Source organism: Tubulanus polymorphus, chromosome 1 (assembly GCF_964204645.1).
Source record: "Tubulanus polymorphus chromosome 1, tnTubPoly1.2, whole genome shotgun sequence".
Lineage (NCBI taxonomy): Eukaryota > Metazoa > Nemertea > Palaeonemertea > Tubulaniformes > Tubulanidae > Tubulanus > Tubulanus polymorphus.
Window position 1 is genome coordinate 15,774,834 of NC_134025.1, and position 1,083,341 is coordinate 16,858,174.

General features: G+C 35.6%; 23 protein-coding genes, 5 long non-coding RNA genes and 4 pseudogenes across 44 annotated transcripts; 12 read left to right on the plus strand and 20 right to left on the minus strand.

Moving 5' to 3' along the window:
- Positions 1 to 68,294: 68,294 nt before the first annotated feature.
- LOC141915498 (uncharacterized) lies at positions 68,295 to 541,605 on the minus strand. 13 transcript variants are annotated; one of them, XM_074807054.1, is made up of 29 exons: positions 541,518 to 541,605; positions 520,619 to 520,731; positions 516,473 to 516,523; positions 515,903 to 516,016; positions 492,833 to 492,958; positions 483,102 to 483,174; positions 482,086 to 482,196; positions 466,209 to 466,321; positions 439,411 to 439,477; positions 426,121 to 426,242; positions 425,766 to 425,916; positions 402,914 to 403,054; positions 389,729 to 389,826; positions 388,078 to 388,168; positions 384,016 to 384,314; positions 364,442 to 364,555; positions 355,776 to 355,916; positions 326,936 to 327,038; positions 295,942 to 295,995; positions 264,140 to 264,238; positions 234,427 to 234,528; positions 234,187 to 234,319; positions 226,232 to 226,398; positions 213,492 to 213,551; positions 187,131 to 187,181; positions 139,603 to 139,652; positions 73,388 to 73,514; positions 70,405 to 70,489; positions 68,295 to 69,073 (listed from the first exon to the last, which is right to left on the minus strand). In XM_074807054.1, exons 2-29 carry the CDS (start codon positions 520,681 to 520,683, stop codon positions 68,922 to 68,924), a joined length of 3,060 nt encoding a protein of 1,019 aa, XP_074663155.1. In that variant the 5' UTR covers positions 520,684 to 520,731; positions 541,518 to 541,605; the 3' UTR covers positions 68,295 to 68,921. The 13 variants fall into 13 exon arrangements, 11 of the variants coding, with proteins under 11 accessions (XP_074663155.1, XP_074663153.1, XP_074663158.1 ...); XM_074807052.1 differs by lacking the exon at positions 541,518 to 541,605 and adding an exon at positions 541,316 to 541,418; XM_074807057.1 differs by lacking the exon at positions 541,518 to 541,605 and adding an exon at positions 541,265 to 541,405 and having other exon boundaries at positions 264,161 to 264,238.
- Positions 132,503 to 136,212, plus strand: LOC141915212 (uncharacterized). Of its 3 annotated transcripts, none has more exons than XM_074806662.1 (5): positions 132,503 to 132,689; positions 133,539 to 133,860; positions 134,001 to 134,229; positions 134,393 to 134,658; positions 134,745 to 136,212. In XM_074806662.1, exons 1-5 carry the CDS (start codon positions 132,589 to 132,591, stop codon positions 135,384 to 135,386), a joined length of 1,560 nt encoding a protein of 519 aa, XP_074662763.1. In that variant the 5' UTR covers positions 132,503 to 132,588; the 3' UTR covers positions 135,387 to 136,212. The 3 variants fall into 3 exon arrangements, with proteins under 3 accessions (XP_074662763.1, XP_074662766.1, XP_074662764.1); XM_074806665.1 differs by lacking the exon at positions 132,503 to 132,689 and adding an exon at positions 132,696 to 133,330; XM_074806663.1 differs by lacking the exon at positions 132,503 to 132,689 and adding an exon at positions 133,372 to 133,442.
- Positions 136,060 to 137,954, minus strand: LOC141915213 (uncharacterized). The gene is made up of 2 exons (XM_074806666.1): positions 137,675 to 137,954; positions 136,060 to 137,342 (listed from the first exon to the last, which is right to left on the minus strand). The coding sequence occupies exons 1-2, from the start codon at positions 137,880 to 137,882 to the stop codon at positions 136,180 to 136,182; spliced, it is 1,371 nt and encodes a 456-aa protein (XP_074662767.1). The 5' UTR covers positions 137,883 to 137,954; the 3' UTR covers positions 136,060 to 136,179.
- On the plus strand, positions 194,647 to 201,738 carry LOC141915129 (uncharacterized). The gene is made up of 2 exons (XM_074806545.1): positions 194,647 to 194,653; positions 200,862 to 201,738. Exon 2 carries the CDS (start codon positions 200,863 to 200,865, stop codon positions 201,736 to 201,738), a length of 876 nt encoding a protein of 291 aa, XP_074662646.1. The 5' UTR covers positions 194,647 to 194,653; position 200,862.
- LOC141898865 (uncharacterized) lies at positions 258,689 to 259,478 on the minus strand. The gene is made up of 3 exons (XR_012618608.1): positions 259,423 to 259,478; positions 259,123 to 259,230; positions 258,689 to 258,762 (listed from the first exon to the last, which is right to left on the minus strand). It is a non-coding gene; the product is annotated as an uncharacterized LOC141898865 (long non-coding RNA).
- Positions 271,171 to 272,421, plus strand: LOC141915136 (uncharacterized). The gene is made up of 3 exons (XM_074806552.1): positions 271,171 to 271,270; positions 271,324 to 272,013; positions 272,411 to 272,421. The coding sequence occupies exons 1-3, from the start codon at positions 271,171 to 271,173 to the stop codon at positions 272,419 to 272,421; spliced, it is 801 nt and encodes a 266-aa protein (XP_074662653.1).
- On the plus strand, positions 272,535 to 275,480 carry LOC141915138 (uncharacterized). Its single transcript, XM_074806554.1, has 3 exons — positions 272,535 to 272,970; positions 273,751 to 274,382; positions 275,469 to 275,480. The coding sequence occupies exons 1-3, from the start codon at positions 272,535 to 272,537 to the stop codon at positions 275,478 to 275,480; spliced, it is 1,080 nt and encodes a 359-aa protein (XP_074662655.1).
- On the plus strand, positions 277,296 to 278,138 carry LOC141915143 (uncharacterized; annotated as a pseudogene).
- On the minus strand, positions 286,044 to 295,623 carry LOC141915147 (uncharacterized). Its single transcript, XM_074806562.1, has 5 exons — positions 295,600 to 295,623; positions 295,228 to 295,253; positions 286,521 to 286,597; positions 286,369 to 286,429; positions 286,044 to 286,221 (listed from the first exon to the last, which is right to left on the minus strand). Exons 1-5 carry the CDS (start codon positions 295,621 to 295,623, stop codon positions 286,044 to 286,046), a joined length of 366 nt encoding a protein of 121 aa, XP_074662663.1.
- On the minus strand, positions 299,593 to 302,805 carry LOC141915153 (uncharacterized). The gene has a single exon (XM_074806569.1). The coding sequence runs from the start codon at positions 302,803 to 302,805 to the stop codon at positions 299,593 to 299,595; it is 3,213 nt and encodes a 1,070-aa protein (XP_074662670.1).
- Positions 312,956 to 313,633, minus strand: LOC141915330 (uncharacterized). Its single transcript, XR_012620943.1, has 3 exons — positions 313,234 to 313,633; positions 313,074 to 313,158; positions 312,956 to 312,994 (listed from the first exon to the last, which is right to left on the minus strand). It is a non-coding gene; the product is annotated as an uncharacterized LOC141915330 (long non-coding RNA).
- LOC141915157 (uncharacterized) lies at positions 316,410 to 318,411 on the minus strand. The gene is made up of 5 exons (XM_074806577.1): positions 318,384 to 318,411; positions 317,842 to 318,012; positions 317,233 to 317,391; positions 316,786 to 316,874; positions 316,410 to 316,513 (listed from the first exon to the last, which is right to left on the minus strand). Exons 1-5 carry the CDS (start codon positions 318,409 to 318,411, stop codon positions 316,487 to 316,489), a joined length of 474 nt encoding a protein of 157 aa, XP_074662678.1. The 3' UTR covers positions 316,410 to 316,486.
- Positions 393,064 to 393,738, plus strand: LOC141915162 (uncharacterized). The gene has a single exon (XM_074806584.1). It carries the CDS (start codon positions 393,064 to 393,066, stop codon positions 393,736 to 393,738), a length of 675 nt encoding a protein of 224 aa, XP_074662685.1.
- LOC141915163 (uncharacterized) lies at positions 422,602 to 424,877 on the minus strand. The gene is made up of 5 exons (XM_074806585.1): positions 424,763 to 424,877; positions 423,983 to 424,371; positions 423,592 to 423,783; positions 423,156 to 423,323; positions 422,602 to 423,113 (listed from the first exon to the last, which is right to left on the minus strand). The coding sequence occupies exons 1-5, from the start codon at positions 424,875 to 424,877 to the stop codon at positions 422,769 to 422,771; spliced, it is 1,209 nt and encodes a 402-aa protein (XP_074662686.1). The 3' UTR covers positions 422,602 to 422,768.
- A 27,890-nt stretch (positions 541,606 to 569,495) lies between the features above and the next one.
- LOC141905419 (uncharacterized) lies at positions 569,496 to 571,724 on the plus strand. Its single transcript, XM_074794313.1, has one exon. It carries the CDS (start codon positions 569,496 to 569,498, stop codon positions 571,722 to 571,724), a length of 2,229 nt encoding a protein of 742 aa, XP_074650414.1.
- A 436-nt stretch (positions 571,725 to 572,160) lies between these two features.
- Positions 572,161 to 573,211, minus strand: LOC141905512 (uncharacterized). The gene is made up of 2 exons (XM_074794430.1): positions 572,881 to 573,211; positions 572,161 to 572,792 (listed from the first exon to the last, which is right to left on the minus strand). The coding sequence occupies exons 1-2, from the start codon at positions 572,996 to 572,998 to the stop codon at positions 572,161 to 572,163; spliced, it is 750 nt and encodes a 249-aa protein (XP_074650531.1). The 5' UTR covers positions 572,999 to 573,211.
- Positions 573,212 to 601,151: 27,940 nt separating this feature from the next.
- On the plus strand, positions 601,152 to 603,628 carry LOC141905583 (uncharacterized; annotated as a pseudogene).
- Positions 603,629 to 646,037: 42,409 nt separating this feature from the next.
- Positions 646,038 to 810,266, plus strand: LOC141915499 (potassium voltage-gated channel subfamily KQT member 1-like). Of its 3 annotated transcripts, none has more exons than XM_074807063.1 (15): positions 646,039 to 646,154; positions 679,081 to 679,498; positions 683,623 to 683,713; positions 707,640 to 707,766; positions 720,044 to 720,122; positions 721,984 to 722,080; positions 722,544 to 722,687; positions 735,046 to 735,156; positions 735,240 to 735,335; positions 761,955 to 762,198; positions 762,302 to 762,410; positions 769,065 to 769,140; positions 775,079 to 775,173; positions 788,708 to 788,810; positions 809,580 to 810,266. In XM_074807063.1, exons 2-15 carry the CDS (start codon positions 679,143 to 679,145, stop codon positions 809,682 to 809,684), a joined length of 1,833 nt encoding a protein of 610 aa, XP_074663164.1. In that variant the 5' UTR covers positions 646,039 to 646,154; positions 679,081 to 679,142; the 3' UTR covers positions 809,685 to 810,266. The 3 variants fall into 3 exon arrangements, with proteins under 3 accessions (XP_074663166.1, XP_074663164.1, XP_074663165.1); XM_074807064.1 differs by having other exon boundaries at positions 646,039 to 646,137; XM_074807065.1 differs by lacking the exon at positions 679,081 to 679,498 and having other exon boundaries at positions 646,038 to 646,154.
- Positions 810,267 to 817,488: 7,222 nt separating this feature from the next.
- On the minus strand, positions 817,489 to 823,329 carry LOC141905664 (uncharacterized). The gene is made up of 2 exons (XM_074794669.1): positions 822,578 to 823,329; positions 817,489 to 822,118 (listed from the first exon to the last, which is right to left on the minus strand). The coding sequence occupies exons 1-2, from the start codon at positions 823,327 to 823,329 to the stop codon at positions 817,489 to 817,491; spliced, it is 5,382 nt and encodes a 1,793-aa protein (XP_074650770.1).
- Positions 823,330 to 894,794: 71,465 nt separating this feature from the next.
- LOC141905751 (uncharacterized) lies at positions 894,795 to 895,483 on the minus strand (annotated as a pseudogene).
- A 3,002-nt stretch (positions 895,484 to 898,485) lies between these two features.
- Positions 898,486 to 899,663, minus strand: LOC141915095 (uncharacterized). Its single transcript, XR_012620909.1, has 3 exons — positions 899,418 to 899,663; positions 899,026 to 899,126; positions 898,486 to 898,874 (listed from the first exon to the last, which is right to left on the minus strand). It is a non-coding gene; the product is annotated as an uncharacterized LOC141915095 (long non-coding RNA).
- A 3,326-nt stretch (positions 899,664 to 902,989) lies between these two features.
- Positions 902,990 to 905,246, plus strand: LOC141905827 (uncharacterized). The gene is made up of 3 exons (XM_074794913.1): positions 902,990 to 903,239; positions 903,469 to 903,706; positions 904,937 to 905,246. The coding sequence occupies exons 1-3, from the start codon at positions 902,990 to 902,992 to the stop codon at positions 905,244 to 905,246; spliced, it is 798 nt and encodes a 265-aa protein (XP_074651014.1).
- A 271-nt stretch (positions 905,247 to 905,517) lies between these two features.
- LOC141905905 (bifunctional 3'-5' exonuclease/ATP-dependent helicase WRN-like) lies at positions 905,518 to 907,561 on the minus strand. Its single transcript, XM_074795036.1, has 3 exons — positions 906,880 to 907,561; positions 906,693 to 906,771; positions 905,518 to 906,474 (listed from the first exon to the last, which is right to left on the minus strand). Exons 1-3 carry the CDS (start codon positions 907,131 to 907,133, stop codon positions 905,836 to 905,838), a joined length of 972 nt encoding a protein of 323 aa, XP_074651137.1. The 5' UTR covers positions 907,134 to 907,561; the 3' UTR covers positions 905,518 to 905,835.
- Positions 907,562 to 908,380: 819 nt separating this feature from the next.
- Positions 908,381 to 908,749, plus strand: LOC141905982 (bcl-2-related protein A1-like). The gene has a single exon (XM_074795154.1). The coding sequence runs from the start codon at positions 908,381 to 908,383 to the stop codon at positions 908,747 to 908,749; it is 369 nt and encodes a 122-aa protein (XP_074651255.1).
- Positions 908,750 to 932,192: 23,443 nt separating this feature from the next.
- Positions 932,193 to 943,819, minus strand: LOC141906065 (uncharacterized; annotated as a pseudogene).
- A 4,780-nt stretch (positions 943,820 to 948,599) lies between these two features.
- LOC141906139 (uncharacterized) lies at positions 948,600 to 949,691 on the minus strand. The gene has a single exon (XM_074795386.1). It carries the CDS (start codon positions 949,689 to 949,691, stop codon positions 948,600 to 948,602), a length of 1,092 nt encoding a protein of 363 aa, XP_074651487.1.
- A 70-nt stretch (positions 949,692 to 949,761) lies between these two features.
- LOC141906222 (uncharacterized) lies at positions 949,762 to 950,274 on the minus strand. Its single transcript, XM_074795491.1, has one exon. It carries the CDS (start codon positions 950,272 to 950,274, stop codon positions 949,762 to 949,764), a length of 513 nt encoding a protein of 170 aa, XP_074651592.1.
- A 743-nt stretch (positions 950,275 to 951,017) lies between these two features.
- LOC141906304 (uncharacterized) lies at positions 951,018 to 953,994 on the minus strand. The gene is made up of 4 exons (XM_074795587.1): positions 953,709 to 953,994; positions 952,580 to 952,734; positions 952,314 to 952,530; positions 951,018 to 952,198 (listed from the first exon to the last, which is right to left on the minus strand). Exons 1-4 carry the CDS (start codon positions 953,992 to 953,994, stop codon positions 951,018 to 951,020), a joined length of 1,839 nt encoding a protein of 612 aa, XP_074651688.1.
- A 23,166-nt stretch (positions 953,995 to 977,160) lies between these two features.
- On the minus strand, positions 977,161 to 1,016,360 carry LOC141906397 (uncharacterized). Its single transcript, XM_074795705.1, has 6 exons — positions 1,016,144 to 1,016,360; positions 1,011,522 to 1,011,809; positions 998,565 to 998,730; positions 996,972 to 997,017; positions 977,641 to 977,699; positions 977,161 to 977,400 (listed from the first exon to the last, which is right to left on the minus strand). Exons 1-6 carry the CDS (start codon positions 1,016,358 to 1,016,360, stop codon positions 977,217 to 977,219), a joined length of 960 nt encoding a protein of 319 aa, XP_074651806.1. The 3' UTR covers positions 977,161 to 977,216.
- Positions 984,632 to 996,759, minus strand: LOC141898169 (uncharacterized). The gene is made up of 3 exons (XR_012618526.1): positions 996,497 to 996,759; positions 991,425 to 991,463; positions 984,632 to 984,768 (listed from the first exon to the last, which is right to left on the minus strand). It is a non-coding gene; the product is annotated as an uncharacterized LOC141898169 (long non-coding RNA).
- Positions 1,016,361 to 1,035,896: 19,536 nt separating the features above from the next.
- On the plus strand, positions 1,035,897 to 1,040,920 carry LOC141911675 (uncharacterized). The gene is made up of 12 exons (XM_074802677.1): positions 1,035,897 to 1,036,784; positions 1,036,892 to 1,037,088; positions 1,037,217 to 1,037,404; positions 1,037,601 to 1,037,748; positions 1,037,828 to 1,037,884; positions 1,037,953 to 1,038,039; positions 1,038,123 to 1,038,217; positions 1,039,830 to 1,039,943; positions 1,040,020 to 1,040,085; positions 1,040,164 to 1,040,249; positions 1,040,449 to 1,040,515; positions 1,040,591 to 1,040,920. Exons 9-12 carry the CDS (start codon positions 1,040,068 to 1,040,070, stop codon positions 1,040,786 to 1,040,788), a joined length of 369 nt encoding a protein of 122 aa, XP_074658778.1. The 5' UTR covers positions 1,035,897 to 1,036,784; positions 1,036,892 to 1,037,088; positions 1,037,217 to 1,037,404; positions 1,037,601 to 1,037,748; positions 1,037,828 to 1,037,884; positions 1,037,953 to 1,038,039; positions 1,038,123 to 1,038,217; positions 1,039,830 to 1,039,943; positions 1,040,020 to 1,040,067; the 3' UTR covers positions 1,040,789 to 1,040,920.
- Positions 1,037,077 to 1,040,163, minus strand: LOC141911684 (uncharacterized). The gene is made up of 4 exons (XR_012620070.1): positions 1,040,153 to 1,040,163; positions 1,039,994 to 1,040,029; positions 1,037,813 to 1,037,864; positions 1,037,077 to 1,037,127 (listed from the first exon to the last, which is right to left on the minus strand). It is a non-coding gene; the product is annotated as an uncharacterized LOC141911684 (long non-coding RNA).
- Positions 1,040,921 to 1,083,341: the final 42,421 nt, after the last annotated feature.

Genomic DNA, 1,083,341 nt, shown 5'->3' on the forward strand with positions numbered 1-1,083,341 from the left:
TTATTTTTTCGATGGAACCAATAATCGACCAGCAAACGTCTTTTCTCGCGCTGAACGACGCTTTCGGGCCGAAAGGTGCTTTTCCTGTCGATTTGAGTGATTTTGAATGTCGACTTTTTCATTTTTTCGATGGAACCAATAATCGACGAGCAAACGTCTTTTCTCGCGCTGAACGACGCTTTCGGGCCGAAATGTGCTTTTCTTGTCGATTTGAGTGATTTTGAATATCGACTTTTTCATCTTTTCGATGGAACCAATAATCGACGAGCAAACGTCTTCTCTCGCGCTAAACGACGTTTTCGGGCCGAAATGTGCTTTTCCCGTCGATTTGAGCGTTTTTGCGCATCGACATTTACATTTTTCCGATAAAACGAAAAGTCGACGAGCAAACGTCTTTTCTCGCGCTTAACGACGTTTTCGGGCCGAAATGTGCTTTTCCCGTCGATTTGAGCGCTTTTGCGCTTCGACATTTACATTTTTCCGATAAAACGAAAAGTCGACGAGCAAACGTCTTTTCTCGCGCTTAACGACGCTTTCGGGCCGAAATGTGCTTTTCCCGTTGATTTGAGTGATTTTGAATATCGACTTTTTCATTTTTTCGATGGAACCAATAATCGACCAGCAAACGTCTTTTCTCGCGCTGAACGACGCTTACGGGCCGAAATGTGCTTTTCCTGTCGATTTGAGCGATTTTGAATATCGACTTTTTTATTTTTTCGATGGAACCAATAATCGACCAGCAAACGTCTTTTCTCGCGCTGAACGACGCTTACGGGCCGAAATGTGCTTTTCCCGTCGATTTGAGTAATTTTGAATATCGACTTTTTCATTTTTTCGTTGGAATCAATAATCGACGAGCAAACGTCTTATCTCGCGCTAAAGGAAGTTTTCGGGCCGAAATGTGCTTTTCCCGTCGATTTGAGCGTTTTGCGCATCGACATTTACATTTTTCCGATAAAACGAAAAGTCGACGACCAAACGTCTTTTTTCGCGCTAAACGACGTTTTCGGGCCGAAATGTGCTTTTCCCGTCGATTTGAGCGCTTTTGCGCATCGACTTCTTCATTTTTCCGATAAAACGAAAAGTCGACGAGCAAACGTCTTTTCTCGCGCTGAACGACGCTTTCGGGCCGAAAGGTGCTTTTCCTGTCGATTTGAGTGATTTTGAATGTCGACTTTTTCATTTTTTCGATGGAACCAATAATCGACGAGCAAACGTCTTTTCTCGCGCTGAACGACGCTTTCGGGCCGAAATGTGCTTTTCTTGTCGATTTGAGTGATTTTGAATATCGACTTTTTCATCTTTTCGATGGAACCAATAATCGACGAGCAAACGTCTTCTCTCGCGCTAAACGACGTTTTCGGGCCGAAATGTGCTTTTCCGTCGATTTGAGCGCTTTTGCGCATCGACATTTACATTTTTCCGATAAAACGAAAAGTCGACGAGCAAACGTCTTTTCTCGCGCTGAACGACGTTTTCGGGCCGAAATGTGCTTTTCCCGTCGATTTGAGCGCTTTTGCGCATCGACATTTACATTTTTCCGATAAAACGAAAAGTCGACGAGCAAACGTCTTTTCTCGCGCTTAACGACGTTTTCGGGCTGAAATGTGCTTTTCCTGTCGATTTGAGTGATTTTGAATATCGACAATTACACTTTTCCGATAAAACGAATTATCGACGACCAAATGTCTTTTCTCGCGCTGAACGACGCTTTCGGGCCGAAATGTGCTTTTCCTGTCGATTTGAATGATTTTGAATATCGACTTTTTCATTTTTTCGATGGAACCAATAATCGACGAGTAAACGTCTTTTCTCGCGCTAAACGACGTTTTCGGGCCGAAATGTGCTTTTCCCCGTCGATTTGAGCGCTTTTGCGTATCGACATTTACATTTTTCCGATAAAACGAAAAGTCGACGAGCAAACGTCTTTTCTCGCGCTTAACGACGTTTTCGGGCCGAAATGTGCTTCTCCCGTCGATTTGAGCGCTTTTGCGGCTTCGACATTTACATTTTTCCGAAAAAAAGGAAAAGTCGACGAGCAAACGTCTTTTCTCGCGCTAAACGACGTTTTCGGGCCGAAATGTGCTTTTCCCGTCGATTTGAGCGCTTTTGCGCTTCGACATTTTCGTTTTTCCGATAGGGGGAATATTTGATACGAAAAAAGTCTTTTCTCGCGCTGAACGACGATTCCGGGTCGAAAAGTGCTTTTCCTGACGATTTGAGCCCTTTTACGCATCGACATTTTTAGTTTTTCCGATAGAGGGAATATTTGAAAGGAAAACGTCTTTTCTCGAGCTTAACGACGTTTTCGGGTGAAATGTGCTTTTCCCGTCGATTTGAGTAATTTTGAATATCGACTTTTTCATTTTTTCGTTGGAATCAATAATCGACGAGCAAACGTCTTTTCTCGCGCTAAACGACGCTTACGGGCCGAAATGTGCTTTTCCTGTCGATTTGAGTGATTTTGAATATCGACTTTTTCATTTTTTCGATGGAACCAATAATCGACGAGCAAACGTCTTATCTCGCGCTAAACGAAGTTTTCGGGACGAAATGTGCTTTTCCCGTCGATTTGAGCGCTTTTGCGCATCTACATTTACATTTTTCCGATAAAACGAAAAGTCGACGAGCAAACGTCTTTTCTCGCGCTTAACGACGTTTTCGGGCCGAAATGTGCTTTTCGCGTCGATTTGAGTGATTTTGAATATCGATTTTTTCATTTTTTCGATGGAACCAATAATCGACCAGCAAACGTCTTTTCTCGCGCTGAACGACGCTTACGGGCCGAAATGTGCTTTTCCTGTCGATTTGAGTGATTTTGAATATCGACTTTTTCATTTTTTCGATGGAACCAATAATCGACGAGCAAACGTCTTATCTCGCGCTAAACGAAGTTTTCGGGACGAAATGTGCTTTTCCCGTCGATTTGAGCGCTTTTGCGCTTCGACATTTACATTTTTCCGATAAAACGAAAAGTCGACGAGCAAACGTCTTTTCTCGCGCTAAACGACGTTTTCGGGCCGAAATGTGCTTTTCCCGTCGATTTGAGCGCTTTTGGGCTTCGACATTTTCGTTTTTCCGATAGGGGGAATATTTGATACGAAAATGTCTTTTCTCGCGCTGAACGACGTTTCCGGGTCGAAAAGTGCTTTTCCTGACGATTTGAGCCCTTTCGTTTTTCCGATAGAGGGAATATTTGATAGGAAAACGTCTTTTCTCGAGCTTAACGACGTTTTCGGGTGGAAATGTGCTTTTCGCGTCGATTTGAGTGATTTTGAATATCGATTTTTTTCATTTTTTCGATGGAACCAATAATCGACCAGCAAACGTCTTTTCTCGCGCTGAACGACGCTTACGGGCCGAAATGTGCTTTTCCTGTCGATTTGAGTGATTTTGAATATCGACTTTTTCATTTTTTCGATGGAACCAATAATCGACGAACAAACGTCTTATCTCGCGCTAAACGAAGTTTTCGGGACGAAATGTGCTTTTCCCGTCGATTTGAGCGCTTTTGCGCATCTACATTTACATTTTTCCGATAAAACGAAAAGTCGACGATCAAACGTCTTTTCTCGCGCTTAACGACGTTTTCGGGCCGAAATGTGCTTTTCGCGTCGATTTGAGTGATTTTGAATATCGATTTTTTCATTTTTTCGATGGAACCAATAATCGACCAGCAAACGTCTTTTCTCGCGTCATGAGCTACGGCTTAATGTGCTTTTCCTGTCGATTTGAGTGATTTTGAATATCGACTTTTTTATTTTTTCGATGAACCAATAATCGACGAGAAAACGTCTTATCTCGCGCTAAACGAAGTTTTCGGGACGAAATGTGCTTTTCCCGTCGATTTGAGCGCTTTTCCGCGCATCGACTTTTTCATTTTTCCGATAAAACGAAAAAGTCGACGACTAGAATGTTTTTCTCGCTAAACGTTGTTTTCGGGGTCAACGACTTTTCGTATGTCGATTCGAGCTAACTTTTTGATCACATTTACATTTTCCGATAAACCGAAAAGCTCAATTAGCCAAATCTTCTTAACCACGTTTGGCTCAATGAGCTTTTTGGTTCATTCGAGGAACTTTTGCGCTTCGACATTTACATTTTTCCGATAAAACGAAAAGTCGACGAGCAAACGTCTTTTCTCGCGCTTAACGACGCTTTCGGGCCGAAATGTGCTTTTCCCGTTGATTTGAGTGATTTTGAATATCGACTTTTTCATTTTTTCGATGGAACCAATAATCGACCAGCAAACGTCTTTTCTCGCGCTGAACGACGCTTACGGGCCGAAATGTGCTTTTCCTGTCGATTTGAGCGATTTTGAATATCGACTTTTTTATTTTTTCGATGGAACCAATAATCGACCAGCAAACGTCTTTTCTCGCGCTGAACGACGCTTACGGGCCGAAATGTGCTTTTCCCGTCGATTTGAGTAATTTTGAATATCGACTTTTTCATTTTTTCGTTGGAATCAATAATCGACGAGCAAACGTCTTATCTCGCGCTAAAGGAAGTTTTCGGGCCGAAATGTGCTTTTCCCGTCGATTTGAGCGTTTTGCGCATCGACATTTACATTTTTCCGATAAAACGAAAAGTCGACGACCAAACGTCTTTTTTCGCGCTAAACGACGTTTTCGGGCCGAAATGTGCTTTTCCCGTCGATTTGAGCGCTTTTGCGCATCGACTTCTTCATTTTTCCGATAAAACGAAAAGTCGACGAGCAAACGTCTTTTCTCGCGCTGAACGACGCTTTCGGGCCGAAAGGTGCTTTTCCTGTCGATTTGAGTGATTTTGAATGTCGACTTTTTCATTTTTTCGATGGAACCAATAATCGACGAGCAAACGTCTTTTCTCGCGCTGAACGACGCTTTCGGGCCGAAATGTGCTTTTCTTGTCGATTTGAGTGATTTTGAATATCGACTTTTTCATCTTTTCGATGGAACCAATAATCGACGAGCAAACGTCTTCTCTCGCGCTAAACGACGTTTTCGGGCCGAAATGTGCTTTTCCGTCGATTTGAGCGCTTTTGCGCATCGACATTTACATTTTTCCGATAAAACGAAAAGTCGACGAGCAAACGTCTTTTCTCGCGCTGAACGACGTTTTCGGGCCGAAATGTGCTTTTCCCGTCGATTTGAGCGCTTTTGCGCATCGACATTTACATTTTTCCGATAAAACGAAAAGTCGACGAGCAAACGTCTTTTCTCGCGCTTAACGACGTTTTCGGGCTGAAATGTGCTTTTCCTGTCGATTTGAGTGATTTTGAATATCGACAATTACACTTTTCCGATAAAACGAATTATCGACGACCAAATGTCTTTTCTCGCGCTGAACGACGCTTTCGGGCCGAAATGTGCTTTTCCTGTCGATTTGAGTGATTTTGAATATCGACTTTTTCATTTTTTCGATGGAACCAATAATCGACGAGTAAACGTCTTTTCTCGCGCTAAACGACGTTTTCGGGCCGAAATGTGCTTTTCCCGTCGATTTGAGCGCTTTTGCGTATCGACATTTACATTTTTCCGATAAAACGAAAAGTCGACGAGCAAACGTCTTTTCTCGCGCTTAACGACGTTTTCGGGCCGAAATGTGCTTCTCCCGTCGATTTGAGCGCTTTTGCGCTTCGACATTTACATTTTTCCGAAAAAAAGGAAAAGTCGACGAGCAAACGTCTTTTCTCGCGCTAAACGACGTTTTCGGGCCGAAATGTGCTTTTCCCGTCGATTTGAGCGCTTTTGCGCTTCGACATTTTCGTTTTTCCGATAGGGGGAATATTTGATACGAAAACGTCTTTTCTCGCGCTGAACGACGATTCCGGGTCGAAAAGTGCTTTTCCTGACGATTTGAGCCCTTTTACGCATCGACATTTTTAGTTTTTCCGATAGAGGGAATATTTGAAAGGAAAACGTCTTTTCTCGAGCTTAACGACGTTTTCGGGTGGAAATGTGCTTTTCCCGTCGATTTGAGTAATTTTGAATATCGACTTTTTCATTTTTTCGTTGGAATCAATAATCGACGAGCAAACGTCTTTTCTCGCGCTAAACGACGCTTACGGGCCGAAATGTGCTTTTCCTGTCGATTTGAGTGATTTTGAATATCGACTTTTTCATTTTTTCGATGGAACCAATAATCGACGAGCAAACGTCTTATCTCGCGCTAAACGAAGTTTTCGGGACGAAATGTGCTTTTCCCGTCGATTTGAGCGCTTTTGCGCATCTACATTTACATTTTTCCGATAAAACGAAAAGTCGACGAGCAAACGTCTTTTCTCGCGCTTAACGACGTTTTCGGGCCGAAATGTGCTTTTCGCGTCGATTTGAGTGATTTTGAATATCGATTTTTTCATTTTTTCGATGGAACCAATAATCGACCAGCAAACGTCTTTTCTCGCGCTGAACGACGCTTACGGGCCGAAATGTGCTTTTCCTGTCGATTTGAGTGATTTTGAATATCGACTTTTTCATTTTTTCGATGGAACCAATAATCGACGAGCAAACGTCTTATCTCGCGCTAAACGAAGTTTTCGGGACGAAATGTGCTTTTCCCGTCGATTTGAGCGCTTTTGCGCTTCGACATTTACATTTTTCCGATAAAACGAAAAGTCGACGAGCAAACGTCTTTTCTCGCGCTAAACGACGTTTTCGGGCCGAAATGTGCTTTTCCCGTCGATTTGAGCGCTTTTGGGCTTCGACATTTTCGTTTTTCCGATAGGGGGAATATTTGATACGAAAATGTCTTTTCTCGCGCTGAACGACGTTTCCGGGTCGAAAAGTGCTTTTCCTGACGATTTGAGCCCTTTCGTTTTTCCGATAGAGGGAATATTTGATAGGAAAACGTCTTTTCTCGAGCTTAACGACGTTTTCGGGTGGAAATGTGCTTTTCGCGTCGATTTGAGTGATTTTGAATATCGATTTTTTCATTTTTTCGATGGAACCAATAATCGACCAGCAAACGTCTTTTCTCGCGCTGAACGACGCTTACGGGCCGAAATGTGCTTTTCCTGTCGATTTGAGTGATTTTGAATATCGACTTTTTCATTTTTTCGATGGAACCAATAATCGACGAACAAACGTCTTATCTCGCGCTAAACGAAGTTTTCGGGACGAAATGTGCTTTTCCCGTCGATTTGAGCGCTTTTGCGCATCTACATTTACATTTTTCCGATAAAACGAAAAGTCGACGATCAAACGTCTTTTCTCGCGCTTAACGACGTTTTCGGGCCGAAATGTGCTTTTCGCGTCGATTTGAGTGATTTTGAATATCGATTTTTTCATTTTTTCGATGGAACCAATAATCGACCAGCAAACGTCTTTTCTCGCGCTGAACGACGCTTACGGGCCGAAATGTGCTTTTCCTGTCGATTTGAGTGATTTTGAATATCGACTTTTTTATTTTTTCGATGGAACCAATAATCGACGAGCAAACGTCTTATCTCGCGCTAAACGAAGTTTTCGGGACGAAATGTACTTTTCCCGTCGATTTGAGCGCTTTTGCGCATCGACTTTTTCATTTTTCCGATAAAACGAAAAGTCGACGACTAAACGTCTTTTCTCGCGCTAAACGTTGTTTTCGGGCCGAAATGTGCTTTTCCAGTCGATTTGAGCGCTTTTGCGCATCGACATTTACATTTTTCCGATAAAACGAAAAGTCGACGAGCAAACGTCTTTTCTCGCGCTTAACGACGTTTTCGGGCCGAAATGTGCTTTTCCCGTCGATTTGAGCGCTTTTGCGCTTCGACATTTACATTTTTCCGATAAAACGAAAAGTCGACGAGCAAACGTCTTTTCTCGCGCTTAACGACGCTTTCGGGCCGAAATGTGCTTTTCCCGTTGATTTGAGTGATTTTGAATATCGACTTTTTCATTTTTTCGATGGAACCAATAATCGACCAGCAAACGTCTTTTCTCGCGCTGAACGACGCTTACGGGCCGAAATGTGCTTTTCCTGTCGATTTGAGTGATTTTGAATATCGACTTTTTTATTTTTTCGATGGAACCAATAATCGACCAGCAAACGTCTTTTCTCGCGCTGAACGACGCTTACGGGCCGAAATGTGCTTTTCCCGTCGATTTGAGTAATTTTGAATATCGACTTTTTCATTTTTTCGTTGGAATCAATAATCGACGTGCAAACGTCTTATCTCGCGCTAAAGGAAGTTTTCGGGACGAAATGTGCTTTTCCCGTCGATTTGAGCGTTTTGCGCATCGACATTTACATTTTTCCGATAAAACGAAAAGTCGACGACCAAACGTCTTTTCTCGCGCTAAACGACGTTTTCGGGCCGAAATGTGCTTTTCCCGTCGATTTGAGCGCTTTTGCGCATCGACTTCTTCATTTTTCCGATAAAACGAAAAGTCGACGAGCAAATGTCTTTTCTCGCGCTAAACGACGTTTTCGGGCCGAAATGTGCTTTTTCCGTCAATTTGAGCGCTTCTGCGTATCGACAATTTTATTTTTCCGATAAAACGAAATATCGACGACCAAACGTCTTTTCTCGCGCTGAACGACGCTTTCGGGCCGAAAGGTGCTTTTCCTGTCGATTTGAGTGATTTTGAATGTCGACTTTTTCATTTTTTCGATGGAACCAATAATCGACGAGCAAACGTCTTTTCTCGCGCTGAACGACGCTTTCGGGCCGAAATGTGCTTTTCTTGTCGATTTGAGTGATTTTGAATATCGACTTTTTCATCTTTTCGATGGAACCAATAATCGACGAGCAAACGTCTTCTCTCGCGCTAAACGACGTTTTCGGGCCGAAATGTGCTTTTCCGTCGATTTGAGCGCTTTTGCGCATCGACATTTACATTTTTCCGATAAAACGAAAAGTCGACGAGCAAACGTCTTTTCTCGCGCTGAACGACGTTTTCGGGCCGAAATGTGCTTTTCCCGTCGATTTGAGCGCTTTTGCGCATCGACATTTACATTTTTCCGATAAAACGAAAAGTCGACGAGCAAACGTCTTTTCTCGCGCTTAACGACGTTTTCGGGCTGAAATGTGCTTTTCCTGTCGATTTGAGTGATTTTGAATATCGACAATTACATTTTTCCGATAAAACGAATTATCGACGACCAAATGTCTTTTCTCGCGCTGAACGACGCTTTCGGGCCGAAATGTGCTTTTCCTGTCGATTTGAGTGATTTTGAATATCGACTTTTTCATTTTTTCGATGGAACCAATAATCGACGAGTAAACGTCTTTTCTCGCGCTAAACGACGTTTTCGGGCCGAAATGTGCTTTTCCCGTCGATTTGAGCGCTTTTGCGCTTCGACATTTACATTTTTCCGATAAAACGAAAAGTCGACGAGCAAACGTCTTTTCTCGCGCTAAACGACGTTTTCGGGCCGAAATGTGCTTTTCCCGTCGATTTGAGCGCTTTTGCGCTTCGACATTTTCGTTTTTCCGATAGGGGGAATATTTGATACGAAAACGTCTTTTATCGCGCTGAACGACGTTTCCGGGTCGAAAAGTGCTTTTCCTGACGATTTGAGCCCTTTTACGCATCGACATTTTCGTTTTTCCGATAGAGGGAATATTTGATAGGAAAACGTCTTTTCTCGAGCTTAACGACGTTTTCGGGTGGAAATGTGCTTTTCCCGTCGATTTGAGTAATTTTGAATATCGACTTTTTCATTTTCTCGTTGGAATCAATAATCGACGAGCAAACGTCTTATCTCGCGCTAAACGACGCTTACGGGCCGAAATGTGCTTTTCCTGTCGATTTGAGTGATTTTGAATATCGACTTTTTCATTTTTTCGATGGAACCAATAATCGACGACCAAACGTCTTATCTCGCGCTAAACGAAGTTTTCGGGACGAAATGTGCTTTTCCCGTCGATTTGAGCGCTTTTGCGCATCTACATTTACATTTTTCCGATAAAACGAAAAGTCGACGAGCAAACGTCTTTTCTCGCGCTTAACGACGTTTTCGGGCCGAAATGTGCTTTTCGCGTCGATTTGAGTGATTTTGAATATCGATTTTTTCATTTTTTCGATGGAACCAATAATCGACCAGCAAACGTCTTTTCTCGCGCTGAACGACGCTTACGGGCCGAAATGTGCTTTTCCTGTCGATTTGAGTGATTTTGAATATCGACTTTTTTATTTTTTCGATGGAACCAATAATCGACGAGCAAACGTCTTATCTCGCGCTAAACGAAGTTTTCGGGACGAAATGTGCTTTTCCCGTCGATTTGAGCGCTTTTGCGCATCGACTTTTTCATTTTTCCGATAAAACGAAAAGTCGACGACTAAACGTCTTTTCTCGCGCTAAACGTTGTTTTCGGGCCGAAATGTGCTTTTCCAGTCGATTTGAGCGCTTTTGCGCATCGACTTTTTCATTGTTCCGATAAAACGAAAAGTCGACGAGCAAATGTCTTTTCTCGCGCTAAACGACGTTTTCGGGCCGAAATGTGCTCTTTCCGTCAATTTGAGCGCTTCTGCGTATCGACAATTTTATTTTTCCGATAAAACGAAATATCGACGACCAAACGTCTTTTCTCGCGCTGAACGACGCTTTCGGGCCGAAAGGTGCTTTTCCTGTCGATTTGAGTGATTTTGAATGTCGACTTTTTCATTTTTTCGATGGAACCAATAATCGACGAGCAAACGTCTTTTCTCGCGCTGAACGACGCTTTCGGGCCGAAATGTGCTTTTCTTGTCGATTTGAGTGATTTTGAATATCGACTTTTTCATCTTTTCGATGGAACCAATAATCGACGAGCAAACGTCTTCTCTCGCGCTAAACGACGTTTTTCGGGCCGAAATGTGCTTTTCCCGTCGATTTGAGCGCTTTTGCGCATCGACATTTACATTTTTCCGATAAAACGAAAAGTCGACGAGCAAACGTCTTTTCTCGCGCTTAACGACGTTTTCGGGCCGAAATGTGCTTTTCCCGTCGATTTGAGCGCTTTTGCGCTTCGACATTTACATTTTTCCGATAAAACGAAAAGTCGACGAGCAAACGTCTTTTCTCGCGCTTAACGACGTTTTCGGGCCGAAATGTGCTTTTCCCGTCGATTTGAGCGCTTTTGCGCTTCGACATTTACATTTTTCCGATAAAACGAAAAGTCGACGAGCAAACGTCTTTTCTCGCGCATAACGACGCTTTCGGGCCGAAATGTGCTTTTCCCGTTGATTTGAGTGATTTTGAATATCGACTTTTTCATTTTTTCGATGGAACCAATAATCGACGAGCAAATGTCTTATCTCGCGCTAAACGAAGTTTTCGGGACGAAATGTGCTTTTCCCGTCGATTTGAGCGCTTTTGCGCATCGACATTTACATTTTTCCGATAAAACGAAAAGTCGACGAGCAAACGTCTTTTCTCGCGCCTAACGACGTTTTCGGGTCGAAATGTGCTTTTCCCGTCGATTTGAGTGATTTTGCGCTTCGACATTTACATTTTTCCGATAAAACGAAAAGTCGACGAGCAAACGTCTTTTCTCGCGCTAAACGACGTTTTCGGGCCGAAATGTGCTTTTCCCGTCGATTTGAGCGCTTTTGCGCATCGACATTTACATTTTTCCGATAAAACGAAAAGTCGACGAGCAAACGTCTTTTCTCTCTCTGAACGACGCTTTCGGGCCGAAATGTGCTTTTCTCGTCGATTTGAGCGCTTTTGCGCATCGACATTAACATTTTTCCAATAAAACGAATTATCGACGACCAAACGTCTTTTCTCGCGCTGAACGACGCTTTCGGGCCGAAATCTGCTTTTCCTGTCGATTTGAGTGATTTTGAATATCGACTTTTTCATTTTTTCGATGGAACCAATAATCGACGAGCAAAACGTCTTTTCTCGCGCTAAACGACGTTTTCGGGCCGAAATGTGCTTTTCCCGTCGATTTGAGCGCTTTTGCGCATCGACATTTGCATTTTTGCGATAAAACGAAAAGTCGACGAGCAAACGTCTTTTCTCGCGCTTAACGACGTTTTCGGGCTGAAATGTGCTTTTCCCGTCGATTTGAGCGCTTTTACGCTTCGACATTTAGATTTTTCCGATCAAACGAAAAGTCGACGAGCAAACGTCTTTTCTCGCGCTTAACGACGTTTTCGGGCTGAAATGTGCTTTTCCTGTCGATTTGAGTGATTTTGAATATCGACAATTACATTTTTCCGATAAAACGAATTATCGACGACCAAATGTCTTTTCTCGCGCTAAACGACGTTTTCTGGCCGAAATGTGCTTTTTCCGTCAATTTGAGCGCTTCTGCGTATCGACAATTTTATTTTTCCGATAAAACGAAATATCGACGACCAAACGTCTTTTCTCGCGCTGAACGACGCTTTCGGGCCGAAAGGTGCTTTTCCTGTCGATTTGAGTGATTTTGAATGTCGACTTTTTCATTTTTTCGATGGAACCAATAATCGACGAGCAAACGTCTTTTCTCGCGCTGAACGACGCTTTCGGGCCGAAATGTCCTTTTCTTGTCGATTTGAGTGATTTTGAATATCGACTTTTTCATCTTTTCGATGGAACCAATAATCGACGAGCAAACGTCTTCTCTCGCGCTAAACGACGTTTTCGGGCCGAAATGTGCTTTTCCCGTCGATTTGAGCGCTTTTGCGCATCGACATTTACATTTTTCCGATAAAACGAAAAGTCGACGAGCAAACGTCTTTTCTCGCGCTTAACGACGTTTTCGGGCCGAAATGTGCTTTTCCCGTCGATTTGAGCGCTTTTGCGCTTCGACATTTACATTTTTCCGATAAAACGAAAAGTCGACGAGCAAACGTCTTTTCTCGCGCTTAACGACGCTTTCGGGCCGAAATGTGCTTTTCCCGTTGATTTGAGTGATTTTGAATATCGACTTTTTCATTTTTTCGATGGAACCAATAATCGACGAGCAAATGTCTTATCTCGCGCTAAACGAAGTTTTCGGGACGAAATGTGCTTTTCCCGTCGATTTGAGCGCTTTTGCGCATCGACATTTACATTTTTCCGATAAAACGAAAAGTCGACGAGCAAACGTCTTTTCTCGCGCTTAACGACGTTTTCGGGTCGAAATGTGCTTTTCCCGTCGATTTGAGTGATTTTGCGCTTCGACATTTACATTTCTCCGATAAAACGAAAAGTCGACGAGCAAACGTGTTTTCTCGCGCTAAACGACGTTTTCGGGCCGAAATGTGCTTTTCCCGTCGATTTGAGCGCTTTTGCGCATCGACATTTACATTTTTCCGATAAAACGAAAAGTCGACGAGCAAACGTCTTTTCTCTCTCTGAACGACGCTTTCGGGCCGAAATGTGCTTTTCTCGTCGATTTGAGCGCTTTTGCGCATCTACATTTACATTTTTCCAATAAAACGAATTATCGACGACCAAACGTCTTTTCTCGCGCTGAACGACGCTTTCGGGCCGAAATCTGCTTTTCCTGTCGATTTGAGTGATTTTGAATATCGACTTTTTCATTTTTTCGATGGAACCAATAATCGACGAGCAAAACGTCTTTTCTCGCGCTAAACGACGTTTTCGGGCCGAAATGTGCTTTTCCCGTCGATTTGAGCGCTTTTGCGCATCGACATTTGCATTTTTGCGAAAAAACGAAAAGTCGACGAGCAAACGTCTTTTCTCGCGCTTAACGACGTTTTCGGGCTGAAATGTGCTTTTCACGTCGATTTGAGCGCTTTTACGCTTCGACATTTAGATTTTTCCGATCAAACGAAAAGTCGACAAGCAAACGTCTTTTCTCGCGCTTAACGACGTTTTCGGGCTGAAATGTGCTTTTCCTGTCGATTTGAGTGATTTTGAATATCGACAATTACATTTTTCCGATAAAACGAATTATCGACGACCAAATGTCTTTTCTCGCGCTGAACGACGCTTTCGGGCCGAAATGTGCTTTTCCTGTCGATTTGAGTGATTTTGAATATCGACTTTTTCATTTTTTCGATGAAACCAATAATCGACGAGCAAACGTCTTATCTCGCGCTAAACGAAGTTTTCGGGACGAAATGTGCTTTTCCTGTCGATTTGAATGATTTTGAATATCGACTTTTTCATTTTTTCGATGGAATCAATAATCGACGAGCAAACGTCTTATCTCGCGCTAAACGAAGTTTTCGGGACGAAATGTGCTTTTCCCCGTCGATTTGAGCGCTTTTGCGCATCGACATTTACATTTTTCCGATAAAACGAAAAGTCGACGAGCAAACGTCTTTTCTCTCTCTGAACGACGCTTTCGGGCCGAAATGTGCTTTTCTCGTCGATTTGAGCGCTTTTGCGCATCGACATTTACATTTTTCCGATAAAACGAAAAGTCGACGAGCAAACGTCTTTTCTCGCGCTTAACGACGTTTTCGGGCCGAAATGTGCTTTTCCCGTCGATTTGAGTGATTTTGAATATCGACTTTTTCATTTTTTCGATGGAATCAATAATCGACGAGCAAACGTCTTATCTCGCGCTAAACGAAGTTTTCGGGACGAAATGTGCTTTTCCCGTCGATTTGAGCGCTCTTGCGCATCGACATTTACATTTTTCCGATAAAACGAAAAGTCGACGAGCAAACGTCTTTTCTCTCTCTGAACGACGCTTTCGGGCCGAAATGTGCTTTTCTCGTCGATTTGAGCGCTTTTGCGCATCGACATTAACATTTTTCCAATAAAACGAATTATCGACGACCAAACGTCTTTTCTCGCGCTGAACGACGCTTTCGGGCCGAAATCTGCTTTTCCTGTCGATTTGAGTGATTTTGAATATCGACTTTTTCATTTTTTCGATGGAACCAATAATCGACGAGCAAAACGTCTTTTCTCGCGCTAAACGACGTTTTCGGGCCGAAATGTGCTTTTCCCGTCGATTTGAGCGCTTTTGCGCATCGACATTTGCATTTTTCCGATAAAACGAAAAGTCGACGAGCAAACGTCTTTTCTCGCGGTTAACGACGTTTTCGGGCTGAAATGTGCTTTTCCTGTCGATTTGAGTGATTTTGAATATCGACGATTACATTTTTCCGATAAAACGAATTATCGACGACCAAATGTCTTTTCTCGCGCTGAACGACGCTTTCGGTCCGAAATGTGCTTTTCCTGTCGATTTAAGTGATTTTGAATATCGACTTTTTCATTTTTTCGATGGAACCAATAATCGACCAGCAAACGTCTTTTCTCGCGCTGAACGACGCTTACGGGCCGAAATGTGCTTTTCCCGTCGATTTGAGCGCTTTTGCGCTTCGACATTTTCGTTTTTCCGATAGGGGGAATATTTGATACGAAAACGTCTTTTCTCGCGCTGAACGACTTTTCCGGGTCGAAAAGTGCTTTTCCTGACGATTTGAGCCCTTTTACGCATCGACATTTTCGTTTTTCCGATAGAGGGAATATTTGATAGGAAAACGTCTTTTCTCGAGCTTAACGACGTTTTCGGGTGGAAATGTGCTTTTCCCGTCGATTTGAGTAATTTTGAATATCGACTTTTTCATTTTTTCGTTGGAATCAATAATCGACGAGCAAACGTCTTATCTCGCGCTAAAGGAAGTTTTCGGGACGAAATGTGCTTTTCCCGTCGATTTGAGCGTTTTGCGCATCGACATTTTTCCGATAAAACGAAAAGTCGACGACCAAACGTCTTTTCTCGCGCTAAACGATGTTTTCGGGCCGAAATGTGCTTTTCCCGTCGATTTGAGCGCTTTTGCGCATCGACTTTTTCATTTTTCCGATAAAACGAAAAGTCGACGAGCAAACGTCTTTTCTCGCGCTAAACGACGTTTTCGGGCAGAAATGTGCTTTTCCCGTCGATTTGAGCGCTTCTGCGTATCGACAATTTTATTTTTCCGATGAAACGAAATATCGACGACCAAACGTCTTTTCTCGCGCTGAACGACGCTTTCGGGCCGAAATGTGCTTTTCCAGTCGATTTGAGTGATTTTGAATGTCGACTTTTTCATTTTTTCGATGGAACCAATAATCGACGAGCAAACGTCTTTTCTCGCGCTAAACGATGTTTTCGGGCCGAAATGTGCTTTTCCCGTCGATTTGAGTGCTTTTGCGCTTCGACATTTACATTTTTCCGATAAAACGAAAAGTCGACGAGCAAACGTCTTTTCTCGCGCTTAACGACGTTTTCGGGCCGAAATGTGCTTTTCCCGTCGATTTGAGCGCTTTTGCGCTTCGACATTTACATTTTTCCGATAAAACGAAAAGTCGACGAGCAAACGTCTTTTCTCGCGCTTAACGACGCTTTCGGGCCGAAATGTGCTTTTCCCGTTGATTTGAGTGATTTTGAATATCGACATTTTCATTTTTTCGATGGAACCAATAATCGACGAGCAAATGTCTTATCTCGCGCTAAACGAAGTTTTCGGGACGAAATGTGCTTTTCCCGTCGATTTGAGCGCTTTTGCGCATCGACATTTACATTTTTCCGATAAAACGAAAAGTCGACGAGCAAACGTCTTTTCTCGCGCTTAACGACGTTTTCGGGTCGAAATGTGCTTTTCCCGTCGATTTGAGTGATTTTGAATATCGACTTTTTCATTTTTTCGATGGAACCAATAATCGACGAGTAAACGTCTTTTCTCGCGCTAAACGACGTTTTCGGGCCGAAATGTGCTTTTCCCGTCGATTTGAGCGCTTTTGCGTATCGATAATTTACACTTTTCCGATAAAACGAAAAGTCGACGAGCAAACGTCTTTTCTCGCGCTTAACGACGTTTTCGGGCTGAAATGTGCTTTTCCCGTCGATTTGAGCGCTTTTACGCTTCGACATTTAGATTTTTCCGATCAAACGAAAAGTCGACGAGCAAACGTCTTTTCTCGCGCTTAACGACGTTTTCGGGCTGAAATGTGCTTTTCCTGTCGATTTGAGTGATTTTGAATATCGACTTTTTCATTTTTTCGGTGGAACCAATAATCGACCAGCAAACGTCTTTTCTCGCGCTGAACGACGCTTACGGGCCGAAATGTGCTTTTCCCGTCGATTTGAGTGATTTTGAATATCGACTTTTTCATTTTTTCGATGGAACCAATAATCGACGAGCAAACGTCTTATCTCGCGCTAAACGAAGTTTTCGGGACGAAATGTGCTTTTCCCGTCGATTTGAGCGCTTTTGCGCATCGACATTTACATTTCTCCGATAAAACGAAAAGTCGACGAGCAAACGTCTTTTCTCTCTCTGAACGACGCTTTCGGGCCGAAATGTGCTTTTCTCGTCGATTTGAGCGCTTTTGCGCATCGACATTAACATTTTTCCAATAAAACGAATTATCGACGACCAAACGTCTTTTCTCGCGCTGAACGACGCTTTCGGGCCGAAATCTGCTTTTCCTGTCGATTTGAGTGATTTTGAATATCGACTTTTTCATTTTTTCGATGGAACCAATAATCGACGAGCAAACGTCTTATCTCGCGCTAAACGAAGTTTTCGGGACGAAATGTGCTTTTCCCGTCGATTTGAGCGCTTTTGCGCATCTACATTTACATTTTTCCGATAAAACGAAAAGTCGACGAGCAAACGTCTTTTCTCGCGATTAACGACGTTTTCGGGCCGAAATGTGCTTTTCCCGTCGATTTGAGTGATTTTGAATATCGACATTAACATTTTTCCAATAAAACGAATTATCGACGACCAAACGTCTTTTCTCGCGCTGAACGACGCTTTCGGGCCGAAATCTGCTTCTCCTGTCGATTTGAGTGATTTTGAATATCGACTTTTTCATTTTTTCGATGGAACCAATAATCGACGAGCAAACGTCTTATCTCGCGCTAAACGAAGTTTTCGGGACGAAATGTGCTTTTCCCGTCGATTTGAGCGCTTTTGCGCATCTACATTTACATTTTTCCGATAAAACGAAAAGTCGACGAGCAAACGTCTTTTCTCGCGATTAACGACGTTTTCGGGCCGAAATGTGCTTTTCCCGTCGATTTGAGTGATTTTGAATATCGACTTTTTCATTTTTTCGATGGAATCAATAATCGACGAGCAAACGTCTTATCTCGCGCTAAACGAAGTTTTCGGGACGAAATGTGCTTTTCCCCGTCGATTTGAGCGCTTTTGCGCATCGACATTTACATTTTTCCGATAAAACGAAAAGTCGACGAGCAAACGTCTTTTCTCTTTCTGAACGACGCTTTCGGGCCGAAATGTGCTTTTCTCGTCGATTTGAGCGCTTTTGCGCATCGACATTTACATTTTTCCGATAAAACGAAAAGTCGACGAGCAAACGTCTTTTCTCGCGCTTAACGACGTTTTCGGGCCGAAATGTGCTTTTCCCGTCGATTTGAGCGCTTTTGCGCTTAGACATTTACATTTTTCCGATAAAACGAAAAGTCGACGAGCAAACGTCTTTTCTCGCGCTTAACGACGTTTTCGGGCCGAAATGTGCTTTTCCCGTCGATTTGAGTGATTTTGAATATCGACTTTTTCATTTTTTCGATGGAATCAATAATCGACGAGCAAACGTCTTATCTCGCGCTAAACGAAGTTTTCGGGACGAAATGTGCTTTTCCCGTCAATTTGAGCGCTCTTGCGCATCGACATTTACATTTTTCCGATAAAACGAAAAGTCGACGAGCAAACGTCTTTTCTCTCTCTGAACGACGCTTTCGGGCCGAAATGTGCTTTTCTCGTCGATTTGAGCGCTTTTGCGCATCGACATTAACATTTTTCCAATAAAACGAATTATCGACGACCAAACGTCTTTTCTCGCGCTGAACGACGCTTTCGGGCCGAAATCTGCTTTTCCTGTCGATTTGAGTGATTTTGAATATCGACTTTTTCATTTTTTCGATGGAACCAATAATCGACGAGCAAAACGTCTTTTCTCGCGCTAAACGACGTTTTCGGGCCGAAATGTGCTTTTCCCGTCGATTTGAGCGCTTTTGCGCATCGACATTTGCATTTTTCCGATAAAACGAAAAGTCGACGAGCAAACGTCTTTTCTCGCGCTTAACGACGTTTTCGGGCTGAAATGTGCTTTTCCCGTCGATTTGAGCGCTTTTACGCTTCGACATTTAGATTTTTCCGATCAAACGAAAAGTCGACGAGCAAACGTCTTTTCTCGCGCTTAACGACGTTTTCGGGCTGAAATGTGCTTTTCCTGTCGATTTGAGTGATTTTGAATATCGACAATTACATTTTTCCGATAAAACGAATTATCGACGACCAAATGTCTTTTCTCGCGCTGAACGACGCTTTCGGGCCGAAATGTGCTTTTCCTGTCGATTTGAGTGATTTTGAATATCGACTTTTTCATTTTTTCGGTGGAACCAATAATCGACCAGCAAACGTCTTTTCTCGCGCTGAACGACGCTTACGGGCCGAAATGTGCTTTTCCTGTCGATTTGAGTGATTTTGAATATCGACTTTTTCATTTTTTCGATGGAACCAATAATCGACGACCAAACGTCTTATCTCGCGCTAAACGAAGTTTTCGGGACGAAATGTGCTTTTCCCGTCGATTTGAGTGCTTTTGCGCATCTACATTTACATTTTTCCGATAAAACGAAAAGTCGACGAGCAAACGTCTTTTCTCGCGCTTAACGACGTTTTCGGGCCGAAATGTGCTTTTCCCGTCGATTTGAGTGATTTTGAATATCGACTTTTTCATTTTTTCGATGGAATCAATAATCGACGAGCAAACGTCTTATCTCGCGCTAAACGAAGTTTTCGGGACGAAATGTGCTTTTCCCGTCGATTTGAGCGCTTTTGCGCATCGACATTTACATTTTTCCGATAAAACGAAAAGTCGACGAGCAAACGTCTTTTCTCTCTCTGAACGACGCTTTCGGGCCGAAATGTGCTTTCCTCGTCGATTTGAGCGCTTTTGCGCATCGACATTAACATTTTTCCAATAAAACGAATTATCGACGACCAAACGTCTTTTCTCGCGCTGAACGACGCTTTCGGGCCGAAATCTGCTTTTCCTGTCGATTTGAGTGATTTTGAATATCGACTTTTTCATTTTTTCGATGGAACCAATAATCGACGAGCAAACGTCTTATCTCGCGCTAAACGAAGTTTTCGGGACGAAATGTGCTTTTCCCGTCGATTTGAGCGCTTTTGCGCATCTACATTTACATTTTTCCGATAAAACGAAAAGTCGACGAGCAAACGTCTTTTCTCGCGATTAACGACGTTTTCGGGCCGAAATGTGCTTTTCCCGTCGATTTGAATGATTTTGAATATCGACTTTTTCATTTTTTCGATGGAATCAATAATCGACGAGCAAACGTCTTATCTCGCGCTAAACGAAGTTTTCGGGACGAAATGTGCTTTTCCCCGTCGATTTGAGCGCTTTTGCGCATCGACATTTACATTTTTCCGATAAAACGAAAAGTCGACGAGCAAACGTCTTTTCTCTCTCTGAACGACGCTTTCGGGCCGAAATGTGCTTTTCTCGTCGATTTGAGCGCTTTTGCGCATCGACATTTACATTTTTCCGATAAAACGAAAAGTCGACGAGCAAACGTCTTTTCTCGCGCTTAACGACGTTTTCGGGCCGAAATGTGCTTTTCCCGTCGATTTGAGCGCTTTTGCGCTTCGACATTTACATTTTTCCGATAAAACGAAAAGTCGACGAGCAAACGTCTTTTCTCGCGCTTAACGACGTTTTCGGGCCGAAATGTGCTTTTCCCGTCGATTTGAGTGATTTTGAATATCGACTTTTTCATTTTTTCGATGGAATCAATAATCGACGAGCAAACGTCTTATCTCGCGCTAAACGAAGTTTTCGGGACGAAATGTGCTTTTCCCGTCGATTTGAGCGCTCTTGCGCATCGACATTTACATTTTTCCGATAAAACGAAAAGTCGACGAGCAAACGTCTTTTCTCTCTCTGAACGACGCTTTCGGGCCGAAATGTGCTTTTCTCGTCGATTTGAGCGCTTTTGCGCATCGACATTAACATTTTTCCAATAAAACGAATTATCGACGACCAAACGTCTTTTCTCGCGCTGGACGGCGCTTTCGGGCCGAAATCTGCTTTTCCTGTCGATTTGAGTGATTTTGAATATCGACTTTTTCATTTTTTCGATGGAACCAATAATCGACGAGCAAAACGTCTTTTCTCGCGCTAAACGACGTTTTCGGGCCGAAATGTGCTTTTCCCGTCGATTTGAGCGCTTTTGCGCATCGACATTTGCATTTTTCCGATAAAACGAAAAGTCGACGAGCAAACGTCTTTTCTCGCGCTTAACGACGTTTTCGGGCTGAAATGTGCTTTTCCTGTCGATTTGAGTGATTTTGAATATCGACAATTACATTTTTCCGATAAAACGAATTATCGACGAGCAAATGTCTTTTCTCGCGCTGAACGACGCTTTCGGTCCGAAATGTGCTTTTCCTGTCGATTTGAGTGATTTTGAATATCGACTTTTTCATTTTTTCGATGGAACCAATAATCGACCAGCAAACGTCTTTTCTCGCGCTGAACGACGCTTACGGGCCGAAATGTGCTTTTCCCGTCGATTTGAGCGCTTTTGCGCTTCGACATTTTCGTTTTTCCGATAGGGGGAATATTTGATACGAAAACGTCTTTTCTCGCGCTGAACGACTTTTCCGGGTCGAAAAGTGCTTTTCCTGACGATTTGAGCCCTTTTACGCATCGACATTTTCGTTTTTCCGATAGAGGGAATATTTGATAGGAAAACGTCTTTTCTCGAGCTTAACGACGTTTTCGGGTGGAAATGTGCTTTTCCCGTCGATTTGAGTAATTTTGAATATCGACTTTTTCATTTTTTCGTTGGAATCAATAATCGACGAGCAAACGTCTTATCTCGCGCTAAAGGAAGTTTTCGGGACGAAATGTGCTTTTCCCGTCGATTTGAGCGTTTTGCGCATCGACATTTTTCCGATAAAACGAAAAGTCGACGACCAAACGTCTTTTCTCGCGCTAAACGATGTTTTCGGGCCGAAATGTGCTTTTCCCGTCGATTTGAGCGCTTTTGCGCATCGACTTTTTCATTTTTCCGATAAAACGAAAAGTCGACGAGCAAACGTCTTTTCTCGCGCTAAACGACGTTTTCGGGCAGAAATGTGCTTTTCCCGTCGATTTGAGCGCTTCTGCGTATCGACAATTTTATTTTTCCGATGAAACGAAATATCGACGACCAAACGTCTTTTCTCGCGCTGAACGACGCTTTCGGGCCGAAATGTGCTTTTCCAGTCGATTTGAGTGATTTTGAATGTCGACTTTTTCATTTTTTCGATGGAACCAATAATCGACGAGCAAACGTCTTTTCTCGCGCTAAACGATGTTTTCGGGCCGAAATGTGCTTTTCCCGTCGATTTGAGTGCTTTTGCGCTTCGACATTTACATTTTTCCGATAAAACGAAAAGTCGACGAGCAAACGTCTTTTCTCGCGCTTAACGACGTTTTCGGGCCGAAATGTGCTTTTCCCGTCGATTTGAGCGCTTTTGCGCTTCGACATTTACATTTTTCCGATAAAACGAAAAGTCGACGAGCAAACGTCTTTTCTCGCGCTTAACGACGCTTTCGGGCCGAAATGTGCTTTTCCCGTTGATTTGAGTGATTTTGAATATCGACATTTTCATTTTTTCGATGGAACCAATAATCGACGAGCAAATGTCTTATCTCGCGCTAAACGAAGTTTTCGGGACGAAATGTGCTTTTCCCGTCGATTTGAGCGCTTTTGCGCATCGACATTTACATTTTTCCGATAAAACGAAAAGTCGACGAGCAAACGTCTTTTCTCGCGCTTAACGACGTTTTCGGGTCGAAATGTGCTTTTCCCGTCGATTTGAGTGATTTTGAATATCGACTTTTTCATTTTTTCGATGGAACCAATAATCGACGAGTAAACGTCTTTTCTCGCGCTAAACGACGTTTTCGGGCCGAAATGTGCTTTTCCCGTCGATTTGAGCGCTTTTGCGTATCGATAATTTACACTTTTCCGATAAAACGAAAAGTCGACGAGCAAACGTCTTTTCTCGCGCTTAACGACGTTTTCGGGCTGAAATGTGCTTTTCCCGTCGATTTGAGCGCTTTTACGCTTCGACATTTAGATTTTTCCGATCAAACGAAAAGTCGACGAGCAAACGTCTTTTCTCGCGCTTAACGACGTTTTCGGGCTGAAATGTGCTTTTCCTGTCGATTTGAGTGATTTTGAATATCGACTTTTTCATTTTTTCGGTGGAACCAATAATCGACCAGCAAACGTCTTTTCTCGCGCTGAACGACGCTTACGGGCCGAAATGTGCTTTTCCCGTCGATTTGAGTGATTTTGAATATCGACTTTTTCATTTTTTCGATGGAACCAATAATCGACGAGCAAACGTCTTATCTCGCGCTAAACGAAGTTTTCGGGACGAAATGTGCTTTTCCCGTCGATTTGAGCGCTTTTGCGCATCGACATTTACATTTCTCCGATAAAACGAAAAGTCGACGAGCAAACGTCTTTTCTCTCTCTGAACGACGCTTTCGGGCCGAAATGTGCTTTTCTCGTCGATTTGAGCGCTTTTGCGCATCGACATTAACATTTTTCCAATAAAACGAATTATCGACGACCAAACGTCTTTTCTCGCGCTGAACGACGCTTTCGGGCCGAAATCTGCTTTTCCTGTCGATTTGAGTGATTTTGAATATCGACTTTTTCATTTTTTCGATGGAACCAATAATCGACGAGCAAACGTCTTATCTCGCGCTAAACGAAGTTTTCGGGACGAAATGTGCTTTTCCCGTCGATTTGAGCGCTTTTGCGCATCTACATTTACATTTTTCCGATAAAACGAAAAGTCGACGAGCAAACGTCTTTTCTCGCGATTAACGACGTTTTCGGGCCGAAATGTGCTTTTCCCGTCGATTTGAGTGATTTTGAATATCGACATTAACATTTTTCCAATAAAACGAATTATCGACGACCAAACGTCTTTTCTCGCGCTGAACGACGCTTTCGGGCCGAAATCTGCTTTTCCTGTCGATTTGAGTGATTTTGAATATCGACTTTTTCATTTTTTCGATGGAACCAATAATCGACGAGCAAACGTCTTATCTCGCGCTAAACGAAGTTTTCGGGACGAAATGTGCTTTTCCCGTCGATTTGAGCGCTTTTGCGCATCTACATTTACATTTTTCCGATAAAACGAAAAGTCGACGAGCAAACGTCTTTTCTCGCGATTAACGACGTTTTCGGGCCGAAATGTGCTTTTCCCGTCGATTTGAGTGATTTTGAATATCGACTTTTTCATTTTTTCGATGGAATCAATAATCGACGAGCAAACGTCTTATCTCGCGCTAAACGAAGTTTTCGGGACGAAATGTGCTTTTCCCCGTCGATTTGAGCGCTTTTGCGCATCGACATTTACATTTTTCCGATAAAACGAAAAGTCGACGAGCAAACGTCTTTTCTCTTTCTGAACGACGCTTTCGGGCCGAAATGTGCTTTTCTCGTCGATTTGAGCGCTTTTGCGCATCGACATTTACATTTTTCCGATAAAACGAAAAGTCGACGAGCAAACGTCTTTTCTCGCGCTTAACGACGTTTTCGGGCCGAAATGTGCTTTTCCCGTCGATTTGAGCGCTTTTGCGCTTAGACATTTACATTTTTCCGATAAAACGAAAAGTCGACGAGCAAACGTCTTTTCTCGCGCTTAACGACGTTTTCGGGCCGAAATGTGCTTTTCCCGTCGATTTGAGTGATTTTGAATATCGACTTTTTCATTTTTTCGATGGAATCAATAATCGACGAGCAAACGTCTTATCTCGCGCTAAACGAAGTTTTCGGGACGAAATGTGCTTTTCCCGTCAATTTGAGCGCTCTTGCGCATCGACATTTACATTTTTCCGATAAAACGAAAAGTCGACGAGCAAACGTCTTTTCTCTCTCTGAACGACGCTTTCGGGCCGAAATGTGCTTTTCTCGTCGATTTGAGCGCTTTTGCGCATCGACATTAACATTTTTCCAATAAAACGAATTATCGACGACCAAACGTCTTTTCTCGCGCTGAACGACGCTTTCGGGCCGAAATCTGCTTTTCCTGTCGATTTGAGTGATTTTGAATATCGACTTTTTCATTTTTTCGATGGAACCAATAATCGACCAGCAAACGTCTTTTCTCGCGCTGAACGACGCTTACGGGCCGAAATGTGCTTTTCCCGTCGATTTGAGCGCTTTTGCGCATCGACATTTGCATTTTTCCGATAAAACGAAAAGTCGACGAGCAAACGTCTTTTCTCGCGCTTAACGACGTTTTCGGGCTGAAATGTGCTTTTCCCGTCGATTTGAGCGCTTTTACGCTTCGACATTTAGATTTTTCCGATCAAACGAAAAGTCGACGAGCAAACGTCTTTTCTCGCGCTTAACGACGTTTTCGGGCTGAAATGTGCTTTTCCTGTCGATTTGAGTGATTTTGAATATCGACAATTACATTTTTCCGATAAAACGAATTATCGACGACCAAATGTCTTTTCTCGCGCTGAACGACGCTTTCGGGCCGAAATGTGCTTTTCCTGTCGATTTGAGTGATTTTGAATATCGACTTTTTCATTTTTTCGGTGGAACCAATAATCGACCAGCAAACGTCTTTTCTCGCGCTGAACGACGCTTACGGGCCGAAATGTGCTTTTCCTGTCGATTTGAGTGATTTTGAATATCGACTTTTTCATTTTTTCGATGGAACCAATAATCGACGACCAAACGTCTTATCTCGCGCTAAACGAAGTTTTCGGGACGAAATGTGCTTTTCCCGTCGATTTGAGTGCTTTTGCGCATCTACATTTACATTTTTCCGATAAAACGAAAAGTCGACGAGCAAACGTCTTTTCTCGCGCTTAACGACGTTTTCGGGCCGAAATGTGCTTTTCCCGTCGATTTGAGTGATTTTGAATATCGACTTTTTCATTTTTTCGATGGAATCAATAATCGACGAGCAAACGTCTTATCTCGCGCTAAACGAAGTTTTCGGGACGAAATGTGCTTTTCCCGTCGATTTGAGCGCTTTTGCGCATCGACATTTACATTTTTCCGATAAAACGAAAAGTCGACGAGCAAACGTCTTTTCTCTCTCTGAACGACGCTTTCGGGCCGAAATGTGCTTTCCTCGTCGATTTGAGCGCTTTTGCGCATCGACATTAACATTTTTCCAATAAAACGAATTATCGACGACCAAACGTCTTTTCTCGCGCTGAACGACGCTTTCGGGCCGAAATCTGCTTTTCCTGTCGATTTGAGTGATTTTGAATATCGACTTTTTCATTTTTTCGATGGAACCAATAATCGACGAGCAAACGTCTTATCTCGCGCTAAACGAAGTTTTCGGGACGAAATGTGCTTTTCCCGTCGATTTGAGCGCTTTTGCGCATCTACATTTACATTTTTCCGATAAAACGAAAAGTCGACGAGCAAACGTCTTTTCTCGCGATTAACGACGTTTTCGGGCCGAAATGTGCTTTTCCCGTCGATTTGAATGATTTTGAATATCGACTTTTTCATTTTTTCGATGGAACCAATAATCGACGAGCAAATGTCTTATCTCGCGCTAAACGAAGTTTTCGGGACGAAATGTGCTTTTCCCGTCGATTTGAGCGCTTTTGCGCATCGACATTTACATTTTTCCGATAAAACGAAAAGTCGACGAGCAAACGTCTTTTCTCGCGCTTAACGACGTTTTCGGGTCGAAATGTGCTTTTCCCGTCGATTTGAGTGATTTTGAATATCGACTTTTTCATTTTTTCGATGGAACCAATAATCGACGAGTAAACGTCTTTTCTCGCGCTAAACGACGTTTTCGGGCCGAAATGTGCTTTTCCCGTCGATTTGAGCGCTTTTGCGTATCGATAATTTACACTTTTCCGATAAAACGAAAAGTCGACGAGCAAACGTCTTTTCTCGCGCTTAACGACGTTTTCGGGCTGAAATGTGCTTTTCCCGTCGATTTGAGCGCTTTTACGCTTCGACATTTAGATTTTTCCGATCAAACGAAAAGTCGACGAGCAAACGTCTTTTCTCGCGCTTAACGACGTTTTCGGGCTGAAATGTGCTTTTCCTGTCGATTTGAGTGATTTTGAATATCGACTTTTTCATTTTTTCGGTGGAACCAATAATCGACCAGCAAACGTCTTTTCTCGCGCTGAACGACGCTTACGGGCCGAAATGTGCTTTTCCCGTCGATTTGAGTGATTTTGAATATCGACTTTTTCATTTTTTCGATGGAACCAATAATCGACGAGCAAACGTCTTATCTCGCGCTAAACGAAGTTTTCGGGACGAAATGTGCTTTTCCCGTCGATTTGAGCGCTTTTGCGCATCGACATTTACATTTCTCCGATAAAACGAAAAGTCGACGAGCAAACGTCTTTTCTCTCTCTGAACGACGCTTTCGGGCCGAAATGTGCTTTTCTCGTCGATTTGAGCGCTTTTGCGCATCGACATTAACATTTTTCCAATAAAACGAATTATCGACGACCAAACGTCTTTTCTCGCGCTGAACGACGCTTTCGGGCCGAAATCTGCTTTTCCTGTCGATTTGAGTGATTTTGAATATCGACTTTTTCATTTTTTCGATGGAACCAATAATCGACGAGCAAACGTCTTATCTCGCGCTAAACGAAGTTTTCGGGACGAAATGTGCTTTTCCCGTCGATTTGAGCGCTTTTGCGCATCTACATTTACATTTTTCCGATAAAACGAAAAGTCGACGAGCAAACGTCTTTTCTCGCGATTAACGACGTTTTCGGGCCGAAATGTGCTTTTCCCGTCGATTTGAGTGATTTTGAATATCGACATTAACATTTTTCCAATAAAACGAATTATCGACGACCAAACGTCTTTTCTCGCGCTGAACGACGCTTTCGGGCCGAAATCTGCTTTTCCTGTCGATTTGAGTGATTTTGAATATCGACTTTTTCATTTTTTCGATGGAACCAATAATCGACGAGCAAACGTCTTATCTCGCGCTAAACGAAGTTTTCGGGACGAAATGTGCTTTTCCCGTCGATTTGAGCGCTTTTGCGCATCTACATTTACATTTTTCCGATAAAACGAAAAGTCGACGAGCAAACGTCTTTTCTCGCGATTAACGACGTTTTCGGGCCGAAATGTGCTTTTCCCGTCGATTTGAGTGATTTTGAATATCGACTTTTTCATTTTTTCGATGGAATCAATAATCGACGAGCAAACGTCTTATCTCGCGCTAAACGAAGTTTTCGGGACGAAATGTGCTTTTCCCCGTCGATTTGAGCGCTTTTGCGCATCGACATTTACATTTTTCCGATAAAACGAAAAGTCGACGAGCAAACGTCTTTTCTCTTTCTGAACGACGCTTTCGGGCCGAAATGTGCTTTTCTCGTCGATTTGAGCGCTTTTGCGCATCGACATTTACATTTTTCCGATAAAACGAAAAGTCGACGAGCAAACGTCTTTTCTCGCGCTTAACGACGTTTTCGGGCCGAAATGTGCTTTTCCCGTCGATTTGAGCGCTTTTGCGCTTAGACATTTACATTTTTCCGATAAAACGAAAAGTCGACGAGCAAACGTCTTTTCTCGCGCTTAACGACGTTTTCGGGCCGAAATGTGCTTTTCCCGTCGATTTGAGTGATTTTGAATATCGACTTTTTCATTTTTTCGATGGAATCAATAATCGACGAGCAAACGTCTTATCTCGCGCTAAACGAAGTTTTCGGGACGAAATGTGCTTTTCCCGTCAATTTGAGCGCTCTTGCGCATCGACATTTACATTTTTCCGATAAAACGAAAAGTCGACGAGCAAACGTCTTTTCTCTCTCTGAACGACGCTTTCGGGCCGAAATGTGCTTTTCTCGTCGATTTGAGCGCTTTTGCGCATCGACATTAACATTTTTCCAATAAAACGAATTATCGACGACCAAACGTCTTTTCTCGCGCTGAACGACGCTTTCGGGCCGAAATCTGCTTTTCCTGTCGATTTGAGTGATTTTGAATATCGACTTTTTCATTTTTTCGATGGAACCAATAATCGACGAGCAAAACGTCTTTTCTCGCGCTAAACGACGTTTTCGGGCCGAAATGTGCTTTTCCCGTCGATTTGAGCGCTTTTGCGCATCGACATTTGCATTTTTCCGATAAAACGAAAAGTCGACGAGCAAACGTCTTTTCTCGCGCTTAACGACGTTTTCGGGCTGAAATGTGCTTTTCCCGTCGATTTGAGCGCTTTTACGCTTCGACATTTAGATTTTTCCGATAAAACGAAAAGTCGACGAGCAAACGTCTTTTCTCGCGCTTAACGACGTTTTCGGGCTGAAATGTGCTTTTCCTGTCGATTTGAGTGATTTTGAATATCGACAATTACATTTTTCCGATAAAACGAATTATCGACGACCAAATGTCTTTTCTCGCGCTGAACGACGCTTTCGGGCCGAAATGTGCTTTTCCTGTCGATTTGAGTGATTTTGAATATCGACTTTTTCATTTTTTCGGTGGAACCAATAATCGACCAGCAAACGTCTTTTCTCGCGCTGAACGACGCTTACGGGCCGAAATGTGCTTTTCCTGTCGATTTGAGTGATTTTGAATATCGACTTTTTCATTTTTTCGATGGAACCAATAATCGACGACCAAACGTCTTATCTCGCGCTAAACGAAGTTTTCGGGACGAAATGTGCTTTTCCCGTCGATTTGAGTGGCTTTTGCGCATCTACATTTACATTTTTCCGATAAAACGAAAAGTCGACGAGCAAACGTCTTTTCTCGCGCTTAACGACGTTTTCGGGCCGAAATGTGCTTTTCCCGTCGATTTGAGTGATTTTGAATATCGACTTTTTCATTTTTTCGATGGAATCAATAATCGACGAGCAAACGTCTTATCTCGCGCTAAACGAAGTTTTCGGGACGAAATGTGCTTTTCCCGTCGATTTGAGCGCTTTTGCGCATCGACATTTACATTTTTCCGATAAAACAAAAGTCGACGAGCAAACGTCTTTTCTCTCTCTGAACGACGCTTTCGGGCCGAAATGTGCTTTCCTCGTCGATTTGAGCGCTTTTGCGCATCGACATTAACATTTTTCCAATAAAACGAATTATCGACGACCAAACGTCTTTTCTCGCGCTGAACGACGCTTTCGGGCCGAAATCTGCTTTTCCTGTCGATTTGAGTGATTTTGAATATCGACTTTTTCATTTTTTCGATGGAACCAATAATCGACGAGCAAACGTCTTATCTCGCGCTAAACGAAGTTTTCGGGACGAAATGTGCTTTTCCCGTCGATTTGAGCGCTTTTGCGCATCTACATTTACATTTTTCCGATAAAACGAAAAGTCGACGAGCAAACGTCTTTTCTCGCGATTAACGACGTTTTCGGGCCGAAATGTGCTTTTCCCGTCGATTTGAATGATTTTGAATATCGACTTTTTCATTTTTTCGATGGAATCAATAATCGACGAGCAAACGTCTTATCTCGCGCTAAACGAAGTTTTCGGGACGAAATGTGCTTTTCCCCGTCGATTTGAGCGCTTTTGCGCATCGACATTTACATTTTTCCGATAAAACGAAAAGTCGACGAGCAAACGTCTTTTCTCTCTCTGAACGACGCTTTCGGGCCGAAATGTGCTTTTCTCGTCGATTTGAGCGCTTTTGCGCATCGACATTTACATTTTTCCGATAAAACGAAAAGTCGACGAGCAAACGTCTTTTCTCGCGCTTAACGACGTTTTCGGGCCGAAATGTGCTTTTCCCGTCGATTTGAGCGCTTTTGCGCTTCGACATTTACATTTTTCCGATAAAACGAAAAGTCGACGAGCAAACGTCTTTTCTCGCGCTTAACGACGTTTTCGGGCCGAAATGTGCTTTTCCCGTCGATTTGAGTGATTTTGAATATCGACTTTTTCATTTTTTCGATGGAATCAATAATCGACGAGCAAACGTCTTATCTCGCGCTAAACGAAGTTTTCGGGACGAAATGTGCTTTTCCCGTCGATTTGAGCGCTCTTGCGCATCGACATTTACATTTTTCCGATAAAACGAAAAGTCGACGAGCAAACGTCTTTTCTCTCTCTGAACGACGCTTTCGGGCCGAAATGTGCTTTTCTCGTCGATTTGAGCGCTTTTGCGCATCGACATTAACATTTTTCCAATAAAACGAATTATCGACGACCAAACGTCTTTTCTCGCGCTGAACGGCGCTTTCGGGCCGAAATCTGCTTTTCCTGTCGATTTGAGTGATTTTGAATATCGACTTTTTCATTTTTTCGATGGAACCAATAATCGACGAGCAAAACGTCTTTTCTCGCGCTAAACGACGTTTTCGGGCCGAAATGTGCTTTTCCCGTCGATTTGAGCGCTTTTGCGCATCGACATTTGCATTTTTCCGATAAAACGAAAAGTCGACGAGCAAACGTCTTTTCTCGCGCTTAACGACGTTTTCGGGCTGAAATGTGCTTTTCCTGTCGATTTGAGTGATTTTGAATATCGACAATTACATTTTTCCGATAAAACGAATTATCGACGAGCAAATGTCTTTTCTCGCGCTGAACGACGCTTTCGGTCCGAAATGTGCTTTTCCTGTCGATTTGAGTGATTTTGAATATCGACTTTTTCATTTTTTCGATGGAACCAATAATCGACCAGCAAACGTCTTTTCTCGCGCTGAACGACGCTTACGGGCCGAAATGTGCTTTTCCCGTCGATTTGAGCGCTTTTGCGCTTCGACATTTTCGTTTTTCCGATAGGGGGAATATTTGATACGAAAACGTCTTTTCTCGCGCTGAACGACTTTTCCGGGTCGAAAAGTGCTTTTCCTGACGATTTGAGCCCTTTTACGCATCGACCTTTTTCGTTTTTCCGATAGAGGGAATATTTGATAGGAAAACGTCTTTTCTCGAGCTTAACGACGTTTTCGGGTGGAAATGTGCTTTTCCCGTCGATTTGAGTAATTTTGAATATCGACTTTTTCATTTTTTCGTTGGAATCAATAATCGACGAGCAAACGTCTTATCTCGCGCTAAAGGAAGTTTTCGGGACGAAATGTGCTTTTCCCGTCGATTTGAGCGTTTTGCGCATCGACATTTTTCCGATAAAACGAAAAGTCGACGACCAAACGTCTTTTCTCGCGCTAAACGATGTTTTCGGGCCGAAATGTGCTTTTCCCGTCGATTTGAGCGCTTTTGCGCATCGACTTTTTCATTTTTCCGATAAAACGAAAAGTCGACGAGCAAACGTCTTTTCTCGCGCTAAACGACGTTTTCGGGCAGAAATGTGCTTTTCCCGTCGATTTGAGCGCTTCTGCGTATCGACAATTTTATTTTTCCGATGAAACGAAATATCGACGACCAAACGTCTTTTCTCGCGCTGAACGACGCTTTCGGGCCGAAATGTGCTTTTCCAGTCGATTTGAGTGATTTTGAATGTCGACTTTTTCATTTTTTCGATGGAACCAATAATCGACGAGCAAACGTCTTTTCTCGCGCTAAACGATGTTTTCGGGCCGAAATGTGCTTTTCCCGTCGATTTGAGTGCTTTTGCGCTTCGACATTTACATTTTTCCGATAAAACGAAAAGTCGACGAGCAAACGTCTTTTCTCGCGCTTAACGACGTTTTCGGGCCGAAATGTGCTTTTCCCGTCGATTTGAGCGCTTTTGCGCTTCGACATTTACATTTTTCCGATAAAACGAAAAGTCGACGAGCAAACGTCTTTTCTCGCGCTTAACGACGCTTTCGGGCCGAAATGTGCTTTTCCCGTTGATTTGAGTGATTTTGAATATCGACATTTTCATTTTTTCGATGGAACCAATAATCGACGAGCAAATGTCTTATCTCGCGCTAAACGAAGTTTTCGGGACGAAATGTGCTTTTCCCGTCGATTTGAGCGCTTTTGCGCATCGACATTTACATTTTTTCCGATAAAACGAAAAGTCGACGAGCAAACGTCTTTTCTCGCGCTTAACGACGTTTTCGGGTCGAAATGTGCTTTCCCGTCGATTTGAGTGATTTTGAATATCGACTTTTTCATTTTTTCGATGGAACCAATAATCGACGAGTAAACGTCTTTTCTCGCGCTAAACGACGTTTTCGGGCCGAAATGTGCTTTTCCAGTCGATTTGAGCGCTTTTGCGCATCGACATTTACATTTTTCCGATAAAACGAAAAGTCGACGAGCAAATGTCTTTTCTCGCGCTAAACGACGTTTTCGGGCCGAAATGTGCTTTTTCCGTCAATTTGAGCGCTTCTGAGTATCGACAATTTTATTTTTCCGATGAAACGAAATATCGACGACCAAACGTCTTTTCTCGCGCTGAACGACGCTTTCGGGCCGAAATGTGCTTTTCCAGTCGATTTGAGTGATTTTGAATGTCGACTTTTTCATTTTTTCGATGGAAGCAATAATCGACGAGCAAACGTCTTTTCTCGCGCTAAACGATGTTTTCGGGCCGAAATGTGCTTTTCCCGTCGATTTGAGTGCTTTTGCGCTTCGACATTTACATTTTCCCGATAAAAAGAAAAGTCGACGAGCAAACGTCTTTTCTCTCTCCGAACGACGCTTTCGGGCCGAAATGTGCTTTTCTCGTCGATTTGAGCGCTTTTGCGCATCGACATTAACATTTTTCCAATAAAAGGAATTATCGACGACCAAACGTCTTTTCTCGCGCTGAACGACGCTTTCGGGCCGAAATCTGCTTTTCCTGTCGATTTGAGTGATTTTGAATATCGACTTTTTCATTTTTTCGATGGAACCAATAATCGACCAGCAAACGTCTTTTCTCGCGCTGAACGACGCTTACGGGCCGAAATGTGCTTTTCCCGTCGATTTGAGCGCTTTTGCGCTTCGACATTTTCGTTTTTCCGATAGGGGGAATATTTGATACGAAAACGTCTTTTCTCGCGCTAAACGACTTTTCCGGGTCGAAAAGTGCTTTTCCTGACGATTTGAGCCCTTTTACGCATCGACCTTTTTCGTTTTTCCGATAGAGGGAATATTTGATAGGAAAACGTCTTTTCTCGAGCTTAACGACGTTTTCGGGTGGAAATGTGCTTTTCCCGTCGATTTGAGTAATTTTGAATATCGACTTTTTCATTTTTTCGTTGGAATCAATAATCGACGAGCAAACGTCTTATCTCGCGCTAAAGGAAGTTTTCGGGACGAAATGTGCTTTTCCCGTCGATTTGAGCGTTTTGCGCATCGACATTTTTCCGATAAAACGAAAAGTCGACGACCAAACGTCTTTTCTCGCGCTAAACGATGTTTTCGGGCCGAAATGTGCTTTTCCCGTCGATTTGAGCGCTTTTGCGCATCGACTTTTTCATTTTTCCGATAAAACGAAAAGTCGACGAGCAAACGTCTTTTCTCGCGCTAAACGACGTTTTCGGGCAGAAATGTGCTTTTCCCGTCGATTTGAGCGCTTCTGCGTATCGACAATTTTATTTTTCCGATGAAACGAAATATCGACGACCAAACGTCTTTTCTCGCGCTGAACGACGCTTTCGGGCCGAAATGTGCTTTTCCAGTCGATTTGAGTGATTTTGAATGTCGACTTTTTCATTTTTTCGATGGAACCAATAATCGACGAGCAAACGTCTTTTCTCGCGCTAAACGATGTTTTCGGGCCGAAATGTGCTTTTCCCGTCGATTTGAGTGCTTTTGCGCTTCGACATTTACATTTTTCCGATAAAACGAAAAGTCGACGAGCAAACGTCTTTTCTCGCGCTTAACGACGTTTTCGGGCCGAAATGTGCTTTTCCCGTCGATTTGAGCGCTTTTGCGCTTCGACATTTACATTTTTCCGATAAAACGAAAAGTCGACGAGCAAACGTCTTTTCTCGCGCTTAACGACGCTTTCGGGCCGAAATGTGCTTTTCCCGTTGATTTGAGTGATTTTGAATATCGACATTTTCATTTTTTCGATGGAACCAATAATCGACGAGCAAATGTCTTATCTCGCGCTAAACGAAGTTTTCGGGACGAAATGTGCTTTTCCCGTCGTTTTGAGCGCTTTTGCGCATCGACATTTACATTTTTCCGATAAAACGAAAAGTCGACGAGCAAACGTCTTTTCTCGCGCTTAACGACGTTTTCGGGTCGAAATGTGCTTTTCCCGTCGATTTGAGTGATTTTGAATATCGACTTTTTCATTTTTTCGATGGAACCAATAATCGACGAGTAAACGTCTTTTCTCGCGCTAAACGACGTTTTCGGGCCGAAATGTGCTTTTCCAGTCGATTTGAGCGCTTTTGCGCATCGACATTTACATTTTTCCGATAAAACGAAAAGTCGACGAGCAAATGTCTTTTCTCGCGCTAAACGACGTTTTCGGGCCGAAATGTGCTTTTTCCGTCAATTTGAGCGCTTCTGAGTATCGACAATTTTATTTTTCCGATGAAACGAAATATCGACGACCAAACGTCTTTTCTCGCGCTGAACGACGCTTTCGGGCCGAAATGTGCTTTTCCAGTCGATTTGAGTGATTTTGAATGTCGACTTTTTCATTTTTTCGATGGAACCAATAATCGACGAGCAAACGTCTTTTCTCGCGCTAAACGATGTTTTCGGGCCGAAATGTGCTTTTCCCGTCGATTTGAGTGCTTTTGCGCTTCGACATTTACATTTTCCCGATAAAAAGAAAAGTCGACGAGCAAACGTCTTTTCTCTCTCCGAACGACGCTTTCGGGCCGAAATGTGCTTTTCTCGTCGATTTGAGCGCTTTTGCGCATCGACATTAACATTTTTCCAATAAAAGGAATTATCGACGACCAAACGTCTTTTCTCGCGCTGAACGACGCTTTCGGGCCGAAATCTGCTTTTCCTGTCGATTTGAGTGATTTTGAATATCGACTTTTTCATTTTTTCGATGGAACCAATAATCGACGAGCAAAACGTTTTTTCTCGCGCTAAACGACGTTTTCGGGCCGAAATGTGCTTTTCCCGTCGATTTGAGCGCTTTTGCGCATCGACATTTACATTTTTCCGATAAAACGAAAAGTCGACGAGCAAACGTCTTTTCTCGCGCTTAACGACGTTTTCGGGCCGAAATGTGCTTTTCCCGTCGATTTGAGCGCTTTTGCGCTTCGACATTTACATTTTTCCGATAAAACGAAAAGTCGACGAGCAAACGTCTTTTCACGCGCTTAACGACGCTTTCGGGCCGAAATGTGCTTTTCCCGTTGATTTGAGTGATTTTGAATATCGACTTTTTCATTTTTTCGATGGAACCAATAATCGACAGGCAAATGTCTTATCTCGCGCTAAACGAAGTTTTCGGGACGAAATGTGCTTTTCCCGTCGATTTGAGCGCTTTTGCGCATCGACATTTACATTTTTCCGATAAAACGAAAAGTCGACGAGCAAACGTCTTTTCTCGCGCTTAACGACGTTTTCGGGTCGAAATGTGCTTTTCCCGTCGATTTGAGTGATTTTGAATATCGACTTTTTCATTTTTTCGATGGAACCAATAATCGACGAGTAAACGTCTTTTCTCGCGCTAAACGACGTTTTCGGGCCGAAATGTGCTTTTCCCGTCGATTTGAGCGCTTTTGCGTATCAACATTTACATTTTTCCGATAAAACGAAAAGTCGACGAGCAAACGTCTTTTCTCGCGCTTAACGACGTTTTCGGGCCGAAATGTGCTTTTCCCGTCGATTTGAGCGCTTTTGCGCTTCGACATTTACATTTTTCCGATAAAACGAAAAGTCGACGAGCAAACGTCTTTTCTCGCGCTTAACGACGCTTTCGGGCCGAAATGTGCTTTTCCCGTTGATTTGAGTGATTTTGAATATCGACTTTTTCATTTTTTCGATGGAACCAATAATCGACAGGCAAATGTCTTATCTCGCGCTAAAAGAAGTTTTCGGGACGAAATGTGCTTTTCCCGTCGATTTGAGCGCTTTTGCGCATCGACATTTACATTTTTCCGATAAAACGAAAAGTCGACGAGCAAACGTCTTTTCTCGCGCTTAACGACGTTTTCGGGTCGAAATGTGCTTTTCCCGTCGATTTGAGTGATTTTGAATATCGACTTTTTCATTTTTTCGATGGAACCAATAATCGACGAGTAAACGTCTTTTCTCGCGCTAAACGACGTTTTCGGGCCGAAATGTGCTTTTCCCGTCGATTTGAGCGCTTTTGCGTATCAACATTTACATTTTTCCGATAAAACGAAAAGTCGACGAGCAAACGTCTTTTCTCGCGCTTAACGACGTTTTCGGGCCGAAATGTGCTTTTCCCGTCGATTTGAGCGCTTTTGCGCTTCGACATTTACATTTTTCCGATAAAACGAAAAGTCGACGAGCAAACGTCTTTTCTCGCGCTAAACGACGTTTTCGGGCCGAAATGTGCTTTTCCCGTCGATTTGAGCGCTCTTGCGCTTCGACATTTACATTTTTCCGATAAAACGAAAAGTCGACGAGCAAACGTCTTTTCTCGCGCTTAACGACGTTTTCGGGTAGAAATGTGCTTTTCCCGTCGATTTGAGTGATTTTGAATATCGACTTTTTCATTTTTTCGATGGAACCAATAATCGACGAGCAAATGTCTTATCTCGCGCTAAACGAAGTTTTCGGGACGAAATGTGCTTTTCCCGTCGATTTGAGCGCTTTTGCGCATCGACATTTACATTTTTCCGATAAAACGAAAAGTCGACGAGCAAACGTCTTTTCTCGCGCTTAACGACGTTTTCGGGTCGAAATGTGCTTTTCCCGTCGATTTGAGTGATTTTGAATATCGACATTTTCATTTTTTCGATGGAACCAATAATCGACGAGTAAACGTCTTTTCTCGCGCTAAACGACGTTTTCGGGCCGAAATGTGCCTTTTGTGTGAAATGACTTTTCCCGTCGATTTGAGCGCTTTTGCGCTTCGACATTTACATTTTTCCGATAAAACGAAAAGTCGACGAGCAAACGTCTTTTCTCGAGCTTAACGACGTTTTCGGGCGGAAATGTGCTTTTCCCGTCGATTTGAGCGCTTCTGCGTATCGACAATTTTATTTTTCCGATGAAACGAAATATCGACGACCAAACGTCTTTTCTCGCGCTGAACGACGCTTTCGGGCCGAAATGTGCTTTTCCAGTCGATTTGAGTGATTTTGAATGTCGACTTTTTCATTTTTTCGATGGAACCAATAATCGACGAGCAAACGTCTTTTCTCGCGCTAAACGATGTTTTCGGGCCGAAATGTGCTTTTCCCGTCGATTTGAGTGCTTTTGCGCTTCGACATTTACATTTTTCCGATAAAACGAAAAGTCGACGAGCAAACGTCTTTTCTCTCTCTGAACGACGCTTTCGGGCCGAAATGTGCTTTTCTCGTCGATTTGAGCGCTTTTGCGCATCGACATTAACATTTTTCCGATAAAACGAATTATCGACGACCAAACGTCTTTTCTCGCGCTGAACGACGCTTTCGGGCCGAAATCTGCTTTTCCTGTCGATTTGAGTGATTTTGAATATCGACTTTTTCATTTTTTCGATGGAACCAATAATCGACGAGCAAAACGTCTTTTCTCGCGATAAACGACGTTTTCGGGCCGAAATGTGCTTTTCCCGTCGATTTGAGCGCTTTTGCGCATCGACATTTACATTTTTCCGATAAAACGAAAAGTCGACGAGCAAACGTCTTTTCTCGCGCTTTACGACGTTTTCGGGCTGAAATGTGCTTTTCCCGTCGATTTGAGCGCTTTTACGCTTCGACATTTAGATTTTTCCGATAAAACGAAAAGTCGACGAGCAAACGTCTTTTCTCGCGCTTAACGACGTTTTCGGGCTGAAATGTGCTTTTCCTATCGATTTGAGTGATTTTGAATATCGACAATTACATTTTTCCGATTAAACGAATTATCGACGACCAAACGTCTTTTCTCGCGCTGAACGACGCTTTCGGGCCGAAATGTGCTTTTCCTGTCGATTTGAGTGATTTTGAATATCGACTTTATCATTTTTTCGATGGAACCAATAATCGACCAGCAAACGTCTTTTCTCGCGCTGAACGACGCTTACGGGCCGAAATGTGCTTTTCCTGTCGATTTGAGTGATTTTGAATATCGACTTTTTCATTTTTTCGATGGAACCAATAATCGACGAGCAAACGTCTTATCTCGCGCTAAACGAAGTTTTCGGGACGAAATGTGCTTTTCCCGTCGATTTGAGCGCTTTTGCGCATCTACATTTACATTTTTCCGATAAAACGAAAAGTCGACGAGCAAACGTCTTTTCTCGCGCTTAACGACGTTTTCGGGCCGAAATGTGCTTTTCCCGTCGATTTGAGTGATTTTGAATATCGACTTTTTCATTGTTTCGATGGAATCAATAATCGACGAGCAAACGTCTTATCTCGCGCTAAACGAAGTTTTCGGGACGAAATGTGCTTTTCCCGTCGATTTGAGCGCTTTTGCGCGTCGTTTTTTTCATTTTTCCGATAAAACGAAAAGTCGACGACTAAACGTCTTTTCTCGCGCTAAACGTTGTTTTCGGGCCGAAATGTGCTTTTCCAGTCGATTTGAGCGCTTTTGCGCATCGACTTTTTCATTTTTCCGATAAAACGAAAAGTCGATGAGCAAATGTCTTTTCTCGCGCTAAACGACGTTTTCGGGCCGAAATGTGCTTTTTCCATCAATTTGAGCGCTTCTGCGTATCGACAATTTTGTTTTTCCGATAAAACGAAATATCGACGACCAAACGTCTTTTCTCGCGTTTAACGACGTTTTCGGGCCGAAATGTGCTTTTCCCGTCGATTTGAGCGCTTTTGCGCTTCGACATTTACATTTTTCCGATAAAACGAATTATCGACGACCAAACGTCTTTTCTCGCGCTGAACGACGCTTTCGGGCCGAAATCTGCTTTTCCTGTCGATTTGAGTGATTTTGAATATCGACTTTTTCATTTTTTCGATGGAACCAATAATCGACGAGTAAACGTCTTTTCTCGCGCTAAACGACGTTTTCGGGCCGAAATGTGCTTTTCCCGTCGATTTGAGCGCTTTTGCGCATCTACATTTACATTTTTCCGATAAAACGAAAAGTCGACGAGCAAACGTCTTTTCTCGCGCTTAACGACGTTTTCGGGTCGAAATGTGCTTTTCCCGTCGATTTGAGTGATTTTGAATATCGACTTTTTCATTTTTTCGATGGAACCAATAATCGACGACTAAACGTCTTTTCTCGCGCTAAACGTTTTTTTCGGGCCGAAATGTGCTTTTCCAGTCGATTTGAGCGCTTTTGCGCATCGACTTTTTCATTTTTCCGATAAAACGAAAAGTCGACGAGCAAATGTCTTTTCTCGCGCTAAACGACGTTTTCGGGCCGAAATGTGCTTTTTCCATCAATTTGAGCGCTTCTGCGTATCGACAATTTTGTTTTTCCGATAAAACGAAATATCGACGACCAAACGTCTTTTCTCGCGCTTAACGACGTTTTCGGGCCGAAATGTGCTTTTCCCGTCGATTTGAGCGCTTTTGCGCTTCGACATTTTCGTTTTTCCGATAGGGGGAATATTTGATACGAAAACGTCTTTTCTCGCGCTGAACGACGTTTCCGGGTCGAAAAGTGCTTTTCCTGACGATTTGAGCCCTTTTACGCATCGACATTTTCGTTCTTCCGATAGAGGGAATATTTGATAGGAAAACGTCTTTTCTCGAGCTTAACGACGTTTTCGGGCGGAAATGTGCTTTTCCCGTCGATTTGAGTAATTTTGAATATCGACTTTTTCATTTTTTCGATGGAATCAATAATCGACGAGCAAACGTCTTATCTCGCGCTAAAGGAAGTTTTCGGGACGAAATGTGCTTTTCCCGTCGATTTGAGCGTTTTGCGCATCGACATTTACATTTTTCCGATAAAACGAAAAGTCGACGACCAAACGTCTTTTCTCGCGCTAAACGATGTTTTCGGGCCGAAATATGCTTTTCCCGTCGATTTGAGCGCTTTTGCGCATCGACTTTTTCATTTTTCCGATAAAACGAAAAGTCGACGAGCAAACGTCTTTTCTCGCGCTGAACGACGCTTTCGGGCCGAAATGTGCTTTTCCAGTCGATTTGAGTGATTTTGAATGTCGACTTTTTCATTTTTTCGATGGAACCAATAATCGACGAGCAAACGTCTTTTCTCGCGCTAAACGATGTTTTCGGGCCGAAATGTGCTTTTCCCGTCGATTTGAGTGCTTTTGCGCTTCGACATTTACATTTTTCTGATAAAACGAAAAGTCGACGAGCAAACGTCTTTTCTCTCTCTGAACGACGCTTTCGGGCCGAAATGTGCTTTTCTCGTCGATTTGAGCGCTTTTGCGCATCGACATTAACATTTTTCCGATAAAACGAATTATCGACGACCAAACGTCTTTTCTCGCGCTGAATGACGCTTTCGGGCCGAAATCTGCTTTTCCTGTCGATTTGAAAGATTTTGAATATTGACTTTTTCACTTTTTCGATGGAACCAATAATCGACGAGCAAAACGTCTTTTCTCGCGCTAAACGATGTTTTCGGGCCGAAATGTGCTTTTCCCGTCGATTTGAGCGCTTTCGCGCTTCGACATTTACATTTTTCCGATAAAACGAAAAGTCGACGAGCAAACGTCTTTTCTCTCTCTGAACGACGCTTTCGGGCCGAAATGTGCTTTTCTCGTCGATTTGAGCGCTTTTGCGCATCGACATTAACATTTTTCCGATAAAACGAATTATCGACGACCAAACGTCTTTTCTCGCGGTGAATGACGCTTTCGGGCCGAAATCTGCTTTTCCTGTCGATTTGAGTGATTTTGAATATTGACTTTTTCATTTTTTCGATGGAACCAATAATCGACGAGCAAAACGTCTTTTCTCGCGCTAAACGACGTTTTCGGGCCGAAATGTGCTTTTCCCGTCGATTTGAGCGCTTTTGCGCATCGACATATACATTTTTCCGATAAAACGAAAAGTCGACGAGCAAACGTCTTTTCTCGCGCTTAACGACGTTTTCGGGCCGAAATGTGCTTTTCCTGTCGATTTGAGTGATTTTGAATATCGACTTTTTCATTTTTTCGATGGAACCAATAATCGACCAGCAAACGTCTTTTCTCGCGCTGAACGACGCTTACGGGCCGAAATGTGCTTTTCCTGTCGATTTGAGTGATTTTGAATATCGAATTTTTCATTTTTTCGATGGAACCAATAATCGACGAGCAAACATCTTTTCCCGTTGATTTGAGTGATTTTGAATATCGACTTTTTCATTTTTTCGATGGAACCAATAATCGACGAGCAAACGTCTTATCTCGCGCTAAACGAAGTTTTCGGGACGAAATGTGCTCTTCCCATCGATTTGAGCGCTTTTGCGCATCTACATTTACATTTTTCCGATAAAACGAAAAGTCGACGAGCAAACGTCTTTTCTCGCGCTTAACGACGTTTTCGGGCCGAAATGTGCTTTTCCCGTCGATTTGAGTGATTTTGAATATCGACTTTTTCATTTTTTCGATGGAACCAATAATCGACGAGCAAACGTCTTTTCTCGCGCTAAACGATGTTTTCGGGCCGAAATGTGCTTTTCCCGTCGATTTGAGTGCTTTTGCGCTTCGACATTTACATTTTTCCGATAAAACGAAAAGTCGACGAGCAAACGTCTTTTCTCTCTCTGAACGACGCTTTCGGGCCGAAATGTGCTTTTCTCGTCGATTTGAGCGCTTTTGCGCATCGACATTAACATTTTTCCGATAAAACGAATTATCGACGACCAAACGTCTTTTCTCGCGCTGAATGACGCTTTCGGGCCGAAATCTGCTTTTCCTGTCGATTTGAGTGATTTTGAATATTGACTTTTTCATTTTTTCGATGGAACCAATAATCGACGAGCAAAACGTCTTTTCTCGCGCTAAACGACGTTTTCGGGCCGAAATGTGCTTTTCCCGTCGATTTGAGCGCTTTTGCGCATCGACATTTACATTTTTTCGATAAAACGAAAAGTCGACGAGCAAACGTCTTTTCTCGCGCTTAACGACGTTTTCAGGCTGAAATGTGCTTTTCCTGTCGATTTGAGTGATTTTGAATATCGACAATTACATTTTTCCGATAAAACGAATTATCGACGACCAAACGTCTTTTCTCGCGCTGAACGACGCTTTCGGGCCGAAATGTGCTTTTCCTGTCGATTTGAGTGATTTTGAATATCGACTTTTTCATTTTTTCGATGGAACCAATAATCGACCAGCAAACGTCTTTTCTCGCGCTGAACGATTATTTTATTTGCTATTCCTTCAATAGTTATTTCTACCTTTGTTATTTCAGGATTATAATAATTATCAAACTTTATTGCACCATTAGAATATGTTGCAATGGTAAAAAATATTAATATACCTTTAATAGATCTTCTTGGGAAGTTAATATTTTCATTAATTATTTCATCATTTGCATTAATAGTTACAGTTTTAAATTTATCAATATAATCATATAATAATGAAAATCCTTGATTGTATTGAGTTTGAATTGTGCTAGCAATATTTTCATTAGTTACCGTGTCATATTCTAAACATATATTCGATAATTTATATCCCATATCTTTAACAACGCTAGATAATACAATTTCATTTACAGGAGCAAATGTTATCTCAAATATTATATCTTCTTGAATTACATATTTATATAAAGGTGCATTATTATTTATCAATTCAAAGTCTAATGGAATTTTATATTTGCTTCCATAAATCATTTTAATCAAATTATCTGTGGCACGAGTTACTATTGCGTCATTAGCTCCTGATCTTAATTTATTATGGTTTTCCGATTGAATACCTTGAAATATCATATTATTTCTATTTTCTTTAGTTAACCATAAATCTTTATAATGCATAAACAAATTATAATCATCTAATGAGAAAACTGTTTCTGGACCAATCTTTATAGTTAATTTTTTAATCAAATATCTTCCAACATTATCAACAACATAATTATTATCATGACCAATTACTTTTATATCGGCTCATAAATAATTACTATTTGGAACATAAAAAGTATTTTGAGTTAATCTAGGAATTCTAACTTATAAAGTTTCATCGGGATTAATATTTGAAGGATTATGTGTAATTATATGATGTGATCTTTCTGCTTTAATAGCATTAGATATTCTAGAAATCTTAGAAGGACTTATATAACTCCCACTCATTTATTTAACAAAAAAATTAATTATTTATTTCTAATCATATTCACTAACCCAAAAATAATAGCACTTACAACTGTAATTAAAAATAAAATAATATGTTCAGCAGCAAAGTTAATAATATTCCCTGCAGATTTCAATATAAAACCAACAATTGATGCAATAACTCCTGGTAAAGCTGCAGCAGATTTTTTAGATAGTTCCCATAAATATTTTGCTAATTTCTTTAAACCATCCTTAACTTTATCTTGTATAGAATTATTATCATTCGGGGGTTTATCTGGTTTATTTGGAGTAGGAGTAGATTTCAAAGCATTTGATATTGCTAAACCTATTGTTGTAAATACCATAGTTAGAGTTGTTAGAATTGAAAGAATTGTTATACCTTCTAGTTTAAATAATAATTTTATTCTATCTTTTAATGATATTTTAGAATTTGGTTTTATCAACAAATCTTTAAAAACATCTTTTAATCTTTTAAAATTATTACCAAATTCTTTTAATAATATATCTCTTTCACCTTTCAGTACTTCTAAATTATCTTTTAAATTATTAATTTCTTTTTTTAAACATGATTCTTTTTGTCTATATTCCATTTCATCAATTACTTGACGATCAAGATCAGACTTTAATTGTTCTATTTCTTTATTTTATCAGTTAATTCTTTTTCTAAATTGTTAATTTTAATATCTCTTTTACTTTTTTCATGCGCAATTTTATCAGCTGATTCTTTCATACCTATAATTTCTCTACGTGTTTGTTCAGGATATGCTTCTAATTCATCATCAGTTAAATCAAGTAATCCCTTCGTTAAAAGTTTTTCAGTTTGAACTTCAGTGTTTGATTTAAGTTTACTAGTTTTGGAATTATCAGCTTCTTTAGGAATTTTTTTTTGTCTTAAATTTTCATTAATTATCTTAAAAAATTTAGCATTTCTTTGTTTAAATTCTTTTATATTATCATCTCTTTCTTTTTGTGTAACATCAGTTATAACATCATTAATGATTTTCTTAATTCTATCTGGTTTAAATAAATTAAAAGTTGATTGTGTTATTATTTTATCGTTACTTTTAAGATTTGAAATCTTAAAATAATAGTTGCCTTTCAATTTCCAATAATAATCGCCATTTAAATATTTCAAATCTTCTACTAAATAATCCATACCTTTATTTGTTATATTGAAACCAGATCTTTTTAACATTGGTTTAAAATCACTAGCAATTTCATTATATTTTAATTTTTTTTTCTCATTCTGGTACTTCATTTTGAATATCTATTCTCGATTTAGCTCCTCTAATATATTCATCTGTTGATGGGGTTTTAGAACCAGCAACAACTTCTGGTAAATTAGTATTATATTCTGGCTCATTATCATCATTAAAACTTGTTTCACTAAAATCAGGTTGTTGTTCATCACTTATACCGGGTTCATCTAAAGGATCCAATGGAATTTCTTCATCCATTTATATAATAAAAAAATTTAAAATATAATATTCCTCCGATTACAATTCCTATACAAGTTAAAGCTAATTTAGCATTTTCATGGGATTTATTATCATCATTTAGTTTAATCATATCATGTTGAATATTATCAGTTTTTATATTTTCTGTAGTATTGTAATCTTTTATTTTAGAATCATTATTTAATTTAATATTTTTAGTTTTAGTTTCAGTTGATTGAATATGTTTTTTATTTTTTTCACCTTCCATTAATTTTGGAGCAGTGATAATCTTTTTATTTATATCATTCAATCCAAATGAATTATCTATTGTTGCAGTTTTAATTAGATTATTGTAACCAATTATATTTCCCATTTTTAAAACTAAATCATTAGAAATAATTAATAGATTAGGGCCTATACAATAATTTAATCTAATATGTGATTTATCTAAATAATTTTGATATCTTACAATGTTTTCTGGAATAGATCTATTTTTATCATTATGAATGGAATCTTCAAATAAAACTTTGAATTGTTTCTGCGCATCGAATGAAGTGTTATCATTTCCAATCATTGGGGATCTTGTTTCAATTTGCGCACCTAAAATACATATCAAATAAGTTCTAATAGATTGATTTATTCTTTGTATACCAGCTTTAGTAAAACCTTCACTATTTTCTAAAATGAAATTAACCCAACCATTATTGTTTTGTTGTTGTATATTATTATAATATTTTGGTAATTCATTCCAATTTAGTGTTCTTATATCTGAATTTGTTATTATTTTTCCAAATTCTTTAGTATATAATATTCCTAATCCGCCCATTGTTCCAATTTTTGCTCTAAAATCTTTATTTGAATTAATATTAAATTCATTACATATTTTATAAAACTTAGAAAAATTAATATTATTATTCAATTCTTTAAAATATTTTGAACCTGGTAAAGGACATTCTAATTCATCTAATATTAATTTTATTTGAAAATAAGTATATATTCGTTCATATTAGATTTTAATAACCATTGTTTTGACTCATTCAAATTTTTGAAATTAATTGTATACACATGAAATATATTCCATCTTTACATGAAAATTATTACTTTCAGTAACATAAATATATAAATCAATTAATGAATTTAAAACTTCATTTCTATATGTAATATCTTTATTAAAATCTATTGCTGGAATATCATATTTAATTGATTTATTATATTGGAAAGCTTTTGGAAAACTATCTGCCATTTATATAATTAAAAAATTAATAATTTATTAATTCTTTTAATAATTTATCTTGTTCTTCAACTGTTATATGGCCATTTAAACTTATTATATAATCTAGTGTATTCTTTAATTTATTAATCTCTTTTATATTAGTTTTAATTTTTTCTTTATTACTTTTTATATTTAATTTTGAACTTATACCAGTTAAAACACTTGAACTTAATCCTCACACGCCAATTGATATAGCTAAAGGTGTTAATGGACTGAATATTGCTAGAAATGTTATTACAGAACTAATTGTAACCGAACAACTTATAATAAAATAATATATAATTTAATAATAATATAATAATATATAATTACTTTTTAAATATTTTTTCTTTTTTATCTTTAAGTCACTTTCAAATTCTAATATTTGTTTTTCTAAATATATTTTTAATTTAGTTTTATTTATATCATGAGGAATAATATCAATACTATCAACTTTATCTTCCATTTATTTAGAAAAAAATTACTAATTAGTAAATTTATATGCTACAAATATAACAATAACTGTTCCACCTAAAATCCAAATTATTTCATATTTCTGTTGTTCTTTACTTGGGGTATAATAATCTGATAATTTAGGTTTGTATAGATGTAATTTGTCTTTATTGGTTACCGCGTTATATAAACTCATTGCATCATCGACTGATTTAAAATCTCTATGTGAAATCTTCTGATCATATAATTCCTTGTTAATATAATCCATATAGTTTTGTCGTTTTTCTCTGTATTCTTCTGCTGCTTTATTGTATTTCTCTAATGCTAAGTTATGTCTTTTTTGTTCTGTTAATGATCCATTTTTATCAATATGCTTAAATAAATAACCACCACCAGTAAATGCTAAAGCGTTAACAATTGCCGATCCTATAATAGTTATAACTGCAGAAGCCATTTATTTAGTAAAATAATTATGCATTTATATGGGAGGAATATATTTTTGTTTTTCTAAATAATCAATAGTTAAATTAGATAAAGTAACTGCTAACGTTAATTTTAAAATATCATTGATATCAAATCTATCAACATTAACACTTCCCATTTTGAATACTTTTTTTCATACCATTGAATAACCAACAGTTACAACTGATAGTAATGCGCCATTATATAATCCAGTTATTATCCACTTATTATCACTCATTTATTTATCAAAAAAATTACTATCATCAAAATATTTAGTTATCTTAGTGATGATTAAATCAACATTTATTTCATTACTACTTTTATGATTATCATATATTTTGGTTAATATGTTTTTAATATCATCAATAATTCCATCTTCATTTAATTCATAATATTCTAAAGGTGATTTAATTAAATCAATTACTTTTTCTATATTATAATTTTCTTTATTAATCATTGATGCATCGTTAAATGATTTACTTTTTATATCAGTAATTACATCATTTAGTTTAATTCTCATTTCTTTACCATGTTTAAAATCAAACCCAAAACATATACTCGGTCCAACAGTTATATTCATTTATATAGTGAAAAAAATTACTCTCTACATCTTATAACTAATTCATAAATTTCAGGGAAATTATTTAAATCAATTAAGTATCCATTGTGATTTCTAATTTCTAATCTAAAATTATTAAAACGAGGAATGCATGGTTTGAAATCACATTCTGTTAAATTATAATTTATTTGCGTTCCAAATTCTTTAACATTCTTCAATGGTAAAATGTTTAGTAAACCAGAATTACAAGTTATATCTTTAGTTGCTTCGAATGTTTTTGTAGGATCGATTAAATTGCAATAAATATAAAAATGTGTGTAAGGTATTAAGTTTGGTGTAGCATCAACATTTGAATAAAGTTTATCTGGTGTAATTCCTAACAGTTTAGCTATAGGTTTTTTAACTATAAATTGATATTTTTCACTACGAGTTAACCTAATCCTTATTTTATCAGAACTATCACTTTTTAAAAATCTAATACTAAACCCGGAATTACTACCTAATTTTTTGCCAGGCTTTTCTATCAATTTCTTGTGACAATGTATCTAAATTATATAACCCTGGTTTTAGATATAAATGATACCTTTTATTTTTTTCCTGAACTATAAACAATTGATGATCAATAGTTTTATCCGTTATATTATAAAAAGAATTACATAAACTTATATTAACTAATTTTAAATCTACACAATTCTTAAATTCTCTATCTAATTGAACTAATAAATTATGTGATTTATAATTTGTTAGTCTTCTTGAATCAACAAATATTCTGTATTCTTTTAATTCTACCATTATTTATAACATAAAAAAATTACCACTCATCACTAAAAATTAATTTAAATAAAATTTTTCCTAAATAAATGGATGAGAAGATAGCATGCGAAATTTGTGGTGAACTTCTAAGAAAAAGTAATATGGCTCGACATATGAAAAAACATGATGAAAATTATAAACCCCCTAAACTAAACTGTCCAAAATGTAATAAATTATTCTCAAGAAATTATGTTAAAAAACATTCAGAGAAGTGTAAAATTAATGGTGCAACGGCTAATGTTGATAGTAATGAAAGTAATAGTAATTCTGTTGAAGTTGAACCTGAAATTATTTGGAAAAGACCTTTCTTATTCTATGACAAGGATAATATAAAAGATCATATCTGCGAGCCTTGTCGAATGAAATTAACCCTTTCGCTGCGTACACGCTTGCACCGCCCCCTACGTAAGGTATTTTCCGAAAAATTCGATTTTTTTCAAATTGTTTTTAACCCCGATTTTTCGCGTTTTTATCGAAGATTATGATGTTATTTAGTGAAAATCAGTAAAAAATCATACCAACAGCCTTTTCTGTAGGGGGGGCGTGTTGGGGGGGGGGGGGTCAGGATGGGTTAGAAATTTTTTTTTTTCAGTTTTTCACCCAAGTGCCTATCTCAGTCTTTGGTGATTGATGATACGGTGTGGATGAAAGAAATTCAATTGATATGGGATATCCTTTTCCGCTGGTAGAGGTACGTAAGTGGGGAGCCATCTCAATCCCGCGCAAATTACCATGTGCTCAACAGGCTGACAGCACCAACTACTGACGCATTTTCGCCATCTGTTGTTTAGAAAGCTAACTATCTTGTCTTACATGCGTTTCCATACTGTTTGCTGTGTACGCGTTCGAGTTATAAATCAATAGGTGCATGACGTTTCTACAACGTCATACGCACAGCACGTGTCACTCATATGACGTTTCCAAAACGTCACACGTAGCGAAAGGGTTAAGTCCTGAAAATATAGAAGATTGGGAGAATCATCAATTTCGTAAAGCACATATAGATAAAATTTCTAATAAATTTGAAACTGAATTCAATGAAAGAAAAAATAGTTTATTAGAAAAAATAAAATATGAGAAAACGTTACCAGATAATAAAGAAACAGTTGAAAAGTTAGATAAACAATATAATGAATTAACAAGAAAAACATATTATTGTAAATATTGTAAATTGATTATTACAACAAGTAATTCAAATCTACATAATAGAACAATAAAACATAAAGAAAACGTAAGAAAATACCAGGAGCTTAATGAAGATCTATTACCTATAAATTATAAACAAAAATGCCCACAATGTAATTATGCGACCTTAAGGCAAGAAGGTACTGTGTTATTTTGTAATGAATGTGGATGGCAAAAGAATTTATGGGGTGAAGAAAAAACTAGAGATTTTCTCATAGAACCAAAATTAAATTATCTAGATGAAATTTTTAAAATATTTTCTATAGAAGATCATACACAAGAATATAAGCAATGGCTTGAAAAAATAGAAATAGAAAATAAAAATGGTGAAATAACTAAAAAAGATATTATAAAATCAATTATTCCATCAACATTTAACACAAAACAAAAGAAAATGTATTTATATTTATTATTTAATGATTATTATGAAAAACCTAAATAAACAGAAGAAGATATGAAAATTATAAAAAAAATATTCAAACAAATATTAATGTATCATTTGGAAAATAGAATAACAGATTCAATAAATTATGAATTCTTTTTAAATAAGATTGTAAATTATTTAAACATAGATATTATAATTCCATTTGATGAATTAACAAACAAAAAGAAACAAAGAGAGCGAGATGAAATGTGGAACAAGATAGAACTTTATTTAAATGAGAAAAATGAAATGGAAGAAGAACCTAAACAATTAAATGAAAATGAAGAAGCCAATAGTGATTTCGAGTATGATGATATTGATTTTATGTTTTAATGACCATAAGGTAATGTTTTTATACCATCATCTAAAATATGCCTTTTATCATCAAATGGATTCAAACTAGTTTTTTCAACTTCATTAATGTACATCTCGTGATCTTCTGATCTTAAACAATTCATTTTGTGTTTCATTACAATTGATTTATATAAACACTTTATATAATCTTGAAATTCTATATGTTTATCAACCACATGTTTTGTTATTCCTTTTAACTTTTTAGCTTCATGATCTTTTGTTCTATAACTATACATTTTACTTCTTATCCCAACAAATTCAATCATTTCATCACCCCCTAGTTCATCTTTAAATTTACCAGGAATCTTTTTATTATCATTGCTAAATAGTTCATGATCTTTGGGATAATTGCTAAAATCAAAATGATGTTTTAATGTTTTTAAGTCTTTTGTTATGTCATTTGTCTTGATTCTTAGTATGTACGCGTCAGTATTGAAGCAAATTAATGAAAATCCACTGTTAAATGTACCATCTTCAGTTGATAAATCATAAAGATAATCTGATGGGTTATATATTTCAAATAAATCTTTAACTTCTTCAGCTAAATCTTTTTCTGTGTGGCTTAAATTAAAGCAATTTGGTTTAGATTTAATCAATCCAATATTCATATTAAAGCCTAATGAATTACATAATATATTTAACCCTGATATAGCAACTTTTCCTTTTTGAGCTGAAGATATTGTTTTGAAACTTTTTGAACCATCTGCTGCATAGAATCCAATGAAGAACCATTTTCTTAAATTATTTTTTGCATTTAATACATAATCTGGTACTATCTTTTCTTTAGTTGAAGTATTACTTTTCACTATTGCATGAATATAGAATTCGTCATTATATTCTATAGCAAAATCTTTAGGATTATTCACATGTATTCTTTAACATTGCGATGATTTCATAACATCTATGATTTTAAAACTTTGTGCGAATAAACTTCTTCACAGAATTTCTTAATTCTTTCTAATAATTTTAAGTCTTGATTGCATAAATACCAACAATATTTATTGCCCCAAACATAATTATACACACCTGCTGAACCATCTCCCATGAAAAATCCTTTGATAAAATATTCTTTTTCTTCTAATGTTTCAGGTTCTATATTATAAATATTATCAATAATTTCATCAAATGACATATAATTCATCCTTTGGAAAAATCTTTTATGTAATAATTCATCACCAATTTTTATATCAGTTGGTTTTATTTCATCGCCATTTCGTTTAATTAAACTATGATCTTCTGTAACATCAACGAACCCTAATTTAGTTCTAACTCTATAGATTTTCTTATTTGTTTTATGTCTAATAATATTCTTTAATTTTTTCCATCCATTTCTTGTCCAAACATCCATTAATCCATTTATTTGTATTAATTCTTTTTCACCATATGAAATATAACATTCATTTTGTTTTGGAATTATTTCTGAAATTCTTCTTATCAATATTTTTTCATTACATTTTAATAATATTGGGGTGTCAGCTGTTACAGAATCAAAATATAATATTTCCATATGCTTTTCCCCAAAAAGTGGTTGTAAAACATTATAATAAAAATCATACATTAATAATTTTGATACTTCTAAAACAGTTGAACCAATGAATATAGGTTTATTAAATTTCATTGACGTTCTTTTTAATTTAACTGCTGTTAAATAATCTTCAAATCTTTTATTTCCTAAATGTCTAGGACTTGATTGTAAATGTCTTAATCGTTCAGAATTATTTACTAATTCAATATCATTTCTATTTCTAATATTTTCACATGTTTTACCATAAAAACTATTATTCATTAATTTGAAGAAATCTTTTTCAAAATCTGTTTTTGATATTGTTCTCTGTTGAGTATTGAAATCTATATATTTTTCTAACCACTTCGATTGATTAAATTCAATATATCTATGTACTTTCTTTAATTTCATTCCTTGTTTTAGATAAAATTTTAACATTCTATAATGAACAATATAATCGTATTTATTATTTTGAGTAAGTATTAATTTTTCTGTAAAAACATGATCTTTCGGTTTTATTTTCTTCTGGTATTCACTTAAATAACTATCATCTACAGTTAAATGTTCTGGGCAATAAGGTTAGTTTCTTGTTTCAGGATATTCTAAATCAACTACAAAGAAATAACCAATTGGTGCTTCATCTTTTAAACTCGCAATTGCGCTTTCCCAATCAGTTTTATCATCATTTTCAACTTCTGTTAATATAAAATTTTTGTATGGTTGAGGTTGCATCATTGCCCAGCCATATAAATTATTGGCGTCAATATATAATAATTTATATTCATCATTTGCTTTAAAATACCTATCTCCCATAACACCACTAATTCCACCTCTAATTGATTTTTCAAATAATAAAACCATATCTGGTTCTTTTAATAAATCTAATTCTACATTTGTATATTTTAAACCACATTGCCAGGTTAAACCAGGACTTGAGTAGCAATAACAAGGATCAACATTAAAATGATTCAAATTAACTTCTCTAAATTTTTCAAATATGTCAGCCAATATCATCACATCTGATTTTAAATATAAATCAACTAATTCACCATGATTTTTCATCTTAAAATGGTTCCAAATATTTAATGTTCTATTAAACACTTCGTCTTTCACATACTCGTCTTTTAATTGATCATAAAATTGATCTTTTAATAATTCTGTTACATTAAAATCATTGTGTATTTTATAAAATGAATAAGGAATTGCGCCTCTATATCTCAATAATTTAAAATCTTGGTCATTTGGATAATAATACCAAGTTATAACAAAATCATTACCAACTAAACTTTTTGATAAATTATCTAATGAACGTGCTAGAAATCTATAAGAATCTAAAAATCTAATGCAACCAAATTGAAATGAAATATAATTTTCAGATGTTTTAGCTAATAGTTTAAAATCATATTTTCTTACATTTACACCATTCATAGCATTATATTCTTCTATTTCTTGATTAATTGAACCCAATTTCCTTGATAATTGTTTTATAAATAGATGGGTATCATAACCTGATAAATTATGAAATAATATTGGTACGAAATTAACTTTCTAAGCTTGTAAATTGCAATCTTCATGAGCAGCTCCACGATATTTTGAATTTAAATGATCATGATCTCTAACTTTTTTATCAAATGAATAAAAACGTTTTTCACAATAACAACAATGAGTTGCATAATTAAAATCAATTTCATCTTCTTTTGTCATAACAATTCTTTTATTTTTGTTTAATAATTTTGCAAAATCACTTTCTAATTCAATCATTTTATCACAAAAATCATTAACTACATTTTCACCTCTAAAAGAAATATATTGACTTTCATATAATTCAGGATAATTTGATTTTATATAAATTCCATAAGCAGCAGCTCTTTGATGAACTTTTTTAATTGTATTTATAATTGGTGGGTCTTGTATTGTGTCTTCATTTAATTCATTTCCTTTATCCATTGATTTTAATAATTGCTTTTTGTTATATATTTCTTTTCTATCTTGATCAGTCAATTCTTTATTCAACGATTCAAAATCCCCATAAATTACAAATGGAACAATATTCTTAAATTTATGATTAGTAAATTTCAATTTATAATCTTTTTCTGTTGGCATTATTAATTTACAAAAATCTTTATTATCACATAATTCTTTATGTTTTAATAATGTATTCTCAGTCATAAATTTAGATAAACATTTTCTACATAGATAAATTTCATTATGGTGATCACTTTCTGTTCTAAAGAATAAATCAATTTGTTTGAACCACATATAATGTTCATTTTCATCTTTTTTGTAATATAACAAATCTATAGCATTTTCATCATCATAATATTCTGTTAAATATAAAGCTTCCAATGTATAATCTTTAATATTTTCAACTTTTGTCTTTGGTAATTGCATTAATTCAAATACATTTATTTTTAAATTATTAACTTTTTCTATTTTAGGAATCATTTTTATAGTTACTGGATATTGATCAATTTTATATAATGTTTCATATTTCCGGTAATTTGTTATTCTACAAACATTTTCCTGTGTTGGATGTAAGCAACTAATAATTGACCATAGAAAACATTTATTATCTTCATTTTGAATATTTATTACTGCTTTTGTTGTAAATGGTAATTTAATATAAGATGATGCTTTAATATCCTTTTCTGTTGTAAAGTTTGAATCATTTTAAAACATTTTATTACTTTTTGAGGTTTTATTTCTTTTTGTATTGTAAACATTTAAATCTGAATATATAATTTCATTCAATGTTAAGCCAGAACCCTCAAAATATCTTCCTTCAATATGACGTTTAAATTCATTAAATATTTTTTCTAACTTCTCTTTTATTTGTGTTTTTGAAATTATTTCTTCAGAGTGTGTTTGAATATTATAATTCATTTTTTCTTCTGACTTTATAAAACTTACTTTCCCAGAGATACTAATTTTTGGATATTCAACATCTGTTATCAAATCTAGTATTTTTTCTATTATTTCATTAAATGTACTATAATCTTCTATTGTTGTACCTTTAAAAAATCTAAATATAATAGCTGCAGGACCAATTTTACTATGTAATGTTTCTAAAATTTCAATTGTATCTTTTATTTCTAGTGAATCAATAAAATTTCTAACATTTTCCATGTAAGGTTTATTTGAAATGGATTTAGTTTTTGAAGTTGATTTTTTACTTTTTGAGGTTTATCATTAAAATAATCTTTTCCTAAAACATTATTACTCAAATTTTGATGGTGTTTTTCTGTTTCGAGATGTATGTTATAATTGCTTTTTGTTATAAATTCATCACAAACTTCACATTTTATTTCATCCACATTCATATTTTCTAATCTTTCTTTTCTTTCATTGGAATTTTCTGGAGTTTTAAAATCTATTACATATGATTTGCAGTTTTTTCATGTCGTGATTTTTGGGATTTATCGATGTACTTTTTACAATATTGGCAATAATATTGATTTTTATTAACATTATTGTTTACTGGCTGTTGTTCATTTTCCCCCATTTATTAGGGAAAAAAATTACTTGTGGTGATGAGTGGTGTCTCGACCTTCGACCTCTGATCTGAAAACCTACTTTTCCCATTACTCAATTTGTATGTTGATAATCTGATTTTGAGCACAAAAAGAGTTTCAGCGCCCAAGATATTTCATGAATCTCGAGAAATCCTGTATAATGGATGATCTAACATGCGTTCGTGGTCATCAAATGATTGCACCGTCAACGAGTTATCTGACATTGAAGGCGTATCTAGTGGTAAGATGATGATATATTAGGCATAAAATGGTCCATTCATTACGATCATTTATCGCATACAGATATCAACTTACGTACAAACTCGGCTAATTCAATTACTAAACGGCAAATCGTCAGCGATACATCTAAAATGTATGATCCGCTCGGTATTTTTGCACCAGTTACAGTTACAGCAAAAATATTCATCCAAGAATTGTGGCAATCAAATATCGGTTGGGATGATCCAATTTTGGATGAGAGGCGAGATATTTGGTGTAAGTTGGCTAACGAAATTAGGGCTGTGGCGAAATTGTTCATAAATCGCCAGTATTTCATGATAAAAGAGTTCACTACTACCGATGTCACATTAAACGTATTTGCGGATGCCAGTGAGCGAGCATACGGTGCGGTAGCCTTTCTGTGCTCCAGTAATCAAACATCTCTGTGTATGGCAAAGTCACCAGTAGCACCGATGAAAAAATTATCGGTGCCTAGATTAGAATTATTGTCAGCTACAATAGCAGCTAGACTTGTCAAACATATTCGTAGTTCCTTGGAAAATCGTTTAGGTAATATTCGAACGTATATTTGGTCCGATAATCAAGCAGTTTGGAATTGGTTTTCTTCTCCAAAGATACAACAAAGCGTGTTCGTTGCGCGACGTCTAAATAAGATTAATGAGAGTACACGTGATTGCGTGTGGCGTTATTGTTGTTCGAAAGATAATCCGGCGGATTTACTTTCACGCGGGTGTTCGGTATCTCAACTATTGGAGTCCGAATTATGGCGGAAAGGTCCCCCTTGGTTAGTTTCTGGTGACGTTCTACCAGAAAGTTTGCGAAAAACTTGCTCGTTCGCAAATATCTGCATCGTTAATCCAGTAGTTGAGAGGCCGAAAATCGATGAGTTCGGAATACATAGAATTATTGACTTCAAGAGGTATTCAAGTTTGAACAAATTGTTGGATGTAACTGTTGCTGTACGTCGATTCATAGAAATTATTCTGAAGTTGCCTCCATCAAATTATTTTGAATTGCTGAAGTGGAGCAGAATTCAATGAATACTTTTATCTCAGATCACTATGTATCCGATTGAAATCAGTTAATTGGAAGCTGGTAATCGCAATAGCTTGTGATACACCGGTCACAATCCTCTCCTTAGTCGTATATTAATAAAAGCGAATTATTTGAGAAACTGATTTGCTAAACTAACTTTTACCTTCCAACCCTCCTGTCATGACGCGGAATGATTTACTCACTCCTTGCTTATCATCGTTGAGTGAGCAGCCACTCTTTGCGAATTACCAACTGACGTATACAACCACAGAAACTTTAGAGAGCTAGTATTAATATTTAACACAAATTAATTTTCCTAAAACTTTAGCGATTATAGAGACTTTGTTCTCAATTAATATCCAGGATATTCAAATTAAATATATTTTCGAAACTTTAGTATTTGTCTCAAATTACGGTACCACTGATTGTTTCTTTTTGAATTATTATAAATACTTTTGATTCGGAACTACCTTGTGATCAATTATCTTTCTTAAAATCATTCTGTAACTGTTATACTAAATAAATTTTATTACAATACGGGATAAAACAAAACAACAATGTCTCCCCATACTTCCGTTTTTCTTTTTATAGAAAGTAGTCGGGAGTATCACGAAGTAACAGCGTGATCCTTTCACCAGCCACATTATTAATGCACCCATTGTTCCGTCCCAATTAAATACGGTTCCGTCTATTCTTAAGTTTATAAAAAAGATTTCTGAATGTTTGCCAGATATCGCAGCAGAAGAACCGAGAAAGAATTATTTTTACACCAGGCTGATTTATGGTCAGCGCTGATAGATCAAAGCATCAAACAACAACCTGCTTACTACATCTTACTACGTTTGTTGCCTGACAACCATTGATAACCACCAACGCATACAGGAAATCAACATTACAAACATTTTTAGCACCTACGAAATCTTGCTGCGGATCAATAGTTTCGATTTATACCTTGATCAGGGTATCGTCAAATCCAAGAGTAGATTGATACATGCACCACTTCAAAATACTGCAAAAAACCTATCTTGCTACATACAAAACATCATTTCACGTTCCTACTTGCACAAGATGCACACCAATACAGGGCACTACATATATCATTGACAACTCCAATTGCAATGATAGGTGAAAATCATTGGATCCCTCGTGTGCGGCAGTTAGTAAAACTAGGGGTCCAGTGCTCAACAATCTAACAATTTCAATATTCAACGCCCCCTGGCAACCATATACAAAACCAATGACCTTGCAACTCACCACAATTATAGAACATGTCAGCAGCTACGATTTTGTAATTGATTGAGATAACAAAATATGCCTCGTTACCAATTTGATATGGAAATACTAAGTTATTCTACTATTCAACGCCCCCTGGAGACCATATTCAAAACCCAATGACCTCAAAACTTACCACAACCATAGAACATGTCATGAACTACAACTTTGCAATTGATCATGGTAACAAAATATGCCTAGGTACCAATATAATAAGGAAATACTAAGTTATTCTACTATTCAACGCCCCCTGGTGACCATATAGAAAAACAAAAACTAATGTCCTTAAAACTTACAACAATCATAGATGATGTCATGAGCTACAACTTTCCAATCGATTGTGGTTACAAAATATGCATAGGTACGAATATAATAAAGAAATGCTAAGATATTGTATTATCCAACGCCCCCTGGTGGACATATACGAAATCTAATTACCTTGAAACACACCACAATCATAGAACATGTTATGAGCTACAACTTTTTTATTGATTGTGGTAGCAAAATACGCTTAGGTATCAATATAATGTGGAAAAACTTTTTCCCATTTACGAATGAGTACTGGTGACACCAAGATGGCCGCCAATTGCGTCATAATTGGCTGATGAAAAATACCTGTCTCAGGTATAAAACATCCCTTTCCAAAGAATACCCATCACAAATTGCAATGAGAAATGGTAAACAAGTAGGAAGCTACAGGACTCAGAATTCGGGCAAAAATTAACATTTTTGGGCACTAAAAAGGTCATAGGACGGCCATCTTGAGTCCGACCGACCGTTTTCTTGATATGTTGATGGGCCCTGGGGGGGGGGGGGGGGATTCACATATATCCGAAAGATCAAGGTAATTGATCGAAGCGACTTCAAAATTGCCCTCAAAAAGTTCAAAAATGTGTAAAAAGTGCTGATTTTGGCGAACAACAATGGCTGCCAGTCGGCAATCTTGATTCTGACAGAGCCAATTTTTGGCCTTAAGATGTGTCTAGGGTAGATACATGTGTAACCCAAATATCAAGACGTTACATTGAAGCGTCTTCAAAATTTCCCAAAATAACTGGATTCCGTCTACGGACGGACGAACGGACGGACGACGGACGAAAAGTGAACGCAATAGCCCGCTGGGACTAAAGTCCCAAGTGGGCTAAAAAACTAATTCACCAATGTGTGTCTTGTAAACGAAGCAGTGGGCACTCTTATCAATGATACTGTCAAGTTAGATCAATGCTACGTTCATTCATTTAGAATTGGTGACGGATATGTCCGTACCGACCTTTCTTTTGGCACATCGAAGGTTTATAACGGTTCCTGAACTTCGCTGAAAAAGCTGAAACACTGAAAAGCTGAAATAAAAACGCTGAAATTTCAGGGAATTTCCGAAAAACGCCGAAATTTCAGGGAATTCCCGAAAAACGCTGAAATCGTGCTAGGTACCGACAATACACGTTTTGAAATGTTTTCCGGGCCGGTGTCCGCTGACGAGTCCTGAACCGTGTTTTATGCTCTACCTTCGGTTACAGAGACATGCCTTAAGGTCGTCGTCATGATCGACTTGATCGATTGCGGATTGCGTGGATTGTTAGATGTGTTTTTTGCCATAGTTTTATGTGCATATACCGGTACGATCTAACGATGAAGTTATCACTTCATTTGAATAAATTCTTAATCACAGTAATATTAATTCACAATATTTTTTCTTATGTTTGGTGATTTCTTGCAACTTATCATTGCCAAGTCTCATACAAGTAGTAGCTGAATGAAAGTACAGTTAGGCTGAACCTGATAACCCAAATTAAGTGCTAGCATGGAACTAATGATTATTTTGATTCTATTTTCGGTGTCATTGAAATTCGTTAATAAAGGTTCAACCGTCATAGTATACTGTACTTAGCATTGCTACAATTGGGTGCCATATTTCTACAATTTCTACAAGGAGGAAGGAATCTTTAAGTGTCTTTGTTCCCGGGTAGGGTACGGGGTAAAACCTGGTTTACTTTCTCTTTCGACTTGCCGGAGACTACTATCTGCAATGTATTGCATGCTTTGATGTGTCTGGCCTATAGGAGTCGAACGATATTTTTTTCCCATACACAGGCATGGCTTTAGTGTAGATGAAGGCTAGGCACTGCACATTGTGGATTGACTGGAACTCTTAACTCACAAAATAAAACGAGTCAACAAGAAAGATCCAATAATTGGACATTTGTCTAACTATATTATTTAACAGCTTGAAATAACACATTCTGCAAGAGTATACAAAGGAAATCAGTTCTTACATTATATCAGAATCAATAGTTCGCTTAACTCTGGCTAGAATTCTGGTTCTATTGCTTCATATTCTAATGAAATCCACTAGTATACCTTAGAATATCGCTTAGCTTAAGACTAAAAATTTGGTACCAGGAAACAGGGAAGAAAAGTGGGTGTACTGTACATACGCAATTGACTTATTTCTCTCTGGTTGAATCAAGTTATTATTGAAATAGCATTCGAATAGCCATTTTATTTTTAAAAATTGTGTCGTTCAGCTATCCTGCTGCAAATTTCGCAGTTGAAGTTTACTGGTGCCATCTGATTTCTCAGTATCTCAAAAAATTTGCACATTCTAAGCCTGAATCTAAAAATAGAAAAAGGTGCATTTTAGTCGGATATAAAAGAATAGTGGCTAATACACCCTGGACTATATAGCCTATGGGGTGGGCCTAGTTTGAAAGCACTGAAGTCCGAGAGAACAGCACTTAGTAAATAAATACTGAAATTAAACTTACAAAACACCCAGTACTTGAGATGATGTACTTGACAAGAAGTGTCACCAGCTAAGCAAATCAACTTTGTCTATGACTCCTCCTTTTATAGATTCAGTAGTAGTCTAAAAATAAGAATCGGTACATTTTTCTAACAGTTGGTATGTCATTTCTTCAAAAAAAACTAATTATTATCACGCCACAGCAAATAAATTATTCACAGTTGTTGAATGGTTAGCCCGATTTAGATTAATTGGTTGACGCTAATCAGTATGACCCATACGTAGGGGCCTACTGCATGCCATTGGCGTCAATCCATTCCATTCCATTCCACAGTGAATTAAACAGAAATTTAGTTAGATCCCTTTTGTCCAAAAGCTGCATCATTAATATAACTAGCTGTCAAATTTAATTTACCTCCTTCAGAGAATACCATAGTGACATAGTCCGTCGCCCATCAACGTGTTGACAAAAGAAAAGTTGCTCCATGTTTTATACATGAACGTTCAAATAAGATATTTTGCGTCTTGCAGGGAATATTGAGCATAGTGTTTAAGTTGGCTTGCACGGTTTGTGAATGGGTTTTCCTCATTATGCTGCCTGTATGCATTAAAAATCCGGATTTCAAGCGAATTAATTTGTCCAACAAGTGGCCCTCTAGAAGTATACTCCACACATACTGTCCATGCGTGTCTCTGTAACCGAAGGTAGAGACTAAAACACGGTTCAGGACTCGGCAGCGGACACAGGCCCGGAAAATATTTCAAAACGTGTATTGTTGGTACCTAGCACGATTTCAGCGTTTTTCGGGAATTCCCTGAAATTTCGGCGTTTTTCGGAAATTCCCTGAAATTTCAGCGTTTTTATTTCTGCGTTTCAGTGATTCAGCTTTTTCAGCGAAGTTCAGGAACCGGGTTTATAAGTCGATGTTCAACTCCAGAATTGCTTATTTCAGACAATGCTATGATAAACAGTTGCGATTGTTAGAACGATATGTTGGTCAGATGGGATGTCGATGGGAGTTCATCCCAAAAAGAGCTCCATGGTTTGGAGGATTCTATGAGCCACTGATTGGCCTAACGAAAACATGCCTGCGGAAAGTTCTCTAGCGATCTAAACTTTCTTTTATCGAATTAGAAACTCTCGTGAATGACAGACCTATCACGGCAGTCGCTCATGGATTCTCCGATCCAAAACCGTTAACACCGGCGTTGGTATTTCAGGGTCGGTCAATAACATCTCTACCATATCCAAAAGTTGAACTTTCGGATTCAGACTTTATTAGACAAAATACGAGTATGCAACTTGCATATTTATATGAACATTTTACGACAGATGGAAATCTGAGTATCTTGTTTCTTTGAGAGTATTTCACAAACACACAGGGGTTCGCAGCCAATCTGTGAAAATTGGTGATATTGTTCTAATCGAGTCAGAATTTTTACCTCGACCTCGTTGGAGCTGTCGCTGTTCGCTGTTATTACTGACTTAAAACAAAGCAGTGATGGTTTCGTTAGATCAGTTAGCCTAAGAACATCGAATGGGTTCACAAACCGTCCAGTTTCGAAGCTGTTTCCTCTCGAAGTTTCAGCTTCAACCAAGTTCGTCTCCCCCGAGGTCTTCAGGTTAGAAGAAAATGTTTTGACTAATAAACCACAAAGAGAATCGGCTAAAAAGCATCAGAGAAAATAAAAAATCTATTCGATGCTGGTATTGTTTAATGATAACGCATTAACACTGTTCAATACTATGTTTGGTATATTCACTGTTTGTATAAAAGTGTTTTTTTCAAATTGAGATCTATTGTGTTAGAAAATAAGTTTGAAAGTGATGTATTGGTTTTTCTTTAATTAATCTGATAAACTGTATTAAACTGCTCTAACATTTATGTTTTCGTTGCGCCTGGAGTGTCGGCATTTTACGCCGACTTCACGGTGTGTTTATTACTATGAACACATGATCACGTGAGTGTCACGGTAGACTGAATAGGGCTGAAACTGTCTTAAAATACCGTTAGTATGAAAGAGACACGCAAGCTGTTAAATAAGTATCTTCTATCGTTTGAAACCTGAGTCAGTTCCTTGTTCAATTGGATACCAAGGAATTCGCGAACAACGATGGGCCTGATTTTAGATGACCCTTTGCCCATTTGGTGGGCAACATCGCTGACCATGCTGGTCTCCATTTTATCTCGCGGCACTTTTATGTTGTCTACGAAGAAGTCGGTTGCTACTTTTCGGCAATTTTCGCCAGTTTCTTCCTCCATGTTGAAAATGACAACGTTCCTTTGCATCGATCTGCGTTTTAGATCGATGTTTTCTTGGTAGAGCTGCTCGATTTTAAGCTCAGCACGTTCGAGACGCCAATTCAACCCGTTTGTCATGTCCAGAAGTTGAAATATTTGGTCATTGTTGGGTACTGTTGGCTGCAGGTCATTTTGCAGAGCTTTTCCCATCGATTTGAACGCTTTTGCGCATCCACATCTTCATTTTTTCGGATAAAATGAAAAATCGACGAGCAAACGTCTTTTCTCGCGCTAAACGACGTTTTCGGGCCGAAATGTGCTTTCCCAGTCGTTTTGATTGCTTTTGCGCATTGACATCTTCATGCTTCCGATAAAACGAAAATTCGACGAGCAAACGTCTTTTCTCGCACTGAACAACGTTTTCGGGCCGAAATGTGCTTTTCCCGTCGATTTGGGCGCTTTTGGATATCGACCGCAGTAGTCCAGGCTCCAAGTCTCAAAAACACTCTAGAAATATGATTTCGCTTACCTGGAATACCTCAAAGCCCAAATTTCCATTGAAGAAAGATAAGATTCTCAAGCTTATTTGGGCAGATTTGTAACCCTGGGAACATAAGCCGGGCCGAGATATTGCGTTGCTAAGGTAACGTGCTGGAAAAATATATGCTGTAAGGAGGGTTTTTTAAACGGTGGATTACTCAAAAAGTATTGTAGATAAATTGAAAATTCTTAGACCTACCTATATATTATTGGGTATGGCCTTTCCGATAAAAGCAACAATGAACAGTTTCAACAATGCTATCATGCCGAAATTTTACTTTTTATTCAAAATAACTTCATTTTCGCAGTAAGAAGCCCAAATAAGTTGTCAGTGCAGCCCAGTATGATAAAATATTTAACAAATGTATACATGTCATGTTAGCACGGGTCAATGGCTATCTGGTAGTAACAACATTTTGGGATACTTCCAACTGTCGCCATGGTGACGGGATGCTTAGGGAAAACCATGAATTTTCATATAGTCATAGCTGGTTAAAAGTTTTATTGAATTAATTAGAATTACCTCGTCTATAAAATGGAATTGGGATATTTTTACAACATACCTGCTGACATGTTATCTGGACAACAATATTAAAGCAATTTTACAAGGATGTTACTATGGCAACGGTGCACTTTTTTGTATTTTACTGCAATTTGGGGGTTGAATTCTTTTCTATGGACTTTTTTTACATAAAATTTACAATATCAGTCAGTAATTGAAAAAAGTGATTTAAGACCCTCTAAATTAATTTTTCGAATAATTAGTTATCATTAGTTATGGAGCCAGTTACTATAGAAACAACAGCCAATAAGTAATTGTTGATGATACCAAACATTCTTTTGATATATCTCCATAACCGAAAATCCAAAAATCTTAATTTTGGTGTCAACTGATAGATTTTTATGGATAGTATCAATATAAATGCAATCAGTTTCTCATTTAAGATGATCAGTATATGAGTTTCATACGATAGTCAGCCAGCCAATCATGGAAAATTCGACGATCACGGCATTTTTTGTTACAGCTTGGCATCTGGGCTCATTTGATAGCAGAGTATGTGGGCTATCATGTGTGGTGGATGCCTTTTACAATTTTTTCGTTTTTTGGCCTACAGGGGGCGCTAAAGTCAGACATTTTGAAATTTAAACATCTTCATTCTCATTCGTCAAGGAAATACACTTTAAACTACTTTTGCTAAGGCCAAAAAAAATTGATACCTTGTTTCTCCGCTCTGTCTGCTGACCTTTTTTTAAAATCGTGATCAATTTCACCAAAATAGACCCGGCCGCTATAGAAATGAACTGTTTATAAATTTTATCATATTTTACAAAAATGACCCGGCCGCTGCGGAGAAACAAGGTATCATTTTTGTTTAGCCTAAATAATTCGAATATCTCATCTTGGGTTTGGAGTAATTTTGAATGTTTTTGGGATTTCACCCCATTCGATGCCCTCCTTTATAATGTTGTGAATCAGTCCTCGTCAGCATCACCATCGTTATCATCATCGGCATCATGCAAAACCTTATTCCTATTAGAACAATCTTCCACAGGACATCCGCAAGCATCGGTGCATTGTATTCCATGCCTCATACAATTGCATCGAGCTGAATCACAAATCTTACAGTTACATATCGTCAATTCCAGTATATCAGATGGTATCACTTCCTTATTGGTGTAAACACATACTAATTCATTGTCTTGCATTTTCCATCCATGGCCAATAGGACTTGGGATTGTCGTTCCTCCGATGGACGACTTCCATACAAACATCTGGTAGTTTGCCCGTTTGACGTGTAAGTGGTATGCATCGCTTGTTGGTGGTAGTGTTTCCATTGCTCCTTTACGGCAAAACATACGGTAACGCACTTCATCGAGGCGTTTTGCATTTTTTGAATAGCAGCTTGACAGTTATTTTTCACATGCTTCCACAGTTTCTGTATCAATAACTAAGCTATCTCCCAGGTTTTTTATTTGTACAAATTCATTGACGTTTTCTTGAACAAACTTCCACTGCTTGACTTTACCTATTCCTCGAACTGCAGAAACGTTGTCACAACCTGATAACGCGTGGATTGGCATCAAGAATGGTACACTTTCGCCAAGGCTACTAACAATTTTGTGTATGGCATACGTCGCTTTCTTCATTTTAATGTACAATTCTGTGATGTTGACAGTTTGGTAAAAGTGAACAAGCAAGAAAAACACGTCAGTGTCTACGGAGTTAACCAATACTGAAGATGAATGCATAACAGATAAATGTCTAATGATTCTTCCATCAGCTTCTTCAATAGCGCAGCAAAGTTGGGGTTCTTCTTCGATGGTTCCATCTGCGATTTTATAACATTTACCATTACTTGTAAATCCACCAAGAACTAATTTCCTACCCCTCGTATCTTTCACAGCTAATGTTTCAAAAACACCCAATAAGAATTTCATGAGGGTCCCTTTGTTGTTGTTATTTGCGATGTATCTCTCCCTTTGTTGTTGTTATTCGCGACCAACACCTAGTTGACGTATAGCATATGCTAACCCTACATGCTACAACCCTTCGCTGCTCAGACTGGAATGAGCTACTAGCTGGGGTTTTGTCCGATCATATTGAAATAGTATTTGACATCAAATTTTATGAATATTACGGATCATAAGGCGCGTTCACACGATGTTGTTTAGACCGGTCAAAATTTAGTCCGGTCCAGTTTTAGACCAGACCAAGTGTTCTAATTGGCAAAAATTCTGTTCCAAATTGGTCCGGTCCATTTTAGGCCAGTCTAATTTGGACCGACTTAAAAGAGCGAACCAGGTCCTGTCTAAAGTGTGGACAGATACTGGTACAATGCTGTATGAATTCAATTGTATTAAACTCGTCACCAATTCGTCATCAAGCATTATAGTTTTTAGATTTCATATAGTTTCTATATTGCCTAAAAATTAATGTATAGACTAATGAATTATTATTTATCTTAAAATCTCCGCGTGCATTGCTCGCGGAGTATATATCCGTTTTAATTATTCTGAAAATTACCTAAAATCTATCATATAGGCCTATTGATGTGTCCAGATAATATGATAAACTGCAATCATCATTTAGATATAAATGTCGGGTAAAATACTTATGGCGACATCTTGCGGGCCCAATCATAACAACCTGTAGCCAATTTTACAGGGACTCGTATTTGAAGTTTGGGGGGTGAACTATTGCATAGATCATCCAATATCTAGAAAAGGGTGGAAACTCGTATACAGATACTTCCATTTAAATTCGCTATTCCTCCTAAAATATCCAAAGGATTTCCGTGAAATCTGTTTTTAATTGTTCAAAAATCATTTTTTTTCTCGATATGTCTACTTATATCTACTATATCAGCCGACCAATAAGTCATGGTTGTAATACGATAAGTCTGACGAGGACCAAGGTAAGCAGAAAAACCTTAGGTTCCGGAATCTTACGACATTACGCCACATTGCGAACATACCGACAAAACGAAATACCGACAAATCCGTGCGTGGATTACCCTTATATAAAGTGGCTGGGATCGAGGGGCCTTGTGGTGCGTGGATTACACTTATATAAAGTGGATGGAATCGAGGGGCTGCGTGTTTGCGTGGATTACTCTTATATAAAGTGGCTGGGATCGAGGGCCGTGTGGTGCGTGGATTTCCCTTATATAAAGTGGCTGGAATCGAGGGGCTGTGTGTTTGCGTGGATTACTCTTATATAAAGTGGCTAGGATCGAGGGGCTGGGTATGTATCTGGATTACCCTTGTATTATTTACTTGCAATACAATATTGACTATGCGAATAACAATAATATCATACATTACAAGTACGTTACACCATAATATCTTGATAAGGGTAATAAAATCGATTTATATAATGCGACGGTGTATTATTTTGTTGAAAAACTACAGAGGTTAAAAATTAAGTCGCCATATTGGAGTTAACCTGCAGGGGCACTGCAAATATTTTATTTCGTATGAGCAATCGAAATACATCTATGTTAATAGTTGGATAATCAAATAACGACCAAAAATAATTTCTCAAAGTCAAAGATAGTCAAATTCAAATTTTCATAAATTTATTGTCGGCCATTTTGAACTATGGGCTCATAGAAGGCGCTGTGAAAAGTTTTCCTTAAGTAAGCCCATCTTTACCGTTTTAATGGCAAAACCAGACTCAAAATTAAATACTCTTGTTCTAAATACTTTGTTGTAACATCACATTTTTCTACTCATCATTCTATTTTTGCAATGTATATTTCTCCATTTGAGTAGTTGAATAAACAATAATCCATGATGACGGTATGGTTTTATTACAATAAACTCTTTCATATAAAATTCGCATTGTGTGACTTCTTCATTTACATTTCTCCATGTCTAATAAACTGCGGCTATAAGTATCTACTCAATATACATGTTCTCTTTTGTCGATTTTATTCAAACCTTGATGGTCATTAGAGATAGAGGGAGAGAGAGTCCAAATGTCTTTTGATTTTAATTTTTCAATAATAAAATTCGCTTTAAATCTTTTAAGCTGCTCATACGCTGGTCCTATCAAGGCCTACACCTGGTATGTACTTTCAAAACTGACTGTGCCACCCGATGTCCTCCAAAAGGTTGAAATAGAAATTAGTAAATACTATATTCGAGTCAATTCATTTTCTAAATTTCTTGCAGTATGCTTCAAGAAAGGACAATTGATTGGTTGCATGGAAATAAGTCGTTTTCGTTCAATTGAAGCCATTCTTTCGTACAATATCGTGCATATAGGACTCTATAGCACCTCAATTAGTTGCAGGATATTTCTTTTTAGAAATTGACCTCTTCTCGACTTAATATGTTGGTTTCTCAGCAGCACTTAACATTGTTTCAGGATTCAAGTCGATATCAGAATTAGGTGTACGTATTTAACACAGTTGTTAAACATCATCTGCTGTCTGTGATCCAATTTTCAGTTCTCCTTGGGTATTTGATATGAAGTGGCTGACCCAGTTTGGTACGTTCGAACTGCCAGGCTTATTATATCGCCGTTTAATATGTCTTCTTGGTTTCTGCACACTCAGTCTAGATTCTGTAATGGTACATTTATCGTCAAAAGTAGAAGTAAATACTGAAGTCACCAACTGTTGTGGTTATAAGATACTAACAACGTCAGGAATAAAATATAAACAAAGTGAACTCAAGAAAACGCCAGACACTTCCAGTCATCGAAGAAATGACTAATCCACCATATTTAACCATCTTGATCTTATAAATAGTCACTGATTGAAAAATCATACATTAAATACAAAATTATTACGACTTTATTCCCAGCCTTAAGAACTGATATCGAACAACTTCTTGCCAAACAATAATCTGATCCTATGCGATCTTTTAATGGTGACCCTTTAATGTGCAGGCAATCATTTTGAATACAAACTCGGTACGAGAGTTTAACCATATCAGCCACTAAATAACAACAATAATAATAATGACGACGGCGATAATAATAATAATAATAATAATAATAATAATAATAATAATAATAATAATAATAACAATGATAATCAACAGAATAAAACGACGGTTTCTGCGAGAGGAACAGAAACCCTAATAATGTGATTTATATAGCGCTAAATCCAGCAAAGCTCCTCAGAGCACTTAGCATGTGATAAAATGCCTCCTTAAAAAGAAAGCACGTCATTGATCTGTTTGGAAAGCAGTTGAATGCTTCCTAAACTGATCGAAGGAAGTGATTGCCCACAGACTAACCGGAGACTTGTTCCATAATCTTGGGGCACTGGTGGAAAGGGCCCAACCACCGTTAAGACTAACTATGTAACAAGGAACAACTAACGAAACCTGATTGGCTGACCGAGGTACACGTGATGGAAAAGAAAGCGCAACGAGTTCAGATAAGTATAAAGTGACAAATTCTGTACAGCCTGAAAGAATAGCATAATTACTCCGTAACGGATGTAATATTCAACTGGTAGCCAGTGTAGATCATGCAGAACATTATTAGCTAGCAGTACCTTGTCTATGAAAAAACTGTAAGATACTATGGATTGGAGGAATTTTAAAAGCAAAGTTTACAATCATGTCAATGATTCATTGATAAGTTGTGAAGATTCTGGATAAAAAGGGCAAGGTTTTGGGTTTCACGTATGCATTGTTTCAATCAGCGACTATTCATGATTCACGTGAAATTTGGTGAAATGACCTATCTCCCATTTTTGGGTGACCTGAATGAAGAACATTGATCCCAAATTGATAAAAAATGGCCACCATAATTGACCATTTCATGGAAGTGTAGGCATTTTCCCACCGACCCGTACGGGCAAAATGATTGGCTCCGTTTGACCCCCCAGTACGAGTTTTCAAATTCATTATTCACAATTCCCAGACATAATTGTAACTTACTACAGGTTCCCAAGGATAGTGTTTCTCTATTCACCTCTTCGTCACTAGGGTCTTCATCACAATCTGATGAAGGTAAAACCTCGATCTGAAATGCCAATACATAAGATATCTAAGTTATTACTTGCATTTTGGATACATCCACGCTGGGGCATTTTTCATGACAACGGTGATCAAATTTAAGTGTATTTAAGATATTATTGATTATACAACTCAACGATTTGGAAAAAATAGAAACTTAAGAGTCGAACCATAGGTTTTCTGATCTGCCCTGTCTGAATATCACCTTTTCGAATCGATTCAAGTTCATAGTGAATTTGGAGGTGTTATAAACCACAAATGTTGAAATGAGCATTGGGTTTTCATAACATATGTCCCGGCAGGTTTTAGTTAGGTTAGGTTAGTTATGAATTAGGATCCATTACACAGTTGTGAGTTAAAATTTGAGAGTTTACTTATTGAAAATGAACTTATTTTAACCCAGAATTAACTCTAACTTAGAACTGTGGAACCGGAGCCTGGTTACGGTAAAATAGAAAATATAGATCTAAGAAACATTAAATTTCAATAAATTACCGACATTTTATGATAATTTAAAATAAGAAAATAGTAATGGTTGGATTTATTTTATTTTAGAAAATAGTGAAGGTTTTACAAAATCAGGTATGCAAACAATAAATAAATTTCTTAGAATTTATTCAATTTGCATTTTAGGATCACAAGTTGAAACAAGATCATCGATAATTGGAAATTTAAATACTTCACTTGATACATAAAAACAATTTAAACTTCTATTTGAAGATTCGATTCATAATGATAAAAATGGATCAATTCCAATACATATTATAAGATATCAAAATTATTTAGATAAATCTCATCTAAGATTAAATTATTATATTGGACCAAATTTATTAATTATTTCTAATGATTTAATTTCAAAAATGGGAAATATAATTGGTTATGATGATTCAATTAAAACTGCAACAATAAATAATTCATTTGGGTTCAATGATATTAATAAAAAGATTATTACTGCTCCAAAATTAATGGAAGGTGAGAAAAATAAAAACATATTCAATCAACTGAAATTAAAACTAAAAACATTAAATTAGATAATGATTCTAAATGAAAAAAAAATAACAATTCATCAGAAAATATAAAAACTGATAATACTCAACATGAAATAATTAAAAGTAATAATAACAAATCACATGGAAATACTAAATTAGCTATAACTTGTATAGGAATTGTAATAGGAGGAATATTATATTTTAAATTTTAAATTTCTCATCATATAAATGGATGTAGAAGGTGAAGAAGATATTGGAATGGATACTTTCAATGGAGCTGATATAACCTGAACAACCACCTGATTTTACTGACAGAAGTTTTAATGATTATAATTTAGCAGATACTGGTTCTCATAATCCAGGGGGATTTGATAAAACAAATAAATCGAGAATCTATCCTAAAAATGATAATCTAGATTTAATAAACAAGATTTAGACAATAATAAATTAATTCATCATTTTAAACCTATATTTGAAAAATCTGGGTATGATATAGATGATATAGGTGCGCAATATTTAGCACCAAAATTGAAATTTTTAGTTGGTGAATATTATTATCGTTTGAAATATGATTATTATATCAATATCACTTATAAAAATCAAATAGAATATTAGCACAATCAACTTTGAGTAATTTAGAGCCGTCTAGAATTAAAAGAATGATTAATAATGATGTAATAACTGATGTTACAAAACAAGAAGTAGATCAAAGTAAAAGAGTACTTAAACAAAAAATTGATGAATTATTCCATTATTAATGAAAATTTAGAAACAGAAACAACTTCTAAGCAGAATATAACTTCTAAAACTAATAAACCTGAATCAAATAAAGTTCCAATTGAAAAACTTTCTCAAAATGGATTATTTGATGCAACAAATCAAGAATTAGAAGATTTAGATATAATTTCTGGTAAAGCAATTAGAGAAATAAAAAGAATAGGAAATTGAAGCTGATAAAATTGCACTTAATGAAATAATTAGAGATCATAAAACTAAAACTTTAGAAGATGAATTATCTAAATTTAATCATGAATTATAACAATTAAAATTAGATAGAGATATCAAAGTAATTAATGAATCTCAATAAGAATTTCTGTGAAGAAACAGAAAACCCTAATGAATCATTGAACACAGCGCACACTATAAATCGTTGTGTCATATGCCTTGAGTATCAGTCTTCGCGCTAGAAATGATGATATAAACCTATTCAATTGTGCACCAATTTTGTTTGTGAAGTAACGCGCACCAGCTGATCCGGGTTCAACACAAAGCGTCGATCTTGGCGATATCAAGTTCTTCCGACGCAAAATAGCATTGAATTTTCACATGTGTAATATTGGACAGTTAAAGATGCTGCATAAAAACGTGCTCAGACAAATCGAATTTTTGAAACGTTTGGTAAATTTCTAAAAAAATATGAACCCCACGGCTTTTAACTCTGCGCTCCATAAAGAAAAACCAATTACGAAATAAATTTTTGCTTTATCCGTTCAATTCGCCTATTAGTAGTGAAATTACAGGCTACTGAAATTACGTTTGAGTGTCCTAAAAATAACTTTTAGCGTAGTGTATTAAGCATACGAATGAGCCAATTATCACCGACCTTTCATGGGGAATATGTGAGCAAGCAGCGAATGAGTGTATGATAGGTTGTGAATTTTTGGAGAGACATCCAACTTAAATTAAGTGTTGATACTCGGAGAAACCACCAAGGTAATTTTTGTCTTTATTGCATTTAGAACAGATTAGAACCTTAAAGAGTGACAACTTGACCCGTAAACTCTGACATACAACATATTTTCTGATCCACAATTAGAGTAATCAAGTTTCTTTCCAGGGATACCATAGCAATGGAGATATTCTTTCAAATCATTAGGTTATAGGTAATCTTGATATTGTTGTTAGTATCTAAGTACCTTTATAGGAGATTTTGGCTCATCTGCACTGTGATGTACACTAAGGTTATGGGTCTTGACAGCGAAAGAAGTTTCTCCGCCATTCTCATGCTCTGCATTTAATGAGTCAGAAGTCTTCATTCTTGGCCTAAAGAAAAGATAACAATTATGAAATATAGCTGCAAAGCAGCGATAACGGGTTTCTGCATTGTTGGATTAAATGTAGTACAAGGAGGCTTGCAGATGATTTCACTGAAATCAGTTCATAACGTACCGCAATTTTGAAGGAGCGTGAGCTAGGGGTCAGCACGGCATGGATACGTTGACCAACGTGGCTAAGTGCAAAGTACTAATTTACCAGGTTTAGGGAAAATAACTTCGAAAATAACTGAGATACGGCGTTTTTACCATTCCCCAGTGGCAGTTGCATAAACTTATTTAGCTGGTTAGCATACTATTCATATGTATATGTACTCACACCAGGTTTTGTGATATTGATAATAAAATGGCTGAATTACACGCGAAAAACTGAAGCTAGTACGAGTTTCGAAAATCAACGCCCCCTAGTAGTTAGAATAGGAACTAATTATGTGAGGGGTTCGTTGTATCTTATATCCAGGTACACGAGTGTGAATTTTCATAAGAATCCCTTCATTCGCCTAGTAGATATCAATGAAAATGAATTTCCAGCAACTTGTAGGTGGCGCTACTGGAGAACCATATGAGTTACCTACTAAAACCATACATCAATACAAGTGTCTTGTAAAGAAAGGGCTACTAACCACCATTGCAACCACGACTATATCGCCAATGGTTAAGAACCTAGGAGCAAAAATCTGTGTTTTTGCAGTCCCCGGATGGCAGTTGTATGAACTAATCATGCAGGTTGGCATATTACACAAATGTCTATGCACTTATACCAAGTTTTGTGATTTGCATAATAATCAAACCACATTACATGCAAAAAAATGGATGCTGAAATGAGTTTTCAACATTTACGCCCCCTAATGGTTAAAATAGGAACTCATTATGTAAGGGGTTCGTTGTATTGAGTAAACAGGTACATGTGTATCAATGTTTATAGAAATCAATATACAAGCTTAGCCGATGTAAATGACCAATGGTCCAGTGCCTCGCCAAACTGGTGTGAAGTAAAGAATATGTCACGTAGGCTACCGGTAAGCAACAAATCATTTCATTGAAAATTAAACAAGAATCAAATATATAAAAAAGAACTCAATTTTTGTCAGTGGGAACTTTTAATTGTAACTGACTTTTAACGAGAATGAAATCGTCGAAAAATTGATTATAGGCCATTTGTCTGAACAAATGTTCATAATTGTAATACATCCCTTGAATGATATAAAACAACTGAAACTACGAGTGCCCGATAAGATACGGTTGGTACAAACTTGGTGAGAGCCTGGGTTTCATCGGAGGTTTCTTCATTTTTATCATACGGATCCATCAGGACAGAAGTTCTTCAAATTTGAGGCCAGTCAGTACCGGTTACTGACGAAACAAAGTTTATCGACTGACATGATCTTTAATAATTTCACGATAGGATTGCTTTAAGTAGCTTGCATCTTCACTCAGACAAATCGGATCGCTAATGCGAACGTTAATAAAATGACTTTAATCAATTAATGATGATAAAACAAGTATTCCAGTCGTGTAAATATCAGACTCATCTCTAAAAATTCGATGCTATCAGTAAATCAGCCGTGTGGCGAACACGGAAGTAAATTTCCGCATTTTGAAACCACATTTTCGTCAGATATCTTGATGCAACGTTACCTTATGCACGGGATATCAAAACTAGATGAATCATTGAACACATCACAGACAATAAATCGTCATATCATACGCTTGAATATCAGTATTCGCGCTAGAAATGATGAATATCAACCTATTCAATCGTGCCGACAATAACGCGCACCAGCTGATCCACCTCGTTCAATGTTATGACGTCATGATGGAAGTCAAAACCGGGTCAACACAAATATTATAGAACCAAGATTTTGAGGGGTTACGTCTTTAGAAGCCCATAACTCGGATCTTGGCAATATCAAGATCTTCCGACGCAAATAGCATTGAATTTTCACATGTGTTATTTTGGACAGTTAAAGATGCTGCATAAAAAACGTGCTCAAATAAATCGAATTTTTGAAACTTTTTGGTAAATTTCTCAACAAATGTGAAACCGACGGCTTTCAACTATGCGCTCCATAAAGAACAAGAAAATTAATTTTAATAAATTATTTGACGCCTGCGAAAAAATGTAGAATTTCTCGGATAAGCTAATGTGGAAATGCAAATTTGAAATCGAAGTTTTAAGAAATTTGGGGAATTATGAGTTTTGGCGATTGGGTAGATGATACAGGTCTTCGATTCTAGAAGTGGTTTAATTTTTTTATTGAAAATTGTCAATAATTGATAACTTGCGACCGACTTCATTTACTTTGCCTCTAAGCTAGTCTGCAACTTCATTGTCTCCATGGTTGAAGAAGGAGCTCTTCTGATGTCTGCTTCATCATGACTTCGAGCATATCGTGTGGCCTAGCCAGCCGGTCCGGTCCCCGGGCCATGGGTTTGGCTGTCACTCGATATCCTAGTCTTGAGTCTGGGTTGAAGTAGACATTGTCATTTAAAATAACTTGTTTATGTTATTCTGTATGAATTACCCGTGTGTCTTGTATGTTGTATTTTCTTATTTTAAAATTAGTATTTATTGAATTTGGGAATTTTATCCCGGAATTTTAATGTAATAAGGATCAATAAAGAATTGAATTGAATTTTCACCTATACACATGCCATCAGAGGACGCGGAGCCGTATATAACAGCTATGCTATTATAAATTGCTAATCTCATGAAACCTGCATATCCCTAATATCAAACATATTTTCTAAAACATTTTAATATTGAAATTATATGTTTACAAATTTTCATATTGACCGCTTGTAGCCGCTGATGAAATTCACACCAGCCCTACACACATCGTAGATAGCTTCGTCATTCCACCAGCATCCACACGTCAGGGTCTGACTTAAATATCAGACTTCCAAATCGTGTATACATCCGCCATTTAACCGAATAGTCCGATTTACTTATCATTTCTATTTATGCCTGCCACTTCTGATATAATCATACATCCGTTACTATTACAATACGTCTTCTAACTATATTCAATGCAATATAACATTTCGACGTTCAAATATAGGTCATTATATAATCATAGGAAGCCATTCTACATCTTTGTCAATAATATTTTGCCAAATACTTTGTATGTGTACACATAGAACTGTGACGTTTTGAACATCGATTTTCGTTTGTAAAATGACGCTGAATGGTTAACATTGCTTAGGTTTCATAATGGTAACGTTTTATAAGGCGTCAAAAACCAATTACGAATTATATTTTTGCTTCATCCGTTCAACTCGCCCATTAGTAGTGAAATTACAGGCTATTGAAATTGCGTTGGAGTGTGCTAAAATAGCTTCAAGTGTAGTGTATTTAGCATACGAATGATTATCGATCGGCCAGATCGTTGACATAGGCTTGCTAACGCGAGCCAAAAAAGCATCCAGCATTTTATAGGTGGCGCTACTGGAAAACCATAGAAGTTACCTGGTTAAACCATACATCAATACAAGCGTCTTGTCAAGGGCTACTGACCACACGTTGCAACCACGATTCTTCTCCAACGGTTAAGGAGCAAGGAGCAAAAATCTCATCAAAAAAATTTGGGGGCCCATTTAAGAGCCCCTAGAGCCCAAACGGCTAATCGCAGATAGGGCGTACCATTGACTTGTTTAACCTCCGGGTTGTCATGAACAACTTTTGCGCTCGCCCGAAGCTAAAAAGTCAAACACAAAAATTTTCCTCACACAGTACATTTTTGATGTCAGAATTTTTAAAAGTAAAACACCCCCTGGTGGGTGAACGGGGTCCCCAATCAAAAATCCAAGACACTCTCCTCAAGGTACATGCATTTGGTACATCTCACCTAAGTTTAAAGATAATCCGTCAAGGAATATTGTAATCCTAGCAGAATATAGCAATCCAGGCTCTCGCGAATGGATAGCTGCATTCATTATTAGCTCTATTCACGGAAGATACTGCAAGGATGCTATTATTTTAAAAAAATTCCTCAGTAGTATTCACTCGCTGACTGACCTCATTCATTCGTCGACACATATACGGTACAAGAGATAAAAAACCACTACTGCTTACATGTATCACAGATCTAGAACACACTATCAATGCATATAGGGACACGGACGCAAGCACACTATCTGTCGACGCGGTGTGGGAATGACACGTAGACAATACACATACGTATATGGATACTGTTTGAATCGGGCTTAAATTTCGATTTTTAGAGGCTCCGAGTGAGTAAGCAGTGGAATTCTGATTAATATTGCGTAAATTATTTGTAAATGCAGCGTAGTACTTGTGATAGAGAATGGTAAGTTGCAGTAGTTTATAGCCTTTCAGTAAGATCCAGTGTGAAAAAGAAAATAATAATAATAATAATAATAATAATAATAATGATAATAATAATAATACTAACAATAATACTAGGGATACATTCTAGGGTCCACATCCAAAATTTCGTTGGGTACAGGTAGGCGCGGCATGGAAGCTTTATATATTCAAAGAATTATTTTTCATAATATGAAAAAATATTAGTAATAGGGATAATAGGCTTTCAAGCCAAAGGTCGAGAGGTCGAGAAATTTTCCAAATATAAAAAAATAGCAATAATTTCTAGTTGAATTAGTCGCGCACACTCCTAATTCAACTAGAAATTATTATTATTTTCACATTTGTAAAATTTCTCAACATCTCAACCTTTAACTTGAAAGCCCTATTACTCATAAAATATTTATATACATGAATAAAATATATATGAAATATAGCTGCCAAGCAGTGATGACGGGTTTTCTGCAAAGCCATTCAGAATGATGGGAATTGTAATCAATTGAAATACCGATACATAAAATAAAATGCATTGACAGATTCGAACCTAATATGCAAACACTGTGTTAACGTCAAATATGATTCAGCTTTGAAACCGAACATACGCGGACATACAATCAACAAATATGAATTTATTTGACCAGGCATTTATTTTGGCATTCAAACATCATGATACTGTATTATCACCATGCTTAGAAATGGATCTGTCCTATTAAGAACTCATCTTAAGCACCTGCTGAGTCGATAGATTGAATGAATTTACAGATAAGAACGTATTATGATTTAGAATAGATTTAAGAAGTTAATGTTTTTATTGAAATATTTTTATACATATATAGTAGTGTAGATTCAATCAATAAATTATGAATTGATTTGGTCTGGGTTTCCGGCTGATGTTGATTTTGGCTTTTATGGATTACAAATTCTATAGTGATAAAGAATTGAAACCTGCAACATGTGTGTAAATCAAACCTATTCCACTAGTTGCGTGTGTTTCCTAATAAACGGGAAAGTCACTCTTGATCTGAGTTATAAGAAAAATAATGTTCATTTAGTTATAGAAATTCATTGCCTTTTTGGAAATTCTGTAATAATATTTGTTCTGTCCTAATTTTTATTACTGTATGAACGAATGATATGCTTTGTAAATATGATTTAATAAAATAAATTTGAATTTGAATTAAATTTGAACATGAGAATCAAGCATAACTTGTGTTTTTTCGACTTGTCTTTTGTTCCAGAGTTTCAATTACAATCAAATCCAAATTGGCTAAAAAGTACATAGGACTAAATGAAATGAACCGTTAGTTACTGCAAACCTATTCCAGTGTTATGTCGTTCGTGTTGAATCACTCTCCTTGAGTTGAAAGAATCAGATCTTCTATGGTGCAACATCGGTCGAAGAGAGATATCTTGGTGTTGACTGTCCTTGACCATCTAACTGCATGCATTCGACATTGGAATCAGCATCATACTCATTTGAACTGCAAAATATTCATGCAAAATGAAAACCTACCGTACATGTATACAGTAATCAAACTTTCACCGATGTTGGATATTTGAATGAACGTTGGGCTTATTTCAGTATTCTAAAGCAGGGAATAATAAGCCGAATCAATAGGCCCTATTCCCATTGGAACAATTGTATAATGCGTACGCTATACTGTACACTTATCAGTCAAGAATGGAGAAATCGGTATACCAAACCTACGAACAGCAAAATGTACAGGCCTACAATGATTTCTGGTATACAAGCCGTGACCACATTGACTATTAATGTCAGCAGGTCAGAGAAGGCCTAGCCAAATTTAATCACATGGCTCAAATCAATTAGCCTTTCTGCGTGTGAATACTTCACTGTATTGTGGGATCATTCATTTATTACGTACGCATTAGGGGAGGGGGAGGGGTCAGGGCAATTACGTACTGTAATGCTTAATGTACATGAAAAAATTGCAGATTTTGCGTACAGGGGGAGAGGGGGTTGAAATAATCAAATTTTATGCGTACGTAATAAATGAATGATCCCTGTTTTAAAAATAGGCCTATCGAGTGAATTAGTACATAGACTGAATTAGACTTTAGGCTAGTCCTGGCCAAATCCTATCCATGTTATAATTGCACCAGTTATAGTAACATCACTGTAGGGCCGACGAGAGGGAAAAGTTGTGTTTGTAGTACATAGGCATGGTAGGCTTGTCATACTCACTTAATACTTAAAACGCTGTTGTTACCTGTACGTGACTGTAAGGTGATTTCTACAGGTTAGCCGTATGTGAGTATGTTGACGCTCAGACTTGTAATATTGGGATTCGAAACAAAACGAAAAAAAATCCAGTTGTAGTCGAGTGATTTATCCACTGTGCCACAGAACGTAACTGCAGGGTGGATGAAATTTGATTTACAAATAGCCTAGCCTCACCTAACCCAAACTCTATTCTTTCACGCATGCACGTTTGCAGATTATAGGAACTCACTTACGGCCTTTTTAGGGAACTCACGTACGGTTAACATGTGGATATCACCGTACAGTCACTGGCACGTACGGGTAACAACTTCGTACTTAAAAAATGGTATTGGCTACTAGGAACTCACGTACGGTGTTAGTAGGGAACTCACGTACGGTTAACCTGTGGAGATCATCATACAGTCACGTACGAGTAACAACTACGTACTTACTGGTATTGGCTACTTTATAATAGGCCTATATAGACAAATAAATACCGGTACTGCGGTAGGCTTTCTTAGCTTCCACACTTCACAACCGAACCAACTGACCAACCAGTATATTTATTCCCATAGTACATAGGCATGGTAGGCTTGTCATACTCACTTAATACTTAAAACGCTGTTGTTACCTGTACGTTACTGTACGGTGATTTCTACAGATTAGCCGTATGTGAGTACGTTGACGCTCAGACTTGCAATATTGGGATTCGAAACCAAACGAGAAAAAAAATCCAGTAGTAGTCCAGTGATTTACCCACTGTGCCACAGAACGTAACTGCAGGGTGGTTTGATTTACAAATAGCCTAGCCTCACCTAACCCAAACTCTATTCTTTTACGCATGCGCGTTTGCAGATTATAGGAACTCACGTACATCGTTTTTAGGGAACTCATGTACGGCGTTAGTAGGAAACTCACGTACGGTTAACCTGTGGAGATCACCGTACAGTCACCTACGGGTAACAACTTCGTACTTAAAATGGTATTGGCTACTAGGAACTCACGTGTACGGCGTTAGTAGGGAACTCACATACGCGGTTAACCTGTGGAGATCACCGTACAGTCACGTACGGTTAAGAACTACGTACTTAAAATGGTATTGGCTACTATATAATAGGCCTATAGACAAATAAATACCGGTAGGCTTTCTAATTTCTTAGCTTCCACACTTCACAACCGAACCAACTGACCAACCAGTATATTTAGTCCCAGTAGTGAGTACACACCAACCGGCACAGGCCTAACACTGTTTGTCAACTGTGTGTACCGTAGTAGGCTATCGATAATCACCTGATACTTTTCTGTCGTTTGTTTTCTCTCTGAGACGAACGTAATTCTAGCAGCCCTCCGCGACTCAACGACCTTGATTTAAACTTGATCAATTCAAAATCTGTTTATTGACGCTTTTGGTTACATGAACTGATCAGCAATATACTTAAATGAAATAACCGGAATAACAAGAAATCAAAAATATTAAAGTGGTAACAAACAAATGCCCGTAAACCTGTCAGACACGCGAACGCCGGACTCGTAAACTCTTGGACTCGGACCCGCTGAGCAATAAATTCATAAAATTGACTTTGAAATTGATTGTGGAGAAGAGAGGGAATAATTCGATAGCTCTTCCTCATGAAGAAGAGAGAAATTTCGGAAAGAAAACACAACATGGCTACTAATTGAACGGAGCCAAATTTCCGATGTTCACGGCTCGACATAGTTAGTTACCTAATCGTTGGTGGTAAGCTTAAGCTTTTTTATAATCGGATGGGCTTATACCAACGTTAGGGATGACAAGGACCAAAACGCGGTTGAAAAAAGTAACACTTCAAAAATATACTTTCTATTCACTTCAGTCCACAATTAATGGCTCAATTCACAAACTAACACAGGTACCTTTCGAAATAATCCAATTTTATGTATGTTTCGAGTGATTAATCAACATTATTTTGAGAAATTAATTAATTTCTCCACAAATTTCGCCATTGGCCGCCATTTCTCTGTATTGCACATGTGGCATGATAAGACAAGGGGACCTACAAGGATTTATATAAAACTTCCAAGACGAAACGACAATTTTTATTTTTGATGGTTTTCCAACTTTTATTTCAAATCTTCGTGTTTTCTATAACAAATAATGAAATAGTAAATTTCTGGTAAAGGAAAAATGGGAATAAGTGTTGATTTCTTAATTTTTTTTAATTTCGTCGTTTCGCTTCGTTAGTTTGTGCTGTTGTCCTGGCCTCAGTCCACAGGTGCCAGCACCTCCAGTAATTTTCAAAATGGCAGCTGTTGACTGGACGGAAATTTACTCTCACTTTACGGCCGATTTGCACATGGATTAAGATCGTTAGGTGAGGTGTTATAGGTATCAAACAAACTACGAATCTGTTGTGCGTCGATTACAACAAAAATTAGACAGATATCTTAAGAGACAATGAAATGCCAGGCAAATTACTCGTCAGTCAAATTGGCTGACGAAGATTTCATACAAAAATGACCTTCCCATTCCTGACTGTGGTTTGTGAAAATATCCGATCGTGAAACTAAACCACAGACAGGTTACTGACTAGGCTCGACAGTGCCTTTATAACGTGGATTTATCAAAATTCCCATGCAGTATCTGGAGATTGAAGTGAGCTGAAGGATATGATACGGATTGTATCAGCGACATCGGTAAGGTAAGGAAGCCTTTACGCTTTTAACAAAAACTATGTGGAAAAGGGAAAAAAAAAATAATAATCACGCGAATTTCTATAGGGTTTTCTGTGAAGCAACAGAAAACCCTAATAACATATAAATTGATAGATTATTCAATATAAAAGTGTTAGTAAAGTGTGAGCTCTTATAAATAGATAGATAGATATATTTTAAACATATTTCAATATTTATATTTGTATGAGTTAGATTTTTAAACATTATAAGTGTTAGTAAAGTGTGATTGAAATAATTCATATATATACACATGAATCACATATAAATGAATAACTTATAAAATCAATTTAGTAAAAAAATATGTATAATAAATGGAACCAGAACAACCACAAACTATCAATATTACAAATAACACTGCTGTCATAAATATATACTACAAGAAGTGTTCTAAATGTGAATTAGATAAATTAGCTACAACAGAATTTAATAAGCGTAAGATTAGCAAAGATGGTTTTCAATATTGCTGCAAAACTTGTAGTAAACTATATACCAAACAATATCGAGAAGATAATAGAGAAGCTTATAATGATTATATGACAGAATATATGAGAGGAAGATATCAAACAGATCTTAATTTTAGATTGAAACAATGTTTAAGATCTAGATTAACACAATTATTCAACAAAGAAACACATTCAGAAACACTATCTAATTTATTGGATTGTTCAGATGAATTCTAAAAATTATGGATTATATTTCAATTCGATGGTCGAATGAATATAGATAATTATGGTGAATACTTCCATATTGATCACGTGTTGCCGATTTCTAAATTTGAGTGATGATTATAATAAGAAGCTAATATGGAGCTGGAGAAATTCAAGACCTTTAGAAAAGAAGGAAAACATAATTAAATCTAATAAACTAGATTTACAGTTATATTTAGATCAACTGGATAAAGCAAAGACATTTGTTGAATTATGGAATTCAACACATAATGAAAAATATGTTGAAGCATATTAAGCGCTTAGAAAACCGGTTACTCTCGATCTATGTCAAACTACCTTCATGCAATTGTATTAGGTTATCTGTAGGTTGTTTACAAAAAACATCAGCCACATTTTATATTCAGTTGAATGGGGTGTACCTCATTTGAATATTGATCGAATGTGCTATTTCAGTTGAAAAGGATTAATCAATTACATCACAAAGGAACATCTGTTGCTCAGACAGTGTTTAGCTAGTGAATAACTGCACAAATCAGTTAATGCTACATGAAAAATTTTCAGTGAAACCGAGCATGAGTCACATAATTTCGTGGATACAAAACCCTGCGCTTGGAAAATGTCGGTCATTTCCAGGATGCTACGGTGAATTGTGAATTGTAAAAATCTAGACGTACACGTGTGACCTGTTTACAGAACTGATAAGAAATTCCAACGAGTCATAAAACTCAGAAGTATACATGCGCATATACAAAACTACACTTGGAGTAACCGCGAGTTTCAAAAACAGATTTAGAATACTATATATTTCACGAATCATTCGATGAACATCGTATGAATAAATTTTCAACAATACATCATTATAAATGAGACATCAATATAAATATTTTCGGATTATAAATGTGCATTCAAATTTAGTAATAGCAACCCCAGTGTTTTAGTAATATTTCACAATATGTTTTATGTTTATATAGTTGACATTTCTTATAATCTTGCACTGATGGGAATGATCCGCCGTTTTCTATGATAAACTGTTTTTCCCATTCTGAGAGTTTGTTTTTGAAATCTCTGCGTTTCGCAAGAATCCTCGTTTGAACAACCGCCAAAGTATTAAGAAATTCTTTCCGTTTATGTTGTTGCCTTCTTAGCCGTAGAAATTCATTAACGAGGGGAGTTTCACCCAATAACTCTCTCACGAGATCGCCAGTGTCCTTTTTCTTCTCCGCATTGACTGAAAAAAATAATTAGATTATTTATTACTTAAAAATCGAAATTAGACACATTGAAATGAATTCTGAAAAGATTAAAAAGCTTACTTTTCGGTGTGCTACATGTGATTGAAGGTATGTTCCTATTTGTACTGAGATCGTTCTCCGAAGAATCTGTGAATAAAATTATGTATATCATACATGGTCATCTTTAGACTAAAAAAGCAGCTGACCGTAATCTAAATCATACGATATACACACCTGTAAGGTTTTGCTTCTCTAATGAGTGTTTTTCGAGGGATAATTCAAGTTTACTTCCACCTGTAAATCCACGTTTTAATTGAATTCACGCTCAAAACTTTCATAATCAATTTCAATGTATGGTCTAGGCTATTCAATTATAATAGCGTAATAACATTTGGTAACTTACTTTGTATAATCTGTATTGTTGTTTCATCTGCGGGAAATACGGACGATTCATCGACTTTGTCTATACTGGACATATCTGAAGAAATATTTTTTGAGAACAGTCAAGTTAAAAGAAAATGTAAAAATATATCTTTGAATTCGAAATATCATATCAATTAAGCAATCTACCTAGGTCAGAATTAACTATATTTGGTGGCGATGTCATCAAACTAATTTCTCTCGGCTCCATCAGTAAGGTTTCGTCTCCTAAAATAGCAACACAGCAATTAGCAATCCAATCGAATATAAATATATTGAATAGGACTTTTTCATTTTCACTAATAAGCTCACCGGTTATTGCCTTAATTTGTACACATATTTCTTCATTTCTCTCAACTGTTTCGGATTCCTGGTGACGTAGAAACGAGATATCAGGTGACGAGATGTCAGATACCTCCGTAATGCAGTTAAATTCTACGTCTTCATTCGGATTTTGTGCTGAAAAGTAAATAAGCGTATTGATATTGGATACATTGAAATATAAAATTATGGGGAAACGGCAATACTCACAGCAAGGCATATCGTTAATCAAGTCAGTTTCTACGATTTCGTCATCAGACATCTTAACTTTGATCATTGGGAGACGTATTTTCTGTTTACACAACAAGTCCAGACAATCATCCCAGCATTTTCTGACATGTAACTCACACTCCTTTCTTGAGGATGACCGAAAATGAAATAGCCTTGGAGAAATTCGCTGGTTGTTTTCATCGTTTCCATCCATCCACTCTATTCCTTTGTCGCATACTTTCCACCATGTGTTTTCACCGAGTACCAAATAATCAGAAATCCGTCGAAAATGTGCTTGAACTAGAGATCGTCTCTTACACAGCATATCCCACGTAATAATTGTATTTTTTCCGAATGAAGAGAGAACTTTGGTCTCCTTGCTGATTCGTGACACCTGAATAGCTAGCGTATCTCGTTTATAGCAATTCTGTCGCTCAGCTTGATGGCGAAGAAAAATATTACCGATAACGTAACCGGGTCTTTTTAGGCCCGTTGTAGCAGAAATACGCTTGCAGTCTCCAAATGTCCTTTCTTCATTTTCAGCTAATAGGGAACTTAGCGGAATCAAACGGAAGACATCAGCCATATGAGCGGTAATCGAATGGAAATATGATCCATAGAAGCGACGTTTTGTTGTCTTTTTTGTTGACGGGATACCGATTACTTTTTCACAAAGAAATCCGAACTCGAATGTCAGATTATATAATCGAAGGATGAGCTTTTGCGAACGTTCACTTTCCGGGCTGTAGGCTATATCACTGATTTCTGCAAGTGAAGATACAACTCTTAAAATATCTATTGATATCAACCCTTCTTTTTCCCATCTTTCACAGTGATTGCACAATCGTACAAGTTGTAATCGGGCATCACTCCCTTTAATCTGTGTCTTTCCTGCTAATAACTGGTCGTGGAGACATTTCATTTTTCGTTTGATTTCCTGGTTTTCTATATGTTCCGGTAGTTCTTCCATGATTAACTTGGACATATTTGCGATATCATGTAGAGTTTCGATTTCGACGATTTCGTAATTATTGGAATTTAAATCATCCAGGGAAGCAGTTGGTGAATTGAACAGGACACTTGGGACTCGCTTTACGCCGGAAAGTTCTTCGGATAGTGCTTGCTGTAAGTCGGCTTTCAATTTAAGCTCCGAAATATCAAAATTACGGGCTAAAAGTTCTCCTCTGATGTCATCGACCTTTAAGTTGCTAAAGGGTTCTATTTTGTTAGCATATTTCTTCCACATAATTCCTTTTGTAACAATGTTTTGTTTTTCCGCAATTGATCGATGACATTTACTGAAACAGTGCGCGAGATTTTCATGTAAATTGGCATTCGCGCCACAGTGGCACTAATAGTGACCGCCAGAATTATTTCCAGCTTCGAATGCGCGTGCCGGTCCATCACCACTAAAATATCGCATCACGTCATAATACGGTGTACCTTGACTCGATATAACAGGTAACCCAAGAGATTTCAAGTCTTCTAATCTTGTATCCATATATATCAATTGGTCTGCCTCGCTAGCTCCAGATCGGCCGATTATATTTATCTCGGGTATTTCGACGACTTTTTGGATATTGATAGATCTTCTTTTTGGATATTTAATACGATATTCTTCATCCGTCAAATAAACAGCGCGATCATATATAAACTGAATCATAACCATGAAATGTGAATGTCCAGCAATACTACTGTGGTCATGCCAGTTTCATGTGTCGGGTCTGATGGAAATCGCGAACACAGTGACGAAGAGAATCGACAAAGCAATTTGCGCTTCGAGATTCACCGATTGTACTTAGATATGATTTCAATTCTTGGTTAGACATATTTTCGTCAAAGTCCCGCAGAATTCCTAATTTCTCGTGACGGTCTAGTGCATCCTGTCGAATATTTTCTAGCGCCCTTTTTCGACCATACACAATTACTTTCTGTACTTCGAGTTTTCCATTCGAATTGATTATTTCTTTTTCGAATTCCTTCGGTGCTACAAGTTCACCCAGATTGATTTCCCCACTTTCAATTTTTCCTTTTATTTCGTTTGATAGTTCCTTTGCGCTGCGCTCACATGGTAAGGTGATGTGACCATAAAGACGCTTTTTGCAGCGTCTCACACGCTTTGGGATATCTCTTCCTGATATCACGACATTAGTATTGAATTTGTCGACATTTATTCCTTGCAATTTCGCATATTCCTTTAAGATCTGACCCCCCTTTTTACTTATTTTACCATCGTTTCCAGTAACATTATATTTTCTTGCCATCTCCGACCAGTTTATATGTGTATTTTCCTCCAATGTACGTATTTCAGACAGAAAATCTGTTCTTTCAAAATTGTAGGCGTCGAGACAACCAACCGGATTCTTTTTTGCTTGAGTACCGCTTTCCTCGGAGATTATACTTTGAGCAACACGATTTGCTGCAGTGGACATTTTCTCAAAATATGTTGCCTTAACACGACGGTCATGGTGAGCGAAAGAAACTCCGATTGCTAATAATCGATTGTCGTCATCTTTAATTAACTGGTCACGTATTCTCCTTCTAGCGTTTTTCATTGTTTCATTAGTGGAGTTTGATTTCTGATAAACCGCCTGTAAATAAATGGAATTCGAATATTGATTAACATACAGTTTGAAATTGAAGATTATAAATCCGATACATATCTTTCAATTCATATCGTCTCATCGTGATAAGCTGTAATAGAACCGAACAGTTTCAAAACTTTAACTCTTCTGTTAAATCGAGGAGTGTTGCAATTAAGATTATACATGTATGCAGAACTCCAAACTTTGCAATGCATTGCCCGATTATTTAGAAGTGAGCGCTGTAGAGTGTATAAATTTCATTTTATCAGCCCATAGTGAACAAAATGGACTTTCCCGCCGGAAATAAGTTAAAAAGAAAGATGTAGCTTTTAAGTGAAAACTATTAGCACTCGGGAGTCTACTTGAACTAAAGCGACTGCAGTTGATAATAGGATTAACGTGCTGTATAATAAACATTATTGCAGCAATTCTGAAATTCGGGTGCGTATTTTTTTTACTAACGAAATAGGCGTTGCACCAGCCCAGGCATATATACCTATCAGGATGCAATGCAATAGACAACAATTTGTTAGATGGTTTTGTTTACGGTATATATAACTCTGTAAAATGGATATAAACAATTAAATATTGAAATATTGAAGAAATGAAATTACCTTGATAGCATCTTCAATTGGCTCTTCATACGATTTCTCAAAAATGGGCTTTACTGATTCGATGATTCTTTTTGCAGCCTTTCTTGCGGCCGTTTTCTGTTTGTTACGGGGCGGTTTCGCATTGGTAATTTCTTTGAGAACCTCTCTACACACAGTGGAAGCAGATGATAGTCCTTTGTCTTTTTTGCTGACATGGAGACAACTAATATGACCGTCACGAGACTTGCAAGTAATACATCCCTTAAGAGTATGGGATTCCTTTATATTTTGCGGAAGCTTGAGCCAGCATTCATGAGAGAAATACTGTAAAAATTCTTCTTTTTCACCGTTTTGATTTTTATGAAGCCAGTACTGTCTGTCCTTGAGCACAAGTTCGATCCGTTTTATTTCTCTCGCAAAAGTATTAGAATCCTTGAATTTCAAATTTCGTAAATCTTTCGTGATATTGTTATATAGATTGTATCTTTCACCGGCTGTCAAATGCGAGTTATGACGAGGTTTTGACTCACGTGAATGGAGAAAATGTTTGTCTTTTGTCACTCTAGCTGCTAAAACTTTGACAAAATTACAGTAATCCATGATCGAGCATGTACCATGTTTTTAACGCAAAGCCTAAGTCAGAGAACATTAAATCTAAAAACACATTTGTTTGTGGTTTATGTTAGTTGTATTTCCCGCCAAATAGTTGTTGCCGACCAACGCGCAACAGTTTTAATTTTCCCTGGTTTTTAATTTCGGAGTTTTATATTTTGAATGGAGTTTTGTTTACAGGATATAACAAATATTTTGGACAAATACAAATAGTTACATCAATATTATTAAGTGAAAATATTCTAAAGGTCTGTAGAAGGATAAAAATGGCTAATTCGTAAACAAAATCCATTCCTGTATCTCATTGCCGTTCAATCACAGCGCTTATAATTTCTAAGAAATCTCATATATTATTAATTTACTTATGCAAGATACTGTAAATAATTCCTTTAATGCGTAGTAGTTGTATCAAATTTAAAGTTGTAGGTAATACAACAAATATAATTGTCTTGTGAACTTTTATTCTGTCTGAACTATACGCATCACATGTGTACAGCAAGCGCTATGTGTATAGTGATTGACGTCATCCTTCCTAGCAGTGTTACACTGCTGTACTATTTTTAGCATACGTCACAAATCTTTTACTGAAACCTAAAATCTACGCCCACCATTAATGATATGAATAAACATATAACGGAAAACGATGGCTAACATATCAACCTAATAGCAGAGTATATGGTCATCTTCAAGTAGTTACTCCATTTTACAAAAATGTGTATACATGATATAGGTCAGTCGGTTTTTGGTACCCAAAAATCGTAAAAGTTGACCTAGCAGACCAAATAGACAGACCCAAGCTATAACCATATACTTTTCAGTTAGATACTAACCTATAGTAAGCCATGTTAATATTCATGTATGTAAGTTTTTAGTGGTGGGCGTGGATTTAGTCGATTCTATTCGGATTTATAGGTAAAGTAATTAGCAAATTAGCAAAAAAACGGGAAAAGTAGTGGGCCAATCCGAAATTTTATTTCACAGTTCTCTTCAGCACATGTTGACCTTTCATATTGGCACTGGTCTTTTAAACAAATCATAATTCATAGTAGAAAAAATTTAACATTAATCTCCCTGGAATAAAAACACATCGAATGGGCTGTACTGCAGCGTGCAGCATTAACTGATTTGTGTGGCAGTTATAAGCGCGCGGCACATACGCATAGGAACGCATAGGATATTCTCTCTATAAACACAATTTTAGGAGTTTACAGTTATAAATGTAAGTACTGTTTTTGTTGTTATTGAGGCGTCGGGAAACGTTAAACATGTAAAACTTACCCTGGTAAGATGCGCCACAAATGGCCATGTTTAAGTGCTGTAATTAATATTTTACAACTACAACTTCAGGTTACTGTTACTTCAAGTTAAATGACTTATCTGGACAGTTATAGTTACCGCTCCTAATAGATAAACAATAGTAGTGAGATAATCTAAATCCTAATTTAAATAAAAAGTATTTAAAAAACAATAACTTCAACTAGCTAGTGAATTCTATTATATTTTTAATATTTTCTTTTCAAAAGAGAATACTTTATATTTTGAATAGATTCAAATAAAAAATTCTTTAACTTAACTAGCTAGTATTAAAATATTATAATATTTTTCTTATTAAATTTCTCTAATATAAATGTCAAAGAAATCGAGTAAGAATAGTATTGATATTGAAAAAAACATTAGATGATTTGGGTATAAGTGATAATAAGGATCCAGTTGTTTCTAATTCTATTCAAGTTAATAACAATATTGATTATGAATACTACTTATATTGTAAACACCATCTTGAGTTACTAATTGCTGGCGATAATTACTTTTCAAGAATTAGATGCTATGAAACCAGATAAAGTAATTAAATATTTTAAGATTTATGAAGAAGCTAGATTAGCTATAATAAATGATTCTATTTCAGATGGTATTGTCAAATGTAATTCTAAGTTATGTAACCGGTTAATATCAATTGATGATGAAAATAAATTATATAGTGATTTGAAAAATGACTATTTAGTTATGACTGAATTACAAAAATGGGTTGGTTATGCTTCATTTCAATTAGGATCGGTTATGACATTAATTTCTACTGGTGTCATAACATTTTCGAATATCAAACCTATGGAATATAAATCAGGTAAGAACGAAAGAGATGGCGCCGTACTACAACCAAACGGTGAAACAGAAAATGAATCTGAACAAAAATTAACTAAAATAAATGAGTGATGGTATAGCCGTACGGCACCCACACAGTGACGTTAAGAATAAGCCTAGATCCGAGAAACAAATTAAATAGGCAAGAGAATTAGGTAAAAGATCTGCAGAATTAAAAAAAGGTAAGAAAAAGAAATTAACTGATATAAATGAGTCACAGACTTTATCTGATATTGATTCAAATAATAATCCATCTGATTCTTCTAATAGTGGAAGAAATAATTACTTATATATTACACTTGGGTTAATCACAATTATTATATTATCCGGTGTAATATATAAATCAAAATTTAAGCAGATTTAATTGACATGAAGAACTTAGAAGAATACAACAAAGGATATTTCTGGATACTGAATGTTATAGACATATTCAGTAGATACGCATGGTCAATTCCAATCAAAAATAAAACTGGTATAGAAGTGACAAATGCTTTTAAATCAATATTTAAAGAAGCTATTCCAGGTAAGATACAATTTGAGCAAGGTAAGGAATTTTATAACAAACATTTAAAAAAACTATTATCTGATAACGATGTAGATTATTTTTCAACACACTCAGATAAAAAAGCATCTATTATAGAAAGATTTAATAAAACATTGAAAACTAGAATGTGGAAATATTTTACTGCTAATGAAACATATAAATATATTGATATATTAGATGATTTAGTGAAAGGTTATAATAATTCTAAACATAGTTCTATAAATGTGAAACCTATACAAGCTAGAAAAGAAGATAATTCAGAAATAGTTTGGAATAATTTATATGGAGCATTTGTTACACATGATTTTGGTGAGCCAAAATTTAAAATAGGACAACACGTTAGAATATCTAAATATAGAAAAACATTTTATAAAGGTTATACCCCTAATTTTACTGAAGAAATATTTAAGATTAAAAAGATAATATTAACTAAACCATTTGTTTATATATTAGAAGATCTAAAAGATGAAGAAATATTAGGTTATTTCTATGAACAAGAATTATCACTTGTACCAAATCCAGATGAAATAGAATACAAAATAGAAAAAGTATTAAAAACAAAAACTCTTAAAGGAAAAAAGTATCTTTTTCAGTGATAAAAGATATTATAATGAACATTTAAAATCTAAAAGTCATATAAGAAATATGAATAATGATATTTTAGGTGAAGATTATTTTGATAATGACAATGATAAGAAACATAAGACGATTAAAAGAATAAAAAGAATAAAAAATAAATTAAACAATAAAAGACCATACATGATGTAAGAAATTATATTAATTCATTAGATAATAAAAGAGATATAGAGATAACCGAAGCATTTAAAAGGGATATTGGTCCAGCAGCTATTGAGTTTAAATTTCATAAAGGAAAAACATTGGAAGAAAATAAAAAACATTTAGAAAATATGAAAAATATTATAAAAATAATAACTGATGTTGAATATCCTAAAATAAGTATTTCATCAAAAGTTAAATTTATAAAATCTGAAGATAAACCAATATATAATATAAATTCTCATTCACAAGATATAATATCTAAACAACATATAGATGAAAAATTAGATAAATGTTATAATGAAGTAAAAACTAAAATAGAAGAGAAATATTTTGAAGGATCTGGTTTAATATTTGATGAAATATATTTATGACTTTACATGTTTATAACACAAAATATAATAAGTTAACTAAATCATAGCCAATTGATGAAAATAATTTATTATTATAAATTTAAACATTATAAAGATGATAGTATAAATGGAACAAGAAATGGAAGAGGATTCTAAAATATTAACCAATTTAGTAAAAAAATACGTATAATAAATTTAGTAAAAAAATTTGATATTAAAATGGAACCAGAACAACCACAAACTATCAATATTACAAATAACACTGGTGTTATAAATATATATTACAAGAAGTGTTCTAAATGTGAATTAGATAAATCATTAACAGAATTTAGTAAGCGTAAGATTAGCAAAGATGGTTTTCAATATTGCTGTAAAACTTGTTTTAAACTATATACCAAACAATACAGAGAAGATAATAGAGAAGCTTATAATGATTATATGACAGAAAATAGAGAATAATAAAAATTGCTTTTTAAAAAAAAAAGTATCTATTATAGAAAGATTTAATAAAACATTGAAAACTAGAATGTGGAAATATTTTACTGCTAATGAAACATATATTTATATCGATGAGTCTATAAATATATTAGATGATTTAGTGAAAGGTTATAATAATTCTAAACATAGTTCTATAAATATGAAACCTATACAAGCTAGAAAAGAAGATAATTCAGAAATAGTTTGGAATAATTTATATGGCGCATTTGTTACACATGATTTCGGTGAACCTAGATTCAAAATTGGGCAACACGTAAGAATATCTAAATATACAAAAACCTTTTATAAAGGTTATACCCCTAATTTTACTGAAGAAATATTCAAGATTAAAAAGATAATATTAACTAAACCATTTGTTTATAAACTAGAAGATCTAAAAGATGAAAAAATATTAGGTTATTTCTATGAACAAGAATTATCACTTGTACCAAATCCAGAGGAAATAGAATACAAAATAGAAAAAGTATTGAAAACAAAAACTCTTAAAGGAAAAAAGTATTCTTTGGTGAAATATAAAGGATACGATGATAAATTTAATGAATGGATTTTATCTAGTAAAATTAAAAGAATAAATGAATAAAGATTTATTTATATTTGAACCTCATAATATGTTAGTTACTGGAGTAACCAATTGTGGTAAAACACATTTCATATTAGATTTGTTAGAAACTATTTATAAGAATCATTTTGATAATATAATATTATTCTGTCCTACTTATGAAATGAATAAAACATATAATAGAGATATAGTTAAGATGACAAAGTTTATTATATTAGATCCTAAAACAGTAAAAGAAAATTTAGATAATTGTATTAAAATAGCAATTGATACTTATAAAGGATCAAATACATTATTCATTGTAGATGATTGCGCAAATTTACATGATTCAAAAGTGAGAGAAAGTGAGTTATGTTATTTAGCTTTCTCTGGGAGACATTTCGGGATAACAACATGGGTTTTAAATCAAAAATATAATTCAATTGTTAAAGACTTTAGGGAGAATATAAGATTTCTAGTTTTATTTTATAACAAAGATAAAAAATCTATGCAACAATCATTGGAAGAAAATCAAATTATACCTACTGAACTACATGATGAATATATGAATAAATTAAAGAATAATAAAGGTTCAAAATTATTACTGAGACTACAATTTCCCTATGAATATAAATTTTATTTTAGAATCATCAATTATTTCATTATCTGTTATATCTTTATCATTAGTTTCAATTGGGTTAACATTATTTATTACATTATCTGTTATATTATCTATGGTATCATTAGTTTCAATTGGGTTAACATTATCTTTTATATTACTAACTGATATATTATAATCATTATTATTCTTTTCTTTTTCTATATGTTTCTTTGATTTCTTATGTGATGCCCAATTTTTATATGATATATATTTCTTACATACATGACAATATTTTGGATTATAATAATCTTTTTTTGATTCAATATCATATGTAGAGGGTATATTATAAGATATAGATGCTGTTACATCTCCTATTTTAGTTTCAATATTATTACTATCTTCTATTTTAGTTTCAATATCATCTTCTATTTTATATTCAATATCATTCTTATCTTCTATTTTAGTTTCAATATTATTACTATCTTCTATTTTAGTTTCAATATCATCTTCTATTTTATATTCAATATCATTCTTATCTTCTATTTTAGTTTCAATATTATCTTTTATTTTACTTATTCTATATTTGAATTGATTAAAGTAATCTCCAAAATACTTAATGTATTCATCATAAGGTAATATATAATATATATCTGTTATCATTTCACTTGGAGTTTGGATTTCATATATTCCACCTTCCATTTATATAATATATTTTTATTCAAATTAGTTAAAATTTTGATTTTAAAATTTTAATACATAACACTATCTAATTGAGAATTTACAATATTCAATTGCGCGTCAGATATAATATAAATGTGCATTTTAAAATTTAGGCTTCCTTTTTTCTTTGTCATGAATAATTGTATTCCATCTTTAGTGTTTTGTAATTTTTTTCCAGAACCATGTAATGAATTATCCTCTGTTGTTCTAAAATCTAACCATAATGCATATTTATGACCGGTATAATAATCAATTTGATTAATGTTACAATTTTCAGATGATTTTACTTTTTCATTCATAAAATGTTTTCTAATTTCTGGCCATTGATCTATCATTCTCATTCCTTGACAAAATATTTTATTTGCTATTCCTTCGATAGTTATTTCTACTTTTGTTATTTCAGGATTATAATACTTATCAACCTGTATTGCACCATTAGAATATGTTGCAATGGTAAAAAATATTAATATGCCTTTAATAGATCTTCTTGGGAAGTAAATATTCTCATTAATAATTTCATCATTTGCATTGATAGTTACGGTTTTAAATTTATCAATATAATCATATAATAATGAAAATCCTTGATTGTATTGAGTTTTAATTATACTTGAAATATGTTCATCAGTTACTGTATCATATTCTAAACATATATTCGATAATTTATAACTCATATCTTTAACAACGCTAGATAATACAATTTCATTTACAGGAGCAAATGTTATTTCGAATATAATATCTTCTTGTATAGCATATTTATATAAAGGTGCATTACTATTTATCAATTCAAAGTCGAATGGAATTTTATATTTGCTTCCATAAGTCTTTTTTATCAAATTATCTGCGGTACGAGTTACTATTGCGTCATTAGCTCCTGATCTTAATTTATTTTGGTTTTCTGATTGGATTCCTTGAAATATCATATTATTTCTATTTTCTTTAGTTAACCATAAATCTTTATAATGCATAAATAAATTATAATCATCTAATGAGAAAACGGTTTCTGGACCAATCTTTATTGTTAACTTTTTAATCAAATATCTTCCAACATTATCAACAACATAATTATTATTATTACCGATTACTTTTATATCGGCTGATAAATAAATACTATTTGGAACATAAAAAGTATTTTGTGTTAATTTAGGAATTCTAACATATAAAGTTTCATCGGGATTAATATTAGAAGGATTATGTGTAATTATATGATGTGATCTTTCTGCTTTAATAGCATTAGATATTCTATGATTATCTTAGAAGGATTGATATAACTCCCACTCATTTATTTAACAAAAAAATTGATTATTTATTTTTTATCATGTTTACTTGATATTTTTTGATATCATATTTACTAACCCAAAAATAATAGCACTTACAACTGTAATTAAAAATAAAATAATATGTTCAGCAGCAAAGTTACGAATATTCCCAGCAGATTTCAATATAAAACCAACAATTGACGCAATAACTCCGGGTAATGCTGCAGCAGATTTTTTAGATAGTTCCCATAAATATTTTGCTAATTTCTTTAAACCATCTTTAACTTTATCTTGTATTGAATTATTATCTGGGGGTTTATCCGGTTTATTGGGAGTAGGCGTAGATTTCAAAGCATTTGATATTGCTAAACCAATTGTTGTAAATAACATAGTTACAGCTGTTAGAATTGAAAGAATTGTTATTCCTTCTAACTTAAATAATAACTTTATTCTGTCTTTTAATGATATTTCAGAATCTGGTTTTATCAACAAATCTTTAAAAATAACTTTTAATTTTTTAATATGATTGAGATCATATGATTTTAATAATATATCTCTTTCTTCTTTTTGTAATTTTATGTTATATTCTAAATCATCTATTTCTTTTACTAAAGCTAACTTTCTGCTTTCATAATCAGCTTCATAAACTACTTGATGATCTCTATTTAATTCTAATTGTTTTAATTCTTCATCTACATTAACTAATTCTTTTTCTAACATGGTTATTTTAGAAAATCTCATCTTAATATTAGCAATTTCATCAGCTGATACTTGTATACCTTTAATTTCTCTACGTATTTGTTCAGGAAATGTTTCTAATTCTTTCAATGATATTCTAGAATCTGGTTTTATTAGATATCTTTTAAAAACATCTTTTAATCTATCAATATTATAATCATATGATTTTAATAATAATTTAATTTCTTCTTTTTGTAATTCTGTTATATTCTAAATCATGTTTTTCTTTTTTTTAAACGTAATTCATTTTGCCTATATTCTATTTCATCAATTACTTTATGATCTAAATCAGACTTTAGTTGTTCTATTTCTTCATTTTTATTAGTTAATTCTTTTTCTAAAGTTCCAATTTTAAAATCTCTTATACTTTTATAACGCACAATTTTATCAGCTGATTCTTGAATACCTTTAATTTCTCTACGTGATTGTTCAGGAAATGCTTCCAATTCATCATCAGTTAATTTAAGAAGTCCTTTTTCTAGTAAAGATTGTATTCGATTTATTCCAGTTTCAGCACCGGGTGTATCTAAAACACTATTCATCTCTTCTTCAAATGAATGAATTGTATCTAACATGCTATCAAAATGTTTTACTAATTGTAATTGACTTGAATCATTATCAATTTGTTGAATATCTCTTCTCGATGTTCCTGGTGTTGAAGTTCTTAATTTATCTAATCGATCTCCATACTCTTCCATTTCTGGATCAACATCAGGAGGATTTAAATTTGGATTTTTAAATGGCGAATATTTGTTTATATCAATATTAGGAATTGGTCCTTCTTCATTTATTCTATCGATTGCATTCCATATAATTCTGAGAAATTCTCTACCACCTTTTGAACGTTCAATTGCAGATCCTGCACGCATTTCAGGATGGTACAAATCTTCTTGTCCCATTTTAGATAATTGAATTGATACAGTTTCGTTATTTAAATCAACTTTATAAAACCATGAATCATTTTTAAATTCTAAATTATTCATGAAAAATGGATCATCTTCTCTAATTTGTTCTGAAATCTCTTCTGGTTCAATGTTATATGTTACATTTTTTGGTAATAATTCTTCAATAACTGTATTTGTTACACTATGTTTTATGTATAATAATTGTTTTTTTCAATTCAGGGTTTTCTGTCCTTTCTAATCTATTAATTAACTCTTTTCTTTTTGGTCTAGTTGTAATTATTATCTCATCGTGGGTTCTTAAATAATCTATTAATTTTTCACTTGTTTCAGTATCATCTTTAAATTCGTCATAATCATATAATATAGGCCCACTAGAATCATCTTCACCTAAATTAGTATTATATGCTGATTCATCATCATTATCAATATTAGTTTCATTAAAATCAGGTTGTGGTTCATCACTTATACCGGGGGCGTCACCAAAAGTATCCATTGGAATATCTTCTCCACCTTCTGCCATTTACATAATACAAAAATTAAAATTTAAAATATAATATTCCTCCTATAACAATTCCTATACAAGTTATAGCTAATTTAGTATTTTCATGGGATTTATTATCATCATTTAGTTTAATCATATCATGTTGAATATTATCAGTTTTTATATTTTCTGATGTATTATAATCCGGTTTAGAATCATTATTTAATTTAATATTATTAGTTTTAGTTTCTGTTGATTGAATATGTTTTTTATTTTTTTCACCTTCCATTAATTTTGGAGCAGTAATAATCTTTTTATTTATATCATTCAATCCAAATGAATTATTTATTGTTGCAGTTTTAATTAGATTATTATAACCAATTATATTTCCAATCTTCAGTACTAAATCATTAGAAATAATTAATAGATTAGGGCCTATACAATAATTTAGTCTTACATGTGATTTATCTAAATAATTTTGATATCTTACAATGTTTTCTGGAATCGATCTATTTTTATCATTATGAATTGAATCTTCAAATAAAACTTTAAATTGTTTCTGTGTATCGAATGATGTATTTAAATTTCCAATTATCGGGGATCTTGTTTCAACTTGCGCACCTAGAATACATATCAAATAAGTTCTAATAGATTGATTTATTCTTTCTATACCTGATTTAGTAAAACCTTCATTATTTTCTAAAATGAAATAAACCCAACCATTATTGTTTTCTTGTTTTAAATTATCATAAAATGTCGGTAATTTATTGAAATTTAATGTTTCTAAATCCTTAGTTTCTATTTTACCATAACCTAATTTATTACTATACATATTATACAAACTATTAGATGGTATGGGAAGTGCACAATATTCTGCAATCTTTTTAGGGCAAGGAAGTGATCTTATTGTTCCAATTTTTGTTCTAAAATCAGAATTATTTATATCTATATCAAATTCATTGCAAATTTTATAAAACTTTGACAAATTAATATTATTATCTAATTCTTTAAAATACCTAGATCCTGGTAAAGCGCACTCTAATTCATTTAATATTATTCTTATTTGAAAGTATGTATGAAATCTAAATAAACTTTGAATTAATTTATATTTAGAATTATTCAAATGATCATTCCAACTAATTCCACAACCTGTTGTTGCACAATAAACAGCAAAATTTAATTGGTTCTGCCAATACTTCATATTAGATTTTAATAACCATTGTTTTTCATCTTTCAATTTTTTAAAATTAATTAAATATACATGAAATATATTTTCCATCTTTGCATTAAAATTATTAGTTTCAGTAACATAAATTTCTAAATTAGTTAATGAATCTAAAACTTCATTTCTATATGCAATATCTTTATTAAAATCTATTGCTGGAATATTATATTTAATTGATTTATTATATTGGAAAGCTTTTGGAAAACTATCTACCATTTATTTAATTAAAAAATTAATAATTTATTAATTCTTTTAATAATTTATCTTGTTCTTCAACTGTTATATGACCATTTAAACTCATTATATAATCTAGTGTATTTTTCAATTTATTAATTTCTTTAATATTAGTTTTAATTTTTTCTTTATTACTTTTTATATTTAATTTTGAACTTATATCAGTTAAAACACTTGAACTTAATCCTAATACACCAATTGATATAGCTAAAGGTGTTAATGGACTGAATATTGCTAGAAATGATATTACAGAACTAATTGTAACCGAACCACTTATAATCAAATAATATATAATTTTACTTTTTAAATATTTTTTCTTTTTTATCTTTAAGTCACTTTCAAATTCTAATATTTGTTTTTCTAAATATGTTTTTAATTTAGTTTTATTTATATCATGAGGAATAATATCAATATTATCAACTTTATCATCCATTTATTTAGCAAAAAAATTACTAATTAGTAAATTTATATGCTACAAATATAACAATAACAGTTCCGCCTAAAATCCATATTATTTCATATTTCTGTTGTTCTTTACTTGGGGTATAATAATCTGATAATTTAGGTTTGTATAGATGTAATTTTTCTTTATTGGTTACCGCGTTATATAAACTCATTGCATCATCAACTGATTGAAAATCTCTATGTGAAATCTTCTGATCATATAATTCTTTGTTAATATAATCCATATAGTTTTGTCTTTTTTCTCTGTATTCTTCTGCTGCTTTATTATATTTCTCTAATGCTAAATTATGTTTTCTTTGTTCTCCTAATGAACTATTTTTATCAATATGTTTAAATAAATATCCACCACCAGTAAATGCTAAAGCGTTTACAATTGCCGATCCTATAATAGTTATAATTGCAGAAGCCATTTATTTAGCAAAAAAATTATGCATTTATATGGGAGGAATATATTTTTGTTTTTCTAAATAATCATTAGTTAAATTAGATAAAGTAACTGCTAATGTTAATTTTAAGATATCATTTACATCAAATCTATCAACATTAACACTTCCCATTTTAAAAACTTTTTTTAATACCATTGAATAACCAACAGTTCCAACTGATAGTAATGCTCCATTATATAATCCAGTTATTATCCACTTATTATCACTCATTTATTAATCAAAAAAATTACTATCATCAAAATATTTAGTTAACTTATTTATGATTAATTCAACATTTATTTCATTACTACTTTTATGATTATCATATATTTTGGTTAATATGTTTTTAATATCATCAATAATTCCATCTTCATTTAATTCATAATATTCTAAAGGTGATTTAATTAAATCACTTACTTTTTCTATATTATAATTTTCTTTATTAATCATTGATGCATTGTTAAATGATTTACTTTTTATATCAGTAATTACATCATTTAGTTTAATTCTCATTTCTTTCTCACGTTTAAAATCAAACCCAAAACATATACTCGGTCCAACAGTTATATTCATTTATATAGTGAAAAAAAATACTCTTTACATCTTATAACTAATTCATATATCACAGGAAAGTTATTCAAATCAATTAAATATCCATTGTGATTTCTTATTTCTAATTTAAAATTATTGAATTTAGGAATGCATGGTTTGAAATCACATTCTGTTAAATTATAATTTATTTGCGTTCCAAATTCTTTAACATTCTTCAATGGTAAAATGTTTAGTAAACCAGAATTACAAGTTATATCTTTAGTTGCTTCAAATGTTTTTGTAGGATCGATTAAATTGCAATAAATATAAAAATGTGTGTAAGGTATTAAGTTTGGTGTAGTAGCGTCAATATTTGTAAAAGATCTATCTGGAAGAATTCCTAACAGTTTAGCTATAGATTTTTTTACCATAAATTTATGTTTTTCACTATTAGACAACTTATCTTTATTCTATCAGAACTATCACTTTTTAAAAGTCTAATACTTAACCCAGAACTACTACCTAATTTGTGCCAGGCTTTTCTATTAATTTCTTGTGCTAATGTATCTAAATTATATAACCCCGGTTTTAAATATATATAGGACCATTCATTTTTACCTTTATCAAAAATTAAAAAGGCTCTATGTTCAATAGTTTTATTCGATATATTATAAAAAGAATTACATAAACTTATATTAACTAATTTTAAATCAACACAATTCTTGAATTCTCTATCTGATTGTACTAGTAAATTATGTGATTTATAATCTGTAAGCCTTCTAGAATCAACAAATATTCTGTATTCTTTTAATTCTACCATTTATTTTACACATTTTATTCGAAATCTATTTCATGATGCCCTTTTTCATTCTTACCTTTGTATACGAAATAGAAATCTCCAGAACATAATTCTTCTAGATCTTCACTTGATAATCTATGAAATCTATCCGGTAAATATGTTCTGAATTTATATGTATTTCCTTTTAATCCTTCATATTTTAAGTGTATAACTAATTTATCTCCATAATTATTAGTAACTGTAACAATATCTTTAATTAGATATTTCTTATGGATTATTAATTCTGTTAACTTTTTGAATTTATAATCTACAGATTTTACATTTGTTATATCTTTAATTCTATCTAGAAATAATTTGTTGTTCTCACTGTGCGCTTGTTTACTCTCCATTTATAATACATATTTTTATTAAAATTTGATTAACACGTTAGAATTATTTTCATTATCTCGTTCTCTTTTGTTTCTTCTCTTTTAAATTTTAAGTATTCATCTAAATTACAACCATAAGCAACTGTATGAATTCCATCATCTAAAATATATCTTTTATCATCAAATGGGTTTAGACTAATCTTTTCAATTTCTTCAATAAACATTTCATGATCTTCAGATCTTAAACATCTCATCTTATGTTTTCTAACTTCTTCATTGAATATACAATTGATGTAATCTTTGAAATGAATATTCTTTTCTACTACACTTTTTGTTATTCCTTTTAACTTTTTAGCTTCATGTTCTTTAGTTTTATATGAATACATTTTAGATCTAATACCAATGAATTCAATCATTTCTTCACCACCTAATTCATCCTTAAACTTCCCTGCAACTTTTTTATTATCATTGCTAAACAATTCATGATCTTTAGGATAGTTACTAAAATCAAAATGACGTTTTAATGTTTTTAAATCATCAGTTATGTTATCAGTTTTTATCTTTAATATGTAACTGTCAGTATCAAAATATAATATTTCTATATGTTTTTCTCCAAAAAGTGGTTGTAATATATTATAATAGAATTCATACATTAGTAATTTTGATAATTCTAAAACTAAAGCACCAACATAGATTGGTTTATTAAATTTCATTGATGTTCTTCTCATTTTAACTGCAGCTAAATTTTCATCAAATATTCTGTTACCAATGAACTTAGGATATGATTGTAAATGCCTTATCCTTTTGCCATTACTTACTAACTCAATATCATTTCTATTTCTAACATTTTCACAAGTCTTACCATAGAATGCATTATTCATTAACTTGAAGAAATCTTTTTCGAAATCAGTTTTAGCTTCAGTTCTCTGTTTGGTGTTAAAATCTATATATTTTTCTAACCACTTAGATTGACTAAATGAAATATATCTATGTACTTTTTTTAGGATCATTCCTTGATTCAAATAAAACTTTAACATTCTATAATGTACTACATAATTATATTTATCTTCTTGAGTTACCATTAACTTTTCTGTATGAATATGATTTTCGGGTTTAATTCTTTTTTGATAATTTGATAATTCTTCATGTGTTACAGTTTTATGTTCGGGACAGTAAGCTAGATTTCTAGATTTAAATTTTTTATCTTCAGGATATTCTAAATCTACAGCAAAGAAGTAACCAGTATCTGAATCATCTGCAATATCTAGGATTCTTTTCTTCCAGTCAAATTTATCATTATTTTCATTCTGTAAAACTGCAGTTAATTCAAATACTCCATAAGGTTGTGGTTCCATCATTGCCCAACCATACAAATTATTTGCATCTATATATAATAACTTATATCCGGGGTTATCATTTACATTGAAATATCTATCCCCCAATACACCTGAAACTCCTCCTCTTATAGATTTTTCAAATAATAGTAATTGATCTATATTTGTTAACAAATCCATTTTTATATCTGTAAATTTTAATCCACAATCCCATGTTAATCCTGGTGATGAATAACAGTGACAAGGATCAATGTTAAAATATTTTAGGTTTACATCTCTAAACCTTTCGAATATATCGGTTAATAATAATACATCTGATTTTAGATATAAATCTACTAATTGTCCATGATTTTCTATTTTGAAATGATTCCAAATATTCAATGTTCTATTATATACTTCATCTTTAACATATTCATGTTTTAATTCATCATAGAATTGTTCTTTTAATAATTCAGTTATGTTAAAATCATTATGTGATTTATAAAATGAATATGGAATTGCGCCTTTATATCTCATTAATTGAAAATCATCATTATTTGGGTAGTGTTGTTTTAATATTTTTAATTCATCATCAACTAATGATTTTGATAAGTTATCTAATGAACTATTTAAAAATCTATATGAATCTATAAATCTTAGGCAACCAAATTGGAATGATATATAATTCTCAGATGTTTCAGCTAACATTCTAAATTTATATGTTGGTATTTTATCTTTTGATCTATTTGAATTTAATCTTTCTATTTCATTATTAATTTCTTCTATTTTATGGCATAACTGTTTGATGAATAAATGTGCGTCATATCCTGATAGATTATGAAATATAACTGGTACAAAATTAATTTTCTTAGCTTGTAAGTTACAATTCTCATGTGCAGCGCCTCTAAACTTTCCATTCAAATGATCATGGTCTCTTACTTTTTTATCTTTATAATTAAATATCTTTTCACAATAATAACATTTATCTGCAAACGCAAATTCTTCTTTATCTTCTTCTGTCATTATAATTTCTATATTTTTATTTAATTTTTCATTAAATTTTATTTCATATTCAATTAATAAGTCACAAAAATGATTGATAACAGTTTCATTTCTATAATGATAATATTCACTTTTAATTAGTTCTGGATAATCAGATTTAATATATAACCCGAAAGCTGCAGCTGATTGATGAATCTTTTTAATAGTATTTGTTTTTGGTGGTTCTTCATAATAATCATTTTCATTAGAATTTAATTTCTTTCTTTTATAATATATTTCTTTTCTATCTTGATCAGTTAATTCTTTATTTAATGATTCAAAATCTCCATATATAACAAATGGAACTTTATTTTTGTAATCATATTTTTTGAATTCTAATATTTTATCCTTTTCATTTGGTAAAACTAATTTACAATAATCATGATTTTCACATAATTGTTTATGATTTAATAATGTACTTTCATTACTGAATCTATGTAAACATTTTCTACATAGATATATTTTATTATGGTGATCACTTTCTGTTCTAAAGAATAAATCTATTTGTTTAATCCACATATAATGATTCTCATAATATAATATATCTATAACATCGTTTGGATCATAATCTTTTGATAGATATAAAGGTTCTGATGTATAATGTTTTATATTGTTACCTTTTGTATTTGGTAATTTGATTAAATCAAATACATTTATCTTTATATTATTATCTCTTTCTATTTTTGGGATGTCTTTAATTATAACAGGATACTTATCTATCTTATAATTATTTTCAAATTGTTTATAATTTGTTAATCTATAAGTATGTTTATTATAATCTTCAACTGGGTGTAAACAACTTATTATAGCCCATAGAAAATGGTTTAAAATGTTAGTTTAATATAACTCGATGCTTCAATATCTGGTTCTTTATAATATGATACATTATTTTCATCAATTGGTTTTGATTTAGTTAACTTATTATATTTTGTGTTATAAACATGTAAAGTCATAAATATTATTTATCTAAAATATATTTTAGATAAATATTATTAAAATCTATTTTAGTTTTTACTTCATTATAACATTTATCTAATTTATCATCTATATGTTGTTTAGTTATAATATGTTGTGAATGAGAATTTATATTATATATTGGTTTATCTTCAGATTTTATAAACTTTACTTTAACTGATATACTTATTTTAGGATATTCAACATCAGTTATTATTTTTATTATTTCTTTCATATTTTCTAAATGTTTTTTATTTTCTTCTAATGTTTTTCCTTTATGAAATTTAAACTCGATAGCTGCTGGGCCAATATCACTTTTAAATGCTTCGGTTATCTCTATATCTTTTTTATTATCTAATGAATTAATATATTTTCTTACATCTTCCATGTATGGTCTTTTATTGTTTAATTTATTTATTTTATTTGTGTTTTTAATTGCCTTCTGTTTCTTATCATTATATTTATCAAAATAATCTTCACCTAAAATATCATTATTCTTATTTCTAATATGACTTTTAGATTTTAAATGTTCATTATAATATCTTTTATCACTGAATGATTGATTACATGTATCACATTTATATATTTCTTTTTCATTCTTTAATTCATCTAATTTAGTTTCTAATATATCATCTTCATATTCTAATTTCAATTTATTCTCTAAATGTGTTTTAGTTTTACTGTGTCTTGATTTTTGGGATTTATCTATATTGATATTACATGTTGGACAGTAGTACTTATTTGCTTCCATTTCAATACTAAATTTTTTTTTAAATTGATTTTAGAAGTTCAATGATTTATACATGAATTATTTCAATCACACTTTACTAACACTTTTAATGTTTAAAAATCTAACTCATACAAATATAAATATTGAAATAATGTTTAATATATATCTATATATCTATTCTATAAGAGCTCACACTTTTATATTGAATAATCTATCAATTTAAATGTTATTCATGTATATGATTATTTTAAGAGTAATAGGGGTTTAGTTGTTCTAGGTTAAAGGTTGAAATAATAATAATTTCTACTTGAATTAGGAGTGTGCGCGACTAATTCAAGTAGAGATTATTGTTATTTTCACATTTGGAAAATTTCTCGACCGTTCGACCTTTGATCTAGAACAACTAAACCCCTATTACTCGTGTCTCCACTAGTTAGGCCGACTTATTCCAAGATGAGGCGTTCCATTGATTTTGGCTACAATTTTTTGTTCAGAGATAACTGCTGAGCCATTTGAGCGACCTATCATTGATACTGTTTCCTTATAGCCTGTTTAGTAATGGCTGATGTTGTGCCTTATCAAATTCTTTGTCGAAATCCACCGTTGAACAGGATACGTTGACACCGTTGACAAGACTGTGAAGAAAACCCGTTATCGCCGCTTTGCAGCTATATTTTGAATCTGAACTCATTTGGCAATCGTGATATTCTAAAAAATCCTACAATCTACCTTGTAAAATTCATTAAAAAGGCTTAGATGTATATAGATCCCCCAATAATTAGTATGTTGTAAATAGTGTATGTATATATTGTTAATAACTTTGTTATATTTTATCAAAACAAGTTTATACTTTCTGTTAATTGTAAATATTGTATACTTTGTATAAGTCTCCCTCCATGTACCATAGAAATGGTTGGAGTGTAAATAAAATCCTAATCCTTATGTTTCTCATAGTTAAACCATATATCAATACAAGCGTCTTGTCAAGGGCTACTGACAAGGGCTGCAACCACGAGTGTATCTCCAACGGTTAGAGCTAGGAGCAAAAATATGATTAAAAAATTTGGGGCCCATTTTAGAGCTCATAGAGCCCAAACGGTTATTCGCAGATAAGGCGTGCCATTGACTTTTTTAACCTCCGGGCCGTCATGAACAACTTTCGTGCTCGCCCGAAGCTCAAAGTAAATCCGTTGAGCAATATTCTTGTTACTAACCGAATTCGTAATATTAAAAGCCTATATTATGATGCTCTCTTACTTGTGTCGCTGAATCCGAAGCTATATATGATGCTCTATAACTTGTATTTTACTTGCTCTATAACTCCTCAGTTGCGTTCAGTCGAGAAATGTCCTAATTCAATGGTAAAACAATCGACTCGTAGAAAAGACAAAAATATCACTACTGCTTACGTGTTTACTACAGATCTAGAACAGCTCTATCAGTGCATACACAAACACATGGACAGGAGGCGCTGTGGGAATAAGACACGTACACACTACATATACGTATATGGATACTGTTAGAATCGGGCTTAAATTTCGATGTTTCCCTGACAGTGAAAGTAAGTTGCAGTTGTTCATAGACGGACGCCGGGCGCCAAAGGCGCCCGGAGGACGTCCCTTTGGTAAACGCGTATATGTGGATACTACGAAGTGTCTTCTTAACCGATTCTGACTAGCTGACAAAGTCAGAAAAAAATGACGTCACTTGACGTCCGGTTTGAAGTTCACGGGGAAATCGGAAGTAGAATTACGTCACGCTAAAATCCGGCAGCGAAATAACTAAAATAAGGCAATTTATGGATCGGGTTATTTCAGAATTTATTTACTTCATGAAATTTCGAACAAGATTGGGTCGATGAATAGTTTAACAATGAACCGCGTTGATCGAACGAGTTCGAAAATAGCTGAAATTCCCTTAGCAACGGGGCGCGAATTCATAATAAACAAACCACGCGCCGGCGCGCCTGGTTCAGCCATCGCAGGTTCGAATCCCGGAGAATAACGCTCTCGCGCGCGCGTGCGACAGTCAACCCCAGCCGCAGCGCTGAAATATGTAATCATTTATCAAGTTTAATGACCTTAAAACTGCGATGAGTCGCGTTGTCGTACGATTTGCTTAAAATTTCAAGGCAGCGCGGCGGATCGGCGGCACGGTCTCGCTCCGCGGAGCAGCGACATCGCGGTCGGCAAAAACATTAGTCTCCGCCCCTTGTTTCACCAAATAAGGAATTCGGTACCGCTGGCCACGTGCACTATCTATTTTGAGCCGTAGATTCCCGGTTCTCGACATTCCCCCGAGAATTAGAAACAAATAAATATTTTTCGCGAGAGAAATCAATTTTTGTATTGACATTTAAATTTTACTGCGGATAATTTATTCGATTTTTTTTCCTGGCAGAAAAAAATTATGCGATCGAAGCGTTTCAACGTGTCTTTCATTTTTTCTTGTCTTTCTTTACTTTTCAAATCGAGCTAATTTCTAAATTAACACCAGGTCAAATTCTTCAATCTTGCAAACCGTCTCAGTTTCACCATAATGTCGGTTTTTACATTTCGGGTTTTACAAAGTGGTTTATAAACCATTGAAAAATTCCTGATACAAATCGAAATAGTAATCTTTTTAGCAGTGGTAAACCGACCTACCCCGGGTAGCCAAAGACCAGTTTATATTTAGTTAAGAAATGGGTCAAGTTATTTTCATAGAAAATTGAATTTCATTTGATCTACAGATGAAATGAACAGGTTCGTCATAATTTTCCTTATCAAAATATTAGCCAAAATTTCTAATAACCAGAAATTAATCGAACCTTAAAGTTGAAGTTTCATCTTCTTTCCCCCACCACCTAACTATATGGCATTAGTTTTCATTTTTACCAATCTTAACAATAAGAATTGATTTAATTTCTTCAATAATTTAATGCTCGGGGCCCAAATCTACAGAACAATTTCAACATCGAAATAAAATTGATAGACTTAGTAAGAGTTTCTTTCCAGTTTCATTGACAACAATTAATTTTCTCGGTGTTCCTTTAGTCACTGACACTATTTTGTGCGTTTTTGTTACACTCCATACGTCAACGAGGTTGTTTTCGAATCGTTATGATTTCTTAATCTTAGTCGTAAAAATTAAATCAAGCTGCAGTGACGAAGCGTCCGTCACTTAGATTTCATCTATTACATGTTAGACGAACGCCGGGCGCCGCAGGCGCCCGGAGGACGTCCCTTTGATAAACGCGTATATCTGGATTCTAGAAAGTGTCTTCTTAACCGATTCTGACTTACTGACAAAATCAGAAAAAAATGACGTCAGAGTACGTCCGGTTTGGCATCAGACCACAATTAGGTTAGTAGCTCGAAGATGCGTAGGGCCGGACCCCAAAAATAGTACCTAGAGTGAAGAAGAGGTCCCCTATAAATGTTGCCATAATTTCTGCAAATGGGATAGGTAACGAATTTCGGTTATATGTATGAAATCCATTGATCCTGAGAGACAGCTTGATGATGAAATAAGGGATTCCCTGGACTTTTTTTGCTTGGATTAAGGGTACCAAACACGGCGGGGGATTCCCATAGATATTTGGCTCGGATGTACTGGCATACCTGTACTGGGATACCCCTCCTTTCTAAAGGTTTGATTATTTCAAAAGCTAGGTTGGGTATGTGGGGCGAAAACCACTTCAATGCGTAGCTAAGATGCTGGCCTATGAGCCATAAGCAGGATTTCCCCTGAATTTACGCGCTTATATATGAACTAAACTCTCGAATTTCTTGTTTTTACTATAGGATATAGAAGATTTTGGAATAGTGGTCTGAGCTCTGACAGCCAATACAGCCAAAATAACAAATTTTGAAGTTTTGATGAAATTTCACAAATAATTTTTATCTTATACATCTTTTGCACATATAAGTCGTCTTGAGGCATTCATTGAGACCTAATTCGCTGATTTTAATCAGTTTCATGGTAGGATTTGGTAATATTTTTGCTTGTAGAAGGCTAGAATCGCAGATTTCGGTCAATTTTTAGGCATGAACCGTAAGATATTTTCTCGTAGGAGGCTTGGTCTAGGCTCATAAATTTATTTCATAAAGGCCATCCTTGCCCATGCAGAATAATCACATTAATTCAGCTTTCTTTGATTAAGTTATCTAGTTTGGCTGACTTTTTGGTGCCAGATACTGTCAGGAATTTAAGGGGTAGGGGAAATGCATATTTTCGTTGAAACCATGGCAACCGAAAGGACATTGTCAGAGGCCAGTTGTGACATTTTTCCTAACTAGTACTGGTGACAACTACGCTTGGTATATAAAATTCGTCCCGGCCGAAGGCCTGTGGACGCAGTAGGGTGCATTCGAATTAGGCCTTCAGCGCAAGAAAACGCCAAATCTAAAGGTTTCAGCCAATTCGATGATGAAAATGGCATTTTTTTCAAAAAATGCTTAAAGATTGTGTTTCTGATTTTTATCCATAGCCATATATTTATATCCATCAGTGAAAAAAATCTATCAAGTATTCAGAAAATGTTGTATAATTGTTTTATTCATATTTTGAAATGAATGTTTGACTTAGATGTTATTGATAGAAAACTTGGATTTTGTCGCATACGCGCGATTTGTGCATTAGCATGTATTTCCATGTGTAATTGGCCGAGGGCTATTGAATTGCGTTGTATAACTAGGGTGTCTCCACTCTTTCTAAAACTGTACAAAAACTAATGCTATTCTTAAGTTTGGGTACTAGTCAGGCATCAGACCACAATTAGGTTAGTAGCTCGAAGATGCGTAGGGCCGGACCCCAAAAATAGTACCTAGAGTGAAGAAGAGGTCCCCTATAAATGTTGCCATAATTTCTGCAAATGGGATAGGTAACGAATTTCGGTTATATGTATGAAATCCATTGATCCTGAGAGACAGCTTGATGATGAAATAAGGGATTCCCTGGACTTTTTTTGCTTGGATTAAGGGTACCAAACACGGTGGGGGATTCCCATAGATATTTGGCTCGGATGTACTGGCATACCTGTACTGGGATACCCCTCCTTTCTAAAGGTTTGATTATTTCAAAAGTTAGGTTGGGTATGTGGGGCGAAAACCACTTCAATGCGTAGCTAAGATGCTGGCCTATGAGCCATAAGCAGGATTTCCCCTGAATTTACGCGCTTATATATGAACTAAACTCTCGAATTTCTTGTTTTTACTATAGGATATAGAAGATTTTGGAATAGTGGTCTGAGCTCGTTTGAAGTTCATGGGAAATCGGAAGTAGAATTATGTCACGCTAAAATCCGGCAGCGAAGTAACTAAAATCCGGCAACCTTTGGATCGGGAGATTTCAGAATGTATTTATTTCGTGAAATTTCTACCAAGATTGGGTCGTTGAATAGTTTAACAATGAACCGCGTCGATGATCGAACGAGTTCAAAATAGCTGAAATTCCCATAGCAACGGGAGCGAATTCATGATAAACAAACCACGCGCCGGGGCCCGGTTCAGCCATCGCAGGCTCGAATCCCGGAGAATTACGCTCTCGCGCGTGCGTGCGACAGTCAACCCCAGCCGCAGCGCTGAAATATGTAATCATTTATCAAATTTAATGACCCTAAAACTGCGATGAGTCGCGTTGCCGTACGATTTGCTTAAAATTTCACGGCAGGTCGGCGGCCCGCGGATGGATGGGCACGGTCTCGCTCCGAGGAGCAGCGACATCGCGGTCGGCAAAAACATTAGTCTCCGCCCCTTCTTTCACCAAATAAGGAATTCGGTACGGCTGGCCACGTGCACTATTAATTTTGAGCCGTAGATTCCCGGTACTCGACATTCCCCGAGAATTAGAAACAAATAAATATTTTTCGCGAGAGAAATCAATTTTTGTATTTGATATTTCAATTTCACTGCTGATAATTTATTCGATTTTTTTTCTGGCAGAAAAAAATTATGCGATTGATGCGTTTCAACGTGTCATTCATTTTTTCTCGTCTTCCTTTACTTTTCAAATGGAACTCATTTCTAAATTCACACCAGGTCAAATTCTTCAATCTTGCAAACCGTCTCAGTTTCACCATAATGTCGGTTTTTACATTTCGGGTTTTACAAAGTGGTTTAAACCATTAAAAAATTCCTGATACAATCTAAATCGAAATAGTAATCTTGTTAACAGTGGTAAACCGACCTGCCCCGGGTAGCAAAAGACCAGTTTATATTTAGTTAAGAAATGGGTCAAGTTTTTTTCATAGAAAATTGAATTTCATTTGATCTACAGATCAAATGAACAGGTTCGTCATAATTTTCCTAATCAAAATATAAGCCAAAATTTTCAATAACCAGAAATTAATCGAACCTTAGAGTTGAAGTTTCATCTTCTTTCTCCCACCACTTATGGCATTAGTTTTCATTTTTCCAAGCTTAACAATAAGAATTGATTTAATTTCTTCAATAATTTAATGCTCGGGGCCCAAATCTACAGAACAATTTCAATATCGAAATAAAATTGATAGTCTTCAAGAGTTTCTTTCCAGTTTCATTGACAAAAATTAATTATCTCGGTGTTCCTTTAGTCAGTGACACTATTTTGAGTGGTTTTGAGTGTTTTTGTTACACTCCATACCTGAACGAGGTTGTTTTCGAATCGTTATTTCTTAATCTTAGTATGAAAAATTAAATCAAGCTGCAGTGACGAAGCGTCCGTCACTTAGATTTCATCTATTACATATTAGATTCCTTTTGGTAAACGCGTATATGTGGATACTACGAAGTGTCTTCTCAACCGATTCTGATTTTCTGACAAAGTCAGAAAAAAATGACGTCACTTGACGTCCGGTTTGAATCTCATGGGGAAATCGGAAGTAGAATTACGTCACGCTAAAATCCGGCAGTGAAATAACTAAAATCCGGCAACGTTTGGGTCGGGTGATTTCAGAATTTATTCATTTTGTGATATTTAGAACAAGATTGGGTTGTTGAATAGTTTAACAATGAACCGCGTTGATGGAACGGCTCAAGTCCATTATAGCAGAGACTTATCACATTGGACAGGTATTTGGAATTAATCCGCCAATATTGGACTGATTGAATCTTACGACATTACGCCATAGGGACGTGCGGCTCAACTCTAGGACAGGTAAAAGTAGAGATCTATCAATCCTAAATGTCGGTTGATTCTACTCGTCGACAATGTCTACAACCCCGATTGTCGTCCGATTCTACTCGTCGACAATGTCTACAACCCCGATATTCGACCGATTCTACTCGTCAACAATGTCTACAATCATGTTTATACAATCTTATATAGAGTGGCTGGGATCGAGGGGCTGCATGTGTGCGTGGATTACGCTTATATAGAGTGGCCGAGATCGAGGGGCTGCGTGTGTGCGTGGATTGCCCTTATATAGAGTGGCCGGGATCGAGGGGCTGCGTTTGTGCGTGGATTACCCTTATATAGAGTGGCTGGGATCGAGGGGCCGCGTTTGTGAGTGGATCACCCTTATATAGAGTGGCTGGGATCGAGGGGCCGCGTGTGTGCGTGGATCACCCTTATTTAAAGTGGCTGGGATCGAGGGGTGGTGTGTGCGTGGATTACACTTATATAGAGTGGCTGCTATCGAGGGGCCGCGTGTGTGCGTGGATCACCCTTATATAAAGTGGCCGGGATCGAGGGGCTGCGTGTGTGCGTGGATTACCCTTATATAGAGTGGCTGGGATCGAGGGGCCACGTGTGTGCGTGGATTATGTGCGTGGATTACCCTTATATAAAGTGGCTGGGATCGAGGGGTGGTGTGTGCGTGGATTACCCTTATATAGAGTGGCCGGGATCGAGGGGCTGCGTGTGTGCGTGGATTACCCTTATATAAAGTGGCTGGGATCGAGGAGCTGCGTGCTTCCATCAGTTGATTTTCACAATCAGGATTGTAGACATTGTCGACGAGTAGAATCGGTCGACAATCGGGGTTGTAGACACTGTCGATGAGTAGAATCGGTCGACAATCAGGAGTGTAGACATTGTCGACGAGTAGAATCAGTCGACAATCGGGGTTGTAGACATCGTCGGCTCAAGTTCATTATAGCATTAAATAGTTCCAGCAGAGACTTATCACATTGGACTCGTATTTGGAATTAATCCGCCAATATTGGACTGATTGAATCTTACGACATTACGCCATAAGACGTGCGGCGATCTATCAATCCTAAATGTCGGCCGATTCTACTCGTCGACAATGTCTACAACCCCGATTGTCGACCGATTCTACTCGTCGACAATGTCTACAACCCCGATTGTCGTCCGATTCTACTCGTCGACAATGTCTACAACCCCGATTGTCGACCGATTCTACTCGTCGACAATGTCTACAACCCCGATTGTCGTCCGATTCTACTCGTCGACAATGTCTACAACCCCGATCCGATTGTCGTCCGATTCCACTCGTCGACAATGTCTACAACCCCGATTGTCGTCCGATTCTACTCGTCGACAATGTCTACAACCCCGATTGTCGACCGATTCTACTCGTCGACAATGTCTACAACCCCGATTGTCGTCCGATTCTACTCGTCGACGATGTCTACAACCCCGATTGTCGACCGATTCTACTCGTCGACAATGTCTACAACCCCGATTGTCGACCGATTTAACTCGACAATGTATACAATCATGTTTATACAATCTTATATAGAGTGGCTGGGATCGAGGGGCTGCATGTGTGCGTGGATCACGAAATTGAACATAAAATATTAAAATTAGAAAAGATAAAAACTAAATATGGAGATAAAATATCAGCTAATTTAAATCACTGTAATGTTAGTACAACGCGAGAATTTAAAGTATTTTTACCTGATAAATGGGTTTCGTCGAGTACAGAGGAATTAAAAGATTTAGAAGAATTTAAAATAATCTATCACGGAAATAAATTGCCCATGGGCAAAGTGTGGTTTACCTTGAAAGCTAGAGGTTGTTTGGAGTAAGGGCATTGCTTGAAAAATCTTTTTAATTCGTGACTTCAAAGATCCACAGTTTATATTGTATTTTATCTTTCCTAAAGAATTATTTTGTAGTCAAATAAGACCAAAGATATACATTTGTTTGCGGTCCACGTCTAAAAGTTTGTAGGGTACAGGTAGGCACGGCAGGGAAACTATTTTATATTTTCAAAAAAATATGTTTAATATGATATGAAAAAATATTCAAATAAGGCCATCCCAAAATAATTGTCTGTTTGCTGCAACACCGACTCAACTTTTCAGGATGAGTCGGTAGGTAGGAAGAATTTTTTTTTTGCAAAATTTTTGGGCAAAAAAAAACAAATTTTTCACCTTTGGCCTTTTTTACATGGAAACAATATCGCAAAAAAATCGCACGTTGCGCACAGGAAATTTGTCTAATAGCGTAGATTTCAAGAATTATTCTAAAATTATAACTTCGTCCAGAGCGTCATCTCTGTCTTAAAAATGAAACGGTACATTGAATGTGTGCGCGCTTTCACGTTACCAGCTATTCAGTCACTTTAGTCACTATTAGAATGAATGGCAGCTTATTGGAACACTGCCAGTTTCCTGGAAACTTAAACTAGGCCACATGTCAAGGCATGTTTTCACACCATGCACACTAGAATTCAAACATACGTAGCTCATAGTCGGTCGGCTGTTTTTATCAAAAATAAAATTTATTTCAATGAATCCTAGAAAAAAGTTTTCACTCGGTACCTCTGAAGTCAGGTTGGTCGGGTTACGGCAAACAGACCATTATTTTGGGATGGCCTAAAATTCATCACATATCAGAGGGTGGCTGAATATTGGGTCTTGGAAACCTCTTCCAATGTTGGCCACGGAAGCTAAAATATCGGTGGTACAGAAGAAATCGGCTATTAGATCGTTTTAAGTCCTGGAATTTACCACTACAATATTCAGACCTCGACAGACCTTTTAGTTTGCTGCTTAGTATTTTCAGGTCACAAGAAATTACAATTTATTACAAATTCTATCGAACAGAAAACACAGCGCTCATCTTCTGCTATGATTATTCAGCCTATTTTCATATCAAACGTTCACGCGTTACAGCATCACCGTAGTGTACTGTACGAGCTTGTGTGTGTGTGTGTGTGTGTGTGTGTGTGGTGTAGCACTCCGCGTGCATGTGGAGGCCTCGTGTAAGTGAATATTCGCTTACACCTCAATGTCAATCAAAACAATCACCGGGTATTAAAATGAAACAATACCTATGGCAGATGAAATAATTACATCCTCACCAGCAATGAGCATTTGAAATCGGCACGTATACGGCACCTAGTCCAATGAAACGTACACCATTCTATGGCTTTCCCATAATTTTAGTAGCGCCGGAATTCCCCGTATATCCAAAAAACAATCCCATTTGTTCGTAGAGACAACGCCCCCCCAATCGAGGTCATTGCAATTTTATACGCGAGAGCTAAGAATTTTCCCGCCAAAAACAGTTTTTCGTAGAATTTTAACTCAGTTGACCATGTCATCGACGGAGGTTCGCCATGTCTTCAATCGCATCGATTATACGTCTTTTAAGCCAAGAACCAATGAAACAAATGCTCACATAAAAAAACGTACCGCGATTTTACATGAATTGGCTCAATGCCAACATCATATCGCTGACAAAGGTAAACCAAAAATGAAGACGGTCATCATGATTTAGAAGTTGTTGATTAAATAAAAAAATGAATTGATAATAAAATTAATTAAATATTAAGATTCCGAAATGACTTATCTGGACAATTTAATTGCTCCGCATAGATAGACAAAAGTAGTGAGATATCTAATTAATTAAAAATGAATTTTTTTGTTGCTTTTTTTAATTACTCATCACCACAAGTAATTTTTCCCCATAATAAATGGGAGAGAGTGAACAACATACAGGAAAAAAATGATGTTAATGAATATCAAATCTTGCATTTTTTCTAAAATATTAATCCATTTTTTTATAGTGAACTTTGGAATTTCAACAGTAGTAGTACAAATCCAGTTGTATAATATATATATATTTATCAAATATTCTATTATCAGAAGGAGTAGAAATAACAATATTTTCACCATTTTTATTAACATCTTTATTATTCATTTTTCTTTTATAGCATTTTTAAATTCTATTGATTTAATTCCTAATTGCCGAGACCATTAAATTTGTTTCTGAGTTCTCGGTTTTTTCTTCACAGTTGATCCTTTCACCTCTTCCACTTCGCTCATTTATTGTAGAAAAATTTTTACTTTCAATATTTGAAAATGTTATAACTCCAGTTGATAATAATGTCATAAATCCACCTAATTGAAATGATAAATATGCAATCCATTTATTTAATTCAGTCATAACTGGATAATCATTTTTTAAATCGAAATATAATTTATTTTCGTCTTGAATTGGAAGCATATATTCACATAATTTACTATAACTTTTTACTACATTTTCTGATATCGCATCATTAATTCTAGCTATTCTCGCAGTTTCATAAATCTTAAATAATTTAATAATTCCATCTGATTTCATTGTATCTAATTCACTATAAGTTAAATTTTTACTAATAAAACTTTTACATTTCCCAGATGCTATTAATATTTCTAATTGATGTTTGCAATAAAGATAATATTCATAATCATTGTTTGTAGTAGTATCATTTAAAGCACCATTATTATCTGGTGTTAATTTTGTTTCTGTTATACCTAAATCATCCAAAGTTTTTTCAATTGGAATATCATTATTTTTAGATTTTATTTTCTTTTCACCTCCCATTTATATAACAAAAAAATTAATTGTGTTGTTGCAACAAGAATTTAACTAGAATGTAACTAAAAATATACTAGATTAACAAGCTAGTTGCAATATAATTGTTTTTATTTATTTCTTGTTGAATTTTATTTGATTTTTGTTTCAACTACCAATAACTAGAATTCAACTAGAATGTAACTAAAAATATACTAGATTAACAAGCTAGTTGAATTTAAATAAATTCATATTTAAATGGGTGTTATAATCGAAATAGTAATTATGATCTTTTATTATTTTTCAATTTATCCATATATTCATTATGTAAATCATGTGGAATAATATCATTTTCCTCAAGTGCATTTTTCATCGATTTTCTATCTTTATTGTAGAATAAAACTAAAAATCTAATGTTTTCTCTAAAATCATTAACAATCAAATTATATTTTTGATTTAAAACCCACGTTGTTATCCCAAAATGTCTACCAGAAAAAGCTAAATAACATAATTCACTTTCTCGTACTTTTGATTCATGTAAATTTGCACAATCATCTATGATAAATAATGTATTTGATCCTTTATAAATATCAATTGCTATTTTAATACAATTATCTAAATTTTCTTTAACTGTTTTAGGATCTAATACAATAAATTTATTATTTCTAGTAATATTTCTATTATATTTTTGATTAAATTCATACGTTGGACAAAATAATACTATATTATCAAAATAGTTTTTATAAATAGTTTCTAATCAATTTAATATAAAATAAGTTTTTCCACAGTTTGTTACACCAGAAATTAACATATTATGAGGCTCAAATATAAATAATTCCTTATTCATTTATAAATCTTTAATTTTACTCGATAATATCCATTAATTGAATTTATCCGGCCATCCAACCCGTTTTACTAAAGATTATTTTTTTCTATTAACAGTTTTTGTTTTTAATACTTTTTCACTTTATATTCTTGTTCTAGATTTTCAGTAGTTAAACTTAATTGTTCGTCATAAAAGTACCCATCAACTTCTTCACCATCTAAATCTTCTAATTTATAGACATATGGTTTTGTTGTTATTAGCTTTTTTATTTTATATATTTCCCTAGTAAAATTTCGATCGTATCCTTTGTCAAATATCTTTTTATACTTAGAAATTCTAACATTTTGACCAACTTTAAATTTAGGTTCACCAAAATCATCTACAAGAAATACCCCATACAAGTTATTCCAAACAATTTCAGCATTTTCAGGTTTTCTAGCATCAATAGGTTTCATTCCAATAGAAGAATGATAAGAATTATTATAACCTTCTATCAATTTTGGTAAAACATTAATTCATTTAAAAGTATTATTTGCTGTAAAATATTTCCACATTCTTGTTCTTAATGTTCTATTAAATCGTTCAACAACTGCTGCTTTTTTATCCGATTTTGTAGAAAAATATTTAATATTATGATAATCTAAGAGTTTATGAACAGATGAATTATCAAATTCTTTCTATCATCAATTTGTATTTTTTTCTGGCTTTATTTTACCACCTGAAAGAAATTTTCTTAAAACATTTGATGTTTGTACAGCATCTTTTCTGTAAAGTGGGAAGCTCCATACATAACGACTAAAAATATCAATTATATTCAATATCCACCAATAATCATTATTATCTTTTTTAAGATTTTTCATATCAATTAAATCTCCTTGCCACTGTTGATCTACATAACTTACCATAGTTTTACGAGTTTTATATTCTCTAACAATTCTTTTATTTTTTTATATGTTGGTTGTTCTAACATAAAATCAATTATATGTTTACATTCAACTAAATTTTGTGGGATTATCTAATTTATCTCGTTTTACTTGACGCCATATATTTTTGGTAGAAGAATATGCAACCGAACTCTCAGGGTTATTATATAAATTTCTTAAAAATTGTTCTTTAGTATTTCGAGTTTTTTTATCCCCCATTTATAAATCGTTAATTTTAACTTTATATTTTTAATATTGAATACTATGTAATTGAGAATTTATAATATTTAATTGCGCGTCAGATATAAGATAAATGTGCATTTTGTAATTTAAACCTCATTTTTTCTTTTTCATGAATAATTGTATCCCATCTTTTGTATATTGTAATTTTTTACCAGAACCATGTAATAAGTTATCTTCAGTTGTTCTAAAATCTAACATGCATATTTATTACCAGTATAAGAATCTATTTGATTAATATTACAATTTTCAGATGATTTTACTTTTTCATTCATAAAATGCTTTTTAATTTCTGGCCACTGATCAATCATTCACACTCCTTTGCAAAATATTTTATTTGCTAAATCTTCGATGGTTATCTCTACTTTTGATATTTCCGGATTATAATAATTATCCACATTTATTGCACCATTAGAATATGATGCAATGGTAAAAAATATTAATACACCTTTAATAGATCTTCTTGGGAAGTTAATATTCTCATTAATTATTTCATCATTTGCACTAATAGTTACAATTTTAAATTTTTTAATATAATCATATAATAATGAAAATCCTTGTTCATATTGAGTTTGAATTGTGTTAGCAATATTTTCATCAGTTACTGTATCACATTCTAAACATATATTTGATAATTTATAACCCATATCTTTAACAACGCTAGATAATACAATTTCATTAACAGGAGCAAATGTTATTTCGAACATAATATCTTCTTGTATAGCATATTTATATAAAGGCGCATTATTATTTATCAATTCAAAATCTAATGGAATTTTTATTTACTTCCATAAATCTTTTTTTATCAAATTATCTGTAGCATTATCTACGATTGCGTTATCAGCGTCTGATCTTAATTTATTTTGATTTAAGGATTGAATTCCTTGAAATATCATATTATTTCTATTTTCTTTTGTTAACCATAAATCTTTATAATGCGTAAATAAATCATAATTTTCTAATGAAAAAACTGTTAACAACTAATTTTTTAATCAAATATCTTCCAATATTATCAAAAACATAATTATTATCATGACCAGTTACTTTTATATCAGCTGATAAATAAATACTATTTGGAACATAAAAAAGTATTTTGTGTTAATCGAGGGATTCTAACATATAAAGTTTCATCAAGATTAATATTAGAAGGATTATGAGTAATTATATGATGAGATCTCTCTGCTTTAATAGCATTAGATATTCTAGAATTCTTAGAAGGATTTATATAACTCCCACTCATTTATTTAAAAAAAATTACTTATTTATTTTTTATCATATTCACTAATCCAAAAATAATTGCACTTACAACTGTAATTAAAAATAAAATTATATGTTCAGCAGCAAAGTTAAGAATATTCCCAGCAGATTTCAATATAAAACCAGCAATTGACGCTATAACTCCGGGTAATGCCGCAGCAGATTTTTAAGATAATTCCCATAGATATTTTCCTAATTTTTTCAAACCATCCTTAACTTTATCTTGTATAGAATTATTATCATTCTGTGGTTTATCAGGTGGTTTAGGAGAAGTGTAGATTTTAATGAATTTGAAATAGCTAAACCTATCGTTGTAAATATCATAGTTACAGCTGTTAGAATTGAAAGAATTGTTATACCTTCTAATTTAAATAATAATTTTATTCTATCTGTTAATGATATTTCAGAATTTGGTTTTATCAACAAATCTTTAAAAATAACTTTTAATGTACTAATACAATAATCATATGATTTTTTTAAGAATTTAATTTCTCCTATCTGTAATTCTATATTATATCTTAAATCATCAATTTCTTTTTCTAAATATGCATTTCTTTTTTTAAATTCAATTTCTTCAATAACTTTATTATCTCTATCTAATTTTAATTGTTCTATTTCTTTGATTTTATCAGTTCTATCTTTTTCTAAAGTTCTAATTTTAAAATCTCATACTTTTATCATGCGCAAATTTATCAGCTTTATTTCTTATACTAATAATTTCTCTCATTGCTTTATATTCTGTTCAGAAGTTGTTTCTGTTTCAAATTATTATTGATTGTCCCAAATAATTCATTAATTCTTTGTTTAAATACTCTTTTATTTGGATTCATTTCTGTGTCAGTAACATTTTCTATTTTATTATATTGCTTATTCATTTAATTCTAGATGGTTCTAAATTACTCAAAGTTGATTCTGCTAATATTTTATTTTGATTTTTATAAGTGATATTAATATAATAATCATCTTTCAAATGATAATAATATTCACCATCTAAAAATTTAAATTCTCTTACTAAATATCTGGCATCTCTATCATTTATATTATACCCAGATCTTTCAAATATAGGTTTGAAATGATAAATATATTCATTATATTCTGAATTTTGTTGAACTAAATCTGAATTTTGATTTTCAGGATTTATTCTCTGTTCAGCTTGTTTAACAAAATTGCCTGTTGTTATTATATTATCATTAAAACCACTATCTGCTAAATTATTATCATATGATGATTCATTATCAATATTAGTTTCATTAAAACCTGGATCATCATCAATATATCCATCATTATTATTTCCCATGTCTTCCATTGGAATATCTTCTCCGCCTTCTACTTCCATTTACATAATAAAAAAATTTAAATTTAAAATATAATATTCCTCCTATTACAATTCCTATACAAGTTATAGCTAATTTAACATTTTCATGTGATTTATTATCATTATTAATTCTAATAATATCATGTTGAATAATATCAGTTTTTATATTTTCTGTAGTATTTTAATCTTTTATTTTAGAATCATTATCCAATTTAACATTCTTAGTTTTAGTTTGAGTTGATTGAATATGTTTTTTAATTTTTTCACCTTCCATTAGTTTCGGAGCAGTAATAATCTTTCTATTTATATCATTTAATCCAAACTTATCATTTATTGTTGCAGTTTCAATTAGATTATTATAACCAATTATATTTCCCATTTTTAATACTAAATCATTAGAAATAATTAATAAATTAGGGCCTATACAATAAATTAATCTTACGTGTGATTTATCTAAATAATTTTGATATCTTACAATGTTTTCTGGAATTGATCTATTTTTATCATTATGAATTAAATCTTCAAATAATACTTTGAATTGTTTTTGTGTATCAAATGATGTATTTAAATTTCCAATTATTGGGGATCTTGTTTCAACCTGTGATCCTAATATACAAATCAAATATATTCTAATAGATTCACTATTTTCTAAACTAAAATAAATCCAACCATTATTATTTTCTTGTTTTAAATTATCATAGAATTTCGGCAATTTATTAAAATTTAATGTTTCTAAAATCCATATTTTCTATTTAACCATAACCTAATTTATTATCATAGATATTATAAAAACTATTAATTGGAAAGGGAAGCGTCCAATATTCTGCAATTTTTTAGGGTTAGGAAGTGATCTTATTGTTCCAATTTTTTTTCTAAAATCAGAATTATTTATATTTATATTAAATTCATTACAAACTTTATAATACTTTGATAAATTAATATTATTATTTAATTCTTTAAAATATCTAGATCCTGGTAAAGGACACTCTAATTCAATTAATATTAATCTTTTTTGAAATTAAGTATGAAATCTAAATATACTTTGAATTAATCTATATTTAGAATTATTCAAATGATCATTCCAACTTATTCCACACGCTGATATAGCACAATAAACTGCAAAATTTAATTTGTTCTGCCAATACTTCATATTAGATTTTAATAACCATTGCTTTTCATCTTTCAATTTTTTAAAATTAATTAAATATACATGAAATATATTTTCCATCTTTACATTAAGATTATTGGTTTCAGTAACATAAATATCTAAATTAATTAATGAATTTAAAACTTCATTTCTATATGTGATATTTTTATTAAAATCTATTGCAGGAATATTATATTTAATTGATTTATTATATTGAAAAGCTTTTGGAAAACTATCTACCATTTATATAATAAAAAAATAATAATTCATTAATTCTTTTAATAATTTATCTTGTTGTTCAATTGTTATATTACCATCTAAACTTATTATATGATCTAATGTATTTTTCAATTTACTTATTTCTTTTATATTAGATTTAATTTTTTCTTTATTACTTTTTATATCTAATTTTGAACTTATTCCGGTTAAAACACTTGAACTTAAACCTAGCGCACCAGTTGTGATAGCTAATGGTGTTAATGGACTGAATATTGCTAAAAATGTTATTACAGAACTAATTGTAACTGAACTACTAATAATAGAATAATATACAATTTTAATTTTTGAATTTTTTTTCTTTTTAATTTTTAAATCATTTTTAAATTCTAATATTTGTTTTTCCAAATATAATTTTAATTTAGTTTTATTCATATCGTGAGGAATAATATCAACATGATCAAATTTATCATCCATTTATTTAGTTAATAAATTATTAATTAGTAAATTTATAAGCAACAAATAATACAATAATTGTTCCACCTAAAATCCAAATTATTTCGTATTATTGTTGTTCTTTACTTGGTGTATAATAATCTGATAATTTAGGTTTGTATAGATGTAATTTTTCTTTATTTGTTACTGCATTATATAAACTCATAGCTTCATCAACTGATTGAAAATCTCTATGTGTAATTTTCTGATTATATAATTCTTTATTAATATAATCCATATAATTTTGTCTTTCTCTCTATATTCTTCTGCTGCTTTATTAGATTTCTCTAATGCTAAGTTATGTCTTCTTTGTTCTGCTAATGAACTATTTTTATCAATATGCTTAAATAAATAACCACCACCAGTAAACGCTAAAGCGATAACGACTGCTGATCCTATTATAGTTATAATTGCAAATGCCATTTATTTAGTTAAAAAATTATGTATTTATATAGGAGGAATATATTTTTGTTTTTCTGAATAATCAATTGTTAAATTAGATAAAGTTACTGCTAATGTTAATTTCAAAATATCACTGATATCAAATCTATCAACATTAATACTTCCCATTTTGAATATTTTTTTCAATACCATTGTATACTGATAATAATATTATTATGTGTATTATATAAACCAGTTATCATCCACTTCTGATCCGCCATATATTTAGAAAAAAAAATAACTATCTTCAAAATATTTAGTAATCTTAGTTATAATTATTTCAACATTCATAATATTATTAGTTTCATTTTCATACATTTCAGTTATTATTTTTCTTATATCATCAATAATAAAATCTTCATCTTATTCATAAAATATTAAAGACTCTCTAATTAAATCAAATATCTTTTCTACATTAAAAGTTTCTTTATTTATTGTTGTTTCATATTCAAATGTTGTTTCATTGGAAAATGTAATATTTTTATTATGAGTTATTACATCATTAATATCAAATTTCATTTCTTTCTCACGTTTAAAATCAAATCCAAAACATATACTCGGTCCTAATGTTATATTCATTTATATAGTGAAAAAATTATTCTCCACATCTTATAACTAATTCACAAATTACAGGAAAGTAATTCAAATCAATTAAGTATCCATTATGATTTCTTACTTCTAATTTATAATTATTAAATCGAGAAATACAAGGTTTAAAATCGCACTCAGGTAAATTCTAAAATCTGTTTGAGTTCCGAATTGTTTAACATTTTTTAATGGTAAAATAGTTAATAAACCAGAATTACAAATTGTATGTTTAGTTGCTTAAAATGTTTTTGTAGGATCAATTAAATTGCAATAAATATAAAAGTGTGTAAAAGGCATTATATTTGATAGCATCTACGTTTCCTGTAACAGTTTGTGGTTTAATTCCTAACAGTTTAGCTAAAGGTTTTCCTACCATAAATGCATGTTTGGTTTCATCATCTAACTTTATTTCAATTTTATCGGAACTAACACTTTTTAAAAATCTAATGTTAAATCCAGAATCACTACCTAATTTGACCCGAGCTCTTCGATTAATTTCTTGAGATAATGTTTCTAGATTATATAATCCTGGTTTTAAAAATAGATGAAACCATTTATTCATATTTCTAATTTCAACTAAATGTTCAAGAGTTTTATTCGATACATTATGAAAAGAATTACATAAACTTACATTTACTAATTTTAAATCAACACAATTTTCAAATTCTCTATCTAATTGTACTAGTAAATTATGAGATGTATAATTTGTAAGTCTTCTTGAATCAACAAATATTCTATATTCTTTTAATTCAACCATTATTTATAACACAAAAAATTACCTCGAACCATTAGAAATTAATTTTAATAAAATTTTTCTAAATAAATGAATGTGGAATTTGTGGTGAACTTCTAAGAAAAACTAATATGGCTCGGCATATGAAAAAACATGATAAAAATTATAAACCCCCTAAAATAAACTGCCCAAATTGTGATAAATTATTCTCTAGAAATTATTTTAAAAACATTCAGAGAAGTGTAAAATTAATGACTCAACGGTTAATGTTGATAGTAACGAAAGTAATAATAATTCTGTTGAAGTTGAACCTGAAATTATTTGGAAAAGACCTTTTCTAATTTATGACAAGAATAATATAGAAGATCAATTCTGTGAACCTTGTCGAATAAAATATAGCAAAATAAAATACGAGAAAACGTTACCAAATAATAAAGAAACACTTGAAAAGTTAGAAAAACAATATGATAAATTAGTAAGAAAAACATATTATTGTAAATATTGTAAATTGATTATTACAACAAGTAATTCAAATCTACATAATAGAACAATGAAACATAAAGAAAACGTAAGAAAATACCAAGAACTTAATGAAGATCTATTACCAAGATATGATAGAAAAAAATGCCCACAATGTATTTATGAGTACTTAAGACAAGAAGATTCTGTGATATTTTGTAATGAATGTGGTTGGCAAAAAAATTTATGGGGTGATGAAAAAACTAGAGATATTCTTATAGAGCCAAAATTAAAATATTTAGATGAAATGTTTAAAATATTTTCTATAGAAGATCATACACCAGAATATAAGCAATGGCTTGAAAAAATGAAAATGATAGAAAATAAAAATGGTGAAATAACAAAGAAAGATATAATAAAACAATTATTCCATCAACATGTAACACAAAAGAAAAGAAAATGTGTTTATATTTATTATTTAACGATTATTAAAAAAAACTAAATTAACAAAAGAAGATAAGGAAAATATAAAAGAAACATTCACAAACATATTAAAATATTTTGTGGATAATAAAATAACAGATTCAATCAATTATGAATTCTTTTTAAATAAGATTGTAAATTTTCTAAACATCGATATTATAATTCCATTTGATGAAATAACAAACAAAAAGAAACAAAGAGAGTGAGATGAAATGTGGAATAATATAGAATTTTATTTAAATGAGACAAATGAAATGGAAGAACCTAAAGAAATTATAGGAAAACAATTTGATGAATGTGAAAAAACTATAGTTATTTCGAATATGATGATATTGATTTTCTGTTTTAATGGCCATAAGCAAAAATGCGATTTTTGGACCCATCACAACATCTATAATGATGTTCTAATGTTTTTAAGTCATTTGTTATGTCATTTGTCTTGATTTTTAGTATGTATGCATCCGTATTGACTAGGATTAATGGGAACCCATAATTGAATCTTATGATTATAAACAACAATAGTGAGTATAAATATAAATGAAACTTAAAGTCAGTAGTAAAAAGAAAGACAAACTAAGGGGCACTTAAATTAAAACAAAGGTGAATACAAGTTAAGTCAGAGACGAAATTGATAAGAGAACAAATAACAAATAATCAAAGGGGAAATCAAGTGTTGAGTTTAACCAGTTTACAGAGGAATTTTGATATAAGTTTATTATGGGGTGAAAAACCATTGTTAAGGTTTACAACGTTGTTCGAATTTTCAATAATTAATGCAGATTCCAAAAAATGTCTTCTAGTTTTATCGCTGCAAGGGTCTCACCCCTTAGTTTGCTTCCCTTTAATCTATTTTAGCGTGTTACTGTTTCTACGTTAATTTTCCTTTAGTTTGTATCATCTCTGATTACTTGAATTAGTCTCTTTGTCTCTGGATTGTATATATATCTATATATATCTCATAATTTCTGTAGTATCTCATTATTCCTGAAGATGACTATTAGGATATAGTCGAAACGTTGAAATAAACTACTATCTCGAAGTTTCATTTTCGGACTTTTTATTATCATTGTGGGATTCTCTCCTCATAAAATTTTCATACGGTTGAGGTGCCATCATTGCCCAACCATATAAATTATTGGCGTCAATATATAATAATTTATATTCATCCTTTGCTTTAAAATACCTATTTCCCATTACCCCACTAATTCCACCTCTAATTGATTTTTCAAATAATAAAACCATGTCTGGTTCTTTAAAACCACATTGCCAGGTTAAACCAGGACTAGAGTAGCAATAACAAGGATCAACATCAAAATGATTAAAATTGACTTCTCTAAATGAGAGAATCCCACAATGATAGTAAAAATGATAGTAAATGATAGTAAAAATTCCGAAAATGAAACTTCGAGATAGTTTATTCGAGTAGTTTATTTCAACGTTTCGACTATATCCTAATAGTCATCTTCAGGAATAACTTCTCTAACTTCAGTAACTTCTCTAAATTTTTCAAATATATCAGCCAATATCATAACATCTGATTTTAAGTATAAATCTACTAATTCACCATTATTTTTTATCTTAAAATGATTCCAAATATTTAATGTTTTATTAAAAACTCCATCTTTCACGTACTCCTATTTTAATTGATCATAAAATTGTTCTTTTAATAATTCTTTTACATTTAAATCATTGTGTGTTTTATAAAATGAATAAGGAATTGCACCTTTATATCCCAATAATTTAAAATCTTGTTCATTTGGATAATAATGTCGAGTTATTATAAAATCATTATCAACTAAACTATGAGAATCTAAAAATCTAATGCAACCAAATTGAAATGAAATATAATTTTCAGATGTTTTAGCTAATAGTTTAAAATCATATTTTCTCACATTTTAATCATTTATAGCATTATATTCTTCCATTTCTTGATTAATTGCGCCTAATTTTCCTGATAATTGTGTTATAAATAGATGAGTATCATAACCTGATAAATTATCAAATAATATTGGTACGAAATTAACTTTCTTAACTTGTAAATTGCAATCTTCATGAGCAGCTCCACGATATTTTGAATTTAAATGATCATGATCTCTAACTTTTTTATCAAATGAATAAAAACGTTTTTCACAATAACAACAATGAGTTGCATAGTTGCATAATTAAAATCAATTTCATCTTCTTTTGTCACAACTATTCTTTTATTTTTGTTTAATAATTGTGCAAAATCAATTTCTAATTCAATTATTTTATTACAAAATTCATTTACTACATCTTCACCTCTAAAAGAAATATATTGACTTTCATACAATTCAGGATAATTTGATTTTATATGAATTCCATAAGCAGCAGCTTTTTGATGAACTTTTCAATTGTACTTATGATTGGTTGGTCTTGAATTATCTCTTCATTTAATTCATTTCCTTTGTCCATTGATTTTAAAAATTGCTTTTTGTTATATATCTTTTGTTATATATATTTTCTATCTTTTCTATCTTGATCAGTTTATTCATTATTCAACGATTCAAAATCCCCATAAATTACAAATAGTACCATATTTTTAAATTTATGATTAATAAATTTCAAACTTACAATCTTTTTTTGTTGGCATTATTAATTTACAAAAACCTTCATTATCACATACTTCTTTAAGTTTTAATAATGCATTCTCAGTCATAGATTTCGACCAACATTTTCTACATAGATAAATCTTATGATGGTGATCACTTTCTGTTCTAAAGAATAAATCTATTTGTTTTAACCACATAAAATGTTCATGTTCATCTTCTTTGTAATATAACAAATCTATAACGTTTTCATCATCATAATATTCTGTTAAATATAAAGCTTCTAATGTATAATCCTTAATATTTTCACCTTTTGGGTCTGGTAATTGCATTAATTCGAATACATTTATTTTTAAATTATAAACTTTATAGTTACTGAAATTGATCAATTTTATATAATGTTTCATATTTCCGGTAATCTGTTATTCTAAAACTATGCTTAGTATCTTCTGTTGGGTGTAAACAACTAATAATTGACCATAGAAAATATTTATTATCTTCATTTTTAACATTTATTACTGCTTTTGTTGTAAATGGTAATTTGATATAACTTGATGCTTTAAAATCCTTTTCTGTTGTAAAGTTCAAATCATCTTTAAACATTCTATAACTTTTTGATATTTTATTTCTTTTTGTATTATAAAAATTTAAATCTAAAAATATAATTTCATTCAATGTTAAACCAGAACTCTCAAAATATCTTTCCTCAATATGACGTTTAAATTCATTAAATATTTTTTCTAACTTCGCTTTTTTTGTGTTTTTGAAATTATTTCTTCATAATGTGTTTGAATATTCTACTCCATTTTGTCTTCTGATTTTATAAAACTTACTTTTCCAGAAATATTAATTTTTGGATATTCAACATCTGTAACAAAGTCCATTATTTTTCCATTATATCAATAAATTCATTATAATCTTCTATTGTTCTACCTTTAAAAATCTAAATATAATGGCTGCCGGTTCAATTTTACTACGTAATGTTTCTAATATTTCAATTGTATCTTTTATTTCTAATGAATCGATATAATTTCTAATATTTTCCATATTAGGTTTATTTGAAATAGATTTAGTTTTTGAAGCTGGTTTTTTTACTTTTTGAGGTTTATCATCAAAATATTCTGTCCCTAAAATAATTTATTCAAATTTTGTTGGTGTTTCGAGATGTCTTTTATAATTACTTTTTGCTATAAATTCATTACAAACATTACATTTAATTTCATCTTTTTCATATTTTCTAATTGTTCTTTTCTTTCATTGGAATTTTCTGGTGTCTCAAAATCTATAACATTTATTGCATGATTTGCAGTTTTTTCATGTCGTGTTTTATGAGATTTATCAATGTATTTTTTACAATATGTACAATAATATTGATTTTCATTAACATCATTTTTCCTGTATGTTGTTCACTCTCTCCCATTTATTATGGGAAAAAATTTCTTGTGGCGATGAGTAATTAAAGAAAGCAAAAAAAATTCATTTTAATTAATTAAATATCTCACTACTTTTGTCTTTCTATGCGGAGCAATTAAACTGTCCAGATAAGTCATTTCGGATTCTTAATATTTAATTAATTTTATTTTCAATTTATTTTTCTATTTGATCAACAACTTCTAAATCATGATGACCGTCTTCATTTTTTCCATGATAGATTATTTTAAATCCTTCTAAATCTTTTAATTCCTCTGTACTCAATGAAATCCATTTATCAGGTAAAAATACTTTAAATTCTAGCGTTGTACTAACATTACAGCAACTTAAATTTGCTGATATTTTATCTTATTTATTTTATATTTAGTTTTTATCTTTTCTAATTTTAATATTTTTTGTTCAATTTCTTTTGTAACATCGACTAACTTTTTTATTAAAAATTGTTTTTTTGCTGGTGTTATTCTGTTATTTATTGCCGCTAAGAATGCTTTTCTATCTCCCATTTATTTAAAAAAAAATTTACTTGTGGTGATGAGTGTGTGTCGCCCTCTCGCCCTCTGGTATGAACCCCTGATATTCCAATGGGGCTCGCCGTCGCTATGGACACCAGGTGGCGTGTGTGCGTTAGTAGCCATCGCGTATCGACTTCCGCTCACTTCCGCGCTCGATTTCCTACTTTTAAATTGTAATAATGTCAGAGAATTACGGGTCATGGACTGTACCGAAGCTGAAACAAGAGTTAAGCCGACGAGGTGCGGTAACCTATGGGAGGAAAATCAACCTAATTGAAAGGTAATTTAAATGTCGATCATATTTCCATGCGGTTGATGGTGTTCAGTCGTTTAGTCTGCGCAAAAATGTTGCAATGATCATGGAATCAACAGTGATTTTTTGCCAAAATCATCGATGATTCTAGACCTATGCTCAAGTGAAATGAACGTGTTTTAATAGATCCAGAGATGAAAGCTAAACCTCAGTGGGTTGTGGGTCAGGGTATAGTACAAGTTTACCGTCACCAGCCCGGGCTGCGAGGATGGCTATGGCCGGTCCCACGCGTCCCGTCCCGCGATATCTTTCATTATTTTTCGGTTTTCATGTCCGGAAAATAAACATAATGCACATAAAAGTCATCGATAAAACGTTTTTTAAATCACTATTTGATATTATGATTGCCTTGAGAAGTTTAGATGGCAATGTTTATATCTTGAAATGTAGGGATTATTATCGGGATGTAGGACGCCTTGTCAGCTAACCATCGCAACAGCTGAGTTACCACTGGCGCCATCTATCGAACATGAATTGAAGCTGATGCCAAATTTTACTGCCAATGTATCCATAAATCATTGGACATGTCTGCTGCTGTGTCTAGTCTCTATTGAATTTTTATATGTTATTGGAATTATAGTCAGAACCCTGATCAACTTGAGGTGACGGTAAACTGAATACCTTACTTATATACCTTCTTACCACAACACAGTTGAGTTAAATACAAATCTGTATGACCATGGACGTATAGACGTCCATGCTTGGAGTAATCATTTCGATGTAACATTTCAACTCTGGGTCAACTTTCTGTTAGTTGATTGAATGATTTTTGACATTAGATGTTTATATTTCATGATTATTTCGTGTTCATTGCAGATTAGAAGCATACGGCCGTAACAACGATTTTAGGGGACCGGCCATAACATTACCACAAGAAACAGTTCCGGAATGGCCCACATGCGGTTTCAAACAGCTTACAAATGATCATAAGATTGTATTGCCAAAATTCAATATTGACACAGTAACTGCATATTTCACGTATAGAATGGCAATGGACAACCACTGTACCAAAGACATTAAAGCTATTGAGAAGGGTCAGCAGCTCATAGAATCGCAACGTGTTCAAGCCTGCAGTATTCTCATCAAAAGCGGAATTGTTTATCTGACTGGATTAGTTGGTGCTGCTATGAAAAAAAAGGTAGGCCAGTTTTATATTTCATCAAAATAACACAATATTCCCTCCTTTAAATCCACATAAATCTGCAATACAACTGTATTCTTAAAAGGTTGTAATGTAGCAAACATTGTTGATTAGTTTATTTTTATATTTCATTGCAGATCTCATACTCGTACCAGATATCATTGTCTCAAACAACTGGTGAATTCAGAAACAGCCATTGTGAGTGCCCTGCCGGTAAGGGTCCTAATGGGACCTGTAAGCATGTCGCGGCTGTACTTTTGATGTTTGCTAATTTTGTGTCATCAGATGGGCCTAACGCTCCCGAAATACTTAAATCGTGTACGGAAAATCTACAAACATTCCATAAGCCCAAGTCTGTTTATACTGGTAAGTTGTTTGGTTACATCGCCACCATTCAGCAAATTCGTACCCTATATATCTTATTTTTTATAAATTCTGATGTAATGGCAATGTTTTACATAATGTACTTGGTTTTCAATTTTTAGCTCGGCTGTGACCTTGTTTAAATTTACCCGTCACTTCTTAACAGGTTCCCCTGTCAAGGCTGGTGACTTACCTCTATCAAAATCAAAGAAACGCGAGGTATCAATGGAGGATCCAAGGCCTGTGAAATACCGGAAATCAGCTGGATACGAGGATTATGTCCGGGGAATTGTCCTTAATTACTGCTCTGTATCGTCTTTAGACCTACCCATCAAGTATAAGTACAAGAAAGCCGATATCAAAACAGCAGCAATTGACCATGATTATCTGAAAAAAACTTTGCTTGAATATTGGGTGGAAAACTCTATTAAGGTAAGTTTTTAATCAACGTGTCTGAGAGTGACCTATGTTATCCTTCCCTCTGTGCTTATAATTAATATTCCATTTTGCCTTTTCAGTTAAATGAAACACAGGCAATATTACTAGAAAGGAGTACTAGGAAGCAGGCAGAATCTAGTCAATGGTTTCAGGAAAGGCAGCTACGATTAACTGCATCTCGTTTCGGTGAAATTGTTTCGCTCACGAAAAGGCGCAATATCGACAAATTGTGTAAATCTCTTCACGATAATATTCCGTTGAGAAATGCTGCTGTTTGCCATGGAAAGACATTCGAAAGTAAGGCGATAGCGGCTTTTGAAGGTAAATTCTCCGTTAAAGTACAGCCTTGCGGACTTCATGTGAGGCCAGATATAGATTATCTAGGCGCGAGCCCAGATGGCCTTGTGTCTGAGGATGCCATTGTTGAAGTGAAATGTCCGTATCGCGGTAGAAATGAACTTATTGCTCCGGGGCCATACTTCAAGTTTCTTAGTGCAAAAGATAAGAAGCTGAAACGTTCGCATAATTACTATGATCAGATTCAAGGACAGTTGCATATTTGCAAACGGAAAATGTGCTATTTCGTTGTTTATACTCATAAGGACCTTTATGTAGAGAGGGTTTATCATGATCAAAAACACTGTGAACTATCTCTGCTTCCAAAATTAGAAATCTTTTATAGGAAGTACTATTCAAAGTATTTAACAATGCATGCGTTCTAAAACATCTAGATTATTCCTGGAGATATAGATCGGATATTTTCCGAAGATTCCATAGTTTTTGGCATTAATATCTTCATACAACTAAATTTGTAAATACATGTACATCCCAATTGTATGATATAGATTTCATGTCAATATCGGCTTACTATTTGTTGATACTTTTAAGTTTTAATATTTTTTATCATCTATTATCAATATTTTTTATCATATATAGTTATTTCAAACAGATATACTTGTCAGGTTGTGTAGTTATATGCATAATTACTGACGATGGTGGGTCAAAAGTTTGAAAATTAATGATTTACTCCTTTTCTGACCATATTTCATTACCATGATTATTTATTATTTCATTATGTGCTGCGCCTGACTATGGCATGAATGCTTTAGTCCCAAAACTCAAACTCTTCCATTTTACATAAAATATCTGTGTTATCATGCATTTTAAAAAGATTTTATGTAGCGTTGTTGTATTTTTGGTTTTTACCAGTTTTAAATCAATAAAAGGGTTTGTTACTGGAATGAAAATTAGTTTGTCCTTTGAATTGAAAACACTGCAAAAGAGTGGATTAAGTCAAAGTGAAATAGGTTATATTGCGCACAGATTTTGAATATCAACGACAGACAATTAATTACAGTCCAGGCCCATAATTGATATCTAAGAATTTGGGATTTACCTAAATAATCTATTAAGAGAAACAATGATGTTTCTTTAAAGCAGGGGTTTCGATGAATCTCAAAACAAAACTCAAAAATATATACTTTAGATATCAATTAACAGACATTAACAATAAGGTTAAGCAAATTCGTTCACAATAGCTGGTCTGAAATTGCTTATACTGAAACAAACATAAACTATCCTAGAACCCATATTGACTTTACTAAGCGGCAGGTCTTTTTTCAAAATAAGAAAAGTTTTTGACAATCCGATTACTCTTTCTACTTGGATGCGTTTACTGGCTACTCTACGATCATGAACTACTTGTTCAGGTTCAAGTTGACTCTTGCCCTTCAATAAAGTTGGGGTGTTCACCTTAATGTTCTTGGTAGCAAAAAGATCTTGTACCATTATACCTCTATCGGCCATGATGCTGTCATTCGAGCTGAAGTATTTTGAGGTGTTTGAACACAGCTGGGATCGTTCAATGATTTGTCGGTCACTTGTTGAACCCGCATAACTTTCACTTACATAACTAACGACCCCTCTCGGTGATATTCCAACCATAGTTTTAAGCGTGTTCTTATGTTTGTATGTGCTGAAAGTTGCAGTTTGAGATTTTACATTCGACGGCTTTTCAATTGGAATCTCTGTAGCATCTAAAATAACTCTGGTTGACGGAAAATGATGCTTAAAGCCACTGGGCATGAAACAGTCTATCTCTTCTCTCTCTGGCCATGTATTGATTTCACTTAATTGGAAATACATGAAGTTTACCCAGGTTAACACAATCCTAGAAACTACACTCTCTGATATGCCGAACAGAATACTCAGTTCTATATCTTCCTTGGCACGCCTTAATTTGATTAATGTCAAGAAAAATTGATTGACCGGTGTTAGTTTCTGACATTTGTAATTCAAATCGTACGCAGCAGGTCCTAGTACACTGAAAAACATCATCAAATGTTCATAGTCTTTAAAACTGGTGTAATATTTGATCGACCTAGGATCCACCATAAATCTCTCGATACAGAAAAATTGATCTGAAAGGAGGGAACACTGAATATTCTTATCCAAGTTAGTGTTTTTATTGGTTGGTTCCTCTATTATGTCCATTCTGTAATTGCTGGTATGTTGTAGGCCTATTTCAACTTCAGTGGCTATGTCATGGTGTACAGGTTCTTCCTCCAGTTTTAATCTTCGCCGACTGGCTCTACTTTCTCTCTCTGAATCTGAGGAAACTGGTGGTGTGAAGGCAAATATACGCGGAATGGCATTCTCTTTTAATTTTCTTCTAGAACCTGAAACACATAAAGAAAAAAACATATTTCTACTCAAAGATCAACAGCTGCCAGTCAAGTCAACAACCTTTAAATTAAAAAGATAAATCTACCACATAAATTATTAGGCCTATTGTTGTTATTATCATAATTGAGTTATATCATTATCCTGTTATCAACAAACTACTATGATGATATGAAAATAAGCGCCTGGCTTTTTAAAAAAAGTTCAAAACATCGACATTGCATAATATCGATAGGCCCAAGCTGAGGCCTAAACGAATCAGCCTGCCTTGGATCTTGACCGCTTATTTCACCTTAGTTGGAAAACTCAATAGGAAAGCCATATTTACCGGTAAGTGTCTGTTTATAGTCCGTTGGTAAAAAATGTCGATGGCATACGATAGCTGTATCCGATGGCTGCCATAATTTTGCAGATTTCTCGCTACTCTGTAGTCGTTTTATCGCAACAAGCCATTTCATTTTCAAATCTGTGTTCGTAGGGAACTTAAATCCGCCTACTCTTGACTTACAAAGGGGTACACAACAATAGCGAGGCATTATAATAGATTCAAGCGCTTTTCAAATCGTCAATTCGCTCGAACGCGGAGATGAATAAAATGTTGTTTACAATTCAAATTCAAATCACTAGGGCCACTAACACGCGCGCGCCATCTCGCGGCAGCGCTCAGCGCGGCGAGCCCCATTACTCATAAGTAGTTCCATTGCAAGATCGTTTCTCTCGGCTAACGTAGTCCGTTGATCACTTGGTCCGCTTCTACGAGTTAGGCCTTCAAGTTTTGGAATCTTTACACGTTGGACAGGCTTTGATCAGATGAAGCAGCTGAGTTCAAAGTATCGTAGAATTATTACCAGTCCAAAAGGTTCCCATCCAACGTCATAAGAGTTATTTCGGAAGATTCATTGTTTGATTGGGTAGGAGCGACATTGTTTGCGACTGCTGTAGCCTGGAATTTCTTCCGATTTTTAATTTGAATATTTGTCCTGGTTCGGCCAATTCTGCGCTGTAATTGTCGGATGTGAAGGGAGATTCTTCCATTTCAGCATCTGGTGTTAAACGGAGTATGCTGTCATCTAATGTCATGAGTTTGAAGACTTTTGAACGAACGTATCCATATGAATTCGAACGGAGTTTTGGATACCGGTATATCTTCTTTCTGTAGAATTATTTGTCTCTTGTCTTTCGTTTTTGTAATTTGGCTCCGATAGGGACCTGTTAAGCGTAGAAGTCGTTTCCTATCGACTTCGGACATTTTCTCTGCTATCCAAGTCACGGCAACATATGTGGAGATCTTGGTGTTTTACAGTAGAAATGAGGTCGATGCTGTGAAATAATGAGAGAAGACCTTTTCGTTTGATATGCAGAATACAACTGTTAATTTCCGACTCCGCAGACAACACATGCTCACGCTAATATGATGGGCGGGGATACTACATAGATCACCTATTTCTAATAATACAAACTGGCGTTCTCCTCAGACGCTCAACAATATCGGAGAAAGTATCGATTCATAGAATCGCATTGTTGATAATATTCACATAGAATCGCAGACGCACAAAAATAAAACGATCGTTTTCCACCGTATTATTGCAGATAATGTGTACATACGTATATATATGCCCTTTTCATTTCTTGTGCTCCTGTCAAAGTATGTCCCTAGATCCGCCTCTTATCTGTTGACGAATAAGTTGACGTTTTGAGACTAGCGCTTGAGCATACGGGTTGATGAAGTCAAGTAAGCGACGCGCGACTAGACACCAGTCAAACGCTCGATGCCAATATCAGAAACCAATCCATTCTATTACTCGCTTAGTTGGAGTTAAAACGTCCATTAACGTGTACATGAATCAAAGACTACTGGTTCTTATGTATCAATATCATGCATGCTACATGATAAAACAGTATAAAACACGTTAAAACAGTATAAAAGGGAGGGTTTTTAAATGAGATGGAGATTAGAGAGTGATGCGGAGAGCAGAAAAGAAAGGGAGGAGTGTGAATAATGAAGAGGCCGGATCTCTAGAAGGAAAGAGTTGTAGTTATTATCTTATGCTTAAGAACGATACCGGAGAAATCGTACAGTGACGATAAGGAAGGAATAGAAAAATAGAAAACAACTAGATCAACATTGGTGGATATGTCAGCTGACATAACATTTGGTGGAACATTTTAGCGACAAAACACTCATCCCCATGCAGAACGACTCCCAATTGAAGGTATACTTGAGCTACAATTATATAAAGATACGTGGAAGCTTACTTATTTGATGGAAGTCCATGAATTAGCCTTGGAATTCTACGCATAGTTTCCTAGAAAATTTAGACAATAAATTTTTAAAAAGTGCAGTTTGACGATCGGTTAAGATAAAGTGACACATTGCTGGCAAACAAGCATGGGCAGAATTCAAATTCGAACGCGACAATTCAAAGAAAATATAACAATCTGTTTTGAACGCAGGCTTTTACTGCGAGTATTGCCTCCTAAAAAAGGCTTAAATTTTGACATTGATCAACAACGACACGGATCATTCAAACCGACACGTGGTGAACCCCTTCACAGCGAGTTCTCACTGTTACTACTAGGTGGCGTACATCGTGAAAAATAATTTCAGCATCGCTCTCTTGACGTGAAATATAGTCCTTTTATTATAGAAATAAAAAAAACCGGTTCATATGTACATATACATAAGTGTGCAATATTACCACCATGGAATAGTGAAAAGACAGTCCTTGTTATCATCAAAGTTGTTTCGACTAAACTTGGTGCATCAGTTTACTTTGTATAAAGTAGCTGTTATGGATCCTTATATCAAGTATAAGTATCGACCTCTAGGTGGCGCATCACCAAAATTTCCTTGCGATCTTTGTACGCTACATAAGTAGTATTATGTATGGGATTCCTAAGAAGGGATTTCTGCGTAAAAAAGCACCCGATTCCTTGGCTGCTATTTCTGCGAAATACCAACCCAGTAATCGCGCGCTTTTTTTCCGCATGAACCCCTTCTTACGAATCCCATGTATAATACTACTTTCCGGCATAGATTTTTAAAAACGTCGGTTTCCCGCGCGCTATCATGTATGTAATATTATTTACGTTTTTACGCGCAAACCTATCCGATTGATCTCCGACTGTCCGGCGCGGATATTCTGAAAACGTGGTTTGCGCGCTTTTTTCCGCTTGAACCCTTTCTTACGAATCCCACATAATACTACTGCTTCCCGGCACATATTTTGAAAGCGTCGGCTTTCCGCGCGCTTTCCATATAATATCATTTGTCCTGCATATTTAATACTTACAATTTCCCCATTTTTTCGGTTGGTGGTTCTTTAAAATCTTCTTCATATCGAAAAGAATGCTTACCTTTCCGATAACGAAATCGACATTTTTGAATTAGTCTAGTTCTAGCATCCGCGATACAAAACGGATCCCAGTACTTAATCTATTCAATTACTGATCGTTCGTCAATCCCTCCCTCCGAAATCGGCGTGGTAATACGTACGTTCGTACGTATAGGTCTATGCGATAATCGCTTATCGTCTATCTTTATCTCCGAAATTGATGTTTGTGGAATTAGTACCCAGTTTCGCAAGGGCGGTGGGTTCTTTTTCTCGAAATTGGTCTATTCTCCTGTTCACCGTAAATCCTTCTCTCGTTTCTTCCCGCATTATGAAGTCTTACTTTCATGTGCACTGACTGTATCTACGCCGCGTTGATTTATCCAACAACCAATAGCGAAATAAAACCATCCTCACCGTTTCTTTATCGCGCACGCCGGTTGGTTCTATAACGCTTTGGGTGTCTGGTTTCTATTTTTTCCTTTTTCCTCCTTTTTTCGATATTATGACATAAAACCTATTACAACGAGTACGAGTGATTTGTTTTCGACACACATTTTTATTCAGATAGTTTTTCTCGCCAACAACCTACGTGTGAGTAAGATAGGATATATAGTTATTATATTCTTACACCGTTAAAACGTACAATATCATCGCATATTTAAAGGATATAATTTTCATTCCTGTGAAAACTAATAATTTCCCGTTATAACCTTGCGGTGTTTCGCAAGCCAAACCGGTGTTGATTAACCGTTGTTCCATCGGCGCTATTGTTGTCGTTTCGACGGAGTGAACGTCGAAAACAGCCGCATCGGTTGTTGCTTTTACCCGAACCGGCGCGTCCGGCTGCAGTATTTTCAATTTGATCGGTGGTCTCTCCATACCTCTTTTCGATGTTCCCGTGGACACAACGTCGAACCGCTTGTGTTTCCTCGCACGATGTTACATCATATATTGCCTGTTTAACACATTTAACGCAGTCTCAAATGTTTTGTGACTTTCTCAAAATGTATCAAAAATTTAACTAATTTTTAGTTCATAAGTCCTCAAATATTCATAAATGAACAGTTAAAAATTGTTGAAACATGTCGACTCTGCCGTAAAATCAACCTATTAACAGTCCGGAATTTGGGATTATATTGGGCTTTAGAGAACATAATGCCCCCGAGGTCTTCACATTTACAGAAAAGATTATGTAAGTGATTCACTCGCAGCGCGCGATAGGCGCACAATAGAAATCTGAGCAGCGCGTTCTTTGAGTGTCACCAATTAAGAGGACCGCTATTGTGAAAATTGACTGCGGGAGGAATATTCCTCCCAATGTCAATCGATGGAAACTTGACCATGGGGTCCGATATTCAAAGAATTGACTTTGGGAGGAATATTCCTCCCAAGGTCAAACGAAGAGAATTTGACCTTCAGGTCTGATATTCAAAGTATCGACGTCGGGAGGATTGTTCCTCCCTATGTCAAACCATGGACGTATAATCTAGTTTATACGTCCATGGTCAAACGAAGGAAAATGGACCTGGTCTGATATTCGAAATATTGTCATTTGTCAACTGAAGGAAAATGAACCCGAGTCTTAGATTCAAAGTATATTGATTTAGGGAGGAATTTTTCCTCCCACCACTAAACGCTATAACCTGAAATTTTAGAAAGATAGGTGTTTTGGGTGTAATTAGTTTTTTTAAAGCCATAAAGCCGGTAGATTTATGAATTTCGAGTGATACGATACACATTGTTCGAGGTAATGAGACGGTATGAGACATAGGCCTACATACAATTTAAGAAAACTAAATAGATTTTGTATTTTCCTTGTCTAACAGTAAGTTGCTATAACTTTGTTGACAATCAATTGTAATCAGATTGTAATCATGCCCTTCCCGATAAACATGTAGAGGGGATTCGTAATTAAAACACGTGCATAACATAGAAATTAAGTTTTGATTATACAGGGAATATATTAGGACTGCTTACAAATTTTCACAAGACTCCGATAAATCTAAATAACGGCACGAGTTTAGCTAATTTACGGGTTTAAAGGTTCATTTTCAGAGTCAATGGACGTAATTTGATAAATGCATTCTTTAAATGGAAATTCTATAGTAATCGATACAAATCATTTATATTAAGTGTTTTGTGTTAATTAAGAATGGTAATTCAAGGATTAAAGATCGTTATGAAGCTGATACATTTCATTCGTGTGGATTCTTCTCTCATTACTAGCGTTAATAGGAGATTCGCGTGTCACGCATGATATTCGAGTCGTATTTCTTTCATTTACGATCGCAAATTAGCCATTGTCCTAGTGAGCATTATTCTCATTTATATGTATAAGTGTATTCGGTATGAGGGTTTGTTTCTTTCTTCACTCCTGTATACACAATTCAGAAATAGGAGTTAATAAGGAGGTTTTACTCCTAACCGAACTCAGTTCCCATTCAGTTCAGTTCAAGTTTATATGCATGGAGATCTATGAAATAAGGGAAAATACAATCCAGCCTACTAGCCACTGAACGTTAGCACCCAGAAAACGTCAAGAATTTGCAGAGAGAAAACATTATGTTACAAAAATATCGGATAAAATTCATTCTAAACATGCGTTACTAGGCCCAGAACTCCAGATATCGGGATGTTATGTCTAAGGCAGATTTCTCCCTTTATGACACAACCATTTAATTACTCATGTGACCATTATGTTTAAACACCTCTCACAATCAAGCTTAAGCTAAAGTGGCCTGCGGTATGAATGCTTTAGTATTGATTCATATACGAAGCATTATAGTCTTTACATTGAAATTAGTTGATAGAATGCATCTTACTTTTTCTCGACTTAAAAATTATTATTTGATTGACATACTACGGATTCGGAAACTAGTTGATTAAAAGCACAAACGCATACAGTCGCTATCCTGGTAATTAAATCGACTTAAAAATCGATTGATTGTTATTGAAATGATGAAAGTTGAAAAAGACAATCAACGTTTTTATGAGATATATGTTTCGTTGTTCGTGATATTCATCATACACCAATGTCTAGTAAAATTTAACAATTCAAAGTTACTACAAAACTTGCAAATTCTAATGTTTATTTAGCGGCAATTTTCCCTTTGCCATTTTCCAACGTTTATCCAAAGATTGAAATACTTCATTAATACTAAACTAATACTAAAAGTTATCGCACTGTTAAAATAATATTTCAAATTTCAAATAGTATTTCAAAGATATTTCAAATAAAAAGTTTCAATAATTTATCGCATCGCACAGCAATTTCGTGAAATACATTTTTGATTTACGGGTGCCTCATAGGCCTGTCATCGCTTGTACATTGTCATAATGAATTCTCTTTAATTGAGCAATATTTACTTAGGACTTAATCACTGATTTTCTATAGATAATGAGCTATACAAAGCCTAAACCGATAAAATTCAGTGGCTTGTTATTGTCAGCTTGCTTGTATACCAAGCTTCGCTAACATAAACGATGATGTTGCCCTTTTAACTGAAATCTTGACGTATCAAATCATAGATAAATAAAACAGCAAAAATTGCTTCAATCGTTTTTACGCATGAGGAATCGATCTTGATTTGAAAGGCACTTGTTGACGTGTGGGGAAAAATTGAAAATTTTCACAGAAATCCTATAAAACGATTCCAGTTATTTTGAACTTAATTTTGCAATACAAACGAAAACATACCAGCGGCAGCAAATCATAAACTCTTTAATTGGTATTCTTAGGGGATTTTTACCGGGGAATTTCTACCATTACCGTGTAGACGAGCCGGTAACAAAAACCTTTGGAAACAACAAATTATTCGCTTGTATGAATTTACGCCACTTTTGATAGGACTGCCTAATCAAATATTTCAATCATGAAGATGGCGAGTTGACTGAGCCCGAGGCGCACAGTCGATAGTAGTTATATAGAAACAACAAACGTAATGCATTTTCCTTAATAGTGTTTCATCTATAGAGATTTAATACAACTTGTCAACAGTTCAATTTCTATAATGCGATGACCTATGTATGAAAATATGTTTTCTGTTTGTTTTACGTGTGATCCATGGGGGATAATACCTTCGCCCAAACGTTCTACACACACATGATACCATTTAATGAATCCGAAATATATCCAGGCCTAGAGTTCATGCTGAAGGATGAAGACTAAGAATATCTTAGCAATATAATTTTTAGAAAGAGCTTTTGGTCCACTGAAGTTAAGAATAGCACGCCGGACTCTTTGTTAGGATCGACCACAGTTCTATAGTGAATTGATCACAAGTAGTTAATTTAGCAAAACAAAGTAAATTGTTCATTACAGTGCATTGCTAAGGGTTAGTTGTAAAAAACCCCAGAATGTTGGAAAATGGCCGAGGAAAAATGGCCAGGAAAGAATGGCCAAGGAAAAAATGGCCACGGAAAAAAAGGCCAAGGAAAATTTATGAGAACTACTGCCAATGTTAATAAAACATAAAGCTTTCAATATAATGACATCACATATTTTTCATGGGGCTTAAAACAATTAAAATCGGTATTAATGAGTTCAGAAATGTGATGAACTTACAATTCATTTCATTGCATATAATGAATATATCAAGAACTATCATGCAAGTGGTCAATGAATAAACTTACTAGTGATTAACTTAAACTTAATAAAATAACTAAGTCAATAATTCAAAACATCTAAGTAAGCGAGTAAAAATCCCCTCGGTAAAAATCCCCAATTCTTCAAATTAGGTAATCCCCTCCCTTTGAAGGGATTATAAGTAGATACAATCTTAAGGTCAATTAATTCGTATTATTGATACGTATATCAAATTTATTCATATTTTACTGTCGAACACCATAAGGATATCAATATGCCCATACAAACTATGCTATTTGAATTAAAACATACTATAAATTAACGTTTCATTGATACTAAATTAGTACATATACATGTAGTTATTGCACAGCTTAGTAAAGGGGCTCATCGCACATATCAAATATATTACACTAGCTTGAATCTAAAATATTTAATATCAAAAGTACATTATTTCTAATAATTCATGGCATCGCACAGCTGAAATTCAAAAATATTCCAGTTCGAATCTTAAGATATTACAAATAAAAGTTTATTACTCTTATTAATTCTTACAATTTATCTTATCCGTAAGAATTTATCGCAACGAAAGATTTCATTTAAAAGTTCAAACATATTTCAGTCTCATTGCAAATTCGAGAAACATCGTGTTTTGACATGTTCTTGACAATCACCAAGTATGAATATTTGGGGGATTTTTACCCAGGGTATGTTTACCCAGGGTTTAGATTTTTTAGATTTCTACATAGGAAATCTTTACCAGGTGATCTTTTTTGAACGGATGAAGGTATTTTGAAGGAGATATTCTGGGGGATTTTTAATTGTCATATCTAGCTACAGTAGATACTTTGATTATTCGCTACGATACTTATTACATATCACACAAATCTGCGTATACGCTAGAATCCATACTGTTAGCAAAAATCACTAAGAATCGCAATTTGCTCATTTTGTAATATTTTTTAAATCGTCCAATTTTATTGCAGAGATTCCCCGATATATCACGAGTAATGAAACAGATATCATGTTTAAACGTAGATTTTTCTTTTATTTTGAAATCCATAGAGCAAGCATTGGAACCAAATGTTATTGAACATAAAGCTCCCAACCCTCCCTGCATTTATACATCGAGAAATCCAACTCGACTATAATAGGCTTTTTATCATGGTGTAATATCATGGTGTATAGCTTGTGCAACAGGACGTCACTGAGTAATTACGTTAATTGTGAGGTGTTTATACATAATAGTTTCGTGTACAATTCATATGGTGGGATCATAATCGGGAAAGATCTGCCTCAAATACTTTATCGCCTTAGGGAGCTTCTCGATAAAATTCCCCAAAAATAATTCAAGATCGCCCTATCCAATATCTAAAGGCCATTCAAAGCAATATATTTTGTCAATTCTTTTTGAATTTATTCGTAATCAATAACATATTCTTAATAGTAATGATTTTATTATTAGGAATCTGATCTAATATATTTCTAGTTGTAAAACGTAGCTGTCGGATTTACGAGCAATTATCACATTAATGAGATGATCGCTCGTAAGTCGGATGGATGGACATATTAGTGTGTACCGGTCTACAGTGTCTTTAATTAAAGATTCCATTTGATATCTGTCGTATTTCTATAAATGAGTACAAACAGAAATATAAACCCTTTACAGGGTACAAATCAGAAGTTAAAACTAGGACAATGGCTAATTTGCAAACATAAAGGGAAAGATTTCTCTCAACAATCATGACCCACATAAGCCGCGATCACACGGAGACGATTTGGCCCGGGCCAAATTAGCACCGATCAGGCTCGGGCCAAATTTGGTAATTAGAGAGCGCGTTCACACGCAAACCATTCACTCGATACTAAACAATGCTCAAACAAAGCGAAGTGGATCATTTACGGTGCTAGTTGCAATTCAAACGCAGTCATTTGTCTGGTGCGCGAGCCTGGTCCGTCGTTTTTGGTCGGGCCAAATTTGGCCCGGGCCAAACAGGCTCGGGCCCATTGGCACCCGTGTGAACAGTTGGTCCGGCCCAAATTTGGCCCTGGCCTAAAAACATACACGTGTGATCGCGGCTATAGAGACGATTTGTCGGGGCTAAATTGGCTCGAATCAGGTCCGACTTAAATTTTACGCATGGCTTACCAAAGAGCGCGCAGATTTTCATGTTCAAATTCATTTCACATTCAAATTCAAACCCATTCATTCGTTACTAAACAATGCTTAAACCATGGAATCTAAAACGAGTCCATACTTAAACCAAGCGAAGTGACTGACTCCCAGAACCAGTTTAAATCAACACGCTTAATTTGACTCAGGTCTGGTCCGTCGTTTTTGGTCGGGCGATTAGGCACGGGTTTTCTTTCGCCAGATCTCTCCGTCCCTACACCTTTTAACTTGATTTTTATCATCCACGTATTTAAATTTCGATTCTTTCTGCTTGTGTTAATTTTATACTCATGCAAAGCACACTGATTACAATTTGCAGCAGTGCGCTATATAATGAAATAAGTAATATTGATTGTTAATATCAATATCAAGTGTGAATTTGCAGTTGAAAAATAATTGATTTGATTAACAGTATAATTTGATCTAGACCTCCCAGCGTCAATCAATGAAGAAAAAATTTAACTAGTCAAAGACTCAAGATCAAGTAAAGAAAAAGGAAGATGCATTCTAACAACTGATTGCGTTGTGAAGACTATATTAGGCTTATTATTAGAACCTGCACTACAGCTATTCAACTTTCTATAAATCATTCGTCGCAGACCCTCAAATACCGTGTACATTATCACTCAAATTGCCTAAATATGTCTGGTGTCGTCGCTATAGTATACTACTTATTAAAAACAATTATTACACCAATATAATTAATATATACACCTATCATTCTAAAAGCTCAGGTTTTAGCGTTTAGTGGTTTGGAAGAACATTCATCCCAAAGTCTATATTTCGAATAACAGACCAGGTCCAGTTTCCTTCGTTTGACATTCGGAGGAACATTCCTCCCGAAGTCGATACTTTGAATATCAGACCTGAAGGTCAAATTCTCTTCGTTTGACCTTGGGAGGAATATTCCTCCCAAAGTCAATTCTTTGAATATCGGACCCCATGGTCAAGTTTCCATCGATTGACATTGGGAGGAATATTCCTCCCGCAGTCAATTTTCACAATAGCGGTCCTCTTAATTGGTGACACTCAAAGAACGCGCTGCTCAGATTTCTATTGTGCGCCTATCGCGCGCTGCGCGTGAATCACTTACGTAATCTTTTCTGTAAATGTGAAGACCTCGGGGCATTATGTTCTCTAAAGCCCAATATTATCCCAAATTCCGGACTGTTAATAGGTTGATTTTACGGCAGAGTCGACATGTTTCAACAATTTTTAACTGTTCATTTATGAATATTTGAGGACTTATGAACTAAAAATTAGTTAAATTTTTGATACATTTTGAGAAAGTCACAAAACATTTGAGACTGTGTTATTTCTAATGTATTCCCGGTCGAAGGTTTTGAATGTTTTTCCGAACGTTCTTTCGACAAATTTGTTGACGTACGTATCTTTATCGGAGACTTTTCCTAACGTTTTGGCTATTTCCTACATGCTTAAGTCTTTACACCTCCAATATACGAAGAAAATCACGTGTTGCCCCGCAAGCGCTGGATAGTACGTTTTGCAATCGCCTCGTTTTCCACTTGTAGGCCTTTTTCCCGATGAATTTTATCAATTGTTTCTTACGCGGTTTTAACCCGTAAGAATCGAAATATTCGACCGTTTTGTTGTTTTTCGGGAAATAAATTCCCACCCAATGCGATCCGGGTTGGTTTGACATGTCTAAATTCACGACGTAAGCGCACGGCTTCTTCTTCCGCTATTCGACGGGTAACATATCCAACGGACGAACGTTTACGAACACCCCCTTTCGTAACGGGATGACTTTTTAGCGCTTCGTCGATTTCTTGATTATTCATTGAAGATGTTTCGATCTTTATCTATTTCGACGATAGCGTCGTATTCCATGTAGGCGATAATCGTGAGACTGGACACGTTCGGCGTTTTCAACCTCATGTGGAGACTTATATGCCCTTCGCGGGTTAAGTTCATGTTTCCTCCATTCGTTTCATCCAGTGCTAAGTTGAAACCGAAAAATGTGAATCCTTTCGTGTATTGTTTGTAGGATATACCGCACGAGCCATACGCGAGGTTCCATTTATTTAAACTTTGCAACAGCGCGTAATACCCTTCGATGTCCCCTTCTGTAGCGGTGAAATCTAACACGAACAGTTCGTGCGGAACCGATTGGCCGTTTTGCCTCAAGGCGACGTTATTGATTTTGAAATTATCGAACGGGTTCATGTGTTTATTCCCGTCGAATGCGCCCGTTTTAACCACGCCGATGATGATTCGATTCGGCAAAGTTCCGCTCACCAGATTCGGCTCGGATATATCAGCACGGTTTCCTCCTCTCGTAAAATATTTGATGTCAATTTTTCGAACCGGATATTTCGCGTTAACCGTTTTCAACCGAAGTTCGTGCGCTTCTCTAACGTGGTCGGCTACCTTTTTCACGCCAACAAAAACACTTTTTTCGTATTGGATTTTAAATTTCATGTCACTCTTCGGTTTTCGCCATCAGTACGACACCCTCTTCCGAACGGTGTAATTTTACGCCGATGCGCACTTCGATGACTGTTTCGACTGTTGAAATATTTCGTTGTGAATTCGACCGACACACTGGAACGTACGACTTCCTTTGGTTCTCTCGTACCGAAAAAACGCCCCTTTATTAATCGGTGTTTTCGCGTTCACCGTATCGCCAACGACGTTCATATCGCCCTGGTCCTGGTAAAAATAAAATCGCACCCAATTGATTTTTTTTCGCTTCCTGGCTGTGGGAAAATAGATTTTCCATGTACGATCGATACGCGTACATGTCATCGCTGTTTCCTATCGGTTTATTATTCATCGTTACTTCCACTTGTCGAAAAGCGCTACCCGCGAAATTGCTGATCGGATACACGATAGTTCCATTGTCCGTCTCATCCCCCGACGGTAAATTGGCGCCGTTCTCGTCTACAATGTTCGCCGTGAGAACTACGAGCACGTTTTCCGTGTCGATATAGTCGTCATTTTCGAGTGAAATTTTGAATTCGATCAGGCCGGAACGATCTGTTGACGTTAGCGGGAAGAATTCATATCTCGTTTCTTCAACGCTCGTTTGCGTGGGCGGTATTTCGAACAATTCTAATTCCGTTTTCGTGCAGTCGCACGAGTCGTCGTCGAGTAGAGTAGAGACATCTTTACGCTCTTTCCGCGAAATATACGTATTCTTCCCCGTTTACAGCGCCGTTTTTAAGAAAATATGCCCGCCCCGTGTTTTTTTCTTTTTAGACGTTCGCGACCCATTCTTTTTCCTCCGCTTCTTGTCTACTTCCCGCCACTAATCGGACGTATCGAGTTTTCGTTTGCCCGTTCGCTTCTCTTTAGCGATAATATTCTTTTACGCCTTTTCCTAATTCGACTAGAGCGGCATTTCCTTTTTCTTCGACGGATTCTTTCAAACCTTTCTCCCCGCTTAAAACATCGCTCACGACTTCGGCGCCGGTGCTTAGTAATTTTTTCCCGCCGATTGCAACGCGCTTTTCGCGACAACGCGAACGACATCTTTAATCAAATTACCGAACAAACTACCTTAACCGTGCCCGTCGTGATACACGTCTCCTTTGAATACGGACAATCCGGCTCCGTAGTGTTGTTTATAAGTTTCCGTATCGGGAACAGGATTGCGTGATCTCATCGTTTCCACGAACCTCTCTCGGTTGTTTCCGTTTTTAGGGTTTCTGCTGCCTCGGCAGAAACCCTATTGGATTCCTGCTGATTATTATTTTAACATATTTTCCACTGTGTTTCGTCACATAAAAATCATCTTCTATTAGATTTGACTACTAACAACTTTGAAACGAAATGTTAAACTCTGATGATAATATAACAGTCTCTTTCTGCGCGTAGTTTCTATGGATGTACCGTGCTTCCTATTTTAAACTTGAGGTTACTTAAAGATAGCACTGGTGGAAATAGCAATCATCAATCATGGCGCGCATACTGGCGCGAATCTGAAAGTTTGTGTCATAAATAAATAAAGAAGGAAGGCTCCGAGAATATCCAAATCACAGGTTACTGTGAATAACTGGGGTTCGACCATTCACAAGTTAAAAGTGTACTTCCTTGTTTGTGAATTAAGTTAATTCATGCTGTTATTAAAAGCAGTTCCTTTTAAACATTCTATAACAGTATAGTTTTGTTCGTGGATATCAGCGGTTTATTTATTTATTGTACCGGTACGCGTTTTCTTAATTGAATTGAATTGGTCCGCTCCAAAAGACGGGTCGCACTAGTTAGCGTCAGAAAATGTCAGCGTCGGTGAAACCTTGTTATCGTCGATATTAAACGGTCTAAAGTCAGTTTATACATCACATACATAACAAATTGGAGGTCCCTTGTACATGTACATCACATCGTGACGCAGCGGCGATGGTAATGTCATAGAAGAGCAGTCAGTTCAAAATACCTACCTACTGCACCGATAATGAATGATTGCTAGCCAGAGACCAGTGACAGTCTGTAATGGGGAGTGATGGTACCGTTTGTGATTATGTTTTTATAATGGTTATTGGACGTCAATTTCATATGTGAATTGTAGTCCCCATCTTATTGCTTGACTAGTCACAACTCTACTAATAGTAACACTATAAGGCCTTCCCTCTTGCATAGTTTACCCTATAGGCCACATTTGTGCTTCGGCCAAATTCAGTTTTCTTGTCTAGTCGACTTTTTCGGAACTAATAATAACCGAATATGCGCTTAAACTGTCACTAGGGAATGGTAAAAACACCGTGGTTTCGTTCTTCTCGATGTTATTTCCCCCAAAACCTGGCACATTATTACTTTGCGCGTAGTAGCACATGTGGGTCAACATATCCATGTTGTGAGTTGACCCCTAGGTGGCACTCTTTCAAAAAATCGGAATGTAACTAACTGATTTCGGGTGAAATCTTTGCTCGCATTCCTGAACGACATTGTATCCAGAAAGGCAGAAACCCGTTATCGCTGCTTGCAGCTATATCTTTTTTGTTTTTACTTTTCGATGAAGTGTAGCGTTACAATTACTTTATCGGATTCGAACTTGATCGGATCGCCGATGTCGTCCATCAGTAAAATTTCGATTTCTTGAAAAAAACGAGGAAGACACGGGGATACATCTGACCGGATAGAACGATTTAACTACGCAACCGCCTCCTCGTTTGTACTCGACCGGTACCGCTCGCAAAAGCGGTACCAACGTATATCCGACGACCGTTAGATCAGCTAGATTGCAGTAAACGTACATGTTGTACATGGAGATTTTCATATCCGGTTTACTGTCAGCCGCTACTTCGTATACTGTATCGTTCCCTCCGACGACTTTCTCTTCTCCGTACGCGAAAACCAGTTTATTTCTCCGAAACCCGACTAGATCGGCTAAGTACTCGTTCAATTCGATCATCTCTCCCTCTCGTAATTCGATGACGGTTTTCCCGTTCGCTAGTTTGAATTTCCCGCGAAAGATTTTCGGTTTTCTCTTAATCATTTCCTCGATGAGAAAGTCGATGAGAAACACGAGATCAGCGGCCCATTGGTCGTCGATACCGCGAACGATCGCTTTCCTTCTCGGGAATTTCTTCCGGGCTAGTTTATGGAGCGTGTACGCGTCTTGTGTTTTCAACCATTGGCTCGTCGATTTTCTGGTCAACGCTTCGTCGGATTTTTTTCGCTCTTTGGAACAAACGTTTCGAAGAAGCGAACGATCCCGGTTCAGCGGGGTTGTAATAAATTTTCGAAAAAATGTCCCCCTTATCCATTTAAATTTCCTCTTCGTCGAGGGTGTACGCGGGCAACATTACTATTATTCTTTTCGGTTTTCTATTCCGCTCGATTTCGCCGCTCGACTTTCGTTTCGCGGTAGGGCCACAACGCGATGATTTCTACTTTTTCAGTTTTCTATTGGCGATAATATCTTCGACAGGAACTGCTGTCGGAATGATCGAAGATATCTTTTTCAATCCCGCTTCGGCGTCGCGTATCTACCTTTTTGTCGTCGTCGTTGACGTCCTCCTCCTCCTCGTCATCCGTCACTGTAACCGCTGTCGTTGTCGGCGCCGAACGGGACACCTGCAGTATTTTCTCTCCGACTTTCATAGGTTATCAACGCTGCTTGCTTTAACTTACGTTTTTCTTTTTCTTTGTTGTACTTATTCTGACAGGAATTACATCTTGATTCGTCCAATTCGAACCAATGTTTATCCGAGTACGCTTTGTGACACCTGCTGCATTTCTCCTCGCACGTTTAACAATATTGTTTCCCTTCGACGAGCTTCACGAATCTATTGCACCACAAACACGCTTTACTAATTTTTGTGAAATATGTATCGTCCGGAAATGTTGCGGTGGCGTTTGATACCATGATGGTTTCTTATAGCGGTGGTCCGGCGCTATCATTAAACTGGGTTAGCGCGAACTAACTACTATTACATCGCGCGATATTTCCTCGGAAGGCCCCGTTTTCGCACGCCGTTCCTCGACGACGCACTTGTTCAAATACATTTCGTACTCCGTCTCGCAATTCGTTTCGGACCTTTCAACTATCGTGTCAAGGAAATTCCTTTTCCACCAGTTCTCTTGCGCGGTAAAACCGCGCTGAAGATCGCGTAGGTACGATATGGTAACGGTGGACGACTCGTATTCCCTTTTACGTTTCTCCATTCTGTCGGCACACGTCTGCACCGGTGGTAAAAGAATATACCCGCCGACGTAGGAGAGGTCATTCCTCGCTAGTAACGCCTTCCCTCCGTCGAGCGTTTGTTACTGAATAAAGTCCTTTTCGAACTCGCTTATTACATTCCTCTGAAAAGCTACTCCCGTGAAAACTATAGGCGCGAACACGGACCTATCCGAGATGATCGGCATCGGTTTCCCATTTTGGATATTGTTGGCGGCGTCAATAGCGTTTTGCAGGCATCGCTGCCCGCAATCGATGATATGCAGTTGCGCGCACACGGAAAAACATTTATTCTCCGCATGCATTAAACGGAAAAGGTTATGATTCTCAAATTTCAAAAATAGTTCTACTGGTTCGTAATTGGGCAGAATGTTGAAATTTTCGAAAAGCGGAGACGATTTTCTGTCTATAAACCGTTCTATCATCGTTGTTTTCCCGGCGGCGATGTTTCCGGAAACGAACGTCACCAATATACGACCGTTGACGCGTTGCATGATCAATCCGTTGCGCGACGACAGCTGCGAGGGATAATGCACCGAACAAACCACCTCCAACACTCCTCCTCCGAGGGGTTTTATACGTCAATTTCGTCTTTGTCCACCGTTTTCGTTTTTATACAACTGCAACAAACGTATTATAATGATGATAATAATGTTTTATTAACGAATTAAATAACAATATAAAGTAGTAGGAATTAGTACGAAATATAGTAAAGTAGGACATTGGACGACTGGTGAAGTTTACATAAACTTATTACCTGAAGGGCCCAGTCGCCCAGCCGCCAATCCTCATTTACATTCGATATCTTTCAAAAGCATTTTGCGGGCTTTTGATATTGCGGCGGCGGTTAGAGGAAGTAATTTTCTCTCTCGTCGTCGTCGTCGTCGTCACCGGTATCTCCCCTTGCATCGTTTGCGGCACTTTTAGTCATCCGTCTCTTCTCGCCCACGTCGTCGTGTTTTGCTGCGTTTCTTACTATGAACGGGATGCGCAGTTACACCTTCATATTTTCGTTTTACTTCCCTTTTCGGTGCTGGATTGCAGCTGTCGGAATCTCCTTTGCTGTCATTGTCGCTAATTTCCTTCCCTCTCTCGTTCTTCTTCGCGTTAGCGTTGCTCTCCATGTCTAGCCAACACCCCTAGTTCTTTCCTTCGGAGAAATAGCACCGCGAGTTCGCTTCTCTCTAGCGATATACTCTTTCTTTTGCTGCGCATGTTCACGTGAATATAGGTTTTGCCCGTGAAAACCGACACCGAAACGAACACGTTGCCGGTAACGTTCAAGGAAAGTTCTGACCGCCGCTTAATCATTACGATAATAATGGAGACTGTAGCGGTTGGTGTTCGCTGCGGAACGACTTACGGGGTGGGGCATTACAACTACATGGATATATTTCGCCAGTGGAAATGCGTGCGCGTACTTACGTTGTCGTCTTCTATCCAACGTTTATCGTCAAAACTATTAAGACCAATCTTTTCTTCTTCGACGGTGTACAAATTCAAATTATTCGTTTGAATCGAGACCGTTTGGGAGACCGCTAGAAATATTTAGATCGTTGAGATCAGTTCGTGAACTCTCCCGGCTCTCCGCATGAAAAACCGGCAGCGTTTGCGAAATCGTCGGTTTCTCATTTATCAGGCTCAACTTGAAAGAAAATCGGACTATCAACATTGACGACGAGTATCAAAGGTAAGCGCTGTTCAATAAGTTTTCAGTCGGGGAGTGTGACTTATTAAGTATTTAATATACGTTTACGTACATATTAAGCGCGAGTATATTTAATAGAACCATTATCGAATAATCATCGGTATGTATGATTTTTCAAATTGTTAGTTAATTTCTTATTCGCATTGAGGTTACTGACAGACCAGTCGAATGAGCTCCCACTATTTTGTCCTATAGAGGAAATATTCGATCCGAGGTTTCTTCGGCTGGTATATTCGCTATATGCAAAAGCTGTTGGTAGCCGCACGTCATAAGTCAGCTTAGGATGTGTATAGTCTTTTAGTCGTATCATACGACTAAAAGACTATACACATCCTAAGCTGACTTATGACGTGCGGCTACCTGCCAACTTCACAATTTTTTTTGTAGTAACACAATACAATTTTGATAGTAGTTTTCTTATTTCAGTCAGTAGCAGGGCAAAATCAAACATTCTAGTGATAGTAGCAAATCATTGATTCTCAGTAGCAGCCGAAACGACAGCAGCCGAAACGTTTCCTGACATCTGTCAACCCACCGTGTGTAACAAGAAAATCAAGGTTACAGATTGTACACAGTGCTTAACTATTTGATATTTGAGATGGAACAATGCACGGATACTTGGACGTATATTCTGCTCTGAATTTTTGATTGGCGACACGGGTTTTTTTATTCTGTTGTTCGTTACTAGTCCCTTGTTTGGATTTTCTCTTCCTCGCAGTTACTTCAGCTTCTTCCGCTTCAGCTTCTTGATAATTGCGCATGCGCACAAACCAAAGACTACTGTTCTGTGGATAGGATTTAACAATGACAAAATTGATTTGAGCGTATTCGATTGGCATTCTAACGGAACACCGGAGTGAAATTGATTATGGGCGTATTCGATTGACTCTTCGGCGGAGTACCGGAATGAGACCGACGCTCGAGCTTAGTATTTTCACCACTCCCGTAGCACCGGAGTTCTACTGGTTTTACCGTAGCAAACTCCGCCGAAATCGGAGACATTGGCAGCGTACGAACCTACTTTAAAGAGTGATAAATATTTTTCTAACAATATTGCTAGCTCGTTAAGATATCAATGGGGTTGTAAAATTTAAAAAAAAATCATTTGTTCAAATGAGGGCTTGTGAAATGCTCGATAGCATAAATTAAAGCTCGATATGCTAAATATATTGTAATTTTTTTTCGAATGCAATGGTACCTTTGCCGCATATATTTCGTCGTAAAACTATGAGTAAAATTGAGTTAAATTCGTTTCTGCAAAAACGCGGAAGCGAACATAAATCGAAAGAAATGTTTACAAGGGGTTGTAAAGACGACCAACTGTGTAGATAAATGTTGGTATAGGGGTTCTGGTAGGAATCTATTAATGAGAGTTTCAATAATACGTGTTTTTCCTTCTTTTTTCCTCTTTCAGACACATTCATAGAAAAACTAATCGGTGTAAAGTACAAAGTTTCATTATTCTACAACGGGGGTTTTCAGGTTTAAATACGAACAGTTGCTTTTAGGTACATGTCAACGATATGAACGTTATCGTAGTTCAATAATAAAGAAGTTTCCAGTTTCTAGGCGCCATTTTGTGGCGGTCCCGCGAGGTCCCCATTGTTGCGATAATTTGCGCTCATTTTTAAAACATACGTTTAGATTGAATATCATATAGTTCTGCAGTCCCTTGCTCGACGAAATCAATTTACACACCATTTTAAAGGAAATGAAATGCAGATATTTGCTGGCGATTCTTGGAATTTTTGAACGCAACAATTGAGAACAGTGACGATGTGAAACCAAGGACCGCATATCTTAACCGTGCGTAAAAGAAATCGCAATATTTATTAATTCTAAAATATCTTAGTATCTCTTAAAGCTATATTTCCAATTTTCACAGAGGTTAAAGAGGGTTATTTGCAGTTAAAGCCTGCGTTGAATTTTTTAAAATGTCTTCCCTGACGACTGATCTGTACCCGCTTGAGTTAGAGATTACGCGATATGTCCTGTGAGTGATTCGTTAGACAGTCTTCTTGCGTAAACAATCTCAAAATTTTGAATACGTTAATAGATCTGGAAGAAACGTTGTGAAAATGGATGCGGATACACTCGTCCGGCTCGTCGCAAAATTGTCCAAAAACATTTATCGACGAGAAAGTAACTAGCATTATGAAAAACTATATCGATAAAAACAGTAACGAATTAAATAGAAAGAAAAGAGACACTTTGAACTTTTTTCGAAACGCTCAAAAATTTAGGGAGCGTATACTTGTCATTTACCACTCGGGTGAGAAATTTCGTACGAGAGCGAAACAGCACGATATCAGAAAAAATATGAAACATTTGGAAATAATATTGGACGACGATAATGATTTAGTGATAAGTCAGCTCAAGGGCAAACCAACGAGTAGCAACAATGAACGAGCATGCAGTCGATCGGTTGCAGTAGAAAGAATACGCGCACGCACGAAATCTATATCACCATCGCCGGTGCGCAGCGAGTCGAGCGAGCATTCTAGCGAAGGGGTAGAAGAGCAAGAAGAGGAAAACGAAGATGAACGGAAAAGTCACAGCAAGACCACCATTCTATCGAGGGGAGTAACTTCCTCGCCACAACCGGTATCCGCGGAAGCCAATTTCGAACACGTGCACACGGATGATTTATTTTTGATCCAAATACCAAATGAAAATGATTTTGAAAAATTAGAAGAAATAGCAGACTATGAAAGCTTTCTAATCGATACAAGGCAGTTAAGCAAATTGCGAAAACAAAATAAAAAGCATCTGTGCAGAAAAGAAAGACGCTGATAGGTGGATAAACGTTTTATCAACCTATAAATAAATGAGAAGAGCGGACGAAATTCCCTCACCAAAATATCGGCGTGGGGGCGGGGCTTGGGGGCGAATTGTCCGCACACGCAGATGCGGTTAGGAAACACGAATTAGATCTTTAAAATGAGTTCTTAAATTTGAAAAATGCGTTGGAAATCTGCCACCAGAAATCCACCGCTCTAGCAACGCAGGTGGAATGTTCGAAGTAGACGCATAAATTTATAATGAATTATTTCGAAAATGATTGCCTCTCCGCCAAATGCAAGCAATGCCGTGTGCAACAAATTTCAGATGAATTAACTAAACCGATACGAAGACCACGCGCGAGATTAAAAAAGAAAACACAAAAATGAGAGAAAACATAAACGCTATACGGGGAGGGAAATTCGAACGTCTTGAAGAGTTCTTTAGATATCATTTTTGGAAATGTAGGGAAAGAAACGCGAGCTTACGTTTAAATAGATGTGAATAAATAAAAGAATCATACGTGTGTACAGTGTAGATAAACTTTTATTCCGCGGGTGGCGAGAAATGAACGTGAATACGAATGTTCCGGAGATGACTCTTTCTGAAAAACGGTAAAACAGTCGATCGTCCGCGGGCAAATCATTCTATATCAATTTTGCACATATTCATGAAATTATGCTTTTTTTATTGCAGAAACATGAACACAACGATCAAACAAACGAGAGTACGTAACATAAATCGTATCAGACGTAGCCCAGATGTGGGGGGCTAGAACGGTAAACAAGCGTAAGAATGTATGAATTCGAATTTGATGATTGATGATAGTATTTATCAACGGCCTTCTTTTCACTTCAGACGGAAGGCGGAGGAGTACGCCGAGAAGCATTGGCCCCGGCTGGTGGCGTACGAGAAGGGAACGTACAAGAGTCTTGCACTCTGGGTAACGGTGGACGCCCTTCGCGGAAAAAGTGGAGATTGGGTTTATTTTGTGGGGGGGGGGGAGGGATCGTAGGATCGCGGATACCCCCCAGTGTATTCGATGATATTGAAGAGGCGGAAGAGACGAGGAGGTAACTAGAAAGAAAGCGGGATCGGGTGGGATGAAAGAGCGTTTTTGAATTTGTAAAAAAAAAATAAAGTAGGGTTCGGTTTTCCATTTGTATCTAGCCGCGTTGTATTTATTTCTCTGCTGCCTTCGGGTATCCTACAGTCCTACGTCGTTTATCGTACAGTCGTATTCGCATTGCTGTAGAGTTCTTTCCGGAAGGGAGAGAAACAAGGAAGCGGAGATATTGGAAAATCGAGGATTTCCCCGAACATACGGAAACGAAATTATATTTGATAACGGAGGGGAAGCAATATTTTTTTTTACAAAAGCCTACCGGGATATTAGCGGCCGTTTAAAAACAACGCCAGGAAAATAAGATCATAGGGAGAGAGATCACACAATAACAAAGGTAATATATATTTTATAAGGAAAACGTGCAGGAAAACCAACGTTTCCAGATATCCACGCCGGAGAGTCGGAGAACAATCGGATAGATTTGCGCGTAAAAATGTAGTAACACACGAAGAAAGCGCGCGGGAAACCGACGTTTTTGAAATCGGCGCTGGGAGGCGGTATTATATGTGGGATTGGTAATAAGGGGTTCATGCGGAAAATGTGCGCAAACAATGTTTTCAGAATATCCGCGCGTAAAAACGTAATATTATATGCACGATAGCGCGCGGGAAACCGACGTTTTAAAAATCTGCGCCGGAAAGTGGTATTACATGTGGGATTCATAAGAAGGGGTTCATGCGGAAATAAATTTCCCCTAGACAAAGTGGTTTACCTCGAATAGTATTTAGTCAGTGTGTTGACGATACAGAATACGTGTAAATGGGATGAATTGTTGTCGTTCCTAATTAGGTGGATTCTTCAGTAAATTACATAGTTGAATACATGGCAGTACGTACAAGTTGTATGCAGTGGTGATAGGATTTAAATATGGAATACAGCAGACGAGAATTCAATTAATTAAGAATTAACTACACATCACAAAAAGACACATCATTTGAATAGGAATAAATCAAGTTAAAATTCAATAATGTTGTCAAATATTGTGTCTTGGTTTGTTTATTTAGGAAATAAATATATGAAGTCTCATGGTTGTGCTGATGGTTGTCAAGGATACCATTTAGTAAAATGAGAAAAATATCTAAATTTTGTATAGAAACTAAATTTATTCATTACATATTCAAAAATAATACTTATCAAATAACAATATGTGATAAAAACTCTGTTAACATTTTAAAAATGAATAAATGCTTATCGGTAAATACAGTGAATTAGCATTAAAGAGATTTGTCATATAAAACTATGATTCGTTTAACATGGATGACATCATCAGACATTGAATGGTTGTTGATTAAATTGATTTCAATGTTTGGATCGTTAACCAAATAAGGCTGCCTCCCAAAATCCTACTACAGTGTATAAAATTGTAGTTGCCAAGTGTATAGAAGGATAGACTATAAAAATATAAAAGTGCCTTGTTAAATATCTTAATGGCATGATTAATTTGCGTTTTAGAATCAAAAATAGAATGCATGAAATACCAAGTCCATGTCCACTTGGGGAGTGGTTTTGATACTCAACCATCTACGATAGTGTCTGGGTGTCATATTGGCAGTGAATTAATATTATAAACTGATTGGTACATAACAATGCTTTAATATGGTTGATTAATACATGTACACCAAAGTAATTTGTCAGAAGTTAATGTTTTTCTACTACTGCTTTGAACTTAGATGAATTATAAAGTAATTAATCAAACATAAGAAGTTGAATTATCAAACTTCAATGAAATTAAGATATATTATTAGAAATGATTAGATAACGCCAGTTGGACATAGATATTTCAATCTGGCAGGCTTGTGTCGGAATCATTGTCCTCGTATTTGCATAAAATTAAGATATAATAACAGAAATGACATAGAAATTAATAACGCAGGCTAGCGTCGGAATCATTGTCCTCGAATTTGCATAAAATTAAGATATAATAACAGAAATGATTTGATAACACCTGTTGGACATAGATATTTAAATCCTGCAGGTAAACATTGGAATTATTGTCGTAGTACTGTTTAAAATTACGTTATAGTAACAGAAATGATTCGATTACACTAGTTGGACATAGATATTCTAATCCAGCAGGCAAGCGTCATAATCATCATCCTCATCCAGTAGACGGGCGTCAGGATCTTCAGAAAAATTGTTTTGAGTTGTGACAGCTGGTTTGTTACTCCCTGCCGAATTAAAATATTTATTAGACCATTATTCATGTTGCCATGATAAATATATTTTTGGGCATTAAGTGGTGGGACATTATATGAGGGGATTTTCCTAGTAATTTGATTTCAATCAATTTTGTTTTCATGGAAGAAAATTGCGGTGATTGGATCATGAAAATTAGCAATTGCGTGATAATATTGCACGATATTTTGACGAGGGATAGTGAAATTTTATAACAATGAGTATCAAAACATACTGAAAGTTTGTTACTAACTAATAATGAAGTGAATAAGTGAATACATACAGGTTATTTTTGATGAACGGATTACATGCATTTGGTTTTAGACCTTGCACGTATAGTTTAATTTGTTTAGAAGTTTGAGTTTAGACTAAATTTTGTATTTAGCCAGCTATTAACTAATGATGTGTATTTTTAGGAGGATATATAATTTACCCGAGGTGGAGGCTTTATGCTGTTTTTTAATGTCATTTTCTGCCGTAGAGTCACCTGTAAATATACATACAGTAATTTCATATAATATCCAACAAATTTTGAAAACAATATTTAGCACAATACATCAGAAGGTTCTGTCTATAGAGGTAATGCTGGATTTTGAAAATTTTAACTGGTACAGTCAATTATTTGGTTATATTTTGGTAAGCTTGCACACCTTGAACCGTACAAACAAGAAATTTATTTATTTTTGAACCAGTTTGAACGAAATGTTGAATATCTGGTAGCATATAAGGCAAAGTTTAATATATGTCGGGAATCGTCCTTTTGAAAATCATTTAGAATACCTAAAATCTTTAGTTGAAGTTGCCCAATTTCAGTCATGCATTCAATGACGTCTTGTTCCATGTCTTGATTTCCATTGTCTCGATTATTTGAAGAAGTAGGTTCTTTTCTACGGAATAAGTGGTAACTTCATCATTTGTTGAAATTGATGACCCATAATAGAGAAGAGGAGTTTCTGATTCAATGCCTAGGAAGGTAACATTTGCGATTGTCCCTTCAGGAGTTTTTAACTGAAAATAACATATGCATATAACATGAAAATAAGATTTAGATAGTGTCCAATTATATGGATAAGGTGTTTAAGGTCTTTTTAAAGGTTTATTTGTGTATTTGTGCGCAAGTAGGGGCGTTATGAGAAATTTATTTTTGAAAATTATCTTTAGCTATCTTACTGTGATTTCTGTTTTATAAGATCTGAGTTGTTTGATATTATCTTTGGTTGTTGCAGTTCCCAGGTGTATGATGGTAGTTCTGTCCACTAGTATTATTGGAGATTATGATTAATCTGCCCACAAAACAACGTCAATATTGGCAGTTTTGTCATCTACAACCTTGTTTCTGACTTTAATGTTAGCACCAGTGGCTGTAATTTTAACTTCCCTAGGTTCTTCGTACTGGAAATAAGGTAAAACAGAAATATTTGTAATCATTACGAGAAATATCTTTAATAATAAAGTGAATAGGCCTGAAATGAGTATTTTTACAGTTGATTGTGATTAGTTTATATCCTGTCATGTGACTCAATATTCATAACAGTTTAATTGGAAAAATTATTGGACAGCTCGGGATTAATTTAACAGCATGACAGCGTACCTGATTATCAAATCAGAACTTTTTGGCTGGACAGCTATTACGTGGCCAATAATTCCCTAACCCGGACATGAATGCTTTGTGGCATAATTACCAGAAAGCGAGCTAAGGTATTAATAGTTTATTTTTACATATGAATGCAGTATGGTAGCTTATTATAAATGATAGAGGCTCTAGGCATCATAAGTCAATTTCTTATGTACATAATGGTTTAATGTTTGTATACGAGTATGAAAAGTAATTCTGGAGGTTATTAATTTACCTTTACGATTCTTCAAGTTATACTGGACAAAATGGAGTCAGTATCATTGAACTTGATTTCGGCAATATAACGTGCCACTGGAGCTATTTCTATAATTAAAGCTCTGGGTTCTTCAACCACATTTTGAGGAACATAGATCTTTTTTGTTTTGGTAATAACACACTTGATAATAGCATATGTTTCTTTCCTATTTCAAAATTCCTTAGTAGAACCGAGTTGCCTTCTTTTAATTTTCCATCTATGCAGTCTTCATAACTTATAGCCTTGCACGTTCTATCTTCATCGCAGATTGCATATTCATATTTGTTTGTATGTTGGTTAAAGGGCAAATGCCATCAAAATAGTACTTTCCACGATTTCTTTACCAGAAGAAACTTTAGTATACATATAACGACCTGAGATGTGACTTACTGAAAAAAGGAGCATGAATTAGCCGTAATAGTTAGCGGAATATTCATCTATTTATCCTTCACTACGTGCGTATAGTTCATATTCAACCCGTGGGTGGCGCTATCTGTGATGTTAACCATGACAATCAACACAAGCACATGTGTGCGCTAGTACGCGTAGGCTATGTATAATCGTTAAAATGAACATCATTTGTTAACCGTATTCACCGACCTACAGTGCTACTCACTAATATACTATTCCCACTACGTGGCGCTGCGATGACGAGAGACGTGGTTTTTAGTTGTTCTCGGTGAGTTATTTTTTTCTTTTAGTTGCTTTGGTAGCGACTTGGAAGACTGTATTTGGTGTGCAGCCGGTATATATCCTTAAGAGAGATATCGTTTTATTTTCGCTTTGGTAGCGATATGGAAGACTGTATTTGGTATGCAGCCGGTATCTTTCCTTAAGAGAGATATCGTTTTATTTTCGCTTTGGTAGCGATTTGGAAGACTGTATTTGGTATGCAGCCAATATCTCTCCTTAAGAGAGGTATCGTTGTTTTATCGCTTTGGTAGCGATTGGAAGACCGTTTTTGGTATGCTGCCCGTATCTTTCCTTTTAGAGAGATATCGTTGTTTTATAGCTTTGGTAGCGATTTTTAGATATGTTTTTTGGTTTGTAGCCAGTATCTTTGGGAGATATCGGTTTTATTTTGTCGTTTTGGTGACGACGGAAGACTGTTTTAGTAGATTTTCTCGTTATTATAGGTCCATGGTCAAACGTTTAGTTGCGTGCTTTGTAGTCGTTCAATTTTGCCCGTTTATAGCCTGGTCTGCGTGTGTATTCTCTGAATGTGTTTGGCCTTGGTCTCGGCCAATTGATCTTGTGCCGTTGTTCCGTGGGCGGGCAGTGATCTGTTGAAGATAATAACTTTGCGTTTGGCTGGTTTTTGGTTTTCAATTTTGTGAGCGATATGTTGGTTTTAATACATTGTTTGATACGGCGTTTTCTGTTATTTCCACAATTTTGTTTTTCAGTTATGGAGTCTGATTTGTTGAAACAGCGTGACGCGCTGGTGGATAAAGACCTGTTTGGGCTTTTTACAAAGCTGAAGGATAACCCTGGGGAGCCGTCTATTTTGGCACGTTTGGAAAAGTGCAAACCCCTGGATAACGCACCGCCGCAGTATATTAAAGACTGTGTTTTTAATTTGACAGGTACTTATTTTTCGGCACTGTGGATTTAATGTTCGCTTTATATTAGTTTTAGTGTCGGTCTGCTATCTGCATTGGTCTGCATTGTTATTTCTTCTGAGTGTAATTTTTTGTATTTTGCGTTTTCAGGGAAGAAAGCCGAAGATTCGTTAGATTTTCTTGCTTGGAAAGAGGATAGGATGGCTTTTCTCGCTCATCACTTGATCATACATGCTAACTCAGTGTCTTCTTCGCTACCACAGTGCCCTAAACGGAAGAGCGAATCTCAGAAACCCGTAGAACCTGTGGATGTTCCTTCATCTTCCATTGAAGGAAGAATTGATGAGCTCGAAAAGAAGTTGAAGGAAGGCGAAGACGAGGACGTCGACTCAGCGGTAGAAAAGGTGAGAGCAGCCTGTCGCCGGCCTAAGAATTATTTTGATAGGTGTTTTCTACTGGGGTGCCTCGAGAATTTAGACGAGGTCGCTACTTGGTGCCAGCACGAAAAAGCGAAATTTTATAAGTCTGTTAAGTCTTAGGACATTGAAAGACAATTTCGATTGTGGCTCTCTGCAGCACCTTGCCCTTAGGCTTATTGGCTCCACTGACGACGACAAGGTTGCCAAGGTCACATCAAAGTGGAGGAAAGAGTTCAAAGAAAAAGATCCCGAAAAGAAGACGCCCACAGACACTGTGGAATCCACGTCGACTGCAAACCACTAGATGCCTTTTGGTTATAATACCCCGTTTGGGCCTTGGGGATCATGGGGTTTTCCGGGACAGGGTGGATTTAATTTCCAGCGGAATTTTTCCCCTAGGGGTAGATTTTACCGTCCCAATTGGGGCCGTAATTCTACTTGCTTCATGTGCCAGAAGCCTGGGCATTTCGTGAAAGACTGCCCTGATATTAAGGGCAAAAATTAATAATATGTTGGTGCTTTAGCATTTTTCTATTTATAGGGCTTAAGATAGTTTTGGACGAATCGGGATGTCTATGGGTTGATCGGGGTCGTTTCCTCCAACCCTACAGTGTATATTGTTTGGCATCGAAGCCGCAGTAGATTTTGATGTTTGTCAGTATTAAAATTTAAGTCTTTGTATTTTGATTTTCCATTAGGTGTTTTTGTTAGTTTTTTGGGTTTCTGCTTTCTGGTCACAGCCACACGAGCTTGCCGTCATGGTTCTCCATGCTGATCGGAAGGCTGGGCTGGTCTCCTCCTTTTGGATAATTTTTGGATTATGATTCTTATTCTTTCTAGGTCACGATAGGAAATCGGGCGGCCTTGGTATCCGATTGTGAGGGATTCGTTCAGCCTCCCGACCAGCATGCTATTCTCGGTGATACAGGTTATCCCATGGTTACAGGACCACATACGGATTCTGTTGGGAACTCTAGTTCTGCGTGTACCCCTATTTCGGCGGAAGATGTGGCCAAGGAACCGTTAATCTATCGCCATCTTTCTGTAGATGACCTCTTGTTTCCGGACACGGACGCCTTTTATGCTGGTAACCTGCTGAACCACGATGAGGAGTGGGCATTTATTTTCAGTAAACTTTACACTCTACCCGATATTCAAGGTTGGGTTAAAAAAGGGGTTCAAGTTCCAGATTTTTTCCGGTGTTTCAGGGGTCAATATAAAGGCGAAAATTATAGTTTCGCTTCGCCACCCCCTCGCATATTTAGATATGCCGGGATTTGTGATACCTTTCGGTCTTTTATTTTGCAGACGCTGGCATCTCGCCTGCGAAATGGATCAATCCGGGTTTGGGGAAAAGTTGGTTCATGCACGCCCCCGTTACTTGTAATGCCCCTGACTGTGGAGCCGAGTAAACCTCGATTATGTCACGACGAGAGATTTTTAAATCTCTGGATTAAAGATTCACCTTTCAATCTAGAAACCCTGAATATGATACCACGACTGTGTGATGAAGGTTTTTTCATGTCTACTCTTGATGATAAAAGTGGGTACGACCATGTACGAGTGACTGATGGAAGCGAGACCTTTTTGGGTTTTGAATGGGAAAGCTTTTACTACGTTTATAGAGTGCTTCCTTTCGGCTTTTGTTTACCAAAAGATCGGCATGGTAGCTTCTGAATACATTAGATCGCTAGGGGTCGCCATCCTCCAGTATATAGATGACCGTTTTGTCGGTGAATTTTATTGCTCAGATATAACGGGCTTAGAAAGGGGCAACTTGGCAGCGTATATCGCTTGCGAGATTCTAATTCGGCTAGGTTATTTTTTGAATTTACAGAAGTCAGTTTGTAAGCCTGATAATACGGCGCGGTGGTTAGGCATGATTGTTGATTCTTTAAGAATGTGTCTTCGGCTACCCCAGGATAAAAAGATCAAGTTCGCAAAGTTGCGGGAGTTCATTTTGAATTCGTCGGAAGTAGACATCAAGACAATGCAGCGCTTCGTGGGAAAGTTGATTTCTTTCTCCCTGGCCGTTCACGCTACAAAGATATTCACGAAAGAGGCAAACAAGGAGAATTCCTCCGCCTCAAAAAATTATCGTCGTATTCCAGTTAAAGGAGAGTTGAGAGAGGAAGTATGCTACTGGCGTTTTCTGGATGATTGGGATGGCGTTATGAAATGGAGAGGGGAATGCCATAAAGCTGTTACTTTACAGTCTGACTCCTCTGGTTTTCGATGGGGGGGGGGGGGGGGTTATGGAGTTGGATGGATGTAACGTAGAGGTAGGAGACTACTGGGAGCCTTCTATTTTGTCCTCGGCTATTGCCGTGAAAGAAACGTTAGCGCTGGTGGAGGTGCTACGGGCGTTCTCTGAGCATGTCAAGGATAGCAGGATTGATGCCCTCGTTGATGACAAAACTTTAACAGCGGTATGGGAGGGGTCCAAGTCGAGGGACCTCAATAATGCCGTTAAAACTCTTTTCAAGAAACTCTTTTCTGACCTGAATATATATTTGAAGTTGCATTTTGTACCTTCCCAGGAAAATTTGGCCGATGCACCATCAAACAAATTTCGAAGAGTGATGCTACTTTGACCCACGATTGCTGGGAAAACGTGCAGAATTGGTTTGGCGGATTTAGTGGCTTTGGATTCTAATTTGGATTCTAATACCATGAAACTAGGGATGGGACTCCACTACGGCACTTTACTCCTTGGCCCACGCCATTCCCAGCGGGGGTCGATGTTTTCGCCCAAGATTGTTATGTATTCCCCCCGTTCTCCCGGGTCGCTGCGGTTATCCGTTTTGTGAGTTTGTTTAGGGTACCAACATCTTTGGTTGTGCCGTTTTGGCACCATCGACCGTTCTGGTGGCCGCTGCTGCTCAGCTTGGCTTCTGAGATAAAGCTTTTAGGTCGCAGAGGTGATATGAATGTTTTGTTGTACCCTAGCAAGGATGGTTTTTGCGCTGATGAGAAAGGTCTGCCTTTTGATCTGTATGTTGCAAGGCTAGAAGGGCAATCCTAACGTGTCGATGGTAATAAATATTTGTTTTCAAAACATATCTTGTATTTCATTCAGTCTTTGGTTCTTCGAGAGGAATTGAAATATCTTATTGACAATCGAATGGCGCAGATTGACGAATTGACTTTGGGAACGAAATATGGAAAACAGAAGGGGAGTTTGGTGAATGAACTCGAGTGTTAACTCCAAGTTATGGATCAGAATAAAACTGTTTTAAATGTCGTTCCCGGGGACATATGTGGTTTCCTGATTTCCAAGGATTCCAAGGGAAAGACAATTGTACATTTCGATCATTGCCCGTTTAGGGGAAGTAAGGCTAAAAATCCTGGTTGTCTCTGTCCAAGGCGCCTGGCGGCAGGTACTGTTGATTCGTACATAGGCAAATTAAGAGCCTATTTTAACGAGTTGGGTCGCGTAGGGAGGTGGCAACCCTTCACCGGCCTCGGAAATCCAGTGTTTTCGCCTACAGTGGATAGGTATTTACTGGCAATCAAAAGGGAACAGTCGTGGGCGGCCGTGATTCCTACCCAAGCCTGTCCTATTTTACCCAGCAAATTTAGGAAGCTACTTTCTTATATTAACAGCAAGTTTTTCTTCGAAGAAAGTGTCTCTGCGCAGTTTATCTTGCTTAGAGATTTTGCGTTTTTCGCGTGCCTTATCTGGGCTGGAGATGGGGGCTCGGATTTTGGTAGAATTAGGTTTAACAATGTACTTATAAAGACTGACTCAACAGAGGCGATTTTTAACCTTACTTTTGGGAAAACGCTTCGGGGTACAACTAAGCCGGTGGTAATCCAGAAACTGGAAGATTCGTAGTTATGCCCAGTTAGAGGGCTGCAAAGGTACTGCGATTTTTGTAAGGATGCTAATATATCTTTGAACAATGGTTTCTTGTTTAGGGTTACTGATGGCCGCGATGATACTTAATAAACCCTTCGTTGGCTCTGCGATTAACAGCCGCCTTAAGGGTTATTTGTTAGCCTTGGGTATGGACGAGGGCGAGAGTGTGCATAGTTTCAGAGTAGGTACCTTTGTGATTTTAGCTACGTCGGGAACAGCGTGGACGACGTCACTAGTTACATGGGCTGGGGAAGAGGATCAAGCATGCCCAAGTATTACAGTGCCATTGACAGGGTTATGACAACCCGTGCAAAGGCTAAATACGTAGGCGCGGCGTTATCGGCTGAAAGATCCATTGATCCAAAGCGTGAGTACGATGTATCGAACAGAGTGAATGATTTTGTTAAGCTTTAGGCCCGGGTTGACTGTTTTTGATACATGAATAAATATTATGTATAATTTAGAGGGTAGCCTTTATTTGTTTTTTATGTTTTGGGTTTTGGGTGTTGTTTTTTGTTCATTCCTTACGTTTCGGCGATGATGGGTTGTTGGCATGGGCGATTCTTTTCCCAACACCTAAATATCTGGAGCGTCATCGCACAACAGGAGTGATAATATATTACTATTATTATTACATATACAATGGTAGCAACACTATACAATGGTAAGAGTTTATATATTCAAATCACTCCCAAAACGATAAAATACAGCATGAACTGTCTAGTGAAATGACTGGAAGCCGCGAGCTTTTGTCAGAGATGACGTCAGAAACACGCACCTGCCAAGATAAACAATAACGGTGAGCACGTGCTGAAATTGCCGATTTAAAAGTCATATTTCTCAGGATTGGCTGAACTAAAGTTCAAACCAGTTCCATATATGATATTTGTGAATACATCACATTTGAAAATGAATTTTACACAATATTCTACTTTGATGGCATATGCTCTTTAAGTTATGCTCTTTAGCAGCTATCAGGACTTTCACAGGTTTGGTATAAAATTTTCTGTTGTTGAGCACTATGTGTCTTAGAGAAAGCATCTGTAAAAGAATAAGAAGTAATTGGTTATAAGCATTTGAGATGATGTTTAGTGTTTTTTTTCCATTTGCAGACAGGAAATCAATAATGCAGTGGTACAGATGTATGTTTTAGTCGAGTATAGTTTCACTGTATTCAAAATAAAGAACAGTAAATCATACTGTGGTCTGACCAGTAGGTGTCAATAATTCCTACTTCAATGTTGGACCCCGACACGTTGGTGAAGATGGGGTCAAGTGTGCTCCCATGTTTAGTTGTTGGATGTTTTACAAGTTGGTGGCAATTAAACTTGTTTACCATGAACCCAGCTCATTGTAGTCAGTTGAATGAACGATGGATTTCATGTTGAAATATCCTATAATTACTAATGGGCTATGCAAGTCTAGGTGATTTGACAATGCATTCATAGAGTAGAATAGGGTTCCTAATGAACATTGTGGTGACTCGTAAACGAAGACAATTTGGTGAGGTCTGTGCATATATCGCACCTGGTTGCTAATATAAGATTCTAGAAGGTGTATATTGCTTTTGTAGTATGCAATTAGGCCATGTGGTGGTCTAAATGCAGTAGTAAGATGTTGGGGCATGTCATTGCGAATAATTTCGTTGTCTGGCATGTCAATTTCAGATTCTTGGTCAGAACAAATAAGTGTTGACTCAGAAAATCCACTTATGTCAGCAGCTTTGACGTTTGGGTTGTCTTTGATATCAAGATAATGTTTTGAGTATGACCTTGCATTTTGATATATGATTTTTAATGCAAAAGGCAAAGTTGAATACAGAGGTGTGTAACACACCTGTAATTGTCTGTTTTGGCACATATATTCCATATGTTGGATGACATGTGAAGATACAGGTATTTTTGCATTTAGATTAAGTATGTGCAAACCTGACAATTGTTTTACACGACTGAGGGCAACATAGTGTGAATGAGTTAGTATGGATGCAGGTGTTTTGGCTCCAGTACTCATGTCAACAACTATTGTTTCAAATGTTCCACCTTTGGCACGATGAATTGTTCTGCCTGAACTGGGCATAAGCGGAAATTGAGTTCTCTGAACAGTGACATTTCTGACAGTGAACGAACGCTTCAGTGGAAATATTGGAGTCCAGCTAGCAGTTATCTGGTCAGTAAAAAAACATCTATATTTGTTTCTTTGTTGTTTGCCTACATCAGTATTACGGAACTCTACCCTTATTATGGATGGTCGATCACTGGTATTATTATCAAATTGTATTTTTTCACAGTGTACTCAGATCCATTAATCATACCATCATCGACTGAAATGTTAACTGTTGTAATATAAATCAATGACTCGGCAACGTTTAAAATTCTTGGAAGGCCACTTGCATCTACATAAGTTTTACAGTTTTCACAGGCATATAATACTTTAGTTTTTACTGAACTACATATATCTGTTAAGACAACGTCTGTACATTTTATTGATACTTTAACTGATGAGACAGCATTAAATATCTGGTCATTGTGTTTCAGAGCTTGGATTTTTAGAGGGGAAAACTGCGGAGCAGATTTAGGATATATTGTATCAGATGAAGAGACTATACGAGACTTCAAAATGTCTTTGTCTAAGTGGGACAAATTGTTGGTTCTCAAATGATTCAAAAGCTCAGCGGGACAAATTGTTGGTTCTCAAATGATTCAAAAGCTCAGCAAAAGGTAAATCTTATTTTTGTCTCATAATCTAATGAAGTTCGTAAATTTTGAAATTGTCCAGCCATAGATTATTAGCAAATGCAGCATATTCTTTAGCTACTGGTTGAAATATAAACCAATCCATCACTGGTTTTAATTGGTAGAGGTCTTTACAATCGTCAGGATTTTCTCCTGGTAAAGAGTATAGAGAGCGCAACAAGTACTGATGAATAACCTTAATTCCAATAGATTTTCCACATCCAGCCGAGCCTGTACATAAAATGTGGCATTTTGTCATTAGTTCGATTTATATGCTGTGCTATATGTGTAAATATTTCATTCTGTCTCTTATTTAGTGATTGCAATAATGCATGATATTCAGGTTCAGTAATTCTTTTAGGAAGCAGAGAAACTTCAAAATTGTAGTTCACTGATGTCAAACCTATGTCTGGTGCCAAGTCATAGATGCGTCGGTGAGTTGGCCGATCAGGATCAAAGAACATAATTTCCATTCTCAAAGTCTGGTCATTGTAAGGTAGCTGTTCATCAGTATCTACATTTAAATTATCCATAGTTTCTATAACTGATTTCAGGTCATCATTGTGTGCTTCAAACTTTTACATAATCATACTGATTTGTGCTGTGTAGGATTTGAAAGCAGTCTCATAAGAATCAAAGTCACGTAGATCTTTCTTTGCGCCATGGTACATACGGCAATAAACGTTCCCGAAAGAAATTTTCTGAGTCAGAGCGTTTGTTGTAATTAACAAAGCGTACAATTCGAGCATTTGGTTTTAGCTTTACTTGGCTGTCTGACATATTGCTAGAATGGCCAACACAAGAAGGGTCATCATCAATGTTATCGTCATACTGGCTGGTCTCATAATAGGATGATTTGTTGTTTTGAACCTCAGACAAATTGAGCAAGGCAATAAATTTTCCAATTCAAGGCATCGTCTTGATGAACTAATATGTTGTCAACTGCTAGATTACTTGAATTTTTTCGGTGTTGTCATATCGCGGAAAGACGGAATCGCGGAATTTTCCAAAAACGCGGAATTTTTTCATTCTTACTTTAAATAGTAAACGGGTTTTCCCACGGGATACCCACTGTCGGACAGGGCACGGGACCGATCGATGCAACGACTTAGGTTCAAATCCCATTATTTGCAGGCAATTTTATATGGAATTATTATATTATTACGATACCGTTGACTGGCTGCCACCTGTAGAAGAAGTTAGAATCAAGTGAGGTGAAAGAGACCAGGCACCTAATGTCTATTTCTACTAGGCAAACTTCGGTTATCGTAGTTCATCGACTTTTTGAGAACTTCAGAAACGAATATTATCAGATAAATATTGAGCACGTTCGCGGTGTCGGACCGTAGTTGTAGATGGTTGCAAACATGAAATCCTACGACCAAACAAGTACCGGTTCAAATTCCTTTGAAATTATTATAATTTAACGGCCGTCCAGTACCGGTACCAATAAGATTCTTTTGATCCAAATAATCAGCATAGGAACATATATGTTATAGCAGTCACAAAGTAAACATTAACAAGAAAATTAACTTTAATAAATTATTTGACGCCTGCGAAAAAATGTAGAATTTCTGGTATAAGCTAATGTGGAATTGCAAATTTGAAATCGAAGTTTTACGAAATTTCGGGAATTATGAGATTTGGCGATTGGGTAGATGATACAGTCTTCGACTGGTCCAATCAAAAAAAAAAATTGTCAACTTGTGACTTCGATTCACTTTTGCCTCTAAGCTGGTCTGCAACTTCATTGCCTCCATGGTTGAAGAAAGAGCTCTTCTGATGTCTGCTTCATCATGACTTTGAGCATATCGTGTAGCCAGCCAGCCCGGTCCTGGGGCCCGGTCTGGCTGTCACTTGATATCCTAGACTTGAGTCTGGGTTGAAGAAGACATTGTCATTTAAATAACTTATTCATGTTATTCTGTATGAATTACCCGTGTGTCTTGTATTTTCTTATTTTAAAATTTGTAAATGTATTGATTTTTGGAATTTTATCACGGAATTTCAATGTAATAAGGATCAATAAAGTATTGAATTGAATTGTCACCTTATACACATGCCATCAGTGGACGCGGAGCCGTATATGACAGCTATGCTATTGTAAATTGCTAATCTCAGGAAACCTGCATACCCCTAATATCGAACATACTTTCTAAAACATTTCAATATTGAAATTATATGTTTACACGTTTTTATATAGACCGCTTGTAGCCGCCGATGAAATTCACGCCGGCCCTACTCAGATCGTAGATAGCTTCGTCATTCCACTAGCATCCCCATGTCAGGGTCTGACTTTTATATCGGACTTCCAAATCGTGTATACATCCGCCATTTAACCGAATAATCCGATTTACTTATCATTTCTATTTATCCCTGCCGCTCCTGATATAATCATACATCCTTTACTATTACAATACGTCTTCTCATGATATTCGATGCGATATAACATTTCGACGTTCAAATAAAGGTCATTATATAATCCCAGGGAGCCATTCTACATCTTTATCAATAATATTTTGCCAAATAGCTTGTATGTGTACACATAGACCTGTGACGTTTTGCACATCGATTTACGGTTGTCGTTTGTAAAACTGACGCTGAATGGTTATCATTGTTTAGGTTTCATAATGGTAACGTTTTATAAGGCGTCAAAAAAACGAAACCATTTTATAATCTTTCATATCATTTAATTCTAAAAGATAAACCACATTCTTCGCTTATAACAACAATGTAGACACACAACACGCATGAACAATCCTAACCCAGAATGAAATATACATAACGTCTATTTATTTTCGTCTGACATAGATCCAGTTCCACAGTTGTGAGTTAACTCTGAGTTACTTAGAATCAATTCATTTCCAATGTTTTAAATCCAGAGACCAGAGTCAAATCTTAACTCGGAAGTGAGTCCTGGAGGATGACCCATGGTGTCATCAAAAATCCTACGTTTACGTACCATCGATTTGTATTCCTTCAGTCAATGCAGCGATACTCTGTATCACTGAATTCGCCTAGGTTCTCCATTATTTGGAACAGTATCGTTAAGTTGTTGACTGGCGATATAATAAATTATCAAATACTTATTCCCGGTGTTGAAAACCTGGGTCCGGTGCCCTGTCCGACAGTGGGTATCCCCGTGGGAAAACCCGTTTACTATTTATAGTAAAAATGAAGAAATTCCGCGTTTTTGGAAAATTCCGCGATTCCGTCTTTCCGCGATATGACAACACCAGAATTTTTTGACAACTTCTTTAGGCTGTTCAAATATTTTAAAAGATATGTACGTTCATACGTGTTATATGGTTCCTATATCAAATATGATACGATCGCTGATTCTGTTATACATGTTTTATGATATGTGTGAATGGTTCACGTCACTCGCAGGACTCGGTCACCTGACCAATTGGGTATATAAAGGAGACCTGCGCATTACGTGGCCAGTTTTTATAGTCGTTTCGAATAAATGTGAATGTAAAGAACGTCGTCGTCTAATAGTTTTCGTATGGTCAAAATTTGGTAATTTCTACCGTAACAGAAATTGGGGGCCTGTTCGGGATCACAGCTTTTGGACGACGAAGAGAGTTCATTCGGACATTCATATCGAAATTGTGAATTATTTATTGGACGCTATAAACTCCGGAGAAGAGATTGTTAGTAGTAGGTACTGTTAGTTTGTTATTCTTGTTCTCCGTATTTAAGATGGCTACTAACAACGTGGACACGTTTGCATTGACTCCTTCGTGGAGCTTGTTGAAAAAACTCCTGAAAGCCGAATTAGTAGCTGTGGCAGCCCAGTCTGGCATATCGGTTTCCAGTAATTGTTTAAAACAGGAGTTGCTTGATATGATAAGTACTTATCTTGTGGAACAGGGAACATTAATTATTTCTGATGATAAAGACATAAGTGAATGAATAAATGAATCTTTTCAATCGTTAAATGGTGATGTTGGGGAGCATAAACGCCTACAATTAGAGATAGAAGACCGTGACCGTCAATGTAAACACGACCTCCAGATGAAAGAATTAGAACTAAGACAGCAAGAATTGCAGCTTCGTCAGTTGGAGCTACACCATAGACAGCCTACAGCGCCATTGAATCCAGGCGAGATACCGTTAGATCCAGATAAGTACTTTTCTCATTATGGTCGAAGACCATATAGGGATCGTCGCTGGTAAAAATTCTGCCGTTCACCGAACAACACCCGTAGTATCTCTACTGCCATGGATATAGTCCCATTTATGCTGTATCGATATAAAACTGACAATCCAATAAAAAGTTGTCTGTAACGCGTCATTTGCCTATATGCATGATCCTAGCTATGAACATCATAGCCTGTTGTACCTAAGGTCCCAAAATCGTGATGAATTATGGAAAGTTTTGAGGCACACGAAGGGTTCAACATATCAGTGAATTGTCTAAATCGGTTTTACTCAGCAATGAATTGTTATCCCGATCACTATCCTCACAGGTGCTCGCGTACTAATACATTCGTAAGTAGTTCATAGATGCTGCGCAGTTCGTGGTTTACGCTGACAGGGAGAGTATCGGTAAGGTGGTCTCTGCTGTGTAAGTCATTCACTAGCCCGGATTTTATTTCATGAAAGCACTGCGAGTGAAGGATTTTCTTCATGCAATGAAAATATCACGCCATATCACGGTATCACATATCACGCCATTCAATGCTGTATTCTCGGGGAATTCCCCGTGTGAGTATATACACATACTACATGAAATAGTAGACTAGAGACAGCAGTGCTGTATACACACAGCGAGACAAGCTGCTGTGTCCCGCCTCATATAAACACAGACCGACTCAGATTGACTCAGATAAACTGTTCGGCGCACGGTACTAGAAAAAAAGATATAGTGAGATACGCAGGGCTTCCGTGATCGTTAAAAAATGTCCGTTCTCTTTATTAGGAAAGAAATTGTACAAGCCTATCTATGCCAAGTCGAGCACATCAGGCGTCAAGCCCAAGGCAAAGGGGAAAGTTTTAGGATTTTTAGAGCCATTTTAAGTGCATTCCTATGTTACCATGTGGTCTTTGGTTGAAAAATTACCACTAGTAGTAGTGTCTGTCACATGAACTTCATTCATCGAAGCATCATACGCACAGAGAACACAGTTTCATTGGTTAACGCGTGGACTATACCATTATGGGAAATAGGGTTGGTAGGATGTCTGGGACGATTACACTATGCTTTTTAGGGAATGTAGTTCCACGCATATTATAATTGAAAAAGATCGTTATATTGAAAGAAACTAAAATAAGAACACTTTAATGTCTTTAGAAAAAAAAATAATCAGTTTATTTTCACAATTCCTCAAAGAATTTTTCAGGACTTTGAGAAAATAGGACCACTTTTGTCTGGGGGAAAATGTCCATAATGGTTAAAAGAAACTCTGGAAACACGTGAATTGCTTTCACTAAAACTGATATCTCCTCATGCACTGTCTTCGACCATATGGACCTTCTTGTTTTGAAAAGGTAGCAGCTAGTCTTAAGTGGCCGAGGCGATTTTGGGCACTAATGTTGCAAAGTGTGATAGTGGGAAAAGCTCAAGAAGCTTATTCTGCATTGGGGCCGGAGGACAGCCAGAATTATGACATAATTAAAAGTGCATTGTTAAAAGCTTATGAGCTAGTCCCAGAAGCTTACCGACAAAAGTTTCGTGAACGTAGAAAGACTCATTAAGAGACTTATGTCGAGTTTGGTCACGAAAAGGAAGGGTTATTCAAGAGATGGTGAGATTCAAAAGATGTTGGCGGCAATTTTGATAAGTTACAAGAACTTATGTTAATAGAAGAATTCAAAAATTGTATACCTGATGAAATTAGGACTTATCTAGACGAACATGAAGTTGATAAACTTAATTCTGCCGCAAAATTGGCCGACGATTATTCTTTAACTCATAAGAAGTTAAGCCATGTTATTGTTCCTTCGGATAAGACCCCTAGTTCTACTGATAGCAAAAATTCTAGTGGTAAAAGCGGTTAGTGTTACTACTGTAACAAACCCAGTCACATAATGGCAAAATGTTTTCAATTGCAGCAAAAGAGGCAACAAAGTAGTACTCAAACGAAACCAGTTGTTATCACTGTATGTGAGGAGTTAAGGTCATGCCCAGATCAGCTGATTGAGTCACCAGACAAGTCCTATGATCCGTTCATTACTGAAGGCACAGTTTCACTTCAAAGTTCTAATTCAAAACCGGTAAGTATTAACATTTTGAGAGACACTGGTGCCCCCCAGACGTTAGTGCTTACTGGCATTTTACCGCTATCTGATTTAACTTATACGGGTAAAAACGTATTGCTCATTGTAGTACCGGTTCATAGAATTAATTTACTGTGTACTTTCTTTAATGGTTTAATTGAAGTAGGTGTTCATTCACAGTTACCAGTAAATGGCATTGGTATGTTGTTAGGCAATGATGTTGCTGGTGGGCTTGTTTATGTTATTCCGCAAGTGTTGAAGTTACCCCACGTAGATGAAATTGTGGAAAACATTGCCGATGATTTCCCTGGTAAGATTTTCCCTGCTTGTGTTGTGACATGGTCTATGGCTGCTAGAGACGCGTCGGTTATTGTCGGTGAGAATGATTCTTCTAGTGTTGTTGACCCTTATAATCTGGATGGTACCATTTTGCAGATTATTTTGGAAGGGTCTGGGATTAGTGATTTCCCATGTAATTATTCTCAGTCGGAATTAGTAGAGTTTCAAAAGAGGGATGTTGCGTTAGGTAAGTTGCGTTTTAGTGCTGCTTTTTCAATAGAAGAGTTGGGCGATAGTCCAGTTGGCTATAACATTCATGATTCAGGGGTATTGATGCGGAAATTTAGACCCCCTGATATTCCGGCTAATGATGAGTGGAGGGTCTTTCGTCAGATTGTTCTCCCAGTAGAGTATCGCAGTGAAGTGCTTCATTTTGCGCATGAAACACCTATGGGTGGTCATTTAGGCGTGAAAAAGACATATGATCGGATTTTAAATCATTTTACTAGCCAGGTGTCCACACGGACGTTGTCAAATTCTGTGCTAGTTGTCATCCATGTCAGTTAAATGGTAAGCCTAACCAAACTATATCTCCCGCGCCGCTAATTCCTATACCGGCGTTTAGCGAACCCTTTGCTGAGGTTTTGTGCGATGTGGTTGGGCCGTTGCCTGAGACAGGTAACGGTAATGAGTATTTTCTAACCATAATGTGTATAGCTACGAGGTTTCCAGAGGCTATACCTTTGAGACGCGTATCTGCGCCTGTAGTGTGTAGTGCACTTACAAAGTTTTTCACTGTCTTAGGATTGCCTAAAAGTATACAGTCGGATCAAGGTTCTAATTTTTTGTCTGGTTTATTCCAGCAAGTATTAGATCAGTTGGGTATTGACCAAGACACCTCGAGTGCGTACCACCCTCAGAGCCAAGGGGCTCTGGAAAGGTTTTACCAGACCTTCAAATCCATGCTTAGAAATTACGGTTTGGAGAATTCTAAAGATTCGGATGAAGGGGTGCCATACCTCTAATTTGCTGTAAGAGATTGTGTACAAGAGTCATTAGGATTCACCCCGTTAGTATTCGGTCATAAAATACGGGGACCACTCCAGTTGATTAAAGAAAATTTGTTAACTGAAAAAGCGACTGGTGTATCCTTACTAGAATATGTATCAGATTTTAAGGAACGCCTGTATAATGCTTGGAGTTGTGCCCGTGATCATTTGAAATTAACACAAAAGAAAATGAAAACCTCGTACGATCAAAAGGCTAAAACCTAGGAGCTTTGTCCCAGGTGATAAAGTACTAGTTCTTTTTCCAATTGATGGGAAATGTCTTGATGCAGAGTTCACTCGACCATATGTAGTCAGGGAAAAGCTGAGTAGTGTGGATTATCGAATTGAAACCCCTGATCGTAGAAAAGAAACTCAGGTTTGCCATATCAATATGTTAAAACCCTATATGGACAGAAATTGTTCGGATAATGAAAAGGCAAATGTTGTGTGTGTTTTGTGTAAATATTGCTAATGAAACACAATTGGATGATACTGGTGTAAATAATGACTTAACTGAATCCTAATCACCAGTCTTACAAAACTCTAGTTATTTAAATTCATTAGATGAAAAATTAAATCATCTTGAAGCTGGTGAACGGGAGCAATTAAAAGAACTTATATACGAGTTTAAACATTTATTTACAGACAAGATTGGTGAAACTTCTTGGGCTATCCATGACATTGATATTGGTGATGCCGCACCAATTAAACACATGCCTTACAGAAATAATCCGTTGAAGGCGGAAATTATGCATAAAGAGGTGATATCTATGCTCGTTATGGACGTGGCTGAAATCAGTGATAGTAATTGGAGTAGTCCTTGCTTGTTGGTTCCAAAACCTGGTAACAAGTGGCGTATCGTCACTGACTAACGTGGCGTTAATGCGCTGAAAAAGTCAGAATCCTATCCAATTTCTCGGGTGGATGATTTGATTGACAAGGTAGGAGGCGCTGTGTATGTATCTAAATTTGATCTGAATGAGGGATATTGGCAGGTCCCCTTATCAGAACGTGCAAAACAGATTTCAGCCTTCGTCACACCGGACGGGTTATTCCAATATAAGAGAATGGCATTCGGCCCGAAAAATTCGGGTGCTACTTTCCAAAGACTCACGGATAGAGCAGTCCAAGGATTGAGTTTTTCATTTGTATATATAGATGATTTAACTGTAGTTACATTAACGACCTGGAAAGATCATCTTAGTCACTTACGAGTTTTATTTGAAAGATTAACTCTCCCTAATTTAACTGTTAATTTACCAATGAGTGAGTGTAAACAAGCAACTGTTGTTTATCTTGGGCACGTAGTAGGTCAGGGTGAAGTGAAACCTGTTTATGCCAAAGTTCAGGCTATAATTGATTTCCCCGCCCCTCATGACCGTCGATCTTTGTTAAGATTTCTAGGGATGTCTGGGTTCTATCGAAAATTCTGTCGAAACTTTGCTTCACTTACTTGTCCCCTTACTGACATGTTAAAGAAAGATGTACCATTTGTTTGGACTGGAGCATGTCGAACGGCATTTGAAACGGTTAAAAGGTTATTATGTAATGGCCCTGTTCTAACAACACCATAGTTCCTGAGATCGTTCAAAATAACCGTTGATGCAAGTGACGTAGGGGCTGGAGCTGTATTGTCACAAGATGATTCTCTCAAAGTTGATCACCCCGTTGCGTTCTTCTCTAAGAAATTTGTTGGTGCTCAACTTAATTATTCAACTATAGAGAAAGAATGCTTATCTCTTGTATTATCTCTCGTTCATTTCGAAGTGTATGTAACTAACGGTCTACCTGTCTATATTTTTAAAGATCATAACCCTCTAGTTTTCTTGCAGAAGATTAAAAACCAAAACAGGAGACTAATGCGATGGGCGTTGTTGGTGCAAAGTCACAACTTAGTAATTCAACACATCAAAGGTCGAGATAATATTGTGGCTGATGCTCTATCGCGAGCGTAATTAGTATAAAATGTATTATATCTGAAATGTGCTGATTGTGTAAGATTTATCGATTATTATAAACTACTGATTTGTGAAGAATTGAAGTAAGATTTGATTTTTTTTTAGTTGTCTTGAGAACAACTGACTTTTGTAGAGGGTATGTTATATGGTTCCTATATTAGATATGATACGATCGCTGATTCTGTTATACATGTATTATGATATGTATGAATGGTTCACGTCACTCGCAGGACTCGGTCACCTGACCAATTGGGTATATAAAGCGCATGACGTGGCCAGTTTTTCTAATCGTTTCGAATAAATGTGAATGTAAAGAACGTCGTCGTCTAATACTTTTCGTATGGTCAAAATTTGGTTATTTCTACCGTAACAATCTGGTGGTGATGTGTTAATGAAAACCATCTCTCGGATACATCGAGTAATGGGCATTTGTAAAGTAAGATAAGCTGCCTCTTGAGCTCCGATTTCAACTGAGTTAATGAACTTATTGCCAACATGCCTGACTGCTTTTTTAAGTCTTAATTTTCGTTTCTTGCTTCTTTGCAGTCAGTTTTTAATATACTGCTCATAACTTTTTGTCCTTTGCAGGTATAACTTGCAAACACTGCCATACTGAAGGCATCCAAAATATATTGGATATCATGGTTTGCTTGCCAGATACCCAAACGATTTTTCATATACGGGTTAATTCTAAGTCCACTAGGTGATCTTTTTAGGTCAATTTTTGGTTTTGATAAGGAAGATCTGATGGTATCAACATATTCATTTTCTGACATCTTAAGATAATTTTGAAGGAAATTTTTAAAAAGAGACATCAGAACCGAACCGTCACCATAGCTATTCAAAACATCAATAATCTGAGTGTAGTATTTTGAAGTGTATGCAGAGGCAAGCTGTATTGATTATCAGCAGAATCAATATAAAGTGGGTAAAGTATCCTGGTAGTGGTAATTGGTGGTTGCGGGTATCCAAATCTATAAGATTTTGTCCTACCTTTTCGACAAGTTTGTGAATGTTCATGTCGTTGATATTCAAGGTACTCTTGTTCATTAAGTGGAACATTAGATGAAACTGAAATTATATTGTCAATGAAGTCAACTATTTATAAATCAGAATCCTCTCCAAAGACTGGAGCATCATGTAGCCATATTGTCATATGGACATGTGGTGAACCCCAGGTCTGAAATTCTATTCTGGCAGAGAAGTCAGAAACTTTTCCAATCGGATTATTTTTACTTTTGAGAACTAGCTTTATAAATTGCTGTAATTTATGATCAAAATATCTTGCGCAAGTCACTGGGTCGTTACTGATGAGGCGGCTTGTGGTTCTCCAATCAAAGTTTTTTATTTCATCATCTGTGTAGTGCTTCCCATCTATAAGAATACCCAGAGTTCTTAAAAGTGGAGTCCATTTAGTATCAGCGGCAGACTTGCTGGGAAACCAAGTTGTCGAATACAAGCGAACAGATCTCTTTTACGTTTAGATAAGTATGCAGGGGTATTTCTGATTGACTTGAAAATATAATAACCTTCATCCAATCTGACAATGTTGTCTCGAAAAGTTTCATCTGCAAGATCACCGGATGTATACGTTTTACCCCTTGTTTATACTCTACGCACTGAGATAGACGCCTTGTCTGAAACCTGTTTTAGTTGCAATTTTTGAAGTTTATAAAAGATGTAAGGAATATTTGAGGCGAATCGCCTATCAATGCAGCGGAGTTCGTACTTGCAGATATCACTGTAATGCACTGGAGCATATGTTAAGACATTTGGATCACCTTCATCTAATCGTGTATCCATATTATCTAATTGCAGTTCCTTGTTATCAATTTCTATAAATCCATCATCATCACTGTCTGAATCTGATTCAGAAGGTTGATTTTGAGGTTGTCGCTTTTTCGAATCAGAAATTCTACCTTCAAGAAAAGGTTGTATCTCGGGATACTCAACAGTTCGGTAGGCTAGCTGTAGTTTACTTTGAACAGCTACAGTTTGACTTTCACTTATTTTCCTAGGCAATGTATTGTCAGTGTGTTCAATGGCAACTGGGACATTACAAACTCCACCTCGAATAAATTTCTGCTGATTAACTGGGAATTGTCGTATTTGCATGAATGGGATCCTAAGTGCTATGAGCCTTTCTTCTAATGACGTAATATTCAACTCTGGTGGTTTGATAGGGAATCCCATTTTATTTTTTACAGATAAGCCCGGAATAAGTCCTTTATTTATATTTGCTAAACAGGTAACACATATCCATGCTTTATTTTTCATGAGAGATAATGTGTGTGTAAGGCAATCGTTCAATAAATGGCTGTTTTTAGCATTAATTGAAACAGTAACTTTTGAAACAGAAACCTTGAACCATGTTTGCTGGCATACTGAACAAACATAAGCAGGCCTACATTCAACTGCTGCTAGGAAAGCCGAATAGTCAGCTCAGAAAGAATCATGAAAACATGTAGATTCTGAGTTAGAGATTGACACATGGTCATTATAGGATATAATTCCATGAGACATGGATCCATTTCTAGATTGTTTGAGTTTGACATAACTTTGTGGTACACTATGACTATGTGATCTTTTCCTAGGAAATATAACTTTGTCTTTTTATAAGTTTTCTTTTTCGATGATTGATCGTAGAGGTACCTCTCATGACATTTCTGTTTTTGCGTCTTATTAATACGCAATTTATCATAATTTTCTCTGTAACATCTCATGTATGACCTCATGTATGATCGTTTCTAATGTTTTTCCTGTAATTTTTTTTTGATCGTCCGAGTACAATTGAAAAGATGATAAACTACTAAACCTGGAAAAAGATGGTCTAGTAGATGCTGCATGGACAGTATCACTGGTATCCAGCGCTTTAACAATTGTATGCCTTCTAGTATATAAGCTTTCTTTGAAATCAATTTAACATCATAGAAAGATACATCATAAGCTGCAGCATTAAAAGAGCTTATATATGTGTTGATGAAATCCAAAATATTGATCAGACAGTCAAATTCTAGTAAAACTGATGATCCATCAGCACAAGGGAAACCTGGGGTATTGCGGCTATGAGAATCAAAAAGGTAATATTTACCATTCCTTACAAATAAAGCATTTGTGCCTAATATAGCTATACAATTCGAATTGCTGATTAAGTAGTTAATGAGTACTTCTGCAAAGGGATTCCTAGGCTTTCATTGACACTAACACATACCCCCACTGAATTCTTCTTGGAATTCAAAATAAAATGTGTTTCAAAGCAAGAAACAATGAATCATGTTTCATTGTTATAAAATTGATCAATAAAGTTCTTTTGAATTCGAGTAGAACCCACGTGCAAAATGGATGGTATGACAAATGGGCATGCTTCAAATGATTATACAATATAATAATTTTCATTTCATTTTTTTTAACACTGCATGAACGAATATATTTATATTCAATGCGGATAGGATGAGAGCAGTGCAGAGCCCAGCGTGTGTGCGTGTGTGCGCAGAACTGTTGTCACGACGCATGTAAGTTTATGTATACTACGTCTACATACTATTGATTGTATATACTATATACGTGTACAGCACCACGTGCGATAAACGGTTTCTGAGAAGAAGAATATAAACCTATGTTATTTCTGCGACGTGCTCACCGCGGCCACGTATTTAGTGAAAATGTTCAGTACGCCTAATCTGATTTTCAACCAAAAATCAGTTACTTAAGACAAAAATTGACTAATTAGGCCTATACTCGTAAATACAATGGGTATAGACAGACACTTTCTCTCTCTTAAAGGGGAACTGCAGTCAAAAATTATAATTGGCCATTCATTTCTACTCTTGTTGTTGTTTAGCATAATGCTAGTTGAAATTTCCAATTCTTCCTAATTAACTTGTATACAACAATTTTGATACTGTTATCAGCAGAATTTACGGCAGATGAGAGCCGCCATATCTAAATCCCGAAGTGAGGCATGTAAACATTGATGACGTTTCCCGACCCATCACACACTCCAGTGTGTACACAAATAGATACACTCACTGAAGATCTCAGTTGAAAATTGCGATTAAAATACTCCTGCTGGGAATGCCAGTGGGGTCTTTCCTTTTATTTATCCACTCACTGTGTGAAACATATCCAAATAATTGCTAACGTGGCATCATGCAGCAGTTTAGAACTGTTATTGGACTTAAAGTGATGAAAACACTGTGAATAGCAGTAGTAACACGTATCGAAGTGGGCCGAAATACGTCACAGCCGAGAGAAAACGTCTGCTACGTGGAGAAAATGGTGGCGGCCAGTCACTCTACAAAACCCTCTTTTTTGGATAAAGTATTAGATGAAATGTTTTTCTGCTGTTTTGAAAATGTATTTATAAAGGTTTCTAACACATATAAATACAAAAAAAATTTTTCCACTGCAGTTCCCCTTTAACCATGGCAGACAATACGTTTCATGATGGCACCGCCATGATTGATCGCACGTGTTAATGATTTTCGCACAGGATTTTCGAAAGCTGTCACTGCCACAAGTAAGATAATTTCAACAGTTTATAGAAAAAAACTTGACTTACCGAGCACTTGCCGCGAGCGATGTAAATGACGTAGTTGATTGTGACATACTGTGCATGAATCTGGCTTTATTGAAAGTTTGGCCCGATAAAACGCGTTCGGAAAAATGATGACGTTTTCTTGATAATTCGATACGCCACCACAACAATGAAACAAGCTTTCATGTAACATATCAACAATTAGGCCTACATAAATTCATTTTATAACGAACTATTTAATTGCGTCATCTGCCTACGTAGAAGTTAATCCCCGTTCATGGAACCGGGCGCTTATGGATATATTTAGCTGATGACATCCATTTCCGATCGGGGTGAACAGCTTACCTGCCCCAATCCTCACACTGAATTTCATGTAAGTCATTTCTGAATTGAAATAATTGTAGACATCATCGTGAAAAAAAGAAATTCAATTTATCTGGCCTGTTGGCCACATCTGATAGCTCATACCCCTATATAGGGGTGGATATCTCACCTGCACCAACCCTCACACTGAAATTGATGAAAATACAAAGTGGAATGCAGGCTATATCGAGCTAACAAAAATTCCAAGATGGCCGCCCTGATAGAAGTGGATAACTTACCTGCCACGATCCTCCCACCAAATTTTATGAAAATCCATCCGTCAAGAAGCATAGGCTGTAGGCTGTATCGCGCTTACCATGAATTCAAGATGGCTACCCTGGCGGGAATTATTCCAATCAGTAGTCTTTCAGTATGTATGGTAAATCTACCTAAGTACCTACCCTAGTTCTATCTCGGATCGTTCCTTTCACAATTGCATTCAATTCCAAGATCTACAAAAGATAATGTGATATGTACGTTAGTACGTCAAACTACCTCGATTGTGTCCTACCAAGGCAGGGATTCGAACTCTATGGAATCGCGAATTACTAGCTAGCATACGCACGGCACAGCGCACAGCATTAACCAATCAGAAGATTCAACTAGAAAGAATCTTTCTTTGTGGTCGGGTTAGCAACAAGTTGGACCAGAGACATTTAAACACATTATTATTCGAAAATGGAATTATTAAATTCATGGAATCAATTGTAAAGCTGAAAAAAGAAAATGATAGATAATTTGTTACCTAGCAGTGCGGGTTAGCATAGAACGTGTGATTCAGCTGTTAGCACTGACCGAGGCTACAATATTGTAACCTAGGTCGGTTCACTGCACAACTTTTTTTGTAAACACTGACCGAGGCTACAATATTGTAGCCTAGGTCGGTTCACTGCATGACCTTTGCTTTCGATTACTGGCCCAACCCCAGTCGGTTGTTTTTACAGTATTTGAAGTACTGGCCAATTGAATGTTACCATAAATAAACAGTATTTTGAAGATGTGGGGACAGAGAGAATCTGTTTTTATTTCGTCTTGAGAAGGTCCTACTGTTCGCTATTCTGTGTCAAAATATGAATTGAAATATAAAGGATGGAGTTAGTTTCCTTTCCCGAAACTGTATTTATGCTTTTAATCATGAAGGATAATTGTGTTATAGCAATTATAGTGATAACCTACGACAGTTTCAAATTCACGTATTAGAAAACGACAATTATCTTTAAATTCCAAATTTTATTTGGAAAGCGGCGTTTATGCGCACAATTCCTAAAATGTAAGAATTCCGAAAACTAGGGATTCACACGGTTAGAATGTTAACTAAATAAGTTTCGTCCGAGCAAATGATTACTATAAGAAACTAACGGCGAAACTTCACGGGTTGGTGCGGTCTGTGCGCTGCATGAACGGGTTTTTGGTATCAAATGTAAAATACCGGCCGTGTACATGTTCGGATTTGTACCGATACATTGAGTTTAGTTCAATTTTTGGATCATTATAGTTTAGGAGCTCTGTGTGACGTCACTGAGCGCGCTGATCAAAAATAGTCTGCACACTGTGAGAATCACATGTTACTTGGTTTCAAAGGACAGTGTGCTAATTGACTATACATGAAAATGGGCTTGACCAAAATTTTCTTCCTGATAGAGGAATGTATAATCGCACTGATATAGCTGTCTTGCTAGGTTGAAGGGTGTTTGAACTTCGCCGAATTCAGTTAAAATTCAATGAAATACCATAATTAATAAAATCTTATTGACGGAAATTTACCGCTATATTAAAGTTATTTTTCAGTGCGTTTTAAAATTATATTGAATTCATCGTTCGAGGTCAATGATGGCGCAAACAATTTAAATTGAGTCCAGTTGGGAGAATATTCCCTTACTTTAGGGTGATTTAGTATTTTATGAATCAAGAAATTACTTACAATGGACTAATTTTCCGCTAGCAGCAAAACAACACACTGTTATCTGAACTGTCAATCATTACGCCGTGTCTAGTTTAACAAGTAGATATAGACTAAAAAAGGATGCGTGGTTCCCACGCGAGAACCAAACAAGACGGTTGTTAGTGGACGTACTCAAGTTGGATGGTCAGGAGTCAACAACGGTTTAAATAATTTATAAAAACAGATGTAAGCAGCTGTAAACTTGTGAACAGAGGAAATATCAACATATATACACAATTGTGTCTAACTTTCTCCTGTCTGGTTTTATGTTAAATATATCCCGAACAAAGATTTTGTTTGAATAAATATTCAAATATCATTCCGGAAGAGCAATGCGGCCAACAACATTTTATTTTGAGTTTGACTAGGGGTCCAGGGACACCATGCCCACTTGGGAAGTGGTTTCAAATGCTCAACAATCTAACAATTTAAACATTCAACACCCCCTGGTGACCATTTACAAAACCAATGACCTTGAAACTCACAACAATCATAGAACATGTCAGCAGCTACGATTTTGTAATTGATTGTGATAACAAAATATGCCTCGTTACCAATTTAATATGGAAATACTAAGTCATTCTAGTATTCAACGCCCCCTGGTGACCATATTCAAAAGGTACGAATATAATAAAGAAATGCTAAGATATTGTATTATTCAACGCCCCCTGGTGGCCATATACAAAATCCAATTACCTTGAAACTCACCACAATCATAGAACACGTTATGAGCTACAACTTTCTAATTGATTGTGGTAGCAAAATACGCTATAGGTATAAATATAGGTATCAATATAATGTGGAAAAATTTTTTCCCACTTACGAATGAGTACTGGTGACACCAAGATGGCCGCCAATTGCGTCATAATTGGCTGATGAAAAATACCTGTCTCAGGTATAAAACATCCCTTTCCAAAGAATACCCATCACAAATTGTAATGAGAAATGGCAAACCAGTAGGAAGCTGCAGGACTCAGAATTCGGGCCAAAATTAACATTTTTCGGCACTAAAAAGGTCATAGGACGGCCATCTTAAATCCGACCGACCCAATTTTTGTTATGTTGATGAGCCCTGGGGGGATTCACATATATCCAAAAGATCAAGGTAATTGATCGAAGCGTCTTCAAAATTTCCCTCAAAACGTTCAAAAATGTGTAAAAAGTGAAAAAAGTGCTGATTTTGGCGAACAACAATGGCTGCCAGTCGGCCATCTTGATTCTGACAGGGCCAGTTTTTGGGCTGAAGATGTGTCTAGGGTAGATACATGTGTAACCAAAATATCAAGACATTACCTTGAAGCGTCTTCAAAACTTCCCAAAATAACTGGATTTCGTCTACGGACGGGGGAACGGACGGACGGACGACGGACGAAAAGTGAACGCAATAGCCCGCTGGGACTAAAGTCCCAAGTGGGCAAAAAAAAACATGTTGACTCGGTAAGACGGTTGTTCGATTTACCGGGTGCGCACTACTATGTTTTAAATGGGTATGAAAACGGAGTCGAACCAAGAACAGCAATTAAAGCTTGATGTCTCGTTTCCCTCACAGATGACATATATCAGAATCAGTTTTCTCAAAATCTGTTTCTTACCGAAGTCGTTGATTCGTGCTTGAATACGTACATAAGATTTTACAAATGAACACAAAGATATAACAAGAATTGAGGTCTTTCTGGTCTTTGAGGTTATTCTTTGACAAGTCGAATCGTTTGGAACTAAGAAAAATCCTCAGACTTAGAAAAGTCTGACTTAAGTTGAATTTCCGAAAAGTACGACTACTAATTGTTTCTGTTATCGGAAATTAAATCAACATCTACATCTAATGTATCTATTGATACGAAACGGTTTTAGGACCCTAGATTGATTGAAAGTTACGGAGAGGGAGGCGGGGTAGCTCTATCGCATTAAAACATTATTGCTCATTTATACAGATGGCATTCATCCATTTAGCTCAAACAACAAACACACTTCCGCGCAGAAAAATACCAAGGCTATATATGCTTAATCACGTACTTTCTCTAATTCTAAACCTCCAGAAAATAAAAAAACACATTTCAGAATTCATTGTAGTTCCGTATGTACCTGTTTTGGAAAAGTTTCGTCACTCTCTCCCTTTATTGGATAGACAAATCATTTTCACGTATGAAAACAAAATTAGCAAGACTTTGGTAAAAACAATCAATCTAAACCTTTGGACTGCGGAGTTTACAAAATTCCTCGTTTTGGCGGCTGTGATAAAATGTACTTTGGAGAAACTGGTCGTGATTTAAAAACTCGAATTTCGGAACACATAAAGGATATAATAAATCAAAAACCGGCTAGTGGTGTAGCCAAACACTGGTCATCGTTTTAATTTTGATAAAGCCGAAATTATTTATACTTCCAGCAATTACACTAAACGCCACACAGTTGAGTCTGCCCTAATTACTCGTCACTCAGATATTAGTACCAATTTAAATAATGGCTTTTCTCCTCACAATTCCCTTCTTTCTAAGTATATTACTTCATGCCTTGCCAAACACTAATTAGTTACTCACTCACCAATTTACTCAATTAACCTGTTCTCCTCTGTATATGAATATCATGTATGAGCCATATCTGGACATGTCAAAATTTATTAGAACTACTATAGCAAGATTTAGGTGTTCAAGTCATGATTTATAAGTGGAGACTGGCAGATGGACGAGACCTCCATTACCGTATGCTCACCGCACATGCTCCCGGTGTAATATTAATGCAGTTGAAGACGAATATCATATCGTTTTGATATGTCCCTTTTATGATAACCTTAGGTTAGAATATATCAACTCGAGAGACTGGAACAACCCAAATACAGCGAAATTTTCTATTCTAATGCGTAATAACAATGATTTTTCAAACCTTTCGAAATTCCTTAAGAAAGTTTATATACTCAGGCAACCTTAACTTATTATGTAATCCACATACCACATACATGTATCAATGTTTGTTCTATGTTATATTGTTTCCCGCCATTTATGCTTGTATATCGATTTTTGTCTTAAAGTTTATAACTTCGGCAATAAGTACACGCACGCACGCACGCACGCACGCACGCACGCACACGCACGCACACTCACGCACACTCACGCACACTCACGCACACTCACGCACACTCACGCTCACTCACGCACACTCACGCACACTCACGCACACTCACGCACACTCACGCACACTCACGCTCACTCACGCTCACTCACGCTCACTCACGCTCACTCACGCTCACTCACGCTCACTCACGCTCACTCACGCTCACTCACGCTCACTCACGCTCACTCACGCTCACACTCGCTCACACTCGCTCACACTCGCTCACACTCGCTCACACTCACACTCACACTCACACTCACACTCACACTCACACTCACACTCACACTCACACTCACACTCACACTCACACTCACACACACTCACACACACTCACACACACACACACACACACACACATATATATATATACATATATATATACCCCTGTTTTTAGTCAATATCTCACACCTGACGATGATCTCTAGTGTGAGATCGAAACGTCTTACATTTTAGATTGCTTACATTTTAGATTGTTTCTCGATTTTAGATTTCTTTTAATTTTCAAATAGTGGGTTTTATCTTACATCTGATAATATCATCATTTTTTATGCATGTTGCTTGCTAAAAGTCACGAATTATGTCATCTTATATGTAGGTACGCAGCTTAGTAAAAGTCAGATTATTCAAGATGAATATTGGGAAAAACAACACGGAAAATTTGAAATTTTTGAAACGATTTAAGCTTTTCAAAATCAGAATATTGAAGTATTTCATTAAATTTTGCTGTTAGCAAGGGGGACATTTACCTAGAGGAGATTTTTACCGGGGGGGGGGGGGGGATATTTACTGGGGGATTTTTCCGAAAATAAACCATTTTAATGACAAAAATAATCAAAAATCATGTTGGACCTATACTTGAAAAGCTGCATTTAATCTTCCAATTGAATTTTCATTAAATTATTGCCATGAAATAAAGGCAATTTCGATTAATCTTAAAACTTCAAAACTTATCACATTATACATACAGATTTTAATTAGCTCGATGGTTATCGGTTAGAGTTTTATCGCTCATATATTTCACATCCTCAAAGAGCATATTCAGAATATTTTAACTGCCCTGAAAACTATATTGCGTTTGCATACAGTTTTGCACTACTGTTTATACGCTGTTTATATTATCACGTATCACTGCAAATCTGAAGCATATGTCGCTATTTATAACAGGGAATCTGGCAAGCGAATCCAAACTGAAAAGAAGAGAGTGGCATTTGGAGAGTGGCATGATCGCAGGGGGGGGGGCAGACTTGAAATAAATGCCATTGAGTAATTCAGTGAAATGTTCCAGAATCTAGTTTTTGGAAAAAGGGCCACAGGTGCATAAGGCACAAAAGGGGTGTGGTCTTTGAAGAATGAGATGCGTTTAGGTGCTTTCTGAGCTCTTTCTTAGTTGAAATTAGGAATGTTATATGCTCACAATTTCAGGCATGTTTTATGTAAAAAAGATAATAACGATTACAATAGATTCAAGGAGGCTAAGATTATCTAATGTATAAAATGAAGGTTAAAATCTATCTAAGCCCACGAAATGTTGAAGAATTTCAGAATGTAACGCTATGAAGAAATACGACAATAACGGTTTTACACTGCAGGTATCCTTTAACAGCAGGCGATGAAAAAAATTATGTTCAAGCGTCAGAAAAATGGATGAGGGTCTGGCCCCATGTCTCTGTATTGTTCTCTGAATCCAAGAACATGTCTATCGCACATTTGAGCCTAAACGTCTACTTTTACTTAGTGGCCACTTAAGATTTGCGGTGATACGTGACAACATGAACACACTGAGAGACTAGTGGAAAATTCTGTACTCACGCTATAGTTTGGGATATAGTTGTATTTTGAGTGACTCAGTTAAGCTCTGAAGATAGTCTTACAAATTGTCATTGGTTATGGAGTTTTACGATGAATCGAAATTTCCTTCTTTTTATGGCGATATTAGTTTAATGAAGAATTCGATTTTAACAAATGCAGCTATTTTCAAGCATGTCTGCATTCATATTTTGATTTAATTTCTTAAATTAGAAGCGTAATCATAAATTCAGGCTAACCTCTCATTATTGAAATGGTGGTTTATTTTCAACGGGGTCTGGATGTCTTTGCATCATAAATTTAGATGTGCATTTTGGAGTGTTCGAACCTCCCATGATTTTATATTAATTTCGCTTAAATGTTGATTTAAAAAAATAAAATATGCTGTATCTATAATAGATTTATGTGGATCTATCAATGCATTCTAAAGAAATCTTCCGAACTGAGGCCGAATTTAATAGAAATAAGAAATTTCGTATAGTATTCAAGATTTCATTTGGATTACGGTAACGGCCTTTGGTGATCTTCGTGGGGAACTCTTTATATGATAACATGTGTTGAGATGAAACCGCAACGTTTTGACTGTTGACTAAAAGCCATCATCAGGTGGAATGTAGACATTCCAGTGATTTGAGCTTTAAGTCATATGGCAGTCACTGAAAATCCGAACGTTGTCGTGGTTTAATTTTGATAATTAAATGTCATCGTATAAAATTTTATTGCAGGGAATTTCTTCATTTATCGGATTAGTGTTCTATTCGACTACTTCGGGTCATGTAGTCGTTTAGATAGAAAATTATTTACTTGTCGCCACGGAAGGTATATGCAACCGTGTCAGTCGCTATGGGAGAGATTCTCTGTATATCGGCATCTTAAATCGGCACCTTTGTTGGTACTAGCCTACATTCACTTCCAATTTAACGAATTGGTAACGTTATTCTTACCATGAATGCACTTCTGTCGTAGAATATGGTTGTGATGGAATATGTCCATCAGTCGTTTTCTATGTTGTAACTGGAGGGTGCTGCCCCCTCTCTCTCTCTCTCTCTCGAAAAAACAGAACAATAGGTGATTGTGTTAATATCTTTTGTCCGCCTTTTTACTGGTTTTTGGGCTCTCAGAGTCGATATTTGGAGGAAACTTCTACTGTGGAACAGGCAGAATAGGACCTCGTTACATCTGGTGGCAGCGTAGTGGGATTTGATTGTGAAAAAACCAGTTGAAATTGAGTTGAAGCGGTGAACACGTTTTTCTCCGTTTAGTCTGTGTAAATTACGGTTACTTTTTGTGTGTACTTAACGTATTTTTTTACCTACTTCGTAATTCCTAGTACATATTTAGTATTTTTAAGTGCCTGTTTCCCCTACATTTATTTGCGGTCCTGTATTTTCTGTGTCATTTATATAAAAGAATAGTAATTATGTCGGATGTCGAGAATGATGTGTGTGAGCCCTTGGCCTTATCTAGGCCTATGTCACCAACGGCCGGAGCTGCACATCATGACCTCCTGGTTAGTGGGGAGGGTAGCCTCTCGTTAAAACCAAAACGTGGCCGTCCAACGAAGACAAAAGCCGAAAATTTGAAAACATCTGAGGATTCCATCCTCCAGCGACTGACTGAAGTGATGGAGAGGGTCGTGACGAGAGATGCACCCACCCCGAAAATGCACAATATTCCGGCACCCAAGCCCTATACCATGGGTCACAATTTCCGCGTTTGGCTCGAAAGGTTTGACGCGTTCGCTGACCTGGCCCAGATTAGTTCTCGCATCAACGGGGGCGAACAGCGTAAATCACACCTGATGATGCGACTTGACCATGAGGCATACCAGGCTGTCTCGAACCTACGTCTCGACTCGAGCCTGTCGTATGATGATTTCTGTCGGCGGCTATCATCCCGTTTCCAACAAACAAAGACTGTGGATGACTTTAAGATGTTGTTGAAAGGGAGGGACCAAAAGACAACTGAATCTGTGGAACGCTATGCCGACGAGTTAGCAGAACTGGCAAGGAACGCATACCCTGGCATTGCCTTCGAGCTGCAGGATGAATTGGCCAAAGACCAATTCCTTAAAGGTAATAGCCTACCCGTCTCAGCGAAGCAGTCAATGTATGCGGCCCAGCCAAGTTCGTTGGCTGCAGCAGTCGCTCAAGCACGGACTCTGGAAACAGCGAGACGGTTGACTGAGGGCACGACTCATAAACAAAAAGTATCCGTTAACCAGACCCAGCTCGACTCGACTAGCTCAGCCATAACCAAACAACTCGACGAATTGAAATCGATGATGGGAACGCTGATGACTCGAGTAGGCCATTTGGAAGCAGTTGTCTCTGGTAATGGCAATCGTCGACCGCCCGCCGATGACAAATGTTGGCGTTGCAGGGATGCAGACCACCCCAAAAACTTGTGCCCACAAGTTAAATGCTATAATTCCGGGGGGAGTGGTCACTATTCAAGTAACTGCCACCTACCTAAGGGAAACCAGGGAAACGAGAAGCGGGGTTTTCAGGGGGGCAGTGGAAACCCCATCAGGAAATAGTCCCCCCTGTACCGCTGTATATACCCCCCGCAAGACGTAGGAAAAATCGGATGAATATGGCAAATGGTCTAACGTGCTATGCAAGTAGAGATGCACCTATTGATGGTTACCATCATACTAGCCCCACCACCGTGAGACCATCAAACCATATTCAAATGATATCGAGACCATCAAACCATATTCAAACGACACCTCAAGATGGATATGTGGTTGCTGGCCCGACATGTGATTCTAGCGGAGATACACCTACTGATGGTCCGCATCCTACTAGAACCATCACTGTTAGACCACCACAAAATACCCAAAGTATAGAAGAAAATCGACGTGACCCTTCGGAGAACAGTGAGGCTCCCAGTCCGGCTACGGAAAACACAAACATCGGAACAGTGAGGCTCCACGCCTCGGGCCTTTTCTGTGATGCCGTAGTAAATGACCATTCGAAAGCGGTGGTACTCCTGGACACTGGTGCCTCCTGCACAATCATTAGAGGTTCGGTATGGGACTCTAGTAGCCCGACTGGTGAAGCCGCTGCACTGAGGCCAATCGAAGGAATCGTGACAACGGCTACCGGTCAGCCAATGGAGTTACGTGGATTAGCTGATGTATGTCTGAGAGTTGGAACTGAAGAATTTCATGTCCCCATGATCGTCAGTGAGGATTTGGCACAAGACTGCTTGCTTGGAAGTGATTTCTTCGAGAAATATGGCTGCAACATAGATTACCGTAACAAAGTGCTCCGCTTCGGAAGCCTCAGCGAGGTGCCTGTCCGCCAGAGCCCCAAACGCGCGAGCGCTTGCAGGGTGTTCATCAGTAAGAGCCAAATCATTCCAGCTGGATCCGAGGTGGTGGTAAATGGATACATGAAACGGAGTTATGCTCATAATAATTCGACCCCAGGGATGATCAGCAGCTGTGAACAGAATAATTTTTGCACTGGGAAAACACTGGTGGTACCGGAGGCAAACCAGATACCGGTTCGGCTGGCTAACTTCTCGGATGAGGCTTGTAGAGTCGACAGGGGCAAGACTATTGGTCTATTCTGCCCCCTACGGTCAGTTGACATCATGACTGTCGACGACCATGCTCAAAACCCGTCAACTCCAAAAATCCAGCTGCAGGGTGGTGACAATACTGAATTCATGGACCTCATGAGAGAATTGAAAATCGACCAGCTTGAAATCCCCACTGACATAAAAACACAGCTTGTTGACATCATACGGGAGCACAAGTCAGTATTCTCGATGGGAGACTTTGACATGGGAGAATTCGAGATTGACACCGGTGACCACCCACCGATAAAACAACATCCCCGTCGGCTACCCCCCGGTAGGAGAGCTTGTGAGGGGACGACCAAGGAGCTTTTAGAACACGACTTGATCCGGCCATCCACCAGCCCGTGGTCAAGCCCAATAGTTCTAGCGAAAAAGGCCGATGGTTCCCTGCGTCTATGCTGCGATTACCGCCGACTCAATGACGCAACAGTCAAAGACGCTCACCCATTAGGTCGAATAGACAGTACCCTAGATGCTTTATCGGGCGCAACCTGGTTCTCGTCCCTCGATTTAACCAGCGGATACTGGCAGGTCCCAATAAAGGAATCAGACAAACATAAGACCGCATTCACGACTGAAAACCATCTATTTGAGTGGAATGTCATGCCGTTTGGAGTCTGTAATGCCCCGGCGTCATTCAGACTGATGCCAATGGTACTGGATGATGTTGCATGGAAAACATGCCTTATCTACCTGGATGATGTAGTGGTGTTTAGTCATGATCTACCAACCCATCTGACGCGATTACAAGAGGTATTTCTTTGCTTTCAGAAAGCCGGTCTCAAGCTAAAACCGAGGAAGTGCTCGCTTTTCCAGCGGCGCCTCAAGTTTTTGGGGCATGTAGTAAGCGAGGCCGGTGTCGAAACCGACGGTGCCAAATGCGATAGAGTCAGGGATTGGCCGACCCCAACGTCAGTTACCGAACTGCGTAGTTTCCTTGGTCTTGTGACATATAACTCGCAATTCATCAAGGATTTCGCCGACTTGACAGCCCCGCTACACCGCCTTACGAGGAAAAATGAACCATTCGTCTGGACATTCAAGCAACAACTAGCGTTTGACGGACTGAAAGAAAAGCTGACCAGCTCCCCTATCCTGGCATTCCCAGATTTCTCGGAGGGTGCTGGAGAGTTCATTTTGGACTGTGACGCCTCTAACTGGGCTATCGGAGGGGTGCTGTCACAACTACAACACGATGGTTCTGAGAGAGTGATCGAGTACAGTAGCCGCACGCTGAAAGGTGGAGAGGAGAACTATTGTGCCACCAGGCGCGAAATGTTGGCCTTGGTTGACATGATTGATCACTTCCGCCACCATTTACTAGGCAGGAAATTCAAAGTTCGCACAGACCACGCAGCACTCAAGTGGCTACAAACCTTCAAAAACCCTGAGGGCCAAGTGGCTCGGTGGCTTGAACGCCTGTCGGAATATGATTTCGTGATCGAACATCGAGCTGGAAGCAAACATTTGAACGCAGACGCCCTGTCTCGCATCCCTAAGAGACAGAGGTAACATGGGGACTGCCCAGCTTGTGGTGACACTGGTCCATCTATATACCAGGTGACTGCAAAACATCAGGGCGATTTGACAGCGCACTCCACTGGCTTGTCCAGGAACAAAATAATCGAGGCGCAAGTAAATGACCCCGAAATATCAGAAATTAGGGAGTTCTTGGCCGGAGATGGGGTCAAGGACAAGAAACGGCTACAACGGTGTGGTAGAACAGCGAGGAGCCTCTATAGTCTGGTTGAGCGTCGAGCTTTTAGATGGCATTCTTGCACTTAAACCACTTCCGGGGGCTACCTCAACGAGACACCGAGTGGTACTACCCATTTCACTGACTGATGGAACCATAGGAGTCATACATCAGGGATTTGCGGGGAAACATCTTGGTACCAAAAAGACAGAGTGCAAAATTAGGGAAAGATTCTGGGTATTAGGCCTCTCAGCTAGGGTCAGGGATTTTGTTCGGGGCTGCAAAACTTGCCAAGAGTGCAAGTCCCCGTCCAAACTACCAAAAGCCCCAATGATGTCTACACCGGTAGGGCGACGCTTCCAGCGTGTACATATAGACATCGTGGGCCCATTATCGAGAACCCGCCGCGGCAACGTCTACATTCTTGTGGCTCAAGATGCATTCACTAAGTGGCCCGAAGCATGGCCAATCCGCACGGAAAAGGCCTCCGTGGTGGCACGTGCCCTTGTGAACGAGTGGGTCACCCGTTATGGCTGCCCTGAATCCATCCACTCGGACAAAGGCGCGAACTTCGAGTCGAAGGTTTTCATGGAGATGTGTAGGATCTTGGCTATTGAAAAGACCAGAACCACTGCCTACCATCCTATGGGCAATGGGCAGGTGGAAAATTTCAATAAGTCCCTGAAGGCCATGCTGACTACAGCCGTCAATGAGTGTGGAACAAACTGGGACGAGGAACTACCTGCGTGTTTGATGGCATTTCGTTCAAGCGTCCAGCACTCCACTCTTAAAACGCCGTTCTACTTGATGTACGCCGAGGAAATGTCACTACCGATCGACATCAGCGTAGGCTTGCCCGAGGACCACCAACCAAGGACTAAGTATGGCATGGACCTCTCTGACCCCCTCACTAAGTCACACAACATTGTTCGTGATCGACTAGTGATGGCACAAAGGCGTCAGAAAATGGACTATGACCGTTTCGCAAAACGCGGGGTTTACAACGTTGGGGATCGCGTGTGGCTGATGAGCCATTTCTTGAAAAAGGGCGAGGCATCTAAGTTCCACCGGAAATGGAAAGGGCCTTACGTCGTGACCGAGAGACTATCGGAGGTGAATAACAGGGTTGTCCTGGAACCAGGCGCCGATCCGAGGGCGGTGAAGAGAAAGCGGGTTGTGCACTTCAATGATATGAAACCGTGCTTCCTGTCTAGTGAGACCGTGACCATAGGTCATAAAAAACCTAGACAGGAACCGGTTAAAACGACCGATCCCGAGGAGCAACCAACCCTCAATGACGACGAGGGGGAGGAAGATGAAGACTGTGTCTGGACACGGTCACACCCAGAGACAACGGCGGTTATTCAAGAACCTCTTGTAACAAAACCATCGCGAGCCTCCTACTCAAAACCGCTCCAAGCCTGGGCCTTTGAACATTACAGACACTGAGGGGCACAGAAGACTCAGGCCCAGAGTAGGGATCAGGCGCCCTAGTCGATTCGTAAACTCATGTACAGTCAATAACGATGATTCGCTAGCCAACCAAAATAGGGCCTCAGACCCTTTGGTGGATCAAAACACACTTATAGGACCTCCAGTCGCCTCGGACAAGATTGAGCAGAACAACATTTTTGATATAGAACTGATCCAAAATTGCCAGAAATGTCGCGAAGTTCGGTCCCGGATTAACATGAGGAAAGGCTACTGGTTAGAAATGGGCCGGTACCTTAAATCAAAGGGTTAAATCCTATATATATATTTAGTACCCTTGTATATAACCCTGTATATATATTTACTTAGTTTTAGTAGACAGTTTATTATCATTTGTAACTGGTGGTGACTAGGATTTCAGACTACTTGCACCTCCTGATGGTATGCTTGGGACCACCCACCTTGCATGATTCGGGTGGTATCTGAATGAACGGAATCTCCGCCATTTAGTCTTGTCGGTGCAGCCAATTCATGTTTTGAACTATTTATCGTTTCTAGCATGGACTGTATCGAGTTAGACCAGTTATCTAGCCTCCACGAGGCGACACAGACCCTTAAACGGCAGGTCTCGAAAGAAGTCTGTTCCACCCTTCACAGACAGGACAAGACCCTCAGCGAATTGAGAGCCAAGATGGGCAGACTTTATAACTCTGCCGTAGAACAGTCGTTTGTGGAGGATCCTGGTCGCATAGTAACCGGTGCGGTAGTAACCGGTCTCAAGACGACAAAGACCCGACGTTTTCGGCCGAAGATGAGCACAGCTGCATTTGAGTACATCAGCCAGGAACTAGTGAACGCCCTGGCCGAATGTGGTGGTGACTCCTCGCACATCTGGTCGAAACTTGGAGACTTGAAACAGAGGGCAGTTGAGGACTTACCAATCGTGTTGCTGGGAGACTCGATGTTTACGGGGCTAAAGGCCAGCGGCGGTTTGATTCCAATTTTCCACCCTGGTGAACGACTCGGTGATTTGTTGGAGTACCTCCCACATGTATCCTTTAGGGCAAGAGCGATTGTGGTCACGCATGGTATGAACCATGCCGGCGATTATGGCAGGACGACAGAGGAGTTGGCGGAAGTTTTGGCGCTACTCAAGGGCAAGCACCCTTCTGTTCCCCTTTTCCACCTACAGACCCCTGTCCCTCCTTGCTGGCGTGGTGACCACAATCGGGTAAACAACATCAACCGGGTTAACGTCTTCGCCCTCCGTGCCGGGTTCCAACAGGCCGACCATCCAGATATCCCGGATTCTGATTTTGTGGGGATCCACTACAAAAAGTCGGCCATGCACTATAATCCGTGTGGTAGATCGCGTCTGAATGTGTTTCCTTCGGTACCTAACGATGGTTCACCTGGAGTAGCTTATTCTTTGTAATGTTAGTGACAAAAAGCCATTCAGTCCAAATACTACCACACGTGACCCCCCAGATGTAGCACACCCCATTGCGAACAGTTTCTTTCCGTTTTCTTTTTATTGTATTTTTCAGCTTCCCAGGACGAGGAACAGTGGCAGAGGGGCAAGCCAAGTGCAGTGTCCATTGGCCGTATCTACCTTTTGATGGTATAGATATTTTTGGTTAGACACTACGCTTAGGTGCGCCCCGAAAACAAACCACAAACCATTAGTGGAGATCGAAAGCTGCATGTATTATCATCACTGAGATGCAACCCTAATGCGAAACAACAACTACGCCGTGTTAGATGTCTACTGTATCCAGAGCCGAGAAGTTTGCAGCTTAATATACTATTATAAGGACTATAATTAAATTTGTGTAGATATTTTGACTATATATTCCTGTTCAAATAGGAGTTTGAACAAGTTGAAGGGGGGTGGTGTGATGGAATATGTCCATCAGTCGTTTTCTATGTTGTAACTGGAGGGTGCTGCCCTCTCTCTCTCTCGAAAATACAGAACAATAGGTGATTGTGTTAATATCTTTTGTCCGCCTTTTTACTGGTTTTTGGGCTCTCAGAGTCGATATTTGGAGGAAACTTCTACTGTGGAACAGGCAGAATAGGACCTCGTTACATGGTGCCACTGATATAAAAGTAGTTTTTATTCTACGATAATTTGAGAAAATGAGTTATATTGGAAAAAAACTGATAACGTACCTTAAAATTCAGCGATTCATTGGCATTTTATTTCATTGGCATCTTCAAATAGAGTTTTGAGGTGCTAAGTTTATTACTATTAAGAGGTCACTATTTTTGGTGGTCAGTGCAGTTTGTTTATTCGTTCATCAATCACTGTCTAGTTAGCCAGTGTAATTCACCTGTTGACTGATAGCTGCTGCTGGGCTTTTGATAACCTATACAAACAATTTACTCAACAAAGTAGCAAAGCATGTGAAACTGAAATTTCAGCCTTGCATTCTTTTACTTAGACCAGAAGAGGTTTTTTTTTATCAAATTGGAATAACTGATTTCAAAACTACGTGAACATCTCAACTGAATTTATTTCAGTATTTATTCAATCAATAATGATAATTGTAAGGCTTATTCTCACTAGCATACCCTCAGTGAGTAATGGATATTAGATTATAATATAATGCACTATTATTTTGATCTTATATTAGAAGTTGTAATACCATTTCAACCAAACTGTATAACTATGAAATGAAATTTCGGTAAAGGTATCAATTCTGACAACTATTAAAGGGTTCAATATTCATAAACGAACAAGCAGAGAACAGCGTGACAAAGTGAACATCACATGGATTACTTAAAAGTTGATTGTATCGAAATAAACAATAATTGTAGGTTAATTCTAAGTATTTTAGATACATTTTTTGGGAAAATTTTTTGTAGTCTTTCATCCAAGTAAAGAGATCCAAAGACATAATCCATGAACATATGATTTTATTTGTATTTTCGTCTCTCATATATCCTTGAAGACAAATGAAGCCAAATTCAAAAAAATACAAATTCATTTCTACAGAATCAAAGATTTATGACAGTATGAATGCACCAGCATGTTTTATAATCGCAAATATAAAACAAAAATCATAAAATTCTAAATTAGATCTGGCACAATACTTGTTTTAACGGATTGAATCCATAATGATGTTATATAAATCAATAGTTTTCCTATTGGTTATTCCCATTTTGTTGAGCGTGATATAATTTAGGGGGTTCTTAGCAACTCAGAAACTAGGATTTCTATTGACAGAACTGTATTCAAAGCATACTGAGTTCTGTATACAAAGCATATGGGGTTTAACAGTACCTTTGACCGTCACGTATAACTGCAAATCTTTAACACATGTGGCTATTTTGAACAGGAAATTACTGTGCCATCTCAAAAAGGTCATTTTTCACTACTTGACTTTTAGAAACGGTGTGTTTTGAGAGTAGCTATTGTGGTAGGAGTTACTATTAGACGGGCACCAAAGACCAACTTTTTGGTACTTCCGTTCAACAGAGATACCGTATGGACAAATTTGGTATCATTCGAAAGCTTTGCATCTAGGCTTCGGGGAATCGATATCCGTTTCCATGGAAACTGGTGCAATTTCCATGGAAACGGATACCAAGGCAACCAATACCTAATTTGATTTCATAGATAGAAATCCTTTAAAAAGTATGTAGCTCCTAAACCAAGGTCCTAAGTAGCCCGCTATTACACTAATTTTAGGTTTTCGTGTATGAGCTTACATTTGGTAACATTTATTTTTTTATTTTGTCGGTCCCTATACAAGAAACTGGGGTAGTGGAGCTATTTTCCACTTAAATCCCAAAGAAGTCAATGAATGAATCAATCTTGTCACTTTCTATGTGCTGATACTTTGAACGATTCGTGTCTGCAATGAAGCAGGGGTCGGGTCTTCGATGTTTATTGTGACATTTCGGTGATTGTTGTGTCAGTAACCATGACAAATGCATAATTTGTATCATATAGGTATCTCGTATTATGGATATCAATGGATTTTCAAGTAACATTATCTCAAAATTCATGATATATAGAAGAATTCTAATTGGTTTCGGGTTGTATTTTGATATACAGGTTATTATATTGTGCCATTTTCAAACTGATAACCTGGGACTATTTCACAGGCTCACTTAACATTTCATTAAAATTCTATTAGTATTGTATCATCATGACATGAAATTATCAGTCATTTTCGTGAGATCTGCCGGACATTCCTAAAATGATTCAGATATATCAAAAGAGAGGATTAATCAGAATTTATCTAATGCAACATGTATCTTCATTTATTTATTTGTTTATTTGCGTCAGACCATGAAGGTACATATATACATATAAATAATTCATACAAAATGCATCTCATGCAATTAGTAACGTATACTATTACTACAAAATAGATAGGATTTACAATGAATTTGATTAAAAAGAACTACGTACATCTTTTTAGTGAACTAATGATAGCCAATTAAGTGAAAAGTCAGTTGACGTAAGAGAAATAAGTAGACTGATTGAGCTCATAGATAGTCTTGCCCTGAGGGAATTAACACGGATTGATTCTCCAAAAGAAAGAGTTTTAGAAAATGCAAACATCTGTGAAGCACTACAGAATCTAGGCAACTTAAGCAGTAATCGAAAAGAATTGTTATACAAACTTATTATAAGTTGCTTGTGTAAATTTAAACCATAAAGTAGAACAGTAAGAGAGGTACAGTATTACTGAACCAGAGCATTGTGAGAATTTGTTAACTAGTTGATTCCCCCTAGCGCACTCATGCCGGTATAACTTTTTATATGTAAATCATCCTGCAGATCATTACTGATGATGTACCCTAAATATTTATATTGGTTAACTGCCATCAATTTAACACCATTTAGCAATATATGAGGAAAATCCTTGATTTTCAACTTTTCGTAGAATAACCACACTCAAACGATTTTTAACTTTTAATTTGTACAGAGTGGGTTTTTATCTTCATTCAACCATTAACATCTAATATTCTTCAGAGTCATTGTCATTGGTCTGTTGAAGAGTAATTTTTTTGTTGTATCAGTCACTGCACCGGCACGCATCCGTACACTGCAAACCATTTCTCATACAGTGACATTTTGTTGATCGGCAATCCGCCTTACATCCACATATGATAGTTTCTATCATTTCCGCAGGTGCAGAGTCCTGTTCCATAAGTTTTGGAATGATTTTACCAGAGCTTTCGTCCCAACCATGACCAAATGGCTCTGGAACAGTTGCCCTACTTATCACAGCACTTCTCCACACGAGACACTGATAGTTAGCCCGCATTACGTGTAATCTAAAACTATCCGTCGTCGGCGGCAAGTTTCCATGTGTAGATCCCTTGAGGCAAAACAATCTGTAGCGAATATCATTCAATGATAAATACTGTCCAATTTCATTTTTCAAGTAACAGTTTCCAATTAAATCTGTACATGCAGTCAAAGTTTTTTCCGATACTTTCACAGAGCAGCCAAGATCTTGTAAATCGTCAAATCTTGTGACATAATCCTTTAAAACCAACCACGGTTTTACCTTCCCTATTGACCTGAAAGACGAGACGCTATCGCATCCCGTTAAAGCATAAAGTGGTAAAATGTATTTTACCAACTCTCCAAGTTCCATTACAACTGTTCGTACTGATAGTCTTATACTACGTAATTGTAACAAGATATTCTCTACATTCAGAATCGGATAGAAATTCACCAAAAGCACAAACACATCAGTATCAGGCGTATTTACAAGGATTGATGAATATCCTTTTTCACCAAGACATTTTATATGGTAGATCATACGGCAATATGCCTCTTCGTGACAGCAAATGTATTCTTCTGCAGGACTTTGACTCTTATTAGTAACGACACGTACAGAGTTATCGATGAACCTCCCCAAAACTATTTTCTGATGGCGATATAGTTTCTTTCCTCCAATCACTGGTAATTCACTCTATAGATATTTCAGCAAATTTGTTTTGTTCGCATTTGATCCAATGAACTTTGACCACTGTTTTGGAAGAGGCGTATTTGATGTGATGACTTTTATTTCAATGGTTTCTTTGCAACGTTTGTCCCTTTCACCATCCTTGATACTGTTGTTACTATATCTATCCATAACCAGATGCAGCTCATTACTTGGCCAAAAATAGTTTTTCACCGAATCAAACAGGCAAATCGTCAAGTCACCAAATGTTTTCAGACTTTTTGTTTTCATAGAATGAAGTAATACCATGGCATCAATGACACAGGCATCAAATTGTCCAGTTGGAGGTTGAGGCTGAGGCATGTCCTTCGTAATTGCTGGCACAAATTTACTTTTAGCTGTTGAAACTAAAGTCCCATCGGCATTAGCGATTGATAGCGGTACATTGCTAAGCTCATAGGTTAAGATGTGTTTCAGGTCGGTATCCCGTCCGGACGCAACTACAAGCAATCTACTAAATATCTCGTGATTTAATACCTGGATATGTTTACATTTTCCCTGACTTTTCAGCAGTTTCCCCATATCAACGAAAGTTTTCAATCCGTACTTTTTTAATGTGTCTTTAATAAGCTTCTTTGGTGGCGATTCGACCAGGCGCTCAGAAACGAATTGCATCAACTGATGTTGTCCGTTTTGTCGAGCATTTATCAAACTTTCGGAGATATATTCTGGTGCGACAGCTTCTATAAAATCAGATAAAATTCTTAGGTACACTAAAACCTTAAGGAATTTTGCATTTAAAAAGTCAGCTGAAAAGAACATTTCAGGTGCAAGTATTCAACTGACCTGTAACTATATTGAGTAGGTCGTCTTCTGTATAGCTGAACGGATTTACAGCTAAACCACTTATAGTTACAACTAGGGCTTAGACATCATTTTGGTCCTTTGTGATCATGTACTTCGAACAGTCTTTGTGAGGTACAGTGAATTGCACTGAACTGCACGTATCCCTTAAGTGAGATTTCATTTCCCCCCGCACATGTGCAGTCTTCATCCATCTGTTGAATATAATTTCGAAAATTTCATTTCTTTAGAGTATTTTTCTGATTGAATTGTTCCGGAGAGGTCGTCGACAATATTGGTTTCATTGAATTATATAGACGTCAATCAACTTACTTGTCAACAGCTTTTTGGTCACCAGAGAATGACGTTATGCCACCCTTAACTTTGGAATCGCGATTCAAGGATTGCTCCAATAGTAGGTCAGTCGATACGCTACTGAACTTTTTCCCTGAACTACTAAATGAATGCTGCCCAGAAGCGAATGCTGCGAACACATCAGGAGCTGTAATTGGTAACGTCTTCATATCATTCAGATAGACAGTCAACCACCGGTAAGACAAGTTGTCACTGAAAGAATCTTTTTACGGATCCCATTTATTCAATTGATAATCTTAACAATTATCAAGTTAAACCAACATATATCATCCTTACCGAGCATAATGGTGATGATCAGACACAAACAGATAAGGCAGCATCCGGGTTGCAGCTTCCAGGTGCAACATCCAATTTCCATCCCTTTCCGCTCGAATGAAGTCCAGTAATATCGAAACCATCTCTAAATACTGGTTCCAAAAGGAAAAGGTCGGAAAAGATTTGGACCTGGCATCACGGAATTTGTGGAGATTTTCTTTTAATTTCATGATATTAGGATCGTGAACTGCTTTTTCAACTGCAAATTTCAATTCATCCAATTCTACGGAATCAAACAACTCTTGGTATTTAGAGATGGCTGTCAAATCCCCGTCATCTGCTGTTTCTTGATATTCGCGCAATAGCATACAGTTGAGAGCCTCGTACAGTAATTTGTGTCCACGGACCGCTCTGTTGTAGTGAGCACACTGTCCAATTCCTCATGCTGTTACTGGGCCATAAATTCCTGACTCAATCAGAATATCCTCCAATCCACTTTCGTTATAGAGCCTACCAATTGCAGTTATGAATGACAGTGTCACGTGGAAGGGTCCCAATCGCAAGCAATATAAACGATATCCTGTCCAACAGACGAAATGTAACGATCCTTTTTTTCACTGTCACAAGCATCATCACCCGATAGTCGAGTGGTAAACAAAAAATCCAGGAACAAACGTAGGTATTCTGGAATTCGTTCTTCGTCAAAATTATCTTTCTTTGTTAATTCTATTGTTTTCTTTCTTGTAAGGCTGTTTATGGCATTTTTCAGAATTAAAGCAGCTTCATACAGAACTGCCTTTTCATTTTCTCCATTTTCTCCAGCAGCTTCAGCACTTCTGAATTTCTGATTTACTTGTTCGTTAACTTTGGTGAAATGTTTGCAGATGTCCTCTTTTGTGAGCTCTGAGCTCAGCAATATCTGGGGTTGGTTTTTAAGGTACCGATTAAGAAATTGCACTTTGTCACAATAAACAGATATCAATCTTTTTTTCAAGTTCTGGGCAGTGTAGTTATTAGCATCGCCTGTAACTACATGACAGTCACCAAGCAAACATTTATATCTTTCCAGCAATTTGTTCATTTCAAGAAATAACCGTTTTGTAACGATGCATCGATTTCACCTTTTAACCTGTCGAATGCGATATCTCTTGGATTTTCTGGAATTTCTGTAACACAACAAAATGTTTGACTCACTTATTGACATCGACAGTCTGCGTGATACCGGGCTTTTTTGGCAATTAAATCATGACATTCAATAAGTGAAATCAGTGCGAAGTCATTCCTTCGTTTTGCGGCCTCAGATATCGAATTCAGTCCTGATTCTGTTTCGATTATGCACATTTTCTTTATCCTCTTGCGGCTCTGACGTCCACAAAAAATGCAGGTTTCCCAATCAAATTTCTTTCTTTTTGCAGTACCAAGGTCATTTTCGCTTCAAAAAAGTAGCCTCTTTCCTAATGCTGGTTCATCCGCAGCGGCCATTTTACCTAAGAAACAATAAACAGTTTTCATTTTTCCTATTGGCCTTATGATCAATGTAGCTGCAAAAAAAACCTATTATGAATAACTGAAATATAGCAAAATTTTGAAAGGAATGCAATTTATAATTCAAATAGGATAAATAGGCTTAATATGGATGAGCTATTCACAAGGTCACAAGGCCGATATCTGTATTGAAACATTTTCAATTTTATGTGTTTAAAAAACCAGATCCTCTGAAAATGGCCCATAACTTCAGTTGCAGTAAATATAGGCTATGAAGCCAAATTCTATTAAGATTGTAGTGGGGGTGTTTTGAAGTGATCACAAAAGAAAATTTAATTGATGCATGATGTCATGTTTCTACTTGCACAAATCTGACCACAAATATTGACCAATACAGTAGGATACATAATTGATAAGTTCATAACGCAAAATGAGCCATGAATTAATCAGGCCTGTGTCCTGTTCACTCTACTTTCAATCACTTAATTGTGGTCAGCTTTGTGCAAGTAGAAATTTTATAGTGTTCAGTCCCACTCTGTTTCTCCCTACATATTTGTCACACACCAATCATTTTCTGTGGGGAGCTATACCCAACACCTCCTCTGCAATCTCATGAAAAATTAGGTTTCTACACCGACTTCAATCGGATTGATGGAACATGTTCTCCAGTTATATGAAAGACTCTGTGTATAAAATCTTACCTATGTTAAAATCAATTTCATACTTACATCATCTAGCCTGTCCTACTTTTTAAGTCAAGACTTTTCCTTTAATTTCATTACAGCAATAGAGATTTCCAGTTTTCTTCAATCTGATGACTCTAAGCAACAAGCCACTACTATCAAAACAACTATTTAACCAATTAGAATTCTTCTATATATCATGAATTTTGAGATAATGTTACTTGAAAATCCATTGATATCCATAATACGAGATACCCATATGATACAAATTATGCGGTTGTCATGGTTACTGACACAACAATCACCGAAATGTCACAATAAACCTCGAAGACCCGACCCCTGCTTCATTGCAGACATGAATCGTTCAAAGTATCAGCACATAGAAAGTGACAAGATTGATTCATTCATTGACTTCTTTGAGATTTAAGTGGAATATAGCTCCACTACCCCAGTTTCTTGTATAGGGACCGACAAAATAAAAAAATAAATGTTACCAAATGAAGCCCATACACGAAAACCTAAAATTAGTGTAATAGCGGGCTACTTAGGACCTTGGTTTAGGAGCTACATACTTTTTAAAGGATTTCTATCTATGAAATCAAATTAGGTGTTGGTTGCCTTGATATCCGTTTCCATGGAAATTGCACCAGTTCCCATGGAAACGGATATCGATTCCCCGAAGCCTAGATGCAAAGCTTTCGAATGATACCAAATTTGTCCATATGGTATCTCTGTTGAACGGAACTTAATTTCTAGAGTACTTTTTTGTACTTTGGTGCCCGTCTATATCACTAAGTCGCTGTTTACAATCGGTTGGTTACAGTCACATCTACTGCCAGTGTGCACTATCAAAATGCTAGCACGCTAGCACATCAGATGTTTTACAACAGTCACTTTTCAGCAGTAGACTCTTTCAAACAGCTACTATGGAAAACCAACTGAATTGAAAGGTAGACTATTTCGGCGACATTTATTTGTTATTTGTGATTACATCCAGCAGTCAAATGATTTCATTTCAATCGTTGTCTCAACTTACAATCATCACGATTTTTTGTATATTTTTCTGTCATATCTGAAACTCGGGTCCCCAGGGCGAATCACTAAAATCATTATCGCCGTAAGACTACATCGAAGTACCGATGACGTAAGCCGAAAGCCGTTACCGCTCTCCGCAAAATACATTCGTTACCGTAATCCAAATGAATTTTTATAGAATATATGTAATGAAATTTATCAATGAATCGGTCAAATGAAACATTTTCTTTAGAATATGTAAAATGTGCATTGATTCAGCGTAAATTCAAATCAGCGAAATAATCAACGATTCAGTGATTCAGCGAAGTTCGGAACACCCCCAAAACAATGCACATCTGACTCCAATTCTATATAAATTGTCATCCGATTCTAGAAACGTTTTCGTATCAATCATGGCAATTGCGCAATATAAGTATAAGGCACGCACTTAAACTTCTTTTAAACCCTTAATTTGGAATGTGTACATTCCTAACTGTTCGTCATTCCTCAATGATAGGAGACGTTTGACTGAAACACTTTTGGATTCCTCGTTAGTCAAAACTACAAATCAACCGACTGATATCGGACCAGCAATAACTTCAAAAACTTGATCAAGTTTATTGACTGATCTTAATCTTGGATTAGTGACTACTGCAAATATAATGCAGTAAACCGACCGAGGTTACAATATTGTAGCCTCGGTCAGTGTATGCAGGTAAATCCGCGCAAGTCCTCAACGAGTATGAATAACGAATAGAATCAATTGAATAGAATGGAATTAAATGATGGAGCTCATTCACATAACGAATCGCAGAGTTGTACGGCCGTAACAGATAACACAATTATTGCATTGTCGGGATTCGAACATGATGTGGCATCACTGCGTCAATGTCATTGAAGTGATTTAGGTAATGTTGACTTAATCTGCCAAACGGAAGTTATACAAATGGCGGCTTTTTGAATCGCAGATTGATGAAGCAGTTCGCTGGAAATGACGGATCCGGACTGATGTAAGTCCGAATCCGTGATTTACGGATGGTTTGATGCACGAGATCTTTCGGTAATTTGTAGGCTTTTCGGGATGTACTTTTATCAATGGATGACAATTCTTCGTGACATTCTTGTTCGCTGTTTAGACCCGGTTATAACGCAGGATTTATTCATAATAAATTACTACACGCAAATTCGAAACGGATATGCGAAAAGCTATATTCCTCTCATAATTGAAAATTACGTATATAAGCTGGTACTAGTCGAATCTGAAAGGAGTTACATTTAATGAAAAATGTGTGACTGGAAAGTGTAAAATTTATTATGATAATAATCAACAGAATAACAAGAGGGTTTCCGTGAAAGCAGCACAAGCCCTTTAAATGTAATAATTATAATCAACAGAATTACAATAGGGTTTCTGCGAAAGCAGCAGAATCCCTTAATAAAGTGACCCGGCCGTTTAGAAGTAACAAGGTATCACCTTTGTCAAGCCTCATAGATGTTTTGCTGAATTTAGGTCAATAATGGTATTTTCCGGATGGAATAAATTTTTGCGAAACATATACCGAACTATGAATTTTAATCACTTCGTCATCAGAATGTTTCACAGAAATCTCTTCTTACCGTTTCCTCTTTGATTGGTAAAGTTTTAAATGGCAATTATCACACATCGAAAGTGCATGGCAAAAAAGACGAGTTTTACAGTTTCTTCTTGGGAACAAGTTATTTCTGAACAGGTCTCCAGAGCCATTATAAAGACTTCTATGAAATACAATGAAGTCAAATATTAGATTGCCAATGTCCTTTGATCATCAATATCATGAATGAAACAGCAATGATTTCTTGAGTCACCTTCAAATACTATAAGAATTTGGTACAAAATGGGAATACCAGGAATGTGCATGCAACTTTCAAATGGTAGTTTTCGAATTTTATGAAAGTCTATATCCAGACAAAAGAAAGCCAACCCGACTAAACCAAAGTGTATATACAGGGATTAAAGATTGATGGTGATCTAGGCTAGACAAAAAAATACCATTGTTTCTCATCAGCCCTTTTCAGAAAAGTGACTAGGGCAGCATGTTTTTATTTTTACCTCCCTTTAAAAAAGATAGAAATAAAAAGCCATATTCAAAATTCCAACAAGGCAATTTGATACAACGCATCTACGTCCCCCCGCTGAAGAAACTGATCTTTAATATCGAAAAATGATGAGTGTATCCAAGGATAAACATACTATGAAATATCAATGTCCTGCAATCAATAGTTATTTAAGAATTGAGTATACAGGGTTTTAGGCAACCTGGACCTCTGACCCTAGAACTCCAAAATCACTAAGGCACATCCTCTCTCCAGGGGTAATCATACTAAGAAAAAGCATTGTCCTGTTATCAACATTTCTTCTTGAACCGTGTTTACAAAATTTCACACGAATGACCTGCAGTGACCGTGACCTTTGATCCTCTGAACCCAAAATCAATAGGCACATCCTCTCCCTAGGGGTAATCATACTACGTAATATCAGTCCTGCGATCAACGGTTCTTCTAGAACATAAAACTGATGAGAAACAAGCTTTCTTGTGTAGCCTTGAAATGAATTAGAAAAATTGCTTAAAAGTAAATACCTCATCCTGATTCATGACTGTTATTTTTCCAAGAATATCTTTTCTCCATGGACCACTCTTCTATAACAAGAATGAAACAAGAATCGAAATTGTTAATATTATGATTGGCTCATCCCAATCATATTCTGAACTCAAACTCTCTTAAAAATTGGCTTATCCCGATCACATTTCGAAAAATCGCCACACGTATCCTTTTATTGGCAAAACAAATAATTTTCACTTATGAGAATAAATGTAGTAAGACATTGGATAAAAACAACCAATCTGATCCTTTGGAATGCGGAGTATAAAAAATTCATTGTTTTGCACTCGTCGGATCTAATGGCCGCACCATATTTAGGTTTCCGTACGCGGCACGTACGTTATATCTAGACATGTTTATTTACATAACGTGTATTTAATGTTTATGTATGACGCACGTATCTACGCAGGTTGTCTGATAAAAGCAACACTGGCCATGAACACTAGCTTCTGTACATTATCATTTTCCTAGTATCCCCCTGGACCTGATGCTTTCACCCCGAAAATCTAGATGAGACGAACAGAACTCAAAGGACAACTCACGACCATTGTTCATTGTAATACGAATATAATGAATAGAAAATATTACAGCAAATAATACATTAAAAATATCGGAAATTCTAAAGTTTATATAACTTTCTTCAATTCCGAAAATTGAAAGTCAAATCATAAATGCGCAGCGACACCAACTCATCACGGAACAGCAACACCAAGTAACACAGTCAGATACTGGAGAAACCGACCTTTCTTCCTAAGATCATCACTAAATAGGGAATCTGACGTAACTCAGACTGAAAGCTGAGGAACTGAAGAAATATGTCCGGCGTTATTTCATAACTGAACAGCGTTATTAGTAATTGTATATATAGGGGTTCAGACCAAAGGTCGAGAGGTCGAGCTCATAAAAAAATGAAAAATAAATTCTCGCACTCTCGAATTTATTTTTCATTTTTCACTCACTCGCCCCTCAACCTCTGATCTGAACCTATATTTACAATTACTCTAATGATTCCATATATATATGAATATCATATAAATGAATAACATATATAAATGAATATTTTATATATGAATAACTTCTAAAATCAATTTTAATAAAAAATTTGTTATTAAAATGGAGAGTAAACAAGTACACAGTGAGAACAACAAATCATTCTTAAAAAGAATTCAAGATACTACAAATGTCAAATCCGTAGATAATAAATTTAAAAAGTTAAATGAATTAACATTACATAAGAAATAATATAATATGGTAATAAATTAGTTATTCACTAAGAATATGAAGGATTAAAAGGAAATAAATATAAATTCAGAAAATATTTACCAGATAGATTATCAAGTGAAGATATTGAAGAATTATATTCAGGTGATCTCTATTTCATATATAAAGTTAAGAATGAAAAAGTACACCATGATATAGATTTCCAATAATATAAAATCAACTTTAATAAAAAATTTGATATTAAAATGGAAGCAAATAAGAAGTAGTACTGCCCAATATGTAAAATCAATATAGATAAATCTCAAAAAGCAAGACGTAATAAAACTAAATCTCACTTAGAGAATGAATTGAAATTAGAATATGATAATGTTATTTTAGAAACTAAATTAGATGAATTAATGAATGAAAAAGAAATATATAAATGTGATACTTGTAATCAATCATTCAGTAACAAAAGATATTATGAACATTTAAAATCTAAAAATCTTATTTGAAATATTAATAATGATATTTTAGGTGAAGATTATTTTGATAAAGATAATGATAAGAAACAGAAGACAATTAAATGAATAAAAAATAAATTAGATAATAAAAGACCATACATGGAAGATGTTAGAAATTATAATGATTCATTAGATGATAAAAGAGATATTGAAATTACTGAAGCATTTAAAAGTGATATTGGTCCAGCTGCCATCGAGTTTAAATTTCATAAAGGTAAAACGTTAGAAGAAAATAAACTCGGGGTCCAGCGACACCATGTTAACTTGGGAAGTGGTTTCAAATGCTCAACAATCTAACAATTTCAATACATAACGCCCCCTAGTTACAATATACAAAAACCAATGACCTTGAAACCCACCACAATCATGGCACATGTCAGCAGCTATGATCTTGTGATTGATTGTGATAACAAAATATGCCTCGTTACCAATTTAATATGGAAATACAAAGTTTTTCTACTATTCAACACCCCCTGGTGACCATGCAAAGCCCAATGACCTTAAAACTCACCACAATCGTAGAACATGTCATGAAATACAACTTTGAAATCGATCATGGTAACAAAATATGCCTAGATACCAATCTAATAAGGAAATACTAATCTATTCTACTATTAAATGCCCCCGGTGACCATAGAGAATAACTAATGTCCTTAAAACTCACCAAAATCATGGAAGATGTCATGAGCTACAAATTTTGCAATTGATTGTGGTAACAAAATATGCATAGGTACACATATAAAATAGAAATACTAAGTTATTGCATTATTCAACGCCCCCTGGTGGCCACATTAAAAAACCAATGACCTTGAAACTCACTAAAATCATAGAACACGTTATGGGCTACAACTTTCCAATTGAATATAGTAATACAATATGCTTAGGTATGAATATAATGTGGAAAAACCTTTTCCCACCTGCGAATGAGTACTGATGACACAAAGATGGCCGCCAATTGTGTCATAATTGGCTGATCAAAAATACCTGTCTCAGGTATAAAACAGCTCTTTCCAAAGAATACCAATCACAAATTGCAAACCAAATGGCAAACCAGTAGGAATTAGGACAGTAGGAAGCTATAGGACCTAGAATTCTGGCCCTAAAAAGGTCATAGGACGGCCAACTTGAGTCAGGTCGACCCAATTTTTCTTTTGATGATGGGCCCTTGGTAGATATAAATATAAACCAAAGATCAAGGTAATTGATCAAAGCGTCTTCAAAATTTCCCTCGAAAACTTTGAAAATGTGTAAAAAGTGCTGATTTCGGCGAACAACAATGGCTGCCAGTCGGCCATCTTGAATCTGACAGGGCCAGTTTTTGGGCTAAAGATGTATCTAGGGTAGATACATGTATAAACCAAATATCAAGACATAAGCTTGAAGCGTCTTCAAAACTTCCCACTGGATTCCATCGACAGACGGATGGACCGACGATGGACGAAAAGTGAACGCAATAGCATGCTGGGACTAAAGTCCCAAGTGGGCTAAAAACATTAAGAAAATATGAAAGATATTATAAAAATAATTACAGACATAGAATATCCTAAAATAAGTATATCAGTTAAAGTTAAATTTATAAAATCTGAAGATAAACCAATATATAATATAAATTCTTATTCACAACATATTATTTCAAAAGAACATATAGATGATAAATTAAATAAATGTTATAATGAAGTAAAAAATAAAATAGAAGAGAAATATTTTAAAGGATCTGGATTAATATTTGATGATATAATATTTATGATGTTACACGTGTACAATACAAAATATAATAAATTAACTAAATCAAAACCAATTGATGAAAATAATTTATCATATTATAAAGATGATAATACAAATGGATCAAGTTATATTAAAATATCATTTAAAACTAATGCCATTATAAATGTACAAAATTTTGATGATGTTTTTTTATGGTCAATAATTAGTTGCTTACATCCTGCAACTGATCATATTTGCAAAGTATCATATTATAAACAATTTGAAAATAATTATAAGATGTTATCCTGTTAAAATTAAACAAATACCAAAAATAGAAAGAGATAATAATGTTAAGATAAATGTATTTGATTTAATCAGATTACCAAAAACAAAAGGACATAAAATTGAACATTATACATTAGAACCTTTGTATTTATCAAATGACTAGCTAAATACCCGTCCAATGGATGGCTTTGTCGTTGAGCGCATGGGTGTATTGGTCGTGAGCACACCACCTCTTCGCATGAATCCTGCATCCTGCATTTTGCTTATGAAATAAATTCATTTTAATCGGCCGGGAAATGAATCTAAATGCTTCAAATGTTCAGAGTTCTTGGAACCAACCCCACACCTGCTCCCCTACCCCGTCTGACCTGTCTGTGGAACAAAACCATTTGTTCAAATAACTAACCGTAAATTGTCGGCCCCAGCGGTTTTTAGGCCCCCTCTTTCTTGTTCGAGCACTTACTATATTGACCATACCACCCGTATGTTCATTTAAGAAGTCCCTCCATTCAACCAACTAATTGCATTATATCATCCTTAACTTTGATCGTGGGACTGCAATTCATTGAAAAATGAAAATCGCTCGACGATGATATTAGGATTCTGTATTTTGTATCACTGTTTGACATTATTTTTTTATATCTCTCTTGTATATACATACATTTTGCAAGAGAGCGTTAGAAAAGTACGTACATTTTTCATTGACCCCCCTCCCTGTACAAAGTTACTACCGGTACATTATTTGTTACCCCTCCCCAAAAACCTGTACTATTTGACATTCTTTTATAAATCTAACACCATCGCACGCATCGGCAGCCCCCGGAGCCATTGTGAGAGGCAGCGTTTGGGCCTCCCTACTGCCAGTAACCTATCTGTGGTATGGAACCATTCTGAAAAACTACGCAATGGGCCTGTCCCCTTCTAAGAACCATTCTGAGACGCTGCGTATGGGCCGGCAACACAGTCAGAACATATCGCTAAGTCCAATCATATCAATTTTGATCCAAAGATTACGTGTGATGAATGTCTTAACCAATGGTTTAAACAACTGAGGCACAAATCGGTGTTGAGAGAACTGTGTCATGTACTGTTCTGATGCTGCGTTAGGGTCGGTTAGGTCAGTAAATTACTATAGTACTATTACAGAGGCATAGTATGGTACTTTACTGTTAGATGGCGAACACATCTTTTTAACCGAATTTTAGCCCGGGCTTGGAATGAATATTGTCACTCCCTCGGACCACCAATCTGTTTGAAACATGTAACTTGATGAGCGGAAAAACTGGTATTAAGCATCAGTAAAAGGACGTTTCAATACATGCATTAATTTCCCAACAATGCGTCGCGGTAAATACCGTCTGTTCTGCTTTATAGTATAGATTATGATTTAAATGGTGTTATAGATATATTACATTAGGAAAATCATTATATGTGGATTAAACGAATTGATTTATTTTTTAGAACAGAAAATAATCACAATAAAATATATCTATGTAGAAAATGTATAACTAAATTCAGTAATGAAAGTGCATTATCAAATCATAAACAATTATGTGATAATTATTGTAAAATAGTTTTACCAAATGAAAAGGATAAAATATTAGAATTTAAAAAATATGATTACAAGAATGAAGTACCATTTGTAATATATGGAGATTTTGAATCATTAAATAAAGAATTAACTGATCAAGTTAGAAAAGAAATATATTATAAAAGAAAGAAATTGAATTCTAATAAAAATGATTTTTCAGAAGAACCACCAATAACAAATACTATTAAAAAAATTCATCAATCAGCTGCAGCTTTCGGGTTATATATAAAATCAGATTATCCAGAACTAATCAAAAGTGAATATTATAATTATAGAAATGAAAATGTTATCAATCATTTTTGTGACTTATTAATTGAATATGAAATAAGATATAATGAATTGTTAAATGAAAATAAAAACATTATAATGACAGAACAAGATAAAGAAGAATTTGAGTTTTCAGATGAATGTTTTTATTGTGAAAAACTATTTAATTTTAAAGATAAAAAAGTTAGAGATCATGATCATTCGAATGGTAAATTTAGAGGTACAGCATATGAGAATTGTAACTTCCAAGCTAAGAAAATCAATTTTGTTCCAGTTATATTTCGTAATTTATCAGGATATGATGCTCATTTATTTATTAAACAGCTATGTCATAAAATAGAAGAAATCAATAATGAAATAGAATGATTAAATTCAAATAGATCAAAAAATGTTGCTAAAATACCAACTTATAAATTCAAAATGTTAGCTAAAACATCTGAGAATTATATATCTTTCCAATTTGGGTGTCTAAGATTTATAGATTCATATAGATTTTTAAGAAGTTCATTAGATAATTTATCAAAATGATTAGTTGATGATGAATTAAAAATATTAAAGCAACACTATCCAAATAATGTTGATTTTCAATTAATGAGATATAAAGGAGCAATTCCATATTCATTTTATAAATCGCATAATGATTTTAACCTAACTGAAATATTAAAAGAAAGATTTTATAATGAATTAAGATCCGAATATGTTAAAGATGGAGTTTATAATAGAACATTGAATATTAGGAATCATTTCAAAATAAAAAATCATGGACAGATTAGTAGATTTATACTTAGCATCAGATGTATTATTATAAACTGATATATTCGAAAGGTTTAGAGATGTAAATCTAAAATATTTTAATATTGATCCATGTCATTTTTATTCTAGCCCGGGTTTAACTTGGGATTGTGGTTTAAAATTTACAGATATAACTAGGGGTCCAGAGACACCATGCCCACTTGGGAAGTGGTTCCAAATGCTCAACAATCTAACAATTTCAATATTCAACGCCCCCTGGTGACCATATACAGAATCCAATGACCTTGAAACTCACCACAATCATAGAACATGTCAGCAGCTACGATTTTGTAATTGATTGTGATAACAAAATATGCCTCGTTACCACTTTAATATGGAAATACTAAGTTATTCTACTATTCAACGCCCCCTGGTGACCATTTTCAAATCCCAATGACCTTGAAACTCACCACAATCATAGAACATGTCACGAACTATAACTTTGTAATTGATCATGGTAACAAAATATGCCTGGGTACCAATATAATAAGGAAATACTAAGTTATTCTACTATTCAACGCCCCCTGGCCACCATATAGAATAACTAATGGCCTTAAAACTTGCCACAATCATAGATGATGTCATGAGCTACAACTTTGCAATTGATTGTGGTTACAAAATATGCATTGATACAAATATAATATAGAAATACTAAGATATTGCATTATTCAACGCCCCCTGGTGGCCATATACAAAAACCAATGACCTTGAAACTCACCACAATCATAGAACACGTTATGAGCTACAACTTTCTAAATGATTGTGGTAACAAAACGCTTAGGTATCAATATAATGTGGAAAAACTTTTTCCCACTTACGAATGAGTACTGCTGACACCAAGATGGCCGCCAATTGCGTCATAATTGGCTGATGAAAAATATCTGTCTCAGGTATAAAACATCCCTTTCCAAAGAATACCCATCACAAATTGCAATGAGAAATGAAATACCAGTAGGAAGCTACAGGACTCGGAATTTGGGCCAAAATTAACATTTTTGGGCACTAAAAAGGTCATAGGACGGCCATCTTGAGTCCGATCGACCCAATTTTTGTTATGCTGATGGGCCCTGGGGGGGATTCACATACATCCAGAATATCAAGGTCATTGATCAAATCGTCTTCAAAATTTCCCTCAAAAAGTTCAAAAATGTGTAAAAAGTGCTGATTTTGGCGAACAACAATGGCTGCCAGTCGGCCATCTTGAATCTGACAGGGCCAGTTTTTGGGCTGAAGATGTGTCTAGAGTAGATACATGTGTAACCCAAATATCAAGACATTACCTTTAAGCGTCTTAAAAACTTCCCAAAATAACTTGATTCCGTCTACGTACGGACGGACGGACGGCGGACGAAAAGTGAACGCAATAGCCGGCTGGGACTAAAGTTCCAAGTGGGCTAAAATGGATTTGTTAACAAATATAGATCAATTATTATTATTTGAAAAATCTATAAGAGGAGGAGTTTCGGGTGTATTAGGCGATAGATATTTCAATGTAAATGATAATCCTGGATATAAGTTATTATATATAGATGCAAATAATCTATATGGTTGGGCAATGATGGAACCTCAGCCTTATGGAGTATTTGAAATAACAGAAGTTTTACAGTATGAAAATTATGATAAATTTGATTGGAAGAGAAGAATAAAAGATATATTCTGGATGACAGAATTCATACAGTCGCGTATGGTTGCAATTTAGATGAGTACTTAAAGTTAAAAAGAGAAGAAACAAATGAGAATGAGATTATGAAAAGGATTCTAATATGTTAATCAATTTTAATAAAAATATGTATGATAAATGGAAAGTAAACAGACACAAACTATAAATATTACGCATAAGAAATGTTCAAAATGTGAATTAAATAAGCCATTTACAGACTATTATAAACGTAAGATGGCAATGATGGTTTACAAGATATTTGTAAAAGTTGCAAAAACGTAATCAATAAACAATATTATATAAATAATACTGAAAAATGCAAAAATCATAAAAAACAATATCAAGCAAATAATCCAGAATATATGAGAGATTGGAAAAAGATAATCGTGAACATTATAATGATTATAATAAAAATTATCAAAATGAAAGGTATAAAACAGATTTAAATTTTAAATTGAAACAATGTTTAAGTTCTAAATTAACACAATTATTCAGCAAAGATAATCACTCAGAAACACTATCTAATTTCTGGGTTGTTCAGATAAATTTCTAAAATCGTTCGTTTGTGAAACGCATGTAGACCCAGACACCTCCCACATTGATTGGAAAATTTGAATACCGGCTATTCAAGTGTCATCCTACTGCGTAATTCAAAAATTATTCTTTGGGATTCAAATATCGAGGAATCAACCATAAATTCTGCCATAAGTTTTACATCTATTCAAAAAATTGAGTAGGAGGCCGGTGAAGGTTTTAACGTTTTAAGTTAGTTCTCATGAGACTGAATGCAAGTGGATTTAGGGGTTGGACTAGTCCTACCCTTCAGAATTTGAATGTGCCCACCAAAAAGTATTTGACTAGATTTTCTAAGCAAAAATAAATCCAAATGGCATAAAATACCCCTTTTGGTCCTATATATTCGGAGGGCCAAAGGAACCCCACCAATGTTTGCCTTGCACTTAGATAACCATAAAATAAAAGTAGTCAGGAAGTATTAATGGCAAGAAAACTTGAGTAAAATATTTATTAAACACATTTTATAACAGGATATGATCTGTAGTCAAATGTGTGTCTGCCAGATGATGTTTCTTCTAGGCTGTTTATATCCTAAAAATAAAAAAAAAAAAAACAACGACAATAGATATTTCAATACATGTCCCATTTCAATACATGGACAAGAATTATTTCAGAGAGAGTCTATAAAACGTGAATACTTGATTGTACAATCAAATGGCATAGCAGTTGGCTCCAGTTGAAAAATCATTGGACAAAAGAAAAAATCAAAAAAGTTTTGGCACCAAAAAATCTAATTTGTTGCCAGGTTTGTTTACACATGTGCGCGATGCACGTGGTTATATTATTGTTTACATCTGACGTCATCGGCAGATCGCAAGCCCCGCCCCACGTGTCAATCAAATGGCTTATAGGCAAAATGTTAAAAGAACCCTACTAAAAAAACTATGCAGTGTAACAATCCGGGATTTTCGGTACGGAATCCGACGCCAAATACCTTTCTATTAAAGGTTTTTTGGTGTATATCAGATAAATAATAATTATGATATTCACTTCATAAAATTTGAAGTGGATTGCATCCGATTCATGGCGGCTGTATTTAGTCACGTAGGTCAAACTGACAGCATGTGTGTGCGTGTCGAGCGGACCATTGCGTAATTTTCAATGCTGCGAACGTCTCTAGATTCTCACAGGGCCTCTATGCGCTCACAAAGAATTAAGTTAAGTCACCATATATGTTGACACTCACCTTTGAAGAGACTTCGTACGGTCCTCTAAAGTTAACATCCACGATACAACGATTTTAAAAATGGCTCTTCTGTCGATCACTATACCCTCTACGTCATAAGCAACACGTAATGTGTGATGTCACACAAACGGCGTGAAGAGCATTTTTTCAAGAGGGCACAGCAAAAACTAACCAACTATTTTTAACCAAATTCAATCCCAACTTGAAGACACCATTTCTGATGCGGAATTTGAGGAAATCTCTAACTAACTGGCTTTAAAACGACCTTAAACGTCTGTCAACCAAATCGGAAGTGCGTCATCAACCGGCTAACCGATCACATAAGGACGTTCGTCTAACGAACGTCCTAAAAAAACAATAACTTCAACTAGCAATTATTCTTATTTTTATTTTATTAGAACTCTAATATTTCTAGATAACAATTGAAATACTTTATATCACAAATAGAAAATATTAAAAAAACAATGACTTCAAATAGCTAATATTAGTTTGTTAACAGTAGTATTAACCCAAATAGCTATTAGTATTATTATAATATTTTTTTTCCACTTTTTTTTCTTTAAAATAAATGTCTAAAAAATCGAGTAAGAATAATATTGATATTGAAAAAACTATAGAAGAATTGGGTATTACTGATAATAAGGATATTCCAACCAAAATTGAAAATAATATTGATAATAATATTGATATTGAGTACTACTTATATTGTAAGCACCATCTTGAGTTATTAATTGCCAGTGGTAAATGTAAGAAATTTATTGGTAAAATAATATCTTTTCAAGAATTAGATAATATGAACAAAGAAAAAGTAATCAAATATTTCAAAATATATGAAGAAGCTAGAATGGCCCGAATAAATGATTCTATATCGGATGGAATAGTAGAATGTTATTCTAAATTATGTAACCGAATAATACCAATTAATGATGAAAATAAATTATATGCTGATTTAAAAAATGAATACTTAATTATGACAGAATTACAAAAATGGGTCGGTTATTTTCCCTTTCAATTAGGATCAGTAATGACATTAATTTCTACTGGTGTAATAACATTTTCTAATATTAAACCTATAGAATATAAAGATAAAAATATTGAATCAGAACAAAAATTAACTAAAATAAATGAGTGATGATAATTAGAAGAAGCCTAGATCTGAAAAACAAATAAAATGGTAAAGGGAACTACGTAGAAGATCTGCAGAATTAAAAAAAGCTAAGAAAAAGAAATTATCTGTTATAAATGAATCACCTGATATTAGTTCAAATCATAATTTATCTAATTCTTCTAATACTGGAAGTAATAATGACTTATATATTACATTTGGATAAATCACAGTAATTATACTCTCAGGTGTAATATATAAATTCAAATTTAATAATAATGATGATGATGATATTATACCAGAAAATAAATCAAATGATAAAATCATTGAAAATAAATCAAGATTATTATTAATGGATTAAAATAAGATGAAAAAAAAACAATATTTAAGAGATTTATATTAGAACCCAGAGAGCGAAGTATCATATTCAAATGTTTCGGAATTATGGGATAAGATTAAATCTGATATTGAAAATATAAAATATAGTGAATTAAAATTATGGTTACTGTTAACAATTGACTGAACAATTGTGTTCAGGGATTTGTACTGGTATACGGTTTCTGTAATGTCTAGTTATTATGTCACGCTCGTAGAGCATAAAATTTAGTCTGCAATCCTAGCAGTATAAAGGTTCAACATATAGCATTTTCTGGGCAGTTCACATATATCCTTCGAGTGACTGGTTTGAAGGGAAACAAAATTGTAAGTTTGAATTGTGAATCTATGTAACTTTATAGCTGAGAAATTAATTGTCGAGATATATAATTAGACTATTGGCTAAAATGTGTGTTTATATATTTTTGTTACAGCAAACGATTATGTTAAGAATAGAATAAATCCGTTTGAAAGTTTCCTGAAGAATTTGTTCGTTCGTGGTTTGGTGGTTTTTCTGGTGGACTGCAACATAGTTCGAATTTTGTGCCAGAATTATACGTCACTTAAAACCATCAGTACCATGAGTATGGAATCGAAAAGTTCTGAGAAGCTGAAGAGCAGTCGTGGTAGCCTCGCTGGGTGGCTGACAAGAGCCGTGGACCAGGTAGAGAGTGTTTTAGGGATGCACTCACTTGCTCAAAGAAACGCACATTATAGATACGCAGCTTCACTAGAGGACAGCGACGTAATTACCGAAGCCCACGAATGGATGGATTCGTATTACAATACCGCTACAAACGCGATTGACCGCCTCGAAACAGCGGTATTAGCACCAAAACCGTCACAAGAAATGCCGCAAGAAACGCAGCATCAACCGTCAACCGTGATACCACCATCATCAGCGACACCGGAGTTCGCATTGAATCCTTCAAAAAAGCTCAGATACATTTTAATGAGGCCCCGTTTCCAAAATTCAGCTTTTTAGTGTTTCGAGAATGGATAATGCTTTAATGAATGATTTGTATGAATATATGCTCAGTTGCACAGTCAAAGTCCCTTTGCACTGGAAACCGTTAAATTCGCTCCATTTGTATAGTAATATGCTCAGCCTACGGCTGGCATAAAATCATAATTGAGTTTTGAAATGAACCGATCATAACAGGTTGACTGTATTGTGTACATGTATAGCTTAACACGAAAATGTATCATTGATTCATTGATACATACATGACTAGGTCACTGCGCCATGCCGTAAATAAATGTCTTTTATATATTAAAACGCGGGAAATCATTAAATGCGTATCGTATGAACACAGAAAAGTATTGACATTGGAAACCTAACATTTTGTTATAATCAGTTACATGACTCTTGAGGAAATTGTATTATTCGTGGTGTCATCGCTATCATGACGTCACTAACTGACAAAATGAAATTATTCTCTGGCGTACTTACCTTTCTTATGCTGGAAGGTCTGTGTTTTAATGAAGGTCTGCTTTGCTTAATTTGACGGTTCATAGTAGTTGAATGCTTTGTTACAGCTTCCTGCACAAGTGTACGTTCAGATACGTTTTTCAATGCGCCCCCGCCTCCTCCTACAGCAATCACGTCAAGACATTTAGCTAGAAATACAGAAAGAGCGATGTTATAACCATTGTTTGATATTCTGATTGTATTCAGTATATTTATTGTGACATTGTTCAATACCGGTATATAATATTTAGCTATTGTGACATTGTTCGATATATAATATTTAGCTGGTGTGTACTAGGTTTTGTCACAATTGTGTACTCTTTGTTGTGGCATATAAGCTCCGCATGTACCGTTTTTGGGTTACTGCTGTGCTTTGCAGACTGCTCGTATTATGGGTAATTCCCCCTTGTCCTGATATTCCTACTACGCAGTTTAAAGGCACCTTACATAAGAGGCGTGAAACAATCATCCCGATTGACCGAATCAATGTGCACTTCGAGATAGCCGGGTTCAACATCATCGACTACAGAGAGACATGACCCTCAAACCATTGTCTCCGAAAAGGTCATTTGAATACTTGGCCTTTTAACACATTTTGCCCAATCCTAGTTTTGTGTGCTAGAATGTGTCTGCATTTTCCTTACTTTTTTAGCGCAACTTCACTGATTTAGTACTTATCGATCCAGTTAAAACCATATTGAAAACCCAACCGGCAAATGGAAAGTGATATTGTCCTCTATATCTGAGCCTTGAATAAACCCAGTGGGCAAACAACCAATTATTGACGTCGATCCTGCGTTGAAGACTCGACGTCAAAATACTAACGCCGACTTACGTCGATGGTTTTGCTAGTTGTAAGTTGACGTCGCTCTACTAGCTGATTTCAACGTTATATCAATGTGGGCTTAAAACAGTGTTCTTTAAAAACTCCCTGATCATTATTGACGATATTTTTTTCTTCATTTTGAAAACCCATGTGCTCAAATGGTCCTTAATTAATACCAATCACTGTGATACTCCTCGGCATACTTTTTGATTGGAAGACTTTCGGGACAGACATCAATGTGACATATCCTCCTCTTTATCGATGTAATAACCATCTAATATATATTGGAAAATACAATGGTAATGCTAACGTTGCATTAAAAATGTGTCATTAACAACCTAAATCGAACTTCGAATTGCGGGATTCGAATACCATCCACCAAAGTTAATCGTTCGACATAACGTCGCGACCATTTTTATTCATTCGAGTCGAGGAAGAAGGCAGTTGCGGTGAACTTTTGGAGAATTTTCAGGTATATAAGTTGTTGATGTGTTAGTATTATCGGTTTATATCAGTAAATAGTGCAAATAATATAGAGGGCGCTGTGTGTGTGGCGAGTAATAAAATGGCTGATCCTGAAATTCTGTGTGTGTTTAGTCTATCTTGATTTTCTATCAACTCGGAACGTTATCAACATGGTGGCAGCGGTGGGATTGACGACATTTTCGTTCTAAATTCTGTGAGAGACTGTTATATCGTCATTCGTCGCGTGAGTACTTGATAGAAACGATTTCTTTGCAAAAGAAGAAAAGATGGCCGACGGCGGTGATTCGTCATTATTACCTTGTCCGGTAACCCCTGGTGTGTTTCGTCCTCCGCCGCAGTTGAACGTTACTGAAGGCAATATTGCTGAGAATTTCCGAAAGTGGAAGCGGCAAATAGAGATTTACCTAAGCATTGCAGTGGCACCTCACACTTCTGATAAAACGAAAGTCGCTATCATTCTACACAGCGCTGGGCCAAAGGTCATTGAAATCTATGACCAAATCCAGTGGGCCCAGAGTGGTGATAGCAAGAACCCTGACAGGTTACTTGAAAAGTTGGAAGCGTACTGCAACCCTCGACAGAGCGAGGTGATTGAAACGTATAGATTCTGGAAGACACAGTTAATCGAACCGTTTGACGCATTTCTGACTGAAATCCGTAAAAGAGCAGAAGCTTGTAATTTTGAAGCATCCAAAGATGGAATGCTACGAGACAAAATTGTTTTCTCAGTCGCTGGAAAGCTCCAAGCACTTCTCTTACGTGAAGATGACTTAACTCTTGCAAAGACTATACGATTGTGCCGTGCATTTGAACAATCGAACCAACAGGCGGATGAACTCCGTGAAAAGTCGAAAGAAGTTCAGCAGGTTACGAGAACGAAACCGCGAAAGAGTTTTAAAAAGAGCAATTTCAATCAATGGCAGACAAAACCGGCACCAGACGTAAGATCTACGAAAAAGGAATGCAAGTTCTGCGGATTTCATCACGAATTTGGCCGTGGAAAGTGTCCGGCATGGCAGAAAACATGTAATAACTGTCACGAGAAAAATCACTTCAAATCGAAATGTACGAAACCTAAGGTCGTGAAAGCTGTTGAAACCGAGAAACACTCTGATTCTGAGAGTGATGCAGACACTGATTGGTTATGCGCCGTCAACCGGAAACAGCCACCGTCAAATCTGCTCAGTGCGAAAATGATCGTCAATGAATGTGAAGTTCAATTTCAACTTGATAGCGGTGCAAATGTTAACACAATATGTAAGCGTTACGTGAAAAGAGAACAGCTGATACACTCGTCTTCTCGTACTGATCTAGTAATGTGGAATGGTTCCACGATGACTCCGCTTGGCGAAACGAAATTGAAGGTACTAAATCCGCGCACTAATGAGACCAACTGTATTCAGTTCATTGTTGTTGAGAATAAGTTCTCGTGTCTACTGGGTCTTAACGCACTGCGTGATATGAAACTTATAACTGTTCACAACGATCGATTTATAGCCAAGGTAATCGCAAAATCTGCATTAGGCGATCTCGGTGAAGTGACATTGACCGTTAATCCGACTGTGCAACCACAGGTCCTTCCATGTCGTAATTTACCGATTGCGGTTAAAGATGATGTCAAACGCGAATTAGACACTCTTGTCAAACGTGGTATATTGATTCCAGTCATTGAACCAACTCCGTGGGTATCTCAAATGGCAGTCGTGAAAAAAAAATCCGGAAGAATCAGAATCTGCATCGACCCGCAACCACTGAATGAAGCACTCATGCGCGAGCATCGAAAACTTGTAACTATCGAAGATGTATTGCCGATGCTGAGTAATGCGAAAGTCTTCAGCAAACTCGACGTAAAAGAGGCGTACTGGCATGTCAGATTGGATGAGAATAGTTCGAAGCTGACGACTATGATCACTCCTTTCGGAAGATTTCGGTGGACCCGTTTACCGTTTGGTCTCAAAGTCAGTAGTGAGATATTCAGCAGAATGTTAAATATGGCATTAGAGGGTCTTGATGGAACATTCGCAATAGCCGATGATATCATTGTGGCCGGATGCGGGGACACAAAAGACGCAGCTGATCGTGATCATGATCAGAAGCTCTCGAAGTTGTATAAACGTTGTGATGAGCGCAATATCGTACTGAATGACCAGGAATCTGGGAAGAAAGACATTAGGAAGCCGGGGATTCAGTTTCATGGTCATGTTTTCTCGGCAGCAGGAGTCAAGGCTGATCATTCTAAGATTGACGCAATCGTAAATATGCCTCGTCCGACAGATATTCATGCCGTGAAACGACTGTGCGGTATGATCCAGTATTTGGCTAAGTTCTTGCCAAATTTATCGACTGATCTCGAGCCGATACGCACACTTACGCGCAAAGATGAACCATTTAGATGGTCCGATGACTGCGAGAAAGCGCTCCGCTTAGTAAAACAGAAGTTATCGTCGACTCCTGTATTGGTTTACTACGATTCAAAAAAAGAACTCGTATTGCAGGCCGACAGTTCGCGTACTGGTATCGGAGCTGTACTGCTTCAAGATGGCCGACCCATCGAATATGCGTCACGTACACTGACCAGTTCAGAACGGAACTGGGCACAAATTGAGTTGGAGCTGAACGCCGTAGTTTTTGGTCTTGAACGTTTCGACCAATACACTTATGGTCGCGAGGTAATCGTACAAAACGACCATAAACCGCTTGCGTCGATATTAAAGAAACCTCTGAGCCAGGTTCCGAAGAGGCTCCAGACATTACTGATGCGTATACATAGATACGACATCACGTTTGTTTTCTGTGAAGGAAAATCGCTTGTGCTCGCAGATACGCTTAGTCGGGCACATCTCGATAAAATCGATGATCGACCGCGAGTGATGAACGTTTCTTACTTTCCGTCAATACCTGACGCTCGAATAACTGAAGTGGCAGCCGCCACTGAACGTGATGAAACGTTACAGAAACTAAAATCGTTTATAGCTAATGGCTGGCCCGCTATGAAAACCGATGTATCGTGTGATATTCGACCGTACTACGACATGCGTGATGTGCTAAGCTATGATAGCACTACAGGAATTCTGGTAAAAGGGGAAGCGATGGTCATTCCCAAGTCGTTGCGTCAAAATATGAAAACCAGATTACATGCCGCCCATCTTGGATATGATAGTATGATTCGTCGAGCGCGACATATCATATTCTGGCCCGGCATGTCGAGCGAAATCAAACAGATGGCCGACTCTTGCGAGCCATGCCAGGATTTGAAACCGAGAAATCAGAGAGAAACGTTACGCTCTCATCCAGATGGTAACGAACCATTTGAAAAGATTGCGTGCGATTTGTTTGAAATCAGCGGAACCAACTACTTAGTTACGGTGGATTATTTCTCGAGTTGGATTGAAGTCGAGCGTATGACTTCAACTGTCTCCACCAAATGCATTGCAGTGCTCAAAAAGCAGTTTGCGTGTTATGGGATTCCGAAACAAATTGTGACCGATCCGGGTCCTCAGTTCGTCAGCGAAGAGTTCAAGGTATTCTTGGATAAGTGGGGAATAAACCACATCGAGGCATCTCCGTTCCACCACAGTGCCAATGGAAAAGCGGAATCTGCAGTAAAAATCGTGAAACACCTGATCATTAAATCAATGTGAAGTGGTACTGACCTAATGCAGGCGTTACTCGAGCTTCGCAATACGCCGCGCCAAGATACAGGTGTAAGTCCGACTGAATTAATGTTTGGGCGGAAAACACACTCATTTATCCCGATGCAGAAACACGTAAATCGCCCGTCAGACGTTACCGAAAAACGTCTGAGACGTAAGGAAACCGTTGAGCGTTGCATAAACCAAAAATCACGAGATTTGCGAAAAATCGCAGCCGGTGAACGTGTATATTTCGAACACCGCGAGAAGCGTCCTTGGATAAAAGGCGAGATTGTGGATATTTTGGGTGACCGCACCTATCGTATTCGTGGAGATAACGGGGGCACATACCGTCGAAACCGCATTCATCTGAGACCGACGCAGATCGAAACCCAGATGGGTGATCAACCCGAAAGTGTGCCTCATGTACCTAATTCGCAGGTGGTTACTGAAGCGTCCGTTTCCGTTCAACCTCAATCGTTTGCAGAAAATCCAATTGCAAATGCGGATGAATCGCCGATTCGTGTAGAACGTCCTCGGAGAACAACGAGACCACCAACCTATTTAAAGGACTATGTACGAAATTAGTGACTTTAATATGCATGCTATAATTACAATAACTTGCTACTACTAGTTGAGTAAGGAAAAGTTTAGTTCAAACCTGTAATTTCATAATAGCATCTTACGTTAATTTTTGATGGTAAAATCAATGCACTTATAGTGACTCAATAGCTTGATTTAGAATTAGAGTTTTAGTGTAGGATTCATACAATTTTTTTTACAAAAAGGAAGGATGTTGATGTGTTAGTATTATCGGTTTATATCAGTAAATAGTGCAAATAATATAGAGGGCGCTGTGTGTGTGGCGAGTAATAAAATGGCTGATCCTGAAATTCTGTGTGTGTTTAGTCTATCTTGATTTTCTATCAACTCGGAACGTTATCAACATAAGTAGTTTTGAATAAAGCTAAACCATCATATTTCATTAGCTATGAATAGAAATAGGCCTTATAAAGCCCAGACCTGCTAACCCTTAGGGTTTCACCGTATATTTGTTACACAGCCGGGTGGGCATGTTTACGTCAACGGCCGACGTCATAAGTGTACGGTTTACCATGTGGTCAATCCACAAATCAAATGTAGAGACAGATGAAACTTTATGAACTAAATGGGTTACCACATTCATTTGAGGGTAATGAGTACGTAAATGCAGAAACAATTAAGACGAGATTAATTTGTTTCTGCATTGTCTTTGTTTTAGAATTGTTCCAGTACAGGCCTGTTGTTTTTTCAGGGCGATGTCAAATTCACTGATGTTGATGTTATACATGAAATGGAAAGAAGACATTTTCTTTTGAGGAGACCTGTCCCTGTGAATTTAACATTGGTAATTTTTAACAATATTGCCTACTTGGGAGAATATTACCAAGTACCTTTATAGTGTCTGATACTGGTCATGCTAGGAGTTTATTGTGAATACCACTTCCAGGACTGGTTGAAGGGAGCAAAAGCTTTGATTCATTGTTATAAAACCTACAATGAAAAATTGATTACTGACTAGTTAAATTTCAAACTTGCTAAGTTATGAAAATATTTCTGGCTCATTCATTGCATCAATATTTTTATGGTTAAAGATGCCGTTCGCAAATCATACAACTTACTTAAGTTATTCTGAACCAGCTGAAATATGATGCCGAGAGAAGGATTCACTAAACTCTCAAGAGAAAACTAACACCATGATGGATCTCAGAAGAAACTGACTATGTATAATTCTCGATTTCTTAAATCGATAAGTAGATTACTACAATTTGTAGTTAGGTTTTGCATCTTAATCATGTTTTGTTAGTTTAAATTTTATTTTTGGAGCTTATTATGTTACATGCAAACCATTTGGTAATAAATGCAATTATTTCTATATACATTTCAAGTATATGTGATTGTTTGTGGATTTATTGGTATCAGATTAACATTTCGGTTGGTATTGAGTCATATTCAGATTGAATATTATCTGCAAACAGGTTGGATGGAGGTCTATACGCATACGTTGTTATTCCACGTTGATACAACGTCGGACTATCAGGTTATAATTTGGTTGAAATCTAGTTGGATATCGGTTATTTAATGAAATTGATTTCTCGTCGGACTATGAACGTTGATTCACTTTTCAAAAATCAACCTACAGCCGACGTTAAATCACAACGTCGTTTCAACGTTGATTTAACATTGATGCGCCCACTGGGAAGAATGGAAACATAGAAACCGAAACGGTAAAACGTTTCTTTGACATGGTTTGGGTGAATTAGATATATATATATATATATATAATTTATTTTTCATCATTATGTCATGCAAGATACAATATAGGAATTGAACATAGTTTTTACAGACATAAGATGAGGGACACAGTGCGAGCCTAGGGCTGTACTTATAATTACTAAGGCACTGTGCCCATGTGCATTATGTGCAAGGTGCAATACAAATAGATATATATGTTACTTTATAATATATGAAGTAACATATATATCTATAGGATGTTGACTCAATTGTAGTATTAATGTCATTTGAGTGTAGAAATTGATGGCAGCAATGTAAATGAGCGACCGCTCTATGGGCTGTTGGTTTTAGTTTTCCCTAACTTATAAAGTGAAAATTTGCGAAGATCTGATAAGGATACGGCATTCACAGGGATTTCAATTCATGGGGGCAGTGCATTATGCACGTAGGGGAGGGGGTTTTAGAAATCCGAACAAAAGCAAACATGGGAGGGAAGGGATGAAGGGGGTGAATGTTTGCAGTACATACTTCGTGCAAGAAATACAATGTGATCTTTATAAATATCCCCTATATTAGTTTATAGTTCCTGGGAATTCCCCACTTTCGGACTTTCACTTCGTCAATGCGTACATCGTCTTCGGAGCTCTGTACAGGGGCAGGTGGGGTTAGAAATACCCGGAAATCAAGCAACTTAATGCATGTCGATTGATATGATTTACCTGGAAACCAGCCACATCTTCCATTTCCACATATTCCTCTCCAAAAATTGCCATTTTTCTCCAAAACCTCAACCTTGTCTCCATAATGAAGGTCGATTTCACCATAAGATTTCATTCTATATGGTATCGTCACCTTATCGACAGACAGACAGACAATCATGTAGGTAAGAGAATGACTTACTCAAATAAAGAGATTTTCTTCGTATTTTGTACATATCTTTAAATTTCAGAATCATTTACCTTATACAGCGTAGTCCCACGTAATTCCCTGTGCTTTTGCATTCGATGCTTCAGTTTCTCATTAAAAGAAAGTTTAGAAGCCAATCCTAGAATTTCTTCTTCCTTGAAATAAATTTGAAAATTCCCAAATAAAAATGATTAGTTTTATGTTTTAGATAAACTGAAAAAAATATAAATGTTCGTACAAAGATTTTTTTCAAATTGCTGCTAAAGCAAGTGTAACGAATCTCTTCGGTCGCCTCAATTCACGAATGTGGATGGGATGTCTCCTTTTGTGGGCCAATTTCCATCAATAAACATGAACAATGGAATACAACAATGGCTTCTTTATTCTACCACACGTTTCTAAGAGACCGCTTCCGGTCTTACACGGTTCAAATAAAGATACGGATATTGACTAAACGAGACCACGAGAGGTATTGCAATCCGCGTTGGCCATCCCTGCAAACCACTACACACTATTTACACGTTACTCCAGCTATATACAGGTATTTACAATCGCAACGCCTGAACAACTTCGGTTTTGATGGTCCCTTCCGACAACTTCCTAACTTGAGCGTGTGGAGCCCTACGGGGCTATCCGGTTAGGTAACCTGAAAGGATAAAAAACAAAAACACTCGGCAGACAAAATTTTCACAGATGAGCAGTGTAATGCTGGTTGCGAAGGAAAAACGCAACAGGGTACCATTAGGTGTCCGATCAGGTAGGGCAACTGGGTAGCAAGCAGAACGCATCGGAGTACCACTGGCAGGTGTCCGGTGCATACCAATGCAATTCCAAATTGACCCCAATTAGGTGTGGTGGGGTTACCACGTCCCATCTAAATGGGCCTTCACCGTCCTGACCACATGGTCACCTACGATATCCATCGCCTTCTTGCGGTAGTGTATACCCACAAAGTCGTTGTCATCCAGGTCAGGGAGGTCGATCTGGATGAAACCTGCTTTTACCGAGTGGACATTTATGCGGTCCGTCCGACGAATGTGTTCCCCGATTTTCCGTATACCGGGAGACAACCTCAGGATTTCCAAGTAAAAAGAGGAATACCAGATATATAATATCGTTTGGCCAGCATGGCATATAACTAGTATAGGATCTCGGTGGTCTCCCCATAATCCCGGATGTCGTTAACAACGTGGTTGAACACAACCGCCGAAGAGGTAACATGACTCTGCTGTACGTAACCATTGACTTTAGTTCTCTCGACAAAGACCGGAACCTGGGTCTCGACAGGGTAGAGCCATGTCTTGACGCAATGTATGCTTTGACACCGCAGATGATGGCCCCTACCACTACACGACTGGGGTCGTATAAATGCTTAATTACCAGTCCACCAGCTTTTGGGTGTCTGGGCATGGTTGTGGATCTTTTTTTGGGCTGAACGACTGAATTAAACTCCGAGTGTCCTTGATCAGGCGTTGTTTCAGCTCGCGAGTCTCTACTTTCATTTGGTCAAGCTGTATGACGTCCATTCTATCCCTATGGTACGGTGTTAGAGGTCTTAAAGATGAAGAAAAGGGAAACGAAAACCATGAATAGGTATCTGTGGGGTTCAGAGTGTTAACCATACTGTGGTGTTGCTCTTGCCTCCCTCAATTTCCTCCCCCTTTCCAACCACACACTCTTCATCCGTCATATTCGTAGGAACCTCTCATGACAGCCACAAGTGGGTTCTACACGGCACACTTGGGTGAAGTCACCATACCTTTGTGGAGGCCGGATGTTCACTCTAGGTCGCAACCTACGGCGGGGTTCATCTGCATTTGGTGCCTCAAGCCGAGGTTCTCCAGGTGTAGGAATTGTTACTCGCTCCTCCAGGTCTTGGACAACTTCCTGGTTGTCCCTAAGATGTGCCCTCCTGTCCACTTGAGGATTCGGTGCCTACACCCAGGTGACATCGTCATCAAGGCTGCTCGAAGAGTCCGAGTCATTTTCCTCAACCTCTGTGGGTTGTACTGGCTCCATCTTTTTCCTACGTGTCTGGGCTGGTCGTTTGACCTCGTCCCTCTCTGGAGTGTACCCGAAGCAGGGCTTCATATTGTTGAAGTGGACCACCTTGGGCTTCCTACGTCCGACCACGGGCACCACCCAGTATGTGACCTCCGATATCCTTTCGGTCACCAGGAACGGACCCTTCACGTCCGGTGGAACTTCGGTGCTTCGGCAGGTTTCAGGAAATGGCTGTAAAGCCACACTCGGTCCCCTACTTGGAACCCACCGCGTTTCGCGAAAACCGGTCATAGCCTTGTTTCTGTCGCCTCTGCGCTAACTTAATTTGGTCCCGGACTCGCCCATGAGCACTCTCCAAACTATGAACCATTTCTTCCGTGAAAACCGTGACCGTCTTTGGTTCCTCCAGCATCCCGACCATGATGTCGAGGGGCAGCATAATTTCTTCTCCAAAAGTGAGGAAAAAAGGGGTTTCCTTGGTACTTTCCTGGACGCTTGAGCGGAATGCCATCAGACAAGCTGGAAGCTCAGAGTCCCAATTGGTACCGTTCTCATTGACTGACATGGTGAGCATCGATTTCAAAGATTTGTTGGCGTTTTTCCCCTGACCATTCCCCATGGGGTGGTACGCGGTGGTACGCGTCTTATCGACACCAAGGAAGTGACACATTTCGAAAAATACCCTAGATTCAAAATTGGCTCCTTTGTCAGAGTGGATACTTTCCGGGCACCCGTACCTCGTAACCCACTTGTCCACTATACGTCTCGCAACAGTCACTGCCCTTTCGTTCCTTAATGGCCATGCCTCCACCCATTTAGTAAATGCGTCTTGTGCCACCAAGATGTACATGTTCCCCTTTTTGGATTTCTTAAGGGGGCCGATGATGTCAACATGTACTCTCTAGCCTCTTCGACCAGTCGGGGTCGACACAGGAGGTGCTATTGGCTTCTTTGGCGGTGACTTACATTGCTGACAATGCATGCACTTCCGGATATAGTCTTTGACTGCGGTTACCATGCCAGGGCACCAGAAGCGTTCACGCATTTTCTGTCCTGTCTTAGTTGTCCCTCGGTGGCCGCTAGACCATTATGGAGGTGTGACAAGGCCTTCGGAAGTAAACATTTAGGCAAGATAATGCGTTTGTTGGTACCCTTGGATCCAGGCGGTGGCTTGATGACCAGTAGCCCCTTGACAATTTCCAGCCATTCATACTTACCAAGGAGATTTCGCGATAGGCGACAATGCCGATGTCCGGGTCAGTGTCCTGGGCCTGCTGGATATCCATCTTACCGAGACCGTCTTGGACTTTAGCAACTAAAGCCGCAAGTTTACCCGCTGGAAAACCGGTTTCTCCACAGCTCGGGCAACTGCCGTGTTTCTTAACCCTACGAGGCATGCGGGAGAGGGTGTCTGCGTTCTAATGTTTCACACCAGGTCTGTGCTGGATCTCAAATTCGTACTCAGCCAGTTTCTCGTTCCACCGTGCGACCTGGCCTTCCTGTATTCGTGAACTACGTAGCCATTTCAGGGCAGCATGATCCATGCGTACCAGAAATGGTTTGTCCAGAAGGTAGTGCTGGAAATAAATGATCATGTCGACCAAAGCCAGCATCTCGCGACGAGTCGCACAGTAGTTTTCCTCTCCCCCCTTCAGTGTCCAACTGGCATAGGCCACGACCCGTTCAGGCCCATCGTCCTGTGTCTGCGAAAGGACCGCACCAATAGCCCAACCGCTCGCATCGGTGTCCAAAATATATCTTCCCGCATCGGGTCCGAAGTCAGGGAAAACAAGAACAGGTGGCTGGGTGAGTGCAAACTTGATTTTGTCAAAAGCCAGGCGCTGTTCCTCCCCCCCACGTAAAGGGTTGATCCTTCCGGGTTAGCATGTGTAGGGGTTGACACATACTCGCGTAGTTATCTATGAACTTAGCATAGTACGTGACCAGCCCCAGAAAACTCCGGACCTCGGTGACACCCTTCGGTGCAGGTCAGTTTAGGACCTTGTCCATTTTGGTGGAGTCTGTCTCTAACCCAGCTGCGCTTACCACATGTCCCAGGAAGGCCAACCACCGCTGTTACACTTCTTCGGTTTCAGTTTCAAACCCGCAGCCCGGAAACATGAGAAAACCTCAGCCAATTTGTCAAGGTGAGATGCAAGGTCTGCCGAATGGACGATAATATCGTCCAGGTATATAGGGGCAGTCTTCCAGGAAACTTTGTCGAGGGCCATCGACATCAGGCGAGTAAAACACGCCGGCGCGTTGGTAACAATATCCACTAGTCAGGTCCAAGGTCCAAAACCAAGAGGAACCAGACAAGTTCTCAAGCAGGCCATCTATTCGACCAAGCGGGTGGCTATCTTTGATAGTACAGTCGTTCAACTTCCTGTAGTCACAAAAAAGTCTAAGGGTTACCGTCAGCTTTTCTTGCAAGTACAATTGGGCTTGCCCAAGGAGAACTGGAGGGGTGAATTAGGTCGTGCTCTAGTAGCTCTCCAGTGTAACCCTCAACAAATACCCGACGTCCAGGTGGGAGTCTCTGTGGTTGCTGTTTCACCGGCTTTGAATCTCCTGTGTCTATTTCGAATTCTGTCAGCCGTGAACGTCCTATATCATAGTCACCACGCGAAAATATATCTTGGTGTTCCTGCAGTACCAGGATAAGTTTGGCCCTCTCCGCGTCTGGGATGTCGAGGCTGTGCATGTTTAACTCCTCCAGTAGGGACTTGAAGTGTCGCCCCCCACCAGCTTGGGGATTGAGAATTCTGCTGAAGGGGTATCTCATTCAGACCCCACTGCAGCAAGCGGCGAGAGAAATCCAGAACACAGTTATGACGCAGGAAGAAGTCATTACCCAGCAAACAGTCTTCTGAAAGCTCCTCAGAAATAACCATGGGTACCTGAAATTTCGGACCACTTAGTTCTAATATAACATCAGCCACCCCCCAGAGTGACAGGGCCTGCCCATTTGCTGTGGTAAGGTTCCCAACTACCGGTCTCAGATCCCGAGGGGACCCAGCCCCTAGGCTGGCTTCCCACACTGAGGATCTAAGGACGGTTACCGAGGCCCCCGTATCTAAGAGGATCGATGCAGTTGCCCTCGTATTAATCAAACCCGAAACATATAGCCCCGTGTCCTGGACGCAAACATTCCCAATAGATAGTGTCTTGTCCTTAGGAGCCGTGTGGCAGTCAGGGTGTAAACCATTGTCTGGTGTCCCACCTGTCACGATTCCCACATCTAGGGCTGGCTCTGTCTCACAAGGCTGGAGGTCGACCGGTTTCGGCGGGGGTCGTAAGACAGTCCGGGTGTGAACCATTGTTTGGTGTCCGATCTATCACGTTCCCCACATCTTGGATTGAATCTGTCTAATGGGGCTGGGGGTCAACTGGTTGTCGGAGGGTCGTGAGGTAATCTGGGTGTAAACCAGACACCCCATACTCACCACTTTGAACCAGTTTGATCTCCCTGCCTTGGCCTCCTATAGATGGACTTGTCTCCAACCTAGGCCTTCGGTGTGGGGGAACATACTTAACAGGCTCGGGGCACTCTAATTTGTCAGGTTTGCTCTGCCCCTTGAGCGAACCAAGGCTCCGTTTCCCGCCCTCTGCACGCAATCTCTTGCGTAGTGGCCAGGGGCATTCCTGGATGGGATGTTTTGTCGTCTGGGACCACTTCCCCTCGTGGAGAGGTCGGCAACGGTAGTCTCCAGTGTCTCCATGCGGGTGGATAGGCTCCGTACCAACCCCACCAACTTGCTCATTAGGCCTTCATTTTCAGGGTTCGGATGCAAATGGTTGATAGTCCGCTTTGGCTTCGGGTCCTGCTTTTCGATAAGACGGCGGGCTGATTCAAGGCCACGGGCTGTCCTTACTGCCTCTGCCAGGGTCTGTGGCTGTGAGATGTACAGCGACTCCCTAGCATGGGGAGCTAGATTCACTCCACACATAAACTGGTCCTTGGTCAGTTCGTCTTGGAGGTCTGGACATATCCCGGGGTAGGCGCTCTGAACCAGGTCCGTCAATGCATCAGAAAAATGACCTAAGCTCTCCTGACTTTTCTGTTCGCAGGATTTGAGCATCATTTTGAAGTCCCCTGGAGTCCGGGTCTGTTCCAGACGGTCCAGTATCTGACAACTAAAGTCGGCATAGGGTATATCACTGTTTAGCTGAAGATTCTTGACAGCCCTGTACGACTCATGATCGAGGTTCATCAAGATTAGTTGTTTTCTTACCTCGCCATTGTCCAGGACGCGGCTGATTTTCATCATGTCCGCGTAGGTGTCGAAACGATCCAGCCATATGCGAAAATTGTTCCCCATGCTGTACGTCTTCGGAGCTGGTACCCTCACCTTAATATCCCCCTGGTCATGGCCCTCCCTATCCATGTTCTTAGACATAAACTTGATCAGCGAGTGTAAACATTCGCCAACACGGGGGCTGTCAGTGTCAACATCGCTCGTATCTAGGTCAGGATTTGGCTCTTGAAAACTGTCGGCAGTGGCCATAATGCATAAAATAAACAGGGGTAGTAGTAAATAGAATAATAGATAACAGCTATATAAGAAAAATATGTAACCTAAGGTCTTGCCCAGATAGGTATCTATACTCAGTTAACAGGTTAACACTTCTCGTAGGCCTAATTGTATAAACCGACCGCAAAAACAATTGTTATAATCAGTAAGAGAGTAGGATTGCAAACCACTAACGGTGTCAATGTAATTCCTAATTAAATATTGCTAACCATGGAAAGTGTCAATGTTATTCTAAGAGAGCAATCTCGGGAACCGTTGACAAAATATTCACCTCTCGTTGTTGGTAGCGAGCCGGCTCGTATCAGCTTCAATTTTCGCGTCGAATCTTCACGGGATCGATCCCTGACCGCTGCCACCAGTGTAACGAATCTCTTCGGTCGCCTCAATTCACGAATGTGGATGGAATGTCTGCTTTTGTGGGGCGATTTCCATCAATAAACATGAACAATAGAATACAACAACGGCTTCTTTATTCTACCACACGATTGTAAGAGACCGCTTCTGGTCTTACAGGTTCACATAAAAATACGGATACGGACTAAACTAAACAAGGGATACAGACTCGGTTAAGCCTAGTCCACCACACAAGCACCCAGTGAAAGCAAAAGAAAACAAGAAAGAAATTCTAAAAATGGGCTTGCTGACATGGTTGTACTGAAAGCTGGCTTGGTGGTTTTATATTTCTGTAGTAGAATTAATCGGATTTGAACCGATTACTTTTTAAAGAGCTAAGAGATCGGTGTTGTCTTACATCACTACATGAAATGTTACACACGGGGACTGGGAATCGGAATGGTTTTATTGTAGACGTGGACCAAGTTAGTGCAAGCTTTTGGATAGTTGTTATTTAAATATTGTAGTGTCTTAATGGAATCATCATCATGTTGATAATTGCTAGATTACTTATCGGATTGTGTTGAAATGATTTTGCATAGAAACATTTACAACTGAAAGAAAATAGGTGACTAACTCGAGTGACTTCAGATGAAGAGAAGCGAACACGAAAATAGATAGGAGCCACGATTTATCTTTTTAAAATAATAAAGACATTAAGCAAGAATAAGTTGCATTTCCTTCAAATGACAATCCACTACGATCATCCGATTAAGTGTATTGCCACCATAGACTACCGCCCCCTGGCTCTTTGGAGACAGGGAACCAGTCTTCAATTCAATTCAGAATTTATTTTACAAAAAAGCAGTTTTTAAGTTTTAGATATTTAAACTGAAAAATATAAATGTTCATAGAGATTTTTCAAATAGCCGCTAACGCAAGCACCCAATGAAAGTAAAAGAAATTAAAAGAATTTTTTTTAAACGTGAAAGTAAATATTTTATCGTGAATTTTTAATTGTGTCATTAAAGAATGAATTGAATTGTCGGCAGCACTATGCCGCGCATGAATACCAATTTCAAGACTGATCACGCACGCTCAACCAAGGTTGGTATGCGCTGCTAACAAAAACGATTAAACAAAATCATAAAACAATGAAAACGACAAGGGATATAGCCAATATACGAAAGGAACCTAGATTTTATGACTGCATTAAATGTGTGTAAATATCAGAGCCCAAGAAAGTTTCTAACGAAAGTTATCGACTCCCCAAGCAAGTTATCAATCCGTGTGATAGCAATATGGGCTTGCAAGCATGCAAGCCCATGATAAAATGGATTTTAAAAAAAAGGAAATGTTTTATTGTGAAATTTTAATTGTGTCAATAAAGATTGAATTGAATTCTCGTCAGCACTATGCTGCGCATGAATACGAATTGCAAGACTGATCATGCATGCTCAACAAAGGTTGGTGTGCGCTGCTGAAATAACAAAACCGATTAAACAAAATCATATAACTAAGAAAAAAACAACGGATAAAGCTAATAAACGAAAGGCACCTAGATTTTATTACTGCATTAAATGTGTGTAAACATCTGAGCCCAAGAAAGTTTCTAACGAAAGTTATCTAACAATCTAACTCTATTTTCAAAATTCAAAAGAAAGCTGTTAGACTAATTAATAATTCAGCCTTCAATGCATTGCAACATGACCAATATTTGAGAAATATATAGTAATTTTAAATGAAATAAATTTTTCTGAAATAACAAAACCGATTAAACAAAATCATATAACTAAGAAAAAAACAACGGATAAAGCTAATAAACGAAAGGCACCTAGATTTTATTACTGCATTAAATGTGTGTAAACATCTGAGCCCAAGAAAGTTTCTAACGAAAGTTATCTAACAATCTAACTCTATTTTCAAAATTCAAAAGAAAGCTGTTAGACTAATTAATAATTCAGCCTTCAATGCATTGCAACATGACCAATATTTGAGAAATATATAGTAATTTTAAATTCCAAGACCTCATGAAATTAGATCTACTGAAATTTGGTTAGACGAGAAGATACACAATATCCGTGTATGATGATGACGAGAGAAATCCCACAATAACGAAGCCAAGATTGAATAATTCTATATCAGAATGATTATATTTGAGAACCGACGTTTCGGCTAACAACTGTTAGCCATCATCAGGCGTACGCCTGATGATGATGATAGCTAACAGTTGCTAGCCGAAACGTCATACCTCAAGTATAATATATAATACTTTATTGATAGGTTGCCGCCCGGAGTCAAAAAAGACTGTAACCCTAAGAGATGGGATGACACCTGGAGAAAAAAAGTGATAATAAAAGAAATGGAATGATGGTATAATTCTTTATACACGAGAATTACAAAATAAACATTTACAGTGTCGTCAGTTCATAGGTTCCGAGGATTCGAGTTAAGATTTTAATAATTTTTTAGGCATGATGTTTTATGTTAGGCATGATGTATTACGTTAGTAATTTCCATTTCTGGTATTATACTGGTGATTAAAGGCGTTTGTTTGGAAGATATCTTTTAGTGGTTTAGGAATTGATTGTTTTGAGAATTTATACGCAAATTTAACCATTTCAAGTTTTATCAAATCGTCTAGTTTTAGGATATTGTATTTTATAAAAATTGGCGCTGTACGTGCTTTATATTCATTATTATCAATTAGTCTTACTGCTTATATGTAATCTTGATAATACTGCTAATTGCTTTTAAGTGCACTAGGCCCCCATATCCCTCGACTGTATGTTAAGTGATTATGTATGTAATTGAAGTACAGCAATTTCTTAGCCCAGGATGGTATTAGTTTTTTTTACACATCTTAACATATAAATGTTTTTGTTTATCTTATTAATCAATTGTTTGATGTGATCATTCCAGTTTAGGTGCTCTTCAATGGTTAAGCCTAAAAATCTAAAACTACTCACGACTTCAATATTTTGGCCAATAAAACTCAAGTCTAGATCATTATTATTCATTTTGGATCCTTTTGGTTCAAAAATCATCGCAGCTGTTTTAGAAATATTTAATGTGAGTTTGTTAGCCCTAAACCAGTCTATTAAAATGTTCAAATCGCTCTGTCCTACATAGTTGTTCATATCTTTTAAGTTGGGATCAGAGATATAAATAGTAGTGTCATCCGCAAACATGATCGCTTTCATGTGTTCAAATTTGTTGCGCAAATCATTAGTATACAATAAAAATAACAATCCTCCTAGAACAGAGCCTTGAGGTACCCCATATTCAATTTTTTCACGTCTGGATTTGCTATTGTTAAAATTAACATTAATATTTCTATTAGTAACGTAGCTTTTGAACCAATGAAGTGCTTTTCCACGTATTCCGAAGTGTGATAATTTGCTGAGAAGGATAGTTATACCTAGCGAATCGAATGCTTTTGATAGGTCCAAGTAAATTCCCATAATAGGATGTTTTTTATCCATTGCATTGAGAATGTTTCTAGTGAAATCCATATGAACTGTATATGTTGAATACCTTGTCTAAATCCGTATTGATTGTCATAAATAAAATCACATTCAGTAATTTATACTAACGCTTACACTTTTTTTTCTAGAATCTTTAGTACTGGCAACAGTGAAATTGGTCTATAGTTAGATAATAGGTTCCTCTCTTTACTCTTATATATTGGTGAAACCTCAGCTAATTTTCAACTGGAGGCATTCCCCTTAATCTACAATCGATTTGTTGGATACTAAGTGGCTTGGATATTTCATGCTTGATATTTTTTATTTATTTGATATATCGTCGTGTCCAGAGCTGTTTTTTGGTTGTATATCATTTATCAAGTTGAACACTTCGTTTTCGTCAATTGGGTGTATAAAAAAGAATTGTGGTTTATTTTTCCTAAATATTTATCAAAACTTCTGCTTGATTTGGGTATCTTATTGGCAAATTGCTTCCCAACTGTACTGAAGTTGACTGATTACAAAAGGAATTACTTATTCGATCTGGACCAGTTACTAGCTTACCATTTAGATTAAAATTATCAATAATTCCTGATTTATCATTTAATACATTCATAGTTGTTTTAAGTAGTTCCCACACTTTCTTAGAATTATGTTTAAAGCTAATCATTTTGTTTGTTAGGTAATCCCGTTTTGCTCTTCTTTTTATGTAATTAAATCTATTTCTATAATACATATAGTTTACGTTTTTGGATCATCCCGCTTTAGTTTTGCTGTTTTTCTATATAGTCGAACGCATTTTTTGTCAGCGTTTAACAACCCTTTCGTCATCCATACGTGATAGCTTTTTTAGTTTAAAGGGAGCTACGTCATTTATCACATTAACAATTTTTTCTGTTAAAAGATTATAACTCTCATCGGAATTCATACTATGGAGCTCATCCCAGGGCACAACTGAGAGTTGTTCTTTATCTTAAGTATGTTTATGGTACGTAGATCTCTTACTGGAAAAGCAGAATTCTTTACTTTTTGATAACTGCTCTGTTCTATTGATAAAAAGCAAGGAAAATGATCTGACATATGTGTCACGAGAATAGCACTTGCGTAATTTGTATAGTTTTTACTAATATATATGTTGTCTATTAGCATGGCATTTATTGGGGTTAACCGCGTGGGTTTGAAAATTGTTGAGTACATGTTATTGTTTAGATTTAGATTTAGATTTAGATTTAGATTTAGATGTCTAGAAATTTAGAAGTGTAGTTATGTTGGTTCACTTAATCTAGTAATTAAGTCTAGATTTTGATCCATCCCAACAATAGTTGATTTCTTTTGTAGTAAGAAATCATTTTCGTTAGTGTTGGGAATGCGATAAATTTCACCGATAATAGTATTTTTACTTAGTATTTCTATGAAGCATGATTCAAATTTTCCTTCGTTGAAAGTTGATAAGTCGTGTCTTTCTTTTATAGCAAATTTTTTATTGATATAAATTGCAACTCCCCCTTTTAGCGTTGTACTTAAATTTTTTTTCGATTAAGGTATAACCACTTAGTTCGAATAAGTCTACGTTTCTCCCTGTTACGAAGGTTCACTAAGTAAAATTATGTCAGGTGTGGAATGTTGACTTTTACATCGCTCTATTAATAGTTTGAGATTGTCAAATTTACTTTGTAGACCTTGAATATTCAAATGTTTAACATTTAATTTACTATTGAAAGTTTTAATTTTGCTCAGCTCATCAATTTCAGTATCTGGGCTATCGTAATCATTCAGTCTTAGATATAAGATATATTACAATTATTCTATACAAGAACAGGTTGGTTGACATGTTTAGCCAACCAGGACTGGTACTCATGCCAGTCATTAATGCTGCTGTCAGAAATTTTTTGCCGGCAAAGTCTTTCAATTATACTAAGCCCCAGAAGACATAGATGGTTAGGATCACAAATAATAGCTATGCTCAATGGACAAATAGTCAGATATTTTATGAGATTAATTAAAAGGATGATTAACGAAATTACTCACCGATTCACAAGTGCATTGACTTAAAGTAACTCATAATGAGTTTGCTGTATAACCGAATAATGACTTTAAAGTAATTGACACACTAATTCATTGTGAACTACTCGACTGATAGGCTAGTTTATGTTAAAAATTAATTAGGGTTTTCTGTGAACCCTATTGAGATTCCTGTGTTTCTTATTATCATTATAATAATTTTTTTTTTTCCACACTTTTTTTGTCAAAAGTACATAGGCTTTTTTACATTACCGCTGTTGCCGATACAATCCGTCTGATATCATTCAGCTCACTTCGATCTACAAATACTCCGTGCGTATATTGAAAAATCAACGTTACAAAAGCACTGTCGGGCCGTAAACATCGAAAATTGAACCCATTCAAAGAGCCGACATGTTTTTCTAAGTCGTCTTTCCGAAATCTACCGCACGTTTCTTGTCACATCGATTATCAATTCAAGCATAAATTAACAAATTTAGTACCCAAATATTGCACATTCAGCCGCGGTTTTTAAAAACTAATTGAAATAATATCCCATTTTCCTCATCAAATCATATTACTGATACACAGGAAATTTACTACTTTAGATTCTAAAAGCACTGTCGAGCCGTAAACATCGACTAATCGACGTGTGTCGCTACATCGTCATTCCGGGTATCAGCTGCGAGTTTCTCCTCCTCATGAGAATCAAATCGAGTACAAATTTATTTATTACTACCAGTGATCTGGCAATACCTTTAACCATACCTTTTTTCAATTAACCGTGTATTTACTAAGATAAATCATTAGAGTACCGGGGAGTCATAGGCCTAAACTAAACACACCGAAGAGATATAGTGGGGAAACGCTGTTATGTCGACAAGGTATCAAAAGAAACAATATATTACTTCATTCAGCCGCGGGCTTCAACCATTCATCAATACTCTATATTTCCTACAGTACATACCGATCTTTGTCAAATGCACAAGGTATTTACAAAATACAAGTATATAACACACTCCTATCCGTAAGCTGGACTCGCATTCGGGGTAAGCGTTCGCCATGGGGGAAAGGAGATCGTTCGCTGTGTCGCTTGAAGTGTTTATTGAGTTTTACGCGACCTCAAGGCTTTACGCCTACCGGTACTGAGCTTGACTGTCTCAAACAAACACAGTATAATTGTTGCGTTTGTTAACGGACTCATTGGATTTAACTTCATAACAAAATTTACGATATTTAGGAGGGTTGTTATTCAATAGGCCTACGACCAATCTGTCCGGATGTTAGGCCTACGCATATACATAGGCCTACATAGGCTAGTAGCCTCAAATAGGTTAAAGCTAAGTTCACTGTAAAGGAGGAATCAGATTTATTAAAATGCATGTTAATTAGTGATTAACTGGTTCTGACTTGCAACGATCAATCACAATTATCAATTTTATTGCCAAAAATGAAGATTTTTTGGAAAATTTTGCCTGAGCAGACAGCTTTATAAGCCAGACTTTTCATTTGAGTTTTTTCATCATAAATGAAACTGGTTTTTCATTAATTCCTAATAACTTAAGCCGGGCATAGGTCGGCCTTGCGACGGCTTGTGACTCACTGCGACATCATTCACTGCGACCGCCAGCGACGATTGTGTCGCAACGACTCCTCGCCCTACGCTCCCTTGCGACTACTTTGTGATGCGACGCGACAATACTGTCATAACCAACCTACGCGCTCTTGCAACTGGCAGAAACTAGTCGCACACAGCCGCTAACAATCGTATCGCAACCGAAACTTGCGATGCAACGCGAGGATCACATCGCGTCGCAAGGCCGACCTACGTCCGACTTTAAGTTACTGCGGAGCCCCAGAAATATCTTTTTTTCGTTCAAAAGACCTTTCGCTTGAAAATTCTTTCGTCGGAACAAAATTTATTTCGATCGAACCAATAATATTCTGTTCGATTGAACCAATTTGAAAAGAATCGTCAGAACAAAGTTGAAGAAACTTTTTTTGTCCAAACGAAAGGTTTTTCGTTCGAACGATCGTTCGATCGATCAGAATCGTTTTAATTTGAACTGAATTTTCTTGTCAGAACATTAAGTTTTTCGTTCGAACAAGTATATTGTAAAAAGTTATTTCTCCGAACCAAAAGTATTAGGTATTTCATTCAATCGAACAGAATTGATTTCATTCAAACATTCGTTCGAAAAAAATTGTTTTCGCTCAACAAAATTTTTTTGCAGGGACAAAAAGTTTTTCATTTCAACAATAACATAGCTTTTTATTCGAACACATCTTTAGGCCACTTGGGACTTTAGTCCTAGCGGGCTATTGCGTTCACTTTTCGTCCGTCATCCATCCGTCCATAGTCGGAATCCAGTTATTTTGGGAAGTTTTGAAGACGCTTCAATGTAATGTCTTGATATTTGGGTTACACATGTATCTACCCTAGACACATCTTCAGCCCACAAACTGGCCCTGTCAGAATCAAGATGGCTGACTGACAGCCATTGATGTTTGCCAAAATCAGAACTTTTTGAGGGAAATTTTGAAGACGCTTTGATCAATTACCTTGATCTTTCGTATATATTTGAATCCCCCAGGGCCCATGAGCATAACAAAAATTGGGTCGATTGAACTCAAGATGGCCATCCTATGACCTTTTAGTGCCCAAAAATGTCAATTTTGGCCCGTAGCTTCCTACTGGTCTGCCATTTCTCATTGCAATTGCTGAAGGGTATTCTTTGGAAAGGGATGTTTTATTGCTGAGATTTTTGATCAACCAATTATGACGCAATTGGCGGCCATCTTGGTGTAATCGGTACTCATTCGTAGGTGGGAATAAGTTTTTCGACATTATATTGATACCTAAGCATATTTTGTTACCGCAATGAATGAGAAAGTTGTAGCTTATAAGGTGTTCTATGATTGTAGTGAGTTTCAAGGTCATTAGTTTTTGTATATGGCCACCAGGGGGCGTTGAATAATATAATATCTTAGTATTTCTTTATTATATTTGTACCAATGCATATTTTGTTACTACAATCAATTGCAAAGTTGTAGCTCATGACATCGCCTATGATTGTGGTCTGTTTTAAGGACATTAGTTATTCTATATGGTCACCAGGGGCATTGAATAGTAGAATAACTTAGTATTTCCTTATTATATTGTTGCCTAGGCATATTTTGTTAACATATCAATTGCAAAGTTGTAGTTCATGACATGTTCTATGATTGTGGCGAGTTTCAAGGTCATTGGGTCTGAATATGGTCACTAGGGGCGTTGAATTGTAGAATAACTTAGTATTTCCATATTAAATTGGTAACGAGGCATATTTTGCTATCACAATCAATTACAAAATCGTAGCAAATGACGTGTTCTATGATTGTGGTGAGTTTCAAGGTCATTGTATTTTGTATATGGTCACCAGGGGACGTTATATATTGAAATTGTTAGATTGTTGAGCATTCGAAACCACTTCCCAAGTGGGCATGGTGTCTCTGGACCCCTAGTTTTGTCAGAATGAAGAAAAGTTTTGGTTCAAACAAAAAGCTTATTGTTCGATCAAACAGAATAGTTTTCATTCCAACAAGATTTTCTTGTGGGAACATTAAAGTTTTTGGTCGAAAGGCGTGTTAAGGTCGTTCGGAAATTTACTCGGTGTGGTATATTTTGGATTACCGTGTATGTCATTTGTCAGGACATTAAACAGAAGACGACTTAGGATACTACCTTGCGTGACTCCACTAGTTAGAACAGATGAGGCGTTCCGTTGATTTTGGCTACAAGTTTTCGTCAGAGATAACTGCTGAGCCATTTGAGCGACCTATCATTGATAATGTTTCCTAATAGTTTGTTTAGTAATGGCTGATGTTGTGCCTTATCAAATGCTTTGTCGAAATCCACCGTTGAACAGGATTCTAAGACTGTGCAGAAAACCCGTTATCGCTGCTTTGCAGCTATATTTGATTAAATAATTCACCGCAATTTGCCATGTTATTGATCCAATTCCGCAGTCCGATGTTAAGATTCGGCTCAGAGTTGACTCAATATGAAGTGGGTTTCACCCTCAACTCTTGACTTGAGGACAGCTGTGTAAATGACCTAGCGGAACTACGAGTGCAACTGAACTCATCTGGCCCAGAACCAGGGACCAGGATTGAGCTGATCTGGGTGCCTCCCTCAGCTTCTGAACTCTGGCCTGCGCTGGTCTGACTAAAGCCTGAAGCTGAAGTGTCAGATTGAAGCGCATACCCAGGTACATGGACTTTTGAGAGGGGGTAAACTTGGACTTTTCTAAATTCACACTATGAAACCTAATTGATGGATTAAGGCAAGTGTCCTTTCTAAGGTTTCCTTGCACTCTGCTTTTGAATTTGCCACAACCAACCAATCATCCAGGTAACAATATATGCGAACTTCCTTCGACTGAAGCTGTTTCTGGACCCTTTTGACAAGTTTTGTGTAGACCCAAGGAGCTGAACTCAGGCCGGAGGGTAAGATCAAATGTTGTCGGTACGCTTACCACCCCACAGTGTCGTGTCCAGGGTATCACACCATTCTTATTTATGCAGAATGGGGTGCCAGAACTAACTCTTCAGTGTCGTCTGGTCGACTGAGGATTTTGACTGCCAAACCTCTAGGCTGGGTTTGTTTTGGTTTGGTCTTCGTACCTCTGTATCTGGAGAAAACTTCTTTAACTGACTCCTTGAATGGGATGTCCCCTGTCTCTCTCATTGTTGATGGAGACAAGGAGTACGATCTGTGCATGTCCCCATCCCTAGTTAGATCAAGGTCTTCTGGATCGTGAGATTTTTCCTCGTCAGAAAATTCGTTGACATCATCCAACACTACCCTATCTAGTGGGTTGCCGGACGGCCCTGGCGGCACTAATGAAGGTTTAGGAGCCGGGTGTTACTTGCCTGTTCGCTGTTCCTTAAGGGAAGCGATCTCCTGCGAGAATATCGCTAACATATTTTTGATGTCACTATAGCCAGACAATTTTATCACCTGGTGATTTAGAACGTGAACTTTGTTTTTTATGAGAACGCTTGTGTCTACACCTGGTAGGTGACGGAGAATAGGTTCGACTAAATCTAGATCGTGACCTAGAACGCGACCGTGACCCAGAGCTGGGGTCAGATGATGAACAATGTCGTTTATCATTAGAGCGCTGGCGCCTATGTCTGGTAGGTGACAAAGAATCGGACCGACTCAATCTTGATCGGGATCTGGACATACATAGACGAAGATTGTCCCGATTTATTGCCCTGTTTTCGAGAATCTGGGTCTTAGCAGGTGTATCAACCTTGCCTCTATGTTTAATTCTAGGTCCCCTTGGGGAACTTGAGACATCGTGGTTCGACATATTCAACCCTTAACATACCAGCTGAAAAGAAGGGTTATCTATTGATACGATTTTTTTAAAATTATTGACACGATTAATTTTGGTTGAATAATAATGATTATAAGACAGATAATAACGATTATTAAATATATCGCATGTACTGGAAACGGAAAGGACCACTAAGAAAGCAGGACGACGCGAAAAAGCGAAACCGGAAGTAAACAAGAGGCCCATGGGCCTAGTACCTTCATGACGCAGTAGAAGTAGAATGATTCAGTATTCAAAGTTTAACAGAAAGATTTATATTGTAACGATGCAACAAGTTTTGAAATAGTTAAGATGGTATAGGCTATGGGGCGATAATGTTCATTTTCTGTTAATATATCCTTACATGTAAAGACAAGCCCATTTTAGCTGCCCCAAAGATCACACTACATGCAAAAATGCATCAAGAATAGGTGTAGGCATCGTGCTGAAAAGAAATCCAAGATGGATAGGAACCCTGGTGGCCATACTTGAACTCAATTTTCAATAAGAGGTAGACATTTCACCTACCAAAATTCTTACACCTAGCATCATGAAAATGCATCAAGAATTGCAGGCCGTTTCGTGTTTGAAATTCAAGATGGCTAACCTGGCGGCCATATTTGAAAGCCGTTGACCTCCATATACAAAAGGCATGGACAGCTTACCTACCCTAATCCTCACACCAAATTTTGTGGAAATACATCAAGAATTGCGGGCTGCATCGGCAAACAAGAAATTCAAGATGGCCAACCCAATGGCATCCATATTTGATCACTAATGATATTTTTTTACAATAGGGAACGACATCTTGCCAGACCCAATTTTCAAGCTAATTTTGCAAAAAGATTCATCGCAAATTACAGGCGAATTTCTGTTTCGAATTCAATTCAATTCCAGGTCCTGGCTTAGGCCAATGCAATAGGAGTCAATTAAGATTCGGCTTTTTGAAAAACCAGCACAGATGCCTATTCAAATCACATGTAATTAAAAAATTCAGCGCTTCTTAGTTTGATGTCCCTGTCTTCATCGCGCACGTGGTTAAAATTATTGTTTACATCGAAAGTCTTCAAAAGCTGATACAACCGCACCGGCTGTCAATCATCCTCATTGATTCATATACTAAAATGCTCACTATGAAAAAACTATGCCGTGAATCAATCCGGAATTTTTCAGTACAATGTCAGACACTAGGTACCTTTTTTTAAAGGCTTATTTGTTGTATGTCACTAACAATCAGTTATATAATACTTTATTCATAACTTTGAAGCCACAGGGACTTGTCACAATTGATAGTGAATGAATATAACCAGTATCAATGACCAACCCCAGTATACCTGTATAATAAAAGAACAAGGGTAGCAACTAATCATCAATCTGAAAATGACCTCTCCACTTCAATCGACTGTAATTCCAAAAAACCTCAACCGATTCACATGAAACTAGCTGTAATACATACTAGAAGACTTTCTGCTTCCAACGAGCCTACAACGATCACTCTACGACAAATATCTCACAACCAAATCAGCGTTTATTTACGGAAGATAGCTCAAAATGGAGGTGTACAGATTCTATGGTGGACAGCAAAAATGGCAGTTTCTTTCACTTGAACCAATATTTTCGTGGTGAAATTTTTAGAGATAACCCTAACAAACCTATTTCTTATCTGTTTTTTATTTTTTTATGTTCTTCATTGATTTTTCAATTCGATAATGTGTTTTTTAACATTAATTACCAATAAAGTTGTTTTGAAATTGACTTTGATTTGAATTTGCTGTTTCCATTTTCGTATTTTGAGCTACTAAGCTCTGTAACTGCATGGATTATACAAATAAATGATACAGCTGGAAAGGTATGACTCTTTTCAGAATATGTATGGTTTGTTTGGGTTATCTCAAAAATCTCACATAGAAAAATCATTGTTGGAAGTGAAAAAACTGCCATAAAAACCGGTAGCAAAATTGTTGAAATCGCGCATAAGATGAAACCTAGATATCACCCAAGATTTGACGTCTAATCCGAGATCACTCTTTGTGTCTGTTTCTTATACCAATTCGATCGGATGACCGATAAATCACGAAAAATTTTAAATGATTTACGAGCACTGCTAATCCCTAGAGAACACGCACCAAGCAAGATGGTGGCGTCTCCATACCAAAAAACGATTGGGCGTTATCTGCCTAGCCAAAAGCAATAAGGCTAGTGTATTAGAACGATAACCACATTCAAACATGGTGAACGGATAATAAGATAAAAAGCCACTATCTACAAATTAATAAAATTTATAAACAATAATTTATTTATTTAATTTAAAATATATATAAGACACGACGTTCAAATCTCACCCTAGAGATCATCGTCAGGTATCTTATTAAGGCTAATGTATTTTCCCAGGGAATGTATTCGAAGCAAATACCCACACATCTTGTTTTGCAGTACCTATGTGGTATTTTCTCTTCTTTCCAAAAATAGACTCATTAATGTCAACTTGCATTGTGTCAATGCTATAATCGGGACATTTACAACAGGGTTTTTCTGACTGATACAAACGTCCCTCGTTTTATCAACCCATTTAATTATAGTGCGCTGCAAAATGTTGACATTTGTTCCAGTTGATAAATTTTAATATCAAGTGAAAATCCCCATCTGATGCAAACAATTGATGTCAGTGACAGTTTAGACCCCTGGAAGAAGGTGATACATTATAGAATCATTAGACAGGCCAGGTCACACAACTCCACGATCCCCGAGCCACTTAACATTACGTAGGTGAATCTACAAATGGCCCCACGATCCCAGCCTCTTGATTAGGTGAATCTACCTTTGGCCCCACAATCCCAGCCTCTCTATTTTAAGTGAATCTACCTTTCACTCGACAATCCAAGCATCTCTGTACTAGGTAAATCTACATTCAGCCCCACGCTCCCCACCACGTTATATTAGGTGAATCTATACATGATATTGCGTTTTGCTCATGAAAAACATTGATCCTGTCCGAATTGATTCCTTTGTGGTGCAGTCTGTTCCCTTGCTACTTACTAAACTCGTTGGCTTTTTTTTAACAACAAACTGCTGGTAATGTAGCACTTTCCTTATTCAGGGGAATTCAATGCATTGCTTTTCGGAAGACACAACATTCTTAAAAAAGTGATCACGGTCACGTCGTCGCCCTTCTGTAGATCAGTGCTTGAATTGCGAGGGATGATCAAAACTATCCTCCATTTTGTGCGGCAGATTTCTTGGAGCCGATTTCTTGACTGTTGTATATAGAAATACATCAGCTTTTCAAAACTTAAACATCAGGTTCGATCACTTAGTAACGGTTTGTAACAATAAATTCAATTTATTAGCCGTCAATTTTGAAAAATCAGAATATGAGGCGTAGTTTTTGGTTTGTTTTATTCAGAGATTTGAAAATTATCCAGTTCATTCAAATTCCATTAATTGAATAAGAAAACCTAGTAACTATTAGCGACACCTTGCTTGCGAAATATAGGTGGAGTTGTTGAGGTTTCCCCATTGCACAGATTATTTCATTATGAAGTCCGTAGGACCGGTTCATGGAGAAATTATTGCTACGATAATCTCAAATAGGCCTACTTGTGAATCCTTTTCCGTGTCATAAGAATCTTGTACTTGCAATGTACTTCACGGTTTTACATTTTGGAGATGGAACGGATGAGGCCACTGTGCCTGTTGTGCCACTGGTATCATCCAAGAATACGGTTCACATCTTACGTCTGAGTGCAGTCATCCATGTATTTCAGTTTTTTATCCGATTTCACGTGAACAAAGCCGATGTCCAATTTGAGAGGGTAATTGCTGTAAATAGTATGAACGCTGCCAGACAACCAAATCACAATGGCTGGTGCAAAACAGATTTTTCTGCAGGTCAGTTATACTTTTTACGTGTCAACGGTCCCAGAGACATTCAATGAATATAAAGAAGTGCATGCATAGGGAATATAGATACATCCTTCAATTTCTTGGAAAATCTGATGCCTATTTTGCCATCCTTTCCACGTTTAAGTAATTGAATCAAAAGAATGGTCCAATTTCAATTTCAGTGCTTATCAATGCATATTTTTCGACTTGGATTAGAGTCATGGTTAAGAATCTAACTTATATCAATTACTTCCAACTCAAACAAGAAACAAAATTCTTAATATGGACTTTCCTAAATTTAGACGCGTGTATGTTTAATCAGCATCAAAATTAAACATTGGTAGTCTAGATTAGAGATTAAGTAAGCAGAACAAATAAAAAATAGTGAAAACTATTTAATTGAAATCAAATGATGGGAGAAGACTGACTGTTTAGAGACAATAAGATCGAAAATAAGGACAGAAAATATCAAGAAACTAGGGGTCCAGGGACACCACGCCCACTTGGGAAGTGGTTTCAAATGCTCAACAATTTAACACTTTCAATATTCAATGCCCCCTGGTGACCATTTACAAAAACCAATGAACTTGAAACTCACAACAAATAAAGAATATGTCAGCAGCTATGATTTTTTAATTCATTGTGATATCAAAATATGCCTTGTTACCAATTTAATATGGCAATACTAAGTTATTCTACTATTCAACGCCCCCTGGTGACCATATTCAAAACCCAATAACCTTGTAACTCCCCACAATCATCAAACATGTCATGAACTAAAACTTTGCAATCGATCATGGTAACAAAATATGCCTAGGTACCAATATAACAAGGAAATACTAGGTTATTCTACTATTCAACGCCCCCTGGTGACCATATAGAATAACTAATTTCCTTAAACCTCTTATTATTTTGAGAGTCCTCCATGATATTTGAGCTGCAAAACCAACACAAAGAAGTGGTTCACATGTACATTTACAGGGGCGGATCCAGACCGTATTAGCCGTATTGCCCAATACGGTCTAGAATTTTTAAGTGCCCTTCGAAATTTCACCGGCAGTATTTTTGACGGCATTATTTCAGCAACCGCTAATTCCGTGTTCGTAATCCGGGCATAATTATAAAATTAATCGGTATATACTGCTGCCGAGAAAGTGAGGAGAGATAATCATATTTGTAAAGCCTTTAATCATGATAAATTAAAAAGGGCACTTTCATTTTGCAAGGGGCACTCATGCTTTAGAAGAGGGCACTATACGCGGAAAATGTTGAAGAAAAGGGCACTTTTTTGCCTAATTTTTAAAATTTTAGGGGCACTTTTGGTTTGGAAGATGGCACACGACATAAGGATAAATGTGAAGACGAGGCAATTTTTGCCGATTGTTAACAATGAAGGGGCACTTAGCCGTATTCTGTATTATTGTTAAGGGGCACTTTTAAAGATTATAGGGGCACTAGGCGAAGTTGGCGACAACCATTCTTTCATGGGTTCGCCAGCTTCATTTTTTATCCGCATGTGTTGAAATCTTGTCTTGAATTCGTTTATTCTGGATTGCTCTGCTAGCCTCTAGAAGCCCTCTAAAAGCCTTAAAATGGTACCATATTTTCAAAATTTTCTGGGGGTGGGCCCCCATGCCCCCCTCTAAGGACTTCGCGCCTTCGGCGCTCGCATTGACCTGGATACTGGGTGTGCCCTAAGATCAGAAAGGTGCCTTTAAATTTCCTTCCAATACTGTCTACCCATCCCCCTGGATCTGCCCCTGATTTAATGAACAACCAATATGACTTCTCTTTGTTTTGAAAAAAAACATGCACTTCCTTTCCTGCTGAATTGATCGTTAGCAATCCATACTTTTCCTTCTAACTGAAACTAAGGTACCTCGTGATTTTTCTTTAATCCTAACAAATCGTGCAGATTGTGTAGGGAATATTACCGTCAAAATGCAATTAACAAGCAGCTGCCACAAAGAATACAACTTGCTCAGCCATAACAATAAGGAGAAAACACATGAGACCTCTTTATTGTGATCAATTTTCGATTTGAAGCTTCGGTAAAACATTTTATGAGACAGCCTGTAGAATTTGAAAATACATCCTAACCAATCGGTGTAACTTAACAAAGTTGATAAGTAGCATGTTGAAGACTTAACACAACCAAAGCAATCTTTCAGATTCAAAGTCATGTAATCAACAAGTAAAAACATGGAGAATAGATGATATGATAAAAACACACTTTGTACGAATTCTTAGATCTAAAATCAAGAATCTATTTAATGAAGAATATATCACCTGCCCCAATCCTGACACCAAGTTTCATATAAATCCATACATTATTATAGGCGGTATCATGCTAACAACATTGGCTGTCCTAATGTCCATATTTGATGGCTGATGGCCCTATTTTTATTAGGGCCAAACCAACTCACTAAATTTCATAAAAATCCATCACTTCCATAACATTTTCAGTTTTCAATTGAATCAATTCCAAGATTTTAAACTTTACAAATCTGTACATAGTAGGTTTCCATTAAATCATATTATCCTAATTCTTCTGCATTTTGCAATTTTCAATGTTGTTCACTTTCTTTTTGATATTGTCTCTATGTCGAGAATGAATGATGTGCTTGTTTTTCTTGCTCAATACTTTGGCGTTCTCACAATCACTCTGTCCACAGGGCTGTCACCGGTTTTGAAAAATTCTCGAAAAAAATGTTTTAATCCTTTTTCCTCTTCTCGTGTCCAATTTCTTTTCTTTACATGGCACCTCTTCAGCAAGCTTCTCTTTTTGGGCTGTATAACATCTGAAAGAAAGTATATGCTATGGGAATATCTGGTATATATGCTAGTATTGGCAAGAGAAACATGGCATGAAGAGAAAATCCGCGTGTAATAATTAATTACGGAGTCTGTAGATTTCACAGAATTTATTTTGGTCATACAAGATAAGGTGTCTTTTAAGATACGAGCTTGATTAAGGAAAACTGTGAAATGGACCATAAGGGTTATTTCCTGTGAAAAAAACCTAGCTTGACCAATCAAAATAATCACTGATGTTGACAAAAGTCAATTTGTAGGCCAAAAATGAAGATATTATTCAAAGGCATGTAGATTTAATGCAATTCACTAAGCTTGGCGCTATACCCAAAGAAAAAACCACTTACTGAATGTTGTCACACCGGCAATACATGATGCAATTATCACCAGTTACATCCTCAATGCGGGTCAGTAGAGGCCCATGCCTTAAAAGTCCACCCATACAAAATATCCAACTGAAATGATTTTAGATCAATTTATCCGTTACATGAATTAAACTTTTAATAACTGCAATATGTTAAGAAAGGAAAACCAACAATTGAGTAAAATGAATCATAGATTAATCAATAAAAATAGAATTATTATAAATTGTACGTGATTTCTAAACTGAAAAATGTACCGAGTGTTTAAACTCTATACAGCCTTACCTTTAAGGCCTTTTTCATTAGTTTTTGACTTCTCGGTTGTATTTTCTGAAAATGAAACAGTATGCCTTAGTTTAAGTTGCATGTCTAGGTTGCAACTCTTGAGCTTCATCAAATTTCAAATCTTAGGTGCTTTGATTTTAGGATCCATTCATTAAATATGTAAAACGATAGTGGGTTTGGGTTGCAAAAGTTAATATTGTCCATACGTCTTGGGTTGTGCGTCCATTGATTTCTGAGGTGCTTAGAATAGATTTAAATATCTATCAACATGTAAAATAATAGTGGGCTGCAAAAGTAAACAATGTCTATCAGTTTTGTGTTGCGCGTCCATTGATTTCTGAGGTGCTAAGAATAGATTTAAAGATCTATCAACATGTAAAATCATAGTGGGCTGCAAAATTAAACAATGTCCATAATTTTGGGTTGCGCGTCCATTGATTTCTGAGTTGCTTTGATTTAAAGATCTATTCATCAACATGTAAAACAGTATTGGGCTCTAAAAGTAAATAATGTCCATCAGTTTTGGGATGCGCGTCCAATGATTTCTGAGGTGCTTGGATTGAAAGATCTATTTATCAACATGTAAAACAATATTTGGCTGTAAAAGTAAATAACGTCCATTGGTTTTGGGTTGCCCGTCCATTGATTTCTGAGGTGCTTACATTTAAAGATCTATGAACTGGTTGAATAATAGTGGGCTGCAAAAGTAAATAATGTCCATCAGTTTTGGGTTGCGCATCCAGTAAATTCTGAGGTGCTTTTTTCAATAACTATTCATAAGACAATCAAAGAAGTCCCACAATTATGGCGGAATGATATGATTCCACCAGATGATGGATGTTAGTCAACAGCCCAAACGTTGTGGTTTCAACATAATAAATTTTATCATATAAAATTCGAATTGTGGGACTTCTGCAATTATCTACAGCGTACACGGATTAGAGTGTTTCATTCGACTACTATTTATAGGACATTTATCAAAACTTTTAACTCTACATTCAACGCCGTCAATTACACCCAGGTTTGGATAAGGCAATAATACTCAGTAAACCAATTCGAAGATAGAATATTGATACTCAATATTTAATGCGAGTCCTGATTTAGGAATTTATTGCTAAAAATTCTTCAAAGTAGCGATCGAGTTCCTATTAGTTTCTAAAAAGCAGCTTAAACTCACATTTTAAGATAAACTTATGAAAGTAAAATAGAGCGCCGCAAAAGTATCTAATGTCGATCAGTTTTGGGTTGCGTTTCCGGTGATTTCTAAAGACCTTTGAAAGATCTATTTACAAACATGTAAAAAATAATGGGCTGTGAAATTAAGGAATGTCTATCAGTTTTGGGTTGCAAGTCCATTAAATTATGAGATGCTTATTTCAAGATCTTTGAACATGTAAAATAATAGTGGGCTGCAAAAGTAACTAATGTCCATGGGTTTTGGGTTGCACGTCTAGTTAATTCTGAGGTGCTTATTTTAAGATCTGTAAACATATGAAATAATTGTGAACTGCTAAAATAACTTATGTCCATTGCTTTTAGGTTGCTTGTCCGGTGATTTCTAAGGTGCATTAAAAGGATCTATTTAACATGTAAAACAATAGTGGGTTGCTGAAGTAAGTAACGTCCATCCAGTTTGCGCGTTCATTGATTTCTGAGGTACTCATTTCAAGATCTTTAAGTACTGTTCATCAGGGACACAAAGACCAACCAGCCATAAAATTTAGGCTGGGGACATTTCGCCGGATAACATTTCATTTTCGTATCGTTATCAAGCCAGATATGGCTTGCGATTGGCTCATTCTGGTATCGGAACAATTGCCCCCGGAAAATTGCGCCCTAGGACAATTGCCCCCAAATAAAATCTTTTTAATCTTAAAGAAACACAGATATTTACTTCAAATTATTTAGACAGTGAACTTATTCTAGCTAATTACTATAGGACTGCTTTAAAGTTTTTGATTGGCTAAAGTAACACTAAAACTATTTCCAATAAATCAGCCAACGTTAACTAATGCACTAATAAGTGGACTTATTAAGTTTTCTTTAATTTGGTAAGTGAATTATAATTACACAAGCACTGATTTAAAGTTTTTGATCTGCACACAACATCAGTAATTCTATATCTTATAGATATATTCAATAATACACAAATGAATTTCTAAGTAAAGTATTTAGGTGGTGTTAATCAAAATCAAAAAGGATTTTATTCGGGGGGGGGGGGGCGGGGCAATTGTCCGGGGGCCAATTGTCCTAGAATCGCTAATTCAATGTGCACGACTTCAAAGAAAAGGTGAAGGAACGGTTTAAAGAAAACATAGCCAAGAGCTTGGTAAGGGGCCGTGCATCAAGTATGCGTGCTAGAAATTTTAACCCTCTCCCCCAGTGTACTTTTTTTTATGAACCTCCCCTTGCGTACATACTTCTATGATTGACTTCGCTCCATGTCAAAAAGAATTTTTCAAATCCATGGCTTAAAAAAGGCAAAATTTGGTTTCCTTGGTGTTTCATGCACAATGTAGGTACTATTTAACATAAACCCCCTTAGAAAAACACATTTATCCCCCTTAGAAAAGTATGTACGCTTTGAGCTCACCTCTCCCCTCTCCATATATATATGGCACTACACCTAACCTACATAACCCTAATCCTAACCTTCCAGACCCTCTACTCACCCTCTCGACATGATCACATTGACTTAAAGGATGCCACCCACACCAGGAATGCACTGGGATGAAAGTTATCTCAGTGTTGACAACTAGGCCTATTTTAGTTGCATCCAACTGGAGAGATTGTTCCTTAATTAAATTTGGAAAAACAAAGACTACAGCAAAAGAAATATTAAGAAAAATACACTGACCTTTTCAATAATAACTTTCACCTTGAAATGTATTGAAATTCTTCGGGGTTCACAAGGAAATTGCATTTCATGGCAAGTAGCCAATGAATACACAGCATTTTATGAACAGGGCGTTTTGATTGGTTATTGTTGAAATTAATGCATCAGTGAGCACTAGATGTCACTACCTCCACATACAGCAATGCACCATGGATGAAATGTGTCCATGGACATCTGACGTCCTTCATTAACCATTGCATGTCAATCAATATCCATATGAATTATGAGGTGTGATAACTGTTACACATTGTAACACCAGGAAAGTCGACATTGTCGACCAGTAAAACAGGTCGGCAATCACATTCACAAAATAGTCGACATCGTCGACCAGTTAAACAGGACGGCATTCACGTTCACAGAATAGTCGACATTGCCAACCAGTAAAAAGAGGTCGGCAATCACATTAACAGAATAGTCGACATTGTCGACCAGTAAAATTTACGTAACCTCACTCGCCTATTGCTGATTAATTCATTCTCGCGCAGGAATATGTGCTATGTACAAAATGTGCTCAGCCTTCTGAACTACTTGTCCCGTCTACTTCAGTTGAGCCCGTGTCCTTTAGGCATACCAGTCTAATAAAAAGAGCCTCCGAAAACTGGCGAATGCATTATACCCAATGATTGAATTGATAAACAAGATAAAGAGTTTTAATAAGTTATTTCACCTCTGCGAAAAAATGAAGAATTTCTGGGATAAGCTAATGTGGATTTGCAAATTTTAAATTGAAGTTTTAAGAAATTTGGGGAATTATGAGATTTTGCGATTGGGTAGATGATACTTCGACTGTAGTAGTGGTTTAATTTTTTTATTGAAAATTGTCAATAATTGATAACTTGTGACCAAATTCATTCACTTTTGCCTCTAAGCTGGTCTGCAACTTCATTGCCTCCATGGTTGAAAAAAGAGCTCTTCTGATGTCTGCTTCATCATGACTTCGAGCATATCGTGTGGCCAAGCCAGCCGGCCCGGTCCCGGGTTTGGCTGTGCCTCGATATCCTAAAAATTTAGCCTTGAGTCTGGGTTGAGGTAGACATTGTCATTTAGAATAACTTGTTTATGTTATTCTGTATGAATTACCCGCGTGTCTTGTATGTTGTATTTTCTTATTTTAAAAGTTGTAACTTTATTCAATTTGCGAATTTTATTCCGGAATTTCAATGTAATAAAGAATTGAATTCAATCGTCACCTAATACACTTGCCATCAGAGGACGCTGAGCCGTATATAACAGCTATGCTATTATAAATTGCTAATCTCATGAAACCTGCATACCCCTAATATCGAACATATTTTCTACATTTGAGTATTGAAATTATATGATTACACATTTTCATATTGACTGCTTGTAGCCGCCGATGAATTTCACGCCGGCTACACAGATTGTAGATAGCTTTGTCATTCCACCAGCATCCCCATGTCAGGTTCTGACTTTTATATCAGACTTCTGCATCGTGTATACATCCGCCATTTATCCGAATAATCCGATTTACTTATCATTTCTATTCATGCCTGCCGCTTCTGATATAATCATACATCTTTTACTATTACAATACGTCTTCTAATGATATTTAGTGCAATATAATATTCCAATGTTCAAATAGAGGTCATTATATAATCACAGGAAGCCATTATACATCTTTGTCCATAATATTATGCCAAATAGCTTGTATGTGTACACATAGACCTGTGAAGTTTTGCACATCGATTTACGGTTGTTGTTTGTAAAATGACGCTGAATTGTTAACATTGTTTAGGTTTCATAATGGTAACGTTTTATAAAGCGTCAAAAAAAATGAAGGTGGAAAAGGAATGTAATTACCTTAACTGGACAAAAACATACCTCCAGTGTAGACGAAAGTTTCCTCGACATTTGTGCCAATGGATGTTCAATTTCTGGCAGTGTAACAATAGATGGGCTCTGAAATACAAATAACGCGGATAAATAGTAACACACTTTTAATTGTCACTTTGGTAATTCTAACCAATTTTTCAGCAACTGACCCCTGCAGTGTCCCATTGAACAAGGCAATTTTAACACGTAATTCGGTTCAAGTCCAGTATAATGTGGAATAGTTCCCCGCCCAAAGATACATAATAAATAATTTACAGGCAAAGTGGTGGACCTTTCTACTATCTAGAAGAATGTACAATTATACATGTATTCATTTTGATTTTAACTTGCGTGGCTGTTAGTTTTGGTTTAAATATGTCCAGAAAACTATAATGGCTCTGGGAAGCATAACACAAATTTTGATATTGGCTGTGTGTTTTAGCAATTCTTTGTATTTAGCATAAAAATTCAGGAAGCCAATTAAACAGTTCCAAAATTATCATTTTAAGCCTACCAACTCATTTTATTCCTGATGAATGTGGCAATATTTTCCTATAGGTTTAGATTTTGTTCAATGCTCTATCCAATTAATCCAGCAGTTTCAAACGGCATCTTGAATGCAGATAGGAATAGATGATGAGACAGCACAAATACTCATCAGAAAGTGACAAACCATAATTTATCGACATTTTGAAATTTTTTAAAATTGCCATATAATATGTTTTTAGGACAAATAAACGTTGAATTTTATCATACGGGAGTCCCCTACAATTTTTAGGTCTGTGAACAATTTCAAGCTCAAACATTCTGAACTTAATATTTTCTGAAAATAGATCAAAATTTAGGTTAAAAAACAGAAAATATCAAAACTTTATTGGTAATTAACTATTTTTAAAACGATAAATTTCCCATTCTTGAAGATCTAAAAACCTTTTGAGTATGTAGAACTAAGTGGACACCTCCCACTCCTTTGCTTATCCCTATACCGTAACATATAGTGCATAAATATACATTTTTGTTATGGTTTTACATCAAGAAACAGCGATTTTACCAGACCTTGACTAAGTTATATAAGAAGGTAAGTATCCATCGACGGAGGGTAGACTTGGGATAAATTACTTAATCATAATGAATAATAATAAAGTTGTTTTTCATATTGAATTTTTATTGAGTCTGATATATCCATTAACTTCCTTTTGTTAAAGAAAATAGCCCCGTAAAATGTGACTTTACGATAGATTATACGACAGAAGGAAGTAAGTGGACGTACTTTGATAAATATGCCAGATATTTAAATGATATTTTCTGACATAATGAAGATCTAAATCTCCAAGAATCCTGCATTTAATTACAGAAATGACTTCAAATATAGGTAGGGGGATACTTAAACACTATGAGGTATAGTGATCTGTGATTTTTGTGTTTGGAGGGGCAATGGTTTTTAACGAAAAATCTTTAACGCCAAATTTCTCAAAACAGTACACAATGAACATACACCCTTTTGTCAGAAATGGGCAGAATTTTGATTTACATTGGGGCAGCTGCACCTAATTTTTTTCCTTTTTCGAATAAATTCCTATTCCAAAAGTCGGAAACTTGTTTATCTCATAATCCTTTGGTCCCAAATGAGAAATCAAGCACCGAATGTCGGAGGGCCGTATTCACATTGCAGTTTGATTTCTTACCTGGGTTGAAATTAACGATATACATCAACAATCGTTATTTCAGTAGTGGCTTGTGTATTAGAAATGAAAAATAAAACCGAAATAGTGTTCTTGTTGATTCAGTTTTTCTAATAAATTTCGAGTCATAATGTCGGAATCCAACTTATTCGAAGGCGGGGGTTTTTCTTGGTCCCAAAAGATCCGAATTACGCAAGGTTTACTGTAGGAATGCAGATATTGAGGAGGCTTTTAGGCAGGGTTTAAACGCATCTGAAACAACATACAGACTATTACTTCAGGGAAGTTGACGACGTTAGTATTCAGTATTGTAAGCACATATCCCGCGGTCAAAGTCACTGTTGAAGGGGTATATATAGATAATATACGAGTCATATTGATTACGGCGTAGTCCAGATTTCTTTTTTTCTGGTTGGGCATTCTCAAATATTTGATAATGTTTGCTATCCATTTTCACAGGACATGTTTACGCAAGACCTGCCCTGTTTTTCACAATTTTTCGATGATATCTTTCTTTATATGACTGTCTTGATTGTCAATCTTGTAACTTGTAAAAGTTATGTTCTTCTCAATTTTCAATCTATTGATTTGCAAGTGTGTTTTTCCATTTCTCCCACCATTTGAATGAATTTTAACACAATTTTCATTTTGTTTTATTTTTTTTCTGAAGTCCGAGTATAAGGAAAATGCTCCAGTAACAAAATAATTTCATTTTCATTTTTTTTCCTGTTCCTTTCCATTTTAAAATGCCACAAAGAAGGAAATTCTTATTATGGTCTATAAAATTGTATATTGAATAGGTAGACTGAAACTAAATGAAACTATTTAGAAGTTTTTACCAGTATAAATCTATCAATCATTTTAGAATAACACGCAACATGAAAAAAAAAATTAACAATTGCAATACAATGTACTGTGTATCTTTAAAAAAATTAGTAACTATATAATCATTGTAATCACCTGTGTTAATACTGGCCCATTGAGACCCTAAACCGTCAAGCAATATATGCATACATATCAATATCTGCATAGATATAAACACTTATACCTGAACTAGAATTTCTGCCTCTGATCTGCCACCCATTCACCCAGGCAATCACGCATGCGCCTCGTTGGGCAGCACCTGTCTTATAGCTCCTGGAAATTGTGATTTTACCAGTGGAATACATGTTAACAGTTTTCGTTTCTTTTACTGGAGCAATTAATAATATACCAAGGACGCAGTCAAGTAGTTTTAATGGATTTAAATGCCATCTGGCACTGGCAATTTAGTTCTTAAATTAAAAGATTCTGGATTTAATTCTATGTCAATGTCAACAGATGGCAGTCCTAACGGCAGAATATATTGAGACAAGATTGGGACTTAGAGCAATAAATATTGACTTTGTAAGCGCACTTCCTAACAATATCTATACAACTATCAGCGACATTGGAATCAATAGAAAACCAACTAACCGTGGTCGTAATTGTGAACTTGGAATCAATAGAAATCCAACTAAGTGCGGTCGTAGATCTGGAGCAAGGTTAAATAAACACAGACCAGCTGGTGTTAACGGAAGCAATTTTACCTATATTTCAATCGAGAAAAACTCAGTCTTTAAAAACTTATTGAAGGCTGTTTAATTGAATACTAGGTCCCTGGTCAATAAAACAACATTGATCAGCGATCATATTTTAGAACAGTCAGCAGACCTAGCATTTTTTACCAAAAAATGGATCAAAGACAATGAGACCCATTCTCACAGAATATCTCATGTAACTCCTGTTGGTTACAAGTTTTTAAGTAGCCCTCGTGCTTCTGGTCACCGTGGTGGCGGAATCAGTGTTCTTTGCAATGCTTCTGCTAAAGTTCAATCGTCTTCAGCTCGCCCAGAACAATGCTGCTCGCCTTATCACCAAGAAAAAGAAGAGTAAACACATAACACCTGTACTATGGTCTTTACATTGGTTGCCAGTATTGGTGCGGACTAGCACCTGAGTACCTGCAATCCCTTCTGTCTCAATATTATCCGACCCGGTCTCTGCGTTCCAGCCACGATAAAACAATTCTAGTCAAACCAATTCCACGTAATTTTGTACGGCAGCCGATCTTTTAAATGTATTAGTCCAATGTATCATTATTATTATCGTTGCTTGGCAGAGGGATACAACTTCCAGACTCTCGCAAAGGATAGGGACATCTTCATACAAGTTAATTAACTGCGGAGTAAATGTACAGTATATTAAATGTGGTGTAACCAGGACAATATTGGGTATGTCTAATCCTAATTTAAAGGTGTTCAGTTCATGCAGCTCCTGGTTGGTAAGTAGTACAAAATCTCCCCATGGGCTAACTTTTTGGCACGATTTTTCGCATCATTTTGAAAGAAAATACTGCACATGGGGCACTTCATAATACACAGGGACATATTTATTTTAATCATAAGGCCACACAAAGAAATATCCTAGTTTCTCAAGAAAGTTAAATGCCGCCCGCGTCATTGAAAAAGTACCTAATAAAAATAAAAAAGTAAAATGCGCTCGCCCGCATCGGTAAAGCATCAATCGTGTTTTTTTAAATAAAAATTAAAACCCGCTCGCCCGCATAGCTGTGAGATGCAGTACAGTCATTTTTTTCATTTATTTTCTGCGGGCGTTATGCCCGCCTTCGCGTAATCCGCATTTTAGTGTTCACGGTGACAACAACAACGACAAGGTCGTCGAGTTACACACAGCGTGAAAAGGGAAAAGGTAGCAAAAATGATTGTATGCTCCGTTTCGATTAAACACGGTGAGGCAGTTGTGTTAGATTGGTCTGTTCTTGCTTTAGACAATGGACTTAACGTGAAGGAAGCCTTCAACTATATACTTTTCGAAAGCAATGACATTGTAAAATCGGAATCGCCAGGGGAACTGAGTTCCTGCATTTTAAACAAATCTTTGTCGACTTTGAATGACCAGAACAGCGAAGGAATTCATAGCGTTAAAGCTATGTTGGAAGCCAAATCGATGGCAAATTTCAGACCTCGTCTCTGCACCTGTGCATGCAAGACACTACCCAGTTTGGGAAATATGTGAGGTATCATGTAGTTGACAGTAAGAAAACTGAAGCTAGTAACACCAGCAGTCGGCAGCCGACTGCATTCGAACTAATGATGATGTCTGCACAGAAAACCGTATGGCCAGAACAGTATGATCCTGTTCGAAATAAAAAACAAGAAATGTACAACCATATCTTATTGCTCTTAAAATCAAGTGGTTTACCGGGTTGGAAACCAGCCGATCTTAACTGTGGCACGAATTTCATCAACACATTATTAGACATCATGTGGATGATAGACGGTCACCAGGTAGGTATTAATGTCTCAAAAGATTTCAAGTTATGACAAAAGTTTCAAAAACAGAAAGATATATGAAACAATACTCTGTCACTGAGTTACACGTCAAAAATGCTTTCATATTGACACATAGATAGGTCTATTAACGGATCTGATTTTCTGAACGTAGGCTACATTTATCTTGCGGCTTTCATGCATGTTAACTTATGATAAAAACAAACTGTTTCACCAAGTAATTTGGTGGACAACCTACTGGTTTGGCAAACCAACAACATGGCTCTAACAAAAACAGGGAATAACATTTTTGTGTACAATATGAATTTAGTACTGACAGCATATATAATTTACAAAAATATTTATTGCGATTTCAGGATAAACTATATTCTAGAGGTTGTAAGATTCCAGACAAGTTGGTTGGCCTAAATGGGTACAACTGTCCAGAGCGACATGAACACACACAACCGAAACTTAATGGAATTGAGCTTTCGGCATCTTCACAGTTGCATTTCAAGACGCTGCAACAGGTATTAGCTACTAAAATTGGCAAAAATATTGAAGTTTGAAATATTTAATGATATATTTTCACTATATAACCATGTTTCAGTGAATTCGGAGTCACAGCTAGTCGTCTTTAATTTTACCGTTGAAAACCTGTACTTTTTTTCTTACAGCCATGGATTCTGTCATGCATTCGGATTCGGCCTTGCATTCATAACTTCATATATTCATGCATTCTGCATGCATTCATAACTTCATATATTCATGCATTCTGCATGCATGCATAGCTTATAGCTAGCTGTGTGTTTGTTGGGATCGGCGCACCTTTCTCAATGTGACCATTCAACCCTAGCGGTCAATTCTATATAAGATTTGGTTTAAGCGTCGTTTCACTAGACACGACAAACCCGTCCAGCTGTTAGGACACCGTATTGGGTGTAGTATAGTAACACATGTATGCTGTTCACGGGGTAAGTTAAACTATTCTAATATTCATTCTTAATAATCATTCCAAGCAAATTGCTTAATAGATAAACCATTGTATTGTTCTATCTTCGGATAAATCTTTGTATTATAATCAAATAACATTACAATTGAGACGCACGTTTGGTTTGCAGGGTTTATGACCCTTATAAATGTCGTAACAATAATTGTTGTTGTCTTTTAGTTTGTGAATTATATCCACTCAGATACGTCAAGTGAGTGCGTGTCTCGAAACCTCCCGTACTCAAGCTACGTCGGTTAGTGCGGTTAACGTCTGAGCGCCTGATATTTCAGTTACTAACGGACGGTCGTCAACATTCGCAATATCCTGGGAGACTCGTCATACGTTGATCAGTGTGCACCCATCAAGGTCACGTCTCACTCGGATACCACCACGACTCACTACTGGAGAAGTGTGATCAAACTCTAACTCTAACTACATTCTAATTAACTGTAGAAGTTACGTTGGAATAAATTAGTAATTCGTTTTGTTTTAATTTAAGAATTCTTGTCGTCCGTTGTTGATTCTCTGCTATCGGATATCCTATTGGGGTTTTCCACGGACCCTCGTGACAATGGTGGCAGCGGTGGGATATCCTTAGCGGAAGAATTAACGTTAGACTTCAAATTTCATACAGATTTGTCACGTATTTTATATATATTATGTAAAGTATCTGTATCATTTATTCTCTTTAAAGAGCAGTTCATTGTTACTTGTAACGGAAGACTTGCTTCACAAACCTTCTCATGTACGTTCATATATGGAAAATGGTGTTGAAACGTGAATGAAGAACAGTCAAAGTAAAGTTTATCCCGTAACGGTTGCACATGCGTAACATATCAGGTAGTGTTCACCGGTGAGTGTTAATATTGTGAAAGTTGCGCTTAAGGGGGATTAATCGTTCGAAATTCCTTTTTGCACACCAATTGTTCATACTGTTCACGTTGTTGTCGATCTGGTCACTTGGTCAGCTTTGATACTGCTTGCTTTCGTATATTGAATGTATGTATTGATATGTTGTTTAATCTTTGATGCAAAATGGATTTAGAGAAATTAATTAATCTTGGCAAGAAATTGGGGTATGAAGGTAAAGAGTTGCAAAGTTACTGTTCTGAGCAACAGAATTTAGAAAGAGAACGTGAGCAACAGAATCTCGAACGTGAGGAGCGTAGGTTGCGTCGGGAACATGAGTTAAAAGTCCTGGAAGCACAAGCACGTTTACCAGCACCGGCACCTGGTGGTGGGATAGAACGGCTCCTAAACTACCCTGGTTTGACGAGAAGCGAGATGACATTGATGCCTATCTGCTGCGGTTTGAGAGACACGCAGTATGTCAAAAATGGGATAGAGCATTGTGGTCTGTTCATCTAAGCGCTTTTTTGTCAGGTAAGGCATTAGAAGTTTATTCTAGACTCCCTTCTACGGAGATAAATGACTTTGATAAACTTAAATTGGCTTTACTTAAGAGATTTGCTCTCACAGAAGATGGCTTTAAAAAGAAATTAAAATCTTCTCGCCCTGAGACGGGCGAGACTTTTACACAATTCTCTGTACGACTAGAAAATTATGCCATACGTTGGATTGAATTGTCTGGTACAGAGAAGTCATATGATCAATTATTAGATTTAATCCTGCGTGATGCTTTTATTCAAGCTTGTAATCGGGATTTAGCTATGTTTCTCAAGGAACGGACGCCTAAATCTTTGTCTGAGATGGTTAAATTAGCTGATCAGTATTGTGAGGCTCATGGTGGCGATGCAATTGGTTTGTCTCGTAGTAAGCCATCAAAACCAGCGTTTTCTAAACAGGTTTCAGTCCTGGAGAATAGTAAGACGTCCGAGAAACCGAGGGATGGGAACGATGGTATAACTTCGACTGAAGGTAAATCATCAAGGTTTAAGATTGCTAGACCGACTTGTGAATATTGCAATAAGAAGGGGCATACTGTTGAAAGATTTAATAGTAAACACCCTGATTTAAGACCAGTTCAAAACAGTTCTGCTGCTAGTTTAAGAGACAGTCATTGTTTATTTGAAACTAGTAATCTACCATTGTCTAAAGGTAAAGTAGGTAATTTTACTGTTGTTATGTTAAGAGACTCTGGTTGTAGTGGAGTTGTGGTGAGTAGACGTCTTGTTGACGCTTCTCAGTTTACAAATGAGACACAGGAATTTATTTGTGTCGATAGTAGGGTTATTCGCGCCCCAGTTGCGAGAATACATGTAGATACACCCTATTATACTGGTGAATGTGATGCTTGGGTTATTGATTCCCCTAGTTACGAGTTAATTATAGGGAATATTCCGGGTGCTAGGCATCCGAATAATCCAAATGGTTTATGGCAGGTAGGCGAGACGCACGCAGTCCAGACTAGGGCTAAAAAATTGAGTGAGACTCGCAAGATGCCGCCGTTAGATGTTCCTGTTATTGAAGGTAATCAGTCACCTTCTGAGTTTATAAAGTCACAAGAACGTGATGAAACTTTATACAACGTACTTCGATTAGGCAAACAAGGTGTAGTGAAGTCTAAACCTAATGGAGCAACGTCTCAGTTTGTTTTTAAAAATGGTATTCTTTTTAGGAGGTTTTCATCACCTAAGGTGAGAAACGGTCACGTATTCATGCAGGTAGTAGTTCCAAAATCCCATAGGTCGAAAGTCATGGCAGTTGCGCATGAATCTCCCATGAGTGGTCATATGGCTGCTGGCCGGACTAAGGACAGGGTACGCGAGCATTTTTACTGGCCTGGTGTTGATTCGGACATTATTCGTTTCTGTCGCTCATGTGATATATGTCAAAAAACTTTTCCTAAAGGCAAAGTACCTAGAGCTCCATTATGTAATCTTCCATTGATTGGCACCCCATTCGAGCGTGTTGCGGTTGATTTAATAGGTCCAATCACGCCTAAGACCGAAAAGGGTAACCGATATATTTTGACTCTAGTAGATTTTGCTACTCGGTATCCTGAGGCTATAGCATTACGCGCAATTGATGTAGAGCCGGTAGCAGAAGCTTTATTAGATATTTTTTCTAGAATGGGTATACCTAGAGAAATCCTCTCTGACAATGGAGGCCAATTTACAGGTGAAATGATGAAAGAGGTACATAGATTGATTTCAGTCCGAGGCATAACGACCACACCATACCATGCCATGGGGAATGGATTGTGCGAAAGATATAATGGCACTTTAAAGTCGATGCTGAAGAAGGTATGTAGTAATAAGCCCGAAACTTGGGATCGTTATCTGAGCGCAGTATTGTTTGCTTATAGAGAGGTGCCTCAGGAAAGTACAGGATTCTCCCCGTTTGAATTAATATATGGATTCAGAGTAAGAGGTCCAACCGCAGTTCTTAAAGAACTCTGGACAAAAGAGTTTCCAGATCCAGATGTGCAAACTGTGTACCAGTATGTATTAGATCTTAAAGATCGGTTTGAATTTTCTGTTAAATTAGCACAAGAAAATTTAACAAGTGCTGCTAAAAAACAAAAGAAGCAGTACGATCGTAAATCTAAACTGCGTAATCTGAAGGTTGGTGAAAGAGTTTTACTTTTACTACCAAGTAAGACAAATAAATTGCTTCTACAATGGAGGGGTCCATACTCTATTGTTGAGAAAGTTAATGATCTCGATTACAGAATTAGGATAGGAAAAAAAGTTAAAGTGTATCATATAAATATGCTAAAACTTTATGTCGAAAGGGAACCAAACTGTGGATCAGTTGGAGTTGCAAATGTATCTGTTATTACATGCTCTACGTCAGAGGACGAAGTAAGTGACTTAATTGAATCCCTTTGTCCAACAGTTAAATCTAGTGAAACCCTAGATGATGTTAAGTTTGGTTCAGATCTGAGCCCTGATCAAGTGGTGTTAGCCAAACAAACTTTGACCGAGTTTACTGATATATTAACTGATTTGCCTGGTAAGACTGATGTTGTTCAGCATAACATTGTTTTAACTACGGAAAAACCTATCCGTACCAAACAGTATCCTCTTCCATTTAAGTTGCAGGATATATTGGAGAATGAGATCGTGAAAATGGAAAAGTTAGGTATTATAGAGGATTCATATTCTCCATATTGCTCTGCATTATTATTGGTAAAGAAACCTGATGGAACGAATAGGGTATGCATTGATTTCCGCCCTATTAATCGTGTCACAGTATTCGATGCCGAGCCCATGGGAGACCCGGAGTTGCTCTTCACGAACCTAGCTGGTGCGAAGTATTTAACTCAAATCGACTTGACTAAAGTATATTGGCAAGTACCATTACATCCTGATGCAAAAATATATACCGCTTTTGCAAGCAGCAAGGGTTTAAAACACTTCAAAATGATGCCTTTTGGGCTGGTCAACGCTGGGGCTACATTCAATCGATTAGTTCGGCAGGTCATCAGCGGTTTATCATGTGTAAGTAATTTTGTAGATAACATTATCGTCGCAACGAAAGAAACCTGGGAACATCATTTGTCCGTCATTGTAAGCCTATTTATTCGCCTGCGAAAAGCTGGTCTTACAGCTAGACCTAGCAAGTGTGAGGTAGGGTTTTCTAAGTTACCATGTTTAGGATTTGTTGTAGGTCAAGGTTCGTTAGAACTTAATGCAGAGAAAGTGGAACCTGTTATTCGGGCACAACGCCCAGTAACGAAAAAACAGGTAAGATCGTTTATTGGAATGGTTTCATTTTACGCACGATTTATACCAGATTATGCTATGATTGCCACACCTTTAACGAATCTTACACGTAAAGGTGAGCCAAATAAGGTGATTTGGGGCCCAGAAGAATATAGAGCATTTGAGACTCTTAAAAAAGCTCTTTGTTCAAGCCCCATACTTAAATTACCAGACTTTGAGAAAGTTTTCATTTTGTGCACCGATGCTTCTGATATAGCGCTTGGCGCAGTACTCTTACAGGAAAGTAATGAGGTCAAATTCCCTATCTGTTACGCCAGTAGGAAGTTAAAGCCCAGTGAAAAGAATTATGCTGTCATAGAAAAAGAGTGTCTGGCCATCATATGGGCAGTTAAGAAGTTTGAGCGATATCTATATCTATCTCAGTTTATTTTAGAAACTGATCACCAGCCACTTATTTACCTCAATCGTTCGAAAGTGAGCAATACACGACTTATGCGATGGGCACTAACTTTGCAACAATTTCAATTCACTGTTAGGGCTATTAAAGGTTCTGAAAATGTTGGAGCCGATTATCTCAGTAGAATATATAGTGCTGAGTAAAACTAGAAATATTAAACTATAATGAATATAGATTATTCAAATTCTGGGTGATATTATTGTTTAAAGTGTATATTGTGTTTTTCCTTTCTTGTTCTAATACAGACCATGGATTGAACATTGTGACAGGTTGAACATTGGTGGTGTATACAGTTTTATATTTTGATACACATGTATATTATGTTTATTGCTTATATTGCTTTAGGTCGTGGTATTAAAATTGTGGGACAATTTTCTTATTGCGGGGGCATGTGTCACGACCTTGCATTCATAACTTCATATATTCATGCATTCTGCATGCATTCATAACTTCATATATTCATGCATTCTGCATGCATGCATAGCTTATAGCTAGCTGTGTGTTTGTTGGGATCGGCGCACCTTTCTCAATGTGACCATTCAACCCTAGCGGTCAATTCTATATAAGATTTGGTTTAAGCGTCGTTTCACTAGACACGACAAACCCGTCCAGCTGTTAGGACACCGTATTGGGTGTAGTATAGTAACACATGTATGCTGTTCACGGGGTAAGTTAAACTATTCTAATATTCATTCTTAATAATCATTCCAAGAAAATTGCTTAATAGATAAACCATTTTATTGTTCTATCTTCGGATAAATCTTTGTATTATAATCAAATAACATTACAATTGAGACGCACGTTTGGTTTGCAGGGTTTATGACCCTTATAAATGTCGTAACAATAATTGTTGTTGTCTTTTAGTTTGTGAATTATATCCACTCAGATACGTCAAGTGAGTGCGTGTCTCGAAACCTCCCGTACTCAAGCTACGTCGGTTAGTGCGGTTAACGTCTGAGCGCCTGATATTTCAGTTACTAACGGACGGACGTCAACATTCGCAATATCCTGGGAGACTCGTCATACGTTGATCAGTGTGCACCCATCAAGGTCACGTCTCACTCGGATACCACCACGGCTCACTACTGGAGAAGTGTGATCAAACTCTAACTCTAACTCCATTCTAATTAACTGTAGAAGTTACGTTGGAATAAATTTGTAATTCGTTTTGTTTTAATTTAAGAATTCTTGTCGTCCGTTGTTGATTCTCTGCTATCGGATATCCTATTGGGGTTTTCCACGGACCCTCGTCACAGATTCAGTTAAGCAAATGGCAGGATCTCAAGACACTCACGGAAGAGCTAGCACTGTGTTTAGATAAATATGCAACATATCTAAAGGAGAAAAATAGAGAAGTAACTGAAAATCATAGATCCTCGGAGCCAGTAAGAAACATAAGTGATGCTGGCCATTTGATGACATTACCTTACGGTCTTTCGTTTACTGCAATGCATAACAAACTAGTGGGAACTTTATATGAACTTCTTTCTGAGAAACATGTCTTCGAACATGTATTTATCAATCAGTTCATGCCAGATGATCAAAAATTGAGGTATGAGATCATTGTTAGTTTGAAAAAGAATGGATTAAGATTTTCATGTAGTATGTATTCTTACAATTCTGGCAACAATCTTGGTTCTCTCCATTTCATCTGGAAAACAAATAATGATGATAATGATATTGAAGTTGTGAACAAAAACTCACAAATTGTTGTTGAATTGTCAAAGTCAATGCCTGAATTTCATACCAGAGAAATGAAAAGATCCGTACATAAAATTATTGGTACAGTTATCAAGGGGAAACCCATGGTATTTCGATCAATGTATAAAGTACTTACCGGTGACAGCTCTGGCTCTTGTAACTCTGATGAGGCTGAAATTGATGCTCGGATGTGACTAGTTTTACTTGATGGCTGCGTTGACATTGTCTCTGACCTTAGAGCTCTCAATTCTGGCCGGAAGGCAGTATATGAACCTTTTATTCAGGAGGTTGAAAAATATATTAACGAGTCCTGTAATGTGGCTGTAGATGATCGTCGCCATGGAACTGTCTGTCATACAGCTACAGCACTGTCTGTGCCACAGTTGCATAAAGAGGTTTCGGGAAGATGCCCCCTGGTACACCAATTCCTTCTCAGGAATGGTTAAGGTTACAATTCTGGCCCAAAGATCCATATGCTAAGACAGCATTGCAATATACCGGTAGACTTGAATTAAAGTTTATGATTAAAAAAAGGCAATTCAGGGCTTCTCATATCGACATGCATTATTGTGCAGCATTATTTAAGTATGAGAGAGAGACGGCCATAAAACTTAGAGAGAATAGTTACTTTGTGTCAATTGAACAAGCACAAATGCACAAAAGTTGGAGAGCGGGGATACCCTGTTGCTGCATGTGAGAGGAGCCGCCAGGTAATTGTTTCAACAAATTCTTCTTTTGAAGTAGGAGGCCATGATTTCACAAAGTTCGGGCTTATACCAAGTGTTTGTCTGCTTGTTGATGTTTCACCTCATATAACTGGATCCTTTTACAGAGGAAAATTTTCACTGAAAGATTCAATCTTCGAGTCATCACGCCCTATACGGCATGCAACAGAACTTCAAAGTATCCTTTTATCTGAGTCGCCACGTCCCATTTTATTCATCTATTCTGATGGTGGACCCGATCACAGGCTAAACTACATAACTGTACAATTGTCCTATCTATGTTTATTCCTACAAATGGATCTAGAAATGCTTGTAGCTGTAAGGACAGCACCACATAATTCGTGGGCGAATCCAGTAGAACGAATAATGTCTATCATTAATATCGGGCTGCAGTGTATCGGTTTGATGAGAGACAAAGCATCAGAAAATGTTGAAATTCTTATCAAAGGTAGTAACTCCATGAAAGATATTAGGGAGGCTGCGGAGTAAAATGTTGGTACTCGGGAAGCTCTGTTGGCTTCAACAAAGCCAGTTAAAGAACTCATGGGTTCTGTTATCAGTAAGTTGAGTCTAAAAGATGAGAGTTTCCAGACAATTACTTCTGCCAAACAAGCAGAAATTGATGATTTTTTCTGCGTCGTGAAAGATATTGATGAAGCACTTGATCCCGCAGACAAATCTTCATCAGTCAGAAAAAGTGAAGAGATAACCGCAATTATGAAACACTGCAGTCAAATGGGGAAGTATAGTTTTTGCTTGAAAAAGTGCGGGCAATTTGATTGTAACATCTGTCGTTTGCCAAGCCTTCCCCAAGATGAGTTTGCTAGTCTAAGTTATCTGCCTTTTCCTATTGTTACCATTATAAATCATTCAATGAGGTGTATGGCACCAAAACAAAAGATGAACCGCCATCATCTAAAGAAGTAAAACCTGGGGCACACCTGATCCCGTTCAGCCCAACTGCCCAAACAGCAAAAAATGTTGGGTTAGTGGCAGTGTGTGTTGAATGTGAAAAGCCTAGAGTTGTTTATGCCTCACGTAAACTTCTCCTTCCAGAAAGGGATAGAGTTGAACAGATTTTGGAGTCAGTTTTCTTGTCTGTGGGACGTTAATGTCAGATATTATAAAGAACTCAGACTTAGATGATGCAGATAATGGTGTGCTGGGTTCAAAGGTTTATGTCCGAGGAAACCTCACCTGCTTAGCACCTATCGAAATCCCATACTACAGCTGTCAAATATTCAAAGACCTATGCACAAATTGTGCTGCTGATGAACGATTCTGTACTGGTCCAGGTACAGTTGACCTCTACCCAATATGTGAGGACTGTTACAATGCCAAATTTGGAAAAGTGTTCAAAAGAAAAAGAAAACTGATGGATTCTGCTGAGTAGCTTTCTTTCTGTTCAAACAATTCGCAGAAAATTTGCATCGAATACTGTGCATTGCAACTGTTACAGAGTGAAATTTTGTATAGTGTATAACATTCACAAATATATATATGGATATGTGTTTTACAATGTTAATTCTACTGAAGATATCTCTTAATATTCACAATTTATACTGTTTTGTTACATTCAGAATTATGAACAGGTATAACAACCGTTTTTCATTTCGTTTAGTTTGATCTTTTAGTTTAATTCAATAATTCAAGTTTAGAGAGTTTCTAAATTCTAAATAAAATTGTTTTGTATATATTCTACTTGTCAGTATTAGTCTGTGTTTGTGGTATTGGTAAAAAAAACCTCCCTCCCACGTTTATTCTATAAGACTCTGGTAAAACTTTTTATTTAAACTTTTTTTTTAAAAAAAAGCAATAAAAAAAAAATTCGTCCGCCCTCGTCACTTTCCAGAAAAATTTCTGAGAAACTAGGGTATTTCTTTGTGTGGCCTAATCTTCAAATGTTTTTATGTCATTTTCACCATATGCAGATTCTGTTTCAGTGCCTTTTTCTGCAAATAATAAGTTACATCATCCATATATGCATTGATGTAGGTGCATTTCATTTCTTGTTCAGATCTTTCTTTTATTTCTGTATTACTTTGTTCACCAACGTTTGTATCATGATTAGACTTTTTCGATATACTCTCCGAGACTAAATGTATCATCCAGTATCCTGGGGTAGCTAGATTGCACTGAAGCATTGATGAATTAATATTGTTCAGCTGAATACATGTTGCTTAAATCTGAAGTAGATGCTTTTCCGAACATCCAGCTTCGTGCTCCATCAACACCTCTTTTCTGTTTATATGTTTTTTTTTATGGACACACTTTCTTCCCACGATGACTGCATCCATAACACACCTGATTCCGCTGACGAGCTTGCTGAGGCTGAGCGTAGAACAAAATTTTCATCCTCACGTAAGGCTTTCAATTTGGTTGGATTCGGTAAATCCTTCAAAGCCTCATCATCATTAATAATGGATGCGTCTTAATCTGATAAACGTACTTGCCACACGCGGAATTTTAACTTAGCTGATGCTGTGGAAAGATCAAAGAAATATCAATTTTAACGAATAGGTGGCGATCTGCCCCAAAATGAGAAAATACAAGAAATTATTACCTTTATCGATGAGTGCATTCATAGTACCAGCCGTAAATGTATAGCTGTCCCCATCTAAGGCTGAGCCTGACACTTTAAAAACTGGCATTATTGCGTTGTTCGGACCCGACAGTTGAAACTGAATTGCACGCAGCACGACTGATCGAGTGTATCGTATTATCCCGCCAAAATCGATAACTCGGCGTATTGCACATGTGCAACTGTTTGTATTGAAATCGTAGGTGGTAAGTCGTAAGTCAGTTATTGTAAGTAGTAAGTTGTAAGTCATAAATCGTAAGTCGTATGGCGGTCCTGGAATTCCGTATTAAGGTCCATAGCACATATTAATAGATTCCAACCTGTGGACGATGTTTTAAAACAAGAGCCCTGAGGGGCATGGCCAGCCAGTCAGCTTTGGCAAATGAAGCATTCTGTGGGTTATGTTTGTCAAAATACACTCTCTGCTCAGAGTCAATATAATTTACACAGCACATAATTTACATAGTCTAATCGATTTAAATCCGTAATAGAATTGAATTGTATTTCCTGAAATTTGTTCAATACAGTAAAATTGAATTGGATTTGATATTTTGCCAAAAATATTGCCAGTGACTTAGTAATGAACACATTAAAGGTCAAGTGCCCTCTAATTCCAAATGATATATATATATATATATATATATATATATATATATATATATATATATATATATATATATATATATATATATATATATATATATATATATATATAAAGGATGAATGGTCCAGTGGCTCACCAAACTGGTGTAAAGTAGAAAACTCTGTCACGTAGGCTACCGGTATGTAAACTGGGGGTCCAGGGACACCATGCCCACTTGGGAAGTGGTTTCAGATGCTCAACAATCTAACAATTTCAATATTACACGCCCCAATTACCTTGAAAATCACCATAATCATAGCACATGTCAGAGAACATGTCAGCAGTTACAATTTTGTAATTGATTGTGGTAACAAAATATGCCTACTATTCAATGCCCCCTGGTGATCATATGCAAAGCCCAATGACCTTGAAACTCACCATAATTATAGAACATGTCATAAGCTACAACTATCCAATTGATTGTGGTAACAAAATATGCACAGGTATGAATATAATAAAGAAATACTAAGTTATTGCATTGTTCAACACCCCTTGTGGCCATATGCAAAAATCAATGACCTTGAAACTCACTACGATTATAGACCATGTCATGAGCTACAACATTCCAATTGATTATAGTAGCAAAATATGCAAAGGTACGAATATAATATAGAAATACTAAGTTATTGCATTGTTCAACGCCCCTTGTGGCCATATACAAAAACCAATGACTTTGAAACTCACCACGATCATAGACGATGTCATGAGCTACAACTTTCCAATTGATTGTGGTAACAAAATTTTCTTATGTATCAATATAATGTAGAAAAACTTTTTTTTACCTACGAATGAGTACTGTGGCCGCCAATTGCGTCATAATTGCCTGATCAAATATACCTGTCTCGGGTATAAGAGATCCCTTTCCAAAGAATACCCATCACAAATTGCAATGAAAAATGGCAAACCATTAGGAAGCTACAGGACTCATAATTCAGGCCAAAATTGACTTTTTTGGGCACATAAAAGCTCACAGGACAGCCATCTCGAGTCCAATCAACCCAATTTTTCCTCGTGCTGATGGGCCCTTGGCGAATAAAAGTCTACGCAGCGTAGAAGTCGAGGTCGATATTTAGACCTACATTTCATGATTTTAACATATATCCGGCTTATAAGTCGAGTCCCTTCTCTTAGAAGAATAATTACTTATATCATTATATTGAATAGTTTGTTTTGATAACGATGTGCGCCTTGTGATTGCTGCTGTGTGTTAATCAATAAACTGTTACACACACACTCAGGTATAATACACTACCATACAGTGATATATTAGTGTAAGTCACACGCTATATATAGCCTAATGTATTAAGCGCTGCTATGAGCGCGCATATATGAATACATCGTTTTAAATGAAGCTGTGTCAAAATGAAAGAAGATTTTTTCATTAAATAACTTTATTTATCATGAATAATTACTCAAACTGTTATAGCAGTGGATGAACACTGTCTATTTTGTCCGGTAGAATCAATATTTCTTGTGACCGGAAAATACTTGAGAAAACTGTACTCGGCGTATAAGTCGAGGTCAATAATTTAGTGGTAAAATCAAGGATAAAAACTCGACTTATACGCCGTTTTTTACGGTATATACAACGGATCATGGTAATTGATTAAAGCGTCTTCAAAATTTCCCTCGAAAACTCTGAAGATGTGTATAAAGTGCTGATTTTGGCGAACAACAATGGCTTTCAGTCGGCCATCTTGAATCTGACAGGGCCAGTTTTTGGACTGAAGATGTGTCTAGAGTAGATGTATAAACCAAATATCAAGACATTACCTTGAAGCGTCTTCAAAACTTCCCAAAATAACTGGATTCCGTCTACGGACGGACGAATGGACGGACGACGGACGAAAAGTGAACGCAATAGCCCGCTGGGACTTTAGTTCCAAGCGGGCTATAAATGATTTCATTGAAAATTAAACAAGAAAAAAAAATATAAAAAAGGACTCAGTTTTGGTGAGTGTGAACTTTTGATAACTGACTTTTAACGAGAATGAAATCTTCGAAAAATTGTTTATGGGCCTTTTGTCTGAACAAATTCATAATTGTAATACATCCCTTGAATGATGTAAAACAACAAAAACTATGAGTTACCCGATAAGATACGGTACAAACTTGGTGAGCCTGGGTCTCATCGAAGGTTTTTTCATTTTTATCATACTGACCAATCAGGACAGAAGAACCAGAACTTCTCACGCGTGTAAGCATCTAAAATTTTTGTTCTGAAAACAGGTTCATCATATATCATGTGTAATACAGTTTCCGATCCTCACTTCAAAAGTTAAGGACTAAATGAAATGAGTTGTCGTCATCCGATTTACTCTTACTAAGATTCAGAGAAAGATGAGAAAGATTAATCTAATAGCATCTTGTACTGTGCTGAAAATGCGCGGCGTAGTTTGTAATATTTACTGCGGAGCCATTGTTTTAGTAACACGTGTAGCTCATCAAAATCAACGAAGCCGTTAATATTTAGATAAAGGATAATCTATTGATAGAAAAAGATTCCTTTAAAAATATTTGAACTTAAATCAAATATGCATACGCCTAGGGTCATCGTGACGAAAAAAACGTTTGTATCAATATGCAGATGAACTTTAAAGAATACTAATTTGCATTAAAAAACACCGTACTGGTTGACCAACATTGTGTAGTATATACTTGAAAACCAGATAGAAAGATTCTTTCTAGTTAAATTCTAGATTACTATTGAAAAATGGATCATCTTCTCGATTTGTACTGTAACATCTTCTGGTTCAATGTTATATGTTCCATCTTTTGGTAATATTTCTTCAATAACTGTATTTGTTACACTATTTTTTATGATTAATAAATGTTTTTTCAATATAAGATTTTCAGTTTTTTCTAATCTATTAATTAAATCTTTTCTTTCTGTTCTAGTTTTAATTACATTCCTATCGGGAGCTTTTAAATAATCTATTAATTTTTCATTTGTTTCAATATCATCTTTATATTCTTTATAATCACTATATCCACTAAAAGGATATTCATTATCATTATTTAAATTAGAATAACATGCCGTTTCATCATCATTATCAATATTTGTTTCATTAAAATCAGGTTGTGGTTCATCACTTATACCACTCATCAAAAGTATCCATTGGAATATCTTCTCCACCTTCTACATCCATTTATATCTTATAAAATTTAAAATTTAAAATATAATATTCCTCCTATTATAATACCTATACAAGTTATAGCTAATTTAGTATTTTCATGTGATTTACTATTATCATTACTTTTAATTATATCATGTTGAATATAATCAGTTTTAATATTTCTGATGTATTGTAATCTTTTATTTTAGAATCATTATTTGATTTAATATTCTTAGTTTTAGTTTCTGTTGATTGAATATTTTTTTTATTTTTTCACCTTTCCATTAGTTTTGAAGAAGTGATAATATTTTTATTTATATCATTTAAACCAAATGAAATATTCATTGTTGCAGTTTTAATCAAATTACTATAACCAATTATATTTCCCATTTTTAATATTAAATCATCAGAAATAATTAATAAATTAGGACCTATACGATAATTTAATCTTACATGTGATTGATCTATATAATTTTGATATGTTATAATATTTTCTGGAATAGATCTATTTCTATCATTATGAATAGAATCTTCAAATAATACTTTGAATTGTTTTTGTGTATCAAATGATGTATTATCATTTCCAATTATTGGGGATCTTGTTTCAACCTGTGATCCTAATATACAAATCAAATATATTCTAATAGATTGATTTATTCGTTGTATACCAGGCTTGGTAAAACCCTCACTATTTTCTAAAATAAAATAAACCCAACCATTATTGTTTTCTTGTTTTGAATAATCGTAATATTTCGGTAATTCATTGAAATTTAATGTTTTTAAATCCATGTTTTCTATTCTACCATAATCTAATTTATTATTATATATATATTATAAGAACTATTAGCTGGTATGGGAAGTGTGCAATATCATTAAATATTTTCAGGACAAGGAAGTGATTATTGTTTTAATTTTTGTTCGAAAATCAGAATTATTTATATTTATATCAAATTCATTACAAACTTTATAAAACTTTATTATTATCTTAATCTTTAAAATATCTAGATCCTGGTAAAGGACACTCTTATTCATTTAATATTAATCTTATTTGAAAATAAGTATGATATCTAAATAAACTTAATTTATTTAGAGTTAATTTATATTTAGAGTTATTTAAATGATCATTCCAACCAGGGAAGTGTGATGAGATGGAATACGGACGCTTTTAATTGCCGGATGTAGGCTATTCAATTCAGCCCGTACATCAAAGGTTACCGCAACAGCAGTAAGCTACGCTTATCGAGTGTGTGTTACCAGCTGAACACCAGTCAACATCAACTTTGATTCGGTCGCAGAACAACCCGCAATAGTTTTAGCCCGATAAATGTTCTGCGATCGATACTACGCATGCGCACTGCAGCTCATTGAACAACGTGGAAGTGGCTCTGTATACACATATTTTTCTTTAGAAAATCGGTTGAAATTCAACAATTTCTCGTAAAATTTGTCCAAAAAGGTATGTATTTTTATTCTTCTATATCTCCGAAACCCGGTATCGGAACATTAAGTATTTATATTGTGATTAAAGTCTGTTTTTATGTGTTAAACATATGTTTTTGCTAGTTCGTTCCGATTCCGGGTTTAGCGTTATTTGGGCCTTGAAGATGTCAAATATTTCGGCCCAGACTCGCGCAGCTTTCGTTTCTGACGTCATGTTGCTATGTTACGACACAAACATATACACGAAGTATGATCTTTAAAATGTGTATTTACTACATAATAATGTTACTTAATAACGCTTACATTAGGCCTACAAATTATTGTCCCCCATATAAACCAAGTTGCCTAAATAGCATCAGCAATCTCATTTAATTAACCTTTTCTTGTTTTTAGTCATGGATGTTTGTCGATTGTGTGGAAAAAATGCGAAACCTCCGGATCGTCGTCCTATCGATAAAAATAATTTCAAAAGCCATGTGAAGGAGTTGTTCAACATTGATTTTGATGATGATACTGAACAGTACCCGATATATATCTGTAATATGTGTCATGTCAAATTACAAAAATGGCGTAAGAACAAAAACGTTAAAAAAACTGTCCCTGTGACTATCAAATTAAAACAATGGACATGTAAACCACTGGTCAATTCCAAGTCTGGACGGCGACGTATTTGTAGTCAAAATTTTATCGATCGATTTTCCATAATGTACTGCTGCCATTCCATTTGAACTGAATTTAAATACTCGATGGTTAATCACTTCAGTCATAGCCTTTTCCAAATATATAGTGTTCCTGCGAAGATAATAATAATGATTATTATTTTAAAATGTACTTATCTGGATTTTTTATATTATGTTTATATATTATTTTCTGTATTCGTTTATTATTTTATAACCTAAAAGGATTGTATTGATTATAAAAATAAATTTTAAAAAATACCTGTATGTGTGTTTTCTCGTGTTCAGATCGCAGTCTCTGGTCAGCTGAGCCTGAGAAGTACCTATATGAAAAAGAAAAGGAAAGAATAAAGTGCCTGCAATTAGGTGGAAACTATTCCGATATTTCATTGATTCAAAAGGAATAACACTCACTAGAATCGGCCGAATTAGTTGATCCTGATCCAGAGGATTCCCGTAATATTTCCGTATCGATCTGAACCAATTCGTCACTATCAAAGAATAGATCGTCAAAATCGTCATCATTTATAATTTCGTTGACAACCGTTGCCATTTTAATACAGTGGAAAGAACCGATATCACGATTGATAAAACACTATATCCGTCTGAAGCGATGTAGAGAGAATCCCACAATGATAACGAAAAAGTCCAAAAATGTTAGTAGTTTATTCAACGTTTCGTCTATGTCCTAATAGTCATCTTCAGAAATAATGAATAATACAGAAATTATGAGAGATATATACAATCCAGAGACAAAGAGACTAATTCAAGTAATCAGAGATGATACTAACTAAAGGAAAATTAACGTAGAAACAGTTACACGCTAAAACAGATTAAAGAGAAGCAGTTAAGAGACAAACTAGGGGACACTTAAATTTAAGACAATTGTGAATACAAGTTGATCGACTAAAATTGATGAGGGGAAATCAGGTGTTGAGTTTAACCAGTTTACAGAGGAATTTTTATATAAGTTTATTGTGGGATGAAAAACCGATATTCGGAAACAACTGAATTATTACGGAGATTCCCGATCTCGCTGGTTATCGCTTATCGGCGCGTTACGTAACAAAGCGCTCGCCGACGAACCGTTATCGGCTTTAGGGCAATTACAACGCACATTCGACAAGAGCTGCACAATAGCGTCCGTATTCCATCTCATCACACTTCCCTGTTCCAACTAATTCCACAAACTGTTGTTGCGCAATAAACTGCAAAATTTAATTGGTTCTGCCAATACTTCATATTAGATTTTAATAAACATTGTTTTGCTTCTTTGAATTTTTTAAAATTAATTAAGTATACATGAAATATATTCTCCATCTTTACATCAAAATTATTAGTTTCAGTAATATAAATATCAAAATTAATTAATGAATTTAAAACTAAATCTTTATATGTAATATTATTATTAAAATCTATTGCTGGAATATTATATTTAATTGATTTATTAAAATGGAAAGCTTTTGGAAAACTATCTACCAATTATATAATAAAAAAATTGATAATTAATTCATTCTTTTAAGAATTTATCTTGTTCTTCAATTGTTATATTACCATTTAAACTAATCATATAATCTAAAGTATTTTTAATTTATTAATTTCTTTGATATTAGATTTAATTTTTTCTTTAATAATTTTTACATTCAATTTTGAGCTAATATCAGTTAATACACTTGAACTTAAACCTAGCACACCAATTGATACAGCTAAAGGTGTTAATGGTGAGAATATTGCTAAAAATGTAATCACTGTACTAATTGTAACTGAACCACTTATAATAAAATAATATATAATTTTAGATTTTAAATATTTTTTCTTTTTTATCTTTAAGTCACTTTCAAATTCTAATATTTGTTTCCTCAAATAAAATTATAATTCTAATTTTTTTTATATCATGAATAATATCTATATTATCAACTTTATCATCCATTTATTTAACAAAAAAATATATATTTAATTTGTAAATTTATCCGCCACAAATATAACAATAACAGTTCCACCTAAAATCCAAATTATTTCATATCTCTTCCGTTCATTACTTGGTGTATACTTATCCGATATTGTAGGTTTATATAGATGTAATTTTTCTTTATTTGTTACTGCGTTATATAAACTCATAGCATCATCGACTGATTGAAAATCACTATGTGAAATTTCCTGGTTATATAATTCTTTATTACCATATAATTTTGTCTTTTTTTCTCTATATTCTTCCTCAGCTTTATTATATTTTTCTAATGCTAAGTTATGTCTTTTTTGTTCTGATAATGATCCATTTTTATCAATATGCTTAAATAAACATCCACCACCTGTAAATGCTAAAGTGTTAACAATTGCTGATCCTATTATAGTTATAATTGCAGGAATTGTCAATAGGAGTAATATATTTTGTTTTTCGAAATAATCAATAGTTAAATTAGGTAAAGTAACTGCTAATGTTAATTACAAAATACCATTTATATCAAATCTATCAACATTAATATTTCCCATTTTGAATACTTTCTTCAATAATATTGAATCACCAACTGTTCCCACTGATAGTAATGCTCCATTATATAAACCAGTTATTATCCACTTATTATCACTATTTATTTATAAATAAATTGCCCATGGGCAAAGAGTGGTTTACCTTGAAAGCTAGAGGTTGTTTGGAGTAAGGGCATTGCTTGAAAAATCTTTTTAATTCGTGACTTCAAAGTTCCACAAGTTTATATTGTATTTTATCTTTCTTAAAGAATTATTTTGTGGTCAAATAAGACCAAAGATATACATTTGTTTGCGGTCCACTTCCAAAATTTTGTAGGGTACAGGTAGGCGCGGCAGGGAAACTATTTTATATTTAAAAAAAAATATGTTTCACAATATGAAAAAATATTCAAATAAGGCCATCCCAAAATAATTGTCTGTTAGCCGCAACACCGACTCAACTTTTCAGGATGAGTCGGTAGGTAGGTAGAAATTTATTTTTGCAAAATTTTTGGGCAAAAAAAAACAAATTTTTCCCCTTTGGGCTTTTTTACATGGAAACAATATCGCAAAAAAATCATCTATGTTGCGCACGGGAAATTTGTCTAATAGCGTAGATTTGAAGAATTATTCTGAAATTATAACTTCGTCCAGAGCGTCATCTCAGTGTTAAAAATGAAACAGTACATTGAATATGTGCGAGCTTTTACGTTACCAGCTTTAATATAGTCACTATTAGAATGAATGGCAGCTTATTGGAACACTGCCAGTTTTCTGGAAACTTAAACTAGACCACATGTCAAGGCATGTTTTCACACGATGCACACTAGAATTTAAACATACGTAGCTCATAGTCGGTCGGCCGTTTTTATCAAAAATATAATTTATTTCAATGAATCCCAGAGTCGGGTTGGTCGGGTTGGTCGGGTTACGGCAAACAGACCATTATTTTGGGATGGCCTTAAATTCATATGATTTCACATATCACAGGGATGAAAACAGGAGGTATTGAAATCCGCGGAAATTTTGAAACATTATGAATTTACCTTTACACTATATAACCTACTGGAAAACATTTAATAATTCACTGACGATATATTATTCCTAATTGAAAAGCGATCGCCGTACGGAACGCAGTGGCGCTAGCAATCCGTACTGAGGCACGATATGTTAAGGCAAGCGAACACAGTGGCGCTAGCAGTCGGTACTCGGGAATTCTTATTTCAACGCCGGCGCAGTCCATTGCTAATAGGATAAAGATTCTCATAGTTTTCACGTTATATTATTGATTTTTTTACATACACAATCTGATCGTACATCGTAGCGATATAAAAATAGAATGCTTTTACGGTTCGGTTCGGTAGGCCTATGTAATCGCTACCGATGTCCACCACCCCCCCCCCCCCCCCCCATTTCTCAACGGATTTGCACTGATCTCAAGAATGATAAAAATGGGCCCTTGTCCGCGGAAATCCGCGGATACGCGGAAGATTTTCATCCCTGATATCAGAGGGTGGCTGAATATTGGGTTTTGGAAACCTCTTCCAATGTTGGCCACGGAAGCTAAAATACCGGTACAGAAGAAATCAGCAAATAGATCGTTTTAATTCCTGGAATTTACAACTACAATATTCAGACCTCGACAGACCTTACAGTTTGCCGCTTAGTATTTTCAGGTCACAAGAAATTACAATTTATTACAAATTCGATCGAACAGAAAACACAGCGCTCATCTTCTGCTACGATTATTCAGCCTATTTTCATGTCAAACGTGCACGCGTTACAGCATCACCCTTAGTAGTTTACTGTACGAGCTTGTGTGTGTGTCGTGTAGCACTCCGCGCGCATGTGGAGGCCTCGTGTAAGTGAATACTCGCTTACACCTCAATGTCAATCAAAACAATCACCAGGTATTAAAATGAAAAAATTCCTATGGCAGATGAGTGAAATGATTACATCCTCACCAGCAATGAGCATTTGAAATCGGCATGTATTCGGCACCTAGTACAATGAAACGTACGCCATTCTATGGCTTTCCCATAATTATTTTAGTAGCGCCGGAATTCCCCGTATATCCCCAAAACAGCCAATCCCATTCGCTCGTAGAGACTACGCCCCCCAATCGAGGTCATTGCAATTTAATACGCGAGAGCTAAGAATTTTCCCGCCAAAAACAGTTTTTGTAGAATTTTTACTCAGTTGATCATGTCATCGACGGAGGTTCACCATGTAATCAATCGCATCGATTATACGTCGTTGAAGCTGAGAACCAATGAAACAAATGCTCACATAAAAAAACGTACCGCGATTTTATATGAATTGGCTCGATGCCAACATCATATCGCTGACAAAGGTAAACCAAAAAATCACCTTCTTCAAAATATTTAGTTATCTTAGTTATAATTATTTCAACATTTATAATATTATTAGTTTCATTTTTATATATTTCAGTTATTATTCTTTTAATCGATGATAAAATCTTGATCTAATTCATAAAATCTTAAAGAATTTCTAATAGTATAGTATTGTATAGTATAGTATAGTAGTACTTATTTATCATTTGGTTGTTACATTATTACATGATTGATATTATATAATATACAGTGAAAAAATGTAACAAGAAAATGTGGACTACACAGAGAGATCACAAGGATCTATCAGAGCTGTGCCACCCCAAAAGAAAAACATTAACATTCATACAAATTCACTCTTACACATGCACACTACAAGCACCACACGTATACACACATGCACACTGCATCAGTAAATGCATTCAAACATAGAAATACAACATGGTAGTTCAAAATACATAATCACGATACTAAATATTTACGTTGAAATACAGATAAACTAGTAGAATTACGAATCCGTTTAGGGTTAGTATTCCAGAGAAGAGGTCCAGAAATCTTTACTGTGAATTGTCTAGAATTAGTTCTATAATTTGGCGGTCGTAAATTATCCATCGTCTGGGTGTTGCGATTGTGAATGTGATGACCGAGTTGCCAGTAATTGGAGAAAACTGTAGGAAGTTTTGCATATACGAAGTTATAAACAAAGATAGCTTGTTGTAATTTGTTGGAACTAGCAGTAACCGGTGTGAATGGAGGTTCTTCGGCTGCGGATAAGTTACTGGCCTTATTAGCATTGGTAAACTGTTGCACTAATGCCGATTTTCCTTGATCATTCAAATGTATACCGCTTTTATCACTCATCAAATAATAGCGATCGCGGACACCGCCGGAAGGTTGTAGAATAACATCATTATCAATGAATACATATTTTTGTTTATCACATAGTTTATTGCAGTATGTGTTAACCGTACTTGGCCCGTACCTGGTTACAGCCCCCGGAGTGCCTTTTTAGGGATGATGCTTGATACGTAGACGCAGGCATTTTCAAACTGATCCTTAACTTTCGATAAAGCTGAAGGTAGAGTCTGTTCACAACGAGTTGACGTGCGGCTTTTTCTCCACATCAAAGAGCAGCTACTGCTGTGAGCTGTCAGATAGCTGCTACACAAATGATCCATCACAGATGTGCTGACCCACTGCAGCCCAGCGTCCACCAAGAGTGCATAACTACACACACACATAACTTGCATCTCCAACCACTCGGTTCTTTAATATTACACAAGTCAGTTTAAAATGCAAATGATTTGGTTGACGAATTCATTATAAATACCAGCGATGATTCTTCGTCTGAATCAGATTCAAACTATATAATATGGATGCATCCGCAAAAGAGAGTGACTGGATAGATTGGAGTTCAATCTGTGCCATCTTATTATCTAGATATAATATAGTGCCATTTCTCTATGAGTGAAAACCACGAAAATATCAGTTGTCTAAATGCCTAGAGCTCTGTGAAAATATGTTACAAAAATATGTGACTTGACATGTGTTAAACCCAGATATATCTTCTTTCGTTGAATATTCTGTGAAATGAGCAAAATCCTCGAAAAATCCTCTCCTTTCTAACAACTGCAACTATTTTATCTGGATCACTGCCAGGCCTTGCCATCCATCAACTCTACGTCAACATTCAATAAGAGTGTATAAAACAACAAGATAAACTTAAATTCTTCTATATTCCTAAGACTGCATGTCTTGTGAAATCTTGCTAGTTATTCACTCTTGCTGAATTTGTGTACAAAACCATAGCAACAAGCCACTTAACTGGCTCAGCATGCACCCCTGCAACACAGTTCACTACTGTAAACTGATACCCCTGTGGTCAAAAAGCCGCACGTCAACTCGTTATGAATAGACTTTATATCTATTTTGACTGTATCACAGTCAGTTCGGTGCCGGTTTACGTCATTTGTGCCTAAGTGCACAATGACGTCAGATATCAGTGATTTCTCGTTTCTTTTCAAGCAGTTTATCAATATTTTCCGCCGTAGCACCTGGCTGTTGGACTACGCGGGCGTCTGGAAATACTAGGTTGCGAGCATTCGAAACACCGAGAACTATAATTTTGTTGTCGGGAAAGCTATTCCCGATTGAGGTAGTTTCTGATTCCGAATCCACGCTATGGCTGATCATTGCTCGGCTGGTTTAGTTTAGGACAATTCCGTTGGACGTGACCGGGAGAGTGACACTCAGGCGTTCCGGTCTATTGACTCTCAGTGAACTGTCAGCTGATTTATGATCATTCTGTAAACACAACTGACATATCCCATCGCAGTATATTCTAACATTGAAATTCCCAATTTTCGTAAAATATGGGATTGGTTGTTTTATGCTGGAAAGCTGTAGAAATCGTGTGCCAGTATATAAATTGGTGCCTTTGATAATAGTTTTCTTGATCAAGTTGCTTACATAATCCCCAAATTTAGAAATAAACAAGGCAATTATGTGATCGCCCATTTCAATTGGCGTGTCTACTACTTTAATGTTATACAGCTGTTTATCAACATCAGACAGTTTCACGAAATTTCCATCGATATCTAGGTAATCTTTTACCAATTTATCTCAAGTTTCCGAGTCCACAGTTGTGATAATACAGTCAGAATTTTTGATCTGAATTGACATAATTTTACTTACATCTATTTTTTTTATAATGGCGTTAATAACATCCAAATGCGAAAGTTTGCCACTTGAAAACTGGCTCAAGTGGAATTTAACAGATTTTTCGCGATTTAACATTTTGATCTGGCTGATAATAAACACACGAATACGTAAGATGCTTTTCAGAAACCGGAGCTCGAAATCAATATGTCGATACACAATCTGCCATGTTGAATAATTAAATCAGTAACCTTTTCTACATTATAAGTTTCTTTATTCATTGTTGTTTCATAATCAAATGTTGTTTCATTAAAAAATGCAATATTTCTAATATGTGTTATTACATCATTAATATCAAATTTCATTTCTTTCTCATGTTTAAAGGCCAAGGAGTATGGATGCTAGTTAACCGAGTGGCAAACACTTGAGATCGGCCGTCCCACTAACTACAGTGTCTTGTTTATTATGTTTAGAGTGAGCAAGGATGGCTCACAACATTAACTGCAGGTCACACACAGTTAAATTTGACATATTCGTACAAGTTTTCATAACAAGTTCCAAACTAATTTTAACTAATCTAGTTATAGTGGGAATGAAAATCTGATGCTAGTGATAATTTTTTGTAGAGATAGGGCCAAGATTAAAGATTTAAGAGACATTAAAACATTCTTTTGAAAATCATTTATTTTTATCCGATTTCGATGAAATTTGGACACAACATTGATGGTAGATAGCTAAAAAAGTGTACGAAATTTCAGACTGATCCATTGACCATAGACAAAGTTTTGATGTTGCCAAATTTTGGTACTATGAATGAGGCTATGTTTTGTTTATGTATACTGATGACTATAGGCATCATATTACTGTTACTGTGCTCTGTGAGCTACACTAATTCACTGGATAACTCCTCCCTCTATGTCATTCAAAGATTCAAATTTAGAAGGAAATGCCAGTTAAAAAGCTTTATTTCTCGAAGAGGAGGGCCTAAAACACATACATTTTTGACTGCAGAAATGAATATATTACACATTAATACATATGTCTGACAAAAAGGAGGATCCAAAACGGATAACTGACAGAGAAAATAGGAGAATTCCAGTTTCAACCGTTGGAGCTCTCCACTGCACTATGGCTTCATGGGTACTGCCATCTTTGACATTGATTGGGCTTTTATACTGCTCCTCGGCCTTTAAATTCAAATCCAAAACATATACTCGGTCCTACTGTTATATTCATATTCATAGATTAAAAAAAATTACTCTTTACATCTTATAACTAGTTCATATATTACAGGAAAATTATTTAAATCAATTAAATAACCATTATGATTTCTTACTTCTAATTTAAAATTATTTAATTGTACAAGGTTTAAATACAAGGTTTAAAATCACATTCAGCTAAATTATAATTTATTTGTGTTCCAAATTGTTTAACATTTTCTAATGGTAAAATATTTAATATACTAGAATTATAAATTGTTTCTTTAGTTGCTTCGAATGTTTTTGTTGGGTGAATTAAATTGCAAACAGTTTAGCTAAAGGTTTTTTTACTAGAAATCTTTGTTGTTCATTACCTACTTTTATTCTTATTTTATTCGAACTATCACTTTTAATAAATTTAATTTAAAATTTACTAAATGCACTTACTAGATTAGACCCTCACCTACCAGTGTCTGAAAATGCACTCTAACATTTTTAATTCAACCTAAATTGATAACTATTACAAACTAGAATGGTACTTGAAACTAATAGGAATATATATTAGTTTCAAGTACCAAAGTAAGAAAGCCAACAAACCTCATAAACTGTACAAATATTTTTCAGACAAATGGGTTCGGCTTTTTACCAATGTAATAATACATTTAATACATTTGCAACAAGAAACTTCAATCACGGAATACTTGACTTTGGCATTCTTTTGAGATACCTAGTTGTTGTACAAGTAATAGGCATACATAGGTCTGTATTATGACGTATTTATGCATAAAGGGACTTCAAAAATTTCCATTTTGAATTTACTGCTGAAATGATATTGTTGTCCATGTGAATCGAGCAAAAATAATCACTGTGAGGTGCTGCTACCTGTTGGCACATGAATGAACTAAGTTAAATGTACTAAATTTGCTACAATGGTAAATAGAGGATGTTATCATCTTCTTCCTCATTTTTGAGCCCCCCAGATTGGTATAGCAAATTAGCTACGTGGGTCAATAGAGGGTTTTAACGGATGAGTTGGTCCAAGTGTTTGGCAGTACATAGTGCTGGTAAAATACCTCCCTTTTTCAGTAATATATCCATCAGACTTTTAGCTAAGACTAATCACAAATGTTAGATTTAAAGGGAATAAACATTTGTACTTACCCTAGAACTTTGTAATACTGTCCCTAGGAATCTTCTGGCGCCATTCTTGAATCGCTGAAAGCAAAGTTTAAAAATTTGATAAAATCCTGCAATATTTCATAAAACAACTGACAAACTTCATATCACGTTTATGACATTAATGTCCCATCCAAATGAGCATATGTCCTGTCAACTCGGTCTAACCATTAATGGATCAACTAAATTAACTCTTTTTTCTGCCTATAGACTTTATTTGTATTCATTCATTTCAATTGACAGACTTCAGGTCTACTTTACAATGATTTCAAAGCTGTGACGAATAATGTGACGGTACAGCAAAACATTCGACAGCCATAAAATATATTACACCCTAGCTGGTCTAGATTGATGACTGAGCACAAGGGAATTTATATTCTTTTTTACCTAATAAATATCTTCGATAAACATAATCATTCGATAAACATAATTAATATGTCTATTCTAGATATTGTGTATATTCTTGCCTCATCGTATATTCAGTCACAGAACTACACGATTCTCCATATGCAGTAGAACTCGCTTAATTTGGATGAGGTAATTCGTGTTTTATTTTAAAGTTTACGAATTTAATAATCCCGATGAATTTTCCCTTTATACGGTTTCAAATTTCCTAAATTAGGGTTTTCTGTATCTTCACAGATTTATCTCCTATTGAGATACACGTGATTATTAGGGCTTTTTGTTTCTTCACAGAAAACCCTATTGATATTTGCATGATTATTAGGGTTTTCTGTTACATCACAAAAAACCCTATTGATATTCTCGTGTTTATTATTATCATTTGACAATTGACGTCAAAACTGCAAAGGCTTTCTTTCTTTAGCGCAGTTTCCGATACAATCCGTTCTATTTCATTTAGCTCACTTCGATCTACAGAAACTGCATGGGAATTTTGATGAATCAACGTTACAAAAGCACTGTCAGGCCGTAAACATCAAAAATTGAGCCCCATTCAATGAGGCGACATGTTTTTTAGAGTTGTCATCCCGAAATCATCCACAGGCTGGCCCTCACTTCGATTATCAATTCAAGCGTAAATAAACAAATTTATTGCCGCAAGCTTTCACATTCAGTCGCGGTCTTCAAACAGTAATTTTAACAATTACCCATTTTCTTCATCGGTACACTTTACCGATCCACATGATATTTACTACTCTGAATATTATAAATATTGTAAGCACTATTGAGCTGTAAAGATAGATAATCAACGTGTGTCTTTATGTCGTCGTTCCGGGGATCTGCTGCGAGTTTTCCTCGCCAGGAGAATCAAATCAAGTATAAATAAATTTATTACTCCCAGTGATTTGCCCGCGGGCTTCAAACAGTTAGTTTAACAATATTCTATTTTCCTAAACCAAATTTACCGGATATTTACAACGATAAATCATTTAAGTCCTGGTGAGTCGTGGGCCTAAACTAAACAGGCCGAACAGATTCAGCAGAGAAAAGCTGTAGTGCTTCAACCATGCATCACTTTTCTATTTTTCCTACAGTACATAGCAAGCTATTCCAAATCCACGGGATATTTACTAAATACCTGTATATGACATATTATTATCCGTCGGAGAAAAGCTGTTGTGTCGACGAGGTATCAAAATAAAAGAATTTATTACTTGATTTAGCTGCGAGCTTCATTCAATTTTTCCTACAGTACATACCGATCTTTACCAAAATCCACAAGAAATTTACTAAATACAAGTATATGACACACTCTCATCCGTAAGCTGGACTCAGGCTTATATTCGGAGTAAGTGTTCGCCGCGGGGGATAGGAGGTCGTTTCTCGGGTAGCTTGAAAGGTCTACCCGTACTGGAGCTATGAAATGTCGTCGTTTTTGAAAGCTGCGCGTACTTTTGCGCATGCGCAAAAACTGTAAACAATCTCTGCGTACATGAGCAGAAAAAAAATGCTCATGGGCGCAAAAATTGTAAACAATATCTGCGCACTGCTCACGCGACGTCGACGGGAGGTAATCCCGGGATGCGCAGTGTTTTTGCGAGCACTGACAACGCAACTGTAAATAACGTCTGTGATATGAAGTTTTTTCGATTAAACAGATAATTAAATACATGACATAAAAAACAGAAGGCGGTATTGAAAAAAAAAACTAAAAAAATTACGTTCAAATTGCGGTGTTGGATAATTTTACAAGTAGTCATTGAGGTGGGATTCGAACCTAATCAAAACGGGCACCGACCGGAACCGCGGAGAATTGTGGGTCTATCATTGCTCTATCAGCTAATTCACGAAAACAAACGATGTCTAGACGGTGAACTAGCTGGTACTCTGTTAATAGCTAATAAAATCATGCCGGGGCGTCGAAAATGCGAAGATATCATAGCGGGGAGTCCGAAACCAAAACAAAGGAAAACCGTTGCATCACTACTTCAGATGTGTAAAAGAGACAACACCACGGTTTCAAATTCGAAATCAATAACAGTTATCGGTAGGACTACTACAAGCACGTCAACAAATACAATATGTGTTCTGCCGCTTACCTCTGTACCGCCACAACACTTAACAAAAACAACGTAAGTACCTTCCATCTTCGCCTTCTAACATAAAGAAGGTCAAATGACTGATTTACCTCTACGCCTATATATAAGGTAGGCTAGGCCTAAATTAACAGTGACAACTGGTTTGAACTGGTATTTTGGAAATCTGCTCAGATTTTTTTGCACAGTATTTCGAAACTCTGCTCAGATTTTTTGCTCAGTAATAAATAAGCAAGGAACAAATCGAAATACTGCTCAGATATTTTGAAAGCTGCTCATATTTCAAGATCAATTTGCTCTCAACAATGGAATTCTATTTAGGCCCTAGACGTTTAAAAAAAAACGAAATTTTGAATTAGGCCCTACACCTAATTCTACTTAACTAGGCATAATAGGTAAACACAAGCTAAGCTTGAAAATTCGAGCCGAATGTCATGATCATATGCAGAAAAAAATGTTGTATTTTGTGAATCTAAACAGCATCTGACTTTATTACTACAGTATAGGGTTACAGTATAGTACACATGGCGCGAAACAGCAACCAATCATATAAGAGAGACATCAACGAATCATATAAGAGAACCAACACATGTCGTTCTCGACACTCCGGGGGCGGCGGTAAGCGCCGAATTTGAAAGTTTACTCTAAGATAACATGTATCGCATTAAATTGAAAGATATTAATAATCACTATACTAAGTAATAGTTTCACGTATGAAATTGAATCGCCATAAGGGCTAGAAATAGGGACATTGCGTTGTGTTGAATAAATGAGTACATAAAAAATATTTCATAATAAATGACTATCTATAGAAAGCAAGTTAACATCGTATCGAATAACATTTAAATTCATCAATCCGCTTTATAGTAATAATAAGTAATTCCCAACACCAAGAGTGATTAAACGATATTTCAAGTCCTTTCCGGTAAAGAAAAGTTTCGAAGCGAACGCGTTATTTGTTTAAGATCGGAAACGATTAAAGTTCAGAAAACGCGTAAAAACGATAACGTGTTAGACCTCGCGGCCGACGAAGAATTTAACGTAAACACGCATGCAGAATCACGTGATGTAAACATAGTCGAGTAAAATGGCAATAATAGCCTACGCATCGGTTTCATACATATAATCCAGACACAGTTCAGTCTTTCAATAATTTCGTCCAATTTCTAATCTTTCGCTGAGCGTTGGCTGCGGCCAGCCTGGTCGCACGCGTTTTCGGTTGATTTGTATCGGTATTCGTACCGGTATCCGATGAATCATCGACAGATTTCGCGTTAATTTCCAGCGGATATAATTTCGATACGGGTCGGTTCGTACGGCCGGTACTTGTTCGAATATCCGCTGATCGCACAAGTCCATCGGCGCTAACGTTTAATTTCTCGACGAGTGCCATACGCCAGTGTATTCGCTTCTTGTTGTCCTCGTGCACTAAAACAATGTCGCCAGTTTTTATTTTGTTTTCGAGTTTCCCGTTGAGTTTCGCACGTTCTCTGAGCGCTATCAAGTATTCACGGCTCCAACGTCGTTTGAATGAACTCAAAAGTTCTTGCAACGTTTGATTACGGCGTTGAATATCGGTATACGAAACGTTAAAGTCCTGATCATTTAGATCAATGTCCTCATACGGCAACAGAGTTAATTGGCGACCGCATAACAGTTGTGACGGAGATAACGGAAGAGGCTCGTCTTCCGTACTATACACATACGTGAGAGGTCGATCGTTGATCGTAGCCTCAATTTCACACAAGAGAGTTCGTAATTCATCGTCCGTGACGATGCTTCTACCGAGAATCTTTCTGAGGCATTCTTTCGTTACGCCTATCATCCTTTCCCAGAATCCCCCGAACCAAGGGGCTCGTTTGGGAATGAATGTCCATCTGATTCGATTGTTCGCCATATATCTCGCGACGATCGGCGAATTGACGATTTCTTCTATCTCTACGCAAGATTTTAGAAAGTATGACCCGTTGTCACTGATCAGTTCATGCGGTAATGATCTACGCGAAACGAATCTCCGGAATGCTCGAATAAACGCGGCAGGTGTCATATTAATGACTGATTCGAGATGGACTGCTCGCGTGGTGGCGCATGTAAACAGACAGATGTAACGTTTATGGCGCTTGTCAGACGTGCCTCTGACCCAAATTTCGCCGGAATAATCTACTCCGGTAACAGTAAAGGGCGGAGCATCCGTAACGCGCGAAACTGGAAGTGGTGGTGGTATAGGTCTACAGTAGGCGGAGCCTCGTACTATAGCGCACGTAACACATTTCCTGAGAACTGATTTTACGACTTGTCTAATTTTCGGTATCCAGTATCTTTGCCTGATAGCAGTAACAGTCCCGCCGATTCTTAAATGTTTACACCTCCTGTGGTGAAACAACACGATCAAACGCGTAATATGGTGATCTGGTAAAAGAATGGGAAATTTGGCATCGTAGGGTAAAGACGAATTTTGCACACGACTGCCGCATCGAATAAGTCCCCTGTCATCGATAAAGATTTTCAGTTGTTTGATTAGGTTACCGCGTTTGAGTTTCTGGTCTGTCAATTGATTCAATTCAGATTTAAAGTATGTTTTCTGTAAGTCCATGACCCATTTGTTTTCTGCTGTTTTTATCTCATCGGCGGTGAGTTCCCCGCTAACCCGATCGGCTGGATTCCTCAGATTATGTAAATATCTGAGGAAATAAGCGGTAACACGCACGGGTTCGGTCAACGATCCATATTTTTCCGGATCAATGATCTTTAAGATACCCGCTTTTTCTAACTTTTCGTGTTGTATCGACATGGTAGTCTCGTCGACAGATTCATCAGTTTTAATTTTGTTATCGGCTTGAAATCGCGAGACTGGCCAATCGCCGACTTTCAACCAGTCGGGCCCGTGCCACCATAGTGTTGAATTGGCCAGTTGATGAGTGGTTATACCGCGTGTTAGTAGATCCGCTGGATTATCTTGAGTCGGTACGTAATTCAATTCCACATCGAGATTGTTTAGCTTCAAGGAGTTTATCTCGTGCACCCGATTTTGAACGAAACACGGAAGTCGATTTTCACTCCTAGTCCAACTTAGGACTATCTCGCTATCGGACCAGATAATCGCTTTGCTGAAATTGTAGCATGGATTAAGCGCATCGAATGAATATTTGATCAAACGGGCGCCGACGACGGCGGCCATTAGCTCGAGGCGCGGTAACGAGAGCTGTTTAACGGGTGCAACTCTGTTTTTCGCTATGACAAGCGCGGTGTTTTTCCCTTGACGTAGATAAACGGTGGCTCCGTAGCCACGTGAACTCGCGTCCACAAAGCAATGTAACGCAGTATCGGTATCCTCCGACGGCGCAGAAAAATACTTTCGGTTAATCGTTATTTTTCTCGCATTTTGTAGATCGCGGTACAAAGTTTTCCAGTTATTGCTCACCTCGTCTGGTAATAATTCATCCCACGAGACATTCGCTTTCCATAATTCTTGGATGAATATTTTTGATTTGATGTGAACCGGCGATAACAGTCCTAACGGATCATAGAGACTCGCCACGCTCCTGACGATTTCGCGCTTCGTAATAATTTCTGGTTCGCTATGCTCGATCGCTTGCTTGTATTTAAGCCTGTCCTGATTGACATCCCACAGGAGTCCTAGGTTGTTGACAACGTCATGTCCGTTCAATAAGTTGTCTTTACTCGCAATATGTCTGAGGTTTTCGTTGTTACTAGTCCACTCACATAGTTTAAATCCTGCGTCGGACATCATCCGATTCGCGTTATGGTAATAATCGATTGCTGTCGATTCGTCTTTCACCGACGTAACGACGTTGTCTACGTATATGCTCGATTTCATATCGTTAGCTACCGTGCTCTTATCTTTGTCCAAATGTGATTTTATGACGGCATTGAGAATAAACGGCGAGCACGCTGCTCCGAATAATACAGATTTAAATTGATACGTAATGAATTTGCTTTCGGGGTCGTTTGGATCGCTTAGCCAGAAAAATTTCGTGAATTTCCGGTCTGGCTCGGCTAGGCCCACTTGAAGGAAGGCCTTTTCGATGTCGCTACTAAGTCCAACGTCGCATGTACGAAAGTTCATCAAGATCGAACCAAGATCGTTAAGCAGTAGCGGTCCTTTTTCCAGGCAGTCATTTAAACTCGGAGACTGACGCGTACGGAAGCTACAATCGTAGACGACGCGAATTGGTGTTGTAGCTGAGTCTTTCTTCACCGAGTGGTGCGGTATATAATGCCCTTCGGATTCGTTTTCCTCGTGGATCGACTCGATGAATCCACGCGCTATTTGATCTTCGATAATTCGATCATAGATTTTTCGGGTATCGTTATTTAGTTTCCTGACCATCGCTCGCGTTCGGTTGGCTGTGTTCAGTCTATTGGTCGGTAATGGAGGGTGTTCCGGCCTCCATGGTAGCTGCGCAACGTATTGGTTTCCCGCCTTTTCGATACAATCCGTCGCGTAATTTTCAAACGTAAGTTCTTCGTTTATCGGGTGTTTTATCCCGAGTGTTTCGACTCTCCAAAAGTTTTCGAGTTGGTCTCGTTCATGAGTATCATCGGTGAGGATAAAGTTCGCGTAGTCACAACGGTCGTGACTCGAGTTTTTTAGCGGACCCGAAAGAAGATAGCCGAGTTTTGACGCAACCGCTGTGGGGCCGTTGCCCCTGACGACTTTGTCCTCAACTAAGGACCAGTAGTAGTCGGATCCAATTAATAGAGCGATTTCGAACGATTCACGACCGCTTACAGGGTGCGCCAGTTTCAGACCCGATAGATAATGTAAATTACGTGTATCTTTGATGTGATTACTCATAGGTGTCGTAATGTTCGATTTTACGAGTGCGCTTATCGACACGTCTCCAGTTTCGGTTTTAATGGCTAACTTGACCCGGTCGTATTTCCTTTGTTTAGATTTAGTATCTCCAAAGATCGAAAGATTCAGTATTTCGCTCGACTCCGGTTTCAAGTTTAATTTCACGGCTGTTTCCTCCGTGATCCATGTTCGGGTCGAGCCTTCATCAAACAATATGCTGACGGTCTCGGAGTTTTGATGTTTTTCATCAGTAATTTCAGCAACAGCTGTCTTTAAGACGACTGGCGTCGATACGGTGATTGAGTCTTGTGAATTTAGCACGCCGATGTACATTTGCCTGTCATCGCATCGCGGGTTCTGATCGTTATGACCAGCTGATTGTGTTTTTTTGCCGCATAGAGATGTATGGTGTTTATCTGAACATACGGAACAGCTATAGCGTGACCTGCAATCTCTGGCTTTGTGATTTTTTCTCAAACAATTTCGGCAGAGATTTTCTCTTTTCACTATATCCATCCGTTTTTCCAGAGAGTTATAGATCAGACAATCCCTTGATTTGTGGTCTTTCTTGCAGTAGTTACATTGAATTTTATAATTACGGTCTAGACGGCTTGTTTGATTTCGTTTTCTGTGATGAATTAATAACGACGTGTCTGTGGTTTCGTCTTCTGAATCGCTGATGAGCACACTTTGAATGGCTTGTCCTGCCAGACCCGCTTGAATCTCTTTCTGTAACGCTTTCTTCAATTCAGTTAAATTCCATGCTGAATCACCATGGTCGCGTGTGATCTGAGTTTTAATTCCCGATGGGAGTTTCTCGAATATGACTGGAATCAGGAGATCCCCATAGCTTTCCTCGGTCTTACCGAGAGATTTTAGACCCCTGATATAGCCTTCCAGTTCATCGTAGAACTTTTTCATCTGTTGTACATTTTCGCGTGGTTTTGGCAATTCCCACAATGCCTTCATATAAACGTTGATCAATTTATGAGTTTGTCCGTACCTGTTTTTCAAAAGTTCAATGGCTTCGACGTAGTTGTTATTGGTCAGTGATAAGCCCTCGACGCATCGGGCCGCTTCTCCGCTGAGTTGCGCACGAAGATACTGGAATTTTTGGATGTCGTCTAATCCGGTATCGTTGTGGATAGCTGATTCGAATGCATCTATAAAGCCGATCCATTGTAGTAAATCCCCGCTGAATGTCGGTAAATGTAACTTAGGTAGATTGACTTGCCTTGATTTGTTGTTAATCGGTTGATGAGTTGTCGTTGTCGTCGGTTTCGTGTCGTTATTGAACGTTTCAATAAAGAATCTATACTTTTGTATTTCGATAATCCGTTCGAATGCGAAATCATCTGCTTCTGCGATAGATGATTGTAGATTTTCATCAGGCGTCAACGAGAGAATTGTTTGATCTAGTTCTTGTATGAGGTTTAGCTTTGTGACCGCTGATGATATGATTGCTACCAGATCTTGAACTTCGGCTAGGCCTACTTCTGTTGATCCGGATTGTAGGCTCTGGTAGACCTCTTCTGCACGATTGAGGTATTTAGATAACTGCCCTCGGTGGGCCAACCGAGATGCTGTAGGACGCTTCGTTTGGTCCATTTCGTTTTGACGCTCAGTTTCGTCATACGCATTTTCCGGTGTCGTCGACATAATCCTGGTCACGGCACCAAATGTGGTGGAGTGACTATCACCACAGAGAGGTGACCAGATCCGAAGGAGTAAAGTCGAAGAGCGTGTTGTATTTTGTGAATCTAAACAGCATCTGACTTTATTACTACAGTATAGGGTTACAGTATAGTACACATGGCGCGAAACAGCAACCAATCATATAAGAGAGACATCAACGAATCATATAAGAGAACCAACACATGTCGTTCTCGACAATTGCTGTCGCTGACATAATTTAACAATCTTATTATCCTTTAGCCACTTGAAATATATGGAGCTTTAACCATATGCCTCAATATCTTTTCAGCGAATTAGTCACTGTTGACTTGAAGAATGAGCCGTCTACGGAATATGTTTGTGTGCTATTATTATTGCTGATGTTGCAAATAAGCAAGGAACTGCACTATCGAGATCACATGTTATTGTTAATTGTTTATCATTTGTCACGGAAAATAGTACTTATCATGTTTTATCATGCTCGTGTGCTTCTGGTGATTTTAACCGGCAATGATTAAATGTTATGACGAAAAATCTAACAGACGAACCAAATGTGTTTCTTCAGCGAGAGGAGTTGGCGTATTGTTTGCATTGCAAAGCCGTTAAATGTATATTCAATACTCAGAATGAAATGGAGGAGCTTGATGAAGGTGTTGATAGTGGTCCCGAGTGCGTCCAGTTAAATTCGGATCCATTGACCATGGCAGTATGTGACTCTTTTGAAACTGTTGTCCTTTGATGGGAACCCAGACATAAACATATGATATGTGAAAGCTGTATTCATAATCAAAACTGTAGGCATTTGTTTTTCGCGAATGGTGTTCTGACGAGGGAGTGCCAGTGCCAGAGTCGGTGAGTGAAAATATAAGTCACCAAAAGCCAATGTCGGACGTGCGGATAAGTTATCCATGTAAAGATAGAACTAGAGATACTCTTGCGATGCGGGCACAAGGTATGTTCTATCCAAGAGATTTTGTCCCAATAATCGGAAAGAGATTAGATACATGTAGTCATGGTTATAAGTGGGAGACTCGTGATCCAGTGCAGATGAATTGGTTTGTTGGTGTTGGTGTAATGCATACTGAACGGGGATCCCTAACTGGAAAATGTGACAATGGTGTATATAGAGAATTTTCAGGTCAGTTTATATCCATCCATATCTTCTTCATCCTACATTTTATGGAATATCTGTACTCCAGGGTAATGGGGAATTCCTCTATTTGTTGTAAATTTATTTGGATTATTTAGCTTTTGCAGTTTACTATCGTCCAACAGTAGGTGACTGTGGGTGTAAACTAAACTATGATGGCAGTAACGATGGTATCCTGAACATAAATAACAAGGACTTGGTGGATTACTGCTTGCTATTTAAATACATGCATCTGATGGTTGAGGGTAGGAATCCACTGGCTACATATCATCGGTAAGTTCTTGTCAAGGTTTCACAAGAGATTAACTCAAATTTCAGAATTAGTTGCCAACGGTTACCTTCCATTTTCAATTTGATAAAAAATTGAAACTAATTTGAATTAAGCTTTATATTTTTGTGGAACTAGGTCTAGAAAGAATTGGGTATTGACACTGAACTAAGGAGTGAACGATTGTGTGTTTCAAGTCAAATAAAGATTAAGAAAGAATCATTTTTTCATCCAAAATATATTTTACATGTTAAAACTGATCAATTTCTATTTGTTATTACAGTGCACTGGACAGATCAGCAAGAAGTATCCTTGGTTTAAATGCCATACCACTCCATACTCTCCAGAGAGCATGGAACAGTCTAGTCAACCTTCTTGATTTTGATTGGAAAGATGAGTTCTGCTGTTCTATCTGTGGCACAAATCCTAAGGTACAGAAGTACACAGATTTCGTTTTAGTACAACTCCCTTACTAATTTTTATATTTCTGACATACCTGTCATTAGATAATTATCATCTACATGCATACATATTATAAAATAGAATAAAAAGGGCTAATAAAATATATGTTGATCATAAAATTTAGCTACCCCTGTTCACAAACTTAGCCTTCCCTTAAGAATTTATCAATTGCTGACAGTCTGTTGTTGAATAGGTGATCATCCCCCATTTCACTTAGTAACATTATTTGCTTCTTACTCCTCACATTCTTGATTATTCTATCATCAGGTTATCGTATGTGATGGTGTCGATATCGGCTACAGGAGAGATCTTGTGAAGCAATTGTCAACCAATTCCAAAACAACTGCCGATATTAAGATGAAAGGAAGTAAACACAGAGACCGAGTATTTGTGCCGGACAATAAAGCCAGGAAACTTTTACTTCAATATGCATGGGGACCCAAATATGGCAGCAAGACTTTGGTTTACCCGAAAGATCCAATTCCTTTAACCAGAGGAGAAAAGGTGACTTACTCAAACGCATCAGTAAATTTAACCACCTCAAGCCATTACAACAAATCATATCGACTCATCTTCAAATGAACTGTAAAATGTCTGAAATCAACTTGTTTCGTGCCATTAGTTGTAACGGACTGGCATGTGGACTACTGCAATGCAATTCGATGGACTTTATGGTAAAACAAATCCGGTTTATATTGACATCTGTTCAGTCAGTATTTAACAGTCAGAACACAGAGATGGTTAATCAGTTGTTGGTTAAAGCCCCGATTATCACAAGAGTTTCTTCAGACACACCTGTCATCAGAAGTAGATTCAGCTATGTACATTGACTTGATTTCATCAATTTTGAACAAAGTGGAAGCTTGTTTTGAGGTATGCTTTGAAATTTACCACAATTTTTGGCAAAATGATTTGTGAGTTTTGTTTAAGTTTATCCCTTAAGGTGCTAGCCCTGCATTTTTTCATTATTGATATGTTAAATACTTTTATTTTTTTAGTGTGATGATCAATGTACATACGAGCCTGCACCAATTGAGCCAATATTCCAGAGTTTGTCATTCTTTCCAAGTCTTCCCAAGCTTCACAGGTTTGTACTCAGTATTTAATTTAGTGCAGTCCATTTTTAAAACTAAATTTCTTTTTCCTGTTTATTCTTTATAGAAATGAAGATTGTTAAAATTAAAAATTAAAGCCTCACCCAATAATCAATACAACATTTCCTAGTGATTTCAAAACTTAAGAATCGTGTCTTTGGCTGCAAATAGATTTCTACTTTTAGCCTGCTTAGGATTTTAGCCTACAAAGTCACATCCTTTCTGTTCTATTACAGTGATGCTGACTATCTTATGGATAGATCAAAGGATGATGATGACTGCAGAGATGGTGGCTGCAACAAATTTGCTAAGAGTCACAGGGTTCTCACTCCTGGAATATTTACTATCTTTTGTCCGCATGGGATAAATTATGGATTCCAAGTACGTATATATTAGTGATGAGGATTCATGTCTTGCTTATTAACATTTCAGGCAACTACTGGGATTCAAACCAGTGATATGTTATCCAAGATATATCAAGAAATGGTCAATACAGTAGACCTAAACTCGGAGTTGTACATATCAGAATATTGCTTAGCTCAGAACAAATCTAAAAAATTTTTCTTAATGCAATTATTTCTCAAAAACAAAAATTTAGTCCCAATGAAATGCAATGTACCTCAAAAATTCTGAACATCCTCATGGCAATTTTTTTTAAAAGAAAGCAAAAACGAATCCCTCTGCATAACAACTTAAAATATACCTCTGAAATCCCATACCTCGGAAGAAAATCTCTGATCCCAAGAATTCCGAATTATGCAGGGTGTACTGTATTTTTAAACCCACCTTAGTCTTGTTTTCATTGAAATGTAGTCGACATCAGTGTACTGTACTTTGCAGGTAATGGAAAGTTCAGAACCACAAAGATATCCATTCAACATATTCAAAACCAGGTTCCGTACACCACCTGAATTAGTTATTTATGATAATGCCTGCAAGTTGCACCAATACAGTCTGAATAGGTATGTATACCATTCAAAAGTTGCCTGAAGAAACCAGTGTGATTTATATATATATATATATATTTGTTATGTATCTTATAATAACACTAAGGTACTTTTTGCCCTGTTTCTGAAACTTTTCAAAAACTTTTCTATAAATTTAGGGTGTGTCAACTTGTTTGAACAATTGTTTTAGAATGATATATTCTTTTATCATTATTACAGGGAACCACAGTTCTTTAAGAATACCATGTTTGTAGTAGATAGGATGCACTGGAAAAATCATACTGGGTGAGTTCATATGGCATCTCTTCATGGAGAAAAAATAAAGAATTTGAAAACAACTCTGTAAAAATGTGAACTTAACATTTTCCTAAAAAATGATCATCAATAGTCTAGCTCAGAATAAAAACTCATCAATAGAATGCCCCGTATAATCATCAGGGAATGGAAAACCAGTGCTTTAGTGTACTATAGTCATATTTACATAGTGTTATTTTTATTTTCCAGATGCTGCTGTGGTTACAAACTTGATACTTATGCAGCCAACGTGGATCTTAAAATGATAAATACACAAGTTAATGAACAGGCAAATAGTGGTATAGTTCGCCTTAAAGGTCAGTTGGCCTACATGAAGCCGGATAACTTTCTGAGACATTTGGCACTGTTTCTATGTATCAAAAACGGGGACAAAAAGGATAAAATAATGCGCTAGTTATATATGACTTGATGCACGGTAAAAATGGTGAACGGAAGAAATGGCCAATGAAGAAATGGCCAAGGTATTTGCCTAGGAAAAAATGGCCAATTAACTACCAGAACATTTAAATGCATAGATATTTAGACATGTCACTTTTTGAAATTATTAGATCAATTTCTGAATTATTTTATTTTAGGTAAATTAGTTTACTATATAAATTACCACAAAATTTGAATCATGAAATAAAAAATATACTTTTTTCCCGGGATATTTTTACTGTATACCCGTATATACAGGTGCTGTTTTTAATGTTGTCATAGGCCTATGTAGTACATACATACACTGTTAGTGAATCACAATGGTACTATGATTTCTATAGGTCTATCATTTGTGTAGGAACTTGTATTAGTGAAGATGAATTGGCAATTATAATTCAGCTAACACCATAATATTGGTGCATAATGGCAATTAAGACTTATATACTTGTAGCCAGTGTGAATAGCCTATTTGGTGATTTAGTTTCAGTATTCACCTTTATAATTAATCACAGCTGGATAATAATTAATCACTGCTGGATAATTGATATAATTTAGGACTACTGTTATTATTTAGTATTTTGTTCTAGTTTGCACATTTGTAGTTTCATTGTATTCAGAATAAGTATCATTTCTTCACTATAAATACATTTTATTAGGGTTTTCTGACTTTCGTTGAAAACCCTTTTGTAATTCTGTTGATTGTTATTATTATTATTTACATATTTTCCACTTTTTTTCGCACATAAAATTCATCTTCTATCAGATTCGACAACTAACTGCTTCTAATTGCCATTTAGAATTCTGATAGTAATATAACACGCATTCGCTCCGCGTAGATTATATCTATGCACTCTCAGTCCTATTTTAAATTTAAAATTACTTACTGAAAGATAACACCGGATGATAGGAGCAATCGCGACTCGCCCTGTCCGCTACTCCCACTAACGATGAAAAGAGCGTCCTGTCCTGTGGCATGTTGGATAAGGTGTTTGACTCCCAACTGAGAGGCCGAGGGTTCGAATCCTAGTGAAACCATGCATTATCACAGTACAGCGCCGGCGCGCATCAATTGTTTTATTAATGAAACAACATGGTGGATGGTTGAAATCCTTTTCGGCTTAAATTTATCGCGAATTTTAGGATTTTAATGAATTTCACGAAACCATGATTCTATTCGTAAATCAATTTACGTTGGCTACATTTCCTGAAGATTTCGGGGTCAAATCAACGTAATATGGACAGAAATTGTAGGACTCGGATCGATGAAAACGACAGCGGAGTTTATGTATTTTAAGGTGAGAATCCGTTAACCAGGGAATGTATTAAATGATTTCTTTAATAATATGAGTATGGTAGCAAATGAGTAGGCCTACTCGGTGAAGCAATGATCATTGTTGGCTACTTACTTAATGCCTAGCTTTTTTGGGGGATGCGCCTAGAATAGATTTAGGCCCTATAATGGGTAGAGCCAGTCAGTGGAATGCCTTAATAGCGGCTTGTTATGGCCTGGTTTACACTGAATGTGCATGACAATTTATTTAGCTATTATTCGTGGAATGAACTGGTCACTACGGTCTTCAATTCCTTTGCGGATTCTTGCAGGAATATTAAACCACAGTGCCCAAATGTATGTTTCAAATTAGGCTTTTTCGACATTGACCGCCAAAGACTTAACTTAACACGCTAACTGAAGCGCAACTGTCTCAAATGCCGTAAGTACTTGACGTTTTGCGTAATTTTTTTTTTTAATGCTATATTTGGATTAGTAATCAGTCGTGCTAACATACATGTAGAATTGGATTCATTGTAATTATTGGATGATAATTCATGGGCGTCACGAGTCCTGCGACATACCCTTGATATGAAGCTTTTTTAATGTTAATCATTGACTTGTTTTGGAGTAAACTGAATAGCCCTTAAAATACCAATGCCACGTGGCTTGGTGTCTATGCTCTAACAGACTGTAGTAATAGATTTTCACAAGAAACTCATGATTTCAAAGATGTCTCCTAAGATATCTATATATTATTTCGCTCCTTACCTAAGTAATTCTTACATTTGATTGCTTAATTACAGATGGAAAGAGGTCAGATGGCATGAAAATCGACTGTGGCTGACTAATTGGCGCGAGTAACCAAAATGCTTCAATCATCAAGGGTAGACAAATTAGCCGAAGATGAATGAAAACTTCACCTTGATGATCATCAGTTGATTTTGCTGTAATTATTTGCCTGGATATATCCTTCATTTCAAAATCTGTCTTCAGTAGAATTTCTTTCAATAAAATATTTTGAAGATTGAATTTGAATTGATCTTAAACCCAGAGAAAGCATTCAGAAATTTAGAAAATCCTTGACTCATAATCAAATTCTGTAAAGTCAGTTAAGGTCTTTTTGGTCGAATCAAGCCAAGGGCTCAGGTGACTAAAACTCAATTCCTCACTGTCTTATAATGGCGAGTACGACAGAGTTTACACACTGAAACACGTTGGGCTGTGTAAAAGTAATTTGGATAAGTCCACAATATAATGACAGGCCTGCCCCGCTGCATCTGAGACGTCAACAAGTTAGACTGTATAGCTTCGATGACAAACTGACTCCTACGCAAGATGACCATCCAATTCAAATGTAAATTAAGAAAGAAAACAACAAAACTAGTTGCGTTGATCAACAAAAATAAATCAATAGTTTATTACAATACTTCAATTTCAAAATAAGGATAGAAAAAGTGAACAATAAGTGTGTTTGTCATGCGTCTTTAAATATTTCCCAAGAATATATCTTTTTCTGGCCACCACCTGCCTCGACGTCAGACTTTTTCGAGATGATTTTCGCTGAAAATACGAAACAAGACAAAATTGATGGATGGGAATCATGCATGCTACAATTCACTTTTACTGCGAACATTGGAATGAGCTAAAGCAATTTGCTAGGAGGAAAAATTGAGTCAAATGGTGTTTCAAAATCTGGACGGGAAAAGTTTTACTGAATTGTATGGCTAATGGCAAATACATGTTTATATTGATAAGGTAAATATCTGTATAAAAGGTTGTATAGCAACTTGAATTGAAGGATTAATGCAATAGGTCTCTTATTCTAAAAGACGAGTGAGCCATGCTTACTAGATTGGTCATGTGAATCAACATCAAATTTAGAACTATCATCCATTTTTAGTTTTCAATCAAAGACCAACCTATGAAATAAAGTACATATTTTTCTGATAACAACCTGGAATAAATTAAAATAAATCTGAGGAATTCACCAAATTTCTGTATCGAACCCCTAATATATAACCTATAGATTGATACTTACATACGACAAATTGACGAAGAAATTTCATTTGACAGTATACAAAGTCACGGACAAACTCCCAAAATGAATCATGTCCTATTCACCTAGAATCAAACAAAATACAACTAAAAAATTCACAATACAGATTTCGGTTTCGAATCCTTCAAATAGCTGTTTACTTACATGAAACGAATTATCAAACTATTTCTGCCGACAGCATACCAACTCGCTGACAAACCCCCAAAATGAAACGTGTCATGATAAACATCTGGAATTAAATGTAATAAAGCTAAGAGATTTACAAAATGTCGGTTTCGAATCCCTCAAATAGCCTTACACTTACAAATGATGGATTATCAAACAACTATGAACTCCCACAACGCCACATGTCTTTGATAATCTACAGTGAAAACCTGGAATTAAATGAAATAAATCTTAAAATTCCGATTTGAACCCAACGTAAGCGCTCTCTCTACTTGTAGGCCTAAGATCTTGAAATAGGATAAATAATGTTATGATGAAAGAGGCATAATGGTTCGGAAAAAATTGAATTCAATATGGCTCTTGGCCCGGCAAATTTTGCTTTTGAAATATCCTTTTGATTAGGCCTAGTTACACATTTTAAAAGCAAATTTCATTTTGCATCAAACTAAAAGCGGCTTTGTTGAGGAAAAGATTCGTTTGAGTCGTAAAATTTATAGCCTAGAACCAATTTCTTCGTCAAAGCGTGATGCACAATTTTGACTAGGTCTTTTTTCCACGTGGTTGTGGACAGAAAATTTGAATAGGCCTAAATAATAGAATAATCTTTCTTAGGTTTCATGATCAAGATGCAGCATTAACATAGATTAATGCTTATCTTTTACAATTAGGCTTATGTTTCAAAGGAAAATGCCCACAGTTGGTCGAACAGGGGTTAGGCATTGATGGTAGAGGGGCTGTGTGTGTGCTGAAACAGAGATAAAAATGCACGGGAACGAGTTTGTCGAGCTTATTATTCCATCAGGGATAGTGTACTATAGTCATGTTATATATCAAAATGTTCCTTATTAGTTCCGCTGCATCGCTAAAAACAAATTGAGATAGGTTTCCCTGCATTTGTTTACATATTACATCACTTACAACGATAAACGTCCGTCGCCGACTGAAAAATTCACAAAAACATCCGCAACCAATTCAAATTCAATTATATGGATCGGAAACCCTCCAGCGATGCACTCTATGATCTTTAGAACCTGTCTTTGCTGACTGGGAATAAGATATTTCTCAGCGCGAAGGGGTGGGCACAGCGTCACCAGGTCCCGCTCCGCGAGGAAGCTAGATTTTCAAAGAAATGAGTGCACGCGACGGCCGTGACCACTTCTTAGTGACGTCATCAAGAATGATGGCTCCGAGGATCGCCACATCACAGGTTACTGTGAATAAATGGGATTCGACCATTCAAAAGTTCAAAATGTACTTGTTTTGTAAAACAAGTTTATTCACGTCGTTATATAAAGCATTTTGTTTGAAACATTCTTTAATAATGTTTGTTGAGTTTAAAGCCAATTGTCGTTGTGTAATTCGATACTGGTCACTGACATCAAAGTTTTAGTTTCTGTTCACATGTTTCGACTTATGAATATCCAACTTGTATGTTCTATCTTTTAATACAGGCCATGTGATTACTTGCGTATCACTCCATTAGTTTAAAAAGAGAGCACATATTTCGATATTGTTAAATAATTAACTACATTTTTTTCTGTCACACGTTGATTTTTACCCATCACTTATAAAATTCAAATGTACGTGATGTATTCTGTAAGCTATGTAAGCTTGTTCTTAAAAATACACTGAATTTTCAATTTGTACTGACCATAATAGTTTATTTTTCGTAAATAAAATTTATATTTTAATTAAATAATTTCAAAATCTTTTCTATGCCCTCTGCCACAGAAAGTTACTAAGGACTATTACATATTCAGATGTACGTTGATAATTGAATTCAATCCTACCTTCAAATAATTATATGAACATTATTTCGAAAAATGCAGGTGGCGCACAATCATAATACATACAACTCATCAAGCTGACGAGTCGTTTCCGTAACCAATGTACAGACGGGTAACCAATTTACTCGACTCCGCAGACAACTAAACTACCCGAGTAACCCCCAATTTGACTATAACTATAAATTATGTTATGTTAAACCGCATTGGTGTGACTTGACACGTCAAATGCGTATCCCGTATTGATATATTTCTATTATCCACTTTTCAAACTATGAATAGCACGCCTGCTCAGAAAACCCGTTATCGCTGCTTTGCGGCTATATTTTAATATTTTAATAGCAATTAAGACTTATTTACTTGTAGCCAGTGTGAATCGCCTAAATGGTGATTTTGTTTCAGTATTCACCTTTTATTGTAATAATTTAATCACAGCTGGATAAGTCATATAAGTTAAGACTACTGTTGTTCTAGTTTGAGATATTTGTAGATAAAATTGTATACAGAAATTGTGTGTCATTTCGTTACTATTAAATACATTATATTCAATATTTTAATTATCTTTTATCAATCTTATATTTTTTATTAATTGGATTTTAAAGTTCAAGGATCTAAAAATATGTTTCAGGAGTTTGGCTTCGCCACTATTGTTAGGATATCTAGTCTGAAAATCCTTGAAATTTAGCGTAATTAATCGACAAGAGTTATTCATGCTTCAACTGATTTCCAAAGATATGATAAAGAGACCTATTCTGCATACTCCATTGTCTAAGCTTCATCCTAAGGCAAAGAGAATTAAGCCCTGATCATGAGAAACAAGGCTTAATTTTATTGGCCTTATATTCCATCCTTAGAGAATGATTAACGGTAAATATGGTGGAACAAACCACATGTAATTGGGTGTTTTTGAAGTGGTCATAAAGTTCCACATATATCAGCCTACTGGTATAATGAAAATAGAATAAAGCAGAATGTTATAGATATCATTTTTAATAAGAGTTCATTTAACATCTCATACACATTACAAGCAATTTTTCTCATAGTTCTCACTATTTTTTACTTAAGCTTTCTTTTCTTCTTTTCTTTTTCGAGTTCAGCCATTTTTTCTGTCATTTTACGTCTTCGAGTTCCGCGGCTACTAACTGCTGAAAAACAGAAAGATAAGACAATATGAGATATCGGAAATATTATCTGGACATAGGACAACTTTATAACAACATTTCGGCATGTCTCGAAAACTTTGAAAGCAATGTTGTGGGTTCAAATGTGACATTCATCCGCATTACAATTTGCCTCTCCTTATTAGACCCAAGGATTTGCAGATTAAGAACGCTAATAATATTATTATTACAAGAAAATTATTCAAAAAGACATAGCAATTGACTGTAAACCATCTTTAAAAAAGAACAGCATTTCTGTAAGTCAGGATAAATTAAATTACAATGAATTAAATCAATGTAGCATATTCCTCACCTTCAATAGAGGCAGTTGGTGTGTTTATTTGGGAATTTTCTTCTATAGGTTGTTCTTGTGCATTGGTGACTTCAGAGATGTCTTAAAGGACCGAGAAGTTTATCTCTGCTAAATCGTTAGCATTATTGACCATTTCTATGATGTTTGAGATTTTGTCATCAGCTGCAAAGACATAAAATTTTAATAATAATATAATTTGTAAAGTGCTGTAATTCAATGCTGAGACAAAGTTCAAAAGCGCTCCTCTGGAGTGTTATAGTATGCACAGAAAAGTACTGTTTTGAGGTGAGACTTGAATTGAACAGACGACATATCCAGAAATATTCACATGAGTACACATATAAAGGGTGTCTATAAAATGCATCTGCATATGTTTCCCATAGATTTGAAAATTGAATAACAGTCTATTTAATCATTTCATTTAAAAAACTTACATTCACTTTCCAGAGAAACATCAAAGGCTGCTCAAAGGTAGTATTCCTTACTACTGTTGCAATCTGTTGTTGGTGTTCATCAGTGGTTGCTGAAAATATAAATTTTAGAAATCAAACAAATTAAATTTGGACAATAAGATATCAGCTCTTAGAAAATATACTATTATAATCTCAAATATTTACTTTAATTTTGCTTACGTCGAATTTTAGGGCATTCAGAATCAGGCGACTCGAAGAATTGGAAAAATCGTTTTTGAGCCAATTTCCTTAATTTCTGGGTTGTTTTGATTCTGCGATAATTTTGTCAATGTCAAAAATAAATCAGTGGGTGGCCTCGCCAACTAAAGTTTGCTTCCTACGGGCCTGTTTGTAGTTGTCGCACAAGACCTAATGAATTTATTTAGCCTAACAGTATTTGCTATAAATTTCATATGTATATGTACTAACATTCTGATTGAGGAGCAGATGCTTCAGGTGTTGCATTTGTTGAGTTACATTGAGTGATTTTAATTGTAGCAGCATTTGTTCTGTCTGATTGAGATGGTGCATTTGAATTTGATGAATCGCTCTCACTCTCAGGAGAGACATTACTTCCATCTGATTCACCTGAAAAAATTCAGAAAGAATACATGTTACATGCACATTAAAATAATTGCAAGCTTGGGAGCTCATACCATACAACGGCGCACGAGAAGCTGGTGTACCAAGCAAACAGTAGGCCTACTTAGTAGTCTTAGTAGTTATAATTATAATATATTCCATTCCATCAACTATCATGTACAATTATTTTACATTAGGCCCTACTTGGGGCTTATAGTTACCTCAACAAAAGATCGTTACTAAGCTGAACAAGGACTTAATTACCTCAACAATAAAGAACTTTCTAATTAGCGAGCTGACCAGAAGTAGGCTACATTACAGTTAGCCTATGTAGCCTATAGTGAATAGTTGATTAGTGAATTGTTTCACTCTTTTCATTTTGACTTGAAATTTAGGCTAAAATATTCTCTGTGGGAACCCTGCAAAGATGATATATTTTTAGTTAGTTGGACTTACCAGTCAAATGAAGTACATTGTGGTATTCATATGCGGCTTGAATTATTCTTCGACACAGCTGGGTGTGCGACTCTTGATTTTTCAAATCTTTGTTTCTTGAATCGCTCTTTGGATTACTCCATGGAATGTCTGATGGCCCCCATGGCGTTCTTTTTGCCTCATTTTTTCCATCTTGGAATTTTTTCGCAATTTGGGTTTTCAATAAGTTTCGATAATAATGCCACTGTTGGAACTATAACGCGGAGTTCAATCAGCGGTATCTTATTTAATGATCGTCCATGCACAATTCTTAAAACCGGGAGCTCATATACGGGTTCGTCGATAACAATATCCTGCGCTGCTGGTGGTGCTATTTCCATCGTCGGTGTTGTTAACGCAATGTTTATTGATGTCGTGATGCCATCCAAGTTTTCCAGTATCGCACTTTTTGCCAGTGATGAGCCGATGACGGCTATTTTTTTTCCTTGGTTACTTTGTCCAAAATGTTCCAACCTCCATGTTCGTACTTTTCGCATAATTGTCGACACTTTTCACTAACTTACACTGCGCTTTCTGGGTTCGAGTATCCATAATGATAAAATGTAGGTATGAGGTAACGATATGATAAAATAAACTATATATGCGGTAACGATATGATGAAAAAATAAACTATGAATAAATACTGTAACAAAACTATAACAAATGATAATGTCCCGTTCGCAAGATTCTGTAGATAAGATGTGACCAGTTGCACTAACATGATCAGGTATGAGTACCACTGTAGTGGTTTAGGCTATATAATGTATCAGGCACAATAATAAATGTTTTGATTAGACCAGGGCTACTAGGCAGAAATTTTAAGGGCCAATTAGTCTATGTACAAGTGGTCTGGTGTGTTACCCATGAAAAAAGCAATCAAAATAAAGACAATGAGCAGAGTGCATGGTAATTGATGGTTGGCTGATTGCTTACATGTACCAGTGGTATAGGACAGACACCAGTGGTTTGGTGCGTTACCCATGAAAAAGCACTAAAATATTTGATTATATGCTTTGATTAAAATAAATTCAATGAACTAAGCTCAAGGTAATTTGGGCTCTATTCATATACCAGTAGCAGTTGTTTATTATTTCTGGCAATTAATTTTTCAGAAATGTTTCAAACCTTTTCTCTCAAGGAAAATGAGCAGAAATCATGAGCAGAAATCTAGAAACCTGAGCAAAAATTCTGAGCAGCTTTTAGAATAATACCTTAGCATAAATTCTGACCAACTTGAAACATGAGCAAAAATTCTGAGCAGCTTTCCAAAAACCTGAGCAACTTTCAGAAAGGAAAAAGTGTGCATGAGCAGAAATCATGAGCAGCTTTCAAAAATGAATACATTTTATACCTGCGTACTGAGCTTTGCTGTCTCAAACAAACACATGTAATTGTTGTGATAATTAACGGACTCATGGATTGAACTCCAAAACAAAATTTGCAAAAAAAATCCGGCAACATTGCTGCGATGTACAAAAGATTTCTTTCTTCATAATCCGAAAATGAAATCGATTTTACGAATTGAATATCCCAGAGACCTGTCCCTGTTAAATAAGGTGTAGGAATAAGATGTTTAGGAGGGTTGAAATTCAATAGGCCTAAGACCAATCCATCCGGATGTTAGGCCTACGCATATGCATAGGCCTACGTAGGCTAGTAGCCTCTACTAGGTTAAAGCTAAGTTCAATATAAAATGCATGATTTATTAAAATGCATGTATTAGTGATTAACTGGTTCTGACTTCCAATGATCAATCACAATCATTAACGATATTCTATTGGCAAAAATGAAGAACTAATTCCTAATGACTTAAGTTACTGCGGATCCCAAGAAAGATCTTTTTTTGTTCAAAAAACCTTTCGCTTGAAATTTTTTTTGTTCAAACCAATAATATTTAATTCGATTGAACCAATTTGAAAAAATCGTTGGGACAAAGTTGTTCTCGTTGGAACAAACTTTTTTGGTCCATACGAAATGTTTTTAGTTCGAACAATTGTTCGATCGAACAGAATCGTTTCCGTTCTTTTGTCAGAATGTTAAGTTTTCCGTTCGAACAAGTATATTGTTAAAAGTTTTTCAATCAAACAGAATTATTTTCATTCAAACATTTGTTCGACACAAAATTGTTTTCACTCGACAAAATTTTTTGTCAGGACAAAAAGTTTTTCACTCCAACCATAACATAGCTTTTTATTCGAAAATTTTTTTTGTCAGAACGATGAATAGTTTTCATTTGAACAAAAAGCATATTGTTCCATCAAGCGGAATTGTTTTCATTCGAAAAAGATTTTCTTGTCGGAACATTAAGTTTTTTGAACAGATATATTTTTCGTTCGAAGCGTTTTTCGTTCCAAAGAGCAAAATTCAGGTGGAACTAAATAGTCTTTTCGTTACAATAAGTATACTTTATTCGAACAAAATAATCTTCTCATTCGAACACAAAGGTATAATCTGAACCTGGGTTTTCTTTATCCAATATCCATATCATGCCTTTCAGGTTGACGCCCATCTTCCATGTTTCTGACCATGAACGGAACACAGCTTGTTTAGGTCAGTTTGGAAATGTACTCGGTTGGGTACATTTTGAATTAGGTCGTTTTGGAAATATACTCTGTCCGGTTCATTTTGGATTACTCTGTATATCATCTACCAGGACAATCATCCACTAGTTAGACCGATTTATTCCAAGTTTCGTTGATTTCGGCCACCTGTTTTCATTCAGAAAAATCTCATGGACTGTTTGTCAACCGTCCTTTTATAAAACCGTTTTGACAGTTGAACAGGATTCTAACTTCCCTTCAATTTTTATGGCATGGTGCGGTTGCATCAGCATACACACGATCGTTGACTCAGTATTCAGATGAGATCAAGAATACGAACGAGGATGTGCAGAAAACACGTTATCGCTGCTTTGCAGCTATATTTATTATAAGGGTTTTCTGTTACTTCCCAGAAAACCCTATTGAGATTCGCGTGTTTCTTATTACGGTTTTCTGTTTCTTCACAGAAAACCCTATTCATATTCACATGATTATTATTAGGGTTTTTGCTTCTTTTGCAGAGACCCTATTGTAATTGTACTGATTATTATTATTATTATAATTATTATCATTATCATTATTAGGGTTTTCTGTTTTCACAGAAAACCCTATTGAGATTCGCGTGTTTCTTATTATTAGGGTTTCTGCTGCCTTCGCAGAAACCCTACTGTAATTGTACTGATTATTATTATTATTAGGGTTTCTGCTGCCTCTGCAGAAACCCTATTGGATTCCTGCTGATTATCATTTTAACATATTTTCCACTGAGTTTCGTCACATAAAAATTATCTACTTCCGCGAATCTGAAAGTTTGTGACGTCATTTCATGAATAAACAAAGAAGGAATGCTCCGAGAATATCCAAATCACAGGTTACTGTGAATAACTGGGGTTCGACCATTCACAAGTTAAAAATGTACTTTCTTGTTAGTGAAGTAAGTTTATTCATACTGTTATTAAAAGCAGTTCCTTTTAAACATTCTATAATAGTATAATTTTGTTCGTGGATATCAATACTTCGAAAAATCAACAGCGGTTTATTTATTTATTGTACCGGTACGCGTTTTCTTAATTGAATTGAATTGGTCCGGGTGATACTAGTTAGCGTCAGAAAATGTCAGCGTCGGTGATACCTTGTTATCGTCGATATTAAACGGTCTAAAGTCAGTTTATACATCACATACATTACAAATTGGTGGTCCCTTGTACATGTACATCACATCGTGACGCAGCGGCGGTGGTAATGGCGGTGTCATAGAAGAACAAAGTGAGTTGAAAATACCTACCCACTGCAGTGCACCGATTAAGAGTGATTGCTAGCCAGAGACCAGTGACAGTCAGTAATGGGGAGTGATGGTAACGTTCGTGATTATGTTTTTATAATGGTTTTTGGACGTCAATTTCATATGTGAATTGTAGTCCCCATCTGATCGCTTGACTTGTCAGACTGACTTGTCACTCGTCCACCAATAGTAACACTATAAGGCCTTCCCTCCTGCATAGTTTACCCTATAGGCCAAATTTGTGCTTTGGGCCAAATTTGGTTTTCTTATCTAGTCGACTTTTTTTCGAAACTAATTATAACTGAATATGCGCTTAAACTGTCACTGTTATTTCCCCCAAAACCTGGCACATTAGTACTTAGCGCGTAGTAGCACATGCGCGTAGTAGCACATGTGGGTCAACATATCCATGTTGTGAGTTGACCCCTAGGTGGCACTCTTTCAAAAAAACGGAATGTAAAGAACTGATTTCGGGTGAAATCTTTGCTCGCATCCCTGAACGACATTCTATCCAGAAAGGCAGAAACCCGTTATCGCTGCTTGCAGCTATATTTATTATTATTATTATTATTGATAATTTCACACTGGATCTTACAGAAAATGTATTCTCAATGAAACCATATTTCATCACAAGTACTTCGTTGCATGGACAAATACTGCACGGGTTTTTTTACCTGATCCTCACAATTTAACCACTTCAACTCTCTTAACAGCGCAAATTAGCCCCGTATTGAATAGTTCGCCATTTAAGTGGAGCGTCGTGTTATTCTTGAAAGTGGAGTATGTTGCCTACTGTTAAAATCCCGGACAATCATATTCAAATTGTGTACTTTATTGTTTCTTTTCACAATATTGTGCGAGTAATATTCCAAGTGACGATAATATAAGAGGATGAATAATGATACATTTAAACATAAAATAATTTATATGCTATATTCAATTTGGGGGTGTTAGGCGGAACGATTAGTTGTCATTGGAGTCGCGTAGATCCGAGTTAGACTGGTTACTGCTATCTACCTTCAGTTACAGGAATCGGACACCACTCAGGGACGCCACTCGGCAGGTTGCTCGTCACTTCGATTATCAATTCAAGTATAAATAAACAAATTTATTACCGCAAGACTTCACATTCAGCCGCCGTCTTCAAACAGTAATTTTAACAATTACCCCTCATCACGGGGGATAGGAGATCGTTTCCAGGTCGCTTAAAGTATTCATTGAGTCGTACGCGACCTTTAGGCCAACTGAGCTTTACTGTCTCAAACAAACACATCATAATTGTTGTGATTATTTAAGGACTCATGGATTGAACTTCATCCCTAACCCTAACCTTATATGTACAATCTTTATTGCATCCCGGAATGAGAAAGATTATCATAACTTTACATAGTCTTTATATACAGAATCATGAGTATGATGTGAGAACTAGACGTATCGGCCCCACTCCGCGCGGTTGCGCCACCGTGCGGTATTAACGCGAAGCAGCAGAACACAAACATGGCCACTCTCTCAATTTTCAATGTTAGAAATCGTGTGTGCATTTCAATTATTTCGGCTGTTAGGGTTTTAAGGCACAATATAAGTTGATGATGTGATATGGCGATGTTAATTAATGATAATTCCGCAGTGAAGCTAGTCACGAACGGTGCCGATTGAGTGTACAGCTGCCAAAAACACTGAAATGTGCGTAGTTGCGTAACTATCTGCAGTGAATTGCAGACGAAACATGAAGCCTTAACGGCCGTTTAAGAAAAAATTATACCAATCGCAATTGTAAAATAAAAATGAGATAGAACCTAAGTTAAAATTCTGGCCATTTCTGAAATGTTATTACTAATTTTTAGTCAGTGCGGAACGTTTAGTTTTCCAACAATAATGAGGGGTGGTAGGTAGTCATGCAATTCAAGTCATCATTTATTACACGTTACTTCCGTGTAGTTGAAAATCTCGCGAGTCCTGGACCAAACTCCAATGAACAATGTGATCTGTGTGCTGGCCACAAATGCACACAGATCACACTACACTACCCATTACACACTCCAGTACCCACAGCTTTCATATATCCATCCAAATATTTAGTTCTTTCTTCCTGGGTGTCAGACAAGTATACATCAGGACTCACAAACTAACACCTAGTGACTTGTTTGAAAGACATTAATTAATTATTGATGAGCACTGACTACAGCTAATTACAATGAAAACATATTGAATAATGTCACATGTTGATTACGACTTTGAAGCACATTGATAATATCGTCATAAGTTATATTACATTAGTGATATCATTTTCATCATTAAGCATTTCATGTAGTAAGAGATATGAAACATTATGAACCGTTCGATATGAAATTGTAGAAATGTATGATTATAAAATATGTGACTTATATCAGGGTGACAGATAGAATAGTGAATAATAATACCTAATTGTTAAATGTCGTTCTGATATATTACATTTTGAGCATACAACTCCATTAGGAGGTCACCCCTTGGCGTCAATAAGACGTATAGTAACATTTTGAGAGATTTTTTTTGAAAAGCCTAGTGGTGAAATTCTGTCAGATGTGTCATGACTGTCGAGTTGTCAAAGGAAAGCCAAGGATTCTATCAGCTCCTTCACTACATATCCCGGCCATTGGGGAACAATTTTCGGAGATATTTTGTGATTGTGTAGGGCCTCTACCGAAAACAAAATCTGGTAATCAATACCTACTTACTATCACGTGTAAAGCGACTAGATTTCCTGAAGCTATTCCATTGAAAAAAATGATTGACCTTTAATTTGTAAAGCTCTGGTCATGTTTTTCCCCTTAGTTTTGACTTCCTCGATAGTTTCAATCAGATAATGGATCAAATTTTATGACTGGCATTTTCCAACAGGTTATATTTCAGCTAGGTATATCGCAAAGGAAGTCTAGTTCTTATCGCGTGAATCACAAGGAGCACTTGATAGATTTCACCAGACTTTTAAATCTATGTTAAGAGTATATTTTAATGAGGACGGAAAGGATTGGATGAAGGGGTAGATTTATTACTATTGGCGACGTGAAAGTCGGTAAAAGAGCCTCTGGGATTTTCGCCCTTCGAGTTAGTTTTTGGACATCAAGTGAGAGAAGTGATAAAACATCTTAAATACCATTGGTTGTCGGATGTAAAGGATGTTCCTTTATTCAAAGTATCCGTCTCATTTCAAATCTACACTTCATAGCGTATGGAAATGTGCTCGCTCAAACTCAGGTGAAACACTGATAGGACAGTGTATAATAATCTATAAATTGGAAATTCAACTGTGGTTATACAGCTTTAGTACTCTTCCCTGTTCGGTCCGATTCATTGACGGCTAAATTCCACGGTTCGTAGATAGTTCAAAAGCGATTAAATTATGTTGACTATTGAATACGAACTCCAGATCACCGAAAGGAATTACAATTGTGTCATATAAATATGCTTAAACCGTATAAAGAGAAAGTGGTATCTTGCATGTCTTTAAACCGACCGTTAGGCTCAGAATCGTATTCTAGTATTCAAACTGTAAATAGTTTAGTGGAAAATGCTGATGATTGTTATGAATTCGATAGCTATTTCAACCGTAGTAGTTTGGGTTGTAACAATGTTGAACTGTAACTAATGACAATTTTCTTGAAAAGATTAATTGTCATTTAGAGCATTTAGAATCCAACGGAAAGGCTCAATTAACTGATTAACTAATTGAATATAATTAATCATTAAATATTTCCCTAAATTATTAGAAAATGCTGATAGTAAGACCGTGGGAAAGTTTTTATCATTGAATGGGCGAATCACGGCGGCAGAGTGCACCTGTGATGAGGCGGAAATAGTTCTATGTAAAGGCAAAGCTTTTCAATGATTAGAAAGTCGGAGTTGGTTTGTCAACTTTTTTTTTCAACTATAGTGCTGCTATTTTCGTAATCAAATTGCTAGATTTCGATCGTTTCTCTCAAGTCATTGCTAGTAATTCAAGTGCGATTTTGATGTGTGTAAAGATACATCCTGACTAGCGTATTGAATGGCGGCGCCATGTTTAAGCTGCGCGTCGATCGTTGAATAGTGAAATTATAGGGTGGAATTATCTTGATTGTATCCATACGAATTTTATTAAAGGTTAGTGTCAACATATGGTCCATTACAGTCCCTCTAATTCATGTGGAGAGACGCTCTTAAGCGGGTGGAATTATCTTGATTGTAGAGACTAAGAGGCCCCATTTTTGTTCCTGCCAAAGTCACATATCACTACGCGATAAACCCTATCTCTATCACATAACTAACCAGAACTAGAGGACCAAAGGTCCTGTGCTCTCGAGGTACAAATTTTTTGACGCCTTATAAAACATTACCATTATGAAACCTAAACAATGTTAACCATTCAGCGTAATTTTACAATTCACAACCGTAAATCGATGGGCAAAACGTCACAGGTCTTTGTGTACACATACAAGCTATTTGGCAAAACATAATTGGCAAAGATGTAGAATGTCTGCCTGTGATTATATAATGAGCCCTATATTTGAACGTCGAAATAGTATATTGCATTGAATATCATTAGAAGACGTATTGTAATAGCAATGGATGTATGATTATATCAGAAGCGGCAGGCATAAATAGAAATCATAAGTAAATCGGATTATTCGGGCAAAATGGCGGATGTATACACGATTTGGAAGTCCCAAAGTAAGACCCTGACATGGAGGAATGACGAAGCTATCTACGATCCGTGTAGGGCCGGCGTGAATTTTATCGGCGGCTACAAGTGTTCAATATAAAAATGTGTAAACATATAATCTCAATATTGAAATGTTTTACAAACTATGTTCGATATTGGGGTATGCAGGTTTTCTATGTTTTGACCATTACTCGTAGTGCCGTTTTCACCTTCGGCCACTTCTGGGATATCTTCAAATTTCGTTCGGCATCGTTTCAGACTCAGATGAAGAAGAACTGGCGCGATCTTTCCGTTTGCCATCAAGGAAACCCATTATCAACCGAGATCATGTACGGAGTATCGGGATCGTAGTGTTTCGTGGTTTATACAACTTCACTTACCCAAGCGTGACTATTCAACTACAGGACGCCGATAACTATGGTTGATCGGTATCAGTTATTATAGTGTACTGTATAAACTTTCTGTCGAGTGAATTTATAAGTACCAATTCACGAATACAGTAGTTTAAAAAAAGCAGAAACTTAAACATATATTTCTTTTTGATTCTTGAATTGAACTAACATGAAAGAAAATTACCTGCGTTTGGCTGACCCAATTTGGCTCAATTTTGTCATCGATACTATCATCCAGTTTTGTTGTTAGCTTTTTGTACGCTTCTATGGCAATGGCAACCACTAAACTAAAATCACAAAGAATTCAATTTAACTATCGTATGTGATAAGAAATTGCATTATATGATATATAATTCGTTCCAGGACAACATGGCGGACTAGTTGAGAGCACACATTACATCAATGGATTATCGTTATGTTTAAGCTGAATTTTCAGTGATCGAGTATTGGATTTCATGATCGTGACGGTAAATTCTTCGAGTCATATACTTGAAATACTGGACCGAGTGTTGAACATGTGCATGTACATGTGCATGAGCGGGTACGTCAAAACCATATAATCACCCAATGCTTCACGATCAGTGTTCATAATGATCCGGTGTAGTGATCAATGATTGTCGGAAATGTCAGATCTGTCATTTCACAACTCGTGTATCATGAACGGACTAGCAACTCCATGGGACCTGTGGAGGTGCGGGAAGGCAACGATAGCACTGGTACAGGTCCTCCAATCACGGACAGTGACGTTTTTATATCACCTCCCAGTAAAAAGGAGAGGAAAACTCTAAAAACTTAATAGACTAGTGAAAAAAAACGCAAAATGCAGTCATCCACTACCAGTTGCAATGATACTGAAATCATCACTGATCAATCCCCACCTGATTCGCGTGCTTCACTCGACGAGCTAGATGTTAAATTAGATCAATCAAAATCAGATCTTAAAGCCAGTTTCCAGCTGATCAAATGCTTGAATTCTAGGCTCAAACAGGAACTTATGGCCATTAAAACCAAAAGTGAGGATGACGCTCTCAAATTAGAAACCTTTGGAAGTGAATTCAACCAAATTAAGCACGAGATTACTTCGAATAAACAATATTCCTGACGAATTAATCTGCGTGTTTATGGAATAGATTGTGATAGTGCTAATCTGTATTCTAACTATGTCACTGATAGTCCTGCCAGTCACTTATCTGCCACTAATGGGGACCCTTCTACCAATTGGAGCGATAAAACTGAATTTTACCGAAAAGTAAATTAGTCTATTAAGTTTTTAGAGTTTTCCTCTCCTTTTTACACCCATATTTTATAAGTGATGGGTAAAAATCAACGTGTGACAGAAAAAAATGTAGTTAATCATTTAACAATATCGAAATATGTGCTCTCTTTTTAAACTAATGGAGTGATACGCAATTAATCACATGGCCTGTATTAAAAGATAGAACATACAAGTTGGATATTTATAAGTCGAAACATGTGAACAGAAACTAAAACTTTGATGTCAGTGACCAGTAAGGAATTACACAACGACAATTGGCTTTAAACTCAACAAACATTATTAAAGAATGTTTCAAACAAAATGCTTTATATAACGACATGAATAAACTTGTTTTACAAAACAAGAAAGTACATTTTGAACTTTTGAATGGTCGAATCCCATTTATTCACAGTAACCTGTGATGTGGCGATTTTGGAGCCATCCTTCTTGATGACGTCACTAACAAGTGGTCACGGCCGTACGCGTGCACTCATTTCTTTGAAAATCTAGCTTCCTCGCGGAGCGGGACCTGGTGACGCTGCGCCCGGCCCCCTTCGCGCTGAGAAATATCTTATTCCCAGTCAGCAGAGACAGGTTCTAAAGATCATAGAGTGCATCGCTGGAGGGTTTCCGATCCATATAATTGAATATGAATTGGTGCGGTGGCGCTCTCAATGCGGAAGTTTTTGTCATTCCGAATTTTTCAGTCGGTGACGGACGTTTATCGTTGTAAGTGATGTAATATGTAAAAAAATACAGGGAAACCTATCTCAATTTGTTTTTAGCGATGCAATGCAGCGGAACTAATAAGGAACAATTTGATATATAACATGACCATAGTACACTATCCCTGATGGAATAATAAGCTCCACTCGACAAACTCGTTCCCGTGCATTTTTATTTATCTCTGTTTCAGCACACACACAGCCCCTCTACCTACCATCAATGCCTAACCCCTGTTCGACCAACTGTGGGCGTTTTCCTTTGAAACATAAGCCTAATTGTAAAAGATAAGCATTAATCTAGGTTAATGCTGCATCTTTATCATGAAACCTAAGAAAGATTATTCTATTGAGGCCTATTCAAATTTTCTGTCCACTACCACGTGGAAAAAGACCCAGTCAAAATTGTGCATCACAAATTTTCTGTCCACTACCACGTGGAAAAAGACCCAGTCAAAATTGTGCATCACGCTTTGACGAAGAAATTGGTTCTAGGCTATAAATTTTACGACTCAAACGAATCTTTTCCTCAACAAAGCCGCTTTTAGTTTGATGCAAAATGTCATTTGCTTTTAAAATGTGTAACTAGGCCTAATCAAAAGGATATTTCAAAGCAAACTTTGCCGGGCCAAGAGCCATATTGAATTCAATTTTTTCCGAACCATTATGCCTCTTTCATCATAACATTATTTATCCTATTTCAAGATCTTAGGCCTACAAGTAGAGAGGGCCTACGTTGGGTTCAAATCAGAATTTTAAGATTTATTCATTTAATTCCAGGTTTTCACTGTAGATTATTAAAGACATGTGTCGTTGTGGGAGTTCATTGTTGTTTCATAATCCATCATTTGTAAGTGTAAGGCTATTTGAGGGATTCGAAACCGACATTTTGTAAATTTTGTAGCTTTATTACGTTTAATTCCAGATGTTTATCATGACGCCTTCGTTTTGGGGGTTTGTCAGCGAGTTGGTATGCTGTTGGCAGAAGTAGTTTGATAATTCGTTTCATGTAAGTAAATAGCTATTTGAAGGAATCGAAACCAAAATCTGTATAGTGAATTTTTTAGTTGTATTTTGTTTGATTCTAGGTGTTTATCATGAATAGGACATGATTCATTTTGGGAGTTTGTGTGCAAGTTTGTATACTACGGAACCCCGGAGGGGACATACGAGAAAAAAAAATTCATTTACATTAATCCGTGCGCACGGACGTTATTGCGATTAGTCAGTGCGCATATGGTAAGGGCGAGTGTATGCGTTATAGAGCTCAGAGAAGTGTTACAGTCCTGAAGAGAAGAGCTCTATAACGCATACACTCACCCTTACCATATGCGCATTGATATTATAGTCGAAATAATGTCCGTGCGCACGGATTAATGGGAATAACGTCCGTACGCGCGGATTAATCGAAATAACGTCCATGCGCGCGGATTAATCGAAATAACGTCCGTGCGCACAAATTAATCGAAATAACGTCCGTGCGCACGGATTAATCGAAATAACGTCCGTGCACACGGATTAATCGCAATAATGTCCGTGCGCACGGATTAATGTAAATGAATTTATTTTTTCATACGACCCCAATTCCTCAGATTTATTTTAATTTATTCCAGGTTGTTACCAGAAAAATATGTACTTTATTTCATAGGTTGGTCTTTGATTGAAAACTAAAAATGGATGATAGTTCTAAATTTGATGTTGATTCACATGACCAATCTAGTAAGTATGGCTCACTCGTCTTTTAGAATAAGAGACCTATTGCATTAATCCTTCAATTCAAGTTGCTATACAACCTTTTATACAGATATTAACCTTATCAATATAAACATGTATTTGCCATTAGCCATAACATTCAGTAAAACTTTTCCCGTCCAGATTTTGAAACATCATTTCACTCAATTTTTCCTCCTAGAAAATTGCTTTAGCTCATTCCAATGTTCGCAGTAAAAGTGAATTGTAGTATGTATGATTCCCATCCATCAATTTTGTCTTGTTTTGTATTTTTAGCGAAATCATCTCGAAAAAGTCTGACACAGAGGCAGGTGGTGGCCAGAAAAAGAAATATTCTTGGGAAATATTTAAAGACGCATGACAAACACACTTATTGTTCACTTTTTCTATCCTTATTTTGAAATTGAAGTATTGTAATAAACTATTGATTTATTTTTGTCAATCAACGGAACTTGTTTTGTTTTTTTCTTTCTTAATTTACATTTGATTTGGATGGTCATCTTGCGTAGGAGTCAGTTTGTCATCGAAGCATGCAGTCTAACTTGTTGACGTCTCGGATGCAGCAGAGCAGGGCGGTCATTATATTGTGGACTTATCCAAATTACACTTACGCAGCCCAACGTGTTTCAGTGTGTAAAGGAATTGAGTTTTAGCCACCTGAGCCCTCTGCTTGATTCAACAAAAAGACCTTAACTGACTTCACAGAATTTGATTATGAGTCAAGGATTTTCTAAATTTTTGAATATTTTCTCTGGTTTTAAGATCAATTCAAATTCAATCTCCAATACATAAAAATTAGTCAAATAAGGCTAAACAAAATTGATACCTTGTTTCTCCGCTCTACTGAGCTTAAATGTTGACCCGGCCGGCCGCCTATCTACCCTATACATTACTTTTTTTTAAAATCGTGATCAATTTTACCATAAGAGACCCGGCCGCTATAGAAATGAACTGTTTATAAATTTTATCATATTTTACAAAAATGACCCGGCCGCTGCGGAGAAACAAGGTATCATTTTTGTTTAGCCTAAATTTTTATTTTATCGAAAGAAATTCTACTGAACACAGATTTTGAAATGAAGGATATATAAATAATTACAGCAAAATCTACTGATGATCATCAAGGTGAAGTTTTCATTCATCTTCGGCTAATTTGTCTACCCCTGATGATTGAAGCATTTTGGTTACACGCGCCAATTAGTCAGCCACAGTCAATTTTCATTCCATCTGACCTGTTTCCATCTGTAATTAAGCCATCAAATGTAAGAATTACTTAGATAAGGAGCGAAACAAAATATAATATCTTAGGAGACTTATTTAAATCATGAATTTGTTGTGAAAATCTATACTACAGTCTCGTAGAACATAGACACCAAGCCAAGTGGCATTGGTATTTTGAGGGTATTCAGTTTACTCCAAAACAAGTCTATGATTAACATTAAAAAAAGGTTCATATCAAGGGTACGTCGCAGGACACTTGACACGCATGAATTATCATCCCATGATAACAACTGATTACTAATCCAAATATTGCATTACAAAAAAACAATTACGCAAAACGTCAAGTACTTACAGCATCTGAGACAGTTGTGCTTCAGTTAGAGTGTTAAGTTATGTCTTTGGCTGTCAATGTCGAAAAAGCCTAATTTGAAACATGTATTTGTGCACTGTGGTTTAAATATATTCCTGCAAGAATCCGCAAAGGAATTGAAGACTGTAGTAACCAGTTCATTCCAAGTGAAAAATAGCTGGAAAGAAAGTAATCAAAATATATTGTCGTGCACATTCAGTGTAAACCAGGCCATAACTAGCTGCTATTAAGGCATTCCACTGACTGGCTCTACCCACTATATTTAGGGCCTAAATCTATTCTAGGCGCATCCCCCAAAAAAGCTAGGCATTAAGTAAGTAGCCAACAATGATCATTGCTTCACCATGTACTCATTTGCTACCATAGTCACATTATCAAAGAAATCATTTAATACGTTCCCTGGTTAATGGATTCTCACCTTAAAATACATAAACTCCGCTGTCGTTGTCATCGATCCGAGTCGTCAACTGAACGCGGAAGTAAAATTCCGTGTGAAAATTCCTACAATTTCTGTCCATATCACGTTGATTTGAGTCCGAAATCTTCAGGAAATGTAGCCAACGTAAATTGATTTACGAATAGAATTCATCAATTGACTCATTTTAGGAATCATGGTGTCGTGAAATTCATTTAAGTCCTAAAACTCGCGATAAATTTAAGCCGAAAATGATTTCAACCATCCACCATGTTGTTTCATTAATAAAACAATTGTTGCCCGCTGGCGCAGCTACGTGTCCTACCTAAATGCATGGTTTCACTAGGATTCGAACCCTCAACCTCTCAGTTGGGAGTCAAACACCTTATCCACCATGCCACAGGACAGGACGCTGTTTTTATCGTTAGTGGGGGTACCGGACAGGGCGAGTCGCGATTGCTACTATCATCCAGTGTTATCTTTCAGTAAGTAATTTTAAGTTTGAAATAGGACGGAGAGTGCATAGATATAATCTGCGCGGAGCGAATGCGTGTTATATTACTATCAGAATTCTACATTTCAATTAGAAGCTGTTAGTTGTCGAATCTGATAGAAGATGAATTTTATGTGTGAAAAAAAAGTGGAAAATATGTAAATAATAATAATAACAATCAACAGAATTACAAGAGGGTTTTCGACGAAAGTCAGAAAACCCTAATAATAAAGACTTTGACTTTATGAGTAATTTGATAAGTAAACATCGGAAACTTACCAAATGTGGTAGGGTAGGTATATTTATTAAAGACACAATTACATATAGAACGAGGGTTGAATTGGCAATTCTCAAACAGAAAGAATTTGAATCTTGTTTTATTGAAATCACTAGAATTGGTACCACTAAAATTACCATCATTGGCGAAATCTACAGAATATCTGGTACTAACGAATCAGATTTCCTATGCGATTATGACAACGTGGTTAAAAAACTAAAAATAGTAACATAATACTTGGCATGGATCAAAACCTAGATCTAATATAAGAGTGGATTCCCACACCAATACCCAAACTTTTCTCGATATTAACCTCAACAATAACCTATGTCCAACAATTTTGAAACCAACGCGTACTACGCATCAAAGCGCTACTCTCAATGACAATTTATTTATAAGTTCAAACCTTTGTGAGACTTGTGACAGTTGTATTCTTATTAGTCATATTTCCGACCACTTGCCGTGCTTTAATTCCTTACATGTGCTTCCTCAATCTTTACCTAATAGTAAATGCAGAACCCGCCATTTAAACGGTGAGAAAATAACTCGAATCAATTCAAAATTATGTTCAACTGATTGCACTCATTTGGCAAACCTTAACGCGAATGACAGTTATACTTACAAAATTACTATGAAAAATTACAATTTTGTTCAAAAATTGGTATTTACGAGGAATACTTACCTGGGAAAATACACTATAGCCATATTGCTTTTGGCTAGGCAGATAACGCCCGAATCGACTTTTGGTAGGGGCGCCGTAACATAGCGCCATCTGGCGAGACGCCATCATCTTTTTGCGCCAATAATCCCTCAATCGCCTGGGGGACGGCTGGGTGGGAATACCCGTGTATTTTCCCAGGTAAGTATTCCTCGTAAATACCAATTTTTGAACAAAATTGTAATATTTACTTCGAATACATTCCCTGGGAAAATACACTATAGCCAGAATCCCAAAGAATGGAGGAGAGAGGCGACCAAAAGTCGATTTAAATTCTCTACACTTACACTCATCCTAAAACTCTCTGCAGAAAACCGCAACAAACCCCAGGTGAGCCAGTGGAAAACCAAAAATCAGGGAGCTACCGTGCTGCTTCCTTTTCAGTTCCTAACTGTACTGGTAGATAATAACATGCCTATTATGACCCTGTTACGTTTGAGTCGAAAAAAGGAAATCAAACAACCCGGTGTCAACTGACTCCCGGATACCTTAGTAAGGCACTGACTGCCATTACCTCGATATTAACCTAAACCAGTAGGTAAATAACTTAAACTCTAGACGCAGCCTTGCCCAGGCTATATAAATGAAATCATGATTCATGTCTAAACTTAATACCTATAACAAAAGGGACCCTTACCACTAACTGTCTTAAGGTAACCTAGGCCCTGTAAAAGATGCCCACAACTTATATACATCAACTTTCTTATAGCTGAATACAGAAGAAACCCTTTAATCCCCAGGACCTGGTTTAAAAAGGTCTAACTGGGCCCGATGTTTTTTGGGTTTTTGTACGCTTATTCGTTGTGCAGTAGCAATTGGACCCAACGTGGACAGTGAGCCTAACTGTCCAGAAACGTCCTTCAAATAAAATGACGAGAAGGTAGATGGAGACGTCCAGAAGGCTGAACGACAAACCTGTTCCAAGGAAGCCCCCGTGAATAATGACCAGGATGTGGCTTATGCCCTCACCTGATGAGAATGTATCCCGAGCGGAGCCTGGGCCCCCTGAGAATGCACAGTATCTTTAATTAAAGATACAATCCATCTAGCGATTGTGTCCCTTGAGATATCTCTCTTATCCCCTTGTCGGAGAGGAATAAAGAGCCTCTCCCTATCTTGTCTGTGGGGAAGTGTCCTCTCTAGGTACTCCTTTAAAGCTCTTACTGGACAGAGCGACGTATCAGGAAGATCGTGAGATACCCTATGCGTCAAAGCATCGATCTTCCAAGATCTGGCTGCTACGGAAACCTTTTGATTCTTGGCAATGAAACTAAGACCAGGCCTTAAAATGACAAACCTATCTTGTGGACCAAAGGAAATAAGACCCGGACGCATCGATAAAGCATGAACCTCCGAACGCCTGGCGGCCATCGCTAAGAACAGTAAGAACACCGTTTTCTTAGATAAGTCTGACAGGGTAGTATTGCGGATAGGCTCGAAGGGAGTGATCATAAGTGCTCTAAGAACCACTGTTAAGTCCCATGGCGGGATATCTGAAACCTGTTTGGGTCTCTTAACCCCAAAACTTGATATCAATTGAGCTATTTTCACATCCTCCGTCACTACAGGGACGCCCGCTGAACGAAAAGTATGCCCTATTGCTGATCTGTAGCCTTTAATGGTTAAAACCTGTCTATTCTTCTCTTCGAACAGGAAATAGAAAAAATCTATTAACTCTGACACAGAGGGGTGGAGAGAATCCACTGCTCTCCTATTACACCAATCGGAGTAACATTCCCATTTGGAATCGTACAATGCTCCGGTAGAGGGACGTTTGGATTCCACGATAAATCTGGCTGCCCCTGAAGAAATTCCTTGGTTTGAAAGCTGTCGCTTGACAATGGCCAGGCGTGTAGATTCAATTGGAATTGATTTGGGTGTAACTTGAACCGTCCCTGGGACAGTAACCCGGGGTAATTGGGCAGAGTGCGAGGGAAGTCCACCAGTAGATGCAGGAGTCTGACGAACCATGTCTGAGTCGGCCAACAGGGAGCCACTAAGACCACTTGACAGTTGACTGCCCCCTCTATCTTCTCCAACACTCGATTGAGTAGGGGAGTGGGGGGAAAGGCATAAGCCAGCAGGTTGTCCCAACTCAGAGATAGAGCGTCCACCCCCCACGCCAAGTCGTCTTGAAATGGGGACACAAACACCGGACACCTCGTGTTGAAGCGAGTGGTAAACAGGTCCACGTTCGGACTTCCCATCAGGGCCCGGACTTGATTGGCTACCCTGACTGCCAATGTCCACTCGGTGGCTACTGGCTTGTCTTGGCGAGACAGAGCGTCGGCCACCACATTCAGGCTGCCCGCCAGGTGGAAACCGAAAGAATCATCCCTTGAGCCTGGACCCAGGTCAGAATCTGAGCTGCTAAGTTGGATAATGTTGGGGACCTGGTCCCCCCCTGGTTGAGCAAATAAGCCTTTACTGTGGAGTTGTCCGTTGACAGCCACACATGATGACCCCCTAACCTCCTTTTGAAGTGTTTGAAGGCCTTTTGAACCGCTAACAGTTCCAGGTGATTTATGTGGAGATGAGCCTCTGCTCGAGACCAGTTCCCGGCTTTCTGAAAACCTTCTACATGTGCTCCCCAGCCCTGATGGCTGGCATCCGTGAATAGATGAATCGGGGCCTTCAAATGTGCTAGGGAGGTGCCTCTTGTCAAGTTCTGCGCGAGAGTCCACCACTCAAGGTCAGGGATTAGGTTCACCGGTGGTACCGGCAATAAGGTATCCCACTCTTCCCCTACCGATCTCCAAGCTTGCTTCCAGAATCTTTGAAGAGAACGGCTGTGTAAACGACCGAGCGGAACTACGAGTTCAACGGAACTCATCTGGCCCAAAACCTGGGACCAGGACCGAGCCGATCTGGGCGCCCCCGTCAGGAGAACTGCCTCCCTCAGCTTCTGAACTCTGGCCTGTGCTGGTCTGACTAAGGCCTGCGTCAGGTCGAAGTGCATACCTAGGTACGTGAACCTTTGAGAGGGGGTCAACTGGGACTTCTCTAAATTTACTATGAAACCTAATTGACAGATCAAGGCCAGTGTCTTGTCTAAGGCTTCCTTGCACTCTGCTTTCGAATTGGCCACAACCAGCCAATCGTCCAGGTAACAGAAAATGCGAACTCCCTTCGACTGAAGGTGTTTCTGAACCCTTTTGACAAGTTTGGTGTAGACCCAAGGGGCTGAACTCAGGCTGAAGGGCAGAGACCGAAATTGGTATGTTCTTCCCCTCCAATGAACTCTTAAATACTTTCTTGAGTTCCTGTGTATTGGTACTTGTAGGTATGCATCCCACAGATCTATGGATGCTGCCCATTGGCCTGGCTCCAGCCCCTGAATCACCTCCTTGGGTGTTGTTAGCTTGAATTTTGGAGCTATGATATAACGATTTAGAGCTGACAGATCTATTACCGTCCTTAAGCCCCCAGATGATTTTGGGACGGTGAAAATTCTTGAATACCATCCCAAGGATCCTAGAGGGATTTCTTCCAGCGATCTTTTTAAAATCATCTCGTTGATCGCTGGCATAACGTGGGACTCCTGCCCCCACTTCGGCCTCATTTCCACCGGCTGATTAGAGATAGATGCGGTTTTCGAAAGAATTTCAGTCGGTATCCTTTGGAAACGATCTTTGTAGCCCAAGTGTCGCCAAATTTTTCTAGCCAGTGGGAAGAGGCATCTTGAAGGCAAGATCCCACTGGCCTGACATCTTCAACGGGTACCTGTGTTGGCGCGGCCACGAAAGGGTCGATTGAAGCCCCTACGTAATCTAGCCCTACCCCTTTGGGGATTGTCACTGTAAGAACTTTGAGAATAACTGACATAGTTCAAATTGTTATTGTTGTCGCTTTGAGCTCCCTTGGAGCTTGTCCAACCCACTTATTTGTAGCTTAATTTGCTGTTGACTTGAGACTGATTGTATCCGGGCTGATTTGCCGGTGAGTTTCTGTAGGTAGAGTTGCCGGCGTAATAACTAGGCTTTTTTGATGTCTTCCATGACTGCCTACCAGCCTTAGCCTGAGATTCTCTGATCTTGGTGGCCTCCGCATCAGCGGATGCGCAGCATCCAGAGAAAACCCGTGAGGAATTGCCCAGCGGTGCTCTGTATAGAGCTACTTTCACCGGGTCTGGAAGTTTGGAGTCGGCCAACAAGCTATATCTATTGATCAAGGCTAGGTTAGCCTGGATCCTTATACCCAAAGGTACTTGGTGACACAACGCCTTGGCCATAGACTGTAGAATTCTCTCTATGGTCGCCACGTGTTCGGACATTGTCTCTGGATCCGGATTATCCTGGACTAGTTGAGACTTTTTCTAACTCGGTCACAACCAGCCAATCGTCCAGGTAACAGAAAATGCGAACTCCCTTCGACTGAAGGTGTTTCTGAACCCTTTTGACAAGTTTGGTGTAGACCCAAGGGGCTGAACTCAGGCCGAAGGGCAGAGACCGAAATTGGTATGTTCTTCCCCTCCAATGAACTCTTAAATACTTTCTTGAGTTCCTGTGTATTGGTACTTGTAGGTATGCATCCCTCAGATCTATGGATGCTGCCCATTGGCCTGGCTCCAGCCCCTGAATCACCTCCTTGGGTGTTGTTAGCTTGAATTTTGGAGCTATGATATAACGATTTAGAGCTGACAGATCTATTACCGTCCTTAAGCCCCCAGATGATTTTGGGACGGTGAAAATTCTTGAATACCATCCCGGGGATCCTAGAGGGATTTCTTCCAGCGATCTTTTTAAAATCATCTCGTTGATCGCTGGCATAACGTGGGACTCCTGCCCCCACTTCGGCCTCATTTCCACCGGCTGATGAGATAGATGCGGTTTGTGAGAGAATTTCAGTCGGTATCCTTTGGAAACGATCTTTGTAGCCCAAGTGTCGCCAAATTTTTCTAGCCAGTGGGAAGAGGCGTCTTGAAGGCAAGAGCCCACTGGCCTGACATCTTCAACGGGAACCTGTGTTGGCGCGGCCACGAAAGGGTCGATTGAAGCCCCTACGTAATCTAGCCCTACCCCTTTGGGGATTGTCACTGTAAGAACTTTGAGAATAACTGACATAGTTCAAATTGTTATTGTTGTCGCTTTGAGCTCCCTTGGAGCTTGTCCAACCCACTTATTTGTAGCTTAATTTGCTGTTGACTTGAGACTGATTGTATCCGGGCTGATTTGCCGGTGAGTTTCTGTAGGTAGAGTTGCCGGCGTAATAACTAGGCTTTTTTGATGTCTTCCATGACTGCCTACCAGCCTTAGCCTGAGATTCTCTGATCTTGGTGGCCTCCGCATCAGCGGATGCGCAGCATCCAGAGAAAACCCGTGAGGAATTGCCCAGCGGTGCTCTGTATAGAGCTACTTTCACCGGGTCTGGAAGTTTGGAGTCGGCCAACAAGCTATATCTATTGATCAAGGCTAGGTTAGCCTGGATCCTTATACCCAAAGGTACTTGGTGACACAACGCCTTGGCCATAGACTGTAGAATTCTCTCTATGGTCGCCACGTGTTCGGACATTGTCTCTGGATCCGGATTATCCTGGACTAGTTGAGACTTTTTCTAACTCGGTCACAACCAGCCAATCGTCCAGGTAACAGAAAATGCGAACTCCCTTCGACTGAAGGTGTTTCTGAACCCTTTTGACAAGTTTGGTGTAGACCCAAGGGGCTGAACTCAGGCCGAAGGGCAGAGACCGAAATTGGTATGTTCTTCCCCTCCAATGAACTCTTAAATACTTTCTTGAGTTCCTGTGTATTGGTACTTGTAGGTATGCATCCCTCAGATCTATGGATGCTGCCCATTGGCCTGGCTCCAGCCCCTGAATCACCTCCTTGGGTGTTGTTAGCTTGAATTTTGGAGCTATGATATAACGATTTAGAGCTGACAGATCTATTACCGTCCTTAAGCCCCCAGATGATTTTGGGACGGTGAAAATTCTTGAATACCATCCCGGGGATCCTAGAGGGATTTCTTCCAGCGATCTTTTTAAAATCATCTCGTTGATCGCTGGCATAACGTGGGACTCCTGCCCCCACTTCGGCCTCATTTCCACCGGCTGATGAGATAGATGCGGTTTGTGAGAGAATTTCAGTCGGTATCCTTTGGAAACGATCTTTGTAGCCCAAGTGTCGCCAAATTTTTCTAGCCAGTGGGAAGAGGCGTCTTGAAGGCAAGAGCCCACTGGCCTGACATCTTCAACGGGAACCTGTGTTGGCGCGGCCACGAAAGGGTCGATTGAAGCCCCTACGTAATCTAGCCCTACCCCTTTGGGGATTGTCACTGTAAGAACTTTGAGAATAACTGACATAGTTCAAATTGTTATTGTTGTCGCTTTGAGCTCCCTTGGAGCTTGTCCAACCCGCTTTTTTGTAGCTTAATTTGCTGTTGACTTGAGATTGATTGTATCCCGGCTGATTTGCCGGTGAGTTTCTGTAGGTAGAGTTGCCGGCGTAATAACTAGGCTTTTTTGATGTCTTCCATGACTGCCTACCGGCCTTAGCCTGAGATTCTCTGATCTTGGTGGCCTCCGCATTGTATTTGTAATATTGATAGTTTGTGGTTGTTCTGATTCCATTTATTATACATATTTTTTTTACTAAATTGATTTTAGAAGTTATTCATTTATATGTTATTCATGTATATATATATATATGAATTATTTCAATCACACTTGACTAACACTTTTAATGTTTAAAAATCTAACTCATACAAATATAAATATTGAAATATGTTTAAAATATATCTATCTATCTATTCTATAAGAGCTCGTACTCTCGTACTCTGGCTTGAAAGCCTACTTTTCTAATTACTTATATATGTTATTCATTTATATTTTATTCATGTATATGAATATTTTAAGAGTAATAGGGGTAATGGGCTTTCATATCAAAGGTTGAAAGGGCTAGTGAGTAAAAAATGAAAAATATGAAAATAATAATAATTTCTATTTGAATTAGGAGTGAAACTCATATAAAATGAAAATAAATTCGAGTGTGCGAGAATTATTTTTCATTTTTTATGAGTTTCGCTACTAATTCAAATAGAAATTGTTATTATTTTCATATTTTTCATTTTTTATGAGCTCGACCTTTCGACCTTTGGTATGAAAGCCCATTACCCCTATTACTCCTATCTCCTCAATGCTTAAATCTACCCGCAAATATCGGGACAGTTGAACACTGCAGACAATTGCCGAAGTTCATTCGGAGGTGTAAATTTTAATCCCGAAATATAAGGACCATAATTTCAATTGTAGATGATTTTTGGAAACATTGACGCTGTTTTAGGACCGTTAAAGGTTTTAACTAGCAACAAAATTGATTTTTGAAAATTTGCCGGAAGTACGATCACCAGATGGCGGGGCATGAGTGCTCTGTCGGAAATGACCGAATGCCTCTTCGGGATTGCCATGACGTCAGCTGTCCCGATATTTGCTGGTAGATTTAAGCATTACGGAGACAGGATCGGTTCCTGCCTTTTTAAGCATAATCTGCAAAACGTGTGGACTATGCCATTATGCTGACTACATAGAAAATAGGGTGGGTAGGAATGTTACTGACTTACTGTCTGGGCGATTACACTATGCTTTGTAGGGGTGGTAGGTAAGCATATGGCTATACCATAATGCTAAATACAAGGGGTGTGATCTACTGTCTGAGCAATGCGGAGCATCCAGAGAAAACCCGTGAGGAATTGCCAAGCGGTGCTCTGTATAGAGCTACTTTCACTGGGTCTGGAAGTTTGGAGTCGGCCAACAAGCTATATCTATTGATCAAGGCTAGGTTAGCCTGGATCCTTATACCCAAAGGTACTTGGTGACACAACGCCTTGGCCATAGACTGTAGAATTCTCTCTATGGTCGCCACGTGTTCGGACATTGTCTCTGGATCCGGATTATCCTGGACTAGTTGAGACTTTACTTTTTCTAACTCGCCGTGCATGGCAACCAGTGAAATGTCTTGGAAAGACGCGATTTGACAAATGCTACGAGCTAATTGGTTCAACGCTCCCATTGCTTGTTTTGTTAAAGTGTAGGAGGGCGGTGGTTTTTTGGGTAGTCCTATCGTGGTTGACCCATCGGAGTCTAACTCAAAGTGTGGTTTGAATTCCGTATCATAAGCACCTGGTGTGGCGTAATAATAAGTCTTGTACCCCAATATGGGAGGATACAACGGAGAGAAAAATTTTGAATCCTTCATGCCTGCCTCTAATGGAGGATAAGACCAAGTATTGTCTGTACGCTTACCACCCCACAGTGTCGTGTCCAAAGTCTCACGCCATTCTTCTCTATATGCAGAATGTGGTGCTAAAACTAACTCTTCAGTGTCATCGGATGGACTGAAGATTTTGGCGGCCGACCCTCTAGGCTGGGTTGTTTTAGGTTTGGCCTTGGTACCTCCGTACCGGGAGAAAACTTCTTTTACTAAGTCCTTGAATGGAATGTCTCCCGTCTCTTCCATTGTGGATGGTGACGGAGAGCACGATCTGTGCATGTCTCCGTCCCTGGATAGACCAGGATCTTCTGGATCATGAGATTTTTCCTCGTCAGAAAAATCGTTGACATCATCCAACACCAACCCATCTGTTGGGTTGCAGGACAGCCCTGTTGGCACTGATGGAGGCTTGGGGCCCAGGGTTTCCTTACCTTTTAGTTGTTCCTTAAGGGAAGCGATCTCCTGCGAGAATATCGCTAGCATATTCTTGATGTCACTAGAGTCAGACGGCTTATCAGCCGGTGATCTAGAACGTGAGCGACGACGTTGTTGCTTATGAGCACGCTTGTGCCTACGCCTGGTAGGTGACGGAGAATAGGTTCGACTTACTCTAGAACGGGATCTAGAACGAGACCTTGACCCAGAGCTGGGGTCAGACGGTGAACGACGTCGTTTTTTATTAGAGCGCTGGTGCCTACGTCTAGTAGGAGACGAAGAGTCGGACCGACTAAATCTCGATCGGGACCTGGACCTAGACACGGATCGTCCCGGATCATTGCCCTGTTTCTGAGTATCCGGGCATTCAGGTGTATCAACCTTGCCCGATGAGGACGCTGGGGTCTTAGAAGGTGTATCAACCTTGCCCAAACGTTTAAATCTCGGTCCCCTAGGGGAACTGGAGACGTCGTGATCCGACATGTTAAACCCTAGAATAAGCTGAAATAAAGGGTTAATTATTGATACGATTTTTAGTACAGATTATTAATTTTCGTGAATGATGAGACGGAAATCAATTACGTTGAATGATAATTATTAAATATATAAGGCGGGAGGAGCCGCTAAGAAAACAGCACGGCGCTCCCGCGGAACCGGAAGTAGAAAACCGGTGGCAAAATGTTGAAATGCGCATAAATTAAAAACGATCTCACCCGAAGTTCGACTTCTATTCCGAGATCAATCACTCTTATGTCTGTTTCTTATATCAATTAGAACGGATGTCCGATCCAACACGAAGAATTTTAACCGATTTACGAGCACTGCCGAAACACGTTCTCTAGAGAACAAGCGCCAAGCAAAAAGATGATGGCGTCTCGCCAGATGGCGCTATGTTACGGCGCCCCTACCAAAAGTCGATTCGGGCGTTATCTGCCTAGCCAAAAGCAATATGGCTATAGTGTATTTTCCCAGGGAATGTATTCGAAGTAAATACAGAATAACTGTGCCAACAAAATATTATCTTTCAAAAAAAAAAAATACGAAGAAGTTATTTGGACAAACGTCCAAGGTCACCGGATCTAAAAAACAATGCCATGAATATCTACCAAATATGAATGAAAACACACTATTTCTATTTCCAACTGATAAAACTGAAATGGCGAAACTCATCGAGCAACTGCACAACAAGTCGAGCACTGGTTGCGATGACGAAATCAATAATAGTCTACTTAAAAAACTTTCAAACTGTACAATTGATCCACTTTGTATAATTTCTAACAAATCACTAGAGGAAGGTGTTTTCCCAGATTCCATGAAACTTGCTAAGATTATACCAATTCACAAGCAAATTAATAAATTAGATTTCACTAACTACCGACCTATAACACATTATTATTCGAAAATGGAATTATTAAATTCGTGGAATCAGTTGTAAAGCTGAAAAATGAAATACAATTATGATTGGGCCAGGATAAAGATAAAGCAATAAGTAACCTGGCAGACTAGGTTGAGGCAAATGTATGATTCATCCGTGGAACACTGACCGAGGCTACAATATTGTAACCTAGGTCGGTTGACTTGCGCGTATTTATCTGCATACACTGACCGAGGCTACAATATTGTAACCTAGGTCGGTTGACTTGCACAGATTTTCCTGTTAACACTTACCGAGGCTACAATATTGTAACCTCGGTCGGTTCACTGCATTAGTCCACTAATCCAAGATAAAGATCAGTCAGTTAACTTGATCAGTTTTTGAAGTTATTGCTGGTCTGATATCAGTCGGTTGATTTGTAGTTTTGACTAACGTGGAATCCAAAAGTGTTTCAGTCAAATGTCTCCTATCATTGATGAATGACATGAACAGTTAGGAATGTACATCGTACACATTCCAAATTAAAAGCCTTATACTTATATTGCGCAATTGCCATGATTGATAAGAAAACGTTTCTAGAATCGGATGACAATTTATATAGAATGAGAGTCAGATGTGCATTGTTTTAGGGGTGTTCGAACTTCGCTGAATCACTGAATCGTTGATTATTATATTAATTTCGCTGATTTGAATTTATTTCCAAATACGATGAATCCATGTATATTTTAAATATTCTCAAGAAAATGTTTCATTGATGAATTTCGTTACATATATTCTATAAAAATTCAGTCGGATTACGGTAACAAATGTATTTTGCGGAGAGCGGTAACGGCTTTTGGCTTATGTCATTGGTACTTCGATGTAGTCTTTCAGCTTTAATAGGGATTCGCCCTTGGGACCAGAGTTTCAGATATGACAGAAAAATATACAAAAAATCGTGACGATTGTTAGTTGAGACAACGATTGAAATGAAATTGTTTGACTGCTGGATGTGATCACAAATAACAAACAAATCGTGACGATTGTTAGTTGAGACAACGATTGAAATGAAATCGTTTGACTGCTGGATGTGATCACAAATAACAAATAAGCTGACGCCTGCTTTTCCTAACCGGGCCGCTTAAAATACCACAATGTTAGAGCGCTGTTAACCACGTTAATCTTGCTCTTAAGGCGCTACTGTCGTCATATATGCGGTCACTTATATGATTTATCATTTATCATAAATTGTTTATTTTACAATTATTTGAAAAAATTAGTGAAATGAAAACAATTATGGTTATTAACACAGCATTCAGCGTGTCAGCAGTTCAGCGATTCAGTGCCTCAGCAAAGTTCAAAATTCTTGTTTTGGATGGAGATTGATAAAGAAATCGAAAGGCTGAATCCAAGAAATGTCTATCCCAGTTTTGAGCTCAAACGAAAGGCTGAATCCAAGAACATGTCTATCGCACTTTTGAGCCCAAACGTCCACTTTCACTTAGTAGCCACTTAGCAATTAACAATATCGGCTACTTTCCCAGTAGTATACATTTAACATCAGTCACTCCAAAATAGTCTACCTTTCAATTCAGTTTGTTTTCCATAGTAGCTGTTTGAAAGAGTCTACTGCTGAAATGTGACCGTTTTAAAACATCTGATGTGCTAGTGTGCTAGCATTTTGATAGTGCACACTGGCAGGTGACTGCAACCAACCGATTGTAAAGCGACCTAGCCGATAGTAACTCCTACCACAATAGTTTTACTCTCAAAACACATCGTTTCTAAAAATCAACTAGTGAAAAGTGACCATTTTGAGATGGCATGGTAATCTCCTGTTCAAAATAGCCACATCTGTCTAAGATTTGCAGTGATACGTGACAGGTTCAAAGGTACTGTTAAAGGGCCATATGCTTTGTATACAGAAATCTGTGTGCTTTGAATATAGTTCTGTGAATAGAAACTCCTAGTTGCTAAGAACCCCCTATATATCACGCTTAACAAAATGGAAATATCCATTGTGGAAATAAATTATTATCATTATTATTATTATTAATAGGAAAATTATTGATTTATATAACATCATTATGGATTAAATCCGTATTAAACTATAATTGTGCCAGTTCTAATTTAGAATTTCATGATTTTTGTTTATATTTGCAATTATAAAACATGCTGGTGCATTCATACTGTCATAAATGTTTGATTCTGTAGAAAAAGATTTTTCTATTAGGCTTAACTTGCCTTCAAGGATATATGAGAGATGAATATACAAATAAAATCATATGTTCATAAAATGGATTATGTCTTTACATCTCATTACCTGGATGTAAGACTACAAAACAATTTCCCAATAAATGTATCTAAAATACTTAGAATTAACCTACAATCATTGTTTATTTCGATACAATCAATTTTTAATCCATGTGATGTTCACTTTGTCACGCTGTTCTCTGCTTGTTCGTTTATGAATATTGAACTCTTTTATCGCTTGTTAGAATTGATACCTTAACTCTTTCGATGTCGTCGGCGAACCGGTTCGCCGAGAATTGATGAGAAATTGGTTATCTTAGAACGCTGTTGGCGAAAATATTCGCCGATGTCAATCAGGTGACTTCATCGCTGATTGGCTAGTCGTTAAAGCTATTCGAAGCATCTAAGCCAATCACCCACATGTAGGCGGTTACTACTAGCTGAGCTTCCATGAATTTCAATGTCACTACACGTGTTTTGAATGGTTAGATGCTCTGACATACATACTAACTGTGTTAGTAACTAGGCGCTTAGTGCATACATATATGAATGTATACAATACCCGGCTACAGCGTTATATTGACTCGCATACATTTACGAGCGTCTGCAGTTATTTGAAGCAATCATGGCAAACAAACGTTTTACAGCTGAGCAATCAGAGATCTCGTTTTTGATAGCGGCAATGATGATGATAATGTAGATGAAAGTGATAATGAAAGTGATAATGAAAGTGAAAACACATTTGAAAGCGATGAAGCAAGTCAAAGTGACGAGGAACCACCACCAGCGCTTCCTTCAGACAGCTCTGGAAGTGACACCGATCCAGCCGTACCTGCTCCAGCTGTCACTGCTCCAGCTAGGGGTCGAGGGCATGGTCGAGGTCGTGGTCGAGGCCGTGGAGGTCATCAACAAGCCCCGCAGCCCGCTCGTCAATGGGTAGATGTGCATGATCAGGACCCTGGACCCCAAAAACTCGGATTTAAGCCGCCAAATCCACCAGGACCAATGAATCTTCAGGGTTTAGTTGATGATGATAGTCGACCGATTGATTTCTTCCACCTGCTATTCACTCAAGAAATCATTCGAGATATCGTTTAAGAAATCAATAATAAAGATGAGAAAATACGATCTACTCAACTGAAACAACATTCCCGCCTGAAGCATTGGAAACCAACTGATGAAGAATTTGAAAGATTTTTGGGTGTGGTACTCAACATGGGGATTATTCGTTTCCCGTCTGTTCAACAGTAATGGGGAACAAGATGGACAGAGAATATCCCATTCTTCAGAGACACTATTAGCTGTAACCGTTTTTTGATATTATATCATACCATGTTATATGTATGTCACTCTGACCCTCGAGACAAGTCCGCTCATGGACAAGCTCACAAGATAACGCCGCTACTGGAGCAACTGACCGAAAACTTCCAACTCTTCTTCTCTCCATTCGAACAGATATCAATGGATGAATCCATGATAGGGTTCAAAGGAAGGATATCGTTCAAAATGTACTGTCCGGCAAAACCAACCAAGTGGGGACTAATTGCAAAAACCGCTGCTTGTCGCCACTCTGGATACTTACTCAGTGCTATCCTCTACTGCGGACGCGATGAGAATTTAGTCGTTGAAGATGGATTATTGCGAACGTCGCAATATGTAAGTTATGAAGTTTTGAAACCATTTGCAGGGCGGGGACATCATGTTTACTGTGATCGATTATATAGCTCCATTCCTCTCGCTGAAAACCTTTATAACAAGGGGTTTCATTACACCGGAACAATAATGCTAAATCGAGTTGGCATCCCAGCTGAAATAAAATATCCGAGGATGCGTGTCGGTGATGTTGTCGCTTATCGTAGTGAGAATACGTTGCTACTAAATTGGAGATAAGCGCGTTGTCTCCATGATTTCGTCATATGGAAAGGGAACTGAAATCGAAGAGATTTCTGTTCGACGCGATCCAACAAAAAAAGTAAAAGAGCCTAGTGTCGTTGTGGATTATAATAATCATATGTCGGGCGTTGACAAACACGATCAGCTCAATAAATATTATGAATCCACACGTAAGACCGTGAAGTGGTGGAAAAAGGTCTTTTTTTGGCTCTTAGAACGTTGCGTCACGAATTCGTATATTCTTTACAAACTGCACAGAGGATTACGTAAATACACTCTGATGCAATTTCGCAGGGAATTAGTTGAGAATCTAGTGCGAAAGGGCGACCGTGAACCCTTGATGAAGCGTGGACGTCCGAGTTATGGTCTGCCCGAACAACGATTAGATGGGTCTTTCCACCAGCAAGAGCAAACTGCAGACAGAAAAACGCGTGACTGCAAAGTGTGCTCTGATCGCGCAGCACGGCGATGTGAAACGTCAAATTATTGCAGTACGTGTCGCGATAATCCACCGTTACATCCCGGAAAATGCTTCAATTTGTATCACATGAAAAATAAATACCGCTCATTGTCAACATAGACTCAGACAACTCCTAATTGTGAACATAGACTCGAACAAATACATTTCAATTAAAGAATTTTTATTTGTAGCAGTTTGATAAATAGAATTTATCAGAATTTCAATTTTTTTGTTTTCATCAATTTTAATTTTTGCAGCGCCCCCTGGTGTCTAAAAACCATATGTACCCAAGAAGGATGTCACTGTTCTCTGAGATAATCAATCACACCTGAAATGAGCTGAAAAGGAATTCAATAGGAGGCAGAACAAACTGAGGAAATGGATGGAGGCAGTTATTGATCAGAGGATATTGTGACCCTTAGATGACCTTTGAATTTTGGGGGATTTGACCCCCGTAACATATCAAAAAACAACCCCAAACCATGGATTTTTCTTCTAAATGTCTTTTTGAATATTTTTGAATATATATCTCTAATTTCTTTTAGAAGTATTACATAGTAAATATATACTGAAAAATTTTACTGTTTTGAGGGGTCTACTTGACCCCCCATAGACCCCAAGACCCCAAATTGAATTTTTGAAAATAATATTCTGGTAGCTGGGGTCATAAGCTCCAAGGAAATTATAACTATTATTATGCTATTTCCATTAGAACGACTGCAATAAGGCTTTGAAAAAAATTCTACAAAATTGTTCTAAAACAATGAAACTAATTCATCACAGCTGAATACCATTAATCAATAATATATTCAACACAGAAAGAGTTAACCAAAATTTCATTTCATAGTTATACAGTTTGGTTGAAATGATATTACAACTATAAACTAGGATTTTCTATTCACTAATATAAGATCAAAATAATAGTGCATTATATTATAATCTAATACCCATTACTCACTGAGCATATATGCTATTGAGAATAAGCCTAACAATAATCATTATTGATTGAATTAATACTGAAATAAATTCAGTTGAGATGTTCACGTAATTTTGAAATCAGTTATTCCAATTTCAATTGATAAAGAATGCAATTTAATTATCAAAGTTAAACCACAACAACGTTCGGATTTTCAGTGACTGCCATCTGACTTAAAGCTCAAATCACTGGAATGTCTACATTTCACCTGATGATGGCTGTTAGTCAAGAGTCAAAATGTTGCCGTTTCATCTTGTTATCATATTAAGAGGTCTATTACGGTATTTCTTCGTTCATGAACCCACGGTGAAGATCACCAAAGGCTGTTACCGTAATCCAAATGAAATCTTGAATACTATACAAAATTTCATATTTCTCTTAAATTCGGCCTCAGTTCGGAAGATTTCTTTAGAATGCATAGATAGACCCACATAAATCCATACTAGATACAGCATATTTTATTTTTCTAAATCTACGATTCAGCGAAATTAATATAAAATCATGGGATGTTCGAACACTCCAAAATGCACATCTTAATTTATGATGCAAAGACATCCAGACCCCCGTTGAAAGTAAACCACCATTTCAATAATGAGAGGGTTAGCCTGAATTTATGATTACGCTTCTAATTTATAAATCAAAAATGAATGCAGACATGCTTGAAAATAGCTGCATTTGTTCAAATCGAATTCTACATCAAATCAATATCGCCATAAAAAGAAGGAAATTTCGATTCATCGTAAAGCTCCGTAACCAATGACAATTGGTTAACTAATTTACTCCAATCTCGATTTTTATTGGTTAGAGTATCTTCAGAGCTTAACTGAGTCACTCTAAATACAACTATACCCCACACTATAGCGTGAGTATAGAATATTACACTAGTTTCTCAGTATGCTTATGTTGTCACGTATCACCGCAAATCTTAAGTGGCTACTAAGTAAAAGTAGACGTTTGTTCTTGGATTCAGAGAACGATGCAGAGACAGGGGCCAGGCCCTCATCCACTTTTCTGACGCTTGAACATAATTTTTTTCATCGCCTGCTGTTAAAGGATACCAGTGTAAAACCGTTATTGTCGTATTTCTGCATAGCGTTACATTCTGAAATTCTCAACAGTTCATGGGCTTAGATAGATTTTAACCTTCATTTTATAAATTAGATATTCTTAACCTCCTTGAATCTATTGTAATCTTTATTATCCTTTTTACATAAAACATGCCTGAAATTGTGAGCATATACCATTCCTAATTTCAACTAAGAAAGTGCTCAGAATGCACCTAAACGCATCTCATTCTTCAAAGACCAGACCCCTTTTGTGCCTTATGCACCTGGGGCCCTTTCTCCAAAAGCTAGATTCTCGAACATTTATCTAAATTACTTAATGGCATTTATTTCAAGTCTGCCCTCCTCTCGTTTCGGCGTTTAACGGTTACCCCTCTACAAATCGTCTTCTTTTCAGTTTGGATTCGCTTGCCAGATTCCCTGTTATAAATAGCGACATATGCTTCAAATTTGCAGTGGTATACGGGGTGTTCGAACTTCGCTGAATCACTGAATCACTGAATTGCTGAACTGCTGAATTACTGAAACGCTGAATTTTTTGTTAATTATCATTTTTTTAAATTTCACTGATTTTTTTCAAGCAATTAAAATACAGAACAATAGGTGATTGTGTTTATCTTTTGTCCGCCTTTCTACTGGTTTTTGGGCACTCGGAGTCGATATTTGGGGGAAACTTCTACTGTAGAACAGGCAGAATAGGACCTCGTTACATCTGGTGGCAGCGTAGTGGGATTTGATTGTGAAAAAACAGTTGAAATTGAGTTGAAGCAGTGAACACGTTTTTCTCCGCTTAGTCTGTGTAAATTACGGTTACTTTTTGTGTGTACTTTACGTACGTTTTTTACCTACTTCGTAATTCCTAGTTCATATTTAGTATTATTTTAGTGCCTGTTTCCCCTAATTTTATTTGCGGTCCTGTATTTTCTGTGTCATTTATATAATAGAATAGTAATTATGTCGGATGTTGAGAATGATGCCTGTGAGCCCTTGGCCTTATCTAGGCCTATGTCACTATCGGCCGGAGCTGCACATCATGACCTCCTGGTTAGTGGGGAGGGCAACCTCTCGTCAAAATCAAAACGTGGCCGTCCAACGAAGACGAAAGCTGAAAATTTAAAAACATCTGAGGATTCCATCCTTCAGCGCCTGACTGAAGTGATGAAGAGAGTCGTGATTCGAGATGCACCCACCCCAAAAATGCACAATATTCCGGCGCCCAAGCCCTATACCATGGGACACAATTTCCGCGTTTGGCTCGAAAGGTTTGACGCATTCGCTGACCTGGCTCAGATTAGTTCTCGCATCAACAAGGGCAAACAGCGTAAATCACACCTGATGATGCGACTTGACAATGAGGCATACCAGGCTGTCTTGAACCTACGTCTCGACTCGAGCCTGTCGGCCAACAAACAAAGACTGTGGATGACTTAAAGATGTGGTTGAAAGGGAGGGACCAAAAGACAACAGAATCTGTGGAACGCTATGCTGTTGAGTTAGCAAAACTGGCAAGGAATGCGTACCCTGGCATTGCCTTAGAGCTACAGGACGAATTGGCCAGAGACCAATTTCTTAAAGGTAATAGCCTACCCGTCTCAGCGAAGCAGTCAATGTATGCGGCCCAGCCAAGTTCGCAGGCTGCACCAGTCGCTCAAGCACGGACTCTGGAAACAGCAAGACAGTTGACTGAGGGCACGACTCATAAACAAAAAGTATCCGTTAACCAGACCCAGCTCGACTCGACTAGCTCAGCCATAGCCAAACAACTCGACAAATTGAAATCGATGATGGGAATGCTGATGACTCGAGTAGGCCATTTGGAAGCAGTTGTGTCTGGAAATGGCAATCCTCGACCGCCTGCTGATGACAAATGTTGGCGTTGCAGGGATGCAGACCACCCCAAACTTGTGCCCACAAGTTAAAAGCTATAATTGTGGGGGGAGTGGTCACTATTCAAGTAACTGCCACTTACCTCAGGGAAACGAGAAGCGGGGTTTTCAGGGGGGCAAGGGTAAACCCCATCCGGAAATAGTCCCCCCCTGTACCGCTGTATATACCCCCTGCAAGACGTAGAAAAACATCTTATGAATATGGCAAATGGCCTAACGTGTGATGCAAGTAGAGATGCACCTATTGATGGTTCCCATCATAATAGCCCCACCACCGTGAGACCATCAAACCATATTCAAATGATATCGAGACCATCAAACCATATGCAAACAACACCTCAAGATGGATATGTGGTTGCTGGCCCGGCATGCGATTCTAGTGGAGATACACCTACTGATGGTCCGCATCCTACTAGAACCATCGCTGTTAGGCCACCACAACATACCCAAAGAATAGACGAAAATCGACATGACCCTTCGGAGAACAGTGAGGCTCCCAGTCTAGCTACGGAAAAAACTTGTCACAAGTTGCGCAACAAGGTTCAACCAACAGGAACGGAACCAGCCCAGACAAGCTTAGTTACAAACATCAGAACAGTGATGCTCCACACCTCACCTGGTACTCCTGGACACTGGTGCCTCCTGCAACATCATTAGAGGTTCAGTATGGGACTCTAGTAGCCCGATGGGTGAAGCCGCTGCACTGAGGCCAATCGAAGGAATCGTGACAACGGCTACCGGTCAGCCAATAGAGTTACGTGGGTTAGCTGAGGTATGTCTGAGAGTTGGAACTGAAGAATTTCATGTCCCCATTATCGTCAGCGAGGATTTGGCCCAAGACTGCTTACTCAGAAGTGATTTCTTCGAGAAATATGGCTGCAACATCAGACCCCTTGCAACTCCAGATGGTATGCTTGGGTCCACCCACCTTGCATGATTCGGGTGGTATCTGAATGAATAAAATTCCCGCCATTTAGATTTTGTGGGGATCCACTACAAAAAGTAGGGAAATAATCCGTGTGGTATATCGCGTCTGAATGTGAATCCTTAGGTACCTAATGATGGTTCACCTGGAGTCGCTTACTCTAAGTAATGTTAGTGACAAAAGAGCCACTCAGTCCAAATACTACCACACGTGACCCCCCAGATGTAGCATTTCTTTTGATTGTATTTTTCAGCTTCCCAGGATGAGGAACAGTGGCAGAGAGGCAAGCCAGTGCAGTGTCCATTGGCCATATCTACCTTTTGATGGTATAGATATTTTTGGTTAGACACTACACTACAGGTGCGCCCCGAAAACAAACCACAAACCATTAGTGGAGATCGAAAGCTGCATGTATCATGATCACTGAGATGCAACCCGGATGCGAAACAACGACTACGCCGTGTTAGATGTCTGCTGTTATCCAGAGCCGAGAAGTTTGGAGCTTAATATTGTAAAATAAGGACTATAATTGTTTAAATTTGTGTAGATATTTTGACTATATATTCCTGTTCAAATAGGAGTTTGAACAAGTTGAAGGGGGTGGTGTGATGGAATATGTCCATCAGTCGTTTTCTATGTTGTAACTGGAGGGTGCTGCCCTCTTTCTCTCTTGAAAATACAGAACAATAGGTGATTGTGTTAATATCTTTTGTCCGCCTTTTTACTGGTTTTTGGGCTCTCAGAGTCGATATTTGGAGGAAACTTCTACTGTGGAACAGGCAGAATAGGACCTCGTTACATAGGCTCAGCCTACGGCTGACCTAAAAACTTGTTTAAAAAAAATATAATCCAATTGCTCCATTGCTCTATGTAACTCCGAATTTCCATCATGTTTCGCTCGATTTTGTTGTGTTCTAATGGGAACATTTCAACAAAATGGAAAAAAAATTTGAATTAACACTATATGATTTTTCATGTGTTCTTCTTTATTTCTGATAATGGATTTCCTGATAAGGAAAGGAAAACATTTTCATTCGTTTGATATTTGTGATACGTAACTTTCAAGCCCCGAGGCAGGATTACGAATAGGGGAAGATAAAAATCTTAAAAGTTTGCTGCGCTGATATACGGGATTCGAACCGTCTTAGTAGTACATTAAGTTAACCAAAACATAAATCATATATGTGCGCAGTGAATGGGATTAGAACCGTCCTAAAGTGGTACGTTGAGGCTAATAAACATAATACATATCACACAAGGGCAGTGAGCATATTTTCCTACTTAAAAGATTTTCGATGGAGCAGTAATTGCACATGTGTGATATACCATGAGAATTCAGGGTGGACTTTGTGAACATTCATGTTTTTGCAAGTTCTGGCGTGATTCTCATTTCAAAGCGATTTCTCTTTTATTTTTCGTATAAATGTGGAGCTTAAAATTACCAAAATCTATTCGAAAACTACCACCCGCATCCGAAGAGAATATGTCAGAGGGATATTTTCATTGTTGTAATGAAAAATTGAGGACCAAAGGTCCTGTGCTCTCGAGGAATAGTTTTTTTATGATATCAATAAAAACATATACACATTGTTCATTCATTCTACTAATCAGTGTTTTGATTATGCAGATCTGTTGGCTTTAACAACTGCCTTAGATCCAGTTCCACAGTTGTGAGTTGGAGTTAACTCTTGAGTTGAAATTAGTTCATTTTCAATGTTTTAACTCCGAGTCAAATCTTAATTCGGAATGGAACTGTGTCTTCGGGCACTACGGTGAGACAGGGCACCTCAGACAGTGGTAGACCAAGAACAAATACGTCAGATCGATTTATGGCCTGGTATAGTACAAAAAGATCGACTGACCAATGTATATCACTTTCAAATGAAAATCTATTATAAAGTTAATTTCATTAAAAAAAATTATTTCGCTGTATGAGGACATTGTCTGCAAACCTTTCAAATTTAAAGACTCCCACTGAATTTCCCAGCACAAAACACGGAATTCTTTAAGACAGCGACGTATACCGACCGACCCTTAGTGCAAGGTGCCCGTTCACACCCCGCGTATTATTTCACCCTGTAAAATAAATTCATCCGAACGATTTATTGATAAAATGTTATTCGAAAATCTTTTTAATATTATTGTGATCAACTTCTATAACCATTCAACCCAATATCATGTGAAATAATCTTGAATACAACATTGCCAGATCTATTTTTGCAGCGGATTTAACCCTCATTATCAGACCTTTCGTTAATTCGATGACTATTAAAATGATATGCTTTGGTTCGCGGTTAACATACACGACATGATGCCAAAAAGACAAAAAGTGGATCAAAAGGGTGATAAAACAAAAAAAGGTCACTTACTTCATGATTACCATATCAATTATAACAAAACAAGTGACAAAGTAAATTGCAGTCCACGGTGAAATAGATAGCATCACAACATTCATGATTTCATGCCAATTACTTGTCGTTACAATTTGAAAGACTGTTAAAAGGGAACACCTGCAAACAAATTGACATCAGAAACAATGAATCAAGTATAAATGCCAGGCAAATCTATACATGAGAGCATTCCAAAAAATTTCAAACATTCAATTATTTGAATGAAACATTTTATTTCTTAAAGGCCTAGCTCAAAACCAATCGAATTTACCAGGGTATTCCACTTAAAATTTTGTTCCCAACCAACTGTTACACTTATATGTGAAGTCAATTACTCCTTGACTGGCCACGCAGAGATACTAAGTCATTGCATACTTGACCATAATAAGACAAAAAAACCAGTGAAAATCTGTATCTCACACTAAAGAAGATGACTCAATGGAAATGAATGAAACATTTGTGATTCTAGACATCATTGTTGTTCAAAAAAGAAACTACGTTTTCGATAAATTCTATGTTTTTGGTCCGATTTTCGTGAATTTTTTTAGGACTTATCCACCTAAATATATAATAAATCAATTCAAATCTAATTCATACAACAGAAATGGTGAAAAAAATATATACACATTCGAAACAAAGAAACTAATTTTAATTAGCAAGAATGATACAAAAAGAAATAATATAAAAGAAAAGTAACAAGCTGAAGCAGACCAAAGGGGACAGAATTCGGGAGTAACTATATATATATATATATAGGAACAATGGTCCAGTGGCTCGCCAAACTGTGTGAAGTAATAATCTATCGTATAGGCTACCGGAACGTAGAAATTCATTGTATCGCAAATTATACAAGAAAAAAATATATCAGGACTCGGTTTTGGTCAGTGTGAACTTTGAATGAAACTTTTAATGAGAATGACATCTTCAAAAATTGCTTATGGAAATTTTTGGAACTCAACGGATGTTCATAATCTTAATACATCCCCGGAATGACGTATAACAACTATAACTATGAGTGAACCGTTAAAATTTCATTATAAACGGCACCTTTTAACATTTTATTGATAAGTTATAAAAACATTCTTACACTCAGACCAATGATATATTTTTTTGCATCAGTATCCCACTATACTTCTTAGTGAGTATCTACATCGATTTTGATGTTTTGTGAGGGGGATTCAACCAGACAAATTCTACGCTCCACGAAACGCGTGGAATTTATATACTGTCAATTGAAATATGATATTCATTAAGGTGATCAATCGTCTTGAACAAGGGGTCCAGGGACACCATGCCCACATGGGAAGTGGTTCCAAATGCTCAACAATCTAACAATTTCAATATTCAACGCCCCCTGGTGACCATATACAGAATCCAATGACCCTGAAACTCACCACAATCATAGAACATGTCAGCAGCTACGATTTTGTAATTGATTGCGATAACAAAATATGCCTCGTTACCACTTTAATATGGAAATACTAAGTTATTCTACTATTCAACGCCCCCTGGTGACCATATTCAAAACCCAATGACCTTGAAACTCACCACAATCATAGAACATGTCACGAACTATAACTTTGTAATTGATCATGGTAACAAAATATGCCTAGGTACCAATATAATAAGGAAATACTAAGTTATTCTACTATTCAACGCCCCCTGGTGACCATATAGAATAACTAATGGCCTTAAAACTTGCCACAATCATAGATGATGTCATGAGCTACAACTTTGCAATTGATTGTGGTTACAAAATATGCATTGATACGAATATAATATAGAAATACTAAGATATTGCATTATTCAACGCCCCCTGGTGGCCATATACAAAAACCAATGACCTTGAAACTCACCATAATCATAGAACACGTTATGAGCTACAACTTCCTAAATGATTGTGGTAACAAAATACACTTAGGTATCAATATAATGTGGAAAAACTTTTTCCCACTTACGAATGAGTACTGCTGACACCAAGATGGCCGCCAATTGCGTCATAATTGGCTGATGAAAAATACCTGTCTCAGGTATAAAACATCCCTTTCCAAAGAATACCCATCACAAATTGCAATGAGAAATGATAAACCAGTAGGAAGCTACAGGACTCAGAATTTGGGCCAAAATTAACATTTTTGGGCACTAAAAAGGTCATAGGACGGCCATCTTGAGTCCGATCGACCCAATTTTTGTTATGCTGATGGGCCCTGGGGGAATTCACATATATCCGAATGATCAAGGTAATTGATCAAAGCGTCTTTAAAATTTCCCTCAAAAAGTTCAAAAATGTGTAAAAAGTGCTGATTTTGGCGAACAACAATGGCTGCCAGTCGGCCATCTTGAATCTGACAGGGCCAGTTTTTGGGCTGAAGATGTGTCTAGGGTAGATACATGTGTAACCCAAATATCAAGACATTACCTTGAAGCGTCTTCAAAACTTCCCAAAATAACTGGATTCCGTCTACTGACGGACGAACGGACGGACGACGGACGAAAAGTGAACGCAATAGCCCGCTGGGACTAAAGTCCCAAGTGGGCTAAAAATTAGAAAAGTGCTTTGGAGGGGAATTTCTTGATAGATTGGAACTAGCTGTAGTAAGCCTCCAAGAACGTGTTAGGACAGAAGAATTTCAGTCGGATTCTATGTTTTATTGTGTTGTAAAATCTAAAATGCCCGTCGCTTACGTAGCCCAGTATAAGAGGTGGTTACACCAGGACGTTCAGCCAGAAAATTTAGAATCGTTATTATGCTGGCTTGAAATCGAACGGGCAATTCGTCAAGAAGCGCGGGAAGAAGGTCAAAAGTTCCGTCAACAGCCATCATCGGACAGAAGCACTTATTTTGGCGCCAATCACTCTAACCAAAGCAGCTGCATATTATGTCAAGAAAAGCACGAACTCAGTAAATGTAAAATTCATCGAATTGAAAACCAAAGATAGGTGGAAAATCTACAAGGAAAACAATATTTGTTTTAGATCTTCGGGCACCGGGCATAGAGGCGGGAGCTGTCGAAGGTCGAAGAAATGTGGTGTAAGTGACTGCAAAAGGACCCATCATAAACTCATGCACATACAACCACGAGAAAATTCACGATAAGACTTGAACCCGACAGCACCAGGATTCACGCCAGATCTAGCTCACACCCACAACACCATCAGATCTGAAGAATCAGGGCAAAGAAGAGCACATCCATGCTTTACTCGACGAGTGGTCCTCAGATTGCTATCTCAGCGAGGAAACCGAAAATTGACTCAGCCTTACTGGGACTGAAACAAATATGAGCCTATCGGTTCTTGCCGGGAAATTGAGCACAGTTCACGGCAAGCGTTTAGACGTCTGCATTCTTGACGCCGAAAGAAGAAAATGTCAAGGGAAAATAAGCGCGTTCACAGTTCAGAAAGTTACCGGTAGAATGGAAGTAATCCTCTGGAATGAAGAATGAGATCATCTACATCTGGCCTCATCTACAAGGCATAAATTTCCCTTCAGCTGCACGACGTAATAAAATTGACATGTTAATAGGATTGAATGACTGCGCGCTAAGTTTTCATCAATGCATTGCTGAAATTCCTGGTAAAGCGGGTGAACCTGTTGCTCGACTAACTCCACTGGGGTGGACCTGTATAGGACCTGTACCCACCAATGTCTGTCAACTGGCTCACAGTCCAACGTATTTCATAAAGTCTGATGAGCTGACCGATCGCATAAAGCGTTCATGGGAACTTGATCAAGATGGTTTAAAAGATTCAAGTTTTTAGCCAGTAGAAAGAAATATAGATCTAGAAACAGCAAAAGCAATGAAACGACGTGATTGTGGCAGATACCAGGTTAACATTCCCTGGAAGGAAAATGAGCTGGTCCTAAAAAACAACTACCAACTTGCGTTTTTCAGGTTAAAAAATACCGAAAAAACATGGCTTAAAACAACCACAGGTACCAGCTGAATACAACAAAGTCATTAGAAGCTACCAGAAAAAAGGGTACATCACGAAGGTACCAGTTTCTGATGAGGCGTGGTATCTGCCTCATTTTCCTGTCATCCGCACCGATAAGACAACGACTTAAGTCAGGATTGTGATGGATGCAGCCGCCAAGTCAGACGGAAAATGGCTGAACGATTGTATAAATTCTGGCCCTAAGTTGCAGAATGATTTCTTAAATGTTTTGCTAAGATTACGCAAAAATCCCATCGCCTTAGCAGCAGACATCGCAGAAATGTTCTTGCAAATTGAAATAAACGAGGCTGACAGGAAGTTTCATCATTTTTTATGGCACGATCTCGATTTAACACGCCTACCTGATATATATGAGTTCAGCCGTCTGGTATTTGGCAATGCCGCATCGCCGTATTTAGCGCAGAAAGTAATACGCACACAAGCGGAGAAATGCGCGGCAAACTATCCCAGGGGTTGTGATGCACTACTCAACTCAATGTACGTCAATGACCTACTTGATAGTTTGAATAGCACAGAGCAAGCGATCAAAGTCCGAAAACAAATTACAACTGTTTAAAGTTCAGCGGGGTTCACCGTTCGAAAATGGATATCCAATGACTTCGAAGTCCTCAGTGACGTACCACCAGAAGACAGAGCAACATACGTCGACATCGGCGATGGAGAACTGCCTGCACTCAAAACACTCAGTGAGACTTGGGATGCAAATAACGACCACTACACTATAGTGCGGTACGGTGTTGGTCTCATTCACGAACTAGCTGAACCTACCCAGTGGCGACACGTTCCTACTTAAATGAACAGTGCCAATCTTCCGACACGCGGAATCACAGTTACAGCTACCTTGTGGAAAACGACTTATGGTGGAATGGACCTGAATCCTTACCAAACCAGAGGCTGACTGGCCTAAAAGACAGGAGGATATTTCACCAGACACCGCAACCCAGTCTGAAATACGCTCAGTCACCATGGCTACGATTGTTGATAATTTGGTACAAGAAAGGCTTGATCCGTCACGATACTCTAGTTGGATTAGACTTGTGAGAGTCACCGCTTGGTGTCTAAGATTCATCCACAACAGAGAAGCGTCTGCTGACCAAAGAATTAAAGACGAATTTTTACATAAATCCGAGATAGTCGAAGCAGAACATTTCAGGTACAACCTGCTCAGAATGACATATACTGCAAAGAAATAAATTCATTGTCTAACAAACAGGCAATTTTGAAAAGTAGCAAAAAGTTAAATCATAGATTGGATGCCGAAGGAATTTTACGGGTTGATGGCCGATTACAATTTGAAATTCCACATGAAACTCGCTGTCCCATAATTCTACCTCGAAGCCACCACGTCACCCGACTAGTAATCGAAAGGTACGACAATGAAGGACACCACAACATCGGGGAAAATCACCTGCTGAATAATATCAGAGCCCGATTCTGGATACCTAGAGGCAAAGAAGCAGTCAAGGGTTACAAGCACAAGTGCTTTGGCTGTAAAAGGTGACGATTAAAAGCTTCCGAAAAGATCATGGCACCACTGCCAAATTATCGCTTAGACAAACCACTTAGAGCATTTTCAAGAGTTGGTGTGGACTAGGCAGGGCCGTTCATAACTAAACAAGGAAGAGGGCGCATTTCTACTAGCGTTCTCTCGATTTTGTCATCGTCGTGGCAAGCTTGAATTAGTGATATCCGTCAACGGTACAAATTTTGTCAGTGCTGATTAATTAAAAGAATTATTTGATCGTCTACAAAAAACGAAAATTATCGACGACGCTGCGACAAAAGGCATCGAATGGAAATTCAACCCTCCCCAGGCTCCACACTTCGGTGGAGTTTTTGAGTCGATGGTGAAAGCAGCAAAGCGAGCTATAAAATCTGTGTTGACAAATGCCGAGATAACAGACGAAGATTTACTAACCGCCACGACCTGTGCAGGAGGACTTCTGAATTCTCGCCCATTAGCAGTACTTAGTGCTGATTCAGACGACATAAATGTTCTAACTCATCATTTCATAATTGGTCAGTGCGGGGGTCAAATTTCCCCTGTATTTCCAATCTGTAGTAAATTGACTGAGAGATGGAGAAGCGTTCAAGAACTAGTTTTACATCTTTGGCCTCTAGGTCTCGTTACAGAAGTATATCCCGGAAAAGATGGTAATATACGCGTCGCTCAGGTGAAGGTCAAGGGTATTGTTAAAACGATCAATCAGTAGACTGTATCGACTGGTAGAAGCTTAGTACGTGTTCGGTTGGCTTGAGTCCGGTTTACCGCGCTCAGGAAAGGAATAGTGAGACTCTCCTTTTCCAATAGTCTTGGGGTCACGGTTTAGGCAACCGGGAGTAACCCCTGTAGCCTCCCGTATGTATGGGTTACTACATAGTGCTGGCCCGGCGACCAGGGTGAAGAAAGTTAATGGTTGCGCTGGCCCGGCGACCAGGGTGAAGTTGTATGTTGTATAATGGTTGCGCTGGCCCGTTGACCAGGGCGAAGTGGACCTTTACTCGAAATATATAATTAATAACTAATGAGATTCATTATATTACGATAGGTGTAGCTTAGTTATATTTAGTTTAGGCGTTAAAAAGTCATTTTAGTTCCAAGATATAGTAGTTTCTATTACGCTAAGCTTAAATTTCACTGTAATGTACTTGTTTACACTTTGTCTTTAACTTGCATCTTGTTTACTATACATCTCGTTGCAGATTTATTTCATAGTAAACGATTACTTACTATTTTTGGCAGCTAGTTCCGATATTCAGATAATGTGTGAGTTCATGAATGACTCACTGCTGAATTTACTTTCATATATTAGCAGCACATTTGCCTTATAATTAATTATCTTATAAATCGGATACTTTACTCAATACCCTTTTTTAGATTTGTCCAATGCCAGTTAGTACGGCAATTTTATTGATTAGATTGATTGAATTTCTGATATTCCCTCTGGACATATCAGGGAGGGAGGTGTTCCCGAGATTATTTACGTATTTCGCGCATTACTGCTCTGCGGTTTTCTGACCCATATAGTTTTTTTCTTGCTAGTCACGTGTTAGAAGCAAATAAAGAGATCATCATCGCAGCATCATACAGGACACATCGTTTCCTTTTCGTTATTCGTCTTTCTCAATACTAAGGATATAGTCGTGGTGGACAATCAACCCTACAGGCACTATCTTCATTCTATCTTTATTTTATTGAATGTAAATTAACGACATGAAACACGATAAAAAATTGCCCAGGCAAGTCGAAAAGCATTTTTACAGTGTGACGTAATTACTGCATGAATTACAGTGATCGATCGATATCGTCATCTCCAATTTCTATCATTCAGTTCTCGCTCTTGCAAAAAATTTAAAGCAACCTTGTCTGTATCAAATTTATAGTATTTTAGCTAATAAATGTTTTAATTGATGGACTATTATCAAAAGCATAAGCAATGGACCCTCCAGTCAACCTTTTTATCATTTTGAAAATATTGAACCCTTTTTTATTATTTCCCCTGGGGGAACATAGAACCCGGGAATATAGGACCCGGGGAACATAGAACCCGGGGAAAATAGGGATGACCCCAAGCCCCTTACGCACTCAGCAGATAGATTTGCTTTGTAATGCGCATCGGGAATTACCATCTTTTCCATGCATTGAACACCACAACAGTGATTAAATTTACACGTTGCAATATCCCGATGGTATTTGCCGCTGCTGTAGTTTTTTTGGAATTGAATTGAGCGGCAGTGTGATGCATCCACTATCAGTGCTGAGTGACAAGTGAGTTCGAGTCTGGCTGCTTATACATTGTGCAGGCAACTCTTCAAAAGCCTTCCCATCGTGAGGATAAAGGAATAATCCAATAAAAGCCAAGCACATGAAAGGACAAACAATCATCAGCCGGCATCGCATTTTGATGCGTACGTTTGTCCGGTTGGTCTACCTATTATGCATCAGAGAAACGAAAACAAGGCAATTGTCGAAAACATATACTTTTCCATTATTTTGTTCAACGATATCTATGACAGTAAAAGACCCTACGAATTAAATACTTTTGTGGACCACAGTAAACTACATAGGGAGATTATATAGATGATTATGGATGATGTATGAGGCAGCTATGCAGAAGACATGTTGGCTTTTCATGACCACAAAGTAAATCATCACCTTGAAGAATTTTTTATGACTTCTTGTAGTCTGATAGTCATATGTTTAAATTAACTGCTAACTAAGAATTTCATGTTAAAGCATATTCAAGGTAAAATCATTGGTCAAGTGTATTTAAAAATACACAACGTTACCTCTTACATTCGTACCAATTTACGAAATTTGTGTGCATTTTTGTAAATATAAATGCAGGTCCAAAGTACACACATTTTCAAAATACATATGCATTAACTGTTTACTTCAAAATACATGCCAAAGGTATATTCTTATTTTCCGAATACATGTGTATTACACGTGTGTTTAGTTGTGTACGCGTCAACCATTTTTGTAATAGAGGGTGTCCGACTGCCAAACACTAATGCAAAACAACGAGACACCATAACACAACGCCCTTAGTTGGAATGACAAATTCAAAAGTTTGAAATTCATTCAGGGAATGAGTTAAGGCAAAATGTATCAAGCAAAATGTATTCGTCCCAAACCAGTCACTGAGCCCCAAACTCATTGCAAAAAGGACGCCATAGAAACTTACGGAAATGTATCAAATCCAACACCACATCCAGTTTCAATATGTTCTGAGCTGTAATTTCCAATTTTGAGAGTTGAATCACTGAAGGCTTCCATTCCAATTACAGCATAGAAGTATCTAAAATATAGTCAGACATGTTCACAAAAGATTTGAAAATTGGAACTTAAATTTCACATACCGGTATATGACAGGGTTGGTTTGCTACAATCAATATATTTTTAGTTAAAGCGGCTAAGCACGAGCAGTAACGCTCTCTGCTTCGCAGCAAGACAATCGTTTAATCATAAAAAGCGGCGATAATCGTGATAATCCCCTAACCTAAAGTTGACCTTGGAATTTTCTTTAAAATTGCCACAAATTCGTTGATTTCTATCATATGAACGCGCGATTCAAAATTCCATTTCCAACAGATTTTAGCCGCATGATCAAGCTACATGTTGCACGCGCACCACATAAACATAGTAGATTGCATGACATAATTTTGGTTTATATACATGTAATTTTTCACGATTTGTTACTGAACAATATAAATTCATTGATTCATCAACTGATTGAAAATCTATGTAAAATATTTTGATTATATAACGATTCGCTCGTACGAATTCGCTCGTTACAGTTATGTAAAGCTTAATTTAGGGAGCTCATTTATTCGGTTGAGCCACGTTTGTGCATACGAATCCGTTTGCATACGATATGGTTTCACACGATTGCAGGAGTTTTTTGTGTTTTCGTAATTATCTTCGATCCATGGCGATTGACATTCACGTAGAATAGAGATCGCTGATGCTGACCAGTTCTGTATATTATTAACGAGAAATTTTTTAAAATCCCATTCAAACAGTTTTTGCGAGGTTATTTGCCGGGAGGTTATTTAAAAGGATCCACAGGCAAACAGTTTCCAGTTTATGACGAATATGGCATGGAGACAAACCCATTTCTCCCTCAATGCTGGCTTTTGGAGATGATCTACCAACTCCCGAGAAAAGTATGCATTGCACGGAACTGAATTTTTTCGTACACATTATAGTTTTTAGACCCCCAAATTCCGGCACCATAGTCCAATATCGGCGTAACTAGAGTGTTGTAAAATTTCGTGAAAGTTTCATATTGTAGCCCGTAGGTAGCTAGAGGCTTTGCGACTACTTTACCTAATGCGTGACTCGAAGAGTTTGTTAGTGCGGATATGGAGAACGCAAAGTTTAAACAATAGTTCAGTTCTAGACCCACGTAACGGTAGGAGTTGGTGTATTCCACTAATTTATTCCCGAGTTTGAATTCGAATTTAGATTGACTTCATCCTCCTTCATTGTTTGGTCCAATTATTGACTATATCGAGCATTTTTTGTAGTCCCGCTTCATTACCCCACTTTACATCCGCATGTAAATTTTGTTAAAAGTCATTAATGTAGACAGAAAAGAGGGTAGGGCTTATCTCATCTCCCTGCCTCGAACCACAGTTAATTTTGAAGTCATCCGCATAAAAGTCATTGATTCTTACACAGCTTTGCACATCCCGATAGAGATTTCTTAAGATAGATAAAAAATTTCCATTGAGTCCCGAGTTTTGGAGTTTGGAAAACAAAAAGGGATGGTTAATATAATCGAAAGCCTTTGCGAGGTCTATGAAACAGGCATGGTTGGTTGCTTTTGTACCTTCCTAGTACGGATTATTTACGTGAGGGCAAAGAGGTGGTCTATATCGTTTCGGTTTTTGAGGAATGATCGGGTATTTTCCAGGAATGCATTTAATCGATTATTCAAAATAGTCGTGAGCAGTTTATATTCCGTTGATAATAGACTTATTCCTCTATAACTTAACGGCTTTAACGGATCTTTGCCTTTCTTTAATATAGGGTGTATTATACCACTTCTCCATGCGTTCGAATTACACAGTTATTAAAACAACTCGACAGGAACGAATGTAGTCATACAGAGATTTGATTGCATTTTTACATTTCGGTTGGAATGTTGTCTATCCCAAGGCTATTATTAGAGAACTTTTAAGCTTTTAATGTTTCTTCCAATTTAATTGGCTCGTTCAGAAAATTGCGGTATATTGAGACTAATCATGCAGCTTTACGTATTACACATATTACGTATGTACCTATACCAAAGTATTATTTTCATAATGAACAGACCGCATTACATGCGAAAAACGGATGCTTAGATGAGTTTGAAAAATTTACGCTGCTTATTGGTTAAAATAGGAACTTATTATGTGAGGAGTTCGAAACACTTTGATCGAACAATGTACCTGTTCGAACAAAAAACTTTATGGACCAACAAGAAAAATTTCTCCGAATGAAAATGATTCAGTTCGATCGAGCAATATACGTTCGGACTAAAAAAATGATTTTTTCAAATTGCAAAGTACTTTTGGTTTGAACGAAATCAATTTTTTGTTGCCACCAAAAAAAAAAATTTTGAGCGAAGGTGTTTGAACGAAAGGCATTTTTTCAAGCATCCGATTTATGCGATCGATTTCGTGAATGATTTGTTCAGATCGTGCGGTCGAATTGAACATTCGTAAAAATGACGATGGTTTAGGCAAATCACATGACCTAAACATGGCGATGATGAGAAAAAGATTGTATCCTTATCAACTACCCGGGGGAGCCATCTTGGAAATCAAGACACCGAATCGCTCGCCGAGCGAGTTGGACGATTTCAATAATCGTTCGTAAAAACGCTGATCGTGAAATCGATCGCAAAAATCAGTGCTCGTAAAATGCGTTTCTACAATCAATCGCAAAAATCAGATGCTCGTAAAAATGCCTCAAAGATCCTTTCATTCGGGGCTCCCTAGTAACTAAGTCATCGGGAATTAACAAAATACCAGTTTCATAAATGATGAAAAACTCAAGTGAGACGTCTGAGAGCGGTCTGCTCAGACAAAAATTTTCAAAAAAAAAATCTTCATTTTGCCAATAAAATATCGTTGATAATTGTGATTGATCACTGCAAGTCAGGACCAGTGAATCACTAATACCATTCTAATAAATCTGATTCTTCCTTTACGGGGAACTTAGCTTAACCTAGTAAGCCTATGTATATGCATAGGCTTAGCATCTGGACAGAATGGGCTTAGGCCTATTTAATTTCAACCTCCTAAATATCAAATGAAAGCAATGGTGTTCAAATGATTTTTTCAAATTGGTTCCATCAAATAAAGTACTTTTGGTTCGAACAAAAAAATTTTTGTTGCAACAAAAAAAGAGAATTTTTCGAGCAAAGGTGTTTGAATGAACAAAGGCGTTTTTACAAGCATCCGATTTTTGCGATTGATTTCGTCGAAATCGTGCGATCGAATCAAATGTCCCTAAAAATGCCTCAAAGATCCTTTCATTCCGGGCTCCCTTGTAACTAAGTCATCAGGAATTAACTAAATACCAGTTTCATAAAAGAAAAACTCAAATGAAAAGTCTGGTTTATAAAGCCGTTTGCTCAGACAAAATTTTCAAAAAATCTTCATTTAATAATATTGTTAATTGTGATTGAGTCAGAACGAGTGAATCACTAATACCCTTAAGAAAATAAATGTATTTTCATGTGCAAGAATATATTTTTCTGTGAATAAATACATTATTAGGGTTTTCTGTTTCTTCACAGAAAACCCTATTGAAATTCGCGTGATTATTATTAGGGTTTTCTGTTATTTCACAGAAAACCCTATTGATATCCCCGTGATTATTAGGGTTTTCTGTTATTTCACAGAAAACCCTATTGATATCCGCGTGATTATTATTATTATTATTTTCTTCCACACTATTTTTACTAAAAGAACAAAGGCTTTGTTACCTTGACGCTGTTGTCGATACAATCCATCTGATATCATTCAGCTCACTTCGATCTACAAATACCCCGTGCGTATTTCGAAGAATCATCGTTACAAAAGCACTGTCGGGCCGTAAACATCGAAAATTGAGCCCTATTCAAAGAGCCGACATGTTTTTCTAAGTCCTCTTTCCGAAATCTGCCGCACGTTTCTTGTCACATCAATTATCAATTCAAGCATAAATTAACAAATTTATTACCCAAAGATTGCCCATTCTGTCGCGGTTTTTAAAAACTAATTTTAACAATAGCCCATTTTCCTCATCAAATCGTATTACCGATATACAGGAAATTTACTACTTTAGATTTTAAAAGCACTGTCGAGCCGTAAACATCGACGAATCGACGTGTGTCACTATATCGTCGTTCCGGGGATCAGCTGCGAGTTTCACCTCATGATGGGAATCAAATCGAGTACAAATTAATTTATTACTACCAGTGATTTGGCTGCGGGCGTCATGCAGTTAGTTTAGCAATACCTATTTTTCTTTATCAAATTAACCGTGTATTTACTAAGATAAATCATAAGTGTACCGGGGAGTCGTAGGCCTAAACGAAACACGCCGAAGAGATATAGCGGAGAAAAGCTGTTATGTCGACGAGGTATCAAAATAAAAGAATATATTACTTTATTTGGCCGCGGGCTTCAACCTCTATATCAATACCATCAATACTCACACTTGACATTCGGAGTAAGCGTTCGCTGTGGGGGAAAGGGATCGTTCGCTGTGTCGCTTGATTGAAGTGTTTATCGAATTTGACGCGGCTTTAGGCCTACCGGTACTGAGCTTTACTGTCTCAAACAAACACAGTATAATTGTTGCGTTTATTAACGGACTCATTGGATTGAACTTCAAAACAAAATTTACGATATTTAGGTGGGTTGTTATTCAATAGGCCTACGACCAATCTGTCCGGATGTTAGGCCTACGCATATACATAGGCCTACATAGGCTAGTAGCCTCTACTAGGTTAAGCGTTGGCTGTGGGGGAAAGGATATCGTTCGCTGTGTCGCTTGAAGTGTTTATCGAGTTTTACGCGACCTTAAGGCTTTATAGTATGGTGGCTGATAAGGGCCATGCGTAAAAAACACACGTATATGCAAATGAGGGCGACATTATGACAAAACGACAAAACTAAAATAACGCGACAAAACAATAATTTTGGTTTTGTCGCCTGCGACAATTCATTATTTTGGTTTTATCGCCCGCGACTATTCATTATTTTGGTTTTATCGCCCGCGACAATTCATTATTTTGGTGTTGTCGCACGCGACAATTCATTATTTTGGTTTTATCGCCCGCGACAATTTTTTTTTTTGTCGCAATTTCATCGCCTGTGACAATTCAATATTTTGGTTTTATCGCCAGTGACAATTCATTATTTTGGTTTTATCGCCCGCAACAATTCATTAGTTTGGTTTTGTCGCCCGCGACACTTCAATATTTTGGTTTTATCGCCTGCGACAATTCAATATTTTGGTTTTATCACCAGCGACAATTCATTATTTTGGTTTTATCGCCCGCGACAATTCATTTTTTTGGTTTTGTCGCCCGCGACAATTCAATATTTTGGTTTTATCGCCAGCGACAATTGATTATTTTGGTTTTATCGCCCGCGACAAATGATTATTTTGGTTTTATCGCCCGCAACAATTAATTTTTTTGGTTTTGTCGCCCACTTTATTAGCTTTTGAATGATTAGGCCAATTAATAACGTAATAAAGACTTATGCTTTCGCCTATTTTGAAGTCGATTAATCTGATATAGTACGGAAGCGATAAAGGGCCTCGAGTTGTCGCATTCAACTCGACAAGTCGCCATCTTTATGTTGATATATCGCGTCAAGTCCACATGAATATGTCTACATATCGTGATGTTTTCACAACAAATTTCGCTTTTTTGCTCATTTTCCACGGGACAAGCCGTCATTTGAAGACATGTCTAAATGTAAGATGAGGACGCTAGTAATATGACGACTGAGTTTCAAGTCGTCATGAATATGTCGACTTGTCACAAGGAAAATGGTCGAGAAAACGAAATATGTCGTCAAAACGTCACGATATATCGACATATTCATGTCGACTTGACGCAATATATCGCGGTATGTCGACATAAATATGGCAACTTGTCGAGTTGGAACGCGACATCTCAAGGCCCCTTATCGCTTCTGTAGATATAGTGTCGAATAATAAGGTCATTTTGGCAGATTCTTTTTTTTTAAAGTGATATTAAGCGATCATTCAAGTGATCCTACTTAATGAAAGATCTACGGAAGCGATAAAGGGCCTCGAGTTGTCGCGTTCCAACTCGACAAGTCGCCATATTTATGTCGATATATCACGATATATCGCATCAAGTCAACATAAATATGTTGACATATCGTGACGTTTTGACGAATTGAAAATCAGTCGTCATATCACTGGCGTCCTCATCTTTCAGCAACGCCAGTCACATGGAGTCGTACGTGTTCTACTTTCTGCGACGCGACACGACTGTCACAACCAACCGACGCGCTCTTGCGACTGGCAGAAACTAGTCGCACACAATCGTATTGCAACCGACTTGCACCGAAACTTGCGATGCAACGCGAGGATCGCATCGTGTCACAAGACCAACCTACGTGCGGCTTTAAGTTACTGCGGAGCACCAGAAATATCTTTTTTTTTCGTTCAAAAGACCTTTCGCTTGAAAATTCTTTCGTCGGAACAAAATTTATTTCGTTCGAACCAATAATATTCTATACGATTGAACCAATTTGAAAAAATCGTAAGAACAAAGTTGAACAAACTTTTTTTGTCCAACAAAAGGTTTTTCGTTCGAACAATCGTTCAATTGAACAGAATCTTTTTTAATTTGAACAGAATTTTCTTGTCAGAACATTAAGTTTTTCGTTCGAACAAGTATATTGAAAAAGTTTTTTCTCCGAACCGAAAGTATGAAGTATTTCGTTCAATCGAACAGAATTGTTTTCATTCGAACATTCGTTCGAAAAAATTGTTTTCGCTCGACCAAATTTTTTTTGCCGGGACTTAAAATTTTTCATTTCAACAATAACATAGCTTTTTATTCGAACACATTTTTTGTCAGAATGAAGAAAATTTTTGGTTCAAGCAAAAAGCGTATTGTTCGATCAAACAGAATTATTTTCATTCCAACAAGATTTTCTTGTTGGAACATTAAGTTTTTTGGTCGAACAGCGTGTTAAGGTCGATTTGGAAATTTACTCGGTCTGGTATATGTTGGATTACTGTGTATGTCATTTGTCAGGACATTAAACAGAAGACAACTTAGGATACTACCTTGCGTGACTCCACTAGTTTGACCGACTTATTCCAAGATGAGGCGTTCCGTTGATTTCGGCTACAAGTTTTCGTTCAGAGATAACTGCTGAGCCATTTGGGCGACCTATCATTGATACTGTTTCCTAATAGCCTGTTAAGTAATGGCTGATGTTGTACCTTATCAAATGCTTCGTCGAAATCCACCGTTGAACAGGATTCTAAGACTGTGCAGAAAACCCGTTATCGCTGCTTTGCAGCTATATTTATTAGGGTTTTCTGTTATTTCACAGAAAACCCTATTGATATCCGCGTGATTATTATTATTATTATTTTCTTCCACACTATTTTTACCAAAAGAACATAGGCTTTGTTACCTTACCGCTGTTTCATATACAATCCATATAATATCGTTCAGCTCACTGAGATCTACAAATAGCCCGCGTGTTTTTTCACGAATCATCGTTACAAAAGCGCTGTCGGGCCGTAAACATCGAAAATTTAGCCCCATTCAATGGGGCGACATGTTTTTCGAGTCGTCATCCCGAAATCAACCCGCAGGCCGACTGTCACTTCGATTATCAATTCAAGTATAAATGAACTAATTTATTGCCGCAGACTTCACATTCAGTCGCGGTCTTCAAACAGTGATTTTAACAATAGCCCATTTTCCTCATCAAATCATATTACCGATACACTGGAAATTTACTACTTTAGATTTTAAAAGCACTGTCGAGCCGTAAACATCGACGAATCGACGTGTGTTACTACATCGTCGTTCCGGGGATCAGCTGCGAGTTTCTCCTCATCATGAGAATCAAATCGAGTACAAATTAATTTATAACTACCAGTGATTTGGCTGCGGGCGTCAAGCAGTTAGTTTAGCAATACCTATTTTTCTTTACCAAATTAACCGTGTATTTACTAAGATAAATCATAAGTGTACCGGGGAGTCGTAGGCCTAAACTAAACAAGATATAACGGAGAAAAGCTGTTATGTCGACGAGGTATCAAAATAAAGAAATATATAACTTTATTCGGCCGCGGGCTTCAACCTCTTGATCAATACCATCAATACTCTATATTTCCTACAGTACATACCGATCATTGTCAAATCCACAAGGTATTTACTAAATAAAAGTATACAACACACTCCTATCCGTATGCTGGACTCACACTTGACATTCGGAGTAAGCGTTCGCTGTGGAGGAAAGGAGATCGTTCGCTGTGTCGCTTGAAGTGTTTATCGACTTTTACGCGACCTTATGGCTTAAGTATGGTGGCTGATACGATAAAAAAACACGAATATGCAAATGAGGGCGACATTACGACAAAACGACAAAACTAAAATAACGCGAGAAAACAATGATTTTGATTTTGTCGCCTGCGACAATCCTTCTTTTTAGTTTTGTCGCCTGCGACAATTCATTATTTTGGTTTTATATTTTGTTTTTGTCGCCCGCGACAATTTTTTTTTTGGTTTTGTCGCCCGCGACAATTCAATATTTTGGTTTTATCACCTGCAACAATTCAATATTTTGGTTTTGTCGCCCGCGACAATCCTTCTTTTTAGTTTTGTCGCCTGCGACAATTCATTATTTTGGTTTTAAATTTTGTTTTTGTCGCCCGCGACAATTTTTTTTTTGGTTTTGTCGCCCGCGACAATTCAATATTTTGGTTTTGTCGCCCGCGACAATTCAATATTTTGGTTTTATCGCCTGCAACAATTCAATATTTTGGTTTTATCGCCCGCGATAATTCATTATTTTGATTTTGTCGCCCGAGACAATTCATTATTTTGGTTTTATCGCCCGCGACAATTCATTATTTTGGTTTTGTCGCCCGCGACAATTCACCATTTTAGTTTTGTCGCCCGCGACAATTCATTATTTTGGTTTTATCGCCCGCGACGATTCATTATTTTTGTTTTGTCACCCGTGACAATTCAATATTTTGGTTTTGTCACCCGCGACAATTCATAATTTTGGTTTTGTCGCCCGTGGTTTTGTCGGAACATTAAGTTTTTTGGTCGAACAGTGTGTTAAGGTCGTTTTGGAAATTTACTCGGTCTGGTATATTTTGGATTACTGTGTATGTCATTTGTCAGGACATTAAACAGAAGACGACTTAGGATACTACCTTGCGTGACTCCACTAGTTAGACCGTCTCATTCCAAGATGAGGCGTTCCGTTGATTTTGGTTACAAGTTTCCGTTCAGAGATAACTGCTGAGCCATTTGGGCGACCTATCATTGATACTGTTTCCTAATAGCCTGTTTAGTAATGGCTGATGTTGAGCCTTATCAAATGCTTTGTTGAAATCCACCGTTGAACAGGATTCTAAGACTGTGCAGGAAACCCGTTATCGCTGCTTTGCAGCTATATTTATTTTTTATTTTCCCTTTTCCACACAGTTTTTGTTAAAAGTGTAAAGGCTTCCTTACCTTACCGCTGTCGCCGATACAATCCGCATGATATCCTTCAGCTCACTTCAATCTCCAGATACTGCATGGGAATGTTGATAAATCCACGTTATAAAGGCACTGTCGAGCCGTAAACATCGGAAATTTGGCTCCGTTCAATTAGTAGCCATGTTGTGTTTTCTTTCAGAAATTTCTCTCTTCTTTTCGAGGAAGAGCTATCGAATAATTCCCTCTCTTCTCCACAATCAATTTCAAAGTCAATTTTATGAATTTATTGCTCAGCAGGTCCGAGTCCGAGAGTTTACGAGTCCGGCGTTCGCGTGTCTGACAGGTTTACGCGAATTTGTTTGTTACCTCATTTTTGATTTCTTGTTATTCCGGTTATTTCAATTAAGTATATTGATGATCAGTTCATGTAACCAAAAGCGTCAATAAACAGATTTTGAATTGATCAAGTTTAAATCAAGGTCGTTGAGTCGCGGAGGGTTACTAGAATTACGTTCGACTCAGAGAGAAAACAAACGACAGAAAAGTATCAGGTGATTATCGGTAGCCTACTACGGTACACACAGTTGACAAACAGTGTTAGGCCTGTGCCGGTTGGTGCGTACTGGGAATAAATATACTGGTTGGTCAGTTGGTTCGGTTGTGAAGTGTGGAAGCTAAGAAAGCCTACCGCGCACCGGTATTTATTTGTCTATATAGGCCCATTTTATAGTACCCAATAGCATTTTAAGTACGTAGTTGTTACCTGTACGTGACTGTACGGTGATCTCCAAAGGTTAACCGTACGGGAGTTCCCGACTAACGCCGTACGTGAGTTCCTGTAATCTGCAAACATGCGTGCGTAAAAAGAACAGAGTTTGTGTTAGGTGAGGCTAGGCTATTTGTTAATCAAATTTCATCTAACCTGCAGTTACGTTCTGTGGCACAGTGGGTAAATCACTGGACTACTACTGGATTTTTTTTTTCGTTTGGTTTCGAATCCCAATATTGCATGTCTGAGCGTCAACGTACTCACATATGGCTAACCTGTAGTAATCGCCGTACAGTCACATACAGGTAACAACAATGTTTTAAGTATTAAGTGAGTGCGACAAGCCTACCATGCCTATGTGCTACAAACACAACTTTTTCCCCTCTCGTCGGCCCTACAGTGATGTTTGGTCAGGACTAGCCTAAACTCTAATTCAGTCTATGTACTAATTCACTCGATAGGCCTATTTTTAGCCCACTTGGGACTTTAGTCCCAACGGGCTATTGCGTTCACTTTTCGTCCGTCGTCCGTCCGTCTGTAGACGGAATCCAGTTATTTTGGGAAGTTTTGAAGACGCTTCAATGTAATGTCTTGATATTTGGGTTACACATGTATCTACCCTAGACACATCTTCAGCCCAAAAACTGGCCCTGTCAGAATCTAGACGGCCGACTGGCAGCCATTGTTTTTCGCCAAAATCAACACTTTTAACACATTTTTGAACCTTTTGAGGAAAATTTTGAAGACGCTTTGATCAATTACCTTGATCTTTTGGATGTATGTGAATCCCCCCAGGGCCCATCAGCATAACAAAAATTGGGTCGATCGGACTCAAGATGACCGTCCTATGACCTTTTTAGTGCCCAAAATTGTCAATTTTGGCCCGAATTCGGAGTGCTGTAGCTCCCTACTGGTTCGCCATTTCTCATTGCAATTTGTGATGGGTATTCTTTGAAAAGGGATGTGTTATACCTGAGACAGGTATTTTTGATCAGCCAATTATGACGCAATTGGCGGCCATCATAAGCACTCATTCGTAGGTGGGAAAAGTCTTTCCGCATTATATTGTTGATATTTAAGCATATTTTCTTACCACAATCAATTGGAAAGTTGAAGCTCATGACATGGTTTATGATTGCGGTGAGTTTGAAGGTCATTGGTTTTTGTATATGGCCACCAGGGGGCGTTGAATATTACAATATCTTAGTATTTCTATATCATATTCGTATCAATGCATATTTTCTAACCACAATCAATTGCAAAGTTGTAGCTCATGACATGATCTATGATTGTGGCAATTTTTAAGGCCAATAGTTATTCTATATGGTCACCAGGGGGCGTTGAATAGTAGAATAACTTAGTATTTCCTTATTATATTAGTACCTAGGCATATTTTGTTACCATGATCAATTACAAAGTTATAGTTCATGACATGTTCTATGATTGTGGTGAGTTTCAAGGTCAGTGGGTTTTGAATATGGTCACCAGGGGGCGTTGAATTTTGAAATTGTTAGATTGTTGAGCATTCAGAACCACTTCCCAAGTGGGCATGGTGTCCCTGGACCCCAGTTAAAACAATACAGTGAAGCATTCACACGCAGAAAGGCCAATTGATTTGAGCCATGTGATTAAATTTGGCCAGGCCTTCTCTGACCTGCTGACATTAATAGTCAAACCTAGATCCAAAACGTCCATATGGTCACCGCTTGTACACCAGAAATCATTGTAGGCCTGTACATTTTGCTGTTCGGTATACCGATTTCTCCATTCTTGACTGATACCGTAAAAACCGGCGTATAAGTCGAGTTTTTATCCCTTGATATTACCACTAAATTATTGACCTCGACTTATACGCCGAGTACAGTTTTCTACTAAGTATTTTCAGGTCACAAGAAATATTGATTCCACCAGATAAAAAAGACAGTGTTCATCTTCTCACTGCTATACAGTTTCAATAATTATTCATGATAAATAAAGCTATTTAATGAAAAAAACTTCTTTCATTTTGACACAGCTTCATTTAAAACGATGTATTCATATATGCACGCTCATAGCAGCGCTTAATACATTAGGCTATATATAGGCTATATATAGAGTGTGACTCACACTACTGTATCACTGTATGGTAGTGTATTATACCCGAGTGTGTGTGTAACAGTCTATTGATTAACACACAGCAGCAATCAGGCTGACCCGCGGCGGCATGCGTGAAGGCACACATCGTTATCAAAACAAACTATTCAATATAATGATACAAGTAATTATTCTTCTAAGAGAAGGGACTCGACTAATAAGCCGGATATATGTTAAAATCATGAAATGTAGGTCTAAAAATCGACCTCGACTTATACGCCGCGTAGACTTATACGCCGGTTTTTACGGTAAGTGTACGGTACAGCTGTATGCATTATACAATTGTTCCAATGGGAATAGGGCCAATTGATTGGGCTTATTATTTCCTGCTTTAGAATACTGAAATAAGCCTAACGTTCATTCAAATATCCAACATCGGTGAAATTTTGATTACTGTATACATGTAGGTTTTTCATGTTGTATGAATATTTTGCAGTTCAAATGAGTATGATGCTGATTCCAATGTCAAACGCATGAAGTTAGATGGACAGTCAACACCAAGATATCTCTCTTCGACCGATGTTGCACCATAGAAGATCTGATTCTTTCAACTCAAGCAAAGTGATTCAACACGATCGACATAACACTGGAATAGGTTTGCAGTAACTAAACGGTTCATTTCATTTAGTCCTATGTACTTTTTTAGCCAATTTGAATATTATTGTAATTGAAACTCTGGAACTGTTAACAAAAGACAAGGTAAAAAAACACAAGTTATGCCTTATTCTCATGTTCCAATTTAATTCAAATTCAAATTTATTTTATTACATCATATTAACAAAGCATATCATTGGTTCATACAGTAATAAAAATTAGGAAAGAACAAATATTATTACAGAATTTTAAAGAAGGCAATGAATTTCTATAACTAAATGAACATTATTTTTCTAATAACTCAGAACAAGAGTGACTCTCCCGTTTATTAGGAAACACACGCAACTAGTGGAATAGGTTTGATTTACACACATGTTGCAGGTATCAATTGTTTATCACTATAGAATTTGTAATCCATAAAAGCCAAAATCAACATCAGCCGGAAAATGTACATGTATTTATTCAAATATTTCAATAAAAACATAAACTTCTTCAATCTATTCTAAATCATAATACATTCTTATCTGTAAATTCACTCAATCTATCGACTCAGCAGGTGCGAGATGAGTTCTTAATAGGACAGATCCATTTTTAGCATGGTGATAATACAGTATCATGATGTTTGAATGCCAAAATAAATGCCTGGTCAAATAGATTAATATTTGTTGATTGTAAGTCTGCGTATGTTCGGTTTCAAAGCTGAATCATATTTGACGTTTACACAGTGGTAGCATATTAGGTTCGAATCTGTCAATGCATTTTATTCTATGTATCGATATTTCAATTTACTACAATTCCGATCTTTCTGAATGGCTTTGCAGAAAACCCGTCATCGCTGCTTGGCAGCTATATTTTATAAATACATTATTTTCCATATTAAAATATATTTTTCAGCAAGAAATGTATTTCATGATCAAAATGTATTTTTCAAAATATATTTCATGATCAGAAAATATATTCTTCATCAAATGAAAATATATTTTAGATTGAAAAATGTATTTATGTACAAATGTTTTTTTTTAAATATATTTTCAAAATACGCATTTATCAAAATATATTTTTCACATCGGCATTTTTAAAAAATACATTTTGTCAAAAAAGGTAATTTAGAAATTAAAACATTTCCAAAACTTGATTGAAAGACACTTTCAGAGCAGATAGTTGCGTATTTTAAGTGGTTCTATGAGATTTTATTTAATACTACCGAGCAAAAACCAGTGCGACCATTCATTCAACGATCGAAAGTTTAATATAGAGTTTGTATTTTTATTCGTCTAAATTAATTTTTAAAAAGTTATTATAACTTTTAGCTGTTAATGTTGACTTTAAAACTGCTGAATATTCCTGAACAAGTTTGAAAAAAAATATCAGTTTTTTAGGGGGATTCGAACCCTATACGACGGCTGCAAAGGACTTTGATGGAGCATGCAGGCAGTACGGCGCCATTTGCAATTATTTTCAGCGAATTCATTGCCGTTTTTAAACATTTTTCATGGTTAATCTCTTAGCTGGGACAGTCTGTTGTTTAAGATTCAATTCATAGTCGACGTTATGTTAATTAAGTACTGTATTCGGTACAACGTATGTGCGGCGTACACCAAATCAATTAAATCTAATCAAATGCAAAACTTTATTTCATGATTGATGCAATTGCAAAGTACAGCATGCCTAGCTTATAAGCTCAAGAAATAAGTAGGTGTAGATTGTACGATAAGCATGAGAGAAGGCCTAGGCCTAGATAGATTATACACCTGAACGCCATAATGATAGTGACTGGCAATAACTTGATTCTCAGTCTGGCTCATAGCATTTTGGCTCAGTAGCATTTTTTGAACCGGTTCAGATTTGGCCCGAGCCAATTGTTCAAACTGAATCCAAATCGGTCTGCGCCTGCTTGCCCCGGGCCAAATTTGGACCATGCACTGGGTTTATAAGATTATTCTATTTAAATGCTAACTGATTGTGTGTGACTCACACAATTCAATCCTGTTAATGAGTGAGTAATTTTAGCGCTATCCTAATTAGCATCAGTCAAATTTTACTTGGGTTTGGTCCAGGCCAGAATTATCCCCGCCCAAATCGTCTCATCACGACTGCAGCTATAGATTTGCTCATCATTTTCAGATCAATATCCGAACTGACTGCATTTTCAATTGACTTGGCAAATGGAAGACATAAATAAGTTTTTTTGGCATAAAATCACTGGAACCCATGTTCTAAGTGAAGGGTGACAGCGCTGAATCAACACCACGTGAAAGCCATTGGAGATAATCATTCTCAGTACAAATAATCTCATTTTGATAAGGTACAACATCAGCCATTACTTAACAGGCTATTAGGAAACAGTATCAATGAAACGTCGCTCAAATAGGTCAGAATCTCTGAACGAAAAGATGTGACTCAACAGACTCCATGAAACCAACGGAACGCCTCATCTTGGAATAAGTGGGTCTAACTAGTGGAGTCACGCAAGGTAGTATCCTAAGTAGTCTTCTCTTTAATGTCCTGATGAATGACATACATAGTAATCCAAAATGTACCAGACCGAGTAAATTTCCATAATGACCTTAACACGCTGTGTTCCGTACATGGCCAGAAACATGGAAGGTGGGCTTCAACCTAAAAGGCATGATATGGATATTGGATGCAAAGAAAACCCTGGTTCCGATTATACCATAGTGTTCGAATTAGAAAGATTATTTTTTTCGAATAAAGATTGCTCAATATAATGAAAAGACTATTTATTTTCCTCTTTGGAACGAAAATTGCTTCGATGAAACAATATATCTGTTCGAACAAAAAGAAACTTAATGTTCTAAAATCTTGTTCGAATGAAACAATTCTGTTTGATCTAACAATACGCTTTTTGTTCAAACGAAAACTTTTCTTCGTTCCGACAAAAAAATTGTCATTGTTGAAATAAAAAACTTTTTATCCCAGCAAAAAGTATTTTTCGACAAAAAACTTTTTACAATATACTTGTTCCAACGAAAAACCTTTCGTTTGGACAAAAAAATTTGTTTGAAGGAACACAACTTTGTTCAAATGATTTTTTCAAATTGGTTCAATCGAACAGAATGTTATTGGTTCTAACGAAAGAATTTTTCTTCCGACGAAAAATTTTCGAGCGAAAGGTCTTTTGAACAAAAAAAGGATCTTTCTGGGGCTCCGCAGTAACTTAAAGCCGGACGTAGGTCAGCCTTGCAACACGATCCTCACAACATTGCGTCGCAAGTGTGGGCGCAAGTCGGTTGCAACACGATTGTCAGCAACTGTGTACAACTAGTTTCTGCCAGTCGCAAGAGCGCCTAGGTCAGTTGCGACAGTCGTGTCGTGTCGCCGAAAGTAGAACATTACGACTCCTTGTGACTGGTGTCGCAGCTTGTCGCTGGCAGTCGCAAGGGAGCAAGGGTCGATGAGTGGTTGCGATGCAATCTTCATTGACGGTTGCAGTGAATGGCGTTGCAGTGAGTTGCAAGCCATCGCAAGGCCAACCTACGCCCAGCTTGAGTCATTAGGAATTAAAGAAATACCAGTTTCATTTATGATGGAAAAACTCAAATTAAAAGTCTGGCTTACCACGGTATACAAAATTTTCAAAAAAATCTTCATTTCTGCCAATAAAATTGATAATTGTGATTGATCGTTGCAAGTCAGAACCAGTTAATCACTAATCAACATGCATTTTAATAAATCTGATTCCTCCTTTACAGTGAACTTAGCTTTAACCTAGTAGAGGCTACTAGCCTATGTAGGCCTATGTATATGCGTTGGCCTAACATCCGGACAGATTGTTTGTAGGCCTATTGAATTAGAACCCTCCTAAACATCGTGAACACCTTATTTAATACGGATAGGTCTCTGGGGTATTGAATTCGTAAAATCAATTTCATTTTCGGATTATGAAGAAAGAAATCTTTTTGTACATCGTAGCAATGTTGCCGGAATTTTATTCCAAATTTTTTGGAGTTCAATCCATTGAGTCCGTTAATAAACGCAACAATTATAGTGTGCTTGTTTGAGACAGTAAATCTCAGTACCAGTAGGCCTAAAGCCTCAAGGTCGGGTACAACTCGATAAACAATTCAAGTGACACAGCGAACGATCTCCTTTCCCCCATGGCGAACGCTTACTCCGAATGTCAAGTGTGAGTCCAGCATACGGATAGGAGTGTGTTCCATACTTGTATTTAGTGAATACCTTGTGCATTTGCCAAAGATCGGTATGTACTATAGGAAATATAGAGCATTGATAAATGGTTGAAGCCTGTGACCAAATAAAGTAATATACTCTTCTATTTTGATACCTCGTCGACACAACAGCTTTTCTCCGCTACATCTTTTCGGCGTGTTTAGTTTAGGTCTAGAACTCCCCGGTACTCTAATGATTTATCTTAGTTAATAGACGGTAAATTTGGTAAGAAAAATAGGTATTGTTAAACTAACTGCTTGAAGCCCGCGGCCAAATCACTGGTAGTAATAAATTTAATGTATTTGATTTGATTCTTATGATGAGGAGAAACTCGCAGCTGATCCCCAGAACGACGATGTAGAGATCACATGTCGATTTGTCGATGTTTACGGCTTGACAGTGCTTTTAAAATCCTAAGTAGTAAATTTCCTGTGTATCGGTAGTATGATTTGATGAGGAAAATGGGCAATTGTTAAAATTAGTTTTTAAAGACCGCGGCTGAATGTGCAATCTTTGGGTAATAAATTTGATAATCGACGCGACAAGAAAGTGCGGTAGATTTCGGAAAGACGACTTAGAAAAACATGTCGACTCTTTGAATGGGGCTCAATTTTTTCGATGTTTATTGCCCGACAGTGCTTTTGTAACGTTGATTCTTCAAAACACGCATGGAGTATTTGTAGATTGAAGTGAGCTAAATGATATCAGACATATTGTATCAGCAACAGCTGTAATATAAAAAAGCCTATGTAAAAAGCCAATGATAATAATAATAATAAATATAGCTGCAAAACATCGATAACAGGTTTCTGCCGTTCTGGATTGAATTTCGTACAATGATTTTGTCAAATCCAGTTATACAGAACGGACAGCTTTTCTTAAGGAGTGCCACCTAGGAGCTAACTGATATACATGATATGCAGGGCTAATTTATTTAAATGTACTGATGAACCAACTTTTGGGGAAAAAGCCTCGATTACAACGAAGATATCGATGAAATTGCGTTTCCAGTGATTTATGATGGTGCTACTGGAAAACCAAACCATGGAGTCTGACAGGGCTGGTTTTTGGGCTGAAGATGTGTCTAGGGTACACACATGTGTAACCCAAAATGGGAATCGGAATGGTTTTATTGTAGACACGGACCAAGTTACTGTAAGCTTTTGGATAGTTGTTATTTGAAAATTGCAGTGTCTTAACGGAATCAATCATCATGTTGATAATTGCTAGATTACTTATCGGATTGTGTGGAAATGATTTTGCATAGAAAAATTTACAGCTGAAACGTGACTAACTCGAGTGACTTCAGATGAAGAGAAGCGAACACGAAAATAAATAAGAGCCACGATTTTTCTTTTTAAAATAATAAAGTCATTAAGCAAGATTAAAGGGTAACTGACACTTTTTTAATTTCAAAATATGATGTAATCTATTGATCCATACACTCATCTTCAACCGTTCTGTTCCAAAATGTTTAGTTTACGTGCAATTTGTGATTTTGTAACTAGATTTTTGAACTCATTTCATTGTTCGCTTACTGTTCAGCGTCGACTAAATCAGCAGGTGCGCGCTGCAACGTCATTAAAGGCAGAACTGAGAAATAGCGTCTATAGAAACGCGTTGAATTTTGAGGAAACTGCGTGTATTTTCTGTTATATCTCAATGCCAGATTGTTTTACAGCTTTGTAACTGGCCAGGGAGGTAAAAGGATCTATTGTCTATTGCATAAACCTATTTCAAAGAATCAATGAGTAACATGAATAGGCTAAATCGATCAAATTGAAGATGCAGATTTCAATCCGCTGCTATGAAGCTATTAAAGTACACTATGCTAAGCTCTCAGCACTGTTACTGCTGCTCCATAGTTGACCTTTAGTTCAGCACCACAAGCATACTATACAGTGTCTTATAAGGGTGTATCACCAAGAATCTAAAAGTAACTGTGTTCGTGCCTTGTAGATTCCGGTTCCAAATACATGTTCTGTGTGTCTTCCAGAGATCCACAAGATTTCTCCAAATCAATTTGAGATCTTTCAATACCAATTAACAAATTCACTCCGCAATGTAATACATTGGAATATATGCGCTGTATATGCGCAACAGCAGTGGGAAGGCGTACCACTCGGTATCCGGGTTATACATGTTTGCGAGCGAGTCTATAAAAAGCACTTAGGCACCCATTGTATATTTTACCTCCCGCCAATAAAATTGCTCGCAGGTCATGTGTTGATTTTTTCTTTGAGAAAGACATCGACCTACATAATCAACTAAAAGCTTTTTTGGATATATCTAACAAATAATCAAATATGTTAATTTTCTTTTAAGCAGCACAATCATTTTCATTTTAATAAATGTCAACACTTACATGATACTCCATACAATGTAATTTATATCAAACATGATTGGAGATATCTTCCTGAAGATATTCATGCCCCGCTTTGTTGCTTGTGAATTAGCACTTAATCTGAAAAGTACTGCAAGTGCTGAAACGGTAGCAGTCACTCCTTTAAACAGGTAAACATTCGTCCACGTAATGCCGAAGTGAATATACCACATAGCATTAAAAGCAAATGCTATGCACGAAAACACAAAGTCCATGAGTTCAATCCAATTTTCTCTCAAAATACAACTGGTGGATCCAACCTGTCGCAAGATGCCTTCAACCTAGAAAAAAAATTCAACATGGACTGGATTTTGGTCAGGGTGAACTTTTTTAATAGAACGGCATTCTTGAAAATCTCCGAACGATTAATCATGGAGAATTTAGATGACACTAATGTTCACAATGATCATAGATCCCAAGAGAGAATGACATTAATTTAAACAACTCAAACTAACAGACAAATCTTAACATTCATGACCTGGCACATTAGTGTAAAATCCTAATCGTACCAGTACGCATTTTTTTGATTGAATTGAATTGGTCTGTTCCATAAGGCGGGTCATTACTAGAAAGCGTCAGGAAAATGTCAGCATCGGTGATAACTTGTTGTCGTCGACATTAAAGAGTCTAAAGTCAGTTTATACATCAAATACATTACAAATTGGAAATTACGTCAATTTGTGACTTGTAGTCCCCATTTGATCGCTTGACTCGTCGGACTGACTTGTCACTCCTCTACTAATGTCTATTTCAACCTGACTTGAGAGCATTCCGGGTGGCCTAGCTAAGTAAGTTTTGGTAGTAAATACCTGATGAAAGTCTTATTAGGGCCAGAATGCAAAGCATTGGCAGCTTATCTAAAATATCGTTTTTTAATCCACTTCAAACTGTATTGAAGGATATCCAAAAAGTCTGCATTGAGAGGGGTTTTTGAGAGAAAAGAGACTCCATGATTTGAAAGTTAAACAATATGTCTCCATGCCTACCAACTCAAGTTTGGTAGGTAGGCATGGAAGTGTACTGTTAAACTTTAAGTCATGGAGTCACTTCTCTTCATTTAACCCCTTTCAGTGAAGACATTCTGGATATCCTTCAATACAGTTTCTAATGGATTAAAAAATGATGATTTAGGTCGACTGCCTGTCCTTTCTGATCCCATTAAGACCTTCATCAGGTATGCACTACAAAAATTAGCGAGCTATGCCATCGGAATGCTCTCGAGTCAGGTTGAAATGGACATCAGGCCTTCCCACCTGCACCCTATAATTTACACAATACAATGGTGTTTTCATAAGTAGCACTGACAGCGACTGGAGCAGACAGGAACAAATACCTCAGATAAATCTTTTCCCTTGGTCTTATTGATTTGAATGCGGAATAGCATTAACATATCTAAAATTTATTCAATAAAACAAAATTGAATTGGATTTGATGTTTTATTTGTTCAAAAAGCAAAAATGAATTTGATTTGATACTTTTTGCAGGATAAAATTTGATTGAATTTGCAGTTTGAGCACATGGCTAATTAGCATATCAAGGTCATACATTCGTTTTGAGAAAAGGCTATATTTTCCCGGACGTTGCATAATTGTCAATGATATATTCTGTAGTGCAAATAAAAATATTCCTCCAAAAAACCAAATCAACTAAAGATTTCACAGAAAGCGATCTTGAAATACAATTTCATATCTTAAAATAAAACCCGGAAGAAAACGGTAGACGATACCGCGGGTTGACATGAACACCTGCTGATCTCTGCAACTAAGCCAATCATGGAGGAGTCTTTGCTTTCTGATTGGCTTTTTGAAACAGATACTTTTGTGTTAAGGTTTTTTCGCAAAAAAACCTCATATAAATTCTAGAGGCCCTTTTTCAAAATGCAGCTGCATCATGGGTTTGGAGAATGGATAATTCTTTAATGAATGATTTGTATGGATATATGCTCAGTTGCACAGTCAAGAGTCTTTGCTCTGGAAACCATGTCATTTAAATTCGCTCCATTTTTATAGTAATAGGCTCAGCCTACGGGGGGCCAATTATAACAAAAGCACCATTATCATCAAATTATAAATTGAAATGATCCTGGTCCTGGCCTGCTGTTGATACTTAAGGACTACCCAATCAATATTAAAACAAGAGCCTAAAGGGGCACTATGGCCAGCCTGTCCGATTTTGCAAATGATCCATTCTGTGGGTTATATTTGTCAATATAAGCTCAGAGCTTATTTTCATAAGTAGCACAGACAGGAAGCTGGCAGGAAAACCAATACCACAGATTTGAATGCGGAATAGATTTTAATTGGATTTTTCTGATATTTGTTCGAAAGCTGAAACAGATTTGATGTTTTATTTGTTCAATTAAGTAAAATTGCTTTGATTTAATATTTTTACCAAATAAAATTTGATTGAATTTGCAATTTGAGCAGAAGGGTAAATAAAAATATTCCTCCCAAAAACCAAATCAACTAAACGTTTCACACAAATCGATCATGAAATACAATTTTAAATCTTAAATAAAAATCCCGAAGTGAAACAGTAGACAACACGGCGGGTTCACGTGAACACCTGCTCATTTCTGCGGCTAAGCCAACCATAGATAGAGGAGTCATTGCTTTCTCATTGACTTTTTAAAACTATATTTTTGCCCTTCGATCTTCGCGAAAAAGCTCATATATATTTCAACAAGGCCATTTTCAAATTCTGCCCCATAAGATGTGAGAATGGATAATGCTATGATAAATCATTTTTCAATATATGCTCAGTAGCAGAGTCAAATTGTTATTCCTCTGGAAACCATGCCATTTATATTAGTTCCATTTGTAAAGCAATAGGCTCAGCTTACGGCTGGCCTAAAAACAACGATGGACAACAAACCTATGAGTGTTTCTTAAAGTGAGTATGATCAAGCTCAAGCAAAAAACCATACGGCTGCAATTAAACCACTTCAAATGCAATACGAATAGGCACCATGAAGGAGCTAGACATATGATATAAATGGATTAATTCAGTGTTGTTAGGAGTTTCTGTAATTTCACATTGACAACATCATCCTCATAACATTACAGTTGTTTACATTTTACCAAAATTACTACATAACATAAACAGACGGACGAATCGAGCAACAGGCGAATAGGCAACAGAGAATACATACAGCCCATTAGGCTTAGTCCTGATTGGAATAAGATAAGAAAAGACGTAGAAGTTTCCGTAAATAGGCAGATTACAGAAAAATTACCTGAATTCAGTCTTACACTTATAAAATGTATTGTGGAAGGTATACCGGTATGTACAATTTTGCGTTGAAAGATTTTACTTTTATACACGAAGGGCAACAATAGCTGCGCTCACACTAGATTCAGGGCTAACGAAGTACCGTGCTTCGCTGGTGCCGACTTCACAAAAATACGGCGCTTATACAGCTATTTACGTTCACACCACGAGTCAACTATTCAGCACTTAGTAAGCCCAGTATAGTAGTCACCCAGTGTGCCAATAGAGGGGAGTGTAATTAGTGCTAAGTGTTTTGTACTACGAGGATATGAATACGTGGCTAGCTAAGTGCCGAATCTGCATTCATACTACAGAAAACACGCGGCCAGCTCAATGCCGTACTGAGATCGGGTTTTCGGCGCGGAATAGCATTCCGCGTGTTGAATTAGAGTCTGTCATGACGGGAAAACTGACGAGTCACCGTCTATGTCTGCTGACATAGGATCAAGAAAGGAACTAAGAAAAACACGTCTTCTTTCTTTAACAACTACTCGTGAACTAAACCTTATTTACATCAGGTCAACATCTGGTTTCATGCACGTTACAGAGAAAGCGCGGGAAAATATCGCGCCAGTACTGTTCTATTAATAGTAGAGATCATCTCTCAACACCGCGCTTGATAAGCCACATATTTCAGTACGGAACTGAATAAGCCGCGAATAGGCCTCGAATAATTTCCTAGTGTGAACGCTTAGTACCGTACTGAAATCCTAGTGTGAACGCGGCTAATTTATGGGACGGAGATTATAATAAGAAATAGGCTGATATACATACCATAAATATACAAACAACCAGAGTTTTCAAGCTATGTATCACCAATTCAGTACTGGAATCGATACTATACCAATGAACCATAAAAAGAGTCCTAAAAAGTCACATAAATCAAGTGAGTTACAAGTTAGTTTATTCACCATAATCAAATGACATGATTGTGAATAAACACCGAAACTGTAGATAAAGAAAACAATATATACAGGGTGTCCCATCAATTACTATACATAAAAAACTGCCTGTATCCTCCCTTCTTAATGAAATGTTTCGATTTTCCACCAAATGATAACGGTACTTTTGATTGTTATCGTGGTTGCTATGGTAATTTGCTTAGTGATTTCCTAGCAACTGATTACATTCTTGTAGTGATTTTTTGTTATTCTGAATTAGAATAGATCACTGTTAAATCATGTGTATGTCTCTGAAACAAAAAGCCAAGATGGTATACTGGTTTTAGGAAACCAAATCTGTCAGTCAGAACCATAGATTTTGGGGTTAAGAATCCCTATTTGATTGCAGAGAAGCTACTAAATGTCATCAAGTGAGCTGTCAGTTGTCTACGAGGTGTGATCTTTCGGATTGCCATGCAGTCGGTCATCCAGTGGGCCTATAATCTGACCATACTACAAAAAAGGAAATGCTGACTATGAATGGAGCCGGCTATCATTAGATGCCGATTCAGTACTCCATTACAAAACTTCGTAGATGTCTAGACGAAGTCTCAATCCAGTGTGGTTGCAACAGAATGGTGCGCAATGTCTTTCAGCACGCAAAAGTATTGATGTTCTGCATAAACATTGTTTTATCTTGTAGTCATGATTCATTTATTTGGAATTTTGAAAGTTATTTTGAAAGCACTTGGTCAGATCTCATGTCAATATACTAAACCACAGGTGAGTCTACCTAACTCGGTTTTATTTGTAACTATTTGACTTCGTAACTTCTGTACTTAGTAAACCGAATACCGACTTAGAGAAAGGGGAATTTATAATTTTTAGATCATCAATAAAGTTCATTACATGTTAAATATACAACAATTTGCAGGTTTATTTTTTAGGTCAATTCAGTAGTTTAAAGGGATACGTTTTGTGGTTATTGGGACAGTAAGCTACAGGAGTAGCACATTTTCAGTACATACGCAGTGCAGAGAAAATCAACAGCAACTGGTTGATAATATTGATACATGGGTTTTTCATGATATTCGATTATTTTTAAGTGATCTTGCCACAAGTATTCTCTTTTTACTTTCAGAAGCCATTTCAGAGTCCTATTTTACAGCAATTATCGTTTAGAGTATATATTCGAAAAGATCACCAATTTTTTCTTTGTACTGGATGAACAACAACTACATTAGATTGGGTCAGAGGGAAAGTAGAGATATATTCCTGATATATATAGCATATAACTAACTCCCAGATAGAGGCGCGCCTTCAAAAGGAGTGTACTACACTATTTCATTCGACACAAGGTTGGCTTAAAAATTAACTGAGTCATGGATGAATTTGAGCAAAAAATCCACTGAGTAAAGTGGTTTACCCAGTAGAGCGGCGCCGAGTACGGCAGAGTCTACTACAATTTCAACAGAAGAGGGAATATAATATTCCAAGGGCATTTGTCCGGTAAATCAGCCCAAATGAATAACTAGGTAACTTACGTGTGCAACATGATGAGCAGCAAAATAATTCTCAAGAATACATCACCAAATACAATGCTCGCGATATTTTCTTTGATCGGAGAACCGAAAATTTGCCTCTGAAAATAGATAATGAATCTTGTATTCGGGATTATTTCTCCACTTAATGAACAAGAAAATAAATTCATCAACACAAATTATACTATATTTCGAAATATAATTTATCCAGATATATTCTGATGTGGATAGGTAATTGTAATATGGCGTTTTCAGAGGAGGAGTAAGATACATACGTATTATAATTCAAGATATAATATCACCTAAATATAATTTCATAATAGATTGAATATTATCCAGATATATATCAATAATAAATATCATATTTCTATAAATAATTTATACAGATGGATTGAATATTTCTAAATATAATTTATCAAATATAATATTCAGAAGAGATAATTATTTAACGAAAAGATTATCTATACACGACTCTCGTAAAGATAGCGACACCGATCGATAATTTAGCCGTGACGTCATACGGTGAAAAATACTTCCGTGTTATAATGGCGCTCGTTTCAAATATTGGTGAGTAATCAGGAGAAACATTTCGTTGTTTATCATCATTAAAGCACTCAAATCATGCATGTAAACGAATGAGAGAATCGTGAGTTTGTGCTGTTGTCCTGGCCTCAGTCCACAGGTGCCAGCACCTCCAGTAATTTTCAAAATGGCAGCTGTTGACTGGACGGAAATTTACTCTCACTTTACGGCCGATTTGCACATGGATTAAGATCGTCAGGTGAGGTGTTATAGGTATCAGACAAACTACGAATCTGTTGTGCGTCGATTACAGCAAAAATTAGACGGATATCTTAAGAAATTGGCTGACGAAGATTTCATACAAAAATGACCTTCCCATTCCTGACTGTGGTTTGTGAAAATATCCGATCGTGAAACTAAACCACAGACAGGTTACTGACTAGGCCGGGCCCGGGTCGTCAGTTAGGCCGAGTCAGAGAGACAGAGTCAGTCTGAGACTGATCTATTTAGAAATCCGCGCTTGGTTGTGACGGCCTCATTTTATGACCTAGACTGGATTAATATTTAGAATCCTGAATTACATATAACATTATAGGCCTGCAGGCGTATTGTAGGTCTAATTAATACCTCTATACTTTTGAATCCTGAATTTCATCGACAGTCAGAGAGTCATCGTAACATGAATCATCACATAAATCAATATACCCACTTCACTTTTTAGGGGATGCTGCTTCTAGCACAGCTGATCATGGATATGCTGCAGCCAGCACACTTGTTGGTAATGGTAGGCCTACAGCTGACGTCTACGTTCTAGGTTACGACAATTTCTGCACGTGCAATGAGGTAGGCCTTTAAGACCAAAAATTAAAAGATAGCTTATTCTTCATTTTTCTGGCTAATTCAACTACCAACATTCATTCGACTGTATTTTGGATGTATCTGTATTTTTACATAAAATAATAATTGGTAAATTGTGATAAATTTTCACCGCAGCCTAAATTTCTTTGTGATTGTCCAGAGATAGTAATGATGTATACTACTAGTGTACCGGTCCTACTATGCATGTAGTTTTAATGGCCAAAAATGTACCCCTCGCCTTGTAGTTAATTCAATTGACTGAACAGAATTTTTTCGATTTTAGTTAACGGCCAGTGATATACCAGGAGCGCTCCTACAGAAACCAGCTAAGGACTACAAGAAGGGTGAACTTCAATTCTGGTTGAAATGTCGTAATCTGAAGTACAGAGCTGCTGACACAAAAGCTGTCTTGGTGAATAGGTACTGAATTCAATTTTATGTTGTTTATGTTATGTTTAATTTTTAATAAACTATATTGATTTATTTAAAGTCGTATTTTACTGTCGAACTCTACGGAGTTACCAGGATTTCCAGTCCTCCTTTTCTTTCGCAGAACTTCGTGAACTACAGGATGACTGCAAATGTTTCATTTTTTAGGTTTGAATTTAGATTTTCATGCAGGATCATAGGCCCTACACTTTCACGGGTCATTTTAGATAACATTGCACATTTTAGACAGAACACATTGCACACCTTAGAAACTGCACATTTTAGAAATGCACATTGCACATTTTCATTTCTAGGGTCGAAGAAAATACGAAGATCTCGCATAAGATTGTAGACCCTGACCCTCATAAGTGCTACTCCAATTTGAAGAAATCGAAGTGCACCTCCTGCAGTAGTAGCACTAATCCAAGAAACTTTACTAATACTAGCAGTAATATCAATACATTTAGTTCCATCAGAGAATGGGGAAACTCTGTTGTAAATATTCCAAACATATCATATGTTACGATCAGACAACACGTAGAGACATCAGGAAGGAGGATTACAGGAAGTACATATATTGAAAAGACCTTACACAAAGGATATAAGTTTTTCTATGAGAACTATATTCATAATGTATTTTCTGCTCGGGATAATGAAAAGAATTTGTGCTTGATTAAATGTCAGAGTTTTAGATCTCAAAAGAAAAATGAAGAGCCCCACAGATTACAGTGTACATTAAACGATACCGGGTTTGTAGCAAATGCAACATGTTCTTGTGTAGCTGGGCTTAATGGTCATTGTAACCATATTGTTGGTTTACTTTTCTATCTAAACCATTGCAAGTTTATGGAACTGAAGGAGTTCCAAAAACCTGGAACTTGTACTGACGAACCCCAGCAGTGGCATAGACCAAGAACAGCTGGTGTCAATGCTGAGCCTATCATGGGGTATTGTGTGCTAAAACCTGAGTACGAAAAACAAAAAAAAGGAGTGAGCAGTACACTTTATGATGCTAGAGGCCTAGCAATTAGGAGCAATGATGGTGCTCAACTACTTTTAGAGGAAATGAAAAAACTAAATCCTCATTCAGGTATTTGTAAAAACCTCAATCTCAAATCGGTTGGAAAGGTTCGAACAAGAATGGGCTTTGAAACTCCAGTTTGGTCTACATTAGCACACCAATTAGCAATTACTGAAGGTGACATGACACTATATACTGCAGTCTGGAATTGGAAGCAGACAAATATTACCCATATACCAAACTAACATTTCCAGATTTACCGTTATCAAACCCAGATGGAAAACTTAGATGTAATTTTGTGTTGCCAGATATTTTGATACACGAATTAGAACCGAAAATTACCAATTTCCAACTGACTTTGGATCAGTGCATTAGCTTAGAAAAATCTACAGTTGGACAAAATTCAAACCCCCTTTGGTCAGATGCAAGAAAAGGATTGATTACTAGCAGTAATTTCGGTAGAATTCTTAGAAGAAAATCATATTCCATAGATTTTGCCAAGTCCCTTATGGTGAAAAAAGATCTATCTCATGTTCCAGCCATAAAGTACGGCAGGGAATACGAATCGAAGGCTGTAGATAGATATGTTCAATATATGCAAAACATAGGTAATCCTGTCACTTGTATCGAATCAGGACTGGTGGTACATCCATATGTCCCCTGGCTGGGTGCCTCCCCTGATCGCAAATGTATCGATAGTAAAGTAGGCTTAGGACTTCTCGAAGTCAAATGTCCCTATTCTTTTCGGGACATAAAACCACAGGGAGCTTGTTCCAATCCAACGTTTTGCTGCGAAGAAAAAGGGAACAAATATTTTCTTCGAAAAGACCATGATTACTATGCCCAGATTCAAGGCCAGTTGGCCTTGACTGGGTTAACTTGGTGTGACTTTCTGGTTTATACAAGTAAAGGCATGTTGATAATCCGTGTTCCATTCGATCTTGAATTTTGGAATGAGGCGGTTGCAAAATTAGCAAATTTCTTCATTAGATATTTCCTTCCTGCCATGAATGAAAATTTCTGTACAATCAATTATTACTCTTGTATTGGGGTACTTATTTTTGAAGCTGACTGGCATCGATGCAACGATTTCTTTTTTAGAAGACCAAATTGGCAGAGCGCCAAGTCTAAGATAAACAAAATTAGCCCAGGTTATAATCAAACGGCTAACTATAGCAACTGAGATATCAAATCGGTCAGCTAGGTCTTGCTCTAATAGACCAAGTCGTATCCTAGTCAAAAACAGAAAAAACTGGTCCCTAGGAGACAAAGCAAATGGACGACCCTTTTTTATAACTGATGCAGAGGGTTCTGATTTAGCCACTATTAAATTTTCACCAAGTTCTCCCGGGTTTACAAATTTTAGCACTGAATTAAAAGTCTCTATATTTGGAAAACCTGTATAGAATGTTATATTATCAACACTAAGTCTATCAATAGTAAATCTGTTTTCTGATTGCAAACTTTCCACCTGAGTCTGGAGCTTTTCATTTTCTAGTTCAAGGTTAGATATCCTGTTTAAAAGTTCTGTGTAATCATTATGAGTTATTGTAGTACTACATGACATCAAGTCCATGCCATTATCAGTAACAGTTGTTTCAAGCAAATCCGGTCCATCGTCCTCGAACAAAGAAATTGGCTCACACGTGGGGGCAAATTCTGAAGTATCCTCCGTTGGAACTACTGATGTACATGTAGTTTGAAAGCGCGAATCACATAAGTTAACAAGTTTATTTGGTTTCCTCAGTTTTTTTGGGTTCCAGTTCGTGACTTTTCCTTCCCAACAAGAAAACACAGACGGAATGGCGGTTGACTTAAGATATCTACGTCCTGAATAACTGGATACATCACGATAATCGTCCTTTTTGAAATGCTGCGAGCACACAAATGTGTTTTTCGTTATTTTAAACAGGTCTCCTTCATCACGTTTAATGCGGGCCAACCACTGTTTTCTCAGCCCAAGTTCTGATGGGAAACTGAAATATGAAACTACACCGTGGCCTTCAACATGATAATATCCGGATTTGGTGCAATAAGGGACGCAGCAGCTTCTCCGACTCTAAAAAAAATTTAATCGATATTAATTATTGTTGCAAATTGTTCAATAAGGCATTGTAAATTAATCATAACAGATAGGGGATAATTATCAGTCTTATGATAAATCTATGTACGTACGATTATTAGAATTTTATCAAGAAATCAAAAATATTTGCTCTTGAATATTAGGCATGTACAAATTAATTTTACTAACCGTAGAACCTTTCTTTCTCCTTGAATCTTCGTCACGGCTCTCGGTTTCATAATCCTTCAATAAACTAAATGAATAGTTGTGATCATCCTAAAAAAATCAAAAGAATAAAATTGTATTAGTTGTTAGTATTATCTAGCCTGCTGTGTCTTAAGACAGTTAAGTAACAAGGGGTCATTCATTTATTACATACGCACTAGGGGAGGGGTAAGTGCAATTGCATACTGTAATGCTTAATGTATATGAAAAAACGGCCGATTTTGCGTACAGGGGGGGAGGGGGGGTTGAAAATTCAAATTTTATGCATACGTAATAAATGAATGATACCCAAGAAGGTTTTTATATACTGATTCACTAGAGGCTAGCCTAACAACAATATTTTGACTTCCGAAGCTGTTATTATTGAGTACAGGTACATAAGTGATTTATTAGCTGAGAGATCGTTTAATTTAACAGTTCAAAAAAAAAGATTCAAGGAAATGACTCAAATGTCTTATCTGTGGCAGTGCGGAGGAGGTGACCTACAAACCTCGCCGGAATTTTGTTAAGTAGTTCAAGTTGAATCTCGGTCGATTTCTCGCCGATAAAGAGGTCATACACTGGCATTAATCGCACATTACATTACTGGTGATAACAATAATTGATATGGGTGATACTGCTTACCCATACTTACCATAATTCTAGCACTAGCAGCGATTAATATCACGAGATCACAGCGTAGAGTACCGCGCTCGCGGAAGTAAAATCGTTCACCGAATGACGTCACTATTAGTTAGTTCTCGTTGCCGCCGCAACAAAGCGCCACGTTACGAGAAGGGTGTATAGTTCCACGAAAATATGTTTTTGAGAATGTTTTTGTCAATGAGAAACGCTTCAATCGATCAATATACTTGTTCGAATGAAAAACTTAATGTTCCGACACGAAAATTTTGTTTGAATGGAAATGATTCTGCTCGATCCAACAATATAATTTTTTTCGAACGAAAAAGCTTTTGTTCTGGCAAAAAAATTTGTTCAAACGAAAATAATTTTGTTGCGACGAAAAAAAAAAATTTGTTCAAATGAAATGTTGTTTAAATGAAAAAAGATTTTTTCATCCGGGGTTCAGTAGTTACTTAAGTCATCTAGTGTTTACACAAGTTATATCTTTCAAAAAGTTATTTCAAATTTGAAACTACACCATTTTTCAGAAATTTTCTCCCTAATTATATATTCATAGAGGTACCTAGCCTACCATAAGTAGATGTAAACTTTTCCAATGCACATCCACTAGCTTTATGTATAGATTAAAACTACCGTATTTCAAATTCCTTTTTTAGATTCATGTTTTTGGTTATTTGCGTGATGATTATGAGAAAACACAAATTTTGTGAAATTGCTCCGGAATTTGACTTTATCTATTTAAAAGGCAACACTAGTAGGTTTACATCTATCATATTGTTCATTTGAATGCTGGTTACCCTGCAGGTAACTCCTGTGCCACCATATTGTGCAGAAGTTGCCAAAATTTTCATCCTTATGCTGAATTTATTAAATCAACCCGTGTTGGCTGGGCTGCTTTGAGCAGGGGGTGGGCTGATTGGATTAGCCGTGAACTTTTTTTCTTTATGTTTGAATGTTTCTAACTTTCCTCTAGAGTTTAAAGTTACTCATTTTACCACTTAAATGCCCAATGAAGCATGTATTCACGACACTAAAGCTAAATCTGCTATAAAATTCTGTTAAGTCAAAATTCTGGAAAATTTCATGAATTTCATTTCTTTCAAAAAATTACACCCAACGACCTTCAGATCAATGTTTTGGGTTATAGTATCTATTGTGAATCTATACTAGATGGCAGTACTGCACAGGTATAAATACTATTGGTTTAACACCTCTAAAAGTAACTTAGAACACGTTGCTAAAGCCCGTTGCTATGGGCTTTGAGATTGGAGGGGTCTTGTTTGACCTCCAAAAACATGCCTTTGCCATTATCTGACCACTCCGAAAATTTTCGGAAAAATATAGTGTTCAATTACAGTACTTTTCAAAAAACTTGAAGTTTAAAGGACTACTGAACAGTATTCCAATATGCATCATATTTTTCCACTATAATGTTGATTAAGTAACATGTATTCCATATTGATTCCTAAAAACATTTACATGAAGTTTTTTAACGAAAAAAATAAACTTCTGTAAGATCTCTGCTGTTTTGTTTACTCTGACCACGTGTAATGAGCAGGTCACGTGAGTAAACGTCGGCGCGAGAAGTTACTTTGTAAACAAACATGGCGGATACATTTAACAACGTAAGCAACAGCGATGAAAGTTCAGAAGATCATTTGTCAGATAATAATTATATTGAAAAGGAAGACAGTGAGTCAGGCAGTGAATTATCTGTGGAGACTGTAAACGTGGCAGAACCAATTCTAGATCCATATTTATATGAGTCAGATGCATCCGACTCGGAAGAGGGCTACCGACCTGATGACAGGCCGGATAGACTGAATAGACGGAATCAAATATAAACCAAGCTGCACCATCTACATCAAGTAGAGAATACCTGTGTGAAATTACAGAATTGTCGGTCCACACAAAAAGCTTAAATCGTGCCATAAAGAAACATCCACAGACGGACAGACAGACAGACAGACATGACGACGATGCCATAGATGGGTTCGTCTGATGACGAAACCAATCAAAAAACTATTCATAATAAGGCCAAATATTTTATTCACGGCACTCCTAAGAAAAAGTATTGTCTAACTAACCATACACTTTTATTGCAACGTGGTAGGCCTATTACTCACTGCTCACAATATGTTATTGTCATCGAACTCAACAATAGTTGTTGTAGTACGTTACTCGAGCGAGGCGTAGAATACATCTTTGTGTTAGCTAGTTTCTAGGGATGTTTAACTTTCAATTTGCAGACTGAACGTGGTAATTCAAAATCATTTTCTCTTTCCTAGGTGTCATTGCTCTCATTGCCAGATATTGGACACTGAGCCAGAGTGTATCTGCTGACATGAGGTTCCCGAGGTCAAAAATAAATAAGACCAGCTCAATGCAAGACCAGGAGACGACCATTTCACTTGCATGACTGATACACCATCATTTCAGTCAGTGTGCTTGGATGTTTCGGTGCTGGAAACAGCCTGGTATGGGTTTCATTCGCAGTATGGCCGTAAAGCGTTTGAGGGACCCTTACCAGACAAATATAGGCACATTGCATAAAGACAGTGTGTTCGATGGTGCTGAGGATTCTGCAGCAAAAACAATAGAGTAATATTGCCTGCATGTATCGTGTCATGCATCAGGCACATTTCCCAAAAGAAGATGTTCTCGAAGAGGATCAGCAATTCAGAGGATTCCGTCTACCTCAATTAGAAAACTAAAACGCAAATTTTAGTTGCAATGTATATTTTATTAATTTACAAGAATAAATGATTTGTATATATTTTGCATTAAAAAAGTTGTCAATCATGTCATCTTGAGCCGAGTAACAATAAATTCAAATAACTACAATGATATTAACAGCAGCAAATAGTCAAGTGGTTATTTATTGTCAACCAAGTCACTTTCCAGAACCTAGCGAATCACTTCATCAATAGATTCGGTGTTGACAGTCAGTTTTCGAAATCGCTTTTTAGGTTGAGTAGCGAGGACAGTTGAATTTGATTTTCCTTTTACCTTTTCGGTAACTTTCTTGAATCTTGATGTATGGTAGATTACCGCTTCATCCTTAACTACCCTTTTGCAACCCGCGATCAATGTGGCTGGTACATTTATTTCAGAGGAATCATGCGGGCGTCTCTTTATGTTGTTAAAAACTTCTGCAAGGCATAACTTGACGTAATTTGAAAAGATTTTTTTTTTATGAACCCAAGTAATTTTCAGTAAATAATATAACACTTTGTTAGGTTCATTCAGCCTACCATAAGTGGTTTTTGTCAGAATTTTTCTTAAAACGTGACCATCTTTATACTTTGGATAGTCCACCTGCCATCGCTGATTACCAGTCTTCGTTTCAGCTTGAATTCGTTCAGAATTTTCGTTTCAGTGAAGTATTGCTATACAGATCCTAATGGAATTTGAAATAAAGATAGAATGATAATGTACCAGGTAGAATAATGATGTGATTTTCTAAATTCATATTTTTACATGTATTTACATACCTACTGAGCATTCCGATGTAAGAGAAATGTACCATCTTAGGGGCAAAATGATTTAAGATATTATGAAAGCATTCAATACTGCTGGTTTGTCCATAGCTAGACATATTGGATATCTGATTAACTGTCCGTGTGTTTGTTGCAAGATTCTCAAATTCAGATGCAACATTGGATCTTAAAAAATTTAAAGATCAATAAATCAAAATGAAAACAATTATTTACACTTAATTATTTACCCGGGTAGCTATTAAATAGAGAATAGAAAAATATACCTGGATTTAACCATTTCTATTTTTTAGAATATGATGCGTGGAGACAGTTCTCATGATTATTTTGAACATGTTGTATGCATGTCAGCCATTTCTGTTTTATTGTCTCGTGGTCTCCTGATTCAGAGGATTGGGCACACCAGTACAAATGGACTTTGATATTGGGTATCCACTCTTTGATAACCTCCATGTCTTTTTGCTTTCCTAGGCGTTCGAGTTTTCTTGTGACCGCTTGACAGATTAAATGATAAACAAAATGCAGATCTTTGTGAACAAGCCTTAAAAAACCATTTACAAAATTGTGTAACTTACGCACCTTTGACACAATGCAAGTATCATAGTAATGTGGAATTTTCCAAGTGTCGCGCGCCCATTTTCTTACGGACTAATGCATATCAGTTACGAGAGCTGTGATTTTGAATTTCTTCAGTTTTTCTGCGCATCTTTTTAAGCCTTCTAGTTCCATCGCATTTGATGATGTCACTTCATTTGACTGAATTATACATTAAAAAAACAAAATACCTAAAAAGCGAATCCACATTCATAAACCCTGAATAACTGTAAGGCATACTTACTTGGACTAACTCAGAAGTTATTATTTTATTGGTCTCCAGATTCATTATCGAGTATGAACAGTACTTTGCCGAGTGGCCAGGCGAGTCACAGCGTCCATCTCCTCCTATCAACAGTGGAGATGATTTGAGACTATCAAGCATACACTCGCGTTTCCTTTCCCAAACTTGTCGTATAGCGGCATGGATGTATTTCGAATGATGGTTATACACTGTTCGCGTTGAAAGGCACTGAATTTTTATGAAGCTGGATTGACAATGAATGTTTGAAATTATATATTGAAATGTAAAAAAATTTTTAAAAAGTCGATGAAAATTAAGGCACAATTTGATGACAAGCATTGGTTTCAACTTACTTAAACAACCTGATCACCTTTTCTGTTAGGCTTCCTGACAGTAGTATTCCAACACTCAATAATATACTGGTAACGGGAATACCCTTGATGGATGGCTCACTCTTCCATGTGGTCCTGTGGTTACACAGCTTACACTGGGTTCTAACTGTCAAACACACTCTTCGAGACAAGATTTTCACCCTTACAAATACTGCAGAATTGAAATAGTATCAGCAGAGCAGACTGATAAATAATAAACTTGTTCTGACCCTGAAAATCAACGTCATCTTCATTCCTGCAAGTAAAAATACTTCTATAATTTCACAGATCTTAGTATTGATCTCTCGACAAAATCAAATGCAAATTTCTATGTCAAGATATCTAACTTGAGGGTAGGCTACATGTAATGATCATCTTACTTCATTTCTTCATATTTCACACTTTCTTCTTGAAATTCATCATCCGATTCAGTCTCCGCGTCACACTCTGGACGATATTCTTCATCAGAATCTGTCTTGTTTGATGAGACACTGCTCTGACTAGCCTTTCTGTATCGCTTCTTGGGTCTTGTTTTGGGGGATAAAAGGGAACATTGAACCCCACGTGAGGCGCGTCTGATTTTGTAGCTGACTTTCAGTTTTGAATATTTTGGGAAATGTCGACGTTGACAAAAATACTTAGGTCTCCATTTGAGAGTTTCGATCGCTGAAAAAATATTTTTACATAATAATGATTAAATTTGATTCAATTTCTATAATCAACAAATGAAATATAAAATTAAAAGTAGGTAGGCAAATATTTTATTCATGATTTCGAATGGATGTAATTACCTTTACTAGATGTATTAGGTTCAGTTTGAACAGCTACAGTTTCCCACATTTTATCGAGATCGCCATCACCATCAATTTCAAAGTCAATACTTTGAGGCTCTGGTTCAGCTACACTTGGCTGAGTCGTATCATTGACCATCGCTAGCCTCCGTCTTTTTTCAAAAGCTGAACGTCCTTTTTGCATCTTCGGACTCAAGAAATCTGCTTTCTGAGGCGAATCAACAGAATTCGACACAACAGAATCACTGAGATGCAAAATTGGTACAGAATCTTTCTTTAATCGAAGACTGAAGTGATAAATGCATCATAATAGTCAGTTGTTTCCAAACTAATTACAAGTCGCCTGATTATACACGACATTCTTAGGCCCAGGTCACTCGAAAGTGAATTGAATATGATTTGTTTCAAAAGCTGGAGAATCAAGGTATCAGTTTATTTTATGGGATTGATGTTTTTAATATACAAACCTATTAGCAAAACCAGCATTCAAGTAATTGTCGAAGGACTCCGTTGTGAAATGTTTTCTACAGAGCACACTTGATGACGAAGGCTTCCATTGTGCTCGCTTTGTACTCACAAAAGCAGTCCATACTCTAGCAATATTTGGATCACGCGGCCATTTGAAAAACAAGGAATCTTGTGTACTACAATTGTAGTACACACAACGCCGTGGCATAGTTTAAAATTGTTTTAAAATCTTTTTATAATCACTTTTTCTCCTGTTGTTATCGCTATCTGAACGAGGCTGATAATACTTCCGGGTTCTCAACATCTCGCGCTGACGTCACCACAGGGGATTACCCGAGATTGCTGAGCATCGCAACTACGTATATTTTGGTTTGCCGTAGCGAGAAAAAACCTCTTAAAAGTATTCGAAATGAAAACAAATATACCTAAGGTCATTAGATTATCATTTATTACATCTTAATGGATTGATTCAAGGGAAAAAACAAAATTGTTCAGTAGTCCTTTAAGATTTTCATCAGAAAATCAGAGAACAGGGATTGGCTAGATGCCTGTTGATTTTCAACAACATCGGGCATCTGCTGCTTCAGATATTATTTAATCGTCAACCCTTCCAATGTCAAACACAAACCAAACTTTTACCCCCATGTCGCTATAAATAGAGTAAGGATGCTTCTACTTGTATCTGTGATTTTGTTCCTAGGGTATAAATCATTATGGATGGCTAGAGAGACCCTCTGCATCTTTTGTTATCTGTGTGCATTTGTGAACATTGTTTCGTTGTGAACATCAAACATCGCTGCAAATCTAATTACTCTGGAAAGTCACCAAGTACCCTCAATTCAACATGGAAATAATCAAACGATGATTTTAATCCAAAAAAATCTTGAAAATTTCCAAGAAAATAGAGTAATCTGCGCATGTAGAAAATCGACGGTCAACCACTCGCGCACGCTTTGTGCTTGACTCAACCAGTGGCCACGCGTGTTTCTATGAAGATATTTTTATGAATGCAGAATCAACAAAATCCTCAGATGAAACTTTATTTTCAATGATAAATTCTAAATTGTATCTCAAAAAATGAAAAAATTACAGCCAATGCCACAAAATTACCAATTTTTTTGAGGCGCCTTCCTAAAAGTGACGTATCCTTTTTAAAACACTATCAGAAAATAGAAATTGTCAAATCTCTAAGATTCATCAGTTTAAATTTTGTGCCAAAAGATGAACTACAATTAATCGCACTAGAGGTTTTAGTTTAAAAATTGTTAAAATCTGTCCAACAATGCAGGACCCGCGGGACCGCCTCAAAATGGTGCCTGGAAACTGGAAACTTTCCTATTGTGACCAATGATAAATCTTGGTAATATAGGTGATAATTTGTCTTTACTAACTAGTGACCTGTTTGATTTAGTTCAAAATTTGATGCTAAGACAAGCACAGCCATTTAATCATGCTATTCTTATTTTTCCTGATGTGTATTACCTGGGATGTTTCAGTTGACACATCTTCAAAGTTAAACAAAAGCGCGTCAGTTAAACGTGTGCACCATTCATATGTTTCAATTTTACCATCACTATCTCCATCCAAATACATCATAATCACTTCAATATTTTCATCCTTAAGCTGTAAAGGGAAAAAATTGTTGTTAATTTCAGATGGATCACAAAGACTCAGTTCCATTATCTCAACTCAAAATTAAAGTCAACTCAAAGCTACATTTAAACCATGGAATTAAATCAAGTTAACAAAGGGATAACTTTGTTGTAACCTTTATTCCCACTCTAGAGTCAACAATTCCAGACCAAGTTCTAAATCACTTGATCCTGCGTTTTCATAATGAAAGGAGGGTGAACCTATTTTTTGATGTATGTGTCACACAAAATTTCCACCACAGCCCTTTAGGTGCATGAAATAGTCTATACTGTTTTATACTGATTTTCTCGGCGTTGTCATATCGTGGAATGAAAGAATTGCAGAATTTTTTAAAAACACGGAATTTCATTATCAATGATATAGAGTTTCACTATCCACGGGGATACCCGGTGTCGAATCGCAATTTTATCTGATTCTTTTATGATACCGTTCACTGGCTGCCAGTGGCAGTCAGAACGTAGTCGGACAAAGAGATTGGAACCAGAGCAAACACCGGTTATCGAAATTAATCGACCTTTTTGCGATCTTAGTAGATTTGAGCACGGTCGCTCTAGGTTGGGCCTTATGTAGTTTTAGATGGCTTTTATTACAGATTCTTCAATATTATAGTTTTAGCTCTTTCAGCACAAATACGCACAGCAGGTAACGGAATCCGCAAAGCATCAAATTTGGTAATCTTTTCTCCATCGTCCTCGTGTTTAGTTTGATTAAGTGTTTACAAACCAATGAAAGTTGAGAAAACTACAATGATATACTAATATAATGAATGCTCCGATTTGTTTATTTAGATGTTAAATGATATATTTGCACCATTCTATTCAGGTTTTAGATTTGTTAAAAAAACGTTAACACACAAATGAATGAAACTTAATTGCGTTTCTAAAGTTCACATACATTAATTTAGTCTTAATACCACCTTTAAAACTAGGCAATCTGAATAAATAAATAAAACATCGTTTTTATATCTATTTTATGCTTCATTGAAGGATTTTGCTAAAACATCTTTTTTACCCAGTGTATCCATCTTCATATGTGTATTGTGTACGATCATATGTGCGTTACATCACTCGCTCTACTGTACTGTACTATTATATGAAGACCGTGTCTGTGGTAAACAGAACAACAGATAAGGCAACTTACATACAGCTGTTGGGGTATTTCACTAGGGGTGTAGATTTCGAAAACTCATTCTAGCATCCGTTTTTCATGAGTAATTCTACCATTTTGTTATAGAAATCACAAAACCTGGTGCGAGTACATATAAATATGTATACATATAGTATATCAACTGGCAAAATTAGTTCATACAACTGCGTCTAGGGAAAGATGAAAACACTGTTTCTTCGTCATCCATGAAGTAATTGTACCTAAATTTGGTACTTAAGTACTTGGCACGTTGAAGCCCATGTGGCACAACAAATCCATGATATGAGGTAACCCCTAAGTGGTGCTCCTTCAATAAAGCGGTACGTTATGAACTGATTTCGGTGAAATCTTAATCCAGCAAGGCAGAAAACTGTTACCACTGTTGCACCTTAATATAGCTGCAATCACTTCACAGAAAACCGTATTGATATTCACATCACTGTTATTAGGGATTCTGCTGCTTTCGAAGTAAAACGATTGTAATCCTGCTGATTATCATTAGGGTTTTCTGTTTCTTGACAGAAAACCCTATTGCATGATTATTATAATCAGTAGCAATAGGGTTTCTGCAAAAGCAGCAGAAACCCTATTGTTACTGATTATAAATATTATTATTGATATTAATTCATTAAGAGATGTTTCCTTTGGCTTGGAAAATAGGGATATTAACAGTGATACATAAAAAGGGAGATAAATCTAATCCAAAAATTACAGACCTATTACGCTTCTATTACAGACCTATTACAGACCCAGACGCTTCTAAATACTATGTCTGAAATGTTTGAAAGAGTTCAGTACGATCCAACTCTGAAACACCTATTAGCAAACAGTTTACTTTATGACAAGCAGTCAGGCTTTCTCCCCGGTCACAGCACCTCTGACCAATTGTTATCTATAATGTCATTCAATTTTGAGAAAAATATGGATGTTAGATCTAGTTACCTCGATATTTCCGCTGCTTTTGATAAAGTACTACATCATCTTTCATTGTATAAACTGAGGAAATATGGTATAGATGGTAAACTTTTTGAATTATTTCATCCAATCTTAAGAACAGAAGATTCCTAGTCAAAAGTGAAGGTATCATCTAAAACCCATCAAAAGAAAATTTTATAAATAGTTCAGTACCGCAAGGCTCAATTTTAGGACCACTTTTGTTCTTGATTTATATAAATAACCTCATTTTTTATCTATCACAAACCTTTTGGATGAACAAGCTACCCTCGACATTATTCATAATCTCAATTCCCTAAACCTAACTGAATAATGTAATTTTCTTCTTTTTGGCAACCCAGCCTTGCTCGACTTTAACACTAATACTAAGATCATCACTCTCTCATCCAAATTCATTTGCAAAAATAGCGACCGCTTACCACTACCCTGATAGCATGTTCTCATTTTAATTTCCCCCAGCGTTTTTCTTTATTCGTTAGTTCTGTGTCACTCTGTTCATGTGTTTATGTATGTAATTATATGTTCAACCTGTCCAAATTCCCGCGTGACAGGTATCTTTCTTTTGTATCGTATGTCAGTTTGATGTAAATAAATTGGATTATAAATTTAAACAAGAAAATCAATTTTAGAAAATTATTTGACGCCTGCGAAAAAAGATTTGGCGATTGGGTAGATGATACAGCGGGTCTTCGACTCTAGTAGTGGTTTAAATTTTTTTATTGAAAATTCTCAATAATTGATCGCGAGTCTTGAGTCTGGGTGGGTTGAAGTAGACGTTGTCATTTAAAATAACATGCTTATGTTGTTCTGTATGAATTACCCGTGTGTCATGTATGTTGTATTAATTTATTTTAAAATTTCTATTTATTGAATTTGGGAATTTTATCCCGAAATTTCAATGTAATAAGGATCAATAAAGAATTGAATTGAATTGTCACCTAATACACATGCCATCAGAGGACGCGGAGCCGTATATGATTGCTATGCTATTATAAATTGCTAATCTCACGAAACCTGCATACTCCTAATATCAAACATATTTTCTAAAACGTTTGAATATTGAAATTATATGTTTACACATTTTCATATTGACCGCTTGTAGCCGCTGATGAAATTCACGCCGGCCCTACACACATCGTAGATAGCTTCGTCATTCCACCGGCATGCCCACATCAGGGTCTGACTTTTATATCGGACCTCCAAATCGTGTATACATCCGCCATTTAACCGAATAATCCGATTTACATTTCTATTTATCATTTCTATTAATCATTTCTATTTATGCCTGCCGCTTCTGATATAATCATACATCCTTTACTATTACAATACGTCTTTTAATGATTTTCAATGCAATATAACATTTCGACGTTCAAATATAGGTCATTATATAATCACAGGAAGCCATTCTACATCTATGTCAATAATATTTTGCCAGATAGCTTATTTGTGTACACATAGACCTGTGACGTTTTGCACATCCATTTACGGCTGTCGTTTGTAAAATGACGCTGAATGGTTAACATTGTTTAGGTTTCATAATGGTAACGTTTTATAAGGCGTCAAAAAAAAAATGTCCGGATCAACTTAACATCAATGCATTCATATATGCTGATGATACATCTCTCTATATTCCCATCAACCGAGGAAATAAAGTACTTCAAGATGACCTTGATCAACTAGAAAATTGGACCTCATTATGGTGTCTAGAATTCAATGCTAGTTAAAGCTGTGATGTTATTTTTACTAAAAGAGGTAATAAACTTTATAATCCTCTGTATATAAGTAACAATCCCATACCAACAGTAACTAAGCATAAGCATTTGGGCTTAGTTTTGGATAACAACCTGAGTTTTGATCAACATGTTCACTACCTGTATGAAAAAGTCTTAAAATGTTTACACTCTTTAAAGTCATTGTCATTTCGGCTCAAATCACTACATCTACTGTAAAAACTGGTGTATAAGTCTACGCGGCGTATAAGTCGAGGTCGATCTTTAGACCTACATTTCATGATTTTAGCATATATCCGGCTTATAAGTCGAGTCCCTTCTCTTAGAAGAATAATTACTATATTGAATAGTTAGTTTTGATAACGATGTGCGCCTTCACGCAAGCCGCCACGCGTCAGCCTGATTGCTGCTGTGCGTTAATCAATAGACTGTTACACACACACTCAGGTATAATACACTATTATACAGTGATAGAGTAGTGTGAGTCACAGGCTATATATAGCCTAATGTATTAAGCGCTGCTATAAGCGCGCATATATGAATACATCGTTTTAAATGAAGCTATGTCAAAATGAAAGAAGTTTTTTTCATTAAATAACTTTATTTATCATGAATAATTATTCAAACTATCATAGCAGTAAGAAGATGAACACTGTCTTTTTGTCTGGTAGAATCAATATTCCTTGTGACCTGAAAATACTTAGTAGAAAACTGTACTCGGCGTATAAGTCGAGGTCAATAATTTAGTGGTAAAATCAAGGGTTAAAAACTCGACTTATACGCCGGTTTTTACGGTAAGTTCTATATATACCTCTTTTGTGTATCCACATTATGAAAACTGTGACATCCTTTATAATAATGCCTCAAGTCTCGTTAGAAAGGCTTCACTATAAAGCTGCACTGTTGGTATCGGGTTGTTTACACAGTTCAAACACTGCTAAAGTATTAGATATATTAAATTGGCAAACTTTAGCTGCCAGACGACACGACCGTCTTCAAATGTATATGTTTAAAGTGTCATGTGGTAAATCACCCCAATATGTTTTATCACTGTTTCATAAATTTACTTATAACCCAGAAAAGGTCCTAAGATCCCAACACCCATTTCGCATCCCAATTCCCTTATTGGGTAAATTCTATAATTCTCCCTTGATGAAATTAATTCATTCCTGGAATATTACTAGTCCAAATATAAGAAATCTACCCACATTTTCTCAATTCAAATCAAAAGTTTTGCATAGTAAGACAAGTTTGTCCCATATATCTACTTTTATGTTACCAAACTTAAGTATTAAGTATTGAAGAGATCTACCTTAACTAAATCCGTGTCGATGTATTTCTTAGAGGTCAATTATATCGTCATAACTTCACTGATGTAGTCTCTCCGTAATGCATTGAATGTAATGTTATTCTCAGTACTAAACACTCTCTCTTACAGTACCAGCAACCTGCCCATTTATACAAAATTATCGAGCGCTATACAGACTTAAATCGAAATATAGCTGCCAAGCAGCGATGACGGGTTTTCTGCAAAGCCATTCAGAAAGATGGGAACTGTAGTAAATTGAAATATCGATACATAGAATAAAATGCATTGACAGATTCGAACCTAATATGCTACCACTGTGTAAATATTAGGCTGTGTCAAATATGATTCAGCTTTGAAACCGAACATACGCGGACGTACAATCAACAAATATTAATTTATTTGACCAGGCATTTATTTTGGCATTCAAACATCATGATACTGTATTATCACCATGCTTAAAAATGGATCTGTCCTATTAAGAACTCATCTTAAGCACCTGCTGAGTCGATAGATTGAGTGAATTTACAGATAAGAACGTATTATGATTTAGAAAAGATTTAAGAAGTTAATGTTTTTATTGAAATATTTGAATAAATACATATATTGTAGTGTAGATTCAATCAATAAAGTATGAATTGATCTGGTCTGGGTTTCCGGCTGATGTTGATTTTGGCTTTTATGGATTACAAATTCTATAGTGATAAACAATTGATACCTGCAACATGTGTGTAAATCAAACCTATTCCACTAGTTGCGTGTGTTTCCTAATAAACGGGAGAGTCACTCTTGATCTGAGTTATTAGAAAAATAATGTTCATTTAGTTATAGAAATTCATTGCCTTTTTGGAAATTCTGTAATAATATTTCTTCTGTCTTAATTTTTATTACTTTATGAACCAATGATATGCTTTGTAAATATGATGTAATAAAATAAATTTGAATTTGAATTAAATTTGAACATGAGAATCAAGCATAACTTGTGTTTTTTCAACTTGTCTTTTGTTAACAGTTCCAGAGTTTCAATGACAATCAAATCCAAATTGGCTAAAAAGTACATAGGACTTAATGAAATGAACCGTTAGTTACTGCAAACCTATTCCAGTGTTATGTTGATCGTGTTGAATCACTTTCCTTGAGTTGAAAGAATCAGATCTTCTATGGTGCAACATCAATCGAAGAGAGATATCTAGGTGTTGACTGTCCTTGACTATCTAACTGCATGCGTTTGACATTGGAATCAGCATCATACCCATTTGAACTGCAAAATATTCATACATGAAAACCTACAGAACATGTATACAGTAATCAAACTTTCACCGATGTAGGATATTTGAATGAACGTTGGGCTTATTTCAGTATTCTAAAGTAGGAAATAATAAGCCCAATCAATAGGCCCTATTCCCATTGGAACAATTGTATGTATAATGCGTACAGCTGTACTGTACACTTATCAGTCAAGAATGGAGAAATCGGTATACCAAACCTACGAACAGCAAAATGTACAGGCCTACAATGATTTCTGGTATACAAGCCGTGACCACATTGACTATTAAGGTCAGCAGGTCAGAGAAGGCCTGGCCAAATTTAATCACATGGCTCAAATCAATTAGCCTTTCAGCGTGTGAATACTTCAGTGTATTGTGGGATCATTCATTTATTACGTACGCATTAGGGGAGGGGAGGGGTCAGGGCAATTACGTACTGTAATGCTTAATGTACATGAAAAAATGGCAGATTTTGCGTACAGAGGGGGAGGGGGGGGTTGAAATAATCAAATTTTATACGTACGTAATAAATGAATATTCCTGTTTTAAAAATAGGGCTATCGAGTGAATTAGTACATAGACTGAATTAGACTTTAGGCTAGTCCTGGCCAAATCCTATCCATGTTACAATTGCACCAGTTATAGTAACATCATTGTAGGAGGATGACCGCCGACTAGAGGGAAAAAGTTGTGTTTGTAGTACATAGGCATGGTAGGCTTGTCGTACTCACTTAATACCCGGTACTTAAAACGCTGTTGTTACCTGTACGTGACTGTACGGTGATTTCAACAGGTTAGCCGTATGTGAGTATGTTGACGCTCAGACTTGCAATATTGGGATTCGAAACCAAACGAAAAAAAAATCCAGTTGTAGTCCAGTGATTTACCCACTGTGCCACAGAACGTAACTGCAGGGTGGATGAAATTTGATTTACAAATAGCCTAGCCTCACCTAACCCAAACTCTATTCTTTCACGCATGCACGTTTGCAGATTACAGGAACTCACTTACGGTCTTTTTAGGGAACTCACGTGCGGTTAACCTGTGGATATCACCGTACAGTCACTGGCACGTACGGGTAACAACTTCGTACTTAAAAAATGGTATTGGCTACTAGAAAAACTCATGTACGGCGTTTGTAGGGAACTCACGTACGGTTAACCTGTGGAGATCACCATACAGTCACGTACGAGTAACAACTACGTACTTACTGGTATCGGCTACTACATAATAGGCCTATAGACAAATAAATACCCGTACTGCGGTAGGCTTTCTTAGCTTCCACACTTCACAACCGAACCAACGGACCAACCAGTATATTTATTCCCAGTACGCACCAACCGGCACAGGCCTAACTGTTGGTAAACTGTGTGTACCGTAGTAGGCTATCAATAATCACCGGATACTTTTCTGTTGTTTGTTTTCTCTCTGAGACGAACGTAATTCTAGCAGCTCTCCGCCACTCAACGACCTTGATTTAAACTTGATCAATTCAAGATCTGTTTATTGACGCTTTTGGTTACATGAACTGATCAGCAATATACTTAAATGAAATAACCGGAATAACAAGAAATCAAAAATATTAAAGTGGTAACAAACAAATGCCCGTAAACCTGTCAGACACGCGAACGCCGGACTCGTAAACTCTTGGACTCGGACCCGCTGAGCAATAAATTCATAAAATTGACTTTGAAATTGATTGTGGAGAAGAGAAGGAATAATTCGATAGCTCTTCCTTATAAAGAAGAGAGAAATTTCGGAAAGAAAACACAACATGGCTACTAATTGAACAGAGCCAAATTTCCGATGTTTACGGCTCGACAGTGCCTTTATAATGTGGATTTATCAAAATTCCCATGCAGTATCTGGAGATTGAAGTGAGCTGAAGGATATCATACGGATTGTATCGGCGACAGCGGTAAGGTAAGGAAGCCTTTACACTTTTAACAAAAACTATGTGGAAAAGAGAAAAAAAAAAATAATAAATATTGCTGCAAAGCAGCGATAACGGGTTTTCTGAGCAGGCGTGCTATTCATAATTTGAAAAGTGGATAAAAGAAATATATCAATACGGGATACGCATTTGATGTGTCAAGTCACACCAATGCGGTTTAACATAACATAATTTATAGTTATAGTCAAATTGGGGGTTACTCGGGTCGTTTAGTTGTCTGTGGAGTCGAGTAGATTGGTTACCCATCTGTAACATTGGTTAGGGAAACGACTCGTCAGCTTGATGAGTTGTATGTATTATGATTGTGCGCCACCTGCATTTTCCGAAATAATGTTCATATAATTATTTGAAGGGACGATTGAAGTCAATTATCAACGTACATCTGAATATGTAATAGTCCTTAGTAACTTTCTGTTGCAGAGGGCATAGAAAAGATTTTGAAATTATTTAATTAAAATATAAATTTTATATACGAAAAATAAACTATTATGGTCAGTACAAATTGAAAATTCATAGTGTATTTTTAAGAACAAGCTTACATAGCTTACAGAATACATCACGTACATTTGAATTTTATAAGTGATGGATAAAAAATCAACGTGTGACAGAAAAAAATGTAGTTAATTATTTAACAATATCGAAATATGTGCTCTCTTTTTAAACTAATGGAGTGATACGCAATTAATCACATGGCCTGTATTAAAAGATAGAACATACAAATTGGATATTTATAAGTCGAAACATGTGAACAGAAACTAAAACTTTGATGTCAGTGACCAGTAGTATGGAATTACACAACGACAATTGGCTTTAAACTCAACAAACATTATTAAAGAATGTTTCAAACAAAATGCATTATACAACGACATGAATAAACTTGTTTTACAAAACAAGAAAGTACATTTTGAACTTTTGAATGGTCGAATCCCATTTATTCACAGTAACCTGTGATGTGGCGATCCTCGGAGCCATCATTCTTGATGACGTCACTAACAAGTGGTCACGGCCGTCGCGTGCACTCATTTCTTTGAAAATCTAGCTTCCTCGCGGAGCGGGACCTGGTGACGCTGCGCCCCGCCCCCTTCGCGCTGAGAAATATCTTATTCCCAGTCAGCAAAGACAGGTTCTAAAGATCATAGAGTGCATCGCTGAAGGGTTTCCGATCCAATTTGAATTGGTGCGGTGGCGCTCTCAATGCAGAAGTTTTTGTGAATTTTTCAGTCGGCGACGGACGTTTATCGTTGTAAGTGATGTAATATGTAAAAAATGCAGGGAAACCTATCTCAATTTGTTTTTAGCGATGCAGCGGAACTAATAAGGAACATTTTGATATATAACATGACTATAGTACACTATCCCTGATGGAATAATAAGCTCCACTCGACAAACTCGTTACCGTGCATTTTTATCTGTTAGTGTTTCAGCCACAGGGGCTCGTATCAGAGTTGTAGGTAATGTAACTAGGGGTCCAGGGACACCATGCCCACTTGGGAAGTGGTTTCAAATGCTCAACAATCTAACAATTTCAATATTCAACGCCCCCTGGTGACCATTTACAAAAACCAACGACCTCGAAACTCACCACAATCATAGAACATGTCATGAACTACAACTTTGTAATTGATCATGGTAACAAAATATGCCTAGGTACCAATATAATAAGGAAATACTAAGTCATTCTACTATTCAATGCCCCCTGGTGACCATATTCAAAACCCAATGACCTCGAAACTCACCACAATCATAGAACATGTCATGAACTACAACTTTGCAATTGATCATGGTAACAAAATATGCCTATGTACCAATATAATAAGGAAATACTAAGTTATTCTACTATTCAACGCCCCCTGGTGACCATATAGAAAAACTAATGTCCTTAAAACTCGCAACAATCATAGATGATGTCATGAGCTACAACTTTCCAATTGATTGTGGTTACAAAATATGCGTAGGTACGAATATTATAAAGAAATGCTAAGATATTGTATTATTCAACGCCCCCTGGTGGCCATATACCAAATCCAATTACCTTGAAACTCACCACAATCATAGAACACGTTATGAGCTACAACTTTCTAATGAGCTACAACTTTCGATTGTGGTAGCAAAATACGCTTAGGTATCAATATAATGTGGAAAAACTTTTTCCCACTTACAAATGAGTATTGGTGACACCAAGATGGCCGCCAATTGCGTCATAATTGGCTGATGAAAAATACATGTCTCAGGTATAAAACATCCCTTTCCAAAGAATACCCATCACAAATTGCAATGAAAAAAAATGGCAAACCAGTAGGAAGCTACAGGACTCAGAATTCGGGCAAAAATTAACATTTTTGGGCACTAAAAAGGTCATATGACGGCCATCTTGAGTCCGACCGACCCAATTTTTGTTATGTTGATTGGCCCTGGGGGGATTCACATATATCCGAAAGACCAAGGTAATTGATCAAAGCGTCTTCAAAATTTCCCTCAAAAAGTTCAAAAATGTGTAAAAAGTGCTGATTTTGGCGAACAACAATGGCTGCTAGTCGGCCATCTTGATTCTGACAGGGCCAGTTTTTGGGCTGAAGATGTGTCTAGGGTAGATACATGTGTAACCCAAATATCAAGACATTACCTTGAAGCATCTTCAAAACTTCCCAAAATAACTGGATTCCGTCTACGGACGGATGGACGGACGAACGGACGACGGACGAAAAGTGAACACATTAGCCCGCTGGGACTAAAGTCCCAAGTGGGCTAAAAACGAAAATCTGTTAATCCAATGTATATAGTATATATAAAATAACAAGGGGCTAACGACGCTCACAAACTACTTAACTTCAGTCGCTTACTTTTTCGTTATTTTTCATCCGATTTTGATAATCCAGGCATGATATGAAAGCTAATACCTTCCTGCTTCTAACGAAACTAATCCCGTTAATTTCCGATGAATAGTTCGTGAATTATATGTCTTTGGACGCGAAATTAGGGCCGAAATCGCCTGGACCGAAAATGCTATGACGCCGGTTTTTGTCGATTTCGAAATTTAAAACGTTGAGTTCGACACGAAATCCTTCACCGATTTTGATGATTGTAAAAGATAAGCATTAATCTATGTTAATGCTGTATCTTTATCATGAAACCTAAGAAAGATTATTCTATTATTTAGGCCTATTCAAATTTTCTGTCCACTACCACGTGGAAATAATAAGACCCACTCAAAATTGTGCATCACGCTTTGACCAAGAAATTGGTTCTAGGCTATAAATTTTACGACTCAAACGAATCTTTTCCTCAACAAAGCCGCTTTTAGTTTGATGCAAAATGAAATTTGCTTTTAAAATGTGTAACTAGGCCTAATCAAAAGGATATTTCAAAAGCAAACTTTGCCGGGCCAAGAGCCATATTGAATTCAATTTTTTCCGAACCATTATGCCTCTTTCATCATAACATTATTTATCCTATTTCAAGATCTTAGGCCTACAAGTAGAGAGAGCGCCTACGTTGGGTTCAAATCGGAATTTTAAGATTTATTTCATTTAATTCCAGGTTTTCACTGTAGATTATCAAAGACATGTGGCGTTGTGGGAGTTCATGGTTGTTTGATAATCCATTATTTGTAAGTGTAAGGCTATTTGAGGGATTCGAAACCGACATTTTTAAATTTTGTAGCTTTATTACGTCTAATTCCAGATGTTTATCATGGCATGTTTCATTTTGGAGGTTTGTCAGCGAGTTGGTATGCTGTCGGCAGAAGTAGTATGATAATTCGTTTCATGTAAGTAAACAGCTATTTGAAGGATTCGAAACCGAAATCTGTATTGTGAATTTTTTAGTGGTATTTTGTTTGATTCTAGGTGAATAGGACATGATTCATTTTGGGAGTTTGTCCGCGAGTTTGTATACTGTCAAATGAAGTTTCTTCATCAATTTGTCGTATGTAAGTATCAATCTATAGGTTTTATAGGCCCTATTAGGGGTTCGATACAGAAATTTGGTGAATTCCTCAGATTTATTTTAATTTATTCCAGGTTGTTATCAGAAAAATATGTACTTTATTTCATAGGTTAGTCTTTGATTGAAAACTAAAAATGGATGATAGTTCTAAATTTGATGTTGATTCACATGACCAATCTAGTAAGTATGGCTCACTCGTCTTTTAGAATAAGAGACCTATTGCATTTATCCTTCAATTCAAGTTGCTATACAACCTTTTATACAGATATTTACCTTATCAATATAAACATGTATTTGCCATTAGCCATACAATTCAGTAAAACTGTTCCCGTCCAGATTTTGAAACATCATTTGACTCAATTTTTCCTCCTAGAAAATTGCTTTAGCTCATTCCAATGTTCGCAGTAAAAGTGAATTGTAGCATGTATGATTCCCATCCATCAATTTTGTCTTGTTTCGTATTTTTAGCGAAAATCTCGAAAAAGTCTGACGTCGAGGCAGGTGGTGGCCAGACAAAGACATATTCTTAATATAAGACGCATGGCATGACTTATTGTTCACTTTTTCACTTTTTCCTATCCTTATTTCGAAATTGAAGTATTGTAATAAACTATTGATTTATTTTTGTTGATCAACGCAACTAGTTTTGTTGTTTTCTTTCTTAATTTACATTTGAATTGGATGGTCATCTTGCGTAGGAGTCAGTTTGTCATCGAAGCAATACAGTCTAACTTGTTGACATCTCAGATGCAGCGGGGCAGGGCGGTCATTATATTGTGGACTTATCCAAATAACACTTACACAGCCCAACGTGTTACAGTGTGTAAACTCCGTCGTACTCGGCATTATAAGACAGTGCGGAATTGAGTTTTAGTCACCTGAGCCCTCGGCTTGATTCGACCAAAAAGATCTTAAATGACTTCACAGAATTTGATTATGAGTCAAGGATTTTCTAAATTTCTGAATGCTTTCTCTGGTTTTAAGATCAATTCAAATTCAATCTTCAAAATATTTTATTGAAAGAAATTCTACTGAAGACAGATTTTGAAATGAAGAATATATCCAGGCAAATAATTATAGCAAAATCAACTGATGATCATCAAGGTGAAGTTTTCATTCATCTTCGGCTAATTTGTCTACCCCTGATGATTGAAGCATTTTGGTTACTCGCGCCAATTAGTCAGCAACAGTCGATTTTCATGCCATCTGACCTCTTTCCATCTGTAATTAAGCAATCAAATGTAAGAATTACTTAGGTAAGGAGCGAAATAATATATAGATATCTTAGGAGACTATTTGAAATCATGAGTTTGTTGTGAAAATCTATTACTACAGTCTCGTAGAGCATAGACACCAAGCCACGTGGCATTGGTATTTTTAAGGCTATTCAGTTTACTCCAAAACAAGTCAATGATTAACATTAAAAAAGCTTCATATCAAGGGTATGTCGCAGGACTCATGACGCCCATGAATTATCATCCCATAATTACAATGAATCCAATTCTGCATGTACGTTAGCACGACTGATTACTAATCCAAATATTGCATTACAAAAAAAAATTACGCAAAACGTCAAGTACTTACAGCATCTGAGACAGTTGCGCTTAAGTTAGCGTGTTAAGTTACATCTTTGGCTGTCAATGTCGAAAAAGCCTAATTTGAAACATACATTTGCGCACTGTGGTTTAATATTCCTGCAAGAATCCGCAAAGGAATTGAAGACCGTAGTGCCCAGTTCATTCCACGAATAATAGCTGGAAAGAAAGTAATCAAAATAAATTGTCATGCACATTCAGTGTAAACCAGGCCATAACTAGCTGCTATTAAGGCATTCCACTGACTGGCTCTACCCATTATATTTAGGGCCTAAATCTATTCTAGGCGCATCCCCCAAAAAAGCTAGGCATTAAGTAAGTAGCCAACAATGATCATTGCTTCACCGAGTAGGCCTACTCATTTGGTAGCATACTTATATTATTAAAGAAATCATTTAATACATTCCCTGGTTAACGGATTCTCACCTTAAAATACATAAACTCTGCTGTCGTTGTCATCGATCCAAGTCGTCAACTGAACGCGGAAGTAAAGTTCCGTGTGAAAATTCCTACAATTTCTGTCCATATCACGTTGATTTGACCCCGAAATCTTCAGGAAATGTAGCCAACGTAAATTGATTTACGAATAGAATTAATCAATTGACTCATTTTAGAAATCATGGTTTCGTGAAATTCATTTAAGTCCTAAAACTCGCGATAAATTTAAGCCGAAAATGATTTCAACCATCCACCATGTTGTTTCATTAATAAAACAATTGTTGCGCGCCGGCGCTGCACTGTGATAATGCATGGTTTCACTAGGATTCGAACCCTCGACCTCTCAGTTGGGAGTCAAACACCTTATCCACCATGCCACAGGACAGGACGCTGTTTTTATCGTTAGTGGGAGTACCCGACAGGGCGAGTCGCGATTGCTACTATCATCCGGTGTTATCTTTCAGTACGTAATTTTAAGTTTAAAATAGGACGGAGAGTGCATAGGTATAATCTACACGGAGCGAATGCGTATTATATTACTATCAGAATTCTACATTTCAATAGGGTTTTCTGTGAAGCAACAGAAAACCCTAATTAGACCATATCTCCAGGATTGCATTGAAACACCAGCTATCTGTTGATGATAACCTACAATTCCTTAAAAACACAGCTCTTTTCCTCATTAAGAACCATTAAAACTTCAGATGAAAGTAAGATTTATAGTAAAATTAAGTTATCATTTATCATTATCATAACCATAATCATTATTATTACCATTATCATCTTTACCATAATAATGTCTACTATTATTTAATTTATTTGTTATAAACATTTTTATCTACTATCATTTATTATTCATTAAGTAATATAATCATAAGTGTAATTCTTATTATTAGTACCATTGTTATTTTCTGTTTCTTCACAGAAAACCCTATTGATATTCGCATGATTATTAGGGTTTCCACTCCTTTCGCAGAAACCCTATTGTAATTGTACTGATTATTATTATCAAGATTCACTGCCCTTTTAGATTTCAACTCATTTTGTTTATTTAGCCAATCAGCGTGCATTAAAAAGTATTCAGCCCGGGCGATACTTGGTGGAGGCTTTCTCTAACGGCTTCTCTAACACATTTCATGGAGGTTCATACGCGGAGAATATAGGCCGTAAAAATATTTCCTCAAACCACAAATTTTATTCAATTTCACGCATGGAACGTGTGCCATTTTACCATAAATAACCATCATGTTTTTACCATCATGTCTGGGCCTACCCAACCAATGTTTTCTTCCGATGGGCCCGTTAGAAACCTGTTCATTGATCACAAGTGCGTCAACATGTATCACTGTACATATACATGTAATGACATGCACATGTTACAGGATAAAAACCATCATGTTACAGGATAAACACCACTCGCGGCGAAAAGATTGCTGTTTTTGCTAATTTTGAGAATTGCATGGAAGCAGCTAATTGATTGATGTTATTGACTTCGGGCAAAACCTTTGTTGGAAGATTTAAAAGACTGCTAGTTTAAGATGATAATGCATATTTGAAATTAAACTCCTTTCGGCTGTCTTAACAGCAGCTAAGCGAAATTTCGCTGAGAGCATTTCATTTTGGTGCAAAGCTATTGCAATAGACAGCCCCTGAGGGGCTGTTGGCAGCAGAGCTACCGCTTAAAATTGCTGATTTCGACAGTCAGCCATCTTTATTCTGATCAGGTCAGTCTTTGGGTACAGGATAACCGACGGCGCATTATTCCTGTTATATATGGGCATCATTTTGCTCATAGTAATTTGCTCTGATTAGAATCCCAGGACTCATTATGAAATTATGAAATGAGATGACATTTTGAATGAAGTGAATTTGACGCGTCGTTATCAGATGCATTATGAAATGAGATGAAATTTTGAATAAAGTGAATTTGACACTTCGATTGACGCATCATTGCTATTTTAATTTTGACAGTATTTCCATCCCATACAATAGTGCTCCAACAATGTCTTTTGAAAAATTAGACCGTCTACATGATAAAGCAGCACTATTGGTATCGGGTTGTTTACAAGGTTCTAACACCTCAAAGGTTTTAAATATACTTAATAGGCAAACGCTTGCCTCAAGACGTGAAGAACGGCTTCAGCTATTTATGTATAAAGTAAAATTAGGACATTGTCCATCCTATGTTCAAGAAATTTTTAGGAATTTCAGAGATAGCCTTAGAGAATGAACAACACGGATGCAATGTCTATTTGAATTCCGGCCGCTATATCTTCAAAAATTGCTAATTCTCCTTATTTTTGGTTAATGAAATCGTGGAATAATACACACATTGATATCAGGAGCTGCCCTACTTTTTCGCAATTCCACTGGCTTGCTAAACTGGTGTGAAGTAGAAAATTAGTCACGAAGTACGCAGAAATTCATTTCAGAAAATTAAAACAGAAAAAATATATCAAAAAGGACTTAATTTTGGTCAATGATAACTGACATTTTAACAAAATGTAATCTCGAAAAATTGATTATGGGAATTTTTTTCATAATTTCAATTCATCCCTGGAATAACATATAAAACAACTAAAACTAAACAAGTCAACAATTGAGGCCTCTAGGCTGTTAACGTAGTTTTTCGGAGGCCATAACTTGAATCAAATCGACCCAATTTTAAAAAGGGTTCTGGCCCAAGTGATATCCTACCTGTGTACTAAGTTTGAAATGAATCGGTCAACAATTCAGCCTCTAAGCTGTTAACATCATTTTTCATGTCAGCCTCCTGGTGGCCATGATTTGAATCAAATCAACCCAGTTTTAACCCTTTCAATACCACATAGTGTCTCCGCTGCTGTACCGAGGGAATTTAGGGGTTTATAGGGGTATATTTGAGGCTTCATAGAATAGTTACCAAGTTATCTGACACAGAAAAATTATATAGCATGTTGTTGATAACTTTTGGGCCAACAAAGTAGACATAAATAATGTGGGTATAAGTGAACTTGAGGTCAAGGTCACATACTCCAAGATGGCCGCCATGAAAAAATTCACAAAAACGTTTCAGATAAACTGCTCTGTCTCCCAGTGAAATGTACTGATCCATTCAATTCCAACTGGAATTGTATGCCATATATCCTTACTTTATGTAGTAAAAATTTCAAAGCAATAGAACAAATAAAAAAATTTATTTTTCCACTCATTTACCCACTTTTCCACCGATATGTCAGAAGGCCGGATGTAAGGGGTTTCATTGGGGTATAATTTTAGGCCTCAGAAAATTGTTACCTATGTATTTGACACTGATACATTGTATACCATGGTGTTGATAACCTTTGGGCTTACAAATAAGACAAATAATTTGGATATATGCGACCTTGAGGATGGACAGTTTCTGGTTCTTCATAATTGTTATTGATGTCTGTTGCCATGACAACCATATCAACGGGGTCTAAAAAATTGTCACTGATTTCATTTTCATCATCAAAATCATAACCGGCACTATAAACCTAATTTCTGACTAAGCCTCATCATCTGAACTGCTGCTGTCATATTCGTTGTCACTCTGTTCACTACCAAATTCCAAGTCACCTGATACTGATAGATATGCCCTTCTGGAAGAAGGGTTAAGCGATACCGTATCACATACAGTACGGGTATGCTAGCTTGCCAATTTGTACCGTATACCATACGATAGTGGTATTGTAAGGGTTAAATAGGGTTCTTGCCAAGGTGATAACCTACTTGTGTACTAAGTTTGAAATGAATCGGTCTCCAATTGCGGCCTCTAGTCTGTTAACGTCGTTTTTCATGTCATCCCCTGGTGGCCATAATTTGAATTGAATCTACCCAATTTTTAATAGGGTTCTGGCCCAAGTGATAGCCTACTTGTGTACTAAGTTTGAAATGAATCGGTCTCCAATTGCGGCCTCTAGTCTGTTAACACCGTTTTTCATGTCATCCCCTGGTGGCCATAATTTGAATCGATTCGACCCAATTTTTAATAGGGTACTGGCCCAAGTGATATCCTACTTGTGTACTAAGTTTGAAATGAATCGGTCGCCAATTGCGGCATCTAGGCTGTTAACGTCGTTTTTCATTTCGGCCCCCTGGTGGCCATAATTTGAATCGAATCGACCCAATTTTGTATAGGGTTCTGGCCCAAGTGATATTCTACTTGTGTTCCAAGTTTGAAAACAATCGGTCAACAATTGCGGCCTCTTGGCGGTTAACGTCACTTGCGGCGGCGTACTCAGAGAGGGGCAAATCTATATGCCCCCTCTCAACTCAAGTTGAGCTAGCTGAAAGAACACATGTTGATCCCTGGGGAATTAATGTATTCACTTTCCGGCATTTTTCACGAAAAAATACCGAACTTTGACTGCTAATTACTGCATAACTGGCACTAATCGCATAATGAAAGTATACGGTACAAAAGACGATTTTATGTGCACAGCATTTTGTGAGAAATTGATTTCCAGAAAGGTCTCCAAAGCCATTATGAAGACACCGTCGACATATGACGAATAAATAGATTGCCCATGGGCAAAGTGTGGTTTACCTTGAAAGCTTGAGGTTGTTTGGAGCAAGGGCATTGCTTGAAAAATCTTTTTAATTCGTGACTTCAAAGTTCTACAAGTTTATATCGTATTTTATCTTTCTTAAAGAATTATTTTGTAGTCAAATAAGACCAAAGACATAGGTTTGTTTATGGTCCACGTAAAACATTTCGTAGGGTACATGTAGGCGCGGCAGGGAAAGTATTTTATATTTTCAAAAAAATATTTTTCACAATATGAAAAAATATTCAAATAAAATTCATATGATGTCACATATCAGAGGGCAGCTGAATATTGAGTCTTGGAAACCACTTCCACTGTATGGCTGGGGAAGCTAAAATATGGGTACAGTAATAAATGGGCGTATTACATCGTTTCAAATCCTGGAATTTACCACTACAATATTCAGACCTCGACCTATACCTATACAAACTGCCAACCCCTGAAATCTATTTTGAGGGACAGAGATTCCTATTTTCAGGGACAGCAAACAATTTTCAGGGACATCCTAAAATTTCAGCATTTTAGTCCTTTAAGCTTATATCAAGCACTTATCTTGTGCCCAGGTGTCGAAACGAGCTAGACCATGAAAGAAAATTGAAAAGTTTAGAAAAATTCACAGAAAATTTATTCATAAAATCTAACCCAAAGAAGACAAAAAAATAACAAAGAATTACTTAATACGTATAATACTTGCAATCATGTCAACATCATATACATTGAATCTACCTAAAACCTAAGAACAGTGTCACTAATGTATTTCTAGAAATTGTCATTTAATGGGGATTTTCAAGACCACGTTTAGTAGCAGACTTGCATCGCTTTAACAAATCTTTGGAAAATTTCCTCTTGTGGCATATTGTACCCTCTTGCTTTAATACAAGGAGTCAGCACACTCATGCATGACCTAAAGTCGGTCTTATTTTTTCTCACTAGGCTGAAAACCCTTTCAGAAGTGGCATTGCTGTGTGGTATGCACATTATGGCTAACATTAGTCTAGACAGATTTTTATATTTCAGGGATCCTGTAATATCATCAATCAAGTTACCAATCATTTGCCACCCAATATCACCTCTATTCTCACTGAGAATTTTTTCAGGTAAATCTTCAACTAAATACAGAGTGAACTCTTTTTTAATTGTGTCAACATCACAACCAGCAGGTAGAACCTTTGTTTATCTCTGAATAAAATACCTAATTCCAGAGAATTTGGCAACACATTGTTTACGCACATCAGCCACTTCAGCATTTTTTAGCAATGGATCATTCAATAGAAATTTTTTGATTATGTAAGAACATGCTGCTTGCAAATACTTTACAACATTTTGGAAAAATTCGTAGAAATTTCTTCTTCTCTATATATTTCCTGACTTCATCTCCAACAACTATGTCACTATGGTTCTTGATACTGTAACTCAGCATGAATTTAAACTAGATCTTGGTGCTTGATGGCACATGGTTCGACAAACATAACCAACAAACTTTTCAATAATTGAAACAGAATGGCTCTCTGTTTGTGAATGAGAGGTTTTTCACTTTGAAAGATATGGTTGACATCATTGAATTTCTTCAACACATACACAAGAAACATTAGATATAACCTCATTGACTTAGAGTTTAGACTGTCATAAGCTTTCTTCTTTCTATCGGAACAGGATTTCTCAGAATCTGTTTACTGCTTATTGAATTTTTGTCACTTTCAATTTCTTTTTTGAAGAACTCTCCAAGTGCATGCCAATGCTCTAGGACGAATATAGCAGTTTGCTCTAGGGATAGCCACCTAGTGGCCACATGCTTTGGCACCTTATGTAAAATCTGTCATGTGAAATCTGCTCTTCTTCAAAATCTCGCAATCTATCAGCACTCTTCCCCATATAATATATATCATGGAAAAATCCGCATACATCCACTGGTAGTTAGTTGTTTGCCACCCCACTCAGCTGACAGGTGAAGTAAATGACAAGTTGGGTTGTACTTTTAGCAGTCTGCCATACACCCCCTTCCTGCAACCAACCATCACATTCACATTATCAGTACATAGGGCCATGCAGTTATTCATTGATGTACCCTTTGTGTCAAGAGCTCCTAAGATCATTTTGGTGATATTCTCACCATTTGAATGCCCTTCGCAGTCTAACATAGCTAACAGTTCAGTTTTCACACAATTTTCATTAGAAACAAGTGTAATAACAATCGGATCCAGTTTTCCTTTTTTTCCTCTTTCGTGACCGACATCAGTTGACAGTGAAAAAGGTCCCATCTGTTCTACCAAAGATGCCTGCGTATGTTGCGCCAGTTCTCTAAGAATATACGTTGCCATGGTCTTTCCACAAGAAAATTTCTTGATCACTTGTGGCAGCAATGTTGGATTGTCTAGTGGCAACATCATGCGCAGTAGTTCTCCTGAAAGATGTAAATATGGAAGAATACATAAAAAGGTAGAAAAAGCCGAAATCCATTTAAGCTTTTATTGTATTATTGCGTTGGATTGGAGGCCTGCCACGCTTAAGAAACAAAAAATTATTTTTGGCTTACCATAAGCCTACGTAGCAAAAATCCAATTTTTTACATCAATGAAAATAAATTTAAAACGCCAGGTATGGCTGTCAGCATACATGCGATCGTGGGCGACACAGTATCCGAACAAGAACAAGAACAAGACAGAACAAGAACAAGAAAGAACAAGAACAAGAACTAGAGTGTCCCTCTTTTTCGTATGTGACTATATTTATTCAAAGCTGTCTCTGTTCCAAAATCCTTGAAAAATGTGTAAAGTGTGTAAATCAAAACCTACCGAAATGGTCACTTGCAGCGATTGGAATGTTATGTACGGCTAAGTAGCCACAGAAGACAGCTTCAGCTTTAACAACAAGATCATCTACTGCATCAAAAGCAAGAAATGATGTCATTTTAGCGGAACTTCCAATAATTAATGCCATTGCCTTGTGTTTATCCATCTGATGATGACGTCTGATGTCATTTATTCCTCCATGGGAAATCGATAAGTGAAAATCGCATGCCGTACAATATGCATAGTGTGCTGATTTGTTGGATATTTTTATGAATAATAATCTTTCGAGTATTTAATGTTAAACACGGTGAGCAGACGTTTTTTATTTGGAGGTTCATCCCGTACTAAGTACCGACTGCTAGCGCCACAGTGTTCACTTGCCACATTTCATTATTCCTTGAGTACTGACTGCTAGCACCACAGTGTTCACTTGCCATATTACAATTAATTCCTTCCGACATCTTGGGACAAAAACAACTGCTAGCGAACAATCGCCAAATTTCCATTTAAAATATTTTAAGTTATAAAAACCGTGATATTTTCCGTGAATAAATTTCTTTGAAAATCCGTGACATATTAATGCTTCCCGGGACAGCGGGACAAACTATGAAATTCTGAGACTGTCCCACAAAATGCGGGACGGTTGGCAGCTCTGCCTATAGTTTGCTGCTTAGCATTTTTAGGTCACAAGAAATAACAATTTATTACAAATTCTATCAAACAGAAAACACAGCGCTCATCTTCTGCTAAAATTATTCAGCCCATTTTCATGTCAAACGTGCACGCGCCAAGCGTACCGCGATTTTACATGAATTAGCTCAATTACAACTTTATATCGCTGACAAAAGTAAACCAAAAACCGTTAAGCAGAGTAACTTATTCCAATGGAAAATTTTCAGCCCCATTCCCCAATTTTTCAGGTAGTTAGGAATATCACTGATTGACATAAGCTACGACTTGTTAGCATCCAAGACATGATCATCAATACAAGAACACTAAAGTTTACCTCGGGTTTCACAAGCCGTAAAACTTTCTCAATAGTTTCATCTTGTAGACTAATAAAACCGACCCCATTTGGATCAAGTATATTCCAGGCCTTTGCCAACTCAATACGATCACGTTTCCGTTCTTCTTTAACATGTCTTTTTGACAATTTCCTGTGAAGTAATAATTGACGAATTTCAACAAACTTTGGATCAAAGTAAAAGATTAATTGGTTCCCGTGGACATGTGGCTGTCTATAAGACCAGTTATGAAAATGCATCATACAATTGAGCCGAAGCGTTACTACTGGCATAGTTTTCTTTGTATTCGTGGAGTCTTACGAGAAAAATTATGTTTGATCGATAATTGATACTTACCAATAGTTATCAACTATAATTGCCAAGAGTATGGCCAGCAAGAAGAATACTCCAGCATATAAGAAGATACCAAAAAAGAAGAAATTCAAGGTATTTGCCCCATATGCTGGCATCATGAAAGCCTACAAAAGCAAATGCATAATATAAGATTTATTTATGTCAAAAATGTGTTCTGAAAACACATTTTTTTCTGGAGAAACATGTTTCTAAGAACATATTTCCTTGTAGAAAATGTGTTTTAAAAAACACATCTTTATCCGAAAAAGACATGTTTTAAAAATACATTTTTTAAAACATGTTTAAAAAATATAGAAAACATGTTTTATTTTCATTAGGGCTCCCTGCTCAATATCATTTACATAGTACAATCATGTTACACAGACGTGGAGATGGCAGGAATATATATCTCAAATCATTCTTTTCCATTGGTCATGTTGATTTGAAATCAGCATTGGACTCGAAAGTATCCAACTTGTAACCATCATAACATCCAACATGATTCTAGCAAATGCTTACAGTCAAGGCAGAACATAGTAGCTTGTAACGAGGGGTCCAAGGACACGGCACCCACCTGCAAAGTGGTTTCAAATGCTGAACAAACATATTCAATATTCAACACCCCCTGGTGAACATATTAAAACCTATGACCGTAAAACTCGCCTCAATAATAGAACATGTCACCAGCAACAGTTTTTCTAAATGTTGCGAAATATGCATTCAAACCAATACCATATGTAAAAAAAGCTTAGTTATTCAGCTATTCAACGCCCCTTGGTGACAATATACAAAAACCAATGACCTTGAACCTCACCAGACATAAAACAGAACAAATACTCAACAAATGTTTGACCACCAATTTGGGAATACTTCTACTTCAAATTATATCAAATTGAAGGAAAATTTATTTCGTACCTGTAAATAAGTTATGAACGGATCAAATATAAGCCAGAACACGGATAAGATTCATACGGTTATGTAGAATTTCTTCGTATACATTTTTAAGACACCGAAGTAAGAGAGATCTTTTTCTTTGAATAGGAGCAACACCTAATATCAAAATCTGGTCACTCAATATGAAGAGAATTGTTTGAATCAAAATCTGGTCACTCAATATGAGAATTGTTTGAACCGTTCGAGTTTGTACGTTATTCAGGAAAAATGTGTTCCTGGCCGAATGTTGCACAGGTCCTTGGATAGAAAATAAGTTTTGATTAAGGGTAACTCATACCCATACAAATTGTATTGTTAAGGGATACCTTAGTAGAGGATATAGATACAAAAGAATTGCATTAAAATGAAATTAATTCCAATATTCAATTCTCAGAAATTAAGCAATTTCATGAAGTTGCACAAGGACTATAGACAAATTGATTCTGTACGAGAAAATTCTCTGAATTTTGTGATGTTAGTTTTATAGACAAACTAGAAAGAAACTTTAAAACGGGACGTTCGTTTGTGTTTAGCTTATGTAATAAATTTGACACAACTGGCTAGACTTCGAAAGTTACACAAATGGAGGAAAATTATTGCTGGCAGACTGTTACCACATTTACGAAATTCAAATTCATTTTGTTTCTCACATTATAAAAGAAGTGCAACATTGAGCGCCATCTATGAAGTTTTTAGGTTACTACGTGTGCATAGGAAGATTTGGGTTATTTTATGAAACCTCCAATTAACAAATTTCTCTCCTTCAGCTGCTATATGCACACATATTTAATGAATGGCCCCTGATAGGGAACAAAGTCCTCTTAAAAACAGAATGACAGGATAAGAAGTGGCATTTCTTAGAATGCTTGACTAGAAGGAATTTAAGAAAAGAAAGGTGATCATTTGTAGATATATAAGAATTTATTAGTTTGTTATCTTACAAACATCTGTATATAAAAATAAAACTTAACAATTGAGTAAAGGCAAGGACACAGTGGGCGATTTTATGACCGGTTTGATCCCCGACAGACCCGGACACAGTGGGCGATTTTATGACCGATTTGATCGCCGACAGACCCGGACACACTGGGCAATTTTACCCAGCGTGTCCGGGCCTTAAGTGCTGCAAATTACAAGTATCTAACTTATGATGTATAAATCATGCGTCAAGGTGAATGCAATAATAGTAAATGTTTTCTTCCCCCAAAAATCATAGTATGTACCATGAACTACATGACAACTGTTGGAGTTATTTACTTGAGTACATGGAGAAATGGAATAAATGGCGTTTTAGTCCATTTGAATAATATAGAGATGATACAGCAGACTGAAGGATGAAAGCAGCATATGAAAACTGGATAAAGTTCAAAAAGGTTCAGAATTGTCAAGATGAAAATATTCGAAACTAGGGGTCCAGGGACACCATGCCCACTTGGGAAGTGGTTCCAAATGCTCAACAATCTAACAATTTCAATATTCAACGCCCCCTGGTGACCATATACAGAATCCAATGACCTTGAAACTCACCACAATCATAGAACATGGCAGCAGCTACGATTTTGTAATTGATTGTGATAACAAAATATGCCTCGTTACCACTTAAATATGGAAATACTAAGTTATTCTACTATTCAACGCCCCCTGGTGACCATATTCAAAACCCAATGACCTTGAAACTCACCACAATCATAGAACATGTCACAAACTATAACTTTGTAATTGATCATGGTAACAAAATATGCCTAGGTACCAATATAATAAGGAAATACTAAGTTATTCTACTATTCAACGCCCCCTGGTGACCATAAAGAATAACTAATGGCCTTAAAACTTGCCACAATCATAGATGATGTCATGAGCTACAACTTTGCAATTGATTGTGGTTACAAAATATGCATTGATACGAATATAATATAGAAATACTAAGATATTGCATTATTCAACGCCCCCTGGTGGCCATATACAAAAACCAATGACCTCGAAACTCACCACAATCATAGAACACGTTATGAGCTGCAACTTTCTAAATGATTGTGGTAACAAAATACGCTTAGGTATCAATATAATGTGGAAAAACTTTTTCCCACTTACGAATGAGTACTGCTGACACCAAGATGGCCGCCAATTGCGTCATAATTGGCATATGAAAAATACCTGTCTCAGATATAAAACATCCCTTTCCAAAGAATACCCATCACAAATTGCAATGAGAAATGATAAACCAGTAGGAAGCTACAGGACTCAGAATTTGGGCCAAAATTAACGTTTTTGGGCACTAAAAAGGTCATAGGACGGCCATCTTGAATCCGATCGACCCAATTTTTGTTATGCTGATGGGCCCTGGGGGAATTCACATATATCCGAAAGATCAAGGTAATTGATCAAAGTGTCTTCAAAATTTCCCTCAAAAAGTTCAAAAATGTGTAAAAAGTGCTGATTTTGGCGAACAACAATGGCTGCCAGTCGGCCATCTTGAATCTGACAGGGCCAGTTTTTGGGCTGAAGATGTGTCTAGGGTAGATACATGTGTAACCCAAATATCAAGACATTACCTTGAAGCGTCTTCAAAACTTCCCAAAATAACTGGATTCCGTCTACGGACGGACGGACGGACGACGGACGAAAAGTGAATGCAATAGCCCGCTGGGACTAAAGTCCCAAGTGGGCTAAAAATGATTAGGAAATATAATACAAAATAAGACATCAGTGCCACTTATACACATACCCGAAATATTTGTGTCTGCTAGGACACAATTTGTAACCACAAAATAAGATACATCAGTGCCACTTATACATATAACCGAAATATTTGTGTCTGCTAGGACACATTTTGTAACCACAAAATTTAGAATTATAAGATAATAATAAGCATGACAAAAATTACTGTACGTCGAGTGAAAAATACTGATTTTAGTAGATTCACAGAAAACTTTTAATCACATTGGCGTAGTTTAAAATTGGTCGCTTATATGACCTGTTTTGCTTGTGACGACAAAATGTTTAAAAAAGGCAATTAATGACAGAAGCATATGTCAAACATAACAATTTTACCCACGATTGGGGTGCTGAATGTTTTAATAATGTGAACTAAGAGCTTCATCCAATGCTGCCTCATGCTATGAAATTATGACTTCTCTTACTTAATCAACCCAATCAAGAGCTTTTTTGACAGTTTTTTTGGAATAAGTTTTCCTTGGTGGGTCATCAGGAAATGCAGTTGAAGCAAGAGATTCAAATCGAGTTGAAGATTTAGTTGTTTTTTTTATATCTGATGCTGATTTGGCATCATTAGAGGTACAAGATTTGGCGGTATCCTGCTTGCATGAGGCAATTGGCTCTGCAGTACAATCTTTTATTGCCACTTTTAAGGTTAGTGGTAGAATTGGCACGATATCAGATGACTGAATTGTTGGTTGTTGTAGGTACTTGGCAAGGTCCTTTTTATACATTTTGACTGACGTGAAATCGTCGCAATCTTGATTATCTGAAGCACTGGTGAGGAATGCAATATAGTCGTCTGCCTCAACTTCTACAGCATTTAGAACAATATTCTTACGAATAGTACGAGGTTCAGTCTTCTACAAAGATGATCAAAAAGCATTTAAATCCAAGAAGTTAAGTTATAGCAATATTCAACAATTTTAGTATCAACCATCTTTCAATTTGCGATGCATAATTGCTATCTAGGGAACAGGGTAATTTCATAATGGCATTATCGGAGCTGGTAATGATTATGCAGATTGATAAAAGTTTGCACCGAATAGACTAATGCATTGGTTTTAGAAACCTAAGTTGCAGAGAAGAACGATACTTGTTCAATGTGTATACACCACACACTTGGATCTGTTGATCCAGGCCTAAGTTCAAATTGCCTATTTTGGCATTTGGAATTAACTGGTAATGGACTAAACTGGAAAGGGTTGACCTAGTGAAGCGGTCAGTGTGACAGAATATAAAGGGTATTGACGTCAGCGTTATGCATTGTCATTCACTAAGAACACAGAAATTCAAGTGGTGTTTAAAATTGAGACAATGATATACAGAATAGTTTTAGGATAACAAAATAAATTAAGTTAGAAAATATTTATTTTATGTATAAGTTACCCAAAACTTGGCTATGTATGTGGCGAGGTTTAGTGTTCAATATGTATTTTACCCTGTAAGAGAAATATATGCTGTTAGGGATGAGATGCAAGATTCTGAAATTATTACATTGCCTATTTCTAAAACCCAGGATTTTTCAATTTTTTTTCATCCTCCCTTGGCAGGGATATGAACCTGATGGTATTGCTACTCTCAGCCATGACACAAAACCCTGTCACACTAGCCTAAATGTGCAGGTAAATGCAACTATGGGCTAGTGTGGCAGGGTTTCATACGATGGTGAGTCATGATGCCTCAGGTCCGAATTTCTGCCAGGAGGATGAATTTTTCATATTAATAACAAAATTTTTCACAAAGGACATATAAAATACTTACTGAGAAATGTTCACCTTTTTCACTGCATCTCATCCCTGAGCTCGAATCAATCTAACCTTCACCCGAATACGCGTTTATATACATACGTATATAAACGCGTATTCGCCAATGTCCACTCCCTTTAGTTAGTGACCTTTAGTCACAAGAGTAGAAAAATACTTACCTCAAATGATGAAGCTCCGGTAGTAGCTAGAACAGGTTTTTGGTCAAAAGAAGATACAGTAAGGTTTTTAAACAGAACATGATTTCCTGTCGCGATATCAGTCTTGGAAAATTGTCGCCATAATGCTACATCAACGTCTCCAGATTCATCTTGGATAGTTATGGTACAAATTGGTATTTCAGAGGGGCCACACAAAACTGTACGTGGCAACTCATCCTATAAAACATATGAAAAAATAAGCATGGTTTGAATATGTATGTAACAAATGAACATAAGGTAACATGCAAACACTGTAAAATGTGTAGGCGCTATCTGTGGTTATTGTTGTTACGGTAAGCCACTCTATTAACCCTTTAACCGGCAAGTATTTTTTGGCCTATGAGAGATTTTGGACCTTGCAAGGGGAAAACTGAATAACTCAGTAGATACGAGGGATAACCCCATACTGTATGTATTTTATGAAAGCTCTTTTCACAAGTTTTCAAATGATACCATGTTTGCGAACTTTGGGGTTACCTTCAGGGTCTGACTCCAAGGTCACAGATCCCAAGGTCATCCAGATTTTTGGGCCACCCATTATAAAAAACTGTCATGAGATTCATCCAAATACGAATTATCATCAAAATCTTTCATTACTATGTCCAAAATATCAGCCAAACTCACTAGAGAGCGTATTTAGTGCATTGGCCATTACTACTAACGATATTCTCAATTTTGGAAATCTGACCCACGTGGTTTCCATACCCCTTCTACATGTCAAATGTATGAAATATCACTTTCCTGCCTTGTTAGACATTGTAGGCCGTCTGGTGTCGCCATCTGCTGATAGGAAAATGAGTTAGAATGCCTCACTGAAATCAATACTTGACGATTCTATTCACTATAGCTGGTATATTCAAATCGGTCACTAGCGACCGATTTGAATATACCAGCTATAGTGAATAGAATATATAGATTTTTATTTTTTCACGAGTAGTACTATATAGGTTCACTATTTATTTGAAGCACGAGCTTTCGCTACTAATGTATAAAAGCTTCAACAGGTAAATGAGTATAGTCAATGGAAAAACAACAGTATTTATAGTCTGGTAATTAGGCCAATACCGATCAGTGAGTCAGGTAGTTATAAATCATCATCACTCTGGTTTCCCTCTCATCAGTATCTAAATGTTGAAGCTGAAGAAATGTGTAAAACTATGATGTATTGTAACTAGGTCTCCAAATGTTTATAGAAAAACTATCTTAGTTATCAATAGGACCATTTTTTTGCCTGTTGAATAAGAGACTCGGACTCGGGTAAAAAATATAAGCCTTATTACAATTCAACAGTGACTAGACATAACAGACATGTCCAATGATTAATGGTAACATTGGGAGTAACATTTGGCAACAGGTTCAATTTATGTTCATTAGCACTAGTAGTAGCTCAGCTGTCAAAATATGTTAGCTCACAAGGCAGTCACATTCCGATAATAATCCCTAAATTTCAAGACATAAAGATTGCAATCCAAACTTCCAAAGGCAATCTTCGTGTTAAATATCGATTTAAAAAACGTTTTATCGATGACTCATATTTTTTGTGCATTTTCTGCATTTTCCGGATGTTAGAACATAAACAATGAAAAAATGAAAATTTTCATGTGAGACACGTCATCCACGCGACCGGTATGACGGTTAACTGATAACTTGAGGCTTGGGCTGAAACCTTAATTTCATTGGCCTTTTCAGACTTTTTGAGGTCAGGGTCTAGGGAAAAATATTTATCGACGAAGTATTCGACAAAATTTAAAGGGAAGCACTCTTAAACGATTACACCACAAAAAATTATTATCTTCAAATACGACAGACATTAAGCTTGATTAAACGGTACACATTTGCCTCGATCACAAAAATTCGTGGAAAATATTGGGAGTAGCCTACATTTGCGACACATGTAAAATAATCTTAAAGTTGGCAGTAGGCCTAATCCAAATGCTTATAACTCGCAAACTACGACGCGCGTCTACATGGAATTTTCAACACTGTATAAGATGCCTATTATCTTTCTTCAAAAGTACAGTTAGAATAAATCGGATGACATCTTTTGACAACCTACTTTCCCACTTTTGAAGTGGGAAACTGCATTGATACATCATGGCGGCCGCCGATACGTGCCACATGAATCAAAGCATGCAACGGCCGGCCCACCTCATTCAACAGAGTTTCTCTGTTCATTAACACACGGAAAAGAGAAGCAAATGTAGAAACTAGGCCTAGACATAAATAGCGTGTCACATAAGGCCTAATGAATATCATTCGAAGCCAAATTTAGCGGATATTTCTGTTCTTGCTCATTAATCCCCAACATCACTCACCTTTGACAATATGGCGCGTCCTGCTCACTGCGACTGCTTACTGCCGCGGATGAAGAATTTGTCATCAATATTTCTTGCGACTGTGATCGAAGCTCCCGTACTCGAGTAAATTCGAGTGATATAATCGGGCGGAAATCTCAGCTGGCCACTTAATTTACCCTGTTTTTACGGTAAACAAAAGCGACCGTCTGAAACTGCAAAGAATGATCCGGCCTTATCCGAATTCCAAAAGTTCTATAGTTCACTGAGTAGTTGTGGCAGGAATTTGTTTCACAAGAATTTGTTTCCGCCATCTTGTTTGCAATGCATATGCTCCCTATTCTGTTTGTAAACACAATCCACACGTGTGCACTACACTCGCTACAGTATCAACGCTCGCGGCTATAAACCTACAAACAAATATGCATCAAATATACCCGCCAACCCAGGCATCTTTTCTACGATTTTACAATATGAAAAATTATGAAATTGACTTTCTGCCGCCGCCCTTAATTCATCCATAGTTCAACTATTAACTTGTAGCGGATTTAATTAAAGAAATATCGTTAAGCTTTCAACTGATCGCACATGTGTGCTTTGGAAATGGAAATGAGTATGATTGAAAATAAAGATCGAAATCTGAATCATTCTATTTTCTTTCAAAAAGGCTGCATTGGATGATGTGATTAGGGAATAAAAAGAATTTTCTATGCCTTAGTATTCCTCAAAATCTCCACCCTGATGGCCCATCTGGTCATGCAACGAATGCAACACATCTTCCAATTTCGAGTCAGGCAAGAAAACACGATCCCTTACGACACCACGATCCATGATACGTCGATATATCACACCATCCTTTAACAACAACTTTGGTATCTGTCTTCGGAATTTCATCTCACCAGGTCCATCCATCTGAAACTTCCTACCTCCCGGCAAATCTAACTTCAACCATTTTAACACAGGATCCGATTCCTGAAGTTCAATCAACCGACTCAGATCTATCAAACCAAAAACCAAATCATCGAACGTATCATCCTCAACGTCCAGTTTAGCATCAGAAAAAGCAGATTCAATGTCACACGACAAAGAATTACATGCGGTTCTAGATACATCGGCGTCTATCATTTCCTTCCCACTTTGATACATTATCTATATGTTGTACATCGAGATTGCCTGCAACCATCTGTGAGACAAAGCATCCAGTTTCGCAGACTTGAGAATGTAACTCAAAGGATTATAATCCATTTTGACTAACACTTTACTCAAAAAAATAAAATCGTGAATCTTCTCTAACGCCCACTTAAGCGCAAGAAACTACAATTTATGTACTTCATAATTCATCAGCTTGATTTAATGACCGATTGGCATAAGCGATAACATGCATCTTCCCATAGTCACCCGTTTGATACAGTACTGCCCGAAGCCCAATTTGAGATGCGTCGGTATGAAGCTTGAACAGTTTAGAATAATCGGCAAACTGAAGAACAGGTGGCGACGTTAAAAACTCGTGAATACCATCAAAGGATTTCTGTAGTTCCTTGTTCCATTCAACAGGTTCTTTCTTTCGACCTTTCTCAGTATATCCTACAAGTAAATCCGTCAATGGTTTAGCTAACCCAGCGAAGCCTTTGATAAATTTCCGATAGTATCCGCTAAATCCAAGAAAACTCCTGACATCGGCTATAGTTTTCTGGAACCGGCCATTTCCTAATTGCTTCGACCTTAGCTGGATCGGGTTCCAACCTGGCGGCAGACACTTTGTGACATTTTACTTTTCAATATTACTTATTAAGATTTCATTCTATAGTTATATAAATTTCTGGAATGAAAAAAATCAAAGTTTGGAACTTAAAGATGGTGAGTCATCAGCACTTCTCCTTTGCAATGAAGGATTCAATCCGATGTTGATTCTACTTGCTCAAAGGGCACAGTCCAATTAATAAAATATCATGTCATACTTTTTCTATGAAGTATTATGTTCACAAATTATAAATATGCTACTGATTATCATTTCATTCATTTCCTGAAATACTAATATATTGGCAATTTCAGGACATGCTCACTGTTATCTAGATGTGTGCAGGTGCATGTTCCTGACATCATCTCCGTTGAAAGCTTACTGTTTACAGTTTCTACTCATTTCAAAGGGCTTTTTTGATGATTTTTTAAATTAATGAATTCTAATGTATCGTAAATATGTTGGTGCCATCGTATATGATATGATAAACATATATGTTAGTGGGTGCACCATATAGCCGTGATATTAGAGGGAACAAATTATGGCATATCAATTGTACATATGGGCTAGAGAGCGCACATCTGCTTAGGTTTATCGCCGAGATACCGTGAAAAAAGCAACAGTGGGTTTGGTGAACTACGTAAACAAAGTGAAGAATAAATGAACGATTTATTTGTAAGGCTAATTAGTAATTTTTTTTGATCAATAACATCTCAAGTAATTATTCCTGTAGGAAGTAAGCATTGTGTTGATCAATCACGAAAAAATACAATTCATTGGTCATGTGCCCAAAAGCAAAAGCAAGAGCTTCGATGGGCAGCAATCAAACCCAGGCAAATATGGCGCCAGAGAGGTGATCCGATGTTTATTGGACAGTGTCTATCATCGAGAGGATTTCCGAGGTTGCGAATTCTCAATCGAATATCAAATCAAAGGTATAATATGAACTGGGGTTTTCTTTTCAATATTCTTATCATGCTTTCCTCACATTGATTTCATTCGAACAAAACTTTTTGAAAAAATCGCTCAATAACATCGATCAATAATATAGCTTTTTGATCAAAGAATTTTTTTGTCAGAACGAAAACTTTTCCGATCAAACAAAAGTATATTGTTCGATCAAACAGAATTGTTATCATTGGAACAAAATTTTCTTGTCGGAACATAAAGGTTTTCGTTCGAACAAGTATATTGTTCGATCGAAGAAAAATTATCGTGGAACTAAAAAGTCATTTACTTATAATGAGTATTTTTCATTCAAAAAAAAATAATCTCACTTGAACGATTGAGTTATCTTATGAACCTGGGTTTTCATTGTATCCAATATCCATATTATGCCTTTTCACGTTGAAGCTCATCTTCCATGTTTCTGACCATGTACGGGACACAGCTAGTTGAGGTCGCTTTGGAAATTTACTCGGTCCTGTACATTTCGGGTTACTTAGTAAATCATTTATCAGGACAGTGAAGAGAAGAAAACTTAGGATACTAGCTCGCATGACTCCACTTGTTAGATCTACTTATTTCCAAGATGAGACAGTACCGTTGATTTCTGCCACCCGTTTTTGATCGGAGAAAACTGCTGAGCCCATTTAAGTGACCCATCATTGATACCGTTTCCTAATAGATCGTTAGTAATCGCTGATCACCTGAGTACCTAATCAAATGCTTTTTCGAAATTCATAAAGACTATAAGGCCTCACAGTCGATTTTCTGGAGTCAAATAACCATCTGGTCGAGTTAACCATGGTTTCAAGTAGGCCCAATTGACTGTTGGTAGACCTTCCTTTTGTAAAACCGTCTTGACCGTTGAACAGGATACCCTTCATTTTCAATAGCATGGTTCGGCTGTGTCAGCATACACGCGATCGTGGTCGACACAGTATCCAGACATTGAACAAGAATACGAACAAGGCTGTGCAGAAAACCTGTTATCGCTGCTTTGCAGCTATATTTTCATATAATTATTTCCTGGGTTGTTAAAAGAAAATGAAGAAAGAAAAGTGACACAAATGTTATTCATGAACGTAGAAAAATAACAGTTTATATGGTTACGATGTAAATGGATGTAGTAATATGTCTGGTTAAGGGTTTGTTTGATTGAAGGTCAAAGTTTGAAAGGGAATGTAGAGAAAATAGTTAAATGTGTATGAAAGTAGGTGTATGCAGTGTGCACCAGGCGAAAGGATTAGATTGCAAGGTGGGAGTTTGACTTATAACGTTGTTTTCATTTCCCGGAATACATAAAACCCGGAATTAAATCATAAAACCTGGAATCTTAAGTAAAGACAAGTAATCATAAATAAAACCTGGACCTGCGCGTGTTGCCAGTGCTGTTTGAGGTGTGGGACAGCATTCAAAGGGCGGGGTTTTGAACGTCGCCGAATCACCGAATTCAGCTGAAATTCAGTTGGATACAATGATTAATTTGATTTATTAAATTTACTGGCGAGACATTTTTACCACTATAATGATGTTACTTCACAGTGCGTATTAAAGCACATTGGTAAATTGATCCTCCACGGTATAGATTTCGTTTATCTGTTACTTGTAAGGACTAATATATCATATCCATGTATAAATATTAGTTTGCCCACAGAGTCCGATCTAAGGAATAAGAGCCAAATGCACGGAGGCAAGCATATCTGAAATTTTGCTTGCCCCCTCCAAAAGCTACTTGCCCTTCTTCACAGGCAGTCAGATTGGTGGCACTATCATCCATTGTATCTAGTGGGAAAAAAGCTTTGTGACATGAAATTGCACTAGCCCCGGAGAAAATAATTGTCCCGCGCAATCGGGGACAAGTGCTTCGATCGGACCCTGTGGCCATGCGACGGCCCAATTGGGCCATGTCCAGCCAGGAGAATCTTCCTTTACTTTAGGAATTTAGTCTTTTATAAATCAAGAAATCACTTAGACTGGACAAATGATCATTAAAGCAGCAAAACAACATTATCTAACCTCGTATCTAGTTTAAAAAGTCAATCGTCCTTTCATCTCAATTCAAGGAAATTCATATTTTGTATTTATTTTGCCTTCATTTGGAACGGCATGGGTTCCATGTTTTATTTTACGATTACAGGTCTTAACTCCAGGTTTTATGATTCCATTCCATGTTTTATGTATTCCGAGGAATGAAAACAAGACTTATAAGGGATGGTTAGCTTACTCCAGGAGGATTAGAATGGAAGTAGCAGGGATTGAACATACTAATTAGGGTAAGGTTAGAAGCGGGTGAGGTCATGGTTTAGGAATGTAAAAAATGTACAAATTGGTCGTTTTTGGGTAAGAGAGGGAGGGAGAGAAAGAATGTAACCATAGGCAGAAAAAAAAGAAACAGTGTGGTCATATAAGAAGACTTGTTATTACTTGTATTTACTTGAAAAGGAAGACCCAAATAAACAGGTCAGGTCACAGAGGAACCAACTAGAAAGAACATCCAGCGGTACAGCCAGTCACCAACAATGGCGGCGATTGTAGTCCCACGGTGGAAAACTTCATGACACAACAACTGGTGGAGAATTTAGTGGCATAAAAAGTTGTACAGATTCTTGAGTACAATTACAGCAAGAGCACTTGTAAATTAGCGATTATCAATAGACACTGTACCGCAAATGTTTAAAAAAAAACTTGAATCAAAAACTTACTGGATAGTTCTCTGTAGTGAGGAGAGCAAAGAGTCTTAAGATTCCGTAACCGACGTGATCAAAATTCCTGAAAAAAATTCTGTGTATTTGAATAAATGTTGCATTTCATAACGAATAAAGGACGTAACAAAAGAATTATTTTCTTTGATCCAAAACCGCATATCTTTTCATCTACAAATTCAAGATGGCTACCCTAGCAGTTATATCTGATGGCTGATAATCTCTATTTTCGATAGGGCTGATAGCGAATGTCCCCTTTGGCATAGAATTATCATAGTGGGATAGGAAGATAATTATCTAAAGACACAAACGAGATCACCCCTTGTATTTGAAATATGGTTATTTTTTATAAATGGCCATCGGGCCTTTAATGAAAATCAGATGACATCATGCTCATTCCATTTTGATCAATAATTTGGCCGTTTCCAATGTGGCTACCGCCGCCATTATCAGAAATCACATAATGAATCATTACTTGGAATCCATATTGAATTTTCAAAAAACACAGAATTTCTTCATTCTTACTATAAAAAGTAACCGTGTTTTTCCACGGGATACCCCTTGTTGGACAAGGCAGCGGACGCATGTTACCATTATCGGTACCTGGTAGGCCTATGAGATAATCTTTGCTTAACAAATTAACGATACTTCCAAATTAGAAAATGAAGAACCTACATAGGCAATCGATACACATTATGCATATTCTTGCTTTGGATTTTAAATGCAACTCGTGCATCTAAATTGTGATTTATGTGTTGAGAAGAGTTAACTAGAGGACCAAAGGTCCTGTGCTCTCGAGGTAGGTTTTTATAATATCGATGAAAACATGTTACATCGCTCATTCTGCTACTCTTTAAATTATGCAGATCTGTTTGCTTTACCGACTGCCCTGGGCACTATGGTGAGACTTGACGCCTCGGACAGTGGCAGGCAGGAACAAATACGTCAGATCAATTTGTTTTGCTTTAAGCGTTAGAGTGAAATATGGCCGGTTATATGACGATGACGATGCCCACACGAAGACGGGATCGCTACGGACAAGCCATGTCCTGATGATGAATGGCGATTCTTATATCCTAAACAATACTAGTTCACCTGTTCGGTGTTTTCTATATGCAAATAAGTATTGCGTAAAATTCATCCGAATATTCATACACGTTTTATTCACCAAAATAAGCACAAAAAATTATTCCAAAACATTTCCAAATTAATATTTCTATTTCATACAATATAGATTTAGAATACAACTTTGGCAAGGAACATGTGTTACTAAACAGTCTATCGACGGGATGGGACTCTGTAACAAATGCGTATAATGAGGAATCTCCAGACGACGACTGTTGCTACGCTAAACGTCTGCAGTAAATGAATAAAAGCACCCCACATTGCCATACAACTTGGCAATAATTTCAGTCTAACTGTAAAAATTTAAAGCTTTCAAGACCATTGTCTGCCAACTTTTCAAATTCAAAGACTCCCACTGACTTTCCCAGCACAAAACAAGGAATTTAAGACCGCTACGGTACCCACCCTTGGTGCAAGGCGCCCGCTCACGCCAAGTGATGTAGTCATTTGCATATTAATTCACCTTGTAAAATAAATTCATCCGAATGAATTATTGTTAAAATAAGTAATATGAAAAGTGGGGTTTCATACCAGAGGTCGGAGGTCGAGACACCACTCATCACCACAAGTAATATTTTTTTCCTTATAAATGGGGGAGAATAAAGCAGAACAAATTGATGTTAATGAAAATCAATATTATTGTACATATTGTAAAAAATACATAGATAAATCTCAAAAATCACGCCATGAAAAATTTAAAAATCATATGAAAAATGTTATAGATTTTGAAACTCCAGAAAATTCCAATGAAAGAAAAGAACGATTAGAAAATATGAATGTGGATGAAAGAAAATGTAATGTTTGTAATGAATTTATAATAAAAAGGAATTATAAAAGACATCTCGAATCACATAAACACAAACAAAATTTAAGTAATAATGTTTTAGGAATAGATTATTTTGATGATAAACCAACTTCAGAAACTAAATCCATTTCAAATAAACCTTATATGGAAAATGTTAGAAATTATATCGATTCACTAGAAATAAAAGATACAATTGAAATTTTAAAAATATTAAGTAGTAAAATTGGTCCTGCATCTATTATATTTAGATTTTTTAAAGGTACAACAATAGAAGATTATAGTAAATTTATTGAAATCATGGAAAAAATTACTAGATTTGGTACCAGATGTTGAATTTCCAAAAATTAGTATCTCTGGGAAAGTAAGTTTTATCAAATCAGAAAATAAAATGGATTATGATATTCAAACACTCTCTGAAAAAATAATTTCAAAAACGCAAATAAAAGAGAAGTTAGAAAAAATATTTAGTGAATTTAAACGACATATTGAAGAAAGATATTTTGAGGGTTCTGGTTTAACATTGAATGAAATTATATTTTTAGATTTAAATGTTTATAATACAAAAATGATTAAAACATCAAAAAGTAAAACAATGCCTAAAAATGATTCAAACTTAACAACAGAAGAGGATATTAAAGGATAGAGTTATATCAAATTACCATTTACAACAAAAGCAGTAATAAATGGTCAAAATGAAGATAATAAATGTTTTCTATGGTCAATTATTAGTTGCTTACACCCAACAGAAGATATTACACATAGTTTTAGAATAACAGAGTACCAAAAATATGAAACATTATATAAAATTGATCAATATCCAGTAACTATAAAAATGATTCCTAAAATAGAAAAAGTTAATAATTTAAAAATAAATGTATTCGAATTAATACAATTACCAAAGACAAAAGGTGAAAATATCAAAGATTATACATTAGAAGCTTTATATTTAACAGAATATTATGATGATGAAAATCCTATAGATTTGTTATATTACAAAAAAGATGAAAATGAACATTATATGTGGAAAATTGATTTATTCTTAAGAACAGAAAGTGATCATCATCATAAAATTTATCTATGTAGAAAATGTTTATCTAAATTTATGACTGAGAATACATTACTAAAACATAAAGAATTATGTGATAATAAAGATTTTTGCAAATTAATAACGCCAACAGAAAAAGATTATAAATTGAAATTTACTAATTATAAATTTAAAAATAGAGTGCCGTTTGTAATTTATGGGGATTTTGAATCGTTGAATAAAGAATTAACTGATCAAGATAGAAAAGAAATATATAATAAAAAGCAAATTTTAAAAGCAAAGGATATAGGAAATGAATTAAATGAAGATATAATTCAAGATCAACCAATTATAAACACAATTAAAAAAGTTCATCAAAGAGCTGCTGCTTATGGAATTTATATAAAATCAAATTATCCTGAATTATATGTAAATCAACATATTTCTTTTAGAGGTGAAGATGTAGATAATAATTTTTGTAACAAAATAATTAAATTAGAAAGTGATTTTGCAAAATGATTAAACGAAAATTAAAAAAAATAGTTATAACAAAAGAAGATGAAATTGATTTTAAATGTGCAACTCATTGTTATTACTGTGAAAAACGTTTTCATTCATTTGATAAAAAAGCTAGAGATCATGATCATTTAAATTCAAAATATCGTGGAGCTGCTCATGAAGATTGTAATTTACAAGCGAAGAAAGTTAATTTCGTACCAATATTATTTCATAATTTATCGGGCTATGATACCCATCTATTTATAAAACAATTATCAGGAAAATTGGGCACAATTAATCAAGAAATAGAAGAATATAATGCTATAAATGGTGCAAATTTAAGAAAATATGATTTTAAACTATTGGCTAAATCATCTGAAAATTATATTTCATTTCAATTTGGTTGCATGAGATTTTTAGATTCTTATAGATTTCTAGCAAGTTCATTAGATAATTTAGCAAAAAGTTTAGTTGATAATGATTTTATAATAACTCGATATTATTACCCAAATGAACAAGATTTTAAATTATTGAGATTTAAAGGTGCAATTCCTTAATCATTTTATAAAACACATGATGATTTTAATGTAACAGAATTATCAAAAGATCAATTTTATGATCAATTAAAAGAGGAGTATGTGAAAGATGAAGTATTTATTAGAACATTAAATATTTGGAATCACTTTAAGATAAAAAATCATGGTGAATTAGTAGATTTATACTTAAAATCAGATGTTATGATAACGGCTGATATATTTGAAAAATTTAGAGAAGTTAATTTGAATCATTTTAATGTTGATCCTTGTTATTGCTTGCTACTCTAGTCCCGGTTTAACCTGGCAATTTGGTTTAAAATATACAAATGTAGAATTGGATTTATTAAAAGAACCAGACATGGTTTTATTATTTGAAAAATCAATTAGAGGTGGAATTAGTGGTGTTATGGGAGATAGACATTTTAAAGCAAATGATGAATATAAATTATTATACATTGACGCCAATAATTTATATGGTTGGGCAATGATGCAACCTCAACCATATAAAAATTTTATATCAACAGTAGTTGAAAATGATGATAAAACTGATTGGGAAAGCGCAATTATTAGTTTAAAAGATGAAGCACCAATTGGTTATTTCTTTGTAGTTGATTTGGAATATCCTGATAACATAAAGTTTAAAACAACAAAACTTACCATATTGCCCAGAACATTTAACCGTAGATGATAGTTATTTAAGTGAATACCAGAAGAAAATAAATCCGAAAGATCATGTTTTTACAGAAAAATTAATACTTACTAAAATAATAAATACAATTATATTGTTCATCATAGAATGTTAAAATTTTATCTAAAACAAGGAATGAAATTAAAGAAAGTACATAGATATATTGAATTTAATCAATCGAAGTGGTTAGAAAAATATATAGATTTCAATACTCAACAGAGAACAATATCAAAAACAGATTTTGAAAAAGATTTCTTCAAATTAATGAATAATAGTTTTTATGGTAAAACATGTGAAAATATTAGAAATAGAAATGATATTGAATTAGTAAATAATTCTGAACGATTGAGACATTTACAATCAAGTCCTAGACATTTAGGAAATAAAAGATTTGAAGATTATTTAACAGCAGTTAAATTAAAAAGAACGTCAATGAAATTTAATAAACCTATATTCATTGGTTCAACTGATTTAGAAGTATCAAAATTATTAATGTATAATTTTAGTTATAATGTTTTACAACCACTTTTTGGGGAAAAGCATATTGAAATATTATATTTTGATTCTGTAACAGCTGACACCCCAATATTATTAAAATGTAATAATAATATATTAATTAGAAGAATTTCAGAAATAATTCCAAAACAAAATGAATGTTATATTTCGTATGGTGAAAAAGAATTAATACAAATAAATGAATTAATAGATGTTTGGACAAGAAATGGATGGAAAAAATTAAAGAATATTATTAGGCATAAAACAAATAAGAAAATCTATAGAGTTAGAACTAAATTAGGGTTTGTAGATGTTACAGAAGATCATAGTTTAATTAAACGAAATGGTGATGAAATAAAACCAACTGATATAAAAATTGGAGATGAATTATTACATAAAAGATTTTTCCAAAGAATGAATCATATGTCATTTGATGAAATAATTAATAATATTTATAATATAGAACCCGAAACATTAGAAGAAAAAGAATATTTTATCAAAGGATTTTTTATGGGAGATGGTTCAGCAGGTGTGTATAATTATGTTAGTGGAACTCAATATTGTTGGTATTTATGTAATCAAGATTTGAAAGTATTAGAAAGAATTAAGAAATTCTGTGAAGAAGTTTATTCACATAAAACATTTAAAATCATAGATGTTATGAAATCATCGCAATGTTATAGAATACACATGAATAATACTAAAGACTAAAGATTTTGCTATGAAATATAACGATGAATTCTATATTCATGCAATAGTTAAAAGTAATACTTCAACTAAAGAAAAGATAGTTCCAGATTATGTATTAAATGCAAAATATAATTTAAGAAAATGGTTCTTCATTGGATTCTATGCTGCAGATGGCACTAAAAAATTTACAAAACAGAAAACTATATCTTTAAACCAAAAAGGAAAAGTTGCTATATCAGGATTGAATCTATTATGCAGTTCATTAGGTTTTGATATGAATATTGGATTGATTAAATCTAAACCAAATTGCTTTAATTTAAGCCATGTAGAAAAAGAATTAACTGAAGATTAAAGGTTAAGATTTATTCGAAATATATAACCCAACAGACTATGTTTATGATTTATCAACAGATGATGGAACATTCAATTCTGGATTCCCATTAATCCTCAAAAATACTGACGCGTACATACTAAAAATCAAGACAAATGACATAACAAAAGACTTAAAAACATTAAAACTTCATTTTGATTTTAGCATTTATCCCAAAGATCATGAACTATTTAGCAATGATAATACAAAGATTCCTGGTAAGTTTAAAGATGAATTAGGGGGCGATGAAATGATTGAATTTGTTGGGATAAGAAGTAAAATGTATAGTTATAGAACAAAAGATCATGAAGCTAAAAAATTATAAGGAATAACAAAACATGTGGTTGATAAACAGATAGAATTTCAAGATTATATTAAGTGTTTATAACTCAATTGTAATGAAACACAAAATGAATTGTTTAAGATCAGAAGATCATGAGAGGTACATTAATGAAGTTGAAAAAACTAGTTTGAATCCATTTGATGATAAAAGGTGTATTTCAGATGATGGTATAAAAACATTACCTTATGGTTATTAAAATGGATCAATATCATCAAACTCGAAATCACTATTGGTTTCTTCTTTTTCATTTAATTGTTCTTGTATAATTTGTTTAGGTTCTTCCATTTCATTTTTCTCATTTAAATAAAGTTCTATCTTGTACCACATTTCATCTCGCTCTCTTTGTTTCTTTTTGTTCGTTAATTCATCAAATGGAATTATAATATCGATGTTTAAAAAATTTACAATCTTATTTAAAAAGAATTCATAATTAATTGAATCTGTTTTTCTATTGTCCACATGATATCTTAATATTTGTTTGAATGTGTCTTTTATATTTTCCATATCTTCTTCTGTTAATTAAGGTTTTTTATAGTAATCGTTAAATAATAGATATAAATACATTTTCTTTTCTTCTGTGTTAAATGTTGATGGAATAATTGTTTTTATAATATCTTTTTTAGTTATTTCACCATCTTTATTTTCTATCATTTTCATTTATCAAGCCATTGCTATTCTGGTGTATGATCTTCCATAGAAAATATCTTAAATATTTCATCTAGATATTTTAATTTTGGTTCTATAAGAATATCTCTAGTTTTTTCATTACCCCATAAATTTTTTTGCCATCCACATTCATTACAAAATATCACAGGACCTTCTTGTCTTATGTACTCATAAAAACATCGTGGGCATTTTTATCTATCATAGCTTGGTAATAGATCTTCATTAAGCTCTTGGTATTTACTTAAGTTTTCTTTATGTTTTATTGTTCTATTATGTAGATTTGAATTACTTGTTGTAATAATCAATTTACAATATTTACAATGATATGTTTTTCTTGCTAATTCATTATATTGTTTTTCTAACTTTTTAAGTGTTTCTTTATTATCTGGTAACGTTTTCTCATATTTTATTTTTTCTAAGAAACTATTTTTTCTTTCATTGAATTCAGTTTCAAATTCATTAGAAATTTTATCTATATGTACTTTACGAAATTGATGATTCTCCCAATCTTCTATATTTTCAGGGCTATATTTTATTCGACAATGCTCACAGAAATGATCTTTTATATTATCCTTATCAAAGAATAAGAAAGGTCTTTTCCAAATAATTTCAGGTTCAACTTCAACAGAATTACTTTTACTTTCGTTACTATCAACATTAACCGTTGTGTCGTTAATTTTACACTTCTCTGAATGTTTTTTAACATAATTTCTTGAGAATAATTTATTACAATTTGGACAGTTTATTTTAGGGGGTTTATAATTTTCATCATGTTTTTTCATATGTCGAGCCATATTACTTTTTCTGAGAAGTTCACCACAAATTTCACATCCTATCTTCTCATCCATTTATTAAGGAAAAATTTTATTAAAATTAATTTGTAGTGATGATCGGTAATTTTTTTATGTTATAAATAAATGGTAGAATTAAACGAATACAGAATATTTGTTGATTCTAGAAGACTTACAAATTATAAATCACATAGTTTACTAGTACAATTGGATAGAGAATTTAAGAATTGTGTAGATTTAAAATTAGTAAATATAAGTTTATGTAACTCATTTTACAATATATCGAATAAAAGTCTAGAACATTTAATTTTTTCAATGTGTAATTCTAGTATATGAAATATTTTACCATTGAAGAATGTTAAACAATTTTGAACGCAAATAAATTATGATTTAGCTGAATGTGATTTTAAACCTTGTATTCCACATTTCAATAATTTCAAATAAGAAGTAAGAAATCATAATGGTTATTTAATTGATTTGAATAACTTTCCTGTAATTTATGAATTAGTTTATAAGATGTAGAGTAATTTTTTTGATATATAAATGAATATAACTGTTGGACCGAGCATATGTTTTGGATTTGATTTTAAACGTGAGAAAGAAATGAAATTTAACATTACTGATGTAATTACACATATCAAAAATATTGCATTTTCTAATGAAGCAACACTTGAGTATGAAAAAACAATATACAAAGAAACTTTAAATGTAGAAAAGATTACTAATTTAATTAGAGAATCTTTAAGATTTTATGAATTAGATGAAGATTTTATCATCGATGATATTAAAAAAATAATAATTGAAATATATACAAATGAAACTAGTAATGAAATAAATGTTGAAATAATCATCACTAAGATAACTAAATATTTTTAAGATAGTAATTTTTTTGATTAATAAATGAGTGATAATAAGTGGATAATAACTGGATTATATAATGGTGCCTTACTATCAGTTGGAACTGTTGGTTATTCAATGGTATCAAAAAAAAGTATTCAAAATGTGTTAATGTTGATAGATTTGATATAAATGATATTTTAAAATTAACATTAGCAGTTACTTTATCTAATTTAGCTATTGATCATTTGGAAAAACAAAAATATATGCCTCCTATATAAATGCATAATATTTTTGTTAAATAAATGGCTTCTGCAATTATAACTATTATAGGATCGGCAATTGTTAACGCTTTAGCATTTACTGGTGGTGGTTATTTATTTAAGCATATTGATAAAAATGGTTCATTATTAGAACTAAAAAGACATAACATAGCGTTAGAAAAATATAATAAAGCAGCAGAAGAATATAGAGATAAGAGGCAAAATTATATGGATTATATTAACATGGAATTATATGATCAGAAGATTTCACATAGAGATTTTCAATCAGTTGATGATGCAATGAGTTTATATAACATTACATCTATACAAACCTAAATTATCAGATTATTATACCCCAAGTAAAGAACAACAGAAATATGAAATAATTTGGATTTTAGATGGAACAGTTATTGTTATATTTGTAGCATATAAATTAACTAATTAGTAATTTTTTTGCTAAATAAATGGATGATAAAGGTGATAATATTGATATTATTCCTCATGATATAAATAAAACTAAATTAAAAATATATTTAGAAAAACAAATATTAGAATATGAAAGTGACTTAACCCTTTCAGTGCGTCTACACCGCAGTGCAGTGTACGAATCAGTGATGGATTTTGCTAGTACACCGCACTGCGGTGTATTGATTTAATTAGTAATTACTAATTATCTCTCTTGAAAGATGGCAGCACCTGTCAAACATAGTGAAATATTAGTAACTAACGATATACCGCGCCAGGGTGTAGACACACTATAGTGCTATTCCCGTTATTCAACACACTAGGGTGGAATTTTTCAGAATTTTCAAATTATCTTCAGCACTAAAGGGTATTAATTAGCCAGCACTGAAAGGGTTAAAGATAAAAAAGAAAATGTATATATATATATAAATAATATATAAAAATATATATTATTAAAATATATATAAATATATGTTATTTTATTATTAGTGGTTCGGTTACAATTAGTTCTGTTATAACATTTCTAGCAATATTCAGTCCATTAACACCTTTAGCTATATCAATTGGCGTGCTAGGATTATCATCAAGTGTTTTAACTGGTATAAGTTCAAAATTAGATATAAAAAGTAATAAAGAAAAAATTAAAACTAATATAAAAGAAATTAATAAATTAAAAAATACACTAGATTATATAATAAGTTTAAATGGTAATATAACAGTTGAAGAACAAGATAAATTATTAAAAGAATTAGTTAATTATTAATTTTTTTATTATATAAATGGTAGATAGTTTTCCAAAAGCTTTTCAATATAATAAATCAATTAAATATAATATTCCTGCAATAGATTTTAATAAAGATATTTCATATAGAAATGAAGTTTTAAATTCATTAATTAATTTAGAAATTTATGTTACTGAAACTAATAATTTCAATGTTAATGTGGAAAATATATTTCATGTGTATAATATTAATTTTAAAAATTTAAATGAGGCAAAACAATGGTTATTAAAATCTAATATGAAGTATTGGCAGAACCAATTAAATTTTGCTGTTTATTGCGCAACAACAGGGTGTGGTATAAGTTGGAATGATCATTTAAACAAACCAAGTTTACCACTGATGTTATCACTTTTTAGATTTTATACATATTTTCAAATAAAATTAATATTGAATGAATTAGAATGTCATTTACCAGGTTCAAAATATTTTAATGAACTAAATAATAATATTAATCTTTCTAAGTTTTATAAAATATATTATGAATTTAATATTAATTCAAATAATGATTTTAGAGCAAAAATTGGTACAATGGGTGGATTAGGAATATTATATACTTAAGAATTTGGAAAAATAATAACAAATTCAGATATAGAGAACACTAAATTGGAATGAATTACCAAAATATTATAATAATATACAACAACAAAACAATAATGGTTGGATTAATTTTATTTTAGAAAATAGTGAAGGTTTTACAAAATCAGGCATACAAAGAATAAATCAATCTATTAGAACTTATTTGATATGTATTCTAGGTGCGCAAGTTGAAACAAGATCCCCAATAGTTGGAAATGATAACACTTCATTTGATGCGCAGAAACAATTCAAAGTATTATTTGAAGATTCAATTCATAATGATAAAAATAGATCGATTCCAGAAAACATTGTAAGATATCAAAATTATTTAGATAAATCACATATTAGATTAAATTATTGTTTAGGCCCTAATCTATTAATTATTTCTAATGATTTAGTATTAAAGATGGGAAATATAATTGGTTATAATAATCTAATTAAAACTGCAACAAAAAATAATTCATTTGGATTAAATGATATAAATAAAAAGATTATTACTGCTCCAAAATTAATGGAAGGTGAAAAAAATAAAAAACATATTCAATCAACAGAAACTAAAACTAAGAATATTAAATTAAATAATGATTCTAAAACAAAAGATTATAATACTTCACACGGTGAAATAATTAAACTTAATGATGATAATAAATCCCATGAAAATGCTAAATTAGCTATAACTTGTATAGGAATTGTTATAGGAGGAATATTATATATTAAATCTTAACTTTTTTATTATATAAATGGATGTAAAAGGTGGAGAAGATATTGGAATGGATACTTTTGATGAACCCGGTATAACTGAAGAACCGCCTAATTTTAATGAAACAAGTTTGAGTAACGATAATGAAACAGCACATAATTCTAATTTAGCAAGACCTGATACTTTTGAATATGTTAATAAAGCACGTTCAAGATTGGATATTGAAAATGAAAATCCAGGTTTATTAAAAAAAGAATTAGAATATGAAGAATTAACTGATAAATTTAAACCAATATTAAAAAAATCTGGTTTCAATATAACTAATAAAGGTATGAATTATTTAGTAAAAGATTTGAAATATTTAAATGGTGATTATTATTGGCATTTGAAAGATGATTATTATTTTAAGATATCTTCCAATAAAAGTCTCGATAAAATAATAACAAAACCAACTTTAATTAAATTAGAACAATCTAGAATTAAGAAAATCATTAATGATGTTATAACTGATGTTACAGAAGAAGAGATAACTCTAAATAGAATAGAATTTAAACGAAGAAATGATGATTTTTTAAAGATAATTAATGAAAATTTAGAACCAGAAACAATTCCTAAAGAAGTTATTAATTCCAAAACTAGTAAACTTAAATCAACCGAAGTTCAAACTGAAAAACATTTACAAAATGGGTTACTTGATGCAACAGATCAAGAATTAGAAGATTTAAATATATTTTCTGATGAAGCAATTAGAGAAATTATTAGTATAAGAAATGAAGCTGATAAAATTGCACATAATAAAAGTATATGAGATATTAAAATTAGATTTTTAGAAAAAGAATTAACTAATGTAAATGAAGAAATAGAACAACTAAAGTCTGATTTAGATCATCAAGTAATTGATGAAATAGAATATAGGAAAAAAGAATTACGTTTAGAAAAAGAAATTGATAATTTAAAAGATAATTTAGAAGTACAGAAAGAAGAAATTAAATTATTATTAAAATCATATGATTATAATATTAATAGATTAAAAGTTATTTTTAAAGATTTGTTGATAAAACCAAATTCTGAAATATTAAAAAATATAATAAAATTATTATTTAAATTAAAAGGTATAACAATTCTTTCAATTCTAACAGCTATAACTATGATATTTACAACAATAGGTTTAGCTATATCAAATTCATTAAAATCTACTCCTACTCCAAATAAACCCCCGAATGATAATAATTCTATACAAGATAAAGTTAAGGATGGTTTAAAAAAATTAGCAGAATATTTATGGGAACTATCTAAAAAATCTGCTGCAGCATTACCCGGAGTAATTGCATCAATTGTTGGTTTTATATTGTAATCTGCAGGAAACATTATTAACTTTGCTGCTGAACATATAATCTTATTTTTAATTACAGTTGTAAGTGCTATAATTTTTGGGTTAGTGAATATGATAAAAAATAAATAATTAATTTTTTTGTTAAATAAATGAGTTATATAAGTCCTTCTAAGAATCATAGAATATCTAATGCTATTAAAGCAGAAAGATCACATCATATAATTACTCATAATCCTTCAAATATTAATCCTGATGAAACTTTATATGTTAGAATCCCTAGATTAACACAAAGTACTTTTTATGTTCCAAATAGTATTTATTTATCAGCCGATATAAAAGTAACTGGTGATAATAATAATTATGTTGTTGATAATGTTGGAAGATATTTGATTAAAAAATTAACTATAAAGATTGGTCCAGAAACAGTTTTCTCATTAGATGATTATAATTTATTTATGCATTATAAAGATTTATGGTTAACTAAAGAAAATAGAAATAATATGATACTTCAAGGCATCCAATCAGAGAACCAAAATAAATTAAGATCTGAAGCCAATAATGCAGTAGTAGCTAATGACGTAGATAGTTTGATAAAAAGAATTTATGGATGCAAATATAAAATTCCATTAGATTTTGAATTGATAAATAATAATGCACCTTTATATAAATATGCAATTCAAGAAGATGTTATATTCGAAATAACATTTGCTCCTGTAAATGAAATTGTATTATCTAGCGTTGTTAAAGATATGGGTTATAAATTATCAAAAATATGTTTAGTATATGATACAGTAACTGATGAAAATATTGCTAACACAATTCAAACTCGATACAATCAAGGATTTACATCATTATATGATTATATTGATAAATAATTGATAAGAATATTAACTTCCCAAGAAGATCTATTAAAGGTATATTAATATTTTTCACAATTGCAACATATTCTAATGGTGCAATACAGGTTGATAAGTATTATAATCCTGAAATAACAAAAGTAGAAATAACTATCGAAGGAATAGCAAATAAAATATTTTGTCAAGGAATGAGAATGATAGATCAATGGCCAGAAATTAAAAAACATTTTATGAATGAAAAAGTAAAATCATCTGAAAATTGTAATATTAATCAAATTGATTATTATACCGGCAATAAATATGCACTATGGTTAGATTTTAGAACAACAGAGAGTAATTCATTACATGGTTCTGGAAAAAAATTACAAAATACAAAAGATGGATTACAATTATTCATGAAAAAGAAAAAAGGAATCAAAAATTTCAAAATGCATATTTATATTATATCTGACGCGCAATTAAATATCATGAATTCTCAATTAAAAAGTATTCAATATTAGAAATATTATGAATTCTCAATTAGAAAGTATTCAATATTAGAAATATTATCAATTCTCAATTTGAAAGTATTCAATATTAGAAATATTATGAATTCTCAATTAGAAAGTATTCAATATTAGAAATATAAAGTTAAAATTAACGATATATAAATGGGTGGTAAAAAAACTCCTAATACTAAAGAACAATATTTAAGAAATCTATATTACAACCCTGAGAGTTCGGTTGCTTATTCTTCTGTAAAAAATATATGGCGCCAAGTAAAACAAGATAAATTAGATAAGATAATCCCACAAAATTTAGTTAAATATAAAGATGTAAATGAATTTATGTTAGAACAGCCAACATATACAACGCATAAAACAATTGTTAGAAAATATAAAACTCGTAAAACTATCGTAAGTTATGTAGATCAACAGTGGCAAGGAGATTTAATTGATATGAAAAATGTTAAGAGAGATAATGATGATTATTGGTGGATATTGAATATGATTGATATTTTTAGTCGTTATGTATGGAGCTTCTCACTTTATAGAAAAGATGCTGTACAAACATCAAATGTTTTAAGAAAATTTCTTTCGGATGATAAACTAAAACCAGAAAAAATACTATTTGATGATGGAAAAGAATTTGATAATTCACTTGTTCATGAACTCTTAGATAATCATAATATTAAATATTTTTAAACAAAATCGGATAAAAAAGCAGCAGTTGTTGAACGATTTAATAGAACATTAAGAACAAGAATGTGGAAATATTTTACAGCAAATAATACTTTTAAATGGATTGATGTTTTACCAAAATTGATAGAAGGTTATAATAATTCTTATCATTCTTCTATTGGAATGAAACCTATTGATGCTAGAAAACCAGAAAATGCTGAAATTGTTTGGAATAACTTGTATGGGGTATTTCTTGTAGATGATTTTGGTGAACCTAAATTTAAAGATGGTCAAAATGTTAGTTTCTAAGTATAAAAAGATATTTGACAAAGGATACGATCGAAATTTTACTAGGGAAATATATAAAATAAAAAAGGTAATAACAACAAAACCATATGTCTATAAATTAGAAGATTTAGATGGTGAAGAAGTTGATGGGTATTTTTATGAAGAAGAATTGAGTTTAACTACTGAAAATCTAGAACAAGAATATAAAATTGAAAAAGTATTAAAAACAAAAACTGTTAAAAGAAAAAAATATTCTTTAGTAAAATGGGTTGGACGGCTAGATAAATTTAATGAATGGATATTATCAAGTAAAATTAAAAATATTTAAATGAATAAGGAATTATTTATATTTGAACCTCATAATATGTTAATTTCTGGCGTAACAAATTGCGGAAAAACTTATTTTATATTAAATTTATTAGAAACTATTTATAAAAACTATTTTGATAATATAGTATTATTTTGTCCAACATATGAATTTAATCAAACTTATGATGGAAATATTACTAGAAATAATAAATTTATTATATTAGATTCTAAAACAATTTAAGAAAATTTAGATAATTGTATTAAAATAGCAATTGATATTTATAAAGCATCAAATACATTATTCATTATAGACGATTGTGCAAATTTACATGATTCAAAAGTGAGAGAAAGTGATGTTATTTAGCTTTCTCTGAGAGACATTTTGGGATAACAACTTGGGTTTTAAATCAAAAATATAATTCAATTGTTAAAGACTTTAGGGAGAATATAAGATTTTTAGTTTTATTCTACAACAAAGATAGAAAATCGATGAAAAATGCACTTGAGGAAAATAATATTATTCCACATGATTTACATAATGAATATATGGATAAATTGAAAAATAATAAAAGATCAAAATTACTATTTAGATTACAACACCCATTTAAATATGAATTTATTTAAATTCAACTGGTTTGTTAATCTAGTTAAATTCTAGTTACATTCTAGTTGAAATCTAGTTATTGGTAGTTGGAACAAAAATCAACTAGATTTAACAAGAAATAAATACAAACAACAATATTTCAACTAGCTTGTTAATTTAGTTGAATTCTAGTTACATTCTAGTTGAATTCTAGTTGCAACAACACAACTAATTTGTTTGTTATATAAATGGGAGGTGAAAAGAAAATAAAATCTAAAAATGGTGATGTTCCAATTGAAAAAACTTTAGATGATTTAGGAATAACAGAAACAAAATTAACTCCAGATGATGGTGCTTTAAATTATGTTACAACAAATAATAATTATGAATATTATTTTTATTGCAAACATCAATTAGAAATATTAATAGCGTCTGGAAAATGTAAAAATTTTATCGGTAAAAATTTAACTTCTAATGAATTAGATACAATGAAATCAGATGAAATTATTAGATTATTTAAGATTTATGAAACCGCGAGAACAGCTAGAATTAATGACGCGATATCAGAAAATGTAGTAAAAGGTTATAGTAAATTATGTAAATATATACTACCAATTGAAGATGAAAATAGATTATATGCTGATTTAAAAAATGATTATTTAGTTATGACTGAATTAAATAAATGGATTGGATATTTGTCATTTCAATTAGGTGGATTTATGACATTATTATCAACTGGAGTTATAACATCTTCAAATATTGAAAGTAAAAATATTTCTATAATAAATGAGCAAGGTGGAAGAAGTGAAGAAAAAACCGAGAACTCGGAAACAAATTGAATGGTCTCGGCAATTAGGAATTAAATCACAAGAATATAAAGAAGCTGTAAAAGAAAAAAAAAGTAATAAAAATGGTGAAAATATTGTTATTTCTACTCCTTCTAATAATAGAATATTTCATAAATATCTATATTTTACAGCTGGATTTGTAATTGTATTCATTTTGATTGGGTGTAGTTGGTATAAGAAATCAAATAAAATTCATATTAATAATTCTGAAACAACTGCTATTAAAAATGAAAATACTTCTGAAATTCCAAAATTAACAATAAAAAAATGGATTAATATTTTAGAAAAAAAGCAAAAAATATAATTTTTTTTTAATTAATTGAATATCACCATGTGGGAAATGAAAGTTATGACGGGTGTCTCGTACTCTCGTACTCTGGTATGAAATGAGTTATTTCACTCACACTTTACTCACACTTTTATGTTTAAAAATCTAATTTTAATCAACTCGTTAATTACTTGTTACTTTTCTAAAATATGAATTAACATATAAATTATTTTAAAATAAATGAAATTCATGTAAATAATGTTCATTTATATGAAATTATTAAGAGAAATAGGGAATTGAGGCTTTCATTCTAGAGGGAGAGAGGTTGAGTGAGCTCGACCTCCGACCTCTGGTATGAAACCCCACTTTTCCTATTACTAAAATATTATCCAAAAATCTTCTTGATATTATTGTGATCAAATTCTATTACCATTCAACCCAAATATAATGTGAAATTATCTTGAATACAAAGTTGCCAGATCTATTTTTTTAACCACATTTATTGGATCTTTCGTTAATTCAATGGCTGTGAAAATGGTGTGCTTTTGGTTCGCGGTAAACATACACGACACGATGCCGACACGCTCGTAATAGCTCTCTTGTTCCTCGAGAGCTAATAACAAGAGATCCACGTATCTTTACATCTCAGGTGCGATAAGTTAAATGAAAAAATTGTGGGACCATTTCGACGTTGAACTAATCAGATGTGGGACCAATAGGATGTGTAACAAATTGAGGGGCTAATGTGCAGATGATATAGGAACAGTGTAAATAAGTAGTTGCGTACACATCACTGTTGGCAATATGACAGTAAAGTTATTTGCCACATGCACCAGAGTTTGCTATGCTCGGTTCACGCTCACAACTTCCCAATTTCTGTATTATTGATCCAAGAAGAAAATAAACATGGTTGTGTCATAATGCTCTCTCATACATACAGCTTTAATCACAAAACCCCAGGGGAGTGAAGAAACAGATGAAGCATCTGCAATAAGTACAGAAGACAGCGTAACAATAAAAAGTTAAAAACATGCCATTTTGACCAGAAAGTAGGTCATAAGTCGGCCATCTTGAATTGGAGAAGTTCCGAGAACAAGACAGTTCCTTTTCATATTATCATACACATGCCATAAAAATTTCATTAATCTATCCCTAACGGTTTTCTAGTCTTCTAGTTCCGCAAGTAGATTGTGTCGGCCATCTTGATTCGGAGAAGTCCCCAAAACAATAAGGTTTCACATCATACTATCATACAATTCTAATATAAATTTCATGAAATTTTCTCAAACGATTTTTGAGTTATCAGGTACACGTGTCAAAAATACGTCATAATTCGGACATCCTAAATCGTAGATTCAATTCATTGATCTCCAGTTTTTTCACAATACAATAGGGAGAAGGAATAAATGCGACGACTATCAAATTTAAAATAAACATATAATAAGACTGTCCCATGACTAGGAAATGAGAAAGTAAATCCTAGTCGAAATGGCACATTAATATTCGAGCAGATGAACAGACCGGTTTTTCTGCGTCGTGTCATCGAATATGCCCTAACATTGGGAGCATTTATTTTATATACAGATTTTAGCCGCATGATCAAGCTACATGTTGCACATAAACATATTAGATTGCATGGCTTTGGTCAAAGTTACAACCTAATTTGTTAGCAAAATTTTTTTTAGCAAAATCGATTTTTGGACCCATAACAAAAATTGAATTATATTAAAGATTATATATAAAATGGTATCTTTTTTAACACCGTTATTTGTGAAGAGAAAGTTGTTACTTCGTTGCTTCTCCCTGTTGACTCCTTGGGACTAAAAAACGTATTATTTATACTAGACAGCTGTTTCTGTCAAAATAATTTTAAAGCATGTTTGGTCGTAGCACATTTCCTGTTTGCTGCCATCTAATACAACATACCTACATACAGCCCAACCTAGAGTGAACGTGCTCAAATCTACTAAGATCACAAAAAGTCGATTAAATTCAATAACCGATGTTTGCCCTGGTGCCGACCACGTTCTGACCCTGACCGCTGCTGCAGCTGGTATCTGGCTGCTAGTGAACGGTATCATAAAATAATGTCAGATAAAATTGCAATTCGACACCCGGTATCCCAGCGGGAAAACCCGGTTATTATTTATAGTTATAGTGAAGAAATTCTGTGTTTTTTTTTTAAACTGACCAGCTTGTCGGCTTTGCATAAATGGCAAATAATGAATTCTGTGAGATATATTTGTCAAAATCCACTTCCCGCTCGATATAATTTCATAAGTAGCTAGCAGGAACAAATACCTCAGATCAATCTTTCCCTCTGATCTTCTTGTTGAAAGGGGAATAGAATTATTTTTCAATTAAGTAAAATTGAATTGGATTTGATTTGTACGAATATATACTCAGGTGCCCATGCAATTGAAATTCGCTCCCTTTGTATGGTAATAGGAATGGGATGATAATGGTAACAGGTAATAGTAATAGGTAAAGGAATTGGAAATTATTAAATTGAAACTCGAGGAAGAAAGTGTACTTGTTTCAGAAAAATCTCACACTCGTCTCAGGGGAATATTAGATGGTTGCGAAATGGAAAAAGATTCTTTCATTCATAAATTCTGGGAGGAGCAGCTAAAAGCTTTTTCGAGAAAAACAAGTGGAATGAGATTGCACCCAATGATGGTACGTTTTGCAATATCAATACACAGTCAAAGTCCGTCTGCATACAGATCCCTTGTTGGAGGCCTCGTGTAAGTGAATGTTCGATTACACTTCAATGTCAATCAAAACAATCACCAGGTTAAAATGAAACAATGCCTATGGCGGATATGTGAAATAATTACATCCTCACCAGCAATGAGCATTTGAAATTCACACGTATACGGCACCTAGTCCAATGAAACGTACGCCATTCTATGGCTTCCCCATAACTATTTTAGAAGCGCCGGAATTCCCCGTATATCCCAAAAACAGCCAATCCCATTCGCTCGTAGAGACGACGCCCCCCCAATCGAGGTCATTGCAATTTTATACGCGAGAGCTAAGAGTTTTCCCGCCAAAAACAGTTTTTCGTAGAATTTTAACTCAGTTGACCATGTCATCTACGGAGGTTCACCATGTCTTCAATCGCATCGATTATACGTCGTTTAACCCTTCGTGAGCGCACCATTTTTGACAAGTTTTGCCACCAGAGCGAAGCCATTTTTGGGGTAATTTCAGGCCTTTTGACCTTAAGTTTTTAACTGCCTGCCACAGTAAAACTACTAAATGGATTCACATATAACTTTCAGATAAAATGTATATTGACCACAGGATTATTTTACACTGGTCATTATGGCGATTGTTGTCGTTGCCATGGCAACGGTGAAATTCAAAATGGCCGCCGCGTGTATAGTTTCTCATTATTTTCTCAGAAAAAATCCAATTCTGCCAAACTGGGAAAGGTTATGGTTTCAAAACAGCACTAAAACAACTGCCAAACATGTTTTCTATCAGGCAATAGTCATAAATTGTAATTCTTTCATGTACTTTGGGAAATTTTGAACTTATGTGGTAGCTAGATCAAGTACCGAAAAATTTGAAAATTTGACTGAAGTGCAATGAATGAAAGTTTATTAGTTTTCATAACTACAGGAATCCATATAGGGTATATGCATATGGAAATAGAATACCTGTATGTGTTTATATATATATAAATATTTATAAATATATATATATTCAAATATATATGTATACGTATATACACGTTCCGAAAATGATACTTATCAGTATGTACAATATGTATTTTTCATGTTCTTTCAAATAAAAACACCATGAATGTTTCAAGTTTACTGTTTGTTACATTTTTACAGTTTTCCACCACTGAAATTTTTGGTTTTTGTTGCTGCTTTCTCTTTTGGGGCCTTATAGTTCACAACTGAATGATATCGCAACATACACTCTGGGTGGAGGGGTGGGCGGTCCCCACATTTGCCGCACATGTATACTGTCTCATTACGAAATGTTTTGCCCAGTTTTCGATCAGAGCACACTTTGCATTCTTTGGGGTTGTCTCCTTTCAATTGGAAATGTTGGGCTCCATCAAGTCTTTCAGGTCTTTGTCCACCATCAACAGGTGGTGGTACTCGGGCATTAGCCCGGTGTGGTGACATTTCATCGACCAACGCCAAGCGAAATTTCTTCGTTGACAGAATATCCTTCTTGTCAATGCCACGGAGTTCACAATCCTGCCGGTAGAGGATGTGAGCATTCACAATCGTAACTTCGAGGAGATGAAAGAATACTTTCCTCCACCATTTTACAGATATTCGCTCGAAGTTATAGTAGCAAGCAAGCTGGTCGTTGACATCGACGCCACCCATGAGTGGATTGTAATCGGTGACACATGTAGGCTTGTGGCGTGGGGGGTCACCGACTTTCTTTGCAGGAACATCAGTCCACTCATCAGGACCATGGATACTTGATATCATGGTAATGACACGCTTGTCTCTCCATTGGAGTACCATAATATCGTCTTGCCTTGCCGCCCTCGAATCGCCACGCTTCATGCCCTTGGTGTTTTTCATGGGCGGAGGCAGGCCTTTACGGTTAGGCATCATTGTACCCAGAATGGAAAAGCCATTGTCAATGAGCTTTTCTGCAAGAGCCATGGTCCAGAAAAATCTGTCCATGACTAATATATGACCAGGAGTGTCGATGACATCAACAAGATTCATCACAGTCTGGGCAACTTCGGTCAGTTCCGCATCATTTGGAGCATCACCGGCACCAGGGTCCTTCCCCAGATACATGTTCATTTTGTACTTGTATCCAGTACTGGAATCAGCTAGGGCATACATTTTCATTCCCCACTTGATGGGTTTTTTTGGGTTGTACTGTAAAAACCCAATGCGGCCCTTGAATAGAATCATGGTCTCATCAATTGAGATCCCCTCGCCGAGAGTAAAGAATTCTTGACTTTTGCTGTTGACATGCTCAACAAGCCATGCTACTTTGTATCCTTTGGATGGCAAAGGCTGTCCTGCACCTATGGGCTCTGCCACATGAAGATTCCAAAACAAGAGTAGAAACTTATCACGTGGCATGCTGTTATGGAAGAATGGGATATTTATGGTACGCCGTACTGAGAAGTAGTCCCAAATCGATGGCAATCTGATGACACCCATGTTGATCACCATCCCAAAAACACAAAGTAAATCTTCACGAGTAGGTGTTTTCCACTTTCTCAGCCTTGAAGATGGTTTTAGGTCTCCAGCCACGTCAGTTGCAGCAATTTTCGCTCTGGTTATGGTGTCGGTGTTTTGACAAATTCGATGGAGCACGTGATTTGGCCAAAATAGCCGAAAGTAGTCAATCGGCTCATGTCCTACCATTCTTGGAAGCTGAAATATATAAACATATATGTGTACTAAATAACTGTTCTATAACCAAACTAATTATTCAGAAACAGAAATGAAAATTCTGAAAATTCATCAGTCCACTCATCAGGACCATGGATACTTGATATCATGGTAATGACACGCTTGTCTCTCCATTGTTCAAAAGCGGCTCCTGACTATGGTCGGGATAAAAAATTTTTTACAATAGGTCATCCCTGACAACAATTTTCATCATAAAAAGATCATAAAAAACTCACCGTTGGACCTGGGTTTCCTGTAAATTCTTCACTAACAGGATAATCCGGTCTATCACCTTCAGTGATATCCTCCCAGTCCTCGTGGTCAAGGATTCGATGCTGCAAATTTTGGGGTGGGGCAACGTTATCCCCTACCCCCCCATCACCATCGTCCTTGCTATCTTCCGATTCATCGCTGCTCACTTCGACTGACCCTCTACTTTCATCGTTACTAACAACTAAACCGTTTGAAGCAACGCTACTGGTTGAAATATCCGATAATTCATCACTATCTGAGTCTCCTTCAAAATAGCTGAGTGCAGCATCAAGTGTTATTCGTTTCGGCCTGGAGGCAGCCATTACTACATGTATTAGTACGTCACAGACACTTGTTCAGTTAGTGTACACCGTGCGCTATCGATTTACAACGCAGATTAGTTTTCCGGTAAGCCACGGGTGGCAGCACCTCCTAGAGCAATCCGAAACAAAATTTCCGACTAAAGTCGGGAGACGCTTAGTTTCCGTGGTTCGAGATTTCCCGACTATAGTCGGGAGCCGCTCACGAAGGGTTAAGCCGAGAACCAATGAAACAAATGCTCACATAAAAAAACCTACCGCGATTTTACATGAATTGGCTCAATGCCAACTTCATATCGCTGACAAAGGTAAACCAAAAAGGTGCTAAAAGTAAACCGGATAATTATAGGCCTATTACCCTACTAGATACTTTATCTAAAGTCTTTGAAAAAGTCATTTATCGTTCTTTAAACAAGTACTTGCTGGATAACAATCTTATTTATGAAAATCAATCCGGTTTTTTAAAAGGCCACAGTACGACAGATCAACTGCTAGCCATTACAAATTTTATTCATGAAAGTTTTGAGGAAAAGTATGATGTTAGAGCTGTCTTTTTGGACATAGCGGCGGCATTCGACAGTGTTCCGCACTCTTTACTCTTACACAAAATTAAAGGCTATGGAGTTCGAGGGAAACTCTTAGATTTAATAGAAAGTTATTTACATAATAGAAAAATTGTGGCAAGAGTAGATGGTAAACTTTCTAAACCATCTAGTGAAAACTTTATAAATACCGGAGTCCCGCAAGGTTCAATTCTCGGGCCTCTACTCTTTATAATGTATATAAATGACTTACCTGAAGAAATTACCAGTAAATGTTTTATTTATGCAGACGATACGTCTATCTATGTATGTGTAAATCCCAAAAATCCAAATACATCTTCAAATCAAAGATGATCTTGATAAAATATCTAACTGGGCTGAGAAGTGGGGATTGTTTTTTAAACCAACGAAAAGTGTTGAAGTTACCTTTTCTAAATCCGGTACTAAGCATTATCCTCCAGTATCACTTTCAAACTGCTCAATTGTCCAACAACTGTCTCATAAGCACCTTGGATACATCCTAGACCACAATCTTACATCTACTAGTCATATTGAGAGTTAAGCCGCAAAAACCCAAAAGCTATTAAATCCACTGAAGTCATTGAGAAAGAAAGTGAAGTCCAAATATCTAAATCAGATCTACTGTTCTTTTATTGCCCCGCATTTTGATTATTGTGATATTCTATACAATTCCTCGACTGCTCAAAATCTTAAAAAACTTGACAAAATTCAATATAGCGCAGCACTGCTTGTATCAGGATGTATCCGAGGTTCAAATCGGTTGAAAGTGTTATCTGTTTTAAATTGGCCAACGCTTGAAAACAGACGAGCTGAACGTGCCAAACTTTATATGTTGATAAACAACTATCGCCATCTTATGTGCTGTCAATTTTTGACAAATATCGTATACGTAGATTACATAATGTACGAAATCCTCGTCCACTGGTTATACCTTGGTCGTCGGCAAAATTTATGTCATCCCCTATTGCTAAACTAGCCGGTACCTGGAACCATATTGATGATAGTATAAGAAATCTGCCAAATTTTGGTCATTTTAAAAGTAAAATCTCATTTAAATGTTACGGCAAACATATAATCAGTTCAACCAAACTCCGAGCTCTAAGTCGTAAAGAAGAAATCTGTCTTAATCGACTACGTGTGGACTTCATTTTTAAAAGTCAACTCTTCTCTCATAACTTTCTAGTCAATAATCCTTATTGTAATCACTGCCGCAAACGCCTCGATACTGCCCATTTCTTTATCACTTGTAACCAGCCTGACCAGGATATTGCTATCAACGACCTCCTTAATGAACTGGACATAATCAATATATTACTGTACTACAACGGTTTATCAAATGCTAACAAATGTAAATTTCTACTATATGGTGATAGTGAAAAGTTCACATCATTTACTAACAATCAAATTATAGCTATGACCGCAAAATTTATTCTAGAAAATTACGAGAGAATGTTATAACATGTTTTTCTTCAACATGTTTTTCTTAATTACGTATGACTACGTTTACTTTATTTTGTTTGTTGTTTATGCCATCTATAAACATAATGTATTTACATGTTTAATCTTGCCCAAAATGCCGTTCATGGCGCGTGGCAGGATAATGTTTTGTAAAATCTTTTTCTTACGATGTCAATAAACTAATATTATATTTTAAAAAAAATTTACATGTTTCATCTTGCCCAAAATGCCGTTCATGGCGCGTGGCGAGATAATGTTTTGTAAAATCTTTTTCTTAGGATGTCAATAAACTAATATTATATTTTAAAAAAAAATTGATTCAAGTATTCATCATAATAAGTAACTCAACTAGCCTGGCTTTCGTAAAAATTGGTTTTATTAAACATTTAATCATCTTGGGATAAGTGAAAGCATTGTTCGACTTAAACAACACATTTGAGAAAGAAAATAGCAATTAAAAGCGCACCTCCATCAGAAAGTCCATGATTTGTGTACGCTAGCAACCAGCGACCGGAAATCAAGTAGCCCAACTCTTGTTGAAATCTCGCAGCCGCCAGCTGACAGCATTGACTACATTGAAGTCTCGTGTGAGTTGGCGTTCCATTTGATTTGAGTTCTATGAATTAATCAATCAAACGCCGCGTGGACTAGGAATCCCATACATCGCAACTCTCCCCTCGCATATAGGCCTCCACCCTTGTCTATCACTCGCCACTTGTTCTAACTCCTCCCACTTCAGCTACGTTATTTTCTAAAAGCGGAATCGAGGGCGGAGCGCGGAATAGCGTGTCTCGAGTATTTGTGGAATGGTTGAATACATTCATTGCAAGGTAAAACGTTAATATCAACCTCGATTAATCTACTGTCTGTCACACCTGCTCTTCGTGCGACCTTTTGGTCCGTAATTTCGTTAATAATTTATCTGTAAATAGGTGCCTAATATGCATCAATTTGTTCAGTAAGGAATTTGCATTCAGAAATAAATCGTGAACTGGCCTAGATTTGTTTGTGTTTTCATCTATCAGGGATAGTTTACCTAGCATATGCTCGCGTAATGCTGAAAAACGGCGTTTATGGTCCGTCAGGTGGTGCCACCTACTGTATTTTGATATGCTTATGAGCAGGTGATGACGTCACTGTAACGTTTCCGAGCGTCCATGGAGCGGATTTTTCAGCATTACGTGACGTATGCTGAGTAAACTATCGCTCATAAATGAAAACAAAAACAACTTTAGTAAAAATTGTTGTTTATTTCTGAATGCAAATTCCTCACTGAACAAACTGATGCTCAATTAAGGTAGATAAACCGATTATTAACGAAATTATTAACCAAAACGTCGCACGGAGAGCAGATGTGACAGACAGTAAGTTACAACAACGATTTAGGGGTTCTTTGAACAAACTTTGCTGTTTGCTACTCAGACTTCCAAAAAGGTAGATTCTATAAAGCTTATCTAATTGAAAATGAACTTGGGTAAGATCTCTGAAACCAGGTGCCTTATTATTTACCCATGATAGATGTTGTGCTCAGTCCTATTCGCTGGAAAATGATAATGAATGGAATACACATGAACTCCAACTGCGGCAAAAACCAAAATGAAGATCCAGATAACAATTATGACCTACAATATAGAAGAATATGATCTTCAATGTCTTTTCCCATTCACTAACACGAGAAGAATTAAGAACCCATGTTAACCTGGTGAAAATGAGTAAACGTGAAGACGGTTCGTTGAAACCCAGAAATAAAATTCGAATTTACCAATAGCTTTCGCTATTAGTGCATGGTAGCTTCGTCAAAAATGAGTAAAGACAATGTAGCGGGGTCCTTCCCCCTGGGTAAAGGCATTTTTCAAGGGCTTATGTTGAAGGGCATTTCCATGAATGTCTCATTTTAAGGAACTCTGTCAAGACACACCTTGGATTTTCTCAAACGTAAACTACCCTTGTTAGATTTCAATTTTGATATTCCTACTGATTGTATCATCGAATTAATTGCAATTTGCACTCAAAACTCCTTTTTCAGTTTTTATAATTCATATTTTGAACAGGTCTTTGGCATGTCTATGGGGAACCCCCTTGATCCCATTTTAGCCAATTTATTCCTCGAACACGTTGAAACTGAATTATTACCCCTCTATACTAGCACTCCCCCTAAGCCTAGGTTACGATATGTTGATGATGTTCTTGCGCTTATTCATCACAATTTTGATATTGATTTATTTCTCTCATTCATTAACTCTTTTTACCGCTCGTTTAACTTCACATATGAATTGGAAGTTGATGAAAAATCCCATTTTTAGATGTGTGCATTCATAATTGTCCGTCGTGTTTGGAATTCTCAGTTTATAGGAAGCCCACTCATTCTGGATCCTACCTGCATTATTTTTCCTTTACAACTTATAGCATAAAACTCGGTGTTGCTCAAGGATTATTTCTTCGTGCTTTTAGGATTTACAACCCCCTTTTTCTAGATGATGAACTCACCCAGATTAGGAATTCTCTTAAATATTTAGCTTATCCTGACGACCTTTTGAAAAGAGCTCTTTTTCGAGCCCGTCAAACCCATTTTAACAAACAGCTTGTTTTCACTTACAATAATAAACTTATTCATAACCTAACTCACACTTCCTGCAAAACGGAACCTTTGAGTATCAGTGTATATAAAATCCCTTGTAATGTCTGCAATAGAATATATGAAAGGCTGAATCCAAGAACACGTCTATTGCAATTTTGAGCCCAAACGTCTACTTTTATTTAGTAGCCACTTGAGAACAATAAGCAATTAACGATATCGGCTACTTTTCCAGTAGTATACAATTCAAAACAGTCACTTTGAAATAACTCGGTTGGTTTTCTATAGTGGCTGTTTCGAAGAGTCTACTATTGAAAGGTGACCATTTTAAAACATCTGGTATCGATAGTGCACACTAGCAGTAGAGGCAACAGTAAAACCACCTGCCTGTAAACAGTGACTTTGTGATAGTAACTCCTACCATAACAGCTTCTCTCAACACGTATCATTTCTAAAAGTCAACTATTGAAAAGTGACCATTGGGAGATGGCTTGGTAATTTCCTGTTCAAAATAGTTGCATCTGTTAAAGATTTGCAGTGATACGTGACAAGGTTCAAAGGTACCGTTAAACCCTATATGCTTTGTATAGTGAACTCTGTATGCTTTGAATACAGTTCTGTGAATAGAAAATCAAAGTTTTTGAGTTGCTAAGAATCCCCTAATTTATATTACGCCCAACAAAATGGCAATATGCAATAGGAAAACTATTGATTTATATAACATCATCATGGATTCAAATCCATTAATACTAATATAGTGCAAGTCCTAAATTAGAATTTTAAGATTTTTGTTTTACATTTGCGATTATAAAACATTCTGGTGCGTTCATAAATCTTTGATTTTGTAGAAAAGAAAGATAAAAGAATAAATTTGTATTTTAGGCTTAATTAGTTTTTAAGGATATATGAGAGAGGAATATACTAATAAAATCACATATTCATAAAATGAATTACGTCCTATTTATCTCATTATCTGGATGAAGACTACACAAAATATTCCGAAAAAATGTATCTTAAATACTAAGAATTAACCTTGAATTTATTGTTTATTTCGATACAAACGATTTTTTAGTAATCCATGTGATGTTCACTTTGTCACGCTGTTCATTGCTTGGTTGTGAATCGTTTTATTGCTTGCTAGAAGTGATTCCCTGATCAAATCTTATTTCATAGTTATAGAGTTTGGTTGAAATCAAATTACCAACTTATTACAAAAGATCACACGATTAGTGTATCAAAGTGCACAGTTGAGATGTTAACGTGACTTTGAAATCAGCAATTTCACTTCGTTTGGCTTAAAAAGTGAAAGAAATACGGTAGGCTGTAATTCCAGTTTCGTATACTTTCCTACTTTGTTGAGTAAATTGTTTATATAGGTTATCAAAACCCAGCAGCAGCTATCGGTCAGCAGGTCAATTACACTGGCTAACTAGACAGTGATTGATGAACGAATGAACAAACAGCATTGGCCACCAAAAGACCTTGAACCAAAAGTAATTACCTCTTAATAGTAATAAACTTAGCACTGCAATATCTCTATGAGACTTTATTTCAAGGTGCCAATAAAATAATACGCCAAAACGTACGGTGTTTAAACTTCGCTGAATCGATGAACCAATGAATCGCTGAATTTTAATTATCAGTTATCAGTTTTTCCAACTAATCTCTTTTTCACAAATTATCGTAAAATAATAACTACTAATATGTGGCACCATATTCGACGACAGAAGTGCATTCAGAGTAAGAATAACGTTACCAATCCTTGAATTTGGAAGCGAATGCGGGCTAGAACTAACAAAGGTACCGATTTAAGGTGCAGATATACAGGGAATCCCTATCATAGCGACCATCACGGTTGTATATCGCTTTGGTGTCGAAAAATGAACAATTTTCGACCTAAATGAGGACCGGAAGAAATCGAATAAAATACTATAATCCATAACTTACATATATAATACATATATAACTGTAGATAAATGAAGAAATTCCACAATAGAATTTTGTATCATGAAATTTATCAAAGTTCAACCACAACGTTTTGGCTGCTGACTGATAGCCATCTGACTAAAAGCCCTTCTCACTAGGAATGTCTACATTCCACCTAATGATGGCTGTTAGTCAGCAGTCGAAACGTCGCGGTTTCACCAAATTAAATCTTGAATACCATACAAAGTTTCTTATTGATATTAAATTCGATCGAATATGGGCTCGATTAAGATGATTTCTTTAGAATGTTTAAAATCAACATGGATATATATAGCATATTCTGTTTAAAAAAATATCAATGATTCAGCAAATTAGAATTCAGGGAAATTCGAACACATATTAAAATTAAGATGCAAAGACATCGAGGCCCCCGTTGAAAATAAAACCACCATTTCAATAATGAGAGGTTAGCCTGAATTTATGATTGTGCTTTCAATTTAAGAACTTAACTCAATAAATAAATGCAGACCTATGCTTGAAAATAGCTGCATTTGCTCAAATTGAAATCTTCATTAAATTATATCGCCATGAAAAGAAGGAAATTTCGATTCAGATTAAAACTTTAAAAATATTGACAATTTGTAAACAAATTTAACTCCAATCTCGACTTTTATTGGTTAGAGTTGGGAATCGCTCATTACATTTCACATACTCAAAGAGGATCTACAATATCTTCAGATCTTAACTGAGTCATTCTAAATGGGATACACCCAAAATACCTCCGTCCAAAATCCCACACCCAGAATCCCTCCACCCAGAATTCCCTCATATGTATCCAAAATACCTCCACCCAGAATTTAAACAAGAGGCCCATGGGCCTTGAAGCATTGGTAGATTATACTGTGGTATTAAGTGGTTATAATGTTTTACATCTGCCGGCAAATCTTCTATGACGATGTTGATTGGGAGGACTACAGACTTAAAGGTCTATTTGTCTAGTACGATTTTATTCCTGAAAATGAATTTATTTTCTGCCGAACAATTTAGCCTAGGCTATTTGTACTGTTAAACCTCATTAACTCTTTCCTGCCCGCTCCCGGTATGTATCGGGTTCAGGGAACCCGTCCATATTGTCCGCTCCCGGTATATACCGGATTGACGTCAGCACTCATTCACCAGCGGCTGAGCCATACCGGGCACCGTACTAGCTAATAATTGTCAGAAAACCATCACACTAGGACGTGCTGCCATCTGCCGAATTGTTACAACACTAATTCAAGAGTTTTAGGTGACGTTTTATGAATATAATTGTCGATTGAGTAGCCGTTTTGTGGAGCTGTTATTTCATGTGTTTCCTGGTTTCTACATCGACACGGACAGCTGTACAGCAATTTTTTTGGTATCAGGGGCGTAGCCACCGGTGCGACAACTGCTACATATGTCGCACCAATAACTGAAAAACCCATTATGCTAAAACGTCATAATAAACGTTATTCTGTATTTACATGGGGGAGTATCAAGTTCTTTTGAAGATGTCAGTGGTGCTAATACGGAGGCGTTGGTATTGCACTTGAGATTTTCGGTGTAGGCCACATCCAATCCAGTAACTCCAGCGAGTTTTGTTTATATTGTTTACGGTATCACATCTGGACCATGCACCTGACCTCACAGTATCAAAGTTGCCGAATTCAGAAGACTTTTTTCATATTACTTTAGAGCGACTCAAACCGGTATTCTCCTGGTTATATTTCACTGATACTGTAGGTGTTTTTTGTTCATGAAAAATGGACCATAATAAGGAATTTGACCAAAAAAATTCTGCTCAAGTGCCGAGACATGGAAACCGAAAAAATCGAGAGAGTACCGGTATTGATGTACAATAAGCCAACATTAGGTTACCATTCATCAATAAATGGTCAAGGGCAGATCAAGCCTACCACTTGTATCGAGGGGTACTCAGGTTTGCCCTTCTATTTTTCTAGATCGTGATTTTGACAGGCTCTTGTACTAACATGAATGTTTTATTCCGGGCAAGTATTCTGGAAGTAGTATAGAAAAAGGTCTAAATAAATCTAAACGAAAATAATCAACTTCAAGGGGGATAGACTTTATGCCCCAAATATGCTTAAAGATTGCATCTCAGAGCCTTGAAAAATCAAATTTTTCAGGGGGAGTGCCCCCAGGTCCCCCGTTTTGTGCTATGATATAGTTGCCATTCCAGTTCAGCAGGACTCAGAAACTGCACTGGGATGGTGAAACACCTGGATCCGTCCCTAGACCAAAGATAACCTTAGAGGCATTATATTATCTACAGAATAATTATTCAAATATGAGCTCTCATAGCCATCAGAACGCATCACAGACGTTTTATATTCAAAATTTTCTTGGGGGAAGGCCCCCACACCCCCCTTCAAGACATCGCGCCTTCGGCGCTCGTTTTGATGTGCGCTCCGGATTGTCGCACCATTGAATTTTAGGTGGCTACGCCCCTAGGTATGTATCGCTCATATACCTTACTGAGAATGCTTGCTTGATGCTTGACAGTATTTCTTTGTGATAATAGCATGATTATTCGGGTGTTCTACGTCCATTTGTGGGCAAAAAATAGGGGTACTTAGTCATATATTTTATTTACAGAGGCCTGTGGGAACTGGTGGAATTTTGTAGCTTTGGATGTTGCCATTATACCCTGAAAATATCATATACATATTCCAAGTAATAATGTTTTTATAACAGTTTAGCTGAAAAAGGTCATTTATTTAAATATTGTGAAAAAGTATGTGGGCACAGGATACTGGATATAAATAAAGTATCCGGGCACGAAAGGGTTAATGCGATTCTGTTAAAAAGACGAAACTAGTTTATTCTGATGTTTTCCATCATGTCCCAGCCAAGATATTTATATCAATCAAGATTTGGATACAAAAACCCATTTTTACGCATGAACTGTTAGGCCCCACTAAATAATGAAAACAAAAACCGAACGATTTTACTGAATGCAATTGCAAGACCCTCTGATCTTAGAGCTCCAAGCTCTGATGCATGTACGCATGCAAAACGTCGCAGAGAGCGATGCCGGCATTGGTGTCACTGAGGCCAGCTGATGATTGTTTGTTTGTCTTTTTGTTTGTTTGGCTTTACCTCCGTCGTTTGGATTTTGGTTTCCCAAGACTATTCCTAGTGGATTGTTCATTTAACCTCACGATGGTACGGCCTTTAAGTGTTGCCCGCACACTGTTCGCAGCCAGCAGGACTCGAACCCACTTGCAACACATCATTGATAGTGGATTCAACAGCATCACGCCTTATCTCACTGAGCTACCGAGGCCACTCGATTCAATTCCAAAAAACTACAGCAGAGGCAAATAACCATCGCAATATTGGAATTTACGACAAACAACGCGTAAATTCAATAACTGTTGTTTAACGCATGGAAAAGATAATAAAAGGTATTTTTTCCCGGCGCGCATTACAAAGGGAATCTCTGCCGAGTGCGTAAGAGGATGCTACCGCCTTATGAGTGCGCAGCAGGCGGGTAGGGCGTCCTAAAAAGAAAACTTATATTAGAATATAGCCGAATCGAATTTTACAATGTCAGTCAACTGATTGATAATACAACATGGTTGTTCTCGGCATACTTAACAATGATATTTTCCTCCAATAAACAACTCTGGTAAAATTGAATAAAATGATCTATCGAATTTTCCGGTGTACAAGTCGACCCGGTGTATAAGTCGAGGTCAAATTTTCAGATTAAAAAGTTGTGCTAGGGCTATAGTCGGTGTATAAGTCGAGTCGCTTCTTCATGTGTTTACATATGTCACATTGAAAACAGTGCCGATGTCATTCTCATAGTAGTTGAGAGTCTTTACCACTGTTTGCATTATTAAATCATTGGGATCTGTTGTTTCTAATATTAAAGTACCGGATTAGTGCTCATTGTTTGTATCCACGTGTTGAATGTATAGTGTATACGTTGAATCAAGCCTGTAAATAATTTTTTTGCCAGTGCCTGCCACATGTCAGGCACCAACTATAATGCTGCCTGACATTAATGAGTTGGTGCCTGACATAAATGATTTTGGTGCCTGCCATTTAGCAAAGTACTACTGTTTTATAGAGAATTTCCTAATTCCTTATTGGGCGGATACGATCTGACATAAAAAATCACTTCCTGATCTATGCCACTCTAATGCTCTCAATGATCGTCAAAATCAAGAAAAGTGGTCGATATTTATTTGAGGTCATTATTTACTACCAATTATAATCTATTTTGAACTATTTTATTTTTACTTTGATTGTTCCATCGCCGCACAGCGGCAATGGTATACATTTATATAACGCGCGCGAGTTCATCGTACTACCACGTTTCAGTTCATACATTAGTATGCAAATCAGCAGTGAGCCGCGTACTGTGTGTATGGCTGTGTGTATAGTAGTCAGCTGAGTGAGTCTATATATAGCACAGTCACTCGGCGATGATAGTATACACAGCACTCTCACACATCGGCGGGCGCTATTGTCACCCTCTTTAATCGTCAATTAAGACGAACTAATTGACAAATCAGTGAATTAAAATCTCTGATGAAGGGCCTCGGCTTATTGGGCGAAGCTTTATGAAATCCATGTATTTTAGGCTAAAAAACTGCCCTCGACTTATTGGCCGGAAAATACGGTAGCGCGATTTCACCGCAATAAGCAACGGAATTGATCAGAAGACAACTGGCGCGATTTATCGCAATAAACATCGGAATTAATTGATCGGTGATAGGAAACGGCGCTATTTATTTTCATATCGGTTCAAAAAAGCTAAAACTATTAGAACCATGAAAATTTTCGTGCCGGTCAGTGTGACAGGCAGGAGTGATTTTGCAACGGACATCGTAGCGTTTTGAGCCGGCCAATGTCCGTGACCGGCTGCTTATTTACAGCCTTGTGAATGCCGCGTGCGTGTAGTCTAGTATTAGACTCACTGTGTATTAATTATTGGCACGCTGCCACAGCATCGCGGCTTATATAAACACTGTACAATGAATATACGCGGGTTTTCTTTCTCTTTTGATTTTTAACATTAGTTAATTTTGAAACATTTCCAAACTATAAGAAACTATTTTTATCAACATCCTAAATTCTAATTGGTATATGAGTGTAGCCTTACATAAATTAACATTCCATTTCATCATGGCGACCTTGAACTCTAAACATTGTCAGTTTAAACGATATCGAAAGTGTAGCCGGTGTATAAGTCGACCTACGTTTTTTGGACATGATTTTTGGTCTCAAAAACTCGACTTATACACCGGAAAATACGGTATCTTTATTGGTGATATCGTATCATGGTGGTAGCCTACCGTTTACCGTTCGATGTTTCGTGTCATCATGAAATGGTTTTAACTTTAGTAAAGGCATTCCCGCACGATCACATACGGGTTTCAGTCACGAGTAGGCTGCCGTTCCACTGCCCTAGAAATACGTATTCTGACGCTGAGAATTAATCCCAAATAATCCCATGTTTTTCTATTCAGAAGAGGCTGTTCCCCATTCTTTACTGCCAATGTCAATGCGGACATATTGCTACGCGATTGTTTAACCCGCTCTCATCTACCAGGTAATGAACGAGAAAAATGCGATCGAACAACTTTTTGGACCAGTAAATCAGAAATCTTGCGACGCTATGTTGTGGGGAATAATTGAAACAATTTTTTTAGTCATTTTCAGCTGTTTCTAATGTTTTACGTGAACGGAGTGACAATTTGAAGTTACTATGAAAATGAGAAGAGTCGGCGCTATTTTTTCGTACTACTATTTTTGATCCATTTTACTAGCATTGGCATGACGTCATAGACGTCAACCAATGCTAAAAAAATTGCCCATGGGCAAAGTGTGGTTTACCTTGAAAGCTAGAGGTTGTTGGGAGTAAGGGCATTGCTTGAAAAATCTTTTTAATTCGTGACTTCAAAGTTCCACAAGTATATTGTATTTAATCTTTCTTAAAGAATTATTTTGTAGTCAAATTAGACCAAAGATATACATTTGGTTACGGTCCACGTCCAAAAGTTTGTAGGGTACAGGTAGGCGTGGCAGGGAAATTATTTTATATTTTCAAAAAAAATATGTTTCACAATATGAAAAAAATATTCAAATAAGGCCATCCCAAAATAATTGTCTGTTTGCGGTAACACCGACTCAACTTTTCAGGATGAGTCGGTAGGTTTTTTTTGCTTAATTGTTGGGCAAAAAAACAAATTTATCACCTTTTTACATGGAAACAATATCGCAAAAATCATCTACGTTGTGCACGGGAAATTTGTCTAATAGCGTAGATTTCAAGAATTATTTTAAAATTATAACTTCGTCCAGAGTGTCATCTCTGTGTTGAAAATAAACAGTACATTGAATATGTGCGCGGTTTTACGTTACCAGCTTTGACATAGTCACTATGAGAATAAATGGCAGCTTATTGGAACACTGCCAGTTTCCTGGAAAACTTAAATTAGGCCACATTGACAAGGCATGTTTTCACACGATGCACACTTGAATTCGAACATATATAATACGTAGCTCATACGTAGTAGGCAGTGGGTCGGTCGGCCGTTTTTATGAAAAATAAAATTTATTTCAATGAATCCCAGAAAAAAAGTTTTCACTCGGTACCTTTGAAGTCGGGTCGGTCGGGTTACGGCAAACAGACCATTAATATGGGATTGCCTAAAAATTCATATGATGTCACATATCAGAGGGTGGCTGAATATTGGGTCATGGAAACCTCTTCCAATGTTGGCTGCGGAAGTTAAAATAGAAGAAGAAATCGGTTATTAGATCGTTTTAAATCCTGGAATGTACGACTACAATATTCAGACCCCGACCTATACTTTTAGTTTGCTGCTTTATATTTTCAGGTCACAAGAAATTACAATTTATTACAAATTCTATCAAACAGAAAACACAGCGCTCATCTTCTGCTACGATTATGCAGCCTATTTTCATGTCAAACGCGCAGGCGTTACAGCATCACCTTTAGTGTACTGTACGAGCTTGTGAGTGTAGCGCGCACAGGTGGAGGTGGAGGTGTAAGTGAATGTTCGCCTACACTTCAATGTCAATCAAAACAATCACCGGGTATTAAAATGAAACAATACCTATGGCGGATGTGTGAAATAATTACATTCTCACCAGCAATGAGCATTTAAAATTTGCACGTATACGGCACCTAGTCCAATGAAACTTAAGCCATATGGCTTTCCCATGATTATTTTAGTAGCGCCGGAATTCCCCGTATATCCCAAAAACAGCCAATCCCATTCGAGACGACGCACCCCAATCGAGGTCATTTATACGCCAGAGCTAAGAATTTTCCCGCCAAAACAGTTTTTCGTAGAATTTTAACTCAGTTGACCATGTACATCGACGGAGGTTCGCCATGTCTTCAATCGCATCAATTATACGTCGTTTAAGCCGAGAACCAATGAAACAAATGCTCACATAAAAAAACGTACCGCGATTTCACATGAATTGGCTCAATGCCAACCTCATATCGCTGACCAAGGTAAACCAAAAATACTATAATTCTATTATTTAGATGTATAAGTACCACCAATATTGACTATTAAACATGTATAGGATTATATATAATGTATTACAGTATATATAAACCTATACTGAATAATAATTGAATAACAATTAATGATAATGTTCACTTGCAATTGGTTATGGCTGGGAAATTTACAAATCGACCCCCAATTTGAACAAACAATGAGATGATTGTAGAATATTAATTAGATTATACATGATGTAAAATGAGCATAATTATTGTTGCTGTAATGTTTGTTTGTTTATTCTTTGTAGCAAACCATGAATACATAATAAATAATGTGTTTGAAACATTCGCTGTAGTTAGTCTAGATCGTTGCCAGTCGCCTGTCAGCCAAGGCACGACATATAGGTTCCTAATTTTGTCCTTCAGGCATAAACCCATTAGATCTAGGACCTGGAGGTATTTTGGAAACTTATGAGGGTATTTTGGGCGGAGGTATTATGACCCGGATTTGACTGTAAAACCACCTGCCTGTAAACAGTGACTTTGTGATAGTAACTCCTACCATAACAGCTACTCACAAAACACATCGTTTCTATAAGTCAATTATTGAAAACTGACCATTTTGAGATCGCTTGCCAGATTCCCTGATATCACTACACTGTAGCAACATATGCTTCATATTTGCAGTGATACGTGACTTAAAATATATATAAAAAACTTAAAACCCGCAATAACGGATGAACGGACGATGGACACAGTGAACGCAATAGCCGCTGGGACTTAAGTCCCAAGTGGGCTAAAAACTTATTTCACTGTATGAAAAACGCGCGTGCTGTCACAGTAGCGTGTGCAGCTTAAAACAATAGTGATCTGCCAGCGTGCGCTAGTTTCCCATAGTATACACTGACATGGCTAGATGCGCAATATGTCTGCAGTACATGAATAAGGGTACGCCAAACTGCCATACAACTCAGCGATAATTTCAGTCTTTCTGTAAAAATTAAAGGCTTTCAAGAACATTATCCGCCGACCTTTCAAATCTAATGTAGTCTAGATGTCGTCATCTGCATATTAATTCACTTTGTAAAATAAATTTATCCAAACAAATTCGTAATAAAATATTATTCAAAAATCTTTTTAATATTATTGCGATCAACTTCTATCAACATTCAACCCAATACAACCTAATAACGAAATAATATTGAACACAAAGTGACCGGATCTATTTTTTGCAATGTATTTAACCCCATTTATCAGATCATTCGTTAATTCAATGACTGTAAGAATGGTGTGCTTTTGTTCATGGTAAACATACACAAACACGATCCCGACACGCTCGTAATAGCTCTCTCGTTCCTTGAGAGCTAGCTAAAAATGGGTAAATAATTTATTGAAACTTTGATGGTATTTGCTCAACACTTACACACCTTATAAGTACACCACCGCAGCATATCCTTGCTCGGATACATCAGAAAATCCACGAAGTGCACATGAATTGAGATCACTACTAAACATTACACAGCGATTATATTTGAATCCATTTACTATACGCATATCATTCTGCCATTTAATCCATTGTTCGAAAATAAAGTCAGGAATACAATTGTCCCAACCCCAATTAGTAAGCAATCAAACAGCATAACTTGTTTAGTTACAACACAATCCTGTTTAAATGGACAGATATTTACAGTTAATTCCATAAGTCTTCAGATGAAATGAATCAAACTTAATATTGAGACTACCCTGAATTTCATACTTGTGCACAGGTACCAATTTCAACACTTCAGGAGAATTGGAAACAATCTTTCTCAAATCGAAACCCGCTGATTTCAACAAAGAAACTAAATCCGCTAATAGATTTATAGCATATCACGCAGATCTTTCTCGGGTAGTGCAGTCATCTACATAGAAATTACTCTCAATGACTTGAGAAGTCATTGAAAGTCATTGAGAGTGATTCTTTAGGAAAGTCATTGATAGTGATTTCTATCGGTAGCTTTAGAAAATGCCCGGGCCTCATCATGGGCCAGCTGTTACAAAACACAGGTGGCGTGATACACGGCGATGCTATCCCAAATGTAACACGATGTGTCATACAATAATGTACCACAGATTCCGACTTATTCCCCTGCCAAACGAACCTGTGGAAGTCTCGATCACTTTTGTTGAGACATACTTAATGGCACAATTTTGCTAAGTCAGGGGTAAACGCCACAGAATGAATCCGGGAACACAAAATAATTTTCAATAAATCCTGTTCCACACGAGGTCCAACCATCAACCGGTCGTTAAGCGAGACACCAGTCGATGTTTTAGCCAAAGCATCGAACACAACACAAAGCATTGTGGTCGTACTACTTTCTTTCAAAACGCAATGATGAGGTATATAATATACATCGCATGGGTGTTTCGTCACGTTATTCACTAATTCCGCATGACCCGACTTAGATATTCCCTAAGGCGCCTCTTTCTAATTACTTGCATTTCGGATCCGCCGCCGAGAATTCCAGGTATTCCCGAGAATATTTTTTATTTTCATGTCTGCTACCCACCCTAACAAAAAATGGAAATAAGAAAAATAAGAAATAAAAATCTTTTATCTCATTTTCTTATGCGTTCCCTGCGAGTATTTTCTATCCCAGTGCGAAAAAATTTAACAAATTACAAGCATCTTACACACGTATTGCAAAAAGGTTTTCTATCGGTTATGCTGACTGTGCAAGGACTCGAGCCCACAATTAAATCGTGCCGTCATAGGCTGCCACATGGCACTGAAACTTGGCCTGTTTGTGAATAATGTATTGTTATTTAAGAACTTGACGCAACTAAAATAAATGTGAAGCTTGAAATCTCATCAGTGTGTCAATTTAATCCTATTCTTTGTGGATTTATAAACTGTCTAGTGAAATGGCGTAAGTTCCAGTCCGTAATAGTCTGAGTGACACAGAGCAGTTGCGATACATCTCCATTTAATTACACGGTTTTACTTGACGCTGTAGATTAATAGAGAGCCATTAGCTATCCTATATACTTGAGATGAAACTGGAATTCTTACATGACTGGATTCTCGGCTATCGATCTGAAATCCAAGCAATTCATAAAACAGCTCAATTACTATGGAATTCTTAACTGGAAAATGTCATTTTTTAATTTTTTGTGGATTCCTTTGAATTCTGCCTAAAGAAATAGTTTAAAAAAGAGATAAGTTTTTTTTCTCTTCCACCCACATAAAAGTGTACACCACCTCAGAATAGATAAAAAGTTTTTTTTTTCCCATACCCCACCGAAGATTTCCTCCCAAAATCCAAGTAATTAAAAAAGCGCCTCACAGTTTTACAATACCCCTGCTTTAACCCTTTCAGTGCTGGCTAATTAATACCCTATTGTGCTGAAGATAATTTGAAAATTCTGAAAAATTCCACCCTAGTGTATTGAATCATTTTCTGCGAAAAAACAACGTGGGAGTTTGAGAATGTTGATTACATATTGAGCGCCTATTGTTTTATCGATTACACGAAAATATATTTTTCTGTAGTTAAAAAACGTCAGATTTCTACATTAGATCTCATGGCTTCAATAGTTTTATAAGTACTTAAGATACAGAAACTTACACTTAAAGATTTGTTCTTAAGTATACCGGGTTGCATGGGTACGGAATTAATGGAACAACGGTATTTTAAATACTGATTATAGCGTATACGAATTTTACTCGAAACGGAAAAGGGGAATAACGTTTGAAAAACAGGAGTAAAAAACACATTAAGATACAATATGTTAAAAAACGCATGACATTATTCCCCATAAGGATTGGCAAAATTTTGAGTTAATTATTCAGTACTTGTGTGGAGCAGGACGGTCATTTTGTAACACGCGGACCGCACGCGCGCATTATTCTCCTGGACTCTACCCTTAGTGATGCTGTGAAACCAGCGCGCTTGTTATTCTAAAAAATTCGACCCATTGCTAAGGAACTGTGCTTTTTGTGGGATTCGAATCCAGTATTCCAATCGGTTTCTACGGAGGAATACGAACTAAAAATAACATTTTTCGACAATATTTTGTGAATATTCTTTGTAAATATTCTGAAAATTACACAAAATCATTTTGTTATCCTTCATTCACGTATTTAAACTACCCGCGCAACGCGGCCCGCAAGTTTCGACGAAAGTCTGTCAGTGACCGTCATTTTCGTTGCCGCGATTTAGGCAATGCCCATGTGTCCCGGATGTAAACTACACTTTTTGAGAAGGACGGTATGGAGAAATATAGAAAATTTGAATTTGCCTCATACGTGCGATTAACTTAAGGAGCTTCGAGCTCATAATATCTGAAGGCGTTTACCACACATGCGCGGCAACAGTAAGTAGGCCTATTTACATTACTACTGCTGCCGTGCGTGCGTGTTTGCAACCGATCGATAAAATACATACACATTCAACGTAGTAGATACAGTGTTTATACAGAATCAGTGTTGCAATGAATATGCATTGAAATGCGATTCGCAACGATAAATAAAAAAGGCACTGAACGCTTTTACGATTCACTTGATAACCAACCGCGCCGAACCAGTTGAGTGAGATCAACCCCCCCCCCCCTCCCCTCTATACTTTTACATCATTTTTGGACTATTTGGAAAATTGATGTTTTTCAATAATGAAATCCGCACTACTATTTTACTTCAATGTAACGTTGTTCATCGGCCTTCTAGCCATTTTATGAAACAAAATGCTCCTTGAAATTTCTTTAAAAATCACCACAAATTTGTCGATTTCTCTTAAATGAACGCGATATTCAAAATTCCATTTCCAACAGATCTTAGCCGCATGATGAAGCTACATTTTGCACATAAACATAGTAGATTGCACGACTTCGTGTCAAAGTTATAACCTCATTTGTTAGCAAAAATTTGATTTTTGGACCCATTACAACATCTCGGGCTATAAAAATTATCCTTTACAATAAATTGTGATAAGAAAATTCGCATTATTAATTATGTCAATTATGCATGTATTTTACCACCAAAGTAAAGTATTGACAATAAACTACACATTTTTCAAAGAGAGGTTAGCTGTAGCACTCATAGATATTAAAGTGTAATGCTTTGAACATAGTATATTTGTTAAATGAAATTTCTGCAAAATACCTACCACTTAGGGTAAAATCTGGCAGAGCCAAAGGGATTAATGACCTGGCTGGCTTTAAGAAGCAAGGATGTTTTTGTCTAACCTACAAAGTAATATCCGTCTTCACGTTTACTCATTACATGAGCATCTTCGCAGATATCCACCAAACCTTCATAATTAGTTCTCATGGTTCAAGGAATAAGCAATTTAAAAAAATAAACTTACCTTCCCGACTTTCAAAATAACATCAAGAGCTACATCACATATATGGCTAATACTGCGTGATCTGCAAATCATCAGAAAAGCACGGAGGCTTCGGAATGGCATATATAGATTCTGAAGTATACAAATTATTCATCAGATTTGAATGAATTGGAAAACTTATAATTTTTTCGGCCAAAAACACGGGATATTCCCATCCCTGATTGACCACTAATATCTCCTAGAACTCTGTTCATAAAGAGGTCATATTTCCTTCCAATCAACAAAGCATCACTGGCATTATCTTTTTTCTCATTCTTTATAAAGTTTCAAGGTGTCCCTTTCACCATATGCATCTTTGCAAGATTTTTATTTTTGGTTAAGGAAGTTTTATGCATACCGGGCCCGGTATATAAATCAACTTACATTTTTTGGATATGATTTTTTGTCTCAAAAACTCAACTGATAAACCGGAAAATATGGAATATCTCTCAACCATACAAAGGGTGGTTGTAGCTGGATCCATCCCGAAAATTGCAACTGTGAGATACTACACTACACAGAGATACATAATAAGTACTCCTTAAAACCTGTGACACAACTTGCTATTTGTACAAAGGATCAAGGTTGCTTCACAAAGAGAGATTATTTACATTCATTTTGTACGATATTTGTTGCATCAGTTGAAATAGCCATGACATTCCACTACGTTTTGAGATATATCAAATCATGAGATGGTGATTCAAACTTATTGGTGAACTATTTTGTGAACTAAGTGAATTCCCACATCTGAAGATTCAGGTGTTCCCTAACAGCTTTTATCAGGTCAAGGATTTCAGGTTTCACTACTTCTGATGATGGCTGTTTTTAATTCCGCTATTCAATTCAGAAATTTTGCTTTTAAATCAAATTATCTCATTTCTCATTTGAGAAATTATGTGTGTATAGCTGTATTGTTACTTAATAATAATAATAATAATAATATATTTTCTTATATAGCGCAGATCTAAGAAATAATCGCTGCGCTTCACAATACTTACCAAAATTAAAGTCTCACCAATTACAAGCAACAAGAAATCCATGAGGAAAAGAGTCACCAGACAAAATTCCACCCTGAAATTCCAAACACGAATCCAGATTCCAGTTTACAAGCATCTAACATGTTTTTTCTCAATTTTCAAAACAAAGAAAAGTCCTATGGGCTTGAAGTGTGCGTTATATAATAACCCATTAGCACTCAAGCCACCCGAATCCGCCTGGCACGTTTTTCGTATGCTACAAGAAAATGGTTATATTGGGATTCGAACCCAATAGCTGATGATAAACTACACACTTAAGTCCCCGAAATACCAAACAGAGATCAACATCCTCCTATTTTAATTTCTGGAGTATTTCGAGTTTGAACATGACACATCCGAGCACTCACTTCAAATCCAAGTAAGTTGGGATGAATTTCGGGGGGCCAAAAGGATACGATTTAGTTGGCCCACCTCATCACATCTTACATCATATGAAAGCCTTGACTATTTACTACAAAATAACACTGATTTGAGAGAGCTAATGGGATAAGGCAAGAGGACCATTAGGTCCTGAAAGCACACTCAGTTCAAATATCATAATTTCAAAGAAAATACCCCCCAAGTACGTTAAAGGTTTACCACATATATCTTCCAACTCTACAAGATACCGTAGACTCTGCCTATACCAGTACATTTGGGACCTTCATCTTTCTACTGAAGTAGGCGGTTACCAGTTTGAAGAACCGCAACAACTGAACAAGTTCTTTTAGAGATTTGATGATTTACGTTTCTCTCAAATTCCGCAGCACTAACCTCCATTTTGGTTCAGTCATGATGCACTTTTAAAATAAAAACTATGGCCATGACTGTGCGGTAATAGTACGAGGGCCTAATCATCCTCCCCCGGCAAAGATTTGAACCTGATGGCATCGAGATTGCCACGGTACGAAACCCTGCCACACTAGACCGAGTGTGCAGCTGCATGCCCAGGTTGTCATTGGTGCCGCAAGTTTTCGTGTGGCAAAGCTGTGCATGTACCTGTGCACCCGGTCTGGTGTGGCAGGGGTTCGTGCCGTGGCTGAGTGTAGCGAAGCCATCAGCTTCGAATCCCTGCCGAGGGAGGATGGGGCCTAATATGAACCACTATCTATACTATAAGCGGCTAGGCGTCTTAACTTTGTAATGCGTAATCTCCGTTCGTGTGGCTTCGATTACCCGTTGAATGGTATGGATTGAAAGAGGATGGTCTGATCTGTGTTTTAGAATCGATTTCGTGCCGATACGATAAAGTTTAAGTTTACTTTTCGACCATTTAAGTTTGGACAATCCGCGTGACGTCACTACGCGCGATGATCAAAACTAACATTTGAGCATCAGCTGTTGCTCGGTTTTTGTATAGCCTGCTTGACTACAGAGACGCCGATGACCTCATTCAACTCTCTGCCTACAGGGACGCGGGTGACCTCGCGGGGAATCTAGTAGTAGAGATTACTGCGATGTGAGCATCGGCTGTTGCTTGGTTTTCTACAGAGAGGCAGGTGACCTCAATTCGCCTCTGCCTGGGGAATCTAATATGTATTCGAGCTCACCACAGCGCCACTTCCTTAAAGATAAGCGTGCCGATCCATTCTTCTAAGAATAACCGAGATTTAAGAGCCTGATTTGTCATTGTTGTCGGATTGAAAGGTAAGAGCGTCATTCATTGACGGTCACACGATGTAGTTGGGTATTTAGAAGTCATGTTAAAAATCGTTTTCAATTGTTCGGAATGGAAAATGAAACCAATTCAATACCCATGATCGTGTTACAGTACTCACCCCGGAAAAACAAACCAAAAACATAGTTTACAGCGAAATATTGTAATACTTTTTCTCTTCTTTGATATTTGTTTCTAATGCCTGACTTATAGTGTAGAATTCATATCCATAAATAAATGTTATATTATTTTTATCCGCACCTTAGTGATTTACTATATTCTGGCAATGGGGGTATTGATGTAGATGAGTTAGATGGGGAAGAGGGAGGGGAGAAGATTGATAGTATCATAAAACACAGTATTGTAGGATAAAACACACTATTGAAGATCCAACATGGTTGACAAGTCTAGGTGCAGACAAAAAGGAAAAATGAAGTCAAAATTTTTCGGAATAATGATGACGAATTGAAAGATATTATTGATGAATCTAGCATTTATACCAGCGGTACAGGATTCCATCCATCAGGAACAATAAGGCAGTTAAATCTTATATTGTACGATTATCGTAACTTTACAAGGTCTTTATATACAGAATCGTGAGTATGATGTGAGAACTAGGTGTCAGACTAGTTATAGACATGAGAACTCACGAACTAACACCTAGTGACATGTTTGAGAGACACAAATTAATTATTGATGAGCACTGACTAGAGCTAATTAATATGTACCGTATTTTCAGGCCAATAAGCCGATTTTCTAGCCTCAGATTTTTACCCAAAATATCGTGATCGGCTTATTGGGCGGATACGATCTGACATAAAAAATCACTTCCTGATCTATGCCAGTCTAATGCTCTCAATGATCGTCAAAATCAAGAAAAGTGGTCGATATTTATTTGAGGTCATTATTTACTACCAATTATAATCTATTTTGAACTATTTTATTTTTACTTTGATTGTTCCATCACCGCACAGCGGCAATGGTATACATTTATATAACGCGCGAGTTCATCGTACTACCACGTGTCAGTTCATACATTAGTATATATGCAAATCAGCAGTGAGCCGCATACTGCATGTATGGCTGTGTGTATAGTAATCAGCTGAGTGAGTCTATATATAGCACAGTCAGGCGATGATAGTATACACAGCACTCTCAGTCAGTCAATTAAGACGAACTAATTGACAAATCAGTGAATTAAAATCTCTGATGAAGGGCCTCGGCTTATTGGGCGAAGCTTTATGAAATCCATGTATTTAAGGCTAAAAAACTGCCCTCGGCTTATTGGCCGAGTCGGCTTATTGGACGGAAAATACGGTATACATATTGAGTAGTCTGACATGTTGATTACGATTAAAGCACATATTGATACTATATTCATAAGTTATATCACATTATTAATATTATCATTATTATCAAGCACTTCATGTAGTAACAGATATGAAATATTATGAACCCTCGGAATAAAATTGTAGATATATTATTATAAAATATGTAACTTATATCAGGGTGACAGAAAAAAAGCAGCACCAGCTCCCTAAAGCAGCACCAGCCAAGAAGAAAAGGCTCGACCCTCTCCTGATCGGAAATGATAATGATTCTAATCAATCAGATATCGGTGATTATGATGACAAAGATGTTGAAGAAGATTGTGATGATGAAACGGATGAATATGATGAGGCTGATGAGGATAACTTGGTTCTTGAAACAACAGATCAAAGAAGGGAAAATGACCGCAACATTTTCGATCAGAAGCCTAATACAGAAACAGGATGAAACTGTCGTTACTTTTGTAACGAGACTGAGGCGACAGGCCCAGAATTGTGAGTTTGGTTATATCTGCGATTAGCACATCCGCGGTGAAGTCATTGACTGCTGTGTCTCAACGGTGCCTCGGAGGAGGGCTCTCCAAAGAGGTCAAGGGCAAACCCCCTTAACGTTAAATAAGTTGCTCGAATTAGCCAAGAGTCTAGAAGCAGTGGACCATCATTCCCGCCAGATGGAAGAGAAAGCAGCTGTTGGCAAAGTCAATCAGATTCATATGCATGGCAACACATCGGAGGTAGGTGAGAAACCTAGACGTGATACCGAGCAAAGGGTCTAAAACGTAAATGTTTTCGCTGCGGTCGAGAAGGGCCTGAGTCAAAAGATTTAATCTGTCAAGCTAGAGATAAATATGTACCGTAAAAACCGGCGTATAAGTCTACGCGGCGTATAAGTCGAGGTCGATTTTTAGACCTACATTTCATGATTTTAACATATATCTGTCGAGGTCGATTTTTAGACCTACATTTCATGATTTTAACATATATCTGGCTTATAAGTCGAGTCCCTTCTCTTAGGAGAATAATTACTTGTATCATTATATTGAATAGTTTGTTTTGATAACGATGTGCGCCTTCACGCACGCCGCCGCGCGTCAGCCTGATTGCTGCCGTGTGTTAATCAATAGACTGTTACACACACACTCGGGTATAATACACTACCATACAGTGAGACAGTAGTGTGAGTCACACGCTATACATAGCCTAATGTACTAAGCGCTGCTATGAGCGCGCATATATAATACATCGTTTTAAATGAAACTGTGTCAAAATGAAAGAAGTTTTTTTCTTTAAATAACTTTATTTATCATGAATAATTATTCAAACTGTTATAGCAGTGAGAAGATGAACACTGTCTTTTTTGTCTGGTAGAATCAATATTTCTTGTGACCTGAAAATACTTAGTAGAAAACTGTACTCGGCGTATAGGTCGAGGTCAATAATTTAGTGGTAAAATCAAGGATTAAAAACTCGACTTATACGCCGGTTTTTACGGTAATCAAATTGGTAGAAGGAAAATAAATGCCAGTTTTGCTGTAGTTGATTTAACTGGTTGTTTTATTGGACCAATCGAGGGTCCTACCCCCTAGGAAGCCCCATCGTCATTATTCCGAAAAAGAACGGCTTCTTGGATCTCGTGAACTTTTGCCACCGTTTCATTCCGAACCTTGCGACATGTATTGAACCATTACGTAGGTTTAATGCGTCAGGATGAAAAGTTCGTGTGGCGTGACCAACAAGAAGTCTTTCAATGATCTCAAAGACATGTAAGTAAAACCGATATTTTAGCCTATTTTCAAAGATGCGCTGACACCAAAATAATTGTGGACGCTAGCCTGGTCAGTTTGGGAGCCATATTGGTTCAAATCCAAGATAACACAAAATGCGTAGTAGCTTATGCTAGTCGCAGCCTGACTTGTTGTGAATGCAGATGTTCCCACACTGAAAAAGAGGCTCTCGGAATTGTGTGGGCGTGTGAACGTTTCCATGCCTACCTTTACGGGACTCAATTTACTATCGCTACAGATCACAAGCCTCTGGTGTTTATGAACCCGGTGAGGTAAAAACTGTCTGCCCGTATAGAGCGTTGGGTGTTGCGTTTACAACAATTTGATTTTGCCGTTCGACATATGCTTGGAAAACAGACGACTGCGGACGCGCTGTCCAGGTTACTGGCTAGATCGAAGCTAGCGAAATGGAAGATAGCAAGACAGAGGACTTTGTGCGTTTTATCGCCCAAGAGACGACACCGTGTGCGTTAAAAATTCGAGAGAAATTGAGCAAGAATCTGCTGTAGATGAAAACGTTCGAAATTGTGTTTGATCTGGGGATTGGAGAAGCTGCCCCTCGGATTTCAAACCAGTGAGAAATGAACTGTGCATCGTAGGAAAGTTGCTTTAGCGTGGATGGCGATTTGTCATACCAGAGACTCTGCGTAAACAAGTAGTCCATTTGGCCCACGAGAGACACCAAGCCTTGGTCAAAACGAAAGGTTGAGGTCTAAGGTGTGGTGGACATGGCTTGACAGAGACGCTGAATTGCGGTGCCGTTTCTGTCTGAGGTGTCAACTTGTGAGCCAGCCATCACACCCGAGCCGTTAAAACGAATTGAATTGCCTACAGCTGCATGACAAGATACTGCTGCTGATTTACTGGGTCTGATGCCTGGAGGTGAATACGTGCTAGCGGTTGTAGATTGCTTCAGTAGATATTTCGAAGTTGCGATAATGACTGAAATTACATCCGAGAGGGTTATCGAAGAGCTGGAAAAAATATTTGCCATATTTGGGCTTCCGCTCTGAAAACCGATAACAGTAGACAGTTTGCCTCCAAGGAATTTGAATAGTTCTTGCAAATAAACGGTATTGAACATCGACTAAGCACTCTGTTGTGGCCACAAGCCATCGGGTAAATTGAAAGGCAAAATCGTTTGATGTTAAAAGCTATGCATATTGCACATGCCGAAAGGAAAGATTGGAAGCGTGAATTGTATAAGTTCCATTAGCCTACAGGGGCCAGTTGCTCAAAGGTTGGTTAAACTCTTAACCATTGGTTAAATCCCTAACCGACGGTTAAACTCTTGACCGTTGGTTAGATTGGGTTGCTAAAAAATTTAACCACTGGTTAAAGTTAAACGAACCATGGGGCTATGTTAAGTTCTTAACCAGTGGTTAAGAATGGCCAGAGTAGTTTTTTATTGCCTACATATTGCTACAACAGAGTTAATCTACAGCGATTCGAGCATGTAACTCAATTTTCGGATGAATGTCTAAGAGAAAGATTGCGAGAGAAAGATTGCGTTTTGAAAGAGATTTCATAAACTTTATAGCCGAACTTTTACGCAAGGAGCCAAAGATAGAAGTCACGCTAGAACCTTTCAACCAAGCATTGCAATCTTTTTCTGAAAAATTGGCTTTTAAAATTTTCTTGTCATTATTAATCAAAACAGACTCCATTTTAATGATATGAGTGACCAATTTCAGAGTGAGTCTGGGCAAATGAAAAAGAGGCTAACCCGTGAAGAAATGATTTAACTGAAATAGCATTGCCTCTAGTGTGTGTGACAAAAGCACAAATGAATCCTTTAAAGGAACAGATCACAATGGATTCAACACAACATCAACTATCTCAATACTAAATACTAACAATGTACTCAATAATAATAAAACCAAACCTAACTACCTAATAAATCTAAACATAAGAATGCGCTATCAAACGCAACTACACTAAACAAACCCGAATTCCATAGCTAGAAATTGAGTCTGAATAAGCGCAGCAAAAATGCTGATAAATGCAAAGAAATATTATGAAATTATTACAGGGATGTGATTTCATTTTTATCAAAAATCCAGAACTCACCTCTTATTGCAACGAAGCTGCAATCAAGTGAGCGCCGTAGGCGCGAAGCCTCGGGAGGGGGGGTCTGGGGCCCTCCCCCCGAATAATTTTGAATTTTCATTGAGAGCGATTTTAGAGCATTTCGGATAAAAACGATGTTCCTAATTCTAACCAGGAAATAGACAAGTGTCGCACGGAGAGTAGGTGTGACAGAAAGTAGTTCTACTGTCTGTCACACCTACTCTCCGTGCGACTTCTTCAGTGCGTAATTTCGTTAATAATCGGTTTATCTACCTTTATTACGCATCAATTTGTTCAGTGAGGAATTCGCATTCAGAAATAAACATTAATTTTCACTAAAGTTGTTTTTGTTTTCATTTATGAGCGATAGTTTACTCAGCATACGCTCGCGTAATGCTGAAAAATCCGCTCCGCGGACGCTCGGAAACGTTACAGTGACGTCATCACCTGCTCATTATCATATCAAAATACAGTAGGTGGCGCCACGTGACGGGCCATAAAAGCCGTTTTTCAGCATTACGCGAGCGAACACTGTCTATTAATCGCTGGAGGGTCGTCGATCGTCGTCAAATTCTGACAGCAGCGCAACCATCCAGCACAAAAAAAGACTTCTGATTGTCCGGTCTTGAACGCTTTTATGCCTTACCGGTACCAATCGTCAGTCAGCAGAGTACCTCACCCCCCCCCCCCCCCCCCCACTCAATGGATCTGTGCAAATCCCAGGGGGTCAATATTTATTTTGGTCCCAAAGGCCGGAAATCCGGTTTAAGCCGGAAAAATCACATCCCTGTTATTACTTACAACATATTACATTCATTCCAAATTGAGTTTCAGTACAGTCCTACCACGACCGGCAACGCCTATAAAGTGACACCCTGCATTCGCTGGCTGAGGCCTTTATACGACGAAAGCACGGTGCATAGCGGTCACTGGACAAGCTAACAAATAAATACATAGAATTTCAACTTATAAATGAGAACCGCTCAGGCCAACATAATAATAATAGTAGAATAGATCTATAATAATAGAGATAAGCTTAACTATACAAACCCTAGGAAATAGCATTCACATGTAACATATTTTTCTCTCCTTATAATCACACCTCACTTAGCTGATCAATGTACAGCAACCTGCTTCCTGTTTAAATTTTCTTCACACATCATCGGGTGAACCAATCAGCGCATTTGCTGTCTTTACACAGTCGCCCTTCACCTGGTAGCCAATAGGCATGCTTGAAATCTTCAGCCAGAACCTAAGCACGTCACGTGATTAATGGCCGCCAGGGTAATGTGCAAGGTGACTTTTTCGTATATTAGTTTGATTTTGAGCTTGAAAGCTCTCCCATCACGTGGATTTTACAAATAAATGAGATTAGCATAACGGTATGACCTGTAGTTTTCAAAAATTGTATGGTTTGTTGGGGTTATCTCGAAGATCTCACATAAAATTCATTGTTTGAAGTGAAAAATCTGCCATTTTTGCTGTCCACCATAGAATCTGTACACCTCCATTTTGAGCTATCTCCAGTAAATATACGCTGATTTTGTGAGATATTTGGTTATAGGCTCGTTGGAAGCAGAAAGTCTTCTAGTTTGTATAAAAATTTCTAATTCCACGTGACTTTTTTAATTTTCAGATCTCAGATTTTTCTGATTTCTTCTTAACTACTTTCAGTATATGATAATAAAGCAATTCTGAGGGCTTTATACTAACAGAGATATAGTAAAACTATATATTTTCTGTTTCAGAACAACTCATTCTATCTAAAAAGCTATACTTTTCAAAAATTTTGTTGTCTGGGGTAAGATGGGGGACCCCAGAAGGCCCCGCCCAGGGTGCGGTTGTACTAAACAAGCCTGTTCTTTTTACAGTAATTAGCCAAGGAAAAAAAAGAGATCAGAGAGGAACTGATTATAATTCTCCATTTTATCCAAGCTAGGGCTGTTTTTGATCACTGGGAAAAGTTTTGGGGTCCTTGGGTCATCATGATGGTCAATACCTCAAGGTCAACGAAAGGTCAAAAAATCATTTTCCAATCAGTCCTCTCTAGTATCCTCTATTGCTGAGTATCCTCTCATGAGCTGAAATAAAGTATTCCTCGAGGTGTCTCCGAATATTAAGGGTCTTTGTGACCCCCAAAAATTCCAGGGGGTCCAACTGACAGAAAATCTACAAAAAGTCAGTGAAATTTGAATGACATACTTCACTGATGCTACTACGCTACTACGGTATGCGCAGTGTCTAAATGCACTGACATAGGCCTATGTGCTGCATACACAGCTGGTGCTTGTAAGGATATACAAACTGCTTCAGTGTGTTGCCAAGGCCTCCTCGTGATAACAGATGTAACATGAAGTACAAAGCTCGATGTATATTCCCTCTATAGGGCCATAGCAACACTACCCGTTATCTGATGTAACGTGACGCCCATTTCAAAGGTTTGACGACCGTTACTTCCGGTCACGCTTAGCATGGGTAGAGTTACTTCTAGTTAACTTCTAGTGTGTATTAAAGCTGATTTCAATTGTGACAAGTCCCTGTGGAAGTGAGCGCTCAGATCTGTCATGTTCATACTCGCAATGCTTAAGAAATTGATATAAGAGGATGTTGATTTCTGTTCAGTAGTTTGAGTAATTAGGTGTCTAGTTTCTTATAAGCAATTGGGAACAATAGGGAACCTCGACAATAAAGGAATGGGTATTGATAAGGAAAGCATTTGCACCTGACTAAATATGCATGAAACATTTGAATATTGGTAACACATTAATTTATATAATTCAAGAATATTGCTAGTTGCAACTATCTGCACAAAGGTGCTTAGACTACAGAAGCAGTTACTCATAATAGTTACCCATAATGGAAAATAAAAGTTACCTGAGCCATTTTGTTTCTGACAGCTTCCAAAATACATTCCAAGTAAAGTATATGATGTGTAGCGAAAGATCGAGTATGAATAGTAATAGACAGAAAATTTCTCCTGCAAAAATTGCAGCATGACCACTGAAAGAGTAAGATAAGAGTTAAATTCATTAGTAGGTGTTATCAAATAAACCTGGTTGGTTTCCAATGATTAGTACCTGTCAACATTCTAATTTCTAAATGATGATAAGAATGATATCATAACTATTTATTAAGTATAGTATGTATACTCTATGCAATAATGGTCATGCCTCATGCTTCTGTCAGACACTCTGAAGATTTGCAAACTTGGAAATTTTTCCAGTTATTTCTTTACAAAGTGACAAAATACCCTCCATTTGACCCCTATGACTTCTTTTTGACGCAAGTTTCCAGTAAAAACTTATCGCCTCCTCTAAGACGATATGATGAGACAAGCTTTTCATGACACAACAAGGCTAATCAAGCATGCACCAAAACAGGTTTCCATGACTCGACCCTTACAGTGCATCTACACAGCAGTGCGGTGTATAAATAGGTGATGGATTTTGCTAGAACACCTACAGGGGTTTGGCGATGGGCTTGGATTTTATTTCCGGGTTGTTGATAATCTCGCGAGAATGGCGCTAAATATGAAATGCGAATAAATTCAAAATATCACGGAAATACCTTGTGTTTATATTGTTTATTTATCCGCTATAAAGTTTCGATAAACAATTGGTCGTTAAGAATCATTATTAGACGGTCGTCACGCTTTACTATATAAAATCACAAGGGATGAAACGCCAGGCCTCCGCTGTACTTAAATTTTCAGCCAGAAAGTTGGGACAGTCACGTGACATTCTGATGACGTCATCGCATTTAAAACTTCAACACGAAAAGTTAACATATTCACAGACCAATATCAATTGTCAGATTATGATTCATATGAAATAAATAACTTATAAAGAATAAATTATGATGAAATATATAATTCATAGTCAAAAAATGCATTTGAATGTAAGTTATTCTCAAATATTTTTCGTATCATAGTTTCCATCTTATATGCTTCAGGTTCGCGTTCAGTCAAATAAGAAGCGTTAAGTCACGTGACTGTCCCAACTTTCTGGCTGGCACAACTCTGAAGGCGTTTCATCCCTTGTTATTTTATATAGTAGCGTGACGACCGTCTGATAATGATCCTTAACGACCAATTGTTTATCGGAACTTTATAGCGGATAAATAAACAATATAAACACAAGGTATTTCCGTGATATTTTGAATTTATTCGCAGTTCATATTTAGCGCCATTCTCGCGAGATTATCAACAACCCAGAAATAAAATCCAAGCCCATCGCCAAACCCCTGTGAGTACACCGCACTGCAGTGTTTTGATGTAATTAGTAATTATCTCTCTTGAAAAAAGGCAGCACCTGTTAAACATAGTGAAATACTGGTAACTAACCATACACCGCACCACCTTGTAGACGCACTATAGTGGTATTACCGTTATTCAACACACTAGGGTGGAATTTTTAGAAATTTTCAAATTATCTCCAGCACTATAGGGTATAAATTAGTCAGCACTGAAAGGGATTATTAACAGCCTGCCTGATCATACATTCATACAAGAAAAATTGTACATTTTAAATTTGCCGAGCTTCAGAAATTTAAATTGAGTGCAGCCAATGACTATTATTACCTGGCACGGGGTATATACACTACAATTTTTGTATTCTTAACCCTTTCAGTAAGCACCCCGCCAGCAAAACATATACTCAATATACGCACCCCATTCCCCGAAGGGGGTCACTTAACATTATATTATTAGGTAAATCGAATCCTATTATATTTGAAGGCTTCTTGGTGGTAGTAAACATCTACCAGGTGGTGAGAGAATTCTTAAAGTATTATGAATTTTGGACAAGTTTTGAGGTAAAACAAAAGGCAAAATGGCACTGAAATGGAGACTAACAGTCAGTGAAGCGTAAAGATGATATTTAATTCAATGAGGACTTCGTGCCACCAGCTATCCCGCTAGATGGCGAGCGTAACAGTGCAACAACCCTGTCAAAATCTAGTTCATTTTCAATGTACTTTCATCTAGATTTTTAGCCTCCCTCATCAGAAATTAGGGCAAATCACTCCTCTTGCTAAACTCAGATGATCTTAAGGTTCATATTTAAGGTGGTTTTTACTGATCACCATTCAAAGAATTTGAGAAATTATGGATAGACTTTATGCAGCCGTTAGTCAATTGGATGAACTCCCCAGCTCATCCACTCGTTTTACAAGAAATATTTGGGGTGGTCAACTTGATCACGAATCTATCTGTCAGTCCTTTAATACCCGTGTCCATTCACTTCCATTCGATATGTTTGCTTCCAGATATAGTGGTGCACTCGACCTTGACTCACCGATGCATATATTTTGTAAAATAAAAATGTGCATACTTTTTATTTTATATTCTCTTTGTTGTGTAATTTTAGTTTACTAGTTTAGTGCTGTGTAATCCCACCACATTTAACACAACTGAATTCATACATGTGAGAGGCTCATAAGGAAAAAAGCTGAAAAAACCCGAACTTTGGCCGTTAGAAGCTTTAAGAGTTTTTAGTTCTGCTTAGACTCAATTTCCAGGCATCTGAGACAATCAAAATGAATTTAAAGTCATATTCCATTTCTCATTCATGCTTACTATTTATTAAGTTGTATTATAAGTACATGTATTACAAGTAGTTATTTCTTAGAGGATTTTCTTTTTCTTGATTTCTCAAGAAAAACAAGGCGTGCCTTTTTGACGGATTTTAAGGAAAGTTCTATCTGTCTTTTTTTGGTCAATCTCTCGGATTCTTTCAGTTTCAGTTTTTCTTTCTGTCTTTCTTTTTCCTCTTAACGTTTATCAACGACACTACGATATTCTTTAAATGCAGATCTCATGTTATTGCAGAGTTTTGAATCAATTGGGTCATTCAGACCATCTGTTCTTCTGAAATACTGAACAGAAGTTTTAACACTGGCTTGCAATTTGTACTTCACGGATTGTACAGCACTGTTAGTCTCTATATGCATCTGTCCGGATCTCTTGTCAATCATGTCTGACATAACATTAAATGAACCTTCAACTTTTGGTCCATGGAAACACGATAGCACCGCTGCAACAATAAGGCCCTTTTTTTAATTGCTTGCAGCACGGATTTTATCACCCAAGAAATGGAAGGGTAAAAAATTAAAATAATTTAAAAAATTTTTCCAAACGACCTTGTAAAAAGTGGAAGGGTGAAAGGAAAAAAAATTTAAAAAAATAATTTTATTTCTTCCTTTCAAACAGGAGTTTCATCGCATAATCTGGAAGGGTGAAGGAAAGAAAAACAAACAAAAAATAAAAATTTTCCCATTTATTGCCTGCTATTATGGGATATGCTGGAGGTATAAAAGAAATAATATAAAATTGTTAAATCACATATTTCTTCATTTCAGAACAGAACACAATCTTATTGATTTCCTTATTTTTTGCCCTTCCAACCACGCACAGTCCAGCATCAAGGCACGTAATACAAATTGGTCGCACAGTCTTGTATAATGCCTCTGCCTCTTTCCATCTTTCATCGTCTTCCTCACAGTCGTCACCACCACAGTGCACACATTTCAAGCCAAAGTATGTTGCAGCTGAAAAGAGGCAAAGAAATGAAAGTATTGAGAATCTTTTCAAAGGTTCAAACATCAAACTTCATTTCATTCAGCCATTTGGGATTAATCTTATTTTGCGGGACCATATGAATGAATGGTACAAATCAAGCAACACATTGATACACACATGGTAGTGTGATACTAAACAGTCCAGAATTCATAGAGTTGTTGCCAATATCAGACATATTTCTAAAAAAGATTAATTGAAGCGCAAAACCAGATGATTGCAGATGATTCACAGGTATATCTCTTCAGAAAATGGACAGGGATATTAAGTCCAGGGCAAAAAGCACTTACTTAGCTAGGTACAAGAAATGGAGATATTGGTGCAAGAACTTACTCGAACTCTGCTGTGGCGCCTCCCTCCACTCTCACCACCTTTCCGCCATCTGTATCCACCATCGATGCCACATCAAACACCCTGAGACCAAGTGACAGCCTTGACAGTCACCTGTCAAGCTCTTTGGTTCCTTTCCAACAAATGAGTTGGAAAGCTGCCGCCGCCATTTTCGCTTGCCGAAATCCTACTATTTACCGAAAGAAACCTCGATGACAAACATCGGGAACGTTGAAAAAAGACTCGACGGGAGGATGGAAAAACATAAAATTTTATCTTTCTCTCTAATTTAGCGGTCATCGCAGAACGGCGGGCGGGAAAAATAAAAAAATTTTTCAATTTTTTTAAAAGTTCACGGATTTTCAGCACGGATGAAGGGAAAAAAAATTTTTTTTTAATGTTTCTTTTTTTCCAAATTGACGGAAACGACAGTGCAGGATCCATGCTGCAAGCAATTACAGGGTTCCTGCACATAAAAATCAACCAAATTCCATGACTTTCCATGACCTTTTTAGTCAATTTTCCATGACTTTTCCTGACAAACAACCATAAAATTCCATGACTTTCCAGAAAATCGAGGAATTTCAACCCCAAAATTCCATGAATTTCCTGAAACTGGGAATTTAGATCGTTTTACGACTTGAAATGTAAATTTACACTTACCAGACAAAATATTTACAACTATGTACAACACTACTAACAGTTCTTAAGCTAGTTCATCTGATTTTAGTTGCTGTTCCAGCTGCTCAATCTTTTTTTGAGCTTCTGTTATTTCAGCATCCTTTCCTTTTGCTGATTTTCTGAGTGCATTTGACTCTAGTCACAGTTTTTTTATTTCTCTACTGGTTTTAGCCTTTTCGCAGAGTTCATCAGCAGATTTTATCAGAGTAGCTTTACTTGATTCAAGATGACGTTTCTTCTGCTTTACAACTGATATCTCATCTGTAACCAATTTCCGCTTCTCAGCAGAACTAGAAGTTTGGCTAGACTTCTTTAGGTCATCCAGGTACTTGCGGTATTTTGTCCGTGCATTAGAAACATGTGAGAGGCATGCGACAGATATTTCAAACTTTTCTAATCCACCTATTTCACGTAGATGGTCCACAATTGACCGCTGAGCTACAAGTGTATTTTCTTTCATATTTGTAGTGAGGATTTCTTTGTTGAAAGAAAATCCCCTTTCAACTTGGCTTTGGCCATGAGATAGTATCAGTATCATTTTCACTATAGTGACCAGGAAGCTGTAGTTGTTCTGCTCAAAACGAGAAATTAAGAACTTGTCCAGACTTTCACTCTTAAGTGGATCGTACTTGGAGAATAGATCTCTTTCAGCGGAATCATGTAATGCACTAACATTATCAATGAACTCGTTATATTCGACCTTTGCCCTGTCACATGCATCTTCGCTTGCACGCTTACATTCAATGATAACTTCTAAGACTAATTTGAAATTCATTTTGCAAGTTTCTGGCTTCTTAAGCATTGTTACTGGATTGAGCGAGCTCAAATGTCTTGCAAAGGAAAATGTTATTGGTGTTCTATTTTTGAGATGCTTCACCAGACTAACCAGAGTGGCGCGGCACTTCATTCTATAGTCCATAACATCACGTTCACTAACTTTCTTTTCACTTAGGGCTTTCCTCTCAATCCCAGATGCTCTGAATCCAATGTCCACTGATTTATAATCACACAAATTGTCTGTTTTTTCTACATCCAAGGCTACCAATTTTCTGGCTGTATTTGCTGATTTCAACAATAATGGTTTGACGAACCTTTTCATCAGTTCTCTGATTAGCGCTTCAAGATAATCACCCAGAAAAGGAACCATCGGGCGGTCCGATTGGAACATTTTCAAAAATGGTTCGATCAGCGAAACTACCGCCAAGATAAAATGCTAGCTTAGCACGAATCAATGGATCTGCCACAGCCGCTTTCACAGACAGATATGAATTGGACTTAGGTTCTGCAGCTGGTGCTAGTGATGTAATGTATATTTGTCATATTTCCAGAGCTCTTGTGACGACTATCTTATTTTCAACCCATCGGTGAGCGCAGAATTTCAAGGGAAACACTTTCGACCCAGAAGCTACTGTGTAATCTGATCTACGTGCAGGGCTATCTTTGAAAATCCAATAGAGTCCTTTCAACACATCACTGATCTCAAATTTTGAACTATTTTTGACACCGTTGTGGATAGTGTGCAGCCCACAACTGCCTATATCAAACAATAACATTCCACATTCATTTTTAACATCGGTTTGTATTAATCTGAAGAGTTTTTGATTGACGGTCGGTCCATCCATTGACAGTTGGATGACTTTATTACATCCCAGTTCATGAAACACTTCAAGAATTGGAGGCTTGAGATCCTCCTCTGCTCTACCGTGACCAAGAAAATACGATGACAAATAGCGGGTGACTATTTGATTTTCTTGCATGGCCCAAAATCGGACATGAATGTCTAACTGTTTTTTTTCCAATGCGCTGTTATGGGATTCATCAAACTTGACAACAACATGTGTTGTCTCCTTCAGTTTCGCAGAGAGAATATTTTGTATGTATGGGCCAAGACCAAAGGTCGAGAGATATGCGATCTTGTTGTCACCACACGAAAACTTTTTAGCAATCTCACTGTCATGAAACATTCGCTGGAATGTCTGGGTAATATTAGAGCAACTGTTAAAACTGTAATGAGATTCACTTGCTTTCAGAATCCATAATATTTCTGCTTCCAAATCATCCGTCTTTCCAACCAATTGATCAATAGTAGTAAAATTAGTGGATTCCTGAGATGCATTGTCACTAGTAGACATGGACGGATTTGGATTGGACAGGTCGAAAAAAGATGTAATGTTCATATTTTTCAGAGTTACGCCGATACGTTTTTTGTGTGCCTCCCCTTCCGCATGGGATGTGACTGCACCAGCTCTCATGTTACCAAGCTAAAATGCCTATATCAAACAATAACATTCCACATTCATTTTTAACATCGGTTTGTATTAATCTGAAGAGTTTTTGATTGACGGTCGGTCCATCCATTGACAGTTGGATGACTTTATTACATCCCAGTTCATGAAACACTTCAAGAATTGAAGGCTTGAGATCCTCCTCTGCTCTACCGTGACCAAGAAAATACGATGACAAATAGCGGGTGACTATTTGATTTTCTTGCATGGCCCAAAATCGGACATGAATGTCTAACTGTTTTTTTTTCCAATGCGCTGTTATGGGATTCATCAAACATGACAACAACATGTGTTGTCTCCTTCAGTTTCGCAGAGAGAATATTTTGTATGTATGGGCCAAGACCAAAGGTCGAGAGATATGCGATCTTGTTGTCACCACACGAAAACTTTTTAGCAATCTCACTGTCATGAAACATTTGCTGGAATGTCTGGGTTATATTAGAGCAACTGTTAAAACTGTAATGAGATTCACTTGCTTTCAGAATCCATAATATTTCTGCTTCCAAAACATCCGTCTTTCCAACCAATTGATCAATAGTAGTAAAATTAGTGGATTCCTGAGATGCATTGTCACTAGTAGACATGGACGGTTTTGGATTGGACAGGTCGAAAAAAGATGTAATGTTCATATTTTTCAGAGTTACGCCGATACGTTTTTTGTGTGCCTCCCCTTCCGCATGGGATGTGACTGCACCAGCTCCCATGTTACCAAGCTAAAATGGAATAGTAACGTGTGGTTGCATGATAATTAGCCAACAGTGACTGGCTCACAGCCCATGTAAGCAGCATAATCAATATAGACCTAAACCGATAAGGCCTAAGCCATGATCGATGGCATTTTTTTTTTTTAATGAAAATGTTGTTCGTTACCGAAATAAAAAATATCAACTGACGATGCTGAACTAAACTCTTCAATAAATAGCGGTTTTTATTCTAAATCTAATTGCTTTATTAATTCATAGCCCCTTATTACAGTTAATGATTCATAACGGTCTTATTATACTCGTAATTTAAAGCTTTTATTATCCTTGAATTAAATTATAAGACGCACGCCAGAGCTCTCTGCGTGCGTCTCAGTAGTGTTACAATACAGCGCATGTATTAATAGCCATATATGTTCTCTATCGATCACTGCTACTACAGCAGGGAAGTGTGTCTGTGTGTGAGACTATAGTATTACAAAAGCATTGAACGCGCGCCAACACAGGTGTTGAAAGACGAAACAATACTGACTGGAATAAGATTCCGTCAGTATTGTTTCCTCTTTCAAAGATAAAATGAATATCTGATAGTGTTCCACTACTAATTGTGGGCCCACTATTGACTATTGAGTCAATTATTTTATCAACTTTCAGAATTCTATTCAAGACCCTACTAAATATAGAGCGACCGTAACACCGTACACAATAGGCCACGTATGAAAATACGGTGAAACCGTATGGGTTGGCAGCTCTGGATTGAGATAAGGGCAATTGATTCTGCAAAATACACGGGCTGAAATTAGGTGGGAAATTGGCAAATTATTATGCAACAACTCGTTAGTCTACGGAGCCGATGAATCGCTACCTTAATCTCCTTCTTGCACACACTGCATCTGGCATGCTTATTGTCTGCCCCCCTTACAATCCATGAATACTCGTCAAGCCATAATTCGTTGAAATATGTTTGTCCAGACATTGTTCATCACTCACACAATGCACAATTCGAAGAAAATTATCGCGACGCATTCCGGCACACGTCCGCCATAATGATGTAAACAAACAGTATGTAAGCTGATTCACGATTGGCTCTAGATGATATCATCATCGATCATATAACCAATCATGTCACTCGTTGTAAACTGCTGAACCAATATGGGTTTTTGAAGAATATGGAGAGAAGAACGAAATACGACATGTGAACGATTCAGAAATAAAAATTTTATTGATACAAAAAATTACAATAATTGCATGGAAGCCTGAATTCCATGATTTTCCATGATGTTAAGAAATAAAAATTGAAATTCCCTGACCCAAACTGAAATTCCCTGATTTTCCATGATTTTCCAGTCATGTTTTCAATTCCCTGATTTTCCCTGACTTTCACTGATCGCGGGAACCCTGAATTAAAAAAAAGGCCTTAGATTCGGATATGCCCCTGTCTCATACACATTGCACCACCATGTGTCCACGCTATCGCATTTTGGATCATACGGTATCTTAGAAACAGCCGGATAAGAGTGGAATTTTCTCACCTCTTTTTCATAACATTCAATTTCTTCTGGCCGAAGAATAGTTGTCAATACTTTCTTCGGGATTTGAAGTATGTATTTAAGCGCATTTGTACAGCCACGACAAGCAGAGTCTACACTAGAAAAATACAAGAGGGCCATATTCTCAAGAGGCATTCAACATACGCTGTAGAAATCATGTTCAAAAAACTTAACACGGAGGGAGTCGTCTTTCGAAAGTCCGTCTAACAGTCCCTCAGCTTTACTGCCAATAAACATCTCTGTCACGCATTTTGGCTTCATGACCTAGGGAGTCATGCAGACGAACCAGTTTCTGACCTGATGCTGCTTTACAGAGAATCTCTGGTTTAACAAAACAGGAGAGAAAGTCCCTAAGCCAGTTATCATGTCATATAAAACATGTATCATTGGCTTATTCATTTAATAACTTGATTCAACCAGAGAGAAATAAGTCAATTGCGGATGTACAGTACACCCACTTTACTTCCCCATTTTCCTGGTACCAAATTTTTAGTCTTAAGCGAAGCGATATTCTAAGGTATGCTAGGGGATTTCATTAGAATATGAAGCAATGGAACCAGAATTCAAGCCCGAGTTAAGCGAACTATTGATTCTGATATAATGTAAGAACTGATTTCCTTTGTGTACTCTTGCAGAATGTGTTATGTATTATTCTAAGCGGTTAAATAATATAGTTAGACAAACGTCCAATTATTGGATCTTTCTTGTTGACTCATCTAATTTTGTGAGTTTAGAGTTCCAGTCAATCCACAATGTGCATGTGCCTAGCCTTCATCTACACTAAAGCCAAGCCTGTGTATGGGAAAATGTGGTTGGACTCTTATAAGCCAGACAAATCATAGCATGCAATACATTGCAGAAGTAGTCTCCAGCAAGTTGAAAGAGAAAGTAAACCAGGTTTTGCCCTGTACCCTAACCGGGAACGAAAGACACTTCAAGACTCCTTCCTCCTTGTAGAAATACGGCACCCAATCGTAGCAATGCTAAGTACAGTATACTATGACAGTTGAACCTTTATTAACGAATTTCAATGACACCGAAAATAGAATCAAAATAATCATACGTTCCATGCTAGCACTTAATTTTGGTTATCAGGTTAAGCCTAACTGTACTTTCATTCAGCTACTACTTGTATGAGACTTGGCAATGACAAGTTGCAAGAAATCACCAAACATGAGAAAAAATATTGAGAATTAATATTACTGTAATTAAGAATTTATTCAAATGAAGTGATAACTTCATTGTTAGATCGTACCGGTATATGCACATAAAACAATAACAACAATTTATAACATGATGCACAGACTAATGAAATGTTAAGAAATGAAGAAAAATATTATTTATTCAATTTTCCATTGATAAACCGTAAATAAAATAAAGAGTCTTTCCATGCTAACTGTGACCGGATGGCACAGTCTCCAGAACGCTAGTCTTTGCGCGGTGTGGTGCCACGTCACAGTTGGATGACCTATATATCCCCTTACTGTCTAAATGGCAATGTATAAAGCTTATACGGCTTGTATGTATGCCTGGTAGTCCTGGCAACCACAGGGACTTGTTTTTGTTCGAGTTCGCTGGCGGGTGTATGAATAAAATCTATCTAGGTCACGAAAGTCATTATCGGTGAATTGAGGTCGTTGTGTAAACAAAGTAGAGCAAAATTGAAAGCTTTATAAATAGACACAGCGGCTGGTATACGGGGTCTATACATGACGCAGTGGATATAATGGAGATATATAGAGAGAATATGCAGCTGCAGTTAGGGGTAGGGGTACCTGAATGACCCGAAAGTAGGTCAAATTTTTTTTTTGACATTTTGGGGGCCCCTAACGACCCCAGAATAGCTAGATCATCAGAAACAAGCTGAATCATCATATTTTAGTGTAGGGAAGCGTATTAGACCGTCTAGAAGTTTGAGAACCCAATATTTTTTGAAAAAATTGTTTTTTCGAAATAAAGTTCGCAAAATCTCAGGATCTGGTTTTCAGGAAAGTCGCATGGAAAGATTTTAGTGAACCCAAGTCTATTAAAGCTGAGCCGCCAACTCATAGTTTTCTCTCATCCTACTCATATCCATGTTTCATCCTATTTTCTCAGATCACATCCTATTTTTGGTTTCCAAAAATCAAGAAAACATAAACCGGAAAATCAATATTGAAATCTTTATTTCTGTAATTCACGACAACATTTTAAAAAATAAAAGAAGCAAAATTAGAACAGGCACATGCATACTTCTCGGCGCAAGGATGCCCCTTAAACATTCGGCGGAATAGGTCACCAGCATGATCGGAAGCCATGAGAGCAATATTATGTTCAACTAAGAAGTATGTGAACAATACGTCTGTACGAATCACTGACAAATCATCATCTTCTTTCTGGCTAGGACGCAAGAAGTGGGAAATTTTCCTAAACTTAGCTTTATCTTTGTGGCCAGTAGTACCAAAGTGCTTTACAAGGTCACTACTCCCACCATGGGATACTGATACATCAATCCCGCAAATGTTACAATAAGCAAAATACCGAGACGATTTTGACCTTGTGATGCAAGGGAATTTCTGCGTATAGACATTTAAGAACATTTGTTTACGTATCTCCGGTCCGGTTCCACTACGTTTCGTTTTTTTTGCCGAAGATCCTTCGTTACCAGCATCAGCTGCCGCCGCATGATCGGCACGCTCCTCTCCGTCATTTGATCGGACATATTGTTCACTTTTATTGTTAAAATTACAAAGAACGAGCCGGCACACGCCGCGAACAGGAAGCCGCCATCTTTGATACCGTCAATCGACAGACGTCCTAAGTAGCGAACACAACCGTCGCAATACTGCGGCGTGAAATCAAAAGTCTAAGAAACGATAGAAAATACGTAATATTTATTTACTTTAACAACATATCTTGAAATATTATCGTACTAAAACACAATTCATCGTATTATCGTATGCATTAAACGACCGGGTCGTATTAGTTTGCCGTACAGCGTATCATTGTACAGTTACTAGCTCCCGGTCGTATTGATTTGTTGTTCAGCGTATCGTTGTACGTTCAACGCACCAATCATACGAAAATACGACGATATCGTACTGGTTGGCAGCCCTGTTAAAGCTATGTGGGGAGCATTTGAAAGTATAAATAATAAACGCACGTTGATATCTGTGTCCATTCTTTCAGGTGATTGTTTTAATCAGAAAAATCTGGATCGCTTTTCAAACAAAAATACTTTGTATTCAATTTAAACTGCCAAACATCATCTTTGCTGCATAAAATATACTCTGATGAATCAGGAGACGTTGAAATATACTGCGTGTAATTACCTCTGTTAACATAAACTCTGTTGCCATCGCAGGGAAGATCAGCGAAATCAATGTTAGCTTAAGAAACAACAAAGGCACCATTTTCTTGACATCTGTACGGTATTTTGGTACACAAAGGAATGTCGATGGTTTCCTCAATGAGTCTTCTGCAGATTGTAGTAAATAAACAATCATCCTCATTAAATGGAATCTGAGGGTCGCCATGAAGTATCTGAAATATTTGAATAAGAAAGTAATTAGTGATGAGTTGCAGTGGTTTGTGATTCCTTTAAGCTTTCATATTCTCTCCAAGAAGAAACATCCAGATTTTGATGGAAACGAACTACAAACATGTTAATCTAGAATAATCTTATACCGGATTTAACATTAATCTTTTTAATTTTTAATCTCTTTAATCTTTTGCCGGTTGAAGCTTTCATGCATTATGTCAATGCGAACGGCCTGCAAAACGCGAAATATTCAGCGGAATAAATGTGTATGAGTGTTTAAACCTGTAGGCCTTGTCTGGAACTAAGACAATTAAACTAACATGAGCAAAAAACGTAAATAATTGATCAAAAACACATCTAACAATCCATCATCCGCAATCGATCAAAAGTCGAACATGACGACGACCTTAAGGCATATCTCTGTAACCGAAGGTAGAGACTAAACCACGGTTCAGGACTCGGCAGCGGACACCGGCCCGGAAAATATTTCAAAACGTGTATTGTCGGTACCTAGCACGATTTCAGCGTTTTTCGGGAATTCCCTGAAATTTCGGCGTTTTTCGGAAATTCCCTGAAATTTCAGCTTTTTTATTTCAGTGTTTCAGCGTTTCAGCATTTTCAGCAAAGTTATGGAACCGTGCATTATGAGCATGAAGACAACTGTCGCCATCAATATCAATTAAATGTGGAGCCATGTTGCTGCAAAAAAGAAAAAAATCCACTCACCTTCACATGGTGCAGCAAAAAATAATTATTAGGCCCAGACCTTTAGGCCTCCTATAAGCTTATATTACAGAAAAAATAATAGCAAAAAGATTTACAAACCTGGGAGAACGTAATTAGACGAAATATCTTTGACGTTTTTCCAATGTTTATTCGACGCGACGTAGTCGGTCAGTGCAGGTTTTCCCCTGGTATCATACTTTAATACAGCATCACAAGCCGTGCAATACGCTTTCCCAGAGCTTGAATTTTTCTTATGTTTTTAACAAGAAACTCTCCACCAAATACAGCCTGCAGCCAGGCCTACTTCCAGCCATTCGCGAGTGATTTTTCGGATTCAAGTCTGTCACCTGTGCCGGCACGGCGAATGAGAATGTCACCTCGCATTTAACTACTAGCGTATTGTTATCTTAATTTACCAATCGAAGCCAGAAGGCATGCTTGGCACGCTTATTCTTCAAGCGCTCTCATTCATGAGACGATCGATATCATTGGCTGACAACCATGAGCTGTTTCGAATAGACACAGCTTGGACCGCGGAATTTAAGGGTGAAGCACGTTGTTCGCCTTCATTATCTGTGAGGGGATATAGGTTCATAGATATTCCATCAACCACCCCCCCCCCCCCCCACATGTTTTCTCATCGGATTTGGACGAATTGCAAAACTGACATTTTTCCTATGATTAAGAGGAGAAACGCAGAAACGCGGAAATCTCACATGTATGTGTATTTCATACCTATTTTTCTTGCTTATTGCACGCTTTGGACAATCATGTATAGTGTACGTGTACTTCATTTCATATTCTTGTGTAGCAGGTTTTTTGTAGGATCACCTGTCAAGTCTAGAGAATCCAAGATTTTTGGGTGATATTATGTGTTATTACGCATTAGAAAAATATTAATGTAAAAATAAATGGTTTCCAAGTCGCCAGACAGCTCATCTAGTCAAAAAAATACCATTAATGGTATTGGTTTTGCACTGAAATTATTTAACCATGTTGTCTTCATTATGACTGTTCCCAGTCAGTACAAAAGGAGAGGGCACAGTATTTTCAGCACATCATTTTATCATGTCATTCTCAAGTCATTTCTCTAGTAGAAAATAAAACCTCATCTCTCATTTTGACTACATCCGTTTTGCACCAAATTTTGCTTGTATTTTGCCAATATTTCTTTTTACCACTAGGACGCAGTGAAACTAGGTTTTACTGGAAACTAGTGGAAGTGCTAATCAAAGGGAAGAACTAAGGCTCAGATCTGAACAGAATATGCTTTTTATTACAAAGTAATTCAGTTCAGCAATTCAACAAAATATAACAAGAAACAAAATTGTTAAAATGAACTTTCCTAAATTTACATGAGTGTATATTTAATCAGCATCAACATTAAAGATTGGTATTCTAGATTTATAGGCAAAACAAATGAAAAATAGAGACAAGAGCCCCAAGGGGCACAATGGCCAGCCTGTCAGATTTGCTTTTTATAAATGATGTAATCTGTGGGTTATATTTATCAATATACATTCCCTGCTCAATATCATTTACATAGTAAAATCATGTGTTAACACAGACAGCAGGAACGAATGTAATATAGAAATACTAAGTTATTGTATTGTTCAACGCCCCCTGGTGGCCATAAAAAAAACCAATGAGTTTGAAACTCACCTCGATCATAGAACATGTCATGAGCTACAACTTTCCAATTGATTATAGTAGCAAAATATGCTTAAGTATCAATTATGATGTGGAAAAACTTTTTTTCCACCTACGAATGAGTACTGATGACCCCAAGATGGCTGCCAAGTGCGTCATAATTGCCTGGTCAAAAATACCCTCTCGGATATAAAAGATCCCTTTCCAAAGAATACCCATTACAAATTGCAATGAAACATGGCGCACCATTAGAAAGCTACAGTACTCAGAATTCAGGCCAAAATTGACATTTTTGGGAACAAAAAAGGTCACAGTACGGCCATCTTGAGTCCGATCGACTCAATTTTTCTCATGCCGATGGGCCCTCGGGGGATACAAATATATTCGAATGATCAAGGTTATTGATAAAAGTGTCTTCAAAATTTCCCTCGAAAACTTCAAAAATGTGTAAAAAGTGCTGATTTTGGCGAACAACAATGGCTGCCAGTCGGCCATCTTGAATCTGACAGGGCCAGATTTTGGCCTGAAGATGTGTCTAGGGTAGATACACGTATAAAACAAATATCAAGACATTACCTTGAAGTGTCTTCAAAACTTTGGAACTCTCCCGAACTATCTAGATGGTTATCTCTCGACCTCAATAGCTTCAAGACCCATCTCAAAACAACTTTGTTCCATGCAGCATACCATTTACTCTCGGAAAGCGAATTGTATTTAACATTTTTTGGCAGAATAAAATTTGATTGAATTTGCAATTCGGGCACATGGCTAATTAGCATATCAAGGTCATACACCCGATTTGGTAAAACCTTTTTTTCGCGAACCTTGTGCAATTGTCAAGGATGAATTTTCTGTAGAGCAAATAAAAATTCCTCCCAAACACCAAATCAACTTAAGATTTCATAGAAATCGATCTTGAAATACAATTTTAAATCTTAAAATAAAACCCGGAAGTAAAACAGTAGACGATACCGCGGATTCACGTGAACACCTGATTTCTGTAAACGAAATGTTGGTTGTGACAAAATTGTTCAGACGGTTTTAGGTGGTAATAAGTACGGAAACGTAACGACCATGGTCGACTTATTCGATGAAATCAGGCCTATGTGATATCCAAATTTTGACTTTTTTATTCTCCAGACCTCCCTGATATAGAAATAAAAAATGTTGGTGGTACGAAAGTGCAATCACAGCGCCGACGGGGACAGAGCCGTGTCAGAGATCGGCGGAGTGAAAATTGAGGTGGACGAACACGAAGAAGTAGGCTATTGCGCTACTTGAATCACGAAAACTCCTGGCGCGGCCCCGACGCTTTTCGTTGATTAAGTAATACAAATATCATGCAATGGGTTTTCACAATCTACCGCTGGTATTTACCGGATTTCAATATCACTCCAAAATTCAAAGAAACCTCGAAATATCGAACCGGAACACTTCCGGTAGATATCCGCGGCTGCCCAACCGGGAAACTTATTTGTTTCAATAGATATTGATAGGATCCATCATCTTCACCCGTCAAGGGATTCGAACCCACTAAGCTAAAGCCATGCCAGAATCGGGTCGGGCCTATCACAGCGCTTGTAACAAACCACATTAGGCTTCTGTGGAATTTCCCAGTAAATGGGCCAATCAGCGAACACGTAGCGAACGCGGAAGTTTTGTCGCGTGTTTTCATTGACGCCTTGGTTACATGAACAGATCAGCAATATACTTAAAGGGGTCATGAAGAGGTTTTTGAGATATGACTAAAAGTATTTTTTATCATCAATTATGACTTATTTATTGATTTAGTGGTCAAGAAATTAATTTTTAATTCTTCAATTAGTGTTAAAACGAGACTTCCGATGTTCCGAAGAAAATCTTGTTCGAATAAAAACAATTCTGTAGACATAGAATTATACTGTGTTTGTTAGAGACAGTAAAGCTCATTAGGCCTAGAGGTCGCGTTCAATTCAATAAACACTCCAAGCGACCTAGTAACGATCTCCTATCCACCGCGGCATCTGAGACGCTCACTCCGAATATCAAGCTTGAGTCCAGCTTACGGATAAGAATGTGTTATATACAGGCATATAGTAAATATCCCGTGGATTTGGCAAAGATCGGTATGTACTGTAGGAAAATTAGAACATTGATAAATGGTTGAAACCCGCGGCCGAATAACTGGTATAGTAATAAATCCATTTATTGATACCTCGTCACCACAACAGCATTTCTCCGCTGCATCAGTTCGGCATGTTTAGTTTAGGCCTATACAGCTCGGTACTCTAATGATTTATCGTAGTATATATCCGATAAAGAAACTAACTGTTTGAAGCCCACGGCCAAATCACTGGCAGTAATAAATTTATTTGTACTTGCTTTGATTCTCATGGTGAGGAAAACTCGCAGCGGATCCACGGATCAACAACGTAAAGACACAAGTTGATTCATCGATCTTTACAGCTCGACAGTGCTGTTACTATTTAGAGTAGCAAATTATATCCTGTCGATCGGTAAAGTGTACTGATAAAGAAAATGGGTAATTGTTAAAATTTACTGTTTGAAGACCGCGGCTGAATGTGACGTCTTGCGGCAATAAATTTGTTTATTTACACCTGAATTGATAATCGAAGTGACGAGCAGCCTCCGGTGGATTTTCGGGATGACGACTCAGAAAAACATGTTGCTTCATTGAATGGGACCTAATTTTCGATGTTAACGGCCCGACAGTGCTTTGATTCATGATAATACGAATGGAGTATTTGTAGATCGAAGTGAGCTGAAGGATATCATACGGATTGTATCGGCAACAGTGGCAAGGTAATAAAGCCTATGTTCTTTTAGTGAAAATAGTGTGACATAAAATAATAATAATGAGAAACAATAGGAATCTCAATAGGGTTTTCTGTGAAGTAACAGAAAACCCTAAATACTGTATTATATAATGCTATAATGATAAAAGTGATAATTGTTAATATTATTAGCCTATTATAGTTACAATGATGAAATTAAGTTTTAATATCTCTGAAATGTTTGATTTTTGAATTGGGCAATCAGAGAGTTAATACTAGAAGCTTAACGTAGATAATTTCTTATGTTTTGCCAAATGATGGGTACCTGAGCTAATGATGGCCAAATGATGGGTACCTGCGGATAATAGTGGTCCCGAAACAAGAAGGGCATACCTTAGCTGACTATGAATATAGCTATTATAAAGTGGTTTTTTGGTCCAGCGAGGTAATAAATTCTTATGACTTCTTATGAGATACAGATTCTTATTAAGTGTATTGATCAGCTGTTTAATGTGGGCTCCCAACTTAGTTCATCATCTATTAATACATCCAAGGAATTTAAATACCGTTGTTTTATTAATATTCTCAAGACCAAGGTTTATATTTAATGTTTTCCTTGATTTTAGATTTTTTGGTAAGAATAAAAGACGTTTTGTTGTGTCAATATTAAGTGTGAGCTTGTTCGAATGAAACCAATCAATGATGATCTTTATATCTGATTTTGTGTTTTGAAATAGTGTATCTTAATTTGACTAATAAGTTTGTATCATCTGCAAATGAAACGGTTTTTGTAAATTTTAAATTTTAAACAAGGTCATTTACATAAATTAGAAAAAGAAGCGGTCCAAGGACTGATCCTTGCAGTATACCAAAGGTAACTCTGTTGGCAATGATATATTTGACAAACATTTTGCGATCCTTAAGGTAGCTACTAAACCAATTATATGCATGTCCACGAACCCCATAATGTGCTAATTTGAATAAAAGGTTGTCTATATCGTGGAGTGGCGTGGCCTAAAGGTTAAGGCATTGGCTCCTCAATCGAGATGTCCAGTGTTCAAACCCCGGCTATGCTGTAGTGTCCTTAGGCAAGGCATTAATTCACACTTGCTACCGGCTGACGACGCCTGATCGTGATTTGCTGATCGATGTTGTATCTCCCCAGGGAGAGTAAGACTGCTATGGAATGGTAACAGAAGCTGGGTAATAATAATCAGGTTTGACAGCGCAGCTGAACTTTGTACACAGGTACATGGAAAGAGGCGCTATACAAATTCGTGTTTATTATTATTATTATTATTATTATATCGAGTGAGTAGAATGCTTTCGATAAATCTAAAAATAAGCCTAATGAGTAGTTATTGTTTTCTAAATTATAGATAATATTCCCAATGAAATCAGTTATGGCATGTTGTGGAATGATTAGGTGGAAAACCGTATTGACTGGGGTTTCTAATTTTGTGTTCAGTGAAAAATTTGTATAATCGCGTATCAACTAGTTTCTCAAGGACTTTTGATAGGGTTGGTAGAAGAGATATAGGGCGGTAGTTATTGATCAGTTGCTTGTTACCATTTTTGTATAATGGAATCAACATTGAATAAGGTTGAATAATGGTAGTAGAGATTTGTTTCAATAGTTTACTACTTAGGTTATCCTCTCCTCCAGAGGAACTCATCATTAGTTGGATAGAGAAAAATAGAACTTTCATTTTGTTCGATAAATAGTCTCTAAAATCATTTTGAGCTTTAGGAATTTTATTGGCAAATGAGTTACCCACGGTAGAAAAAAAGTTATTAAATTGTTGACTGATTATATTAGGATTATCTGTTTTCTCGTTTTCCATTAAAAAGCTAGTTTTTAAGTGTGATTTATCTTTGACTTTTCCAATAGATTGTTTAAGGAACTGCCTTAATTTCCTACTGTTTTTGTAGAATGATGAAATTTTGTTCGCATAACAAGTTTGCTTTTGGCGCCTTTTTGAATAGAATATATAGTCTTTATAGCGTTGATCCTTCTTATCTAAATTCAAACTGTTTTATGTAATTTATCAAACTTTACTGATGCTTTTAAGATGGAATGGGTCATCCATGGTTCTTTTTATATGGTTATCTTTTTTACTTTAATGGCAGGGGATACTGTATTAATAACATTGTTGATATTGGATGTTATAAATCTATAGGAGTCATTGCAGTTCAGATTCACTTAAGTGGAGTACAGTCAATATATGAAAGCCAGTCGTTGATTAGTTTCACATTATTACTACAAAAATTATGAGAATAACGTTCTGATTCTATAGATAATGTGTTAGTATTACAGTTGATTGTCACTAGGCAGGGCAAATGGTCAGACAAGTGTTAAATTATTACTTTTGTGTTTGGAACCTAAGTATGGAGACACATATATGTTGTCAATAAGGGTTGCACTTGAATGAGTTATCCTGGTTGGGCGAAAATAGTAGGGAATAGGTTATTGTCCAGATTTATATCTAAAAATTTTGCTGTATTCTTATGATTATTAATTTTGATAAAATCCAGGTTTAGGGCCATGCCAAGGATAATTTCACATTTTTCCTTGGAAATTTTAGCAACCAAGTTTTGATAATCTGTTAGAAATTCAGTTTCACTAATGCCCATGGGCAAAGTGTGGTTTACCTTGAAAACTGGAGCCTGTTTTGCAAGGGCATCGCTTATGAAAAATCTTTTTAATTTGTGAATTCAAAGCTCTGTTATTTCATTTTATCTTTATGAAATAATTATTTTGTAGTCAAATCAAGGCCAAAAATACATTTGTTTACGGTTCACGTCCAAAATTCCGTAGGGTACAGGAAGCAGGACAACTATTTTATATTTGGAAAAAGAATATTTTTCACAAAATTAAAAATATTTGAATAAAATTCATATGATATCACAAATCAGAGGGTGGCTAAATAGTCTTAATAATCTTTTCCAATGTATGGCTGCAGAAGCTACGAAACATACCGGTACCTTAATTAAAAATCGGCGTATGTGAGTAATACATTTTTATACTTCTAAAATATTCAGACCTTGACCTATACCTATAGTTTGCTGCTAAGTATTTTGAGGTCACAAGAAATTACAATTTTTTACAAGAAATTACAATTTTTTACAAATTCTATTACAGTATCACTATATAGTAGTGTACGAGCGTGTGTGTGCGTGTGCAGCAGTCTATGATTAGCACTCCGCGCCCACGTGGAGGCCTTGTGTAAGTGAATGTTCGCTTACACTTCAATGTCAATCAAAACAATCACCGGGTATTAAAATGAAACAATACCAATATTGCGGATATGTGAAATAATTGCATTCTCACCAGCAATGAGCACTTAAATTTGCACGTATACGGCACCTAGTCCTATTAAACGTTCACCATTTTGGCTTTCCCATATTTATTTTAGTAGCACTGGAATTCCCCGTGTATCCCAAAAAGAGCCAATCACATTCGCTCATAGAGACGACGCCCCCCAATCGAGGTCATTGCAATTTCAAATGCAAGAGCTAAGAATTTTCCCGCCAAAAACAGTTTTTCGTAGAATTTTAACAATGTTGACCAAGTCATCGACGGATGTTCGCCATGTCTTCAATCGCATCAATTAGACGTCGTTTATGCCGAGAACAAATGAAACAAATACTAACATAAAAAAACGTACTGTGATTTAGCTGAATGCCAACTTCATATCGCTGAGAAAGGTAAACCAACAAGGAATTTAAGACCGCTTCAGTACCGACACTTGGTACAAGGTGCCCATTCACACCAAGTGATGTAATCATCGGCATACTAATTCACCTTGTAAATAAATCTATCTGAACGATTTATTGATAAAATATCATTCAAAAATCTTCTTAATATTATTGTGATCAACTTCTATCACCATTCATCCCAATAATAATGTGAAATAATCTTGAATACAAAGTTGCCAGATCTATTTTCGCAACGTATTTAACCCCATTAATCGGATCTTTCGTTAATTCAATGACTGTAAAAATGGTGTACTTTGGTCCACAGTAAACATACACGACATGATGCCCACACGCTCGTAATAGCTCTCTCGTTGCTCGAGAGCTAAAAAATCTCTTTAACCCTTTTGATACGGACCACCCGCAGTGCGGGTAGATACCACTTCGGCCTTCGCTACCTGCAGCGCGGGTGTTTTTAGAAGGACAATTATCATCGTGCTGTACATGGCTGACACCTGCCGTGACTTGCTGAAACTATGTCAGAAGATGCTAGAGGGCGATTCAAGCGATTTTGCCGCAAAAAAATCTATTTATCAATTACTGACCATTTTACTGCAGTTCGCAGCCAAGACAGCAGAAAAACGACGTCGTTATACGACAGAGCAGGTTATAACTTCATTCATAAATGATGCTGACAGCGATGATAATAACTATGATCTAGGAGGTGATGGGGCGGGTGCTGTAGATAGCGATGTCGATGATGGGGCCGAATCCGATGGGGAGTATGACGATTCCGAGTCAAATTATGGGTCGGCAAGTGACTTGGATGAGGACAATAATTCTGGGACTCATTCTGCCACAAGTGATCATTCTGAAACCCCAGAGCCCTAGCCCTGATAGATCATTTAGTACAAGTGATGATGAACCACTTATAAACTATTGCAGCGGCCCATGCAGCTCCCCTGGCAGCTCCACCCCCAGTAAGAGGGCGGGCTGCAGTTCAAGGCTGTACTTTAGGCATAGACCTAAAAAACTAAAATACCTGTAAATTTTTAATTTTTTCATATTATTTTTTTCATATTTTTTATTTTTTCACAACAGACACCAGTATACTGTTTGATTGAAGATACATGGATCTTGATTTGTTTTGAAATGATGTTTGTTGAATATTCTCCAAAAAAATTATATTTTTTGTATCGTTGCACGATATAATTAGGTCACGTGACCTAATTAGCATAATTTTGGAAGATTTTTTGGTCCTCTAAATAAACTTTGGGATGTGTTCTACAACTGCTGTCCTGTTTCCTCTGTTGGTTTTTTGCTATAGCCATCCATATATAACATGCAAAAATGCCTAATTTAGGCTCAGTACAGTAGTGACCAAACATACCAGTATCGAAAGGGTTAATAGTTAAGCTACCACGGCCCACTTGAATAACACTACAGAAAGAACTTACCATCCAGGTTTGATGTTAGCTTGAAGTGGTTCCCACATGACAAGAAGTTTATATCCAAGAATCACAAGTACTAAGAATGCTCGGTACCAGTGACTTTCTGTAATATGGAAACACCTTAAAAAAACCAATCAAAAGACCTCAGTGAATAGTTACGCTGATCGATGTATCTAAGGAATGTGAATTCATCTATTTCTTCCAATGTGATAATCAAACGTCTTAATAAAAGTCTAGAGATCAGATTCCTATGAAACAAAGAAAGAACATTAGCAGTCATAGGTTTCAATGAAATATGCATCGAATGTCAAAAGTTATTTTGCATCCATGTAGTAAAAGGATAACATTTTACTACCTGGGCCGATGTCATTTATAGGGTTAAACAAGTTATTATGTCATAAAATCTATAATTTTTTGACAAATTGGTATGAAGCCATAGACATTCAAACAATGCAAATGAGACTCCATGAACCTCTTCATGACCCCTTGAAATTATGCAGTTAGAAAGTAACATCGACCCACAGACGGGACAATCACTTAGATGGATAGAAAAAAATACTAGCTTAATAATCTTACGTTTGAGCAATCCTAGATTTAAAAAGTGCCTTTGCCAGTCCATAACTACCCCTATATAAAACAAAAATTAAATAACATTTTAATTGATAATTAAATTAGTTTAGTTGTGTTCATAATAAATCTGCAGCAAAAACTAATGACAATCATGAATCACGTAAGCCTTAAACCACTGCAAGCAAGATGCTTTAAGTTAGGGTACTCAACTTAGTAAAGAAATGTAACAATTATAGCATTATATATTTGAATCTACATATACATATACTTTATATGTATGTAGGTTCATCTACTGTGTCTGCTCTCAGTGCAACGTTTTGGTCCGTAAATTCATTAATAATCAGTTGATCTACCTTTTTTATGCATCAATTTGTTCAGTGAGGAATTTGCATTCAGAAATGAAGAACAAATTTTCTAAAGTTGTTTTTGTTTTCATTTATAAGCGATAGCTTACTCAGCGATGGTTCACAGCTTAATGCTGAGAAAACTGCTCTGCGGACGCTTGGAAACATTGCTATGATCAATTCACTTATTCATTAGCGTCACAAAATTCCATAAGTGGCGCCACGCCAAGCAGTTTTTCAGCATTACGCTAGCAAGTAGCTAAACTAGGGGTCCTGAGACACCATGCCCACTTGGGAAGTGGTTTCCAATGCTCAACAATCTAACAATTTCAATATTCAACGTCCCCTGGTGACCATATACAACAACCAATGACCTTGAAACTCACTACAGTCATAGAACCTGTCAGCAGCTACAATTTTGTAATTGATTGTGATAACAAAATATGCCTCATTACCAATTTAATATAGAAATACTAAGTAATTCTACTATTCAACGCCTCCTGGTGACCATAAGCAAAACCCAATGACCTTGAAACTCACCACAATCATAGAACACGTCATAAACTACAACTTAGCAATTGATCATGGTAACAAAATATGCCTAGGTACCAATCTAATAAGGAAATACTAAGTTATTCTACTATTCAACGCCCCCTGGTGACCATATAGAATAACTAATGTCCTTAAAACTCACCACACTCATAGACGATGTCATGAGCTAAAACTTTGCAATTGATTGTGGTAGCAAAATATGCTTAGGTATCAATATAATGTGGAAAAACTTTATCCCACCTATGAATAGTATCGATGATACCAAGATGGCCACCTATTGCGTCATAATTGGCCGATCAAAAATACCTGGCTCAGGTATAAAACATACCTTTCCAAAGAATACTCACAAATTGCAATGAGAAATGATAAACCAGTAGGAAGCTACAGGATTCAGAATTTGGGCCAAAATTGACATTTTTCTGGACTAAAAGGTCATAGGACAGCCATCTTGAGTCCGATCGACCCAATTTTTCTTACGGTGATGGGCCCTTGGAGGGTTCAAATATATACGAAAGATCAAGGTTATTGATTTAAGCCTCTTCAAATTTCCCTCAAAAAGTTCAAATAAATTTCCCATGGGCAAAAAGTGTGGTTTACCTTGAAAGCTAGAGGTTGTTTGGAGTAAGGGCATTGCTTGAAAAATCTTTTCAATTCGTAACTTCGAAGTTCCACAAGTTTATATTGTATTATATCTTTCTTAAAGAATTATTTTGTAGTCAAAAAAGACCAGAGATATACGTTTGGTTACGGTCCACGTCCAAAGGTTTGTAGGGTACAGGTAGGCGTGGCAGGGAAATTATTTTATATTTTCCAAAAAAATATGTTTCACAATATGAAAAAAATATTCAAATAAGGCAATCCCAAAATAATTGTCTGTTTGCCGTAACACCGACCTAACTTTTCAGGATGAGTCAGTAGGTAAGAAAAATTTTTTTTTGCTAAATTTTTGGGAAAAAAAAACAAATTTATCACCTTTTTACATAGAAACAATATCGGAAAAATCATCTACGTTGTGCACGGGAAATTTGTCTAATAGCGTTCGAGAATTATTCTAAAGTTATAATAACTTCGTCCAGAGTGTCATCTCTGTGTTAAAAATGAAACAGTACATTGAATATGTGCGCAGTTTTACGTTACCAGCTTTAATATAGTCACTATGAGGCCTCGTGTAAGTGAATGTTCGCTTTCACTTCAATGTCAATCAAAACAATCACCGGGTATTAAAATGAAACAATACCTATGGCTGATGTGTGAAATAATTACATCCTCACCAGCAATCAGCATTTAAAATTCGCACGTAAAAATACGGCACCTAGTCCGATGAAATGTACGCCATTCTATGGCTTTCCCATAATTATTTTAGTAGCGCCGGAATTCCCCATATATCCCAAAAACAGCCAATCCCATTCGCTCGTAGAGACGACGCCCCCCCCCCCCTCAATCGACGTCACTGCAATTTCATACGCGAGAGCTAAGAATTTTCTAAGAAAACAGTTTTTCGTAGAATTTTAACTCAAGTTTTAACCCATGTACATCGACGGAGGTTCGCCATGTCTTCAATCGCATCGATTATACGTCGTTTAAGCCGAGAACCAATGAAACAAATGCTCACATAAACAGGGATGAGAACGTCGACCTGTAAAATCCGCGGGTTATTCTTCTTGAGTGACATACGCGAACCAGCTGACGGCGTAGCCGTCAGCACTAGCGAGCGCCGAAGGCGCGAAGCTATTTCGGGGGGGTTTGGGGGCCCTCCCCCAAGAAAATTTTAGAAATTAAATACGTTTTCCGAGCACTTAGAGCGATCTCGAACCCATGAACGACTATTATATTTTGGAAGGTAATGGCTAGTTCCAATGTGGTACATCCTCATTTGATGACATTCAGCATCTCATGCATTACGGGTCGAGCCCTGAATTATTGCAGTAAAAATGCGCCGATGAATGCTCACTAAAAATCATCACCAAGTAGTGTATAATATCCGAAAGCGTTCGCCACACACTAGCAGCAACAGTAAGTAGACCTATATACGTTACTACTGTTGCTGTGCGTGCGTGTCTGCAACCGATCGATAAAATACATACAAACTCATCGTAGTACAAATGTACATACAAAATCACTGTGTTGCAATGAATATGCATTGAAATGCGATACTTTTACGTGACGATAAGTAAAACAGGCACTGAACGCTTTTACGGTTCACCTGATTACCAATCGCGCCGGACCAATTGAGTGAGATCATCACCCCCCCCCCCCCATACTTTTACATCATTTTTGGACAATTTGGAAAATTGATATTTTTCAATACTGAAATCCGCGGGAAACCGCGGATCCGCGGGGAATTCTCATCTCTGCATAAAAAAAACGTAGCGCAATTTTACATGAATTGGCTCAATGCCAACCTCATATCGCTGACAAAGGTAAACCAAAAATGTAAAAAGTGCTGATTTCGACAAACAACAATGGCTGCCTGAATGGCTATTGATTCTGACAGGGCCAGTTTTTGGGCCGAAGATGTGTCTAGGGTAGATACATGTATAAACCAAATATCAAGACATTACCTTGAAGCTTCTTCAAAACTTCCCAAAATAACTTGATTCCGTCTATGGACGGACGGATGCATGGACGAACGAATGGACGAAAAGTGAACGCAATAGCCCGCTGAGACTAAAGTCCCAAGTGGGCTAAAAACGCGCACAATAAATAAACCCTATTGAATATTCGTAGTATTGCTATCCGTGAACAAATCAGCAAACAAAACAAATGTTATTATAGAATCTTTGATTCTCTGAGCCTTCCTTCCTTATTTATGAAATGATGTCATGAACTTCCAGATTTCAGTCTGAATACATTAAATACTGATGCCCAGTCTACATACGTCTCTGACTCTGGCCAGTTATGCGCCATGATTGGAGATTGCTATTTCCGCCGGTATTATCTTTAAGTAATTTCAAGTATAAAATAGGATGCACAGTACATCCATAGAATCTACGCGGAGAGAAGGACTGTTATATTACTATCAGAGTTTAACATTTCGTTTAAATGCTGTTAGTAGTCGAATCTGATAGATGAATTTTATGTGACGAAACTAAGAGGAAAATATGTTAAAATAATAATCAACAGAAATACAATAGAGTTTCTGCGAAAGCAGCAGAAACCCTAATAATTAAAATTATCAGTATATTCCTATTTTCATGGCACAATTTTTTCACTTATCCACCTAACTATTTCAAGAATTCAAATTCAAAAGATTTACCTTCCTTTAATAGCATCTTCAACATGGGCAGCGGCAACTAAAATTTCAGAAATTTCGCTTTTCATTTTTCCAAAGATTCTTCATTCAAGCATCTTTATTAGGTTCCATCAAAACTGAAAAACAAACAAGAAGCCAAAGGGCGTTGATTTCGCACCTCATGTCACTACAAGGGTTCCATAGGTTCAAAACCCATGATTTCATTTTCTACAGGAAACTTGAACAGAAGAGTATATATATTTGCGCAACGTTTCGGCTAAAGACTATTAGCCATCATCAGGCGCACTGAGAACAGGAGAATATTACAAGATATTTATGCAAGACCAAAACAATAGAAACAGAGTAAGTGATTAAAATATTGAAAGGGGAATAGATTAAAGTAACGACATAACAGCAAAGTAAGCAAGGCAAACTAGGGGTAATATAGATTAAAGTAATTTATAAACAAAAGAAACAAACTAAAGTGATTAAAACGTGAGGACAAGCTAAGGGGTAATCAGATGAAAACAAAGAGAAGGAACATGCATGAAAGGCAATAATCAGTGAGTGAGAGGGAAACAAGCAAGCGATGTTCAAGGCAAACTATCTTCAGTCATAACCATTTTCTACTTTTGTAAAATATTTTCATTTATTTTTGGCATGTCTTAAGTGAACGTAGGAAGTGATATACATATCAGCTTGTCTATCAACCCTGTATAAGTCGTAGTCCTCAGGACTGACAATTTTTCTAGTGGTGGTTTTAAACGAATTCCGCAAATAACCTGTGGAAAGACGATGTATACAATGCTCATGGTCCGTGATGTTCCCCGGTCGTATCCTGAGCTTACAGTGCAGATCCTCGCTGAAACCCTGTGTACTACTTACTAAATCCATTAAACCCATAAATCGTGTTGGCTGCTTTTTATATCACAATATTTGAGTATCAGTTTTGCAAAAAACTAGTGGTGCAGCGCATTGCCGCATGTCGTTCAGCAATCCCCGCATGTCATGGAGAGGTTTAGAAACCATAGGACAAACGTAAATGATACGTAGGCTAATTATATTTTTCTTTGTGTTTTGGACTGCAGCTTGAGCTTTGGTACTAAGGCCATGATTACACTACCTGCAATCGAATAATCAATCAAATAATGCTGCCATGTGCATGGAGAAAAATGCCTAGGTACCAATATAATAATGACATTCTAAGTTATTCTTCTATTCAACGCCCCCTGGTGACTGTATAGAATAACTAAAGACCTTGAAACTCACAACAGTCATAGACCATGTCATGAGCTTCAACCTTGCAATCGATTGAGGTAGCCTAACAAAATATGCATAGCTACCGGTACAAATTCACTCTAATTTAGGCAGGGTTTCACTAGCAAGTAAGTTCACTGCTTCCGTATGGTCGAATCCTTTAATGATACACTGTACGAAGGATTTATACTTACTTGTAGTAATCAAGCGACAAATATATATTATTAAAACATGAAAAAATTGAAATTAAGTTATTCTTCTATTCAACACCCCCTGGTGACCATATAGAATAACTAATGTCCTTAAAACTCACCACAATCATAGACAATGTCATGAGCTTCAACTTTGCAATTGATTGTGGTAACAAAATATGCGTAGGTACGAATATAATATAGAAATATTAAGTTATTGTATTATTAAACGCCCCCTGGTGGCGACATACAAAAACCAATGAGCTTAAAACTCGCCACAACCATAGAATATACTATGAGCTACAACTTTGCAATTGATTGTGATAACAAAATATGCTTAGGTATCAATAAAATACAGAAAAACATTTTTCCACCTACGAATGAGTACTGATGACAACAAGGTGGCTGAATATGTGTCTAGGATAGATACATGTGTAACCCATAGGCCTATATCAAGACATTACATTGAAGCAACTTCAACAGTGGTTCCGTGTTCTCCACAGGTCAAATTTATAGCACGGCGTAGTAAGAAATATTAACCTTCTGCAACGACGATGCGAGCACTGGAGAAAATTTTTTAATTTAACGCCCCTCAGAGTGTCTGAGACAGAAAACCACACTGGAATTCGTGAAAAGTCACATATGGTTTTAATGCTGTACGCCAAATATCACATTATATCTATCGACGAAAACTGAGCGAGTGGCTCCTTTACTATGATGGATGTCTATTTTTAGAGAAACTGACGACGACCTACGCACTGGAGAGAATGAATGCATGAACAAACACTTACATTTTAATTATTTTTTCAGAAAATAAAGCGAGACTAATTTGATGTGCAAAATCTATTTTGATGAAATCAAATAGGACATACTTTACAAGCAACAGCGCAGCGGCAGCGCGGCGTAGAATGAGAACATGCCTCAACACATGGCCTAGTTCTAGTTTTCCAGGAAACCAGGTACTTGGCACTTGACCAGGGATATCAATACATTATCACACTCAGGCTGAGGCTGACTATCATCGCTATAGATCAATTTTTTGATGTGTTACCTTAACTGGTTAATCTCAGCTCAAAGAAAAACCTACTAGATATATAGGCCTATGACACAATATCAATGATGCAGTCAACAAAAATGTATATAAACTTCATTTGTATATACATTTATTGATGATCCACAGACGCTAAACAAACTTTATTGATCAAAGACATGTGCCATAAGCAGCACACACTCTCGCAGATACAGATAGTAGGCTCCAAACACTGAGCTGCCAATCATTCTAGAGACCGCCGTTAGCCTATCTTAGAAGTTGGCTACGTTCCAACTACTAGAACATTTCATGCATCTGATTTCATATCTTTGTAGGCACATCGTGATTTAGTTTCCCATAACGACAACAACAAAAATTTAAGAAGGGCGGTAAAAACATTAGGCAGGGCGCTGAGTTTTGAGCATGGCTAAAACAGCCCGCGGAGAACACTGGTGTTCATAGCCTCAAGACCAACCAAAATTCAAGGCCATTCAAAGCCATTTGAGAAGCACATTCAAGGCTTTTTATCCCCATGAAAAACATTTTTACAGCATTATTTCCTCGCTTCTTCCATTCAAAAACAATCAAAACAGCTTTAAAAGGGCTCAATGTGCCACTGCTGACCCGAATTCACTGATATTTACTGACACAGCCAACTAGGGCAACAAATTGAAATTTGATAATTTTAATTTTGAGCCAGTGACCCAATGCCTACACTAATCATGACTTTTTAAAAAGTTGAAGTACAGATTTTCCACGTAAAATCTTGGAAATATAACGGAAAATAATAAGTGTGAAAACTGAATTGGGTTGAATTAAAACGATGGGAGGAAACCTACTTTTTGCAAATAATTGAGATGGAAATATAAACTAGGGGTCCAGGGACACCATGCCCACTTGGGAAGTGGTTTCAATTGCTCAACAATCTAACAATTTCAATATTCAACGCCCCCGGGTGACCATATACAAAAACCAATGACCTTGAAACTCACCACAATCATAAAACATGTCAGCAGCTACGATTTTGTAATTGATTGTGATAACAAAATATGCCTCGTTACCAATTTAATATGGAAATACTAAGTTATTCTACTATTCAATGCCCCTGGTGACCATATTTAAAACCCAATAACCTTGTTACTCACCACAATCATAGAACATGTCATGAACTACAACTTTGCAATTGATCATGGTAACAAAATATGCCTAGGTACCAATATCATAAGGAAATGCTAGGTTATTCTACTTTTCAACGCCCCCTGGTGACTATATAGAATAACTAATTTCTGATATGTCATGAGCTACAACTTTGCAATTGATTGTGGTAAGAAATTATGTAGGCCTTTTGGTAGATATATAATATCGAAATACTTAGATATTGTATTATTCAACGCCCCCTGGTGGCCGTATATAAAAACCAATGAACTTGAAACTCACCACAATCATAGAACACGTTATAAGCTACAACTTTCTTATTCATTGTTGTAACAAAATATGCTTAGGTATCAATATCAAAACTTTTTCCCACCTACGAATGAGTACTAATGACACCAGGATGGCCGCCAACTGCGTCATAATTTGCTGATCAAAAATACCTGTCTCAGGTATAAAACATTCCTTTCCAAAGAATACCCATCAGCAATTGAAATGAGAAATGGCAAACCAGTAGGAAGCTACAGGACTCAGAATTCGGGCCAAAATTAACATTTTTGGGCACTTAAAAGGTGCTAGGACGGCCATCTTGAGTCCGATCGACCCAATTTTTGTTATGCTGATGGGCCCTGAGAGGGTTCAAATATATACGAATGATCAAGGTAATTGATCAAGGCATCTTCAAAATTTCCCTCAAAAAGTTCAACTAGGGGTTCAGGGATACCATGCCCACTTAGGAAGTGGTTCCAAATATTCAACAATCTAACAATTTCAATATTCAATGCCCCCTGGTGACCATAGGCCTATACAAAAACCAATGACCTTTAAACTCACCACAATCGTAGAACATGTCAGCAGCTACGATTTTGTAATTGATTGTGATAACAAAATATGCTTCGTTACCAATTTAATATGGAAACACTAAGTTATTCTACAATTCAACACCTTATGACCTTGAAACTCACCACAATCATAGAACATGTCACTAACTATAACTTTGTAATTGATCATGGTAACAAAATATGCCTAGGTATCAATATGATAAGGAAATACTAAGTTATTCTACTATTCAACGCCCCCTGGTGACCATATAGAATAACTAATGGCTAATATAGAATAACTAAAGGTGATGTCATAAGCTACAACTTTGCAATTGATTGTGGTTACAAAATATGCATTGATACGAATATAATCTAGAAATACTAAGATATTGTATTATTCAACGCCCCCTGGTGGCCATATACAAAAACCAATTACCTTGAAACTCACCACAATCATAGAACACGTTATGAGCTACAAGTTTCTAATTGATTGTGGTAACAAAATACACTTAGGTATCAAAATGTGAAAAAAAAACTTTTTCCCACCTAAGAATGAGTACTGATGACACCAAGATGGCCTCCAATTACGTCATAATTGGCTGATCAAAAATACCTGTCTCAGGTATTAAACATCCCTTTTGGAGTCATCCATTTATTACGTACGCATCATAGGGGGGAGGGGGTCTTACTGAATTGCATACATTTGCGTACAGAGGGGGAGGGGTCTAATAATCATGCGTTCGGTATGCACCATAACAATTCTGCTGGGAGTCAATTCTATCGTAAGCATTCCCTGTATATTGCCTACTACCCCTATTGTACACAGTGGACTCATCCCAGTTCAACTCGCGGCCTACTACCCCTATTGTACACAGTGGACTCATCCCAGTTAAACTCGCGACTTAAGTACAATTAACGTAATGAAAGTAATTGTAATCAATAACAAGAGGCCCATGGGCCTTGTAACTTCATGACGCAGTAGAGGTAGAATGATTCAGTATTCAAAGTTTAACAAAAAGATTTACAACAAGTTTTAAAATAGTTAAGATGGTATAGGCTATGTGGTGATAATGTTCATATTCCCGTCAATAGCTTCCCTGTAAAAACAAACTAGCCAGCACTAGCTTGGCCGGAAAACCCGCCAGAAAATTACGACTTTGAGACCTAGCAGTGGCGCCCTCCACCGGAAGCCGCCATCTTTTTTTCACTGGCGTGAACGCTCATTGTGTTCGTTTATTAATGGTCGGAAAATCGTGAATAATCTACGCTATAGACGTGTGTATGTCGGCTTTGTGTTGACTAACAAAAGAAGAATAAACAGTGGAATCGGGTGATTCATCGATTGGCCCGCGGTGAGATCGTTCTCTTATCAATTTCTAATCCGAAATTTTTCGATTTCTCGATTTCATTAAAAAAAAAAAAATTTCCTCCCGGTCGTGCCATCGTTTTCTAAACATTAAATTAAATTGAGTACACGCTACCTCCCGGGGTTTCACAGGCCTCGGTCCTAACTTATATTCCATGGTGTTTTTTATCGTCGTTTTCATCGATTCCGTTTTTTTTTCATAATAAAGAAAAATAAATAATACACTTCGTTTATAACTAAAGTTTTAGCGTACTGCAGTTTTCAGTATAATGTCGGACAGAGGTTCTGTCCCTAAGGGGCAGAAGCATTGTGCGGGAGCTTCGTACTCAAAAATACTTGGCTTGTGGGACTCGCACCCCACCTGTCAAGCCTGCTCCTACGCTTTGAACGGGCACCCCTGTTCAAGATCTGTCCAATGCTCTATATGTGACGAGTGGGAGGAGTCCACCTGGCAACGGGCGGATAATTCTCGCTCATACCAGTCACGTAAAGCTAAATCCAAAGCAGCAGATATATCTGTCACTTCGGAAGTTTCGTCGGCTCAGTCGGTCCTCGCAAGGCCGTCCAGAGCCTCCCAGAAACGCTCAAAGACTGAGGAACAAAGTGTTTCCGGCGCTAATGGATCGGACGTAAAAGTGCCGGTCGGTCCGTATACCGGCTACCCGGTCGCGGTCTCGCACTCCGCGCCGGTTCCCGGTCAAGACATAAACTAAGGCTGCTCTCAAAGACTTGTCGGACGCCCGCGCAAGTCCCGGTCATGGGAGAAGTCTCGGTCACCGGTCCGGTCAACGGCCCGGTCGGTCTCTCTTTCCCGGTCACCGAGCTGGTCAGTTTCACCGGCCGTCTCAGATTCGCTCTCTGAGTCGGTCAAATCGTCTTCAGTTTATTCTCGGCGTTCTCTACCACGCTCCCCTCGCAAGGGACACAAACATAAGCACAGGGAATCCCGTAAACGCACTAAGGGTCATCGCTCCCGAAGGCGTAATCGTTCCCGTGCGCCCAACTCACCCATGATCGTGTAATGCAAGAATTAGCTAATGAAAATTGTGAGCTACGTAAGCAGCTATTAGAAACAAAGAAACTAGCAGCGGAGAATAACCAGTACTCTCGCCGTAATCATCTGCGTTTATATGGAATTGTTCAAACACCCGCCGAAAGTTGCGTACAATTAGTCGTTAACTCATTGAATGCCGGCCTCCGACTAAGTGATTATGAACAAATTTGTTCGGAGAATAAGGAAGTAGCCCATCGCGTTAAAAACAGATCCAAACCTACCGACGATACAAATACTAAACCGAACAGTATTCTTATACGCTTTCATGACCGCAAGATCAGAGACAATATCATTTCGAAACGTGCACGTTTAAAAGACTCCGGATTATCAATTCGTGAAGATCTGTGCCAGGAGATAGGAAAACTTGTTAATAGAACAATAAAACTCGGGGAACTACGACAAAGTCTGGACCATGAATGGTAAGGTATTTGGAAGTAGTCGACAAGATGGTAAGAAAAAACGTATCGATCTCTACGAACCACTGCCCGATTAAACAATGAACTCAAATTCACTGGTGTTAACTATGCCTGATATATAAATTGAACTATTGTAGCGAACTTAATCGGACGGTCAACTGGACTCATATTTAGAAAAAAAATTATGTAACAGTTTTGCAGTATATCCGTCATTCTGTCTCAAACCTTTCAAAACCTTATGTACGGTATATCAATTTAACAGTATATATCCACAGGATACTCAGCAGTCTTCAACTGTCCATTATAAAATATAGAATATTTAACCAACTTTAAACAGTACATTATTAACTAGTATATTTGAGTGTATACAATGCTGAGTGTCAATAAGGATTTGAATTTTCTTAGATGTATCGCATATAAGCAAATGTTTAATTACAGCAACGTGTGTGAAATTCTAAACTTCGTCATTGCATTAGTAACTGACAACAACTGGCCTCTTTTATTTCCGCCAATTGTTGACGCCGGTCTAACCGGACCATCACATGACATTATTGATAATATATCACTATGAAAGTTTTTCTCTGTATTTACGTACAGGTTTATCGAATATTTTCTATGTATCATATCTACGTTTTCACAATACTTTTCATTTCAACTCATCTCATCACCCTGTTGATTACTCACTTATATCCGCTGGTTGAACTAATATTAAAGTTTATCATTTTCAGATATGTGTTTAGGAAACTTTGAACCAAAAGCACGCAATACACAAAATTATGACAGTCTCCATTTAACACTTTGACTGCGGCACCCGAGTTAACTCGGGTTCTAAGGCCCGATTTTTTACTGCGGCGCCCGAGTTAACTCGTTTTTATGCACCCGTTCAGTGGCGACTCCTGTTTTTGGGAAACGGTACCACGGAACTATTATTTGTTCACGAATGCAACTAACAGGCTTCCATACTGCATTCTAATGTTGATTTCGAATCGATTTTGTTATTGTACGGGTAGGTAGAGGCGCTGAATGTACAGTGCTTATCTATGGGTGAGTTTCAAAACAAAGATGGCTGCGCCCAGGAGACAAGGTTGTAGACAGCTAACGGACTTAGAAATAAGCGAAATATTTGCCGACAGTGATTCGGAAAATGAACTTTTCGATGAACAAAATGCTGCAGCAGATGATGAGGAGGCCAGGGTAAGCTCTGAGGCTTCGGAAATTGAATCAAACGGTGAATCAAATGATGCGCATGATTTGGACTCTGGAAATAATTCTGAAATTTCGGCCAGCGGCAGTGATGAATCGAACGATGATGATATAGCCCCAGTGGCCGCCCCAGCCCCCCCACCAGTTCAACGTGGTAGAGGCTTAGTAAGGAGGGGTGCTAGAGGTAGAGGGGCAAATCGTGGACGTGGTCGGGGCCATGTTCCAGCTAATAGGCCTGATCCGGATGCAGGATGGAGTGACACTAATGTGCAGCCAGTTGTTGGTGCTTTTACAGGTACACCTGGATTGAATGTAAACATGGACAGTGATGAGCCTATTGATTATTTTAGGCTTTATGTAACTGATGAACTTATAGACATTCTAGTTACTCAGACTAATTTGTATGCTTCTCAATTTATCAGAGATGCACAGCTGAAGCCTAAATCGAGGGTCCACACATGGAAAGATGTTGACGCACAAGAAATGTGGCGTTTCCTTATGCTACTCTTCATGATGGGTATTATAAAAAAACCCACTATAAACATGTATTGGTCTAAAAAGAAAACAGTCAGAACTCCATTTTTCAATGAAACCATGCCTCGTGATCGATTTCTGCTGATATTGAAATTTTTTCATTGTAACGACAACGATGCTCGTCCTGGTGACAACCAGGATCGGTTATACAAAGTCCGCCCTGTCTATGATCACCTCACACGCAAATTTACCGAAGTTTACACGCCCACGGAACATTTATCATTAGACGAAGGGGTGTTGAAGTGGCGCGGGAGACTAGTGTTTCGTTGTTATAACCCCCAAAAGCCCGAAAAATATGGAATGAAGTCGTACATGGTATCGGAATCCGAATCTGGGTATTTGTACAGTTTTAGTCTCTATTGTGGCATGAACCGGAATGTTCCTACCATATGTGATGATACTCTACAGCCTTTATATGGTAAGAACTATAAAGTTTACATGGATAACTTCTACAATAGCAGGAAGGTATCCCAGCACTTGCTCAATAATAGGACTCACACATGCGGAACTGTTCGTATAAACCGCGGTCTTCCAAAGGCGCTTGTTCAACAAAGCAAAGAACTTCGACGTGGCGATGTCGCTTTCCGTCAAAAGGATGGAATAATGTTTCTGCTATGGCTAGATAAGAGACTGGTAAAAATGGTATCCACTTAACATGATTCTTCTATGGCAGAAACAGGTAAACAGGATAAAGATGGAAATCTGATTAGAAAACCGCAATGCATAATTGATTATAACCATTTTATGTCTGGTGTGGACCACTGTGATCAGATGTCGCGTTATTATCCGTGTGTTTTGAAAACTGTGAAATGGACAAAAAAATTAGTACTATATCTCATTCATCTATCAGCAGTGAACAGTTATTTCCTGTATCAAAAGAATCCCAATAAGGACAAACTTCATCTTCTGGAATTTTTGGAGCGTATAATTGAATCTATGGCTGAACTTGCGGGTGAAGTTCCCGTGGGACATCAGGCCAATAGGGGACCACAGGGAGATCCAGTTACAAGGCTTACAGGAGGGGCAGCTAATCATGCATTTTTTTTGATCCCCCCTACTGCCAAGAAACAAAACCCAACCAGAGTATGCAGGGTTTGCTCAAAAAAGGGCATGAGAAGCGAGTCTAGATATATGTGCCGCAACTGTGAAACCCCCTTCATCCTGAATGTTACTCTGCATATCACTCCAAAAAGATTTACTGGGTGTAAAATATCATAAAACCAAAGAATAAAAGACAAGAGTAAGGTAAGACATTATTTTTTCTTCATTTATTGCTCTTTTATTGAAGGACTACAAAATTTAACATTTTTTGGAAAAAACGTTAGCACAAGGGTATATACGCATTTCTAAAATTTCAGCAGTCAAAGTGTTAAATGACCTAACAGATGAGCAGTTATTTCTAAATAATGATTCTCCATATAGTGAAATACAAAATGTGAAGCAAGTTGATAACAATAGTTTGAATATCCTACAATACAATATACATAGCGTTCCGGGCAAACTTAATGAGCTAAAAACTTTGATACATAAATTTAAAATGGCTAATATTGATATACATTTACTTCTTCTCTGTGAAACCTTCATTAAAAAAGAAAATCTACCCCTAGGCCTATGTCATTTACCAGGATATGAACTTATAGAAAAACACAGAGACACTCGTAGTCAAAGAGGTGTTGCCATTTATCTAAATAAAAAACTCTCATTCAAACCTAGAGATGACCTAGGTATTTTTAAAGAGGGTAAACTTGAAACCTGTTTTGTCGAAATCTTATCGAAATCAGGTAAAGTCAGTGAAAATCTTATAGTCGGTGAGTTATACCGTGTCCCTGGTACAAACGAACTAGACTTTTTCCAGGATTATGAAACTATTTTGAATAAAGTGAAACTAGAAAGAAAGAATGTCATACTAGGTATGGACCAGAACTTAGATTATTTAAAACTAAATATTCATAAAAATATAGCTAACTTCATTGATATCAATATTTCTAATGATTTACTGCCAACAATATTTCGACCTACTAGAATCACCCATAAAACAGCAACCCTCATTGATAACATCTACTTAAGCTCTAAATTACATAATAATTATAAATCTAATATAATCACTACATATTTATCAGATCATCTTCCTTGTTTTGTTTCTATTGTTAATCAAAATTCAAATACCAAAAATGTACCCAAATTGTCAAGAAATTTAAATAAAGCTAATATTGAATTAATTAAACAGGAACTATCCAATGTGGATTGAACCATAACATCAAATATGACGTGTGATGACAGTTATGACTTTATAGTTAAAAAAATTCAAGCATCATTGAATCACTATGCTCCGCTTGAAAAAGTGAAAAAACGACAATCTACACCTGTGGAACCCTGGATGTCATCTGGTTTACTAAAGTGTTCTAGGAAATGTGATAATTTGTTTAAGAAAACTTTAGACCTTCCTAAAACCAACCCCAAATATATAAATTTTATAAATTACAGAAATCATTTTAATTGCATTAAGAGAATTAGCAAAACAGAATTTTTATGCAAATAAGATACTTAACTTCAAAAACGATAGTAGAAAATTGTGGAGTTTCATGAAACATTTTATTGGTAAGTTGAATAATAAATCTTCCTTCGTTAAATGTATAAAATTTCAAGGCAACAATATATCAGATCCGAAATCAGTCAGTGACACTTTTTCAACATTTTTCAGTAAAATTGGAGAAGAATATGCTAACAAAATACCAAATTCAAATAAACCCTTCACCGATTACCTAAAGACTCCTAATTATAACAATATATTTCTGTATCCAACTGACCCAAATGAAATACTAACTCTGGTCAAATCCCTACGAAATAAAAACAGTTCAGGATATGACGATATAAATAATACCCTGTTAAAAAATATTATTACTGCCATCAACCAACCATTAGCAAGCATTTTCAATAAATCTTTAAGTGAGGGAGTGGTGCCTCCAAATATGAAATTAGCTGAAGTAATTCCAATTTATAAGTCAAATGACAAATGTCTAACAACCAACTACAGACCAATTTCCCTCCTCCCTGTACTTTCTAAAATCCTAGAAAAGATTGTTTATAATAGATCATACAAATTTCTTTCAAAACATAAACTACTATATAAAAGTCAATACGGATTCAGATCTAACCATTCATCAAGTCAAGCAATTATGGAATTATCAGGAAATATTTTAAAGGGATCTGAAAGGGGAAATTGTACTGTGGGTCTATTTTTAGATCTTTCAAAAGCATTCGATTCTATAGATGTGAACAAACTTAGTTAAACTGAAAATATGGTGTAAGGGGGCCCCACTTAATTGGTTCAGCAGTTATCTGACAAATAGACGATTGTACGTAAAAACTAATGAAACAAAATCAAAAATAGATCATGTAGCGCATGGAATCCCTCAAGGTTCAATATTAGGCCCTCTGTTATTTCTTATATATACAAATGACCTTTACCAATCCCTTAAATATTGTAAATGTATTCTCTTTGCTGATGATACAACCATTTATATTACCGGCAAAAAATTATTAGATATTCAGGAAAAGTTAAAAAATGATGTTGAAATACTTGTAGATTGGTTTAGAGCGAACAATTTGACTCTGAATTTAAATAAATCAAATTTCATCATTTTCCATCCGAGAAATTTTACATTGAATACTCGTAATTTTGAACTTAAAGTTAATGATCAAATTATCAAAACAACCAATTTCTGTAAATTTCTTGGTCTCTATATCGATGAAATACTTTCTTGGGATCAACATGCCAAGCATGTACGATCAAAAATTAATAGTAATTTATATCTTTTAAGAAATCTGAAAAAGTTTCTGCCCTCATGGAACAAGAAGCTACTCTATTTTAGTTTCATTCATCCCTATTTGACCTATGGAATTACATTATGGGGCCCATTAATCTCAAAGAAACAGTCAAAATCAATTTTCAAATTACAGAAAAACGCCATGCGTTACATCGACAATGCGTCTTACAATTCTCCATCTACACCTATTTTCAAAAAATATGAAATTCCAAAATTTGATGATATTATCCAAATTGAACTAGCAAAACTTCTTTACAGCTTACAGCTACAGCTTCTCAAAACAGCTCCTGCCGGAACCCATTATGAATTTTTTTACAACTCACTCCTCAAATCACAGATATAATACAAGATCTCGCAATTTCCCTAAAACGATCAATCATAAAAGTACAATTTTCAACATCTCATTCTTAAACAAGATTCCTACCATTTGGCAAAATTTAGATAGGCCTACCAGGAATTCAAGAACTATCAGCTCTTTCACTCGTGGTTTTAAACAACAACTACTGAAAAAATACTAGAACAATCAAGCTTCAACCAGCATAATGCTATAGGCCTACATGTATATCTAATTCATCCAATTAATTTCCTTGTCACTCCATCCATTCACCCATCCATCTATATCTTATCATCATTATCATCCCTTCATAAAGGTATGGCCCTCGCATTTGTGATACAGCCTTGAGGCTTTGGGTCATTAGTATTTTCATTATGTATTTAATAATTCTTGTCTCTGTATTATTGTATATGTTCTATGTAAATAAAATATCAATCAATCAATCTCCCACCCGTTCGCAAATGTATAGGGATTTTGAGAGATATCGCAGAAGGCACTCGTCGCTTGCACCTCGGTCTGGGTCTCATTCTCGCTCTCCCATAGCGCGTTCGGCACAGACGCAACAGCCGCTCTCGGAGTATGTGTCGTCGGTCCTAGAAGCTATTAAGCTTCAGATGTCTCAGTTCCAGGAGGAACTGCTCGCTCTACACTCCCAGGGTTCTGCGGTAGACCCTCCGGCTTACGAAGAGGAGGTCTCACCAGAGTTAGTGTTAGATGAGGATAATGATTTCCACGAAGAGCCTCCAGCCCCCAGCTTGCCCCTGGTATGGCGTCACGGCGCAGTCTCGGGTTCAGTCGAAGGAGAAGTTGCCACATCCTGAGTCCGACCCCTCTCGTAGTAAGAGGGCGGCCTCACCGACCCCTTCCATCACGACGGAAGTGTTAGCGGCCGGAGATATGCCTTTCTCGGACTTGATAAAAGACGTTTTCTCTAAGTACCAGGGTACCATACCCAAACCTAAGGTGGCACAACCCAGGGGTCTAGCCTCCCAGATCTTTCATCAACCGGAAGTCCCGTCGGCCGTTGTTCTCGCACAACATCCGGCCTATAAGGAGGAGTACCAGGACGCTCTCGATTTAGCGGTCTGGGGCGTCCCAAGGACGTCTCAAGAGCGGTCCTGGCCCCCTCTCGAGTCAGGAATCAAGGAATTAAAGTACTTTTCCTGCATGGATCCGCCCATAGCTGGGTTCAGACCAAGCTATTACGTGACCCCCGGTTCGTCTTTTAAGCCGAACAGTTCCATTGACGCCAATGCCTCCACTCTGGGTATCCCGGTTTCGCACCCGGCTCACTATTCCATGCCGAAGCAGGCCATGGCGGCCACGCAGTCGCTGGCCGAGAGTATAATCCAGATAGGCTCGTTTCAAGATATTGCTCTAGTAGCCATGCACGGAGAGCTGGCGGCCGTTAAGGCACAGCTCGCCTCACCTAGCCCGGACTTGGATGCAGCGACCGACGCAGTAGCCACCCTGGACAGGCTGTTACGGTCTTCTGCAAAGGCGATTTGCCATCAGGTCCCGGTCGCAGTCAGGCTTCAGGCGAATCTAGCTCTGGTGGCATTCCTTATTAAAGGATATTAAGCTACCAGAACCGGTAAAACAAAATCTGTACAGAGCCCCGCTTGGGCTCTCTAGCCGTTTGTTTTTCCGGCTGGTGCGGCCTGGCCGCACAGCAGGCTCAGAAGCTCGAGGAGACCCAACCGAAATCGGCTCCTTTTCGTTTTCCGAAAAAGCAGGAATCAGCTCAGAAGTCTAACGCCTCTTCCAACGGTCAATCGATCGTAGCTAACTGCTCCTCCCAGTATAAGCAATCCGGTTGGTCTGTTAATTCGGCTAATAATGCGTCGAATAACCAAAAGCCCGGTAAAAAGTTTATGGGCAAGGGCCCTAGTAAGGGTAAGCCCTTTCGGAAACAAGCAAAAGGGAACCAATGAAGGTTACTCTCCAGAGGGGGCGTGCCTTCGCCATGCCGCTTCCCGCTGGTACGCCTTTGGCGATACCTGGCAGACACGCACTGTCTCTGCCGGGTATCGCCTTCGTTTCCGAAGGAGACCTCCCTTAACGAGCTCTCCTCCAGACATGCACCCCAAAAGGGGTCAGGAGCAGCGCATTGCCCCGGCGATTCAAGAGCTAATAGAGAAAGGAGCTCTACATCGCATTCGGGGTCGTCCCCACAGGGTTTGGTATTCGAGGATTTTTACCGTTCCGAAGGCCTCGGGAGGTCTTCGGACGGTTATAGACCTCTCCATGTTAAACAAATACCTGGATTGCCCCAAGTTCAAAATGACGACCCCCAAGGAGGTCATTCAGAGCTTGAAACCGGGGCAATGGGCTGCTTCGATCGATCTCAAGGACGCCTATTTTCAGGTACCCTGTAGCTGATTTAGCCGATTTCTTTTTGTTCTTGTTCAAAGAGAAAGGTTTGCAGATGAGTACTATTAAGGGTTATCGCTCTGCATATCTCATACGCATCACGCCGCGGGTTTGCCATCGATAACATCGGACACTCGGATATCTAACCTGATTGCAGGTTTCTCGGTCGCTCGTCCGAAGGCGGTCAAACATGTCCCCCTGTGGGACCTCACCGTCGTGCTGAAATATTTGATGGCGGCTCCGTATGAGCCCTTAGACTCTTTGTCGTTTGCACGCCTTACCAAGAAGACGGCTTTTTTGTTATGTCTGGCCATGGCGGCTCATAGGTCCGAACTACATGCTTTGTCGGTACGTCCCTGTCATATCATTTACGGACCCCGTGACAGGACGGTCACTCTGCGCCCCAGTCTTTCATTCTTAGCGAAGAACCAAAAAACCGGCCTCGGCGGGTCGGGAATGGAAGATCGAGGCTCTTACACACAGGGTGTCCGGCGAGTTCCCGGACGGTTTTTTATGCCCGGTCAGGGCTTTGAAGGCGTTCGTAGCCCGGTCGGCCCCCTTCCGGAAAGGAAGGGAAAGATTATTTTTTGCCTTTGTTAGATAAGTCTGAGGCAGATATTTCTCGAGACACAGTATCTCGTTGGATCGTGTCTCTGATCAAAGAAGCCCTCAGTCGGGAAGGGGCTCCTCCTTCTGAGGACGTTGTTTCACACCAGGTTTGTGCTCTGGCCACTTCCTGGGCGGTGTTTTCCGGTGGATCTCTTGATCAGTTTCAACGCCCCCTGGTGGCCATATACAAAAACCAATGACCTTGAAACTCACCACAATCATAGAACAAGTTATGAGCTTCAAGTTTCTTATCGATTGTGGTAACAAAATACACTTAGGTATCAATATAATGTGGAAAAACTTTTTCCCACCTACGAATGAGTACTGATGACACCAAGATGGCCGCCATTTGCGTCATATTTGGCTGATCAAAAATACCTGTCTCAGGTATAAAGCATCCCTTTTCAAGGAATACCCATCACAAAATGCAATGAGAAATGGAAACCAGTAGGGAGCTACAGGACTCAGAATTTGGGCCAAAATTGACATTTTTGGGCACTAAAAAGGTCATAGGACGGTCATCTTGAGCCCAATCGACCCAATCTTTGTTATGCTGATGGGCCCTGGGTGGATTCACATACATCCGAAAGATCAAGGTAATTGATCAAAGCGTCTTCAAAATTTCCCTCAAAAAGTTCAAAAATTTGTAAAAAGTGTTGATTTTGGCGAACAACAATGGCTGCCAGTCGGCCATCTTGATTCTGACAGGACCAGTTTTTGGGCTGAAGATGTGTCTAGGGTAGATACATGTGTAACCCAAATATCAAGACATTACATTGAACTTCTTCAAAACTTTCCAAAATAACTGGATTCCTAAAAAGTCCCAAGTGGGCTAAAAAAAGATTTTTTTTTCTTAATAAATCTGATGAAAACACAACCAGATGGCAGGATTTCAGAGGGGATCCATGGTCCAAGTCAATTGACATCTCCGTGAAAAGCGCTATACATGCAGTAGGCTAATCCCACACAACTGAATGATGATTCATCATGAATATACATGGGTTTTCCCCAATGACTCAAATGGACACCTAGCCTACTGTACAACATGTATCCAAGGATAAAATAAGAAATCAATACGATTTAGGCTATATACCATGCATTAGACATCGTCACGCTGTTATCAAAATTTCCATGATTACAAATAAAAATCATTAATCTACAGATTTGCAACATTTTTCGAAATTCAAGGCCCTAAAATCAATTTTCAAGACTTAAGTGCTGAATTCAAGGCTTTTCAAGGCCTTGAAATTTAATTTTGACAATTCAGACTGTTCAAGGATTTCAGGGCCCGCTACAAACCCTGTTCAAAACTTCCCAAATTAAGTGGACTGGAAACACATTTATTCTTGATTGTCCACGATCTTTTTGGGATATTTCGCTTAATTTTGGGTGTGCATACCTCAAATAAGTCTTAATCGAATCAGTAGGATTGTGCACTCCAGATAAATCATTGTTTTTATGTCCATTTTGTACCGAGTTGAAGGATTGATGAATATTCTCGAAAATTGAGCTTTATATCGGCAAGAAAGACCGCCATTTTGTTCCAATTTGTTCACTTCTTTATGCTTACGAGCAGTGTGTACTACGTGATCTGGGTAAGTTTATTTTTTATGGGGATAGTACATTGCTCGCACGTGTTTCACTACCCGGGCACGGCCGCAATGGTTGGGCTATCATAGGCCTAAATCATTTCCAATCCGCATTGTTTTGATAGCTTTGACAAGGAGCTGTATATTTACTTAACAGCTTTCTAGGGTAATATTGTGAGTCGTTGATTGACTCTTGGCGACAAGAAGCTGCTTCATCCATGATATAATTGACGCATCCTCGCCTCATTGCTTAGGTGCGCAATGGCTCATTTGCATGAAGAAATAAGCAAACCCGAACAAAATGGCGGTCTTTCTCACCGATTCAAAGCTCAATTTTCGAGAATATTCATCAGTCCTTCAAAACAATGTAAAATGGATATAAAAACGATATGATTAATCTGGACTGCACAACACTGCTGATTCTATTAAGACCTATCTCAGTCAGTAACCTGTCTGTGGTTTAGTTTCACGATTGGATATTTTCACAAACCACAGTCAGGAGTGGGAAGGTCATTTTTGTAGGCCTATGCAATCTTCGTCAGCCAATTTGACTGACGAGTAATTTGCCTGGCATTTCATTGTCTCTTAAGATATCCGTCTAATTTCTGTTGTAATCAACGCACAACAGATTCGTTGTTTGTTTGATACCTAGGCCTATAACACCTCACCTGACGATCTTAATCCATGAGCAAATCCGCCGTAAAGTGAGAGTAAATTTCCGTCAATTCAACGGCGGCCATTTTGAAAACTTGTGGAGGGTGCTGGGACCTGTGAACTGAGGCCAGGACAACAGCACAAACTAACAAAACGAAACGACGAAATTGAAAAAATTAAGAAATCAACAATTATTCACATTTTTCTTCATCCAGAATTTTTTAGCCTAGGCCCTACTTTATTATTTATCATGAGAGCACGAAGTTTTGAAATATATGTTGGAAAACCATCGAAAATAAAAAATGTCGTTTCGTCTTGGAAGTTTTATATAAATCCTAGTAGGTCACCTTGTCTATCATGCCACATGTATGCAATACAGAGAAATGGCGGCCAATGGCGGTATTTGTGGAGAAATTAATTAATTTCTCAAAATAATGTTGATTAATCACTCGAAACATAGGCTACATAAAATTGGATTATTTCGAAAGGTACCTGTGTCAGTTTGTGAATTAAGGCAAGCCATTAATTGTGGACTGAAATGAATCGAAAGTATATTTTTGAAGTGTTACTGTTGTTACTTTTTTCAACCGTGTTTTGGCCCTTGTCATCCCTAACGACAACGTTGGTATAGCCCATCCGATTATAAAAAGCTTACCACCAACGATTAGGTAACTAACTAGACCTATCTGAGGTTCGCACACCCAAAACTAAGCAAAATATCCCATTAAGATCGTAGACAATCAATAATAAATAGGGCCTATACTTTAGACCTTTTAGTGATGTTTATAGTTTTAGTACCTAGCCGTTGTTCCTCAAACCACAGGGACTTGTCACAATTGATAGTGAATGAATAAAACCAACATCAAAGACCAGATCCACTATCCCTGTATAATAAAAAAACTTAGGCCTATTTTATTATACAGTTGCAGGGATACATACTGGTACCCCTAATGTCTATTTCAACCTGACATGAGAGCATTCCGGGTGGCCTAGCTCGCTCATTTTTGGTAGTACATAGGCCTACCTGATAAAGGTCTTAATAGGACCAGAAAGGACAGGCAGTCGACCTAAATCATCATTTTTTAATCCATTTGAAACTGTATTGAAGGATATCCAAAAAGTCTTCACTGAAAGGGGTTAAATGAAGAGAAGTGACTCCTGATTTGAAAGTTTAACAATATGTTTCCATACCTACATATCAAATTTCAGTTGGTAGGCATGGAGACATATTGTTAAACTTTCAAATCATGGAGTCTTTTCTCTCAGGAACACCTCTCAATGCAGATTTTTTGGATATCCTTCAATACAGTTTCAAATGGATTAAATAATGATGATTTAGGTCGACTGCCAATGCATTCTGGTCCTAATAAGACTTTAATCAGGTATGTACCACCACAACTGACTGAGCTAGGCCACCCTGGCCTGTATGCTCTCAACAAGTCAGGTTGAAATAGACATTAATGTCTATTTCAACCTGACTTGAGAGCATTCCTGGTGGCCTAGCTCAGTCAGTTTTGGTCATACATACCTGATAGAAGTCTTATTAGGAACAGAATGCACTGGCAGCTGACCTAAAATATCGTTTTTTAATCCACTTTAAACTGTATCGAAGGATATCTAAAAAATCTGCATTGAGAGGTGTTGTTACGGTTGTAGGTAGTGTAATGTCTATTTATTAATTGATGAGACCTGTTTTTCTGGGATATTTTGTTTACTTTTTGGGGTACATACCTCATTTATGTCTTAACAGAATGCCAAAAATCGCGGACAACAACTGAATATCCCATATATTTCCAGTTCTGTACCAATTAGATGGATTGACAAAAAGACCTTAAGTCCAGTTGAATGAGAGAGAAAATCCTCCATTTTGTCAAATTTCTTGGATTTGAACATTGTTACCATGCCTACGCCACCCTGATTTAGTTGTTGAGACCCCACAAGAAAAATAACTTCATTTCGTAGGCATGGTGACAATGTAAAAATTCAAGAAATTTCACAAAATGGAGGATTTTCTCTCTCATTCAATTGGCCTTAAGGAGTCTTTTTGCCAATCCATCTAATTGGTACAGAACTGGAAATATATCGGATATTCAGTTGTTGTCCGCGATTTTTGGCATTCTGTAAAGACATAAATGAGGTATGTACCCCAAAAAGTAAGCAAAATATCCAAGAAAAACAGGTCTCATCCATTAATAAATAGACATTAGTAGGGGAACCCGTAACATCAACGGACTGGTATTCAAACTGCAGTTAGGTTTACCTATGAAGACTAATCACGGTACGGTACGTAGGATAATTGCTGCGCACCCACCTGCTAGCTCGTTTTGTACCGGTTCAAACTTTCAATTTTTACGCGTGCAGCCTAAAGCCGTTCCCACTGGGCATGGGAGAAGTGTGTGTTCCGAAGAGCCGTAGGCCTATAAGGGTCACGAACAAATCAATGGACAACGCACCGGACAATTCGGGACAATGCAGCGGACGATTCAGCATAAAAAGCAGTTCCAGGTATTCACCTCTTCGCGTTGTTAGTGCACTAAGATCACCTTGTTTTCATTTCCCGGAATACATTTATGTTTTATAAAACACGGAATGGAATCGTTAATCCTGGAATCTTAAGTTAAGATCTGTAACGTTTCGTAAAATAAAAACCTGGACCCAGTTCCACAGTTGTGAGTTAAAGTTGACTCTGAGTTAAAGTTAGTTCATTTTCAATGAGTTAACTCAGGGTCAAATCTTAACGCAGAACTGTGGAACTGGACCCTGGAATTGCATTTCCATGACATTATGAGTTTTCCGGTTTGCTCGGCTACCCGTTGGCGGGGTAGTCTAGAGAGGTAATGAAAACTCCGGTTTGCTGAACTATACCCCTCTTTGCGGGGATGCGGTATGATGTTCAATCTGACAGTTTCAAGTGGTTAATGGCTGTTTCAAGTGCTTATAACGATGCTTATTACTTCGTGGTACATGGTGGTTTAAAAAAAGATTTCATAATAATACGCTCAAAGTATAGGCCTACCGCGTGGGCTTCGTAGAAGGTACCTGTGACCTTCCCAATTTTTAATTCTCCTGTCCGATTTTGTTTCATCCAATTCAGAGACTGCCTTTCCAGTTAGGGCATTTAATTGGATCACATCTCAGGATTGAATGCTTTTGGGCCCCTTCGTCGGTTCCGCATGTTTCATTTGAGCTAGGCCTAGACCACAATGGTGACACCATGATGGTCAGTAACTGACCAATTGAGATATCCCCGAGTCTGAACACTTAGACTTCGAATTTCGGATATGTATCATGTAATGTTTGTTTTCAAACTACTAAGGAATCATCATTGCAAATTCATCACTGACCACCACTGACCAATTCAAACTTCTCGAATATGAAAACGATATACCGCGTTATGGTGTCAAACTAGAAAGGATTCGCCATTGAAAATTCATAAATTGACCATCACTGACCACCACTGACCAATTGAAACTTCTTGAAAGAACGATACACCGGTACCGCATTTGGTGAAACTAGAAAGGATTCGCCATTGAAAATTCATAAATTGACCAGCACTGACCAATTTAAACTTCTCGAATATCGTGGTTGAACTCGAAAAGTGCGTCGTCGTAGTATTGTTATTTCTAGAGACCAGCAGTATGTTTTGCTACTGCTTTTGAATGGCGTTGACATGATGGAAATATATTACCCCTAAATAGGTTACACATCTGGATCACAGCACCTCACTTGCCACAGTGCGTTATTTTCACTGCATAGTAATGCTAATAAATAAACTTCCAAAAAAAAAATATAACAAATAAACTTTTTTACTACTTGACTCGAAATCTGAACAGTACTGCGTATGAAAACTCAACGAATAGAACATGTTTGCGGGAAGCGCCTACAAATAAGTTATAATAAGATTAATCGATGCTTGAAAAACAATTACCCGTAAATCACAAGGTGACTAACACCCGTCTTTTGAACCAATCTGCGCGATACCAATTAATTAAATCATTAAACGCATTGGGTTCCTAATATTTGAAATCATTTGATACAATAGTTGTTCTTTAGACTTGGCCACTTTCATTTCAGAAAACCGCGAACACAGACCAGTGGTCACCAAGGCATTAACCATTCCTTCAAGTTTTGAAAATTCGATGGTAACGCGGATTTTTCGCCTCTAAAGACCTTTTTTTTTTCTTTATATAAAAAGTGTTCAAAGGAATATCAGTTAGGCCTATATCAGTCACAGCTGTAACCCTTTTTCATTGTCAGTTCTTTTTGGAATTCAAGTAGATTAGTGAAAATATCAATGATGAAGTTCACTTATTATATCAAGTACCGTTTTTACTGTCGTATGCGAGCCCCCTATTTCACACGAATTGGACAACTTTTCGAAACAAAAAGATCTATCCAACTGCATATCTTCGGGTAGCCTATAAACTGTGATATCCTTCAGTAAGTTATGAATATCTTTAAAAATTTGTGTTCTAGTGTAATACCCGAAGGTTTAACTATCGGACACATAAAAGATTCACCATAGTCAAAGTTTTTAAGAAAAATCTTCCTTCGAGAAAGAAAGATGAAAATCTTTCTTCGAGAAAGAAAGATCTTTAAAAGAACGATTGGCGTCAAACTAATCCACAATGGACTGTTGTGAATTTATTGAATAATCCACCTGAGAAATTTAAAGATTTCGAAGCGAAATTTATTCATATAAATCAAAAATGCATGAATAACTTGACAGTAATAGGGAATATGGGGGTTCACGCCAAAGGTCGAAAGGTCGAAAAATAAGTTCTCGCATACTCGAATTTATTTTTCGACCTTTAACCTGAACCCCCATATTCCCTATTACTCTTAAGATATTCATATACATGTATATGAATATGAATAACTTCTAAAATCAATTTTGATAAAAAATTGGATATTAAAATGGAAGCAAATAAGAAGTACTACTGTCAAACATGTAAAATCAATATGAATAAATCTCAAAAAGCAAGACATAATAAAACTAAATCTCACTTAGAAAATAGATTAAACATAGAATATAAAGATGATATATTAGAAAATGAATTAGAGGAATTGAAGAATGAAAAAGAAACATACAAATGTGATACATGTAATCAATCATTCAGTAATAAAAGATATTATAAAGAACATTTAAAATCTAAAGATCATATTAGAAATATCAATAATGATATTTTAGGTGAAGATTATTTTGATAAAGATAATGATAAGAAACAGAAGACAATTAAAAGAATAAAAATTAAAATAAACAATATAAGGCAATACATGGAAGATGTAAGAAATCATATTAATTCATTAGATAATAAAAAAGATATTGAAATAACCGTAGCATTCAAAAGTGATATTGGACCAGCTGCTATTGAGTTTAAATTTCATAAAGGCAAAACATTAGAAGAAAATAAAAACATTTAGAAAATATGAAAAGTATTATGAAAATAATTACTGATGTTGAATACCCTAAAATTAGTATATCGGCTAAAATTAAATTTATAAAATCTGGGGCCAGTTGCACAGTCATGACTTAAGTCCAAAAGTGGTCTTAAATCTTAAGACTGGTCTTAAGTTGTTAGATTGGCTATAGAACTAAGTTGGTCTTAGACTGGTATTAAGTCTAAGCCACGACTATGCAACCGGCCCCAGAAGATAAACCAATATATGATATAAATTCTCATTCACAACATATTATTTCAAAACAACATATAGATGAAAAATTAGATAAATGTTATAATGAAGTAAAAACTAAAATAGAAGAGAAATATTTTGAAGGATCAGGTTTAATAGATGAAATAATATTTATGACTTTACATTTAAAACTAATGCTGTTATCAATGTACAAAATGAAGATAATAAATGTTTTTTATGGTCAATTATTAGTTGTTTACATCCAGTTGAAGATTATAATCAACATACTTATAGATTAACACATTATAAACAATTTGAAAGTAATTATAAAATAGATGATTTTCCTGTTAAAATTAAACAATTCCAAAAATAAAAAAAGATAATAATATAAAAATAAATTTATTCGATTTAATCAAATTACCAAATACAAAAGGTAACAATATAAAACATTATACATTAGAACCTTTGTATTTATCAAAATATTATGATTCAAATGGTTTTATAGATATATTATATTATGAAAATCATTATATGTGGATAAAACAAATCGATTTTATTTTTTGAGAACAGAAAATGATCACCATAAAATATATCTATGTAGAAAATGAATAACTAAATTCATTAATGAAAGTGCACTATTAAATCATAAACAATTATGTGATAATCATGATTATTGTAAAATGATTTTACCAAATGAAAAAGATAAGATATTAGAATTCAAAAAATATGATTACAAAATTAAAGTACAATTTGTAATATATGGAGATTCTGAATCATTAAACAAAGAACTAACTGACCAAGATAGAAAAGAAATATATTATAAAAGAAAGAAAGTAAATTCTAATGAAAATGATGTAATTGATTATTCAGATCATCTAATAACAAATACAATTAAAAAGATTCATCAATCAGCTGCAGCTTTCGGGTTATATATTAAATCTGATTATCCAGAACTAATTGAAAGTGAATATTATCATTATAGAAATGAAAATGTTATTAATCATTTTTGTGACTTATTAGTTGAATATGAAATGAAATTTTATGAAAAGTTAAATGAAAATAAAGAAATTATAATGACAGAAGATAAAGAAGAATTCGAGTTTTCAGATAAATGTTTTTATTGTGAAAAGATATTTAATTTTAAAGATAAAAAAGTAAGAGACCATGACCATTTGAATGGAAAGTTTAGAGGTGCAGCTCATGAGAATTGTAACTTACAAGCTAAAAAAATTAACTTTGTTCCAGTTATACAGGGTGTCCTATTAATTAATATACATAAAGAACTGCCTGTCATTTTCAAACCACTTGAGATAAATCAGCCAAATCTTCAGGAGAGATGGACTACAATAATACTTTTCACCACAAAAATTACTTAACTAAAATCAAATTAGTTTACAAAATATGCTGGATCGGAGAACCTTTCAATTTTATCACATGATTCAGTCTATTGTTGAAATTTCTCAGTACATTGACAATCATCTGTGTTATTGCAGTTTGGCTTGTTTTGGTACACTGTGTCCTTCAGCTAGCCCCACAAGTATCCAGTGGATTTAAGTCAGGCGAGTATGGGGCCCAGTCGTTTACAGTTTGGAGCGCTGAGATTCTGTCACCGAAATGCCTATGCAGAACATCAATTGTTTTGTGTGCTGAAAGACATTGCACACCATTCTGTCGGGACCACACAGGATTGAGACATCCTCTAGACATCTACGAATTTTGTAATGGAGTACTGAATCAGCATCTTATGATAGCTGGCTCCATTCATAGTCAGCATTTCCTTTTTTGTCAAAAAGGTATGGCCCGATTATAGGCCCACTGGATGACCTACTGTATGGCAAATCCAAAGATCACACCTCGTAGACAACACACAGCTCACTTGATGACATTGATAAAGTGGCTTCTCTGCAATCAAATAGGGATTCTTGACACCAAAATCTATGGTTCAGACAGACAGAAAGATTTGGTTTCCTAAAACCAGCATACCATCTAGGCTTTTTGTTTCAGAGACATAGATATGATTTAACAGTAATCTATTCTTAATCAGAATTATACAAAATCACTACAACAATGTAATCAGTTGCTAGGAAATCACTAAGCAAATTACCATAGCAACCACGATAATAATCAAAAAGTACTGTTACATTCTATCATTTGGTGGAAAATCGAAACATTTCATTAAGAAATGTGGAGGATACAGGCAGTTCTTTATGTATAGTAATAAATGGGACACCCTGTATTTCATGATTTATCAGGGTATGATGCTCATTTATTTATCAAGCAACTATGTCATAAAATAGAAGAAATCAATAATGAAATAGAAAGATTAAATTCAAAGAGATCAAAAGATAAAATACCAACTTAAGATGTTAGCTAAAACATCTGAAAATTATATATCTTTCCAATTTGGGTGTCTAAGATTTATAGATTCATATAGATTTTTAAGCACTTCATTAGATAATTTATCAAAATCATTAGTTGATGATGAATTAAGAATATAAAAACAACACTATCCAAATAATGATGATTTTCAATTAATGAGATATAAAGGAGCAATTCAATATTCATTTTATAAAAATCATAATGATTTTAATATAACTGAACTTACAAAAGAACAATTCTATGATGAATTAAAAAATGAATATGTAAAAGATGAAGTTTATAATAGAACATTGAATATTTGGAATCATTTTGGAATGAAAAATCATGGACAATTAGTAGATTTATATCTAAAATCAGATGTATTATTATTAACTGATATATTTGAAAGGTTTAGAGATGTAAATCAAAAATATTTTAATATTGTTCCATGTCATTGTTATTCATCACCAGGATTAACTTGGGATTGTGGTTTAAAATTTACAGATATGAAAATGGATTTGTTAACAAATATAGATCAATTATTATTATTTGAAAAATCTATAAGAGGAGGAGTTTCAGGTGTATTAGGTGATAGATATTTCAATGTAAATGATAACCCTGGATATAAGTTATTATATGTAGATGCAAATAATCTATATGGTTGGGCAATGATGGAACCTCAACCTTATGGAGTATTTGAAATAAGTGAAGTTTTACAGTATGAAAATAATGATAAATTTGATTGGAAGAAAAGAATTCTAGATATTGCGGATGATTCAGATACTGGATACTTCTTTGTTGTAGACTTGGAATATCCTGAAAACATTAAATTTAAATCTAGAAATTTAGCATACTGTCCAGAACATAAAACTTTTACACGGGAAGCACCACAAGTAAGTTATGATAAGATTAAATCTATGGTTAATCGATGCTTAAAAAGCAATTAAATCACAAGATGACTAACACCCGTCTTTCGACCAATCAGCACGATACCAATTGATTAAATCATTTAACGAATTGGGCTCCTAATATTTGAAATCATTCGTTACAATAGTTGTTCTTTAGACTTGGCCACTTTTGTTTCAGATAACCGCGTACTAGACCAGTGGTCACCAAGGCATTAAAAAAGTTTTGGAAATTCGATGGTAACATTTTGTCCGTCAAAAAAACTGTTTCGTTATTATTTCAAGTTTTTCTTTTTAGTCTTCTATAGAATTAACTATATGACGAGTGTTCATAGGAATTGAAATTCGGTGTGATATCAGTCGCCTGTTACCCCTTTTTCATTGTCAGTTCTATCATGCGCTCTTTTTAAATCTAAAATAGAAAAAAACATGTGTGTTTCGTTATAAACAAGGTTAAATTCCAAACGCACGTGAAATATGGAGCCTGTATCACACAATATACACATCTAGCATTTTCTCTAACTAGGCCCTTTCCAAATGGCAATTGTTCAGTTTTTTAATGGCCGACATTCAGAGGCACCTAAAAACCGGTGGTAGCGCTTGAGATTATCAGTGTAGGCCACATCTTACATCGATTCGGCTCGCGGTCGGTTGTTTAATGGAAACACATCTGGTTGACACTAGTTTCACAGTTGACGAATTCAGAAAACTTTTTTCAAATGTCTTTGATAACATCGTATACTATTCTTCTTAATTACCTTTCGCTGATTCCATAGATATGTTTTTATGAAAATTGCTCTAGTTATAACGGATTTACATACATGTAAAATCATTATTTTCAAAATATTCAATGTTCTCCGATTTTGAAGAAATTCTGTCATCTCCACACGACACATGATTTCACTTCGGCGCCTTTTAAGGGAGTGTCCCTTAAAGTTGAGTTCATACTTAGTCAAACAAGGAGATATGCCTGATTCCTTTTTAAAATCTAAATTCGACAGTTATCATCAAATTACTAGAAAGGGACAGCAGCTTTCGGTCATCCGCGAAAAGATACCTAAAATGCAGTCCTAGGGTTATGGAAAAACAGGACACGAAACATACAGAAAAATCCTTTGTTTGGTAGACTGAAATGATTGAACTCTTAAATAGCAACATTCAGAGAAACAAAAACATAAGAACATATTCTCGCCCAGCCTTTAAAAAAAAACAAAACTTAATGATATGAGGCCACGGGTCATCTTTAATTGACATCTTTAATTGAAATCAAATGATTTCAATTAAAGATGACACGTACTCATATCAAATGACAGAGCCTATATATTCATTCTCTTACGAGGATGGGTCTCCACATTCATAGGATAGGAGAATTGTGGGTTCGAATGATGAATACAACTAATAAAGCGTCAATTTCACTGATTCTTGCATAAAAATGTTCAAAGGCGCTTTAGAGTAATCGAGTAAGCAGATGTGTTTTTAGGAGTCTTTTGAATTTGAATTCAAATCGGGTGTTCATATCGACTATAATTGAGCATTCTAGGGCTGGAGCAAGAAACGTGTGGGATCGTCCGCCAAGGTATCGCCAAGGAGATAATAAGGAGCCAGTCCGTGGTGGCTATTGAAAGCGACGACCGCATATGAATGCATTGATTGAATGACATCTCATAAGTCAGATTATATAAAATCAAACATGATATATGGATAAGTTATTCCATGTATACTGGTAAAAATGATGCCCAATATGTGATATAAATGTTCAATCAAAAAGTAGAAACTGAAACCATAATTCAGTATGGTATTGATACCACGGTCACAATCCTCTCCTTAGTCGTTGTTTAATAAAAGCGATGATCGGTCCCTGGCGAGAGAATGTGTCCGTGCACAAACCCAAGTAAAAACTAGAATGCCGAAAAAAAATCTGAATGAATATAATAATAGTAATACGAATTTTATTTACCTTGATAATTAATCTAAGCTTTCCAGTTAAACACAGTCCAGTTCTTAGCTCTAAGTTCCTATTGTACTCTCCTGCTGGTAACCCGTCCTGAATCAAATCCCAAACAAGCTTCTATCAAGTATCAATCGAATCTCTATCGAGTTTCTGCTCTCCTAAGACTGCGGGTCCCTTTTATAGAAAGAATCGGCACTCTTAAAATACCGACTCTCCCACTCGGCTTTTGGCAAGGAGCAGCAACCCACCTGTCATGACTGTTTTGGTCATGTAGAATTTAGCCTTAATGATTCGCTGATCTAAAATTATTTTCAAAACTGTTTTGCTAAACTAACCTTTTCCTTCCAACCCCCCTGTCATGACGCGGAATGATTTAATCACTCCTTGCTTATCATCGTTGAGAGAACAGCTATTCTTTGCGAATTACCAACAGACGTATACAATAAGAGAAACTTTAGAGTGCTAGTATTAACATTTAACACAAATCAATTTTCCTAAAACTTTAGCGATTACAGAGACTTTGTTCTTAATTAACATTTAGAATACTCAAATTAAATATATTTTCAAAACTTTGTTTTCATCACAAATAACGGTACAAACTTATTGTTTCTTTTCGACTTATCATTATTACTTTTGATTCGGAAATACATTGTGATCAATGATCATTCTTAAAATCATTCTATAACTGTCAAAGCAAAACAACAATGTCTCCCCATACTTCCGTTTTTCTTATAAAAAGTACTCGGGAGTATCATGAAGTAACAGCGTGATTCTTTCACCAGCCACAAATGCACCCCATTGTTCCGACCCAACCAAACACGGTTCCATCTATTCTTAAGTTTATAAAACGATTTCTGAATGTTTGCCAGATATCGCAGCAGAAGAACCGAGAAAGAATTATTTTTACACCAGGCTGATTTATGGTCAGCGCTGATAGATTAAAGCATCAAACAACAACTTGCATACTACACCGTTTGTTGTCTGACAACCATTAATAACCACCAACGCATACAGGAAATCAACATTACAAACATTTTTTAGCTACGACGAAATCTTGCTGCGGATCATCAATCCCCATCCAGCTTAAATTTCGTCCCGAAATTTAGAATTTAGACTACCGGGTACTCATGAAAATCACGCTGAAACCTCCCTAGACCGATCCTGAAAAAGGAAATCAATAAAAGACACAATTCATGCTATACGAGTAACTGTTTAAAGTTCAATCACAACAACGCGTATTAGAGTTCAGGATACCCAATCGGAAGAAAGTACAGTTGAGACCGCTGCCTCGCACACTAAACAAAGAAAAAGTCAAGCACAAAACAGTTCACAGTTTGAGTTTGAAGTTCACCGCGAAGTGACTCAATAGCTACCAGCCACAACAAGGTACGTCATGGACGGATGAATGACGTCATCCACGATTACGATTACGATTTTATTTACACTCCAACCATTTCCATGGTATATGGAGGAAAACTATTACACATGTATATACAAATATTTACAAAACAACATTGAAGTGATTAAAATTTAGAGAATGAAAACGTAACAAAATACATATACATCAACTATTTACAATACTATATATACTATTGGAGGGATCTATATACATCCAAGCCGGTCTTAATGAATTTAGCTAATTTGGGTTTTTCAGAATATCAAGGGTATTAAAGGTATTCAAATTCAAATAGTTTTTGCGGGGTTCGTTAAGTAAGGTACAGTCAAACAGAAGCAGTTCCTCGCAGCGCGTACCGCTACGTCGTTAGTACAGCAAAACGCATCATATGAGTCATTCTGCAGATTTTCCAAAACCTGCCCTGAGAGGCCAGTCGTTTGAATCAATGGAAAATGACAACCCATTCAACAGATTGAGCTGAAAAGCGGCAAGGTGTTCGGGATATTCAGATTCATTATGAGAATGCCGGTTTGCTAGCGTATCTATTTAACACTCGTATTGCTCGGGTTAGTTTTACTACCAACGGGTAGTGATTTTGATAGAAGATCTGGACGGAGAATAAATATTGAAAATGAAAATCCAGATTTAGTATAACAGAATTTAGAATATAATGAATATATAAATAATTTTAAACCTATATTTGAAAAATGTGGATATAATATAAATGATAGAGGTGCCAGATATTTAGTAAGAGAATTAAAATCTTTAGATGGTAAATATTACTATCATTTGAAAGATGATTATTATATTAATATCACTTATAAAAATCAAAATAAAATATTAGCAGAATAAACTTTGAGTAATTTAGAACCATCTAGAATAAAAAGAATAAGTAATAGTAATGAAATAGAAAATGTTACCGACACGTAAATAAATCAAAGTAAAAGAGTATTTAAACAAAAAATTAATGAATTATTTGAAACAATCAATAATAATTTAGAAACAGAAACAACCTCTGAACAGAATATAACTTCCAAAACTAGAAAGCTTAAATCAAATGAAGTTCCAATTGAAAAACTTTTACCAAATGGGTTACTTGATGCAACAGATCAAGAATTAGAAGATTTAATTATATTTTCTGATAAAGCAATTAGAGAAATTATTAGTATAAGACTTACGTCTGATAAATTGCGCATGATAAAAGTATAAGAGATTTTAAAATTAGAACTTTAGAAAAAGATAGAACTGATAAAATTAAAGAAATAGAACAATTAAAATTAGATAGAGATAATAAAGTTATTGAAGAAATTGAATTTAAAAAAGGAAATGCATATTTAGAAAAAGAAAAAGATGATTTAGAATATAACATAGAATTACAGGAAGAAGAAATTAAATTATAAAAAAAAACATATAATTATAATATTAATAGATTAAAAGTTATTTTTAAAGATTTGTTGATAAAACCAAATTCTGAAATATCATTGAAAGATAGAATAAAATTATTATTTAAACTAGAAGGCATAACAATTCTTTCAATTCTAACAGCTGTAACTATGGTATTTACAAACTGAACAATTGCCATTTGGAAAGGGCCTAGTTATAGAAAATGCAAGATGTGTATATCGTGTGATACAGGCTCCATATTTCATGTTTGGAATTTAACCTTGTTTATAACGAAACACACATGTTTTTATGCTATTTTAGATTTAAAAAGAGCGCACGATAGTGTTTCATGAGACCCGCTCGCATGCGACATTAAAAACGGTACTTGATATGATAAGTGAACTTCATTGATATTTTTACTAATCTACTTGCCAAAAAGACAATAAAAAAGGGTTACAGCTGTATAGCTGATATCACTCAAAATTTCAATTCCTATGAACACTTTCATATAGTGAATTCTACGGAAGAGTCCTGGGGACATATCTATTAGTTAGTATCTATCTATTAGTAACTCGGAATAAACTAGTTTTCTCAGTTAAATGCGATTTTAAACTTCTAGTTTATTCCGAGTTGCAAACTCGGAATTAACCTAAAAAATCATTAAACTGAGAAAACTAGTTGATTCATAGATACTAACTCGGAATTAACCTCGAATTTTTTCTTTAATAGATATGTCCGCGGGACGCTTCCATAGAATTCTATACAAGAGTAAAAAAACTTTAAACATTAACAAAACAGGTTTTTAGAGGCGGTAAAATCCGCGTTATCATCGAATAGTACGCGGTTTTCTGAAACGAAAGTGGCCAAGTCTAAAGAATAACTATTGTAAAAATGATTTCAAATATTAAGAACCCAATGCGTTTAATGATTAACTGCGCAGGTTGGTTGAAAGACGGGTGTTAGTCACCTTGTGATTTAATTGTTTTTTAAGCATCGATTAATTAATCTTATCATAACTTATTTGTAGGCGCTTCCCACAAACATTTTCTATTCGTTGAGTTTTCAAACGCAGTACTGTTCAGATGATTTTAGTCAAGCTTCGAGTCAATTAGTAAAAAAGTTTAAAAGTAACCTATTTATGGGTAATATATTTCCATCATGTCAACGCCATTCACAAACAGTAGCAAGACATACTGCTGGTCTCTAGAAATAGTAATACGACGACAAGCACTTTTCGAATTCGACCACGATATTTGAGAAGTTTCAATTGGGCAGTGGTGGTCAGTGATGGTCAATTTATGAATTTTCAATGGCGAATCCTTTCTGGTTTCACTAAATGTGGTACCGGTATATCGTTCTTTCAAGAAGTTTCAATTGGTCAGTGGTGGTCGGTATAATGGTCAATTTATGAATTTTCAATGGCGAATCCTTTCTTGTTTGACACCATAACGTAGTATTTCGTTCTCATATTCGAGAAATTTGAATTGGTCAGTGGTGGTCAGTGATGAATTTGCAATGATTATTCATTAGTAGTTTGAAAACAAACATGACTTGAAAAATTTCCGAAATTCGTGTGTTCAAGTGTTCAGACTCGGGGATATCTCAATTGGTCAGTTTCTGACCATCATGGTGTCACCATGATTGTGGTGTATAGCTCAAATGAAACATGTGGAACCGAAAAAGTAGCCCAAAAGCGTATGTCATTTCCAGTGATGTGATCCAAAAATGCCAGAACTGGAAAAAGCCGTCTCAGTCTCAATTAGACGAAATCAAATCGATCAGGAAAATTAAAATTTGGGAAGGCCACAGTGGCCTTTCTACGAAGCCCTAGTGGTATAGCGTATTGGTATTATGACATCTTTTTTGTACCACATGAAGTAATAAGCATCGTTGTAAGCACTTGAAACTACCATTAACCACTTGAAACTGTCAGATCAAACATCATACCGCATCCCCGCAAAAGGGGTAGTTCAGCAAACTGGAGCTTTCATTTGCCTATCTAGACTACCCCGCCATTACGGGTAGCCGAGCAAACCGGAAAACTCATAATGTCAAACTAGTTTTCGATCATACAATAGAAGACTACGCTGTATTCTATAGAAATAAATGAAGAAATACAAATACTTTTAATCATATCAAGCTAAAACAGTTAAAAAGTCAAGACGATAGGGAAACAAAAGTTTCATGCGGAATGCTCGTTACATCTAAAATCAAAATATGAATTTTTGCTGAAATGTATAAGAAAATAGAATTAGAATTGGTATTTTTCAGAAAAAAATTAAAAAATACAAATATTTTTCATAGAAATAAAGAAATGAAAAAAAATTTTTCTCTGTGGGATCATTTTTTATCAAAACATCATCAAAAATTTCATCTATTACTTAATGAAGAAGAAAAATCACAATTATTCTCATCAATAGAATTTTGCTGCAATGTTACGTAATTAATGATAACGATGATACAAATTTTTGGAACAATTGAATTATATGATTCCAAGTGGCGCTGTTTTTAATTGTAATCAATAATTTACGATTAACGTGCTATGTTTCTTCGAATTTCTTTGCAATTTACTTTCTTTTGTTACCTTTGCACGTATTTCTATACATTGTTTGCATCAATAAATATGAATGCACTTGTGTTAAATAACAAAGACCTTATCGCATCGTAATTAAACTGGCTATCGGCTTGCTCATACATTAATGGGAGGTGACGAAGAGATGAGGAGAGCACGCAATTGCTCATTACATCAATACAAAGCATTCGACAGATTTTCTAAACTCATTTTGGTTTCATGCGTATAGGCCTAGCCTAGATTGCAAATGTAAGGAAAATCTGTATTATCGAAACGAATAAAAAGAGAAAAGAAATCTGTGATTAATGAAAACAATGATGATTGTTTGTGGCAGTTAAACTGGCCTCTCGGGGCAGGTTGATTTCTGCAGAATGAAACTGGCCTCTCGGGTTAGGTTGATATCAGAACTCAAACTGCAGCAGTTAAACTGGCCTCTCAGGGCAGGTTGATTTCTGCAGAATGAAACTGGCCTCTAAGGCCAGGTTGATATCAGAAGTCAAACTGCAGCAGTAAAACTGGCCTCTCAGGGCAGGTGATATCAAAACTCAAACTGCAGCAGTTAAACTGGCCTCTCGGGGTGGGTTGATTTCTGAAGAATGAAACTGGCCTCTCAGGGCAGGTTGATATCAGAACTCAGGCAGGTTCCTGCCTTGAGAAGCCATGTGGCCTCTCAGGGCAGGTCTGCGGATTCTTAAGAATGACCCTTCTCAAACGCACTCATGTTCAGCTGATACTTGCTCGCCATTCATAGACGTTATAGTACTACGGTTACTATATCGGAGTCTTTTCTCCACAGTTAATATAGAAACGGAACAGTAGCTTGCGCAAACAACATTCCATTGAGCGTAAATGTAAATACACGGTAGCCATCTTTAACACACTCGACTTTACCCCGCTAAAATGTCTACGGAATTTCTCTTTTTTTCTGCTTATTTCGTATCGCGTTGGCCAGGTGTCTTTGTCCACCCTTCATCACTTAAGTTTGTGAGTATATAGCAAGTCTTCGAGAGTGACAAGCACCGCTAACCATGGCCATAATCGCATGACTTAACATCGGGCATGAATCCATCCCGTTAAAACCAAGTGAGTGCATCGAAAAATTCATTGATCCGTACAATGTCTGTGTATTCTGTGGTTCATCCGACAAATACGATATTTTGAAGAAACACACAATCAGTCACAGAGGAGCAACAATATGATTTAAGCACCTCGAATCAACACGGATCGAATCGCCCATTTATTTAAGCAACGCGCCTACAACGATTTGCCTACAACGTCCATTTATTTAACCAAATCGCCAACGCGAGTACCCAACGCGACCAAATCGCTCATCGAAGCGCTTTGATTCGATTTGCTACGACAGTGGAGCGTTCGGTTATAGATCAAAAACAAAATGGTGGCTTTTTCAATCGCAGAAAATTCAGGTTCCGGTTGTTCAGAGTAGGGTCATTTATTTAAGGCGATTCGATTTGTACCACGTGACAGTAATCGACGGAGCAAAGCGATTTTATACGAGTTGCTTAAATAAAAATGCCTTTAGATCAGCGCTTGAAACTCCAATAATTGTAAGAATAGAAGGTGCCCCGACCGATTGCCCACATGATGTAGTTGACCGCATCATAAAACGATATAGGATTGAATGTTTGGTCAGGTAGCCATATAATCGTTTATGAACTAGCTTTTCAATAACTTTACTGATTGAAGGCAACAGTGATATAGGTCGATAGTTCGAAAATATTTTTTTATCGCCTTTATTGTATAGAGGGATTACTTTGGAGGTTTTTAGTACATCGGGCATCACACCATTTTGAAAGGAATTGTTAACGATATAAGCTAACGGTTTAGCAATGATATGGCTCGTAGCTTTTAGTACAGTATTGTTGATATTGTCATGCCCACACGAGGTTTTACAATCTAGAGAACAGATAGTGTTATAAAGTTCATTTTCGTCCTTGGGAAAAAGAAAGAAGTTGCTATCAAAGTTATTAGGCATATAATCTTTGAACGATTTCATTGATCTAGGTAATTTCTTAGAGAGATTTTCACCAACAGTGCTAAAATATTTAGAGTACTCATTACATATCAGTCGATTATCATTATATAACTTTCCATTAATATTAAACTCGTCTGGTATTGTTGATTTGTCATTTGTTTTACTTCATGGTACTCCAGAGTTTACGGCTGTTTGTTTTGAAATTAAGCAATTTTTTGCTGAAGTATTGCTGCTTAGCTTTTCTTTTGATACTGTTGTAAGTGTTCCTATAAGTAGTTATATAGGGTCACTTTGGGACCGAGTGAGGAGCAGTGAGGAGCAATGACGTCATCCCTGACGTCATGGATGACGTCATGGATGACGTCATTGATTACATCATGTTGGCGGGGAAAACGTGTTTGGGAATAACGATGATGTTAAAACAATGGGTTTATAATAGCCGAGCCATCGTATCCGATAGAACAATGACTTTGTAATTATTTCGTATACACTAAAAAGGGCTTTTGATCCGATTAACTGATTTAACACGATTCTGTATGGTTTTTAATTGCGCATTTTATTATTCTCCTCTAGTCACCACTAAAACAAAAATGACGATCTCCTCTAGTCACCACTAAAACAAAATGAACTATTAATTAATTAGAATATTTATATATATATATATATATATATATATATATATATATATATATATATATATATATATATATATATATATATATATTATTTATTACATTATTTATACAGATAATTATTTTACAAATATTTTACACCGTTTTTTAAATATCCTGCTATGTAGCCGCGACGACTAGTAAGCGTCGAAGTATACGTTTTGGACATTATACGATGGCATGACCCTCGGAGACCTCGACGGTATGGGATCACTGTACGCATTTCGGCAATTATGGCATTCGAAACCCCGCACATTTTTCAGTTTTTTAATACATGCTACATGTATTTGTTTGTTGCAACACCTCATTGGCTTATCGATACATGGTTCGTAGCAAATACAACAAGTTAAATCTATGTTTTGTTGACATGACTGGCACGATGACGATTCATTCAACGGTACGACACACTCTTTGCACACAGGTTCGCTGCAACAAGGCATCTGTCCGGTCGTGTATCGGAGCGCGCATGCACGACAAACGTTTTCGTCCCTATCCAAGCCGGGTACTTGTCCAAAACAGCCAGCTTGAAAAAATTCATCGAAGTGTTCTTCAAACCCGCTTATGCGCATAAGCGGGCAAATAATATGTTCTTGGTCGATCTGGTCGGCCGCTGCCTCACTGAAACACCTGAAGCAAATGATCTTCTCGCAACAGTTTGTGACGAAATCAAATGGATCCTCATCGTGACCCAGTTGTTTCATACAGCAGTGACATTTAACATCACCGGTAGCGGTATAAAAAATTGGAATTTCGCTTCTTTCCACATCCTGTTCTTTTTTCCAAAAGTCGTTGGAAAAAGCCATCGTCGTAGTCGGTAGTGGGTTAATATTAGGGTTGCACGGTCCACAGCGAGTAATAGAATGAGATAAAAAATCAAATCCTCTAAAAGCGAATTACTAACCCGTATAATCTTATCAAACATCTTAAAATTGCCTCAATTAAGTAAATAACCCCCCATCGGTATTACTAAATTACGCCCTATTTTATTTTTCCATCCCAATTAACCCATATAATTATAACACCTATTCAAACTATAGCGTCTCGGATGTGTCAAAATAAACCATTAGCTGTCCATTATAACCATATACATTAGGTAAAACAGTATTCTATTATAAAATAATAGTACGTAGTTATAATCATTTCGTTTATATAGCGATAAAACAGTTATTTCATCGTCTAGAAGGTTAAGAGCTATTCGCAGACGGAAATAAGTAACCAAACCTTGTGATATGTCATCGAGTTCTCGTTGACGACAATTATCACTATCTCGGCCATAGTTTCAATCGTAACTAATTCTCCATAGTCAATGTCAAATAATGGTAATTTACACTAAATTAGTGTCAACCAATGTCTATTACTATTAATCATATTTTCTGCTTATGAGTATATAGACCCTTGTAAACTAGTCACTTCATTCGTAAAAAAATGGCTACCCAATCGATAACCATCACGGCGATCGACCAGTTTGACTGCGTGGTGTGTTTAGAGACATAATCGACAACAGTTACATGCCCGAATCATCGGTTATGTAACAATATATGTGTTAGCTGTTATTCAACACTGGTAAAGATGGCCGGTATACGTAGAAGGCTGACGTGCCCGTATTGTAGGAGGTTTTGGTTCGCGGGCGGTGCCTTTTTACAAGTCAGGCCGTTCGTAGGACGCGGAATGATGTTCCAACACAGCGATGTAACGGAACTACCAAGGCCTGGAGTAGGCGCTCGGCCCACACTAGATGCCCGTGCTGAAGATAGACCCGGAATAGGTCGTGGTCGTGGTCGTGGTCGTGGTCGTGGTCGTGGTCGTGGTCGTGGTCGTGGTCGTGGTCGTGGTCGTGGTCGTGGTCGTGGTCGTGGTCGTGGTCGTGGTCGAGAATAGTAACTTGGTGAACGAAACTAACAAACCAATTAAAACGGCCTTTATCAAGGCCAACCTAAATTTCTCAGAAAGAGTCAGTGTATGAACCGCCAAGCTCCTCGCTTATATGCTTATATCATCAGTTCTTATAAGGACTTCTACACCATCAGTTCTTATAAGGACTCTACAGAGAGAGAGAGAGAGGGAGGGAGAGAGGGAGAGGGGGAGAGGGGGAGAGGGGGAGAGGGGGAGAGGGGGAGAGGGGGAGAGGGGGAGAGGGGGAGAGGGGGAGAGGGGGAGAGGGGGAAAGGGGGAGAGGGGGAGAGGGGGAGAGGGGGAGAGGGGGAAAGGGGGAGAGGGGGAGAGGGGGAGAGGGGGAGAGGGGGAGAGGGGGAGAGGGGGAGAGGGGGAGAGGGGGAGAGGGGGAGAGGGGGAGAGGGGGAGAGGGGGAGAGGGGGAGAGGGGGAGAGGGAGAGAGGGAGAGAGGGAGAGAGGGAGAGAGGGAGAGAGGGAGAGAGGGAGAGAGGGAGAGAGGGAGAGAGGGAGAGAGGGAGAGAGGGAGAGAGGGAGAGAGAGAGAGAGAGAGAGAGAGAGAGAGAGAGAGAGAGAGAGAGAGATTTTTTTTTTTTTTTTTTATTTATATATTTCACTATTTTTTATTTTACTAATTTGAAATATTTTACGATGAAATTTTTTACAATATAGTCGTTATCATTAGTTTTATTTTACAATAATTTCTTAATTTCGTCTATTTCAAAACCGTGACATAGGTAAATTTGTACAAATATCGCGTAATAACCACATACATCGGATAATACGTTTTGATACATTTTAGTATTATATTTCCAATCTATACAATTTTCGTCCAGAAAATTTTCTAATATTACATCGTAAGTTCTGGGTAATTGTCCAAAGGAATCGAAAAAGTAACCGATACCAAACTTATTGATATAAATGCTTAACCAATGTTCACCCGGTTGATCGTGATAATCGGTATTTACTATAAAACCAGCTGGATAACTATGTATATCGGGTAGTCGGTCGCACGGAAAAACGCCTAAAAAACACGATCGTAGACACTCGTCTTTTTTCATAAATTCTAAAATCTGATTCGTGTACAACATAGTTACTAATAATCAATTTCGATATGACGTTCTTTAGTTACTTGTAATAATTCGTCGAAAACGGCGTAAACGATTAAATTGACGTTGTGGGGTAAAGCTTCGTCAAATCTCATTTCAATTTTTAACGAACCCCTTTTAATAAGTGACAAGTGCGGTTGATCACCGTATTCGGGCGATATATTAAAACAACAAATAAAGTTGCCGTTTTTAAAATGTTCTCGTTTAATTCCTATACCCTCATTTTTATACAATAGACCCCTAGCTAAATATAAACTATGATACACTTCACATCCATCACCGCGGGAGTCTATAATTAACGGCGAATTTTGTACGTGATTGTTATCGACACTAACACCTACATAACTCAATGAAAAGTCTCGGAAATCAAAGGGATTTTTTCGTATATTCCCGCTCAACGCATCGTCGTCTACGAGCGCTAAAACGATAGCCTTTGGAATTTCACCCACAAAAACGGAATCCTTTACGATCGTTCTATGGCCTCTAGGAATATTCAATGAAGTTAATTCGGTTCTTGAAAAGTAGTATTTAGCCGTGTTTTTTTTCTAATGCCTTTGCGTGCGCAACCAAAACCGAGCTATCTAATTCTAGTTTTCGCAAATAAAGTTGAGCGCTTTCTATTCTTATACGAAAATCAGCGTTTTCCGCGGGAGAAAGTAAAACGAAACTTTCCTTCGATCTATTCAGTTTAATTTGCATATCTGTATTGTTGATGAAAATTTTATTCATTCTCATTACATCGCAGTATAATCGAGAATAAGCGCAGATTAGTTTACTGTTTTTTGTGTAATTATTTCTTCTAACCAGCCCGGTATTAGCACCGGCTATCGTCGGGTCGATATGATTTTTCTTGCCAGCCTCATCTTCAGTGTATAATTCGCATTGTAGCCAACTGCTATTTTTAGTTTCGGAATTATAGTTCAGCATATTTTCCAACTCACATTTAAACGGGTACAATCCGCCGCCGTGCGTAACGACGCGATCATTGAGCGTAATTTGAACGTCGCTAAATAAACTGTAGACGCCATTAATCATCGACACGTATTTATCGGGCGCCACATTAGTGCCATCACCGTTGACTATTTTAAATTGTAGTTTCAAATAAGTGACGTTTAAATCTAAATATTGTTCTGTTTTCGGTATCCTGAAGACGATAGGTCCCGAATCATTGATCGATGTAGAGGGTTCGTAACTAACGTAACGGCATTCTTTGTAGTTTATCTGGGTACCGGGGATAGTAAACAAATCCAATTCGGATTTGACACACAGGGGCGAGTCTTTGTGTACTAATAACGACATCTTGTCTAATACGCTTCGCCGCTAACACTTCTCTTTATACGTTTGCCTGTGGAAATAATCCGCTGTTTTCGTTTTCTCTTTTGACCTTTTAATGGTTTTGTACCGGTTCGCACTTTACCCCGGATAATACGACCCATTGTTTCTAATCCGCGATCTTTAATGGCTGTGGCAAAATTCTTACCACCTACGACATCGCTCGCAACGTGCAAACCCGTTCTTAGTAAATGAGGCACCGCTCGTTTAGCCATATTTTTCAATAGGGGTATTGCCGGTCGAGCGAGACCGCCTAAAACAGAAGCAAATCCAGCACCGCCTTGTATAGGCGATGATGTGTACACGTCGACTCCGGCACCGCTTTGATTTGCGTAATATCTACAACAGACATCGTGATCTATTTCGCAAATAGCCCTCATATTAATATATTTTTCTTTTTAAAATGTAAAACAAGATTAACTTTTCCTTTTTTAAAAACAGGTATTTTACCCGATTCTCTTCTTATAAAGACTTCTATAGTCTGAAAATTACTCCTTTGCACTGGAAAATATTGTAATTTGTTAAACTCTTTTCCAATAACCTTTCCAAAATTTATCGTGTTTAAATGTACCATACGCAAAAGATTTGCGCTCTGATCGCCGACTAGTTGGGGTTCTATAACATCGCTATATATCATCAAATTATGATAGTCGACGTTTATATCGACACATCTAGACGCTGTGACTTCGATGTATTTGTAAATAGTTTTGGTACCATTACTATCTACAAATGGTCCATTTTTCTTCGAACCCTGACGAAGGTCGTTAGGTATATCGTTTACCGGTATACCAGATTTGAAGCCTAAAATCCACGCTATATCGTTCGTAAAAGTTAACGAACACTCGTCGTAAAACTTCACATTAACTTTATGACTTAATTCGTCGAAACCTATAATTACTTTATCGTAAAACCACTTGTTGATTTCCGTTTGTATAACGGTGATTAATTGCGCAATAGTGTGATATCGACCCTTCGGTATACGTAAGTATTGTTTTCCATGCTCCGGTGACGCCAATTCAAATCGTCCATCTTCGACGTTATCGAAATCTAGCATAAAGTTTATTTGGTGCAAGGCGCAAACCCATTTACCCTCGAGCGAAATCGATTCTCTCAATCGAACTTTGAAACTATGTTGAATGTTATCGGGGTAAAGATCAACGCTTGCGTCGCTTTTGAGATACACGTAAAAATCACTACCAATCATTTCAGTTTTTTAATATCTTTTGCGTTTACCCAGGAATTAAATTTATCAGCGTAATTATACCACTTCACCAAATATTGTTTTCTCGAACCCTTTCCACGGGATTTAATGATCGATTCGACTTTATAAACATCACCCCTTTTATTGACTTTTATCATTTCGTATTCGTAAAAAACGCCATCTATTTCAACATCTTGTAAATCTTTAATCTTGTATACACACGGTTGGCGATTAATTCTTTTAGTTACAACAAACAACTCTGTACTCCAACCGGGTAAATAACCTTTTTGGAACTGCCCTTTTAGTTCGCTTATTCTAACAGTATCACCCACTCGAAATTTGAATTTCGCTCTATTTACTATGCGGTGGGGTCCGTATAGGTTTTTGAAAACTATGTATTCGTTTAACTGGTTAACGTCTATTGGAGCCATTTTTATACTGCGGTGATATGTATTGTTATATGATCGAACTATATCGTCCAGTACATCGATGTATCTATACGAATGTCTATGCGAGAATATTTTATACATTTTTGATTTTAATGTACGTATCCATCGTTCGACAATAGCGCATTTTACTTCTTTTTTACTTCTGAAAAAACTTATACCCTCGTTTCTGAGAAAATTCTGTGTTTTTGAACCGAGGAACTCGGTCCCGGCGTCAGATTGTATAACGCTAGGTTTTCTATGTTTAATTATCTTTTTCAATCCTTCCACAACTGTCGAGTTGAATTTATTCAACAAAGGAACGGCGAAACCGTATCTCGATAAAACATCTATAGCCGTCAATAGAAACTTGATACCGTCGTTGTGTTTGGAAATATTTGAAACGTCGCACAAATCTATTTGAAACTGTTCGTTCATTCGATAGGCTATTGTTTTATTTCTGGGAAACCTTTTCCTCACTTTGGCGTGTAATGTGTAAACTTCTTGCTCGGATAGCCAATCCTTTATCTCATTAAGCGAAATGTTTTTATTTTCTTGCCGACATATTCTGTGTAGAGCGTTTGCGCTCGAAAAACTGGCTGGTTTTTCGATACCATAATACTGATTGGCTAGGAATTTTTTCAGCTCCGCCTTCATTGATAACGGTATTTCCGTTACAACACGTGCTCACGCAGTTAATTCGATTGAATTTACAAATAAAACTTGGATCGTCTCGGTCCAAACAACAACAACAAAACAATTTTCGTCAATTCATCTTTATTTTTACAATAAAATATTTGTGATAACACGCCTTTTATTAATTTATTCATTTAGAACATAAGATGATGTAGAATAAAATTTCTTCGTACGCTTTTTGTAGTTCTTTTGTTTGTTTTGCGCCGGCTAGTATTATGGTTCCGCCATTATGAACAATACATTTAACTCCATTTTCGCACATATACACTAAACCGGGGAATATTTCTGTGTTATATTCCGCTGTACAACAATAGTTCGAAAATTTCATCAAGTCAATATGCCGACCAGTTCTAACGACACCGGTTATTGTTTGTATTTTGTAGTTGTTTAACTTCACGTTGTATCCCATCTTTTGCAGTAAACGCGCAAATTGTCTCGTACTCCGTCGACTATTAGATTTACTTTTACACCCAGTAATTACCATCTTTCCATTGCCGAATAATAGACAATTACCTTCTATTTTACGATTCTTCCATATTAACCCGCTAAACTTGGAAGGGTTGTAAATTACATCGTGCGAGATTCTAGCGACATCGGTAAGATTTAATGAACTATTCAAACACGCCGTAGAGACGATGTTCACCACGTTAACGACCATCGTATCAAATGGAAATCAAAACGTGCCCGAACACGTTCAGTTGCGCAATAATACTACGAACAATTGAACAATACATTTTAATTGCATTTTGAAGCCATTAAAAGCTAAGCCAATTGGTGAAATCGACATTCCTAGCTCGCTTACTACGCAGTCCGGAACCGCGCTGATCTACTTTTGCATTCTTTTTTACTGGAGACAACGACGCATCTAAATCTACGGTAAGTTCGCCTTTGAGCCGTCTCTTTAACATTTTATTATTTATTAGGCTAGTAGGAATATTAAGTTCGTTTATCGCTGACATATAATCTTCTAATCCAATATAGCTTTGGTTTAATGTAGTTAATACTAACGAAACGTAAACGAGGTCAGAAATATTGCTTCCAGGAATTAAATTATTCTTGTAGATTATTTCTCCTTTTTCGTTCCATCTCAAAACGTTTGTATTTTCTGTGAAAAATGTCAATAACGATTTACACTTATTCCGGAATTTAACCGGTATACGTTCGACAATTTTTTCAGTCGAATAAGTATTATTAACGACGTTGATATCTTCAATTTTTCGAGGTAGTGATTGTTTATCGCGCTCCGTTTTTTGTATAGCTTGCTGCAGCAACGGGTTATATTTTAGATATTTCAAATCATCGGATAGGTTGTTATCGTTTAACGGATTTCCGGTAACTGGTTTTTTAGTTATAGATTCATTTCCCTGTAGACTAGCTACGAATGCTTGTACTTGCGGTAACATTGCTTCCGGTAGAATAACCAATTTCTCTACGTTCTTCATGACGAAACTTTATCTATTACTTTGTTCGCGGCTTTACTTAAAACATTAGTCACGATAGATTCTAGAATCGGTTTCAACAAGAGAGGTGTCAATATGAATGGCAGAAATCCTCCCTTTTGAGAAATAACTCTCCTTTTATGTTTAACAGCTATAGATTTATTCGCTAACATACGAATGTATCGTTTATGTTGTTTTAACACCCGTTTCTCTTTGTCGCTATGTTCTATATTTCCCAGTAAACTGTTTTTAGATATTTCACAAATACAGTTAATTAGTTCTACTGGTGCCGATTCGATCAACGCTTCTCGTTGCTTTTTCTTACAACTTGCCAACACGTGAAAATGATGAACGTACTTTTTTAACCGATCAACGGATTTATTGTTACGAGGAACCATCTTCCTTTTATAAATAGTAGACCTTAGCTTTCTTTTAATGGATTTTCTTAGTTTTGTAAACGATGTGGTATACATCACTGGGAAATATTTTAGTCCTTAGTCGCCATTTATCATCTGTTTTCGGTTTAAAGTCTAATAACAAATAACCGTGTGGTTCTTCTGTAGCATCTTTGAAAGCCTGTTCTATTTCATTTTCTAGTCCCACTTGTTGAGCTAACACCCGAATTTGGTTTCTATCTCGAGCGTTTTTGAATACGGCGATATAATGACTATTTAAACTAATCGTCCTAAAACCTTTCCCTTTAGGAAATAAGTTTTGAACAATAGTGATAATAGAAATATTTCTATGATGAGCGCCCTTAGTATACAACGCCGCCAAGGTGTCATTACCGCCAACTTCGTTCATCAGATCGTCGACTATTATTAAAGTGCGACTACTACCGTTTATTTTTTCGTATAGTTCATCAGAAAATCCTTCGACAAATTGAACATCAAATTTTTCCAATTCTTGAAACATTTCGGGCTGCGCCTCTCCATAACACCAATAAATTTTTTCCGGTTGTTTTTCTATAAGTTTTTCGGTAATTAATTTCTTTACAAACCAACTTTTACCGGATGATGTAGGTCCGCAGACTAGCATAGTAAATGGATGCACGAGATATCTAGGCCCATCGTATTCTGCCATCTTAGTGGTTTTAGGGTTTTAGGGTTTTTGATTATCCGTAGTAGCCGACTTTTAATAATTTTGAATTTCAAAAATTGATAAAGTTTAGAATTTTACAAAACCAGGTTTGACAATTTTTCAAGTTTTAGAAAATGTGGTTTGTACATTTTTAATAGGAAAATACTAAGAGGTTTGATAAAATATTCAATTATAAAATTTGTGGTTTGGATATTTTTTTAAAGTAAAAAAGATGTTCTCTTTTATAGATCATGTATTCGTGCAGCATTTGTAACGCTACCTTCGCCTCGAAATTCAATCTCAAACGTCATGAGATGATGCATGAGGGTAAGAAGGGTTTCAAATGTCTGGAGTGCGGTAAAGCACACGCCAGAAAAGATAATTTAGTGCGGCATATGAAAAATTGTAATAATCGGCAGGTAGCGCAGGATAGAGTGCCACCGATAGCTCAGACTTCTGACCAACCAGACGATAAGCAACCTATATCAAATGTTCGGTCATCTCCTCAACCATCTACGTCAACCGCTTTCACGGTAAGAATCCTCAGACATATATATATATTATCATGATCATAATATATACGTTATACGTTTTGTATTTATATGTATTTAATTTGTATTTCAGTGTAATAATTGCGGTAAAAGATCGGCTCGAAAAGATAATCTTAAGCGGCACATGAGATCGTGTAAACCACGACGACCGGTTGCGAAGGAATTCTCATGTTCTAATTGCGCAAGATCTTTTACCGAAATAAACGATTTGAAAATACATAGGGAACATTGTAGTTCTACGGCTCAGAAACGACCCAGGGACGATGACGACAATGACCAGCAATCGACACAAAAACGTCTGTGTCATAATAATAATAGTCCCGATGAAATTATTAGAGGGAATATTAAGTTAGTTAGAGTAAGTATTATCGAACAAATTCGATAGATCGTGAAAGGACGATGATAGTAATAAGGAAGAGGACGATACCGTAACAGCGCGCGATACCGAAACAATACTCCGCGAGTATTTAAGTAACATCCTAGCGGCAATGAGTGAGATGTTAGACGCCCGGCCAACCGATATGTTGAGGATTTCGATAGAACATGAAAATCTTCAAAGAAATATCGAATACTTCTACGTACCTCTAGAAGAAATCACTATCGATTATTTACTCGAGCGTATTGTTAGTGTTCTTCAGTCTAACGAAGATCTATCTTTGGACGGGCTGATCTTTCATTGTACACTCATTAGGATGTCTCTCGGTGGTGCTAGACAAAAGCGGATAACGACTGACTTTGAACAGTTCCGAAAAACAAAGAAATCGGTCATCAGTATAAATAATGATGACGATTTATGCCTAGCGAGGGCGCTAGTCGTGGCGAAGGCGCGAGCCGATAATGACCCTCGTTATAACATAATTCGTAAATGCGAAAAATCACCGCAACGAGAAGCCGCTCTCGCATTGCACCAGGCGACAGGAGTCCCCACCGGCAAGTGTGGAATCCCCGAGCTGGACAAAATGGTGAAGGCTAAACTTGACGATTATTATGTTTTAGTGGTGACTGGAGACAATAACGCATACCACGTATTGTACGAAAACGATAAAAAAAATATTAACCCAGGATTCGAATGCGAAGAAAATAAGCCTTTTATACACGAATGGCCACTTCGACGTCGTATCGTCAATGGCTGCATTTACGTGTCGTGTATATTTCTGTTTCTCGTGTAAAAAAGGATATAATACAGCCGAAGCGCATCGTTGTAATGACAAATGTTCCTTATGTCGTGGCAATTGCGCTCGAGAACAGAGGGGCAATTATTTTTGCAATCGTTGCAATATGTACTATAAATCGGAAGCGTGTTTTGCCAATCATTTAAGACCTTTGGCAACGGGTCAAAGCCTTTGTAATTCGCGGGCACGGTGTATGCGTTGTGGCTCTATTATTCCCCGATCGAAACTGGATCCTAAATTACACGATTGCGGTAAAAAGTATTGTTCCTCGTGTAAAGAAAAGCTACCTATAGGCCATCTTTGTTATATTGGGGTGACAAAAGGTCAGGAGCACGTGGTCCCCGAAGGCGATAAAAACACGCATCAATTAATCAATCCTTATTTAGACGCGAAAAGCGAAGAATTCAAAATTAGAAAATTTATAGCGTTTGATTTCGAAACGACTACTGTGGATTCGAACCACGTTGTAGTATTAGGTATAGCACACAGAACGTGTCAAATGTGTAAATGGTCAAGGCGTACTCCAGACTCGTCATGCGACCATTGCGGTAAACACGAACACGTGTTCAAGTCGGATATCGATTTCTGCAAATGGCTGTTTACTGAGGAGAATAAGGGTTCCACTGTTTTTGCGCACAATTTTCAATCGTTTGACGGCTATTTTATTTTAAGATATTTGGTTTCGCAAGGCATACTACCGGACATAGTACCAAACGGTGGTAAAATTATGACGATGTCTATCCAACATTTGGACATTAAATTTTTGGATACTTTGAATTTCCTACCTATGAAACTTGGTAAATTACCGGAAACATTAGGTATTCCGGAATTGAAAAAGGGTTATTTTCCGTACACTTTTTGTACTGGAAAAAATATGAATTATGTAGGACCGATTCCGGATTTACATTATTATAATCCTGATGGCATGAGTTCCAGCGAGAGGAACGAATTTGTAAAGTGGCATACAGAGCGCCGGTCTGAAAATTTCGTTTTTGATATGCAACACGAGTTGATAGGGTATTGTCGGTCCGATGTTGACATATTAATGCAATCGGTCATTAATTTCCAACATCAATTCTTTGCACTTACTTCAGTCGATCCTTTTAGAAATTCAATTACCATTGCGTCGGCATGCAATCTAGCGTTAAGAACAAATTTCCTAAAATCGGAAACAATTGGCTTAATACCCCCAGGCGGTTATAGACCCAATGCTAAGTTTTCAAAAATGAGCATCCGTTGGTTAAGATGGCTATCTGAAAATAATGATATTCGAATTCAACATGCGTTGGATGGCGGTGAAGTAACTATTGACCGCTATAAAGTGGATGGTTACCACGCCGAATCAAACACCGTGTATGAATTTCATGGCTGTCTGTACCACGGATGCCCTAAATGTTTTAAAAATTCAGATATGCAGTCGCCGGTGCGGCCCGATAAAAAATTTGGTGAACTTTATCAGGCTACGTTAGAAAAGAGTGCAAAGATTAGGGCCCTTGGATATAATTTGGTGGAATTTTGGGAACACGAATATTGTAACTTGGTGAAAGAAAACCGTGTTTTTGCCGATTTTGTAAAAGAAGTAGATATTTCTGACCCGTTATTACCGCGTGACGCATTTTTCGGCGGTCGAACTAATGCAATCAAAATCTATCATAAGGCCGAAGATGATGAAAAAATTAAATATATTGACATATGTTCGCTATACCCGTACGTTAATAGTCGTTGTAGCTATCCAATAGGTCACCCAACAGTTATAACTGAAAATTTCGGTGATATCAAAGATTATTACGGGTTGATTAAATGCCGAATTTTACCACCTCGGGGCTTATATTTACCCATCCTTCCATACAGAGCCAATGGCAAATTATCCTTTCCTTTGTGTCGCTCGTGCGCTGAAGATAGTAATCAACGCGAAAGGTGTCGCCACTCGGAAGACGAACGTGCTATTACCGGAACGTGGGTCAGTTTAGAGATCCAAAAAGCCGTTGAATTGGGATACCGTATTATCGGTATATTCGAAATTTGGAATGGTGAACGTAGCGAAACCGGATTATTTGCAGACTATATAGGAAAATTTCTAAAAGTAAAAACCGAAGTTAGCGGGTGGCCATCTCCCGATATGACTCGCGCCGAAAAAGACCAATTTCTATCCGATTATTTCGAGCGCGAGGGTATCCGTCTCGAAGAAAATAACATAAAGAAGGCGAAGGGCATGCAAACTGTCGCCAAACTATGTTTAAATAGCATGTGGGGTAAACTCGGTCAAAATGAAAACAAAACCACTGCTAAATATATTTCAGACCCCGGTGAAATGTACAGCATGCTTTTAGACGATAGTTTGGAGACACAAGATTTACTGTTGGGTAACGAAGAGGTGTTAAGGGTGCACTACAGAAAACGCAACGAATTTGTCGAATCCTCCGGTAAAACTAGCGTCGCCTTAGCCGCGTTCACAACGGCGCATGCTCGACTAATTCTCTATAGTTATATGGAGAAACTAGGGGATCGAACCCTTTACACGGATACCGACTCAATCATTTACACAGTTAAACCTGATCAATGGGTTCCGCCAACTGGAAACTTTTTAGGGGATATGACCGATGAGTTGGCAGATAAATACGGAGATGGTGCCTATATTTTGGAATTCGTTTCGGCCGGTCCGAAAAACTATGCATTCCGTGTTTTCAGTCCGCGTGACAATAAATTCTCATCGGAATGCAAAGTGAAAGGAATTAATTTGAATTTTAGAAATAAACAAATAGTCAACTTTAAATCAATGGTTGATATTATAGTCGGTGAAAAATACGATCATTTGTACGTTTCCATTCCAAACAAGATAAATCGAGACATCAAAAAATGTTCCATATTTAATAGAGACGAGCGAAAAATATATCGCGCCGTATACACTAAAAGGGCTTTTGATCCAACGAACATATTTAACACGCTTCCCTACGGTTTTTAGATACGCGTTTTATTATTCTCCTCTAGTCACCACTATTTTTTCGAATTTAAATAATGAATTTTTTTGTACATTTACTATTTATATAGAATATTTATCCTTTACTAATATAATAAAGTTTATCAAATATTATGTTAAATTGAACATCGTTATTCCTTTATTGATATGTTAATTATCATAGTCGCTTTGGATTACACTAAAGGATGGAATTTGATCGTGTAGATAAGGCCAACAATGAGAGGATTGATTGATAGGCAATTGATGGAATCATGCTACAGACAGTCGACATATCGAAATGACTGAACTTTAAGGGAATGAATGACCGACGAAACAATGACAAAGACAATTGACTTCTATTGACACACGTTTATTTTCATTTAATCGTGGATAATAAAGTCAGAACAACAATACATATTATTAGACCGTTAATTAAACGTATTTATTTATTCTTACTGGGAGCGTATGCGGAATATTCTGGAGCATTACGAACTCCGCTAGTGTCCTTTGCGCAGTATGCGCATCTATATTCTTGATTTTGATGACTTTGTTCGTACCAACACGGTTTCATATCGGATAGTTCGGGTACATCGTCGCTAAAATTAATGTCTTTTAATTTCTTCCACTGAGAGAGAGATAATTTTACACCTTTTCTAGAAGGTACGGTTTCGCCTTTCGCATCGCATAGTATATAGAACCGTATATCGATGTATACACGACTATTATGACTAGAACGATAGATTTTAATAAAGTTCGAACGACCGATAGTCATAACTCCCACATATCCCGCTTGTTGTTTGACTCGCTCAATTTCGTGTTCGATATCGGATTTACAGTAGTCGATATGTACCCACTCTTGCAAATCTAACGCGATACCGTTTTTAGTCGGGTATAACTGGTGCTTCCGGTCGCAGCACTCGTATGTCCTGAGATCGATACGTTTTGAACCCTGCCATGTTTTCACGCACGCGTAAACGAGTTGTCCTAAATAATGAGGATCGGGTTGACCATCTGACGATGTGACGGTTTTCATTGACTGAGGCGTATCGACGGCGTTATCATTAACGATTGAGTCTATAGAAAATAAAGTTACGAAATTAAGTATTTAGAACATACATACATCATTTTACGAAATATTGTCTCGAAACAGAAATAGACTTACCGAAATTAAGTTTGAGATGAACCGGTTTCCTTTTCCTATATGCGGGTGAAAGCTTCGCTTTTTTAGGAGAACTACATATTTTTAAACTACATGTGCTTCGGCCGCTTGGTGAATCCATGATATCCGCGATAGTCGATGTGAAGAGATCCGATGTTAACCGCCCGAAGTCTCCGAGTTAAATGACGTCTAAACATGATTTATATCGCGTTTTTATTGTCCACAAATATCAGGCCCGAACACGTTTTATGGCTTCGCTTTATTGTTATCGATATTCTCGCCCAAACACGTTTTCCCCCACCAACATGATGTAATCAATGACGTCATCCATGACGTCATCCATGACGTCAGCGATGACGTCATTGCTCCTCACTGCTCCTCACTCCTCACTCGGTCCCAAAGTGACCCTATATAACTACTCCTATAGCGTATGTGTTAGATATTTCGGGTTGGATTTATCTACTCCGATAGCTTTTTTATACAGTTGGTGACACTTGCGTGAACATTTGTTTAATCCATATGTCATCCACGGTTCCTTAATATCTATTCTAAAATTTATAGAACTTTCTGGTGCATGATGCTCTAATACGTTATATATTTCATTCATTAGCAATTCGCACGCTGAATTCGTATCCAAATGATATACATAGGAAAAATTCGCTACAGATAAAGATTCAATAATGTTTTGTAATTTATAGTTATTCAAATTCCGTGATTTTATTGGGCAGATATTTTTCTTTTTTGGAGGATTTTTAATAGATACTAAACACGGAAAGTGATCGGAAATATCTGATATAATGATACAGGAGTAAACCTGTCCTTTCATATAAGTATCAATATAAATATTGTCAATGAGTGCCGCTGTACTTGTTTTGCTTTAGTGAATATGTTATTGTAATCATTAATGAATTGCGTTTCATTAGTACCCGGTATTCGGTATATGTCCCCAATAATTATGTTATTATATTCAATGAATATTGATTCAAACTAGGAATGGTGGAGCGGTGTGGCCGACTGGTTAGAGCGTTCGACTCTGGGAAGCCAGGTCGTGGGTTCGAACCCCGTACATTGCCGTAGTGTCCTCGGGCAAGACACTTATCCTCATTGCCTCTCTCCACCCAGGAGTAAATGGGTACCTGGCTCTGATAGTAATGGCTCTGATAGATGACTCCTGAGCGCCTAGCAGCTGCTCGGATGTTACCTCTCCCCAGGGAGAGATGACTGATACATGGAATAGAGTTATAGGCTGGGGGTAATAATACCAAGTTTAGAGCGCATTTGAACATGACTCTAGTTTGGATACCTGCGATATATAAATGTCAATTATTATTATTATTATTATTATTCAAACTGCCCTTGTTTGAAAATATTTAGATCATTTCTTTCTATAAATGACAGCTCATTTTTTATAAAGATGGCTACACCTCCACCAGTTTGACCTTGCCGATGTTGTTCAATTAGGCTAAAACCTGGGATGCGACATTTACACTTGTTTCTGTCAGTAATTGAACTTTCACATAACAAAATAATATGTATCTTACAATTTTGTGATTTACAATTTGCTATTAAATTTCCAAGTTGATCGATTTTATTTGCTAGCCCACGGATATTGAATTGTAAAATATTTAGTCCATTCTTGTTAGTGTCGAGACAATTGATATTATCAATATCTGGACAATTATTAGATTGTAGCATTTCATCTGACTTGTCATTTAAACAAAAGTTTTCGTTGTTTAGTATAGTAGTAATTCGTTCTAGTCCATTTATATTTCGGGTTTTCTGTTTCTTCACAGAAAACCCTATTGAAATTCGCGTGATTATTAGGGTTTCTGCTGCCTCGGCAGAAGCTCTATTGGATTCCTGCTGATTATTATTAGGGTTTCTGCTGCCTCGGCAGAAACCCTATTGGATTCCTGCTGATTATTATTTTAACATATTTTCCACTGAGTTTCGTCACAAAAAAATCATCTTCTATTAGATTTGACTACTTACAACAACGAAATGTTAAACTCTGATAATAATATAACAGTCTCTTCCTGCGCGTAGTTTCTATGGATGTACTGTGCTTCCTATTTTAAACTTGAAGTTACTTAAAGATAACACCGGTGGAAATAGCAATCATTAATCATGCCGCGCATACTGGCGCGAATCTGAAAGTTTGTGACGTCAATTCATAAATAAATAAAGAAGGAATGCTCCGAGAATATCCAAATCACAGGTTACTGTGAATAACTAGGGTTCGACCATTAAAACATCAACCCATTTAAAAGTATTATTTGCTGTAATATATTTCCACATTCTTGTTCTAATATTCTATTAAATCGTTCAACAACTGCTGCTTTTTTATCCGATTTTGTTGAAAGATATTTAATATTATGATAATCCAAGAGTTCATGAACAGATGAATTATCAAATTTTTTTCCATCATCAAATTGCATTTTATTCTGGCTTTATTTTACCACCTGAAAGAAATTTTCTTAAAACATTTGATGTTTGTACAGCATATTTACTATTAAGTGGGAAGCTCCATACATAACGACTACAAATATCAATCATATTCAATATCCACCAATAATCATCATTATCTTTCTAAACATTTTTCATATCAATTAAATCTCCTTGCCCCCCCCCCCCCCACTGTTGATCTACATAACTTACCATAGTTTTACGAGTTTTACATTTTCTAACAATTTTTTTATGCGTTGTATATGTTGGTTGTTCTAACATAAAATCATTTATATCTTTATATTTAACTAAATTTTGTGGGATTATCTTATCTAACTTATCTTGTTTTACTTGAGGCCATATATTTTTGGTAGAAGAATATGCAACCGAACTCTCAGGGTTATAATATAAATTTCTTAAATATTGTTCTTTAGTATTTCGAGTTTTTTTTTATCCCCCATTTATATATCGTTAATCCTAACTTTATATTTTTAATATTGAATATCATGTAGTTGAGAATTTTCAATATTTAATTGCGCATCAGATATAAGATAAATTTTGAAATTTAAACTTCCTTTTTCCTTTTTCATGAATAATTGTATTCCATCTTTTGTATTTTGTAGTTTTTTCCCAGAACCATGTAATAAATTATCCTCTGTTGTTCTAAAATCTGATCATAATGCATATTTATTACCGGTATAATAATCAATTTGATTAATATTACAATTTTCAAATGATTTTACTTTTTCATTCATAAAATGTTTTCTAATTTCTGGCCATTGATCAATCATTCTCATTCCTTGGCAAAATATTTTATTTGCTATACCTTTAATAGTTATTTCTACTTTTGTTATTTCAGGATTATAATAATTATCTACCTTTATTGCGCCATTAGAATATATTGCAATGGTAAAAAATATTAATACACCTTTAATAGATCTTCTTGGGAAGTTAATATTCTCATTAATTATTTCATCATTTGCACTTAAGGTTACAATTTTAAATTTTTGAATATAATCATATAATAATGAAAATCCTTCATGATATTGAGTTTGAATTGTGCTCGCAATATTTTCATCAGTTACTGTGTCATATTCTACACATATATTCGATAATTTATGACCCATATCTTTAACTACACTTGATAATACAATTTCATTAACAGGAGCAAATGTTATCTCGAATATAATATCTTCTTGAATTGCGTATTTATATAAAGGTGCATTATTATTTATCAATTCAAAGTCTTATGGAATTTTATATTTGCTTCCATAAATCTTTTTTATCAAATTATCTTTAGCATTAGTTATTATTGCATTATTAGCTTCTGATCTTAATTTATTATGGTTTTTTGATTGGATGCCTTGAAATATTATATTATTTCTATTTTCTTTTGTTAACCATAAATCTTTGTAACGCATAAATAAATTATAATCATCTAATGAGAAAACTGTTTTTGGTCCAATCTTTATAGTTAGTTTTTAATTAAATATCTCCCAACAGTATCAACAACATAATTATTATTATTACCAGTTACATTTATATCAGCTGACAAATAAATACTATTTGGAACATAAAACGTATTTTCTGTTAATCTCGGGATTCTAACATATATAGTTTCATCAGGATTAATATTAGAAGGATTATGAGTAATTATATGATGAGATATCTCTGCTTTAATAGCATTAGATATTCTAGAATTCTTAGAAGGATTTATATATCTCCTACTCATTTATTTAACAAAAAAATTAACATTTATTTTTTATCATATTCACTAACCCAAAAACAATAGCGCTAACAATTGTAATTAAAAATAAAATAATATGTTCAGCAGCAAAACTAAGAATATTTCCAGCAGATTTTACTACAAAACCAACAATTGATGCTATAACTCCGGGTAAAGCTGCAGCAGATTTTTTAGATAGTTCCCATAGATATTTTGCTAATTTATTAAAACCATCTTTAACTTTATCTTGTATAGAATTATTATGACTTGGAGGTTTATCCGGTTTATTGGGTGTAGGCGTAGATTTTGATGAATTTGAAATAGCTAAACCAATTGTTGTAAATAACATAGTTACAGCTGTTAGAATTGAAAGAATTGTTATACCTTCTAGTTTAAACAATAATTTTATTCTATCTTTCAATGATATTTCAGAATTTGGTTTTATCAACAAATCTTAAAAAATAGCTTTTAATCTATTAATATTAAAAATCGTATGATTTTTTTAATAATTTTATTTCTTCTTCCTGTAATTTTATATTATATTCTAAATCATCTTTTTCTTTTTCTAAATATGCATTTCTTTTTTTAAATTCAATTTCTTCAATAACTTTATTATCTCTATCTAATTTTAATTGTTCTATTTTTTTAATTTTGTCAGTTCTATCTTTTTCTAAAGTTTTGAAATTCTTAAATCTCTTATACTTTTATCATGTGCAATTTTATCAGATGCAAGTCTTATACTAATAATTTCTCTAATTGCTTTATCAGAAAATATATCTAATTCTTCTAATTCTTGATCTGTTGCGTCAAGAAATCCATTCGGTAAAAGTTTTTCAATTGGAACTTTATTTGATTTAAGTTTACTACTTTTGGAAGTAATATTCTGTTCAGAAGTTACTTCTGGTTCTAAATTATTATTGATTATTTCGAAAAATTCATTAATTCTTTGTTTAAATACTCTTTTATTTTGATTTATTTCTGTGTCGGTAACATTTTCTATTTCATTACTATTACTTATTCTTTTAATTCTAAATGATTCTAAATTACTCAAAGTTTATTCTGCTAATATTTTGTTTTGACTTTTATAAGTGATATTAATATAATAATCACCTTTCAAATGATAGTAATATTCACCATCTAAACATTTTAATTCTTGTACTAAATATCTGGCACCTCTATCATTTATATTATATCCAGATTTTTTAAATATAGTTTTAAAATTATTTATATATTCATTATATTCTAAATTCTGTCTTACTAAATCTGGATTTTCATTTTCAATATTTATTCTCCGTCCAGCTCTTCTATCAAAATCGCCTGTTGATATTATATTATCATTAAAACCACTATCTGCTAAATTATTATTATATTCTGGCTCATTACCGTCATTAAGACTTGTTTCATTAAAATCAGGCGGATGTTCTTCAGTATTCATTCCAATGTCTTCTCCACCATCTACATCCATTTATATAATAAAAAAATTAAAATTAAAAATAAAATATTCCTCCTATTACAATTCCTATACAAGTAATAGCTAATTTAGTAATTTCATGTGATTTATTATCATTATTACTTATTATTTTCATTATTTCATGTTGAATATTATCAGTTTTTATATTTTCTGTAGTATTGTAATCTTTTATTTTAGAATCATTATCCAATTTAATATTTTTAGTTTCTGTTGATTGAATACGTTTTTTAATTTTTTCACCTTCCATTAGTTTTGGAGCAGTAATAATCTTTTTATTTATCTCATTTAATCCAAACTTATTATTTATTGTTGCAGTTTTAATTAGATTATTATAACCAATTATATTTCCCATTTTTAATATTAAATCATTTGAAATAATTAACAAATTAGGGCCTATACAATAATTAAATCTTACATGTGATTTATCTAAATAATTTTGATATTTTACGATGTTTTCTGGAATCGATCTAATTTTATCATTATGAATAGAATCTTCAAATAAAACTTTAAATTGTTTTTGTGTATCAAATGATGTATTTAAATTTCCAATTATTGGGGATCTTGTTTCAACTTGAGCGCCTAGTATGCAAATCAAATAAGTTCTAATTGATTGATTTATTCTTTGTATACCAGCTTTAGTAAAACCTTCACTATTTTCTAAAATAAGATAAACCCAACCATTATTGTTTTCTTGTTTTAAATTATCATAGAATTTCGGCAATTTATTCAAATTTAATGTTTCTAAATCCTTAGTTTCTATTTTACCATAACCTAATTTATTATTATAGATATTATAAAAACTATTAGATGGTATGGGAAGTGTGCAATATTGTAAAATATTTTCAGGACAAGGAAGTGATCTTATTGTTCCACGTTTTGTTCTAAAATCAGAATTATTTATATCTATATTAAACTCATTACAAATTTTATAAAAGTTTGATAAATTAATATTATTATCTAATTCTTTAAAATACCTAGATCCTGGTAAAGGGGTCTCTAATTCATTTAATATTAATCTTATTTGAAAATAAGTATGAAATCTAAATAAACTTTGAATTAATTTATATTTTGAATTATTCAAATGATCATTCCAACTAATTCCACATCCTGTTGTTGCACAATAAACAGCAAAATTTAATTGGTTCTGCCAATATTTCATATCAGATTTTAATAACTATTGTTTTTCATCTTTCAATTTTTTTAAATTAATTAAGTATACATGAAATATATTTTCCATCTTTGCATTAAAATTATTAGTTTCAGTAACATAAATATCTAAATTAATTAATGAATTTAAAACTTCATTTCTATATGAAATATCTTTATTTAAAATCTATTGCAGGAGTATTACATTTAATTGATTTATTATATTGGAAAGCATTTGGAAAACTATCTACAATTTATATAATAAAAAAATTAATAATTTATTAATTCTTTTAATAATTTATCTTGTTCTTCAACTGTTATTTTACCATTTAAACTTAATCTAATCTAATCTTAATCTATAATCTAATGTAATGTATTTTTTAATTTATTAATTTCTTTTAAAAGATAGCTAAATGTTTTAATGGTGAGAGTAATGCTAGAAATGTTATTACAGAACTAATTTTAACTGAACTACTAATAATAAAATAACATATAATCGTACTTTTTAAATATTTTTTCTTTTTAATTTTTAAATCATTTTCAAATTCTAATATTTGTTTTTCCAAATATAATTTTAATTTAGTTAGTTATTCATATCATGAGGAATAATATCAATATTATCAACTTTATCATCCATTTATTTAGAAAAGAAATTACTAATTAGTATATTTATAAGCAACAAATAATACAATAACTGTTCCACTAAAATCCATATTATTTCATATTTTTGTTGTTCACTACTAGTAAAAAAATTACGCATTTATATAGGAGGAATATATTTTTGTTTTTCCAAATAATCAATTGTTAAGTTAGATAAAGTTACTGCTAATGTTAATTTCAAAATATCATTGATATCAAATCTATCAACATTAACACTTCCTATTTTAAATACTTTCTTTTAATACCATTGAATAAGCAACAGTTCCAACTGATAGTAATGCTCCATTATATAAACCAGTTATTATCCACTTATTATCATTCATTTATTAATCAAAAAAATTACTATCTTCAAAATATTTAGTTATCTTAGTTATAATTATTTCAGCATTTATAATATTATTAGTTTCATTTTCATATATTTCAGTTATTATTTTTTTAATATCATTAATCTTAATAAAATCTACATCTAATTCATAAAATCTTAAAGACTCTCTAATTAAATCAGTAATCTTTTCAACATTAAAAGTTTCTTTATTTATTGTTGTTTCATAATCAAATGTTGTTTCATTAGAAAATGTAATATTTTTGATATGAGTTATTACATCAAAAATATTAAATTTCATTTCTTTCTCGCGTTTGAAATCAAATCCAAAACATATACTCGGTCCTACTGTTATATTCATTTATATAATGAAAAAATTATTCTTTACATCTTATAACTAATTCATAAATTACAGGTAAGTTATTCAAATCAATTAAATAACCATTATGATTTCTAACTTCTAATTTAAAATTATTAAAATGTGGAATACAAGGCTTAAAATCACATTCAGCTAAATTATAATTTATTTGAGTTCCAAATTGTTTAACATTTTTTAATTAATGATAAATTTTTAATTAATCACTTTTTAAAAATATAATTCTAAATCCAGCAGATAATAAAGTAGCTCTTTTATTAATTTCTTGCGCTAATGTTTCTAAATCATATAATCCTGGTTTTAAAAGTAAAGTAAACCATTTATTCTTATTTCTATCTTAAATCATTGTCTATGATCAATAGTTTTATCCGATAAATTGTAAAATGAGTTACATAAACTTACATATACTAATTTTAAATCTACGCAATTCTTAAATTCTCTATCTAATTGTACTAGTAAATTATGCGATTTAAAATTTAATAGTTTTCTAGAATCAACAAATATTCTATATTCTTTTAATGTATCTTGCATTTATTTTACTTATTTTATTCGAAATCTATTTCATGGTGCCCTTTTTCATTCTTATCTTTATATATGAAATAGAAATCACCTGATCATGATTCTTCAATATCTTCACTAGATAATCTATGAAATCTATCTGGTAAATATGTTCTGAATTTATATGTATTTCCTTTTAATCCTTCATATTCTAAGTGAATAACTAATTTATCTCCATATTTGTTAGTAACTGTATCAATATTTGTAATCAAATATTTCTTATGAATTTTTAATTCATTTAACTTCTTAAATTTATAATCTACAGATTTGACATTTGTAGTATCTTTGATTCTATTTAAGAATTCACTGTGTATTTGTTTACTCTCCATTTTAATAACATATCTTTTATTGAAATTGATTTTAGAAGTTATTAGATGAATATTTTAAGAGTAATAGGGAATAAGTTGTTTCAAGTCAAAGGTTGAAAGGTCGGAAAATAAATTCTAGTGCGCGAGAATTTATTTTTCGACCTTTCGACCTTCGGCTTGAAACAACTTATTCCCTATTACTAGTGACTTTATGGAATTACTCAACGACAATTGGCTTTAAACTCAACAAACATTATTAAAGAATGTTTCAAACAAAATGCTTTATATAACAACATGAATAAACTTGTTTTACAAAACAAGAAAGTACATTTTGAACTTTTGAATGGTCGAATCCCATTTATTCACAGTAACCTGTGATTTGGCGATTCTCGGAGCCATCCTTCTTGATGACGTCACTAACAAGTGGTCACGGCCGTACGCGTGCACTCATTTCTTTGAAAATCTAGCGAGCGGGCACCGGTGCCCGCACGCTTATTTGCGGAGCGGGACTACGTGACGCTGCGCCCCGCCCCTTCGCGCTGAGAACTCGTGTTTACGGGCCTTAAACACTAGCATTGAATGTCGCTTATTCTCAGACCTTGTAGCGGAAATTCGTTTCATTTCGTTCTGTTCTTTTTATTTTCCAGCTGCAGTCCTCCCCAGTTTAGTCTAAAATTCATATTAAATTCCTATTAAATTCATATTAAAAGTTTGTATGATGTAAAATAAAACCTTATAACTTATATTTGTAATTCTGAGACAAGAATGTTTAATGCTTTGGACTTAGGTCTGGTGGATTAGAAACTATTTTTATTTCTACCTTAATGAAATATAGTATGATTTAATCTGAATTCAAAAACTGTACCTAAAGACCTTTTCTATGTGTTCGGGTCATTCCCGGTTTGTATTTTTCGAGTTAATGTGCCTTAATCGATGTTCCCGTGCTGAAATCGATATTTTTATGCTGTGCTCTGTGCCCGAGATGGCGCCACTATACGGTTCTTAATTATATTGTGTACTCGGGGTGCTTTGTTTTAGCCAATTAGATGGGCTCTATAAAAGGCAAAAATGTGCTTTATTAATTAGTCTCGGTGCACATTCTTAGGTGTGTATTACTAAGATTTTGAACTATGGGGGGAGTGATTAATCTAATTTTCTTAGTAAGTCATACTTAGCACTGATTCTCTTTAAGTATTTCTTGGTCCTTATTCTCAAAGTTGTTTTTCTTCCAAGATGTTTTCGGAAAACAATCTTTCAGGGTTCAAGGAGGTTTTCTCCTTTGAATTATTCCCCGAAGGTATTCTTCTTTCCGATTTCCTCTCTTGGTTTTTCCCTCAACTTTTGGGTTTTCGGAATGGTGACCATCTCTTGCATGAACATAATAGGAAGAATGATTAAATAAATACTTAACTGGAACTATGATCAAATATAGCGAAAATTTTTATCTTTATTAAGAGCACTTGGAGTTACATTTTCTTTAGCGTAAAAGGAGTGCAGGGTTTAAGCAACTATTATTGAGTCGTAATGTTAGAATATCTGAAATCTTTATTCCTAATACTATTGAATTCTGGTGCGAGTCGTGCACTTGTATTAAGGGCAATATGCCTTTGTTAATCTCCTCCTTTGGTGGCCGGTTGGCCATCTTATCTACCTAAAATGTTGTAAATAAGAGATAACCTCCAGGTTGTGTATATATTGTTCATTGTTTGAAAATTTCCAAGAAATAATAAATAGTATTCAAGAGAATATTATCATAAACATAAAATTCGAAATCTTTGCCTTTTTCCCTAAACTATATTTGTGGTGTCGGATTTACTATCATTTGAGGAAAGGATTTTCTTGTGCATTTTTTGGGATTCTGTGACACCATAATATTCTTGAAGAATCGTGTGGGTTGGAGAGTTTAGGGCATCATGTAAGTCTTCAAAAGGGATAGAATTGAGGGCACCCTCTAGTGGGAGAGGCCAACTATTGGTGAATGCTCCTCGTTTTATTTAGTTGGTATCTATTATTCTTTTTGAAGCTAAACGGCTGATCAGGTCGGCTGTGGAGGCCGGAAATACTTGTAGCGCTGGAAGCAGTCCTGTATTTCCTCCTCAGTCGGAGAGAAAGCTAGGGGATTTTTATTTTATTTGACTCATTCATGATTCTTCTATTAATTCTTTTGGTCACAGTTTTTCATTCATGCACACGCCTTTTTCATGGGTGATTTGTGAGGACATTCAGTCACCCGTGTTACCATTATGACTCATCACTGAGAATTAGGACTCCTTAAAGTATTCTTACTCACCAGAGGAAGACTTGACATATTTTTGCGCGTTAAATCTCATGGAGGAAAACAAGAGAATTTTCCCCTTCTAGCTTCTCTACCTCCCAGATGCTAGTGACGTGAGCGAACCCTTGAAGCGACGCCTTTATGCAACTTTTTTAGCTCCGCTGTGACCGAAGGTCAGCGGAGCTGATGGGTTAGGGGGTTCGTCGTCGTCGTCCGTCCGGTGTTCGGTGTCCGGCGTCAACTTTTTCTTTATATCCCTACTAGTCCTACAGTTCTGATGGGATCTTGATGAAACTTGGTATGAATGATCTATGGGGGAGTGCCTACAAAAGTACAGAGCCATAATTTTGATTTTGCATAAATTATGCAAATTAGGGCTATTTTTAGATTTTCACTAAAATCGCTACTCCTCCATCGATTTTCAGCGGATTTCAATCAAACTTGGTATGAATGATCTATGGGGGAGTGCCTACAAAAGTACAGAGCCATATTTTTGATTTTGCATAAATTATGCAAATTAGGGCTATTTTTAGATTTTCACTTAAATCGCTACTTCTACTTCAGTTTTCAGTAGATATCAACCAAACTTGGTACGAATGATGTATGGGGGAGTGCCTACAAAAGTATAGAGCCATACTTTTGATTTTGCATAAATTATGCAAATTAGGGCTATTTTTAGATTTTCACTTAAATTGCTACTTCTACTCCAGTTTTCAGTAGATTTCAACCAAACTTCATATGAATGATCTATTGGGGAGTGCCTACAAAAGTATAGAGCCATATTTTTGATTTTGCATAAATTGTGCAAATTAGGCCTTTTTTAGATTTTCCTTTCAATCGCTACTCCTCCAATTTTCAGCGGATTTCAAACTTAGTATGAATGTTTTTATAGGGGATTGTCTAAACCAGTATAGAGCCATATTCTAGATTATGCATAAATTTTGCAAATTAGGGATAATTTTTTTAGATTTTCACTTAAATCGCTACACCTTCTTCAGTTTTTATCAAATTTGAATTAAACTTTTTATGAATGATCTATGGGATGATACCTACATAAGTATAGAGGATGTTTTGCAAATTAGTTCTATTTATAGATTTATCTTGTCTTCAAATCGCTACTATTCCTACAATTTTAATCAGATCAATTCCAAATTCGGTATGAATGTTCTATGGACCAAGGCCTATAAAGTTACAGAGTCATTTTTTAGAATTGTCCCCCTAGGGGCGCCCTTAGGGTGGAGTTTCTATTTCTTCAAATCGCTACTAGTCCTACAGTTTTAATCAGATCAATTCCAAATTTGGTATGAATGTTCTATGGACCAAGGCCAAGTTGCAGAGCCATTTTTTTGATTCTTCCCTCAGGGGCGCCCCTTGGGGTGGAGTTTCTATTTCTTCAGATCGCTACTAGTCCTATTGTTTTGATCAGATCAAGTCCAAATTTGGTATGAATGGTGTTTGGACCAATACCTACAAAGTACAGAGCCTTTTTTGGATTTGGCCAAAAGGGGGCACCCCTAGGTATGCAGCTTCTATTTCTTCAAGTCACACGCGGAGCTATATAAGCCGATAGGCTCCTTGTCCTTAAATGTATAGGATTATGGAACGAGAGAGAGAGAGCTACCTGTATTCCCTCTTGGTCGAGGAAATTCCGAGAGTTGAGACCTTAGACTTGACATTATGAATTTTAACGGAAACGGAAGTAGATTTTTGTAGTCACTTGCCAGAGCACGCTACCCCGAATCCCGGTATTCCGCTTCAAATGGTGGCAGCGGTGGGATCATCTTCGATATAAGCATATACGTGCATTATTACTATTTTTTTATCTATACGTTTTAGAGGTTTAGCCTTCCTTGGTGAGTGAGTCTCCGTAGAGTAATATAATCAGACACCCTCCATTTTCTCTTATCATTTTAACTACATTAAACTATAAAGGTTAGGTCAGGAAGTTTAGTTAGGTAGAAACCACAGCAGAGTTCGTTTATCGTTTTTCCGTGATAAAACTTTCTTTCATTCTTTTCATAGCGTATTTGTCTGTGAGTCTTTCGTGTGAATGAGAATGAGTCGTCCGGCTACCCGCTCCATAACTAGATCTCTTGATACAAGTAGAAGTGCCGAAGATATTCGCCATTTAGCCGAAGCCAGGGATGAACCGGGTATACAGAGTCTGTCTAGGGGTGACGGACCTCGAGTTAATTCCTCGTCGATGGATGTAGTATGTCCATATGTTTCCTCCGAGGCCTACAATTATAAAATGAAACCTGGAAGTTATACTGGTGATACTAGCTGGTCTGATTACCGTTTAAGTTTTGAAACCGTTTCTCGTATTAACTCGTGGCCTTATCAAAGCCGATTATCTTTTTGCTTCACTTCGGGGTGCAGCTAGACAGTTGGTCTGTGCAAAACTTTCCTCAGGTGAAGCACTTAATTACTTTGAGATGTGCAAAGTTCTCGAATCAAGGTTCGGCAAAGGTGCCCATTTTCAGACCTATTTGGCTGAGCTCAAGAATCGCCGCCGTAAAAGACATGAATCCTTGCGAGAGTTGGGTCAATCTATTCTTGTTTCATGCGCACTTGCGTACCCAGATTTTCCGGGGGACCAACGCGAACAGATGGCGCGTATGCATTTTATTGAAGCTTTAGAAGATAAGGAAGTGAGATTAAAACTGTGGCAAACCAACTACCAAAAGTAATAGGGGTAATGGGCTTTCAGATCAAAGGTCGAAGGGTCGAGCTCGTAAAAAAATGAAAATAACAATAATTTACAGTTGAATTAGTCGCGCACACTCCTAATTCAACTGTAAATTATTGTTATTTTCATTTTTTACTCACTCGCCCCTTCAACCTTTAACCTGAAAGCCCATTACCCCTATTACTCTTAAAATGTTCATATATATATATATATAAACATAATTTACATGAATAACATATGAATTGATAGATTATTCAATATAAAGTGTGAGTAAAGTGTTAGTAAAAAAGTAACGAGTAATTAACGAGCTCTTATAGAATAGATATATAGATATATTTACAACATTATTTCAATATTTATATTTGTATGAGTTAGATTTTTAAACATTAAAAGTGTTAGTAAAGTGTGATTGAAATAATACATGATATAAATCATTGAACTTCTAAAATCAATTTAAAAAAAAATTTTGATATTAAAATGGAAGCAAATAAGTACTACTGCCCAACATGTAATATCAATATAGATAAATCCCAAAAAGCAAGACACAATAAAACTAAAACACATTTAGAGAATAAATTGAAATTAGAATATGAAGATGATATATTAGAAACTAAATTAGATGAATTAAAGAATGAAAAAGAAACATATAAATGTGATACATGTAATCAATCATTCAGTGATAAAAGATATTATAAAGAACATTTAAAATCTAAAAGTCATATTAGAAATAAGAATAATGATATTTTAAGGAATGAAAAAGGATGACGTTAGTCGAAGAAATGGAAGAGGATTCTAAAATGTTAATCAATTTTAATAAGAATATGTATAATAAATGGAGCCGGAACAATCACAAGCTATAAATATAAACAATAATGGTGTAATAAATATATGCTATAAGAAATGTAATAAGTGTGAATTGAATAAATCATTAACAGAATTTCAAAAAAATGAAACTAAAAAAGATGGCAAACAAACATATTGCAAAAGCTGTACTAAACTATACAATAACAAATTTCTTGAAAATAATCCAAATTATTCAACACAATATTATATGGATAATATTGAAAAATTCAAAGTTAGAAATAAACAATGGAGAGAAAATCACTCCAGATTATATAACAAAATATATGAGAGAATGGAGGGATAATAATAGAGAATATTATAAAGCGTATCAAAATAATTATAAGAAAGAAAGATATCAAACAGATTTTAATTACAAATTGAAAAAATGTTTAAGATCTAAAGTATCAAAATTATTCAGTAAAGAAAACCACTCAGTTACACCAGCACATTTATTGGATAATTTTTCAGTTCAGATAATTTTTTTAAATCATGGATAATATATCAATTCGATGATAAAATGAATATAAATAATTATGGCAATTATTTTCATATTGATCATGTGTTACCAATATCTAAATTTGACATGAATGATGAATATGATAAAAAGTTAATTTGGAATTGGAAAAACTTGAGACCTCTTGAAAAGAATGAAAATATGATTAAACATGACAAACTAGATTTACAGTTATATTTAGAACAGTTAACAAAAGTAAAGAAATTCATTGAATTATGGAACAATAATCCAAATAATGAACAATATGTTGAATCTTTATTGAGTGGTTAAAGATTAATATATCTCAAATGAAATATAATAAAAATTACATAACTTCAACTATCTATTATTTCTATTATATTTTTAATATTTTCTTTTCAAAAAAGAATACTTTATATCACAAATAAAAAATACTACAAAAACAATAACTAATACTAGAATTCTTTAACTTTAACTATCTTGTATCAGAATACTTATAATATTTTTCTTATTAAATTTCTCTAATATTAATGTCAAAGAAATCGAGTAAGAATAGTATTGATATTGAAAAAACATTAGATGATTTGGGCATAAGTGATAATAAGGATCAAGTTGTTTCTAATTCTATTCAAGTTAATTACAATATTGATTATGAATACTACTTATATTGTAAGCACCATCTAGAATTATTAATTGCTAGTGGTAAATGTAATCAGTTTATTGGGAAAATAATAACTTTTCAAGAATTAGATGCTATGAAACCAGATAAAGTAATAAAATATTTTAAGATTTATGAAGAGGCAAGATTGGCCCGAATAAATGATTCTATTTCAGATGGTATTGTCAAATGTTATTCTAAGTTATGTAACCAGTTAATACCAATTGATGATGAAAATAAATTATATAGTGATTTGAAAAATGACTACTTAGTTATGACTGAATTACAAAAATGGGTTGGTTATGCTTTATTTCAATTAGGATCGGTTATGACATTAATTTCTACTGGCGTCATAACATTTTCGAACATCAAACCTATGGAATATAAATCAGGTAAGAACGAAACAGATGTACTACAACCAAACGTCGAAACAGAAAATGAATCAGAACAAAAATTAACTAAAATAAATGAGTGATGGAGTTAAGAAAAAGGCTAGATCAGAGAAACAAATTAAATGGGCAAGAGAATTAGGTAAAAGATCTTCAGAATTAAAAAAGCTAAGAAAAAGAAATTAACTGATATAAATGAATCACAGAAATTATCTGATATTGATTCAAATAATAATCCATCTGATTCTTCTAATGCTGGAAGTAATTATAAATTATATATTACAATTGGATTAGTAACAGTTATTATATTCTCTGGTGTAATATATAAATATAAGTATAAATCTGATTATAACAATAATGATTCCAATGATAATAAACCTATCATACCAGAAAATAAGTCAAATCATAAAGCCATTGAAACTAAATCTAAATTATTATTAATGGATAAAATAAGATGAAAAAAGAACAATATTTAAGAGAGTTATATTATAACCCAGAAAGTGAAGTATCATATTCTAACGTTACAGAATTATGGGGTAAAATTAAATCTGATAAGGAAAATGGCAATATAAAATATAGTGAACTAAGATTATGGTTACAAAATCAACCAACATATCAAATCCACAAGAAAATGGATAAAACTTATTCAACAAGAAAAGTTATGGTTTCATATATCTTTCAACAATGGCAAGCAGATTTAATTGACATGAAGAACTTAGAAGAATACAACAAAGGATATTTCTGGATACTGAATGTTATAGACATATTCAGTAGATACGCATGGTCAATTCCAATCAAAAATAAAACTGGAATAGAAGTTACAAATGCTTTTAAATCAATATTTAAAGAAGCTATTCCAGATAAGATACAATTTGATGAAGGTAAGGAATTTTATAACAAACATTTTAAAAAACTATTATCCGATAACGATGTAGATTATTTTTCAACACACTCAGATAAAAAAGCATCTATTATAGAAAGATATTAATAAAACATTGAAAACTAGAATGTGGAAATATTTTACTGCTAATGAAACATATAAATATATCGATGTATTAGATGATTTAGTGAAAGGTTATAATAATTCTAAACATAGTTCTATAAATATGAAACCTATACAAGCTAGAAAAGAAGATAATTCAGAAATAGTTTGGAATAATTTATATGGAGCGTTTGTTACACATGATTTCGGTTAACCTAGATTCAAAATTGGACAACACGTAAGAATATCTAAATATAGAAAAACATTTTATAAAGGTTAAACTCCAAATTTTACTGAAGAAATATTCAAGATTAAAAAGATAATATTAACTAAACCTTTTGTTTATAAATTAGAAGATCTAAAAGATGAAGAAATATTAGGTTATTTCTATGAACAAGAATTATCACTTGTACCAAATTCAGATGAAATAGAATACAAAATAGAAAAAGTATTGAAAACAAAAACTCTTAAAGGAAAAAAGTATTCTTTGGTGAAATATAAAGGATATGATGGTAATTTAATGAATGGATTTTATCTAGTAAAATTAAAAGAATAAATGAATAAAGATATATTTATATTTGAACCGCATAATATGTTAGTTACTGGAGTAACCAATTGTGGTAAAACACATTTCATATTAGATTTGTTAGAAACTATTTATAAGAATCATTTTGATAATATAATATTATTCTGTCCTACTTATGAAATGAATAAAACATATAATAGAGATATAGTTAAGATAAAAAAGTTTATTATATTAGATCCTAAAACAGTAAAAGAAAATTTAGATAATTGTATAAAAATAGCAATTGATACTTATAAAGGATCAAATACATTATTCATTATAGATGATTGCGTAATTTTACATGATTCAAAAGTTAGAGAAAGTGAGTTATGTTATCTAGCTTTCTCTGGGAGACATTTTGGGATAACAACATGGGTTTTAAATCAAAAATATAATTCAATTGTTAAAGACTTTAGGGAGAATATAAGATTTCTTGGATTTCTTGGATTCTTACTCGTACGTCTAGTATATAGTTATATAAATTAGTTTTATAATAATTATTCTAATTTTGTTTCTAATATATTTATAAAATCATCTCTGTTTATATCTAATTCACCAAAAGTCTTAGGTAGATTTATTAATTTTAATTGAGCCATCTTACCATAATAATTAGTAGGTATATTAGCTTTTTCTCTTAATTTTTCTAAGTATTCATCAAAATCATCATAATCAAAATCAAAATGATTTCCAAAATTTTGTATTAGATAACTTAAATCTATTTTTCTAAAATATAATAATTTGTATATTTGTTTAGGATTATCTTCTGCATAAGCTAATAATTTATCAAATAACAACTTATAGAATATTTAATATTGGTTAGTTTTAGGATTAAAATATCTGATATATTTATTTGGGTTATTTAACAATGGTATCATACTCACCATTTTATAAACATTAATTAGATGTAACTTCTATTTATAATGAGTATTTTCATCAACAGGTTCAATTTTCTTATTACAATATTGGCACATTTTATTTCTTTCTATTTCTTCTAATTTCTTTTCATGTTCTTCTAACTTCCTTTCATTTTCGATATGCGCTTGAGATTTTTTATGTTTAGAAAAATTACTTTTAGAAATATCTAAATCACAAATGTTACAATGTTTTTTAGAATCATCAATTGTTTCATTACCATTAGTTTCAATTGTATCAACATTATCTGTTTTATTATCTATGGTATCATTTGTTTCAATTGTATTAACATTATCTATGATATTATCTATTATATTATTATCAGATATATTATTATCATTATTATTCTTTTCTTTTTCTATATGTTTATTTGATTTCTTATGTGATGCCCAATTTTTATATGATATATATTTCTTACATACATCACAATATTTTTTCATTTGTCTTTTTGGTTTTGATATCAGGTTCAATCTTATCATTATTAGATGTAGTAGGTATTACATTATTAGATGTAGAAGGTATTACATTATTAGATGTAGTAGGTATTACATTATTAGATGTAGTAGGTATTACATTATTAGATGTAGAAGGTATTGCATTATCATCAATTACATTACTTAAATTATCAACAACTTCACTTTTATTATTATCGATTTCTATTAGTTTAGTTTTATAAATTTTGAAAATAGGATCAAATATCAAAGCTATATTACGAGGTATTACATAATACAAACCATCATTATTTTCATGTGTATCGATGTATGGAATATGTTTATATACTTTACCTCCTTCCATTTATTATATAAATTTTAATTAAAGTTAAAATTCTAATACATAACACTATTCAATTGAGAATTTACAATATTTAATTGCGCGTCAGATATAATATAAATGTGCATTTTAAAATTTTTGGTTCCTTTATTCTTTGTCATGAATAATTGTATTCCATCTTTTGCGTTCTGTAATTTTTTTCCAGAACCATGTAATGAATTATCCTCTGTTGTTCATTCCAACTAATTCCACATCCTGTTGTTGCGCAATAAACAGCAAAATTTAATTGGTTCTGCCAATACTTCATATTAGATTTTAATAACCATTGTTTTGCCTCATTTAAATTTTTGAAATTAATTGTATACACATGAAATATATTTTCCATCTTTACATGAAAATTATTGCTTTCAGTAACATAAATATATAAATCAATTAATGAATTTAAAACTTCATTTCTATATGTAATATCTTTATTAAAATCTATTGCAGGAATATTATATTTAATTTATTTATTATATTGGAAAGCTTTTGGAAAACTATCTGCCATTTATATAACTAAAAAATTAAGAATTTATTAATTCTTTTAATAATTTATCTTGTTCTTAAACTGTCATATGGCCATTTAAACTTATTATATAATCTAGTGTATTCTTTAATTTATTAATTTCTTTTATATTAGTTTTAATTTTTTCTTTATTACTTTTTATATTTAATTTTGAACTTATACCAGTTAAAACACTTGAACTTAAACCTAACACACCAATTGATATAGCTAAAGGTGTTAATGGACTGAATATTGCTAGAAATGTTATTACAGAACTTATTGTAACCGAACCACTTATAATCAAATAATATATAATTTTACTTTTTAAATATTTTTTCTTTTTTATCTTTAAGTCGCTTTCAAATTCTAATATTTGTTTTTCTAAATATGTTTTTAATTTAGTTTTATTTATATCATGAGGAATAATATCAATATTATCAACTTTATCTTCCATTTATTTAGCAAAAAAATTACTAATTAGTAAATTTATATGCTACAAATATAACAATAACAGTTCCGCCTAAAATCCAAATTATTTCATATTTCTGTTGTTCTTTACTCGGGGTATAATAATCTGATATTGTAGGTTTATGTAGATGTAATTTTTCTTTATTTGTTACTGCGTTATATAAACTCATTGCATCATCAACTGATTGAAAATCTCTATGTGAAATCTTCTGATCATATAATTCTTTATTGATGTAATCCATATAGTTTTGTCGTTTTCTCTATATTCTTCCGCTGCTTTATTGTATTTCTCTAATGCTAAGCTATGTCTTTTTTGTTCTGTTAATGAACCATTTTTATCAATATGCTCGAATAAATAACCACCACCAGTAAATGATAAAGCGTTAACAATTGCCGATCCTATAATAGTTATAATTGCAGAAGCCATTTATTTAGCAAAAAAATTATGCATTTATATGGGAGGAATATATTTTTGTTTTTCCAAATAATCAATAGTTAAATTAGATAAAGTAACTGCTAATGTTAATTTTAAAATATCATTTATATCAAATCTATCAACATTAACACTTCCCATTTTGAATACTTTTTTAATACCATTGAATAACCAACAGTTCCAACTGATAATAATGCGCCATTATATAATCCAGTTATTATCCACTTATTATCACTCATTTATTTATCAAAAAAATTACTATCATCAAAATATTTAGTTATCTTATTTATGATTAATTCAACATTTAATTCATTACTAGTTTCATTTGTATATATTTCAATTATTATTTTTTCAATATCATCGAAGATAAAATCTTCATCTAATTCATAAAATCTTAGAGATTCTCTAATTAAATTAGTAATCTTTTCTACATTTAAAGTTTCTTTATCTATTGTTGTTTCATACTCAAATGTTGTTTCATTAGAAAATGTAATATTTTTGATATGTGTAATTACATCATTAACGTTAAATTTCATTTCTTTCTCATGTTTAAAATCAAACCCAAAACATATACTCGGCCCAACAGTAATATTCATTTATATAGTGAAAAAATTACTCTTTACATCTTATAACTAATTCATATATCACAGGAAAGTTATTCAAATCAATTAAATATCCATTATGATTTCTTATTTCTTATTATTAGGTTTAAAATCACATTCTGTTAAATTATAATTTATTTGAGTTCCAAATTGTTTAACATTTTTTAGCGGTAAAATATTTAGTATACTAAAACTACAAATTGTTTCTTTAGTTGCTTCGAAAGTTTTTGTAGGCTCGATTAAATTGCAATAAATATAAAAGTGTGTAAAAGGTATTATATTTGAATTACCATCTATGTTTCCTGTAACAGTATCTGGTGCAGTATCTGGTCTCTATCTAATTGAACTAGTAAATTATGAGATTTATAATTAGTAAGTTTTCTTGAATCAACAAATATTCTGTATTCTTTTAATTCCGCCATTTATTTTACATATTTTCTTATTCGAAATCTATTTCATGGTGCCCTTTTTCATTCTTACCTTTGTATACGAAATAGATATCTCCAGAACATAATTCTTCTAGATCTTCACTTGATAATCTATGAAATCTATCCGGCAAATATGTTCTGAATTTATATGTATTTCCTTTTAATCCTTCATATTCTAAGTGTATAACTAATTTATCTCCATAGTTATTAGTAACTGTATCAATATTTGTAATTAGATATTTCTTATGAATTGTTAATTCTGTTAACTTTTTGAATTTATAATCTACTGATTTGACATTTGAAGTATCTTTTATTCTATCTAGAAATGATTTGTTGTTCTCACTGTGTGTTTGTTTACTCTCCATGTATAATACATATTTTTATTAAAATTTGATTAACACGTTAGAATTCTTTTCATTATCTCGTTCTATTTTGTTTCTTCTCTTTTGAATTTGAAGTATTCATCTAAATTACAACCATAAGCAACTGTATGAATTCCATCATCTAAAATATATCTTTTATCATCAAATGGGTTTAGACTTATCTTTTCAATTTCTTCATTAAACATTTCATGATCTTCAGATCTTAAACATCTCATCTTATGTTTTCTAACTTCTTCATTGAATATACAATTGATGTAATCTTTGAAATGAATATTCTTTTCTACTACACTTTTGGTTATTCCTTTTAACTTTTTAGCTTCATGTTCTTTAGTTTTATATGAATACATTTTAGATCTAATACCAATGAATTCAATCATTTCTTCACCACCTAATTCATCTTTGAATTTACCGGGAACTTTTTTATTATCATTGCTAAACAATTCATGATCTTTAGGATAGTTACTAAAATCAAAATGATGTTTCAATGTTTTTAAATCATCAGTTATGTTATCAGTTTTTATCTTTAATATGTAACTGTCAGTATCAAAATATAATATTTCTATATGTTTTTCTCCAAAAGGTGGTTGTAATACATTATAATAGAATTCATACATTAGTAATTTTGATAATTCTAAAACTGATGCGCCAACATAGATTCGTTTATTAAATTTCATTGATGTTCTTCTCATCTTAACTGCAGCTAAATTTTCATCAAATATTCTGTTACCTAAAAACTTAGGATATGATTGTAAATGTCTAATTCTTTTACCATTACTAACTAACTCAATATCATTTCTATTTCTAATATTTTCACAAGTCTTACCATAGAATGCATTATTCATTAACTTGAAGAAATCTTTCTCGAAATCAGTTTTAGCTTCAGTTCTCTGTTTGGTGTTAAAATCTATATATTTTTCTAACCACTTAGATTGACTGAATGAAATATATCTATGTACTTTTTTTAGAACCATTCCTTGTTTTAGATAAAACTTTAACATTCTATAATGTACTACATAATTATATTTATCTTCTTGAGTTACCATTAACTTTTCTGTATGAATATGATTTTCGGGTTTAATTCTTTTTTGGTAATTTGATAATTCTTCGTGTGTTACAGTTTTATGTTCGGGACAGTATGCTAGATTTCTAGATTTAAATTTTTTATCTTCAGGATATTCTAAATCTACAACAAAGAAGTAACCAGTATCTGAATCATCTGCAATATCTAGAATTCTTTTCTTCCAATCAAATTTGTCATTATTTTCATTCTGTAAAACTTCACTCATTTCAAATACTCCATAAGGTTGTGGTTCCATCATTGCCCAACCATATAAATTATTTGCATCTATATATAATAACTTATATCCGGGGTTATCATTTGCATTGAAATATCTATCGCCTAATACACCTGAAACTCCTCCTCTTATAGATTTTTCAAATAATAGTAATTGATCTATATTTGTTAACAAATCTATTTTTATATGTGTAAATTTTAATCCACAATCCCATGTTAAACCTGGTGATGAATAACAATGACAAGGATCAATGTTGAAATATTTTAGGTTTACAACCTTTCGAATATATCGGTTAATAATAATACATCTGATTTTAAATATATATCTACTAATTGCCCATGATTTTCTATTTTGAAATGATTCCAAATATTCATTGTTCTATTATATACTTCATCTTTAACATATTCATTTTTTAATTTATCATAGAATTGTTCTTTCAATAATTCAGTTATATTGAAATCATTTTGTGATTAATAAATTGAATATGGAATTGCTCCTCTATATCTCATTAATTGAAAATCATCATTATTTGGGTAGTGTTGCTTTAATATTTTTAATTCATCATCAACTAATGATTTTGATAAGTTATCTAATGAACTATTTAAAAATCTATATGAATCTATAAATCTTAGACACCCAAATTGGAATGATATATAATTCTCAGATGTTTTAGCTAACATTTTAAATTTATAAGTTGGTATTTTATCTTTTGGTCTATTTGAATTTAATCTTACTATTTCATTATTGATTTCTTCTATTTTATGACATAACTGTTTGATGAATAAATGAGCATCATATCCTGATAAATTATGAAATATTACTGGTACAAAATTAATTTTCTTAGCTTGTAAGTTACAATTCTCATGTGCGGCGCCTCTAAACTTTCCGTTCAAATGATCATGGTCTCTTACTTTTTTATCTTTATAATTAAATATCTTTTCACAATAATAACATTTATCTGCAAACGCAAATGCTTCTTTATCTTCTTCTGTCATTATGATTTCTATATTTGTATTCAATAATTTACTAAATCTTATTTCATATTCAATTAATAAGTCACAAAAATGATTGATAACATTTTCATTTCTATAATGATGATATTCACTTTCAATTAGTTCTGGATAATCAGATTTTATATATAACCAGAAAGCTGCGGCTGATTGATGAATCTTTTTAATAGTATTTGTTTTTGGTGGTTCATCTGAAAAATCATTTTCATTAGAATTTAATTTCTTTCTTTTATAATATATTTCTTTTCTATCTTGATCAGTAAGTTCTTTATTTAATGATTCAAAATCTCCATATATTACAAATGGTACTTTATTTTTGTAATCATATTTTTTGAATTCTAATATTTTATCTTTTTCATTTGGTAAAACTAATTTACAATAATCATGATTTTCACATAATTGTTTATGATTTAATAATGTACTTTCATTACTGAATCTATGTAAACATTTTCTGCAAAGATATATTTTATGGTGATCATTTTCTGATTTAAAAAATAAATCGATTTGTTTAATCCACATATAATGATTCTCATAATATAGTATATCTATAACATCATTTGAATCATAATCTTATGATAGATATAAAGGTTCTAATGTATAATGTTTTATGTTGTTACCTTTTGTATTTGGTAATTTGATTAAATCAACTACATTTATTCTTAAATTATTATCTCTTTCTATCTTTGGGATGTTTGTAATTCTAACAGGATACTTATCTATCTTATAATTATTTTCAAATGGTTTATAATGAGTTAATCTACAAATATTATAAGTTGCAGGATGTAAACAACTAATTATTGCCCATAGAAAACATTTATCATCTTCATTTTGTACATTTATAACAGCATTAGTTTTAAATGGTAGTTTAATATAACTCGATGCTTCAATATCTGGTTCTTTATAATATGATACATTATTTTCATCAATTGGTTTTGATTTGGTTAACTTATTATATTTTGTGTTATAAACATGTAAAGTCATAAATATTATTTCATCAAATATTAAACCAGATCCTTCAAAATGTTTCTCTTCTATTTTAGTTTTTACTTCATTATAACATTTATCTAATTTATCATCTATATGTTGTTTTGAAATAATATGTTGTGAATGAGAATTTATATTATATATTGGTTTATCTTCAGATTTTATGAATTTAACTTTAGAAGATATACTTATTTTAGGATATTCAACATCAGTTATTATTTTTATTATTTCCTTCATATTTTCTAAATGTTTTTTATTTTCTTCTAATGTTTTTCCTTTACGAAATTTAAACTCGATAGCTGCTTGGCCAATATCACTTTTAAATGCTTCGGTTATCTCTATATCTTTTTTATTATCTAATGAATTAATATAATTTCTTACATCTTCCATGTATGGTCTTTTATTGTTTAATTTATTTTTTATGCTTTTAATTGTCTTCTGTTTCTTATCATTATCTTTATCAAAATAATCTTCACCTAAAATATCATTATTCTTATTTCTAATATGACTTTTAGATTTTAAATGTTCATTATAATATCTTTTATCACTGAATGATTGATTACATGTATCACATTTGTATGTTTCTTTTTCATTCTTAAATTCATCTAATTTAGTTTCTAATACATCATCTTTATATTCTAGTTTCAATTTATTCTCTAAATGTGTTTTAGTTTTATTGTGTCTTGCTTTTTGGGATCTATCTATATTGATATTACATGTTGGGCAGTAGTACTTATTTGCTTCCATTTTAATATCAAAATTTTTTTTTTAAATTGATTTTAGAAGTTCAATGATTTATATCATGTATTATTTCAATCACACTTACTAACACTTTTAATGTTTAAAAATCTAACTCATACAAATATAAATATTGAAATAATGTTGTAAATATATCTATATATCTATTCTATAAGAGCTCGTTAATTACTCGTTACTTTTTTACTAACACTTTCCTCACACTTTTATATTGAATAATCTATCAATTTATATGTTATTCATGTAAATTATGATTATATATATATATGAATATTTTAAGAGTAATAGGGGTAATGGGCTTTCAGGTTAAAGGTTGAAGTGGCGAGTGAGTAAAAAATGAAAATAACAATAATTTACAGTTGAATTAGGAGTGTGCGCGACTAATTCAACTGTAAATTATTGTTATTTTCATTTTTTTACGAGCTCGACCCTTCGACCTTTGATCTGAAAGCCCATTACCCCTATTACTACCAAAGCTTGGACGAGCTTATTAGTTTCGCTCTACGAATAGAGGGTATTCAGCTTATGGAAAATGAGCGGGAGGATAGATCCAATATTCCTGTTTATCAGGTTCGCTCTTCCGAGGCTGCTAGAAATGATGAGATTACGCGCCTGCGTCAGGACTTTGAGAGGCTTAACGCTAATATCAGTAAAGTCGTGTCGCAACGAAATGACTATCCTGAGTATAGGTTAAAGCAGTGTTATCGATGCTTAAGATATGGCCATTGTAGGAACCCCCCCTTCTTCTCATCCTCATAGAGAGAGTTTAAACGAGAAGCGGCTGGTCCAACAGGGGAAAGATAAGCTGACTAAGATATTAGCTGACTAAGGTATAGAACTATTGGTACCCAAATGATTATAGTGAGTATATTGAATTCAATTGAAATAATTTATTAAAAGTTGTGTACATTTGGTATGTAATTTGTCCATCATATGTCAAATATGAAATAGTTTCAACATTCCTTTTAAAATGATTAATGGTTTCTTATCAACAGGCACGTCGCCAGATTTCAACACAATGTTCTATTGAAATACCATCAAAAAGTGGTTCCCAGCAGACCTCATTAGCTCAAAAATCAGTAGCAGTATAGTGCGCACTGTTGTGCCCCAAATCAAATTTTCGCGTCAAAGGTGGTAATAGTAGAGATTATAACAGAAATTTCATGGGTGATGAATTTGATGATGATGATGATGATGATGATGATGATGATGATGATGATGATGATGATGATGATGATGATGATGATGATGATGATGATGATGATGATTATGGTGATGATGAATTTTATGATCCCTCATGGAACCCAGATGAAGAATCAGAGTAAGATTGAAATTTTATTTGATTGAAATGCATAACAGTATCAACTACAGAAATCAGGAAATTCCGAACAAAATCTTTAGAATATTTATTACGATTAATTTCTTGAAAATTATTATTCAGTGTGTGTCATAATTAATTTCAGATGCATCGAGGAAGCAGATGTCTCCCTTCAAAATGAACCAAACTTAACTTCTCCGCATCAAGAGACAAAGTTTTTATGCTTCGAGTCGTGTGTGTTGGGATTATTGGCGCTTTGCAACATTTGTCTCGCGCCTTGTAAAATAGTTAAGCGGTCGGTGATTGGTTCTGCGATGCAGTATGAAACAGTTTGTTCCGGCCCCGAGAAACATCATCGAATTTGGTGTTCTCAGCCCATGCATAACAGAATGCCACTAGGGAATCTGTTAATGGCTGCTGGCATTTTCTTCTCAGCTGTATCGCCCAGCAAATTTCTTACTTTTTGTAAGGGATTGAAAATAAGTATGTTTGGGATACATCATTTCTTCAAGTTACAGTCCAGTTATCTGTACCTAGCTGTTGATAATGTTTGGAAGTCAAGTCAAGCCATACTGATCAGGGAGCTTCAGCAGCAAGGAAACTCACTTGTTCTTGGTGGTGATGGTAGATGCTGTTCGCCAGGGCATTCAGCGAAGTATGGCTCTTATTCAATCATGAACATAGGTACAGAAAAGCTTATCGACTTCCACCTTGTGCGGGTAGATCTTAATTTTAGTTGATAAAATTTCTCATAAATTTCTGAACATTTCAGAATACCAATGACACATATTTTGAACCTTTAAAATATGACCAATCAAGGAAATAGTTGTTAACCCTACCTGAAAATTTCCTGTTGCATATATGTTTTAAAATTCTTAATTATTCCTTAATTTGCATTATTCACTCAGCATATGTTGTTAACTTTTCAGAGCAACTAAGTCAAGAATTCGAATGCGATGGAGCTTGAAGGTTTCAAACGATGTTTGAATTATATTCAGGCACAGAAACTCAAAATCGGAGAAATAATTACAGATAGACACGTTCAAATTAAAAAGTACCTTCGGCTGAATCATCCATCTATACAGCATTACTATGATGGATGGCATCTTACTAAGGGTAAAAAGCTCTTTTCGAATTTTAATTCATATGATTTACTCTGTTACACATTAAAAACCATAGTCTCGAAATTTAAAATAGGTTAGGTACTTAATTTTATTGTAAATTGCAGGAGTTTTCAAAAAGATAGAGAAGGCAGCAAAAACTAAGAAGTACAGTGTGCTTGGAGATTGGTCTCGATCAGTTAGTAACCATATTCATTGGTGTGCTGCAAGTAGCAATGGAATGGCAGATGCTGTTGTGGAGAAATGGAAATCCATTTTAAATCACGCAGCTAATGTACACGAAGGTCATGATGGAGGCCTTTTCCAGGAATGTGCCCATGGTACTCTTGAACCACGGAACTGGATAAAAAACGGTCAGTGCTATAGTGCAGTTTTATGTATCTTTGTTGGTTACATGTATGTACATGTATGTGTGATTTCACTTTAAAAAAAAAACATTGTAACATTGATCTTAAAAAACTGTCTCTAGGATCTGCTCCACACAAAGTATTGAAGGGTATCGTGATGAACAAAAGCTTACTCGCTGACATAGGGAATATTTCACCGCGAGCCCAGACATCTTCACTCGAGTCTTATCATAGGGTTGTGATATACTTTGCGCTTAAGTCACTGCATTACTTTTATGACTCGATGAATGCTAGGTAATTTGAAAATCCTTTGATGATAAAATGAAAAATTATGTTTAAATGTATGATGTTTATCTTCACTATCATGATCTAGAAACAAATCTTATTTTCTATTTAAAGACTCCAACTTTCAGCTCTTCGTTATAATGAGAACCATAACAGAATGCAAGCTCATACAAAGGAGGGTATTCCGCAGTATCAGCTGTACTATGCTAAGTGGAAGAAAGGTATTGCCGCTGCCAAAGAAGTTAAAGTACCAGCTACATATAGTGAGTAAATTTTAGCGATTAATCTGATCATTGATTATTTCGCCTTATTTTTTTCATACAATGATATTGTGACTGAATTTTGTTGTATTGGATAGTATATAAATGAATTTGCGTATTTATAAGATTTATGATTATAAATTCGCTTTATCTAATGAATATAATGCATTACTCTAGGATATCTATCGGAATGTCTTCAAAAGGTGTGGAATGTGCGACAAGAAATACCAAATGTGGCTACTGCTATGGATATGTGGTTGGAGACAAGTAAAACAAAGGAGAAGGGTTTCATTGCTGATGTTTATGATCGATCTCAAATCAACAAGGAAGATGTGATATTAACACATACCAGTAGGTTCCACCAACCGGTAAAAAGGCCTGCAGAAACTCAGCTGGAAGAAAATAAAAATTCTGGCAAAGCCAGAAAAAGGTCCAAAAAAAGTTAAAAACATGTTTAGACTGACCGGTGTCAGTTTTTTATGACTCATATCTTATAAATAATATATTTTATACTGGATTATTAAAAACAGAATTAGAGAGCATCCGGTATTTGTGGATATTGAAAACCAGTGTATATATTGTCTGGTGATGGCCACTGGAGTCTTATTGCACTAACTACGCAAGATGGTAGAATCCGCCGATTTCTCTTCCCTAGTATTTTCCATGCCCACCTGCAAAATCGTCTGTAGGCAACGTGTCTGTACAATCTGCAAATATAGAAGAATTTTCAATGATGTAAAAATAGATCCACTTTTTGTATTTTTTTTATTACGTGTACATAGAAATATTTGCCCTATATATATAGTTATAGTTACTATCCCTTTGAACTGATGATATTGAATTAATATTTACTTATAAACTGGCTCTTCGTAGCCAACAGGTCCATTCTGCTTTACAAATTCATAAAATGATACTTTCAGCACTTCTGGATCAAGGCAGTTTACTTTAAATCCATGGACTTCAGTGATGCATGTGGCCTGATCATTTTCCTCCATAATGGTTTTGAGGTCTCCAAATTCATTGCAACAGACACATTCTCTCGGTGTCTGCATTGGAGAACAATAGTAAACCCTGTTACACTATTTCTGCAAGAACACCTGAAATATATACATGTATAAGCTTATACACTGCTGTAGTAATAATGTAAAATCATGTATGTAAAGCCTATTTTAAGAATTGCATATATTTGCAGAAATAAACTTATGAGTTACCGGGTCTTGAATTTTACTAACAAACATTTAATGTACTTGAGAAACGCCTTATGGAAGTGTCATCACTCACTGTAGTATTTATAATTTCTAATGGCAAATCGTTGAACAATAAATTAGATTGAATTTGACTTTAAAGCTCGCTTTTCGTTGATATCGTTGAATTTCTGTCTGGATCCTTTTTATTATAGACTGATACTTCAGAATATATTATTTTGATATTTTGCCAGTTATTTTATTTCTTTGATATTCTTTGAACTTGTCAGAGCAATAAGTTACTTCGAACCGTTCGAGGCCCTCCGGCCGGACGGACGTTAGTATTTCGAGCTGTGGTGTGAGTTTACGCCGATTTGGCAAGAATATGGCTCTATTTTTCGGGAACGGCAAAAAGAAGTAAAAATACGAATAATACTATGTATTATCATCGTACCAATCTGTGTTGTCCTTACGCTGGTCAAATTCGTCGTCGCTAGATATTTCTTCGGAATCGGATGCAGACGACGTCGACGAATCACTACCGCTAGAAGAGTGCCGATCTTGTTCTAAATCGTCGGGCTCAGATTTCAAAATCGGTTCAAACATGTATGGCTGGACCTCTTGTGGATATAAGTAATAGGGGTAATGGGCTTTCAAGCCAAAGGTCGAACGGTCGAGCTCATTAAAAAACAAAACATTAAAAATAATTTAAAACTATAATATATTTTCATAACCGTGTGTATTTTATATTATAACTAAATATTTATTCTAAGATATCAATAATTTAAATTTAAAAAGCATATTGTATTAAATCAATTGGTCGCTCCACTTCGCTACCGCTCCGCTCCGCGACCAATTGATTTACTTACAATACACAAATTCATATAATCAAATATATTTTAATAATAATAATTATTCTATTATTCAACTGAAATACACACGGTTATGAAAATATATTATAGTTTTAAATTACTTTTAATATTTGTTTTTAATGAACTCGACGATTCAACCTTTAACCTGAAAGCCCATTACCCCTATTACTCTTAAAATAATCATATACATGAATAACATTTAAATTGACAGATTATTCAATATAAAAGTATATATTTACAACATTATTTCAATATTCATATTTGTGTGAGTTAGATTTTTAAACATTAAAAGTGTTAGTAAAGTGTGATTGAAATAATGCATGATATAAATCATTGAACTTCTAAAATCAATTTTAATAAAAAATTTAGTATTAAAATGGAAGCAAATAAATACTACTGTCCAACATGTAATATCAATATATATAAATCCCAAAAAGCAAGACACAATAAAACTAAAACACATTTAGAGAATAAATTGAAATTAGAATATGAAGATGATATATTAGAAACTAAATTAGATGAATTAAAGAATGAAAAAGAAACATACAAATGTGATACATGTAATCAATCATTCAGTGATAAAAGATATTATAATGAACATTTAAAATCTAAAAGTCATATTAGAAATAAGAATAATGATATTTTAGGTGAAGATTATTTTGATAATGATAATGATAAGAAACAGAAGACAATTAAAAGCATAAAGAATAAATTAAACAATAAAAGACCATACATGGAAGATGTAAGAAAATATATTAATTCATTAGATAATAAAAAAGATATAGAGATAACCGAAGCATTTAAAAGTGATATTGGCCCAGCAGCTATCGAGTTTAAATTTCATAAAGGAAAAACATTAGAAGAAAATAAAAAACATTTAGAAAATATGAAAGAAATAATAAAAATAATAACTGATGTTGAATATCCTAAAATAAGTATATCTTCTAAAGTTAAATTCATAAAATCTGAAGATAAACCAATATATAATATAAATTCTCATTCACAACATATTATATATAAACAACATATAGATGATAAATTAGATAAATGTTATAATGAAGTAAAAACTAAAATAGAAGAGAAACATTTTGAAGGATCTGGTTTAATATTTGATGAAATAATATTTATGACTTTACATGTTTATAACACAAAATATAATAAGTTAACTAAATCAAAACCAATTGATGAAAATAATGTATCATATTATAAAGAACCAGATATTGAAGCATCAAGTTATATTAAACTACCATTTAAAACTAATGCTGTAATAAATGTACAAAATGAAGATGATAAATGTTTTCTATGGACTATAATAAGTTGTTTACACCCAGTTGAAGATTATAAACAACATAGTTTTAGATTAACTCATTATAAACCATTTGAAAATAATTATAAGATAGATAAGTATCCTGTTAGAATTAAAAACGTCCCAAAGATAGAAAGAGATAATAATTTAAGAATAAATGTATTTGATTTAATCAAATTACCAAATACAAAAGGTAACAATATAAAACATTATACATTAGAACCTTTATATCTATCAAAAGATTATGATTCAAACAATGTTATAGATATACTATATTATGAGAATCATTATATGTGGATTAAACAAATCGATTTATTTTTTAAATCAGAAAGTGATCACCATAAAATATATCTTTGTAGAAAATGTTTACATAAATTCAGTAATGAAAGTACATTATTAAATCATAAACAATTATGTGAAAATCATGATTATTGTAAATTAGTTTTACCAAATGAAAAGGATAAAATATTAGAATTCAAAAAATATGATTACAAAAATAAAGTTCCATTTGTTATATATGGAGATTTTGAATCATTAAATAAAGAATTAACTGATCAAAATAGAAAAGAAATATATTATAAAAGAAAGAAATTATATCCTAATGAAAATGATTTTTCAGATGAACCACCAAAAACAAATACTATTAAAAAGATTCATCAATCAGCTGCAGCTTTCGGGTTATATATAAAATCTGATTATCCAGAACTTATTGAAAGTGAATATTATCATTATAGAAATGAAAATGTTATCAATCATTTTTGTGACTTATTAATTGAATATGAAATAAGATTTAGTAAATTATTGAATACAAATATAGAAATCATAATGACAGAAGAAGATAAAGAAGCATTTGCGTTTGCAGATAAATGTTATTATTGTGAAAAGATATTTAATTATAAAGATAAAAAAGTAAGAGACCATGATCATTTGAACGGAAAGTTTAGAGGCGCCGCACATGAGAATTGTAACTTACAAGCTAAGAAAATTAACTTTGTACCAGTTATATTTCATAATCTATCAGGATATGATGCACATTTATTCATCAAACAGTTATGTCATAAAATAGAAGAAATTAATAATGAAATAGAAAGATTAAATTCAAATAGATCAAAAGATAAAATACCAACTTATAAATTTAGAATGTTAGCTAAAACATCTGAGAATTATATATCATTCCAATTTGGGGGTTTAAGATTTATAGATTCATATTGATTTTTAAATAGTTCATTAGATAACTTATCAAAATCATTTGTTGATGATGAATTAAAGATATTAAAAGAATATTACCCAAATAATGATGATTTTAAATTAATGAGATATAAAGGAGCAATTCCATATTCTTTCTATAAAAATCATAATGATTTTAACATAACTGAATTATTAAAAGAACAATTTTATGATGAATTAAAAAATGAATATGTTAAAGATGAAGTATATAATAGAACATTGAATATTTGGAATCATTTCAAAATAGAAAATCATGGGCAATTAGTCGATTTATATCTAAAATCAAATGTATTATTATTAACCGATATATTCGAAAGGTTTAGAGATGTAAACCTAAAATATTTCAATATTGATCCTTGTCATTGTTATTCAAGTCCAGGATTAACATGGGATTGTGGATTAAAATTTACAGATATAAAAATGGATTTGTTAACAAATATAGATCAATTATTATTATTTGAAAAATCTATAAGAGGAGGTGTTTCAGGTGTATTAGGGGATAGATATTTCAATGTAAATGATAACCCTGGATATAAGTTATTATATATAGATGCAAATGATTTGTATGGTTGGGCAATGATGGAACCACAACCTTATGGAGTATTTGAATTAACTGAAGTTTTACAGAATGAAAATAATGATAAATTTGATTGGAAGAAAAGAATTCTAGATATTGCAGATGATTCAGATACTGGTTACTTCTTTGTTGTAGATTTAGAATATCCTGAATATAAAAAATTTAAATCTAGAAATCTAGCATACTGCCCCGAACATAAAACTGTAACTCATGAAGAATTATCAAATTACCAAAAAAGAATTAAACCCGAAAATCATATTCATACAGAAAAGTTAATGGTAACTCAAGAAGATAAATATAATTATGTAGTACATTATAGAATATTAAAGTTTTATCTAAAACAAGGAATGATCCTAAAAAAAGTACATAGATATATTTCATTCAGTCAATCTAAGTGGTTAGAAAAATATATAGATTTCAACAGCAAACAGAACTGAAGCTAAAACTGATTTCGAAAAAGATTTCTTCAAGTTAATGAATAATGCATTCTATGGTAAGACTTGTGAAAATATTAGAAATAGAAATGATATTGAGTTAGTTAGTAATGGTAAAAGAATTAGACATTTACAATCATATCCTAAGTTCATTAGTAACAGAATATTCGATGAAAATTTTGCCGCAGTTAAAATGAGAAGAACATCAATGAAATTTAATAAACCAATCTATGTTGGCGCTTCAGTTTTAGAATTATCAAAATTACTAATGTATGAATTCTATTATAATGTATTACAACCACTTTTTGGAGAAAAACATATAGAAATATTATATTTTGATACTGACAGTTACATATTAAAGATAAAAACTGATAACATAACAGATGATTTAAAAACATTAAAACATCATTTTGATTTTAGTAACTATCCTAAAGATCATGAATTGTTTAGCAATGATAATAAAAAAGTTCCAGGGAAGTTTAAGGATGAATTAGGTGGTGAAGAAATGATAGAGTTCATAGGTATTAGATCTAAAATGTATTCATTTAAAACTAAAACTCATGAAGCTAAAAAGTTAAAAGGAATAACCAAAAGTGTAGTAGAAAAGAATATTTATTTCAAAGATTACATCAATTGTATATTCAATGAAGAAGTTAGAAAACATAAGATGAGATGTTTAAGATCTGAAGATCATGAAATGTTTAATGAAGAAATTGAAAAGATAAGTCTAAACCCATTTGATGATAAAAAATATATTTTAGATGATGGAATTCATACAGTTGCTTATGGTTGTAATTTAGATGAATTCTTCAAATTTAAAAGAGAAGAACAATGCATCAATGATTAATAAAGAAAATTATAATATAGAAAAAGTAATTGATTTAGTTAAATCACCTTTAGAATATTATGAATTAAATGAAGATGGAATTATTGAAGATAATCATAAAAGTAGTAATGAAATAAATGTTGAAATAATCATAAATAAGTTAAATAGATATTTTGATGATAGTAATTTTTTTGATAAATAAATGAGTGATAACAAGTGGATAATAACTGGATTATATAATGGCGCATTACTTCAGTTGGAACTGTTGGTTATTCAATGGTATTCAAAAAAGTATTCAAAATGGGAAGTGTTAATGTTGATAGATTTGATATAAATGATATTTTAAAATTAACATTAGCAGTTACTTTATCTAATTTAACTATCGATTATTTAGAAAAACAAAAATATATTCCTCCCATATAAATACATAATTATTTTACTAAATAAATGGCTTCTGCAGTTATAACTATTATAGGATCGGCAATTGTTAACGCTTTAGCATTTACAGGTGGCGGTTATTTATTTAAGCATATTGATAAAAATGGATCATTAACCGAACAAAAAAGACATAACTTAGCATTAGAAAAATATAATAAAGCTGCGGAAGAATATAGAGAAAAGAGGCAAAACTATATGGATTATATTAACAAAGAATTATATGATCAGAAGATTTCACACAGAGATTTTCAATCAGTTGATGATGCAATGAGTTTATATAACTCAGTAACCAATAAAGAAAAATTACATCTGTACAAACCCAAATTATCAGATTATTATACCCCAAGTAATGAACAACAGAAATATGAAATAATTTGGATTTTAGGTGGAACAGTTATTGTTATATTTGTAGCGTATAAGTTTACTAATTAGTAATTTTTTTTGCTAAATAAATGGAAGATAAAGTTGATAATATTGATATTATTCCTCATGATATCAGAAAAACTAAATTAAAAATATATTTAGAAAAACAAATATTAGAATTTGAAAGTGACTTAAAGATAAAAAAGAAAAAATATTTAAAATCCAAAATTATATATTATTTTATTATTAGTGGTTCAGTTACAATTAGTTCTGTAATAACATTTCTAGCAATATTCAGTCCATTAACACCTTTAGCTATATCAATTGGCGTATTAGGATTAAGTTCAAGTGTTTTAACTGGTATAAGTTCAAAATTAAATATAAAAAGTAATAAAGAAAAAATCAAAACTAATATAAAAGAAATTAATAAATTAAAGAATACACTAGATTATATAATAAGTTTAAATGGTCATATAACAGTTGAAGAACGAGATAAATTATTAAAAGAATTGATAAATTATTAATTTTTTAATTCTATAAATGGCAGATAGTTTTCCAAAAGCTTTCCAATATAATAAATCAATTAAATATAATACTCCAGCAATAGATTTTAATAAAGATATTACATATAGAAATGAAGTTTTAAATTCATTAATTGATTTATATATTTATGTTACTGAAAGCAATAATTTTCATGTAAAGATGGAAAATATATTTCATGTGTATACAATTAATTTTAAAAATTTAAATGAGGCAAAACAATGGTTATTAAAATCTAATATGAAGTATTGGCAGAACCAATTAATTTTTGCTGTTTAATGCGCAACAACAGGATGTGGAATTAGTTGGAATGATCATTTGAACAAACCAAGTTTACCATTGATGTTATGACTTTTTAGATTTCATACATATTTTCAAATAAAATTAATATTAGATGAATTAGAATTTCCTTTACCAGGATCAAAATATTTTAAAGAATTGAATTATAATATTAATTTTTCTAAGTTTTATAAAATATGTAATGAATTTAATATTAATTCAAATAAAGATTTTAGAGCAAAAATTGGAACAACGGGTGCATTAGGAATATTATATACTAAAGAATTTGGAATAATAATGACAAATTCAGATATAAGAACACTAAATTGGAATGAATTACCAAAATATTATAATAATATACAACAACAAAATAATAATGGTTGGGTTAATTTCATTTTAGAAAATAGTGAAGGTTTTACTAAAGCTGGTATACAAAGAATAAATCAATCTATTAGAACTTATTCGATATGTATTTTAGGCGCGCAAGTTGAAACAAGATCCCCAATAATTGGAAATGATAACACTTCATTCGATGCGCAGAAACAATTCAAAGTATTATTTGAAGATTCCATTCATAATGATAAAAATAGATCGATTCCAGAAAACATTGTAAGATATCAAAATTATTTAGATAAATCACATATTAGATTAAATTATTGTATAGGCCCTAATCTATTAATTATTTCTAATGATTTAGTATTAAAGATGGGAAACATAATTGGTTATAATAATCTATTTAAAACTGCAACAATAAATAATTCATTTGGATTAAATGATATAAATAAAAAGATTATCACTGCTCCAAAATTAATGGAAGGTGAAAAAAAAAAAAAAAAAATTCAATCAACAGAAACTAAAACTAATAATATTAAATTAAATAATGATTCTAAAATAAAGGATTACAATACATCAGAAAATATTAGAACTGATAATATTCAACATGAAATAATTAAACTAAATGATGATAATAAATCCCATGAAAATACTTAATTAGCTTTAACTTGTATAGGAATTGTAATCGGAGGAATATTATATTTTAAATTTTAATTTTTTATTATGTAAATGGCAGAAGGTGGAGGAGATTATGAAATGGGAGAAATGGGAAATAATAATGAAGGATTTATACCTGATGAACCACAACCTGATTTTAATGAAACTAATATTGATAATGATGATGAATCAGCATATAATTCTAATTTAGCAGATAGTGGTTCTAAAGCCCCATCAACAGATGAATTTGATAGAAGAACTAGATCGAGAATACCTCCTGAAAATTTAAATCAAGGTTTATCAAGACAAGATTTAGAATATAATAAAATTATTTATAAATTCAAACCTGTATTTGAAAGATCTGGGTATAATATAAGTGATAGAGATGCTGAACTTTTAGTAGAAAATTTAAAACTTTTTAAAAGTAAATATTATTATCATTTGGATGGTGATTATTATATTGATATCACTAATCAAAGGACAAAACTAAATAAAATATTAGCGGAATCAACTTTGAAAAATTTAGAAACATTTAGAATTAAGAGAATAAGTAATAGTAATGAAATAACTGATGTTACACAAGAAGAAAGAGATGATAATATAACAGAATTTAGTGAAAGAATTGATGACTTATTGAAAATAATCAATAAAAATTCAGAAACAGAAATGGAAGAGTATAGAGATCGATTTGATAAATTAAGATCTTCAACGCCCGAAACATCGAGAAGAGATATTCAACAAATTGATAATGATTCAAGCCAATTAAATTATGGTAAAATAATTGATACAATGAATTCATTTGAAGAAGATATGATTAGTATTTTAGATACACCCGGTACTGAAACTGGAATAAATCGAATACTATCTTTACTTGAAAAAGGATTACTTGATTTAACTGATGAAGAATTAAAAGAATTTCCTGAACAAGCACGTAGAGAAATTAAAGGTATGCAAGAATCAGCTGGTGAAATTGCTAATATTAAGATGAGATTTTCTAAAATAACCATGTTAGAAAAAGAATTAGCTAATGCAAATGAAGAATTAAAACAATTAGAATTAAATGAAAATCTTCAAGTAATAGAGGAAGCTGATTATGAAAGCAGAAAGTTAGCTTTAGAAAAAGAAATAGATGATTTAGAATATAACATAAAATTACAAAAAGAAGAAAGAGATACATTATTAAAATCATATGATCTTAATCATATTAAAAAATTAAAAGTTATTTTTAAAGATTTGTTGATTAAACCAAATTCTAAAATATCATTAAAAGACAGAATAAGATTATTATTTAAGTTAGAAGGTATAACAATTCTTTCAATTCTAACATCTGTAACTATGGTATTTACAACAATAGGTTTAGCAATATCAAATGCTTTGAAATCTACTCCTACTCCCAATAAACCAGATAAACCCCCAGATAATAATAATTCTACACAAGATAAAGTTAAAGATGGTTTAAAGAAATTAGCAAAATATTTATGGGAACTATCTAAATAATCTGCTGCAGCATTGCCAGGAGTTATTGCATCAATTGTTGGTTTTATATTGAAATCTGCAGGAAACATTATTAACTTTGCTGCTGAACATATTATTTTATTTTTAATTACAGTTGTAAGTGCTTAAATTTTCGATTAGTAAACATGATAAAAATAAATAATTAATTTTTTTGTTAAATAAATGAGTGGGAGTTATATCAATCCTTCTAAGAATCATAGAATATCTAATGCTATTAAAGCAGAAAGATCACATCATATAATTACTCATAACCCTTCTAATATTAATCCTGATGAAACTTTATATGTTAGAATCTCGAGATTAACACAAAATACTTTTTACGTTCCAAATAGTATTTATTTATCTGCCGATATAAAAGTAATCGGTAATAATAAAAATTATGTTGTTGATAATGTTGGAAGATATTTGATTAAAAAAATTAACAATAAAGATTGGTCCAGAAACAGTTTTCTCATTAGATGATTATGATTTATTTATGCATTATAATGATTTATGGTTAACTAAAGAAAATGGAAATAATATGATATTTCAAGGAATCCAATCAGAAAACCAAAATAAATTAAGATCAGAAGCTAATAGCGCAATAATAACTAATGCTGTAGATAAATTGATAAAAAGTATATATGGAATCAAATATAAAATTCCATTAGACTTTGAATTGATAAATAACAATGCACCTTTATATAAATACGCAATTCAAGAAGATGTTATATTCAAAATAACATTTGCTCCTGTTAATGAAATTGTAATATCTAGCGTTAATAAAGATATGAGTTATAAATTATCGAATATGTTTAGAATATGATACAGTAACTGATGAAAATATTTCAAGTATAATTCAAACTAAATACAATCAAGGATTTTCATTATTATATGATTATATTGATAAATTTAAAACTGTAACTATTAATGCAAATGATGAATTAATTTATGAGAATATTAACTTCCCAAGAAGATCTATTAAAGGTATATCAATATTTTTTACCATTGCAACATATACTAATGGTGCAATAAATGTTGATAATTATTATAATCCTGAAATAACAAAAGTAGAAATAACTATCGAAGGAATAGCAAATAAAATATTTTGTCAAGGAATGAGAATGATTGATCAATGGCCAGAAATTAGAAAACATTTAATGAATGAAAAAGTAAAATCATCTGAAAATTGTAATATTAATCAAATTGATTATTATACCGGTAATAAATATACATTATGGTTAGATTTTAGAACAACAGAGGATAATTCATTACTTGGTTCTGGAAAAAAAACTACAGAACACTAAAGATGGAATACAATTATTCATGACAAAGAATAAAGGAAGTCTAAATTTCAAAATGCACATTTATATTATATCTGACGCGCAATTAAATATTGTAAATTCACAATTAGATAGTGTTATGTATTAAAATTTTAACTTAAATAAAAATATATATAATAAATGGAAGGAGGTAAAGTATATAAACATATTCCATACATAGATACACATGAAAATAATGATGGTTTATATTATGTAATACCTTGTGATATAGCTTTGATATTTGATCCTATTTTCAAAATTTATAAAACTAAACTAATAGAAATTGATAATAATAAAAGTGGTGTTGTTGATAATTTAGGTAATGTAATTGATAATAATGTAATACCTTCTACATCTAATAATGTAATACCTACTAAATCTAATAATGTAATACCTACTACATCTAATAATGTAATACCTTCTACATTTAATAATGTAATACCTTCTACATCTAATAATGAAATAATATTAAATGTTAGTGAAAATAGAAATTATTGTGGATATTGTAAAAGTGAATTTTCAAACGCTACATCAAATTGGAATAAACATATGAATACAAGGGTACATATAAATAATGTTATAGAACGTGTTGGTTTAAAAGAATTTATAGAACACTTAGATATTAGATATGTTACAAAGTTTGTTTCAAATCAAAAAGTAAATGCTAAAGAATTATATGAAGATTTATTATTAGCAACACCTAATAAAGATGAATTAGATTTAACCGATGCTACTAAATTAGAATCAAACATTGTAAATGAAATATTAGGAGCAAACACTAATAATAATGAATATGGTGCCGTATGGCACCCACATGGTGATATAGTTACAGGAAAGCGCATTGATAATAAAGAATCTATCAAAGTTAAATCAGAAAATAAAGATATAGTTGAGATTACTAATAAGTATATCAATAAACCAATTATTTATGAAGATACGGTAAAAAGGGTGAAGAATAAGTACAAAAATAATAAAGAATTTGAAGTAGAAAATTCGGTAGAGAATTTGAATAGATTGTTAGGGTCTGATGATGAATTGGAGAGTGATGATGAAAGTGATTCAGAAAGTGATTATCTAACACTCAAAAAGTAATAAAGGTTGAAAATTGTATAAAATAATAGTAAATAAAAAAGGGGGTTTTAAGTATTAAGGTATCTAATACGCATTTAATACATATCTAATACGTATTTAATACATATCTAATACGTATCTAATACCTATTTAATAAGTATTATTTGAAAATACCTTAAATTATATTTCTTTTTTAAATTTATATTGAAACCTCAGTGATAATAAATAACCTTTATTATTTTCAAACTTATTCATATATTAGTTGAAAAAAATAAAAATAAATTGGTTGAAAATTGTATGAATAATATTTATTTAAAAAAAGGGGGTTTTAAGTATTAATGTATTTAATACGTATTTAATACGTATTAGATAGATATATAAATAGTTATTTTATAAATTTATATTCATATGGAAATTGTAATCTCAGTAATAATTTTGAACCTTTATTATTCTTTAATTTATTCATATATTCATCATGTAATTCAGTAGGTATAATTTGATTTTCTTCCAATGATTGTTGCATAGATTTTTTATCTTTGTTATAAAATAAAACTTGAAATCTTATATTCTCCCTAAAGTCTTTAACACTTGAATTATATTTTTGATTTAAAACCCGTGTTGTTATCCCAAAATAGATAACATAACTCACTTTCTCTAACTTTTGAATCATGTAAATTTGCGCAATCATCTATAATGAATGATGTATTTGATCCTTTATAAGTATCAATTGCTATTTTAATACAATTATCTAAATTTTCTTTTACTGTTTTAGGATTTAATATAATAAACTTTTTTATCTTAAGTATATCTCTATTATATGTTTTATTCATTTCATAAGTAGGACAGAATAATATTATATTATCAAAATGAATCTTATAAATAGTTTTTAACAAATCTAATATGAAATGTGTTTTACCACAATTGGTTACTCCAGTAACTAACATATTATGCGGTTCAAATATAGATAAATCTTTATTCATTTATTCTTTTAATTTTACTAGATAAAATCCATTCATTAAATTTATCATCATATCCTTTATATTTCACCAAAGAATACTTTTTTCCTTTAAGGGTTTTTGTTTTCAATACTTTTTCTATTTTGTATTCTATTTCATCTGGATTTGGTACAAGTGATAATTCTTGTTCATAGAAATAACCTAATATTTGTTCGTCTTTTAAATCTTCTAATTTATAAACAAATGGTTTAGTTAATATTATCTTTTTAATCTTGAATATTTCTTCAGTAAAATTTGGGGTATAACCTTTATAAAATGTTTTTCTATATTTAGATATTCTGACGTGTTGTCCTATTTTAAATTTAGGTTCTCCGAAATCATGTGTAACAAACGCTCCATATAAATTATTCCAAACTATTTCCGAATTATCTTCTTTTCTAGCTTGTATAGGTTTCATATTTATAGAACTATGTTTAGAATTATTATAACCTTTCACTAAATCATCTAATACATCGATATATTTATATGTTTCATTAGCAGTAAAATATTTCCACATTCTAGTTTTCAATGTTTTATTAAACCTTTCTATAATAGATGCTTTTTTATCTGAGTGTGTTGAAAAATATTCTACATCGTTATCAGATAATAGTTTTTTGAAATGTTTGTTATAAAATTCCTTACCTTCATCAAATTGTATCTTATCTGGAATAGCTTCTTTAAATATAGATTTAAAAGCATTTGTTACTTCTATTCCAGTTTTATTTTTGATTGGAATTGACCATGCGTATCGACTGAATATGTCTATAACATTCAGTATCCAGAAATATCCTTTATTGTGTTCTTCTAAGTTCTTCATATCAATTAAATCTGCTTGCCATTGTTGATCGATATATGAAACCATAACTTTTCTTGTTAAATAAGTTTTATCCATTTTCTTGTGGATTTGATATGTTGGTTGATTTTGTAACCATGATTTTAATTCACTATATTTTATATCACCGTGTGGGTGCCATACGGCACCATTACCATTTTCCTTATCAGATTTAATTTTATTCCATAATTCTGAAACGCTAGAATATGATACTTCACTTTCTGGGTTATAATATAAATCTCTCAAATATTGTTCTTTTTTCATCTTATTTTAATCCATTGATAATAATTTAGATTTAGTTTCAATGGTTTTATGATTTGACTTATTTTCTGGTATGATAGGTTTATTGTCATTGGAATCATCTTTATCATCAGATTTGAATTTTGATTTATATATTACACCGGATAATATAATAACTGTTACTAATCCAATTGTAATATATAATTTATAATTACTTCCAGCATTAGAAGAATCAGATGGATTATTATTTGAATCAATATCAGATAAAGTCTGTGATTCATTTATATCAGTTAATTTCTTTTTCTTAGCTTTTTTTAATTCTGAAGATCTTTTACCTAATTCTCTTGCCCATATAATTTGTTTCTCGGATCTAGCCTTTGTCTTAACGCTATCACTCATTTATTTTAGTTAATTTTTGTTCTGATTCATTTTCTGTTTCGCTGTTTGGTTGTAGTACATCTGTTTCGTTCTTACCTGATTTATATTCCATAGGCTTGATGTTCGAAAATGTTATGACGCCAGTAGAAATTAATGTCATAACCGATCCTAATTGAAATGAAGCATAACCAACCCATTTTTGTAATTCAGTCATAACTAAATAGTCATTTTTCAAATCACTATATAATTTAGTTTCATCATTAATTGGTATTAACTGGTTACATAACTTAGAATAACATTTGACAATACCATCACTTATAGAGTCGTTTATTCGGGCTAATCTTGCCTCTTCATAAATCTTAAAATATTTTATTACTTTATCGGGTTTCATAGCATCTAGTTCTTGAAAAGTAATAATTCTATTTAAAAAACTCTTTAGTTTTTCCACCGGCAATCAATAATTCTAGATGATGCTTACAATATAAATAGTATTCATAATCAATATTGTTATTAACTTGAATAGAATTAGAAACAACTGGATCCTTATTATCACTAATACCTAAATCATCTAATGTTTTATAGAATATCAATACTATTCTTACTCGATTTCTTTGACATTTATATTAGAGAAAAAAAGCAAAAAAATATTATAAGTATTCTTCAAATGATACTAGCTAGTTAAAGCTAAAGAATTCTAGTATTGACTACTGATACTAGCTATTTGAATTTAAAGAATTTCTATTTGAATCTATTCAAAATATAAAGTATTCTCTTTTTGAAAAAAAAATATTAAAAATATAATAGAATTCACTAGCTAGTTGAAGTTATCGTTTTTTTATTATATTTTATTTGAATTCTATTTGATATCACCATGTGGGTGCCGTACGGCACCATCTCACTACTTTTGTTTATCTATTAGGAGCAGTAATTATGACTGTCCAGATAAGTCATTTCGGATCCTTGATATCAAATTCCTCAACGTATCGTTCATTATTTGGATCATTGTTCCATTGATCAATAAATTTCTTTGCCTTTGTTAACTGTTCTAAATATAACTGTAAATCTAGTTTATTAGATTTGATTTGATTTTCTTTCTTTTCTAAAGGCCTTAAATTTTTCCAACCCCAAATAAGTTTTTTATTGTATTCATCATTCATGTTAAATTTAGATATTGGTAACACGTGATCAATATGGTAATAATCCCCATAATTATCTATATTCATTTTATCATCGAATTGAAATATAATCCATGATTTGAGAAATTCATCTGAACAACCCAATAGATTAGATAGTGTTTCTGAATGTGTTTCTTTGTTGAATTATTGTTAATCTAGATCTTAAGCATTGTTTCAATCTAAAATAAAGATCTGTTTGATATCTTTCTCTCATATATTCTGCCATATAATAATTATAATGTTCTATATTATCTTCTCGGTATTGTTTGGTATATAGTTTAAAACAAGTTTTACAGCAATATTGAAAACCATCTTTGCTAATCTTACGCTTACTAAATTCTGTTAAAGCTAATTTATCTAATTCACACTTAGAACACTTCTTGTAGTATATATTTATAACACCAGTGTTATTTGTAATATTGATAGTTTGTGGTTGTTCTGGTTCCATTTATTATACGTATTTTTTTACTAAATTGGTTAATATTTTAGATTCCTCTTCCATTTCTTCGACCAACGTCATCCTTTTTCATTCCTCGCTGCTTTTGATAAGTCAGTTTCGATTCCTTGATATCTAAATAATACCACTGGGCAAAACCGCTCTTATAGGAGCGTTTTTCCTTAATGCGCATGTGTTAATCATAATTATATATTCATTCTGTAAATTCTGTAAAATGGAAACAACACATGCGTTACATGCGTCACATGCGGCCATTTATGGCCGGTTTTGCTTAATGCACATGTGTTAATCATAATTATATATTCATTCTATAAATTCTGTAAAATAGAAACGACCGAACATAGAAAATTCATACGCATTCATGTCCTCGTCACATGCGTTACATGCGTCACATGCGGCCATTTATGCGCGCTTTTGCTTAATGCGCATGCGCTTATCATAATAGAAACGACTGAACATAAAAATTCACCAATCAGATTTACACAATACATTATACAAGTTGTTCGTTTCTTCCAATACATCATTTGATTTCTATAAATACAATTTATAATTACAAGCATTTTTTCAATTGCTGGTAAATATTTAACTACATCAACAAATGTTAAACTTAATCATTGGAGTCTTAATGTTTTTGAAATTCTTATATAGTTTCTTCGTCGATCTTTTGGCAATTCTTGTGTTTCTTGTGCTAATTTCTATTGGTTCGATATCCATTGCTGTTGATTCCTCAGTCAGAAAGAGTATCTTGAGTTTCTCTATCACTTCTTGATGCGTATGGCGTTTTATTAATCTAAAAGATATTAGCGGCAACTCTAGCCATCTAAAAGATATACTAAATACACTTAAATATATCTAAAGGTTTCATATTTAATATCCCTAATAACTACAAAAAACAGTACTTACATTTAGATTTAGAATTGTAAACTATAAACTCCTAATTTCGTTTCGAGAGATAGAATATCCTGAGCGTAATGTTACAGCGCCTGTTCATTTCTTGCCACGTCATCTGGTTCCGGTTCTAGAGTGTTATCTACACGTTTGCAATAATGACTCATATGTCTCGGCGTCATAGTAACAGCTGTAACAGCTGTGAATTTATAGATTTATTCAATAGTTCATTACATGAAATGTATATAGGTTCAAATAGAATCATGTTCTAGTATAAACAGCTATGCATTATTTCAATCACACTTTACTAACACTTTTAATGTTTAAAAATCTAACTCACACAAATATGAATATTGAAATAATGTTGTAAATATATACTTTTATATTGAATAATCTGTCAATTTAAATGTTATTCATGTATATGATTATTTTAAGAGTAATAGGGGTAATGGGCTTTCAGGTTAAAGGTTGAATGGTCGAGTTCATTAAAAACAAATATTAAAAGTAATTCAAAACTATAATATATTTTCATAACCGTGTGTATTTCAGTTGAATAATAGAATAATTATTATTATTAAAATATATTTGATTATATGAATTTGTGTATTGTAAATAAATCAATTGGTCGCGGAGCGGAGCGGTAGCGAAGTGGAGCGACCAATTGATTTAATACAATATGCTTTTTAAATTTAAATTATTGATATCTTAGAATAAATATTTAGTTATAATATAAAATACACACGGTTATGAAAATATATTATAGTTTTCAATTACTTTTGATGTTTTGTTTTTTAATGAGCTCGACCGTTCGACCTTTGGCTTGAAAGCCCATTACCCCTATTACTGATATATAATAGTGCATTCGATGTCAGATATATCGGTTTCTTCGCTACTTGAAGTCATAATACTGTATTGTCAATTTTCCTTTGTTATGTTGATAGGCGCTTTGTTGCGTTGTTCAACAAAGATGACGTCAAGCGACGATTGAGTTTAAGCGCACTTGGCGGCCATTTTTGGAACTCAGTGAGTGGAAAATAACTGAATTTCAAAAGCTTATATTAGGCATAATATTTTAAAAATCAACCTTGCATTCGTTTGTGTGATTTATTTAATGCATACGTATTGTATATTTACATTTACGATTAAATATAAATAGTGGGCATGTGCCCTTTAAGACTCAAGTGCCATGATTATCTTACAGTACAGCACTATATAAACAAATAAATTATTATCATAAGGGATAATTTATTTATTTTATTTTAATTTATTTATTTTACGTACGCACTAGGGGAGGGGTAACTGTAAATGCGTACTGTAATGCTTAATGTATATTGAAAAATGGCTTATTTTGTGTACAAGGGGAGGGGTTGAAAATGTAGAATTTTATGCAATAAATGAATGATCCCTAATTATTAAAAGTAGCTGAAATTAGATAATGAAAATTTATTGTAGAAAATGTAATAGTGCTACAAACCCAACATTGTTCATTTCGCAATAGCATTTCTTCGTACTGTCTTACTCTTGCACCATCTCTCACTTCGTTGCCATTGAATGCTTCGATAAATTTCTTTATCATACCACTAATGGTAAGCATAGGATCCAATGCAATGATATCATTGATATTTGTTCCATCTAAATCGAACAGAATCGACCGCCCTTTGAAGATTTCAAATGAACATATTATAACGCATTTTATAAATTTTTCTTAAGTTGATGGTAATTCTTGATTGATGTACCGTTAATAACTCTGTTTGCACTTCTCAACATAATGCCATGGGTTTTTTCTTCATGCGGATGTCGCACCTCGATATTTCTAGTTGTTGAATTTCCATCATCGCTGATTAATGGTGCATCTACTTGAATTCGCTGCACATGATTAACTGGTAAGTATCTGATACAAAAATCAGAAGCAATTTTTCTAAGAATATATCTTAACATACAATTGGTATTGAAATGTAGAATTTTTTCTTGCCGATTCTGATGGTAGATCATTCTATTCAACGGTTGTGGGTGAATACCATGATGGCAACATTTTATGCACCCATCAAAGCCAGCTGCCGTCTGATGCATTAATGTCAAACAGTGACTCTCGTAATCACCCCTGATCATTATCAACTTGCCCTGATTGATAAAATATACTTATGGCGAATGCACTACATTTATTTTTAGAGTACATGTTTTTCAAGTCGAGGACATATAATTTTGACTGGGGTATTCTGATATGAATTATTTACCTTTAATTCGAAGTGTTCAAGATTACGACTCCGGCTATTTTTGGTACGCCTTGCAATAATTCATTGAGTTCAGTAATTAATGGCTCTAAAAGCCGTTTACGCTTTTTCGTTTGTTCATTTTCATTAATCCATATATGAACGTATTTTCATATGCCTTCCCTTCTGATGGTCTTAAATTGAAAAAACCAGTTGTTATTATTCCTCAGACTTCTATCAATTAATTACATGATATGTCGTGTGTCGGAGACATCAATTTCACTACATGTACCTTAGATTTAAACAGTTTTGTGATGGAATATGTCCATCAGTCGTTTTCTATGTTGTAACTGGAGGGTGCTGCCCTCTCTCTCTCTCGAAAATACAGAACAATAGGTGATTGTGTTAATATCTTTTGTCCGCCTTTTTACTGGTTTTTGGGCTCTCAGAGTCGATATTTGGAGGAAACTTCTACTGTGGAACAGGCAGAATAGGACCTCGTTACATCTGGTGGCAGCGTGGTGGGATTTGATTGTGAAAAAACCAGTTGGAATTGAGTTGAAGCGGTGAACACGTTTTTCTCCGTTTAGTCTGTGTAAATTACGGTTACTTTTTGTGTGTACTTAACGTATTTTTTTACCTACTTCGTAATTCCTAGTACATATTTAGTATTATTTAAGTGCCTGTTTCCCCTACATTTATTTGCGGTCCTGTATTTTCTGTGTCATTTATATAAAAGAATAGTAATTATGTCAGATGTTGAGCATGATGTGTGTGAGCCCTTGGCCTTATCTAGGCCTATGTCACCAACGGCCGGAGCTGCACATCATGACCTCCTGGTTAGTGGGGAGGGTAACCTCTCGTTAAAACCAAAACGTGGCCGTCCAACGAAGACAAAAGCTGAAAATTTGAAAACATCTGAGGATTCCATCCTCCAGCGACTGACTGAAGTGATGGAGAGGGTCATGACGAGAGATGCACCCACCCCGAAAATGCACAATATTCCGGCACCCAAGCCCTATACCATGGGACACAAACAAAGACTGTGGATGACTTTAAGATGTTGTTGAAAGGGAGGGACCAAAAGACAACTGAATCTGTGGAACGCTATGCCGACGAGTTAGCAGAACTGGCAAGGAACGCATACCCTGGCATTGCCTTCGAGCTGAAGGATGAATTGGCCAAAGACCAATTCCTTAAAGGTAATAGCCTACCCGTCTCAGCGAAGCAGTCAATGTATGCGGCCCAGCCAAGTTCGTTGGCTGCAGCAGTCGCCAAGCACGGACTCTGGAAACAGCGAGATGGTTGACTGAGGGCACGACTCATAAACAAAAAGTATCCGTTAACCAGACCCAGCTCGACTCGACTAGCTCAGCCATAACCAAACAACTCGACGAATTGAAATCGATGATGGGAACGCTGATGACTCGAGTAGGCCATTTGGAAGCAGTTGTCTCTGGTAATGGCAATCGTCGACCGCCCGCCGATGACAAATGTTGGCGTTGCAGGGATGCAGACCACCCCAAAAACTTGTGCCCACAAGTTAAATGCTATAATTGCGGGGGGAGTGGTCACTATTCAAGTAACTGCCACCTACCTAAGGGAAACCAGGGAAACGAGAAGCGGGGTTTTCAGGGGGGCAGTGGAAACCCCATCAGGAAATAGTCCCCCCTGTACCGCTGTATATACCCCCCGCAAGACGTAGAAAAAATCGGATGAATATGGCAAATGGTCTAACGTGCGATGCAAGTAGAGATGCACCTATTGATGGTTACCATCATACTAGCCCCACCACCGTGAGACCATCAAACCATATTCAAATGATATCGAGACCATCAAACCATATTCAAATGATATCGAGACCATCAAACCATATGCAAACGACACCTCAAGATGGATATGTGGTTGCTGGCCCGGCATGTGATTCTAGTGGAGATACACCTACTGATGGTCCGCATCCTACTAGAACCATCACTGTTAGACCACCACAACATACCCAAAGTATAGAAGAAAATCGACGTGACCCTTCGGAGAACAGTGAGGCTCCCAGTCCGGCTACGGAAAACACTTGTCACAAGTTGCGCGACACCAAGGTTCAAACAACAGGGAGAAAACCAGCCCAGACGAGCTTAGTTACAAACATCGGAACAGTGAGGCTCCACGCCTCGGGCCTTTTCTGTGATGCCGTAGTAAATGACCATTCGAAAGCGGTGGTACTCCTAGACACTGGTGCCTCCTGCACAATCATTAGGGTTCGGTATGGGACTCTAGTAGCCCGACTGGTGAAGCCGCTGCACTGAGGCCAATCAAAGGAATCGTGACAACGGCTACCGGTCAGCCAATGGAGTTACGTGGATTAGCTGATGTATGTCTGAGAGTTGGAACTGAAGAATTTCATGTCCCCATGATCGTCAGCGAGGATTTGGCACAAGACTGCTTGCTTGGAAGTGATTTCTTCGAGAAATATGGCTGCAATATAGATTACCGTAACAAAGTGCTCCGCTTCGGAAGCCTCAGCGAGGTGCCTGTCCGCCAGAGCCCCAAACGCGCGAGCGCTTGCAGGGTGTTCATCAGTAAGAGCCAAATCATTCCAGCTGGATCCGAGGTGGTGGTAAATGGATACATGAAACGGAGTTATGCTCATAATAATTCGACCTCAGGGATGATCAGCAGCTGTGGACGGAATAATTTTTGCACTGGGAAAACACTTGTGGTACCGGAGGCAAACCAGATACCGGTTCGGCTGGCTAACTTCTCGGATGAGGCTTGTAGAGTCGACAGGGGCCAGACTATTGGTCTATTCTGCCCCCTACAGTCAGTTGACATCATGACTGTCGACGACCATGCTCAAAACCCGTCAACTCCAAAAATCCAGCTGCAGGGTGGTGACAATACTGAATTCATGGACCTCTTGAGAGAATTGAAAATCGACCAGCTTGAAATCCCGTAAAAAATGAAAATAACAATAATTTCCAGTTGAATTAGTCGCGCACACTCCTAATTATGGAAATTATTGTTATTTTCATTATCGAGTTTAAATTTCATAAAGGAAAAACATTAGAAGAAAATAAAAAACATTTAGAAAATATGAAAGAAATAATAAAAATAATTACAGATGTTGAATATCCTAAAATAAGTATATCTTCTAAAGTAAAGTTTATAAAATCTGAAGATAAACCAATATATAATATAAATTCTCATTCACAACATATTATATATAAACAACATATAGATGATAAATTAGATAAATGTTATAATGAAGTAAAAACTAAAATAGAAGAGAAATATTTTGAAGGATCTGGTTTAATATTTGATGAAATAATATTTATGACTTTACATGTTTATAACACAAAATATAATAAGTTAACTAAATCAAAACCAATTGATGAAAATAATGTATCATATTATAAAGAACCAGATATTGAAGCATCGAGTTATATTAAACTACCATTTAAAACTAATGCTGTTATAAATGTACAAAATGAAGATGATAAATGTTTTCCATGGGCTATAATAAGTTGCTTACACCCAGTTGAAGATTATAATAAACATACTTATAGATTAACAAATTATAAACCATTTGAAAATAATTATAATATAGATAAGTATCCTGTTATAATCAAAAACATCCCAAAAATAGAAAGAGATAATAATATAAAGATAAATGTATTTGATTTAATCAAATTGCCAAATACAAAATGTAACAATATAAAACATTATACATTAGAACCTTTATATCTATCAAAAGATTATGATTCAAACGATGTTATAGATATACTATATTATGAGAATCATTATATGTGGATTAAACAAATAGATTTATTCTTTAGAACAGAAAGTGATCACCATAATAAAATATATCTATGTAGAAAATGTTTACATAGATTCAGTAATGAAAGTACATTATTAAATCATAAACAATTATGTGAAAATCATGATTATTGTAAATTAGTTTTACCAAATGAAAAAGATAAAATATTAGAATTCAAAAAATATGATTACAAAAATAAAGTACCATTTGTAATATATGGAGATTTTGAATCATTAAATAAAGAACTAACTGATCAAGATAGAAAAGAAATATATTATAAGAGAAAGAAATTAAATTCTAATGAAAATGATTATTCTGAAGAACCACCAAAAACAAATACTATTAAAAAGATTCATCAATCAGCTGCTTCTTTCGGGTTATATATAAAATCTGATTATCCAGAACTAATTGAAAGTGAATATTATGATTATAGAAATGAAAATGTTATCAATCATATTTGTGACTTATTAATTGAATATGAAATAAGATATAGTAAATTATTGAATGCAAATATAGAAATTATAATGACAGAAGAAGATAAAGAAGAATTTGCGTTTGCAGATAAATGTTATTATTGTGAAAAGATATTTAATTATAAAGAGAAAAGTAAGAGACCACATGAGAATTGTAACTTACAAGCTAAGAAAATTAAATTTGTACCAGTTATATTTCATAATCTATCGGGATATGATGCACATTTATTCATCAAACAGTTATGCCATAAAATAGAAGAAATTAATAATGAAATAGAAAGATTAAATTCAAATAGATCAAAAGATAAAATACCAACTTATAAATTTAAAATGTTAGCTAAAACATCTGAGAATTATATATCATTCCAATTTGGTTGTTTAAGATTTATAGATTCATATAGATTTTTAAATAGTTCATTAGATAACTTATCAAAATCATTAGTTGATGATGAATTAAAAATATTAAAGCAACACTACCCAAATAATGATGATTTTCAATTAATGAGACAAAAGGAGCAATTCCATATTCATTTTATAAATCACATAATGATTTCAATATAACTGAATTATTGAAAGAACAATTCTGTGATGAATTAAAAAATGAATATGTTATAGATGAAGTATATAATAGAACATTGAATATTTGGAATCATTTTAGAATGAAAAATCATGGACAATTAGTAGATTTATATTTAAAATCAGATGTATTATTGTTAACTGATATATTCGAAAGGTTTAGAGATGTAACCTAAAATATTTTAACATTGATCCTTGTCATTGTTATTCAAGTCCAGGTTTAACATGGGATTGTGGATTAAAATTTACAGATATAAAAATGGATTTGTTAACAAATATAGATCAATTACTATTATTTGAAAAATCTATAAGAGGAGGAGTTTCAGGTGTATTAGGTGATAGATATTTCAATGTAAATGATAACCCTGGATATAAGTTATTATATATAGATGCAAATAATTTGTATGGTTGGGCAATGATGGAACCACAACCTTATGGAGTATTTGAAATAAGTGAAGTTTTACAACATGATAATGATGATAAATTTGATTGGAAGAAAAGAATTCTAGATATTGCAGATGATTCAGATACTGGTTACTTCTTTGTTGTAGATTTAGAATATCCTGAACATATTAAATTTAAATCTAGAAATCTAGCTTACTGTCCCGAACATAAAACTGTAACTCATGAAGAATTATCAAATTACCAAAAAAAGAATTAAACCCGAAAATCATATTCATACAGAAAAGTTAATGGTAACTCAAGAAGATAAATATAATTATGTAGTACATTATAGAATGTTAAAGTTTTATCTAAAACAAGGAATGATCCTAAAAAAAGTACATAGATATATTTCATTTAGTCAATCTAAGTGGTTAGAAAAATATATAGATTTTAACACCAAACAGAACTGAAGCTAAAACTGATTTCGAGAAAGATTTCTTCAAGTTAATGAATAATGCATTCTATGGTAAGACTTGTGAAAATATTAGAAATAGAAATGATATTGAGTTAGTTCGTAATGGTAAAAGAATTAGACATTTACAAACATATCCTAAGTTCATTGGTAACAGAATATTTGATGAAAATTTAGCTGCAGTTAAAATGAGAAGAACATCAATGAAATTTAATAAACCAATCTATGTTGGCGCTTCAGTTTTAGAATTATCAAAATTACTAATGTATGAATTCTATTATAATGTATTACAACCACTTTTTGGAGAAAAACATATAGAAATATTATATTTTGATACTGACAGTTACATATTAAAGATAAAAACTGATAACATAACAGATGATTTAAAAACATTAAAACATCATTTTGATTTTAGTAACTATCCTAAAGATCATGAATTGTTTAGCAATGATAATAAAAAAGTTCCAGGGAAGTTTAAGGATGAATTAGGTGGTGAAGAAATGATAGAGTTCATAGGTATTAGATCTAAAATGTATTCATATAAAACTAAAGAACATGAAGCTAAAAAGTTAAAAGGAATAACCAAAAGTGTAGTAGAAAAGAATATTCATTTCAAAGATTACATCAATTGTATATTCAATGAAGAAGTTAGAAAACATAAGATGAGATGTTTAAGATCTGAAGATCATGAAATGTTTATTGAAGAAATTGAAAAGATTAGTCTAAACCCATTTGATGATAAAAGATATATTTTAGATGATGGAATTCATACAGTTGCTTATGGTTGCAATTTAGATGAATACTTAAAATTTAAAAGAGAAGAAACAAAAGAGAAGGAAATAATGAAAAGAATTCTAACGTGTTAATCAAATTTTAATAAAAATATGTTATTAAAATGGAGAGTAAACAAACACACAGTGAGAACAACAAATTATTTCTAGATAGAATAAAAGATACTTCCAATGTCAAATCAGTAGATTATAAATTTAAGAAGTTAAAAGAATTAATAATCCATAAGAAATATCTTATTACAGATATTGTTACAGTTACTAACAAATATGGAGATAAATTAGTTATACACTTAGAATATGAAGGATTAAAAGGAAATACATATAAATTCAGAACATATTTACCGGATAGATTTCATAGATTATCAAGTGAAGACTTAGAAGAATTATGTTCTGGAGATTTCTATTTCGTATACAAAGGTAAGAATGAAAAAGGGCACCTTGAAATAGATTTCGAATAAGAAAATATGTAAAATAAATGGTAGAATTAAAAGAATACAGAATATTTGTTGATTCTAGAAGGCTTACAAATTATAAATCTCATAATTTACTAGTACAATTAGATAGAGAATTTAAGAATTGTGTAGATTTAAAATTAGTTAATATAAGTTTATGTAATTCTTTTTATAATATATCGGATAAAACTTTTGAACATAGAGGGTTTATGATTTATATGAGAAATAAAGATAAATGGTTTCATATATTTTTAAAACCAGGATTATATAATTTAGAATCATTAGCGCAGGAAATTAATAGAAGAGCTCGGTTAAAAATCGGGGGCACTTCTGTATTTGAAATTAAATTTAATAAAATTGATAGTACTAATAAAATAAGAATAAAGATATCTAATGAACAACATAAATTTATGGTAAACAAACCACTGGCTAAAATGTTAGGAATTAAACCTCTTACAGTTACTGGAAACGCAGAAGGCAGCTCAAATATAATACCTCTTACACACTTTTATATTTATTGCAATTTAATCGAGCCTACAAAAACTTTCGAAGCAACTAAAGAAACAATTTGTAGTTCTAGTATACTAAATGTTTTACCGCTAAAAAATGTTAAACAATTTGGAACTCAAATAAATTATAATTTAACAGAATGTGATTTTAAACCTTGCATTCCTCAATTTAATAATTTTAAATTAGAAATTAGAAATCATAATGGATACTTAATTGATTTGAATAACTTTCCTGTAATTTATGAATTAGTTATAAGATGTAGAGAGTAATTTTTTCATTATGTAAATGAATGTAACTGGTGGGCCGAGCATATGTTTTGGATTTGATTTTAAACGTGAGAAAGAAATGAAATTTAACGTTAATGATGTAATTAAACATATCAAAAATATTCCATTTTCTAATGAAACAACATTTGAGTATGAAACAACAATAGATAAAGAAACTTTAAATGTAGAAAAGATTACTAATTTAATTAGAGAATCTTTAAGATTTTATGAATTAGATGAAGATTTTATCATCGATGATATTAAAAAAATAATAATTGAAATATATACAAATGAAACTAGTAATGAAATGAATGTTGAATTAATCATAAATAAGTTAACTAAATATTTTGATGATAGTAATTTTTTTGATAAATAAATGAGTGATAATAAGTGGATAATAACTGGATTATATAATGGAGCATTACTATCAGTTGGAACTGTTGGTTATTCAATGGTATTAAAAAAAGTATTTAAAATGGGAAGTGTTAATGTTGATAGATTTGATATAAATGATATTTTGAAATTAACATTAGCAGTTACTTTATCTAATTTAACTATTGATTATTTGGAAAAACAAAAATATATTCCTCCCATATAAATGCATAATTTTTTGCTAAATAAATGGCTTCTGCAATTATAACTATTATAGGATCGGCAATTGTTAACGCTTTAGCATTTACTGGTTGCGGTTATTTATTTAAGCATATTGATAAAAATAGTTCATTAGGAGAACAAAGAAGACATAACTTAGCATTAGAGAAATACAATAAAGCAGCAGAAGAATACAGAGAAAAACGACAAAACTATATGGATTATATTATGAATTATATGATCAGAAGATTTCACATAGAGATTTTCAATCAGTTGATGATGCAATGAGTTTATATAACGCGGTAACAAATAAAGAAAAATTACATCTATACAAACCTAAATTATCAGATTATTATACCCCAAGTAAAGAACAACAGAAATATGAAATAATTTGGATTTTAGGGGGAACAGTTATTGTTATATTTGTTGCTTATAAGTTTACTAATTAGTATTTTTTTTGCTAAATAAATGGATGATAATATTGATAATATTGATATTATTCTTCATGATATAAATAAAACTAAATTAAGAATATATTTAGAAAAACAAATATTAGAATTTGAAAGTGATTTAAAAGTTAAAAAGAAAAAGTATTTAAAAAGTAAAATTATATATTATTTGATTATAAGTGGTTCGGTTACAATTAGTTCTGTAATAACATTTCTAACAATATTCAGCCCATTAACACCTTTAGCTATATCAATTGGTGTATTAGGATTAAGTTCAAGTGTTTTAACTGATATAAGTTCAAAATCTATATCTTCTACATCTAATAATGTAATACCTTCTACATCTAACAATGTAATTCCTTCTACATCTAATAATGTAATACCTTCTACATCTAATAATGTAATACCTTCTACATCTAATAATGTAATACCTTCTACATATAATAATGCAATAATATTAAATGTTAGTGAAAATAGAAATTATTGTGATTATTGTAAAGGCGAATTTTCAAACGCTCCATCAAATTGGAATAAACATATGAATACAAGGGTACATATAAATAATGTTATAGAACGCGTTGGTAAAAGAGAATTTATAGAACACCCATTTAGATATGTTACAAAGTTTGTTTCAAATAAAAAAGTAAATGGTAAAGAATTATATGAAGATTTATTATTAGCAACGCCTAATAAAGATGAATTAGATTTAACCGATGCTAATAAAATGTTAGGATCAAACATTGTAAATGAAATATTAGGAGCAAACACTAATATAGATAATAATGAAAATGGCACCCACATGGTGATATAGTTACAGATATTGATAATAAAGATTCTATGAAACATAAAGTAGAAAATAATGATAAATTTGATTGGATGAATAAGCATAACAATGAAACAACTATTGATGATGCGGTAAAAAGGGTGAAGAATAGGTATAAAAATAATAGAAGAATTTGAAGAAGATTCGGTAGAGCATTTGAATAAATTGTTAGGGTCTGATAGTGAAAGTGATTAAGATATTAATTATATTTAACTCAAAAAGTAATAAAGGTTGAAAATTGTAAAAATAATATTTATTTTAAAAAAGAGGGTTTTAAGTATTTAAGGTATTTAAGGTATCTAATACATGTCTAATACAATCTAATACAATCTAATACATAAAATATCTTATTTTATAAACTGATATTCATATGGAAATTGAAACCTCAGTAATGATAAATAACCTTTATTATTTTCAAACTTATTCATATATTAGTTGAAAAAATAAAAATAAATTGGTTGAAAATTGTATAAATAATATTTATTTTAAAAAAGGGGGGTTTTAAGTATTTAAGGTATCTAATAGGGTATCAGGTATTAGGGTATCTAATAGGGTATCTAATACATAGGTATATTTTAAACATATTTCAATATTTATATTTGTATGAGTTAGATTTTTAAACATTAAAAGTGTTAGTAAAGTTTTATTGAAATAATTCATATATATTCATGAATAACATATAAATGAATAACTTCTAAAATCAATTTAGTAAACAAATATGTATTATAAATGGAACCAGAACAACCACAAAGTAATAATATTACAAATAACGCTGGTGTTATAAACATATACTACAAGAAGTGTTCTAAATGTGAATTAGATAAATTAGCTTTAACAGAATTTAGTAAGCGTAAGATTAGCAAAGATGGTTTTCAATATTGCTGTAAAACTTGTTTTAAACTATATACCAAACAATATCGAGAAGATAATATAGAACATTATAATTATTATATGGCAGAATATATGAGAGAAAGATATCAAACAGATCTTAATTTTAGATTGAAACAATGCTTTAGATCTAGATTAACACAATTATTCAACAAAGAAACGCATTCAGAAACACTATCTAATTTATTAGGTTGTTCAGATGAATTTTTCATATCATGGATAATATATCAATTCGATGATAAAATGAATATAGATAATTATGGTGAATACTTTCATATTGATCATACGTTACCAATATCTAAATTTAACATGAATGATGAATACAATAAAAAACTTATTTGGGGTTGGAAAAATTTAAGACCTTTAGAAAAGAAGGAAAACATAATTAAATCTAGTTTATTAGATTTACAGTTATATTTAGATCAACTGGATAAAGCAAAGACATTTTTTGAATTATGGAATTCAACACATAATGAAAAAATACGTTGAAGCTTAAGCGCTTAGAAAACCGGTTACTCTCGATCTATGTCAAACCGCCTATATGCAATTGTATGAGGTTGTTTACAAAAACATCTGTGACGCATTCTATATTCAGTTGAATGGGGCGCACCTCATTTGAATATTGACCGAATGTGCTATTTCAGTTGAAAAGGATTAATCAATTACATTACAAAGGAACATATGTTGCTCAGACAGACAGTGCCTGGTATATTGAGCGCAGTCGCATTACAACATACGAACTGAACAGACGGAATATATAGAACGTATAAGATTTCTCTCTAGAAACACAATTAGGAGTTTACAGTTATAAATGTAAGTACTGTTTTTGTTGTTATTAAGACGCAGGGAAACGTTAAACGTTAAACATGTTTAAGTGCTGTAATTGATATTTGGCAACTACAACTTCAAGTTAGTTTTATTCTACATTCTAGATATTTAGTAAAAAATGTCATACAGATCAAGAACTCCACTGTCTACTCCAAATCTAACGCAAGAAAGTGAGGAGCCAGAATGTATGGATGTCAACACGCCATCACAAGAAACTGTTATAGATATAGAAGAAAAAAATATCGAAAAACTCAGGAAAAATATGGATTATTATAAACAATTAGTGTCAATTTTGGACGAAGTAATTACAACCAAACAATCAAAGATACAAGAATTACCAAGAATACCAACGCCGAGTTTAAAAACATTATTAGGACTTAAAGAAAATAGAATCAAATTGAGCGGTTGTGAACTACACGAATATTTAAAATCAAAATTACTGGATTATAGAGATTTATCGAACTTTAGTGAAATAGACGTGCATTTATTTTCAGAAATTAGTGGATTACTGATAAGCGAGTATGAAAAGTTGTTAACTAAACAAACAAATCACCTTTGGGGTTTTATAATTTTTGGGAATTCCTTGAATAAAGGGTTTGTTCTTTTTCATTCGACTCAAACTATAAATATTTCATGGGCTAATTGGGTTAAAGAAAATATACATATTAGCGTTGAGTATGAAAGAAAACTTAGAAGAATTGGAAAATTATATTCGTTTAAAAAATTTCAATTATTGGGGTTGCCATTTGCTACCGTTATTAATCATTTGGCAGAAATCGAAAAAATGTTTGAAAATTACCCCGAAATCCAAGAATTCTGGTCGGAATTATAAAATCCCAATGATGATTTGTTTGTTTAGTTAACAACTTTTCATACTATATAGATTTTTTGTATTTGTATTATATTTACCCCAATTACATTTTCTATTATTCTATATTCAGCTATTGTTAATATCGCAGTGACAGATGTTGTATTGTACTTTATTGATTCCTGCATTCCACGCATAACTTGCCGGGCCTCAGACGCCCGGTGAGGAATGTGGAAATCGATAATGATTGTAGAATAAAATATATGTGTTTATGAAATAGTATTTCCACCAGTCCTTTCTTTGAATTTATTTTCAGTTTTAGGATTTATTATCGAGAATCTGGACAGTTATAATTACTGCTCCTATAGATAAACAATAGTAGTGAGATAATCTAAATCCTAATTTAAATAAAATATAATAAAAAAACAATAACTTCAACTAGCTAGTGAATTCTATTATATTTTTGATATTTTCTTTTGGTAATTCTAATTGACATTAGATTGAATATATTTTGAATAGATTTGAATAGAAATTCTTTAACTTTAACTAACCTAGTCAATTTAGTATTAACCTAAAGAGATACTAGTATCATTTTATAATACTTATAATATTTTTCTTATTAAATTTCTCTAATATAAATGTCAAAGAAATCGAGTAAGAATAGTATTGATATTGAAAAAACATTAGATGATTTGGGCATAAGTGATAATAAGGATATTCCAACCAAAATTGAAAATAATATTCAAGTTAATAACAATATAGATTATGAATACTATTTATATTGTAAACACCATCTTGAATTATTAATTGCTGGCGGGAATCTAAGGAGTTTTTAAATAGAATCATTACTTTTCAAGAATTAGACTCTATGAAACCCGATAAAGTAATAAAATATTTTAAGATTTATGAAGAAGCTAGATTAGCTAGAATAAACGACTCTATAAGTGATGGTATTATCAAATGTTATTCAAAATTATGTAACCAGTTAATACCAATTAATGATGAAAATAAATTATATAGTGATTTGAAAAATGACTATTTAGTTATGACTGAATTACAAACATGGGTTGGTTATGCTTCATTTCAATTAGGATCGGTTATGACATTAATTTCTACTGGTGTCATAACATTTTCGAACATCAAGCCTATGGAATATAAATCAGGTAAGAACGAAAGAGATGTACTTCAACCAAACGGTGAAACAGAAAATGAATCAGAACAAAAATTAACTAAAATAAATGAGTGATGGAGTTAAGAAAAAGGCTAGATCCGAGAAACAAATTAAATGGGCAAGAGAATTAGGTAAAAGATCTTCAGAATTAAAAAAAGCTAAGAAAAAGAAATTAACTGATATAAATGAATCAGAGACTTTATCTGATATTGATTCGAATGATAATCCATCTGATTCTTCTAATGCTGGAAGTAATTATAAATTATATATTACAATTGGATTAGTATCAGTTATTATATTATCCGGTGTAATATATAAATATAAGTATAAATCTGATGATAAAGATGATTCCAATGATAATAAACCTATTATACCAGAAAATAAGTCAAATCATAAAGTCATTGATACTAAATCTAAATTATTATTAATGGATTAAAATAAGATGAAAAAAGAACAATATTTAAGAGATTTATATTACAACCCAGAAAGTGAAGTATCATATTCTAACGTTTCAGAATTATGGGATAAAATTAAATCTGATAATGAAAATGGTAATGGTGCCGTATGGCACCCACACGGTGATATAAAATATAGTGAATTAAAATCATGGTTACAAAATCAACCAACATATCAAATCCACAAGAAAATGGATAAAACTTATTTAACAAGAAAAGTTATGGTTTCATATATCGATCAACAATGGCAAGCAGATTTAATTGACATGAAGAACTTAGAGGAATACAACAAAGGATATTTCTGGATATTGAATGTTATAGACATATTCAGTAGATACGCATGGTCAATTCCAATCAAAAATAAAACTGGTATAGAAGTAACAAATGCTTTTAAATCAATATTTAAAAAAGCTATTCCGGATAAGATACAATTTGATGAAGGTAAGGAATTTTATAAAAAACATTTTAAAAAACTATTATCTGATAACGATGTAGATTATTTTTCAACACACTCAGATAAAAAAGCATCTATTATAGAAAGATTTAATAAAACATTGAAAACTAGAATGTGGAAATATTTTACTGCTAATGAAACATATAAATATATCGATGTGTTAGATGATTTAGTGAAAGGTTATAATAATTCTAAACATAGTTCTATAAATATGAAACCTATACAAGCTAGAAAAGAAGATAATTCAGAAATAGTTTGGAATAATTTATATGGAGCGTTTGTTACACATGATTTCGGCAAACCTAAATTTAAAATTGGACAACACGTAAGAATATCTAAATATAGAAAAACCTTTTATAAATGTTATACCCCTAATTTTACAGAAGAAATATTTAAAATTAAAAAGATAATATTAACTAAACCTTTTGTTTATAAATTAGAAGATATAAAAGATGAAGAAATATTAGGTTATTTCTATGAACAAGAATTATCACTTGTACCAAATCCAGAAGAAATAGAATACAAAATAGAAAAAGTATTGAAAACAAAAACTCTTAAAGGAAAAAAGTATTCTTTGGTGAAATATAAAGGATATGATGATAAATTTAATAAATGGATTTTATCTAGTAAAATTAAAAAAATAAATGAATAAAGATTTATTTATATTTGAACCGCATAATATGTTAGTTACTGGTTTAACAAACTGTGGTAAAATACATTTCATATTAGATTTGTTAGAAACTATTTATAAGAATCATTTTGATAATATAATATTATTTTGTCCTACTTATGAAATGAATAAAACATATTATAGAGATATAGTTAAGATAAAAAAGTTTATTATATTAGATCCTAAAACAGTAAAAGAAAATTTAGATAATTGTATAAAAATAGCAATTGATATTTATAAAGGTTCAAATACATTATTCATTATAGATGATTGCGCAAATTTACATGATTCAAAAGTGTGAGAAAGTGAGTTATGTTACTTAGCTTTCTCTGGGAGACATTTTGGGATAACAACATGGGTTTTAAATCAAAAATATAATTCAATTGTTAAAGACTTTAGGGAGAATATAAGATTTCTAGTTTTATTTTATAACAAAGATAAACAATCTATGCAACAATCATTGGAAGAAAATCAAATTATACCTACTGAATTACATGATGAATATATGAATAAATTAAAGAATAATAAAGGTTCAAAATTATTACTGAGACTACAATTTCCCTATGAATATAAGTTTATAAAATAACTATTAATATGTCTATATATCTATTCTATAAGAGCTCACACTTTTATATTGAATAATCTGTCAATTTAAATGTTATTCATTTATATTTTATTCATGTATATGAATATTTTGAGAGTAATAGGGGTAATAGGCTTTCAGGCTAAAGGTTAAAGGGGCGAGTGAGTAAAAAATGAAAATAACAATAATTTCCAGTTGAATTAGGAGTGTGCGCGACTAATTCAACTGGAAATTATTGTTATTTTCATTTTTTACGAGCTCGACCCTTCGACCTTCGGCCTGAAAGCCTATTACCCCTATTACTCCAATCCTAGGCATCGCCTATCTCCTTGGAACAGTCCATTCTCAGAAAAGAGACGTTGTCATGTTTCCGTTTGATGCAGGTTGAATATTCTATAAAAATAATGTGTAGATATATTTTAGTAAGCTATTGCAATCGGTCTGATGATGACGTCATCAATCCCCCATTATGTAGAATAGTAGATACCTACCTTTCACCATGATTTGGTCTTAAATATTCAGTGACCCTACGCGCCATGTTGAAGTGTTCATATTATCCTAGAGAGAGATCAAATAGATGTATTTTAACACTTCTAAACAGAATCTAGTTTTATTCATACCTCGATGAAATCAAATATTAACCATTATGCAGAGATCATGTATCTTAGATGGTTTACCTTTCAGATATGGGATTAGTGGCATCCACGTGAATATAGTAGTCTCAGCAGACCCACATTTGTACAATGTAAAGTAATTCAATATCAATAAGAAATATTTCATACATTTCAGCTAATTTAACAGTCTTATTCGTGATTTATCATTTAGTTTATAAATATACAATGTACACAATTTAATACTTAAACAGTTTAACAATCTAATGGATTCATTGTAATCCTCTTTTATTAATGATAAATGTAAATATATAATTGAATATGATTTATACTTTTCCAAATATTTATGATAAATCTGTGAGGTAAATAAATATTGAAACAGAAATATATATGATAAAACTATTTATGATATTTATGTACTCTGAGACGTACGAGTAAGAATCCAAGAATCCAAGAAATCTTACTTTCTTGGCAAGAATCTTGGTTTCTTACTCGTACGTCTAGTACATAGATATATAAATTAGTTTTTATAAAAATCATGAATATAAATTATTAATCTAAATATTGAAATAGTTATAATATTATCTATTTTTATATTTTCAACCAATTTAACAGTCTTATTCTCAATTTGAATTATGAAATTTCTCATCTAATTCATACATATACATGTGATATCTCAAACTCTTTTTATTTTTATATCTTTTATTACATATTTCACAGCATTTAATATTATTTATTCGATCTGATAGATAATTTATATTTTCTTTCAATTCTGTATATCTAATTTTACAGCTATCATAGAATTCTAACAACTGTTTTATAGTATAAACTGAGAAAGAAAATAAACCTGAAATCATAATAATTGATTTAATATTCTGTTGATTTTTATATATTAGATGTAATATTTCGATTACCTTATTTTCACTCATTTTTATAGTTAAAATATATAGAATAAATTAAATTAAAAGATGCTGTTTTAATCTTCAATATCATTTAAATCATTAGTTTTTTTATTCTTTTTATTTCGATGATTGTTTCCATTTAACTTCTTTAACTTTTTACTCAATTTATTATTTTCATTAATCAAATCTTTTGAAATATTCTCATAGTAAAAATGTAATGCTGCCAATATTAAACCTCCTGCTACCAAATAATGCTTCAAATCACTTTTTCCAATTTGAATGCTGAAATCATCCATTTATTTAAAGAAAAAAAATTAAGAGTAATTTGAAATATCTTATTTTGAATATGAATACTTAGAGTTGAATTATAATTTTTGAGTAATGATATTTTGATTTAAGATGATGTGATTTATTGCTTCGAGTATAATATTTTCCACAATTACATAACACTTTTTCATTAGGTTCATATTTAGGTGTATCAATTTTATTGTCTTAGTTACATTGAATCCCAACATCTTTGAATGATTTTTCATTTGGAATGTCGGGGATGAATCTCTTTTCTTGTAATCTGAAAAACATAACATAGCATTCTCTGAATGGGCAATACCGTAAGTGTAAAAATAATGTTTTATGAATTAATAATGTACTTTCATCATTAAAAAGTGATTGCATTTCATCTGTAATTATTAAATATTTAACTATTCCATCAAATGTTGTGAATTATGGAATTATTGGATTGAATAAGATTTTATCTTTATCATTCGATAACTCTATTATTAGATAATGATTTTTAAACACTAATTCAGTAATATTTTTCACTTGAAAACGAAGACGCGCAGTTTTGATCAAGTCTTTAATAGGAATGAAATTTTTAATTGTGAAATATTTTTCTAATTCATTTAAATCGATATCTTTGAACTGTAGTATCTGTTCATTCATATTTATAAGCAATTTTTTTATTAAAATTTATATTTTCATCAACTCGTTAATTACTCGTTACTTTTAAAGATAAAATAAGAATTAACGCATATAAATATAAATATTCACTGTTTTAAATATAAATTATTTCACTCGTTAATTACTCGTTACTTTTATACTGAAAATAAGAATTTAACACATATAAATATAAATATTCAATGATTTAAATATGAATTATTTCACTCACACTTTACTCACACTTTTTATGTTTAAAAATTGATTTTAATTCTAACAAATCGTTAATTACTCGTTACTTTTTCTCACACATTTAATTTTTGCACTTTACTCACACTTTGCTCACACTTTTAATATTGAAAATTGATTTTTTATTATTCGAAATCTATATTTGAACTTATTTTCTAGATTATTATGCTAACACTTTACTCACACTTTTTAAATATGAATATTTTAAGAGTAATAGGGAATAAGTTGTTCTAGATTAAAGGTTGAGAGGGCGAGTGAGTAGAAAATGAAAAATAAATTCGAGTGTGCGATAATTTATTTTTCATTTTCTACTCACTCGACCTTTCGACCTTTGATCTAGAACAACTTATTCCCTATTACTATCATCTCCATCACCATCCCCTCCATCATCTTCAAATCTTCCATTGTTATTTCCACCATCGTATTCGGTATGATTTCCTGCACCTTCAACTCTATTTTCGATGATACCACATTCCACGCTAATCTATGTAAATAAGCATGATTTATAAAGCAATAACTTATTACTATACGTAACATTTAGCCAGATAAAAAGGATATTTCTGGGCGAGTTGGTAAGTAAATTTATTTCAAGGTCATTAATGAGGTAGTAAACGGTTTTGCTAAATTTCATTATTGTTATTTGAGTCCCAGCCATTAGGACTTGCCTTTAATTCTTTTGTACTTTCGTTAGTTAGAACATCTTCAAATTTTCTCTTGTGCCTTTTCCGGGTTCTGCGGCACACCATATTGCCATGACATTTTGCACAAAAGCAGATCATCTTTGACATTGCAACTGAAACAATATACAATCTTAAAACTAGAATATATTGAATATTCTTGAATGGGCTTTCGGTTGATCGCATCTACCCCGTACGTAGTTCCTTTTCGTGGGTTGAAATATTTTTTTGTTTGCATTTTAAGATGGATTGGAACAAAACAAAATGATTTGAAATTCGTTTTTTATTTGATTATTTACCACTTTGATGAAAACCTCGATGGGCTGCAGAAAAAAATAAAAAAGAACTGAAAATTGTATCTTGAACAGTTAATTGCGTGAGTTATCGGATAGATGGCGTATGGGGTAGAGACGCTCTGGGAAAGATGAGGCTTTTCAAAGTCGATGCAGCTGGTTTTTTCTATGTGAGCCAGATAAACAAATACCTAGTTTCTCAAGAAAGTCAAATGCTGCCCGCGTCATTAAGAGTGCCCAATAAAAATTGAAAAGTAAATTGTGCCCTCATCGCCAAAGCATCTATCGTGTTTTTTATCACAAACGGCGCTCGTCCGCATCTGTAAATTGTAACACAGTCGTTTTTTTTCTACAGGCTATGCGTCTATTATGTCAACACGCCGAACTGGTCGTTGAGTTGTTAAGTCAAGGAAAATGATTGTGGCCGGATGATCGCCTCCGTTTCGATGTCGTAATAAGACGATATCGTTTAATTTCATTTCATAAGTTTAGCGTTAATAAGCTTTTGGCATATGTTCTTGTAAGTATTTGTCTTTGAGGCACCGTCTTTGGCATTGGTCTGGAATGGCGAGCGGAAATTAATGATTGAGAAACTTTGGAAAAGTGTTTGGTTGTTACCAGTAGAAGTCAAATAATACTTTTAGTCTGCCTGCTGGTGCTGGTAAGTCATTGAATAGCCACCGGGCAGTTCTAAAATCTTGAAATCTTTTTAAATAAATATTACAGATAGGATAAGTTGTGGTTTATTTGTTCAATTCGTGGATTTGATGTCACATGGCATTTTAAGGATCTCGAGCCTCCACTTACCGTGGGTGGTGATTCGAGTTGGTTCTTTAGGCTAAAAAATTGATACCTTGTTTCTCCGCTCTGCTGAGATTAAAACCTGGCCGTGCTGGCCGCCTATCTACCCTATACATATTTTTAAATCGTGTTCAATTTTACCTTAACAGAACTGTTTAATTATAAAATAGGCCTATCATATTTTACAAAAATGTCCCGGCCCCTGCGAAGAAACGAGGTATTGTTTGTGTTTAGCCTTAGACGTTTTGTTAGAAATAAGAATAACACAAATCAACTGAAAATTTCATTTTAATTTAATTTAGAACTTTATTTGACACGTGGACCTATTGAACATCGTACATTTTCAGTAATACCTGGAACTATTTTCATAAGAATCTTTTAGTGTTCTGTTGGTGCCATCTGTAATTCAGTTTAGAAATTATATTATCTTATAATTCGCATATCTTCATGAAAAGCGCCCGCGAGTACGTCATCGTTATTTTGTTTAATGTCATTTTTGTTTGTATGACATGCACAAATCGTGCTTTTGGTTGATCGCATCTACCGTCGGTACCTCTTTCGTATGTGCCGCTCACCCTGTACACACCGAGCAGAATGGTCGTAGTGCTGTAAATAAAACAATGATAGAAAAGAACGTAACTTATTTTCTACATTCTTCGGTCACTAATTAATAACGAAAATATTTGTACCTGGCAGGTCATTAAATACTTCGATCAACGTAAATTTCGTAAATGATAAAAACCTACTATCTGCATGGAAATATGTGATAACACTCTCCGAACCAATCAAACATGACATAAAAACCAATGTATTATGCAATAACCCTTCAATAACTTTTAACGGCAAAACTTTAAACTACCCAGAGTATTCGGAAATAGGACTGACAAGTGTAAAAAATGTATTCGATGAACACGGAAATTACTTGGAATTTGAAAATTTAACCCCAATCCTCGACAATGCTGAAAAACATAAACAGATATATGCGGCGATTCCCAGAGAATGGCGTATAATCCTTGGCGACAAAGCCTTAGCTGACACAAAAAATCGGCTTTTACGGTAAAATTACAAAATAAACAAAGACTTTTCATTCATTTAACAATGGGGCAGATATATAGCTTAATTATACATAAGCAATTTGGCCATATTGCTCCGATAGGATAAAGGAAAGTCGAAGATTTCCTCAACGAAAATGATATCAACTGGGCCCAAATTTGGGGAGATACCTATCACCCGATCATTGACAAAAAGTTGGGAGACATGCAATGGCGATTCCTACATGATTCTTTAGCCACAGCGGACAAACTCGTAACATGGCAAGTTTCAAATGACCCAAACTGTAAGGTATGTGGTCGAGCGGCAACGAATAGACATGTGTTAATTGAATGCCCGGCTGCAGCCGAACTTTTCTCACGATTCCAAACTATAATTGACCAAATAGCAGAACAGCCAACTAACTTGAATAAACATGTAATCTATTTCGGCTTGCCTAGACAAATACTTAGGAATTCAAAAAATAGACTTATATGTAATTATGTCATATCAGTTCTGAAATGGGCGCTGTACAAAAATCACCGTAAAGCATGTGACGGAGAACAACAAATAGATCTAAAAAGCAATGCTAGGAATTATATTGTAAATAGATTAAAACAAGAGATTACCCACAAAAGAAACATACATTTGTGGACCCAAAATGTATCCCTAATCAAAATAAGTGGAATGGATTTGGTAATAGATGGAACACTACTCGATACAATTTATGATATACTGTAAGCTTCGTATACTCCCTGCGACTACTATCTGTCTTTTTTTGTGCGGGGTTTCGAAATGCAATATCATGTATAGTATGTTTGTGGGTGGGCCGACGTAAATAATGTATTATTGACATGATATGTATATTTGTATATTTTTATAGAGATTTGTTAATTATGTAAATATGTATATATTGAAGAAAGTTTAAACTTTTAGATACCAATGTGTAGTATGTAAATAGGATTCTGTACCATTGATTGTATATAATACTCCGAACTTAGAAAAAAAAACCGAATCAAAAAAAAAATTAATTAATTAGAAAAAATTAATTAGAAAATAATTTTAAAAACATGAAAATTTTTTTATATCATATTAAGAAAGAGTAGGAAAACATAAATCGAAATGAGACAACAGTGAACTAAGAACTTTCCCTCTCGGCCGTAAGGTGTTTTTACACCTAATACACGGAGCTTGAGGTAATTTTCTTTTTCGACCTGCAATCTCTCGCTACAATCATGTAACAACTATTCAGTCCCCCACCTGACTCCAGTGGGTGCGATGTAGATGTAATGGAGCTTTCCACTAGCAAATAAAGTAAGATATATATTTAAAAAAAAACTAAATAAATAACGATTCTTTAAATACAACAATAAACTTAGTAACATATTGATTAATAACAAACCGAAAACCGAATCCCTTAACTGTGGAATTTATAAAATACCTTTGCGACAAAGTTTGTATTGGAGAAACAGGTCGGAACCTTAACCAACGCCTAAAAGAGCATAAGTTAGATGTAAAAAAACTTTAAACATGAAAGCAGAGTTGCTAGGACTTCAGACTTCGCACAATTTTCGCTAATGCTGAATTAATTTACCCTTGCAGCGATAAAACTAAAAGACATATTTTGGAATCTGCATTCATAATTGAAAATTCGAACAACGTTGTAAACCTTAACAAACCTTTTTCACCCCATAATAAACTTATATCAAAATTCCTCTGTAAACTGGTTAAACTCAACACTTGATTTCCCCTTCGATTATTTGTTATTTGTTCTCTCATCAATTTTAGTCTCTCAACTTGTATTCACCATTGTTTTAATTTAAGTGCCCCTAGTTTGTCTCTTTACAACTGATTTTAAGTTTCAATTTATATTTATACTCACTATTGTTGTTTATAATTACCCCTTGGTTTGCTTCCCTTTAATCTATTTTAGCGTGTAACTGTTTCTACGTTAATTTTCCTTCAGTTTGTATCATCTCTGATTACTTGAATTAGTCTCTTTGTCTCTGGATTGTATATATATCTCATAATTTTTGTAGTATCTCATTATTCCTGAAGATGACTATTAGGATATAGTCGAAACGTTGAAATAAACTACTATCTCGAAGTTACATTCTCGGACTTTTATTATCATTGTGGGATTCTCTCTTCAACCGCTCATTTACCGCAAGGGCCAATAGTGTGTCTCTAACTGAAGGTAGAGGCCGGCAACCAGTCTAATCTGTAAATGAAGGTAGAGACCGACAACCAGTCTACCAAATGACGTCATTGGAAATTCCTTTGCGGAAGAGAGTTTACTCTCTCTGAAACATCCTCGAGCTAGTTGATTACATAGGGCCTACACAGTGAATGAATGTATTCGTTATGTCCAAGATACTCTTAGACATGTTAGATGCCTAGGATTAACTATGTGCGCACACCAGATAGGTAACAATACCGGTAGTAGAATATCTGATTTCCGACAGGCCTGAATGGGCGCTATTCTATTGCACCCTCCAAAAAATTTCTATTTCTACGGCATGCCCCATAGATTAGATAGGGCAGGCCACTACTACAGGGGTTTGGCGATGGGCATGGATTTTATTTCCGGGTTGTTGATAATCATGCGAGAATGGCGCTAAATATGGACTGCGAATAAATTCAAAATATCACGGAAATACCTTGTGTTTATATTGTTTATTTATCCGCGATAAAGTTCCGATAAACAATTGGTCGTTTTTTCGTATCATAGTTTCCGTCTTAGATGCTTCGGGTTTGCATTCAGTCAAATAAGAAGCGTTAAGTCACGTGACTGTCCCAACTTTCTGGCTGGCACGACTTGAACTGCGTTTCATCCCTTGTTATTTTATATAGTAAAGCGTGACGACTGTCTGATAATGATTCTTAACGACCAATTGTTTATCAGAACTTTATAGCGGATAAATAAACAATATAAACACAAGGTATTTCCGTGATATTTTGAATTTATTCGCAGTTCATATTTAGCGCCATTCTCGCGAGATTATCAACAACCCGGAAATAAAATCCAAGCCCATCGCCAAACCCCTGTGGGGCAGGCCTATTTTTAGTCAGTAACCTGACTGTGGTTCAGTTTCACGATCATCTTCACCCGTCAAGGGATTCAAACCCACTACGCTAAAGCTGTTCCCCGAACCCCTTGACCTCACGAGTCGTTGGAGTCGTTACTAGCCGACCAGAATGCGGTCGTACCAATCACAGCGCTTGTAACAAACAGCAGTAGACTTCTGTTGGTTTTCCCATTAAATTGACCAATCAGCGAACGTTTTACCGAACAAGGAAGTATTTCGAAAGTCGATATAGGCCTATGACGTCATGCGCAACAGCGCCAGTAATGAAATCACGCTTCGTGAGGCCAGGGGGCTGGTGGAAGCGGGTTCGGGAGTGATACTGGATCCCTGGCAAGCGAGGATGTTTCATGATCGGTTAGGCCTATTTTCACAAACGCTATGGCTACTCGTACGGACCTGTACGGATTACTCTGGAGGCTATTCATACGGACCTGTATGGATTACTCTGGAGGCTATTCGTACGGACCTGTACGGATTACTCTGAGTCTGGAGGCTATTTGTACAGAACTACTGTCTGTCACACCTGCTTGCTCTCCGTGCGACAATTTGTTCCATCATTTCGTTAATAAACAGTTTATCTACCTTTATTACACATCAATTTGTTCAGTGAGGACTTTACATTCAGAAATAATCAATAATTTTTACTAAAGTTGTTTTTGTTATCATTTATGGGCGATAGTTTACTCAGCATACGCTCGCGTAATGCTGAAAAATCTGCTCCGCGGACGCTCGGAAGCGTTATAGTGACGTCATCACCTGCTCATTATCATATCAAAATACAGTAGGTGGTGCCACGTGATGGGCCATAAAAGCCGTTTTTCAGCATTACGCGAGCGTATGCTAGGTAAACTATCGCTAATAGATGAAAATACAAACAAACCTATGCCACTTCATGATTTATTTCTGAATGCAACTTCCTTACTGCACAAATTGATGCATAATATCTATAGATAAACCGATTAGGCTATTAACGAAATTACGGACCAAAACGTCGCACGGAGAGCAGATGTGACAGACAGTATGCGTACAGAGGTGTGCAACTTAGAAAATTCAAGGAAAGTCTGGAGAATAGAGTTAGAGAAAAATAGAGCAGATCGAGCTAGACTCGAACCCGGGCCAGTAAATTGTTAGCGCAGCATCATACCACAGTGCTTCATCTAGCCAAAAATAGAGGGGCGGTCTGTCCCGCCCCCGAAAATAGCCGCCCTTGTGCCCTTATGATGTGTCCCATGCTCGTCCTTGTGCCCTCATCACTTGCCGTAGGTCCGCCCTCCTGCCATTGTCAGTCACGAGTAATGAGTCAGGGCTTTCAAAATAAGCTGTCGCATCCCACTGTTAGTAAGTTTCCAGCGACGGCAATGAAATGTCTCGTATGATATCAACGATAGTAGCTCATGTGATCAGTGGTTATATTCAAATGTGCTGCAGTCAATGTGCATCGTGTGAAACCGTGCCTCAGACGCGTGGCCTAGTTTAAGTTTCCAGGAAATTGGCTCACTTCCTAACTACTGCCAATCATTCTAGCGACTGCCGTTGTAAAGCTGGTAGTGTATATTCGATGGATTGTTTCGTTTCAAACACATCGTGATGCTCTGGATCTTTTTATCTAGACTATTAGACAAAGTTTATATATACAAGGTGAAAAACTTTGTTCGGTGAACTCACAGAGAGACTCGCAGAGACAATTAGTTTGAGTAGCCTAATAGCAATAATGTGTTCTTAAGCTGGCTGCTTACCAATTATCAACAGTTTCTTGCCAATCACTAACACTATCAATTTAAATCAATTATTTTGATATTTCTAAGATTAAAAATATGCAATTTCATGTAGGCCTATAGGCCTACACTATTGCTGGCTTTTTTTCGCTGTATCATTTGCTTTTTGAGATTGCTTTTTTCTGCTATTTTTTTGTCTGCAACTGGTTTTCCAAATCATTTTGAGTGCCCTTTCTATCATATTATTGATTAACTTTTGTTCATTGACAGGCATAGGTGTGAGGATGTACTGTGGTCAAGTGTGTCACTCATGGCAAAATCAGACTTAAACATAGTTTCTAGTCCTCATTCGGAGTAGGGGGTACCTCGATTCTATGCATTAGAGAACATTGCAGTTTGCCCCTAAAACAGACGTGAGTGCGTTATGTGCCCTTGCTCCGATGGAATCACGCACAAAAATGCCCTTATTTGAAATCAGCACCCTGCCCTTTTTTAATGCTAGATGAAGCACTGTACCACTAGACCACCGAGCTTGCTGACAGTGGGCCGAATGTTTTAACTACATATAGCCTCACCTAACCCTAACCCTATCCCTTCCCGTACGAACCAGAGTAATCCTTGCGGGTGTGAATACCGGTACGAATAGCCTACGGAATTATTCGTACGGGTCCGTACGAGGAGCCACTTCGTTTCACAAACCACAGTCAGGAAAGGGAAGGTTATTTTTTCAATGAAATTTTCGTCAGCCAATTTGACTGACGAGTAATTTGCCTGGCATTTTCTGGTCTTTTAAGATATCCGTCTAATTTTTGTTGTTTTCGACGCACAACAGATTCGTAGTTTGTCTGATACCTTAGTTAGTTACCTAGTCATTGGTGGTAAGCTTTTTATAATTGGATGGGCTTATACCAACGTAAGTGATGACAAGGGCCAAACCTTGTCATCCATAACGTTGGTATAAGCCCATTCACACTTCAAAAATATACTTTCTATTGACTTCAGTCCACAATTAATGGCTTAATTCACAAACTGACCAGTCAGGAACACACCAAAAACGGCTTATTCTGCCGTCATCGGCGTTTTGCGCCAATAACGGCAGAATCAGCCGTTTATGGATCACTCGAATGGCTGTTATCAGCGTAGTCAGTAACCTGACTGTGGTTTAGTTTCACGATCGGATATTTTCACAAACCACAGTCAGGAATGGGAAGGTCATTTTTGTATGAAATCTTCGTCAGCCAATTTGACTGACGAGTAATTTGCCTGGCATTTCATTGTCTCTTAAGATATCTGTCCCATTTTTGTTGTAATCGACGCACAACAGATTTGTAGTTTGTCTGATACCTATAACACCTCACCTGACGATCTTAATCCATGTGCAAATCGGCCGTAAAGTGAGAGTAAATTTCCGTCCGGTCAACAGCTGCCATTTTGAAAATTACTGGAGGTGCTGGCACCTGTGGACTGAGGCCAGGACAACAGCACAAACTAACAAAGCGAAACGACGAAATTTAAAAAAATTAAAAAATCAACACTTATTCACATTTTTCTTTTACCAGAAATTTATTATTTCATTATTTATTATGGAAAACACGAAGACTTGAAATAAAAGTTGGAAAACCATCAAAAATAAAAATTGTCGTTTCGTCTTGGAAGTTTTATATAAATCCTTGTAGGTCCCCTTGTCTTATCATGCCACATGTGCAATACAGAGAAATGGCAGCCAATGGCGAAATTTGTGGAGAAATTAATTAATTTCTCAAAATAATGTTGATTAATCACTCGAAACATACATAAAATTGGATTATTTCGAAAGGTACCTGTGTTAGTTTGTGAATTAAGCCATTAATTGTGGACTGAAGTGAATAGAAAGTATATTTTTGAAGTGTTTCTTTTTTCAACCGTGTTTTGGTCCTTGTCATCCCTAACGTTGGTATAAGCCCATCCGATTATAAAAAGCTTACCACCAACGATTAGGTAACTAACTATTATCAGCGGGGCCTTTGATCTTATAGCTGGTGCGCCATCCTACTAGTTTATACGTCCATGGTCTAATAAAGCATAGAAGGGTTGAGGGATATATTAGCAGACTGGACTGCTTAGGCCTATGGTGTTGGTAAATTGAAGCTAATCAACATCTTCAATGCCTCTCAGCTAATTGGACTTGTGATGGATAGTGATTGAATGAATTGGTGGCCCATGACGTTACAACACTCAAAATCAATACAGGGTGGAAACTCCTATACAGACACTTCGATTTAAAACTGCTGAAACTCCTAAAATATCCAAACGATTTCGATGAAATCTGTTTTAAATTGTTCAAAACATCCTATATTTTCTAAATATGTCTACTTGGAGGCCCTTTGATGACGTTTCACCACTCAAAATTGCGATTAAACGCATCGGAGACCCCCAAAATATCCTGTAGGCCTACTACGATTGCTATGGCAGCAAAAATCCTCTTCCTTTCAACTTCAAGTGAAGAGCTCGTGGTGATTTCAGCGTCTAAATCCAACAAAGGATACATCAATCGAAGCACAACATCTTATATTTTTTTCATAACCAGAATTTATTCATCAAATGAACGTATTCTGAGCTTGGGAGAGCAAAATTTGCAGAAAAACGCAAGCTTATCGGTAAGATACAAATGCAAATTCAAATTCAATTTTATTGGGGACGCACTGAAAGGGTTAAAAACTGTAACAGCTGAAAACGGCGGAAATGGCGTTTAAGAACAAGCCAAAAATGGCAGAAAACGTCGATTTCGGCTAAATATGCAGAGGCAGTTTAAAACAGAGTGATCCATAAACGGCTGATTCGGCTGTTATTGGCGGAAAACGCTGAAATTGGCAGAATAAGCCATTTTTGGAAAGTGTTCCTGATTGCTAACACAGGTACCTTTTGAAATAATCCATTTTTAAGTATGTTTCAAGCGATTAATCAACATTATTTTGAGAAATTAATTAATTTCTCCACAAATTCGGCCATTGGCCGACATTTCTCTGTATTGCGTACATGTGGTATGATAGACAAGGTGACATACAAGGATTTATATAAAACTTCCAAAACAAAAGGACAATTTTTATTTTTGATAGTGTTCCAACATATATTTCAAATCTTCTTTTTTTCCTAGTCTAGTACCTAGCTGTCATTCCACAAACAATGTCTAGGGCAAAAGTGCTCATATAACGTTAATTTTCATCCCTCATTTTGAGGGACAAGGCTTTGAACGTCTATTTCAACCCTTAAAACACCATCAACTTACCTCAAACTGACTGTTCTGTAATCAGATGGAAGTTAACTATTGTTTGTGCATAAATTTGTAATCCTCAGTAGCTTTTGACGATCGTAGTAACTCAAAACTTTTGACTAGTCATCTCAAAAAACAGTTGAAGTGAAGCAACATTACAAATATGGTGGCTTCTCGTGTTGCATGATGGGAGTGTAAATTACAGATTCGGACATGAACTTAGGCTGACATTGATGCCAATGCAGTTATTCTTGTTTCAAATTCTTATGGTAAAATAGACCAAAATTTATGCGTTTTATCAACGAAAAATAACATTTAGAGTAATTTTAGAGAGACATTTTGAATTTTCACATTTTCTCTCACTGTTCTCCATACTTACTTTAAATTTTCTAAGTCGCGCACCTAAGTGCATGCACGACATAAATCTGCCATTCAGCAACGATGTACGGTAGGGTTCCGTTTCACAACTAGGGATAGGGTTAGGGTAAGGTGGGGCTATAGGCCTATGTAGTTAAAACATTCAGTTGGTTTTCAGCGAGCTCAATGGTCTAGTGGTATGATGCTGCGCTAGCAATTTACTGGCCGGGGTTCGAGTCTCGCTCTATCCGCTATTTTCTCTAACTTTGTTCTCCACACTTACTTCGAATTTTCTAAGTTGCGCATGCTCAATGTGAATTAGCCAATCGGAATGAATCGTAAATATAGCTGGTGTTGTCCGTCTATGACGTCGTAAAAATAGCCTCAGCGTTTATTTTTTTGTGATATTACAGTTATACATCCTATTATTCCATCCATCTGACTGACGCTATCAATTTATGAAACGTCTTTTAGTATAGGCCTATGACAAGGTAAATGATGAAGCGTGTTGCCGTCTGAACGCCTGTAAAGTTTTTCATAAGTGCTGATTCCGTATAAATAAAATGTTATTACCAGTAACGTTATTCCCTTTAAGATTCTGTGTCTAATTCGTACTCCATAATCCGTTTTTTCACTTATTCCGTAAACAAATGAATGGTCCCGTTGCCCAATTTATATGTTAATCCTAATGTGTAATCCGTATCAGCTACACTTGAACATGCACTTGAAGTGAAAAAAGTATAAACATCTGTAATCTGAGGTTAATGTGGTCAGTAGGAAATAAGAGAAACTCCAGAAAACACTGAAGTTTATCCATCAATGTCACACCAGGGGGTATTTCTTTTCATGTATGAATGATATCAAATGGATCTAACTAATGAACCATCGGATACTATGAATTTTTTATCCCCCCCAATGGATTGTTAGAACGCAGTTCTATTGTAGTAGCCGTCCACGGTTTGAGAGATAACTAAACCAGCTATTATACGGATTGTGCGCTTAAATTCATAGTTTATACGGGTAATAGTTAATTCGTATCTATTACGAATTATGTTATCCGTATATCACTAAATCCGTACTAAAAAGCTCAGTCCAGTGGTACAGATTAACCGAGGTTGACTGTTCGCTCACGCTTTTTCAACTACCTTGTCTTTCGTATTACTAAAGACAATTCAAAAAATTTGATAGTGTCACATAATCGATGTGATAGTATGATTTATCAGTGCCATATTACAAGTAGGCCTAAGTGTCATATAAAATGAAAGTTTTGATTTCAGATTGAAAAACGAAGTTTGTTAGTGTTTTGTGAGGTTACCGTGTGTGGAGCCAGCGGCCATTATCTTATTAAACATATCAGTAGCAAGATGTTATTTCTTATCTATGATTTATTGCAGAATTTGTTACAAGTAGCTTTATTGCAGAATTACCACTCAAAACACATACACTATCAATAACCCCAGGAAATGTATCCCAAGCCTATCGGCGAGTGCCTGTGATCTCCACTTCACCAATCCATGGCGTCTGGTTCAAAAATTATGACTTAATTTGAGTGATTTTAAATGTTATTTAGGCCTATTGAACAATTTACGAGAGGTGCGGATCTGCACTCCGATCTAGGTATATTATGCATCGATTAGTTCAGTAAGGATTTGCATTCAGAAATGAATTATGAAATGGCATAAAGTTGTTTGTATTTTCATCTATCTGCAACAGTTTAAGCCTATCTAGGGTGTGTATACATTATGCTGAAACAGGGCTGCCATGGCCTGTAACGTGGTGCCACCTACTGTATTTTGATATGCTCATGAATAGGTGATGTCGTAAAAGCAACATTTCCGAGTTGATGTTGGCCCAGGCTATGTGTATGATGAGTAAACTATCACTGATTAATGAAAACAAAAACAACTTTAGGGAAATTTGTTGTTTATTTCTGAACAAATTGTTTCATAATAAAGGTAGACCAACTGATTATTCAGTGCTGTCAATAATGGGTAAGCCTACCGTAGTTTTTACAGGGGTGCCGACCGATGTCCAGTTACGGCCTGTAAAAATTTTTAATCGAAAATTTTCGGAGCTTCCTTGAAAATGAGACTTTAACTAATTCATGTCACATGTGCGCATGCATCGTAGTTACGGTTGTCCAACTGAAGCTCTTTGATAATGATTATCGGTATTGCTGATTGTCTCATGGACTGTCATAATTTGTTTGACGATAGTTGTGCAAGTTGGCGATAACGCTTCACATAAAAGCACAGGATTGCCTGCTGTATGCAATCAATAGTGTCTAACTATATATACATGGCCTACACACGTATGTTCATTGAGTGACAGCAGTGTGCTGCTCTTAGCTCTCAGTACTAGCGCATAATGTTACAAATATATTGTCAGTCATACAGTGTTCGAATTAAAGATTTTTTAGCCCACTTGGGACTTAGGCCTAAGTCCCAGCAGGCTATTGCATTCACTTGTCGTCCGTCTGTTCGTTCGTCCATCCCTAGACGGAATCCAGTTATTTTGGGAAGTTTTGATGATGCTTCCATGGATAGTCTTGATATTTGGTTTATACATGTATCTACCCTAGATACATCTCCAGTCGAAAAACTGGCCCGATCAGAATCAAGATGGTCGACTGGCGGCCTTTGTTCAGCAAAATTAGCACTTTTTACACATTTTTGAAGTTTTCAAGTGAAATTTTGAAGGCATTTCCAACTGCTATCTTGATCTTTCGCATGTAGTTGTATATCCGAGAGATAGAATAAGAAAAGCATATAGCCCTAAGCGAAAATTAGATCGATCAGACCCAATGTGACCTTTTTTGTGCCCAAAAAGGTCAATTTTGGCCTAAATTCCGAGGCCTGTAGCTTACTAATGGTTTGCCATTTATTATTGAAATTTGTGATGGGTATTCTATGAGGAGGGATCAAAAGCATATCAGATGAGTTTTGTGATCAGTCAAATATCACGCAATTGGTTTCATCAGTCTTCATTCGAAAGTTGGAAAAAGGTTTTTTGAGGAAAATACAGGGATGATAAGTTTCCACCATTTTCAATGAATTTTTAGCCCAATTGGGACTTTAGTCCCAGCGGGCTATTGCGTTTACTTTTCGCACTTTTCGTCCGTCTTCGTCCGTCATAGCATTCATCCTTCCGTAAGACGGAATCCAGTTATTTTAGGAAGTTTTGAAGACGCTTTAAGGTAATGTCTTGATATTTGGTTTATACATGTATCTACCCTAGACAAATCTTCAGCCCTAAAACTGGCCCTGTCATCAAGACTGGCAGCCATTGTTGTTCGCCAAAATCAGCACTTAACACATTTTATGGACTTTTGCTTTAGCGAACTCCATTTTGCTATCGCGTATGAAACATTCATCCTTTGGTAGGCCCTACAAAATAACTTCCAAAAGGGGTATAGTTTCTCTTCGGAACTTTCAAATGCAGTAATAGAATCTCTAACCCTATTGAATTTCATCAGAATCCGTTGCTTATTTATTAACTTAGTTAAATTTATTTGTTGTTGAACTACATTTCGTTTCGTAAGAACATTTTTATGTATATTCATACTTTACACGTATACTCGCTGCAATGTGGTATATTGATCTGTGCAAGTAGGCATCTATGAAAAGGCACCTCGCGTGTGGCCTAGCCAAAATACTCGTGGAAACTGCGAATGATTCAACTGCCATGGTTCGTTGCGGCCGGCCGTGAAAAGCAGTAAATTTTATAGAAGGGCAGTAAAATTGGGAAAGGGGGAAGTGAATCTTGGAAATTGTTCAATTGACGAAAATAAATTGTCTGACCAACTTCATACACAGTGTATAAAATGAATGTGGAGAGTGTCTATTGGAGTCAGTGGGGAAAACCCACTACCATATATATTCATGCAGTCGTGTGTGATGGAGATCAAGATTTTCATGAAAACTTCTTGATTCGATCAAGGAGGATATCTTAGGCTTTTTTGATTACTTAGAGCATGGATTCTCAGAAATTCTGCCAAAAACTTTTTGCCGTAGGTATGCGTTTCCATTGATGATTTGAAAAAAGGAATTTTTAACCCACTTGGGACTTTTCGTCCATTCGTCCGTCCATCTGTCCATAGACGGAATCCAGTTATTTTGGGAAGTTTTGAAGACGGTTCAATGTTATGTCTTGACATTTGGGTTACACATGCAGGGTTTCCAGCAGTCCTTCAAAGTCCTTCTTTGTCCTCCTTTTGGAAACAGTTTGGACAAACATCATCTTTGTCCTTCTTTTTGACTCTAAGTCCTTCTTTGGATGAAAAAGTCCTTCCAAATTTCATTTTAATGTATTTTTCGCGCGCTATTTTGTCGTGAATTCCTGCAAGTACTTAGCCAGTTCAATTATCAGTAAGACCGGGTATAGGCCTACAGGAAAATGATGTGGAATTGGCCAGGAGTTGTTAAGTGGACTGTAGTCATAATGACTTGTCTACATGACTAGTGTCCACTTGACTAATTAAGTTAATTAGTTGTCTATATAACACCTCACTCTTGAATAAGGTCACTCATTCAGATGAATACAAGGAAGTGTTCATTCCTTTCTGATGAACAAGTATTTTATACAAGTATTTTATTCCAAGGAATAAATACAAGGAATAATTACAAATCGTAGCTGCTGACATGTTCTATGATTGTGGTCATTGGTTTTTGTATATGGTCACCGGCGGGCGCTGAATATTGAAACTGTTAGATTGTTGAGCATTTGAAACCACTTCCCAAGTGGGCGTGGTGTCCCTGGACCCCTAGTTTCTTGATATTTTTCGTCTTTATTTTCGATCTAATTGTCTGTAAAAAGTTAGTTTTCTCCCATCATTTGAATTCAATTCAATAGTTTTCACTCTTTTTCATTTGTTCTGTTTAAATCTCTAGAGTACCAATGTTTAATTTTGATGCTGATTTAACTTACACTCATGTAAATTTAGGAAAGACTATATTAAGAATTTCGTTTCTTGTTTAAAATATTTCCCTGAATTATTATAAAATGTTGATAGTAAGACCGTGGGAAAGTTTCTATCGTTGAATGGTGGAAATAGTTTCATATGAGGGCAAAGCTTTTCAATGATTAGACAGTCGGAGGTGGTTTATCTACTTTTTTGAACTATAGTGTTCATATTTTTCCAATCAAAATGCTAGATTTCGATCGTTTCTCATAAGTAAATTCTTGGAAATCAAGTGTGATTTTGATTTGCGTAGAGTTGCATTATGACTAGCGTACTGCATGATGGTGCCATGTTTAAGCTGTGCGTCGATCGTCGAATTGTGGAATTATAGCGTGGAATCATTTTGATTGTATCCATGCGTTTATTAAAGGTTTGTGTCAACAAATGGTCCATTATAGTCTCTCTAATTTATGTGGAGAGACACTGTTAACCAGGAAAACGGTGGTCTGTTTGTTGTTACCGTTGGCCTACGTGACTGACCTTGCTTGAGCGTTCGCTGTCGGCGCGTCGCTTCAAAATTATGAATAAAGTATTATATAACTGATTGTTAATGACATACAGCAAAATTTTGTGTGAGAATCAGGGTAGGTATGCTGTCCATGCCTATTGTATATGGAGGTCATCGGCTTTCAAATATGGTCACCAGGGCAGCCATCTTGAGTTTCTTGCACAAAACGGCCTGCAATTCTTGATACTTAGGCCATCCCAAAATAGGCCTAATGGTCTGTTTGCCGTAACCCGACCGACCCGACTTTGAGTTTTGAGTGAAAACTTTTTCTTGGGATTCATTGAAATAAATTTTATTTTTGATAAAACGGCTGACTGACAGACCCACAACCGATGTAGTCAAGTGTGTGAAAACATGCCTCGAGTATGGCCTAGTTAAATTTTCCAGGAAACTGGCAGTGTTCCAATAAGCTGTCATTCATTCTTAGTGACTATATTAAAACTGGTAATGTCATAGCGCGCATATATTCAATGTACTGTTTCATTTTGAACTCTAGAGATGACACTCCAGACAAAATTAGAATTTTAAGATTATTCTTGATATCTAGGCTATAGACATATTTCCTGTGCGCAACGCAGATTTTTGATATTTTTCTTCCATGTAAAAATGGTGATAAATTTGTTTATTTTTTGCCATAAAATTTTGCAAAAAAATATTTCTACCTACCTACCGACTCATCCTGAAAACTTGAGTCAGTGTTACAGCAAAAGCGGACAATTATTTTGGGATGGCCTTAGTGAAATAATTTTGGTAGGTGAAATGTCTACCCCTTATTTAAAATTGAGGTCAAGTATGTCCGTCAGGGTTGCCATCCATCTTGGATTTCTTTTCAGCAAGATGCAGCCTATAATTCATTATGCATTTTTCATGTAGTGTGATGTTTGGGGCAGCTTAAATGGGCTTGTCTCTCCATGTAAGGATATATTAACAGAAAATGATTGTAATTAGGCCTACCACATAGCCTATACCATCCTAACTATTTTAAAACTTGTTACATCATTACAATGTATAAATCTTTGTGTAAAACTTAGAATACTGAATCATTTTTCTACTGCATCATGTAGGTATAAGGCCTGTGGGCCTCTTGTTATAACTTAGATTTTTGGAGCTTGAGTTCCATCGCAGAAGATTATCATCCACAGTGGTTTATGGATTTCTGCTGCAGATCAGAAATATTAATATTCGCGTTGGCGATATTGCTATAAATCACGTTCACCGTTTTGTAACGCAGTGGTAGACCGAGCTAGCTGCAAAGTCTTAGTAATCAGGCCAAAAATGTTAAGACTTTTTCTGTCTGACCCCTCGTCTCGTTTCATGAAAACCACAGCCGTGCCCCTTCAATTACGTAGACTAGTCTGTCAGCAAAGATGCTTTGAATTATTATGGACTGTCACTTTAGCGAAGTCTATTTTGCTATTGCATATGACAAGTTTCTTCCGTTGGAACAAAATAACTTGTGAACAAGGCTAATTTTCCTTTGGAATTTTCAAAACATTCAATGCAGTAATAAAATCTTGGAAAATTGTGCTTATATATTAATTATTTATTAATTTAGTTATTTATTGGTTGGAACTACATTTCATTTTTGGAATCTTATAGTGTTTAACTACATTACGGAACAACGAAGAATTAATTGAATTGAATTGAATTTCGGAAGAACACATGTGCAGTTACATGTATTCATGCTTCACACACGTGTGCACCATACAGACTTGCCACTATGGTTTATTGATCTGTTCACTACTACTAGCTACGTTCATGTACATGAAAAGTCTGCCTCGCATGTTGTCTAGTTACCAGGAAACTGCAAATGGTTCTAGCCGCTGCGTGCTGCCGTGGTAAACAATAACGGCAAGCTCAAAAGTCCACTTATAGCTTTGTTCTGCCCATTTGGGGAAGTTTATTAAATTTATGCAAATTTATTGAATATATGCAATCTTTCCAGTTACATTGGTAATCATTTGCTTATTTGTAGCTCGCGACACGTTCTGTGATTGTGGTGAGTTCAGAGCTGCCAACCGTTCTGATTTTTCTGTAGCTGTTCTGTAAAATCGTGTGAAAGTATGACGTTCCGTTGAAAAAAAATATTATTATGGTTTTTAATTCACCTGAGAATACTGAAAAAAATCTGATAAGTTTCAGAAAAAACTTAATCATATTTATGGCAAATTGCATTGTTCTTTCTTAAATCTCTCAGAATCATACTGGTCAACTCCAATTATACTCTCATTATGACACTGTACTAGTACGCCATCTGTACTAGGATGAAGATGGCGCACTAGTACAGTATCAGAACAACATTTTGTTCAACGTAATTTACCTTAATATAGATTTTTAAGCCCTCAATTCTGATTTTTAAAACGTCTTCTGGTTTGAAAATTTGGGACTACTGTAAAAATTTTTGATAATACTGATAAACTTGGATCGGCCTATGTGTTCAGTTAGAGATAAAATATAGGTTGGCAGCTCTGTGAGTTTCAAGTACATTGGTTACTGTAGGCCTATGTCCACCAGGGGGCGTTGAATTGTGAAATAAGATGGTAGGCCTATTTCCAAACAAATTGGATCTTATGCACATCTTGTAACCACTATCAATTGCAAAATGGTGGGCCTAGCTCATGACTTGTTCTGTGATTCTGGTGAGTTTTAAGATCATTGGTTTCTGCATTTGTTCACCAGGGTATTGAATATTGAGATATTCAGGTTGTCGAGCATTTAAGTTGGTTATATTTTTGAAATTTTCACACCCAGCTTAACAGAACTGGGTGTGTGAATAGATCCTACCATCTTTTATGAAAGAAAATCAAATGTTTTAGGCCAAATTATCTAAAATATTTAGAATATTAGGATTGTTCAGAAGCACAATTTGGTAGTTTTCCATGCAGTACTTCAACAGTTAGAACTTTCAGTCAGCAATTGGTTCACGCAAATAACTTTCCCCATGATCATAAAGATTGCTGGCTCTTTGAATTTTCGATCACTCAACAGGCGTAAGGTTAGGTATAGGTAATTGGAAAAAATACTGTGTCGTTTGTGCCACAAAATACTCTAGAACCTATCTAATTTGGATCATTAAAGACATAAGTAAGATTTATGAGAAATTCAGATTCAACATCACAGTGTTAATGATTCTCTTAGCTATAATGATTCTATGGAAATTGAGGATGGACTTTAATAACGCTTAACTTTTGATTCATGAATTGCCTATTCATTTGTTAGGATAGGTAGGTAGCTGGTCTTTGGTCAATTTTATCTACGTGATGATATTGATTTCTGTGATAAACATATTCTCTGTTCCCACCATGATGATTAGCATGAATATACCATGCACAATTTATATCTGTAAATCAGTGTTCTGGTCAATATAAGATCGATAATTGGGGATAGGGATGTTCAGTTGGACCATTCATCTGATGCTATTATTGACTGTACGTGCCTGTGCTCCTTGGTGAGATTGTCTTGAATTTAATGATTCAGATTACTATGAGTCTGGTCAGATGGTTACTTTGGCATCGATTTTCATTAACAATCCAGTTACTTATAGGGCCTAATAGTAGTAAATGTTAAGTTCTCCATTTTTAGCTGAGGCTACCGCATTAAATATCTAGTACTAGAATAGTTTCGAAAAACGTGTAAAATGTGTGATTGACATTTCATAATTGAATAAAGATTTGACCATGTACGTTGTCATTGAGTGTACATATGCCATGAATGCTTATAAGATTTAATCAAAAACTGATAGCGTTGATCAGATATAGAATTCATGATGGCGACTGGTAGTGGTAGGGTGTGGAGGATTCTGACAAGCGCATAATCATACAGCGTTGAAAATTACTCAAATTAAATAGATTTGTATTGATGAGTACATAATATGTATCATAGAAAAAATCCTTTGGATTAATTAAAGGACCTACTGCTACCATCCTTATGCAAGACTCTGATGGTGCACTTCATATCATTCATCTGTTTTATCCATCTTTTGCAATGTCTGTTTTTGATGAGGTTATTTCTCACTAATTTTTATTGGATAGCGCTTGTGGTTGCAGGGTCCAATCTAAGGAATGTAAAAGTAAGTTTTGTGTAAAAGTAAGAAAAGCTGGATTGATACAAAAAGTAAGAAGCTTTTATTTTGAATGATTTATGAAAATTAACAATCAAACAAGAAATGGTTTCAAAAAGCATTTTGCTCTGAAACACATAATACAGTGCCACTTAAATTCGGATTTCTCTGTTCTTCCTCTGTCTTCAATAAACATGTGCTTTCATTATTAGTGTATTCCCTCCCCAGATTATGAAAAAATGACACCATATTTTGCAACATAAGAAAAGATTCCACTGGTAAAAATACCACTATTTGTATAGTAGTATAGCGTTCTGCTTTTTTTCAAAATTCATCTTTATCGAAATAGTGTCACAATGGATATAGAAATATTCTGCAAAATCTAAAGATTACAAATATCATATTCATTCTCAAATCAAATCATTTTTTAGCCCACTTGGGACTTTAGTCCCAGCGGGCTATTGCGTTCACTTTTCGTCCGTCCGTCCGTCCGTCTGTCCGTAGATGGAATCCAGTTATTTTTTGAAGTTTTGAAGACGCTTCAAGGTAATGTCTTGATATTTGGGTTACACATGTACCACACATGTCTACCATGTTACACATGTCTACCCTAGACACATCTTCAGCCCAAAAACTGGCCCTGTCAGATTCAAGATGGCCGACCGGCAGCCATTGTTGTTCGCCAAAATCAGCACTTTTAACACATTTTTGAACTTTTTGAGGGAAATTTTGAAGACGCTTTGATCAATTAACAAAAATTGGGTCAGTCGGACTCAAGATGGCATTGCTATGACCTTTTTAGTGCCCAAAAATGTTAATTTTGGCCCCAATTCTGATTCCTGTAGCTTCCTACTGGTTTGCCATTTCTCATTGCATTTTGTGATGGGTATTCTTTGGAAAGGGATGTTTTATACCTGAGACAGGTATTTTTGCATCAGCCAATTATGACGCAATTGGCGGCCATCTTGGTGTCACCAGTACTCAGTCGAAAGTGGGAAAAAGTTTTTCCACATTATATTGATACCTAAGCGTATTTTGCTACCACAATCAATTAGAAAGTTGTAGCTCATAACGTGTTCTATGATTGTGGTGAGTTTCAAGGTAGGCCTAATTGGATTTCGTATATGGCCACCAGGGGGCGTTGAATAATACAATATCTTAGCATTTCTTTATTATATTCGTACCTATGCATATTTTGTAACTACAATCAATTGGAAAGTTGTAGCTCATAACATCATCTATGATTGTTGCGAGTTTTAAGGACATAAGTTTTTCTATATGGTCACCAGGGGGCGTTGAATAGTAGAATAACTTAGTATTTCCTTATTATATTGGTACCTAGGCATATTTTGTTACCATGATCAATTGCAAAGTTGTAGTTCATGACATGTTCTATGATTGTGGTGAGTTTCGAGGTCATTGGGTTTTGAATATGGTCACCAGGGGGCGTTGAATAGTAGAATGACTTAGTATTTCCATATTAAATTGGTAATGAGGCATATTTTGTTATCACAATCAATTACAAAATCGTAGCTGCTGACATGTTCTATGATTGTGGTGAGTTTCAAGGTCATTGGTTTTTGTAAATGGTCACCAGGGGGCATTGAATATTGAAATTGTTAGATTGTTGAGCATTTGAAACCACTTCCCAAGTGGGCATGGTGTCCCTGGACCCCTAGTTTAGTCTCCAAATATAGTTTTATTCCAATTTCTATTAATATCTTTATGCAATATGGCAGACACGCCTTTGTTATTGGTTTAGTGTCAGGATGTTTCATGCCATTCGTCTCTAAAATCTAAAGATTAGCCAAGCCTAACTTCGAAGACAATCAATAAGTAAACCCCTCGCTCCCTGTTTGTTAAGTGTTATTTACCTAGGTCAGCTGTCAGATTTGTGAGTCTGATGGCTAATCAACCAATGATATGTGCCCCTGACCCCGAGCTTGTTTGGGGTGGAGCTTGAGTCAAGGATGTCCAGCTCAGGCCTGGCTTGGTCATTCCTGCTCATGCTCTCGTTAAATAAAGATATCAACTACATATTCATTGGTTTGTCTTCAATCAAATTTCAGGTAAGCCATACTCAGATTCTGTTATATTTTTAGACTCTTTAGGCCTTTACTTAATAATAATTATTCTAGGATTTATATTAGATTTTAAATTCTAAACTCAGACTTTCAATTAGCTCTTAACTAGTTTCCATTAAATTTGAGAAACAATCATTTTTTACACACTATCCTTCCCGATCTTCTGTTAAAGCTAGGTATCTAAATTAGCTTAATCTTTATTAGTATAATCTGTATAAAATAACAAGATTATCTAGTATCTAGAATAATGAATATATATATATATAGGAATTTATAGAATCAATTAAAAAGGAAAATATAAATGATTAAAGCGTATATCTATATTACCAATCTAAACACTAGTCTCATGTAAATATTTATAATCGTACTAGAATAATACGTATTATTATTATTATTATTATTGGTCATCTTCATTGCTGAAATACGAAACTGTTATTATAATTATTTCATAATCATATTTTCTAATTCTTAATTTTCATATGATAATTAATTATTGCATAATCACATTTCTTACTTAATACTTCTTGATAACTTGTCATTCCTGCTCATGCTCTCATTAAATAAAGATATCAACTACATATTCATTGGTTTGTCTTCAATCAAATTTCAGGATCGCTATATTGTAGTTTTTGTGGTAATATACGCAACACTGCAGTAGGAAAAAATAAAGTTATTAACATACATAGATTTAAGTTAACTGCATTAATTATCAGTATGATCTCCCTTTATTGAATTTCCAAATATTGTATTCGGCTGTATTTTAGTACTAAGTTTCCCCACTTTAAATTTCTTAAGTTTGTGGCTGATGTTGTATATTAACCCTAGGGCCACACCAAAAAAATTCCTGTTTCTCGGGCGTGGCAATCACCAAAATGGGTAGGTAGGTAGGGAATTTTTTTTCTTTTTATGGAAAAAAAAATTTTGGTTATTCTTCTAACAGTGGGTAGGTCGCCATAAATAATTTTAACTGGACCAAATTTTTAGTCAGGAATATAATTAAGAGCTAGTAGACCATGATAATAAAAGGAAATTCAGGTGTTTGTAGAATTACCTATATTTTGAACATATTTCACGGAATTCCTGGGATTTTACAATCCAAGTTCGCCATCAATGTCCAATAAAGAAAGTTGTCTGATCATGGCTGCACCATTTCCAGAATCAAATTGTTAAATCGGATGTAGTAAAATGTTTTTATGATTTTGGTCTCAGTGCCGACATCACGATTTGATTAAAGAGAAAAAAATATTTACCAAAAAGAGAAAGGAGAGTTTGTAGTCGGTCGGCGACATGAATATATTTGAAAAAAGTTATTTCACCCACAATTTTGAAAAAGGGTCGGTAGGCAATTATATTTTATTCTGAGAAAATTTCGGTTTTCTTTTGTTGTGGCCTAGCTGGTACTTGGATCTTAGTACTCTAGTTTACTCTGTTTGAAATTTGTTTAGTTCATAACATTTATATCGCATACTACCCCCTTTTTTATATCATTATGAAAAATCAAAATACTACATTCAAACCTTGTTTCAACAAAGTTCTGGGGGCAATGTTAATAACTTTGTTGTGTCCGATACTTCATTGTAAATGGATGAAGGGAAAAAATGATCGTTGCTTCTGAACCAAAATGCTTATATAGTCAAAACGAGTTTCATAACTTATAAACTCAAGGAAACTTCTGAGGTGCCATGACTTTTATCCCAGACCATTCAAAAGATCTCATGCTGTATAAATTGTCCAAAAAAGGGCCTAATGAATATGTTGATACTCATATGAGCTTTGATGATTTATTTGAGCATTTTAAAAGTATTTCGTATGAAGATCGCCCTTCTATGGATGTTGATCTCGACGTATCTGATCACATACTTAATCAGCAAATCACACTGGAGGAGGTTGATAGAGCATTTACAATGCTAAAAAGAAAATATAGCTGCCAAGCAGCGATGACGGGTTTTCTGCAAAGCCATTCAGAAAGATGGGAATTGTAGTAAATTGAAATATTGATACATAGAATAAAATGCATTGACAGATTCGCACCTAATATGCTACCACTGTGTAAACGTCAAATATGATTCAGCTTTGAAACCGAACATACGCGGACGTACAATCAACAAATATTAATTTATTTGACCAGGCATTTATTTTGGCATTCAAACATCATGATACTGTATTATCACCATGCTTAAAAATGGATCTGTCCTATTAAGAACTCATCTTAAGCACCTGCTGAGTCGATAGATTGAGTGAATTTACAGATAAGAACGTATTATGATTTAGAATAGATTGAAGAAGTTAATGTTTTTATTGAAATATTTGAATAAATACATGTACATATATTGTAGTGTAGATTCAATCAATAAATTATGAATTGATCTGGTCTGGGTTTCCGGCTGATGTTGATTTTGGCTTTTATGGATTACAAATTCTATAGTGATAAACAACTGATACCTGCAACATGTGTGTAAATCAAACCTATTCCACTAGTTGCGTGCGTTTCCTAATAAACGGGAGAGTCACTCTTGATCTGAGTTATTAGAAAAATAATGTTCATTTAGTTATAGAAATTCATTGCCTTTTTGGAAATTCTGTAATAATATTTGTTCTGTCCTAATTTTTATTACTGTATGAACCCATGATATGCTTTGTAAATGATGTAATAAAATAAATTTGAATTTTGAATTAAATTTGAACATGAGAATCAAGCATAACTTGTGTTTTTTCAACTTTTCTTTTGTTAAGAGTTCCAAATACAATCAAATCCAAATTGGCTAAAAAGTACATAGGAATAAATGAAATGAACCGTTAGTTACTGCAAACCTATTCCAGTGTTATGTCGATCGTGTTGAATCACTTTCCTTGAGTTGAAAGAATCAGATCTTCTATGGTGCAACATCGGTCGAAGAGAGATATCTTGGTGTTGACTGTCCTTGACCATCTAACAGGGTTCGTAGCGATCCTGGAAAGTGCTTAATAGTGCTTGAATCACAAAATGCGTTTTCAAGGCCTTGAAAATGCTTGAATTTTCAAAATTTCAGTAAAAATCATTGGAAGTCCTTGAATTTTTAATGTTGGCCAAATTTTGTCGCTTGGGAAGTGGTTTAAAATGCTCAACAATCTCACAATTTCAATACATAACGCCCTCTAGTGACCATATACAAAAACCAATGACCTTGAAACCCACCACAATCATAGAACATGTGAGCAGCTATGATTTTGTAATTGATTGTGATAACAAAATATGCCTCGTTACCAATTTAATATGGAAATACTAAGTTATTCTACTATTCAACGCCCCCTGGTGACCATATGCAAAACCCAATGACCTTAAAACTCACCACAATCGTAGTACATGTCATGAAATACAATTTGCAATTGATCATAGTAACAAAATATGCCTAGGTTCCAATCTAATAAGGAAATACTAAGCCATTCTACTATTCAACGCCCCCTGGTGACTATATGGAATAACTAATGTCCTTAAAAACTCACCACAATCATAGACGATGTCATGAACTACAACTTTGCAATGGATCATGGTAACAAACTATGCCTAGGTACCAATCTAATAAGGAAAAACTAAGCTTTTCTACTATTCAACGCCCCCTGGCGACTATATGGAATAACTAATGTCCTTAAAAACTCACCACAATCATAGACGATGTCATGAACTACAACTTTGCAATTGATCATGGTAACAAAATATGCCTTGGTACAAATATAATATAGCAGTACTAAGTTATTGTATTATTCAACGCCCCCTGATGGCCACATACAAAAACCAATGACCTTGAAACTCACCAAAATCATAGAACACGTTATGGGCTACAACTTTCCAATTGAATATAGCAACACAATATGCTTAGGTATCAATTTAATGTGGAAAAAATTTTTCCCACCTACGAATGAGTACTGATGACACTAAGATGGCCACCAATTGCGACATAATTGGCTGATCAAAAATACCTTTCCCAGGTATAAAACATCCCTCTCTAAAGAATACCCATCAGCAATTGCAATGAGAAATGGCAAACCAGTTGGAAGCTATAGGACCTAGAATTCTGGCCAAAATTGACATTTTTGGGCACTAAAAAGGTCATAGGACGGCCATCTTGAGTCAGATCGACCCAATTTTCTTATGCTGATGGGCCTTTGGTAGATTCAAATATAAACGAAAGATCAAGGTAATTGATCAAAGCGTCTTCAAAATTTCCCATGAAAACTTCGAAAATGTTTAAAAAGTGCTGATTTTGGCAAACAACAATGGCTGCCAGTCAGCCATCTTGAATCTGACAGGGCCAGTTTTTGGGCTGCCGATGTGTCTAGGGTAGATACATGTATAAACCAAATATCAAGACATTAACTTGAAGTGTCTTCAAAACTTCCCAAAATAACTGGATTCCGTCTATGGACGGACGGACGGACGAAAAGTGAACGTAATAGCCCGCTGGGACTAAAGTCCCAAGTGGACTGAAAAAGAATTGTCGCGGGCGACAAAACCAAACTAATGAATTGTCGCGGGTGATAAAACCAAAATATTGAATTGTCGCGGGCTACAAAACCAAAAAAAAAAATTGTCGCAGGCGACAAAAACAAAATATAAAACCAAAATAATGAATTGTCGCGGGCGTCAAAACCAAAAAGAAGAATTGTGGCGGGCGACAAAACCAAAATAATGAATTGTCGCTGGAGATAAAACCAAAGTAATGAATTGTCGTGGGTGATAAAACCAAAATATTGAATTGTCGCGGGCGACAAAACCAAACTAATGTCGCCAAACTTTGTCAAAAACCAAACTTTGTCGCGGGCGACAAAACCAAAAAAAGAATTGTCGGGGTGAAAAAACCAAAATAATGAATTGTCGCGGGCGACAAAACCAAAATGGTAAATTGTCCAGGCGACAAAACCAAAATGGTGAATTGTCCCGGGCGACAAAACCAAAATAATGAATTGTCACGGGCGATAAAACCAAAATAATGAATTGTCGCGGGCGACAAAACCAAAATATTGAATTGTCGCGGGCGACAAAACCAAAATATTGAATTGTCTCGGGCGACAAAACCAAAATATTGAATTGTCGCGGGCGACAAAACCAAACTAATGAATTGTCGCGGGCGACAAAACCAAAAAAAGAATTGTCAGGGTGACAAAACCAAAATAATGAATTGTCGCAGGCGATAAAACCAAAATAATGAATTGTCGCAGGCGACAAAACCAAAATGGTGAATTGTCGCGGGCGATAAAACCAAAATAATGAATTGTCGCGGGCGACAAAACCAAAATGGTGATTTGTCGCGGGCGACAAAACCAAAATAATGAATTGTCGTGGGCGATAAAACTGTAATAATGAATTGTCGCGGGCGATAAAACCAAAATAATGAATTGTCTCAGGCGACAAAACCAAAATAATGAATTATCGCGGGCGATAAAACCAAAATATTGAACTGTCGCAGGCGATAAAACCAAGTAGTCCAGTGATTTACCCATTGTGCCACAGAACGTAACTGCAAGGTGGATGAAATTTGATTTACAAATAGCCTAGCCTCACCTAACCCAAACTCTATTCTTTCACGCATGCGCTTTTGCAGATCATAGGAACTCACGTACGGCGTTTTTAGGGAACTCACGTACGGTTAACCTGGATATCACCATACAGTCACGTACAGGTAACAACTTCGTACTTAAAAAATGGTATTGGCTACTAGGAACTCACGTACGGCGTTAGTAGGGAACTCACGTACGGTTAACCTGTGGAGATCACCATACAGTCACGTACGAGTAACAACTACGTACTTAAAATGGTATTGGCTGCTATATAATAGGCCTCTAGACAAATAAATACCGGTACTGTGGTAGGCTTTTTTAGCTTCCACACTTCACAACCGAACCAACTGACCAACCAGTATATTTAGTCCCAGTACGCACCAACCGGCACACTGTTTGTCAACTGTGTGTACCGTAGTAGGCTATCGATAATCACCTGATACTTTGCTGTCGTTTGTTTTCTCTCTGAGACGAAGGTAATTCTAGTAGCCATCCGCGACTCAACGACCTTGATTTAAACTTGATCAATTCAAAATCTGTTTATTGACGCTTTTGGTAACATGAACTGATCAGCAATATACTTAAATGAAATAACCGGAATAACAGAAAATAAAAAATACTAAAGAGGTAACAAACAAATGCCTGTAAACCTGTCAGACACGCGAATGCCGGACTCGTAAACTCTTGTAAACTCGTAAACTCGGCCCCGCTGAGCAATAAATTCATAAAATTGACTTTGAAATTGATTGTGGAGAAGAGAGGGAATTATTCGATAGCTCTTCCTCGAAAAGAAGAGAGAAATGTCGGAAAGAAAACACAACATGGCTACTAATTGAACGGAGCCAAATTTCCGATGTTTACGGCTCGACAGTGCCTTTATAACGTGGATTTATCAAAATTCCCATGCAGTATCTGGAGATTGAAGTGAGCTGAAGGATATCATACGGATTGTATCTGCGATAGCGGTAAGGTAAGGAAGCCTTTACACTTTTAACAAAAACTGTGGAAAGGGGAAAAAAAAAATAAATATAGCTGCAAAGCAGCGATAACCGGTTTTCTGCACAGTCTTAGAATCCCGTTCAACGGTGGATTTCAACAAAGCATTTGATAAGGCTCAACATCAGCCACTACTAAACAGGCTATTAGGAAACAGTATCAATGATAGGTCGCCCAAATGGCTCAGCAGTTATCTCTGAACGGAAACTTGTAACCGAAGTCAACAGAACGCCTCATCTTGGAATGAGACGGTCTAACTAGTGGAGTCACGCAAGGTAGTATCCTAAGTCGTCTTCTGTTTAATGTCCTGACAAATGACATAGACAGTAATCCAAAATATACCAGACCGAGTAAATTTCCAAAACGACCTTAACACAGTGTTCGACCAAAAAACTTAATGTTCGGACAAAACCACGGGCGACAAAACCAAAATTATGAATTGTCGCGGGTGACAAAACCAAAATATTGAATTGTCACGGGCGACAAAACAAAAATAATGAATCGTCGCGGGCGATCAAACCAAAATAATGAATTGTCGCGGGCGATAAAACCACAATAATGAATTGTCGCGGACGTTAAAACCAAAATATTGAATTGTCGCGGGCGATAAAACCAAAATAATGTATTGTCGGGAACGACAAAAACAAAATATTGAATTGTTTCCTGCCACGAAACCAAAATAATGAATTGTTAATGAATGTTAAATAATGAATCGCGGGCGACAAAACCAAACTAGGGGTCCAGGGACACCATGCTCACTTGGGAAGTGGTTTAAAATGCTCAACAATCTAACAATTTCAATACATAACGCCCTCTAGTGACCATATACAAAAACCAATGACCTTGAAACCCACCACAATCATAGAACATGTGAGCAGCTATGATTTTGTAATTGATTGTGATAACAAAATATGCCTCGTTACCAATTTAATATGGAAATACTAAGTTATTCTACTATTCAACGCCCCCTGGTGACCATATGCAAAACCCAATGACCTTAAAACTCACCACAATCGTAGTACATGTCATGAAATACAATTTGCAATTGATCATAGTAACAAAATATGCCTAGGTTCCAATCAAATAAGGAAATACTAAGCCATTCTACTATTCAACGCCCCCTGGTGACTATATGGAATAACTAATGTCCTTAAAAACTCACCACAATCATAGACGATGACATGAACTACAACTTTGCAATGGATCATGGTAACAAACTATGCCTAGGTACCAATCTAATAAGGAAAAACTACGCTTTTCTACTATTCAACGCCCCCTGGTGACTATATGGAATAACTAATGTCCTTAAAAACTCACCACAATCATAGACAATGTCATGAACTACAACTTTGCAATTGATCATGGTAACAAAATATGCCTTGGTACAAATATAATATAGCAATACTAAGTTATTGTATTATTCAACGCCCCCTGATGGCGACAAAACCAAAAAAAAAATTGTCGCAGGCGACAAAAACAAAATATAAAACCAAAATAATGGATTGTCAAAACCAAAAAGAAGAATTGTGGCGGGCGACAAAACCGAAATAATGAATTGTCGCTGGAGATAAAACCAAAGTAATGAATTGTCGTGGGCGATAAAACCAAAATGGTAAATTGTCCAGGCGACAAAACCAAAATGGTGAATTGTCGCGGGCGACAAAACCAAAAAAAGAATTGTCAGGGCGACAAAACCAAAATAATGAATTGTCGCAGGCGATAAAACCAAAATAATGAATTGTCGCGGGCGACAAAACCAAAATGGTGATTTGTCGCGGGCGACAAAACCAAAATAATGAATTGTCGCGGGCGATAAAACTGTAATAATGAATTGTCGCGGGCGATAAAACCAAAATAATGTATTGTCTCAGGCGACAAAACCAAAACAATGAATTATCGCGGGCGATAAAACCAAAATATTGAACTGTCGCAGGCGATAAAACAAAAATATTGAATTGTCGCGGGTGACAAAACCAAAATATTGAATTGTCGCGGGCGACAAAACCAAAAAAAGAATTGTCAGGGCGACAAAACCAAAATAATGAATTGTCGCAGGCGATAAAACCAAAATAATGAATTGTCGCAGGCGACAAAACCAAAATGGTGAATTGTCGCGGGCGACAAAACCAAAATGGTGAATTGTCGCGGGCGACAAAACCAAAATGGTGATTTGTCGCGGGCGACAAAACCAAAAAAATGAATTGTCGCGGGCGACAAAACCAAAAAAATGAATTGTCGCGGGCGACAAAACCAAAATGGTGATTTGTCGCGGGCGACAAAACCAAAATAATGAATTGTCGCGGGTGATAAAACTGTAATAATGAATTGTCGCGGGCGATAAAACCAAAATAATGAATTGTCTCAGGCGACAAAACCAAAACAATGAATTATCGCGGGCGATAAAACCAAAATATTGAACTGTCGCAGGCGATAAAACAAAAATATTGAATTGTCGCGGGTGACAAAACCAAAATATTGAATTGTCGCGGGCGACAAAACCAAAAAAAGAATTGTCAGGGCGACAAAACCAAAATAATGAATTGTCGCAGGCGATAAAACCAAAATAATGAATTGTCGCAGGCGACAAAACCAAAATGGTGAATTGTCGCGGGCGACAAAACCAAAATGGTGAATTGTCGCGGGCGACAAAACCAAAATGGTGAATTGTCGCGGGCGACAAAACCAAAATGGTGATTTGTCGCGGGCGACAAAACCAAAAAAATGAATTGTCGCGGGCGACAAAACCAAAATGGTGATTTGTCGCGGGCGACAAAACCAAAATAATGAATTGTCGCGGGTGATAAAACTGTAATAATGAATTGTCGCGGGCGATAAAACCAAAATAATGAATTGTCTCAGGCGACAAAACCAAAACAATGAATTATCGCGGGCGATAAAACCAAAATATTGAACTGTCGCAGGCGATAAAACAAAAATATTGAATTGTCGCGGGTGACAAAACCAAAATATTGAATTGTCGCGGGCGACAAAACCAAAAAAAGAATTGTCAGGGCGACAAAACCAAAATAATGAATTGTCGCAGGCGATAAAACCAAAATAATGAATTGTCGCAGGCGACAAAACCAAAATGGTGAATTGTCGCGGGCGACAAAACCAAAATGGTGAATTGTCGTGGGCGACAAAACCAAAATGGTGATTTGTCGCGGGCGACAAAACCAAAAAAATGAATTGTCGCGGGCGACAAAACCAAAATGGTGATTTGTCGCGGGCGACAAAACCAAAATAATGAATTGTCGCGGGTGATAAAACTGTAATAATGAATTGTCGCGGGCGATAAAACCAAAATAATGAATTGTCTCAGGCGACAAAACCAAAGCAATGAATTATCGCGGGCAATAAAACCAAAATATTGAACTGTCGCAGGCGATAAAACCAAAATATTGAATTGTCGCGGGCGACAAAACCAAAATATTGAATTGTCTCGGGCGACAAAACCAAACTAATGAATTGTTGCAAGCGATAAAACCAAAATAATGAATGGTTGCAAGCGATAAAACCAAAATAATGAATTGTCGCGGGCGATAAAACCAAAATAATGAATTGTCGCGTGTGACAAAACCAAAATAATGAATTGTCGCGGGCGACAAAATCAAAATCATTGTTTTCTCGCGTTATTTTAGTTTTGTCATTTTGTCGTAATGTCGCCCTCATTTGCATATTCGTGTTTTTTTATCTCATCAGCCACCATACTAAAGCCTTAAGGTCGCGTAAAACTCGATAAACACTTCAAGCGACACAGCGAACGGTCTCCTTTCCCCCACAGCGAACGCTTACTCCGAATGTCAAGTGTGAGTCCAGCATACGGATAGGAGTGTGTTATATACTTGTATTTAGTAAATACCTTGTGGATTTGACAATGATCGGTATGTACCGTAGGAAATATAGAGTATTGATGGTATTGATATAGAGGTTGAAGCCCACGGCCGAATAAAGTAATATATTTTTTTTATTTTGATACCTCGTCGACATAACAGCTTTTCTCCGCTATATCTCTTCGGTGTGTTTAGTTTAGGCCTACGACTCCCCGGTACACTTATGATTTATCTTAGTAAATACACGGTTAATTTGGTAAAGAAAAATACGTATTGCTAAACTATCTGCTTGACGCCCGCAGCCAAATCACTGGTAGTTATAAATTAATTTGCACTCGATTTGATTCTCATGATGAGGAGAAACTCGCAGCTGATCCCCGGAACGACGATGAAGTGACACACGTCGATTTGTCGATGTTTACGGCTCGACAGTGCTTTTAAAATCTAAAGTAGTAAATTTCCTGTGTATCGGTAATATGATTTGATGAGGAAATTGGGCTATTGTAAAAATTAGTTTTTAAAAACCGCGACAGAATGTGCAATCTTTGGGTAATAAATTTGTTAATTTATGCTTGAATTGATAATCGACGTGACAAGAAACGTGCGGTAGATTTCGGAAAGAGGACTTAGAAAAACATGTCAGCTCTTTGAATGGGGCTCAATTTTCGATGTTTACAGCCCGACAGTGCTTTTGTAACGTTGATTCTTCAAAATTCGCACGGAGTATTTGTGGATTGAAGTGAGCTGAATGATATCAGACGGATTGTATCGGCAACAGCGGTAATGTAAAAAAGCCTTTGACAAAAAAAGTGTGGAAAAAAATAATAATAATAATAATAATAATAATAATAAGAAACACGCGAATCTCAATAGGGTTTTCTGTGATGTAACAGAAAACCCTAATAATCACGCAAATTTCAATAGGGTTTTCTGTGAAGAAACAGAAAACCCTAATAAATCTGCAGGAACAGGTGGTATGAAACACGAGGTATTTATCGCTGTTGGCAATGCAATTGTTACTCAACTCACTATTTTTTCAAATATTATATTAGATAGTGGATGCTATCCCCAATCATGGAGCACGGGCTACTTAGTTTTACTACACATGGGTGGTTCAAACAATTCAGCAATCAATTACAGGGGCATAACCATCCTGTCAGTATTCGCCAAACTCTTCTCAATAATTTTGAACACTAGATTAACATGGTGTGAGGCATACTCTGGCTTTAGGCCAACTTATAGTACAACAGACCATATATTTGAATTCGGTCATAAATCACCTAACAAGAACTGCAAACTATACGCGGCCTTCATTGATTTTTCGAAGGCGTTTGATTTGGTTGACCGCTCGCTATTACTACAACAACTCTCTGTGAGTGGGATCACGGTAAAATATTATGTATTATCAAGTCTTTGTATATGTCCACAAAATCAAGTGTAAGACACCAAAACCATTACTCTGATTATTTCATTTGGGGCACAGGGGTCAGACAGGGTAAATTTCTATCACCTTTACTTTTTATACTTTTAAGTCTCTTTATCAATGATATGGAAAGCTGTGTGAAGTTTCGAAAGTATGAAGGAATTGATATGGGAACTCTGAAGCTATTATTATTATATTATATGCTGATGACACGGTAGTGCTGACAGATTCTCTTGACTCGTGGCGCTCGATAATGTTTATATCTACTGTGAAACAAAACATATTAAGATAAATTATGATTAAACAAAAATAGTGATATTTAGGAAATTATTCGTCCCCTAGGGGCTGCCCTGTGGGTGGAGTTTCTATTTCTTCAAATCGCTAGTAGTTCTACAGTTTTAATCAGATCAATTCCAAATTTGGTATGAATGTTTCATGGACCAAGGCCTATGAAGTTATAGAGCCATTTTTTGGATTCGTCCCCCAGGGGGCACCTGGGGGAGTTTCTATTTATTCAAATTGCTACTAGTCCTACAGTTTTAACCAGATCAATTCCAAATTTAGTATGAATGTTCTATGGACCAAGGCCTATAAAGTACTCGAGCCATTTTTTTATTCATCCACCAGGGGGCGCCCCTGGAGATGGAGATTCTATTTCTTCAAAATTGCTATTAGTCCTACAGTTTTAACCAGATCAAGTCCAAATTTGGTATGAATGTTCTATGGACCAATACCTACAAAGTACAAAGCCCTTTTTGGATATGGCCACAAGGGGGCACCCCCTAGGTATGCAGCTTCCGTTTCTTCGAATCACACAGCAGAGCTATATAAGCCGATAGGCGCCTTGTTGAAGTTTTCGAGGAAAATTTTGAAGACGCTTTTATCTATTACTTGATCTTTTAGATATATTTGTACCTCCCAAGGGTCCATCAATATGAGAAAAATTTGGTCGATCGGACTCAAGATCCCCGTCATGTGACCATTTTTGTGCCCTAAAATGTCAATTTTGGCCTGAATTCCGAGTCCTAATGGTTTGCAATTTTTCATCGCAATTAGTGATGAGTATTCTTTGAAAAGAGATCTTTTATACCTGAGACAGGTATTTTTAGGCCAGCTGTAGGCTGAGCCTATTACTATAGAAATGGAGCAAATTTAAATGACATGGTTTCCAAAGCAAAGGCTCTTTGAATGTGCAACTCAGCATATATTCATACAGATTATTAATGCATTAACCATTCTCCAAACTCTACGTAGCTAAATTTTGAAAGAGGGCCTCGTTAAAATTTATATGAGCTTTTTTCACGAATATCCGATCGCAAAAATATTTGTTTTGAAAAGCCAATCAGAAAGCAAAGACTCCTCTATGATTGGCTTAGCCGCAGAAATCAGCAGGTGTTCACATGAACCCGCGGTATCGTCTACGGTTTTACTTCCGGGTTTTATTTTAAGATCTAGAATTGTATTTCAAGATCGATTTCTGTGAAAGCTTTTAGTTGATTTGGTTTTTGGGAGGAATATTTTTATTAGCACTACAGAAAATATCATTGACCATTGTGCAAAGTCCAGGAAAAATTGCTTTTCTCAAATCGGATAGATGACCTTGATATGCTAATTAGCCATGTGCTCAAACTACAAATTCAATCAAATTTTATTCTGTAAAAAATATCCAAAAATCCAATTCAATTTTACTTTATTGAACAAATAAAAAACATCAAATCCAATTGAATTTTGTTTTATTGAGCAAATTTCAGAAAATTCTACTCCGCATTAAAATCAATAAGACCAAGGGAAAAGATTTATCTGAGGTATTTGTTCCTGCCAGATCCAGTCGCTGTCTGTGCTACTTTTGTATTCTACGATTGTATTGTGTAAATTATTAAATGAGTTGACTCTGAGCTGGGAGTGTATTTTGACAAATTTAACCCACAGAATGCATCATCATTTGCCATTTTATGAAAAGCTGACAGGCTGGCCATAGTGCCCCTTGGGGCTCTTGTTGATCAGCCAATTATGACGCAATTGGCGGCCATCTTGGTATCATCAGTACTCATTCGTAGGTGGAAAAAAGTACTTCCACATTATATTGATACCTAAGCATATTTTCTTACCACAATTAATTGGAAAGTTGTAGCTCATAACGTGTTCTATGATTGTAGTGAGTTTCAAGGTCATTGGTTTTTGTTTATGGTCACCAGGGGGCATTGAACAATGCAATAACTTAGTATTTCTATATTATTTTTGTACCTATTCATATTTTGTTACCACAATCAATTGAAAAGTTATAGCTCATGACATGTTCAATGATAAAAAGTAGAATAGCTTAGTATTTCCTTATTATATTGGTACCTAGACATATTTTGTTACCATGATCAATTGCAAAGTTGTAGCTCATAACAGTTGTAGCTCATGTTCTATGAATCAAGTGAGTTTCGCGGTCATTGGGCTTTGCATATGGTCACCAGGGACGTTGAATAACTAGAATAACTTAGTATTTCCCTATTATGTTGGTAACTAGGCATAGTTTGTTACCGCAATCAATTACAAAATCGTAGCTGATGTTCTATGATTGTGGTGAGTTTCAAGGTCATTGGTCTTGTAAATGGCCACCATGGGGTGTTGAACAATTCAATAACTTAGTATTTCCATATTATATTCGCACCTATGCATATTTTGTTATCAATTGGAAAGTTCTAGCTCATGACATGGTCTATAATTGTGGTCAGGTTCAAGGTAATTGGTTTTTGTATTTGGCCACCAGGGGGCGTTGAACAATACAATAACATAAGTATTCCCTTATTATATTGGCACCTAGGCATATTTTGTTTCCGTGATCAATTGAAAAGTTGTTGTTCATGACATGTTCTATGATTATGGTTAGTTTGCAAAGTCATTGGGCTTTGCATATGGTCACCAGGGGGGGGGCGTTGTATAGTAGAATAACTTAGAATTTCCATATTATAGTGGAAACTTGGCATATTTTGTTAGCACAATCGTTTTAAAATCGTAGCTGCTGACATGTTCTACAATTGTGGTGAGTTTCAAGGGTATTGGGTGGGGGGATGATGAATATTGAAATTGTTAGATTGTTGAGCATTTGAAACCACATCCAAGTGGGCATGGTGTCCCTAGACCCCTAGTTTTATTAGTATTGATTCCCAGGCATATTTTATTACCACAATGAATTGCTCAATTGTAGTTTGTGACATGTTCTATGATTGTAGTGAGTTCCAAGGTCATTAATAGTTTGTATATAGTCACCAGGGGCGGTTGAATTACAGAATAGCTTAATATTTTCATATTTCATAGGTGCATATTTTGATATCACGATCGATTGCAAAATTGTAGCTCATGACATGTAGTTGAATGACTTTGGTAGTATTTTCATATTTGGTAGAATGGTGGAATGATTGACCAGTGACTTGAGTTACTCCTTTTTCAATATCAATTCGAGGATTTTGAACTACATCTTACTGTCCCCTTAACTCAATTATTCCATTTCGCTTAGTTATTTAGTTTCATAACATAGTTTTCCTCTCTTTTTAGATAAACTTGGAATGACATATCACAAACTATTGTGTATTTGAATTAAACTGATTAACAGACCAATGCATCATCATGAGGGCCAACTACAGATGAATGCCCAGGATACATCTGTGGATTGCAGCAAAGATAATGAACCAATGCGACAGTCAATGATCAAAATGGAAATGACACATTGCAAGAACCGTCGAACGAATTCTGCAGCTAACGTTCAAACTATTGAGCCCGATAATATTTCAGGGAGTAATTCACAATCATGGGCTGATTTTCGTGCATCCATTCAACCATTGGATAAAAATTTTGAAGCCCGATATGCTATGACTCGTGGAAGGACTCCAATTAAAGCATCTATTCAAAGTAAAGTCTATAACTTCTTGGAACGTCCAACTGGATGGAAATGCTTCATATACCATTTTACTGTGTACGTATGTTTTACTGTGAGCATGGCAACATTTAGTATTTTCATATTTCATAGGTGCATATTTTTCACAATCGATTGCAAAATTTAGCTCATGACATATAGTTGAATGACTTCGGTAGTATTTTCATATTTCGTTATTTTTAAGCACACTCAAATGCAATTTCAGTAGCCTGTAATTTCACTACTAGTGGGTGAATTGAGCCGATTAACCAAAAATATATTTCGTAATTTGTTTTTCTTTATGTTGCGCAAAGTTAAAAGTCGTTGGTTTCATATTTTTTGAGAAATTTACCAAAAAGGATGAAAAATTCGATTTATTTGAGCACGTTTTTAGCCCACTTGGGACTTTAGTCCCAGCGGGCTATTGCATTCACTTTTCGTCCGTCCTCCTTCCGTAGATGGAATCAAGTTATTTTGGGAAGTTTTGAAGAAATTTGCTCTGGGACAAAACTTGTTTGTGGGAAGCGTACGAGGAGTGGATCCAAAAACAAATGGACGAGTTCGATGTTTCCGACTCTTGCAGAAATTCCTGGCTTAGGTATAGACAAGGGTGGAATTCAACGTTAATTCGTTAGACTGGGACGTGGAGCCACAAGAAGACGCCATAGGCGAGCTCATTCCCATGGAATACCTGGGAGAAAAAGACGGCATCATCGACTCGCTGCTTGGTAAATTCGGCGGTAACTAAGACGACATGGAGCGAGTCTTGATGCGCCTGCAACTCCGAAAACAAGACGATAACTGGTTCTTTCATACGGAACTGAACGGCGGTCTAGTATTGGCGCATAGCACCATCGCGAAAGCGAAAGGTGGAGCTGAGTTTTTCCATGCTCTGGCCCAGGCCGACCGGCGAGGACGGAACACGTCCCCCTTGGAACCTTCTATCGCGGATTGTTTGTTGGTGGATAACGAGTTGAGTTTGCAGCAGGAAATAGAGCACATCACCAATGACGACAGGGCTCCGCTGAGACTCGAGAACTGACGCAAACTCCGCGGGGTAGCTACTACTTGTCTAAGTCCAGCAAAATTAAGTCAGCAGCTGTAAACGTGGAATGGGCCCAACGAGAACTAGAAACGGCTCAGAAAGAGCGCGATGACGCAGTGTCGGAACAGGACATCCGATACTGGGACGACGAAGTAGAAAGGTTTGAAGCCAAGGAAGCAATATACAAGCGTACTTACAAGGCTTTACGACAGGGTGAGACTTCTCAGATCAAGAGGTTGAAAAGGCTTCTGAAGAATGAAAATAATCAGCCCCTCGGTGTAAAGATCCAGGAGTTGTTCAAACAGGAAGGGATCATGTTGGTGAGCGTTGTCATGGTAGTCGTTTTGACGATCACGAATATCGGGCTCGCAATCGCAAACGGGCTCAAAAGCGTAGTTACACCCAGTCCGCCGGTTGGACCGGGAAAGGAACCCAAGTCCAGGATTCGAGAAGCTCTGAAAAAGTTAGTGGCTTTTCTTAACTTGGTCGCAGGGAAAGGAGCTGCCGTGTTGCTGGGTGTGATCAGAACGGTGGTTAGCTTCTTGTTGAGGAAAGCTGGAGAAATAGTCGGATTTGTGGCCGAGCACTTGGTGCTGTTGTTTATCGCTGCAATCGGTCTGGCTTTCCAAGTCCTGACCAAGAAATTCTTGTGTTAGATATAGGAAGGATGTTAGTCATCCACTGTTACGGCAAGGATCCGACCGTGCGTCTGAAAACGCATCTCGACATGGGTGAGTTAAAAACTGTGACCTTAGCATGGGCTGTCATTCCTCTGGCTTGCTTCAACGTTTCCGACAAGTTGTACAACCACAGGTTTCGCTATATGACCAGATTTTACTGTCATTAGAATAGAGATGAACTTGTACAGGGGATCAGGGAATTTGTCGCCCATTGGTATTTTTTTGGATCGACAATAGAACGGTCTACACCTCGTCCAACAAGACAGGTTTGCATATTAAAATCACTGAAAACGCAGTCAAACGCAAAACCCATGATAACAGTTTGGGCCGATGAAAAGGGACCCCTAGGTGAGGGCTCTTAAGAGTTCTCGTATGGATGATAAAGATGGGCCTCTCCAGGGGCGACTTGACAACCAATAGGACAGTGGTGTTGACCGTCAACAGGGTGGATAAGGGAGAAATCACGAAGGAAACCCAAAGGTAGAGGAGTCTTCCAAGCCGCGGTCTAGACGTTCTCTCCACCAGTCGAATTGGCCGAGGGCGAGGTCATCAATAACAAGTGGTCGAGATCGCCCGCTCCTCGAGCAAAAGCTACGATAGCTACACTCCTCATCGAACTGGACATTTTCCCGCGTAGTATATAGCATGGATAGCGACACTAAACTTTACCCAATGGTTACAACTGAGCCGAGTGCTCCAACCGAAGATGTGTCGAGCTTCCGACTGCAGATGTTTTGCGAAGTCCAGATAATGTTAGAGGCAGAGGGGCAGTCCCGCGCTGCAATCTACAAGAAGTATAAAATGGCGGTTAACACCATAGATGGATTTGACGCGTCTTTCGTCACGGGTATGGGAGCTGCTGGCGTGCTTACAAACATAATTACGATCCCCGTTGCAACCGTTCTAGGCATCTTAGGTGTGTCTGGGAAGATAGACGATGGGCAGCTTCTGACCAAGGCTAAAAAGCACGATGAAATTTGAGTGTTAGCCTTTTCCAAACTGAACACCATGTCCGATCTTATATCGAGGGCTTTGAGTGATGGAGTTGCAGTGTTCTCGCTGGTTCGAAATTAAAGCATGGTGGCACTAGCGCCGAAGGCGCGAGCCCATTTCAGGAACGGGGGGGGGGGGTGCGGGGGCACTCTACCCGAAAAATTTTATATTGATAGGTGCTTAGATATGTTTTCCCAGCATTTGGGGGCCATAATTAACTAGTTTGAATTCGGTAATTTTCATGAAGCAGCGATCTTCTATATTGGTAGGCTTATGTGCATTAAATAGTTCCATGTTCTCATATCTGTTAATATAATTTAATTTTATCATTAACAGCTTAGAGGAAGCATTCATTAATTTCGATTTGCAAAATATTTTGGTGACTTTGATGTCAATGACTTTGATGAGGTATGATGGCAACATTTTTTGTCTCGATAGAAGACTAAGAAAAATTGATGCGCTGGCCCGTGTATTCAGCGCGCGCTAAGCGCAGCGGTGTGACCTTTATTGGCACTGATTTCTTTTATATTCAACGCATGGGGAAATCCCTGGATATATAAAGGGCCCTACCACGGTAGTTCAGTATGCACTCCACTCAGTGAAACTATACAATTATTGACGTATATAGGCTTTACTATGTAACTATGAGAATGTGTTTATACAATTATTGATGCACCAGTAATAAAATTGAGCGTGTGAACCTGACAGTCTTAGAAAGTCAGTGAATAAACTCCCGATCATTTTTTAAGCATGGCGGAATTTTTTTAAGTATGGCGTATCTTTTATTTGCGCGGTAAAGTGCCGTAGCATGGCGACCTCCTTGCTAAAACCCCCTAGATTTATCTGAGATATTTGTTCCTGCCAGCTCTATTCACTGCCTGTGCTACTTATGAAGGCACGATCGAATTGTGCTGGGAGTGTATTTGGACAAATTTAACCCACAGAATGCATCATTTGCCATTTTATGAAAACCTGATAGGCTGGCCATAGTGCCCCTTGGGGCTCTTGTTTCACTTCAAGTGTATGTTCCCGACAGCTGATACAGATTACACATCAGGATTTACATATTAATTACTGGCCAACGGGACCATGCATTTGTCTATGCAATCAGTGAAAATGCGGATTATGGAGGGCGAATTAGACTCAGAATTTTATAGGGAATAACGTTACTGTAAAACGGAAATTTTTTTATACGGAATAAGCACTTATATGGTTTAACTGGATACGGATTAACTGATGTTGACTGTATACTTGAAATACTAATCTGCCCACTAAGAAATTTTTGGCAGACAACAAGGCATCAAACTTTTCGATATATCTAAAGGTGCTGTCACAGTCGAACTTATTAGTTTGTGCCTTGAATAAATGACTTCAGGTGCTTGGGAAAATGGGAAGCATGATATTTATGTCGGCCATGATTAATTTCAATAACTGTTGGTCTTACTCTTTTAATATTGTCATTGCAGCTTCATGATGGTGCTAATTTGCCTCATATTCAGTGTTTTATCAACGATTGACCAATATTCCTCCTTCGCCAATGAAACCTTATTCTGGATGGTATGTAGTTCCGTAATTGTGCTTAGTGTTTGATTAATGTGCAATGAACAGCAAGCAATTTAGTTAATTACTGCTCGTTACGAACAAAACAATTTATGAACAATATACAGTAGACTCCGCTTAAAATACATTATCATTTGAAAATGGAATTATTAAATTCATGGAATCAATTGTAAAGCTGAAAAAAGAAAAACGGTCATGCTTCGATCAAGGGAATGATAGAGAAATTGTTACCCAGCAGTGCGGGATTACATTAAGCGTGTGATTCAGCTGTTAGCACTGATCGAGGCTACAATATTGTAGCCTAGGTCGGTTCACTGCATGATCTTTGCTTGCGATTACTGGCCCAACTTCAGTCGGCTGTTTTTACAGTCTTTGAAGTACTGGCCAATTGGATGTTACCATAAACAGTATTTTGAAGATGTAGTGATGGAGAGAATTTTTTTATTTCGTCATGAGAAGGTCCTAATGTTCACTCTTCTGCAGGGTCTCGAAAACTGCAATTATCTTTAAATTCTAAATTTCTGTTGAAAAGCGGCGTTTCCAATTCCTAAAATGTTAGAATTGTTATTTCGAATATCATCTATAAAAACGAACTACCCCGAATTTTCAGACGTGCGGCAACTTTGTTTTTCATTTCACTGTCATGGCGCAATAATGATATTTTTTTAAATGCATTTTCTATACAACCGAAAACTAGGGATTCACACGGTTAGAATGTTAACTAAATTTCGTCCGAGCAAATCTATACTATAAGAAACTAACGGCGATACTTCACGGGTTGGTGTGGTCTGTGCTGTATGAACGGGTTTTTGTTATCAAATCTAAGATACTGGCCGTATACCGTATTTTCCGGCCAATAAGCCGAGGGCAGTTTTTTAGCCTAAAATACATGGATTTCATAAAGCTTCGCCCAATAAGCCGTAGCCCTTCATCAGAGATTTTAATTCACTGATTTGTCAATTAGTTCGTCTTAATTGACGATTTAAGAGGCTGACAGTAGCGCCCGCCGATGTGTGAGAGTGCTGTGTATACTATCATCGCCGAGTGACTGTGCTATATATAGACTCACTCAGCTGATTACTATACACACAGCCATACACGCAGTACGCGGCTCACTGCTGATTTGCATATATACTAATGTATGAACTGACACGTGGTAGTACGATGAACTCGCGCGTTATATAAATGTATACCATTGCCGCTGTGCGGTGATGGAACAATCAAAGTAAAAATAAAATAGTTCAAAATAGATTATAATTGGTAGTAAATAATGACCTCAAATAAATATCGACCACTTTTCTTGATTTTGACGATCATTGAGAGCATTAGAGTGGCATAGATCAGGAAGTGATTTTTTATGTCAGATCGTATCCGCCCAATAAGCCGATCACGATATTTTGGGTAAAAATCTGAGGCTAGAAAATCGACTTATTGGCCGGAAAATACGGTATATGTTTTAGTATCAGATTTGTGCCGATACGTAAATTTTAGTTCTATTTTTGGATCATTACAGTTTAGGAGCTCTGTGTGACGTCACTGAGTGCGCTGATCAAAAATATTCTGCACACTGTGAGCATCACCTGTTGCTTGATTTAAAGTGCAGTGTGCTAATTGACTATACATAAACACGGGCTTGACCAAAATTTTCATCCTGCCAGGGGAATGTATAATCGCGCTGATATACCTATCTTGTGAGGTTGAAGTGTGTTTGAACTTCACCGATTTCATTTAAAATTCAGTTAAATACATTGATTAATAAAATCTTATTGACAGACATTTACCGCTATAGTGAAGTTATTTCTCACTGCGTTTCAAAAGCACACTTGGTGAATTCATCGTTCCTGGTCCATGATGGCGCAAAACAATGTAAATTGAGTCCAGTTGAGAGAATCTTCTCTTACTTTAGGGTGATTTAGCATTTAATAAATCAAGAAATAATTTACAATGGACTAATTTTCCGCTAGTAGCAAAACAACACACGTGTTATCTTAATCATTACGTCGTATTAAGTTTTACAAGTAGATATAGTCCTTCCACCTCAACTGCAAATTTCATTGTAACAACTAGTGGAAAGCCCGTGGAAACCACGGGTGATTTTTAAATGTAGAAATTCCTACTTATTAGTTCATTGCATACGAATTGAGTAGGAGCATTATAAAGTGGCCTAATATGTGGTGTGATCGTCCTCATAGAGACCATATGGGATCTCGGGACCGACTTGACCTGTGCCCGAGGATACTGGGGCCCCTAATCACAGCCTGAAAATTTCTTCCCATGGAGGCCCAAGGTAATAAAACTATAGATAGAAACAAATAGGCCTATTTAAAGTACCCATATGATCATTTCATAATGTCTGAATTGTACATAATACTGAAGATTTGAACCCACCTGAAACAGAACTATAGAATAGCAAACAAATATGTTAAGCACAGGTATGATCATTTCATAATGTATGAAAAGCCCGTGGAAACCACGGGTGATTTTTAAACGTACCAATTCCGACTTTTTTGTGAATTGAGGACAGTGCTTCAACTTGCCAAAAATAGCGGGGCGGTCCGCCTCGCCCCCGAAAATAGCCGCCAATGTGCCCTTCAGATGTGTCCCATGCTCGCCCTTGTGCCCACACTTGCCGTAGGTCCGACTGTCAGTAAGAATCCTGCAACGGCTATGAAATATCACGTATGATATCAATGATAGTAGCTAATGTGATCAGTGGTTATATATAAATGTACTGCAGCCAGTGTGCATCATGTGAAAAACGTGCCTCAGACGCGTGGCCTAGTTTTAGTTTCCAGGAAATTGGCTGCCTTCCAAACTACTGCCAATCATTCTAGCGACTGCCGTTGTAAAGCTGGTAGTGTAAATTCGATTGATATTTTCGTTTTGAACGAATCATGATGCTCTGGATCTTTTTATCTAGACTATTAGACAAATTTTATATACACAAGGTGAAAAACTTTGTTCGGTGAACTCACAGAGAGGCTCGCAGAGGCAATTAGTTTGAGTAGCCTAATAGCACGAGTCGAGTAAAATCCCACAATAAATGAATTAAATGATAAAATGTTTATTAAAACATATAAGAAATATTTCGGGTGGTTACTACCACCCTTCTTCAGTCTAAAATGACTTGCCAAATAGACACACAGTATTAATACCTGAAATATGAAATAAGACACGAATCGCTGCACATTACGTTATGGGGACTAGAGCACTGACATTACTTGAAAGAAGTTTATTATGGGGGCTGAAACCATTATTGAGGTTGACAGAATGATCAGAATGAGTAGTAATCAAAGCAGATTCAACTATATGTCGTTTAGTGCGACTACTGTTGGGAAAAATAATATTGGCTCCAGAAAAATCAAAATTGTGTCCGGTAACCAAAGAATGAGAGACTACCCCACTTTCTAATTTAACCCCATTGAATACATCTCGTTTATGTTCTTTAGTACGTTCCTTAATATTCCTACCAGTTTCCCCAATGTAAAAAAGGTTACAATCAGAACAGTTAATTCTATAAACTCCACAGTGGACATTAGGGTTCAGATTGTTATTGGAGCAAAAATTAGAAATTTTGTTATTATACTTGAAAATTAAATCAGTATTTAAATCAGTATTTAAAAGGGCAGGAGAGAAAAATACTTTTTAGCTTAACTTTTTACCTTCACAAAGCCAAACAAGAGGTCCATGGGCCTTGAAGCATTGGTAGATTATACTGTGGTATTAAGTGGTTATAATGTTTTACATCATCCCAATCAACATCATCATAGAAGATTTGCTGGCAGATGTAAAACATTATAACCACTTAATACCACAGTATAATCTACCAATGCTTCAAGGCCCATGGGCCTCTTGTTTGGCTTTGTGAAGGGCGTATTAAAGCTAAAAAGTATTTTTCTCTCCTGCTCAACCCCGTAATCCTATTGACTCGTCTAAACCAAAAAACAAAATTTTAGTTCCTTTTGTCCCTTGCCTTGACAAATTCAAACCGGCTCTTCGTCATTTAAATACTGATTTGATTTTCAAGTATAATAACAAAATTTCTAATTTTTGCTCCAATAACAATCTGAACCCTAATTTCCATTGTGGAGTTTATGGAACTGTTCTGATTGTAACCTTTTTTACATTGGGGAAACTGGTAGGAATATTAAGGAACGTATTAAAGAACATAAACGAAATGTATTCAATGGGGTTAAATCAGAAAGTGGGGTAGTCTCTCATTCTTTGGTTACCGGACACAATTTGGATTTTTCTGGAGCCAATATTATTTTTCCCAACAGTAGTCGCACTTAACGACATATAGTTGAATCTGCTTTGATTACTACTCATTCCGATCATTCTGTCAACCTCAATAATGGTTTCAGCCCCCATAATAAACTTCTTTCAAGTTATGTCATTGCTCTAGTCCCCATAATGTAATGTGCAGCGATTCGTGTCTTATTTCATATTTCATGTATTAATACTGTGTGTGTATTTGGCAAGTCATTTTAGACTGAAGAAGGGTGGTAGTAACCACCCGAAATATTTCTTATATGTTTTAATAAACATTTTATCATTTAATTCATTTATTGTGGGATTTTACTCGTATCGTTTTATCACGGATATTGTGATCTGCAATCGATTCATCATGCTACCCACGGATTTTCGATTTATTTTAAAATTCTTCATGTTGGTTTTTCCGCATCTGATACCAACTAAAATCGTAAATATGAAAAGACTGCCATCGCCGCACACATTTCTAAGGACCGGACGAAATTTCTCAAAAACTGCTTAGACGAGAAAGTGGTCCCTCGCTCTATGTCATTGATTTACCGTTTTAAATCGGATTTACCTTTTTCTAATGAAGCCAGTTGTCAGTTAAAACTCGCTATCCAACAATCCAAAGACGACACGAATCGTTTATTCTACAAATTACATAAGATTGAACGGGATTTATCTCACCAGTTACCTGATTTATATTTATGGAACAGACTTAGATCCAGTGTTAAAAACTTTTGCGATTTTCATGGAGGAGGAAATCTACCGAATTGGATTTTAAACTTCACAGACTAATCACCAACAGCCCATGGACTAAATATTGCAACCAGGATAATATGGTCAACCTATCGTCTAAAAAACTTTCAGACTCTCTCCTTCAAGTACTCGGACTTGGACTAAATTTCTCGTTACCACACGACAAGAAACACATCATTGATTTTATGGAATCACTTGAACAATCACGCTCTGGGAGTTTTGAATACAACTTCGTTTTTATGAACATTTCCCAGATTTTTGACAATTTGACTCGTGTGCACCGTGAATTCTTTCCCAAACGTTTTAACATCGCACTTTCAGAACTTAAATCCTTTAAAGAACTACGAATTTCTAAAGCTGACAAAGGTGGTAAAATAGTTATCCTTGATTCGACTGATTATATAAGTAAAATGAATGATATCATCAGGGTTCGTAGCGATCCTGGAAAGTGCTTAATAGTGCTTGAATCACAAAATGCGTTTTCAAGGCCTTGAAAATGCTTGAATTTTCAAAATTTCAGTAAAAATCATTGGAAGTCCTTGAATTTTTAATGTTGTCCAAATTTTGTCAATTAGTTTGTTGTATTGACTTCAATACGCCCGCGCACTGCCAACCACGTGTCAGAGTGCTGTGACTGTACTGTCAGCGTGCTATAGACTCGTATACACTGCTGACTTGTGTATAAATACAGTACAAATGTATTAGGCACGTGGCTCACTGCTGACAATGCGTATACAAATCTATTAGTAGACACGTGGCGGCACTACCGCTATCGCGCGCCGCGTATATACAAATGCCGTTGTGATGAAATAAACAAACAAAATACTTCAAAATAATTCTAAATAGATTATTGGTAGTAAATAATGACCTCAAATTAAAATAAAGACCGTTCTTGATTTTGACGATCTTTGGAGCATTAACTATCAAAAAGTGATTTTTTATGTCAGGGTATCCCGAGCTGATCATGATTAAGCGTTAAGCTGTTATCATTTAGACGTTTAAGCCGGTCATCGAAATTTGTTGGATTCAAAATTAGATAGGCCAGTATGGGAAAGTGCCATTTCTCTGACGCCTGGTTGGTGCATGAATCATACAAAAGTTGGATTCAACGCAGACCAATTTCAACAGAAGCTAGGTGCAAGATATGCGCCAAAACCATTGACATATCTTCGATGGGAGAAGCGGCTAAAGAGTCACGCGGTTTCAAGAAAACATCAAACTGGTGGGGCAGCAATATCTAAAACGACGAAGCTATCAGCTTTTTTTGAAAACAATAAAGATTGTAACAACAACAGGTAAGTTTATGAAAACTTCTCTCTTCTGTTGTGGTTAGGTCTAAACAATCGATCGGATATTTCTTATTAGCAATTACAGGCCATTGTGATCATAATATTCAATCCATTCCATTGGTTTATCACTACTTTTGAACGCAAAAAATATTCAAAATTTCTAGCAAGGTTTTTGTCGTTAAATCGCGCTCCTAAGGTTAACTTTGAATGAAGTGAGGCTGCTTCTTTTAGCTTTGGTGATTGAAATGAGCAAGAAATGCTTTTCAATTTTATACATTTCAGAGCTTCTTAGACAGCCTCAGAACCAGCTGCAGTCAGTGGGCATACCAGCCACAGTTTAGATAATTTTCTGAACAAAGAAAATGTACTGCGGGCTGAAATAGTTTGGGCGCTGAATGTTGTCTATAGACATTATTCCTTTCAGTCATGTGAACGTTCCCCTAGCGTTTTCAAGTACATGTTTCCGGATTCAGAAATTGCGGACAAATTTACCTTTAGCGAGAGAAAGGTGTCTTATCTGGTAAATTTCGGAATTTATCCGTATCTTAAGGACCTGATTAAGAACAAAAAAGGAGAAGGTCCCTACGTCTTGTTATTTGATGAATCGCTCAACAAAAGAACACAGTCAAAGCAGTTAGATGTTATGTTTCGTTCATGGGATGGAGGCAAAGTTAGGTCGCATTACTATGGATCAGCTTTCATTGGACATGCTACGGCAGCTGATATGTTAAATGTGTTCACGGCAGAGTTTGATTTGAATTATTCGGAACTGTATCAATTGTCCATGGACGGTCCGAGCGTAAATTGGTGTTTTTATGATAAACTCAGTAACTATTTAAAAGATGAGTATGGTGTTGATTCTGGGTTGTTAAACATAGGATCATGTGGATTGCATATTCTCAACAATGCATTCAAGTCTGGGTCAGAAACATCGAAATGGAATATTGAATCTCTCTTGACCAGCCTTTATATGTTATTTAAAGATGCTCCTGCAAGAAGGGAGGATTTCATGAAGCATTCAACGGTATTTCCAAAGAAATTCTGTCGTCACAGGTAAGTCAAAGATTTTATGTCTTCCCTCATCTTCAATCCAGAGCAGAAGTTTAACTCATTCATGAACTAACCTGTCAGATAAGGCAAGAAAATTTAATGCTGCATTATTGAAAGGCAGCTTATAACAATAGTGCCCAAGTGTTTATTTTAGTGTCAGTGCCTTCCACACCCACATTGATACCAGTATTAAAATAAGCTGCATTCTTTTAACACTAGTGTTGGTGAAATTAGTGCTGTTTCTGGAATCCATTAGATACAGTTATTCATGTGACCTTATTCAATGATTAATGTTTGATGCCATATTTTTTGTCAATACTTTTTACAGATGGTTAGAAAACGCCCCCGCCGCCGAACGTGCCATACAGATTTGGCCTGCTGTTCAACAGTATGTAGAATGGGTTGAGACTAAGTTGAAGAGAGCTTCACAACCAACATGTAATTCATATCAAGTTGTAAAAAATGCTGCATCACACTCCATGACCATTCCGCACCTTCAAGCATTTCTCTTCGTAGCAAAACAAATAACTCCATTCATGACAATGTATCAATCAGACAGCCCTATGTTGCCTTTTATGGCAGGAGATTTGTCCGATCTTGTTCGGAGACTTATGAAACGTATTATCAAATCCAGTGTTGTTGATGATGCAGACTCTATACTCAAGCTTCTTGAGATTGACCTGTCCAATACTGAGAGTCATGTCCGTCATTCCAGAATTGAGGTGGGCTTAAGTGCTGAAACAAAGCTGCGTGAATTGACTGCCACAAAACAAATATCTGAACGTCAAATTCTAGAATTCCGCAGTGAGTTTCGTTACTTTGTTATTGCTCTTCTGAAAAAATTACTACTGAAAGCACCCATAAAATATGGTATTGTAAGAAATATTCAGTGCCTTGATCCAGTGCGTTTAGCTAACAATTAGGATGTGTGTAAAAAAGAGTTTAAACGTATCCTTACAATATTAGTAACAAACAAGCGTGTGAAAGAACAGGACTGTGATGACATTCTAAGCAGCTTTGATGAGTTCTTTGTCTATGTTAATAAGAATAAGTCATCATTTAGTTCATTTGATAGGAAAAAAGACTATTTGGATCAGTTTCTTTTAATGCACATGGGAATAAACACTTCCCAATTCTCAAAATTGTGGAATGTTGTGAAAAACCTACTGCTTTTATCGCATGGTCAAGCCTCTGTTGAAAGAGGGTTTTCCATAAACCGGCAGGTGGAAAGGGATAATATGGCTGAAATGACCTACAGAGCTCAAAGGCTCATTTGTGATTATGTACTTAGTTTTGATGGTGATGTCACAAAAGTTCCGATTCCCCCTGAGCTGGTAACACATGCTGGATCAGCGCATAGTCGTTACAAAGACTTTCTCAAGGAGCAAGCTCCCACTCAGTTATCAGATAAAGATTTAAAGCGCAAGAGAGGAACTGAGAAATTGAATGAGCTTACTGCGAAAAAACAATGCCTGGAAACTGATATTAATAGTCTGAACGCCTCTGCTGATTCATTGGCTGATGAAAGTTTAAAATCTCGCAAACAAAGTGAAACTCATGAGCTCATTTTAAAATCTGTGACCATGAGAATTTCGGCTAAAGACAAATCACATGAGTTGGCCGACGTAATTTCAGCCATCGAAACTCAAATGGAGCAAATTAATCGATTGTAAATAGGTCGATGAGCTGTAATTTAATTTTGTATAATTTTGTTATTTTTGCTTTCGATAGTATGGCTTTTTGATGGCGAGGTCTACCTGTAGTTCCATTGAAAGGCCCACAGATTTCTTGTTTTAAAGTTATTAATTTCTGATACATGTAGTAAATCTTTCTTAAAATAAAGCTGAAAGATTCCAAAGTTATCAAGTGCTCTGCTACGCGTGGATGTTTCTTTATGATGATTTGCGTTTGTACTTCTTTTAAATTTCTGCAATAAAGGAATTTTCATTGCAATAAATTCGCCTTAAATACTAGTGTTTATATGGTATCTTTCAGAAAATAGTACTTGAATTTTGTTGAAATCGGTCCTTGAAAGTACTTGAATTAAGTTGGGCCTGGAGGCTATGAACCCTGATCATATCTGACTCTAATACTTATAAGATACTCAAACGAGATCCTTTAAAAGATTGGCAAAAACATTTTAACAAAGATTTAGAAAACCTGTCTAAGAAACATCCTACTGATAAGAAATTCAGTATGAAATTTACCAGCCGATTACCCAGTTTACCCTATGCTTACCGGCCTCCCCAAGATTCATAAAAGTAATGTCCCTTTACGCCCTATAATTTCAAGCAGAGGCTCTCCCTCTTATTATATTTCTAAATCTATTGCCAAAATGCTTTCTCCCTTACTTGGGTCATTCTCTGGTTCTCATATCAAACATAATATGGATTTATTACAAAGATTACGTCACATTACCCCCAATGGTAACAAGTTCATCTCTTTTGATGCAGTCTCTCTATTCACTAACATCCCTCTGGAACCAACGTTAGATTTCATCAAACGTAAACTTCCATCCTTAAATTTGAATTTTCCTGTCTCAATTAACTGTCTCATTGACCTTTTTGAATTATGTGCTAGAAGAGCCTATTTTCAATTTGATGGCATTTTCTTTGAGCAAATACATGGTTTCGCTTTGGGCAACCCCCTCTCGCTGATTTTAGCTAACCTCTTCTTAGAACATATTGAATCGGAAATTTTACCCCTATACACTGGGGTCGCGCCTCTTTTATGGCTCAGGTATGTTGATGACATTTTATGTTTAGTATCAACTGATTTTAACCTTGAATGCCCTTTCTATATGTTCTCATACATAATTTTAATTCGAGATTAGGTTTCTCTGTTTTTCGTAAACCTACTAACTGTGAATCCTACCTACATTTCTTCTCGTTCACTCCAACTTACCTTAAAGTGGCCGTTGTTCAAGGTTTTTTCCTTCGGGCTTATAGGATTTGTGATAAAAACTTTTTAGATCATGAGATTTTACATATTCAATCCAGTTTTAAAAAGCTTGCATACCCGGACAAGATTTTAGTGAAAGCCCTTCACAAAGCCAAAAAAGTATTTTTCCCTCCCGCTCAACCCCATAATCCTATTGACTCGTCTAAACCAAAAAACAAAATTATAGTTCCTTTGTCCCTTGCCTTGACAAATTCAAACCGGCTCTTCGTCATTTAAATACTGATTTAATTTTCAAGAATAATAACAAAATTTCTAATTTTTGCTCCAATAACAATCTTAACCCTAATGTCCATTGTGGTTTTTCATGAAATTAACTGTTCTGATTATAACCTTTTTTACATTGGGGAAACTGGTAGGAATATTAAGGAACATATTAAAGAACATACAGAGTTAAACATAGTTTCCAATCCTCAATCATAGTAGGGGGTACCTCGATTCTATGCAATAGGGAACATTGCAGGTTGCCTTTAAAACAGACGTGAGTGCGTTATTATATGCCCTTGCTCCAATGGAATCACGCGCAAAATTGCCCTTATTTGAAATCAGCACCCTGCCCTTTTTTAATGCTAGATGAAGCACTGGAGTAGGAGTATTTTGTGATCACCCATATCCGTTGAGACCATGGGATCTCGGACCTACTTGACCTATAGCCGAGGATACTCGGTTCCTTAATCACTTACTGAAAATTTCATCTTCCCATGGAAGCCCGTAACATAACTATAGATAGCAAAGAAATATGTAAAGTACCGATATGATCATTTCATAATGTATGAATTATACATGGTACTGAAGATCAGAACCCTTGGGTACAGCAGGTAACAGATAAACAACAAAAATGTTCAGTCACACACGCCTCAGCCTAATACAATCACTGTGCTGACTTGAGGAGTGAGTTTGTTGCTTTGAACCGGCAGCAGTGCCTCGTAGGTTACACTAGGTAGGTTAATTGCTTTATTATTTACTATCATCTGTCACATTTGAAAAACTGTTTCGTGACCCGGCAGCCGCGTCATAAAGGCAGCAGTAACTCGTACTGTATCAACTGACAATTCAAGTCAATGGCTATGCCAGCAGACCCATACACCCTCTGTGAACAGTAGGAGAGACTATGAAAAATTTGGTAAATGGCCCACCTCATAAATTCCAGAATGCATTTCCATCGGAAACCATGCCCAAGCGATAAAACTCGTCGAGATCTACCACCAGGCAAATTTTCGGGGTGATACGTCCAGTAACAACGGAACAGTCGGTACCACAATTCAGTATTATTATGTAAGATTATATAAGACTAGTGGAATGGGTGATTTTTAAATGTAGAACTTCCCACTTTTTGAGTAGAAGTATTTTAAAGCGGCCTATTATGTGGTGTGGTGTGATCACCCATGCACGTTGAGACCATATGGGATCTTGGGAAACGTAGAACTTCCGACTTATTGAGTAGGAGTATTTTAAAGCGGCCTATTTTGTGGTGTGGTGTGATCACCCATGCCCGTTGAGACAATATGGGATCTTGGGACCGACTTGTCGTGCCCGAGGATACTGGGGCCCTTAATCACATACTGAACATTTCTTCTTCCCACGCAGCCCAGGTAACAGAACTATAGATAGAAACAAATAAATGTCAAGTACTGATATGATCATTTCATAATGTATGAATTTTACGCGGTACTGAAGATTTGAACCCGCGGGTGCAGCAGGAAACAGATAAACAACAAAAATGTCTAGTCACACACGCTAACGCCTTAGCCCAATAGAGACTGACTTCAGTAAGTGAGTGTATTTCTTTGAACCGGTAGCAGTGCCTCGTAGGTTACGCTAAGTGGGTTAATTGTTTATCATCTGTTACATTTGAAAAACTGTTTCGTGACCAGGTAACTCCTACTCTATGAACAGTGGTTGTCTCAAGTCAGTGGCTATGCCAGCAGACCCATGCGCCCTCTGTGAACAGTAGGAGAGACTACGAAAAATTTGGTAAATGGCCCACCACATAAATTCCAAAATACATTTTCAATGGAAACCACACCCAAGCGATAAAACACGTCAAGATTACCACCGGGCACATGTTCAGGGCGATAAACGCAGTAACGATGGAGCAGTCAGTACGACAATTCGGTACTATTATATAAAGTATTTTGCATTCATTTGGGTATTAATTGATTAAATGTGTTGTCTTGATCTAATTCGCTGATTCGGTGATTTGGCGAAGTTAAAACCCGTAGTCTGAATGATCCGAAGGCTATTTTCTGGTTCATGCGTGATAAACCCCGAAAAACACCCACCAAACAAATAGAAAATAGGGATCAATTCTAAGACTAAAAAATATGCGTGGTTTCCATGCGAGATGCAAACAAGACGGTTCGTGGACGTATAAACTCAAGTTGGATGGTCAGGAGTCAACAACAGCTTAAATCATTTATAAACAGATGTTAGTAAAAAGCACCGAAGTTGCTAGCCACTAAGCAGTTGTAAACTTGTGAACAGAGGAAGTATTAACATATATACACAATTGTGTCTTATTTTCTCCTGTCCGGTTTTATGTTAAATATATCCCGAACAAAGATTTTGTTTGAATAAATATTCAAATATCGACCCGGAAGAGCAATGCGGCCAACAGCATTTATTTTGAGTTTGAAAAAATGACCTGTTGACTCAGTAAGTCGACTTTTCGATTTACCAGGTGGGCACCACCACGTTTTTAAATGGCTATGAAAACGGAGTCGAATCAAGAACGGCAATTAAGCTTGATGTCTCGTTTTCCTCACGGATAACATATCAGAATCAGTATTTCTCAAAATCTGTTACTTACCGAAGTCCTTGATTCGTGCTGTGTTGAGTATGTACATCGGATTTTACAAATCAGCACAGAAAGATATAACAAGAATTGAGGTCTGGGTTATTCAGTGACATTAAATTATGTCTTGAATGTCAGGTGATCGTTGACAAATATATGTACACACTGCAACAATCCTTATATATTCTTTGTTTTTGATAAGTCCATTTCCAGAGCCATTAAAAAAACCCGATACCTAGGTAATGCTTAGCCATGAATGGCTACTAATTCCATTTGAATATCTCATCCTCGGGCTAAAATCTAAGTCTACCACAACCTTCCCCCAAAAAATCAATTCAAATTATAGCTGCATAGCAGAGATAACAGGATTCTGCCTAACTGGTTCATATATCGCACTGGGAAGCGTCATCGAAATAATTGTAATCAAAAGATATGGTTATTTCACAGTCCCCTGGTGGCAGTTGCATGAACTAGTCTGTCGCACAAGCTCTCCGTGCGACGTTTTGATCGATAATTTTGTTAATACTAGGTAGATCTACCTTTATGCATCAATTTGTTAAGTGAGGAATTTGCATTCAGATTTAAAGAACGATTTTTAACAAAGTTGTTTTTGTTTTCATTTATCAGTGACAGTTTACATATTGCACATATGTTTGAACTATAACAACTTTGAAAACGAACGTATACTCAATGAAATTTAATTTACTTCAATCACAAAGAGGGAATTATATGTAACAAATTTTTTGCATTGTCGGGATTCGAACATGATGTGGCATCGACGTCTTTGATTTAGGTAATGTTGAGTTCATATGCCGAACGGAAGATGGTACAAAATGGCGGCGATAGATGAAACAGAAACGGAAAATGACGGAATGGGACTTATATCAGTCCGATTACATGATTTTCAAAAACAAAATGGCAGCTTTTTGAATCGCTCATAGTCCGGACTAATGTGAGTCTAAATCTAATAATTTACGGTTGAGTTGACGCTCAAGTTCGTCCGGTTATTTTAGGCTTCTCGGGGTGCACTTTATCAATGGAAGAAAATTCTTTGCCGCGTTCTTGTCGCTGTTTAGACCCGAAAATTACGTGGGATTAATTCATAATTAATTACTATATGCGAATTTGAAATGGTCACACGCCGAGTTATATTTCTTACAGAAATGAAAATTACGTTTATAAGCTGTTAGTGGTCGAATCTGAGAGGAGTTAGATTTTATGAAAAATTTTTGGCTGGAAAGTGGAAAAGATATAATAATAATAATAATAATCAACAGAATTACAAAAGGGTGAATTCTATCATGTGAATTTAGGAAAGTCCATATTAAGAATTTCGTTTCTTGTTCTAAATTAAGAATCGAAATCCAAAAATAAAGTTGACATTTACTTGAAAAACTCTGCATTTCTTCCAATTGAATTCTTCATTAAATTATTGCCATGAAATAAAGGCAATTTCGATTAATCTTAAAACTTCAAAACATAATACAAACGGATTTAACTCGATGGTTATCGGTTAGAGTTTTATCGCTCATATATTTCAAATCCTCAAAGAGCATATTCAACATATTTAGATTTTAACTGCCCTGAAAAGTATATAGCGTCTGCCTACAGTTTTCCACTACTGTTTATACACTTGTTATATTGTCACGTATCACTGCAAATCTGAAGCAAATGTCGCTATTTACAACAGGGATTCTGGCAAGCGAACCCAAACTGAAAAGAAGCCGTATGAAGTATGAAGAGAGGGGATAGACCTGAAATAAATGCAATTCAGTAATTAGGGTTTTCTGTTACTTCACAGAAAACCCTATTGAGATTCACGTGTTTCTTACTACTATTATTTTATGTCACACTATTTTCACTAAAAGAACAAAGGCTTTGTTACCTTGCCACTGTTGCCGATTCAACCCATATGATATCCTTCAGCTCACTTCGATCTACAAATACCGCGTGCGTATTATCATGAATCAATGTTACAAAAGCACTGTCGGGCCGTAAACATTGAAAACTTGGCCCCATTCAATGAGGCGACATGTTTTTCTGAGTCGTCATCCCGAAATCCACCGGAGGCTACTCGTCACTTCGATTATCAAATCAAGTGTAAATAAAAAGATTTATTACCGCAAGACGTCACATTCTGCCGTGGTCTTCAAATAGTGAATTTAAAAATTACCCATTTTCTTCATCAGTACACTTTACCGACCCACAGGATATAATTTACTACTCTAAATATTATAAGCACTGTCGAGCTGTCAAGATTGATGAATCAACTTGTGTCTTTACATCTTTGTTCCGCGGATCCGCTGCGGGTTCTCCTCGCCATGAGAATCAAAGCAAGTACAAATACAAATTTCGCGTAATGCTGAAAAATCCGCCCCGCGGACACTCGGAAACGTTACAGTGACGTCATCACCTGCTCTTTAGCATATCAAAATTCAGTCGGTGGCGCCACGTGATGGGCCATAAAAGCCTTTTTTTATTTCTGAATGCAAATTCCTTACTGAACAAATTGATGCATAGTATTTAGAGATAAACCAATTATAAACAAAATTACAGACCAAAACGTCGCACGGAGAGCAGGTGTGACAGATAGTAGGTCGCTTGAGGGGTGTTTATTGAGTTGTATGCCTACAAACGATTTCTTTCTTCATAATCCGAAAATGAAATCGATTTTACGAATTGAATACCCCATGGACCTATCCCTGTTAAAAAAGGTGTAGGAATACGATGTTTAGGAGGGTTGAAATTCAATAGGCCTAAGACCAATCTGTTCGGTTTTTAGGCCTACTAGTAGCCTCTACGAGGTTAAAGCTAAGTTATCTATAAAGGAGGAAGCAGATATATTAAAATGCATGTATGAGTGATTAACTGGTTCTGACTGGCAATGATCAATCACAATTATCAACAATATTTTATTGGCAAAAATTAAGATTTTTTGGAAAATTTCATCTGAGCTTTATAAACCAGACTTTTCATTTGAGTTTTCATGGGCTTGCATGCTTGCAAGCCCATATTGCTATCACACGGATCGATAACTTGCTTGGGGAGTAGATAACTTTCGTTAGAAACTTTCTTGGGCTCTGATATTTACACATATATAATGCAGTAATAAAATATAGGTTCCTTTCGTATATTGGCTATATCGGTTGCCTTTTTCATTGTTTTATGATTTTGTTTAATCGTTTTTGTTATTTCAGCAGCGCATACCAACGTTGGTTGAGCGTGCGTGATCAGTCTTGAAATCGGTATTCATGCGCGGCATAGTGCTGCCGACAATTCAATTCATTCTTTATTGACACAATAAAACATTTACTTAGCCATTTGAAAAATCTCTGTGAACATTTACATTTTTCAGTTTCAATATCTAAAACTTAAAACCCGCTTTTCTATAAAATAAATTCTGAATTGAATTGAAGACTGGTTCCCTGTCTCTTCAAAGAGCCAGGGGGTGGTAGTCTATGGTGGCAATAAACTTTAGGAGTAAACTTAGTGGGATGATCGTAGTGGATTGTTGTTTGAAGGAGATGCAACTTATTCTTGCTTCATGTCTTTATTATTTTAAAAAGAAAAATTGTGGCTCCTATCTATTTTCCTGTGCCGCTTCTCTTCACTTCACTAGTCACTCGAGTTAGTCACGTTTTTTCTTTCAGCTGTAGATTTTTCTATGCAAAATCATTTCAACACAATCCGATACGTAATCTAGCAGTTATCAACACGATGATAGATTCCGTTAAGACACTACAATATTCAAATAGCAACTATCCAAAAGCTTGCACTAACTTGGTCCACGTCTACAATAAAACCATTCCGATATTCCCACTCCCCGTGTGTAACGTTTCATGTATGATGTACGACCACCCATCTCTTAGCTCTTTAAGTAATCAGTTCAAAGTTCGATTAATTCGGCCCAAGTCCGATATACGTCGAAAATATTACGAAACTAATGCGCAAAGACATAACAGATGCGTGTGTTGCAGATTGGGGAGTCTCCGGATAGACATATGGGCAGGTTAACAGAAGACAGACAGTCACGTCTTCAAGTGGACATGAGACAGAAACAGTTAGACAAATCATCAGAAGACAAAGAGACAGTCAGGTCTCCAGGTAGACAGGTGGACAGGAGACAGAGACAGTCAGGTCTCCGATTAGACAGGTCAACAGAAGACAGAAAGACAGTCAGGTCTCCAGGTAGTCAGGTCAACTGAAGACAGAAACACAGTCAGTTCACCAGGTAGACAGGTGGACAGGAGACAGAAACTGTCAGGTGTCCGGCCAGGTTAACAGAAGAGAGAGACATTCAGGTCTCCAGGTAGACGGGAGACAGTCAGGTCTCCAGTGGACACGAGACGGTCACACAGTAGGTCCCTACGAGTGGACAGATAGACATTTGGTAACAGATGGGTAATAAGCGATATACCGAAAACTCTCTTGTACTGCGCGATCTTTCCATGGCCTCAATTATAACCATGTTAACTAAGTTTTTTTTAATGCGTGAACAATATCATTAACTGCTATCACGTTCACAGACAGTGCATTACATAAACAAGGAAAAGCGTATTTGTATCAACAGATCGTGTACCGGTGGAGGGGTAGTTTGGCCCCAGACATTCTTAAAAAGCGCCCTTAGCTCAAATTTTGGGATGACTGTCGTCCAAGGATTAAAAAGCTAGATATGGCCGGGGCCAATTGCACAGTGGTGGTTTGACACCAAAAGTGTACTTGATTCTTAAGACTTATGTCAAGTTGTTTGATTGACTAGAGAACAAAGATGGTGTAAGACTGATCTTAAGTCTAAGCCGTGACTGTGCAACCGGCCCCTATATTGCAATGAACAAAAAATGAAATGAGATATATATGCCTACATAATTCCCAAGACTGCACAGAGTAAAACGAGCCGATTAAAAACCTGATAAATGAATGTTGGTGCACAAAATATATTTACTACAATAATGCCATGATGAATGCATAGTTCTGTTCAGGCCGGTTCAGTATCATCATCAGAACCAGTGTTGCGGTACATCCGGAAACTATATTCTGAATTAGTTCATACTGCGGATGATCTTTGAAGATGCATACATGATTAGCGAAACCAATAATATGATGATATAAGTGAAACCTGACGTACCGGGTAGACGTTTTTATTTGTAAATAATAAAGTTTTTTCTTAAAATTTCCTTTGAGACCAATTTGTTGACGTTTGAGATCATCATGTGGTTGTAGTCCTCAAAATCAATTACAAGTCGGCAAACAATATTGGGCCCAATATTGGTTTACACTTTGAAATTTTTTTCTAAAAACCTCTTAAGAACGGTGGCAGGCGCAAGCAAAAGACATCAATGAAATAATTTAAAACGATACCAAGAATTATAACGACATAATTTTATTGTAATATGATTTTGAAAACGATTTGTAACAGTCGATTCCTCATACAAAAATAGATATAAAACGACGAGAGTTTCATAGACTTGGATACACTACGGTGCAAAAGTAAAGGAATGCTCACATCGACAGTTCACGACGTATTGCATGTAGTGTCTACCTGCCGATCCCAATTACAGGTAAACAGCCGAGATCTTTTTTTCGTTCAAAAGACCTTTCACTCGAAAGGTCGTCGGAATAAAATTTTTTTCCATTAAACCAATAATATTTTGTTTGATTGATCCAATTTGAAAGAATCGTTAGAACAAAGTTGTTTTCTTTGTTGAAACAACCTTTTTTTTGTCGAATGGTTTTTCGTTCGGACAATTATTTGATCGGACAGAAACGTTCCCATTCGGACAAAATTTTCTTGTCGGGACATTAAGTTTTTCGTTCGAAGAAGTATATTGTGAAAAGTTTTTCGTCCGAACACAAAGTATAAAGTATATTGTTAAATCGAACACAATTGTTTGCATTCAAACATTCGTTTGAACAAAATTGTTTTCGCTCATTTTTTTGTCGGGACATAAAGTTTTTATTTCAACAATAACATGGCTTTTTATTCAAACAAATTTTTTCAGAATGAAGAAAAGTTTTCGTTCGAACAAAAAAGCGCATTGTTGGGTCAAACAGAATTGTTTTTATTCGAATAAGATTTTCTTCGGAATATAACGTTTTTTGATCGAACAGATATATTGTTCGCAGCGTTTTTCGTTGCAGAGGGCAAAATTTTGGTGGAACTAGACAGTCTTCGTTATAATAAGTAATCTTAATTCGAACAAAATAATCTTCTCATTCGAACACAAAGGTATAATCTGAACCTGGGTTTTCTTTGTATCCAATATCCATATCATGCCTTTCAGGGAGAAGCCCAATTTTCTGACCATGAACAGAACACTGCTTGTTTAGATCATTTTGGAAATATACTCTGTCCAGTACATTTTTGATTACTCTGTATATCATCTATCAGGATAGTGAAGAGAAGACGATTTAGGATACTACCTTGTGTGACTCCATTCTAAATTCCCTTCATTTTCATGGCATGGTTTGGCGATCGTGGTTGACAGATTATCCAGACAAGATCATGAATACGAACCAGGATGTGCAGAAAACCTGTTATTGCTGCTTTACAGCTATATTTTAGATACATTTTTGAGAATCTAGCTTTTGGGGAAAGGGCTGCAGGCGTATAAGGCAGCAAAAGAGGTCTGGTCTTTGAAAAATTAGCATTTCATGCATTCTGAGCACTTTCTTAGTTGAAATTAGGAATGGTATATGCTCTCAATTTCACCATTTCCCCCACTGGCTACCTACGGATACCTACCCAAGGCATGTTTTACGTAAAAATGATAATGACGATAATAATCCGGCGATACAATAGTATACATCTGGTCTTTGAACTGCAGGCAATGAGAAAAATTATGTTCAAACGTCAGTTTTATATTTGGAAATAAGTTCAGATCCGCGAAATTAATGTAATATCAACAAATCAACAATTCAGTGATTCAGCGAAGTTTGAACAGCCCCAAAACAATGCACATCTGACTCCAATTCTATATCAATTCTATACTAATTATCATCCGATTCTAGAAACGTTTTCTTATCAATCGTGGCAATTGCGCAATATAAGGCTGGCTCGCGTTTGAACTTCTTTTAAACTTTTTTTCATGTTCCTCAATGATAGGACCCTTTGACTTAAACACTTTTGGATTCCACGTTAGACAAAACTGCAAATCAACCGACTGATATCGGACCAACAATAACTTCTAAAACTGATCAAGTTAACCGACTGATCTTGATCTTGGATTAGTGAATACTGCAAATACAGTAAACCGACCGAGGTTACAATATTGTAGCCTCGATCAGTGTTCACCGGAAAATCTGTGCAAGTCAACCGACCTATGTTACAATATTGTAGCCTCGGTCAGTGTTTACGGATGAATCGTGCATTTGCCTCAACCTAGTCTGCCAGGTTACTTATTGCTTTGTATTTATCCTTGCCCAAGCATAACCATAGTTCTTTTTTTTAGCTTTACAACTGATTCCACAAATTTGATAATTCTTTTTTCGAATAATAAAGTGTTTTAACTCTTTCATTGGGACCAGAAAAAAATCAACAAGCTAAGTGGAATTTGAGTTGAGGGTTTTGACGCAAAATTGGCCAAAAATTATTAAGAAATTAAACCATTAGGTATTGATCCTAAATGACTTGTTTTTAGCCCACTTGGGACTTAAGTCCCAGCCGGCTATTGCATTCACTTTTCGTCCTTCGTCCGTCCGTTCGTCCGCCCGTCCGTAGACGGAATCCAGTTATTTTGGGAAGTTTTGAAGACGCTTCAATGTTATGTCCTGATATTTAAGTTACAGATGTATCTACCCTAGACACATCTTCAGCCAAAAACTGGCCCTGTTAGAATCATGATGGCTGACTGGCAGCCATTGATGTTAGCCAAAATCAGCACTTTTTCACATTTTTATTATTGGTTGATGTCTATGATGTCATGCCAATGCTAGTAAAATGGATCGAAAATAGTAGTACGAAAAAATAGTGCCGACTCTTCTCATTTTCATAGTAACTTCAAATTGTCACTCCATTCACGTAAAACATTAGAAACAGCTGAAAATTACAAAAAAAAATGTTTCAATTATTACCCACAACATAGCGTCGCCAGATTTCTGATTTAATGGTCCAAAAAGTTTTTCGATCGCATTTTCTCGTTCATTATTTGGTAGATGAGAGCGGGTTAAACAATCGCGTAGCGATATCTCCGCATTGACATTGGCAGTAAAGAATGGGGAACAGCCTCTTCTGAATAGAAAAACATAAAATTATGTACCTCTGGTTTATAAATATCACTGTGTTTGGATATCACTGTTTTTCCAACTATCAGTATCCATGGGATTATTTGGGATTAATTCTCGGCGTCAGAATACGTATTTCTAGAGCAGTGGAACGGCAGCCTACTCGTGACTGAAACCCGTATGTGATCGTGCGGGAACACCTTTACTAAAGTTAAAACCATTTCATGATGACACGAAACATCGAACGGTAAACGGTAGGCTACCACCATGATACGATATCACCAATAAAGATAGATCATTTTATTCAATTTTACCAGAGTTGTTTATTGGAGGAAAATATCATTGTTAAGTACGCCGAGAACAACCATGTTGTATCATCATCAGTTGACTGACATTGTAAAATTCGATTCGGCTATATTCTAATATAAGTTTTCACTTTAGGACGCCCTACCCGCCTGCTGCGCACTCATAAGGCGGTAGCACCCTCTTACGCACTCGGCAGAGATTCGCTTTGTAATACGCGGCGGGAAAAATACCTTTTATTATCTTTTCCATGCGTTAAACAACAGTGATTGAATTTACGCGTTGTTTGTCGTAAATTGCAATATTGCGATGGTTATTTGCCGCTGCTGTAGTTTTTTGGAATTGAATCGAGCAGTCTCGGTAGCTCAGTGAGATAAAGGCGTGATGCTGTTGATTCCACTATCAATGCTGAGTTACAAGTGGGTTCGAGTCCTGCTGGCTGCGAATAGTGTGCGGGCAACACTTCAAAGGCCGTACCGTCGTGAAGTTAAATGAACAATCCAATAGGAATAGTCTTGGGAAACCAAGATCCAAACGTAAAGCCAAACAAACAAAAAGACAAACAAATAATCATGAGCTGGCCTCAGTGACACCAATGCTGGCATCGCTCTCTGCGACGTTTTGCATGCGTACATGCATCAGAGGTTGGAGCTCTAAGATCACAGGGTCTTGCAATTGCATTCAGAAAAATCGTTCTGTTTTTGTTTTCATTATTCAGTGGGGCCTAACAGTTCATGCGTAAAATTGGGTTTTGTATCCAAATCTTGATTGATATAAATATCTTGGCTGGGACATGATAGAAAACATCAGAATAAACTAGTTTCGTCTTTTTAACAGAATCGCATTAATGAGGTTTAACAGTACAAATAGCCTAGGCTAAATTGTTCGGCAGAAAATAAATTCATTTTCAGGAATAAAATCGTACAAGACAAATAGACCTTTAAGTCTGCGGTCCTCCCAATCAACATTGTCATAGAAGACTTGCCGGCAGATGTAAAACATTATAACCACTTAGTACCACAGTATAATCTACCAATGCTTCAAGGCCCATGGGCCTCTTTTTGAGGGAAATTTGAAGATGCTTTGATCAATAACCTTGATCTTTCAAAGATATTTGAATCTCCCAAGAGCCCATCAGCATCTGACAGGGGTCGATCGGACTCCTATGGCCGTCCTATGACCTTTTTAGTGCCCAAAGATATCAATTTTGGCCCGAATTCTTCTGAGCCCTGTGGCTTCCTTCTGGTTTGCCATTTCTCATTGCAATTTGTGATGGGTATTCTTTGGAAAGGGATGTTTTATACCTGAGGCAGGTATTTTTTATCAGCCAATTATGACACAATTTGCGGCCATCTTGGTTTCATCAATACTCATTTGTAGGTGGGAAAAAGTTTTTCCACATTGTATTGATATCTAAGCATATTTTGTTACCACAATGAATTAGAAAAGTGTAGCTTATAACGTGTTCTATGATTGTGATGAGTTTCAAGGTCATTGGTTTTTGTATATGGCCACCAGGGGGCGTTGAATAATAGAATAACTTAGTATTTCTATGTTATTTCTGTCTGTACCTGTCTGTTCTGTCTGTGATATTTTGTTACCACAATCAATCGCAAAGTTGTAGCTCATGACTCCGATGATTGTGGTGAGTTGCAAGGTCATTGGGTTTTGCATATGATCATCAGGGGGCGTTGAATAGTAGAATAACATAGTACTTATTAAATTGGTAATGAGGCATATTTTGTTATCACAATCAATTATAAAATCGTAACTGCTGACATGTTCTATGATTGTGGTGAGTTTTAAGGTCGTTGGTTTTTGTTAATGGTCACCAGGGGCCTTGAATATTGAAGTTGTTAGATTGTTGAGCACTGGAAACCACTTCCCAAGTGGGCATGGTGTCCCTGGACCCCTAGTTTTTCACCTCAAAATTTTTACTTGGTTCGAAGAAAAATGAATGATCATGAACTTGAACCTTATTTACCATAGTGACAATTTTAGGCGTGAAACGCAACAACCTGTTAACATTCGATAGAAAATCAATGAGCATGTGTATGGGCTATTAATTTTCGCTTTTTAGGATTGCCTAACAACTGAACAGACTGACAACTGAACCAAAATCGTGTCCTTTTGGCTGTTTAATTGTTTTAGTGCAGCGTACAAAAAAGTGTCAGGGCGGATTCGGGTGGCTTAGGGAGTAATAGGCAGGGCTGATGAAGCCAGTTTGAGTGCGATTGGGTTAATGTACAGTGGGTAGATATTGTAATCGAAAATTTCTCTTGATACCTTTTCACAGGAAATCGTCTTAGTGGTATTTTTTGGTCTAGAATATGTGATACGGTTATGGTCAGCTGGTTGTAGAAGTAAATATTTAGGAGCTCGAGGTCGTCTGCGATTTGCAAGAAAGCCAATCTCAATAATTGGTAAGTTTTAGTTGTTGGTGTTTGAGCCTTCATTTCAACAGAAATTGAGGTATGTTGTAAGCTCTCGAGGAACGAGAGAACTATTACGAGCGTGTTGGCATTGTGTCGTGTATGTAAGATCCGATAAATAGGGTTAAAGTACACTGCAAAAATAGATCTGGCAACTTTGTATTTAAGATTATTTCACATTATATTGGGTTGAATGGTGATAGAAGTTGATCACAATAATATCAAGATGTTTTTTGAACAATATTATATCAATAATTCGTTCGGATGAATTTATTTTACTAGGTGAATTAATATGCAGATGACTACATCACTTGGCATGAATTTGCACCTTGCACCAAGGGTCTGTACTGTATCGGTCTTAAATTCCTTGTTTTGTGCTTGTCTTTTAATTTGAAAAGTTGGCAGACAATGCTCTTGAAAGCCTTAAATTTTTACAGTTAGACCGAAATTATCGCCGCATTGTATGGCAGTGTGGCGTGCTTTTATTCATTTACTGCAGAGGTATTGCGTAGCAACTGTCAGCGTCTCGAGATTCCTCATTAACGGGGTTCTCTATGCATCGCAACAACCAATCGGAGCTACGCGCACCCGCGTCAATAGACTGTTTAGTAACACAATTTCCGTGCCAAACTTGTATTCTAAATCTATATTGTATGAAAATGGAAATATTAATTTGAAAATATTTTGCATTCTTAAATTGATTTTTGGTGCACCATTGCTTATTTTGGTGAATGAAACGTGTGTATGAATATTCAGATGAATTTTACCCAATACTTATTTGCATATAGAAAAGACCGAACAGGTGAACTAATATTGTTTAGGATATAAGTAACCCCCATATATTATAACGACACGGCTTGGCTGTAGTGATCCCGTCTTCGTATGGGCATCATGTGTGGAGAATGAGCATTGTGATCGCATTTCTTCATGACGTTCTGATCCCGGCTGCGGCTGCGCGATGGAATCGGTCTGGCTTCACTGTGGATTATTGGTAAAAAATTCTGTGCAGTATTGCAGCTCTGTCCTTGGATTCCCAACGAGCCGATGCAGCTGCTACGGTTCATTCGTTTGACCGTCAACGAATCTACTCGTGTATTACAAATTGGATCCCTCTATCATTTACTGGTATTTTGAACTTCGACTTATCATCTCATCTCTGCACTTCATAAGACTGTGGTAAAACCTCTTGGCCCATGGGCAATTATTATCTTTAATGAAAGGTTATTAATTGATTTTCAAGTTGTTATCGGTCCAATTATTATTAAAAAGTCTTCGAAGGTTATAGACATTGGTCATATAACCGGCCATATTTCACTCAAAAGCTTAAAGCAAAATAAATCGGTCTGACGTATTTGTTCCTGCCTACCACTGTCCGAAATGTCCAGTCTCACCGCAGTGCCCAGGGCAGCTGTTAAAGCAAACAGATCTGTATTATTTAAAGAGTAGTAGATTGAACAATGTAATATGTTTTCATAAATAAAAAATTGTACCTCGAGAGCACATGACCTTTGGTCCTCTAGTTTAAGTTTTGTTCACGCACACTTTCATGGATGTCATTAAAAATTCATAAAAATGAACAAATTTTTGGCTGACTTCTAAAGACTTAAGCTCAGTATGTACTTGGGTTTGTCAATGTACCACTTGCAATATGCTTTCTATTACGGGCATGAAATATAATAGCCGGGAACAGTCAGAACAGGACAGAATTTAGAATCATGAACAGGTTTGTTTAGCCCTTCATTCATTGCCAGTATACGTAGCATTTAGAACCTTATGTTTATTACAACAGAGTGCAATATTAGCATCCCCTACCATTTTTTGACTTTTTTGTTGAATTGACGAAGTCATCGTAAAAGCTCTGGAGACCTGTCCAGAAATAACTTGCTCACAAAATGCTGTGCACGTAAACTCATCTTTTGTACCGTTTTTTCGGTCAACAAATTTTTGTTGGCACAAACAAAAAATTTTTCGTTCGAACAATAACATAGCCTTTTTTCGAACAAAGTTTTTGTCAGAACGAAAAGTTTTTCGTGCGAACAGAAAAGTTTTCGCTGAACAAATTTTTTTTTCAGGACAAAGAGTTTTTCGTTCAAACAATAACATAGCTTTTTATTCAAACAAATGTTTTTGTCGGAACGAAAAGTTTATTGTACGAACAGAAAGTTACGAAGCGATAAAGGGCCTCCAGTTGTTGCGTTCCAACTCGACAAGTCGCTATATTCATATCGATATATCGTGTCATGTCGACTTGACGTGATATATCGCAATAGGTCAACATAAATATGGCGACTTGTCGATTAGGAATGTGACAACTGGATGCCCTTTATCGCTCCCATTGAAAGTATATTGTTCGATCAAACAGAACTGTTTTCATTCGAACAAAATTTTCTTTTCATAACAAAAAGTTTTTCATTTGAACAAGTTTAGTTGATCGAAGTGTCTCATTCGAAAGAAAAATATTTTCGTGGAAGTTAATAGTCTTTTCGTTATATAGAGTAATCTTCGTTCGAATTTTCGTTCATATTGTTAGATCGAAACAGAATTGCTTTCATTCGAACGTTTGTTCATGTTCTTTGTGTTCTCTAAAAATCTTCTTTCAAACGTGACCTCTGGTGTCAATCATCAACTCAACACATGGTGTTTCTTAACTTGATTAAATTGTTATATTGTCGCTACTATAAATTTATCACAAATCATAACATTGTACAATCACAGATGTAATAATTACAAGTAAATAAGGGGGGTTCGAATCCTGATCTCCATTCTCCCCTATCAAAGTGACGAAAGAATGGATGTCACTTAAATCGACAAAACTCTAAAACCTATTTCGTCGGGATAACATTTTAGCTGATCGAATTTTGTAATTGTCAGTTCCGCTTCTTTTAATTCTTCAGATGATAAGACGTAACTTAAGTCCTTATTCTTCGGTGATTGGCAGTTTCTAATGAATCGCAAGGACCACGCATAAATACGAACGAATGAGAATTTTCCTGTAGTAGATATCCGCATTCTTTAACTGGTAGCCATCGTGACCAATGACTAGGGTCTAATTTCCACGGAATATCTGAATCAATCGATTTATCGTTGTCTTTCTGATTGCAAGTATTATCTAATCGATTGTTATCGCCATTCAATTTCACGCTTTGAATCATATACATTCCGAAACTTTCATCATTCGGAATTTCAATGGACTGCTGGCTGAAATAATCTTGCCACTCTTTATGCACTACCTCTGCGGCTTTGGCAGAAACCTTGATTTCTGTTTCTGGCCAATTATCCGAATCTGTAATATGGAATGCTGGGCCTTCCCACCAGAGTTTATCATCTAACAATGGGGCAATGGTATGACCTTGAGAACCGATATCCGCGGAGTTGATCTTTGTTGGAATATATCTCCACTGAGAGGGGGATGTACTGTCATGAATTTTTCCAACGCAATTCGACAAAAAGGTTTTGTAACTCCTACTCTCACTGCACAACCAAAACAATACATCATACGAATCGCTCCAAATTGTAACTTCCCGAATATCTAACTTCAAGACTAAACAGATGGTTTTTGTCAACTGTAGCGCAAGTTCTGCGGCCATCCATTCCAGTTTAGGAGCTGAAACGCTGTGGGTTGGCGCTAGCTTAGTCTTTGAAGTGACAAGTCGCACCGAGACTGAACTATCAGAATATTCAGTACGCTGGTAAATGGGCGCGCAATATGCTTTTATAGAAGCATCGCAAAACGTATGCAGTGTAATTGAACTAACATCTGCTCTAGTTTTCAAGCATCGCGGAACTTGAAGATTTCTTAACTTTTCTAAGTCTGTACACCACTTTTTCCACTGCGAACGTAACTTTTGCGGAAGTTGCTCATCCCAATCTATACCTTTGAGCCATGTTTCTTGGAGTAGAAATTTTGCTTCGGCAACTTTTGGAGATATGAGTCCCATCGGATCATATATTCTCGCTATATGACTGAGAATTTCTCGCTTATTAATCGTTTCATCAGTTTCCGCTACATAAACTGTCTACTCGAAAGTATCAGATTCCGCTTTCCAAAAGACTCTGAGTACTTAAGTCTTTGGCAATTCGTTAACTTGTAGAATTAAACGATGTGATTCGGGGATATCCTCTAACACGGACTGATCATTCGATATCCATTTTTGATAATGAAAACCGCTGTTTTCCGCTAATGGAGTAAGTTCCCTTGGCGTTTCTACAGCTTCTTCTGAAGTGTCCATAGAACATATAGTATCGTCCATTTAGGTTGACGACTTCACGGCTTCGGACGCTCGCGGCAATGTATCTTTACTCTGTTCTGCGTGATTTTGCCAAACATACTGAGCGCAAAACGGTGAGGAAGTACCTCGATCTCGCCGCTAGAATTTTTCCACAAGAATCGATGGTATTTTCGACCCTCAGGTTTCATCTCTACCTGCAAGTACATTTTAGATATGTCGGCACCGATTGCTATAAGACCGCTGCGGAATGGTATAAGTACATCAAATATATCTGACTGAAGTTTCGGACCGCAGTAAGCTTCGGACAAGTACCCTCTGAGACGAACCATTGAATACTATACGCGTTGTGGTAGTTTCTCGCTCGGCTGTAACTACCGGAAAGTCATCATCGGAGTCCACCTCTTTCAATAGTCCAATTTACGATATATAGTCTTTCTTCTGGTATTCATCTAATGTTTTTTCATACGCGATTCCAATATCTGGCTCTCTTTCTATACGTTTACAGAGTTGCTTCAACTGACTCAAGGCAGAAGACTGATTATTCGTTAGACAGGGCGTGTCTTCTATCCACGGAACGCCAACTTCTTACCTTTCGACGTTTTTTCAAGGTATCGCGAAGCTTCTCGTTAGCCACGATTTCATTCGCTGACAATTTGGCTGACTGATCATCGAGACCGGACTTCTTGACTTCCCAAAACTGTTTTAATGCAGCATCTAACAAAAGTTCATCTTCTGGGGCATTTCTATTGATAAACAGAGTACAGTGAACTACATGTGTCCGAATATTTTCTGACGAGTTGATGTCATCGCCTAAACAAGTCCAGCCGAGCTATCGGATCGGAACGTTTCGGACCTCAAATTTCCTTGATTGAATAGAACAGATGTCGACAGTCCTTTCCTAGTATCCCATCGACTCTGGTAACGCTTCCCAGATCCGGGAATGGAATACTCCGCAAATGAGTCCATTAACCATACCGTCGCACACTTTGTCAACAATATAGAATTGCTGAGTTCCTAGAACGCGATCAGGATCACTATAATGACCGATAGTGAGATCAGCGACTTTCGATTTCGCATCGACTTCGGAGCCGTTGAATACTTTGACCTTTAATTGTTCGCTTTTCACTTTTAAATGTCTAAGACCCGCTGCCGCTTTCGAACTAACATGACTAATATCGCTACATTCATCAATAAGTACGATAATGCGTTCTTTGCTAACGCCATCGCCAATAAATATCGGAACTGTTCGCATACCTATCAGGTTTTTTTCACGACTTTCGCCTGCGAATGAACCCAGATGACTGGGTAATAAACAGTGGAAACATAAGCCAAATTTCTTGGCTGCAAACCAATGATCATCAACACTTCTCGCCTTAAATTGTTAACATTTGGGTACGCTGTGATTCTGACCACAAAAGTGACATTTTGCAGCATTTCCGACAAAAGTACCTCGCCTTCTTGAACTATCCCACGATTTTTGTTTTCCCACATTGGAATCTGTATTTCTATCGCCGCTGACAGTATGCAGACCTCTTGCTGATTCTCAAGCTCTAATTTTTCTATTGACAATTTCGGCCATTCACTCAGTGTTGATAGACCTTCTTTATTTCCATCTATTTCTAGCCATTCATAGTATTGGACCAGCATTGATTCTGGAATTTTGGCTACAATACTATACCAAGCTCCGTCACCCAAGTCCTCGTCTTTGCCACCAGCTTTTAGTTTTGTTCCCGCAACCACTAAATTCAACTAACAGCATCTTACCAGCTGGATTTTCATCACTTGAATCGACATATTCAGAAATGCTGTCCAGAAGCTGTCAAAATGTAGCTTATTTCTATCAAAAATTTGAACCTTTATTCTCTCTAACTAAGATGATGATGATATTTTGGAGTCTTCATCTTTATCTAGTGTATCGGGTCTTTTTTGCGATGATGAGTAGGATGATTTATTCGACGAACGATCAAAGAGCGCTGACTGAGCCTTCTCAAAAGTCTTTCAGCACTATTGAATACATCATCGGCTTCGTCTTGAGCTTTTCTAATGTCTTCTGACACGCTATCTTCAGATTTCTTTTTCAGCTATCAACAGTGATTCAATTTCTGACAGAATTTCGCATACACTGTCTCTCGAATCTTCAATATTTTCAATAAGTTCTAATATGTCATCATTTTCTGTATTCTCGTCGGTCAATTTTACTGTCAACTCCGTAAGGGACCTGCTTAATTGGCTCTTACTTGTTTTCTTACGTTTTTTGAGGTCGTTCAATGAAGTTGTCATGGTTACGGATGAACTTCCGGGTTGGATTGACATTTTCTTTCGCTATTTTCTAAGTTTCTTGCGCAAACTCAAAGTTCTAATTTGATTTCATACATATCCTGAATTATTCGTATTTATATTCCCATTGTTTCGGCACCATTATGTTCTTTGTGTTCTCTAAAAATCTTCTTTCAAACGTGACCTCTGGTGTCCATCATCAACTCAACACATGGTTTTGCTTAACTTGATTGAATTGTTTTATTGTCGCTACTATAAATTTATCACAAATCATAACATTGTACAATCATAGATGTAATAATTACAAGTAAATAAGGGGGTTCGAATCCTGATCTCCAGTTCAAACTAAATTTTTTTTTCGCTCAAAAAACTTTTTGTCCCGCAAAAAGAAAATTGTTGAGGGAATAGAATATTGTTCTAACAAATTTTTCAGCAAAAAGTTTTTCGTAGGAAAAATAACATAGCTTTTTTGGTTTAGCTTTGTCAGCAGTATGAGGTTGGCATTGAGCCAACTCATGTAAAATCGCTGCACGTTTTGATAGAATTTGTAATAAATTGTAATTTCTTGTGACCTGAAAATACTAAGCAGCAAACTATAGGTATAGGCCGAGGTCTGAATATTGTAGTGGTAAATTCCAGGATTTAAAACAATCTAATACTACGCCCCGGTTTTAGCTTCCTCGGCCATACATCGGAAAAGATTTTGTTTCCAAGACTCAATATTCAGCCACCCTCTGATATGTGACATCATATGAATTTTATTTGAATATTTTTTCATATTGTGAAAAATATTTCTTTGAAAATATAAAATAGTTTCCAATGCAGCGCCTGCCTGTACCGTACGAAATTTTGGACGTAGACCATAAACAAATGTTTATCTTTGGCCTTATTTGAATACAAAATAATTCTTTAAGAAAGATGAAATACAATATAAACTTCTAGAACTTTGAAGTCACGAATTAAAAAGATTTTTCAAGCAATTCCCTTACTCCAAACAACCTCTAGCTTTCAAGGTAAACCACACTTTGCCCTTGGGCAATTTATGTTCAAACATTTTTTGTCGGGGTGAAAAGTTTTCCGTTAAACAAAAACAATATTGTTCGATCGAATAGAATTTTTAGCATTGGTTGACGTCTATGATGTCATGCCAATGCTAGTGAAATGGATCGAAAATAGTAGTACGAAAAAATAGCGCCGACTCTTCTCATTTTCATAGTAACTTCAAATTGTCACTCCGTTCACGTAAAACATTAAAAACAGCTGAAAATGACTAAAAAAAATGTTTCAATTATTCCCCACAACATAGCGTCGCCAGATTTCTGATTTAATGGTCCAAAAAGTTTTTCGATCGCATTTTTCTCGTTCATTATCTGGTTGATGAGAGCGGGTTAAACAATCGCGTATCGATGTGTCCGCATTGACATTGGCAGTAAAGAATGGTGAACAGCCTCTTCTGAATAGAAAAACATAAAATTATGTACCTCCGGTTTATAAATATCACAGTGTTTGGATATCACTGTAACTCCAACTATCAGTATCTATGGGATTATTTGGGATTAATTCTCAGCGTCAGATTACGTACTAGAGCAGTGGAACAGTAGCCTACTCATGACTGAAACCCGTATGTGATCGTGCGAGAACGCCTTTACTAAAGTTAAAACCATTTCATGATGACACGAAACATCAAACGGTAAACGGTAGGCTACCCGCTACCACCATGATACGATATCACCAATAAAGATAGATCATTTTATTCAATTTTATCAGAGTTGTTTATTGGATGAAAATATCATTGTTAAGTAGCCTACGCCGAGAACAACCACGTTGTATCATCAATCAGTTGACTGACATTGTAAAATTCGATTCGGCTATATTCTAATATAAGTTTTCACTTTAGGACGCCCTACCCGCCTGCTGCACACTCATAAGGCGGTAGCACCCTCTTACGCACTCGGCAGAGATTCGCTTTGTAATGCGCGCCGGGAAAAAATACCTTTTATTATCTTTTCCATGCGTTAAACAACAGTGATTGAATTTACGCGTTGTTTGTCGTAAATTGCAATATTGCGATGGTTATTTGCCGCTGCTGTAGTTTTTTGGAATTGAATCGAGCGGCCTCGGTAGCTCAGTGAGATAAGGCGTGATGCTGTTGAATCCACTATCAATGCTGAGTGACAATTGGGTTCGAGTCCTGCTGGCTGCGAACAGTGTGCGGGCAACACTTCAAAGGCCGTACCGTCGTCGTGAGGTTAAATGAACAATCCAATAGAAATAGTCTTGGGAAACCAAGATCCAAACGACGTACGTAAAGCCAAACAAACAAACAATCATGAGCCAGCCTCAGTGACACCAACGCCGGCTTCGCTCTCTGCGACATTTTGCATGCGTACATGCATCAGAGCTTGGAGCTCTAAGATCAGAAAAATCGTTCTGTTTTTGTTTTCATTATTCAGTGTGGCCTAACAGTTCATGCGCTAAAATGGGTTTTTATATCCAAATCTTGATTGATATAAATATCTTGGCTGGGACATGATGGAAAACATCAGAATAAACTAGTTTCGTCTTTTTAACAGAATCGCATTAATGAGGTTTGACAGTACAAATAGCCTAGGCTAAATCGTTTCAGCAGAAAATAAATTCATTTTCAGGAATAAAATCGTACTAGACAAATAGACCTTTAAATCTGTGGTCCTCTCAATCAACATTGTCATAGAAGATTTGCGGGCAGATGTCAAACATTATAACCACTTAATACCACAGTATAATCTACCAATGCTTCAAGGCCCATGGGCCTCTTGTTTTTATTTGAAAAAATTTTCTTGTCATTAAGTTTTTCGTTCGCAAACAAGTATTTTTCATTCAACAGAAAATTTTTCGTAGTACTAAATAGCTGTTTCGTTATCATGAGTATCTTCATTCGAGCATAATAATCTTCTCACTCGAAAAAAGTTATAATTTTTACCTGGGATTTCTTTGTATCCAATGTTCATATTATGCCTTTTTCAGATAGATTTCATTCCACCTAACCGTTTGGATGAGATCGTTCAAACAAAATTGTTTTCGCTCAACAATTTTTTGTCAGAACAAAACGTTTTTCGTTTCAAACAATAACATGGCTTTTTCTGCGAACAAATTTTTTTGTCAGACCGTGTAGTTTTTCATACAAATGAAAAGTAAATTGTTCTATTGTAGAGAATTGTTTTCATTTGGAACAAGGTTTTCTTGTCGGAACATAAAGTTATTCGTTTGAACAAATACATTGTTCGATCGAAAAGTTTTTCATTCCGAAGAAAAAAACTTGTCGTGGAACTAAACTGTCTTTTCATTGCAATGTAATATTTGGAGTAATCTTCAAACGAACATAGTATGTGTCTCACTCGAACAAAGGGGTATGATATGAACTTGGGTTTTTTTCGTATCCAATATCCATATTATGCCTTTTTCAGGTTGAAGCTCATGTTCCATGTTTCTGACAGATTGTTTAGGTCGTTTTGGAAATTTACTCGGGCCTGTACATTTTCTATTACTAATGTATTAGGACAGTGAATAGAAGATGACTCAGGATACTACCTTGAGTGACTCCACCAGTTAGACCTACTTATTTCCAAGATTATATAGTTCCGTTGATATCGGCCACCTGTTTTTGGTCAGAGAAATCTGTTAGAGCCATTAAAGCGATCCATCATTGATACCGTTTCCAAATAGCCTATTTAGTAATCGCTGATGTTTTACCTTATCAAATGCTTTTTCGAAATCCATAAAAGGCCTAACAGTCGATTTTCTAGAGTCAAATAACCATCTGGTCCATTCATCCATGTTTTCAAAGTAGACCTAATTGACTGTTTGTAGACCAGCTTCCATTTATAAAACCGTGTTGGCCAGTGAACAGGATTTTAAATTCCCTTTTTTTTCAATAGCATGGTGCGGCTGCATCAGCATGCAGTGTTTTCGCTGAGGGGTTTAAGCACGGCGGCCTGCCATGGTACGGCACTTAACCGCCACGCTAATGCAAAATACACCATGCTTAAAAAAATTCTGCCTTGCTTGAAAAAATGATCGGGAGTTTATTTACTTATCTGGCTTTCGAACACTGTCAGGTTCACATGCTAAATTTTATTACCGGTGCATCAATAATTGTATAAACACATTCTCATAGTTACTTAGTAAAGCCTCTGTATGTCAATAATTGTATAGTTTCGCGTGAGCGGGAGCATGCACTGAACTGCCGTGGTAGGGCCTATGAATATCCAGGGATTTCCCTGTGTGTTTAAGATAAACGAAACCGATGCCAATATAGGCCACACTGCTGTGCTCAGCATGCGCTGAATAAACGAACCAGCAGCTTCAATTTTTCTAGTCTCCTATCGAGATGAAAAACTTTATCATCATAACTTATCAGTCACCAAAATATTTTGAAAATCAAAGTTGATAAATGCTTCCTAGGCTTTAATGATAAAATTGGAATTTATGAGAACATTATTTATGAGAACATTATTTATGAGTGCATTAACACTATTTAATGCACGTAAGCCTACCAATGGCAGAAAAGTGCCTCAAGCAAACTACTGACGATCGCTGCTACATAAAAATTACTGAATTTAAACTGGTTTGTTATGGTCCCAAAATGCTGGGAAAATGCATCTGAGCACCTAGAATTATAAGATTTTTCCAGGGGAGAGCCCCCAGACCCCCCATTCCTGATATGGGCTTATGCCTTCGGCGCTCATCTACTAGGCTCCGCCATGCTTTGATTTCGACCCAGCCAGAACACTGAGCATGATACACGTGATCATGGTCAACACAGCATCCAAATCAGATTAGAATGCGAACAATACTGTGCAGAAAGCAGACCCGTTATCGCTGCTTCGCAGCTATATTTATTTTTTTGTTTCCCTTTTCCACACATTTTTTGTTAAAAGTGCAAAGGCTTTCTTACCTTGCTGCTGTTGCGGATACAATCCGTATGATATCCTTGATAACAAACTTCCTTACAGTAGAGAAAAAGTGGGTCATACACATATAAATCAATATACTCTGGTAGGTGAATGTCTTGCACTGTTTTTCCTGATTTTCTGAACTCGTACTCAGAAGTTTAATTGAAAATACGTGTCATTGATAAATGAAGAAATCTCACACTTCGAATTAAATTATACGATAGAATTAATTATTATGAAACCACAACGTTTCGGCTGTTGACTAACAGTTAATATTTCAGCCTTTTGGGGGTTTGACCCCTTCTTATTTGAAAGTGGCCCAAAATATCATTTCATACGTTATATATTTGAAATCAGCGTATGAAAACTAGTAGAATGGCACTAATTTCAAACTCGTACTTTGAGATTATCAAACCTTTCGTATTCAATAGTGTAATTCAAACCAGGCAGGTTCTCCAACTATTTTCAAAAACACGTTTCAACCAATATTCTAAGACAAAACTTCTGATATGATTAGGCCTAGCTACTATGCTATCTTTTGATGTGAATATTATTATCTGAAAATAAATATGGTTATTAATAAAACAAGAGTGACCGTTTGATTTTGATCGCTCCTTTGAAGGTTTGAAAGGCAATGTGTATATCAATTTTCCTCTTCCCATCTTGCCACCGGCCCTTGCAATAAGACCAGCGTCTAATCCATTTTAGACATGGGATATAACAAGTCTTTAAACTGCCTATTAGTTAATGGTCAGGTGAGCTACAAGACCATTGGTCTTTAATTTTGATATTGATTTCACAGAATAAACTGAGAACTATTTTTTTCAGATTTAATCGTTGTTATTGCATCCGTTGTAGTGTTAGGAGTCGGCTCAAATGGACAAGTTTTTGCGACATCGGCTATAAGGTGAGTGCGAAGATAAGGTATTTGCGGCAGCTTAAAGATACATTGTCTTTCAACTTACAATCTTGATATCATACTAGAGTAATACCTGTGGAAACCACGGGTGATTTCCTTTGGCCCAGAACTTCAAACTGTTCAATTTATTGGCAATAGAATTTAGTCGGGCCATTTAAAATCTGTGTCCATGTCCATGGAGACCACATGAGCTTTGATGACCTGTACCCGTGGTTCCGGGAATTATCGGAGGTGAACAAAAAGTGTACAGAGCTACGCGGGAATCAAACTCCTGACCCATTTGGTGCAAGTCTTGTGCTCTACTAACTGGGCCATTGTGACTATTTAATGAAAGACCAAAATATTATAGTCTTTCATGAGTTCAAGATCGCTCTAAATGCTTGAAAAATGCTTTTAATTTCAAGAATTTCTCCAATCCCACTGAAAAGGCTTCGCGCCTTAGTGCCTTACAGGATACAACATACATTGTCTTGTCTTAAGACATCTCATCAACAAATAAAATAAAGCAGGACAATACACAAATATCAAAATCATTGCATATTATATTAATCATTATAGTAATTATTATTACGCTGATACAAGCAGCTCCACTCTCCTGATAGAAAGCAGCACATGTGTTTATTACAATTATACATCTACTTTTGAAGTTTCATCCACTACCACGTTAGCAGGGGCCTGGCAAAAAGTTTCCGACCCCAGCTTCCCAGGCACCACACATAAAAAGACTGTTCATATATAGTACCTGGGTCATTAGGCCCAAAGACTTCCTGTGCCAGTGTAACCGACTGATTGTTGTATCGGCAGGCTGGCTGGGGAACTAGCATTTACACCAGCGGTACGGGATTCCATCCATCAGGAACAACAAGGCAGCTAAACCTTTTATGTACAATCTTTATTGCATCCCGTAATGAGAATGATTATCATAGCTTTACATAGTCTTTATATACAAAATCATGAGTATAATGTGAGAACTAGGTGTCAGACAAGTTGTACACATCAGGACTCACAAACAAACACCTAGTGACATGTTTGAGAGGCATTAATTAATTATCGATGAGCACTGACTATAGCTAATTATTGTGAAAACATATTGAGTAATGTCACATGTTGATTACGACCTTAAAGCACTTATTGACACTATAGTCATAAGTTATATTATATTATTATTATCATTATTATTATTAATATGTAGTAGAGCTATGAAATATTATGAACTGTTCGATATGACACTGTAGATCTATATGATTATGAAATATGCAAATTATATCAGGGTGACACCAGGTCCATGTGCTAACATGCATTCACTTATTTTATTTCAACATACAAGCCTTCTTTTTGGCAGAATTATTATGTTTAACTAACTGAATAGCATTCTTGCAAAAATTTCATACATGGCACCAATATACCAACTTCTCGTGATCCTAACATTATATAACATATTTCTTCAGTAGATGGATTATCAATGTCAACAACAAAATTAAATACCTTTCAAATAGAACCTCTCTCTGCTTTTGGAATTTGGAGCAGTCAGAACAAGTGTATTTCATTGCCAACAGTTTTTGGACAATCTGAGTAGAATCTTTCATCTGGTGGTGTGTTATTATAATGTCCCCTTTCGTGTGTTATTATAATGTCACCTTTCGTGTATTATTATAACTTCCCCTTTCGGCGTAGCACTCGCAATGTGAAAAAATACCACAGATTTTATAGGTCAGTGTTCTCATCCCTGAGCACTACTGTTCATACTTTTAGGGAATGAAGGAATGAATTGGATTTATTTATCATAATAAGCACTTTCATTTCACCTGTGGGTATGAATGAAATAAACAGACATATCGGTATCTTTCAGAGGTGTTCGTTTCCTGCAAATTCTACGCATGCTACATGTGGATCGACAGGGCGGTACGTGGCGCCTGCTTGGTTCTGTTGTCTATATTCATCGACAGGTATGTGCAATGAATTCAAAATATCCTGGCTGCATACATGAATTGCTGCATTCTGATCAATAGAATACCCTTCGACCTTCATGGAAAGCCTTTTAGCACGATGCACATCTAGATAATCTTTCATTGGCCCTGGCATTTAGACCTTCAGGAGTACCATATGTTCATGAAGTATCAAGTAAAACTATAGGTATAATCTAAGTATCAATCTATTTTTATGGGGGAGACATTTTATTTCAATCTGTGTCTGGCCTCTGCTGTGCAGTGTTCTCTGTCTGATGTCCTCCGACACCTCGTTAGTTTGAGTTTCCCTGCTGCCACCAGGGGGTGGATTTCCTCCGGGTTCTCTGGTTATCATAAAATACTCTTGTCCCCTCCAGAATCCTTGATAGCTGAGCAAGGGAGACACACTGCGGTATTGAAAGGTTAACAATTTCGTCATTTGTGATTTTATGTTTTACTTCAGGAACTCATCACCACACTTTATATTGGATTCCTTGGTCTTATATTTTCTTCATATTTTGTCTACCTCGCGGAGAAAGATTCGGGGAATGAAGGTGAAGGCACAACTGATTTTACCAGCTATGCAGATGCCCTGTGGTGGGGTGTGGTAAGAATATTAAGGGTTTTGTGACGATGAACAAAAATCATATTGTTATTCTTGTGTGTATTGTTTCTTCCTCTTTCCTTACTAAAAGTGTCTAGCCTACCATATTATCTACCACTAATGATGACAAAAACTACCACCACATTTATTTCTGTCTCCATCTTATTGCAGCAAAAAAATTCATATGTAGATCCTTATAGGAATTATGTTGATTTACCTTATTAGCATTGGTTGATATCTATGACGTCATACTGTAGAGACAATAGTTATAGGTTTTTATGAGTATGAGAAAAGATAGTGAGTGCAGCGTGTGCCCGATAGCGCACACTAGATGTGTGCTGGTGCGCACACCGAAGGCAAATAGAACTGTATTTAGTTGCTGTATTTAGAATAAAAGGACTTTGAAGGATAGTGAGGCCTTTTTTTAATAGCTTGGTTTACAGGGTAGGCCTATTAGAATATCATTTCGGAGGAAATGAAAATTTTAAAAGAATTCCCTCAGTGAGATAAAATCACTTTTTGAAGGAAGAGGGAACTGCCAATAAGGCAATAATCATATGTCCAAACAAATGATTCTTGAAAAGTTTGAATTCTGCACACTGTTCAAAAAAAAAACCTCGTGTTTTTAAATTTTTTCATGATTCAAGTCAAGATTCTCATCCGGCGGAGGTAAAAAACTTTTTTTTTTGCTCGTTTTTTCACTGAATTTGTTCCAGAGACGAGAATAGAAATTAGAAAAAAATCTTTGGTATTTCACTTTTCTCCAAATTTCGGGAGGCGGTTCCCGTAAACCAAGCTATTTTAAATTAGGCCTTCGCGTTGTCCAGGAGGGAGTAGAATGGAAGTAGCAGGAATTGAAGATACCAAATAGGGTAAGGTTAGAAGCGGGTGAGGTCATAGTTTAGTAAGCCCATCCCAAGCCCATCGGCGAGTGCCTGTGCTCTATGATTGGCTTAGCCGCAGAGATCGGCAGGTGTTTGATTTGATTTAATTTGATTTACTTTGCATAAATAATTGGTACAAGGATTATAACCTAATAGTTATTACATAATATATAGTCGGTGTAACAATAATTTATGCGAGGAATTGAAGAAAAGCCAATAAGGCTTAAACTAGTCTGAAATCCCTCACCACATACGCTCACATTCTCGCAATCATACGCACACCACACACATACGTTACTAGAGACACTCTAAAAGATATAAATATGAATTAGACTTGAAGTCAGAACACACAATTATGGTAACTAGTAATTAGACAAGAGCAGACTTCTGAGACTGTAACGAAATATACTTAAATGGGGCTGATTTTTCAATTCAGATGGTAGATTGTTCCAGTATTTTGCACCTTGAATTTTAATACTTCTAGATTTTATATTAGTTTTGGAAAATTTGATGAAAAGATCATTGATTCTGCGCGTGTTGCGCCAATTAGGTCTAGTACGCCTAAAAATGAAGAAGTCTTCAAAAAGGTCAGGTAACAAATTATTAATTTGACAGAAGGTGAAAGTTCCAAGCTGTTGTTTATAAATATCACATAATTTCAGGATTTTGAGTCTTTTGAAAATTGGTGACGTGTGTTCTAACCAGTCAGAACGCGTTACAGTACGTATTGCTCTTTTCTGGAGAACAAAAAGAGGGTTTAAATAGGTACAACAAGCATTTCCCCATATAACATTGGCATAATCCAAATGTGAATGGACAAAACAATGGTATAAATTTTTCAAAATGTCTGGAGATAAGTAATTTTTCAACCGGTTAATGATGCCAATGCCACGTGAGACTTTTTTACAAACAAAATTGATGTGTTCCTTCCATGTTAAATTTTGATCAAAAATTATGCCTAGAAATTTTGTGCTTGTTACTCTTTTTATCGGTTGACCATCTAAGCGTATATTTAGATCCGGAAAAAATCTGTTGCCAAAAATAATGTAATTTGTTTTATCTATATTAACGGAAAGGCGATTCGCTCTGAACCAGTTGAGGAGCTGATTTAACTCTCGGTTAAGAATGCCCTCTAACTTTTTATAATTAGAGTTACTACAAAAAAAGTTGCTATCGTCAGCAAAAAATATAGAGTCTAATAATTTACAAGCATTAGGACAGTCGTTTATGTATACTAGAAACAAAATAGGTCCTAGTATGGAACCTTGTGGAACACCGGATGTTATATCCGCAGTTAAGGATAAAGTATTTTTATACTTGACCGCTTGTTTTCGACCTGTGATATAACTTTGAAACCAGTTTAGCGGAATGCCACGAATTCCATAGTGCTCAAGTTTAGAAATCAGGATATCAAACTTAAGGGTGTCAAATGCCTGTGACAGGTCAATAAATACCCCTGCAGTAAAAAGGCCCTTATCAAGGGCACTAGATAATTTATTGGTAATGAGAGATAAAGCGAGTGTAGTTGAGTACTTTTTCCTGAAACCAAATTGGTGTTGATTAAAAAGTTTGAGTTTTTCAAAAAATTTGTTAAGTCTGTCATATACGATTTTTTCCAATATTTTTGATATAGACGGCAAGACGGAAATAGGGAAATAGACGGAAATTATTATTTCCACTTTTATAGATTGGAGTAACATGAGCTATTTTGAATGCACTGGGCACTTGCCCTGAAGTGAAACTGCAATTGAATATATGGCATAGAGGTTGTGAAATTATAGAAATAATCGATTTAAGTAACTTCATACTTATGTTATCAAAGCCACTTGAAGGTTTTGACTTGAAATTAGAGACAATTAATTCAATTTCCTGGGTACATGTTGGTGAGAGGAAAAAATTTTCACATACATTTTCACCTAAGTAATCTTTAAAGTTTTTCTCAGAAATTGGTATTTGAGATTCCAATGACCGCGCAGCGTTTACAAAATACTCATTGAAACTTTCAGCAATTTCTTGCTCATTTTTTAGAACTTTATCATTAAGAAGAAATTCTGAGTTAATCTCAGGATTTTTTTTACCTTTGTTAAGTAAAGAATTAACGTTTCGCCATATTTTTCTAGGGTTTAATTTACATGCTATAAATTTGTCCCTATAAAATGAATATTTACTCTTCTTGATGACAGAATTAAGAATATTTCTATGTCTATTATATTTATCTTTCCTCTCTTTAGTCCGTTTTCGTAAGTACTGTTTATACAGTTTTTCCTTGAAACGAATCGATTTTTTTATTCCCGTGGTAATCCACGGCTTATGGCTATAATTTGATTTATCACGTATAGATTTAATTGGAAAACTCGTCTCAAAACAATTGTTAATAATCTTATAAAATTCCGTGCATGACGCTTCAGGGTCACTATACTCGTACACACTTTGCCAATCATTGGTCAGCAAAGAACGGGAGAAATTTTCAATGGTCCTAGAATTTATATCATGGATTAACTTAGTATTATTACTTGTTTTATGTCTTTTATAGATACCGTTAAAACTAGCAAAAATTGGGTAGTGGTCTGATATATCAACTAAGAAAACACCACTTTGAGATTGGCAATTGTCGTTAAAATTGGTCAATATATTGTCAATAACAGTTGATGTAGTATCTGTTACTCGAGTTGGTAAATTTATATGCGGGAAAAAAGAATTACTTATTGCATAGTTAAAGAAAGAAGCATTTGGTGAATTATCACCGTATTTACCGAAATCAATATTAAAGTCACCTAATAGAATAACACGTAGCTTTTCATTGTCGACTTGGCTTACAAATTGTTCAAAATCAGATAAAAGTGCCGCTATCCTTGTATCAGGTGCACGATATACAACGCCGATAACAGTTTTCATGCATGATTTACTTTGTGGAATCTCTATAAAGAGAGATTCTGCTAAATGGAGGTCTTCCCTTCGTTTAAACGGAATAGCATTATTAACCAGAATACCAACTCCGCCTCCTTTTTTATTAAGCCTGCTCTGGTAAACACCGGAATAGCCAGGCAGATTATATAAACATTCATTTGGGTGATTAGTATCAGTCCACGTTTCAGTCAGACCGATTACAGAAAATTTGAACTTTAATAAATGTAGGTAGTCAGCTAACGAGTCGAAATTTTTCTTGGCACTTCGGATGTTAGAATGAAACACACTAAATAAGTCATCGTGCGATTTCAAGTTGAAATCGGACGAAAAATAGTACTTACAATTATCTATCAGGTCTGGAATGTCATGCATAACATGTACAAATATAGTTATTGATCATCATCGATATAAGGCTTTTTGGTTATTTTCCCTACGCTTGGTGGCGTCTGTGATTCAGATCGATCTTTTCTTTTCGTTGTATTCACAGGGGTACTGAAAACTTCAGTGTGGTTTTTAGTAGTAATCGCAGTGATCATCGTTTCAAAGTTCTTCGCAACAGTTGATTTCCCGAGTTCGTTCAAATGAATCCCCGATTTGTCACTAATGTTGTAAAACCTATCTCTTAAAGCCCCGTGGGGTTTCAGAATGATGTCATTATCAATGAATAGGATGTTCTGTTTGGAGCAGAATCGCCCCATGTATGAATTAACTGCGCAGGCGGCAGTATTGAAATCCCTCGCAGCGTTTGAGTTCCCTTTCTTAGGGAAGATACTTGAAAGTGATATTTTTGCGGAAGGAAAGTTTTCCTGAACTTTGGCGATGGCGAAGGTAATGTTCATTTTGATAGCATCGGTATCGGACTTGTTGCGATTGACGTCATTGGTGCCAATGTGAACGATGACCTCCTTAACCCTTTCGCTACGTGTGACGTTTTGGAAACGTCATATGAGTGACACGTGCTGTGCGTATGACGTTGTAGAAACGTCATGCACCTATTGATTTATAACTCGAACGCGTACACAGCAAACAGTATGGAAACGCATGTAAGACAAGATAGTTAGCTTTCTAAACAACAGATGGCGAAAATGCGTCAGTAGTTGGTGCTGTCAGCCTGTTGAGCACATGGTAATTTGCGCGGGATTGAGATGGCTGCTCGAAAGAAAGTTTTCAGTGCTAATCAAGTTTTAGGCAAGATTTACGCCGACGACGACAGTGAAGATTATGATTTAGATGACGGGGGTGATTTCGGACTGGGCGGAGACGACTCTTGGGACGAACTGAAAAAAAAAAATTTCTAACCCATCCTGACCCCCCCCCCCCCAACACGCCCCCCCCTACAGAAAAGGCTGTTGGTATGATTTTTTACTGATTTTCACTAAATAACATCATAATCTTCGATAAAAACGCGAAAAATCGGGGTTAAAAACAATTTGAAAAAAATCGAATTTTTCGGAAAATACCTTACGTACGGGGCGGTGCAAGCGTGTACGAAGCGAAAGGGTTAACGGATTCTAGATTCGGTATTTGGGATGATGCTTTTTCTAAAAGCGACTGAATATTTTCAGCGGCTGCTCCAGAATGGTGGATGACAGCGCTGCTACTATGTGGATACTGGAGATCTCGCATGTTCGAATCTCCAATAATAACAACATCAGGCGATTGGTTTCTATCGGATTCTACACTTGTTTGCGTGCTTTCAGGTCCTGGGAGATTAGCTCTTTCAGTGACCGGGTGACCAATACTTTCTTGTTTAGCATGGTCATTCAACAACGGACTATCGCATTTAAAATGATCTGCCGATTTACAGTTGTGACATAAACGATTGTTCAGTCGGCGCGGGCAATTTGAAGAATTGTGATCACAATTCAGACAGAGTTGACATATAGAGTCGCAATACAATCTCACTGGAAAGTTTCCAATTTTTGTAAATGTCGGCATAACGTTTGCAAGGTTACGAAGCTGGAGATACCTTGTACCTGTAAATATCTGAGTTCCTTTTATAACACCTCTTTTAATTGATCCGTCCACGTAATCTCCGTATTTCAATAAAAACGCAACGATCACCTTGTCGTCCATTTCAATCGGAGCGTCAACTATCTTAACATTAATGTAATTAACATCCACATCGGTGAAATTAACTTGCCGATCCATGATAACAAGTTGGAGCTTTGATAAACGATTTTTTGTTTCCTTGTCAGTGGCTGTGATTATACAGTTAGAGTTAGTTAACTGAATCGACAGGATTTTACTCACGTCAATTTTATATTTCGCTAACGCATTTACTACATCCAGATGTCCTAACTTCTGCTTCCCAAACTGACTGAGGCTGAATTTAACAGAATTCTCTCTTATTAATAACGATTCTTGCACAGCATCCATTGTCTTACGATCACTTGGACAACGATTATTGAGAAAATACAACGAGCACGAAATTTGTGCGTCTGACTCTAAGCCGCCATATTGATATACACGTGAACCTGAGGTATCTTCTACCGTTTTACGTCCGGGTTTTATTTTAAGATCTAAAATTGTATTGCAATATCGATTTCTGTGAAATCTTTAGTTGATTTGGTTTTTGGGAGAAGTATTTTTATTTGCACTACAGAAAATATCATTGATATTTGTGCAAAGTCCGGGAAAAATAGCTTTTTCTCAAATCGGATGGATGACCTTGATATGCTTATTAGCCATGTGCTCAAACTGAAAATTCAATCAAATTTTATTCAGCAAAAAAAATACCAAATCCAATTCAATTTTACTTAATTGAACTAGGTTAAACAGCAAATCCAATTCAATTTTGTTTTATTGAGCAAATTTCAGAAAATTCAATTCTATTTCGCATTCAAATCACTAAGACCAAGGGAAAAGATTTATCTGCGGTATTTGTTCCTGACAGCCCCAGTCCCTGTCTGTGCTAGTTATGAAATCACGATTGAATTGTGTAAATTATTAGCCTGGGATTGACTAGTCCATCGAGCTGAGAGTGTATTTGGACAAATTCAACCCACAGAATGCATCATTTGCCATTTTATGAAAGCTGACCAGCGGCCATAGTGCCCCTTGCGGCTCTTGTTAGTGTTTCATTTTTACGAATATTGTTGACAATATTATTATTGATTTGATATACATTTAAATGTTTAAGTCAAGTAACCAAATAACATTGACTCTCATATAGAATTACTTTTATATGAAGTTGCGGCATCTAATGGATTAGCCTAGAACAATAGACTAAGTTGGAAATGTAGCAAACATAATGTCTCTATTTTACCCTTCAAGATAGCATCGCCAGATTTTTAGCTCTGCTGTGACTAGGGTTGGCCGATGATCCTTTGATGTCCGTCCCTCCGGTATCAACTGATATTGGTGTCACTTTTTTTCTCCATTAATAAGGGAATTTTCACAAAATTTGTTAACCTTGGTAGCCTCTTATTCGCTATCGAACAACATTCCAATCAAACTATTGGTTGGGCCACCAGGGGCGTTAAAAAAAAATGATGTGCGAATTTATGTCACATATTCTCAGTAACTATACATTTGATATATGCAAAACTCGGTACATTTTTTTATTTGAGCATTTGTTTCAATGGTATTCGGCCTAAATAACGTATAATTCATGTGATTATTGACCTGTGAAACCTTCATTAAAATTCCCTGAAAACCTGTTTTAGGCGGGAAAATTCTTAGCTCTGGCAAATAGAATTGCATTAACCTAGATCAGGGGCGTTGTCTCTACAAGCAAATGTGATCGGCAGTTTTTAGGATGTACGGGAATTTCTTCACAACATACAGCATTTCATTCCACTAGGTACTGTACACATGCGAATGGTAAACGGTAGGCTACCACCATGATATGATATCACCAATCAAGATAGATCATTTTATTCAATTTTACCAGAGTTGTTTATTGGAGGAAAATATCATTGTTAAGTACGCCGAGAACAACCATGTTGTATCATCAATCAGTTGACTGACATTGTAAAATTCGATTCGGCTATATTCTAATATAAGTTTTCACTTTAGGACGCCCTACCCGCCTGCTGCGCACTCATAAGGCGGTAGCACCCTCTTACGCACTCGGCAGAGATTCGCTTTGTAATGCGCGCCGGGAAAAAATACCTTTTATTATCTTTTCCATGCGTTAAACAACAGTGATTGAATTTACGCGTTGTTTGTCGTAAATTGCAATATTGCGATGGTTATGCTGTAGCGGCCTCGGTAGCTCATTGAGATAAGGCGTGATGATGTTGTAATGGGTCCAAAAATCGAATTTTTGCTAACAAATGAGGTTGTAACTTTGACCCAAAGTCATGCAATCTACTATTTTTATGTGCAACATGTACCTTGATCATGCGGCTAAAATCTGTTGGAAATGGAATTTTGAATTTCGCGTTCATTTTAGAGAAATCGACGAATTTGTGGCGATTTTTAAATAAATTCCAAGGAGCATTTTGTTTCATAAAACGTCCAGAAGGCCGTTGTACATGGTTAAATTGATGTAAAATAAATGCTGCCTGCAGTTAGCTGATCTCCCGCAGTCAATCAATGTAAGGCCATATTCGATAATACGACGCAGACAAACCGGTCTATTAATCTGCTCGAATATTGGTGTGCCATTTCTTAGGATTTACTTTCTCATTTCCCAGTCATTGGACAGTTTTATTATATGTTTATTTTAAATTTCATAGTCGTCGTATTGTTTCCGTCTCCCTATTGTATTATGAAAAAACCGCAGATTCAATCGATCCGCTACATCGTCGTGGCGCGCACAATCGAATTGGCCCAGACCCGGTGCCGCGCGGAATGACATTAGATGGTTAGATTTTCTTTCGATTAAGCATCTATTTTATGCAGTAAGTAATTATTTATATCGTAGAGTGCTGATGATATAGTTTACAGGATGAAGAAGTAAAGGTACACTGTCATAGACCGTAAAACTATCATAAATTGTGCCTTTACTCGCGCGATGTGTTTCAATTCAATTTATCCAGTCAATCGCCGTGTGTACGGTGTAATTTACAGGGCTTTCAAAATACTCGTTCAAGCCGTCGGCCATCGCATCCGACTTTGAGTAAGAATTCTGCGACGGCTATGAAATATCTCGTCTGATATCAATGATGGTATGAAAGCTGTGATCAGTGGCTATTATATTTAAATGTAAGCCTACTGCAGTCAGTGTGCATCGCGTGAAAATTTGCCTCAGACATGTGGCCTAGTTTAAGTCTTCGGGAAATTGACTCCCTTCAAAACAACTGCCAATCATACTAGTGACTGCCTGTGTTTAAGGAGTAGTGTCTATTCGATGAATTGTCTCATTTTGAGCACAGATGCACAAGGTGAAAACTTTGTTTGGTGAACTCACAGAGACACTCGCAGAGACAATTAGTTTGGGTAGCCTAATAGCATCAATGTGCTCTTAAGCTGGCTGCTTAACCAATCAACAGTTACTAATTCCCATCACTGCGGTCAATTACACTAGCAAATCAATTAATTTGATATTTTAAAAAATCAAAATATGCAATTTCATGTATACACTATTCCTAATTACTGGCTATTATCAGTATTATTGTGCTTTTTTAGATAGAGAATCTGATTTAAGCATGTCCATGAAATTTCAATAAATAAGTCTCCGTAACCTAAAGATAACTAGTTATGAGATAACTAAATATTGCTGTGAAAAAAGCACTGTGTCAGTGGTCGGGGAAAATTTTGCAACTGTTATTTCTTTGCCTGCAACTGGTATCTTTAAATCAAACTGGTGTGGTGGGTGCATAAAAGAATCAACCGAAATTTACCAACCGAATAAATAATGGACAATCCCGATTCTAATATCAAAAGAACGGAAAACAGTGATACGGTTTGGGGTTGACAATCGTTTTGTTATCCGATTTGTACCAGTGCACAATAAAATCATTTACAGGCTGCGTAATCGGCATTCACTATAGGTTTCACTTGTTCGTGTTTTTACAATTGTGACTAGGTTAAGCGTCCCTTGCCTGTTTTATGCGTCGACAATACTGCTTTCCATTTCCAATTTACTGTGGACCTCTTTCCACATGGCCGACTTATGACTTACTTTTGACACAGGAATTCTCCGTGTACACGAAAAATCAAAAACCGTTTGACATGATTTCATGAAATTGTTATGGTATGTGCATGTATGGCGGTATGGTGGGTAACTCTTTTGGGGAATCTATGATTCAAGATGGCCGAATTATGACCTATTTTTGACACGTGTACGTGATAACTAAAAAATCGTTTGAGAAAATTTCATCAAATTTATATTAGATGTGTATGATACTATGATGTAAAACCTTATTGTTTTGGGGACTTCTCCGATTCAAGATGGCTGACACCATTTTGACACAGGAACTTTCCGTATACACGATAACTCGAAAACCGTTTGGGATAAATTAATGACATTTTAATGGTATGTGTATGATAATATTAAAAGGAACTGTTTTGTTCGCGGAACTTCTCCAATTCAAGATGGCTGACTTATGACCTACTTTGAACTTATTATTGTTACCCTGTCTTCTGTACTTATTGTAGATGCTTCATCTGTTTCTACACTGCCCTGGGATTTTGTGATTAAAGCTGTGTGTATGAGCGTGCATTTTGACAAAACTATGTTTATTTTCTACTTGGGTCAATAGCACAGAAATCAGAAAGTTGTGTGCATGAACCGAGCATAGCAAACTCTGGTGCATGTGGCGAATAACTTTACTGCCATATTGCCAACAGTGATGTGTAAGCAACTACTTATTTACACTGTTCCTATATCATCTGTTCATTAGCCCCACAATTCATTCCACATCCCAATGGTCCCACATCTGATTAGTTCAACGTCTAAATGGTCCCTCAATTTTTTCATTTGACTTATTGCGCCCGAGATATAAAGATCCGTGGGTCTCTTGTTTGGAATTGAATCGAGCGGCCTCGGTAGCTCAGTGAGATAAGGCGTGATGCTGTTGAATCCACTATCAATGCTGAGTGACAAGTGGGTTCGAGTCCTGCTGGCTGCGAACAGTGTGCGGGCAACACTTCAAAGGCCGTACCGTCGTGAGGTTAAATGAAAAATCCAATAGGAATAGTCTTGGGAAACCAAGATCCAAACGACGTACGTAAAGCCAAACAAACAAAAAGACAAACAAACAATCATGAGCCGGCCTCAGTGACACCAACGCCGGCATCGCTCTCTGCGACGTTTTGCATGTGCACTTGCATCAGAGCTTGGAGCTCTAAGATCAGAGGGTCTTGCAATTGCATTCAGAAAAATCGTTCTGTTTTTGTTTTCATTATTCAGTGGGGCCTAACAGTTCATGCGTAAAAATGGGTTTTTGTATCCAAATCTTGATTGATATAAATATCTTGGCTGGGACATGATGAAAAACATCAGAATAAACTAGTTTCGTCTTTTTAACAGAATCACATTAATGAGGTTTAACAGTACAAATAGCCTAGGCTAAATCGTTCGGCAGAAAATAAATTCATTTTCAGGAATAAAATCGTACTAGACAAATAGACCTTTAAGTCTGTGGTCCTCCCAATCAACATCGTCATAGAAGATTTGCCGGCAGATGTAAAACATTATAACCACTTAATACCACAGTATAATCTCCCAATGCTTCAAGGCCCATGGGCCTCTTGTTAATGAATTGTTATTTCTCGTGGCCATAAATTACTAAGCAGCAAATTATTCATGCTTGGTGTATAACCTAGTGTTAAAATCCAGGGTTTCAAATGATCCGCTGATATTATAATAATAGTGACATGATAATTAATTACTAAGTGAGTGAGTAGATATGTAATTAATTAAGGAACAACAAAATGAAATAAATCAAAGAGAAATGAATCAAAGTAAAAATATATGGAAGTAAAATAAATAGTGGGTGATATGGGTGTACAAATACCATTAATGATAGTCTGAGGATAAGTCTAGACGTATTATATTTTATATATCTGGATCTTTATTATAACTGGACTTATTCCTCGGATACTTTCTTTAAAATTTGCAAAATTGGGGTCCAATATTCAACCCCCAAAGAGCCCAAACAGTGAATTGCAGAAAGAATGTGCCATTGACTTTTAGCCTTCAGGCGGTTGTAAACAACTTTTGTCCTTGCACAGATCTGAAAACCGAAGATAAAAACTTCCTCGCACAATACTTTTTGATGTCAGAATTTTCTAAAGTGAAACACCTCTTGTGGCAGATCGAAACACGCCTCAATTCCTCATAATGACCTACAGTTCAGTCTGGGGAAATATATGATGTTTACAGTCCTTTATAACGTTAATTTATCAAAATATAGATGAGTATTTGTAGATCTGAGTGGTCTTAAGGATATTTGATTGATTTTATCGTACATTGTAGTAAGGTAAGAATGATAAGAGTAATAATCTGCTTTTGATGAAAGAGTGGAATGAAAAGGACAATAAAAATGTCTAAGGACTTACAATAAGATTTTTAGCCAAGTCAGAAAACCCGAATGACAAAATGCTTGTTTTGTCGAGTGTTGGAACTCTTCATGGAAAGTTTATCTTTATTAAAGCGACTGGTCTCTCTGTTTCAGATCACTGTGACAACAATAGGTTATGGCGATACTGTACCTCAAACTTGGATGGGAAAAATTGTGGCCTCCTGCTTTTCGGTTTTTGCTATTTCCTTTTTTGCACTTCCTGCTGTAAGTATTAAGCATAAACATAATAGGAGTGTAGTAGTTCATGTGGAAAATGTTTATTTGCTGTTTATGTATTCACTTTTTAGGGTATTCTTGGATCAGGGTTCGCTTTAAAAGTACAACAAAAGCAACGACAAAAGCATTTCAATCGTCAAATTCCAGCCGCGGCTACATTAATCCAGGTAATTCTGTGGACAACTTTTTTCTGAATTTTCAATGATCCATGTTGGTCTGATCGGAATTTATTAAGTTGAATGTATTTTGATGTATGGCATCATATCTGTGACGCACTTCAAGACTGCTTTTAATTGACTACGACCAATTCACAGTGAATACCTACGCGCACACACATTACCATATTTGTATGCAGCTGATTTTCACATTTATTTACTATGTTACATGCCATTTAAGTACAACCTTCATTTTTACTTACATAGATACAAAACATAGAACAAGTTTTATGATACAATTAGAAAGCCTCAAAAAATATAATGTTTGTAATTCTCAAGTGACAGGAAGTGCGTATGGTTACAGTATTTAATTGCTTGGAGTACGGATTTTTTGACGGCAATGGCAAAAAAGTAAAATGATTTTTAATAACAGTCATTTTGAAATGGATGGTAATAGCAAACTCTTCAAAATAAATTTTAATGCCACCAGCTCAACTTGTTGAGAGGGCATATAGATTCACCTGTGTCTGAATATCTGCCGCCACAGCAAATGATGTTGCTGCAAATTGTCGACCGTTTTTTTCAAACTAGGTTCACAAGTAGGGCATGAATGGGCTGAACCCTATAAAGAATTGGGCCGATATGATACGATTCAAATCTATTGTGTACCATTTATCTGCAATGCATGCATACATCTGAAACACTTTTTTGCTGCATTTTTCTCATTGACGTTTAGGCTAATTTATGAAACTCGGTACACTTGTTTAGGACGTGGTCCTATAGGTTGCTGTCGAAGGAACTGATACTCAGTCAGGGGTTGCCACCTGGTAGCACTTAATGAATATTTTTTGTCGTATTTTTCTTAGGAAACGTTCAGGATTATTTCATGAAACTTGGTTAACATGTTCAGGGCATGGCCACATAGGTTGCTTTTGAAGGAAAACAATAATATGTCTTGGGGTGCCACCAAGGGGCACAGCAAAAAATCAATTGTGGCATAGTTCTCACTAACTGTTTAAGAATGAAACTAGGTTTCGTGAAAGTAGGTGTACTTGAAAGACTGAGCTCAAGGACATGCCTATCCCACTTTTGAGCTAAAAGTGTCGGGGATTTGTGTAAGGGTTAATTACAGCTAGGGGGTTAACGTTCTGTTTGGCTGGTCAGTGTACAGGTGGATGCACGCTGGCTATTGGTCAGTTGTGACAATTGGGTCAGGGGCTTGGTAAGTCTTTATATCAATGTATTATAGAGTATAAGTTTAGTTGGCAAATAAAGTGTGTGGAGATCACACAGACATATATATTGAACCACGTCTTGACTTCTCATAGATTTACCCACATGCTTTTTGGTCCCTCGGAGCGCGGAGATGTGAGTCCATACTCAAACCTTGGATTTATGACTTTATACTTTAACTTTATGTTCATACGCAAAACCTGGATATAAGGTGTTTTATCCACAGGGGCTCGTTACGATAGCTGGGGGTCCAAAATCAAAGATTTGACCCAGTATCCTAGGTACCACCTATAAAAAAAGAAAAGGGAGCTAACATTTTGACATACAAGAATTGACCTTCTCATTTCAACCCCTCATAACTTCGTAACCGATCGACCGATTTACACGAAATTAGATTCGTTTCATTCCCAAGAGGTGACTTTTTCGTTTGAGACCTTCCCCGATGAAATCGGACCGGAGACGCCCGAGAAATCACGACTCAAATCCGAAAAAACGGGTCAAAATATCCAAAGCCGGAATTACTAGGACGGCTTGAAGTGCTCAATTTCGGACGAAAAACGATGATTTGACGCGGTTCCCGGACGTTAATCTTCACATATCATACATTGCTGGAAAGCTTATGAACTGACCTTATTGACAGACGCGTTTATTTGATAATCCGTTCCGATACCCGCGACTGGCGAGCTGATAATCCAGATTGATTATTCCGGCCGCCATTAACTGCGTGACGTCATGAGAAATCCCAGCATGCAACGCTAGATAATTGACATATTCAGTCGACCAATCACGTATCGCGAATTTATCAGTCCTCAGAGCCCGTGACGTCACACTCTCAATGGCGGTTCAGTGACGCTTAAAGTGCGTATTTATCGGTTCGGTGCGTATTATCACCTCGCTTGTCGCCGGTTTCGGAACGGATTATCAAATAAACGCATTTTTCAATAAGGTCAGTTCATAAGCTTTCCAGCGATGTATGATATGTGAAGATCAACGTCCGGGAACCGCGTCAACTCATCGTTTTTCGTCGTGAATCGACTACTCCGAGACGTCCTAGTAATTCCGGCTTTGGCTATTTTGACTCGTTTTTTCGGATTTGAGTCGTGATTTCTCGGGTGTCTCTTATCCGATTTTGTCGCGGAAGGTCTCAAACGAAAAAGTAACCTCTTAGGAATGAAACGAAACCAATTTCGAGCGAATCGGTCGATGGGTTACGAAGTTATGAGCGATTGAAATGAGAAGGTCAATTCTAGTATGTCAAAATGTAAGCTCCCTTTTCTTTTTTTATAGGTGGTACCTAGGATACTGGGTCAAATCTTTGATTTTGGACCCCCAGCTATCGTAACGAGCCCCTGTGGTTTTATCGTATTTCGTCGAGATGTCTGAAAAGAGGTTAACGAGACGACGTGGAGGCCATTATGCGGCCGCAGGTAAACTAATTAAAGAGGTGGATGCGATTATTGTGACTCAAACCATTCAAAGACCGGATTTATTGCGTTTAGAAAGAATTAGTTCGAGTTTAAATGATCAATTGGATTATATCGCAGTATTGGACTTGGAGATTTTGGACGTTATCGACGATGATGCGGCATATGAAACCAGTTTTTCAACGTATTCAGACAAACTACTTAAACTTCGAGACAAGCACCTTACTTACGGTCAATATGTTTCTGGAAAAACTGCGAAACCGGTGCCACCTACTCCTGGTGATAAATCAAAAGTGCGATTACCTCACTTGTCTTTACCCAAATTCAGTGGGAAAATTCTAGAATGGGAACAGTTCTGGGACGGTTTTAAGGCTGCGGTGCATGATGTTTCGGAAACTCTTATACCTGGGGTGCAGAAATTTCAGCATTTGCGTAATCAATAAGAAGGTGATGCTAAGAACTGTATTGCGGGTTTATCGTTAACCGCCGCTAATTATACTGCGGCGATAGTACTGTTAAAAGATCGTTATGGTCAAATTCATAAGATCATATCTGCTCATCTGAAAGAATTAGTGGACTTACAAGCTCCTGCTGATTCACCATCGAGTTTCCGGACATTTCGTGACTCTATAGAGTCTCATATAAGGTCGTTAGACGCACTTGGTAAAAGTTCTGATTCTTATGGCGATATGTTATCATCTGTAATTCTGCATAAGTTACCGAGATCCGTTAGAAGAAATTTAATTCGTTCTCGCAGAAATAAAGAGTTATCGTTACAGCAATTGCGTGATTTTATGTCGGAGGAACTGGAAATTATGAATGCGGGATTAGATTACACTGTAGATGACTCTAGTGAACTTACGGATATTTCTAGTTTACCGGTTTTCGACAATAATCAACAAAACAGCAGTAATAAGTCTACGAAGAATCTCAAATGTGGATTATGCGATAAACAACATAAAGTTACCGACTGTAATCTAAACGGGAAAGCTAAACTAGCAGCAGTTCGTTGGCGGAATTTATGTTTTAACTGTCTTAAAACTGGACATCGTTCGTTTAACTGTAAGTCGACTTTTCTTTGTCGGAAGTGTAATAAGCGACATCATTCAGCTCTGTGCGACTCGTTTATAGAAAAGGTAAATTCTTCAATTAACAACGTTAGCCAGTCTAATAAGAGTAATGATTCGACATCTAATAGCGTACCGAGGGTCGGACTCGGATCACCTCAGCCTACTGATAGTGGACAACCAGAGATTCAGTCATTAAAAGTTGATTTACCGGTGAAGGATGTTAGTCAAAACTTTTCGAGTATTAATAAGTCATCGTGTAGTAATGTTCTACTTAAAACTGCGCTAGCTCCGGTCAGTAATGGAAGTGATAATTCGTTTTCTCATAATGCGAATATTATGCTGGATGATGGATCTCAGTGTACTTTCATTATGACACAGTTGGCCGCTCAGTTAAAATTATCGCCTATAGGGAAAGAAAATCTGAACGTTTCTACATTCGGTACACGGATTATGTTTCGAGAGAGTGTGATTTAGTTTAATTACATTTACATTGTGTAGATAAATCGTATTTATCTATTCGTGCATTGGTTGTTCCGCATATAACCAATCCAGTGTTCGTGGCTGACCGTACGAATATTAACAATATACAGTCACATGGATTAAAGTTAGCTCATCCGTTGACAGAACCTGTGGGTCGATTCGATATATTGCTTTTGATTGGTGCAGACCAGTATTATGACATTGTGACCGATGAAGTTATTCGATTTGACGACTGTAACACTGTCGCAGTGGGTTCGAAAGTCGGATTTATATTAGCTGGACCAATATGTTCGTCTACGTGGGATTCTACGCCGTCAGTTATGATTGTGAACACTGAGAATCAATTACTTGAAAGTTTCTGGTCGTTGGAGAATATTGGAATACACGATAAAATCTGTCCGAACAAGGATGTTCTATCAGATTATGTTGATACAGGTATTCAACTGCGCGATGGGAAATATTATGCGAAATTCCCATGGAAGGATTCTCATCCGGAACTTCCTACTAATCGTTTCATTGCTGAGAAACTTACTCGTAGTACCGTTCGTAGACTTGGTAAGAAACCCGATTTATTAGCGAAATATCACGAAATTATGATGGATCAGTTGTCTCGGGATTTTATAGAACTTGTTGACTTGGATAAGCCGGTATCTGATAAAGAGCATTATATAGCACACCATTGCGTATTCAGAGATAGTGCTACTACGCCCATACGAGTAGTTTTTAACTGTTCTAGCCGTTCTGGGAAAGACAAACCGTGTCTTAATGACTGCTTGGAGTCCGGGCCTCCGTTGTTGAATAATATTACGTCGATTTTACTCTGTTTTCGTACCGGTTACTATGGATTTACTTCGGATATCGAAAAGGCGTTCCTTAATATAGCTTTAGAAGAAGAGGATAGAGATTCGACACGCTTCTCTGGTTGAGTGACCCTACTGATGTAGAAAGTGACTTTGTCGTGTATCGTTTTAAGTCTGTGTTATTCGGTGCGTCGAGCTCGCCTTTTATTTTAAATGCGACCCTGCTGAAACACTTAAGTTTACAGAATGCTGATAACGCAACCGTGCGTGACGATATTAAAGAGTCGTTATATGTGGATAACGTTATATCAGAAGCAGATACTATCAGTGAATCGATTGAACATTATAAAGCTTCGAGAAGTATTATGTCTGATGGTGGATTCAATATTCGTTCGTGGTCATCTAATTGCGATGACGTCACTAGATTAGCTGACTCTGATGGAGTATTAGAAAAGAGTACTGAAGTCATTGTTCTCTGCCTTCGATGGAATACCGTTAGTGACATGTTGTCATTGAATGGAAAAACTGTGCTACAAGACTCTCAAGATCTAGTTACGAAACGGAATATTCTTCATTCGTCTGCAACTATGTACGATCCGCTTGGATTTCTATGACCGTTACTTATCACCGCTAAGACTTTGTTACAAGACATTTGGCGAAAAGGTTATGATTGGGATGATAAGTTACCGCCCGATTTTGAAGATGGCTGGAACAAGATTAAGTCAGATATTCAAAGCGCATCTTTGGTAATATCGAGGAGATATTTTGATCGACCTATTGACTCTGAGTGTACGATTCATGTTTTCGGCGATTCTTCGCAAACGTCTTATGGAGCTGTGGCGTATATAGTGAATAACAATGATCTGTCGTTTCTGATGTCTTAATCGAAAGTTGCTTCAGTCAAGCCGATAACTATTCCAAGACTGGAACTGTTAGCATCGCTAGTTACTGCAAGATAAGCCGATCATTTAATGTTGAGTTTAAAATCGAGGATTCCGAGATTGAATTGCGTATTATGGTCTGACAATCAGGCTGTTCTCACGTGGATCATGTCGCCTCATAATATGAAATTGGATAGATTTGTTTCGAATCGTATCGCGGAGATTAAACGTTTGACTGGTAATTTTCAATGGAGATATTGCCCGTCGAGAGATAACCCCGCTGACATTGTATCACGAGGATCGAATCTACGATGTTTGCTGGATTCGAAGCTGTGGTGGCATGGACCGGAATGGCTACCTAATGAAGAACTTTGGCCTAAGTGGACAATATCAAACAATAGTCGGGATAGTTGTGAAATTCCCAGTACTGAAGATTGTTTTCTGAGTACAAATAGTGTGGTATCGATACCCGAGTCTGGATTATCTGTTGTTATAGATATGAGTCGATACTCATCACTAAATAGACTTAAGCGTATTACAGCTTGGATATATCGTTTTATTAACAACATTAAGGATAAAACTAACCGTAAAACTGGAGGTTTGACAGCTCGTGAGCTTAAATTCGTGGAACTTCAGTGGATGAAAGACAGTCAGAGAGCTTCATATAGTACTGTTTTATCAGATTTAGTAAATGGTCGTAAGTCTAAACAACAGATAGTTGGACAACTACAGTTAAGACTAGATGATAATTCGTAAATTCGTGTTGGCGGTCGTATTGATAACTCTACTATGGCTGATTCGGCTAAGTTTCCGATTCTGTTGCCAAAGACTCATTTCACGGAGTTATACGTTTGAGCTAATCATATAGATTGTGTGGAACATTTAGCTACAAATTCCACTATAGCTGCTATACGACAGAATGTTTGGATTACGCAGATTTGTCCGTTTGTGAAGAGACTTCTTAAGAACTGTTTACCGTGTAGAAAAAAAAACGCTTGCTGTTTTGGTGCGCCAGAAACTCCTCCTTTGCCATGGTTTCGAGTAAAAGACCAGTTACCATTTGAGACTACGGGTGTTGATCTAACTGGTCATTTTAACGTTAAAAATCAAGCTGGAGTTATTAAGTGTTATATATGTCTTTTCACGTGCGCCGTGACCAGAGGAGTTCACTTAGAGTTAGTTATGGATAATAGCACCGAATCGTTTATTCGTGCTTTACTAGATTTGCTGGTAGAAGATCACAGCCTTCTCTGATATTATCAGATAACGCAACTAATTTTGTTGGTGCTAGCAAGGAGCTAGATGATTTATTTAAAACTGAATTATTACAGGATTACTTATCAACGAAAGGAATAATTTGGAAAAGAATTCCTAAAAAATCCCCATGGTTCGGCGGATTTTGGGAAAGACTTATAGGTGTTACTAAATCGTGTTTAAAAAAGGTCATGGGACGTTCTTTAGTTACTTATGATGAGTTTATGACATTATTAGTCGAGATAGAAGCCGCTATCAACGATAGACTGTTAACGTCTGTATCAGATGACATTAATGACTTTGAGCCTATCACTCCGTCTGCGCTTATGATGGGTCGTCGTATTACATCGTTACCGGAACCGTTCGTTAGAGATGATCAGGTTACAGATCCTGATTATGAACCGACTCCTGGATTATTATCTAAACGTGCGTCTAAACTTGCCTTGTTGTTAAAGCATTTTTGGATACGTTGGAAGACTGAATATCTAACGTTGTTACGGGAATACTATTCTAAAACTAGTAAATCGGGAAATGTGATTAAAATCGGCAGTGTTATTCTCATACACGATTCTGATCAACCGAGGATTAAATGGAAATTGGTGTTAGTTACTAACTTGTTGCCCGGGAGAGACGGATTAGTTCGTGTTGCTAACCTCAAAACAGCTAATGGTCATACGAACAGACCGGTTACTAGACTCGTACCGCTTGAAATAAACGCAGATCCTGACTTTGCTCATTCGTGTGAGTCGAAAGATGATAATAATGTTGTAAATAGTGATAACGAAACTGGACTTGCAGTTAGACCAACGAGAAAAGCTGCTATTGAAGCTAAAACTAGAATTAGTGAAAAACTTAAGATGGACTAGCTGTTCAGTAAAATTGAGTTGTGGATTAAAACTTTCATTATCTTTATATGTGTGTTTAAGTTAACATTTTCTCCCCGGGGGATGTCGGGGATTTGTGTAAGGGTTAATTACAGCTAGGGGGTTAACGTTCTGTTTGGCTGGTCAGTGTACAGGTGGATGCACGCTGGCTATTGGTCAGTTGTAACAATTGGGTCAGGGGCTTGGTCAGTCTTAATATCAATGTATTATAGAGTATAAGTTTAGTTGGCAAATAAAGTGTGTGGAGATCACACAGACATTTATATTGAACCACGTCTTGACTTCTCATAGATTTACCCACAAAAAGTCTACTTTTTGGTTTACCTTTGTCAGCGATATGAAGTTGCCATTGATCCACTTCATGTTAAAAGGCGGTACGTTTTTTTATGTGAGCTTATGTTTTATTGGTGCTCGGCCGAAACGACGTATTATCGATGCGATTGAAGACATGGCGAACCTCCGTCGATGACATGGTCAACTTTGGTAATATTCTACGAAAAACTGTTTTTGGTGGGAAAATTCTTAGCTCTTGGGTATAAAATTGCAATGACCTTGATTTGGGGGCGTCGTCTCTATGAGCGAATGTGATTGGCTGTTTCTGGGATATACGGGGAATTCCGGCCCTACTAAAATAACCATGGGAAACTATAAATGGCGAACGTTTGATTGGACTAGGTGCCGTAAACGTGCGAATCCCAAATGTTCATTGCTGGTGAGAATATAATTATTTCACATATCTGCCATAGGTATCGTTTCATTTTAATCCCCGGGATTGTTTTGATTGTCATTGAAGTGTAAGAGAACATTCACTTACAGATAAGGCCTCTAAGTACATTAGACTGTTACATACACACTTTTACAGTATATTTTACAATGTAGCTATTGAAACTGTAACACTGCTTGCTGGCCCGTGCACGTTTGACATGAAAATACACTTTAGGCCATCCCAAAATAATTGTCTGTTTGCCGTAACTCCGACTCAAGTTTTCAGGATGAGTCAGTAGGTAGGTAGAAATTTTTTTTGCACAATATTTGGGCCAAAAAAAATTAATCACCTTTTCTCACATGGAAACAATATCACAAATCTGCCTTGTGCACGGGAAATTTGTGTTTAGCCTAGATTTCAAGAATAATTCTAAAATTGTAACTTCGTCCAGAGCGTCATCTCTGTGTCCAAAATAAAATAGTACATTGAATATATGTGCGCTACATAACCAGCTTAAATGTAGTCTCTTAGACTGAGTGGCAGCTTATTGGAACACTGCCAGTTTCCTGAAAAACTTTAACTAGGCCACACGTCAAGGCATTTTTCACACTTCAAACATACGTAGCTCTTACATCGGCAGTGGGTGGGCCGTTTTTATAAAAAATAAAATTTATTTCAATGAATCCCAGAAAAAAGTTTTCACTTGGCACCTTTGAAGTCGGGTCGGTCGGGTTACGGCAAACAGACCATTATTTTGGGATGGCCTCATGAATAATCATTTAAACTTTTATAGCAGAGGATGAGCGCTGTGTTTCCTGTTTGATAGAATTTGTAATAAATTGTAATTTCTTGTGACCTGAAAATACTGAGCAATAAACTAGGTCTAGGTCTGAATATTTTAGTGGTAAAATCCAGGATTTATAATGATCTACTTACATACGCTGAATTTTTACGGTACCGGTATTTTAGCTTCCGCAGCCATACATTGGAAGAGATTTCCAAGACTCAATATTCTGCCACCCTCTGATTGGTGACATCATATGAATTTTATTCTAATATTTTTTCGTATTGTGAAAAATATTTTTTCAAAAATATGAAATTGTTTCCCTGCCGCGCCTTTATGTACCCTACGAAATGTTGAATGTGGACCGTAAACAATGTATATCTTTGGTCTTATTTGACTACAAAATAATTCTTTGAGAAAGATAAAATACAATATAAACTTATAGAACTTTGAAGTCACAAATTAAAAAGATTTTCATAAGTAATGCCCTTGCTCCAAACAACCTCTAGCTTATTCAAGGTAAACCACACATTGCCCTTGGTAGCTGTGGTAACCGATAACCAAAAAACACTTAACCAACATTCTTCCTATCCATTATCATAAATACATTTATTACTCTAGTCATAAATTATCGAAATGATTTACTGCAATAAAAATGAACAAAAATACAATAAATCTCAGTTCTAAACATTTCTAGATAATAATCAAAATACGAAAAAGAGTACACAGCTAATGGATATTATATTAATTTAAATATAGACAGCTCATGATCAGGAGATCTGACTAGGATAGCACTCACATAACAAGTGTCTGTGGATAATGCCCAAACCCATTATATGATATTTTGTATAGTATATAAGCTGCTTTATTGCGATCGATTTAGCATAGCCCTGGGAGCAGGACACATTAGATCTACTATTCATCAAAAATCTAAATCCATGTATATACACCGAGTAGTGATAAGTAATGAAAAAGATAAAACCTAACCTCATAAGAAAACACAGGTTAACAAGTACAATCAACAATACATTGGTAATGAGAATTGTGCATAACAGTAGCCGCTTGAGAATATCAAGCAATTAACGATATCGGCTGCTTTGGCTACTTGCCAGTAGTGTACATTTAAAAACAGTCACTCTAAAAAAGTCTACCTTTCGATTCAGTTGGTTTTTCTTAGTGACTGTTTGATAGTCTACTTCTGAAAAGTGAACGTTTTAAACATGTGGTTCCAATGGTGCGCGATAGCTGTAGAGGTGTGACTAAATCCACCTGATTGCAAAACCATCCGCAGTGACATTTTTGTAGTTTCTCTGACTGTAACAGCTACTCTCAAAACACATCGTTCATTTCTAAAAGTCATTTATTGAAAAGTAACCATTGTGAGATGGTATGATAATTTCCTGTTCAAAATAGTCACATCTGTGTAAGATTTGCAGTGCATCTGTGTAAGATTTGCAGTAATACGTGACAGGTTCAAAGTACGGTTAAACCCACGATTGGTAGAACACTATATCCGTGTTGACGCGATGAGGAGAGAATCCCACAATGATAATAAAAAGTCCGAAAATGAAACTTCGAGATAGTAGTTTATTTCAACGTTTCGACTATATCCTAATAGTCATCTTCAGGAATAATGCATTCCTTCATTATTCCTGAAGATGACTATTAGGATATAGTCGAAACGTTGAAATAAACTACTATCTCGAAGTTTCATTTTCGGACTTTTTATTATCATTGTGGGATTCTCTCCTCATCACGGTTAAACCCAATTTTCTTGTTAGAACAATAGGACCTACAATTCTTGATTGATCATCATGAATTTCAGTGTGAGGATTGGGGGCAGATGAGTCCACCCCTATTCAAAATAGAGATTATCAGTCAACAAATATGGTCACCAGGACAGCCATCTTGACTTTCTTAGCGAAATACAGCGTATAATTTGTTGAGAAGCGAACAAGTGTAATACGTAAAACTTTCATTGATTAAACTAATGACATTTTAATGCCTGCGCTACACTTTATCTAGACTTTCTGACGAGTTCACATGATGATGATGAATGTTTGATATAATTATTGGTAATAGGTTTTGAAGATAAAATGATAAGAATTTAGTATATTAGAGCAGTTCAAGTAGTCGAAATTTATACATAACAGAAGCAGTTATAAAGCAGTACAGCAGATTTTAAGCAGAACACAGAAATTTTCTTGTGGTTAGTTTGTCGTATAGCCATAAGAAACTGGTAGGAGAGCGTAGTTGAACCGAAGTACAGAAGACAAAGAAGAAAAAGATGTCAAGTCAAGAAAATACTGTAGCAGAAACAAGTGAAGTGAACGGAACTTTACTACTAGAGATCGAACTTCTGAAGCAGAAGAAATCAAGAGGAAAGGCTGCCCTAACACGGATTCGGCACAACATTGAAGAGGCTGTCCATAACAACAAAGAGCGGACCAGAATACGAGAATTCCTCCACAAATATGACGAGAAGCGGGAAGATGTTCTAGGAGTCATGATAGAGTTAAGTGAAAAATATGTGGTCAGCAGAGATCAACAAAGTGTGATGAAAATGTCGAAAGAAATAGAAGAAATAGAAGTCTACGCCGAAGAAATGTTAGATATGGTAACACGTCATCTACATCAGAGAGAAAATGAGCCATCGAGTATGATAGCCCTGAGCCGAGAAGAGGTAATGGATGGGGACGACGATGAAGTTTTAAGCCAGCATACCACGGCGAGCGAGATTCAATCCGTTGCCGCAGGACAAGTAGTTACTTTGGGCCATGATATGTGGAAGCAACTCAAGAGAGTTTCTATCCCTGTATTCAATGGCGATAGAAAAACATATGCTGATTGGAAAGCAGCATTTATGGCGTGTATTGAAAGCGCACCTGCCACAGCTGAGTATAAATTACTACAGCTGCATCAGTACTTATCAGGAGATGCATTGAAATGCATAGAAAGTTTAGGACATTCAGCAGCAGCTTACCAGACAGCGAAAGAACGTCTAGAAAGAAAGTTTTGAGGAAAAAGGCGGCAGGTAGCAATATACAAAGAAGAACTCAATAACTTCTGTCCAATCAGGTACGGAAATGCCTGGGATCTAGAGAAGCTCGCAGTCTTACTAGATGTTGCCGTGGTAAACCTAAAAGAAGCCGGAAAAGAATCAGAACTGGGCGAAGGTTCTCTGTACCACAGTCTACAAAGAAAATTACCAGAACAGATGGTATCGAGATACCATAGATGGGTGTTCGAGAAGTCTAAACCAGAGTCAGTAGAAACGCTGCGAACATGGATCAACCAAGAAGTGGACTTTCAAACAATAGCTCATGAAACTGTCAAAGGTGTGTCTGCTGAAAATCAGTATAACTCAAATGTCAGTAGAAAGCCGCGCACGATGTTTGTTGGTAACAGTGGTCCAGGAAGAGGATGCAGTGTTTGTGGGACGAATCATCCCATATGGCAATGTGAAGATTTCAAAAAAATGAATATTGATGATAGATGGAACCATGCGAAGAAAAGCAAATTATGCTTCCGATGTCTTGTAGAAGGTCACCGGGGAACAAGGTGTAAAGCGACCCAGATTTGCGGAGTCAACAAATGTAAAGATACACACAACCGATTGTTGCATAGAGAAAAACTAATAAACGCCGACGCACCTAGAGCGAGCTACTGCCAGAGCGCTGCCACGGAAGGGGAGTGTTGCAACACGCAGCCATCAGAAGATGTAAGCTTGATAACTCAGAACACCAGATGCAACTGCATAACCATGAGAACAGTACCAGTGATTTTGAAAAATGGTGAGAAGAAACTTCGAGTCAACGCCTTACTAGACGATGCAAGCACCAAAACATACCTGAACAGATACGTAGCTGCAGAACTAGGGCTGAGAGGGTCGATGGAAAAAATAACGGTAAACGTTATCAATGGACATACGGAGACGTTTATAACTACACCAGTAGAAGTACAGTTAGAGAGTGTGAACGGACAGGTAGATACCCTAGTCAGTGTATACACCACGGATAGAGTAACAGGCCAGATGAAAGCAGTTGACTGGAACGGCTATAGAGATAAGTGGAATCATCTGAAAGGCATACAGTTCCCACGTTTAGGAAAACGACCTATTGTAGACATGTTAATAGGTATAGACAACATTGAACTACGTTATTCGTATAGAGATATACGCTGAAGATCGAAAGAGCCAGTGGCAAGATTAACACCACTTGGGTGGACTTGTATTGGTTGTCCATCAGGAAAAACGGATGGAACAACGAATATTCAGACAAACTTTGTAAGTACATACTTCAGCAAAGCCGATCAAGAACTTAGTTCATCAGTTGAGAAGTTCTGGGAAATAGAGAACTTTGGGTCCACAAAAGAAATCCTAAGTCAAAAAGATCAACAGGCGCTCAAGACAGTGGAAGGGTCGCTAACATACCAAGAAGGGCGTTATGAAGTAGCAGTACCATGGAAGGGTGAAGTAAGAAAACTTGAAGACAATTACCAGGTTGCACTCAAACTTCTTGAGAACACAGAAAGTCGGTTGAGAAGAAATCCAGAAATAGCAGAGGCGTATAAAACGACGATCCAGAAATACATAGAGAAGAAATACATAGAAAAGATACCTAAAAGAGAAGACACCAGCAGAGGTCATTGGTATTTACCACATTTTCCAGTGATTCGTCCAGGTAGGTCAACGACAAAAACAAGAATAGTTTTTTATACTTCAGCGAAGTTTGCAGGCACATCACTCAACGATACGATCTATCAAGGGCCAAAGCTACAGCGAGACTTGTTTGACGTGTTGTTGAGATTCAGAAGATATCCGATAGCTATTGTGTGTGACATCGCAGAGATGTACCTTCAAATATCTGTAGCACCTGAAGATAGGCCATACCACAGATTCCTATGGCGGGACCTGCAGACGAACAAGCCACCAGATGTATATGAGTTTAATTAAGACATTTTTTTTTGATATTTTCCGTCTTTATTTTGATCTAATTGTCAGTAAAAAATCAGTCTTCTCCCATCAGTTGAATTCAATCAAATAGTTTTCACTATTTTTCATTTGTTCTGCTCATAATCTCTAATCTAGACTACCAATGTTTAATTTTGATGCTGATTAAACATACACTCATGTAAATTTTGGTTCATATTAAGAATTTCGTTTCTTGTTAAATCTTTTGCCAGATACCCTGTTATCAATACGCATAAATACGCTGTAGTAACATATGGTTCTGATATTTGTAGTGATACGTAACAATAGACATAAACTCTATGCTGATGCTATAGTTAGGGGCAGAGTTGTATCTAGAGTGACTAGTTCAGATCTGAAGTTTCTGAAGATACTCTGTGAGGATGTGAAATGTAATGACCGATTTCCAACTCCGATTAATGATTACAATTGAGATTAATGTTGAAATTGTTAACAAATTGTCATTAGTTATAAAGTTATGAGATAAATTCCCTTTTCATGGCAATATTAATTCAATGAAGAATTCGATTTGAAGCAATTTTCATGCAAAGGTCTGGCATTTATTTTTGAATTCTTAAATTAGGAAGCAATCATTAATTCAGGCAAACCACTCAAACCAATTCAGGCACACCTTTAAGATAATGGATTATTTTTAATGGGAGTCTGGGGGTATTAAACACACCTGCAGATTTCCCAGGTTTATTTCCTAATTGCTAATTTGGGAGTCTGGATATTGAAGAAATTCATTTTCAGTGCTGTTATCAAAATAAACCGTTATTAGAATTAACTAGCCATTAAACACGTGCATTTGTTGCTTGCGCATTCATTTATTGACTTCGTCATATGTCAACGGAGTCTTCATAATGGCTCTGGAGACCTTTTTGCAAATAACTTGCTCACAAAATGCCGTGCACGTAAACTCATCTGTTGTACCATACACTTACGTTATGTGATAAGTGCCATTCAAAATAGAACCAAACAGAGATACTTCCTGTTAGGTAGTAATTAGGGTTTTCTGTTACATCACAGAAAACCCTATTTAGATTCGCGTGTTTCTTCTTATTATTATTTTGTCACACTATTTTCACTAAAAGAACTAAGGCTTTGTTACCTTGCCGCTGTTGTCGATACAATCCATATGATATCGTTCACCTCACTGAGATCTACAAATACTCTGCGTGTTTTTTCACGAATCATTGTTACAAAAGCACTGTGGGGTGTAAACATCGAAAATTTAGCCCCATTCAATGGGGCGACATGTTTTTCGAGTCGTCATCCCGAAATCAACCCGCAGGCCGATTGTCACTTGGATTATCAATTCAAGTATAAATGAACTAATTTATTGCCGCAGACTTCACATTCAGCCGCGGTCTTCAAACAGTGATTTTAACAATAGCCCATTTTCCTCATCAAATCATATTACCGATACTCTGGAAATTTACTACTTTAGATTTTAAAAGCACTGTCGAGCCGTAAACATCGATGAATCGACGTGTGTTTATTGCATCGTACATCGTCGTTCCGGGGATCAGCTGCGAGTTTCTCCTCATCATGAGAATCAAATCGAGTACAAATTAATTTATTACTACCAGTGATTTGGCTGCGGGTTTCAAGGAGTTAGTTTAACAATACCTATTTTTCTTTACCGAATTAACCGTTTATTTACCTCGATAAATCTTTAGTGTACCGGGGATTCGTAGGCCTAAACTAAACACGCTGAAGATATATAGCGGAGAAAAGCTGTTATGTCTACGAGGTATCAAAATAAAAGAATGTATTACTTTATTCGGCCGCGGGCTTCAACCTCTATATCAATACCATCAATACTCTATATTTCCTACAGTACATACCGATCATTGTCAAATGCACAAGGTATTTACTAAATACAAGTATATAACACACTCCTATCCGTATGCTGGACTCACACTTGACATTCGGAGTAAGCGTTCGCTGTGGAGGAAAGGAGATCGTTCGCTGTGTCGCTTGAAGATTTAACGAGTTTTACGCGACCTTAAGGCTTAGGCCTACCGGTACTGACCTTTACTGTCTCAAACACAGTATAATTGTTGCGTTTATTAACGGACTCATTGGATTGAACACGATTGGTAGAACACTATATCCGTGTTGACGCGTTGAGGAGAGAATCCCACAATGATAATAAAAAGTCCGAAAATGAAACTTCGAGATAGTAGTTTATTTCAACGTTTCGACTATATCCTAATAGTCATCTTCAGGAATAATGAGATACTACAGAAATTATGAGATATATATATACAATCCAGAGACAAAGAGACTAATTCAAGTAATCAAAGATGATACAAACTAAAGGAAAATTAACGTAGAAACAGTTACACGCTAAAGTAGATTAAAGGGAAGCAAACTAAGGGGGTAATTATAAACAACAATAGTGAGTATAAATATAAATGAAACTTAAAGTCAGTAGTAAAAAGAAAGACAAACTAGGGGGCACTTAAATTAAAACAAAGGTGAAAACAAGTTAAGTCAGAGACGAAATTGATGAGAGAACAAATAACAAATAATCAAAGGGGAAATCAAGTGTTGAGTTTAACCAGTTTACAGAGGAATTTTGACATAAGTTTATTATGGGGTGAAAAACCATTGTTAAGGGTTACAACGTTGTTCGAATTTTCAATAATTAATGCAGATTCCAAAATATGTCTTCTAGTTTTATCGCTGCAAGGGTAAATTAGTTCACCATTAGCAAAATCAAAATTGTGTGAAGTCTGAAAAACATGACTAGTAACTCCGCTTTCAGGTTTAAAGTTTTTTACATCTAATTTATGCTCTTTTATGCGTTGATTGAGGTTCCGACCTGTTTCTCCTATATATACTTTGTCGCAAACTTTACAAGGTATTTTATAAATTCCACAGTTTAGCGATTCGGTTTTCGGTTTGTTATTAATCAATATGTTACTAAGTTTATTATTGTATTTAAAGATAAGTTGTTTATTTAGTGACCGAAGAGAAACTTTAGAATTCTCGAGGAAAGGTACATACGGTACAATGATAGGCTGTTTATCGGTAGCCAACGTAGGAGTTCTAAAGTTGTTATTTCTAAAATGCGTAGTACGAGCTTTAATTAGAGCTTTTTTCAATAGGAAATCGGGGTAGGCAAGTTTTTTGAGAGATTGGTTAATATGTTGAATTTCATCGGGTAGAAATGAGGGGTCGCAAATTCTCAAAGCGCGAAGAAATAATCCTTGAGCTAAACGGAGTTTAATATCCGGAGAAGTAAAAGAGAAGTAATGGAGGTAGGATTCAGCGTTGGTAGGTTTCCTATAAACCGCGAATTTCAAAAAGGATCCACAGTTAAAAATCAAAACATCCAGAAAAGGTATTTTACTATTAGATTCCCATTCATACGTAAAAGCCAGAGACGGGTAAAGGGAGTTTAAGTATATAAGAAAGTTATCAACATTGAAGTCAAAGGGAACCAAAGCCAGAACATCGTCAACATATCTGAGCCAGATTTTAGGGTGAATATCAGTATAAAGAGGCAATATTTCAGATTCAACATGTTCTAGGAATAAATTAGCTAGAATAGGACTAAGAGGATTTCCCATAGCGATACCGAATGTCTGTTCGTAAAAACAATTGTTGAATTCAAAAAAGGAGTCCGTCGTACAAATAGAGATAAGGTCGATACAATCCGTAGAAATGCCGAAGTTAATATTAAGTGATGGTAATCTGCGTTTTAAGAAATCAAGAGTAGGTCCAAGAGGAACATTGGTAAAAAGGGAAGTAACATCAAATGATATAAATTTGTCGTTGCCAGGGATAATATTCTTAATACGTTCAAGTAAGTGTTGATTATGGCGAAGGTGCGACGGAGAGAACGAACCGAGCACCGGAGATAACTGTTTCACGAGAAATGGAGAAACGGTATGTAGGAGAATTACAATTGGAGACTATAGGGCGCAGTGGAACATTATCTTTATGAATTTAAGGCAATCCATAGATATATGGTAAAGAGGGGAGACGTGAATGGAACTTATTCAGAGTTTCTTTAGCGGAGGGGAAACGTTTAATAATATCCGAAAGACTTCTGTTGAAATTAGCTTGCATACGAGGAAGAGGATTCGATTTAAGTTTCTTATAAACACCAGGATTATCCAAGAGAGATTGCATTTTAACATTATAATCATCCAGATCTAAAATCACAATCTTGCCACCTTTATCAGCCTTAGATATTTTAATAGTCTTTAACTTCCGTAGTTCTTGGAGGGCGAGCCGAAATCGACGAGGTAGATATTCAAAGAGGTTCCTGTTGAGTTGATCGCAAATAGCCTGTCTTTCTTTTTACTACTGACTTTAAGTTTCATTTATATTTATACTCACTATTGTTGTTTATAATGACCCCCTTAGTTTGCTTCCCTTTAATCTACTTTAGCGTGTAACTGTTTCTACGTTAATTTTCCTTTAGTTTGTATCATCTCTGATTACTTGAATTAGTCTCTTTGTCTCTGGATTGTATATATATATCTCTCATAATTTCTGTAGTATCTCATTATTCCTGAAGATGACTATTAGGATATAGTCGAAATGTTGAAATAAACTACTATCTCGAAGTTTCATCATTGGATTGAACTTCAAAACAAAATTTACGATATTCAGGAGGGTTGTTATTCTATAGGCCTACGACCAATCCGTCCGGATGTTAGGCCTACGCATATACATAGGCTTACATAGGCTAGTAGCCTCTACTAGGTTAAAGCTAAGTTCACTGTAAAGGAGGAATCAGATTTATTAAAATGCATGTTAATTAGTGATTAACTGGTTCTGACTTGCGACGATCAATCACAATTATCAATTTTATTGGCAAAAATGAAGTTTTTTTGAAAATTTCGTCTGAGCAGACAGCTTTATAAGCCAGACTTTTCATTTGAATTTTTTCATCATAAATGGAACAGGTATTTCATTAATTGCTAATGACTTAAGCCGGACGTAGGTCGGCTTTGCGACGGCTTGTGACTCACTGCAACGCCATTCACTGCGACTGCCAGCGACGATTGTGTCGCAACGACTCATCGACATATGCTCCCTTGCGACAGTCACAAGGAGTCGCACGTGTTCTACTTTCTGCGACGCGACACGGCTGTCACAACCGACCTACGCGCTCTTGCGACTGGAGAAACTAGTCGCACACAGTCGCTGACAATCGTATCGCAACGGACTTGCAGCGAAACTTGCGATGCAACACGAGGATCGCATCGCGTCGCAAGGCCGACCTACGTCCGGCTTTAAGTAACTGTGGAGCCCCAGAAATATCTTTTTTTCGTTCATAAGACCTTTCGCTTGATAATCCTTTCATCGGAACAAAATCTATTTCGTTCGAATCAATAATATTCTGTTCAATTGAACCAATTTGAACAAATCGTTAGAACAAAGTTGAAAAAACTTTTTTTTGTCCAAACGAAAGGTTTTTCGTTCGAACAATCATTCGATCGAACGGAATCGTTTTAATTTTGAACAGAATTTTCTTGTCAAAAGCATTAAGTTTTTCGTTCGAACAAGTATATTGTAAAAAGTTTTTTCTTCGAACCAAAAGTATTAAGTATTTCGTTCAATCGAACAGAATTGTTTTCTCTCTGGTTTTTTCTCTCAACCAAATTTTTTTGCCGGGACAAAAAGTTCTTCATTTCAACAAACATAGCTTTTTATTCGAACACATTTTTGTCAGAATGAAGAAAAGTTTTGGTTCAAACAAAAAGCGTATTGTTCGATCAAACAGAATTGTTTTCATTCGAACAAGATTTTCTTGTCGGAACATTAAGTTTTTTGGTCGAACGGCGTGTTAAGGTCGTTTTGGAAATTTACTCGGTATATTTTGGATTACAGTGTATGTCAGGACATTAAACAGAAGACGACTTAGGATACTACTTTGCGTGACTCCACTAGTTAGACCGACTTATTCCAAGATTCTGTTGATTTCGGCTACAAGTTTTTGTTCAGAGATAACTGCTGAGCCATTTGAGTGACCTATCATTGACACCGCTTTCTAATAGCCTGTTTAGTAATGGCTGATGTTGAACCTTATCAAATGCTTTGTCAAAATCCACCGTTGAACAGGATTCAAGACTGTGCAGAAAACCCGTTATCGCTGCTATGCAGCTATATTGAGCATTCAAAGTTTGGTATTTTTTCGTGATATTATGTTCCATCCGGAAAATTAATACCTTCATTGTGTGGAGATCACTTGGGCTCTTTCAGCTTATCTCTGCTCTTCAACGGTTCAGACCGCAGCCTACATAATCACGCTTTTGGCGTCATTATGAGAAAGCTGCGCTCTGATTGGTTGTGTAGGGAATACACTCAGCAGCTGGGGTATTCCCCAAAAAACCAGTTTAGATGAACACAAAATTGCACGTGGGATACACGCCATTTTGACATCTTGGGTAAGTGCAGTTCATCTTTTTTGCTGAATATGATAGAATTATCTAATGTAGCGTAAAAACCCAGTTAACACATTCGCTGGCGCTGACGAGATAAATCGTCATGCAGATTGCCATGACGAGTTATATCATCTATTCAACGTCATTTCATAGCGTTATGAATGACCTGGCAGAGGCGAGAAACCTACTAAGAATTGTCTGGCAGTATGGAGAGACTAAGGTGTCAAGACTCAAGTCTGGTGCACACTTGAAAACTTTTTGATAAAAATCTTCAGAAAGCAAAGCATTTTATCTTCTTTTCCAGCAAATATTTAAAGAGAATATAACAACTAAAATCATTTTATATCATTTTTACCATGAAACTTTTATCTTTTGGATATCTTAGATTTTTCACACTGACAATGGGGACAAGAAAAAAGAAAGGATCTCTTCACCATTGCCAGTGAAGAGTTATCTCGTCATTGTTTTTTTAGCATTGGTTGACGTCATGCCAATGCTAGTAAAATGGATCGAAAATAGTAGTACGAAAAAATAGCGCCGACTCTTCTCATTTTCATAGTATCTTCAAATTGTCACTCCATTCACGTAAAACATTAGAAACAGCTGAAAATGACTAAAAAAAATGTTTCAATGATTCCCCACCACATAGCGTCGCCAGATTTCTGATTTAACGATCCAAAAAATTATTCGATCGCATTTTTCTCGTGAAACTTGAATCGAAAAACATTATTCCTTTGAATTTTTGTTGTAGAGGCTGTAGAAATTCATTGCAAGTTTTTGTAGAGTTTTGAAGTGTTAGTTTTCATCGTTTGACTACTTAGTCTTAAATGACTATGAAAAATAGTAAATAGTAAACGAGTATGAATTTATTTATTCCTTAGTGAGATCGAAATCTGTGAGTGCTTATAAGACACTGTATAGTATGCTTGTGTTGCTGAACTATAGGTGAACTATGGAACAGCAGTAACAGTGCTGAGAGCTTGCTATAGTGTACTTTAATAGCTTCATAGCAGCGGATTTAAATCTGCATCTTCAATTTGATCGATTTAGCCTATTCAAATTACTCAGTGATTCTTTGAAATAGGTTTATGCAATCGACAATAGATCCTTCTACCTCCCTGGCCAGTTTCAAAGCTGTAAAACAATCTGGCATTGAGATATACCTAAAAGAAAATTCACGCAGTTTCCTCAAAATTCAATGCATTTCTATAGACACTATTTCTCAGCTCTGCCTTTGATGACGTTGCGCGCACCTGCTGATTTAGCCACCACTTAACAGTAAGCGATGTTAACAAGGAAATGAGGTAAAAAATCATGTTATAAAACCACAACTTGCGCGTAAACTAGTGTCAGTTACCCTTTACGTATGGCAATGCTGGGTCCAATGCGGATGGAACTCTGACTTTGATTTAATCCGTCAATGTCTTAAGCCCGCAAAATTCTTAGAAAAAGTAAACAACTGCAATGTTAGCAGGTTTTTTCTGTCAATTTATCTAGAGGCAAACTGTCATCTACCTAGGCTGATGTGTAACGTAGCTACATTGCATCGATATGAAAGTATCCAGCGTAATTTCTAGTTGCATGTGATTTTTTTTCAACCTCATGCCTTTCTAGTAATTATTAATCATCAATTCAAATTTCTCCTTTATTTATGTCACCTGGGACCTCTTAGCTGCATATGGGCTGTGTAACCATAAAATGAGAATATATTTCCATTTTTTTTTCAGATTCATTGTTCTCAATTTCTGCTTCGGGATCCCTCCCTGCCTCGTGCAAGTTTTTTTTTCAGTATTTCTGTCATTTCAATATTGGACGGGACAAGTAATTGAGACAGTCATCTTAGACTTGCATGGGGTTTGGGGGATGAATGAAAATGGCTTGGCTGGGTGGGAGCATTTGCCAACATTTTTCTTAAGCCAACGGTAACTAGATCATTGGGTTTTTCATCGCCGGCCTTAGATATCCTAACTTGATTAGCCCCAACAGTGTATTGAATACATTGTATTTGTGTTTGGATTAGGGAGAAACTAAATTGGTACATTTTTCATTGTTTCAGATTTTGACAAATAGATGTTGAATGATATGTACAATCCCTACCTACACTAGACAGTGGTTTCTATTCGTCTATACTACAGCAAACACCGCTTTCCTCGGAATAGCTTTGAAATCAATACTCCATGAGAGTAAAGGCATTTCCTATCTGAAACAACCTTTTGGTACCAGCACACGCAGTAGTGATAGATCGGATCCCTCAGACCGCACATTTAAAAAAAGTTGAAGTCAATATGATTCAAGTCTCAGCGGACTATTTTCTGTTCTGTTCATCAACAACTTGTTGGCAATCAAACTGTTATGTGTTTTGAAAAATATCGAGAAGCAGATCGATTTTGATTTAATCACATATGTTTCATTAAGCCACCTATCTTCACTTCAAATCCATAAAATAGAGAGCTTGAATGTTTGAATTTTGAAAAAGGAACTCGTTAAAATTCTTATGAGCTTTTTCGCGAAAATGTGAATGCGAAAATATCTGTTTTAAGAAGCCAATCAGAAAGCAAAGACTCCTCTATGATTGGCAGAGATAAGCAAGTGTTCATGTGTTCCCACATTATCATCTACTTTTTTACTTCCAGGGTTTATTTTAAGATTTAAAATTATGTTTCAAGATCGATTTCTGTGAAATTGTTAGTTGATTTGGTGTTTGGTAGGAATATTTTTATTTGCACTACAGAAAATAGAGCTATTAATCAGATCCGTTTTCTCTATCTGCGCGAAGTAGGTACGCGATCGCGTAATGACTTTTTGCACGGGTTGTTACTTTGCGCAGAATAAACCTGCGCGAGCTGTGATGAACAGGTGCGCAATCGCGTATTGATGTACTGCATACTGTGCGAGTCCTTCGTGCAGAATGAACCTGCGCGAGTTGTGATGAATAGATTTTACTTTATTCAATTAATTATCCAGCGATCAAGATTTTCCACTATTTGAATTTGTCAAGAAGCAATATTTAGAAATGTTGTTATTTGTAAATTATCGCTAAAAAGCTAAAGATATAATGGTTTTGATTTTATATGCCTAAAGACGATAATTACATTGATGTAGTGTATCAAACTTGTAACTTGTAGTATATCTAAATAGTGATACTATACGTGAAAAGTAGCTTAAATTACCTTTATCTGTTTATTAATCCTAATGTCATGAAATGATCCTGGTCTTGTTATATGATTATATTAGTGTATTCCAACATGTCCTACGTAAACTGAACGGTTCTGTTCTGGCCCAAGCTTATATTTTATTAATTCTATCGTGCACGCGAACTTTATTACATTTTATCGCACGAGAACTTAATTACATTCGATCGCGCGCGTTAAAGCCTGGCACACACGAGGCAATTTTTAGTCGTCGTGTTGCGACCGATTTTTTCTCGCGAAATGCCGCACACCTCGTTCAAAAATCTAAAAATATAAACCATTTTTTTATCACTTCCACTTATCCACAAAGAATAACCACACATCCTGATTTCTTCGAAAATTGTTGGTCGTTGAGCGTTGGTCGTTTTCCGTTGTAAATGATGTTGTAAGTGATGATAAGTGTTTGAAGAATCAAAGAATACTGTTTAATGTGCTGAGAAATTGCAGATTTTTATACGGTTCTTCTATCGTTGTCTTCAGAGTTTTTAGAACAATTAGTTTACACAGCTTTTACACAGCCGGTATTTTAAAATAAATTGGCGAATGGGATTACTCATTAGGCACGTGCCACAATTTCTGCTTTGTTTAACATTTTGGCTACTTATTGTAAGAATTACTCGCATTTGAAACTTAAAGAATACCGGTATCAATTGTAATGCTTTCTTTGTTCGTTACCTCAGGTGCCAACACTGGATCGGTACTTAGTTTAAAAATGCATTTAAATAGTAGTTTATACTAGACTTATAATTAGTTAACGGCAGAAATTCATAATAAATGTGTATAAACATAGTAATCAAGTTATATCCAGTCAGGCGTATTCCATCCGACGGCGCCAGGTGCCTTCAGAAAATATTGTTCCGCGTTCCCCTTTCTCTATTGTCTTTTTCCTCTATTACAAACCCCGGTCCCTGGCGAGAAAGTCGACCACGAACACAGAAACCCGAAAACCAAAGAATGAAAAGGAACTCCGGATTTAAATATGATGATATTCAACTTTTATTCTAACAATTCAAACATTACTATAATTTCAACAATTTATAATATTCCCTACCTTTTAATTTTGAATTTCGTTGTAAATCCCTCACAAAAGATACAGTTTAACCGGATAGCCGAAATTTATCTTTTCTATAGTCTTCTAATGCTTCCCCTAAAAATGCTCTCTTAAATAGTCTGCTCTCTCTCGAGGTGTGGCCCCTTTTATACGGCTGAGTCCACACCCAAGAAAAATCCAGAACCCTGCTGCGGCCGGCCGTAATAGGGAACGAGCATCTAACGCCACACCATGATGCAGAGCTGGGGTCCTGATTCTTAGACTTTTCATTCGCTGCTAACTTTAACCCGACCCTTGACGTCATGATACCTGCTGGTCTGCTCTCCTTCTCAACAGCACCAAATAAAAGAGATTACATACTATTTTTCCAATTCATTTATTTTAATTTATCCAATGATCACAATTCCCAGAATGAACGGTATTTAATTTTGTGTAAATAGTAATATACAATATAAGCCGAAATATCAATTTTCTTATTTATGTTCTTTATCATAATTAGTACATTCAAATTTAAACATACAAACTTTTATTAATTAAGATAATAAAACTCTTTAATATTACTCTCAGCAGATGTTCACTTGAACCCGCGGTATCATCTACCATTTTATTTCCTGGTTTTATTTTTAGATCTAACGTTGTATTTCAAGTTCACAATTTTTCAACATTGTGGTTTCATTTTAGGACAATCTATCGTATGAAATTCTATTGTGGAAGACCAAGATTAGAAGAGCATTTTATTTGACTACTTCGGATCATGTAGCCGTCTAGATAATCATTTACTTATTGGCTATTGTCTTTTTTCTCTGCACGAAGGAAAGTTGCCAACAACTGTATCAGTCACTGCATAAGAGATAACATCCCTTATCGTTACCTGTATAGTTTTAACCTGCATTCGCTTCCAAATTCAAATTCAAGTATTGTTAATGTTAATCTTGCTCTGAATGCACTTTGGTCGTCAAATATGGTGCCATTGATTTAATACTGTTGTATATTCTACAATATTTTGACAAAATGAGTGAAATTAGGAAAAAATGATGATTATCTTAAAATTCGGTGATTCAGTGGTTCATCGATTCAGTGAAGTTCGAACAATGTGCATTTTGGCTCAATATAATCTTATTTGTTCCTTGAAAAAGTCTCTTAGAGATATTGACGTTCTAAATTTCTTGCTATATAGAGGTCATTACTTTTGGTTTGTAGTCTTTTCGTGGTCAGTGCAGTTTGTTTATTCGTTCATCCATCACTGTCTAGTAAAGCCAGTGGAATTCACAAGCTGACTGATAGCTGCTGTTGGGCTTTTAGTTACCCGATTTTTAGCTGAGGAATTGGTCTAGTATAGACATAGCTTACAAGGGGGCATCAGAGACGTACCAACTCATCTTGTTTATCTGGGAATTCCGATATTATGTTCTGTAGCTGAATCAACAGGTAATAGAATGATAGATATGTATCCCTTACAATGATCCAAATCAATTTTCTTGAATATTTCAGTGTCTCTGGCGTTGTTATGCTGCTGATGTCCGATCAAATTCTATTGCAACCTGGAAACTTTACATTCAGGATCATGGACGTGGTAATCATCCAAATACATTTACAAAGGTTGCTCGGCGAGCAAGCGTTATCAAACGAAGGAAATTTTCAAAGACTAAGTTAGATATTAGTTTTAACAATCATATTGACAAAAAGGAACCACCAGAATCATCAGTTGTGTTATTTACAGGTGATGAAAAACCCGGTAAGTTAAACAAATTGTGAGAAACTAGATTTATATTTCTACAGAGATACCTATTACTAAATTATATAGGAAGGTAATTAATTATGTTCCATTATATTTCCAGCCACTCCATCTAAATGTAGGTCTGAATCAGTGTCAGTTGGGAGCTATGGACAACAAGACGATGATGATTATTACCAAGAAGAAAACATGCAACCCACAAAATTAGTTCAGTGAGTTTATCCAACAGAATTATCCAAGCGCATTTAGCGCAATCAGAGCTGGCACATCAATGCATTTATATTTTTCAGAAATTGTGTAATAGTCTTGAAAAAAGTCACATTTGTACATGCAATACTAAGGTATAGGGTTAATCTTTGAAACATTAACCCCTTAAAGATTGCAATTGTTTCTGAATTCCATCTTCTTAGAGTTTCAATAAGTCGCAGTAAATTCACGATTTTCACTTGTTAATATTCCACCTGCTTTAGAGCTGACATGGTTGAATGGCATCATATGAAAAAATAGCTCAGACCCTTCTCATTTTCATTCTACATTTACATCAAAATACAGCTCAGGTAGAATATAAGATACAGTAAAAAAATGTCGCAATCATAATGCTTCTATTTTTCACCACATGGGTTCGTCAATTATTTCATCTTATTTTTACTCAAAAGTTAGTCGGTAGATGAGAAAATAATGGTAGATAGAAAATATTGGCTTACATTTCTTAGGCTGATTTCAGCATCTGTTTTTCGCACTTAATACAGTCCTTTTATCATAGAAATCACAAAACCTTTTGTAAGTACATAGATATATGTGCAATATGCCAACCGACGTGATTGGTTCATACAACTGCCACCAGAGGAATGTGAAAGCATCGTCATTGTTTTTCACCGTCACTTTTTTGCAAAGTTGTGGCTGAAAATGTGATTTTCTGTAATCGAAACATATCGAAAACGGCCACATTGCCGCTCAAAATTGATGAATGTGGGTTTATCTGATAGCTTGACCACGATTTACTGCTTTAAACACCAATTTTACTGGTCTAGGCCACTAGGTTGCAAAACTATGGTTGAAAATTCAGTCATGATTTTCAGTAATGGCGGTGTAGACCATTTTGAAAACCCGCCATATTTCAAATATAAGGTTGGCCTAAGATTTCGATTGTGTCTTTAGATTACTTTACTCCTACCACCCTACGCTAACTCAATGCCAATGGTAACCTTTGTGTCATGACTTGAAGTTTGAAGTAATTTAGCCCTCCTATTAATGCAGTTTTCAACGGTCTGGCCAATCGATAATCATTCTTATGCTTAATACACTATGCTCAAAGCTATTCTTAGCACACTCAAACACAATTTCAGTAGAATGTAATTTCACTACTAATGGGCGAATTGAACGGATTTAGCTTTGTTTAATCATGATTTCATAACATTGAACAAGGTGGATCAGCTGGTGCGCGTTGTTTCACAAACAAAATGGCGGCACGATTGAATAGGTTGATATCATTTCTCTAGTGCGAATATTGATACTCAAGGCTATTATATAACGATTTATTGTGTGCAATGTGTTCAATGAACCATCTAGTTTTGATGCCGTGCGCAAGGTAACGTTGCATCAAGACATCTGACGAAAATGTGGTTTCAAAATGCGTAAATTTACTTCCGTGTTCGCCACACGGCTGATTTACTGATGGCATCGGATTTTAGAGATGAATCTGATATATACACGACTGGAATACTTGTTTTATCATCATTCATTGAAGCTTAAGCGATCCGTTTTGGAGCCTGATTATTAGTATTAGTTTGTTACCTGTGGCACAGAAAACAGTTGTGTACAGTCGCGTAGGCAATATAGCCTTATACTCTCGTGTTCACTGCGTGTATGTATCAGTTATAGAGTACGTGCGCCACGGTGTAGGTCGCGCGTAACAACGATTTTCTGAGTGAAGATGTAAGGTACTAAAAGCAATCCTATCGTGAAATTTTTCGTAAATCACAAACTGCCTAACATATAAAAAGATAATTCATGCTTGAAATAGTACACTGAAATTAGCTAAATCCAGTTTATAGTATTCATATCCTCCCGCCAAATGGCAGTGTTTTAATTCATATAAGAAGATTTACAATTCGTCTAAATCAAAATTCAAGTATTCATATACAGCATATTACAACATCATACATGCTTACTATAACATAATAGTTACAATATAAATTTTTACATGAACCTCAATAATTACACATTATCCTTCCGCCCTGCCAAAGTAGCGATCCTCCTTCTAGCATCAATTGCAGCAAGCTGTATTGGCCGTATGAAGGAATTAGTATCAACTGAAGAGCCATCGACTTCCTTATCAGGAATCAGAAAGGTTGAACGTAAAGTTTCCAATGGAAATATTTTAGATATCGATCGTGATGTAAATCCTGAAGAAGTTTTCAATGAAACTCAACTAACCAAACCATCACAACCCTTATGCAGCTCTGATATAATCCCCAATCGCTACTTTGTATGAAGACCTTCATTGTGAATTTGAACTACTTCACCTATTACCAGAGGGTTGAAACCACAACATTTGGTTCCATGAATATCTTGTAAACTCAATACATAATCTTTTTTCAACGTTTCCAAAATCCATTAAGTAATGTTGACAAAAATTCTATCTACCAACATAGAATGAGCGACAATAAAGTCGGGGTCTATCAAATATTCTGAAACTTCAGGATGAGGTAAAGTTTATGACCAAACGAAAACAGAGATGGAGTTAACGGCTCTGGGTCTACAATTTCTGTTGAAACGTATGTAATTGGTCAGTCATTTAAATGAGCCTCTATATATTTATCAAAAATGTATTCAGTTCATCGAAAGAGATTGAAGCTCTACCTTACACTTTCTTCAAACAGTTCTCAACAAGAACAAGCATTCTTTCATAGAATCCAACATGCCAGGGGCACATTTAGGTATGAATTGCCATATCATACGACGATCTGCCGAAAAGCGAGATACTTCCTGTGATGAGATTAATATTGCTTTCAAAAAACATTCCCTGTACTGACATAATAGCCAAGTTGCTTTAGACGACTGGCGCCCACCATAAACGAGTTTGAGAGTAAGCCAACCATCAGCTGGCGCCACTTACCCTTATCTTTGTTTTATGGCGGGTAGAAAGATGTTCTTCACCGACTAACTTTACTGGCTAAATCGACATTTTCATGGGTGAGAGTGATCAATTGATCGTCTTTTTTATTAAAATCTTTTTCGGTCTGCAACCGCCCTCCATTTCCCGCACGTTTCAAGTGACAGCGGCTTATTCCTTGCACGTGGCCGTTCTTGGTTATATTATTTCAGGTCATGTAGGCCATTTTTAAAGATTTTAAAAGGCCCGGAAGCGGTGGTTCTCATCCGACATCCCTATTATGCTTCGGGATGGAAAGAAGCATTAGACCCCGCAGTGTGGGGTGAGGCCCAGACTTCCGAGGCTTGGACATGGCTGCCCTTGGAATCAGGCATAAAGGATTTTAGATGTTTCATGCCCCAGGATCCGAAGTTCTTGGCTTTAGGCCGGTCTATTATAATACCCCCACTGTATCATTTAAGCCACACAGCCTGTAGACACAGATTTAGATCAGCTGGGCTTGCCAACCTCTCAGCCCATAAGTGTCCATATCCCAAAACAGGCAGTTAATGCCATACAGGTTTTAGGGTAGTCGCTGTGTCAGATACTTCCAGGATACGTGTTTGATACCGATGCATGGAGTGCTGGAGGCGGTCAAGGTCTCACAGGATCATCCCCCATTGGATCACATGGCAGATCGGATCGCTACTTTGGAGCGACTGCTGCAGGCTATGAGCTGGGCTGTCTGCCATCAGGTTCCACTGGCTATTAGGCTTCAGGCAAATTTAGCCCTGTCAGTCAGGCATAGTTTCCTTAAGGCTTCTAAACTACCCGATTCGATTAAGACAAGTCTATATAGAGCACCATTAGGAACCTCGATTCGCTTATTCTCGGGAGGGGTTCTAAAGCAGGTACAAAAGATGGTGGAATCTAGGGCTACACCCAATTTCAGGATTCCGAAAAAGAATTTGTCCCACAATAATACCCAGTGATCTATCGTCCTTGAACAAGTTCCTCAAGTGTCCAAAGTTCAAGATGACCACACCCAAGGAGGTAATTCGAGGGTTGAGACCCAACCAATGGGCTGCCTCGATAGTTTTTAAAGGACGCTTACTTCCAGGTCTCTGTACACCCGAGGTCCCGCAAATTCCTCAGGGTGAAGTGGCAGGGAAGGACATACCTATTTCGCGCTCTTCCATTCGAGCTCAGTGCGGCCCCTGGTTAGTAAAAACTGTTCAACGTTGCCTTCAGTCACAAGGGGTACGTCTATTCATTTACCTGGACGACTGGTTGGTGGTGGCGGATTTTGCAAGGAAGTGCCAGGAAAGGTTGGAGAAAACCTAGACCTTAATAAACCGGTTGGGTTTCAGGGTGAATCTGGAGAAGTCAGATTCGTATATCTGAGGATGTACTTCAACCTGGAAGCTGGTCTAGTTTATCCAGCCGAACCAAGGCCACAAACTCAAAGAAGCGATGACTCAGGGGATTCCCCAGTGCGGTACTGGTCTCAGGTTTTAGGACAGATGAGTTCGATGTCCTTAGTTGTTCTGCTGGGCAGATTACACAGCCCTCCACTACAGCAGTTTTGGAAAAGTTCTTCGTCGAATTCAAATCAATGCTGGGACGGACTTCTCCCAGTGCCTCTACCGGCCTTAGTGGTGGATCTCATGTGGTGGACTCTTACTGTCAACCTTCTGAGAGGCACGTATCTAGCTCCACTCAAGGCGCCGATTCATCTTTTCACAGACGCCAGTTCTTACGGATGGGGTGCACATCTAGAGGCTTCTCGGAAGGTGGGCGCCTGGACGTCGAGAGAGAGAGCTTTGCACTTAAACCATCTGGAGTTGTTAGCGGTGCAGAAAGCAATGCAGTTCTTCCACAGGAGACTGTCTGGGTGCCATGTTTGGTAAGCCATGAATAACTTTACGGTCAAAGCCTACCTCTTGAAACAGGGAGGAACGAGGTCTCGGACTTAAAGGCAATTAACTGCAGAGATCCTTCTATGGGTTCAGGCGCAGGGGATCTCGCTACCAGTATCCCATCTAGCCATAAAATTGAATGTGGTGGCCAATCAGTTGTCGCGTCAGGACAAGCCGATTCCCACAGAGTGGACACTGTCTCAGCCAGTAGTGCATCGAGTCAGGTCAATGATAGGTTGGCCCAATCTAGACCTCTTAGACTGGTTCAACACCAGGTGCCCAGTGTTGTTCGGCCAATTCCGGGCATGGGCCGTGGATGCGCTCTCCCTAGAGTGGGACAACGTTCATGCCTACGCTTATCCCCTCAACCCCCTGATAAATTGGGCGTTGAAGAGGGTGGAGGAGGTGCGCAACTGCGTCTTAGTCCTCGTGGCACCTTGCTGGACAGCTCAGATATGGTTTCCGAGACTTCTAAATCTTCTGTGCGATCACCCACGTCAGCTCCCAACGTTTCCGACAGTATTTTTCCAGGGGCGGTTCAAGTCTCACCCCAACGTGAGTTTCTTGCATCTTCATGCTTGGCCACTGTCCAGCAGTCCCTCACGTCACGGATCAGGGATTTTCGCAAGGGCCTGCCTCGTTTATTCTGGCATCCAAAAGACCCTCGACAGGGACAGTCTATGATGCCAAGTGGGAATTCTTTCGCAATTGGTGTTCTGGGAGACAAGTGGATCCTCCTGTCCCGCTGTAGCAGAGCTAGCGGACTTTCTTCATTTTCTGTTTAATCAGGAAGGGTTTTAATTAAAGGGTACCAAATCGGCTGTATCACATATGCCTCAGTCTACTGGTGTCTGTTTTCGACATTCCCGGGTTTTGGCACCAAAATGTCCTCAAGGTCAATGAAGGTCTCACAAGATTTATGTGGAAACTACTAACTAATATGACAAGGGTTTCTGCGGCTTCCTGGATATCATCTGATGGTGTTGCTTGGGTGATTTTGCTTAGTCATCATTCTTTGTGACAAGATTTCTCAAGTTAGTGAAGAAATTTAAAAATATTTTGGCTATCATATTCGAATCTACATGTATTCTATACATCTATATTTCATCTAATTTGAGTGAGAACATAATTCCAGGTGGGGTAAGCATACAAAAGCAGTCAAGGCGCTGTTGGGGATTGATAGATTCAAGATGGTGTCTCCGTGAAATAAAACCAATCTGAATTTGTTAGGCCCACAGGAGTTTGTGGGTGGGCTTGGATTTTACTTCTGGGTTGCTGAAAACTGATCTTAGACATGTTTGAAGAATTTCTTTGCTTCTGGGTCTTGTGAACAAGATTGATTAAGCCAATCGATCGTGGGGTAGTTGAGATCACCTATGATGAAAATACCATTTCAAAAACACATGGTTATTTTCCACGTCTCTTCCTGAGGGCCTGCGGTAGATACCGCCAAAGATGATTTGTTTCATGTTACTGGTCTCAATCTGCACTCATAAGTTTTCTAAGACTATCTGGCATGCCTGAACAGCTTGTGCACATCAATTTATGAACATCTGCCGGCATTAACGACGTAATACCTAACCACCTTATGATCTACCAGGGCCCTTGAGGTTCTCGTTTTAATGAAGTACTTTTGATTATCCTGAATAATCATTTAAACTTAGGAGTGGTAGAATATAAGAGGACTATCTCCTTTGTTTCGTGGAATTTGACTTGAAAATACTATGTAGAAAACTATACTTGTTAAAATCTCAACTAATATGATTTTTACAGTATCTACAAGTCTATTTCATGCAATGTAATTTTAAAATGATGTAAGAATTTTACATTAACAAAATTTTTTGTTCTTTTAGTTTGACTGAAGCTGATAAGACTGCGATTAGAGTGTTACGGCGTATACGATATTTTGTTGCACGGAGGAAATTTCAGGTAATTACTAAGTACAAGATAGGCCAGGTATTAAACACACACGATTTTTACAAGATTGCTCTGAACTTATTCAGCTGCTCAGTATTTTGCTTAGGATACCATCTTAACTGTTCTAAAACTTGTCACATCATTAAAATGTAAATCGTTCTGTAAAACTTTGAATACTGAATAATACTACTATTAATGCAACTTTCGTTGTTACGTCAACGTTGTTGGAATTGATGTGGCTATGAGAGCACGTCACCTTAAAAGAAAGAAAATGAACAAAAATCCAATATAGTATTCCTGACAGCAATCATGTGCTTTATTACGAATGACAGATGCAAACTGATGAGTGGTTACAATTAACTGATATGAAAATCATTGATTGAAATGCATTGTTATAGAGAACTTCTTTAAATCTAATATACACATGGTTATTTTGCCTATTTCTGGCATTACAATTAAACTAGTATCAGGGCCTATGATATAATAAAGTCGGATATAAAAACTTCATAATATAACGCATGCTTACCTTAAAAGAATAAAAATCCAATATAGTATTCCTGACAGCAATCGTGTGTTTTATTACGAGTGAGAGATGCAAACTGAGTAAAGATCTAACTCAGCCCGGGTTTAAATACCATAAATTTTGGAAGCATCTCTCACCTGTTACAAGCCACATGTTGGTCAATATACTTTTGGAGATGGGTAACCTGGTTTAATAGATAATTAATTAGCTGCTCAAACTTGCTAGCAGCGACAGAGTGAGACACACAATTGCCATCTTCTCAGTGACAGACAAACAGGTTTCGACACAATGAGAGATGCTCTATTAACAAATAATTATTAGATACACAGTGTCTGGCAAATTTACGCTCAGCAAGTTTGGACAAACAAAGCCTGTTATTTCACTACTAATAGGCGAATTGAACAGTAAAGCAAAAATATATTTGGTAATTGGTTAGTATTAAATGGAGTGCTGAATTCGTGTTGACCGCTATCTCCTCCGAGTGTGAAATGATTCACGGGCTAAGGTCTGCATTTAGTTGGCTGTTATAACGACAGCTAAGTGGCAACTGCTTTTGAAGGCTATTGATGAAGCCTAAATTGGGTAAATTGGCAATTTTATGCCGTTTTTGGGGATTTTAGCGATGTAGTTTGACGTCATCTTGATCTACTAACGTAAACAACACGAGCAGAGTTGTGTAACATTTGCTGTCGAATTTACAAGTAGGCTTTTTATATATTACTGATTCAACATAAAAAATTCTCCAATGAGAATACTACAAAAGAAGAAATAAAATTGACAATGACTTTTCATTTGCTGTGCTGAAAATTGCATGTCGATGCGTGGAGTGCGGAGGTGTGATGATAGCGCCCTCGTTTTAGTAACATGTGAAGCTCACCAAAATCAACGATGCCGTTAATCTAGATTAAGGATATTCTGTGAATAAGAAAAGATTTGTTAGAAAATATTTGAACTAAAATTAATTACGCATACGCTCAGGGTTATCATGACGAAAAAAAAATATACTAACGATGTTCGTTTATATCAATATGCAGATGAATTTTAAACAATTTTAATTCGCATTAGAAACACCATACATGTCTACCAAGGCAGGTTGACTGTCGCTTTTGTCCGGCGAATAGATACTGCTCACACCTATAAAGTGAACGAGCCTTTTTTCGGATTCGTCCCCCAGGGGGTGCCCCTGGGGGTGGAGTTTCTATTTCTTCAAATCGCTACTTGTCCTACTGTTTAAATCAGATCAATTCGAAATTTGGTATGAATGTTCTATGGACCTAGGCCTATAAAGTTACAGAGCCATTTTTTGTTTACCTTTGTCAGCAGTATGAGGTTGGTATTGATCCAATTCATGTAAAATCGCGGTACGTTTTTTAATTTGAGCATTTTTTTCATTGGTTCTCGAGTTAAACGACGTATAATCGATGCGATTGAAGACATGACGAACCTCCGTCGATGACATGGTCAAATTTGTTTGAATTCGACGAAAAACTGTTTTTGGCGGGAAAATTCTTAGCTCTTGCGTATAAAATTGCAATGACCTCGATCGGGATGGCGTCATCGCTACGAGCGAATGTGATTGGCTGTTTTTGGGATATACGAGGAATTCCCGCCGCTACTAAAATAATTATGGGAAAGCCATTAATGGCGAACGTTTCATTGGACTGGTGCCGTATATGTGCAAATTTTAAATGCTCATTGCTGGTGAGAATATAATTATTTCACCTATCGCCATAGGTATTGTTTCATTTTGATACCCGGTGATTGAGATTGAAGCGAATGTTCACTACACAAAGCTTCTGCATCGACTTTCCAAAATCCTTCCTACTAAGATTCTTCACCAATTATATCAAAGCCTAATTTATTCCCATTTATATTACAGTAACATAGTTTGGGTTAATGTATACCAAATTTCTATTAATCAACTGTTTCTTCTACAGAATAAAGCTATCAGAATCATCAATAAAACGTCCTATTTAAAAAATACAACCCCATTATTCAAGCTTTCAAAAAGTGCAAGACATATATCGTTTTTGTATTGGACAGTTTATGTATCGCTATTATCTCAACGATTTACCAGCAACTTTGCATAATCTTTTTTCTTATGTTAATGAAAGAAATAAATATCATACCAGAAATTCATCCAACTTTAACATCGACTTCTCTAAATCAACAGCTAAAACCAAATCTTAATTTCTGGCCCATTACTTTGGAACAGTTAACATGTTTCAGTTATCTCATCATCTACAATTTCAATATTCAAAAATCGTTACAAACTTCAGTTATTATCATTTTAGCATTGGTTGACGTCTATGACGTCATGCCAATGCTAGTAAAATGGATCGAAAATAGTAGTACGAAAAAATAGCGCCGACTCTTCTCATTTTCATAGTAATTTCAAATTGTCAGTCCGTTCACGTAAAACATTAGAAACAGCTGAAAATGACTCAAAATAATGTTTTAAATTATTCGCCACAACATAGCGTCGCCGGATTTCTGATTAAATGGTCCAAAAATTTATTCTATCGCATTTTTCTCGTTAGTAATCTGTTAGATGTGAGGGGTTAAACAATCGCGTTGCGATATGTCCGCATTGATATTGGCATTAAAGAATGGGGAACAGCCTCTTCTGAATAGAAAAACATAAGATTATGTACCTCCGGTTTATAAATATCATGGTGTTTGGATATCACTGTTATTCCAACTATCAGTACCCATGGGAGTATTTGGGATTAATTCTCAGCATCAGAATACGTATTGCTAGAGCAGTGGAATGGCAGCCTACTCGTGACTGAAACCCGTATGTGATCGTGCGGGAACGCCTTTACTAAAGTTAAAACCATTTCATGATGACACGAAACGTCGTTTTTGGAATATATGGGGAATTCTGGCGCTCCTAAAATAATTATGGGAGAGTCATTAATGGTGAACGTTTCATTGGACTAGGTGCTGTGCGAATTTTAAATGCTCATTGGTGGTGAGTATATAATTATTTCACATATCGCCATAGGTATTGTTTCATTTGTTCCGATGATTGTGTTGATTGAGATTGAAGTGATGCGAAAGTTCACTACACAAGGCCTCCATGTGCACGTGAGCGCTAACATTAGACTGTTGCACACACAAACACACGCTCATACAGACTACTATATGGAGATGCTGTAACGCTGCATGGCGCGTGCACGTTTGGTATGATAACAGGCTGAATAATCGTCGTAGCAGATGAGCGCAGTTTGATAGAATTTGTAATAAATTGTTATTTCTTGTGACCTGAAAATACTAAGCAACAAACTATAGGTATAGGTCGAGGTCTGAATATTGTAGTGGTAAATTCCAGGATTTAAAAAGATCTAATACTACGCCCTGGTTTTAGCTTCCGCGGCCATACATGGGAAGAGGTTTCGTTTCCAAGACTCAATATTCAGCCACCCTCTGAAAGGTGACATATGAATTTTATTTGAATATTTTTTTCGTATTGTGAATTTTTTTTTGGAAAATACAATATAGTTTCCAATGCCGTGCCTACCTGTACCCTACGAAATTTTGGACGTAGACCAGAAACAAATGTTTATCTTTGGTCTTATTTGACTACAAAATAATTCTTTAAGAAAGATAAAATACAATATAAACTTCTAGAACTTTGAAGTCACGAATTAAAAAGATTTTTCAAGCAATGCCCTTACTCCAAACAACCTCTAGCTTTCAAGGTAAACCACACTTTGCCCATGGGCAATTTATTATATATTACTGATTCAACATATAAAATTCTCCAATGAGAAACTACAAAAGAAGAAATAAAATTGACGATGATTTTTCATTTGCTGTGCTAAAAATTGCATGTCGATGCGCGGCATCGTTTGTATTATTTTCCATGGAGCTGTGATGATAGCGCCCTCGTTTTAGTGAACATGTGAAGCTCCCCAAAACCAACGAAGCCGTTAATCTTTAGATAAAGGATATTCTGTTAATGAATAAAGATTTGTTAGAAAATATTTGCATTGAAATAAATTATGCATACGCTCAGGATTATCTTGATGAAAAAAACGTTTGTATCAATATGCAGATGAATTTTAAACAATTCTAATTCGCATTAAAAACACCATACATGTCAACCAATATTGTGTAGTATATATTTGAATTCGAACGCTTTGTTTGGTAGCGGCTGACTCGCCACGATCCTGCCTATGCGTGGTTACCATCTTATTGACCTCGGCGTCTTGCTTGCACTATGGTTTATGATGAGATTGATTACATAGTAGGGAAGCCGCGATCCGCGCCCTCTCTCATACGGTGTGGTGTAAGCTGCCTCGTCAATAGAATGATGCTATGAGGGAACGTTGACTGTCGCTTCTGTCCGGCAAATAGACACCGCTCTCACGTATATATTGTTCATGTCGAGCTGGTGCACTGTAGTGTAAAAATAGATAGGCAAACTCGACCACACAGAAAGAATCTGTTTGGTTGTAAAATGTTATTAACTTTATCAGTTCATTTCTAAGCTGCCGGGTCTGATATAGTAATATATCATTGATCATGATAAGATAAAATCCCACTATTTACAGATTAAAAGAATTTTCACACCTGACGTCACACCTGACGATGATCTCTAGGGTGAGATCGAAACGTCGTGTCTTTTATATATTTTGGATTGAATAAATAAATTCTGGTTTTTAAATTATTTTAATCTGTAAATAGTGGGATTTTATCTTATTATCCGTTCACCACGATTAAGTGTGGTTTATCGTTCTATCATTGATCATGGTTTAGAAAAAGTTATGTGCAAGGTAGATATGTGGCTGGCTGTGTCAACTATAAAGCTCAGCAATGAGTGGAGAGACAAGGTATCAATTTGTTAGCCTTAGGTCTTGGCTTTGAATCCTGAAAATCGGGACAGAGTTTGTATGGAACTTAGAATACTTTCTCATCTCCAGATACAGCTAGATTTGATTTCAGCTTCAGCAACAAAATATGAATATGACATCTGAGATGCTTTTGATTTTTTATATATTATTTTTTTCCTTTTCATTTTTACTTTGGTTTTTTGGCATTATTATCAACTTCACTTTTTAAGCTGCCATCTTTTTCACAGGCTTCGGTTTTTTGCATCCTTGCTGTAGTATTGAAATTATCTATAACTCGGACTTTATGTAAATTATTTTTTTCTGTATATAATGTTTCTATGTTATATGTAATTTCAATGCAATCAGGAATAAAGAATATCATATCATTTGTAATCACTTCCCATGCCGCCATAGTGTCCCTGGACCTCTAGTTTCCAAGAATCTAGTAACAATTGAATCCGAAAGGAATTCGAAGCAATATGCTGAGCTGGGCAGTAAGCATGGCTATGTAATTTTTTGAGAACAGCTGTGTTTCATAGTTGTTTGAAGACCATATACTGCTGACAAAATAATGTTTCTGTCCTTACAGCAAGCCCGCAAGCCCTATGATGTACGTGATGTTATAGAACAATACTCTCAAGGGCATTTGAATATGATGGTGAGAATAAAGGAACTACAAAGGAGGTATGGTTGATTGAATGATATGAAACATGTTCAGTCCACCACAAAATGCTTTTTACGACAACGTGGACACTCCAGTCAATTCTCGAGCCATAGACAATATCTTGATACACCTGGTAAAGTCATCATTCCTAGTTTTAGCCATCCTAGTTTTAGCCAAGGCTTTACAAAATCCTATTCAAACATCTATTTATTTGTTATTTTAAATGAATCTCTGGTGTACTTCAATATATCAATTGCCCAAGGTATATTGATCATATAAGTTAGTCCCATCCTGATCCTTTACTTATACATTTTCCCTTGAATTTTCTGACACTACATAGTGAATATCCTGAGTGCTAATGGCTTAAAATCCGAAACCAGGAACAAAAAAATATCCGAATGTCGGTCAATATCCACTTGATAATTTTAGAAAAGCCCTTACTATTAAAAATATTAAAAAAGCAACACGTGTAAGGCTGATGCAAGTCAAGCAAGCAAGTGAGCATCAGGTCAGAAGCGCTCATGTTAGTATTGAGGGACCTATTTATGATCAAGTAGAATGTTATAATTTGGAAGTGTTATTCCAAATAAGTTATAATACAATGTAGATATATAATTCCTAAGACAAATGAAATAAAACATTATATATAGCTGCAAAGCAGCAATAACAGGTTTTCTGCGAAGACGCACCATGCCATTCAGGATGATAGGAAACATCCAAAATTAGATACTGATGCATACAATATAATGTATTGACAGATTCAAACCTAATATGCAACCACTGTGTAAACGTCTAATGTGATTCAGCTTTGATGCCGAACTTACGTGGGCATAAAATCAATAAATATGAATTGATTAGACCAAGCATTTATTTTGTATCACCACGCTTAAAAAATGGATCTGTTCTATTAAGAAACTCATCTTAAGAATCTGCTTAGTCAATAGGTGTTGAACACATTTACTGATATAAGAACGTATTAGGATTTAGAATAGATTTCACGGAATTAATCTTTTGATTGAAATATTTGAATAAATACATATATTGTATTGTAGATTCAGTGGATAGATTATGAATCGCTCTGCTTTGGGTATCTGGCTGATGTTGATTTTGGCTTTTTGGATAACTTATTCTATACTGATAAACAATTTATACCTGCAACATGTGCGTAAATATCAAACCTATTCCACTAGTTACGTGTGTTTCCGAATAAACGGGACAGTCACTCCTAGTCATTAGAAAAATAATCTTCATTTCGATATAGAAATTCATTACTTTTTTGTGAAAATTCTATAATGATATTGTTTCTGTCCTAATTTTCATTACTGTTGAACCAATGATATGCTTTGAAAATATGATGTAGTAAAATAAGTTTGAATTCTAATTAAATTTGAATATGAGAATCAAGCATAACTTGTGTTCTTTCCACTTGTCTTACTTGTCTCTCAATAAGAGTTCGAGATTGTCAATTACAATCAAATCCAGAATTGGCTAATAGCTACATAGGCCTAAATGAAATAAACTGTAAGTCACTGCAAACCTATTCCAGTGTTTTGTTAATCGTGTTAATCGCTTTGCTTGAGTTGAAAGAATCAGGCTGTCTATATCGGTCAAAGAGAGAGTTATCTTGGTGTCGACTGTCTGCCCTTGACCATTCACCTTCATGTGTTTGACATTGGTATCAACATTATTCCCATGAACTGCAAAATATTCATAGAACATGAAAACCTATATACAGTATTCAAACTTTCACCGATGTTGGATATTTGAATGAACATTGGCTTATTTCAGGTATATAATAGCCCTAAATCTGTAAGTTGCTCATAAAGTTGTGCATGCACTCTTTTACATTTTGATGCATTTTTTGATGCCTAATAAAACGTTACCATCATGAAACCTATGTTAAACATTCAGCATCTTTTTACAAACGACAACCGTAAATCGATGTGCAAAAGGTCACAGGTCTTTGTGTACACATACGAGCTATTTGGCAAAATATTATCGACAAAGATGTAGAATGGCTCCCTGTGATTATATTATGAGCTCTATTTGAACGTTGAAACGTTATATTGAATTGAATATCATAAGAAGATGTATTGTAATAAAAAGTAAAGGATGTATGATTATATCAGAAGCGGCAGGCATAAATAGAAATGATAAGTAAATCGGATTATTCGGTCAAAATGGTGGATGTATACACGATTTGGAAGTCTGATATAAAAGGATGACCCCGAAATGGGGATGCTGGTGGAATGACGAAGCTATCTACGATCTGTGTAGGGCCGGCGTGAATTTCATCGGCGGCTACAAGCGGTCAATATAAATATGTGTAAACATATAATTTCAATATTCCAATGTTTTAGAAAATATGTTCGATATTAGGGGTATGCAGGTTTCATGAGATTAACAATTTATAATAGCATAGCTGTCATATACGGCTCTGTATCCATTGATGGCATGTGTATTAGGTGACAATTCAATTCAATTCTTTATTGATCCTTATTACATACAAAATTTCCAAATTCAATTTTACACATTAATGTTACACATTTTAAAATAAGAAATATCAACATACAAGACAGATGCGTAATTCATACAGAATAACATAAACAAGTTATTTTAACTGACATTGTCTACTTCAACCCAGACTCAAGAGGATATCGAGTGACAGCCAAACCCGGGCGGCGGGCCGGCTGGCGATATGCTCCAAAGTCATGATAAAGCAGACATCAGAAGAGCTCTTTCTTAGACCATGGAGGCAATGAAGTTGTAGACCAGCTTAGAGGCAAAAGTGATTGAAGTGGGTCGCAAGTTATCAATTATTGACAATTTTCAATGAAAAAATTAAACAACTACTAGTCGAAGACCTGAATTACCCGATCGCCAATTCTCATGATTCCCCAAATTTCTTAAAACTGCGATTTCAAATTTGATTAGCTTACCCTTAAAATTCATCTTTTTTTGCAGGCATCAAATAAAATTAAAATTAATTTTCTTGTTGCAAGTCGCTCATGCACACATAATTTCTAATGGCTAGAAGTATGAGCAGATATTTTTGTTCATGCATGTCAAAACACATGTGAGCAGAAATCCAAGGTATACTCCAAGGTATTCTTTGCTCATGTCCTCACTATATAAAGAGTGTTTTAACGTCATATTGGATAAAATATAATTAATTGCATATACTGGACTTACGAATTACTATAGCTACCCGGCGTACAAATACCCTATATGATATTTACGCATAATAACAGAAAGTGGATGTATTTTATAATTACTACGGTCTTAGGCTGTTTTTCTAATAGCCTTGTTTATGGGGTAGACAGTGAAATATCATTTCGAAGGAAGAAATGAAAATAGGGAAAGATTTGCCTCAGTGAGATAAAATCACTTTTTGATGGAAGAGTGAACTCTCGATAGGGCAATATACATATGTCCAAACAAATTATTCTTGGGAAGTTCGAATTCTGCACGCTGTGATCAAAAAAGAATCTAGAGTTTTTCAATTTTTTCATCATTCAAGGCAGGATTCTCATTCGGCGGAGGTTTAAAATCTTTTTTTGCTCATTTTTTAACTGAATTAGTTCCACAGACAGGAATAAAAATAAAACTTCTTCAAATTTCGGGAGGCGGTTCCCATAAACCAAGCTATTAAAAAAAGCCTTAGCAAGCGGCACTGGACATTCAGTTCGATGTTAACCATAGACTTAATGAATTCATGCCACTAATTTGAACTGATATTTTTGAAACACAATAACTGGAGAAATACCCCTTATTGTGGCGGTTTAGTGGGTAGTTTACTATTAAATCCAGTTTATACTGGTTTTGAAAACAATAACCCGAGCCAATTTGTGAGCAGTTTACAATTAAATCCAGTTTATACTGGTTTTTAAACAATAGTTCGAGCAACTTTACGAGCAAGTTACACGAAATTCCAGTTCTGACCAGTGGGAAAAAAGGCTATATAAACTCCAGTTTCTAGATTAGAACTTCAGTCAGATGATTATCACAATTGAGTGGGGAGCAAGGATAGAATATGAACACGAGAAAGAAACTACCATGTTGTTGTTGTATTATTGGCGATAGGCCAACATTTCTGATTATTTTCTTCTTCCTTAAAAAAGCAGTGGTTAAACAACACTTCTTTCGGCCTTTCGACAGTACCACTGGTCGTATGTGCATTGTTTCTATTGAACCTTCTCAACATGTACTTTGACATGTATGAGCAAGAATTTCCGCTCATGCCTTCATTAGAATATGATTTATAGATATTCGCATAAGCAGTAACATCTGCTTGCTTGAGCAGGAATAATGTGTGCATGAGCAGTTTGCAATAATGCAAAAGAGTGCATGCACAACTTTGTGAGCAACTCACAGAAAGTGGGTTTATTTTATAGGTCCTTATCTCAATATTTTGAAGCAGGAAATAATAAGCCCAATCCCTGAGCCGCATTTATCAACTGCGGGGTTGATTAATTTACATATATCCTCATCTAACCTTATCCCTATTCTTTGACCAGCTGTTGACGCATGTGCGTACACGTAGATTATTGACGCATGCTCAGAGGGAACTCACGTACGGCTAACCTGTGAAGATCACCGTACATTCACGTATGGGTAACAACTTCGTACTTAAAATGGTATTGGCTACTATAGTACCATAGGCCTAGAGGAAAATAAATGCTGTTAGGTTTCTAAGTTTCCACACTTCTCAAAACCGAACCAACTCTGACCAACCAGTCCTAGTTCGCACCAGCCGGCACAGGCCTATCACTTTTTGTCAACTGTGTGTTTCGTAGTAGGCTATCGATAATCACATGATACTTTTCTGTCGTTTCTTTTTTTCCCTGAAGCTGAATTATCTGAATGTGGTCGAACGTAATTCTAGTAGCCCGTGACTTAACAACCTTGATTTAAACTTGATCAATTCAAATGTATTTATTGATGCTTTTGTTTACACAAACAGATAAGCAATATAATAAAATAAAGTAACCGAAATAACAGGGAATCAATAATATAAAAGAGGTAACAACAAACAAATGTCTGTAAACATGTTGGACTCACAAACACCGGACTCGTAAACTCCTGGACTTGGACCCAATATTCTTGGAGCATTCCTCTGACGTCGCCGATGCTTGTTGTCTAACAATTATTGACAGTTAACTAGTAAGTAATTTTAAGTTTCAAATAAGATGGGCAGTACATTCAGTCAATCTGCTCATTCAGAGACCATTATTACTGCATCAATTTATACATTTCGTTTAGTCAGTTGCCGAATCTGAATGAAGATGAATTTTATTTGACAAAAATAGGGTGAAAATAAATAATAAATATAGCTGCAAAGCAGCAATAATAGGTTTTCTGCTGTCTTAGAATCCTGTTCATCGGTGGATTTCGACAAAGCATTTGATAAGGCACAACATCAGTCATTGCTAACTAAACAGGCTATTAGGAAACAGTATCAATGATAGGTCGCCCAAATGGCTCAGCAGTTATCTCTGAACGAAAACTTATAGCCAAAATCAACGGAACGCCTCATCTTGGAATAAGTCGGTCTAACTAGTGGAGTCACGTTAGGTAGTATCCTAAGTCGTCTACTGTTTAATGTCCTGACAAATGACATACACAGTAATCCAAAATATACCGCAAATCAATTGTGACAAAGTATTGATGCGAATGACCTATTTAGTTCATCGACCATGTACCGAACACTATTATTGTGCCCCAGCATTTGGGGTCATTCTACTTGAACCCCAACATTCAATATGTCCACCAGATTCTGGTGATGATAAAGTCATTTTAATTTTTCTGCCAACTTCATTTCTTCTTTCATATTCATCTAACATAGACAGCATTAAGTATGCGTCCCCTTATTGAAATTAGGTTAACTCAACTTATCTCAATATATCGATGTAACTAGGAAGACCTTATTTAAAATGACGTGATTTTTATGTCGACTTTTTGCGATATTGTCTCAATAAATTGCCATACGTATCACATTTTAGCTAAAGGAGTGATAATTATGTCGACGGTACGCGGTTATGTTGAGATACAGACGTCGACATTGGTGAAAGGCGTGATCCGTATAACGATTTATCGTGATATTAACATGATATATCGACTTAATTATGTCGATAAATCGCGATATATCACGTTTGTTCGACATAATTTCGTCGTGATAAAATCATGTCGACATATCGCAATATATCGCTTCAAGTCGACATGAATATGTCGACATATTGTGACGTTTTGACGACATATTTCGTTTTGTCAACCATTTTCCTCGCAACAATTCGACATATTCATGACGACTTGAAACTCAGTCGACATATTACTGGCGTCCTCATCTTACATTTCGACGTGTCTTCAAATGACGGCTTGTCCCGTGAAAAATAGGCGAAAGTATAAGTCTTAATTACGTTATTAATTGGCCTTATTATTCAAAAGCTAATAAAGTGGGTGACAAAACCAAAAAAATGAATTGTCGCGGGCGATAAAACCAAAATGATCAATTCTCGCGGGCGATAAAACAAAATAATCAATTGTCGCTGGCGATAAAACCAAAATGTTGAATTGTCGCGGGCGACAAAACCAAACTAATGAATTGTCGCGGGCGATAAAACCAAAATATTGAATTTTTGCGGGCGACAAAACCAAAAAAATGAATTGTCGCAGGCGAGAAAACCAAAATATTGAATTGTCGCGTGCGACAAAACCAAAATAATGAATTGTCGCGGTCGATAAAACCAAAATAATGAATTGTCGCGGGCAATAAAACCAAAATATTGAATTGTCGCGGGCGACAAAACCAAAATATTGATTTGTCGCGGGTGACAAAACCAAATTAATGAATTGTCGCAGGCGAAAAAACCAAAATAATGAATTGTCGCGGGCGATAAAACCAAAATAATGAATTGTCGCGGGCGACAAAACCAAAATTATTGTTTTGTCGCGTTATTTTAGTTTTGTCGTTTTGTCATAATGTCGCCCTCATTTGCATATTCATGTTTTTTTTACGCATGGCCCTTATCAGCCACCGCTAAAGCCTTAAGGTCGCGTAAAACTCGATAAACACTTCAAGCGACACAGCGAACGATCTCCTTTCCCCCACAGCGAACGCTTAACCTAGTAGAGGCTACTAGCTACTACTAGAGGCTATGTAGGCCTATGTATATGCGTAGGCCTAACATCCGGACAGATTGGTCGTAGGCCTATTGAATAACAACCACCTAAATATCGTAAATTTTGTTTTGAAGTTCAATCCAATGAGTCTGTTAATAAACGCAACAATTATACTGTGTTTGTTTGAGACAGTAAAGCTCAGTACCGGTAGGCCTAAAGCCGCGTCAAACTCGATAAACACTTCAAGCGACACAACAAACGATCCCCTTTCCCCCCACAGCGAACGCTTACTCCGAATGTCAAGTGTGAGTCCAGCATACGGAAAGGATTGTGTTATATACTTGTATTTAGTAAATACCTTGTGCATTTGACAATGATCGGTATGTACTGTAGGAAATATAGAGTATTGATGGTATTGATATAGAGGTTGAAGCCTGCGGCCGAATAAAGTAATATATTCTTTTATTTTGATACCTCGTCGACATAACAGCTTTTCTCCACTATATCTCTTCGGCGTGTTTCGTTTAGGCCTACGACTCCCCAGTACACTTATGATTTATCTTAGTAAATACATGGTTAATTTGATAAAGAAAAATAGGTATTGCTAAACTAACTGCTTGACACCCGCAGCCAAATCACTGGGCTGATCCCTGGAACGACGATGTAGTGACACACGTCAATTCGTCGATGTTTACGGCTCGACAGTGCTTTTAAAATCTAAAGAAGTAAATTTCCTGTATATCGGTAATACGATTTGATGAGGAAAATGGGCTATTGTTAAGATTAGTTTTTAAAAACCGCGACAGAATGTGCAATCTTTGGGTAATAAATTTGTTAATTTATGCTTGAATTGATGTGACAAGAAACGTGCAGTAGATTTCGGAAAGAGGACTTAGAAAAACATGTCGGCTCTTTGAATGGGGCTCAATTTTCGATGTTTACGGCCCGACAGTGCTTTTGTAACGATGATTCTTCAAAATACGCACGGAGTATTTGTAGATGGAAGTGAGCTGAATGATATCAGACGGATTGTATCGACAACAACGGCAAGGTAACAAAGCCTTTGTTCTTTTAGTAAAAATAGTGTGGAAGAAAACAATAGTAATAATAATCACGTGAAATAACAGAAAACCCTAATAATCACATTAATCTTGTTGCAGATGATTCAAATAGCCTAACACTCGCTATTGTGCGAATTTCATTGCGATGTGATTGATCTAAGCTGTAAAATTTTAGATAATTAGAAAATTTCCTTAGCTTTAATATAGTTTGACATGACCTGGAATGACCCAAGTCATGAATAATCATTAGCAGATGCGCATGCGCTTAACACTGCGTAGAATGACAGGTGGATCCTCGCTAAAATAGATCCATTTTGTAAAATATCAAGCTGTGTATTGACGATTACTTTTAAGAAAACAAATGGCGGAAAAGCACGTTATATTTTTATACTTTGGTCACTGACTCTTGAAATAAGAGTACCGTCGACGTCAAGATACTCGAAGAAACCATAGCGTATTTACTTCCACCAGTCGTCGGGTATGGTACATGTACGAGGGAGGGAGGTAAGTCTTCAGTTTCTCCTGATGAATTAACGAATCACAATGTATATCCAATAAAAAGACCTTCATTTTTTCATGACTGGACCTCGTTTGTAAAAAAAATGCCTGCTGAATCGGAATACAAACTTCTTTCAGCTATATCGTTTGCTACTATAGGTTATTAGGAGAAAAAAATAATCTTCCACCCCCTCCACTTTTTACTCGATGGATTTACTGGCCTTGCGATTGCGCAATACCGATTAATGATGGCAGCACCAGCTTGCCAATTGAGGGCTCTCCACATTTTCGGCTGTCCCTGAAGCTATTTTAATAGCGAATGTGCAATTACTGAATTATTTCCGAAAAAAGTTATAACAACATAATTAAAGACCTGATTTAGCAATATGAACGGTGGGTTTGAATTGCTTTGTCTTCTTATCTGTCGCTACAATGCGTGTTTGTGCATGAAAACAGTTTCTTCAATGATTTTGATAGTAGAACATTGCACAGGCGTTTAAAACATTTCTTTAGGGTGGCCAGGCTGAAATATCGAGATCATACGAATTTGGTCATTAATTAGTTTGCTAGGGCAATGGAATACAGAAGCATCAGTAAAACATATATTTTCTCTTTTTTACCTTCAGGGCCTCTTGTTTAGGTAATGATCTGGCGAGTAGCAGTCGAAACTTATAACAAAAATTACGACGTTCACGGGAAACCATAACCTAGATACATGTACGACGGAACATCTGAACTATTCAAGATTCAAGTTATTGTAAAAAAATTAGCTTGTTATTTTGCAAAAAATAAAACATTTGATTTTATATGAAGTGTTACCTCTCCATCCCTCGGTTTTTTGTCAACAAAGCTTTGATTATTACCCCCCCTCCACCCCAATTTCAAATGCAAAGTTCCATGTTGTCACATGATTGACTGGTAAGATTAACAATGCCAGACTTAATCTCTCTATGAGATCTTCCTGACCAATTACTTATTGGGACCAGGTCAGCAGCCACTTCTTTGAAAGCATATTTTGCTTTCTTCCTTTTACTTCTCAGATTATCATGTCGGTGAGCTTCTGGGCCATTGGTCCTTTATTCAATCAAGTTCTCTTCTATGAAGTTGATACGACTGCCAAAAAAATTAACAATTAGCATAATGTATAAACAGTCCGGTCACCCCAGTGATCAATTCAATGGTGAAATAAATTTACCATGATCTAGATTACCCGGTTCCCAAAAGCAATGTTTATGTACTAGGTGATTTTAACAGTGATTTTACTAAACTTTTCAATAATACAGCTCCCGAGGCGTTCCTTGATATCTCGTTGACCTTTTTGCTTAAACCGCTGATTTCCAAACCAACCTGCGTGATTTGCCGCTACATAGATCGACCATATTCATTCAAATTTCAATTTCACACCATGTTCATGTTTAGCGACCACTGATATTTATGATCAATTCTCTACTTTTGTCATCCACTATTCCATACATAAACATAGTTTTCGTGGAAATGTTTTTCAGTCAACTCCTCATAATCCGGATCCTATTAATCCGGATTTTACTTATTCTGTGGTTTTGTCAAAGTCCCGTTTTTTTCTTGTTCAAATCCTTGATAAATAATTCATTCAGTTAATCCGTATGATATAATCCGTATATTCACTTTATCCTTACAAACTTTTGGGTCATTCATGCATAATCAATGGTTTCTTGTCACTTAATCTGTATCGCTAAAAACGTTGAATGAACCATGCATCATGTGGCCTAGTTCATACGTCAAACTTAGTTGATTACTTTTTGGTTTACCTTTGTCAGCGATATGAAGTTGGCATTGAGCCAATTTCATGTAAAATCGCGGTACGTCTTTTTATGTGAGCATTTGTTTCATTGGTTCTCGGGTTAAACGACGTATAATCGATGCCCTTGAAGACATGACGAACCTCCGTCGATGTACATGGTCAACTGAGTTAAAATTCTACGAAAAACTGTTTTTGGCGGGAAAATTCTTAGCTCTCGCTTATAAAATTGCAATAACCTCGATTGGGGGGCGTCGTCTCTACGAGGGAATGGGATTTGCTGTTTTTGGGATATACATAATATAATATTCAGCCACCCTCTGATATGTGATATCATATGAATTTTAGGCCATCCCATATTAATGGTCTGTTTGCCGTAACCCTTCAAAGGTACCGAGTGAAAACTTTTTTTCTGGGATTTATTGAAATAAATTTTATTTCTGATAGAAACGGCCGACCAACCCACTGCCTACGTATGAGCTACGTATTATATATGTTTGAATTCAAGTGTGCATCTTGTGAAAACATGCCTTGTCAATGTGGCCTAATTTAAGTTTTCCAGGAAACTGGCAGTGTTCCAATAAGCTGCAAAGCTGGTAACGTAAAACCGCGCACATATTCAATGTACTGTTTCATTTTTACACAGAGATGAGGCTCTGGACAAAGTTATAATTTTACAATAATTCTCGAAATCTACGCTATTAGACAAATTTCCCATGCACAACGTAGATGATTTTTGCGATATTGTTTCCATGTAAAAAGGTGATAAATTTGTTTTTTTGCCCAAAAGTTTAGCTAAAAAAATTTTTTCTTACCTACCGACTCATCCTGAAAAGTTGAGTCGGTGTTACTGCAAATAGACAATTATTTTGGGATGGCCTTATTTGAACATTTTTTTCATATTGTGAAACATATTTTTTTGAAAATATAAAATAATTTCCCTGCCACCCTACCTGTACCCTACAAATTTTTGGACGTGGACCGTAACCAAATGTATATCTTTGGTCTTATTTTACTACAAAATAATTCTTTAAGAAAGATAGAATACAATATAAACTTGTGGAACTTTGAAGTCACGAATTAAAAAGATTTTTCAAGCAATGCCCTTACTCCAAACAACCTCTAGCTTTCAAGGTAAATCACACTTTGCCTATGGGCAATTTATTTATCCTTTGGAAATTCCCCATTTCTCTCAATCAATCATTGTACACTACATCGCGCATGTCTGGATTACCAGCACAAATGATTGAATGAAATGGAAAGACTATGGTTTTAACAGTATACAAATTGCATTCTGTTCTCTGATCTTATGCAAATCGATGTAAATGCGAATTGATGAAAGCACTCATCCAATATGGCTGCCACAGTAGTCGTCTTGAATTTCTGAGTGATCTACACACATCATATAATGGGCGATTTCTTTTAAACGTGGTATTGTAATGGGGTAGGTCCACTATTGCTATTACTATTATTGAAAATCAGCTCTCTAGATCACTGCCATGGTGGATATCTTGAATTTCTTAAATAACGAGACGAATACTACTCGTCTCATTACTTATTTCAAACCAGGTTAACTCTACGAATATTCTCTTGAATTTCTTGTTAGCTTTATTGCTCTTCCAAGAAAAAGTAAACTTTGGCAAGCTAGTCTCCGCTTCTTTACATGCAAGATGTTATTGGGGGCTGGCTATGAAGATTAGGGAACGTTCACCACAGTATTGGTGTTTACGACCGTTCTATTTTATGGGTATTATTGAAGTAAGGAAGTCTTTCGGCCATTTCCACAATGTGATTGCTAGCTTTGTAGCCCACTTGGGACTTAAGTCCCAGCGGGCTTTTGCGTTCACTTTTCGTCCGTCCGTCCGTCCGTCCGTACGTACGTACGTACGTACGTCGACGGAATCCAGTTATTTTGGGAAGTTTTTAAGACGCTTCAAGGTAATGTCTTGACATGTGGTTTATACATGTATCTACCCTAGACACATCTTCAGCCCAAAAACTGGCCCTGTCGGCCGACTGGCAACCATTTTTGTTCGCCAAAATCAGCACTTTTTACACGTTTTTGAACTTTTTGAAGGAAATTTGATCAATTACCTTGATCTTTCGTATATATTTAATTTTGGCCTGAATTCTGAGTCCTGTAGCTTCCTACTGGTTTGCCATTTCTCATTGCAATTGCTGATGGGTATTCTTTGGAAAGGCATGTTTTATACCTGAGACAGGTATTTTTGATCAGCCAATTATGACGCAATTGGCGGCCATCTTGGTGTCATCAGTACTCATTCGTAGGTGGGAAAAAGTTTTTGACATTATATTGATACCTAAGCATATTTTGTTAAAACAAGAAATTAGAAAGTTGTAGCTTATAAGCTGTTCTATGATTGTGGTGAGTTTCAAGTTCATTGGTTTTTGTATATGGCCACCAGGGGACATTGAATAATACAATATCTTAGTATTTCTATACTATATATGTACCAATACATATTTTGTTACCACAATCAATTGCAAAGTTGTAGCTCAGGACATGGGGCGTTGAATAGTAGAATAACCTATTATTTCCTTATTATATTGGTACCTAGGCATATTTTGTTACCATGATCAATTGCAAAGTTGTAGTTCATGATATGTTCTATGATTATGGTGAGTAACAAGGTTATTGGGTTTTGAATATGGTCACCAGGGGGCGTTGAATAGTAGAATAACTTAGTATTTCCACATTAAATTGGTAACGAGGCATATTTTGTTATCACAATCAATTACAAAATCATAGCTGCTGACATGTTTTATGATTGTGGTGAGTTTCAAGGTCATTGGTCTTTGTATATGGTCACCAGGGGGTGTTGAATATTGAAATTGTTAGATTGTTGTGCATTTGAAACCACTTCCCAAGTGGGCATGATGTCCTGGACCCCTAGTCTTGTTTAGCTGCCAACAGACTACTCAATTGTTCTTTTTGTACATTTTGAATGCACTGGGTATGCATGATTGAAGGTCTTGCCTAGTTCGCAATGAGTTCATGATTATTCTTTATATGTTCATGAAATAATTAATTCATATTGATCATATCACTTCTTATGATTACATTCCATTCCACTGCAGGCTAGATCAAACTTTGGGCAAACCTGGCACATGGTTTGCATCAATTGACAGAGATAAACAAAAGATGACTATCGGTGCTAGACTTGCACGAGTAGAAAATCAGGTATTTTTAAAATCATACTCCTAATGTGAATATATTTATGCTTTGAGAAAAAATTTTCAATGCAATAAAGGAAAATATTCATTTTCACTTGTGACTTAGTGCCAGTGGTCTATTACGTGCACTTTTCGTCTGTAGTCCCTCCTTCTGTTCCCTTCATCCATTAGTAGAAGGAATACTGTTATCTTAGGAAATTTTGAAAATGTGTCATCAGGAACAGCAACATTGAAGTGATTACTGAAAAATGGTTTTAACAGGAATTTTTTATTCAACTTCTATTTACTGAAAATACAAATAACATATCAGATAATCAACAAATGTAATTTTAAAATATTCCAACATTATCTTATGTATTACCGGTATATACATTAGGAAACTTACAAGCGAACAACATCTAGATCTGTCCATCAGGTTGCCTTGTGGTGCATTGCAACGAGAACAAGTAAATAAACGGCTTTTATTGCAGAGTATTCATCGCATGAACAGGGGAATAACAACATAGTACATTCGTTTACAATAGAGCTACGAATAGAGCTAAGAAACGTGTTAAATCTCAAGCTGCTAACTTTTGACTAATGGTTTGTTGCTTGATGCTTAAATGATTGTGTTAATATTTAGTTAATACACATGTATCTACCCTACACAAATGAAAGGCTGAATCCAAGAACATGTCTATCGCACTTTTGAGCCCAAACATCTACTTTTACTTAGTAGCCACTTGAGAACAATAAGCAATTAACGATATCAGCTACTTTTCCAGTAGTACACACTTCGAAACAGTCACTCTGAAATTGTATTCCTGTCAATTTGGTTGCTTTTATAAAGTGGCTGTTTTGAAGAGTCTACTATAGAAAAGTGACTATTTTGAAACATCTGGTTTCGATAGTGCACACTAGCAGTAGAGGTGACTGTAAAACCACCCATCTGTAAACACTGACTTTGTGATAGTAACTCCTACCATAACAGCTACTCTCAAAACACATCGTTCCTAAAATTCAACTATTGAAAAGTGACCATTTTGAAATGGCTTGGTAATTTCCTGTTCAAAATAGCAGCATCTGTTAAAGATTTGCAGTGATACGTGACAGGTTCAAAGGTACCGTTAAACCCTATATGCTTTGTATACAGAACTCTATGCTTTGAATACAGTTCTGTGAATAGAAAATCAAAGTTTTTGAGTTGCTAAGAATCCCCTTATTTATATTACGCTCAATCATCATGGATTAAATCCATTAATACTAATACATATTGTATAGTGCCAGTCCTAATTTCAGGGGCGGATCCAGGGGCATGTTGTGACCATGTCGACCAATAAAAAAGGGCATATATTCTTTTTGATCTTAAAATAGGGATTGTCCCCGTTAATTTATTTATTTGGTTTGTAAATTTCGTTTGATTTTTCGATTGAGCGTCCCTTACAGACCCACCACACCTGCCGGGAGCGAAACAGGGGGTTTGATTTTGAAATCGGAAATCGAAGTACAGATATCGTTGTGTGATCGGCGGTCAAGTAGTCAGAATATTTTTAAATCGAAGTACATAATTGGAAATTCGTTTCCGGTTCTTCCAAACATTCTTCCATTCAGTCTGAACCGGCAAGCGACTGATCGGGATGAATTTTTCTGGCTGCCTAATTTAATACATCGAGATTCTGGAAATAGCTAAATGACAAGGTTGAAGATCATTTTGTCCATTTTTGTATTTTTTTGGTCGTTTTCTACGTGTAAATAGTCCGATAGTTTATTGTGGTTTTTTCTTGGGTAGATGTTAATGTAGAAGTCCTCTAAGTTGATGATCCTGCATGTTGACTAGATAGGAAAAAAGCACATTTCGAAAATGCAAATTTTCCAGGTGAGAGTATGGCCCTGGGGTATCGGAAGTGTAGTTGTATGACATCAACGGTGCAGCTCCGATGAGGATGGGTTCTCCGTCAAGGGGTGCGCAGTTGGTACTTCACATCTGGTGCTGAATTTGCCTAAAAGTAAAAGTTTTACACTGGGAGCAGTTTTGTGTTTCTAATATACAGTGCATAGTTAGGTCCGTAAATGTATCGCAATCAAACTGACAGTGCTATGCGTATTGATAGACCGTCAGTAAGAAAGCGGCACAAACACGTGAATATTGAATACATGTCCTAGGCCTATACACTTACATATATACAGTCTTGATCGGGTTTTATTTACATTGTCACGATTATGTTTTTGGTAGTTTTTAATGAGACTGATGTCAAGAGGCAACTTTCCATTGACCATTGCGCGTAGATAGACTGAGCTTGCTATCCTTTGGCCAAAATGGAGGCAGCGTTCCAGCTATCGCGGCAATGAGACTGAGTTTACAGTCTTTGATTTTGTAGAAAAGAAAGATAAAAAAATAAATTTGTCTTTTAGGCTTAGTTTGTTTTTAAGGATATATGAGAGAGGAATATACAAATAAAATCATACGTTCATAACATTGATTACGTCCTATTTATATCATTATCTGGATGAAGACTTCACAAATATTTGGAAAAAAATGTATCTAAAATACTTAGAATTAACCTTGAATTTATTGTTTATTTCGATACAAATGATTTTTAAGTAATCGATGCTTTGTTCACTTTGTCAGGCTGTTCTCTGCTTGTTCGTTAATGAATATTGAATCATTTTATTGCTTGCTGGAAGTGATTCCCTGATCAAATCTTATTTCATAATTATAGTTTGGTTAAAATGAAATTACAAACTTATTGTAAAAGATCAGACAATTAGCGTATAAAAGTACGGTGTTGAGATGTTCACGTTATTTTGAAATCAGCAATTTCATTTGATAAAGAAAATTATCGTGTATTTGATTCACTATATTATGATATTTATACTCTAAACATTCTGACTTAGGACGTCTTCAAATGAACAACTCTTCTCGTCAAAACTATATTTGTATTTACTCATCTTTTTAAGGTTCTACCATCAATAGTTCCCCACTCATAACAAACTAAAACTCATTAAAGGTAGCTGGCCATCTTGGATTTGGAAATGTACTATCAACTCATATATAATTCTATGTGGAGCTTTTATTTTCATACATGTATAAGAATATGAAATGGCATGGTGTATGATGTGACCAAACTAGGTAATGGCGTCATCCAACATGACCAAGTGGCAGCCATCTTAGATTCTGAAATTATTCATTTTGGTCATCAACTCAAAAAAAACTTTCTAGATAGAGCTTTCTTATTTCATATGAATATAACTGGCAGCATATGACCAAAGTCTGCTGAGGAACAAATGGTTCCCACACTACCGATTACGGGAAAAACTTGAGTATTTTCTAATTAGATTATCTGGTTGGGAAATAATTGGGGAATTGTAAAAAATCCCACAAAATCGGGAAAAAGTTGGGAAAATGGCCAGTCGGTTAACAATGAACAGTTATTCTGTGATTCCCAGAGACCTATTCCAGCCGGGGTTGTATTTTCATGAGTTTATGTTTTGCGGCATGAACTAACGTTGCTCCACGTGCTTTTGTTTACCCCTGTACTGCCTGTCATTGTCCGGGCGTGTCTGTTCATCGGCAAGAGGAGGTGAAAGATATCCAGGTGAAAATAGAAGGAAAACGGCATCAAGTTACAGGTAAATACGATGTTCTAATTCAAAACAGATGATCAAATTTATTTACATTCTAGTAGTAATATTATGATGAAAGATTGAAGTTTCAATCAAGCACTTGTCTCCACTGGTAGGTTTTTTTAAAAATGCGTTTATACATAAGAAACATCGTCGTGCGCATGTGAAAACAATCCCCGTACAGCAGGCGTAATAATGAATGAATGGCATTGATTTTTTGTGTAAAGCTATACTACATCTTCACACAATAACTGGTGTACACGATGCCTCTGTATTAACATGTGTATTAATATTCCAACAAGAAAATTCATTTCTGAACTACGTTTTAGTTTCATTTATTAGGCCAGCAGTAGGCTGAGCCCATTACTATACAAACGGAGCGAATTTAAATGACATTGTTTCCAGAGCAAAGGCTCTTTGACTGTGCAACTGAGCATATATGCATACAAATCATTCATTAAAGCATTATCCATTCTCGAAACTCTGATCGCAAAAATATCTGTTTTAAAAAGCGAATCAGAAAGCAAAGAAGCCTCTATGATCGGCTTAGCCGCAGAGATCGATCAGCAGGTGTTCACGTGAACCTGCGGTATCGTCTACCGTTTTACTTCGGGGTTTTATTTCAGGATCTGAAATTGTATTTTCAATATCGATTTCTGTGAAATCTTTAGTTGATTTGGTTTTTGGGAGGAATATTTGTATTTGCACAACAGAAAATATCATTGGCAATTGTGCAAAGTCCGGGAAAAATAGCTTTTTCTCGGATGGATGACCTTGATATGCTAAAAAGCAATGTGCTCAAACTGCAAATTCAATGAAAATTATTCTGCAAAAAATATCAAATCCAATTCAATTTTACTTTATTGAGAAAGGTTAAACAGCAAATCCAATTCACTTTTGTTTAATTGAGCAAATTTCAGAAAATTCAATTATATTCCGCATTCAAATCAATAAGACCAAGGGAAAAGATTTATCTGAGGTATATGTTCCTGCCAGATCCAGTCGCTGTCTGTGCTACCTATGAAAACACGATTGAATTGTGTAAATTATTTGGTATTGACTGAGCTGGGAGTGTATTTGGACAAATTTAACTCACAGAATGCCGGCATCATTTGCCATTTTATGCCATATTGCCCCTTGGGGCTCTTGTTTATTGTTGTAACTAGTAACATTTTTTGACATCAATTAGGTAGGGCCCGGCTAATTTGAAACCAGCTCCGTAGTTACAACTAGGCATTGCTCAAACCCAATATTTCGAGGGAAATCATATATTTTTTTCTGCCTAAATATTCTTTGGAGGTGCTTGACATGACATGTGTTGATGTTTTGGCGGTAAAATATTGAATTAACCGCAAAGTACGGTGGCCCAAAATTTTCATTTCATTTTCAAAAGTGATATCAAAATTTAACTGTGTAAATCGCATTTTTGAAAACACGTTGAATTAGGTCTTGCAAATTCGTGTCTCGGCTGCCTTTCTTCTCAATTGAATTATAGTTAATTTCAAAATAGTTGAATGGCAGCTATCTTGCTTTCTTCAATTATAAATTTTATGCAATATTAGAATGGATAACAGGTGGCTTAATCTCTTCAGTGTTCCACTTGGCCATCGGTCAGACTAGTCCAGGCCCAGTTTTGGGTACAGCTAGCAATTGGCTTTTAAGATCAGTCTATGAACTCAAACGAGTTATAATTAATTATGTTGCATTTTCAAGGTCATTTGGTTAGTTTTAATTAGATTTGTAATGGTGCTCCCCATGTATTTATCACGTGGGTTCTCTGCAACTTTGGTAGAGAGCAGACTGTATCTAGTGGTTCGTATTCTCATACATTCGCCCAACATAGTATTATAGGGTATATTATATGGTATATTATCAAGTATGTTATAGAGAATTAAAGGGTTGTATTGGTCTCCAAATATATTGCATTAGTAATTCCATTTTTAATTATCATGTATTATTATTGTGTACAGGATAATATATATTTGTAGCTAGTAACCACAGAAAAGACTTTTCCTGTTTATCTAATCAACTAATTAACAAATGTTTGCCAATTATTACACTAGTCTCTTAAACATGTCTTAAACCTATTCAATGATTATCTATTTGTTAGTTTTCATAAAACCAGTGACTGTAACTATATTCTCTAGTAAACAATGTTGCTACAGACTGAGTGACTCTTGTAATTAACTTGAACAATTAAAGTTATTTCTACCACTGTAAAACAAAGACTGACCAATCGTACACGAGGGTTTGACCAGTCATCTTGGGGGAGTGGCCTAAATCATCTTCCTGTGGTTTGGCTCGGGTTAGGGCATTCTACTTCTGGATGTAAAATAAACTGGTCATATTTTATATATTTGTTTATCATCAATTTTAGGTAAGTCAGTCTTTGCATGTTTCAACTATGTATTTTGTACATTGTATTTAACTAAAACATCATAATATAGGCCTAGATAAACTTTACTGTATTTGACTCATTTAGATTCACTATATCATAATCATTCAACCTTCATTTTAATCATCTATAGTTCTATCATATTCAAAACATTATGTACACCTATCATATCTATTACACTGTAAAATGCATTCTACCTCTGGACGTAAAATAAACTGGTCATATTTTATATATTTGTTTATCATCAATTTTAGTGAATCTTGACGAACCCGACTATAATAATTGGTGGAGAACCCGTGATCTCGCTACTTCTATCGATGCCGCAGTCAAGTAATTATCAGTTACGAAGTACGGAACCAACGAGACGAACATCTACTGAAACAGGCACAAAACCGACTGCCGCGACCTCCGCCACGAGACGGACATCTACTGACTCAACCGGAAAATCGACAACCGGCACTGTCGCGACCGGGATGCAAGTAATGCAACAAGCTGCTGGGGAGAACATGGAGAACAGAACGCCTAAATTACCAAAATTTGAGGGGCAGAATGCAAATATTTGGTGGTCTCGCTGGATGACACATGCCGCTTTGATGAATTACACCGATGGTCAAAAACTTAAGTTTTTTCCGGCTCATCTCGGAGATTCCGTATATCTCTGGTTCATGGGTGTAGACGATGTAACCAAGTCCACGTGGCCAACGTTAGAACAAGTGTTTAAGTCTCGATTCTTGCCGCAAGGAATAAATCTTACTCTATTCAGTGACAGTCAAAAACCGAATGAGTCGGCACAGGTATTCATAGATCGGATAAGAGAAAAAGCCGCATCATCGCAGGTTGATGACAGAATAGCGTTACAACTGGTACTCAATGGGCTAAAGCCGCAACTTAAAGCCCACGTGTTACCGCATAACCCAAAAACTATGGCAGATTTAATTCAACAAGTTCGTTTAGCCGATGCGTTACTTGACATTACCCCGGCAACTACCGAGGTTGCTGGCCTGGAAACTCTTGTAGCTTCAGTTACGGAGTTAGCACAACAAATGACTGCCCTGCGTACCGAAATGCAGACGGTGAAGGAAATTAACGCTATCAGATCGTCACAACAGAACTTTACCAAACAAACACACCACAATTACGGTTACGCAAACCGTACAAATCAATTTCCACGACCGATCACTAAGTACCGAACGCAAAAGCAATCTCGACAGCAACAACAGTATCGACCGCGACCACAGTGTCAGCAACGACAACAGTATCAACCGCAACAACAGTATGATCTGCAACCCAGCGACAACAGCCAGTTACAACAGTTCCAACAACACATTAGACCAACAAATGCCGTGGGTGTGGTAAGTACTGTATCTCTCGCCAAAGATGTTCCGCGTATGGCAAACAATGCTATAAGTGTGGCAAATTGAATCATTTCGGTAACGTGTGTGGTCAAAATCGACAAAACCCTTGCTAGGGGTGCGCGCCTATCCGAAGGCATCAAAAACCTCTGGATGGGCACTCACTACCTGTGGCAATCACAATAAAGTCACCAATGGAAGGTAATACAATCCTTGTGAAAATCAATGATAAACCAAACAATATCAAAACTCTTGTTGATTCTGGAGCATCTGTTTCGTGCATCCATTACTCGCTCCTGACCAGTTTGAACATTTCTCAGTCGTGTATTCAACCTGCCTCAATTAATATGGTCAGTGGTGTTGGAGGACAGAAAATTCCTGTTCATGGTAAAATCAAACTCGCAGTTAAAATCCAGGGAGCTGCTTTCCATCATGACTTTATTGTACTATCTGATCGTCAATATCAACTTATTCTAGGTGACGATTTCTTGCTTAAAAACCAAGCACAAATCAAATATCACAACAACTCTCGTACATTAACTTTATGTGATGACACTGTCTATGTACCACTTACATGTAGCGCAGCTGGACTCACTCGTGCAATTCGGTCAGTTGATTTACCTCCTAGATCAAAAACTGATTTACCAGTCCATCTGTCGCACATTCCTGACAAGTGCGTGGCACTACTCGAACCTCATCAGACTTTGAAAGTCAGAGATATAGCTGGTTCTAGGTGTGTCATTACTGTTGATAATGGCAAAGCTACTATGAGTATCATTCACCCTACTACACAATACATAACTCTAAAACGCAATGACGTATTGGGTCACGTAGCCGTTATCGAAGAGAGTGACGTGATTAATTTTGATGACACATCCCCGCCTCATTTGGGTGATAAAGTTGACGAGCGTAGTGAGCCCTTGAAATTCAATATATCTTCCGACTTGTCCGTGCTGGAAAAGCAAAAGTTAGAAACATTCTTGCGCGAAAATAAGGATTTATTTTCAGACAATCTCTATAATTTAGGCAAAACAGATAGAGTTTCGCATGATATTGAAACGTTCCCCGATTTAAGTCCAGTACGCATGCCGCCGTACAGACCCACACCAGATGGAAAAGTAGAATTAGAAAAACAGTTGGACGAAATGCTAAAAGCAGGCATTTGTTCTCACTCAAACTCGCACTGGCATAGTCCCGTAGTATTAGCTAAAAAGAAAAACGGCACATGGCGTTTTTGCGTTGATTATCGAAAATTAAACCAAATAACGAAACCGATGAATTTTCCATTGCCGAAAATCGACGATGCAATAGACGCGATCGCAGCTACAAATGCCAAATATTTCACAACATTGGATCTGAGTAGCGGATTTTGGCAAGTACCCTTAAGTCCTGAGTCTAGACATAAGGCTGCGTTCATCACTCACCATGGAATATTTGAGTGGAACCGCCTTCCATTCGGTCTACGTAACAGTCCTATAACGTTCCAAACCCTAATGGCTGATGTATTACGAGGGGTTAATTTCAAAATAGCGTTGTGTTACGTAGATGATATTCTAATCTTCAGTCGAGATTTTGATACTCATCTGAAAGACATCTTAGAAGTATTCAATCGATTACGTAAAGCAGGCCTCACCTTGAAAGCTAGTAAATGTTGTTTTGCCATGCCTTCCGTAACATACTTAGGCTATGTAATGTTGAGAGACGGAATTAAAACCGACCCTGCAAAAACCGATGCGGTACGGACGTTTCCTGTACCTAAGTGTCAAAAAGATGTTCGTAGTTTTGTTGGCTTATGTAATTTCTACAGACGGTTCATAAAAAACTTTTCAAACATTATGATTCCTTTGAACCGACTACTTCAAAAAGACGCGACATTCTATTGGTCTGATGATTGTCAACGGGCCTTTGAGGAAATGAAATTGGCCTTGACAAGTTCACCTACGCTAGGTTATCCTGATTTGAACAAACCTTTCATTCTTACCACTGATGCTTCAAAAGTAGCCATTAGTTATATTCTAAGTCAGAAAAATTCAGATGGCAGAGAACATCCCATTGCATATGGAGGTCGTAGTCTAAGAGATAATGAAAAACGCTGGTCAGTTTCAGACCAGGAGTGTTTAGCTGTTGTGGAAGGAATTTCTGCTTATAAAGTTTATCTGAGTAATCAAAAGTTCACGATCGTCACTGATCATCAAGCCCTCAAATGGCTAGATAAAGTCAAAAATAATAGTAATCGCCTACACCAATGGTCACTGACACTGCAATTTTATAACTTCGAGGTACAACATAGGCATGGATCCAAGAATGTGAATGCAGATGTCTTATCGAGACGAGAATATGATACTAAAGATGAAATTTGTTTTAGTGCGACAACTATTTCTTCGGACATCCCAGAAGACGGACATGAAATAACATTTCATTATCATACTGACCCCTCACCTCCTGTTATAGCTACTCTCACAGACTCACCTGACCCAGTTCAGCTTCCCCCTGGCATAACTTCTTTACCAGAGATTGCCAAGTTACAGTCAGAATGTACTGGTTTCAAAGATATCTACGTATATCTTACTGACAAAACCTTGCCAGATGACCCTAAGCAGGCCCGATTAGTTACCTTTCTGGCTGAACAATACGAGATAATCGACGGTACCTTGTTTCATTTTTATCAACCGCTTTCAAAGAAAAGTCAAGGTCGCGTGTCGCACAGACAATTAGCTGTACCTTCGAAATATAGAGACACTGTACTCAATGATTATCACACAGCACTCGCAGGTGGTGGTCATCAAGGAGTTGACAGAACTTATGGCGCCATTTGCGTAAAATATTTTTGGCCAAGGATGTATAAAGATATCTGTAACTATGTTTCATACTGTGATCCATGTCAGAGAAGCAAAATCGACCGCAAAGCAAAACCGGCTCCACTTCATCCTCTCCGTGTAACGGACACATTCCAGCGGATACATATGGATATCCTGGGTCCATTAACTCAAACGAAAGACGGTTACAAATATATTCTTCTTGTGGTAGATAGTTACACAAGATGGCCTGAGGCATTTCCACTAAAGTCTCAAGATGCTACTGAAGTTGCTAATTTAGTTAAAGAAATATTTATGCGCTATGGTTCGCCAAGGACTCTAGTAACGGATAGAGGTCAAAACTTCTGTTCCAAGCTGGTAGAAGCAATTTGTGAAATCTTCAAAGTAAAACATTACACAACTACAGCCTACCACCCTGAATCTAACGCGACTTGCGAAAGACAAAACTCGACAATCGCACAATCATTACGGGCATATTGCGATGAAGACCACAATAACTGGCCACATTTACTCCCTGGTATCATGATACACAATCAACAGGTTTCTCTCCTTATACAATGTTATTTGGAAAAGAAATGTTAAGACCCGACGATGTTGACCTGATACCTAAACAAAATATGGGATCTACGGCTAAAGAGCACGTAAAACAACTTCTGGAATCGCTAAAAGTCACAAAGTCCATTGCGGATAAAAATCTCGATGAAACACAAACTGCCATGAAAACACGCTTTGATAAAAAAGCTGTGCAACCACAATTCAAAGAGGGAGACAAAGTTCTCTTACAAAGAAAACAAAGCCGCATAGGTAAATCTCGGAAACTTGAACCGAAATGGATCGGCCCATTTAATATTTCAAGAGTTTGCAAAAATGATACTTATCAATTACAACGATGCAGTGACAATGTTGTGCTCAACACTAAGTTTCATGCAAACAGACTTAAGCCGTATTGTACAAAACCACACTCAACAACACCACTCGATGGTGGCGGTCCTGAAATTCACAAAGATAGTGAAACATCATTGACACCTGACACTGTTCACGACAATGGTCCAATCCAAAAGCCTTTACAGGACTCAGACGTAGTTAAGATTATATGTGGGAGACACTATCAAAAACAACTATGGTATCGTGTCAAATTAAGAAACCAAAGAAACTCACAGTGGTTTCGTGAACATGACCTTCCGGAAGCAATAAGAAAAAGATTCCATGCGAATTATACCTTGCATGGCCGGAAAAAAAAAAGTAAAACAACGTTCTTTGTTACTACACAGAACCAACTATCTAGACAACAATCTGACGGTACTTAAATAGTCGGTGACGACAGCTTGATTACCTGATAATTCTCAATTCATTTCTACCATCCATCTCATTTCACTACGACTTCTGTGCTATGAACTGACTGCAGCAGTTCCCGTCGCGCATATACACATTTATCATCTCAACTCTTTCTACAAATCCTCAGAACTGGAAATTTCATGGTCGTATCATTCTTGTCTGTCATAGGGTTATCTAACTTCAGTTGGCTGAACACAATATATTACTTGTCACAACTTATCCACTCAACCTACAAGAACTGAAATGTCACTTAGTCTATGTATATGCATTATATAAGTCGATGACCACGACGCGGCCATATATCTAGAAAATTATTATCTTGGCATGATACGGTACTTATTACTTTATATAGAATGTGCATTCTAATCTCATTTAATCAAGTGCTAATTTTAGTAACTTCATTACAGGTTATAGCACCATAATAAGATTTCTGTTATCTGTACATGATGTATATGTCAACTTATTTTGCGGGTGCAAATTTTTACGCAGCAGGGGGGTATATTATAGGGTATATTATATGGTATATTATCAAGTATGTTATAGGGAATTAAAGGGTTGTATTGGTCTCCAAATATATTGCATTAGTAATTCCATTTTTAATTATCATGTATTATTATTATGTACAGGATTATATATATTTGTAGCTAGTAACCACAGAAAAGACTTTTCCTATTTATCTAATCAACTAATTAACAAATGTTTGCCAATTATTACACTTAAACATGTCTTAAACCTATTCAATGATTATCTATATGTTAGTGTTCATAAAACCAGTGACTGTAACTATATTCTCTAGTAAACAATGTTGCTACAGACTGAGTGACTCTTGTAATTAAGTTGAACAGTTAAAGTTATTTCTACCACTGTAAAACAAAGACTGACCAATCGTACACGAGGGTTTGACCAGTCATCTTGGGGGAGTGGCCTAAATCATCTTCCTGTGGTTTGGCTCGGGTTAGGTCATTCTACCTCTGGACGTAAAATAAACTGGTCATATTCTATATATTTGTTTATCATCAATTTTAGGTAAGTCAGTCTTTGCATGTTTCAACTATGTATTTTGTATATTGTATTTAACTAAAACATCATAATATAGGCCTAGATAAACTTTACTGTATTTGACTCATTTAGATTCACTATATCATAATCATTCAACCTTCATTTTAATCATCTATAGTTCTATCATATTCAAAACATTATGTACACCTATCATATCTATTACACTGTAAAATGCATTCTACCTCTGGACGTAAAATAAACTGGTCATATTTTATATATTTGTTTATCATCAATTTTAGTGAATCTTGACGAACCCGACTATAATAATAGTTTCATATTTTTTCCAATTTCAGCGACAGTGCCTTGCACATTTCAGCTGACATGGTTAACAATCGATGATTTCAAGGATTGGTTGCAAGAAGATCCAGCTGACCAAAGTATTGCTAAATGCAAAGTCTTTAAGACTACGTTTAGCATTGCATCAATGGGTCGCCAGGCACTTAATTCCCATTCGATGGAAAAAAACATGTACAATATTTAAAAATTCATAGAGATGTAAACAATACTGGTCAAAATATAACTGGTTTTTACGGTTTGTCACACGCCGATTATTACCACTTCGTCTCCACGTTCAGTTCTTTTACAGAAATCTGATTTTTCGACTGCTGAGATTCGGCGATGTTTAGATATGGTTGATTGTAATTAGTCATTTTATGGCAACAACAAAAGCGAAGGATTTATGGAAAAATGTTTCCAGATTCAAACATTGCAAAATCGTATAAATGTTCAGAGACGAAAAGCATGTATGTCACTTTGCTTCGGTTTGGCCCCACACTTTGTCCCCTTACTTTCGGGTACTTCTAAAGTACGAAACTACGAAATTAAGAAATATGCAACGAAATTACGAAATATGAAACGAAATTACGAAATGCTAAAGTACGAAACGAAATACTATACGAAATGCTAAACTACGAAACAAAATGGTCATTTTTTCGCGGGTCCTGCTGAAGTATAAAATGAAATACGAAACGAAAATTTTGTAATTTTTTGCGCTATAGCAGCGGATTCTAGGAGCTGGCTTAAACATGCGCACCCGGTCTAGTGTGGCAGGGTTCCGTGCCGCGACTGAGTTTAGCGATGCCATCAGGGAGAATGATCTGCGCATGCTCATATACAACTGGAAGGTAGCGATTGATAAATTACGGGTTAGAGAACGAAGTGTGCCTTAAAATATATCCTGCAGTGTTTAGGCTAAAAATTTGATACCTCGTTTCTCCTCTGCTGAGGAGCTTAAAAGTCTGGATTTTGCAAGGGATGCAGATTCGAAAAGAAAATTCACGGCCGGAATTTTTCAAATTGCTCGTCACTACGCTGTTAACACGTTGACTGCCATCTACAAGATATCTCGTAGTAGCAGGTGTACCGCTCCTTGCCACTACGAGATATCTCGTAGTAAGCCCGGAGTGAATGAATTCATTTTTTTTCTGTTTGGCAATGTGGATAACAACATAAGTCTGGCAACTCAGATAAACAAGTAATTTTTAAAAAATCAATAACTAACTTTTTTTATCAATTCTTTATTTATTTATGAACATCTAAAAAATCAAATTATATTACGTGATTATTTTCACATCAAAGTTTATAAGGCATCAAACGCTTATCAAATACCTTTCCTAATTGGAAAGAAATGATTCACCTCACTGTGAATCGATAATAAACATAGTACAATAGAAATTATAGCATTGTTGTCATGGCATTTCTTTAGTTTTGTACATGGTATCTCCTGAAACAAGGGGTTACACATAATGCTGGTTTTCCAGGACAGACATCACAAACGTAACGTGTTTCTTTGCGGTTACCATCTCTTCTGCAAATGCGACATGGCTTTGTGGGGTATTGCTTTCTATCTGATGGAGGAACACATGCAAGATAGTGAAATGCTGCTGGAACATCTGGGTTTAGGGAAGGGGGAACGAGTCTCGTAGCTGGCAACTGGTATAAAACGTTTACCCCCACTGCCAACTACGAGACTCGATTCAACTCTGTTTTCACCATATAATAGGTGTAATACATGCATTAAATGCAATAAAAATCAATATATGTGGTTTCCGCCTACTTTTCGTTGATTGGTGAAATTGGCAATGTTGAGAAAAAAAAAATTTTTTAGTGGCAGTCAACGTGTTAAGCGGTAAAAAGATCGTCATGTAGTCCATGTGTAGGGCCTATCATTTCACTATGCTTTACCGCGTCTGAGTTCGTGGAAATGGCGCAGCGTATTCATTATTTGTTTTTGAGAACATCCTACAAGTTTCTACTAATTGTAGACGTTCTTAAAACCCTCCAGTTTAAGAAAATAAATTCTTGAATATGGTACTTTCAAAAGATCATTTACATGCACCGCCGAGATTTTTACAGTCCCGTAGCGTCGTAACGAGCTTTGACCATAGTATGGGCGTGTGTTTGAAATGTGACCATTTCGTTTCGTATTTCGGTTCGTATTTCAGCACTACTGGCAAAAAAATTTCCATTTCGTAGTTTCGTAATTTCGCTTCATATTTCGTAATTTCGTAGTTTCGTACTTTAGCAGGACCCCTTACTTTCAGACCGTATCAAAAATTCTACCGGCTATGTTCTGTTGTTTGATGAAGCGTTCAATGAGTGATCTTCATCTTAAACAATTGGACTTGCATGTGAGACTGTGGCATAATAATCAGATCAGAACACGGTATTTAAGCTCTGAGTTCATGGGGCATGCCACTGCGAGTGACCTACTGACTGCATTTGAAAAACACGTTAAAAGTCAGCTTGGTTGTGGTAACTTGAATCAATTGTCGATGGATAGGCCCAATGTTAACTAGGCAGCTTTAGCAAAGTTGAAAGATAGAGTAGAGAAAATCTGTAAATAAACTTGTCATAAACCTGTCATAAACTTATTGATATTGGTTCATGTGGATTGCATATCCTACATAACGTAGTTAAGTTTGCAGTTGGGGAGACTGGTTGGGACAATAAAAACGTTTGAAAGCTAAGCATACACTCTTCTTTGAGACAGCTGCTAGCAGCTGCTCAACTCATTGGAGAGAAATTATCTTATGTTGTCAACTACAGTGGACATCGGTGGATAGAAAATGGCAGAGCATGTGAACGTGCTATCAAAATTTTTCCTCATTTGGAAAAGTTTGTTGATGCTGTCAACGGGAATAAAATAAAAGGCCCTGCAACAGAATCTTTAAAAAAGTTAAGGATATGAATCTCGACCCATTTTCAATAGCCAAATTTGAATTCATAGTAGCTTTTCTTAAACCAATCGAAAGATTTTTAACATTGTATCAAACCGAAAAACCCATGGTACCATGTATGTGTCATTACCTTGATAATTTGATAGTGTCAATACTGTCGTGAAAGTTATGTCCCTAAAAGTTAAGGAAAACTTGATGGATGTTAAAAATGTTGGCATCGGGTTTTTGGCACAAGAGCAGTTGTCGAATCTGCCAAATAAAGTGAGTGAAATACGTGTATCAGATTTTAAGCATAAGTGACATTGCCGACATTGGGAAAGAGATATCTAATGTAGTTTAGTTTTAATTGCCGACATTGGGAGAGATTTTTTATGTAGGTTAGTTTTACTAGCCGACATCGCCAACTGGGATCGAGGGCTGTTTGTGTGCGTGGATTACCCTTATATGAAGTGGCTGGGATCAAGGGGCTGGGTGTGTGCATGGATTACCCTATATAAAGTGGCTGGGGTCGAGGGGGTTGGTGCGTGCGTGGATTACCCTTAGATAAAGTGGCTGGGATGGAGGGGCTTGTAGTGTGCGTGGATTACCCTTATATAAAGTGGCTGGGACCGAGGGGCTGGGTGTGTGCGTGGATTACCCTTTATAGAGTGGCTGGGATCGAGGGGCATGGTGCGTGCATGGATTACCCTTATATGGAGTGACTAGGATCGAGGGGCTGGATGTTTGCGTGATTTACCCTTATATAAAGTGGCTGGGATCCGTCGATTCTAATGTCAGCAATGTCGTCAAGTAAAACTAACCTACATTAGATATCTCTTTTGCAATGTCGGCGATGTCGGCAAGTAAAACTAGCCTACGTCCAATTGCTGACACTTCTCACTGTATGATATCTTAACATTGCGTCTGAGAAGCCAAATCACAACTTCCATTTCTATATAATCATACACCGAAGGAACTACAATCCCATATACTATACTTGATCCCAGAAACTTTCCAGATAGAGCTTTCGTTTTAATAAACGGGCGCTGAAGGCGCCCAGAGGAAGTCCCTTTGATAAACGCGTACCGGTATATTTGGATACAACAAAGTTTCTTTTTAACCAAATCTGACTTACTGACTTAAGTCAGAAAAAAGGCATCGCATAAGGTTTGAGACTTCATGGGAGTGTTCTGGCAGAAGAAGTATTACGTCAATTTTAAAAGGGAACAAGAGATCCACGGATCTTAATATCTCGGGCGCAGAATGTTATCTTTATAATGTATAGTCGCCATCTGATTGATGCATCTTTAAGGTTTTCCTTGAACACATCGTGGTTGTGTAAAATCTGCTGATTTCGGTGAACAACATCATCGAAATCTAATCAGCAATCATCGCGGCAATACGGGAAATCGACAAATTCAAGTTCTTGAATTACTCATTTGATGGCACAAGTCAGAACCGGAAATTGGAACCTAATTCCGCCATGTTCATTTGCAATAAAGATCTCTCGCTTCAAGTTTTTAGTTAGCGATATTTTACTTACTATACAACGGCACGCATAATCCTTTGAGTATGATATCCTGACAACGTGTTGAATTCGATAAAACCTCACTTTGAACCCTAAAGATTACTAGAAATGTAAAAAAACTACCAAAAATAACAAATTTAGCGATGACGCTCGAAGCAGCTAACGGAAGTAATGACCGGTGCCGGGTGTCATCACTTTGTTGTTGAGTTCAAGACTCTAAGGTAAATTTATTGCAGGCAACACTGATAAATATTAAATAATATTATGAAATAAAATTGATTTTAGAAGGACTAAACTCGTAGATTTATAATAAAAATATGAAAAGTACCAGGACTTGAACCAACAATCTTAATTGGGCCGTCAAGTGCTGCCACCATGTGATACCTGGCAATCAGTCTTTACATCGTCAGCCGTTGCAAAATGTTTTTTGATAACTTTAGGACACTTATAGTGATTTCTAGCCTTTGCAGTGAGGTTTTGTCATATCCAACGTAGCGGTAGGATAACATATTTCAAGGATTACGCGTGACGATATATAGTAAGTAAAACATCCCTCATTGAAAACTTGAAGCGAGAGATTTTCATCGCAAATGAACTAGACCATTGCGGATTTAGGTTCCAATTTCCGGTTCTGACTAGCGCCATCAAACGAGTAATTCAAGAACTTGAATTTGTCGATATCCTGTATACACGAGGTTTGGGCCTATTCGATTGTGCGCGCATAATCTTCCGTGAAGTAGCGTATCGATTGAATCTTCGGTTATTTGCATAATGAAATAGATATGGGGAGATGGAATCGATACTACGGCTATCAAATTAAAAATAAACATATAAGACTCTCCCATGACTGGAAAATGAGAAACTAACATATCTTGAAATATCTTTTTGAATATTTTATATATTTTGAATATTTAGAGTTGAATTATTATTTTTGAGTTATGATATTTTGATTTCAGATGGTGTGATTTATTGTTTCGAGTGTAATATTTTCCACAATTAAATAACGCTTTTTCATTAGGTTCATATTTAGGTGTTTCGATTTTATTGTCTAAGTTACATTGAATTCCAACATCTTTGAATGATTTTTTATTTGGAATGTCAGGTGTAAATCTTTTTTCTTCTACTCTGAAAAACATTACATAATATTCTCTGAAAGGGCAATAACGTTAGTGTAGAAATAATGTTTTATGTGAATTTTCATTATTAAAAAGTGATTGCATTTCATCTGTAATTATTAAATGTTGATCTAATTCTTCAAATGTTGTGAATTTTGGAATTATTGTATTGAATAAGATTTTATCTTTATCATTCGATAACTCTATTATTAGATAATGATTTTTAAATATAAATTCGGTAATATTTTTCACTTGAAAACGGAAACGTGCAGTTTTAATCAAATCTTTAATAGGAATGAAATTTTTAATTGTATAATATTTTTTAATTCATTTAAATCGATATCATTGAATTGTAGTATCTGTTCATTCATTTATAAGCTATTTTTTTGTTGTTAAAATTGATATTTTCTTTAACTCGTTAATTACTCGTTATTTTTATATTGAAAATAAGAATTTAAAGCATATAAATATTCTCTGTTTTAAATATGAATTATTTCGCTCACACTTTACTCACACTTTTTATGTTAAAAATTGATTTTTTATCATTCGAAATCTATATTTGATCTTATTTTTCTAGATTATTATGCTAACATTTTACTCTCACTTTTAAAACATGAAATTTATTTTAAAATATATGAAATTCTTTTAAATAATGTTCATTTATATGAAATTATTAGGAGTCATAGGGAATATGGGGGTTCAAGTCAAAGGTTGAAAGGTCAGAAAATAAATTCGAGTGTGCGAGAATTAATTTTTTGACCTTTGGCTTGAACCCCCATATTCCCTATTTCTAAACTAGAACCGAGCAGATTAATAGATGAGAAGATTAAAAGACCAGTTTGTCTGCGTCAATCGAATTTGCCCTTTTACATTGATTGACAGCGGGAGCACAGCCAACCGCAGGGAGCAGTTATTTTACTTCAATGTAACATTGTACATTGGCCTTCTAGCCGTTTTATGAAACAAAATGCTCCTTGAAATTTCTTTAAAAATCGCCACAAATTCGTCGATTTCTCTTAAATGAACGCGATATTCAAAATTCCATTTCCAACAGATTTTAGCCGCATGATGAAGCTACATTTTGCACATAAACATAGTAGATTACATGACTTCGTGTCAAAGTTATAACCTCATTTGTTAGCAAAAATTCGATTTTTGGACCCATTACAACATCTCGGGCTTCACCCGTGATAAAAACGGCAGCATTTGGTAAAATTGACTACCACACCTGGGGCGGGTGATTCTAGAAATAAACGAATTTGTGAAATTTGTGAATCTTGATTGAGTCGTTGAAAACTTTTACAATGAACCGCGTTGGTCAAATGATTTTAAAATCGCCTTAGCAACCAGATCGAATTTAGGAAAATGAAAGCGCAAAGTTTTTCGTTCAACCTTTGAATTATACAAGGGCGCGGGATCCTATCGTACGACAGGCACCGCGGACCCGGACTCTCTCAGAGAAGTGCGGAAACATCGTGGTCGGCTGAGAAATTGGTCACCGCCGCTCTCACCAAATAAGGAAGCTTGTACTGCTGGCCACGTGCGCCATTTATTTCGTTGCGATATCGAGGAAAAAAACAATTTAGAATCTTTGGTTCTTTAAGGAAAGCACGATCCACTGAATATGATAAAAAATAAGAAAAAAAACTTTTAAAAAAGAACATTCTTTTTAACCGAATTATTTTATTATAGGGGCCTAACATTTTTCTTCTGCCGGATTTTTGGATATTTTTCTCACAGAAATGAATATTTTTTGTGCACATTTATGATGCATATTTTGTTACGTCCTTAATTTTTTTCTCACGGAATTCGTCTACTTCGAAATGTGAATTTAAAATTTACAATGCCACGGCTGTTAACTCCTGGCTATGCTTGCAGTTTACCGCTGTCATCGTCTTGGAATGCTGTACCATTTTCGTTTCACAAAGACGTTTCCCTATCTATTCAATTTATTCATTAATTGAGTATATCAATTTATGGTCCTCTCTCTGAACTGGGGTGTTCAATGATGTACCGTACATAATTTTTAACGAAATGTTCATTCACAAAATCAAATTTACTGGTGTTCATTCTTTTTATCCAAGATATTTGGGGTAATTTTCTTGCATCACAGTTGTCGACGGTGCCTTCAGAAAAAATATATTTTAATTTAAATTATGGTTGAATTTAAATCAATGGCTGCGTAACAAGGCCTCTGTCACTTAGATTTCATCTATTACATATTACCATGTATGATTGCGACTACTAACCACCTGGCCAAGTAGGCTTAGATGCACTCGCGTCTTGTTTCATTTTTCTCAAGAACTCAACCTATTTATATTGTAAACCCAGGGAATTTGACATTACCCATTGAGAATATAATGATGTACTGGAATGACAGGGATCCATTTGACGCATATTTTCTTTCATTTCTAGGTTAACAAATTGGATCAGAAAATGGACCAAGCGTTATTTCTTTTAAACACAATCATAAAGAGTAAAGGCGGTGTGAATGAAACATCTAAAGAGGATGCTGTATAGCAGTGAAGGTGAACACCGTTAACAGTGTTCTCCGAGCAAGTCGTGATTCACTCACCCATTATTAGTATCGATCTCTGATGTCTTGATTTCCACCAAACTAACGTATTGTGTGACCGCTGTTTTTGTTCTGAATATATTAACATTCCAATTCAGGATAAAATTTAGCGCTTGAGTGTAAGACACTTTTTGGAATTCAATATGCAGCTATATAGTGCCTACAAGGATTTCACGTGATGATCTTTCATAACTTAGAAGGTTTGCTTTACATATCCAGTGAGTAATGTTCTGAGTTCTCAAGTTTATACTGGATTTATACTGAAATTATTGTTTGTCCATAATATATTATGTATTATTCACTTGATATGACATCATTTTATCTGATAGAATTGTCAAGTACTAGAGTATCGGTATGATGTTAAAATTTTGTTTAGTAATTTTAAGTGAATTTGTAGTTAGACATTGAAATTCTTAAGGCCGAAAAAAATAAGCTACCCTGTTTCTCATTACGGCAAGACAGTTGAATAAGACGAGGATGGGAGGTTTTCATTTTTAAATAAAAGAGTCCAAATGAAAATGCTTTAATGATTAATTTTCCATGACGATGGCTGACATCCCATTTTCTTATGAGGTCATGAAGGAATTGTAGCAATTCCCAACACTTGAGAAAAAAACTTAAGTCTTAATTGGGAACAAACTTTTTTTAAATTTCAAGAATAACATGTATTACATTGTTTAATTAATTTGATACAAATTTTCTTCAAATTTCAAGGTTCTTAACAAAAATATTTTCTTTGGTTGTCGACACTGGTAAAAAGACTGAAGTATCAATCCACGGGGACGTAAAAACTGCAACAACTTTAATAAACTGCACCAGACCTAATAAACACCTCACTTCTACGACATCAGCAATGAAATGAAATTTACCATTTAAGAATTTGCAACCACAGACATGGTTTGAGGCCAAACGATGTCCAATGAAGAAGCTTTGGTTCAAATTGTTGCTTGTTACTTGGACAATCAAGCTTGCGAGCGGAGATGAAACAATATTAGTGGAAATGGGAAAACTACTGACGACATTTACAGTGCGACAGGACATGTGGATTTTATCTTTAATATCGATTTTAAAGATTTATATTGATTAGCCCACTTGGGACTTAAGTCCCAGCTAGCTATTGTGTTCACTTTTCGTCCGTCCGTGAGTCCATAGACCGAATCCAGTTATCTTGGGGGAGTTTTGAAGACGCTTCAGTGGATTGTCTTGATCTTTGGTTTATGTATGTATCTACTTAAAATACATCTTCTGCCCAAAAACTGGCTCGATCAGAATCAAGATGGCCAACTGGCAGCCATTGCTGTTTGCCAATATCAACACATTTTAGGCCATTCGTAGGCTGAGCCTAATACTATACAAATGGAGTGAATTAAAATGATATGGTTCCAGAGCTGAGGCCATTTGACTGTGCAACTGAGCCTATATTCATACGAATGATTCATTAAAGCATTATTCATTCTCCAAATCCTACGAAGTTGAATTTTGAAAAAGGGACTCGCTAAAATTTATGAGCTTTTTCGCGAAAATCGCAAAGATATGTGTTTTGAAAAGCCCATCAGAAAGCAAAGCCTCCTTTTTGATTAGCATAGCAGCAGAGATCAGCAGGTGTTCGCGTGAACCCACACTATTGTCTACTGTTTTACTTCTGGGTTTTATTTCAAGATTTAAAATTGTATTTCAAGATAGATTTCTGTGAAAGGGAGGAATATTTTTATTTGCACTACAGCTAATGTCATTGACAATTATGCAAAGTCCGGGAAAAATAGCTTTTACTCAAATCGGATAGATGACCTTGGTATGCTAATTAGCCATGTGTTCAAACTGCAAATTCAATTAATTTTTTTCTCCAAAAAACATCAAATCCAATTCGATTTCGGTTCATTGAGCAAATTTCAGAAAATTTAATTCAATTCCACATTCAAATCAATAAGACCAAGGGAAAATATTTATCTGAAGTATTTGTTCCTGCCAGCTCCAGTCGCTGTCTGTGCTACTTATGAAAACACGGTTGTATTGTGTAAATTGTATATAGGTATTGACTCATTTGCCATTTTATGAAAAACAGACAGGCTGGCCATAGTGCCCCTAGGGGCTCTTGTTGAAATTTTCAAGGGGAATGCTGATAACGCTTTGATTTTTCAGATATATTTGTACCCCCCCACCATGATGCACCAGCATAAGAGGAAATGACTCGATCCGACACAAGAAGGCCGTCGAGTGACCATTGCGTGCCCAAAGAGGTCATTTTTGCCTTGGATTCCGAAACCTGTAGCTTCCGAATGGTTTGCCATTTTTCATTGAAATTCATTAAGGTTTTACTCGGAGAAGGGCTCGTATACATATCAAACAGATTCTCTGCTCAGTCAAGCGTGACGCAATTGGTAGCCATCATGGTGTCATCACTCCTAATTTGTAGATTAAAAAGGTTTATTGAGTAGGATATCAACAGATTTTGACTTAAAGTCTTGATATTTGATAAAAAGTATCACTTGCTCAGGTGGAATTGGGGTTACCCAGATTTTTGTTCTCAACACCAGGAGGAGTTTACAAAGTTTACGGAGTTTATGCTTACAGTTTACCTAACCATTTACCACAATGAATTGCAAAGTTGTAGCTTATGACATGTATGATTTCGTTTGAGTTTCAAGGGGATTGGTTTTGAATATGGTCACCAGGAGGCATTGAATAGCCAAATAACTAACTATTTTCATTCTGTATCTTGTAACCACAATGAATTGAAGCTTGTCAATTGCAAAATTTTAGCTAGTGACATGTTCTATGAATGTAGTCAGTTCTAAGGCCATTGCGTTCTCGTTCTTAATATGTTCACCAGAGGCCCGGGCGTTGCAAATTGATATTTTCTGGTTGTTGCACATTTCAAACCACTTCCCAAGTGGGTGTGGTGGCACCATTGTTATTTGTAACTTTACAATCCTGATGCGGGCGTGTTTCGCTTTTATTTACCATTTTTGACATAAAAATTTAGACGCGGACAATGATGAGAAACCAGGAATCTTTTAAGTCTGGCCTTTTTAGTCTCTAAAAAAGAATTGCTGTGTATCGAGTCTTTTTGTACCTTGAACGATAAGTGACATTTAACCACTTACTTACAAAGATGAAATGACGAGAAGAGAATTCCGACGTCAGGACAAACATGGGTAGTAAATTGGGGTATCCCAATGGGGTCGTAGATTGGGGTGGCTAAAAACTCCATCTTTCATGCATTTTACCACATCTTTGTTCACATTATGTGAACGAATATTAAATCGATTGTTGGGATAACTAAGTTTGGATAACATTGCACGAGAAACGTTTTAAGTGATAACAAACTAGTTACCAGTCAAATTCTTGATTACTTAATGCAAGTCGTTGGCCCATCAATGCTTTATCCTGCGTAAAATATTGAATTTTTCACGGTTTGCAATTTTCTCAGGGGATTTGAACGTGCAGGACTGGACTCAATATGTGTAGCACGAGGAACCAATCAAAAATGTAATTCTCCATGTACGTTGAAATGATGAAATGGTGGGATTCGAACCTACTATATTTATAGCTCCGTCACTGAATACGGAACAACCTCAATACAGTTTTAGAATGGCACTGCGCGTCATTCAAACTTTCAAGGTGCATTTGAATCAGTTTTAGAAAAGAATACAAAAAGATTACCTCATCTGTGGATGAATAACTATTCTTGAACCTATTCTTAGAAACATGTACAATATGAGATTTAAGGAAACCCCAATTAAGTACCCCAATCTAGTACCCCACGTTTTGTCCTGACCCAGAATTACGTGAAAATTTGCCGTCATGTAGTTGTTTAAAGGGCATATACCATCAAAATAGACCACATCAAACTTTATAAGCAAGCTCATAAAAAATAAAAAATAAATTCTCGCACACTCGAATTTATTTTTTATTTTTTACTCACTCGCCCCTTCAACCTTTGATATGAAACAGCTTATTCCCTATTACTCTTAAAATATTCACATACATGAATAAAATATAAATGAATAACTTCTAAAATCAATTTTGATAAAAATTTTAGTATTGAAATGGAAGCAAATAAGTACTACTGTCCAACATGTAATATCAATATAGATAAATCCCAAAAATCAAGACACAATAAAACTAAAACACATTTAGAGAATAAATTAAAGTTAGAATATAAAGATGATATATTAGAAACTAAATTAGATGAATTAAAGAATGAAAAAGAAACATACAAATGTGATACATGTTATCAATCATTCAGTGATAAAAGATATTATAAAGAACATTTAAAATCTAAAAGTCATATTGGAAATATGAATAATGATATTTTAGGTGAGGATTATTTTGATAATGACAATGATAAGAAACCGAAGACAATTAAAAGAATAAGAAATAAATTAAACAATAAAAGACCATACATGGAAGATGTAAGAAATTATATTAATTCATTAGATAATAAAAAAGATATAGAGATAACCGAAGCATTTAAAAGTGATATTGGTCCAGCAGCTATTGAGTTTAAATTTCATAAAGGAAAAACAGAAGAAAATAAAAAACATTTAGAAAATATGAAAAATATTATAAAAATAATAACTGATGTTGAATGCCCTAAAATTAGTATATCTTCTAAAGTAAATTTTATAAAATCTGAAGATAAACCAATATATAATATAAATTCTCATTCACAACATATTATATCTAAACAACATATAGATGATAAATTAGATAAATGTTATAATGAAGTAAAAACTTATAGAAGAGAAATATTTTGAAGGATCAGGTTTAATATTTGATGAAATAATATTTATGACTTTACATGTTTATAACACAAAATATAATAAGTTAACTAAATCAAAACCAATTGATGAAAATAATTTATCATATTATAAAGAACCAGATATTGAAGCATCGAGTTATATTAAACTACCATTTAAAACTAATGCTGTAATAAATGTACAAAATTTTGATGATAAATGTTTTCTATGGACAATTATAAGTTGCTTACATCCAACAGAAGATATTACACATAGTTTTAGATTAACACATTATAAACAATTTGAAAATAATTATAAGATAGATAAGTATCCTGTAAGAATTAAAAATATCCCAAAAATAGAAAGAGATAATAATTTAAGAATAAATGTATTTGATTTAATCAAATTACCAAATACAAAAGGTAACAATATAAAACATTATACATTAGAACCTTTATACCTATCAAAAGATTATGATTCAAATGGTGTTATAGATATATTATATTATGAGAATCATTATATGTGGATTAAGAGAATTGATTTATTTTTTAAATCAGAAAATGATTTTGATAATAAGATATATCTATGTAGAAAATGTTTACATAAATTCAGAACTGAAAGTGCATTATTAAATCATAAACAATTATGTGAAAATCATGATTATTGTAAATTAGTTTTACCAAATGAAAAAGATAAAATATTAGAATTCAAAAAATATGATAACTAAAATAAAGTACCATTTGTTATATATGGAGATTTTGAATCATTAAATAAAGAATTTACTGATCAAGATAGAAAAGAAATATATTATAAAAGAAAGAAATTAAATTCTAATGAAAATGATACAATTAAAAAGATTCATCAATCAGCTGCAGCTTTCGGGTTATATATAAAATCTGATTATCCAGAACTAATTGAAAGTGAATATTATGATTATAGAAATGAAAATGTTATCAATCATTTTTGTGACTTATTAATTGAATATGAAATAAGATTTAGTAAATTATTGAATACAAATATAGAAATTATAATGACAGAAGATGATAAAGAGGAATTTGTGTTTGCAGGTAAATGTTATTATTGTGAAAAGATATTTAATTATAAAGATAAAAAAGTAAGAGACCATGATCATTTGAATGGAAAGTTTAGAAGCGCTGCACATGAGAATTGTAACTTACAAGCTAAGAAAATTAACTTTGTACCAGTTATATTTCATAATCTATCAGGATATGATGCACATTTATTTATCAAACAGTTATGTCATAAAATAGAAGAAATTAATAATGAAATAGAAAGATTAAATTCAAATAGATCAAAAGATAAAATACCAACTTATAAATTTAAAATGTTAGCTAAAACATCTGAGAATATCATTCCAATTTGGTTGCCTAAGATTTATAGATTCATATAGATTTTTAAATAGTTCATTAGATAACTTATCAAAATCATTAGTTGATGATGAATTAAAAATATTAAAACAACACTATCCAAATAATGATGATTTCCAATTAATGAGATATAAAGGCGCAATTCCATATTCATTTTATAAAAATCATAATGATTTTAACATAACTGAATTATTAAAAGAACAATTCTATGATGAATTAAAAAATGAATATGTTAAAGATGAAGTATATAATAGAACATTGAATATTTGGAATCATTTTGGAATGAAAAATCATGGACAATTAGTAGATTTATATCTAAAATCAGATGTATTATTATTAACTGATATATTCGAAAGGTTTAGAGATGTAAACCTAAAATATTTTAACATTGATCCATGTCATTGTTATTCATCACCAGGTTTAACATGGGATTGTGGATTAAAATTTACAGATATAAAAATGGATTTGTTAACAAATATAGGTCAATTATTATTATTTGAAAAATCTATAAGAGGAGGAGTTTCAGGTGTATTAGGTGATAGATATTTCAATGTAAATGATAACCCTGGATATAAGTTATTATATATAGATGCAAATAATTTGCATGGTTGGGCAATGATGGAACCACAACCTTATGGAGTATTTGAAATAAGTGAAGTTTTACAACATGAAAATAATGATAAATTTGATTGGAAGAGAAGAATCCTAGATATTGCAGATGATTCAGATACTGGGTACTTTTTTGTTGTAGATTTAGAATATCCTGAATATATTAAATTTAAATCTAGAAATCTAGCATACTGTCCCGAACATAAAACTGTAACTCATGAAGAACTATCAAATTATCAAAAAAGAATTAAAACCCGAAAATCATATTCATACAGAAAAGTTAATGGTAACTCAAGAAGATAAATATAATTATGTAGTACATTATAGAATGTTAAAGTTTTATCTAAAACAAGGAATGATCCTAAAAAAAGTACATAGATATATTTCATTTAGTCAATCTAAGTGGTTAGAAAAATATATAGATTTTAACACCAAATGTTCTAAATCGACGAAACGAATCCTCGAAAATCTATTGAACACGAAAGCACAGCTACATTTCAAACTCAGCGTGTTTATTTTAGCAACTAACGATGCTGCACTATGCCATATAATGCCGGTTTGCTACAAATATGAAAATATATATATAAGTAATCAATTCAATTTATGCAAAGAAAACTAACCCACAGCAAATCTAAAAATTCGTTACTTACAATTACTGTAGCTCCTCGAGCAAGTTTCTACGAAAATGACCAATGCTCAACTGTGAGATATTCAATATATACTGTATATATAATGTACTAGACTTAGTAACAACAAAGCATGGAGAGGTTCAATGAAGGGTTACAAATCCTACAGTACTAAAGCTAAACTCGACTACAATGAAATTCTATAGCAGCAAACCGGACTTCAATTTACAACACAGCACCTCCTAAACATCCGTATCAGACGGTGTTTGAAAATATAACGATATCATATTACAAAGATTACATGATTACTTCAAATACATATTATTGTCGTATCAAATATAAGTAATTATCTCGCACATACAAATACGAATTTAAGCAAGATAATTATGCAATACTCTCTTCCAATACGCAAAGCTTAACTACTGGTCGAACATAACCTGACGAAGAGGTTTTTACTTTTACCGAACGAATTCGTCCATCATTAGGACTAGGATAAACTTCAATAATACGACCCAATGGCCATTGACCACGAGGAATGTCTTTGTCTTTGATTAACACTAAGTCACCTAATTTGACATTTTCTGTATTTTCTAGCCACTTGCTTCTCATGGTTAAGGGTGGCAAATACTCTTTCAGCCAGCGACGCCAAAAGTGGTCTGCCAGAACCTGGGACTGACGCCATCTTTTTCTACTGTTGATTTCACGCTCATGAAATACTCCAAGGGCCACGACAGAACTAGCACCCCCGTGTAAAAAGTGGTTTGGTGTAATGGGTGTAAAATCTGCAGGATCCACGCTATTATAAGTTAAAGGTCGACTATTAACAGATGCTTCCACCTCTATAAGCGTTGTTCGCAGCACGTTTTCAGGAAATGATTGTCCTTTAAGGACTGATTTGATAGCCGCCTTTACCGTTCGAACCAATCTCTCCCAAACCCCACCAAAATGGGGGGCACAGGGACTATTAAAGGTCCATTTAATACCCTTTTCATGACAAAAATTAGAAATACGAGATTGATTTAATTGTGTTAAACATTCTCTTAACTCTCTCTCAGCTCCAACAAAGTTGGAACCATTGTCACTATAAATATGACTCGGCTGACCACGTCGCCCAATGAAATTCCTCAGAATTAGTAAAAATGTGTCAGTTTCCATTGAGTCAGCTACTTCCAAATGTACTGCACGAGTTACTAAACACGTGAATAAGCAAACCCATACTTTGATTGTAGAACGCCCTCTTTTGATGAATAAAGGGCCAAAATAGTCTACCCCACTAAATTGAAAGGGTCTGCAATGGCTAGTAATTCTATGTGCGGGTAAATCCGACATAAAAGGAACTCTAGACTTAGCTAATCGACGACGACAACCGAAGCACCGCGAAATCGCACGCTTTGCGACAGATCTAGCTTTAATTGGCCAGTACTTTTGACGAACTAATGAAATCAAGTGCTCTGGACCAGCATGGAAATGAATAAGGTGTTCTTTTCGTACAAGAAGCTCCGTGATATGATGAGAGAAAGGGAGAAGCAACTGATGGCGCGCCTCTACGGAAACATTTGGAGCATTGTGAATCCTTCCACCTACTCTGATACAGGAGCCATCAAAAACTGGATCAAGACAGCGCAAAGAACTATGATCCTTTAACTTCCCCTTTTTAAGGAAAGAGAACTCCTCTGGGAATGAGTCACGTTGGGCTTGAGAAACTAAGCATGTTTCCGCAAAATCAAAATCTTCCACTGTCAAAGTTTTTGCTTTTACAGCTGTATATCCCAAACGTGGAACGTGTGAGGCAAAATTCCTGATAGCCCTTAAAATCCAAGCTGTTCTGCGTAACAAAGGGTACCAACGAGAATAATCCTCCGGCTGTACAAGACCCGTTAAGTCAATGACTGGCTCAGCCTGAGGAAATGCTAAGACTTTATTCACTAGCTTAGTTTTCTTGAGATTTTCATCTATATCTGAAATGATACCTAGATCAGGCTGAGACGGCCATTGCTTTTCAGGAACACGGAGAAATTCTCGACCTGCAAACCAACGATGCGAAAAAGTCAGATCAGAAGCTAAAAGCCCCCTTGAGCAATCGTCAGCAGGATTCGACTCGGATGCAATATACATCCACTGATTAACCGATGATATTTCACGAATTTCCCCCACTCTATTGGCTACAAAAATCTTGAATCTTTTTTTTTCATTACGAATATATCGTAAAACAGTTTGTGAGTCAGTCCAATAAGAGACTTCATTGTCACAAATTTCTGACAGTTCTCGCTTCAAAACCTCACCCAAACGAACCGACATAACTGCACCTTGCAGCTCCAATTTCGGCATGGTTAAAGGATGTTTTGTAGGAGCTAAGTGAGTTTTTGAAGCGAGAAAGGTAGTTTGAAATGAACTATCAATCAAATAACGCAAATATGCTACACTACCAAATGCCCTCTCGGACGCGTCACTAAACAAATGCAACTGTACATTACTAACAGAAGGAGAAAACAACTCATGGTGACGAGGAATTTTCAGCTCATGCAACAACTTCAACTCATTTTGCCATTCATCCCAGGTTACCAATAAGTCCCCAGAAATATCTTCATCCCATTCGAACCCAGACCGCCATATATCTTGAATCAAGCACTTGGCCCTAAGTATGAATGGTGATAGGAAACCTAATGGATCAAAAATGGATGAGACAGCGCTTATGATACCTCGTTTAGTAAGTTTAACATCTTTGATAACAGGTTTAAATACAAAGGAATCATTCTGAGCGTTCCATTTCACACCTAAAGTCCGTTCTACTGATAAGTCACCTAAGTCTAGGTCTAACGAAGGGTTAGCAAGTTCTTCAGGGTGAATTTGGGATAGGACCCATTTACTTGATGACATCCACTTTGTGAGATGGAAACCTCCTTTAGCAAGAATATCTTTTACCTCATAAGCTAATTGCAACGCTTTGCTATCACCAGGAACTGACTTGAGAAAATCATCCACATAGAAATTTCGCAAGACAGAATTTACAGCGATGCTACTAAAACAATCAATGTTATCACGAGCTGATCTTTTTAGAGCGTAATTCGCACAACAAGGCGAGTCTCGAGCACCGAAAATGTGCACCAACATCTTAAAAACCTCCGGAGAACCATATGAGCCATCTGGCCGCCAAAGGAATCTCAATGATTCAGATTCGCTTTCAGAGGTTCTCACTTGATGAAACATCGCTTGTATGTCCGCAACAAGCGCTGTTTCAAATAAACGAAATCTTTGTAAGACACCAAACAAACTATTTAACAGATCAGGGCCTGTCATTAGTAAGTTGTTTAACGAAGAACCCCTGAACTGCGAAGCTGCATCAAACACTACCCGAAATTTACGCGGCTTGTTCGGGTTCAAAACGCAATGGTGAGGAAGATACCAAGTTCTAGGTGTCGAAATAATTTCTTCCTCAGGAGTCAACTTTCGAGCATACCCAGCGGAAATATAGCCATTAAGTGTATCACAATAGCCATTTTTAATTACAGAATCTTTACACAGGCGGTTTGTTAGCAAGTCAAATCTTCTCTTAGCTAATGGAAAGTTATTTGGTAAAACACTATTTTCATCTCTCCATAGCATACCTACTTGATAATGATCACCCACAAGTTGGGTTGTTTCTTCAAGAATTTTAAGAGCTCTTTGATCTTCAACCGATCCAATCTTATCAGGGTAAGTTACACCAAAGGATTCTGTTGACCAAAAGTTCTCAATTTGTCGTGAGAGTGAATTTTCATCAACAAGAGAGCATTCATAAACAATTGAATGGACGTGAACATCGCACAAGTCATTTGACATGTTCCCAAACAAACACCACCCTAATCTAGTCCGAATAGCTAAGGGCTGATTTGATGTCCCTTCCCTTACCTCTAATTGTATATGTGCTCTAGGTACATTTGCACCCAAAAGTACTTTAACCTGACGTGGGAATGTATCAGGAAATCGCAGACCCTCTAAATGTTTCAACTTATGAGGAGAAAATTCATTATATTTCTGAAGTGGACAACTGATATTACCAGATGTAGTCCATGCTTGGGACACATGAATGATTTCTGACAAAGGATCATTGCTTCGAACGGTAAAGGAAACACGGCGAGATAACTGTGCATCGCTTGAGTGAAGTGTGTTGATAGTCAATACTTGTTTTTTACCAGACAACCCTAAATCAATAGCCAGATCTTCACGGATTAATGTCACGTCACTCCCAGAATCCAGCAGACCATACGTCAATATACGTCTTCCGTTAGCACCCTGAACCACAATCGGCAAAACCTGAAAATACACGTCAGAACAATTACTATCGAGACCAAGAACTATATTGCGTTCTATTGCGCTAGGTGCTACACCTTGACTACTACTGGCTTGCGATTCACTATTACAAGTGTCTAGATTCTGAGTTTGATTCTTTTGTTCAATATCATTAATTTTGATTTTACGTTTAACATGAAGCAGTGTATGATGTCTCTTGCCACACCCTGGTTCTTTACAGCAAGAAAGAGATTTGCAAGTCGCAATGAAATGACCAGGTGACAAACAATTAATACACAAACGTAATCTCTTGACTAGAGCAAATCTTTCATCTACCGATTTATCAATGAAATCTCCACAATTACTCACAGAATGACTACCTGAACAAATAACACATTCAAATATTTTCCCACCTGACACGCAACTGCTAGACATCTGTTTCGTGGAATTATTCACATTGATTTTCCGTGATCCTAAAGCATTACTAGAAAAATTATTACGTTTCAATTTCAACCTATTTTGTTGTAATGAAAATGGACCGAAGTCAGCGTCAACACAATCTTTGAGCCAACTTTCTAGATCAAACAATGTAGGATCTCGTTGTCGAGATATACGTCTAACGAATTCGTTCCATTTTGAACGCTTGTCAATCGGGATACGTTTTACAACTTTCTGTAATAAATCACTACTGCCAATTTCAGAAAGATAATTCATTTGTTTTAGAGTAATTAAGCAATCTCTCACACTAATGTAAAAGGAACGTAATGATATTGAATCATATGAATTTGTGGGTGGACCGTTCGTAATGGGGTACCCGCAGTGCTACTGTGGCAATCGAGGATTCCACGTATGGCAGGCGAGGATCCACCAGGTGTCGCTAGTAGATAGTTGGTCGTCCACGTTCGATTTCGTCTACATTTCAATTAAACCTAAATTAACTTTTCTCTTAAATGAATGAATCATTTTTGGAAACTTTACCGATATCCGATTAGAAGAATGAAAGTATTGTATATTGGTAGGTGCTGTGATAGTATATGGATTGAGGAGTTCAAAAATCCAGTTCAAATGTCATTGAAAATGAACTAATTTTGACAACGAACGACCTACTGCTTGTCGCGCCATCTGGTGGTATAGCTGGTTTCGCGGGTACCCCATTGATTCAATATAAGCCCTAGCTACGTGTACTCTGTGTCCAAACACAAACTTTAGCTCCTTAAGGGAGCGTGCATAATTACAACCACTAAACCCAAGACCTTGAATGAGCTCTCTGGCCTCACCTTTCACATGCGACTGCAGAAGGTCTTGACGTCTGGAATCTTTGATCCCGGGACGATTATGTACTTGCACATAAAACTGCTCAATGAACCTTGGCCATACAAGTGGTGAACCGTCGAACATCGGGAGACCAACTTTCGGTAAATCTCGATCAATCTCCATCTTGATAACGGCTTCTTCCAGGGAGGTTGATGATTCCACATTTACTATAGTTTCGACTCCTTCGACCAAATCATCGATCCACGCATCAATGGTCCTAAGCGACGAGTTGTTTACAGCATTCGTCACGACATTCTCTGAAAGATCCTCTGCAACTGGATGCGACACGGAAGATGTAGACGACGCTTGGAAAACGGGTGCATTCGGATCAAGAGACGAGTCTCTTTTAGCAAAATTGTCTAACCTTTCTAAAGCAACCATAGCTTTATCGAAATAACACTCCATCCAACGCCCAGCGGTTTCGATTTCTTCTTCATTCTCGAGTACAGACATGAACTTGTCGTGAGCAGTCTGCAGATTTTGCAAACATCCAGTGATACGTTGCTTTGCCGGTTCAACAGCCGCCGATATGCGAACTGAATCCGCAGCATCAATAGCACGAGTAAGCCAACCAGCGAGACTTGTACGAGTGGCTTTCAACGACTTACTTTTACTAGTATTTGAATCTTCGTTAGCGGTCATGATGAGCTTTCGAGTAATTCAAACTATAATGTTCTAAATCGACGAAACGAATCCTCGAAAATCTATTGAACACGAAAGCACAGCTACATTTCAAACTCAGCGTGTTTATTTTAGCAACTAACGATGCTGCACTATGCCATATAATGCCGGTTTGCTACAAATATGAAAATATATATATAAGTAATCAATTCAATTTATGCAAAGAAAACTAACCCACAGCAAATCTAAAAATTCGTTACTTACAATTACTGTAGCTCCTCGAGCAAGTTTCTACGAAAATGACCAATGCTCAACTGTGAGATATTCAATATATACTGTATATATAATGTACTAGACTTAGTAACAACAAAGCATGGAGAGGTTCAATAAAGGGTTACAAATCCTACAGTACTAAAGCTAAACTCGACTACAATAAAATTCTATAGCAGCAAACCGGACTTCAATTTACAACACCAAATAGAGAACTGAAGCTAAAACTGATTTTGAGAAAGATTTCTTCAAGTTAATGAACAATGCATTCTATGGTAAGACTTGTGAAAATATTAGAAATAGAAATGATATTGAGTTAGTTAGTAATGGCAAAAGGATAAGGCATTTACAAACATACCCTTAATATATAGGTAAATGGATAAGTTATTAATGTATGAATTCTATTATAATGTATTACAACCTCATTTTGGAGAAAAACATATAGAAATCTTATATTTTGATACCGATTCTTACATATTGAAGATAAAAACTAATAACATAACAGATGATTTAAAAACATTAAAACATCATTTTGATCTTAGTAACTATCCTAAAGATCATGAATTGTTTAGCAATGATAATAAAAAAGTTCCTGGTAAATTCAAAGATTAATTAGGTGGTGAAGAAATGATTGAATTCATAGGTATTAGATCTAAAATGTATTCATAAAAAACTAAAGAACATGAAGCTAAAAAGTTAAAAGGAATAACCAAAAGTGTAGTAGAAAAGAATATTCATTTCAAAGATTACATCAATTGTATATTCAATGAAGAAGTTAGAAAACATAAGATGAGATGTTTAAGATCTGAAGATCATGAAATGTTTATTGAAGAAATTGAAAAGATTAGTCTAAACCCATTTGATGATAAAAGATATATTTTAGATGATGGAATTCATACAGTTGCTTATGGTTGTAATTTAGATGAATACTTAAAATTTAAAAGAGAAGAAACAAAAGAAAATGAGATAATGAAAAGAATTCTAACGTGTTAATCAAATTTTAATAAAAATATGTATTATAAATGGAGAGAAAACAAGCACACCGTGAGAACAACAAATTATTTCTAGATAGAATAACAGATACTTCAAATGTCAAATCAGTAGATTATAAATTTAAGAAGTTAAAAGAATTAATAATCCATAAGAAATATCTAATTACAAATATTGATACAGTTACTAACAAATATGGAGATAAATTAGTTATACACTTAGAATATGAAGGATTAAAAGGAAATAAATATAAATTCAGAACATATTTAGCAGATAGATTTCATAGATTATCAAGTGAAGATTTAGAAGAATTATGTTCTGGTGATTTCTATTTCATATACAAAGGTAAGAATGAAAAAGGGCATCATGAAATAGATTTCGAATAAGAAAATATGTAAAATAAAGGGTAGAATTAAAAGAATATAGAATATTTGTTGATTCTAGAAGACTTACAAATTATAAATCTCATAATTTACTAGTTCAATTAGATAGGGAATATAAAAGTTGTGTTGATTTAAAATTAGTAAATATAAGTTTATGTAACTCATTTTACAATATATCGAATAAAACTGTTGAACATAGAGCCTTTTTAATTTTTAATAAAAATAAAAATGAATGGGCCTATATATCTTTAAAACCGGGGTTATATAATTTAGATACATTGGCACAAGAAATTAATAGAAAAGCCTGGCACAAGTCAGGTAATAATTCCGGGTTTTATATTAGATTTTTAAAAAGTGAGAGTTCTAACAAAATAAAGATAAGGTTGTCTGATATTGAAAAACATGCATTTATGGTAAAAAAAAACCTATAGCTAAACTGTTAGGAATTCCTCCAGATAAATCTTTTACAAATATTGATGCTACACCACACTTAATACCTTTTACACACTTTTATATTTATTGCAATTTAAATAAGATAACTTAATATTTTGAAGATAGTAATTTTTTTGATAAATAAATGAGTGATAATAAGTGGATAATAACTGGATTATATAATGGAGCATTACTATCAGTTGGAACTGTTGGTTATTCAACGGTATTAAAAAAAGTATTTAAAATGGGAAGTGTTAATGTTGATAGATTTGATATAAATGATATTTTAAAATTAACATTAGCAGTTACTTTATCTAATTTAACTATTGATTATTTGGAAAAACAAAAATATATTCCTCCCATATAAATACATAATTATTTTACTAAATAAATGGCTTCTGCAGTTAAAACTTTTATAGGATCGGCAATTGTTAACGCTTTAGCATTTACTGGTGGTGGTTATTTATTTAAGCATATTGATAAAAATGGTTCATTAACACAACAAAAAAGACATAACTTAGCATAAGAGAAATACAATAAAGCAGCAGAAGAATATAGAGAAAAGAGGCAAAACTATATGGATTATATTAACAAGGAATTATATGATCAGAAGATTTCACATAGAGATTTTCAATCAGTTGATGATGCAATGAGTTTATATAACGCGGTAACCAATAAAGAAAAATTACATCTATACAAACCTAAATTATCAGATTATTATACCCCGAGTAAAGAACAACAGGAATATGAAATAAAATGGATTTAAGGTGGAACAGTTATTGTTATATTTGTAGTATATAGATTTACTAATTAGTAATTTTTTTTGCTAAATAAATGGATGATAATATTGATATTATTCCTCATGATATAAATAAAACTAAATTAAAAATATATTTAGAAAAACAAATATTAGAATTTGAAAATGATTTAAAAGTTAAAAAGAAAAAATATTAAAAAAGTGAAATTATATATTATTTGATTATAAGTGGTTCGGTTACAATTAGTTCTGTAATAACATTTCTAGCAATATTCAGTCCATTAACACCTTTAGCTATATCAATTGGTGTGTTAGGATTAAGTTCAAGTGTTTTAACTGGTATAAGTTCAAAATTAAATATAAAAAGTAATAACGAAAAAATTAAAACTAATATAAAAGAGATTAATAAATTGAAAAATACACTAGATTATATAATAAGTTTAAATGGTCATATAACAGTTGAAGAACAAGATAAATTATTAAAAGAATTAGTTAATTATTAATTTTTTAATTATATAAATGGGGTTTCCAAAAGCTTTCCAATATAATAAATTAATTAAATATAATATTCCTGCAATAGATTTTAAAAAAAAATATTACAGATAAAAATGTAGTTTTAAATTCATTAACTAATTTAAAAATTTATGTTACTGAATCACAGTTTTTTATTTCTAAAATGGAAAATATATTTAATACATATGAAGTTACTTTTACTCGAGATGAATATCATATATATAAAGTAAAATCTAATATGAAATATTGGCAGAATCAATTGAATTTTGCTGTTTATTGTGCAACAACAGGATGCGGAATAAGTTGGAATGATCATTTAAATAACTTAGATAAAAATTTGAAGTATTCTGATTTAAAATTGATTCACACAATATTTAGATTTCACACATATTTTCAAATCAGAATAATATTAAATGAATTAGAATGTCCTTTACCCGGATCTAAATATTTTAAAGAATTGGACAATAATATTAATCTATCTAAGTTTTATAAAATATGTAATGAATTTAACATAAATATTAATTCCGATTTTAGAGCGCATGGTAAATTGCAAGATGTTGGTGAAGAGTATGAAATAAAAAAAATTGATTATATGCATAGAATTGGAGCTTATCATAATTATAAAATTGATAATAATAATGGTTGGGTTAATTTCATTTTAGAAAATGGCGAAGGTTTTACAAAATCAGGTATACAAAGAATAAATCAATCTATTAGAACTTATTTGATATGTATTTTAGGCGCTCAAGTTGAAACAAGATCCCCAATAGTTGGAAATGATAACACTTCATTTGATTCGCAGAAACAATTCAAAGTATTATTTGAAGATTCCATTCATAATGATAAAAAATAGATCGATTCCAGAAAACAGTAAGATATCAAAATTATTTAGATGAATCACATATTAGATTAAATTATTGTATAGGCCCTAATCTATTAATTATTTCTAATGATTTAGTATTAAAGATGGGAAATATAATTGGTTATTATAATCTAATTAAAACTGCAAGAATAAATAATTCATTTGGATTAAATGATATAAATAAAAAGATTATTACTGCTCCAAAATTAATGGAAGGTGAAAAAAATAAAAAACATATTCAATCAACAGAAACTAAAACTAATAATATTAAATTAAATAATGATTCTAAAATAAAAGATTACAATACATCAGAAGATATAAAAACTGATATTATTCAACATGACATAATTAAACTAAATGATGATTATAAATCCCATGAAAATACTAAATTAGCTTTAACTTGTATAGGAATTGTAATCGGAGGAATATTATATTTTAAATTTTAATTTTTTTATTATGTAAATGGTAGAAGGTGTAGGAGATTTCGAAATGGAAGGCACGGGAAATAATAATGAAGGATATATTGATGATGATTAAAATGATGAAGAAACTAATATTGATAATGATGATGAATCAGCATATAATTCTAATTCAACAAATAGTGGTTCTAAAGCCCCATCAACAGTATATTTGATAGAAACAATAAATCGAGAATAAGTACTGAAAATTTAAATCCAGATTTAGAAAGACAAGATTTAGAATATATAAAACAAATGCATAAATTAAAACATATATTTAAAGATTCTGGATATAATATAAATGATAGAGGTGTTAGACTTTTAGTACAAGATTTAAAATATTTAGATGGTGAATATTATTATAATTTGAAAGATGATTATTATATTAATATCACTTATAAAAATCAAGATAAAATATTAGCGGGATCAACTTTGGAAAAATTAGAATCAGATAGAATTAAAAGAATAAGTAATAGTAATGAAATAGAAAATGTAACAAAAGAAAAATAAATCAAAATAAAAGAGTATTTAAACAAAAAATTAATGACTTACTTAAAACAATCAATAATAATTTAGAACCAGAAATGGAAGAGGATGGAGATCGATTAGATAAATTAAGATCTTCAACACCCGAAACATCGAGAAGAGATATTCAACAAATTGATAATGATTCAAGCCAATTACAATTAGGAAAACATTTAGATAACTGACTGGATACAATGAATTCATTTGAAGAAGAGATGAATAGTGTTTTAGATATGCCCGGTGCTGAAACTGGAATAAATCGAATACAATCTTTACTAGAAAAAGGATTATTTGATTTAACTGATGATGAATTAGAAGCATTTCCTGAACAAACACGTAGAGAAATTAAAGGTATGCAAGAATCAGCTGATAAAATTGCGCATGATAAAAGTAAAAGAGATATTGAAATTAGATTTTTAGAAAAAGAATTAACTGATAAAAATAAAGAAATAGAACAATTAAAGTCTGATCTTGATCGTCAAGTAATTTATGAAATGGAATATAGGCAAAAAGAATTACGTTTAGAAAAAGAAAAAGATGATTTAAAATATAACAGAATTACAAAAAGAAGAAATTAAATTATTATTAAAATCATATGATTATAATATTAATAGATTAAAAGTTATTTTTAAAAATTTGTTGATAAAACCAAATTCTGAAATATCATTAAAAGATAGAATAAAATTATTATTTAAATTAGAAGGAATAACAATTCTTTCAATTCTAACAGGTGTAACTATGTTATTTACAACAATTGGTTTAGCAATATCAAATGCTTTAAAATCTACTCCTGCTCCCAATAAACCGGATAAACCCCCGAATGATAATAATTCTATACAAGATAAAGTTAAATATGGTTTAAAAAAATTAGCAAAATATTTATGGGAACTATCTAAAAAATCTGCTGCAGCATTACGAGGAATTATTGCATCAATTGTTGGTTTCATATTGAAATCTGCAGGAAACATTATTAACTTTGCTGCTGAACATATTATTTTATTTTTAATTACAGTTGTAAGTGCTATTATTTTTGGGTTAGTAAACATGATAAAAAATAAATAATTAATTTTTTTGTTAAATAAATGAGTGGGAGTTACATCAATCCTTCTAAGAATCATAGAATATCTAATGCTATTAAAGCAGAAAGATCACATCATATAATTACTCATAACCCTTCTAATAATAATCCCGATGAAACTTTATATGTTAGAATTCCTCGATTAACACAAAATACTTTTTATGTTCCAAATAGTATTTATTTATCAGCCGATATAAAAGTAATCGGTAATAATAATAATTATGTTGTTGATAATGTTGGAAGATATTTGATTAAAAAATTAACAATAAAGATTGGTCCGGAAACAGTTTTCTCATTAGATAATTATAATTTATTTATGCATTATAAAGATTTAAGAAAATAGAAATAATATGATATTTCAAGGAATCCAATCAGAAAACCATAATAAATTAAGATCAGAAGTTAATAGCGCAATATTAACTAATGCTATAGATAAATTGATAAAAAGTACATATGGAAGCGAATATAAAATTCCATTAGACTTTGAATTGATAAATAATAATGCACCTTTATATAAATACGCAATTCAAGAAGACGTTATATTCGAAATAACATTTGCTCCTGTTAATGAAATTGTAATATCTAGCGTTAATAAAGATATGGGTTATAAATTATCGAATATATGTTTAGAATATGATACAGTAACTGATGAAAATATTTCAAGTATAATTCAATTTCAATACAATCAAGGATTTTCATTATTATATGATTATATTGATAAATTTAAAACCGTATCAATGCAAATGATGAAATTATTAATGAGAATATTAACTTCCCAAGAAGATCTATTAAAGGTATATTAATATTTTTTACAATTGCAACATATTCTAATGGCGCAATGAATGTTGATAATTATTATAATCCTGAAATAACAAAAGTAGAAATAACTATCGAAGGAATAGCAAATAAAATATTTTGTCAAGGAATGAGAATGATTGATCAATGGCCAGAAATTAGAAAACATTTTATGAATGAAAAAGTAAAATCATCTGAAAATTGTAATATTAATCAAATTGATTATTATGCCGGTAATAAATATGCATTATGGTTAGATTTTAGAACAACTGAGGATAATTCATTACATGGTTCTGGAAAAAAACTACAGAACATTTAAGATGGAATACAATTATTCATGACAAAGAATATAGGAATCAAAAATTTTAAAATGCACATTTATATTATATCTGACGCGCAATTAAATATTGTAAATTCTGAATTAAATAGTGTTATGTATTAGAATTTTAACTTTAATAAAAATTTATATAATAAATGGAAGGAGGTAAAATATATAAACATATTCCATACATTGATACACATGAAAATAATGATGGTTTATATTATGTAATACCTTGTAATATAGTTTTGATATTTGATCCTATTTTCAAAATTTATAAAACTAAACTAATAGAAATCGATAATAATAAAAGTGGTGTTGTTGATAATTTAAGTAATGTAATTGATAATAATGTAATACCTTCTACATCTAATAATGTAATACCTTCTACATCTAATAATGTAATACCTTCTACATCTAATAATGTAATACCTTCTACATCTAATAATGTAATACCTTCTACATCTAATAATGTAATACCTTCTACATCTAATAATGAAATAATATTAAATATTAGTGAAAATAGAAATTATTGTGATTATTGTAAAGGCGAATTTTCAAACGCTCCATCAAATTGGAATAAACATATGAATACAAAGGTACATATAACTAATGTAATAGAACGTGTTGGTTTAAGAGAATTTATATAGAACACCCATTTAGATATGTTACAAAGTTTGTTTCAAATAAAAAAGTAAATGGTAAAGAATTATATGAAGATTTATTATTAGGTGTTGCTAATAAAGATGAATTAGATTTAACCGATGCTAATAAAATATTAGGATCAAACACTAAGAAAGATGATAATGAAAATATAGTTACAAATAAGCATATTGATAATAAAGATTCTATGAAACATAAAGTAGAAAATAATGATAAATTTGATTGGATGAATAAGCATAACAATGAAACAACCAATGATGAAGATACGGTAGAGCATTTGAATAAATTGTTAGGGTTTGATGATGAATTGGAGAGTGATGATGAAAGTGATTCAGAAAGTAATTATCTAACACTCAAAAAGTAATAAAGGATGAAAATTGTATAAAATAATAGTAAATAAAAAAGGGGGTTTTAAGTATTACGGTATCTAATAAATATCTAATACATATCTAATACATATTATTTGAAAATACCTAAAATTATATATTTCTTTTAATTTATATTGAAACCTCAGTAATAATAAATAACCTTTATTATTTTCAAACTTATTCATATATTAGTTGAAAAAATAAAAATAGATTGGTTGAAAGTTGTATAAATAATATTTAACGGGGTTTTAAGTATTAAGGTATCTAATAGGGTATCTAATACATAGGTAGGTATTAGGGTATATAATAGGGTATCTAATGGGGTATCTAATACATAGGTAGGTATTAGGGTATATAATAGGGTATCTAATAGGGTATCTAATACATAGGTATATTTTAAACATTATTTCAATATTCATTTTTGTATGAGTTAGATTTTTAAACATTAAAAGTGTGAGTAAAGTGTGATTGAAATAATTCATATTTAAATCATTGAACTTCTAAAATCAATTTAGCAAAAAAATATGTATAATAAATGGAATCAGAACAACCACAAACTATAGATATTACAAATAACACTGGCGTTATAAATATATACTACAAGAAGTGTTCTAAATGTGAATTAGATAAATTAGCTTTAACAGAATTCAGTAAGCGTAAGATTAGCAAAGATGGTTTTCAATATTGCTGTAAAACTTGTACTAAACTATATACCAAACAATATCGAGAAGATAATAGAGAAGCTTACAATGATTATATGACAGAATATATGAGAGAAAGATATAAAACAGATCTTAATTTTAGATTGAAACAATGCTTAAGATCTAGATTAACACAATTATTCAACAAAGAAACACATTCAGAAACACCATCTAATTTATTGGGTTGTACAGATGAATTTCTCAAATCATGGATTATATTTCAATTCGACTATAAAATGAATATAGGTAATTATGGGGATTATTGCCATATTGATCATGTGTTACCGATATCTAAATTTAACATGAATGATGAACACAATAAAAAACTTATTTGGAATTGGAGAAATTTAAGACCTTTAGAAAAGAAGGAAAACATAATTAAATCTAACAAACTAGATATGAAATTATATTTAGATCAACTGGATAAAGCAAACGCATTTGTTGAATTATGGAATTCAACACATAATGAACAAGAAAATTAATTTTAGAAAATTATTTGACGCCTGCGAAAAAAATGTAGAATTTCTGGGCTAAGCTAATGTGGAATTGCAAATTTGAAATCGAAGTTTTAAGAAATTTGGGGAATGATGAGATTTGGCGACTGGGTAGATGATACAGGTCTTCGACTCTAGTAGTAGTTTAGATTTTTTTAAATGAAAATTCTCAATAATTGATCGCGAACTTGCGACCGACTTCATTTACTTATGCCTCTAAGCTGGTCTGCAACTTCATAGCCTCCATGGTTGAAGAGAGAGCTCTTCTGATGTCTGCTTCATCATGACTTCGAGCATATCGTGTGGCCTAGCCAGCCGGCCCGGGCCACGGGTTTGGCTGTCACTCGATATCCTAGAGTTGAGTCTGGGTGGGTTGAGGTAGACATTGTCATTTAAAATAACATGCTTATGTTGTTCTGTATGAATTACCCGTGTGTCATGTATGTTGTATTAATTTATTTTAAAATTTGTATTTATTGAATTTGGGAATTTTATCCCGGAATTTCAATGTAATAAGGATCAATAAAGAATTGAATTGAATTGTCAGCTAATTCACATGCCATCAGAGGACGCGGAGCCGTATATGACAGCTATGCTATTATAAATTGCTAATCTCACGAAACCTGCATACTCCTAATATCAAACATATTTTCTAAAACGTTTGAATATTGAAATTATATGTTTAAACATTTTCATATTGACCGCTTGTAGCCGCTGATGAAATTCACGCCGGCCCTACACACATCGTAGATAGCTTCGTCATTCCACCAGCATGCCCACGTCAGGGTCTGACTTTTATATCAGACTTCCAAATCGTGTATACATCCGCCATTTAACCGAATAATCCGATTTACTTATCATTTCTATTTATGCCTGCCGCTTCTGATATAATCATACATCCTTCACTATTACAATACGTCTTCTAATGATATTCAATGCAATATAACATTTCGACGTTCAAATATAGGTCATTATATAATCACAGGAAGCCATTCTACATCTATGTCAATAATATTTTGCCAGATAGCTTGTTTGTGTACACATAGACCTGTGACGTTTTGCACATCGATTTACGGCTGTCGTTTGTAAAATGACGCTGAATGGTTAACATTGTTTAGGTTTCATAATGGTAACGTTTTATAAGGCATCAAAAAATACGTTGAAGCTTAAGCGCTTAGAAAACCGGTTACTCTCGATCTATGTCAAACTGCCTATATGTAATTGTATTAGCTCTTTGCATCTGTCGCACGTTATATTCAGTTGAATGGGGTGTATCTCATTTGAATATTGATCGAATGTGCTATTTCAGTTGAAAAGGATTAATCAATTACATTACAAAGGAACATCTGTTGCTCAGGCAGTGTTTAGCTAGTGAATAACTGGCAGTTATATATAAGCGCGCAGCACATAAGCATAGGAACGCATAGAATATTCTCTCTATAAACACAATTTTAGGAGTTTACAGTTATAAATGTAAGTACTGTTTTTGTTGTTATTAAGCGCCGGGAAACGTTAAACATGTAAAACTTACCCTGGTAAGATGCGCCACAAATGACCATGTTTAAGTGCTGCAATCAATATTTTACAAGTACGACTTCAAGTTAGTTTTATTCTACGTTAGATATTTATCTTTTAGATAACAAAATGAAGACCATTGAAGCAAGAAAGTGAAGATGGATGGATGTGGAATCAGAAATTATGGATATTTCAACTCATGAGACTGTAGCAGTTTAGCCATACTGTATAGGCTTTCAATGCATTACGTTTTTTCGAAAATTTCAATTGCGTCATTAAGCTGTTGTTAATGACACACAGTGACAGATATTGTATTGTACTTTATTGATTCCTGCATTCCACGCATAACTTGCCGGGCCTCAGACGCCCGGTGAGGAATGTGGAAATCGATAATGATTGTAGAATAAAATATATGTGTTTATGAAATAGTATTTCCACCAGTCGTTTCTTTGAATTTATTTTCAGTTTGAGGATTTATTATCGAGAATCCGAAATGACTTATCTGGACAGTTATAATTACTGCTCCTAATAGATAAACAATAGTAGTGAGATATTAAATCCTAATTCAAATAAAAAGTATTTAAAAAACAATAACTTCAACTAGCTAGTGAATTCTATTATATTTTTAATATTTTCTTTTGGTAATTCTAATTGACATTAGATTGAATAGATTTTGAATAGATTTGAATAGAAATTCTTTAACTTTAACTAACCTAGTCAATTTAGTATTAACCCAAAGAGATACTGGTATCATTTTATAATACTTATAATATTTTTCTTATTAAATTTCTCTAATATAAATGTCACAGAAATCGAGTAAGAATAGTATTAATATTGAAAAAACATTAGATGATTTGGGCATAAGTGATAATAAGGATACAGTTGTTTCTAATTCTATTCAAGTTAATAACAATATTGATTATGAATACTATTTATATTGTAAGCACCATCTAGAATTATTAATTGCTGGCGGGAAATCTAAAGAGTTTCTAACTAAGATAATAACTTTTCAAGAATTAGATGCTATGAAACCAGATAAAGTAATAAAATATTTTAAGATTTATGAAGAAGCTAGATTAGCTAGAATAAATGATTATTTCAGATGGTATTGTGAAATGTTATTCTTAGTTATGTAACCGGTTAATATCAATTGATGATGAAAATAAATTATATACTGATTTGAAAAATGACTACTTAGTTATGACTGAATTACAAAAATGGGTTGGATATGCTTCATTCCAATTAGGATCGGTTATGACATTAATTTCTACTGGTGTCATAACATTTTCGAATATCAAGCCTATGGAATATAAATCAGGTAAGAACGAAACAGATGTACTACAACCAAACGGCGAAACAGAAAATGAATCAGAACAAAAATTAACTAAAATAAATGAGTGATAGCGTTAAGAAAAAGGCTAGATCTGAAAAACAAATTAAATGGGCAAGAGAATTAGGTAAAAGATCTGCAGAATTAAAAAAAAAGCTAAGAAAAAGAAATTAACTGATATTAATGAATCACAGAAATTATCTGATATTGATTCAAATAATAATCCATCTGATTCTTCTAATAGTGGAAGAAATAATTACTTATATATTACAATTGGGTTAATCACAATTATTATATTATCCGGTGTAATATATAAATATAAGTATAAATCTGATTATAACAATAATGATTCCAATGATAATAAACCTATCATACCAGAAAATAAGTCAAATCATAAAGTCATTGAAACTTAATCTAAATTATTATTAATGGATTAAAATAAGATGAAAAAAGAACAATATTTAAGAGATTTATATTACAACCCAGAAAGTGAAGTATCATATTCTAGCGTTTCCGAATTATGGAATAAAATTAAATCTGATAAAGAAAATGGTAATATAAAATATAGTGAATTAAAATCATGGTTACAAAATCAACCAACATATCAAATCCATAAGAAAATGGATAAAACTTATTTAAAAAGAAAATGAATGGTTTCATATATTGATCAACAATGGCAAGCAGATTTAATTGACATGAAGAACTTAGAAGAATATAACAAATTATATTTCTGGATATTAAATGTTATAGATATATTCAGTAGATACGCATGGTCAATTCCAATCAAAAATAAAACTGGTATAGAAGTAACAAATGCTTTTAAATCAATATATAAAGAAGCTATTCTAGATAAGATACAATTTGATGAAGGTAAGGAATTTTATAACAAACATTTCAAAAAACTATTATCTGATAACGATGTAGATTATTTTTCAACACACTCAGATAAAAAAGCATCTACTATAGAAAGATTTAATAAAACATTGAAAAATAGAATGTGGAAATATTTTACTGCTAATGAAACATATAAATATATCGATGTATTAGATGATTTAGTGAAAGGTTATAATAATTCTAAACATTCAAGTATTGGTATGAAACCTATACAAGCTAGAAAAGAAGATAATTCGGAAATAGTTTGGAATAATTTATATGGAGCATTTGTTACACATGATTTTGGAGAACCTAAATTTAAAATTGGACAACACGTTAGAATATCTAAATATAGAAAAACATTTTATAAAGGTTATACCCCTAATTTTACAGAAGAAATATTTAAGATTAAAAAGATAATATTAACTAAACCATTTGTTCATAAATTAGAAGATCTAAAAGATGAAGAAATATTAGGTTATCTCTATTAACAAGAATTATCACTTGTACCAAATCCAGATGAAATAGAATACAAAATAGAAAAAGTATTGAAAACAAAATCTCTTAAAGGAAAAAAGTATTCTTTGGTGAAATATAAAGGATACGAGAGATAAATTTAATGAAGGGATTTTATCTAGTAAAATTAAAAGAATAAATGAATAAAAATTTATTTATATTTGAACCGCATAATATGTTAATAACTGGGGTAACAAACTGTGGTAAAACACATTTCATATTAGATTTGTTAGAAACTATTTATAAGAATCATTTCGATAATATAATATTATTCTGTCCTACTTATGAAATGAATAAAACATATAATAGAGATATAGTTAAGATAAAAAAGTTTATTATATAAGATCCTAAAACAGTAAAAGAAAATTTAGATAATTGTATAAAAATAGCAATTGATACTTATAAAGGATCAAATACATTATTCATTATAGATGATTACGCAAATTTACATGATTCAAAAGTTAGAGAAAGTCAGTTATGTTATCTAGCTTTCTCTGGGAGACATTTTGGGATAACAACATGGGTTCTAAATCAAAAATATAATTCAATTGTTAAAGACTTTAGGGATAATATAAGATTTCTAGTTTTATTTTATTACAAAGATAAAAAATCTATGCAACAATCATTGGAAGAAAATCAAATTATACCTACTGAATTACATGATGAATATATGAATAAATTAAAGAATAATTAATAAAGGTTCAAAATTATTACTGAGACTACAATTTCCATATGAATATAAATTTATAAAATAACTATTTATATATCTATATATCTATTCCATAAGAGCTCGTACTCTCGTACTCTGGCTTGAAAGCCTACTTTTCTAATTACTTATATACGTTATTCATTTATATTCTATTCATGTATATGAATATTTTAAGAGTAATAGGGAATAAGTTGTTTCATATCAAAGGTTGAAGGGGCGAGTGAGTAAAAAATAAAAAATAAATTCGAGTGTGCGAGAATTTATTTTTTAAATTCGACCCTTCGACCTTTGGTATGAAACAACTTCTTCCCTATTACTGATGTGTTGGAAGGTGTTGAAAAATTTATCTAATAAGCGTAAGTCATTTATTTATCCTTCACTTCACGAAGTTCACATACAACCCGCAATGGCGCTATTGATGATTTTATCTCTGACTATTAACACATGCACGCGTGTGCGCTAGTACATGTTAGCCCATACAGAGTGTTTCATAAAAAAGATACCCTCGGAGAATTCTCCACAACTCCGGTTGAAGTCATGTGGGAAGCTAATTTTCTAGGAGATTGAGCATGACTGAACACCAACTTGCGCAAAGCTGACCACAAGTGAAAGTGGAATCAACTTGTAACGGGCCTAAAAATCATTGCGCAGCAACGCCGACCACGATTTTTTAGTGGTTCGACTTGCACTCCATATTCCCACTTTTCTCCGTTATTTGACATAAGATAGCTCTGTCACTTGCTCAGGTAGTCTTAAATTTGTTGCGTTTTCCAGAGTTTGTGTAAAAGAAAGAATGAATTTTTTTCTGAAAGGAGAAATTGAAGGATTTCTGTAAAATAATAATTATATTCCCGCCTGATGTCATATCGGGATATCCCTTGACTTTTGCGCACCGATATGGCTGTGAGTAATTAGAAGATGGCGTTTTCATACCAGAGGGCGAGAGGGCGAGACACCACTCATCACCACAAGTAATTTTTTTCCCTAATAAATGGGGGAGAATGAACACCAACTAGAAAACAATAATGTCAATAAAAATCAATATTATTGTCAATATTGTAAAAAATACATCGATACATCTCATAAAACACGACATGAAAAAACTGCAAATCATATAAAAAAATGTAATAGATTTTGAAACTCCAGAAAATTCCAATGAAAGAAAAGAAAGATTAGAAAATATGAATGTGGATGAAATAAAATGTGAAGTTTGTAATGAATTTATAGTAAAAAGGAATTATAATAGACATCTCGAATCACAAAAACATTATAAAAATTTAAATAAAAATGTTTTAGAATTAGAATATTTTGATAATAAACCTCAACAAGTAAAAGAATCAACTAAATCCATTTCAAATAAACCTTACATGGAAAATGTTAGAAATTATATTGATTCACTAGAAATAAAAGATACAATTGAAATCTTAGAAACATTACATAGTAAAATTGGTCCTGCAGCTATTATATTTAGATTTTTTAAAGGTACAACAATAGAAGATTATAGTAAATTTAATAAAATAATAGAAAAAATACTAGATTTGATAACAGATGTTGAATATCCAAAAATTAGTATTTCTGGGAAAGTAAGTTTTATAAAGTCAGAAGAAAAAATGAATTATAATATTCAAACACACTCTGAAGAAATAATTTCAAAAACACAAATAAAAGAGAAGTTAGAAAAAATATTAAATGAATTTAAACGTCATATTGAAGAAAGATATTTTGAGGGTTCTGGCTTAACATTGAATGAAATTATATATTTAGATTTAAATGTTTATAATACAAAAAGAAATAAAACATCAAAAAGTAATAAAATGTTTAAAAATGATTCAAACTTTATAACAGAAAAAGATATGAAAGCATCAAGTTATATCAAATTACCGTTTACAACAAAAGCAGTAATAAATGTTCAAAATGAAGATAATAAATGTTTTCTATGGTCAATTATTAGTTGTTTACACCAAACAGAAGATATGACGCATAGTTTTAGAATAACAAATTACCGGAAATATGAAACATTATATAAAATTGATCAATATCCAGTAACTATAAAAATGATTCCTAAAATAGAAAAAATTAATAATTTAAAAATAAATGTATTCGGATTAATGCAATTACCAAAGACAAAAGGTGAAAATATTAAAGATTATACATTGGAAGCTTTATATTTAACAGAATATTATGATGATGAAAATGCTATAGATTTGTTATATTACAAAAAAGATGAAAATGAACATTATATGTGGTTAAAACAAATTGATTTATTCTTTAGAACAGAAAGTGATTTTAACAGCCATAAAATTTATCTATGTAGAAAATGTTTATCTAAATAGAACTGAGTTTAGAACTGAGAATACATTATTAAAACATAAAGAATTATGTGATAATAAAGATTTTTGTAAATTAATAATGCCAACAGAAAAAGATTATAAATTGAAATTTACTAATCATAAATTTAAAAATATTGTTCCATTTTTATTTATGGGGATTTTGAATCGTTGAATAAAGAATTAACTGATCAAGATAGAAAAGAAATATATAACAAAAAGCAATTATTAAAATCAATGGATAAAGGAAATGAATTAAATGAAGACGCAATACAAGACCCACCAATTATAAATACAATTAAAGTTCATCAAAGAGCTGCTGCTTATGGAATTTACATCAAATCAAATTATCCCGAATTATATGAAAGTCAATATATTTCTTTTAGAGGTGAAAATGTAGTTAATGATTTTTGTGATAAAATGATTGAATTAGAAAGTGATTTTACAAAATTATTAAACAAAAATAAAAGAATAGTTATGACAAAAGAAGATGAAATTGATTTTAATTATGCAACTCATTGTTGTTATTGTGAAAAACGTTTTTATTCATTTGATAAAAGAGTTAGAGATCATGATCATTTGAATTCAAAATATCGTGGAGCTGCTCATGAAGATTGCAATTTACAAGCTAAGAAAGTTAATTTCGTACCAATATTATTTCATAATTTATCAGGCTATGATACCCATCTATTTATAAAACAATTATCGGGAAAATTGGGCGCAATTAATCAAGAAATAGAAGAATATAATGCTATGAATGGTGTAAATGTAAGAAAATATGATTTTAAACTATTAGCTAAAACATCTGAAAATTATATTTCATTTCAATTTGGTTGCATTAGATTTTTAGATTCTTATAGATTTCTAGCAAGTTCATTAGATAATTTATCAAAAAGTTTAGTTGATAATGATTTTGTTATGACTCGATATTATTATCCAAATGAACAAGATTTTAAATTATTGAGATATAAAGGCGCAATTCCTTATTCATTTTATAAAACACATGATGATTTTAATGTAACAGAATTATTAAAAGATCAATTTTATGATCAATTAAAAGAGGAGTATGTGAAAGATGAAGTGTTTAATAGAACATTAAATATTTGGAACCATTTTAAGATGAAAAATCATGGTGAATTAGTTGATTTATATTTAAAATCAGATGTTATGATATTGGCTGACATATTTGAAAAATTTAGAGAAGTTAATTTGAATCATTTTAATGTTGATCCTTGTTATTGTTATTCTAGTCCTGGTTTAACCTGGCAATGTGGTTTAAAATATACAAATGTAGAATTAGATTTATTAAAAGAACCAGATATGGTTTTATTATTTGAAAAATCAATTAGAGGTGGAATTAGTGGTGTTATGGGAGATAGGTATTTTAAAGCAAATGATGAATATAAATTATTATATATTGACGCCAATAATTTATATGGTTGGGCAATGATGCAACCTCAACCATATAAAAATTTTATATTAACAGAAGTTGAAAATGGTGATAAAACTGATTGGGAAAGCGCAATTATTAGTTTAAAAGATGAAGCACCAATTGGTTATTTCTTTGTAGTTGATTTAGAATATCCTGAAAATATAAAGTTTAAAACAAGAAACTTACCTTATTGCCCAGAACATTTAACTGTAGATGATAGTTATTTAAGTGAATACCAGAAGAAAATAAAACCGAAAGATCATGTTTTTACAGAAAAATTAATACTTACTCAAAATAATAAATACAATTATATTGTTCATTATAGAATGTTAAAATTTTATCTAAAACAAGGAATGAAATTAAAGAAAGTACATAGATATATTGAATTTAATCAATCAAAGTGGTTAGAAAAATATATAGATTTCAATACTCAACAGAGAACCATATCAAAAACAGATTTTGAAAAAGATTTCTTCAAATTAATGAATAATAGTTTTTATGGTAAAACATGTGAAAATATTAGAAATAGAAATGATATTGAATTAGTAAATAATTCTGAACGATTGAGACACCTACAATCAAGTCCTAGACATTTAGGAAATAAAAGATTTGAGGATTATTTAACCGCGGTAAAATTAAAAAGAACGTCTATTAAATTCAATAAACCTATATTTATTGGTTCGACTGTTTTAGAATTATCAAAATTACTAATGTATGAATTCTATTATAATGTATTACAACCTCATTTTGGGGAAAAGAATATAGAAATTCTATACTTTGATTCTGTTACAGCAGACACCCCAATATTATTAAAATGTAATGATAAAATATTGATAAGAAGAATTTCAGAAATAATTCCAAAACAAAATGAATGTTATATTTCATATGGAGAAAAAGAATTAATACAAATAAATGGTTTAATGGATGTTTGGACAAGAAATGGATGGAAAAAATTAAAGAATATAATTAGACATAAAACGAATAAGAAAATCTATAGAGTTAGAACTAAATTAGGATTTGTTGATATTACTGAAGACCATAGTTTGATTAAACAAAATGGTAATGAAATAAAACCAACTGATATAAAAATTGGAGATGAATTATTACATAAAAGATTTTTCCCAAGAATGAATCATATGTCATTTGATGAAATAATTGATAATATTTATAATATAGAACCCGAAACATTGGAAGAAAAAGAATATTTTATCAAAGGATTTTTCATGGGTGATGGTTCAGCAGGTGTGTATAATTATGTTAGTGGAACTAAATATTGTTGGTATTTATGCAATCAAGACTTAAAATTATTAGAAAGAATTGAGAAATTCTGTGAAGAAGTTTATTCACATAAAACATTCAAAATCATAGATGTTATGAAATCATCGCAATGTTATAGAATACATGTGAATAATCCTAAAGATTTTGCTATAAAATATAATAACGAATTCTATATTCATGCAATAGTGAAAAGTAATACTTCAACAAAAGAAAAGATAGTTCCAGATTATGTATTAAATGCAAAAAATAATTTAAGAAAATGGTTCTTCATTGGATTCTATGCAGCAGATGGTTCAAAAAGTTTCCAAAACCGCAAAACAATATCTTTAGCTCAAAAAGGAAAAGTTGCTATATCAGGATTGAATATATTATGCACTTCATTAGGATTTAATATGAATATTGGATTGATTAAATCTAAACCAAATTGCTTTAATTTAAGCCATGTAGAAAATGAGTTAACAGAAGAAGTTAAGGATTTATTTGAAATATATAACCCAACAGATTATGTTTATGATTTATCAACTGAAGATGGTACATTTAACTGTGGATTTCCATTAATAGCGGTCAATACTGACGCCTACATACTAAAAATCAAGACAAATAATATAACAAAAGACTTAAAAACATTAAAACATTATTTTGATTTTAGCAATTACCCCAAAGATCATGAATTGTTTAGCAATGATAATAAAAAGATTCCTGGTAAATTTAAAGATGAATTAGGGGGTGATGAAATGATTGAATTTGTTGGGATAAGAAGTAAAATGTATAGTTACAGAACAAAAGATCATGAAGCTAAAAAGTTAAAAGGAATAACAAAACATGTGGTTGATAAACATATAGAATTTCAAGATTATATAAAGTGTTTATATAAATCAATTGTAATGAAACACAAAATAAATTATTTAAGATCAGAAGATCATGAGATGTACATTAATGAAGTTGAAAAAACTAGTTTAAATCCATTTGATGATAAAAGGCATATTTCAGATGATGGTATAAAAACATTACCTTATAGCCATTAAAACATAAAATCAATATCATCATACTCGAAATCACTATTAGCTTCTTCATTTTCATTTAATTGTTCAGGTTCTTCTTCCATTCCATTTTTCTCATTTAAATAAATTTCTATCTTGTTCCACATTTCATCTCGCACTCTTTGTTTCTTTTTGTTTGTTAATTCATCAAATGGAATTATAATATCTAGGTTTAAATAATTTACAATCTTATTTAAAAAGAATTCATAATTTATTGAATCTGTTATTCTATTTTCCAAATGATACATTAATATTTGTTTAAATATTTTTTTTATATTTTCCATATCTTCTTCTGTTAATTTAGGTTTTTCATAATAATCGTTAAATAATAAATATAAATACATTTTCTTTTGTTTTGTGTTAAATGTTGGTGGAATAATTGTTTTTATAATATCTTTTTTAGTTATTTCACCATTTTTATTTTCTATTATTTTCATTTTTTCAAGCCATTGCATATATTCTGGTGTATGATCTTCTATAGAAAATATTTTAAAAATTTTATCAAGATAATTTAATTTTGGTTCTATAAGAAAATTTCTAGTTTTTTCTTCACCCCATAAATTCCTTTGCCATCCACAATCAACACAAAATAACACAGTACCTTCTTGCCTTAAGGTCGCATAAATACATTGTGGGCATTTTTGTTTATAATTTACTGGTAATAGATCTTCATTAAGCTCTTGGTATTTTCTTACGTTTTCTTTATGTTTTATTGTTCTATTATGTAGATTTGAATTACTTGTTGTAATAATCAATTTACAATATTTACAATAATATGTTTTTCTTGTTAATTCATTATATTGTTTTTCTAACTTTTTAACTGTTTCTTCATTATCTGGTAACGTTTTCTCATATTTTATTTTTTCTAATAAATTATTTTTTCTTGCATTGAATTCAGTTTCAAATTTATTAGAAATTTTATCTATATGTACTTTACGAAATTGATGATTCTCCCAATCTTCTATATTTTCAGGGTTATATTTTATTCGACAAGGCTCACAGAAATAATCTTTTATATTATCCTTATCATAGAATAAGAAAGGTCTTTTCCAAATAATTTCACGTTCAACTTCAACAGAATTATTATTACTTTCGTTACTGTCAACATTAACTATAAAGTTATTATTTTTACACTTCTCCGAATGTTTTTTGAAATAATTTCTAGAGAATGTTTTATTACATTTTGGGCAGTTTATTTTAGGGGGTTTATAATTTTCATCATGTTTTTTCATATGTCGAGCCTTATTACTTTTTCTTAGAAGTTCACCACAAATTTCGCATGCTATCTTCTCATCCATTTATTAAGGAAAAATTTTATTAAAATTAATTTTTAGTGATGAGCGGTAATTTTTTTATGTTATAAATAATGGTAGAATTAAAAGAATACAGAATATTTGTTGATTCTAGAAAACTTATAAATTATAAATCTCATAATTTATTAGTACAATTAGATAGAGAATTTAAGAATTGTGTAGATTTAAAATTAGTAAATATAAGTTTATGTAATTCTTTTTATAATATATCGGATAAAACTGATGAACATAGAAGCCTTCTTATTTTTGATAAACTTGAAAAAAAATGGATTCATGCTTATGCTTACACCAGGATTATATGATTTAGAAACATTAGAGCAAGAAATTAATAGAAAAGCTCGGATTAGATTAGGTAATGGTAATTCTAAATTTTATATTAAATTCATAAAAAGTGAGAGCTCTAATAAAATTAAAATAAAGCTTGATGATGAACTTATTAAACTTGATAAATCTAATCCATTGATGACAAGAAGACATACTTACACGGTAAAAAAACCTATAGCTAAACTATTAGGAATTACTCCAAATCAATTTGGTGGAAACAAACACGGTAACTCAAATATAATACCTTTTACACACTTTTATATTTATTGCAATTTAATCGATCCTACAAAAACATTCGAAGCAACTAAAGATACAACATGTAATTCTAGTATATTTAACATTTTACCATTGAAGAATGTTAAACAATTTGGAACGCAAATAAATTATAATTTAGCTGAATGTGATTTTAAACCTTGTATTCCACATTTCAATAATTTTAAATTAGAAATAAGAAATCATAATGGTTATTTAATTGATTTGAATAACTTTCTTGTAATTTATGAATTAGTTATAAGATGTAAAGAGTAATTTTTCACCCATATAAATGAATATAACTGTTGGACCGAGTATATGTTTTGGATTTGATTTTAAACGTGAGAAAGAAATGAAATCTAACATTAATGATGTAATTACACATATCAAAAATATTGCATTTTCTAATGAAACAACATTTGAGTATGAAACAACAATAGATAAAGAAACTTTAAATGTAGAAAAGATTACTAATTTAATTAGAGAATCTTTAAGATTTTATGAATTAGATGAAAATTTTATAATCGATGATATTAAGAAAATAATAATTGAAATATATACAAATGAAACTAGTAATGAAATAAATGTTGAATTAATCATAAATAAGTTAACTAAATATTTTGAAGTTAGTAATTTTTTTGATTAATAAATGAGTGATAATAAGTGGATAATAACTGGATTATATAATGGCGCATTACTATCAGTTGGAACGGTTGGTTATTCAATGGTATTAAAAAAAGTATTCAAAATGGGAAGTGTTAATGTTGATAGATTTGATATAAATGATATTTTAAAGTTAACATTAGCAGTTACTTTATCTAATTTAACTATTGATTATTTAGAAAAACAAAAATATATTCCTCCCATATAAATGTGTAATTTTTTTTGTTAAATAAATGGCTTCTGCAATTATAACTATTATAGGATCGGCAATTGTTAACGCTTTAGCATTTACTGGTGGTGGATATTTATTTAAACATATTGATAAAAATAGTTCATTAGGAGAACAAAGAAGACATAACTTAGCGTTAGAGAAATACAATAAAGCTGCAGAAGAATATAGAGAAAAGAGACAAAACTATATGGATTACATCAATAAAGAATTATATGATCAGAAGATTTCACATAGAGATTTTCAATCAGTTGATGATGCAATGAGTTTATATAACGCAGTAACAAATAAAGAAAAATTACATCTATACAAACCTAAATTATCAGATTATTATACCCCAAGTAAAGAACAACAGAAATATGAAATAATATGGATTTTAGGTGGAACAGTTATTGTTATATTTGTTGCTTATAAGTTTACTAATTAGTAATTTTTATTCTAAATAAATGGAAGATAAAGTTGATAGTATTGATATTATTCCTCATGATATAAATAAAACTAAATTAAAAACATATTTAGAAAAACAAATATTAGAATTTGAAAGTGACTTAAAGATAAAAAAGAAAAAATATTTAAAAAGTAAAATTATATATTATTTGATTATAAGTGGTTCGGTTACAATTAGTTCTGTAATAACATTTCTAGCAATATTCAGCCCATTAACACCTTTAGCTATATCAATTGGTGTATTAGGATTAAGTTCAAGTGTTTTAACTGGTATAAGTTCAAAATTAAATATAAAAAGTAATAAAGAAAAAATCAAAACTAATATAAAAGAAATTAATAAATTAAAGAACACACTAGATTATATAATAAGTTTAAATGGCCATATAACAGTTGAAGAACAAGATAAATTATTAAAAGAATTAATAAATTATTAATTTTTTAGTTATATAAATGGGGTTTCCAAAAGCTTTCCAATATAATAAATCACATGAATATTATAAATATAATACTCCAGCAATAGATTTTAGTAACATGATAATATATAAAAATTTAGTTTTACCTTCATTGATTAATTTAGAAATTTATGTTACTGAAACAAACTATTTTATTTCTAAAATGGAAAATATATTTAATACATATGAAGTTACTTTTACTCGAGATGAATATAATATATATAAAGTAAAATCTAATATGAAATATTGGCAGAATCAATTAAATTTTGCTGTTCATTGTGCAACAGCTGGTTGTGGTGTAAGTTGGTATGATCACTTGAATAACTTAGATAAAAATTTGAAATATTCTGATTTAAAATTCATTCATACAATATTTAGATTTCATGTATACTTTCAAATTAGAATTATATTAAATGAATTAGAATGCCCTTTACCTGGATCAAAATATCTTAAAGAATTAGATAATAATATTAATCTATCTAAGTTTTATAAAATATGTAATGAATTTAATATAAATATTAATTTCGATTTTAGAGCGCATGGTAAATTGCAAGGTGTCGGTGAACAGTATGAAATAAAAAGAATTGATTATATGCATAGAATTGGAGCTTATCATAATTATAAAATTAATAATAATAATGGTTGGGTTTATTTTATTGAATCTTATAGTGAAGGATTTACAAAACCCGGTATACAAAGAATAAATCAATCAATTAGAACTTATTTGATATGTATTTTAGGTGCACAAGTTGAAACAAGATCACCAATAGTTGGAAATAATAGTACTTCATTTGATGCGCAGAAACAATTCAAAGTATTATTTGAAGATTCCATTCATAATGATAAAAATAGATCGATTCCAGAAAACATTGTAAGATATCAAAATTATTTAGATAAATCACATATTAGATTAAATTATTGTATAGGACCTAATCTATTAATTATTTCTAATGATTTAGTATTAAAGATGGGAAATATAATTGGTTATAATAATCTAATTAAAACTGCAACAATAAATAATTCAATTGGATTAAATGATATAAATAAAAAGATTATTACTGCTCCAAAATTAATGGAAGGTGAAAAAAATAAAAAACATATTCAATCAACAGAAACTAAAACTAATAATATTAAATTAAATAATGATTCCAAAATAAAAGATTACAATACTATAGAAAATGGTGCCGTACGGCACCCACACGGTGATATTAAAACCGATAAAATTCAACATGATATAATTAAACTAAATGATGATAATAAATCCCATGAAAATACTAAATTAGCTATAACTTGTATAGGAATTGTAATCGGAGGAATATTATATTTTAAATTTTAATTTTTTCATTATGTAAATGGATGTAGAAGGTGGAGAAGATATTGGAATGGATCCTTTTGATGAACCTGACATAACTGATGAACAACCACCTGATTTTGATGAAACAAGTTTTAATGATGGTAATGAACCAGAATATAACAATAATTTGAATATGCCTGATTATATTAAAAATGCTGAATCACAATTAAATCCTGAAAATTTAGACCCATATTTAGTAAAACAAGATTTAGATAATTTAAACAAAATACCTAAATTAGAATATTTAATTGAAAAATCTAATTTTAACATAAATGATGAAGACGTTGGACTTTTAGCAGATCAATTGAAATTTTTAGATAATGGTAAATGTTATTATCGTTTGAAAGGTGATTATTATATTGATATCACTTATAAAAATAATAAAAATAAAATATTATCAGAATCAACTTTAGAAAAATTAAAACCAGATAGAATTAAAATAATAAGTAATAGTAATGAAATAACTGATGTTACACAAAAAGAAATAGATGATAATATAGATGTATTTAAACAAAGAATTAATGAATTATTTGAAATAATCAAAAAGAAATCAGAAACAGAAACAACTTCTGAACAGAATATAACTTCCAAAAATAGTAAACTTAGATCAAATAAAGTTCCAATTGAAAAACTTTTACCGAATGGATTATTTGATGCAACAGATCAAGAATTAGAAGATTTAGATATATTTTCTGATAAAGCAATTAGAGAAATTATTAGTATAAGACTTGCATCTGATAAAATTGCACATAATAAAAGTATAAGAGATCAAAAAATTATGTATTTGGAAAAAGAATTAACTGATAAAAATAAAGAAATAGAACAATTAAAGTCTGATTTAGATCATCAAGTAATTGATGAAATAGAATATAGGCAAAAAGAATTACGTTTAGAAAAAGAAATTAGTAATTTAAAAGATAATTTAGAAGTACAGAAAGAAGAAATTAAATTATTATTAAAATCATATGATTATAATATTAATAGATTAAAAGTTATTTTTAAAGATTTGTTGATTAAACCAAATTCTGAAATATCATTAAAAGACAGGATGAAGTTATTATTTAAATTAGAAGGAATAACAATTCTTTCAATTCTAACAGCTGTAACTATGTTATTTACAACAATTGGTTTAGCAATATCAAATGCTTTGAAATCTACTCCTACTCCCACTCCAATAAACCAGATAAACCTCCAGGTAATAATTCTATACAAGATAAAGTTAAGGATGGTTTAAAGAAATTAGCAAAATATTTATGGGAACTATCTAAAAAATCTGCTGCAGCATTGCCAGGAGTTATTGCATCAATTGTTGGTTTTATATTGAAATCTGCAGGAAACATTATTAACTTTGCTGCTGAACATATTATTTTATTTTTAATTACAGTTGTAAGTGCTATTATTTTTGGGTTAGTAAATATGATATCAAAAAATAAATAATTAATTTTTTTGTTAAATAAATGAGTGGGAGTTATATAAGTCCTTCGAAGAATCATAGAATATCTAATGCTATTAAAGCAGAAAGATTACATCATATAATTACTCATAACCCTTCAAATATTAATCCCGATGAAACTTTATACGTGAGGATTCCTCGATTAACACAAAATACTTTTTATGTTCCAAATAGTATTTATTTATCAGCTGATATAAAAGTAATCGGTAATAATAATAATTATGTTGTTGATAATGTTGGAAGATATTTGATTAAAAAGTTAACAATAAAGATTGGTCCAGAAACAGTTTTCTCATTAGATGATTATAATTTATTTTCACATTATAAAGATTTATGGTTAACTAAAGAAAATAGAAATAATATGATATTTCAGGGTATTCAATCAGAAAACCAAAATAAATTAAGATCTGAAGCCAATAACGCAGTAGTAAATAATGGTGTAGATAATTTGATTAAAAGTATATATGGAAGCAAATATAAAATTCCATTAGACTTTGAATTGATAAATAATAATGCACCTTTATATAAATACGCAATTCAAGAAGATATTATATTTGAGATAACATTTGCTCCTGTAAATGAAATTGTATTATCTAGCGTTGTTAAAGATATGGGTTATAAATTATCGAATATATGTTTAGAATATAACACAGTAACTAATGAAAATATTGCTAGCACAATTCAAACTCAATACAATCAAGGATTTTCATTATTATATGATTATATTGATAAATTTAAAACTGTAACTATTAATGCAAATGATGAAATTATTAATGAGAATATTAACTTCCCAAGAAGATCTATTAAAGGTATATTAATATTTTTTACTATTGCAACATATTCTAATGGTGCAATAAATGTTGATAATTATTATAATCCTGAAATAACAAAAGTAGAAATAACTATCGAAGGAATAGCGAATAAAATATTTTGTCAAGGAATGAGAATGATTGATCAATGGGTAGAAATTAAAAAACATTTTATGAATGAAAAAGTAAAATCATTTGAAAATTGTAATATTAATCAAATTGATTATTATACCGGTAATAAATATGCATTATGGTTAGATTTTAGAACAACTGAAGATAATTCATTACATGGTTCTGGGAAAAAACTACAGAACACTAAAGATGGAATACAATTATTTATGAAAAAGAATAAAGGAATCAAAAATTTTAAAATGCACATTTATATTATATCTGACGCGCAATTAAATATTGTAAATTCACAATTAGATAGTATTCAATATTAGAAATATAAAGTTAAAATTAAGGATATATAAATGAGTGGTAAAAAAACTCCTAATACTAAAGAACAATATTTAAGAAATTTATATTACAACCCTGAGAGTTCGGTTGCTTATTCTTCTACTAAAAATATATGGCGTAAAGTAAAACAAGATAAATTAGATAAGATAATCCCACAAAATTTAGTTAAATATAAAGATATAAATGAATTTATGTTAGAACAACCAACATATACAACACATAAAAAAATTGTTAGAAAATATAAAACTCGTAAAACTATGGTAAGTTATGTAGATCAACAGTGGCAAGGAGATTTAATTGATATGAAAAATGTTAAGAAAGATAATGATGATTATTGGTGGTTATTGAATATAATTGATATTTTTAGTCGTTATGTATGGAGCTTCCCACTTTATAGAAAAGATGCTGTACAAACATCAAATGTTTTAAGAAAATTTCTTTCGGATGATAAACTAAAACCAGAAAAAATACAATTTGATGATGGAAAAGAATTTGATAATTCACTTGTTCATGAACTCTTAGATAATCATAATATTAAATATTTTTCAACAAAATCAGATAAAAAAGCAGCAGTTGTTGAACGATTTAATAGAACATTAAGAACAAGAACGTGGAAATATTTTACAGCAAATAATACTTTTAAATGGATTGATGTTTTACCAAAATTGATAGAAGGATATAATAATTCTTATCATTCTTCTATTGGAATGAAACCTATTGATGCTAGAAAATCTGAAAATGCTGAAATTGTTTGGAATAATTTATATGGAGCATTTCTTATAGATGATTTTGGTGAACCTAAATTTAAAGTTGGTCAAAATGTTAGAATTTCTAAGTATAAAAAGATATTTGATAAAGGATACGATCGAAATTTTACTAGAGAAATATATAAAATAAAAAAGGTAATAACAACAAAACCATATGTCTATAAATTAGAAGATTTAGATGGTGAAGAAGTTGATGGCTACTTTTACGAAGAAGAATTAAGTTTAACTACTGAAAATCTAGAACAAGAATATAAAATTGAAAAAGTACTAAAAACAAAAACTGTTAAAAGAAAAAAATATTCTTTAGTAAAATGGGTTGGATGGCCAGATAAATTTAATGAATGGATATTATCAAGTAAAATTAAAAATATATAAATGAATAAGGAATTATTTATATTTGAGCCTCATAATATGTTAATTTCTGGTGTAACAAATTGTGGAAAAACTTATTTTATATTAAATTTATTAGAAACTGTTTATGAAAACTATTTTGATAATATAGTATTATTTTGTCCAACATATGAATTTAATCAAACTTATGATAGAAATATTACTAGAAATAATAAATTTATTATATTAGATCCTAAAACAGTAAAAGAAAATTTAGATAATTGTATAAAAATAGCAATTGATATTTATAAAGGATCAAATACATTATTCATTATAGATGATTGTGCTAATCTACATGATTCAAAAGTTAGAGAAAGTGAGTTATGTTATTTAGCTTTCTCTGGTAGACATTTTGGGATAACAACATGGGTTTTAAATCAGAAATATAATTCAATTGTGAAAGATTTTAGAGAGAATATAAGATTTCTAGTTTTATTTTACAATAAAGATAGAAAATCGATGAAAAATGCACTTGAGGAAAATGATATTATTCCACATGATTTACATAATGAATATATGGATGAGTTGAAAAATATTAAAAGATCAAAATTACTATTTAGATTACAACACCCATTTAAATATGAATTTATTTAAATTCAATTAGTTTGTTAATCTAGTTGAATTCTAGTTATTGGTAGTTGTAACAAAAATCAAATAGATTTAACAATATTTTAACTAGCTTGTTAATCTATTTTAATTCTAGTTACATTCTAGTTGAATTCTAGTTGTTAGTAGTTGAAACAAAAATCAATTAGATTTAACAAGAAATAAATAAAAACAACAATATTTCAACTAGCTTGTTAATCTAGTTGAATTCTAGTTACATTCTAGTTAAATTCTAGTTGTAACATCACATAATTAATTTTTTTGTTATATAAATGGTAGGTGAAAAGAAAATAAAATCTAAAAATGGTAATGTTCCAATTGAAAAAACTTTAGATGATTTAGGAATAACAGAAACAAAATTAACTCCAGATGATGGTGCTTTAAATATTGTTACAACAAATAATAATTATGAATATTATCTTTATTGTAAACATCAATTAGAAATATTAATAGCATCTGGAAAATGTAAAAATTTTGTCGGTAAAAATTTAACTTATAATGAATTAGATACAATGAAATCAGATGAAATTATTAGATTATTTAAGATTTATGAAGCCGCGAGAACAGCTAGAATTAATGACGCGATATCAGAAAATGTAGTAAAAGGTTATAGTAAATTATGTAATTATATACTACCAATTGAAGATGAAAATAGATTATATTCCGATTTAAAAAATGATTATTTAGTTATGACTGAATTAAATAAATGGATTGGATATTTATCATTTCAATTAGGTGGATTTATGACATTATTATCAACTGGGGTTATAACATTTTCAAATATTGAAAGTAAAAATATTTCTATAATAAATGAGCGAGGTGAAAGAAGTGAAGGAATTAACTGTGAAGAAAAAACCGAGAACTCAGAAACAAATTGAATGGTCTCGGCAATTAGGAATTAAATCACAAGAATATAAAAAAGCTGTAAAAGAAAAAATAAGTAATAAAAATGTTAATAAAAATGGTGAAAATATTGTTATTTCTACTCCTTCTGATAGTAGAATATTTGATAAATATTTATATTTTACAGTTGGATTTGTAATTGTATTCATTTTGATTGGGTGTAATTGGTATAAGAAATCAAATAAAATTCATGATATTAGTAATTCTGAACCAACTGCTATCAAAAATGAAAATACTTCTGAAATTCCAAAATTGATAATAAAAAAAATGGATTAATATTTTAGAAAAAAAGCAAAAAAAATAATTGAATATCTCACTACTTTTGTCTATCCATGCGGAGCAATTAAATTGTCCAGATAAGTCATTTCGGATTCTAGATATTCATTATTTTTATTAATTTATTTTTTTAAATTTAATCAACAATTTCTAAATCATGATGACCGTCTTCATTTTTCCCATGATATATTATTTTAAATCCTACTAAATCTTTCAATTCCTCCATACTCAATGAAACCCATTTATCAGGTAAAAACACTTTAAATTCTCGCGATGTACTAACATTACAGTAGCTTAAATTAGCTGATACTTTCTCTCCATATTTAGTTTTTATCTTTTCTAATTTCAATATTTTATGTTCAATTTCTTTTGTAACATCAATTAACTTTTTTATTTCAAATTGTTTTTTTGCTGGTTTTATTCTGTTATTTATTGTTGCTAAGAATGCTTTTCTATCTCCCATTTATTAGGGAAAAAAATTACTTGTGGTGATGAGTGGTGTCTCGCCCTCTCGCCCTCTGGTATGAAAACGCCATCTTCTAATTACTGCTGTGGTGATCGACCTTTCTAAAAAAAGAATTCTTACTCGTTGAGGTGTGCCGCTACTCGTTGTATTGTATATCGTAGGCCTAAAAAAACAGTTCTTGATGAAATTTGAATCAACAACGTATATTTGGTTATGATATGAGGACTAGGCAAGGACATAAAACCAGCACTTCTCACGCGTGTAAGCATCTAAGATTTGTGTTCCGAAAACAGGTTCAACATGTATCACGTGTAATGCAGTTTCCGATCCTCACTTCAAAAGTTAACAACTAATTGAAATTAATTGTCGTCATCCGATTTACTCTTACTAAAATTCAGAGAATGATGAGAAAGAATAATCTAATAGCATATTGCACTGTGCTGAAAATTCCATGTTGATGCGCGGCGTAGTTAGCAATATTTACTGTGAAGCTGTGATGATAGCGCCATCGTTTTAGTAACACGTGTAGCTCATCAAAATCAACGAAGCCGTTAATATTTAGATAAAGGATAATCTATCGATAGAAAAAGATTCCTTTGAAAATATTTGAATTAAGATTAAATATGCATACGCCCGGGGTCATCGTGACGAAGAAAATACGTTTGTATCGATATGCAGATGAATTTTAAAGAATACTGATTTGCATTAAAAAACACCGTACTGGTTGACCAACATTGTGTAGTATATACTTGGAATCGAACCTGAGAACAGTAAGCGGCTCGTTCGTTACTACTCTGCATTTGTGCGTGTATCGAATTGTTGACCCTACCACTTAGATGCACAGCAACATATTGGTATGAGATGGTTATGAGACGATGTCGCTACAGATTGGCACGGCTACGAGGGAATGTAGACTGTAACTTCGTATCGGTGTATCAGTTGCGTTCTCACGTAGTGGCCAGGTGTGGAGTGGTATAGTTCGTAACTGTCACCGAGTGTCTTCAATCACCCGACCACATAGAATTATTCTTTCTAGTTCATTGTGAACTGAAATAATGAAAAGGTAGTCCAGTTATTGACTTTTCGTCAGATACATCGGAATAAAAGCTCCTTAATCCACTAAGTGTATGACATGGATGTACTGGCAATGAAACTTCACCCGTTAAACTTTCATTTTTCACCCGTCAAAACTTAAGATCGAATTTTCTTGTCAACTCAAAATAGAATTCTCGTCAAAACATCGTATTTGACGCGTCAAATATAATCTCGCATATACTTACAAAACCAAATCGCTTTATCGTAGATATTTTGTCAAAACTCATCATTTGACGCATCTTCGTACATATTTTGTCCAGACTAAATGTTCGTTTGACGCGTCAAAATTACTATGGTAGATATGCTGTCAAAATTAAAACTTCATATTCGCCAATCATCCGTCAAACACAACGTATTTACCCGCAAAAACATTTTTTAAACAGTTTTTACCCGACAAACACATTTACCCGTCAAAAATCGTTTTTACCAGTCAAACACATCGTTTTTAGCCCACTTGGGACTTTAGGACTTTAGGCATATTTTGTTACCATGATCAATTGAAAAGTTGTAGCTTATGACATGCTCTATGATTATGGTTAGTTGCATAGTTATTGGGCTTTGCATATGGTCACCAGGGTGGGTTGTATAGTAGAATAACTTAGTATTTCCACATTATAGTGTTATTTTGGCATATTTTGTCAGCATAATCTACTTCAAAATCGTAGCTGCCGACATGTTCTACAATTGTGGTGAGTTTCAAAGTCATTGAATTTTTTCAAGGTCATTGGATGGGGGGCGTTGAATATTGAAATTGTCATATTGTTGAGCATTTGAAACCACTTCCAAGTGGGCATGGTGTCCCTGGACCCCTAGTAACCTGTCTTATTACCCATCAAATCACGTAATTTGGAGAGTTATTTGAACCTCGCTGAAATTGTTTCATAGCAGCTGTAACGAAGACACCACTTACCGCGAATACAGGAGGCGCAGAAGTAGACAGGCAACCAGTCTAACATAAAAGCTTAAAGGGCGCACTTTTACGGCACCCCTCCAACGCATCATCGCTTGCCAGGAGTCCGGTATCACTCCCTGAACGCGCTTGAACCAGCCCTGGCCTCGCGACGTGTTATTTCATTACTGGCGCTTTTGTTCATGACGTCATACATATATCGATCAGCGAAATACTTCCTTGTTCGGTAAAACGTTCGCTGATCGGTCCATTTGACGGGAATTCCAACTGAAGACTAATGACGTTTGTTACGAGCGCTGTGATGAGCCCGAGCTTATCGGCAAATAAATTTTTCACGAGAGACCACAAGAAGTGCATTTTATTGTCAAAAACCTGAACTGGCACTATTTTGATAAAAGCTTTTTTATACTTCATAATTCTTGCATGTATATAAACCTGTGTAGAATTTGTACTTGGCAGTCAAATAAAGATATCTCTCCGGCTGGACATCTAGTTTTCTATCGTCGTCGTTGTCGAATTTTGCTGGTCGCGTATTGCTCGAATGTATCGTTTGAATGACATATAAAGACAATGAAAACGTCTACGGACAGACGAATGAACGGAAGGACGGTGGACGAAAAGTGAACGCAATATAGTAATATATCTCAAGTTGGGATCAAGCACACGCTCTCGTCAACCACAGTCTAAAACCAATTCAAAAGGGGGCGGTGACATGATATTGATATTTGAGGTCCAAATACGTGATTTGATGCGTAATTTGACGGGTAAAGATGAGACGTTTTTGATTGGTAAATACGAGTAATAGGGGTTTAGTTGTTCTATACCAAAGGTCGAAAGGTCGAGGTCGATAAATTTTCCAAAATGTTAAAATAACAATAATTTCTACTTGAATTAGTCGCGTACACTCCTAATTCAAGTAGAAATTATTATTATTTTAACATTTGGAAAATTTATCAACCTCAACCTCTCAACCTTTGATATAGCACAACTAAACCCCTATTACTCTATCTAATCACAAGTCTCATAATTTACAAGCCTCAACACGTTGAGTATTGCGTATTACATGTTGATTCTAGAACAACCCATCTAGAAAACTACATTAGCCAATCACAGTTGAATATTCCCTATTACTCTATCCAATCACAGTTGAGTATTTTACTATTAATCTATCCAATCACAGTTGAGTATTACTCTATCCAATCACAGTTGAGTATTCCCTATTACACTAGCCAATCACAAGCCTCATAATTTACAAGTCTCAACACGCAGCTGGGTTTCCCCCACTGTTGAGTAGTATAAATAGGCGGGACTCACACGTGGTAGGACTCACACGTGGTGGGACGCGTTGAGAGGTAAGTGTTATGTTCAATTTTAATAAAAAGTTTAGTATTAAAATGGAAGCAAATAAGTACTACTGTCCAACATGTAATATCAATATAGATAAATCCCAAAAAGCAAGACACAATAAAACTAAAACACATTTAGAGAATAAATTGAAACTAGAATATAAAGATGATATATTAGAAACTAAATTAGAAGAATTAAAGAATGAAAAAGAAACATACAAATGTGATACATGTAATCAATCATTCAGTGATAAAAGATATTATAAAGAACATTTAAAATCTATAAGTCATATTAGAAATAAGAATAATGATATTTTAGGTGAAGATTATTTTGATAATGATAACGATAAGAAACAGAAGACAATTAAAAGAATAAAAAATAAATTAAACAATAAAAGACCATATATGGAAGATGTAAGAAATTATATTAATTCATTAGATAATAAAAAAGATATAGAAATAACCGAAGCATTTAAAAGTGATATAGGGCCAGCCGCTATTGAGTTTAAATTTCATAAAGGAAAAACAATAGAAGAAAATAAAAAACATTTAGAAAATATGAAAGAAATAATAAAAATAATAACTGATGTTGAATACCCTAAAATTAGTATTTCATCAAAAGTTAAATTTATAAAATCTGAAGATAAACCAATATATAATATAAATTCTCATTCACAACATATTATATCTAAACAACATATAGATGATAAATTAGATAAATGTTATAATGAAGTAAAAACTAAAATAGAAGAGAAATATTTTGAAGGATCTGGTTTAATATTTGATGAGATAATATTTATGACTTTACATGTTTATAACACAAAATATAATAAGTTAACTAAATCAAAACCAATAGATGAAAATAATGTATCATATTATAAAGAACCAGATATTGAAGCATTGAGTTATATTAAACTACCATTTAAAACTAATGCTGTAATAAATGTACAAAATGAAGATGATAAATGTTTTCTATGGGCTATAATAAGTTGTTTACAGCCAACAGAAGATATTACACATAGTTTTAGATTAACTCATTATAAACCATTTGAAAATAATTATAAGATAGATAAGTATCCTGTTATAATTAAAGACATCCCAAAGATAGAAAGAGATAATAATTTAAGAATAAATGTATTTGATTTAATCAAATTACCAAATACAAAAGGTAACAACATAAAACATTATACATTGGAACCTTTATATCTATCAAAAGATTATGATTCAAAGGATGTTATAGATATACTATATTATGAGAATCATTATATGTGGATAAAACGTATTGATTTATTTTTCAAATCAGAAAATGATTTTGATAATAAAATATATCTATGTAGAAAATGTATAACTAAATTCAGAACTGAAAGTGCATTATTAAATCATAAACAACTATGTGATAATCATGATTATTGTAAATTAGTTTTACCAAATGAAAAAGATAAAGTATTAGAATTCAAAAAATATGATTACAAAAATAAAGTACCATTTGTAATATATGGAGATTTTGAATCATTAAATAAAGAATTAACAGATAAAGATAGAAAAGATATATATTATAAAAGAAAGAAATTAAATTCTAATGAAAGTGATTATTCAGAAGAACCACCAAAAACAAATACTATTAAAAAGATTCATCAATCAGCTGCAGCTTTCGGGTTATATATAAAATCTGATTATGTAGAACTAATTGAAAGTGAATATTATAATTATAGAAATGAAAATGTTATCAATCATTTTTGTGACTTATTAATTGAATATGAAATAAGATTTAGTAAATTATTGAATACAAATAAAGAAATAATTATGACAGAAGAAGATAAAGAAGAATTCGTGTTTGCAGATAAATGTTATTATTGTGAAAAGATATTTAATTATAAAGATAAAAAAGTAAGAGACCATGATCATTTGAATGGAAAATTTAGAGGCGCGGCGCATGAGAATTGTAACTTACAAGCTAAGAAAATCAATTTTGTTCCAGTAATATTTCATAATTTATCAGGATATGACGCACATTTATTTATCAAACAGTTATGCCATAAAATAGAAGAAATCAATAATGAAATAGAAATATTAAATTCAAATAGATTAAAAGATGACAAAGTATCAACTTATAAATTTAAAATGCTAGCTAAAACATCTGAGAATTATATATCTTTCCAATTTGGATGCTTAAGATTTATAGATTCATATAGATTTTTAAGTAGTTCATTTGACAATCTATCAAAATCATTAGTTGATGATGAATTACAAATATTAAAACAACATTACCCAAATAATGATGATTTTCAATTAATGAGATATAAAGGAGCAATTCCATATTCATTTTATAAATCACATAATGATTTTAATATAACTGAATTATTAAAAGAACAATTCTATGATGAATTAAAAAATGAATATGTTAAAGATGAAGTATATAATAGAACATTGAATATTTGGAATCATTTCGAAATTAAAAATCATGGACAATTAGTAGATTTATATTTAAAATCAGATGTATTATTATTAACTGATATATTTGAAAGGTTTAGAGATGTAAACCTAAAATATTTTAATATTGATCCTTGTCATTGTTATTCATCACCTGGATTAACATGGGATTGTGGATTAAAATTTACAGATATAAAAATGGATTTGTTAACAAATATAGATCAATTACTATTATTTGAAAAATCTATAAGAGGAGGTGTTTCAGGTGTATTGGGTGATAGATATTTCAATGTAAATGATAACCCCGGATATAAATTATTATACATAGATGCAAATAATCTTTATGGTTGGGCAATGATGGAACCACAACCTTATGGGATGTTTGAAATAACTGAAGTTTTACAAATTGATAAATTTGATTGGAAGAAAAGAATCCTAGATATTGCAGATGATTCAGAGACTGGTTACTTCTTTGTTGTAGATTTAGAATACCCTGAAAATATTAAATTCAAATCTAGAAATCTAGCATATTGTCCCGAACATAAAACTGTTAAACATGAAGAATTATCAAATTATCAAAAAAGAATTAAACCCGAAAATCATATTCATACTGAAAAGTTAATGGTAACTCAAGAAGATAAATATAATTATGTACTACATTATAGAATGTTAAAATTCTATTTGAGACAAGGAATGATATTAAAAAAAGTACATAGATATATTTCATTCAGTCAATCTAAATGGTTAGAAAAATATATAGATTTTAATACTACACAGAGAACTAAATCTAAAACTGATTTTGAAAAAGATTTTTTTAAGTTAATGAATAATGCGTTCTATGGTAAGACTTGTGAAAATATTAGAAATAGAAATGATATTGAGTTAGTTAGTAATGGTAAAAGGATAAGGCATTTACAATCATATCCTAAGTTTATAGGTAACAGAATATTTGATGAAAATTTAGCAGCAGTTAAAATGAAAAGAACTTCAATGAAATTTAATAAACCAATTTATGTTGGAGCTGCAGTTTTAGAAATTTCAAAGCTATTGATGTATGAATTCTATTATAATGTATTACAACCTCATTTTGGAGAAAAGCATATAGAAATCTTATATTTCGATACTGACAGTTACATATTAAAGATAAAAACTAATAACATAACTGATGATTTAAAAACATTAAAACATCATTTTGATTTCAGTAACTATCCAAAAAATCATGAATTGTTTACCAATGATAATAAAAAAGTTCCTGGGAAGTTTAAGGATGAATTAGGTGGTGAAGAAATGATAGAGTTCATTGGTATTAGATCTAAAATGTATAGTTATAAAACTAAAACTCATGAAGCTAAAAAGTTAAAAGGAATTACCAAAAGCGTTGTTGAAAAGAATATTCATTTTAAAGATTACATCAATTGTATATTTAATGAAGAAGTTAGAAAACATAAAATGAAATGTTTAAGATCTGAGTACCACGAAATGTTTATTGAAGAGATAGAGAAGATAAGTCTAAACCCATTTGATGATAAAAGATATATTTTAGATGATGGAATCCACACAGTCGCCTATGGTTGCAATTTAGATGAATATATAAAATTCAAAAGAGAAGAAACAAAAGAAAATGAGATTATGAAAAGGATTCTAGCGTGTTAATCAATTTCAATAAAAATGTGTATAATAAATGGAGAGTAAACAAGTACACAGTGAATTCTTAGATAGAATTAAAGATACTTCAAGCGTCAAATCTGTAGATTATAAATTTAAAAAACTAACTGAGTTAACAATTCACAAGAAATATTTAATTACTAACATTGAAACAATTACTAATAAATATGGAGATAAATTAGTAATTCATTTAGAATATGAAGGATTAAAAGGAAATAAATATAAATTCAGAACTTATTTACCAGATAGATTTCATAGATTATCAAGTGAAGATTTAGAAGAATTATGTTCTGGTGATTTCTATTTCATATACAAAGGTAAGAATGAAAAAGGGCACCATGAAATAGATTTCGAATAAGAAAATATGTAAAATAAATGGCGGAATTAAAAGAATACAGAATATTTGTAGATTCTAGAAAACTTACAAATTATAAATCACATTATTTATTAGTACAATTAGACAGAGAATTCAAAAATTGTGTAGATTTAAAATTAGTTAATATAAGTTTATGTAATTCTTTTTACAATATATCGAATAAAACTATTGAACATAGAGCTTTTTTAATTTTTAATAAAAATAAAAATGAATGGGTCTATATATATTTAAAACCAGGGTTATATAATTTAGATACATTGGCACAAGAAATTAATAGAAAAGCCTGGCACAAATTAGGTAGTAGTTCTGGGTTTAGTATTAGATTTTTAAAAAGTGAGAGTTCTGATAGAATAAAGATAAGGTTGTCTAATAGTGAAAAACATAAATTTATGGTAAAAAAACCTATAGCTAAACTGTTAGGAATTCTTCCAGATAGATCTTTTACAAATATTGACGCTACTACACCAAACTTAATACCTTACACACATTTTTATATTTATTGCAATTTAATTGATCCTACAAAAACATTCGAAGCAACTAAAGATATAACTTGTAATTCTGGTTTACTAAACATTTTACCATTGAAGAATGTTAAAGAATTTGGAACGCAAATAAATCATAATTTAACAGAATGTGATTTCAAACCATGCATTCCTCGTTTTAATAATTTTAGATTAGAAATTAGAAATCATAATGGATACTTAATTGATTTAAATAATTTCCCTGTAATTTATGAATTAGTTATAAGATGTAGAGAGTAATTTTTTTCACTATATAAATGAATATAACTGTTGGCCCGAGTATATGTTTTGGGTTTGATTTTAAACATGGTAAAGAAATGAGAATTAAACTAAATGATGTAATTACTGATATAAAAAGTAAATTATTTAACAATGCGTCAATGATTGATAAAGAAAAGTATAATATAGAAAAAGTAATTGATTTAATTAAATCACCTTTAGAATATTATGAATTAAATGAAGATGGAATTATTGAAGATATTAAAAACATATTATCCAAAATATATGATAATCATAAAACTAGTAATGAAATAAATGTTGAAATAATCATAAATAAGTTAACTAAATATTTTGAAGATAGTAATTTTTTTGATAAATAAATGAGTGATAATAAGTGGATAATAACTGGATTATATAATGGCGCATTACTATCAGTTGGAACGGTTGGTTATTCAATGGTATTAAAAAAAGTATTCAAAATGGGAAGTGTTAATGTTGATAGATTTGATATAAATGATATTTTAAAATTAACATTAGCAGTTACTTTATCTAATTTAACTATTGATTATTTAGAAAAACAAAAATATATTCCTCCCATATAAATGCATAATTTTTTTGCTAAATAAATGGCTTCTGCAATTATAACTATTATAGGATCGGCAATTGTTAACGCTTTAGCATTTACTGGTGGTGGATATTTATTTAAACATATTGATAAAAATAGTTCATTAGGAGAACAAAGAAGACATAACTTAGCGTTAGAGAAATACAATAAAGCTGCAGAAGAATATAGAGAAAAACGACAAAACTATATGGATTACATCAATAAAGAATTATATGATCAGAAGATTTCACATAGAGATTTTCAATCAGTTGATGATGCAATGAGTTTATATAACGCAGTAACAAATAAAGAAAAATTACATCTATACACACCTAAATTATCAGATTATTATACCCCAAGTAAAGAACAACAGAAATATGAAATAATTTGGATTTTAGGTGGAACAGTTATTGTTATATTTGTAGCATATAAGTTTACTAATTAGTAATTTTTTTCTAAATAAATGGAAGATAAAGTTGATAGTATTGATATTATTCCTCATGATATAAATAAAACTAAATTAAAAACATATTTAGAAAAACAAATATTAGAATTTGAAAGTGACTTAAAGATAAAAAAGAAAAAATATTTAAAAAGTAAAATTATATATTATTTGATTATAAGTGGTTCGGTTACAATTAGTTCTGTAATAACATTTCTAGCAATATTCAGCCCATTAACACCTTTAGCTATATCAATTGGTGTATTAGGATTAAGTTCAAGTGTTTTAACTGGTATAAGTTCAAAATTAAATATAAAAAGTAATAAAGAAAAAATAAAATCTAATATAAAAGAAATTAATAAATTAAAGAACACACTAGATTATATAATAAGTTTAAATGGCCATATAACAGTTGAAGAACAAGATAAATTATTAAAAGAATTAATAAATTATTAATTTTTTTAATTATATAAATGGTAGATAGTTTTCCAAAAGCTTTCCAATACAATAAATCAATTAAATATAATATTCCAGCAATAGATTTTAATAAAGATATTACATATAGAAATGAAGTTTTAGATTCATTAACTAATTTAGAAATTTATGTTACTGAAACTAATAATTTTAATGCAAAGATGGAAAATATATTTCATATATATTTAATTAATTTTTAAAAATTGAAAGATGAAAAACAATGGTTATTAAAATCTAATATGAAGTATTGGCAGAATCAATTAAATTTTGCTGTTTATTGTGCAACAACAGGTTGTGGAATTAGTTGGAATGATCATTTGAATAATTCTAAATATAAACTAATTCAAAGTTTATTTAGATTTCATACATACTTTCAAATCAGAATAATATTAAATGAATTAGTGTGCGCTTTACCAGGATCTAGGTATTTCAAAGAATTAGATAATAATATTAATTTATCTAAGTTTTATAAGATTTGCAATGAATTTAATATAGATATAAATAATTCTGATTTTAGAACAAAAATTGGAACAATAAGATCACTTCCATGCCCTAGAAAGATTGCAGAATATTGTGCACTTCCCATACCATCTAATAGTTTTTATAATATCTATAATAATAAATTAGGTTATGGTAAAATAGAAACAAAGGATTTAGAAACATTAAATTTCAATAAATTACCGAAATTTTACGATAATTTAAAACAAGAAAACAATAATGGTTGGGTTTATTTCATTTTAGAAAATAGTGAAGGTTTTACTAAATCAGGTATAGAAAGAATAAATCAATCTATTAGAATTTATTTGATATGTATTTTAGGCGCTCAAGTTGAAACAAGATCACCGATAATTGGAAATTTAAATACATCATTCGATACACAAAAACAATTTAAAGTTTTATTTGAAGATTCCATACATAATGATAAAAATAGATCGATTCCAGAAAACATTATAAGATATCAAAATTATTTAGATAAATCACATATTAGATTAAATTATTGTATAGGTCCTAATCTATTAATTATTTCTAATGATTTAGTATTAAAGATGGGAAACATAATTGGTTATAATAATCTAATTAAAACCGCAACAATAAATAATTCATTTGGATTGAATGATATAAATAAAAAGATTATCACTGCTCCAAAATTAATGGAAGGTGAAAAAAATAAAAAACATATTCAATCAACAGAAACTAAAACTAAGAATATTAAATTAAATAATGATTCTAAAATAAAAGATTACAATACATCAGAAGATATAAAAACTGATAAAATTCAACATGATATAATTAAACTAAATGACGATAATAAATCCCATGAAAATACTAAATTAGCTATAACTTGTATAGGAATTGTAATCGGAGGAATATTATATTTTAAATTTTAATTTTTTTATTATGTAAATGGATGTAGAAGGTGGAGAAGATTATGAAATGGGAGAAATGGGAAATAATAATGAAGGATATATTGATGATGATTATAATGATGCAGAAACTAATATTGATAATGATGATGAATCAGCATATAATACTAATTTAGGTGAAGATGATGATTATGATGATGATTATGATGATGATCCCGAATTACGTGAAAAATTAAATAAATATTTAAAAGCTCCTGAAATTGGTAGAATTTCAACTAGAAGAGAAAGAAAAGAATTTATGGAACTATTAGAAAAACAACAAGAAAAATATCCTGATAAACCTATGGAATTATATAAAATGAAATCTAGAGTAACAGATACAATTGTTAACGAATTATTACCAACAGTTGTAATAGATGAAATTGATTCAGAAGGTGTTGTAGAACAAATTTTTAAAGATGACCCATATTTCACAAATAATTTAGAATTTAAAAATGATTCATGGTATTATAATGTTAATTTAAATAACACAATTGTATCAATTCAATTATCTAAAATGGGTCAAGAAAATATTTATGAACCTGAAATGCGAGCAACATCTACAATTGAAGGTTCAAAAGGTGGTAGAGAATTTCTCAGAATTATATGGAATGCACTCGATAGAGTAAATGAAGAAGAACCAATTCCTAATATTGATATAAACAAATATTCACCATTTAAAAATCCAAATCCAAATCCTACTGATTTTGATCCAGAAATGGAAGAGAATAGAAATCGATTAGATAAATTGAGATCTTCAACACCCGAAACATCGAGAAGAGACACTCAACCAATTGATAATTATTCAAGTCAATTACAATTAGAAAAACAAATTGATAGATTAAGAGATTCAGAAGAACTGATGAATAGTATATCAGATACATCTGGTTCTGAAACTGGAATAAATCGACTGCAATATTTACTAGAAAAAGGATTTCTTAATTTAACTGATGCAGAATTAGAAACATTTCCTGAACAAATACGTAGAGAAATTAAAGGTATACAAGTATCAGCTGATGAAATTGCTAATATTAAGATGAGATTTTCTAAAATAACCATGTTAGAAAAAGAATTAGTTAATGTAGATGAAGAATTAAAACAATTAGAATTAAATAGAGATCATCAAGTAGTTTATGAAGCTGATTATGAAAGCAGAAAGTTAGCTTTAGTAAAAGAAATAGATGATTTAGAATATAACATAAAATTACAAAAAGAAGAAAGAGATATATTATTAAAATCATATGATCTTAATCATATTAAAAAATTAAAAGTTATTTTTAAAGATTTGTTGATAAAACCAGATTCTGAAATATCATTAAAAGACAGAATAAAGTTATTATTTAAGTTAGAAGGAATAACAATTCTTTCAATTCTAACAGCTGTAACTATGTTATTTACAACAATTGGTTTAGCAATATCAAATGCTTTAAAATCTACTCCTACTCCCACTCCCAATAAACCAGATAAACCTCCAGGTAATAATTCTATACAAGATAAAGTTAAGGATGGTTTAAAAAAATTAGCAAAATATTTATGGGAACTATCAAAGAAATCTGCTGCAGCATTGCCAGGAGTTATTGCATCAATTGTTGGTTTTATATTGAAATCTGCAGGAAACATTCTTAACTTTGCTGCTGAACATATTATTTTATTTTTAATTACAGTTGTAAGTGCTATTATTTTTGGGTTAGTAAATATGATATCAAAAAATAAATAATTAATTTTTTTGTTAAATAAATGAGTGGGAGTTATATCAATCCTTCTAAGAATCATAGAATATCTAATGCTATTAAAGCAGAAAGATCACATCATATAATTACTCATAACCCTTCAAATATTAATCCCGATGAAACTTCATACGTTAGAATCCCTCGATTAACACAAAATACTTTTTATGTTCCAAATAGTATTTATTTATCAGCCGATATAAAAGTAATCGGTAATAATAATAATTATGTCGTTGATAATGTTGGAAGATATTTGATTAAAAAATTAACTATAAAGATTGGTCCGGAAACAGTTTTCTCATTAGATGATTATAATTTATTTATGCATTATAAAGATTTATGGTTAACTAAAGAAAATAGAAATAATATGATATTTCAAGGAATTCAATCAGAAAACCAAAATAAATTAAGATCAGAAGCTAATAGCGCAATATTAACAAATGATGTAGATAAATTGATAAAAAGTATATATGGAAGCAAATATAAAATTCCATTAGACTTTGAATTGATAAATAATAATGCACCTTTATATAAATACGCAATTCAAGAAGATATTATATTCGAAATAACATTTGCTCCTGTAAATGAAATTGTATTATCTAGCGTTAATAAAGATATGAGTTATAAATTATCGAATATATGTTTAGAAAATGATACAGTAACTGATGAAAATATTTCAAGTATAATTCAAACTCAATACAATCAAGGATTTTCATTATTATATGATTATATTGATAAATTTAAAACTGTAACTATTAATGCAAATGATGAAATAATTAATGAGAATATTAACTTTCCTAGAAGATCTATTAAAGGTATATTAATATTTTTTACCATTGGAACGTATACTAATGGCGCAATAAATGTTGACAATTATTATAATCCTGAAATATCAAAAGTAGAAATAACTATTGAAGGTATAGCGAATAAAATATTTTGTCAAGGAATGAGAATGATAGATCAATGGGTAGAAATTAGAAAACATTTTATGAATGAAAAAGTAAAATCATCTGAAAATTGTAACATTAATCAAATTGATTATTATACCGGTAATAAATATGCATTATGGTTAGATTTTAGAACAACTGAAGATAACTTATTACATGGTTCTGGAAAAAAACTACAGAACACTAAAGATGGAATACAATTATTCATGAAAAAGAAAAAAGGAAGCTTAAATTTTAAAATGCATATTTATATTATATCTGACGCGCAATTAAATATTGTAAATTCACAATTAGATAGTGTTATGTATTAAAATTTTAACTTTAATAAAAAATCTTATATTAAATGGAAGGTGGAATATATGAAATACAAACTCCAAGTGAAATGATATCAGATATATATTATATATTACCTTATGATGAATACAGTAAGTATTTTGGAGATTACTTTAATCAATTCAAATATAGAATAAGTAAAATAAAAGATAATATTGAATATAAAATAGAAGATAATATTGAAACTAAAATAGAAGATAAGAATGATATTGAATATAAAATAGAAGATGTAACAGCATCTACATCTTATAATATACCCTCTACATATGATATTGAATCAAAAAAGACAAATGAAAAATATTGTGACGTATGTAAACAGTATAAAAGTTATAAGAATTGGGCAACTCATCTTAATTCACTCAAGCATGAGAAAAATAAGAATAAGATTTTAAATGAATTGAATAATGATAGTGAAATTGATAATGATAATGTTAAAGAAGATAAATATTGTGAAGAATGTGATAAATATATAAGTCGTAGTAATTTTTCAAAACATAAATTAACACAGATACATTTGGATAATATAGAAAGAAATATATGTGAAAAGTGTAATGTTGTTGTATTACCTAAAGATAGAATTAAACATGATAATTCTTTTGAACATACAATAAAAGCTGCTGATTTAAATTACCTTTATAGAGTACCAACTGTATTTTTTGATATCGAAAATAATGATCATAGGAAATTATATAGATCAATTTTTATCGATTATGTAAGAAATAATCCAAAACAAGTATTATCAGATATTAAAATTGGTCGGACGCTTATAAAAATTGATCTAAATAATTATTGGGGTATATATTATTTCATCAAATTTAAAAGGAGAGATTTTTTAACAGAATTGAAAAAAGTTGCTGCTAATGATAATATAAGTGATAACTTTGATGAAATAATTCAATACTATAGTTATGAAGATTTTTCACAGGATGTTATAAATAAAATAAGAAATGAAGCAAAAAATGAATATAAAAATATAAGTGAAGACAAATTAAACCAATATATTTATTTAACTTATGAATTCTTTGTTAAGGGTTTGAATGGTAATGGTTATCATTTTAAACTATTAGGTGAAAGAAGATCACAAGAATTAAGAGTTGCATGGCGCAAATTGTTTTTAGAATTAGAATCAGAAAAGTAATTTAAAATATGAATATAATACCCTTTGTGTCTTTATTGTCTTTAGTAGTTTAGTACTTTTAGTACATAAAGAATAAATCTTTATTTTATTAGTAGTGAATAAAATTATTTTTAAAACTACTAAACTACTAAAGACAATAAAGACATAAATATATATATATAACACTGTTTCAATAATTATATTTATTCATCTGATGGATTTTATATATTACTGTTTCAATAATTAAATCTATTTATCACACATATTTATTATATATATCATAGATTTACCATTTATAAAAATTATTTATATATTTATTCTTTATGTACTAAAATTATAAAAGATAATAAACACATAACAAAACACATATAGATGTAATAAATATCATAGATTTATTTATCTCACATATTTATTATATATATTTAATTCAGTAATAATAAATCTATATGTGTTTGTTATGTCTTTATTATCTTTAGTAGTTTAGTAGTTCTATTTTATTTTATTCACTACTAATAAAATAAAGATTTATTCTATATGTACTAAAAGTACTAAACTACTAAAGATAATAAAGACATTAGGGGGAGGTATATAATACATATCTAATACATATCTAATACATAGGTATACAAATAGTTATTTTATAAATTTATATTCATATGGAAATTGTAGTCTCAGAAGTAATTTGGAACCTTTATTATTCTTTAATTTATTCATATATTCATCGTGTAATTCAGTAGGTATAATTTGATTTTCTTCCAAAGATTGTTGCATAGATTTTCTATCTTTGTTGTAGAATAAAACTAGAAATCTTATATTCTCTCTAAAATCTTTCACAATTGAATTATATTTCTGATTTAAAACCCAAGTTGTTATCCCAAAATGTCTACCAGAGAAAGCTAAATAACATAACTCACTTTCTCTAATTTTAGAATCATGTAAATTTGCGCAATCATCGATAATAAATAATGTATTAGATCCTTTATAAATATCTAATGCAATTTTTATACAATTATCTAAATTATCTTTTACTGTTTTAGAATTTAATATAATAAACTTTTTATCTTTAAAAACTATATCTCTATTATACGTTTCATTCATTTCATAAGTTGGGCAGAATAATATTATATTATCGAAATGATTTTTATAAATAGTTTCTAATAAATCTAATATGAAGTGTGTTTTACCACAATTTGTAAATCCAGTAACTAACATATTATGTGGTTCAAATATAAACAAATCTTTATTCATTTATTCTTTTAATTTTACTAGATAAAATCCATTCATTAAATTTATCATCATATCCTTTATATTTCACCAGAGAATATTTCTTACCGCGTAATGTTTTAGTTTTCAATACCTTTTCTATTTTGTATTCTATTTCATCTGGATTTGGTACTAATGATAATTCTTGTTCATAAAAATAACCTAATATTTCTTCATCTTTTAAATCAAACAATTTATAAACAAATGGTTTAGTTAATATTATCTTTTTAATCTTGAATATTTCTTCAGTAAAATTAGGGGTATAACCTTTATAAAATGTTTTTCTATATTTAGAAATTCTAACATGTTGTCCTATTTTAAATTTAGGTTCTCCAAAATCATGTGTAACAAATGCTCCATATAAATTATTCCAAACTATTTCTGAATTATCTTCTTTTCTAGCTTGTATAGGTTTCATATTTATAGAACTATGTTTAGAATTATTATAACCTTTCACTAAATCATCTAACACATCGATATATTTATCTGTTTCATTAGCAGTAAAATATTTCCACATTCTAGTTTTCAATGTTTTATTAAATCTTTCTATAACAGATGCTTTTTTATCTGAGTGTGTTGAAAAATATTCTACATCGTTATCAGACAATAGTTTATTGAAATGTTTGTTATAAAATTCTTTACCTTCATCAAATTGTATCTTATCTGGAATAGCTTCTTTAAATATAGATTTAAAAGCATTTGTTACTTCTATTCCAGTTTTATTTTTGATTGGAATTGACCATGCGTATCTACTGAATATGTCTATAACATTTAGTATCCAAAAATATCCTTTGTTATATTCTTCTAAGTTTTTCATATCAATTAAATCAGCTTGCCATTGTTGGTCAATATATGAAACCATTACTTTTCTTGTTAAATATTTTCTATCCATCTTTTTATGAATTTGATATGTGGGTTGATTTTGTAACCATGATTTTAATTCACTATATTTTATTTTTTCTTTATCAGATTTAATTTTATCCCATAATTCCGAAACACTTGAATATGAAACTTCACTTTCTGGGTTATAATATAAATCTCTTAAATATTGTTCTTTTTTCATCATATTTTAATCCATTAATAATATTTTAGATTTATTTTCATTTGATTTATTTTCTGGTATGATAGGTTTATCATCGGAATCATCTTTATCATCAGAATTGAATTTTGATTTATATATTACACCGGAGAATATAATAATTGTGATTAACCCAATTGTAATATATAAGTAATTATTTCTTCCACTATTAGAAGAATTAGATGGATTATTATTTGAATCAATACCACCGTGTGGGTGCCGTACGGCATCATCAGATAATTTCTGTGATTCATTTATATCAGTTAATTTCTTTTTCTTAGCTTTTTTTAATTCTGATGATCTTTTACCTAATTCTCTTGCCCATTTAATTTGTTTCTCGGATCTAGCCTTTTTCTTAACGCTATCACTCATTTATTTTAGTTAATTTTTGTTCTGATTCATTTTCTGTTTCGACGTTTGGTTGTAGTACATCTGTTTCGTTCTTACCTGATTTATATTCCATAGGCTTGATATTCGAAAATGTTATAACTCCAGTAGAAATCAATGTCATAACCGATCCTAATTGAAATGAAGCATAACCGACCCATTTTTGTAATTCAGTCATAACTAAATAGTCATTTTTCAAATCATTATATAATTTATTTTCATCATCAATTGGTATTAACTGGTTACATAACTTAGAATAACATTTGACAATACCATTCGAAATAGAATCATTTATTTTAGATAATCTTGCCTCTTCATAAATCTTAAAATATTTTATTACTTTATCGGGTTTCATAGCATCTAATTCTTGAAAAGTTATTATTTTTCCCAAGAAATCCTTAGATTTCCCTCCAGCAATTAATAATTCAAGATGGTCCTTACAATATAAATAGTATTCATAATCAATATTACAATTAATATTATTTTCAATTTTGATTGGAATATCCTTATTATCACTAATGCCTAAATCATCTAATGTTTTTTCAATGTTGGTATTATTCTTATTAGATTTCTTTGACATTTATATAGGAGAAAAAAGCAAGAAAAATATTATAAGTATTATAAAATGATACTAGCTAGTTAAAGCTAAAGAATTCTAGTATTGACTACTGATACTAGCTATTTGAATTTAAAGAATTTCTATTTGAATCTATTCAAAATATAAAGTATTCTCTTTTTGAAAAGAAAATATTAAAAATATAATAGAATTCACTAGCAGTTGAAGTTATTGTTTTTTTATTATATTTTATTTAAATTAGGATCTAATATCTCACTACTATTGTCTATCACTGTGTGGGTGCTGTTTATGGCACCATCTATTAGGAGCAGTAACTATAACTGTCCAGATAAGTCATTTCGGATCCTTGATATCAAATTCCTCAACGTATCGTTCATTATTTGGATTATTGTTCCATTGATCAATAAATTTCTTTGCCTTTGTTAACTGTTCTAAATATAACGGTAAATCTAGTTTATTAGATTTGATTTGATTTTCTTTCTTTTCTAAAGGTCTTAAATTTTTCCAACCCCAAATAAGTTTTTTATTGTATTCATCATTCATGTTAAATTTAGATATTGGTAACACATGATCAATATGGTAATAATCCCCATAATTATCTATATTCATTTTATCATCAAATTGAAATATAATCCATGATTTGAGAAATTCATCTGAACAACCCAATAGATAAGATAGTGTTTCTGAATGTGTTTCTTTGTTGAATAATTGTGTTAATCTAGTCCTTAAGCATTGTTTCAATCTAAAATTAAGATCTGTTTGATATCTTTCTCTCATATATTCTGCCATATAATAATTATAATGTTCTATATTATCTTCTCGATATTGTTTAGTATATAGTTTAGTGCAAGTTTTACAGCAATATTGAAAACCATCTTTGCTAATCTTACGCTTACTAAATTCTGTTAAAGCTAATTTATCTAATTCACATTTAGAACACTTCTTGTAATATATGTTTATAACGCCAGTGTTATTTGTAATATTGATAGTTTGTGGTTGTTCTGGTTCCATTTATTATACGTATTTTTGCACGTTTGTAATAATGATTCATAATATCTCGGCGTCATAGTAACAACTGTAACAGCTGTGAATTTATAGATTTATTCCATAGCTCTGTACATTGAATGTATATAGGCTCAAATAGAATCATTTTCTAGTATAAACATCGGATCCTCAACGTATTGTTCATTATTTGGATCATTATTCCATAATTCAATAAATTTCTTTCCCTTTGTTAACTGTTCTGAATATTCTAGTTTCAATTTATTCTCTAAATGTGTTTTAGTTTTATTGTGTCTTGCTTTTTGGGATTTACGCTAGAATCCTTTTCATAATCTCATTTTCTTTTGTTTCTTCTCTTTTGAATTTTATATATTCATCTAAATTGCAACCATAGGCGACTGTGTGGATTCCATCATCTAAAATATATCTTTTATCATCAAATGGGTTTAGACTTATCTTCTCTATCTCTTCAATAAACATTTCGTGGTACTCAGATCTTAAACATTTCATTTTATGTTTTCTAACTTCTTCATTAAATATACAATTGATGTAATCTTTAAAATGAATATTCTTTTCAACAACGCTTTTGGTAATTCCTTTTAACTTTTTAGCTTCATGAGTTTTAGTTTTATAACTATACATTTTAGATCTAATACCAATGAACTCTATCATTTCTTCACCACCTAATTCATCCTTAAACTTCCCAGGAACTTTTTTATTATCATTGGTAAACAATTCATGATTTTTTGGATAGTTACTGAAATCAAAATGATGTTTTAATGTTTTTAAGTCATCAGTTATGTTATTAGTTTTTATCTTTAATATGTAACTGTCAGTATCGAAATATAAGATTTCTATATGCTTTTCTCCAAAATGAGGTTGTAATACATTATAATAGAATTCATACATCAATAGCTTTGAAATTTCTAAAACTGCAGCTCCAACATAAATTGGTTTATTAAATTTCATTGAAGTTCTTTTCATTTTAACTGCTGCTAAATTTTCATCAAATATTCTGTTACCTATAAACTTAGGATATGATTGTAAATGCCTTATCCTTTTACCATTACTAACTAACTCAATATCATTTCTATTTCTAATATTTTCACAAGTCTTACCATAGAACGCATTATTCATTAACTTAAAAAAATCTTTTTCAAAATCAGTTTTAGATTTAGTTCTCTGTGTAGTATTAAAATCTATATATTTTTCTAACCATTTAGATTGACTGAATGAAATATATCTATGTACTTTTTTTAATATCATTCCTTGTCTCAAATAGAATTTTAACATTCTATAATGTAGTACATAATTATATTTATCTTCTTGAGTTACCATTAACTTTTCAGTATGAATATGATTTTCGGGTTTAATTCTTTTTTGATAATTTGATAATTCTTCATGTTTAACAGTTTTATGTTCGGGACAATATGCTAGATTTCTAGATTTGAATTTAATATTTTCAGGGTATTCTAAATCTACAACAAAGAAGTAACCAGTCTCTGAATCATCTGCAATATCTAGGATTCTTTTCTTCCAATCAAATTTATCAATTTGTAAAACTTCAGTTATTTCAAACATCCCATAAGGTTGTGGTTCCATCATTGCCCAACCATAAAGATTATTTGCATCTATGTATAATAATTTATATCCGGGGTTATCATTTACATTGAAATATCTATCACCCAATACACCTGAAACACCTCCTCTTATAGATTTTTCAAATAATAGTAATTGATCTATATTTGTTAACAAATCCATTTTTATATCTGTAAATTTTAATCCACAATCCCATGTTAATCCTGGTGATGAATAACAATGACAAGGATCAATATTAAAATATTTTAGGTTTACATCTCTAAACCTTTCAAATATATCAGTTAATAATAATACATCTGATTTTAAATATAAATCTACTAATTGTCCATGATTTTTAATTTCGAAATGATTCCAAATATTCAATGTTCTATTATATACTTCATCTTTAACATATTCATTTTTTAATTCATCATAGAATTGTTCTTTTAATAATTCAGTTATATTAAAATCATTATGTGATTTATAAAATGAATATGGAATTGCTCCTTTATATCTCATTAATTGAAAATCATCATTATTTGGGTAATGTTGTTTTAATATTTGTAATTCATCATCAACTAATGATTTTGATAGATTGTCTAATGAACTACTTAAAAATCTATATGAATCTATAAATCTTAAGCATCCAAATTGGAAAGATATATAATTCTCAGATGTTTTAGCTAGCATTTTAAATTTATAAGTTGATACTTTGTCATCTTTTAATCTATTTGAATTTAATATTTCTATTTCATTATTGATTTCTTCTATTTTATGGCATAACTGTTTGATAAATAAATGTGCGTCATATCCTGATAAATAATGAAATATTACTGGAACAAAATTGATTTTCTTAGCTTGTAAGTTACAATTCTCATGCGCCGCGCCTCTAAACTTTCCATTCAAATGATCATGGTCTCTTACTTTTTTATCTTTATAATTGAATATCTTTTCACAATAATAACATTTATCTGCAAACACGAATTCTTCTTTATCTTCTTCTGTCATAATTATTTCTTTATTTGTATTCAATAATTTACTAAATCTTATTTCATATTCAATTAATAAGTCACAAAAATGATTGATAACATTTTCATTTCTATAATTATAATATTCACTTTCAATTAGTTCTACATAATCAGATTTTATATATAACCCGAAAGCTGCAGCTGATTGATGAATCTTTTTAATAGTATTTGTTTTTGGTGGTTCTTCTGAATAATCACTTTCATTAGAATTTAATTTCTTTCTTTTATAATATATATCTTTTCTATCTTTATCTGTTAATTCTTTATTTAATGATTCAAAATCTCCATATATTACAAATGGTACTTTATTTTTGTAATCATATTTTTTGAATTCTAATACTTTATCTTTTTCATTTGGTAAAACTAATTTACAATAATCATGATTATCACATAGTTGTTTATGATTTAATAATGCACTTTCAGTTCTGAATTTAGTTATACATTTTCTACATAGATATATTTTATTATCAAAATCATTTTCTGATTTGAAAAATAAATCAATACGTTTTATCCACATATAATGATTCTCATAATATAGTATATCTATAACATCCTTTGAATCATAATCTTTTGATAGATATAAAGGTTCCAATGTATAATGTTTTATGTTGTTACCTTTTGTATTTGGTAATTTGATTAAATCAAATACATTTATTCTTAAATTATTATCTCTTTCTATCTTTGGGATGTCTTTAATTATAACAGGATACTTATCTATCTTATAATTATTTTCAAATGGTTTATAATGAGTTAATCTAAAACTATGTGTAATATCTTCTGTTGGATGTAAACAACTTATTATAGCCCATAGAAAACATTTATCATCTTCATTTTGTACATTTATTACAGCATTAGTTTTAAATGGTAGTTTAATATAACTCAATGCTTCAATATCTGGTTCTTTATAATATGATACATTATTTTCATCTATTGGTTTTGATTTAGTTAACTTATTATATTTTGTGTTATAAACATGTAAAGTCATAAATATTATCTCATCAAATATTAAACCAGATCCTTCAAAATATTTCTCTTCTATTTTAGTTTTTACTTCATTATAACATTTATCTAATTTATCATCTATATGTTGTTTAGATATAATATGTTGTGAATGAGAATTTATATTATATATTGGTTTATCTTCAGATTTTATAAATTTAACTTTTGATGAAATACTAATTTTAGGGTATTCAACATCAGTTATTATTTTTATTATTTCTTTCATATTTTCTAAATGTTTTTTATTTTCTTCTATTGTTTTTCCTTTATGAAATTTAAACTCAATAGCGGCTGGCCCTATATCACTTTTAAATGCTTCGGTTATTTCTATATCTTTTTTATTATCTAATGAATTAATATAATTTCTTACATCTTCCATATATGGTCTTTTATTGTTTAATTTATTTTTTATTCTTTTAATTGTCTTCTGTTTCTTATCGTTATCATTATCAAAATAATCTTCACCTAAAATATCATTATTCTTATTTCTAATATGACTTATAGATTTTAAATGTTCTTTATAATATCTTTTATCACTGAATGATTGATTACATGTATCACATTTGTATGTTTCTTTTTCATTCTTTAATTCTTCTAATTTAGTTTCTAATATATCATCTTTATATTCTAGTTTCAATTTATTCTCTAAATGTGTTTTAGTTTTATTGTGTCTTGCTTTTTGGGATTTATCTATATTGATATTACATGTTGGACAGTAGTACTTATTTGCTTCCATTTTAATACTAAATTTTTTATTAAAATTGAACATAACACTTACCTCTCAACGCGTCCCACCACGTGTGAGTCCTACCACGTGTGAGTCCCGCCTATTTATACTACTCAACAGTGGGGGAAACCCAGCTGCGTGTTGAGACTTGTAAATTATGAGGCTTGTGATTGGCTAGTGTAATAGGGAATACTCAACTGTGATTGGATAGAGTAATACTCAACTGTGATTGGATAGATTAATAGTAAAATACTCAACTGTGATTGGATAGAGTAATAGGGAATATTCAACTGTGATTGGCTAATGTAGTTTTCTAGATGGGTTGTTCTAGAATCAACATGTAATACGCAATACTCAACGTGTTGAGGCTTGTAAATTATGAGACTTGTGATTAGATAGAGTAATAGGGGTTTAGTTGTTCTATATCAAAGGTTGAGAGGTTGAGGTTGATAAATTTTCCAAATGTTAAAATAATAATAATTTCTACTTGAATTAGGAGTGTACGCGACTAATTCAAGTAGAAATTATTGTTATTTTAACATTTTGGAAAATTTATCGACCTCGACCTTTCGACCTTTGGTATAGAACAACTAAACCCCTATTACTAATACGGTTCAAATCCAGAACAGGTATAAGTAGATCTGCGCAGAATCTGATCACGGCGGACTGGTATTTATCCGCCAATATTGGACTGCTAATCGTCGACTGATTTAACTCGTCGACAATGGCTACAATCCTAAATGTCGGCCGATTCTACTCGTCGACGGTGTCTACAATCCTGATTGTGAAAATCAACTGGGATCATTGGGCGTAAACTGTTTCAAATCCCCGCTGTAGAGTTCGCTGGGGTCGTGGGGCGTTAAGTGTTTCAAATATTCCCCTGTTGTGTTGTGTCTTCTTTTCGCGCCAAAATAATACACGGTACATGTAATAAGATTCAAGCCGCCGTTTATGATCGTTCATTTTTCTTCACACCAAGTAAATTTGATTATCCAAGTAAAGTGAGAGTGAGAACGAAAAACTTTGTATATTACTTTTTTATCCTTTGGGAATTCCCCATTTCTCTCAATCATTCACTCTACGCTACATCGGGCCTGTCTAAATTACCAGCTCAAACGATTGAATTGAATGGGAAAACGATGTTTTATAGTATACAAGTTGCGTTTTATTCTCTTAATTTATACAAATCTATGCAAATGCTACGGTAATCAATTTACAAAGTGAAGAAATTTATGACTACGGTATAATACACCCCTTGAGGGCTATTTCTGCCTATACTAGGCTAAGTATCAATATTTTTAGAATTTTCAAATAATCCGTATGATTTTGCTACGTCCCACTTATACGGATTGACTTATACGAGTTGTCTGTATATCTATCATAGCGATCTTTCCACGTCAAATGAACATTTAGTTTTGACAGAATATCTACGATAGCGATTTTGACGCGTCAATAATGAGTTATAACAGTATATCTACGATAGAGATTTGGTTTGGTCAGTTTATGAAAAATGATATTTGACGCGTCAAATTCAATCATTTGACGAACATTTTAACAAGTTGACATAACGAGAAAATTCGATGTTTAATTTTGACGGGTAAAAATTGAAATTAAAATCAATATAGATAAGGTGAGGAGGTATATCTTTTATTCGATTACTACAAAAACGTTTCGGCCTACAAGCCTTCATCAATTGAGAAATGAATTCGACGGTTTAAAAAACCATGAATAGTTGGTATGGGACATTAAACGCGCAGATTAAATCTAATTGGGCGAAAATCAAGGAATACAGCTAACGATAAGAAATTTTTTTCTCTGAACTATCCTGAGAATGTCCTCTCAGGATCGCGCTTAACAAATGCCGTAGAATCAAAAGATCTACCACTGTAACCACTTTGAAAAGTTCCGAAGATAAAATTCCTCTAGTTCTTACTATGGAAGCCCTGAGACGACATATGACGTAAAGTTCATAACTTCCTGAGTTCTCAAGTTCATGAGTTCCTGAGTTGGTTTAAATAGCAAAAAGCCTACGATACCAAAACATCGAACTTTAACACCCGAGTTTCAGGCTAAGACGATACTGATCAATGGCCAGTGATTAGTGACATGTTTAAGAGAGAAAAGCGCTTCCGCAACGCAACTGGCAGGTAACTCGGGTGGCTCTGATTTTTATCGTGGCAAGTGAGGAGGTTGACTCCGTTTAACCGGCGACTCGCTAGGTATCCGCTCGTGTTTACATGATAACAAAGTGAACAAACGCTCATTATTAAAATTTGTAAACATCTATTTATATTCCTTGAACCATCAACAACACATGGCTGATGATAGACTGGTTGCCGGTCTGCCTATAGGCCGAACTCTTTTATCAGATCGGAGAATCCGTTTGCCTCCAATCGTACTCTTTTATTGGCCACGTGACTTTTTGGAGTCTCCGAAACCTCCTTTCTGTCGAGGTGGTGTGGTTCGCATTTTGTGTGGAGCCAACCGGAGATTTCGGACGGAGACTTCGGAGGTCATAAAAGAGTACGCCCTAGTTGACTGCCAGTGCTATCCCACTAGATGGCAGGTGTGTCAGCCATCTAGCGCCGACACGCCCGTCAAAATCTATTTAATTTTCAGTGGACTTTCTAGATTTTTAGCCTCCCTTATCAGGCTCTTTTTCAAGACATCGAGTTCGACAGCAGTAGCACGGGCGGACGTGTTCGGATTGCTCGAGATTCAATTTTTTGTAGTTTCCCGTTCAAGTCCCCCGGATCACCACCGACTTTGCGTACCAAGGATTTCACGATGTGGTCACCATATCGAAATCTGGGCCGCGTAAGCCTCGGCAAGGACCTCGATAGGGCAGTATCAATGCCTATCACCACTGCTCCTGTAACCATCGAAGTAGGATTCAAAAGTTCATCTGCGGCTTCCACTAACTCTTGACTGTCAGGCCGTGGTGCAGTATCAGGCCGTTGCAGAATATCACATACGGCTCGACTGAATGCTCGCTTCTTTCGGATAACAGTAGAACTACATTTTACTCGGTCTAATTCGACGGCTTCCATTTTACTTTCTCAAGGGTTCACTATGAGGAAGAAACAACAATTAATTCATTTAATAAAATACGTGGGTTATATACCAAAAACGCCTCAGTATATACATATGACTGTATTCAATTTTGATCAACCAGTCTTCAAGTGTGTGATCGGTTTCCCTAGTGAGCAAGTGCCAACTTTCGTAACTGAACTATGCAGCACCTAGACAACCATTCGAGGGTACTCGAGAAACCAGTTGAGCTTTCTTTCTGCACGGGGGATCCCGAACCCAAGCCAACATTACTAAACCACTAACGGTAAGCACTGTTTGTCTACTTGACTGGTGACCTATTCATTTTCAGGGCCCTCGTGATCTCTCTACCCCTTTTCAGCCCGAATGGCTTTTGTTTCCAGATCCGGTCCACGTTTCCATCCAGACATCTTGGTCACTGGGAGCCACTAAGCGCACTACGTCCCGCTGCCATGTAGGACCCTTATTGCAGCTCGAGAGTGGAGTCGTACCGTCGTACCTATTGTCCCTTGTCTACCGATTCTCCGTCGGATTCACCTTGTTCTGAGGCGGTTTCCTCTATGGGCGGCAATCCCCGCCAAACAGACACTGAAGTCATCACGTGAAGGATAAACCCATAACGTGAAGTATAATGTAGTAACGTGAAGGATAAACTCATAACGTGAAGGATAATGTCATGACGTGAAGGATCAACTCACGTCATCAAGGATAAACCTATTGTGTCACCAGATGGCGTTCCGGTCAGAAATAGCCCGGCAACCAGTCTTAAATAATTTCGGTTTAAATGCAAATTCATTTTATTCATCATACGATTCAAATTCAATTCAATTCAAAATAACTCTATACGATTAAGAAGCGTCGTAGGTTTTACGGAGGACGAGTGGAGGTGAGAAAAGTTTATCTCGAAAAGTTGTGTATAGTATGTTGCCGGGGGAGTCCGATTGGACTCCAGCATTACAACGGCATCATTAAATAAAGTAATTGATGATTCTCTGTAAGTGTTGTCGGCCGACATATTTTGCGCGTAATTTTCCGCACCGGAAATAAAAATTACCTCCACTCCACCTTAGAAAAATACGCATTTTAACCGAAATTATTTTAGACTGGTTGCCAGTCTATTTCCGACCGGCGCGCCATCTGGTAATATAATAGGTTTATCCTTGATGCCATGCCTAGTGGAGGGAGGTTTGTTCAGGGAGACCTGGGGCTTTTCACCATCATCCACCCTTATTATGGCCGGTCTCCACCCGATAATCAATCACAGTGGGACCATGAACGGGCCATTCCACTGCCTATGGAATTTTGGGACCTCCCCGGGCTTGATATAGTGACTGTGTATAGCCAGACTCTGTCACCCACGTGATGTGTCATAGTATTGTCGCTGGTGCCGTTGGGCAACAGCCAATCTCCCCCTAACCGCATTATAGGCAGATTCAATTCGGCCTGCGACACCGGGCATATTATGTTGTGGAATGATCTGGCTCCGGGCTGCACACCATCAGATCAACCGGGAGACTCATTTCACGTCAAAATGTCAAAAGAATTGGGTCCCCAGTGTATTGATGACTGGACACTCGATCGTAATGCCATTAAACATCCAGGGAGGTGGTCATGTCATCCCAGTCTTTCCCATTCTCGTCAACTGTCACCGTCAGCATTGCTTTGATCGATTTGTTATCTGAATGTAGTCTCTCCGGGCAACCATATCTGCAGATCCACTCGTCGATGAGTAACCGTACCACTGTTTTTACTTTCTGGTTCCTTTTCGGCCAGGCTTCCGGCCACAAAGTGAATGCATCCTGCACAATCAGTATATACTGGGCGCCTCTTCGTGTCCTAGGGTTTATCGGCCCTATCACGTCGATATGCAGACGCTGGTTTGATCCTGCAAGCCACGTTGATCCTGCAAGAGTCGCAAGCGCCGAGTCAACCCTTGGTAATGGATGAGCGTCTTAAACAGTGGCTTCATCAAGTTTACGGTAGTCCACACAGAATATAAGTGAGCCATCTGCTTTCTTTGCGAGGACTATTGGGCTTGACCAAGCTCCATGTGACTCACGTATCAAACCCTGTTCGAGACGCTGATCAGTTGTGTCCGAAACAAATGTTTGCCAAAGAGGTGGTATCCGACGAGGGTTTTGCTTAATCGGACGAGTATTCTGGGTGTCGATTTTGTGTTCTGATAGGCCGGTGCGCCCCAGATCAAAATCATCTGCCGAGAACACATCAATGTTGTGCCGGATTACACTGATCAATTCCTTTTTGGTCGCCTCCGGAATCTCCATGTCAGCAATCCGCAAATCCTCTAGCACGGACTACACCTTTTCTTCAGGGATCAGTCTCTGTGTGACAAGACGGTCTTGGTCACTCACTCTTTTCGCCCTCATTAATCAGGGACAAGGTCAGGGATTCAATTGGGCTAAACCAGGCGATGGGTTGACCCCTTTTTAGCCCATTATAGTCACAGCGGGCTATTGAGCCCATTTTAGCCCACTTGGGACTTCAGTCACAGCGGGCTATTGCGTTTACCTATCGTCCGTTGTCCGTAGACGAAATCCAGTTATTGTGGGAAGTTTTGAAGACACTTCAAGGTAATGTCTTGATATTTGGTATATACATGTATCTACCCTAGACACATTTTCAGCCCAATAAATGGCCAAGTAGTTCCAAGATGGCCGACTGGCAGCCATTGTTGTTTGCCAAAATAAGCACTTTTTACACATTTTTGAAGATTTCGCGGGAAATTCAATTTGATCAATCTTTTGTTCTTTTGTATATATTTGTATCCCCAAGGACCATTAGGCATGAGAAAAAATTGCTTCGATCGGGCTCAAGATAGTCGCCCTAGGACCTTTTTGTGCCAAAAATGTCAATTTTGGCCTGAATTCTGAGTACTATAGCTTCCTACTGCTTTACCAATTTTCTTTGCAATTTGTGATGGGTATTCTTTGAAAAGGGATGTTTTCTACCTGTGACAGGCATTTTTGATCAGCCAATTATGACGCAATTGGCGGCCATCTTCCTGTCACCTGTACTCATTCGTAGGTGGAAAAAGTTTTTCCACATAATAAGGCCAGCCGTAGGCTGAGCCTATAATTACTTTACAAATATAGCGAATTTAAATGACATGGTTTCCAGAGCAAAGGCTATTTTACTGTGCAACTGAGCATATATTCATACAAATCATCCACTAAAGCATTATCCATTCTCCAAACACTACGTAGCTGAATTTTGAAAATAGGCCTCGTTAAAATTTATATGAGCTTTTTCGCAAATATCTGATCGCAAAAAAATTGGTTTTGAAAAGCCAATCAGAAAGCAAAGACTCCTCTATGATTGGCTTAGCCGCAGAAATCAGCAGGTGTTCACGTGAACCCGCGAAATGACCTCCCACTTGACCGAACAAGAAATGATTTGGTGTCAACGGAACGTCATCATCTGGGTTAGCCGACTGGTATGTTAACGGCCTGGAGTTAATCAGAGCTTCAGCTCCAGTAAATGCCGACAATAACTCTTCATCGTTCACGTCTGCGTTCCCCAGTATAGCGTATATAGCACGTTTCGCTGACTTGATCATCGTCTCATGGACTCCTCCAAAATGTGGTGCGAGTGGCGGATTGAAGTACCATTTTACACCTTGGTTTGCCGTTGTCCGTCTCATCTTTTCTTTGTCTAAAAGTGTCACCAATTCTTTGAGTTCGTTGTTGGCTCCAACAAAATTGGTTCTGTTGTCTGAGTTCATTTCTATTGGCAGCCCTCGTCGATTAACCATTCGGTAGAATGCATTCAAAAACGCATCTGTGTCGAAACCGAATGCGAGTTCTAAATGGACTGCTCTGCTTGACAAACATGTGAAAAGACACAAGTAACGCTTTTCTCTGCTCTTTCTGCGACCCTGTTTCGTGATGTATGGTCCACCAAAATCCACTGCTGTTCTCGCGAATGCGCGTATAGGCATCTTTACCCTAAGTTGTGGCAACGGTGCCATGACCTGTGTGGCAGCCTTAGCTCTTCGTTTCTTACATTTGCAGCATTCACGTTCAACATCTCGAATCACTTCTCTGGCGCTGATCACCCAGTATCGCGAGGATAAACTTGCCAACATTTGTACCACCAACATGATGGTATTTCTCGTGGTGGTGTCTTACTATCAACTTTGTTACGTGGTGATGCCTTGGTAATATGATCGGATTTTTCACATCGTAAGCTAAGAACTCTGCATATTTTAATCTTCCTTCGCATCTTATCAAACCTTCCTCGTCTAATCTTGGCTTTAAACTGAGGACTTTGCTGTTTGATTGTAAACTCTTTCCTTTAACCAGCAAGGAGTATTCTTCTTTGAATCCTTCGATCTGACATCTTCGAATTATCTCTTCTTCGATGTTTAGTAACTCATCTGCAGACAGCTCGCCTTCACTCCTCTCAGTAATCTACAATTGTCGATGAATCTGTGTACCCACGCATGAACGCGCAATAGACGATTACATTGTGAATATCGTTCTGGATTCAAACGCCAATCTTCGTCGGTTTCTTTAAGTTTGATAAGCATCGTGAATTCTGTTTCCCTTGAGATGAATTCTTTCTTCAGTCCTTGTTTGGCTACCTGGCTTGTCGCAACTCGATTCACTGGCCGTATCTCCATTGTGTTGGTCTGGTCTTACTTTGAATTTCACCGACTCTGTGTGCTATAAACGGTTTCTAATCCACCATAACACATCAAACTATCTGACCAAAAGATGACTTCTTTCATATTCATCTCGTAACCTTTAAACCTCAGTAATTCTTTAAACCAGTCGCAATCCTAGAATGGCTCCCATCATTTCAAGTCTTGGTATGCTACTAGAGATTAAAGGAGCTACTCGAGACTTAGCTGCGATCATTCGGCTTGAAACTTCGTCTGTACCCTTGTACGTGCACACCGCGTAAGTAATAGGAAAAGTAGGATTTCATACCAGAGGTCGTGAGGTCGAGACACCCCTCATCACCACAAATAATTTTTCCCCTTATAAATGGCAGATAGAAAAGCATTCTTAGCAACAATAAATAACAGAATTAAACCAGCAAAAAAAATATTTGAAATAAAAAAGCAATTGAACATAAAATATTGAGAATCCGAAATGACTTATCTAAGCAACTTGATTGATCGAGGCGCTGACGAGAACGGACGATTGCTCTGTAATACACATATACAGTGGGTGCGCGCAACAACAGCTGCGCGTGGATAGATCGATACAGCGAGGTGCTACCGAGAACGGTTATTAACACGCGTGCTATTACTGTAGTACAGCGATTGCGCGTCAGCTGTGCTCGGATAAATAGATGCTGTTATCTAAATTTATGGCTGAGAATACATTATTAAAACATAAAGAATTATGTGATAATAACGATTTTTGTAAATTAATAATGCCAACAAAAAAAGATTGTAAGCTGAAATTAACTAATCATAAATTTAAAAATATTGTTCCATTTGTAATTTATGGGGATTTTGAATCGTTGAATAAAGAATTAACTGATCAAGATAGAAAAGAAATATACAATGAAAAGCAATTTTTAAAATCAATATATAAAGGAAATGAATTAAATGAAGATATAATTCAAGATCCACCAATTATAAACACAATTAAAAAAGTTCATCAAAGAGCTGCCGCTTATGGAATTTACATAAAATCAAACTATCCTGAATTATATGAAAGTCAATATATTTCTCTTAGAGGTGAAGATGTAGTTAATGATTTTTGTAATAAAATAATTGAATTAGAAAGTGATTTTGCAAAATTATTAAACAAAAAAGAATACCATAAAAACTATTATTCATTAATTTGAAGAAATCTTTTTCAAAATCTGTTTTCGATATGGTTCTCTGTTGAGTATTAAAATCTATATAGAGATTAAATTGTTGTTACTGTGAAAAACGTTTTTATTCATTTGATAAAAAGTTAGAGATCATGATCATTTAAATTCAAAATATCGTGGAGCTGCTCATGAACATTGTAATTTACAAGCTAAGAAAGTTAATTTCGTACCAATATTATTTCATAATTTATCAGGCTATGATACCCATCTATTTATAAAACAATTATCGGGAAAATTGGGCGCAATTAATCAAGAAATAGAAGAATATAATGCTATGAATGGTGCAAATTTAAGAAAATATGATTTGAAACTATTAGCAAAGACATCTGAAAATTATATTTCATTACAATTTGGTTGCATTAGATTTTTAGATTCTTATAGATTTCTAGCAAGTTCATTAGATGATTTAGCAAAAAGTTTAGTTGATAATGATTTTATAATAACTCGACATTATTATCCAAATGAACAAGATTTTAAATTATTGAGATTTAAAGGTGCAATTCCTTATTCATTTTATAAAACGCATGATGATTTTAATGTAACAGAATTATTAAAAGAACAATTTTATGATCAATTAAAAGAGGACTATGTGAAAGATGAAGTTTTTAATAGAACGTTAAATATTTTGAATCATTTTAAGACAGAAAATCATGGTGAATTAGTAGATTTGTACTTAAAATCAGATGTTATGATATTGGCTGAGATATTTGAAAAATTTACAGAAGTTAATTTAAATCATTTTAATGTTGATCCTTGTTATTGCTACTCTAGTCCCGGTTTAATTTGGCAATGTGGTTTAAAATATACTAACGTAGAATTAGATTTATTAAAAGAACCAGACATGGTTTTATTATTTGAAAAATCAATTAGAGGTGGAATTAGTGGTGTTATGGGAGATGATGAATACAAATTATTATATATTGACGCCAATAATTTATATGGTTGGGCAATGATGCAACCTCAACCATACAAAAATTTTATATTAACAGAAGTTGAAAATGATGATAAAACTAATTGGGAAAGCGCAATTATGAGTTTAGAAGATGAAGCACCAATTGGTTATTTCTTTGTTGTTGATTGAGAATATCCTGATAACATATAGTTTAAAACAAGAAACTTACCATATTGCCCAGAACATTTAACCGTAGATGATAGTTATTTAAGTGAATACCAGAAGAAAATAAAACCGAAAGATCAAGTTTTTACAGAGAAATTGATATTAACACAAAATAATAAATATAACTATATTGTTCATTATAGAATTTTAAAATTTTATCTAAAACAGGGAATGAAATTAAAGAAAGTACATAGATATATTGAATTTAATCAATCGAAGTGGTTAGAAAAATATATAGATTTTAATACTCAACAGAGAACCATATCGAAAACAGATTTTGAAAAAGATTTCTTCAAATTAATGAATAATAGTTTTTATGGTAAAACATGTGAAAATATTAGAAATAGAAATGATATTGAATTAAGTAGTATACAAAATAGCGGTTCTGGCGCAGCCCGACCCTGGTTCTGGCGCAGCCCATCCTTACCCCGGTATACCGTGTACCCTCGCATAGCTTTATCTCCACCGAAATACCCTAAGAAGACAACCCCTGTGGACCGCGGTTCTGGCGCAGCCCATCCTTACCCCGGTATACCGTGTACCCTCTCAAAGCTTTATCTCCACCTAAATACCCTAAGAAGACAACCCCTGTGGACCGCGGTTCTGGCGCAGCCGATCCTTACCCCGGTATACCGAGTACCCTCTCAAAGCTTTTTCTCCACCTAAATACCCTAAGAAAACAACCCCTGTGGACCGCGGTTCTGGCGCAGCCCATCCTTACCCCGGTATACCGTGTACCCCCTCAAAGCTTTTTCCCCACCTAAATACCCTAAGAAGAAAACCCCTGTGGACCATGGAAAACACGCCAAGGGGCCGGCAAACCCCCTCCGGCCCCTATAAACCAACAGCTATAATGCACATACGACAAAGTGTTATTTACATAGATATTTACAGTATATACAAGTATGTGAAAGGCTCTGACCTGGAATTCACCTCTTAAGCTGACGCTATTAGCGGTGCGCTGCGACCTGATTGTCACTGATTGCGAAATAGCCTAGAAAGTTCTATGCTGACGCAGAAGCCGGCAAACAACCAAGACATCGGCAGGCAACCAGAGCCATGTCCCTTGGACATGGCCAGGCCCGGCCAACACTCGGCGTGTGCCGACTTCTGACGAGGGGCCCCCAAAAATTTCCATTTAGAGACATACATTTCTCATATATGCGAAAGCAAAATGGACAGTGCGGTAAAAAGTCTGACCGATTTACTTCGAGACGGGCAGATTACAGTCGCAACACAAGCCGATGCCATCAACCAGTTGACCCGCAGACCGACGCCACCTCCGAGAAAGCCAAAACCCGCCCCCAGAAAACCCAAGTACAAGGTAGAAAACATTATACCGGACGATGATCCGATTTGGGATGAGATTCTACCGGAGCCAGAACCCGCGTTTCATAGGGCCCCGTTTGCTATCCAAAATTATCTGAGGGCCTGGGTTTTGAGGCCAGTCACCGATGTGACTGATCCGTCGATATTCTTGCGCGAACAGCAGAACAATGTAAGGGAGAAGTTAGTCGAGGAGATCATTGACCTTAAGGGTGTAAAATTCTCCATTGCTCTGCGGGTTTCGTTGAGGAAGGAGAAGAACGACGGCACCTATGCGCACGTCGAGCCGCCCTTCTGGTCGAAGCAATACGTTCTATCGAAGGCGGCTAACATAAATGAGGAGTTGGGTAAAGCTGAAGCTAGGGTTTTACAAAGTATTGAGAATTATATGAGAGAAGGTTCCGGATGGGCTGTAGAGAGGGGAGTCGAACTATTCCTGAATATCGCCAGATATCAACCGTTGAGAGGCGGTTCTTATATCGACCTCCCCGTCACAGTCAAGAGAAGACACGCCGTCGTAAATGTCAAAAATAGAGATGATCACTGCCTTAAGTGGTCAATACTGGCCTCGAAATACCCCGTAGAGAGAGACCCCCAGAGGCCATCGAAATATGCGAATCACTGGGACCAGCTTGACTTTACAGGCATCGATTCACCGACACCATTGAGTCAGATTCCTATGGTCGAACGACAAAACGGACTGGCAATCAACGTGTTCGGGTATGACAAAGGCGTGTACCCATTGCATATCAGCGATGGCCCGGCCCCCATTCCTAGAATTAACTTGCTACTCGTAGAGAGCGGTGAGAAAAAGCATTACACATGGATCAAAGACCTCAATCGCCTGTTGTTCACCAAGAGTAATGCAGCTATCAATGTGAACCCTGACCCCCCCTAGTTCATCCATCGCCAGGATTTCGACGTGAAAATTGGTGGATCCTGAACGAAGACTTTTTTAGTAATTAACGAATCTCTGGCGAACCCAAAAGAAATGGGTGTCGTATCTCTATCGAATGCGTGACGATTATGTATTCATTGAGCATCGAATGTCTGGCGGATTCCAATCTAAACCTACTTCGAAAGTCTGACGAAAAGCGGTTTGATATGCGGTTTGAACATACGGGACATATAGTCAGTTTACCTTCCGTTGTTACGCTCCCGATCGGATATGTCGCTTCACTAAAACGTCAGGTCGCCAGAGCCTCTATATCGTGGGAAATTCTCACAGAAGTTGTCACATTTAATTGTTAGCTTAGCATTATTTATCACTTCAATCTTCATTAAAATAAACAGCATAAGTTCTATTTCAACTCTTTGGAGCTATTATATTACATGGTTCCCCTAAAGCCCAAACCAGCCACTTGACTGGTATTTCTTTTACAATGAAGTTTGATCTTGGAAGAAACATGACGTTGCTTCATCTATCATGTCTGCAGCATGTCACTGCTGTTTCAAAAGGCTTATAAAATGAGTTAAGTTTTGTTAAGATTTTATAGTTTTAATAAAAGAAATGAAATTAATAAACATGCTACATTGTGTCGAATACCTGGCGTATTGTATTTCTTAAGGAAATCTGTCTAGTGGAAAGCTGTCGAAGCCCTGACGAGGTTATTCTATAAAAGTGACGAAAACCTGACTAATGTCATCTATGGTAATAGTGATAATCTGTCGAAACCTGAGCGGAAAGATTTATGGTATGTGTCGAATTGGAGTCGAATGTCTGAACTAGGGGGGGGGGTCAGGGTTCACATTGATAGCTGCATAAGTTTGAAGGGAGGAAACACTTCTGCAAGCGGTGCCTTCATTGTTTCACCAGAGAAGATCTCCTGGAGAGGCACAGGTCAGATTGTCGAGGAGTCAACGGACGTCCAATGCGTACCAGTATGCCCTCGGAGGAGGACAAAGTGTTGCGGTTCACCAATCATTACAAGCAGCTCAAGATTCCGTTCGTCATCTACGCCGACTTCGAAGCCATTACAACCAAATTCGAGAGCCCCGGAAGGAACCCGAACCAGAAAGGTAGCGAAAAGACGCTGCGGCGGTATTTCTTCAGCACCTCCAAGGGGAAGAGGAGAAAATCAAGGGCGTGCTCGCCCATCCCGCGCCTATGGTAACTACTCGGGAGGAGCAAACGTCATTCGAGGAAGCGGAAAATTGCTACGTATGCGACAAACTACTCTATGAGGATCGAGTCAGGGATCACGATCACATAACGGGTGACTACCGGGGCCCGGCCCACAACGAGTGCAACCTCAAGTTGCGACTGTCCGCGAAATACACGCCTATACCGGTCGTGTTTCACAACCTCCGCGGTTACGACTCTCATCTCATCATGCAGACAATCGGTCGGACTGAAGGAAAGATAACGTGCATCCCGAATAACATGGATAAGTACATCTCATTCAGTCTCGGTAATTTGCGGTTCATCGATTCTGTGCAGTTCTTGCTGGCCCCACTTGACAGACTGGTTGCGTCAGCCGCTAAGGAGAGCTTTACGCTGACAGCCGCGGCCGAACCTGTACCCGAAAAACTAGAGCTGTTACTGAGAAAGGGCGTATACCCATACGAGTACATGGACAGTTGGGAGAAATTCCAGGATACCCAGCTTCCGTCAAAAGAAGCCTTCTACAGCAAGCTATCAGAGGCGGGAATCAGCGATCAAGACTACGCCCACGCGCAAAAGGTATGGGCCACGTTTCAGTGCCGTACTATGGGTGACTACCACGACCTCTATCTGAGGACCGATACGGTTCTTCTCGCCGATGTATTCGAGAATTTCAGGTCCACTTGCGTGAAGCAGTACGGCCTAGATCCTGCACAGTATTACACCAGCCCGGGTCTTAGCTGGGACGCTCTACTTAAGAAAACAGAGGTTAAACTAGAGCTCTTATTGGACTACGACCAGTTCTTATTCATCGAAAAGGGTCTGCGAGGTGGCATTTCCATGGTCAGCAAACGCCACTGCAGGGCCAACAATCCTTTGGTTCCCGGTCACGATCCAAAGAAGCCGACGACACACATAATGTACCTTGACGCGAATAACTTATATGGCTAGGCTATGTCGCAACACCTGCCTACGGGCGGATTCCTGGAATACCCCAGGGGGCTGCACGACTCGCACAACGAGTACCCACTGGCACCGGAAAGGCTAAAGGTTCAAGAAGCATTGGATGTCGCAGTACCAGCAAGATCTGTTAGGAAGACTGGGGGGTTCGACCGAAACGGAAAAACTGGTGCCTAATCACCGCAACAAGGAGAGATACGTCGTTCATTACAGGAACCTTAAGTTGTACCTGGAGCTAGGACTGAAGCTCACAAAGATTCATCGCGCCCTCGAATTCGACCAATCGCCGTGGATGGAGCCGTATATAAGACTGAACACAAAACTAAGAAAACTAGCAACCAGCGACTTCGGGAAGGACCTGTACAAACTGATGAATAACTCCGTATTCGGCAAGACCATGGAAAATCTTAGACGCAGGGTAGACGTGAAGCTTGTCAGATCAAACGAGGAAGACAGGTTGAGGAAGTTGATAGCCAAGCCGAACTTCGCCAGGTCCAAGGTGTTTGACGACGATCTTGCCGCGCTGCACATGTACAAGACTAATCTGTACCTGAATAGGCCCATTTACGTAGGGATATCCATGCTCGATCTCAGCAAGCTGCTGATGTACGACTTCTACTATAACCACATGCAACAGGTATACGGCGATCGTACTCGATTGATGTACACTGACACCGACAGTCTCCTGCTAGAGATTGAGACGGAAGACATCTACGAAGACATGGAATCGAACAACGACCTTTACGATACTAGCGATTACCCGGGAAATCACCCGCTGCATAGCAACGTCAACAAGAAGGTTCTAGGTAAGATGAAAGACGAGTGCGCGAGGAATGTCTGTTCCAAAAGAAGGTCTTCCAGCACGGAATGAATATGCTGAGAAGCGAGGGTCACAAAATGTACGGCCTGCGTATGACAAAGCAGAGTCTCAGTCCCTTCGACAGTAAGAGGTGGATCGCCGACGATGGTATCGCTACGCTCGCTTACGGCCACAAAAATGCCAGGACTCCGTTGGACGAGTACGTTGAGGAATTGCTCAACGAACTTTAGATCGCAGGCTGTACCTGCTATTCGAGGGCATTACCGCTTCGGGTGACAAACCCTCCTTGTGCTTGATAGTCTGCTTTATCTTGTGCTCTTTGTCGGCTACGGACACAGCGTCTACCGTCGTCTTCTCTTCAGCTGGAGGTATCACTAGTTGCAGATCGTCCAACCTAGCTGATTCTCCATTATCGAGGACCCCTTTTAAGCCTTCCACAGACGCGAGGGAGTGCACTGTTTGGCCCCATATCTGTTTGTAACCCTTTTTGAACACGGGTCTTTTCAGCTTTTTCCTTACACTGTCGCCTGGCTTGAACGGGCTCTCAGGGGGTTCGGATTTGCCGATATTTTCGAACAGTAACCTTTCTTCATTTCGGGATTCTCCGGCCTATTCGGGAGTCATATCTGAAATACCCCCGTGAGGTGTAGCGTTGTAGCCATCTACGTAATCTTGCAAACGATCGTACCACACGACGGTTTCTCTTTGGTGAAATCCTTGAAAATGATCTCCTTTATCGTCCTAGACAGCCTGTCGATGATGCCAAGCGCTTTGTGGTCGCCAACTTCAACAGTCCTGTGTTCAATTCCCCGCGTCCTAAACATTTCTTGCATCGGTTTGTTTAGAAACTCCGATCCGGAATCGGTGACTAACAGAGTCACTTTCTCCTCGCCGAGACCTTCCATGATTGCCTCGAATCCCTCTTTGACGGCTTCCTTGCTCTTCTTTTTCAACGGCTGCGCGTAGGCCTTTCGAGTGAATACGTCAACGCAAAGTAGAATCCACTTGTATCCCTTGTTTCGACGACCGTAGTTCGACAGATCCAGTAGGTCCGCGAACCAAAGGCAGTTTTCGCAGTTGGCTACGATATGTCCTTGAATTTGTCTGCGCGTCTTTTTATGTAGCTGATAAGTCTTCTTCGCCGATACGAACTTGTCAACTTCTGCGAAGGTAACACCGGGATCACGCTTTTTCATAATTCTGTACAGTTTCAGGGCCGACGGGTAGCCGTGTTTCGTCCAAACCTCTTCCATCTTTCCCTATACCTACTTCTTGAGAAAATGCACACCAGACGCTACGATTACTGCTGTACCTAACGCGAACGCTAGTTTGTCCTTTTGTCTGACCGTAAGAGGAGTGTTGGGAGGGTGGGAGGGCCTAGGTGGGGGAGGGGCCTCGCGTACCGCTGTTTGCATATCGCAAACCACTTTGCTCTTTTCCGTGGTAACTATTTTTGGCGGTGGCCGTGCCTCATTGACGTCATTGATTCCGAACTTCATTTTGTCGGTAGCCACTCTAATGTTGTTATTGTAGCGTACTAAGCTTCCCATTTTCAGCACCATGTCACTCGGCATCAGGTAGAGGTTTGGTCCGACAGCGAAATCGAGTTTACTGTGCGTCTGACTGATAGCGTTTTGATAGTGCCGAATGGAATCTACCAAAGTCTGAGAGCCTTCGCCGTGTACGGCGTCCTCCATCCTCGCTTGCCAGGGGTCCGGTATCACTCCCGAACTCGCTTCCACCAGCCCCCTGGCCTCACGAAGCGTGATTTCATTACTGGCGCTGCTGCGCATGACGTCATTATAACAAAGATGGCGGCGCCCACGAATGTCGAGCTGTGCTTCATTTGCGACGCTATTTGCCCACCGGGTAAAAGATTTTTGATTCTTCACAGTTCGTATGATAACTTGAGACCCATTTATAATGACATTAAGCAGGAATGTGTAGCTTTGAGTGGAGTAATTCATAATGAAAGTGGCGAAATTCAAAATCGTGATGAAGTTTTCAAAAAAAAAAGAAAAACTCTGGCTCAGATTAGGGGGAGTCCCATCATCAACAACAATGTCAATGGCAACAACAACACCAGCTTTGAGTTCAACAACGAGTGGAGTAAAAAGAGAGCACAGGGGTTCCCCTGCATCTGATATTGATATACCATCGAACAAAAGACTTGCGCTTGGAAAAACACCACCTCAGACACGGTGTCGGAGGAAGCTAATTGTATCACCGTCTCCGGTAAGTTAAGGCATATTATGATCTTATACAAAAAAAATTAAATTTTATTCAGTGAATAATCTGATAACAATGTAAATGATTGAGGCTGAACCGTATAGGCCTATAGAATTACAACACATGTGTTAAAAAGATTGAATATATACAAATAAGAGACCTGTAAAACAAGTACAATGCTAACAAAATAACGAATGAAATTATAGTAGAATGTAGAACAAATTATGGTCATTGACACTGCATCTTGTTTAGATTACATTTTACTTTGTTTAATGTTTACTCATCTTACTAATATGCCTCTCGATGTTATGACTAGGCTTTAGCTACCAATAATTCACACAACCTTGTTATAATTTTCAGTCTAAGAAGTTGTTGATCCAGAAGAAAAAATCCAGCCCCGGTCAAAGAAAGTCAACTGTTCCATATGTTAAGGTAGGCCTATCATTGAAAGACAAATTTTTCTTAGTTTATTACCGATACTGAAATTGAGATTTAAAAAAGTTTCACTCTCGATGAAAATGCGTGTTTTGTTTCAATGCAGCCTTTTAAGAAGTCATTAGCTTATATATATTGTATATTTCCAGATCATTGTGAATTTCCCTTCACAAGTTAAATCGAAAATTGTGACAGACAAGTGCTTCCAAAAGATCCTGAAACTGATGGTGTTTTCCAAACCCCGGCATTCCATAGCGAAGGCGTTAGTTGAATCAAGACTTAAAGATTCGGTTCCTGAACTTCGCTGAAAAAGCTGAAACACTGAAAAGCTGAAACGCTGAAATAAAAACGCTGAAATTTCAGGGAATTTCCGAAAAACGCCGAAATTTCAGGGAATTCCCGAAAAACGCTGAAATCGTGCTAGGTACCGACAATACACGTTTTGAAATGTTTTCCGGGCCGGTGTCCGCTGACGAGTCCTGAACCGTGTTTTATGCTCTACCTTCGGTTACAGAGACATGCCCGAAGGTCGTCGTCATGATCGACTTGATCGATTGCGGATTGCGTGGATTGTTAGATGTGTTTTTTGCCATAGTTTTATGTGCATATACCGGTACGATCTAACAATGAAGTTATCACTTCATTTGAATAAATTCTTAATCACAGTAATATTAATTCACAATATTTTTTCTTATGTTTGGTGATTTCTTGCAACTTATCATTGCCAAGTCTCATACAAGTAGTAGCTGAATGAAAGTACAGTTGAAAGTACAGTTGGGTTATCAGGCTGAACCTGATAACCCAAATTAAGTGCTAGCATGGAACTAATGATTATTTTGATTCTATTTTCGGTGTCATTGAAATTCGTTAATAAAGGTTCAACCGTCATAGTATACTGTACTTAGCATTGCTACAATTGGGTGCCATATTTCTACAATTTCTACAAGGAGGAAGGAATCTTTAAGTGTCTTTGTTCCCGGGTAGGGTACGGGGTAAAACCTGGTTTACTTTCTCTTTCGACTTGCCGGAGACTACTATCTGCAATGTATTGCATGCTTTGATGTGTCTGGCCTATAGGAGTCGAACGATATTTTTTTCCCATACACAGGCATGGCTTTAGTGTAGATGAAGGCTAGGCACTGCACATTGTGGATTGACTGGAACTCTTAACTCACAAAATTAAACGAGTCAACAAGAAAGATCCAATAATTGGACATTTGTCTAACTATATTATTTAACAGCTTGAAATAATACATAACACATTCTGCAAGAGTATACAAAGGAAATCAGTTCTTACATTATATCAGAATCAATAGTTCGCTTAACTAGAATTCTGGTTCCATTGCTTCATATTCTAATGAAATCCACTAGTATACCTTAGAATATCGCTTAGCTTAAGACTAAAAATTTGGTACCAGGAAACAGGGAAGAAAAGTGGGTGTACTGTACATCCGCAATTGACTTATTTCTCTCTGGTTGAATCAAGTTATAATTGAAATAGCATTCGAATAGCCATTTTATTTTTAAAAATTGTGTCATTCAGCTATCCTGCTGCAAATTTCGCAGTTGAAGTTTACTGGTGCCATCTGATTTCTCAGTATCTCAAAAAATTTGCACATTCTAAGCCTGAATCTAAAAATAGAAAAAGGTGCATTTTAGTCGGATATAAAAGAATAGTGGCTAATACACCCTGGACTATATAGCCTATGGGGTGGGCCTAGTTTGAAAGCACTGAGGTCCGAGAGAACAGCACTTAGTAAATAAATACTGAAATTAAACTTACAAAACACCCAGTACTTGAGATGATGTACTTGACAAGAAGTGTCACCAGCTAAGCAAATCAACTTTGTCTATGACTCCTCCTTTTATAGATTCAGTAGTAGTCTAAAAATAAGAATCTGTACATTTTTCTAACAGTTGGTATGTCATTTCTTCAAAAAAACTAATTATTATCACGCCACAGCAAATAAATTATTCACAGTTGTTGAATGGTTAGCCCGATTTAGATTAATTGGTTGACGCTAATCAGTATGACCCATACGTAGGGGCCTACTGCATGCCATTGGCGTCAATCCATTCCATTCCATTCCACAGTGAATTAAAAAGAAATTTAGTTAGATCCCTTTTGTCCAAAAGCTGCATCATTTATATAACTAGCTGTCAAATTTAATTTACCTCCTTCAGAGAATACCATAGTGACATAGTCCGTCGCCCATCAACGTGTTGACAAAAGAAAAGTTGCTCCATGTTTTATACATGAACGTTCAAATAAGATATTTTGCGTCTTGCAGGGAATATTGAGCATAGTGTTTAAGTTGGCTTGCACGGATTGTGAATGGGTTTTCCTCATTATGCTGCCTGTATGCATTAAAAATCCGGATTTCAAGCGAATTAATTTGTCCAACAAGTGGCCCTCTAAAAGTATACTCCACACATACTGTCCATGCGTGTCTCTGTAACCGAAGGTAGAGACTAAAACACGGTTCAGGACTCGGCAGCGGACACCGGCCCGGAAAATATTTCAAAACGTGTATTGTTGGTACCTAGCACGATTTCAGCGTTTTTCGGGAATTCCCTGAAATTTCGGCGTTTTTCGGAAATTCCCTGAAATTTCAGCGTTTTTATTTCAGCGTTTCAGTGATTCAGCTTTTTCAGCGAAGTTCAGGAACCGTTAAAGATTCCATCACTGAGGTGTTCATACAAATGTTGAATAAGGAGATTAAGGAACTTACACGAGATGGCGCTTATTCCCGAAAAACATCAGCCAAAGATATTATAGACTTCAACATCCAACTACTTGTTGATGAATGGCAAGCCAAGTCACCCATGTTTCATAAGATCATGATGTCCATCATGCCACCAAAGAAGGCCCAGATACCTGTGATAGCAATGTGTGGTAGTATCATGCTATTCAACAGGAACAACCAGGCTAGCAGATTGCAACACATATTGGCATTACTTCTTGATAAAGCTGCTTAAGATGAGGTTAGTTTTCAGCTTACAGATTTTCAGCAGTGCATGAATATACAAAAAAAGTGATTATGACATTTTAAGCCTTTTTGATTGTACACTAACTTTAATGATGACCGAATTCATGTACATTTTATATTTGGATTAGAGTATGATGGTAAAGGTAACTTTCACAAGAATGAAATGTTTTTATGTCAATCTTGAAATTGTTATATGATGTATTATGATGGCTTTATTCTTTTCAGATATTCCATTTCCTGAACAAACTCGGTATTACTACTTCTTCAAAATCCATATATAGGATGAAGCACAAGTTAACTCAGCAGCACGATCATAAAAAGAAGGAATTCACAGGGTATGGTGAAGAGGTAAAAAAGGAACGCTCAGTTGAATATTATGATTCTAAAGTAAAGAATATTGGACCTACATCTCTAGTAATTGACCACCCTGTTGATAGTACATGTACGCTTACACTTTGTAATACACATCCTACTGTGGGTGAGGTAGAAGTCAGAGAAACTGAAAGTGTTGACAGAGCTGTATCTTCAGTAATTGATCGTATAGTTGATAGCACACCTATACCCTGTAATACGCCACCCTCTACATATCCCACTTTGGCTGGGGAAGAAACCGAAAGTGTTGTATCTGCCGTAATGGATCGTGTAGTTGATAGTACATGTGATCATATACTTCATAATACATGTAATACGCCCTCTAAATATCTTACGGTTGCTGAGCCGGAAACCACCTCAAACCGTCCTTCTTGTCCACCTTTTGAAATCTATGGTGATAATCTAGATCTAACTATTTCACCCTCGTACATGATGAAGAATGCGCAAAGGAAAAGCATACACTGGTTTTTGCTGCTTGCTGCTAAGAAGCGTGTACTTGGTATTGGTCTTGATGAAACAAAACCTAAGAGGGATATATCAACAGTGCCTGTGATTGAATTTCTTCCTAATAAACAGGAACTTACTTCGATTGAAAGACATTTTTCGATCCACATAGCCCGTGTCATGATCAAGAACCTGGGATTCTTAAAACAGTATCAGGAACTTCAATCAGAGTTAGAAATAAAGCATCCCTACATAAATGAGATGGATAAAAAAAGTGAAATTCTCATCACTGATTTGCTTGAGGAGAATGAAAATGAAACTGCCGGCATTATTAGGATACTCGAGTATGTTCAAGGGAACTTTGTGCCTCGTACAGACTCTAATCCTCCGAAGCTCCTGGGGAAGCTCGTCTTGGGAGGTGATGTGTGAACGAATGAGCGTGCTTACACAGCCCAGTTGGCTATGCTGAATGGTGAAACGGATGCACAGCGGCTTGGGGGCATCATACACAGACCGGAAGGCTTGCATCGGATCATGAACCTCACCCTGGTGACATTTTACATATCGTTCTATGTTCGGATAGATTAGCGTTGATCTTTTTCATAGAAGTAATTATTTTCATCCTAAAAAACCTGATATGAACATGTACTAACAACATCTTACCAATCAATTAGTAATTTTTAGTTTCATCAGGGGAATTGGGAGTACCTCTTCCTCTGCAATGCCTGCAGCCAGATGAAAACCTAATTACCCACTTTCTTGCATAAATGAAGAATGAGAACCTGGCTTTTGGCATAGTTTGTTGTAACTTACACTCCATATTATCTTTGCTGCTTATGCGGTTGAAACAGCTAAATGATCTGATGAGGTTAATATAGTAGAACTCACACAATTCAGACTTTTCATTAAGGATTTTCACTTAATTTGCTTAATTCAATTAAAACCATGTCAACTATTATTCATAATTCGGATTTTATTTGGAAATTCGAAGAAATCTGGCCAGTCCCTAGTCGTCTGAATTAAGTGGGTTCCACTGTAATTTCCTGACATCAATTATCACCATACTAGCAAAGTACCCGTCCTGCCGGACGGGTAGAATAGAATAAATCACTAAGGTGCGGATAAAAATAATATAACATTTATTTATCGATATGAAATCTACACTATAAGTCAGGCATTAGAAACAAATATCAAAGAATAGAAAAATTATTAAAATATTTCGCTGTAAACTATGTTTTTGGTTTGTTTTTGAGGGGTGAGTACTGTAACACGATCACGGGTACCTACTCTGGAAAGGGAAACATAGAGCATGCCATGTGTGAATGGTGAATTCCAGTCCAATGTATCTGAGTCTCTGTAGAAAACCGAGCAACAGCTGATGCTCACATCGCAGTAATCTCTACTATTAGATTCCCCGCGAGGTCACCCGCGGCCGCTAGACTGATGCACCCATAGTATAGCTATATCCTTATTGAAACTAAGTTCCACTATAGTATATTAATGACATGCGTAACTGTGATAAGAATCATTGATATATAATATATTAATTTTTCTTTCAGCTTATTTACCAACTGTTCTACAAGATGGAGAGTGCTGCTGTAAGGGGTTCCATGTACCAACTGAGGAATGTTATAAATCGTAGAGATGTCACTGGACCTAAAAAGATCACAGACTCGTTTAGGTTAGTAGAGGTAGTGTCACCCTGATATAAGTCACCCAATATCTACAATTTCATATTGAAATGTTTGTAATATTTCATATCTCTTACTACATGAAATACTTAATAATAATCAAAATCCTGCCAATACAACCAGCCAGTACAGTAGCTAATTTTGTTCCAGTCATACCCATAATGCTTTCTCTACTGATGCCTGTACAAGTGTCATGTTTATTATGAAAGGATTATAAATTTCTACTTTCAGGGCCCATTATACATTTTTGATGGATGTTCTAGATGCTTACATATTGGCAGCATGTGTACAGCATTTCGATTTGAAAGATTCTGACCTCGATGCTGAACCTAGAAGGAATGCGCCACTAACCGAATCATTCATTACAACAGATTGGATTCTCCATCAGAGTAGAGAAATTCTACAACATTTTGGTAAAGGACAATCATTGTGTCAGGCATCGGAGATTCTCAAAACCACAGACGAAGAATTACTGCTCGCAGAATTCAAAGAGAGGACTGGTAAGTAAGAATCTCTATTGATTAATTCCTATCTATATCATACGAATCGCAATATACCATTACTGTAAACTACTTGTATTGTTATCAATCTAAAACACTTTTGATCTTGGCAAAGATAACTTAAATCATACATTGAGCTATTGTTGCAGACTAATCTCGAAAATCTGTAAGTTGAAAGGCTTTTAGATTTTGAATGCGCTGATATTCACTCATACTTCTATCCTTTCAGGATATGTTTGTCTCTGTGGAAGGAAATATAAACTGACTAGTAACCTCAGGAAACATCTGACAGAAATACATGATTGGGTATTTGAGCAGGAACAGATTAAGACAGAGGACACTTGGCCAGCGGTGGCTGCTGCATTTATGCAGTGTGGACTCTTGCTTCGGGACACCTATGATGCATATCGTCATGAAGATGGAGATCGTGCATTCTTGAATGCTAAGGTCGAGATGTTGTTAGGCTTGCAAGTGATACACCGGTCACAATCCTCTCTTTAATCGTTATCTATTAAAATACTTGAGTAAGGCCCTGGCGAGAGAACGTGTCCGTGCACAAATCCGAATGAATAAACTGAAATACCGGATGATAATATTGAAGATAATATATTTTATTTACCTTGAACCTGAGAATGATTTTCCTAATCCCTATTATATGAATCCCTATCGTTCCGAAGCTTCTCCTGTCCTGCTGTTGACACTCGTCTTACTAAGGTACAGATTCTCCCGATTGACTGCTCTCTCAAGATGCGGGTCCCTTTTATAGAAAGAATCGGCATTCTTAAAATACCGACTCTCCCACTCGACTTTTGGCAAGGAGCAGCAACCTTACTGTCATGACTGTTTTGGTCATATAGAATTTGGCCTTAATGATTCGCTGATCTAAAATTATTTTCAAAACTGATTTGCTAAACTAACTTTTTCCTTCCAACCCTCCTGTCATGACGCGTTGTGATTTACTCACTCCTTGCTAGTCGTTGTTGAGAGAGCAGCTATTGTCTGTGAATTACCAACGAGCGCATACAGACAACAGAAACTTCAGACAGCTAGTTTTAACATTTAACACAAATTAATTTTTCTAAAACATTAGCGGTTATTAACAATTTGTTCTTAAACAACATCTAGATTACTCAAATTAAATATCTTTTCAAAACTTTGTTTTCTTTTCTAATTACAGTACAAATTCATTGTTTCTTTTTTAATTATTATAATTAACTACGATTTGGAATACATTGTGATTGATTATCAATTCTTAAATTATTTGAAATACTTATACTAATTATTTTATCTACAATTTAACTAATTCTATTTTAATACAGGATAAGCAAAACAACCACATCTTCCTAAACTTCCGGTTTTTCCTTTTACGGAAAGTAGCCGGGAATATCATCAAGTATCAGCGTGATCCCTTCACGAGCCTCATTATAAATACACTCCATTGTTCCGACCCAACCAAATATGGTTCCAACTATTTAAAAGTTTTATATAAAGATTTTCTGAATGTTTGCCAGATCTCACAGCAGAAGAACCGAGAAAGAATTGTTGTTTATAGACTGATTTATGGTTTGCGTTGGTAGATGAAAGCATCAAACAAGAACTTTCGTAATTCTTACTACTAGTACGTTCTTGTCAGACGGCTTTAACGTAACCCCCACGCATACGGAAACAACATTAAGAACATTTCTAACATTTTTCAGTTACTACGAAAATCTAGCTGTGGATCACAAGTCTTGTGATATCTTAAATGAACTCTATAAAAACATGTTCGATCAAACAGGAGCTTGGGCTAGTGGTCAGAACCGCCCAACGGTTGATAAGGCTGTTGACATCAAATTGATGATGAAGGAGATCGTTCAGGCAGATGTGTTTAATTTCCGTTCCGAGCGAAAGGTGACAGGGTTTGAACAATTCAAACATCCTATTGACAGGATAAACCCATCAACTCTTAAGACATGGTTCTGTTCTAAAAAGATAAGAGCAAAAAATGAAATGATTGACGTTGCATAATGTAGAGGCTTTTTTCTGTATTTCTTTAAAACAAATCAAAGCTACAAAATTATAAAATGCGATAGTGAACTAATTATATATCAATTATAACCATAGTTAAAAGGACTTGAATTTGCTAGTTCTGTGAGGAAATACTTCAGTTGAGGATATGTTTCCAACAGCATCCATTCCATTGTTGTTGGTTCTTGTGAATAAGTAAATAATCATAAGATGATGGAGAAAAGAATTTGGCTTGTGTTAGGGGTACATGAATTTCTAAAACTCATCTCTGCTCAAGTTTCAAGAAAACCTTCACTCATAGATAGGCCCCCTGTGTCATCTACCCCTAACATTAATCGGAGATTCTACCATATCCAGAAAGGAAACAATGAAACCTACATGTGAACACCGAAAACTCTATCAATACAGTCCATACAAAAATCAGCATGTTCCTCACTCCAAACTTCACATAAATCAATGATATTATCTCTATCTGTAATGTATTGAATGTTTTTTATTATACTATTAATTGATTGGTCAGTGAAATTTGCTACATGTACCGGTATCAAACTATCCATATCAGAACTTCGATATGACCTTAATAGAGTTTTTAGTCTTTGATCTCGTAATTATTGGGCTCTCTCACAATTATGAAGTTTTCAGTGGCATTCACTACAGTTGATGGATGAGGATCGCCATCAACTGAGGAACAGTTATCACAACATTCATCACTATTAACTTGTTGTTTCTGATCAGAATAGTATTTCAACATAATATCTCTCCGACACTGATCAGAACATAGATAACTGCGAATTTCTAAATCCTTAACACTTGACATCTGTTGTCCATGATAAATAACTAAATGTTCAGAAATAGAACCATCTCGCCCAGCTCTACCCATCTGCTGAACTAAAGTATCCATGTCACGAGCTGGGCCAAAATTGATCACTCTGTTGACGCATTTAAAGTTTATGCCCATCCCTGCGGCCGATGTACCGATTAATATTTTAATGTTTCCATCAATCTTTGACATATCTTGACGGATATATTCCTTCACGCTATCTGGTGTTTTACTATGATACAACGAAAACTGATTAATATCGATCTCAGTCTTAAAAGTTGCATGTAACTCTGCTGTCTCCTTGATTGTAGTACAGAATATCAATGTTCTACTGAACTCGGCTGGATTTGCAGTGAGCTCATTGATAAGCCAACGAAACATGGAAGCTTTCGACAATTTACCTGATTTCTGAAAGTAATGAAAAATATGTGACTCATTTGAAACAAAATCATTTCAATTGGGACATTATAGTAGGATATATGTACACACATAGGTCTAAATATGCAATGCATCTCATAGAATACAGTGCTCCATGAAAATATGTTCTCAAAAATTTTCAGTTGATTAAATATCTCCAGTACCAATTTTGAATTTTTTTTAGTTGACCAGTACATGGAATGGAATACAGTAGGGCACAGCGACCTTATCTCACCGACTCGACCATACCATTCTCTGAATACTTTTTCACCGTTTTCGCTGTCTCCCCTGAAAAATTTAAATTTCAAAAGAAAATACCCATTAAAAAGTAGCCCTAATTATAACAATAATGTATCATTATTGTTGATGTAATAAGAAGTATCGAAATGAGCCTACCAATCTTGTACGACGTGGGCCTCGTCAACTGCTATGACAACAAGATTTTCTTGTAAAATATCCGACATTAACATATTTCTGTATTTGTCCACACCAAGGATCTGTTCTGGAGAAGCAAACACATACATATACCACCCGGTTATGATATCATTTTCTTCTGATGAGTCCTTCCCAATATATGTGGCACTAAATCCAAGTCTCTTCAAATATTCGCATTGTTCCTGCATAATGGCTAACAGCGGAGTTATTATCATCACTATAGCGCTTTCCACCGATTCCGAAACATGTGGTGTGGCTTGATAGATCAACGACTTCCCGCCTCCTGTTCTAGTACTAACAAAAACATCCTTCTTATCAAAATAAAGGGCATGTATGGCTTTTTTTGAAGGTCCGTCAATTTTTCGATGTTAAAACGCCGTAGAATATTCTGGTAGATGTCCATTTCAATGATTTTGAAGATTGATTAGTAAAAAGATTCGGAGATTCCCCCAAATTATGCGAAAATACTTCCTTGTTCGCTAAAACGTTCGCTGATTGGTCCATTTAACGGGAATTCCAACAGAAGCCTAATGTCGTTTGTTACAAGCGCTGTGATTGGTACGACCTGATTCTGGTCGGCTAGTAACGACTCTAACGACTCGTGAGGTCAAGGGGTTCGGGGAACAGCTTTAGCGTAGTGGGTTCGAATCCCTTGACGGGTGAAGATGGGCGTCCTCGAATAGGGCCAAGAATTGTGTCTGAGCGTCAAACGCGGTACTGGTGTCACCGACGATGACGTTTCGAGTTTGTGCTTGGGCTCCTAGGATGCAGTAAACGTACACCCGAATGGAGTCGTTCAGGCGTTCCACCCCGGTTTTGGTCAGACCGTGACCTTCGGGTGCCACGAAGTTAACCCACCCTTTTTCGTTCAGGTACTGTTTCGTGTACAGCGTGCCCAGATCGCCTGCTTCTCCGATCCAATACCTAAAGTCAGTGTTTTGGGGGACATTGAATTCGCCGCAGATACGTTCAAACGCTAGTTCGTTCACGGGATTATCGAGCATGTTAAAAACCGTTGTTGGCTGGTACGGGACATTTCATCTCCGATAGGATCTTCCTCGTTTGAAAATAAACGTGAAATCGGAACAAACTGGTTACCAACGGAGAGGAGTTGTTCATGTGGTTCTTCCAGGAGACCCCGCAACCGCTTGTGGCGCACTAAATGGCAAAGTTGAGTTGGTTCTGCCAGAACTTCATGTTTGACGTGCGCCTCCAAACTCGAAACTCGCCGAGATTGTAAAAGCGGATCGGGTAAATCCTGAATATGTCCGGTACAGTTGTCTGAAAGTGATCGTCAACCCTACTCGACAATTGTATCCTCAACGACGTCAAAGCTTTGTGAATGTCACCTCTGTAGTCGAGCTTGTCTTTGAATGGTACCACCGGTACGGAGTAACGCGACGATGGATCGTACACAAATTCTGGTGGAAACATTTCCTGCGGTATATATAGTAGAGACAAAATGCATCCTGTGAGTTACTTGAGAGTATGGTATGCTACCGGGCAGCCTATTCAAGACAACGATCTCAGCAGAAAACTGAAAGGGAATGTGGTCGCAGGCATTGAACGATACAGTTTGCAGTGCATGGCTCTGTCCGTCTTCGCCTGGGAGGAAATAAATCGGGAAGCGATTTGGAAGGAGATGTTCACCGACAACCGCGTAAACTGGGGTCGAATAGTCACGTTAATCGCATTCGCTAGCTATCTGGCTAAGCATTTCTTCCGAGTCACCGATTACGTCGAAGAGATCGCGTTTAGAACGAGGGAGTTCTTTAACGACAATCTCGCATACTGGGTTATCGAGCAAGGTAGCTGGTCAGAATTACCATGAGACGGAAAAGCGAGTTTTTTCTGGCTTACAGTATAGCTACTATATCTGCATACGGTAAACACTTGAACTCTTCGAGACAAATTCGAACACCGCTAGGTGTCAAGGCGGATCGAGACCACGAGGTTATTACCCACAACCCTTCGTCCGTGTCACCGGGGGAAACCCTTTACGTAAGGATACCAAAACTGCAGGTGAACACGCTGCTGGTACCCGGAAGCTTGAAACTCACGTTCGACCTCAGCAAAGAGGGTCCGGCTAATAACTTCTTCGTGAACAACATTTCGAGGAACCTTATGGCCAGAATCGTTGACAAACTGGGTGGTGAAATCTTATCGGATTTGAACTACAGCTTCGTCTTCCGGACCTACAAAGATCTGTGGCTTACGGAGAAAAGGCGAAGTAACATGATTCTGGAAGGAATCGGCAACGAGAACTTGAGGAAACTCAGATCGGATGCAGAAAGCGCCTTGAAAACCAACACCAAGGAAACGATGATCAAGTCGGTGTTTAAGAACAGGTACGCCATACCCATCGATTTCGAACTGTACACGGACCACGGTCCTTTCTATCCGTTCGCAATCAACGAGGACTGTGTTAGGGAGATCACTTTCAACGAAATCAAGTTCACTGTAAACGGGAGTGCGGAGGCATGGGGATACTCCGTGAAAAATATAGCCCTCGAATACGACACCGTGCATTCGGCGGAGCTCGCCAGACAGATCGAAGCCGACCTGTCCGCCGGGGTAAGCTTCTTGTACGACTACGTCACGTTCTTCAGGAGTCAATCCACGGGAACCTCGACAATTCTGAACGTAAACGTTAACGTTAACAACGGGCAGTACGATTCCGAAGCCACCTCGTTTCAGAACCCAAACATCAAGAACGTCGATGTCACGATCGAAGGAATATCTCACAAAGTGTACAAGCAAGGACTGAAACCTTACCAACAATGGGAAGAGTGCAGAAGATTTCTGATGCCAGAATCGGCCAAAGAAACCGACGAGTCGCACATAGACGAGTTCTCGTTCTTCGTCGACGACAAATACGCATTGTGGATCGATCTCAGAAGCACAGACGACAACTCGCTTCACGGATCTGGTCTAAGGTTGGTCAACACAAAGGACGGCGTTCAGTTAGCCATCACCCGTACCAGCACAACGGAGTACACGATGTTCATTTACGTCGTAGCCGACACCCAAGTAAACATCCAGAACAATCAATTAAAGGCGATTCTGTTCTAATGTATAGCGGAGATGGATAGGCTTTGGTTACAGCCCCCGTTCAACATGATTGTGTCGGGGCAAACGAACTGCGGAAAAACGCACTACGTCCTCGACCTCCTACAATCTGTCTATCGCGGCAAATTCCACAATATAGTGATTTTCTGCCCGACTTTCCTCGAGAACACCACCTACGATAGATCGTTTGTGATGAAGGACCCCAATATCTTCGTCATGAACCCGGATTCGGTGTTAAACGACCTAGACGGTTTGCTTTCCACGTGCACCAAAGTATACGGCGATCCTCATTGTCAAACTCTGTTTCTTATAGACGACTGCGCCAACTTGAGGGATACTAAAACCAAGTCGTCCGAATTGACGAAACTCGCGTTCTCGGGCCGTCATCTGAATATCTCAGTGTGGGTGCTCACTCAAAAATAGAACGCCGTTGTGAAATTCCGAGAAAACCTGAGAATGTTAGTCCTGTACCACCAAAAAGACGAGGATGGTTTAAAGGATGCTCTGCTTGAAAACAACATCGTCCCGAAAACCAAAAGGGAACGTGTGATCGCAGATCTCTCTGCTAGGAATCGGGCCCGTCTCGTCATGCGTCTCGAGTATCCATTCGCCTACGGGGTATTCTAAATTTTGGACGACTAACATATAGCGAACATGGACGAAGTCTACGACGAATTACTGAGTGACATTGGGTTGGATGTAGAATCACCCGAAGACGACGAGTCGGAAGGGCGCAGGCAGCTACTTGTCGGGCTTTCTCAGAGCGGGTTGCTCGCAAAAATAGAGTACGAAAACCGTTACTCCGCCGCGGTTTCCGACAGTCTGATCAACAGCATGCTGTACGGTTATTCCTCTGCAAGTGGTTCAGACCTAACGTAAACGCAGAACAGCTAAACAAGGAGTTGACTGAAAACTTTGTTATCACCGCCGAGACGAAAAACCAGCTCGGCCATCTGGGTAGGATTCTGAAGACTCCCATACTCGCAATCGCGAACGTGGCGGTAATCACCGGGAAGAATATGGCAGATTCTGAGGAAAGTGACTTGTCCACTTGTCCGCAAGTAACTAGTCCACTTGCCGATAAGTAACTTGTCCACTTTCCCGCAAGTCGTATTTTCCTCTCTTGCATATAGGGATGAAACTTGAACAAGTGGAACAAGTGACGACTAACCCGCATAAACAAAAGTCCCCTGGTCGAGTCGCATGGGGCAAAAAGCTTGCCGAAATTAGTAGGCAGCAGCGAGCCTCGAAGAAAACGGCTGCCCCGATTGTCGGTTCCGACAACGAAAACAGAGCCCAGTCAAAACACCTGCAAGTGTGGATCGCGATAGGCGGGTTGTTAGTGGGCCTCGGAGCTCTATACTAGCAGAGAATGGCACTAAACCAAACCCAGAAACCCGAAGAAAGCACGGAACCAACACCCGAACCTTTGAATTGTCGCCTTGTGGAGATGACCTAAATTTTCTGGTGATAGATATTGCACGATGGCAACGAATCCAGACTATGGAACAATCGCAAACCTGGATGACATGGAGCGGGCCCTGATGCGCCTGCAACTACGAAAACAAGACGACACCTGGTTCTTTCAGACGGAACTGAACGGTGATCCAGTTCGGGTGAAACTTACCGGTAGGAGCGGTCAAGTACTCGCCCATAGTACCATCTCGAAAGCGCAAAGGGGGCTCTGAGTTTTTCCATGCTCTGGGCCCTGACAGACCGGTGAGAATGGAACGAGACCCGTTGGAACCATCTATCGTGGATAGGTGGATAACGAGTTGAGTTTGCAGCAGGAAATAGAGGACATCGTCAATGACGACAGGGCTCCGCTGAGACCAGAAGACAGACGTGAACTCCGTGGGGTAGCTACTACTTTGGTTTCTACGTCCAGCAAAATTAAGTCAGCAGCTGTAAACGTGGAATGGGCCCAACGAGAACTTGAAAAGGCTCAGAAAGAGCGCGATGACGCGGTGTCCGAACAAGACATCCGATACTGGGACGACGAAGTAGAAAGGTTCGAAGCTCAGGAAGCAATATACAGGCGGACCTACGAGGCTCTACGGCAAGGGGAGACTTCTCAGATCGAGACGTTGAAGAGGCTTCTGAAGAACGAAGATAATCGGCCCCTCGGCGTAAAGATCCGGGAGTTGTTCAAACAGGAAGGGATTACGTTGGTGAGCGTTGTCATGGCCGTCGTTATGACTATCACGAGCATCGGGCTCGCAATCGCGAACGGGCTCAAAAGCGTAGTAACACCCAGTCCGCCGGTTGGACCGGGAAAAGAACCCAAGTCCAGGATTCAAGAAGCTCTGAAACAGTTCGCGGCGTTTCTTATATATCTCGCAGGGAAAGGAGCTGCCGCGTTGCCGGGAATGATCGGAACGGTGGTTAGCTTCCTGTTGAGGAAAGCCGGAGAAGTCGTCGGATTCGTAGCCGAGCACTTGGTGTTGTTGTTTATCGCTGCAGTCGGTCTGTCTTTCCAAGTCCTGAGCAGGAAATTTTCGCGTTAGATATAGGAAGGATGTTAGTCATCCACTGTTACGGTAAGGATCCGACCGTGCGTCTAAAAACGCATCTCGACACGGCTGGCTTCAAAACTGTGGCCTTAAGACGTGCTGTCATTCCTCTGGCTTACTTCAACGTTTCCGACAAACTGAACAACCACAGGTTTCGCTACATGACCGGAGAAAGGGTGGACGAGCACCAACAAAAAGTGTTCAACTTGATTATCAGGAATGGACTTAACACGGTTGAGAGTTTGAAAGACGAAATTCAGCGAGTCATAACCCGAAACGGTCACAAACCGGGCTTCATTAACATAGCCTACGTGGAGGCGAGGGGGCGCATCGAACTCAACGTCAAAAAACCGTACCGAGTGCTCTTCAGCGGCTCCAACACCGATCTGTTGGGAGTCCCGGAAGGATATTACCCAAACGTCGAAGGTAAAGAGGTTAGCGTAAGGGGTACGAAAGAATGTAGGTTTACCAGGCATACGGAATACCGCGTAACGTGCAATCTCGTTGACGAATCGAGAAACTTCCTAAACGGGGTGCCCTCGGACCTGATCGCCATTTTACATCCGAAAGCAGGTCAATACGGCGACTCATTCGAGTACGTTTACGGGTACCGATACCAATTAAGGAAGGCGGCTTCGCCGACGTAGTGGTCAAGGTTTTCAATCAGGACATGGATGAGATTCGATTCCAAGAACCGCTCCAAATTTTGCTCGCATTAGAATAGAGATGAACTTGTACAGGGGATAAGGGAAAACGCAGTCAACCACAAAACCTGTGATAACCGTTTGGGCCGAGGAAAAAGGACCCCTCGGTGAGGGCTCTTACGAGTTCTCGTACGGTGATGGGTCGCGATCCCAGTACGCGGGCTACACGATGATGTGTCCGGGGAGAGTGCTAAAAATGGGCCTCTCCGGTGTTGACTTGACAACTAATACCACAGTAGTGTTGACCGTCAACAGGGTGGAAAAAGGAGAAATCACGAAAGAGGCTCGGCTTTTACAAGGCCCGATCAAACCCCAAGGTAAAGGAGTCTTCCAAGCCGCGGTCAAAACGTTCTCTCCACCAGTCGAATTGGCCGAGGGCGACGTCATCAATTTCAAGTCGTCGAGATCGCCCGCTACTCGAGCAATAGCTACGATAGCTTCACTCCTCATCGAGCTCGACATTTTCCCGCATAGTATATAGCATGGATAGCGACACTAAACTTTACCCAATGGTTCTAACTGAGCCTAGTGCTCCAACCGAAGATGCGTCGAACTTCCGACTGCAAAGATATGCGAAGTCCAGAAAATTTTAGAGGCCGAGGGACAATCCCGCGCTGCGCTCTACAAGAAGTATAAAAGGGCGGTAAACACCATAGATGGATTTGACGCGGCTTTCTTGACGGCTAGCATAGCAGTCGCGGCTACGGGCGCCGCTGGCGTGCTTACAAACATAATCACGATCCCCGTTGCGACCGTCCTAGGCGTCTTAGGCGTGTCTGGGAAGATAGTCGGTCGGAAGCTTCTGATCAAGGCTAAAAAGCACGACGAAATTCGAGTGTTAGCCTCTTCCAAACTAAGCACCGTGTCAGATCTTGTATCGAGGGCAATAAGTGATGGAGTTGTTTCGGATGACGAGTTCAAGCTGATTCTAGCCGAACAGAGGAACTATCAGACTTTGAAGCAGGATATCAAGTCACAGGCTCGTAAAAAACACGGGTCGATCACGATCGACGAGGCTACAAAAAACGACCTCATCAGGCAGGGCAGGGAGCAGGCCAGGGCTTCCATCATCAAAAAGCTGGATGGAGGTTAACGTTAGAGTTTAACAGAGACACGTCACCCCCGGATTACTACTCCCGATTTAGCTAGTTGGTTCGCCATCTCATTCCCGTGTACCCCCTGGTGACCCCTGACGTATTTGAAAGATACGGAGACTCGGTTATTCAGACCATCCAGTTGTGTCCAGAGATCGCGGTTTTTGACGTTTTTCCAGCACCTGGCTTTCCACGTCTTGATCCAATCAGTGATACCGTTTATAACGTATTTCGAATCGGTGAAAATTTTCAAGGAGTTAATACCAAGCTGGATGGCCTGATTGAGAGCCACGACGACCGCGGTTAATTCACCTGTGTTGTTGGTAGGTGGATAGACGACGCCACAGGTGTTTAAGGGACTGCACCGTTTCTCAGGCACGAGCCGTCTGTATACACTTCGGGTATATGCTCCGGATAGATGTCGAATACGTCGAACGCCTTAGAGCTACAGGGGAATTTTTCTGGGTCGGGGGTGGCGTGCGCGAATATTCCTAAGTAGTGGCCTTTTATGAACGCCTTCGAGTTTTTATGGTCGAGGGATTCGAAAGCGAGAACGAGATAATGGCTGTTTTCGAATTTCGAGATGGCCACTTCAACGATTTTTTCGTCGGGAGAAGTGATAAGGAAGTAGACCTTCAATGCATGAAGCCAGTGGTATACGGTGGACGGTACTTGAAAAGTGAGCAATCGACGGTGACCCCATTTATGTAGCGTGTTTACAAAGACACTGTCGATTAACTGCAAGCAATTATCAGACAGGTCGTTGATCATGAGGTCATGGTAATCAGCTCTCAGCATATAGTCTATAGCGATATGAACCTTTGTCCCGCTTTGTATATCGGCGTTATCTATGTTTGCGAGTCGTTGCCTGAATTTTGTGAGGAGAATTTCACCCACCCCTTCCTGTCCATTGGGACTGAAAATTCGTTCGATTGAACCGAATGCATATTTAAGGTAAAATAAAGTCACAGATGAGTCATTTTCAGTTTTTTCGGCTTCGATGATTTTAGTCTCTAATAATTCAGAATGTTCCAGTGTCCCGTGAAAACCCGACACGAATCCTTTTTGTACGGCAGTGTCGATGAATCCGTTCCTAATGACGTGGCGTTCTATGCGTTTCGCCATTATCCGATGAAGGAGCCTCGAGATCACGCTTGTAACCGCAATCGGACGATAGTTAGCAGGATCCCGGCGGTCCCCTTTCTTGAATAGAAGCGTCACAATACTGGTGCACCACGCCGAGATTTTCGAAGGTGGCCTTCCCGTATCTAGTATGTCGTTGTAAAATCGCGCGAGTCGATGGGTGTGCTGACGGATATGTCCGTATTTGATCCTGTCTAGACCTTGAGCGGACTTTGGGTTGCTGCTCTTCAAGGCTTTTTCGATTTCAGCTGCGGTTATCGGTGACATATCGAACGGGAACACAACGTTCTGCTTACTAGAATACAGGTCCGTGAAGTATTCCTTCACCCGTCGTTTAGTCGGAAATGCATCCTCCTGCGTTTGATTGCTCGGGGTAATAATCTGCTTGGCTGTTGTAAAGAACCGATTTGCCTTGTTGAGTTTGCTGATTTTTCTCACTAGGCCGAAGAATTCTTTCGAGCCGGCTTCATTCTTGAACAGCGTCTTCCGTAATTCACATTTCCGTTGTTTCAGGGTTTTCGGCAACCCGGCTTTTATGTCACTCACCAGGTTTTGATAGATCAGATCTGTGTCCATTTCTGACCACGCAGAATCTATATCCACCTTGGTGAGTGAACCAGGACTTTCACGAGACGCGCTTCACCTGGTGTGTTGGCCGGGCCTGGCCATGTCCAAGGGACATGGCTCTGGTTGCCTGCCGATGTCTCGGTTGTTTGCCGGCTTCTGCGTCAGCATAGAACTTTCTAGGCTATTTTGCAATCAGTGTCAAATCAGGTCGCAGCGCACCGCTAATAGCGTCAGCTTAGAGGTGAATTCCAGGTCAGAGCGTTTCACATACTTGTATATACTGTAAATATCTATGTAAATAATACTTTGTTGTAGGTGCATTATAGCGGTTGGTTTATAGGGGCCGGAGGGGGTTTGCCGGCGTGTTTTCCATGGTTCACAGGGGTTGTCTTCTTAGGGTATTTAGGTGGAGAAAAAGCTTTGAGGGGGTACACGGTATACCGGGGTAAGGATGGGCTGCGCCAGAACCGCGGTCCACAGGGGTTGTTTTCTTAGGGTATTTAGGTGGAGAAAAAGCTTTGAGAGGGTACACGGTATACCGGGGTAAGGATGGGCTGCGCCAGAACCGCGGTCCACAGGGGTTGTTTTCTTAGGGTATTTAGGTGGAGAAAAAGCTTTGAGAGGGTACACGGTATACCGGGGTAAGGATGGGCTGCGCCAGAACCGCGTTCCACAGGGGTTGTCTTCTTAGGGTATTTAGGTGGAGATAAAGCTTTGAGAGGGTACACGGTATACCGGGGTAAGGATAGGCTGCGCAAGAACCGCGGTCCACAGGGGTTGTCTTCTTAGGGTATTTAGGTGGAGATAAAGCTTTGAGAGGGTACACGGTATACCGGGGTAAGGATAGGCTGCGCCAGAACCGGGGTCGGGCTGCGCCAGAACCGCTATTTTGTATACTACTGAATTAGTAAATAATTCTGAAAGATTAAGACATTTACAATCAAGTCCTAGACATTTAGGAAATTTAGAAGATTTGAAGATTATTTAGCTGCAGTTAAATTAAAAAGAACGTCAATGACATTTAATAAACCTATATTCATTGGTTCAACTGTTTTAGAAATATCAAAATTATTAATGTATGATTTTTATTATAATGTTTTACAACCACTTTTTGGGGAAAAAAAATAGAAATCTTATATTTTGATTCTGTAACAGCTGACACCCCAATATTATTAAAATGTAATGATAAAATATTGATAAGAAGAATTTCAGAAATAATTCCAAAACAAAATGAACGTTATATTTCATATGGTGAAAAAGAATTAATACAAATAAATGGATTAATGGATGTTTGGACAAGAAATGGATGGGAAAAATTAAAGAATATAATTAGACATAAAACAAATGAAAAGATTTATAGAGTTAGAACTAAATTAGGGTTTGTAGATGTTACAGAAGATCATAGTTTTATTAAACGAAATGGTGATGAAATAAAACAAACTGATATAAAAATTGGAGATGAATTGTTACATAAAAGATTTTTCCAAAGAATGAATCATATGTCATTTGATGAAATAATTGATAATATTTATAATATAGAACCTGAAACATTAGAAGAAAAAGAATATTTTATCAAAGGATTTTTTATGGGAGATGGTTCAGCAGGTGTGTATAATTATGTTAATCGCACTCAATATTGCTGGAATATATGCAATCAAGATTTGAAATTATTAGAAAGAATAAAGAAATACTGTGAAGTTTAAAGATGAATTAGGGGGTGATGAAATGATTGAATTTGTTGGGATAAGAAGTAAAATGCATAGTTATAGAACAAAAGATCACGAAGCTAAAAAGTTAAAAGGAATAACAAAGCATGTGGTTGATAAACATATAGAATTTCAAGATTATATAAAGTGTTTATATAACTCAATTGTAATGAAACATAAAATGAATTGTTTAAGATCAGAAGATAACGAGATGTACATTAATGAAGTTGAAAAAACTAGTTTGAATCCATTCGATGATAAAAGATATATTTTGGGTGATGGAATAAAAACATTGCCTGATGGTTATTAAAACATAAAATCAAGATCATCATACTCGAAATCACTACTGGTTTCTTCATTTTTAGGACGTCGTGGTAACACGACGTCCTGTTGGAATCGTGTAAGTCAGTTTGTTAAGACGTAGTTAATTTCTCGGAAGTGACTGAAAGCTTGGAGCTGTAACTTGCACATTATTTTAGTCATGAATTTTAAAGGATTGAGATTTGTTTCCCGTGGAATTCTATGCGGTAACTGCGGAGAAATTTCTAAAAAACATGCGATTTTGGCCCGTTTTGGTTGTACGTCGTGGTCGTAAGAGTTAACGCTATGCTGTTGTTATGGGATACCGCAATAAAAACTAATTATACAAATGATGTTTGATGGAGATATGAATATTTATTAATTAAAGAATATATATGTTTTCAATCGGCATAAATTGGTGGCGTTTGTTTTTCATTTTATTGAAAAAAATAAATATTTGCGGGACTGTTCTCGCTGGACAGGAAGTGGAGTAGTCGTAGCAGTACACGTACACGTGCGCCGTTTTCCAAGAATCAAGTTTCCGTTGTAAGTATTGTTTAATTTATTTTGTGAATTGTGTATCTCACATGTCTCAAAACATCACACGCTTGCACTGCTTTATCGGGAAAACTTATGAGATCGTAAATTAAGATGAGAAGCAGCACTTAATTCGCCGGGAATTAAGCCCGGAGGATCCATATTACTTTTAGTAGTTATAATATATAGGTCAAGTTAAGCGGTTGCGAAGCGTTCCTTAATTTCTTTGATATGCAAGTCGGTTTCGTCTCTTGTGAATAACAATTCGATCTACTGGGTTGAAATGAGACCTACGTAGTATGTGCTCGATCCTCCACAGCTTTACAATACAGTCATAGCCTAAGAGTGACAGCACAGCGCACACAACACAGCATAGCAGTGAACTAGGCCTACACTATACAGCAGTATACACTGCCTATCTCGCTTGTTGATAAGACATCCCCCCTCAGCAGGGATTCGAACCTAATGGCCTCGGTACACTCAGCCACGGCAATTCAATTTAATTTATTCATAAAATATGTACATACAAAGATTGTCAATGAACATAAGCAAGGAGAAAGAAAAGCAGTCACAAACAAATGAAATGCTTACAAAAAATACAATTGAGACATAACAATGAAAATGGAGCACCAAGTTGAGACAGTTGATGCAACTGAGTTCTTAAAGGAGCCACACTTAACAACTCTATTTACAATATTATTTACAAGCAATTTGTTTAAAGCCGAATTTTGTCAAAATGCCTAGGTTTATCAGGCACGAACCCCCACAAATTTAGTATCAGTTTGAAAAAAAATTTAGAAAAAAGTTTTCATATTTCAAAGAAGAACAGGTTATAGAGCCAGGTTAAAAAAAATTACAATTATGTCCACACATACGTGACGCCATCTATCATGAAAACTATGTACTAAGTGTCAACTCCAGTCAACGGGCTTTTCAAGCAATTATTTCGGACACTTTTATAACTTAGATTGCAGCTAATATTGAAAATGTGTGGACCAGAGGTACTAACGGTTAAGGTATTCATTTCATTAGTTAACCACTTCAGCAAGTTCTTTGAAGAGAAGTTCCTCAAATCATCCCCACTTAATCTTAAAAAATTAAGACAAAACTCTAGTTTTGCATTTTCATATCTACCAAATACAAGATGAAATATTTGTTGATTGATTTTGTTTTGTTTTTCAGACTCTGAGAGCACCAAGGGTAACAAAAAACTACGAGATTCTTGTCATTGAAAAGATAGATTCAACCGATGTAAACTTTTTATGCGACCTCGGTGAAAACACAGATTGCTTCAGTATTAAGATACCTAAACCTATGCATTGTAATTATTACCAATTGCAAAAAGTATCATTCGAACTAAAACAGTTTTTGAAACATGGTTTAACACACATTCGGTACAATTTGATTAGGTGTCTAATTAACATTATGTCTTATACATAACATGTACATCCACTTCCTGTGTTGTGAATAATCAGCAAACAAGATCAGTTGTTAAATCAGCAAATAAAACTATTTTTACATGTTTCTATATATTCAATCTTGGTGTTCTTCATGCATTTCAGCAGGATATCTGGCCGACACCTCCATCCATCAGCTTTCAAAATTGAGATTTTGACACTATATGGGATAACATTTTAGTCAAGATTTCAATTTCATGGATAACATTACCAAGGACTTGTATCAACATTTCTGTACAGTTCACATCTATTTTGAAACAAATGCAGTAAAAATTACCGCTAGATTCCCTATCATACCTAGGGGTCTGCAGGCAAATGATCCCTGGTTTTGTTAATTTGATTTAAAAGTGTTTTGATAGAGATTTGTCCCTCCAATGAATTGATAATTTGCTGCGGCACATTTGAAATTGAAAAATGCTGCAGGTTTAAAAGAATTGACATGGGTTGCTGTCGCCACCTACTGCATTCTATGATTGCTGTAGGTGAGATTTGCCCAGATTTTAGGCCTGGTACTGTTACAAATGACGCCAACTAGATCCACCTAATAGTTACCGTAAGTGTTTATGAAACTGCTTCTAGTCAGCATTGTTTGCTCCACCCATATAATATTTATGTTGCCCATGAAAGTAAGTGCATACATATACAAACGACGTCCTGTTAGAAAGTGTGTTTCTAGTTATTTAAATATTTAGGTTCTTCCATTTCATTTTTCTCATTTAAAGTTCTACATTGTACCACATTTGATCTCTTTGTTTCTTTTTGTTTGTTAATTCATCAAATGGAATTATAATATCGATGTTTAAAAAATTTACAATCTTATTTAAAATGAATTCATAATTAATTGAATCTGTTATTCTATTATCCACATAATATCTTAATATTTTTGTGAATGTTTTTTTTATATTTTCCATATCTTCTGTTAATTTAGGTTTCTTATAATAATCGTTAAATAATAGATATAAATACATTTTCTTTTTTTGTGTGTTACATGTTGATGGAATAATTGTTTTTATTATATCTTTTTTAGTTATTTCACCATTTTTATTTTCAATCATTTTCATTTTGTCAAGCTATTGCTTATATTCTGGTGTATGAAAATATTTTGAAAATTTCTTCTAGATATTTTAATTTTGGTTCTATAAGAATATCTCTAGTTTTTTCATCACCCCATAAATTCCTTTGCCATCCACATTCATTACAAAATATCACAGAACCTTCTTGTCTTAAGTACTTATAAATACATTGTGGGCATTTTTTTCTATCATTTCTTGGTAATAGATCTTCATTCAGCTCTTGGTATTTTCTTACGTTTTCTTTATGTTTTATTGTTCTATTATGTAGATTTGAATTACTAGTTGTAATAATCAATTTACAATATTAACAATAATATGTTTTTCTTACTAATTCATTATATTGTTTTTTCTAAATTTTCAACTGTTTCTTCATTATCTGGTAACGTTTTCTCATATTTCATTTTTACTAATATATTATTTTTTCTTTCATTGAATTCAGTTTCAAATTTATTAGAAATTTTATCTATATGTGCTTTACGAAATTGATGATTCTCCCAATCTTCTATATTTTCAGGGCTATATTTAATTCGACAAGAATTAATCTTTTACAGAAATAATCTCACAGAAATAATCTTTTATATTATCCTTATCAAAGAATAAGAAAGGTCTTTTCCAAATATTTTCAGATTCAACTTCAACAGAATTACTATTACTTTCGTTACTATCAACATTAACCGTTGTGTCATTAACTTAACACTTCTCTGAATGTTTTTTAACATCATTTCTTGAGAATAATTTATTACAATTTGGGCAGTTTATTTTAGGGGGTTTATAATTTTTATCATGTTTTTCATATGTCGAGCCATATTACTTTTTCTTAGAAGTTCACCACAAATTTCACATGGTATCTTCTCATCCATTTATTTAGGAAAAATTTTATTAAAATTAATTTTTAGTGATGAGCGGTAATTTTTTATGTTATAAATAATGGTTGAATTAAAAGAATATAGAATATTTGTTGATTCAAGAAGACTTACTCATTATAAATCACATAATTTACTAGTACAATTAGATCGAGAAATTAAGAATTGTGTAGATTTAAAATTAGTAAATGTAAGTTTATGCAACACATTTTACAATGTATCGAATAAAACTGTTGAACATAGAGCCTTTTTAATTTTTAATAAAAATAAAAATGAATGGGCCTATATATATTTAAAACTGGGTTATATAATTTAGATACATTGGCACAAGAAATTAATAGAAAAGCCTGGCACAAGTCGGGTAATAATTCCGGGTTTAATATTAGATTTTTAAAAAGTGAGAGTTCTAACAAAATAAAGATAAGGTTGGCTGATATTGAAAAACATAAATTTATGGTAAAAAAACCTATAGCTAAACTGTTAGGAAATCCTCCAGATAAATTTTTTTTACAAATATTGAAGCTACACCAAACTTAATATCTTTTACACACTTTTATATTTATTGCAATTTAATCGATCCTACAAATACATTTGAAGCAACTAAACATATAACTTGTAATTCTGGTTTATTAAACATTTTACCATTGAAGAATGTTAAAGAATTTGGAACTCAAATAAATTATAATTTAACAGAATGTGATTTCAAACCATGCATTCCTCAATTTAATAATTTTAGATTAGAAATTAGAAATCATAATGGATATTTAATTGATTTTAATAACTTTCCTGTGATATATGAATTAGTTATAAGATGTAGAGAGTAATTTTTTCACTATATAAATGAATATAACTGTTGGACCGAGTATATGTTTTGGGTTTGATTTTAAACATGGTAAAGAAATGAGAATTAAACTAAATGATGTAATTACTGATATTAAACGTAAATCATTCAAAAGAAAATTATAATATAGAAAAAGTAATTGATTTAATTAAAACGCCTTTAGAATATTATGAATTAAATCAAGATGGAATTATCGATGATATTAAAGATATATTATCTAAAATATATGATAATCATAAAAGTAGTAATGAAATAAATGTTGAAATAATTATAACTAAGATAAATAAATATTTTGAAGATAGTAATTTTGATAAATTAATGAGTGATAATAAGTGGATAATAACTGGATTATATAATGAAGCATTATTATCAGTTGGAACTGTTGATTATTCAATGGTATCAAAAAAGGTATTTAAAATGGGAAGGGTTAATGTTGATAGATTTGATATAAATGATATCTTAAAATAAACGTTAGCGGTTACTTTATCTAATTTAACTATTGATTATTTAGAAAAACAAAAATATATTCCTCCTGTATAAATGTCTAATTTTTTTACTAAATAAATGGCATCTGCAATTATAACTATTATAGGATCGGCAATTGTTAACGCTTTAGCATTTACAGGTGGTGGGTATTTGTTTAAGCATATTGATAAAAATGGTTCATTATCAGAACAAAAAAGACATAACTTAGCATTAGAGAAATACAATAGAGCAGCAGAAGAACATAGAGAAAAGAGGCAAAACTATATGGATTACATCAATAAATAATTTTATGATCAGAAGATTTCACATCGAGATTTTCAATCAGTTGATGATGCAATGAGTTTATATAACGCGGTAACCAATAAAGAAAAATTACATCTATACAAACCTAAATTATCAGATTATTATACCCCAAGGAAAGAACAACAGAAATATGAAATAATTTGGATTTTAGGTGGAACAGTTATTGTTATATTTGTAGCATATAAATTTACTAATTAGTAATTTCTTTTCTAAATAAATGGATGATAAAGTTGATAATATTGATATTATTCCTCATGATATAAATAAAACCAAATTAAAAACATATTTAGAAAAACAAATATTAGAATTTGAAAATGATTTAAAAATAAAATGATTTTAAAAGTAAAATTATATATTATTTTATTATCAGTGGTTCAGTTACAATTAGTTCCGTAATAACATTTCTAGCAATATTCAGTCCATTAACACCTTTAGCTATATCAATTGGTGTGCTAGGATTATCATCAAGTGTATTAACTGGTATAAGTTCAAAATTAAATATAAAAAGTAATAAAGAAAAAATTAAAACTAATATAAAAGAAATTAATAAATTAAAAAATACACTAGATTATATAATAAGTTTAAATGGTATTATAACAGTTGAAGAACAAGTTAAATTATTAAAAGAATTAAAAAATTATTAATTTTTTTATTATATAAATGGTAGATAGTTTTCCGAAAGCTTTCCAATATAATAAATCAATTAAATATAATATTCCTGCAATAGATTTTAATAAAGATATTTCATATAGAAATGAAGTTTTAAATTCATTAATTAATTTAGATATTTATGTTACTGAAACTAATAATTTTAATGTTAAGGTGGAAAATATATTCAATATTTACGTAATAAATTTTACAAATTTAAATGAGGCAAAACAATGGTTATTAAAATCTAATATGAAATATTGGCAGAACCAATTAAATTTTGCTGTTTTTTGTGCAACAACAGGGTCTGGTATAAGTTGGAATGATCATTTGAATAAACCAAGTTTACCATTAATATTATCACTTTTTAGATTTCATACATATTTTCAAATAAAATTAATATTAGATGAATTAGAATGTCCTTTACCAGGTTCAAAATACTTTAATAAACTAAATAATAATATTAATTTTTCTAAGTTTTATAAAATATGTAATGAATTTAATATTAATTCAAATAATGATTTTAGAGCAAAAACTGGAACAATGGGTGGATTAGGAATATTATATACTAAAGAATTTGGAAAAATAATGACAAATTCAGATATAAGAACACTAGATTGGAATGAATTACCAAAATATTATAATAATATACAACAATAAAATAATAATGGTAGGATTAATTTCATTTTAGAAAATAGTGAAGGTTTTACTAACTCAGGTATACAAAGAATGAATCAATCTATTAGAACTTGTTTGATATGTATTTTAGGTGCGCAAGTTGAAACAAGATCACCAATCGTTGGAAATGATAACACTTCATTTGATACACAGAAACAATTCAAAGTTTTATTTGAAGATTCAATTCATAATGATAAAAATAGATCGATTTCAGAAAATATAGTAAGATATCAAAATTATTTAGATAAATCACATATTAGATTAAATTATTGTATAGGCCCTAATCTATTAATTATTTCTAATGATTTAATATTAAAGATGGGAAATATAATTGGTTATAATAATCTAATTAAGACTGCAACAATAAATAATTCATTTGGATTGAGTGATATAAATAAAAAGATTATTACTGCTCCAAAATTAATGGAAGGTGAAAATAGAAGGTGTAAAAATTAAAAAACATATTCAATCAACAGAAACTAAAACTAAGAATATTAAATTAAATGATGATTCTAAAATAAAAGATTACAATACTACAGAAAATGGTGCCGTACGGCACCCACACGGTGATATAAAAACTGATAATATTCAACATGACATATTTAAAACTGATTATGATAATAAATCCCATGAAAATGCTAAATTAGCTATTACTTGTATAGGAATTGTAATAGGAGGAATATTATATTTTAAATTTTTTTATTATATAAATAATTATAATTGGATGTAAAAGGTGGAGAAGATATTGGAATGGATACTTTGATGGACCCGGTATAACTGAAGAACAACCACCTGATTTTAATGAAACAAGTTTTAGTAACGATAATGAAACAGCATATAATTCTAATTTAGCAAGACCTGATACAAATGAATATGTTAATAAAGCACGTTCAAGATTGGACATTGAAAATGAAAATCCAGATTTAATAAAAAAAGAATTAGAATATGAAGAATTAACTGAAAAATTTAAACCAATATTTTAAAAAATCTGGTTTCAATATAACTAATAAAGGTGTGAATTATTTAGTAAAAGATTTGAAATATTTAAATGGTGATTATTATTGGCATTTGAAAGATGACTATTATTTTAAGATATCTTCTAATAAAAGTCTCGATAAAATAATAACAAAACCAACTTTAATTAAATTAGAACAATCTAGAATTAAGAAAATCAACAATGATGTTATAACTGATGTTACAGAACAAGAGATAAATCAAAATAGAACAGAATTTAATCGAAGAAATAATGATTTTTTGAAGATAATTAGTGAAAATTTAGAACCAGAAACAATTCCTAAAGAAGTTATTAATTCCAAAACTAGTAAACTTAAATCAACCGAAGTTCAAACTGAAAAACCTTTACAAAATGGGTTACTAGATGCAACAGATCAAGAATTAGAAGATTTAAATATATTTTCTGATGAAGCAATTAGAGAAATTAAAGGTATAAGAAAGGAAGCTGATAAAATTTCTGAGATAAAATTAGAAAGAGATCATAAAATCAGGTTTTTAGAAGATAAATTATCTAGTAAAAATAAAGAATTAGAACAATCAAAATCTGATTTAGATCATCAAGCAATTGATGAAATGTAATATAGACAAAAGGAATTACGTTTAGAAAAAGAAATTGATGATTTAAAATATAACATAGAATTACAGAAAGAAGAAATTAAATTATTATTAAAAGAATATGGTAAAAATTTTAAAAGGTTAAAAGATGTTTTTAAAAGATATCTAATAAAACCAAATTCTGAAATATCATTGAATGATAGAATAAAATTATGATTTAAGTTAGAAGGTATAACAATTCTTTCAATTCTAACAGCTGTTACTATGTTATTTACAACAATTGGTTTAGCGATATCAAATCCATTAAAATCTACACCTACTCCCAATAAACCGGATAAACCTCCAGGTCATAATAATTCTCTACAAGACAAAGTTAAAGATGGTTTAAAAAAATTAGCAAAATATCTATGGGAACTATCTAAAAAATCTTCTGCAGCTTTACCTGGAGTTATTGCATCAATTGTTGGTTTTATATTGAAATCTGCTGGGAATATTCTTAACTTTGCTGCTGAACATATTATTTTATTTTAAATTACAGTTGTAAGTGCTATTATTTTTGGGTTAATGAATATGATAAAAAATAAATAATTAATTTTTTTGTTAAATAAATGAGTGGGAGTTATATCAATCCTTCTAAGAATTCAATAATATCTAATGCTATTAAAGCAGAAGGATCTCATCATATAATTACTCATAATCCTTCTAATATCAATCCTGATGAAACTTTATATGTTAGAATCCCGAGATTAAAAAATTAACTGCAAAGGTTGGACCAGAAACAGTTTTCTCATTAGATGATTATGATTTATTTATGCATTATAAAGATTTATGGTTAACTAAAGAAAATAGAAATAATATGATATTTCAAGGCATCCAATCAGAAAACCATAATAAATTAAGATCAGAAGCTAATAATGCAATTATAACTAATGCTAAAGATAATTTGATAAAAAAGATTTATGGAAGCAAACATAAAATTCCATTAGATTTTGAATTGATAAATAATAATGCACCTTTATATAAATACGCAATTCAAGAAGATTTTATATACGAAATAACATTTGCTCCTGTTAATGAAATTGTATCATCTAGCGTTGTTAAAGATATGGGTTATAAATTATCGAATATATGTTTAGAATATGATACAGTAACTGATGAAAATATTTCAAGTATAATTCAAACTCAATACAATCAAGGATTTTCATTATTATATGATTATATTGATAAATTTAAAACTGTAACTATTAATGCAAGTGATGAAATAATTAATGAGAATATTAACTTCCCAAGAAGATCTATTAAAGGTATATTAATATTTTTCACCATTGCTACATATTCTAATGGCACAATAAATGTTGACAATTATTATAATCCTGAAATAACAAAAGTAGAATTAACTATTGAAGGTATAGCAAATAAAATATTTTGTCAAGGAATGAGAATGATCGATCAATGGCCAGAAATTAGAGAACATTTTATGAATGAAAGAAATAAATCATCTGAAATTTGTAATATTAATCAAATTGATTATTATACCGGTAATTAATATGCATTATGGTTAGATTTTAGAACAACAGAGGATAATTCATTACATGGTTCTGGAAAAAAAAATTACAGAACACTAAAGATGTGATACAATTATTTTAAAATGCACATTTATATTATATCTGACGCGCAATTAAATGTTATAAATTCTCAATTAGATAGTATTCAATATTAGAAATATAAGAAATAAGTTAAAATTAACGATATATAAATGGGTGGTAAAAAAACTCCTAATACTAAAGATCTATATAAGAACTATATAATATTTAAGAAATTTATATTACAACCCTGAGAGTTCGGTTGCTTATTCTTCTGTAAAAAATATATGGCGCCAAGTAAAACAAGATAAATTAGATAAGATAATCCCACAAAATTTAGTTAAATATAAAGATATAAATGAATTTATGTTAGAACAGCCAACATATACAACACATAAAAAATTGTTAGAAAATATAAAACTCGTAAAACTACGGTAAGTTATGTAGATCAACAGTGGCAAGGAGATTTAATTGATATGAAAAATGTTAAGAAAGATAATGATGATTATTGGTGGATATTGAATATAATTGATATTTTTAGTCGTTATGTATGGAGCTTCCCACTTTATAGAACAGATGCTGTACAAACATCAAATGTTTAAAAAAAATTTCTTTCGGATGATAAATTAAAACCAGAAAAAATACAATTTGATGATGGAAAAGAATTTGATAATTCATTTGTTCATGAACTCTTAGATAATCATAATATTAGATATTTTTCAACAAAATAAAACAGCAGCAGTTGTTGAACGATTTAATAGAACATTAAGAAGAAGAATGTGGAAATATTTAACAGCAAATAATACTTTTAAATGGATTGATGTTTTACCAAAATTGATAGAAGGTTATAATAAGCTTATCATTCTTCTATTGGAATGAAACCTATTGATGCTGATGAACCTATGAAAACCTGAAAATGCTGAAATTGTTTGGAATAATTTATATGGAGCATTTCTTGTAGATGATTTTGGTGAACCTAAATTTAAAGTTGGTCAAAATGTTAGAATTTCTAAATATTAAAAGATATTTGACAAAGGATACGATCGTAATTTTACTAGAGAAATATATAAAATAAAAAAGGTAATAACAACAAAACTATATGTCTATAAATTAGAAGATTTAAATGGTGAAGAAGTTTCTGGGTATTTTTATGAAGAAGAATTGAGTTTAACTACTGAAAATCTAGAACAAGAATATAAAATTGAAAAAGTATTAAAAACAAAAACTATTAATAGAAAAAATATTCTTTAGTAAAATGGGTTGGATGGCCAGATAAATTTAATGAATGGATATTATCAAGTAAAATTAAAAATATATAAATGAATAAGGAATTATTTATATTTGAGCCTCATAATATGTTAATTTCTGGTGTAACAAATTGTGGAAAAACTTATTTTATATGAAATTTATTAGAAACTATTTATAAAAACTATTTTGATAATGTAGTATTGTTTTGCCCAACGCATGCATTTAATCAGACTTATGATAGAAATATTACTAGAAATAATAAATTTATTATATCTAAAATTTTGATAATGGTATTAAAATAGCAATTGATATATATAAAGGATCTAATACATTATTCATTATAGATGATTGTGCAAATTACATGATTCAAAAGTTAGAGAAAGTGAGTTATGTTATCTAGCTTTCTCTGGGAGACATTTTGGGATAACAACATGGGTTTTAAATCAAAAATATAATTTAATTGTTAAAGATTTTAGGGAGAATATAAGATTTCTAGTTTCATTTTATAACAAAGATAGAAAATCGATGAAAAATGCACTTGAGGAAAATGATATTATTCCACATGATTTACATAATGAATATATGGGTAAATTGAAAAATAATAAAAGATCAAAATTACTATTTCGATTACAATACCCATTTAAATATGAATTCATTTAAATTCAACTAGCTTGTTAATCTAGTATATTTTTAGTTACATTCTAGTTGAATTCTAGTTATTGGTAGTTGAAACAAAAATCAAATAAAATTCAACAAAAAATAAATAAAAACAACAATATTTCAACTAGCTTGTTAATCTAGTATATTTTTAGTTACATTCTAGTTGAATTCTAGTTGCAACAAAACAACTAATTTGTTTGTTATATAAATGGGAGGTGAAAAGAAAACGAAATCTAAAAATGGTTCCCATTGAAAAAACTTTAAATGATTTAGGAATAACAGAAACAAAATTAACTCCAGATGATGGTGCTTTAAATAATGTTACAACAAATGATAATTATGAATATTATCTTTATTGCAAACATCAATTAGAAATATTAATAGCATCTGGAAAATGTAAAACTTTTATTGGTAAAAATTTACCTTATAATGAATTAGATACAATGAAACCAGATCAAATTATTAAATTATTTAAGATTTACGAAACTGCGAGAATCGCTAGAATTAATGATGCGATATCAGAAAATGTAGTAAAAGGTTATAGTAAATTATGTAAATATATGCTACCAATTGAAGATGAAAATAGATTATATGCCGATTTAAAAAAATGATTATTTAGTTATGACTGAATTAAATAAATGGATTGGATATTTATCATTTCAGTTAGGTGGATTTATGACATTATTATCAACTGGAGTTATAACATTTTCAAATATTGAAAGTAAAAATTTTTCTACTATAAATGAGCAAGGTGGAAGAAGTGAAGAAAAAAACCGAGAACTCCGAAACAAATTGAATGGTCTCGGCAATTAGGAATTAAATCACAAGAATATAAAAAAGCTGTAAAAGAAAAAATTAGTAATAAAAATGTTAATAAAAATGGTGAAAATATTGTTATTTCTACTCCTTCTAATAATAGAATATTTGATAAATATCTATATTTTACAGCTGGATTTGTAATTGTATTCATTTTGATTGGGTGTAGTTGAAGTGTATAAGAAATCAAATAAAATTTATGATATTAATAATTCTGAAACAACTGCTATTAAAAATGAAAATACTTCTGAATTTCCAAAATTGACAATAAAAAAATGGATTAATATTTTAGAAAAAAAAGCAAAAAAATTTATTTTTTTAAAATTAATTCAATATCACCATGTGGGTGCCGTACGGCACCATCTCACTACTTTTGTCTATCTACGCGGAGCAATTAAATTGTCCAGATAAGTCATTTCGGATTCTAGATATTCATTATTGTAATTATTTTATTTTTTATTTAATCAACAATTTCTAAATCATGATGACTGTCTTCAATTTTTCCATGATAGATTATTTTAAATCCTTCTAAATCTTTTAATTCCTCTGTACTCAATGAAACCCATTTATCAGGTAAAAATACTTTAAATTCTCGCGTTGTACTAACGCTACAGTAACTTAAATTTGCAGATACTTTCTCTCCATATTTAGTTTTAATCTTTTCTAATTTCAATATTTTATGTTCAATTTCTTTTGTAACATCGGCTAACTTTTTTATTCGGACTTTTATTTCATACTTTTTTATTTCTGACTTTCGTCGAAAACCCTCTTGAAATTCTGTTGATTATTATTATTATTATATATTTTCCGCCGATTTCGTCAAATAAAATTCATCTTCATTCAGATTCGGCAACTGACAGCTTCGAAACGAAATGTATAAATTGATACTGTAATAACGGTCTCTCTGAACCAACAGATTGTCTGAATGTACTTTCCATCCTATTTGAAACCTAAAATTACTTATTAGGTTACTGTAAATAAAGAATTGAATTGAATTGTTAGACAACAAGCACCGGCGAAATAACAGTTTGTGACGTCATTTAGTAAGTAAATAAAGGAGGGCTCCGAGAATTTCCAAATCACGGGGGACTATACTGGGGTTAGACCATTCAACCAAAAAGAGGATTGCTCCGATAATATCCAAATCATCTCATTTTATTTTTCCATCGAATGCCCGGTAATTAATTTTTCCTTTCGATCACATGCATCCAAAAAACCCGTTATCGCTGCTTTGAAGCTATATTTTCAAATTGTTTTTTTCCTGGTTTTATTCTGTTATTTATTGTTGCTAAGAATGCTTTTCTATCTGCCATTTATTAGGGGAAAAAATTATTTGTGGTGATGAGGGGTGTCTCGACCTCACGACCTCTGGTATGAAAGCCTACTTTTCCTATTACTCGCGTATACAACTGCACGTTAACCATCTTGTGATGCGTCTACAAATGCGTGTAGTTGCACCTTCTTTGGTGTTGCCTCCGATGCGACTCGTATGCACCTAGGTATTCTTATCTTGTGCAGATCGTCTAGTTCTGCAAACCATTTCTTTATCTTCTTCTCGAGATCTGGATTCAGCTCTTCGTCCCATTCTACACCGTCCACCCACATCTCTTGCATGATTATCTTAGACCGTAAGATAAATGGAGTGAGACATCCGAGTGGATCAAACAATGAGGATATCTTTGATAAAACCTTTCTTTTGGTGTACGCAAATCCTTCATCTGGACTCTTAGCTTGGAATTGAATTGTATCTTTCTCTGCTTGCCATGTTACACGTCTTAATCTTAGGAAGATTCCCATCATCTAGATTGATCTCCGCTACTCTATTTTCTTCAGGTATTTGTCGTAATACCTCTAAAGAATTCGACATCCACTTTCTTGCGTGCATGCCTGCCTTGCTCCACAACTGAAATAACTGAGAATATAATTCGATGGCTGTTTCGATATCTTCAACTGAATCCATACTATCATCCATATACGTCGAGTTGAGTACAGTCCTCGCTGCCAATGGATATCTATCTTCTTTCGAGATACATATTGAGCAAGGAATGGCGATGAATTTACCCCAAACACGACTCGATTAAACTCGTATACATCTGATGGCCTGTTCGTCTGCAGGTCCCGCCATAGGAGTCTGTGGTATTGCCTATCTTCAGGTGCTATAGATATTTGAAGGTACATCTCTGCGATGTCACACACAATAGCTATCGGATATCTTCTGAATCTCAACAACACGTCAAACAAGTCTCCCTGTAGCTTCGGCCCTTGATAGATCGTATCGTTGAGTGATGTGCCTGCAAACTTCGCTGAAGCATCAAAAACTATTCTTGTTTTTGTCGTTCACCTATCTGGACGAATCACTGGAAAATGTGGTAAATACCAATGACCGCTGCTGGTGTCTTCTCCTTTAGGTATCTTTTCTATGTATTTCTGGATCGTCGTTTTATACGCCTCTGCTATTTCTGGATTTCTTCTCAACCGACTTTCTGTGTTCTCAAGACGTTTGAGTGCAACCTGGTAATTGTCTTCAAGTTTTCTTATTTCACCCTTCCATGGTACTGCTACTTCATAACGCCCTTCTTGGTATGTTAGCGACCCTTCCACTGTCTTGAGCGCCTGTCGATCTTCGTGACTTAGGATTTCTTTTGTGGACCCAAAGTTCTCTATTTCCCAGAACTTCTCAACTGATGAACTAAGTTCTTGATCGGCTTTGCAGAAAGTATGTACTTACAAAGTTCGTCTGAATATTCGTTGTTCCATCCGTTTTTCCTGATGGACAACCAATACAAGTCCACCCAAGTGGTGTTAATCTTGCCACTGGCTCTTTCGGTCTTCCGCGTATATCTCTATACGAATAATGTAGTTCAATGTTGTCTATACCTATTAACATGTCTACAATAGGTCGTTTTCCTAAACGTCGGAACTGTATGCCTTTCAGATGATTCCACCTATCTCTATAGCCGTTCCAGTCAACTGCTTTCATCTGGCCTGTTACTCTATCTGTGGTGTATACACTGACTAGGGTATCTACCTGTCCGTTCACACTCTCTAACTGTACTTCTACTGGTGTAGTTATAAACGTCTCCGTTTGTCCATGATAACGTTTACCGTTAATTTTTCCATCGACCCCCTCAGCCCTAGTTCTGCAGCTACGTCACTGTTCAGGTATGTTTTGGTGCTTGCATCGTCTAGTAAGGCGTTGATTCGAAGTTTCTCACCAGTTTTCAAAATCACTGGTACTGTTCTCATGGTTATGAAGTTGCATCTGGTGTTCCGAGTTATCAAGCTTACGTCTTCTGATGGCTGCGTGTTGCAACGTTCCCCTTCCGTGGCAGCGCTCTGGCAGTAGCTCGCTCTAGGTGCGTCGACGTTTATTAGTTTTTCTCTATGCAACAATCGGTTGCGTGTATCTTTACATTTTGTTGACTCCGCAAAGAAATAATACTTTCTAAAGGTAACAATGATTTGATTAACTTAAGAATTGAAAAACGTCAATTATATTATTCTAATTTTGATAATAAACAAATTATTTATAATGAAAATTCATCAAATATTGGAATTCAATGTGATTTAGAAAGCAATAATTCTTTTAAAGATATTGCAATTCAATGTGATTTAGAAAGCAATAATTCTTTTAAAGATATGGCAATTCAATGTGATTTAGAAAATAATAAATCTTTTAAAGATATTGGAATTCAATGTAATTTAGATAATGAATTTAATAGATTAAATCCTAATGAAAAAATCCATTGTTATTGCGGAGGTAAACATTTAAAATCACATAAATCAAAGCATTATCAAACAATTAAACATAAAAACTGTGAAAAGAGTAACAATTCTACATTGAAAATAAATAAAGTCATCAAATAATTATTGAAATTAAGTTAAATGATTTAGATATCTAATAGACTGTTAAAATGATAAATTGTTTTACTGTTAAAATAATAAATTGTTAGACTGTTGAAATGTTAAATTGTTAGACTGTTGAAATGTTAAATTGTTTGGCTGTAAATTTAATTGTTATTTGATTTAATCATTTAAAAGTTTAATATTTTTAAAATGATTATAAAATATTAAATTAAAAACTAGCAAATATTTATAATGTTTTTAATTTTTTTCGTAAATAAATGGATGGTTTCATTCCAACTGGAAAAAGTGATTTAAAACATTATTTAGTTGCTGGAGGTTTAATTTTGGCTGCGCTATACTTTTATTATGGAAATATCAGTAAGGATTTGATTAATGAAAATAATAAATTAAGTAAGAAATTGAAGAAATTAAATATGTTAAGGTGTTTGGGTCCGCTGGACCGTTAGAGGCTGGGCAACACAGCCAGTTCCACGAGGGTGTAGCAATATGTGCACATTAGTATGTAGTTTAAATATCCACAGTAGAAAAAGTTGTATTTAGGTCCGTAAGACCGTTAGAGGCTGGGTGACGCAGCCAGTTCACGAGGGTGTAGCAATGTAACAATTATATCATTCACAGTAGAAATAAAAACGAGTAATTCATATTGAGAATGTGAGGTACACATTGTGTTGTTTCTTTTATATATAGTAAACAGGCGTCGGTGTATGACTGTATTATATTGCAAGTCATTGCAAATAGTACTGATAGCCTAATCAGATAGATGGCGTGTGTATCAGCAACACATTCGAGGCCTTACGGTGGCGGGTAGTGGTGAGAACCGATATGGATGTTAGATTTGTGCAAAGGTGGGACGGGCTTTCCTCGTCTCGTGTGGCTCATTGGATTGAACTTCAAAACAAAATTTACGATATTTAGGTGGGTTGTTAAATTCAATAGGCCTACGACCAATCTGTCCGGATGTTAGGCCTACGCATATACATAGGCCTACATAGGCTAGTAGCCTCTACTAGGTTAAGCGTTCGCTGTGGGGGAAAGGAGATCGTTCGCTGTGTCGCTTGAAGTGTTTATCGAGTTTTACGCGACCTTAAGGCTTTAGTATGGTGGCTGATAAGGGCCATGCGTAAAAAAAAACATGTATATGCAAATGAGGGCGACATTATGACAAAACGACAAAACTTAAATAACGCGGCAAAACAATAATTTTGGTTTTGTCGCCCGCGACAATTCATTATTTTGGTTTTATCGCCCGCGACAATTCATTATTTGGTTTTATCGCCCGCGACAATTCATTAATTTGGTTTTGTCACCCGCGACAAAACAATATTTTGGTTTTGTCGCCCACGACAATTCACCATTTTGGTTTTATCACCCGCGACAATTCATTATTTTGGTTTTATCGCCCGCGACAATTCATTATTTTGGTTTTGTCGCCTGCGACAATTCACCGTTTTGGTTTTGTCGCCCGCGACAATTCACCATTTTGGTTTTGTCACCCGCGACAATTCATTATTTTGGTTTTATCGCCCGCGACAATTCATTATTTTGGTTTTATCGCCCGCGACAATTCATTATTTTGGTTTTGTCACCCGAGACAATTCATCATTTTGGTTTTATCGCCCGCGACAATTCATTATTTTGGTTTTGTCGCCCGCGACAATTCACAATTTTGGTTTTGTCGCCTGGACAATTCACAATTTTGGTTTTATCGCCAGCGACAATTCATTATTTTGGTTTTGTTGACCGCGACAATTCTTCTTTTTTTGTTTTGTCACCTGCGACAATTCATTATTTTGGTTTTGTCGCCCGCGACAATTCACCATTTTGGTTTTGTCGCCCGCGACAATTCACCATTTTGGTTTTGTCGCCTGGACAATTCACCATTTTGGTTTTGTCGCCCGCGACAATTCATTATTTTTGTTTTGTTGCCCCCACAATTCTTTTTTTGGTTTTGTCGCCCGCGACAATTCATTAGTTTGGTTTTGTCGCCCGCGACAATTCAATATTTTGGTTTTATCTCCAGCGACAATTCATTATTTTGGTTTTGTCGCCCGCGACAATTCTTCTTTTCATTTTGACGCCTGCGACAATTCATTATTTTGGTTTTATATTTTGTTTTTGTCGCCCGCGACAATTCATTATTTTGGTTTTATCGCCTGCGACAATTCAATATTTTGGTTTTATCGCCCGCGATAATTCATTATTTTGGTTTTATTGCCCTGTGACAATTTATTATTTTGGTTTTGTCGCACGAGACAATTCATTATTTTGGTTTTATCGCCCGCGACAATTCATTATTTTGGTTTTGCCGCCCAAAGAAAATTTTGAAGACGCTTTGATCAATTACCTTGATCTTTCGTTTATATTTGAATCTACCAAAGGCCCATCAGCATAAGAAAATTTGGTCGATCTGACTCAAGATGGCCGTCCTATGACCTTTTTAGTGCCCAAAAATGTCAATTTTGGCCAGAATTCTAGGTCCTGTAGCTTCCTACTGGTTTGCCATTTCTCATTGCAATTACTGATGGATATTTTTTAGAGAGGGATGTTTTATACCTGGGACAGGTATTTTTGATCAGCCAATTATGACGCAATTGGCGGCCATCTTGGTGTCATCAGTACTCATTCGTAGGTGGGAAAAAGTTTTTCCACAATTAATCGATACCTAAGCATATTGTGTTACTATATTCAATTGGAAAGTTGTAGCCCATGACGTGTTCTATGATTTTGGTGAGTTTCAAGGTCATTGGTTTTTGTATGTGGCCATCAGGGGGCGTTGAATAATACAATAACTTAGTATCGCTATATTATATTTGTACCAAGGCATATTTTGTTACCATGATCAATGGCAAAGTTGTAGTTCATGACATCGTCTATGATTGTGGTGAGTTTTTAAGGACATTAGTTATTCCATATAGTCACCAGGGGGCGTTGAATAGTAGAAAAGCTTAGTTTTTCCTTATTAGATTGGTACCTAGGCATAGTTTGTTACCATGATCCATTGCAAAGTTGTAGTTCATGACATCGTCTATGATTGTGGTGAGTTTTTGAGGACATTAGTTATTCCATATAGTCACCAGGGGGCGCTGAATAGTAGAATGGCTTAGTATTTCCTTATTAGATTGGTACCTAGGCATATTTTGTTACTATGATCAATTGCAAAGTTGTATTTCATGACATGTACTACGATTGTGGTGAGTTTTAAGGTCATTGGGTTTTGCATATGATCACCAGGGGGCGTTGAATAGTAGAATAACTTAGTATTTCCATATTAAAGTTTTGAAGACGCTTCAAGGTAATGTCTTGATATTTGGTTTATACATGTATCTACCCTAGACACATCGTCAGCCCAAAAACTGGCCCTGTCAGATTCAAGATGGCCGACTGGCAGCCATTGTTGTTTGCCAAAATCAGCACTTTTTAAACATTTTCGGAGTTTTCGTGGGAAATTTTGAAGACGCTTTGATCAATTACCTTGATCTTTCGTTTATATTTGAATCTACCAAAGGCCCATCAGCATAAGAAAATTGGGTCGATCTGACTCAAGATGGCCGTCCTATGACCTTTTTTGTGCCCAAAATGTCAATTTTGGCCAGAATTCTAGGTCCTGTAGCTTCCTACTGGTTTGCCATTTCTCATTGCAATTGCTGATGGATATTCTTTAGAGAGGGATGTTTTATACCTGGGACAGGTATTTTTGATCAGCCAATTATGACGCAATTGGCGGCCATCTTGGTGTCATCAGTACTCATTCGTAGGTGGGAACAAGAAAATTAATTTTAGAAAATTATTTGACGCCTGCGAAAAAAATGTATAATTTCTGGGCTAAGCTAATGTGGAATTGCAAATTTGAAATCGAAGTTTTAAGAAATTTGGGGAATGATGAGATTTGGCGATTGGGTAGATGATACAGCGGGTCTTCGACTCTAGTAGTGGTTTAAATTTTTTTATTGAAAATTCTCAATAATTGATCGCGGACTTGCGACCGACTTCATTTACTTATGCCTCTAAGCTGGTCTGCAACTTCATTGCCTCCATGGTTGAAGAACGAGCTCTTCTGATGTCTGCTTCATCATGACTTCGAGCATATCGTGTGGCCTAGCCAGCCGGCCCGGGCCACGGGTTTGGCTGTCACTCGATATCCTAGAGTCTTGAGTCTGGGTGGGTTGAAGTAGACATTGTCATTTAAAATAACATGCTTATGTTGTTCTGTATGAATTACCCGTGTGTCATGTATGTTGTATTAATTTATTTTAAAATTTGTATTTATTGAATTTGGGAATTTTATCCCGAAATTTCAATGTTATAAGGATCAATAAAGAATTGAATTGAATTGTCACCTAATACACATGCCATCAGAGGACGCGGAGCCGTATATGATAGCTATGCTATTATAAATTGCTAATATCACGAAACCTGCATACTCCTAATATCAAACATTTTCTAAAACGTTTGAATATTGAAATTATATGTTTACACATTTTCATATTGACCGCTTTTAGCCGCTGATGAAATTCACGCCGGCCCTACACACATCGTAGATAGCTTCGTCATTCCACCGGCATGCCCACGTCAGGGTCTGACTTTTATATCAGACTTCCAAATCGTGTATACATCCGCCATTTAACCGGATAATCCGATTTACTTATCATTTCTATTTATGCCTGCCCCTTCTGATATAATCATACATCCTTTACTATTACAATACGTCTTCTAATGATATTCAATGCAATATAACATTTCGACGTTCAAATATAGGTCATTATATAATCACAGGAAGCCATTCTACATCTATGTCAATAATATTTTGCCAGATTGCTTGTTTGTGTACACATAGACCTGTGACGTTTTGCACATCGATTTACGGCTGTCGTTTGTAAAATGACGCTGAATGGTTAACATTGTTTAGGTTTCATAATGGTAACGTTTTATAAGGCGTCAAAAAAGTTTTTCCACAATTAATTGATACCTAAGCATATTGTGTTACTATATTCAATTGGAAAGTTGTAGCCCATAACGTGTTCTATGATTTTGGTGAGTTTCAAGGTCATTGGTTTTTGTATGTGGCCATCAGGGGGCGTTGAATAATACAATAACTTAGTATCGCTATATTATATTTGTACCAAGGCATATTTTGTTACCATGATCAATGGCAAAGTTGTAGTTCATGACATCGTCTATGATTGTGGTGAGTTTTTAAGGACATTAGTTATTCCATATAGTCGCCAGGGGGCGTTGAATAGTAGAAAAGCTTAGTTCTTCCTTATTAGATTGGTACCTAGGCATAGTTTGTTACCATGATCCATTGCAAAGTTGTAGTTCATGACATCGTCTATGATTGTGGTGAGTTTTTAAGGACATTAGTTATTCCATACAGTCACCAGGGGGCGCTGAATAGTAGAATGGCTTAGTATTTCCTTATTAGATTGGTACCTAGGCATATTTTGTTACTATGATCAATTGCAAAGTTGTATTTCATGACATGTACTACGATTGTGGTGAGTTTTAAGGTCATTGGGTTTTGCATATGGTCACCAGGGGGCGTTGAATAGTAGAATAACTTAGTGTTTCCATATTAAATTGGTAACGAGGCATATTTTGTTATCACAATCAATTACAAAATCATAGCTGCTCACATTTTCTATGATTGTGGTGGGTTTCAAGGTCATTGGTTTTTGTATATGGTCACTAGAGGGCGTTATGTATTGAAATTGTTAGATTGTTGAGCATTTGAAACCACTGCCCAAGTGAGCATGGTGTCCCTGGACCCCTAGTTTGGTTTTGTCGCCCGCGACAATTCATTATTTTGGTTTTGTCGCACGCAACAATTCAATAGTTTGTTTTTTTCGTCTGCGACAATTCATTATTTTGGTTTTATCGCCCGCAACAATTCAATATTTTGGTTTTAACGCCCGCGACAATTCATTATTGTGGTTTTATCGCCCGCGACAATTCATTATTTTGGTTTTATCGGCCGCAACAATTCATTATTTTTGTTTTGTCGCCCGTGACAATTCAATATTTTGGTTTTTTCACCCGCGACAATTCATAATTTTGGTTTTGTCGCCGGTGGTTTTGTCGGAACATTAAGTTTTTGGTCGAACAGTGTGTTACTTGTTGTTTTGGAAATTTACTCGGTCTGGTATATTTTGGATTACTGTGTATGTCATTTGTCAGGACATTAAACAGAAGACGACTTAGGATACTACCTTGCGTGACTCCACTAGTTAGACCGTCTCACTCCAAGATGAGGCGTTCCGTTGATTTCGGTTACAAGTTTCCATTCACAGATAACTGCTGTGTCATTTGGGCGACCTATCATTGATACTGTTTCCTAATAGCCTGTTCAGTAATGGCTGATGGTGAGCCTTATCAAATGCTTTGTTGAAATCCACCGTTGAACAGGATTCTAAGACTGTGCAGAAAACCCGTTATCGCTGCTTTGCAGCTATATTTGTATTTATTATTTTGAGTAAGTATTAATTTGTCTGTAAAAACATGATCTTTCGGTTTTATTTTCTTCTGGTATTCACTTAAATAACTATCATCTACGGCTAAATGTTCTGGGCAATATGGTAAGTTTTCTTGTTTTAAACTTTATGTTATCAGGATATTCTAAATCAACTACAAAGAAATAACCAATTGGTGCTTCATCTTTTAAACCCATAATTGCACTTTCCCAATCAGTTTTATCATCATTTTCAACTTCTGTTAATATAAAAGTTTTGTATGGTTGAGGTTGCATCATTGCCCAACCATAAAGATTATATGCATCAATATACAATAATTTATATTCATCATTTGCCTTAAAATATCTATCTCCCATAACACCACTAATTCCACCTCTAATAGATTTTTCAAACAATAATACCATGTCTGGTTATTTTAATAAATCTAACTCTACGTTAGTGTATTTCAAACCACATTGCCAGGTTAAACCAGGACTAGAGTAGCAATAACAAGGATCAATGAGGAGAGAATCCCACAATGATAATGAAAAGTCCGAAAATGAAACTTCGAGATAGTAGTTTATTTCAACGTTTCGACTATATCCTAATACGTTTCGACTATATCCTAATAGTCATCTTCAGGAATAATGAGATACTACAGAAATTATGAGATATATATACAATCCAGAGACAAAGAGACTAATTCAAGTAATCAGAGATGATACAAACTAAAGGAAAATTAACGTAGAAACAGTTACACGCTAAAATAGATTAAAGGGAAGCAAACAAAGGGGTAATTATAAACAACAATAGTGAGTATAAATATAAATGAAACTTAAAGTCAGTAGTAAAAAGAAAGACAAACTAGGGGGCACTTAAATTAAAACAAAGGTGAATACAAGTTAAGTCAGAGACGAAATTGATGAGAGAACAAATAACAAATAATCAAAGGGGAAATCAAGTGTTGAGTTTAACCAGTTTACAGAGGAATTTTGATATAAGTTTATTATGGGGTGAAAAACCATTGTTAAGGTTTACAACGTTGTTCGAATTTTCAATAATTAATGCAGATTCCAAAATATGTCTTCTAGTTTTATCGCTGCAAGGGTAAATTAATTCAGCATTAGCAAAATCAAAATTGTGTGAAGTCTGAAAAACATGACTAGCAACTCCGCTTTCAGGTTTAAAGTTTTTTACATCTAATTTATGCTCTTTTATGCGTTGATTAAGGTTCCGACCTGTTTCTCCTATATATACTTTGTCGGAAACTTTACAAGGTATTTTATAAATTCCACAGTTTAGGGATTCGGTTTTCGGTTTGTTATTTATCAATATGTTACTAAGTTTATTATTGTATTTAAAGATAAGTTGTTTATTTAGTGCCCGAAGAGAAACTTTAGAATTCTCGAGGAAAGGTACATACGGTACAATGATAGGCTGTTTATCGGTAGCCAACGTAGGAGTTCTAAGGTTGTTATTTCTAAAATGCGTAGTACGAGCTTTAAGTAGAGCTTTTTTCAATAGGAAATCGGGGTAGGCAAGTTTTTTGAGAGATTGGTTAATATGTTGAATTTCATCGGGTAGAAATGAGGGGTCGCAAATTCTCAAAGCGCGAAGAAATAATCCTTGAGCTAAACCGAGTTTAATATCCGGAGAAGTAAAAGAGAAGTAACGGAGGTAGGATTCAGCGTTGGTAGGTTTCCTATAAACCGCGAATTTCAAAAAGGATCCACAGTTAAAAATCAAAACATCCAGAAAAGGTATTTTACTATTAGATTCCCATTCATACGTAAAAGCCAGAGACGGGTAAAGGGAGTTTAAATATATAAGAAAGTTATCAACATTGAAGTCAAAGGGAACCAAAGCCAGAACATCGTCAACATATCTGAGCCAGATTTTAGGGTGAATATCAGTATAAAGAGGCAATATTTCAGATTCAACATGTTCTAGGAATAAATTAGCTAGAATAGGACTAAGAGGATTTCCCATAGCGATACCGAATGTCTGTTCGTAAAAACAATTGTTGAATTCAAAAAAGGAGTCCGTCGTACATATAGAGATAAGGTCGATGATACAATCCGTAGGAATGCCGAAGTTAATATTAAGTGATGGTAATCTGCGTTTTAAGAAATCAAGAGTAGGTCCAAGAGGAACATTGGTAAAAAGGGAAGTAACATCAAATGATATAAATTTGTCGTTGCCAGGAATAATATTCTTAATACGTTCAAGTAAGTGTTGATTATGGCGAAGGTGCGACGGAGAGAACGAACCGAGCACCGGAGATAACTGTTTCGCGAGAAATTTAGATAACCGGTATGTAGGAGAATTACAATTGGAGACTATAGGGCGCAGTGGAACATTATCTTTATGAATTTTAGGCAATCCATAGATATATGGTAAAGAGGGAAGACATGAATGGAACTTATTCAGAGTTTCTTTAGCGGAGGGGAAACGTTTAATAATATCCGAAAGACTTCTGTTGAAATTAGCTTGCATAAGAGGAAGAGGATTCGATTTAAGTTTCTTATAAACACCAGGATTATCCAAGAGAGATTGCACTTTAACATTATAATTATCCCGATCTAAAATCACAATCTTGCCACCTTTATCAGCCTTAGATATTTTAATAGTCTTTAACTTCCGTAGTTCTTGGAGGGCGAGCCGAAATCGACGAGGTAGATATTCAAAGAGGTTCCTGTTGAGTTGATCGCAAATAGCCTGTAGATTCATGAATATAAAGTTATAGTCCAAACTGTTCGGAGATGATTTGCGATATTCCAATTGGGTGACAAAGTCAAAAACATGTTTATCTTGATGAGGAAGAGAAAAATTCAAACCGTAGCCGAGAAGTTGACACTGAGTAGAAGATAACGTGGTTGAAGACAAATTTACTATGTTTTCGGTGTTGCTAAATCTAGTCCAAGGGCTGGAATCAATGAGTTACATATAGTCGAAACGTTGAAATAAACTACTATCTCGAAGTTTCATTTTCGGACTTTTCATTATCATTGTGGGATTCTCTCCTCATCGCGTCAACACGGATATAGTGTTCTACCAATCGTGAACAAGGATCAACATTAAAATGATTTGAATTAACTTCTCTAAACTTTCCAAATATATCAGCCAATATCATAACATCTGATTTGAAGTATAAATCTACAAATTCACCATGATTTTTTATCTTAAAATGATTCCAAATATTTAATGTTCTATCAAACACTTCATCTTTCACATACTCCCTTTTAATTGATCATAAAATTGTTCTTAATAATTATGTTACATAAAAATCATCATGCGTTTTATAAAATGAATAAGGAATTGCACCTTTAAATCTCAATAATTTAAAATCTTGTTCATTTGAATAATAATGTCGAGTTATTATAAAATCATTATCAACTAAAGTTTTTGCTAAATTATCTAATGAACTTGCTAGAAATCTATAAGAATCTAAAAATCTAATGCAACCAAATTGAAATGAAATATAATTTCAGATGTCTTAGCTAATAGTTTAAAATCATATTTTCTTACATTTGCACCATTCATAGCATTATATTCTTCTATTTCTTGAATAATTGCGCCCAATTTTCCTGATAATTGTTTCATAAATAGATGGGTATCATAGCCTGATAAATTATGAAATAATATTGGTACGAAATTAACTTTTCTTAGCTTGTAAATTGCAATCTTCATGAGCAGCTCCACGATATTTTGAATTTAAATGATCATGATCTCTAACTTTTTTATCAAATGAATAAAAACGTTTTTCACAGTAACAACAATGAGTTGCATAATTAAAATCAATTTCATCTTCTTTTGTCATAACTTTTCTTTTATTTTTGTTTAATAATTGTGCAAAATCACTTTCTAATTCAATTATTTTATTACAAAATTCATTTACTACATCTTCACCTCTAAAATAAATGTATTGACTTTGATATAATTCAGGATAATTTGATTTTATATAAATTCCATAAGCAGCAGCTCTTTGATGAACTTTTTTAATTGTATTTATAATTGGTGGGTCATGAATTATATCTTCATTTAGTTCATTTCCTTTATCCATTGATTTTAAAAATTCCTTTTTGTTATATATGTAGACCGTTCTCGTCAATGCCTCGCCGCGTCGATCTATCCAAGCGCATCTCCATATTTAGTTTTTACCTTTTCTAATTTCAATATTTTCAGTTCAATTTCTTTTGTAACATCGACTAACTTTTTTATTTCAAATTTTTTCTTTGTTGGTTTTATTCTGTTATTTATTGTTGCTAAGAATGCTTTTCTATCTCCCATTTATTATGGGAAAAATTACTTGTGGTGATGAGTGGTGTGTCGTCCTCACGTCCTCTGGCCTGAAACCCTGATATTACAATTACTTGAGTAATTCTTACATTCGATTGCTTAATTACAGGTGGAAAGAGGTCAGATGGCATGCTTAATTACAGGTGGAAAGAGGTCAGATGGCATGAAAATCGACTGATATAGCCAAAATGCTTGTACCATAAGGGGTACACAAATTATCCGAAGATCAATGAAAACTTCACCTTGTTGATCGTCAGTTGATTTAGCTGTAATTATTTGAGCCGTTAAGAACCAAACCGGATCATCCCATATTTTTTTTAAATATTGGGTTCTGACGGACATGTCAGAGTATAACCTGGGGTTCATGCTAGAGTGGATCTACCCTAACTAGGTCATTTAATCAATAAACTGTATACATTTTACTCTTCTCACTCTAAGCATTAAACCTGTTGAGAATGTGCCAAAGTGGGATATCGCAAAAAATCCCAGAATTCTTATGTAAACATGGTTGCACGTTATTTAAGTGAACAGCAAGTAAGAAAATTAATTGCGGATAATGGTCAAGGCGATGATAGCGATGATGAGGACTACATAGAACATAAAAGTGCAAATGAGTCTTCATCCGATGATTCAGGTATTTCGACTTTTTTACTATAAAAAAGACATTTTTAGTTTTTGGGATGTACCGAAATGCTTCTCATCACCTTTGTTTTGTGTATGTTGGTTACCCCATTATGGCAATGCTCGTATATAATGGAATCCTAACCCAGTAAACACTCAACTAAAATACAACGTTGATTCTGCGCTGATATTTAAACATATTGCAGCCTATGTCGATTCGATGTTGATGCTACGGTTTCTATCGATGCCTATTTCGGGATTCAAAGTCGTTGAATGTTCAATGTTGATTCAATGTATTTCCGACATTAGATTATGATATTCAAGAAATATCCATAAAAAGGATTATTTCAAATAAAAATGTTCATCATCCATAGTTTTCGTTTGCCAGTTTTCATTGAGTCACTGAGAAAAATAGCACTCGACTCGGCCACGCAGGATTCGTACCCATCTGCAGATGGCTCGAGAGGCATTGTGGGTAAAACTTGAACATGGCGGCCGTTGGAAACACCGATGCACTTAATCTTGTGAAAAATTGTTGTTCCAGTGAATCTCGAAGGTAAATATTGAGGTTTTTATTTCAGTATTTTTGTACTTAGATCAGACATTCAATATTCGTGGTATTGTACAGAATTGAATCCTGGAATAAGTCGATGCAGTCCGATATAGTTTCACCCCTTCCGATTCTTAAAATGCGCATGCTGTGGCGTGCGCGTTGTCATTGAACCATGAAGATCTTTGTGGATTCGAATCGAATCCCATTCAATAGCCGAACAATGAAAGCTGGCCTATCCCAAGTTTATCGCCGATTGCGGATCCAGAGCTTGAACCGGCGCTTTTCTGACCAATTTAGGGATCCCAGAGTTCCGTGGATCAGCTGAAATCCACTGTTTTGCCCATGTTTTGTCCGTGATTTTAATTTGTGGTCTCTAAGATCGATGTAAATTTGTTGTAAACATAATGTGGGGGGGGGGGGGTGTAAAAGCGTCCATTAACGATATGTTTTTCCGAAAAAAAAGATTGTTGAGCATTTGAAACCACTTCCCAAGTGGGCATGGTGTCCCTGGACCCCTTGTTTATATGGTCACCAGGTGACCTTGGATAGCCTTAGAACTTTGCAAACCGATTTGCAAACCAGATTTTAATTCTTTAAACGAAGCTAACCGGGCTTAGAATATACCCAAAAGAGTTGATATGATAATGTACACGGAAATATTCACGTAATGATTATAAAAATAGCATGAATATCAACAATAACTCACAAAACGTATAAGTAACACTAAATTGTTTGAAAATGTCTTTGGGAACATCGACGACCGACTCCCGGCACAATCCTTTCAGTCGAATTATTATCATTTCCAGTTGCCGTTTTAACTCGAATGATGTCTCTCAAGAAATGGCGTTTTATCGATGCTAAACAGCGTGAAGATTTTAATAGTGAAGTTAAAAGTTCTGATAGTCAACCTCCCTCAGATATAGAACCACCCTCACACAAAGAAACATCCTCAGATATAGGAACACCCTCTGAGACTGAATGAACAATCGGGCAGTGCACAAGAGTTAACTGAAGATGCTTTTACTGATTCTGATTCTGATCCCTGTCCGTACTGGTATGACGCGAATTCTACTGACAATGATGTTGACGATGCAAGCTTAGCCCAGCAATTGGCAGGATGGGGAGTTGAGAGTAAATGCACAGAGGCAAACTTTAATAAACTGCTCGCAATTCTCCGAGCTCATGGACATGAATTACCAAAAGATTGCCGTACTCTGTTGAAACGACCGCGGAAGAATAATTTTACAAGGGAACTTTGTTGGGGTCACTATGTATACTTTGGTATAGAAACAAGTATAGTCAAGTGTCTTCGTAGAAATGAGACATTTGTAATGAATGAGAATTCAGTTGAACTTTTGATAAATGTTGATGGTATTCCTTTAATCAAGTCAAGCAAAAACAGTTCTGGCCAATACTTAGGAGTTTTCCTGTTTTGATCCATTTATTATTGGCTCATGGATTGGTGACTCTAAACCTAACGATGTGGTAGTGTACATGAAAGATTTTCTAGATGAATATGTATATCTGAAAAACCATTGCATCACTTATTCCGATAAGCAGTTTTCTGTTTCCATCAATGCTTTTGTGTGTGACACCCCTGCAAGAGGATTTTTAAAGTGTACTGTTGGGCATAACGGGTATTCTTCGTGTGAGCGATGTAAGATACACGGAAATTGGGAAGGACGTATTGTATTCAATTCTCCCAAGAAATACGTTGCAAGGACTGAATGTGCTGTTTTCCCTTAGGTTAGGTCCTCGACAAGACTACAGACACGAACTCTGGTATAGACTTGATATATAATATAGATTTTATTTTGCAGTTTGGGTACTTATAGTACGTACAGTCATGCTCATTGAACTATGTTACAGAAAATCAGTCAACTACGCAAAGCAGTTACAACTGTGTATAATACATGAACATATGATACATAAATCATAATACATAAATGAATATTTCACAAAAACTTCGTACTTTCACAAATTAATCACACGTATCTTTGCACAAATTATAATACGCATCCTCCGGGGCGCAAAATGTCAATTGTCTTGTTGGAGAATATTCCTGATTCTCACGGACGCTTCTTCGGCGGCAAGACGACGCGGACGATTGATCTCTGGACGAAAAGCATCTATATTTCCTGGTACGGAAGATTCGAAGTCCGGCGTACACGTTATTTCGAGCGGTATAAGTTTAACGATCGGTCTGTTGGTCCTACCGACAGCAGTCTTCACGGTAGCTATTCGCGGAAGGTTATCTTTCCCGGTATGTATTTCCGTAACAACGCCGAGTTTCCATTTTATTCGCGGCGATTCATCGTGTATGTGAACTACATCTCCGACCCGGATTTCATCATTGTATTTACCTGACACGGATTTATACTTTTCTCTGAGCGAAAGTAAATATTCAGAATGCCACCTTCTCCACAGCTGTTGGAAAATATAACTCATTTTTCGTGATCTATTGGAAACATTTTGTTTCGTTAAGACAAATTCGGGATCTTTTGATTCAGTCTCATCAATCTCAACATGTGGCAAATTTCGTATCCTGTGTCCTGTTAAGAAATGTGCAGGGGTGATAGGGTTGGGATCAGTAATGTTGGATGACACGCATGTCAATGGACGGTCATTTACGACACTCTCTATTTCAGTGACGATTGTTATCAACTCAGTACTATTGACACGAGACCGGCCGAGTACTTTTTTCAAGCATGTTTTGACGATACCAACGAGCCTCTCCCAGTATCCGCCCATCCAAGGGGCTCGTTTTGGAATAAACGACCACTCCACATTTTCATTGCAGAGTTTATGTGTTAAGCTAGGTGAGGTCAGTAGATTCTTTATTTCCTGTGATGCGGAGCAGAAAGTTGATGCATTATCCGACATCATTTTCTGAGGTGTGCCTCGACGACTTGCAAAACGGCGGAAAGTATGCATGAAAGTTTCAACAGATAAATTGGACACGCACTCCAAGTGTAGAGCCCTTGTGACAGCACAAGTAAATAGGCATATGTACATTTTCTCAGGTTGATCAGTGACCAGGATTTCCCCTGTTAAATCCACACCGTAGATAGCGAAAGGACGTGCTTCAGAGACTCGCAGTGAAGGTAAAGGGGGGCTTTGAGGTGCCATGTAAGATTTTCCGATCACTTTTTTGCATGTAACACATGAACGAATGACAGATTTGACAACTTGTCGTACTCTAGGAATCCAGTACTTTTTTTCGAACTACCGTCACAGTTTGATTGACTCCCTGATGGAATGACCGATTATGACTATCCCAAACGACTAACTTCGTGTATGGATCGTTTGGCGGCAATAGAATTGGAAATCGCGTCTCAGATGGAATATGAGCATTATGAATACGACCTGCAGATCGGAGTATGCGGTCTTTCAAAAACAAACGCAATTGATTGATGATTTGATACTGCCTAGAAGGTAGGTTTTCACTGAGGCATTTTATTTCATGGTTGTAGTGAGTATTCTGAACTGATTTTACAAGGAATAACTCAGATGCATGTAACTCCGATATTGTTAATTCGTCTGTGTTTCTAATCTTTGACTTCAAACAATTGATATAACGAAAAACATACGCAGTCGTGCGTAGCAATGTGCGAAGTGAAGAAAAATGAGAAAGATCAATAATAGGCTCGAGGTAGACGAATGTATCTCTGCTCAACAAAGATATCTCCGTATCATCAGAAACGGTTTCCATTACTCCAGGATTTGAGGGCCATTTATCAATAATGGTAAGCCAGCTGGGCCCTTTTAACCATAGTAGGCTTTCATTCAAAGATTGACCGTTGAAGCCCCTACTGAGAATGTCAGCCGGGTTATCTTGAGATGGAACGTATTTCCATGGATTTGTACCGACCAATTCTTTGATGACTTTGACTCGGTTTTTTATAAATAGAGGTAGATTTTTGGATGAAAGGATCCACCCTAAAGTAACCAGACTATCCGTCCAAAGATGAACATGTGGATTGATCTCAGAGTTTAAACTCTCAATGATGTGTTTTGCTAGCTTCGAAGCAACAACAGCTGCACACAGTTCTAGTCTCGGAATAGAGACTGTCTTTACCGGAGTTACTCGACTTTTGGCGATGATCAAATTTGAAATCGAGCTTCTATTGCAACAAAGATAGGCACATGCCCCATACGCTTTTGCTGATGCGTCGGCAAAGACATGTAAATTCAATACATCAGTACGAAAAATTGGATCCGGGCATCTGGGAATAGAAAAAGTAGAACTTATAGTATGTAAGCACATGGATAGTTTCGACCATTCAGCAACAATTGAATCATTCAGTGGCTCGTCCCATTCTAGGCCCATTGACCAGAGATTTTGCATGAATATTTTCGCGCGAATAGTTACAGGGGTAAGCAGACCAAGTGGATCATATATCTTGCTGGCTGCACTCAAGATTTCACGTTTGGTTAGGAGCTCATCTGGTGCAGTCAAAGAACGTTCCACTTTAAACCTAGAAATTTGACAGTTGTAGAATTGTCAGAGACCCCATCGGAAACAGCAAGTTCATGTGTAGATTCGCAATTAGAAGCCCAAGATCTAAGATTGAATTTTGCATCATTCATTAATTCGCGACTTTCAAGATAATAGTTGTCCAATTCATCGGATGACGGAACAGATACACCGAAATTATCAACATAAACGTTAGAAAGCATGGATCTGGAAACAGTAGAATCGTATTGTAGTAGATGTTTGATAATCGTTGCATTTAGTATAAACGGGGAGGAAGTTGCACCAAACAAAACAACACAGAACCGATACTCAACGAATGGACTTTCAGGATAGCTTGGATCAGACAACCACAAAAATCTAGTGAAGTCTTTGTCGTTACCTAAAGAAATCTGTAAGAAAGCCTTTTCTAAATCACAAATGGCAGCATACTCGAATAACCTGAAGCGTAAAAGAATGGATGAAATGTCATTCTGTAAGGCAGGGTCGGGCTCAAGACAGTCGTTGAAACTAGGAGAGTCAGAATTTTCATGACAACTGCAGTCATACACGATGCGAATCGGCGTTGTAGGCGAGTCTTTAAACACGGGGTGATGAGGAATATAGTGGCATTTTCCCTCATAACGAACTGTTTCGTGAAGAGGAATTCGTTCAATGATTTTGAGGGATTCTTGTTCGTGGATAATTTTGGAATACAAACGTAACATGTCTGGATCTTTGCCTAAACGTCGAGCTGTTTTGCGAGTGCGAGTCATGCATATATCATAATTGGTAGGCAGTGATTCGTGCTCAATTTTCCAGGGAAATGGAGCTATGTATCGACCATTGTTTTGTTGAATAATGGTCTCGGAGTAACGTTGCATGAAATCAGTTTCACTTTCCAGGATTGCTATTTTATCATCTATCCCTAAACATTCTATTTTCCAAAACTCATTCAGGTTTTGCTCGGAATGATTCTCTACTAAGCTAATCATGGAAATATATTGAGAACTAGGATTTGGATATTCTACTGGACCAGATAAGACATAACCTAGTTTTGTTTTTACGGCAGTAAGGGAATTAGAATCCACATCTTTAATACAATGACCGTCTACTATTTTGTAGTAATTATCTGCACCTATCAAAATTTGGATTGTGAAGGTACCATCTCCTGGGGAATGTGCTAATTCGAGATCACGAAGGTGAGAGTAATACTTGTGTTATAGAACTAACGTCAATTGGAGTCGATATCGTAGGAAATACTAATAATTCTAATTGTACCAAGCTGCCATCTTTACAAACAATGTGAAGATTTACTACACTAAGAATTTGATGACCAGAGTTCGTCGAACCAAAACCAGAAATGTTAAGTTCTTCTTGCCTCAATGGTCGAAGATTGAGTTGTTGCGACAAGTCATGAGAAATGAAAGATCTCTGAGAACCGTCATCGAAAATTATGTTAGCGAGTGGACGGAGTTGAGGATATTCAGGGTTGAGTACGGGCGCTATTGCTGTCTTTAAAAGTATTGTACTATGACCTTTTGTGAATAACGTAGACACTGACTTTCGCTGTGTCAATTGATAAGGATACGTCTGCAGTTGGTTGATGAGACTTAACCGAGTTCAACATTGAATCACCCTGTTGCTGTAAAGGCGACTGATCCCTGTCAACGTTCGAATGAGCATTTGAAGTATTGGTAGCCAACAACTGTCGAAAGCCTGAAATTGATGAGAAGATACAATTGGATTATCAAGTACTTGATTATTTCTTGATTAAGCTTGAAATATGATGCACAAATGCTAGTGTGATGTCTTCTTTTACACAATCTACAATTATATCGAGATTTACAAGCTAATATGAGATGCGGACCTAAACAGTTGAAACATAATTTATTTGATTTTATATGAGCAACCCTATCATCCACAGATTTCAAATTCGAACAGTTTTCTGAGTTATGGTCTTTAGCCTTACAATATGTCCAATGCACAGATTTCGATTTAACAGTAAAATTTTGATCGTCTAGGATTTCGGAGTACGTTTACAGGTTGTTTCTGATTAGTGAACAATGTTGAAACTGATGGTTCTCGCTTCCCTGCTCCAGGTTCTAAAATATCTAATTCATTAAACAGAAATTGTCGTATTTCATTCAGGGAAAATCTTCTATTGCCATGAAAGCGAACAATATTACTTCTGCATTCTGGTGGCAATTTATTCAAGATTAAAGAAACTAACATATCTCGGTATGACATATCGCCAAAGTTTTCTAACGCTTGTACGTGACACTCAAAGTTATCTGTGAATTTCCTCATCGAGAAAGAGTTATACGAAGGAATTGGTTCGGACATTAACGCTTGCATATGGCTGTCGATGATTTTATGTTCCTGGCCAAAACGTCGAGTCAAAATATCAATCGCATGTATGTAATTTGCGTCAGTTAGTGTCAACCCTTGAATGCAATCCAGAGCTGGATCGCACAATAATGGTTTCAAATGCTGAACATTCGGAATCGAATGTATTGAATGAACGCCATTGAAAGAGTCCCAGAATGGTAACCATTTCATAACATTTCCGTTGAATGTGGTAAGTTCTTATTTCGGGAGATTAACTTTAATTCGGGTGTTTGAACTGTTAATATCTGACGGACAGTTTGGAGACGTTCGCGCATTAGCATATTGTTCGTAAAACAACTTACGGTCTTTCACTTTGGAGATTACATCCTCCGCCTCTTCCGACACTTTCATGTACATTTCATCGTTGTCGATCATCTCCAACATGGATTCGTTAATTATTTCGAGTTCTCGGATTTTGTCTTGTAGCTGACATGAACTACGTTGAAGTTTTTTTATGTCTGGTGGCTGGCAGGTTTGGCTGTTCGTGATCTCGTCGGCTACGTTGATGATCTTAGTAGATTGAGCTCTCTGTGCAGTTCTTTTTCTCACCAACGCCTGATAGTTGCTAGATTTCAAGATTTTTGCCATTCTGAACGGCTCGAGGGACCAAAATGTGCCGTTTTCCCTCAGGTTAAGTCCTCGACAAGACTACAGACACGAACTCTGGTATAGACTTGACATATATATATAGATTTTATTTTGCAGTTTGGGTACTTATAGTACGTACAGTCATGCTCATTGAACTATGTTACAGAAAATCAGTCAACTACGCAAAGCAGTTACAACTGTGTATAATACATGAACATATGATACATAAATCATAATACATAAATCTTCAACACTGATGAAAAGTTTAGTCAGCTGAAATATGATATCCACCAGAAAGCTAAATCTCCATTAATAGATGCTGGAATTCCTTGTGTCTCCTTGTTTGTACTCGACTACATGCATTTGGTTTGTTTGGGCGTGGTGCGTCGGCTATTAATGTTCTTGACAGGAAAGGGTGGACCAAGGTTTGCAGGTTATCTCGATTGCAGATAACACAAATATTGACTAAACTTGGAAAACTTCCTACAGAATTTGCAAGACAACCGAGAGGTTTGGATGAATTATACCGTTGGAAGGCTACCGAGTTACGGCAATTTCTCTTGTATACGGGGCCTGTAGTATTATGTGATGTTGTTTCGCCGGACATCTATGAACATTTTCTGACTCTATCAATCTCTATGTCAATACTTTTGAACCCTATTCATGATATTAGGAATGGCATGATACAGTTTGCTCGAGATCTTCTTCAATATTTCGTGCGTAAGAGTCTGGAGTTATATGGAAAAACTTTTTGTACCTATAATGTTCATTCGCTTGTACATCTACATGAAGATGTTCAGTTCTTTGGTTGTTCTCTCAACAGTATTTCATCATTTTCATTCGAAAACTTCTTACAAATTTTAAAGGGCATTGTAAGAAGTTCTCTGTCACCACTCGTTCAAGTTTGCAAACGACTACAAGAGGCAGAAAGGAATGATACCAAGTTATATCACAAAAAAGAAAGGCCAACAAGGATATGTTCAGATGACAAAGACAGTGTCTTTCTTCTCATTGCTACGGAAGAAATTTTGATAGTGAGGGAAGAACTCTACAGTTGTTTTGTTTGTGATGTTGTGAAGTTGCAGAATTATGAAAGCTTTTTTGAACAGCCGTATGATTCAAGAATCGTGAACATTTTCTATGGGTCAAATCTCAAATTTCGCAGAAGATTAGTCGAAAAAAGTTTTTTGAAAAACAAAGTTGCGTCTTAACCTTATGATGATGGCTGGGTTTTTATTCCACTCTTCCAAACTGAATAAATCGTGTACTATATTTCATAAAATGTGAGTCTATTTACATCTGACAGTTGTGGTTTTTGTTGTCATAGCTCAAACCACTCATGTTGTGAAAAGCACTAGAATAAAATTTGCAGTAGAAATTTTTTCGAAATTCCATTCAGTGTTTTAGAATTGGTTGGTTACGTAGCTATTAGTTATTTTTTGTTATAGTGACATGACTCGTTTCAATACTCTACATATCAACAGGGCCTTACCTAGCATTTAATTTTAGGGATTCGTAAAATCCGATAAAGGGCAGTTCTATTGGATTTAACATTAATATTTACAAACTTCTAGGGAGGGGGCGGTTGTTCATTCAACTGCTGCTAGGTATGGTCTTGGTCAAAAATTAATGTAGAGTTGGTTCTAGGCCTGTATCGATGTGTTCGTCTCAATAAAAATACAGTAGTAATTACGGTAAACCTTGGGTATACCTGAGAGTCAACCTTCGGGTATACCCAAGGTTTACCATGAATTGTGGATTTTTGCTTCAGATGTGGGTGAGTGCCGTTTGGAGGGAGGGAAAACGAACATTCCTAGGTACAATTCCCGAATGCTGGATAATTAATGGAGAAGTAAATTGGCCGAATGTTACTGATGCCACTGACATCATAGCAGAGATGAGACTACCCGGAGCTAATTGGCGGCGATTTAAATTGATAAAAATTAAGATGAAATCAAGTGAGTTAATTAGTTACAAGTGTTTCAGATATTCAGTTTTTGGTCAAAATGACGATTTTATATACATAACATTACATGTGTTTCTATTTCATCAAATCTTTTCTTACCAGAACTTTAGGATCTTAAGTCAACATAGATTACTTTATCGTGAGACAAATGATTGGTTTTTAAGCCTATTTTCATAAAAAGGAAGATTGTGACGAGTGTGAAACCACAACTGAAGAATCCGATGTTCCGCAAGAAAAATGACCAATAAAGAATAGAAAGTTCTCGGATTGCGAATCGAATCCTGATATCAGCGGTAATGATTGTACTAAAAAACTTACATTGTAATAGTCTAAGGATAGTGCTCTCCTCACTGCCCCCATAAAATCCAAAATGAATAAAATATAACGCATGAGTTGTTATGGTGGACTGATTGTAGACCACGTCAATGAAATTCTCAGTGCTTTACTATACAAGTATTATGTCTAATATTGGTAATCCATTCAATCAGCAATCACATATCAAACCCATCAATTTACTATAGAAAAAAACAGGGATTGGAACTTTTCATTGTTTTAAACGTTTCATCATCATGTTCGTATTTTACAACAGATTTTGTATAAGTAATTTAGTCTTCAATTGGCTGGGATATACGAAAAAATCAGAAAAATGGTCAGAAGATGGTTCAGATGATTCATATAATAGCCTTTGGAGTTGGTTAGGACTGTATGGAATGGCAGGAATCTTTGGTAAGTGTTACTTGAATAATGTATTCATGACCATTATGTTCAATTTAGGTTTAGAAGAACGTGGTTCGGATATAAGCGATACTGATATAGAAATCCTTGAGGATGATGACGGAGACACATGTGAGTACTAGGCATGTTCATATATTGAAGGTTTAGAGCAAAAACACAGGACAGTTGTTTAATTAAAACACAAATTCAACTCAACCAAATTGCTTAATAAATATTTGATAAGATTAGAACTTGATAAAACTGCGCAATAAATCGCGAGAGACGAATGAAATATGAGTCCCACAATCACAAGTTCGAAAAAGATTTAAAACATCAAAACTATAAAGAATTTATTAAAAACTCGAATTTTCGGTTTTATCCTGAAAACCATTTAGACAAATTGAAACCCACTCTCAATGCGCTTAACACTGATATCATAGTCAAGTATAATAACAAAATCTCATTTATCCAAAAATACATGTAACGCTCTGCCCAATACTCATGCCGGTGTTTATAAAATCTCTTGCTCAGATTGTGATAAATCTTATATAGGTGAAACTAGTCGCTCCCTCAGCATTCGTATTAAAGAGCATAAGAAAGATATTATTAATCAAAAACCCCAAAGTGCTGTGGCTACCCACGTTTGGGATACCAATGGTCATCAATGTGATTTTGATAATTCTCGTATAATTTTTCCGTCTCACAGTATTAGGCCACACCAAAAGAAAACCCTGTTTCTCGGGCCCGACCGACCCGATATTTCGTCATTTCAAATAATTATTTTCGAAATAAAATAAAATTGCCTACCGACCCTATTTCAAAATTGTTGATGAAATAACTATTTTCAAAAATATATATGTGGCCGACCGACTACAAAGTTCTCCATTCTCGTAAATATTTTCTCTTTTTCGTGAAATCGTGGATGTCGGCACCGAGACGACATGATAAAATTATCTTATTACATCGGATTTAACAATTTTATAATGGATATGGTACTTGTGTGCTCAGACAACGTTGCTAATCAGATATTGATGGCGACCTTGGATTGTAAAATTCCAGGAATTCCGTATACAATATATTATACGCCTATTCAAGATTTTGATGATTTTCTTTTTATAAACAGTCTCCAAGTGTGAAATATAATACAAACACATCAACTTCCCTTTATTATTGTGGTCGTCTAGCTGCTAATCATATTTTTTAACTGGAAATTTGGTCCCGCAAAAAATTATTTACGGCGACCTATCCACTGTCAGAAGGATACCCGAATTTTTTTTTCCATAAAAAGAAAAAAAAATTCCCTACCGACCTACCCATTTTGGTGATTGCCCCGCCCGAGAAACAGGATTTTTTTTTTGGTGTGGCCTTACCCGACGTCACATAGTTGAGTCGGCTTTAATAAATTCCCATTCAAATTCCTGTGTCAATGGTAACCTTGGTTTCTCCCCTCATAATAAACTTTTGTCCCTATACATTTCCTCTCTGGTTAATAGCTTTATAACTGGTTACCTAGTTTTCATGTGCAATAGTGTGTGTCGTTCTTACTGGTATATATACTGTGAAATATCATTATTTTAGTCACTCGTCAGAATGGTTTTTAGGATAAAACCGAAAATTCGAGTTTTTAATAAATTCTTTATAGTTTTGATGTTTTAAATCTTTTTCGAACTTGTGATTGTGGGATTCATATATCAAGTTTAGAACTTGCTTAATTCAGATTTAACTTCGGGTGATATATTAGTCTATGTAACCGGGAACCATTTGAACTATGAGTCAATTGGTTTTAACTTAAATTTAATCTGAATTTAAGTGAGGACTCAAGAGCTACCAACTGTTCTTGATTTTCGGCATTTGTATTTTATAACCAGAAATAGTGATTTGATTTTTTTTATCCGTACAGAAAGATTTTGTTGATGGTCTTATGAAAATAGTTGATACTAATTGCAGTCTTGAATATAATTGCGTTAACACCCACAATTAAGATTCTAAAAGCACACCGCTATTCATCTATCCCCCCCCCCCCCAACACAGCCAGTGCGTCCAGCCAGCTACTTGGGAGAGACTAAACAGTACTCAGATTTGACCCCTGAGTCCGCCACTGCCACCCGAAATGTTAGAATAAAACGATAGCTATTGTTTCTGTGGGAATCTATATTGTGGGTGTTTACGCAATTACAGTTGATGACTGATTAATTTGAACAGAAATATGAAAGATGTTACTGGGGGTCTTACTGTGGATAAATGATTAATCTGAATATTTACTTTCATATTTCAATAAAATGATACTAAGAAAATTCAATTTGTTACTAATAGTACTTCTCCCAAGTTCACAGGCCGGGGTGGTAGCGTATTTCACTATTTGTATGTGTATTTACAACCTAAAAAAATCAATTATTTCTTTTTCAGCCAAAATTGAACGTCCAGCTCCACCTGTTAAATTAATGAGAACGGGAAACTTCAAGTTTATTTCGTCAGCATCATCAACTGGTTCATCCAAGTTCATTTCTCCACCACCGTCTCCTACATTTCTACGACATATTTCGCCAAGCCATCAAAATTTAACCTCAACGTCACCAAGATCAAGCTAGCACAATCTTATTTCGACCCCATCACCATCACCAAATTCAAGCCAACTCAATAAAGCCTCAAAGTCACCAATGCTAGGATCCAGCTATCGCAAATTTATCCTCGAGATCCCCATCGACAGCTGATTGTTTTCATCTTAATGATGCCACTAAATTCTCAGTGATTGAAACAAGGGGTGGTTTAGAAGGTCCAAACCCCTGCCTTTTCGGAAGCGTGCCCTTTCGAAAAAATAAATGGCACAAATTTGAACCTGCTCCTGACCCCAATCAATGTCTTTGTCTGCTTTGTTACTTTAAAGGTTTTATTTGGCATTTAAGATGGCTGATTATTGTTACTACTCATTCACAGTATGATGCTAGGGTTAAATTTTCTATTGTTAATCAAAAATTTCAATTCAATCATTGTTTTTCTGCCAGTCCATTTTCTATTCTTTCTTACAGAATTTCAGCGAAAGGTTTTACATAATCTGATGGAAATAAAAGAAATGGTTGGAGTGCTTTCACTAAGTCTGACACTGATATTCAGTCTCCTTTCAAATTGTGTGCCCTAGATGATGATGAAACTACAGACCTGTGCTGTTATTTCTCTTGGCTGACAAAATTCTATAGAATTTGCATGTGTGCTACCGTAGTTATCATGGGTAATATCTCTTAGACTATCATTTCAGGTGAAACAGCTTAATTCTTTGGGTGGTGCAGATCATGGAGATTTTATAAGGCGATCCATGCAAAGGTAAGTATTCTCTCACCAAGATAGTTTGAAACTTCTGTAATAGATATGAAATGTCCTTAGACAAAAAAATGGGAGACACACGCAAATCTCTGTTAGAGGTCAGTAACTACTGTATTTGCACCTGGGCCACTAAATATTTTAATTGTCAGATTGTCGAGCATCTTATTAAGTGACCATGGTTTCTCTGTCTATAATCTATAATCTTTTATCTAATAAACAAACAAACCATGGATAGATATAGCATGGTTTATTTTCTTAATAATGTTCTGCCAGCTCCCTCAAAAATCTCAACTCGAATTCCACTTCTTCATTGATTTTGTTCTGGTGCCATTACATTCGAGTTGACAGGTTTCCATTGTGGCGAGTTTCAAGGTCAAGCAATGAATGTTAAATTGTCATATAAATGATCATTTCAAACCACTTCTCAAGTAGCCATGGTGTCCCTGAACCCCTAGTTTCTATGAAAGTTCCCGTAAAGTTCTAAAATATGAATGTACACTTTAATTTGAACTAATAAACAAACGATTTTTCAAAAGGTGAATTACAACTCCCATCCACCTTATTAAGCATTTCACCTTAATGCGTGGTCTCAACTTTTTTTTAGAATGTTAACGAACAAGCTGATGAGCTTCTTTAGTCTGAAAGGAAATAAAGGAAAGTTTACCTTCGAAAACTTAAAAATCTATGAAGCTCTAAAAGGTAAAATGACTAGGACTAAATGTACAAATCACCATTATGTAATAATTGATTTTCGAATATAGCATCACCCTTTTATTAGGCCTACGTCTTAAACCGGTTTTAATGCATTATTATTGTAGGTTGTTTTTTACTGTTACTACAACCGTTATGTATTGATTGAAATTCAAAAAAGTTGGTTTATTGGTATGCACTTTTACTATGGCTTGGCTAATTGAATTGTGTCCATTATCGCACATTAAAACGAAATCCTTGTATGCTATTCTATGCACATTTACCTGCCCTCCCATTCTCCTCTGCCCTCCCCAATAAGCATGATATGTACGGATTACCACAACATATATAATTTTCAATCAATTACAAAATCCGTTTTATAATTTTATTTTCAGAATCTGCTCAGTTGCAGTTCAACGTCACAAAATTTCAGGTCGATGAAATAATCAGCAGCCACCTTCGCTACGCTCCTGATAGAAAAGGTGGTGGTGGTCGTGCAACCAATTAAGCGTCCTCAATAATTTTTTTCTGGCGGGTGCCATCTTGTTTTCTTCCTTGTTTGTGCAGAAGTGTTCGTTTTCTTTTTTTGCGCAAATTGCTCCTATTTGAGCCATCTCTTGTTTACTTACAGTATAGATGGATTCATATAAAACTGTCTTAAATTCTGTTCAAATTAAGTAGATAAGGCTAAACAAAAATTATACCTTGTTTCTCCGCAGCGGCCACGTGATTTTTGTAAAATATGATAAAATTTGTAATCAGTTCATTTCTATAACTGCCGGGCCTGTTATTGTTAGCTTGATCAGGGTAGAAAGGCGGCCGGCCGGGTCAACTTTTAAGCTCAGCAGAGCGGAGAAACAAGGTATCAATTTTTTTTAGCCTAAATTGAAATAGATAATGTAGTATATATGTAAGGATTGACAGTTCTGTGTATGGGCTGAGAAACTTTGTTAATCGATCATTGATTGCCATTGGTGTACAAGTAGCTACAAGTAATTTGTATTTGATATGACAATCATTTTAAGCTGCTCAGTTGCAGTTCAACGTAACAAAATTTCAAGTTGATGAAATAATTTGTTAAAATTGTGATGAACATTTGCAATAAAAACTATTGTTTTGTATTTGTATATACGTATATCCTGGTTCTTCAATGATGTAGCCGGTTCAATGTAGGATCAACATTTTTCGGAAAGCAGTGTAGAAACAATGTCAATTTTCGATATCCGATGTCATTAAGATTGCATAGATTCATTGGTTGTCTCATCTTTCATATGCCACTTCAATTTAACAAAAAGTGCAACATCGAGAGGAAAGACAATTTCAAAATTGTTTGAACATTGAGGGGTTTACTGGGAATAGTCTACCGGTATTGAATATTAGGGATGTTTCGCAAACAAACAAATACGTTAATGGTTACGGATATATCGATATGGTGGCCTTTGAGGGGTATGTCAATCGAATTGTCTCGACAGATAACGTTGATAACGTTGATAACAGTCAACCCCCCATATACCATCACCCCACGCTTTACGCCAAGGGTTCCCGTGGAACATTTGCATCTGCCCCAGATATAACGCCATACCGCAAAAATCATTATGTACCGATGTGGGCGGTATATCGGAGGTCGACTGAACATTTTGCATATCGACGTATCCGTATTCGGTGGTTTGCAAAACCTCCCTAATCATCATCTATCTAACTTGAAGAATCTGGTGAATCCGAAAATGAAAATACTGATGAATCCGAAAATACTGATCTGAGTCCAAAAAGAAAACGAAGCAGAAAAAAAACACGAAGATGTATCATCATGGAAGAAAAATGTCCGTAAAAGAATTTATTGGAATGTTCCCAAGTACGAGTCACACTACACAAAGGCCCAACAGGCGGATAGAAAAAATACCTTGCACCAGTCTTGAAATTAAATAATTGAGACAATTAAGAGGATTTGTGTACATCTGTAGCTGATGAGCCAGTTTCAGATTAGAAATTCCGTGATATATTTCACATGTCATTCCAAAGTCCCCTCAAAGACACATGTAAACGATGCGACTTACTTACTATGTACATCCAAGAGGTCGAGCAAACCGGGGATATGGTAAAACTCCGTGAAAAACAAACACAGAAGGAAATGCATCTTCGCAAAGCTGAGTCAGCTCAAAATGTAACAAAAATAACTGTCAAAAGGCAAAAAATGAAGAGTTAACAACCTTCTGTTACCATCTGCAGAAAACTCTACCTACACCTGTGTTAACTACAGGAATTGTATACTACAAGCTGCAACTATGGATGTATAATCTTGGCATACACGATGCTGCTACTGCAAATGGATGTATGTATATGTGGGACGAAAGCCATGGATCAAAGGGTCCTAAAGAAATAGCGTCATGCTTAAGAAAACTATATATCTGACAAGCCGGACTGGTCTAACCCACTGGCATAATGGTACATCCCAATATCTGATGGGCCAAAGTGGGACATCCCAATTAGGTTATTTTTGGAAGGTCAAGGGCATGTCTAGGGGTCATCTAAGGTTAACAGGAACTTTGTGACAGAAAACCCAAATGGTACTCTCTATCATCAAATAACGTTTTTTCACACATGACCAATCAAATAATGAGAATTTTTTAACTTTGGATGCATTTTTCTCAAAAACATGAAAAAAGGGATGAACCGGTCTGGTTCTTGACGGCTCATTTTGCATAGATAAATCAACAAACACATAATACTTTTCAAAATCTGTGTTTAGTAAAATTTCTTTCAATAAAATAAATATTTATTTGACTTATTTTTGAGCGAGCCTATTTTAATGGTAGCAGATCGATAATCATTCGTACGCTTAATACACTACGCTCAACGCTATTTTTGGCACGCTCAAACGCAATTTCAGTAGCCTGTGATTTCACTACTAATGGGCGAATTGAACGTTTTAAGCAAAAATATATTTCGTAATTTGGTTTTTCTTTATGGTGCGCAAAGTTGAAAGGCGTGGGTTTCATATTTTTTGAGAAATTTACCAAATTTACCAATTTACTTGAGCAAGTTTTTTATGCAGCATCTTTAACGGTCCAAAATTACACATGTGAAAAGTCAATGCTATTTGTATCGGAGGGTACTTCTTAAGTACGAAACTACGAAATTAAGAAATATGCAACGAAATTACGAAATATGAAACGAAATTACGAAATGCTAAAGTACGAAACGAAATACTATACGAAATGCTTAACCACGAAACGAAATGGTCATTTTTTCGCGGGTCCTGCTAAAGTATAAAATGTAATACGAAACGAAAATTTTGTAATTTTTTGCGCTATAGCAGCGGATTCTAGGAGCTGGCTTAAACATGCGCACCCGGTCTAGTGTGGCAGGGTTCCGTGTCGCGACTGAGTTTAGCGATGCCATCAGTGAGAACGATCTGCGCATGCTCATATACAACTGGAAGGTAGCGATTAATAAATTACGGGTTAGAGAACGAAGTGTGCCTTAAAATATATCCTGCAGTGTTTAGGCTAAAAAATTGATACCTCGTTTCTCCTCTGCTGAGGAGCTTAAAAGTTGACCCGACCGGCTGCTAATCTACCCTGTACATTGATTTTTTCTGAGCTAAATGATCGATACTAGACAGGTTCAGGTATGTCGGCCCGTGTCCAAGAACGGGATAATCCTATCGCGGTTACGAGCTCGGTGTCGCGTGAAGCGCTTGCCTTTCCTTTCTGCTACAGTCAACCCCGCATAAGTCGTCATCGAATTAGTCGTATCATCACATCTCTCGTATAATTATTTTCGTCCCGATTTTTTTCTTGTTTAAACCTTATAAAATAATGCTTATAACTTGTACTTTATAAGTCGTATTTTCACGTAAGTCGTATCAATTATTAATTCCAAATCTTCTGATTTCATTCAAAATACCTCGCGTAAGTCGTAGCCCGATATGCCGGCAACAGATAAATCAAAAATACGCTACAATATTGACTGTGTAAGTGTTTAGACTGTTACAATGTAACTTTCTTGTGGTAGGGCACGATATATAGGACCTGCACGGTCAGCTCGGGATACGACTGGGCCGGGGACTAACCACGCTGGAACTTGAGAATCGTATATATCGTATTTTCACGGGTTATTCGCGGAATTCGTATAAAACCACGACTTACAGATAACTCGTAAAAATATGACGTATAAAGTACGTACGCTTTACTTCCGGGTATTTTTAATTATTTGTTATTGAGAACATCCTACAAGTTTCTACTAATTGTAGACGTTCTTAAAACTCTCCAGTTTAAGAAAATAAATTCTTGAATATGGTACTTTCAAAATATCATTTACATGCACCGCCGAGATTTTTACAGTCCCGTAGCGTTATAACGAGCTTTGACCATAGTATGGGCATGTGTTTGAAATGTGACCATTTCGTTTCGTATTTCGGTTCGTATTTTAGCACTACTGGCAAAAAAATTTCCATTTCGTAATTTCGCTCCATATTTCGTAATTTCGTAGTTTCGTACTTTAGCAGGACCCTGTATCGGAAGAACTTTATATCGCCAAGATCCGACGCTTTGCTTGGTAGTTATGGTCTTTCAAAGACGAAACCCCTCAAAATCTTGGTTATATAAAATTTGTGTTGACCCGGTATTTACTTCCATCATGACGTCATAACATTGAATAAGATGGAGCAGCTGGTGCGCGTTATTTCACAAACAAAATGGTGGCACAATTGATGAATAGGTTGATATTCATAATTTCCAACGCGAATACTAATACTCAAGGCGTACGATACAACGATTTATTGTGTGCTATGTGTTCACTGATTCATTTAGTTTTGATATCCCGTGCGTTCGGTAACGTTGGATCAAGATATCTGATGAAAATGTGGTTTCAAAATGCGGAATTTTACTTCCGTGTTCGCCACACGGCTGATTTACTGATAGCATCGAATTTTTAGAGATGAGTCTTATATAAACATGACTGAAAATACTTGTTTTATCGTAATTAATTGAAGTCATTTTATTGACGTTCGCATAAGCGATCCGTTTTGGGGCCTGATTAATTGTATTAGTTTGTTTACTGCGGCAAAGTGATGAAACCCAGTCTCTCACCAAGTTTGTACCGTATCTTAACAGGTCACTAGTTTTAGTTGTTTTACGTCATTCAAGGGATGTATTAAGATTATGAACATTCGTTCAGACAAAAGGCCCATAATCAATTTTTCGACGATTTCATTCTAGTTTCAGTTATCATTAAAAGTTCACACTGACCAAAATTCCTTTTTACATATTTTTGTGTTGTTTAATGTTCATGAAATGAATTTTTGCATCCCGGTAGCTTACGTGACAGATTTTTTTACTTCACACCAGTCTGGCAAGCCACTGGACCATTGGTCCTTTATTATGTATTCAAGATTGAATTTGAATTTATCTTAAAACCAGAGCAGAAAGCATTCGGCAATTTAGAAAATCCTAGACTCATAATCAAATTCCGTGAAGTCAGTTAAGGTCTTTTGCTCGAATCAAGTTGAGGGCTCAGGTGCCTATAATTCAATTCCTCAATGTCCCTGTATACCGAGTACGATGTAGTTTACACACTGAAAAACATTGGGCTGTGTAAGTGATTTAAGTGAGCAATATAATGAGCGCCCTGCCCCGCTGCAACTGAGACATAAACAAATTAGACTGCTAATAAGATGAAAACCCACAGTCTACAGATTAAAAGAATTTAAAAATAAATTACCTTGAAAGCTAGAGGTTGTTTGGGGTAAGGGCATTGCTTGAAAAATGTTTTTAATTCGTGACTTCAAAGTTCTATCTTGTATTTCATCTTTCTCAAAGAATTATTTTGTAGTCAAATAAGACCAAAAATATACATTTCGTAGGGTACAGGTAGGCGCGGCAGGGAAACTATTTTATATTTTCAAAGAAATATATTTCACAATATGAAAAAATATTCAAATAAAATTCATATTATGTCACATATCAGAGGGTGGCTTAATATTTAGTCTTGGAAACCTCTTCCAATGTATGGCCGCGGAATCTAAACCGGCGCAGTAAGAAAACGGCGTATCAGATCGTTCTAAATCCTGGAATTTACTACTACAATATTCAGACCTCGACCTATACTTGTAGTTTGCTGCTTAATATTTTCAGGTCACAAGAAATTACAATTTATTATAAATTATGTCAAACAGAAAACATAGCGCTCATCTTCTGCTGATGAAATGTCAGACGCGCCAGCAAGCAGCGTTACAGTATCACTATAGTAGTGTATACTGTACGAGCGTGTGTTTGTGTGTGCAACAGTCTAATCTAATGATTTCCGCGCGAACGTGGAGGCCTTGTGTAGTGAACGTTCGCTTACACTTCAATGTCAATCAAAACAATCACCGGGTATTAAAATGAAACAATACCTATGGCGGATAATAATTACATTCTCATCAGCAATGAGCATTTGAAATTTGCACGTATACGGCACCTAGTCCAATGAAACGTTCGCCATTCTATGGCTTTCCCATAATTGTTTTTTTAGCGCCGGAATTCCCCGTATATCCAAAAAACAGCCAATCGCATTCGCTCTTAGAGACAACGCCCCCCAATCGAGGTCATGGCAATTTTATACGCGAGAGCTAAGAATTTTCCCGCCAAAAACAGTTTATCGTAGAATTTTAACAAAGTTGACCATGTACATCGACGGAGGTTCGTCATGTCTTCAAGCGCATCGATTATACGTCGTTTAACCCGAGAACCAATGAAACAAATGCTCACATAAAAAACGTACCGCGATTTTACAAGAAATTGGCTCAATGCCAACTTCATATCGCTATCAAAGGTAAACCAACAAGAATTTATTTATTCGAACAATCTAAAATATATAGAATACACGACGTTTCGATCTCACCCTAGAGATCATCGTCATTCTTGTTTTCAAATTCTTTTAATCTGTAGATATTGGGCTTTTATCTTATCATCCGTTCATCACGTTTCAGTGTGGTTATCGTTCTATTAAGTTAGATCGCATAGCTTCGATGCTTTGACAAACTGACTCCTAAGCAAGATGACCTTCCAAATCAAATGTAAAATATAGCTGCAAAGCAGCGATGACGGGTTTTCTGTAAAGCCATTCAGAATGATGGGAATTGTAGTAAATTGAAATATCGATACATAGAATAAAATGCATTGACAGATTCGAACCTAATATGCAACCACTGTGTAAACGTCAAATATGATTCAGCTTTGAAACCGAACATACGTGGACGTACAATTACAAATATTAATATATTTGACCAGGCACTTATTTTGGCATTCAAACATCATGATACGGTATTATCGCCATCCTTAAAAATGGATCTGTCCTATTAAGAACTCATCTTAAGCACCTGCTGAGCCGATAGATTGAGTGAATTCACAGATAAGAACGTATTATGATTTAGAATAGATTTAAGAAGTTAATGTTTTTATTGAAATATTTGAATAAATACATATATTGTAGTGTAGATTCAATCAATAAATTATGAATTGATTTTGTCTGGGTTTCCGGCTGATGTTGATTTTGGCTTTTATGGATTACAAATTCTACAGTGATAAACAATTGATACCTGCAACATGTGTGTAAATCAAACCTATTCCACTAGTTGCGTGTGTTTCCTAATAAACGGGAGAGTCACTCGATCTGAGTTATTAGAACTAGGGGTGCAGGGACACCATGCCCACTTGGGAAGTGGTTCCAAATGCTCAACAATCTAACAATTCAGGTATCAAAGGTATAAAACATCCCTTTTCAAAGAATACCCATCACAAATTGCAATGAGAAATGGCAAACTCAGAATTCGGGCCAAAATTGACATTTTTGACAAAATTGGCACTAAAAAAGGTCATAGGTCGGCCATCTTGATTCCGTATCCCAATTTTTGTTATGCTGATGGGCCCAGGGGCATTCACATATATCCGAAAGATCAAGGTAATTGATCAAAGCATCTTCAAAATTTCCCTCAAAAAGTTCAAAAATGTGTAAAAAGTGTTGATTTTGGCGAACAACAATGGCTGCCAGTCGGCCATCTTGATTCTGACAGGGCCAGTTTTTGAGCTGAAATGTGTCTAGGGTAGATACATGTGAAACCCAAATATCAAGACATTACATTGAAGCGTCTTCAAAACTTCCTAAAAACTGATGACGGACGAAAAGTGAACGCAATAGCCCGCTGGGACTAAAGTCCCAAGTGGGCTAAAAATAATGTTCATTTAGTCATAGAAATTCATTGCCTTTTTGGAGTTTCTGTAATAATATTTGTTCTGCCCTAATTTTTATTACTGTATGAACCAATGATATGCTTTGTAAATATGATGTAATAAAATAAATTTGAATTAAATTTGAACATGAGAATCAAGCATAACTTGTGTTTTTTCAACATGCCTTACTTGTCTTTTGTTAACAGTTCCAGAATTTCAATTACAATCAAATCCAAATTGGCTAAAAAGTACATAGGACTAAATGAAATGAACGGTTAGTCACTGCAAACCTATTCCAGTGTTATGTCGATCGTGTTGAATCACTTTCCTTGAGTTGAAAGAATCAGATCTTCTATGGTACAACATCGGTCGAAGAGAGATATCTTGGTGTTGACTGTCCTTGACCATCTAACTTCAAGCGTTTGACATTGGAATCAGCATCATACCCATTTGAACTGCAAAATATTCATACAACATGAAAACCTACAGTACATGTATACAGTATTAATCAAACTTTCACCGATGTTGGATATTTGAATGAACATTAGGTTTATTTCAGTACTCTAAAGCAGGAAATAATAAGCCCAATCAATAGGCCCTATTCCCATTGGAACAATTATATAATGCGTACAGCTGTACCGTACACTTATCAGTCAAGAATGGAGAAATCGGTATACCAAACCTACGAACAGCAAAATGTACAGGCCTACAATGATTTCTGGTAATACAAGCCGTGACCACATGAACGTTTTGGTTTGACTATTAATGTCAGCAGGTCAAAGAAGGCCTGGCCAAACTTAATCACATGGCTCAAATCAATAAGCCTTTCTGCGTGTGAATATTTCACTGTATTGTTTTAAAAATAGGCCTATCGAGTGAATTAGTACATAGACTGAATTAGACTTTAGGCTAGTCCTGACCAAATCCTATCCATATTATAATGGCACCAGTTATAGTAACATCACTGTAGGGCCGACGAGAGGGAAAAAGTTGAGTTTGTAGTACATAGGCATGGTAGGCTTGTCGTACTCACTTAATACTTAAAACGCTGTTGTTACCTGTACGTGACTGTACGGTGATTTCTACAGGTTAGCCATATGTGAGTACGTTGACGCTCAGACTTGCAATATTGGGATTCGAAACCAAACGAAAAAAAAATCCAGTAGTAGTCCAGTGATTTACCCACTGTGCCACAGAACGTAACTGGTGGGTGGATGAAATTTGATTTACAAATAGCCTAGCCTAGCCTCACCTAACCCAAACTCTATTCTTTTACGCATGCGCGTTTGCAGATTATAGGAACTCACGTACAGCGTTTTTAGGGAACTCACGTACGGTTAACCTGTGGATATCAACGTACAGTCACGTACGCGTTACAATTTCGTACTTAAAATGGTATTGGCTACTAGGAACTCACGTACGGCGTAAGTAGGGAACTCACGTACAGTTAACCTGTGGATATCACCGTACAGTCACGTACGCGTTACAATTTCGTACTTAAAATGGTATTGGCTACTAGGAACTCACGTATGGCATTATAGACTTAGTAGGGACCTCACGTACGCGGTTAACCTGTGGAGATCACCGTACAGTCACGTGCGGTTAACAACTACGTACTTAAAATGGTATTGGCTTCTATATCATAGGCCTATAGACAAATAAATACCGGTAGGCTTTCTTATAATCTTAGCTTCCACACTTCACAACCGGCCCAACTGACCAACCAGTATATTCATTCCCAGTACGCACCAACCGGCACAGGCCTAACACTGTTTGTCAACTGTGTGTACCGTTGTAGGCTATCGATAATCACCTGATACTTTTCTGTCGTTTGTTTTTTCTCTGAGACGAAGACGAACGTAATTCTAGTAGCCTTCCGCGACTCAACAACCTTGATTTAAACTTGATCAATTCAAAGTCTGTTTATTGACGCTTTTGGTTACATGAACTGATCAGCAATATACTTAAATAAAATAACTGGAATAACAAGAAATCAAAAATATTAAAGAGGTAACAAACAAATGCCCATAAACCTGTCAGACACGCGAACGCCGGACTCGTAAACTCTTGGACTCGGACACGCTGAGCAATAAATTCATAAAATTGATTTTGAAATTGATTGTGGAGAAGAGAGGGAATTATTCGATAGCTCTTCCTCGAAAAGAAGAGAGAAATATCAGTAAGAAAACACAACATGGCTACTAATTGAACGGAGCCAAATTTCCGATGGTTACGGCTCGACAGTGCCTTTATAACGTGGATTTATCAAAATTCCCATGCAGTATCTGGAGATTGAAGTGAGCTGAAGGACATCATACGGATTGTATCGGCGACAGCGGTAAGGTAAGGAAGCCTTTACACTTTAAACTAAAACTATGTGGAAAAGGGAAAAAAAAAATAATAATAATCATGCGAATTTCAATAGGGTTTTCTGTGAAAAAACAGAAAACCCTAAATATAGCTGTAAAGCAGCAATAACGGGTTTTCTGACATTTTACATCCATGTGACCTGAAGTGATTCATTGTTTGGGATTCCATCAGTTATAAATTTATAATAATATTGATAATAATGCTTTTTTGGCGATCTACAACTTGACATATGTATGTACTCAAATATTTCAATAAAACAGATGTCTTTTATCGAATTAACAGATATATTCTTGTCTCTGTTTAACGTCAACTCATCAAAATAAGATTGAGTTCTTGATCTTATTTAATATCAAACTTTTCCATATTATCATAGAATATGCTAGAATATCAAACGCGAGAAAGATATTAGAGGAAAACCCTCAAATTATCAAGCAAATAGTGTAAGAAAAATATCAAACTTACCTCACGATGCGACCACAACCACGCTCATCACTGCATGTGTGTACACACGCAGGCTTATGGCGAAATGCGGGTTACAAATTCAACCAGAGAAATATATCATACCCGGTATCGTAACACATATATATATATATATATATATATATATATATATATATATATATATATATATATATATATATATATATATATATATATATATATTCTAATGTAAAAAATATGACAAATAATATTGTATAAAAGTTGGAGTAGTAAACTTATAGTATAAACTTATATAACTATGGCACTTTTACCTCTGGCATTTTTACCTATGGTCTTATTTCTGGCATTATTACCTGGATTCTAAAGGACCACATTGCCATTTTTTTTGTTCTTTCTTAAACTCAGGTGCATAGTGTCTTCAGTCGTTCCATAGATATAATTGCAAATATATCTCGATAGAGCCTGCTCATCAACATTCGGATTGGACATATTTATTGAACATGTTTGACAATCCTGTTAATCTGTTTTATGATCACTATTACAAATGAAATAAAATTGTATGTCTTCTTAAAGTTTTCGATACGCTTTTATCTATGGTCTTAATATTAAGTTTTGTATGTTTGTACCCTAAACCTTTTCTACAGCGGAAATCAAGTTGGCCAACTTGTCTCCAGTTCGGCAAAATCAGCACTTTTGCAGAGGTTTTGATCGTTTATTTACTGATTTTAAGTTTAATTTCATCCAAATCTAAGTTCATTTCAACCAACTAGCCAGAAAACTCATCATCGCTGCTTTGCAGCTATATTTTTCATTAATTTTTGATGTTTTAACAGTTCGCGGCATAATTAATTGAATAAAGTCAAATCTGTTCATCACAACTCGTGCAGGTTCATTCTGCGCGAAATAACAACTTGCGCAAGACGTCACTATGCAATCGCGTTACTACTCGCAGATAGATGGATCCAATTTATAGCTCTCTTGTTTTACCTTCGTTTTTAACTGTGCAAAAAGGCCACAAAAAAAATTGTTTTTTAACAGTTTCTTTAATTTTTCAAAAAACTTGCGGATGTGATGTACTCTCGTACTCTGGGCTAAAACCCTGATTTTTTAATTACTACTGTTGTTATATTTTCATACTGTTATGTATCGTTTTGTAATCACATATGTTTGGATCAACCTATTAGGCAAAATAAAGTATAAATATAAGTTGAACATCGTGTAAAGTAAATAGATTTTATTGGGACAAACTTGTACGACTAATGGGACGTTGACTGTACGGAATAAGCACTTACATGGTTTAACCAGGGTCGGATTGATCGAGGTTGTCTTAAGTAGCAAGATCAAATCTAGTTACTATTTGTCTTAAAGTTTAATGATTTTACTACGGGATAACTAAGGAGTCTGGAATAGGTCTCTGAGCCGAGTGTTCTTCACGATACACAGAAAACAAAAAGCGCAAGATTAAAGTATTTACTTTCGTAAGTGACTATTGGTTACTCAAGGAAACATACAACTAAGGATTACATATTACAACTAAAGATTACAGATTCAGAAACTAAATCATGATTTATGACTAAATCATTAAATTCCTAATCATAATAATACCCTTATAATAGTGGTCTAATCAAGATTCATATCATAGTCACTTGTCTATGGAAACCAACCAAGAATAATATTGCTAAAAATTTTAACGCATATACATAGAATATTCATATACAACCTGCATCAATTGGCAATTCCAAATTTTATGAATAGTTTAAAATGATAAAATAGAAACACAAACGCTATAACACATAATTGAAAAACAGTCTAACATAACTTGCACTTAACTGCAAAGATAAACAACTCAAAATGTTCCAAACGCTGAATGAAAGAATATGCGTGTCCATCAAAAATTCAACTGATTTTCACCCTCGGTCAATGCACAGTTTTCAGCAGCTTTCGTAAATATTTCAAAAATTTTTAAGAGACTAAAATATTTTCATTGCCATTTATATCTTATAGTAGAATTATTTCACTAGTAAATATGTTTTGATGGAAATATTTTCTTTCACAGCCGAAATTATTTTTGTCAAGAAATTTATGGCACTGATTATCTATCAACCATAACAAACAGTGTGTGCATTACACTTACAACTGTGCGTTTTACAACTGTGCGTTGTAAGACCTAGGCATGTATCATCCTCAGTACAATGCGCAGAATATGGTCTATATCGAGTACAAATGAATTAAAAAAGAACTGCACTTATTTATCACTTCCATTCACAGAATTATAATTCAAAGCAATTATATTTTCTTGCGCAGTAAAATATATATTAATGAGTCAACTACTTCCATAAAGGGCTGGTCATCTAGTAGGCACTGGCATGCAAGTTTCCCAGTACGCTCTGTCCTCTTACTAGAAATACTCAAAAATTTTAGAACCTTTATGCTTTATCTAAACTAGGGACCCAGGGACCCCATGCCTATTTGCTTAATGAGATCTGACGATTTCAGTATTTAACAACAGCGGGTTACATAATACAGTTATCATGGAACGTATCAGTGTGCTATTCAATGCCTTCATGTGAAGAAATACAGACAACAATGACCTTGAGATTAGCCACAATTTTGGAATTATTTTGGTAACAAAATATGCATATGCATTTATGACCGTAGTAACACCATTTTATTCCACTAGCCTATGCCATGTAAAGCGTATACATTAATGAACTTATTTCCAGTGAAATCAAGGTTCCCAGGGGAAAGTCAATCTGCGCATTATCGCAAACTCAAGTGATTGTGTGAAAAAATGTTTTAAATATCTAAACGCAAACCCAATTCGCTTATAATGTTCTTTGACCTCCAAAAATGTGAAATGTAGGTTTCAAAGATACTCAGGAATTATATAAGATGAATAGATGAAGTCGCACATATATAACATACGGTAAAAACATGGAGTCCCTACTTACATATCGTCTGCTCACACCTTTTTTTAGTGTCTACAGCACAGGCAAGCAATTGAAAGAGTGAGAAATTTGATTTTTTATCGATGCAATGTAAACCATTGCAATGTCCATCTATAATAGAAATCTACATAATTTCAAGAATGCTGATGCTAACGAGAAATTGCAACATGTCTGCCTTGGCAGCCATTTTAAAAGAGCAGTATTACTGTAATCCATGGGCCTAGCAAATTATAGCTACTTTCAAGGAAATCACACGTTATTTGTAGCATCTACAGCCTAACTAGAAAACGCTATGTTGCAATATTTGCTACAATATTTGGTAAGCAAGAGGATTGATCAGTTTTATTCATGGACCTACCTCATTACTCTTTTAGAGTTATAAGAAATTGGACATTATTAAGTTTGTATAGAGCACTCACCAGAAATTCAACACCGCAGCGGCCATATTGGATGAAGGAAAAAGGCCAATTTACAAAGGTAAAATTCATGGACCTACCTCATTACACGTACCAAGTTTAAAAGAAATCGCACGTTATTTAATGTATAATGTATGTAGAGCGCTAACAAGAAATTCAATCTGTCTGTCGTGGTGGCCATATTGGATGAGCAAGAAAAGAGATTTTCAACAGATGAAATCCATGGATTAACCACATTTCACATACCAAGTTTAGCCCATGGACCATATAAGAGTCATACCAAGTTTGGTCAAGATAAGAAAAGAACTTTGGCACTAGTAGCAATTTGAAGCAAAAGTTGACGGACGGACAGACGACGACATATAATCACTCTAACCTGCTCTGGTCATAGTTGAGCTAAAAAGTGAATGTTGTTTTTGTTTCAGCCAACTATCGGATCTGAGAATTTGGTCAGTGATTATTCGATTCGGCGAATTTCTGTCTGATTGTTAAGGGTAGCTACTTATATGAACCAGATATCAAGTTTATCAATCAAAGTGCCCCCTAATACATCTACAGATGGATGGAAAGTTACTGCAATAACTCGCTGCCTAAGTGAGCAAAAAACCTGCCCTATTACATAATATCCGTACATTAATCAGTCCTTTTCAACCTAAAAAATGGCCGAGTGAATTAAGCAGTTACCACCAAAACATCTGTGGGTTTATTCAGTAAGATATTGCGCATTAGGAAAATGTGCAGTCCAGTCGCCTTATGTATAGCTTGAACAGCGCATTTGGTTATCGAAAATTCAAACTAAATTCTGGCAGAAAATTAAACTAATTCATGAGATGTTACATTTGATAGCTGTTCACTGTCAGGGTTTTCGGGTGAAATAATTTTCTGAAAAAAATAAAAAAACGTGGTAGCGATAATATGTACAACAGAGAAATACATTTATGTTTAGGATCAACAATGGTGATCATTAAAGGATGGTTGTGGGAGAATGGCCGAGGAATTAAGCAGTTACCACCAAAACGTCTGTATGTTTATTCAGTAAGATATTGCGCGTTAGGAAAATGTGCAGTCCAGTCGCCTTATGTACAGCTTGAACAGCGCATTTGGTTATCAAAATTCAAACTAAATTCTGCAATAAAATTAAGCTAATTCATGAGATGTTACATTTGATAGCTGTTCATCGTCAGGGTTTTCGGGCGAAATAATTTTCTGAAAAAAATTTAAAAAAACGTGGCAGCAATAATATGTACAACAGAGAAATACATTTATGTTTAGGATCAACAATGGTGATCGCTAACCCTTTCAATACCACATAGTGTCTCCGCTGCTGTACCGGAGGAAATTTAGGGGTTTATAGGGTATATTTGAAACTTCATAGAATAGTTACCAAGGTATCCCACACAAAATTTATATAGCATGTTGTTGATAACTTTTGGGCCAACAATGTAGACATGAATAATTAGGTATTGGTGTCAAACAGTTTTTTTAGAAGGTTAAGACCGTATTCGTGGTCGTCATCAAAACCGTCCACAGATATTTGCCGTCTTGGAGTGAAGGTAAGCGAAAGGTAAACGAGAATTAACAACGACGCTCCTGTCTGCCCGAGCGCAGGTCAAGGGTCCTTTAAGCTCGTGACTGTTTTAATTATATGACGAGATTCTCACTTCGCATTTATCTACCTTATTGATTTCACTTTGACAGAGTTCCGAGTTCCAGCTCAAGAGTCAATACCTATAATTTACACAGTACAACCGTGTTTTCATAAGTATCACAGACAATGAACAAAGTACCTCGTATCAATCTTTCCGTTGATCTTATCGATATGAATGCCGATTAGAAAAGAATTTTCTGTTATTTGTTCAATAAAACTGAATTGGATTTAAAATTCTATTTGTTCAATGAAATAAGATTGATTTGGATCTGATATTTATAGTAGAATAAAATTTGATTGAATTTAGAGTTTGAGCACATGGCTAATTAGCATATCAAGGTCATCTATCTGATTTGAGAAAAAGCTATTTTTTGTCGTGCAAATAAATTCGTTCCTTGCAAAAACCAAATCAACTACAGATTTCACAAAAAATGGATCTGACATAAAATTTTAAATCTCAAAATAAAACCCGGAAGTAAAACAGTAGCCAATACCGCTGGTTCATGTGACCACCTGCTGATTTCTGTGGCTAAGCCAATCACAGAGGAGTCTTTGCTTTCTGATTGGCTTGATAGATGATAGATGAACAACAGCCACAGCCATAACTCTGGAGAAGGCGAAAAATTGTTGTCCAACATATTCAAACTCCATTGAAAATACTTTCAAAAGTATTGTAATATGAAATCTTTCAATGAAAAATTAACATTACATAAAGGCCTGATATTAACATATATCTTTGTCATTACAAACACAGTTATTAATGTAACAATATACGTAAAATATTTGAGCAATTTTACTTTGAGCAATTTTACTTTAGGACCCGTTTAAGAATAACAAAATCAACAAAACTGTCTTTGCTATTAGGATTTAAAGGTTACTCGTTATCACAAGCGAACTATGAATAAGCTTTGACATTTTAACTTACCTTGTACAAGATATTGTATGGTCGCACCAAAACAAATATTGCACCATGCTCTCTATGTTCTGGATTTGAAGTGAAGATGGATGAATGAAACATATGTGATTAAACAAAATCGATCTGCTTCTTGATATTTTTGAAAACACACAACAGTTTGATTGTCATAAGTTGTTGACAAACAGAAGTCCGCTGAGACTAGAATTGTGTTAACTTCAACTTCTTTTAAATGTGCGGTCTGAGGGAATTTCAATGTATACTTAACATCCGTTGTATCACTACTGCACGTGCTGGTACCACAAGGTTGTTTCAGATAGGAAATGCCTTTACTTTGGTGTATCCTCGCTTGCCAGGGGTCCGGTATCACTCCCTGAACTCACTTCCACCAGCCCCCTTGCCTCACGAATCGTGATTTCATTACTGGCGGTTTTGCGTATGACATCATATATCGACCTGCGAAATACTTCCTTGTTCGGTAAAACATTCGCTGATTGATCCAGTAAATGGGTAATCCAACGGAAGCCTAATGTCATTTGTTACAATCGTTGTGATCGGTACCTACCACCGTATTCCAGTCGAGTTCAAGGATAGTATCGATTTTAAAGCTATTCCCAGGAAAGCGGTGTTTCTTGTATAGATGAATAGATTAAGAAACCAATGTCCAGTGTAGATAGGGATAGTACGTATTATTCAACATCCAAGTCAGGAATTGTTATATGTCAGTTACCAGTAACGCACTCCCCTCAGTTCATGTAACCCCGCCTATGTAAACACCGCATGAACTTATGCTGTAGCGAGTAGAGAAATAAATCAGAGTTTACTTAGACACCAAACATATTGGTCGTTGTTCACCTCTCCGGCGGTCTTGCTTATTTTACTCAAACCTGGACCATTTAATGTGGCAATCATAGCCCACATTTTGGTGCCGTGACCAGGATATACAAGCAGTAAATTTCTGAAACTCAGCCAAGACGCCGTCGAAAGAAGAGATAATGCGAAATGCGCAAATTTGACAGATGACGAAACTTTATGATCAGGCGAGGGAGTTACTTCATTCGGAAAGTGACGAAAGCCTAGACAAATTGTCTGGCGTCATAACTAGAATAGGTACAAAATTGGAAGTTATCGCTGGATATGATTCGGAACTGATTGCGAACGCAGAGTTAGGGAAACTCGAAGACCTCGTGTGTGAAACCGATGACTATATGAACGAAATAAACGAACTATCAACCTTCATCGGATACCTCGAACGGAAAAAGAATCAAATCGCACCGACAACGCGCATGAAATCCGAGCAACAAAAAACTGCGAAAAGACCGATCCAGTTGCCGAAGTTATCTTTGCCAACATTCGATGGCGATATTCTGAAATGGCAAACGTTCTTCGATGGGTTTTTCTCGGCAGTTGATAGTGATGAGAACTTAACGAATATTCAAAAGTTCCAATATCTGTCCCCACAGCTAAAGGGCAACGCTGCAAAGACGATCGAAACAAAAAAAAATTATAATCAAGCTTTGTAACTTTTGTTAAACCGGTACGGGACACCACACAAAATTGTGGCCGCATACATGAAAGCGTTGTGGGAGCTTTCACCACCGAGTGATCGCAACAACTCACTACGGTATTTCTATGACTCTCTGGAATCTTATATTCGTGGATTAAATTCACTCGGAAAATCCGAAGGATCGTACGGAGATCTGTTAGTACCCATCATGATGGAAAAACTACCGAGCGGAACTAAACAACAGCTTACCAGAGACCACGGTAATAATGCTTGGAGCCTGACTGATCTAAGAAATTCACTCCTTAAAGAAATTGAGGCCTTCGAGGCTAGTATCGAAAGCCTTACGATAGAGGATGATTTTCCCGCCAATTCGCCGACTGTGGGAGCGTTCGCAGTTACGGCGAAAAACAGACATAATTTTTCACGGGAAAACGATCGAAAATGCGCGTTCTGCAAAAAGATCAATCACGTTGCGGTGGACTGTAAAACGTTTCCAGATGCTGAAAAACGCAGAGAAATTGTTGCTAGGGATAGTTTATGCTTTAATTGTCTCTCAAGCAGTCACAAATCGACGAAATGCTTATCGAAAAACAGATGCAGAGTTACAAACTGCGACAAAAAGCATCACACATCAGTTCATTTAGATGCAAAATAAACCACACCTGTGGTCGCAAAATCAACCGATGAGAAAGCTGACAGGGATTGACATCAGAATCTGGGCGCTGCCAATGGAACAGTGTTATTAAAAACAGCTATCGCGAACGCAAAAAAGTCGCGAAGGCGTAACGACTAACGTAAACATCTTGTTCGACGAGGGCGCTCAGCGGAGTTTTATTACTCAAAGAACAGCCGAAAGATTATATAAAAACAGTGAAGAAACCGAAACTATATCGATCAACACATTTGGCGCGAAACAATCAAGTGCGCGGTCACTGATTGTTGCGAACTTTACACTATGTTCTGATGAAACCGACATACCGATAACGGCGTTAATTGTTCCACAAATTGCGTCAACAATGCGAAACCAAACCGGCAGATCTATCAAAGATTTACCCTATCTGAAAGGTTTGAAATTAGCGCATCCGTTTTCTACCGAATCACACTTCGAAATCGACATTTTGATCGGTGCCGATTTCTATTGGTCAGTGGTCGGTAACCACACAATCCGCGGAAATGGACCCACGGCAGTATCTTCGAAATTAGGGTATCTTCTCTCTGGACCGCTTAGTGATTGCGATCCAATAAATACTGCACGAGTTTACAACGTGGATGTTACGTCACATCGTTTGGAGGAAGTCAACCTCCAAAAATTCTGGGATCTCGAATCCATAGGCGTAACTTATGCAACAGATGCGGCTTCAGTGGTCGGTAACCACACAATCCGCGGAAATGGACCCACGGCAGTATCTTCGAAATTAGGGTATCTTCTCTCTGGACCGCTTAGTGATTGCGATCCAATAAATACTGCACGAGTTTACAACGTGGATGTTACGTCACATCGTTTGGAGGAAGTCAACCTCCAAAAATTCTGGGATCTCGAATCCATAGGCGTAACTTATGCAACAGATGCGGCTTCAAAGGAATTCAATCTACTCGACTACTGTCAATCAAGCCTGACGACATCCGACACGGGACGGTATACTGCGAAGTTGCCGTGGAAGAGTGGACACGCCCCTCTTCCGACAAATTACTATGTTACTCGAATCATAACACAATCGATGGTTCGTCAGCTATCGCCGCAAATTCGAAATGTTTACCACAACATTATCATGGATCAATTATCGCGAGACTTTATCGAAGAAGTCACAGAAGATGACCGAAACATAGGTCATTATTTACAGCATCGCGCGGTAAAGAAGGAATCGTCAACAACCCCTATCCGTATCGTCTATAACGCTTCTTTATCGACCGCGGGAAAACCTAGTTTAAATGATTGTTTGGAGACCAGTCCGACGCTGCTGAATGACCTCAGATCAATCCTGATCAGATTCAGGTTGCATAAATTCGGATTGTCGGCGGATATCGAAAAGGCATTTCTTCAAGTTGGTCTGCACGATGATGATCGCGAGTATACAAAATTTCTATGGTTGACTGATCCTAAGAATCCAGAAAGTGAACTCAAAACCTATCGCTTTAAGGTTATATTGTTCGGCGTGGTGAGTTCACCCTTTATATTGAATGCTACTATTCATTTTCATCTACATAATTATAATAACCATGTATCACGCGACTTAGTTAAAAATATATATGTCGACAACGTGATTAGTGGATGTGAATCTGAGAGCGATCTCATGAAATACTATACGAATGTCAATAGCATAATGAAAAACGGCGGATTTAAACTTCAGTCTTATGCTTCTAACTCTTCGTTACTGAAGGCCAAAGCAGATTCCGATAATTTATCGGACGAAAAAAACTATTGTTTCTACGCTCAGACTCCAATGGGATACGGTGAATGATACGCTGTCATTAAAAAACAAACAATCGTTAAGGCTGTCTCGAGCCTTTATGACCCGTTAGGATACGTCTCGCCTGTCCATATTGAGTCGAAGATGTTCGTACAGCAGTTGTGGACGGAAGGTTATGAGTGGGACGAAACCCTACCCGAGCGCGTAGCCGAATCGTGGATCTCGTTGATAATGGAATTGCGTGAAATTAGCGAAATACTCGTTGATCGACGCTACTCAAAATCGTAAGCGAAATCGGAAGCTAAGTACGAATTGCACACTTTCTGCGATGCGAGCCAATTGGCATACGGCGCTTGCGTTTGTCTAAAATCAGACGGTACTCATCATGTCTAAATCGCGTATGGCACCTGTTAAAAAACATACGATACCGCAGTTAGAATTAATGGCCGCGTTGATTGGTGCTAAATTAACAGATTACATACGAAACAGTCTGATAGCCAGATTGTGTTACACTGGATCAACTCCGAGAAAAAGCTTCCCGTCTTCGTAGCTCATAACCGAAATGAACGAGGACAAACAGCTTGACGAAAAAATCAGCGAAAACAACGAAGTTGGAATATGTAACGTAATAGATCAGAACGATTTCACTTCGTTAACAAGGCTATTACCCGTAACCGCGCTAGTTCGACGATTTATTAAAAAGTTAAGACGCGAAAACCATGAATCGGATGAAATAACTGCTAACGAAATAGCAGAATGCGAAGATCTATGGAACAAGGGTGTTCAATCGAGTTACTTCAATGACGTGAAAGTTAGTTTAGAACATAAATCTAAGAAAAAGCCATCACTTGTAAAGAAACTTCGTTTGTTTTTAAAAGATGATATTATTCGTGTTGGAGGCCGTCTCCATAACGCGCCCATCGGATACGATGCAAAGTTTCCGATATTATTACCTCATTGTAGATATAGTGAATTAATCGTACTGGATTCCCATAATAAGGTCAAACACCTTGGTACGGAATCTACTATTACCGTAGTCCGACAAAAGTATTGGAATACTCGTGTTCGTCAAGTCGCTCGGAAGTTGTTGAGAAAATGCGTCATATGCAAATATATCACCGGTAAACTGTACTCGTTACCAAACTGCGCTCCGTTACAATCTTCGCGTTTGAAAGAGGCTCCACCCTTCACCGTCTGTGGTTTAGATTTCACCGGTGCACTACATCTTCGGTCGAAATCCGGGGAGGAGTCACTCGTGTATATATGCTTGTTTACTTGCGCGAACACGCGTGCCATCCATCTGGAAGTGGTAACGGACATGACTACGTCAACATTCTTACACGCATTGAGGAGAATGGCTGCCAGACGTTCGTTACCACAGAAAATAATATCGGACAACCAATCAACCTATATTGCGAGTAACAATGCTATCAAAAATATATACGAATCGATCGAAACCCGCAAGTACTTCAGCCTACACCGATCAGAGTGGGTCATGATAACTCGTCGAGCCCCCTGGTTTGGTGGATTTTACGAAAGGCTAGTTGGAATAACAAAAACCGCGATCAAAAAAGTTCTGGGACATGCGCGAATATCCCTGCTGGAATTGATTACGATCGTATCAGAGACTGAACAAGCTGTAAATAATCGCCCGATATCGTACTGTTCATCTGATGTGGACGACCCAGAACCTTTAACCCCGTCACATTTCCTTCACAGTCGCGTTCTCACGAGTTTACGGCATCTATTCGTAAGTTACGATGAACTGACCGACCCGACGCTTGGAAATGTGCCAACAGAATTTGAAAAACATTCGGTGCGAAGTGGTTCATTAAAACAACATCTGTGGAAACGTTGGGCTGAGGAATACGTAACAGCCCTACGCGAAAGACACATCCAATTTAAAAATCGCGGATTAACTGGAAATACCATCAGAAAGGGTGATGTCGTGTTAGTACACGACGACAATCATAATTCGCGTCTGAAATGGAAACTAGCACTGGTCGAGGAACTCGTCCCGGGGAACGACGGCTTAGTTAGAACCGCTAAGATTAAAATTTCGAATGGCAGAACTAATCGACCAATTAGTAAACTCTACCCTCTTGAAGTGCGCGCCGCTGATCCCTCGAACACGTGCAAATCGGACTCAAACGTAAATTCTGCACCCGTCACACATCATTCGACGAGAAAGGCAGCTGCTGCGGCTAGAAATAACATCAGTAGATGGGCTAACGTGCTGTCTGATACATGTAGTAGTTATTTAATTGATAACCGCTCAGGTCAACGCTAGGTCACTCGGACCTAAACAACAAACACAACGCAATGTAATAGACTTTATAATCTAAGTTTTAGAATTAATTTCAATTGTACACATCGTTTTTAGTTGTCAGTAGTTCCTTATCTGACTATCATAAATTTATAACAATGTACATGCATCATTTATTCGAATATCGATATTACTTAGTTGTAGTAACATTTTTTCTTAATTACATGTATCTAGTAATTTTCTGTCGCCCGGGAGAATGTCGGGAATTGTTATATGTCAGTTACCAGTAACGCACTCCCCTCAGTTCATGTAACCCCGCCTATGTAAGCCCTGCATGAACTTATGCTGTAGCGAGTGGAGAAATAAATCTGAGTTTACTTAGACACCAAACATATTGATCGTTGTTCACCTCTCCGGCGGTCTTGCTTATTTTACTCAAACCTGGACCATTTAATGTGGCAATCATAGCCCACAATCCACCCGACAAAATCTGCAACAATAAAAAATGTACCAATTTAGTTTCTGCCTAATCAAAACGGAAATGAAATATTTCAATACACAGTCGGGGCTTGTCAAGTTAGGATATCTAATGGCGGCCATGGAAAACTCTGTGATGTACTTACCGTTGGCGTTCCTTGCAAAAAAATTATGAGGCAACGCACAACAGTTTGATTGCCAACAAGTTGTTGACGAACAGTGAGTCCATTGAGACTTGAATTGCAGTAACTTCAACTTTTTTTAAAATGTGCGGTCTGAAGGAAATACAATGTCCGATCTATCACTACTGCTAGTGCTGGTACCACTAGGTAGTTTCAGATAGGAAATGCCTTGACTCCGGTGGAGTATCGATTTTGAAGCTATTCCGAGGAATGCAGTGTTTGCTGTAGTATAGATGAATGGAAACCACTGTCTAGGGTAGATAGGGATTGTATGTATCATTCAACATCATTTGACAAAATCTAAAACGATAAAAAATGTACCAATTTAGTTTCTGCCTAATCAAAATTCAAATAAAAAGTATTCAATACACTTTCGGAGCTTGTCAAGTATAGGATATCTAATGCCGGCCATGGAAAAGCCCCTTTACCAATGACGTTGCTTGCAAAAAAATCTAAGTTAAGACCTAACCCTTAAGAAAATAAAATGTATTTTCATGTGTAAAAATATATTTTTCTGTGAAATAATACATTATTTTCCATATGAAAATATATTTTTCAGCAATAAATGTATTTCTTGATCAAAATGTAATTCAAAAAATATATTTCATGACTAGAAAATATATTATTTATAAAAGGAAAATACATTTCATGATCAAAATGTATTTTTCAAAATATATTTCATAAACAGAAAATATATTCTTCATCAAATGAAAATACATTTCATACTGAAAAATGTATTTATGAACAAAATGTATTTCTTTAAATATATTTTCAAAAATACGTATTTATCAAAATATATTTTTCACATCTCCATTTCCACAAAATACATTCTGTCAGAAAAGGCAATTTTGAAATAAAAACATTTCCAAAACTTGAATGAAAGACATTGTCAGAACAGAAAATTGCGTATTTTTATTGGTTCTACATTATTCATTTAACACTACCGCGCAAAACCATTAGTACGAATCATTCAGCCATTGAAAGTTTGATATAGTTTGTATTTTCATTCGTCTAAATTAATTTATAAAAAAAGGTTATACGTTTTAGCGGTCACTGTTGACTTTAAAAATTATGAATATTAAAAAATGAGTCTGAAAAAATATCAGGTATTTTCGGGATTCGAACCCATTCACGACGGGTATCAAAGGACTGGGATTGAGCATGCAGGCAGCACGGCGCCATTTGCAATTATTTAGAGCAAATTCGTTGCCGTTTTTAATCATTTTTCATGGTTAATTTCTAAGTTGGGGCAGTCTGTTGTTTAAGATTCAAGCACCAAGGCAAGTATTTCTTGTGTTTTATCAAATATTTGACCCATAGTCGACGTTATCGTTACGTTAATTGAGTACTGTATTCGGTACAATGTGCGGCGTGCACCAAGTCCAAATCAATCAAATCAAATGCAAAACTTTATTTCATGATTGATGCAATTGCCAAGTACAGCATGCCTAGCTTATTCAAAGTTATAAAATAAGTAGGCCTAGATTACACGATGAACATGAGAGTAGGCCTAGGCCTAGACACCTGAAGGGCCACAGTAGCAACTAGCATTGATTAACTTGATTCTCAGTAGCATTATTTGAACCAGTTCAAATTTGGCACGAGTCTATCATTCAAACTGGTTCCAAATCGGTCCGTGCCTCCTTAACCCGGGCAAAATTTGGACCACGTGCTGGGTTTATAAAATTATTCTGTTTGAATGCTAACTGGTTGTGTGTGACTCACACAAATCCTGTTAGTGAGTGATTTTAACGCTATCCGAATTAGCATCAGTCAAATTTAACTTGGGTTTGGACCAGGCCAGAATTATCAACGCCCAAATCGTCTCATCGTGACTGCAGCTATAGATTTGCTTATCATTTTCAGATCAATATCGGAACTGACTGTATTTTCAATTGACTTAGCAATTGGAAGACATAAATACGTTTTTTGGCAGAAAACAATTGGAACCCATGTTCTAAGTGAAGGGTGATTGGAAAAATGACTCAACACCACGTGAAAGCCATTGGAGGTAATTATTCTCGGTACAAATAATCTCTAGTTAGTGTATCTCAGCTTTCGAATAAAGCTTACCCTGAGTCCTGTGTACCAGTGTTGTATGATATCATCAAGTTAATTGGACCTTTTGTAGCTCTATTCCAAATGTAATGTAAACAAGAGCCCCAAGGGGCACAATGGCCAGCCTGTCAGATTTGCTTTTTATAAATGATGTAATCTGTTGGTTATATTTATCAATATACACTCCCTGCTCAATATCATTTACATAGTAAAATCGTGTGTTAACACAGACAGCAGGAACGAATGTAATATAGAAATACGAAGTTATTGTATTGTTCAACGCCCCCTGGTGGCCATATACAAAAACCAATGAGCTTGAAACTCACCAAGATCATAGACCATGTCATGAGCTACAACTTTCCAATTGATTGTGGTAGCAAAATATGCATAGGTACGAATGTAATATAGAAATACTAAGTTATTGTATTGTTCAACGCCCCCTGGTGGCCATAAACAAAAACCAATGAGCTTGAAACTCACCTCAATCATAGAACGTCATGAGCTACAATCTTCCAATTGATTATAGTAGCAAAATATGCTTAAGTATCAATTATGATGTGGAAAAACTTTTTTCCACCTACGAATGAGTACTGATGACACCAAGATGGCCGCCAAGTGCGTCGTAATTGCCTGGTCAAAAATACCCTCTCGGATATAAAAGATCCCTTTCCAAAGAATACCCATTACAAATTGCAATGAAACATGGCACACCATTAGAAAGCTACAGTACTCAGAATTCAGGCCAAAATTGACATTTTTGGGAACAAAAAAGGTCACAGTACAGCCATCTTGAGTCCGATCGACCCAATTTTTCTCATGCCGATGGGCCCACGGGGGAAACAAATATATACGAATTATCAAGGTTATTGATAAAAGTGTCTTCAAAATTTTCCTCGAAAACTTCAAAAATGTGTAAAAAGTGCTGATTTTGGCGAACAACAATGGCTGCCAGTCGGCCATCTTGAATCTGACAGGGCCAGTTTTTGGCCTGAAGATGTGTCTAGGGTAGATACACGTATAAACCAAATATCAAGACATTACCTTGAAGCCTCCCAAAAAAGGTCACAGTACAGCCATCTTGAGTCCTATCGACCCAATTTTTCTCATGCCGATGGGCCCACGGGGGAAACAAATATATACGAATTATCAAGGTTATTGATAAAAGTGTCTTCAAAATTTCCCTCGAAAACTTCAAAAATGTGTAAAAAGTGCTGATTTTGGCGAACAACAATGGCTGCCAGTCGGCCATCTTGAATCTGACAGGGCCAGTTTTTGGCCTGAAGATGTGTCTAGGGTAGATACACGTATAAACCAAATATCAAGACATTACCTTGAAGCCTCTTCAAAACTTTGGAACTCTCACGAACTATCTAGATGGTTATCTCTCGACCTCAATAGCTTCAAGACCCATCTCAAAACAACTTTGTTCCATGCAGCATACCATTAACTCTCGGAAAGCGAATTGTATTTAACATTTTTTTGGCAGAATAAAATTTGATTGAATTTGCAATATGGGCACATGGCTAATTAGCATATCAAGGTCATACACCCGATTTGGTAAAACCATTTTTTTCGCGAACCTTGCGCAATTGTCAAGGATGAATTTTCTGTAGAGCAAATAAAAATTCCTCCCAAACACCAAATCAACTAAAGATTTCATAGAAATCGATCTTGAAATACAATTTTAAATCTTAAAATAAAACCCGGAAGTAAAACAGTAGACGATACCGCGGGTTCACGTGAACACCTGATTTCTGTAAACGAAATGTTGGTTGTGACAAAATTGTTCAGACGGTTTTAGGTGGTAATAAGTACGGAAACGTAACGACCATGGTCGACTTATTCGATGAAATCAGGCCTATGTGATATCCAAATTTTGACTTTTTTATTCTCCAGACCTCCCTGATATAGAAATAAAAAATTTTGGTGGTTCGAAAGTGCAATCACAGCGCCGACGGGGACAGAGCCGTGTCAGAGATCGGCGGAATGAAAATTGAGGTGGACGAACACGAAGAAGTAGGCTATTGCTTTACTTGAATCACGAAAACTCCTGGCGCGGCCCCGACGCTTTTCGTGGATTAAGTAATACAAATATCATGCAATGGGTTTTCACAATCTACCGCTGGTATTTACCGGATTTCAATATCACTCCAAAATTCAAAGAAACCTCGAAATATCGAACCGGAACACTTCCGGTAGATATCCGCGGCTGCCCAACCGGGAAACTTATTTGTTTCAATAGATATTGATAGGATCCATCATCTTCACGCGTCAAGGGATTCGAACCCACTAAGCTAAAGCCGTGCCAGAATCGGGTCGGGCCAATCACAGCGCTTGTAACAAACCACATTAGGCTTCTGTGGAATTTCCCAGTAAATGGGCCAATCAGCGAACACGTAGCGAACGCGGAAGTATTGTCGCGTGTTGATACATGACGTCATGCGCAAAAGCGCCAGTAATGAAATCGCGATAATTCACGTGAACAGCTGCTGATATTTTCAGATAAACCAATCACAGGGAAGACACAACTTCCTGATTGGCTGATAAAAATTGAAATTTTCCCGATTTAACTTTCGTGAAAAATGCAGAAAACATTTTTATGAGACCCTATTTCAAAATTCTGCTCGCTACGATTCCGAGAATGGATTACGCTTAAATACGTGATTTGTTCGAATATGCCCTCACTTGGCAAGCAAAAGAGGCTTTTGTGTGGAAACCATGTCATTTAAATTCGCTCCATTTGTATAGTAATAGGCTCAGCCTACGGCTGGCCTAAAATGAACACTCTTTCATTGTGAAATAAGGCATTAATAATCAGTGCTGAATTTTATCGGTTAACAGATTCTTTGCAAATTTCTTTTTATTCAGCTTATTTTTGAATCTTTTTATCTTCTATTTCAGAACATGCATGAATTTCAAGGTCAACAAACATGACATGAGAGGAATGAACACTCTTTCATTGTGAAATAAGGCATTAATAATCAGTGCTGAATTTTATCGGTTAACAGATTCTTTGCAAATTTCTTTTTATTCAGCTTATTTTTGAATCTTTTTATCTTCTATTTCAGAACATGCATGAATTTCAAGGTCAACAAACATGACATGAGAGGAATGATGCGAAATAAACTCAGTGAATCTAGAAGCTGTACCCAAATTATAATGGAACAGATCAATGAGACATTACTTCTTGCAATAAGCTATGAATGGATTATGCAGAATGTTGTGTTTTATATTTGTAATTTTGTTATATGTACTATTTAAGGAGCCTGTTTCAGGGCATAGCCTCCAGGGATATTGCGCTTACTTTTCATGTGTTCCTCCGTCCATCCATTATATGAAATCAAAATTTTGAAGCTTTCGGCATGCCTCAATGGATTACTTTGAAATTTAGTATAATGGTATATCCACCCTATAGAGTTAGAATTGGGCATTCTGTCCCTGACCCCTAGTTTGTCATTGACATTGAATCTCTTGACCTCTTGTTATTTTGTATTGTCATTTTTGAATTTTTGCTAATTTAAATTTCTATTTCATTGTGTGTGCTACATTTCAAGGCTCTTTATTTTGTGTGGTATCAGAACTATCAATAAAAGGTATGTAAAATGTATGATATATATGTGGAAAAAATTATTTCATGAACCCCTTGAGATTAAAAGCTATTCAATACAATAACATTTTACTGAAACTTGTATTTTCCAGATGACTCAAAGTAGACCCAAAGACTAGAAATGTAGCACATATATAACATCATTGAAGGTCGTGTGAAAAAAATCTTATATTCTAGCTATCAGAAACTCAAATTTTGGTGAGTATTAGATCCAATTGATATTTATCTCAAATTGTGTTGAGAGTCCACCTCCCTTCGAATCTGATACACTGCCACTACATGAACCCACCTGCTGCGCATTGGCGCAATACAAGCAATCAGATTGGGGCAGCACATTTTTCAGATCGTATAATGCTAAGGTCTCTATGCGATAAGCAGGCATTCACATGCGCACATGATGTGTTCTATGATTGTAGTGGGTTTCTGGATTTGTTCACCAGGGGGCATTAACTGTTGCCATATTGCCAAGTCAAGCATTTTACTAATTAAGTGGGCATGGTGTCCCTTTACCCCTACTTTGAACGATTGAAGGATTGTAAATTTCATGTCAACAAAATGTGGGTAATATAATGGCAGGAATGAATTCAGAATTACTCGAGTGGATGATAAGATAGATACGCTAAAATCTTAAATTAGAATAAAAATTGTTTCATATTATAATTATGTTTATAGTCTGTTATAGTTCTTTTGGATCTTGATCATAGGAGGATGAATATGATGTGGATAACCTGCACAACAACGTCATGGATGCTTTTTCCGGAATAAATGAAATACATTTCTGAAAATGTTTTGAGAAATATATTTCAAATGCAAAAAAATATATTCGATACGCAAAAAATATATTGCGAAATACACAAAATCAAAAATATATTTTGGAAAATAAATATATTCGAAACGCTTTTTCAAAAATATATTTTTCGCAAAAACTCAAAATTAAAAATATATTTTTAGAAAAGAGAAATATATTTGAAACGCGTTTCTAGAAATGTATTTTTTGCGAAAACGCAAAATGGAAAAATATATTTTTTCAAAAATATATATTTGGAACGCGTTTTAGAAAATATATTTGTCGCAAAAATATATTCCGAAATCAATACAAAATCAGAAATATATTTTTTAACGAAAAAATATATTTCATTTTCTTAAGGGAAGAAAAATGTTGGCAGACGCTTGAGCTACCCAGCCAAGCAATTTTCATTCATCTCCCCAACCCCATGCAAGTCTATGACAACTGTCACAATAACTTACTCAGTCCCATATTGAAATGACAGATATACTGAAAAAAACTCACCTAAGAAGGAATCCCAAGCAGAGATAGAGAACAAAGAATCTGAAAAAAAATGGAAATATTTTACAAATTTTATGTTTACAAAGGCCCATACGCGGCCAAGCGCAGATCGTCTCCTAGGCGAAAAACTTAAGTTGAAATTTGAATTTAATGATTAATAATTATTAGAAGGACACACAAATGCGGTTGAAAACAAATCACATGCAACTAACAAGGGCCCCAAGGGGCACTATGGCCAGCCTGTCAGCTTTTCATAAAATGGCAAATGATGATGCATTTTGTGGGTTAAACTTGTCAAAATACATTCCCAGCTCAGAGTCAATATCTAATGATTTACACAATACAATCGTAGAATACAAAAGTAGCACAGACAGCGACTGGATCTGGCAGGAACAAATACCTCAAATAAATCTTTTCCCTTGGTCTTATTGATTTTAATGCGGAATAGAATTAAATTTTTTTGAAATTTGCTCAAGAAAACAAAATTGCATTGGATTTGATGTTTTTATTTGTTCAATAAAGTAAAATTGAATTGGATTTGATTTTTTGTGGAATAAAATTTGATTGAATTCGTAGGTTGAGCACACGGCTAATTAGCATATCAAGGTCATCTATCCGATTTAAGAAAAAGCTATTTTTCCCGGACTTTGCACAATGGTCAATGATTTTCCGTAGTGCTAATAAAAATATTCCTCCCAAAAACCAAATCAACTAAAGATTTCACAGAAATCAATCTTGAAATACAATTTTAGATCTTAAAATAAAACCCGGAAGTAAAACGGTAGACGATACCGCGGGTTCACGTGAACACCTGCTGGTTTCTGCGGCTAAGCCAATCATAGAGGAGTCTTTGCTTTCTGATTGGCTTTTCAAAACCAATATTTTTGCGATCAGATATTTGCGAAAAAGCTCATATAAATTTTAACGAGGCCCTCTTTCAAATTGATTTGTATGAATATATGCTCAGATGCACAGTAAAAGAGCCTTTGCTCTGAAAACCATGTCATTTAAATTCACTCTATTTGTATAGTAATAGGCTCAGCCCATGGCTGACCTAAAAATTACACTGGATACTTTGATATCAATGCAATGTAGCTCTGTTACACATTAATGCCCACACAACCATTTTGGTTGGCCCTACATCGGTCCAACATTGGCTGTGTGGGCATTTCATCAGCATATTTGCCATTGTGCAGCCAATATTTAGCCAATGTAAAATTTTTGCCAGATTTTGTTTTAAAAAGTGCTTAGGGCAAATATACTGTTGAATTTCATTGTTGTATCATTGAAACAAGAGGCCCACAGGCCTTATACCTACATGATGCAGTAGGTCTAGAGGAAGAATGATTCAGTATTCAAAGTTTTACAGAAAGATTGACATTGTAACGATGTAACAAGTTTTAAAATAGTAAAGATGGTATAGGCTATGTGGCGATAATGTTCATTTTCTGTTAATATATCCTTACATGAAAAGACAAGCCCATTTTAGCTGCCCCAAAGATCACACTACATGAAAAAGTGCATCAACAACCGAGGTCATTGCAATTTTATACACGAGAGCTAAGAACTTTCCCGCCAAAAACAGTTTTTCATAGAATTTTAACTCAGTTGACCATGTCATCGACGGAGGTTCGCCATGTCTTCGATAGCATCGATTATACGTCGTTTAAGCCGAGAACCAATGAAACAAATGCTCACATAAAAAAAAACGTACTGCGATTTTACATGAATTTGCTCAATGCCAACTTCATATCGCTGACAAAGGTAAACCAAAAAGCGAAATTTCACACTCTGCATTAATAAGATTAAAGTATTTATTCGTTTGAAAATCTTCCTCTGAACTCCCACCAACAAGTTATAAGTGGCGACACAAAAATGACGTCATCGACTCATTACCATCTTATAACCTTCATGACTACATATGAAGGTAAAAAGCAACTCGGACTATAAACGGGAAAAAAATATTATTGACCGGTCCATCATTGGCCCAACATTGGCTCTTAGTAAAAATTGGTGGCGCCACTTTACGGTGCTGTACGCAATTACTAATGGGCAAATGTTGGGCTAGTTTTCATTAATAATTACCCCGAAAGTCAAACTTACTCATACTCCTAGTTTTTGACACGTTATATCATCCGAAAATCAATTAAATGCTGCCTTTCAATCAAAATTTAGGGAAGTTATATATCCCGGTGAATGTTATATTTTGTCGCAATAAAATATCAAATTTGTCCGTCATTGTGAGCGAAGTTCTTAAGGCAGTTAAATTCTTTCGCTAAAACCTGTAGCCATCCGTCTTCTAACCATAGTTTTTCTTCATGTAAGTATCTACGAACCATTTTATGATATCCGATAATACTTTTATAGGCCTACAAATGCAACATTACGCTTCAATCGAGCCATTTGAGATAAAATCATTTTATCGCAGATCTTTTGTTTTGTTTTGATCTATCTTGGTCTAAACTGGTGGTCTTTATTGGCAATTCGTGCCACCAGGGAGGCAGTGGTAAGTAATGAGTTAATGCAACAATTGAATAAAGTTTTTAAGTTTTTTTGTATTCATGGAATTAATTTTAAACGTAGGTTTCCCATCGTATGAGTGGAAGACATGATGCCAAGTCAACAGTGTGGCTTATAATGAGCAAACCTAGGTCACCAATTATCTCTGCAGTACCCAAACTGGCAAGGGCACTGCCGAAAATATGGATTGATTGTTCTTAAGATATATTTGGTAAGATTCAAATACAATCAGCGTGTATTGTAATGTTGAATCGTCTGTGCAGCTACATTTCATTTTAACTCTTTTATCATTTTAGAATCTGTTCACAGAACTCTTGGTGCTAAAGATTGCTCAGACAATAGTCTGGAGCAAATAATCATGATCTGGCTTTCAGGAGATTGAAATGGAGCAGGCAGGAATAAACTGGGATAAAACAAAATAGGAAAATTGAACAGTAATTGCTATGAAAACTGTACAAAACAATCAGACAATTCTTGTTATAGAATCTGCACAACACAATCGGACAGTTTAAAAGTATTCGTTCCTTACCAACTCGGAATAAACCGGCAAATTTTTGTGTAAAATGATGCATTCTACAATGACCTGGAAACTCATCACAATCATAGAACATGTCAGCAGCTACGATTTTGTAATTGATTGTGATAACAAAATATGCCTCGTTACCACTTTAATATGGAAGTACTAAGTCATTCTACTATTCAACGCCCCCTGGTGACCATATTCAAAACCCAATGACCTTGAAACTCACCACAATCATAGAACATGTCATGAACTATAACTTTGTAATTGATCATGGTAACAAAATATGCCTAGGTACCAATATAATAAGGAAATACTAAGTTATTCTACTATTCAACGCCCCCTGGTGACCATATAGAATAACTAATGGCCACAACTTGCCACAATCATAGATGATGTCATGAGCTACATCTTTGCAATTGATTGTGGTTACAAAATATGCATTGATATGAATATAATATAGAAATACTAAGATATTGCATTATTCAACGCCCCCTGGTGGCCATATATAAAAACCAATGACCTTGAAACTCACCACAATCATAGAACACGTTATTAGCTACAACTTTCTAAATGATTGTGGTATCAATATAATGTAGAAAAACTTTTTCCCACTTACGAACGAGTACTGCTGACACCAAGATGGCCGCCAATTGCGTCATAATTGGCTGATGAAAAATACCTGTCTCAGGTATAAAACATCCCTTTCCAAAGAATACCCATCACAAATTGCAATGAGAAATGACAAACCAGTAGGAAGCTACAGGACTCAGAATTTGGGCCAAAATTAACATTTTTGGGCACTAAAAAGGTCATAGGACGGCCATCTTGAGTCCGATCGACCCAATTTTTGTTATGCTGATGGGCCCTGGGGGAATTCACATATATCCGAAAGATCAAGGTAATTGATCAAAGCGTCTTCAAAATTTCCCTCAAAAAGTTCAAAAATGTGTAAAAAGTGCTGATTTTGGCGAACAACAATGGCTGCCAGTCGGCCATCTTGAATTTGACAGGGCCAGTTTTTGGGCTGAAGATGTGTCTAGGGTAGATACATGTGTAACCCAAATATCAAGACATTACCTTGAAGCGTCTTGAAAACTTCCCAAAATAACTGGATTCCGTCTACGGACGGACGGACGAAAAGTGAACGCAATAGCCCGCTGGGACTAAAGTCCCAAGTGGGCTAAAAATGACATTTCATTGGATGAATATAGGTATTTCATTGGAAATTCATAGGCCAATTGTGTTGGTTCCTTGGTCATTCATCGGTAAAAATATGGGCCAATGCATTGCCGATGAGCAAGTCCAATGTTGGTCGGATAATGGTAACCATTATTGGGCCACTTATGCTTACCAACATCGGCCCATTGTACAATGTTATGTGGGTGTAGCTCCATTACACATTAGCCTAAGTAAATGACGGTTTGTCGCTAGAAATCGACAGGCCACAGAACACCAGCTAACATTCTTGTCTAAATACCAGTCGTTGTTACAGGTTCCCGGGGAATGACAGTTAGGTACTAAACTAGCTAAGATCACAGTTGTTAAATTTACTTTTTCTAAGAATTTTATGGGCTTGAGTCGTTGACGGAATCAAAGTCAGAATTCCAACAACATTGGACACAGCATTGCCATACTTAACTGAGTTCTTACACTTTATTTGGGACCGTTCATTAAGTACGTAAGCAAAGCCTAGGTTAAACCTCAATTCCAAAAGCGTACAATCTACATACAAAGCTAAGGTAGCTATTTACACAAAGCATACGCACTTAAAAAATCAAATTTCTAGTATATAATTTTGTAATAGCCTGGCTAGTCTCTTTGTAGGTATTAGTTCAGCCATGAGTCTGGAACAATATCATGAATTCGTTGCCTTTTTTAAAAGGCTGCATCCTAGTAAATCCCTTCAAGAGGAGTACCATGTGCATACACATCGTAGGATCTTGAAATAAGGTCCTATTTTTTGCATACTTACTAAATGAACGGCCCCTAGATAATTCTATCATATTCAGCAAAAAACATGAAGTTCACTCACCCGATACATCAAAATGGCGTGTATCCCTTGTGTAATTTCTTGTTCAGCTAAACTGGTTGTTTGGGGAATGCCCCAGCTGCTGTTGGTATTCCCCTGGTATTCTCTTAACTACCGACCAGAGCGCAGCTTTCTTGCAATGAAGGCGAAAGCGCTATTATGTAGGCCGCGTGATCTCCGCAGAATGAAGGTATTAATTTTCCGGATATTAGCGAAATGTACAGATCTTTGTCTGCTAATTACTGCGTAACTGGAACGTTTCACGGTTTCATCTTCTCGCCGTTTAATCTTTCTTTGGTAACGTTTTGAACGCCACTAATCGCATAACAAAAGTGTACGGTACAAAAGATGATTTTTTGTTCACAGCATTTTTTGAGCAAGTTATTGCTGGAAATGTCTCCAGAGCCACTATGAAGCCAAAAACTGTAATTCTCAAATGAAATAAAAACGATAAATGAATTGAATTATGCATATTCACCTTAATTAGATAATTGTTTTGTTGTTCATCACTATTTCTTTCAAATCTACAGAGACAAGAAATATATATAAATTTCAATCAATTCATAAACAAAGGGTGGCCCAGGCAATTGAAAAACAATTGGTTTATTTTTTGTGGTCCATATGATAATGTGCCCCTTCTGTTCTCAGGGAAGGTTTTGCATGTACGCATGTACACATTTTATATACAAGTGTCAACGGTCTTAATCACCTCAACAAACCCCTCTTAAAACCCTTTTGCTTAGGACTATTTTTATTGATAATGAATTCTACATGGACAATTAATCTTTGTTTATTGACTAATATCTATCATGAAACTAGTAATGAGAGCTCCCAATTAATGTTTGGTTAACAAAGTTTGAACATCCGGGTAACCAGTGACCTAGATCCTGATGTCAAATTAACGTCACGTCTTGGTTTGAATGACCAAGTTTGCTAATAATAGAAAACATTGTAAGCAATTACAATGAGTAATTAGGCATTTAAACAACTGTAAAACATCCGTAAAGCATACTGATAACGATTGAGCAGCTAGGCCAGGCTAGTTTCTGATCTAGTGGAAATTAGGTTGGTAGGTCAAATGTCACCTGTCAGATGACTGCGACCTTGTCATGAAAAAAATGCAGTCTGTTGATTCCTATTGTCAGCTTGATATATGAGGCGACGGCGAGTGGGAGTCTCTCTCTTTGATCAGGCAGACGTCAGCATGGCCACATCGCAGTCTTGACACAGGTGTCATATGAAGCAGCAGCAATGGTCTCTGTAACTATTTCTTTAATACTACTTGTATATAGGCTTAATAAAAACTTCACTATAACTAGTAACTGGTTTTCAGGCTTATTAGTGGTAGCATACACAGAACTCGTAAATGCGGTCTCACCCGACACACTGCCTTTCACTCCATTTTTCTCATTGGGAAGTATTGTTGGTTTGCTGAATGACAATGATAATTAATTATTGCATACCAGGTGGTGGTAATGAAAAAATGCATCTGGAGCCTTGTCTGACAGAGGGTATCCCTGAGGGAAAACCCGGTAACGCGATATGACAACGCAGTCATTTGTCATAGATGATTTACAATATATGATGATTTACTATATATAGGCTACATAATAAGAAGTACATATCCCATATTAGGCCGATAGGGAATTGGTTTTGAAATGCAGCGTATCTTATAAAAACATTTAGGAGTTAAAATTTACTCAGTCGAATGTAGGATGGTCAACATCTTCTACATCCTTTTTCCCAATATCCTGGTACTGAAAATCCTTGCCGGCAAATAAACACATGCTCATTATGTGCAGTAAAAAGTAAATAGCCTAATTAGACAGTGCACAATGCAATGATCCTAAAATTTCAAATACGAGAAGATTGTAGCTACTGGTACTCTTATATTTTCTTAATTAGATGTGTAAATCAATAGCTTGTCAAGTGAGAACCCATCTCGAGAAATTCATCCCTGCCCTACCAAGTATGATTATAAAATCAAACCCAAAAAGAAATCAATGTATCAGATAGTAATTCTGCCCCAGGGGAGTATAGTAACAGGTAATATAATAATGCAGAGACTTACTGTTGATCAATTGGATATCGTTCAAACTGCATTGATGACTGAAGTAGCATTGACTGGTTGTCATCATACCGTGTTGAATGTAGTGGAAGTGATGAAATGTGATGGTATGAATTCCAAGGTAACTGCTGTTGCTCGAATTCTCGTTTCGTATGCGTAGAATTCTGCCCTTAAACACATTATCAAAAAGCGTGCATAACTTGTCAAGTTGGCCAATATATAACCAATAATGTTTCTCTAAAGCGCAGTGCAAAGTAGGCAATTTCTGGGTGATTCTCGTCGCAAGCGACAATATCACTAACAGACTGGTGTCATTACTGGTGACGCATCGCTTCGAATCCAATCACAAACCGCACCAATATAGAGAGCAAGTGCATTCACAAAATGGCGACCCCTACAGCCAAAAATGAAACGGTGTGCTGCTGGCTTAACAGATAACCACAATATTTGTCAATGCATTCTAATAGTAGCTTATACAATGTGAAATATCTCAAATTCTTATCAAAATTTGGTACATAGCATCAACATGCCACCAGAATGGAGTAAAGGATTACCTGGCGGAGAAGCAAAGCTTTGTATCTGTAGGTTCTGTGATGAGGGATTCACTATTGGTGGAATCACATTCAGAGGTGTATAATTGGGTAGCGGCAACTGTGTTAGTGGGTAGCCTCCAGTATTAACTTTTCAGCATTTAAAAACACATTGTAAATAGTATTAGAAATTCAAATAGGCCAAAAAATATGAACAGGGATTAAAAAAGAGGCGTTTGTAAAACAAGGAAAAACAAGTAAGTGCCATTACACCATAAATGCCGCCCCGGCATGTTAAAAGTTTACTTTTACTTAAAAGAGCAAGCATGAGGCATGTCAGGCCAGGCAGTCAGGTAACCTGAATGAGAAAGCTTCCAATTTTAAGCATACCAAGTTTAAGAGAAATCGCACATTATTTGATGCGTGTAGAGCACTACATTTCTGTCGCTCAACACGACTAACATCAGGTGAGACGAAAGTGCAAATAATTGTTAAATCAAATGTTTTATATATTTTTGAGATTTAAAATTGGTTAAAATAATTGAAAAGAAAATTTATTTAAATCAAATTATCATCAAATTAAGTTAAATGATTTATTTTAAATATTATCGAACAAACAAGAGCCCCAAGGGGCACAATGGCCAGCCTGTCAGATTTGCTTTTTATAAATGATGTAATCTGTGGGTTATATTTATCAATATACACTCCCTGCTTAATATCATTTACATAGTAAAATCGTGTGTTAACACAGACAGCAGGAACGAATGTAATATAGAAATACTAAGTTATTGTATTGTTCAACGCCCCTGGTGGCCATATACAAAAACCAATGAGCTTGAAACTCACCAAGATCATAGACCATGTCATGAGCTACAACTTTCCAATTGATTGTGGTAGCAAAATATGCATAGGTACGAATGTAATATAGAAATACTAAGTTATTGTATTGTTCAACGCCCCCTGGTGGCCATAAACAAAAACCAATGAGCTTGAAACTCATCTCGATCATAGAACATGTCATGAGCTACAACTTTCCAATTGATTATAGTAGCAAAATATGCTTAAGTATCAATTATGATGTGGAAAAACTTTTTTCCACCTACGAATGAGTACTGATGACCCCAAGATGGCCGCCAAGTGCGTCATAATTGCCTGGTCAAAAATACCCTCTCGGATATAAAAGATCCCTTTCCAAAGAATACCCATTACAAATTGCAATGAAACATGGCACACCATTAGAAAGCTACAGTACTCAGAATTCAGGCCAAAATTGACATTTTTGGGAACAAAAAAGGTTACAGTACGGCCATCTTGAGTCCGATCGACCCAATTTTTCTCATGCCGATGGGCCCTCGGGGGATACAAATATATACGAATGATCAAGGTTATTGATAAAAGTGTCTTCAAAATTTCCCTCGAAAACTTCAAAAATGTGTAAAAAGTGCTGATTTTGGCGCCATCTTGAATCTGACGGGGCCAGTTTTTGGCCTGAAGATGTGTCTAGGGTAGATACACGTATAAACCAAATATCAAGACATTACCTTGAAGCGTCTTCAAAACTTTGGAACTCTCACGAACTATCTAGATGGTTATCTCTCGACCTAAATAGCTTCAAGACCCATCTCAAAACAACTTTGTTCCATGCAGCATACCATTAACTCTCAGAGAGCGAATTGTATTTAACATTTTTTGGCAGAATAAAATTTGATTGAATTTGCAATTCGGGCACATGGCTAATTAGCATATCAAGGTCATACACCCGATTTGGTAAAACCTTTTTTTTTCGCGAACCTTGCGCAATTGTCAAGGATGAATTTTCTGTAGAGCAAATAAAAATTCCTCCCAAACACCAAATCAACTAAAGATTTCATAGAAATCGATCTTGTAAATACAATTTTAAATCTTAAAATAAAACCAGGAAGTAAAACAGTAGACGATACCGCGGGTTCACGTGAACACCTGATTTCTGTAAACGAAATGTTGGTTGTGACAAAATTGTTCAGACGGTTTTAGGTGGTAATAAGTACGGAAACGGAACGACCATGGTCGACTTATTCGATGAAATCAGGCCTATGTGATATCCAAATTTTGACTTTTTTATTCTCCAAACCTCCCTGATATAGAAATAAAAAATTTTGGTGGTACGAATGTGCAATCACAGCGCCAACGGGGACAGAGCCGTGTCAGAGATCGGCGGAGTGAAAATTGAGGTGGACGAACACGAAGAAGTAGGCTATTGCTTTACTTGAATCACGAAAACTCCTGGCGCGGCCCGACGCTTTTCGTTGATTAAGTAATACAAATATCATGCAATGGGTTTTCACAATCTACCGCTGGTATTTACCGGATTTCAATATCACTCCAAAATTCAAAGAAACCTCGAAATATCGAACCGGAATACTTCCGGTAGATATCCGCGGCTGCCCAACCGGGAAACTTATTAGTTTCAATAGATATTGATAGGATCCATCATCTTCACCCGTCAAGGGATTCGAACCCACTAAGCTAAAGCCATGCCAGAATCGGGTCGGGCCAATCACAGCGCTTGTAACAAACCACATTAGGCTTCTGTGGAATTTCCCAGTAAATGGGCCAATCAGCGAACACGTAGCAAACACGGAAGTATTGTCGCGTGTTGATACATGAAGTCATGCGCAAAAGCGCCAGTAATGAAACCGCGATAATTCACGTGAACAGCTGCTGATATTTTCAGATAAACCAATCACAGGGAAGACACAACTTCCTGATTGGCTGATAAAAATTGAAATTTTCCCGAATTAACTTACGTGAAAAATAGAGAAAACATTTTTATGAGACCCTATTTCAAAATTCTGCTCGCTACGATTCCGAGAATGGATTACGCTTAAATACGTGATTTGTTCGAATATGCCCTCACTTGGCAAGCAAAAGAGCCTTTTGTGTGGAAACCATGTCATTTAAATTCGCTCCATTTGTATAGTAATAGGCTCAGCCTACGGCTGGCCTAATAATACATTTAAATTGAATACTTGTTAAATTAAACGTTTGTCATTTTCAAAAAGTTAAAATCCATGAAAAGATAATGGATTAAATCAAATTCTTATTAAATTAAGTTCAATGATTTATTTTAAATATAACAGAACAAACAATCCATTTAAATCAAATAATTGTTAAATTAAATGCCTGATATATTTTAAAAGTTAAAATAGATTAGGAATAATTGAAAGGATAATTGATTTAAATCAAATTATTATTAAATTAAGTTAAATGATATTTAAATTAGGAATAAGCTTGGACATTTTAACTAACTTGTACAACAAATTCTATGGTCACACCAAAATAAACATTGAACCATGCTCTTTATTTTCTTGATTTGAAGTGAAGATAGGCTGAATGAAACATATGTGATTAGATCAAAATCGACCTGCTTCTCAAATTTTTGAAAACGCACAACAGTTCGATTGCCAACATGTTGTTAACGAACAGTGAGTCCATTGAGACTTGAATTGTATTAACTTCAACTTTTTTTTAAATGTGCAGTCTGAGGGAAATGCAATGTCTGTCTGATTTATCACTACTGCACGTGCTGGTACCACTAGGTTGTTTCAGATAGGAAATGCGTTTACTCCGGTGGAGTATCGGTTTTGAAGCTATTCCGAGGAAAGCGGTGTTTGCTGTAGTATAGATGAATAGAAACCTAAAGACAAATCTGAAACAATAGAAATGTACCAATTTAGTTTCTGCCTAATCAAAACACAAATAAAAAGTATTCAATACACTGTCAGGGCTTGTCAAGTTAGGATATCTATAAGCCGGCCATGGAAAACCCCATGATCTAGTTACCATTTGCGCTGGTTGCGAAAAGTCAAGACCTAAGAAAAATTTGGGCACAAGCTCCTGGCCAAGCCATTTTTATTCACCCCCCCCCAACCCCATGCAAATCTACGACAACTGTCGCAATAACTTGCCCCCGTCCCATATTGAAATGACAAATACTGAAAAAAAAACTCACCTAAGCAGGAATCTTGAAGCAGAGAATGAGAACAATGAATCTAAAAAAATGGAAATATTTTACTAATCTTATGGTTACAAAGGCCCATAAGCGGCTGAAAGCAGATCTTCTCCCCAGCCGAAATAAATTGAAATGAAATTTGAATTTGATAATTAATAATTATTAGAAGGGCACACGTATGCGGTTGAAAATAAATCACATGCAACTAAAAATTTAGCTGCAAATCTTGATATTGATGCAATGTAGCTCCGTCAGGAGTCAGAATTCCATCAACATTAGACCCAGCATTGCCATATTTAACTGGATTCTTACACATTAGATAATTCCATCATATTCAGCAAAAAATATGAACTTCACTTACCCAAGACGTCAAAATGGCGGGTATCCCTTGTGCAATTTCTTGTTTAGCTAAATTGGTTATTTGGGGAATACCCCAGCTGCTGACGGTATTCCCTGATATTCCCTCAACAACCAATCAGAGCGCAGCTTTCTCACAATAACGTCACAAACGTGATCACGCATGCCGCGGCCTACCCGGTTGAAGAACAGTGATTAGCTGAAAGAGCCCACGTGATCTCCACAGAATGAAGGTATTCATTTTCCGGATGGAATTCGCGAAAGAAATACCGAACTTTTGAGATCGGTATTGTCTTACATCGTTATATAAAATGTTACACACGGGGACTGGGAATCAGAATGATTTTATTGTAGACCCGGACCAAGTTAGTGCAAGCTTTTGGAGAGTTGTTATTTGAATATTGCAGTGTCTTAAGAGGATCTATCATCATGTTGATAATTGCTAGATTACTTATCGGATTGTGTGGAAATGATTCTAAATAGAAAAATTAACAGCTGAAAGAAGTGACTAACTCGAGTGACTTCAGGTGAAGAGAAGCAAACACGAAAATAGATAAGAGCCACGATTCCTCTTTTTAAAATAATTAAGCAAGATTAAGTTACATTTCCTTCAAATGACAATCCACTACGATCATCCGATAAAGTTTATTGCCACCATAGGCTACCGCCCCCTGGCTCTTTGAAGAGACAGGGAACCAGTCTACAATTCAATTCAGAATTTATTTTACAGAAAAGTGGTTTTAAGTTTTATTAGATATTAAAACTGAAAAATATAAATGTTAATACAGAGATTTTTCAAATGGCCACTAACGCAAGCACCCAATGAAAGTAAAAGAATATTAAAAGAATTTTTTTAAAACGTGTAATTAAATGTTTTATTGTGAAATTTTAATTGTGTCAATAAAGAATGAATTGAATTGTCGGCAGCACTATGCTGCGCATGAATACCAATTTCAAGACTGATCACACACGGTCAACCAAGGTTGGTATGCGCTGCTGAAATAACAAAAACGATTAAACAAAATCATAAAACAATGAAAACGACAACCGTTATAGCCAATATGAAAGGAACCTAGTTACTGCATTAAATGTGTGTATCAGAGCCCAAAAAAGGTTCTAACGAAAGTAATCAACTCCCCAAGCAAGTAATCAATCCATGGGATAGCAGTATGGGCTTGCTAACTATTAAATATTATAAAAGAAAATTAAAAGAATTTTTTTAAACATGTAAGTAAATGTTTTATTGTGAAATTTTAATTGTGTCAATAAAGAATGAATTGAATTGTCGGCAGCACTATGCCGCGCATGAATACCAATTTCAAGACTGATCACACACGCTCAACCAAGGTTGGTATGCGCTGCTGAAATAACAAAAACGATTAAACAAAATCATGAAACTAGAAAGAAACTTTTTAATAGGACTACGACAGAGAATAGAAATTAAAAGTGGAATTCAGGGTGAATAGGTTGGTTGCTAAGGCTTACACACTGTAGTGCTAGTGATCAACAAAATCGTTGTCGGTATTGATTGATATTGCCTTACATACAATTAGAGGGGTTGAGAAACGAAGGTATCATTTTAGCCATCGGTGCATGTTTAACCCTTACAATACCAATACCGTATGGCATACGGTACAAATTGATAAGCTACCATACCCGTACCGTATGTGCTACGGTATCACTTAACCCTTCTTCTAGAAGGGCATATCTATCAGTATCAGCCGGTGCTGCCATCTGCATAAAATCCAAGATGGCAACAGCCATGAAAAAACAATTTGGCTGGATGAAACGGTTCAGCAGCTCGTATATGATGCTGAGTGATGCTGGTGACTTGGAATTTGGTAGTGAACAAATTGAGGGTGACAACGAATATGACAGCAGCAGTTCAGATGATGAGACTTAGTCAGAAAATAGGTTTATAAAGCCGGCTATGATTTTGATGATGAAAATGAAATCAGTGACAATTTTTTTAGACCCTGTTGATAGGGTTGTCATGGCAACGGACAGCAATAAAAAATGAAGAACCAGAAACTGTCCATCCTCAAGGTCACATATATCCAAATAAGTTGTCTTATTTGTAAGCCCAATGGTTATCAACACCATGGTATACAATGTACCAGTGTCAAATACATAGGTAACAATTTTCTGAGGCCGGAAATTATACCCCAATGAAACCCCTTACATCTGGCCTTCCGACATATCATGGTAAATGAGTGGAAAAATAAATTTTTTAGTTGTACCATTGCTTTGAAATTTTTACAACAAAAAGTAAGGATGTATGGCATACAATTTCAGTTGGAATTGAATAGATCAGTGCATTTTGCTGGGAGACAGAGCAGTTTATCTGAAACTTTATCGTGAATTTTTTTCATGGCGACCATCTTGGAGTATGTGACCTTGACCTCAAGTTGACTTATATGCGAATTATTTATGTCTACATTGTTGACCCAAAAGTTATCAACAACATGCTATATAAATTTTCTGTGTCAGATACCTTGGTAACTATTCTATGAAGTTTCAAATATACCCATATAAACCCCTAAATTCCCTCCGGTACAGCAGCGGAGACACTATGTGGTTTTGAAAGGGTTAATCAAAGTTATACTTACCATGACCACAGGATACAGTCTGCCCTCGGCACAGTCGCCAAGAACCCATGACATAGGCCAATGACCATGCAGTCCATGGGGTACAAGCTTCACATCCATCTGTTAACAGTTATTTGAAGCTGTTCACAGACTGAACCAAAGGCAACTGCTAACTGTACCCTTAGGCCCTGGAGCTAATCAAACGATCGACCAAGTGGAACAGAATGAATATTTACCAGCAGTCTCATTAGAATTCTTACATGATATCTTAAAGATCGGATGGAATATTTGTGAAAATATCCGAACGTGAAACTAATATGGCTACAGTCGAAATTAAAACTAGTTACTGACGAAATTAAGTTACCAACTTAAAGGTTTTAATGGTTTCACAAAAGGAATTTTTTCTAGTAAAAGTTATCGTGAATAGTATTTCTTCTGCTAATTCAGGACCTTTTTTATATAATGAGCGTGTGGATTGTAGCCTACGGGCGACCCGCTCCGTAACGCGCATTATCTATTACTGATACATACACGGTGATCGCTGCGTATATAAGGCGATATTGCTTACGGGACTGTAATTAATGTTATCGACGCGCGCTCTCATCACTGTGCCGCAAACTAGATACACATAATCGGGCTATAAAAACAGATCGCTGACGCGAAAGTCCAAAAGAATTAATGACGATAAATCATTTTACTAGTAATAGTAAGATAGTTTTCAGCGTTGCTCGACGTACGAGTATCGATTCAACAGCAGCTAATGTTGAATCGATGTAGCACGTGTACTCGCCGAGTCCATATCACCAATGCGTAAACATTTAATTAATCCACTGACACACACACACACAAGAAAATACGGAAATTTCGGGCAATAAAGGACAAAATAAATCTCCCGATATCTTTATACGGAAATAAACAACTAAATCATGGAATAGGCCTATGTACCGTATTTTCCGGCCAATAAGCCGAGGGCAGTTTTTTAGCCTAAAATACATAGATTTCATAAAGCTTCGCCCAATAAGCCGAGGCCCTTCATCAGAGATTTTAATTCACTGATTTGTCAATAAGTTCGTCTTCATTGACGATTTAAGAGGCTGACAGTAGCGCCCGCCGATGTGTGAGAGTGCTGTGTATACTATCATCGCCGAGTGACTGTGCTTTATATAGACTCACTCAGCTGATTACTATACACACAGCCATACACGCAGTATGCGGCTCACTGCTGATTTGCATATATACTAATGTATGAACTGACACGTGGTAGTACGATGAACTCGCGCGTTATATAAATGTATACCATTGCCGCTGTGCGGTGATAGAACAAAGTAAAAATAAAATAGTTCAAAATAGATTATAATTAGTAGTAAATAATGACTTCAAATAAATATCGACCACTTTTCTTGATTTTGACGATCATTGAGAGCATTAGAGTGGCATAGATCAGGAAGTGATTTTTTATGTCAGATCGTATCCGCCCAATAAGCCGATCACGATATTTTGGGTAAAAATCTGAGGCTAGAAAATCGGCTTATTGGCCGGAAAATACGGTAAGTGCTTTTTAAAAAATGTATGCGTGGCACTATTTTAAGCGCGGACTAATACAGTTTTACTTCTAGATAGGGGTGGCGCAACTTCAGAATTTCAATTTTTTTATTTCGGCAATATTTAATTAACCGAGCAACAAAAATTCATCATATACAAACTCAACCTTCCTTTTTTCATATTTAAGCGACTGTGAAAGTTTCAGACGCGTACGTGGCGTTAAACGGACATAATCGTTTGACGTGACGGATTTCACGATAACAATAGGACGACGTGTACTACGTACCGTCATCCTAACAAGGAAAACAACAACCGTTATAGCCAATATACGAAAGGAACCTAGATTCCATTACTGCATTAAATGTGTGTAAATATCAGAGCCCAAGAAAGTTTCTAACGAAAGTTATCGACTCCCCAAGCAAGTTATCAATCCGTGTGATAGCAATATGGGCTTGCCCATGAAAACATATGTTTTGTGTATCGAAGTTTAGGATGTGTCCTCATATTTGCGAGAACCCTTCTTTAAAATGCGAAGCTAGTTTACACTAGGCCGGATGTTCCTCTTGCCTTCTTACGGTCCGTCGAGAACATCTAAGAGGGCCTAATCTGTGGTTTGGCCACTAAAATTTGTCGCTGCCTTTATGTGGGAACAGTTCATAGCTACACACAGCCAAGGTATTCAAAAGACGGTAAAATTAGCGCGATATTCGACGAAATATGAGCATTGTATTATAACGCTTATGTGTGCTGCAGGCGATGTGTTCTCACAATGAAGTCATCAACATCACCGCGCAAACGTGAGCGTCCCGTTGCCAGAGCTGTTGCTACGGGTTTTTCTCCAGTTCGGATAATGATATTGGAAAAATTTTTCACGTGGCTACTATAGATGCATACGGTCAAAGTTTTATACAAAAAAAATTAGATTTAAAAATTTTTTCAAAGCCTTCATGACCCCTTCAACGCTTTTATATTAAAAAGTTTGATTATTTTAGGACAAAAGCAAAAAAAGATTAATTAATATTTTTATATTCTTGAACTTATTGCTATTTTTTGATTTGCTGATATTTTTTTGTCATTTCGTAATTACTCCCAGCTGCTGAGGTTATTCCCTAAACAACCAATCAGAGTACAGCTTTCTCATAATGATGTAAAAAAGCTTATGATTATGTAGGGCAAACTTCGGTCATCGGAGTTAGTTGACTATAGTCGAACTAAATGAAACAAAATGTCCATTAGTCGGAACAATGGTCCGGAAATGGTCGACCACACAATTGAGCACAGTTGCTATGGTATAGTTCACTATAATATAGGTTCAAGATGGCCGACACTGTAAAATACGTTCAAACCGGAATATAGTGTGCTCGGTTATTAGTTCCGACAACTAGTCGACTAGCAACGAAAATCTAGTTGGCCTCGGCTGCGGCCTGAACGGTTGAGGAGTCGTGATTAGCTGAAAGAGCCCACGTAATCTTCGCAGAATTAAGGTATTAATTTTTCAGATGGAACATATATTCGCGAAAAAATACCAAACTTTGAATGCTAATTACTGCGTAACTGGAACACTAACAGTTTCATCTCCTCACCGTTTTATCTTTTGTTTGGTACCGTTTTGAATGGCACTAATCGCATAACGAAAGTGTACGGTACAAAATACGAGTTTACGTGCACGGCATTTTGTGGGCAATTTATTTCCAGAAAGGTCTCCACAGTCATTATGACGACTCCGTCGACATAACCTTTTAGCTGAATGTTAAGATGGAGAACACAGCTGTTTTCTTAGAAATATATGAATGCCAATAAGAAATTGAGATAGTATTCACTAATTGACTACATGGACAGAGAATCGGTGGTCTTTGTCTGCCCAGAGTCGCACTGCTATATAATCCAACACTGCAAAAAACTGGCAAAGATAACTGAATATATGGGCAATTTTTAAGCTTAAACTGTTGCTCTTACAATTGGAGACAAGGCAATTCGATACTACGTATCTATGTCCCCCGCGATAGCCAGTAGGGAATGAATGACCCCCGAAGACACTAATCTTTGGTATAGAAAAATGATGAGTGTATCCAGGGGTAACCATACTATGAAATATCATTTTCCCGCTATGAATGGTTATTTAAGAATTGAGTTTACAGGGTTTTAGGCAAAAGACGTCTACCAACCTGGACCTATGACCCTAGAACTCCAAAATCACTAATGCACATCCTCTCCCAAGGAGTAATCATACTATGAAATAGCATTGTTCTGTTATCAATGGTTCTTCTTGGATCGTGTTTACAAGGTTTCATATGAATGACATCTAGTGACCTTGACCTTTTTCCCCAAAATCAATAGAGCACATCCACTCCCTAGGGGTAATCATGCAATGTAATATCATTGTATTGCTATCAACAGTTCTTTCAGAATCACATTCACGACACAAGGTTTCACATGAATGACCTGAAGTGACCTTGACCTTTGATCCTTGGAGCCCAGAATCAATAGGGCACATCCTCTCCCTAGGGGTAATCATACTACATAATATCATGGTCCTGCCATCAACGGTTCTTCTGGAATGACGTTCACAAGGTTTCACATGAATGACCTGTAGTGACCTTGAACTTTGGTACTTGGACCCCAAAATCAATAGGGCACATCCTCTCCCTAGGGCTAATCATACTACATAATATCATGGTCCTGCTATCGACGGTTCTTCTTGAATCACATTCACAAGGTTTTACATGAATGACCTGTAGTGACCTAGACCTTTGATCCTTGGACCCCAGAATCAATAGGGCACATTCTCTCCCTAGGGGTATTCATACTACGTAATATCATGGTCCTGCTATCAACGGTTCTTCTTGAATGACGTTCACAAGGTTTCACATGAATGACCTGTAGTGACCTTGACCTTTGGTCCTTGGACCCCAAAATCAATAGGGCACATCCTCTCCCTAGGGGCAATCATACTACGTAATATCATGGTCCTGCTATCAACGGTTCGTCTTGAATGACGTTCACAAGCTTTCACATGAATGACCTGTAGTGACCTTGACCTTTGGTACTTGGACCCAAAAATCAATAGGGCACATCCTCTCCCTAGGGGTAATCATACTACGTAATATCATGGTCCTGCTATCAGCGGTTCTTCTTGAATCACGTTCACAAGGTTTTACATGAATGACCTGTAGTGACCTTGACCTTTGGTCCTTGGACCCCAAAATCAATAGGGCACATCCTCTCCCTAGGGGTAATCATACTGTGTAATATCATAGTCCTGCGATCAACAGTTCTTGAATCGCGTTCACAAGCTCATTCGGATGGACAGACGGACGGACGGAGGCGGATACCAAGTCCGCCGCGCGGGGGACAAAAATGGTTTTTCATAATTATCAATCATTTCCTTAAAAATCTTTTGATCAAAAGTAAGATTCTATCACTTGTTCCATGAGTCATGCTGGAATTCATTGTGTGAAATCAAGATAATTCATCAACGTATTTTCATAATCTAATTAGAAAACATCACAAATGTGTAAAAAGTCCTGATTTAGTCGAACAACATTGGCCGCCAGTTAGTCATCTTTATTTTGATCGGACCAGTTTTCGGGCAGGTGTATCTTTGGTGTATACATATACAAACCACAGATCAAGACAATTCATAGAGGCGTCTTCAAAACTTCCCAAAATAACTGGATTCCATCTATGGATGGGTGGACAGACAACAGACAGAAAAAAGGACGCAATGGAGTACTGGCATAGCCTAATCAATGTCTAAGAGAGCAAGAATCGGCTTTTATAAGCCTACAAATGTGAAAAACACCAGATAAGAGAAAACCTCCAAAAATGTTAAGGTGAGCCAAGTCTTCCCTAAATACAAATCACAAAACATGAGCTGGAAACAGATAAGAAATATGAAACGCTCTTCTGATTTTCAAGTCAGTAATCTTAGCAGTAAAGAAAATTTACTTACCAAATGGATGCCCACCAGAATCAATGAACATATATGAATGGTGAGTATTTGGCGTGATAGGATAACTGTTGAAACCATGAGTAAAATTAAACTGATCGACGTACTGTGGTGGTAAATGACTACCATAACTTGATATTGGTAACTGGGCAATAGGCTTTTGAATTTGATTTGTCCATGAAACTGATGTTGTTGAATCACTGTGTGGATTATAGCGTATTTCACAGTTCAGCGGCCCTGATTCAACATGATCTGAGGCATGCACCTTTGAAATAGGTGGGCTATCCACAACTAAAATGAAAATTAGAAATAATACCATGATAAAGGGTCCACAGACTACACTGTAAGTTGCTGTGTTATATATAGTCAGATTTGTTATCAAGCAATGTTTGAGGTGTAACACTTCATGAGCAAAATGATTCTTGGGTGATATTTGTGCCTTATCTGACACCTTGTATAGAAGAAATATCGCTACCCGTACAACATAGATTCACTTCATTTCCTAAATTCTATTGTGTATATTCATTATCAAGATGAGTCCATTCTCAAATTGATTATGATAACATTGATGATTTAGAAGCATTTCTAGTAACTATTGATCAAATTGAACTTTCGTCCGCATTGACTGGCAGTATGTGGCAGATTTTACAATAATGGGAACCAAAATCTAACAATATGTGCCAATTTTCAAATATGCTTCTTGCAGATGAAATCTTTGAGAAGTTGATTTACATCCAAACTTTGAGTGCTCTGATTTTTAGAATCAAATTCTCGCATTACACGCAGGTACACACATTACGCATTTCACTTAGTTTACAGACGCTCAAAGGTTGTAATAAGTAAAATTTTAAAATAAAAGCCCTACACCTGGGTGCTCTTTCTGGAACTAATTTTTGGCAGTTTTTACTGATGACAAGAGCATGTAACCAGGGCCTTGCTTGTTACACGAAGGTACGTCTTAAGGTAAATGCGACAAAGTCGAACAATATGACGAAGTGCGTGCCTATTGGCTCATTCAATTGTTATGCTAAAAATAACCGCGCCCGTGCACAGTGTTACTTACTGCATGCTGGCTGAATACAGAATGTTACCAGGACTTATGTCAAGGTTTTACAACATTTTGATTTTCAATTTTACTCCTATAGAATTGATAAATCAAGCAAATCAGTCGATTTGTCAACTGACTTGACATGGATAGATAAGATGGCAGAAAAGAATCTCCCACTGGTTACAAAAACTCCCACTGGTGGAAAAATCAAAAACCCCTCTTCATCTCCTCAACAAACAGCTCGTTTACACCTACAATAATAAACTTTGTCATAACCTAACACACAATTCTAGCAAAACGGCCGAACCATTGAATATCGGTGTATATAAAACGCCACTTCACACACATTGAATCCGGTATGGGATCATCCCAATCACACTTTTCTGACCAAATGTTCTGTATAAAGTTCTTAACAGTTACTATAATCAGACCTGCAATTCCGAGTGGATCGTAGATTTTCAATGCGTCGCTCAGTACTTGTCGTTTTGTAATCATATCGGTACGTACGGATTTCAATTCAACGGTCGCGAACTTCAACCTATCACCTCCTAAATGCCATTTAAGTCCTAAGACTCCATCTATCGATTTACCACTGGACACGTTGTCTTCAATACATTTCCCTGCTACCGTCGGATCATTCGTGGTCCAACTACGTAAGTTGAAACCACCCTGTCGCATAACACTTCTAGCTGTATCATAGAATTGTCGAGCTTGGCCAGCAGGGATGCTGACTATCAGATTATCGACATATAGATTATCGTTCATCATGAGAGTGTACGGACTTTCAACCACCTTCAGGTGATGCCATAACGTCACATTTAAAATAAACGGCGAGCTTTTAGCTCCAAAGAGAATCACTTTGAATCGCTTTACCACAAGGTCACTTGTGGCGTCCTCAGGATCACTGAGCCATAAGAAACGTGTATAGTCTCTGTCATCTGGATGTAACGAAATCTGAAGGAATGCTTTGTCAATATGAAGTATCATTGCAATATCGAACAAACGTAATCTTAGCAAAATCGACGATATGCTATTTTGCAGCGCTGGACCGCTCTCCAGACAATCATTTAAACTCGGAGTATATGACGACGCGCGACTACTACAATTAAACACGATTATGAGCGGAGTCGTAACAGAACCAGTGCGATATACCGGATGATGGGGCAAGTAGTGTAACCGGGACCTCGCAGCGTTATTAACATCATACACCCTTTCAATAAATCCGCGGTTGAATTGGTCTTGCATGACGTCCAAGTAATATTTCAACTCACCGCGCTTCATTAAACGCTTAACTGTTGACTCGGTTGTACGTAAAGCTTGCATATAGTTCGTCGGTAACGGGGGATGGTTGCTTTTCCAAGGTAAGCGTGCCTCGTACCTTTCGCCGTTGAACGAAATTGAATTTCGACAATACCCTTCTAAGTCAAATAAGTCAGTATCCCCATGGGGCTCTGAAATACCCATTGACTCAAGTTCCCAGAACTTTTTCACATTGGCGGTGAGCGAATCACTCGACTCAAAAACGCACTGTGCGGTGACGCATGAACTGGTAGGTAGGGACGATGGTATCGGTAGCACTGGCTTCAGTTTAATGGGTCCAGATAACAAATACCCGAACTTTGACTGAACAGCTGTAGGGCCGTCACCCTTAATTACTGGACCTTCAACCATGCCCCAATAATTGTCGGCGCCTATGAGTAGATCAATATTATGAAGTTCTCCATCAGTGATCGGTTTAGCTAACTTCAGCCCACTCAAATGGGGAGCCGACTCGATCACTTTGTGCCAAGCGTAATTTCTCAACATGCCTGTCACGCATTGCACCACATACTCCTGAATAGGAATATGTCCCGAATTTGTTATACATACACTCTCACAATGTCCGCGAGTATTTGTACAGTTTTACTGCCAAAGCCACTAATAGATTTAATGTCGGGACCCAGTGATTGTTCCGCCATAGTTCACAAAATTTTAATAGGTAATCCTTAGGTCGCTGGTTCATATCCTGCTCGAGGGACCATTCTGTCAGCGTTTGCACGACAGAAAGTAGAAGACATACAGTATCTACAACAGTTTATTTACAAATCACAACATAATTCATTACACAGATTGAAACACGAGATGAGCGGCGGGCAGCTTGCGTGCCGTCTAACATACAACAACCATTTAAGCGGCGGACTCGCCGACAAGGCCTATCAAGATACAGAGGCATCTTTGCAATCATCCCCCTGGGGGTAGAGTTTCTATTTCTTCAAATCGCTGCTAGTCCTACAGTTTTAATCAGATCAATTCCAAATTTAGTATGAATGTTCTATGCATCTAGGCCTATGAAGTAACAGAGGCATTTTTTGGATTCGTCCCCCAGTTTCTATTTCTTCAAATTGCTATAAGTCCTACAGTTTTAATCACCTCAAGTCCAAATTTAGTATGAATGTTCTATGGGCCAATACCTACAAAATACAGGGCCTTTTTGGATTTGGCCACAAGGGAGCACCCCTAGGTATGCAGCTTCTATTTCTTCAAATCACACAGCGGAGCTATATAAGCTGATAGGCTCCTAGTGGTAATTTTTGAAGACACGTCTGTCAATTGTCTCTATATTTTTGGTTTTTTCACATATCTACCCTAGACAAATAATGAAGCTAGAAGGTGAATATATCATTGAGGAAAGCCTTGGTAGCAGCATTATTACTAACTTTAGTGAGATCAATGTTAAAGTCACCTAGTATCTAAAAGTTGTTTTGGGGAATTTTGGATAGTGACATTTATTTCATGAATAAAGTGATGAATAGGGTCACCTGATTGTTTGTACATTACGCCAATTGTTACTTTTTCTCTAGCAGACAAATTAACTTCGCAAAAGAGAAGTTCAAAACATGTTGATCGAATTGATAGGTCTTCACGGATTTTGTACTAGAAACGATTATCAATATAAAGTGCCATACCCCCAGAATGATTGAAGTATCTATTGAAAAATATACTATTGTAACCATCCGAGTTATAACAAGTATGATAAGCATTTCATCAGATGCCCACGTTTCGGGAACGCAAACAATGCTAGGTAAATTAACAAATGCATCGAGGGTGTCTCTTAAAGACTTAAAAATACTTATTAAAGCGTCTGATGTTGGAATGGTAGATCCACGTCCCGTGCTTTTGCGATGGAACGTTGAGAAGCTGGTTAAGCTGATATATTGAGTAGCATGAATCATCAACGTTATCCTCATCGCAGGCTTGATTGAAATTGAAGTCATTTAACATGCCAATTCATGCTTTCAGAATTAGGAGGAACAAGCATTGCGTGCCATAAAATGATTAATTGATAATAGTTTACCACAATTGGCAATATATTATAGAAGATATCATGTCTATATCCGATACTATTAACATGGAAATCAAAACATACATTTATAATGCATGTGCGTAATTGATTAACGAGCAAAAGAATAAACTATAGGCCTCTTATGATACTAGGTTACTATTAATACAATAGGTCCTATCGAATGAACTTCTGTTATTTCCTGCGTTAGAATCTTGAAATAGGTCTTAAGCTATGCTGTTCAACTATATCATTTACCGATTTCCTCTTCATCTGTTGAACTTGGTTGTTCATTATGATTCAATGCCAAATAACCTGCAGCTGACTTGGGCTCCCTTAACCTTTCGTTATCGCATGCCCGCTTTAATGCTATTTGAGCAGCCACAATTCGTTTTCTTTCCGTCAAAAGTAGGCATTTGTAACAGTTGCAGTAGCGAAATTTACAGAAATGTTTATGTCCTTTTACATCTAACATAAAGCCATGGTTTCGACATCTTGCACATTTTGGAGAAGTTCGTCTCAGTACATTCCCACTGAAAAGAGAAGCAAAAATTAACAAGGTGCCCATGGGCACTGTTAGATTCAGGGCAAAAGTTAGTGAATTGAAGGAGTTAATCATATCCACCATACTAGACCATACAATGGTTTAGTAAGGTGCTCTAATCTGCTTATACTTGACATAAAAGGAAATGTATGATATAAAAGTATAATGTAATTAGATTTTAAATGACAAACAGTTGTTTATACAAGGAAGAGAAGGTAAATACATAACACATTTTAAGTAGGCCTAATAGATTTTGAAATGAAATACATATAAGCATTATAAATCAATAGCCTCCTAATAAATTATAAGGTTTCCTTAACCCTTTTAAGTTCATGCTCGACCCTAGGTCGTGAGGGAAAAACATTGGCTTTACGTTCATGCTCCGGCGTGCGCTGTAAAAGTGTAAATAATCGTCGTTTCACCTACAGGTTTTCATCATAGCACATCATTAGTCGGTAGATGGCGTTTCTGTCGATTATTCACCGTAAAAACTTTTGATGGTTGCAATTCATTGTTTTTGAGCAATTTTGAATCAAATTTGTCATTTTTTCGAAATAAAAAAGGTAAAATCATGAATACAGATCAAGTTTTATTACAAATCTTTGCTTATGATGAGTTTGGAGACGATGATTTAGAGCTAATAGACAGTGAATCCAGTGACTTTATAAAACAGTTTAGATGATATTTATGATATAGACGACTCTGATGAATCTGACCAATGCTATCTAACTAAAATACTCAAACCTGGTATCATATGAAAGGTCATAATATTGTCTACAAATTTTCTTTTTCATTGCTAAGCTATGGGACCGATAGTTTTTGAACTTTATGGCTTCAAATATGAGTTTTCGAAAAGCGCAACAATGGCCGAAAATAATTGAATTTCTAGGGTAGTCACAGATTAAAAAACTTGAACTTAAAAGGGTTAAATCAACAGCATCTCAGATCAAATATTTATATTTTTGTTGCTGAAGCTCTTATTAAATCTAATTTACTAATCTATAATAAATCTAGGCAACATATCTACCTTGTACATTACTTTTTTAAACAATGATCAATGATATTTTACTATAACAGACCCGGCAGTTTTAGAAATGAATCGATAAACATTTAACAACTAAAAAGTTTCTTTCTGTGTGGTTGGGTTAGTAACAAGTTCGACATTCTAATGAATTCTCTATCTATTCTTAAATTACAGTTCGACATGAACAATGTGTACGTGTGAGCGATATTTATTAGGCGGACAGAAGCGACAATCCAAGTTCCCTCATAGTATCATTCTAACAGCAATGCAGTTTAAACCACGCCATATGAGAAAGCATGCGGATCGTGGCCACCCTACTACGTACCGCACCAGTCTCATCATAAACCTTAGCTTCAAGGAGTAGCGCATAAGAGACGCAGAGGTCAACAAGACGAATCAAACGCAGCGGCAGGGTCGTAACCAGTAAGCTGCAGCTCATGCAGCGTTCGACTCCTACTATATACTACACAATATTGGTCAAACCGTATGGTGTTTCTTAATGTGAATTAGCATTGTTTAAAATTCATCTGCATATCGATATAAACATTTTTATCAAGATAATCCCGGGCGTATGCATAATTAATTTCAGTTCAAATATATCCAAACAAATCTTTTTTTAATTAAGAGAATATCCTTTATCTAAGATTAACGGCTCCGTTGATTTTGGTGAGCTTCATGTGTTGCGAAAACGAGGGCGCTATCATCACAGCTCCTCAGTAAACACTGCAAACTACGCCGCGCATCGACATGCAATTTTCAGCACAGTACAAGAAAAATTAAAAATCCTCGTCAATTTTATTTCTTCTTGTATAGTTTTCTTATTGAAGAATTTTATATGTTGTATCAGTAATATATAAAAAGCCTACTTGTAAATTCGACAGCAAATGATTTACAATTCCGCTCATGTGTTTACAAGTGTAGGAAAAATAACTACAAGTGTAGGAAAAATAACTTCGAGAATAACGAAGATACACTATGTATCAAAGCTCCAATGCTCATTTTTTAATAAGATTTGCAGTAAGTATTTCAGTGGAATTCTTCAGTCAAACATAAACAATTATAATTTAAATGTAGTTACATTAATAATTTGAGTTTTAGAAACATTCTCCGAGGGCCTGAGTAAAACTGTTTTTTTATCATAGTGAATCCAACGTTATATATTATATTTCTTACTGTTTCAAAAGGTCATTCAAAACGTATACTCAATTTTAGCAGTTTGTAATTTTGTATTTTATAGAAATAGAAAGAAACACATACGCACGCACGCACGCACACATGCACGCACACACACACATTCTCGATCCTTGGGCCCCAAAATCAATGGGGCACCTCCCCTCCTTAGGGGTAATCATAATACGTAATATCATAGTCCTGTGATCAACGGTTCTTCTTGAATCGCGTTCACAAGGTTCCACATGAATGACCTGTAGTGACCTTGACCTTTTCTTCATGGACCCCAAAATCAATAGGGCACATTCTCTCCCTAGGGGTAATCATAATACGTAATATCATGGTCTTGCTATCAACGGTTCTTCTTGAATCGCGTTCATGTTTTACATGAATGACCTGTAGTGACCTTGACATTTGGACCATGGACCCCAAAATCAATAGGGCTCATCCACTCCCAAGGGGTAAACATACTGTGTAATATCAAAGTTCTGCGATCAACGGCTCTTCTTGAATCGCGTTCACAAGGTGATGCGGACAGACAGACAGACGAACAGAGGCGGATACCAAGTCCCCCGCCCGCGGCCTACGCCGTGCGGGGAACAAAAAATATATCAAAAAGGACTTAATTTTGGTCAATGATAACTGACTTTTTAACGAGAATGAAATCTCTGAAAAATTGATCATGGGAATTTTTGTCATAATTTTCTTTCAAATGTTCATAATTTTGATACATTCATAGAATGACATATAAAACAACTAAAACCATGAGTGACCCGGCAAAGTGAGAGCCTGGGTTTCATCAGAGGTTTTTCTTTACCATACGGCCCAATTAGGACAGAAATTTGAGGCCAGTGCTTTATTAAACTTTATTCTGACAGAATGAAGTTTATTTATTTTCTTATTATATGTATTATAACCCCATACCCCTTTTATTTTAACATCAAATCTTTATCGATCTCAGAGACCATAAAAATCTTTAACTAGGGGTCCAGGGACACCATGCCCACTTGGGAAGTGATTTCAAATGCTCAACAATCTAACAATTTCAATATTCAACGTCCCCTGGTGACCATATACAAAAACCAATGACCTTAAAATTCACCACAATCACAAAATATGTCAGCAGATAAGATTTTGTATTTGATTGTGATAACAAAATATGCCTTGTTACCAATCTAATATAGAAATAATAAGTTATTCTACTATTAAACGCCCCCTGGTGACGTTGAAACTCACCACAATCATAGAACATGTAATGAACTACAACTTTGCAATTGATCATGGTAACAAAATATGCCAAGGTACCAACCTAATAAGAAAAATACGAAGTTATTCTACTATTCAAAGCCCCCTGGTGACCATATAGAATAACTAATGTCCTTAAAACTCACCACAATCATAGACCATGTCATGTGCTACAATTTTGCAATTGATTGTGGTAACAAAATATGCATAGGTACAAATATAATATAGAAATATTATGTTATTGTATTATTCAACGCCCCCTGGTGGCCATATACAAAAACCAATGACCTTGAAAGTCACCAAAATCATAGAACACGTAACGGGCTACAACTTTCCAATTGATTATAGTAACACAATATGCTTAGGTATCAATATAATGTGGATAAACTTTTTCCCATCTACAAATGAGTACTGATGACACCAAGATGGCAGCCAATTGCGTCATAATTGGCTGATAAAAATACCTGTCTCAGGTATAAAACATCCCTTTAAAAAGAATACCCATCACAAATTGCAATGAGAAATGGCAAACCAGTAGCAAGCTACAGGGCCCAGAATTCCGGACAAAATTGACGTTTTTGGCCACTAAAAAGGTCATAGGACGGCCATCTTAAATCGGATTGACCTAACTTTCTTATGCTGATTGGCCCTTGGGGGATTCAAATATTTACGAAAGATCTAGGTAATTGATCAAAGCGTCTTCAAAATTTCCCTCAAAAACTTCAAAAATGTGTAAAAAGTGCTGATTTTGGCGAAAAACAATGGCTGCCAGTCTGCCATCTTGATTCTGACAGGGCCAGCTTTTGGGTTGAAGATGTGTCTAGGGTAGATACATGTGTAACCCAAATATCAAGACATAACATCGAAGTGCCTTCAAAACTACCCAAAATAACTGGACCAACGGATGGATGACGGACGAAAAGTGAACGCAATAGACGTTATGGGACTGCTGGGACTAAAGTCCAAAGTGGGCTTAAAAGTCGGAATTCCGATTAAAGTCGGAAGATTGGGATCCCTGTACATAACAGCTTCTAGTAACCTTGACCTTAAACCAACACGACCTGAAATCCACGGTCCCTAGGATAACCCATCCATAGAATTTCAGTAAGTTATCTTAAACCATTTATGAGTTAGAGCCAGGAAATGAAATTCACAAAATGGCTTCCTGTGACCTTGACCTTGAACCTACAGGACCCAAAATCTTATCAGATACCCATGGCCCCTAGGGTAACCCATCCATAGAATTTCAGTAAGTTATCTTCAACCGTTTATGACTTAGAGCCAGAAAATGAAATTCACAAAATGGCTTCCTGCGACCTTGACCTTAGACCTACCAGACCCAAAATCTTATCAGATACCCACGGCCCCTAGGGTAACCCATCCATAGAATTTCAGTAAGTTATCTTCAACCGTTTATGAGTTAGAGCCAGGAAATGAGATTCACAAAATGGCTTCCTGCGACCTTGACCTTGGATGTACAGTACCCAAAATCTTATCAGTTACTAACCTCATATAGTACAACACAACTGTTGAATTTGAAGAAAATCTGTCGAAGGGTTTTAGCTGCTAGGGCATGGAAACCACTGCGGACACACGGACGGACAGACAGACGACGAAGTGAATACAGTACACGTTGTGGGGGCATAAAAACAATATTCGAAAGAGGAAGAGAAGGTAAATACGTAACACTAATTTAAAGTAGGCCTAACAGATTTTGAAATGAAATATATTCAAAATACATGCAAAAGGTCAACAAGATGAATTCCACGCAGAGGCAGGATCATAGCGAGAAATCCACATCAAATGTTGTGATCGAATGCAACTATATATATACTACGCAATATTGGTCGACCTGTATGGTGTTTTTAATGCGAATTAGAATTGTTTAAAATTCATCTGCATATCGATACAAACGATATGCAGATATTCTTTTTGTCAAAATAACCCCCGGGCTATCATCACAGCTCCGCAGTAAATACTGCAAAGTACGCCACGCATCGACATGCAATTTTCAGCACAGTACAAGAAAAATGAAAAATCCTTGGCAGTTTTATTTCTCTTTTTATAGTTTTCTTATTGAAGAATTTTATATGTTGTGTCATATATGAATGGCTGAATCCAAGAACATGTCTATCGCACTTTTGAGCCCAAACATCTACTCTTACTTAGTAGCCACTTGAGAACAATAAGCAATTAACGATATCAGCTACTTTTCCAGTAGTATACATTTCAAAACAGTCACTCTGAAATAGTATTCCTTTCAATTCGGTTGGTTTTTTATAATGGCCGTTTCGAAAAGTCTACTATTGAAAAGTGACCATTTTAAAACATCTGGTTTCGATAGTGCACACTAGGAGTAGAAGTGAGTGCAAAACCACCCGCCCACAAACAGTGACTTTGTGATAGTAACCCCTCCCATAACAGGTTCTCTCATAACACATCGTTTCTTGAAGTCAACTATTGAAAAGTGACCATTTTGAGATGGCGTGGTATTTCCTATTCAAAATAGCAGCAACGGTTAAAGATTTGCAGTGATAAGTGACAGCTTCAAAGGTACCGTTAAACCCCATATGCTTTGTATACAGAACTCTGTATGCTTTGAATACAGTTCTGTGAATAGAAAATCTAAGTTTTTGAGTTGCTAAGAATCCCCTTAATTATATTAAGCTCAACAAAACGGCAATATTCAATAGGAAACTATTTTTTAAGATTTTTGTTTTACATTTGCGATTATAAAAAATTCTGGATGCGTTCATAAATCTTTGATTTTGTAGAAAAGACAAAAAATAAATTGGTCTTTTCGGCTTAATTTGTCTTTAAGGATATATGAGAGGAATATCCAAATAATATCATATGTTCATATAAAATATATAAAATCATATGTCCTATTTATCTCATTATCTGGATGAAGACTACAAAAAATATTCCGAAAAAATGTATCTCACATACTTAGAATTAACCTTGAATTCATTGTTCATTTCGATACTAACGATTTTTAAGTAATCCATGATGTAATGTTCACTTTGTCACGCTGTTCTCTGCTTGTTCGTTAATTAATATTGAATCCTTTTATTGCATGCTAGAAGTGATACCCTAATCAAAATCTTATTTCATATACAGTTTGGTTGAAATGAAATTACCAACTTATTATAAAAGATCACACGCTTAGCGTATAAAAGTGCAGTGTTGAGATGTTCATCAGCAATTTCATTTGATAGAGAAAACTTCTTTTGGCTTAAGATGTAAAAGAAATGCAATAGGCTGTAATTTTAGTTTCACATACTTTCCTCCTTTGTTGAGTAAATTGTTTATATAGGTTATCAAAAACCCAGCAGCAGCTAAGGGAAAATTCAAAACACTCTGAAATGCACATCTTAATTTAAGATGCAAAGACAACCAGGCCCCTGCTGAAAATAAACCACCATTTCAATAATGAGAGGTTAGCCTGAATTTATGATGGCGCTTTTTATCTAAGAATTTAAATCAAAAATAAATGCAGACCTATGCTTGAAAATAGACGCATTTGTTCAAATTGAATTCTTCACTAAACTATATCGCCATGAAAAGAAGTAAATTCGATTTATCTTAAAACTACATAACTATTGACAATTTGTAAACAAATTTAACTCCAATGTCGACTTTTATTGGTTAGACTTGGGAATCGCTCATTACATTTCACATCCTCAAATAGTATCTACAATATCTTCAGATCGTAACTGAGTATCTCTAAATGGAACTATACCCCAAACTATAGCGTGAGTAGAGTTTTCAGATTGTTTATATTGTCACGCATCACTGCAAATCTGAAGCATATGTTGCTACAGTGTATTTATAACATGTACGTAATCAAACAAGCGATCTCAAAATGGTCACTTTTCAATAGTTGACTTTTAGAGACGATGTGTTTTGAGAGTAGCTGTTAATGTAGGAGTTACTTTCACAAAGTCACTGTTTACAGGCGGGTGGTTTTACAGTCACCTCTACTGCCAGTGTGCACTATCAAAACCAGATGTTTAAAAATGGTAACACTTTTCAATAGTAGACTCTTCAAAACAGCCACTATAAAAAACCAACTGAATTGAAAGGTAGACAATTTCAGAGTGAAATGAATACTACTGGAAAAGTAGCTGATATCGTTAATTGCTTATTTACGATAGACATGTTATTGGATTCAGCCTTTTATATATGAAGCCTACTTGTAAATTAAACAGCAAATGTTGTACAAATGCGCTCATATTGTGTAAGTAGATGCGTTATTCGTGCTGTGCAATAGTTCGTGTGGCTTTTATATCAAGAAAACCTCTTCCCCGCAACAAAACCGCATATTTGGTTTTGACAGCAATTAGGCCTAAACAATCCATATACTGCTTCAATAGGCTCTTAGGCATGCCCGTAAAGTTGATAGGCCTAATTTCTTATGAGACATTTCTTCTCGTGCAATAGTTCGTGTGGCTATTACATCGAGAAAACCTTTTCCTCACAACAAAACCGCATGATATTTTGTTTTGACAGCAATTAGGCCTAAACAATCCATGTGCCTATGCCTAGTCAGTTGAAAATTCCTACCCACTGCACCGATAAAGAATGATTGCAGCAGCAGTGATAGTAAGTGATGGTACCGTTCATGATTTTGTTTTTATGATAGTTATTGGACGTCAAGTTAATTGAACTGAAATGAAGTTTCCATTTTGTGACTTGCTGGACCAACTTTTCACTCATTGGCCTTCTTCCCTCCTGCATAGTTAACGCTATTAGTTCGGATTGGTTATTTTACGGAGATGCCATTTTGAATCTGTCGATTCCAAACAGTGCCTAAACTGTTTTTAAAAAGGTTTTAAAATAGTTAAGATGGTATAGGCTATGTGGCGATAATGTTCATTTTCTGTTAATATATCCTTACATGAAAAGACAAGCCCATTTTAGCTGCCCAGAAGATCATGCTACATGAAAAAATGCATGAAGAATTGGTGTAGGCATCGTGCTGAAAAGAAATCCAAGATGGAAAGCAACCCTGGTGGCCATACTTGAACTCAATTTTCAATAAGAGGTAGAAATTTCACCTACCAAAATTCTTACACCTAGTATCATGAAAATGCATCTAGAATTGCAGGCCGTTTTGTGCTAGAAATTCAAGATGGCTGACCTAGCGGCCATATTTGAAGGCCGATGACCTCCATATACAAAAGGCATGGACAGCTTACCTACCCTGATCCCTTACTTACCCACACACCAAATTTTGTGATAATCCATCAAGAATTGCCGGCTGCATTGGCAAACAAGAAATTCAAGATGGCCACCCCAATGGCAGCCATATTTGATCACTAATGACATTTTTTACAATAGGTGACTTTCAGTAGAATGTCAGAAACTAGGTTCCTTTCTTTAAAGGTTTATTTGTTGCATGTCATTCATAGACAATCAGTTTTATAATACTTTATTCATAGCTTTGAAGCGGCGCCCCGGCATCGAACACTCAAGCAAGATCAGCCAGTTTAGGCCAACGATAACAGAAAACAGACCCCGTTTTTGCCGGTTAAGAGCGTCTCTCCATATAAATTAGAGGGACTGTAATGGACCAATTGTTGACACTAACCTTAATAAACTTTGTATGGATACAATCAAGTTAATTCCACCCTATAATTCCACTATTTAATGATCGACGTGCAGCTTATACATGGCGCGGCCATTCAATACGCTAATCACGATGTATCTCTACACACATCAAAATCACACTTGAATTACAAGTGTTGACTTATGAGAAACAATTGAAATCTAGCAATTTGATTGGGAAAATAGCAGCACTATAGTTGAAAAAAGTTGATAAACCACCGACTCCCTAATCCTTTAAAAGCTTTACCTTCACATGGAACTATTTCACAGGTGCACTCTGCCGCCGTGATTCACCCATTCAACGATAAAAACTTTCCCACAGTCTTACTATCGGCATTTTCTAATAAGTTAGGGAAATATTCAAACTAGGGGTCCAGGGACACCATGCCCACTTGGGCAGTGGTTTCAAATGCTCAACAATCCAGGGGTTAGATTTCAAGGCGCGCCTATGAGCACGTAAAATATCTCGTAGAAGTGCTACTCACAGCACACCTAAGTCTTATTCAATAGCGTAAATTGTAGAAAGTTTATTGATTTCCCAAAACCTTGGTGCAAAGTAGAAAGTTTATTGATTTCCCAAAACCTTGGTGCAAAGTAGAAAGTTTATTGATTTCCCAATAACTTGTAAAATAGAAAGTAAGTATCCTTGGAGTAATCATTTGACTACTCCAATTCAAAATGCCGGTGCAACTGGCCACTTTCCTTAGTTGCGGCGTCTGTGACGTAATAGGCCAGAGAACCTCTACTGATGCTAATGGAGCAAAGGTGATGGTAACAGAGGTAAGTGTATGTTTATTTCAAATGAATAAAATATATTTCATTAAAAAGAATATTAGTTAGTTATCATCTTCTACAATTCGTTGTCTCCCCTGGCCCTGCCTCCAATGAATAGTCTCTCTTATCCAGTGACTAATTGATCTGTTTCGTCAAAAGCATGTTGTCATTGGTGAAATGCGAGCTGATAACAGGCCCAGCGAAAGAAAAGGCTGGCTTATGTCGACAAGCGAGACGCGACGCCCTCTGATGCAACTGGCAGACACCGCGATCGCAGCCCAGTATGTCGACTGGCTCCGATTCCCTGCAACTGGAGCCCGACTAGCGGAATATGGGATCCACCCAGTCGCAAGCGGGCTAATCTGAAACAGACAGGGCTACAGCCGCAACTGGCAGCCTATCGTAGGCTGCTCAGTTGCCACTACCTTCGGCGATAAACCCAGTTGCGTCGGTAGGCGTCGCGTCGCTTGTCGACATAAGCCAGCAATGAGACAATCACTAAACAGTAAGGAATTTGCATTCAGAATTAAAATGATTTTTCCTTAAGTTGTTTTCATTCATCAGCGATAGTTTACTCAGCATAGACTCGCGTAATGCTTAAAAAACGACCGCTCCGCGGACACTCGGAACGTTAGTGACGTCATCACTGTTCATTAAAACGTTGTAGGTGGCGCCACGTTACGGGCTGCGAAAGCCATTTTCCAACATTACACGAGCCGTATGATGGGGAAACAATCGCTGATACATGTATATAAAAACTCAAAACGAATTTAATTCATAATTTATTTCTGAATGCAAAATCCTAACTGAACGAATCGATGCATAATATTCAGATCAACTGATTATTAACGAAATTACGGATCAAAACGTCGCACGTCTCTCTATCCGGCCTTTGATTATGTGAAATGAGATAAACTCAATTCACTATCACATAATCGAAGCTCCTGTCAATAAACTTTACTTTGTGTTTTACTAATATGTGTTATAGCCTAATGTGTATTAATGTGTATGTGGACAAATACGTTATTGGTACCAATTTTGTTTCAAAACACACGGTGACTCGGCATTTGTCATCCCTTGCACACAGGATCGCCCAAGACGTCGAAAAACTGAGCCAAGATCAAATGTCCATCCGTTCAACTGACGACGTCCAGTCAACAAGTGCCGCTATTGCTAAAGTAGTTACTCAGCAACCTCAAATTGACTGGGCAATTAATAGCGTAGCCGAAGACGCTTATTACAAGTTGTTTAAAACAGCGTACCTCTTGGCAGTCGATGGTTTGCCGCTGAAATCTTTCAAAACCCTTGTGAAAGTACAGAAAGGTAATGGTGTTAGACTCATTACAGGAAATGATTGTAGGGAGAGGGAAAGAGAATTTATACATGAAATTGCCGACGCCATCCGCGAGAAACTTGCCATAATTATGTGTTCTGTAAATGCATTTACTATTTTGAGTGAAGGGTCCCAGCCACGAAAAACTGGCAAAGAAAAGGAACTTATCCTTGTACCGGTAGTTCGAGGAGGGGTGCCCCTTTATTTTTGTGTTTGTTTAATTGATGTCGATGCATATGGAACGGCCCTGGATGAGTGTTTCAGTTCAACAATCAAACTTCAACCTCAAGACCAGTATACTTATAAACTGGTTTCTATGACATCCGCTGGGGCATCAGTAAATACTGGCGCCTACTCTGGGTTATTAACCAGAATGAAAAATGATAATCGGCCCTGGTTGGTAGTCATGCATTGCGTCTCCCATCGCTTGGAATTAGCTCTAAAAGATTCACTCACGAGTAAAAAGGAATTTTCTGAGGTCAAAGAGTTTTTACAGACACTGTACTATTTTTGCCGTAATTCTGGAAAGATGAAACGACATTTCTTTAAATTGGGGGATATGTTAGATGTCCAGGTTTATGGAACAACAAAAGTTCATGGTGCACGCTTTGTAAACCATGTACGTACAGGTCTTGGTAACCTCCTTTGTAATTGGCTTGTTTTAATACAGGCCTTTGAAAATTCGGAGGTCAAAGAGTTTTTACAGACACTGTACTATTTTTGCCGTAATTCTGGAAAGATGAAACGACATTTCTTTAAATTGGGGGATATGTTAGATGTCCAGGTTTATGGAACAACAAAAGTTCATGGTACACGCTTTGTAAACCATGTATGTACAGGTCTTGGTAACCTCCTTTGTAATTGGCTTGTTTTAATACAGGCCTTTGAAAATTCGTTAAATGGCAATAGCATGAGGAACATACATCCTAAGATTACAGGTTTATTGAAAAAGTTAAAAAACGTTAATTTTCTAGTAACGTGTGCATTCATGAAACAGATACTAGATAATGTATCGAAGTTCTCTCTCTTCATAGAGAAAGGAGAGTTGAACGCTTGGGATGTGCTTCCGGGTGTCGAAATGACGAAGTCGAAAAATGATGATTTGTTTAGGGATGGCTTTGAAAGTACTACAGCCTACTTAAAAGATTACTACCGGATGGATCTAGATATTGAATCGTGTGACCTCACGCACGACATACCCCGCAAAGGTCACTTGAGACGAAAAGCCGAAAACCGCGAATATACAACTTTGTCATGCAATTTGAATCCTGGTAGGCAGTTCATGGTTACATGTTCAACTTTTGAAATCTGTCATACCAGAGATAAACATGAAAATTCAGACCCGGTTCAGCTCATTTTCTTCAGATTTATTTAAGCATATGTGTTGGATAGATCCCGCTAACTGGCATGACTCCTTGTCAGAACTTTCGTCCATTTCATTCCTCGCAAACCATTTTGCAGTTTCAATGGATAAATCTGGATTAAATGAATCTAGAATCAAAACGGAATGGTATAATTTGAAAAGACTAGTGAACTTTTACTACCGTGGTGTAAAAGTTGGGAAATTGTGGCAAAAGATTTTCGATAATAGGAGGAAACAGTTCCCAAATATCTGATTGATTGTGGAGATAGTACTTTGCTTGGGACCAAGTAACAGCATAGTCGAAAAATGTTTCAGTTCCTTGACAGCCATGTTGTCTGACAGGCGCCTGAGTCTCCAGGGTGATACAATGGAAGATCTGCTGATCATTAAATGTAATCACCTAACGTGGTCTCAAGAACGGGAAGATATACCAAAATCAGCTCTTTTAAGTTTTTGTCACGTGGTGGACGAAAGAGGCAGATCGATAAAGCTGATTTTGACTTATTTTGCATACAACCCCACGCTAAAAAGCAGAGTCGAGGACAAATCTGACACTAGCGACGACAATGACTTGCATGGGGGGGTTTGTGATGGACACCGATAGCTCACCGGCTGATACTGATTCAGAAACAGACTACGAATTCGATGGACCAGACCTATTAGGAAGTATTGCTCAAGAAAATTCTGACGAGTTCGAAAACTATGAATATTTGTTTAATGATGTGAACTTAAACCATTCCTCCGATAGTGACTCCTCATCCGCTTAAAATCAATAATATGGCGCTCACTTTATCAAAATTAATGCTTACTTGTTTGCATACTTGTTCTCTGCTTTTCGTCTCAAGTGACCTTTGCTGGGTAAGTTTGCCAGACTCCCCTGTAGTACAGATAAACTTTGCTTACGTCGGATCTTACCGGACCGATAGATCTTCTCCTGAGTAATGCGAACTCCGGGGCCTGGTTCCACAGTTGTGAGTTAGAGTTAACTCTGAGTTAAAATTAGTTCATTTCATTTTAGTGTTTTAACTCTAGAGTCAAATCTTAACTTGGAACTGTGGAACTGGATTCGGGTTAGCCGGAATTGCGTTATGACGATCATTAAAATTTCATGAATCACATTTCTTTAGAAATTTGAATTTCGATATTTAGGTTCATATAGTGTTTTGAATATTGTGTATGTAGAATATAATTATCTCATTTAATTGAATTCATTTGAATTTAATTGAATTCTCATTTAATGGACTTTGACGTTAACAAATTCTTTTAGGAGCCCTTGATAAAGTTCATTTTACTTGGTGTCTCCTTGATCATTCTTTGCACAAAAAAGAATAAAAAATGAGAACTAAGATTAGAATATAATTTTTTATTGTCTATTTGAACGTAATGCTGTGTGGAGGTTCCAGCTAAAATCATCTTCTATCATGTATCATCCTGTGTCAGATCTGGTGAGGAACCAGCTAGGGGATAACTTACCTGCTACATACTGAAAACTGGAAGATTTGCATGATCCACAATCTGCGATATTTTTTTCAACTGATTTGCATAAAAACTTTCCATCTTTTAGGTAATTTAATAAACAGCATTCAAAGATGAAAAATGCCTGGAAATAGCGTTTCCAAGCCCCCACGAGGGACTTCACGCCCACGGCGCTCGTTTCGTCAGATTAACAAAATTCCAGTTGAGCACCTTACCAAATCTATGTGCTCAATCAGTAGAACACCTACAATTTTTAGAATCTAACCCCTGCAATCTAACAATTTCAATATTCAACGCCCCCCTGGTGACTATATACAAAAACCAATGACCTTGAAACTCACCACAATCATAAAACATGTCAGCAGCTACGATTTTGTAATTGATTGTGATAACAAAGTATGCCTTGAAGGTTATAAGATGGTAGTGAGTCGATGACGTCATTTTCGTGTCGCCACTTATAACTTGTTGGTGGGAGTTCAGAGGAAGATTTGTCAAACAAATAAATACTCTAATCTTATTAATGCAGAGTGTCAAATTTCTAGATGACCATGAAGGTAAAAATTGGGACCTGGGAAATTATACGATATAAGTGAATATATGGTAAATCCAACGACGTTACATCTGAGGTAGACTGTAGTATCTTTAATTCTTTTAATAAAGTTTACATTATTTTGCAATTGTTTACTCTACATTTATTATGCATATTTTTTATTAAAATTAAAATATTATATTTTGGATATTCATTTTATATATTTAGGGTTTCTGCTGCTTCGCAAGAACCCTCTTGTAATACTCGAAATTATTACCTTTTCCACTTTCCAGACAAATTTTTTTAATCAAATGTAACTCAACTCAGATTAGACTACTAACAGCTAATAAACGTAATTTTCAATTCTGACAAGAAATATAACTCATTGTCTGACCATTTCGTTCAGTTACCTACGGTCCCTAGGACAACCCATCTATAGAATTACAGTAAATTATCTTAAACAGTTTATGAGTTAGAGCCTGGAAATGAAATTTACAAAATGGCTTCCTGCGACCTTGACCTTGGACTAACAGGACCCAAAATCTCTAATCTCTAATCAGTTACTAACCTCATATAGTATAACACAACTGTTGAAGAAAATCTGTCAAAGGGTTAAGGTACTAGGGCACTGAAATCACTGCGGACAGACGAAAAGTGAACGCAATAGCCCGCTGGAGTAAAGTCCCAAGTGGGCTAAAAAGCCTAAGATATCCCCCTTGATTGAATCTATTAGTTTTCATGAAAATCGATCCATTGATACGATCTCCATCACGCACAACTGCATCAATTCATCGTGAATATACATGGTAGCGGGTTTTCCCCACTGACTCAAATAGAAACTATCCACGTTCATGGTGTGACGATTTCTGAACACTGTGTAGGAAGTTTGTTAGACAATTTTTTTCATAAATTGAACAATTTCCAAGTTCCCAATTTTACTGCTTTTCACGGCCAGCCGCGACGAACCCTGGCAGTTGAATCATTTGCAGTTTCCAGGAAAACTTTTAAAAGGCCACGCGCGAGGCGTGCTTTTCATATACATATAGCACAGGGGTTTGGCGATGGGCTTGGATTTTATTTCCGTGCTGTTGATAATCTCGCGAGAATGGCGCTAATTATGAACTGCGAATAAATTCAAATATCACGGAAATACCTTGTGTTTATATTGTTTATTTATCCGATAAAAAATTGGTTAAGGATCATCATCAGACAGTCGTGACGCTCTACTATATAAAATCACAAGGGATGAAAGGCCAGGCCTCCGCTGTACTCAGTCAGAAAGTTGGGACAGTCACGTGACATTCTGAAGATGTCTTCACATTTAAAACTTTAACATGAAAAGTTAACATATTCACAGACCGATACCAATTGTCAGATTATGATTCATATGAAATTAATAACTTATAAAGAATAAATTATGATCAAATATATAATTCATAGACAAACTAGGGGTCCAGGGACACCATGCCCACTTGGGAAGTGGTTCCAAATGCTCAACAATCTAACAATTTCAATATTCAACGCCCCCTGGTGACCATATACAAAAACCAATGACCTTGAAACTCACCACAATCATAGAACATGTCAGCAGCTACGATTTTGTAATTGATTGTGATAACAAAATATGCCTCGTTACCAATTTAATATGGAAATACTAAGTTATTCTACTATTTAACATCCCCTGGTGACCATATTCAAAACCCAATGACCTCGAAACTTACCACAATCATAGAACATGTCATGAACTACAACTTTGCAATTGATCATGGTAACAAAATATGCCTAGGTACCAATATAATAAGGAAATATTAAGTTATTCTACTATTCAATGCCCCCTGGCGACCATATAGAGTAACTAATGTCCTTAAAACTCGCAACAATCATAGATGATGTCATGAGCTACAACTTTCCAATTGATTGTGGTTACAAAATATGCATAGATACGAATATAATATAGAAATGCTAAGATATTGCATTATTCAACGCCCCCTGGTGGCCATATTCAAAATCCAATGACAATCAACAACTTACTAGTATAAATGAGTATATCGATGAATCCCGTATGAAATTTACAGGTACTTGGGCGACAAAACTCGTTGCAATTTTATCTGATATTGGTGCACTGGAATGTCAGATTCAAGGTTTTTGACCTCAGTTTACAAATTTATCAATTTATCTTTACAATTTCTTCACTTTTCAACTGAAGATTATCACACTGAAAGTACAATGCTTACAGCATGGCTATTATTGAGTGTATAAGCAATAGCTGAAGAAAAAAATTCAAATTCTTTGTGAGCGTAACAGTCCGTTATTGAATTAATGTTAATGAATTGTATTTGACAAAAGGTAGAGTTTGGATTAACCAAGTGTAATGTCTACATAGAAAATGTGGACTAGGTTATATTACAACAGCTTACGGATTAACTGTATCAGATTTGAAAGGCTGAATCCAAGAATATGTCTATCACACTATTGAGCCCAAACGTCTACTTTTACTTAGTAGCCAATTGAGAACAATAAGCAATTAACGATATCGGCTACTTTTCCAGTAGTATACATTTCAAAACAGTCACTCTGAAATTGTATTCCTTTCAATTCGGTTGGTTTTATATAGTGGCTGTTTCGAAGAGTCTACTATTGAGTAGTAAAGTGACCATTTTAAAACATCTGGTTTCGATTGTGCACACTAGCAGTAGAGTTCAGTGTAAAACCACCCGTCTGTAAACAGTGACTTTGTGATAGTAACTCCTACCATAACAGCTACTCTCAAAACACATCGTTCCTAAAAGTCAACTATATAAAAGTGACCATTTTGAGATGGCTTGGTAATTTCCTGTTCAAAATAGCAGCATCTGTTAAAGATTTGCAGTGATACGTGACAGGTTCAAAGGTACCGTTAAACCTCATATGCTTTGTATACAGAACTCTGTATGCTTTGAATACAGTTCTGTGAATAGAAAATCGAAGTTTTTGAGTTGCTAAGAATCCCCTAATTTATATTACGCTCAACAAAATGGCAATATCCAATAGGAAAACTATTGATTTATATAACATCATCATGGATTAAATTCATTAATACTAATACATATTGTATAGTGCCAGTCCTAATTTCAGGGGCGGATCCAGGTACATGTTGTGACCATGTCGACCAATAAAAAGGGCATATATTCTTAATTCAGGGCGGAAAGGCATATCAGCAAACTTTTTTAAATTTTACTATCATTAGAGCTTTCTGGCCATCTCTGAGGGGCATTAAGTCAAAAAACATAGGTTAGGGGAGGGTGACCTAAATTCGGCATCGTATCCGAATTCGGCACAGTTATAAATATGTCAATTGACGAGATACCTAATATGGCAAATCGTATATCAATGGTTGAGGTCAAAGGCCATATTCTTGACACCTGAATGTTAAAGGAATTTGATTGGTTAGGGGGAGGAGTTTATGTTAATCGCGCTTTTTATGACAACGAAGAAATCGCTTCTGCTAGCTGCTGACCCGATGCTGTTTTTTCTAGGATTTGACCTAGTTTTGTATTATTTTTGGCGTTATCTACAATGGTAAATATAAATTGAAGGTACATAGCAAGTGATAAAAATTAGCTTTAATTATTGACTCTAAGCTCAAAAGATTGATTAGCTGCCAAAAGTATACATGTTTTACTACTTGTACCCGAATTCGGCACTTGGTTTCAAAAATATACGGCAACTAGTACCTGATTTCGGCATGCCAAATTCAGGTACACTGACTGCTGAAATGATGTTCCTATCTCACTTACATACTGGTGGCATACTAAATTCAATAAATTTATCACATACCATGCATAAACACCATCTAAAATGACTATATATCCAATCCATTATCCTCAAATCAAGCAGACAGCATAAACTAACGATATACAGCCTAGTACAACATCAATGTTGAAAACTTTTTTTAATGAAACGATGAATAAATTCAATTCAATTTATACTTTATTGATCCAATTATGAGAAAACATTTTTTTTAATGTTTAAAAATTAGTTAATCATCAATATAATTTTATTTATTGAAATGTGCATTTTAATTTCAAAGGCCTCCATCAATATTATTTGAAGCTATATAAAGTGACAATTTCTGCAAGGAATGGAAGTAGTTATCTATTGAGATCAAACTTTATTTTTCTAATGGAATATTTATTGCAACTAAAATGACACGACAATTATAAATGACAAAAGTTTTGAATAAATTTTCATTTCATCTAATTAAATGAAACAAATTTCAGATGAATCGGTATCTTCAATATTCTGTTGATCAGAAAGCAAATGCTATCGATGCCATTAACCCTTTCAATACAACATAGTGTCTCCACTGCTGTACCGGCGGGAATTAAGAGGTTTATAGGGTTATATTTGAAACTTCATAGGATAGTTACCAAGGTATCTGACACAGAAAATCTATATAGCATGTTTGTTGATAACTTTTGGGCCAACAATTTAGACATAAATAATTTGGATATAAGTGAACTTGAGGTCAAGGTCACATACTCTAAGATGGCCGCCATGAAAAAAATTCACGAAAAACTTTCAGATAAACTGCCCTGTCTCCCAGAAAAATGCACTGATCAATTCAATTCCAACTGAAATTGTATGCCATATATCCTTACTTTATGTAGTAAAAATTTCAAAGCAATAGAACAACTAAAAAATTTATTTTTCCACTCATTTACCAACTTCTCCACCGATAACCGATATGTCGGAAGGCCGGATGTAAGGGGTTTCATTGGGGTATAATTTCAGTCCTCATAAAATTTTACCTATGTATTTGACACTGATACATTGTATACCATGGTGTTGATAACCATTGGGCTTACAAATAAGACAAATTATTTGAATATATGTGACCTTGAGGATGGACAGTTTCTGGTTCTTCATTATTGTTATTGGTGTCCATTGCCATGACAACCGTATCAACAGGGTCTAAAAAAATTGTCACTGATTTCATTTTCATCATCAAAATCATTGCTGGCACTATAAACCTACTGTCTGACTAAGTCACATCATCTGAACTGCTGCTGTCATCTTCGTTGTCACTCTCAATTTGTTCACTACCAAATTCCAAGTCACCAGCATCACTGTCAGCATCATATACGAGCTGCTGAACCGTTTCATCCAGCCAAATTGTTTTTTTCATGGCTGTTGCCATCTTTGATTTTATGCAGATGGCAGCACCGGCTGATACTGATAGATATGCCCTTCTAGAAGAAGGGTTAAGTGATACCGTATCACATACGGTACGGGTATGCTAGCTTGTCAATTTGTACCGTATGCCATATGGTAGTGGTATTGTAAGGGTTAATGGTGGTATGCCTATAAAAAAAACTGCTGCCAAACTCGGTGTACCTCGGTCTACACTGCAAGATATAATCAAAGGAAGAATCGAAATGGGGGCAAAAATAGGAGGACAAACGACACTTAATCATGAAGAGGAGAGGGGGCTTTGCCTGCAATAGGTCACAGATGGACATGGGATTCAATAAACAAACATTGTTGAGGTACACTGGAAAAATTGCAGATAAAAAAGGAAAGCCATTTTAGGTGGTAATCCTTTGGAGAAATGGTGGAGAGGTTTCAAGAAACGCCACCAAGACTTAGCACTGAGGACATCAGAGTCAACTGCTAGTGTAAGAATGGCAGGCATGCAACATGTTCCAGTTATGAAGTTTTTTCATTCACATCGCGGTGTCATCGATGGATATGATTTTCAGCCGCGCCATATTTGGAATATGGATGAGTCCGGGTTCCAAATGGATTTTTCTCCACCGCAAGTTGTTGCAGTTGCAAGTTAATAATATTAAGTAAGTCATAAGTCATAGTAAAAATTCAGCATGGAATCAAATGAAATGAAGGTTAAGGCCATTCAGTTTTGACATATCTCATGCAAATTGAAGATAATTAATTTCAGGCGTGGAGTGAAGACTGTACCTGCTTGATCGAGCAGAAATAAGGAGCTCGTTACAGTGATTGGCTGCGCATCAGCAGTCGGGCAAATCCCATTTCGTGGTGAAAGGAAAAACCCAGCTGGCTGTCACTGGATTTGATGTTGAGAGGGCGCCGAAGAATTGGAATATCAGTGCAAGTGACAGCGGTTGGACGAAACAAGTAGGTTTATATTTTCATGTACCAGTATAGGGCCTACCCCTGAAAAGAGAAATGTAGAGATCATGAGTGATGCCAAGAATAGGTAATTACTGCACAAAAACTTCAATCAATATAACTTTTTCTTACAGGGTATTAGTCTACTTTGGTTTGAGGAAACATTCCTTAAAGCTATTGGGAGTGAACAGCCACAACTTCTTATCGTTGATGGTCACAATAGCCAAAATTTTGTTGAGTTAACAGAGAAAGCCAGAGAAAATAGAATAGTGATCGTTGAACTTCCGTCGCACACAAGCAATTGGCTCCAGCCTTTAGATAGGTGACAAACCATTTGTTATGGATTATCCATATAATTATTGTCTTTGTTTTATTATAATGGCATATAATTCTATCCATTAAAATATTTGCACTGTTTTTGGGCCACTAAAAAAGGCCTGGAACTCCACTTGCTCAACACTCATGGCAGATAATCATGGAGTCATAGTTGGGAAAAGGAATTTTTTTGGACTTTTCAGTCAAGCATAGGAGGCTGGAGTGACACCGGGAAATGTCGTCAGTGGTTTCAGGGCGACTGGATTATACCCATATAATCCTCTGGCAATTCCCACTGATGCGTACGTTCATTCAGCAACAGTTGATGAACTGAAATCATTGATCATGGAGGTAATTATAATACTGGTAGGGACAGATAATCAACAACTAACCAAAACCTTCAATTACTACTTACATATTTTGTTTTTAGACTGCCGATAACAGTGAAATGCCCGAATTCCATCAACCTGAAAACATTAACAAGGAGGTAAAATCATGAATGTAGAAATGTTACCGTCCTCAAGTTTGGTTGCAATAAAATATTTTCATTTTCAGATGAATTCATGCAACAGTATAGTTTGAGAAACTGAAATTAACCAGATAGTAGGACAAATTAACGATAACCAGACTGATATGACTGATGTAAGACTGAGATGAGAAATAATATCATATCAAAAGATTAAGATATTTCATAGGCCTTGAATATATTCAAAATCGGTTTACAGGATCTTGCAACCGGAGTGAGTATCACTAAAGCCTGTCCAGCTGATAGAGCACTTTCTGTGATTGAGAGCACTCTCACAAAACAACAACTGGCCAAGTATGACAAAAGATATCAAGAGGGGTTTACGCGGTTCAGCTTGAGGGCATTTTAGAATATCACTTAGTTTACTTTAAAAAGTGATGCGTTATATATGACATGGAAGTGGTTAAAAGAAAAATCATTGGTGAGTGACGAATGAATAGATTTGATAAAATAAATCCATCCGTCCTGACCTCGAAATCTTTATTTTGGAGCAAAATGACTATTTTCCATTTGATAACACCTCTTCAAGATCAAGTAAACTAAGTGATATTCTCAGGGATCCCAGAGGGCCCTCACCAAATCTGCCGAAGGTTCTTACGGCTACAGTATCATAGGCAGGCAACCACGTAGACTCGCGAGACTAACGCGTTAGTCTCGCGAGTCAGAAAATGAGAAATGGTTCGAATCCCACTGAAGTGAGCAGGCTGAATGAAAACACTAGAGACCGAATCTATTATTAAGCCGGAGACGTCCGGATGCCTTAAATTTCACGCTTTTATCGATCACGTGATCATCCGGAGGTCTCCAATATCTGGCATGGTGGTTTAGTTGCGCATTGGAGCCATGCGGCATAGCATTAACAGGCAACCAGTCTAGGATCAGAATTCCGACACGCAACCAGTCTATTAGTCCATTAAGTGATAGCACATCCGATCCATCTTAGTGGATAATCCGCACGTGATAATAGTCGGCCGAAAGAGAAAAGCTGTGAATTTTATCATTTAAAACACTTTTAATTAGAAATTTTTTGCAAAGTTTTATAATCTTCTGCGCTGCCGGTGATTTTTCCATAGAGATTTTTATAAAGTCACACACAGACACATCTTTTTATCGGAATAACACATCGTTAATGGACGCTTTTACGATCCCGGCGCTTTTACGGCCGTCCGATATGATCGACCGATAAATCTTACCTGCGCCTGGAAGTTTGAAATTTGTTCTTCGATCTTTTACAATTTATTTTGTGTTTATCAGTTTTAGCATGATCTTCCAGAGATACACGTCCTCGGGTACCATAAGCGAGTTCCTTGTCGCACCATATACATATTGCTTTCCCAGGGCTATTAAGTTTCCTCGCCCAATCCGAACGTCGCACACCATCCACTTCAATTTCTAGCCAGTTCCATCTCCAGCTGTTTTTCACTTTCTCGTCGATAGCCCTCGGATCCAACGATCCATATCTCTCAACTACTTTTTTAGACGACATACCAGACGCCCGTACTACGACTACTTCAATAGCCTGTACGTACTTGACTGTGTGTGAATAAACTATTACAAACCGCTACCTAGCTACGTCTTACTGTTGGGAGTATTTCTATAGTGGACTATTGATTTTTTAGAATGTTAATTTTAGAACAACAAACGCGCTAGTGTAGCGGCGCGCACTGCGAGCACCGTCATTGCGTAGCCATCGTCGCTAAGAATGATGATGCTGTAATAGCGAATTGAAAGAGCTCATCCTACCCCCCCCCCCCCTCATTTTTACATCAAATTTACATCGATCTCGGAGACCACAAATTCGCGGCAAAACAGCGGATTTCCGCTGATCCGCGGAACTCTGGGATCCCTGTATTCTAAAATACCCTCAAGCTGAACCGCCTAAACCCTGTCAACCAAAACCCTGTAGGCCGACTGCAAATTATTTCGTTATAACATCGGATGGAGCATACGTTGAAAAGTCTTTACGAGAAGAGAAAAAGTCACAAGAACCTCGAAATAAGAAATTAAAAACTATCACAAGGTAAGTTAAATTGCTATGATGTATCCTAATGATTGATACCCAGCACTTACCATGCATATTTCTTCCATCATTACAGAAAACTTTACCTGCAAAATAACAAAAGACATGCCCAGCAATCGAAGTAATGGAGAGTAGACTTGATGTACGTGAAACTTCTTTATTTCTAAAGATGTTTTGTATTTTTCTCATGTTTAATTAAGTGTTCTTACTTCCTCACCAGCACAACAAGGCAGCTACATCCACAGATGTCTCAGCTGAAAAAAGCAGCCCTATACCATCATTAGAGGATACACACCAGGAACTAAGGTAACCTTTGCGAACTAGGTACTCTGTAAATAAACGATCAAAACAGATGATTAGTTAATAAAATCCAAATAACATTCTATGGTTCTGAAGCCCCGATCGAGTAGACCGTGATTGTGATTCAACGGTACCAGGTTATTGATCTTTGAAGGATTTAAGTGAAGTCTCTAAATAATTCTTATTATTGAATTTACATCTTTAGAGCTGATTCTTATGTTGCAATTGCTCAAAAGGGTGAACAAGCAAAAAATCACCTCTATTTTGGAATAGTAAGTACAAGAATGGATGGGCCTTAACAGAGCATTTGCTGATTCTGTAACACTAGACTGCAATGTTCATTTCAGGTCGAAAAAATGTTACCGGAGAGCTCTTCGCTGCAGATCAAGTTTTGGAACAGCTCCAGCGAAGACGTCGAAGATCACCCTTTATCAGGGGTCAATATGGTGCTGTCTCCGCCCCGCATCATCAATCAACGATGCCAGCTTTCATTTGAATGTAGAGAGTACAAAAACACCAATGACATTTTCTGTGCAATGACCTGATATGATTTGATAGTAGGCCTAGCCTAGTAATATTGATTTTAATATGATTTGTTATTTTGTCTGTTATTGAATGAAAAATTGAATTTTCGTTTCTATCTATCTCTATGAATGAAATATTGCCTGCTGAGGCCTAGGCCATTCAAAATTTATTTGAATAATTGTTATTAAATATATTATTGTTACAACGGATAAAATTTGTTCACTTTTAGCAAACTTCAATCAATTTCAATGACACAATAGACATGATAGGCGGTTCCTGAACTACGCTGAAAAAGCTGAAACACTGAAAAGCTGAAATAAAAACGCTGAAATTTCAGGGAATTTCCGAAAAACGCCGAAATTTCAGGGAATTCCCGAAAAACGCTGAAATCGTGCTAGGTACCGACAATACACGTTTTGAAATATTTTCCGGGCCGGTGTCCGCTGACGAGTCCTGAACCGTGTTTTAGTCTCTACCTTCGGTTACAGAGACATGTATATCGTGGACAGTATGTGTGGAGTATACTTCTAGAGGGCCACTTGTTGGACAAATTAATTCGCTTGAAATCCGGATTTTTAATGCATACAGGCAGCATAATGAGGAAAACCCATTCACAAACCGTGCAAGCCAACTTAAACACTATGCTCAATATTCCCTGCAAGACGCAAAATATCTTATTTGAACGTTCATGTATAAAACATGGAGCAACTTTTCTTTTGTCAACACGTTGATGGGCGACGGACTATGGTATTCTCTGAAGGAGGTAAATTAAATTTGACAGCTAGTTATATAAATGATGCAGCTTTTGGACAAAAGGGATCTAACTAAATTTCTTTTTAATTCACTGTGGAATGGAATGGATTGACGCCAATGGCATGCAGAAGGCCCCTACGTATGGGACATACTGATTAGCGTCAACCAATTAATCTAAATCGGGCAAACCATTCAACAACTGTGAATAATTTATTTGCTGTGGTGTGATAATAATTAGTTTTTTTTGAAGAAATGACATACCAACTGTTAGAAAAATGTACCGATTCTTATTTTTAGACTACTACTGAATCTATAAAAGGAGGAGTCTTAGACAAAGTTGATTTGCTTAGTGTGTTTTGTAAGTTTAATTTCAGTATTTATTTACTAAGTGCTGTTCCCTCGGACCACAGTGCTTTCAAACTAGGCCCACCCCATAGGCTATATAGTCCAGGGTGTATTAGTGTGATGGACCGGTAAAGTCCGGTATCCGGCTTTTACCGAGTCCAAATCCGTATTCTAGTGACCCCGTATTGTGTGGGGATTCTTTTGTTCTCTTTTGGCGTGGAAATAAAAGAAAGAAGACGTTAGGTAAATCTCGGCGTGGTCTTTGATTAATTTAGAGGTTCTGTGGAAACGATTATTCCCCCTTTCTTGATTGAGCCAACGAAAGAGGAGATTTTACAAATGGTGGCAGCGTACTGGGATTTTTAGAACCTTAAAACTGTGGAAATATTGAGTTGAACCGAAGCGAACATATAGTCTGTGTTAATTCTCTCACGGAGAGACGGAAAGTTATCGGTTTATTCACAGCCACTGAGATTAATCTGGTGTCGGTTATTAGTTTGCCACAGTCTGTTGAGTTAACCTCCAGTGTTTTTACCTCAGATTGCTGACCCTTACCCACCTTACAGCCAGCAATTATCAGTGTAGGCCTAAATTTGGATATTGTAGATTTTTATTTTTTCACTTTTCGTATCCAATAATAATGTCGGTACCGCATAACGTAGATCATGGAGCTGAGGCTTACCTCAGTGACGATGAACTAAGCACATCGGGCGAGGGGTTGTTTTCAGACAACCTCAATAAACTCATCCAAAAGTCGTTAAAAGATCAGGAGAGTCGTCGATCAAGTGATAGCCGGTCAAGCATTCCGCCACCAAAACCCTACAATATTGGGCAAAATTTTAGAATTTGGTTGGAGCGGTTTAATGACTATGCAGATGAGGTTGGGATAAGCGCCATCAGGGATGGGGGTTCGTCCCGGAAGAAAAACCTTAAAATGCGGCTCGATCATGAGGCTTATCAAGCAGTGTCGAATTTACAGCTCCCAGTTGATATGTCATATATGGATTTCTGCGACCGGCTGCATGACCGTTTTAAACAGTCTCGTACTGTGAGAGACTATAAAATGTTGCTGAAAGCACGGGTTCAGCGTGGAGGGGAGTCCCTTGAACATTACGGAGATGAATTACAAGAACTGGCCCGGAGCGCATATCCTACCACTTCAAGGGAAGTGCAGGACGAACTGGCTAGGGACCAGTTCCTGGCAGGGGTGAACCTACCGGATACCGCCAGGGAGTCGCTGATGATAGAGGACCCGCCCTCAATTTTGGACGCTGTACGACATGCCAGGAGTAGGCTCACTGCGAAAAAACTGACGGAAACCCTCTCCAGTTCGGCAGAAAGCCGCAAAAAGAAAGTTTCTGTGGTACAGCAGGGGGCTACCGAGGGCCAGATTGCAGCAGTCAGTGTCCCCCATAATGACATGACTAAAATCCTTCAAATGGTTGAGTCCTTAGCCACACGAATGGATAAGATGGAGCTGAGGATGAACCAACCGTCACAACGGAGCGACGACATATGCTGGCGCTGTCGCGAGCCTGATCATCCTGGCAGTCAGTGCCCCCAGGTCCAGTGTTACAACTGCGGACAACGAGGACATTATTCCCGTCAATGCCAAGTCACCAAACCATCGTCATCGGGAAACGACAGGAGGGGCTCTCAGAGGGGCAGGAGAACCCCGACCCAGTTAGACTACCCTACCCTGGGCAGCCCCATGATGCGTCAAGAAAATATCAAATACCGCAAAGACGTATGAGGCAACAGATTTTGGGTGATGTGCCTGCAGGTGACTGACACCTAACCCAGATGGCTGGTATAATGGTATCACCTGAACTGGAACCACTCCCCCATACCTATGAATCAGAAATTGAAACTGAGATAGCCACACCACCAACAATGGCCGGGGAGGGTTCACCTCTCTCTACAACCAGCGGAGGGCGCTCAGGTGTTTACACCGTGGGCGATGTAATCGTTCATGACTCAGGACTTTATTGTACTGGCCAAATAAATAGCCAAGATGAGGTCTGTATCCTTCTCGATACGGGCGCTGCAGTCACTGTCCTAAAGACCTCAGTCTGGGCAGCGTGTAACCCAACAAAGTCGGTAAGCGAGCTGCAAAAAGCCGAGGGATGCCTAAGTACAGCTAATGGACAGGATCTTCACCTCAGAAGGATAGAGATAGTGCGGCTTACATTAGGGGGTCGTGACTTTGATATCTCCATGGTTATTGTAGATGATATTACTCAAGATTGTCTACTTGGTAGTGATTTCTTTGAGTCCTTCAACTGCAAGATTGATTTTGAATTAAAGGAGCTTACTTTTGGCACGGTTAGCATTCCACTTTGAAATCAAGAGAGTAAGGCCAGATGCTGCAGGATTTTCGCCAGTAAGACCTTGTGTATCCCGGCGGGAACAGAGATAGTCACTAGTGGTATAATGCGACGTAAATTTGTGGGTAATAACTCGACTTCAGGTACCATTGAGAACTTAAAGTCATCAGGTCTGATGGCTGCCAAAGTTGTAGCAACCCCATCGAAGAGTCACACACCGGTGCGACTAGCAAATTTCACCGATTCACCACAGTGGATAAAAAGGGGCCAACCCATCGCCTGGTTTAGTCCAATTGAGTCCCTGACCTTGTCCCGGATTAATGAGGGCGATAAGAGTGACCATGACCGTTTAGTCTCACAGGGACCGATCCCTGAAGAAAAGGTCCAGTCCGTGCTAGATGACTTGCAGATTGCGGATATGGGGATTCCGGAGGAGACCAAAAAGGAATTGACCAGAGTAATTCGGAGCAACATTGATGTGTTCTCAACAGGTGATTTCGATCTGGGGCGCACCAGCCTATTAGAACACGAAATTGACACCCAGGATACTCGTCCGATTAGGCAAAACCCTCGTCGAATACCACCTCATCAACAGAAATTTGTGTCGGACACGACTGATCAACTTCTAGAACAGGGTTTGATACGTGAGTCACATGGAGCTTGGTCAAGCCTGATAGTTCTCGCAAAGAAAGCAGATGGCTCATTTAGATTCTGTGTGGACTACCGTAAACTTAATGAGGCCACGGTCAAAGACGCCCATCCATTACCGAGGGTTGACTCGACGCTTGAGACTCTTGCGGGATCAACGTGGTTTTCATCACTCGATCTTGCAAGTGGATACTGGCAGATGCCCGTGAGTGAGGCAGATAAAGCGAAAACAGCCTTCGCTACAGAAAGGGGCTTATTCGAATGGAACGTCATGCCATTCGGGCTAACCAATGCACCTGCCTCGTTTTCACGGCTGATGGCTCTGGTTTTGGATCCCGTAGCATGGAAAACATGTTTAGTGTATCTGGACGATGTTATTGTTTTCAGCCCTGACTTGGGAAGTCATCTTAATCGACTTGTCGAAGTTTTTGCCTGTTTCCGAGCAGCTAACTTGAAGCTGAAACCCAAGAAGTGCCACTTGTTTCGGAGGATGCTGAAATTCCTAGGTCATATAGTTAGCGGGGCTGGAATCCAGACCGATCCGGAGAAAGTACAGCGAGTGGTTGATTGGCCGGCCCCCTCCAACTTAACTGAACTTAGGAGTTTCATTGGCCTCGTTGCATATTACTCTCGCTTCATTGAAGATTATGCATCGATTGCTCACCCGCTCTACATTCTTACCAAGAAAGGAACGCCGTTTCATTGGGGAGAGGCACAGGAGTCTGCATTTCAGCGATTGAAAATGGCCCTTGCAAAACCACCAATTCTCAGATTCCCTGATTTCAGTACGTCGACAAAAACCTTCATTCTCGACACTGATGCCAGCAACTGGGCTATCGGCGGTGTCCTTTCACAAGAGGATAGCCAGGGGGTTGAGAGAGTTATTGCCTACAGTGGACGAACATTGAAAGGAGGTGAAGAAAATTACTGCACGACACGTCGAGAGATGCTTGCTTTAGTAGACATGATCCATCATTTCAGACATTATCTGCTCGGCAAAAGGTTCCTGGTAAGGACGGACCACGAGGCCCTCAAGTGGTTAAGAAATTTTAAGGAGCAGGAGGGTCAGATTGCGCGCTGGAACGAGCGCCTTGAAGAGTACCAGTTCGATATTCAGCATCGGCTCGGAAGGCAACATGGGAATGCAGATGCCATGTCTCGTTTCCCAAAAAAGGTCAGACGTCATGGCAATTGCCCCAGTTGTGGACCGACTGAATCGAAACCGATACGACGAATACAGGAACTGACAGGAACTGTTAAGCATGATTTGAACATGCGAGAAATTGAGAGTGCACAGAAAGCAGACCCACAAATCCGTACAATGGTGCTGAGTAATCAGCCAAAACCTACTACAAATGAGATGCGACAGTTCGGTCGTATAAGTAGGAGTCTGTTGGCTATTTATGAGCGGTTGTTAGTTGTGGACAATGTGCTGTGTGTTACACCCATAACAGGGACTCGGTACACCAGGAACCGGATTGTACTTCCGAGTAAGTTAAATGAGACCGTCCTGAGGGAGTTACACGATGGTTTTGCAGGGGAACACCTAGGTGAAAAGAAACTGACCAGAAAGTCAAAGAACGTTTTTGGTGCCCCGGCCTGAAAGGTATGGTGCGGAGATATGTCCAGAGCTGTAAGGCCTGCCAAACCAGCAAAAACCCACCTAGAAAGGCCAGGGCCCCACTCATCTCGACACCTATTGGCCGTGCAAACCAGCGTCTGCATATCGACGTGATAGGGCCGATAAACCCTAGGACACGAAGAGGCAACCAGTATATACTAGTTGTGCAGGACGCTTTCACTAAGTGACCGGAAGCCTGGCCGATGCGGAACCAGAAAGTGAAAACAGTGGCACGGTTACTCATCAATGAGTGGATCTGCAGATATGGTTGCCCGGAGAGCCTCCATTCAGATAAGGGCTCCAATTTTACGTCGAGGGTGTTCAAGGAGATCAATCAGCTACTCGGCATCCATCGAACTTTAACCACCGCTTTCCACCCTCAAGGGAACGGACAAGTTGAAAATTTCAACAAATCGATCAAAGCGATGCTGACGGTGACAGTTGACGAGAATGGGAAAGACTGGGATGACCATCTCCCGGGATGCTTAATGGCATTCCGATCGAGTGTTCAGTCATCAACACAGGAGACCCCACCCTTTTTGACATTTGGACGTGAAATGAGCCTCCCGATTGATCTGATGGTGGGTAGCCCAGAGCTGGATCAGTCCACAACAGAATACGTCCGGTGTGTCGGGGCCCGACTTGAATCTGCCTATGATGGAGTCAGGGAGAGATTAACCGTTGCCCAACGGCGCCAGCGACAGTATTATGACAGATTCACATCACGTGGTGGCTATCAAGTGGGTGACAGAGTCTGGCTATACAGTCACTATGTCAAGCCCGGGGAAGCCCCGAAATTCCATAAGAAATTATGGCCCGTTTGTAGTCACACAGCGCCTGACTGAGGTAAATTATCGCGTGGAGACTCTGTCAGGAAAGACCAAGACCAAAGTTGTCCACTTCAACGACATGAAACCAGCCATAGTTAGGTTTGATGGTGGTGAAAACCCCCAGGTTCCCCGGAACAAACCTCCCTCCACTAGGCACGGCACCATGAAGCATGACCCGGTCGCACGAGGACATAGTCCTTCAAGCTCGGAGGAGGAGGAGGAGGAAGAGGACCAGCTGATTCCGGTGGAACCGCACCCTCAGAATGGAAGGATTCGAGCCGAAACACCTGCTCGAGCTGAGCCACCGACTTCCGCTGGCTCAGAACAAGGTGAATCCGACGGAGAATCGGTAGATGAGGGACAACCTGCCAGGAGACGGCTCCGACCGCGAGCTGCAATAAAGGCTCCTCCATGGCAGAAGGAGTTTGTGTTCAGTGGCTCCCAGTAACCAAGATGTCTGGATGGAAACTTGGGACCGGATCCCGAAACAAAAGGGTAGAGAGATCTCAAGGGCCCTGAAAATGAATCGGTCGCCAGTCAAGTAGGCAAACAATGCTAACTCTAAGTGGTTTAGTAATGTTGGCTTGGGTTTGGGATTTCCCCTGTGCGGAAAGTTTGCTCAACTGGTTTCTCGAGTACCCTCAAATGGTTGTCGAGGTGCCGCATAGTTCAACTGTGATAGTTGGCACTTGCCCACTAGGGAAACTGATCACATACTTGAAGACTGGTGGATCAAATTTGGATATAGCCAAATGTATATACTCAAGATGTTTTTAGTCGATAGCCCACACATTTTATTAAACGAATTATTTGTTGTTTCTTCATAATAGTGAACCCTTGAGAAAGCAAAATGGAAGCTGTCGAATTAGACCGAGTAAAATGTAGTTCTGCTGTAATCGGGAAGAAGCGAGCATTCAGTCGAGCCGTATGTGATTTTCTGCGACGCCCTGACACCGCACCACCACCAGACAGTCATGAGTTAGTGGAAGCCGCAGAAGATGAACTTTTGAATCCTGCTTCATTGGTAACAGGAGCCGTGGTGATGGGTATTAAGACTGCCCTATCTAGGTCCCTGCCAAGGCTTACGCGGCCCAGATTCGACATGGCCACAATGTTAAAATCCTTGGTACACAAAGTCGGTGGTGATCCTGAGGACTTAAACGGGAAACTACAAAAGATTGAGTCTCGAGCAATCCGAACACGTCCGCCCGTGCTACTGCTGTCGGACTCCATGTTTAAGAATCTGAGAGCCGACTCCCTAGTGACTCCGATCAGCCATCCAGGGGAGCGAGTCAGCGGTCTACTGGACTATCTCAAGGGAGTCCAGGTGAACTGTTCAGCCGTCGTATTCAACCACGGTATGAACCACACGCGTGAGTTTGGGAGACACACTACTATGGATCTCCAGGAGCTCCGTAGTCTGTTGCGGAAGAGGTACCCCAAAGCTCCGCTGTATCACCTGGAAGTCCCTGTCCCTCCCTGCCTCGAAGGGAACGCAGGTGCTGTGCGGCGCATCGCCCGAATAAACCGCAAAGCGAAAGAGGTTGGCTTCATTGAGATACCACACCCGGAGCTGAAACCTACCAATTTTAATGGTATCCATTATAAGGGTCAGGTTCCGGAGTGGATCATGAGGCACATCCTGTGCTATATAACCCGCGGTTGATCCTGAATCATGGTTCGGGAGTAGTACCTATCAATGGTTCACTACCCTCCCCACCCACTGCAAAGCGACATAACAACTAAAAGTTGTTGTTTACTCAAATCAACAGAGTACTCTCCGTTTCTATCTTTTCTTGTTTTTCAGGTCATATGTATGCAACCTAGATGCCACACTAGCAACGAAACTGGACCTGGATACCACACTGGCTGTCAACTACCACATAGACGTCCCACTGGCTGTCATACTCGCGTGTGAATGGTTTTGCGGTCCATCCTACTGGTTCGGATATTTTTGCAGATACACCCGCGGTTAAACAGCTGTGTTGACGTTGAAATGGTGGCCTGTTGTTCCTTGGGCGTTATGAGACAGGAAACCTACCAATGGTTGTTCTTGTCTGTAGCGTTCCATTCTCCTTTAATCTCAATGGGCTATGTATATATGTGAATAGACTATAATTGTTTGTTGTCGGATACAACCGACAAAATTTAGTGGGGGGTGGTGTGATGGACCGGTAAAGTCCGGTATCCGGCTTTTACCGAGTCCAAATCCGTATTCTAGTGACCCCGTATTGTGTGGGGATTCTTTTGTTCTCTTTTGGCGTGGAAATAAAAGAAAGAAGACGTGGTCTTTGATTAATTTAGAGGTTCTGTGGAAACGATTATTCCCCCTTTCTTGATTGAGCCAACGAAAGAGGAGATTTTACATTAGCCACTATTCTTTTATTCCCTACTTAAATGCACCTTTTTCTATTTTTAGATTCAGGCTTAGAATGTGCAAATTTTTTGAGATACTGAGAAATCAGCTGGCACCAGTAAACTTCAACTGCAGATTTGCATCAGGATAGCTGAACGACACAATTTTTAAAAATAAAATGGCTATTCGAATGCTATTTCAATAATAACTTGATTCAACCAGAGAGAAATAAGTCAATTGCGGATGTACAGTACACCCACTTTTCTTCCCTGTTTCCTGGTACCAAATTTTTAGTCTTAAGCTAAGCGATATTCTAAGGTATGCCAGTGGATTTCATTAGAATATGAAGCAATGGAACCAGAATTCTAGCCCGAGTTAAGCGAACTATTGATTCTGATATAATGTAAGAACTGGCCTTCATCTACACTAAAGCCAAGCCTGTGTATGGGAAAATGTCGTTCGACTCCTATAGGCCAGACAAATCAAAGCATGCAATACATTGCAGATAGTAGTCTCCGGCAAGTTGAAAGAGAAAGTAAACCAGGTTTTTCCCCGTACCCTACCCGGGAACAAAGACACTTAAAGACTCCTTCCTCCTTTGTAGAAATATGGCACCCAATCGTAGCAATGCTAAGTTCATTATACTATGACGGTTGAACCTTTATTAACGTATTTCAATGACACCGAAAATAGAATCAAAATAATCATTAGTTCCATGCTAGCACTTAATTTGGGTTATCAGGTTCAGCCTAACTGTACTTTCATTCGATTCAGCTACTACTTGTATGAGACTTGGCAATGATAAGTTGCAAGAAATCACCAAACATAAGAAAAAATATTGTGAATTAATATTACTGTAATTAAGAATTTATTCAAATGAAGTGATAACTTCATTGTTAGATCGTACCGGTATATGCACATAAAACTAAGGCAAAAAACACATCTAACAATCCACGAAAATCCGCAATCGATCAAGTCGAACATGACAACGACATGTCTCTGTAACCAAAGGTAGAGCATAAAACACGGTTCAGGACTCTTCAGCGGACACCGGCCCGGAAAACATTTCACAACGTGTATTGTCGGTACCTAGCACGATTTCAGCGTTTTTCAGGAATTCCCTGAAATTTCGGCTTTTTCGGAAATTCCCTGAAATTTCAGCGTTTTTATTTCAGCGTTTCAGCTTTTCAGTGTTTCAGCTTTTTCAGCAAAGTTCAGGAACCGCATGATAGGATGGAAACTCTCTGATTTTGTTGTACAAGTGTCGATGAAAAGCATCCGACTACTTACCATGAATTAACAGGTTGTAAAATACAAGCTTAAGTTTCATATCTCTTGCCGCGTTGTCTTTGACCATTCCTCCCCTAAGAAACTTTGCCTTACAGGCTCACATTACTTTCAAAATGCTGAACATTACCAATTTAACACTGTGATGAGGCTTTCAAAGTTAGAATTTTAACACAGTGAAAACCAGTATGGAACAGCTGGCTGGCTAGCTAAGTGCCAATTTACATTGAAAATTATACGCTGAAACATCACCGTTTCATCTGATTATGTATAAGTTTTCAATTCAACGCACCTCATTAATATGCACATAAACATAATACAGATTACGGAGCCTAACTTTTTCCAAGAAAAGCCGATACAGCGCTGTAATCTGTATAAAGATCAATTTTAAACACACTGCAGAAGTCAGGTACGCGGTGCCGAATTTAGGGAATACAGTGCCGAATTCAGGTCAAAATTTTTTTTTAAATCGCCCGATTTTGTTGAATCCTCATAACTTTTTAAAAGCTTGACCCGGAGTAACAATATTTAGGCATTAAACTTATGTTACGGTCTCTAAATGATATGGTCATCCAGTAAGTGATTATCTATCATGAATTGCATATAATTCAGATAGAAAATTGCCGTAAAAATTTACTGTGCCGAAATCAGGTCACCCTCCCCTATATATCTAGGAAAAATATCTATTGTGTATCTCGGGTGATTATAACAGCAAATTTTGATACAGAGAAAAAAATAATAATTTGCCACAGGCAAAGTGGTTTACCTTTCTACTATCTAGAAGAACATACAATTATACATGTATTCATTTTGATTTTCACTTGCGTGGCTGTTAGTTTTGGTTTAAATATGACCAGAAAACTATAAGGGCTCTAGGAAGCACGACACAAAATTTGATATTGGCTGTGTTTTAGCAATTCTTTGTATTTAGCATTAAGTGCGATTAATTTCATAACTGGAAGGTGGTTTTATAACTGGTAAGGGAGGAGTTGTAGTGTTTGCTCTGTGAAGGTTATGTTCGGTAGCTAGCAAACCGCAAGTGTGTCTGTACAATATGGCCGATAAATAAAGGTGTTATATTTTATTTCCTGATTCAATCCGTTGTCATCCTCTGGACTTGGCCCACTCATCCACCACAGATACACCTAGGTTTTACTGCTTTTTAGCCCGATGAAAGTAGTAAATTCAGCATTAAAACTTATATATCTCCCAGAATTTCTATCCGATTAAAACCAAACTTGCTCAGTATGTCGTCGGTAAAAAGAGTATTGAGATTCTAGAAGTATTTATGCAAATATGTAAATTAGGCTAATTTGCATACCTCCTAACTAATTAATACACACTACAATTATACCATTAATACACTATAGGCCTATGAGTTTCTTTTTCAAGATAAATGTTACTGGAATACATCAAACATCAAATATTTTGAGGTAAATACAATGAAGACATCGAACATCTAGGTTATACCAGTTACCGTGGTAACCATAAGGTGAGTATTGAGGAGGCCATCTTGAATCTAACTAACTTCCACTTAATTATAAATAACTCATTCGATATGGCCTTTTAGGCCTATATTTTTTGCAATAATTCCTCTTCTAGAATAGGCCTATCTCAATATTCCTAAGATCATATTCCTGCATTTTGAGATGCTCAGATACTAATAATAGTCATTATATTTTCAGACCCTCACTCGCTGCAGAAGAATCAGACAAGCATTTGAAGAGATTTATCAAGTTCAGAAAAAATGAATGTATTAAAATGAATGTGTAAAACCCTTGTTATTCTTTCAGAGATCCCTTAAAAGAGAACTGGAAAAAATATCTATATCATGATATCTCAGATTGTGGTTCGCAAGAAGGCGGCCATCTTGGTTTATGTTGATATTTCATTGGAAGTGATTAATTTCAACAAAGTATGCCAAAAATTGATCCCAGAAGATAAGATGTACAATCGTGAACATTAGGACATACGTATTCGCATCGATCATTTCACAACGTAGCCGATCAGTGAAAATAATCCTAACCAAAAATGTTTCAGTCATCAGTATGACCACCCATGAAACATTAACACCTCATAGTCATTTAAGCTATATTGGTTTGCCTGATGGAGGGATACTGATGGAGGTTTCAGGAGTCGAAAGTCTTTTTTACTAAAACTCGAATTTTTACTAGAACTCGAAAGGCCTTAGTTGTAAAGTTTTTCTGATTTTGAGTAATACATTCAACAACATCAAGGGGATAGACCTAGGTAGGCCTATAAGAGGTTAGATTTAGGTGACCAACCTCATTTAGCTCAAAAAACCATTGATTGGGTGTTTTAGGCCTACTGCACTACTGGCGGCAGTTACATTGCAGTGGTAGGCCTAGGAGGCCTCGAGTCAAAAAAGGAAAGACAAATAAGTAAAAATTCATTTCAGGAGCTATCCTAGCTTTTCCTTTAATTGTGAAGATGAATATTTCAACTATTTAGGCAAAGGAGATTGGGAAAAGTAAGCTTTTGGTTGGGAAAAATTTTGAGCAAAACAAGGCCTGGACTCTTGTGGAAAATACTAAAAAATTTGCCATTCGATAACCATTATTTTGCTTATACTTGGCCGATTTCTTAATAAAGTATGAATTTATTGAGTAACATTGTCGTTTTAGTTGCTAAATTGCCATTTAGACAGTAGCAACTAGGAGTCCAGGGACACCATGCCCACTTGGGAAGTGGTTTCAAATGCTCAACAATCTAACAATTTCAATATTCAACGCCCCTGGACCCATAAACAAAAACCAATGACCTTGAAACCCACCAACAATCATAGATCATTTCAGCAGCTACGATTTTGTAATTGATTGTGATAACAAAATATGCCACGTTACCAATCTAATATGGAAATACTAAGTTGCGTTACCATTCAACACCCCCTGGTGACCATATGCAAATCCCAATGACCTTGAAACTCTCCACAATCATAGAACATGTCATGAATTACAACTTTGCAATTGATCATGGTAACAAAATATGCCTAGGTACCAATCTAATAAGGAAATTCTAAGTTATTCTACTATTCAATGCCCCCTGGTGACCATATAGAATAACTAATGTCCTTAAAACTCACCACAATCATATATGATGTCATGAGCTACAACTTTGCAATTGATTGTGGTTACAAAATATTTATAGGTACAAATATAATATAGAAATACTAAGTTATTGTATTATTCAACGCCCCCTGGTGGCCATATACAAAAACCAATGACCTGAAAACTCACCAAAATCATAGAACATGTTATGGGCTACAACTTTCCAATCGATGGTAGAAATACAATATGCTTAGGTATCAATATAATGTCGAAAAACTTTTTCCCACCTACGAATCAGTACTGATGACACCAACAGACCTGCCAACCTTGTGTCTGACTAAATCAGAACAATTTAGTAATAGGAAGATGTGGGTTTCAGATCAGAGTACTAGAGTACTAGACACCACTCATCATCACAAGTAATTTTTTTTCCTAATAAATGGGAGAGAGTGAGTACCAGACAGAAAACAATAATGTTAATAAAAATCAATATTATTGCCCATATTGTAAAAAATACATCGATAAATCTAATAAATCTAAACATGAAAAATCTTCAAATCATATAAAAAATGTAATAGATTTTGAAACTCCAGAAAATTCCAATGAAAGAAAAGAAAGATTAGAAAATATGAATGTGGATGAAATAAAATGTGAAGTTTGTAATGAATTTATAGTAAAAAGGAATTATAATAGACATCTCGAATCACAAAAACACCGCCAAAATTTGAGTAATAATGTTTTAGGAAAAGATTATTTTGATGATAAACCTCAACAAGTAAAAAAATCAACTTCAAAAACTAAATCCATTTCAAATAAACCCTACATGGAAAATGTTAGAAATTATATTGATTCACTAGAAATAAAAGATACAATTGAAATTTTAGAAACATTACGTAGTAAAATTGGTCCTGCAGCTATTATATTTAGATTTTTTAAAGGAACAACAATAGAAGATTATATTAAATTTAATGAAATAATAGAAAAAATACTAGATTTGATAACAGATGTTGAATATCCAAAAATTAGTATCTCTGGGAAAGTAAGTTTTATTAAGTCAGAAGAAAAAATGAATTATAATATTCAAACACACTCTGATGAAATAATTTCAAAAACACAAATAAAAGAGAAGTTAGAAAAAATATTTAATGAATTTAAACGTCATATTGAAGAAAGATATTTTGAGGGTTCTGGCTTAACATTGAATGAAATTATATATTTAGATTTAAATGTTTACAATACAAAACTATAAAAATGATACCCAAAATAGAAAAAATTAATAATTTAAAAATAAATGTATTCGAATTAATGCAATTACCAAAGACAAAAGGTGAAAATATTAAAGATTATACATTGGAAGCTTTATATTTAACAGAATATTATGATGATGAAAATGCTATAGATTTGTTATATTACAAAAAAGATGAAAATGAACATTATATGTGGTTAAAACGAATTGATTTATTCTTTAGAACAGAAAGTGATCATCATCGTAAAATTTATGTATGTAGAAAATGTTTATCTAAATTTATGACTGAGAATACATTATTAAAACATAAAGAATTATGTGATAATAAAGATTTTTGTAAATTGATAATGCCAACAGAAAAAGATTATAAATTGAAATTTACTAATCATAAATTTAAGAATATTGTTCCATTTGTAATTTATGAGGATTTTGAATCGTTGAATAAAGAATTAACTGATCAAGATAGAAAAGAAATATATAACAAAAAACAATTATTAAAATCAATGGATAAAGGAAATGAATTAAATAAAGACACAATACAAGACCCACCAATTATAAATACAATTTAAAAAGTTCATCAAAGAGCTGCTGCTTATGGAATTTATATAAAATCAAATTATCCTGAATTATATGAAAGTCAATATATTTCTTTTAGAGGTGAAAATGTAGTTAATGATTTTTGTGATAAAATGATTGAATTAGAAAGTGATTTTGCAAAATTATTAAACAAAAATAAAAGAATAGTTATGACAAAAGAAGATGAAATTGATTTTAATTATGCAACTCATTGTTGTTATTGTGAAAAACGTTTTTATTCATTTGATAAAAAAGTTAGAGATCATGATCATTTGAATTCAAAATATCGTGGAGCTGCTCATGAAGATTGCAATTTACAAGCTAAAAAAGTAAATTTCGTACCAATATTATTTCATAATTTATCAGGATATGATACCCATCTATTTATAAAACAATTATCGGGAAAATTGGGCGCAATTAATCAAGAAATAGAAGAATATAATGCTATGAATGAAGCAAATGTAAGAAAATATGATTTTAAACTATTAGCTAAAACATCTGAAAATTATATTTCATTTCAATTTGGTTGCATTAGATTTTAAGATTCTTATAGATTTCTAGCAAGTTCATTAGATAATTTATCAAAAAGTTTAGTTGATAATGATTTTGTTATAACTCGATATTATTATCCAAATGAACAAGATTTTAAATTATTGAGATATAAAGGCGCAATTCTTATTCATTTTATAAAACACACAATGATTTTAATGTAACAGAATTATTAAAAGATCAATTTTATGATCAATTAAAAGAGGAGTATGTGAAAGACGAAGTGTTTAATAGAACATTAAATATTTGGAACCATTTGAAGATGAAAAATCATGGCGAATTAGTTGATTTATATTTAAAATCAGATGTTATGATATTGGCTGACATATTTGAAAAATTTAGAGAAGTTAATTTGAACCTGGCAATGTGGTTTAAAATGTACAAATGTAGAATTAGATTTATTAAAAGAACCAGACATGGTTTTATTATTTGAAAAATCAATTAGAGGTGGAATTAGTGGTGTTATGGGAGATAGGTATTTTAAAGCAAATGATGAATATGAATTATTATATATAGACGCCAATAATTTATATGGTTGGGCAATGATGCAACCTCAACCATATAAAAATTTTATATTAACAGAAGTTGAAAGTGATGATAAAACTAATTGGGAAAGCGCAATTATGAGTTTAGAAGATGAAGCACCAATTGGTTATTTCTTTGTAGTTGATTTAGAATATCCTGAAAATATAAAGTTTAAAACAAGAAACTTACCTTATTGCCCAGAACATTTAACTATAGATGATAGTTATTTAAGTGAATACCAGAAGAAAATAAAACCGAAAGATCATGTTTTTACAGAAAAATTAATACTTACTCAAAATAATAAATACAATAATATTGTTCATAATAGAATGTTAAAATTTTATCTAAAACAAGGAATGAAATTAAAGAAAGTACATAGATATATTGAATTTAATCAATCGAAGTGGTTAGAAAAATATATAGATTTCAATACTCAACAGAGAACAATATCAAAAACAGATTTTGAAAAAGATTTCTTCAAATTAATGAATAATAGTTTTTATGGTAAAACATGTGAAAATATTAGAAATAGAAATGATATTGAATTAGTAAATAATTCTGAAAGATTAAGACATTTACAATCAAGTCCTAGACATTTAGGAAATAAAAGATTTGAAGATTATTTAACAGCAGTTAAATTAAAAAGAACATCAATGAAATTTAATAAACCTATATTTATTGGTTCGACTGTTTTAGAAGTATCAAAATAATTAATGTATGATTTTTATTATAATGTTTTACAACCACTTTTTGGGGAAAAGCATATTGAAATATTATATTTTGATTCTGTAACAGCTGAGACCCCAATATTATTAAAATGTAATGATAAAATATTGATAAGAAGAATTTCAGAAATAATTCCAAGACAAAATGAATGTTATATTTCATATGGAGAAAAAGAATTAAAACAAATAAATGGTTTAATGGATGTTTGGACAAGAAATGGATGGAAAAAATTAAAGAATATTATTAGGCATAAAACAAATAAGAAAATCTATAGAGTTAGAACTAAATTAGGATTTGTAGATGTTACAGAAGATCATAGTTTAATGAAACGAAATGGTGATGAAATAAAACCAACTGATATAAAAATTGGAGATGAATTATTACATAAAAGATTTTTCCAAAGAATGAATCATATGTCATTTGATGAAATTATTGATAATATTTATAATATAGAACCCGAAACATTAGAAGAAAAAGAATATTTTATCAAAGGATTTTTCATGGGTGATGGCTCAGCAGGTGTGTATAATTATGTTTGGGGTAATAAATATTGTTGGTATTTATGCAAACTTATATGCAGACTTAAAATTATTAGAAAGAATTAAGAAATTCTGTGAAGAAGTTTATCCAAATAAAACATTTAAAATTATGGATGTTATGAAATCATCAGCAGTTTATAGAATACTTGTGAATAATCCTAAAGATTTTGCTATAAAATATAATGATGAATTCTATAATCATGCAATAGTGAAAAGTAATACTTCAACTAAAGAAAAGATAGTTGCAGATTATGTATTAAATGCAAAGAATAATTTAAGAAAATGGTTCTTCATTGGATTCTATGCCGCAGATGGAACTAAAAAATTTACAAAGGATAAAAAGATAACCTTCGCGCAGAAAGAAAAAGTTGCTATATCAGGATTAAATATATTATGCAGTTCATTAGGATTTAATATGAATATAGAATTAATTAAATCTAAACCAAATTGTTTTAATTTAAGGCATGTAGAAAAAGAATTAACAGAAGAAGTTAAAGATTTATTTGAAATATATAACCCAACAGATTATGTTTATGATTTATCAACAGATGATGGAACATTCAATTCTGGGTTCCCATTAATCCAAAAAAATACCGATAGTTACATACTAAAAATCAAGACAAATGACATAACAAAAGACTTAAAAACATTAAAACATCATTTTGATTTTAGCAATTATCCCAAAGATCATGAACTATTTAGCAATGATAATAAAAAGATTCCTGGTAAATTTAAAGATGAATTAGGGGGTGATGAAATGATTGAATTTGTTGGGATAAGAAGTAAAATGTATAGTTACAGAACAAAAGATCATGAAGCTAAAAAGTTAAAAGGAATAACAAAACATGTAGTTGATAGACTTACATATAGAATTTCAAGATTATATAAAGTGTTTATATAAATCAATTGTAATGAAACACAAAATGAATTGTTTAAGATCAGAAGATCACGAGATGTACATTAATGAAGTTGAAAAAACTGGTTTAAATCCATTTGATGATAAAAGGCATATTTTAGATGATGGTATAAAAACATTACCTTATGGTCATTAAAACATAAAATCAATATCATCATACTCGAAATCACTATTGGCTTCTTCATTTTCATTTAATTGTTTAGGTTCTTCTTCCATTCCATTTTTCTCATTTAAATAAAGTTCTATCTTGTTCCACATTTCATCTCGCTCTCTTTGTTTCTTTTTGTTTGTTAATTCATCAAATGGAATTATAATATCGATGTTTAAATAATTTACAATCTTATTTAAAAAGAATTCATAATTAATTGAATCTGTTATTCTATTTTCCAAATGATACATTAATATTTGTTTGAATATTTTTTTTATATTTTCCGTATCTTCTTCTGTTAATTTAGGTTTTTCATAATAATCGTTAAATAATAAATATAAATACATTTTCTTTTGTTTTGTGTTAAATGTTGACGGAATAATTGTTTTTATAATATCTTTTTTAGTTATTTCACCATTTTTATTTTCTATTATTTTCATTTTTTCAAGCCATTGCATATATTCTGGTGTATGATCTTCTATAGAAAATATTTTAAAAATTTCATCAAGATAATTTAATTTTGGATCTATGAGAAAATTTCTAGTTTTTTCTTCACCCAATAAATTCTTTTGCTATCCACATTCATTACAAAATAACACAGTACCTTCTTGTCTTAAGGTCGCATAAATACATTGTGGGCATTTTTGTTTATAATTTATTGGTAATAGATCTTCATTAAGCTCTTGGTATTTTCTTACGTTTTCTTTATGTTTTATTGTTCTATTATGTAGATTTGAATAACTTGTTGTAATAATCAATTTACAATATTTACAATATTGTTTTTCTTGTTAATTCATTATATTGTTTTTCTAACTTTTCAACTGTTTCTTTATTATCTGGTAAGGTTTTCTCATATTTTATTTTTTCTAATAAATTATCTTTTCTTTCATTGAATTCAGTTTCAAATTTATTAGAAATTGTATCTATATGTGCTTTACGAAATTGATGATTCTCCCAATCTTCTATATTTTCAGGGCTATATTTTATTCGACAAGGCTCGCAGAAATGATCTTTTATATTATCCTTATCATAGAATAAGAAAGGTCTTTTCCAAATAATTTCAGGTTCAACTTCAACAGAATTACTATTACTTTCATTACTATCAACATTAGCCGTTGCGCCATTAATTCTACACTTCTCTGAATGTTTTTTAACATAATTTCTTGAGAATAATTTATTACATTTTGGGCAGTTTATTTTAGGGGGTTTATAATTTTCATCATGTTTTTTCATATGTCGAGCCATATCACTTTTTCTTAAAAGTTCACCACAAATTTCGCATGCTATCTTCTCATCCATTTATTAAGGAAAAATTTTATTAAAATTAATTTTTAGTGATGAGCGGTAATTGTTTTATGTTATAAATAATGGTAGAATTAAAAGAATACAGAATATTTGTTGATTCTAGAAAACTAACAAATTATAAATCACATAATTTACTAGTTCAATTAGATAGAGAATTTAAGAATTGTGTTGATTTAAAATTAGTAAATATAAGTTTATGTAACTCATTTTACAATATATCGGATAAAACTGATGAACATAGAATCCTTTTTATTTTTGATAAAATTAGAAATAAACGGTTTCAACTTTATCTAACACCAGGATTATATAATTTAGAAACATTAGCGCAAGAAATTAATCGGAAAGCTCGGATTGTGTTAGGTAGTGATTCTAAATTTTCAATTAGATTTATAAAAAGTGATAGTTCTGATAAAATTAAAGTAAAGTTTGATGATGAAAATATTAGTCCTGATTCATTGATGTTAAGAAGACATGCTTACGCGGTAAAAAAACCTTTTGCTTAACTGTTAGGAATTCCTCCAGATAAACTTATTGTTGGAAACATATACGGTATATCAAATTTAATACCTTTTACACATTTTTATATTTATTGTAATTTAATTGATCCTACAAAAACATTCGAAGCAGCTAAAGATATAACTTGTAATTCTAGTATACTAAATATTTTACCATTGAAGAATGTTAAACAATTTGGAACGCAACTAAATTATAATTTAGCTGAATGTGATTTCAAACCTTGTATTCCACATTTCAATAATTTTAAATTAGAAATAAGAAATCATAATGGATATTTAATTGATTTGAATAACTTTCCTGTAATTTATGAATTAGTTATAAGATGTAAAGAGTAATTTTTTCATTATATAAATGAATATAACTGTTGGACCGAGTATATGTTTTGGGTTTGTTTTTAAACGTGAGAAAGAAATGAAATTTAACATTAATGATGTAATCACACAAATCAAAAATATTGCATTTTCTAATGAAACAACATTTAAGTATGAAAAAACAATAGATAAAGAAACTTTAAATGTAGAATAGATTACTAATTTAATTAGAGAATCTTTAAGATTTTATGAATTAGATGAAGATTTTATCATCGATGATATTAAAAAAATAATAATTGAAATATATACAAATGAAACTAGTAATGAAATAAATGTAGAATTAATCATAAGTTAACTAAATATTTTGATGATAGTAATTTTTTTGATAAATAAATGAGTGATAATAAGTGGATAATAACTGGATTACCGTAAAAACCGGCATATAAGTCAAGTTTTTAACCCTTGATTTTACCACTAAATTATTGACCTCGACTTATACGCCGAGTACAGTTTTCTACGAAGTATTTTCAGGTCACAAGAAATATTGAATCTACCAGACAAAAAAGACTATAACAGTGCTATAACAGTTTGAATAATTATTCATGATAAATAAAGTTATTTAATGAAAAAAACTTCTTTCATTTTGACACAGCTTCATTTAAAACGATGTATTCATATATGCGCGCTCATAGCAGCGCTTAATACACTAGGCTATATATAGCATGTGACTCACACTACTGTATCACTGTATGGTAGTGTATTATACCTGAGTGTATGTAACAGTCTATTGATTAACACACAGCAGCAATCAGGCTGACGCGTGGCGGCGTGCGTGAAGGCACACATCGTTATCAAAACAAACTATTCAATACAATGATACTAGTAATTATTCTTCTAAGAGAAGGGACTCGACTTATAAGCCGGATATGTTAAAATCATAAAATGTAGGTCTAAAAATCGACCTCGACTTATACGCCGCGTAGACTTATACGCCGGTTTTTACGGTATATAATGGAGCATTACTATCAGTTGGAACTGTTGGTTATTCAATGGTATTAAAAAAAGTATTTAAAATGGGAAGTGTTAATGTTGATAGATTTGATATAAATGATATTTTAAAATTAACATTAGCAGTTACTTTATCTAATTTAACTATTGATTATTTGGAAAAACAAAAATATATTCCTCCCATATAAATGCGTAATTATTTTGCTAAATAAATGGCTTCTGCAATTGTAACTATTATAGGATCGGCAAATGTTAACGCTTTGGCATTTACTGGTGGTGGTTATTTATTTAAACATATTGATAAAAATAGTTCATTAGGAGAACAAAGAAGACATAACTTAGCATTAGAAAAATATAATAAAGCAGCAGAAGAATATAGAGAAAAGAGGCAAAACTATATGGATTATATTAACAAAGAATTATATGATCAGAAGATTTCACATAGAGATTTTCAATCAGTTGATGCAATGAGCTTATATAACGCAGTAACAAATACAGAAAAATTACATCTATACAAACCTAAATTATCAGATTATTATACCCCAAGTAAAGAACAACAGAAATATGAAATAATATGGATTTTAGGTGGAACTGTTATTGTTATATTTGTAGCATATAAATTTACTAATTAGTAATTTTTTTTTCTAAATAAATGGAAGATAAAGTTGATAGTATTGATATCATTCCTCATGATATAAATAAAACTAAATTAAAAATATATTTAGAAAAACAAATATTAGAATTTGAAAGTGACTTAAAGATAAAAAAGAAAAAGTATTAAAAAAGTAAAATTATATATTATTTGATTATTAGTGGTTCGGTTACAATTAGTTCTGTAATAACATTTCTAGCAATATTCAGTCCATTAACACCTTTAGCTATATCAATTGGTGTGTTAGGTTTAAGTTCAAGTGTATTAACTGGTATAAGTTCAAAATTAAATATAAAAAGTAATAAAGAAAAAATTAAAACTAATATAAAAGAGATTAATAAATCAAAGAATACACTAGATTATATAAAAAGTTTAAATGGCCATATAACAGTTGAAGAACAAGATAAATTATTAAAAGAATTAATAAATTATTAATTTTTTAATTAAATAAATGGTAGATAGTTTTCCAAAAGCTTTCCAATATAATAAATCAATTAAATATAATATTCCTGCAATAGATTTTAATAAAGATATTACATATAGAAATGAAGTTTTAGATTCATTAACTAATTTAGAAATTTATGTTACTGAAACTAATAATTTTAATGCAAAGATGGAAAATATATTTCATGTATATTTAATTAATTTTAAAAAATTGAAAGATGAAAAACAATGGTTATTAAAATCTAATATGAAGTATTGGCAGAACCAATTCAATTTTGCTGTTTATTGTGCAACAACAGGAAGCGGAATTAGTTGGAATGATCATTTGAATAATTCTATAATATAAATTAATTCAAAGTTTATTTAGATTTTATACATACTTTCAAATCAGAATAATATTAAATGAATTAGAGTGCGCTTTACCAGGATCTAGATATTTTAAAGAACTAGATAATAATATTAATTTATCAAAGTTTTATAAAATTTGTAATGAATTAAATATAGATATAAATAATTCTGATTTTAGAACAAAAATTGGAACGATAAGATCACTTCCTTGCCCTAAAAAGATTGCAGAATATTGTGCACTTCCCATACCATCTAATAGTTTTTATAATATCTATAGTAATAAATTAGGTTACATTAAATTTCAATAAATTACCGACATTTTATGATAATTTAAAACAAGAAAACAATAATGGTTGGGTTTATTTCATTTTAGAAAATAATGAAGGTTTTACAAAATCAGGTATACAAAGAATAAATCAATCTATTAGAACTTATTTGATATGTATTCTAGGTGCACAAGTTGAAACAAGATCACCGATAATTGGAAATTTGAATACATCATTCGGTACACAAAAACAATTTAAAGTTTTATTTGAAGATTCCATACATAATGATAAAAATAGATCGATTCCAGAAAACATTGTAAGATATCAAAATTATTTAGATAAATCACATATTAGATTAAATTATTGTATAGGCCCTAATCTATTAATTATTTCTAATGATTTAGTATTAAAGATGGGAAACATAATTGGTTATAATAATCTAATTAAAACTGCAACAATAAATAATTCATTTGGATTGAATTATATAAATAAAAAGATTATTACTGCTCCAAAATTAATGGAAGGTGTAAAAAATAAAAAACACATTCAATCAACAGAAACTAAAACTAAGAATATTAAATTAAATAATGATTCTAAAATAAAAGATTATAATACATCAGAAAATATAAAAACTGATATTATTCAACATGATATAATTAAAACTGATAATGATAATAAATCCCATGAAAATACTAAACTTGTATAGGAATTGTAATCGGAGCAATATTATATTTTAAATTTTAATTTTTTTATTATATAAATGGATGTAGGTGGAGAAGATATTGGAATGGATAATTTTGCTGAACCTGGCATAACTGATGAACAACCACCTGATTTTGATGAAACAAGTTTTAATGATGGTAATGAGCCAGAATATAATAATAATTTGAATATGCCTGATTATATTAATAATGCAGAATCACAATTAAATCCTGAAAATTTAGACCCAGATTTAGTAAAACAAGATTTAGATAATTTAAACAAAATACCTAAATTAGAAGATTTAATTGAAAAATCTAAACTTAACATAAATGATGAAGACGTTGGACTTTTAGCAGATCAATTAAAATTTTTAGATAATGGTAAATGTTATTATCGTTTGAAAGGTGATTATTATATTGATATCACTTATAAAAATAATAAAATAAAATATTATCAGATTCAACTTTAGAAAAATTAAAACCAGATAGAATTAAAATAATAAGTAATAGTAATGAAATAACTGATGTTACACAAAAAGAAATAGATGATAATATAGACGTATTTAAACAAAGAATTAATGAATTATTTGAAATAATCAAAAAGAAATCAGAAACAGAAACAACTTCTGAACAGAATATAACTTCCAAAAATAGTAAACTTAAATCAAATAAAGTTCCAATTGAAAAACTTTTACCGAATGGATTACTTGATGCAACAGATCAAGAATTAGAAGATTTAGATATATTTTCTGATAAAGCAATTAGAGAAATTATTAGTATAAGACTTGCATCTGATAAAATTGCACATAATAAAAGTATAAGAGATCAAAAAATTATGTATTTGGAAAAAGAATTAACTGATAAAAATAAAGAAATAGAACAATTAAAATTAGACAGAGATAATAAAGTTATTGAAGAAATCGAATTTAAAAAAAGAAATGCATATTTAGAAAAAGGAATTAATAATTTAAAGGATAATTTAGAAGTACAAAAAGAAGAAATTAAATTATTATTAAAATCATATGATTATAATATAAAAAGATTAAAAGTTATTTTTAAAGATTTATTGATAAAACCAAATTCTGAAATATCAATGAAAGATAGAATAAAGTTATTATTTAAATTAGAAGGAATAACAATTCTTTCAATTCTAACAGCTGTAACTATGTTATTTACAACAATTGGTTTAGCTATATCAAATGCTTTAAAATCTACACCTACTCCCAATAAACCGGATAAACCCCCGAATGATAATAATTCTATACAAGATAAAGTTAAGGATGGTTTAAAGAAATTAGCAAAATATTTATGGGAACTATCTAAAAAATCTGCTGCAGCATTGCCAGGAGTTATTGCATCAATTGTTGGTTTTATATTGAAATCTGCTGGGAATATTCTTAACTTTGCTGCTGAACATATTATTTTATTTTTAATTACAGTTGTAAGTGCTATTATTTTTGGGTTAGTAAATATGATATCAAAAAGATATCAATAAAAAAATAATAAAAAATAAATAATTAATTTTTTTGTTTAATAAATGAGTGGGAGTTATATAAGTCCTTCCCTAAGTATAAGATTTCTAGAATATCTAATGCTATTAAAGCAGAAAGATCACATCATATAATTACTAATAACCCTTCAAATATTAATCCCGATGAAACTTTATATGTTAGAATTCGTAGATTAACACAAAATACTTTTTATGTTCCAAATAGTATTTATTTATCAGCCGATATAAAAGTAACTGGCCATGATAACAATTATGTTGTTGATAATGTTGGAAGATAATTGATTAAAAAATTAACTATAAAGATTGGTCCGGAAACAGTTTTCTCATTAGATGATTATAATTTATTTATGCATTATAAAGATTTATGGTTAACTAAAGAAAATAGAAATAATATGATATTTCAGGGTATTCAATCGGAAAACCATAATAAATTAAGATCAGGAGCTAATGACGCAATAGTAACTCGTGCCACAGATAATTTGATTAAAAAGATTTATGGAAGCAAATATAAAATTCCATTAGACTTTGAATTGATAAATAATAATGCACCTTTATATAAATACGCAATTCAAGAAGATATTATATTTGAGATAACATTTGCTCCTGTAAATGAAATTGTATTATCTAGCGTTGTTAAAGATATGGGTTATAAATTATCGAATATATGTTTAGAATATGACACAGTAACTAATGAAAATATTGCTAGCACAATTCAAACTCAATACAATCAAGGATTTGCATTATTATATGATTACATTGATAAATTTAAAACTGTAACTATTAATGCAAATGATGAAATAATTAATGAGAATATTAACTTCCCAAGAAGATCTATTAAAGGTATATTAATATTTTTTACCATTGCAACATATTCTAATGGTGAAATAAATGTTGATAATTATTATAATCCTGAAATAACAAAAGTACAAATAACTATCGAAGGAATAGCAAATAAAATATTTTGTCAAGGAATGAGAATGATTGATCAGTGGCCAGAAATTAGAAAACATTTTATGAATGAAAAAGTAAAATCATTTGAAAATTGTAATATTAATCAAATTGATTATTATACCGGCAATAAATATGCATTATGGTTAGATTTTAGAACAACAGAGGATAATTCATTACATGGTTCTGGAAAAAAACTACAGAACACTAAAGATGGAATACAATTATTCATGACAAAGAATAAAGGAATCAAAAATTTTAAAATGCACATTTATATTATATCTGACGCGCAATTAAATATTGTAAATTCACAATTAGATAGTATTCAATATTAGAAATATTAAGTTAAAATTAAGGATATATAAATGGGTGGTAAAAAAACTCCTAATACTAAAAGACAATATTTAAGAAATTTATATTACAACCCTGAGAGTTCGGTTGCTTGTTCTTCTACTAAAAATATATGGCGTCAAGTAAAACAAGATAAATTAGATAAGATCATACCACAAAATTTAGTTAAATATAAAGATATAAATGAATTTATGTTAGAACAACCAACATATACAACACATAAAAAAATTGTTAGAAAATATAAAACTCGTAAAACTATGGTAAGTTATGTAGATCAACAGTGGCAAGGAGATTTAATTGATATGAAAAATGTTAAGAAAGATAATGATGATTATTGGTGGTTATTGAATATAATTGATATTTTTAGTCGTTATGTATGGAGCTTCCCACTTTATAGAAAAGATGCTGTACAAACATCAAATGTTTTAAGAAAATTTCTTTCGGATGATAAACTAAAACCAGAAAAAATACAATTTGATGATGGAAAAGAGTTTGATAATTCACTTGTTCATGAACTCTTAGATAATCATAATATTAAATATTTTTCAACAAAATCAGATAAAAAAGCAGCAGTTGTTGAACGATTTAATAGAACATTAAGAACGAGAATGTGGAAATGTTTTACAGCAAATAATACTTTTAAATGGATTGATGTTTTACCAAAATTGATAGAAGGATATAATAATTCTTATCATTCTTCTATTGGAATGAAACCTATTGATGCTAGAAAACCTGAAAATGCTGAAATTGTTTGGAATAATTTATATGGAGCATTTCTTGTAGATGATTTTGGTGAACCTAAATTTAAAGTTGGTCAAAATGTTAGAATTTCTAAGTATAAAAAGATATTTGATAAAGGATACGATCGAAATTTTACTAGAGAAATATATAAAATAAAAAAGGTAATAACAACAAAACCATATGTCTATAAATTAGAAGATTTAGATGGTGAAGAAGTTGATGGCTACTTTTACGAAGAAGAATTAAGTTTAACTACTGAAAATCTAAAACAAGAATATAAAATTGAAAAAGTATTAAAAACAAAAACTATTAAAAGAAAAAAATATTCTTTAGTAAAATGGGTTGGATGGCCGGATAAATTCAATGAATGGATATTATCAAGTAAAATTAAAAATATATAAATGAATAAGGAATTATTCATATTTGAGCCTCATATTATGTTAATTTCTGGTGTAACAAATTGTGGAAAAACTTATTTTATATTAAATTTATTAGAAACTGTTTATGAAAACTATTTTGATAATATAGTATTATTTTGTCCAACATATGAATTTAATCAAACTTATGATAGAAATATTACTAGGAATAATAAATTTATTATATTAGATCCTAAAACAGTAAAAGAAAATTTAGATAATTGTATTAAAATAGCAATTGATATTTATAAAGGATCAAATACATTATTCATTATAGATGATTGTGCTAATCTACATGATTCAAAAGTTAGAGAAAGTGAGTTATGCTATTTAGCTTTCTCTGGGAGACATTTTGGGATAACAACTTGGGTTTTAAATCAAAAATATAATTCAATTGTTAAAGACTTTAGAGAAGACTTTAGATTTCTAGTTTTATTCTACAATAAAGATAGAAAATCGATGAAAAATGCACTTGAGGAAAATGATATTATTCCACATGATTTACATAATGAATATATGGATAAGTTGAAAAACATTAAAAGATCAAAATCACTATTTAGATTACAACACCCATTTAAATATGAATTTATTTAAATTCAATTAGTTTGTTAATCTAGTTGAATTCTAGTTATTGGTATTTGTAACAAAAATCAAATAGATTTAACAATATTTTAACTAGCTTGTTAATCTAGTTTAATTCTAGTTACATTCTAGTTGAATTCTAGTTGTTAGTAGTTGAAACAAAAATCAACTAGATTTAACTAGAAATAAACAAAAACAACAATATTTCAACTAGCTTGTTAATCTAGTTGAATTCTAGTTACATTCTAGTTAAATTCTAGTTGCAACATCACACAATTAATTTTTTAGTTATATAAATGGGAGGTGAAAAGAAAATAAAATCTAAAAATGGTGATGTTCCAATTGAAAAAACTTTAGATGATTTAGGAATAACTGAAACAAAATTAACTCCAGATGATGGTGCTTTAAATAATGTTACAACAAATAATAATTATGAATATTATCTTTATTGTAAACATCAATTAGAAATATTAATAGCATCTGGAAAATGTAAAAATTTTGTCGGTAAAAATTTAACTTATAATGAATTAGATAGAGTGAAATCAGATGAAATTATTAGATTATTTAAGATTTATGAAGCCGCGAGAACAGCTAGAATTAATGATGCGATATCAGAAAATGTAGTAAAAGGTTATAGTAAATTATGTAATTATATACTACCAATTGAAGATGAAAATAGATTATATTCCGATTTAAAAAATGATTATTTAGTTATGACTGAATTAAATAAATGGATTGGATATTTATCATTTCAATTAGGTGGATTTATGACATTATTATCAACTGGAGTTATAACATTTTCAAATATTGAAAGTAAAAATATTTCTATAATAAATGAGCGAGGTGGAAGAAGTGAAGGAATTAACTGTGAAGAAAAAACCGAGATCACAGAAACAAATTGAATGGTCTCGGCAATTAGGAATTAAATCACAAGAATATAAAAAAGCAGTAAAAGAAAAAATAAGTAATAAAAATGGTGAAAATATTGTTATTTCTACTCCTTCTAATAATAGAATATTTGATAAATGTCTATATTTTACAGTTGGATTTGTAATTGTATTCATTTTGATTGGGTGTAATTGGTATGAGAAATCAAATAAAATTCATGATATTAATAATTCTGAAACAACTGCTATCAAAAATGAAAATACTTCTGAAATGCCAAAATTGATAATTAAAAAAATGGATTAATATTTTAGAAAAGCAAAAAAAAAAATTTTTTTTAATTAATTGAATATTAATTGAATATCTCACTACTTTTGTCTATCTATGCGGAGCAATTAAATTGTCCAGATAAGTCATTTCGGATTCTAGATATTCATTATTTTTATTAATTTATTTTGTTTTTACTTGAATATTGTATTACAGTCGTTTCTTATTATTAGTTTTTTCTTAAATTGAAAGATGGCAGCACTGGGTGTGATGCTAAAATGAATATTTGAATTTGAATTTGTTTATCAATTAACATAGTAATTGATTACTAATTTGATTAAAAATTATATCATAATTAAGTTAAAAATCCATAATTCATTTATCAGTTTTCATTCTTACATTCTTTTCATTCGGAATAATTTATAATTTCAAATTTCACATATTTTTTTAACACCAGCAACATTTACTTAGGTGTTTTAGCTAAGTATATAAGGCAATTCATTCAACCACTGGAGTGCCGCTGGGCTTGGCTTGCAGGGGCATTTCGAAAATGCACCTTTGTCCACCCTCCGTGGTTCTCCTTCAGTTTCGACTTTCGATCGTCCTTTCGGGGGTAAGGGGTTGATAGGAAATGCATTAGGCGCCTTTAATATAATGTGTTTCCTGTCAACCATTGAAGGAGAATTGGTGAGGTGTGGGTCACAGGGGTGTAATTAGAAATGCTTGGGGATAGGTATCTCGAGGCGCCTCTCAATAACGGGATGCTTATCCCCTAAAAACTCTGCGAGTCAAGTCGGGTGGTTTTGCTAAAACTTACCGTAAAAACATTGAAATATTCCTTTTAATCACGAGAGAATGATGACTATCCTTCGTCACGGCCGAGCTAATTTAAATAAACCTCGCTTTCAGCAACCAATGAAAACGTGGTGATTCAATGCCGGCTAACTGGCCTGTGTGTGTTGTATGTACTGCGTGCTTATTATATAACTGCTAGCTATCCAATATAACAACAACGTTGTGCAACACCTGTTTGATTGATCAATATTCAAATGAAGCACTCTCTTATAATAACATGTAACAGATGTTTGACTGTATGATTGTAGTTGTTTATAAAACGACTAAGGTCATTTTGGATTCTAGATATTCATTATTTTTATTTTTTATTTAATCAACAATTTCTAAATCATGATGACCGTCTTCATTTTTCCCATGATATATTATTTTAAATCCTACTAAATCTTTCAATTCCTCTGTACTCAATGAAACCCATTTATCGGGTAAAAACACTTTAAATTCTCGTGATGTACTAACATTACAGTAGCTTAAATTAGCTGATACTTTCTCTCCATATTTAGTTTTTATCTTTTCTAATTTCAATATCTTCATGTTCAATTTCTTTTGTAACATCAACTAACTTTTTTATTTCAAATTGTTTTTTTGTTGGTTCAATTCTGTTATTTATTGTTGCTAAGAATGCTTTTCTATCTCCCATTTATTAGGAAAAAAAATTACTTGTGGTGATGAGTGGTGTCTAGTACTCTAGTACTCTGATCTGAAACCCACATCTTCCTATTACTCAATTTCATAAATTATCAGTAATTTTTGAAGTTTTTCAGTAACAAGCATACAATACTAAAACACCGTTATACTATATAAATCATTTTATTAATCAACGAAAAAACAAATTGTGATTGTCAGAACAATTAATACTGTAATAATTGATTTGTCTTTTCGTCTCCAAATGACGCTGTATGTCAGTTATACCGCCTTGCGCTATGTTAATATCAACTCCACAGTCCCTACAAAACGAGTGTTTCGAGCTCTCCTAGGCCTTCATGCAGGGGAATTTAACAGTGTAACTACTCCGAAACGTTTGCGTACCGGTCAGCCTCTTTCTTTTATTTGCTGGTTCATTGTTATTAGGGTCTTCATCGCTTAAATCCATCAAACCATCGCCGAATTCGTCACAACTTCTGTCGGCAGCCGCCATTATAAGTCAACCTAATTACAGCCGAGAGCCGATGCGAATGGTTGGCGAAAGGATATCTTGTTTGCAAATCTTTTATAATTTAATTTGTTTATAATCGACCAAATAAATAAAGCAGAATTGTGAATTGATAGACGAATAAAATAACTTCAGTCGGGTTATTGCAAAAAATTCCGCGCTTGCAAGCAACGTGGATATATGTTACGGCAGATGCGCTGTTGTGTTGTACTGTATAGTAAGGCACTTGCACAGTGTATAGGTTGCCACGGTGACAGCCGGCGCCAGGCGCGTGTATGTCAGCTCACACCAGCGGTCTGTGTACACTAACTGCTCGCGTGGCGTGCCGATAATCAAATCATCTTTCGTCATTTTTAAAGAATATCATAACGACGCTAGAATTTTCCGTAGAACGTAATAAAAATAAACTAAAATCGTAATTTTGAACACCCAATCGTAACATCGTAATTTGTAATGTCAATCCGTAACGATTACGGGAAAATCGTAACAGTTGGCAGGTCTGCACCAAGATGGCCACCAATTGTGTCATAATCGGCTGATCAAGAATACCTGTCTCAGGTATAAAACATCCCTTTCCAAAGAATACCCATCACAAATTGCTATGAGAAATGGCAAACCAGTATGAAGCTACAGGACCCAGAATTTCGGCCAAAATTGACATTTTTGCACACTAAAAAGGTCATAGGACGGCCAACTTGAGCCCGATCGACCCAATTTTTCTTAAGCTGATGGGTCCTTTAGGGGTTCAAATATATACAAACCATCAAGGTAATTGATCAAAACGTCTCCAAAATTTCCCTCAAAAAATTCAACAAGAGCCCCAAGGGGCACAATGGCCAGCCTGTCAGATTTGCTTTTTATAAATGATGTAATCTGTTGGTTATATTTATCAATATACACTCCCTGCTCAATATCATTTACATAGTAAAATCGTGTGTTAACACAGACAGCAGGAACGAATGTAATATAGAAATACGAAGTTATTGTATTGTTCAACGCGCCCTGGTGGCCATATACAAAAACCAATGAGCTTGAAACTCACCAAGATCATAGACCATGTCATGAGCTACAACTTTCCAATTGATTGTGGTAGCAAAATATGCATAGGTACGAATGTAATATAGAAGTACTAAGTTATTGTATTGTTCAACGCCCCCTGGTGGCCATAAACAAAAACCAATGAGCTTGAAACTCACCTCGATCATAGAACGTCATGAGCTACAACTTTCCAATTGATTATAGTAGCAAAATATGCTTAAGTATCAATTATGATGTGGAAAAACTTTTTTCCACCTACGAATGAGTACTGATGACTCCAAGATGGCCGCCAAGTGCGTCGTAATTGCCTGGTCAAAAATACCCTCTCGGATATAAAAGATCCCTTTCCAAAGAATACCCATTACAAATTGCAATGAAACATGGCACACCATTAGAAAGCTACAGTACTCAGAATTCAGGCCAAAATTGACATTTTTGGGAATAAAAAAGGTCACAGTACAGCCATCTTGAGTCCAATCGACCCAATTTTTCTCATGCCGATGGGCCCACGGGGGAAACAAATATATACGAATTATCAAGGTTATTGATAAAAGTGTCTTCAAAATTTCCCTCGAAAACTTCAAAAATGTGTAAAAAGTGCTGATTTTGGCGAACAACAATGGCTGCCAGTCGGCCATCTTGAATCTGACAGGGCCAGTTTTTGGCCTGAAGATGTGTCTAGGGTAGATACACGTATAAACCAAATATCAAGACATTACCTTGAAGCCTCTTCAAAACTTTGGAACTCTCACGAACTATCTAGATGGTTATCTCTCGACCTCAATAGCTTCAAGACCCATCTCAAAACAACTTTGTTCCATGCAGCATACCATTAACTCTCGGAAAGCGAATTGTATTTAACATTTCTTTGGCAGAATAAAATTTGATTGAATTTGCAATATGGGCACATGGGTAATTAGCATATCAAGGTCATACACCCGATTTGGTAAAACCATTTTTTTCGCGAACCTTGCGCAATTGTCAAGGATGAATTTTCTGTAGAGCAAATAAAAATTCCTCCCAAACACCAAATCAACTAAAGATTTCATAGAAATCGATCTTGAAATACAATTTTAAATCTTAAAATAAAACCCGGAAGTAAAACAGTAGACGATACCGCGGGTTCACGTGAACACCTGATTTCTGTAAACGAAATGTTGGTTGTGACAAAATTGTTCAGACGGTTTTAGGTGGTAATAAGTACGGAAACGTAACGACCATGGTCGACTTATTCGATGAAATCAGGCCTATGTGATATCCAAATTTTGACTTTTTTATTCTCCAGACCTCCCTGATATAGAAATAAAAAATTTTGGTGGTACGAAAGTGCAATCACAGCGCTGACGGGGACAGAGCCGTGTCAGAGATCGGCGGAATGAAAATTGAGGTGGACGAACACGAAGAAGTAGGCTATTGCGCTACTTGAATCACGAAAACTCCTGGCGCGGCCCAGACGCTTTTCGTGGATTAAGTAATACAAATATCATGCAATGGGTTTTCACAATCTACCGCTGGTATTTACCGGATTTCAATATCACTCCAAAATTCAAAGAAACCTCGAAATATCGAACCGGAACACTTCCGGTAGATATCCGCGGCTGCCCAACCGGGAAACTTATTTGTTTCAATAGATATTGATAGGATCCATCATCTTCACGCGTCAAGGGATTCGAACCCACTAAGCTAAAGCCATGCCAGAATCGGGTCGGGCCAATCACAGCGCTTGTAACAAACCACATTAGGCTTCTGTGGAATTTCCCAGTAAATGGGCCAATCAGCGAACACGTAGCGAACGCGCAAGTATTGTCGCGTGTTGATACATGACGTCATGCGCAAAAGCGCCAGTAATGAAATCGCGATAATTCACGTGAACAGCTGCTGATATTTTCAGATAAACCAATCACAGGGAAGACACAACTTCCTGATTGGCTGATAAAAATTGAAATTTTCCCGATTTAACTTTCGTGAAAAATGCAGAAAACATTTTTATGAGACCCTATTTCAAAATTCTGCTCGCTACGATTCCGAGAATGGATTACGCTTAAATACGTGATTTGTTCGAATATGCCCTCACTTGACAAGCAAAAGAGCCTTTTGTGTGGAAACCATGTCATTTAAATTCGCTCCATTTGTATAGTAATAGGCTCAGCCTACGGCTGGCCTAAAAATGTGTAAAAAGTGCTGATTTTGGTGATCAACAATGGCTGCCAGTTGGCCATCATGATTCTGTCAGGGCCAGTCTTTGGGCTGAAGATGTCTCTAGGGTAGATACATGTGTAACCCAAATATCGAGACATTACATTGAAGCGTCTTCAAAACTTTCCAAAATAACTGGATTCCGTCTACGGACGGACGGAAGAATGGAGGAAAAGTGAACGCAATAGCCTGCTGGGACTTAAGTCCCATATGGGCTAAAAACAAACCAGGAAGTGTTTTAATTGATCAGCTGGCAGCCGGTGTGGAGCCGGAAGTGACCCGGATGTTAAGAATTTTGAGCACCTCGCCAACTTTAGGTCAAAATCCGCAAAAGACTACTAAATCAATCATAAAAGTAATTACAGAAAATGATTATAAAGTATTCAATTTTAAAACGTATGGGTGTAATTTTTGTCAAATATTGTAATTTTCGCATATTGAAGCTTTGAAATACGTTCATCGCTTGAAAATAGCAAAAACACGGCCGGGCAAAAAAGTACGCACCACTACGTCATAGCCGAGAAATGTTTTCAAAATGTTCCGAGGTCAAATAATCAGCCAATCAACACAACCTCGCGGATTTGACCTAAAAAATTGCATGTAGTTTTCACGTGATTGAAAAATGCAGGTTCAAACATGGCCGCCATTTTGTTTCCTAGAAATCCAGCGATGCGCGCTGAACTACGATTTATTTCTCTGTAACTATGAAAGATACACTCATGAAATTTACACAACAAACAACCGGTAAATTGAGCATACTGAGCAAGTTTGGTTTCAATCGGATATAAAATGCGTTTTTTGTGAGTGAATACAAATTTGAAGCGAAGGAAAACGCTAATTATGACACATATTGATCATGTGACCTGATATCCCTACCTCTGTGCACAGGGGCTTGTAAACTGGCTTGGATTTTACTTCCGGGTTGTTGATAATCTCGCGAGAATGGCGCTAAATTTAAACTGCAAATAAATTCAAAATATCACAGAAATACCTTGTGTTGATGTTGTTTATCTATCCACTATAGAGTTCCGATAAACAATTGGCTGTTAAGGATCAGTATTAGCGGGCACGACGCCTTACTATATTAAAATAACAAGGGATGAAACGGCTTCGCTTTTGCCTGTGACCGTATTGATGCGGCGGGAACCACTTGCCTTGTTATTTCAATATAGTCAGGTATGTTCATGTCCGCGCGGGGCACCACTATCGATTGTGACGACCATTATTTATTAGGAAGTGTGATGCGCCTGTTTACTACGCGTTTTGACATCGCGTAGTAAAATCATTCGTAAAACCTGTCTATCAATGCAAATGAGCTAAAATCTTTTGGAATCAACCAATAAGCTCGATCTTTATCACTTGGGGGTTGGTTTAGTGTATAAATCCGCATTTCAGTCGAAGAAAATAGAAATCGAAAAATACTCTTTTTCAAAAACAAAATTGGTCAGCTTGACCCGGAATAAGCGACGAATCATCAGGAATCGGAAGGTTTAGGATCTTAAAATTCAAATACTGAAGACCGTATGATTTTATTTCGTGTCGGGGCTGAGCCATCGCTGCCGAAAAAGTCGATGCCAAAGTTTTGAGTTGAAGCGAGCGATACAAAATGGCGGCTGGCACTTGTTATAGAATGACGACGCGCCGCGCTGCTCGTGATGAGATCAATATTTAACAATTATTCATCGGTCTAGCGGTGAATTATTGTATTTATTTTCCGATTCATAATCATTCATCACTATATTTCTGAATATTAGGACAGATTTAGCGAAATGATCCGTAAAATTTTTTTTGCTTGTGAGGCTTGTGATGGGCAAAAATAGAGGCGCGTGATGGGACAGTGAGGCTCCCGAGGGGATTTTCCAAACGCAGCAAAATTTTAATATACATAAAATATTGTTGAAATTCAGCTCAAAACAAAACAAATGGATTATTATTTAGTTATTATTAGTAGTATTATTACTATTGCTTGGTTTATGTTTCTAAACTGATTGATTTTATTATGATATCATGAATATATTTCAAATTTCAGCGTTTTGAGCTAAAAGAGCCATATTTAAATCAATTTGCAATAGGAGCCTATAGACCTGACTGACAGGCCTTGATAATCATGTCTGATTCATTTCAAAAATTATCTAGTGAAAAAATTATTTCACCTGAAATCATATCAATATTTCTCAATATTTCACAATTTTTCTTGCCGTTACCATGGAAACCAAATAATAATAATCTATATAATAATAGATATTCCTAGATAAACTTAGGGCAAACAAACTATTGATAACTAGTTATTCTATCCCTTTATACATCATAACTTTTGATAAAACATCAATATTTTCATTATTTTACCATTTATCGGCTGGTTTCCATGGAAACCAAAGGCATTTGGGATCAGATAAAGATTTTGGGTCTTTCAACTGTCACCTGAAAGTGCTATGAGTGTATTGCTCTTTAAATTTCTAGTCTTTTAGTTTAAGAGATATTGAAGTTTGTGTACATGAAATATTTCCTTCTTAGATCAGTTTTTGCATATTGATGAAGACACTTTTTTTCGCTCAAATTTTCAAACTTCAATTTGCGATATCTCGAAAACTACTGAAGATAATTCAAAAATTTAAAAAGCATATTGTTATTTGAGCCCTCTCCATTCCAGCAAGCTTTCTTTCATATTATTTGATATTTCATAGCTATTTGAATTTTTTATGGATATAGCTAATATAGTAAGGCGTCGCGCCCGCTGATAGACTGGTCGCCTGTCCAATTCTGCGCCACCTGCATTCGCAGTCAGAATAGGACAGGTTTAACCCATCCGCCATCTTCCGTGGAATATACGGATCCAATCAGATTTCAGTATTTCCTCACATGAACAATGTAACATGGCCACCTCCAGAGTGTCTTGATTTACGTTCCATGGACCTCTTAAAAGTCGGTTTTTACATCAATGGAAGAAAAAAACTCGACCTAAACTATCAGGTAACGCTTCTGCGAGAACCTGTACTGCGTGTGGCCTCGAAGATATTGACATACAAGGCAGTATGTCTCCGTTACAGCACCATCAAAATCTACCCTGCTCAAAGGAACGGTCATCAATCGACAACAATACCGACGAACTTGAGATGGAATAACCAATTTCTACTGACTGACTTACTGAACTGAACCAACCATGCAGCAGAGGCCACGACACCGGCAATTTGTTTGTTCACTTAAGATGGCTGATTGATTATGCTGAATGTGACACTAGATATTAGCAGTCAATTCAGTGGGTGAAAATATTAGCCTATACGACAGGTAACTTCACTTACTTCACTTCAATGTCTTTTAAAACTTGTGAACAGAATATGAATACTTATTTACAAATATTCTGCTGATTGTCTATTGTAGGTCGTTGTGTGTTCTGATGTTGATTTTCTGAGATACAACTCAGGTTTTCTTAAGAATGAGAAGTTATACGTATTAAATTGAATGAGCTCAACATGCACAGAATGAATTGTTGTTGTATCATGGCAAGTTTGAAAAAATGATGAAACATGATTTGAAAACTCAATCCAGGTTTAATTGTTAGTATATGTATATTGGTTTAATTTCAGAAAGTAACCTCAATCACGAATCAAAGAGATTACTACATGAGCGAGCATGCAATTGGAATTGAGATTGGATTTAGGGCTTCTTTCTGGTCAAGACTTGGTCTTTGTAGAGATATCAGTGTCATTCTGTTGTCACACAATTTGCTATGTTACAAAATACGTATGTCACCATCTTGTCAGGCAGTCTGTATATTGAATAAGATTTTGTACTAGAAGTGGACAATAAATATAGAATTTCCAGTAAAAAAGATTTTGTCGTGATGGATTTTATACTCAATTTCTAGCAAAAATCATGTATGGTCCATGAGGAGAGGAAAATATTGCAAATATCCAGTTGATCTGAATAACTGGTCTATCCCAACTTGCTGTCTGTATCATAAGGAATATATGTAGAGATGCCGCGTTGGATCCAAATATCTGATATAAAAAAACTGACAAGGAGTTCAACTATTGTAAACTTTATTCGGACTTTAGTCATTTTCACATCATCAGAAACACAACAATTGAGTGAATATATTTTACATATGGTTGACAAAGAAACCATGTCGCCCTTCAGCCAAGTTCCCTCAGAATGTCTATCACAGCTGATCCCTTTTTCTTACCAACAAAATTAATAAGTATCAATTCAGTAGTGGCTATTTGAATTCCGAGTAATATCAGCGGATTCATTCGATACTCACAGCAATTAATGCCTTTTGTTCGGTCCTTAAATTTCCGTTTGTTTGCTGATTTCATTTATGATTCATAGATTATCAGCTGATTTACTGTAATCAATCATTCCAGTGCGATTTTGATATTACTCTTAGTTTCGCTTATGCGATGAAATGCCATATTAACCCGGAACTAACTCGATACTGACAGGTTTGACATGCATCGAAAATGTAAAATGGAGGATGGGATCAACCGGTCTCTAACTGAAGACAGAGACCCGCAACCAGTCTAGCCCGCTGATTGATACTGATCCTTAACAGCCAATTGTTTATCGGAACTCTATAGTGGATAAATAAACAACATCGACAAAAGAAATTTCTGTGATATTTTGAATTTATTTGCAGTTTAAATTTAGCGCCATTCTCGCGAGATTATCAACAACCCGGAAGTAAAATCCAAGCCAGTTTACAATCCCCTGTGGTGCTCTGGCAAAAACCGTAAAGTTTCCCAAGTCTCTGTTTATAACGCATGCGCATTAGGAAGTTTTGGGGAAATCCTCTAAGTCCAGAAATTGGTCGCGTGCGCATGCGTCGCTACATGTGTTATATTTTCCTAAACTGGGTCATGTCAGAACGCTGAAACATAGAACTATAACGGAATGAACCTGCGTGAACTTTTGCGCAGCGGGAAGGCGCAGTTTGTTTGGTCACTTAAGAGGATCATTTGTATTTTTGGGAATGACAGGTGTTCAAGTGGTCTTGCCATAAGCTAAAAATCTAAGATATATATCGCATCGGTATATTAAAAAAAGGATGAATGTATTTTTCTGCTACACATTCGGGATTTGAACCTAATAGCACTTAAAAGTAATTCCTGGGGCTATCAAAGTTCATTATTTCATATTCGGGATGCTGTAACTTTTTTACTCGGCAAACAATAACCCAGCGACACTTTAATCATCAAAGTTCATGTCGTAACGCTTGAAATACGATCAGTAATTTTCGGGTTTCATATCTGATAGCGCCGCTTATAAGATGAACAGCGTAAATAAGATCAATATTTTTACGGGATTCGAACCTAATGGAAAATACAGCGACTATTAGTCATTAAAGTTCACATGTAGCTCACATGTAGTGCCGCATGCACAATGTGCCGATTTCTCGACTTAGAGCAATTCCAGCACTGACTAATGCGCATGCGTTAGGTAGAAACGTAGGGTCGTCATTAGTTCCAAGACGAGTTTGTCGATGACGTCATTGGTAAATAATAACATAACCACGTGCGTGAGGAACAGATTTAAATACAAAGACTTTATTCAACCAATTCTGTGCGCCGAATTGTATGATCATAAACGAATTGCCGCAATCTTTTCCTTCGTTATCATCCTTTGATGATTCTTTGTTCAACATTATTCAAAAACGAATAACCACTAGTATGTAAATAAACAAAATGCATTATTTACTTGCGTAGAAGTAGTAATGTTTATTTTCTTGCAAGACTTATAATGATAAAATCAAATAACTCTTGCTAGTAGACTATTGATGTGTTTTTAGATACCCATTCAACAATAGCCGGAATCATAGAATAGAAAGTTCTTCAATTCGTCTTAAATTTAGTATGATATGTGAAACTGGGTCTACTGAAAATATCAATTCGAAACCCTGTCCTATTTCAGTAGTATGAACTAACTGATAGCTTATCATTAGAGATTTCAGAAAAAACAACATAAAACACGAAACAAAACTTATTATTTCTTTTATTCCACGATTAAGCCTTCTCAGCAGAGTTCGATTCAGACCAACATGTCTTGCAATCCTTCATTACCAGGTCGACTTGCATATGTATTTCTACGGGTATCCCGTAAATTTACGTGACTTCCTGTAGATTAATGCTGCTTTCTGTCACAAAGTTTACTTGCGCATAATATCTATATTTTTGATTTTATAATTTGTCATTTCAGGTAGAATATACTCCTATAAATCTGTATTAACTGCCTTATTTCATTAATTGCAGTTTCATTAAATAAAACACTGTCTAAGAATTGATTTTGAATGAATCAGTGTTGACTAGCCATGTGGTGGCAGCACAAGACGGATCCAAATATATGCGGGCTGTTTCTAGCTGAAATAACTAGTAATGCAAATGTATTATTTCGGGTGTATTTTAAGAATATTTAGGCTGAAACATAAATAGCGGTATATAGATGTAGGTATTCATCACAATTCAAAGTTTATTTAGTAGATTAGAAGACAAAAATTAATTTTAAAACTAGGGGTCCAGGGACACCATGCCCACTTGGGAAGTGGTTTCAAATGCTCAACAATCTAACAATTTCAATATTCAACGCCCCCTGGTGACCATTTACAAAAACCAACAACCTTGAAACTCAACAAAATCATAGAACATGTCAGCAGCTACGATTTTGTAATTAATTGTGATAAAAAAATATGCCTCGTTACCAATTCAATATGGAAATACTAAGTCATTCTACTATTCAATGCCCCCTGGTGACCATATAGAAAAACTAATGTCCCCAAAACTCGCAACAATCATAGATGATGTCATGAGCTACAACTTTCCAATTGATTGTGGTTACAAAATATGCATAGGTACGAATATAATAAAGAAAAGCGAAGATATTGTATTATTCAACGCCCCCTGGTGGCCATATACGATATCCAATTACCTTGAAACTCACCACAATCATAGAACACATTATGAGCTACAACTTTCTAATTGATTGTGGTAGCAAAATACGCTTAGGTATCAATATAATGTGGAAAAAACTTTTTCCCACTTATGAATGAGTACTGGTGACACAAAGATGGCCGCCAACTGCGTCATAATTAGCTGATGAAAAATACCTCCTGTCTCAGGTATAAAACATCCCTTTCCAAATAATACCCATCACAAATTGCAATGAGAAATGGCAAACCAGTAGCAAGCTACAGGACTCAGAATTCGGGCCAAAATTAACATTTTTGGGCACTAAAAAGGTCATAGGACGGCCATCTTGAGTCCGACCGACCCAATTTTTGTTATGTTGATGTGCCCTGGGGGGATTCACATGTATCCGAAAGATCAAGGTAATTGATCAAAGCGTCTTCAAAATTTCCCTCAAAAAGTTCAAAAATGTGTAAAAAGTGCTGATTTTGGCGAACAACAATGGCTGCTAGTCGGCCATTTTGATTCTGACAGGGCCAGTTTTTGGGCTGAAGATGTGTCTAGGGTAGATACATGTGTAACCCAAATATCAAGACGTTACCTTGAAGCGTCTTCAAAACTTCCAAAAATAACTGGATTCCGTCTACGGACTGACGAACGAAAAGTGAACGCAATAGCCCGCTGGGACTAAAGTCCCAAGTGGGCTAAAAAGGTAATCAAAACAAAA

Coding starts and splice junctions, on each gene's coding strand:
- LOC141915212 (XM_074806662.1), top strand. CDS start 132,589: ATGTCAGAGAATTACGGGTCATGGACTGTACCGAAGCTGAAACAAGAG. Junction 134,230..134,392: donor GCCCAAGTCTGTTTATACTG/GTAAGTTGTTTG, acceptor ACTTCTTAACAG/GTTCCCCTGTCAAGGCTGGT. Junction 134,659..134,744: donor GGGTGGAAAACTCTATTAAG/GTAAGTTTTTAA, acceptor TTGCCTTTTCAG/TTAAATGAAACACAGGCAAT.
- LOC141915213 (XM_074806666.1), bottom strand. CDS start 137,882: ATGCCTCGCTATTGTTGTGTACCCCTTTGTAAGTCAAGAGTAGGCGGA. Junction 137,343..137,674: donor CTATAAACAGACACTTACCG/GTAAATATGGCT, acceptor TATGTGTTTCAG/GTTCTAGAAGAAAATTAAAA.
- LOC141915129 (XM_074806545.1), top strand. CDS start 200,863: ATGGACTGTATCGAGTTAGACCAGTTATCTAGCCTCCACGAGGCGACA.
- LOC141915136 (XM_074806552.1), top strand. CDS start 271,171: ATGGATTTAGAGAAATTAATTAATCTTGGCAAGAAATTGGGGTATGAA. Junction 271,271..271,323: donor ACAGAATTTAGAAAGAGAAC/GTGAGCAACAGA, acceptor CGGGAACATGAG/TTAAAAGTCCTGGAAGCACA.
- LOC141915138 (XM_074806554.1), top strand. CDS start 272,535: ATGCCGCCGTTAGATGTTCCTGTTATTGAAGGTAATCAGTCACCTTCT. Junction 272,971..273,750: donor AGTACCTAGAGCTCCATTAT/GTAATCTTCCAT, acceptor TTGTTGAGAAAG/TTAATGATCTCGATTACAGA.
- LOC141915147 (XM_074806562.1), bottom strand. CDS start 295,623: ATGGACAACAATATCATTTCAGCA. Junction 286,598..295,227: donor GTAGGTGAGGGTCTAATCTA/GTAAGTGCATTT, acceptor ATTCTTTGATAG/TGACGAATTGGTTCAGATCG. Junction 286,222..286,368: donor ACGAGAAAACACACATACAG/GTATTTTTTAAA, acceptor TTATCTTCGCAG/GAACACTATATATTTGGAAA.
- LOC141915153 (XM_074806569.1), bottom strand. CDS start 302,805: ATGGTCAGGAAACTAAATAACGATACCCGAAAAATCTATGATCGAATT.
- LOC141915157 (XM_074806577.1), bottom strand. CDS start 318,411: ATGGATACTCGAACCCAGAAAGCGCAGT. Junction 316,875..317,232: donor ATCTGCTCCTCAATCAGAAT/GTTAGTACATAT, acceptor TTATATTTTCAG/CAACCACTGATGAACACCAA. Junction 316,514..316,785: donor TGTTTCTCTGGAAAGTGAAT/GTAAGTTTTTTA, acceptor ATGTCTTTGCAG/CTGATGACAAAATCTCAAAC.
- LOC141915162 (XM_074806584.1), top strand. CDS start 393,064: ATGGTGAAAAAAGATCTATCTCATGTTCCAGCCATAAAGTACGGCAGG.
- LOC141915163 (XM_074806585.1), bottom strand. CDS start 424,877: ATGACATCATTTCTTGCTTTTGATGCAGTAGATGATCTTGTTGTTAAA. Junction 424,372..424,762: donor CGCTGCAAGTGACCATTTCG/GTAGGTTTTGAT, acceptor TACATCTTTCAG/GAGAACTACTGCGCATGATG. Junction 423,114..423,155: donor TCTCTGGAATTAGGTATTTT/ATTCAGAGATAA, acceptor GGTTGTGATGTT/GACACAATTAAAAAAGAGTT.
- LOC141915498 (XM_074807054.1), bottom strand. CDS start 520,683: ATGAAAAGCGAAATTTCTGAAATTTTAGTTGCCGCTGCCCATGTTGAA. Junction 295,996..326,935: donor ATTGGGTCAGCCAAACGCAG/GTAATTTTCTTT, acceptor CTTTGCTTTCAG/CGATTCAAGAATGGCGCCAG. Junction 139,653..187,130: donor CGATCCGAGATAGAACTAGG/GTAGGTACTTAG, acceptor TAAATTTTCTAG/GAAACTATGCGTAGAATTCC.
- LOC141905419 (XM_074794313.1), top strand. CDS start 569,496: ATGTCTATCCAACATTTGGACATTAAATTTTTGGATACTTTGAATTTC.
- LOC141905512 (XM_074794430.1), bottom strand. CDS start 572,998: ATGGATTCACCAAGCGGCCGAAGCACATGTAGTTTAAAAATATGTAGT. Junction 572,793..572,880: donor TCATCTCAAACTTAATTTCG/GTAAGTCTATTT, acceptor TATTTTCTATAG/ACTCAATCGTTAATGATAAC.
- LOC141915499 (XM_074807063.1), top strand. CDS start 679,143: ATGCATCATCATGAGGGCCAACTACAGATGAATGCCCAGGATACATCT. Junction 735,336..761,954: donor CCGCGGCTACATTAATCCAG/GTAATTCTGTGG, acceptor TGAATATTTCAG/TGTCTCTGGCGTTGTTATGC. Junction 762,199..762,301: donor TACAGGTGATGAAAAACCCG/GTAAGTTAAACA, acceptor TTATATTTCCAG/CCACTCCATCTAAATGTAGG.
- LOC141905664 (XM_074794669.1), bottom strand. CDS start 823,329: ATGACCGCTAACGAAGATTCAAATACTAGTAAAAGTAAGTCGTTGAAA. Junction 822,119..822,577: donor CGCTCCCTTAAGGAGCTAAA/GTTTGTGTTTGG, acceptor CTTTTACATTAG/TGTGAGAGATTGCTTAATTA.
- LOC141905827 (XM_074794913.1), top strand. CDS start 902,990: ATGGATGTTCTAGATGCTTACATATTGGCAGCATGTGTACAGCATTTC. Junction 903,240..903,468: donor AGAATTCAAAGAGAGGACTG/GTAAGTAAGAAT, acceptor CTATCCTTTCAG/GATATGTTTGTCTCTGTGGA. Junction 903,707..904,936: donor GTCGAGATGTTGTTAGGCTT/GCAAGTGATACA, acceptor AACATTTTTCAG/TTACTACGAAAATCTAGCTG.
- LOC141905905 (XM_074795036.1), bottom strand. CDS start 907,133: ATGATAATAACTCCGCTGTTAGCCATTATGCAGGAACAATGCGAATAT. Junction 906,772..906,879: donor GCCCACGTCGTACAAGATTG/GTAGGCTCATTT, acceptor TAAATTTTTCAG/GGGAGACAGCGAAAACGGTG. Junction 906,475..906,692: donor TAAGGTCGCTGTGCCCTACT/GTATTCCATTCC, acceptor CATTACTTTCAG/AAATCAGGTAAATTGTCGAA.
- LOC141905982 (XM_074795154.1), top strand. CDS start 908,381: ATGCATCCTGTGAGTTACTTGAGAGTATGGTATGCTACCGGGCAGCCT.
- LOC141906139 (XM_074795386.1), bottom strand. CDS start 949,691: ATGGCACCTCAAAGCCCCCCTTTACCTTCACTGCGAGTCTCTGAAGCA.
- LOC141906222 (XM_074795491.1), bottom strand. CDS start 950,274: ATGGAAACCGTTTCTGATGATACGGAGATATCTTTGTTGAGCAGAGAT.
- LOC141906304 (XM_074795587.1), bottom strand. CDS start 953,994: ATGGCAAAAATCTTGAAATCTAGCAACTATCAGGCGTTGGTGAGAAAA. Junction 952,735..953,708: donor AATCTCCAAAGTGAAAGACC/GTAAGTTGTTTT, acceptor CATCAATTTCAG/GCTTTCGACAGTTGTTGGCT. Junction 952,199..952,313: donor AGTAAATCTTCACATTGTTT/GTAAAGATGGCA, acceptor ATCTCGAATTAG/CACATTCCCCAGGAGATGGT.
- LOC141906397 (XM_074795705.1), bottom strand. CDS start 1,016,360: ATGTTAGATGTAAAAGGACATAAACATTTCTGTAAATTTCGCTACTGC. Junction 998,731..1,011,521: donor TTCTGGTGGGCATCCATTTG/GTAAGTAAATTT, acceptor AATGTGTTTAAG/GGCAGAATTCTACGCATACG. Junction 977,700..996,971: donor AAAACAATTATCTAATTAAG/GTGAATATGCAT, acceptor CTTCAAATCCAG/AACATAGAGAGCATGGTGCA.
- LOC141911675 (XM_074802677.1), top strand. Junction 1,040,250..1,040,448: donor GATACACACCAGGAACTAAG/GTAACCTTTGCG, acceptor TTACATCTTTAG/AGCTGATTCTTATGTTGCAA. Junction 1,040,516..1,040,590: donor ATCACCTCTATTTTGGAATA/GTAAGTACAAGA, acceptor TGTTCATTTCAG/GTCGAAAAAATGTTACCGGA.